We start from the raw sequence: 833284 nt of genomic DNA on the forward strand, positions 1-833284 counted from the left end.
TTACTAGTTGCCTAGGTACAGGGAAATGAGTTGTTGTCTAAGAATGGGAGGGTAAAGGGTTTCTTTGGGGGAGACACAAATATTCTAAAATTGATTGTGGTGGTGTCCACATAACTGTGAACACACTAAATCACACATTTTAAATAAGTGAATTATATGGTGTGATACCTCAATACAGCTTTTTTAAAAAAAGAAAAAAATTATTAATAAATAATGTTGCCATTTGTGTCTAAAAAATAGGTATACACTTGAAAATGAATAAAATAGCCCATAAAATTATACTTCAGAAGCTGGTAACAGTGGTTGCCTCTATGGAGAGAATCAAGGTGCCTGGGGCGCAGGAGAGGGGAGGGAGACTTACTTTTTTAAATTAAGGTATAATTTACATACACTGCTATTCGCCCCTTTTAGTATACATTTCCCCCAGTTTTGACAAATGCGTGCAGCCATGGGGGCACACAGCAATGTACATATAGACTGCTTCCGTCACCCCTAATTTTCTCCTGTCCCTCTATAGTCAAGCCGTGGCACCACCCTCAGCCCCCGACAGCACTGATCTGTTTTCTGTCCCTACAGTTTTGCCTTTTCCATTATGTCACATGCGTGGGCTCAAACAGATGTAGCTTCTGAGAGACTTTTTTCTGCATTTTTTATTTCTTGAATTTTGTTTTATGTGTACATATTATCTATTCAAAAAATAGGTAACAGTTTTGGACAGCAAAAATCATCCTTATAAATAATCCATGGGCTAGAGAGAAAACCCAGTGGAAATCATAAAATATTTAGAACTGAATGATAATGAAGGTATTCATGAAATATCATTAATGAAATAGGTTTTGATACTATTATACGTACTGGAAATATCAAAACCCATGGATGCAGCAAAAATAATATCTGGGGTAAAATTTATAACCTTAAGTATGTTGATCAGAAAACAAACACTGCCAGGCACGGTGGCTCATGCCTGTAATCCCAGCACTTTGGGAGGCCGAGACAAGCAGATCACCTGAGGTCAGGAGTTTGGGACCTGCCTGGCTAACATGGCAAAACCCCGTCTCTACCAAACATGCAAAAAATTAACCGTCAGTGGTGGCACGTGCCTGTAATCCCAGCTACTTGGGAGGCTGAGGCAGGAGAATCGCTTGAACCCAGGAGACAGAGGTTGCGGTGAGCCAACATCGCACCATTGCACTCCAGCCTCGGCTACAAGAGTGAAACTCCGTCTCAAAAATAAAAGAAAAAAAAATAGAAAACAAACATTGTATTTTAAAAGATGCTAATGTGTCCTAAAAAGCCAAACAAAGCAGAATAAATGCAAAGATCTAGAAGGATATTATTATGAAATAATTAATAACAACAAGAATAAATGGAGATAATAAAAATACATGTGATTTGTATATTGATGCACAAAAGCAACTTAGGGTGGTGGAATGGACATTGGACTTAACACATTTATGCCGGAGGTCACAAATTTTTTTGTGTGAAAAATCAGACCTTGGCGATGACCTTGAGCAGTAGGATACAAATAACTCCCACAAGCTTAGCGTTCCAATAGTAGAACACTAGGCATCAATAACTTAAGACCTCTGAGACTCAGTTTCTTCACCTCCCAAATGGGGATAAAACCTCCTTTTTCCCAGTGGTAGGTAGGACTTACACCAATAAGGATTTAGCCGACCAGGCGTGGTGGCTCACTCCTGTAATCTCAGCACTTTAGGAGGCCGAGGCAGGTGGATCACCTGAGGTCAGGAGTTCGAGACCAGCCTGGCCAACATGATGAAACCCCATCTCTAGTAAAAATACAAAAAATTAGCCAGGCGTGGTGGCGGGCGCCTGTAATCCCAGCTACTTGGGAAGCTGAGGCAGGAGAATCGCTCGAAACTGGAGGTGGAGGTTGCAGTGAGCTGAGATCACACCATTGCACTCCAGCCTGGGCAACAGGAGCAAAACTCTGTCAAAAAAAAAGAAAAGGATTTAGCCATGGTAGAGCCCTTCCCTCTCTGTGCCCCAGCATAGAAGGTAATTACAGTGGGGATTATGGTGTGCCAGTAGAGAAGTTTCTCTTTAAGGTTTAAGACATGTGTTCCCTTACCTGAGTTTCTTTCTTCTCTACTACTTCTTGAATCTTTCCTTTCTTCCTTCACTGTTGATCTACACTAGAGAGGTTCTGCAGAAGAACAACCTGAGGTCACTGAGCTCTAGGTCAGGCCAGTCAGAGTTCACACACCGGATTCGGAAACACCTTGAAATAAGAGCTAAGTCCTTGTATTAGAAGACCAAGACTTAAAACCAGATCTATCCCTTTTAAGCTGTGTGATCATGAACAAGCCTCTTAACCTCTTTGCGTCTTTGAGTTTAGTGTCTTATCTGTCAAACAGGATCACAGTAATGCCCATATCACAGAGTTGCCATGAGAATCAAATGAGGAAGCCGGGCATGGTGGCTCATGCCTGGAATCCCAGCTCTTTGGGAGGCCAAGGCAGGCAGATCACTTTGAGCTCAGGAGTTCAAGACCAGCCTGGCCAACATGGCAAAATCCTGTCTCTACAAAAAATACAAAAAATAGCCGGATGTTGGTGGCTCATGCCTGTAGTCCCAGGCTGAAGAACCACTTAAGCCCAGTAGGAAGAGGTTGCAGTGAGCCGAGATCAGGCCGCACTCTAGCCTGGGTGACAGAGTAAGACTCTGTCTCAAAAAAAAAAGAAAAAAGTGGTGACATATGGGAAAGTATTTTTCTACATTGTAAAGTGCTATATAAACGTTAGCTATTACAGTAATTAGTTTTATTAAAACTTGTCCACCAAAAGTATACTGAAAAACACTTCCCCTGTTCACACGGGAGGTCTGTGCCTGTGGCAGCTGGGATGGGGGTGGTGGCTATTCTGATTAGGCATCCCACCTCCTGGGCTGGCCAGCCAGCTGCCAGCCCACTACCAATACCTCAGCGAGTGTCCCAGCTTTTCAGTTACACAATTAAGGAGGGTCCAGTGGAAACTTTAGGGAAAGGATAAGGGTAAAGAGAAATGTTTCTTTTGTGTTGAAAACAAAATTATTACCCTTACCTGTGTTTCCTGGGTTCTTGGCTAGCCTGAAGAAGTAATTGTTATTGAAAGGTTAACAATTCAGTATGTAATTCTTTTTCCAAAACTTTTATAGACTAGATTACAGTGCTTTCCAAGAGAAGGAGAATGCAAACCATAAATGAAAGCTGTAAATGGAATTTAAAATGTTCCAGTAGCCCTTTTTAAAAAGTAAAAAGGAACAGGAACAATTAGTTTTCATGATATTATTAGATTTTATATAAGCCAGTTAATCTAAACTATTGCCATTTTAACATGTCATCAATATAAAAGTTATAATGAGATAATTTAGTTTTTTTCACAGTAAGCCTTCAGAATTTGAGATTGACTTACAGCTCATTCTAATTTGAATCAGCTGCATCTCAAGTGTTTCACGGCCACACGTGGCATGTGGCAATTTTATTGGACAGTCCAGGACTAGGACTTTGTAAGGCTTAGGGAAAGCCACTTCATCCCTGAAGAGGAGAAAACGCGGCTGGAATCTGAGTGGCTTCTTGTAAAGGATAGTCAGGGGAGAAAAGTGAGTTCCAGATTTGGGTTCATACAGTCATTCGTTCATCAATTATTTCTTGGGCACCAACTTTGTGCCAAGTGCTGTGGTCTTGGCTCTGCAGCCAGCTCATTTCATGACTTTGCACAAGTCACTTCCCTTCTCAGAACCCCAAACTCCCTGTTCCACCTTGGAGAAAATGAGGTTACCTGTCTATGAAGGAGAGAAATGTTTGTACCAGCTAGAGGAAAATGCCTCTAGAAATCATTAACAGTGGAGTTCTGAAAGGCCGGCAGCACCAACTGGTTTCATTGATTCCATGGATGAAGCTCTCACGATCCCATTATTATTATTATTATTATTTTATTTTGAGATAGGGCCTCACTCTGTTGCCCAGGCTGGAGTGCAGTGGCATGATTATAGCTCACTGTAACCTCAAACTCCTGGACTCAAACTCAGTCTCCTAAGTAGCTGAGGTTATAGGCACGTGCCACCACGCTTAGCTAATTAAAAAAAAAAAATTTGTAGAGACGGGGTCTTGCTATGTTGCCCAGGCTGGTTTCAAACTCCTGGGCTCAAGCGATCCTCCCATCTTGGTCTCCCAAAGTGCTGAGATTACAGGTGTGAGCCACTGGACCCAGCCCCCTTTATTATTAATGTCAAAACCAACCGACTCTGTAGGATTTTAGTGGAGGAATTAATCACACAAGTCTTATCCATGGAAACAGTGATTTATCATGCTCATGGCATCACCTGGGACCTGATTTCTTCACCAGTGTCTTATTGACCATCTTTCTAAAGGAGGGTCTAAGGGAGAACTGATGAAATAAGTCATAAATTCCAAGTGTGTTATACATGCTAAGTTATCATTCCTGTCTGTCAGTAGATTTAACTGTGGGGAGATATCCAGGAGGTTTTGCAAGGAGGGGTGCTAGGGCTTAGTACTCTCATTATATCTCAGTACAGATGGAAATAAAGTTACATCTGTAAACCTGTAGGTGGCCATGACTTTGGAATGATTGTAGCTTAAATAGGAAAAGTAAATAGAGTTACCCTTCCTAGGAATTGGGCAATATTTGCCATACAGCTGGGCTGTCAGGTAAAATCAGTTTTCAACTTCTGTGCCTGGAAAATGATTCTACATAGGTATTTAGAAGCGTTGTACATAGATATCCAGAAGTGTTAGAAACTCTTTAAATAGATAACAATCATAAAATCAGATACCATCACTTGTGGTTGTAGCCCAAGCCGATGTTAGTAATCTGGATGCATGGGGACATGCAGATATGACAATCGCTAATGCAAGTTCAGGTGGTAAGCACTGAACAAACCCCTGACATTGGTACATGGTCTTTTCATTCTATAATGTGTTTTCACAACATTGTCTCATTGAAGCTTTACAACAGCTTTGCATAGTGAGTAGGCTATAGGTTATAATCCTCATTTTACAGAGAAGGAGCTGGAGGCTCATCAGTTAAGTAACTAGGTGAAAGTTATGGCACTAAAGAATTGTAAAGATGTTTGTATGAGTGATGATTTCTTTTTTCAACAGCTTTGGGGTACAAATGGTTTTTGTTACATGGATTAATTTTATAGTGGTGAAGTCTGAGATTTTAGTGCACCTGTCGCCGGAGTAATGTTCATTGTACCTAATATGTCATTTTTTTAAACCCTCTCCACTCTCCTTTGGAGTCACCAAAGTCCATTATGTCACTCTGTATGCCATTGCATCCTCATAGCTTAGCTCCCACTTACACATGAGAACATATGGTATTTGGTTTTCCATTCCTGAGTTACTTCACTTAGAGTAGTGGACTCCAGCTCTATTCAAGTTACTGCAAAAGACATTATTTCATTCTTTTTTATGACTAAGTAGTATTCCGTGGTGTATATGTACCACCTTTTCTCTATCCACTCATTGGCTGATGAACACTTAGGTTGATTCCATATCTTTGCAATTGTGAATTGTGCTGCAATAAACATACACGTGTAGGTGTCTTTTTGATATAATAACTTCTTTTCCTTTAGGTAGATATCCAGTAGTGGGATTGCCAGATTGAATGGTAGATCTACTATTAGTTCTTTAAGAAATTTCTGTGATTTTTTTTCTTTTATTTGTATTTTGTTTTTGTTTGTCACTCCACATCTTGCTGCCTTCCTAAGCTTCCCCACTACAGAAAAAGGGCCCTGATGCCTTATCCAACTTAGGACATGTGTGGAGCTTCTTTGTGTCTAGAGAGGTCCTAGTAGTTAAGCAGACTTTCAGCTGACTGATGAGAACTCAAGCCGAGAAGAAGGCAGGCCTCCATGGTCTCACAAATAAGTAGACTTCTCGGTAGGGACAGGACAGGAGGAAGAAAAAATGGCTGTTCTTGTTTATTTCCAGTACTATCAGCCACAAAAGGAGTGGGATCATTGCTCAGAAAGACTTCCCTACTACTGGACACAATGGGCTTTATTAGAAGTGGAAAAACATTCTAGATCGCATCTTATAAATAACAACCCCTTCTCTTCACATTGCACTTCATAATTCACAAAGCTTTTTTACAGATATAACTTAATCAATTCGTGCATGCATCAATTTCATAAGTTAGAGAACTGTCTTGCACGCAGTGCTTTGTGCATTGTAGGAAATCAGGTATTTGTTGAATAAATGAATGGCTCAATCTCCATTTTGCAGACGAAAAAACAAAGGTCCAAAGAGGCTGAGTGATTTATCACAGTGAGGGAAGCGTGACCAAAACCCGTATTTTCTGAGCTCAAGTCTGATTATGCTCCTATATAAGTTTTTGGACAGGCACCACAGAATATTACTAGGGGAAATAGTCACACTTTCCCTGAGCAGCTTCTCAATAAGTAGGGATTTGGGGGTATCTCAGGTCTCACCGATCATTTATATTGCTGTAAATTAAATCATTATTCACTTTCTCTAGAAGAGATGGAAAAACACCAAATTAGCATTCCACTTCCCAAACAGCCCGGCAGAGTGAAGATGGCAGTGAACAGTAGCCAAATTTCTAATTTTCTCATCAAGAAATCAAAGCAGAAGGATTAATCTGTGAGCCACCAATCACAAATATAAAATAATGCCAGCTTGGTAAAGAAAGTGGAAAACATTATATACTGAAAACCCCCCAAGCAGCACCTGGTATTGAAATCCCAGCCTAGGAGCCACATGTCTCAACAGAGAAGAGAGCTTCTTTATTCTTCAGGAATTTCAAGACTGAAAAGATAAATTAGAATCTCAAGAAATGGTTTCAAGGGTGTTTATTACTAAAGCCCCTAAAATAGGAATGACAGAGTCAGTGGTGAGGGAAACGATGTGGGTTGATGAATCCAGAGGTGTTTGGACGAGTGTACAAATGGTCTTAGAGGAAGGAAGGCACTTCTGGACAACCTCTGCTGGGAATGGCAAGCATCTTCCTATTAGGCATTTTCCAGGGTTCAAGACTCCCATTGAAGAGGAGTTTTTTTTGAGACAGGGTCTAGCTCTGTCACCCAGGCTAGAGTGCAGTGGTGTGATCTAGGTTCACTGCAACTTCTGCCTCCCAGGCTCAAGCCATCCTCCCACCTCAGCCTCCCCAGTAACCAGGACCACAGGTATGTGCCACCATGCCTAGCTAATTTTTGCATTTTTTGTAGAAAAGGGGTCTCCTTTTTTGCCCAGGCTGGTCTCAAACTCTTGAGCTCAAGCGATCCGCCTGCCTTGGCTTCCCAAAGTGCTGGGATTGCTGGCATTAGCCATCGCGCCCCACCAAAGAGGATCTTAATGAACCATCTAACATAACACTCCTGACTCTGGCCAGTCTGCCAATTGTCTCCAGAACATTTCCGTCTCTGTCATTAAGCCTCCATTTGTCCTTCTGGGGTAGTAGATAAATCATTATACTTGAAGTACTATTTCCCTTTATCCGAGTTCTAGAAGGTGTTGTCCTTAGGTTTAGCCCAAACCTACTCCCAGGTACTTCTATCTGGGAGCCCATTCCAAACCAAGCTAACCCCTCTTCACTGTCACATATTTCATCAACCACAGGAGACCATAACCATGATGCTCCCATTTCCGGCAGCTACACATCTCCAGCCGGAGGGTAATGACTTAACACATTCCCAAAAGAATGGGGTTTCCAGATCTGTTATCATCATGGCCATCCTTTTGGCCAAGTTTCTGGACTGAAAGCTGGACTCCAGAGATACTCTGAACGGCAGAGGGCACTTCCTCTAGGATGGTTACTTAACACCCACCTCTGCCCTCAGAAAAATGCCCACTAAGTAAGGAGGAAGTGCAGGATGGAAGGATGGTCTCTGCTTTCAGGGACGGATGCTTGAGAACTGCTAGGGCCCATGTGCTGGGTTGTCAAGGCAACAGGCAGCACCATTTCAACACCTCCGCATTGTAGCTATGGGGCCTGGCCCTGGTCCATGCTGCAGCTGTAGGCCCAGCAGTGGGTGAGGGGCCATGCTCTCCAGAATCCCTCAGGGCAGGCTGATGCTCCCTCCCTGCAGCTCTCAGAGCAGCCCCATCAGGCCCACTCTTGCCCCAGCAAGTTTTTGTAATTTACACTCTGCCAGCAGCAAGGCCCACCCATCCTGGGTTTTGAGTCTCCTGAATGCAGGTTCTATAACCTCCAGAGAGAAAATGTGCCCAGTAAGTGTCCAGGGGCTAAAAGGTTGAGATAGCAGAGCACGGGCGTTGAGAGGAGAGGATGTGTGGTGTCAGCGGTGCTTTGGTCTTTGACTTCAAGCTCCTCCCTGGAGCATACACAGAACTTTACAGCTAAAGGAAACATTCCAAACCCAACCTCCTTCTTCTTGTAGGTGAAGAGACAGGCCCAGAGAAGAGTACTGACCCACCCAAGGGCACAATGTGATGTACACACAGAGTCTACCTATACAAGGACCCAGTACCCACCTCCTGGAATCTGGGGCAGCTAGTGTTGCTTTTCTGAGATCTACTGTGAGGGCTCCTAGGAGGAGGGCACAGGATGTGGGTGCTTCCCCTCCTCCACCTATTTCCCACGTATGGGATGCAGGCTCACAAATGCTACATTTTGACTTCCCGCTTCGGAGAGCTTAAGTGCCACTCTGAGCATAAACTGTGGGTTAGCAAGAGATCAGGCACACACACCGGACATGACCACAAGGCCATGAAGGCAAGCCCTTCCAGCTTCACTTCCCCCACTTGTAACATGGTCTGGGTTAGCTGGTCACTGAGATCTCTTTCTGCACGGACATTCTGCGATCATTCTGTGGTCAGGCACCTCAGGAATCTCTTTAGCCTACACTGCAGAGAGATTTCATCCAATGGTAGCAGAATTAAAAAGGAATCTGTATTCATGCCAATTGCTTCTTTTACTGTCACAAGAGGAAGAAGAGTTTTGAGGATGGGACTGGTCTCAAAATGGCCCTCCTGTTTATGATGGATGTGTGGGTGAGGGGGCAGTTATTTCAGATGCTCAGGAAACATGCTGGCACCTCACAGGAGCTGACATCCTGTGACCTGCACAGTCCCCAAGGAAGGCTTCCCTACCCCCTTAAGCCTGGTTCAGGTACAGTCCCACGTGCAGCCCCAGTCTTAATGCCACCACCACACTCCCAGGTGGTGGCCTCTCCACTGTATCTTGTTATGATGTCTTGTTTACCCCCAGACCTGGCACGTGGTAGGTATTTACTGCATTCTTTAATGACTGATGAAATGAGCAGAGTCTCTCTACTGGGACAGGAAAGCAGGACAGGAGTGAGGTTGTGGTGTGTTTGGAAATATGGTGCTTTAGCTTGTCATATCACTTGGGCGGGTCTCCTGCCTCCCTTTTTATATGTAAAATAAAGGAGTCTGACAGATAAGTGTTTTCCGAACTGTTCTGTAAAACACTAGTTTCTTGGATATTTTGCAGCCAAAACAAACAGTCTCCCTGGGTAACTGGGGTGATGTGACACACTGTAACTCCTTCTTGGAGATTCATATGTGCATTTGAATATTAAAGGCTCTGAGAAGGCCTGCAGTAAAGACATCTATCTAATTTCATTTAGGCCAAGTTTCTCCAAAATTCTCTGGCCTCCCTCTCCTTATATCTGAGGAACTGGTGTTCCGAAGCATACAACTTGGGAAATACTGAACTAGACAATTTCTTTCTTTCTTTCTTTCTTTCTTTCTTTCTTTCTTTCTTTCTTTCTTTCTTTCTTTCTTTCTTTCTTTCTTTCTTTTTTCTTTTTGGAGACAGAATCTTGCTTTGCCACTGAGGCTGGAGTGTAGTGGTACCATCTCGGCTCATTGCAACCTCTGCCTCCCAGGTTCAAGAGATTATCCTGCCTCAGCCTCTCAAGTAGCTGGGATTACAGGCATCTGCCCCCATGCCCGGCTAATTTTTGTATTTTTAGTAGAGACACGGTTTCACTGTGTTGGCTAGGCTGGTCTCAAACTCCTGACCTCAAGTGATCCGCCCACCTCGGCCTCCCAAAGTGCTGGAATTACAGGCATGAGCCACCACACCTGGCCTTTGAACTAAATAATTTCTAAGTGCCCTTGTAACTATGTTTCATCCATAGAGGAGGTGGCCTGGTATAGTGAAAACAGTGTGGACTTTGGAATCAGTACTGGGCTTAAATCTTGGCTCTGCCTTTTAGTAGCTGTGTGGCCTTAAGTAATTGATTTAGATTTCCAGAGTTGGATTTACTAATCTGTAAGATGAGCCTAATAATACCTGTTTGTTATGGTTGTAGGTTGTTGAGAGTATTAGATGAGGTAACAGATATGAAGGATCAACAGCAGTGTTTGACAAACAGTAGGCCCATAATAAGTATTAGTTCCTTTGCTCTATTACGTCTAACGCTCTACTTCCACCCCTTACCTCTACCACCAAACTCAGAGTGGACTGTTGGCAGGCAGAGAATGCAGCAGGGAGGCAGACTGAGTCCAGGTCCTCACATGGCCCTAATCGTGCTCTCTCAGTTTCACGGAAGGACCACACCCCAGCCTCCTCTTTGGTAGGGGGACCAAAGGTGAAGGGGCCAAGGGGGAGGTGGCAGAGAATCCTTCCCTCCTTTGCCAAGCGAATGTGTCTTCTCTGTGTCTTCTCTGTGCTAGGCAACTAGATGGTGTTAGTAACAAGAGAAGATAAAAGGATGCTTTCAAACTTTACAGAATGAACGCCCTCTCTCATAAATCCACTACCTAAAATAGCAAGCCCCAACATGAGGGCAAAGCCTTGGCCTGTCTGCCTGGGCAGGAAGGTAGCACAAAGGTGGGATCTGACGGATGGTGGAGTGAGAAGGCAGGGTTAGGAACCTGAAAGGGCAAGGCTTAGAAAGGCTTCTAGGAGCCTTGGCACCAGCAGAGCCATGGCGGGGGGATCTGCGCTCAGAGCAAAGCCACCAGTTGGCAAACACAAATCAGTCTCCAAGTTCGCACCACACAGGACTTGTTTGTGGTGGAGGAAGCAAGACATCTGCCAGGGAGGCAAGAATGGATGCTGGGGCTTGGCTTGTTGCAGGGCCTGAACCAGTGGGCTGGATCAAATGCATTGAACCTCTGTGGACGGGTCTCATTTTTGTATTACTCTTTTTTTTCCCTTCCTTCCACTTTAGGGCAATATTAGAAGAAAGAATGCAGGGGCGGGGTGTGGTGGCTCACGCCTGTAGTCCCAGCACTTTGGGAAGCTGAGGTGAGTATATCACTTGAGGCCAGGAGTTCGAGACCAGCCTGGCCAACATGGTGAAACCCTGTCTCTACTAAAAATACAAAAAAATTAGCTGGGGTGGTGGCGGGCGCCAGTAATCCCAGCTACTCCGGAGGCTGAGGCAGGAGAATCACTTGAACCTGGGAGGCAGAGGTTGCAGTGAGCCGAGATCGCACCTCTGCAATCTATCCTGCGCACCAGAGTGAGACTCTGTCTAAAAAAAAATTAAAAAGAAAATAAAAAGAAAGAATGCAGGCCTTGGAGACAAGAGTGGTTTTAAGTCTTACTCTGCCTTTGCTAGTTTTGTCTCCTTGGGCAAGTTACTTAACCCCTCTGAAGCTTAGTTTTCTCATGTGTAGGATGAGGAAGATAATTTCTACTCAGAGAGTAGTTGCAGGGACCGAATGAGTTATTGCTAGTGAATTCCAGAGTGTGGCACGTGTAACCCAGACACGGGGGCAGACATTTTAAATTCTAATAGTCAATGTTTAGTTTCATAGGCATTAGAAAAATAATTGACAAACCAAATCATTTTATGAATGTTATTGATTAGTGCAAGACTAAAGTAGTTAGGTAAGTTAATTAATTAATGTATTTATTTATTTTGAGACAGAGTTTCGCTCTTTCACCCAGGCTGGAGTAAAGTGGGGCAATCTTGGCTCATTGCAACCTCCATTCCCTGGATTCAAGCGATTCTCCTGCCTCAGCCTCCCAAGTAGCTGGGATTATAGGCACGCACCACCTCGCCTAGCTAATTTTTGTATTTTTAGTAAAGATGGGGTTTTGCCATGTTGGCCCAGCTAGTCTCGAACTCCTGACCCCAGGTGATCCACCCGCCTCAACCTCCCAAAGTGCTAGGATTACAGGTGTGAGCTACCGCGCCCAGCTGGTAAGTTAAAGAAAAAAGGGAAAGGGAGTTAATTTAAAGAAAAACTTTAAGTTAATTATGATGTAGCTGGTGGGCAGATGTGGCAAAACTCAAGAAGGTGCTGTGTGAATGACTAAAGTACAGGAAACTGAATTAATACCCACTCAATCATGGTGGCTGGTTCGTGGCAGGCACTGAAGGTCATTTCCAAGAAAGTAAAGAGGTTTAGAAAAGGAAGGGAGGGAATAAGGGAGGAAACAGACCTTCTTAGTTGTCTACCTACTTAGCCTGTAGGTCCACTTCAGCCATACTCTTCTTCCAGAGGTTCCCTTTTTGTTTTTTCTTTTTAAAAATATTTTTTAATTTTATTTTATTTTTCTCTACTAGGTTAGCCAGGCATGATGTCATGCACTTGTAGTCCCAGCTACTTGGGAGCCTGAGGTGGGAGGATTGCTTAAGCCCAGGAGGTGCAGATTCCAGTGAGCTGAGATCATACCACTGCACTCCAACCTGTGTGACAGAGCCAGGCCCTCTCCCAAAAAAAATAAATAAATAAAAATAAAATAAAATAAAATAAAATAAAATAAAATAAAATAAAATAAAATAAAATAAAATAAAATAAATAAAATAAAATAAAATAAAATAAAATAAAATAAAATAAAATAAAGGGTATACGGTGAAGAGTCAGTCTCTTTTTTTCCTTAACAATTAGGCCCCTAGGTTCCTTTCCCAGAGAAAACAACTGTTAACATCTTCTTTTAAATCTTTCTTTCTAAGTATATGCAAGCATAATTGTGTAGGAGCCTGTTTTTTTCAAAGCTCTTTTGATGAGAATTTATATCTAGAATCCTAAGACTTAAAAGTGCAAGGAGGGGGATGCGTGAAACACACTAAGATCATCTTGTTCAGAGATCTCAGTGAGAATCAGAAAATGCGTGGAGGTGGCCACACTCATTGACAATCTATGTCTAATGAAAGATGTTTTTGTTTTGTTTTGTTTTAGAGACAGGGTCTCATTCTGTTGCCCAAGCTGGAGTACAGTGGCATGATCATAGCTCACTGCAGCCTCAAACTCCTGGGCTCAAGTGATGCTCCCACCTAGGCCTCCCAAAGCATTAGGATTACAGGCATGAGCCACAGCACCTGGCCTGAGAGGTGTTTCTGGTGAGCACATATAGAACATGAGATAATGTGAAGGTTGAAGCAAAGGCTGAGACCTACTGACTTAGGCCAAACCATTTCCCAAGGTCTCCAAATGAGTTAGTGACAGACCCAAGAATCTAGTCTAGCTAGACTCTAAGTTCTCAGGTATCTAACTTGCTGCCACAGTTTTACCAAGATGTAAACATTCAGGACAGAGACTCTGAGCCAGAGGAAGTCCTCCCAGCCACTTTGCTACAGTGTAGAAGGTCAGGAGAGACCAAGTGTTTGGGGCCTGTTGAAAGTAGAGAGTGGCTAGGAACTTATCTGGTCTCATATTGTAAGGAACATAAAGGAATAATTCCATTTCCTTTCATGTTTCCTGTGTACAAGTCCTATAAATATTGCCATATCTCTAAGAGCAAACCTTGTTTGGACTTTCCAGACTTTTGCTTTCCAAAGAGGTGACCAGAGACGTTTCCCAGACATCCTCCACTTCCTGTTGTTGTCCACACTGTCTTCCAGTAGAGAGGGTGGTAGCATCATTTGAAGTCACCCTTCCAGTTTCAAGTTATTTATTTACTTGTTGTGAAGGCCCATGTTATGCTGGGACAAGCCTTGGGCCTCTGAAATTTATAGCTGTCTTTATGGATGCATGAAACGAAGATCTAAATTTACTGCATGGGAAATTCCAACTTTGTCCTTGAGACTTAAAGAGCCTTTAGTGTTGGATCCATCTGGTGAAGACCAAAATTTCTAATTAAATCCAGCCAACAGCCAATACATTCTCAAACTATTAAATAATTCACTAAAGTCCTCTAGTGCTGAATCCATTTTTATTTACCTAATTCAGTATGTAATAAGATAAAATCAGAATGGAAAATGCATACTTTGCACTTTTTCATAGCTGCCTTATTTGAAAAGATATGGAAGAGCTTGGTAGTAAGCATGACAGTAGGTAGGTGCGGCAGGAAGTGAATCAGGGAGGTGGCGATATGTCACCAAGCCCTTTGTGTATGCTGCTCCCTGGACATACTCACATTGCTGCAGGAATGCCTTTTCTCTGATACAAATCCCTTTCCCTCCAATTTCTTTTTTAGAGATGAGGTCTCGCTCTATCGCCTAGGCTGGAGTGCAGTATCACTATCATAGCTTAGTGCAGCTTTGAACTCCTGGACTCAAGCAATCTTCCTCCCTCAGCCTCCCGAGAAGCTGAGACCACAGGCTTATGCGACCAGGCATGGCTAATTTTTTTTTTTTTTTTTTAAAGGAGTCTCACTCTGTCACAGCCCAGGCTGAAGTGTAGTGGCATGGCCTCAGCTCACTGCAACCTCCACCTCCCGGGTTCAAGCATTTCTCTTGCCTCAGCCTCTTGAGTAGCTGAAATTACAGGTGTGTGCCACCACACCCGGCTGATTTTTGTATTTTCAGTAGAGATGGGGTTTCACCATGTTGGCCAGGTTGGTCTTGAACTCCTGACGTCAAGTGATCCATGCACCTTGGCCTCCCAAAGTGCCAGGATTACAGGTATGAGCCACCACTCACACTCACCTGTCTTTTTGCAGAGACAGGGTCTTGCTATGTTGCTCAGGCTGTCTCGAACTCCTGGCCTCAAGCAATCCTCCCACCTTCGCCTCCCAAAGTGTTGGGATTATAGGCATGAGCCACTGCACCTGGACTCCTCCAATTTTTGTTTATTCATATCTATCTTTTAAGGCCTGTCCCAAATGTCGTCTCTTTCATGAATCTTTTATCAATTCAATAGGTAAACCTACTGAGCCTTCTTGCATATTTTAGTCACATACATTTTGCTTTCATCTCTTCTTTTCGGTTGTCAACTCTTTAAAGGCAAGACCATATTTATCTTATTTTATATCTTTATTTTTGGCACAAATCTGGTTTTATTAATAGTTGTTTAGAAAAAGAAAGAGAAAACTTACTTTTCTTTCTTGTTACATAACTTATGCATATTTATTATAAACCACTAGAAAATACAGCAAAACAAAATCAAGGAATACAAACCATTTGTATTTTGTTGCACAACATTCTATGCTTTTAAAATTCCTACATTTGCCATAAAGATATATCAAAACTGGATCATACTACAAATAAACTTTTTAAATCTACTTTTTATATTACAACATATTATTAATGTTTTTCTGTGTTAGTATCATGTTTTTAAAAGGGAAATATGTTTTTTCTCTGATTATAAAAACATGTCCCCATCATAAAAAAAGAGAAGAAATGTAGAATTGCATACAGAATCAAATAAAAATTATGTCTTAATCACACCACATAGACCACTGTTCATATTCTAATAAATATGAACTAGATACTTTTTCCTGTGGAGCAGGTGTGTGTGTGTATCACATCAATACATATTTATTTAAATATCTTCATTTATACATGCAATTTCTTGTACAAAGATATTGTGAACATCTTTCAGTGTCAAATAATTAAGATATCTATATATTTTTAAAGTATCTGCATAGATTATGTGTGGATCTGTCACACTTTAATAAATTTTTTATTATTGATTGCTTACATTTTTCTAAAATACTTCTTTAACCAATGTTATGGATCATCCTAGTATATGCATTGGTAAATTTACACTTTTCAGGATTTAATACAAATTGCTTTCCATAAAATGTGTTGTTTTAAATTTCCCCAAATGTCTAAAGAGAGCTTTAGCCTATAACGACATAATAAACATAGAGTAGTAGGATGAATGGACTCCAGAATAAATAGTTTTCCTCTCCTTCTACTCTTTTTTTTCTTTGAGACATCAGTGGAAAATCTGTTTACTCATCAGTTACCTTGGGAGAGGAGCCACTAGAGGTATGGCCTGGGTAAACCAACTGCTTTTTTGATGTTTTGTTTTACTTTTTGTTTTTTGTTTTTGAGATGGAGTCTCGCCCTTTCACCCAGGCTGGAGTACAGTGGTGCAATCTCCGCTCACTGCAAGCTCTGCTTCCTGGGTTCAAGCCATTCTCCTGTCTCAGCCTCCCCAGTAGCTGGGACTACAGGCGCCCGCCACCACGCCCAGCTAATTTTTTTTTTTTTTTTTTGTATTTTTAGTAAAGATGGGGTTTCACCGTGTTAGCCAGGATGGTCTCCATCTCCTGACCTTGTGATCTTCCCGCCTCGGCCTCCCAAAGTGCTGGGATTAGAGGCGTGACCCACCACGCCCAGCCAGCTACCATGCTCAGCCTTCAGTTCTCTTGTCACTTTAGTAAACTGAGAAAATGGCTCGCACAGGAAGCACCTTGTTCTGAATCTACCAGTGGGTGAGCCGCAGGGCGTGGGTTAGAGAGGGATCCTGAGGCCATCAGACTCCCAGCTCTGCCTTCCCCATTCATTCACCACACTCCCCTGGGTAGCCCTTCACCCTTTCCCAAACCTTTCGATTTCTTCATAAATTGCGTTTATACTCAAGCGGCTTATACTATTTCTGATGGCAAAAACAAAGCCAAGTACGATATGTACAAGTTGCTGTAAAGCATGCAGCAGACATGTGGTTTAATCATTTCCCCCCACTAAAATTTATAATTGTTAGTGTCTAACATGAGGTGAAGGAGAAGGAACATGAAATTTGGAATCCAAAAGTTTAAATTTGAGTCTAAGAACTTGAAACCCCTAGCATGCCGTACAACAAAATACAAATGGTTTGTATGCTATGATTTTGTTTTGCTCTATTTTCTAGTATCTATAATGAATATGCATAAATGACATAACAAGAAGGAAAAGTAAGCTTTCTTTTTCTTTTTCCAAACAAGTATTAATAAAATAATACATTGTCTTTAAAGAGCTGACAACCTATCTGGGCATATACTTTCTCCCTGTAAAATGGCAGGTATATTCATATCTGCTTCCTGGGAGCCTTGTAAAGATCAGATAAAACGGTGAGTATAAAGCAAGCTTTGTACTTATTGTACAAATGCTTAACTATGTTAACAACAACATTTGCTGTTATTGATCATGTTGAAAAATATTTCCCTAACCTTGCATACCTGGCCCCATAGGACTTTCTAAGATGTGTTTCTCAAATGAAAGAAAGGAAGTGACTAAAATGACATAGCAGAAAGAACCATACACAGAGAGCTGGAAAGCCTGCATTCTCATTCCAGATGATTTGGACATTAGTGTTTTCATGGGTAAAAGGAGGAAGTTGGACAAAATGACTCCTACACTCTCTTCCGGCTCTGGGATCCGGGTCAGTTATTCTGTGAACTTGGGCAAATTTTTTATTTGTAGACCTGGGTTTCCTCATTAGTCAAATGAAGAGGTTGGGTTGGATGACTTCTCTGGTCCATTTCCTTTCTGAGAATTTACACAATCCCAGTGACCTGCCCATTGTCATTGCTGTTCTCTTTTTTTTTTTTTTTTTTGACACAGAGTCTCGCTCTGTCGCCCAGGCTGGAGTGCAGTGATGCGATCTCGGCTCACTGCAACCTCCATCTCCTGGGTTCAAGCGATTCTCATGCCTCAGCCTCCCGAGTAGCTGAGATTACAGGCATGCGCCACCATGCACGACTAATTTTTGTACTTTAAGTAGAGACGGGGTTTCACCGCATTGGCCAGGCCGGTCTTGAACTCTTGGCCTCAAGTGATCCATGCCCCTCAGCCTCCCAAAGTGCTGGGAATACAGGCGTGAGCCTCCGCACCCGGCCCTCTGATGTGCTTTTATGCAAGCCACAACTTGGCCCTCCAGGTTGTGGCCTCAGAGACCACAGACAATAGGCTGTGGCTTTTCTTCTCTCTGTTTGGTTTTTCGGCTGCGTGGTCACAAATGGCCTCGTGACAACTTGGCAGTTAACCCAATCCTTCCAACCAGAGGCCTTAGGTGTTGAGCCAGGGCTGCACACAGCTATACCTTCCTGGTTCCTGAGGATTGAGTGTCCCCTGCGCGCTTAAAGCTGGAGCCAGACGTATGCAGCTTTTTCCCGCTGTCCCCAGGCACCGAGTACTCCAGATAAACTCATTGGCAGCCTTTCCCCAGGAAGGGCTCCATCCGCTCCTCCCTCACTCTCCCTCCTGCCTGGGATGCCTCTCTCTATGATCTTTTCCTTGAGTATTTCCCTAAAATGCCTCCCCCTCAATAAACAGCCCTTTCTTATCTCCATAATCACCATCAATCTCTCCTCTGAATTCTTATCAGTTTGTCTTTTAAGCTCTCTTTCTTCTTGTCTGTCAAGGACTCGGGGTCTGTTAACGTACACAGTGCCTCATACTAGCAGGCATTCTACGAAACGAGCACTGCCGTGATTTATAAGGGACTTGTAGACGTCTATTCTTCCTTCAGGGTTTTATTTTGTTTTATTTGTTTGGGCCTAAATGGAAAATTTGGGCATAAACACATTAAAGTTGAGGCTTTGATATGAGTCCCCAAGGGGCCCTGCCTCCCTGTTCAGCCCTGAATTATGAATATCATCATCACCAGGATCCGTAACAACAGTCTCCTAAACAAAAAACCCAATTGTGAGCCTCCCAGAGGCACAGGTTTCACTGAATTGAAGGATTCATTAGAGATAGTGAGGCATAGTAGTTAAGACCAGGGCCTCTGCTGTCAGAAAGAACTGGGTTCAGATCCTGTTGTGGCCACTTGTAGGCTGTGTTACAAGTTTATTAGCCTCTCTAAGCCTCTGGTTTCTTATGTAGAAAATGGAATGCTAATACCTATACCCTAGGGCGGCTTCACATTGACCAATGTGGAGCTCTCAGCACAGAGCATGGCTTCAGGAATGGTGGCCCACCACATGGACACGTGTATTCACCTCCCGGAGCACCTTGTACTCTGAGGGTGTTCCTAGGAATGGCACTAATAGAGTTAGGCATCTGACAGGTGGCACAGGCATGTTTGAAAGGCTCGGAGGTAAGAAGTCAATGCATTTTGTCTTTTACAAGGGGCTTTTACCTGTGTCATCTCATGATTCCACACGACACTCTACAGGGTGGGCAGGACAGGTATCATCATGCCCATTTTTCAGAGGAGAAAACTTAGGCTCAGAAAGGTTGAGTGACTGGCCCAGTGAGGTGGTTCATACAGCTAGACTGTGTCCCTGAGACTTAAACCTGGGTTTGCTTGTTTTGCTACAACTCCTCTTTCCACAACAACACACTGGGATGCTCAAGAGGAATGGAGCTTTGCTTTGGGACTTGGTGACAATGAGACCTGCATACATAAGGAATAGGGTGGCTGTCCCAGGCAGGAACACTTTACAAACAGGTGTACAGTGAGGGAGCATCATGTTGGGCTCCAGGAGAAAGAATTAGACATGTATCACTGAGCAGGGGAGTTCATGTAAGAGTAGTAGAAAATGGCTGGGTGTGATGGCTTCTGCCTGTAATCCCAGCACTTTGGGAGGCTGAGGCAGGTGGATCACCTGAGGTCAGGAGTTCGAGACAAGCCTGAGCAACATGGTGAAACCCTGTCTCTACTAAAAATACAAAAATTAGCCGGGCATGGTGGTGGGCACCTGTAATCTCAGCTAATCGGGAGGCTGAGGCAGGAGAATCTCTTGAACCTGGGAGGCGGAGCTTGCAGTGAGCCAAGATCACGCCACTGCACTCCAGCGTGGGCGACAGAGCGAGACACTGTCTCAAAAAAAAAAAAAAGTAATATAAAATAATGGAATTAAGATTGAACATATTCTGAAAGGTCTCAACACCCAAACTAAGGAATTGGGGCTCTATTAGGCCATGAGGAGCCACTGAAGCTCCCTTCCCAGAGGAAGGACATGGCACAATCCACAGGGCAACAGATAGTTGAGGACAACATGGTGGCTTCCAAAACTTGACTCACCAGGAATGGCTGAAGAAACTGAACGTTTGACCTAGAAAAGTGAAAACTTTTGGGAGGGAAAGAGTATTTGCCAGACTTGGGGGAGAACACAATCATTGTTGGACCAAGGAAAAGACAGCTTTGTTTTATGTGGTCTCTGTGAGTGTCTAGGGGAGCAGTGAAGGTCAGTGGGTGAAAGCTCTAGGGAAATAAATGTTCAGTTCAAATAAGGAAGACTTTTCTGGTCCTTTTAGTGCACTTTAACCCAAGTTTTTTTATTCATTTATGTGTTTGTTTTTTGTAAAGATGAGGTCTTACTATGGTGCCCAGGCTAGTCTCGAATTCCTGGCCTCAAATGATGCTCTCACCTCAGCCTCCCAAAGTGTTGGGATGACAGGGGTGAGCCCCTGCACCTGGCCAAACCTGAGTTTTGTGAGAGCCCACCTGCAAAACACTGGGAGGGAACAGTGACTGGTACAGACAAAATCCCTGCCCTCCTGGAGCTCATATGAAATGGGGGGAAGATAGGCCTTAAACAGAACCATCCTAGAAATTAATGTTATAGCCAGAGCTTCTCAAGTACAAGTATTGGCTGCTTTGAGAAGTGTAAAATCCATCCAGGCACAGTGGCTTACATCTGTAATCCCAGCACTTTGGGAGGCCAAGGCGGGTGGATCACCTGAGGTCAGGAGTTTGAGACCAGCCTGGCCAACATGGTGAAACCCCATCTCTACTAAAAATACAAAAATTAGCCAGGCGTGGTGGCAGGTGCATATAATCTCAGCTAGATGGGAGGCTGAGGCAGAAGAATCGCTTGAACCCAGGAGGCGAAGGTTGCAGTGAGCTGAGACTGTGCCATTGCACTCCAGCCTGGTCAAGAAGAGTGAAACTCCCATCTCAAAAAAAAAAAAAAATCCCCCATCTTAGGAGTTGTCAAGAGACATGTGTCGTGCTGGAAAGGGCTGGATGATTTCTCAGAAGATTCTCTGTCTCTACACATGTTGTGAAATCTTCAGCAACCCTAAATCCCTTAATTAGAGGGAGAGAAAAGGCAAGTGATCAATTGGCTTCTTTTAAAAGCCCATATCTGCATGCTTCGTCTTCACTGCGGTCTGAGGCGCAGAGTGTGGCCAAGCAGGAATTTCATCCTGTGTGTAGCTGGGTGGCTCCACCTATGAATTGAAAATCATTTAGCTGAAATTGTGACACAGCTGCAAATTACAGTCTGCCTGCAGGCTGGGGCTGTGGCTGCGGCCATGGTGCAATCCTCCAGTACCCAACATTAAGTAACTCAGGGCAGACTCTTACTGGGGCCCTACTGCTGGTCAGTTGCAAAGACTACAGGCAGCTTGGCTGGAGGAGCTGTGGAGGGTAGAAGGGAAGCTGGCTGTGTAACACTAGCCTGTCTACAGAGGAGCATCATACCCGCAATGTCACCATGGCTTTCAGCCTCATGACAGCCCTGGAAGGTGTGTGCATCATGCTGATGAGGATACCGAGGGCCAAAGAAGTAAAAGAATTCAGCCAACATCACACAGTGGACAAGTTCCAAAGCCTGGCTTTGAATCCAGGTCTTTTGACTCCAACTCAGGGGTCTTTTTACTACATTACTCTGGGATCAAGACCAGCTACAGACCCTCCTAGAGAAGACCAGGTGGTCAGTGGTCGGACACCACTGTCCAAACCCGTGGGACCCCTTGCAAAACCTGTGGCACTCGGGGCCTTTCAGGCTAATAATATGATTTTTTTTTTTTTTTTGAGACAAGGTCTCACTCTGCCACCCAGGCTGGAGTGCAGTGGTGCGATTTCGGCTCACTGCAACCTCCACCTCCCGGATTCAAGTGATTCTCGTGCCTCAGACTCCCGAGTAGCTAGGATTATAGGCACGCACCATCATGCCTGGCTAATTTTTGTATTTTTAGTACAGACAGGGTTTTACCATGTTCCCCAGGCTGGTCTCAAACTCCTGACCTCAAGGTCCCACCTCGGCCTCCCAAAGTGCTGGGATTACAGAAGCGAGCCACCGCACCCGGCCAGGCTAATAATATAATATTATTAATACTAACTTTTTACACTGGGCTGTGCCCAGCGCCGTGCTGAACCTTTTACACTTGCTGTCTCCTTTGATTCTCAGAGCAATTCCACTCAGTTTTACAGTTGAGGAAACAAAGCCTACGAGAGGTGAGGAGACTTGGCAGAGCCAAGACTGTGTGTCTTCAGGTTCCCTTTTAAGGGGAGCACCACCTCCCTGTCACCTCTGCAGCTTTCCTTGTCAGGTCATTGAAAGGAGTGCCCGGGGTCTGATTTTCCTTGGCTCCCAGGCCAACAGCAACAACCACAATAATAAGCAAAACCCCTCCTTTCCTTTAGACCACACACAGAAGCATACAGAGCACTTTCACACCCATTCATCCCATGCCATTCATGGAGCTGTCCTCCAGCTTTCTGGCAGGATGAACTTGGCGTCATGAGGCCTCGCCCAGAGTCACAGCTAGTGCCCGTGGTAGGAGCCAAGACCACACATGAGTCTCCTCTTGGGTCCAGGCTCTTTCCATGTCCCTCTCTACCCTCTGCTCTTTTCTTAGTCATCTGCCAGAGCCAACAGTGCATCCCATTCTGCCTGGCATGGGTGCACAGCCAGCTGTCTTAGAGCCCCAGAGGCCTGGGAAAGGCTGCCTCATTTAGGCGCTGACCTCCAAGGTTAAGCAAACACAGGCTCTGGAGCCATTTACATATGGGTATGAATCTCGTGGTTGGAGACTCAGGTTAATCTCTCTGTCCCCCATAAGATGGAAATAATAATAGCCCCTTTGCATAGGGTTGCTATGAAGATGAGAAAAGCTAATATATGTAAAGTGTTTAGCCAGTGCCTGCCCACAGTAAACACTAAATCAATTAGTTATTATTAGTAAGCACTAAATCGGTAGTTATGATTCCCATCTTTACAGTGATATTGATTCACTTATTCAAGAATGTGCATGTTCCAGCCACGTGTCAAGCCCTGTGCTAGATTCTGAGAAGAAGATTTGAATGATATGCAACCTGTACCTTCAAGGAGCTCAGTCTGGAGATGGGGACATATATAAACAGATAGTTCCAGTGCAGTGGATACATACGGTAATAGAGGTTCTAAGATGTACAAAAGGCTGTAGGGGCCTAAAGGACGGAGAAAGGACACTGATTTCTCTTTTTCAATTTTCCAAGCCACCTGCCTATTCCGTCTTCTCTTTCTCGAGATCAAACATTCTCACTTCTCTCTAAAGACCCAACCTTGTCATCATGGTGCTCAATCTTCCTTCCACACTGTGATGCTGGGGAAAGCCTTGGGGCATTTCTGTTCTCTCGTGAATCCTTGAAGCCTCACTTTAAAAAATATATACTCACTCCTTTGTCCATCGTAAACCTTGATATTTGTAAATATCGATAATAGGAACTTTGAAAAAACATACGCCCTTAGAAACAAGCAAGCAAACAAAAACACGTAGAATGTCAGAGCTTCTCCCCACTCCACACCCTTTCTTTAAACTGATGTCAAGGTGGGCCCAGTGAGGGTCAGTGACGGAACCTGCAGTCTGAGAAAGACATGGCAGAAGCATAAGGTTAGAGGCTGTTCCTGCTGCCTCATTAAAAACAACAATTTTCCCCCAAATCTGGACTGAAACTGACATTCAACGCCAAGTGTGATCTCAGTTTAACCTGCCCTGGTAGATATGCATACACTTCCCATGCGCACCATCTCATGTGATCGTGTCCACAGCTTTGTGAGTTGAGAGGGGTGGGAGTGATTATCCCCAACCACAAGCAAGGCTTCCGGGCTTCAAGGGTTGGAGACCACCCAGGGCTCGGCCAGCATCAGAACCAACGGCTTCTAATTCCAAATCAAATGATGGTTTATGCCACACTACAACCCTAAACAAATGAACTGTGATGTGTCTCACTTCCCTGTGCAAGTGGAAGATGCTAATACATGTGTATCATGAGAAAGGACCTCACAATTTTCTTCTTCTGGGTTCTGCTGAGACGTTTCTTTGATTCAGAGAGAACTTCCCAGGATCAGCAAGAAAAGCATGTCATCATTTCCTAAACCCTACAATCCAGGAAATAGTCCATCATTTTATAAAATTATAAAAGCGAACTATTTGAGTTTCTTTATTATCTGCCCCCTTCTCCCCAAGCTGGTCTTGTACAAACATGATGCACGTCCATTGGGTGACAAGTCTGTCGTAAGTGAAACGTTTACAGGCACTACAGGAATGACCTGGTGCCTCGCCCACTTCATTAGAATTCTAATTGGGGTGTGTAGGAGAGGATTCTATAAATGGTAAGGCAATCCTTGGCAGCCTGTCTGTCAGCACTGTCCGTGCCATTCCCAGAGGAGCCTGAGAAGAGGCAGAGGAAGGCGAAACATGGCTGGTGAGTGCATGGCATCTTCTCCATCAGGTCCTTGCCAGAAGCCTGTGCTTCCCCTGGGCCAGCCTGCCAAGCCAGAGTGTCCGGCCAGGACAGCTGCCTGCCTTGGGGGCTCTGAAGGCCAGACTTCCTATTTTAGGGTGCTAGCCAGAGGCGGCTCTTTCTCAGTGGTGGTTGGGTCCCTCTAGCATATTCTTGGGGTAGAACATCATTGGAATGTAGCTCTGAATAATGGGCAGGGTGTTCAGTGCAGCTGGACATCGCATCTCCTTAGGCAGAGGACAAGCTTTGCCTTGTTTGTGTTTGCGTTTCTTTTACACATCCGTCGCCACCCGTAAAGCCAAAGCAGACAGGACTCGGGTCTCGTGTTTCTCAGTGTAGCTGTATCCAGCTGTCAGCAGTGTCAGCAAAGAAGCACATCTCAGAACTACCAGGGAGTGAGAGTGGTAACATGTAAGTTGATTTGAAAGAAACCATTGTTTATTTCAAATCAACTTACTTAGGAGCATTAGGAATGCTCCTAAGTAAGCTACACATCAGAAGCATCAGACAGGCTCTGTGTAAGTGACTTGATGAGCTGAAGCCTCCCCGTAGCAGGAGCAGGTGTGCCACAAGATGTCCTGGTCCACAGGAGAGCACCAGGGAACAGGGGTTACAAAGAACAACAGGAAGTGCAGGTTCCCCCACTCTATGCTTACTGTCGAGGATATGGGCCTTTGTTAATCAGCACCCCTGCTAAGCAGCATGCTAATTATTATCTGTCTTGTGTGCTCAGCCTAGTAGGTTGACAGGGACGCCAAATCCAAACAAGATATGAGTCAAACTTGTAAAATATTGTGAATGGCGATTAGGGCTGCTGGAAGATTGGCCAAAGACATCACTGAGCCAAATGCAACAGGCAAATGCTGGCTACTTCAGAAGCCACAAAAACTGGGACAGGTGATTGCACATTAGGCCCCCTCCCCTGTCTCCCATTCCTTGCTGTAATGTACAGCATGGCTGGGATGCTAAGAAGAGGAGCTCTGGACCCTACACACTGCAGCAAGAGGGGAGGTCAGATGTCATCTAGCCCATCTCCCTCCCTCCAGGAGGTGGCTGAGGCCCAGGAAGGGGTGGAACCTTACACACAGTGAATCCATCGCAGAGCCAGCTAGGTCTCAGCAGTGCCCTTTCCACCATGTCCTGCTGCCAGAGCTGAGCTCCTACATAAGTGCACATAACATCTGGAACATAAAAAAGCAATTCTGAACCTGGCTTCTCATTTGAGCTTTGTGACCAACTGCTTGTGTGTTCTCTGCCACCCCTGAGCCTCAAGTTTTCAAGATGAAAGCTTTGAAATGAATGCGTTTTGAGGTTCCTTCCAGTACCGACTTTTCTTTCTCCACAAAAAGAAACCAGAGCCAGGGAGTGGACAGGCACGTGCCCAGCCCCCAGGAATGTGCACCTCCCATCCCTGTGCAGGACCTCCCGTGGACTCTCAGGAATGGCCTGCCCGCTGTGAGGCATGATTAAATGTCTCTGTTAACAACCAGAGATGTTCTAAAGTCACAACAGAATGAGGCTGGTGGGGAGAAAATCAATTTTGAAAAGGTGGTGGAGAGACAGGCGAATACATTCAGTCCCTTAAATTTGTCCCACTTGCAGTTCCCAGCTCAGCTCCGAGTCACTCAGCCAGGAAGTTCCCAATCAGTGTTTCTTGGATGAATGAATTTATTCACTGAACACCTAAGGGAGAAGAGCTGTGCCAGGTGCAGTGGGAAATATGGAGGTGAATGAGATGTGGTTCTGTCCTCGGTAGCTTTTAGTCTGATATTTTTTGGTACCACCGGTTTTTTAGGTGAGCAGCATGCAAGGCAGACTGTTATTAAGCTGCATGACAAATACAAAACAAGTGCTACGGGGACCAACAAGAGAAGGAGATTAGTCTTGTCTGGAATTTGGGATAGGGAAGACTCTGAAAAATGGTCACAGACAATGAGTTGGACTTGGTCTGGAGAGGTTTTGCAGGGCAGAGGGAACAGGAAAATAAATGTCAGTGTGAGCAGGTGTGACCCAGGGGACTATCGGGATGACAGGTGTGCTGCTTTGAGAGGACTCTGTGTCCAGCTCCTAATTTAAGGTTCTTGTTGCAATCAGAAGGGGTTCCATTATTCCACCCCTTGGTGGAGAAGGCAGCCTGGGCTGTGGCTGGAAATGAAGGTAGTGGAGGAAGGCCTGGCAGTGATCCGCACCAAGTGGCCTGGCATCCCCAGAGTGGGTGGGAGAGCAGTTTGTGAGCACAGAGGAGGGCCCCAGTGTGGAGGGGAGGCAAGATTCCCCATCCCCAAAGCCACTTGGAAGCCCTGGGTTAGTGGCAGAGTTCTCAGGGTACACACCTGAACCACAGGCTTCTGCCTGCAAATGACCAGAACCTCTGTTTTGGGGACTAATGGCTCTGTCCCTCTGGGGCAGTGAGCTTTCTTGCCAACTACTTTTCCAGGCAGAGCACTGGCCTTGGCTTCAGGGACTTCCCATCTCAAGGCCTCATTTCCTCCACCCCCAAAGGACCTGTACCATTCCCAGCGTCTGGGTCTACCACCAAACCGTTCTCCTTGGAGCTGGGACACCAGTCGCCCCTCCTCCCATGGAAGCGGTCAGGAATTGCTCTTGGGTTCTGGCCTCCTTCTCTTCTGTAAATCTTCTAGGTGCTTCCTGGACCCTCCTCATATTTTTGTGTCTGGCACTGGGACCAAGGCAATATCTACTCTCTCTCTCTCTGAAAAGGAGATGGCCCCTCTGGGCTCAGAGTCTTGTGACTCCAGCTGCTCATTGTTTGAAATGAGGACCAGCTGCCTCCTGTCTGCCCGGCTCCATGGCCTTCTTCCACCTGGGACAGCGGCTACTCCCTGTTCCTTAGAGACAGCCCATGAGCAGCTTCATTCCACCGGGAATGACAGCTGCCCGTATTTCAGCGTTTGTTCCTGTAGGATTCCTTACAGGATAGCTGATGGGTTAAGAGTGCAGGTTCAGAGGTGCTCTCTGGATCAAGGCTCCACTCTGCCCCTTACGAGAAGAGTGGTCTTGGGCAGGTCACTTAACTTGTGTGTCTCAGTTTCCTCATCTCCAAAATGGGGTTATTGCAGTATCCACCTCATGGGTGCTTACGATTACCTGGAAATTTTTTCATGAGCCTGTTTTCTCCTTGTCTTGGGGGGACTTAAGAAAAACCCTATGAGAGGAATTACATTTTCTAATCAGGGGCGATTCCCAGGGGACCCTCTCCATTAAGCGCCTCAGCACAAGTCCTCCCCACTCCCGCTTCATCCATTCCCAAGTCCAAAGTCCTCATGCCTGAGCACTCCCCTTGTTCACCTCAAGTAACTTCATGCGGCTCCACCCCGCAGGGCTGTCTCTGCAGATGGAGCAATCATTCTCCTCCCCAGGGCCCACGTGCCAGGCTGGGGTGTGTGCTGAAGTTAGGAAATCTCGCTTAGCAGTGGAGGGCACAAGGCCCTAGGATCTTGGTAGGAGCTGAGAGATGGGAGTCAGAAGGAGTCAGCCTTCCCCTCCCTCAGCCTGATTTTCCTTATTTGTAAAAAGAGGACAGCGACTCCTCCCCTGCCTCCTTCCTATAGCTGCCGGGTGGCTCTGGTCAGGTAATTTATGTGAAGGAGCTTTTATAAGTGTAGATGATAAACGGGCCTAAGGTAGTGAGGTCTCAGTCCCTGCTGCACATTAGAATCACCAGGAAAGCTTTAAAGAAAATGCTGGCCGGGTGCAATGGCTCACGCCTGTAATCCCAGCACATTGGGAGGTCAAGGCGGGTAGATTATCTGAGGTCAGGAGTTCGAGACCAGCCTGGCCAATACGACAAAATCTCATCTACTAAAAATACAAAAATTAGTGGGACATGCTGGCACGCACTTGTAGTCCCAGCTACTTGGGAGGCTGAGGTTACAGTGAGGCAAGAGAACTGCTTGAACCCAGGAGGCAGGGGTTGCAGTGAGCTGAGATCACACCACTACACTCCAGCTTGGGCAACAGAGAGAGACTCCATTTAAAAAAAAAATAAAGAAAGAAAGGAAGAAAGAAAGGAATGGAGGGAGGGAGGGAAGGAAGGAAGGAAAAGAAAGAGAAAGAGAAAGAAATAGAAAGAGAAAGAAAGAAAGAGAAGAAAGAAAGAAAGAAAAAAAGAAAGAAAGAAAGAAAAGAGAGGAGAAGAGAAGAGAAGAAAAGAAAGAAAATGCCAGTGTCATCCCTAACCAAAGATTCTAATTGAATTTGCCTGGGATGGGTCTCAGACCAATAGAACATTCCAGGTGATTCTTCTGGGCAGCTGGGGTTGAGAGCCTCTGGTCTCAGAGATTCTAAACTCTCTCTTAGGAAGAGAAGTCCTTCTGTCCTCTCCTTTTGCCCTGACCATAGGGTGTCTAGGCAGGGAGTAGGCTGTGGATGGCCCCTCCAGGACCTGTGTCTAAGTCATTGCTGCCTTGGTTGGCTACAGGGCGGCAGCTTGGGGTCATATCTGGTCAGGCAAAATTGACTTTCAGTCTGGGCTTGAGTCCAGCCTCTGCCTGAGTGTTTGATATTGAGTAAGTGACTTCACCTGACTGGACTTCCAAAGCCCTCATCTGTGAAATGGGGACAGCAACACCATTTTGATAGTCAGTATTTCGTGACTATTAAAAAACATAACGCAGGTGAAATGCTTAGCTCAGTGTCTGACACATAAGAGGTCCTCAATAGCAGCCCATTAAAAGCTCAAAGCCTCTTCTGCTCTTGGGTTGTTTTTGCCATTACATATGGGATCCCAACAGTATTAGTTTCCCCCAATCTCTGGGGGCCCCGGTGCTAGTGATGGGTATATGTTGAATCCCAACAATAACCCTAAGAGAGAAGATGTTCCAGGTCTCACTGTCCCTCTTCTACAGGTGAGAAAAGTACAATTCAGAGACATTGAGACCCTTGCTCAGGGCCTCTCACCGGTTCAGGCACCAATCTGGGGCTCATTTCTCTTCATCCTCACCAGCCCCTTACTCTCCCTGAATGCCAAGAAATTGTGCCACCTGTGCTGCACAGAGCTTGAAAATGTCATGATATGTGGGGGAAGTTAAAAGGAAATGACACAGGCTAGAAAGAGAGAAAGGAGAGAGAGATGGGTGCTGAGCAGGAAAGCACGTGTGTCCTTGGAGCCAGAGGAGGGGCCAGCCAGGAGCTAAAGATGTTCCCAGTGTCTAGGGGTGGGAAGTGGGATGACTCACAGCCTGTCGGTGACCAGGATCTGAGACCCGGCTTCTGGGCTAAGATCTGCTTCAACTCCGTGACTTCCCCTTTCATGAAGGGGAGATGGCTTCCCATTTCAGGGCCTCAGCTTTCTGACCTGTCATGTGGGCATACTAGATTACATCACTGTTTTTCAAGCTGCCAGTTGCCATCCATTAGCAGGTTGTGAAATCAGTTTAGTGGACTGTGACCAGCCATTAAGAAAAAAAAAAAAAGCAGAAGAGAAAATATCAGAGTATATTGATACATAGTAAGCATTAGCCGTGTGAAACCTTGTGTCAGTTCCAGATCCATGTATGTAAAGACTATTAGATAGATTTCTTGATTTGGCTTCTCTCAATAGAGCTTAAAAACCACTCAGCTAGATACTTTTTAGCATTTTTTTTTTTGAGACGGAGTCTCCCTCTGTCGCCCAGGCAGGAGTGCAGTGGTGAGATCTCAGCCCACTGCAACCTCCACCTCCCCAGTTCAAGCCATTCTCCTGCCTCAGCCTACCAAGTAGCTGGAACTACAGGCATGTGTCACCACGTCCGGCTAATTTTTGTATTTTTAGTAGAGACAGGGTTTTGCCATGTTGGCCAGGCTGGTCTTGAACTCCTGACCTCAGGTGATCTTCCTGCCTCGGCCTCCCAAAGTGTTGGGATTACAGGTGTGAGCCACCGTGCCCAGCCACTTTTTAGCATTTCTGTCAGCCCTCATTAACTCTAGACTTCTGTAAAATAAAAATGCATCTATGTCTAGAGAAAAGGTGTGGGAAGTAGAGTCTGGTTGGGGGCTAGGGATAGTCCCAGCCACTAGAGTAGCATCACTCCATGTTGGGCCCCCTGTCAGCCCCTCTGTGGTGTGGTCCTCCCTGGAACAGGAGATGGGAGCCCCATCACACACCCAGCGACCAAGTCATTCTCACCCGTGTGCTGCAGGTGATTCAATTATACAGCCAGGCTGACAAGGATTGAGACGGCTGACTAGCAACTTCCCTTTCACAGTCTGGAGTCTTTCTCTGTGCTTTTCATGTGAAAGAGGGACCACAGAATAAATGGGCAGGGGTTATATTAACATATTTGTGATTATGTTTGGCTGTGATTAACAGTGAACCCCCCCAAAAAACAATAGCTTAGAAAAATAAGACAGAAGCTTATTTCTTCCTTACACGAAAGGCCTGGAACCAGGCAGTTCTGGGCAGGCCAGGTGGTGGCACCATCCTCAGGCCCTAGCTCTGTCCAGTCTCCTCTCCACCATCGCTAGGGTACGTATGGCCCTGCATGGTCTAAGATGTCCGCTAGAGGCTTGTCCCTGTCACACCCACACTCCAGACAGCAGAATGGAAGAAGAGGAAGAAAACAGGCAAAGGGCATTTGCCAACTGTTTATATAAAGAGGTTTTCTAAAAAAAAAAAAAAATTTAAAACAGGTATTCAAACAAATATTACCATGTGCACATTCATAGCAGCACTACTCACAGTAGCTAAAATGTAGGGACAACCCAGATGTCCATCAGCTGATGAATGCATCGACAAAACATGGAATATTCATATAATAGACTCTCATTCAGCCATAAGAAAAGAATGAGCTACTGATGCATCCTCCAACATGACCGAACCTTGAAAACATTATGCTAAGTAAAATAAGTCAGACCCAAATCACATATTGTGTGGTTCCATTTGTTAATTTATGAAATGCCCAGAATAGGGCCGAGCGAGGTGGCTCACGACTGTAATCCCAGCACTTTGGAGGCTGAGGTGGGCGGATCATTTGAGGTCGGGAGTTCGACAACAGGATGGCCAACATGGCGAAACCCTGTCTCTATTAAAAATACAAAAAAATTAGCCGGGCGTGGTGGTGCATGCCTGTAATCCCAGCTACTCAGGAGGCTGAGGCAGGAGAATCACTTGAACCCGGAAGGCGGAGGTTGCAGTGAGCCAAGATCGTACCTCTGCACTCCAGCCTGGGCGACAGAGGGAGACTCCATCTCAAAAAAAAAGAAAAGAAAAAAAAGAAAAAGAAATGCCCAGAATAGGCAAATCCACAGAGACAGAAAGAGTTGGGGTTGGCAGGGGCTGGGGATAGGCGGAAATGGGGAGTTCCTGCTAATGGAGTTGGGGGATTCTTTGAGGAGTGATGAAAAAGCTCTGCCACTAGATAGTGGAGATAATTGCATATTGTGAGTGTACTAAATGCCCCTGAATTGTACATTTTAAAATGGTTTAAATGGCAATTTTTATGTTGTGAATTTTACCTCGATTTTTTAAAAGAGAGAGTTCCTGGAAGTTAATACCTGTAACTTCTGCCAAAAGCTTTTGGCCTAAATTTACCCCATGGCCACCGAGCCAGAGTGGAGCCTGGGAAAGTAGTGCCTGCACATATGGGGGATTTCATTACCAGGAAAGAAGGAACGAGTGAACGTTGGGATAGATATTTATCTGGCAGTCCACCACATTAGAATTGCTGCTGGCACTGATGTTCTCAGGAAAAAAAATCTGGGAAATTGCCCCAGGCCTGACACTGGAGTTAAGCATTAACTCAGGGAGGTGGCACGGAATCAGAGTTTGGAGATGTCACACTGTGGGCAAACCACCTCTCTGGCCTCCATGTGCTCACATCTGGAATAAAGGTTAGGAGTATGTGATTGTTCTCTAAGGTTTTTCCCGCTGATGTCTTTTAAGTGTGTACGTTGATGAGTCAGTTATAAGAATCATGCGACTCCTGTCTCTTCTTCTCCTCCCTTCACCCAGACTGTGCAGAAGACATAAGGTGCAGAAGACAGCCCTGAGGCTCGTAAATATACAAAAAGCTGTAAACCTGAGAACCTTAGACAGCTGAGTACCTTCCCCTCCTCTCCTTTCCTACACATTCTGACAGGGTGGGCTGTGATGAGTGACATGTCAAGGGCTTTGGGATTGGGGAGACAGGATCATTGGATCCTTGAATTGGGGGCTGGCAGAGCAATCCTAGGGTTAAGGGACAGGACGATGACTGAGGGAGGCAGCCAGTGAAGGGTTCAGAACCACACTGGAAGCTTGATGAGCACGCTCTCAGCTGGCAGCCCCTACTCAGGGATGCGGGGCAGGCTGTCCCCTTTGTCCAGCTCCCCTGAAGACGGCTCTTTTGGAAGAGATGTTTTCCTTCCAGGAGCTCGCTCTCTCCCCTCTGTCGGAATCCAAATGCTAGCAGGTGGACGATGCAGCATGAGGGCCCCTCACCACTTAGGGCACCTTCTGGACTCAAAATCCTGCATGAGACCCTCTTCCAGAAGGAGGTTTCGGGACCACAGTGACAGGGTAGAGTCAGTAAGTCCTGGTGAAAAGGAAACACCATTTTTTCTTCCAGACTACTCTTAATACTTCTTAACCGCCAAATGTGTGGGGTTTGTTCTCATACCAAGCGATTTGCAGTGGACACCCACCGGGTGTCCTACCCTTCAACTCAATTCTCACACTGTTTGGAGTTAGCACACAGCCTACAGGGAGTGCACACACCCCTCAGTCCCACAACACTGCCCCCACTTCAGATGCCAGTGCTTCAGAAGTTGTCACCTGTGCTTCTGACTGACCAGATTTAAATCGGGAGTTCCCACCAGCCCATTCTCAGGTTTGAAGATTTGCTAGAACAGCTCACAGGACTCAGGAAAACAGACGACCAGCTTATGGTAAAAGGATACAACTCAGAAGCAGCCAGATGGAAAAGATGCCTGAGACAAGGTGTGGGGAGGGGCACAGAGCCCCCATGCCCCCCTCCCAGCACTTCCATGAGTTCAGCCTGGAAGCTCCTCAGGCCCCATCCTTTGGGGTTTGGGTTTTTATGAAGACTTCATTTATAGGCATGATTCATTAAGTCATCAGTCATTGGTGATGAAATCAACCTCCAGTCCCTCTCCCCTCTGTGGACGTGGGTAGTGGGCATAAGGCTGAAAGTCCCAAGTCTCTAGTCACTGGTTGGTTCCCCTGGCAACCAGCTCCCATCCTGAGGCTATCCAGGAGCTGCCAGTACCAGTCATCTCATTAGCATACAAGAAGTCACTCATCATTTTGGAGGTTCCAAGGCTTTCAGGAACTTTGTGCCAAGAAAAAGCAGAGATCAAATACGTGTTTCTCATTATGCCACACCTGGGTTCAGGATCCTGGCTCTGCCAATTTCCAGGTATGTGACCTCAGTTAAACTACCTGGTCTCTCTGAGCCTTTGTTCCTCATTGTAAGATTTCACTGACCACATACATAACATGTTCTGTGGACTGCGCATAGCAGTTGGCATAAAGAAGGCTGATGACAAAAGTGAGCCCCACTTTTCCTCCTCCTCCAGCTCGGAGCAGTCTCGCACATCCCACAGCCACCCTAACAGGGAGCAAGGCTCGTTGGTGCTGCCGGGGCTCACGCTTGGTGTCAGAAAAGGCAGAGATGATGAGTGCAAATGCGAGCTCTGGAGCCTGCAGTCCTCCACTGTGGAGTGGGGTGACAACGACCAAGGCACCTGGTTTCTCTACACCTTGGCTTCCTTGTCTGTAAAACAGGACGTCTACAAGTGCCTGCCTTATGGAGTTAATGAGCTAATGCACGTAAACACTTTGAAAGATGGCTGGCACACAAATGCCCAGTAAACTTCAACTAATAGTATGATCACCACCACCACAGTCACCCCAGGTCTGACCTAGTGTGGCGTGCAAAATACCCCTCATATTCTTCCTGCAGGTTTCCCTGTTGGGAGGCACCCTGGAGCTCAGTTTTTTCTTTTTCATCCTCTCTAGGGACAAGACATTGGTCTCTGGGATGAATGGGAGGAGCCTCTACTATTGACACAGCCACAGCAAACAATGCATGAACTTTGCTGGAGCAAAGAAGGGTGTGGGCCTGTTGGGAGAGGCAGGTGCCAGCAAGAGATGCTGAGTACCCCGCCCCTCTTTCCTTACCACTGTGCTGGACAAACAGCCATCTGGAGCAGACTTTCTACTTTCAAAGAACTCATGGTCTAGAATGAGCTTTATCTGGAAAAGGACATGCATCCTTTGGGATTTGGAGGTGGGGTGAAAAATCTCTAAGAAGGCTCAAGTGCTCTGAAACCACATGTTCCATAGAGTTCCTGTTTCCTAAAAATATATATTTCCAGAGGTTCTTATTTGAGAGGTCTTCTTTTTTCTTTTTCTTTTCCTTTCTTTTTTTTTTTTTTTTCATTTTGAGATGGAATCTCGCTCTGTTACCCAGGCTGGAGTGCAGTGGCATGATCTCAACTCACTACAAGCTCTGCTTCTCAGGTTCAAGTGATTCTCTTGCCTCAACCTCCTGAGTAGCTGGGATTACAGGCGTGCGCCACCATGCCAGGCTAATTTTTAAATTTTTAGTAGAGACGGGGTTTTGCCATATTGTCCAGGCTGGTCTCAAACTCCTGACCTCAAATGATCCACCCACCTTGGCCTCCCAAAATGCTGGGATTACAGGTGTGAGCCACTGTACCCCGCCAGCCCTTCTTTTTTCTAAAGTGAGTAAAGTTTTACCAAATCTCAACTGGCTGGGATGCACAGAAAGTAGTGAGCAAGGTTGGCAGGAGGAGAGGGGAGAAAGTTGGGGGCCATTTCCCTAGAGAGATCTGGCATCTATCAGCTGTACACAGCCATCTAGGGCTCAGTGTTTGCCAGTGTCTGAGTTCTGGGCTGTCTCTGTTGGTTATTCAGGTACAGAATGCTCATTTTCCCCCTGCTCCCTCTGTCCTTTCTGTCCTCCCTTATTTCTTCCCTTCATTCAACAGACCCTTGTTGATTGCACAAATGTCTCAGTTTCCCTGAATTTGTGCAAAAACCTATTAATTTATTCTTTCAATGAATATTTGTTAAATGAATGAGTGAGTGGATGTTTGAATGAATGAATTTTAGCACCCTCAGCTGGGAGTAAGCTCACCTCTTGAGTCCCCTCTCTCCAGTGGCAGGTTGGCTCACCATCCCAGGGAGCCTGCATTTTACTGGAGAGGGTACCTATGGTGACCCTCTGCCCCATCTCCAGTGCTCTTGAGTGGAAGCCCCTCCGCAGTCCTGCCCCAACCCCCACTCTCTCCTGTCTCACCTTTCTCTCTTCTCCACGCAGCGCCCCTGCTCCAGACAAGTAACATCACTCCTTCTCTTGTGCCTTTGGGCCTCTCCTTCCCACTGTCTAGAATGCAGGCAGCTCTATGGGCACCCGGCAAAATTCTCTCTCCTTTCAAGGCCCAGCATTTTCAGTGTAGCTTTTCCTGATCCCTACAACTGAAAGTGACTTTTTTTGCCTGCCTGCATCTCTCATACACCTTTCCTGGATTTATCCCATTCCACCATTCATGATCACTTATGCTTGTCTTATCCACTGCTGAAGCTCTTGGAGAGTTATAACTACACTTCATACACGTGTACACTCCCAACATTGTGCCTCACACAATGTCCTATGAATAATAGCTGCTGTAATATTTTTATTGAATGAATACTTCATATTCACTTTTCCTTGTAGACTAAATTTTCAGCTGTCGTCATGATGGTCATCGCATGATATTAGTCTTTTCTTTCTTTGTTCATTTATTCCTTCATCCATTTATTTACCTAATTATCCTAATACAGTCAAGCAGTGTGCTAGGCATCAGAATATAAAGATCAAGAGGGGGCCGGGTGCAGTGGCTCATGCCTGTAATCCCAGCACTTTGGGATGCCAAGACGTGCAGATCACTTGAGCCCAGGAGTTTGAGACAAGCTTGGGCAACATGGCAAAACCCTGTCTCTACAAAAAATACAGAAGTTAGCTGGGAGTGGTGGCTCAGGCCTGTAGTCCCAGTTACTAGGGAGGCTGAAGTGGGAGAATCCCTTGAGCCCAGGAGCCAGAGGTTGCAGTGAGCCGAGATCACACCACTGAGCTCCAGCCTGGGGCAATAGAGCCAGACTCTGCCTCAAAAATAAAATAGAATAAAAGATTAAGAAGGGATGTTCTGATGCAGAGAGATGGACACAAATAAAAAAGAGCTGTGTCTGGCACTGGAATGCACCTTCACACTCTCATCAGAGCCATGGCCTCTGTAAAGACAGAGACCAGTTTGGTTTGCAGAAGAATGGGTGATGTAACCTCTTAAACATAACTCATAGGAAGATTTCCCAAAAAGTTTATATCAGCGAACACCTGGTACATCATGGCATCTCTCATAAACCCTTCTCAGTTTAGCTCCGTCATCTTCACAACCATGTGAGAGTAAATCAGGAGGGTGGATTTTGAGATGTTTGTCCTCGGGTCTTATCCAGGTCATTCATGGCCTTTGACCTGCTCCTATAAATAGCTCTTGCCAGTGAGCATTTGCAAGTCCCCTCTGGGCTGAGGATTCCCCAATTGCTAGGCCTAGAAACACTGCTCAGAGTCTCCGCCAGCCTCCCTAGCATCAGAGGCCCAGGCCAATACCGAGGCATTGCAAATACAGGGAAGGTAAAGGATGCAAAAGTAAACATTTGCTGGATACTGGAGAGGCGAAACATGCTTGGTGTCTGGGGACACACAAGGGGACAACAAAGAAGCCAAACCACGGTGATGGGGGTGAGAGAGGTATCCTCCCTTCAGTTCTTTTTTTTTTTTTTTGAGACAGAGTTTTGCTGTTGATGCCCAGGCTGTAGTGCAATGGCGTGACCTTGGCTCACTGCAACCTCCGCCTCCCAGATTCAAGTGATTCTCCTGCCTCACCCTCTTGAGTAGCTGGGATTACAGGTGTGAACCACCATGACCAGCTAATTATTTGTATTTTTAGTAGAGATGGGGTTTCACCATGTTGGCCAGTCTGGTCTCAAACTCCTGATCTCAGGTGATCTGCCTGCCTCAGCCACACAAAGTGCTGGGATTACTGGCGTGAGCCACCACACCCGGCGCCTCCCTTCGTTTCTGTTGGAGCCCCCATCCACAAAGCAATGAGAAATGCTGAAAGCAGACAGAACGTAGGTGCTCTGGTGACATGTACTCCTCATTGATTGGATGGAGCTCCACTGAACATTTGGCCCGTTCCTTAAGGGCCGAGTGACAGCTCAGCAGATGGAGGGGGGAAAGACACTCTCAGCTGTGGGAACAGGATGCACAGAGGTTCAGCTGTCTGAAAGGGCAGAGCATTTTCTATGATCTTGCATCCTGTGAGCTGGCATAACTGAGTCTGGAAAGATTGAGTGGGAATAGGTTGTGATGTTCTTGCTATGCAAGATCAAGGTCTTTGGATTTTAATGTGATTCTTTCTAGGAATTTGGCTCTGCCCTTGACAAGCCTCACCCCAAAGCTGCTCTTTGGTAACTTACACCCTTCCCCCACACCACCATCCCTTGCCTCCTAGGACTTCAGGTTCTCCTTTCTGCCTCACAGCTCTAGGAGTCCAGAGTATCAACTGGCAGACGGCCTTCAACCGACAAGCGCATCACACAGACAAGTTCTCCAGCCAGGAGCTCATCTTGCGGAGAGGCCAAAACTTCCAGGTCTTAATGATCATGAACAAAGGCCTTGGCTCTAACGAAAGACTGGAGTTCATTGTCTCCACAGGTACCTGCTCATTCCCCTCCTTGCCCAAACACACACATACTTGAGTAGCCCTTGTTCATTCAAGGACTGACGGGGACCACACTGGGGCCACTGGCATTGGGTTCTAGCCTTGCTCTGTCATTGATTCAGTGTGGCCTTGGGCAAGTTGCTGTCCATCTCTGAGCCTGAGAGTCACCATCCTCAAATCAAGAGGGATCTGGCCTGTATGTTTGTTCCAGTTACTTCCAGTGGTAGAATATGGCGCTTCATTGGCTCATGTCCCCCAGAGGGGGGTTGTATTGGAACCTGGTCTCTCCACAGTCTGACCAGTGCTTGTTGGTTTTCTCAACCTCTGTCTTCTTTGACAGGGCCTTACCCCTCAGAGTCGGCCATGACGAAGGCTGTGTTTCCACTCTCCAATGGCAGTAGTGGTGGCTGGAGTGCGGTGCTTCAGGCCAGCAATGGCAATACTCTGACTATCAGCATCTCCAGTCCTGCCAGCGCACCCATAGGACGGTACACAATGGCCCTCCAGATCTTCTCCCAGGGCGGCATCTCCTCTGTGAAACTTGGGACGTTCATACTGCTTTTTAACCCCTGGCTGAATGGTAGGTGTCTAGCCACCCACACTCTCAGCCCTGGCCTAAGCTAGAAAAGAAAAAGGGGATGGGGGAAATGATCTTCACAGGCTCAAGTTTGATTAGGGAAAGTCCATGGGCTGTGGAAAGGGCGCAGAAGCTAGAAATGAGGAGCTCTGACACTTAAGCAGCTGTCTGAGTGTGGGCAGTCCTTCTATCTCTCCAAGCCCCAATGTCCTCACCATTAAATGGACATCCTGCTGTTTCTTCTGGGAATATTGTGGAGATCACATTGAGCTTTTACAAACTGCATAGCATGGTTCATTTTAAGGGACAATACCACAGTATAATTCCACAGCATGGAGATAGCTTTCTGCCAGAAAGAGCAGGTGTCTTATCCCTGGGGTCTCATTTTCAGACCCTCGGGTCATCCTAGCTTCTCTTTCCAGCTCATAGTTCCCACAATTGGAGTTGGAAGAGTTACAGCCCAAGGGTCAGGGGAGGGCTAAAGGTGGGGCTTGCTCCAACCCCCAGGCCGGTTCAGGAGTGGGAGGAGAGGAGGAACGATCCCTACAGTCCTCCGAGGATTCTAGTCGCTGGTGTCTGCTTTTTGTATCAAATAGTGGATAGCGTCTTTATGGGTAACCACGCTGAGAGAGAAGAGTATGTTCAGGAAGATGCCGGCATCATCTTTGTGGGAAGCACAAACCGAATTGGCATGATTGGCTGGAACTTTGGACAGGTAAAAGGGTCATAAGGAAGCTAAGGGTAATGTCCCTGTTACCCAAGAAGCTCAGCAGCTTGCCCCACAGATCAATGGGAAGTCCCACATCTGTCCATCTGCCTGCCCTTCTATTTGTTCATGTATTCAGAAGACTTTCATTGGCCACCTATTATGTGTCAGACCCTGGGATCCACACTAAGGATAAAGGAGATGAATAAGACAGATCCATCTTTGAGGGGGTTGCAATCTAGTGGGCAAGACAGAACACACACATAACTCAATTGATGCAATGAAGTAGTATTGGTGCCAGGATGCACAAATAAATATAAGGCCCCCAAGAGACACTGGGGACAGTAATGTAGCTTCTGTTTTTCATTCCATGTAACAATGCGATGACACTTCCTTAGTGTGCCCACTCAGCCTTTCCAAGCCACACCCTTTTGTTCCTTTATTACAGCAATCCCCATTTGAGTCTACAGAGTTCTCAGATTTGGTCAGTTTAGAAAACTTTCAAGGATGCCCTCCACCTTTTAGTTTATCCACCAGACAAAGGCATTAGAATAAAGCACCTCGGGCGGGGTGCCTTGGATATCAGAAAGATGTGTGCTTGGACCATCTACAGACCCTGTCTGTAGTCAACTGGAGCAAGTTGGGAGGAAGAAAAAAGAGAAGGATAGGACATAGAGTGCACCTAGGAGTGGAAGAGAGGCTATTTTTTTTTATGGCATGGTTAGGGAGGGCCTCACTTAGAAAGGAGCCTTTGATCAGGAACCTGAAGGAGATGAGGGCACCAGACAGAGATCTTGGGAAAGAGCATCAGGCAGAAGGAAAAGCAAATGCAAAGACCTAAGGCAAGAGGAGCTCGGCCTTCTCAGTTTGAGAAGCAATGACTTCAATTAAGTCTTATTTTGTGAAAATCACTTCAAATACATATACTTTAGCAAGAGATTTTATTTTTATAACTAGTTCTCCAGGAGTCTCAATAACGTGCTCAAGATTGCAGGCAGGCCAGGTGCAGTGGCTCACGCCTGTAATCCCAGCACTTTGGGAGGCTGAGGCGGGTGGATCACCTGAGGTCAGGAATTCGAGACCAGCCTGGCCTATATGGCAAAACCCTGTCTCTACTAAAAATACAAAAATTGGCCAGGTGTGGTGGCACGGGCCTGTAATCCCAGCTACTTGGGAGGCTGAGGCGGGAGAATTACTTCCCAGGAGGTGGAGGTCACGATGAGCCGAGATCATACCACTGCACTCCAGCCTGGGTGACAGAGCAAGACTCCGTCTCAAAAAAAAAAAAAAAAAAAAAAAAAGGATGGGAGGCAGAGCTAGAAGGAAACTCTGAGATGAGTTTGGCCTAATTATACAGATGGAGAAATCGAGGCCAGACAGGCTAAACAGCTTGCTCTTGAGGTTTGTGGCAGCCGGGGCGTCGGCTAGACCAAGCCACCTCCCATGCATTCACTTTAAGAGAGTTTGCACAAGGTCTTATGCTTTTTTATTTTTAATAATTTTTTATTTATTATCCTTTTCTGTCTCTTTTTTGTTGTTGTTGTTTCAAAAGCTGCCTTTGAGGAAATACACAGGGTCTTGTGTGTAGTGAGTGCTCTGGATGAGTTTGCGGGGTTGAGGGCTGGGCATGGTGGCTGTCCTCAGTAGCTCTCAGTTCCAGAGGCCACAGAGTCAAAGGATCTGATAGTTCCTGTGGTTCTTGCCAGTGCAGTTCCCTTCTTGAGCCAACTCTCCTTGTCATTTCTTTAATTGTAATGTATGGTCTCGTTCTGAACAGTTTGAAGAAGACATTCTCAGCATCTGCCTCTCAATCTTGGATAGGAGTCTGAATTTCCGCCGTGACGCTGCTACTGATGTGGCCAGCAGAAATGACCCCAAATACGTTGGCCGGGTGCTGAGTGCCATGGTGAGTAACAGGAAAACGATCACAGCTAGTTGTCATCATATATTGAACACCACCTATGAGCTAGGCACGCACACTCTTTACATATGTCATCTCATTAAAGCCTCACCAATTACAGCTGGTGGTTAGAACCATCCACATTTTACTAACTTGGAGCACAAGGCCCCTCTAAGTTACAGGGCTTGCCTGAGGCACACAGTGAGTATGTGGCAGAAGCAGAGCCAGACCCAGGTCCAGCCAGCTTCAAAGCCCTTTCCACCACATCATGAAGCCTTTCTCAGAGGAAAAGGGAGCTTGCTCTTTGAGTGCCTGCCAAGGATGGGAGAATGCAAAGCTAGGGCTCTGCTCCATCATTGGGCCTCCTGGGAAAGGAAGCGAGACCCTGATTGAGCTGGAGGTGGTGACCTCCTTTGCCTAACTCATCTCTTCCACAGCCCAGAGCACAGCCCAGAGTGTCAGATGGTAGGCTGCCTCATTCATGGTCTAGATGGGGAAACAAGCTTGGAGAGCTGAAGTGGCTTGCTCAAGGCACACGGCATGCAAGTCAGACCAGAACAAGGCCTCCATGGAAAAGGCCTGTGCCCCTACAACACACACAAACACACACACACTCACACAATCACACACACTCTCTCTCTCTCTCAGACACACACACACACGAGCTAGATCCCCTAGAAGGCATCTATGGCTCTGCACTCATTGTGTAGAGAATATCTCCAACCAGTCTGGGCGTGGTGGCTCACGCCTCTCATCCCAGTGCTTTGGGAGATGGAGGTGGGAAGATGGCTTGAGCCCAGGAGTTTGCCACCAGCCTGGGTAACGTAGTGAGACCTCGTCTCTACAGAAATTAAAAAAAAACTAGCCAGGCATAGGCAGACACGGTGGCTCACACCTGTAATCCCAGCACTTTGGTGGGGAGATGACTTGAGCCCAGGAGTTCAAGACTAGCCTGGACAACATGGCAAAACCCTGTCTCTACAACAACAACAAAAAAAAATTAGCAGGGCATGGTAGCATGTGACAGTAGTCCCAGCTACTTGGGAGACTGAGGTGGAAGGATCACTTGAGCCAAGGAGGTGGAGATTGTGGTGAGCCAAGATCATGCCACTGCGCTCCAGCCTGGGTGACAGAGTAAGACCCTATCTCAAACAAACAAACAAAAATTAGCCAAGCATGGTGGTACATACCTGTATTCCCAGCTACTCAGGAGGCTGAGGCAGGGGGATTACTTGAACCCAGGAGCTTGAGGTTACAGTCAGCTATGATGGCACCACTGCACTCAGGCCTGGGTTATAGAGCAAGACCCTGTTTCCAAAAATATTCATCCAGAATATCTAAACCTAGATCAACCTGCTCAAAAGTTGTAAGTTAAGATGCAAAAAGTCGTGATCAGGCACAGTGGTTCACACCTGTAATCCCAGGACTTTGGGAGGCTAAGGCAGAGAATCACTTGAGCCCAGGAGTGTGAGACCAGCCTGGACAACATAGTGAGACCTCATCTACACATACACACACACACACACACACACACACACACACACACACACAGGAGCCAGGCATCGTGACACATGCCTGTAGTCCCAGCTACTTGGGAGGCTGAGCTGGGGGAATTGCATGAGTCCGTTAGTTGCAGGCTGCAGTGATCTGTGATTGCGCCACTGCACTTCAGCCTGGGTGACACAGCAAAAGCCTATCTCCAAAAAAAAAGGCGAAAAGTCAAAGTGAATTCTTTACTTTAATCCTCTTAAACTAAGTAATTACCCAGAAATCCTGTAACCTTTATTTATTTATTTCTATGTTTCATGGTTTAGGCATTTCTTGATCTCTTGACTTTTGAGTTGGATATGTCCATGCTAATGAGCTAGTTACTTGGTTAAAAATGTGAACAACTTCTCAGCTGCATGATAAATATCCGGGGTGCATCTGAGAGGGCTTTTGGAAAGAGCTGAGTCTTAGACTGAGCCTGGCAAGAAAGGAGTAAGGTGGGCCCAGGGAACTTAGTAGCCGAGGGAGAGTATGGAGAGGAAGTGAGCCTGGAACAGAATCTTGAAACCAAATGGCCTGGAAGAGGTGGGATTAAAGCCCTGGTGACTTAGAAGGCTGAGTCTCTTTGGCCTAGGAGAGAGTGGGTGAGGCCAGCGGCTCCTGCAGCTGCTGACTCACTCGCACCCCAGGGCCAAACCACTTTATCGTGGAGCCAATTTCCTCAGCTGCACCTCCCAGATGCTCTATTCAGACCTCCCAGCTGGGCTGGGCCATGAACTAATTATGGCCTGTGCGGAGCTTTGAAGTGCTCAGCTTTCAGCCAGAGATGACCGTGCTGATAGCCACTTTGGAGGCTGGAGCACCAGTGACTCAGGAGATGGGGAAGGGCTGCGCAACCTTCCATCTCTAAGGAGGCCCTGTCTTGCCTGACTCTGCCATGACAGCCCAGGACCTCCTGGAAGGGGTGCAGAACTCACTACTGCACTGAGGGCCTGGCAAGGCTGGGCATGGCCTGTCCTGGGCAAGGATCCCTCTGTGTCCAGACTGTCCATTCTCATAGGCCTTGCCACTTACAGGCACTCCAAGGAGAAGGGGTAGGACACACAGGCTGGAGGAGCCTTCAGAGATCCTGGTCCAGCCTCTCATTGCACAGTTCAGATAAACGACAGCCAAAGTTTCATAAACCCTGACCCTTGACTACAAAAGACACCTCAGAGCACCTTTGTCCTAACTTTCCCTTGAAAATTCCCTTCCCTATTGGAAGGTGAAGAACTAAGGCCTAGAGAGGTGAACAGACCTTTGTGCAATCATCAAGTTGGCAAGTGGCAAGGTGGGGCTTGTAACCTCAGTGTCTCCTTCTCTCTTTTAACTTTTATTATGGAAAAGTTCAGACCTACATAAAAGTAGAGAGAAAAGCATAATGAACTCCTGTGTCTGCATCACAAGCTTCAGCAATTACCTCTTCAAGGCTGGTGTCATTTCATCTGCGACCCTCTCTTTCACAGATGATTTGATAAATCTTAGACATTACACATTTGTCATAATTTCACCTGTAAATATTTCCAAGTGTGTCCCTAAAAGACAATGGAACTCAGGTCTCGATTTCTAGTCCAGTGATCTTTCCAGGCTGCCTCTTGGTTGTGTCACTTAGATTAGAACCTTAAATTGAATAAATGAATGAGTAAACTAACAAATGAACAAATAGCTGAATGAATGAAAGAAAAGAAATACTCTATCTTTATTCTTTCCAAGAAGAAGTTAGTTGCTAAAGTTCTAAAGTGATCTTTTTGGCCGGGTGTGGTGGCTCACACCTGTAATCCCAGCACTTTGGGAGCTGATGTGGGCAGATCACTTGAGGTCAGCCTAAGCAACATGGTGAAACCCCGTCTCTATTAAAAATACAAAAGCTAGCCGGGCATGGTGGCACGCATTAACACCAGTTACTCAGGAGGCTGAGCCAGGAGAATTGCTTGAATCCAGGAGGCGAAGCTTGCAGTGAGCCAAGATCACGCCACTGCACTCCAGCCAGGGCGACAGAGAGAGACTCTGTATCAGAAAATAATAATAATAATAAATAATAATAAATAAATAAAATAAAAATAAATAAAATAAATAAAGTGATCTTTTCGTAAGACCATACACCAAAAAAGAGTTTCAAACCATGGACTCCCAGGCAGACTGTGACAGCAGTGATAGCCTGTGGATTCTTACCTGCCAGAAGTCCTCTGCAAGCTGGAGTTGTGCCCTGCCTTGCCACAGCACAAGCTGTGCTGTCTGTTTCCCATGTCAGGCTGCTGCACAGGAATGACGTATGGATCAAGGACAATCAAACATGGCCTGTTTGGGAAAGCACCTCTAAACTCGTAAACCACTCCATACCCCTAAGGGTTAAGTGTTACAATGATCATCCCCAAGTCACCTAGAAAGACAAAGAAAAGTTCAATCATGGCCTTTGGCTTCCTTCCTCATCTCCCCACCTTGTCCTCTGAATTCTGCATGTCAGTCTCCCTAGGAAAGGCATTAGTGCTGACTCATTTTGGGGGGGTGGTTTCTGCCCAGATCAATAGCAATGATGACAATGGTGTGCTTGCTGGGAATTGGAGCGGCACTTACACCGGTGGCCGGGACCCAAGGAGCTGGAACGGCAGCGTGGAGATCCTCAAAAATTGGAAAAAATCTGGCTTCAGCCCAGTCCGATATGGCCAGTGCTGGGTCTTTGCTGGGACCCTCAACACAGGTACCTTGGGTGTGGTGTGCCTTGGCTGGGTCAGTGGGTGGCAGTGGGCTATGCCAAGGTACCATCTCCACCACCTGAGTCCTCACGCCCACCCTGACTTGCAGCGCTGCGGTCTTTGGGGATTCCTTCCCGGGTGATCACCAACTTCAACTCAGCTCATGACACAGACCGAAATCTCAGTGTGGATGTGTACTACGACCCCATGGGAAACCCCCTGGACAAGGGTAGTGATAGCGTATGGTAAGTATCTCACCTTTTCCCTGAACTTCGAGCACCACATTTGAGTGGCTTCTCGCTCTCACCATCCTTCTGGGACCCAGGTCCAAACAGGTGTTGCAAGGCAAGTAACATGTCATCACAGGGTGTAGAATGGAACTGCTGGCAATGCTGATTACACACTTAGCAGCACCCAAGACACCTCTTCTCGGTGCTCTGCGGTCTGCTAGTCTGGTCTATCTTGCTGCCGTCAGACAAAGGATCTGATCCCAGTGAAAGACAGGGCTCCTAAATTCACTCTGAATTTATGGGATCCATTGGACCTTATACTACTATAGAATATACAAGTTGAAACTATTGCTTTTCCAGCAAGAAATATACATTTGTTTCATTTCAAGTAATCCATATGACTTACAAACTTTCTTAAAGAGAATAAGAAAAGCAACACATCTTCTCTTAGCATATATATATATATATATATCATATATATATATATATACACCTATTGTATACCTTGGTTGACATCAAAAGTTCAGAGTTTATTCTGGATTCCGGATGAAAACAATTATTTTTTTGAGATGGAGTTTCATTCTTGTTGCCCAGGCTGGAGTGCAATGGTACAATCTTGGCTCACTGCAACCTCAGGCTCCCAGGTTCAAGTGATTCTCCTGCCTCAGCCTCCCAAGTAGCTGAGATTACAGGCATGCACCACCATGCCCGGCTAATTTTTGTATTTTAGTAGAGACAGGCTTTCACCATGTTGGTCAGGCTGGTCTTGAACTCCTGACCTCAGGCCATCCACCTGCCTCAGCTTCCCAAAGTGCTGGGATTACAGGCGTAAGCCACTGCACCCGGCCAAAATGTTTTATATATATTTGGGCATTTATATTCCTAACCATAAGTATGCCATGTGCACACTATCAATACACACACACACGTAATTTAATGATAGATGCCACTGGAAGTAGGAAATGTGTAGACATATATCTGTAACTGCATAGAGCACTAGATAGATAGATATTATATAGATAAAAATAGACATTGTTACAACTGTTTAAGGTTATATCATATACCAAGTTATTACCGGATGGCAATTGGCAATGATGTCTATATCTGTAGATACACAGAGATATCTATGTATCTATATAAAGTACCCATCTATCTATTGTTTTAATCCATTTCAAAGGCTACACACACACATAATTGCTCACATGCATGTATGTGGCTAGATAATCGTATGACAGATGTAATCTTATTTTCAGATGTTCAATTTTGAGATAGTCTACATAAAATGTTTGTATTACTTATCATTCCCAGAATAAGTATATCTAACTTATCTGAAATGTGCTTAATGTAACTAAGGGTATAAAATGAAACGAAAATAGATAATAATGGAAAACACTGTTAAAACAAATAAATAACAACTCCATGCCAGCAACCGAGTTGAGTAATAAAAGCATCCCTTCCCTTCTGAAGGAGAGTGAGGTTTATGTAACTCACCCCAGAGTCAATGGATTCTGGGGTTTTACTAGGGGAGAGAAAGCTTATTTAAGGAGTTTCTTTCTTGATCTGCACATACACAACTTTCTCTCTAATGATATTGCTTACTTGTGGCCAGACTTTGTTTTCCAACTTCTCATGAATGAGTGTCTTCTTTTCCCTGGGCTTTTCTTTGTTCTTGTGTCCAAAATCCCATCGCAACCAGCTCTGATCACTGGGGCTATGCCATTCCTAACTTTAGTTTCTTCTACAAAAGGAGATGGTTGGTGAGACAAGTTGGGGGTCCCCTCGGCATACCCTTTCTGTGATTATCCTGTACATTAGGAACTGCAGGGACGTGGAAAGCTTAAGTCTCAGTTCCTCCACTGAAAGCATTTTTATGGTGCTGTTAGGAGGCACGGGGTGGGGAGGCCACTAGTAGAGGCTAATTAGCAACACAGCATGGTGTGTGATGCCCAGGCAAGTGACTGAGACAGGGATACCAGGAACTCGGAGGAAATCCTCAAGGAAGGCGTCCTGGAAACAGGAAAGTGAGGCTTTTAAGCTAAATTTAGAATTAGAACCCAGGTCTCCTGGTTAGTGATTCACACTGCCCCCCACATCAGCTTAACATCACCTTTGGGACAAGTAGGAGCTGATGGAGACATTCCAGGGTGGCTCTGTGGTCATTTCTGTGGCCTCATGGGAGGGGGCCAGGCGCAGAAGCTCTGACTGTTCCTGAGGATCTTGTCACCCCTCCCTTCCTCTCCCCTTTTCTGAACCTTCTCAGAAAGCCAAGGGAGCTGATAGTTACTCCCTACACCATTCCCTACAGCTGATGGTTGGGGGAGCCAGCCCTGGAGGGCATGAGGACAGGGAGTCCCAAGCACTAGCTCCAGCCCTACCACCCAATTGCTGTGAGGCTTGCGCAAGGCAATTTATCCTCCTGGTCCCAAGTTTCTTCATATGTGAAATATAAGGGTTGGCCTAGGACTAGATGATTTCTTAAGTCCTTTGCCAGCTTAAATGTTTAAATTCTCGGGAGCTTCAGCCCACTCCACTTTCTATAAGGGAGCTAGCCCTCCCAAGGGAGCCCTGCTGTTCCTTCCTCCTTGAATCCCATGCAGGGGAGAGCTAAACCAAGAGCCAGTTTCTGCCTGGCGTGAAATTACTAAGCTATTCTTATAAGGGCAACCGGAGTTTGGACAGAAAACCTCTGACATGAATCTTTGTATGTTACCAAAAAGTGTTGAAAGCTTTAGAACCGTGCCCAGATTTGCCTAAAGTAATAGAATGTGAGAATCAAGGGAGATTAAGCATTAGAAGTGCTTAGTAATAGTAACAGCAGCAACTAATAATTTGTTGAGCAGTTGTTGTGTGCCAGGTACTGTTATAAGTGCTTAGATTTCATCTTCACAAATGACGTAGGCATTGTTATTTTCATCCCCAATTTATTTTTCATGGATGAGAAAACAAAGGCCCCGAGAGAAGTAACTTGTCTAAGGGTAAACACCGGGAGACATGTAGACATTCTAAGCGCATAACATTATGTAAGTTCCTTGCCTTTGCTACACCTCAATTTCCCACTTGTAAAACAAAGGGCCAGATCAGGGGACCTCAGTGACATTTTCTAGGCCTTTCTTTTAATCAGATTCACAGCAGCCAGTGGGGTAAATTTTTTTCTAAGCCACTCTGCTCGTGCCAATGGTTTGGCTTAAGAGTCACGCAGTTCCGGAGTATTCACTCTCTTCAGAGTGAGGACACTTTTCGGGGGAGCTTAGTTTGGGATGCTTCTTTGAGATGTCCTCCTTCGGGTCCACTGCAAAGGAAGTCTCTGGAGCCTATTCAGCCACCGAGCAGCAGCCGAATGATTTGGAACAGTTTAGCCAAAGTTATCTTGACTTTTCTGGCTTGTTTTCTTCATTCATTTGGCTTGATCCCCCAATTTCTAGAGTCATAGATCTGACTCTACCTGTAGACTTTGCAGAACTCTGAGGTAGAAGGTGCCTAGAGACTGCCCAGCCCTGCCAGGGAGGTGAAGTCAGGCAGTGCCTCCAGCTGTCAGCACCCACACCTCAGCCAAGCCCCTGGCTCCTCATGCAATCTCTCCACGGCCTCTGCCTCTGAATACCTGCTTCCACTAATCCTGAACTGGCTCCTAGGCCCTTAGTGAGGAAGTGACAGAGAGTGGTTTCAGCCCAGAAACAACTCAATTCAGCAAACATGATTCCATGCACATCTGCACTGGACTCCGGGCACCAAGAGGAACAAGATGCAGGAACTGTGCTGGAGGAGGGTTTTTGTTTGTTTGTTTTGTTTTATAACTAGGCCTTAGAGACTGAATAGACGAGTTTACAGCTGCATTAAAAGCTTGGCAATTATGGAGTAGCAATGAAATCAATGAATTATTTGCAAGAGTCAGAGACAGCACAGAGGTATTATTGGCACTCTCTTGGCGTGTCAGGAAAGGCTTTTTTGGCAGAGGTAGTATCTGAACAAACTTTGGGAGGACAAATGGGAGTTTACCTACAGAAGGGCAGGGTTTGGGGCCACTTTCTAGGCAAGGTCTCCTAACTCTGTGATTTCAAAGGTAAGCATAGCTCAGTTGGTGTCTGTAGAGCAGTGTTTTATAAACGTCAAAGACTGCATGAGAATTAATTTGTGTGGGGAAAGATGAGAGCAGCGGAAATCTGCACTTTTTAATAAATGCCTTGGATAGTTCTGATGCCCGCAGCCTGTCCTCTCCTGAGCTTATGCTCCTGAAACCCTCAGGAAAGGAGTGGAGCCCGAGGTTGGGGGGTGGGAGACAGCGTGGCACACAACCAGAAACCCACACCGGAATTTCCACATGGCGCCACTGGGCATTGGAAAGATGCACATCCCAAATATTTCTGTGTAACTGAAGTGGCTGGCTTTTGCATGAGGGAGGAACCAGGATGCAGTTGTTATCTGCTCTGCCTTAAATTCCTGCCTTGCAAGCAAGTATTAAAATACAGCTACTTATCAATTTTTTTTTTTTAACCAGCCTGCCCTTCCCCTTGGGTGCTCTGCCAGGAGCAAATTGAGTGTGAAACTTGGTGTCCTTATTCACTTTCTCATCCCTCCCTTGCTCCTCTCACCCACCTGGGACCATCTTCCCACACTCCTTCCCTTGCCTTCTCCTTGGTGAGTTCTAACCGATCATGAAGGCCTGTTCAAAAAGACTCCCTGGATCCTGGAGATCATTTTTATGATGCCCTTTTAAAAATAATTATAAAAAAATTCAAAATACATACAGAAATAAAAATCATTTCTGATCTTATTCACATATCTTCAACACTTGGTAGTTTTCCATTCATCTTTTCTCTCTGAGTTATTGTTATTTACAGAATTGGGATGATACATTTTCCAAGGCATGAGTAGAAGACGGAGCATATAATAGACACATCCCACTTTTTCCCACACCTCGAAACCAATCACTTCACCATTAGTTTTAGTCATGTGTTTTTTACTAAACATTATATCATGAGCATTCTCCCTATGTCATTAAAAAATCTTCAAAAATAAGATCATTTCAAATACGTCGTAAGTGCATCATATTCTCTTATATGGAATGGAACCTATGTAAAGTCAGGTTACATAAAATGGAATCTACTGTTAACCTGTTTCCCTTTTTTAACCCCAGCTGCCTGGATTCAAATCCCACTCTGCTTAATTACTCACTGTAAGACCTTCTCAAGTCACTTAACTTCCCTGAACCTCAGTTTCCAGAGTTGTTGAATGGGGAATAATAATCATTTCTGTCTTTTAGGGTGTTGTAAGGATTAAATAAGTTAATATATGCAATAACACAGGACTCAACTTTCTGTGTTAACACTGTGTTAGCTATGATCATCCAACTTACATATATTTTCTAATTATAGAAGTAATGAGTAATTGACATGATAGAAAATAAAAACATTATAGAAATAAGTAACATAAAACTTAGTTTGTATGCACTATATATATAACACATACACCAAACTGTTAATGGTGGATATCTAAGAAAATAGAATTATTGTAGACTTTCTCCAATGTTTTATGTATAATTTTTTAATGAACAGCTTTATCATACATCTACATATATACACATAGGTTTTTTTCTTTTTCCTTTTTTATTTCCATAGGTTTTTGGGGAACAGGTGGTATTCGGTTACATAAGTTCTTTAGTGGCAATTTGTGAGATTTTGTTGCACCCATCTCCTGAGCAGTATACCCTGAACCCAATTTGTAGTCTTTTATCCCTCACCCCCTTCCCACCTTTTCTCTCTGAGTCCCCAAAGTCCATTGCGTCATTCTTATGCCTTTGCATTCTCATAGCTTAGCCTTGACTTATGAGTGTGAACACACAATGTTTGGTCATACTGATTTTCTTATTTCATGATATCTCTTAGACATCTCTCCATGTAAGTACTAGATTGATTTTGCTTGTCCTTTTTGACAGCTGTTTGATATCCCATTCCATGGCTCTGCCACCATTTATCTGCCAATTCCCTTATTGATGAACTTTTGCTCCAACATTTTTGCTGTTACAAACAATGCCTTGGTGGACACCTTTAGATATACATGTATGTGCACTTACGTGAGTTTTTCCATGGGAGAAATTCCCTGATGTGGACTTACTGGCTCAGTGAGTATGTAGATTTTTACAAGTTTTTATATTCATTGCCAAATTGCTTTCCACAAGGTCATAGCAATTTAAACTCCCACCAGTGGGGTATGACAGTGCTTGTTTTCCCACCTGGAAATGAGCACCACAACGAGTATCACCGTATGCTTTAATCTCTGTCAGTCTAATAGGTGTCATCTATGTATCTCTGTCATGTTATCTCTTTGTCATTTTAATTTTCTTTTCATAGTACTGAGGTTAAAACTATTTTCATATGTTTGGTGGTTATTTGTATTTCTTATAAAAATTGCCTGCTCGTTGCTATTTATGGGCATGTTTTTCTTTTTCTATTTCTTATTTTTTCATCACTTAGTTCAAGGAAAGTATGCTTTCTCTTATCAATTTGTAAGTACATTACAATATTGATACAGTAAATCTCTATCTAGCATGTATGTTGGATATATTTTCTCTGCTTTATTGATTTTTTTCAATCATTTGTCTCACTTTGCCTTCAAATTGGATAATTTCTAGTCATCTATCTTCAAATTTATTGACTCTTTCCTCTGTCATCTCTATCCTGCTATTAAGTTTATTTATCATTTAATTTCAGATATTTGTGCTTTTTCCAGTTAAAATTTTTCCATTTGGTTCTTTTTTTCATATTTTCTATTTCTCTGCCCAAAGTTTATCTCTTTTCATTAGTTATGAGCATATTTTCCTTTATTTCGTTGAGCCTCGCTCTAGTAGCTGCTTTAGTCTTTGTCTGACAATTCCAACATCTGGATTATTTTATGGTGGGTTTCTGTGGATTATCTTTTCCCTTGAGGATAAACCACATTTTCCTGGTTCTTTGTTTGTTGAGTGATTTTGGCTCATACCCCAGACGCTGGATGTGTCTGAATTCTGTTCTCTTGTTTTGGCTGCCTATCTTGGGTCACTCAACATGCAAACTGTCTCCCTTGCAGTAGGCAGTGGCTCTGCTCTCAGTTCAGGGCTTTTATCTCCAGCTGAACAGCTCATGGTCTGCCTCATCCATGCATGATTGAGGGTCACCTAGAGGTTTGGGCAGCTTCCTTGACTCTTTTCAGAATTCCCCCCTCACTCTCCAGCAACCCAGGTTGGTTCAGGCTCTGCTCCTGGTTCCTCAGATCAGAAAGCTGTGGGCTGCCTGTCGAGTTCTTGCTCCATGTACTTTACCCCAACTGTGGCCTTTCCTTAGAGCAAACTCATAAAAAGTGCAGCTTCCTCTACGTTCTGATTCCTCTCTAAAATCATAGTGCTTTGATCATGCTCAGGTGTCTTTCCTAGTTTTTCATTTTTTTCCCCACAGTTTATCATTATATGCAAAAGGATTCATCTGTTTTGAGCTTATCCTCCACACCAGAAACAGAACTACAGGTTTGTTTGTTTACATGTAACTTCAATATTTTTACATACTCAAATATATGAGTCTCTTCCTTTATGCTTTCTGAAATGGGTGGTCTGCTTAGAACTATCTTTTCCACCTCATGAGTATAGAAATATTTTTTTCCACGTTGACTAGAACTTGGATTTATGTCGAACTTATATTTTCTTCATGTTGAACTGAAAAGTGCCAAGACCAGTGTGACTGTAGTTTCCATGGGAGTGGAGAGGAGAGAAGAGGGCAGAATTGGGGGACAGAATGAGTAAGACCTTGGCTACCTGGCTGTGCCCGGTGAGGGGTGAGTGGTGACTGAGGCTTACTAATTGAGACATAAGACAAAGAACATTTGAGGACTGGCAGGTGTCATTCTTCAGTTCAGATCCCAGCCAAGAGACGGTGTGGCTCTTAGATAAGTCAGCCACTCCTGCAGCAACCCCATTCATTTTCGGCCAACACCAAGCACAGAAGCATACCCCGCCAGGCAGAGGGAGAAAGCTGTGTGGGTTTGCCCCTGGGTGGCTGGCTCCAATCTGGATTCGTTCTGCTCCTTAGAAAGGTGCATGCTGGTCAAGGCTTTGACTTTTGAGTTAGGCATACATGGGTCCACATTTTGACCCTGCCATTGTTAGATGCTTAACTTCTCTGAGCCCAAGTTTCCCTTTTTATAAAACGGGCATAAAAATGGTACCTATTGCACAGTGCTGTGAGGATTTCCACGAGACGATGCTCACCAGGGCTTAGCATAACCGCCGTCACAGGGCAAACTCACTCGATGCATGTTGTCATGCTGCACTGTTGGGGCAAAGATGTGCTGTCTTGCCACTCATCTGCTGTGTGGTCTTGGGCAAGCGCTGCAGTCTCTGGTTCTATCTGCAGGAATTTCCATGTCTGGAATGAAGGCTGGTTTGTGAGGTCTGACCTGGGCCCCTCGTACGGTGGATGGCAGGTGTTGGATGCTACCCCGCAGGAAAGAAGCCAAGGTAACTTCTCTGGGTGTGGTTCTGAGTCGTGAGCCTCACAGTTATTTACAGCCATGGACAGCAGCATAGGGAAGTAACTCCAAAGCCCTCTCCCTCTGGAATGCATGATGGGATTAAAACAAAAATAGTTTAAAAATAGATCTCCCCTGCTAATTTTGCTTGGCTCGGGCTGCTGTTTAAATGAGTGCCTGCCCTGCACCCACAATGGCCACTGTTGCTGCACAGAGCCTTGGCACAGGCCAGGTGGGCAGAGAGAGCAGCCTTCCTCTGCCAGTAATGATTTTCCTTCACCAACTGCAGCAGCCTCTCCTTCCCAGCACAGAAAATTCATGGTTCCCTGTTGCCCTTGGGGTTTAGTCCACATTCTCCACTGGTCACCACCCACAGCAGCTCTCTCTGCCACACCAAGCTCCCCCTTAGGCAGGCTGCCTCTGCCATCCCTATCCCGGGCCTCTGCTTCCTCCTCTGGCCTCCCTCTGTCTCCTGCCCCATCAGGGGTTGGGTCCCAGGCTCTCCTGGAGCCTTTCCTCTTCCCTTCTCTGACCTCTAGAGCATGACTTGTCTGTTACCCTCATTTTCAGTTGTTCTTTGAAACATTAAAAAGTGATTTATGGGGCTGGGAGTGGTGGCTCACACCTGTAATCTCAGCACTTTGGGAGGCCAAGGAGGGTGGATCTGTTGAGATCAGGAGTTCAAGACCAGCCTGACCAACATGGTGAAACCCCGTCTCTAGTAAAAATACAAAATTAGTCGGGCATGATAGTACATGCCTTAATCCCAGCTACTTGGGAGGCTGAGGTGGGAGAATCGCTGGAACTCAGGAAACGGAGGTAAAGCCGTGAGCCGAGATCATGCCGTGGCACTCCGGCCTGGGAGACAGAGCAAGACTCCGTCTAAAAAAAAAAAATGTGATATATGAAGTAATATGTGCATGTAGTTGAAAAAAATTCAAACTATTCTAAAAGGACTAACAATAAAACTTAAGTCTTACCACACCCCCAACCCCTAGCTCCTCTACCAGAATCAGTGCACGTTACTAGATTTGGGGGCTTGGAGGTAACTGAGACATTTGCTAGGCCACAATTTTCCAAAAGTTTCATTGCAACCCATTAGTGGTTATAAAATCTAGTTAGTGGGCTGTGTCCATCATTTTAGGAAAAGAAAATGAAATGGAATGGAACGGAAAGCAGGGAAAAGAACATAAACTATCAAGGCTCATTAGATATAGTTAGACTAGGCTGGGCGCAGTGGCTCACGCCTGTAATCCCAGCACTTTGGGAGGCCGAGGTGGGTGGATCACGAGGTCAGGAGATCGAGACCATCCTGGCTAACATGGTGAAACCCCGTCTCTACTAAAATTACAAAAAAAAAAAATTAGCCGGGCGTGGTGGCGGGCGCCTGTAGTCCCAGCTACTGAGAGAGGCTGAGGCAGGAGAATGGCGTGAACCCGGGAGGCGGAGCTTGCAATGAGTCGAGATTGCACCACTGCACTCCAGACTGGGCGACAGAGCACGACTGCATCTCAAAAAAACAAACAAACAAACAAAAAAGATATAGTTAGACTAAAGACCATTGTCCTGTGAAACTTTTGTTTCTGTATCATATGTGTGCCAAGATGTCAAATGTATTTCTTTCTAGGGGTTGTGGTGAAAAAAGCTGAAAGTCACTGACATCTATCTATCTATCTATCTAAGCTTCCTATGCTGAGTGCTAAGAAGAGGGAAGAAATGGTCAGGCTTGGGAGCTCAGAGGAACAAGAGGTCCCTGCAGGCTGCCTGTTCAGGGAAGTCTTCCTGGACTAGGAAGGTGATGAGCTTCTAGGCCAGAATGACTTGCAGAGGTAGAAAAGAGGCAGCCACCCTGAGCACGAGAAAGCAAGACTTTCCTCTTTAGGAAACAGACCAAGGACAGTGGGTCAGCATGGATTAGGCGCCCGGAATGCGGAATTGTGTAGTCTTATGTAGAGGTTGAGTTCGACCAGCAAGAGAATCATAGCCCGGGAGGGTCTCTGCAGAATGCCAAATGAGTGGGACACACAGTCAGGGGTGAAGGAATTTGGGCGGGGCAGAGGCAGGGGGTTGCAGTGGTCCTGGAAGGCCCTGGGGAATCGGGCACTGGGTAGGTTGTGGCCTTGGCATATATCCAGCCTCTGCATCTTGGCCTCCAGGGGTGTTCCAGTGCGGCCCCGCTTCGGTCATTGGTGTTCGAGAGGGTGATGTGCAGCTGAACTTCGACATGCCCTTTATCTTCGCGGAGGTTAATGCCGACCGCATCACCTGGCTGTACGACAACACCACTGGCAAACAGTGGAAGAATTCCGTGAACAGTCACACCATTGGCAGGTACATCAGCACCAAGGCGGTGGGCAGCAATGCTCGCATGGACGTCACGGACAAGTACAAGTACCCAGAAGGTAGGAGGGACGCTGGCGGGGCAGTGCCGCGAGAGGTTCTATTGTGGGAGGATGGCTCTGAGGCTGGAGAGGAGAAAAGTCCTCACCTCCCCCGCACTGGCAGCCAGTTCTGCCTGAATGATAGGATTGCTCCCTAGCACCTAACATCCACCTCCCAGGACTGTTTCCGGAGGGAACAAAACCATCACGGGCAGCTGTTGTGCCAGTGGAAGTTTGCTGCAGGGCACAGGTGGCTGTCAACCCAGCCCATCTCCAGCTGTGTCCCTGTCTCAACTACACAGCTAGGGTGACAGCACCGTGACTGAACATCACAGGGAGAGACATGGCCCCCATGAAAGGCCCCCAAGGGCTTTGGGAGAGATTTCTCCATCAGTCTGCTCCCTTAGCCTCTGAGAAACTCAGGGAGAAAACCATCTGAACGAAGAAAGGGACAAAGAAACCCAGAGACCTGAGCTTGCACTGTGCACATTTGGAGGTCTCCCAAGAAGCCAGATGAGGTGTGATTACATGGTGTGAATGCCTGAGCTCCTGAAATCTCAGGCATGCTACATTGCTCGTCCCCCTGAAGTCACCTTGGAAAGCCAGTTGCTGCGAGGCTGCCTCGACTCAATTATATTCACTGCCCAGAGTTTCTTTTGAAACCAGCAGCGCATCTCTTGGAGCATTCTCAATGATGATAAAAGTTCTGCATTTGAAGACAAAGTTCATTTTTAGAAACAGCCAAAAGTAATTTAGTGCTTGCTCTTGCAGGCCACAGTCACTCCTAAATGGGGTCAACATTTCACACTTTCTAAAATGCTTTGAAATTGCTCATTCCATTGATCTTCACAGTTGGTTCTGAGGGGTCAAGAAAAGCATCCTCATAAAGGTGCACACAGTACCCACAAAGTAAGCCCTGAATCTCTAAGTGACGGTTGGCTAATGGTGTTGGCCGAGTTTACAAAAAAGGAAAGCTGAGCGCAGGTGATGGGGTCTGACTTCAAGTCCAAGTGGGTGCCCCCCCAGGTGCTGGTATTTGTGAACATTTGGAGGCACAGTTTTAGGGTTATGAGATTGGTGGCCTCAATTTGGCCCCAGTCTTCCTCTGCAGGTCATTCCCAGGACTGAGCTCAGATAGACCTTTGCTCAGTCAATAAACATATTCTGAGCCCCATACTGAGTGCCTGCTTCATGCTGGGCCTTGGGGATGCAACAGAGGACACTGCAGATGGGCTGGAGGTGTGGGGATGTAGGACAAGTATTTTCAACAATGTTATGACGTAGAAACAAGCATAGGGGGTCAGGGAGCAAAAACTCGGGGGCGGAAGGTGAACTCTAGCCCTACCAGCCATAATTGTGTGACCTCGAGCAAGTTTCCTCTGATCTCTGAGCCCTCGCTTCCTCACCCGAAGAATGAGAAGAGCAATGCCTGTCTTCAGCGGGATTTAAATGAGCTAAGGTATACAAAGTGCCAAGTGCAATGCCTGGCATATAGTCAAGACTTGATAAATAGCAGTGGTGATCTTTATCAATTTGAACCTCTATAGCCTCACTGGAACAATGACTTCCCAAGGTGACTATTTTGCAGGCGCTGCTTACATGACTGTACGATCCTGTGGGGTTCCTTACCTTACCCCACACCTTGATCTCTGGCTGTCTCAGCCAAACTTCCTAAACAATGGAGAATGGGCAGGTCCGTTGTGGGGGTGGGGGAGGGGGTCCCTGAAGGACTCCCAGCAATGCCCCAGCCCTTATGCGACAGGACAGATCACCCTGCCTGATGTTGCCCAGATCTTCTTACCTAATGACTCTAGCTTCTCTCTGAGGGCCCCAGAGAGGAAAAGCTCATAAAATATGTTGCTAAGTATTGATGCAATAGCAACAGCAAAGGGAGAAAACAGCAGGAGGAAGCTTAGTCTTGAGTAAACCCAGCAGGTGACCTATATAGGCATCAAGGCTCCAAGCCTCATTGTGCAAACACACCTGCTTCAAGGTCCCAGGCACAGAAGGCTCAGATCCGTGCACTGCCTTCAGCTCTGGGTTGAACTTACAGCTGGACTAGAGGATGGGAAGGCATCAAAAGGAACCCAGCCCACCAGGAACTACCAGCTTAGGTAATCTGGCTGCCTGCCTTCTTTTTAGCAGGGTGTGTGGGAGGAAACTTAGACCAGGGGTCCAGACACCAGGGAACTGGCCCCCTCTCTGCCTCTGCAGATGACTGGCCCAGTCCATCTCAGAGTGGTCTGGACAAGTTGTGTCTCTTCTTAGGGCCTTAACTTGATAGGCATGGACGAGTTGGCCTCTGAAGTCTCTGCAAATCACATGTAATTTATGGGAAGGGGCTTGCTGTATCGTAAAATGCTTACAATAAGTCATCTGGGCCAGGTGAAGTGGCTCATGCCTGTAATCCCAGCACTTTGAGAGGCCAAGGTGAGCAGATCACCTGAGGTCAGGAGTTTGAGACCAGCCTGGCCAACATGGTGAAACCCTGTCTCTACCAAAAAGGCAAAAATTAGCTGGGCTTGGTGGCGGGCACCTGTAATCCCAGCTACTCGGGAGGCTGAAGCAGGAGAACCTCTTGAACCCAGGAGGTGGATGTTGCAGTGAGTTGAGATCATGCCACTGCACTCCAGCTTGGGTGACAGAGTGAGACCCTGTCACAAAAAAAAAAAAAAAAAAAAAAGAGAGAGAAAAAAAATAAAAAAAGAAAAGAAAGTCATCCAGTGCCTTAAGCATTTCACAGGTTGTTGGGGAAGGTGGGAGAATGTAAGTGTGGTCTGCAGACGTCAACATGGTCACTCTTCCTTGTGTACCTGTGTTCCTGGAAGGTCAACACCTTCTCCTAGATCTATCTTCAGGTCAAGCCTTTTGTGAACTGCTCAGTCAGCCCTGGCTCAGAGGCTTGCAGTCGGTTACTCAGCTCTGTGTGCCCTCAGAGCCATTTTCAGGTACATCCCTGTCATTCTCTGTGGGCTACTTACGCCATCACACTCAGCAGCACCCATAGCCTGAGTCAGAGTCAGAAAACCCATCTTTTTATCCAGTCTTTGCAGTTTTGAAAACTGAAATCTCTGGACAATTTCAACTAGTCATAACTTGGAACCACACCGACCATGGGAAGTCCTTGTCAACCGGCACAGATCAAAATGTCACTCCTTGACTCTCAAAGCACCTTTAGAAACAAGGCAGAAGAACATGGTTTACCAAAAAAAATTTTTTAATTAAGTCAGTTCTAAATCATCACCTTGCTTTTTGGCTTATGAATGTATTCTAATCTTTTTCAGCTCAGTTCTTATGATTTATTTTGAAATTATCTGTTTTTTAAGTCTCACAAAAGACATTTTATCAGAAAAAAATGGAATCTAACCTAATTAACGCAAGCAAATGATCAAGCCACATAGTAATTGTGTGCAGGTGTGATAAAGCTTTTCTACAGATTTTGGGAAATTTAGAGCTGATTAGAAAAGCGCCAGAGACCAACTGGTCTGTGAGTCTCCGGTTAAGACAGGCGAGCTGGAGACCTGTGAAAGTCGAATGCCTGCTAGGGCAGCAATGGAGCCAGCACCAGTCCTAGGCCGCCTGTCCAGGCAGGGTACTGTCCTTTGCCCAGGTTGCCATCACATCCCTGGCATGTTTCTGTCTTTTCCCACCACACAGGCTCTGACCAGGAAAGACAAGTGTTCCAAAAGGCTTTGGGGAAACTTAAACCCAACACGCCATTTGCCGCGACGTCTTCAATGGGTTTGGAAACAGAGGAACAGGAGCCCAGCATCATCGGGAAGCTGAAGGTCGCTGGCATGCTGGCAGTAGGCAAAGAAGTCAACCTGGTCCTACTGCTCAAAAACCTGAGCAGGGATACGAAGACAGTGACAGTGAACATGACAGCCTGGACCATCATCTACAACGGCACGCTTGTACATGAAGTGTGGAAGGACTCTGCCACAATGTCCCTGGACCCTGAGGAAGGTAACGCATCCCGCAGTTGGAGGAGATCCACGAATCCGAGGTAGCCAATGGCCTTCTGGGGCTGCAGGGTGTCTGCTGGGCTCCAGGTTAGTCAGCTACGAATGGAGCAGCCAGCGGCCCCTGTGGTTAAGCCATGTATTAATGCTTTGGAAGTTTCTGTCTCTATGAACAGAGTGATGCCAACCAAATGTCAGGGTGGTGCCAACCAAAATCCTTTTACGCCCCAAGGGAGGAAGGAGGGAGGCTTTGGCAGTTCATAGCTATGGCACAATATCCCTTACAAGTATATACCACCTCACACAGTTTGACCGTCTAAAAAAAGGCAGATTTTCAGTGTCCATCTTATAGAAGCAGAAAGTGAGGCTGGGAGAGATTTGTGACTTGCTTCGGAGATAAAGTATCATAGATAGTAGTGGTAGTGCTGAGTCTTGGTCCTAGGTTTCCTGATACTGAGTCCAGAGCCACCCCCTGTTTTCTATGTTGTATTGTTCTTACCCACCTCACCCCCACTCCCACAACAAATCGCTTTTCAAATTTGACCTCAGGAGGGTGGCAATGACCACGGGACCCTAAACCTTGGCCCATGGCCCTCCCACAGCTGCCACGGGGTGGGTGGACCTTCTGGAATCCTGACAACAGTGACAGGTTTTCTTAGAAGTCTGAGCGTTTGGGAGGAACAGTGACTCCTTGCCCTTGGGTAGCAGGGATGGGAAGGGAACAAGGTGGAGCAGATAAAGGTTGTGCTGTGGAAGGATTAGAATGCAGGTGTGCCCACATTGGTAAAATCCTTCAAGCTGTCATGAAAAGTTTGGACTTACAAGCCGGATTAACAGGGCAGGGTGGTTATTTGCTTCACATAAGGAACTAATAGAAACTGATTAATTATACTGCCCATCTTGAAAGAATTCTGTCTCCAGAGAAACTGAGAGGTGTCACACCTGTCAGAAAGAAGCATCCCCTAGCAATCTGTCTTCTGGCAGAATTTTAGCAGAAATCTTTTCAATATATGAAGCAACTGCCTGGCTGTTATTGACCTTAGAAACTCAAAGAAAGGGCTTTTTTTGTTTGTTTGTTTGTTTTTGTTTATTTGTTTTGTTTTTAGACAGGATCTTGCTCTGTCTGCCAGGCTGAAGTGATCATAGCTCACTGCAGCCTCAAACTCTGGGCTCAAGCAATCCTCCTGCCTCAGCCCCCCAAGTAGCTGTAGTCCCAAGTAACTAGGACTACAGGCATGCCATTATGCCCAGCTAACTTTTAAAGTTTTTTGTAGAGATAGGGTCTCACTATGTTGCCCAGGCTAGTCTCAAACTCCTGGCCTCAAGCAATTTTCCCGCCTTGGCTTCCCAAAGTGCTGGGATTACAGGCATAAGCCACCATGCCTGGCCAAAAGAGCTAATTTTGGAAATCAAAAAAAATTCACAGGATGGAAATAGTTAAAAAAAAACCGTTTTGCAGAATGGAATGGAAAAGAGAGAGAAGGCAGGTGTAGTGGTCTTAGAGTCTGGTCGTCTGCCAAGTAGTTGCTAGATGACCCTGGTTAAGTCTCCCTCCCTTTCTGAACCTCGGAGGTCACTGACGGTGAGGGTTGGACCAGCTGATGCAAGGGCCTGTCCTCTCCACATTTGGGGCAGGGATGGCAAATTCCTTCAGTGCTAAAAGCAGAGGCAGCTTCCTCCTCACAGTCTTACCTACAAGAGTATGTAATACTGTGGGTGCTGGGGCATCCCCAGGCCACCCAGCATGACAGCCTGAGGGAAGGGAGCACCTAAGCCCATCAGGGTAGGGAAAGGGCCCCGCGGCCCACAGGGTCAGAAGAGAGGACTTAAAGCGTGGGGAAGGAGCCGGATGCATGGAGAGAAGCCAGGGGAGGCATTTCCATCTGGGGGAACCATGTGAGTCAAAATATGGGGGCGAAAAGGTGCCTGTTTTGTCTGCAGAACAAGAAGTGTGGAAGGTTCTTTTAAGGGACAGGTGATGCAGGGCCAGGTTGAGGGGTCTGAACTTTATCTAAGGCAATGAGGAGCCACGGAAGATTTTTGAAGTCACATGTGACACAGAAGAAGAGTGATTTAGAAAACAAAACAGAACAAAACGAAAAACAGCTTTCCAAAGCTTTGTCTGGCTGGTGTGTGGATGATTTAGAAGAACTAGAGACCAGACCAGAGGAATGAAGGGGATGCTGTGGCAGTAGAACCCCAGGCTATTAGATGACGGGGAGGATCCTAAGCGTTTGTTTAGCCAATACCCTGGCTTCCCTTCCTACCTATTATTGTGTTACTGTCATGATTGCTACTGTTGTTGGCAATCAGGTGGCATTTGTATTCTTCCACTGCCCCTCAGAAGGACACTTGTGGCTGGGAGCAGTGCTCACGCCTGTAATCCCAACACTTTGGGAGGCCAAGGCGGGAGGATCCCTTGAGTCCAGGAGTTTGAGACCAGCCTGGACAACATAGAGAGACCCCATCTCTACAAATAATTTAAAAAATTTTAAAAAAAAAGGACACTTGCCCTCCAACATTTTTCGGAGTCGGGAGGAAGCAGCGGTATCTTTAGCCCCTGTGAGCCCATCCTCCTGGGAATCTGCCCAGCCAGAGAGAGTCCTGGGGCCTCTTTGCCCCCTGCTCTGGAGCCCACCCTGACCGGGGGACGCTTCCCACAGGACCTGGCCCAAGGAGGGCTCAGTCAAGCCCGGGGCTGCAGATCCTCCCACCAGCTCACCCTGCCTTGGCTTGGCATCTGTTCTGAGGAAGGTTCAGAAGCCATCCCCACTCCCCCTCACTCGGATCCCCTGGCTTCTCCTTCCAGAGGCAGAACATCCCATAAAGATCTCGTACGCTCAGTATGAGAAGTACCTGAAGTCAGACAACATGATCCGGATCACAGCGGTGTGCAAGGTCCCAGATGAGTCTGAGGTGGTGGTGGAGCGGGACATCATCCTGGACAACCCCACCTTGACCCTGGAGGTAATGGGGCTCCCCATCCTGTGGGAAGGGGTTCTGCCCCCAGCCAGCCCAGCTCCCAGGAGCCCCACTGTCCCTGTGAGCCACAGCTCTCCCAGAGGGCAAAGGAGAGTTTTTTCTTGCTGGGAGGGGCAGAGAACTGGGCCCAGCTTCGGTCCAGCCTCTGCCAAATAGCCAAGAGCTCCCACTCAGGCCCGTGTTCCTGCTCCCTGTCTGGTGAGATAAACGCGTGCATTTGCCTGGCTGCTTCTCAGATTCTAGTTCAGAACCACTGGGGGCATCAGCTGAGGAGGGGCCTGGGGGACTCTTTTCAGCTCATTCCCTTCTCACTCAGCTACTGAGCATTTGCTGTGTTCTGGGCCATGCCAGGCTTGAGATCTGCTGTGTTCTGGGCCATGCCAGGCTTGAGAATCACAGACAGGCACAGGTGTAGGTCTCACACACAGCCAGCTGATGTGCCAGGGCCACAGCCCAGCCCTCTGTCATGGACAGATCAGAAATAGGCCTGACCCACAGCATCTCTCCCCTGTCTAGACCCTGGAGTTACAGAATTGTGGACTCTTAGGAGCCTAGTCACATGCTCCTGTACTCTCATTTCACACAAGTAAACCAAGGCCCAGAGAGAAGGGAACAGCTGGCCACCGCCAGAGTCAAGGCTAGGCCTCAGAACCTGGGACTCCCAGCCCATGCCCCTCCAAGGCGTCCTGGTACATCACCAGCCAGCAACAGCATCTTCAAAGTGGCTGAGAACAAAGACCCCTCTTTCTCTGCTCATAGGGCTTCCTTTACTTTGCAGCATTCACTCCCAGGCTCCTTCTCAGGAGCCCAGGAAGGTGGGGCTTGCAGGTCTGTGGGAGGCCCCTCGTGCCACTCTGTGTCTTCCTCAGCACTGGTAGGAGCACCTGTGCGGACTCCAAGCCTGTCCCTCACCCTGTAGCCCCTGTGCCTGATCCCCACAGCCCAGGGTGAAGGGTGCTGGAACCAGGGAGTATAGGTCTGAAGGGTAAAAGGCTGGACAAGGACAGGCAGACAAACGGACAGAGAACATGAGGTTTTCCCTTGGGGCCCAATCAAGAGCCTCATGGGCCAGGCCCTGCCCTCTCTCATCTGCTGTACCCACCGTCTGCCCCAGTTGTCTAGATAGAAATTGCCTTTCCCTGTACAATCACAATGCCACAGGTTTCCCAAGCCCCAGAAACCAGGAAGAGCCAGATAATCATGGCTGCCCTGGCCCGCCCCTCCTTAAGCTGTAAGCTGGCTGCAGGCGTTCCTGACCTCAGAAAGGGCAGGGGGATCTAGGATGCTGGCTCTGATGCCGGGCCTGGTTCTCCCACATAGCTGGCCTGCAATTGCACCCTTTTACTGTCCTGGTTAGTTTGGACTGTGCTTCAGGATGGGGGAGTTGGTCCCCTACCTTAGGGGCTAGAGAGTCAGTGACTGGGCAGCCAGTCTGGGGGCTGAGAAGGGCAGTCGTTCAGGCCTTGGGCCATGTAACCAAATGGATCTGGCATTGTATCTAAACCCCTCCATTGATCAGTGGTGACACTGAGCAGGTCCCTTAATCTGAGTCTCAGTTGCTCCAACTCTGTCACTGGGACAATAAATTACTTCCCTTGCAGAGTGTCATTTCCTCAGGGAAGCCTTTCCTGAGCTCCCAAATTAGGCTCCCAAATTCATCTCAATTATACACCCTCAGAACATTCTGTCCTTTTCCTTCAAGGCATTTGTCCCAGCTGGAATATTATCCTTCTTTGTGCAATTATTTGGTTGTGAATCCCTACCCAACCGTAAACTCCATGAGGGCAGGCATTACCTCTGTTCTGAGTTCATCACTGTCTCCCTTAGCACAATGTCTTAGTGGATAGCCACTATTTGTAAAAGAGAAATAGCCCCTTGCTCGGGGCATGACTGGAACAGATCCCCTTGGCTCTGGACTTGCATTCTTCCCTGCACAGGAAAGTCAGTCCAGGCTTGTGCCCTGCGTGTGACAGCCTCTCCTGCTTCACAAGACATTTCTGAGAAACACTCCCCATCTCTCTAGACATGGTGGACAGCAGAGTGCCCATTCCAACTCCTGAGGCTAGAAAATGATACTGGGTGGCTGCCAGTTCAGTTATGAGAACATTCTGTACTAAAGTGATCAGTGTTTAAAAGAACTTAGTTTTTGGCCAGGCGCGGTGGCTCACTCTTGCAATCCCAGCACTTTGGGAAGCCGAGGCAGGTGGAGCACCTGAGGTCAGGAGTTCAAGACCAGCCTGGCCAACATGGTGAAACCCCGTCTCTACTAAAAATAGAAAAAATTAGCCAGGCATGGTGGCGGGCACCTATAATCCCAGCTACTTGGGAGGCTGAGGCAGGAGAATTGCTTGAACCCGAGAGGCAGCGGTTGCAGTGAGCCGAGATCACACCACTGCACTCCAGCCTGGCTGACAGAGTGAGACTCCGTCAAAAAAAAAAAAAATTAGTGTTTTTCCCCAGTGTATTCCCCATTATGTTCCCTTATCCAATGTCCTCAAACCTTCTTCCAGCATTATCTTTTATTCAACACTTTTGCTATACATCTTCCAGATTTCCATGGCAAGTCTACTTATCTTTAAGATACTACAATATCTTTAGAAAGGAAATCAGAATATATAAGGCTAGAAATGTGCCATCACTGACTCTTTTTAAAAATTTAATCTTTTTAAATGACTCCTGATCTTCCTTCTTCGAGGCAAGTTCTTTCCTCCACCTAAGCCTTCACCTAATCGAGACATTCTTGTCTCTATTGAACGGATCAATGCCTAGCTCACTCAGAGCAGGGCACCGATTTTTAAACTGGAGAAGGTGATCTGTATGAAAAGATAATAATTTGGGTAAAACCCCATTATCTAACCTGGTACTGACTGGCAATTAGCACTGAGGACCTTAGACCACAAAACCAGGCCAAAAACAATCTGAACATTGTTTCCAAAGGGTGATGTCCTCCCAATTGATCCATCATCTGTGACAAGCAAACTCAGGTTTTTAGTGGCTTTTATCCTTTCCTCTGGGTACATTTACAGAGTTGGGTCAATAGGAGAGAGTGGTAAGCGGCATTAAAAAAAGAAAAAAAAGCATGGAAATCTCAAATTAAATATCACCATGAAAAATGTGGCAACATCTGTATAGCTTTCTTATAACCCAATAGCATAAAATTATGCTGCACTCTTCAAATTATGTCATACACTTAAATGAGTTTCATGGAAGAAATGAAAATATAGACCATGATGTGTAAAATGCTTCAATTACTCACAAATTACTGGGAGGTATTGCAGACCTATCAGAAACAGCAAAGGCTTTAGATCCAGCTGGGCTCTGCTGTTTCCTTGTGTGTGAATGTTCCAGGTTATTGAATCAGCCTGAACCTCAGCTCTGTCACTGTAAAATGGTTGCTCTGAGGATTAGTGACAAGAAAAACAAAACACAGCAACAACAAAACCCAGCAACCTCCGGTCATCCTCAAAAGAAGAAGAAATCCAATAGCCATAAAATGTCCATTTCTATGTCCAAAATGCTTTCTTCCCCATCCTTGATCTCATTTGACCCCTTCTGGGAGGGAAGAGATGATTGTCCTTCTTTACCAGATGAGGAAGTTGAGGCGCAAAGAGATGACTTGTCTGCCCAGAATGAATTACGGCTGTTTCTTGGCAGAAACACAACAGCTTTCATCTTTTGGTCTGAATAAATAGTCCAAATTGCTTTTCTGACCCCAAACCCAGCCTTCATCTGTTCTGATCACTGAGCAAGGACCGTGTGGTATTAGAGCTCCGCTCAGACTATAAATGGTGCACAGGGAACCTCTGGGCTCTAGAAGTTTAGAAGGACATTGGTAGACTGGGGTGTCAGCAGAGGAGAGTAGCCTGGGTTGAGCTGGGGGGACCCAACCCCTGGAAAAAGAGTTAAGGGAGCTACAGTGTGAGCCAGGGTGTGAGCAGCTGTGGGGCCTGGGGCTGCCCTTTTCAACACCTGTGGGGCCTCCCAGAGACGGAGGTTCAAGCTTTAAGGGAAGAAACAGGACCCATAAGCAGGAAAGCCAAGGAAAGTAATATTAAACCCAGCAAGTGGCTGGGCACAGTGACTTACATCTGTAATCCCAGTGCTTTGGGAGGCCAAGGCAGGAAGATCACTTGAGGCCAGGAGTTCGAGGCCAGCCTGGGCAACACAGCAAGACCCTGTCCTTGCAAAAAATAAATTCAGCATGAAAAATGTCCTGACCCTCACAGAGCCCACAGTGGGGTTGGGCTGTCCTGGGAAGCAGGGTCTGAACTGGAGTCGGGGCAGGGAAGTAACAGTGTTGTTGGCTGCTGCAGGGGGCCCCTTCCCCCTCAAAGCTGAGGTTCTCATCCACAGCACAGGATAATGTCCTGGGACCATCCTGTGTATTGGGGGGCAGGGGGCGTCAGACACAATGTGCCTGGCACCTAGGAGGGCTAAATGGTCTCCCCTTCTTCATCCTCAGTGACATCACCCCCTTCACTCAGTCACCCTGCCCAGCCCTCACCAAGGTGCAGGCAGGGGCTGAGCAGCTGGAGTCCTGACTCGGCAGCCCCTCTCCCCCATAGGTGCTGAACGAGGCTCGTGTGCGGAAGCCTGTGAACGTGCAGATGCTCTTCTCCAATCCACTGGATGAGCCGGTGAGGGACTGCGTGCTGATGGTGGAGGGAAGCGGCCTGCTGTTGGGTAACCTGAAGATCGAGTGAGTCCTGGGCCTAAGTGGCCGGTGCAGGAGGGCGGGAGGGGGCGGGGGGGCCCTCCAGATCCCCTGGGTGGGACAGACAGAGCTCCCTCTGACCTTGGGTTCTTTACTCTTTTGGGGGTCTTGGAACTCTAGAATCTGCTTTTGCATTTGGTTTGGGGGTTCACCAAACTTGAACTCCTGAGAAGAACAGGTCACCAGAGCTAAGAGCTGGCCTTCAGGGCTTAGAATATTTGGGAGATCATGGGACCCCCCCCTCCTGCTTCCCCTGCTGAAGAGTTCCAGGGCTGGAGGGGCCCCGTAACCCAGAGAGACAGCTAGAGGGAGCTAAAGAAGCAGTGGCCTTGCCCAGCCTCCATCAGAACAGGACAGGAGGTCACAGGAGGCCCGTCCAGCCCAAGGTCCGTGTGTCTCGTATCAACACTGATCTGTGCCCTCCCCATCAGCGTGCCGACCCTAGGGCCCAAGGAGGGGTCCCGGGTCCGTTTTGATATCCTGCCCTCCCGGAGTGGCACCAAGCAACTGCTCGCCGACTTCTCCTGCAACAAGTTCCCTGCAATCAAGGCCATGTTGTCCATCGATGTAGCCGAATGAAGGGCGCTGGTGGCCTCCCGTACAAACTTGGACAACACGGAGCAGGGAGAGCTCACCATGGAATGAACCCCCCGCCCATGCTGTCCGGCCTGGGAAACCCTCTCCATCTCCCAAGGCTGCCAGACATGGACCTCCAGGCTCCAGCACATCCCCCTCTCCTCTCCCCCAGGTTGGGGCTGGGTCCACCCTGTCCTATGACTTGATCACTTTTGCACATTCCCTGGCCGCTTCTCCCCAGAGCTGCCTGCTCTGTGAGCCCCACAGCCCTGCTCATTCCTCACGCCCTTCAATGCTGCAGGATGGACTGGCCCCTGACCCAGGGACTCTCCAAACGGGATACAGGAGAGAAGCTGGTCTAGACTGTTTGCTGATCCCCAACCTGCACGGGGCATTCCTGCTTCTCTCTCAGGCCACCACAGAGGGCAGGGGATGGTTAGTCACCTGCCCCAGCACTCACACCCTAACTCAAAATAAATGTTAAATAAGTGCGATCACACAGCACCGACTCTACCTGACTGCTGTTGCACCTAAGGTGGTGAAGGAGAGAGGAGGCTGTGGCCGTGACCTTCTGGAGCAGGGAATAAATTTGAGGAGGCCATGTTCTCTGTGTTTCAATGTCCAAAGGGAGTGGGCTTGATCTGCAAGGCTGTAGATGCAAAACTAGGGAAACATTTCAAGCCAGTTTAGGAAAACTTTCTAACATGATGTCCAAAAATAGATGAGGCTGCCTTGGGAGGTAGCTCCTGGTCACAGAAGGCTTCAAACATTCTCTGTGTGGTTGGGCAAACTTTTCAGGCCTCTCTACATGCATCAGAGTGAGAGGGGACGTCACAGTTTTTGCTGGAACCCTCTGGCAGAGCTGGTCCCGGGGGTGGCCCAGCCTCTGCTCACATGGGGCTCCACGCTCCTCTTGTGGCCAGGAGCAAATGCGTCCTTCCGCCAGCCACAGCGCTGTTAACTCAACCTGAACCTTCTCTGCCTTTATACACACTCTGATGGTTCCTCAGCCTTTGTCCCTTAAAATAACCTCAAACAAATCCCATTAGCTTTCCTGTCGCTTGTGCTGACTAATCCCATTTTGACAACTCTGCCTCATTTTCTGAACTCAGGAGACAAGTAGAATCTAAATAGAAACCTCAACCTCACATCCAGCTCAAAGCTTCTCCCCTGGGTGCAGCGCAGGCCTTACTTACGCCTGCAGAGCAGGCACTGTCCATCTCTCACCTTCCTTCCCTTCCTTCCCCGAACTGGGGAGTTGCTAGATCCCTCAGAGTTGGAGCAGAGAGAGAAGAAGAAAAGTGACAGTTGTCTGTATCACTGGTGCTGATGTAATGCAGCCAATGATGGTCTCTGTGTCGCCAGTGTTTAAATGCAGGCTTTCTGTACTGCTTGTTGCCTGAGCCCAGGAGTTCAAGGCTGCAGTGAGCTATGATTGTGTCACTGTACTTCAGCTTGAATGACACAATAAGACCCCATCTCTTAAAAAAAAAAAAAAGCGGTCAGTAAATTAGGGATTTGGGGTTGAATCACTTACCATCCAGCTGCCTTGAACCCATCCTCATCCCATATTATCCCAGGCAATATGGATTGGGTACATCTGGGTGGATGCCCTCAAACGTTTTGACTTCCAAACTCCTCTGGACCCTCAGAGCCCATAGACAGGCCTGGCCTCCTTCCTATTAAGATCCAGTAACTTCTCTCCCCACCTCCTATCCCATATGGGAAGACACTGAAGAATTCTCTCTCCTGCAGCAGGGGCCCTACTCAGGATTTATTTCTGCCTCTTCTCTTGGCCTCCAGGCTGATGTCATGTTAAGTTGCAGTGTAACTCAGTTGGGGATGTGCCATATCTGATAAAGAAATAAAGAGACTATAGTCCAAAGGATCCGAAAAACTAGGATCATGTGACAGCAGGATCACGGGAGAACTCTGGGAGTGGATTTGAGGGTGCTTAATCAAGGAAGCCATAACAGGAGCCTAAACAATGAAGAATTTATTGACTTGGGGCCATTCTTTTGTGATACGAGATTTAATACCCAGGTGAGGATCCTGAGAGCTGGTGCAAACTGGCTTAGTGGCTCCAAACATCTGGAAGAAGTGATGACTTACGCTAAGTACAGTTGAAATGGCTGAATTCCTATGCTGCATGATAGAGGAAAGAATTAAAAGGCTCAGGGAAATGGGCGTGCTGGGGTTGACATATTATGAGGGGCCAGGAGACATCTTCCAAAGGATTGTGTTCCCTCAGAGGGCCCAGGGGACCCACCCACCATTCACCAAGGCCATCAGAAATGAGTAGTGACAGAGGCATCAACATCACTAAGAAATTCAGTGGTGGCATCCTCTACATTTAAAGCAAAAATAATAGCAACATTGTAGAAGTAAAATGTATGAAAATAATAACACAATGGCCAGGAAGGAAAAAAAAACACTGATGTAAATTTCTTATATAATACATGAAGTAATAAAATATTAATTGAAGATAGACTGTGACAAGTTAAAGATCTGTATTATAAACCTAAAGAAACCAGTAAAAGAAAAGAAGGCCGGCGTGGTGGCTCACACCTGCAATCTCAGTACTTTGGGAGGCCAAGATGGGTAGATCACTTGAGGCCAAGAGTTCAAGACCAGCCTGGCCAATATGGTGAAACCCCATTTCTACTTTAAAAAAAAAAAAATTATCCAGGCGTGGTGGCACATGCCTGTAGTCCCAGCTACTCAGGAGACTGAGGCAGGGGAGTTACTTGAACTTGAGAGGCAGAAGTTGCAGTGAGCCGAGATGGTGCCACTGCACTTCAGCCTGGTTGACAGAGTGAAACCCTGTTTCAAAAAAGAAAGAGAAGAAAAAGAAAAGAAAACAAGCTGGCCATGGTGGCTCACGCCTGTAATCCCAGAACTTCAGGAGTCTGAAGCAGGCAGGTCACCTGAGGTCAGGAGTTTGAGACCAGCCTGGCCAACATGTCAAAACCCCGTCTCTACTAAAAATACAGAAATTAGCTGGGTGTGGTGGTGCATACCTGTAATCCCAACTACTTGGGAGGCTGAGGCAGGAAAATCTCTTGACCCTGGGAGGTGGAGGCTGCAGTGAGCTGAGATCGCACCACTGCACTCCATCCTGGACAACAGAGTGAGACTCCATCTAAAAAAAAAAGAAAACAACAAGAAAACCCAGTTATCAGTAACAAACCAACAAAGTAAACGCAATGTAATAGTAAAGAATACTCAATTAATAGAAAAAGAAGGCAGAAAAGGAGAAAAGGGAACAAAGAATAGTTGAGACAGATTTTAAAAATAAGTAGCAATATGGTAGATTAAACCCAACCATACTAATAATCACATTAAATGTAAATGGCCCAAACACCCAAATAAAAGGCAGCTATTGTCAGATTGGGTAAAAAAGCAAGACCCAACTATATACTGCTACAAAAAATCAAATTTGAATATAGAATAGAAATTGGTTAAATGTAAAAGAATACAAATTATATACCATACAAATAGTAACCATAACAAACCTGGAGTGGCTATACAAATATTAAACAAAATAGCCAAAGATTGTTACTAAAGAAAAAGAATATTTTTGAATGATAAAAGAATCAATCCATCAAGAATAAAAATTATAAGTAGTCTCAATGTTCTTTGAATGCAAAGAAATTAAATTAGATGACAATAACATAAATATATCTGGAAATCTCCAAACATTTGGAAACTAAAGAAAAGACTTCTGAATAACCTATGGGTCAAAGGAGAAATTTTTAAAGAGAATTATAAAGTATTTTAAACTAAAAACACAGCATATAAAAATGCATAGGATGCAGCAGAGGAATATTTATAGCACTAAAATGTCTATATTAGAAACGAAAAAAATCAATGAACTCACCTTCCACCTTAGGCAGCCAAAAAGTGAAGAAATTAAACCAGGCCGGGCGCGGCGGCTCACGCCTGTAATCCCAGCACTTTGAAAGGCCAAGGCCCATGGATTACCTGAGGTCGGGAGATCGAGACCAGCCTGAGCAACATGGAGAAACCCCGTCTCTATTAAAACTAAAAAATTAGCTGGGCGTGGTGGCAGGCACCTGTAATACCAGCTACTCAGGAGGCTGAAGCAGGAGAATCTCTTGAACCTGGGAGGCAGAGGTTGTGGTGAGCAAAGATTGCGCCATTGCACTCCAGCCTGGGCAACAAGAGCAAAACTCCGTCTCATAAAAAAAGAAAGAAATGAAGAAATTAAACCTAAAATCTAAAATAAATGGAAAAGGAAATACCAAACAGCATAAATCAATAAAACAGAAAATAGAAAAACAAAATAGTAATTCAATGTAACTAAAAGTGGGTTCTTTCGGAACATGAATAACATTGATAAGTCTCTAGCCAGACTGATCAGCAAAAAATAAGAAAGACACAAATTACTAATATCAGGAATAAGAGACCCTATAGCTATTTGAAGAATAATTTAGAAATATTATGGACAAACTTATGCATAAAAAGCTTGACAACTTAGCTGGGCATGGTGGCTCATGCCTGTAGTCTTGGGAGGCCAAGGCTGGAGGATCACTTGAGCTCAGGAGTTCAAGACCAGCCTGGGCAACATGGCAAGACCTTGTCTGTATCAAAAAAAATAGCCAGGCACGGTGGCACACACCTGTAGTCCCAGCTATTCAGAAGGCTGAGGTGAGAGGATGGTTTGAGCCCAGGAGGCAGAAGTTGCAGTGAGCCAAGATTGGGCCATTGCACTCTAACCTGGGTAATAGAGCCAGACCCTGTCTCAAAAAAAAAAAAAAAAAAAAAAAAAAGGTTGACAACTTAGATAAAATGAACAAATTCCTTGAAAGACACAAACTATCAAAACCCATTGAGGAAGAAATAGATATCCAAAGTATCCCTATATCTATTTTAAAATTTGAGTTTGGAGTGAAGTTCAGTAGAAAACTCTCCAGCCGAGCCTAACACAAATTGCTGGCCATAGAACTGGTTGTCGTCTTGTCACCACATTTTCATGTGGTTTGTTATACAGCATAGGATATTATTTATTGTTGTATTATATTAATTATCACCACGAAAATATTTATTCACTCTCCAGTGCTCAGTTCAAATGTTTCCTCTCCTGCAAAACCTTCCCCATCTTCCTCCCACATCACTGCATCCAAACACACGAGGTCTCTTTTTTTCTCTCTATGCTTTCCCTTCATTGTCTTTTTGGACCACTTGGCTTAAAGTCGTCTGGCCTACGTCTCTCCTCCCCTGTCCTAGACTTTGTGCTTGTCATGGGCAAAAACCATGTCTTCTTTAGCCCTACATTCTCCACACTTAGCATAATACCTGGTGTAGATAAGCACCCATAAGAATTCATAAAAGAGCCAAAAAGTAAATGAAATTGGTAATGAATGAATGAATGAAGTGACTGATTGAATTTTAATATGTAATATTCATTGAGAGTATAAAATATGCTAGTCACTTTTCTAAGGTTATCATAAGTATTTATTTAATCCTTCCAACAATCCTTTGAGGAAAGTACTAATATTATTCCCATTTTACAAATGAGGAAGCAGAGATTTCGAGAGTTACTTAGATCACAAAATAGTAAATGACAGAGCTGGGACTCATACCCAGGTAGACTGGCTCTAGTGCCTAATCTGTATGTTATGCAGTACTACCTACACAAATTCTAAAGAGGTATCCAGTGATAAATCCCATCACAGGCTTACAAAGAGATACAGAGGAAAAATGAAGCAGAAACAAGGAAGTGTGTCTGTGCTGTGGTACCCAGCCCTAGGGAGGCATTCTTGGACGCCTCCTCCCAATCTCCTTTCCTGCAACTGCTTAGTTTATTGGCTCTCTCATTCCTATGCTGATGAGCATCCCTATTCCCAGAAGCAGCCTCTTCACCCGTCCTACGTCTGGCTCTAAACCACTCCTCCTCCCAACCTTGATCACACTTGCCTGGGGAAGCCAGCCTCAAAGAGCTGAATTCAACATATCCCATTACAATGAATGTTAGTACCAGGGACTCCCCCTGACATTATGTCATTTCTCCTCCCAGCAACCTTCAAAGGTGGAATTATTACACACTGGTACTGGTGGGGAAGCTGAGGCTTAGAGCAAATTCTCTACATTCCTTGCTCTCATACTAGTCTTCACATACCTTTATAATCACTTACCATACTTTATTGCAATCATTTGTTTATGTGTCAATGGTTGCCAATCTGCAGGTGGAAACACAGGTAAATATATATAAAATGATGTATTGATGTCACATTACAATAGATTATATGTTCAGTGACCTTAACATGATACGTTCAATGTGTTGTCCCTCCTCAGGGCATAATTGGTTGTGCTGTGCAAAACTGCAATGGAAGTGGAGTGATACGCAGCAACTCCATCATTCTCACAGACTGCCTTGGATGATTTGTGCCTCTGAGTTTCATGGAATAAACCTGCAGTTTTAGTATGCCTCAGAAGATGTAATCAAGGCGGTTCAATCTGGAACAAAATTAAGTAATATTACTTATATAGTCAGACTTTCTGGCCATTCTGTCGTAAATGTGCTTTCTCTATTAAAAAAATTAAAAGTATATAGATGCATTAAACTATTTTTATACAAATATATTCACATTATAAAAATTCCTTAAATATGTAAGCCGGTAAGAGAGTGAAAAAATAGGCAGTTCCCCCTTCCCCACTCCTCTTCCACTCCTTCCCCCAGAGGACATGCCTGTTGTCAGTATGAAGCATGCCCCTTCCGGTATTTCTTAACCCTTAGGAATGAGAGTAGGGCACCTTCTACTGGTAGATGGGGGAATTACAGGTATTTGTAAAATCATCTGATGGCCAGTGCTTCAGACTGAAGGACCAGCCTTCTGTTTGTTTGTTTGTTTTTGAGAGGGAGTCTCGCTCTGTCGCCCAGGCTGGAGTGCAGTGGCGCGATCTCTGCTCACTACGAGCTCCACTTCCCAGGTTCACGCCATTCTCCTGCCTCAGCCTCCCGAGTAGCTGGGACTGCAGGTGCTCACCACTGCGCCCGGCTAATTGACCAGCCTTCTGTTTAATCATGAAATGCATGTAGGGGTAGGGAGGATAACTCTATAAAAAGGTTTTGGTATCTTATGTTTGACACTGGCAATCCCCCTCATCTGATTCTGCAATATGTGACCTCCCAAGGGCACCAGGCCATTAAATTATATGGTCAAGATCTCACTGAATCACAGGTGATTAACGAGTCCCTCCTGTGACCAGGTTCTGGGGATTCAGCACAGATGATTAGTGCTTTCTGAAGGTTTATCATCAAGGGGGTGGGAAGGTGGGCAGTGGGATGGAAGTGGGGGAAGGTAGGGGGAGATAGATGATAAGATGGATAATCAAATAAAAAATATAAATTCAAGTAATGATTGGTACACTGATGAATAAAAGTCAGGATGGGGGTATGTCGGGGGTGGGATGGGCAGGGCAGGCTCTCTGACGGTGGTATTTGGGTAGAAATTTGGCATGAATGATGAGGGAGAGCCATGTGAACATCTGAAGGAGCAGGTTCTGGAGCAGGGGAGCAAAGCCATTTGGGAGTACCCCTGGTGTGTGTGAGGAAGATAAAGGAGGCAATGGTCCTGCAGTGGAAAAGTGAGGGTAGGGTTAACTGGAGGGGAACACAGATCCTGTAGAGCCCTGAAAGCTGTTATAAGGACTTGGGCTTCTATTGTGATTGAGATGGGAAGCCCAGGAAGGTTTTGAGCAAAGAAGTGACAGGATATGACTTGTGTTCTAAAGAAAACCCTCTGGCTGCTGCGGGGAGTCCATGGAGGAGGTTGTTGTAACCACCCAGGTAAGAGATGAGGGTGGCGTGGTCCAGTTTGGTAGCGATGGGTAGCTGGGAAGTGGAGAAGGCAGAGCCCACAAGATGTGATGAGGGACTGGCTATGGGCTGTGAGGGAAGGAAGCATGCAACTAACACCAGTGCTTTTCCACCTGAGCAATTCAGGGACTCCAGGTGTCACAGGGCACAGCTCTATTGCTCTTCCTCCATGAGGTGGGCCCTAGGGAGCTGTGATGTGGGAAGCTCCTTCCTTCCTCTCCAGTCTCACTCTGGCCCCTCTTCGGCCACTTCTCTGTGTCTGACTCCCTAATCACTGTGCTGCGATCCTGGCTTCAGTCCAGAATGCCAAAGCTGCATCTTCTTTGATAACATTCCCTGGTGCTCAGAGCTCCACACCAGTCCTGGAAGGAAAAGCAGGTTTCAGAGGGAAAAGAAGCCCTAAGGCCCAGCTGGGAGGCTGGAGCAATCAGGGAGGACTTCTCATAAGAGCTGGCCTTGAAGAACGTTATGATTTCCTCAAATTCAGGCAGGGGGAGAAACATGAGAAGGAAAGATGTGTTAATGAACCAGAGTGACATGAGGCTGAGAGGCAGATAGAAAGGACCGGGAAGAGCCTGACCTCGACTGGCTGGAATTAATCCCAATTTAGTGGGTTACAGCAGTGCCGGGTGGGTGGGGAGGGGGGCTGTAACAGGTCATATTTTCCCAAAATGGCCACAGTAGTATTTCTAATTCTATATGCTCTCCTGTCTCAGTCAAAAGGTGGAGTCTAATTTCTCCCTTGGAATATGGGTTGTCTTTGAGACTGCCTTGACTGCTAGAGTTCAGTGGCAGTGATCCTATGTGACTTCTGATCAATTATAAAGGCCATATGGCTTCTGCCTCTCTCTCTCTCTCTCTCTCTCTCTCTCTCTCTCTCTCTCTCTCTCTCTCTCTCTCTCCCCACCCGCCCCGACCTCCACCGGCGCTCACCCTTGGAACCTAGCCACCATGTTATGAGGAAGTCCAGATCACATGGAAATGCCTTATGTGGGCATTCAGCCAACAAATCAGCTAATCAACCACCAATCATGTGAGTAAATAAGCCTTTAGGTAACGTCAGCACCAGACACTGAGTTATCCTCAGCCCTCAAGTCTTCAAGCTGCGACCCAGACAGTGTGGAGAAGAGGCAAGCCATCCCCACTGTGCCCTGTCGGAAATGCTCACCCATAAGAATAATAAATGAATATTCTTCACCACTACGTTTAGGGATAGTTTGTTATGCAACAACAGCAACTGGAATAAGCCCCAACACAGGTCAGCCTGGTGAAAAACTCCCTGGTATCATTAATGTGCCCCCTATTATCTCCAGGGTTATTAGTGTCTAACTAGGCATTATGCACAAGCATCAGAGCCAAATTACAGTCTATATCTAATTACTATTTTATTATTATTCCCTGTTATGCTTGGCTAGTGGGTGTTTGTTGGGGTGGCGGGCACCCTCCCCAGCCAGGGCAGGGACAACCCTTGTGACCCCGCTTAAGAATAGGGTTTTCTCTTCATGATGCCTTCTTGTGGTCAACGATGGCAAAAGAACAAAACTGGAATCTCCATATGACTCTGCAGGAAGGAATGTGACCTGAAGCAAGGGGCTTATCTGCCCATCTGGTGACTCCCAGGTCAGCCCCATCTCAAAACAAGCCCGCTTCAACCATTCATGTATCCATTCATCTACTCAACAACAACAATTTTGAACAGCTATTGTGTGTCAGGCTCTATGTTATCCACACAAGGAGACAGTGGTCCATCTCTCCATGGAGCTTCTATCCTAGTGGGGAGCCAGAATGCAAGTAATCGAACAAAGTGCTGACAGGCTGTGATAAGTGTGATGAAGGAAAGACACAGGTTTTGTTCCAGGAATAATAGGCAACTTTTCTCTGAGCCCCGGGGACGTTTCTGTGGAATTGTGTTTCAGCTGAGACCTGAAGGATCCAAGCCTGGTAAGTCCATCTGTAGCAATGGACATTCACTGGCTGAATCGAGGAGAGGAGAAAATGTTGAACGGATATCAGGAAACTCACAGACCAGCTGGAAATATTAGGGAATCAGGCTTAGAAAACACGCAGGCGCAAAGAGTGACCATGAAGCCCAGCACTACAGCCAAAACTGCACCACAAAGCCCATCAGGTAAGGACATCATTGCTTGACCTAAGAATAAGATGGCAGGAGAATCCATTCTGGCCACCAGGGCCATCACCATTGCCCCCAGAATGGAGTCCTCACCATGCCCTCTTCTTGACACCAGCTCCCAAGTAAAAATTCCAGGTGAGAACATCCGCTAGGCTAAGCCTGTCATGTGACCATGCCCTCGCTGCAGCAAAATCTGGGAAAGTAACTATTTAGACAAGATGCCTGGATCTGCAGCAACCACCTGGTGGCAATGAAGCAACAGGCACAGAAAACAGCCAAGAGTCAAGGATAGTGAAACACAGACGTTGAAGGAATGAGGCCCTTTGGCGCCACTGCTGAGCTGCTACACCAGTCTTGAGACTGTCAAATTCTGGACACTGTATGAACTAAACAAATAAAGATCTTTAGGATTTTAAGCCACCATTGTCGAAGATGCTGTTACTTGCAGAGAAGGCATTTTTAATCATTACGAAGAAAAACAGATCCACACTCGAGGAGTTTTTATCTAACGTGACTGGTAGAATGTGCTCTAATGGATGAGGATGGGCAGGGTGGTAAGGTTTCTCAAATTTCTGTGTGAATCAGGATCAACTGGGGCTGCTTATTAAAATGCAGATTCTCACAATCCATCCCCAAGCTCACTGGCTAAGACTCAACGAGGAATAAGCATTTTTATGGCATACAGATGTGTCTGATGCAGGAGGCCCACTGGGCAGACTTGGTGAGCAGAGGCACAGGGGGACCCGGGTCAGCTGCAATGTCTTCCTCTTCCTCTCCAAGTCCCAGCTTCTCATCTGCAAAGCTAAATGTGATCATGGATGTCAAGGCCTTAACAGTGCCTCGGTGGGCACAGTCATAATACAAATAATATTTATTGTACCAGAAGGCCTAGGGATCCTGGCTCTGCCCCTTAACTGGCTGTGTGACTTTGGGGAAATTACTTAAACTCTCTGCACCTCAGTTTCCTCATTTGTACAACACAGATAATAATGGTGCTCACCTCATAGACTCATGATGATGGGTGAGTTACTATATGTTGAACACTTAGAATAGCACCTGGCAGATAGTAAGTGCTCAGTAAAGATCAGATTGAATTATTACAGCCAGGGCCAGGCATTGGCTAAAGCATCATCTCTGTCAAAGTGGTTCCTTACTGCCGCCCCACAGCACCAGGATTTGAGAGTACAATTCATTCTGACTGGAGGTAATTGAGAGGACTTTTGAAAGAGGTGAGATTTGGATTTCTCTTTAGTCAGAAGTGGTCTAATCAGGGCTGAGTCTGTGACATCAGGGAGATGCCTACATTGAGGGATCTGAGGATCTGCCTAGAGCACAGCAGAGGCCCCCTTTTCTGGAGAATCACAGGGGTAGGCTTGGATAGCTGTGGCTGGAATGTTAAGACTCAAGGATGCTGAGGGCTGGGGACAGCCTGCTGAAATCTTAATTATGACCAGCAGAGGGAGCCCTAGTTACTACAGCCAGCCTCCAGAATTTAACAACTAGTCAACGCCAGACTCAGGAACCTAGTGATTTCAACGTGCAACCCGGGAGGCGGAGCTTGCAGTGAGCCGAGATCGCGCCACTGCACTCCAGCCTGGGCGACAGAGCGAGACTCCGTCTCAAAAAAAAAAAAAAAAAAAAAAAAAAAAGGAGTGAGATAAGCGCCCTCCAGAGTACATTGAGAGCAGCTGGGAAGCTTGTTATAAATGCAGATCCTAATCCAACATGGGAGGCGGGGACAAGGAGCTGGGGTAACATACAGATGTGTATCAGGCCTTCCAATCTCTTGGCCTCACCTGTCACTTGTGCCAGTCGCTGCTGCAGGAACTGGTGTTGTCACCTGACTGCATCTCCCTTTGCACCCGTAAGCAGCCACACACTTCAAACTGGAAGTACAGAGGAGTTAATACCCTGCATGATGATCCTTTCATCAAAGAGATAGGGCTCAATGGATACATTCTTCCACCTTTCTCACAGAGGCGCACAGCCCTGAAAAGCAGCTTATAATGACTTATCGAAGGCAATCATTTGGGAGTTTGGGCGCACTGGCTCACACCTGTAATCTCACATTTTGGGAGGTCAAGACAGGTGGATCACTTGAGGTCAGGAGTTCGAGACCAGCCTGGCCAACATGGTGAAACCCCATCTCTACTAGAAATAATAAAAAAAAAAAAATAGCCAGGTGTGGTGATGCATGCCTGTAATCCCAGATACTCAGGAGGCTGAGGCAGGAGCATCACTTGAACCTGGGAGGCAGAGGTTGCAGTGAGCTGAGATCACACCACTGCACTCCAGCCTGGGTGACATAGCGAGACTCCATCTCAAAAAAAAAAAAAAAAAAAAAAAAAAGGCAATCAGTTGCACTTAGCAGTGGCTAGCTCAATAACACCCTAGTATTGGCTCTTTCTCTAGGAAAGCCCTCCTTAATAAAGTGTCTACATCTTCACTTGAGCCTCTGCTTTCTTGGGATGCAGACTACAACAAAATGAAACAAAACCAGCCATATGTTAAAATTTGTTGAACCTGTCTTGATGGGTACATGGGACTTTATTATCCTATTCTCTCTATTTGTGTATGTATTTGAAATTTTCCGTAACAGAAAATACATACATACATACAATGCATATTCTGGAGATGGAAATTCAGGAATAAGGACCTCTGTAAAAGCAATGAAAATGCTGACAAAAATTGTCAAAATCAATTTTATAGAACTCAAAATTAACCAAATTTACAATAATCTGAGGAGCATTCATTCCAGAAAATTGCAAAATCTCAATAAAAACACCAAGATCTGTGACTTTGTAATTTGACCTGTTTCCCTCCCCCTTTCTCTTCTCTGTAGCCTTATAACCCGGAAGCCTCACAATCACCCATATCTTTAAAAACCAGTAACGCAGCCACCAGACGGGGCAGACCAGTTTGAAGCTCCTTATGTAGCCTCATCCCCAGAACATTGTCACTATTTGATTCATCTTGCAGCTCCCTGGAAAGGTGTTGTTTTTACATGATCTGACTTAAATTTTGCCCTGGAGGAGAAGTCCTAGTCCCAAAGTGTTTTTCAAAAACAATCAGCAGCACCTGTTTAACATCACAGCTGCCTGGAGCAGTGATACCAATTTAGTCAAACAAGAGCCTAGCCAAAAACGTAGAGAAAGATGTGAGAAGTGAAATATCCACATTGAAAAGATCTGGCATATTCCTGAGGATCTAGAAGGCTGTTTTGTGAGCAGGCTTGTGTGAGGCCTCGAGAAAGCCTCAATATTTCACATATATTTGGCCTTGAGGTCTTATGCCAGCAGGAAGTAAAGGCTAAAGCAGAAATCCTAGAACTGCCAAGTGATGCAGATGTGCCCCAACACACACAGAGAGCCCCTTAGCAAAGGATACAAACACTTATTGATCAAGGAATTTAAGAGAATCTCCGGCCAATCGTTAGCTGACCACTAAGCCAACTGAACAGAGACAACAATAGCAGCACAGCAAAAAAGTGTGGAAATCTGATTTCCAGAGTTCCCAGGTTCTATTATGTAGAATGTCCAGTTTTCAACACAAATTATGAGACACACATGAAACAGGAAAATATGTCCATACTGAGAAATTAAGTATTAATAAAAACTGTCCCCAAAGGGAAACAGATATTGTACCTACTAGGCAAAGACTTTAAAATCAGATTTATAAATATGTTCAAAGAACTAAGAGAAAGCATGTCTAAACAATTAAAGGAAAGTATAGGGGTGATGTCTAACCAAATAGAGGATATTAATAAAGAGATACAAATTACAAACAAGAACCAAATGGAAATCCCAGCATTGAAAAGCACAGTGACTTTTCATAAAATAAGTAAAATGAAATTTTGACTAGAGAGGCTCAACAACAGATTTCAGATGGCAGAAGAAAGAATCTATTATCTTGAAGACAAGTTAATTGAGATTATCCAATCTAAGAAACAGAAAAAAAAAGAATAAAGAAAAATGAATCTGTATGTCACCATCAAGCACACCAATGTACATATAATGGGAGTCTCAGAGGAGATGAGAGAGAGAAAGAAATGGAAATAATATTTGAAGAAATAATGGATAAAATTTTTCTGAAACTTAATGAACTCCACATAGGAGAAAATCAAGGAAATTCACACTTAAACATATTATTATCAAATAGTTCAAAGGCAGAAAGAATCTGAAAATTAAAAAATGAACTCATTATATATAATGGATCTTTAATAAGGTTAAAAGGTGACCTCTCATCAGAAACCACAGAGGCCAGAGATTAGTGGGATGACATATTCAAAATGTTGAAAGAGCAAGGCTGTCAACCAAGAATTAAGAGAAATTAAGACATTCCCAAATAAATAAAAACAGAATTTATCACTAACCAACCTGCCCCACAAGAAATACTAAAAAGAATCTGCAGGCTGAAATGAAAGGACACTAGAAAGTAACATGAATCCACATAAATAAAGATTCTTGGTAAAGTTAACTGCTTAGATAAATATAAAACATAGTACACGTGTATTATTTTTTGTAACTCTCTTTTTTCCTATTTGATTTTTTGAAACTTACTACAAAGCAACAGTAATCATAATAGTGTGGTACTGGCATTAAAGACAGACATATGGACTCAAAGGAATAGAATAGAGAGCCCAGAAATAAATCTTCACATATATAGCCAAATGATTTTTTGCAAGGGTGCCCAAACCATTCTGTAGGGGGAAAAGACAGTCTTTTCAACAATTGGTGCTGAGAAAACTATATCCAAATGCAAAAGAATGAAGTTGGACTCTTACCTAATAACATATACAAAACAAATTCAAAATGGACCAAAGAACTAAATCTAAGAGCTAAAACTATAAAATCCTTAGACGAAAACAGAGGGCAAATATTTCATGACATTGGATTTGGTAATGCCACCAAAAGCACAAGCAATAAAAGAAAAAATAGACAAATTGGACTTCATCAAAATTAAAAACTTTGTAAACACTATCAATAGAGTAAAAAGGCAACTCAAAGAATGGGAGAAAATATTTGCAAATCACATTTCTGATAAGGGATTAATATACAGAATGTATGGAGAATCCTTAAAACTCAAGAACAAAAAACAATCCAAAATTTTAAAATGAGCAAAAGACTTGAAGAGAGATTTATCCAAAGAAGATATGCAAATGGCCAATAAGCACATAAAAAGATGCTCAACATGACTAACAATTAAGAAAATAACACTCATTTGGATGGCTGCTATAAAAAAAAAACCACAGAAAATAATTAGTGTTGGCAAAAATGGCACTTTGGACAGGACAGCCACTATGAAAAACTGTATGACAATTCCTCACAGGATCCTGTATAATTTCACTCATGTAAGTTATTAAAGTAGTCAAATTCATCAAGATAAAACTATGATAGTGGTTGTCAGGGGCTTGGGGTGGGGGAAATTAGGAGTTATTGTTTAATGAGTACAGAGTTTCAGTTTTGCAGGATGAAAAGAGTTCTGGAGATGGATGGTGGTGACGGTTGAACAACGATGTGAATGTGCTTAATGCCACCGAACAGTGTTCACTTAAAATTGTCAAAATGCTAAATTTTATGTTACGTATATTTTGCCACAAATTTTTTAAAAAATCAATTATTTTAAAAAGACAACAGCATGAAGCAATAATTATAAAACTATGTTTATGTGTTTATAATGTATAAAAACGTAATTTGTATGACAATAATTTCACAATGGAAGGGCAAGGAAATTGAGTGTTATTGAAGCAAAATTTGTGTATGCAATTGACATTAAGTTAGTATTAATCTAAACTAGATTATTTTTAAAGTTGAGATGCTAATTTTCACCCCAGGGCAACCACTAAGAAAATGACTTAAGAATTATAGTGAAATAAATAACAAGGAAATTAAAATGGTACACTAGAAAATATTCAACATAAAATAAGTCAGTGACAGAGGAATAAAAGAACAAAGACTCGGGACAGAAAACAAATGGCAAAATGGCAGATGTAAATCCTATTTTATCATTAATTACATTAAATGTAAATGGCAGCTCAGAGAGGGTCCTGTCAGGGGTACATGCATCTTAACAGAGATTTCATGTGAATAGAATGAGTGCTTGAGATTTTAATGCTGGAATTTCAGTATCTGCCAGGGAATTGGGGATATACAGTCATATATGTCAAGTAGGGGCACACAGAGTGAAGCTACTAATTAGGCCGAAATCAGACTGTAAAGAACAGTGTCTTTCAAACGATTCCAGCTGCAAAATGCTTTCTTCAAATCAAACAACTAATGAAACTTTGATGTACATAAAATAGTCAGGGAAGTTCTATGATTTAGTGGGTGTTGGGGCCAGGAGCTGGGCTCACTCTACCTCCCCTCGTAGTAAACATTTGTGATGTACTATGTCTTCCTCCGTATACCACTGTTAACATCCCATATCAAGTGCATGCCATGGCATCTCTCTGCTTTGCTTTCAGAGGAGCTTGAGAAGACTGCTCAGCCATGTGTTGTGCATTCCAGAAGTGTGGGGGTGTTAACCTCTGGAGGTGACCCACAACCAATGGAGACTGGTATCAGCCCTACAGTTCTAGAGGGACAGTTCTAGGATGTATTCCATACAGCTTCTCAGACAGTCCCCAGTAAGACTGAGCCCCAGTTACCCACAGTGATCTACTCATTCACAAACACTTGACCGACATTCCTCCCTTCCCAGTATCACTCCTAATGCTCCTTCACTTCTGCTTCTTTGACTCACCTCCCAAATCGACTATATGTACCCATGATTATCTTAGGGTTTTGCTTCCAAGGAAACCCAAACTAAGACACCCCTCACCCTGCCCCAACATGTCTCCCAAGACACTTGAAGTCTCCTCTGTGGAATGTGTGTGGCAGTCCCTACCCTAAGCTCTCCTTCCCTGTGCTTCTCAATGATCTTAACCTTTTGCTCCTCACCTCTGAAAGCCATCTGGACTCAGGGAAAAGTTGACTTCATACAATATTTTAAATTCTTTATGTATGAGAAAAATAAGATAAACAGGCTATGGTGATTGGATGTGGGAGTTGAGGGGCAGGAGGAGTAGAAGAGGACCACAGGCTTCCAGCTGGAGTTGGAAGACAGGAACTGACACCATCAAAGCAGGTTAAGGGAAGACAAAAAGACAGCTTGGGACATGTGTTTTTGGTGCTTGAGGGATATCCTGGTGGAGTTTCTCCAGTAGACATTGGTTATTGTTTTCTGGAACTCAGAAGATAAGAGATATGAAACACATCAAACTACAGGTGATATTCAAAGTCATGGGCATGGATGAGATCACTCAAAATAAATGCTTAGAGCAGAAAAAGAATTTAAGAATCACTGTCTTTTAACCATGGTGAATTCTGAAGGCTGGATTTTAGTGGTATTGGAATGAAGAAACTTTTATTTTCACTTTATACACTTTTGATTTGTTGTTTAATATATACGTATCTGTAGGAGTTGAGAGTGAGAGAAAAGAGTGAAAGACATGGTGACAAAGACCCTCCCATGTTGTACCTGCTGCACCCTTCTCCTCACATCCTCTCGGCACCTGTAGGAGGGGGGCCAGCTTCCTAACCCATGACCCAACTCAGTGGGCAGGTTTGTTCTAGCCTCTTGACATTAGCTACGCCAGGTCTGGCCAGCACGGTGCCCAGACATTGCATTCCATGGGGTTTGCTCAAGGGAGGTAAAAGCTTTATTTGTTCTACAGAGTCACCACCCAACAGTTGCCAAGCCCCTTTGGAATGTTTTGGAGGGCAGTTTCCCAAGATAGGCATCAATAATTACACATATTTTTCAGCCTCTTTGAGCAAAGTCATATAGGATTATATATCTGAAATTTTGGTGTAAATTATAATGTGCTGAAAGCACTAACAAGGGGGTTGTTATTATTACCCAACTGTTGTCACCAGCAATGGCTTCTTCACAAGCATAAGGCTTCATGAACTCTCAGAGAGGATGGCCTCAAGGTGATCTATGAATCCCAAACTTCTGTGAGTTGTGAACGTCCTCACAATTTTCACCTTTCTCTGAGAACTATTGATTCTGTCTTTACTTAACTTTTTAATGTTTTTATACTTTTATTGAGATATAATTAACATACAATAGAATATAAATCTTAAGTGTTCCATTTGATGAGTTTTTGTTATTTTTAACTTTTACTTTAGGTTCAGGGGTACACATGCAGGTTTGTTACACAGAAAAATTGTGTGTCATGGGGGATTGATGTTCAGATTATTCCATTCCCTCAAGTAATAAGCACAGTACCCAATAGGTAGTTTTTCAATCCTAACCCTCCTCCCACCCTCCACCCCCAAGTAGGCCCTGGTGTCTATTGTTCCCTTCTTTGTGTCCATGTATACTCAAAGTTTAGCTCCCACTTATAAGTGAGAACATGTGGTATTTGGTTTTCTGTTTCTGTGTTAGCTAAATTAAAATAATGGTTCCCAGCTCCATCCATGTTGCTGCAAAGGACATAATCTCATTCTTTTTTATGGCTGTATAGTATCCCATGGTGTATATGTACCACATTTTCTTTATCCGGTCTACTGTTGATGGGCATTAAGGTTGGTTGCATGTCTTTGCTATTGTGAATAGTGCTGCAATAAACATACACGTGCATGTGTCTTTATGGTAGATTTATATTCCTTTGGGTATATATACAAAAATGGGATTGCTGGTTCGAATGGTAATTCTATTTTAAGTTCTTTGAGAAATCATCAAACTGCTTTCCAGAATGGCTGAGCTAATTTACATTCCCACCAGCAGTATACAAGTGTCCCCTTTCTCTACAAACTCACCAGCATCTGTTATTTTTTTGACTTTTTACTAATAGCCATTCTGCCTGGTATGAGATGGTATCTCATTGTGGTTTTGATTTGCATTTCTCCAATAATTAATGATGTTGAGAAGTTTTTCATAGGTTTGTTGGCCCCATATATGTCCTCTTTTGAAATGTGTCTGTTTATGTCCTTTGCCCAATTTTTAATGGGGTTGTTTGTTTTTGCTTGTTAATTTGTTTAAGTTCCTTATAGATTCTGGATATTAGACCTTTGTCAGATGCATGGTTTGCAAATATTTTCTTCCATCCTGTAGGTTGTCTGTTTACTCTGTTGATAGTTTCTTTTGCTGTGCAGAAGCTCTTTAATTTAATTAGGTCCCATTTGTCAGTTTTTGTTTTTGTTGCAGTTACTTTTGTCTTCTTTGTCATAAGATCTTTGCCAGGGCCCTTCCTAGATTTTCTTCTAGGGTTTTTGTAGTTTTAGGTTTTACATTTAAGTCTTTAATCCATCTTGAGTTGGTTTTTGTATATGGTGTAAGGAAGGGGTCCAGTTTCAATCTTCTGCACATGGCTAGCCTGTTATCTCAGCACTGTTTATTGAATAAGGAGTCCTTCCCCCATTGCTTGTTTTTGTTGACTTTGTCAAAGATCAGATGGTTGTAGGTGTGTGGCTTTATTTCTGGGTTCTCTATTCTGTTACATTGGTCTATGTGTCTGTTTTTGTACCTGTACCATGCTGTTTTGGTTACTGATAGCCTTGTAGTATAGATTGATGTTGAGTAATGTGATGCCTCTGGCTTTGTTCTTTTTGCTTAGGATTGCTTTGGCTATTCAGGCTGTTTGGGCTCCATATGAATTTTAGAATAGTCTTTCTAATTCTGTAAAAAAATATTATCAGAAGTTTGATAGAAATAGCATTGAATCTGTACATTGCTTTGAGCAGTATGGCCACTTTAACAATATTGATTCTTCCTACATTTGATGAGTTTTAATCATTGTACCCACCATGTAAATACCACCCAAATCAAGATGTAGAACATTTCCATCTCCTCCCTAAAATAGAATTTTTTAAAATTTTTTTCAATTTTTTATTGTGGTAAAATAGGCATAGCATAAAATTGCCTATTTTAACCACTTTTAAAGGTACAGTTTAGTGATACTAAATATATTCATGTTGTTGTGCAACCATCACCATCATTCATCTCAAAAACTCTTTTCATCATTCAAAAATAAAATTCTATACTCATTAAACAATAACTCTCCATTCCCCTTTTCCCTGAACCCCTGGAATTTACCATTTTACTTTCTGTCTCTATAAATTTGACTATTCTAAGTACCTCATATAACTGAAATCACCCCATGGCTATTTTCTTGGTGTGACCATGGGGGTTACATTTAACATCCTAAAGTCACTGCACTCTAATTTGAATGTATACCACCTTAACTTAATTAATACACAAAAACTCTGCATCTTTACAGTTCCATCCCCACCCATTCAGTTGTAAATGTCACAAAAGTAGTCTCTTAAATCATGTATAAAACAAAAAAGGAGTTATAAACCATTGTTATGATAATACTAGCTTTTATACTTGCCCATGTGTTTACCTTTACCGAGATTGTTATTTCTTCAAACAGCTTTGAGTTACTATATAGTGTCCTTTTATTTCACCTAGAACAGGTTCAGCAGTGACACAGTCCTTCAGCTTTTGTTTATCTGGGGATGTCTTAATTTCTCCCTCACTTTCAAAGGACAGTTTTGCTGGATACAAGATTCTTAGTTGATAGTTTTTTTCTTTTAGCCTTTTTAGTATATCAGCTCACTGCCTTTGGGCCTCTAAAGTTTTTAATGAGAAATTTACTTTTAATCTTATTGAGATTCCCTTGTATGTGAGAAGTTGCTTGGTTTTTGCTGCTCTTAAGATTTTCTGTTTTTGATTTTTAAGAGTTTGATTTTAATGTGTCTTGGTGTAGGTCTCTTTGAGTTCATTCTACTTGGAGTTCATTGAGCTTCTTGGATGTTTATATTCATATCTTCATCAAATTTGGGGAGTTTTCAGCAATTATTTCTTAAAATATTTTCTCTGCCCCTTTCTCTCATTCTTCTCCTTTTGGGATTCCCACAATGCTTATTTTTTCCACTTAATGGTGTCCACCACAGGTTTGTTAGGTTATGTTTACTTTTCTTCAATCTTTTTTTTTTTTCTGTTTCCCATATTCAATAATTTCCATTGTCCTGTCTTCAAGTTTGCTGATTCTTTCTTCTGCCTGTTCAAATTTGCTTTTCAATCCCTCTATCAAATGTTTTTTATTTTCTTGCTTGTACTTTTCAGTTCCAGAGTTTCTGATTCTCTTTTGGTTTTTATCTCCTTTATTAATATTTCCATTTTATTTATACATTTGTTCTTTATTTTCACTACATTTTTCTTTAGTTCTTTAAGTATCTTTAAGACAGTTATTCCAAAGTCTTTGTCCAGTAGATCAAGCCTTTTCCAGAAACAGTTTCTGCTAATTTATTTTTTCCTTTAAGTGGGCCATACTTTCATGTTTCTTTGTGTGCGTTGTAATTTTTTGTTGAAAACTGGACATTTGAATCTAACAATGTGGTAACTCTGGAAATCCAATTCCCCCTTACCCAGAGTTTGCAGTTTTTTTGTTTTGTTTATGGCTTTTGATTTTTTTTCTTATAGACCGTCTCTGTGCTGAAAATCAGCCTAAGGCATAAATTTAAGGTTGTATCGGGTCTTTGCTGAGCCTGCCCCTTTTGGGAGCATGTGCAGTCGTTTTTTAATTTCCTCCATGAATACAGTTGCTTTTGAATGTCCTAGTGTCTAATATCTGGTCCCCAAAAGCACAAAAACAGAAAAATGAAGGGAAAGTCAGATGTCCCACCCCTTTAAGTACCCTGGAATTTGCTTCAGCTGGAGGGAGAGGGGCTTGCAGCAATGAGGGGAGGTGTAACAACAATGATTGCCACCTTTTTGGCTGCATCTCTGTGATTAGAAGCAGCAATCAGCAATCAGAGCACAGATTCCTGATATTTGGAGGACAGGGTCCCTTTTGCCCACTCTGGCTCTTTTAAGCTGCTCCCAGAATGTGTGCAAAGTTTCCTACCATGGAGAATGGGTAGTTGCTACTGCACTAAAAGCTAAAATTTAGTAAAATTAATTGCAATTTACCATCCAAACCTTCTCTTGGCATTTACAAGCCTTAGGTAGACTCCAGAGTTTCAAAATAGTTATATCAGACAGAGTCTGGCAGTTCAATTGTTGCCTAGGTGAGGAGGCAGATTCCTTGTGCTTCTTATTCTTCCATGGCCCTAGAATATTCTATTTACTTAATTTTGTTACTTAATATATTTCTTTAAGGCAACTGCCCACTTTTTCTTAGCATCATACTAAGCAATAATATCTATCTTTTATGAGAAGCCAGACCCAGCTCTGAACTGACACCAGGCCTCATTCTCCAAGTGGACCACCCGTCATATTCCTCATGAGTCTTTCAAAAACATGCAAAGAAAAAATGAAATAAAAATAAAGTTCACTTTTTTCTTTCTTTAGAAACAGGGTCTCACTCTGTTGCCCAGGCTGGAGTGCAGTAGCACCATCATAGCTCATTGTAACCTTGAACTCCTGGGCTCAAGCAGTCCTCTCGCCTCAGCCTCCCAAGTAGTTGGGACTACAGGCACTCACCACCGCACCTGTCTAATTTAAAAAAAAAAAATTTTTTTTAGAGACAGGGCCTCACTATGCTGCACATTGCTTGACCTCCTGGTCTCAAGTGATCTTCCCACCTCAGCCTCCCAAAGCGCTGGGATTATAGGTGTGAGCCACCATGCCTGGCCCCGAAGTTCACTTTTTCTAATCAGCTTACTAAAAGGTGAAACGAGAAAATGTTTTTCCCCCTTTTAAAGAAAGTATTTTTATTTTTACTTTTTATTAATGACTTACACACTTACTAGGCCTGCCCTTAGCAATTGCCAGGCTGGGGCAGGAGTAGAAACGGAGTTTTATGAATTTGGTATGCAAATATTTAAAAGTCATAAGTCATGTTAATAAGCTGCTAAAAAATATGCATTGTCTACTCCAGCCTTGACAAATATGTATATTCAAAATGACCTAGAAGACTCAGTGTAAATTTTAGACAGCTCCAATTTTGTTTCATAAATAATAGTGTAGAAAAAGCTCCCTACCCCTGGCCCTAGATCATCTCTATCTTCCTCCCCACCTGTGGCTCTGTGCCACCCTTCAGAGTATAAAATGACACCTTGGGACTCCCAGTTTAAACAACATATCATAGACTTGATCACCCCACTTGTCCCCACTGAGTACAACAATAAGCCCCAGAAATAACTCAAGAGGCAACAAAAGGAGAACTCTGAGAGGTGGTAAGAAGAAGATGAACTGGTTAGAGATCCCAGGACTGGAGGAACAACACAGCAGCCAAGCATCTTACAGCTCACACCCAACAGAGGAAGGTTACCCAGCCCCAGCCCCAGTATAGCAACTGAAGGTGGCTCGGGTTTCTGCAGGAAGTAAAAAAGAAAGCACTACCCCAGTTTTGTTTGTTTGTTTGTTTGTTTTTTACTGCTTTTCTCTGGTTTTTCTCTTAGGATAATACTAGCCTCTGACTTGTCATGCATATCAATAGTTTGTTCCTCTTTGTAGCTCCATAGAGAAACACAGTATAGATGTACCATGGTTTAACAATTCATCCGCCGAAGGACTGGCTGTTTTCAGCATTGGAGTATTAAGAATAAAGTTGCTATAGACATTCATATACAGGTTTTAGTGTGAACATAAGTTTTCATCTCTCTAGGTTAAATGCCAGTGAGGACAATTGCTGAGTCACACGGAAATTGCATGTTTAGTTTTGTAAGAAGCTGCCAACCTGTTTCCAGAGACGCTGTATTATTTTATATTCTCACTGGAAATGTATGACTGATCCTGGTTCTCTGCATCCTGGCCAACATTTGGAACAAACTATTAATACATACAACAATTGGAAGAATCTCATGGGAGTTACACTGTGTAGGAAAAAATGTTAACCCTAAAATGTTACATACTATATGTTTCTATTTATATAACATTCTTGAAATGACAAAAATTATAGAAATGAAGAACAGCGTAGTGGTTGCCAGTAGGACAGAGGGAGTGTAGGACAGAAGTTGATGAAGTTGATGTGGTTATAAAAGAACACAAGAGGCCGGGCGCGGTGGCTCACGCCTGTAATCCCAGCACTTTGGGAGGCTGAGGTGGACGGATCATGAGGTCAGGAGATCGAGACCATCCTGGCTAACACGGTGAAACCCCATCTCTACTAAAAATAGAAAAAATTAGCCTGGTGGGGTGGCAAGCACCTGTAGTCCCAGCTACTAGGGAGGCTGAGGCAGGAGAATGGTGTGAACCCAGGAGGCAGAGCTTGCAGTGAGCTGAGATCACACCACTGCTTTCCAGCCTGGGCAACAGAGTGAGACTCTGTCTCAAAAAAAAAAAAAAAGAACATAAGAGATCCTTTTAGTGATGGGGTTGTTTTATACATTGGCTGTGGTGGTGGATACACAAACCTACACATGTGATAATATTTGCATACAAATAAACACACACACATCAGTAGGAGTAAAAACTAGGGAAATGTGCATAAGGTTGACGGGTTGTATCAATGTTAATTTCAACGTGATACTGTACTGTCGTTTTACAAGGTGTCACCATTGGGAGAAACTGGGTAAACAGTAACCTGGGATTTTTCTGTGTTATTTCTCACAACTGCATGTGAATCTACAATTACCCCAAAACTGAAAGTTTAACTTTAAAAAGACACCTCAGCCAACATGTTCAAGTGCTATCGGTACCATCACAAATAGCTGCCCTGGTCCATTTCTCAGATCTGGAGGTACACACAGCAGTGTTCAGTCCACCAACAAGAGGACTAGCCTGGGAAAGAGACCAGTTCACAATTTACATGCAGGCGCAGAGCTGTTTGATCAGGGTATTCAGTGGTCCCTGACATGGTCTAGACAGAAGATGGGGTCACAGGCTCCATGTGGACATGGCCCATTGTCCCCACAGGCTCCTGACCCTATAGGGAAGGATATGGTGTATGGCCCAGGTCTAAGTACAAGTCAAATATCTCTACAAGGTTGGCATGGAAAACATCACCCATCCACTTTTTTTTCCTCCAGTTGCCCCCTCTCCAGTAGCTACTTCTTTCCCTTTCTACGGGAGGCAGAATTCTAAGATGCTCACCATGAGGGTTAATATCATGTGGCAACTTGACTGGACCATGGAGTTCTCAGATATTTGGTCAAATATTGTTCTAGGTGTTTCTGTGAGGGTGTTTTGGGTGAGATTAATATTTAAATTGGTAGACTGAGTAAAGCAGATGGCCCTCTCTAATGTGGGTGGCCCTTATCCAATCAGGTGAAGTCCAGAATAGGACAAAAAGGCTGACTCTCCCCTGAACAAGAGGGAATTCCTCCTGCCTGCCTGACTTCGAATTTGGACATCAGCTTTTCCCTTCTTTCAGACTCAAACTGAAACATCAGCTCTTCCTGATTCTTGAGCCTGCTGGGCTTCAGAGTAGAACTATACCGTTGGCTGTCCTGGGTCTCCAGCTTGCTGACTCACCCCGCATATCTTAGCACCTGTCAGCCTCCATCATCACATGAGCCAATTCCTTATAATAAATAAATAAATAAATAAATAAAATCAATTGGCTCTGTTTTTCTTGAGAACCCTGACTAATATAACCACCAATGACCCTTGTCCTTATAAAATGCCCTCCCTTTTGAGTGTGGATAGAAACTATGAGTATGATATCACTCCCATGACTATGTCACATTTATGGCCAAAGGAAAAGTATTCTAGGTAGGCCACATATAATCAGGTGAGCCCTTTGAAAGCAAAGAGTTTTCTCTGTCTGGTTGCAGAAGAGGAAATCAGAGAGACCTGCTTCAGCTGGCCTGGAAGAAAGCCTGTATGAGCCACTTGGCAAGTGACTATGGGTAGCTTCTAGGACCTGAGAGCAGTCCTTAGCTGACAGCTAGCAAAAAAACAAAGACCTCAGTCCTAGAACTTCCGGTTTCTCCCAACAATCTGCATGAGCGTGGAAGAGGACCCCAAGCCTCAGATGAGAAGCGGCCCTGGGTAGCAGCCTGGTTTCAGCCATGTGAGAACATCAGCAGAGAATCCAATTAAATAGCTTAGACCTTCCAAAACTGTGGAATAGTAAATGCATGGGGTGTTTTTGTTTTGTTTTTCAGAAAGAGTCTTATTTCACATAGACAAGGTCATGATTTCTGGATATTCTTCCTCATGCTGCAGAATACAGACTTGTCCTATTTAGTTGATAACTCAAGTTAAAAGGACCCAGGACATTTTCAAAAGACACCACTAATAAGCACACCCCTTCCTCCACTCTTAGGGTTTTTTTGTTTGTTTATTTGTTTTGTTTTTAAAGAAGAACGGCCGGGCATGATAGCTCACGCTCAGCATTTTGGGAGGCTGACGTGGGTGGATCGCCTGAGGTCAGGAGTTCAAGACTAGCCTGGCCAACATAGTGAAACCCCATCTGTACTAAAAATACAAAAAATTGGCTGGGCGTGGTGGTGGGTGCCTGTAATCCCAGCTACTCGGGAGGCTGAGTCAGGAGAATCGCTTGAACCCAGGAGGCGAAGGGTGCAGTGAGCCAAGATTGCGCCATTGCACTCCAGCCTGGGCAACAAGAGCGAAACTCCATCTCAAAAAAAGAAAAAGGCGCGTATTACTCCATTTTTTGGAATGGTATAAATTGAAGAGAAAGAATAGAATTGCCTAAATAAATTTAAAAAAGTAAATAAGGTTATAATTCTACCTCATGGTATAATTCTACCTCATTAGTGGAGTGCTGCACACACTAACCCAGAATAATACTGGGCAATTAGATTACATGTTTTATTAATTGAGGTGAAATTCACATAACATAAAATTAACCACTTTAAAGTGAACAATTCAGTGGGATTTAGGACAATTCAGTGGCATTTGTGCAAATGGTGACTTCCATACAGTTCTAAAACATTTTCATCACCCTAAACAGGCACCTTATACCCATAAAGCAACTCCTCCTCATTCCTCACCTCCAACCCAGCCCTTGGCAACCATCGGCTTTCCGTATCATTTTACCTATTCTGGGCATCTCATATAAAAGGAATCAGACAATATATGACTTTTTGTCTGTCTTCTTTCACTTCGTATAATGTTTTCAAGGTTTAGTACAATTGTTTTCAAGGCTTATCTATGTTGTAAGATGTTATCAGTACTTTGTCTCACTTTTCGGCTGAGTAATGCTCCATGCATATTCCACCGTTTATCCATTCATCTGAGGATGGGCATTTGGGTTGCTTCTGCCTTTCAGCTATTGTAAATGCTACTACCATAACCATGCCTGCACATGTGCTTATTGGAAATTTTACTTCTTTTGAGTGTATACTTGCAAGTGGAATTTCTGGGTTTTTTGATAATTCTGTTGAACTTTTGAGAAACAATGACTTTTTTCATAGATGTTCTTTTAAGCTGCTAAGTTTGTGGGAATTTGCTACACAAAGTTACAAGATAAATTCAACTTTTTTACCTAATTATTTTTAAATTTACCTTCATACCTCTAAATAACATGCTCTGAGGAAAATAATTGCTACTTCTTGATTTGCCAGAAAAATAGTGACAACTGTCCCTATGGCAAATAAGAGCTTACCCCTCTCATATTCCTACCACCATCATGCCAAGTATAGCCTTCCCATCTCCCATCCTCCCAGTACTGTTAAGTCATAACATTGGTTACTTTACTATCAGGTGCTTACCTTATTAAGCTTTGTAAATTCACAGTTGATCCATGTAGTAAAATCATGTTTACTTTTCCTTTCCTCAGTAACATTTTGCTTTCCCTTCCCTGGAGTTAATGATTCAAAGTCTAGCCTTTATATTGGCTTAGTTTTCTATACACCCACTACTATTTCAATCCCAAACATTCACTAATTTTTTAAATAGCCTCTCAAGACTTTTAGACACACCAGGTATTCTATCAGATTTGACATCCTGAGGAAGTTTTGCTTGGAGTCTTCTGATCTGTTGTGCCCTGGACTGATTGGTTTTTATACCAAATTCCCAGCTGATGTTCTGGGGCCTCCCTTCAGCATCGCCCTGGAATCTGTCTCCTAAGCTGGATCTATTGTTTCATGTAGCAAATATATTTTCTTCTTACCTGGCTTATTCCTTTAATGTTGCAGGATATCCTCCAGTTGTCAGCTGTCATCCTGGGTCTCCCTTCAGCATCACCCTGGAACTTGTATCCTAAGTTGGTTCTATTGTTTCATGTAGCAAACATATTTTCTTCTTACCTAGCTTACTCCTTCTTTGTTGCAGGATATCCTCCAACAGCTTCTCAAGAAAGGGCCCTTAAAGGCAGATCTTTTGAGACCTTGCATGTCTAAAATGCATTTTATCTTCACACTTGGCTTATAGTTTGGCTGGGTATAGAATCCTACAATGGAAATGATTTTCCCTTGGAATTTTCTGCACTCTAGTGTTATTGTTGGGAAAACCAAAGTCACCTCAAATCCCAATCGTTTGTACCTGATCTGTTGTTTTCCTCTGGAAGCCCATAGGATCTTCTCTGTGTCTCCAGTAGGCTGTAATTTCACAGGGCTTGGTAAGTGCCCATTTTCATCCATCACCCATTATGCTTGACATTCAGTGACTCCTTTCAATTTGAAAAGTCATGTCCTTTGTTTCTGAAAATTTGTCTTAAAATATTTTATTGATAATTTCCTCCCTTTTGGCTGACACACTACCCCTCCCCCCACCCTGCCCACCCCATCCCTCCCTTGCTGGCTCTTATTCTATCTCTGTCTCTCATTTTTTCTAAAACTCCTGTTGCTCTAATATCTGACCTTGTGGATTGGCCTTCTGATTGTCTTTTTCTCTCTTGGACATCCTTGGTTTTCTTTTTAAACAACTTGCTGAGCCATAGCTTCAACTTTATTCTCTTATCTGTATACTTTGAGATTTTTTTTGTTTCCACTATCATATTTGTAAATTTCTAGAGCTTTTTATGGTTTGGATGTTTCTTTTTTGTATCATATCCCGCTCTTGTTTTATGGTTGCAATATTTTTTCACAGCTCTGAAAACATCAAGAATAGTTTATTTTCCTGAATGTTCTTCTCCTCAAATAGGCTGATCCCTCTGAGCTTCTTATTTTAGTATGTTTATTTTTTTTCCTTTCTCTTTCATGTTAGAAATTTTCTTTAGATGTCTGGCAAATCTTTTCTGCTGATATTTAAAAGTAGGGGCTAAAAAAACTGATTGGGACTGGGTGTGGTGGCTCACGCCTATAATTCCAATGCCTTGGGAAGCTGAGGCAGGATTGCTTGAGGCTAAATTTAAGACCAGCCTGGCAACATAGTGGGACCCCCATCTTTACAAAAAATTTTAAAATTAGCCGGGTGTGGTGGTGCATGTCTGTGGTCCCAGCTCTTCAGGAGGCTGAGGTGGGAGGATCACTTGAGCCCAGGAAGGTCGAGGTGAGAGTGAGCTGAGATGGCGCCACTGCACTCCAGCCTGGGCAACAGAGTGAGACCCTTTCTCAAACATCAACAAGCAAACAAATAAAAAACTGGAAGTTCTGAGTGTGTGCTTGAGGGTGTCCTTGTAGGGTGACTACACAGGGCTGTGGAGCTGAGGAAACTCTCATGTCAGTATCTTTAAGTCTTTCCTTTGGAGCTGACGGAATCGTGAGCACTGTTTCCTCCTGGCTGCGGCATCATGGTGGAGCACGTGGGCAGGTGGAGGTGGGTGGGCCAGCGTCTCAGCATCCAGTAGACAAATGTCCCTTGAATACCCCATTTTCAGCATAGACCCTAGACCTCAGCTGAGCTTGTTGTGCTTCAGCCCAGAGACCCTCTCTTTTACTCTCACTGAAGAACAAAGCCACAGACTTTTGTTGGGCCAGGGAAGGGGCAGTGATTCAGCTCACAGAATGTGGAGGGGACCTGGGACCCACTACTTCATAAATAAGCTCTCAGCCAATTCTTATTTTCTTACACAAACCCCTCCATCCCAAGCTCCATCTACAGAGGTATCTGTCAAATTCCAGAGCTTTTCAGCTTGCTGCAAAGGAAGATTGGGTTGGTTTTCACCACTGCCTGGATTTCTCGTTGCCAGGTGAGAATTAGCTTTTTTTTTTTTTTTTTTTTTTTTTCAGATCTGCTCATTATTTGCCTGTCTTCCCCCTGCTTTTGAGCTTTCAAGGTTTTGCTGTTGTTAACTTCTCTCTGATTCTTCCGAAGTCCTTCTTGCCGTACTGGTGAGGCTTCAGGAACTGACTGCAGGTGTTCACGCCAATATCTATGCCGGGAAGCCCTTTTACTCCTCTGTTCTGCAAAGCTCTCAGTAAGGCATTTTTGTGTTTTAGGGGGCGGCATTCATGTCTGGCTTTCTGTAGTGACTGGCCTGAGGATGAGCCAGGCTGTACTGGCCAGGACACAGTCAGAGCTGGAAGATTATCACTCCTAACCATTTCATCTTTTCCTTCCTTGTTCATCTCCCTTGAGAGTTTGAAACATTCTTTAAACACAGGAAAGACTGGGGATTTGATTGTAAGCATACTTTTTTCAACTGATTTCCTTAAAAAACACTTAGAATTTACAAGAAGAACATCATTCTCCCAACAGAATTAAATTACTTTCATTCTTTTTCCCGGGAAAGTTTTGCTGGAAATGTCCTCTCCTAGCTCTGAGCTAACACAACTCTCTGTTAATGTATTTCTTAGGAATCATCCACTTCAATGGGCTGCCACTTTTGTGTATTTGTTTTTCTTTCTTATAGATAATGAGTTCCTTTAAGGCTAGAAACTGTGTCTTATTCATTTTTAATCCTTCCCTCTTCCCCACCATTATCATCTGAAATAAATGAATGAATGAAAAGATTCTGAGCAAGGTAATGCCTGGTAGCAGGATCAGGTCTAACTCCTCACTCTTCCACAATGCCTCACCCACATAGACACTAACATAGGCTTGGTGGTTGGCCAAATGAAGTGCAGAATCTTGAACAAAGTGATAACTGGAGCAGCAAAGCCAGAGCATGGCAACCTCCTTGTATTTCTGCCATGTCCATCCCTGCCCATTGTAGCGCTAGCACCATGGTTAAGACTATAGATACTAAACTCAGACTCTCTGGGTTCAATTTTTGACTCCATTCATTATCAACTTTGTGAACTTGAGAAGTATGCATATTCTTTCTGAGCCTCAGTTTTCCCTTCAGAAAAGTGGGAACAACACTGGTGCTTAGTAGTAGGTAAAATGCAAATTAGAGCAGCTCCTGACACGCAGAAAGTGCACAGTAAATGGTAGCACTGCAGTTCTCCAATGGGTAATGAAAAGATGACTTTATTTTTATCACTGATCTAATCTTTATGAGCCCTGGTCCTGCTGGGTTCCAGAAAAAAACACGTTTTTAAACTTGGGTTAATCATACCTTAGACTCTTCCAGTCCAAGCGGTCTTGTAATTATAATCCAGCCCCTGCCGCGTAAGTGCTTAATCTCTCAGACTCCTCCTCCTTCTGTTCTCCTCCAGGATTGCATCTAGGGAGCCTGGAATGGGGGCTTCTGTGAGGGAGGTTGGGACCCACATGTTCTCTGTTTACAGACTTGTCTGCTTTCGCCTGGTCCTTTATTGGTGACAGTTGATGTGTGTCTGATCACAACTGGCCTTCTGGATGTGGTGCTGGCTCCCAGCACTGGAGGCTGTGGTCCCTGCCCTGTGCCTCCAGCTGAGAAGTCCTCACTTTCCATGGCTTCTGTCCCAACTCCAGGCTACTGCTGGTCAACAAGTCCTTTCAGCGTCTTCATTCCCCTCCCTTGACCATATGGGAACTTCTGGATCCCTGCCTGCCGTGGACAGGAGGCTTGTTTCAGGCCTACCTCTCAAGCTCCTCTGTCTGCAAAAATGCATTTATAAAAGGATAAAGGAGGACCCGCAGAATCATCAGGAGCACTCAGCTTCCAGGAATAAGATCCAGAACCTCAGAACCGGCTTGACGAGGAAATAGAAGCTGCTACCAACGCTCCTGCCCCTGTTCTGCCAATGCTCCTCTGGGGCAGGAACTCATCCTGCAGCTACTAGTAAACCATGATCCCCATGGAAGCTGGTCTCTGCCACCATTCATGCCAACAGACCTGCCTCCTGCAGGTAATCCATGCCATCCAATTGCACACTTCTGAGCTGGAGTCTTGCTTGCCTGGGTTTGATCTGATGAGTGCATGTGGCAGGCCTGCATCCTACCTACCAGGGAGGCTGGGCTTTGAGTTTTCTGTGTTCTGGCTTTGGATGGTGTGACTATTGAGGCTGGAAATTTGCAAAATACAGCAAAGGCATTCAAAAGGGTCTGCAAGCCGTGTGCAGTGGCATACGCCTGTAGTCCCAGCTACTCAGGAGGCTGACACGGAAGGATCTTTTGAGCCCAGGAGTTTGAGTCCAGCCTGGGAAACATAGCATAGACCTTGTTTCTTAAAAAAAAAAAAAATTAATAACAATAAAAAGAACTGGACAGCTAGAAAACATGATGCTACATGAAGCAAAAACCCTTTTTTCATTTTATTATGAAAATTTTCAAACATAGAGCAAAGTTAAAAGAATTTAATAGTGAACACCATATGCCCCTCACCTAGGATTCTACCATTAACATTTTACTATGCTTATTTTATCACTCTTCCATCCATCCTTTCGTCCATCCACACATCCATCCAACCAGAAATTTTTGGTGCATTTCAAAGTCAATTGCAGACATTGGTACACTTCCTTCTGAATACTTCAGCATGCCTATGGTTAACTAGAGTTTGAAATTTGTTTACAGTTTTTTTCTTGGTGTTAAATTCACATATAATGAGATGTACAAATCTAAAGTGTACATTTGCTGCATTTTAATAAATGCCTATGTAATCAATATTCCAATCAAAATATAGAAAAAATGATCACTCCAGAAACTCCCCTCATGCCCCTTTCCAATCTCTGTCTCTAACCACCCCCAAAGGCAACCACTGTTCTGATGTTTTTCCTACCATAGGTTGGTTGGCAAAAGCCCTCTAATTTTGGCTTTTTCCTGAAACTATGGAAATTTGCCCCAGAAAGCTGAAATCAGATAGAAAATCTGCCTGCTTCTCCTTCCTTGGTCTCACTTCTCTTCCCCATACTCAACACAGGTGGGCTCCCCTCAGTGCCCTGGTAGAAAGGATTTCCCTGAAATGGTGTATCCAGGCCAGGTACAGTGGTTCATGCCTGTAATCCCAACAAATGGGGAGACCAAGGCAGGAGGACCACTTGAGGCCAAGAGTTTGAGACAAGCCTGGGCAACACAGTGCGAGACCCTGCCTCCACAAAACATAAAATAAAGTAAAAATTAGCCAGACATAGTGGCACATGCCTGTACTCCCAGCTACTCAGAAGGCTGGGGTGGGAGAATCACTTGAGCCCAGGAGATCCAGGCTACAATGAGCTATGATTCATTAAGCCTGGATCCTGATAGTTAATGGAAACTTAAAGAGTTTACTAAACGCTTTCTTGGCAAAGCCTAGCTTTAAAAACAACATTGTCTTATGAAGGACAAAACAAAACAAAACAGAAACCAAAAAACCTGATAGGGCAGTCAGTGCTAGATGATGACCCATTATAATTAGTCTCCTCTGCCCTGTCCCGGAAGCACAGAGACTCTTGGCTTCAGTGGGTGGGGAACCTCAGGTCAACATAATTTACCAGAAATATGACTGAAAATATTTCAAAAACACTATCCTCATCACAGAGTGAGTGAGCCGAACTGAACCAAGGGGAGGATCTAGAATCAGATGACATCGAGAAGTTGATAGCAAAAGTGTTAGAACCGCTGACATCTCAATAGGTTCCACAGTGATTCTCCCTTTAATGAGCATGAAGAAGTATTTGCTGAATGAGTTTTGACAGGAATTAATGAATGCAGAATGGAAGAAATGAATGAAGAGGGGATCATAAGTGAGGTGATTCCTGAGCATCCAAAGCAGTGACACAGTGAGATCTGAAGTCTTTGCAGCTTCAGAGCCGCTCGTAGGTGCTAACAATGTGTGATGTATGGAAAGACAGACGAGGCCACAATAGGACACAGGTGACAGGGATGAGGCCACCTCTTACCTCCAGGCTTGCCACACAGCTCTGGCCCACATAAGGTGGGCAAGGACAAGGTCTGCTGATGACAGTACTAGAGCATCTTGCCTTCCAACTGGGTGAGCACCTCCCTGCAAGAGCATGAACGCCAGCTGCCTATCACCTATGTCACCGGCTACAGGCATGGTCCTAAGGATGAGGTGATGTAGAGGTGAGTTAGAGCTTCACAGTCTTTTATTAGTTGCCCGATGACTTTGCCCAAGGGTGAGAGGGAGCAGTATCATCTTCCATTTTATAGCCAGGTAAACAGAGGCCCAGAGAGGGGAAGGGACACCCTGCTGCCCGACCAGTCCAGGTCTAGCTGTGATAGGTTGTTCTAACTCATTGTCTTGTGAGGATGAATTCCCAAAACAACACAGGTGACTCCCAGCCAGAGTGCACAGGGGATCCTGTGTCCAGCTGGTTGCTTGGCCCTTGGAACTCACCCATGGGCGGTACCAGGTCTGTGGTTGCTGGACCCACGGGGCTCTGGATATGGGGGTTCCAAGCAGCAGAGAGGCCTGGGGTGCCACCCACAGGGCACAGCTGCTCTGGATTTTTCTGGCCCTCAGCCTCATCTTTACTTGAGTCCACAGCCTCAGGCTCCCTCCCCTGTGATTTGGGTCAGTCTGAAGTTTTCTCTTAAGGGACAGACCTGGAATCCTAGAGGGGAAGTGCACTCTAGGCCAGCAGTTCTCAATCTTTTGGGGCTCAAGACCCCTTTACACTTTTAAAAATTATTGAGATGCCAAAGAGCACTTGCTTATGTGGGTTATATCTATAGTTTTTTTTTTACTGATTTGGAAGCTAACAATGAGAAACTTACAAAAATGTATGCATTAATTCACTTAGAAACTAAAAAACCTATTGCATCTTAACACATACAACATGTATTTATGAAAAATAACTGTACTTTCCAAGAACAAAAATAACATTAGTATGAGTGGCATTGTTTTAGATATAAATTTTTTTTTGCAAATTTCTTTAACTAAATGGCAGGCTTAACAGAGAACAGCTGGATTCTCATAGCTGCTTTTGTATTCAATTTTTTAAACATTATATATCATGAAGCCTCTGGAAAATTCCACTGTACATTCAGGGCTAGGGAGATGCTTTGAGTCCTGAAAAAAATCATGGTGCCCTTCCAATCCATATAATTAAAACAAAAGTAAACTTGAAATTAAGTAAACACAACACAGTTTTTATTTTCCCAAGGTGAGTCCTTTGATTTTTTTTTTTTAATGTTAAAATATTTTTTAAAATTCAGGCCAGGCACGGTGGCTCAAGCCTGTTATCCCAGCACTTTGGGCAGATCACTTGAGGCCAGGAGTTTGAGACCAACCTGGCCAACAGAGCGAAACCTCGTCTCTACTAAAAATACAAAAAATTAGCTGGACGTGGTGGTGCACACCTGTAATCCCAGCTACTCAGGAGGCTGAGGCAGGAGAATCAAACTGCTTGAACCCAGGAGGCAGAGGTTGCAGTGAGCCAAGATCACACCACTGCACTCCAGCCTGGGAGAAAACAAGACCCTGCCTCAAAAAAAAAAAAAAAACTGCTTGGTATCCACACTTTACTGGTGTCTTAAGCATGTGAACAACTCATCACAGATCAAAGGGGAGGGGCCCTGCCCAGGCATCTGTGCTTGGCTCCCTGGAGAAAGCCTCTCTTCCATCCTCACTCCCCATCAAGAGACCCTTATTTCTCTGAACTCCTCCCCAAAGGACAGGGTGCTTTAGCACGACCTCCTCTTCACTGGATTTAGGGCATGGTGCTGGGGAGCAGATGGGAGGACAGAGAGACCTGAATCCCTCAAGACATCCTCATCAAGGAGGCTGTGGTGGGAAGGAAACAAGCCACTGCAGTGTGAGGCTCGTGGACGGACAGACAGAGGGACAGATGATGGACATGCCCAGGAGCTCCAAGCAGTCAAGACCCCTGGAGACTATGGCAATCAGGCTTCCTGGAAGGACGTGGAGCTGGAATTCAGTTTTTAGGACGGGAAAAAGGGGCAAAATGAATGAGAAATTTTTATTCTTTCCCCTGACTTTAAAGATAATACAGATTTGTATAGAAAAGTAAAGCAATACAGAAAATAAAAAGAAGAAAGTAAAAATAATTACAACTAATATTTGTTGGGTGTGTGCCAGGCAGTGTTCTAAGTGCTTTACATATATTCACATTTAATTTTTACAACAACCCTTTGAGGTAGGCACTACTTTTATCCCCACATTACACATAAGAAAACTGAGGCCTAGAAAGGTTAACTTATTTGCCAATAGAGAACTAAGTGATGAAGCTGAAATTTGACCAAGGCAGTTTGACTCCAGAGCCAAGATCTGAGGCAACCATCTAAACACAGGTAACCCATCTAAACATTCATACATTGAGCATCTACTACATGCCAGGAACCTACTAAACTTTAGATTCATGACTCTGACTGTTGGCTGTGGTCTCCTACTTGAGCACATAGGATAGAAGAACATGATTTCTGGAAGTAGCTTGTTCAGCATCTTCATGCCATGGTGGACTTGGGGGTATTCTGGGGGGGTGCTGCTGAGCCTGTGTGAGGCCAAGTATTCATGAAGAGCAACAAAGAGACTTGGGATAAATTAAGATGGTACTGCTGGCCAAGCGTGGTGGCTCCTGCCTGTAATCCTAGCACTTTGGGAGGCCAAGGTGGTCAGATCACTTTAGGTCAGGAGTTCGAGACCAGCCTGGCCAACATGGTGAAACCCCATCTCTACTAAAAATACAAAAACTAGCTGGGCATGGTGGCACGTGCCTGTAATCCCAGCTACCCGGGAGGCTGAGGCAGGAGAATCGTTTGAACCGGGGAGACAGAGGTTGCAGTGAGTCGAGATCGCACCACCGCACTCCAGCCTGGGGAACAAGAGTGAAACACCATCTCAAAAAAAAAAAAAAATGTATTGCAAAAGGCATTGGAGGCCACCATAAAGAGTTTGAACTTAGGACCTTGTTGGGAGTGAGAAGCCACAGGGCCTTTGGAATGAGGAGTGCCACAGAATAAAAATGGTGGTTTGAGGATACGTATGTATCTAGAGGGAAATTTGGCAAAATATATCATAATTTTGCTTGTTTATTTGTTTTTAGAGACAGAGTCTTGCTACGTTGCCCAGGCTGGACCCAAACTGGGCTCGCTGTATCTTTCCACCTCAGCCTCCCAAGTAGCTGGGACTACAGGTGCACACCACCATGCCTGGCTTGTTATTTTAAATAATAATAATAATAATGTTTTTGAAAGGTAGTATATACCCACAGTCAAACATTTCTAAGAGTTCAAAAATTAGGTTTCTCCCTGACTTCTCGTTTCTACCACCTCCTTTTATTTTCCACCTTACTTTTTGTTTTTAATTAGGCAATGTATCTAGGAGACTGTTTCATATCCACGTGCATCAGTCTGCCTCCACTTTTTAAATAGCTACATAGTATTTTATTACATGGATAGATCATAATTTATCCCATTAATGAAGACAGGAGAGTTTTCACTCTTTCTGTTATAATTAATGTTGCAATAAATATCCTCGTACTTAAATCTTTCCACACTTTTGGATCCATCTGTCGGACAAATTCCTGCACATGGAATTGCTGTCTTGAAGAATGGCTCCTCTCAACAATTTCACTTGGCAGAAATTGTCCCATCATAGAAGCACACAAAAATACATGCAAACAATTAAATTTCTTTATAAGGGCAAAAAAGTGGAAATGACCTAAATTCTTATAAATTTAAGAAGGGTTAGTAAAATTATGTAAATTCACACAAGAGATGACATTAATAATGACAGTGCATAGCTATATTCTATGATTTGAAAAGCTGTCATCTCAGCACTTTGGGAGGCCAAGGCGGGTGGATCACGAGGTCAGGAGATTGAGACCATCCTGGCCATGGTGAAACTCCATCTCTACTAAAAGTAAATTAAAAAAAAAAATTAGCTGAGCATGGTGGCGGGTGCCTGTAGTCCCAGCTACTTGGGAGGCTGAAGCAGAAGCAAGGTGAGAACCCGGGAGGTGGAGCTTGCAGTGAGCTGAGATCGAGCCACTGCACTCCAGCCTGGGCAACAGAACAAGACTCCGTCTCAAAAAAAGAAAAGAAAAGAGAGCACCATGTTTGGTCAAGCAAAAAGGACGGGTTACAAAACAGCTTCTGTGTATGATGCGATTCATGTAAATTTGTTGCCATGTGTATACAGCCGTATGCATGTATACTTTCTTCACTCCCTGTATTGCTTGAATTTTGTACCTGAGTATGTATTATCTCTATAGCCAGAAGAACAATTAAATTGCTTTTAAAGCATCTGATTATTCCCCAGGCACAGATTTTAATTTGTGAAGCACCCACTTTATGCCTGGCATTGGGGTACCCTGAGCCGCCCAAGGCTTTGGCTCCCGTCTGTCATCTCTAGCCTGATCATCAGAATCAGAGAATGTTGGAACTGGTAACACTTAGTTCACACCCGTATTTTACAGATGAAGGCAATAAGGCCCAGAGAAGGTAAGTGACCTGCTGAAGGTCACACAGCCAGTTTGGCCCAGAGATAACAGAACCCAGGACTCTACTGCCAGGCTATGATGCTCACTTCTAAACTGAGTATGGGCCGGGTGCAGTGGCTCTCACTTGTAATCTCGCACTTTGGGAGGCTGAGGTGGGCAGATCACCTGAGGTCAGGAGTTTGAGACCAGCCTGGCCAACATGGCGAAACTGTCTCTACTTAAAATACACAAAAAATTAGCCGGGCATGGTGGCACACGCCTGTAGTCCCAGCTACTCAGGAGGCTGAGGCAGGAGAATTGCTTGAACCCGGGAAGTAGAGGTTGCACCGAGCTGAGATCGTGCCGCTGCACTTCACCCTAGGTGACAGAGCGAGACCCTGTCTCAAAAAAAAAAAACGAGGAGTATGAATTATTATTTGGGGTCTCGAGCAGTGGGGCAGGCAGTGATTTTGATGCCCTGTCTTCTGGGAGCTCCCGTCCAAGCAAGCCCAGGATGAAAGATAAAAGGGCCCTGAATAAGACCATCATTAGTGGGGAGGAGCCTGACCCTGCATAGGCAGAAAAGCAGCTTCAGCAGGGCCCAGGGTCTACAGGGCAGCAGCCTGCAGGGTGTTGAGGAAGGAGCTGCCCTGGGCTGCTGCCAGATGTCAGTAATTATAAGGCTATGTGGGTCTGCAGACAGCTCATTAAAGACGCTTGATCTGCGTGAAACCAGGAAGCAGAACTCAGCCTCTTTGCCACTTTCTGTAAGAAATCCAACCACATCAAACACTTTGGGGTTTTTATGCAGTTTCCTGAATGTTGGGGTGATCCCAGGGAGCGGCCTCATCCTACTGTGCTCAGCACACGGTTGTCTCCTTACCCTTCCTTGTCTCTTTCCCTCGATTCTACCCCCTCCCACTTCCCCTTCCTCACTGGCCCAGGCCACATCCAGCCTTCGATAGCCCCAAGTCATCCATCAAAGCATTTCTCCGGCAAAAAGAAACCTACCCCACCGGCTTCCATGAAAATAAAATCCCCTCTATTTCATTAACAAAAGACCTCAGATGCCTTGAATTCCAGCACCTTCAAGCCCAGAATCTTAGACTTTGAGCTGGAATGGCCCTGAAGAATAATTGAGTCCAATCCCTTTAGTTTGTAGGTAGAAACACCAGGGTTCCAGGAGGGGAGAGGTCTTGTCCAAGGTCACGGGACACCCATGGCCACCAGGCCTCTAAGCTCCTGGCTGGAGGCCACTCACAAAGTCAGGGCAGATGGGCCTAGCTTCTGAGTCAGAACCAGCTCTCCCCTTTTTCTTATCTACCTCCTCTCAAGAGTCTAGTGTCCACCAAGGAAGTCTAGTGGCCCTGAAGGAGGATCATGGACCTCTGCCTCTTTAGATGCCTGCAGAACAGAGTGGAGCTGTGGGCCCAGGAGTCTTCTGCTCTCACCCAGGAGGGGAGAGGGAGCCACAGACTGACCCGGCACTGCAGCGTGCAACCATGTACTTCGGGGTCCTGGCGCTGAGCCTGTTTTTTCTCATTTGAGGGTTGTTGTGAGGGCTAAGAATGGCCAACCATAAATCCGAGTTCCCTCAGTCTTCTCTCTTTCCCCGTTCTTTTTCTTGCCAGGCTTGTGACCTTTCTGAGCCTCAGTTTCTCCACAGTCCCATTCGCAACTCCGTGTTTCCAAGGTCTCTTGGCAGGAGCCACTCCCACAGTGAACCCCTCTAGGTGCAATTACAGGATGATTTTGTGTCTCGTGGGTGTCGCTGCTAGGGTGGAGGGCCACGCCTCCTCTTTTGAATTCTGACTTTCCTGCCTAGGAGTGTCCCAAGGTTTTCCTTGTTAAAATTGGTCTGGCTGGCTGCTGTGACGCGCCACACTGTCCTGACGGTGCACACACTGCTGTGTGGAGGAACAGAGGAGTCCAGCTGGCCTTCACATGGCAGGTAAGTGGGCAGAGCCTGGGGCCTTGGGACACCAGGGCTCATGAGGGGGGCTTCAAGAAACACGGGTCTGTGGGATGACGTTTGATCATCGATTGTTAGGATTTTACAGCTGGATAGTCCACCATGAACACATGAACTCTTCGTGTGGATTCATGAGGCCCAGGATGAAAAAGCCAGCTTTAAGCCACCCAGCAAGGCCATGGCCCAGGCTGGCTCAGGCGCTGTCTCCTGGGCTGGGGCCAGGTCTCACCCCTGTGCCTCGGAGGACTGAAGGAGGCAGGCACAGGAAGGCAGGGGCAGAAAAAAGAAAATCTCCTTGCACCCCATGCACATTCCATGGATCCAGAGACGTTTCTGGGCATAGTTGGGAATTGTGGCCTGCGTGGGAAGGAGTGAGAGGCCCCCACCGGCTGCATCCTCGCCTGATTCCCACCCCAAGCACTTGAGGGCAAGAGCAGCTCTGGCTCAAGTGAAAACAGCTATATGACCTTGAGCAAGAAAATTTGCCCTTGGTACCTCTGTTTTCTGATCTGTGTAATGGGGATTATAATGCAAATTATCTCACAGCCTTGCTGTGAGGAGTTGGTGAGACCACGTGTGCTGTTCTCCCACCACACATCTCAAGTGGGGACTTGTAAACAGTAGACTCAGAAAATGTGGGTCGGGCACAGTGGCTCACGCCTCTAATCCCAGCATTTTGGGAGGCTGAAGGGGGTGGAATTCTTGAGCTCAGGAGTTTGAGACCAGCCTGGGCAATGTGGCAAAACCCCGTCTCTACAAAAAAATACAACAATTAGCTAGGCATGGTGGGGAACACCCAAAGTCCCAGCTACTTGGGAGGCTGAGGTGAGAGGATCGCTTGAGCTTAGGAGGTAGAGGCTACAGTGAGCCAAGATGGTGCCACTGCACTGCAGGCTGGGCAACAGAGTGAGACCCTGTCTCAAAAAAAAAAGAAAGTAAGATAATGTGTCCCCCACGACCTCAATATAGTGAGCAGCAAACTCCCTCTGCAAGAACTTGTCTTAGATGCTGGGGCCCGGTAATGAGCAAGTCAGCAGAACCAGGGGTCCTACACTCACAGGTATTCAAGGGGTGTTTCTGAGTCTGTGTCTGCCAGTTTTAATTGTTCAGCATTATGTGACAGTTTTATGAATCAAATATTTTTTTAACTTTCAAAGGCAGATATTTGAATTTCCTCATCATAGTCTAGCTTCCTCTTCATATTTCCTCCTGGCAGTTAACAGCATTGCTGGACGTGTTGGGCCCTTCAGGCTCCTAGGATAGGTCTGTTCTGAAGACCAGGCCTTGCCAACACCAGCTCACAGCCCAGACTGCCTGTTTCCAGAGCTGGGGTTGCCTCCCTGATGGCCCTGGTGCAGAGGGGATTGCCTTTGTTCCTCCAAGATCTGCTTCTCAAAGTTCACCTAGATGATCCCTCTTCCCTGGGCCTTTGATAACCTATCAGACTTAAACTTGACAGTGCGAAGGTTAGTTTCTGAGGAAGGAAAAAAGTTGATGATGATGCCCATTGTCAGGTCTGTAACTAACTTGCTGGGTTCCTCTCTCTGAAGCTCTGTTTCTCCGTCTGTGAAATGTCAGCATTGGAGTTGTCATGCCTATGTAAATGGACTATGTGTTGGATTGGATTCAATTCCTGGGTCTTCTGGGTCCTCTTGGCTTCTTGGGAGGATCTGTTCCTCAGAGCAGTAGGTCCTGCCTACCACACACTCTGTGCCTGAATGACTGAGACATCAGATCCTAGATGGAAAGTGTATTCATCTTCCTGGAGCTCCTTCTATCCCCCCTCCCTCACTCCATCCATGGTGGACATCCCTAGTTGACCCCAGAGCTCTTCCCTCTGGAGCCTGGATGTGGCCCCAGAATGCTCAACCCAGCTCTTTAAGTACCAGTTGATCAGTGTTGGCAAAGGAGGTGAGACCCTTTTGCCATGATTAAATTACAATCATCTTTCAGCTCAGAGATTCCAAGAATTGAGTGGAATACTGTATGTGAGGCTGGCTCTGGCTGGGACATTGGGTTGGAGTTGATGAGTCACTGCCTCCTGGTGAAAGAGAGGCCAGCAGCTTCCAACAAGACCAGGAAGGAAAGAGAGATGGGGCAGTGGCCCCAGAAAGGCCCCAGGCAACTCTCGATAAATCATTTAGTCATGGAGTTCAGGTGCTCATGATGCGTACTAAGCATAGGATTATAATGGGGCCCATTAAAAACCAATTATGCTTAGTCCAGAGTCTGGAAGATGCCACTGGCTTCAACAGAGTTTCCAGGGCTCAAGCCCACTGGCCTGAGACAAAGAATTGGGGAGGATTGTATCATTCAGCTCTCTGGTATCACCCAAGGGCAGGAGGAGGAAGATGGATGAGCTAGGCTTGGGGGTGGGGATGGGTGGAGAGCTAAGTCGGCAGGAGGCAATGTTCTGCACATGGACCCTTCCCTTTCTTAGGTGGAGCTCTGGGGCCAGCTGGTGAGCAAATTAGTTGGGGAGGAGGTCAGAGGGCCAGAAGTGATGGGCAGGGCCTGACTGTCAAGGACCTTCAATGCCAACAAGATGGCTGTAGATTCCATGGTGCTTGAGCAGGGAAAATGACATGCTGACACTCAGAAAAGTCCCTTCTCCTCTCTGAACCTCAGTTTCTCCATAGTGATGGGATGGATTGAACAGGTTGAGCTGAAAAACACTCTGAAGCTGTTGGGGCCATACAGTCGCTTAAGCGAGAAGCAAAGAGGGGAGAATAACAAGAAACCCCGTGCATGTAGGAATTGGGGAGGGGAGGACCAAAGTGATGGGGGAGATGTGGGAAAGGAGTGATGATGTAAAAATCCCTGTTTGTAGGCCGGGCGCGGTGGCTCACTCCTGTCATCATAGCACTTTGCGAGGCCAAGGTGAGCGGATCATGAGGTCAGGAGATCGAGACCATCCTGGCTAACACGGTGAAACCCCATCTCTACTAAAAATACAGAAAATTAGCCGGGCATGGTGGTGGACACCTGTAGTCCCAGCTTCTCGGGAGCCTGAGGCAGGAGAATGGCATGAACCCGGGAGGCGGAGCTTGCAGTGAGCAGAAATTGTGCCACTGCACTCCAGCCTGGGCGACAGAGTGAGACTCCGTCTCAAAAAAAAAAAAAAAAAAAAATCCCTGTTCGTAGAGCTCATCACTGTGGACCCAGCACCAGGCTACGTACCTGATGAATAGGGAGACGTTGATCCTGGTGGAAGCCCATTGCCCTAGCGTGTTTATTAATGGCTTCTCCTTTCACTCTCAGAATTTCCTGCTTTAAGTGGTGCATTTTATCACTACCCTATGTATAATTACTACCCCATTTAATCCTCCTCGAAACCCTAGACGAAAGATATTATTATTGCCACTTTCCAGAGAAGGAAATCGGATCCTCAGATCCAGGGCCACACAGCCAACAAGTAGATGATTCAGGATGTCATGAATTGGCAGAGCACAGGAATGGCAGCTAGGAGGTCTTGTGTAAATAGTAATGATGATACCACTCACATTTCCTGAGAACCTAGTATGTGCCTGGTACCAGTCTAAATACTCTATGTGAATTATTTCACTTAATCCTCCCAACGTGAGGAAGCGGGTATGATCATCACCCTCATTGTCACCAGGAGACTGAGTTTCAGAGCTCACTCACTTGCCACACAGCCAACGAGGGGCAAAGCCTGCATGTGAGCTCAAGTGTGTGCCTCTGAAATCAGGCTTCTAGTTGCTGTGCAGAGTGAAAGGAAGCGCTGAGAAGACGATGAGAGGGAGAAGGGGAGGAGAGCAGACAAGCTGGAGGGGCTATGAGGCTTGGGGTAACAGGCAGGTGGAGGGAGCACTCTTACCACATCCTTTCCCTGTGCCTGGGGGGTACAGCCTCAGCCCTGGGGTTGGCGAGCCTTTAGCCTTGGGCTGGGAGCTCATCCTGCATACCCCAAGGGTGAAGGCCCCCAGAGCTGAAAACAGGCTGCCAGTTCTGTCCTCAGGGCCTTGGGTTCACTGTCAACTGGAGCAGTCTTAGAGCAGATGCTGCCTCTCCCATCCCCTCCATTGGGCAGTGGGTGAGCTACCTCTCAGAGGTACGGCAAGCTGGGACCATGATCACGTATTCACCAAGAATTCGGCCAAGGGAATTTGTGCCTGGGCAGGAAGTTGTGAGGGAGATGGTCTCTGAGATTTGAGGATAATGATGATAATGGCAGTTCTGACTCATCCCACCTCCTCTTGCCCGTCTGTGTTAAGGATGCAGATGCCTCAGAGGGTGATGGGAGCTGCTTTGGGCTGTGGCAGGGAAGAGGGACAACCAGTGCAGGAAAACCATGTCCTAGAGGCTATGTGACAATCTTCACATCAGCACTCTCTCGGCTGGGGAGGGGGGAGGTGTTGAGGTGGGGGTTGTCTTGTAGGGAGGAGGGCTGAGAGGAGTCCTTGGGGGTAATCAGAAGCACTTGCTTCAGCAAACCACAGACTATCCAAACCATCAGATTCCTTCTGGGTCATTTTACAGAGAAGAAAACAGACCCAGAGAGGCAGTGGGTGGGAGTGGGTGGTCAGTGGCCAGTCTGCCTGCCCATGTCAGAGGCCTCACACACCCTCCTCTTTCTCACTCTGTGGAAGGAAAGAAGTTAAGAAGGAAAGGCAGGCTTTGGAATGTGACAGCTTGAGAGAGGGATTATGGGGTGGGTGGGGTGTGGACAGTCGGAGCGTGAGCAGCTGACAGGGTGTGGGTGCTGATCCTCGAGGGCGGGCCCAAGGACGCTGCAGAGCATCAGCTCCCCATTCCGTACCCCAGCCAAGGGATGGGGAAGGAGATTCATTCATTCATCCAACCAACATTCACTGAGCACCTAATATGCCCTGGGCCCTTAACCAGGTTCTAGCAACCCAGGGAGGGGGAGACTCAGCCTTCGCCTTCATGGAGCTCTCAGTCCAGTGAGGGAGAGACGTATGTAAGCAAACAACTATAACACAGCATCCCTGATCACAGATAAGGGACAGAAGCCTCCGTCTTAAAAGAATTTGAGCTGAGCACATGGAAGGGGTGATACTGGGTTTATTTTGACAAGGGGCCTGGAAACCATCCCAAGTGCACATCTATCTCCTCGCCTTGGGCTGCCGTATACCTAGGAGCCTCTCCCCATGCCCGTCAGTCTCACTGTCCCCATGAGGACTAAGAGGGACACTGGCTAGGACAGAACGTATCTGAAATCACCGGTAGTTCCCCCTGCAGAATCCTGGACCCCAGCCCCGGCTATTACACCACATATGGCAGGTCATGGAGGTGTGATGCTGATGGATGTGGATGACTTAGATCACCAAAGCAGCAGCTCCAGGGACAGATTCCACAGGGATCAGAACAGTGACCTCCTGGGTTATGGGGTGAGTGTAGAGTTGGGCAGGGGAGGTGCCGGGGGCTGGCAGATTGGGATTTCTAGGTGGTTTCTGCAAAACCCCATCAAGGAGCAAAAGAAGAAGTGTGTTCTATGGGGTTAATGGGGAGCAAAATAGGGACAAATGGGGAGAAGCTGCAAGAAGAAAGAGCTTGGCTCAGCAGAAGGAAGGGCTTTCTAACATTGGGCGGTGAGTGAGCTACCTCTCAGAGGTATGGCAAGCTGGGACCATGATCAAGTATCCACCAAGAATTCGGCCAAGGGAATTTGTGCCTGGGCAGGAAGTTGTGAGAGAGGTGGTCTCTGAGATTCCAGGACAATGATGATAATGGCAGTTCTGACTCATCCCACCACCTCCTCTTGCCCGTCTGTGATAAGGATGCAGATGCCTCAGAGGGTGCTGGGAGCTGCTTTGGGCTGTGGCAGGGAAGGGGGGAAACCAGTGCAGGATCCATGGAGCTTGAACCCATGACCCAGGGTCCAGCAGCCCTCATCCAATCCCAAACTCCCCTTGTATCCAGCCCTGGGGCATACCAGGGCTGAGATAATTACCATCCAGCAACCTCGTCGTCTGCTTCTGACTCATCCACTGAAAAAATAGCATCCTGTTCTGGCCTGTCCCTACATACATTGCTTGGGAAGTAGCAACATGAATTGTGGGCTACAAATCCAGTGTGTCCTCAGGCAAGAAGTCCCTTTCTTCCCATTTCTGGGTCTCAGCTTATATGTCAGTAAATGGAGACCTGAGCTCCTAATGGCTCTTCCAGCTCTGCTGATATTAGACTTGACAATTCTATGTACAAGGTACCTGGTTGCGGGAGAGGGTCCTGCTTGTGTTTTCTGACTAAACCAAGGTCATCTGAGCTCAAAGTTTTGGAGTTTCAGAGGTTTGTGCCTGCCCTAGAATGACTGGGGCTAACTTGATGTGAAAGATTTGGTTTTACTTTCTGTTGTGAGAATTGGCAAGGGTAATGGAAAAGCCCCCTGGAACTGTTGTTCCAGCTCGTGCCACATGGGGTCACTGTTGAACACTGGTCCTGCACAGTGCTCACTCACCACAGCAGGGGCTGTAGGAGCTCCCAATCTTGGGACACATGTGTCAGCTATGTGAGTTCCTACCCACATGTTCAGTCATTATCCCCATATCATGATGCCAGCAGGGGCTTCTGGCCTAGGCTAAGCTAAAACTAGTATTTTCCATGAATCTCAAGCCTGATTATTGAGACCACAGCACCAGCCCAGACAGCTCACAGGTGGAGAGCAGTTGGGAGGTTGTTGTGGTCTAGACAAGAATCTTGGCTCTCTCCATGTTTCAGTTTTCAATTCCTGTGTAGCAAACTGCCCCAGCACTTAGGGGCTTCAGACAACAATCATTCTCCTGCTTAGGAACCTGCAATTTGGGCAGAGCTCGGCAGGGACAGCTTGCGTCTGCATCAGCTGGGGCAGATTGCCTGGGGGCTGAAGGACCCACTTGCCAGATGGCTCAGTCCCATGGCTTCCAGATAATTCTGTCTGTCAGCTGGGAGCTCAGTGGGCTGTGGGTTGGAAGCCTTGGTTCGTCTCCAGGTGAGATTCTCCGTGGGCCATTTGGGTTTCTTCATGGCATGGTGGCTGGGTTCTAAGAGCAAGCAACCCAAGGGAACCAGAAAGAAGCTGTATTAACTTTTATAATCTAGCCTTAGAAGTCACAATGTGTCACTCTGTCTTAGCCACAAGTCTTCCAGGTCCAGAGGGTGGGAATATATGCTTTACTTCTGCAATGAGAGGAGTATCAACATCATATTGAAAGAAGAGTATGTGGGATGGGAGATATTATTGCAACCACCTTTGGAAAATCAATCTGCCACATGCTGTTAACTAAAAGATTTTACAAAGATGCTGGAATCTTTAAAAAGCCAAACATTTTGACCAGCCCTGTCCAGACACTTGCCCACACAAGCCACTGATCTGATGCCTGTGGTGAAGCTCACGTTGAATTTTACAGTCTGTAACTTCTAGGCTGTGACTCCTATGGGGTCAAAGATAAAGGCACCATAGCCTGGGGATAGACAAGCCACCAACTCAGGAGGCAGATTCCCAGCTCCATCACTTAGAAGGCTGTGTAACTCTGGGTCATGTGCAGTGGCTTATGCCTGTAATCCCAGCACTTTGTGAAGCTGAGATGGGAGGATTGCTTGAGGCCAGGAGTTGGAGACCAGCCTGGTCAACATAGCAAGACCCTATCTCAAATTAAAAACAAACAAACAAACAAAAAAAAACAGGCTGTGTAACTCTGTACCTCAGTTTTATCATCTGTGACATTGAGTTAACAGCAGTACCTCCCTCATATGGTTTATTAAGATTAAATGAGCTAATATTTATAAAATATTTGGAAAAGCACTTGGTTCATAGGAAGATTTATTAAATAAAACCTATCCAATGGTCTAGCCAACAATTACTGACATTTCCTGTATGCTTGGCATCAAATAAGATACAGCCAAGAGTTGCATGACAAGTGTCCTTTGGTGGGGAGTACCTGGTGATGTAACTTCAGTGGTTCTCAACTGTGGCAGATTATATTTCACAGGGTGGTCATATCAGTATACATCTCAGCTCAATATTCTTTTTACAATGGGACATGACGTTGGTACATTTTCAGCAAGAGATGGGGCATGTTCCTTCTCTTTGAACCTACATAGGCCTTTGTAACTGCCTTGACCCATAGGATAAGGCGGAGGTGACATTGTGTAACTTCTGAGGTTAGGTCATAAAAAGCATTGCATCTTCCACCATGGTCTCTCAGGTCACTTGCTCAGGGGAAACTAAGCACCATGCCAGGAGGACACCCAAGCATTCCCATGGAAAGATCCACATGGAAAGGAACCAAGGTGCCTCAACCTGTATTCAGCACCAGTTTGCCAGCCATGTAAGTTAGTCACCTTTAAAGTGGATCCTCCAGCCTCAGTCAAGCCTTCAGATGAACATGGCCCCAGCTAACATATGATTGCAACCCCATAAGAAACTCCAATTAAGAGCTGGCCAGTGGAGCTCTGCCCAAATTCCTGACCCACAAAAACCATGAAAGATAACATATGATTATCATTTTTCCAAGCTAAACTCTGGGTTAAACAGATTGGTTAAGAAGCAATAGATGAGTAAAACATCAACTTTTTTGTCCGTAATACCCTCCCTCTCAATATAACAAGTATTTAATAGTGTCCCTTCACCAACCTGAAATTGAATTGACACATCTTACCTACCTCTATACTCCACTTTTTAAAAAATTGTATCCTAACTATAATATAAATAGTAAATAAGAGGAAATCAATTTTTCACTAAACATAGTTAAGTATGTAAATGCTTATTGAAACTTTACCAGAAGACATGATGAAGTGATCAGATGCCATCCTGCGACTGTAGTGAATCAAGACAAAAACAAGGCCACTCCATAATCATGAGTGAACACAGACAAAAACATGAACATTGTCTAAGCCACTTACTGGTCTCGATCTACTGACATATTAGCCCTATAGATGGGCTAATATGAATAACGGCTGCTTCTTTACTACTTATGACACTAGCCTCAATTCATTCTTCCCATCTTCTACGTAAGGACTATTAAGATACTCAGACATAGACTTGCCTCATTCCCAGAGAAGCCTCCAATCCCAAGCAAAGCCCTGCTTCTTTGAACTCTCCCCAAACCACCTAACACAAGCCGCAATCCTGTAAGTCCTCTCTAATATTGTCTTCCCGAGATGTTCCGTGATTCTTTGTGGTGAGCATTCTTTCTCATTGCCGTGAGCGATGAGCCCTTCCTGTTCATTGTACTGATGTGTTCCTGGTGGTCTTTGGGTAGAGAGCCTTGACAGAAAAAGAAAATAAATTTCAGTATTCATCATTCATAATACGGGGAAATAGTAATGAAACTTTTGTTTCAGTTTATATCTGTGCATGTATGTATGTTCGCAGGCATATGGAGTATGGAACATTTAAAACTGTTTCTTATGTTAATCACAATAAAACTAGTATAACCACTGACCCAGTGGTCAACAGCTGGAAGCCAGGATGCCCACAGACTCCACTCCAGCCCTTGCTTGTTTGTGTGCCCTTTGGCAAGTTATTTCACTTCTCTTTCCCTCAGTTTCCTCATTCATTCATTAATATATTTAAGAAATATTTGTTGAGCACCTTCCATGTATCAGGCGCTGAAGATTCACTAATGAACAAAACAGACACAGCTCCCTGCCCTTATGCAGTTGATATTCTTGAAAGGGAAGGTAGGCAATTAAAATAAAGAAATAAAATATATTGTAAGATGTCAGTAAGTGCCATGGAGGAAAATAGTGGAGAAGGAGAGTAGGGGTGATTTGCAATTTATAAAGGAGTGGTCAGTGAAGGTCCCACTGAAAAGGTGACATTTGAGCAAAGACTTGAAGAAGGAGGCAAGGGAGCAGGTTCTGCAGGAATCTGAAAGGAGAGTGATCCACATACAGGGAACAGCAGGTGCAAAGGCCCTGAAGAGGGAGCCTGTCTGCAGATTCAAAGAGAAATAAGGAGATCAGTGTGGCTTAAAGGGATGAGAGAGGGGAAGAGAAACTGAAGGCCCAAAAAAGATATCAAAGTGCTCAATCTTGAAGGGCTTGTGGGTCATTGTCGGGACTTCAACTCTGCTGAGAGAGACAGGAACCAATGGAGAGCTTGAGAACAACGAGTGATCTTAGATTTTAACAGGATCCTTCTGGCTTCCATGTTGAGAATGAGCCCTGAGGATATGCGGGGGTGGGGGCACAGGGGAAGTGAAATAGGGAACCCAGTGAGCATGACAGCATCTAGAAAATGAAAGGGGCCATAGTACCTCCCTTAGGTGTATGTTAGGAGGCATAAGCACTTGAATACATACAAAGATTTTATTATTGTTGTTTGTGTTATCCCAAATCTAATAGCTGATTGGACAAAGGAGAGATGAACTCTGGTGGCAGGGCCGAGGCAGGAACATCTCAGAAGACAATCACAGGCACCCCAACCAGGAGGGGCCTTAGGAAAAGCACAAGGCAGGAAAGAGATATGTGCGACGTCGGGGCAGGAGGTTGTGGAGGTAGAGTCTGATGCAGCCAGTGCAAAGAGTAACTGAGCTGTGAGGGGGTGGGGGGTGAGCTGGAGGAGTGGAAAGCAATGGGATCCTGCCTAGTTCCTTGTCCAAGATGAAGGAGCTTGGACAGATCATAAGAGACAATGGGGCATCCAGTGGAGATTTGGGAGCAGATGTTTGACAAGATGAAGCAGCAGTTTCTTGGAACATCCCTTTGCTTACTAAAGCATCTCACCAGATATCTAATCAATCTTCCACATGGCACCAGAATGATCTTTCCAAGGTGCAAATCTGATTACATCACAGCTTTGCTTAAAACAATATTTGGCTGACTACGGCCCTTAGGATAAAAGGCAGACTCTTCATCCCACTCCAAGCATTGGTGGTCTGCCGACTATGGGCCCCTCCAACCTCATTGCCTTCCCCACACATCTGCTTTCTCTCAAATTTTAGAAGTCACCATGCTTCCTCCTGTCTCTCTGCCTAGCGCCATAGCTGCTGGCTAGAATTCAAGGCTGCACACATCCTGGTGTTTTAAGCTGTTGCTTATAGTACTCTGGCAAATAGTTTTGCTAATCTAACTACTTGAGTTTAGGTGTTCTCTGCTCCTGGGACTCCCAATGCCTCTCCCTTAGGGTTCATCTCAAAGCTTGACCCAAAAGGTTTGAGGTCTATCTGCTTAATGCCAGTCTTCTCCACTGGGCTATCAACTGCATGATGTCAGGGCCAGTGCGTATTTGATGGACTGTTGGGTCTGTAGCATCCAGCACAATGCCCAGCACGTGAATGAATGAACCCTGAATAGGGGAAGAGGATGCTTGGGCTGAGACTAGATCCAACACTCAACTCTTTCCTGGAGACACTCATCCAATTTAAGACTCAGCCTCAGTTCCGCCTTCTGGAGGAAGCCTTGCTTGTGCCCCTTCAGACTAGGCCAAGCCCTCTGTTAGTGTTCTTTCAGCTCCCATCCTTCTCCCTGATAGCATGTATCAAAGCAAGAATTAGTTATGTGGACTCACCTACTTAGGTGTCACCCCTGGAACATAATAAGTAACGATGATTGAGCTCTCATGTTACGAGGACTCTAAATGACAGGGGCCATTATCCTCACAATCACGCCACAGGCATTATTCCCATTCTGCAGAGCGGGGAACTGAGAGGCAGAGAGGTCAAGAAGGCGGGCCAGGAACAGTGGTCACGCCTGTAATCCCAGCACTTTGGGAGGCCAAGGCGGACAGATTGCTTGAGCTCAGGAGTTTGGGGCAACATGGCGAAACCTGGTCTCTACCAAAAATACAAAAAATTAGCTGAGTATGGTGGCATGTGCCTGCAGACCCAGCTACTTGGGAGGCTGAAATGAGAGGATCACTTGAGCCTGGGAGGCAGAGATTGCAGTGATCCGAGATTGCGCCACTGCACTCCAGCCTGGGTGACAGAGAGACACTCTGTTTCAGAAAAAGGAAGGTGCTTCAGCCAGTAGATGGCCAGGTTAGAATCTGAATCCATGTCAGCTGCCCCCAGAGGACCTCCTCATAACCATTGAGCCATACAGTCTCACCGCACCATGCATTGAGGGCAAGCCCACATCTATATACTCAGCACCAGACACCAGCCTGGCATAGAGATTATACAGTCCATCCTCAACACTTGTGGATTCTGTATATGCACGTTGCTAATATTTATTTTTAAAGCCAAAATCTATACTCTGCACTTTCTTGGCCATTCACAGACATGCACAGAGTGCGGAAAAATTGTCACCTGACCTGACATGCATATTCCCAGCTGAAGCTGAACAGGCAATATTCTGCCTCTTCATTTCAGCTGTCATACTATAAACAAATAACCTTTCTCTGTTCATTTAAAACTAGGGTTTTTTTTGCATTTTTGTGCTTTTTTTGTTGGTGATTTCTCTGTTTAAAATGGCCGCTGAGCATAGGACTGAAGTGCTGTCTCATGTTCCTAGGAGCAGGAAAGCTGCGACACGCCTTACACTAAAAATATGTGTTAGGTGAACATTCAGGCATGAACTATAGCGCTGCTGGCCACAAGTTCAATATTAATGAATCATCAATATATATTAAATTATGTTTGTTTGTTTTGAGAGGGAGAGTCTCGCTCTGTGGCCCAGGCTAGAGTGCAGTGGTGCAATCTGAGCTCACGGCAACTTCCACCTCCCGGGTTCAAGCGATTCTCCTGCTTGAGTGGCTGGGATTACAGGCACCCGCCACCACGCCTGGCTCATTTTTTGTATTATAGTAGAGATGAGGTTTCACCATGTTGGCCCCAGGGTGGTCTCGAGCTCCTGAGCTTAGGCAATCCGCCCACCTCGGCCTCCCAAAGTGCTAGGATTCCAGGCGCGAGCCACCACGCCCATCCTAATAATGTATCTTTAAACAGAAACGCACATATAATAAGGTTATATACTGATCAACTGATGAATAAGTTGGGACCAGAGGCTCACAGGAACCTAAACCTGTATTTATTTTCCCTAAGGGCAATGGGCCAGTTCTCATTAATTCAACCTTTGCAGTGATTTTACAGAACTTAATGACCAAGAGGCTGGGCAAGGTGCCTCACACCTGTAATCCCAGCACTGTGGGAGGCCAAGGCAGGCAGATCACCTGAGGTCAGGAGTTCGAGACCAGTTTGACCAACATGGCAAAACCCCATCTCTCCAAAAATATACAAAGAAATTACCCAGGTGTGGTGATGTGCACCTGCTAGTTCCAGCTACTCGGGAGGCTGAGGCACAAGAATTGCTTGAACCTGGGAGGCAGAGGTTGCGGTGAATTGAGATCACGCCACTGCACGCCAGCCTGGGTGATAGAGTGAGACCCTGTCTCAAAACAAACAAACAAACAAACAAACAGAGAATCGCCGGTATATGATAAATAGCAGCTGGATGAACAAATGACTGGCCGAGAATGAATGGGAGGACAAGCTCAGAGTGGGTGAGAAACAGGAGGCCGTGGCCTCATCTCCCTGTCCTCTCCCCACCCAGGGATCAGAGTCACCAAGGTGGACTGGCAGCGGTCGAGGAATGGCGCTGCCCACCACACCCAGGAGTACCCCTGCCCTGAGCTGGTGGTTCGCAGGGGCCAGTCGTTCAGCCTCACGCTGGAGCTGAGCAGAGCCCTGGACTGTGAGGAGATCCTCATCTTCACGATGGAGACAGGTAACTGGGCTTGCCAGCACCCTCTTCTCGTCTGCAGCTGGAGGGACCTGTCTTATGACTCAGTAACATAAGACCTTGCAGTCAGCAGCTCAGGCTCTGGGGGAAGCAAGTCACTGTAGGTAGACGGAGCCTTGAACCCTGGAGGCTTCTGGTGGCAGCTTTCTGGGGGTGGTTGGGAGGTGCTGCCAGCAGACAGTGGGATGGATGGGATGACCTCTCTGGAACCCTGTGTGTACCAGACACCCAGGGCTCTGGAAGGGTATGAAAACCCGTCAAGCACTTTGAAGCCCAAGCTTTTCTTTCCTTTCCTGGCCCGACATAGGCAGACTTTGGTTTCAAAGGATGCTGTCACTTTCTCCTTGGCCTGGAAGTGGCTGGGATGTCAGGGCAGCTGAGGTGGACCCTCACTTGGCCACTGGCCTTCTTGCTCTTTGTCAGGTCCTTCTCCCAAAGCCTCCCAGAAGTTCAGGGGGTGAAGGTGGGGCTTCCAGGCCTGTAGCTTTTTTCACTTCTCTAAAGCTGGGTTTCCCAGGGGAAGGGTCTCCTGATTCCCTCTCCTCTCCTCCAGGACCCCGGGCTTCTGAGGCCCTCCACACCAAAGCTGTGTTCCAGACATCGGAGCTGGAGCGGGGTGAGGGCTGGACAGCAGCAAGGGAGGCTCAGATGGAGAAAACTCTGACCGTCAGTCTCGCCAGCCCTCCCAGTGCTGTCATTGGCCGCTACCTGCTGAGCATCAGGCTTTCCTCTCACCGCAAACACAGCAACCGGAGGCTGGGCGAGTTTGTTCTCCTTTTCAACCCATGGTGTGCAGGTAGGAGTGGCCAAGTCCAATGCAGAGGTTTTTCCAAAAGACATCCTTAGAGGAGAGCCTGCCCTTGGAGGGGGCCTGGGAGGTGGGTTAAAGGACAAGAAGCTGAATGCCAAGAGCTGGGCAAGAACTTAGCCTAGGCAGAGGTAGGCAATGGTCAGAGAAACCTGGTAGCAGGTGCTTCAAAGCCTATGCCAGAGGACCCAGTGGGCAAGAGAGGCCCAGGGGTGGGTAAGAGCCAGGACTTGGGAATCAGACTGCCTTGGTTTAGTCCCAGCTGTGCTGAGCTGCTCTCCTCTACCAGTCTCCATTTCCTCATCTGTAATATGGGAAAAATAACAGTGCCTACCTCTTATGACTATGGTGAACACCCATAGGGCTAATACTTGTAATGTATGAGATACATCATAAGGCCTTAGTAAGGGGTGGCCAGGATCAGTATTATTATTAATATTTAAGAAATATGGCCGGGTGCAGTGGCTCACGCCTGTAACCCCAGCACTTTGGGATGCCAAGGCAGGGGGATCACCTGAGGTGGGGAGTTCAAGACCAGCCTGACCAACATGGAGAAATCCCGTCTCTACTAAAAATACAAAATTAGCCAGCTGTGGTGGCACACGCCTGTAATCCCAGCTACTCGGGAGGCTGAGGTAGGAGAATCACTTGAACCCAGGAGGTGGAGGTTGCAGTGAGCCAAGATTGCGCCATTGTACTCCAGCCTGGGCAACAAGAGCAAAACTCTATCTCAAAAAAAAAAAAAAAGAAAAGAAAATAAGAAAAAAAGAAGGAAATATGAGAAATATGAGGCTACTACTGACATCAAGGAGGCCCACCCAAAGCTGTCAGTTCCCATAAAACTCTTTTGGGATTGGTCCCTGCTTGGTTAAAGACTTGCCAGGAGGGATGGAGTTTGGCAGGGAGGCAGCACGGGAGCTCGCAAGCCCCCTCTTGACCTCTCCTGCCCCAGTCAGCCTCCGGGCGCTGCCCTGCTGCTGATCCCTGATGCAGCCCCTTCCCCAGGCCAGCAAGGCCAGAGCCCCAGTCCACACCGGGCCTGATGACTGCTTTTCAGAGGACGATGTGTTTCTGGCCTCAGAGGAGGAGAGACAGGAGTACGTGCTCAGCGACAGCGGCATCATCTTCCGAGGCGTGGAGAAGCACATACGAGCCCAGGGCTGGAACTACGGGCAGGTCTCCAGGGGCACAGGCCAGACAAGGATGTGGGCTGGGGCATGGGGAGGTCGGTGGGACTGGAGTCCCTCTGTCTGCTCACTCTTCTCAGGAGGGACAAGGGGGGCTCACTCCTAGAGAAAACCCACTCATTCATTCATTCATCTACTATTCACTGGGCCAGGGCCTGCACTGGGTCCTGGGGAAGGGGAGGTGCTTTGGACAAGGTTTGGACACAGAACAGGTCAGTATGGTTGTGGAAAAATGAATAGCTCTGATCAGTGGTTTTCAAACACGAGCGTACATCAGAATCCCAGGAGGGATGGCGTGCTGGACCCCACCCCCAGAGCTGCCGACTGAGTAGGTCTTGGGCAGGGCCTGAGAATGTGCGTTTCTAACCAGTTCCCAGGTGATGCTGATGCTGCTGGCCTAAGACCACACTTTAACAGCCACTGGCTTAGATAAGTAGTTCCAATACCAGGTGCAATAGGGGAAGGAAAAAGTCAGAATGATAGGGATGGAAGCAAAGGGAGTCCAGAAGAGGGTGAAAGGAACCTCCACTTCGGCCATTGTGGAGGCTTACGTGATATTGTAGTTGGGTCTCTACAGTGAGGCAGGATCTGCCCAGGCAGAGGGAAGAGCAGGCAGAGCCGCACGGACGTGGGAAGTAGGGAGTCTTGAGTCTGCTAGAGGAATTCTGTCTGCCTGAGCTCCAGGTCCCCGGTGGAAGAAAGACTGGACTTGACTGTCAGGCTGAGGAGTCACGCACTGCCCTGCAGGCCAGGGGTTTAAAGGCTTTGGGATTCGGGTGCTGGGCAGGGAAGTTATAGTGAAGAGTTTAGGGTCCACCTAAGGGGTAGCCACTACTCAGCACCCACTTTTTGTTGCCAGACCTTCCAAATTATCAGAGACCAGAAACCTAAATGTGTATGCAAAAATTCCCCAATTTTTAAATGTTGTTAACTAATTCAAATGTGTTTGAAAACATCATGTAGACCAAATGAGCATATCAGCGAGGTGGATGTGGCTCGAGAGCCTCCGATTTTAGCTCAGACTTTATTGTGGGTAGTCAGGAGCCACAGGAGATTGTTGAGCAGGGGAGAGACATGATTAAGGCTGAGGTTCTGATTCCCCAGGTGACTCTTTGAGGAAGGGTTTCCAAGACTAGGGGGTGCTCTGTGATGCCCCTGGTGGTTGGAGGGGGCAGCAAACTGCCCTGCACAGATGGGGTGACTGACCGGGTGAGGGCTGTGGGAGGGCCTGGAATATGGGTGACTGAACGCAGCCTCTAAGCACAGCCTCTCTGGGGAGCAGTTTGAGGAGGACATCCTGAACATCTGCCTCTCCATCCTGGATCGAAGCCCCGGTCACCAAAACAACCCAGCCACCGACGTGTCCTGCCGCCACAACCCCATCTACGTCACCAGGGTCATCAGTGCCATGGTGAGAAGCCCCTCCATCCCTGCACATGTACTTCCTCAAGGATCCCCCAGCCAACCCCGGGGCCACAACCTGTGATTCTTCCCATCACCCCTTGTTTTAATTCGCTGTTGTTGCAGAACCAACCACCCCAAAACTCAGTGGTGTAAAACAACCCTTTATTATGCTTACTGTTTTTTAGACTAGGAATTTGGGCAGGGCACCATGAGAATGGTTTGGTTCCACTCCAAGATGCTTCTTCTGGGGATATCTTAATGACTGCATATGTCTGGGATGGTTTAACAGGACCTCTGTCTGGGGCTTTGGTTCTGGTGGTTGGCAGTTCCTAGGTTGCCATCCATGTCATGTCTCCTGGAACTGGAATGTCCAGGATGGCTTCCCCACCCTCATGTCAGGTTCTGGGCTGGGGTGGCTGGAGCAGCTGGGACCCACCAGTCATCACTCTTTCTACACAACCTTTCCATGTGGCTAGCTTGGGCTTCCCCACAATATGGCAGTTTCATGCATAGCAATGGCTCCCCACCCCCACCTCCCTGCCCCAAGCAATTCTTCCAAGAAAGAGGAAGTGGAAGCTCCCAGTCTTATAAGGTCTAGGCCTGGAAACTGGCACAACATCAATTCCACCATAGTCAGTGGTCAAATTAGTCACAGGCCAGCCCAGACTCAAGAGGAACCCTCTTCTTGAGTGGGACATAGACCCACCTCTCCGTGGGAGGCATGACAACTTTAACCTATCACAGGCCTCAGGCTATGGTGTTTCCTCCCAAAAGGTGTCTGCAGGGCCCACCACCTCCCTCTACCACATGCAGGTATTAAGGTCAGTGGGTGGGTATCTGAGATTCCAAAATTGCACAAAGCTATATTTCTCCTATTTGATACTCTCAATTCCTCAAGACCTCAGAGAGCAGTTGGAGCACAGAGAATTAACATGAGTGACAATCCCAAACAGCAGAGCATCACAGCCCTGAGGACAGTGAAAGTCCTGAACTCAAGGCTCCCAAGTCCAAGTCCTAGACTCATGGATCACCACTTGGACTAACTTGCTGTGTGATTTGGGCAGGTCCCTGAATGCTTCTGAAGCTCAGTTTTTGCATCTGAAAAAAAAAAAAAAAAAGAATAATGAAACCTACATTGTAAACTTCAACAGGTTAATATAGTGTGCACAAAATTCTTGGCATAGTGGTGTCTGGCACACAATGAGCATTTAATAAATGTTAGCTGTCCCTATAATGATTATGCCAACAGTCCCCCAAAACAGATCATTTAACATAGGAAATGCTCTAAAGTTGTAATGATTTTTACAACACAGTATCCAAATGGAAGATAATTGAAAATGACAAGTGCTACCAGGAAGTAGGTATTTTAAGGCAACAGATGCCCCTAATTTTCAGACAGTTAAAAAGCAAGAGTGACCCCGATGGACCTGGTGGTCCAAAGTTGGACAGGATTTGACCACGATGCGGTTCTTGAGGTAGGAAGCCCTGCCTGGTTGTGGACCCGTGCCCTCCTCTGCCCAGGTGAACAGCAACAACGACCGAGGTGTGGTGCAAGGACAGTGGCAGGGCAAGTACGGCGGCGGCACCAGCCCGCTGCACTGGCGCGGCAGCGTGGCCATTCTGCAGAAGTGGCTCAAGGGCAGGTACAAGCCAGTCAAGTACGGCCAGTGCTGGGTCTTCGCCGGAGTCCTGTGCACAGGTACCCTGGGAGAGAAGGGCCCCAGGGTACCTGTGCCCCCAGCTTCCTCTATCTAAATGTATTTACATATATTTGCATATGCTGCAACCCATCTTCATTGATGGATTCATTGACAGGGAGAACGAAGTCTGGCTGATGAAGAGAGAAGCCAGAGAATTTATTTCCTTCATATCTGATCTTTTATCTTGAAGGAGTCCTAGCTCCCTCTGTCTCTCATTCATTGAGTGCCTTGGGCGAGCCCTGCGGCTCCCTTGGCCTCCAGTCCCCTCAGGAAGATGAGGGCTCTATTAGGTGGCTTCCAAGTTCCTGCCAGCCTCAAAGCCTGTCTACTTACATGAGGTGGCAACAGCATATCCTGAAGTCCTTGAGAGAACGTGCAGGAGATGGTGGCATTTCTGAGAGTGGAGATGGGAGTCTCAGCCCCACAACCTGATGAACTAGACACACAGACAAAGATGGGGTGGCAGAGGGCTTTGGCCACAAATGAGCCAGGGCGCCTGCTGTGGAAGCCAGGCCCCTCTCTCAGGGGCCAGGGTCCCGCCTGCTCCGAGCCTCTCTGCTCTGCAGTCCTCAGGTGCTTGGGGATAGCCACACGGGTCGTGTCCAACTTCAACTCAGCCCACGACACAGACCAGAACCTGAGTGTGGACAAATACGTGGACTCCTTCGGGCGGACCCTGGAGGACCTGACAGAAGACAGCATGTGGTGGGTCCTGCCCCCAGCCTAGGCCCGAGGGCTCTGGAAGCCCAGCAGGTGGAGCAAGGCCTCATCTTCCATAACACCACCAGGGAGCGGCAGGCCCAGAGCCCAGCTCTCCTGAATCTGAGCCGGCTCTGGAGGGAGTGAGAGGCGCCCTGCGGATAGTGGTGCCTCTTCCAAGATGTAAGGTCTGAGGTCAAGAGATGTAGACTCAGAGGTCAGGAGGGGCCTCAAGATTTGATTGCCTTGAACGCCCGGTTCTACTCTGTCTGGGAATCTGTGGCTTCCTGGGGTGGGGTGGGGTGGGAACTCCTTCTGCACAGGTACCTCTGGATCAGGCTCCTGCTTCCGTATCAGCTGCGGTTCTCCGTGTTGTGTGTCTCAGGTGGGAAACAGACTCCTTCCTTAGCTAAAACAAAATTCTTCACATAAAGCTTTAAAAAATTCATTCCAGGCCAGGCACGGTGGCTCACACCTGTAATCCCAGCTACTCAGGAGGCTAAGGCAGGAGAATTGCTTGAACCCAGGAGGCAGAGGTTGCAGCGAGCTGAGATCACACCATTACACTCCACCCTGGTCAACATAGTGAAACCCCATCCCTACTAAAAACACAAAAATTAGCCAAGCATCGTGGCAGGCGCCTGTAGTCCCAGCTACTCTGGAGGCTGAGGCAGGAGAATCGCTTGAACCTGGAAGGCAGAGGTTGCCTCTGTGAGCCAAGATCATGCCACTGCGCTCCAGCCTGGGTGACAGAGTGAGACTTCGTCTCAAAAAAAAAAAAATTCATTCTAACTTACTTAATTTTCTGAAATAGGAAAAACATTCATGTGGTTTAATATTTGAAAGGTACAAAATGGGTTGCAGTGATGTCTCCCTCCCGCCCAGTTCCCCAGCCTCCCCATCCTCCTCCTGGAGGCAACACTATCACTGTCTGCTACATCTCCTGTCAGAGAGATGCTCTGCAGACACGAGCACATACATACCTACAGTGCCTCCCCGCCTTTTCCCTGCTTAAACAGTATTGGCAGCTTTATGTGATACTGTTCTTGCTGGAACATTTAACAATTCCACGTAAATACACAGAGTTTTCCTTATTTTCCATAATGTTTTAAGTAATAACGTAACACCCACCAAGCACCTAGTCTGTGCCAGGTCCAGTTCTAAGTGCTATATATAGATTAACTCATGTATTTCTTCAAACAACCTGTGAATAAGTTAAGATCATTGATTCTATTTCGCAGATGAGGAAACTGAAGCACAGAGAGGTTAAGTAACCCATCCAAGGCCACACAGCTAGTGAGTGGAAGCATAAGGGTATGAACCCAGTCTGCCTCTCAATTGCATGAAAAAGCCATTGTTCATCTAACCATCCCATATGGATGGACATTTCAGTTGCCTCAGTTAAAAACAAGTTTGCCTTTACAAACAAGGCTTCAGTGAATAACCTTGTTCAAATGTCTGTTCACACATGTGCAAGTCTGCCACTCAAAGCCAACTTTCTAAAGATTAGGAGAGATGGCTGGGCGCGGTGGCTCGCACCTGTAATCCCAACACTTTGGGAGGCCGAGGCTGGCAAATCACTTGAGGTCAGGAGTTCGAGACCAGCCTGGCCAACACGGTGAAACCCCATCTCTACTAAAAATAAAAATTAAAAAAAATTAGCCGGGTGTGGTGACACACACCTCCCCAGCTACTGGGGAGGCTGAGGCGTGAGAATCACTTGAACCTGGGAAGCGGAGGTTGCAGTAAGCCAAGATTGTGCCATTGCACTCCAGCCTAGGTGACAGAGCAAGACTCTATCTCAAAATAAATAAATAAATAAAAATTAAAAAATAAAGATTAGGAGAGACAGTGAAGAAAACACAACACAGAGACACAGAGAGCCTTGTATCCTTGTTCCCCAGGGGAGCGTGCCAGGAGCCCTTCCCGAGCTGGCCTCCAGCTCAGACCATCTCTTTGCTCCCCTTGGCCTCTCCTCTTTTTTGGTTCTCTTCATTCCCTTGCCCTGGAAGCACAAAATACTCGCATTCTTCTCTTTTCTTCATGCAGAAAGCACAGACACTTCATTTTGATGTTGGGGACTCTGTCACCACCCAGGTTATCAGGGTCCCACCTTTAATCCCCAAATGCTAATCAACATACTTTCCCCAACAAAAACAGTTGCCTGCCGAAGAGGAGTTCTGAGGCCGGCTGTAAAGATGCCAAGTCAGGCAAACCGGGAATCAGGTTTCTGTCTGCTCCTTTCTTTCTGCAAGACCTTGAGCAGGTGATGTCATGTTTCCTACTCATATTCTCATCTTTAACACGGGGAATTAAAAATAAGGCTGGAATTACCAGAGTCTATGGTGCTCTGCATAATCAGAACCCTACCTACCCCCTCTGCTGGCCATATCCCAGAGATACTTAAATACTTTCTGCTCCTTGAACACACAAGGCCTTTTCTTGTCTCACTTAGGACCTTTGCACATGCTGTTCCTTCTTTCTAGAATATTGTTCCCTTCACTCTTCCTATAGCTTATTCTTTCTCACTGAAGTCTCACCTTCAATGTCATTTACCTAGAGTAGGTCTATAGGGGTTGTTCTCTAGCTTAAGCCCCTCTTTTTCTTCCTAACATTTATTGTCACTTGCATTTGTTTGATTTATCTGCTGACTTAGCTTTGCCTGTCTCCTTTGTTAGAATGTAAGCAGCATGAGAGTAAAGATCTTCTGTCTTAGTTGCAGTACCTTGAACAACAGGTTCTTGATAAATGTACACACACATCTATATACACACATACACATATATATACAAACATATGTGAATGCTGTGTGCTCATTCATGTGGTTGAATGAGTGATTCACAACATGCAGCCACAGTTCTTGTGGAAAGTAGGGAGCCCAGGGCCTGCCTCTCAGTAGGATCTTCCCTTCCTATGCCCTCACTCTAGGCAGCTTCACCCATCCTCTCTCTGTGGCAGGAATTTCCATGTCTGGAATGAGAGCTGGTTTGCCCGGCAGGACCTAGGCCCCTCTTACAATGGCTGGCAGGTTCTGGATGCCACCCCCCAGGAGGAGAGTGAAGGTACGCTCAATTGGGTGGGGTAAGTTCCAGACCCCTGCTTTTCCTTACCCATGCTGCTCATGCCCACCCCTCCTGCCCAGGTGTGTTCCGGTGCGGCCCAGCCTCAGTCACCGCCATCCGCGAGGGTGATGTGCACCTGGCTCACGATGGCCCCTTCGTGTTTGCGGAGGTCAACGCCGACTACATCACCTGGCTGTGGCACGAGGATGAGAGCCGGGAGCGTGTATACTCAAACACGAAGAAGATTGGGAGATGCATCAGCACCAAGGCGGTGGGCAGTGACTCCCGCGTGGACATCACTGACCTCTACAAGTATCCGGAAGGTAAGGGCCACATGGCGGCCTTTATTACCTTCCCCCGGATGGCCCATCAGCTGCAGAGGGCCCACTGCAGGTGGCCTGGAGCCAGGCCTCACCCCATGTATATGACGCTGACAGCAGCTTCCATTCACGTTGTCTCTGTGCTCTGAGCCAAGTGCCTTTATTTAGGCTACATTAATAGCTTCCTCTGTTTGCTAAGCACCTCTTCTACCTTAGAAGATTTCCCATTTGTAATAATAATAGCTACATCTCCTTGAACACTTGCCATATACCAGGCACTGCATTAGGTATGTTCACATACAATAATCACTACTAGTAACAATAATGATGATAGTAGCAGGTATTATTTATTGAACACCTAGGACAAACGCATGGCACAGGCCCAATTCAGACTAATAATAATAGCATCTCCTGTTTAGCATCTGCCAGGGCCTGTGCCGTGATACCAATTTATGGCCATTGGTTCATTGAAGAGCCCCTACTTGTTAGGCTACAAAAACAAAACAGTTGTATTTTTTCTTATAGCTGTTTCCAACTATATACTTTAAAAATCTCCCTTTCCCACTGTGTAACAGGTTCCTTAGCAATGTTATGATCTGATTAACATATTTTCAACCATTTCTGCTTGTTAAATCCATGTCACCAAGTAATTATGACTTCAAGCTCAAACTTGAATTAGACCCTGTCTCCTCCTGTCCCCTGAGCACAAGCTAGAGCAGTGACCCTGGAAGGTTGCTAAAGAGGAGACACAATCTGCTCTGAACACCTCCTCGCCTCCCTTTTCTGCTCTCTAGCATCATATTTTACAGCTCTGGTTGCACTTTTTTTTTTTTCTTTGAGACAGAATCTCACTCTTGTTGCCCAGACTGGAGCGCAATAATGTGATCTCAGCTCACTGCAACCTCCGCCTCCTGGGTTCAAGCAATTCTCCTGCCTCACCCTCCCAAGTAGCTGGGATTACAGGTGCCCGCCACCATGCCCAGCTAATTTTTGTATTTTTAGTAGAGACGGGGTTTCACCATGTTGGCCAGGCTGCCCTTGAACTCCTGACCTCAGGTGATCTACTCACCTCAGCCTCCCAAAGTGCTGGGATTACAGGCATGAGCCACTGCACCTAGCCCCTTGTTGCACATTTGAATTATCCAGGGAGCTGTTTCAGTTATATATCTTAAACAATAATTACTTATTTGGTCAATTCTGTGGGTCAACAATTTGGGCTGTGCTCAGCTGGGATGGTTCATCTTCTCCAGGTGGTGCTGGCTGGGATCTCACATATGTCTGTCACGTGGGACTGCTGAGATGGCTGGGTCTGTGTTCCCACTCGGCCTCTCATGTCCCAACAGGCCAGCCCATGCTTTTCTGAATAGCAGCAACATTCCCAGAAGGTGAGAGATGAAGCTGTGAGGTTTCTAGAGGCCTGGCTCAGAATGTGCACCATGTCACTTCTGCCACATTCTATTGGTCAAAGCAATTCATGAGCCCAATCCAGATTCAAGGGGTGGGAAGTTGTAAGGCATTATGGCCATTTTTAATCTACCACAGCAGGCCAGATTCCACCCCTGACTAATTGAATCATAGTCTCTACGGGATGTGGTTTTGGCACTGGGACTTTTTAAAGCTCCCAGGTGGTCTCTAGTGTGCAACCAATGCTGAGAGCACTGTTAGGCTAAGAGGGAGGCAAAGAGGACAGAAGAGAGCAGATGCCTTTGTCTTAACTGGGTGAGGATTCAGTGCTGGCTAAGTGGGTGGGTGCTGCTGCCCTAGTTTCCTATCTATGCTTGCTGAGGACAGATGGTGGCTCCATCACAACCTGCTGCCATCCAGACTAATTCCTGTGCTGTTCCTCTAGACACTGCTGATTTCTTGTGCTATTTGGGTCCTTTCAACACAGCTTCTTTCTGATGCATGGTGATTTTTGTCCCCAAGTTCTGCAGAGGTTTTACAAGGCTGTGGCCCCCAACCCTAACCTCCACTGTGTCCCACTCCAAGGCTGGGAACTGAAACCTGACACTTGTGGGTAGAAGGAGCAGTCTTGACTGGCTGTCTCCCACCTGCTGTCTCCCTTCAATTCTCTTCTCCCTGCTCAGGTAGTACATGGCTTAGTAAGTAAGACGGGATAAACAGACCTCCCACAGGGAGGAGAATACCAACTTCCCTTTCTGTAGGCACCCCCAATCTTGATCAGCCAGTCATTTCTTGCTGAAGATACCCCCAAACCTTAACACTGATTCTTTTAAACACCTACTCACACCCCCAACTCACACTTTAGCTCCTATCTCCAGGAACATGGCACTTTCTTGACTGTCAAAGACATCTTCCACTTTAGCTGTCTTCTTACTGTCTTGGGGATGGGCTATGGATGAGGGGACTATGTGGTAAGGCCTCTTCTGAGCTGCCACCTCTCTGATAAGACCTGCAGATTGATTGCTGGGTCCCTTCAGCTGGGAGCTTCTGGAACTTAGAACGTGGGGTCTAGCCTGGGCAACATGGCAAAACCCCATCTCTATAAAAAATACAAAAGAATTAGCCAGGCATGGTGGCATATGCCTGTAGTCCCAGCTACTCAGGAGGCTCCAGTGGGAGGAATGCTTGATTCTGGAAAGCAGAGGTTGCAGTGAGACAAGATTGTGCCACTGCACTCCAGCCTGGGCAACACAGTGAGACCCTGTCTCAAAAAAAAAAAAAAAGTACATGAGGTCTGTGGGTCTTTTGTCCTAAGATTTAACTATGACCAGCTGGGTGCAGTGGCTCACACCTATAATCCCAGCACTCTGGGAGGCCGAGGCAGGCAGATCACCTGAGGTCAAGAGTTCGAGACCAGCCTGGCCAACATGGCGAAAACCCGTCTCTACTAAAAATACAAAATTAGCCAGGCATGGTGGCCCATGCCTGTAATCCCAGCTACTTGGGAGGCTGAGGCAGGAGAATTGCTTGAACCTGGGAGGCGGAGGTTGCAGTGAGCCAGGATCGCACACTGCACTCCACCCTCAGCAACAAGTGCGAAACTCCTCAAAAAAAAAAAAAAAAAAAAAAAAAAAAAAAAAAACCATGGCCACAGGAGAAATTAACATCCTGTTACATGATAACAGTGATGACAATCACTGTTACTGAGCGCTGGCTGTGGGCTGGCCATTTTCACATGTTATGTAGTCATTTTATTTAACAAATGTTTACAAAGCCCTTACCATGAGCTTTTAAGTGAGACACTAGTACAAAGTTTATTTTACAGAGGAGAAGACAGATGTACAGAGAGGCAAGTTGACCCAGCCAGAGAACATAGCTAGTAAGGGAGAACTCTCCTGCAGAACCCAGAGCCCATGCTCCTCACTCTGCACTGCACTGCCACTATTTAATTATAATATTGTCTACTGTTTATTGACTGCCTACTGTGGGCAACGTGATTTTACATTTAGGTTAACAAAAATAATAGTAACAGTATCTAGAACTTGCTAAGCAAAATGGTAAGCAATGTCCAAGCATTATTTCATTTAATATTTATTTTAAAATCATTTTATGAGCCAGGCATGGTGGCTCACGCCTGCAATCCCAGCACTTTGGGAGGCCAAGGTGGGCAGATCATCTGAGGTCAGGAGTTCAAGACTAGCCTGGCCAACATGGCGAAACCCCATTTCTACTAAAAATACAAAAATTAGCTGGGCGTGGTGGTGGTTGCCTGTAGTCCCAGCTGTTCAGGAGGCTGAAGCAAGATAATTGCTTGCTGTCAGGAGGCGGAGGTTGCAGTGAGCAGAGATTACGTCACTACACTCCAGGCTACAGAGCGAGACTCTGTCTCAAAAAATAAAATAAAATCATTTTATGGATAAGCAAACTGAGGTACAGGGAGGTTAAGTAACTTCCCCAAGTTTCCAAAGCCCAGAAGAGCTGGAATTCTAACGAGGCAGTCTACTCTTAGGGCCTCTGCCCTCCCTGCTATGCTAGACTGCACATCTTCGCTGAGTGGCCTTGGTGTGCCATACAGCATGCTAGGCTTTTTCATGTGCTCTCAAAGTAGAGACCCTCCTGAGTGTCAGGCATGATTCAGAGGCAAGGGGACAAAGAGAAGTCCCCAGAGAACTCACCACATGGTGAGCTGACAGCACAGAATAATTCGGAGTGACTGGCACTCTACTGGGGCATCCAGAGGCTAAAGGAACAAAGAGGAGGAGTCTCTAATTCGACCAGGGCAGAAGGTATCAGGAAAAGCAGCCTATGGGAGGGAATGCTGAAGGGAGTAAGATTTAGCCAGGAGATGAAAGGTTGAGAAGGCATTCCAGGAAGACAGAGTCCAACAGGATTCCAGACTCATGCTGGGCAATATTGCTCAGGCAAGCCAAGACATCCTTGACTTGCATGAGCAGTATTCTATAGATGAAATGACAGGGGCTTGTGCCTCTCTGAGTCATGAGCCCTTGCTCTGTCTGTGGAACCAGGACACATGCTAGAGCTAGAGCACAAAGATTCAGAGCCCCTGGGTACAACATGCTCTTTTATACCTAAAGGACTTGGCACAAGATGCTTTCTTTGCCTGGGAAGGACCTGCTGACTTCACCCCAAACTTTTGCCTGGCCAGGGGTCTCAGCACCCTATTGACTTCCTTCTAAGCACATATCGCAACTTGATATTTGCTTGAATCTTTGTTGTCTCCCTAGAATGCTCCTAGACTGAGAGTTCTAGGATGGCAGGAAGCCTGACTGTTTTGTTCATTGCCGTATCCCCAACTCCTACAGCAGCATCAACTGCATAGTAGGTGCTCAGTACAGATTCACGGAATGAATGAATTGGGGCCAACAGCATATGAAGGGCTTTTAATGCCATAAGGAGTCTGAGCTGTATCAAGAAGGGCCTTGTTTTGTTGATTGCAGGACTGGCTTATGTGAAGCTACAGGACATATAAGCCACATTTTCACATTTTTTTCTATTGGCATGTGTTTATTGAGCATTTACTGAGTGCCAGGCAACCAGTGAACAAAATGCGTATGATCTTTATCTTAAAGGATAAAGGAGCTGACATTCTAGTGGGGCAGGTAAAAGTAAACAAATAAGTAAAATAACTAGTATTTCAGATACTGATAAGTATTTTGGGGAAAAATAAAGAAGGGAAAGAGTTTAGGGACTGGTTGAGAGGAAGCGAACATTTGTCATTTAAAATCAGGTAGACTCTAACAGACGCCTATAGAAGACTCCACATTATAGCAGCAACATATACACATTCTTGGAAAGTAGAAGGGTAGCATTATCCAGAATTGACCATATGCTCAGCCATAAAATAAGCCTCAGTAAACTTAAGAGGATTGAAATCATACAAAGTGTATAATCTTATTCCAATAGAATTAAATTAGAAATCAGTATCAGAAGAGAATTTGATACATTTATAATATGTGAAAATTAAACAATACATACGTCTAAATATCCAGTGAGCCAAAGGAAAGATCACAAGTCAAATTAGAAAATACTCTGCAGTGAAAGAAAATGAAAATGCAATATGCCAAAATTTATAAGATGCAGCTAAAGCAGTACACAGTGGGGAATTTATAGCCGTAAAACCTATATTAAAGAAGAAAGATTTCAAATCAATAGCCTAATCTTCTACCTTAAGAACCTAGAAAAATGGCTGGATGTGGTGGCTCACGCCTATAATCTCAGCATTTTGGGAGGCCGAGGTGTGCAGATCACCTGAGGTCAGGAGTTCGAGACCAGCCTGGCCAACATTGGGAAACCCTGTCTCTACTAAAAATACAAAAATTAATTGGGTGTGGGGGCATGCACCTATAGTTCCAGCTACTCGGGAGGCTGAGGCAAGAGAATCACCTGAACCTGGGAGGCGGAGGTTGCAGTGAGCCGAGATCAGGCCACTGCACTCCAGCCTGGATCACAAAGCGAGACTGTCTCAAAAAAAAAAAAAGAACCTAGAAAAAGAAGAGCAAACTAAACACCTAAAAAAGCAGAAAGAGGAAACAAGAAAGATTAAAGTGGAAATAAATGTTAATGAAATAAAGAGCAGAAAAATCATAAAAGAAAATCAACAAAACCAGTTGATTCTTTGAAAAGACTGACAAAATTGATAAACCTTTAGCTAGACTAAGAGAAGAATCAAATTACTAAAATTAGAGAGGATGTCACTACCAACCCTACAAAAATGAAAAGAACTATAGAGTGTGGTTTTTAAAGAAAAGTATTTGGTTATCATCCCCAGTTTCTGGCACACAGCTCCTAAAACTCTTGGAGTCTTCAGAATGAGAAGAGCATCAGCTATATAGCACATTAGTGAGATGACTAGGGGCATCTAGATCACTTTCAGCATGGGGGCTGGTTGCCTGAAAAATCAAGGCATGATTAGGGATTGGGGACTTTAAACCCCATCTCTGACCTCCAGGGAGGGGAGAGAGGCTGAAGATTGAGTTTATCACCTAAGGCCTATGATTTAATCAGTCATGCCTATGTAATGAAACTCTGTAAAAACTGCTAAACAATGGGGTTTGGAGAGGTTCCAGGTTGGGGAAGACATTGAGGTGCTGAGAGGGTGGCATGCTTAGAGAGGAGATGGAAACCCCACACCACCCCTGCCCCCTGCCATACCTTGCCCTGTGTATCTCTCCCACTTGGCTCTTCCAGAGTTATATCCTTCATAACAAACCAGGAATGGTAAGTAAACTGTTTTTCTGAGTTCTGTGAACCCCTCTAGCAAATTATGAAACCTAAGGCTGGGGCCAGTTATGAGAACCCCAAATCTGTAGCAAAGTTGGACAGAAGTGTGAGTAACCCCGAGTAACCAACACTTGTGACTGGAGTCTGAAGTCTCAGTCTTGTGGGACTGAGCCCTTCAACGTGTGGAGTCTGATGCTAACTCCAGGTAGCTACTGTTAGAATTGAATTGAACTGAATTGAACTGGAGACCCAGTTGGTGTCCAGAGAGTTGGAGAACTGGTTGTTATGAGAAACCCCCACACTTTTAGAGTCAGAATTGCTATAATTAATGACAGTTTATTAGGGGATACTATGAGCAACTGCGTGACAACATATTAGATAACTTTAGATTAAATGGGTAAATTTCTAGAAAGACACTTTCTTACCAAAACTATCTCAAAAAGAAATAGAAAATCTGAATAGATTCACAACAAGTAAAAAACTAGTAATAGTTCATAATGAACTAGTAATATGAAAACTTCCCACAAAGAAATAATCAGGCCCAGATTATGTCACTGGTGAATTCTACCAAATATTAAAAGAACTAATATCAATTATTCATGAATTATTCCAAAAAGTAGAAGATGAGGGAATACTTCTCAACTCATTCTGTGAAGTCAGTATTATCCTGATACCAAAACCAGATGACATCAGAAGAAAAGAAAACTACATATCTATCTCCCTTATGAATGTGAAAGCAAAAATCAACAATGAAAGCAAAAATTCATGAATATGGAATGAATTCAGCTTACTGATAAACTGAATTCAGCAACATATAAAAAAGATTATATGCCATGAGCAAGTGGGATTTATCCCAAGAATACAAGATGGGTTTAACATTGAAAATCAGCTAATATAATACACCGTATCAATAGAAAAAAGGACAAAATAACATGATCATCTCAATAGATGCAGAAAAAGCATTTGACAAAATCTCATACCCCTTTATGATAAAAAAAAACACTCAACAAATTAAGAATAGAAGTAAACTTCCTCAGTCTGATAAGTCACCTATAAAAAAGCTACAGCTAAAATGATACTTAATAGTGAAACGTTGAACATTTACACCCCAAAATCAGGGACAAGACCAAGATGTCCTTTTTTGTCATGTTGATTCGTCATTTTTATGGAAGTACTAGCCAGGGAAATTAAGCAAGAAAAAGAAATAGATATCTTTTTTAAAATTGTATTGGGAAAACTGGATATCTATGTGCAAAAGACTGAAGTTAGACTCTTACATTATATAGAAAAATTAACTGAAAATGGATCAAGGGTCTAAATGTGAGAGCTAAAATTATAAAACTCTTAGAAAAAAACATAGGAGAAAAGTTTCATGATGTTGGATTTGGCACTGATGTCTTGAATATGTTGCCAAAATATTAAAAATAGAATTATCATACAATCCAGCAATTCAGCTTCCAGGTATATGCCCAAAAGAATTGAAAGCAGGACCTCGAAGAGATATTTGTACACCCATGTTCAGAGCAGCATTATTCAAAGTAGCCAAAACATCTATAGCCATACCACCCTGAATACGCCCAATCTCATCAAAATGGCCAAAAGGTGAAAGCAACCCAAGTGTCCATCACTGAATGAATGAATAAACAAAATGTGGTATATACATACAATGGAATATTATTTAGCCTTAAAAAGAAAGAAAATACCAACAAATGCTGGAACACAGAAGAAACTTGAGGACATTATGCTAAGTGAAATAAGCCAGACATAAAAGAACAAATATTCTATGAGGCCGCTTATATCTATGAAGTACCTAGAGTAGCCAAACTCATACAGACAGAAAGTAGAATGGTGGTTGTCAGGGGCTAAGATCTGGGGAGAATGGGCATTATTGTTTAATAGGTATAGAGTTTCAATCAAGATGAAAAGAGCTCTGGGTAGATGGTAGTGATGGTTACACAACAATATGAATGTACTTAATGACACTGAAGTATACACTTAAAAATGGTTAAGATGGTAAATTTTATGTTATGTATTTTATCACAATTTTTAAAATAGAAAGAAGACAAAAGAAGAGAGGGAGGAAGACAGGGAGGGAGAAATGGAAACAGAGAAATTTCCAAATTGGAAAGAAATTTGCACATGACATAATTTTGTATATATAAAATCCTAAGGAATCCATTAAAAAGCTATTAGAAATGATAAACAAGTTCAGCAAGTTTGCAGAACACAAGATCAATATACAAAAATTAATCAGATTTCTAGATACTGGCAATGGATAATCCAAAAATGAAATTAAGAAAATAAATCCATTTACAATAGCATCAAAAAGAATAAAGTACTTAGGAATAAATTCAACAAAAGAAGAGCAAGACTTACATGCTAAAACTACAAAACATTGTTGAAAGAAATTAATGATCTAAATAAATGAAAAGGCATCCCATTTTCATTGATCGAAAGGGTTTATATTGTTAAAATTGCAATACTCTCAAAATTGACCTACAGACTCAACAAAATCCTATCAAAGTTACAGCTGAGTTTTTTTCCCCCAAATTAGCAACCTGATCATAAAATTCATTTGGAAACACAAGGGAACCCCAAATAGCCCAAATAATCTTGAAAAAGAAGTTGGAGGGCTCATACTTCCCAAATTCAAAACTTACTACAGCCAGGCATGGTGGCTTATGTCTGTGATCCCAGCACTTTAGGAGGCCAAGTCAGGAGACTCCCTTCAGTTCAGGAAATCTCCCTTCAGGCCAGCTGGGCAACATGGACGACTTCATCTCTACAAAAACTTTTAAAAATTAGCTGAGTGTGGTGGCATGGCTACCAGCTACTCAGGAGGCTGAGGTGGGAGAATTGCTTGAGCCTGGGAGGTTGAGGTTGCAATGAGCCATGATTGCACCACTGTACTCCACCCTGGGTGACAGAGTGAGATTCTGTCTCAAAAATAAACAGACAAGACAAAAATTACAACAGATATACAGTAACCCAGACAGTGTGATACTGGCATGAGAATGGACATATAGATCAAAGAAACTGAACTGAGAGTTGAAAAATAAACCCTTAAAATTATGATCAATTGATTCTACAAGCGTGTCAAGACAATTCAATGGAGAAAGAATAAGAATAGTCTTTTCAACAAATGGTGTTGGGACCACTGTACATCCCCACATGCAAAAGAATGAAGTTGTTATACCCCACTGGTTACATGAAAAATTTTTAAAAAAGGGAAATAAAAAGAATGAAGTTGGCCTCCTATCTCACACGATACACAAAAATTTCTCAAAATGGTTTATAGACTTACATGTGAGAGCTAAAACTATAAAACTTTTGGAAGAAAACATAGGAGTAAATCTTCATGATCTTCGGTTAGACCAAGCCTTTTCAGAAACGACATCAAAAGCACAAGTAACAAAGGAAAAAATTGGACTTTATCAAAGTTAAGAACTTGTCCTGCAAACAGCACCATCAGGAAAGTGGAAAGATAGCCCATGGAATAGGAGAGAATATTTGCAAATCATGTATTGAATGGATAAAGCACTCTCATCTGAAATATATGTATATGTAACTCTTAAAACTCAACCATAAAAAAAAAATAATTTTTTTTGAGAGCACCTGAAAGTCCAAGGCATGAACCACCATGCTTGGCCCATCCTAGCACCTTGAGAGGCCAAGGCGAGAGGAGTACTTGAGGCTAGGAGTTCAAGACCAGCCTGGGCAACATAGCAAGACTCCATCTCTACAAAATAAAGAAATAAATAAATAATCCAATTTTAAAATGGCAAAGGATGTGAATGAACATTTCCCCAAGGACCATACACAAATGGCCAATAAGCACATAAAAAGATGCTTAACATCATTAAGTCATTAGGAAAATGCATGTCAAAACCACAATGAGATACCACTTCACATCCACTAGAACTACCGTCATCAAAAAGATAGACAATTAGTGTTGGTGAAGATGTGGAGAAATTGAAACACTCATACATTGCTGGTGGAAATTTACAATTGTGCAGCCACTTTGGAAAACACTTTGACAGTTTCTCAAAATGTTAAACATAGTGTTACCATGACCCGGCAACTGCACTCCCAGCTACATTTCCAAGAGAAATGAAAACAAACACCCACACAAAAACTTTACATGAATATTTATAGAAACACTATTTAAAATAGATAAAAAGTAGAAACAGCTCAAATACCCATCAATAGATAAATAAAATGTATATCCATCCAATGGAATGCTAGTCAGAAATAAAAAGGAACGCAGTACTGATACATGCTACCTACAGTGTGAACGAACCTTGAAAACTGATGTTAAGCGGAAAAATTTCACAAAAGACCACGTGTTGTATGATTCCCTTTATATGAAATGTCCAGGATAGGCAAATTATGAATTATATTAGTGGTTGCCTAGGGCTGGGGTTGGGGTGGGGAGGAATGGGAAGTGACTCCTGATGGTTACAGAATTTGGGGGGGGGGGTGAAAAAACGTTCTAAAATTAGATTGTGGTGACGGGGTGCACAATTCTGTGAACTACTAAGAAACATTGAATTGCACTCTTAAAATGGGTGAATTGTGTGTTATGGAATTATATCTCAATAAAGTTGTTTAAAAAATCAGGTGGTCAGAGAAGGCCTCCATGAGAAGGTGGCATTACATTCTTTGGCAGGGAAATGAAACATTTTCATAGTAAAAATATATTGTACAGTAGCAGAACTCACATACATTTTAATAATAAAACATGGAATGTTAAAGAACCTTGGTGTTCACAGCAACATCAAGTGACCACCAAGTGATCAGACCAGGGTCACACAGTATCAGGGTACCTTCAGGGGAGAGTGGTGTGAAGACCACATGCCACAGGTTTCAAATAGGGAAGGAGAACCATCAGAATTGGACTTTGGAATCATCAGAGTGGAAACAGAACTGGAATGGGATGGATCCTACATTCCCAGGAAGGGAGGGGATGTTCTTGATTATCCTGCTCAGTGCCTTGCTTGTGGGCCTCTTGTCCCCACTTTACAGATAGGAAAACTAAAGCTTGCCGGGACAGATTAATGAAAACAGTAATAAAAGTTCACACACTGACCTCATGGTGAGGCAGTTTGTATGGTGGTTTGATGGGGGAAGAGAGGTGAGAGAAGAGGACAGATTCCAGAGCCTAAGGAGGATGCTCAGCAGGACCTGGTGAGGGCTCTGTTGTGAGTGATAAAGGTGAGAGAAGAGTCAAGAACACTCCCAGGCTTCTGGCTTGTACACCCGGGCTCATGGCTGCACCATTGGCTGGGATGAGGAATGCTGCTGCGCAGTTGGTGGGTTTGGTTGGATTTGAGGCACCTGTGAGACACCTGGGGGGCGCTGTCCAGTTCTTTGTATTGTTCTGGAGCTCAAAAGAGAGGTCTGCACTAGCAGTGGGGAAAGTGGTGTATCAGGGGCCCTAAACTCACATGTCTACAGGAGCCCCACCGATAGAACCCCATGAGTGAGAATTACAGGGTGAAGACCATGGACAACAAGAGAGTGCGTTCCCTCTAGGGGGGGCTGCTATTGCTCAACTCTAGACTGAGGTAGGGCATGCAGGCTTAGCCCAGGAGGGTTCCTGGCATCACCCAGGAAAGAATTCAAGGATGAGCCAGTGGTGTTAGCAACTTTTCTTAAAGCAGCAGTGTGCAGCAACAGCAAAGGTGCTGCTCCTTGTGGGCCAGGGCTACCCCATAGGCAGTATGCCCAGCATAGCAGCTCTGAGTGACAGAGTGAGATCCTGTCTCAAAAACAAACAGACAAACAAAAAGTACTACAAATATACAGAAACCCCGACAGTGTGACATTGGCATAAGAAGGGACATATAGATCAAAGAAATTGAACTAAGAGTCCAAAAAGAAGCCCTTAAAATTATGTTCAATTGATTTCTACATGGGTGTCAAGACAATTCAATGGAGAAAGAATAAAAATAGTCTTTTCAATAAATGGTGTTGGGACCGCTGTATACCCACATGCAAAAGAATGAAGTTGTTATACCCTACAGTTCTGTAATCATATTTATACTCAGTTTTAATTACATGCAAATTAAAGGGCAGATTATGCAGAAATTTTTAGGAAAAGGGTGGTAACTTCCAGGTGATTGCCTTGAAAAGGGGTAGTAAGTTCTGGGTGTTGCCATAGCACTGGTGGGCATGTCTTATAGAGAAGTGCTTTTGCCTCCTCCCTGTTTCCATTCGTCTATAATCTAGTCCTGAGTTTGAGCCCCAGCTCCTGAGTCAAGTCCCGCCTCCTGCCTCAAGACCATTATTGCCATGTAGAGAGTGGTAAGGGAGCATGAATGGAATTTGGAGCTTTACTGCCTGGTTCAAGTCCCAGCTCCCTCACTTACCACATAAGCTGTGTGATTGAGGAGTTACTTTACTTCCCTGTGTCTCGGCTTCCTTGTCTGTTAAATGTGGGTGATGATAATACCTCTGTAGTACCTCCTAGAGAAAAAAAATATAGCACCAAGTGCTATAGTACACATAGCAAATCTGCAAAAGTGCTAGCTATCATTATTATCTGAGGCTTTTGACCCAGCTCTCAGAGAAGCTGGAAATTTGCATTTTTATGTGAAATTTCCTGGCAACTGATTTAAAACTTTATTTACATAGAGAATCAAACACAAGGCATGTGGCGCCGGTGTGCATATGGCTCTTGAACTGCCAGTTTGACTTCCATGAGCCATAGTAAATTAAAGGAGCAAGGGGGTGCCTGCCGCTGACGTTGTGTGATGCCCTGCAGGGTCCCGGAAAGAGAGGCAGGTGTACAGCAAGGCGGTGAACAGGCTGTTCGGCGTGGAAGCCTCTGGAAGGAGAATCTGGATCCGCAGGGCTGGGGGTCGCTGTCTCTGGCGTGACGACCTCCTGGAGCCTGCCACCAAGCCCAGCATCGCTGGCAAGTTCAAGGTGCTAGAGCCTCCCATGCTGGGCCACGACCTGAGACTGGCCCTGTGCTTGGCCAACCTCACCTCCCGGGCCCAGCGGGTGAGGGTCAACCTGAGCGGTGCCACCATCCTCTATACCCGCAAGCCAGTGGCAGAGATCCTGCATGAATCCCACGCCGTGAGGCTGGGGCCGCAAGAAGGTAAGTGTACGCTGGCTTGGTGGAATCAGGCCAAACCACCTCCTTTTTCAGGAGGGTTGTGGAGGTCAGAGGGATTTCCCAGGACTGCATTCATCCCCAGGAAGGAAGGGGACATTCCTGAGCATTGTGCTCAGTGCCTTGCCTCTTGTCCCGACTTTACAGATGAGAAAACTGAGACTCGGAGGGGCAAAACACTAATAACAGTAATGCAAGTCCACATGCATCTGGTGGCAATCTGATGAAGATGTGATTTATAGTTTCTATTTTTTTAATTAGAATGAATATTTACACACCAAATAAATACATGCTGGGGGTATTTCAGCATATATGGAATATGCCATGCATTACTTTTCTAAAATCCAAAAAAATCTGGAGCCCATTTGGCTCCAGGTGTTCTGTGGGAGAGGGCTGGACTGGTAACAGATGGTTTTCTTTGTTTTGGTTTTCGGGTTTTTTTGAGACAGAGTCTCACTCTGTCACCCAGGCTGGAGTGAAGTGGTGTGATCTTAGCTCACTGCAACCTCCACCTCCCGGGTTCAAGGGCTTCTCTTGCCTCAACCTCCTGAGTAGCTGGGACTACAGGCGTGCACCACCACACCCAGATAATTTTTGTATTTTTAGTAGAGAGGGGGTTTCATGATGTTGCCCAGGCTGGACTCGAGTGATCTGCCCGCCTTGGCCTCCCAAAGTGCTGGGATGACAGGCTTAAGCCACGGCACCAGGCCAGAGATGTTTACTAAGTGCTTAAATGTGCCAAGTCCTGTCCCAAGAATTCTGCATGCGACGGCACAATCCCTCCAGCCACCTTGTGTGTGGTACTAGTGCTAGCTCCATCTTTGAAAGGAGAAAACTCACACCAAGAAAGGTGAAGTCACGAGTTCAGAGTCACACAGTCAGTGTGCATAGTTGCAGGACCCAAATCCAGGCAGTCTGGCATGAGAGACACACTCCTGACCAAGACCAGGAAGGGGCAAAGCCAGGGTTCAAAGCCAGGAACGTTGACCACAGTGCACATTTACTCAGCTGATGCAATTGCTTGACTGCAGGTTATGGAATGGTCAGGTCAGCCCACACCAGATATGCTCAACACACCTAATGGTACATTTGCCTAAAATTTATCCTTAGTATTTCATAGCAGAAGAGAATGGTTTCAGTCTTTTTAAAGGTTTTTGTATTTTTTTAACTGACCTTATTCCAACTGTTTCTTTAAAAATATATTGAGGCCGGGCGCGGTGGCTCACGCCTGTAATCCTAGCATTTTGGGAGGCCAAGGCGGGTGGATCACGAGGTCAGGAGATCGAAACCATCCTGGCTAACACAGTGAAACCCCATCTCTACTAAAAATACAAGAAAATTAGCCGGGCATGGTGGCACACGCCTGTAGTCCCAGCTACTCAGGAGGCTGAGGCAGGAGACTCACTTGAACCCAGGAAGCGGAGGTTAAAGGATTTTTTCGTGATCCTTGAACACATAGCACTTCGTGGATGATTTATTAAATGTATCCTCTTTGATTATTCTTGCACTTTTTTCCTAGTCTGTCTGTCTGTCTTTTTGCCGGTATCTCCCTCTCCATCTGTCTCTCCTTCCCTGTCTGTCTCTCTGTCTCTGTCCCTTTGGCTTTTTCATCTGTCTCTCTATCTCTCTCAGTCTATCTCTGTATCTCTATCTCTCCTTTGCCTCTCTCTCCTTTCACATACTTTCTGAATTCTAAGGATTCAATTAAACAAAGAAATTGTTGCTCTGGGCCAGTTTCTGGTAAGTGAAGCTTGTGGATTTTCGCAGGGTGTGAAAATGTATGAAGGAGGTGTCACACTTTTTTAGCTTTTTTTGTCATTTATTTTTCACAAAGTCTAAATCACAAAATAACACTTCATCATAAAATTTTAATTAACACACACTTCCCTCTGGCTTTCAGCAATTTTTTTCATATTAAAAGTAATACATATTCATAAAAATTTGGAAAGCAAAAGAGAAAAATCACCTATGATTCTACCACCCACCTACAAACTGTTAATGTATTTTACTTCCAAATCCTTAATGCCTGTTTGCTTTTTGAAAAACAGTTCTGGTTAAATATTGCAAATAGTCATTAATGCCCTGCTCTTTTCATATTGCATTGTATTTTAAATATTTTTATAAGCTCCTCACAAACATCATTTTAATAGATATTTAAATAAATAGAATTTAACAGATCTTTAAATAAATATATGGTGACCTATGTTTTCTTTTAGGTAGTTATCAGCTTATTGCTATTAAAAATAACACTAAACTTTTGTTTATCTACAGAGTGTCAGGTAAGCAAGTGAACATTTTGATGCAAAAAGAAATCACTTTTTTTCCTCTGGATTTTGGACTTTTGTTAGACTGTATCACAAAAGTGAAATTCTTGGGCCAGGCGCAGTGGCTCACGCCTGTAATCCCAGCACTTTGGGAGGCCGAGGCAGGTGGATCACGAGGTCAGGAGATGGAGACCATCCTAGCTAACACAGTGAAACCCCATCTCTACTAAAAATACAAAAAAATTAGCCGGGCGTGGCGGCATGCGCCTGTAGTCCCAGCTACTCAGGAGGCTGAGGCAGGAGAAAGGCGTGAACCCAGGAGGCAGAGCTTGCAGTGAGCCGAGATCGCGCCACTGCACTCCAGCCTGGGCAACAGAGAGAGACTCTTGTCTAAAAAAACAAACAAAAAAAAAAGTGAAATTCTTTGGCCAAATGATAGACTATTAAAACATATAATTTATTAAATTATTAGGTTTTTAAGTAGTTTTAGGTTTTCAGAAAACTTTGAGTGGGAAGTACAGAGAGTTCCCATACCCCTGTCCACCACCACGCCTCTCCTCCTGTTATTAACATCTTGCTTTAGTGTGGTACATTTGTTACAATTAATGAGCCAATATTGGCACAGTATTATTAACTAAAATTCATAGTTAATATTAGGGTTCACTCTGTGTTGTGCATTCTATGGCTTTTGACAAATGTATAATGACATGTATCTAACATTCCACTGTCATACAGAATAGTTTCACCCCTCCAATATCCCCATGTTCCAGCTATGTGCTCCACCTATTCATCCCTCCTTCCCTTGCCTGAACCCCCAGTGACCACTGATCTTTTTACTGTCTCCACACTTTTGCCTGTTTCATGATGTCATCTAGTTGAAATCATACAGTGTAATTAAGCTTTTTCAGATTGGCTTCTTTCACTTAGCAATATGTATTTAAGGATCCCTTACGGTTTTTGTGTCTTGATGGGTCATTTCTTCTTATTGCAAAATAGTATTCCATTATATGGATGTACACAGTTTATCCATTCACCTACTGAAGGACTTCTTGGTTGATTCCGAGTTTTGGCAATTATGAATAAAGCTGCTGTAAACATCCTTATGCAGGTTTTTGTGTGGGCTTGAGTTTTTAATTTTTTTTTTTTATTTTTTGAGACAGAGTCTCGCTCCGTCACCAGGCTAGAGTGCAGTGGTGCGATTTTGGCTCACTGCAACCTCCGCCTCCCGGGTTCAAGTGATTCTCCTGCCTCAGCCTCTCGAGTAGCTGGGATTACGGGCACACACGACTACACCTAGTTAATTTTTGTATTTTTAGTAAAGACAGGGTTTCACCATGTTGGCCAGGATGGTCTTGATCTCCTGACCTCGTGATCCACCTGCCTCGGCCTCCCAAAGTGCTGGGATTACAGGCATGAGCCGCCGTGCCCGGCTCGAATTTTAAATTCTTTAGATAAATACCAAGGAGCACACTTGCTGCACCTTATGGTAAGAGTATGTTTTGGTAAGAAACTGACAAACTGTCTTCCAAAGTGGCTGTATCATTTTGAATTCCCACCAGGAATATATGAGCATTCCTGTTGTTCCCTATTCTATCCAGCAGATGGTATTGTGTGTTTTGGATTACTGACATTGTAATAGGTGTGTAATAGTATATCAGAGTTTACTATTCACTAATGACATATGACATTGAGCATCTTTTCATATACTTATTTGACATCTCTATCTCTTCTTTGGTGAGGTGTCCAGGTCTTTTGCCCATATTTTAATCGGGTTGTTCATTTTCTCATTGCTGGTTTTTAAAAGGTCTTTGTGTATTTTGGATAACAGTCTTTTATCGGATGTCTTTTGCAAACATTTTCTCCCAGGCTGTGTCCTCTCTTCCCAGTCTCTTCACAGTGTTTTCTGCAGTGCAGAGTTTTTAGTTTTAATAAAGTCCAACTTATCAATTTTTTCTTTCATGGATCATGCCTTTGGTATTGTATCAAAAAAAATTACCGGCTGGATGTGGTGGCTCACGGCTGTAATCCCAGCACTTTGGGAGGCTGAAGCAGGTGGATCACTTGAGATCAGGAGTTTGAGACCAGCCTGGTCAACATGGTGAAACCTCATCTCTACTAAAAACACAAAAAGTAGCTGGGCGTGGTGGTGGGTGCCTGTAATCCCAGCTACTCGGGAGGCTGAGGCAGGAGAATCGCTTGAACCCGGGAGGCGGAGGTTGCAGTGAGCCAAAATCACACCAGTGCACTCCAGCCTGGGCGATAGAGCAAGACTCCATCTCAAAAAAATATATATATATTACCAATCTCAGGTCATCTAGATTTTCTCCCATGTTATCTTTAAGAGTTCTGTAGTTTTGCATTTTACATTTAGGTCAATGATTCAGTTTAGTACATTTTGTAAAGAATGTAAGGCCTGTGTCTAGATTGTTTTTCCCCGTGTGGATATCCAGTTGCTTCAGCACCATTTGTTGACTATCTTTTCTCCATTGTATTTCCTTTGCTACTTTGTCAAAGATCAACTGACTATGTTTGTGCAGGTCTATTTCTGAACTCTCTTCTATTCCATTGATCTAGAGGCATACCTCAGACATATTGCAGGTTTGGTTCCAGACAACCACAATAGTAGGAATATTGCAATAAAGCAAGTCACACAAATGTTTTGGTTTCCCAGTGCATATAAAAGTTATATTTACATTATACTGTAGTCTATAAAGCGTGCAATAGCATTATTTCTTTTAAAAAATATATACACCTTAATTTTAAAATACTTTACGGCTATAAAATGCTAACAATCGGGGCCAGGCACAGGCGGTGCATACCTGTAATCCCAGCACTTTGGGAGGCTGAGGCAGAAGGATCACTTGAGCTCAAGAGCTCAAGACCAACCTGGGCAACATGGTGAAACCCCATCTCTACAAAAAAAATAAATAAAGGAAGAAAACAAAAAAAATTAGCCAGGCATGGTGGTACACACCTGTTGTCTCAGCTACTCAAAAGTGAGGTGGGAGGATCACTTGAGCCCGGGAGTTCAAGGCTGCAGTGAGCTGAGATCCTGCCACTGCACTCCAGCCTGGGTAACAAAGGGAGACTCTTTCTCAAAAAAAAAAAAAAAAAGTTAACCATCTGAACCTTCACTGAGTCATAATCTTTTTGCTGGTGGAAGGTCTTGCCTCAATGTTGATGGCTGCTACCTTAGTTGATAAAGCAGTGGCAGGGTTTGACAGGATTGACTCCAAGTTTGAAAGAAGTTCTACTGTGAGTAAAATGCTATCAAACACCATCGCAACACTACTACCTGACCAGGGTAGTGGTTGCCAAAGGTTGGGGTGGTTGTGGCAATTTCTTAAAATAAGACAACAACGAAATTCGCCACATTGAATGACTTTCTTCCTTTCACGAAGGATTTCTCTGTAGTATGCGATGGTGTTCGATAGCATTTTACTCACAGTAGAACCTCTTTCAAACTTGGAGTCAATCCTCTCAAACCCTGCCACTGCTTTATCAACTAAGTTTATGTAATATTCAAAATCTTTTGTTGCCATTTCAACAACGTTTAGAGCATCTTCACCAGGAGTAGTTTCCATCTTTGAAAAACACTTTCTTTGCTCACACATAAGAAGCAACTCTTCATCTGTTCAAGTTTTACCATCAGATGGAGCAATTCAGTCACATCTTTAGGCTGCACTCTAATTCTCTTGCTGTTTCCACCACATCATCAGTGACTTCCTGCATTGAAATCTTGAATGCCTCAAAGTCATCCATAAGAGTTGGAATCAACTTCTTTCCAACTCCTATTAATGTTGATATTTTTACCTCCTCCCATGAATCATGAATATACTTAATGGTGTCTAGAATGGTGAATCTTTTCCAGAAGGTTTTCAATTGACTTTGCCCAGATCCATTAGAGGAATCACTATCTATGGCAGCTATGGCTTTATGAAATGTATTTCTTAAATAAAAAGACTTGAAAGTTAAAATTACTCATTGATTCATGGTCTGCAGAATGAATGTTAACAGGCATGAAAATAACATTAATCTCATTGTACACCTCCATCAGAGTTCTTGAGTGACTAGGTGCATTGTCAATGAGCAGTAATACTTTGACAAGAATCTTCTTTTCTGATCAGTAGGTCTCAACAGTTGGCCTAAAATATTCAGTAAACCATGCTATAAACAGATGTGCTATCATCCTGGCTTCGTTGTTCCTTTATGGACCACAGGCATAGTAGATTTAGCATAATTCTTAAGGGCCCTAGGATTTAGAAATTTAAATGAGCATTGGCTTCAACTTAAAGTCACCAGCTGCATTAGCTCCTTAATGCACAGAGTCAGCCTCTCCTTTGAAACTTTGAAGCCAGGCATTGACTTCTGTCCCGCTATGAAAGTCCTAGATGGCATCTTCTTCCAATATAAAGCTATTTTTTCTACATTGAAAATGTGTTGTTTTATGTAGCCATCTTCACCAATGATCTTAGCTAGAGTCTCTGCATAACTTGCTGTTGCTTCTACATCAGCACTTGTTGCTTCAGCTTGCACTTTTATGTTATAGAGATGGCGTCTTTCCTTAAACCTTATGAACCAACCTGTGCTAGCTTCAAACTTGTCTTCTGTAGCTTCCTAACATCTCTCAATCCTTATAGAATTGAAGAGAATCAGGGCCTTGCTCTGGATTAGGCTTTGGCTTAATGGAATGTTATGGCTGGTGTGATCTTATATGGAGATCACTAAAACTTTCTCCATATTAGCAATAAGGCTATTTTGCTTTCTTATCATTCCTATGTCACTTTTAGTTTCCTTCAAGAGTAGCACTTTTAATTTCCTTCAAGAACTTTCCCTTTGCATTCAAAACCTTGCTGTTTGGCACAAGAGGCCTAGCTTTTGGCCCATCTTGGCTTTCTATGTGCCTTCCTCACTAAGCTTAATCATTTCTAGCTTTTGACTTAAAGTGAGAGACATGTAACTCTCATTAACTTGAACACCTAGAGGCCATTGTAGGTTTATTAATTGGCCTAATTTCAATATTATTGTGTATCCGGGAATAGGAAGGCCCAAGGACAGGGAGAGAGATAGGGAAATGGCCAGTCGGTGGAGCAGTCAGAACTCACATGACATTTTTTAATTAAGTTCAACATCTTACAGGGCATGGTTTGTGGTGCTAACAAACAGTTACAATAGTAGCCTCAAAGATCACTGATCAAGGGCTGGGCACAGGGGCTCATATATGTAATCCCAATCCCATTCACTTTTGGAGGCCAAAGTGAGAGAACTGCTTGAACCTAGGAGTTTGAGACCAGCTTGGGCAACACAGCAATACCCCATCTCTACAAAAAATTAAAATAAAAAATACCTGCTGGGTGTGGTGGCATGCTCCCATAGTCCTAGCTACCTGGAGGCTGAGGCAGGAGGATTGCTTGAGCCCAAGAGCTGGAAGTTTGCAGTGAGCTATGATCACACCACTGCACTTACAGCCTGGGTGACAGAGCAAGACCTTGTCTTAAAGAAAAAAAAAAAAAGATCACTGATCATAGAAGCAAACACATGCTCTTGGAAAAATGGCTCTTATAGAGTTGCCTGACTCAGGGTTGCCACAAAACTTCAATTTGTAAAAAATGCAATATCTGCAAAGTACAATAAAATGAAGCACAGTAAAATAAGGTATGCCTGTCTTTGTCCATTCTTTCACTAATACCACACTGTCTTGATGACTGTACCTTTATAGTAAATCTTAAAGGTACCTGAAGTCAGGTAGTGCCAGTCCTCTAACTTTGTTCCTCTCCTTCAATAATGTACAATTGTACAATTGTACTGACTACTCTGGGTCTTTTGCCTCTTGACATAAACTTTTTTATGTCATGGTTCTTTAAAAAAATCTTAATTGATATATATTAGTAATACATATTTTGTGGGTACACATATTTTGATACATGTATAGAATGTGTAACAATCGAATCAGGGTAATTGGGATATCCATCACCTTATACATTTATCTGTATCTTTTCTTCGTGTTCGAAACTATACAATTTATTCTAGCTATTTAGAAAGGTACCATAAATCATTATTAACTATAATTTCCCTACTGTGTTATGAAATATTAGAACTTATTCTTTCTAACTATCTTGTACCCATTATCCAACTTCTCTTCATTCCTGCCTCCCACCCACACATAAAGTTTGGAATCAGTTTGTCAATATCCACAAAATAACTTCTTCAGATTGCATTGAATCTATAGATCAAGCTAGGAAAAATTGACATTTTGACAATATTGAGCCTTTCTATCCATGAACATGGAATATCTCTCCATTTATTTAGTTTTTTGATTTCTTTCATCAGAGTTTTACAGTTCTTCTTGTGTAGATCTTGTACATATTTTGTTAAATTAATGCCTAAGTGTTCCATTTTTGGTGGTGCTAACATAAGTGGTATTATGTTTTTAATTTTAATTTCCAATTGTTCATTGCTGGTATATAGGAAAATGATTGACTTCTGTATATTAGTAATCTTATACCCTGTAACCTTGCTATTACCACTCATAAGTTCCAGGATTTTTTGTTTGTTGTTGTTGACAATTCTTTTGGATTTTCTACATAAACAATTATATCATTTGTGAACAAAGACTGTTTTATTTCTTCCTTCCCAATCTGTATACATTTTATTTCCTTGTTTTATCTTATTGCATTAGCAAAGACTTCCAATATGATGTTGAAAAGGAATAGTAAGAGGGGACATCCTTGCCTTGTTCCTAATCATCATGGGAAAGCTTCCAGTTTGTCACCAATAAGGACAATGTTTGCTGTAGGTTTTTTGTAGATGTTCTTTATCAAGTTGAGTAAATTCCTCCTCTATTCCTAGTTTGCTGAGAGCTTTATCAGGAATGGGTGTTGGATTTTATCAAATTCTTTTTCTGCATCTATTGATATGATCATGTTATTTTTTCCTGTTGATTTGATGGACTATATTAATTGACCTTTAATATTGACCCAGCCTTACATGCCTAGAATAAATCCCACTTGATCATAGCATGTAATTTTTTATACATTGTTAATTCAATTTACCAATATTTTGTGGGAATTTTTGCATCTATGTTCATATTGGTCTGTAGTTTTGTTTTTCTTGCAATGTCTTTGTCTGGTTTTTGGCATTAAGGTAATGCTGGCCTCATAGAATGAATCAGGAAGTATTTCTCTGCTTCCATTTTCTGGAAGAGATTGTAGAGAATTGCTATAATTTTTTTTTCTTAAATTCTTGGTATAATTCACCAGTGAACCCATCTGGGATTAATGTGTTCTGGTTTGGAAGGTTATTAAGTACTGATTCCATTTTTTAGTAGATATAGGCCTATTCATGTTGTCTGTTTCTTCTTATGTGAATTTTAGCAGATTTTTTTCTTTCAAGAACTGGTCCCTTTTATCTGGATTATCAAACCTGTGGGCATAAAGTTGTTCATAATATTCCTTTACTCTCTGTTTTTTTCCTAACTCCCCAAACTTGTTACCTTTACTATCCTTTTAATGTCCATGGAATCTGTAGAGATGTCCTCTCTTGCATTTATCATATTAGTAACTTGTGCCTTCTCTCTTTTTTTTCTGAGTTAGCCTTGCTAGAGGCTTATTGACTTTACTGATCTTTTCAAAGAACCAGCTTTTGGTTTTGGTGATTTTCTCTATTGATCTCTGATTTTCAATTTTACTGATTTCTGCTCTAATTTTTATTATTTCTTTTCTTCTGCTTAAGATGAGTTTAACGTGTTCTCCTTTTTATAGTTTCCTAAAGCAGAAGTTTAGATTATTGGATTTAGATCCTTCTTCTTTTCTATCATATGTATTGAATATTATAGACTTCTCTCTAAGCACTGCTTTTGCTGCAACCTACAAGTTTGTGTGTTGGGGGAGGGGTGTTTGTTTGTTTGTTTTGTTTTGCTTTTCAGACAGAGTCTCGTTCTGTCACCCAGGCTGGAGTGCAGTGGCACAATCATGGCTCACTGTAGCCTCAACTTCCCAGGCTCAGGTGATTCTCCCTCCTCAGCCTCCCAAGTAGCTGAGACTACAGGCACGTGCCCACAAATTTTGATAAGTTGTAGTTTCATTTTCATTTACTTCGAAATACTTTTAAATTTCTCTTAAGACTTCTTCTTTGTCCCATGTGTTCTTCTAGAAGTGTGTTGTTTAATCCCTAGGTATTTTAGATTTTTCAGCTGTCTTTCTGTCATTGATTTCCAGTTTGATTTCATTGTGTTCTGGGGGCATATATTGCATAATTTCTATTATTTTAAACTTGTTAATGTGTCATTTATGCCACAGAATGTGATCCTTTTTGGTGAGTGCTCCGTGTAAGATTGAGAAGAATGCGTATCCTGCTGTTGTTGGATGAAATATTCTGCAGATGTCAGTTAGCCCAGCTGAGTGACGGTGCTATTGAGAACCATTGTTCTAGGGAAAGGGGTCTCAGCTTTTATTAGATTGTTAGTGGTGTCTATGAGTCAGAGAACTTCAAAAAGCCCTGATGCAAACATTTTAAAGGGCTACTTTTCTCCTCCTTTCTCCCAGGATCTGAGCTGATGCCCAAAGCTCTGCTCATGTGTATCATATGGTGGCATATGATGGTTCTTCATGCTGGAGACTGAGAATTTACATCTCTAACAAGTTCCCAGGTGACGCTGATGCTGCTGGTCCCAGGACCACACTTGGAGAACCGTGGTCTATCACCATGCAAGGAGTAAATGATATAATGTATATAAAGTATTTGGCATCATTCTTACTACCTAATGAGCATTCAATTTATGTTTATTATCAGTGTTTTTGATATTATTATCAATAATAATATATTATCAATAACATAATAAATCAATCAATAAAATAAAAATAATAATACCCGCTCATGGAATTGTTGTAAGGATTAAATAAGTCAATCTGTGAAAGCGCTTCCAAGTGCAGTACACTTTAATCCCTTAGTAAAACTTAGCTTTTATAATTATAATTATTATTGTTATTTTGAGATAGAGTCTCTCTCTGTCGCTCAGGCTGGAGTGCAGTGGCGCAATCTCAGCTCACTGCAACCTCCGCCTGCTAGGTTCAAGTAATTCTCCTGCCTCAGCCTCCCAAGTAGCTGGGATTATAGGCACAACACCACGCCCTGCTAATTTTGTAATTTTTTTTAGTAGAGACAGGGTTTCAACATGTTGGTCAGGCTGGTCTTGAACTCCTGACCTCAGGTGATCCACCCGCCTTCACCTCCCAAAGTGCTGGGATTACAGGCGTGAGCCACGGCACCCGGCCTATAATTATTATTTATTACTGTTATTGTAATAAAGGTTCTTCCAATAATGACCTACTGAACTAAGGGAGCCCATAAAACAAAATCATACTTTAACACATGAATCACCCTACTGGCATTCAGGAGAATCTACGATATGCAAAGCCCTGGGGTAGCAGAGCGCATGAGCCAAGTTGAGCCCTTTAAGGACCTTTTCCATGAGTTAAAAACTCAGATGCCTTCAGAGTCAGAAAGAAAACAGAAATAAAGGAAGCAGTGGGAGTAGAACAATAGGGAATGAGAGGGCCTGGGAGCAAACCAGAAAGAGCACATTGAACCTAAAAGAAAGAATATATAGTAGTCAGAAAAAAAAAAAAAACAAATATGGTCCAGGCATGGTGGCTCACACCTGTAATCCCAGCACTTTAGGAGGCCAAGGCGAGAGGATCATGAGGTCAAAAGATCGAGACCATCCTGGCGAACATGGTGAAACCCCATCTCTACTAAGAATACAAAAATTAGCTGGGCATGGTGGCATGTGCCTGTAGTCCCAGCTACTCAAGAGGCTGAGGCAGGAGAATTGCTTGAACCCAGGAGGTGGAGGTTGCAGTGAGCCGAGATCATGCCACTGCACTCCAGCCTCGCGACAGAGCGAGACTCCGTCTCCAAAAAAAAAAAAAGACTGAGGTTTATGGTGATCCATGCTTACAAGAAAAGAACACCTAGGAAGGATGTTTCTGACTGGTGAGAGGGAGACAGAGATGGCCAGGACCACAGGAGCTCAGAGAGCATGAGAGCACTGGGAGGAGGTGTCAGTGAAGACTTCCCTCAGTTGGTGGGGCTGACCAGGACTGGGCCTTCATGGAGGGGGGCATTTGGAAAAGTTGTAGGGAATTGGCCTCACAGGATTGGAAGATTGAGGCATGCCTTTGGTCTTCCTCTTCTCTGCTCCTAGCACATAGTAGGTGCTCAATAAACAGAGAAGGATGGGATGAATGGATGATGGGCTGAGAGATTTTCATCTTGAATAAGTAGGGAAAGCTTGGAAACATCTCTGGGGGCTCTTGGAGAAATTATCTGGTATTGTGGTAGCTCCCTGACCTAAATTTGACTCCCACCTCATCTTAATTTCTTGGTTTACTTCCTATATGAGTTTGAACAGGAAAATACCCACTCTGGGCCTTAGGTTTCTTCATCTGAGAACCGAGGAAAATAAAGCCTGTCTCAGAATGGTTGCAAGGACCAGAGAGAAAGGAGCTATTAGTTGTGCATTCCCTTCCTTCTTCCCAGTGCCATTGAAGAAAGACATCAAGCCCCAACTCCCACTTCTGCTTTCCCTTCCAGAGAAGAGAATCCCAATTACAATATCTTACTCTAAGTATAAAGAAGACCTGACAGAGGACAAGAAGATCCTGTTGGCTGCCATGTGCCTTGTCACCAAAGGAGAGAAGCTTCTGGTGGAGAAGGACATTACTCTAGAGGACTTCATCACCATCAAGGTGACCTCAGCCTGCATCTACCATGCTGTTCCTAGTGGCACCCACTCCCCAGAGCTGGGGGAGGGCGTCAGAAGCTGGGGGGGTTTGTGCCTTTAACTCCAGCTTTAGCTCTCCAGGGTGGGAGGAGTGGGTTGGACATAAGGGGATGGGTGCAATAGTGGCACTCAGCAATGGGGTATATGGAGGTGGGGGTGGACATGACTAATGATCCATCCTCTAACTCAGCCAGGACCATCGGTTTCCTGGAGGGAGGAGGGGTAGGCGCGATGGCTCATGGGTGTTGTCCCCTTCAGGTTCTGGGCCCAGCCATGGTGGGAGTGGCAGTTACAGTGGAAGTGACAGTAGTCAACCCCCTCATAGAGAGAGTGAAGGACTGTGCGCTGATGGTGGAGGGCAGCGGCCTTCTCCAGGAACAGCTCAGCATCGAGTAAGTGCCAGCCTGGGGGGCTGGCAGGGAATGGGGCTCTCTTCCTTGTGGATGAGCCAGAGAGAAGTTGCCAGGGATGGGGGTGTGAGAGAGATTCTGGACACCCCAGGAACCAGCCCACAGACTATACATATCAGCCTTCATTCACTTATTTATTCCTTCATTCATCCAATCATTCATTTACTCAAATCATATAACTCATTCACTCAGTCATTCACTCATATCATTCATTCATACTTTCATTTATTTATCCATTTATTCACTCACTTTCATTCATTTGCTCTCTTTCACTCATTCATTCATGCATTCTTCAATTTGCTTACTCTTTATTCACTCATTTGTTCATTTTTTCATTCACTTATTCCTACATTTATGCTTCACTCATTCATTCACACATGTTCCCATTTGTTCATGGATTCGTTTATTTACTTATTCATTGTCAATCATTCATTCACTCCTTCATTCTTCCATTCATCCACTTGCAACTCATGTGGTCCTTGATTATACTGACCTGTACTCTGGCCCATGTGTAATTGTTAGGAACACTAAGATGGACAGAAACAGTTTTGCCTGGAGAAGGGCTCTCAGATACAGATGGCCCTTCACATGAGGACAGTGTGATTTGTGAAAAAGATCTTGTCCAAGGTCTGGGGGAGCAAAAGCAGCCCTTAAGTGAGGGTGGGGCCAGGAAGAAGTCCCAGTGGAGCTGGTGTTTGAGCTGAGCCTTAAATGATGAATTGAGATTTTCAGGTATCAAGAAGTAAGGACGGTTTGCCAGGCAAAGGTCTTGGTGTCAACACCTGATGGCTGGTGTTGTCAGGGAAGGTCTCCTGGAAAAAGAGAACTTGATTTGGGCCTTGGGTGGATTGGAATAAGAAAGGCATCCTAGGTGGAACAGAGCAGATGAAAGCCCAGAGGGGGGAAGTTCAGGGCACAGACAGAAAACTAGCCTGGCTAGATGGGAAGAGTGTGGGTGGTAGAAGAGAAAATTAAATTGGAAATATGTTTTTTTGGTTGTTGTTTTTGTTTGTTTGTTTTTGAGACAGAGTCTCACTCTGTTGCCCCAGCTGGAGTGCAGTGGTGCAGTCTTGGCTCACTGCAACCTCTCCCTCCCAGGTTCAAGCGATTCTCCTGTCTCAGCTTCCTGAGTAGCTGGGATTACAGGTGTGCACCACTGCACCCGGCTAATTTTTGTATTTTAGTAGAGATGAGGTTTCACCACGTTGGCCAGGCTGGTCTCGAACTCCTGACCTCAGATGATCCACCTGCCTCAGCCTCCCAGTGTGCTGGGATTACAGGAGTGAGCCACCGCACCTGGCCTGCAAACATGTTGATAAGGCTTGAATGTCAAGCCACAAGGTGAACTTGATCCTGAGGAGCCTGGGGAGCCGTGGATTGGCAGGCCAGACTCAGAATGGCAAGAGGACTGACAGTCTGCCTTTCTCCCCTCCCCTTCCTCCAGCGTGCCTACCCTGGAGCCTCAGGAGAGGGCCTCAGTCCAGTTTGACATCACCCCCTCCAAAAGTGGCCCAAGGCAGCTGCAGGTGGACCTTGTAAGCCCTCACTTCCCGGACATCAAGGGCTTTGTGATCGTCCATGTGGCCACTGCCAAGTGATGGATCATGAGGGACTGAGAGGGGTGGATTTGGCCCCTGTCCTCCTCCTGCCCATTCTTTGTCTCTTCCACATGGGAGCCAGGAGGCCTCAGTTAATCCTGCCTCAACCTCTGCCCTACTTTGTAAACTTAGGCAAGTTCCTTCTCCTCCTGGGCCTCAGTTTACTCTTCTGTAAAATGAAGTGTTGCACTCAGTAATCCTTAAACTTTTGGACAACCATAGATGATGTAAGAACCGAGGGAGCCTCTCCAACCTTCATCTCTCATCCCCATGGCTGGGAGGTTGACAGACCCGAGCATCAGAGAAACCCTGGCCCACTCAGCTCTGCCATCTTCCACCCTGCCACCTCGCTGTCACCCTGGCTGACCCTTGGACTCTCCTTGCTTTTCAAATGCCCTGGCCACATCAAGAGCCAAGGATCCTCCCCACAGTCCTGACAGAGAATCCAAAAGTATCAGAGCTGGAACCTAACCATCCCTCAACACTCCCATTACAGAGAAGAAGGAAACTTACAGAGGCCACAGGGTGAGCTAGAGGCAGAGTGGAGGCCCATGTGTGTGCCATTTATACCTCCTAAGTCCCGATCCTAAAAAGCATTAGATTTTAAGCAAAGGGAGATTTTCCCTCAGTGAAGACACAGGCCCAGGATCTGAGGGGCGATTGCTGCCTAGGATAATCTTAAGAAGATAAAGGAAGGGCCCAAACTGGATTGCATTCCTCTAAAATCTGCAGCCCCAAATCTGAAGAGGGCCAGTGACTAACAGCACAAACAACAGCAAACACCTCACAGGGCTCAACTTACACAATTCTGACCGAACAATTAAAGTTGAGAAAATGTTTCATTCAATGGGTGCCAAAACTGTTGCCCCCAGATCAGCTGCAAACAAGAGCAGAGCTTTCCGTGGAAATTGTAAACAAGGGATCAAGATCCCGAAGCATTTCTTCAAAGAATTGTAACAGGATGGAACATGGCTTTACCAATACAGTCCTAAAGACAAAGCACAATCGAAGCAATGGCTACCAAGAGGGGGAAATGGTTCAGTCAAAGCAACAGTGGACCAGCCGGCCAGGCGCGGTGGCTCACACCTGTAATCCCAGCACTTTGGGAGGTCGAGGTGGGCGGATCACTTGAGGTCAGGAGATCAAGACCTGCCTGGCCAGGTGAACCCCATCTCTACTAAAAATACAAACATTAGCCAGGTGTTGTGGTGTGTGCCTGTAATCCCAGCTACTCGGAAGACTAAGGCAGGAGAATCACTTGAACCCAGGAGGTGAAGGTTGCAGTGAACCGAGATTGCACCACTGCACTCCAGCCTGGGCAACGGAGCAAGACTCTGTCTCAAAAAAAAAAAAAAAGTGGACCGGTCAGGTGCAAAGCTTGTAGAAACTGTTTTTTGGGATGCTCAAGACATTTTGCTTGTCGGTTTTCTGGAGAACCAAAGAGTAACAACACCTGCTTATTACGAGTGTTTTGATAAAGTTAGCTGAAGCTTTCAGAAAAAAACCCAGAAAAGCTTCACCAGAGAGTCCTTCTCCACGACAATAATGTTCCTGCTCATTCCTCTCATCAAACAAAGGCAATTTTGTGAGAGGGTTGACTGGAATTCATTAAGCATCCACCATACTGTCCTGATTTGGCTCCATCTGACTTCTTTTTATTTCCTAATCTCTTTTTTTTTTTTTTTTTTTGAGACAGAGTCTTGCTCTGCCGCCCAGGCTGGAGTGCAGTGGCGCGATCTCAGCTCACCTCAACCTCTGCCTCCCGGGTTCAAGCGATTCTCCCGCCTCAGCCTCCTGAGTAGCTGGGATTACAAGCGTGTGCCACCACGCCCGGCTAATTTTTGCATTTTTAGTAGAGATGGGATTTCACCATGTTGGTCAGGTGCGTCTCAAACTCCTGACCTCAAGCGATCCTCCTGCCTCAGCCTTCCAAAGTGTTGGGATTACAGGCATGAGCCACTGGGCCCAGCCTGTTTCCTAATCTTAAAAACAAAATCTTTAAAGGGTGCCCGTTTTTCTTCAGTTAATTGTGTTAAAAAAAAAAAAAAGACTGTGTTGACATGGTTAAATCCCCTGGACCCTCAGTTACTTAGGAATAGACTAAATGGCAGGTATTATTATTTACAAAAATATCTTGAACTTGACAGAGCTCATGTTGAGAAATAAAGTTTCTACTTTTTATGTTTATGTTTTAATGTTACTTTTCCATGAACCTTTTGAAGTCCCCTTGTAGGTGTTTAGGGAGGGGAATGTAGCTGAAGGTGGTGAGGGCCACCTGCCACATAGCTCTGTTTCCAGTACAACGCTCTTGCCCTTGGTGCCTTCGAGTAGCATTTTAATGGGACAAAAGTGGCCTCCCTGGTTATTCCAGCCCCAGTGGAAAGCAGAAGCCGCCCCAACAGCCAATGAGAAAGCCCTGCTTGTGAGTGGGAGAGGTAGAGAAATTGACAGAAGACAGCTTAGAAGTCCAAGGGAGAGTGTGAGTGGGAATGTGGTTTTGGAAATTACAAAGAAAAATGTGCAGGTAGGGAATTCCTTTCAGCTGGTAGGGCAAGACCCTGACCATGTGCTTAACACAGGAAGGGCAGAACAGGTAGTTCAAGACTGAGAAAAGCCTTAGAATTGGCTGGCCATGGGACACTCAGAAGGACACCAGCAACAGGGCTTTACTGAGTCTCAGGACTCCTGCTTCCATTGAGTCCCCCTGTCTCTTAAACACTATCTGAAACTTCATGAAGGCCCTTGACACCAAGTTAGGTCAGGGATCTGAGCTTTCACATACCAGAGGGGCCTCCAAACCTTTAGAACAGAGGTTGGCAAACTTTTCTGCCAATGACCAGATAGTAAATATTTCAGGCTTTGCAGGCCATAGAGTCTCTGTTACAACTACTCAACTCTGCTGCTATAGCATGAAAACTGCCATACTTAGTGCATAAACAAATGAGCCTGGATGTGTTGCAATAAAGTTTTACTTACAAAAACAGGTGGCAGGCCAAGTTTGGCCCACAGGTTGTAGTTGACTGACCTTGCCGTAGGACAACACATTGCTTCCAATCTTGCTCCAGGACTGAGCTCTGACACCAGGCTACACCTTGCCCTAGCATCGAGCCTAAACCTGAGCCAAGGCCAAGCCCTTAACAAGCCTCGGACTGAAACTAGGATGAGGCTCCAGCTTGTGCTCGTGACCCCAAAGACGGCCGTGACTCAGAGGCTAACTAGGTCATGACCCTGATGCCAGATGGGCCCCAGACCTTGGCCTCACACTAAGCCCTGGATCCTACCATAGCTAAATCCTGGCTTGACTCTGGCTCTAGACAGAGCTTGGGCTCCACGTGGAGTCCTGGTCCAGTACCAGACAGTACCGACCCCAGACTGAGCTCTCATGCCAACCTCAGATGACTGAGCTCCAATCCTAAGTGAACCCTGACCCCAGACTAAGCCCGAACCTCAAACAGAGCTCTGATCCAAGACTGAGCTCTGAGCCTACACTGAGACCTGATTCAGGCTCTGGCTGACCCCTGAACTCACTCAGGTCCCAGATGGATCTGGCCTTAGCTTTGGATTTCCATTCTCATCTGAGTTTCCCCATATCCCTGGTCACTGGGTGAAGACAGCCTGTCCTTGAGCCAGGGATCTGCGCTCACCTTCCTTTCCCTTTGAGACACTTGGGTAGAAATATTTGAGAAGCATGGTGACCCCCCTGGATTTTTTAGCTCTGTCACTCTGTGAGAATCTGCATTCATAGCCCAATCCTTATGGAGCGACTGACCAGGGATCCCTCCTCTCATCATGCGGGTTCCTTTCTCCTATTATGCATCTGCCACAAGTGAAAGGAACACTGTAAGCATCTTCCCTGGAACAGGAGGCCATCTGCCACTCCACGTATAAAGATGCTCCTTCCCGCAGGGAGGCTCCACGTGTCCCAGATCCATTTCCCCTTGTGATGGCTCCAGACACATCCTTCCAGCAAATGCCAGCTATCTGTATGCCTCGAGCTCGGCTGTTGCAGGCTGAGTTCCTAGAAAGCTGATTCTGAGATGGAGTTTAGGATGCAGGATGTTGATCTAACAGTGATCTAGGGTTCAACACCCATGGAAGGGAGTGGGGGAGCATGAGTGTGCAGAGGAAGGAATCGAACCATGGTGCAGGCCCAGAGATAGCCTGTCCTGACCCCAGGCAGCTCTGGAGCTAGAATGGCCTATCTGAGTTGTCCAGTTTGGGCCAAGATGGCTGGGCTTTCCTATGCCTGCCTTTGTTAGCGATTCACCCAGGAAGGGACATGACCTTGGCTAAGACAGCTCTCTACAGCAGGGGCCAGCCCTGGAGCAGCTGACAGCTAAGGGTCATCTGCCTGCAGCACTCACAGCAGTTTGAGGAATGAGCCCTCCATTGAGGGGGTTCTGAGCCATGTGTCTCCATGTCCCCCACCTACATTCTGTCAAACCCCAAGAACAGAGCAGTGACATGATAGGTTGCCTAGGCTCGTGCTCACAGAGATTATCCTCTAGCTGGTGGAGACAGGTGTTCATCACATTTGAAAAGATATGAAAAATACAGTGAGAAATACAAGTAAACAAGTAGACAAATTCGTGAATAAATAAGCTAATTAAATTTAGTGAATAAGTGCCAAAAAGAAGATAAAAGTGACAGCCACCTCTCCCTGAGTGGTGGAGTTAAGATAGCCCTATAGCCTTACTTTATTTATTTATGTTTTTTATTTATTTATTTTAGACAGAATCTTCCTCTATTGCCCAGGCTGGAGTGCAGTGGTGCAATCTTACTTCACTGCAACCTCCACCTCCCGGGTTCAAGCAATTCTCCTGCCTCAGCCTCCCGAATAGCTAGGGGTACAGGCACACACCACCACACCTGGCTAGTGTTTGTTTGTTTGTTTGTTTGTTTTTCTTTTTTTCTTTTAGTAGAGACAGGGTTTCACCACATTGGCCAGGCTGGTCTCAAACTCCTGACCTCAGATGATCTGCCTGCCTCAGCCTCCCAAAGTGCTGGGATTACAGGCCTGAGCCACTGCACCCAGCCAAGATAGCCCTACTTTGGATGGAGGCACCAGAGAAAGACTCTCTGAGGAAGTGACGTTTGAGCTGAAATGTTAATAATTACAATAAAAATAATGATTAAAATTTAACTTAGTTAACGTGCTTCCTACCTGCCAGGAACTGTTTCAGGTGCCTTACACCTATTTATTTAATTTTCATAGTAACGTAAGAAAGTAGGTGCTATTATTCTTTCCTCTTTCCAAATGAGGAAACTGAGGCACAGAGAAATGAAGCCACTTTATACACAATTGCAAGCACATAAGATGCAGACCTGATATTTGAGCTCAGGCCAGCAGAGACTGTCCTCTCCGCTGCTATGCTTTACTGCACATGCAGAGCCAGCTGTGCAAAGACGGAGAGAACTGTGTTTCAGGCAGAGGCCACATGCATCAGTTTGGGGCCTTTTCAATAACACTTATGGGGAATCACTTTTCCCACAAAGTCTTGTGGGGAGGGTGACCCGTGGCTCCCATCTCCCACTGCCCCTTTCTCTTCCTTAGGCTGAGGAAGACAGATCTTTCTGCAGCCTGCCCTCAGTACAGCCCACAGTGGGTGCCTTGACTCAGATGGTGCATATGCTCCCTCCTGGAACTTGGATCTTAAGAGATCAGAATGGAGAGAAGCTTCAGAAGGCACTAAAGGTGGTGGTGGTGGTAGTGCCCTAGGCAGTCTTCTAACCAGGTGATTTCTGCTGATACAGTTGCTGTATTCCAGTTACCAATTGCTGGGTAACAAGCAAATGATAACTTAAGCCTTAAAATAATGATAGTTATTGGCCAGGCATGGTGGCTCATGCCTGTAATCCCAGCACTTTGAGATGCCAAGGTGGGCGGATCACCTGAGGATAGGAGTTCCAGACCAGCCTGACCAACATGGAGAAATCCCATCTCCACTAAAAATACAAAATTAGCCGGGAGTGGTGGCACATGCCTGTAATCCCAGCTACTCGGGAGGCTGAGGCAGGAGAATCACTTGAACCCGGGAGGTGGAGGTTGTGGTGAGCCGAGATCACACCATTGCACTCCAGCCTGGGCAACAAGAATGAAACTCCGTCTCAAAAAAATAAATAAATAAAATAAATAATAATAATAATGACAGTTTGTTCTTGAATCTGCAATTTGGGTGGGGCTTGGTGGGGACAAGTCATCTCTGGTCAACTCAGCAACAGCTGGGGTGGCTCAAAGACTGGAGGCTGGAATCATCTGAAAGCTCATTTACTCACCTTGCTGGTGGTTGACGCTGGCTGTTGGCTGAGCCCTAAGCTGTGGCTGTCAGCTAGAACACCTACCCATGACCCCTCCACATGGCCTGGGCTTCCTCACAACATGGTAGCTGGGTTGCAAGGCCAAGCATATCCAGAGAGAAGGAGCACCAGAGGAAAGCCATCTCGCCTTTATGGCCTTGTGTTGGAAGTCACCTAGTGTTGTTTCTGCCACATTCTATTCATCAAGGCAGCTCCTCCCAGTTCCAATAGACTGCAACTCATCATAAGAGGTGGAAAGATTCTGGAAGAGCTTATGGGACTGGAAATATTGCTGTAGCTATTTTTGGAAGTATACAATCTGCCATGCTGTTTCCTGCTGCCTGCTTCTTGACCCTCTGGAAATTAATGGGATCCAGTGTTCCCTAGGTCTGGTCTGTCTCTTAGTATCCTCTCCAATGTGTGCTTAATTTCTACTCCCCATCCCCTTTTGCTTAAGCCATCAAGAGTCACTTCCTTTTCCTTGTGACAAAGAATGCTGACCCATACAGCACTGACGTAGAGATGAGCCAGATGCGTCTAAGGAACAGAGTGAAGCCAGTGTGCCCGAAGTGTCCTGCAGCTTATCACCCTCTTCTTGACCTGGTCAGTTGCCCTGACCTTTAATCCCTAGACGGTAACCAAAGAAGGAGATTCAGAGGCCAATAACTTGACTCTGACCACTCCAATATCTTCTCATTGAAGTCATCTTTGTAGTTTCTTCAGGCCTAAAGGGATGTCCTTCAGAAAGATTCCTGGCCTCCTATTCCTTGGTCAGCCAAAGGAGGTTATGACTGTTTCTTATGTTGAAAGAAGCAAAGGAGACGAGTGGTGTAAGTGATGGTGTTTCTTGTATTGGAGTTCTCCAGAGAAACAAAACTAACAGCATATGTATATGGACAGAAGAGATTGATTACAAGGAACCGGCTCATGGAATTATGAAGGCTAACAAGTCCCAAGATCTGCAGTTGGCAAGCTGGAGACCCAGGAGAGCTGGTGGTGTAGCCTCACTCTGAATCTGAAAGCCTAAGAACCAGGAGAGTCAATGGTGTACTTTTAGTCGAAAGGCCAGCAGGCTTGAGATCCAGGAAGAGCCAACGTTTCAGTTCAAGTCTAAAGGCAGGGGAAAGCTGAGTTTGAAGGCAGTGAGGCAGGAGGAATTCCCTCTTACACAGAAGAAAGTCAGCCTATTGTCCCATTCAGGCCTTCAGTTGATTGGATTAGGCCCACCCACATCAGGGAGGGCAATCTGCTTTACTCAAAGTCTACCAATTTAAATGTTAATCTCATCCAAGAAACCCTCATAGAAGTGTCCAGAATAATGTTTGATGAAATGCCTGGGCACCCCATGGACCGGTCAAATTGACACATTATAACTGACCATCACAGTGCTGAATGAAGATGGCCATTGAATAGACCTTAGAAAGCAGTGGCAGTCTAAGTTGGCTATTGCTATTTGTAAAATTGGTTTGCATCAAACATAGGCATGGGAGGCAGGGAGTTAATATTGTCTAATAACAACAATATTTAGTGAGAGCTTATCATGTGCCAATTAGATAGATAGTATTGTTATTTCTATTTTACAGAGAAGGAAGCTGAGTCCCTGAGATGTTGAGTAGCTTCTCATAGATTAATAAGCTGGTAATGGCAAAGCAGACAGTGAATTCAGGCAGTCTAGCTCCAGAGCCCATGTGCACAACCACATAAAGGACATTTCTTTTCTTTGCCTGGGACATTTCCCCAATGTCTTTCTGGAATGAGAGAAGGGCAGTTCGGTGAACATGCCATACAGTGTATGTTTATGCATGTATGTGCATGTGTGTTGCTGGTATTATAGCAACTGTTTGACACTTGCACACTATGTAACACTGACTTTATTTCTTCCCTCTTTCAAAGGCATTTGCATTTTTAGAGAAGTATCTGGAGAAGGCAATACTTAATACAGATTACAGGATTAAGTATTACTGTCTTGGGGGAATTTAAAGTATTAGCAGGGGAACTTATTTGGATTACAGGACTCCCCAATAATCTCTCAAATTTTAGGATGCCTCCAGAACTGGATGAGGTTCCAGAATCCTGTCTCACTAGACCAGGTCAAGTGACACAGCCCAGCCTAGAAATTTGCCCCTCTTTACTCCCCCTTCTCTCCAGAACTGTCATCAACCAAGATGCCAACAGGGAATGGGTTGAGCTCCTCAGCTGTGTGAACCCAGGGAGGTTATGCTTAGGGGAGACTGAGGCCTTTTTAATCTCCAGACAAGGGCTAAACCCCATTTCCATAACCTCAGAGCTGACTTGGATAGATGAGAGGGTGGTATGGTGGTGCACTTGCATTTACATTTCTTCTTCTTTGTTTTTTGCTTTTTTTTTATTTTTATTTTTTTTTTTGAGACAGGGTCTCACTCTGTTGCCCAGGTAGGGAGTGCAGTCACGTGATCTCAGCTTACTGCAACTTCCACCGCCTGGGTTCAAGTGATTCTCCCATCTCAGCCTTCTGAGTAACTGGGACTATAGGCATGCGCTACCACGCCCAGCTAATTTTTTTATTTTTTGGTAGAGATGGGTTTTCACCATGTTGGCCAGGCTGGTCTCAAACTCATGACCTCAAGTGATCCGCCCCCCTCAGCCTCTCAAAGTGCTGGGATTACAGGCGTGAGCCACTGCGCCCGGCCAGCACTTAACATTTCTTGAGTACCCAGAGGCAGGAAGTGGGAGTGGTGATTGGGAATGAGGAAAAGATGTTCGTTATTATTACTTCCATTTGGCAATGTACTGGAGCTTCCAGTGAAATAAAGTAAGAAACAGAAATTAAAAGGGTAAGGATTGAAAAAGAACAACTAAAATTGTCTTTATTCACCGTCGATATGATTATGTACAATTATAGAAAAATCCAAAAGTATCTAAGGATAGTTAGTAGGATTAATAAGTGAATTTAGTAAAATTACTGGATATAAGGTTAATATAAAAGAGTAATCATATTTCTATATACCAGCAACAAAAAGTTTTTTAAATAAATTTAAAAGATACCATTACAACAGCATCAAAAGTCATGAAATACTTGGAAAAAAGAATATAACAAAAGATGTGTAAGGCCTCTACCCAGAAAACGATAAAATATTAATGAGAAAAATGAAAGATCTATATAGTTGAAGAAATATATCAGGTTCATGAATTGGAAGACTACAAATTGATCTATGGGTGCAGTGAAATTGCAATAAAAATTACTATCCATCCATCTATCCTAAAATGTATATGGAAATGCAAAAACCCAAAAGTAGCCAAGAGTATTTTAAAGAAGAACAAAATGAGAAGACTTCCCCTACTAGATATCAAGGTTCATTATAAAGCTATATTGATTAATATGATGAGGTGTGCCAGGAGGAAGATAAGGCCAATGGAACAAAATGGAGGCCAGAAATAGACCCATGGATGGATATTTGATTTATAATAAATATATAATTAAGATTTTTTAAATGAATGATGTTGGGTCAGTTGAATATCCACAGAAAAAATTAAAATCCGGCTGGGCACAGTGGCTCACGCCTGTAATCCCAGCACTTTGGGAGGCCAAGGTGGACAAATCACCTGGGGCAAGGAGTTCGAGACCAGCCTGGCCAACGTGGTGAAACCCCGTCTCTACAAAAATACAAAAATTAGCAGGCATGATGGCAGGTGCTCGTAATCCCAGCTGGGGAGGCTGAGGCAGGAGAATCGCTTGAACCCTAGAGGCAGAGGTTACAGTGAGCAGAGATTGCGCCACTACACTCCAGCCTAGGTGACAGAGCAAGACTCCGTCTCAAAAAAAAAAGAAAGAAAAAAATTAAAATCCAAACCGTACCTGTGAAGAAAAACGTGACTCCATCTTGGATGCTAATACACCATGTTGACTTCTGATTAACCCCAGTCCCATGAATGCCTCCTGATTCCTATTTTATTTACTGTCCTTAGTGTGAGAACATGTACTCACTATAAATCCTGGCTTTAAATCAAAGCAACTTTGATATTGTCATACAAATTATAGGCTATGACACACACAGCATTCTTTCCTGTTCCACAGGGTTGCCTTTCATTGTCTTTATGGATCACATACACTCTTTCCCTATGGTATATAAGCTCTGATTTGCCTTTCATTGTCTTTACGGAACACATACACTCTTTCCCTATGGTATATAAGCTCTGATTTGCCTTTCATTGTCTTTACGGAACACATACACTCTTTCCCTATGGTATATAAGCTCTGATTTGCCTTTCATTGTCTTTACGGAACACATACACTCTTTCCCTATGGTATATAAGCTCTGATTTGCCTTTCATCGTCTTTACGGAACACATACACTCTTTCCCTATGGTATATAAGCTCTGATTTGCCTTTCATTGTCTTTACGGAACACATACACTCTTTCCCTATGGTATATAAGCTCTGATTTGCCTTTCATTGTCTTTACGGATCACATACACTCTTTCCCTATGGTATATAAGCTCTGATTTGCCTTTCATTGTCTTTACGGAACACATACACTCTTTCCCTATGGTATATAAGCTCTGATTTGCCTTTCATTGTCTTTACGGATCACATACACTCTTTCCCTATGGTATATAAGCTCTGATTTGCCTTTCATTGTCTTTACAGATCACATACACTCTTTCTCTATGGTATATAAGCTCTGATTTGCCTTTCATTGTCTTTACGGAACACATACACTCTTTCCCTATGGTATATAAGCTCTGATTTGCCTTTCATTGTCTTTACGGATCACATACACTCTTTCCCTATGGTATATAAGCTCTGATTTGCCTTTCATTGTCTTTACGGAACACATACACTCTTTCCCTATGGTATATAAGCTCTGATTTGCCTTTCATTGTCTTTACGGAACACATACACTCTTTCCCTATGGTATATAAGCTCTGATTTGCCTTTCATTGTCTTTACGGAACACATACACTCTTTCCCTATGGTATATAAGCTCTGATTTTAGGGAGTAACAGTTGGGAAATCTACCTGTCTCGCTGCCACCTAAGACTAGGCTTCTGTACATGAGTTCTCTAATAAACCATCCCTTACTCACCAACGAGATTTGTCTGCCTCATTCTTTGGTTTATTGGCTTCTTTTGCATTCGTGGGTCACTTTGCATATCCAGCCCTTTCACAGAACAATCGGGGGTCACTTTACCTATACGGTCCTTTCATGGAACACTACCCCACAGCATTCACAAAAATAAATTCCAGGTGGATGGCAAATCTAACTGTGAAGGGTAAGACAATAAAGATAACATAAAAAAAAAAAAAACTACTACCTTAGAATAGGAAAGATTTATTAAATGATGCACACAAAAAAGCATTAACCATAAAGGAAAACATTAATAAATTGAACTACATTAAAATTTAAGACATTGTGTTAATCAAAAAACACCACTAAGAAAGTAAAAAGGCAAACTATAAAAAGAAAGAAAATATATGTGACACATAAAATGGATGGAAGTTTATATCCAATAGACGTCTATAAAGAACACACAGCTCAATTAAAAATGGGTTAGACACTTAAAAATGCACTGTGAACAAAATTTCTTAGAAAAGGAATTTGGAGGAAAGATACTTATTCCAGTGAAAAGTTTGCAAACTGGGAAGACACACCCTGCATGTAAAATGAAGATGCTTTCCAGAGAACAAAGGGAAAGCCCAGGTTTTATAGCAAAACTTCCCACCCCAGTTCCCAATTAGGTCCATTTATGCAAATGAAGGATTCAAACTTGCTTTGTTCTGATTAGTCAATACAGTTGAGCCCTGATTGGTCAAGGCAGATGACCTCTGATTGGTTGGTTCAGGTGAGAGCTGTAAGTCCCAAAGTTAAAAAAGTGTGAGCATTCTGGGAATGCAGAGTACACGTATAACCTCTAGTCAGCAAATGGCTGCTTGGCTGTATTTTATATTTTATTTTATTTATTTTATTTTATTTTATTTTATTTTATTTTATTTTATTTATTTTGAGATGGAATCTCACTCCGTTGCCCAGGCTGGAGTGCAGTGGTGCAGTCTCAGCTCACTGCAACCTCTGCCGCCTGGGTTGAAGCGATTCTGCCGCCTGGGTTCAAGCAATTCTCCTGCCTCAGCCTCCCCAGTAGCTGGGATTACAGGTGCCTGCCACTGCGCCCAGAAAATAGCGGGAAAGGGGGACATCAAAATGTCCACATTCCCAGGATGTCATCAGGAATGGCAGAGTACTAACCTCCAAATTCCACTCCTCCATTAAAGCAATAAGAACCTTGACAAAAATTGTCAAAAACAACATGTTCAGAACTCTGTAAATTAACCAAAGGCTTCCAACAATCTGAGGATTGCTTAATCAATTTAAAAAAAATGAATATTAGTTAGAATGGTAAGAACTTTGTAGTGGGTTTTTTCTTGTTTGTTTGTTTGTTTTCTGGGAGGGAGTCTTACTCTGTCACCCAGGCTGGAGTGCAGTGGCCCAATCTCAGCTCACTGCAACCTCCACCTCCTGGGCTCAAGAGATCCTCCCACCAGCCTTTTGGGAAGCTGGTACTACAGGCACATGCCATCACGCCCAGCTAACTTTTGTACTTTTTGTAGAGACAGGGTACCACCATGTTGCCCAGGGTGGTCTCAAACTCCTGGGCTCAAGAGATCCACCTGCCTCAGCCTCCCAATGTGCTGGGATTACAGGTATGGGCCTCCCTGCTCGGCCTCTTTGTAGTGTTTTAACTTCCCATCTCCTTGGTTGTCTTGAAAACCAACATCCCTGCAATTATAGTGAAAATCAGTAGCTTGGCAGACACTGGAAAGGGAAGAACAGGTTTTGAGCTCCTCCAAAACATCATTCTCAGTGAATGATTATTATTTGACCTCTCTGGTGGTTCCCTAAAATCTTCACTTGTAGGGTTTCTTTTTATTTGAGCTGACTCAGAGCTTGCTCAGTACAAATAGACTCTTTCCCCTAGGAGTATGTTGAAAACAAGCAGTGGAAATTGTTTAACATCAAAACTACCTAAAGTTGGGGCATCAAAGCTACCTAAAATAGGGTAAACAAAAAGCTGACCAAAAATATTAAAAGATGAGAAATGAGATGTCCACAGGGGACTTTAAAAAGCTCCAACATACATCTGGAAATCTAGGAGGCCATTTGTATGCATAGGACTGTACACCTGCCCAGGGCTTCCTAAGTTATTCCTATACACCTGCCTAGGAATAACTTAAGATGACCTAAATTTTCACCTCTGGCTGACCACAGGTGCTACACAAGAAGGAAGTAGAGGATAAGGAATAGCTGTAAACTTCCTGCCTGAGAATTGAAGGTATGTCCTAACATACACAAGGAGCTCCTCATCAAAGGCTGGGGAGCTTATTGGTTCAAGACATTTAAGGGAATCTGTGCTCAATAATTAGCTGACTACTAAGCTAATTGAGCAGAGAGTCCAGTGGCAATACACAACTTTAAAGAATTAATACAAGAAAGTCACTGAATGAACAACAAAAATAACAACAGGCCCTTGGAGAGCAGTGAACTCTGGCTTCCAGAGTTGCCACATTATTTTCAATGTCCAGTTTTCAAAAAATATACGAGACATACAGTGAACTAAGAAAATATAGCCTATACCCAAGAAAATTTTAAAAACTCAATGATAACTGTTCCTGAGGAAGCCCAGATATAGGATTTACTAGACAGTTTAAATAGCTGTTTTAAATATGTTCAAAGAACTAAAAAAAAAGCTATGTGTAAAAAAATGTTTTTAAGTATAAGGAAATGGCTCACCAAATAAAGCATATCAATAATGGATAGAAACCATACCAAAGAACTAAACAGAACTTCTGGAGTTGAAAACTATAATAAATAAAATAAAAATTTTAATAGAGGGGCTCAAGAACAGATACGAGCTGACAGAAGAAAGAATAAGCAAACTTGAAAACAGATTAATTTGAGGTTAGAGACCAGCAGAACTTGTTTTCTAGTCACAACCCTGCTGAACAAAATAGTATCTGATTCAGATAGGATGAAGTAAAGAAACTGGCTGAAACCAGCAGATGGTGACAAAAGTAATCCTTAGTTGCCCTCGTTGCTCATTAGCATAAATCACTTCCACCAGTGCCATGACAGTTTACAAATGCCATGGCAACGACGCAGAAGTTACTGCCCCTTTCCATGGCAACAATGCAGAAGTTACCACTCCTTTCCTACAAAGTTCTAAGTAGCCCACACCCTCAATTTGCATCAACCTGCCCCTTAATTTGCATGTAATTGTAAGTGGGTAAAATACAGTTGCCAACACCTTGCCGACTCTGGGTGCACTGCCTATGAGTTAGCCCTGCTCCACAAGGAGCAGCACTATTCAATAAAAGATTGCCATCTGGCAGGGCGCAGTGGCTCATGCCTGTAATCCCAGCACTTTGGGAGGCCGAGGCGGGCAGATCACCTGAGGTTGGGAGTTCCAGACCAGCCTGACCAACATGAAGAAACCCCGTCTCGACTAAAAATACGAAATTAGCTGGGCGTGGTGGCGCATGCCTGTAATCCAAGCTACTCAAGAGGCTGAGGCAGGAGAATCACTTGAACCCAGGAGGTGGAGGTTGCAGTGAGCCGAGATCGCGCCATTGCACTCCAGCCTGGGAAACAAGAGAAAACACTGTCTCAAAAAAAAAGAGTCTAGAAAAAGAAGAGCAAATTAAACTCAAAGGAAGCATAAGAAAGGAAATAATCATGAAAATCAACAAAATAAGAAACAGAAAAACAGGCTGAGTGAGGTGGCTCATGCCTATAATCCCAGCACTTTGGGAGGCCGAGGCAAGCAGATAACTTGAGGTCAAGGGTTCGAGACCAGCCTGGCCAACATGGTGAAACTATGTTTCCACAAAAAACGCAGAAATTAGCCGGGCATTGTGGTGGGCGCCTGTAATGCCAGCTACTTGGGAGGCTGAGGAAGGAGAATTACTTGAACTCAAGAGGCGGAGGTTGCAGCAAGCAGAGATCGCACCACTGCACTGCAGCCTCGGTGGCAGAGTAAGTGAGACTCTGTCTCAAAAAAAAAAAAAAAGAAAGAAAGAAAGAAAGAAACAGAAAAACAATAGAGAAAATTAATGAAATGAAACAAAGAGTTATTTTTTGAAAAGATCAATAAAGTTGATAAACTTCTAGCAAGACTGATCCCCCAAAATTGAGAGAACACATAAGTTACCAATATCAGGAATGAAACAGGATATCGCCATAGACCCTGAAGACATCAAAATAATAAAAAGAGAAAATTCTACAACTTAAAAGAAATGGACCAATTTCTTGAAAAATATGCTATTGCAAGTCACTCAATATGAAATAGATCATTAAAATAGCCCTATTATTATTAAGGTTTTAATTTGTAATTTTCTAACTCTCAAAAAAACCCTCCAGGACCAGATTATTTCATTAGAGAATTCTACCAAATATTAAAGAAAAATTAACACCAATTCTACACAATCCCCTCCAGAAAAGAGAGGGGGGTGGCATTCCCACCCCATTTTATGAAGTTAATATTACCCTTATACCAAAGCCAGTCAAAGACAGCACAAAAAAGAAAACTATAAACCAATAACCCTCACTGATATAGATGCAAAAGTCCTTAACAAAATGAAGGAATAGAAGCTGAGGGTAAAGTAATGAATAAAGATTCCAATATTCTGTTAACACATCAAAAGAGGCTCAGAGCAAGAGGTGACAGTAAAAAACAATCTAATTAAGAAAATGGCCAGGCCCATTGGCTCACACTTGTAATCCTAGCACTTTGGGAGGCTGAGGCAGGCGAATCGCTTGAGGTCAGGAGTTCAAGACCAGCCTGGCTAACATGGTGAAACCCTGTCTCTACTAAAAATACAAAAATTCACTGGAAATCTCTTGAACCCGGAGGCAGAGGTTGCAGTGAGCCGAGATCGCACCACTGCACTTCAGCCTGGGCAACAGAGCGAGACTCCATCTCAGAAAAAAAAGAAAAGAAAAGAAAAAGAAAAAGAAAATGGCCAAAAGACATAAACTTTTCACTGAATAGAATGTGCAGATGGCAAATAAGCCATCTGCCATGAAAAGATGTTCAATATTATTAGTCATTAGGAAAATGCAAATTAAAACCACAATGAAATGTCTCTATATAAGAACAGAATGGCAAAAAAAAAAAAAAAATTGTGACAACACCTTCCTTCCTGGCAAGAATGCAAAGAAACTTGGTTATTCATCTATTGCTGATGTAAATGTAAAATGTTATAGCCACTCTGAAAACGAGTTTGGCATTTTCTTAAAACAACTAAACCTGCAACTAACATATAACCCAGCAATTGCACTCCTGTTCATTCATCCCAGGGAAATGAAATTTGTGTTCCCACAAAAACCTGTACATGAATGTTTGTAGCAGCCTTATTCACAATAGCAATAAATGAAACAACTTGGATGTCATTCAACCTGTGAGTAGTTAACCTGTGGTACATCCATACCACAGAATACTACTCAGTGATAAAAAGGAATAAATTATTGGCACTTGCAACATCTGGAGGAACTTCCATAGAAGTATGCTGAGTGAAAAAAGTCAATCCTAAAAGGTTACATACTGTATGATTCCATTTATATGACATTCTTGAAACAACAAAATTATAGATCTAAAGAAGAGATTAGTGGTTGCCTGAGGTTAAGGAGGGTGTGGGAGTGAGAATGAGTGGGCGGGGTTATAAAAAGACAACACAATCACACAAAGAACTTTGTTATGTTGCAAATGTTCTCTATCTTGACTGTATCAATGTCAATATCCTGGATGTGATATATCCTGGTTGTGTTGATTTGCTATAGTTTTGCAAGATGTTACCATTGGGACAAATTGGGTAATATATAAGTATGTCTGTCTATTGTTTCTTGCAAAGCCATGTGAATTGATAGTTACCTCAAAATAAAAAGTTTAATTAAAAAAAATTACAGGCCAGGTGCAGTGGCTCACACCTATAATCCCAACATTTTGGGAGTCCAAGGCAGGAGGATCACTTGAGCTCAGGAGTTCAAGACTAGCCTGGCCAACATAGCAAGACCCCATCTCTACGAAAAAAATGTTCAACTTGAGGCAGCTGATGGAAAAATATAAATATAACAAAATTAATTGAGATTTGTTGTATTGCCTAGCACATGTGTATTCTTGAGAATGTTCAATGGGTGCTCGAGAAGAGTGTATTCTACTGTTGCTGGGAGTTGGGGGATGTCCATAGATTTGTTAAGCCAACATATTTATAATAGCTGCTGTGAACCCTGTGTCTGCTAAGTCTAACATCTGGGTGCCCTCAGAGATTTTGTGTATTGACTGCTTTTTTCTATATATGAGTCATACTTTCCTGGTGTGCGTGTGCATGTGTGTGTGTGTGTGTGTGTGTGAGAGAGAGAGAGAGAGAGAGAAGAGAGGGGGTTTCATGCCTCTTAATTTTTTGTGGAAGACTGGACATGTTACGTAATATATTGTTGCAACTCTGAATTCTGATTTCCCCAGGAGGGGTGGTTGTTACTGCTGTTATTTGGCTTTTTGCTTCCTGGATTTGGCTGGATTAATTCTGTGGAACCTATTTCCCTAGCCCTGGGTGAGGGCTGATGTCTCTGTGGGTTGTTTTTTTTGTTTGTTTGTTTTTAATTCTTGTTTTTATTATTGTCTGACTTCCTAGAAGTCACCCCCGAATCAGCATATGATTAGTCAGAGGTTGTGCTTGTGATTAAGCACAAGGGGACTTGAGCACATAAGCCTTCCATCCTTTGGTAGATTTTCTTAAATTAATGGTCCTCGATTTGTTGTGTGTAATTTAATAAATCCAAAATGGAATTCCTTGTCCCCTTTCACGGGGGAATTCTTGCCCCCTTTCACTGTCAAAGAAAACTCTATCATTTTAGCTTTTTAGGTCCAAACCCTTGAATTATTCTTTATCCCTGTTTTTCTCCCTCACCTCATTAAATCCAACTTCAAATCCTGCCAGTTTGACCTTCAAGAGGTACCCAGAATTCATCTGTCTCTCAACACCACCAACAACCACAGCCTGATCCAAGCCCCCATCATCTGTTGCTTGCAATATGACCGTAGCCTCCTCACTGGTCTCACCGCTTCTGCTCCTACCTCACTTTCTGTCCCTTCTCCTCCTTTTAAGCAGCCACGGGGAGCTTCTGAAAAAATCTAAGTCACATCATATCATTCCTTTGCTCAAATCCCCTCCATGGATGACCCCTCTCACTCAGTGAAAACAAATGTCCTCCAGGAACCCTGGATCCTCTCTGACTTCATCTCCTACCCTTTATTCTCTTGCTCCTTTAACGCCAGAGTGACTGTATCAATCAGGGTCTACTAAGATAGAAACCATACAGTAATTTGTGGGAGGGAAATTTAATATAGAGAATTATTTACCGTAACAGGGAGTTGGAGGAATTGGAAGGTGTTGAGGTGAAAATAAAAATACAGAGATGAATCTCTACACTTAAAACATTTTATTTGGAAAGCAAGAATTGCAACTCAGGACACACACATAGACCAGGATGTCTTCAGTATGTCCAAAGAACAAAGAGAAGGTTGGGAGTTTAACTGGAAAAAGTAACGTTATGTACCGTTTTGAAAGAAAGTTCATTGGCATTAGAGATTTGGGAGCTGGCAAGCTCTGACTGGTGAGTGGCAGCTGTGGGTAAAACCAGTCTTAGAGGCGTGGCACGTTATTTCAGCAGCTTCTAGGTAACACTGGTCTTAGGGTTACAATAGGACATTTAGCAGCTGGGTGTGTGGAAAATTTAATTCTTGGAGTAGGTGCTATGTTCCCAGAGTGATTTTTTCCCCTGGCCCCTCAACTCTGATTTAGTTGGCTATGACGAGAATGGCCTCAATTTGTATAGTCAATTTTCACAGGGGTGAGCTAGTAAGAAATAAAGAGAATGCCAAAGGATGCTGGAATTGCAGAATTAAGGGACATCTACTATCCCTAGAGTGCCCAAGGAAGAGCACACTCCCGTCACCCCAACAAGGTTGAGGGCCAGGCTTCGTTGGACAGCGCATGCTGTGGTTCAGTGTTCAGAGAAGTCACTGTGGTGCCTCACTGGTGGAACTTGCTGGAAATACGCCCAATGGGATACCAGGGAAAGCCATTCATGGTGAGCCATCTCCCTAGAGGCACTCTGTTACAAAATCATCCCAGGAGGTGCCAAAAGCAGCTGCTGGTTGCTGGGTGCTGATGGCCACCATGCATTGTAAAAGCCATCTTCCTTACAGAAGCCTGGTGCTGGAGAAATCACTGAGGCTGTGAGCCAGGCCCTAGGGAAACAGGGCAGGCTGCAGAACTGCTAAGACCTGGAACTCCAGACTCCAGAACCTGGAAAGCAAGCCCGTCTTCCTCCACTGTCTCTCCAGCACCCTCTACCGGCCAACCTTAACATTGTGCCAGCTGACAAAAACTATTAAGAGTCTATTCTACAGAGCAGGCCCTGAAGGGTGGATTTGGAGCTGAGATGCAATAAATTGGTAACTGGCATTGTGACCTTCTTGATATTCTTTGAAAAATAAAGCTAATACCCACCTCAATGCCTTTGCCATTGCTCTACCCTCTACCTGGAATTCTTTTTCTCAATTCCCAACCATATCTGCGTGGCTTTTTCCCTTATTTCCTACAGGTTTCTGCCCAAGTTGCTCTTGATCACTAGAGCCTTTCCTGACCACCCTAATGAAATAGATCCGTGTTGACAGGACTCTCCCTGTTTACTTTTCTCCATAGCAATTATTACCATTTGACATCGTTTATTTACATGTTTATTCTTTACTGTCCATCTCCCCTTTCTAGAATGTAAACTATCAAGGACAGGGAATTCTTCTATTTTGTTCCCTCTTGTACCCAGGAGAGTTGAACAGAACAGTACCTAGCACATAGTACGCATTTTAATATGCCTTGGATTAATGAGTGAATTATAGTAAACTGGAAGCATACAGGAGGAGAAGGGAAAACCCCAACCATAGTCTCATCACCTAGACACTACCACAGCTAACAAGACGGCAACTTTTCCTGTACGTTTTTCTCCATTGAGGAATTTTGCTTTTTTTTTTTTTTTTTAAGACTAGTCAAGATCAGTAGTGAGAAGGGGGGAAAAGTAGACCAAAGAATTCAATCTTTGACTGTGAACAATCAACGGAGATATATCACTACCTTCAGACTAGTCTATTTTTGCTTTCTTTTGTTTTTTAATTTTTATAGGGGCTTAACATATATATTAAAATGTATTTATATCAAAAATGTGCAGCTCACTGAATTTTTTCCACAAACTGAACCCACCCAGGGAACCAGCCCTCAGATCAAGAAACAGAACATTATCAGCACCCTGGAAGCTCCCCTTTGTGTCCCTTCCAGGGTAACCATTATCCTGAACTGTAGAAGCAAAGATGAGTTTTTGTACTTTATATGAGTGGAGTGACACAGTACGCGCGCTTTTGTGTTTGGCCTTTGGCTTCTGTCCTTGACATTTTGTATAGTATATTCATTCATACCGCTGTGTGTTATTGTGGATCTTTTGTGCTCTTTGATGTGTAATATTCCATTTTTGGAAACACTATAATTTGTCCATTATACAATGCTGTTTGGGCAGTTCCCAGTTTGGAGCTATTATGAATAGAGTTGCTACACATATTCTTGTACCTGTTTTTTCGTGAACACATGTCAGTATTTCTGTTGGGTATGTATGTAGGAATGGAATTGCTGAATCACAGGATATGCATATGTTCAGCTTTACCAACCAATCCTTCCCCCAAGGATATAATCTTTCCTTCCTGTCAACTAGTATTTGCTGACATAACCTACATGAAGCATTGTGTGTGGGCTTCAATACAAGGCATCACTCCCTCAAACCATTTTGGACCTGCTAGGGAGCCTGCCCTGCTCTCCCCAGAAAGCCTCATGATGTCAGTCTTTTCATGCCTCTTGGTGCATGTGTAGAATCCTCCGTGGCAGATGACCAACCACAGTTGGATGGAGAGGGAGGGTCAATGCCACCCTCCAGTGAGGCAACTACAAGACACACCCCCATTCTATAGCTGAGGAAACTGGAGCTCAGAAAAGTTATTTATCATTCATTCATTCATTCATTCATTCATTCAACAATATGTATTGTGCGCACAGAGCAGTGGGAACAACATAGACAAATTCCCTGCCCTCGTTAGAGTGGGGGAAGTAGTTCACAGAAAAATACTGCTTTTTAACTCCATAAAAACATAATTAGCCTCCTTTATAACTAAACATATACAATTAAAACAAGGAGATATTTTTTATCAGATTGAACAAGATCTAGCAAAATAACAATACACTGTATTGGCAAGTATGTTGGGGACAGGCATCGGTGTACACTCTTATTAATAGCATAGAATAATACAACTAGAGGGCTATCTGTTCGGCATATCTACCAATACTTATTGTATTTTATTTATTTATTTAGAGATGGACTCTCCCGCTGCTCTGTCACCCAGGCTGGAGTGCAGTGGCACAATCTCAGTTCACTGCAACCTCCGCCTCCTGGGTTCAAGTGATTCTCCTGCCTCAGCCTCCCGAGTAGTTGAGATTACAGGCGTGTGCCACCATGCCCGGCTAATTTTTGTGTTTTTAGTAGAGATGGGGTTTTGCCATTCTGGCCAGGCTGGTCTCGACCTCAAGTCGTCCGCCCGCCTCAGCCTCCCCAAGTGCTGGGATTACAGGAGTGAGCCACTGCGCCCGACCCCCTGCCAAATACTTCAGATGTCACCCAGGCCCCCTCGCTCCTCAGAATTCTACTTTTACGAATTTAAATACAGAGGTATGGCTACACGGCTAAAGAGGGACGGGGCCTGACACTTCCTTCTCTCTTTAAATAAAATGTATTTTATTTCTATATAGGTCTTAGTAGAAAATGGGGACAATACAGAAAATGAGAAAAAAATGTAAGTCACGATCCCAGCACCCATGCTAAGGCTGAGCCCACGCCTTTGCGGCTCCCTTCCTCCCTGTAAAGCAATGCTGCCCCCGTGTGGATTTGATGGGGTTTTTTTTAAAAACACACATTATTTCACACTTTTTTTAAATGCAATTAATTTTAACTAGGTAAGGCGCTTAATGGTTCAATATTTATTTATTTATTTATTTTGAGATGGAATTTCGTGGTCTCGGCTCACTGCAACCTCCGCCTCCCGGGTTCAAGCTATTCTCCTGCCTCAGCCTCCCAAGTAGCTGGGATTACACGCATGCGCCACCACGACCGGCTAATTTTGTATTTTTAGTAGAGACGGGGTTTCTCCATGTTGGTTAGGCTGGTCTCGAACTCCCGACCTCAGGTGATCCGCCCGCCTCGGCCTCCCAAAGTGCTGGGATTACAGGCGTGAGCCACCTGCGCCAGGCTTAATATTTAAAAGGTTCTAAATGGTATTCAGTGAAAATTCTCCCTTCCTTTTCTACTCCTCTCAAACCAGGTTCCTTTCCCCACAGGCAACCAAACTGGCCAATTCGTTATATACAGACTTCCAGAGATAGGTCATGCACACGCCTCGTTCAATAAATGACAGTTTCCTTCTTTCCAGCCCCTGCCTTTGAATCATGATTGTTGCTCCTAAAAACTTAGAAACGCCAAATAAAAAATACTTTTACGCAAATTATCCAGCATTGCCTGATTTACAGTTACGAAAAATCAAAAACAATATGAATTCCCAAAATAAGAGCAATGCCCAAGTTAGATTACACCCACTAGTAATCATTAAGACTTGTGTAACAACATGAAAAATGTCTATCAGAGGTTTGTTTTTTTTTTTAAAGACAATATACAAAAGAGGACATAGGTAATTTAAAAGTGAAAACAAGCCTGGGCAATAAAGTGAGACCCTGTGTCTACCAAAAAAAAAAGAAAAGAAAAGAAAAGAGAAAGGAAAGAAAAGGAAAGGGAAGGGAAGGGAAGAGAGAAAAGAAGAGGAGGGGAGGAAGGGAAGGGGAGAGGAGAGACAGAGGAAAGAAAAGGAAAGGGGAAAGGAAGGAAGGATGGAAGGAAGGAGTCGGGGAGGGAGTTAGGAAGGATTAGCTGGGCATTGGTGGAGTGTGCCTGTAGTCCCAGCTACTCTGGAGGCTGAGGCAGGAGAATGGCTTAAGCCCAAGAGTTCAAGGCTGCAATGAGCTAAGATTGCACCACTGCACTCCAGCCTGGGTGACAGAGTGACACTCTGTCTCTTAAAAAAAAAGTCAAAACTATTCCTTAAAAAGAATGTAACAATATAACAATGATGTACATTTTTCAGCTGTCAAACTAGAAAAGTGTGTTTCTCAATGAGAATCATTAATTCTGAGGAGCATGGTGTGAAAGGTGTAGTTGTGACCGATTTGTAACAGGGCAAACTGACTCAAGCTTTTATTATAGACTTTGACTCAGAAATTCCATTTTTAAGTATTTAAAAATAGAACAATCTTTGCAAAAATATGGTCATCACATTATTTGTTGGTGAAAAAAACTAAGCTAAATGTTCAACTACAGAGGATTGGTTAAGTAAATTGGTTAAGTGTTTCATTTAATGAGATACTAAAATCATAATGTTTGCAAAGATTGGGGATAGGTTTTTGATGTTTTGATGTTAAGAGAAATAGAGAGTTGACCATATAGTAAGATGATGAAACCCAACAAGTAGAGAAAAAGCTAGCATTGAATATTTGGGGGGCTGGGACACAGTATTTTATTTCTACAATCATTCTTTAATGAGCATGTTTAAGTATGTTTTTTAAAAAAACAGAATACATGAACTATGGAATAGCATGCCTGTGGGCCTGACCAAGCAGAATGCAATTTTTTTTTTTAAGACAGTCTTGCTCTGTCGCCCAGGCTGGAGTGCACTGACATGATCTCTGCTCACTGCAACACCCCCGCCCCAGGTTCAAGCGATTCTCGTGCCTCAGCCTTCTGAGTAGCTGGGATTACAGGTGCGTACCATCATGCCCGGCTAATATTTGTATTTTTAGTAGAGACAGGGTTTCACCATGTTGGCCAGGCTGGTCTCAAACTCCTGGCCTCAAGTGATCCACCCACCTCAGCCTCCCAAAGTGCTGAGATTACAGGCGTGGCCACCCACCGTTCCTCGCCAGAATACAAATTTAAGTTCAACAGCAAACCTAGTGCCTTTAATCTCTTACTTAGTCCTCGCAGCCACAGACCAATTTACTGACGTGAACTAAGGTTATAGACACTTACTATGAAAACTGGAATAGAGCTCATATAGGTGAGAGCACATTCAAATTCTCCATCCAGACTTCTTTCACCACCAGAGACTTGGGAGTTACCTTAACGATACAATGGTCAGAATACCCAGATGTCTGATTACAGACTTTTCCTTTTGTTCTTTCTCTTTGTCAGTGATTCTCAAAAGCCAGCGTGCCTAAGATTTTTCTATGAAGGGTTGTATACACAAAACCATATATGCTGTACTTCAAGAGAGTTTGAGTAGATTTTCAAGAGTAGTTTTGAGGATACAGAATTTTTACTGTGCTAACCATTAGCCAACGTGTGACTGCTTTTTTTTCCTTTGCGTGATTATCCTTATTATTTGCATAATAAAAATAAGAGTACTGGCCAGGCATGGTGGCTCACACCTGCAATCCCAGCATTTTGAGAGGCCAAGGCAGGCGGACCACCTGAGGTCAGGAGTTTGAGGCCAGCCTAGCCAACGTGGCGAAACCCTGTCTCTACTAAAAATACAAAAATTAGCCGGGCGTTGCGGTGCATGCCTGTAGTCCCAGCTATTCGGGAGGCTGAGGCAGGAAGCCGAGGTTGCAGTGAGCCGAGATCACACCACTGCACTCCAGCCTGGGTGACAGAGCAAGACTCTGTCTCAAAACAAGGGGGAAAAAAAAAAAAAAGACTACTGCCTTTTAGCTCAGGCTGGGAGTATAAAACCCTTTTGGATCACACCTGTCAGGGAAGTGGGAAGCTAGCTGCCTTTGCAGTTTGTGCTACTCAGGGTTCCTGTGACACTGAGCCAACCATTGGCTCTACCAAAAGCTGATGCCAAACTCACCTCCCTGATGTCCTTATTCTAATAAACCTGGACCAACTTCATCTTTACTCAGCCTTTTCCTCCACTGGGAATATCCTTTCCACAACAAAAAGCCTTAGTAAACTTTTTCTGTGAAGAAACTTTTTTTTTTGAGATGAAATTCACATAGCAACAATTAACCATTTTAACAATCACAACTCAGTAACTTGAGTGTATTCACAAGGCTGTAAAACCACCAGCTCTCGCCCTATAAAAGTATCCTATTCCCATTAGGTAGGCACTCCATTTCCTGCTGCTCCCACCCCTGGAAACCTCTAATCTGCTGTCTCTACAGATTTATCTATTACGGGTAGCAAATATCCATATAAAAGCAATTATATAATAGATGATCTTTTGTGTCTGGCTTTTTTCACACTACACAATGTTTTCTAGGTTTATCTACATGGTAACATGTATCAATATTTCTTTCTTTTCAGCTCTATTATATTCCATTGTATGTATTGTGAAAGTTGTCAGAACCAAAATGGAGTCACTTGTATGTCTTTTAAAAAACCCTGCCAAAGCCGAAAGGCTATGAAGGGAGGATTCTGATGCATAAATGATAAAAAAAAAAAAAAAAAAAAAAACTACTACAAAAGACTGTAAAAACACAACCTTGCACAAAGGCCACTGCAACCTTATATACATACAAAAATATTTCTGCAAGGACTTCTGCTTGTTCAACCTCAGACTGGTGCCACCAGGACTTGTTATTAATCCCTGGAGTTAGGGATAGTTATCCCAAGACAATTACATAATCCTTGTTTTTCCTTTTAATCTGTCTTCCTTTACCTCCCTGAATACGCATAGTATGGCACATGGACTCCCACTGCAATGCCCCATTCATGAATAGGTATCATTTTCTTTTACGGCCTCCGTTTATTTAGGTTGACAGTATATACCACAATTTGTTTATCCATTATATGTTGAATATTTTGGGTTGTTTCCACCTTTGGGCTGTTATGAATAATTCTGCTAAAACCAGTTGTATACAAGTTTCTGTGTATCAAACTACCTTTGCAAAAGTGACAGTAAGAGAAATCTGACATGGCTGACTCCATCTTGCTTCTGAACTCAACAGGCCTACGTCTTGGTAGAATTCAGGCCCCTCTCATCCTCTTCACTTGAGGGTCTTTCACTAGTTTTATAAGGGCAGTTTAGCTTTTGGGAAGAGCTCATCAAATCTTATTGTTGACGAGTTTTTATAGAGCTTTATCTCCAGCCACCTCTGCTCCAGGAGGCTGGTGGGTGGGAGTGAAAGTTCCAACCCTCTCATCACTTGGTCTTTCTGGTGGCTGGCCCCATCCTGAGGCTAGCTAGGGGTCCCACTCTAAGTCATGAACTCACGTATTATCCCATTACACAGGAAATTCCAAGTGTTTTTCAGTTGCTGTGATAAGAACCAGGAAAAAAGGCTAAATATATTTCATATTACCACAGATACATATATCTAGGAGTGGAATTGCCATATAGTAATTCTGTTCAGCTTTCAGGAACTGCCACTGTTTTCCATAGGGGCTACACCATTTTACGTTCTCACCAGCAATGCATGAGGGTTCCTGTTTCTCCACACCCTCACCAAGAGTTATTTTTTTCATAAATAAGCCATCCTCGTGGGTATGAACCGGCATCTCATTGTAGTTTTGATTTGCATTTCTTTAATAACCAATGATGTTGAACCAGTTTTCATGTGCTTTTTGGCCATTTGTGTATCTTCTTTGGAGAAATATCTGTTCAATTCCTCTCATTTTTGAAAAAGGTTATCTTTTTTATTAAGAATTTTTTATAGTTCAAATAGCAAACTACAGATATCAGACTATCATATCGTTTGCAAAAATATTCTCCCCTTCCATAAGTTTTTTTTTCATTCTTCACCATTCTTGGATGTACAAGTTTTTAATTTTGATGAAGTCCCATTTACATATTTTTTCTTCTGTTGCTTGTTTTCAATGTCCAATGCAATAATCCATTGCCAAATCCAAGGTGATGAGGACTTACTCATTTTCTTCTAGATCTAGCTCTTACAGATTGTTTACCAATTTTGAGTTAATGAGTGATAAATGAAGGCATATGAGGTAGAGTTCCAACTTCATTCTTTTACATGTGGTTATCCAGTTGTCCCAGCACCATCTGAAAAGACTACTCTTTTCCCAATAGATGGTTTTGGTACCACTGCAGAAAATCAATTGACCATTTATGTAAGGGTTTATTTCTGTACTCTCATCTATCCATTGTCTATCTTTATGCCAGATGCAGTGTTTATTACAATTTTGTAGGTTTTGTGAGACTTCTAATGTGATCAAGATTGTTTTGGCTATTTGGGGCCTTTTGTAGCTTCATATATATGAGGATTAGCTTCTCCATTTCTGCAATGACCACTGGAATTATTATAGGGATTACATTGAATGTTTGGAGACTATTATTTGTTACTTTAATAGTAAGTCTGGATCCATGAACATGTTGGCTTTCCTCATCTACTTAGTTTTCTTTCAGGATTTGTAGTTTTCACCTTGGTTTGATTGATTCCTGGGTATTCTGGTATTGCTTGCTTTGATTCTTAGGTATTCTTTTGGTTGCTATCCTAACTGGAATTCTCTTCCATTTCCTTTTCAGATTGTTTGTTGGTGGTGTATGGAATAGTTTTTATGTGATCTTGTACCCTAAAACGTTGCTGAATTCACTCATTAGCTCTAGTAGCTATCTAGTTGATGGGGTTTTCTATATACAGGATATCTTCTGCAGAGATAGTTTTACCTCTTCCTTTCCAATTCCAATTCTTCTTTTTCTTGCCTAATCGTTCTGGCTAGAACTTCCAGTACAATGTTGAAAGTGGCCAAAGTGGGAACCCTTGTCTTGTTCCTAATCATAAGGGTAAAACTTTCAGTCTTTCACTATTATGTTAGCTGTGTTTCATAAATCCCTTAATCTTGTTTAAAAATTGCCTTCTGAGCTGGGTGCAGTGACTCATGCCTGCACCCCGCCATCTCTTTAAAAAAAAAAAAAATTCCCTTCTACTCCTAATTTGCTGGGTGTATTTATCATCAAAGGGTGTTGAAATCATCTCAAATGTTTTTTCTGCATCTGTTGAGAAGATCCTATGGCTTTTTTCTTCCATTAATGTGGTAAGTACCACTGATTGCATTTACAATTATCTTCCCCCTACACAGTAACTTTACAACAGTGTTCACCTTATTTTTGTACCCTTAGAGCTTGATGCACTAAGTACTAGAGTGCTGCTCAGTGAACACAGGCTTTGGGTGGAAGAACTCATGAAGATACCACAATTCAAAAGTTACGTTAGGTTATATGTTACGTGTGTGACCCTGGCAGAAAGTTATGCCAAAATTGTTCCTCTCCCAGCAGAATTTTCATTTTTAGCATTTGCTTCATGGAGAAGCTATCTAGACAAGTGCCTTCCCAAGAGGATATTATGGGTACTGATTTCAACAAAACTGATCTTTGAATCTGATAAGTGAAAATGTTCAATTTTGTAAGTATCTTAGTGTATGAGGATGTACAGATGCAAATGGGTAGTAAAACATTTTATAGGGAAGAAGGTAAGATCAGGGTTAATTTTTTCCAAGGCAACCCTTCTTGACTCTATTAAGCACCCAATATATCAAAGATTTTTCTAAAAATAAAGATCCATAGGTGCAATTATAATGTTCTCTTAAGAGTTTATTATAAACCAGTTTCATAGGCCACAAGGAGATAAAAGGACTATGTACAGCCTTACGGGAAACAGGCAGGGAGCTGAGGAGGGCCAAGATGAGTCTAGGGCCTTGGTGGGCGCATTCCCGGGGGAGGGGGCCCTGTAAGGGAAACCAGACAATCCCATGAGACTCCACGAACAACAGCATAAGAAACAAACAGGTCTGTGGTAACGTGGCCCTGAGGAATCGAGCCCACGCCTCTGCGGAGCTACTTCCATACTCTGTGGCCAAGGGTCAAAGAAGGCCTGAAGTAAGAGTAAGAAGTTTAGTCAGTGCCTGATCTGCAACTTGAATCCCCAACCCTGCCCCAGCCTCCCACGCCCTGCAGTAATCGAGTGAGGAGAGGGGTATACATGGCATATGTGCTAACTAGGGACTACTCTGAGGCTGACTGGGTTCCTATGTCTATAAAAACCCATAGAGGAATAATCCAGACTAGAGAAACAGGGGTCACCAAGTTTGCCCATGGGTTATCTTATAGGGAAAGAACACTGGGCTTGGAGTCCAAACTCCCTGGGGGCCTATTTTCTCATCCATGTGGGGACTGATCTCAGAATTTCTCCAACTGAAGTTAAAGAGAAATCCATAATAGTACAGCAAAGCCCAGAGCCCCCTCTTAATTACTAGGCACTGTCAAACCAAAGAGCATAAGACAATCTCATAACTTCTGTTAGGGATCCTCAGAATGCATTATTTCATTGTGTCCTGAGGCCGCTGCCTTAGATATTGAGAAACACCCTGGGTGCATGGCTGCTCTAACTTTTCTAAGAGGGGAGGTAAGCCCAATTTAAGAAATGTTCCCTCTTCTCTTTCCTTTCTGGATTTCCCTAGATTTAAGGCTTGAAAGCCCATGGGATATGATCTAAATGCAATCTTCCCTCCATTTCCTATCCCACTAGGCTCTAGGGAAAGAAGCCAAAGTCACCACTGCAGGCACTTACCTCGCATCCCAGGGGGAGGAGGCCGCATTCCCGGAGGGGGCATGCCCATTGGAGTCCCTCTTCCAGGGGGGATCCCCATTGGGGGACCCATAGGAGGTCTCATACCAGGAGGTGGGCCCATCATGCCTGCAAGAGAAAAGCCCCAAGAATATAGCTCAAGTGTCTATCTTGAAAAGGTAGCAAAAAAACTACAAAGCTTTCCACCAAGTTCTGAGATAGATGGACCATTCCACCCTCTCAGCAGCTCCCAGAAAACTGACATTTGAGCCTAACACCCAGGGCTCCCAATGGCTCTTGTCCACCTAGTCTCATCAGTCAGCCACGCTGGATCTCAGAGTAATCCTGCTTAATTATACAAACTCATCATCAGCTTCAGTCAAGGTTATATCTCATCATTAATCCAGCTAAGGCATCTTCTATCAATTAGCACTGGTCTCCTTATGGGCTCCTCACCTGGAGGGGGTGCTCCTCGGCCCATAGGTGGGGGAGGACCCCCACGGCCAGGTGGGTACTGGGTTGGAGCCCCGGCAATACTGGCTGTGGCAGCAGCTGCAGCGGCTGCAACAGTACCTCTTCCTTGTGGGGTCATCACCTAAGAGGACATAAGAAGAAAGAGTTAGAAGAGTACAGTACAATGCAGCTTCCCACTCTCCTCCCCAACTTGGGGAAGGACAGTGGGAAATAACAGACACCAAATCCCTTAATGCTACAACTCTCAGCACCAGACTTCCCATCCAAAACCACATGTCGGGAAAGATCAAGCTTGAATGCCCAACTCCCATCTTCTAGACCTGAATGTAAGCATGTCCAATCCAAGTGAGAGAAGGCAACTGCATTTTCAAATATGACTCATGATTTCAAATGCTGTCATGGAAATATTTTCCTTAAATACAGTTGGCTAATTCGTACATCTCTTTAATAGCATCAACATAATTTACAATGGCAACTTATCCTTTTCACTTGCTTCTAGGGCCATGTATAAACCACAGTGAAACACTGATAGTCTGACAATCACAGGTTGGTCACTCTGGACCCTTTTAAAACTATGGACCCTCCCCTTTATCCTTTATTTTAGCCACCAGGAGGTGGTACCCTTTCCCCAACTCCTCACCTGTTGGGATGGCCCGCCAACCCCACGGACTGGCCCAGCAAGTCCTGCAGGAGCCTGGGGCATGGGAACCCCAGCTGGGATTCCTCTGCCAGCAGCCCTGCCGATCCCTGGGCCCCCGGCAGCTCCAGCAAGTGGAACTCGAGCAATACCAGTCTGAAAAATAAACAAATATGCTCTGATGCCCAGTGATCTGAAGATCAGAAGTATACTTTGGAATATCATTGCCAAGAGAGCCCCTCGAAATAGCTTATAAATACTATCGAAATAGCTTATAAATACTACCTCTCCATGTGTGCCAACACCATTCTTCCTCCATCCAAGACTATGAGTTATCCCTGAAGCAGGGTAGAACTTAAGAGTAAGTCTAGAGAAACATGCCACAACTCAACCACCTATATGCACTCCTGTGAAAGTTAAACCAAGAGCAAAGGGCCAGGGTTCCACTCAGGGTTCAGCAGGCAAGGCATTAAAGGGACATGAGATCCATTCCCAGCTGATTCTAATCCGCTAGGTGACAATGGACAAATAATCCCACAATCCCGGGCTGAGTTGCCTTATCTGCAAATGACATGGTTATGGTACAACTGGTTGTGATCACAAAGGTTTATGATGGGTTATGTTAGACCAGCCAATTCTACTGGAAGTAGGTACTAAGAGATTTGAATATGTACATGGACTTTGAACCAAGATATGCTAACATCCCTTGCAGACATTTTTAACTGGAAAAGGCAAAAACGTAAAAATCTCCAAAAAAGAAAATGATTAGGATAAACTACTCTGTACTCATTTGAGAAAATCTCAGTCATTAACTTGACTTTAAAAGTGTTGAGCAACTAGAAAAATGTTAACATTAAGTGAAAACACAGAACAACATAATATATGCCCACTATGTGTTAAGTACAAAAAAATCCAGATAATATATGTGGATTTTTAAAAAGTTAAAAGGATTATTCTCTTTTGATTAAAATAACGTCTTGGCAGGGCGTGGTGGCTCACATCTGTAATCCCCGCTACTCGGGAGGCTGAGGCAGGAGAATCACTTGAACCCGGGAGGCAGAGGTTGCAATAAGCCAAGATCGTGCCACTGCACTCCAGCCTGGCGACAGAGCGAGACTCCATCTAAAAATCTAAAAAAAAAAAAAAAAAAAACCCTTCAAATGAAAAAGGGAAAGGGAAAACAAATTTGACTAGGTCTCTAAAGCCTGCTCTATTTCTATGTGTAGCTTGGTGTTTACAGAATCAAGACTGTCTGAGATCAAATGTCAGTTTCACCACTTAGTGGCTGTGGCACCTTGGGCAAGTTACTAAGCCCTGGTTTATTCTATTTATAAGATGAGAATTTATCTCTAAAGAGACCTAAAGGATCAAATAAAATACTGAAGTGGTTGGCGCAAGGTAGATTCTCAGTAACTATGAACTGTAACTGTACAAAACAAAATACACACATTTCCTATTGTTTCGGAGTTACAACTTTTTAAGGTCTACCTAGGCTTTGTCGTCACATTAAGAACTGACCCAGATGGCTTCAGGTGCTTCCTCCACTGACTCACTATGTACATCAACTGAGAAACAGGTAGAGCTTTAAAGTCTGAGATACCCAAATTCTAGTTCCCCTTTTCCACTTCTTTCTTGCAGGGTAACCTCTTTTTTTTTTTTTTGTCTTTTTTTTTTTCTTCCTTTTTCTGGAGAATGGGGTCTCGCTATATTGCCCAGGCAGGTCTCGAACTCCTGGGCTCAAGCTATCCTCCCGCCTCTTGCCTCCCTGAGAGCTGGGATTACAGATGTGAGCCACCGCGCCCGGCCTCTTGCAGGGTAACCTCTTTAAGATTTCATTTATTATCTGAAAAAGGGGGCAAAATCCAGAGGATGCCTGTGAGAACTGCAATGAAACAGAATCTAACACAGAGCCTGGCTCACAGTAGGGCCTCCCCTCCTCCACAAGGCTTCCTGCTCTGACTTACATCTTTGGGAGGAGGTCCCTCTACTGTCATTGAGACCAGATTCTCCCCTCGCAGCAGCACCAGACCGAGGACTCGCTTCTCTTCCCTTTCTGCTTGTTTGGAGTTCTTTGGCCTAAAGAGAGGTTTAGAAGGAACAAAAAAAGTGTTAGAGGTGGGTAAAGTTCACCTGCCTAGTGGCCTCCAAGATTTGCTTATACTGCATCTCCTAACAAACAGTACACAAACTTTCCCAAGATAGCCCTCCTGGATAGTCTCTACAGGCTGAACACATAACCTCTTAGGTGGCTATCTACCTGTTTCCTACCATGCCAAGAGGACACACTGACCAAGAGATAGGACAAGGTCAACAAAGCCCAGCCCGGGCCCAAATGCTATTCCACAGCAACCGTGAAGGCCCTTCCCTCAGCCAAGTCTTCTTTCTTAGGACCCTATTCCCTCCCTTCAGCTTAAGGTCTTGCCAACATCAGGAGGCTGCCTAAACAATTCCAATCAAATGACTCCCACCCACCTCACTTACGTGCAGTGTCCTTCTAATATCAATTCAACCTCACAGGCCTATAATTCTGCCCCTCATCTTACATCAGAAATAGGAGAAGCCATAGAAGGAAAAGGTTAAGAGAAATTTCACATACACAGAAATTGAAATTTCATATCTGTTCCTCAAAAGCATAAAAACAGAAACCCCCAAAAAGCAACAACCAGAAAAAGATGAACAAAATATAAATGTGAAGTAGGAAAAATAACTGCAACAGGATAGGAAAGTGGGGAAAAAAGCTAAAGCTAGATCCTAAAAATAAAGGGGAAAAAATAGCCTGATTTAAAAAAAGAACTCAAAAGATTTTGTTTTGATATTTTACAGTATATTAACTGGTTGTCTGTGGATGGACAGTTTTTCCCTTTTTTGGCTCACATTTTCTTATTTTTTAAAATAATAACCATGTATTGTCCTTTCATAATTAGAAAAAAACCCTTCGGGGTATTTTAGTTTCTATTCATAGACTTCTTTGTATTTTCAAAAATATTTTCCAATAAACATTTTTTATAATCAGGAGGGAACTTTGGAGTAGCTCCACGCTCATCTGTTGGCCCCTCTCTAATACGTACCTGGCACCAAGGCATCCCTACCACATTTTTAAACTATACTTCTTGACCTTGGGTCACAGAAGAAATCAGCCCCAAGGAGAATCAAAGGGAATTCAAAGTGAGTGACAGAATAATATGGACACTGCATATGACAAAAGAGCTGCTGGCCACGGAAGTCACATCATCTTTTTGTGCCTCAAGTAGCCTTGAATGTAAAACATGATGGGAAGCTAAATCATATCTTTTAATGGGCCAAAAGCTTAAGATCTGTGAGACTCAAGGCAAGGGAGTTAGCCAATAACTTACGGAATTGTAGCAAAGTAGACAATATCTCCAATTGTTTGTATAAATGCCAACAAAAATCACTGGCCCCAAACCCACATGGGGAGCTGAGCACTTACCCTGAAGAGGGTCAGAGGCTTCTTAAAGCAGTTTCAGACCAGGCTGCATTGGGAGAGCCCTTTAGGCTACAGCTTTACAAATAGGCAATGAGGCCAGAAACTCAAGCTCTCCCCCCTCACACACCTGTGGGGAGAACATGAGAGCCCTTTACCCCAGTACCCAGGGGCACGCAAAGTGAGAGAAACAAAAAGCCTAGCAGCCCTTCACAACTTGTACTTTGCTAGACTAGAGAGCAAGGTTTGCTGGACTCAAAAAGATTTCTTAGCGTTCAATGTCCCCATTTAAGTCTGCCCTCTAAAACTGGAGAATAAACAGAGAAGAACCAACTAGCTACATCACCACCTCTATTGCTTGGCCCACCCACTCAATCCATTCCCATCCTCCAGTCTCCGCCCCCCACAGTCCACTCCTCACTTGATCTTTCTGAACTCATCACAGTCACAGAGGATCAAATTCATGTGCTTGTCAAAAGCCTTGAAGGTGCCAATGAAGATCCGGCCGTCCTGCAGGATGCACCTCATCCTGTAATCAATATGCTGCAGCATCTTGCTGCTCTTGCCCACCGTCTGCAAGGAGAAATGGACAGGGATGAGACTCTGCTCTTTTGGACCCAAGCACCTCTGGCCCTCCCCAAAACTTCCCATGGCGTTCTTGTCCATGTGTCCAACTTTCTCAACAGATTCTTAGCTCAGTCTCCCACCCACAGCCTTTTCCTAGGAATTCTCCCATGCCACCCTGTTTTAGCCCTGACCTCTACCCAGTAATCTGCTATTCTCTCTTCCCTTGAAATCGGTCTTTCTCATATTATAATTGCCTTTCTCCTTGTCGTGTCAGTTGCAGGGATGAGAGTATAGGGTGTCCCCAAAATAATCCAATGCATACATACTAGAGCCATCTACCAGTGTGCAGATTATAGATATGTGACTCAAGTGCTATGGAACATTCAAATCTCATTAAAAACACTGAGTAAAGGAAGAGCTAGAATAGGGCTGAAACTAAAAATCTAATCAACAAGAAGCTTGTTATCAGGAAGGAGATCAGCTTCAAGGTGAAAAATGAAATCCACATATCAAGAATTTGTTAGTGTGCCTCCAAGACTATATTTGGCAGAGGGAAACTTCTGATGGTTAGGGTGCTAACCAGTTTGGACATATAATGGTCTTTAACCCAACAAACATTTCTGCTTTCATAACCTGGGTTCCAATGTGCTAAAATAAAGAAGTGACTATATAGGTATCACTTTGTGAACTGTCAGGTACCCTAAGCAGTTGTATTTCTCTCTATAAACAAATCACCTGGCATTTGATCTGTATATCATCCTCCCATCAGTCTGACTGCTATACCCAAGTCCTAACCCACCAAGTGCCTTCTATGGACATCTGTTCATCTCTGTGAGCTCAGACAACAAAGTTCTGAACCTGCAAATATGCAGATCAAAACCTTGACTCCATGGCCGGGCTCAGTGGCTCACTCCTGCAATCCCGGCATTTTGGGAGGCCGAGGTGGGCAGAACACCTTAGGTCAGGAGTTCAAGACCAGCCTGGCTAACATGGCGAAGCCCCGTCTCTACTAAAATTACAAAAATTAGCCACACGTGGTGGCAGGTGCCTGTAATCCCAGCTACTCGGGAGACTGAGATGGGAGAATCGCTTGAACCTGGGAGGTGGAGGCTGCAGTGAACTGAGATCATGCCACTGCACTCCAGCCTGGGTGACAGGGAAAGACTCCATCTCAAAAAAACAAAAACAAAACTTGACTCCACACAAAGATACTGCGAGCCTCCCTCAGGTTAGGTGGTTCAGTTTCCATTCAATGACCATTTTAACCAGCTTCTAACCACAAGGGATCTGAACCTTTAGGGCAACATTCACTGGTCCAGCTCAACTAATGTTTACTGGGTGCTCACTGTGTATCTGGCACTGTGATAAGCACAGTACATCTCATTTAATCCCCAAAATTGGGCCCATTATTATCCCTATTTTACAGATGAGGTCACTGAGGCTAGGAGAGGTTAAGTAACTTGCCCAGTTTCACAGCTGGGAAGCTGTGTTGGAACCTAGACAAAATGAATCCAGCGCCTATTCTAACCAGTTATCCAAACAATATCCTACCAGGTTTCCCTGCTTCCAGTCCCATCGAATATACATGCCAGAGCTAGAGCAATCTTTCTAAACACCACTAAGCTTATGTCATTTTGCTGGTTAAAATCCTTCAGTGGGCAGGGTGTGGTGGCTCACGGCTGTAATCCCAGCACTTTGGGAGGCCAAGGTGGGTGGATTAACTGAGGTCAGGAGTTCGAGACCAGTCTGGCCAACATGGTGAAACCCCGTCTCTACTAAAAATACAAAAAATTAGCCAAGTGTGGTGGCGGGTACCTACAATCCCAGCTACTTGGGAGGCTGAGGCAGGAGAATCGCTTGAACCCGGGAGGTGGAGTTTGCAGTGAACCCTGATCGATCCACCGCACTCCAGCCTGGGCAACAAAAGCAAAACTCCGTCTCAAAAAAATAAAAATAAATTAAATTAAATCCTTCAATGACATGCCTCACCACCACTGAGGTAAAATTAACATGCAAGGCCTTTAGTAACTAGCCTCCTGCCAATTCTTCCCGTCTTCCCTTCTTTCTTCCTTTCTCCTCCAGCAACTTTTTCTCAGTCAACAAACGCAGAAAAATCCAGTAACTTTTTAAATCTTGTTACCCTTCAGCCTTTGTTCCTTCAGTTCTCCGGGTCTGTAATATTCCCCCCATTTTCGCCGGGAACATTCTTGCTAATCTTTTAGGAATCTGCTCAGGAACCATCTATTTGAGAAAACATTCTTACCCCGCCCCGCTGCCGTTACTTTTACCGAATGACCACACTGAATTATATTATGTGTCCCCAGCTACCTCTGTGAAGGAAGCAAACATATTTCAGAGAGTAGCCCCAGCGCCTGAGAAGTCAGGCACAGGCAAACACGGAAACGTGATGAGCAACTGAGTGGAGCTCTTCCTCCATTCGCCATCACCCTCCTCCGCCCTCCTCTCCATCCAGCAGACCTAGCGAGACTCTAGCGTGGTCCACGAGCCCCTTCCACCCACTTCCGCCAACTCTTTCTCAGACTCACAAACTTCCGCAAGTCTGAGCCTTTTACCGGGTCCCCCTGCGGCTCCAGTGCCTGCTCCGAAGCCCGGGACATATATTTATTCGGCAAAAGTTAACTTAGTGCCTACTGGGTCCCAGGAATTATGGCTACAGCGGTGTCGAGAGCCGCGGTTCTACCCTCGCCCCTGCCGAGCGACCTCGGCCTCCGACACCGGTTCCAACCTTTTCCTCGACCCCATGCCTAGCCGAACCGCCAAGGTCCTGGTCTTTCCCGCCCAGACCGAGCGGCCTCGGCCCAGGCCTTCACCGCCCTAAGTGGCTCCAACCCACGGCTTCCTCCCCGATCAGTCGCGGTTCCCACTCCACAACAGACTCGGAAGCTCCCGCGCCGCCAGCCTGTGCCCTCCTTACCATGGTGGCGGTTCTGATGGCTCTGATACCCGCCGGATTCGCCTCCTCAGAGGCCTAGCCTCTCTCCCACAGCCGATTTCCCGCCGCCGCTACCGGAAATGCAGCACCACGTAAAATGCGGTCGGGTAGAAACCTACTTCCGGTCCAGCTCACTAGCCCTGGAGTTCCGGCCCCGGAGCGGAGCTTCTGCCGAGCAGAGGCGGGGCCTGGGGACTGGGCGTTAACATCCGGCTTTGACGTAAGGAGAGCCTTAAGTTCCTGTTTGGACACCTTCCTAGCTTAAATCCGTACTGAGAGCTGCTCTGTGTCACACTCATTTCTCTTCACCCCGCCTTTCCCATTAACCTCTCGGTCCTCATTTCCCATCACCCTCCCCGGCTCTCTCCTCTACAGTCACTATTCTTGCTTTTCCCTCCACTGGCTGGACGTGCTCCTTTTTCAGCCCCTCTGCATTTGCTTTCGCCTCTGCCTGGAATGGTAGTCCCCAAGGTATACCAGAAGGCTGCTGCCCTCACCTCTTTCAAGGTTTAAGCTTAAATAACATTTTCCCAGTGAGGATTTCCCTAGCCATCCTGTAACCTTCCCACCCACCTCATCCTCATCTCTCCTGTATTTCCCTCTTGCTATCTAACACGCTGTATATTTTTGTTAGTTATTTTATTATCCCCTCCCCATTAGAATGTAAGATCCATAAGGGTGTGAATTTTTCTCTTTGTGTATTACTCATTGCTGTAGTGCCTAGAACACTTTAGCACAAAATAAGGGCTCTACCCATATTTGCTGATAATCGCATCCAGTCGTATGACATTTATTTTTTTTCTATGACTTTTTTTTTTCTTTTGAGACAGAGTCTCAGTCTGTCACCAAGGCTGGAGTGCAGTGGCACAATCTCGGCTCACTGCAACCTCTGCCTCCCCGGTTCAAGCGATTCTCCTGCCTCAGCCTCCCGAGTAGCTGGGAATACAGGCCTGTGCCACCACACTCGGCTAATTTTTGTATTTTTAGTAGAGACGGGGTTTTGCCATGTTGGCCAGGCTGGTCTCGAACTCCTGACCTCAACTCCTGGTCTCGAACTCCTGATCCACCCACTTTGGCCTCCCAAAGTGCTGGAATTACAGGCGTGAACCATCACACTGGGCCCTTCCTATGACTTTTAAATACAGCATATACACCCAAGGCTTTCAAGTTTGTTCCTCTAACCTTGGTCTCTTCATTTAACTCTTGGCCCTTTATATCCAGCTGCCAGCGTGATGTGAATGTCTAATAGGTATACCAAATTTAACATGTTGAAAACTGAATTCTTGATTCTATTCACTGTTTCTAAAACCACTTCACCAGTGTTCCCCATCCCCGAAGTTTCTTGGATTAAAAAAGAAAAAAAAGAAAATGACAAATTTGAAGCATATTTCATTCTTCTCTTTCTCTGCCATCGAATAATCAAATTCATCAGCAAATCCTGTGGCCCCCACCTTCAAATTATCTTGAATATGATTGTTGTCACCCACTCCATTGCGTCCACTCTAGTCATAGCCACCATCGTCTCTGTCTTGGATCATTGAACGAGCCCGTAACTTGTCTCTTTGCTTCCTTTCTTGTTCTCACGGCAGCCAGAGGGATCCTTCTAAACGTACTGGGATATCAGATGATGTCATGTCCTGGTCTCCACTTACCAAAAACTTCCCAGCACACATGGAATAAAATCTAGCTCTGCGCTCCTCTCCAACCTCATTCATCTCCGTCAACATTGCCCTCATTCATCCTTCTCCAGTCACACTAATCTCCTTGCTGTTCCTCAAACCCAGCAAGGAGAGCTTCCACCTTGGTGCTTTGCCATCTTCACACCATCTCTAAAGGGTGTGTTCTGTTGTCCCGTTTCCTGTCACCTGTAGATGAAGAGGCGAAGCCTCATAGAAATGAATTATGTTGCCCAAAGTGGCGGAGTCAGAGTGGGAATATAGGTCCGTCTGGCTCCTCAGCTGTTCATTTGCCCCCACCTTACCCAGCTGCCTAACACTTCATTCATGCATGCATTTAAAATCATTTTTATTTAGCATCTACTAAGGCCATGCACCATTATTGGGATAGAGTCCTTTCCCTCACGGAGCTTTACATCCTACTGAGAAAGACATAGTAAACCAAATAAATAAGTATGCAATGTAACATTAGAGTGATATGAAAAAAATAAATAAAGGCAGAGGAACTGAGAGGGATAGGGTACAGTTTTGGCTAGGTGGTCAGGGGAAACTTCTCTGAGGAGTGGTATGTGAGCAGAGACCTGAACCTACACTCAGGTCTATCAGAAGGATGAATATTATGAAGGACATTCTAGAAAATGTATATAAAGGGAATCATATAATAATACGTGGTCTTTTGTGACTACCTTCTTTCACTTAGCACAATGTTTTTAAGGCTCATCCATGTCATGACACGTATCAATACTCCATTCCTTTTTATGGCCAAATAACATTCCATTGTATGGATGTACAGTAGTCCCCCCATATCCATCTTTCACTTTCTGTGGTTTCAGTTACCCACAATCAACTGCAGTATAAAAATAGGTGAGTACAGTACAAGATATTTTGAGACCACATTCATATAACTTTTATTACAGTATATTTTTATAACTGTTCTATTAGTATTGTTAATCTCTTACTGTACCTAATTTATAAATTAAACTTTATCATAGCTATGTATGTATAAGAGAAAATAGTATATATAGGGTTTGGTAGTATCTGCCGTTCCATGAATCCACTGGTGATCTTGGAATATAACCTCCTCAGATAAGGAGGGAACTACCATATTTTATCAGTTCATCAAATGACGAACATTTGGATTGCTTCCACCTTTTGGCTGTTATAAATAATGCTGCTGTAAACATCGTGTACAAGTCTTCACGTGGACATGCTTTCATTCCTCTTTGGTATCCAGATAGGAGTGGAATTTCTGAGTCATATGATAATTCTGATTAACCATTTGAAGAACTGCCAGACTGTTTTCCAAAGTGGCTTCACCATGATACATTCCCACAAGTGGCGTATGAGGGTTCTGATTTCTCCACATCTTCACCCATATTTGTTATTATCTGACTTTTTGATTCAAGCCATCTTAATGTGAAGTGCTATCAATTTCATCGTGGTTTTGATTTGCATTTCCCTCATGACTAATGATGTTGAACATCTTTTCATGTGCTTGTTGGCCATTTATATATCATCCTTGGAGAAATGCCCATTCAGATCCTTTTCTCATTTTTTAATTGGACCATTTGACTTTTATTATTGAGTTGTAAGAATTCTTTCTACATTACAGATACAAGTTCCTTGTCAGATATATGATTTATACAGGTTTTCTCCCATTCTGTGAGTTTTTTTTTTTTTTTTTTTTTTTGAGACAGAGTCTCACCCCATCACCCAGGCTGCAGTGCAGTGGTGCGATCACAGCTCACTGCAGCCTGACCTCCAATGCTCAAGCGATTCTCCCACCTCAGCCTTCCGAGTAGCTGGGACTACAGATGCATGCCACCACGGTGGCTAATTTTTGTTATTTTTTTTTTTTTTTGTAGAGACAGGGTTTCACCACGTTGCCCAAGCTGGATTCAAGCAATCCACCCACTTCAGCCTCCCAAACTGCTGGGATTACGGGCATGAGCCACCATGCCTGGCCTTTTCACTTTCTTGGTAATATCCTGTACAAAAGTTTTTTAATTTGGATGAAGTCTAATTTATCTTTTTGTTGTTGTTGTTGCTCATGTTTTTGGTGCAATAAGAAAAATCTTTTCTGCCAAATCTAAGATTATGAAGATTTACCCCTTTGTTTTCTTCTAATAGTTTTATAGTTTTAGCTCTTACATTTAGATTTTTGATATATTTTTAGTTCATATTTTATATATGGTATAAGGTAGGGTCAAACTGTATTCTTTTCTAAGTAGATATACAGTTAGCTCAGCATCATTTGTTAAAAAGACTCTTCTTTCCCCCACTGAATAATCTTGGCACCCTAGTGGAAAATCATTTGACCATTGACACATGGTTTTATTTCTGGACTTCCAATTCTATTCCTTTGATCTATATGAAGTCAGAAAAAGTGTGAATCCTCCTCCTTTTTCTTTTTCAAGGTTGTTTTGGCTATTCTAGATGCCTTGCAACTCAATTAGTTTGCCAATCTACAAATAAGGGAAAAGAGGTCATGAATTCAGAGCCGGGGATTAAACAGGCAATTCATCTGGTATTTACTTGATAAAATGGTCCCAAGTTTCAGTCTAGATCAGGGGCGGGCAAACTTTTTTAAAATATGTATAAGACTGGTTAGTTTCCAATATTTTTTTTGTTAAGGGCAGAGAGCATTTTAGGGCTATCGAGCCATTTGGTCTCTGTTGCAATTACTCAACTTTACCATGTACCATGGAAGCAGCTATACTCAATACCTAGCAAATGAGTGTGGCTGGGTTCCAATAAAATGTTATTTATGGATACAAATAGATGTCACAAAATATTATTATCCTTTAAATTCTTTGCGACCATTTAAAATGTAAAGACCATTTACATTTTGTGTAAATGTAAATGTAAAGACCATTTACATTTTGTGTGGCTCAAGGCCACACAAAAACATGTGATCAGCAAGGATTGGCATTTAGGCTGTAGTTTGCCAACCTCTGATGTAGACCATTAGATTTCTGTGTCTAGATTCAGGGTCACAGCCCCAGCTGAGTATTCATAATTAATAGTTTTGACTTGCATTATTTATTTGGCTTATCTCTGGGCTCACCAAATATATGCAGTCAAAATTCATGTCTTTTCCCTCATTTTAAAAACACACACATATACCTTCACACTTGTATCAATCTACGTTCGACAGGGAGACAGAAACCATACAGTAATTTAAATTAAAGAATTATTTTGCCAGGGATGGTGGCTCATGCCTTTAATCCCAGCACTTTGGGAGGCTGAGGCAGGCGGATCACCTGAGGTCAGGAGTTCAAGGCCAGCCTGGCAACATGGTGAAACCCCATCTCTAAAAATACAAAAATTAGCCGGCTGTGGTGGCGGGTGCCTATAATCCCAGCTACTCAGGAGGCTGAGGCAGGGAGAAATGCTTGAACCAGGGAGGTGGATGTTGCCGTGAGCTGAGATCGTGCCATTGCACTCCAGCCTGGGCAACAAAGCAAGACTCGATCCCCACCCCCCAAAAAAATTATTTTCCAAAGATAAATGTAAATACAAAAAGAAAATCCTACAGCTGAGGGGGATTACCCAAGGATAAACTTGGAAGGAGGGTTCCCTCCCCAAGGCTAGGGTTCAGTCCTTCTTGGAGTTGTGGTTGCAGCCTACTGGATAGCAGAAAAGTTTGAGGGGGAAGGTTGTGCAGGCCAGAGTTGGTCCACAGTCACTAAGCAAGCAGAAATAACCCTCTGGGGCACAAGCAAGCCAAAGCTGGCAAATAGTACACAGAGGGAATTGGGAATACAGAGAGAGCTGGGGTGTTGATGTTGACACAAGGCCTGGATCACATGGTGTCTGTGTGGGGAAGGCCTAAGGAAACAACAGGAGCCAAGGTTAATGGGCGGATGAGCGGAGGCGGCCAAGGCGCTGCTGTGGGCACTGCTGGAAATGGAGGCTGGAGAGCTGCAAGAACCTAGTACTCTTCTGTGCACAGCTTGGGCTGGGAGACCCAACAGTGGCTACTGGGGCCCTAGTGTGCATGCACTAGAGCTGGGGAGAGGGTCAGTGTGGGCTGGGGAGGCTCAAGCCTCCGCACAGGAGGAGGTCAGGTGGTCTGCTTGCTAGACGGCCAGTCCCGTGGGGCCCCCAGCATTTGTACCAGTGAGGCTGCAGAGAGGGTATGGCAGTGGCCTGGGCTGGGGCACAGGCCTGTGCTGTTTAGGCTCCCAACTGAGCCACCAGTGCCTGAGTGGAGAGCTGGACAAAACATACTCCTATGGTGGCCAATTGGTAGAAAAAGCTGTGTCCTGCAGGCATTTAGCACGGGAGAAAACTTCACTGGCCATGGAGTAGAGTAAAAATGGGTACTCTCACAGAGGTTGCAGTGAGCCAAGATCACGCCATTGCACTCCAGCCTGGGCAACAAGAGCAAAACTCTATCTTAAAAAAAAAAAAAATAGAAAAGAAAAAAAACAGGTACTCTCCAGGACCTGGTGAAAGAGCCACCTGACCCAAGAAAGAGGACCCTTCTCCCTGCAGTGTTGCTCTGGTGCCCTCTACTGATAAACCTTATGCCAGCTGGCAAAGGAAACACGTAAAGGGCCCAGATCCATTTTCACAGACCAGGCAACACAAGAATTTGAAGCTCAAACAATAAGTTGATAATTGGCACAATTTCACATACACACACAGACGTACTCTACCACATAGAAAGGCACAATCCTGGACGCAGATGGGAAAAAGAGGACACCCAGTTTGACTTACCCTCTAGAGAAGAAACTATTCTTATGGTAAACACAGATAAGAGGGGTGTTGACTTTCTGCTTGGATTCCTGGAGTGGTGAGAACTTTTTCTCTTTTGCAAATGTGTCTACTGTTCGAAAGCTGTGTTTGTGAGAGTCCTCTTTTACATTCTTGCCTGTCTTCTACATTCAGGCAATCACCAAGTGCTTTGGAGACAAACCCTATGAAGTCTATCTTCTCTTTCAGTCCACTCTGCTGTTGCCATAGCTTGTTATAAATTTTGCCTGGACAACTGCAATACTTCTGACTTCCCAGATTTTTACTGGTCTCAGTGCTGTTTATCACACTTCCTTTCATTCTCTTAAGTTTCCTCTCGGATTCTCTGCAATATCTCTTCTAGATCTCCAGCCCCATATGAAATTCCTTTGTCAATATATTCAGCAGAAAATCTGATTGGAAATGTTTTCATATTCTTACTAGCTATGTCAAGTGTACCTCCAATACTGCACAATTTATTTACTCAAAGATTTTTACAGGTTGAGCCTTTCTCTCAAGACAGGTGACCAGATGCAGTGGCTCATGCCTGTAATCCTAACACTTTAGAAGGCCAAGGTGGGAGAATTGCTTGAGCCCAGGAGCTTAAGACCACCTGGGTAACATAGTAAAACCTTGTCTCCATTAAAAAAAAAAAGACAAGCCACTTTTAGTGGCCGTGACTTAGGAGAAGGTACAGGCCCTTCTTCTTTAACCTAGGTTACAGGTTACTAGAACAGACACAGAAGAGAGGAAGCTAAGACAAAAACGATTTTAAGTAGCATTAAAATTTACAAAACTCAGCTCTCTTTCTGCCAGCCAAAAAATCGCTTTCTAGTTCCCAAAGGAATTGGAAAGCAGGGAAGAGGTAAGAACTGATGGCTGGCAGCAGTAAGGGCGCTGCTGAGCAACTGCTCTACCTGAGAGTGGGCCGAGCTGGGGAAGCTGGACTCGGCCTTGGGGTCTGCATCAGTAGCAGATAGAGCATCACCTATCCTCATGTGTAACCTGGCTTTGTGAGATTTTTCTAGTCATCAACTATTGCCCCATAACTCACAGAAGGAATGCTTTTACCCTTCAAGAACACTAGTTAGGTAGAACTCTAGGAACCTTGTTTCATTATTTTTTTTTTTTTTTTGGGATTCTAGAATGTCATGCTCCAACCAGTCCCAAATTTCTCTTTAATCAAAGAGCAGCTGAGTGTTTGGCTGTTCTCCAAAATGATTTCTAGGTTAAAATTAATGAATAAGATATGGGGCTAGATAAAAATAATCTTTCCACGAGAATGCAGATTTTATCCCTTACACATTTCATGCATATTAGAGAAAATAAAAAAGCATAACATGGTATAGAAAAAGATTATGCAATGAGAGAATCTCATGTCTGTCAAGAATCCTCTACCATTTTCTCTCTTTTAGAAAAAATGATTTAAAAAATTATATGTGCTTACTTTGTTTTTGTTTGAAACGAAGTCTCACTCTGTCACCCAGACTGCAGTGCAATGGTGTGATCTTGGCTCACTGCAACCTCCATCTCCCAGGTTCAAGCAATTCTCCTGCCTCAGCCTCCCAAGTAGCTGGGATTACAGGCATGTGCCACCACACCTGGCTAATTTTTGTATTTTTAGTAGAGACAGGGTTCCACCATGTTGGCCAGGCTGGTCTCGAATGCCTGACCTCAGGTGATCCACCTGCCTCAGCCTCCCAAAGTGCTGGGATTGAGCCCAGCACTTTGGGAGTTTTGGATTTGAGCCCAGCACCAGGTGTGAGCCACCGCGCCCGGCCAACTTACTTTGGATATAGGAGAAATATATGCACAGATATTTTGAAATTAGGTTAGAGCTTGCGTGTATAAATTATTTCACCTTTAATCTGAATCACTTTACCTAATTTCACAACCAGGTGCTGTCAGATTGCCTGCCATCTTGAAAGTCCCTTCAACCCAAATCCTTTCTGTGGACTCATCACACAAGGTACCACCTTATGACTACTCCAGGTAGTCATATTTCTGTAAGTTTTTTGGTCAGATTTCGTTGTTTCTGCTCATTGCGATTACTAGGTCAAATGTTTCCAAACTAAAATTGATTTTTTTTTTTCCCCAAAGAGACAAGGTCTGACTATTTTGCCCAGGCTGGTCTCAAAGTCCTGGGCTCAAGTGATCCTCCCACAATGGCCTCCCAAAATGCTGGGGATTACAGGCATGAGCTACCATGCCTGGCAATCCACTACCAATTTTTCAGAAAACTCAGCAAAAATCAATATAAAAAAAAATTCTAAAACTAAAAGTAAGGTAGAATGATGGTGGGTTCTGAACTCAAGACCATGGTTTGAAAAAATGGGTAGGACATGGATAGCTAAATTAAAAGGCCAAAAAGAGGTGGAGCTCAAGACTTCTTGGAGTGAGGCTTAGATGGTGAGGCCAGGAAGGATGCAGGTAGCAATCTGACTTTAGTTTGAGTCCCCCAGTTCTCTAAAGTACTCCCCACCCCACCCAATCTGGTCCCCTCATTAACAGGACTTGTTTGGATGCTGCAGGCATTTGAACACCCATCTCATGTTGGAAATAAGCTCTACACAAAAACTGAACTCTTCCTTCTTAGGCACCAAAGCCATAGTCCTGGAGTGGAGAATTTGCATCTCTCTTTCTTCTGAGAGAAACTCTAGTACGTTTCAATTCTGTTTCCTTCTGGGATGGAGTGGAAAGGTCCTGATAGTGACCCTTCCTAGAAACAAAGGAGGGGAGTCAGCACAGCCTGAGGAAGCCCCTTCCAGGGCTGGAAAGATGACATCTTTGCCCCTCTCCCTCTGCTGGGCTAGGGCAGGCAGCCCTTTCCCTGGGCCACATCTGAGGTCGCTATAGGTTATGGGGGATTTCAGTAAAAAACAATAATTCTGCATCATTTTTTTCTTTCCACTCCTTTTTTCAAAAGTAAGAGCTAGTTTTCTTGTTTGCTTTTTTCTTTCCCAATGGTAGGAGGAATGTTGGGATTGTCCGGAATGGGGAGGGCCTACCCCTTCCCTCTTCAAAACCCTAGAGATTATATGCCTGCATATACTTTTCCCTCAGTGGCCTCCAATTCTGATCAGAAGTTGGTGTTATAGGGGCAGTTCTGGCAAAGGGTGGGGGCCCACACTCCCAGACATGCACATCCTTTTCCCTCATCAGACCTGACTGAGGAGCCACTGCGTAATTGATGCTATGGTGTGAATGTCTCCTCCAAAATTCATGTTGAAATTCAATTGCCATTATGATGAGATTTATGGGTGGGACCTTTAAGAGATGATTAGGTTACGAGGGCTGAGCCCTCAAGAACAATGCCAATATCACAGGAGTGGATTAATTATACTGGAGTGGGCTCCTGATAAAAAGGGTAATTCCAGCCCCCTTTTGCTCTCTGTCTCACATATTCGCTTGCTCTGCTGTCTTCACCATGGGATGATGCAGCATAAAGGCCCCCACCAGGTGCTGGCACCATGCTCTTGGACTTCCCATCCTCTAGAACCATAAGCCAAATAAGTTTTTGTACATTATAAATCACTCAGTCTGTGACATTCTGTTATAACAGCAGAAAACAGATTAAGACAGCTAACTTCATGCCTGGGGGAGGCAAGTGGGGAGAGGCCTTGGAGCCAGTAACTCTTTCTTTTTTCATCCTCTCCTTGAATGAGGTGTCCAAAACACTTCATGCTTCTTCTGATTTTCCAAGCCTGATATGCATTTTATGGATCTTGCAAACTCCAATTGGGCAAACAAAGTTGCTGGAGCCTAGGAAGACCCTCTCCAGTGAATAGTTATTGGTCCAAGACAGAAAATCAGAGCCAGGGCATGTGGAGTTTATTCAAAAGTCTGGGCAATTTGGGCTCTGAGGGAGGAAGATTTTAAAAGGGTGTGGCTAAAGGGCAGATCCTTGGCCTGAAAAACAATGGACGGAGTATGGCTAGGTTGCCTCAGACCAGTTATTAAAGGGATGATGTGTGGGTATCATTAGCAGGACTGGGCCCTAGAATTGGAGGGCCAAGGGGACATGGTATCGGAGCTATGTTTAGGGGTCTTTACATCTATTATTGTTGATCTGACATGGGGAGTAGCTAAGAGGCCCAAAGCAATGACTCATGACTAGAGAACAGTTTGGGCATGGTTAAAGGACCTGCCTCTGCAATCTGGAAGGCTGCAGAGGGGATGTGGTTAAAGGGTCCCTGGAACTGGAGGACATGAGCAGATCATTAAGGACTGCAAAAATTCAGTGGAATAGAGAAGTATTCAGCAAAGACACCTGCAGAAAGAAAGAAAAAGAGAGAAGGCAAGATGGGGAGAGAAAGAGAAACACACAAAGAGAGAGAGAGAATACCTAGGGAAGGAAGCTTTCACAGAAGCTGAAGAAAGTGATCAGTCTGGAGAAGAGGCAGCCCAGCCCTGGAGACCTGGAAAATCCCCTCCCTGCAACTGGCCTGTCTCTAGAACCTAATCACTCCTCCACATGAAAAGGATCAAATTCTCCAAAAAAATCTATTAGATTGATTCTCAAGGGTTGAATTTATGCAGGAAACCCTGACTGTGAATTTGAATTCCTTGCACCCTTTCAGTCAGATGAGTGGCCAAGCTACACAGCCTGAACTTATTGAAGAAATTTTGAACTAAAACAAAGGGATAAGAAAACACGGGAAAGAACTGGTATATGAAAATAAAACAAGTTGATCATTTTTTGATTACTTAAATAAAGCCTGCTTTTTTATTTCATCTGATTCCAAGAAGTAGAAAAGAATGCTTATTTAACAGTTACTGCCATCTTCGCTCACATACAGAGTACATGGGGGAGTCAAGACATTTCCTGAAAATCCCTCAGAGGTGAGTGAGGTAGTGACTTGGGGTAGCAAGACTGTCCTCCTAAGTCAGTTGAGGAGTGACATCGGGATGAAGCTCCACCCACAAGCCCTGCCCACAGAGGTCTTCTCCCTGAGTGTGTCCTCCTTTAGTACAAGATGAGGTTTAACTTATTGCTAATGTGTTTCACATTTTCCCTCCCCACCCATGTAAAGCTTGTCCCAAAAAAGCTGTTCTTTGATGAGGACTTTTTCCTAAGTCCTTGTCCATTCTCCCCACACATGCAGAATTTCTATTCAATATACTCTGGGGCTTACTGCGGGGTGACTCATGGCTGAAGCCTTATCTACACTCCTTATATACCTAACATGTCTTAGAATCAATTATCTGGACAGACAACGAGACAGAAAATTGAGGATTCACTGGGGAGTGAGGGCAGGACTGGGCAGAGGAAGAAGCTGACCTGCAATGTGTCTGCAACCCAGTGATCCTTCAGTTCGATGGGGATCTCTGGATCTGGAATGACCTTCTGGAGTTGTCCCCGTTGAGTCAAGGGTTGGGGCCAGAAGGTACCCCTGCAAAGGTGCATTGCCCCTGTGGTGCATGCAGCTCCCTGTGGCTGAGAGTGAGTTCCAGAGCGGAGTGCATCTCTGGAATGCATCTCTGCCAGCAGCAACACTGTTCTCTCAAGCAGCTGGGGTGTTACCCCTGAAAAGGTCATCTGGGCAGAGCTCCACAGTGTCCCCACATGCAGATTCTCCCTGTGGTGTGTGATCACAAAAGCTTTGCCCATACATCCTACAAACAAAGACCTCCTTCCTGAGGGCCACTCTGTGCCTGAGTGTCCATTCTTTTACTGATGCTCCCCAACACTCCCCAGACAAGGGTGCTTTCCCCTGAGGCTGTCATTGGATGTCTGGTAAATGTTGATTATTGCTAAAGCCTTCCCACAGTCCCTACACATAAACTTCTCTCCTAAGTGTGTCCTTTTGTGCATGCTCAAGGCTGACTGATGGCTACAGTTGCCCGTACTCTATACTCATAAGGCTCCTCTCCTGAACGTGTCCCTCCCATGCCTGATAAGGGCTGACACATCTCTGGAACTTCACTCACAATCTGTGTACACAGGGTCTACTCCCCATGTGTCTCTCTGGGGTAACATGAGGCTTGACTGGTCACTCAGGTCTTGTTCATGACCCCTGCATACACAGGTTTCTCCCGTCAGTGTGTCCTCTGGTGTCTGATGAGATTTGACTTATGACTAAAGCCTCGCCCACACTCCCTACAAACATAATGCTTCTCCCCTGAGTGTGTCCTCTGGTGGACAAGGAGGAGTGATTTCCGGCTAAAGCCTCGGCCACACTCACTGCACACGTAAGGCTTCTCTCCTGAGTGTGTCCTCTCATGTACAATGAGGGTTGACTTGTCACAAAAGCCTCGCCCACATTCCCTGCAAATATAAGGCTTCTCATTTGAGTGCGTCCTCTGGTGTCTGATGAGATTTGACTTCTGGCTAAAACCTCGCCTACACTCCCTGCAGACATAATGCTTCTCCCCTGAGTGTGTCCTCTGGTGGACAAGGAGGAGTGATTTCCGACTAAAGCCTCGGCCACACTCACCACACACATAAGGCTTCTCTCCAGAGTGCGTCCGCTCGTGTATGATGAGGGTTGACTTGTCACAAAAGCCTCGCCCACACTCCCTGCAAACATAAGGCTTCTCATCCAAGTGTGTCCTCTGGTGTTTGATGAGATCTGAGTTCTGGCTAAAGCCTCGCCCACACTCCCTGCAAACATAAGGCTTCTCCCCTGAGTGTATCCTCTGGTGTTTTCTGAGGGTTGACTTATCACAAAAGCTTCGTCCACACTCCAGGCACACATAGGGTTTCTCACCGGAGTGTGTCCTCTGGTGTCTGATGAAGGATGACTTCTCGCTAAAGCCTCGCCCACACTCGCTGCAAACATAGGGCTTCTCCTCTGAGTGAGTCCACTGATGTCTATTGAGGATGGACTTACTTCTAAAGCTTTGCCCACACTCCCTGCACAAATAAGGCTTCTCTTCTGAATGTGTTCTCTGGTGTCTGCTGAGGTTGGACTTCTGGCTAAAACCTCGCCCGCACTCACTGCACACATAAGGCTTCTCCATCGAGTGTATACGATGGTGTCTGATGAGGGTTGATCTATCTTTAAAGCTTCGCCCACAATCACTGCAAATGTAGGGCTTCTTCCCTAAGAGGGTCCTCGGGTTTGTAATAAAGTTTGATTCCAGGTTATGGTCCGGTTCATACTCTCTACAGTTGATTGCTCCAAATCTCAAGGTTTCTAATTCCTTCAAGCCTTTGTCTAGCTGCACAGGGTTTGGTCTTTGGGCTGAGCTGGGCTCTGTTTCTACCACCATGTTGCCTTTTCTAGGACTTGCTGACTGTCTTTGGAGTGGGCTGGGGAATGCCCTTGAGGTTTCTCTCTCCTCTGTCCTTGCAGACCAGGGTTTGGAGCCACCTCCTCTCTCCTGACCTTCTGCATTTTCAAACCAACAGCTTACATGGGAATACTGCTGCCCCTGCTGTTTCCAATGCCCTGGGCTAGAATTCCCTGGATGGAAGTGATTTTCTGCACATAAGCCCAGGAAGATCTGAAGTACATGTTGACTGAGGAACTGCTGACAGGAGAAGGCCAGAAGGCAGGAGGAACAAGTGTAGATTTCTGGCTTTGGTTCTGCTGAAGAATGAAAGTTTTCTGTTAGAGTAGCCATAAGTAGGGCTGCTGAGTTGTTCTGCCTTGTCTTAGGACAGAGAATGTTTTACTGCCATGCCTATAATTGATAATATAAGTATAACACAATTTGCTTCTGAACAATGATTCCTTTACATTCCATCACATTTTCTATTGCAATCCAGAAAATCCATAACAAAAATATCTTGAGAAACCAGGAACCTCTCAAGTGAGTATTCTGCTCTGTAAACAGCTTCAATCATAGTTAGCCTTCTCCTAAGCCATAGACATTCACATTGGTATATACTGTCCACAGCTCTTTGTTCTGCTTGGAGATAGTGGTCTCTATGACACATGTGGAAATCTCCTTCATGACTTTTCTTATTATATAAAAAAGGGTCTGATAGACATAAAAAGTCCCTCATTCTGGAGGGCTTCCGAATGTAGGAGAAAGTGTATGGAATACTGGTTAAAGAAATTATTGTATATAAAACAAATATAAATTTCAGGCTGCCCACCTGTAAACAAAGACTTATTAGAAAATGCCAAAGTACTAGGTTCTCTACTAAGTATTATGAATTCAGTAATGAACAAGAAAGACATGGTCCATGATTTTAGGATTCTGGCACCAAGCCAAAACAACAAAATCTGCCTTTCTTTCCACTTTTCATAAATCAGTAAAAAGAAAAACTTTTCATTTACAGCAGCACCTGCCTACAAAATATCAAAACTAGATGTTGCATTTCATCACAACATGATCTATCCAACTGATGCTGAGAAATGACCACGTACTTGGCCCCAGACCCTACTGGGCCTAACTGAAGACTTCTGCCTAACTAATGAACACTGGAATCTTTATAATCAACTGTATCTGTCCTTAAAAACTCATCCTATCCTATCTGGAATGCTAGTTTTCAAACCTTAATTAGCATAACCATCATGAAACTGCTCCCTAACAGTAAAACCTTTTATTTTTCCCCCTTGCCAAACTATACAGTGAATTTCTTCACTGCTGTGTCTCCTTTCCTGTTAAGTAAATGATTTGTGCCATTTGATTTTTTGACCTTTTGTGGTCTTTGTTTTAGTTTTTGACAATGTGTTTTCCCTTTGGTTGCTCTGACAAGGCACCGACCAGTGCTGGAACTGCTGGACTGCCAGAGGAACACAGCTGTGTGTAGACTGAGCCGTATGTGCTCAAAGCTGCTTGTCTGGCAGCCTTGCCATGGGTGAGGCTCTCAGCAGCTGTCAGGCTCTGCTTGCTGTCACTGAGCACTCCCTGAGTCTGTTTGGTTTACTTGGGTTCTCAAAGTAACTCATTATTTGTTTCTATTTCTGACCCGTCATCTCTTATAAGACTTGTGGTCATTCTGGTACTTTGTGACGTGAACTTTTTGCCTTGATATTTTGACTGTGATTCGCTGCCATCTTTTTGGATTATCTAGAAGCATACCAAGTCATTCAGACTGCAGTCTGAATATATATACGGCAGTGATGTAACACCCTACATCACTGAGAAGCATTTCAGTAGGAGAAGAAATCTCATTTGTGTCTATTTTGTGTCAAACACTGGAACCAAAAGCTCCTTACACTTAACACCCTGTTAAAGGGACCCCATGTATACTCACTATGATTCTAATCCCTACGCCTTACTAGGAAAGTATCATCATTTCACTAAAGATAATTTAGATTTACTGAGGCCATTTTGAGGAACTCTGTTTTCTATCATGCCCCTTTGCTATATAATAATTCAGTATATATTTCTAAAGAACTATATAGTTGAGAGATCTGTCTTGCATCATCAATATATTTACTCATTTGCTTAATCTTAAAATGCAAGGAATAAGGCCGGGTGCAGTGGCTCATGCCAGTACTCTGGGAGGCTGAGGCAGGTGGATCACCTGAGGTCGGGAGTTCCAGACCAGCCTGACCAATGTGGAGAAACCCCATCTCTACTGAAAATACAAAATTAGCCAGGTGTGGTGGCACATGCCTGTAATCCCAACTACTCGAGAGGCTGTGGCAGGAGAATTGCTTGAACCCGGGAGGCAAAGGTTGTGGTGAGCCGAGATTGCACGATTGCACTCTAGCCTGGGCAACAAGAGCGAAACTCCATCTTAAAAAAAAAAAAAAATGCAAGGAATATAGTTTCAGAATTGTGGACCCACATCCTTACAAAACACAAATATACAAAATATAGTCCATATAGTTCATGCACTTCTTTGTCAATAGAGAAGGAGTTGGCCAATTTTTTCTGTAAAGAACCAGAGTAAATATTTTAGGGTTTGTAGGTGACATGGTCTCTATCATGACTGCTTAACTCTGCCATTGTATAACAAAAGCAGCCATAAATAATTCATTGTTCCAAAAAAACTTTATTTACAAAAACAGGCAGTGAGACAGATTTGGCCTGTAGACCCTAGTTTGCCAACCCTCATTTTACTATGGAGTATGGTCAAAGCTCTCTGTTAACGGGGTTGTTTTCCCCTGTTACCTGTGGTCGTGTTATTATTTTGGAACACAGTTAGGTAAATTTGTTTCTCTTTGTATTCGATTGTAGGGATTTTCCCTCTCTTTGTTGATTTAATTCCTTTCTTTGAGTATTTAAACACTAACATGCTCCAAAAGTGCAAAACTATTCAGAAAGGGCATGCCTCTCCTTTCCATAGCCTTCCAGCCAAATCCCACATATAACCTCACAGCTAACCAATCTCATTAGTTTCTGGTTTATTAACCCTGTATTACTTTGTGGGAAAAGAAAAAAAGAAGAAACAGATATGCATATGCTCATAATTTCTCACTTTTAAAAACACTCTTTGCACTTGGCTCTTTTCACTTAATATATCCAAGAATTTACTCCCTATCAGTTCAGAGGAGCTCTTCCCCATTTTGGAAGTCATGTATCATCACTTCTTCAACCAATTTACTACATAAGGGCAATTAGGTTACTCTGATCTTTTATACAGAAACAATGCTACAATGAATAACCCTGTACAAGTGTAATATCTTTGGAGATGAATCTTCAGGGTAAATTCCTATAGGTAGGATTGCCAGGTCAAAGCATATGCATATATAGTTTCGTTACATGTTGCCAAATTTCCCTCCATAATGGCTGCAGCATTTCTGCATTGCCATCTGCAGTGTATAAGGTTGCCTATAGCCCTCAGCTTAGCCAAGTGTTCTGTCAACCTTTTTAAATGCTGCCAATGGTATGTTAAGAATGGTGTGTAGTTTTAATTTGCATTTATCTAATTAGAAGTGAAGTTGAACACCTTTTCAAACATTTAAGGGACAATGTTATATTTTATTTTGTGAATCGTCTATTTAGGTATTTTGCCTATTTTCTTCCTATCTGGTTTTAGGGTTCTTCTCTTTGAATTTTAAGATTCATTCTATGTTATGGAAAATAACTCTTTATATGTGATATACTGTATGTGGCAAATATTTCCTGGAAATTAGTCCTTTCTTTTGACTTTGCTTACAGCGTCAAACTTATCACTCTTCCCTTCTAGGCATCTGGATTTTTAGCCAAATTTAGAAAACCTTTTCCTGTGTCCAGGTGATAGAATATTTACCCCCATCCTATCCTAGTGTGTTTACGGTTTAATTTTTTACATTTAGATCTCTAGTCATTTGGGATTTTTCTTGTGTATGGTGTGTGGTATATGGTCCAATGTTATGTTTTTCCAAATGGATATCTAGTTGCCCAACACCATTTATTAAAATGTCCATCTTTACTCCAGGAATTTGAGATGCCACCTTCATCACATACCAAAGTTCCATAAGTACTTGGGTTGACTTCTTGATTCCACTGGTCTATTTGTCTAGTCATGGGCCAGCACCACAATGTTTTCTTTCTTTATTTTCTCCTTGCAGCTTCAACTCAAAGGACACATTTTAATTCTAAAGGTTTTGTAGCATATTTTAGTGTCTGATAAGGATAGTACCCTGTTATAGCTTTTATTTTTCAGTGCATTCTTGCCTATTTTTCCACCTTTATTTTTCCATGTGAATTTCAGAAAAGAATTTCACTGTTTTATTGGGACATGTTAACTTTATGAATTACCTTAGGGATAAGTGACAACCTGATTTTAATCTATAAAAATATTTTTTGAGGCCGTGCATTGTGGCTCACACCTGTAATCCCAGCACTTTGGGACGCCCACGCAGGTGGATCACTTTAGACCAGAAGCTTGAGACCAGCCTGGGCAACATGGCAAAACCCTGCCTCTACTAAAAATACAAACAATTAGCTGGCATGGTGGCATGCACCTGTAGTCCCAGCTACTAGGAAGGTTGAGGTGGGAGAATCACCTGAGCCCAGGAAGTCGAGGCTGCAGTGAGCTATGATCATGCCACTGCACTCCAGCCTGGATGACAGACGTGAGACCCTGTCTCAAAATATATATAAATTTTTTTTAAATCAAAGAAATTTGAACACAGATTTCGTATTAGATACCATTAACTTTGTTGAACGTAGTAATGGTATTGTGGTTATGTAAGAATCCATTTTCACTTTTTAGAGAAATGTGGTATATTTAAGGGTGTCGTGATATTTAGAATTAACTTTGAAATAATTTGGCCAGAAAGGGAGAAGTGAATGATAATGCAAGCTGGTAATGTGTTAATAACTATTAAGTCTAGATAATTCATGTTCCTCCTTGACCTATCAGCCCTACGAACACTTATTTCTCAGATTCAACCTAAGCTACCCTCTTGTAGCAAACTGTATTTTGCTCATAATATCTGCTGTTCCTCCCCACTGAGCCCATCTCTGAAGAAGGATTCTCTTTCCCACCACGATGACATCAGACTTAGCTGTGGGATTTGCTTTGGCCAATGAAGGTTAGTGGGAAGTTAATGCACTTTCAAACAAGTGTTAAGAGCCAGGATGTGGTCCCATCATTGCTCTTTTTCCCTCTACCTTGAGAACCCCATGATCCAGACAGAAACTGCTCCTTTTGCTTGGATCCCAGAACCAAAATAGCTGAACCACACCTGAAGTAACCAAGAGGTAATGTGAGAAATGAGCATTTGCTATTATAAGCCACTAAAGTATTGGGGTTGTTTATCACAGTATTATCTGGCCTAAGCTTATTAAACTGTCTCCCCTGTGAAGGCTTTAAAGATTATTTCAGAAAGAATTGGCCCATTATTTCTAACAATGCCCTTGAAGAAAAGACATTAACATGAATATGTGAAGAAAGAGAGAAAAAGAGACTCGGGCCGGGCTATGGCTCACACCTGCAATCCCAGCACTCTGGGAGGCTGGGGTGGGTGGATTGCTTAAGCCCAAGAGTTCGAGACCAGCCTGGACAACATGGCAAAACCCTGTCTGAAAAAAAAAGAAATAAAGTAAAATAAAAGAAGGAAAGAAAAGGAAAGGGGAAGGGGGAAAAAGCGAACAAAGGGGAAAATGGAAAGAGGAAAGAAAGAGAGAGACTGGTTTAGGAGGAAAAACAGTATGCTCTCAAGTTTTTATAACTTTGAGAATAAGCTTGTGGTTGCAGGCAAGGAGAAAGATGGGGATGAAGCACAGGTGAGACAGCGATAGATAATGGCTTCATTATAATGTGTGATGGGGAAACTCATTCAAGTTCTCAAATTGTTAAATGGTGTGAATACAAACACAGAAAAGGAGTATGTGACACTGACTCCTACGGACCCCTGCAGCCCAGAGAAAAGAAAAAGAAGGAAGGGAATAGCCCAAAAGAGAGACGTCAGAGGCTGGAGACTGCGGAACATTATGGTGTCAAGCAAGACAAAGGAAACGATTTCAAGGAATGCAATTGGGATCCAGGTTTTCAATATCAAGATTCATTTGAACTAGGTCATTTGTTTGTGTGTGTGTTTGTTTGTTTGTTTGCTGTTTTATGGGTCTTTTTTTTGGTTTTTGTTTTTTTTTTTGAGATGGAGTTTTGCTCTTGTTCCCCAGGCTGGAGTGCAATGGCATGATCTCAGCTCACTGCAACCTCCACCTCCTGGGTTCAAGTGAATCTCCTGCCTCAGCCTCCTGAGTAGCTGGGATTACAGGTGCCCGCCACCACACTTGGCTATGAACCAGGTCAGTTTTAACATTTTCCTCTGAATCAGTTATATGTATTAACAGTGGAAGAGAAAACAGTATGACCAGAGAAAAATAAAAACAAAACCTAGTTGGACTAACCAGCTAAGGCCAAATCAAAACACACAAAACCATTTACAAAAATTATAAATCATTTTTTTAAAAGGAAAAACACACACAGAACGAGTCCGAAATGGATGAATCTACAGTGATTTAGATGGAGCCAGGTCAGATGGGCGCTAGTTCAAACCAGAGCGAATCAGATCAAAACACATCAAAGAAGATGAAAATGGAATAAAGTAAATCTGATTAAATCATATCAGGGAAACAGCCACGCCATTTGGAGCAAACTCCCAAAGAAACTCCTCCCTGAAACTGGTTTGTGTCTCCAAAAATGTGATTCTTCTCTACATGTTTTATCTAGAAACATAGGAATATCTAGAACAGTACTATCCAGTATAGCAGCCACTGGCCATGTGCTCATTGAGCACTTGAAACATGGCTAATCTGAACTAAGATGTGCTCTAAGTGTAAAATACAACCAGGTTTCAAAGACAGTACAAAAAAATAAGTAAAATACCTAATTAATAAGTTTTATGTTAATTTCATGTTAAAATGATATTTTAATATATTGGATTAAATAATATATATAGTCTTAAAGTTGATTTCACCTGTAGTTATACTTGTAAAAATGTGGTTACTAGGAAATTTAAACTTACCTATGTGGCTCACATTATATTTCTACTAGACAGCACTGATCTAGAACAAGGAGTGGAAAATGACTACCCACAAGCTAAATCCAGTCCTCTGTTTTTGTATCACCTACAAGCTAAGAATGGTTTTTACATTTTTAAATGGCTAGAAAAAAGTAAAAAGAGTAGTAATATTTCATGATACATAAACATTATATTAAATTCAAATTTCAGTGTCTATAAAGAAAGTTTTATTGGAACATATCAATGCTCATCCGTTCACATACTGTTTATGGCTGCAACTCAATGGCAAGTTAAGGGTTGTTACAGAGGGCTTATCACCTGTAAAAACAGTTATTGTTTGGCCCTTTACAGAAAAAGTTGGCCAACCCCTGATCTAGAGTTATGTTGCAATTGATAACATTTATCAACCCAGATTTAAATATTTTTTTATTTTTTTTTATTTTTTCAGACTGAGTTTCACTCTGTCACCAGGCTGGAGTGCAACGGCACAATCTCGGCTCACTGCAACCTCTGACTCCCTGGTTCAAGTGATTCTCCTGCCTCAGGCTCCCAAGTAGCTGAGATTACAGGCACATGCCACCATGCTCAGCTAATTTTTGTATTTTTAGTAGAGATGGGATTTCACTATGTTGGCCAGGATGGTCTCGATCTCCTGACCTCGTTTAGGTTTGTAAACAAATGAAAAAGAAAAAAACATAGTTTATGAAACCCCCAAACCACAATAAACTTGACTCTTAATTTTAACTTATGTCACAGAGCTGCATCTCTCCCCCTTGCAAACCATGCCCCCAGCCTTGCTTGCCTCCTTGCAGCTTCATATACTGGGCAGGTACATCCCTTCATTAAGGTCTTCGTGTCAATAATTCCCTTCACCTGAAATGCTCTTACACTAGATACCTACAGTTCTAACCTCCTCACCACATTATGTCTTTAGACAAATATTACTTCTTCACTGATTTCAAATACCCAGTTTTAAACTTCAGCCAGCCACCCTATCACACCCAATACCCCTTTATCCTGCCTTATTTCATTATTTTTTACTATGTTGCACTTATCACCTTTTAACATACCATATTATAATATCCCTGTATATGAGGCTTTTTGTTTGTTGTCTGTCTCCTTACACTAGAAAGTAAGCCCCATGGAGGCAGGGATTACGATTTTGTTTACTAATGTGTTGTAAGTATCTAGAACATTTTTTTGTGGTACATATTAGGTGATCAGTAAATCTCTACTGAATTAATGAAGGAAAGGAAAGAACACAGCCTTACCCAATGAGAGAAGATTCCTGTAATTCTCCAGCATCACTTCTTTGTATAGATTCCTCTGCTCTGGACTCAGTCTCTTCCATTCTGCTTCTGTGAAGATCACAGTCACATCCCTGAATGTAACTGGTACCTACAAACAACCAGTAAATTAATGTATAGCAAGCCACCATCAATCTTCCCTGTGTGTGGAGCACAGCTGGTGACCCTGGAGAGCCTGGATATGCAAGTTGATGTAATTCGTCAGAATATATGGTTCTCCATATGAAGTTCTTCTGAGCACTACTGTCTGCCTGGCTTTCTGTTAAAACCTGTGAGGAGCATAACTGAGCACAGAACACATTCTAGGCCCTTGACATATATGATTTCACCGGAGAAATGATTTGTGAATTAATTTGTAAACCTCAGGCTGTGTTTAAGACAGTGACTTTGAGGATTCATAATGAAGGAATTCAGAGATGAAACAGCAGAGAATGGGCTGCAGAAGGAACAAAAGCATCATGGACTTGGGGCTTGTGCTGGGCAGTAGGGAGTGGTAAAGATTTAGAGGAGAGAATGGAAGAAAACTTGGATTACAGAGAAAAATGGGAGTGAACAGATGGGGTCTGGAATGAGCATTTTTTAAAAGCTCAGGTTACTAAATGGGATCTGTAAAATCCCTGTCTTTGCTATGTGCTTTGACAACTTTTTTCAAGAAAGCCTAATGCTTCACTCATCTACCCAGATGTTGACCGCCTTTTCCTTTCCCAAGAAAGAGAATATATGTCTATTCTCTGGAAAATGAGCCAGCACTTCAGGAAAAAAAAAAAATGTAACCCCAACTCACCACTATTTGGGCCTTTCCCTCCTTTTTCTGGGGGCAGTCAGTATCATTAGAAGGCAAGCCTAGGGAAAGAAAAAGAAGCTATGAGAAACCAGACCCCCCCACCCCCCACCCCCCACCATGACGCTCCCTGAGCAGCTCTTCTGAGCCTTAGGATGAAGGAAGTAGTCACTTAACTCAGAGGTGACCTCTGAAGCATTTTCAGGTGAACCTGGAGCCTTGGCTTCCTCTTCATCCCTCCGGCTCCCTCAACAATTCTCACCTTTCGCTTTATGATTTTGGGTCAATTTCTTCATAGTCTCTACATTTTCCCCATTCTTTGGAAGCAAAATCTCTTCCCAGTATTGATCTCCCAGTGCTGAAGGATAAGGCAACATCATGGCGCCAGAGTCAGCCCAGTGTGTGCCTTGAAATTCTGCCAGAGGTCCAGGTAGATGTTATTTCATCTCAAGATGGAGTTCTGCTGCCTGTGGTGACTTCTTCCAACCTTAATTATAAAAAGCCCAGCTTGTTTCCCTGCAGCCAGGACCTGTGGGATGAAGAAGCAATTTGCTATTGCTGGGGCTTTTATTGTGGGCCCTAGGCCTATGCCTCTTCAACAGGGATCCTGTCCTCTCACACCCTCCTCATTCAACAAACACGGAGTCTCCATCTACATGGGATCCCTGGATTTTCTACCTTCATTCACTCTACCTTCATTTCTAGGCCCTCCTGCTTGTGTTCTGCCACTCTCCCTTAGCTCTCAAACTTTACTTCTTCTGCCTCTGCACCTCAGATTCAAACTCTATGTTTTGGATCAGTCTCTGCTACTACCTGAAGCCTGAGTCAGAGAGAAGACAGAATATAGCATAATGCCTGTGGAGAAAGAGCCTCTGACTGTTTCCTGTAGACCAACTGGGGCGTGCAGAACTCAGCTTCTGATTCCCCTGCCCCAACCCAAGGTTCCATCTATATTCAGTTCCTTGTGTCTTGGATGGGCACAGTGGTTCACACCTGTAATCTCAGTACTTTGGGAGGCCACGGCAAGCTAATCACTTAAGCTCAGGAGCTCAAGACCAGTCTGGGCAACATAGCGAAATGCCGTCTCTACAAAAAATACAAAAATCAGCTGGGCATGGTGGTGTGCGCCTGTAGTCCCAGCTACTCAGCAGGCTGAGGTGGGAGGATCACCTGACCTCGGGAAGTCGAGGCTGCAGTGAGCTGAGATCATGCCATTGCACTCTAGCCTGGACGGCAGGAGTAAGACCCTGTCTCAAGAAAAAAAAAAAAAATCCCTATGTCCCTGTATTGTGAGGAGTTTAGGAGATCAAAACTCAGTCCTTCTTAGTTAAGGGAGAGCTCCAGTTCTCACAATTACTCTGAAGAGATAACCTCCTAGCTTCCATTGCTATGCATGTCTACCACATGACCTTACCACAGATGTGCATTTGTGTATCCTGATGGGCCCAAGTCAAAGTCCTACACTGATGTGGTCCCAAAGAAGGCAGGTGGTATTAGGAGCTATGCCACCTTCAAAAGCTCCTCAGACGCTGTCCAGGATTTCAGCCCAAATGGCTACAGGCCTATTGTTGCCTAGTACCCTTCTGAGACTAGCTGGGGTCTCTAAGCAGCTCTTGTAATTCATCCCTCAACACCATAGGTAGAGATGACCACTCCCTCTTCTGTCCAACCTGGCCATCATACCATATTGCAATTTCTCTATTTACGTGACTGTCTTTACTAAACTGTGAAGCTTCTTGTAAGATGAAATGCTTCTCAGTCTTTTTGCTAATATAATTCTAGTGATTAGAATAAAAGAGGCCTTTGTGGTAGATTTTATCATCGTTCCCAATTATTTGTTGCCCTATAAAAGGATGGTACTTCCCTGTCCCAGACATCAGGCTTGACCTTGTAACTTGCCTTGGAAAATGAATGTGAGTGAAAGCGACGATGCCATTTCTAAGCATTGCATAATTCCACCATTTCTTTTGTTCTGAGAACAGCATGTCCGAAGAGGGACTGTGGTTCTACTGTAAAAAGTCATGGTACAAAGCTAAAGCCAACCTATAGTACCTGCAGTATAACGTAGCTGAAGCTGACAAAGCCTTTCTCCTAGTAACACTAGTATCTGTAGCTAACAGTTATAAAGCAAGATCTGTACTAAGTGCAGACTTTTTTTTTTCTTTTTTCTTTTTTTTTTTTTTGAGACAGAGTCTCACCCTGTTGCCCAGGCTGGAGTGCAGTGGTGCAATCTTGGCTCACCGCAACCTCTGCCTCCCAGGTTCAAGTGATTCTTTTGCCTCAGCCTCCCAAGTACCTGGGATTACAGGCACCTGCCACCACATCCAGCTAATTGTTTGAATTTTTAGTAGAGATGGGGTTTCACCATGTTGGCCAGGCTGGTCTCGAACTCCTGACTTTGTGATCCGTCTGCCTCGGCCTCCCAACGCGCTGGGATTACAGGCGTGAGCCACCATGCCCGGCTACTAAATGCAGTATTCCAACATTTGGGACACTGCCACAAATGCAACAGAAAAAATACCAGCACTCGTGTAGCTGCCATTTTAGTGGGGTTTAGGGGCAAGGAGATGGACAAAAAAAATATATACCTCAGAAAAGACACAAGATATCAGACGGAGATAAGTACTGAGGGCACCAGAAGGATCCAGTGGCAGAGACTGAAGGAGTTGCAATTTTAAATCGAGTATTTAAGGAAAGCCTTTTAAAGGTGATTACTTGAGATTTGAACAATGTGAGGGAGTGATTCATGTGGGCAACTGTGTCAGTAGAACTATAAGGAAAGAAACCAGCCCATTGAAGGTCCTAGGGCAGGAGTGAGCCCTGCTATTTCAGAAATAACAAGTTCACTGTGGCAGGAGGGTGTAAGTGAAACACAGTGGTGGCAGTTAAGAGCAGTCAACGACAGCGGTACCAGGGCACAGGTCATGTGCAGCCTTGAGCATGCTGGTTTTGATGTGGAGGGAAATGAGAAGCCATTGGAGTATTTGGAGCAGAGGAATAACAAGCTTGGATTTACATTTTAAAAGATGTCTCTGGCTGGTAGACTAGGAACAGACAAAGGGGACAGAGAACAAGGAGAGAAGCAAGGAAATCCTGTAAAGGCTGTTGAAATAATTCAGGTGGGAGATAATGGTGGTTTGGACGAAAGTGGACACAGTGTAGGTGGTAAATAGCAATCACATCCTGAATTTCCTTATTGTATGTCAGTTGTGAGATGAAAAAAAAATCAAAGACAATTCTAGTATTTTTGCCTGGAGCAGTTGGAAGGATAAGACTTACCATCAGCCAGGCACGGTGACTCATGCCTTTAATCCCAGCACTGTGGGAGGCCGAGGTGGGCAGATCACCTGAGGTCGGGAGTTTGAGACCAGCCTGACCAACATGGAGAAACCCCATCTCTACTAAAAATACAAAATTAGCCGGGCATGGTGGCACATGCCTGTAATCCCAGCTACTCGGGAGGCTGAGGCAGGAGAATTGCTTGAACCCGGGAGACAGAGGTTGCGGTGAGCCGAGATCGCACCACTGCACTCCAGCCTGGGCAACAAAAGCAAAACTCTGTCTAAAAAAAAAAATTTTACCATCAACAGGTGTGAGGAAAGCTATAACTGGAGCAAATTTTGGGGGAGAAGAACAAAGTTTGATGTTTGAGACTAGGTTTGAGATGCTAAATACAGATCCAAGTGGAGATTACAAGTAGGCAATTAGTCATCCAATACTGGAGGGGAAGGAAGAGGTCTACACTAGAGTCATATAGATGGATTTAAAGTCCTCAGAGTGGAGGAGATCACCAAGGCAGAGGAGGAAGATGGAGGAATTGTCAAGGACTAAGCTCTGGAGGACTCCACAGTTAGGAGGCCAGGGAAAAAAAGAACCGTCAGGGAAGACAGAGAAGTAGCCTGTGAGGGAGGGAAGAAAAGGAGAGGTACATACAGTACTGGAGCCAAGTGACAAGGTGTGTCAAGGAGGAAGAAGAGATCGACCACAGGAATTGCTGCCAAGAAGACAGAGTAAAATAAAGACTGGAAATTCATTCCTGTGTTTAGCACAGTAGTGGCTGCTGGTGACCTTGGCAAGAACAGTTTCTGGAGGGTGAGCTACAAAAGGATTTAAAACAGAATGGAAAAATAGAACTGGAGGCAACAAGTATAGACCATTCTTTTGGGGAGTTTTGCAATAAAGGAAAGCAGAGAAATGGGGTAATAGCTGAAGGGAGAGATCACACTCAAAAGTAGCTCAAAACCTTCAAGTGGTTCCCTGATGGCCACAGAGTGAGTCCAACTCACTAACTTGGTATCCTGGCCTTTCTTAATAATGGCCCAACCTACTTCTCAATCTGAACCCCCCGTACCCACCCGCCCCGGCTCCTTCATATGGCTCCTCCATATGGCTCCTCCACGGCCAGGAAGCAGGGCTGCTCAAATGCTCACGAAGACTGATTTAGTCCTGCTAGTTGTTAGGCACTGTGTCAGTGACCCAAAATGAGCAAGAGGTCCCTGATCCTTAAAGAGCCACTTCATGGTCCAGTGAGGGAAAGTACTCATATATAAAGTGCTTCAGGCCAGGCGTGGTGGCTCATGCCTGGAATCCCAGCATTTTGGGAGGCTGAGGCGGGTGGATCACCTGAGGTCAGGAGGGCAAGACCAGCCTGACCAACACGGAGAAGCCCTGTCTCCTCTAAAAATACAAAATTAGCCGGGCGTGGTGGCGCATGCCTATAATCCCAGCTACTTGGGAGGCTGAGAAAGGAGAATCACTTGAACCCAGGAGACGGAGGTTGCGGTGAGCCGAGATAGTGCCATTGCACTCCAGCCTGCGCAAAAAGAGCAAAACTCCGTCTCCAAAAAAATAAAAAGTGCTTTGGTGCTGAAGAAGAGGCTGAGGGCAACTTTCCCTGAGAAAATCAAGGCATGCTTTGCAATGGAGTAAATGTGTGACTAAATCAATAGGAGTTCAATTGCCAAGTAGAAAACCACAGAGGAATAAAACAGCACAGAATGGAATCTATTCCCACACAGCTACAAGGGCACTACAACAAAGGGAGTAAGTGGTAGGGACAAGACTGAAAAGGTGAGCTGAGAGATAATTCAGATATTCATCAGATATCAATATTAACAATCCCAGTCCATATTTAGTAAGCATATATTATGTGCCAGGCACTACCTTATAGGAATTATCTGCCAGGCCGTATAGGAATTACCACATTTCTTCCTCACAACTCCCTGAGATGGGCACTATTATTTTCTCCATTATACAGATGAGGAGTAGAAAGCACAGAGAGTGAAATAATGTCTCCAGGGTTACACAGCTAATGTGCGGTGAAGACAGGCTTTGAATCTAGGCAATCTGTCTCCAGAGCCCACACCCAGGCTGAAGCGCAGTGGTGTGATCTCAGCTTACTGCAACCTCCACTTTCCAGGCTCAAGCCATCCTCCCATCTCAGCCTCCTGAGTAGCTGGGACCACAGGTGTGCAGCACCACGCCCAGATAATTTTTCTATTTTTAGTAGAGACGGGGTTTTGTCATGTTGTCCAGGCTGAGTTCAAGTGATCCATCACTTCAGCCTCCCAAAGTGCTGGGATTACAGGCGTGAGCCACCGCATGTGGCCTCACACTCTAATTATTGAGTTTGGACAGAGTTGGAGGTAGGTAATAAGAAATGGCCCTCTTCCGGGCGCGGTGGCTCACGCCTGTAATCCCAGCACTTTGGGAGGCCGAGGTGGGCGGATCACGAGGTCAGGAGATCGAGACCATCCCGGCTAAAACGGTGAAACCCCGTCTCTACTAAAAATACAAAAAATTAGCCGGGCGTAGTGGCGGGCACCTGTAGTCCCAGCTACTTGGGAGGCTGAGGCAGGAGAATGGCGTGAACCTGGGAGGCGGAGCTTGCAGTGAGCCGAGATCCCGCCACTGCACTCCAGCCTGGGCGACAGAGCGAGACTCCGTCTCAAAAAAAAAAAAAAAAAAAAAAAAAAAGAAAAAGAAATGGCCCTCTTGAGTAGGTGAGTGGCATGATCCTTATTTTTCCTTCAGAGGAGCAACTTAAAAGGCAGGGTGGAAGGTGAACTAGAATGTGGAGAAAAGATGAAAATTTGGGTAGCACAACAGTGAGATGAGGGGAAAATAATAAAGGGGTATTCCAAGGTAGAATTGAGAGGACTCCATCACTAATTAGAAGGATGAGAATTTCAGGAAGAACAAGGAGGCAAGAAAGACTCAGAGCTCCGGCTGGTGACCAGGGATGGAGACACGGTCATTAACAGAAATCATCAACAGGTAAAGAGAAAAGGGAGTGGGAGAATTGGCCTTGCTGAATTCCAGATACTTCTCCCTCTTATAGTTCTTACCTGAATTGTTAAGTGTGTACAGTTTGAACTAAGCAATAGCAATTTTGTAGAAGAAATGGGCAGATTTTAAAACAATCTAGAGTTAAGACATTAAGGAATTACTGTCGATTTTGTTGAATGTGGTAATATTATGGTTACATTTTTAACAAATAGTCCTTCTCTGTTGGAAATGCATAGGATAGTATTTATAGGTAAAATTATGTGATGTCTGGGATTTCCTTCCAAATACTCCAGCAGCAAAAACAAGAAAATGAGGAGGTGGGGGGCTCAATGAAACAGGGATTATAGAATGTTGATAACTGAGGAAGCTCTAAATCCTAATTCTACCCAACCCGGTCATATTACACAAGTAAATTTCTTAACCTCTTAACATGCCACTTCTTCTTCTATCAATTCAGAGTTTTGATTCCTAACTTTCAAATTGTTGAGAGTTTAAAATATTGTGGAGACTATAAACCCAGTTGCCTGGCACAGAACAATGGCCCAATAAATGCTAATTACCATCATTTTTTATTTCACAGTAGCTGACAAATCCCTGGGAATCCAGCAGCCAAGATGAAATATGGCTGGGGCAAGGACGGTGATAACCTGAATGAGAGTACCAGTCTGGGGTAATATTCCCTGTGGAGATCCTTGCCCTTAAAATCACCCCAGTATTGTAGAAAAACAAGCAAGGCCTTGAGCCTCAATTGGAACACTTCAGGGTACAAGATGTCAGACGGGCAAAGGAAATACAGCCATGGTTTCGAGCAGAAAAGACGCTATGGGAATGTGAAAGGTAAGTGGTACCTACCTGATAGGAAGTTCTCGGGAGCACAGAAGTCTTTCCTTTCTCAAGAGATCGTCCTCTCCCAGCAGGCAGGGATTGGAGAAGGTGGACCTGAGGATGAAACAGGCAGTGTGAGATTCAGGATTGTCTCCTACCACCCAGATATGGAGGCTAGAAATCCCCAAGTTTAAAATGAGACGAGCCAAGATGGCCGAATAGGAACAGCTCCAGTCTACAGCTCCGAGCGCGAGCGACGCGGAAGACAGGTGTTTTCTGCATTTCCAACTGAGGTACCGGGTTTATCTCACTGGGGAGTGTCAGAAAGTGGGTGCAGGACAGTGGGTGCAGAGCACCGAGTGTTAGCCGAAGCAGGGTGAGGCACTGCCTCACCCGGGAAGTGCAAGGGGTCAGGGAATTCCTTTCCTAGTCAAAGAAAGGGGTGAGAGAGGGCACCTGGAAAATTGGGTCACTCCCACCCTAATACTGCGCTTTTCCAATGGTCTTAGCAAACGGCACACCAAGAGATTATATCCCGCGCCTGGCTCAGTGGGTCCTACGCCCATGGACCCTCGCTCATTGCTAGCACAGCAGTCTGAGATCAAACTGCAAGGCGGCAGCGAGGCTGGGGGAGGGGCACCCACCATTGCTGAGGCTTGAGTAGGTAAACAAAGCGTCCAGGAAGCTCGAACTGGGTGAAGCCCACTGCAGCTCAAGGAGGCCTGCCTGCCTGCCTCTGTAGACTCCACCTCTGGGGGCAGGGCATTGCCAAACAAAAGGCAGCAGAATCCTCTGCAGACTTAAATGTCCCTGTCTGACAGCTTTGAAGAGAGTATTGGTTCTCCCAGCACGCAGCTGGAGATCTGAGAATGGACAGACTGCCTCCTCAGGTGGGTCCCTGACCCCTGAGTAGCCTAACTGGGAGGCACCCCCCAGTAGGGGCAGACTGACACCTCACATGGACGGGTACTCCTCTGAGACAAAACTTCCAGAGGAACGATCAGGCAGCAACATTTGCTGTTCACCAATATCCACTGTTCTGCAGCCTCCGCTGCTGATACCCAGTCAAACAGGGTTTGGAGTGGACCTCCAGCAAACTCCAACAGATCTGCAGCTGAAGGTCCTGACTGTTAGAAAGAAAACTAACAAACAGAAAGGACATCCACACCAAAACCCCATCTGTATGTCACTATCATCAAAGACCAAAGGTACATAAAACCACAAAGATGGGGAAAAAACAGAGCAGAAAAACTGGAAACTCTTAAAAATCAGAGTGCCTCTCCTCCTCCAAAGGAATGCAGCTCCTCACTAGCAACGGAACAAAGCTGGATGGAGAATGACTTTGACAAGTTGAGAGAAGAAGGCTTCAGACGATCAAACTACTCTGAGCTAAAGGAGGAAGTTCGAACCCATGGCAAAGAAGTTAAAAACCTTGAAAAAAAATTAGACGAATGCCTAACTAGAATAACCAATGCAGAGAAGTCCTTAAAAGACCTGATGGAGCTGAAAACCATGGCACGAGAACTACGTGACGAATGCACAAGCCTCAGTAGCCGACTTGATCAACTGGAAGAAAGGGTATCAGTGATGGAAGATCAAATGAATGAAATGAAGCAAGAAGAGAAGTTAGAGAAAAAAGAATAAAAAGAAACAAACAAAGCCTCCAAGAAATATGGGACTATGTGAAAAGACCAAATCTACGTCTGATTGGTGTATCTGAAAGTGATGGGGAGAATGGAACCAAGTTGGAAAACACTCTGCAGGATATTATCCAGGAGAACTTCCCCAACCTAGCAAGGCAGGCCAACACTGAAATTCAGGAAATACAGAGAACGCCACAAAGATACTCCTCGAGAAGAGCAACTCCAAGACACATAATTGTCAGATTCACCAAAGTTGAAATGAAGGAAAAAATGTTAAGGGCAGCCAGAGAGAAAGGTCGGGTTACCCACAAAGGGAAGCCCATCAGACTAACAGCTGATCTCTCGGCAGAAACTCTACAAGCCAGAAGAGAGTGGGGGCCAATATTCAACATTCTTAAAGAAAAGAATTTTCAACCCAGAATTTCATATCCAGCCAAACTAAGCTTCGTAAGTGAAGGAGAAATAAAATAATTTACAGACAAGCAAATGCTGAGAGATTTGGTCACCACCAGGCCTGCCCTAAAAGACCTCCTGAAGGAAGCACTAAACATGGAAAGGAACAACCGGTACCAGCCACCTCAAAAACATGCCAAATTGTAAAGACCATTGAGGCTAGGAAGAAACTGCATCAACTAACGAGCAAAATAACCAGCTAACATCATAATGACAGGATCAAATTAACACATAACCATATTAACCTTAAATGTAAATGGGCTAAATGCTCCAATTAAAAGACACAGACTGGCAAACTGGATAAAGAGTCAAGACCCATCAGTGTGCTGTATTCAGGAAACCTATCTCACATGTAGTGACATACATAGGCTCAAAATAAATGGATGGAGGAAGATCTACCAAGCAAATGGAAAACAAAAAAAGATAGGTGTTGCAATCCTAGTCTCTGATAAAACAGACTTTAAACCAACAAAGATCAAAAGAGACAAGACCATTACATAATGGTAAATGGATCAATTCAACAAAAAGAGCTAACTATCCTAAATATATATGCACCCAACACAGGAGTACCCAGATTCATAAAGCAAGTCCTTAGAGACCTAGAAAGAGACTTAGACTCCCACACAATAATAATGGGAGACTTTAACACCCCACTATCAATATTAGACAGATCAACAAGACAGAAAGTTAACAAGGATATCCAGGAATTGAACTCAGCTCTGCACCAAGCAGACCTAATAGACATCTACAGAACTCTCTACCCCAAATCAACAGAATATACATTCTTCTCAGCACCACACCGCACTTATTCCAAAATTGACCACATAGTTGGAAGTAAAGCACTCCTCAGCAAATGTAAAAGAACAGAAATTATAACAAACTGTCTCTCAGACCACAGTGCAATCAAACTAGAACTCAGGATTAAGAAACTCACTCAAAACCGCTCAACTACATGGAAACTGAACAACCTGCTCCTGAGTGACTACTGGGTACATAATGAAATGAAGGCAGAAATAAAGATGTTCTTTGAAACCAACGAGAACAAAGACACAACATAACAGAATCTCTGTGACACATTCAAAGCAGTGTGTAGAGGGAAATTTATAGCACTAAATGCCCACAAGAGAAAGCAGGAAAAATCTAAAACTGACACCCTAACATCACAATTAAAAGAACTAGAGAAGCAAGAGCAAACACATTCAAAAGCTAGCAGAAGGCAAGAAATAACTAAGATCAGAGCAGAACTGACGGAAATAGAGACACAAAAAAACCTTCAAAAAAATCAGTGAATCCAGGAGCTGGTTTTTTGAAAAGATCAACAAAATTGATAGACCGCTAGCAAGACTAATAAAGAAGAAAAGAGAGAAGAATCAAATAGACGCAATAAAAAATGATAAAGGGGATATCACCACTGATCCCATAGAAATACAAACTACCGTCAGAGAATACTATAAACACCTCTACGCAAATAAACTAGAAAATCTAGAAGAAATGGATAAATTCCTGGACACATACACCCTCCCAAGACTAAACCAGGAAGAAGTTGAATCTCTGAATAGACTCTGAAATTGAGGCAATAATTAATAGCTTACCAACCAAAAAAAGTCCAAGACCAGATGGATTCACAGCCGAATTCTACCTGAGGTGCAAGGAGGAGCTGGTACCATTCCTTCTGAAACTATTCCAAGCAATAGAAAAAGAAGGAATCCTCCCTAACTCATTTTATGAGGCCAGCATCATCCTGATACCAAAGCCTGGCAGAGACACAACAACAACATAAAATTTTAGACCCAATATCCCTGATGAACATCGATGCAAAAATCCTCAATAAAATATTGGCAAACCAAATCCAGCGGCACATCAAAAAGCTTATCCACCATGATCAAGTGGTCTTCATCCCTGGGATGCAAGGCTGGTTCAACATATGCAAATCAATAAACATAATCCAGCATATAAACAGAACCAACGACAAAAACCATATGATTATCTCAATAGATTCAGAAAAGGCCTTTGACAAAATTCAACAACCCTTCATGCTAAAAACTCTCAATAAATGAGGTATTGATGGGACATATCTCAAAATAATAAGAGCTATCAATGACAAACCCACAGCCAATATCATACTGAATGGGCAAAAACTGGAAGCATTCCCTTTGAAAACTGGCACAAGACAGGGATGCCCTCTCTCACCACTCCTATTCAACATAATTGTTGGAAGTTCTGGACAGGGCAATCAGGCAGGAGAAGGAAATAAAGGGTATTCAGTTAGGAAAAGAGGAAGTCAAATTGTCCCTGTTTGCAGACGACAAGCTTGTATATCTAGAAAAGCCCATTGTCTCAGCCCAAAATCTCCTTAAGCTGATAGGCAACTTCAGCAAAGTCTCAGGATACAAAATCAATGTGCAACAATCACAAGCATTCTTATACACCAATAACAGACAAACAGAGCGCCAAATCATGAGTGAACTCCCATTCACAATTGCTTCAAAGAGAATAAAATACCTAGGAATCCAACTTACAAGGGACGTGAAGGACCTCTTCAAGGAGAACTACAAACCACTGCTCAATGAAAGAGGATACAAACAAATGGAAGAACATTCCATGCTCATGGGTAGGAAGAATCAATATTGTGAAAATGGCCATACTGCCCAAGGTAATTTATAGATTCAGTGCCATCCCCATCAAGCTACCAATGACATTCTTCACTGAATTGGAAAAAACTACTTCAAAGTTCATATGGAACCAAAAAACAGCCCTAAGTCAATCCTAAGCAAAAAGAACAAAGCTGGAGGCATCACGCTACCTGACTTCAAACTATACTACGAGGCTACAGTAACCAAAACAGCATGGTACTGGTACCAAAACAGAGATATAGATCAATGGAACAAAACAGAGCCCTCAGAAATAATGCCGCATATCTACAACCATCTGATCTTTGACAAACCTGACAAAAACAAGAAATGGGGAAAGGATTCCCTATTTAATAAATGGTGCTGGGAAAACTGGCTAGCCATATGTAGAAAGCTGAAACTGGATCCCTTCCTTACACCTTATACAAAAATTAATTCAAGATGGATTAAAGACTTAAATGTTAGACCTAAAACCATAAAAACCCTAGAAGAAAAACTAGACAATACCATTCAGGACATAGGCATGGGCAAGGACTTCATGTCTAAAACACCAAAAGCAATGGCAACAAAAGCCAAAATTGACAAACGGGATCTAATTAAACTAAAGAGCTTTTGCACAGCAAAAGAAACTACCATCAGAGTGAACAGGCAACCTATACAGAATGGGAGAAAATTTTTCCAATCTACTCATCTGACAAAGGGCTAATATCCAGAATCTACAATGAACTCCAACAAATTTACAAGAAAAAAACAAACAACCCCATCAGCAAGTGGGTGAAGGATATGAACAGACACTTCTCAAAAGAAGACATTTATGCAGCCAAAAGACACAGGAAAAAATGCCCATCATCACTGGCCATCAGAGAAATGCAAATCAAAACGACAATGAGATACCATCTCACACCAGTTAGAATGGCGATCATTAAAAAGTCAGGAAACAACAGGTGCTGGAGAGGATGTGGAGAAATAGGAACACTTTTACACTGTTGGTGGGACTGTAAACTAGTTCAACCATTGTAGAAGTCAGTGTGGCGATTCCTCAGGGATCTAGAACTAGAAATACCATTTGACCCAGCCATCCCATTACTGGGTATATACCCAAAGGATTATAAATCATGCTGCTATAAAGACACATGCACACGTATGTTTATTGCGGCACTATTCACAATAGCAAAGACTTGGAACCAACCCAAATGTCCAACAATGATAGACTGGATTAAGAAAATGTGGCACATGTACACCACGGAATACTATGCAGCCATAAAAAATGATGAGTTCATGTCCTTTGTAGGGACATGGATGAAGCTGGAAAATATCATTCTCAGCAAACTATCACAAGGACAAAAAACCAAACACCACATGTTCTCACTCATAGGTGGGAATTGAACAATGAGAACACATGGACACAGGAAGGGGAACATCACACCCCGGGGCCTGTTGTGGGGTGAGGGGAGCGGGGAGGGATAGCATTTGGAGATATACCTAATGTTAAATGATGAGTTACTGGGTGCAGCACACCAACATGGAACATGTATACATACGTAACTAACCTGCACGTTGCGCACATGTACCCTAGAACTTAAAGTATAATAAAAAAAAAAAGATAAAAAAATAAAATGAGTGGGCCAGCCGGGAGCGGTGGCTCATGCCTGTAATCCCAGCACTTTGGGAGGCCCGGGGCAGGCAGATCACCTGAGGTCAGGAGTTCGAGACCAGCCTGACCAACATGGAGAAACCCCGTGTCTACTAAAAATACAAAATTAGCTGGGCATGGTGGCGCACACCTGTAATCCCAGCTACTCGGGATGCTGAGACAGAAGAATCGCTTGAACCCGGGAGGTGGAGGTTGCGGTGAGCCGAGATCGCGCCACTGCACTCCAGCCTGGGCAACAAGAGTGAAACTGTGTCTCAAAAAAAAAAAAAAAAAAAAGAGCAGGCCTCCTTTTCCTTTAACAAAATAAGCCTCAGATCTGTCAGAGAAGAGAATAATGTAAACAGCTTCTAGGGGACAGAACCATGTGGGGACATCAGAATACAGTCTGCCCTGACAAGCTGCTATTACATATTTATCCCTTTAATGCCTATGGGCCTCAAATTATAATACTATTAGTAATAGTTAACACTTACTAAACTCTTACTGTATACCAGAGGCAATTCCAGACACCATGCAAGTTTTACCTCCCCAAAGCTCCATGAGTTCTACACCTTCCTCAAATTGACAATGCTAGAAAGTGCCTAGATTTGAAGTCTAGCTGTGGAGCGCCACACGCTTAGCCAGCTGGGCCAGTAATGATGTCAGCAATGGCCAATCCCTGTGGGGTCTGACAATTCTCAAAGTGTATCCACACATAGGGTTGAGGGGATGTAGATGAAACAAAATTGGCCATGAGTTAACAAATGTGGAATCTGGTGACAGGTCCGTGGCAGTTCACTGAATAGCTCTACTAGGTAGGTTTAAAATTTGTCCCTACGAAAAAATTAAAAATAAAATTAAACGCCTGATATCCAGAACTCACCATATGCCGGAAGTGATTTGGATTGTTAACTAGAAGCCGTCAGAGTTCCCCACCAGACCTAACCCTTCACAGCCCCAAACCAGATGTTTGGCCCTAACATGTGAGGGAAAAGCAGTCCAGGAAAGGAGTCAGCCAGACGGGCCACCCAGATGACGACCAAACCCAGGAACTTTGCCACAAAGCACAGGGGGCACCTCCCACATGACACACCTTGAGACAACAGGTCCCAGAGAAAAGACCTGCCCCCATTCAAAAGAGCTGCCTAGATGCCTGTCAGAGTGATACAGCCCACCACTATCAGAGGACGAAACCTCCCTCACCTCCCTAAAAACCCCAGGGACTCCTGACCCAAGACACTCGCCCAGGCCCTCTCAGGATATTTTGACCACGTCAAGCTCACCTCCACTTCCAACCCCCCAACCCCTAATAAACCAAGGTCCATCAAGCATCAAGGCCTGAGACGGCCTCCCCCTAACCACCCCGGTCACCACTCGGGACATATCCAGCCCCACCCAAAAAACAGAAAAACTCGGTGATGCAGGACTCAAGACGCTCCCCAGCCAAAAACCACCCAGGGATGTGCGGACCTAGCCACGTCCCCACCCCAGCCGCGGGGATGTTGGTCCATTTGGCCCTGGCAGAACTCAACCCCACAGCCCAAATAAACCCCAGGACGCACGACTGGGGCCGCCCTCCGTATTCGAAAACTGGTTGACCCAGAATAATCCCGCCTGGTTCAAGACAGGCATTAGAGTTCTAGGTCACTCTCGTCCCCCCGGGGGGAAAAAAGGTCCGCGGAGGTCCGGGCAAGCAGGGGCTCACCCCATCGCCTCGCCCCAATGAGCACCGCGAGCTGCGCCCTCTCCTCCAAAAACCAAATATCTCCAACCCGCACTCCCCATTGGCCACACTCTACCCCGCGTCCTAACCTACGCTCGGCCTTTCCCGACCCTCCTTTCCCCACGAGAGAGGGCATCCTGGGGCCAAGGAGCCGCGGAGGCCGCGCTCACCAGAGCCAGCGTGCCCGGGATCTCGGCCACCGACCGACGCCAGAACTACAATTCCCAACATCCTCGCAGGCTTCGGCTCCCATTGGCCGCCACAGAGCCACTTCTGGGCCGTGCAACGGTTACTTTTCCAGGACAGTGACCACTGCAGTGACAGCCTCTCCGTCTCTTCTTAAAATACCCATGTTGAAAACAGGTTCTGGCTCCCGAGTGAAGTCTCTGTCCCCTTGGCCCATTCTGCAAAAAAAAGACTACACTCCCCACAAGCCTCTGCGGCAGCTTCCGCAGGCGCTTCCGGAAGCTGGGGTCAACGAGAGAAGTCATTTCCGATTGGCGAATCTAGCGGGAGCAATGCGCTGTCTGTCAGGCGTGTGTTGGGTACAGAGTTTACTGCACCGGACCACCTGAATTCCCTGGGCTGAGGCTCCATAGCACGCGAACTACCTTGCGTGAGCACTATGTAGATTCGACTTCGTGTTGCCTGTGACACACAGGCAGGGCAAAGCCGCCTCCCAGCGTCTCAGTTGAACCCTTACCCTCAACACCAGTGCACTCCTGTGGGTGGCCTGTAGTCACCTTTCTTGTCGAAGTCCTCAAAGTTAGGGACAGACTCTCATCCAGTTTCTGGAGGGTGGAAGCTTCACTCAGGCTGGAGTCTGGCTCTCTGGCCTCTTATCTAAGATCCCGGTTCAGATCTGGGCTACTAGAGCCGGGCGTGGTGGCGCGCGCCTGGGATTCCTGTAACCCCGAGGGAGGCTGAGGCTGAGGCTGGAGGATGGCTTGAGCCCAGGAGTTAAATGTATATATTTTAAAACTAATAATATTTTTAAAACTGGGCTACGCTGGTACCTTCTGCAACACGGCAATTAGGGGTTTGCAGATCAGACCTTCAGCTCATAGGAGGCGCGTTTAAATCTTAATGGCAAATACAAATTGAATTAAATTTTACTTGTTACTGAAGGGGAAATAAACCTGACCTCACGCCCTTGGAGTATTTCCATGAGAAATCTATGTATAAGTGCTCCTTTGATATGTACCTGATACTTTTGAAAGGCTGAATAAGCACCTGCCAACTTTACAAAAGAGGAATGTTTCCCCCAAAGGCCTGATGAGCCATCTCTTTGAAATGTAAACAGTGAAGAAGATAGTGCCCTTATCTCCCTGTCACCTTGGGAGTTTAGCTTAGGTGCCTAGCTCCAAACTCGTAACTGCCCGCTTGTCACAGATAAAAGTTTTATTTTTTCTTTTTGATAAAGGCAATTAACTAGTGTAGATGGCTACTCCAATTACCAGGTGAATTTAGAATGAATTATGAAAAATTGTATAGCAAACAATGTCAAATCCTCTTACAAGGGGGCAAATTACCATTAATTTTGAGGACATGTTTGTAATAGATTGTATCTGCCCAACTAGATAAAAAGTAAGATCTCTTTCTGTCTGGCATCTGATTAGCAGATTGTCTACAATGTGCTTCCCAGTCCAGTTCAATATTATTTGGTAATAAAACTGTTCTCCTTCTTTTCTACGTTTGTGAAGGGGATTTTCTGGGTTAGCAGGAGATTTTGTTTTTATTTTCTCCAACACCTCCTTCCATCTTCTTATTTCTTTTCACCTTCCCAATATCAGCCTTCTGAGGCTTCTCTGTTCTCCAGTACTCAGGAGATAGAGAACATGGCCCCAAGGCCGTTGTGAGCCAGGAGACAGACAAACATTTCTTGATATTCTGTCCTGCCTTTCACAGAAAGGACCAATTCCCTTCTCTTGTCTTGGAGGCTGCCGTGTTAGTACTGGGCAGAATCTGTTACTGAAACACCAGGGGTTGGGTCTAGGTCCTGCTGGTTGCCAGTCAGAAAACCAATCACTGAGACGAGTATTGCAAGGGAAGAAGGCCTTAATTGAGTGCTGCAGCCAAGAAGATGGGAGATCAGTCTCACATCCATCTCCCTGACTGACCAAAATCAGGGGTTTGTATAGCAGGGAAGAAATGTAACTATGTGTGGGAAAACAGAAATTAGGGAGAGGTAAGTTGGAACAGGAAGGAGGTGATTGGTTAGGCAATATGACTGATGAGGAGTGTGGGTTCTCATTGTCCACATGCAATGATTTGGTAAGTTGCAGCTCCTTGATACTATCTGGGAGGCCTGATGTTTGGTTTTCCTGAGAAAGGAACTCAGGACAAATGTGACCTTCTCAAGTTTTAAGACTGGGGGAATCCATTTCTTTTCTTTCCTTTTCCTTTCTTTTTTTTTTTTTGGACAGGGACTTGCTCTGTCATTCAGGCTAGAGTGCGGTGGCATGATCACCGCTCATGTAGCCTCAACCTCCTGGGCTCAAGTGAGTCTTCCACCTCAGCCCCGAGTAGTTGGGACTACAGGCACATGCCACCACACCTGGCAATATTTTTTAATTTTTTGTAGAGATGGGGTTTCACCATGTTGCCCAGGCTGATCTTAAACTCCTAGGCTCAGGTGATTCTCCCACCTCAGCTTCCCAAAGTGCTGGAATTACAGGCATGAGCCACCGCACCTGGCCTGGAAGGACCAATTTCTGTTTATTCAAAGAAACCATAAACATCAATTCTGTGGGACAATTGGGACAGTTTCAAATCCAGCCCTTGATCTGGAGCCCTCCCTCAGCATCCCTCTGTGCTCCATGTGACTGTTATTCATCACGTGAATAAAATCTATGGAACAGTTGAATTAAAAATACAAGGACAGAGGTGACATCAATGGGAAATCTCTGTCCCTTCTGTTTAATTTTGCTATGGACATAAAATTCATCTAAAAATGAAGTCTATTCATAAAAGAGAAAATTAGGAAAATTTTGCAATGTTTTACTTGCCCCTCGCCCTGCTTTCCTCCCTGGCTCTTCAGCAGTCTCAAAGCCTACATTCACAGCATGGGATGCAATTATGACAGACCCACAGCTAACATCATACTCAATGGTGAAAACTGAAAACTCTTCCCCTAAGGTCAGTGACAAGACAAGGATGCTTACTTTTGCCACTTCTATTCAACATTGTACTGGAAGGTCTATTTATAGCAATTAGACAAGAAAAAGAAAAGCCATCCAAATGGGAAAGGAAGAAGTAAAACTATCTCTATTCACAGATGATGTGATCTTGTATATAGTAAACACTACATTTCTATAACTAACAAACGATTTGAAAATAAGAAAATAGTTCCATTTGCAATAGCATCAAAAAGAATAACATATTTAGGAATAACTTTAACCAGGAAGGCACAAGATTTGTACACTGAAAATTACAAATCATTGCTGAAAGAAATTGTGTAAGCTCCAAATAAATGAAATTACATACTCCGTTCATGGGTTGGAAGGCTTAATATTGTTAAAATGGCATTATTCCTCAAAGCAATCTACAGATGCAATGCTATCCTTGTCAAAATTCCAATGGCCTTTTTGCAGAAATGGAAAAGTTGATCCTAAAGTTCGTATGGAATTTTAAGGGACCCAGAGTAGCCAAAACAATTTTGAAAAAGAATAAGGTTGGAGGACTCACTCTTCTTAATTTTAAAACTTAATACAAAGCTTCAGTAATTAAAACAGTGTGGTACTGCCATAAGGGTAGACATAGACCAATGGATAGGATTGAAAGTCCAGAAATGAAACTGTAGAGAAATGGTCAATTGCTTTTCAACAAGGATGCCGAGACCATTTAATGGGGAAAGAATAGCCTTTTCAATAAATCATGCTGGAACAACTGGATAACCACAAGTAAAAGAATGAAGTTGGACCTCTACCTCCCACTGTATACAAAAATTAACTCAAAGACTATAAAGATCTAAATATAAAAGCTAAAACTCTTAGAAGAAAGCATAAGGGTTAATTTTCATTACCTTGCATCTGAAAAATTGTTTCTTAGATGTGACACCAAAAGCAGAAGCAACAAATGGAAAAATAAATTGGGCCAGTCGCAGTGGCTCACCCCTGTAATCCCAGCACTTTGGGAGGCCAAGGCAGGAGGATCATTTGAGCTCAGGAGGTCAAGACCAGACTAGGCAACATAGACCATTTCTCTACCAAAAAAAAAAAAAAAAAAAATCCCCTCAAAAATAGCTGGGTGTGGTGGCAGGCATCTGTAGTCCCAGCTACTTGGGAGGCTGAGCTGGGAGGATAGCTTGAGCCTGGGAGTTCCAAGCTGCAGTGAGCCATGATTGTACCACTGCACTCCAGCCTGGATGACAGAGTGAGACCCTGTCTCAAAAAAGAAATTGGAATTTATCAAAATTTAAAACTTTGTGCGCCAAAGGACACTACTGGAAGAGTGACAAGGCAACCCATAAGAATGAGAGAAAATATTTGCAAATCATATATCTGATAATGGTCTAATGTCCAGAATATATTAAGATTTCTATGACTCAATAACAAAAAGACTAACAACCCAATTTTAAAATGAGCAAAGGACTCAAATAAACATTTTGAAGAAATAACTGCATACAAAACAGCCAGCAAGAACACACCAAAAAAATGCTTACTGTCACTAATAATTAGAGAAACACAAACTAAAACCATAATAAAATACCACTTCACACCCACTAGAATGGCTATGATAAAAATACTTTTTTAATGGAAAATAACAACTGTTGGCAAAGTTGTGGAGAAATTAGAACCCTTATACTGTACATTGCTGGTAAGAATGTAAAGTGTTCTATCTGTTGGGGAAATCCGTTTGGTGGTTCCTTAATAAGTTAAACATAGAATTAGCATTTGACCCAGCATTTCTACTCCAAGCTATATGCCCCAAAGAATTGAAAACAGGTGTTCAAACAAAAACTTTTATAGAATGTTTACATCAGCACTATTCAGAATAGCTGAAAGGTGGAAACAATCCGAATGTTCATCAGTTGGTGAACAGATAAGCAAAATATGATAAATCCATACAATCAAATAGTATTCAGCCATAAAAGTATTGATATATGGTATAACATGGATGAACCTTGAAAACATTATGCTAAGTGAAAGAAACCAGACACAAAAGACCATACACTGTATCATTCCACTTAAATGAATTTATATGTCCGGAATAGGCAGATCCATGGAGACAGAAAGTAGATTAGTAGCAGGGTCTAGTGGAAAGGTGAAATGCAAAATGACCACTTAATGGGCACAGGATTCCCTTTTGGGGCGATGAAAATATTCTGGAATTGCCATAACGGGATGTCTTAATTGGAGAATCACATAAAAGGAAAAAGAAGTTTTAAAATGAGAAAATAAATAGAAAAAGAACAACAAAAAATGAAAACGTTCTGGAATTAGATAATGGTGATGGTTGGGCAATATTGTGAATGTACTGAATGACTCTGTGTAACTTAAAATGGTTAAAATGCTTAAATGTGAAATTTCTTCTATTAGAATGAATTGAGATAAATATCACCTTTATATGAGCTAAAAGCCAAAGAACACACATTTGCCTCAACTGCACTTTTCTTCTGTAAGTAAGACCAAATTAAATGTAGCTAGGGAGCATTTATGAAAATGAGCTTGAATCGCCTGTGTTCTCAAAAGAATCTTCAAAAGGATTCAAAAGTACTTAAGATGCTCAAAACTTCAAAGATCTTAGAATTTCTCTTATTGGGAGTTATAAGCAATTATAGTGAATCAAAGCAGTATTTGTGTAAATGAGCCCATAGCCATACATGTTCTCAAAGAACCTTCTCGTTGCTAGTCAAATCAAAGTAAGATGAATCCAGTCAGTATTTGTAAAAATAAGCAGTCTAATTTAAAGCTCAATATTATATATATCTTTTAAAAAATTTTTGTAAGACTAATACTGTGTGTTTAATGAATTAGAAGCCAAAGCAGGCCAGGCATGGTGGCTCACGTCTGTAGTTCCAGCACTTTGGGAGGCCAAGGCAGGCAGATCACTTGAAGCCAGGAGTTGAAGACCAGCCTGGCTAATATGGCGAAACCCCATCTCTACTAAGAATATTAATACAAAAATTTAGCCAAATTTGGTGGCATGCACCCATAGTCCCAGCTACTCAAGAGGCTGAGGCACGAGAATTGCTTGAACTCAGGAGGCGGAGGTTGCAGTGAGCCAAGTGAGCTGAGATTGCACCACTGCACTGCACTCCAGCCTGGGTGACAGAGCGAGACATTGTATCAAAAAAAAAAAAGAAGAAGAAGAAGAAAGAAGAAGGAAGGAAGGAGAAGAAGGAAGGAAGGAGAAGGAAGAAGAAGAAAGAGAAGAAGAAGCCAAATCAGAAAAAGAAAGGAAAAAAAGACTAATACTGCAGTGTTAGTAAACACAAGTTCAGACATTTTACTAGATTTACTGCTGATTAGAATACATTGATATTAATGTAAACTTTAAACAAACCAGGTGATAAAGACACCTTCGTCTTATTATTTGTCAGAGCTATTTATGATATTTGTGAAAATGAGTTCTGAATCCCATATTGGTTTTTTTCTTTTTTAGCCTCAATATATTACCACATTAAGAATCCCATATTGTTCTTAATAAATTTACAAATGTAGTCAGAAGCATTCAAAATATGTATTGTTATATGGAGGAATTACAATGACTCAGCAGGATTTGTGAAATCAGCTCAGAATTGTTCTCCAAAGAATCTTAAAAAATATTCCAAAAAATATTCCAAAAGCATTCAAAAGTACTCCAACTCTAACTTCTTTTTTGAACTACTACTGCTAAATAGATAACTAGTGATAACTTGAGACACATGTATGTCCTGGAGCTTCTCTTTTACATACTGTAGTTATTCTAATTATGTCTAGTTACCTAGTTAGTATGGGTTATCTTGTTATCTCTACTTGTCAGTAGTTCTTACTAGTTATATGAACAAGAAATAAGCTGTAGTTAACAGAAATGTATGGTTGAGGGTCTTTGCTTAACCCTTACCCTTGACTTTGATCTTGGGCATGAACTTCAACCTTAGACTTCGAGGTTCAACATGAGAGTGAGAGACAGGCTCAGGTGATGGTACCAGAGTGAGCGTCACACAGTCAGGGCGATGATCCGTATCTGCATCATCAGGAGGATTGGAGTAAGGATGAGTGTCAGGGTCAGCGGCTGTGAAAGGAGGAGGGGAGTCAGACTCAGAGTGAGATTGAGGGTCAAGGTCAGAGTCAGAAAGGGGTGAATGTGAGGGTGAATGTCAGGGCCAGATTGAAAGTGAGAGTGATGGTCAGATTGAGGTGATGAAGTGAGAATGGGGGCTAGGGTGAGGGTGAGGTTGAGAATTAGGGTGATGATCAAGGTTGGGGTTTGGGAGAGAGCAGGCTGAGTGTTTGGTTCAGGTCGGAATCAAGGTGAGGATGAGAGTCGGGGTCACAGAGATGTTAAGGATGTGATTTAGAAGCCAAATGTCCTGGTGCATGCCTGTAATCCCAACTACTCAGGAGGCTGAGGATTGCTTGAGTCCAACAATTAGAGGCCAGCCTGGGCAATGGAGCGAGACCCTGTCTTCAAAAAGGGAGGGGATTGTGATTTAGGGTAAAGGTGGGGCCAGAGTGATGCTGTGAGGGTCAGAGTCACTGTTAATGTCAGGCTGAGGGTGAGGGTTAGTGTTTGATTTAGGATCAGAGTAGGTCCCAGTGAGGATTAAAGTCAGAGTGAGAGCAAGTGCACAGTGAGTGTGAGCGTGGGCATGAGAGTGAGATCAAGGTCAGTGTCAAAGTAAGAGTCCATCTGAGGAATAAACTCAGAGTGAGGATGAGTGAGCAGGGTAGGGTCAGGACAACAGTGATGATGAGGGTCTGGTTTAGCGTCAAGGGCAAGTGTCAAGATGAAACTGAGGGTCAGGGTGAAGGTGAGAGTGAGGGAGAGTGAGGTCTAGCTGAGGATGAAAGGGAGATTGAGAAAGAGAGAGTCAAGTGCAATTCAGGTCCAGTGTATGAGGCTTAGGTCAGGTTTAAGGCAAGGGTTGGGATAAGGGTTATGATCACATTGAGGGTCAGGTTGAGGATAAAGGTCAGGCTCAAGGCCAGAAAGTGTTAGGGTAAAGGTGGGCGTGAGGTTCAGGGTCAAGGAGAAGATGAGAGTGAGTTGACATTGAGGATGTCCTTCATGATTAGTGTCACTGTCACGGTCATTACTTTTTGTGACTTACAACAAATCTGGATGAACCTAGTCAATTTAAGTCAGAATCATACATTCATATCTAAGGTAACTCACTATGGTGAATTCAATCAGATGTATATGAAAGTAAGCAGAATACTTGAAAACAGCAAACCATGCTTCCAACTAAGGTTCAAGTCCAGGTTTGGGAATATTTCAAATGATATGTTTCATTGTGCATTAGAGCATATTTAAATGAAACCAAGCTGTTTATGTCAAACGAGCTCAGAATCTATCATTCTTCCTGAATGAGACTGAGTGCTCCAGAGAAATAGAAGCAACAGAATTTGTATGTGTTTATGTATTTGTATATGTATATGTATACACACACACAGGTATATATACAAATATACACACACATATATACACATTCAGCCAATGTATATGTGTGTATATATATATACACACATATATAGCTGATGTATATGTATATATATACACACATATACATATACCAGGAGAGCCGATGGTGCAGTTCCAGTCCAAAGGGGCAGCCTGCTGAAGAATTCCCTCTGGTCTTTTTTTTTTTTCTTTTTTGAGATAGGGTCTTACTCTGCACTCTGTCACCCAGGCTAGAGTGCAGTGGCATCATCATGGCTCACTGCAGCCTCGACCTCCTGGGCTCAAGCAGTCCTCCCACCTCAGCCTTCCAAGTAACTGGGACTACAGGCACACACCACCATGCCTGGCTAGTTATTAATTTTTTTTTTTTGTAGAGATGGGGTCCCCCTCTGTCACCCAGGCTGGTCTTGAACTCCTGGCCTCAAGTGATCCTCTCACCTCAGCCTCCCAAAGTGCTGGGATTAAAGGAGTGAGCCGTTGCCCTTGGCCTCAATTTGTTATTGCTTATTAGAATAAATTGACATGAAAGTAAGCTTTAATAATAATAATAATAAAAGATGAGAAACACACCGTCATCAAAACTGTACTTAGAGCTAAGACAAATGGAAACATTATATGTGAAAGACATCTCAAAATCACATATTGTCCTTAATAAAATTTTAAAAGTACTCAAAGGTTTATTTTTTTTTCCTTTTTTCTCTCTTTTTTTTTTTCGAGACAGAGTCTCACTCTGTTACCCAGGCTGGAGTGCAGTGGCTCGATCTCGGCTCACTGTAACCTCTGCCTCCCAGGCTCAAGTGATTCCCCTTCCTCAGCTTTCTGAGTAGCTGGGATTACAGGCGCGTGCCACCACGTCTGGCTACCTTTTTGTATTTTTTTAGTAGAGACGTAGTTTCGCCATGTTGACCAGGCTTGTCTTGAACTCCTGAACTCAGACAGTTTGCCGACCTTGGCCTCCCAGAGTGTTAGAATTACAGGCGTGAGCCACCGCGCCCAGCCTCAAAGATTTATTTCTATTTGGGAGAATTATAATGAATCAAAAGCAGTATTCGTGTAAATGAGCTCATTGTCACATTGCTCTTAAAAGATCCTTCTTATTGCCAGTTAGAGCAAATTAAGTAGAATCTAGAATTCTGAAGCCAACATAGAATCACTAACTGTTGTCAAATAATCTTTTGTACTCCAAAGTACTCCAAAATACACAATAGTACTCACAAGTGCCAGACTCTAACTTCTGATTTCTAAATAGCTACCCCTCCGGTTCCACACTCACTCACAACCTACAACCCTCCCTTACAGACACTACCTTCCAACATACCACATGCTCTCAGCCCCGTGTCCACTTCCCTACACCACTTGCTTCACATCCACTCAATACCTATGCTCTGACAATCACCCACACACCACCTACCTCTCCCCTGTAAACCATTCAGTGCCTACCCTTGCAGCCCACACCCACTGATAATGGTTTGGCTCTGTGTTCCTACCCAAATCTCATCTCGAATTGTAATCCCCACATGTCAGGGGAGGGACCTGGTGGAAGGCGATTGGCTCATGGGGGTGGTTTCATCCATGCTGTCCTCATGATAGTGAGTTCTCACAAGATCTGATGGTTTAAAAGTGTTTGGCAGTTCCCTGCCCCCCTCTCTCTTTCCTGCCATCGTGTAAGACATGCCTTGCTTCCCCTTCACCTTCCACCATGATTGTAAGTTTCCTGAGGCCTACCCAGCCATGTGCAACTGTGAGTCAATTAAACCTCTTTCCTTTTTAAATTACCCAGTCTTGGGTAGTTCTTTATAGTAGTGTGAAAATGGACTAATCCACCCATTCACTACTTTCTGACCCATACTCATTCTCTACTTACTCCCTCAAATACCCCGTGACCTACCCCACATTACATACCAACTCACTACCCACACCCTGCCACAGACTCCTTTACTACGCTCTCATAATGATTCTGACACTGACACCCTAATCCTGACTGTGACACTGACTCTCCCTCTGACCCTGTACCTCCAGCTCACTCTCACACTCACTCTGGTCCTAACCATGAACCTGACCTTCACACTCACACTGACTCTGGACTTCGCCTTCAGATTTGCCTCACCTCACTGAATAGAACAAAAAGACCAGCCTCCTTGAACAAGAGGAAATTCTTCAGCAGACTGCCTTTAGACTGGAACTGCACCATTGGCTCCCCTGGGGCTCCAGCCTGCCAGCCTCCATAATTGTGTGAAGCAATTCCTTATACTAAATCTCCATATGTGTGTGTGCATGTGTGTGTATACGCATATACATACACATTCTATTGGTTCTGTTTCTCTGGAGAACCCTGACTCATTCAGGAAAAATGATAGATTCTGAACTCATTTGACATAAACAGCTTGGTTTCATCTAAATATGCTCTAACACACAATGGACATTTCATTTGAGATGTTCCTGAACCTGGACCTGAACCTTAGTTGAAAGTGTGATTTCCTGCCTGTTTTCAACTGTTCTGTTTAGTTTCACATATATTTAATTGAATTCACCATAGGGAGATGACTCTGATTTAAATTGCCTAGGTTCATCCTAATTTGTTGTAAGTCACAAAAAAATAAGGAAATTTAGAGAACAAGGTGTGATTGTAAGATTATTTTCTCTAATACTGCTTAGATTCATGTAATTTGGCTCTAAGTTATTTTTATCTGCTCTATCTGACCATTTCACACTTATTAAGAGGGGAGAGTCTGTTTCTTAGCTTGTTTACTGCTTGGTTGTACATAGTTTAATCTATATTTCTACTAATTCAACATAATAGAGTACTTTGGAGGATAATGACTGCTTCTGAGCTAAGTTTCACTAATACTGCTTAGATTCACCTTAATTTAATGCACTTTAAGATTCTATGTTTGTATTCTACATGCACTTTATGAGCTAGTTTGTATATACTATGAAGTTTATATATCATTTATTAAATGTATAAATTTCATTTATAATGGATGAGTGATTTTGAACTTGACTTCCTTTATATCACCTAATTTATGTGCTACTAGCCAGGCGTGGTACCTCACATCTATAATCCCAGCACTTTAGGAGGCCAAGGTGGGAGGATCTCTTGAGCCCAGAGGTTAGAGATCAGCCTGGACAACATGGCAAGACCCCGTCTCTATTAAAAAGAAATAATTTTTTAAATTAAAATATGTGCTACCTATGCCTAGCTACATTTTAATTATTCCTAAGAGCCTACAATCGCTTTTCAGAACAATGTCTGATTCTGAGCTTGTTCATTAATATACTGCTTATTTTATTTTATTTTATTTTACTAGATATGCTCTAACTCATCTTAAAGAGGAGAATCAGTGGGAAATGGGTCTGGGAAGATCATTGGTCAGCTCTGGTCCCAGAAACTTGGGCAGGCACCCCCTGTAAAGCACTTGTGAACATGGGGACTCGTCTTCTACGCCGAAAAGTGGTGACTCACACCATAGGCAAGTGGCAGATATTCAGCCTCTGGAAGAGAATATTGGGGACAGTTGCTGGCAGCACAGGTTGGCACTTGGACTCTGAAACAAAAAATGGGGACTTCACTTCTGGAGGGAGAGGTGGGGACACAGCCCCAGGGCAAGGGGAGGGGACTTAGCTTCTTGGGGGAGATGCAGGGAGGAAGCTTCTGGAGTGGGAAGTCTTTAATGAGTGGCATGGATTTAGTCTGTAGAACTGAAACCAAAACTCATCTTTTAGAAGGGATAAGTGTAGACTTAGCCTTTGGGACAAGTGGTGAGGACATAGCATCTGGAAGGAGAAGCAAGAATGTAGCCTCTGCTGAGGGAAATGAACGTGTAATCTCTGGGGCAAAAGATAGGTACTTAACCTCTGGCGTTGAAATCCAGACCCAGCCTCTGGAAGAAGAGTGGACTTACCCCCTGGGCAGATGGTGGAAACCTTGCTTATGGTACAAGCATTGGGAACTTAGCCACTGGAGTCATAATCAGGGCAGGCATAGACTCTGGGGCAGAAAGTGGAAACTTCACCTCTGGGGTGAACAGTGGGGGCTTCTTCTCTGGAGTCAGATGGGGACTCAGCATTGGGAAGAATACGGTGGACTTTTTATATTCTGGAGACAGAAGTAGCCTTTAGGGAGAGAGGTAGAGATAGCCTGTGGAGCCCAAATCCAGATGTAGCCTCTGGAGGGAGAAGTAGGGCCCTCACCTGATGGGAGACCTCTGGGGACTCAGCTTCCAGCTCTAGAAGCAGAGACCTAGACTCAGGTGTGGGTAGTGGGATGTAGTCTCTGAGGCAAGAGATGACTTCTGCAGTCAGAATTGGGGCTCAGCCTCCGGAGAGGGAAGTGTGGACCTAGCCAGTGGGTATATGGTGGAAACTTAGCCTTTGGATGGAGAAGTAGGATCTTAGTCTCTAGCTTCTGTGTGGGGAGTGGGGATTTAGCTTCTGAAATGGAAGATGGGGTCTTAGCCTCTGAAGCTGAAAATCTGGACTCAGCTTCTGGAGGGAAAAGCTGGGACATAGACGTGGGTGGTCGCGGTCAAAATCAATTTCTCAAAAGCGGCCTTTATGCCAGGCCGGAGGGGCTCCCCCTAGCGAGTGAGGGAAGCAGGACACTTTGAAACGAATGCGTTTCTCAGCTTCTTTGCACATGTAAAGTTACAAAGCACTTAAGAAGCATGTAAGGTTTGTTTAAAATGAATAAGTTATTTTGAGCTTGATTTAACATAAACTCTTAGATATACTCTAAGTTACTCTAAGAAGGTCCTTTTGAGAATGCTTGAGTCTACACTTGTTTTAATATCAACTGTTACATATGAATTATCTCTAAGGAGCAATAAAAGTGTGGTGTAAAATGAATGAGTAATTTTGAGCTTGATTTCACCTAAAATGCTTAGTACTGACTACATGGAGTCTAATTCCACATAACAAGTTAGGTTAAGGACATATTCCTTAATACTGCTTAGATTTATCTAAATTGGTTCTAACTCATTTTATTTAGTTTCTCACCATTAGAAGTTTCCTTAGAGGGGAATGTCTGATTCTTAGCTTGTTTGCAAACACTCTACTTGTTTGTAAACATACATTTTTATTTCAACATAATAAGGTACTTTGGAGTTACCTTAGACGTGACGCAACCTGTTTTTATTTAACCTACTTCATTTGCTCAAACTTACAAAAAGATTACTTAGTTGGAGATAAGTCTTTCTGAGCCAGTTTGTTCGTCTGTCTTTCTGAGCTAACGTACTGTGTAGTTCACAATAAGTCAATCTGGCTCAGTTTCAATTTTAACATAAGCTGCTTAATTACATTTATATTTACTCCGACTCATAATAAGAAGTTACTTTTAAGATCAAAGTGTGAGGTCAGGCATGGTGGCTCACGCCTGTAATCCCAATACTTTGGGAGGCCAAGGCAGGTGGATAGCTTGAGCTCAGGAGCTCGAGACCAGCCTGGGCAACATGGCAAAACCCTGTCTCTACAAAAGACACAAAAAAATTAGCCAGGTGTAGTAGCTTGTGCCTGTAGACCCAGCTACTTGGGAGGCTGAGGTGGGAGGATCGCTTGAGCCTGGGAGGCAGAGGTTGTGGCAGCGGCATTTGATCCAGAGCAACTCCATCTTGAATAGGGGCTGGGTAAAATAAGGCTGAGATCTACTAGGCTGCATTCCCAGGAGGTTAGGCATTTTAAGTCATAGGATGAGATTGGAGGTCAGCACAAGATACAGGTCACAAAGACCTTGCTGATAAAACAGGATGTGGTAAAGAAGCTGGCCAAAACCAAAATGGTGATGAAAATGAACTCTGGTTGTCCTCACTGCTCATGATACACTAATTATAATTCATTAGCATGCTAAAAGATGCTCCCACCAGCACCATGACAGTTTACAGATGCCATGGCAATGTCAGGAAGTTACCCTATATGGTCTAAAAAGGGGAGGAACCCTCGGTTCCGAGAATTGCCCACCCCTTTTCCAGAAAACTCATCAATAATCCACACCTTGTTTAGCATACAATCAAGAAATAACTATAAGTATAGTCAGTCCGGCAGCCCATGCCACTGCTATGCCTATGGAGTGGCCACTCTTTTATTCCTTTTTTTTTTAAATAAACTTACCTTCACTTTATGGACTCGCAGGGAATTCTTTCCTTTTTTTTTCTTTTTTTTACATTCAGAATTTTTATTTTAAAACAAAGAATCAGAGTAACATTTATAATAGAAAATCCATATGGAAATATTCACAATCTTCTCAGTGAGAAATGGGAAAACAACTTCCCTGCCTTACTGCCATCCTACTGTTTGAGGAGCCAGAAGTTGACTTGAAGTTGCAAGGTCACCTTTTCCAGCTAAACCCCACTCCATAGCTATGTGTACTTTTTTTTTTTTTTTTTTTTTGAGACGGAATCTCGCACTCTGGCCTGGGCTAGGATGCAATGGTGCGATCTTGGCTCACTGCAACCTCTGCGTCCTGGATTCACGTGATTCTCCTGCCTCAGCCTCCCCAGTAGCTGGGATTACAGGGGCCCACCACCACGCCTGGCTAAGAATTCTTTCTTTCTTACACACGATCCAAGAATCCTCTCTTGGAGTCTGGATGGGACACCTTTCTGGTAACAGTTGCAGTGAGCTGAGATCGTGCCACTGCACTCCAGCCTGGGTGACAGAGACCCCGTCTCAAAAAAAAAAAAAAAAAAATCGAAGTGTGATTCTGAGCCTCTTTGAAAATACTGCTTAGGATAGCTGGTGTGGCCCACTCCCATAATCCCATCACTTTGGGAGGCCTAGGCAGGAGGATCCCTTGAGCCCAGGAGTTCAAGACCAGACTGGGCAACATAGTAAGACCCTGTCTCTCTACAAAATAAAATTAGCTGGGCATGGTAGCACACACCTGTGCTCCTAGCTACTTGGGAGGCTTAGGATCTGCTTGAGCTGGGGAGGTCGAGGCTGCAGTGAGGCATGATCATACCACTGCACTCCAGCCTGGGGGACAAAGGGAGACCCTGCCTCAGAGAGAGACAGATAAATTATACTGCTTAAATTCATCTCAAGTCGCTCTAACTCACAACAAATGCTTACCCTGGCAGAGAACGTGTGATTTTGAGGTTGCTTTCACACATACCTGCTAGTGTCCACTAGGTCTCCACTTCTTACCGTGAGGCTGGGTTTCGCGTTCTGGTTCCAGGCTGTCCCCCCACTGCCTGCCCCTGCCCCGAATCGCAGGTTTTGCCGCAATGGCAAGTCCCAACTTGGCCAACAGGGGGCGCCCGCCCGAACCGCCAGGACCGAGACTCGCGAGCTTCCGGGCCCAGTTCCTCAGATTCAGCGCGGGGGAGAGCTGCGGGCCCCGCCGGGGGAGCCCAGGGGGCCTTCGCAGAGGATCTGGAGGCCTTTCAGAAAGGAAGCCAGGTGCAGGGACGACCCGAAGCCCGGACCCCAGCCCCGGCGCTGCAACAGGCCCGCCCTCCCTGCCTTGGCCCTTCCCTCTTACTATTTTTATTTTGAGCGAGAGTCTCGCTGTGTCACCCAGGCTGGTCTCGAACTCCCCCTCCCAAAGTGCTGGGATCACAGGCGTGAGCCACCGCGCCCGCTGGCTCCCGATCTTCCGCGGGGCCCAGACGCCAAGGTCCCGGCTCTCCATTCGAAAGCGGAGTCCCCCTCTCCGGAGTCGAATGGAATCCCCGCTTCCCGGCTTCCCGCTCCTGAGGCTTAGTCCCCGCCTCTCCCCGAGGGGCTCAGCCCCGCTGTTTCCTCCAGAGGCGGATCCCGCAGTTTTCCCCCCAGAAAAGGAATTCAGCATTTTTTATCCTAGGTCTAACCCGGCCTTCCGCTCCAAGACTAAGTGATGGTCTACGCCGCCGGCGGCCGAATCCCCACCCGCCCTACCAGAGGCTAAGCCCCCACCTCGCGCTTAAGGGAACGAGTCCCGATCTGTCGCCGTAGTGCCGCCCCAGGCTGCCGGCCGCCGAGTCCCCGTTCCCTCCGCACCCGCCACCCCGCGTAGGCTGACTCCCCGCTTGCCGCCCCAAACCGAAGTCCCAATTTTTAGCTTCAGTGGCCTCAGAGACCTGACTTTTCCAAGCTTCCATAGGAAGGTGAGGATGGAGAGCATCTGGCATCCGGAGCCCCTGTCCCTCGGCACAGCCCCGAGGCCTCCGGGGGGTCGGGGGAAAGGGTTCGGGGACCGCAGGGGCGATGAAGCCCCAAACCCTGAGCCATTCTCCGTGCTTCTGGCCTTAGAGGGACTTGCGCACACATGGCTGAGAATATTAACCAGAAAGGTGTTACTGATACCAGAAAGGGGTCCCGATCCAGACCCCAAGAGAGAGTTCTTGGACCTTGGGCAAAAATTCCAGGCGATTCCATAGAGTAAAGTGAAAGCAAGTTTATTAAGAAAGCAAAGGAATAAAGAAGGGCTACTCCATAGGCAGAGCACCAGCGTGGGCTGCTCAACTGATTGTAGTTACTTCCTGACTATATGCCAAACAAGGGGTGGATTATTCAGGAGTTTTCCAGGAAAGGGGTGGGCAGTTCCTGGAACTGAAGGTTCTTCCCCCTCTTTTAGACCATATAGGGTAACTTCTGGACATTACCATGGCATTTGTAAACTGTCATGGTGCAAAAAAAAAAAAAAAAAAAAAAAAAAAAAAAGACACTTTTATCATGCTAAAATATTATAATTAGCATATAATGAGCAGTGAGGACGATCAGAGGTCACTTTCCTGGCCATCTTGGTTGTGGTGGTTTTGGGCAGGCTTCTTTATGGCATGCTGTTTTATCAGCAAGGTGTTTGGTCTTTTTGTTTGTTCATTCTTTTTTTTTTTTTTCTTTTTTTTTTTTTTTTGAGACGGAGCTGTCACCCAGGCTGGAGTGCAGTGGCATGATCTTGGCTCACTGCAACCTCCGCCTCTCGGGTTCAAGCGATTCTCATGCCTCAGCCTCCCAAGTAGGTGGGACTATAGGCGCGTACCTCCACACCTGGTTAATTTTTGATTTTTAGTAGAGACAGGGTTTCACCATGTTGGCCAGACTGGTCTCGAACTCCTGACCTCAGGTGATCCACCCACTTCGGCCTCCCAAAGTGCTGACATTACAGGTGTGAGCCACCACTCTGGGCTAGTACCTTGTGCCTACCTCCTGTCTCATCCTGTGATTTAGAATGCCTAACCTCCTGGAAATAAAACCCAGTAGGTTTCAGCCTTATTTTACCCAGCCCCTATTCAACCAGTTGCTCTGGTTCAAATGCCTCTGACATTACCAAAAAGGAAAATGTAAGCTGTAATCACAGTCAGCACCAAATTCAAAAAACTTAATGAAACAGTCACCTGTGAAAACCAGAGACAGATGTGTGAATATACTAAAAAACACAGAATTGTTCACTTTAAAAGGGTAAATTTTGTAGTATGGTCATTATACCTCCATGAAGCTGTTCTTAAACAAAAAAGACTAGTTAGACCTCAGGTTTTCCCACTTCAGCAGATTCAAAGTTGGCTCTTTAAGATGCTGGCATGGTGGAAAGCACTGGGCTGAGGGGTCTTAGACACAGCCAAGGGCAAGATGAGAACCCATATGAAAACAAGAGAACCGGGTGAAAATTCGCCTCCTGATGAGCGGCACTCCGAGCCACCTTCTCTTCCTCAGCTCCCACACTGGCAGCCAAGGTGTGTTCTCTGGGAAAATGGGAAGATTTTTCTCTGGGAATTCTGCCCTGCCCAGAAGAAAAGGCCCATAAACACTGGGAGTGGGAATCTCTTATCCCTGCCTCATCACCCTACAGCAGTGGGTCTCAAACTTGAGGGACACCCCCCACCCCTGCCGCACCTTCTCCTGGTACATTTAACAGTGCCTGGAGATGCTGTGGGTTATCTCACCTGGCAGCAAGTGGGTGTTACAGGTATCTATCACACAGAGGCCAAGGATGCTGCTGAACATCTTACAACTCAAAAGACAGCTCTCACACAACGAAGAAATAACTGGTCCAAAATATCACTAATGCTGAGATTGAGAAACACTGTCCTGAAGTGAGGCCCACCCATCAGCAAGGCCTGCCCACATGCAGAATGCTTCCACATAGCTTTTCAGCATCTCACAATGAAATATGAGCAGATACCCAAGTGCCCCCAAACAATAAGACAAAGATTAGAAGAGTGATGACTTAAAAGAGTTTGCCCAAGTGACAGGGAGACCAATGTTGTCCCTGACACATGCATCTCAAAGTTGAAGTCTCCCTGCATCCATTCCCACTCCCTTTGCCAAGGTCAAAGCTCACTGAGCAGTGGTCCAACCACAGGACTGCTGGTTCCCAAGCAATCTTAAAAAAGGGGGACTCGCCGGCTCAGTGGAGGTCTTCTCCACTCCAAACTGTATGCATGAATACGCTGACATTCTAGGATATCAGATGAGCTGAATCTTGCTAGGGGGAGTGAGCTCTAGAAACAAATAGTATGTAGAATTCAAAACGTCCAAGGAGAGGGGTTCAGGAGGTATTTCCTATGGCAAAAGTGGCTGAGAAACTTAAAGCAATTAAGTTGTCTCTGCTGGGGACTTTGCTCTCCTGGGCTCTGCTACCACAACACCAGGTTATCTCCAAAGGGTTGGTGATGAGCGATCGCACATCATAGCCTGGCTTAGTGCTGCTCTGTGGAATAGAAAGGAAGCCCTAGAGCCCAGTACAATAGAGAGAATACAGAAGAGGCTGGAGATGGGGCAGCTGACAAGGCGAGGGCCACATCTCTACCACCATGTGGCCATACCTTCGTGAGGCAGTGAAGTAAGGAACTTTGCAGCAGGTGCATTATGGAGCAGAAGAAAGGGGCAGGCTCATTCGTGCCTGGCAAAAGTGGGGCCCAGACGCACTGCAGGCCTAGGCACTGAGGCTGGGAGTAAAGTGATATGAGCAGGAATCCCACAGAGCGCTCTCCTAACTCTTCAGGGCTTTGGGGTGTTCTGGTTATGGTCATATTATCTCACTCAGTCCCCAAAGGGCTCTTGCAGGAGTTGTAGCAGAATTACCTCCACCCAGCAGATGAAAAAACGGAGGCAGAGAAAGCTTCAATAACTTGCTTATGGTAGTGTGGGGTGAAGAGGGGCTTGTCACCCATCTGATTTCAGCTGACACCTAAAAATGGGGTGTCCGATTTCAGCCGACATCTGAAAATGGGGGTTGACTTTGTTTAACACTTTTGCTTTGAGGAGCATTCCAGTTGTCCTTATCCCGTATGGGCAGAAGGAACAGAGCCCCTGAATCTAGGCTCCCTACTTTCTTTCCCTGACTCTGCCTCCTGGGGTGGTGGGGGAGAAGCAGACGAATAAAAAAACTATGACCCATAGTCACCAGCTGGCTGCAGTTCTCCTTGTGGGTTGTGTAGACCGTGCCTCTTAGTCTGTCTGGCTTATATCTGGCAGTAATCCTCCCCTGCCTTTGGAGTAATGGGGGGCCCTCAGGTCCCAGATACCTGGATGGGTCCAACTTCCTGCCTAAGAGTCTGAGATGGCAGAGACAACCTCAGCAGTTTCTCGAAAACAGGACCCTTCTGCCCCACCTTCAGTGCTGATCAAGAAAGGTCAAGGAACCAAGACTCTGACCAAACAAACTTAGAAGCACTGTTCATATTACACAACCCAAAGCTTTCAGGGACACACCGCTACCGTCCAGAATCCTATGGCCTCTCTCCCACCCTGTGCCACAAACTACCCCAGCACTGAGCTCATTGGTGTGGGTTCGTCGGTGGAGGGCAGCATCCTTGAGATAGCGCCAGCTCACGTTATCCAGCTAGGGTGTTAGCTGGCGTAACTGGATCCTCTCCATTGTGCCGGTTTACAACATTCTGTGAGCAACACTGGATGTTTTGTAAGCAGATACCCACAGCTAATTATATATATATATGTATATACTTCTAATTGGAGAGATAAATTAACAAGATGGCCCAAGAAGCTTCCCCAAATAAGGGCTTTGGGGACAAAAGCACCCCTGGATTTGAACGCCCTGTGACTTTTGGTGGAGACTGCACATGTTATTTTTGTTGTTGTCGTATTGGGTCCTGGGGTTTCATTTTCTCTGAGCAAGCCACATCCATGAAAGAGAATTAGCACAGAGTTCACCCTCCTCAGCTCCAGCAATAGGGACATTCACTATCCTGATAACATTAGGGCACAACACTCTGATATTATTAATTTTCAGAATAATGTTTGAGTTGCATGTCCAATAAATGTTACTCAAATAGTATTAGCTAAAGTATTGTGTTAAGAAGAATAAAGAAAAAGAAAAGGAATATTTCACAAAAAGTTAAAAACACATTTTTGTGTCACTTTTTTTTTTTCTTAAAAGTTGCAAATGTGTGAAATCAAGAGGTTTCCAGTTACGGACATGTCAAGACCACCATGAAGAAAAGGCAAATCTTGATGAGGCAAAAACCAAGGGCAGAGCAGAGAGGGAGTCTTCCCAGAGGCTGGAGTGCTCTGCTCAGACACCACACCCCACCTGGCAGTTTGCTAGGGTTATCGCTCTGCTAGGAAACATCATTCCAAGTCATATTGTAAAATGCTGGGTGGGCAGTGTGCCCAGGGGTCTGCCACATGTCCTGAAGTCAGCAGTCTTCATAGTTGTGCCTCAGGCAGGGGGGATAGTGGGAGCAAAGACAAAGAGAAGTTCTAGTACCTCGAATGAGAGCAAGTCACATCAGTGGGTAGGAATAGCTGCACTGAAAGAGAGAGGCAGAGGGGGCTGGAGGGTGTTGGAGCTCTCCGGGGCCTTGGATGGCACATTAGAGAGTCTGGGTTTTACCCCTAGGCCATGGAGTCCCAGCGAAGGGTTTTAAGTAGAGGGGAGATGAAGTCAGACCTCTGCTCTGGGGGCTGCCTTAGCTGCCATGCAAGAGAGAAACTGAAGGGCAGGGCCAGCAGCCCGGTGCCCAGGTAGGAGGCAAACACGGGGACCTTTGGAAAGGAGGATATGGTGTGGTCCAGGTTTTTCCCAAGAGGTCAGAAGAGTGTAGGGAATAAAAGCCTGGGCTCTGGAGTAAGAACAGTCAACAGGGCTGAATCCTGTCTCCAGGGACTGCTGGGACACATCACATCTAAGCCTCCATTTTTTCATCTGTAAAGAAAGATAAGACAATCTGCCTCAAATGGCTGTTGTGATGATTCAATAAGTCATTTAAAGGGGTTGGCAAGTTCCTGGCAGAAAGGCAGTGACAGGTAACTCTCAGCTGTGGCTGTCTTGAAGGGTGGGCTTCCTGAGTGTGCAGCCTGCGCGTGGCTGCTCATGGCTCCACACTCAGAAGCGCCCTGCACTTGGTCTAATACTGTGCTGAAAAAGTGAAAGTGAAATTCTTTTTTTTTTTTTGAGACGGAGTTTCGCTCTGTCGCCCAGGCTGGAGTGCAATGGCGTGATCTTGGCTTACTGCAACCTCCATCTCCCGGGTTCAAGGGATTCTCCTGCCTCAGCCTCCCGAGTAGCTAGGATTACAGGCACATCCACCCGGCTAATTTTTGTATTTTTAGTAGAGATGGGGTTTCACCATCTTGGCCAGGCTGGTCTCGAACTCTTGACCTTTAGTGATCCACCTGCCTCGGCCTCCCAAAGTGCTGGGATGAGAGGCGTGAGCCACCGCGTCCAGCCTATAGTGAAATTCTTAAGAATTTTATCTTTTGGGCTGGACATGGTGGTTCACGCCTGTCATCCCAACACTTTGGGAGGCTGAGGCAGGAGTACTGCATAAGCTAAAGAGTTCACGATCAGCCTGGGCAACACGGTGAGACCCATCTCTAAAAAAAAAAAGTTAATTGGGCCAGGTGTGGTGGCTCACGCCTGTAATCACATCACTTTGGGAAGCCGACGTGGGCAGATCATTAGAGGCCAGGAGTTCGAGACTAGCCTGGCCAACATGGTGAAACCCCATCTCTACTAAAAATACAAAAATTAGCCAGGCATGGTGGCACACGCCTGTAATCCCAGCTACCTGGGAGGCTGAGGCAAGAGAATTGCTTGAACCCGGGAGGCAGAAGTTGCAGTGAGCCGAGATCATGCCACTGAATTCCAGCCTGGGTGACAGAGTGAGACTCTATCTCAAAAATAAAAAATAATTTTAAAAAATTAAAAATTAAGGCTGGGCTTAGTGGCTCACACCTGTAATCCTATCACTTTGGGAGGCCAAGGTGGATGGATCACTTGAGGTCAGGAGTTTGAGACCAGCCTGATCAACATGGTGAAACCCCATCTCTATTAAAAATACAAAATTAGCCAGGCATGGTGGCACACTCCTGTAATCCTAGCTACTTAGGAGGCTGAGGCAAGAGAATCACTTGAACCTGGGAGGCAGAGGTTGCAGTGAGCCAGGATCACGCCACTGCACTCCAGTCTGGGTGACAGAGCAAAACTCTGTTTCAAAAACAACAACAAAAAAAAAAAATTAGCTGGGCATAGTGGTGCTTTTTTCCGGCCCCAGCTACTTGGGAGGCTGAAGCAGGAGGATGATTTGAGTCCAGGATGTTGAGGCTGCTGTGAACCATGTTCATGCCATTGCATTATAGCCTGAGCCTGTGAAGAAGAAGAAGGAAGAAGGAAGAAGGAGAAGGAGGAGGAGGAGAGAAGGAGAAGGAGGAGGGGGGGAAGTCTGATGGGACAATGGGGTGCGTACATGAGCAGAGGAGATAGGAACATATGCCGCCCTATTTGCGTATCCCATATATGATGCCCCATGAGCACATAATTCCAGTGGGCCCACGACGCATGGGAGTTTAGCAAGACTCAAAGCCAGTACAAGGCAGGGGTGTAATATCTGTGGTTAAATATGTAGGAATGCTTCCAGCCCAGAGGGGCTACACTTCCCATTTAATCCAGAACTTGCTTCAAACACTAAAAGAAGGCAGTGGTGTTCTAAGAAGCATGACAACTAAGGGACCCTATCCTATTCTTTTTCATTCAAGTTACTTCCCTGGATTAGCCAACCACGTAGGCTGACAATAATGACCCAGAAGAAAAGGAAAAGATAGAGAAACCCATAATTCCTTTTTTTTCCCAGTTCTTTTTCACTCATCAGTAAGCCAAAGGCAGGAAACATTGGTAGAATATGCACATACCAAGACGTGAAGTAAAACCATTGAGTTGGCTTTGTGCAGCATTTCTACAGTCCTGATAAGCCTGAAATCCTGCACATATACAAGCTACAAAATACAAATTGTGTCATTTCAGTGATTCCACATAGGAGTTAAGTACTCTTATACTTGCACTGAAACCTGTTATTGCTCGATATACAGATGAACAGTGGGATCCATGCAAATAATTTAAAATTTTGAGTTTTCTCAGAATGACGTTAAATAGTAGAAAGAGAAAGGCTTTGTATTTTAGTATCTTTAACTGTTCATTTTTCTTGCTTTTTGGACAAGGGACCCCACATTTTCATTTTCCACTGGGCCCTGCAAATTATGTAGGCCGCTCTGCTGCTTTTAATATTAACCCTCGGGCGGGGGGTGAGTGAAGACTGGGGAAAAGGCAGTCGAATCCTAATAGTCATTGGAGGCTAGAAGGACAGACATGTTATAGAATCCTTGCATTTGGTTCAGAGATACACCTTGGATTCTATGTCCAAGCAGATGGGCCAGCCTAGGGGTGCTCAGGCCTGTCCCACTCTCCTCTTGGACCTTGTCTCCCCCTTGGTCTAAGTGAGCATCAGCATCCCTGCTCCCACCTCCCCATGCCCTTCATCCCTACCAGCCTAGCTCCCTCAGTTCCCTCCCCAGCCTATGCAGGAGGACGAGCAGCTGCCTTTCTAGAAAAGGCAACATTAGGCCTGGTTCCCTAACAGCAGAGCCTGAGACGGGGCAGGCGGGGGTGGAGGGTGCTCTCAGGAGAAGAGGCAAGAAGCAGGACAGGGCAGGAGAAGGGGATGAGCAGAGACCCCACTGGAGTCCAGCTTCTGGCTCATCTCACAGGAAGCTCTGGGATGTGAATGACATCAATAAGTTGTTCCCATTTTTGACAGAGGCCGGGCTGTCATACCTCTTTGTTCATCCATCTGTGGCTGTAGGCTAATCCGGGGATGGTGATGGGATTACCTCAGGGTTCAGCAGCCCCTGCTCGGCCAAAGGCAATTCTCCTCCGTTGAAGGGGTCCGCTATGTGCCTTAGCCCTGGAGGATGGGTGCACTTGCTCTGAGAGGGAATCTGGGCAGATCACTGGCAGTGTCCACTACGGAATCTAACCCTGAACAACAAGGAAACCACAGCCCAGAAGTGACCTTCACAAGAAGGCACTTGGGGATTTAATGGTCAGCCCAAGTCAAAGCCACATATCCCAGCTTCCAGACCCAGACTCAATTGATCTCTTGTCACAGACCTGCCCAGGAGACACAAGGGCTCCGCGTTTTTTCATTTTCTTCATCTGACACATGGGAGTGACAACACTGTCTCACCGGGCTGTTGTGAGAAATAGAGAGGTTGGGGCAAGAGTGCCCCAGGCAGGACCTAGCACAGAGCAGTGTGCAACACACATGCCACGAGGATAATAGTTTTAAGACATCACTGTCGTTTTCTTTCTCACACTCTCTGATGTGAGACCTGCTCCCTCTTGCCTGAATGTGTATTCATCTCAGGAAGCATTGGAATTGATCTAGGTGGCGTGCAAAGAAAAAAGCAAAATACTCTGTGTTCAGTATCTGACTTCCAAACTTGGATTTTTGAATTCCTTAGAAATAATTGTGGAAAGCAGGGTTTGTTGTGAGAGAGAAGAAATCTGCCAATTCCTAGATCACTCCTTCAGACACCAAGGGCTAAACCCAGCCACCAGACAGCAAAAACACATCAGCCCCTGAGGACAAGGGTCTCTGTTTCATTTGCTGATGAATCCCCAGAGCCGAGAACTGACTCTGACCCCAGTGGGTGCTCATTTTTATCTGTGAGGAGAAAAGTGGAGTTATCGACTGTGTGGACAGTCAGGTACAAGGGAATTTGATAGTCCTATCTGGAGGGAATTTCTCTCCGGAGATGAAGGTGTTGTAGAAAGCCTTTCTCCTCTGGCAACAGAGAACAACAAGAGCAGGGTAAAGGCAGGAGGCGGAGCTTGCAGTGAGCCGAGATCGCGCCACTGCACTCCAGCCTGGGCGACAGAGCCAGACGCTGTCTCAAAAAAAAAAAAAAAAAAAAAAAAGAGCAGGGTAAAGGGCTGCTGGGGGTCCTCACTCATCAGGGGAGAGCGCTTGGGGCACCCCCAGCAGAAACCTTACTCACCAGTCCTCTGGGCCACGCTGTCCTGTGGCTGCACAGCTGCCCGTGCTGCTTCTCACATGGACCGGGGTCCTGCACTGGCATGGCCCTGGTGGGGAGAGGGATTTGCGGCTGCAGTCCTGCAGTATGGATGCCAGAGAATGCAACTGAGATCCTCCCACTGCCCTCATGCCCCGGGGACTGGGGCGGCCCTGCAGGAACCAGTTGGGTCGGAGATCAAGGTGTGGGACAAAGAGAAAAGCTTCAAAGCTTGAGATGAACCGTTGCACGTGCATTTTAGAGGTAGCTCCTTTGCCCCTTCCCTCGCCAAGCTTGCATGAGGACAGGCACTCCTACTCCTGACCCCTGAGAAAGTACATGGGCATGATCAGAGGCTAGGTCTGTCCTTGACACCCACAGGAGACTTGCCCTGGGGAAGGCTTTTTATTCTGTTGTGTCATAGAATCCTTTGGCATCCTGGTAAGGTCCGTAGACCCCTTTTTATATTTTTTTTTATTTTTGAGACAGAGTCTCACTCTATCACCCAGGGAGTGCAGTGGTGCAATCTCAGCTCACTGCAACCTCCACCTCCTGGGTCAAGCAATTCTGCCTCAGCCTCCTGAGTAGCTGGGACTACAGACACATCCCACCACGCCCGGCTAATTTTTGCATTTTTAGTAGAGATGGGGTTTCACCATGTTGGCCAGACTGGTCCGGAACTCCCAACCCTAGGTGATCCGTCTGCCTTGGCCTCCCAAAATTCTGGGATTACAGGCGTGAACCACCACGCCCAGCCACAGACCGCTTTTCAGAACATAGACATTAAATCCATAAAATAAAACACTAGGATTACAAAGGAGACCAATGATCCTGAAATAGGCATCAAAATCACTTTAAATATCTTTCATATAATGACAATATATGCTTCCTAATTAAATAACAAGATTTCATGGCAGGTCTCTAACTATCATAATTTTGAAGTTGTGATAACATGTAAGATATTTTGAGACATCCCCAGTGGTTTAATTGGGAAAAAAAATAACTGTGACTTTTGCTGAGACAAAAATCACATCTTTGCTTACATTCATGATTGAGGGAAATGCTAAATCGCAGTTAAGGCTAGGAAAAGTGAAAGTGTAGTATTTTCTCCATCACTATTCACAAACCCACAGAATTCCATCCACAGCTCTGGGGGTTCCAGGGACTCCAGATTAAGAACTCCACACTCTGAGACCTTATGACTGCCTTCCAGAGGGTCCCTCTGACACTTTAGTGATGGTTTTCAAAGCAGCCAAATCTGTGCCTCCCTGAAGCCAGGGAGGAAAAGCTGCTGAGGGAGGGGGCGGGGGCTGAGCGGGAACATTCATCTGTGTGGGCTCAGGACGCCTGCAGCAGGATCCACAGTGCAGGCTCCCAGGGCCTGGCACAGACTGACTGATTCCAACGCCCAGTGCCACTCCTGGGAGTATGCATTTTATTTTTAAAAATTTATTATTATTATTTTTCTTTTTGTGGAGATGGGGTCTCACTACGTTGCACAGGCTGGTCTTGAGCTCTTGGGCTCAAGCAATCCTCCTGCCTCTGCCTTCCTAAGTGCTGAGATTACAGGTGTGAACCACCACATGCCAGAATCTGCATTTTAAACAGAAGCCCAAGTAATAACTTAAACAAACATTCTAGAATTTCCCTGGTGCTTTGTCCCAATCAGGGACTCAAGATAGTGGGAGAGGGCCTGGGATGCTCCTCACACCTCCTCTGGCTAGAGTGCCAGCGGCATCATTGCCAGGAGATAAGCCTGCAGCTCCTGGCCCCTCCAGGGCCCCTCATGTATAACTGATGCCTGAAACATGAGGCCATGCTGCCTCTTTGCAGGGAAACCTGAGAAGAGGAGTGTGTGGCCGGATTGATGGGCCGGGAACTCGTCGCCTTCCTTCACCCGTCTCTCTCCCCCAAACTTCACCCACCTCCACATTCAATCTCAAACCAAGAAGCCCCGCCTGCTGTCAGGTCTAGGAAGGGAGGCCAGCCACCATGAGGGCAGGAAAGCAGCCCAGGCTGAAGGCGTGCATACAGGAGCACGCTGCGTGAGCCTGTGCAGGACCCCAGCAGTGCTGCTGACCATGAGCCACCAGGTAAAGGGCCTGAAAGAGGAAGGTGAGTCCACGTCCTGATCCTGCGGGGCCCGCCCACAGGGTTCCTGGGCAGCAGCAGGGGATGGGGGAAGCACATATGGTGTTCAGAGGCATAGGGAGGAGCTGGGTTTGAGTCCAGGGCCTGTCCCCTGTGCGCTGAGCGACCTCGGCTGGTTATTCAACCTCTCTGATCCTCACGCATGAGATGGGGGTAGTCATCACCTCCTTGCAGGGCTACTGGAAGGATTCAAGACAACCTGTGCACAGCACCTGTGTTCAGGCCAGCACTGGAGACTGTCACGGCCGATGCATGCTCCTCAGAGCCTGCTGGGGCGTCTCAGCCACCTATTGTCTCGGTTAGGGTTGCCTGTTCCGAGCAAGCCCCTCAGCAGATTTCTATCTGTCTCTGTCTCTGTGCAGGGCAGGGGGTGGGGGATGTTCTGACCTCATGACTGACAGTATCAGACAAATGTGACAGGCAGGGGACTCTATAATTTGCTGAGTAAAATCATTGGAGCTGGGTCCCAGTTTGAGGCAGCCACAAATCAGCTGAGGGGTCCCACAGTGACCGGGGGTCTGCAGGGAGGGGGACTCACCAGAGGCCAGCCATTTGTCAGCAATCCTGTCTCTTACAGCACGAGGCGGAGTGAAAGGGCGGGTGAAGAGCGGCTCTCCACACACAGGTGAGATGGGGTGGTGGGGTCTCTGGGGAGCCTGCAGTGCCTGGGTGCCCTCTGCTTAGCCCAACAGTCCAGCCACCCATCCAACATTCTCCTTCATCTCCTTCCCTCTCATTCAACACCCTGCATGGAGCCTTCCTGGGAGGCAAGGTGTTTAACATGGGAGGGGGCAGAGTACCACTCAGAGAAGGTGCTGCTCAGCCCTCGGTGTCAGGGGAGACTCCCAGGGTTAGTGACACTCTGAGCTGAGCCTTGGGAAGCAGTGAACATTCACCAGACAGAGGGCAGGGAAGCTCGGTGCAGGCTTCTGGCGGGTGGTGTGGCCAGATTCACATCCAGGCCCCCGGACTCTAGGAGGAACACTCTTAACCTCCAAAAAGTAGTAGGCATAATGGGTGCTCCATCACCTTCCCACTGGGAATGTGACCACAGCTCTCCCGTGAGCCGGTGAGGGAGCCAACTTGCTCCAGGAGAAGTGGGAGAGCCCAAGGAAGCCATAGGCGGGAGAGAAAACCCTTGGTTGAGACTGAGGGTTCAGGGGAGAGGGGCAGAAGCCACACTCACAGGCTGGGCATCTTCATGTCACAAAATATTATGGATGCGATGCTGTTTTCTCCCCCTTCACGTCCCAGGCAGGGCTGGGTCCTGCGCCCCACACTAGTAGGCAAGAAACCAGAATCTTGGGGAGTGATGGGGTTCTGGGGGGTTGGAAGAGATCTCCTTCCTCCCCCATTCTGGGAGGGAGGGCCCTTTCCACTCCCTCCTGTGGGAGGGCCCTGTCCTGGCCCCACTCTGGCCAGTAGGGAGCTGGCCCCAGGAGCCACTTCATCTGCCCTTTCCGCTCCTGTGACCCGCTGCTGTCTGGTTGTCGGGAGCCTGAGCTTCAGTGAGGCCGCTGTGTTACAAGGGGAGAGACCCAGGAGCAGGAGGCAAGGAAGAGCTGGGCAGAGGCTGGCAGGGGGTGCAGCCATGGCATCTCAACAGCCCTTCCTGGCCCCTATCCCGGAACTTGCCTCAGCCACTGTCCCTTCTTCCTACCCCACCTGCCTGCCTCATCCACTCTTTATCTCAATCCAAAGATGAAGGAGCAAATGTGAGAAAGTTCTATGCCCCAGGGTGGCCAGACGAGAAACCTTCCTCCCGGGGGTCGGGCCACGGTGCTCCCGTAGTGACCACTGCCTGTAGGATGCTCAGGCTGGTTCTCCACACCCCACTCCCCTCGTAGTCATCCAGATGCCGTCCCTTCCGCACCCAGCCTGGCCTCCCTCTGCCTCTGCTGCAGGGCTGTGCTGTGCGGGACTCCCCTGTGAGCAGTAGTCCTTAGTAGGACTGAAATGGAAGACCATTTTGCCTACAACACAAACCCTTTCCTACTGAAATATTCCACGTTGCCGCTGCCGTTTTCCCTTTCCCATAGAACACAGGAAATTGGTCAGAATTTTCACTTCACAGATCTAAGTGGTGAAGGGGTGCAGTAAAGTTAAACATTGGGAATATATTGAATTAACTGAAACCCAGCCCCATGAAGGTTTCCATTTTAAATCTCCTCTGGAGTCACCTGCGACGGGACCTGATATTCTCATCCTTCCCTTTATACTCTACCAGGAGGGAATAAAAGTTTAAGAATACAATGTTCTTTTCTCAGAATAGCTACAGTTTGTTACTGTGTTCCTTGAAAAGAAGGATGAGAACTCTCCCTCCTCCTGTATCATTTGGTAAGTGCACTGAACTGTTGAGATCACGGGACTGGAGGGCTGCCGCAGCCTCTCCTCGGCCTGTGTTTTGCACTGTGAATTCTCTGACCGAGTCAGGTGCTACATAGGAGGAGGCCTGTTACATTTAGGAGAGCGTGTGCTGGGCTTGGAGGCCTTCCTAGCAAGACAGCTGCCTTTCCAGTTCCTAAATTATGCATTATGTGGAGTCTGTTGAAAACTGATTATGAAAGAGAAAAAAACAGCTTATTTTCTGTGTTGAAGAGGTCTGGGGAAGATTGAAGGGCAAATTCTGGCTTGTTTTCCACATTCCATGTGAATTTCGTTCAGTTGGAGAACTAAATTACAGCAGGAATTACAGCTCAGAAAAAAAATTGTAACACCAAATTATATCTACAGTGCTGGGAAGTATGCTTGGTACAGTTCATTACCACAATGAAAACCATTGTATTAGCTGACTGAGGACACAGAGAGAGCTCAGAAGAGGATGCAAACAATGACGTTCCTATTCAGTCCTTTCAAGCAACATAGAGCTGATCTTTATGGGACCCCAGGGAACCCTTCTCCATGATCCCTTGCCTTGATCTCTGCTTCTCTGCCCTTTCTGAGCACTGAACTCAGTCCTAGAGCTCTCTTAGGGGTCATGGCTGTGATAATATTTGTTTTGCTCCGTCCCTTTTGCAACAGGGGGCTACTGCCTTCCAGAGCATTGCGCTGGAGCATTTGTAAGACAAATCATACCTCACTGGCTAACACTGACTAGCTTCCTACCCTGGATAAATTATGCAAAAATAGTCTTTCTTTACGTTGTCTTATCAAAGACTATTTTTCCACAGGGAGTGAGAAGAAGAAAGAGGTTGGGGCAGGAGTGGGCTAAGGAAACCTGCTCTATGATAAATACAGGACAGGTTCTCTTAGCTCACTCCCGCAAATAGCACACAAGACTATTCTTTTCTTTTCTTTTCTTTTTTTTTTTTTTTTTTGAGATGGAGTCTTGCTCTGTTGCCCAGGCTAGAGTACAGTGATGTGATCTCAGCTCACTGCAACCTCTGCCTCCCAAGTTCAAGTGATTCTCCTGCCTCAGCCTCCCAGGTAGCTGGGATTACAGGTGCCTGCCACCACGCCCAGCTAATTTTTTGTATTTTTAGTAGAGACCGGGTTTCACCATCTTGGCCAGGCTGGTCTCAAACTCATACCTCGTGATCCACCCGCCTCAGCCTCCCAAAGTGCTGGGATTACAGGTGTGAGCCTCCGTGCCTGGCCGCAAGACTTTTCAATGCACCTATGCCAGTTATCTCATCAGTCCTGGCAGAAACCTCAGCATTTAAAACCGAGTCTCAAAGACATGGACATGGCCGGGCACAGTGGCTCATGACTGTAATCCCAGCACTTTGGGAGGCTGAGGTGGGGAGATCACTTAAGGTCAATAGTTCAAGACTAGCCTGGTCAACATGGTGAAACCCTGTCTCTACTAAAAATACAAAAATTAGCCAGGCTTGGTGGTGCATGCCTGTAGTCCTAGCTACTTGGGAGGCAGAGGTGAGAGAATCGCTTGAACCTGGGAGGCGGAGGTTGCAGTGAGCCTAGATGGTGCCATTGCACTCCAGCCTGGGCGGCAGAGAGGGACTCTCAAAAAAAAAAAAAAAAAGACATGGAGATTATTAATGATGGCTTCAGACCCATGTTTGGTGCCTCTTTTTGCCTTTAAAATAAGTGAAGCAATCACAGCCAGTATGCTCACAAGACCTTCCTTGTAGCAGCTGCAGAGCAGTGTCACCCTCCCCACATCACCTTCTTCCATGTTGCTAGTGTGACCCTTTGATGTAGACCTTGCCCCAGCAAACATGCTCCATTATCACACCCTTACCCTCCAGATTTCAACCCAGCTCCCTGTGGGCGTGTACCCCTCTCCTCCTGCCTCCCACACCAGAACACACCCGGGACGCAGCTCTGCCTTGGACGCCTATGCCCCAGACTCCCTGGCATTTCTGCTGGGGCCCCTCAATCCCCTGTTTCCTCTGCCTGGAATCCTCCTAACTTGCTACCACAATCACCCCCTCCATTTCTCTACCCACTTCTTCTCTTGCAAACTCCTGTTCATCCTTCAAGATTCAGAGTAGCCCCTAAGTATGTATTAAAGACTTCATGGTAATTATTTTTAATTGAGCTGTAAAATATTCCACATAGTAGATAAATCACAGGTTAATTCATTATTCTATTACTGAATATTTAGGTTATTTCCCATTTTTATAATAGAAATAATGTTGCATTGAAGATTCTTGGGCTTGGGTTGACTCCTACAGGTGGAATTAACAGATCAGAAAGTATTTTTAGGCTGGGCATGGTGGCTTACGCCTGTAATCCCAGCATTTTGGGAGGCCGAGGCAGGCGGATTAATTAAGGTCAGGAGTTTGAGACCAGCCTGGCCAACATGGCAAAACCCCTTCTCTGCTAAAAATACAATAATTAGGCAGGTGTGGTGGCACACACCTGTAATCCCAGCTGCTCGGGAGGCTGAGGCACAAGAATCTCTTGAATCTGGGAGGTTGAGGTTGCAGTGAGCCCAGATTGCACCACTGCCCTCCAGACTGGGCGACAGAGCAAGACTCTGTCTCAAAACCAAAAAAAAAAAAAGAAAGAAAGAAAAAAAAGAAAAGAAAAAAGAAAGTATTTTAAAGCTCTTGTTACATGTTGCCAAACTGCATAAAGAGTTGCTTTACAATTTATATTGCGACCAGTAATAAATATGCATTTTAACAAGTCTCATTAGTCCTGGATAAAAAATTTTAAAAACGTAATACTATAAACAAGACAGGAAATCCCATTATTGACTTATTTTAAATTTCCTTTGATAACTAGTAAAACTGCATTTTCCGCCGTTTCCTAATTGCATTTCCCCATTAGTAACTTACCTGTTCATAAGTTTTGCTTAACGGTCTTTGTGTCCTCCCCCATATTGATATGTGAGTTCTTTCCATTAGTCTCATGTTTGATTAAAAAATTTTCTTATTTGAAAAAAACTTCAGAGTAAATGTTGGAGAGGAGAATTTTTTTCCTCTACCTTCCTAGGTTCAGTGACTACAGGCTCTGTAAATCAAACTGACAAAAGACAGATCAACAAGAGGGGAAAAAAGGATTGAATTACATATGTACAAATGAGAGTTCACAAAGAAGATGACTCAAGGAGGTGGTTAGAATTTGGGGCTTATATACTATCTTAGAGGTATATATCATCTTAAAGGGTGATAGAGTGTGGAGAAGAAGCTTGACAAAGGAAAAGCGTTTTGGGGCTTCTGGGTAAGTTATGGAAGGTGACTAGGAAACGTGTGGTAAATAAGTGTTATTCAGTAAGGTTTGTTAAGCAGGTAAGAGTCTTCTCAGGTGCTAAGAGTTGTCTCTGGAGTAGTTATCTTCCAAGTATAGGAGAGGGAGACCCCTTCCAAATGGAAATATATGTCCTGCTTTTAGTCCAAAAGGGCAGAGGAGCGACATATATCTAATTGCCTTCAGCTTGAAATAATCTTTATGCCGAAGTGGCATATTTTGGGATGGCGTCTTCTAGTCTCCTTCATAAACATCAGTTCTTTGTGAAGCATTTCCAACAATCCCAGCCATAATTTATCACTCCCTTTTTCTTTCTATATTTTTACAGTCTTTTCTCTTTAGTCCACAATTTTTTTTTTTTTTTGACAGAGTCTCGCTCTGTCACCCAGGCTGGAGTCAGTGGCACATCTTGGCTCACTGCAACCTCCGCCTCCCGGGTTCAAGCAATTCTCCTGTCTCAGCCTCCCGAGTAGCTGGGACTACAGGCGAGCACTACCACGCTTGGCTAATTTTTATATTTTTAGTATTTTATACTTAGTATATTATATTTAGTAATATACTTAGTATTTAGTATTTTGTGTTTTTCTTTTTAAAACAAAATACAAGGCCAGGCATGGTGGCACACACCTGTAATCCCAGCACTTTGGGAGGCCAAGGTGGGCGAATCACTTGAGGTCAGGAGTTTGAGACCAGCCTGGCCAACATGGTGAAACCCTGTCTCTACTAAAAATACAAAAATTAGTCAGGCAAGGTGGCATACACCTGTAATCCCAGCTACTCAGGAGGCTGAGGCAGGAGAACTGCTTGAACCTGGGAGGTAGAGGCTGCAGTGAGCCAAGATCTTACCACTGCACTCCAGCCTGGGTGACAGAGTGAGACTCTGTCTCAAAAATAAAATAAAATAAAAACAAAACACATTTATCTAAGTTATTGTCCAAAGCTGGCTCCCTAACACCCCACAACCTGTTGATAAGACAAAACCGATCTATTGCTTATAGCAGGCAAAGCTTTGGCAGTATCTTACAGAGGGGAAGGAAGGCCGGAACTTACTGAGAATTGGAAATTTGATTGAAGGCAGGTCTTTCAAAGTGAGAGCTGGAATGAGACTGGGTGAGAATCACAACATAATAGTCCACAATAAACAGCATGGCCAGGATTTTGAGGTGAGGCATTCAAAGAATCTTAGAGCCCAAATTGAAGAATTGACAGGTCTTTGGGAAAATCCTGTAATGAACAATCAACATTTGCCTGGGTAGGAGATGCCTAGAAAAATAAAGACATGCTCATGAAGCAGAGGCGTAGCACAAAGTCATCTTAATACAGACACTAAGGTATAGCTGGGCTCTCTGTGTCCAGACTCAGTATGAGGGAAGATGGTTTGAGTTCTCAATTTCTCCTTGTGGTCATTCTTCAGCCCAAGCTGAAGGAAAAGCCATCAGTATGTCAATCTAGATATTCACCAGTATTTGAGAGGTCATCATTTCATATCAATTGTCTGTTAACAGTTGTTTCACATCCAGTTTCTGGTGGCAGCTGTTTCAACCTGCATGTCAGTTTTTTTTTTTTTTTTTGAGACAGAGTCTCGCTCTGTCACCCAGGCTGAAGTGCATGGCATGATCTTGGCTCACTGCAACCTCCACCTCCTGGGTTCAAGCGATTCTCATGCCTCAGCCTCCCAAGTAGCTGGGACTACAGGCGCTCGCCACCATGCCTAGCTGATTTTTTTTTTTTTTTTTTTGTATTTTTAGTAGAGACGGGGTTTCACCATGTTGGTTAGGCTGGTCTCGAACTCCTGACCTCAAGTGATCTGCCTGCCTTGGCTTCCCAAAGTGCTGGGATTACAGGCATGAGCCAACGCACCCAGCCAGATTTTCCAGTTCTTTTTAGTGGATAACCCTTGCTGGATGATTTGAATGATGGCAGCAGTGCAGTAGCATTTAAAACTCTGGAGATCCCACATCTGAATGCTGGCACACAGACAAATACTAAGAGAAGGATTGTCATCAGAGTTTGTATAATCTACTTCTCAGCCAGGATCTAAGAGTGCCCTGACTAAACAAGAAAGTAGATCTCATCCCGAATCTAGAGTCCATGTAACCAAATATGAGGTTACTCATCAAATTACCCAATTTCTGATTTCTTTGTTTACTTCCTAGATCTTTTTAGTAATATCAAAGATTTCAGAGAGGTCTGCAGGAATATAAGTACAGCATTCTTCCACTAAAACAGCACACATTCCCCACCTTGGGAGATCAATATCCTATCTAAGGCAGTTCTGTTCTGGACCACCACCCACCCAATCTCATAAACCTCTTGACAAGGGAGTTTTATGGCCTTACTGGCATTGTCTAAATCATCTGCTGTTCTCTCAACCACAGCATGCTACATTTACCCTACTAATCAGATCTCTTGTAAATTATGAAACAAAGGCTGGGTGCAGTGGTTCACACCTGTAATCCCAGCACTTTGGGAGGCCAAGGTGGGAAGATCACATGAGGCCAGGAGTTCAAGGCCAGTCTGGACAACACTGCAAGACTCCATCTCTACAAAAAAATTTAAAAATTAGCCAGGCATGGTGGCGCATACTTGTAGTCCTAGCTATTCAAGAGGCAGAGGCAGGAGGATCACTTGAGGCCAGGAGTTCAAGAGCAGCCTGGGCAATATAATGAGACCCCTGTCTCTACCAAAAAAAAAAAAAAAAAATTTAATTAGACATGCATGGTGGCACACACCTGTAGTTCTAACTACACATGAGGCTGATATGGGAGGATCACTTGAGCTCAGGAGTTTGAGACTACAATGAGTTATGATGACTCCACTACACTTCACTCTGGGTGGTAGAGCAAGATTCTGTCTCAAAAATAAGTAAATACATACATACATAAAGGCATGCATACATACATAAAGTATGAAAAGAAGTGTCTTGAGGGGAGAAGAAAGAAATCTAGAATACCCCTAGGGTACTTAGGATTTCAGTTCTCAAACCAGGGCCCAGTTTTTCTCCTTCTTCAATGAAACGATCTACTGACCTCGTTTTCCTAGAGAACAAATTAATAGATGATATCATAGACAATTCTGAGAGTAGGTTTTAGTTTACAAAGGTAACAAGTTCCTGTCTAGTTTGTGAGTAATAGGAGGCTTCTGTTCCTTATCCAGTATCTGTCACTGGGGGCCATTCAGTCATCTGGTTTTGGCCAGAATACTCCTATGGGATTGTCAAATAATGCTGTAAACTGTTGGTACCATTCATCATGAATAGTTTGGTGTCAAGCAGTTAATTATGTAGTTTTGAGATCACTAAGTAGGTCTAAAGCAAACAAAAGAAGAAGAAGAAGAAAGAAGAAGGAAGAAGAAAGAAGAAGGAAGAAGAAGATGAGGAAGAAGAAGATGAAGATGAAGGAAGAAGAAGACGAGGAAGAAGAAGATGAAGAAGAAGACGAAGATGAAGAAGGAAGAAGAAGAAGAGGAAGAGGAAGAAAGAAAGAAAGAAAGAAAGAAAGAAAGAGAAAGAAAGAAAAAGAAAGAAAGAAAAAGAAAGAAATGAAAGAAAGAAAGAAAAAAAGAAAGAAATGAAAGAAAGAAAGAAAGAAAAGAAAGGGAGGAAAAAATAAAACTAATGTCTTACTTGTAAGATCTTTGAAAGCAGATAGTCTCCAAAAATATACCACTTGTTCCCCAATCCGCTTATAATTCTGTCAGTGAAAGTCTGATCACAAAGACTAGCTCTCACAAAAGGTCCCCAAGTAGTGTTTTATGGAGGCAGGGCCCTTCTAGGACATGATGAAGGTTTTGGATTTCTCCCCACCTGACCTATTGTGGAGTTGCCATCTAAAAAGTCATCCAATGGTTGAGTTCAGTTACCCAGGAAACCAACTGATTTCTTAAAAGGAACTGGAACCGAATGAAACTGGGTAGCTCCTGAAGAAAAATGTGCACCCTAGACAGTTCATGGGTTAATTGTAGCTGGGTACGAAACTCATACCAAGGAATGATTAAGGATGTAAATAGAAATATTAAAAATAGAAGTCTTATAATTTACATAACTAAAGTAGCCTTAAGTCAGGGAGAGGATAGGAGGCAGGTAAAAGAATAGGAAAGAGAAGAATATTGATTATAGAGTAGTAACCTGCAGAGTTGGGCATAAGCTGTAGATCTTGGGCATAAGCTGTCTACATCTGAGGCTGTCTGCTTTGGGAGGTCTCCTAAGAATCTTTAGCTTGAGGTCACCAATAGGAATGGTTTTCTAGTAATTTTAGGATGGTGTATGTCTCTTGAGTTGAAGGACATGATCAACTCTTTAAGAGTTTCACCAGCATGTTAGTCATTACCTAATGGAGTCCTTCCAACTGGGGTTCTAAAATAGTTCTTTGTTGAAGACAAAAACTCTGGAGAGTTTAAGGAAGCTTTGGGGGCAAAACAAATAGTATCTGTAGGTGACACAGACTTAAACTGGTTGAGGGTAACTTATTACTGAAAACTTTCAAAAGTGAAACATTTCATGACAATGAAACTGATGGAAAATTTGGATGCTTCCACAGCATGCAAAAGAAGCAATGAAGGCATTCTAAAAGCTTTGGTCAAAATGTCTATAATGATTAAGCATGTTTTAATAGATAATGTACACTATATCTAATTTATAAAGGTGGATAACCATAATTTTTACAGAGAAAAAATCTTGAAGTATAACATATAATTATCTAAAAACATAATGTACATGACATACCAAGAAAATATCAAACATATAAGAAAAATATATCAAGACTATATGAAGAATATCAAGTAAAAAGATTCAGTAAGTATGGAATAGGTCCTAAACATCTACATTTTAATAAAAGTCCATAGATATGTCTGATGTTCATCTCCAATAGAAAAGCACTGGCCTGAAGGAGGCTAGATTCAAATTAAAGAGGAAACATTGTGTCCAAATAAACATTTTAAATGATAACTGAATTATAACTGATAATTCTACTGTTGTCTAACATCAGGCAGAGCACCACCAGGACTCTAACAAAAGGAAACAGACCATAGACAATGGAGGAATTAACAAATCTCTGGATATAGAACACATAATTGCTGAAATGTTTGAACATTTTACCTACACAAGTTAACCTAGAGAAGGCTAAACATCTCTTCTGATTTGACAAGCTTCCCCCAAAACCCTAACAACAATGTATCAAATAATCCTAATTGTTTCTGGCACCTGTATTTTAAATAAGGTGAAAGAACAAGTCTCTGTGGCCTTCTAGGAGCCCTCTGGGAAATCTCAAAGGTAGTCTTAGGTAAAAAGGTATTCTGAAAGGTATTTAACTTCATTTGAGAGTCAATCTTAAAAACAAACAAAATTGTCTGGAGAGTTGAACACAGGAATAACATTTGGCTACTCATTTGAAAGTGGCAATAAAACATTTAAAATATTTAAAAACAAGCTTAGAAGGTAAGGTGATCACCCACTAAGAACCTTAACTCTTTCATAAGTGAAGAACCTTTATTATCTTAAATAAAATTTCTTTTCTGCAAACTTTCTGCTATTTTCTATTTCCATTCAGGTTTTGTCCTTCACTGTTCTCTTTACCATTCTGGAACAACTAGGCATTTTACTTTAGGACAAAACTATTCTTTTTTTCTTAACAAAAACACGTTTTATTACTTTGCATGCAAAGTTGTACCTCTCTATCAAGACTGATCATAATAGAGTATCATTTAATTATAACTTTTAACCAAAGGATCTTCTGTTTCACAGAACAAACTGGTAGGATGGATAATTGTCAACTGTCACACATCAGCATTTTAGACTAGCAGAGCTCCTGAATGTACACAACACAACTTTCGACAAACACACACATCTTGTATACAGCTTCTCAAAAGGGCAGATATGAACATGTGTGTTAACAGGCCCAAACATATAACTTCTCTGTGGCATGTTTTAAAAAAAGAAGCAAAAGTAAATAAACTTAAAATTATGTTTAGTAATCAATGTTTCAGAATCCTTTCTTACTTAGAAATTAGTGGCCAGGTGTGGTGGCTCATGCCTCTAATCCCAGCACTTTGGGAGGCCAAGGCAGGCGGATCACCCGAGATCGGGGGTTCGAGACGAGGCTGACCAACATGGAGAAACCCCGTCTCTACTAAAAATAGAAAATTAGCTGGGTGTGGTGGAGCATGCCTGTAATCCCAGCTACTCGGGAGGCTGAGGCAGGAGAATTGCTTGAACCCAGGAGGCGGAGGTTGCAGTGAGCCAAGATAGCACCATTGCACTCCAGCCTGGGAAACAAGAGCGAAACTCCATCTCAAAAAAAAAAAAGAAAGAAAAAGAAAGAAATTAGTTAGGCATCTAATCAATATCCATAAACTCAATACCAGTTCAAGGCTTTATAATACCTAAAAATCTTGGGAATTAATTTCCAAGCTGGCATACTACAAAATATAATTACTGTTCACAAAAATGTTCAGAGTAATGAATCATTTTAGTTAAGCACAAATTTAGGTATTTTGTAACCTTCAACATCAAATAGAAGTAATGCTAATATATTTGATCAAGGAACCTATATAAGTCTAGAAACAACATACTCAAGTAGAATAAAAACGTAAGCTAGTCTTTTACTTAATGCTGAAAAACCAAAGAAGGCATAGCTGTTTTTATGAAATTAAACATAATAAATTAGTTCATTTGCCAAATTTTTACCTAATTTCTGGGATTTTTAAAATTTATTTGTGTTTTTTGGTTTTTTGGTTTTGTATTTGTTTAGAAACAGGGTCTTGCTCTGTTACCCAGGCTGGAGTGCACTGGTGCCATCACAGCTCACTTGGGTAATCCCACTCTCTCAGCCTCCCAAGTAGCTAGTACTATCGGCACTTACCACTATCCTGGCTAAATTTTTAGTTTTTTTGTACAGCCAGGATCTCGCTGTGTTGCCCAGGATGGTCCTGAATTCCTAGGTTCAAATTATTCTCCCTCCTCAGCCTCCCAAAGTGCTGGGATTATAGGCACGAGCCACCGTGCCCAGCCTAAGCACTTAATATCTTAATTCAGCCAATTAAATGAGCTCTTTTATTTTGTCGTCATCGTTGTTGTTGTTGATGATTTTTTGACTTTTTTAAAAAATATTTTTCCAGCCAGGCATGGTTGCTTACGTCTGTAATCCCAGCACTTTGGGAGGCCAAGGCGGGCGGATCACTTGAGGTCAGGAGTTTGAGACCAGCCTGGCCAACACGGTGAAACCCTGTCTCTACTGAAAATACAAAAATTAGCCAGGCATGGTGGCGTGTGCCTGTAATCCCAGCTACTCAAGAGGCTGAGGCAGAAGAATCCCTTGAATTTGGGGGGCAGATGTTGCAGTGAGCCGAGAGCACGCCACTGCCCTCCAGCCAAATAGGAAAAATATTTTTCCTATCCTTCTGAAGTTTGCAACTCCTTTATCTTCAGAAAAACTTCTCCTTGAGAGTTTCCTCAGAGCATCTCATTCAGCAATCATTTCATTTTTTAAAAACAGACTTCATTTTTTAGAGCAGTTTTAGGATTGGAGAAAAATTTTGCCGAAATTACAGAGTTTTGGCTGTGTGCAGTGGCTCACGCCTGTAATTCCAACACTTTGGGAGGACGAGTTGCACAGGTCACCTGAGGTCAGCAGTTGGAGACCAGCCTGGCCAACATGGTAAAACCCCGTCTCTACTAAAAATACAAAAATTAGTTGGGCATAGTGGTGCGCACCTATAATCCCAGCTACTCAGGTGGCTGAGGCAAGAGAATCACTTGAACCCTGGAAGCGGAGGATGCAGTGAGCCGAGATCACACCAGACTGCACTCCAGCCTGGGCAACAGAGCCAGACTCTGTCTCAAAAAAAAAAAAAAATTAGCTCCATGCAGTGACGCATGCCTATAGTTCCAGCCACTCGGCAGGCTGAGGAGGGAGGATCACTTGAGCGTGGGAGGCAGAGGCTGTAGTGTGCTGAGATTGTGCCACTGCACTCCAACCTGGGCGACAGAACAAGACCCTGTCTCAAAAAAATAAAAATTAAAATAAAAAACTTACATAGAGTTTCCACGTATAACCTTCTTTCCTCCCCTCACCGAATGTTTCTCCTAGCATGTCGCATTGGGTGTGCTGCGTTTGTTACAACTGATGGGCCAATACGGATACATTATTAACTAAAGTGCATATTTTACACTAGAGTTCACTCTTTATAGATTCCATAGGTTTTGACAAATGCATAATATATCATGTATCCATCATCACAGTATGACACAGAATAATATGCCCCCAAATGTCCTGTGGCCCACCTATTCAACCCTCTCTCCCTCCCACTGAACCCTCAGCAACCACTGATCATTTTTTCCGCTGTCTCTAGAGTGTCTCTTTCTCCAGAATGCTGTATAGTTACAATCATACAGCATATAACCTTTTCATATTGCCTTCTTTCACTTAGAAATATGCATTTAAGTTTCCCTCATGTCTTTTCATCGCTTGAAAGTTCATTTCATCACTGAGTAATATTCCATTGTATTTATTACCGCAGTTTGTTTATGCATTCACCTATTGAAGGACATCTTAGTTGCTTCCAAGTTTTGATAATTATGAATAAGGTGGCCGTAAATATTTGTGTGCAGGCTTTTGTTTTGGGACATAAATTTTCAACTCATTTGGGTTAACACCTCGGAGTGCAAATGCTGGATTTTATGGTCAATCTATGTTTAGTTTTGTAAGAAACTGCCATACTGTTTTCCAAAGTAGCTGTACCATTTTGCATCCTCACTAGCAATAAATGAGCATTCCTGTTGTTCTACATTTTTTTATAGCATTTTGTGTTGCCAATAAGCATGTAATAGTATTTCATTGATGTTTTAATTCACAGTTCCCTAATGACATACCATGTTGAGCATCTTTTCATATGCCTATTTACCATCTGTATACTTTCTTTGGTGAGATGTCTGCTCAGATCTTTTTTCCATTTTTTAATTGTTTGTTTTCTTATTCTTGAGTTTTCATGTGTGTATTTTGGATACACGTCCTTTGTCAGATACATGTTTTGCAAATATTTTCTACTAGTTTGTGGGTTTTTTTTTTTAATTCTCTTCACAGTGTCTTTTGCAGAGCAGAAGTTTTTAGTTTTAATGAATTAAAACATCAATTTTTCTCTTTAATGGATCATGCTTTTGGTATCGTATTTTATTCTTTGTTTTTATTTTTGTTTTCATTTATGCTGTGGTATTTTAAAAGTCATTGCTAAATTGAAGGCCATTGCAGTTTTCTCCTTTGTTATCTTTTACAGTTTTATAGCTTTGTGTTTTACATTTAGGTTTATGATCCATTTGGAGTTAATTTTTGTGAAAGGCATAAGGTCTGTATCTAGATTTTTGGTTTTGGCCTATGGGTGCCCAGTTGTTCCAGCACAATTTGTTGAAAAAAACTATCCTTTCTCCATCGTCAAAGGTTGGCTATATTTGTGTGGGTCTATTTCTGAGCTCTCTATTCCATCCCATTGATCTAATTCTCTTTCACCAGTATCACACCATCTTGATTACTGTACCTTTATAGTGTTGATGTGTATGAAGTAGAGCTTTAGAGTCTTGATGTGGATTGTGCTGGATATTCTGGGTCTTTTGCCTTTCCATATAAACTTTAGAATCAGGGCTGGGTGCAGTAGCTCACGCCTATAATCCCAGCACTTTGTGAAGCCAAACTGGGAGGATTGTTTGATCCCAGGGCTTTGAGAACAACTCAGGCAATACAGAGACTCTACAAAAAAAAAAAATTATAAAATTAGCTGGGCATGGTTAGTGTGCACCTGTAGTCCCCCCTACTTGGGAGGCTGAGGTGGGAGGATTGCTTGAGAGCAGGAGTTCAAGGCTGCAGTGAGCTATATTCGTGCCATTGCACTCCAGCCTGAGCAACAGAATGAGACCCTGTCTCTAAACAAACAAACAAACACTTTAGAATCAGTTTATCAATATCCACAGAATAATTTGCTGGGATTTTGATTGAAATCGCATTAACTCTATAGACAAAGCTGGGAAGAACTTACATTTTAATAATGTTGAATGTTCCATGTTTGTTCCAAGGAACATTCATTTATTTAAGTCTTTGAGTTCTTTGAGTTCTTTCATCAGAATTTTGTAGTCTTCTTCATATAGCTCTTACACATATTTTGTTAGATTTATATATAAGTTTCATTTATTTGTTTGTTTGTTTTTGAGACAGAGTTCTGTCACCCATGCTGGAGTGCAGTGGCACAATCTCGGCTCACTGCAATGTCCACCTCACGAGTTCAAGGGATCTTCCCACTTCAGTCTCTGACGTAGCTGGGAATACAGACTCGTGCCACCATGCCCAGCTAATTTTTGTATTTTTAGTAGAGACGGGGTTTTACCATGTTGGCCAGGCTGGTCTGGAACTCCGGACCTCAACTGATCCACCTACCTTGACCTCCCAAAGTGCTGGGATTATAGGCATGAGCCACCGTGACCTGCCAAGTATTTCATTTTTTTAGTTCTAATATAAATGGAGTTGTGATTTTAACTTTAAATTTCAGTTGTTCATTGCTGGCGTATAGGAGTAATTGACTTTTGCATACTAACCTTGCATCCTGCATCATTGTTACAAAATGGCTTATTGGTTCTAGGAGGTTCTTGTGGTTTATTTTGTTTTGTTTTTGTCAATTCTTTGAGATTTTCTACATAGACAATTATACTATCTGTGAACAAAGACAGTTTTATTTTTTTGTTCCCATTTAGTCTACTGTTAATATCCTTTTATTATCTTACTGCATTATCTAGGACTTCCAACACAGTGCTGAACAGGTGACAGGAGACATCCTTGTCTTGTTCCCAGTCTTGAGGGGAAAGTATCTAGTTTCTCACCACTAAGTATGATGTTAGTTGTAGGGGTTTTGTAGCAATTCTTCATCAGGTTGAGGAATTATCCCCTAGTTTGCTGAGAACTTTTTTAATCATGAATGGGTGTTGTATTTTTTTAATGTTTTCTCTGCATCTATTGATATGATCCTGTGATTGTTTTTCATTAGCTGTTGATAAGATGGATTACATCAATTGATTTTCTAATGTTGAGCCAGTCTTGCATACCTGGACTAAATCCCATTTGGCCTTGGTATACAACTCTTTTTATATGTTCTTGAATTCAATTTTCTATTTTATTAAGGATTTTTGTATCTATGTTTATAAGAGATACAGGTCTGTTTTTGTCTGGTTTTTGTGCTAGAGGAATGCTGGCGTCATGAAATGAGTTAGGAAGTGTTCCGTTTGCTTCTATTTTCTGGAAGAAATGCTAAAGAAATTGTATTATTTCTTCTTTAAACATTTGACAAAATCACCAGTGAAATCATCCAGGCCTGGTGTTTTCTATTTAAAAGGTTATTAATTGCCGAGACAATTTCTTTAATAAATATAGGCCTATTCAGATTACTTATTTCGCTTTGTGTGAGTTTTGGTAGATTGTGTTTTTCCAGGAATTTGTCGAGTTCTTCTGGGCCAGCAAATTTATCAGCATCAAGTTGTCTGCAATACTCCTTTATTATCCTTTTGTTTTGTTTTGTTTTTTGAGACGGAGCTTTGCTCTTGTTGCCCAGGCTGGAGTACAATGGCACCATCTCAGCTCACTGCAACCTCTGCCTCCTGGGTTCAAGTGATTCTCCTGCCTCAGCCTCCCGAGTAGCTGGGATTACAGGCACCCGCCACCATACCCGGCTAATTTTTTTGTATTTTTAGTGGAGATGGGGGTTTCACCATGTTGGCCAGGCTGGTCTCGAACTCCTGACCTCAGGTGATCCATCTGCCTCAGCCTCCCAAAGTGCTGGGATTACAGCATGAGCCAACGTGCCCAGCCTCCTTTATTATCTTTTTAATGTCCTTGAGATAAATGGTGACGATCCCTCTTTTATTTCTGATATTAATAATTTATGTCTCCAGCCTGGGCAACGGAGCAACACCCTGTCTCAAAAATAAATCGATAAATAATGTATGTTTTCTCACCTTTGTTCTTGGTTAGCCTGGCTAGAGGGTCATCAATATTATCAATCTTTTCAAAGAACCTCTCTATGATTTCATGCTTCTCTCCATCGTTTTCTTGTGTTCAATTTCATTGATTTCTGCTCTAATTTTTATTATTCTTTTTATTCTGCTTACTTTGGATTTAATTTGTTCTTTTTTAGTTTTCTACAGTAGAAGCTTGGCTTATTGATTTTAGATCTTCTTTTCTAATAGATACATTCAATGCTATGAGTTTCTTTCTAAGCACTGCTTTTGCTGCATCCCATAAATTTTGACCAGTTGTATTTTCATTTAAATGTAGTCCAAAATATTTTTTCATTCTCTTGAGGCTTCTTTAACCTATGTGTTATTTAGAAGTGGGCTGTTTTATCTCCAAATATTTTGGTATTTTCCAGCTATCTTTCTGTTAGAGATTTCTAGTCTAATTCCATTATGATCTGAGAGAGTATATTGTATGATATCTATTGTCTTAAATTTGTTAAGGTGTGTTTTATGGTCCAGCATATGGTCTATTTTGGTGAATGTTCCATATGAGCTTGAGAAGGATCTGTTGTTGTTGGATGATATATTCTATACATATTAATTTAATCCAATTGATTAATAGTGCTATTCAGTTCAACTATGTCCTTACTATTTTCTGCCTGCTGGCTCTGTCAGTGGTTGATAGAGGAATATTAAAGTCTCCAACTATAGTAGTGAATTGGTCTATTTCTCCTTGCAGTTTTTTTATGTTTTTGTTTTGTTTTTTGAGATGGAGTCTCACTCTGTCGCCCAGGCTGGAGTGCAATGGTGCCATCTCTCCTCACTACAACCTCACCCTCCTGGGTTCAAGCCATTCTCCTGCCTCAGCCTCCAAAGTAGCTGAGATTACAGGCATGCGCCACGATGCCCAGCTAATTTTTGTATTTTTAGTAGAGATGGGGTTTCACCATGTTGGCCACGCTGGTCTCGAACACCTGACCTCAGGTGATCCACCCACCTCAGCCTCCCAAAGTGCTGGGATTACAGGCATGAGCCACCACACCTGGTCTTGCCCTTCTTTATCCCCGATAATTTTACTTGCTCTGAAATCTGCTTTGTCTGAAATTAATACAATTGCTCAAGCTTTTTTTTTTATAATCAGGGTTAACACGATTATCTTTCTCTGCCCTTTACTTTTAATCTATAAGTCTGTTTATATTTAAAGTGGGATTCTTATAGACAGCATATACTTGGGTCTTGGTTTTTGATCCATTCTCTGACAATCCCTTTCTTTAGTTGGTGTACTGAGATTATTTATACATAAAATGATTATTGATATAGTTGGGTTAATGTTTACCATATTTGTTGCTGGTTTCTCTTTGATGTCCTTGTTCTTTGTTCCTATTTTTATCTTCCACTCTTTTTCTGCCTTCTGCAGTTTTGATTGAGCATTTAATATGATTCCAGTTTATCTCCTTTGTTAGCATATTAATTTTGCTTCCTTTTTACTTTTTAAAAAAGGTTTGTTCTAGAATTTGCATTTCTAACTAATTCAAGTCCACTTTTAAATAACACTATATCTCTTCATGGGTAGCGCAGGTACTTTATAAAAGGGTATTCCCAATGTCTCCCTCCCATCTCTTTGACATTGCTGTAATTCATTTAGCTTATCCATAAGCTATGATTATCCAACATATTGTTGCTATTGTTATCCTAAACAAACCCTTATCTTTTAGGTCAGTTAGGAATTTAAAAAGAAGGATTTTATTTTTTATTTTTTATTTTTATTTTTTTTGAGACGGAGCCTTGCTCTGTCACCCAGGCTGGAGTGCAGTGGTGCGATCTCGTCTCACTGCAACCTCCACCTCCTAGCGTCAAGTGATTCTCCTGCCTCAGCCTTCCCAGTAGCTGGGATTACAGGCACGTGCCATCATGCCTGGCTAATTTTTAATAGAGACGGGGTTTCACCATGTTGGCCAGGCTGGTCTCGAACTCCTGACTTCATGATCCACCCACCTCAGCCTCCCAAAGTGCTGGGATTACAGGCGTGAGCCACCAGGTTTGGCCTATTTTTTCTTTATTTATTGCTTCTTGAATGCTCTTCCTTTATGTAAATCCAAGTTTCTGACCTATGTCGTTTTCCTTCCCTCTGAAGAACCTCCTTTAACATTTTGAGGGGCTGGACAGGGTGGCTCATGCCTATAATCCCAGCACTTTGGTAGCCTAAGGCAGGAGAATCTCTTGAGGCCAGGAGTTTGAGATCAGCCTGGGCAAGATAGTGATACTCCATCTTTAAAAAAAAATTGTTTTTTAATTAGCTGGGAGGCTGAGGCAGGAGGATCACTTGAGCCCAGCAGTGCAAGGTTATAGTGAGCTATGATGGCACCACTGCACTCCAGCCTAGGCAACAGAGTCCCTGTTTCTAAATGAAAATAAAATAAAACTTTTTTTGCAAGGCAGGTCTACTGACAACAAATTATCTCCGTTTTTGTTTGTCTGAGAAAGTCTATCTTCCTCACTTTTGAAGAATACTTTTGATGGATACAGAATTCTGTCCTTTTTTTTTTTTCCGTCAGCACTTTAAATATATCACTCTACTCTCTTAACTTGCACAGTTTCTGGAGCAAAATCTAGTGTAATTCTTATCTTTATACCAACAGGTAAGGTGAGTTTTTTCCTCCAGCTTTTTTCAAGATTTTATCTTTGTCTTTGGTTTTCTGCAGTGTGAATACGATATGCCTAGGTGGAGATTTTTGGCATTTATCCTGCTTGATGTTCTCTGGGCTTTCTCGATGTGTGGTTTGGTGTTTGTCATTAATATTAGAAAATTCTTAGCAATTATTAATTCAAATATTTCTTCTGTTCCTTTCTCTGTTTGCCTTCTGGCATTCCCATTACACATATGTTACTCCTTTTGAAATTGTCCCACAGTTTGGGGATATTTTGTTCCATCTCTGAAATTTCTTTTCTTTTTGCTTTCAGTTTGGGAAGTTTCTATTGACATATCCTCCGCCCACTGACTCTTTCCTTGACTGTGACCAGTCTACTAATGAGCCCATCAAAGGTGTTCTTTACTTCTATTATAGTGTTTTTGGTTTTTACCATTTCTTTTTTATTGTTTCTTAGAGTTTCAATCTCTTTGATTACATTACTCATCTGTTCTTGCATGTTGTCCATTTTATCCATTAGATCTGTTAACATATTAATCAGTTATTTTTATTTTATTTTGTTTTCTTCAGATGGAGTCTCGCTCTTGTCGCTTAGGCTGGAGTGCACTGGTGTGATCTCAGCTCACTGCAACCTCCACCTCCCGGGTTCAAGCGATTCTCTTGCCTTAGCCTTCCAAGTAGCTGGAATTACAGACATGCACCACCACGCCCAGCTAATTTTTGTATTTTTAGTACAGATGGGGTTTCACCACCTTGGCCAGTCTGGTCTCCAACTCCTGACCTCACAGTGAAAATTTGGTAGGGCTCCTGGAGGTAAAACTGATGAAAGTGCGCCCCCACCAAGGCAGTCATTCTCACCCAGACCAGAAGCTTTCAGAATAGGTGGCCTTTGGACCTAGAGGGAGAAGAGATTTCTTTCCTTAGCCATTGCAAGGTTTGTGGATGAGACCCCAATAACAAAAGACAGATTAACAAGATAAACGCATCCAATTTTATTTAATGTAAGTTTTAGGGAACACAAGAGCCTTCAGAAACGAAGACCCAAATATACAGGGAAAACTGTATTTTTATGGAGAGTTGTGCAGAAGTATGATCGGAGGACAAAAGGGTATGATGTCATGGTAATCAACCAGGGGGAAGTAGCAAGGCCTGTTTGTTCCGATTCCTCTTGGCCTCTCTGTGTGACTTTCCTTTCCTTGGGTATAGGGCAGGACACCTGTCACAGGAGGTCTTCAAGGGAGACGGGAGGGAGAAGGCCAGAGAGTGACCTTCCTGCTTCTGCAGTTTTCTTAGTTTCCTTCAGCTTAAAATACTCAACATGCCAAGGTGCCATACTTTGGGGTGTCCTGTTCTGAGCCCCGCAGAGCTCACAAGCTCTCGGAATCATCTTGGACGTCTGATTTCTCACGGCCGGGGACATTTTCCTGGGCCTGAGGCCGTTGGAACCAGAACTGTCCATTTTCCCGCCCCGGCAGGTGACAGGCTGGGAAGGAGATCCTCAAGCAAGCGGGCTCTCAAAGCCGAGGGGACCCCAGGCAGGCGCGGAGCTCAGCGAAGCCAGAAGGAGCGCGCCGGGGGCAGCCCAAGCCCGGGGTCTCCCCGGAGGAAGCAAACAGGGCGCAGGAGACACAGAGAAGAGCTGGGGGAGCAGGAGCGGGGCGAGGCAGAGAGGACCTGCGAGGGCAGGAGAAAGCGCGACGAGAGGGCCTCCTTCCAGGAGCGGACAGCAGCCCCAAAGAGGGAAAAGGAGATTCCGAGGAGGGAGGAGAAGTCGAAGCGGCAGAAGAAACCCAGGTGTGTTGTGGCTCCGATTCTGGGCATTCGCTCCGCGCGCTCCCGCTCCTTCGCGGCCCTTCCCCTTCCCCCGTGAGGGACTGATGCCCCCCTCCCCGGGGAGAGGCAGCCCGTGCCCTCGCTCTGGCTTCCGTGCCTCCCAGCCCTTACCACTGCCCCACTCTGCGGTGGGTTCTTCATCCCAGAACCGGGATGAAGATCGCGGGTCCGCGCGGGGGAGTGGCCGCGGGCTCTCCACTCCAGCGCCTCGTGGCACCCGGTGAGGCGGGGCGCGGGTGGAGAGGTGGCGGGGCGCGGGTGGAGAGGTGACAGGGCAGCGGGTGGGACACGATCCCGCGTCCCCTGAACTCCAGCTGGTGACTCACCCCGGCTCTCGAAGAGGAGGAGCTGAGCGACATGAACAAAATCGGACTCAGGAACCATCTGAGGGCTTAAGCACACCTCGTTCCGGCTTCCGGATCTGGGCCAGTTTCCTCTGCTGGAAATGTGGCACTGGTCCAGGAGACCTTCAAGGATGCTACCAGCTCTGAAATTCTGGAGCTTGGAGGTTTTATTTGTTTTGCCTCCTTTGTTCCATTACCATTGGCACCAACTAGCACGTGTGGGTTAGTGGACAGGGCCAGCTTATGGCATCAGAAAGTGAAGATTTGGGGTTCATGTTTTTGTTATCAATTTTAATAGGTGTCTCTCTCTTTGCCTCCCTTTTTCAGTCATTGAGGATAACAGATGCCTTATTCGTTGCTCATATTGTTTTAAGAATTCTTTGTGATAGAATAGGAATTCTTTTGCAACAGTTGGGAATATTAGGATTATGGTGAAGAGTTGATGTTCTTTCCCGGTGGTTTGTAGCAAATCCTTTTTGCCCACAGCCTCAGTTGGGTGCTCCATCTTCCTCTCCACCTTTACAGAGAGGCTTTTAAACAAGGGCACTGATTTTTTTCCTGTCGCCATGCCAACCATCCTGGCTTGGTTACAGCCTTTGTCTACTGTCTGGTTGCTCCCAGACATGAACTAAAGAGGTAAAGGGTGCATCGTGCCCTTGGCCATTTAAAAATAACGTGAATGCACCGTTGATGGGCCCTGGGTGCCCTGAACTTTAGAGGGAGCCTGTACCATCCCAATGGGCCACAGACTCATTTATGTCATTTTCAGCTGAGGGCCATGCCAAGGCATTAGAGAGATGAAAACATTCAGTTCCCGTTGCCTAGATACTGACAGTGTGGCAGAGGAGATAACACATAGGCATTGGTAATCCTAAGACAAGGCAGAAAGCAATATGCATGCAAGACAGGACTTGATGGAGCGCTGAATTCCCCGGGTGCTGGGCCATCAGGGTTCCTCCATGGAGAAGGTGAACATCCCAGTGAGGCTTTGAATAACAGGTGGAATCTAAATAAGCAATGACTGAATGTCCAACACCCCAAACTGTGGGAACACCCTACGCAGAGACTCAAAGGCAGATATCATCAATTGGGTGTGCATGAAGTATGGCAAAAAAAAAAAAAATATCTCTGTGTTCTAGGCTTTTCAACCTTCAAGGGCATCCTAAAACTTCTTCTTTGCTCCCCAGGAGTTAATCAGAAGCTAAAACACCCAGAGGCTGCTGCAAACCTGTCTCTAAAACCTGCAGTAACCCAAGCCCACACCCTAATACTACCATTTATGAAACACACTCAGGCTGCCCAGCCATAACCCTTCCTTAGTCCTTTCCTTTACCTACCCGATTGGGCGCTGTCTCACTCAGCTGAGAGTCACTATTTTTCATCACTAAAGGAGTCAGAGGCCGGGCGTGGTGGCTCACGCCTGTAATCCCAGCACTTTGGGAGGCCGAGGTGGGTGGATCGCGAGGTCAGGAGATCGAGATCATCCTGGCTAACATGGTGAAACCCCATTTCTACTAAAAATACAAAAAATTAGCCAGGCGTGGTGGCGGGTGCCTGTAGTGCCAGCTACTCCGGAGGCTAAGGTGGGAGAATGGCGTGAACCCAGGAGGTGGAGCTTGCAGTGAGCCGAGATTGCGCCACTGCACTCCAGCCTGGGCCACAGAGCAAGACTCCATCTCAAAAAAAAAAAAAAAAATGGAGTCAGAATAGGCTGGAGGCTGTAGGGAGCACACACAGACACTTGGATTTTGTGACAACTGAGCACATAGTATTATCTGGGAGATGGGGAGCTCCCCAGCTGGAAATTCTCCACAGCCCTGCTGTCCAATATGACAGCCACTAGCTGCATGTGGCTGCTGAGCACTTGAAATGTGGCCAGTGTGACTGAGCAACTGAATTCCTCATTTAATTGTAACTCAGTGTTAATGCCACTGAGTTGACATAAGAGTTGGTGAATTTACTTAATTTGGACAGATGTAGTTTTGAAACTGATTTGATTTGACTTTGAAGCCAAAACAGTTCTTCTACAAAAAGACAAACTACTGTTGTCAATGCAGATACAAATATCAAAGGAAAACCATATTCTGCTACTTGATTCAGTTCTTGGGAATCTTTTAAGTATGTCTAAAACAATTTGGGCAAATCTACTTTTTTCACCTATAAACTTATGAAATATAAATACAAATTAAATATATCTGATGAAAGTTTATCATCTGAATAGCCTTGCAGTATGAGTACAAAATGAACAGTGACCTTTGAAGACAGTATTTTTTAAAGGACTGAAATATCTCTAATAATTTTATATTGATTACAGGTTAAATTCCAGTTTTTAATATATTTGAGTAAATAAACTGTATTATTAAAATTGCTTTAATCCATTGCTTTTTACCACTTCAACGTGGCTACTAGAAAAATTTGCATTACAGTAAGTGGCTTGTGTCCTATTTCTGTTGGGGAACACTGAGCTGGCATGTGGTTTGTGGGAGGACTCAGAGAAATGGAGGATGGGGAGGCAGCCCTCCAGGGCCCTGGGCTACAGGGTAGAATTTTGGCCTCCGCTGCCAGGCAATGGGAGTCACTAATGGCTTCTGAGCAGGGGAAGGGGTGCCATCTTCCATGGGCCCCTCCTCATTCCACAGCACCTGAGGACACCACCTCCTTTCCAACTTCCCTCTGCCTCCGCCCTGGCTCTGCCTCCAGGTCATCCTCCTTGGCCTCCAGTGCCTCTGGTGGGGAGTCCCTGTCCGAGGAGGAACTGGCCCAGATCCTGGAGCAGGTGGAAGAAAAAAAGAAGCTCATTGCCACCATGCGGAGCAAGCCCTGGCCCATGGCGAAGAAGCTGACAGAGCTCAGGTGAGCAGGCTGCGGGTCAGCCAGGGCCTTCCGATGTCCACAGCTCCTTCTGATGGGAATGGGAGCCCTCCCTCCACATTTCCCCAAAGGGGCTTGATGTGAGGGGGCTGCTCCAGCGAGGACAGCACTCAGGGAGCCCCATGAGAGCCAAGGCGGCCGTGCTGTTCGCCAGCACCACAGGGCCTAGAGGGGGAGCCATGGAAGACTCGGAGGACTCCCGACCTGTGCCCATGCCTTCCCTTGCCTGGCTGCCCCTTTTATCCCATGCCACACTTCATCTCGTGGCTTCTGTGCCTCCCTCACAGCCCAACAGAGACATGCCTTCTCCTGGAAGCTTTCTAGACCCCTTCTCCTCAAGAGCAGCTCTCTCTCATGTTCCTGGAGCACCCAGTGTCTCTCCATGTGTACACACTCTCGCTTGCGTGATTTGCACGGTGAGTGGGAGAGGGTCTGCCTGAGCCACTGTCACATCCCCATTGCCTGGCACCAGGCCAAGCTGGCCCCCATGCAACATGAATATCACTCTGTGAATGGCAACAGGCCTCCTGCCCATGCCACTCGACTCCTGTTTTCTACTCAGCCACTTCTTTGGTTTCCATGCAAAAGGCTGATGCACGGAGCATTTGATGATTCTGGGGTCTTTGCTGCAGTTTTAAAATAACAGTAGACTCACACCTGTAATCCCAGCACTTTGGGAGGCCAAGGCAGGTGGATCACTTGAGGTCAGGAGTTTGAGACCAGCCTGGACAACATGGTGAAACCCCGTCTCTACTAAAAAGACAAAAATTAGCCGGGGGTGGTTGCGGGCACCTGTAGTCCCAGTTACTCGGGAGGCTGAGGCAGGAGAATAGCTTGAACCCAGGAGACAGAGGTTGTAGTGAGCCGAGATCATGCCACTGAACTCCAGCCTGGGCAACAGAGGGAGACTCTGTATCAAAAAAAAAAGAAAGAAAAGAAAAGAAATAACAGCAGTAGTCATATTACATACTTTTTGAGTTTCTGCTAAAAAGTTCCTATCCAACATGACCGTTTTCCCCAAGGTCCCTCTGTTTTTTTGCCACAGCGTTGGGAGTGGCACTCCCCCCGTTTCCTCTGTAGGAAGCCCATGCTCCCTGGCTCCTCTCATACATGAGCTTCCTCATTGCTCGTTCAAACTCCTCACCCTTTATTAAGCACAGCAATTTGGCAGCCATGTTTTTGCAGTATTTACCCCAACAGGCACAGTAAAGATCTAGCTACACCAACACTGGGCCGACCCCGACAAGGAAAACAGAGCTTACCCCACGGCCCTGCAAATTATTACGTCATCTCCTATATGGCTGCAAGAAGAAACACCTCCTCGTAGTGCCTCCAGGCCTATGCTTTAGGCCAGTGCTGCTGAGCACCAGAGCTTTCTGCAATGATGGAAATCAGTCAAAATCTGCACTGTGTAACATATAGCCACTACCACGTGTGGTTACTGAGTGCTTAAAACAGATTAGTGTAACCGAAAAACTGATTTTTTTGTTTTAGCTTTTATTTAAACTTAAATTTATGTATAGCATAGTGACTATAATTAATAACAATATATTGGATACCTGAAAATTGCTAAGAATAGATTATAAGTGTTCTCACCACATACAAGAAACAAGTATGGGAGGTAATGCGTATGTTAATTAACTCGATTTGACAATTCATAATGTATGCATATATCAAAACAGCATGTACACCATAAATATATACAATTTATTTTTAAGAGACAGAGTCTTGCTCTGTCACCCACGCTGGAGTCCAGTCCACCATTTTAACTCACTGTGGCCTTGAATTCCTGGGCTCAAGTGATCCGCCTGCCACAACCTCTCCAGTGGCTGGGACTACAGGCATATGCCACCATACCTGGCTAATTTTTAAATTTTTTTGTGGATACAGGGTCTCGCTATGTTGCCCAGGCTGATCTCGAACTCCTGGACTCAAGCGATCCTCCCACCTCAGCTTCCCCAAGTATTGTGATTACAGGTATGGGCCACCACACCTGGCCCATTTGTCAATTAAATAATAAAATAACAAATTAATTTTAAAAATTTAAATAGTCCCATGTGGTGAGTGGCGACAGTGTGGAAGCTAGACTCAGCTCTGGACTGTCTTCCTTCTCAGCCTCCTCTTTTTTTTTTTTTTTTTTGAGATGGAGTATCGCTCTGTCGCCCAGGATGGAGTGCAGTGGCACAATCTCGGCTCACTGCAACCTCCGCCTCCCAGGTTCAAGCGATTCTCCTGCCTCAGCCTGCCGAGTAGCTGGGACTACAGGCGCCCACCACCGTGCCCAGCTAATTTTCTGTATTTTTAGTACAGACGGGGTTTCACCGTGTTAGCCAGGATGGTCTCAATCTCCTGACCTCATGATCCGCCCGCCTCGGCCTCCCAAAGTGCTGAGATTACAGGCATGAGCCACCGCGCCCGGCCCTCAGCCTCCTCTTTTTGAATCCTTTCTCCCTGCTCCCTCCAAGCTGGGCTCCTTCTCCTGCCAGCAGGGCAGAACAGCCATCTGTCACTCTAATAGAACCTCACTCCCACTCAGGTGTCACCAGAACACATCTTTTATTAACAGTGGAAAAAGTGCAGCCTTGATGCCTATGGAAATGAGATCTCCAGCTGGCTGGAAGTCTCAGGGACCGTGACAATCCCTGAGGGCTCCTCAGCTGCCAGAGGAGAAATCTGACATCTCCTTCCTGCCTCTGAGGGGCAGAGTTCCTGGGGCTGGCAGGATAGGAAGAAGCTAAGGCCTGAGAAGCCAAGGAGACCTATGCCTCTCTCACTGGAGTGGGCCTCCCCAGCAAACAGTGGGTCTCCTTTCCCTGGACCTCCCTCCTGTCTCTTCCTAGCTTCTTCCCTTCCCCAAGGCTCCTTATCCTGGACTCAGATTTAAGTCTCTCCAGCCTCTAGTCTCCACCCGAGCTGGTGCCTCTGCCTAGAAGATCTGTGCTTTCTGCCACCTCTCCTTGCTAACTCCTACACACCTTGTAAGACTCGGGCCAAGTGCCTCCTCTGCAGGGAGGTCCCCATTGCCCCTCCCCACAAGCAGGCTGATTGATTTACTGTCCCTCTCATTCCAAGGCACTGTCCACTCTCTTGACTGGATGCTGTTCTTGTTTTCAGAGCTGTCTCTTTTTCATCATTTACTATCAATTCCTTTTTATATACAGCCAGTCTTTGCTGGGCATGCCCTTTGTGCCAGGCACTGTTCTGAGTGTGGTATGTATAACAATTCACTGAATCCTCACAATCACCCTGTGATGTCGGTACTGCCATTATTGTCACCATTTTACTGATGAGAAGACTGAGGCCACACAGCAAGTTAAGTGGCGCAGCCAGGATTTGGACTCAGGAATTCTGGCTCCAGAGCCTGCACTGTTTTTTTGTTTGTTGTAGTTGTTGTTTTAGAGACAAGGTCTCGCTATGTTGCCGGGACTGGTCTCGAACTCCTGGGCTCAAGTGATATTCCCACCTTGGCCTCCCAAAGTGCTGGGATTACAGAGCCTGCTCTCTTAATTTGTAATCGTCTCTCCAGAATTACCAGACATTCGAGAACGCAACCCCTTTGCTACCAGTATGATTTCTTCTTCTGAAAATAAAGTCTCCAGTTGCAGACGGCATCCCCATACTACATCCTCTCTTTTAGAAATAGTAGTGTGGGGGCCCCATTCTCTGGCCCAGTCAGGCACTGGCTGACCTGAGCATGGTTACTGTAGACTATCTAAAAAGGCTTGCTAGTGCTGGGTGTGGTGGCTCACACCTATAATCCCAGCACTTTGGGAGGCTGAGGCGGGCAGATCACTTGAGGTCAAGAGTTCAAGACCAGCCTGGTCAACATGGTGGAACCTCATCTCTACTAAAAATACAAAAGTTAGCCGGGCGTGGTGGTGTGTGCCTGTAATCCCAGCTGCTTGGTGGCTGAGGTAGGAGAATTTTTTGAACCAGGAAGTGGAGGTTGCAGTGAGCCGAGATCATGCCGCTGCACTCCAGCCTTGGTGACAAAGTGAGACTCTGTCTCCAAAAAACATATGAAAACAAAAGGCTGGCTGGACATAAAAAGCAACAGCAGTGAGTTGGGGCAAACCTGAATTCACACCTCTGCCACATCTGGAGACTTTGGTTGGCTACCCAATCCCTCTCAGGGTCACTTCCTTCCCTTAACCTCTCTGAGCCTAATAATTCTCACTTGTAAAATGGGAATAATAACATCTACCTCACAGGGTTGTTCAAACAATTTCAAAATATTTTTATTAAGTGCCCAGCATATAATATGCAATTAAAAAATAGCGATTACTGTTATTATTAAAGCTTGAACATCTTTTATGCCTGACACTATGCTGAGCCCTGAGAGATGAGGTTGGGGAACAAAGATGAATCAGAGAAGCATGTGGACATCATCAATAATGATACACAGTAGGATGTGAAGTTGGCATAACAGCTTCTAGTGCCCATGAATCAGGGATATTTGCTTTAATCATAGAATTAATCAGGTCTGTCTCTCAGCTTTGTCCAAAGCCTGATATCTTAGAAAACTACCCAAACTGCTTTCTTTCTTCAGAGTGATTAGAGGACTTCTGCTTCTAGGTAGATGGAGTAGAGACGCTTTTCCCTATTCTTCCCACTAAGTACAATGAAAACCCTGAATGCCATATTTAAAGCAAATATAAGAAGATTTGAAAAGGTAGAAAGAAGAAGGCAAACTGGCTAAGAACCTCAGGACCAAAGGGATGACCAGGGCATTGAGTTCCTTGGATTTTCTTTTTTACCTTCTATATCCCAGACTGGCTATTGGAAAAGCTGGCAACCCCAAAACTCCAATGGAGGCAGCCAAAAAAAATGCCCCAAGAAAAATCTGCTATTTCTGGCCAAAGGACCAGGGAAGAAACAGACTGGCAAGACAGAAAACTTTTGGACAATAACTGTTCTCCAGCCAAATACCACAGACAAAACAACAGCCCCCATTGCCAACCCTGGCAGCAAAGGCAAGTGGGGAAGCCTGGATACCCACCTTTGCCAGGCCAAAGCAAGGTGCCCCAATACCCCTAACCAGGGTGTGCCAGAGGAGGCTGAGTGGGAAGCAGGAATTTTCATCCCCAGCAGGTAGTAATGATCCCTCCTTTTCCCCATGGTTTCGGTGAGGACCATGTGGGGAGTCTAGACTCTCACCATGACTTGGAAGTAACCAGGCTTGAGTGGAGGCCTGAACCCCATCCCTGCTCAGCGGTAACAAGGAGCTTCTCCTCAGCCTCAGGTGTCAAAGGAGGCCAAATGAAGAACCTGGACTTTCACCCCCACCTGGAAGTAATCAGGCAACATTACCTACAACTACCATAGCAATGTCAGAGGAGGCCTGGTAAAACATAAGATTTAAATAATACCTAGAGTCTTATAATATCCAAAAGTCCAGGTTTCAATTAAAAATCGCTTGCCATACCAAGAACCAGGAAGACCTCAAACTAAATGACAAAAGATGATCAACAGGTTTTAACACCAAGATGACAGAGATGTTAGAATTGTCTGACAAAGGTTTTATTTTATTTATTTTTATTTTTTATTTTTGTAGAGACAGGGTCTCACTATATTGCTCAGGCTGGTCTCGAACTCTTGGCTCAAGCAATCCTCCCACCTCAGCCTCGCAAGACACTGGGATCACAGACATGAGCCACACCTTGCCCGACAAAGGTTTTAAAGCAACCATCATAAAAATGCTTCAATGAGCAATTGTGAACACATGAAACAAATGAGAAAAACAGTCTCAGAAAAAAAATAGAAGCTATAAAGAGGAACAACTGGAAATTTTAGAAGTAAAAAAATACAATAACTGAAATTTTTAAAACTCAGTGAGTGGGCTCAACAACAGAATGAAGAGAACAGAGTAAAAACTCAGTGAACTTGGAGATAGAACAAGAGAAATTACCCAATCTAAACTATAGAGAGAAAATAGCCTGGAAGAAAATGCACAGAACTTCAAGGATGTGTGGGACTATAATAAAAGACATAACATTAGTATCGTTGGAATTCCAGAAAAAGAGGAGAAAAAGGATGAGACTGAAAAAGTATTCAAAGAAATTATGGCTAAAACTGTCTCAGATTTGGCAAAACTTACAAATTCAAGAAGCAAAACAAATCCCAAGCAGGATAAACCCAAAGCAAAGAAATTCATTCCAAGACACATCATAGTCAAACTTCTAAAAACTTGTAGGCAGTCAGACAGAAACAAAACATCACCTACAGGGAAAAAAACACAATTATAATGACAAGAAACTTCTCATCAGAAACCATGAAGGGCATGCCCTTTGTGCCTTTGTTATTATTTATATATCTTCACAGAGTTCAAAAAAAGTTTGCTGTGCCCATGGAAATTCATAAACCAGGTGGACTCTTCACAGTGACTGGTCTTCATAGTTTGCAACTAGCCTTTGGTAGGGTCCCCTGTTCTCTTGGGGGTTTGCTGGATGTCTGGACACAGAGTCTGAACAGAGAGAAGAGAAGCGTTTGCTGCTGGGCTCAATGACTCAGGCGCAAGAGCTGCCCCTACTTTTGAGAATTGTTAACTGAAGCTGCTAAATCTTAAAACCTGGCACATTTAAGCTCATAGAACTCCAAGTGCTTTTGAGTATTTGCCCACTTGTAAAATACAGGAAGAAGACAAAAATATGAATATTGTGAAACCATTCTTTGTTGTTGCAGTGGTATTGGTGTTCACTGATAAGTCACTGGCAGGACATCTCCTGCCAAGGGGGGGAACAGGGAGAAGATCCCATTGAGGAGGACATACAGCCCAGTTCTTGACCCTGGGTTTAGGAGTAGGACAGGCAGCCTCACTAGCATTGAGACACTGAGACATCCCAATAAAGCCAGCCTCAAGGTTAGGATGCAACTTCACACGTATCAACTGTCCACACTTGTACCTTGGAGGCAGCAGGAACAGTGGGGTAGGCATTTTGTAGGAGCAGTGGTGACTGTAGCAATAGCAGCCAGACACACACAGCTCCACAACACCTTCTTCCATCTGCCCTAAGACGGACTTCATTCTTCACTCGCATGATTGGGTTTATCTAGTGGTTGCTGATAAACTAGCTTTCTGAGGTGTGGGACAGGAGGAGGAGCCCTGGTCATAGTATTTGCTGATTTCCGTGGTCTAAATACTCCCACCATGGCCAACTCAAAGCTACTAACAGTTTAACAACTGGTTGGCCAAGTTCCTGAAGATTTAACAATCTGTTCTCAAAGGCTGTCCTCACCAGGTCCAGCAACCACTGCAGAATATTTAATAGACAAATTGATTCATTTGTTTCTCATCCAACTTTAACAGGGTGCTCATTCACTCACTCAGTCAACATCCATGTGTTCCACAAATACCTATCCAATGATGCCTGACTTACAATGGTTCAACTTATAATTTTTCAGCTTTACAGTGGGTTTATTGGATATACTGCATCATAAGTTGAGGAGCATATGGGCTTATGATGGTTCAACTTACAATTTTTTACTTAATGGCCTTTTTGGGGTATTAAGTACATTTTCAACTTAACGATGTTTTCAACTTACAATAAGTTTATTGGAACATAACCCCTTGTACATCAAGGAGCATCTGTATTAATTTTATATTGCTATTGCAACAAATTACCACAGGTTAAGAATTTAAAATACCACTCGTTAATTAGTGCACAGTTCTGTAGGTCAGAAGTCCAGCATGGCATGGCTGGATTCTCTGTTCAGGGTCTCATCACACCAAAATTATGGTATCAGTAGGGCTGCAGTTCTCACCCAGGGCTAAGGTTCTCTTCTGAGCTCACTGATTGTTGGCTGAATTCACTTCCTTCTTATGCTTTTTGTGTAGCCCCTCCAGAGGGGCCCCAGACACAGAGAGTCAAGAATATTCCTGCTCCACGTTTGATAAAATCTAATATTCCTTCATGATAAAAGCCTCCAACAAACTAGGCATTGAAGGAACATACCTCAAAATAATAAAAGTTATCTATGAGAAACTCATAGTGAAATTCATACTGAATGGGCAAAAACTGGAAGAATTTCCCTTAAGAACTGGAACAAGACAAGAATGCCCATTCTCACTTCTCCTATTCAACATAGTACTGGAAGTCTTAATCAGAGCAATCAGGCAAGAGGAGAAAAATGAAAGGCAGGAAAGAAGGAAATAAAAGTAGGAAAAGAAGTCAAAGTATCTCTCTTTGCTGATTATATGATTCTCTACCTAGAAAACCCTAAAGACTCTGCCAAAAGGCTCCTGGAATTGATAAAAGACTTCAGCAAAGTTTCAAGATACAAAATCAATGTACAAATGTACAAAAATCAAGAGCATTTCTTGATCTAGTAACATTCAAGCAGAGAACCAAATCAATAATACAATCCCATTTACAATAGTCACAAAAATAAAATAAAATAAAATACCTTGGAATTCATCTAACCAAGGAGGTGAAAGATCTCTACAAGGAGAACTACAATACAATGACTAAAGAAATCATAGGTAATACCAAAAAAAAATCCATGCTCATGGATTGGAAGAATCAATATCATTAAAATGCCCATACTACTGAAAGCAATCTACAGATTCAATGCTATTTCTACCAAACTACCAATGTCATTTTTCACAGAAATAGAAAAAAAGATTCTAAAATTCACAGGAACCAAAAATGAGCCCAAACAGCCAAAGCTATCCTAAACAAAAAGAATAAAGCCAGAGGCATCACATTACTCAACTTCAAACTATACTATGAGGCTACAGTAACGAAAACAGCACAGTACTGGTACAAAAACAGACACATAGACCAATGGAACTGAATAGAGAATGCAGAAATAAAGCTGCCCACCTACAACCATCTGATCTTCAATAAAATCAACAAAAAACAAGCAATGGGGAAGGACTCCCTATTCAATAAATGGTGCTGGGATAACTGGCTAGACATATGCAGAAGAGTGAAACTGGACCCCCGCCTCTCACCATACACAAAAATCAGCACAAGATGGATTAAATACTTGAATGTAAGACCTAAAATTATTAAAATCCTAGAAGAAAACCTAGGAAATATCATTCTGGATATTGGCCTTGGGAAAGAATTTACGACTAAGTCCTCAATAGCAACTGCAACAAAAACAAAAATTGACACATGGGACCTAATCAAACTACAAAGCTGCTGCACAACAAAAGAAACTATCAGCAGAGTAAACAGACAACCTACAGAATGGAGAAAATATTCTCAAACTATGCATCTGACAAAAGTCTAATATCCAAAATCTGTAAAGAACTTACACAATTCAACAAGCAAAAAACAAATAACTCCATTAAAAAGTGGACAAAGAATATGAACAAACACTTCTCAAAAGAAGACATACAAGCCTCCAACAAACATATGAGAAAATTCTCATCATCACTAATTATCAGAAAAATGCAAATCAAAACCACAATGACACACCATCTTCCACCAGTCAGAATGGCTATTATTAAAAAGTCAAAACCTAACAGATGCTGGTAAGGGTGCGGAAAAACAAACAAACAAACAAACAAAAAACACTTATACATTGTTGGTGGGAATGTAAATTAGTTCAACCATCGTGGAAAGCAATTTGGAGATTTCTTAAGAAACTTCTCTTCTGTTTTTAAGGGCTCATATTATTTTATTACACTGGGGCCATGCAGATGACCCAGAATAATCTCCTTATTTTAAAATCAATAATCTTGGCCGGGCATGGTGGTTCACACCTGTAATCCCAGCACTTTGGGAGGCCGAGGCAGGTGACTGCTTGAGCTCAGGAGGTCAAGAGCAGCCTGAGCAACACAGTGAGACCCTATCTCTAAAAATAAATAAATAAATAAAATAAAATCAGTAATCTTAACTACATTTTAAAAGTCCTTTTTGCCATGTAACATATTATATTCATGGGTGGAACACCACCAGACGAAGGTCACAGGGGCCACAGTTCTGCCTACCATGCCTGTTATGTACCTCGCACTCTTCTCAGCATTTGGGAAACTTCAGTGGATAAAACAGACAGAATGTCGTGCCTTCATGGAATTTATATTTTAACCAGGGGTATACAAAGACATAAGCCTTCACACATGTGTTTGAGGCTTCATAATTCAGATTTCCTCTGGTTAGGTGCTAACTGAAATCCTGCTTTTTTTTTTTTTTCTAAGCAGGGAGGCCCAGGAATTTGTGGAGAAGTATGAAGGTGCCTTGGGAAAGGGGAAAGGCAAGCAACTATATGCCTACAAGATGCTGATGGCCAAGGTGTGTGGGGTGGGGGCAGTGAATCTGTTGGGAGGGCTTGCTCAGCTTTGGAATCTGGCGACCAACTTCGGCAACTGCCCAGCTTCGCCATTTGTGTCCAGCTGCCCCCAGAATCCTGGGTGTGAGGGCCACCTGACCATTCTGATCCATCTAGGCATGGAAACCAATCGTATCCTGCCAATTTCTCCATACTTACTGTGAGGGCTTCAATACATTTGAGACTTGTCTTCTCTCCAGTGAATACACTTAGAGAACTAATGATGTTAAAACCACTGGGATTTTATTTTCCAAACCCCAAATCAGGACAGGTTGAGTTGGTGGAGACCCAGAAGGGCTGTGGTGTGATCAGGGTCACGTGGATGATAAACAGCGATGTCCCCAGACGGATGGGGGCAGCTCTGTTTTGTTGAGTTGTATCATAACCTGGGCATCTGATTTAAGTTAGGGTAATGTTTCATGTTGGATATTTAAAGTGAGACTTACTGAAGTATCCTTCCTTTACCCACTGATTTGAAAAACTACCATTCTCATTCACTTAATTCTTGTACAGAGCCTGTTTCAGGGCTTTTATTCTGAACAATCATTTGATGTCATTACCTCAATGACATCAAATGCCTGGTAGTTCTAGGTTCCCCTTTTTACCTTTGGTTTTTTGTTTGTTTGTTTTTAGAAACAGAGTCTCACTCTGCCACTAAGGCTGGAGTGCAGCGTCACCACTCCAGCCTTAGTGGCAGCCTTGAACTCCTTGGCTCAAGAGCTCACTGCAGCCTTGAACTCCTGGCCTCAAGAGATCCTCCAGCCTCAGCCTCAGCCTCCTGAGTAGCTAGGACTACAGGTGCACTCCACCACACCCTGATAAAACTTTGTTTTTAAAAAATAAAAAAATGTCTTGGCTGTCTTGCCCATGTTTCTACATGCATTTTTAAAAATCCCTTTGCCAAGTTCCACCATAGTGTATTGAGATTTTGGTTGGAATTTCTTTTAATCCTGTATTTAATTTGGGACTTCCTTATCTATACAATATTTAGTTTTCACATCTAGGATACCATACATTTCTCAAGCCCATATTATATCCTTAAGCAAAGTTTGTCATTTTCTCCCTATAGATCTTTTCCATGTTTTATTTCTGCACATTTGATAGCCTAGTTGCTTTTGCAAATGCGATCATTTTTCAATTATTTAATAACTAGTTATTGGTAGTATGTAAGAAAGCTACAAATTTTTGTGCTAATTTTATATCTGGTTCTCTTATGGTACTCTCTTATTAATTCTTTTTTTTTTCTTTTCTTTTCTTTTTTTTTTTTTTTTTGAGACGGAGTCTCACTCTGTTGCCCAAGCTGGAATGCGGTGGCGCGACCTCGGCTCACTGCGAGCTCTGCCTCCCGGGTTCACGCCATTCTCCTGCCTCAGCCTCCCGAGTACCTGGGACTACAGGCGCCCGCCACCACGCCCGGCTAATTTTTTGTGTTTTTAGTAGAGACGGGGTTTCACCGTGTTAGCCAGGATGGTCTCGATCTCCTGACCTCGTGATCCGCCCGCCTCGGCCTCCCAAAGTGCTGGGATTACAGGCGTGAGCCACCACGCCCGGCCTCTCTCTTATTAATTCTAATCTTTTTCATCTGATTATGTTCATAAAGATGTTTTTGTTGGGTTCTCCTAAATGTGACATCTCATTCCAATTCTAAAATGTGAACTAGCCATCCTAGAACAGCATCAATTGATAATGGTGATCATAGCTCTCCTTATCTTTGCATCACTTTAATGAGAATGACTCTAATGACTTTCACACTAAGCTGATGGGAGTTGATGGCTTGAAATAGATTTTCTTTGTCACCGTAAAAATTATTGTCTAGTTGTTGTTTAGTAAGACTTCCATTTCATTGGAAATAGATAATTAGGTTTTATTAAACACCTTTTCCTTTATGTTATTAATTTTTTTTTATTTCTGGGATAACCTCAGTCACGGTACATTACTTTTAATTCCACAGACACGTTTGATTTTCCGATATTTTATTTATGATTTTTACATACATTTTCATAAGATTGATATGAATTTGTGTGTGTTTGTACACAAGTGTATGCATGTGCAGTATCTTGGCAGATTTTAACATTAGGACTGCACTTGCATTATAATTGTAAATGAATAGCGTTACCTCCTCTTTATGCTGTAAATCAGTTTTGGGAGCATGATAATACACTTTTTGTTAATTTTAAAGATGATAACCTTTCAATAGTAGAGATCGAGAGCCATTTTTATAGAATACCTTGAAATTTTTTTCAAGTATTCAGTTTATTGATGTACTCAAGTTTTAACTTTTTCTTGAGACCATTTCAATAATTCATATTCTTCCTGAAACTTGATCATTTCATTAAAATTTTCATATGTGTTAACAGAAAGTCGCATATGGTAGCCCCATAAATTTGTAATTACTTTTTATATCTGTTGGGTTTGAATCTTTCTTATTCCTTTGTTTTTTTGTTTTTTTTTCTCTGTCGCCCAGGCTAGAGTGCAGCAGCATGATCTCGGCTCACTACAACCTCTGCCTCCCAGGTTCAAGCAATTCTCCTGCCTCAGCCTCCCAAGTAGCTGGGATTATGGGCATGCGCCACCATACCCGGCTAATTTTTGTATTTTTAGTAGATGCGATGTTTCACCATGTTGGCCAGGCTGGTCTCGAAATCCTGACCTCAGGTGATCCTCCTGCCTCAGCCTCCCAAAGTGCTGGGATTACAGGAGTAAGCCACCATGCCCGGACTCAATCTTTCTTATTCCTAATATTATTTTTTCTCATTTTCCAGTTATACTTGCCAGACAACTCTCTATAGGTCATTTTATTAATTTTGTCTAGAGACTATTTACCACTTACCAACTGCACACTCACATCTTATTTTTTCCAATGAAGAATGTGCTGTTCAAGTATATTTTTTTTCTAGATTTTTACTGTGACAAACAATGCTTCAACAAACACCTTTTACATTTATCTTGGATCCATGTGTTTTTTAAAATCACAATAAGACAGTCCCTCAAATAGTACTGCTAGTTCAAAAGTGTGCATATTTTAACTTTAACTTTTACTACACATTTTTCAAACTATTTTCCCCAATCTATAGCAACTCACACTCAAAGGAACAAAGTCGGAGAATGGCTTATCTTCACTAGTTATGAATGTTACCGTCTTTTTAACTTTGTGCTAATCTATTGGGTAAAAAAATAGGTTATTATTCTTTCTTTAATTTGTATTCACTGCTTTTTTATTGCAGTAAGAACACTTGAGATTTAGCTTTTTAACTAATTAAGTACACAATACCATGTTGTTAAGTGTAAACATTGTGTTGTACAGCAGGTCTCTAGACAAATACATCTTTGATAAATGATTCTGTTAAACCATGTTTCTGTTCACATAGTTCTAGCTTCCCCCTTAGGAAAAGGATTGCCTCCCCCCACCCCCATCCCCCATATTTACTTTTCCACGTTATTTTTTAGCTCTTTGCTTCTTTCTCTTTGCAATCTCAGAAATTTATCAGGTTTATTCTCAATATCATGGAATCCATTTTCCTCTGTGTCAATTATAGTCTTTATTTTGTCTAATGTTTTTTTCATTCAATTACTAAGCTCTTAGCTTCCTTGTAATCCTTCCATATCTCATCTGTATTCTTTTCAAATTGATATCCTTTACTTTAGAAGCCATATTTATTGCATCCTATTAGGAATGCTGACCTGCTTTCTAGAATTTATGTATGTATCTTGGAGGAAATGTTTTCCACAAATATCAAAGAATGGTGTCCCTTTTTCCCTGTTCTGCAATAATATTTCCCAGGCCTCACTGGTTGTTTTCATTTTAGTCACCCAGATCCTGATTTTATTGACAGGACATGTAGCTTGCCTGTGTCTTGCTCCACCATGACTTGAAACTTTTTTCCTATGTATAGCTGGAGGGCAAGACAGCATGACAACTAACAACCCATCCTAGGACCAGCAGCAACCACCTCACACAGGCCTGAGAAAGGGGCTTGGAATCTTCTGCCCATGCCCCAGTCCAGTTTTCTGACTCTGTCAACCAATGAAGGATAAGAGAATCCATGCCAGAGCATCTCCCAGGCCTCTCTCTGCCTCTGCTCCAGTTCTGGGGCCTCACTTTTCAGTCCGAGATATCCACAGCCTTGAGGGGCTGTCAGGTGGTTGCCAAGGAACCGACCGGCAGGCTGTGCCTCCAGGGACCTCACTTGGCAATGTTCATTACCCCTGCTGGTCCTCAGCCTTGCAAGCCTATATTTTATACTGATTTTATCAGCACCCTGACAGGGGATCCATCTCTCGAGGGAGGACTCGCATTAATAAAGCTTATGAGACTGCTACATGAAACCAGATGCTGGATTATTAACTTACAAGAAGAAATAAGTGATGCAAGATGGAAAATTTGAAGTCCACAGCAGTCATGCCTTTTATTTTTGATAGCTGAGTTAGTAATACGAGAAGCTAAACCATCATCCCAATTCCTATCTGTGAATTTGCAGTGAAAGTCACTGCCATAGAAACCAAAGTACTCAAGGCAAATGCTCTCTTTATAGGCAGACCTACCTAGGAAGCCAAATAGTCAAAGAGTATTTTTGGGTTTGGGGTTTCTTCTTGGTTTTTTTTTTTTGTTTTTTTTTTTTTGAGATGGAGTCTCGCTCTGTCACCCTGGCTGGAGTGCAGTGGTGTGATCTTGGCTCACTGCAACCTCCGCCTCCTGGGTTAAGTGACTCCCCTGCCTCAGCCTCCTGAATAGCTGGGATTACAGGTGCCTGCCACCACGCCCAGCTAAGTATTGTATTTTTAGTAGAGACAGGGTTTGACCATGTTGGCCAGGCTGGTCTTGAACTCCTGCCCTCAGGTGATCCACCTGCCTCGATCTCCCAAAGTGCTGAGATTACAGGCGTGAGCAACCGTCCCCAGCCTGTATTTGTTTTTAGTAGAGACAGGGTTTCACTATGTTAGCCAGGCTGGTTTCGAACTCATGACCTCAAGTGATCCACCCACCTCAGCCTCCCAAAAAGCTGGGATTACAGGCATGAGCCACCACGCCCAGCCCAAAGAGTATTTTTGAACACAGTCTCAGAGCTAGGGAGGGCGGATGAAGCAATGAGACTGGGCTGCCCAGTGTCTGTTTTCTGCCAATCACCATATCCTTCCTATCTTTGCCACTGTTATCAACCAGTCTGCTGATGGGCTTCTCCTCTCTTTTGCATCTGGGACCATCTCCCTCTTCTGACAGCTGGTTCCCTTCTTTATACAATCATTCAATCAGGAGATGGTCAAAACTATATCTGGAAAACCAGGTCTGGAAGCCTGTCTGATTCCTTCACAAAATTTTTCCCGTTTTGATGGATGGTGGCTCACACCTGAAATCCTAACACTTTGGGAGGCTGAAAGCAGGCGGATCACTTGAGCCCAGGAGTTTGAGACCAGCCTGGGCCGCATGGTGAGACCCTGTCTCTACAAAAAATAAAAAAAATTAGCCGAATGTGGTGGCTACTCAGGAGGCTGAGGCAGGAAGATCACTTGAGCCCAGGAGGTCAAGGCTGCAGTGAGCCATGTTTGCGCCACCTGCACTCGGCCTGGGCAGCAGAGTGAGACCATGTCTGAAAAGAAACGTTTCCCTTTCATCTTCTGCTGACTTTATTTTTTGCCCCTTCTTTTCACAGGTGCGGACTTTAGTGACTTTACAGGGGAATATCTCATGTCCTCCATGAACAAGTTCTGAGGAGACCTTTTAATAATAGGAACCGGGCCAGGCACAGTGGCTCAAGTTTGTAATCCCAACACTTTGGGAGGTCGAGGCGGGCAGATCACTTGAGATCAGGAGTTCAAGGCCTGCCTGGCCAACATGGTGAAACCCATCTCTACTAAAAATAGAAAAATTGGCCAGGCGTGGTGGTGCGTGCTTGTAATCCCAGCTACTCAGGAGGCTGAGGCAGGAGAATAGCTTGAACCCCGGAGGTGGAGGTTGCAGTGAACCGAGATTGCGCTACTGCACTCCAGCCTGGGCAACAGAGTGAGACTCCATCTCAAAATAACAATAATAATAATAATGGGAACTGATCTTAGGATCTGCTCTCTACTACCTCTTATGCTTTCTATGAGTATTTCTACCTCAGCTTTCTATGAGTATCTGTTTTATTCCAAATGGATTTGTTTCCACAATGTGGGGCTGGTGGAGAGCAGTCCCTTGGAGAGTTGACAAAACAACACCCAGCCATAGAAAGACGGCTGATCAGGTTTCTGTTTGGTACATAGTCTGGGTGTCTAGCTGGGAACAGATCACAGGAGGGGGCAACATGCCTTTCTGACTCTTTTCAGAAAAGCGAGGCTGTTGTTCCCCCAGGAGAAGAATGTTCAGCTATGGGTTGAGATCTCCTTATCAGTTGCACCACCCCTGCAATTTTGCGACAGTTCCTATCAGAGAGAGGCACTTGGCTGTCTGCCAGACGTGGGTCTGAGAGTAGCCAGAGTTCCTTCTACCTTTGAATTTTTGTTTTAAGTTGAAGAAAGTCATATCAGAGGTTGCTAACTCAATCGGACCCTCCAAATCAGAAATCGTACAGAGAATTTCTCACTTTATCTACAAACTGTCCAAACCAGAAATTTTATCAGCACAGTAAGGGGTGGCCCTCACTTGTCTCTCACTCCAGGCCTGACGTTGGGGAAGTAAAGGTTTGAACACCTGCCTCTGGCAGCCTGGGCTCAAGGACAGCAGGAGCTGGGGACTGCAAGACAGCAGCTTCACCCATGCTGACTCATGCTGACCTGTCGGCCTCCTCGTGCCCCTCATCATGCCCCTTTGTGCTCCAGGTTGACATGTTAAGGAACTGAGAGTTTTACGTCTTTTATTTCAGAAATGGGTCAAATTTAAGAGAGACTTTGATAATTTCAAGACTCAATGTATCCCCTGGGAAATGAAGATCAAGGACATTGAAAGTGAGTATGCTGGTGTCACTGTTTTTTTAATTGGTTTCCTAAAGCGTTTCCCAAGAGCTTGGATTGTTTCCTTGGCCCTCTGAATAGATTATTTCATTGGTTCTGTTGTATTAGGAAAAAAGAATGAGTTTTGAACTTGTCAGGCCAAGATTTATTTTTTATTTATTTATTTATTTATTTATTTATTTATTTATTTATTTTTATTTATTTTTGAGACAGAGTCTCGCTCTGTTGCCCAGGCTGGAGTGCAGTGGTGTGATCTTGGCTCACTGCAACCTTCACCTCCTAGGTTCAAGCGATTCTTCTGTCTCAACCTCCTGAGTAGCTGGGATTACAGGTCTGGGCCACCACACCTGGCTAATTTTTTTGTATATTTAATAGAGACAGGGTTTCATCATGTTGGCCAGGCTGGTCTCGAACTCCTGACCTCAAGTGATCCACCCACCTTAGCCTCCCAAAGTGCTGGGATTACAGACGTGAGCCACCGCACTCATCCCAGACCAAGATTTAAATTCTGCTTTTTCACTTTCTGACTGTGGGCACTTAGGCAAGTTAGTTAACCCCAAAGAGCCTCAGGTTATTTATCCAGGAAAAGAAAGGGAGATCCAGGTGTCATTCAACAGACTGATGTGAAAATTGAATCCACCACACACATAAAGTGCTCAATAGTGTCCATTTTTTCCTTCTGCAGCACTCATACCCACCGTCTTTTCTCTCTCTAGGTCACTTTGGTTCTTCAGTGGCATCGTATTTCATCTTTCTCCGATGGATGTATGGAGTTAACCTTGTCCTTTTTGGCTTAATATTTGGTCTAGTCATAATCCCAGAGGTAAGAAAAGAACTTCCTAAATCTTTGGATAGAGTTAAGGCTTATGACCACCGTCATCAATTATCAACCAAATACTTCCTGTTTTACAAAGAATCAGTCATTCATTTAAAATGCTATTAGGCTGGTGCAAAAGTAATTGTTTTGCATTAAAAGTAATTTTAATTTTTTGCCATTAAAAGTAATTTATAAATTACTGCCATGAAAAGTAAATTTATAAAATTAAAAGTAATGGCAAAAACTACAATTACTTTTGCACCAACCTACGACCTAATGTACTCACATCAATTACCCAGATAGTTAAATACAAAGAATGGAACCAAAATACTTTGTTCCTTAATTAGTAGGTGAATCTTACATTTTTCTACTTCTCATTTTACCTTAAGATCAGTGGAGAATTAATGTTTCAATGAGTTTTTTTCTTTTACTCTCAGAAAAAAGAGAGGGATAGAATACATTATATCATTATTTATCACCAAAAAAACTTGGATTTGACTATCACTCCTCACTATTCTCCCATATATAATTTTTAAGGAGGTTTTTTTTAGAAACAGGGTCTCACTCTGTTGCCCAGGTTGGAGGGCAGTGATGTGATCGTGGTTCAGTGCAGCCTTGAACTCCTGGGCTCAAGTAGCTCTCCCACCTCAGCCTCCCAAAGTGTTGGGATTACAGGCATAACCCACCATACCTGGCCCCAGATATAATCTTATTATGGACATAAATAGATTCTTATCTACAGATGATTAATTGAGAAACAAAAAAGGGGTAATGAGCAATTTGTGCAAAGTCACACAATAAGATCATTGTGAATTGGATCTCAGGTCCCCAGAGTGATGGCTTAGGGTCTTTTCCAAGGAGCCTGTGGCTCACTAAGCACTGAGCACAGCAATTGCTACAATTGCTACAGTCCTGACTGAAATCCTTGATGCTGGTGCTGGGTACACAAGTGGGTCTACTTCAACAGCTTTCAGAGGAACAGTATGTGTGCATTTAGTATTTTCTTCCTCACAGGTGTATTAATTGGTTCTTTGATGACTTACTGACTCCTATTTTGTTATAAATGGTTCTGTGAGCATATTGGAGTCAATTCTATCTGCAGTTACATTTTCTGCACAGCCACTTTCAGGACATTAAAAACCTTTCACATAATGTGAATTAAATCAGATTTATTGGAGGAGGTTGACCATGCATTATAATAGCCTTTGGTAGCAAAGGAGTGTTACATTATTCATAAAATTGTTGAATTCTTTTCTATATTACTCAAAATGTGTGCTTACAAATATGTCATTAACTAGCCTTTGTACTCTTTCATAAACACACCTAGAAATCAAGGGTTCTGAGTCCACTGAGCCCTACATATATTCTTATGCCAATATCACTCTCTGACCCAGAAGTTAGCATTTTAAACGTCACTGTCAAGCGTACACAAACACTCTTACACCAAGTCTGGTTCTCCCCAGGGGGAAAATATTGTCAAAAGCTAATAGGAAGTCTCATTTATCTCCTCCATAGTCAGGTAAATATGAAATGTTTTCCTCGGTAGTCAATGGGGAAATTTACCTTCACAAAGCTCTTGGCTTTCTTCTTGGAAGCTTTTATTCCATGAGAAGAGAGCACATTTAAATGCCACAGGCCTATGAGACATCTCTGAAATTTTGCTGTGCAGTGGTCCATAAAAGGCAGGTTTGGGGGAAGTTGAGCAATTTTAAGGACACTCGGTTGCTTTTTAAAAGAGAACATTAAATTTGGTATAATTTATGTAAGTTTTTAATATTTTTATGAGGGAACATTTATTTTAAACAATAAAAACTTAGTGATTGGTGCATTCCAATGAAGCAGCCAAGATCTGAACCATTCGTGCTAGAGAACCTTGATTTGATTGGCAGGTGATTGGGAAAACCATACTGGAGTGGGTTGAGAGTAAGAGAGAGAGAGAGATGCTTTGCTGGAAAGAGGAGCCTTGGCTTGGGAAGAAGGAGAAGGGAAGAAGGGAAATAGGGGAGAAGGGAAGAGGCTTAGACCAGGTAGCAGCCTGTTGCAGTAGGTCAGTGCTAGATCCGGGTAATATCAATGGGAATGGATTAAAAGAGAGGAATCAGAGTGAAGTGCACGGACAAGTCTTGATGACAGGTTGGATAACAGCAATTAGGGTGTGGGGTGTCTCAAGATGCCTTCTTATTTAGGATGATGGGAAATTGGCCATATGGGAATCAGACACATCCAAATTCATTGCACATCTAAAGGAAGTGTCCTGTTGGTCAAAGACACAGAGAACTTCAGGGCTCAAGGGTTTTCAGCATAAGCTAAGGTTCAGAGATATCCCCACGACCCATGGATGTTTTAAAATGAAGCATAGTGAACCAGAGGGTCCAGGGATAAGAATAGTAGAAGTGCTCAAACATGACTTTTTAAAAAAATTATTTATATATATATAGAGAGAGAGACAGAGCCTCATTCTATCTCCTGGGTTGGAGTGCAGTGGCACAGTCTTGGCTCGCTGCAGCCTCCACCTCCTGGGTTCCAGCAATTCTCGTGCCTCAGCCTCCCAAGTAGCTGGGATTACAGGCACGCACCACCAGACCCGGCTAGTTTTTGTATTTTTAGTAGAGATGGGGTTTCGCCATGTTGGCCAGGCTGGTCTCAAACTCCTGACCTTAAGCGATCTGCTCGCCTCAGCCTCCCAAAGTGTTGGGATTACAGGCATGAGCCACCATCCCTGGCCTTGAACGCAACTTTAACGAAACTTCTCCTTATATTCATTTTCCTTTTGCCACAAACTCTCAATACCACTTTATGAAATTAAACAGCTCTGAATGTAAGAATGAGCCTTGTTTATCTTTAATTGCCATTGCCTGCACAACCCAGGATGTCTACGTGATCCCTGAGGAACCCTCAGTTATGCTGCAGGAGCTGGCTGGCAAGGCCCCACTGGATGACAAGTTTATGTACTTCTCTTCCAACACTGGATGTATGTGAAAATCACCTGGGGGACTTTAAGAACACCAGATCTTAGGCTCACCCCCAGTCAAATAAATTTGACTCTGAGGGTATGGTCTTGTTATCTCTGTTTTAAAAGCTTCTGTGGAAAGCAGATTTCTATGATAACCTCCAATGATCCTTCTCTCCTGGTATTCATGTCCTTATGTAACGCCTCCCTTTGAATATAGGCTAGACCTAGAGACTTGCTTTTAACAAATAGAATATAGAATGGTTAGGTTATGAAAGATAGTGATTTCCATCTTGCTGGCAGAATTCTCTGTTGATTCCCTTCTTGGTTTGGGTGCTTTAATGAAGCAGTCTGACAGATTGGAGATGCCCACCTGGCAAGGAACTGAGTGTGGCCTTTGGACAATGGCCAGCAAGGAACTGAGGCCCTTAGTCCAGCAACCCAGCAACAACCACATAAGCACTTTTTTTTTTTTTTTTTGAGATGGAGTCTTGCTCTGTCACCCAGGCTGAAGTGCAGTGGCATGATCTCAGCTCACTGCAACCTCTGCCACCCAGGTTCAAGCAATTCTCCTGCCTCAGCCTCCTGAGTAGCTGGGATTACAGGCATGTGCCGCCACGCCCTGCTAATTTTTGTATTTTTAGTAGAGACGGGATTTCAGCATCTTGGCCTGGCTGGTCTTGAATCCTGACCTCATGATCCACCTGTCTTAGCCTCCCAAAGTGCTGGGATTACAGGCATGAGCCACCATGCTCAGCCTCACATAAGCACATTTTAAGGCAGATTCTTCCCCAGTCAAACCTTCAAATAAGACCAAAGCAGAAATTTTGGTTGCAGCCTTGTGAAAGATCCTGGAAGCGAAGGACCCAGCTAAGCCATACCCAAAATGCTAGTCACAGAAACAGTGAGATAATAATTGTGTGTTTTTTTAAGCCTCTAACATTTTAGGGTAATTTGTTATATAGCAGTAGATGACTAATGCAGCTCCCCAGGTGATTCTATTATGCAGCTAGGGTTGAAAACTGCTAATGTACATTATAAGGTCTTTAAGGAAGCTGTGCTTTAGGTTTACATAGCAAGCATTCAGTCTGTAAACCTCTTATGATACTTCCCCTTAAAAATAACTACTAAATTATTTCAGACATATGAAAAGATATAATGAGGCCGGGCGCGGTGGCTCACGCCTGTAATCCCAGCACTTTGGGAGGCCGAGGCGGGCGGATCACGAGGTCAGGAGATCGAGACCATCCCGGCTAACACGGTGAAACCCCGTCTCTACTAAAAATACAAAAAATTAGCCGGGCGTAGTGGCGGGTGCCTGTGGTCCCAGCTACTTGGGAGGCTGAGGCAGGAGAATGGCGTGAACCCGGGAGGCGGAGCTTGCAGTGAGCCGAGATCCCGCCACTGCACTCCAGCCTGGGCGACAGAGCGAGACTCCGTCTCAAAAAAAAAAAAAAAAAGAAAAGATATAATGAATGAGCCTACTTGCTCATCACCATGCCTAAAAAATGAAATATTACACACACACTGAAGTCCTCTGATTAATTTTCCCCAATTTTATTACCTACGTAACCCTCACTATCCTGAACTTTCCATTTCAACTCACATTTTAAAATGTAGTGACTTAAATACAGTCATCTCTTATTTTCTAAAATCACAGTGTATCTAAAGATGTATCCCCTTTTGCATTACAGTATAATTTTTTTGTCTCATTTACAGCAAAGTTTGTCTTTTTTAGTTATTTTGTTCAAGAAAAAACTTTTGGCTTTGCTGATTCTCTCTGAAATGTCTTTTTTTTTTTAATTCAGTCTTTTGGGGGGCACAATTTGCATCAAGTAAAATTTACTCCTTTTAGGTATACAATTCAATGACTTTTGACAAATGTATGATCAGGTAACCACCACACAACTGAAATATAGAACATTTCCATCGCCCCCTAAATTTCTCTAGTACCCACATTGCAAGCAATCTCCTCTCCCAGCTCCCAGCCCTTGACAACCAATGATTGATTTCTGATTTCTGTTCCCAAAGTTTTGCCCTTTTCAGAATATCATACAAATAGAAATATGTAGTATGCAGTTTTATTGTGTCTAACCTCTTTCAGTTGGTACAATGTCTTTGAAATTCTTTCATGTAGTTTATCAGTCATTTGTCCCTTTATTGCTGAAATGGAATTGAAAATTACAATGGGATTGTAATATTCCACCATATGAGTATATCATAGTTTGTTATCCATTCACCAGCTCATGGACATTTCAGTTGTTTCTATTTGGAAACTATTATGAATAACTCTACTATAAAACATTCACTTTCAGGTCTTTTTCTTTTATATCTTTATTTTTATATTACTAATTTCTAACTTATATGTTTCATTTCTTTCCTTCTAATTTCTTGGGGTTTGTATTCATTATCTATTGCTGGGTAACAAATTACTCCCTATTTTTTCGCTGAATACAACAACCATTTATTATTATTTCTGTGGGTCAGGAATCCAGAAGTGGTTCTGGCTTGGGGTCTCCCACAGCCTACGGTCTAGGTTTTGACCAAGGCTACAATTATCTTGAGGCTGAACTGAAGAAGATCCGCTTCCAAGCTCACTCACATGGCTACTGGCAGATCTCAGAAGATACAATTTCAAGCTTACTCACGTGGCTTCTGGCAGGCCTCAGAAAATCTGCTTCCAACCTTACTTATGTGGCTGTTCCCAAGGTTCAGGTACTCAGTGGCTATTGGCCAGAGACATCAGTTTCTTACTACATGAGTTTTTCCATAGGCAAGCTCATAAGGTGGCAGCTTTCTTCTCCCAGAAGGAGAGAATCCAAGAAGGAAATAGAGCAAAAAGAAGCTTCCCACATAGAAGCCACCATTTTTTATAACCTAATCTCAGAAATGACATTCCATCACTTCTGCCATATTTTATTCCTTAGTAGTGAGTCACTAAATCAAGCCCACACTCAGTGGGAGGGTATTATGGTACACAATAATAAATACCAGAGGCAGGGATCATGTGAGCCACCTCACAGGCTGCCTACCACATTGAACCCTCTGGTCCTCAGTGATTCACATCCCTTCCACATGCAGAATACACTCGCCCCTCCTCAAGGCCTCTAAAAATCTTATTCTGGCATAGCATCAGCTCAGATTCCAAACTCTCACTCTAAATCAGTAGTTCAGGTGCAGATGAAGCTCCATGGGGGTAGCTCTTTAAATACAACTCCTTGAGTTCAGTTCTCTTTACCATGAGACTAAAAAGATGTTATCTGCACCAACACAACAAACATAAAATGGTGGGACAGGCATAAGATAAATGCTATAGACATGCCTGTGTTCAAACAGGAGAAAAATGGGAGGCACAAAGGAGTTATTGGCCCATAGCAAGTCTACAACTGTAGTAGCCTGTTCTTGTGTTGCTATGAAGAAATACCTGAGGCTGGGTAATTTATAAAGAAAAGAGGTTTAATTGGCTCATGGTTCTCCAGGCTGTACAGAAAGCAAAGTGCCAGCATCTGCTTCTGTTAAGGGCCTCAGGAAACTTACATCATGATGGAAGGTGAAGGGGAACCAGCACATCACTTGGCGAGAGCAGGAGCAAGAGAGTGATTGGGAGAGGTCCTAGACTTGTAAACAACCATATCTCGTGTGAACTAACCGAGTGAGAACTCACTTATCACCAAGGGGATAGTGCTAAGCCATTTATGAAGAATCTGCCCTCGTGATCCAGTATGTCCCACCAGGCCCCACCTCCAACACTGGGAATCACATTTCAACATGAGAGTTGGAAGGGACATTCAAATGACATCAGTAACACAACACTCATTTATAAATTTTCCTCTCAATACCATTTTAGTTGCATGCCATATACTTTGATATACATTGCCATTATTTATTTTTAGGTATTTTCTAATTTCCTTGTAATCCACAAGTTATTTATGAATAATTTTCAAGACTTTAATATATAGAAAGATTGGTGGCATTTTTTACTGGTTTTTAGTATAATTTTATAGTGATCATAGTGTATATTTTGTATGAAACTGATACTTTTTCATCACTTGGGACTTGCTTTATTTACTTAGAATATGGTTAATTTTCCTAAATTTTTATATTATTTGCATGGTTCAAAATATTACTTGTATTCTACAAATTATCTATAATCTTACTAATTTTAGAGTAGCATGATCAATTGCTGAGTGAGATCAATTAAATCTCCTGCCATTGTCTTCTTCTCATTGTAATTATTATTTTTGTTTTATATATGTTAATGCCATGTTATTGGGCACATACAAATTTAAGATTGTTATGTGGTGAATTATATTGATTTATTTTCAAATGTTAAACCAGATTGCATTCTTGGAATAAACCCAACTAGGTTATTATGTATTATCTTTTTTATATATCATCTGATTTTGATTTGTGAATATTTTATCTAGAATTTTTGCATCTATTTTTGAGATACTGGACTGTAAATATCCTTCTTATAATGTTCTTATGTTTGGGGATCACTATTAGACCTCATAAAGTGATTTGGGAATGTTTTTTTTTATTATTCTCTTGAAGAATTTGTGTAAATTTTCCTGTGGTAGGTTTAGGTGAATTTTTAAAAATGTACTTCTTTTAATTGACAAATATAAATTGCATATATTTATGTTGTACAAAATGCTGTCTTGGAATGTGTATATATTGTGGAATGGTTAAATCAAGCTAATTAACATATGCATCACCTCATATACCTATACTTATCATTTATTTTTGGTGAGAACACTTAAAATCTATTCTCATAGCAATTTTCCAGTATACAATACATTGTTATTAACTATAGTCACCATGTCGTACAATAGATCTCTTGAATTTATACTTCCTATCTAGCTGAAATTTTGTATCCTTTGACCAACATTTCCCAATCTCCCCAATTCCCTAAGTGAAGTTTTTGTTGTCATTGTTGATTTGTTGCTTTTTGTATATGTGGTAGGCAGAATTCTAAGAATGACCCTAAATGACCCTCAATCTTGTATAATCCCCCCCCCCTTTGAGTATGGACAGAACCTAGGAATGAGGTATCACTCCAAGGTTATTTGAGTGAGCCTAATTTAATCACATGAGCTCTTTAAAAGCCAAGAGTTTTCTCTGGCTGGTTGCAGAAGAAGTCACAGATATTCAAAACATGGGAAGGATTGAACACACCACTGCTGGCTTAAAGATGGAGGGAACCATGTAATGGGGAATGTGGGAGCCCTTGAGAGGCTGAGTGTGGCCGCCATCTGCCACCCCGCAAGGAAACAGGGACCTCAGTCCTACAAGCACAAGGAAATGAATTCTGCCAACAATAAGTGAGCTTGGAAGAGGACTCCAGACCCCAGATGAGACCCTTAGCCCCTGCTGACTCTTTGATTTCAGTCTGGTGAGACCCTGAGCAGAGAATCCAGCCACACCATGCTAGACTGCTGACCTACAGAACTGTGAGCTAATAAATGGTGTTGCTTTAGGCCATCTTTGTGGTAATTTGTTACACAGAAATAGAAATCCAAAGCAGTAGATATCCAGCTTTGGATCTGTAGCACTTACTAAATCTTAAACTGTCTTTTGTCACATTGGGAAAATTCTCTGCCATAATCCCTTTAAATACTGTTTCTATGCCATTCCATCTTCTCTCTCCTTCTGGGACTACATATATGTGTGTGCCTTTGCATGTGTCTTTGTGTGTGTGTGTGTGTGTGTGTGTGTGTGTCTTGTCTCAGTGAGCCTTGTCTCTGTATTTCCATGTATGCCTTATGCTCTTTTCAGTATCTTCCATCTTTTTCTCTATATATTTAAGTCTGGACTTTTTTAACCCTGTATTAAAATTTAGCCATTCTCTTTTCTGATCTATATGTTCTTAAATCTGTCCATTGAGCTTTTAATTTCGATGATCACATGCTTCAGTTCTATAACTTCCATTTGATTGTTTTTATAGTTTCCAGTTCTCTACCAAAATGATTCATCTTGTCCCTTAATTCCTTAAGCATATTAATCAAACTTATTTTAAAGCTCATGACTGACAACTCCCTTATTTAGACTTCCTTTGAATCTGTTTTTATTGTTTAATTTTTCTTTTAGTTTTTAGTCAAGCTGAGTGCTACGCATTGTTTGTGAGCAATTATTGAGTTTTACTTATTCCTCTGGTGGGAGAACTAAGCAAGATGGTCTATATTTTTGTCTAATTTTACTTTCTGAGTAAAATCTTCCCAGGCCTCAACTAAAAGCTTGGGCTTTTTCCAGATATCTTCCTATTTGCCCTGTGTGTGTGTGTGTGTGTGTGTGTGTGTGTGTGTGTGTGTGTGTGTGTGTGTGGAGATGGGGTTTTTCCATGTTGCCCCGGCTGGTCTTGAACTCCTGAGCTCAAGCGATCCACCTGCCTCAACCTCCCAAACCTATTTGTCCTTAAATTTCACTCTCATTTCATTCTTCAGCCCTTTGACTATTCCAAAGTTGCTGCATACTGTCTTTATCTTTTAGCTGCTGTGATTGAAATCAACGAATAACTCATGGGGAACAGCAATGCACAATCACTTCTTCAGAATTTCTTTATCTCCTGGATCTTGGCAGCACAAGTCATGATTGTCCACTTGTCTAGTTGTTCTCAGTGAAAGAGTTTGTCCAAAGCAACTTCCCCTGCTTTTGCTGGCAGTACTGTTTGTTTGTTAATTTGTTTTTGAGACAAAGTCTCCCTCTGTCTCCCAGGCTGGAGTGCAGTGGCTCAATCTCGGCTCACTGCAAGCTCCGCCTCCCAGGTTCACGCCATTCTCCTGCCTCAGCCTCCCAAGTAGCTGGGACTACAGGCGCCCGCCACCATGCCCGGCTAATTTTTTGTATTTTTAGTAGACACAGGGTTTCACCGTGTTAGCCAGGATGGTCTCGATCTTCTGACCTCATGATCTGCCCACCTCGGCTTCCCAAAGTGCTGGGATTACAGGCATGAGCCACCGCGCATGGCCGGCAGTATTGTTTTTAATAGTAAAATCTGGAAACAATCCAAATGTCTATGAAGAGTAGACTGTGTAAATACATTATAGTATGTCCATACAATGCAATATTACGTAACAGTGAAAATTAGAGAACTGTAGCTACAAATGTCAATATCAATGAATCTCAAAAGTGTAATGTTGTATGAAAAAAACAATTCATAGGAGAATACTTATGCATGATTCCATTTTACAGGCAAAACTAAACAGGCAAAACAAAACAATAAATGAGTAAAATATAAGGAAAAACAAGGGAATTGTTAACATAAAATGTACTATATCTTGGTTGCATCTTAGGATGCAAGAGGGATATAATTCAGGAGGGGCTTATCCAGGGTACTATAAAGGCCTGGAAATTTCCTGTTTCTTAAGCTAGCTAGTGGATATATAGTAGTTAATTTCCTTTTTATTATGATCAACTATACATATATGTTATACATATACTATTTTATGTATAACATATTCCCCAATAAGAAAATAAATTTAAAACAAAGAAACAAAAAGAAATAAAAGAAAATTACCTAAAAATGAAGAACCTATAAATTAAGAAACAAAGTAATTTTATATTAAATGGTGAAAAATACTAAAGCCTGTTACAAAAATCAAAAGAAACATGATATATCCCTATCCCTACTACTTTTCAATATTAATTTCTGCCACCTAATGCAATGTCAGGAAAATTAACATCTTATACACTTCGTACAAAAAAAATACAAAGTTATTTTGGTTTGCAGGTGATATGATTGTAAACCCCCCAAAAACTCCAATGATTTTATGAAAAACTACTAGAATCTAATAAACAAGTATATTGAGATGACTGGAGTCATTTTAAAGACAAATGGCAGTGATTTTCTGTATATTTAATGTCCACTTAAAAATAGAATTTAAAATTTTGACACAATGCAATAAATTTATAAAATAACTAGTAATACATTTAATAAATCAGAATATTTCTATGAGGAACACTATAAAGAATTACTGGACAAAAATAAGACAATAAATGGAAGGATATATTCTTGGAAGGAAAAATTTAATCTCATTAAAAAGTCAATCCTTCCTAAATCAATATATAAATCTAATCCATTTCTGATTTTTTTTACAATTAAGGATATGAATAAGGGCATATGTATAAGGGTATTAATAACAGAATTATATACACGTATAGAACTAGAAATACTTTAATGTCCAACAATAGAGGATTTGTTAAGTAAGTTTCTTGTACATATTTTTATTAGATATTTTTGAAGTCATTTTATTTGGGGAAATACCTTATGACGTAGGAAACTGGTCACAAAATAATATTAGACTAAATAACTAGACTAAAATATACATAGAACTCAGAAATAACTAAAAGAAAATATATAAATATCTAACAGTCATTATCTTTGGGTTTTGGCACTGATAGGTAATTTTTAAAATGCTCTTCTGGCTGGGCACGGTGGCTCATGCCTGTAATCCCAGCACTTTGGGAGGCCAAGGTAGTAGGATCACTTGAGCCCAAGAGTTTGAGACCAGCTGGGCAACATGGCAAAACCTTGTCTCTACTAAAAATACAAAAAATTAGCTGGGCGTGGGGGTACACACCTGTAGTTCCCGCTACTCAGGAGGCTGAGGTGGGAGGATCACGTGAGCCAGGGAGGCAGAAGTTATTGCAATGAGCCGAGATGGAGCCACTGCACTCCAGCCTAGGTGATGAAGTGAGAACCTGTCTCAAAAAAGAAAGAAAAGAAAAGAGAAAAGAGAAGAAAAGAAAAGAAAAGAAAAGGAAAGGAAAAGAAAAGAAACGCTCTTCTGTACTTTTTCACATTTTTTACAATGAGTGTGTGTTACTCTTAAAATCAGGAAAGCGATCAATGTTATTTAAAGAAGAAAATAGAGCCGGGCTCAGTGGTTCACGCCTGTAATCCTGGCACTTTGGGAGGCCAAGGTGGGTGGATCACCTGAGGTCAGGGGTTCAAGACCAGCCTGGCCAACATGGTGAAATCCTGTCTCTACTAAAAATACAAAACAGCCAGGCATGTTGGCAGGCACCTGTAATCCCAGCTACTCGGGAGACTGAGGCAGGAGAATCACTTGAACCTGGGAGGCGGAGGTTACAGTAAGCTGAGACTGTGCTATTGCACTCCAGCCTGGGTGACAAGAGTGAAACTCCATCTCAAAAAATAAAAAATGAATTAAATTAATAAATACATAAAGAAAGAAGAAAATAGGTGTATTCCGCTCTGAGAAGGAAAGCATTTACCCCAGTATATGAATGTCTCTGTGTGTTTGTATTTCCTCCACTCATACTTGTGTCATTGTGTTTCTGCACAAGGTACTGATGGGCATGCCCTATGGGAGTATTCCCAGAAAGACAGTGCCTCGGGCTGAGGAAGAAAAGGCCATGGATTTTTCTGTCCTTTGGGATTTTGAGGTACTATTGTCAACATGCCAATGAACTTCCATTTGTGATTATAAAGGCTAAAGATTGCATGGATAAGTATGAAATAGTGCGTTTAATTATTGAAAAACCATTGCTTTAATAGGATCCCAGCACTAAGCTAAATGAGCTTGCAAACCATGTCTCTGCACAGTCTTCCCGGGTCTCCTTCACGCACTGCTCTCTCCAGCCACACTCTGACAGATGTGGGCTCCCCATGCAGCCACTGCACCTCTCTGTCTGCCAGGTCTCTGTAAGGTGATCTCACGGTATGCTTTTCTTTCCTCATTCCCACATTAAGACCCCAGATCTATCTCCACTCCAGGCTTCCCCAAGTTTCACATGACATCTTCAACTGAATGTCCTACTTGCTCTTCAAATGCAACACCTATCCAGCCAAAACCCACATCTCTTTTTCCCAGCTCCTTTATTGGAATCACCATTCATCCAATCATCCATGTCTGAAGCCTGAAAATCATCCCACGCTTCTACCTCTTCCTCACCAACCACCCGCCACTGCCATCCAACCAACCACTAAATCTGAACCTACCTACTAAATATTTCTTAAATCTTTTGTAAACCCAATTGTATTAGTTCATGTTCACACTACTACCTGAGACTGTGTCATTTATAAATAAATGGGTTTAATTGGTTCACAGTTCCGCATGGCTGGGGAGGCCTCAAGAAACTTGCAATCACAGTGGAAGGCAAAGGGGAAGCAAGGCACTTCTTACATGGCAGCAGAAGACAGAGAGCACAGGGGAAATGCCAGAAACTTATCAGAACAACCAGATCTCACCAGAACTCCCTCCCTATCATGAGAACAGCATGGGGGAAACTGTCCCCATGATCCATTCACCTCCCACCAGGTCCCTCCCTCAACACCTGGGGATTACAATTGAAGATGAGATTTGGCTGGGGACACAGAGCCAAACCATATCACCAATTAAGAACCTTGGCTTTTATTCCATTTGGGAATGAGAATCAATGAATATCTGAGGAGGAAGAAAATCAGTGAATATCTGGACTGAGTAAGAAAAAGCCACGGAGTTTTTCATCCTTCAAGATTTCAAGGTGCTATTGCCAATGTACCAATGAACTTCCACTTGTGATTGTAAGGCCTAAAGATTGCGTGTGTAAGTGTGAAACAGTGGACTTGATTATTGAAAAACCAGTTCTTTAATCAAATAGGATCCCATCATTAGGCAAAATGCGTTTTTCCATCTCTTTTACCTTCACTTTGAATAACGTCCTCCCTTTACTGGAACTACTGTCAGAATCATCTACCTCTCCTCCCTGCCTTGGCTTGGCTCCTAAAATTTCCATTCCCTTTGTTGCTGGAGTGATCTTTATAAAATGCAGATCTGACCCTGTCACTCCCCTACCTCAAATTTTCATTGATTCTCATTCCCAGTGGAATAAAATCCAGTGTTCTTAATTGGGTTTACAAAGGAACTGTTCATGACCTGGCTGCTCCCTACCTCTCCAGTAATACCTCACACTTTAGTGCCCCAATGCCACCAAGCTTTGGGGAAGTCCCTGCACGCATCACACACTGTCATTGCCTCTCTGCCTTTGCTTATGGCCCTCTGCCTGCAGCACTCTTCCCTCCTTTGTGAGCTTCATACTCCCATGCCTCTGGAGGCTTACTCTGCAGCTCCAAGGGCTTCCTAAGGCTGGGAGGCATGGCTGTAGTGCTGCCCACAGCAAGTCATTGCTGCTGCCATCCTTCACTCTCAAAGTCAGATTGGAGACCCTTCAGAAAGTTATTTGGAACAGGGGTTCCCAACTATACTGTTACTAAGGATTCCTTTTTTTTTTTTTTTTTTTTGAGACAGAGTCTCCCTCTGTTGCCCAGGCTGGAGTGCACGGGCATGATCTCTGCTCACTGCAACCTCCACCTCCCAGGTTCAAGTGATTCTCCTGCCTCAGCCTCCCAAGTAGCTGAGATTACAGGCACCTGCTATTACACCTGGCAAATTTTTGTATTTTTAGTAGAGACAAGGTTTCACTACGTTAGCCAGGTTGGTCTTGAACCCCTGGCCTCAAGTGATCTGCCTACTTCAGCCTCCCAAAGTGCTGGGATTACGGGCGTGAGCCACAGTGCCCAACCCCCTATCCCTAATTTGATCCCAAATGTTAACAACACTCTCTTCTCCCTCCCATGTCTCCATGCACTCTATGTAATGAGGAAATAGAGGGAATGAAGGAGAGAAAGAAGGGGAGATATGGAGGGGCTCTGGAGCCACTGGAGGAGGTGAAGGGAAGAACAAGAACATCTGGAACTCTTCCTTCGGCCCTTAGATTCGGTTAAGACTCTGAGAAAGAAATCCCTGGTAGAGTAGACATGTCTGGTAACCACCAGCTCTGAGCTTACCAACCCAGAGCATTTGGCTTTGCTGTCCCCCAGGGCTATATCAAGTACTCTGCACTCTTCTATGGCTACTACAACAACCAGAGGACCATCGGGTGGCTGAGGTACCGGCTGCCTATGGCTTACTTTATGGTGGGGGTCAGCGTGTTCGGCTACAGCCTGATTATTGTCATTCGATCGTAAGTATGACCGTCTCATCCGCAGGCTTTGACTTCACAGCCACAGCTCACTCCCCTGGCCACTCTATGCCTACCTCCCTTCTGGTGGGGCATTCAGAGAGAAAACAGGAAATGAGCACAGAAAGCATATGCACATTATAATTTGTGGTATGAAAGACATGAACCAGGCCATGTGGGATGTGCTGGGAAATAGGATTGAAACCCCTTTGGATGAGGCTGAGAACGCCAGCCATGCTGAAATTCTGGGGAGCAGCATTTTAGACAAAAGAAGAGCATGTGCAAAGGCCCTGAGGCCGCAAATAGCCTAGTGTTTTCCCAAACTGCCAAAAGGCCAGTGTGGCTTGAGAGGGAGCATAGTACCTAGTAAGGTAGGCCTGGAGGTTTGTCAGGCCTGTTTTTGCTTTTGTCCAGAGCTCAGCTTCCTCCAAAAAACTCTTCTGCTCCTCCAAACTCTAGCTTGTGTGTTAGAACCAAGGCTGGCATATAGAAAGATACAACCAAATAAACTTATACTAAATAAATATATGTGGCAGTGATTAACCATGGCGGCCTCTCTGGCCCCAACTCTACTTGTCTCTGTGGTCAGAAGTGGCCTTTTAATATGTCTGTAACTCTTAATTCCTATTCTCTGAAAACTTGGCCCAGCCCATGGATTGATCGCCTTCTTCAGAATCAGGGGACCCCATCAGCTGTGGCTGGGGGTCACGGAGTGGAAGGCACTGTCTCCTACACAAACCTATCCACCTGGGCCCACTCTCCCTTCAGCACAGACATGAGGGGTCACAGCCTCCCAGAAGAGGGTGGCTGTGTCTCCAGGAGAGGAGTGGAGCACTGGGTAGAGTGAAGTCTGGGTACAGCCCCTGAAAGGGCAATGGGGACGCTTGGTTTTCTTTCACATGGTCTCAGGCGGAAATGCTGTTGTTCCCAAGACCCTGCCCAGCACTCGACAGTGACCACTGGGTGATCTCTGACTGCACAGCCCTATCAGGCAAAAGGAAAAGAACAAGGAGACAGGCTTGCTTTTATTCTTAGCCCTCATGTTGTTGCTTTTTCCCTGCTCTCACCCCAGATAAGTATAGAAATATGCAAAGTTTTCGTGACAAACCAAAAAAGCTAACTAAGCCCTGTGGAACAGCAAATCCAGAGAGCCAACATGTTAGGGAAGATGACAAACCCCTCATAGTATCTTATAGCACCCCTGTTTGGAATTCTGTGATTCCCACAGGGTCAAACTCTAGGGAGCATAGGTTGAAGACAGGTAGGATGAAATAGGAAGGTCCAAGGTGCTTTCAGCCAAACTTGATTAAGAGAAGGATATATGACCTGATTGTATTAGGACGGTGCAAAAGTAATTGATGGTTTTGCAATTAAAAGTAGTACCGGGCCGGGCGTGGTGGCTCACACCTGTAATCCCAGCACTTTGGGAGGCCGAGGCAGGCAGATCACCTGAGGTCAGGAGTTCGAGACCAGCCTGGCCAACATGGCAAAACCCCATCTCTACCAAAAATACAAAAAATTAGCCAGGCGTCCTGGCAGGTGTTTGTAATCCCAGCTACTCGGGAGGCTGAGACAGGAGAATTGCTTAAACCCGGGAGGTGGAGGCTGCAGTGAGCCAAGATCAGGCCACTGCACTCCAGCCTGGACGACAGAGCGAGACTCTGTTACCAAAAAAAAAAAAAAAAAGTAGCACAACAAAGTAGCACCAGCCACCTCAGTGTGTTTTGCATTTTATATCAGAAAAAAATATATATGTGTGTGTGTGTGTGTGTGTGTGTGTATGTGTGTGTGTGTTCTATCCAAGAAAATAGATGACTTAGAAGGGGACGTTCCTGTTTGAGAATAGACTCCCGTATAGAGTTCTCAAACTGCATTTGCAGATGAGTCAAGCCACAGGAAATCGGGTGTAGGGAAGAAAACATGGTCACGTGTCTTGTCTCCTGCAGGCTTTTTATTACCTCATTGATACCATGTGTGCTTTCAGGGGACTCTGAATTTGGGGGGAAGGGTGTCCTGGCTATCCTCAAAGCTGTCTTGGCTCAAGTCCCTGCCTGGCTTGTTTTGTCACTGAATGTCAGCTACCTGTTTATCTGTTACCTGTGTCCGAGACTGGCTAGGCCAAGGTTCCCTGGGGGTGACACAGCAGAAAGAGGGCAGACGTCACAACAGTGCTGTGTGCCCTACAGGATGGCCAGCAATACCCAAGGAAGCACAGGCGAAGGGGAGAGTGACAACTTCACATTCAGCTTCAAGATGTTCACCAGCTGGGACTACCTGATCGGGAATTCAGAGACAGCTGATAACAAATATGCATCCATCACCACCAGCTTCAAGGTAGTCACCCCAGGGCAGTTCCCACTTCCGGAGAACTCTAGGTCCCTCTGGTCATTGAGAGACTTCTCCCAGCTGGGACATAGAAAATAAGGTCCTCAAATAATTTGTGGCAAGAGCCTTCCCAGAAATGTGAGCCCAGTTTTCAAACCCTTAAGTAAGAATGTTCGTGGCTGGTGCCCACTGTCTGTTTCTTTTCTTTTCTTTTTGAGACAGCATCTCTCTCCCATTGCCCAGGCTGGAGTGCAGTGGTGTGCTCTCAGCACACTACAACCTCTGCCTCCTGGGCTCAAGCGATCCTCCTGCCTCAGCCTCCCGAGTAGCTGGGACTACAGGTGCCTGCCACTATGCCCAGCTAATTTTTTTTTTTTTTTGTATTTTTAGTAGAGATGGGGTTTTACCATGTTGGTCAGGCTGGTCTTGAACTGCTGACCTCAAGTGATCTGCCCTCCTGCACCTCCCAAAGTGCTGGGATTACAGACATGAGCCACCACGCCCAGCCTGTCTGTTTCTTAATATGACAGAGTATCCTGGATGCTGAGACCTGGTGCTGCCTGTTTCTACGTGAAACACATTTCTGCTGGAATAAGTGGAAGGACTCATTTGGGGAAAGCATTTCTCAACTTTTTCTGCATACTAGAATCACCTGAGGAGCTTAAAAGATCTCCTGGGATCCACTAACAGAGACTCTGATATAACTGGCCTGGAGTAGGGTCCTGACATTGGTTTTTCAAAAGCTCCCCAAGTGATTAGAATACTCAGAAAGAGCTGAGAACCCTGGTTTGGGGCTGTGGGAATAAAGAAATCAACACTGATGGCTGCGCCAAAATCTCAGAAATCACCACTGAAGAACTTATTCATGTAACCAAACACCACCTGTTCCCCAGAAAGCTAGTGAAATGAAAAAAAAAAAAAAGAATTTGAACTTGGTAGTTGGAAAATAACAAAGAGAGAGAAAGGGAGACAGAGTGAAAGCTTGGTGACAGAAGGCTAGCAATATGGTCTGTGCAGATCAGTCCCACAGGGGCTGAGGTGGGCAAACCTTTGCACGTGTGTAGGATTCTGACTGAGAGGGTTCCTTCACAGACCTTGCCTCTACTTTATTTATTTATTTATTTATTTATTTATTTATTTATTGAGACAGAGTGTCGCTCTGTCACCCAGGGTGGAGTGTAGTGGCAAAATCTCAGCTCACTGCAACCTCCGGCTCCTGGGTTCAAGTGATTCTCCTGCTTCAGCCTCTTGAGTAGCTGGGATTACAGGTGCACATCACCATGCCCGGCTAATTTTTTTGTATTTTTAGTAGAGACATGGTTTCACCAGGCCAGTCTCAAACTCCTGACCTCAAGTGATCTGCCCGCCTCGGCCTCCCAAAGTGCTGGGATTACAAGCATGAGCCACTGTGCCCAGCCCATGTCTCTACTTTAAAATCACCATTTATTTTCTAAACAAGAGTTTTTTTCATGTGAAGTGCTGCTGACAAAGTTTCCATCATTTTCCAGTGAGACTGGGTGTTGTTTATTTATGTGACTGGTATAAAAACAGGCATGGGGGGTTCTGAAAACAAAACAAAACAAATCAAAACACAGTTCCATGAGATAAAAAAAGAGACAGAAAGTTTCCTGTGTGTACATGTCCAAAAAAAAGGTACAACAAAGCAGAAAAACCCTTCTGAGGGTGCATAATAAACAAAGGACTATTTTAGGGTTCTAAGTTGCAGTTGGAGTGTATGTATAATTGAGTGGTTGGGTTTGCATATTTAAAAAATAAAAAGTATTTTTAGTAGAGATGGGGTTTCACCATTTTGGCCAGGCTGATCTTGAACTCCTGACCTCAAATGATCCACCTGCCAATCCCAGCTACTCGGGAGGCTGAGGCAGGAGAATCTCTTGAATCCAAAAGACAGAAGTTGCGGAGAGCCAAGATCGCACCACGGCATTCCAGCCTGAGTGACAGAGTGAGACTCTGGCTCAAAATGAATGAATGAATGGGATAATGTTAAAAAAAAAAAAAAAAAAAAGATGAAATCAACCCTATGTTTCTTTCAATCCACACACAAATAATTTCTTTACAAGAGAGGTTTGAGGAGGTCTACAGAACTATAGCTCATATAAAATAACCATCCAGCTGGGAAGCAAATGAATGAAGGCCAAAGCTGTAATGCTGAAGCATTGTACATTGTACTTTGCCCCCGTGATTGTAAAAACCATTCCAAGTTCTTCGTTTTTTTTTTCTTTAATTACATTTTTTTTTTTTTTTTTTTTTTTGGAGACAAGGTCTCACTCTGGCTGGAGTGCCATGCCCAGTTAAATTTTTCTATTTTTTGTAGAGATGAAGTCTCTCACTATGTTGCCCAGGCTGGTCTCAAATTCCTGGCCTCAAGCCATCCTCCCTCCCTGGCCTCCCAAAGCACTGGGATTACAGGTGTGAGCCACTGCACCCAGCTCCCATTCCAAGTTCTTTATGGCTCAATATTTCTCCTGTCTGATCAGTGAAGCTTTCTTTCCCCCAGGACCTAGCAAAGCTCACATTACACTACAACTGCGCTTCGTTCTCTTTTCTTTGCCCCTCCCCTCTCTTGAATTCCTTCCTGCTGTCCACTGACTGATGCCTGCAGATGGCAGGGACACCCACTAGGAAAAGGGCTTGAGCTCAGCAACTCACAGCATGGGTTTCCCAGCCCTAGAGCCCGGTGGGCTTTGCAGTGCATGGAGCAGGGAGCTGACTCTGTCTCCTCTCCTTCTCCTTCTTACAGCAATGGGGGGCTTATGGCCACTTCCATCCAAAGCCAGGGTAGGGGTGACTGGGGGCTTTGACTTTTCCTCCAGGATTGTGAGAGAGGGACAAAGAAGATCAATGTCTTTGAAACACTTTGAACATGTGAGAAGTAAAATGACTTCTTTTGTAAGTTTATTAAAAGAGACATAATATACTTGTATAACAGAATAGATGTGAAAATTCTGTGAATTAAGACTTTGGGGTCTGGGAGAGCTCATTTTTCATCCTGGTTCTACCAATTACTCTGTGTCTAGGGCACAAGTTTAATAATCAAAAATCAATTTTTATATACTAACAGAAAACAATTCGAAAATAAGTTTAAGGCCAGGCACAGTGGCTCATGCCTGTAATCCCAGCACTTTGGGAGGCTGAGACAGGTGGATCACCTGAGGTCAGGAGTTTGAGATCAGCCTGGACAACATGGGGAAACCCTGCCTCTACTAAAGATACAAAAATTAGCCGGGTGTGGCTGGGTGTGGTGGCTCACGCCTGTAATCCCAGAACTTTGGGACGCTGAGGCGGGCAGATCACGAGGTCAAGAGATCGAGACCATCCTGGCTAATACAGTGAAACCCTGTCTCTACTAAAAATACAAAAAAAATTAGCCGGGCATGGTGGCGGGTGCCTGTAGTTCCAGCTACTTGGGAGGCTGAGGCAGGAGAATGGCGTGAACCTGGGAGGCGGAGCTTGCAGTGAGCCGAGATTGTGCCACTGCACTCCAGGCTGGGTGACAGAGCAAGACTCGGTCTCAAAAAAAAAAAAATTTAGCCGGGTGTGGTGGTGGGCACCTGTAATCCCAGCTACTCAGGAGGCTGAGGCAGGAGAATCACTTGAACTTAGGAGGCGGAGGTTGCAGTGAGCCGAGATCATGCCACTGCACTCCAGCCTAGGCGACGCAGCAAGACTGTCTCAGAAAAAAAAAAAAAAAAAAAGAAAAAAAAGTTTAAGTTCTATTAATAGTATCCAAAAAAAACCCATAAAATTCCTAGACATAAATTTAACCAAAATAATGTACAAGACCATTACACCAAAAGTATAAAATATTGCCGAAAGAAATTAAGAAACCCTAATGGAGAGATATGCTATGCTGATGGATTAGAACAGAGGTTGGCAAACTATGGCCCACAGGCCAAATCCAGCCTGCTGCCTACTTTTACAAATAATGTTTTATCGAAACAAAGGCATTCCAATTTATTTACATCTTGTCTATGGTTGCTTTCATGCCACAATGGCATAGCTGAGTGGTTGTGAGAGAGACCATATGACCAGCAAACCAAAAATACTATCTAGCTTTTTATAGAATGAGTTTGCCAACCCTCGATTAGAAGACTCAATATTTTAAGATTCAGTTGGAATCTATTTGACCTATAGACTTAACATGATCCCAATCAGTTACTGAAATCTCTCTGGGCCTTGGGGTCTGTAATGTGGGTAATAACAGTAACTATTCTACTGGTGTGTTGCTGGGATTAAGAGGGACAATGCAGCCAGGCACAGTGGCTCATGCCTGTAATCCCAGCAGTTTGGGAGGCTGAGGCAGGCAGATCACCTAAGGTCAGGAGATCGAGACCAGCCTGACCAACATGGAGAAACCCCATCTCTACTAAAGATATAAAATTAGCCAGGCGTGGTGGTGCATGCCTGTAATCCCAGCTACTCGGGAGGCTGAGGCAGGAGAATCACTTGAACCCAGGAGGTGGTGAGCCGAGATTGCACCATTGCACCCCAGCCTGAGCAACAAGAGCAAAACTCTGTCTCAAAAAAGAAAAAAAGAGGGACAATGCACGGAAAGTACCACGTCTGACACATGGTGACTATTTAAGAAATCTAAGTGTTTCTTACATGTACTGGAATAGCAATAACAACAAACATATTTTTCTAAAGAAAATAATTATCCATAGGGCACAGGGCATTACATCATCTCCTCTGTATTATTTCATTTCTGGAAATATAGAAAGTACTATTTTCAGGGACCCAACAGCCATGGTTCTGGCATTTCTGGCCTGACATTTATGCACATCTCATTTTCACACATTAAGGAATCAATAGTGGATGAACAAGAGAGTAACAAAGAAGAAAATATCCATCTGACAAGATTTCTTCGTGTCCTGGCCAACTTTCTCATCATCTGCTGTTTGTGTGGAAGTGGGTACCTCATTTACTTTGTGGTTAAGCGATCTCAGCAATTCTCCAAAATGCAGAATGTCAGCTGGTATGAAAGGAATGAGGTAAGAAAAACATCGCTGATGAACTGAAGGTTGATGGCAAATACTGAAATCACTGGTTCCTATGCCATTCATTTCATTTATCGAAAGTCTGGATTATAGGCTTGTTTTAATAAGTGAAATTACATCCCCTTCCAGTCAAATAGCATGAATATCCTGAAGAAAAAGTCACCTATTATTAGGTTTTGGGAACTGGCTTTTACAACTAGAAAAACTGGATTAGCAACTGGATAGCCACCTGTGCAACACCAATTACTAACGAGGCGATCCTTTCCTCACAGCTTTGCAGCGCCATACATCGTAAATCAAGTGTCTATTAATGCATGGGTATGATTCTGGGCTCTCTTTTCTATTCCTGTTTGTCTATTCCTGCACAAATAACAAACTGATATACTATGCATTTACACTATGTCTTAATATCTGATAGAGCGAGTTTTCTCATCAAGCTCCACAATAAAACACATTAAGGTTTTATTGTGATAACACAGAATCCATAAACCTCTTTCGGGAATTTGACATCTGTGGTCGTTTGTGAAAATGGCTACAAATTCTTCCTATCCTTGTATGCACATCCCTTTGCTTTCCTTTGCACATTCACGAAGAGGTGGAATCTGTGTCCTCCATCTTTTGAATCCACCTTAGCTTGGTCATGTGACTTGGTTTAGCCAATGGAACAATAGCAACCATGAAACATGCAGAGATTTGAATAGTGCTTGTGTATTGAGACTTGCTCTTTTACTGCTTTTGGGAACCCTGAGACCTTCGTCATGTGAATAATCTCTGGCTAGCCTCCTGAATGATGAGACACATGGTCCAGTTATCTCCCCACCCTGGCCAATAGCCAGTAAACCACCAGATATTTGAATGGAGCCATCAGCTATCAGCAGGTAAGGCCAACAAAAGAACGACCCAGTTAAGCCCAGTTTAAAAAAAAAAAAAATGCTGCCCCACAGAATCATGAGCTAAATAAATTAATAATAAGAAAGAGTTTATCTTGCATTCAAACAGCAATTTAAAAAAAGAAGACAGCCTATCTTCCCCCAACAAAGCAAGAAAGGATATAAAAAAGGAAATATGGCATTGATAGGAGGACAAATATAAAGCACAAAATCAGATTTAAGTCTAAATATATCAGTGATTCTAATAGATGTAAATGGATTTGATGCTACAGTTTGAGGACAATAATAATTAGATCAAAAACTGTTAAAGCTATGTGCTATTTATAATTAACCCATCTAAAACATCAGGACACAGAAAGGTTTAAAATAAAAGAATGGGCCAGTGGTTTCTGCTAGTGGTGGCCTAGGTTATTTGGATCAAGTAATTAATTAAAAGCCCTAAAAATGCTCATTTAAAGAAAAAGCATACCTTGAAAACACTGAGGATTTGAAAACACAGTGAGAGACCCCCAAGACCAATTTTAAGTGAAAGCCTGTGACCAGAAATATAAGGGGAGTATCAGTGCCAAGTCTTATGCTCTGAAGGCAAATGCTGACTTTTCAAACACTTGTTCCTGTGCTCTAGTTCCATCCCACTAGGGCCAGTGTCTTAGCCTATGTTGTGTTAATTAGGTTCCTGCAGCCTTGATGTGCTGACTCTGTCCTAAGTTGGGAAGTTTCACAATAGCCAACTAGCAGTTCTTGAATTCCTGATTTATTTCCAGGCCTTCATACCCCATCAGTCACTCCACTAATGTTCAACACACAGGCAGTAATAAGAGGGAGGTAACAAACCACAACGATGGCTCCGGAGACCAACACATCAACAGATGAGCCAAGTGGGTCCAGAAGTCATTCAGGCACTGGCCAGCAGAAGTGGGCATCGCTGTTTCTCTCTTGCAGAGCTTCCAGCAGCCACTGCCAAAATCGGGAGAAGGTTCCAGAGTTCCCATGGGCAGAGCCTCCGAAGGCTTTTTGAACAAGGCCAGGTCCTGGCTGCTTTTATGATCCTCCCAGATGGGTCTGTTCTCTTTATCTCAGCCAACGTTTCATTCTCTACCAGTTAATTTCAGGAAATACCAGGCAGCAGCAGGTGTTTGCTTATCACCTCAGTCCATTATATACATGCTTATCACTTTGAGAGAGGGCGGAACAATTTCACTATGGGCTTAATGCTTTTTGACATGAGTGACTCTATTTTGAGACATTAGGATCACAAATTATGATATATGAGTTTGCTAGGGCTGTGATATTATTATATATTTCTTATTATATATTGGTCTGCTCCCAGTTTCTGGCACACAGCCCCTAAAACCCTTGGAATCTCTAAAGTGATCAGTGTTTTTTTTTGTATGCTAGTAAGATGACTGGTTGCTGGAAGCTCCTGGATAACCTCTGCATCTGGGCTGGCTGCCAGGGGAACCAGCCAGTGATTAGAAAATTGGAACTTTCAGCCGTATCCCGTCACCTCCAGGGAGGGGAGAGGGGCTGAGGTTGAGTTGATCACTAATGGCCAGTGATTTAATCAATCATGACTACATAATGACGCCTCCATAAAAACCCAAAGGGCAGAGTTTGAAGAGTGGGCCTGGAAGCTCCAAGCCCCTTGCCCATACCTTACCCTATGCATCTCTTCCACCTGGCCATTCCTGAGTTATATCCTTTGAAATAAACAGATAATCTAGTAATTAAATTGTTTTCCTGAATGATTTGCTTACTCTAGCAAATGACCAAACCCAAGAAGGGGATTGTGAGAATCTCTGCTTTATAGCCAAATCGAACAGAAGTTGCCAGTAACCTGGTGACCTAATACTTGTGATTGGCATCCAAAGTGGGGGCAGGCTTGTGGGACTGAGCCCTTCACCTGTGGAGTCTGTGCTCACTCTGATTAGTGTCTTAATTGAATTGAATTGAATTTTACGCTACGCAGCTGGTATCAGAAAATTGGTTGGTATGGGAAAAAATTTGGTGTCAGAAGTGTCAAATGTGTCTGACACATTTGGTGTCAGAAGTGTCCTGGAAGTAAAGTGTTGATAGTATAGAAGGAAAAACATATAGGCTGCCACAACAAAGTACCACAGACTGAGTAGCTTAAACAACAGAAATGTATTTGCTCACCGTTCTGGAGGCTGGAAGTCCGAGATCAAGGAGTTGGCAGGTTTGCTTTCCCCTGAGGCTTGCAGGTGTCTGTCTTCTCCCTGTGTCCTTCTGTGACCTTTCTTCTGTGCATGTGCATGGAGAGAGAGAGAGAGAGATCTCTGGTATCTTTTCCTCTTCTTATAAGAACACCAGTCTTATTGGATTAGGTCCCACCCTTGTGACCTCACTTAACCTTAATTACCTCCTTAAAGGCCCCATCTCCAAATAGTCACATTGAGAGTTAGGACTTCAAGATACAAATTTGTGGGAGGAGGAGGAGACACGATTCAATCCATAAAGTCCAAAGAGACAAAGTTTCCAAACCAGGACTTTTCCATATTAGGAGGAGGGGAAAATCTCCCTAAATAGACCTCACCACCCCTCTCCCAGGAGTTAAGGCATTCAAGGTATGGGTGAACCTGATCTAACCCTCCTCCCACCTCCAGTAACTACTAAGAGGGCAGCTTGCTGTTTAGGCTGGAAGTGGAAAAGAGAAGGAAAAGGTGCTGTCCGCAGAGCCTGTGGCCTCAGACCTTCCACTGAGCAGACTTGTACCTGGGGCTGTCAGACCTTGACTTTGGTTTGAAGCATTGTAGATGGTAGTGTACCAGGTACCTGGCAGAACCAAGCTTAGAGCCTCTCTAATTCAGCATGTACATATCTAGGCCTCAGAGAACTCCATAAATAATTATTAAAGTCAATGACCAGAAAGAAGTCAAAGGTTACCTGGTATACAAGAAAACAAGGCAAAATGATAGACTTGCTCTTTTTACCTATATGCCAAGATTTATTTTCCTTTTTCTTTAAAGTCCATTAACTTTACTTAAGAATACATCCTGGTATTGGTCATTCTTGATATTCTCAGGTACACAGTGTATTTATTTATTTATTTATTTACTTTTGAGATGAAGTCTCGCTCTGTCACCCAGGCTGGAGTGCAGTGGCACGATCTTGGCTCACTGCAACCTCCACCTCCTGGGTTCAAACAATTCTCCTGCCTCAGCCTCCTGAGTAACTGGGATTACAGGCACGCATCACCATGCCTGGCTAATTTTTGTATTTTTAGTAGAGACAGGGTTTCACCCTGTTGGCCAGGCTGGTCTCAAACTCCTGACCTCAAGTGATCTGCCTGCCTCAGCCTCCCAAAGTGCTGGGATTACAAGTGTGAGCCACCATACCAGACCCAAAAGTTTTTAAAAATGTTAGGCAGATTCAAATCTTGTTTTTCATTTAAGGGAAGATTTATTGAATTATAGGTTTTTTTAATTTGTTCTATTCCCTTTTTTGGGTTTTCTTCTTTAGGACCTCCTATTATACCCGTGTTGAATCTTCTTTGTCTCTCTTCAATATATCTTGTTTTCTCCTGAATCCTATTAACTTCTTTCTTCATATATTTTTTATTTTTAAAACTTTCCCCCTTTTTATCTTTTTCTTGTCATTGTCATTATGTTTTGCAATTGTGATTCTCTTAGGTATTCTTCAATTTTAATATAGTTTTCCCTTAATTTCTTTTTTCTTTTTTTTTTTTTTTTTTTGCAGTATTCTGTCACCCTTTTTCTGGGTTTTTCTAATTTTTATTTATATTGTTTTGTGACCTATATTTTCTTAACATCTTTCAGTTTTCTGTTTTTGAATACTCATTATAATTTTTTAACTGTTTTATACAACTTACTTTTTGGTGCGTTTTCATTATCTGAAAGTTTAACCTACTTCTTGTTCTCTTTTCCTTGAAATAACTTTGTATGGGATTTGACCTAGAAAAAACTTTTCCACTGTTCATTTTTATATAAAGTTAGTTTTGCTGAAGTTTTAGTGAGGCATGGTTCAGGATGACTTTCCTAAGTTAACGGAGCTCTCTCTTCCACTGTTTTTATGAAGTCTTCAAAATATATGGTGGCTTGCTGGATGAGAGAGCTCCTGCCTCTCATCCCTTTTCTACTTTTTATCTAGACCTTCCCATTCCTTTATCTATATTCCCTCTCTCTGCTCAATTTCAATTCTGTTCTCAGAATAGTCTCCTTCATGTTGTGCCCTGTCCTGTTAGGGAGCTTAACTGACAAATTTCAAAAGTTCAAGAGGCCCAGGCTGTTTTAGCTCATCTCCAGATTAACCAAGAATGACCTTGCACTCACCTATTATTGGACCGAGCAGAGTTCCTCACAGTGTCAGCTGCTGTTCTCAGATTGTTCCACTATGCTTTTCATTGAGTACCTATTAGCCATTTTGACATCCTCCTGTTCTCAGATTCATTGGATACCCCACTGTTTCTCTTGACCTTCTCTCATCCAGACATGAACTCTGTAAGTACTTGTGGCTGTTGGTAATTTGTATTGTATTGTAGCCACTTGTATTTAAGGATTCATTAGGACACCTAGCTTCATTGTCTATGTGTTTTTTTATTTTATTATTTAATTGCTTTATCCAGTTTTACATGGGGATTCGGGAGATTCAAAAATCATGCTGTGATGGCCAGGTGCAGTGGCTCACGCCTGTAATCCCAGCACTTTGGGAGGCCAAGGCGGGTGGATCACCTGAAGTCAGGAGTTCGAGACCAGCCTGGCCAACATGGTGAAACCTCGTCTCTACTAAATACAAAAAATTAGCTGGGCATGGTGGCGCATGCCTGTAGTCCCAGCTACTTGGGAGGCTGAGGCAGGAGAATTGCTTGAATCCCAGAGGCGGAGGTTGCAGTGAGCCAAGACTGCGCCATTGCACTCCAGCCTGGGTAACAAGAGCAAAACTGTCTTAAAAAAAAAAAAAAGAAAAAAAGAAATTCATGCTGTGGCTATCATTATCTTCCCAGAACTCCAAGTTATTATTTTTAGTATGAAGATGCATTCACCATGAAAACCATCATTTTCTCTCAGGATAAAGTCCTAAATGGCTTTCCCTGACTTACCTTCCCAGTTGTACCCTTATTTTTATTTATTATTATTATTATTATTATTATTATTATTATTATTATTATTTGAGATGAAGTCTTGCTCTGTCATCCAGGCTGGAGTGCAGTGGCACGATTTCAGTTCACTGCAACCTCCGCCTCCCAGGTTCAAGTGATTCTCTTGCCTCAGTCTCCCAAGTAGCTGGGACTACAGGCACGCACCACCACACCTGGCTAATTTTTGTATTTTTAGTAGAGACGAGGTTTTGCCATGTTGGCCAGGCTAGTCTCAAACTCCTGAACCCAGGTGATCCACCTGCCTCAGCCTCCCAAAGTGCTGGGATTACAGGCATGACCCACTGCACCTAGCCCCCAATTGTACCTTTAGTCACTCTTACTCTTCCCATCTTCACTAAACTGCAGCACCATTGGCCTCTGTTCTACTGAGATGCCTTCTCTCACACACTCTCATCTCTCTTGAATAATTTCAGGTATGAGTTTAAATGTTATATCCTTATTTCTATTATATACTTAAAGTATTTACCCTTTGCAGCATTTTTACCTTTGTAATGATTAACTTATTATGGAATTATTTACATCTACTTTAAGTTCTTGTGGGCAGAGTGTGTGTGACTTTTTATCCTTTGTTGCATCTTTAGAATTTGGCACAGTGACTCACACATAGTAAGTGCTTAATAAATTAGAGATGGAGGAAAGACAAAGGAGAAAACTATTAACTGAATACCTACAATAGACCTCTATGCCTATTATTTATGCCTCATAGCACTATGGCAGGGTAGGCATCCTTAGTCCTAGTTTTCACATAAATATCTGAGGACCGGAAAGTTTAAGACACACAGCTTATTAGCAATGGAGTCAGGATTAGGACCCAGTACCTGTCTGGCTCTGAGTCTGTTTTGGGGGCCTCATTCCTGATTGCCTAAGCTTACCTCTAACCCACTCTGGATCAGTGCAGTTGGACATCAACTCAGACACTCCCAGCAGTGGATTAGAGGCCCCAGTGTAGCTCCTGACCTGGTCAGAATGGGTTTAAGATATGGGAAAGACAGGGACTTTGGGGGCCTCTCTGTAGGATGGGAGAACTGAGGAATAGAGTAAGAAAGGAAAAACGTCCCTTCCACAAAGCCTTCACTGGGTCACTAAGCTGTGAGAAGGACTCAAAAGATGCCCAAGATGAATTCTACCCTTAAGGGGATTGCAGTTTCCTTAGGATGCAGGCTCAACAAGAATAAACCAAAGCACAAACAATAGTAGGCAGGAATACCGTGATCAAATAAGATGTTTTAGGTTACAGATGGAATTGTCCATGAGAGCTGAAGAGGCAGTGGAATTTTGTGGCAAAGGCAGGAATTAGGCTGAACACTACACAAACATATAATGAAGGGCAGTGGTAGATATGGGGCAGTGATGGCTCTCCAGGTGAGAACTACATGGACAGGTACGGAGATGATGAGAAACCAAGCCAAGGGTCAGTGTGAGAGAGAGTGGGATAGTCAAGACCAGCCGAGAAGAGTTGACCAACTTGCAATTTGCAGGGATTTACTTTCCACTGGGTGAGCAGTTGTTTTTTGTTTGTTTTTGTTTTTTTGAGATGGAGTCTTGCTCTGTCACCCAGGCTGGAGTGCAGTGGTGCAATCTCGCCTCACTGTAACCTCCGCCTCCAGGGTTCAAGCAATTCTCCTGCCTCAGCCTCCCAAGTAGCTGGGATTACAGGTACATGCCACCACACCCAGCTAATTTTTTGTATTTTTAGTAGAGACGGGGTTTCACCATGTTAGCCAGGATCTCCTGGCTATCTCCTGACCTCATGATCTGCCTGCCTCGGCTTCCCAAAGTGCTGGGATTACAGGCGTGAGCCATTGCGCCTGGCCAGAAAGTGCTATTTTCATCAATACTAGTAACAACAACCATTATAGCATCTGGTCACACAGCAATTATGATATGCAAGCACAGGCCAAGTGCTCAGGGCATGTTGATGCCTTTGCCAGGGTCACACAGCAAGCTGTGTAGACCCCAGGGCATCTCCAGGCGCAGCAGAGGGGGCAGCAGAGAAGTGGAGATGGATGGCCATGGGAGTGCAGAGATGGCAGCCAAACAAGTATAATGTTGATGACACAACGTAGGCTTTCCTGATTCCTCAGGTAGAGATCGTGATGTCCCTGCTTGGAATGTTTTGTCCCCCTCTGTTTGAAACCATCGCTGCCCTGGAGAATTACCACCCACGCACTGGACTGAAGTGGCAGCTGGGACGCATCTTTGCACTCTTCCTGGGGAACCTCTACACATTTCTCTTGGCCCTGATGGATGACGTCCACCTCAAGGTAAAAACCACAACACCCCCCACCCCACTGCAATTCCTGGTGCCCATAGTATTTTCTTTTTTAATATAATAATTTCATTATATATAATTCATATTAATTAAATAAATGTAAATTAAGAAAAATAAAATTAAAAAAAAACTCCTTGGACTCTATGACCCAAAGATGACCATTGTTAACCTTTTCCTATAGTTTTTTACTGTCCTTTTCTCTGGTTGTCTTTTTTCACATCATATACATGTCATTTGATACCTTAATATTTTATCTTCAGCCTTTTCCACACTGTTTCAGAGCTGCCATAAATGATTAACAGCCAAGTAATTGTCCTCTAAGGGGCTATGTCATTACTTAACCGTTTATCAATGCTCACCACACAATTATGGAGCACCCACAATGGCAGGCCCTGGGGTAGAGCAGACAGGAAGACACAGTCCTGTCCCAAGTGTGTTCACACACTGGGCTGGGAGACAGACTTCATTACAGCACGCTGTGGGATGTGCTTCAGTAGTGGCAAGCCCAGGGCAGCATGGCAGTGCACAGGAGGAGCTCCAGATCCCTCCCTGGGGACCTTAGCAGACATTGGAAAAGGCAGAGGGAACAGCTGGGTCAACAGGGAACTGGAGTGGAGCAGAAGAGTGAAAAATTTAGAGCAAAGGAGGGCCCGATGATGCTGATGCCCCTCTTCTCCACCCCTTCCCTCCTTATTATTGAGCTGTAGGAACTTTTTCCTGATGCTAACAGAAAACTGTTCTAAGCATGGAAGTGACTGAATCTGGCCCTAACCTCTCCTCCCCACTCATCTCTGGCTTCCCTCCTACCCAGGAGACTGCTCTACCCTCCTGAGCCTCACATTTCTGCCACAGGGCAAAATTCTATCTTGCCTCTCTCTCCACCCCTCTCCTCATGTTTGACTAGTTGACTAATCCTTCTTGAGGTTTTGGCCCAGCTGTCACTGCCTCCCGGAAGTCTTCTGTGGCCCCCATTGTGTGATGTGGATGCTCCTTTTCCCAGAGAGAATTTCTCACAGCTCGTATCAGTCTGTTCTGTAATTGCCAGTTCATCTCCATCATTTACTAGACTCTAATCTTTCTGAGCGAACCTCCATCTCTCTTGGTCACTCTTGTATCACCACTACTTTATATGCACAGAAGAAGCCCTGAATAAATTATTTTCAAGAGAATAATGAATGACTGGATAGATGCATGAATGGATGGCTGAATGCTTAGATGGATGAATGGATGGATGGATGGATGGATGGATGGATGGATGGATGGGTGGGTGGGTGGGTGGGTGGATGGATGGATGGATGGATGGATGGATGGATGGATGGATGAATAGACAAGTGGATGGATGGACAGACGGACAGATGAATGCTGACTTAGAGTAGAAGATAACTTCATGGGAAAGACCCAAGAACTACAGCCTCTCCTGTACATATTGAAAGCCTGAGAAGGGAATTTTGGAAGGACTCTGTCCAGGGGAGAGCAGAAGCTAGATGGTAGGGTTGTGGCATTTGCTGGCTTTCACTGTTCTTATGGAAACAGTTGGACCATCCCTAGCTCCTTCCTACCCCACACCTCCATCTTCTGTTCTAGCTTGCTAATGAAGAGACAATAAAGAACATCACTCACTGGACTCTGTTTAACTATTACAACTCTTCTGGTTGGAACGAGAGTGTCCCCCGACCACCCCTGCACCCTGCAGATGTGCCCCGGGGTTCTTGCTGGGAGACAGCTGTGGGCATTGTGAGTAGTTACACTCTCTAAAAAGGTGACCCCTGTTCTCAGTTCTTTGTTATTCCCTCCTTGATGTTTCCATTTGAGGAATAACCCTGAAAACTTACCAGCTGTTCATCCAGCAAACATTTCATAATCATCTAGGAGGAAATAAAATGACCAAAGCAGATCCTGTGACCCCTGGGAACTCCAAATCTCTTTGGTGTCTCAAAGGTTGTGATTGGTGTCTGGTAGATATTTTCAATTTTTCCAAAAACATAGTAAATTATGTCTATTCTACAAATGCAGAGAAAGCTTTGTCCTTCAGTTTTTGGTCCTTCTTCTATGTGCCTCTGTGCAAAACCTGTTTTATTTTCTCTATATATCAAAAAAAAGAAAAAGAAAAAGAAAAATCTGACTAGCAGAAGATGAAAAAAGCTAGGCATTGTCTCCAGTGACTGACGGTCACATTTGGTCTTAGTGGGGGCAGCTGGCACTTCAGAATAAGTGGGGAAGCAAGGCCTTCGGGTCCTAGTGATGATGACTACGATGCATTGGGCATAGTCAATTTAACAGGCAATTTGCATTTGCATACATAATTACTAAGTTTCACAATAGCCTTTTGAGATTGATATCAATATCAACTTCAAGAGGTTCAGAGATTATTCCAAAGCCATACAATTGGTAATGTGGAGCTGGGACCTAAATTAAGCATTTTCCAGAGCCAGGAGTCGCCTCTCTTCACACACAAAGGATCAGAGGGTCACAGAGACAAAGTCAGGTGGGTGGGGGAGAGTTTATTAGACTCTCAACAAACTCTCAGGGAGGGTGGGAGAAGTGGGCAAGGTCTCCAACCACCCCCTCTTCCTGTGTTCCTCTGCAGGAATTCATGAGGCTGACGGTGTCTGACATGCTGGTAACGTACATCACCATCCTGCTGGGGGACTTCCTACGGGCTTGTTTTGTGCGGTTCATGAACTACTGCTGGTGCTGGGACTTGGAGGCTGGATTTGTAGGTCACCACTTCATGGACATTCCGCACAAAGGAATTTCAACTATCTTCTTTGATACTTATAGCCAGATGCATTCTTGGGCATTTCATTTCTTTGGAAGCTTAATGACGGTCTCTGCTCTGTAGAGTAGTAAAGTGTTTAATTTGTATTTCCTTTAAGGGTCCTATTTGCCTTCATAAGGGAAACTGCTTTTTCCCAGTGTAATGAACAATGTGACCTTCTATTCTAGGAAATGGAGGCATTTGGCCTAGGGGAAAGTGGACCACACACTCCAGTACTGAGCCAATGGTTGATAGGGAATTGCATCTGAGCAGCCTCAACTCTCATTATGGGGGCTGAAATCTGACAGTGGAGGCGAATATTTCAGGAAGTCCTGGAACACACCAAGAACACAATAACCATTGGTCCTGTCTTCTGGATGATGCTTTGAGAAACCTCCTTTGACTTGTATTCCCTTATAGCCCTCTTCCCCACCTACCTGGTAAATGTGTGTCATTTCCTCTCTGTAGTGTCCTTCTATGCTCTGGCAGAATCTCTGGCTCAGGCACCTGTGCTGTACATGTCTCTTCCACAACACCTCACTGGCCCAGCCTGCAGTCACTGGTGTGCATGTAAGGTACCTACCTCTTACCTGAGCTCCTGGTGAAAGGCTCCGTAGGATGTTGACCTATGTATCCCTCATCCTGGCCTGGCCCAGGTAAGGGCCCCAGTACAGGTTTCTGTCACATTTTTTTTCGTTCAGTCACCAGTCTCAGTTTTAAACAAGTCTGCTGAGCTCCTCGGCAGCCAGGAAAGCTTCATAATCTTGTCTGAGAACGAAGATGAAAGAACTTTGTGCTCAAAGAGGATGACATCTTTGATAGAAAGACACAATATTACTAAGAGGTCATTGTTCTTAAATTTGTTTGTAAGATCACCACGATTTCCAAATAATACTAAAGTTCATTTGAAAAATAAGCATGTGAGAATATCCAGAAAAAATATTTAAAAAGAAGAATAAGGCCAGGTATGGTGGCTCACACCTGTAATCCTAGCACTTTGGGAGGCCAAATTAGGAGAATTGCTTGAGTCCAGGAGTTCAAGATCAGCCTGGGCAATTTAGCAAGACCCCATCTCTACAAAAAATAAAAAATTAGCTGGGTGTGCTGGTGCATGCCTGTAATCCCAGCTACTCAGGAGGCTAAGGCAGGAGGATCCCTTGATCCCTTGATCACACCACTGCATTCCTGCCTAGGCGACATAGTGAGGCCCTGTCTCAAAAAGTATATAAAGAAAAAATAAAAAGATGAATAAAAGGAACTAGACTTACCATAATACTAAAACATATGATAAAGCTATAATAACTAAAACTGGTACTAGAAAATAGACCAACATGTCAATGGAACAGAATAGAAAGTCCAGAAATAGATACTATCTACATGGGCCTTTAGTTTATGATAAAGGGAGACTTTCAAACACACTGGGGGGAAAGGATTATATTAAAATATATATAAATTATATAAAAATGTGGGGGATTATATCCCTCATTCATTTCATCTAGATTAATTTTAGGCACATCAAAGTCTTAAACATCAAAAAAATGAAAATATAAATTTCTAAAAGAAAGCATGTACAAACTTAGAATCTTGGAGTGAGGAAGATTTGTCTAAGTAGGACATGAAACCCAGTAGATATGTGTTTTTTTTAACATTTTAAAATATTAAAATTTAAATTCTGGGTGGGGGTGCGGTGGCTCACATTGTAGTCCCAGCACTTTGGGAGGCTGAGGTGGGTGGATCACTTGAGGTCAGGAATTCAAGACCATCCTGGCCAGCATGGTGAAACTCCATCTCTACTAAAAATACAAGAATTAGCTGGGCATGGTGCTGCACACCTGTAATCCCAGCTACTTGGGAGGCTGAGGCAGGAGAATCACTTGAACCAGGAGGCAGAGGTTGCAGTGAGCTGAGATTGTGCCACTGCACTCCAGCCTGGGCAACAGAGCGAGACTCCGTCTCAATAAATAAACATCCAAGACTTCACCCCGTGGACTTAATGTATGCATGTTTCCTTCTTCCATCCATGCATGCTGGCCCTTCCTTTGTCTCTTTCCTAACTTCTCATCTCTCCTTCTTGTGTTCTCATTTCCCTTTATCTCCATTTCTGGAAGACAAATTGGGATGTGGGCTTTAGCATGCTTCATGAGGACCCTCATATCCTCAGTGCTCACAGATTTTATGTTCTTTCAAATATTCGGACAAATCACGAAAACTGCAAATGAGGTAGGCTGAAAATATGAACCAAGCTGGGTGCTTTCCTTTCCGTGAACTGCTCTCAGACTGGAGGAAGAAGAGAAGGAGAAAGAAGAGTTGGAAGGATGATTTGGTTTTTGTTTGTTTTTAAGCTTTCTTTTCTTTTGACTCCTCATTTAATTATTTGCATTTCATTATTTATTAGATTTCTCCTTGATTATAATTTCAGGGTATGTTTCTGATTAAAACGTTGATAAAATGTTCTGTTAGAGGCGAGGGTCTTCCCAAGAACACGCTGTCAGCCTGCAAGGCCTGAAAGATAGAAACTGTCATTTTTTTGTTTACTGAAATAGGCATTTTTAAAGTTTCAGCTTTGAGAATGTCAAATTTTTTGTTTAAAAGTTGAAAACATATTAAAGAAATAGAATGCTAAATCTAAGGTTCTTCTCTAGTTACCAGAGCAGGCTCTTTGGGATGGAATGGCCTTGGCTTGGCCAGTTGGTTGGTAGTAGGGTTTGGCTGAATTCACCAAACGTGCTTTTTTTTTTCTCTCTCTCTCTCGCTCCCTCCCTCCCTCTCTAGCCTTCATATGCTGAGTTTGATATTAGTGGAAATGTGCTGGGTTTGATCTTCAACCAAGGAATGATCTGGTGAGTTATCCATTTCATCTGGTGATCGCCTCATCCAAGGAGTCAAAAAACTGGAATCCCAGACTTTGCAACTTAACTAGTTGGAAGAGGCTAGATAAGTCCTCTTGCCTCTCTGAACTCCCCTCTTTCACATGAAAAATCAAGAGCGGGACTAGATGAGAAGCAGGACAGTTTCTGGCCCACCCATGTGCTACCATAGAAGTAGAGAGAAAGGGAGAGGGGTTGGTGGAGGAGAAAAGGAAAAGGAAGGAAGGCAGGAGAGAAGGAGAAGAGGGAAGAAAAAGGGAAGAAGGAAGAAAGACAAAGGAAAGGGAAAAGGAAGGAGTAAAGAAGAGGAGGAAAAGAGGAGGAAAGGAAAATAAAGAAGGAGGGAGGGAGAAAAGAAGGAAGAGAAGGTGGAAGGTAAATGAACTATGGAACTCCCTCTTCTGAAAAGGGAGTTCAAGGAGGTACATAACTTCAGCCAAAGACTTTCAAGGTGCCAAGGGCTCGCTGCAAGCCACTGTCCAATTCTCTCAATTGAAGGACTTCAAATACTCTTCTGAGCAGCAATGCTGTTTTATGGAAACCGAGGAGAAACAGGCAGGAGACCGTATAATTTGCTAGATGCCTGGGGGCGAGTCAGTGGTAAAATCTTGGCCAGAGCTTAAGCCAGGAATGCTCGGAGTGCCTCCCTCTCCTGAGGACTGCATGGTTCTGGCTTGATGATCGATATTCTGGTTAAATGGGAGGCCCCTTACCTGGGGACTTGCCAGGAAAGCAGCTCGGCCTCATGCCCCTAACCCATCCGTCCCATTTCCTTCTATCACCCTTCCCTCGCCTTCCCTGCTGTCCAGCCAACCAGGTGTTTGGTTTCTGCCATTCCAGGATGGGCTCCTTCTATGCTCCAGGCCTGGTGGGCATTAATGTGCTGCGCCTGCTGACCTCCATGTACTTCCAGTGCTGGGCGGTGATGAGCAGCAACGTACCCCATGAACGCGTGTTCAAAGCCTCCCGATCCAACAACTTCTACATGGGCCTCCTGCTGCTGGTGCTCTTCCTCAGCCTCCTGCCGGTGGCCTACACCATCATGTCCCTCCCACCCTCCTTTGACTGCGGGCCGTTCAGGTGCAGAGTCTCAGTTGCCCGGGAGCACCTCCCCTCCCGAGGCAGTCTGCTCAGAGGGCCTCGGCCCAGAATTCCAGTTCTGGTTTCATGCCAGCCTGTAAAAGGCCATGGAACTTTGGGTGAATCACCGATGCCATTTAAGAGGGTTTTCTGCCAGGATGGAAATGTTAGGTCGTTCTGTGTCTGCGCTGTTCATTTCAGTAGCCACCAGCCACCTGTGGCCGTTGAGTGCTTGAAATGAGGAACTGAGAAAATTAATTTCTCATGTATTTTTCTCATTTATTTATTAATTTTTAACTGATAGTTGTACATATTTGGGGGTACATGTGATATTTGGATACATGTATACAATATATAATGATCAAATCAGGGTAACTGGGATATCCATCACATCAAACATTTATTTTTTATTCTTTTTAGACAGAGTCTCACTCTGTCACCCAGGCTGGAGTGCAGTGGTGCCATCTCAGCTTACTGCAACCTCTGCCTGCCAGGTTCAAGCGATTCTCATGCCTCCACCTCCCAAGTAGCTGGGACTACAGGCATGCACCACAATGCCCAACTAATTTTTGTATTTTTAGTAGAGACGGGGTTTTGCCATGTTGCCCAGGCTGGCCTTGAACTCCTGGCCTCAAACAATCCACTTGCCTCGGCCTCCCAAAGTGTTATGATTACAGGCGTGAGCCACCGTGCCTGGCCTAAACATTTATCTTTTCTTTGTGTTGGGAACTTTGAAATTATACAATGAATTATTGTTAACTGTCATCTCCCTGCTGTGCTATGGAACACTGGGACTTCTTCCCTCTATCTAACTGTATATTTGTACCAGTTAACCAACCGTACTTCATCCCCACTCCTCTCTATCCTTCCCAACCTCTGATCACCTCATTCTACTCTCTACCTCCATGAGATCCACTTTTTTAGCTCCCACATGTGAGTAAGAAAATGCAATATTTGTCTTTCTGTGCCTGGCTTATTTCACTTAACATAATGACTTCCTGTTCCATCCATGTTGCTGCAAATGACAGGATTTCGTTCTTAATTTCAATTAAAATAACCACACATGGCTAATGGCTACCATATTCGACAGCACAGTTCTACCCTTTTAACACATGGATAACTTACTACCTGGGATTACTTTACCATAGGATAAGTAATGGTGGATATTCTGAGGATGAATTACCATACACTTACACGTGCCGTTTAAATGTGAAGCAGCTGCAGTGGACTCTTGACAGACCTCAACTGAGCTCTCTGCTCTCCAGAGCATTGGCCTGGGGGTTCAATACATAAGTCAAGCTAGTTGGGAGACTAGATATTGTATAAAAAGACAAATAATTATGTAAGGAGGTAGATCAAGAGATAATGTGCATCTACTGTTCTCTTTCCAAATGCCTGACCTTCTGAAAACAAAGCCCTCTGCCAACTCCGTAAAGAGAGGTTCTGTGGTTAAAGCAGTTTAGGACGTACTGCCCCTTCTGTCTGCCATTATCTCACTTAGAAATGCTCAATGCACACTCCTTTGTTAAAGGCTCTGAAGAATCATGCAATGAGGTAACACCTGTAAGCTAGTGTCTCCGTCCTTATTGACCACAGAACCCTTTCTGCATGGATCACTCATCCAGGGCTGGAAATAGGGTGAGGCAGGTGAGTGACGCCCTACACTGCACATGAGCAACCCTGAGGGCATTACTTCCTTAAATTGTGCACTCAGGGCCTCACCCGCCTCACTCTAGTCCCAACCCTGCCTGCCAATGAGGAGAAACCCTGTCCCGTAAAAGGGTCGTATATGCAAAACAGCCCCTAAATGCCCAAAGAGCCTAGAATCCAAAGGAGGAAGGAGACAAATGCAGTTTGTCGGCTTTGGGTGATTTATTAGGGGTAACTTACAGTCAGATGCATGGTCACAAGCAGCCGTGAGACAGGTAGATCTCCACACCTCAATCCCCCAGGCCCAGGGCTTCTATCTTGGGGAAAGTATGCGTGCTCTGGAAGGAATGTATAGGTGGCTCTGAACATCACAGCCTGTGATTTCTGCAGCAGCATCAAGGGTTGTTTTGGAGGAAACTTTATGTAGGAATAAGAGTTCCTACATAAAGAGTAATACATCTGCTAGTCATGTGGGAGGCACTCTCAGACTCAGGGTTAGTTAGAAGTTACAAGGCAGATTAGCATGTAAAATAAAGTCACTCATGTCCCGCACAAACACACTTTGAGAAATGCTGATCCGGTCTTTCTCAGTTCATAAAGGACTTTACTAGATAAAGGCCTGTGATGGTTGGAGCCCAGGGATGTTAGCAGGAGTGTTCCAGCAGGGTGTGATCTGGAAAACAGTGTTCACACAGAAGGAGGGGATCAGTCTAGAACAGAAGGAATGTGCTGAAGTGCAGATGGCCTAAGATTTAGCCAGGCTGAAAGGAGAACCGAATGGAAGAAGCCTCTGTTGGCTTCTTCCTAAGCAAGGTTTGGAGGGCTGGGCCCTGGGTGCAAATGCCAGCCCCCTTTTTCTCAGCTTCCCATCTGTCACTGGGTAGGAGGTCAGCAGGGACAATTATACTATGATAAGAACCATCTCCTACAGTTGTATGGAAAACTGAACTTATAAGAAAGGAACTTGGCTAGCCAGGCATGGTGGTACGTGCCTGTAGTCCCAGCTACTTGGGAGGCTGAGGTGGGAGGATTGCTTGATCCCAGGAGGTGGAAGTTGCAATAAGCCATGATTGCACCACTGCACTCCAGCCTGGGCAACATAGCAAGGCTCTGCTTCAAAAAAGAAAAAAAGAAAAGAGAAGAGAAGAAAAAAACAGAACTTGGGTATTTAGCTGAAGAGATTCCCAAGCAAAGTATTGAAGGTACAGCCTGGTTTCTTCATGCTGCTTATAGAAAATGTGCAAGGAAAGAGGTATGTTGAGTAAGTAACTGATAAACAAGAAAGTACCAGGATTTGATGATTCTGGAAATTCTCAGCCTTATCTAGATTGCAAAATATGCTAAAACTAGATTCACTGTCATGAGAATGTGCTGTAAAAAGAAAGCCAAGAGTGAGTCTGGATAACCTTTTGCTAGTGTTTCTGAAAGATCAAAAGGTCTGAATATCATTCACACAGAAAACTCTGACTAATCGTGTGACTAATGCATCGCCTCAACCATCACATCAGAAGTCAGGAATAGAAATAGGATTATCCAGAAAAGATCATGTGGGACTCTCTTCTTTAACAGAGTACATTCTCATGACATACATGAAAAACTCACACAGTTTTTGACAATATTATATCAGCGGAAACATTACCAACTTGGACTGAAAGAAACAGAAAGAAGACAAAATAAAGGCAGATCATTGGCCTCCCAGAATTCTGTGGCGGGAAACAGACTGATAAAATTTACTCAGCTGAGACATGTGCTATCCTTCAAGAAGAAGGAAGGGTGGAAGTGTTCTTCCAAGGGCAGAACTGTGAACCCACAAGGGCAAAGCTATGGGCACAGTAGGGCAGAGTCTGCAGCCCAGAGGATTATTCTCAGGACTTTAAAACTTAATGGAGCTTGGCTGATTGGATTTCAAAATTGCTTGGAACTGGTGATTCCTTTCTTCCTTCCATTTTCTCCCTTTTGGTAATGGAGTGTTTACAACTTTTATCCTATGCCTGTCCCACCATTTTATTTTTGAGAGTAAATAACTCATTTTCTAGTTCCTAGAATCTTGAGATGGGGATATCATCATGGATTAGCCAGGTGGGCCCTAAGTCACAAGTGTTCTTATAAGAAGGAGGGAGGCCGGGTGCAGTGGCTCACGCCTGTAATCCCACAACTTTGGGAGGCTGAGGCGGGCAGATCACGAGATCAGGAGTTCAAGACCAGCCTGGCCAACATGGTGAAACCCCGTTTCTACTAAAGATACAAAAAATTAGCCAGGTGTGGTGGTGCGTGCCTGTAATCCCAGCTACTCGGGAGGCTGAGGCAGGAGAATCGCTTGAACCCGGGAGGTGGAGGTTGCAGTGAGCCAAGATCATGCCACTACACTCCAGACTGGGCAACAGGGTGAGACTCCATCTCAACAACAACAAAAAAAAAAAAAAAGGAAGGAGAGGGAGGGAGATTTGACTACAGAAAAATAGAAGGTGATGTGACCATAGAAGCAGGCAGAGATTTAAAGATTCTGTGCTGTTGGTTTTGAACATGGAGAAACCCCATCTCTACTAAAAATACAAAAACTAGCCAGGCGTGGTGGCAAGTGCCTATAATTCCAGCTACTCGCAAGGCTGAGGCAGGAGAATCACTTGAACCCGGGAGGCAGAGGTTGCAGTGAGCCGAAATCATGCCACTGCACTCCAGACTGGGCAACGAGCAAGACTCTGTCTCAAAAAATAAAAAATAAAACCCCTAATGGAGCTTGGCTGATTGGATTTCAAAATTGCTTGAGGTTGGTGATTCTTTCTTCCTTCCATTTTCTCCTTTTTGGTATTGGAAAGTTTATAACTGTTATCCTATGCCTGCCCCAGGTTAGTTTCAACCCAGTGAATCCCTTTCAGACTTCTGGCCTCCAGAACTGTAAGATATTAAATTTGTATTGTTTTAAGCCACCAGCGTGACAAACAGCAGGCACTAGAATCTGATACACCATCTAATTCAACGACAAAATAATCTACATTCAACTGTCACATAAAAGCCTAACACGTAAACTTAACTTTTCTCATTTGTACATGGCGGGTATGCACTGGAAATAAAAATAATAATAATAATAAATGAAACATTGTCATACAGTGATGTGCCTGGCACTTGAAATGCCATCATGCTATAACTGCGTCATTGCAATTTGTGGTGTGCTGGGCAACAGTTGTAAGCAATGAGATGGCCACAAATGGTCTCTGACACAACTGCTCTTCCCTGTCATTATAGCACAAAAAATGAGTGAGCATGGCTGTGTTCCAATAATACTTTATTTACAGACACTAAAATTTTAATTTTATACTTCAATTTTTACATGTCACAAAATAGTATTCCTGTTTTGACTTGCTTTCAACTACTTAAAAATGTAAAAATGATTCTTAGCTCACAGACCATATGAAAACAGGTGACAGACTAGGCGCAGTGGCTCACACCTGTAATCCCAGTACTTTGGGAGGCCAAAGCAGGTGGATCACCTGAGGTCAGGAGTTCAAGACCAGCCTGGCCAACATGGCGAAACCCCGTCTCTACTAAAAATACAAAAATTAGCCGGGCGTAGTGGTGCCTGCCTGTAATCCACCAGGCATTGTGTGTAAACTCTGGAGGCTGAGACAGGAGAATTGCTTGAAACCCAGAGGCAGAGGTTGCAGTGAGCTGAGATTGCACCACTGCACTCCAGCCTGGACGACAGAGAGAGACTCTGTCTCAAAAAAAAAAGAAAGAAAGAAAAGAAAAGAAAGAAAAAGAAAACAGGTAACAAGCTGAATTTGTCCATGAGCCATTGTCGGTGAACTCCTCATCTATACTTTACACAGAAAATGTTTAGCTGCAAAATTTTGAAGGGCGCTTATAACTTAACAGCACTACACTCAATGTTTTATATCAATTCTCATCTATATCCTCTAAACAATCTTCTGAGATAAATACAATTATTATACTTAAAATACCATATTATACTATAGTATTATTATACTACATTATACAGATGGGGAAACTGGGGCAGAGAAATTTTCAATACCTTGCCCAAAGGTATTGAACTTCTGCAGATATTGAACATCCAATAGAACTTACTGTAATGATGAAAACATTCCATATCTGCATTTCTAACACAGCAGCTACTAATCATATGACTATTAAGCACTTGAAATGTGTAACTAAGAAACTGAATTTCAAATTTGACTTCATCTTAATTTTTATTTTTAATAGCCACATCAGACAGCACAGCTTTCGTGGGGAGAACCAGGGCATGATATGAATACAAGCAGAAAGAGAATAATTGTCAGGCCGGGCACAGTGGTTCACGCCTGTAATCCCAGCACTTTGGGAGGCTGAGGTGGGCGGATCATTTGAGGTCAGAAGTTTGAGAGCAGCCTGGCCAACATGGTGAAACACCATCTCTACTAAAAATACAAAAAATTAGGCAGGCGTGGTGGCGCTCACCTGTAATCCCAGTTACTTGAAAGGCTGAGGCAGGAGAATTGCTTGAATCCGGGGGTGGAGGTTGCAGTGAGCTGAAATTGTGCCACTGCACTCAAGCCTGGGTGTCAGAGTGAGACTCCATCAAAAAAAAAAAAAAGACAGAGAGAGAGAGAATAATTGTCCACGTGTCTCACCAGTGATAAATGGGGGATCAAGGATTTAAACCAGGAATTTCAAACCCCGTATTCCACCTCTTGGCACCAAAATTATCAACCAAGAGCCAGCAGCATCCAGGAGTCTCTGGGCCAGCATTTGTAGAAGTAAATCTGCATAATGGTTCTTAGGTATTTGAAGAAAATAAAAATTACAGTTGTGAACTGTCCAGGAGCCTGTCCTAGGTGATCCAATATCTCCTAGACTTAAAATCTGAAGGTTAATTCTAGGTATTTCTGAGAGACACTCAGGTTGTCCAGCACATCAGCTTCTGCAGAACTGTTTCCCAGGCCCAAAGGAAGCTCCATGTTGGCCTGGTAGCTACAAACACAGACAATTTCTCCAGTTAGAATACATGAGGAAAACCATTTTTTTCTGGCTGAGGAAGGTGTCAGACACAAAAGACCAGTGAAGGCTAAGAGGTTGTAAGTTACTTAGGATAGAAAGCCGGTGAGCCGTGTGCCGACCCAGCTGTCACCCTAGCCAGAATGGCAGCCCCTCAGGGGGAATTTTTTACTTGCAGTTCATTTGGAGCAGAGCTCTGGTTCTTCCAGGAAAGCAGTGGCAGGCAGCAGCCCTGGACCTGGGTAGGGGGGCCATGGACACAGCTGTGAATGCCACAGGCACATGGCAGCATGTTATATTGTGTCCTCTCCTTTTTCCAGTGGGAAAAACAGAATGTACGATGTCCTCCAAGAGACCATTGAAAACGATTTCCCAACCTTCCTGGGCAAGATCTTTGCTTTCCTCGCCAATCCAGGCCTGATCATCCCAGCCATCCTGCTGATGTTGTAAGTTAGCCAGGACCCATGGCTCCACCCCACGGAAACTTCTCCTTGAATTTGAGACTTCCTTGGCAGGTCCTTTTCATCTTGCCTTCTTAGTCTGCACTCCCCAGAAGCAGAATCCATGACAAGGATTCAAGTGTAAGTATTTTATTAGGGAGGGGGTGAGGACTTGAGACAAGGAAGGGAAAGGAAAATGCATGGTTATCACTGTGAGAATTCTGGGAGGCAGTGTGCCTCAGACTCAGCCCTCCCTAAGGGCAAAGGATCCGAGGCATTTATAGACCAGCTCCCAGCGTCATTCATGGGTAAAATGGCTTCAAGGGGTGTGAGTGAGGGGTCCAAGAGGGAAGGGAAGCTTCTGGTAACAGAGATGAGGGCACCAGCAAGTGCAAGTCTTTTGGAGCACACTGAAAATTTGGGTGAGCCCTGACAGTATCTGCAACAACTCCCACTAAAATGCTCACTAGAAATATCAAAGTCCTGTGGGCTCTGAGCCTATCAGGAAGCTGAACGGTGATTCGGCCTGATCCTGGCTGGGCCCACAGCACTACTCGATGGAGCAGCTTATACACTGGAACAAGCTGGTTCCTTCATCACTGTCCCCCTCAACAACCATTAGAGAACAAGTTCGAAAATCTCTGTATCCCCGGTGCCAGCCTAATGCCTAGAGCATAGCAGGCAAACAGTAAATGCTCAAGGAAAGAACTAGGGAAGAAAGGCAGGAAGCCAGAGTCTTGGATTGGAATTGTTGCCATCAAAAAATGTGCTAGTAAAAATGTTAGCATTTTTTCTTTATTTAAAAAAATCTTATTTTGGCATGCTTTTTTAAAAATTATGAAATATTCCCAGCATACAAATGAGTACAGACAACCATGTACACGATCACAAGATTCAACAGATGTTAACATTTTGCAATATTTACTTCAGGTTTATCTTTCTTCGTAATAGAAATAAAACATTACAGATGCACTTCAAGCCCCACTCAATCCTTCTTTCTTCCTCCCTCCCCAAAGGTAACTATTATACAGACTAGATTTAATTATTTCCATGCATATTTTGTACTTTTTAATCACATGTGTGTATAGTACTGTTTCCGGAGTTTTAAACCTTTTCATGAATGACTCACATTACATGCTTTTCCTCAAACAACATTATGTTGGGGGATTTATCCATGCGGATACATGAGCACATGTTTGAAGGCTCTACTATGTTCCATCTCATGAATAAGCCACAGTTTATCCATTCCTCTGCATAGGGATAGTTAGGCTGTTTCCACTTTTCGGCTATTGCAAACTGCGCTCCAGCCAACATTTTGTATATATCTCCTTGCACAATTCTGAGAGTTGCTCTAAGGTAGACATCTAGAAGCAGAATTGTGGGTCATCAGCATGTGTTTCTTCAATCTTTTTAGATCTTACAGAATTGCTCTCCAAAGTGGTTGTATTCCCTTTGGACTGTTATTTATAAATTCCAACTCTCCGGTGAAATTCTCCAGCTTTCTATTTTCTTGAACATAGTGGTTATAATTACTTTTAAAATCCCAGTCTGATATTCCAATATCTGAACCACCTGGGTGTATTTTTGTTGTCATTTGTTTTCCTCTTGTTTATCCTCAGCCCTACTTTTATCATGGCATGTAATTTTTACTAGATGTCAGACATGTGGATGAAAAATTATAGAGGCTGTGAATAATGTTATCTTTCCCCAAAGGGATGGGTTTTTTTTCCTGAAGGGCAAATGGAATACTAGGAGATCACTTAATCCTGTCAAGACTTGATGTTTTAGCTATCTATTATTACATAAGAAACAACCCCCAAAACTGAAAAATAATATTTTATTAATGAATCTGCAATTTGGGTAGGACTTAGCAGGAATCATTCTTTTCCTCTCTACTCAACATCATCTGGGTCAGCTCAGCTGGAGGCTGGAGGGCCCACTTTCAAGATGGTCACTCACATGACTGGCCAGCTGGCACTGGAGGCCTCACTTCCTTCTCACAAGCTGCTTGGGCTTCCTCATAGTATGGTGGCTGAGTTTCAGGAGCAAGCATCCCAAGAGAATGCAGTGGATATACATGGCATCTTTACTTACTCCTGCCATACTCTATTGAAGCAATCACAAAGGGATACCCAGGTTCAAGAGAAAGAAATATAGACTTATCTTTTGATGAGGCAATGACAAGATTCTAGAAGCACATGTAAGACAGGAGTCATAGTATTGTGGCCATCTTTGGAAAATAGTTTGCTATTGCTAGCTTTGGGCTTTCTCAGGGCTGATTTATTTCAGTTTTGCCCTATTTCCAAGACACTGACCTTACTCCTACAATGTGATCCTTACTATTGAGCACAGTCTTTTAGGGGTCTCAACTGAAAGCCTACAGTGTTTACCAATTCCCTCCTGTGACAGTTACTACGGGACTGAACGAAGTAGGACGAACACAGAAATGAAGACAAAGAAAAAAAGGATTTGTTTTAAAGAACGGGTCAGGGGACTCCTTGCTTCTAGTGAGCAAAGGCAGCCCTGAGCTTCTGCAGCCCTGAGCTTCTACAGCCCTTCGTATTTATTGGGTAGAAAGAGCAGGGAGGAGGAGGTAACGATTGGTCAGCTGTTTGATTGATCACGGGTTCACATCATTGCTAACAGGCCTCAGATGTGCCTAACCACAAGAAACACTGTGCCTGGGGCGTGACTGCCCTCAGCATTCCTTCTGGGTGCCGACATAGTTGTCAGCTTGCCAACATCCTGCATTCATGAGAACAGCTTGCTGTTTACTCATATAGCCTCCAGTCGTATACTGAGTTGATCACGACCCTCATTCTTTTGGCCTCCACCACCCTCCACCTTGGCAGGGCTTAAAACCCATTCTCTCTTTTCCCAATTCTTCCGTCTTTGCTTATTCTTTTTCTCCAGTAGTACTGCTACAGCCACTGTGAAATCTCTGCTCTGCTCTTCAGCCTCTCTGGTGTCATTTTCTTCTGGGCTTCCTGAAGCAATTGAAGAATTGGTCAATCATTTGAGGGCAATTTGTACACAGAGTTTGGCTTATTTATCTGCAATTTGTTCTTCTCTGGGATTCTGCCCCTCAAGTCCCAAAGACTGTGGCAGTAATTAACTCTGACCTGCATCTTCTCCACATTGTAAGATTTCCACTTTCTGCTTGGACTCTGCTTCTGGGTCACAAATTGGAAAATACTCTCAGGGAGAAACCCTGGAGGAATGTGGAGCTCACCTCACATGCTTCCCTTCTCTCAAGCATCAAGTCCCTTTAGTCTGCCTGTCACTCTCCCATGTCTTAAACTACAGTTTTGTAAATTTTGCTCAGCATTTACAGTTGTTTTTCTCTGGAGAGCTGGACCAATACAAGTCCCTTAGTCAAGACCAGAAAAAGAAGTCTTTTCTTTCTTCATTTGATTTTCCACAGAGGCAGGCTCCCTAGCACCAAAACAACAACAAAAATAATCTGTGATCATTTTTATTAGAATTCAGAAAGAAGGCCGAGCATGGTGGCTCACACCTGTAATCCCAATACTTTGGGAGGCCGAGGTGGGCAGATCACCTGAGGTCAGGAGTTTGAGACCAGCCTGGCCGGCATGGTGAAACCCCATGTCTACTAAAAATACAAAAATAAGCCAGCTGTGGTGGTGTGTGCCTGTAATCCCAGCTACTTGAGAGACTGAGGTAGGAGAATTGCTTGAACCCAGGAGGCAGAGGTTGCAGTGAGCCAAGATCATGCCACTGCACTCCAGCCTGGGCAAAAGAGCGAGACTCTGTCTCAAAAAAAAAAAAAAAATCCAGAAAGAATTGGCACACCTATGTTGTTAAGTTTTCCAATCCAAGAATACTGTATTCCTTATCATTTTTTCATTTATGTCTCTCAATATTTTTAAGTTTTCTTCATAAATTTCATGCACATTTCTTATTAAATGTATTCCTCTGCATTTCTCTTTTTGTTATGATAAATTAGGATAGCTCTTTCATCATACTTTCTAACTAGTTTTTGTTTTTCTATGTAAATGTTATTTATTTTCTATATATAAATTTTGTATTCAGTCACTGATATAGTTAGGCTTTGTGCCCCCATCCACATTTCATCTTGAATTGTAATCCCCATAATCCCCACATTTCAAGGGCGGGGCCAAGTGGAGGTAATTGGTTCATGGAGGCAGTTCCCCCCGTGCCGTTCTTGTGATAGTGAGTGAGTTCTCACAAGATCTGATGGTTTTATAAGGGGCTCTTCCCACTTTGCTCGGCACTTCTCCTTCCCGCCACTTTGTGAAGAAGGTGCCTTGCTTCCCCTTCACCTTCCACCTGTAAGTTTCCTGAGGCCTCACCAGCCATGCTGAACAGTGAGTCAATTAAATCTCTTTCCTTTATAAATTACTCAGTCTTGGGTAGTTCTTTATAGCAGTATGAAAACAGGCTAATAAGGCCGGGCACAGTGGCTCATGCCTGTAATCCCAGCACTTTGGGAGGCCGAGGCGGGCAGATCACGAGGTCAGGAGATCGAGACCATCCTGGCTAACACGGTGAAACCCCGTCTCTACTAAAAACACAAAAAATTAGCCGGGCGTGGTGGCGGGCGCCTGTGGTCCCAGCTACTCGGGAGGCTGAGGCAGGAGAATGGCGTGAACCCGGGAGGCGGAGCTTGCAGTGAGCCGAGATCGCGCCACTGTACTCCAGCCTGGGCGACAGAGTGAGACTCCATCTCAAAAAAAAGAAAACAGGCTAATACAGTCACCCTATGAGTGTATTGTTTATCATATTTACTCAACCAAAGTTCTTGAATCTTCCAGGTCATTTTCTCATTTGTAAACAATGAAAATGTTATATTTTATTTAATTCTTAGATCTCTTTTTTTCTCTGTAGGATTAATTAGTACCTTCCATGGGAAAAACAAGTTAATTAATATTTGGTGATGAAATATATTTTTGTATTTTTCCTGCATTTACAGGGTGGGGAGTGCTTTTAATGTTTTCAGTTAAGCACAGTACTGCTTTTTTGGAGAGTTGAGATAAGTATATTCATGAAATAAGGAAGAAAACAACCAGGGAATGTAAGTCATTGTAACATAGGTATAAGAAATCAATAATTAGGAAAGTGGAGTAACTTTTCTAATTATTGATTTCTTACAGAAGTAAAAAAAAAAAAAAAAAAGTGACCTCAAAAGGTGGTGGTGAATTTAGGGCCATTACTAGCCCATATAGTACCTTGTGCAAATTTTTTAAAGGTGCCCACTCCTTCAGACGGAGGTAGGCCCATGCCAAGGGGCACATTTGACAAACAGAATATGGATAGATTTCAGCCAGCAGTCACCCCCTTAGTCAGGTGCCTTTTATGCAGTAAACAGCCTGTATAATGGCTATCTAAGCCAGAATCTTTTTCCTTTGGTGTAGACCAGGGGTCATCAAACTGTAGTCCACAAGCTAAATCCGGACCACACTTGATTTTGTTAAATAAAGTTTTATTGGAACATATTCATGCTCATTCATTTATTTATTATCTATGACTGTTTTTCACAGAAAAAGACAGAATTTACTTGTTGTGATAAGGAATGTATTGTCTAGAAAGACTAAAATATTTATTGCCTGGCCCTCTGCAGAAAAAGTTTGCTGATCCCTAATGCAGACAATAAGGAACCACTTTCAAATATGCTTTGACACTGAACTTAAAACACCTAATCAGTAAGACTTAAAAATAATGACAAATAATAAGTCCAAAAAATATTTAGAAGAAGAAGGAATTAGGATTGTAGAAGACAATAAATCTTGAACTTGAGCCTTGATAAATTCAAGGCTCAGGAAAAGGAGTCGATTGCATTGGATAGAACTTTTAGAGTTGTTCAAGTCTACTATTTTCTTGTTGACCTTCTAATTGTTTCTATTACTGAAAGTAAAGCATTGAATTTCCAGCTATTATTATTGGATTGTCCATTATCTCTCCCTTAAATTCTGTTTTTGCTTCGTATGTTTTAAGGCTGTGTTGTTAGGTGCATATATGTTTTTACTTATTACATTTTCTTGATGAAATGACCCTTTTACAATTACAAAATAATCCTATTTGTCTCTAACAATTTTTGTCTTAATGTGTTTCCCATCCTTTTACTTTCAATCTACTATTACCTTAAAAATCTGAAGTGTGCATTTTTTGGCTGGGTGTGGTGGCTCATGCTGGTAATACCAGCACTTTGGGAGGCTGAGGCAGGAAGATTGCTTGAGCCCAGGAGTTTGATATCAGCCTGGGCAACATGGCAAGACCCATCTCTACAAAAACTTTAAAAATTAACTGAGTGTGGTGGCACATGCCTGTAGTTCCAGCTACTTGGGAGGCGACAAAGGTGGAGGATTGCTTGAACTGAAAAGGTTGAGGCTGCAGTGAACCATGTTTGTACCACTGCATTCCACCCTGGGTGACAGACTGAGACCTTCTCTCTAAATAAATAAATGAAATAAAATATAGTGTGCTTCTTTGGAAAAGCATATAGCTGAAGCATAGTGTTTATCCATTCTGTCAATCTGTGCTTTTTATATGGAGTGTTTGATTCATTTACATTTAATTACCAATAAGTTAACATTTATGTCTGCTGTTTTCTATATGTCTTATGTATTTTTGTTATTTTATTCCTCTATTACTGCTTTCTTTTGGGTTAAATATTTTAGTACATAATTTTAGTTCCCACGTCATTTCTCTAACTATATTTTGTTTTAGTTATTTTCTCAGTGATTGCCCTGGAGATTATAATTAATATAACAAACTACTTTGAATTAATACCAACTTAATTATAATAGTATACAAAAACCTTGTCCCTGTACAACTCCATTCCCTCCACTCTCCTTCAGGTTGTTTCTGCCACACAAATTACATCTTTATACATTTTATGCCAACTGAATAAGACAGGAGAAAAAAGAGCTACAAAGACTACATTGATACTAGCTTTCATGTTAACCCATGTAGTTACCTTTACTAGTGCTCTTTATTTCTTCATGTAGATTCAAGTTACTGTCTAGTGTCCTTTCGTTTTAACCTAAAGAGCTCCCTCTAGCATTTCTTACAGAGTAGGTCTGCTAGTGATTACTTCTCTTGGTTTTTATCTGGGAATGACTTAATTTCTCCTTCATTCTTGAAGAACAGTTTTGCTGGATTTAGAATTTTTGGTTGATAGTCTTTCTCTTTCAATCTTTCAAATATGTCATCCCACTGCCATTTGGCCTCCATGGTTTATATGAAAAAACAATTGACTGTTAATCTTTCTGAGGCTTTCTTGTATATGATTATTTGTTTCTCTCTTTCTGGATTCTCTCTTTGACTATGGCTGTTTTTTTTTTCAATTTGCTATGATATGTCTAGGACTAGATCTCTTTGAGTTTATCCTGCATGGAATTTGTTGAGCTTCCTGTGTAAATTAATATTTTTTCATCATATTTGGGGATGAAATCTGATTAAAAATAGCCATTATTTATTCAAATATTCTTTCTGACCCTTTCTGTCTTTCCTCTCCTCCTCAGATTCCCATTAGGCATGTGTTGATACATTTGCTGTTGTCCCATAGGCTGTGTTATTTTACCTCATTCTTTTTTCTTTCTGTTCCTCAGACTGGATAATCTCAACTGATCTATTTTCAAGTTCATTGATTCTTTTTTTTTTTTTTCGAGATGGTGTCTCACTCTGTCACCCAGGCTAGAGTGCAGTGGCATGATCTCAGCTCACTGCAGCCTCCACCTCCCAGGTTCCAGCGATTCTCCTGCCTCAGCCTGTCGAGTAGCTGGGATTACCGGCATGTGCCACCACACCTAGCTAATTTGTGTATTTTTAGTAGAGATGGGTTTCACTATGTTGGCCAGGCTGGTTCTTTCTTCTGTCATCTCAGATATGTTGAGCACCTCCAGAAAATTTATTATTTCAGTTATTGTAGATTTCAACTCCAGAATTTCTATTTGGTTATTTTATTTATTTCTTTTTGCTAATATTCTTTATTTGGTGAGACATCATTTTGATACTTTCAGTTCTTTAGAAATGGTTTTGTATCGTTCTTTGATCATATTCTTTGATCATATTTAACATAACTGATTTAAAGTCTTTGTCTCTTAAATACAGCATCAAGGTTTCCTCAGGAATGGTTTCTATTGACTACTTTTCCCCCTGTGTATGGGCCAGGCTTTCTTTTTTCTTTGTATGTCTTACTAGATTTTTGGGGTTTTTTGTTTTTGTTTTTGTTTTTTTACAGAGTCTCACTCTGTTGCCCAGGCTGGAATGCAGTGGCGAGATCTTGGCTCACTGCAACCTCCACCTCCTGGGCTCAAGCAATTCTCCTGCCCCAGCCTCCCGAGTAGCTGGGATTACAGGCGCCCGCCACTATGCCCAGCTAATTTTTTGTATTTTTAGTAGAAATGGGGTTTCCCCATGTTGGCCAGGCTGGTCTCGAACTCCTGACTTTGTGATTCACCCGCCTCAGCCTCCCAAAGTGCTGGGATTACAGGCGTGAGCCACTGCACCCAGCCATGTCTTACTAGTTTTTGCTGAAAACTGGATATCTTAAATAGTATTATATGGCAGCCATGGAAATCAGGTTCGCCTCCCTTCCATGGGTTTGTTGTTGTTGCTGTTTGTTGTTATAATTGTTGTCGTTATTGTTGTTTAATAACTTTTCTGAACTAATTATGTAAAGTCTGTTTTCTTTGTTGTGTGTGGCCACTAAAGTCTGTGCTCAGTTAGCTTAGTAGACACCTACTGACTGGAAAGAGATTTTCTTACATGTCTGGAACCAGTAAGACTCCCAGTATTTCCCAACAGGCTCTGTGTATGTATTGGGGTATGCCTTCAACATTCAACCAGGCAGTTTACAACTCTACCTTAGCTGTCACTGACTGCTTGTTCAGAGACTCAAGGTTACCAGAGGTGAGAGCTCAGGGCCTTCTCAAGTCTTTCTTGGACACATAAACAGCCCTGGACAGGCACAGAGCCTTACACATCATGCACACAGTTCTCTATAGATTCCCAGGAATATTTCAAAGTGTTTTAAAGCCCCCATTGGACATCCCATTCCCCAGTTCTCCTTTTAAACTTTTTGGTTAGCCTATTGTTTGCCCCAACTGTTATGCAACACTTCTCACAGCCGTGATGTTCAACAATTGCCTCTGATTGCTTTTGCCAATCTCAGAGAAAAAGTTCACACTGATTGGGCTTTGAGCCAGGTCAAATAAAGATAGCCTTGTGAGTAGTATCAACCACTGGATAAATCAAATAATGACAGTTCTCTGGGTCTGAGGATTTTAAGGTGCTCCAAATCCATTCTACCTCCTCCAGTGACTGCCAGGCTACTGATTTTCACCAAAATTTGGTGCTGTTGGTTTCCAAACCTACTACAGAACTGGGTAGGGGAGGGGATATAAGGCAACTTAGATGCTGCAGAACTCACTGTTCTTGCTGGAATTTAGCTGTTTTCCTTGAAAAGGTACTCCCTAGATCTGCTGCAAACCTTTGGTTAATTTTGAGTTCTGAAAAAATTTGATTCTGACAATTTTGGCTGGCATTCTCACTGCTTTTAAGGAAGAGAGGATTTTCAGAAGTCTTTGCCAATTTTGCTGACATCTGGATTGAACTTTAGCCTTGGATGGGCTTAAAGACTTTGTTAAAACCTTCCCTCTTTGACTATCATCTTTGTTGTTCCTTAGATGTATCTGTTTGTCTCTGTCTGTTTATGCTTTGAAATTCCCAAAAAGTATTTCAAGAAATGGCTGCTCCTCATCAGGGCTCTCTTCAGCTACAGGATAGTCTGATGAAGCCGGCCTCCCCCAACGCTGTGGTCAGTTTCCTGCCCGCTGCTCAAAGGCTGCCAGCCTGGAGGGGAACTGGAGCTCCACACTCTGCAATGGCGCCTCTCCTTCAGCACCCTCTCTGGTAGCTTACTCAAAATGAACATAGACTCACAGAGATTCCAGGACCCTAAGGGGGCCAGAGTGAATGTAGAATCCTTTCATTTGTTCATCTATTCATGTAACACCCATTCTTGAAGATCTGCTCTGTGCCCTGAATACTGTCATTGCCAACAGCAAACACTTGTGTGTTGTTTTATATCCTTGATTTCAAATTTCCTCTGCTGCTGGCATGACAGGGATGACATGATAGTGACAATCTGGATTGCCTTGTGCCCTCCTGGGGAAATTCTGAAAGCCAGACACCAAACCTGACCCTGAAGGCACCAAGGAGAAATGCTAAATTTGGAAACAACCTTGGGAGGTACATAGCCACCCATGAGCATTTTATCCACCATTTGCTGGGTCTGTGATCTTGAGCCAGACAAGTTACCTCTCTGGCCTCTGACCTCTGATTCCTCCCTTAAAAAAATGGGCTAATTAGGTAAATGGCAAGGACTGGCCCAGAGTAATGCCTTACATAACAGAAATTGGTCTCTTCACCTGTCCTTTATTCTCTCCTCCCCTCACCTATAGTTCTCTGAATCTCTGAATCCTTGCTTCAGAAGGCTCACTTGACAGCCTCTGACCTACACTCTGCCCCAAAGACCATGGGGCTCCTCTTCTCTGACTGGAGAGGGCTCACAGGCTCTATTGAGGCAGTTATGGATGGCCTAGCCCTGAGGGGGAAGGTTCCAGAGACCAAAGCTGGAGCAGCTGAGCTTGAAAGTCATGGAGAAAAACTACTAATAAGGATGGACATAAAAAGCTAGCAGATAATAGGCTGGCAAAGCATCCACTCCAGGTGGCAGTCTGGCTTTTGTGTGTCCTGTGTAGTACAGTCCAGGTCATAACCCCAGACCTTAGGACCTGTGAAAAGAAAGCCTGGGCTGCAGCCTCAAAGGACACCCGATCACCTAGTGAGCCAATGGGGGCTGGACTCTAAAACCCATAAGGTCAGGGCCAGACATGCTAGGGCACTCTGAGCAGGAGGCTTCAGAGCATCTGCAATTGTGCTTCTTCGGCAAACTTAGGTCTCTTAACACCTCCACCTCCCCCTCTCAGGGTTTGAAAACTGTAGAAAAAGTGTTGGTTTCCAATGTGGGCTGCAAAGAGTACTCATGGGTGGGATGACCTTGGCAAATTATTTAACCTCACTGAGTCCCAGGACCCAGGCCTTTAAACATAGAAGTCTACTCTCTGCTTCATGGCATTTTCATCAAAGCCAATGAGATGGGGTGGGGTGGGGGTGGATTGTGCACATGGCACAGAGCTTGGCACAGGGCAGGTGCCCAGGAAACGTGACCAGCTTCTTCTGCAGTCAGTAAACCCTGCCACCCTCTGGCCACCTCAGATTTCCCAGAAGAGGGATGATTCCTCCAGCCAACCTTTACTGAGCACTCGCAGAGCTAGAGCTATGTAGTTATGCCCACGCATAATAAAATAGAGAGGATGCAGGGGCATCCAGGACCTTCTCCACATTGAGAAAAGAAGATGGTAGGACACCCACCCAAAGCCTCAGTAACTATTCCAGGAATCCTGCCCTGATTCCCCAAGAAAGGCGCCCAGCTCCTATCATCTGCCAAGATCACGGGACCATAGGAGGCATGCTTTTCTCTTGCAGCTTGGCCATTTACTACCTGAACTCAGTTTCCAAAAGCCTTTCCCGAGCTAATGCCCAGCTGAGGAAGAAAATCCAAGTGGTGAGTCTGTTGGGAGTTTCATCCTGGACGGTAAAAAGAGATCATGTTTTTGGTTTTTGCTAATTTGCTGTGTGAGCCCAGCTGTGTTATCTAAATGGCTTTCTTCTAAACCAAATCCCAAAATATCTGTATTATGGGAAGTAGCCTTGTGAGATTCAACAGCATGCATTTATATTATTGAGGCTATTTGGTGATTTGTGACAATAATGACTTAAATTTCAAGGGGTTACTAAAGAACAGGAGAAATTCAGTGAGTTCAGCCAATGCTCATACAGAAAAAGCCAGTATCCACAATAACTCCTACAGGTTAAAGTGAATATTTAAATACTAAAAGAAATGTTGTCAAAATCACGTATTTCTTGTGCCCTTTAGCCTAAAAGATCTCCTGAGTCCCCTTCACACATGGGAAGCCTCTCTCAACATCCCAGCTGACACCCTACTTCTGACTGCTGTCTACACACACACACACACACACACACACACACACACGCACACACCCTAAAATTCAGACCCTAACCCTCCCTAAGCCCTGTTCTTGCTTTCTCTGTCCCTCTTCTGGAGTGAATTTCATCTGTCTTGCTACTGGTCCCCCCGTCCACACCTTCTTCTGGTTTTTTGTTTGTTTGTTTGTTTGTTTTAAGATGGAGTCTCGCTCTGTCACCAGGCTGGAGTGCAGTGGCACGATCCCAGCTCACTGCAACCTCCACCTCCCAGGTTCAAGTGATTCTCCTGCCTCAGCCTCCCAAGTAGCTGGGACTACAGGCGTGCATGCACCACCACACCCAGCTAATTTTTGTATTTTTAGTACATGTGAGCCAGGATGGTCACCATATCTTGACCTCGTGATCCGCCTGCCTTGGTCTCCCAAAGTGCTGGGATTATAGGCGTGAGCCACCGTGCCCAGCCCCTTCTTCTGTTAATCTCACTGGGCTCCTGCCCAGGTACAGAAAACCACTGAAATAGAGGATTGGAAAGATCGCTGTCCTCTGGCCACATGTTCCTTCAATTGCTATGTGAATCTGAGAGCCTCAGGCTGCCCTCTCCAATCAGTTGTGAGGACCAGTAACAGGCAGTTTAAGATAGACACCAAGAACTGAAAACAGGCCGGGCATGGTGGCTCACGCCTGTAATCCCAGCACTTTGTGAGGCCGAGGCCGGTGGATCACCTCAAGTCAGGAGTTGAAGACCAGCTGGGCTAACATGGTGAACCCGTCTCTACTAAAAATACAAAAATTAGCCAGGTGTGGTGGCACACACCTGTAATCCCAGCTACTCGAGAGGCTGAGGGCAGGAGAATCGCTTGAACCCAGGAGGCAGAGATTGCAGTGAGCCGAGTTCACGCCGCTGCACTCCAGCCTGGGCAACAGAGTGAGACTCTGTCTCAAAAAAAAAAAAAATCACTCTCAACACCTCTGAGCCTCAAAGACCCATTTCCTGGGCCAGGACCAACAGTTCATTATTTCCTGCAGCTCCGTGAAGTTGAGAAGAGTCACAAATCTGTAAAAGGCAAAGCCACAGCCAGAGATTCAGAGGACACACCTAAAAGCAGCTCCAAAAATGCCACCCAGCTCCAACTCACCAAGGAAGGTAAGCTCTTTGTCATAATGATTATGTTTTACAAGGCCACATGGAAAGGTGTAAAGAGCCTATGAAACAGCGTGAAATCAGACTGTTCTGGGATTGAAATCAGAATCCTAACAATTATTAGCTTATGAAGTTGGGCAGGTGAATATAGGGGTCAATCATAGCACCTGCCTCATGGGATGGTGAAGATGAGATGTAATCATGCATGTAAAGTGCCTACCAGAATTCCTGGCACAGAGAATGAGCCAATGAATACCAGCTGGCAGTAGTGCCGTCATGCACCCCTTAATAACATTTGGATCAACCATGGATGGCATCTACAATGGTGGCCCCATAAGATTATAATGGAGCTGAATAATTCCTATTGCCAAGTGACGTAACTGTCAACATTGTAGCAAAACACATTACTCATGTGTTTGTTGTGAGCTGGTGTAAACAAGCCTACTGAGCTGCCAGTTATATAAAAGTCTAGGCCGGGCGTGGTGGCTCACGCCTGCAATCCCAGCACTTTGGGAGGCCGACGCGGGCGGATCACAAGGTCAGGAGATCGAGGCCATCCTGGCTGACACGGTGAAACCCTATCTCTACTAAAAATACAAAAAATTAGCCGGGCGTGGTGGCGGGCGCCTGTAGTCCCAGCTGCTTGGGAGGCTGAGGCAGGAGAATGGTGTGAACCCGGGAGGCGGAGCTTGCAGTGAGCCGAGCTTGCAATGAGCTGAGATTGTGCCACTGCACTCCAGCCTGGGCAACAGAGCAAGACTCCATCTCAAAAAAAAAAAATCTCTAGCACATACAATTATATATGGCACAGAATACTCAATAATGATAATAATTATGTTACTGGCTTATGTGTTTACTATACTATACTTTTTACTATTATTTTAGAGTAGATTCCTTCTACTTATATAAAAAATAGTTAACTGTAAAACAGCCTCAGGCAGGTCCTTCAGGAGCTATTCCAGAAGAAGGTGTTGTTATCACAGGAGATGACAGCTCCATGTGTGTTATTGCCCCTGAAGACCTTCCAGTGGGACAAGATGTGGAGGTGGAAGACAGTGATATTGATGATCCCAACCCTTTGTAGACCTAGGCTAATGTGTGTGTTGCATCTTAGTTTTTAACAAGAAACATTTTAAAAGTAAAAAGAAAAAAAATTCTTAAAAACAGAAAAAGCTTATCAAATAAGGATATAAAGAAAAAATATTTTTGTACAGGTGGTCAGTGTATTTGTGTTTTAAGCCAACTGTTATTATAAAAGAGATAAAGTAGAAAAGTTACAATAAGCTAAGGTTTATTATTGAAGAAAGAAAAAAAAAATTTTTTTTGAGACAGAGTCTCACTCTGTCACCCAGGCTGGAATGCAGTGGTGTGATCTCGGCTCACTGCAGCCTCCACCTCCAGGGTTCAAGTGATTCTCCTGCCTCAGCCTCCTGAGTAGCTGGGATTACAGGTGCCCACCACCATGCCTGGCTAATTTTTTGTACTTTTAGTAGAGACAGGGTTTCACCATGTTGGCCAGGCCGTTCTTGAACTCCTGACCTCGTGATCCGCCCGCCTCGGCCTCCCAAAGTGCTGGGATGACAGGCCTGAGCCACCGCGTCCGGCCTAGAAAAAATATTTGTAAATTGAGTGTAACCTAAGTGCGCAGTGTTTATAAAGTCTGCAGTAGTGACAGTGGTGTCCTAGGCTTTCACATTCACTCATCACCCACTCACTGACTCACCCAGAGCAACTTCCAGTCCTGCAAGCTCCACTCATGGTCAGTGCCCTAGACAGGTTTACCATTTGTCATCTTTCATATACTCTACCTTTTCTATGTTTAGATACACAAATATTTACCATTATGTTCCAACTGTTTATAAAGTATTCAGTACAGTAAGTGTTGTGCAGGTTTATAATCTAGGAGCAATAGGCTGAACCATATAGCCTATGTGTATAACAGGCCATGCCGTCTAGGTTTGGGTAAGTACATTCTATGATGGTCACACAACAACAAAATCACCTAATGATGCATTTCTCAGAATGTATCCGCATCCTTAAGCAACGTGTGCTATAGTTTATATTCTCTGAAAAGAGAAGCACTGGAATATCTAGAATAATAGAGTGAGAAAAGTCAACATAAAAAGTTCCCAGGAAAGTATCTTGGGGCTATTGCTCCTCGGCCTTTTGGCTAAGATCAAGTGAAAATATCCTGGGGCTTCAAAGGGGAGTGATCATAGACCACCTCAAATTAGGAGTGAGGAAAGGTCAAGTTGAAAGAGACCATCTCTGAGATGATCCCATTTTCCAGAGATCATCTCTGTTTTAAAATTAAACAGTGTCTGCACGCAGACACTTTAGCCTTGGATGTAAGAAGTGAATGAGATGCATAAGGAATGACTGACAGTTTAGGAATTTGAACTTTATTTTTTTGAGATGGAGTCACACTCTGTCGCCCAGGCTGGAGTGCAGTGGCACGATCTCTGATCACCGCAACCTCTGCCTCCCAGGTTCAAGTGATTCTCCTGCTCAGTCTTCTGAGTGGCTGTTATTACAGGCACCTGCCACCATGCCTGGCTAATTTTTGTATTTTTAGTAGAGATGGGATTTCACCACGTTGGCCAGGCTGGTCTCAAACTCCTGACCTCAAATGATCAGCCTCAAGTGATCCGCCTCAAACGGCCTCCCAAAGTGCTGGGATTACAGGCATGAGCCACTGCACCTGGCCTGAACTTTTTTTTTATACAAGCATTCCAATTTCTTAGTAACTGGAATTTTATTCATTTTTTATTATTAAGTATTCGCTATAATAAAATGATACTAGCTGCTGCAACAAAGAGGCCCAAAATGGCTAGTGGCTCAGACACCATAAAAGTTCATTTCTCACTCAACACAAAGTCCAAACTGGGTGCTTTCACCTGACAGCCTCAAGTGCTGATATGGGGACCCTGGCTCCTTCCATCTTGGGGCTCTGCCTGCATCAAGCTAGTGCAAGGGGAAGAGCTTAGGGGACACACCTGGATGTGGTCCCATCAAAGCCTGGAACTCCAGCACAGGCCACACTCATCCACAAGGGAACCAGAGCCCATTTCTGTGTCCCAGAACAAGAGGGACTGGGTTTAGTAAAGAGCAGTCATTTTCCCTAACTTGGAGTTAGAGGAGGGGAAGGAAACAAGTTAATGAAGGATTGGAAAGTAGATCTGATTCCAAACAATTCCCACAGCCCCTCCCCTTCCGTCATCACTTTTGACCCCGGCAGTCACCCTGCGAGGCTGCCGTTATTCTTGTCCCAATTTTGTACTCTAGAAAACCCGGGATCAGAGAGTCTAGCCTAAGGCCAGGTTCAAAATCAAGTTCTCTAGCCAGAAGACCATACTCCTCCAACAGATGTGTTTATGCAAAAGCCAGGCCAAGGTGACCCCGAGACAGCTGAGTGCAATCCGACAGCTCTCACATCACCAAATAGGACTAAAACCTACACACACCGCAGGGCGACTCCAGAGAGCTCCAATCCAACCTGTACAAAATCTCCCACTTCCTCTTTCTTGTCTTGGTTCGTTTTCCAGAGACCACTCCTCCCTCTGCCAGCCAAAGCCAGGCCATGGACAAGAAGGCGCAGGGCCCTGGGACCTCCAATTCTGCCAGCAGGACCACACTGCCTGCCTCTGGACACCTTCCTATATCTCGGCCCCCTGGAATCGGACCAGATTCTGGCCACGCCCCATCTCAGACTCATCCGTGGAGGTCAGCCTCTGGAAAGAGTGCTCAGAGACCTCCCCACTGATGGCTAGGACTCCAGGGAGCCTCGACCCTAGGGCTGATCCTCAAGTACCCCAGTTTCACACATACCAAACCAAGGTTCTCTCCCCTCTTTCCTCTCACATACATGCTCTGTCTCCTCTCTTGGAATGCATGAACTTTGATTCCTTCAGGCCCTTGTCAGCTACCGAAGGAGGAAGACAGTGGCTTCACCTGTCCTTTAGGGAAGCTGGAGCCATCTCTGCACTAACTGCCCTCCCAAATATCTTGGTTCAGACAGCTCTGAACCCCACGCTCACAGTGGTCGACCTTGCCTCCCGATTTTCGGAGTTGGGGAAGGGCCATGACCACCCTCGTAGACTTTTTCCATGGGATACAGTTTAGGACACGGGTTTCTGCCAGCTTCCCTAACCAGGAGGGGGATGGAGAAGGGCCTACATTTCTCAATCCAGAGGAAGTGAGCTGGTTTAAATGAAAGGTCCAGGCCAGGCACAGTGGCTCACACCTGTAGTCCCAGCACTTTGGGAGACCAAGGTGGGTGGATCGCTTGAGCCCAGGAGTTCAAGACCAGCCCGGGCAATGTGGCGAAACCCCATCCCTACAAAAAAATTAGCTAGGCATGGTGGTATGCACCTGTAATCCCAGCTACTTGGGAGGCTGAGGCAGAAGGATCACTTGAGCCCAGGAGGCAGAGGTTGCAGTTAGCTAAGATCACGTCACTGCACTCCAGTCTGGGCAACAGAGTGAGACGCTGTCTTAACAACAACAAGTCTGGCCAGGAGTGGTGGCTCACACCTGTAATCCCAACACTTTAAGAGGCTGAAGTGGGAGGCCAGGGGTTTCAGATGAGCCTGAGCAACAGAGCAAGACCCTTGTCTCTACAAATAGATAAATGAATCAAAGTAAATGAAAGTGAATGAAAATAAAGGTAAATGGACCAAAGACCAGTCATGGAGAGTGGGGATTGGTGGGAAGACTGGTGATACCCCAGTACCCAGCCCAAGGGAAGCTTACACCATGGAGCACAAAACAGGGAGTGAAAACAGTGAATCACAGGAGCGAGTGAGTTGCCCAGTGCCTCTTATCTTGGAAGGAAACCTGCCTTACCCAGGGCAGAAAAATCTTTTTCATGCACCAAATTCTAAAAGGAATTTGATAACATGATTATTGTACAAAAGACCTTGAAGATGGTTTCTCTGAAGAGTTTTGCAAAAGGTACAATGCAGAGCGTTGTCTCTGGGGATTCTATGTTCACTTAGTGTCATATCATGGTTCTATGCAGAATATTTCTTAGGGGGAAGAAGCCAGGGGCCAGACCATTAAGAAGGCCTTGATGGCAAGGGCAGAGCCTAGGTAGGGTGGGAGTCACAGTCCAGGACTCTGCAACAGCCCAGCTATCTTGCACACAGCTCCTTCCTTTCCTCCACTCTGTGCTCCCAGACCCAGGTAAGCAGTGAGGCCTCAGAGGGCCCCAGAGACCCTCTCACCCATGTCTCTGAGTGTTCTAAAGAGAGTCAGCCACCTTAACCTCATCAACTGTTACAGCCACCACCCAACCAGGCCCCCAGGGGTTCTCAGGAGAATCCCCCAGACTCAGAAAGTCAGGCAAAGCCCTGGCAGAGAGACGAAGATTTTTACAGCAATTTCATAAGCTGTACAATTAAAATAATTTCTAACTTCCCTCCCAAATCCCTTCCCTTCTCAATCCAGCACCAAAACTTCACATATATATACAAACTGCAATGGAATAATAGGGACATGTGACCAGGAGAAACAGGATAAATTATTTCACACCAATCTCTCCTGGCAAGGCTAACGAAGATGTTGCAATGCCTGATTTCCATGGAACCCAGGTCCAAGCCCCAAATCCAAAACTGCCTGTGTGTCATATGCCTTCCCCCAAGCTAACCTACCTGAAACCTCAGTACAGGGATCCTGGCACTGTAACCCAACCAATCAGGACCAGAAGGCCCAAAGATGGCCACCACACCAACACCTGGCCTTCTGCATCAGAATGCCAGGCCCTGAGGCAGGGAACACTCTGCCTGCCTGAGCCATTGGTCCCCTAGTGATTACTGTCAGGCCTCCACTGGTTACTAATACACATAAATACCCACCACAAACACAAACCAACCATCCTGATCTGATGAAGTGTAATTTTATGTGACGGAATGTATATGTCATCTAATGCTGCATAACAAATTATTCCCAAAACATAACAGCCTAAAACAATAAACAATTATGTATTATTGTATGTAGTTTCTGTTCTGTGGGTTATAAATTTGGGAGTGGCTTAACTAGGCAGATGTGGTTCCGGATATTTCAGTCAAATTCTCAGCTAGGGCTACAATTATTGGAAGGTCTGACTGGGACTGAAAGATCTGCTCTCAACATGGCTCACACGTGACTGTTGGCAGGAGGCTTCTGTTCCTTGCTGGCTATTGATAGGGGACCTTGGTTACTCTCCATGTAGGCCTCTCCATAGAGCTGCTTGGGTGTCCTCACAACATGGCTGCTGGTTTCCCCCAGAGCAAGTGATCTGAGAGGGAGAGCAAGGAGGAAGCCACAATGCCTATTATGACCTAGTCTCAGAAGTCACACTATCAGTTCCACCACTTTTACTCATAGAACTGAGTCACTAAGTCTAGCTCACACTGGAAGGGAAGGGATTTAGGCTTCACTTCTTGAAGGGAGGGTTACCAAAGAATTTGTGGACATATTTTAACAGAAAATTTTCTAATTCAAATAATTACAAGACCTCTATCAAGACAACTCTGGCCAGGCGTGGTGGCTCATGCCTGTAATCCCAGCACTTTGGGAGGCCGAGGTGGGTGGATCACTTGAGGTCAGAAGTTTGAGACCAGCCTGGCCAACATGGTGAAACCTCGTCTCTACTAAAAATACAAAAATTAACCAGGTGTGGTGGTGCGCTTCTGTAATCCCAGCTACTTGGGAGGCTGAGGCAGGAGAATCGCTTGAACCCAGGAGGCGGAGGTTGCAGTGAGCCGAGATTGTACCACTGTACTCCAGCTTGGGTGACAGAGCAAGACTCCGTCTGAAAAGAAAAGAAAAAAAAGAAAGAAGAAAATTAACCATTTATCCAGAGAAATATAACTGGTGTCCTGCTGATATTACCCTAGTTTGGCTGCGCATTCCTAACTGGAGAGAAATGGAGCAGATGCTGGATTTTATCTGTTGGAAGCTATTTTTGTAGGCTGATCCTTTCACTTCTAATAACTTCAACTTCCATTTCTATTTCCTAAGAGCTCCATAGTACACAGAATCACATAAGTAGGAAGACACTTTAGATGAAGAAGATCAAAGGGGATACCTGGTCTCCCACTGATTTGCACACTCGCAGAAACTAAGGGGAGGGGCTGATGCACCAGCCAGTAAGGTGATCTGGGCAGGTTACCAATAGCACTCACTATGGTGGTAACGCTCAGCTCAGTAAAGTCACTTCAGACGTGCTCTGAAGTGGGTGGGTAGAGACCCACCCAAAGCTGGAGCACCAAGTTCCTCATGCTCAATAATGGACAATAAAAAATAAACCCGCCATGCAGAAAGAGACATGTATTTCTCTTGACCTTGGCAGAAAGTAGAGGAGAAAAAGTCTCCATTGAGAAGTTCTAGCCACAAGGCAGCTCTCACAGAGAGGCTCTAAATTCATATGCTACAGTTGACCCTTGAACAACACTGGGTCTAGGAGTGCTGACCCCCCTGCAGTCAAAAACCCATGTATAGCTTTTGACTTCCCCAGAAGTTAACTAATGGTAGTCTGCTGTTGAATGGAAGTTTTACTGATAACATAAAGTCAGTTAACACAAATTTTATATGTTACATGTATTAATACTGTATTCTTGCAATAGAATAAGCTAGCTAGGAAAAAATGTTATTAAGAAGATCATGAAGAGGAGAAAATATATTTAATATTCATCAAGCAAAAGTGGATCATCGTAAGTCTTCATCCTTGTCATCTTCATGCTGAGTAGGCTGAGGAGGAGGAGGAGGAGGAAGAAAAGGGGTCGGTCTTGCTGTCTTAGGGGTGGCAGAGATGGAAGAAAATCACATATAAGTGGATCTGTGAAGTTCAAACCCATGTTGTTCAAGGGTCAACTGTATCTGTATGTTCCAAAAAACTCAAATGAAAATTTTAATTTATTTTTTTCAAGACTTTCAGGCCAGGCGTGATGGCTCACACCTGTAATCCCAGCACTTTGGAAGGCCAAGACGGGTGGATCACAAGGTCAAGAGGCCGAGACCATCCTGTCCAACATGGTGAAACCCCGTCTCTACCAAAAATTCAAAAATCAGCTGGGCATGTTGGCTCATGCCTGTAATCCCAGCCACTCGAGAGGCTGAGGCAGGAGAATCGCTTGAACCCGGGAGGCGGAGGTTGTGGTGAGCCGAGATTGTACCATTGCACTCCAGTCTGGGCAACAAGAGCAAAACCCCATCTCAGAAAAGAAAAAAAAAAGTGGCATTAGGTTGATAGTGCCTCCAAAACAGGAAGAAAAAAGGCAAATAAACAAAAATAGCACAACAAATAAAATATAAAGCACATAAGACGAAAGAAATAAACCAAAATATATCAGGAATCAAAATAAATGCAAACGGACTAAACTTCTAGATAGAAGGCAAAGACTATCTGATGGAGATTTTAAAATCCTATAAGCTGTTCCCAAGAGATGACTTTAAAACTAAGGATAGAGGCCAGGCATGGTGGCTCATGCCTGTAATCCTAGCATTTTGGAGGCTGAGGCAAGTGGATTGCTTGAGCCCAGGAGTTCGAGACCAGCCTGGGCAAAATGGTGATACCCCATTTCTACAAAAAATACAAAAATTAGCCAGTGCATGCCTGTAGTTCCAACTACTCGGAAGGCTGAGATGGAAAGGATCGCTTGAGCCCAGGAGTCAGAGGTTGCAGTGAGCCGAGACCACACCACTGCACTACAGCCTGGGTGACAAAGTGAGGGACCCTGTCTCAAAAACAAAAATAAGATAGGAACTTTATCCCTTTTGATTCCTAGGGAATAAAAACTGAAGTATAATTTTCAATGGCAAAATCACCAGGTGTGTGAGTACCATCAAATATTCTAAGCAGGTTTGTTTATAGAGTGTGAGGATTGCTATTAAAGACAACTGTCTGCAGTGTTGTGCCAGATACTTTATCTTTCAATATAGTATTAGCTTGAAAAACATGAAGAAAGGCCCAAGGTCATAGTTGGGGTAGATGTGGTATATAGAGCATACAGATAACTCTATCACTGAACCGCGTCTGGAAAATGGGCTATATAAAACCAACCTCCAAATTTGTCTGTGAAGATTCAACAAGTTGATGGAAGTAAGACTGTAATGTGCCAAGCATTATGCTAAGTACTCAATAAATAACAGATATCATCACAGGCATGGATAAGATCTAACATCCTTGGGCTCAGGGGATAAACACAACAGTATCTTGTGCTCTATAATCCTAATCAATGGCCAGGCTTCAGAAGCTGCCAGGTCATCACTGCCAAAAAAACACAAGGAATGCTGGGCTAAACCACCTTCCCAAGGTACTTTTCATTCTCCTGTGTCTTTATAAAGAAATGCTGCATATACATGTAACTCACTGCCAAAGAATATTGTAGGGTTTCTTTCCACTTTTGAGAAAAGAGCCCAGGAATTGCTAGCAAGCCTTTTAAATTTTATGAGAATTTTCTCACTCACAAAAGGAGTATAAAGTGCCGCCCTCTTGTGGTAGTTTCATGAAATTTCCTTTCCCGAAGCTCTCCCAAGGCACTGAATTTATTTTATTTATTTATTTATTTATTTATTTATTTATTTATTTATTTTTGAGATGGAATCTCGCTGTCGCCTAGGCTGGAGTGCAGTGGAGCGATCTTGGCTCACTGCAGCCTCCGACTTCCGGGTTCAAGCGATTCTCCTGCCTCAGCCTCCCAAGTACCTGGGATTATAGGTGCCCACCACCGCGCCCAGCTCATTTTTGTATTTTTAGTAGAGATGGGGTTTCACCATGTTGGCTAGGCTGGTCTCGAACTCCTGACCTCAAGTGATCCACCCACCTCGGCCTCCCAAAGTGCTGGGATTACAGGCGTGAGCCACTGTGCATGGCCTGGCACTGAAACTGAAATAGCACATTCCACTTCCATAGGTCCCCATTAGTGTTGCCAGAGTAAAAACCTTGGGCTAATGGACACCAAAATGACACAGTTAGCCATAGGCTGGGCTAAATGAAAAAGGTCAGATGATATAGTATATGGTTCTTCCCAATGGGTGAACAGTCTTATGGACAGAGAAAAAGAAATAGGCCCCACCTGCCACCTGGCTTTAATGTGGAACCTGGAGCACATCTGGGAAACTCATGGCTCCCACTCAGACCTGCTGTCCCTGCAGGACATTTGCTCAGTGGGAGCCCTGTGAGCAATTTGTCCTCCATATCACCTCCAAATTAATCTCCAAACACTGCTTAATGGAAAAGCAAGAGTCTCATCAGACCAAAACCACTCATCCTGACTTTCATTCAAGGTTTCTTACATTCTAGATCCTTCAGTCTTTTGTCCAACTACTGACCAGTTTGCATTTTACACCTCTAGCAGGTTCTTCTCTTGTTTCTGGCTTTTGCTTCCACTCTCTTTCCATCCTCCATCTCTAAATGACCTACACACTCTTCTATGAATAGCTAAATCCCTTCTTGCCATGAAGTCTACCTCAGGAACACTGGGCCAAATTGTCTTCCTGTCAGCTTGCATACAACTGCATCTTAGCACCTGATTATATTCAGTCTCCCAGGATTGCAAAGTCTCTGAAGTCAGGGGTCACAGGTTAGTACAAGTTGAGTATCCCTTATCCAAAATGCTTGCAACCAGAAGTGTTTTGGATTTCAAATTCTTTTTCAGATTTTAGAATATTTGCATAATACTTACCAGGTTGAGCATCCCTAATTCGAAAATCCAAAATCTAGAACATATAAGGAGCTCAAACAACTCTTTAAGGAAAAAACATAATAATCCAATTTAAAAATAGGCAAAAGATCTGAATAGACATTTCTCAAAATAAGATATACAGGCCAGGCATGGTGGCTCATGCCTGTAATCCCATCACTTTAGGAGGCCGCGGCAGGCAGATCACCTGAGGTCAGGAGTTTGAGACCAGGTTGGCCAACATGGTAAACCCCGTCTCTACTAAAAATACAAAAATCAGCAGGGAGCGCTGGCTCACACTTTGGGAGGCTGAGGCAGGCAGATCACAAGGTCAGGAGTTTGAGACCAGCCTGGCCAACATGGTGAAACCTCTCTCTACTAAAAATGCAAAAATTAGCCAGACGTGGTGGCTCACGCCTGTAATCCCAACACTTAGGGAGGCCAAGGCGGGCGGATCACAAGGTCAGGAGATTGAGACCATCCTGGCTAACACGGAGAAACCCCATCTCTACTAAAAATACAAAAAATTAGCCGGATGCGGTGGCGGTCGCCTGTAGTCTCAGCTACTCGGGAGGCTGAGGCAGGAGAATGGCGTGAACCTGGGAGGCGGAGCTTGCAGTGAGCCAAGATTGCGCCACTGCACTCCAGCCTGGGCGACAGGGCGAGACTCCGTCTCAAATAATAATAATAATAATAATAATAATAATAATAATAATAATAAAATAAAATAAAATAAAATAAAAATACAAAAATTAGCCAGGTGTGGTGCCAGACGCCTGTAATCCCAGCTACTCAGAAGGCTGAACCAGGAAGTGGAGCTTGCAGTGAGCCGAGATCACGCCACTGCACTCCAGCCTGGGCAACAGAGCGAGACTCCATCTCAAAAAAAAAAAGAAAAGAAAACGTGGTATGTATACACAATGGAGTACTATTCAGCCATAAAAAATAAGATCCTGGCCAGGCACAGTGGCTCACACCTGTAATCCCGATACTTTGAGAGACCGAGGCAGGTGGATCACCTGAGGTCAGGAGTTCGAGACCAGCCTGGCCAACATGGTAAAACCCCGTCTCTACCAATAATACAAAAATTAGCTGGGTGTGGTGGCACACACCTGTAATCCCAGCATTTGGGGAGGCAGAGGAGAGCAGGATAGCTCAAGCCCAGGAGTTTGAGATCAGCCTGGGCAACATGGCAAAACCCTATCTCTACAAAAAAATTAGTCAGGCATGGGGGTGTACACCAGTAGTCCCAGCTACTTGGGAGGCTGAGGCAGGATGATCACTTGAGCCCAGGAAATCAAGGTTGCAATGAGCAAAGATTGTGCCACTGCATTCCAACCTGGGCTACAGGAGACCCTGTCCCAAAAAAGAAAAAAATGAGGTTTCAGTAGCTTCTATGCAAGGTGATAACTGCAGAGAACTGAGACTCAACTGAAAATAGGTGATAAAACATTTTGTTGTGCTATTTATTAATTAAAGGACAAAAGAGCAAGATGAAAGACCACTAATATTTTTTGAGCTCCCACTACATGCCAGGTACACCATTGTCACACCTGGCCCACAGGAGATCTTCAATAAATGTTTGTTAAAGGGATGAATGAAACCCCAACCTTCATTCTGCAAAGGAAATGAAAGCTCAGGAAGATTCAGTGATTAAGATCACATTGTAAGTACTGGCAGAGCTGGGGCTTGAACCCACGTGAGCTGACCGATTCAAATTTACTGCTGCTTAACAACTCACCCTTACATTTAGTGGCTGAAAACCGCAATGTACTATTTGTCACAATCAGGGTAGACAAGATGCAGATGGTGGTTCTGCTGGTCTTGTTTGGGGCCTTACATGGCTGCACTGAGATGGTGACAGGGGCTGGGACACACAGGATGGCTTCACCCACACGTCTATCTTGGCCATTTGTGGAAACTAACTACCATAGGTGGTATTTCATGACCCTGTAAGCACCCACAAATTGCACCTGGTTGGATATTCTGCCTTAGAAAGATCATTCTGGCAGTAGAAAGTGCCTTGAAGGGGAAACCAAAGGTTTTGTAAAAAGTCTACTTTGGTGGTGAAGACCTGAGCCTAGACAGGAGCAGTGCACCCAGCAAACAGTCCAAGCGGAAGGCAAAGATGGTCTACTCCACCACAGGTTGCAGAGATGCCCCCTGGATAACTGGATAACAGTGTCAAGGATAACAGGAGTCCTGTGTTATCCCACTAGAGTCAGACTACAAGTATCAGGGTGAGATATTTTATTGAAGGGATGGAGATGAGAAAACCGAAGGAAACCTTTTAATGTTCATACCACATCCATATCTGATCACAAGCATTGGTTATCTCACCAGCAGAAGCACTTTTCTTCAGCCATCTCTGTAAGTCAGCAAACTACTTCATGACAGCTCCTTTGTAACCAGAGGACCCAAATTTTTCCAGAGTACGACTGGTTACCTTTTGGCTCATTGATTGACCCTCAGGTTTTTTATATTCTGATTTAACACACAAAAGTGTGTTCATATAGTTACATATATATGTATATATGAAAAATATTTGTGTACATATTTCTATATATGTATGTAGAGCTGAGACAAAAGTTTTACAATGAACAGCACCTTACTCTAAGCAACACACTCTTATTTCTATTCGCTTTAATCCTTTTTCTTTTTTTTTTTTTTTTTTTTTTTTTTGACAGAGCCTTGCTCTGTTGCCCAGGCTAGAGTGCAGCCTCTGCCTCCCGGGTTCAAGCGATTCTCCTTCCTCAGCCTCCCGAGTAGCTGGGATTACAGACATGCTCCACCACGTCCAGCTAATTTTTTTATTTTTTGGTAGAGACGGGGTTTCACCATGTTGGCCAGGCTGGTCTCGAACTCCTGATCTTAAGTGATCCGCCTGCCTCGGCCTCCTAAAGTGCTGGATTATAGCCCACCCAATCCTATTTTTTTAAATGCTGTCCATTAATGCATTCTGACTTCTTGCTTGAAAACCCCTGGTTTAGTGGATAAGCACCTGTAACTCCAGGAAGATTCAGGATTAAGGGCAGAAATAATGAAGTAAATTGAAGTATTAGCATTAGTATTTTCCATTACATTTTGGAATCGTCTATTTTGATGTATTCACGACGGTTAAAATAATTTAACATGCTAATGTATGGATTAACTTGGCAATTCCATTTTAAAATATTAAATGGAATAACGATTCTGACTCGTAAGTAGACATGTGTAACAGAATTCAACCACATCTGTAAACCATATTGAAATTATGAGAGTAAGATTTACCAACCACATTTAGGTTTGACATATTAGATTTGTGAGTGAACTATGTACTTGGATTTTGTCAAGTAACTCAATCGCTTAACAAAATAACAATTAAATGTATAAATGCAGTTTATAGCTATACATTATTTTTAAAAATCCCCTTCGAATGACTCTTTAAAACATACCAGGGGATACGCTACTTAAGTATAACTAGGTTTTGGATTTATAACGTTAATATTAATTATTAAAGCAAAACTCATTTCTAAAGAGTCGCCTGAGTGCCCAAAAGACGCCCTCAAGGACAGGGAAGCAGCTGCGATTCACTCAGCGATCACCAGCGCCCAGAATTCAGGGCCGCCCAAGCGGAGGAGCAACACGTGGCCCAGCAAAAGGAGCTGGGTCCCGTGCAGCACAGCAACAAGAAACTGGCCTAGGAAGACGCTGGAGCGTCTTTCTTTCGCACGTTACTGCCTGCTACAGTCATTTAAAAAAAAAAAACCAAAAACAAAAAAAAGAAATAAATTAATAGTACGAAGAAAACTGCGCGAGCTACATTCCCAGCAGGGTCTGCGCCAGAGCGCGCCAGGCACCGCTCCCGTTACGGGTGGGAGGAAAGGATGCACCGCCCACCCGGCGCCGGGGAGGCTCGTCCCCGAGTAGGGGACGGGAACGCCTGGGTCCCGGGGACGTGGGGCGCAGGGTCTGGGGCCCGAGGCCACGGACGAAGCGGGAAGCCGGCTAGGCAGCGGTCTCTGTCTGGGATGGACGCCGCGCCCCACGCGGACCTCCCGCCCCGACTTCACCCAGCTCTGCTGCCCGTAACTCATATGACAAGAACATCAGGAACCGGACTATTACCCCGAAAGGGCCTTCCCAAGTCGTTTCGCCGCCTGCAGTGCCCGACCGGGGGCCGCGCGTCCCCGGCAACCACGCCCGCCCGCGCAGCTGCAGAGGCCGGAAAAGGCCCGCTCGCCCGCGCTCGGCACCACCCAGCCCGCGCTCCGGGCGATACCACCCTGGGCGGCCCCTCCAAAGGCCGGAGATGGTGTCGTCCCCGGCCTCCGATTGGTCGGGGGGGCGGGGGCGTGGCCTCTGGAGCCTGGTTCCGCGCGCCGGAGCGCGCTAGCCGCATTGCGAGCCGAACCCGGGAGCTGGCGCCATGGTGAGGAGTGGTTGCGGGGCGCGGGCGACGCGACGGTGGGGGTTTCGGCCTGCGTTCGGGCCGCAGACAGGGCCTGGGCCTGGGCCTGGGCCTGCGCCTGCGCCTGCGCCTGCCCTGGGAACGGGTTCCGGCAGACGCTGAGGTTGCGTTGACGCTCGCGCCCCGGCTCCCGTTCCAGGTGCTGTTGCACGTGCTGTTTGAGCACGCGGTCGGCTACGCGCTGCTGGCGCTGAAGGAAGTGGAGGAGATCAGTCTGCTGCAGCCGCAGGTGGGTGAGATCCGTGGGCTCCTTTGGCGGCCCCGCAGACCCTCATCGCGCGGGTCCCAGCATGCACAGCGCGCTCCCACGTGGCCGGCCGAGCGGTTCGGGGCGGGGGGACGGGCCTGGAAAGCTCTAGATCCGGGGGTCTTTACCTTGACCCATGGGTAGAATCGCTCTAGCAATTAGAAATAAGCCTCCCGGACGCCGCCCCCGAACGATTAAAGCAGAAGCTGGGATGTGGGGCCCAGGTATCAGCATATTTTAAGAGCTTCCAAGGCTGAGAACCGCTGCTTGACTGCGCCGCAGAGGCAGGAGGGAGGGAAGGAAACCACTTAGCCTCTTTCTCCCCCCAGGTGGAGGAGTCTGTGCTCAACCTGGGCAAATTCCACAGCATCGTTCGTCTGGTGGCCTTTTGTCCCTTTGCCTCATCCCAGGTTGCCTTGGAAAATGCCAACGCCGTGTCTGAAGGTAAGTCGGCCACCGCCAAGTGTCACAGAGAGATGTGGTTCCTTTCGGTATCCTCTCGGGCAGCTTGTGATAGTATTTGCCGTCCTTGGCTGGCTCTGAGTCTGATAGGCGTGAGGCAGTATTTGAGCCATACAATGTGTAATTTGAAATAATTGTCTTCACAGAGCTCAAGGTCTGGGAACTGTGCTAGACCAAACTGTTTAAGCAGACGATGTGGAATGTGTGTTAACGTTTCCTTGTGGGCACTGTAGTGACAAACTATTTTTTATTTTTATTTTTTTTGAGATGGAGTCTGTCCCCCAGGCTGGAGTGCAGTGGCAAGATCTGGGCTCACTGCAACCTCTGCCTCCCTGGTTCAGGCGATTCTCCTGCCTCAGCCTCCCGAGTAACTGGGATTACAGGCCTGTGCCAGCCACCACACCCGGCTAATTTTGTATTTTTGGTAGAGACGGGGTTTCACCATGTTGGCCAGGCTAGTCTCCATCTCCTGACCTCGTGATCCGCCCGCCTCGACCTCCCAAGGTGCTGAGGTTGCAGGCGCGAGCGACGGTGCCCGGCCGACAAAGGGGGGTTTCTTAAAGGGGGTCGGCTTAACACCTACTTGTGCCTGAGGTTTTGCCTAAACACAATCAAGTGTCTGGTTCTCTGCTTTCTGTTCGATTGGAAAGGGCAGTTGGGTAAACACAGGCTGAGAAAAAAAGGTTTGGTTCCAGAAGGCAAATTCTACGAAATACTCGAGGGTGTGTTACAAGCTATTATTTATTGCCCACTTGTGCTATCAGACCTGAATGCAGTTGTTCCCATGGCTGGGCCAGGCTTTGCAGTGATGACTTGCGAATCAAATCTGTCAATCCCCTGAGTGCAATCACTGATGTCTCCATGTCTCTGAGCAATGCCTGATGGGGAGGGATCTAGGTATGCCATCCCAGCGTGCTCGGTGGGACCAGGGTAGTCAGCTGAGGGATGTTAGAGTTGATCGTCCTTCAGCCTGTTAGTGGGAACTGTGTTCTTTCCCCTGAGGGGTTGTTCATGAGGACCTCCGCCTGCTCTTGGAGACCCACCTGCCGTCCAAAAAGAAGAAAGTACTCTTGGGAGTTGGGGATCCCAAGATTGGTGCCGCAATACAGGAGGAGTTAGGGTACAACTGCCAGACTGGAGGAGTCATAGCTGAGATCCTGCGAGGTGAGACCATCATCTGTTATATTCCTGTTATCCTGGACATTTTGGGGGAGGAGGTTCTGGAAACTTGGTTGCTTGTTGTGATTTCTGGGAAGGCCTTCAGGCTGGGCTGGTGCCCGTGGGTGCGGGAGCTAGCTCAGAGCCCCTTGTTGCTCACCGTCTTGCCCTCTTCTTAGGAGTTCGTCTGCACTTCCACAATCTGGTGAAGGGTCTGACCGATCTGTCAGCTTGTAAAGCACAGCTGGGGCTGGGACACAGCTATTCCCGTGCCAAAGTTAAGTTTAATGTGAACCGGGTGGACAATATGATCATCCAGTCCATTAGCCTCCTGGACCAGCTGGATAAGGACATCAATACCTTCTCTATGCGTGTCAGGTAAAGTGCAGGGGCCACCCATAATACTGGAGCCTTTGGTCTGTAGTTCAGTTAATTTTGAGTCTTGATGAGGACTGACCATCCTGTGGGTAGAACCATGTGGGCTGGGGCTGGGTGTAGGCCTCCTGGTGCTTACCACAGGCTGTGTTCTTACACTGACTGTATAGAAAGAGGAGGTAGAGTAAACCTACCCCATATACACCTCAGCTCAGGCCCTGTGCCTGGTCTGTATTGTGAATGGGGGAACATAGAATTGAGGAAGATTTGGATCTTTGTCCCATTTCCTCCAGGCAGAGTAGGTGTGGAGAAGGCAAGGCTGTAGCTCTATGGTTTTTGATGAAGCAGCTGGGCCAGGGAGTGACTGTGGCTCTTTGCAGGGAGTGGTACGGGTATCACTTTCCGGAGCTGGTGAAGATCATCAACGACAATGCCACATACTGCCGTCTTGCCCAGTTTATTGGAAACCGAAGGGAACTGAATGAGGACAAGCTGGAGAAGCTGGAGGAGCTGACAATGGATGGGGCCAAGGCTAAGGCTATTCTGGATGCCTCACGGTCCTCCATGGGTCAGTGCAGAGCCTGGCAACCTGCATAAGGTATGGGGCTCTAAATAGCTGGCCTCTTGCATTCACACTTGGTTTTTCCTAGGCATGGACATATCTGCCATTGACTTGATAAACATCGAGAGCTTCTCCAGTCGTGTGGTGTCTTTATCTGAATACCGCCAGAGCCTACACACTTACCTGCGCTCCAAGATGAGCCAAGTAGCCCCCAGCCTGTCAGCCCTAATTGGGGAAGCGGTGCGTCACAGGGGACTCAAAAATGGGAGAATAAGGACTGTTGCCATGTGCACCTGCACTGCTGTATTTCGTGACCCACCATGTCTTCCCTAGTTGTGCTTGATGGGGAGGTGGGGAGCAGGGCTGTCGTGCAACTGGGCAGGTCAGCAGTTCATTTCTCTGACTGCTTCCTTGACTCTCTCTCCAGGTAGGTGCACGTCTCATCGCACATGCTGGCAGCCTCACCAACCTGGCCAAGTATCCAGCATCCACAGTGCAGATCCTTGGGGCTGAAAAGGCCCTGTTCAGGTACCAGTGAGGGCACCTGCCCACAATCAGGTGCCACTTCTGGTGCCCACTGCTTGTTGGGGGATCACGGTGATGGCTGACCAGGGCTCCCTGACCTATACAGGCCTCTGCTATGGGGGTGATGGCCAGTCCTGGTGTCTGAGTGATTCCCAGGGCCCAGCAAAGGGACCAAGTTTCCAGGTCAGCGACATTGGATGCCTTCCCTCTGCCTCTGGGAGCTATGGGTTGGCATGCATTGGGGTAGAGATCCAATCTGGCCTGAGGCTCACTCAGGACTTCGGGGTGAGAGGAGGGGAGGAGCTGAGCTGCCTTGGCTAATGGGGTTGAAATTTCTGATCTTAAACTCTCCACTGAATATTCTCTCAGAGCCCTGAAGACAAGGGGTAACACTCCAAAATATGGACTCATTTTCCACTCCACCTTCATTGGCCGAGCAGCTGCCAAGAACAAAGGCCGCATCTCCCGATACCTGGCAAACAAATGCAGTATTGCCTCACGAATCGATTGCTTCTCTGGTATGGGTGGGGGGGCGTTGGCAGGTGTGAGAAGGGGCTGGGTGGCTGGGTGGGGAGGCTTGCAACCATAGCTTCCACAATGATGGCAATATTTTTCGTCAACAGCAGTTCACCTAGTGAGTGTTGAGACTCTGGGTCTGAGTGAAGCTGAGGGTAGAGGGAACACAGGGTTGGGGTAGTTTCTCTCTTTGGGCTGACAGGCTTTGTCACCCACACACATCCAGAGGTGCCCACGAGTGTATTCGGGGAGAAGCTTCGAGAACAAGTTGAAGAGCGACTGTCCTTCTATGAGACTGGAGAGATACCACGAAAGAATCTGGATGTCATGAAGGAAGCAATGGTTCAGGTCAGTTGGGCTTTGCTGGGTGTGGAGTGGCATAGCTAGCTGTTGGAGGTGATGAACTGTCTGAGCCTGACCTTGTAGAATGGAGGCAAAAAAACTGATTTAATGAGCCTGATCCAATAAAGCCAGAAAGGAGTCCTCAGAGCACCAGAAGTCTTCAGGCCCTTTTAGCACTTTTCTTTGACCAGGCAGAGGAAGCGGCTGCTGAGATTACTAGGAAGCTGGAGAAACAGGAGAAGAAACGCTTAAAGAAGGAAAAGAAACGGCTGGCTGCACTTGCCCTCGCGTCTTCAGAAAACAGCAGTAGTACTCCAGAGGAGTGTGAGGTCAGTAGGCAGCACGGCCCTGGCAGAGATCCTAGGTTGTAGGATTTTCAACAGCAGAACAAAGGATATGCTGCATCAAGCTGTGGTCTTGAGTCCAGGCTTTTGGACTGAAACAAGGACCTGAAACATCTAAAACTACCTCTTGATTCTATAGGAAGGAGATAGGTGCTGAACTTGCTCAAGAGCCCAGAGAGCTGGTTGTAGCTCACACCCGTTCCCTGGGCATGTGTGTTCTGTCCTCGGCTGCCTCCCAGGAGTCCTCAACCTGGGGTAGTGTAAATTCCTGCTCTGCTTATTATCAGACGTGTGTCCGGAGGTGGTCGTGTTTCACAGTGGGGATGGGGGCAGGGAGGTCCCCAATGTGCTAAGCTACAATCATTCTCCCTGAGATTTTCATTTAGCACCCAGTTTCTTAAACAGTGTTTCAGGGCCCTGTCTGGAACTTGGCATGATGGTTCTGTTGCGACCAGCATGGTGGGTGTTTTTTAGGTTTTTTTTTTTAATGGGCTGAGGTAATTTCTCATGACATGTTTTCCTTCTAATTTGGGACAGCCTTTGGGGTGGATTTCTAAAGTTATACCCACACAATTAAACTATCCCAGAAACACTGGGCAATGTTAACGACACGCGTTCCCCTGCCTTGGCTACTTAATTGCTGAAGATGTAATGAGCACTGTTCTCACAGCCTGTTCCCCTGTCCTTCCCTTTAGGAGATGAGTGAAAAACCCAAAAAGAAGAAAAAGCAAAAGCCCCAGGAGGTTCCTCAGGAGAATGGAATGGAAGACCCATCTATCTCTTTCTCCAAACCCAAGAAAAAGAAATCTTTTTCCAAGGAGGAGTTGATGAGTAGCGATCTTGAAGAGACCGCTGGCAGCACCAGTATTCCCAAGAGGAAGAAGTCTACACCCAAGGAGGAAACAGTTAATGACCCTGAGGAGGCAGGCCACAGAAGTGGCTCCAAGAAAAAGAGGAAATTCTCCAAAGAGGAGCCGGTCAGCAGTGGGCCTGAAGAGGCGGTTGGCAAGAGCAGCTCCAAGAAGAAGAAAAAGTTCCATAAAGCATCCCAGGAAGATTAGAATGCAAATGGACATTCTCTGGGAGGTGGGGCATACCATAGCCCAAGGTGACATTTCCCACCCTGTGCCGTGTTCCCCAATAAAAACAAATTCACAAGAGTTGGTTCATGTTCTTTATTGAACACCTTACATGGGTATGGACAGGGCCTATGGGTGGGGCAAGGCAGCAATGACAGCCTCAGTGAAGTCATGGCAAGTAGCATAGCCACCCATGTCAGAGGTTCGAACCTGTGGGGGAGAATCATCATCATCCATGTGGCCTGGGCTCCATCCTAACAATCCCCATCACCACCCAACAGTCTGTCCCCTAAGGAAGCCGGCCCAAGGACAACCTAGGCTCTACCCAGCAAGGTGACCATGGTCCACTGCTTAGAGGCACAAGGTCTCTTCCCTGGTACACTGCACTGAAGGGTATGGGGAGTGTGGTCCTTGCAAGGTTGGAAGAAATAAAGGGCTCTAGCTCCCTTTAGTCTGCAGGTGACCGATGACAGACTTGATGAAGTCGGTTGTGGTGCTGTAGCCGCCCATGTCTCGAGTCCGCACCTACAGCCACCACCGGCAACAGCCGTGGGGAGGGAGAAAAGAGAGCCCATGAAGGGAGGTAGGGCAATGTGATTGAGGAAATGGAAGCCAAGAATGCGTGACAGCCAGAAAAAAGGCAATGCACAGGAATGGAAGGAGGAGCCAGGATGGGAAGCACATGGACCTGCCACTCCTCTTAAGCCACTATTAGCTGTGCTGCAGCCAGGGCAGGACAGGAGGCTGAGCAGGCAAAGATGATGGGAAACGCAGATCAGAGGCAGGATGTGGCTACCTTCCTTGGAAGAAATAGAGACAAGACCAGGTGGAAGGAAAGAATCACAGCGAAAAGGAGATGGGGCGTGAAGGTGAAGCTGATGCTTCAGCCTGCCTGTATCCCTTGCTGTTCCACCCCCAAGGAGAGCTGCAAGTTCTGCATTCAGATGGCCCATGAAAAGGGCAGTGGATGGAGCAGGAAAGAGGGAACAGCAGATGGGATCTAAGAGGCAAAAGAGATCAAGAGGATGAAACAGCCAAGAGAAGGGAGATGAAGAACAGCCCTGAGAGGGATGCAGGGATGTCAGGGAGCAGATGTTCTGGGGACCTGGGGGGAAAGGAGACCCCCATTCAGGTTCCCCAGAGGGTAGTGCCGAGGTGCTGACACCAGAACTACTCTAAATCCTGAAGCCAGCACTACTCTTCTCAACTCACCTTGCCAACTTTGATCACCTTCTTCACCGCATCTGCGATCATGCTGGAGTGATACTCAAGACTGTGGATATGGACAGGAAGAAACTGTGACTCCCCCAAGACACCTCCCGCTAATTTCCCCACCTGCTCCTCCTCACGACACCCAACCTCTGCCGACAGCCTCCCATGACCTACTTAAGATGCCGCAGCATGTTGGAAGCCGACAGCAGCATGGCCGTGGGATTGGCTATATTCCTGCCCACTGCCTGGGCAAATGGGTGCCGGGCACCCTGTGGAGAGAGGGGCAGGCTAGACACTGGGAGGAGGCAGGAGGGGTATGCAGAGGCTTAGGTTGGAAAAGGACATTATGGGAGGGGGAGCTCAGGCCAGGGTCACTGAAAAGAGGCATGGTGGGCAGCGTGGGGGAAGAACAGGCCAAGATCACTTAGGAAGTGGAGATATTGGGATGGGAGAGGAATGGCGGACTTGAGGTCAGAGGAAGGGCCGAGGGAGAAAGCAGCCTCACCGTCTCAAAGACTGCGTATTCTGCACTATAGCTCTCACCAGGGACCACACCAGCTCCCCCAACCAGGCCAGCAGCCAGATTGTCAATAATGTTCCCATAGAGATTGGGCATCACAAGCACATCAAACTGGTAAGGATTCTGCACCAGCTAGAGGGTGAGATGCAGGCATGAAGTAAATTCCACTCCCCACCCTCCTCCTCCGCCCCATGAGTAGAGATGTGGGGAGGCCTCACCTGCATGCAGCAGTTGTCTATGATCATTGTCTCAAATTTGATTTTGGGGTACAGTTCAGCAACTTCCTCACAGCACTGCAGGAACAACCCATCCCCAAGTTTCCTGTCCATGGGCCAAAGGGGACAGAATCAGCCAAGAAAGTACAGGGGCTACCTTCCCAGGAACCCATCCTACACAAAGCCATGCCCCTCACATGATGTTGGCCTTGTGGACAGCAGTGACCTTGCCCCGCCCCTTCTTGGTGGCATAGTCAAAGGCGAACTTTGCAATCCGCTGAGACTTGGCTCGTGTGACAATCTTCAAACACTCAATCACACCCCTTGCACTCTGGGTAAGAAGAAAGCAGCAGCTAGGTGACACTGGGAAGGGAAACAAGGAGCTCCACCTCTCTCCCATCTTCATCCTTGCCCTCCCCCAGTTTCTGGGGCCTCACCTCATGTTCCAGAGAGCTGTACTCCCCTTCTGTCTGCTCTCGAATGATCACCAGGTCTAGATTGTTGTGCCGAGTCATATACCCAGGAAGTGACTTCACATGGACTACGTTGGCAAATAAGTCCAACTTACGCCTGAGGGTGGGCAGGGCCATCAGCTCTGCTCCTGGTGCCCTGGCACCTCTCAACCATTCACCCCACCCAGACCACCTACCTCAGCCGCATATCATAGGAGGCTAGCTCCCCCTTATACTCCATCGGGGTATGAATCTTTCCTGTGAAAACAAAGTGGGAAAAGGAGTGTCAGCCACAGGCCAAGCCCAAGGGAACTCAGACCAGTGTCTAACCCCCTTAGGAACATCATGTAACCCAGACTCCCATCTCCCATTCCCACATCAGTAAACTTTTAAATTGTCTCTGGGGGCAAGGGACAAAAGAGAATAATGTAGTTAAAGCCAGAAACATTTCATCTATTGCATTTTCTGTGTGTGTGTGTGTGTGTGTGTGTGCGTGTGTGAGAGACACAGGGTCTCACTCTGTCGCCCAGGCTGGAGTGCAGTGGCACGACCTGGGCTCACTGCAACCTCTGCCTCCCAGGTTCAAGCAATTCTCCTGCCTCAGCCTCCCCAGTAGCTGGGATTACAGGCATGTGCCACCACACCTGGCTAATTTTTTGTATTTTTAGTAGAGGCAGTGTCTCACCATGTTGGCCAGGCTGGTCTCAAACTCCTGACCTCAAGTGATCCACCCGCCCCGGCCTTAATGCTTTATTTTTAGTCAACATATTTAATTTATGTTGAAACTTCAAAACGGAGAACAGATTTTTTCTATTTATCAAAAAAGAGCCTGGGTTTAACAACAAGTTGAAAAACAATGCTAGCAGATCTGTGATCTTTTTATCTGTGCCTTCTCCTTATTTGACATTTTTTAACCCAACACCTACTGATGAATATCAATTATATGTCAGGCAATAAGGATAACAACTAAAACCATACAACTCCTGCCCTTGAGAAGCAAACGGTACACTGGGAAAGACAGAAAATATGAAAGACATGATAAGTACCATGGGAAACTTGCATAGCAACACAAAGAGGAAATCCTCTCCAGTAATATCAGGATACAGCACAGAAGAGCTGGCACTTCAGCCATGCCTTGAGCCCCAGAACCTATGTATGTGACCTTATTTGGGAAAAGAGGCTTTGCAGATGTAATTAAGTTAAGGATCTTGAGAAAAAATCGTCCCATCCAGGGCTAAATATTTGAGGAGAAAAATGATACCGAGACAGAGAGGGAAGAAAACCACAGATATTGGAGTGATGCATCTACAAGTCAAAAAACAGCAAGAGCCACCAGAAGAGGCAAGAAAGGTTTCTCCCCTAAACCTTCAGAGGGAGCAGGGCCCTGCCAACACCTTAATTTCAGACTGATGGCCTCCAGCACTGTGAGAGAATACATTTCTGTTAATGATAAGCCACCAGGTTCATGGTAGTGTGTTACGGCAGCTATGGGAAACTAATACAGTGAATGAGTGAGAAGGACTCTAACAGGTAGCACCAAAGAAAGAACGTTCTGGGTGGAGGGAACAATATAAGTCAGGTAGTACATATTTGGAATCTAACACACAATCTAGTGTGATTGAAGCACAGAACAAGAGTTGTGGAACCAAGGCAGAAAATTAAGGGCCAACTTATAAAGTACTGACTTTCCTATGGTAAGGCTGGGCCTGGAAAATCAGGCTGTTCTTTCCAAGAAGAGATATGGAAGATGAACTATAGGGGCAGAACTAGAAGCCAAAAAAATCAAATGAGGAGATTAAAGCGCGGAAGACAAAAGAAAAGGGGCAGCTAGGCACGGTGGCTCACGCCTATAATCGCAGCAGTTTGGGATGCAGAGGTGGGTGGATCACTTGAGGTCAAGAGTTCGAGACCAGCCTGGCCAACATGGTAAAACCCTCTCTCTACTAAAAATACAAAAATTAGCCTGGGCATGGTGGCTCACACTTGTAATCCCAGCACTGTGGGAGGCCAAGGCGGGCAGATCACAAGGTCAGGAGTTCGAGACCAGCCTGACCAACATGGTGAAACCCCATCTCTACTAAAAATACAAAAATTAGCCAGGCATGGTGGCACGCTCCTGTAATACCAGCCAGCTACTCAGGAGGCTGAGGCAGGAGAATCACTTGAACCCGGGAGGCAGAGGTTGCAGTGAGCTGAGATGGCAACATTGCACTCCAGCCTGGGCGACAGAGCGAGACTCTGTCTTAAAACAAAACAAACACAAAAATTAGCTGGGTGTGGTGGTGCACACCTGTAGTCGCAGCTACTCAGGAGGCTGAGGCAGGAGAATTGCTTGAACCAGGGACGGGGAGGTTGCAGTGAGCCGAGATCGCGCCACTGCACTCCAGCCTGGGCGACAGAGCAAGAAGAAACAAAGAGGAAGGAAGGGAGGGGAAAAAAAAAAAAAGAAAAGGGGCAGCTAAAAGTGGTATTCCAGAAATGCAATGAATAAGATTTGATGACAGTTGATGTAGCCTCAGGACAGACTCAGAACCCCTGGAACTTTTCTGCATAGACAGCTGACATGATCTCTCAACTCCTGGGCTCCCAATGGGAAGGAACAAATGTCCAAATACCAATGGTGGTTGCCCTGGAGTTAATATAATTGCATAGCATGTGGGGAGAAGGGCTTAATAAACATTTGGTCATTTGATTTTAAATGGCACATGGACAAGTGGCAAGAGGGCACACATACCAATGATGGCCACTTTGTTCTCCTTCATGGAACTCAGCACCTGCTCCAGCTTCTCCTCAGATGCCATATTCTGCACCTCACTCAGGTGGTGCTCCTGGAACTCCACTGGGACAGCGGCAGCCTTCAGAGACAGGTTCCCAAAACATCACAGTCAAGGCCAAGTCCTTTCCAACACACTACTGTCCTCTACTGTCTGATCCCCGAGGCCACTCACCTTGAACACCTCCTTGACGGCGTGCATCAGCTCAGGCCCCACACCGTCTCCCGGAAGCATGGTCACGGGAAAGGAGCCCTCCACCCTCACGTCCTCGGCCTCAATTGGGGGAAGAGGGGAGAAGTAAAGATAGAGCTGGGGCGGGAGCACGGATCCTGGGAGTAGAGAAGTAGGGAGACCCGGGAGGGGTGGGGAAAAGCCAGGGGAGGGAGCAGCGAGGAAGGGACAGGGTCGTAAGAGAGACCCCAGCCAGATTCGTGCATACCTGGCTCCGCGATGCAGCGTGCGCCGCGGCCGAGGTACTCAGACCTCTCCATGCCCCAGGGTTCCCGGCGGAGACCAGCGCCTGCAACAGGGACACACAAGCCTGTAAGGTCAGCTTTGAGACATCCAGACCCCGAACACTACAGTTGACTTTGCCCTGTTTAGGAAACCCTAGGACAAACTCTCCGCTCCTTCGCCCGCCCCTGCCCGACATGTCCCGGGGCCTCACTCGGGTCAGCCAGCGGACTCCGCTCAATGCCGCCATGTTTCCCGCAGGAAGTCGCGTGGGAAGTGACGCCTGAAGCTGGCGCGGCCCCGTACCCCGACTTCCGGCCTGTACTGAGTTCCTGGTATTTCTCTCTCTGCGCCAACCAGCACTGCTTGCTCACGCCTGTTTCTCCTTTTCCTTGCCGGTGGGGAGGTCATGGGATGCGCAAGCACTTTGTCTCTTGCTTTGTTTTCAGTCGCCATATTTAATCTACGTCGAAACTTCAAAATAACATTAGGGGGAAAAATGTAGCGTCATGTTTATCAGACGAGGACCTGAGCTTAACAAGCGATTGAGAGAAAATCCTTGGGAAGCTGTTAAAATTTGTGTGTCAATGCGTTTGTTATTCTTTTAACCAGTACTCACTGAATACCTGTATGTCAGGCTCTCGAGGAATACAGTACAGACATGGGAGGTGTGTGTCGGGTTTCTCCGCCAGTCTCCGAGAGTGCCCAGGACCTCTGTATTACCCGTCGCCTCGTAGTTTTTTCTTACAGGGTTTTGTTCTTTGCTCTGACAGTTATTTCCCTAATAGTGTGTCCCGGACTTGAACTCCCCAGGACAGGCCCATAACTAGTGTCAGAAATGAGTTCAAGCGTGTAAGTGTGACTAAAGGGAATTTCAGACTGATCCTTAAAGTAACAATCATAAAAACTAAAAAAAGCCTGGACAACATAGGGAGACCTCGACTCTACAAAAAATTTAAAAATTAGCCAGGCGTGGTGACACACCTGTAGTCCCAGCTACTTAGGAGGCTGAGGTGGGAGGATCACTTAAGCCCGGGAGGTGGAAGCCGTAGTGAGCCGTGATGGCACCACTGCACTCCAGCCTGGGAGACGGGGCGAGACCCGTCTCAAAACAATTACAGTCACGATTTTTTTTTTTTTTTTTTTGAGACAGAGTCTCGCTCTGTCGCCCAGGCTGGAGTGCGGTGGTGCGATCTCGGCTCACTGCAAGCTCCGCCTCCTGGGTTCACCCCATTCTCCTGCCTCAGCCTCCCGAGTAGCGCCCGCCATCACACCTGGCTAATTTTTTTTTTTTTTTTTTTTTTTTTTTGTATTTTTAGTGGAGACGGGGTTTCACCGTGGTCTCGATCTCCTGACGTCGTGATCCGCCCGCCTCGGCCTCCCAAAGTGCTGGGATTACAGGCGTGAGCCACCAAGCCCGGCCTCCAGTCACGATTTTAGGTGTGTACAATTGACACACCTAAAGACAAACTGGTACAGGAAGATTTGCCTCACCCGCTCTTCTGGAAGTATGGTTTTGGATCACCTATCCAGATGGACCAGAGCTCTTGTTAAAAGTGCAGGCTTGTGAGTCATACTTCATTTGCTGAATCCAAATCTCAGTGATGGGGGCCCAGAAAATATATCTCTAACAGGCTCCCCGTTAATACACACTGAAATTTAAGAACCACTAGCTAGGTTCTCTGTGATAAGTTCCTCCTTCGTATATACCTCAACCAGCCAAAAAGGTGGCAACGCAAAGGCATTCCCAGTGCTTCTATTCTTGGGGAATATGCATAGGCTTTGTGCCTCCTCTGCAATCCTTTAGGTGCGACATTCTCCTATATAGTAGTAGGATGAGAAGATTAAACTAGGTAATGTGTAAGAGTTTTGAACAAATGAAAAGTACTGGGTAAATATAGAGCTGTTATTATAGCTAATATAATATTAGTATAACACACTCCTCTATTTCCATTCATATATCCCATGAAACCAACCAAAACCAGAGAGCACCACCGTCTTGCTCCCATAGACTCCCTCGTCCCAGCTTCCACATCACTATTAATATTCGTCACTATTTTTCTTCTCCAAATATTTCTCCTTCTGACTAAGAAAAAAATGGAAGATTTATAACCTCTGCCTCCCGGGTTCAAGCGATTTTCCTGCCTCCGCCTCCCTGGTAGCTGGGATTACAGGCACGCGCCACCACACCCGGCTAATTTTTGTATTTTTATTAGAGACAGGGTTTCACCATGTTGGCCAGGCTGGTCTTGAGCTCCTGACCTCAGGTGATCTGCCACCCTCAGCCTCCCAAAGTGCTGGGATTACAGGCATGAGCCACCGCACCCCGCCAAATTTACTCTTTTTAAAAAACTACATTTTCTGTTACGTCAGGAAATGTGGGATAAGAAAGAAGAGAGATGTACCATCTTAATCCAATCTCTGATAATAATCTAATTTTCTTGAGGGTGACTACATCATTTCCATCCCTAAATTCTGCACAGACTTGTTCCCCACCTAACACTCAAAAAATATCTGCTAACTGATAAAACACTAAGTGGCCATCACCAGGGTGAAAGGAACTGATGGAGGTTACCAGTGGACACAGGCCAAGGAGATGAGACCATTATTGTCTGAAGGCCACTGTGTTCTCCCCATGAACTCAGCAAGCTCTCCTGGCCTTCAAGTCCCCATGAGGGCATCTTTGACCAATACTGCCTGATAATGGAGAAATCCTGTCAGGACCTTTGAAAAGTTTCTTAACCTATCTCCTGGGGGATGGGAGGGAGGTTATACCATCTTGTTCTCTTCTAACTGTTGTGGAGTCTCCTCTGCTTAGCACAAGAGGCTATAATGATGGATGAGCTGCCTACACTTGAGTGTTCAGTGTGAAGCTGAGTGACTTGAATGTCTGCTTCCCAGGCCTGCAAATCCTCCAGCACAGGAGTCCTGACTTGGGATCTACAGAACCCCCTAGGTGTCCATGAATAGGAATCAGCACTGTGAACCTGGATGGGGGAAAAACCAAAAATCACATCTTTATTCTCACTAACCTCTAACTGAAGTTTAGCATTTCCTTTCATTATGAATGCAGGTCACAGATTACAGTGCTGCCTGTAGTACTCTTGACTTTGTCAATCATAAAAAGTATAGATATTTTCATACCACATTTTAGTTGTAGTAGATCTCTCAAAATATCACTTACTTTAATCCTATTTTTACATTATTTGACCCAATGCTAGATTGTGTTATTTAATGAATTAATAAAGCAGCAAACATAGTAGTATGTTACAAGGTAGCTTTTATTCCTTTTCTCCTTTTAGAGAGATGGTTTCAGTCTGTTCCCCAGGCTAGGGTGTGATCACGGCTCACTGTAACCTCAAACTCCTGGGCTCAGGTGATCCTCCCACCTCAGCCTCCCAAGTAGCTGGGACTACAGGCATGCGCCACCATGCCTAGCTAATTTTTAAATATTTTGTAGACATGAGGTCTTGCTATGTCGCCCAGGCTTGTCTTAATCATATTTGTCTTGTAATTCTATTTATTTTATATACTTAAAAGTCTCTTTTTTTTTTTTTTTTTGGAGACAGAGTCGCTCTGTTGCCCAGGCTGAAGAGCAGTGGGCGATCTCAGCTGAGTGCAAGCTCCACCTCCCGGGTTCACACCATTCTCCTGCCTCAGCCTCCGGAGTAGCTGGGACTACAGGCGCCCGCCACCACGCCCAGCTAATCTTTTTGTATTTTTAGTAGAGACAGGGTTTCACCGTGTTAGCCAGGATAGTCTCGATCTCTTGACCTCGTGATCCACCCGCCTCGGCCTCCCAAAGTGCTGGGATTACAGGCATGAGCCACTGCACCCGGCCTAAAAGCCTCTTCTAAGAAAGGTTCCACAGGCTTCACCAGCCTTCCAAAGAGGTCCGCTGCACACAAAAGTTTCAGAATTTCTGGTGTATTAGGCCTACTGGATCTTTTTCTGAAACCATGAACAATCAAAAGAGTAATATAACCAATGACAATTCCTTGAAAATTAACGTCTGAAAAAGCTTCTTGGGAGAATTTGATCTGTGATTGAAAGGATAAACAGAATTACAGAGGAGAAGTGATTACACTCAGGGAAAATGGAAATGTAAGCAAAGCTACTGTTTCAGATCAACTGCCCTAGAAGCAGAGCCCAAGACAGGGATTCTATGCAATTGACCTGTTGAAGGAGTGCTCTCAGGAGAAACACATCAGAAGGTGAATGAGCAGAATATGGAGGGGAAGGAGCTCAGCAAGATGTGGCCTCAGCCAGAGTCCACCTCAGCCCCATCTCCTGGGGAGCTCTGGAGCATTAGTGACAACTCAAGGTTGTCATGATTTGAGACAAGGCTTAACAACCCTGCTTTGCCCCTGCATGGCATAGGCCAGGGCCAATCCTTCAGAGAAGGGGGAAGCTTTGAGCCGTTAGTGGCAAATACCTGAAGCAACTGGGGGAATGGATACACCAGCTTGCCAAGAGGACCTGGCCAAGGCAGACACTACCTTGCGGAGGTGACAGTGAACATAGCGTGCTGACGAACAGTGAGGTGGGCAGATATATTTGAGGAGATGAGTTATAGTGAGGATTGGTGAGTAAGTAGGACTGGTGCATGTTCAAGGTCCGAGAGAAACAGAGAGAGTTTTGTGAGCAATACTAAGCACCCTGTTGAGGTTGGTGACCATGAAGTTTATTGTGGTGCAATTGTGTGTGATTTCACGGTGAGAGCAAACCAAAAGTGAGTTCATCCAAAAGTGATATTTTGCTAGAGAGTGGTACAAGGGAGTTGAGAGTGTTGGCAAAATGGGATCAGGAGGCAAGTGAAGACAGAAGAGATCTAATCAACAGGCAGCTGAGGAAAGAATCAAAGACCCCCCCAAAATATTCAAAGAGTAGTACTTGTGGGAGTTGTTGAGCAAGTAACATGGGAAGAGAGGACGCTGCTTCCACCAGTGGTTTTGGAGGTGGAGTAGATGCTGGTGATAATGAAGTCCCAGATAGGAAATGGGAGTGGATGCCAAGGAGATCTCAAGGACCCTGCAGATGAGGACTCAAACCCACAATATTGATGAGGCATCCATGTCACCATGGGAGTCAACGAGGATAGTGGCCTCAGCTGAGGCAGGGAAAAGCTGGGATCCAAGTGACATAGTCTTCTCTTGATAAGCAAGAGAGACCAGGAGATGAGAGATGGCAGAGAATGAGAGAGGTGATATCAGTTACCAGAAAGAGCCCCTAAAAGGCAACACTTCTTTTTTTCCATTAGTTTTAATATAGAATTTTGCTTTAGTACTTTTAATTAGATAACCCTCTTTTAAAAATATATATTTTTTAAAATATATTTTTTTCTTACCATACCAACTCACAGCCCCAATCTTTTTGCCCTAACCTCAGAATCAGTTAGTTGTCCGCTTTAAAACCCTTTTCTTACACACACACACACACACACACACAGAATATATAGTATTGTTTTTGGTGTATGAGTGTGTGCGTCGGAATAAATGGTTTCATACTCTATATACTTACTGTTTTATAATTTACCTTCTTCACTCAACACTGTATCTCAGATGTCTTAGAGATCTAAGACACCATATCTTAGAGAATGAGCAGCCTCATTGTTTTATTCCGTAATATGAATTTACTAAATTTATTGGGCCTTTTTTTTTGAGACAGAGTCTTACTCTGTCACTCAGGCTGGAGTGCAATGGCACAAAATCGGCTCACTGCAAGCTCCGCCTCCTGGGTTCAAGTGATTCTCTTGCCTCACGCCCAGATAATTTTTTGTATTTTTAGTAGAGACAGGGTTTCACCATGTTGGCCAGGCTGGTCTCAAACTCCTGACCTCAGGTGAGCCACCCGCCTCGGCCTCCCAAAGTGCTGGAATTACAAGCATGAGCCACCGAGCCCGGCCTGAGCCTTTCTTAAATTGATGATAGTGTGGTTTCTAGTTTGGGCCATTATCAGCAACATTGCTGTGTACATATCTTTATATCAGGGTGTCCAATCTTTCAGCTTCCCTGGGCCCATATTGGAAGAAGAATTGTCTTGGGCCACACATAAAATACACTAACACTAATGGTAGTCGATGAGCTAAAAAAAAAAAAAAAAAGGAAAAAAAAGCTCGTGTATTTTACAAAAGTTTTACGGATTCGTGTTGGGCTGCATTCAAAGCCGTCCTGGGCCGTGGGTTGGACAAGTTTACTGTACATCTTTCTTTGTACACACGATGAATGTCACAAAGAGCTCACAAAGCACCTGTACCATGTGTATGTTTCAGTTATGAATATGTTCTGCAATAAACAGAAAACTCATTAAACAAATATGGGTTGTTTTTCCCCCCTCACCTCTGAAGGTAAGGAGTTACTGAGAATGGTTTAGCGGCTTGGTGATGCCCCAGGGATCCAGGCTGTCTTCCCTTCTGCTCTGCCAGCCTTAGTGTGTTGTCTGATGTCCTCATCCTTGGTGCTTCATAGTCACAATATGACTGCTGTTGCTCTGGACATCACTTCTGCATTCAGAGATGGAAAAGAAGAAATAACAGTCCCAGCCACAACCACTTCTTCTTATCAGAAATGTAAAAACATTCCCAGAAGGTTTCTTAGGACTCACAGGCCAGAACCAAATCCATGACCGCTCCTACTGCAAGGAAGTCTAGGAAAGAGAGGAATAGATTTGCCTGATTGGCTTAAACGAATACTTCACATCCTAGCTGCACATTACAATCACCTGGGAGCTCTAAAAAATACCTATCTGGGCTTCACCTCCAGAGGTTTTGATATAATTGGTCTGGGATGGGGCCTATTCACTGCTGTTTTGAAAAGCTCCATGGATGACTCTAAAAACTGACCAGAGTTGAGAACCACTGGGTTCCACCAATCATGATCCTTCATCTAGGGCTGGGCAGGTGTATAAGTGAGGATTATATTCAGTTGCAAGTGACAACATACAACATACCAAGCCTAAACAAGAGAGGAGTTTATTTATTGCTCACATAAAAGTTCAGCAGGCTGAGTGCAGTGGCTCATTTTTGTAATCTCAGAACTTTGGGAGGCTGAGGCAAGAGGAAGCCAGGAGGTCAAGACCAACCTGGGCAACATAATGAACCCTCTACCTCTACAAAAATTAAAAAAAAAAAATTCAGTGATCAATGGTCCAGGGCTGGAAGGGCCTGCATGGTGTCAAGGCACAGACTCATGATCTTGCTGGCCCACCTCCCATGGCCTTCATTCCCAAGGTCATTCAAGATCCAAGATGGTTATTCCAGCTCCAGCATTCCAATGGCAGGAAGAAGGACAGAGAAATAGAAGAGCAGAGGCCCACAGACCTTTACTGGCACTTCCCAGAAGTTGCACACACCATTTCTGCTTACCTCCCATGTGAAACAGAAGTGTGCTGGTCCTTTCCTTCTAGGCTCTAAATTGTTTCACAAGACTTCGTCTACCTCAAGATGATAAGCATATTCTCCAATATTTTGTCTAATGCTCTCCTAGTGTGGTGTATTTATGTGGTTTCAGTGATTAGTTTATCTGAAGTTTAGTTTTACAAAAGATAAATGATAAAGCCCTAACTTTATGATTTTTCCAAGGCTAATTGCCCAGTATCATTCATTATTTTTTCTTCCAGATAAGTAATTCTACCAAAGTATTCTGTCAAATACCAAATTCCCACATATATATTAGGTCAAGCCAAGTGAAACTGCTGATACCTATCACCTTGACCCAGCTTTATTTTCTCAATTATACCAGTTACTACGAGACATCATATTATGCATTTCTGCTTTTTTTTTTCTTTTGAGACAGAGTCTCACTCTGTCGCCCAGGCTGGAGTGCAGTGGCACGATCTCAGCTCACTGCAACCTCTGCCTCCCAGGTTCAAGCAATTCTCCTGCCTCAGCCTCCCAAGTAGCTGGGATTATGGGCATGCACCACCACACCTGGCTAATTTTTGTATTTTTAGTAGAGATGAAGTTTCACCATGTTGGCCAGGCTGGTCTTGAACTCCTGACCTCAAGTGATCCACCCACCTCAGCCTCCCAAAGTGCTAGGATTACAGTCATGAGCCATCACGTCCAGTCTGTATTTATTCTTAAAGTATATTATTGCTTGTGTTTGCAGGGAGCAACCTTGAGGAATGAGGAACTATCTTCCTAAAGAGCAGGCTTGCTTATTCCCTGCTGTGAAAGGGGTGGGTTCCCCAAGCTCAGTGTTCCCCTAGATGCCACACAAACCCACAGCATCCACCAGGGCCCTCCACATTGCCCCCTGGAGGACAAGGGGACAGGGGGACGAGGGAGTCAATATAAACATGCTGCCTAGGCTGCTTGCTGTGCCTTAATAAAGTCCTTTGTCTCTGACTCGGGAGTCTCATCTTTGCCAGCATGCATGAAACAGTAAGAGGCGAATTATTCACACATCAGCAGGGAAAATTCAAATGCCAGGCCCTGACAGTTTTGGCAATGAGGACAGGCTGCTGATAAACATGACTTTCTGGAAGAGGAAGGATAAGGACCTTATGGACCAGATTAGGGGATATGAAAAGACTCCTTGGCATATGTTAGTGGATCCTCTCACCCAAATGGTGGGTGGCAGGGGTAGGGTGGATAGGATAAGGAGCTCACACTGTCCTACCTTAATGAGTTTAAGCAACGAGAGGTAGGGTTGAAACAAGCCACTCAAACGGTGCTTCGTTTCTTGCTCAGGAGGAGGAAGGGATGTTATGACAAGGGGGCAGCAAGCCCCACAGCTGCACTCAAAAGGCAACATGGATGTGGCTGCTGAGTCAAAGAATCCCCAAAGCTGAAATACATGGTATCAGCCATCATGTTTGATACAGAGCTTCACAGTGACCCCAAAACACTACAAGGTATTTGGATAAGCCCCACAGGTGGCCACTGGAAGCCTTGCTCACTGGCACAGGCTCGCTCTCTCCCCTGTGTTCCCCAATCCCTCTATTCCCGCTCTACTCCACCTCCGGCTGCTTTTATTTAATTTATTAATTTATTTATTGAGATAGGGTCTTGCTCTGTCACCCAGGCTGGAGTGCAGTGGCATGATCACGGCTCATTGCAGCCTCGACCTTTTGAGCTCAGGTGATCCTCCCACTTCAGCCTCGCTAATAGCTGGAACCACAGGTGCACACCACCACACCTGGCTTATTTTTTGTAGAGCCGGGGTTTCGCCATGTTGCTCAGGCTGGTCTTGAACTCCTGGGCTCCAGCGATCCACCTGCCTTGGCCTCCCAAAGTGCTGGGATTACAGGCGTGAGCCACCGTGTCTGGCTCAGCTGTTGTAATGAAAAAGTTGAGTATGCTGGGGAACTTCACGGAGGCAAAGTCCTCAAAACTTGTATATCTCTGTTGGGCCCAAGTGCCCAATTCACCATCTTACCTAGTTCCGTGGATGGGTGCAGAGATGGCTGAAGGCACCACCCCAGGACTGCAGTGTGGACTGGGGACAAAATGAAAGGGGCCTCGGGGCTTGGGAACTCTCTGGATGGACACTGGAGCTACACAGAGGAAGCAGCAGCAATGCCAACCCTGAAGCCAGGGGCCAAGGAGAAATAAAAGCCTCCTAGCTGCACCCTGTGAGCTAGCCTGAGCTCCCGGCAGCTGTTGCTTTTGCTCCTGATGTGCACACACTAAACACCTTGGTTTGTTTTCCCAGAAGGTAAAAAATCCCCCAAGTTCAACTGATAGGCTTTGAGCAAAGTTTGCAGTGGAAGAAGGCAAATTAAGTAACGCTCCATGTGGGGCCCTTGGGCCAATTCAGTGGCTTTCACTGCAAATGTATTACTGGTATTGATGCTCATACCGGCCTGTACTGCCAATGCCCATAAGTGTCAGATGGGATTCGCCCTTTCAGAGACTGCCACATGTGGAAAGGTGGTTTCTGAACCCTCTTAGATGGTCCAGGAGAAACAGTTTAGACTTTCAAGAGGGAGGCCAGGTGCAGTGGCTCATGCCTGTAATCCCAGCATTTTGGGAGGCTGAGGCTGGGAGATGACGAGGTCAGGTGTTTGAGACCAGCCTGGCCAACATGGTGAAACCTGGTCTCTACTAAAAATACAAAAAGTAGCCGGCCGTGGTGGCGGGCGCCTGTGATCCCAGCTACTCAGGAGGCTGAGGTAGAAGAATCGCTTCAACCCAGGAGGAAGAGGTTGTAGTGAGCCGAGATCGTGCCACTGCATTCCAGCCTGGGCGACAGAGCAAGACTCCATCTGAAAAAAAAAAAAAAAAAATCAGGAAGGAAAAGGGAAATCTGAAAATTAGTCTCAAAGGTGGCCAGATTACTCAGAGGCTGTTCTCAAGCACAATAGCACCACCTGCCTGACACACTCACCAAGCACATAGCTTTAAAAAAATTGTTTAGAGGCCAGGTGCAGTGGCTCACGCCTGTAATCCCAGCACTTTGGGAGGCCGAGGCAGGTGGTTCACCTGAGGTCAGGAGTTCAAGACCAGCCTGACCAATATGGTGAAACCCTGTCTCTACTAAAAATACAAAAATTAGCCGGGCATGATGGCATGCGCCTGTAGTCTCAGCTACTCCGGAGGCTGAGATAGGAGAATTGCTTGAGCCCAGGAGGCGGAGGTTGTGGTGAGCTGAGATCACGTCACTGCGTTCCAGCCTGGGTGACAGCGAGACTCGGCCTAAAAAAAAAAAAATTGTTTAGAGAGTGGTTGCTGATCTGTCACCCAGGCTAGAGTGCAGTGACACCATCAGAGCCCCCTGCAGTCTTGAATTCCTGGGCTCAAGCCATCCTCTCACCTCACTGTCCTGAGCAGCTGGAACGACAACTGTGAGCTACCATGCCCGGCTAATTTTACAAAATTTTTCATAGACGTGGTCTCTCAGGCTGGTCTTAAACTCCTTGCCCTCAGGTGATCCTTCCATCCCACCACACCTGGCCCCATCCCTCCCCCATCCCCCTTTTTTGTTTGAGACAGTCTCTCTCTGTCGCCCAGGCTGGAATGCAGTGGCACAATCACAGCTCATTGCAGCCTGGAACTCCTGGGCTCAAGCAATCCTCCCCACTCAGCCTCCTGAGTAGCTTGGTGCCTGCCACCACGTACCATGCCAGCTAATTTTAAAAATACATTTTTGTAGAGATGAGATCTTGCTTTGTTCCCAAGGCTGGTCTTGAACTCCTGGCTTCAAGTGATCCTCCCTCCATAATCCCAAAGCCCTGGGACTACAGGCCTGAGCCACCACATCCGGCCCCATCCCCTCTTTTTTATTTTATTTTATTTTATTTTATTTTATTTTATTTTATTTTACTTTATTTTATTAAGACAGAGTCTTGCTCTGTCTCCCCGGCTGCCAGGCTGGAGTGCAGTGGCATGATCTCAGCTCACTGCAACCTCCACCTCCCAGGTTCAAGCTATTCTCCTGCCTCAGCTTCCCGAGTAACTGGGACTACAGGCATGCGCAACCACACCTGGCTTTTTTGTTTGGTGGTTGTTTTTAAGTAGAGACAGAGTTTCACCATGTTGGCCAGGCTGATCTTGAACTCCTGACCTCAAGCGACCTGCCCTCCTCGGCCTCTCAAAGTGCTGGGATTACAGGCATGAAACACCATGCCAGGCCCCCATCCCCTTTTTAAAAAGGTGCCCACTAACTTGTTACTGACCCAAAAAGTTCCTGTGACTCTCCAAACTGACACTCCCATTTTGGGATGGGTCAACTTGGATTTGGTGGCTACTAAGGGAGGGGCACAAAAGGCATTATTAATCCAATGGAAATACTGTATTCAGTAACACAGCTGGCCTGGTCCTAATATTAGCTGGGTTTTACATGAAAAAGTGGCAGCAAAAATCCCTTCAGGGGAAATCTTTTCCTAACTTCACCACTTGAAGCAAAGCTGCTGGCTCAATGGGGCCCTCAAGTCACAGAGGGTTCCCTAGGCACCTGGCCTGGTACAATGATGGTTTGGCTAGGCTGACACCTTATAGTGTCCACGTTCAACCTCAGCACCAGCTATGCAGAACCAAAAACAGGCATGGGCTGGGCGTGGTGGCTCACGCCTGTAATCCCAGCACTTTGGGAGGCCGAGGCGGGTGGATCACTTGAGGTCAGGAGTTCCAGATCAGCCTGGTCAACGTGGTGAAACCCCGTCTCTACTAAAAATACAAAAATTAGCCGGGCGTGGTGGCGTGCATCTGTAATCCCAGCTACTTGGGAGGCTAGGGGAAGAGAATTGCTTGAACTCAGGAGGCGGAGGTTGCAGTGAGCCGAGATCGCGCCATTGCACTCCAGTCTAGGCAACAGAGCGAGACTCCATCTCAAATTTAAAAAAATAATAATAAATAATAATTTTTTAAAAAAAGCAAGCATGACTGCTCCACTCAATGGACAGAGCTCAAGGGAGTGCTGATAGTTCTGGCCAATACTCCCCGTGATGAACCCTTCTACATTTTTACTGCCTTTTGTGTGGTTGCCAATGGCCTAGCTATCTTGCCCACAAGACTGGAAGATTAAAGACATTCCCTATTGCAGCTGCATATTGTGGAAATAATTTCAGCTGCCAATCAGATGCCCAAGTTACTCACAGAGATGCCCATGGTAAGGGCCCTTCTCTAATGAGACAAACTGTAGTCAAGCTGCTGATCCAGACTTCACTGCCCATACCACCACCATCACCACCTAGATCCGTCATCGAACAAGACATAACAACACATTCACCATCGTGGACTGAGCACAAAATCAAAAACTGTTTCAGGCCAGGCGCAGTGACTCACACCTGTAATCCTAGTACTTTGGGAGGCCAAGGCAGGCGGATCACTTGACGTCAGGAGTTTGAGACCAGCCCGGCCAACATGGTGAAACCCCATCTCTACTAAAACTACAAAAAGTAGCCAGGTGTGGTGGCAGGCGCCTGTAATCCCACCTACTTGGGAGGCTGAGGCAGGAGATTCGCTTGAACCTGGGGGGCAGAAGTTGCAGTGAGCCGAGATCGCATCACTGCACAGTGAGACTCTGTCTCAAAAAACAATAACAACAACAACAAAACAACTATGTGTTTCTGATGCAGAAGACACCACTACATACCAGAGCTGTGGTGCCTCCCAAAATTTGAGCCATTTGTCTTGCAGGGAAGGAGGCCGCATTGCACACAGAGTATTGCCCCCAGTTGCTCCTGGATGATTGTCCAGATATCAGATAGCTGACCCCCTCCCCAGGCTGTGTCATTGGTGCCTCACTTCTGTCAGAACGTTTTCAGGTTACAATGTTGCTGTTCTTGTCTGTTCTAGTCTGAATAGAGTCTGGGGCCCCAGTCACACTATTTTGGCCCCTGAAACTAAGTCATGTCAAGTTTTTGGATTCTCAGACCACCTACAGTCTGACAGTGATGCACCTTTTATTGCAAAAGCCGCCCAACAATGGGCCAGTAGTCAAAGTATTCGATGGACATGCTAGGCTCCCTACCATCTGCTAGTATCTGGTATTATTGAGCACTGGAATGGCCTCCTCCAAAGCTTCTGACTACCTCCATCAACTCCTTCTGGGCCACATACTTCAGCGAGGCAGTATGATCACTGAATGCAGCTATCTCCAAAGATCATCTCCTTTCAGCCACTTCCTGGGTACTGATCAGGATGAAAACAGGTGGAGGGTTATATAGATCTATTCTGAAAAGTTGGGAGCATGGTGCTTCTTTTTTCTTTCCTCTCCCACCCCTAACCCAACAGCAACCCCACACCAGCCTGCTTGGTGCACCCTCCAGGTGTCAGCCCGGCAAAAGGGGACTTAGGGGATTCAAACTTATCTCTAATTCTGGTTTAGCCACTTGGATTCTCTTGACAGATTAACCTGATCCCAGATCAGTGTACTCATTGAATACAATTGCTTGCCAAATTGAGTACACTGGTTGAGTACATTCCTTGCCAAGTTCTCTCACACTGGCTCATATAGGCCAAGGTGCGAGATACAATGGATGTCTGTAAATTTTGTAAAAATGTCCTTGTCTCACTCACGCCTCGCTCTAGCAGACAAAAGGTCTGGGTATGAGTAGGGAAAGATCGGAGAAATGATGAAGTTATGGCTACTGGAATGAGATATGCTGCTTTCATAGCCAGGAAGCCTGCGAGAAGACACCTTAGATGCCAGCAGGTGCAAACAGTGGAGAATGATCAATGTGCTCTTTGTCCCCTAGATCCAGCATTGAAACCTAGAAAAACCATCATCTCGTTCATCTGAGTTGAGCAGCAGCTGCAGCTGACAGTCTTACCCTTTCTGGATTTATCATGCTGCCTGCATGCTATGAAAACAGGGGAATTCATAAGGAGGTGGCCAGTCCTGGCTATTCAGTTGTGGCCTTTGCCAGCCATCAATGGCAGCTCCCAAATATGGAACCTCCCCTTACCCCATACATGCACAAACACACCATCCAGCACAACCTTGTTTGTCTGATTGGTACAAACACAGGCACTTTTCCTGTCACCCACGTGGCTTTGGTTCATGTATGGTGTCTGAGGATGCAAGCGTTAGGTGACACCATCCATGTGGCTAAACCAAACCAGTGTAATGATAATCCAAATCAGAATCAACAACAAATTCTGAATTCAAGTAACACGTAACCTGTTGGGTGTATGTTTGTATGTGGGCCATGTGATGTCTCTCCATTAGGGATGAGGGTTGCTTTTGGCCCATCTATCACTTCATATAATTACTGGCGATGACATTGAGGACCAGTAGATTAGTCTAGAACTCACTTATGCAGGTTGTAATGGATAATGACCTGGCCTTAGACTGTATCCTGGCCTACTAAGGCCTACTGATCCCCTTGAGACTTATTCACAGGTGACTGAGTCTGAGACGCCGGGTGGCATTGTTGAAGCCAATACTGTTGGTTGGCCTCATCTTGCTTGAGGTTCTATTGGTAGTAAATTCTGTATGAGACAAATTGAGCAAATTTGGTCCCAGTCTAGGGTGATCAGATTGATTGGAGTGGCAGATGGAGTGGTATACTCATGGGAATATTCCACTTTGGCCAAGAATGTGTAAGGTCAATTATTGGGAGAGGAAAGCTGTCAGAGGCCCTGAACGTCCCAGCACATTTTTACTGAGTATGCCAAGACTACAAGGCCCTGACCCCTCTTTCCTGGGCTGTTTCTCAGGGTCGTGCATTGCAGTAAGCCACCTTGAGGAATGAGGTTAATATCTCTCTCCAGGACAAAGAGCAGACTTGCTTACTGCTGTCTATGAAAGAGGGGGTTCCCCAGGCTCAATGTTCCTCACGTGGGGCACAAACCCAGTGCATGCACAGAATCCATAAGGCTCCTTCCCATTTTCCTTGTGGAACTTAGGGAACAAGGGGAGCTGATACAAACAGGGTGCTTTTGCTACTTGCTATGCTGTGTTAATATGCTTTGCTTTGTCTCTAATCTAGGAATCTCCTGTCTTCTGCCAGCATTCATGAAACAGTAACAAAGTAACTTATCTTGAAAGGAGGGCAAAATACAATCCAAGATATTTATATGTAGCAAAGTGAAAGAGAATAAACAGTAACTGCTAGAGAATGCCTTAGGCAAAAAGGCATCCTTGGATGTTGTCTTAGTTGGCTCAGGTTACCATCACAAAACGCCATAGACTGGGTGGCTTCAACAACAGAAATTTATTTTCTCAGAGTTCTGGAGGCTGGGAAGTCGCAGATCAAGGTACCAGTTGATTTGGGTCCTGGTGAGGGCTGTCTTCCTGGCTTGCACATGGTCACTTTCTCATTGTGTCCTCACATAGTGGAGATTGAGAGTTTTAGTGTCCCTTCCTCTTCACATAAGGGCACTAGACCTATCGGATAGGGATCCACCCTTATGACCTTTATCATTTCAGCCTTTATCACCTCCTCATAGCCTTTTTTTTTTTTTTTTTTTTTTTTTTTTTTTTTTTTGAGACAGTCTCGCTCTGTCACCAGGCTGGAGTGCAGTGGCGTGATCTCGGCTCACTGCAACCTCCGCCTCCCAGGTTCAAGTGATTCTCCTGCCTCAGCCTCCTAAGTAGCTGGGACTACAGGTGCCCGCCACCACGCCCGGCTAATTTTTTGTATTTATAGTAGAGACAGGGTTTCACTGTGTTAGCCAGGATGGTCTCAATCTCCTGGCCTCATGATCTGCCCGCCTCAGCCTCCCAAAGTGTTGGGATTATAGGTGTAAGCCACCACGCCCGGCCTCCTCATAGCCTTTATCTCCAAATACAGTTAATTAGGGGGTTAGGATTTCAACATATGCATTTAAGGGAGACAAACATTCATTCCATAACAGGTGTCATTCAGGTTTCAGTTAAGGCTGGTGGTGAGAGAAAGTTTTAAAAGAAATGTTGAAAATATGAGGAAGTTGGTTAATTTTGCAGAGGGGATTCTTTTTTTTTTTTTTTTTTGACCTCAACCTCCCGAGTAGCTGGGACTGCAGGCATGTATCACCAGGCCTGGCTAATTTGTTGGAGCAACAGAGTTTCACCATTTGGCCAGGCTGGTCTAAAACTCCTGAGCTCAAGCGATTTGCCTGCCTTGGCCTCCAGAAGTGCTTGCATCTGTAAGCCACTGCCTTACAGATGGGATTCTGAAGGGCATGGCAGATGTTGGAGGTGAAGTGGTAGAGGATAGGTCAGGGCCAAGGAGAAATAGAGCATTATGGGACTGAGTATGTGGCCAGTGGGATCCACAGTTTCAGAGTTGAGAGACAAAAGCAGGCATGAGAAGCATAAAAAAGTTTTAATAAGTTAGAACTGGCTGGGCGCGGTGGCTCACGCCTGTAATCCCAGCACTTTGGGAGGCCGAGGCGGGTGGATCACGAGGTCAGGAGATCGAGACCATCCTGGCTAACATGGTGAAACCCCGTCCCTCCTAAAAATACAAAAATTAGCCAGACATTGTGGCGGGCGCCTGTAGTCCCACTTACTCAGGAGGCTGAGAGAGGAGACTGCCGTGAACCTGGGAGGCGGAGCTTGCAGTGAGCTGAGTTCGCGCCACTGCACTCCAGCCTGGGCGACAGAGCGAGACTCCATCTCAACAACAACAACAACAAAAAAAGTTAAAACTATTGAAAGTTTGTGCTAGGAATACTACCTAGGAATGAAAACAAATGAATTACACTCTTATACACAACAACGTGGATAAATCTCACAGGTAATGATGAGTGAAAGCCAGATATTTAAAAACTACATAATGCATGATGTCATTTACATGAACTTCAAGAATGAGAAAAACTAGTTTATGGTGCAAGGAATCAGGAGGGGGTTACCTCTTGAGCGGCAAGTGTTCACTGGGAGTAGGCACCAGAGAGGATTTGGGGATGTTGAAAATGCCCTGTATCTTAATCTGAATGGTTGGTTATATGGGTGTATATGTGTGTAAAAATTTACCAACATGCGCATGTAATATCTGGGTACTTTGCTGTCAATTATGTCATAATTTTAAAAAGGCAAATAATTTTTTAATTAAAAACAAAGATGGATATTGGGCCAAAGTGATCATCCACATACATCTTGCCCACATAAAATGATCTTACCAGCAAAAAGAACAGCTGGGCTGGCTGCAATGGCTCATGCCTATAATCTCAGCACTTTGGGAGGCCAGCGCAGGGGGATTATTTGAGCCCACGAGCTTGAAACCAACTTGGGCAACTTGGCAAGACCCTGTCACTACAAAAAAAACTGTTTTGTTTTTTTTTCGAGATGGAGTTTTGCTCTTGTTGCCTAGGCTGGAGCAGAATTATGCGATCTTGGTTCACTGCAACCTCCGCCTCCCAGGTTCAAGTGATTCTCCTGCCTCGGCCTCCCAAGTAGCTGGGATTACAGGTGCCCACCACCACCCCAGGTAATTTTTTTGTATTTTTAAAGACAGGGTTTCACCATGTTGGCCAGGCTGGTCTTGAACTCCTCACCTCAGAGGATCCACCTGCTTCGGCTTCCCAAAGTGCTGGGATTACAGGCATGAGCCACCGCTCCTGGCCTATAAAAATTTTTTTAGAAAATCAGCCAGGTGTGATGGTACACCCCTGTAGTCCAAGCTACTCAGGAGGCTGAGGCAGGAGGATCGCTTGAGCCCAGAGGTCCAGGCTGCAGTGAGCCAAAATCGAGCCACTGCACTCCAGTCTGGGCAAACAGAGTGAGACTCTGCATTTGAAAAAAAAAAAAGGAAGAAAGAAGGGAGAAGAAGGGAGAAGGAGAAGGAGAAGAAGAAGAAAGAAGAAGAGAGGGGAAGAAGGGGACGAAGGGGAAGAAGCGGATGAAGGGGAAGAAGGGGAAGAAGGAGAAGAAGGGGAAGAAGAAGGGGAAGAAAAGAAGAAGAAGAAGAGGAAGAGGAAGAAGAAGAAGAGGAAGAAGAAGAGGAAGAAGAAGAGGAAGAAGAAGAGGAAGAAGAGGAAGAAGAAGAGGAAGAAGAGGAAGAAGAAGAAGAAGAAGAAGAAGAAGAAGAAGAAGAAGAAGAAGAAGAAGAAGAAGAAGAGGAAGAGGAAGAAGACAGAATTTCCCATATACAGCTTGGCACAGAATATGGGAGTCCGTCATCCAACATTTTGTTCAAATAAAGTAAGACCCTAGTCCTTGAGACCCACACAGGAGTGTGCTGGAATCGGATTGCTCAGGCTCTGAAGAGGCTATGGTGTGTCTCTCCTAACATGTTCAGTGATATCACATTAGTAGTTTGAAATCAGCCATGGTAGGAATGTGTAGTCACCACAAATTCAGCAAATGCTACAAAGCAAGTTTATTTTTTAAGAGGAGGCTGTTACCAGTATCACGCTGTTTTGGTTACTGTAGCCTTGTAGTATAGTTTGAAGTCAGGTAGCGTGATGCCTCCAGCTTTGTTCTTTTGGCTTAAGATTGACTTGGCAATGCAGGCTCTTTTTTGGTTCCATATGAACTTTAAAGTAGTTTTTTCCAATTCTGTGAAGAAAGTCATTGGTAGCTTGATGGGGATGGCATTGAATCTATAAATTACCTTGGGCAGTATGGCCATTTTCACGATATTGATTCTTCCTATCCATGAGCATGGAATGTTCTTCCATTTGTTTGTATCCTCTTTTATTTCGTTGAGCAGTGGTTTGTAGTTCTCCTTGAAGAGGTCATTCACATCTCTTGTAAGTTGGATTCCTAGGTATTTTATTCTCTTTGAAGCAGTAGTGAATGGGAGTTCACTCATGATTTGGCTCTGTTTGTCTCTTATTGGTGCATAAGAATGCTTGTGATTTTTGCACATTGATTTTGTATCCTGAGACTTTGCTGAAGTTGCTTATCAGCTTAAGGAGATTTTGGGCTGAGACGATGGGGTTTTCTAGATATACAATCATGTCATCTGCAAACAGGGACAATTTGACTTCCTCTTTTCCTAATTGAATACCGTTTATTTCCTTCTCCTGCCTGATTGCCCTGGCCAGAACTTCCAATACTATGTTGAATAGGAGTGGTGAGAGAGGGCATCCCTGTCTTGTGCCAGTTTTCAGAGGGAATGCTTCCAGTTTTTGTCCATTCAGTATGATATTGGCTGTGGGTTTGTCATAAATAGCTCATTATTTTGAGATACGTCCCATCAATACCTAATTTATTGAGAGTTTTTAGCATGAAGAGTTGTTGAATTTTGTCAAAAGCCTTTTCTGCATCTATTCAGATAATCATGTGGTTTTGTCGTTGGTTCTGTTTATATGCTGGATTATGTTTATTGATTTGGTACCAAAACAGAGATATAGACCAATGGAACAGAACAGAGCCCTCAGAAATAATGCCACACATCTACAACTATCTGATCTTTGACAAACCTGACAAAAACAAGAAATGGGGAAAGGATTCCCTATTTAATAAATGGTGCTAGGAAAACTGGCTAGCCATAGGTAGAAAGCTGAAACTGGACCCCTTCCTTATACCTTATACAAAAATTAATTTAAGATGGATTAAAGACTTAAATGTTAGACCTAAAACCATAAAAACCCTAGAAGAAAACCTAGGCAATACCATTCAGGACATAGGCATGGGCAAGGACTTCATGTCTAAAACATCAAAAGCAATGGCAACAAAAGCCAAAATTGACAACTGGGATCTAATTAAACTAAAGAGCTTCTGCACAGCAAAAGAAACTACCATCAGAGTGAACAGGCAACCTACAGAATGGGAGAAGATTTTTGCAATCTACTCATCTGACAAAGGGCTAATATCCAGAATCTACAAAGAACTCCAACAAATTTACAAGAAAAAAACAAACAACCCCATCAAAAAGTGGGCAAAGGATATGAACAGACACTTCTCAAAAGAAGACATTTATGCAGCCAACAGACACATGAAAAAATGCCCATCATCACTGGTCATTAGAGAAATGCAAATCAAAACCACAATGAGATACTATCTCACACCAGTTAGAATGGCAATCATTAAAAAGTCAGGAAACAACAGATGCTGGAGAGGATGTGGAGAAATAGGAACACTTTTACACTGTTGGTGGGACTGTCAACTAGTTCGACCATTGTGGAAGTCAGTGTGGCAATTCCTCAGGGATCTAGAACTAGAAATACCATTTGACCCAGCAATTCTATTACTGGGTATATACCCAAAGGAATATAAATCATGCTGCTATAAAGACATATGCATGGGTATGTTTATTGCGGCACTATTCACAACAGCAAAGACTTGGAACCAACCCAAATGTCCAACAATGACAGACTGGATTAAGAAAATGTGGCATATATACACTATGGAATACTATGCAGCCATAAAAAAATGATGAGTTCATGTCCTTTGTAGGGACATGGATGAAGCTGGAAACCATCATTCTCAGCAAACTATCGCAAGGACAAAAAACCAAACACCACATGTTCTCACTCATAGGTGGAAATTGAACAATGAGAACACATGGACACAGGAAGGGGAACATCACACCCCGGGGCCTGTTGTGGGGTGGGGGGAGGGATAGCATTAGGAGATATACCTAATGTAAATGACAAGTTCATGGGTGCAGCACACCAACATGGCACATGTATACATATGTAACAAACCTGCACGTTGTGCACATGTACCCTAGAACTTAAAGTATAATAAAAAAAAAAAAAAGAGGAAGCTGTTAACCACTTACGGTTGCATCACTTGGCCACCAGCACCTCAGGCTTATCCATGAAGTAACTACAGCTGAGAATAAGTCAGTAACTTGCCTACTGAGTTCAGGTCTCCAGACCCCAAGTCCGGTGTTCTTTCCACCACATGGCACATTCCAAGGACCTCGCTCCCCCAGGCCAAGCAGCCATTGAAGGTTAAGGAAAGAGAGAGCTTAAGACCTCTCTCCCCAACACCAGGAATAGGCCTGGGTGACACAGCAGAGTAGGGATAGGTGACAAGGGATAGGTGTGGGGGGCTCTTTTTATTTTTATTTTTTAAGACAGAGTCTCGCTCTGTCACCCAGGCTATAGTGCAGTGGCGCAATATGGGCTCACTGCAACTTTCACTTCCCAGGTTCAAGCAATTCTCCTGCCTCAGCCTCCTGAGTAGCTGGAACTACAGGTGCGTGCCACCACACCCAGCTAATTTTTTGTATTTTTAGTAGAAACAGGGTTTCACCATGTTGGCCAGGCTGACCTCAGGTGATCCACCTGCCTTGGCCTCTCAAAGTGGTGGGATTACAGGCATGAGCTACCGCGCCCGGCTGGGAGCTCATCTCTTTGGGGCACCCTGTGGGACCCCACATAGGCAATCCATCATGAGTTTCTGACCTCTACCTCCCAGACAAGTATTCATCCACAAATATTTATCCTTCAAGGACTATTCACAGCACTATGGATACAGAAAAGAAGAAAAGAATCAAACATCTTCATCTGTAAGAGCTACAGGCCAGTAAATGATAGCACTTTTCTATTAAGAAACGCATCCCTCCCCACTGAACTTGTTTTAGTTTAGGTCTTCATTATCTCTTACCTGAACTGTTCCTACCCAACTCCAGGTCCCACCAGAAGATCTAGATTTTGGGAGACCTGAAGCTTATACAATTGGAGGAGTAACTCCTTAAGAAGAATACAAAATTATGAATACACAATTATATGTAACCATGTGAACCTGTCACGAGGAATATTCGAGGGTCCTTGGAAGGGGCCGGTGTAGATGAAAGCCTGAAGATTAAGCCTCATGGAGAATCAGCCTCTGCCAAGTCCTCTCCCCACTTCACCCGGGACAAGGGGAAAAATAGCTCCCTCCTGCCTACCCTATATTCCCCTCACCCCCTACCCCTACCGCACCCTGCTCTACCTCAAGGATAATAGTTTCCTTTCTTCTAGACCCCCACTCCCCCACCCTCCTCCTACCTCCCCAGCAATTTGGGTTTTTGTTTTTGTTTTTTGAGACAGTCTCATTCTGTTGCGCAGGCTGGAGTGCAGTGGCACGATTGGCTCACTGTAACAGCCTCTTCCTCCTGGGTTCAAGCACTTCTCATGCTTTTTTTTTTTTTAAATATTATGCTCTTGCTTTTTTGCTTTTAATGTAATAGTTTAAGTATAAATATTTGTCCCTAGTATCTATTTGGAAAATGAAATAAGCTGCTTAATGTCTCCAACAAAGACAGTTATATATCTTTCCCACTTCCACAGGAAAACCCAAGGTGCTGAACGCCCAGAATAGCAACCTTACACAGGTATAGTGTTCAAAAGTTTGTAAAATTGTTTTCCTCGTGTTTAATTTTATTTCACCTTCACAACTGTGTGCTATCATTCTCATTTGATGGGAAACTGAGGCTCAGTATAAGTTTACAAATCCAGTGAGTGGCAGAGATGGGATTCTGACTTAAGTTCAGCATTTTAGGAAACTCAAGGCAGGCGCGGTGGCTCATGCCTGTAATCCCAGCACTTTGGGAGGCCAGGGTGGGTGGATCGCCTGAGGTCAGAAGGTGGGGACCAGCCTGGCCAACATGGCGAAACCCCGTCTCTACTAAAAATACAAAAATTAGCCAGGCGTGGTGGCCCACTCCTATAATCCCAGCTACTCGGGAGGCTGAGGAAGGAGAATCACTTGAACCCGGGAGGTGGAGGTTGCAGTGACCCTAGCTCGTGCCACTGCACTCCAGCCTGCGCGACGGGAGCGAGACTCCATCTCAAAAAAAAAAAAAAAAAAGAGACTCAAACGTGATCTAGAATAAACGCACCTACTGCCAACCGGATGTTGGGTCAAGTGAGAATGAAGACAATGTAGCCATAGTACTGAAGTTCAATTTACGCCAGTGGCGAGACATTGATTTAAACCAAGTAACTTGAACTCAGGTTTGCTCCCCATGTACTTGGAATTTAACTGCGCTGAGCTTTTACTTATTTATTTCAAGTACTCTATAGTAGTTCTGAGCCCCTGCCTCCTGTGTTGCTGGGACTAGAGGCACATGCCACTGCACCCGGATAATTTTTGTTTTCTTTGTATTGTTTTTGTTTCATTTTGTTTGTTTTTTTCAGTAGAAGCGGGTTTTTGCCATGTTGGCTGGGCTGGTCTCGATCTCCTGGCCTCAAATGATCCACCCTCCTTGGCCTCCCAAAGTGCTGGGATTACAGGCGTGAGCCACCGCGCCTGGCCCTCCCCAACAATTTGAAAATGAATTTGATCTTGCCCCACCGGTAAATATATATATATATGTGTGTGTGTGTGTGTGTATATAATATTTCAAAATTGTTGCCATTGCCTATGAGTAGCTAAGGGGCAGCCGTCAGGGATAGTGTTGGGTGCTGCTGCAGTTTTAGGTTTGAGACTGCAGGGAACAGCCGTGCTCTGCAAAATAGCAGGGAGTGGGCATAGCTTGCTGCACTGGGAAAACGGTCCCCTTCCTCTTCCTCAATGGGCATTGAGACCGGGTGTCTTTGAAGTGGTTTGTGATTGGCAGGTGTGTGAACAACCAGGACCAATGATCCCAGAGCCTGGGGATAGGAGCTCGACTCTCCTGCCAAAGGGTCCACCACGATAGCTCCTATTGTTTTATTATTCAAGATTGAATAACTGGGCCTAGATGTGGGATGGAATGGATCCTAAGGCAAGACTAATACTTGTGGTGTGGGGTTTTCTTGAAGCAATTGAAGAGGCCTCAGGAATCAACAGCGAGGAAGGCCCAGAGCTGGCGCATACCTACCAGACCACCTTCTTGGATGGCCCTTGTCATTCTGGATTTCTTCATGGAACTATGAGAATTGCCATAATTAATGCGCGCTTTAGTTTTTGTATTCCTCCTTTCATTTTAATTACCATCGGGGATCTGACAGGAAGTGGATCCAAGTGCCGGCATCACACTCTGGGGCCTCCGGGGGGCGCTATGGCCCAACACACAGCGTGGCCAAGCGCGCCTCAGCCTAACTCACCACTTCCTATCTGTTTTATACGGTTTGCACCCGCTTAAGGCGGCGGAGGCGTGGGGGAGTTCTGCTGATGTAAAAAAAAAAAACATTGTTTTATGACTAGACCTACAGAAAAAATGTCCAAACTCCTTAGCATGGCATGTTAGGCACCAGCATGACCCTCCCGGTGCTGGGTGCTAAAACCTCCACCTTGAAGGAAGTGCAGCAAACCCATTCATTCCGCTCTGCTAGTCCTTACACAAGCTGCTCCCGGGCCCCTCCTCACCTTCAGGCTCAGGCCCTTTTTCTGTGCTTGTCCCAGGACTTGCTCCGCTTCTGTAACAGCCCAGGTCACTCCAGAGTGACATTGAGCATTCATGAGTCTCCTGCCACCTGACTGTGAGCTCATAAGGGCGCCACCTGGGTTTCATTATCTGCTCACTCTCTAGCACTGGCCACTCACAAAAAAGCCCTTCTCGTGGACATGAGCACAATGAAAGGGTAGAATGAGACCCAAGGCTCTGGCCTAAGGGTTTGTGGTGAGCCCCTGCCAGAAAAGAGTGGCATTCTCTGCAGGCGTGCACCACGCTTCCTCTGTCATCACCACCCCTGTAGCTCTCTGTGGCCACAGTTGGAGCACTTCGCCCCACCCCACCCACCAAATTCCTTTCTCATGGAGAAGATGCAGCAGTTGGAACGGGACAATATACAAAGGAACTAAGATAAATAATGCATGGCCGGCACAGTGGCTCACACCTATAATCCCAGCACTTTGGGAGGCCAAGGCATGAGGATCACTTGAGGCCAAGAGTTCGAGACCAGCCTGGGCAACATAGCAAGACCTCTGTCTCAAAAAAAAAAAATATATATTAGCCAGGCATGGTGGTGCACACCTGCAATCCCAGCTACTTGAGAGGCTAAGGAGGGAGGACTTGAGCCCAGGAGTTTGAGGATGCAGTGAGCTATTATCGCGCGACTGCACTCCAGCCTGGGTGACAGGGTGAGACCCTGACTCTAAAAAAATAAATAAATAAAAGGTTAAAAAATAAGATAACTAATGCAAAATAAAAGCGCACAGAGGGTTCCAAGAAACAACAGACTTTCACCTGGATCTAAAGCAGAGACACTCACCTCTGACCCCCAAGTGCTGCCCCAGAACTGCTCATTGACCTTCCTCCCTTCATCACCCCTTGGTTCAGCAGCTCTAACCCAGGAGCCCTTCTCTGGGGCTGCAGGCTCTGGGAAGCCTCAAACACCATCCTGGCTGGTTTTCTGTTCCATGTGGTTAGGATAGAACAGAAACCCACGCAAGTTGGGAGTCTGCCCCAGCTATGACTGAGCCTTAACTCAGTGCCACTTTCCTGGGCTGACTGATTCCACCTTCTGCGCAGGTTAATTCTGAGCATCTATCCCCCAATCTATCTTGGGGACAACCTTCCAGAATGAAAAGCACTCCAACCAAATCACTTCAACCATCACAAAAAGGAATGCTGCAAAGTGAGGGCATTCCGGCAGGAAGGGCCAGCCAGCATGAAGGCTGGAGCTGGGAGACAGGGAGCTGGGTTTGGGAAACGGTGTGATCTCCCATGCTGGATAAGCAAGAAACTCACACAGCAAGGGAGTGGAGGTAAGGCTGGCCGGCAAGAGAAATTGGATAGGGCATCAAAGGGCCTAGAATGTTCCCAAACTAAGGGCCTAAATGTTTATTTGAGAAGCCACAAAAGACATTTAAGTTTCTAAGCAGGCGATGGCCCAATCCAAGCAACACTTTTTAAAACTGTGGCAGGAGGATGGGGGTGTTTGGGGGTGAGCAGCTGGGGACGGGAGCTAAGGGAGGAGGCTGTGGGCAGAACTGGGAATTCCATATCTGCTCCAAGCCAGGGTGGAGTCCAGTGGAGGAAAAGTACGTTTTGCTGTTAGATATTCTCTGTGGGCACTGGGGTAGGGAGGAAAGGGAAGGGGGACCCGTTAAGACCAAACAAACAGGTAGCTGCAGGACAGGGAGAGAAAAGTATTGGAGATGATTCCCAAACTCCAAGCCTGGTGGGCAGCAGGAGGAGGTGCCCAGCACAGACACAGGGGAGTCAGGAAGAAGAGCTGGCTGGTGGAGAGTGAACCTGTGGAGACCAAGAAGCCCCATCCCAGCCTAGGGACAGAGCCTCTTGGGATAGGGACCCTCCCCGGAGGCAGGTGCTCCTCTCCTCTCTGAGGGCCAAGCCCAGCCCTGTCCTCACCCACTGATGTTCAGGACTGACAGAAGTGAGAGTCCCATATGGGGAGACCATTTCCTCAAAGATGTTCTCTGAGACTGTGGAGGAACGTGAATTCTGTGAGGGGAGAACAGAAGAAGAGCGCCAGGCACAGCAGCTTGAGGTGCTCAGAGGGCAGAGGAGAAAGACAGTGTGCTCTGGTCATCAGGGCAGTTTCCCAGGTGTGTGTAAATATATATACACCAGATATATATATTTCCCAGGTGTGTGTAAATACATACACATGCATATATATATGTGTATATATATATATATATATATATCTGGTCACCAGGGTGGTTTCCCGTGTGTGTGGGGTTGGGGGGTGGGGTAGCCCACTGCTGCCAGGAGGTCCCAGGCCCTGAAGCCCAAGAGAGACCACGGAGTCTGAGAGCAGAAGCAGGAAGGCAGGGCTGGAAGGGAGCCAGCACACAAGGGCCCCAGGAGTGGCTTGCTGGGGGCCAGTCAGGCATCCTTGGCAGAGCGTTCCTGTGAACGGTCTCAGACACAGGAGGGGCAGAAATTGAAGAAGGAGGCGAGGAGGAGGGGACAGTTCTTTTAAGAATGGGGAGATCTGAGCAGAGAAAAGAACATATTGAGACACAAACAGGAGATCGGTGGGGTAATCTCAGGAAAGGCAGAAGACAGGACTAAGCAAAAAGGTTCCACATCCATCTCCACAGTGGAAGACCGAGAGAAGAGAACGGGTGAAAAGACAGAAACGAGGAGGAGCATACGCCGCTGATGGTGCCAGCAGGGTTCTGCCAAGATTCCCTGAGTCCTCTCCACTGGGTAAGAGGAAGGGTGTCTGCTGGAAATGAGAGAGCCAGAGGTGGGTCTGAATGTTGGGGAGAGGAGTGGAGCAAGTGTGGAACAGCTCTGGGGGGGCTTCTCACATGTAATGTGTGTACAGGTCTTGGTAAATTGCAGGTTCCGATTCAGCAGGTCCCGGCAGGGCCTAAGAGTCTGGATTCCTCACCAGCTCCCAGGTGATGTCAATGCTGCTGGTCCGGGGACCACACTGTGAGAAGCAAGATTTAGAGAGGCAGATCAGGAGATGGAGAAAGAGACTGGCTTAAGAATTGTCTTAAGGAGAAACCCATGTTTGATAATCCCACCTAGGGTAAAAGCTGAGACCTGAAGGAGTCCTGGTGGGAATGGCAGCCCCCTGTGGGTGATGGGGAGAGGCATAGAGAGAAGGGGTGGTAAAGAGACCAGGAAAGGAGGTGAGAGGGCCTCTGTGATGGCAGGAGAACCAGCAGTGCCCCCAGGACGCCTCATCTGGGCCAATGTGTGACAGAACGCTAACTCACACTTGGAGGCCCCCCAGAAGAGGATGGGAGTGAGTTGGAGCAGGAAGGTGTTATTGCAGGGGTGTCTGAGCGTGAACATGGCAGGCAGGGCAGGTGGCCCCCATGCTGTTCTGCAGGAAAGTGCTGGACTCAGTCTGGGCTTGCTCGAAGCCTGGCCAGGACAACGTGGGGAGAGGGGCAGAAATGTCTCTGCCCCACGGTCAAGGGCCAGACGACTTCTGTGCCAGGAACTAATAAAAAAAAAGGAATGGGATCTGAGACGGGACGCGGCTGGGGAGAAACAGGAGGTGAGCTGGGCTCTGAGCCTACCTGTCCAACTCGCAATCAGAAATCAGGAGGTTCCTGAAAGGCACAGATGGAAACTGAAAATGCTTTAGGCTTAGGTAACCCAGCATCAGGAATCGGGATGGTTGGATGCAGGGACCTCGCCCAGCTTGTCTGGGGCCGCAGCCTACGGCAGGGACGTTTCAGTCCTTAGCTGGGGTGAAAGTGAGGTCAGGGTCGCCGGGGAAATGCGGGAGTACAGTCACGCGGGAGAAAGACGTCAAGAGCGAAAGCTCGGAGGCGTCAAAATGAGCAGCAAGTCCAGGCACAAGGCGTCGGGCGCGGAGAGTACGGCGGGTGCCGGGGGAGGGAGATGAGGCCGCGAAGACGCCGGGGCTTCGTCCGGCGGCGACGGGGAGGCCGCGGAGGTTCCCGAGCGCAGCGGGGCGCGCACCTCCCGCTCGGGCCGGGCTCCCTCGCCGCGCGGCCCCGGATCCTCCCTGCGCGGGTTTCCGTGGCCCCCGCCGGGCTCTTCCGTTCCCTCCCGCGGCCTCGACCAGGCCGCAGCCCCCAGCCCAGGCGACCGACTCGCCAGGGTCCGCCCCGCCGCCGCGGCCCGGGCCCGGCCGCTCCTCCCCCGATGATGTCACGTCCCCGGCCGCCCCTCGGCCGGCCGCGCCGCCCCGCCCCCGCCTCCCCCGGGCCCCCGTCCCCTGGGCCCGCCCGCTCCCGACATCCCTCCTCCCGCCTGCGCTCCCTCCCTTCGGCTACCGCTCCCCCGGGAGCGGCGGCGGCGGCGGCGGCGGCGGCGGGATGGCCCGGGCCCGAGGCCAGGCCCCGGGGAGCGGCGGGCGGCGGCGGCCGCGGCGGGGCGGCGCGGGAACCGGGCCCCGGGGGGAGTCGGCCGGGCTGCTGCTGCTGCTGCTCCAGGTGCTGCCGCCCGGGGCTACGGCAGGGCCGGGACGCCGGGGCACGCGGGGCGCTGGCGCTGGCGGCGGCGGCGTCTGCTGGCCCGGCGCGGCCCCAGCCTTTCCCCGGGACGCGCGGCTGCTGCTGCTCCTGCCGCCGCTGCCGCCACTGTCGCCGCCGCCGCCGAGCTCCGCGCCCGCAGCCTCCGCCTCCCGGATGGTAATCAGCGCCCCGCGCTGGCGCCGCGGGCGGGCGGGCGGGCGGGAGGTGGGGGCGGCGAGGGGGAAAGGGCGGGCGGCCCCGCGCCCCCGCCTTGCCCGAGGCAGCTCCCGGGGCGCTCGGGCCCCCCCTCCGACGACCGCGGCCCCGGGCAGCCGCCAGAGCGCGCCTCTGGGGCGCCTCCGCGCGGACCGGGTGCGGGCTCCGCTCCCCGCCCTCCCCGCCCCGCTCGCAGTCCGCCCGCCAGCGCTCAGGCCGCGGGGGAATCCCTCCATCTCCCCGCCCAGCGCCCCAGGAGGGGAGGGGACAGCGCCGGCGCCCGCGGACCCGCTTTCTCCGAGGGAGCGCCCAAGAGGCGAGCGCGCACTGAGCCACCCGGACTCGGCGCTGCGCTGCTGGAGGCGCCTGGTGCCGTCGGGTCGGGCTGAGCTAGACGCCCGCAGCCTCAGCGGGACCGGATCCGGGGCGGCGGGGGCGCTCACTCACCGCGCGCCCTCATGTTCCCTGCGCAGGACGCTCTGCCCCGCAGCGGGCTGAACCTGAAGGAGGAGCCGCTGCTGCCCGCCGGCCTGGGCTCAGTGCGCTCCTGGATGCAGGGCGCGGGCATCCTGGACGCCAGCACCGCGGCGCAGAGGTAAGCGCTCGGACCGGACCCGGTGCGCTCGGGTTGGACGGCTGCGCGCCGCCTCAGCTCAGCTTGCTGGAGCTGCTGGAGCCAGGGGCGGAAGGAGCCCTAACTCTGGACGGTCCCGGCGAGCTCCCCGGCCCACCCCGTCCGGAGTGCCTGTGCTGCCTCCTGAGGCTGTGGGGCGGGCTGGGGCGGGGCTTCTGCCTCCACTCCGGGCTGCCCCGGTAGATTTCTGACGGCCGCTCGCGGGTGCGGCGGTGAACGCCACCCCAGCCGGGCTGTCTATGGCTCTGAGAGAAGAGGCAGAGCTCCCAGCCATGACCCACAGCCACCGGCCGTCTAGGAACGTCCAGCCCCTCCTTCCTGGGCAGTCCCAGTGACTCTCCTTGTCCAATTCCGCAGCTCTCTGTCAGGAAAGGCACGAAACCCAGCCCCCTTTTTCCTTTCCCACGCCCCTCAGAGTTGGCGGATGGGGGTGTGCAGAGCCAGAGAAGCGGCTGGGGGCTGGACGGTGGCGAAGAGATGAGGTGGGCAGTCGGCCTGGCTGGACTGATTGGCCTGGGAACTGGGCAGGGCCCCTGCCTTTCCCTCGGGTGTTTTTCTGGTAGGTCCTTTGGAAGGCAGAGAGTCCCTGGGAACCCAGCACCCGCGCCGGTCTCCTCTGACTCCTTTGCAGGGGTCTGGGAGTCTCAGTAGGGGGTTGACTCCAGGATTTGAAAGCGAACTTTAAAAGTTTATTGACCTGCCCCCAAAGCCCCTGCACCCCCTGGCTTTTTGCACCTTCAGCTGTGACCATGGAGGGAGGCATTTAGGTATCCTATGGGGAGTCACAGTGGTTAGGATTAGGGAGGTGCCAGCTCTGCTGACAGCTGGGACAGGGTGGGCACTTGGCTTCCCAGAAGTCTGAGCTGTTGCAGCAGCCCGAAGGGATTCTGAATGGGGGGCTTAATGCAGACCGGGCCTGACACAGGAGCCCACATTCACACTCCGCAGGACGCCTCAACCTCACCGTGTAACAGACACACACCGCGCTTCATGTGCAAACTGAAGCCGTTTCTGCACGCCGGTCCTTTCCTGGCTGTCGGGAGGGAACGCTGGGGGGCTCTGGAGCTGATCTCTTACGGAAGAGAAAGGGTCTTGTGGATGAATTAATTTCCAAAACTTTTACAAGGGATATAGCTATATTCTAGAAAAATTGGAAAATAAAAAATTTAGTCCCTCCTCTGTAATACAACTACTGTCAACATTTTAGTGTATTTCCTTCCTATTTTTCTTCCCATTAACTTGTGTTTTCCTGTGCTATGCTTACAATTCCACCTCCTGCCTATTCTTCTGTTGGTTCTGGCTTTTTTTTTTTTCAACTTGAGAAGGTTAGTTTCTTAACATGGCCCCCTCTTTGGCCCCACCACCTGCTGTGTGGCGAGAGCTCTTTGTAAGAGTGGGTGAGGAGTGCTGATGGGGGCCTCTGGGAGTTAAGGTTCCATTTCTCTGCAACCTTTCCCTCTGTGCCTACCCAGAGGCAGGTCTGATGAAGGGGAAGCAGACGTGAAGGAGGCAGTGCCCTTGGAGACTGCGTGGGGTTCAAGAAGTGTGGGGATAAGGCTTCCCCCAGAGCATGGGCCACAGCAGTGGTGTCTGCGCATAGTGGGGTTGAGTGGGCTTGGGGTGTCCAGTCTGACTCCCCACATTGTGAGGGCCACATTGCTGGGATGCAGAGGGCTTCCGCAATGTGAACAGGGGCTTTCTTCAGGCTCGGTCTGCTAATCCCCAAGTGTGGAGACTTCTCTGTCTCAGGACATAGACTAGGAGCCCCCACTCGCTTTGTTGTTCAGCTGACTTTCCTCCCTGTCCCAGAGGGAGCTGCCTCATCCTTCCTCCCCACTCTTCCCCGTGTTGTCTGTCATCACTACAGTTGTATCTGGTTCCTCAGTCAGTCCTCTGCACGGGTCTTCTCATCCCAAAACAGCAACAATGAAAATTCCTCCCCCTGGCCCTGCCTCCGCCTTCATCACGGCCTGGTTTCTCTCCCTCTCATCTCTGAGAAACTTTCACGGAAGTGCTCTCCCAAAAGACTCCCTGGGATCCGAGAGTTGGCTTTGACACCTTCCTCAGCCTCACCCCACAGTTGCCTGATTGTCAAGGCTTAGGAATGTTCTTTTCCGTGTCCTAGTCCCAATCTCAGTGCCCTCAGCCACCACTTTTAGCAATGAAACCCCCTGGCCCTCCACCCGCTTCCTCCCTGGCTTGAAGGTTAACTGCACCCTGGTTACCACCTCAGCCTCCTGGCCCAGTGCCTAGCCCCAGCCATTCACCACTCCCCTAAAACCATCTTCCCTGCATTGGGGACCAAAGCAGTATTTCCAAAGTACTTTTTTAAGATCATGTCTCTCTCCGATTACAAATAAAGTGACCAGGCTGGGCGCGGTGGCTCACGCCTGTAATTCCAGCACTTTGGGAGGCCAAGGTGGGCGTTTCACTTGAGGCCAGGAGTTCGAGACCAGCCTAGCCAACATGGTGAAACCCTGTCTCTACTAATAATACAAAAATTAGCTGGGCGTGGTGAAGCATGCTTGTAGTGCCAGCTACTTGGGAGGCTGAGGTGGGAGGATTGCTTGAGCCCGGGAGGCAGAGGCTTCGGTGAGCCAAGATCGCACCACTGTACTCCAGCCTGGGCGGCAGAGTGAAACTGTGCCTCAAAAATAAATAAGTAAATAAATAAAATAAAATAAAATAAAGTGACCAACCCCCAAGCCCCACTGCTTCCTCATGGATATCTCCAACATTCAAGGCCTATCATGGTCTGACTCCAGCCTTCCTCCCCAGCCTCCTCTGCATGATGCTTGGCAGGCAGTGGATACTTGGAGAATTAGCTGCGCCTCCAGTAAGTGCTATGGTCTATTGAAACAATCCCTCTGCCCTCAGCACCCGCACATCCCCTGGATTAAGTCTCACCAGCCTCAGGACTCCCTCTTACACCCACCGACCCCAGCAACTGCTCTTTCTGTGCCCTCCCACCCTGCCCACGGGAGTGGCTTTAATGCTGCCTACGAATGCTTACCATAGGCCAGCATCTGCTCTCCTCTGCCTGTCCCGGTCCTCCTTGCCCTGCCAGCTGGGGCCTTCCCCTAAGGCAAGGGTAGCGGTCCGTTCATCCTTGTGTCCACAGCACCCAGGGCAGGCTCAGGCAGTCCATGGGGGATGGGGGTGATGACTGTCTGCCGGAGGAAGCAGTAATGTTTCTCAGAGGCTCCCAAGTCCCCTTATATTGGTTCCCCTCTTGACTTTGGAAGACTCCAGGTTCTACCTGACCCAGGAATCAGCTACTGGAGCAGCTTCTCCTGCCCAGTTCTACAGCTTGACTTTTACAACAATGCCAAGATTTTACAGAAGGTGGGTGGGGAGGAAAAGGCCCAGAAGGCCTGCTAAGATCAGCGAGGGAGGCTCTGCCAACAGGAAGGAAAGTTCTGAGCAAAAGAGGGGTAGGGAGGGCCGGGTGCGATGGCTCACGCCTGTAATCCCAGCACTTTGGGAGGCCGAGGCAGGCAGATCACGAGGTCAGGAGATCGAGACCATCCTGGCTAACACGGTGAAACCCCGTCTCTACTAAAAATACAAAAAATTAGCCGGGCGTGGTGGCGGGCGCCTGTAGTCCCAGCTACTCAGGAGGCTGAGGCAGGAGAATGGCGTGAACCCGGGAGGCGGAGCTTGCAGTGAGCCGAGATCGCGCCACTGCACTCCAGCCTGGGTGACAGAGCGAGACTCTGTCTCAAAAAAAAAAAGAAAGAAAGAAAAAGGGGGTAGGGAGAGCAGAGGGGCTGCATACCCTTAAACTGGAGGCAATGGGGATGGGAACGCTGGTGGAGAGGGCTGCCCTCTCCCTACCAATGTCTTCCTACCAGGGAAGTCTGCACAAGGACCCCCTGCCCCTGCCCTGAGCCAACAGGACGTTATCTCTGAGATCCATTTGCCCAGCCCCAGCCCATCTTCCCCTGACTCCCCTGAAGACTCAAGTCCTCCTGCTGGCACACTCAGCACAGAAGTAGCTCTCTTCTCCTTCTGATGTGCTTCCCAGTCTGGGGAGACCTCTGGAAGGCCCAGGCCAGACCTCCCCCTGGAGCTGATCCCTGCACACTAGCAGGGCCCCGGAGAGGGAGGCCAGCTGGGGCTGCCTTTCCTGTAAGCAGCTGCAGGCTAGCATCCCTGCTAGGAAATGCTTTTGTTTGCTTTAATAATTCATAGCCGATTCTCAGCCTGGGACCTGGCAGGCAGGCCTGTGGGTGGGTGGCGAGAGGGTGGGCAGAGAGCAGTGGAGTGGGGAGTCTTTAGGTAGAATTGAGGGCCAAAAGAAGAGGGGGAGAGCAGGCCTGTGAGATTCTTCCCCCTCCCTTTCCCCTGCCCTCAGGGACTTTGGTCACTGTGCCAATTTCCTGGGGCAGGTGAGCAGGGCAGCTGCTGGGGGCAGTGGGAAGAGGGGATAGGGACCCTCCCCAGACCCAAACCTCATCTCCAGCAGGACCAACTGGACACAGGCTCTGGGCAGCTGCCTGCAGCCACCAGGTCCTCCCTGTGCAAGCATTGTTGAGGTGGGTGTGCCCCACTGGGCTACTGCTTTTATCTTCCCCAGTCTGCACCATGGCCAGGGGCTGGCATGTCAGGGGCTGGGCAGGGCCAGGCCAATAGATCTTGTCTGGGGCAGGAGGGCCAGGCCCAGCTTGATCATCATCAGCAGTCCCGGGGTCCAGAGGGTGCCTGCAGGGGAGAGCAGGGGCCAATGGGATGCTTGGAGGAAGGGGGGATGTAGAGGAAAGGGACTGGTGGAGCCCTGTCAGGATGGGGCTAAGAAGAGCTGGACTTAGCAGAGAGAGACTTTGGGGAAATCTGCGAAAAGGGATGAGATGCAGGAGTTTTTGCTCCCTCCACTTCCTGGGGTGATGGGTGTCAACAAAGAGCCTCCCCCCATTACTGATGAAAGTAGGGCTTGTCCCCCGTAGCCCTAGCATCCCAGACTCAAAGACAAATTAGGACCAGGGCAAGGCACGGCTCAAAACCTTGAGTTATCAAGGCAGCCAGGAGTTAGGTTTTGGTGGGGAGAAGGGAAGGCAAGACGCCTGGGGGTGCCTCTGAGAGGAGGCCGAGGCTCCAGCCTTGGTCACTTGTCCTCTGTGGGATTTGAGCTGGCTGTGGTTAAATTGCTTACTATAACAAGCATGCAGTCAAGGATGTGAAGAGCCGTGAGTGGCCTTGGGAAGAGAGAACAGAGACTGTGAGGGGGGCTTTGTCTGTACCAGACAGTTATGCTGTGGCAGGGGAGAGCAGCTGCCGCGAAAAGGGCCCTGGAGTGTCCTGCTCAGCCTTGCAAAGGAGCATCTCCCGGGACCTGCTGGGCAGCCCCAGCAATAGCAGTCAGACACCTCTGCAGCTGCTGGCATCTCCCCACAGGCATCTGCATACACTCTGGAGCACAGTCCACCTGAATGACCTAGTCTGTGAAGGTCAGGTTGCCCTTGGTGTTGACTTGAACCTGGATTCCCAACAGTGCTCAGGAAGTCCATGCACACCCATGCTCACTACAAAGCATGTTGACTCTGACCAAAATGCATCTGTGCAACGTAAATCTTTTTTGGTGTCTCAAACAGTCTCCTTTAATTTTCGGTCTATTTAAGAATGAAAGATGGAAAGGAGGTGAGTGGGGCACAATGAAAATACAAAAGCGAGCATATTCTCTTCCCAAATCTGGGTTCTTTAGTACGGGGGCAAATGTCCCACTGCCTCAGGACACTCTGGAGTTGAGAAGAAAGTGTTTTGAACATTGTGCTTTAAACAATCTTTTTAAGAAAGCGAGGAAATGTATAATTCATTTTGCAGTCTTGCAGAAGTGGTTAATGTGGCTGATTTTGTCACTCAGCTGCATTTCTCTGGAAAAGGCGTTTATGTGGCATGGTTTGTTCACTAATGATGCTAAGTGAATAAGCTGTTTCTGAATTATGGGTGCCAGCAGTACATGTGCCAGGTGAGGCAGTTCTTACTTGTATTTGTCATAAACTGATACCTGCCAAGCTGCACTCAGGCCCTTGGGGCTGTAGCTTTGCTGGCATCCATCGTACCCCAGGCCTCTGAATGGCTGGCAGTTGGTACCCACCCACATCCCCTCAGGACCATTGGTCAAGGCTCTGCCTCCCCTGCTGTTAGCTGCTTCCCTTTGCTTGAGGACTTGCTCAGGCTGCCAGAGCCTGCTCTGCTCAGCCCAGAAGTACCTGAGAAGTAACAGCCGTAGAAGCCCTCCACCAGTGACTGACTGGAGTTGGTGGATAAATACCCCAGCTCCCTCACCCATCCCTCTGGTGGGATAATGCTGAGGCACACATTCCATGCTGTTTCCAGAGTTCCCCGTGGGATGGAGCTCCAGGTGCCTACAGTGGGGACTTGAAAATGCACCCTCTATAGGCTGCTTTCTCATCTTTGTCTCACCCCCAACCCCCAGTGTTTCCGAATCACTGCCCAGATAACACTGTTGGTATTTGCATCCTTGTCCCCAGGTCTGCTTCTCGGGGAACCCAAATAAAATACTTGCCTCTCCAGGCTTCAGAGGCTCTATTCCCCCTTCTCTCCCCCTTTCTTTCTTTTAAATTAAGGATACATATCAAAAGACATACGTGCAGTTTCTCTCCACACCCCAATGTTTGTCTTAGGCAGCGCCACTTTGGAGCGGCACCATGAGATCAAAGACTTTGGCCTTGGTCCACATCTCTCTGTCTCTAAGCCAGTCTGAGAGCAGACAGTGGCCCCCACATCCCACCTGTGTCCCCACACATCTGCACCCAGGATGTGCTCATCAGGGGCCCTCAGACCACTCAGCACCTCCTGAGCTGTTTGAGTCTCTATCCCTGTTTCTTTTTTTCTGTTCTTTAGTCCGGGTTTGTTTTCTCATTACAAGAGCATCAGCTTGTAATCAGCTTGTAATCTCCCCTTCCCCTTCCCCAGCCCTCTCTCTTTGGAACTTGCATTTCCATTCTACAAGTGTTGATTGGTCACCTCCTGCATGTTGGGGTCAATCAGGAGAAGGAGGCACCGTCCACACCTGCCTCTGTTGCTCTCGAGTCCTATTCCCCGCAACATGCTGTTCCTCGTGTCCTTCTCCGTCTCTTGTTCATAGGAAGTATCCTTTGCTTGAGCTTCTCCAAGCCTGGCAGGGCTATGAACAGGGTGAGCCGGAGACATTCCCAGGCAAGGGGCAGCCCCATGTGCGCTGCAGGGCTCTTGCCCACTCTGCAGTCCTCCTCTGGTTGGAAGGGGCGGGGGCCGTCATTAACACTGCCCTGTTGTTGTCCATGGCACGGATCTTGTCCTGCAGCTGTAAACTAACCAGTGCTGCTCCATGGGTGGGTGTGAGCCTGGGAGGATGAGTGTGCCTCAGACCCACTGAGCCGTGCTGGGGAAGTGCAGGATGCCGCTCTGGGCTGCCTCGGGGCAGTGGACTGATCCTAAACCTACTATGGGGCAGGGCACAGGCATGCAAAGCAGGGCAGCCCCTCCATGCCCCCAGCTGGCAGGAGACACTGGCCCAGAGACCCCAGGGGAACCTGCTGTCTTCCCCCCTCCCAGGTCCCTGTGCCCTTGCTCCTGTGTAATCCCCTCCTGCAGGGATGCTGAGCCCTGGGAAGGAAGCTTGGCTTGGGGCTTATGCCAGACTTCCCAGGTCTGGTCCTCAGCAGCCTGGCAGGAGCTGGGGGGCAGCCAGGACCCAGCAATGGCTGATATTTGGGTGGGACAGGAAGCTCAGGCCAGCATCTGTGATTTATGCTGCACCAGTCTGGAATTTGGCCTGAGCACTTGCAGGGTGTCTGTGTAGAAAGGGCATGTCCAGTGGTCTGGGAGATTCCGTTATTTCTCAGCACCCACCACTCCTCTGGCAAGGCTTCCTTTTCTCTCTATAGCCTCCCTCCCCACTGCCTGAGAGCCTTCCAGGCCCCTTCGCTGGGCTAGATGACAGGATATAAAAGCCACAGGGACCTGGGAGTGCTTCACAAACCCATCTCCTCTGGCCTTCTCTCCCACTAGGTGGTCCTGGAACCCATCCCCAGTGGAGTTCAAGTTAAGCTGGTCCTGGGAGCAGGAGGGAGGAGCTCAGGGTTGAGGCCTCATTAGCATATTCATCAACAGTAATCAGGGCCCCGCTGTGATCGAAAGCCCTCTTAGGGCTTCCCTGCCTCTTGCTGGCTGGGGAGCGGGTGAGGGGCGATCAAGGCCTCAACTTGAAAGGACTGCAGCCTGAGGGCAAGGGGGTGGAGGGAGCAGGGAAAGATGGAGGGACAGTGAATTCCCTAGGGAAAGGAGCATCTGTAAAAAGAATCTGTGGTCAGAAAGAAAGGTGTTGAGGCCGGGCGCAGTGGCTCAAGACTATAATCCCAGCACTTTGGGAGGCCAAGGCAGGAGGATCGCTTGAGCCCAGGAGTTCAAGATCAGCCTGGATAACACAGTGAGACCCCATCTCTCCAAAATTAATTAGCTGGGCATGGTGGCTCATGCCTGTAGTCCCAGCTACTCGGACGGCTGAGGTGGGAGGATCACGTGAGCCTAGGAGGTTGAGGCTGCAGTGAGCTATAATTGTGCCACCGCACTCCAGCCTGGGTGACAGAGCAAGATCCTGTCTCAAAAAAAAAAAAAAGATACTGGAGGTCCCCTCCCCTCATCTTGATCAGGGACAAGAAGACTTATGGCTTCTGCCTCCTAAGTCAGCATTTCATGTGGATAACTGAGGGAGGCTCCGGGGCAAGCTTTCAAGAGGAGGAAACATTTTCCATTTTACTATTTATTATAACTTGTATGTGTAAAACAATAGCAAGTCCCTCATGCCCATGACATCCCAGGTGTTATGGCTTAGCCTGAAGCCAAGTAAAAGAATAAATTGATTTAAAGTTATATGAAGAAAAATAGTAAGTAGTGGTGACTGTGGCAGCCATTGTCACAGGAGCATGCTCATGATGGGCACCTGGACAAGCTGACCTAAGTGGTCCTCAAGGCAGTTCCCCATCCTGGTCACTCCCCTGCATCCCTGCAGCAGCCTCTCTCTTGTCCCCCACACTGCACCCTCCTTTCCCCCATAGCATCTTTAAGCCCTGCCTGGCTTCAGAACTTTCTAGTGGCCTTTAGTCATGTTTCCGAAACCATGACCCTCAACAAAAGTGCTCCGTAGTCAGGTAAGCAGGGTGTGTTAGTTGGCCAGGTGTAGTGGTTGGCACCTGTAATCCCAGCACTTTGGGAGGCCAAGATGGGAGAAAGCTGGAGCCCAGAAGTTCAAGTCCAGCCTCATCTCTACAAAAAGTAAACAAAATTATCCAGGCATGGTGGTGCATGCCTGTAGTCCCAGCTAGTCAGGAGGCTGAGGTGGGAGGATTGCCTGAGTCCCAGAGGTTGAGGCTACAGTGAGCTGAGATCACACCACTGCACTCCAGCCTGGACAACAGAGCAAGACCCTGTCTTAAAAAAAAAAAAAAAAAAAAAAAGTTACTCCAAGCTGAGTATGGTGGCTCACACCTGTAATCCCAGCTCTTTGGGAGGCTGAGGCAGGAGGATCGCTTAAGTCTAGGAGTTCAAGGTTGCAGTGAGCTATGATCACGCCACTGCACTCCAGCCCGGATGACAGAGCAAAACCCTGTCTCAAAAAAAAGTATTCCAGGTTGGGCATGGTGGCTCATGCCTGTAATCACAGCACTTTGGGAGTCCAAGGCAGAAGGATCATTTAGCCGGGTGTGGAGGCATGCACCTGTAGTCACACCTACTTGGAGGACTGAGGCAGCGGGATCATTTGAGTTAGTAGGTCGAAGCTGCAGTGAGCTGTGATTGCAGCCTGCACTCCAGCCTGCGTGACAGAGTGAGATCCTGCCTTGAAGAAAAAAAGGCGGGGCAGGTCTTGAGCCCAAGTCTTCAAATTTGTATCTAAAAAGAAAAAAAAAACCGACTCCAAAACTTAGCAACTTAAAACAACAAACATTTATTATCTCACACAATTTCTGAGGTCAGAATAAGGGAGCAGACTAGCCTGGTGGTTCTGGATCAGGGCCTCTCATGAGGCTGCAGCAAGATGAGAGCTGGGGCCGCAGTCGTCTGAAGGATTGACTGAGGCGGGTGGATCTGCTTCCAAGGTCGCTCATGCTGGCAAGTCAGGGCTGGCTATCGGCAGGAGGCCTCAGTTATTCTCCCTGTGGACCTCTCCATAGGGCTACTTGAGTGTCATCAAGACATGGCAGCTGGCTTCCCCCTGAATCACTAATCCAAAAAAGGGAAGAAGTCAGAAGCTGCAGTGCTTTTATGATCTAACCTTGGAAGTTATATGCTATTACTCCTGCCATAGTCTATTGACCTCACAGGCCAATCCCAACACAATACAAGAGGGGGCTAACTAAGGGCATGAATCCCAGGGGGTGGGGCTCACTGGGAACCATCTTGTAGGCTGGCTTCCACACATGCAGAGCACCAGCCCTAGCCAACTCAAGCAGGGTACATTCCTGGAGGGTGTCCTAGGGGCCCCCAAATACACCCATGTCTGTGGCCACAGCACCCTTTTCTAAAGGGAGGCTCTGGAGCCATGAGAGATCTAAGGAACACACTTTGGAAGGCCGTGGCTCAGAGAAGAGAATCTAACCCCTTCCCCTGGTGTCTGTGTCCTTCCATGATCTGGCACGAACTTCCAGTACAAACTTTCCTCCTTTCACTTCGCTTTTTGACACCTGCGGTACAGCAGCAGCCTCTACACATCCAGCCATTCCTTGTGCTGTTTATTCTGCCCTTTTTCTTGTTCATCTGTTGAGCTCCTGTTTATTCCTCAAGGACTTAGGGGAAAGCCACCATTCCATGAAGCCTTCCCTTCATCTCCCATAAAAAGAATTAATATTTTCTTCCTTTGCTTCTCCAGTTTTTTTGCATGGACATCTTTGGGGGGCACCTGCCCCTTTGTCTGATGTTGTACCTCTCTCTCTGTCTCCCCTCTTCCAGGCATTTGCTCCTAGCCCCAGTTGTTGCCATGTGTCCAGTGCTTGGTGTATCACTGGGATGCAGGGGATATTTGGGGAAGAGGGAATGCCTTCCTCCTGCTCTCACTCTGGCCTTGCTTCTGGGCATGGTTTCTGATGAGCCAGGAGAGATCCCTTAGCAAGGCCAGAAGAGAAGTTCCTCCTGCCCAAGGGAGCCTGTGGTTGTCTCTCCCAAAGCCTGGAGGCAGGTTCCTCTACACTTTGGGGGTGCTCCCTACCTTCAGCCAGGGCCCAGGCCAGGCAGACTAGTGGTCCTGAGCCAGTTTGATGCCTCCAAGGGTCTGATGGACATCGCCATTCCCCAGGCAACACCACAGGCTCATGACAGCCTCAGCCTGGGCTGGGGTTTAGTGGGATATTTGTTCTAGGGCCCCCGGGGTCTCCTTGAAGCCCTAAAGGGCAGTCACAAGAGCCTCTGGTCAGAAAGACAGATTGGTTCATACTTTTGATTTTTGAGACTGGCCTTGCAAAATGTGCTGCCCAGGGAAAAGCCTGGGAGGGAGACTGACAGGGCCTCCTCCTTTGCAGTCACCACTCTGCCTCTTGTTTTCCAGGGGGCAGGCTGGGGTGCCCTAGGTGCTGAGAGACCTCTATCTGGAAGCGAGATGGCCCTGGTCAGGCTGGAAAGGGCCTGTCTAGTTGGATTTTTTGCCCAAACTCTTGGCATCTTGGAGCCATGTCCTGGCTAGCATGCCTGCCTGGCCCGAGGCGCTGGAGTCTTTCTCACTGGGGGGCCTTCCAGTGGTTTTCCAGCTCTTTTCCTCCCACAGTGGCGTGGGTCTGGCACGAGCACATTTTGAGAAGCAGCCTCCCTCCAACCTCAGGAAATCCAACTTCTTCCACTTCGTGCTGGCCATGTACGACCGGCAGGGGCAGCCCGTGGAGGTGGAGCGCACAGCCTTCATCGACTTCGTGGAAAAGGACCGAGTGAGAGGCTCATGGGCTTGGCTGGGACTGGCCCCGGGAGGGAACCCCCAACCACACACACACACACACACACACACACACACACACACACACACACACACACACTGGGACAGATGAATGGATGGAAGCTGGCTGAGTGGCTGGAAGGGTGGGAAAGAAGTTGGGGTTAGGAGAAGGGGTGGACAAGGGAGGCTGGAGGATCCCTGAGCACCCGAGCATCCTCCCATCTTGTCCCTGCAGGAGCCCGGGGCGGAAAAGACTAACAATGGGATCCATTACCGCCTCCGGCTGGTGTATAACAATGGTGAGTGGAGGCCCCTGCCCTACCCAGCCCTGCCCCTGAAGTCTGGGCACTGCAGCATCATGCGACACCTAATGCCCCCTGTGCCAGGGCTGGGGAGGGTGTGATGTGGTCTGGTCATTGAGGCTGCACATGCTCCCCCAGCAGCAAGCCCTCTCCATCTTCCCATCCTAGGACTGCGGACAGAGCAAGACCTCTACGTGCGTCTCATCGACTCCATGTCCAAACAGGTGAGTCAGCGCAGAGGGTGCTGAGGCCCATCTCACTCTCTTCCCGGACCCTGCCTCCCCCTGGTCTGAGTGAGCCTCCTTGTTCCTGCCCTCATCTCCCTATGCCCTCCGTCCCCATCAGCCTAGCTCCCCCAGTTCCCACCCCAGCCTGTGCCGGAGGGTGTGTGGCTTTTGCCCTCTGTTCTAGAAAAGACAATATTTGTACAAAAACCCTGGCTTGGGTCATGTTTCCTAGCAGCCCAGCCTTAGATGGGAACTCAGGTGCAGGTAGTTTATTTGGGGAGATGGGAGGGGCTCCTAGGAGCAGGGGAGGGAGGTAAGCTGGACAGAAAACTGCACAGGGAGCTCTGGAGAAGGAATGGCACCAGAAGTGTCCCCCCTCGAAGCAAGTACCAGGATTTTGCACCCCGTATCAATTAGTCATTGGCTGGGAACCACTCCTAAGGGTAGCACGTAACCTCTGAGACATTTTCAGACCAGGCAGTTCCTGTCCACTGAGAGCAGTTCTCAGGAGGAAGCCCTCTGCAGCTGACATCAGCCACAGCCACGGGAAGGTGCACATTTCCAGTAAAGGGGATGTGGGCACAGCCCTGGGAATTTCCACTGCAGACCCTTGCACCTTGCTGATGTGACGGTTACGGGAAGGAGGCTCAGAGGCCAGCACAAGGAGCTGGAGGAAACTGAAACCTGAACAGGCTCTGATGGATTCTGCCAACACAGGGCCCCAAATCTCAGGGCTTTTCAGAGAAGCTGTGCATGCTGGCAAGGAGGGGGCTGAGTCTCAAATGGGCCAGATTAGTGGGCTAGGAATGCAAGCTGGAGATCTGGGCTTCCTACATAGGCAGGGTCTTTTGGCAGCCTCCACCCAATCCCAGGGCAGAGGGAAGAATGGTTTGTTTCTAGAATACCCATGGCCACTGGGCTGGGGGAGGCAGGCCAGGCAGTGCCTAGTGGAACTGTCAAGGGGACGGGTGTGGAAGGGGTTCGAGGAAGTCCACAGAGAGAGGGATCCCACAAATGGGGGAAGGCACAGAGGGTTATAAACTAGGAAGGCAGATTTGCAGTTAGGAAGCTCACTTCTTGCTTCTGGGCAGAGGGAGGCTGGAAGACTGGTGAGGAGGTGATGCAGCAGTCCCAGGGGAAGACCGAGCCTGGGCTAGGGATGGTATGGGGGAAGAGGCGATAGTTATCTAGGGGGAAGAGGCAGCTGTGCAGCCCTCGGAGCTGACTGGGCTGGCAGGGATAGCTGAGAAGGACAACACTCATCAACAGAAGCAGAGGTCCGTCAGGACATGGAGGATGCACACAGGAGGATGCTGGGGGAGGGGAGGGGCCTGGTGCTGGGTGGGCACAGGAGTATGTCTACCCCACCAGCCACCTGACCTTTGTCCTGGCACCCTGAGGAACCCCCTGCCCCAAGCAGAGCCAGCTCTGGAAAGAGCCACCTACAGACAGACAGAATCTGCAGACTTCATACCATTCTTGCCAGCCGGTGGTGGTCCGGTTTGGGAGGAGGGGTTATCCCCCGCCTGGGCAGCCCAGAGCAAGGCAGAGGGCGTGCTCTTCCCTGGGGCAGGGTCTCCCTGGGCCTAGGCTTGGGAGATGCCAGGTCCGTCTGTGCTGCCACCTGCACCTCAGAGGAGCCTCCTTCCCCTCCAGCCTGTGCACCTCCCTCTCCCCAGGCCATCATCTATGAGGGGCAGGACAAGAACCCCGAAATGTGCCGAGTGCTGCTCACCCATGAGATCATGTGCAGGTGAGATGGCCATGTCACTCACACCTCACCCCTCTGCCAAGGCGTTTCTGAGGACTCTACCCAGGCCCTGCCCCCTCGCCGCCCTTGCCCCTGGCTGCTCTCTGCTGCTGCTCCCTGGAGAAGCCTGGTGGCAGGTGATGAAGGGAGTGGTGAGGCCCCTGGGCACAGCGCTGGCTGAGGAGAGGGTCCTTGAGGCCCCATTAGCCTGGCCTGTTTATGTGGCTTCTCCGAGTGTTTTTGTAAGAGAGGCCTCCTGCTGCCACTGGGAAGCTTAGCTAATAAAGCTCAGGGGAGGGCTGCTGGGGTTGCGGGAACAGGGTCTGGGAAGGCCTCTGGGATTAGCTCAGAAGCTAATCTTTGAGGAAATTTTGAATCCTAGGGCAGCTCTCTGGCAGGGCAGGGTGGGAGTGAAGGGGTGCACAGCCCTTGGCTCCCTTTTCCCCATTATCCCAGAGCTTGGCATTTCTAGTAAGGTCTCCCCAAGAGATGCCAGTCGTACAGGGTCCTCGGAGGCAGTTCCTGATGCATGGAAAAGAGAACAGGGTTCTGAAATCTGTGGTTGGTAGCCAGGCGCCTGTAATCCCAGCTACTTGGAAGGCTGAGGCAGGAAGGCTGAGGCATGAGCGCAGGAGTTCAAGGCTGCAGTGAGCTATGATTGCACCACTGCATTCTAGCCTGGGTGACAGATCCAGACCCTGTCTCTAAAAAAATAAATAAAGTAAAATAAATTTAAATTAAATAAATCTGTGGTTGGAACTGTGGCTACCCTTGGAAAAGGGAGTGACAAGGAAGAGGCATGACCGGCATCTGGGCTGCTGGCCACGCAGCACTTCTTGGTGTGGATGCTGCTTTCATGGGCAGATTCACTTTGTGGCCATCCATTGGCCAGGCACAATGGCTCACGCCTGTAATCCCAGCACTTTAGGAAGCCGAGGCGAGCGGATCACTTGAGGCCAGGAGTTCAAAAGCAGCCTGGCCAACGTGGTGAAACCCCGTCTCTACCAAAATTACAAAAATTAGCCAGGCGTGGTGGTGCACACCTGTAATCCCAGCTATGTTAGGAGGCTGAGGCACAAGAATTGCCTGAACTCAGGAGGCAGAGGTTGCAGTGAGCCAACATCACGTCACTGTACTCCAGCCTGGGTGACAGAATGAGACTCTGTCTCAAAAAAAAGAAAAAAAGATTCACTTTGTGGTCATTCATGAGCTCACCGTTTGAGCTCCTGTCTCTGCGTAGACTGTGCTTCCATAGAGAGAAACCCTGTAGGTGACCTGCAGCCTGCCCTTTCCTGGGTCCTCCAGGAACGAGGTGCCTTTGGGGCAGGGGTCTCTGGCCAGCCTCATCCCCAGGCTAGGCTCTCAGGGTCCCTGCGGAGGAGCCCACAGCCTTTCTCCCCCAAGCCCTGGGAGTGAGCCCCTCCAGCCCAGGGATTCCACACCCAGAGACAGGACATCAGCACCCTCAGCTCAGGGCGCCCCCCACAACTCACACACTGTCGTGGCCCCCTCCTTCCTTGGCTTCTGCCTTCCCTCCTTCCTCATCTTTCCTTCAGCCGGTGCTGTGACCGGAAGAGCTGTGGCAACCGGAATGAGACGCCCTCAGACCCCGTCATCATTGACAGGTACAGGCTCAGGGAGGGGGCCTGGAAGCTCAGAGGAGAGTGGGGGAGGGGCAGCTGTTTTCAACCACAGAGCACCAAGGCTCAAGGGAGGAGCGGAGCAGCCCCCCCGGGGCACCAGGTTGGGTGGCTCTGAGCAGAGAGGGAAACTGCCAGGCACCAGGGAGCCTCCAGCCGTGGCCCCTGAGTGAGGCCCCAGGTGGCCAACTTTCTGGAGCTGCTTTCCCCGACTCCCTGAGAGAAGGAGCCAGGGAGGGCAGGGAGGTTGAGAGGGGGGTGGGAAGGGAGGGGAGGAACCAGCACTCAGGAACCGTCCAGGTGGAGTGGCCAGCGTGGTCATGTCAGCAAAAACCAGGCTCAGGTTCCCAGTTCACCCCTGTGCTGTCTGACCTGACTTCTCTGAACATTCGTTTCTTTCACTGGAAAAGTGGGGAAAGAGCTGGCAGGTTTCAGTCATAGAATTGTCGAGGTGATGCATGTAAAAGTGCATTTGCACACCATGATTTCTATTTCTTTATTTTGTGTGTGTGTGTTTGTTTTGTTTTGTCGCCCAGGCTAAAGTGCAGTGGTGTGGTCATGGCTCACTGCAGCCTCAATCTCCGAGGTTCCGGTGATCCTCCCACCTCAGCCTCCCAGGTAATTGGGACTACAAGGACACGCCTCCACACCTGGCTAATTTTTTGTATTTTTTGTAGAGACCGGGTTTTGCCATATTGCTCAGGCTGGTCTTGAACTCCTGGGCTCAAGCAATCCACCCACCTCGACCTTCCAAAGTGCTGGGATTACAAACATGAGCCACTGTGCCTGGCCTACTTCTTTTTGAAGAGGAAATGCATAAATAAGGTGTAAAATTCAAATGGTACAAAACAGTAAATAATGAAAAGGAAGTCTCCCTCCACCCCTATGTAGAGCATACTGTACATGTTTTTTTTTTTTGGTAACAATATATTTTAGATATTCCACACAGGAACATAAACCATATCTTATTCTCCTTTTAATAGAAAAAGCATTCATAGGTGCAAAAATTCAAGAAGCTTAAAAGGGTTTACAGCAAACTGTCTCCCACCTCTGTCTCCCACCCATCCATTCCCCACCAAATAAGCTACCACTATTAGCAGTTTCTGTTGTATCCTTCCTGAGATAGTCTGTGCATATACAACAAAATAGTTATATGTTCTTTTTGTACCCTTTCCTTTTGTTTTTATAAAAATGGTGACAGTGGCTGAGTGCAGTGGCTCATGCCTGTAATCCCAACACTTTGGGAGGCTGAGGCAGGGGGATTGCTTGAGCCCATGAGTTTGAGACCAGCCTGGCCAACAGGGTAAAATCCCATCTCAACAAAAAATACACACACAAAAATTAGCTGGGCATGGTGGTGTACATCTGTGGTCCCAGCTACTCAGGAGGCCGAGGTGGGAGGATCACCTGAGCCCAGGAGGTCTAGACTGCAGCGAGCTGTGATTGTGCCACTGCACTCCAGTCTGGGCAACAGAGTGAGACCCTGTCTAAAATAATAATAATAATAATAATAATAATAATAAAATTAAATTAAAATTAAAATGGTGGCAGGAAGCAGAACTTTCAGCACCTTTCTTTTTCCTTGAAAAATTTAGATCTGGGAGTTTACATCAGGACACAAGAAGTCTCCTTATTCTTTTTTGCCACTGCAAAATATTTCATTGTATGGGTATGCCATAATTTATTTAAATAGTCAGATATTGCTGGACATTTTGGTTGTTTTCATCCCTTTTCAGGGATTTAAAAATGCTGCAGTGAATTACTTTGTCCATGTGCCATTTCACACGTGTAAATTTATATGAAGGCTATTACTAAGTAGAATTGCTGGGACAAAGAATATGTGCATTTGTAGTTTTGATAGCTACTGCCAATTCGATCTCTGTAGGGGTTATACCAACAGCATTGAAACCAGCAATTTTGAGAATGCCTATTCCTTACACTCTGGCCAATTAAGTATTTTTGTTTATTTGTTCAATCAACAATTCTTGAGCATCTACTCTGTGCTAAGAACTTTTCTACATGCTGTGGATTAAGCAATGACCAAAATAGACAAAAAGCCTTGTGTTCACGGGCTTACAATCTGGTAGGGGAAATAGACATTAACAAACTAAATGAAAAAAATACATAGCATGTTAGATGGTGATAACAGCTAAGAAAAATAAAGCCATTGAGGAAGATCTGGGAGTGCCTAGGAAGGAAGGTTTGAAGCTTTAGGGTATTTAAGGTCTCACTGAAAAGATGACATTTGAGCCAAGACCTCAAGGAAGTAAGAGAGTGAGCGATGTATTTATGTATCTGGGGGAAGAATATTCTCGGCAAGAGTGTGCCTGCTGTGTTTAAGGGAAAACAAGGAGGCCCAGGTGGCTGGAGCAAGGAAGGTAGTAGGAGGAAATGATGTCAGGAATAATGAATGGGGCAGAGGAAGGCACGACCATGCAGGGTCTTATAGGCTGCATGGAGGCCACACTTGTGGGTCATTGTAAGGGCTTTGGCAGGACATGGAAGCCATTGAGGGGTGTTGAGAATGATAAGACCTGCCTTATATTTTAGCAAGATCACTCTAGCTGCCATATTGACAATGACCTGTACAAGGCAGGGAGATGAGTTAGGAAGCCAGTACAATAGCCCAGGTGAAGGATGATGGAAGCTGAGACTAGGGATGCTATAGGGGAGGTTGTAAGAAGCGGCTGCATTCTGTGTACATTTCATTTCATAGGCAGGACTGACAGGATTTGTTATGGAAGGAGAGAGAGAGAGTCAAAGACTCAAAGATGTCTCCAAGGTTTCTGACCTATCAACTTAGAAGGATGGAGTTTCCTGAGAAGGGTGTGATTTGGGGAAGAGCAGGTTTTGGAGGAGAAAGATCTGGAGTTTGGTTTGAGCATGTTATGTTTATGATGCTCACTAAACATCCAAGTGAGGAGCTGAAAAAGCCACAGAAAACATGAGGATGGGACTCAAGAGAAAGGTTCAGGCTGCAGATGTAAATTTGAATGAATGAAATCATCGAGGGGATGAGTGTTGATAGCAAACAGAAGAGGCCTAAGAACTGAATCCTGAGGTGTCTAGTATTTAGAGGTCATGGAGATGTGGAACCAGCAAAGGAGAATGAGAAGAAGTGACCAGCAAGGTAAGAGGGAAGTCAGGGGAGTGTCGTGTCCTGAAGCCAAGATAAGAAAATGTTCCAAGAAGGAGGCATCTGTGTCCAGTGCTGCTCATGGGTATGATAACAAAGACTAGGGACTGACCATTAGATTTAGCAATGAGGAGGATATTGGTGACTGTCACGGGAGTCATTTCAGTGGAGTTGAGGGGCAGAAGACTGATAGAATTGTGTCTAAGAGAGAACAGGAGGAGAGAGATTGGAGACAGTGAGTAGAGGAACTCTTTTGAGTTTTGCTCTAAAGAAATCAAAGGAATCAGATGATGTCTGGAGCACTGTGTAGTGCCAAGAAAAAATACAGCTTGCTCATATGCTGACGAGAAACAGCCAGGAGGGAAGGGGAAAATGAGGATGCAAGAGAGAGGGGAGAATTGCTGAAGCAATATCCTTCAGGTGGCAAAAGGGATGTGACCTAGTGCATAGGTAGAGAGGCTGGTTTTAGCTGGGAGCATAGACAGTTCATCCATGGAAAAGCAGGGAAGACAGAGACATGGACACAGAAGTGGATAAATGGGTATATCCAAGTGGGAGCTTGGATGTTGTCTTCTGATTGCTTTGTTTTCTCCATGAACTGAGAACCAAGGTCAACAGTGGAAGATAAGGATAGAGAGGGAGACACTAGAGGGCGTGATATAGTTATCCAAGAGAGTGAGTGAACCAGGGGGATGAATGTCATGTGATTGACAAGCGGCACTGAGGGTACCCTTGACGTTTATGATCATAAATTTGGTGATAACTTTCTCCAGCCATGTTGAGCTGCACAGGTGCAGGTGCAGAACAGGTGAGTGGTTGCATAAAACCAGAGTTAGAGGTTTGTCAGTTGAGTAGAAGGAAACATGAGAGGGCAAGAGACTGAAATGTATGTGCAAGGGATATTTATTTTTTAAAAATGGAAGGATTTAAGCTGGGTAAAGAGACGAGTATGATGAGAGTGTGGACATCAATTCTGATGGGGCCAAAGGATTGTTGGAGTTGAGATATGAGACAGGGGTTGAACTGGATGTTAGGTGGATGGAGAATGGGTTGCCTGCAGATGGGATTCAGGGTTGAATTGGTAATGCGTGGCCAGGGAAGGTGGAGACAAGATCGTTGGAGAAAAGATGCTCACGGAATGGAGAAGAGAGTGCATTGGAATAATTATCTGTCTATACTGACATTGAAATAACCAAGAATTATGACAGGGACAAATGTTCAAGGGTGTATATAATGATCCAGGAGTAAAGCTTCATGGAGTGAAGGTAAGTGATCTTGGGGAAGATAAATGGCAGCAACAAGCAGTGGTTACCGTAACTATTTTTTCTCATATTTCTCCATCGTGTAAGCGAACAGCAGTATCCCAGTGATTTCCGTTTCTCTTACTCTGAGTGAGGTTGAGCCCACCAGGGCTATTTAAAGGCTATTTGTGTTTCCTTTACTGTGAACTGTCTGTTCATATCCTGTGCTTATTTTTCTTTTCTCCTTCCTTCCTTCCTTCCTTCTTTCCTTCCTTCCTTCTTTCCTTCTCTCTTTCTCTCTCTCTTTCTTTCTTTCTTTTCTTTCTTTCTTCTTTTTTGACAGGGTCTTGCTCTGTTGCCCAGGCTGGAGTGCAGTGGCGCAATCATAGCTCACTGCACCTCGACCTCCTGGGCTCAAGCCATCCACTCACCTTAGCCTCTGAAGTAGCTGGGACCACAGGCTCACGCCAACAAGCCCAGCTAACTTGTGTATTTTTTGTAGAGATGGGGTTTTGCCATGTTGCCCAGGCTGGTCTCGAGCTCCTGGGCTCCAGGAATTCTTCTGCCTTGGCCTCCCAAAGTGCTGGGATTACAGGCATGAGCCACAACACCCCACCATGTGCTTATTTGTATGTAAATTATTGACTTTTTAAAAAACTGATTTGTAGGAGTGTGTATTAATGAAATTATCCCTTTGTGATGAGTTGTCCATATTTTTTCAAGTCATTTAACTTTGCCTATGGTGAAATTTGCCCAGTTCCTAAATCTTTTACATACTCCGGGTTTTCATTATATTTAGAAAGGCCTTTATCACTCCAATATTATTTTTTAAATGTATCCTGTGGTTGCTTCCAGTATTTAGATGGTTTCATTGTTTACATTTAAATGTTTGATTCATTTGAAAAATATCTTGTTACTATATCCTATATGATACATGCAAAAGAAAAGTAAAACAAAATAAAAATTATAAGGTATAATTAAAAATTATAAGGTATAATAACCAATGTACACCTGTGAACCTACCAACAAACTTAAAATTAGAACATGAGAAATACCATTGAAGCCAGCTCCCCCCAGTCCCCATACCACTGCCTAACCCTCTCCTACAGGTAAACCAAGTTTTGTGTTTATCATGACCTGGCTTGTTAAAAAAAAATTCATCACAGATTGCATAATCCTAAAAAAAGTGTGTTGGTGTAGTTTAGTTGTGCTTGTGTTTAACTTTATAAAAAAAAATGATACCATGTTGCAGCAACCTTCTGCAATGCTCTTTTTAAATTCAGCATATTTCTAAGATTTATCTATCTTGTTGTATTTAGCTGTAGTTTGTTGTATTTAGCTGTAGTTTGTCATATTTAGTTTTTGCTATTATAAGCAAAGCTGCTATGAGCATTCTTGTTTGTGTCTCTTAATTTGAGTAAGTACAAGAGTTTGTTTAGGATATAAACTAGGTCAGGAATTGTCAGGTCATGGATACGCACATGATCATCTTAACAAGTTGATGTCAACTGTTTTCCAAGGTGGTTTGACTAAGTAACACTCCCACCCACAATACTGAGTTTCTATCGCTCCACATCCTCACCAACACTTAATAATGTCACACTTCTTATCGTTTGCCAATCTGGTGGGTGTACAGGGCATTTTGTGATGGCCTTAATTTGCATTTTCCAGATTACTATTGAAGTTGAACATCTTTTAATTTGTTGGCTTATTTATTTATTTATTTATTTTTGAGACACAGTTGCACTCCGTCGCCCAGGCTGGAGTGCAGTGGCGCAATCTCGGCTCACTGCAACCTCTGCCTCCCTGGTTCAAGTGATTCCTGTGCCTCAGCCTTCCGAGTAGCTGGGATTACAGGCGCACGCCATCACACCCTGTTAATTTTTGTATTTTTAGCAGAGATGGGATTTCGCCATGTTGGCCAGGCTGGTCTCGAACTCCTGACCTCAAGTGGTCTGCCTGCCTTGGCCTCCCGAAGTGCTGGGATTACAGGCATGAGCCACCGCGCCCGGCCTTACTCTGTATTTTACTTTAAAAATCTTGCCAGGCACAATAGCTCATGCCTATAGTCCCAGTTACTCAGAGGTTGAGGTGGGAGGATTGCTTGAGCCTGGAAAATTGAGGGTGCAGTGAGCCATAATCCCATCACTGCACTCCAGCTGGGGAACAGAGTAAGACCCTGTCTTAAAAAAAAAAAAAAAAAAAATCCTTGCCAGGCGCAGTGGCTCACGCCTGTAATCCCAGCACTTTGGGAGGCCGAGGCGGGCAGATCACCGGAGGTCGGGAGTTCGAGACTAGGCTGACCAACACGGAGAAACCCTGTCTCTACTAAAAATACAAAAAAATCAGCCGGGTGTGGTGGTGCATGCCTGTAATCACAGCTACTCGGGAGGCTGAGGCAGGAGAATCGCTTGAACTCAGGAGGCGGAGGTTGTGGTGAGCCGAGATCGTGCCACTGCACTCCAGCCTGGGCGACAAGAGTGAAACTCCGTCTCAAAAAAAAAAAAAAAAATTCTTTTTCTCTGCTGAGGTCATGAAGATATTCTTCTATATTTTCTTCCAAAGGTTTCACAGTTTTCCCTTTCACATTTGTCATCCCTATGGAACTAATTAGGGGTATGGTGTGAATTAAGGAATCAATGTAATTATTTTTTACTTAGGAACTACCAATTATTCCAATACCATTTATTAAATAGCTCATCCTTTCCCACTGAGTTGTAGTACCAGCTATGTCCTATATCAAGTTTTCTGCTATTTGTGGGTCTGTTCCTAGACTCTCTATTTTATTCCTTTGATCTATTTGATAACTCCTATGTAATCATCACTTTTTAAAATCACTATATCTGTATAATACCAATGCAAGGACAAGTGTATAGGGCAAGTCTTCCACCTTCCCTGAACATTCTTCAGTTGAATATTGGATATTTTGGCCTTTTGTGTTTCCATGTAAACACCACACTCCTCTTAGAGTTTTAAGCAATATTACAATGAACCTATACGTCAATTTGAAGAAGAATTTGTCTTTATGCTACTGAGTCTTCTGATCCATGAATATGGTTTATCTCACCATTTTTGTAGATCTTCTTTAATGCTTTTCAATATAGTTTTATAATTTTTTCAATAACGGCCACAAATACTCATTACTTTCACTAATTCATTTATTCAATAAATATTTATTGAGCATCTACTATGTACCAGGCACTAGGTAAACAGTACACTTACCAGGTTCTAGGCTTTAGGAATACAAGAGTAAACAAAGCAGACAAAAAAAACCTGTTCTCCTGGAGAGAGAATATATAGGGATGGGGAATAAATAATTATTGTAAGTCTTTAGAAGGTAATAAATGAAAAAATAGAGAAAAATAAAACAAATTAGGATTGGGGGAATGTACAATTTTAAATGAGGTAGTCAATTAAGCCAAATTGAGAAAGTGGAGTTACAGGAAACACTGAAGAGATGAAGAAATGAGCTATTTAGTTGTATGGGTAGCTTATTTCCAGGTACTATTTGTATTTTGTTGCTATTGTAAATGGCATCTTTTGTTATGTTTTCTAATTCTTTGTTTATATTATAGAGAAATGCAACTATTTTTGCATTGATCTTTGTCTTTAGATTTGCCTTGTTTTTATTTTTTTATGTAGACAGCCATCTTATACAAACAAATACTGTTTTATTTTATCTATCCAGTCCTTATATATTTTATTTCTTTTTCTTGCTTTATTGCACTGGCTAGGACCTCAGTTACAGCTTTGAATATACGCAGTGGTAGTGGGCATTCTTTTTTTTTTTTTTTGAGACAGAGTCTCGCTCTGTCGCTCAGGCTGGAGTGCAGTGGCATGATTGCAGCTTACTGCAACCTCTGCCTCCTGGGTTCAAGTGATTCTCCTGCCTCAGCCTCCTGAGTAGCTGGGATTACAGATGCATGCCACCATGCCCGGCTAATTTTTGTATTTTTAGTAGAGACGGAGTTTCACCATGTTGGTCAGGCTGGTCTCGAACTCCTGACCTCGTGATCCACCCACCTCAGCCTTCCAAAGTGCTGGAATTACAGGCGTGAGCCACCGCACCCGGCTGGTTAATGTTAAGCCAATTCTACATTTCCCAGATAAACCCCACTTAATAAGGATGTATTATCTTTTTAAATATACTGTTTGATTCTACTTTACATTTTGTTAAGAATTTTTGCATGTATGTTCATAATGGATATTTTTCTGTAGTTTTCTTGTAATTTCTTTGGTTTTGGGATTGGGGTAATGCTGGCCTCATTTGAATTGATTGGGAAGCATTTCCTTCTCTTCAAATTTTTTTGAAGAGCTTGTGTGGAACCAGTATAATTTCTTCTTTAAGTGTTTGGTGGAATTCACCATAAAGCCATCTGGGGCTGGAGTTTTCTTTGTTGGAAGGATTTTAACTGTAATCTCAATTTCTCTAATAGATATAGAAGGTTATTCATTTCTTTCTGAGTGAGCTTTGGTAATTTATGTGTTTCAAAGAATTTGTCAATTTCTTATGAGCTGTTGAATCTGTTGGCATAAAATGTTTATAATATTCCCTTATCATCCATTTAGTATTTCTAGAACCTATAGTGATGTCACCTCTCTCATTCCTGATACTGGCAAATTGTGTCTTCTCTTTTTCCTCATCAATCTGGCTACAGGTTTATCCATTTTATTGAGCTTCTAAACAAACCAGCTTTTGGTTTCATTGATTTTCTCTATCATTTTTCTGTTTTTTGTTTCATTGATTTCCACTTTGGTATTTATTTCCTTTCTTCTGCTTACTTTTGGTTAATTCCTTCTCCTTCTGGTGTCTTAAGGTGGAAGCTAAGTTATTGGCTTAAAATCTTTCATTTTTGTCTTAAAATAGACTTTTAGAGACATACACTTCTCCTCAAGTACTGCTTTCGGAGCATACCCAAAATTCTGATATGTTTTCATTTTTATTCAGTTTAGAATGCTTTCAAATTTCCCTTTTGAGGTCTTTTTTGACCCACATGTTACTTAATTTCCAAAAACTTGGGGGGATTCTCCTAGAATCTTTTTATTATCAATTTGTTTTATTTACTTATTTATTTTGAGACTGAGTCTCACTCTGTCACCCAGGCTGGAGTGCAGTGGCATTATGATGGCTCACTGCAGCCTCAACCTCCTGGGCTCAAGCACTCCCTCTGTCTCAGCCTCCTAAATAGCTGTGACTACAGGTGTGTGCCACCATACCCAGCTAATTTTTGTATTTTTTGTATTTGTTTGTTTGTTTTGAGACGGAGTCTTGCTCTATTGCCCAAGCTGGAGTGCAGTGGCGCAATCTCGGCTCACTGCAACCTCCACCTCCCAGGCTCAAGCGATTCTCCTGCCTCCGCCTCCTGAGTAGCTGGGACTAAAGGTGCCCACCACCACGCCCAGCTAATTTTTGTATTTTTGTTAGAGACGGGGTTTCACCATATTGGCCAGGCTGGTCTCAAACTCCTGACCTCAAGTAATCCAGGCCCTGGCCTCCCAAAGTGCTGGGATTACAGGCATGAACCACCGTGCCTGGCCTTTTGTATTTTTTGTAGAGACGAGGTCTCACCATGTTTTCCATGCTGGTCTCGAACTACAGGGCTCAAGCAATCTGCCCACCTCAGCCTCCCAAAGTACTGGGATTAAAGGCGTGAGTCACCATGCCCAGCCCTTCATTATTAATTTCTAATTTAATTGCATTGTTTGTCAGACAACATGTACTTTGTGTGACTTGAATCCTTTTGAATTTATTGAAACTTGCTTTATGGCATAGAATATGGCCCACGTTGGTAAATATTTTGCCTGCGCTTGTGAAGAATGTTTATTCTGTTGTTATTGCGTGAAATGTTCTATAAATATCAAACAGGTCAAGTTAATTGATAGTGTTGTTCAAGTGTTGTTTTAGCTGATTTTCTTCCTATTTATTCTACTATTGAAAGAAGGGTATTAAAATCACTGACCATTATTGTACATTTGTCTATTTCTCCTTGAGGTTCTATCAATTTTCCTTCATATAATTTGAAAATTCATTGTTAGGTACATGGATGTCTAGAATTATTATGTCTTCTTGTTTAATTGACTTCTTTATCATAAAATTCACAAAATCTACTTTGATAATATATAGTCACACTAGCTCCCTGCAACCTCCGCCTCCCAGGTTCAAGCAATTTTCCTGCCTCAGCCTCCCAAGTAGCTGGGATTGCAGGCACCCACTACCACGCCCAGCTGAATTTTTGTATTTTTGGTAAAGACAGGGTTTCACTATGTTGGCCAGGCTGGTCTCGAACTCCTGATCTCATGATCCCCCTGCCTCGGCCTCCCAAAGTGCTGGGATTACAGGTGTGAGCCACCGCCCCCGGCCCATTCTTCTTTTCTTTATCTTTTTCTTCATTTTTTTTCCCCCTTTCTTTAGATGACTTGGGTTTTTCAGATTATCTTATTTTTGTCTCCTGTGTTGGCTTCTTAGCAAAACTCTATATTTTGTTATTTCAGTTGTTTATTTAGAACTTATTGTATATATCCTAAACTTACTGCAATCTACCTTCAATTATACCCCTTCTTGTATTGTATGCTATTACTGTCGCAGACTTTATTTTTACGTGTTATAAAATCCAAAATACATTGTTATTATTTTGCTTTGTCAATTGCTTTTAATGAGATTTAAATAATATTTAAAATATTTTATCTATTTATCCATGTAGTTACCATTTCCTTTCTGTTGATCCAAATTTCCATCCAGTATCAATTTTCTTAGGCCTGAAGGGCATCCTTAAATATTTCTTGTATTGTTTGTGAAAGCTATTTTGCTGGGTATAGAATTATAGGTGATAGTTGGGTTTCTTTTTTATTGGTTTGTAAGATGTCGCTCCACTGTCTTCTCTCCTGTGTTTCTGATAAGAAATCTGATGTTTATCCTTATCTTTGTTCCTCTGCACATAACATGTCTTTCATTTCTAGCTGCTTTTAAGATATTCTTATAATTCATTTTGAGCAACTTGATTATGATGTACATTGATGGAGTTTTCTTCATGTTTCTTGTGCTTAGGGTACATTGATCTTTTTGTTTCTGGGAGTTTACAGTTTTCATTCAATTTGGAAAGTTTTTGACCATGATTTATTCAGTTATTTTTTTCTACCCCTCTTCTTTGGGGACTCCAATTACTCACATATTGGAACTTCTTGAAGTTTTTCTGCAGCTCACTGATTCTCTTCTTTTTTTTTTTTTTTTTTTGGATTTTTTTCCCTCTGTGTTCGTTCTGAATAGTTTTAACTGTTATGCCTTCAAGTTCACTAATCTTTTTTTCTGCCAGTTTTCATCTGCCATTAATCCCATTCCATGCAATTTTAAAAATCTCAGACATTGTAGTTTTTATCTCTACAAGTTTGATTTGATTTGTATCTTTTTTATATCTTCCTTGTCTCTAAGTTTCTTTTTTTTTAGATGGAGTCTCGCTCTGTCACCCAGGCTGGAGTGCAGTGGCACGATCTCGGCTCACTGCAACTTCCACCTCCTGGGTTCAAGTGATTCTTCTGCCTCAGCCTCCCGAGTAACTGGGTTTACAGGCAAGTGCCACCATGCCCAGCTAATTTTTGTATTTTTAGTAGAGACAGGGTTTCACCATGTTGGCCAGGCTGGTCTCGAAATCCTGACCTCAGGTGACCCGCCTGCCTCAGCCTGCCAAAGTGCTGGAATTACAGGTGTGAGCCACTGCACCTGGCCCCATGTCTCTAACTTTCTGAACATATAAAACACAGTTATAATAACTCTTCTATTATATTTTTCTGCTGATTCTAACATCTGTGTCTGTTCTGAGTCAGTTTCAATTGACTGATTATTCTCTTCCTTACAGATCTTTTTTTAAGCATCTTGGCATGCCTGGTAATGTGTAATTGGATGTCAGATATTGTGAACTTTTTCTTGTTGGGTAGTAGATATTTTTGTATTTCTGTAAATCTTGAGCTTTGTTCTGGGATGTAGTTAAATTACTTGGAACCAGTTTTGTCTTTTTGAGCCTTGGTCTTGTTTTTGTTTTTGTTTTTTCTTTTTTGAGATGGGAGTCTCACTATGTTGTCCAGGTTGGACTTGAAATCCTGGGCTCGAGCAGTCCTCCCACCTCAGCCTCCTGAAGTAACCAGGACTACAGGTATGTGCCACTGCCCTCATTGAGCCTTGCTTTTATGATTTCTTAGATGGTCCACAGAGTACTCAGTCTGGGGCTAATTATTCCTCACTACTAAAGTAAGACTTTCCTGAGTACTCTACCCAATGCCCTATGAATTACGAGGTGTTTTTTTTTTTCAGTCTAGTTGGTAGAAACAAGCACTATTTTCATCCTTATGTGAGCACCAAGTCATGCTTCCTTTATTCGTTTTGAGTAATTCTTTACTTGGCTTCAGATAGTTTTCTCACATGCATGCCTTTATCAGTACTCTACTAAATGTTCAAGGAGGTTCCTCCGCAAATCTCTAGGATACTCTTTGTATGCAGCTGTCTCCTCTCCAAGAAATCTAGCTACCTTGGTCTCCCTGGACCCTGAGCTCTATCTCCTCAACTCTGGGAGTCTGCTGGGAAGTGCCTCAGTTCCTTCTCCCTATGCCACAGCCTGAAAACACTCAGAGCATTATGCTGGGATATTTGTAAGGTTTAGCCTGTTTATTTCTCATCTCTTGGGGATCACTGCCCTTCATTGTGTAATATCTATTGTCTTGAAAAATGTTTTATTTATTTCATCTGGTATGTTTTGTTTTGTTTTGTTTTCAGGATACAGGTAAATGTGGTCTCCGTTACTCCATCTTGGCTAGAGCAGAAGTGTGTTTCTTAATTTCCAAATATGTGGTATTTTTCTAGTTATCTCTTGTCACTAATTTCTAACCTAATCGTGTGTCTTATTGGATCTACTATATTACACATGTCCATTAAATCAAGATTGTGTTGTTCAAGTCTATCTTTACTTATAATTGTCTGCTTGATCTATTGGAAACTGATAGATGAGGTTATAATCTCCCGCATGAGTTTTCAGCTTTTCCCTGTTGTTCCATCAATTTTTGACACATATATATTATTACTATTCGATAAATTGTGGACAGGCTTTTAAAAACTTTATAACTTCCTTCTGAATTGAACCTTTTATCAGTATTCATTGATACTTTATTTCTAATAATACTTTTGCTTCAAAGTCTGTTTTATCTGATATTATTTACAGGCTCCCTCAAAACACTTTTGGTGATATTTGCCTCAGATACTTTTTACTCTGCATTTATTTTCAACCATTATGTGTCCTTATGTTTAGATGTTTGTCTTTTATTTATTTTTATTTTTTTTTATTTTTTCTTTGAGACGGAGTCTCGCTCTGTCGCCCAGGCTGGAGTGCAGTGGCGCAATCTCGGCTCACTGCAAGCTCAGCCTCCCGGGTTCACGCCATTCTCCCGCCTCAGCCTCCCGAGTAGCTGGGACTACAGGCGCCGCCACCACGCCCGGCTAATTTTTTGTATTTTTAATAGAGACGGGGTTTCACCGTGTTAGCCAGGATGGTCTCCATCTCCTGACCTCGTGATCCACCCGCCTCGGCCTCCCAAAGTGCTGGGATTACAGGCTTGAGCCACCGCGCCCGGCCAGATGTTTCTCTTTTAATAGCACGTTGCTGGATTTTTTAAATCTAGTCTATTTTTTAACTGGCAAGTTTAGTTCATTTACTTTATTGAGATTATATTTTTTTCAATTTTATTGGTGTATAGGTGACAAATAAAAATTTTATATCTTTAATATGTACAATATATTTTAACCATTTTCTACCATATTGCTTTGTGCTTTCTATTTGTTCCACTTCTATGTTTCTTTGTTTTCATTTCCTGTCATTTAAAAAATTAAGTATTTCATTTGATGTGTGTGTGTTTCTTATCTCATTTTCTCTTCTTTAATGGTTTGGAACTGTATTCACTTCAATTCTATCCTTTGAGTTATTGCCCTTGAAATTTACTACATATTCTTAAGAAAGTCATAATTCCTTTCCTGACTAATATTACAGTTTTTAGCAATGATGTGTTGGAGCTGGTTTATACTGGCTCACAAGAGCTGATTGTTAGCATCTCTTCTCAGTTTTATATTCAGTGACACCCATTGGCAGTTTGAAATCAACCATGCTGGGAACATATAACCATGGAAATCAACAACACTATAAATCAGAGTTTTGCACCCTGAAAATTTGGAAATGGTTGTTAAACATTAACCAGTACACTACTGATCTTAGGCCATTCTATCACACCTGCCCTATTTTTTAAAGCTGCATATCATTGTTATGCTTTTTTATTATATATGAATAATTTTTTTTAACTCTGCTAAATTTTCTGCTCACCTTTTCCTTCTTGCATTTTGCAGCTTTTTGGAGGGCCATTTTCTTTCTTTCTAAAGTACATCTTTTAGAAGTTCCTTGAAAAGATTGGCTGGTAATAAATTGTGTTCTCACTTTTGTCTTTGTATGACTCCGTTTCTTGAAAGATGGTTGTTCTGGGAACACAATTCCACATTGACAGTTATTTTTTACTTAGTACTTTGAATATATTTCCATTTTTGTTGTTGAAAAGTCCAGCATGCCAGGCATGATGGCTCATGCCTTTAATCCCAACACTTTGGGATGACGAGGTACAAGAATCACCTGAGCCCAGGAGTTTGAGACCAGCCTGTGCAACATAGTGAGACCCCATCTCTACAAAAATTAAAAAATTAGCCATGTGTTGTGGTGCATGCCTGTAGTACCAGCTACTTGGGTGGCTGAGGCAGGAGAATCATCTGAGCCCAGGAGCTGGGGATTACAGTGAGCTATGATGGCACCATTGCATTCCAGCCTGGGCAACAGAGTGAGATCCTTTCTCAAAAAAGAAAAAGAAAAGTTCAGCATAATTGTCATTCTTTTGTAGATAAACTCACTCTTCTCTCTGGCAGTATATGAGAGCTTCTTTTTGTCTTTAAAGTTCTTCAGTTTCACTCTGGTATGTCTAGGTGTGGATTTTTAAAAATTCTGCTTAGAATGTGTTGGCTTATTTATATCTATGGATATACATCTTTTACCACGTCTGCAAATTTCTTAGCCTTTGTCTCTCCTAATGTTACATCTCATTTGCTTTCTCTCTTTTCTCTTCTGGCACTCCAAAGAACACTCCAATTTAGATCTTTTTATTTCATCCTCCATGTATCCTAAACAATTTTATATTTCCCACCTATTTTTCTCTTCATATTGCATTCTGGGTAATTGTTTTTCATTCATCTTTCAAGTCATTAATTATTTCTTTAGCTGTATCTAATTTTTAATTTATCCCATGAGTTTTTTATTTCAATGATTCTATTTTTTATTTCTGAAAGTTTTATTTAGATCTTTTGCAATATGTCTAGTTATTTTGCATGGTCTCTTCTTGCTTGCTCATATTTCTAAGTTGATTTTTATTTCTTTAAATGTTTTGTAGTTATTTTACATTCTGTATTTGGTAATTTCAATATCTGAAGTCCTTGGGGCTTTAAATCTGTTGTCCATTATTTCTGCTATTACTCATGGTGGCTTGTTTCTGTGTTTGGTCTTTTTGTTATTGATGTGGTGGTGGTTATTTTAGTTTATATTTGGTTGAACCAAATCTGGCCCCAAACCGGGTATGTTTTCCCCCAGAAGAATTTTGTCTGATTCTGCCTGGAACAAGGGGTGCTACCAACCTCAGACTTTTCTAGGTTCCTCAGAGGATCCAGGGCCCTCCTCTCAGGTGGTTCCTATTCTCCATCCCGGTGTTTATATTGGCATTTGCCACAAGTACAGTTCTGATATTTGTGTATTTGTGTTAGCTCATAGCTTATGGCTCCCAATTAGATTTCAACTCACTTATTTTTGTTTTTTAGTATCTTTGGCAATTTCCCTTACCGTTTTTATGAAAGCCTGGTATCTAGTTCTATTGCCGGGGGGACCTCAAGATATGTAGTCTGCTATTATCCTAGAAGAGGAACTCATTCATTCAGAATTTACACTGGTGAAAGGTAGAAAATAAGGCTCTACATGTATTTTTTTTTCTTATGGCTTCCAGTTGCCCCAAGAGCATTTATTTAATAATCCATCTTTCTTCCATCAATTGGAAATATCAATCACATCATATTCCAAGTTCCCAAATGTAATTGTATGTTTTTCTGGACTTTTCATTCAATTTTATTATTCCATCTGTTTTTCATGGGGAAATATGATGCTGTGGCCAGGCAAAGTGGCTCATGCCTGTAATCCCAGCACTTTGGGAGGGCAAGGCAGGAGGTGAGGTGTAGTACCAGCTACCTGAGAGGCTGAGGCAGGAGAATCCTGACTTGAAGTCAGGAGTTTGAGAACAGCCAGGGCAACATGGTGAGACCATGTCTCTACAAAAATGTTTTTTAATTAGCCAGGGGTGATGGTGTACTCCTGTAGCCTCAGCTTCTCAAGAGGCTGAGTTGGAGGATCACTCGAACCCAGGAGTTCAAGGTTACCGTGAGCTATGATTGTACCACTACACTCTAGCCTAGGTGAGAAAGAAAGACCCTGTCTCAAAAAAAAAAAGAAATATGATGCTGTTTCAATTTTTGAAGATTTAAACGTGTTTTAATAACTGGTAGATCTAGTCCTTTTCCCCCATTACTCTTATATTTTAGAATTTTCCCAAATATTCTTGATTATTTGTTACACAAACTTTACAATTAGATTATCTAGATCACCAAAACATAACTTCTTGGTGTCATTTTTTTAGGTTGTGGTAAAAAACACATAACGTAAAATTTTCCATCTTCACATTCATGAGAGTATGGTTCGGTAGTGTTATATTCAAATTGTTGTGCAACAGATCTCCAGAACTTTTTCATCTTGCAAACCCGAAACTCTATATTTATTAAGCAGCTCCCCATCTCCCTCTCCCCCCAGCCCGTAGTAGCTGCCATCCTACCCTCTGTTTCTATGAATTTGACTACTTTAGACTCCTCACATAAGTGGACTCACATAGCATTTATCTTTTTGCGACTGGCTTATTTTACTTGGCATACTGTCCTCAAGGTTCATTCATGTAACATGTGACAGGATTGCCTTCCTTTTTAAGGCTTAATAATATTCCATTATATGTATATACCACCTTTTATTATATATTATATGTTTATAACATGTATATATATTTTATTATATACATACATCGCATTGTATGTATATACTACATTTATCCATCAATGAACCCTTCAGTTGCTTCTATCTCTTGGCTATGAACATGGGTGTGCAGATATCTCTCTGAGATCTTACTCCTTTCCATTTTTTTGGATATACAGTCATCCCTCAGTATATGCAGGGATTGGCCAGGTTCCCCATCCTGCCCACACATGTACCAAAAGCTGTGAATACTCAAGTGCCACAGTTGTCCCTGCAGAAATGCATATATGAAAAGTCATCCCTCTGATAAGCAGGTTTTGCATCCTTTGAATACTGTATTTTTTAATCTGCATTTGGTTAAAATAAATCCACATATAAGTGTACCCAGACAGTTCAAACCTGTGTTTTTCAAGGGTCAGCTGTATACCTAGAAGTGGAATTGCTGAATCAATGGTAGTTCTATTTCTAATTTTTTGAAGAACCACCATACTGTTTTCTATTTAAAAGGTCGCACCATTTAAAAATCCCACCAACAAAGTTTCCAGTTTCCCCACATCCTTGCCAACACTTATCATCTTTTTTATAGTAGTCATCCTAATGGGTGTGAGGTAATATTTGATTATAATTTTGATTTGCATTTCTCTAATGATGTTGAACATCTTTTCATATGCTTCTTGACCATTTGTACATGCTCTTTGGAGAAATGTTCATTGAGATCCGTTGCCTATTTTTAAATTGGATTATTTGGGGGTTTTCTGAGTGTTGAGTGTTAGGAGTTCCTTCTATATTCTAGATAGTAACCCCTCCTCAGATATATGACTTGCAAATATTTTATCCCATTCTACAGGTTGCCTTTTCACCCTATTAATTGTGTCACTTTTATTGAAATCATGTTTAACTCAGATTAACCTGGAGGAAATGGAATATTTATGATACCAAGTCTTTAAAGTGCTTTGAAAATGTAATTCATTTATTGTATAAGTTGCACTAAGAAGGGTGCAAACAAAAGCAGCTTTACCATTTCTAACAACTGCCCTATAAACCTGCTCGGTGAGATCATTTCTCTCCATCCCTGGATGAAATAATGGACTATTCCTTCATCTTTTTTCCACCACTCTCATGAAATAAAAATCCTCTGATCACTTAGGTAAGAAAATGTCCAGAGGAGTGTAACAAACTCCAGAGATTGTCTGATTCTAAAGCATCTCGTCATCCTGGCTTGGTCCTGCCTTGGGTTTAGTGGTGAGGATGGGTTTGGTAAAAGGGTCTTCTCCCTTTCTTCATTCACCTTCACCCCTACTTATTACCTGTAGTCTAGAGTCACCTCCATGGTTGAGGTGGCTGAAGGGAAAAGAGGTTCGGGGGCGGGGGGTTGAAGGGACAAGGTGTTCCTAGGTGACACAGTGGCAATCTGTCATTTGTGCCTCTGGAAATGGTGAATAACCCTGGCTTTCTTTCTGAGCTTTTGTAGATCTCTCAAATCCCCCATCCAGGACCCTCTGATGGCCTTTTGTGATCCCCTCAGCTTCTAGACCTGATTCTTTATCCACAGCAGGATTCCTAACCTGAGGTCTACAAGAATACCTGTGGGTCCATAGGTAGAGTTCTGGGAACTTAGATGGGAAAATTCCATTTTTTTTTTACACAGTTTCCAGTCCTGGAAACCTTTAGCTAATCTTTAGCATTCCTTCAATGGTGGGAATGGGCAACAGATCACCATAGTATTAATACTCTGTGTAATTTTATCACTAGAATGGTTAATTTCCATATCATAGTAGAGCTGTTGCAGATATTTTGAAATCCCATTATACTCACTGCCACTTCAAGATTACTGTAGTTGTTAGAACAGCTACTAGATCTTATTACTTAATAAATTAATAAAGTGTGAATATAACTATATAACCATTTTAAAATGTTTTTTGATAACTTTCAATATAATTGGTTTATTTTATAATTCTATGAATTTATTTTGTACATATGAAAACAATATGCTGAGAATGGGTTCAATGGGTCCATGGCACCAAAAAAAAAAGGTTAAGAACTCCTGACTGAAAGCCTTCGCCGACTCCTATTGAGCGCATTTTCGCAACAGTTCACAGCCAGCCACGCTCAAAGAACCCAAATCTGGCTGATGAAAAACAGGCATGGTCCTTGCCCTAATCAGCTCTGAAACAGCATCCGGTTCTTAAAGCCACCCCCACCAATGTCTGGCCCCGCTTAGCTACTCAGGATGAGCTTGCCTTTCCCCAGCCTCTTGCTGATAAACTTCACAAGTATGAATTTAGTATGGATCTCTCTGCTCTTTGAATTCTAGTGGATGCTTGTCAACTTCTGCAAGCAGTCCTTTTGAAGCTCCCCTACTAGGCCGAAGTGAGACAGACACACCCCACACTTCCTCCCCATTGAGATGGGGGGAGCTACAGCATCTTGAGAGCTCCACCTACCACAGTTCCTATTTTTCACCCTAGAGAGAGATGATGAGCTCAAGGACAGTCTATGACCGGGTAGCATAGGTGGTCCAGCAGCTACATTGTCGTTCTTAACTTTGAGACCTCAGCTGAAACCAAGACAAAAAGAGTCCGTTTTCACATCCTATTACACAAAGAGTAGTAAGTAGAGGTTGTTACTATCTATAGAGATTGTTACCCTCTAGAAGCAGAACCTGAGGTGGGGATTCAATTTCCTCCCTCACAGGGAGTGAAGGAAGCAGGAGGAGGCAGGCAGCAGAGCTGAGTAAGGATGTGCATTGAACTGGAGTCCAACCTCCAGCCTCAGAGCCACTGGAAGCTCTGGAATGTGGATCCCACTCTGTGGCAAGGACACAGTCTTTGGCAGCTCTTTGAGAGCAAGTCAGTCAGAGGCTGCCGGCCAGCCCTATGGTGAGGGAATAACCACCCCTGGCATTTCCAGGTGCCCTGTGGCTGAGGGCACTTTGCAGCTGGGGGATGAATGCACTTGCTTAGTGTATTAGTTTCCTAAGGCTGTCCTAACAAATTACTGCAAGCTTGGTGGTTTAAAACAGATGTTAATTATCTCCCCATTCTGGAGGCCAAGTCTAAAAGCAAGGTGTTGGCAGGTCCGTGCTCCCTCCAAAGGCCCTAGGGGTGAATCTTCCCTTGCCTCTCTTAGCTTCTGGATTCTGTTGGCAGTCCCTGTGGCGGCATCACTCCAATCCCTGCCTTCATCTTCACAGTGCCTCTTCCTCTTCTGTCTAATCTCCCTCTATCCTATTGTTATAAGGACTTCATCACTAAATTTAGGGCCCACTCAGATAATCCAAATTGATTTCATCTCCAGATCCTGCAAAGACCCTTTTTCCAAATAAAGTCAGTTTCACAGGTTCTGGGATGTAGACATAACTTTTGGGGGGGCCACCATTCAACTCACTACCCCCAGTAAAGGGGGTTGGGGTGAGGCAACAATGACGTCCCCTATACAAGTAATCCTTAAGCCACCATATCACTCAAAACAAGCTCTGTGGACTCTGCTGTCCCCTTAACTGCTGGAGAGACTCATGAGCACACATACATGAAGCACTGTTCCCTTTAGGCATGCGAAGCTGGCCTGTCCACCCTCTGCAAAAACAGGACGCGCAGGGCCCTGTCGGCTGTGCAGCAGCTCTGCTGGTAGAAAGCATTCGCTTTCTTCTCCACCAGACTTCTTATATACCATCCTATCAGTCAGTGCTCCAATCATAAAGCCCATCTCATTTCCCTCCTACCAGCCTTGCTGGGTTTTTTGTTTGTTTGTTTGTTTTAGATGGAGTCTCGCTCCATCACCAGGCTGGAGTGCAGTGGCGCAATCTCGGCTCACTGCAACCTCCACCTCCAGGGTTCAAGCAATTCTCCTGCCTCAGCCTCCCGAGTAGCTGGGATTACAGGTATGTGCCACCATGCTTAGCTAATTTGTGTATTTTTAGTAGAGACGGGGTTTCACCATGTTGGTCAGGCTGGTCTCAATCTCGTGACCTCGTGATCCGCCCGCCTCAGCCTCCCAAAGCGCTGGGATTACAGGCATGAGCCACTGTGCCCAGCCCAGCTTTGCTGTTTGATGACACTGTAAGTTAGCATAATGTGCTGTGACAAAGAATCCCCAAATGTGGTGGCTTAAATATTTGTTTAGTTCTCTCAAAACAGTCCAGGGCATCAGTCCAGGGTGGCTCTTCTCCATAAAGTCATCCAGGACCAAGCAGTCTTTTCCTCAGCTCTCCCCTAAGGTGACACCCTCATCTGTATAGCCCAAACAGGCTCAGAGATACCAAAAGGGGATAGAAGAAATAGGGCATGCAGCTTACTTATAAAGACATAACCTAAAGGTCCCACCTTACCTCTGCTCATGCCATTAGCCACACCCTGCTGCAAGGGAGGCTGGGAAAGATAGCGTCTAAATGGGCATCCCTCAACCTAGGTAAGACTCAGAGGGTTCTATCATGAAAAGAAAGGAAGGAAGCTAGATAACGGGGACAGCCAGCATTCTCTGCTGCGGACATCTGTCTGGCCACTTCTACTGTCCTTCTTCCTACGAACAAACCAAGTTTTTCTCTGTCCGTGGGTACCAGATGCCTCTCTCTCTTAAGCAAACCCCTGTAATCTATGGTATTCCTTTTAGAACAGGGAACTGGCACAGAATCCAGGCCTCCATCTGCCTGTGACTTGATGGGCCTTGTGCTTCTGGGATGTGAACGTGAATTCTTAGGAATAGAGCTAAAGCCAGGAGTACCTCACCTTTCACTTGCCACTTCACATTGTGTGTGCAGAGCTTCAACACACAGAATGTGAGTTTCTTTATCAGTTGCATGCTAGGTTGGGCCCCAGTCAAACTTAATAGTTCTATGCATTCTTGCTAGTAGGGTATTGAAGTTGCCAGTTATTATTGTTTGTTCCTTCAATTCTGTTAGTTTTTGCTTCATGCATTTTGGAGCTGTTATTAGATACATGTGCTTTTTTTTTTTTTCTTTTGAGACAGGGTCTCACTCCAGTTGACCAGGCTAGAGTGCAGTGATGCAGTCTCAACTCACTACAGCCTTAGGGCTCACTACAGCCTCAACCTCCCAAGCTCAGCTGATTCTGCCACCTCAGCCCCCTGAGTAGCTGGGACTACAGGTGCATGCCACCACACCCAGTTAATTTTTTGTATTTTTAGTTGAGACGGGGTTTCACCATGTTGCCTGGGCTGGTCTTGAGCTCCTGGATTCAAGCAATCTGCCTGCCTCAGCCTCCCAACATGCGGGGGTTATGGGCATGAGCCACCACACCCGGACTGTTATTAGATACACATGCTTATAATTGTTATTTCTTTCTGATGATAGACACTTTTATCATTATAACATGTCCTTCTTTGTCTCTCATAATTTTTATCTTAGTGTCTATTCATAAATTAGTATAGCCACTCCAGCTATCTTTCAGTTAGGGTTCACATGTTATCTCTTTTTCCATCCCTTTATTTTCAAAGCCTTTTGTACATTTGAATTTAAAGTATGTCTCACATAGACAGCATATAGTTGGATTGTGTTGTAGTTTTCTTTTTTAATCCATTCTGCCAATCTCTTCCTTTTAATGAAGCATTTCATCCATTTATATTTAATGTAATTGCTGATAGAACAGGATTTATGTCTGCCATTGTGCTTTGTGTTTTCTTTTTCTTTTATTTTTTCTTTTTCTTATTTTTTTTTGAGACGGAATTATAAAGAGTTCCCATATATCCCCTATCCCCACAAATGTGCAGTTGTCTTTTAAATTAGATAGGAAAACAAAATCATTACAAACAAAAATACATTTATGCTGTCTTTTATGTTTACCTATGTAGTGACTTTTACCAGTGCTCTTTATCTGTTCATGTTAATTCATATTACTGTCTTGTCTTGTTTCATTTCAGACTGAAGGACTCCCTTTAGTATTTCTTGTAGGACAAACCTGTTAGTGATGAATCCTCTCAGTTTTTGTTTATCTGAAAATGTCTCAATTTCTCCTTCATTTTTGAAGTTGATCATTTTAGAAGTTGATAGTTTTGCTGGACATGCAATTTTTTGGTCGATAGTTGTTTTCTTTTAACACAATATATCATCTCACTGCCTTCTGTCCTTCATGGTTTCAGAAGTTATGTGGTGATCTTATTAAGGATTCCTTATATATGACGAGTTACTTCTCTCTCTCTCTCATTGCTTCTCAGATCCTTTCTTTTTCTTTGGCTTTCAAAAGTTTGAGTATGATGTGTCTTTGTATAGATCATACACTTTGTGTTCATACTACTTGGAGTTTACTGAGCTTCTTAAGATGTGCTCAATAATGTTTTTCATTACTGAGCACATTTAGGAAATTTAGGGGCATTTTCTTGAATATTTTTCTGTCCTGTTCCATCTCTACTCTCCTTCTCAGATTCCCATTATACATATACTGGTATGCTTGATGGCTCCCACAGGTCTCTTAAGCTCTGTTCATTTTTCTTCATTCTTTTTTCTTTCTGCTTCTGAGCTAGATAATCTCAATTGGCCTATATTCAAGTATACTGATTTTTTTTCGTCCCACCAAATGAGATATGTTGTTGAGTTCCTCTAGGTCAGGGGTGTCCAATCTTTTGGCTTCCGTGGGCCATATTGGAAGAAGACTTGTCTTGAGCCACACATAAAATACATTAATACTAGCGATAGCTGATGAGAAAAAAAAAAAAAAAGCAAAAACATCTCATAATAAGAAAGTTTACAAATTTGCAGGCTAATTCAAAGCCAACCTGGGCTGCATGTGCCCCGTGGGTCGCAGGTTAGAGAAGCTTGTTCCAGGTATTTTTAAATTTTACTTATTGTTCTTTTCTACTTCAGAATTTCATGGGTTTTTAAAAATATAATTTGAAATCCTTTATTGATTTTTTTGGTGTGACTTCATTCTCATACTTTTCTTGAATTTTTTAGACATAGTTTCCTTTAGTTCTATGAACATATTTATAATTGCTCATTTAAAGTCTTTATCTATGCCAGCTGCAGTGGCTCACTCCTATAATCCCAGCATTTTGGTAGGCAGAGAAGGGCAGATTGCTTGAGCCTAGGAGTTTGAGACCAGCCTGGGCAACATGGTGAAACCCTGTCTCTACAAAAACCTACAAAAATTAGCTGGGCATGGTGGCTCATACCTGTAGTCCCAGCTACTTGGGAACTAAGGTGGGAGGATCACTTGAACCTGGGAGGTCAAGGCTTCAGTGAGCCATGATCACACCACTGCACTTCAGCCTGGGCAACAGAGCAAGACCCTGTTCCAAAAATAAATTAATTAATAAAGTATTTGTCTAAAAATTCTAACCTCTGGGCTTCCTCAGGGATAGTTCCTGTTGGCTGCTTTATTACAATGTATGGGTCTTACTTTCCTGTACCTTGCATGTCTCATAATTGTTTGTTGAAAACTGGACATTTTAATCATATAATGTTGCACTCTGGCAATCAGATCCTCCCTCCCAATTTTGTTCTTATTGCTATTGCTGTTTGTTTGTTTAGTGATTTTCTTGGACTAATTATATAAAGTCTATATTTCCTGTCATGTATAATCACTGAAGTTTCTGCTCTTGGCTTAGTTATCAGGCCATGATTGGACAGGCATTTCTTTAAATGCCTTGAATGCCAATAAGTGTTCAACCCATTGCCAAAAGGTTCTGTATGTGTGTTAAGACATGCCTTCAGTGCTCCAGCGATTTACAACTCTGCCTTGACCTTCACTTCCTGCTTGCTCAGGGCCTTGGGATAAACCAGAGGTGAGAGACCAGGGGCTTTCCATGCCTTTTTTGGGCATGTGCCTCTCCCTGCACATATGCATAGCTTTCTAGATCTCCAGGAATATGTCAGAGCTTTTCAGAGCCCCTGTGAACATCTTATTCCCCACTTTTTCCTTTAAAATATTATGGCCAAACTTTTATTTGCCCCCAACTTGTATTGCTGCCTCATGTAGCTGCAATGTTAAGCAATTGCCGCTGGCTGTTTTCAACAAACACCCTGAAGATAGGGTCTTTCCCACTAAGTAAGTTCTGAATCGGGTCAAATAACAAGTTCTGCAAATAAAGCTGTCAGGGAGTTGCTAGAAAGGTTAAAGAGTGAAAACTGACTGGGAATACAGCTTGTTGAGAGGCTCCAAACCCACTCTACCCCTTCCTATGGTTGCTAGCTTGCTAGTTTTCACAACTACAATAGTGGTTGCAAGGTAGCTGGTCTTCAACAGGGCTGGGGAGTAGGGGATGGGAATAGGGCAAATTAAAACACCACAAAGCTTTCTGTTCTTATTACAACTCAGCCATTTTTCTTGCCTCAATGTTCCTTGAGTTGTTGCACACATGTTGTTAATTTTTAGAGTTCTGAGAAAGTTGATTTTGACCATGTTTGCCAGTGTTCTTGTTTCTTTATGGAAGAATGGATTTTCAGAGGTCTTTACTTAGCAATTCCCAAAGTCCTGTCCCTGTAATTGTTATTTCTTACCTGGGCACAAGTTAAAAGTGCCTTGGGGGCTTTAGTCCAGCATTCATCCAGTCACAGTAATTTTTGACTCTTGAATTCTATCATGAATCAATCAGCACCTGTTGTGGGGCTGGGACTATGATGGATGCTTGGGAGAAGAGAGGCTTAAACAATGATCCCTGCCCTCTGAGAGCTTACAGAGCAGTTGAGGAGACAAATATAATTATGTAAACAACAATTTATAATTTTGAAAAAAATTCGTGTACTTGAAGAAAGGTCAGTAGAGATTATCTATAATTACATAATAATAAGAAGAAATAGAAAACAATGTAAGGCTTGAAGACCACACTATCCAATAGTACTTTCTGCAATGATGAAAATATTCTGTACCAACCAATATGGTAGCCAATAGCCACACATATTTATTGGGCACTTGAACTGTAGCTACCGTGACTGAGGAATTGAATATTTAATTGTGTTTAATTTAAATCAAATTTAAGAAATAACACATGGTTACTGTATCTGACATCACAGCTCTAAGACTTTAAATATTTGCTTGATTGGCCAGGATGACCCTGTGGCAGGGGTAGGGAAACATACCCTCCCATGGGAGGCTCATAGCTCTTCTCTGGCTCCTAGGGATAGATAGAAGCTGGGGGCTATGGATACTCCCTGGCATTTAATTGTGCCTGCTGCCTGGTGGGTGTTGTTCAGTGACACTATTGGAATAGTTTAGGTCCGAGCCACCTGGCAAAGGTAAGCTCTGGTCTACTCTATTGGGGGCAAATTTAGACCCTAGATCAGGCACATTATAAGTGCAATTAGATGAAAGGGGCTGTGGGAACTGCAAAAGAATCAGCCCCCTTCCTAATCCACTGGTCAATGCAACATTCCCTGTTTTCCTCTACAGCCACAAAACTAGCCCAATGTCATCCATCTCCTTCCACGCTTTCCAGCAGGATCTCCCACACTCATGCTGCAAGCACAGACTTCTGTCCAGATCCATTCTGGCAATCCCCCTTGAGGTTCCAGAACCTCCCTGCTGGGTCAGTGCTGAGGTGAGACTAAGGTTTCCCTCTTGCCACCTGAATGCACTGCACTTCCTTCCCCATTCCCCCCAACCCCCACCACTCTTTTCAGAGCTGAGAGCATTTGAGAGAGGGAGAAGCAGAGGGGGTTCAAGAGAGATTCGCTCATGTGCTCCGAAGGTCATATAGGCTGAGATGCCAGTCATAAGGACAAAGGACCCCTAATGAAGAGGAAGGACTTATGAGGAGACCTCTGGGCAGCCGAAGCCAAGCTTAGGGCCAGACTGGCCTCCATGCTGAGACAGGAGCAGAGATTTGGACAGTGCCTCCATAGAAAATTGGGGGAAGAGGACCGGGCGCGGTGGCTCACGCTTGTAATCCCAGCACTTTGGGAGGCCAAGGTGGGCAGATCACAAGGTCAGGAGATGGAGACCATCCTGGCTAACACGGTGAAACCCCGTCTCTACTAAAAATACCAAAAAATTAGCCGGGCGTGGTGGCGGGCGCCTGTAGTCCCAGCTACTCGGGAGGCTGAGGCAGGAGAATGGCGTGAACCCGGGAGGCGGAGCTTGCAGTGAGCCGAGATCGCGCCACTGCACTCCAGCTTGGGTAACAGGAGCGAAACTCCGTCTCAAAAAAAAAAAAAAAGAAAAGAAAAGAAGATTGGGGGAAGAGGGGGACCGCAGGCATGAGGCAGCCTGGGAACCATAATAGGTGGAGTGGAGGCGGCTAGTGAGTGAACCGCCTGCAACTTGAATAATAAGCTTTCTCCACAAAGTGGAGAGTTATTGAGGGCTGGGGACTCAAGCCAACCTGGGATGTCTGGCTATGTAACTGGGAGCAAGTTCTCACCTCCCAGAGCTTCAGTTCCCTAATGTGTAAAATAGAGCTGACCAATGAGCCTCCTGTGATTCTGGGAAGGAGAGGATGCTGTGGAGTTAGTAGGATGTATTCATGCAGTGCCCAGCACAGTGACTGCCTCAGAGTCATTTCTTACCCTCCTGCCACCCCACCCTTACCGATCATCTTAGAGTAAGTGCAGCTGAGCCTGGACGGCAGCAAGAAAGTTCAGGCCGGGCGCAGTGGCTCACACCTGTAATCCCAGCACTTTGGGAGGCCGAGGTGGGCGGATCACTTAAGGTCGGGACTTTGAGACCAGCCTGGCCAACATGGTGAAACCCCGTCTCTACTAAAAATGTGAAAAAAAAAAAAAAAATGGCACCTGTAGTCCCAGCTACTCAGGAGGCTGAGGCAGGAGAATCACTTGAACCCAGGAGGCAGAGGTTGCAGTGAGCCGAGATCGCGCCATTGCACTCCAGCCTGGGCAACAGAGCGAGACTCCATTTCAAAAAAAAAAAAAAAAGTTCAGTGGGAACCAAGGAGGAACGTCCTGCCTCCAGAACCAGAGCCCACAGTCAGGGGTAGACATCCCAGGCTGGGGATGGGTCTTTCTCTGAATAGGAAGGGGGACATTCTCACTTAATCTTCTGTCTGTTCTCTCTGCCCTGGGTGCTTGGTGAATTGTAGAAGATGCCAGGCCTTGCTAATACCCGCTACCCACCTCTCACCTGATTCATAGATAAGAGGTGCCAAGGTCTCTGGTCTTAGAGCCTGGGTCTCATCTACACCACCACCTCTGCCCAAGGCCAGAGGAACCCACAACTTCTTTCCTTCAGACTCCCACCTTCTCCTTTAAATCTCTTTCTGACTTGCAAGCACCCCTTCCAGCTCTGTGGCTTCTGCTGCCGTCCATGCCCCATCCCCCCTCCTCCCTCCTTTTTCTCTATCTCTCCTTCTCTTCTGTTCGTGGACTCTGATAGCCTGCATTGACAGAAGACTCCCCAGGCTTGAGAGGACTTGTGTGGGTGCATGTGTACATCTGTGTCCACACAGGCACACCATGGTGACCATGCACCAGCCCCTTCCTGCCGCTGCATGTGGCATGCCCAGAGGCCTCCCATTAGTGGCCACTCCACCCTTCCTCCTCTCCCCTCAGGCCTGGTTTGGGGAAAGTGGAGCCACTGCCACTCTTGGTGGGCAGCTGGGGGCCCCTTAGCAGTCTCTCCACACCCCCTCCCCTTCTCCTCAGGCCCCATGCCCAGCCCTGAGGTTTGGAGAGCCTAGTAAGTGCCCTATCAACATGTTAATCAAATTACTTAGGAGCTAAAATTGACGCTGTTCATTAATTATACAAGATTATGCTAATTGTGCATGCAAATGCATGCAGGGGAACAGAAGGTGTTCAGGCGCATGGTGGGCCATTAGCATAGAGGATGGGGTGCGGGTGCATTGGCATGCTAATGTATGCGCCCTGGCTATTTATAGTCCTCCAGCCCATCTGCACTGCAGCCACCTCTACCCGGGTGGGGATCATGGTGGGGAGGCCAGGTCCAGGCCTGGCAGGTGGCTGTGGCCCTGGGGACAGTCTATCTTGGCTTCTACCGCAGGCTAAGACCAGGAAGCAGCCTGGGCCAACCCCACATGGGCCTGAACTATTACAGTAAGCTCCTCATTTCCCTTCCCTTCTCTAGCGTAGGCCCTTTGGTGCCTGTTTCTGCCTGAAGGGAGACATCCCCTGTAGCCTTCCCATCACCCAGAGGATCCAAGTCCCGCATGATTTGGTCCCAACCCCAGGCCCCAAGCCACGCTGCCCTCCTCAGTCTTGTCAGGCACCACTGATCGAGTGAGCCGTCTGCCCCGTGGTGGAGCTGTTAGTCCCTTTGCATGGAGGGCCCTGCCTCCTACTTCTCGGTGAGATCCTCCAAGACCCATCACCCAAGACCAAATTGGAGCTCTAGGAAGCATTCCGCCTCCCCTAGGCAAAATAAGTGGCCACTGCAGATTACACTTGGCACATCCTCCTGCCGTGCCCACCACTCTGTCTTCCTGAGTTTCTCTTTCCTGTTGGGTTGTAATTTCCTTAAGATTTTATACAATGCCGCAGTGCCTAACACATAGAAGGTATTTAATAAATCTTTTTAAGTGGGTGTATGGAATGAATGAGGGGATGAATGGCCCAGCCCTCTGTGTCCTCCTCTGTCCCTGAGCTGAGGGTAGAGAGAAGCAGACAGTGAACACGCTGGAGAGCCAGAAACTGCTTCAGTTTCTTCGGAGGCTCATGGGAGCCCAAGACAAATCTTTTAGGATAAAAATTAGCGGAGATCCCTGTCCCCTTATTTCCCCATCTCAGGCTGCAGTGCCAGCTTTGGGCTTGGAAACACATATCCAATTTAATCTACCCTTCACTCTTAACCTGCTGTCTTTCCCAAGGCCTTCACAGGACACACTGTTGTTTGGAACATCCTGCCCCAGCTCGTATATCCATTCACTGCATACCTTCTTTCTAGATCTGCACTGTCCAATATGGTAGTCTCGAGCCACATGTGACTATTTAGATTTATGTTCATTAAAATGGCTGGGCGCAGTGGCCCACGCCTGTAATTCCAGCACTTTGGGAGGCCAAGGCGGGTGGATCACCAGAGGTCAGGAGTTCATGACCAGCCTGACCAATATGGTGAAACGCTGTCTCTACTAAAAATACAAAAATTAGCTGGGCATGGTGGCAGTCGCCTTTAGTCCCAGCTACTCAGGAGGCTGAGGCGGGAGAATCGCTTGAACCCAGGAGGTGGAGGTTGCAGTGAGCCGAGATCACGCCACTGCACTCCAGCCTGGGCAACAGAGCGAGACTCCGTTTCAAAAAAAAAATAGATTTATGTTAATTAAAATGAAATAAAATTCAGTTCCTCAGTTGCACTAGCCACATTTCCAGTGCTTAGTAGCCATGCGTGGCTAATGCATATCATTCTGGAAAAAGTTCCCTTAGGGAGCACTGTAATCTAGACACGTTCTTCCTTGCCCCTGACAGACCTGTAGTGGAAAATGCACTCGGGCTCTCCTTCCAGCTCTTTGAGTTACTGACAGCTTTCTCTTTGGAAGTGAGAACATAATTTCAGCCCTAAGTATCTCATGGGGATGCAGGGAAGAAAAAGCTGGTGAAAAGCCTTAGCTCTGTGACCTAAGTTTTCTTAGGGTGGGATTCCTGGAAGCAGAGCCTGAGATGGGGATTCTTGTGAAAGAGGTTTATCAAAGGAGAGCTCTCAGGAGAAAAGGAATGAGTATAGAGGGAGTTTAACAAGGAGGTGGTCTCGGTCGGAGTCTAGCGTCAGCCTATCCCATGCAGAGGTCTGGAGTGTGAATGGCCAGAGAGTTGGTCCTCCTTGTAATGTCAATCTGTCATTGGCTGTGGGCTACTGGTGGGGAGTATATGCTCTTGGCTGAGGGTAATTCTCAGATTACCTTGGGGCAGCTGCGAGCCATTTGACAGTCTACACTGCAGCTGGGGCATGAGGGAATCAGGCAGGCATCAACTCACTGTAAAGTTCCTGGACGTTGTCTTCCAAAAGAAGCTCCAGGCCAGGCATGGTGGCTCATGCCTGTAATCTCAGCATTTTGGGAGGCTGAATCAGAAGGATCGCCTGAGCCCAGGAGTTTGAGACCAGCCTGGGCAACGTACTGAGACCTCCGTCTCTACAAAAAATAAACAAAATTAGCTGAGCATGGTAGTGTGACCTGTAGTCCCACCTGCTCAGGAGGCTGAGGTGAGAGGATCACTTAAGCCTGGGAGGTCAAGGCTGCAGTGAGCCAAGATCACACCACTGCACTCCAGTCTGGGTGACAGAGCGAGACCCTGACTGAAAAAAAAAAGCAGCTCCATCCCACTCTGCCTTCTACCCCCTGAAAACCTAGAATTTAACAGTGGACTCACATCAATTGCCTTCACACTTGCCTTCTCTACTGAGTGTCTCTTTTGAGTAAAGCACTGTGCTTGGGGAGTTAATGCAATGGTGTCACCCCTGAGAAGTAGTGTATAAGTTAAATGTTTGCACTTTAGCCATACTCAACCCAGAGTTTGCTTCTTTGGTAGGAAATACTCCATGGACAAGACGTTTCTTTTCATTTCATCTTGAGCTGTTTTTATGGGGAGGAATAAAAAGCGTTTATAGACATGATTACGAAGGCTAAACCAAGTTCAGGATGTGGTAAGGTGGGTGTGTGGGTGAACTACTCTGAGCTTTCCTTTAAGTCACAGGCATCAGAGTCATGATGCATAACTACCATCCTTTAGATACTTCATTAGTTGGATGACCACTGTTCACAGCTCTTCTTCTGGTCTTTCATTAAAGTTTTTATTGAGAATGTGGAATACAGGCAGAATGGAATAATGAAGCCCATATAGCCCCAATGAGCTAGAACAATTTTTAACTATTGGTTCCATTGTTTTTTAATACTGAAGATCTTCTCGACTGATAGCAGCAGTCACAACAGCCAAAAGCCCAAAACTAGGAGCAAGAGGACCTGAGTTTGACCTCTGCAACCCTGTTGAATTTGTAACCTCGAGGAAATCCCCACAACATACTATCCTGGTCCCCACACAGCCTGCCTCTCAGAGCTGCTTTTGAAGGCAGGCTTGCCGCTGCAGTACCAGCCTGGGTCGGACTCTGAGAGCCCCACTTAGAAGGACTTCTAGGACTCTTGTCGGCATCAGTGGTTCATAAAGACCCGTTTTCATATCCTTACTTTAGCATTGACTGTGACTTTGTCAAGTCACAGTCAATAGCTTAGCCTTGGTTTTCTCATCCGTAAAGTGGGAATGGTTGCAGACCGACACGACCTGGGGGATTGAGCAAGATAATGCCAAAGTGACAAACTCAGCAGCGTTCTGGGCAGTTGCTAAGGTGCTGAGTGCCTGATGGGTTAGACCTGGTTCCCTGTTTTTCTTTTTTTGTTGTTTGTTTGTTTGTTTTGTTTTTGCATAGTTACCTCCCTAATGCATTTCATTTGTAAGTCATGCTTGTATTTATGGTGTTTTCTTCCAGTAATCCTAATGGAAGCTTCTGCGACTTGGCCTTTCCCTTACTCCCTTTTCTGTGGGGTCTGGATTAGGAAGCCATGCCCTCCAAGAGCCTCATGGCCACAGTGGGATGGCACTGGGCACTGGTCCTGCAGTGGTCACCCTCCATGGGGATCCTCAGGTCAGAGAGGGCTGTGGACTTGGGCTCACTTTACTCCTCCCCACTCCCTGCCCCCTGCCCCCATCCTGGTCAGGAAAAACGGGCTTTCCTAGACTCCTTTTCAGCCCCATAGGGCCAGGAGTGGGGAGGGGTGCTCAGAGAACACCCCCAGGCTCATCCAAGCTTTAGAGGTGGGGGGTGGTTCCATGCTGACAAGCAGGGCTTCAAGCCCCTCAACAAAGTGCACATCCCTTCCTGCCTCAAGTCCCTACAGGGTGTCCCAGGCCCAGAACCTTGTCCTCACTTACCCAGCCCCTTCCCAGGCTCTCTTCTTTCAAGGGGAACACCTGCCCGCAGTTCCCATGTCCACATGTGTTCCATGTGTGTGTCTCCCTCCAACTCCCCTGCCCACCAGGTCTCTCACTCTCCCCCAGTCCCCAGCCCCCACATCTGGCCTCTGTGCAGACATGGCTTGGAGGACCTGCTGCCCCTCCTTCTTCTTCCCTGACTCCATTCTCATCCTTCCCTGACTGCTCAGGTGGAATAAAGTGTCACCCCCTGGGCGTCAGCCAAGGGAGAATTCTCCTGGGTTGTTCTCACGTTCGCCCTTCCAGCCTCTGCGGTGTGTCTGTCTCCCCCTGGTGGGCAAGGAGAGGACCAGGCAGCGGCACCCGGAGGGTCGGCAGTCTCTCTAGGTCCAGGGGAGAGCCCGGGCACTGCTCCTGGTTCTAGACCCCAACGGAAGTCCTCTAATTCCAGGTCCAGCCTTGGAAGGCAGGAGCCTTTAGGGGCGGGTCACCTTTGCCAAAGCACAGTCTTCAAAATGTCAAAAGCGTGATTCTCATACAAATTGCTACTGAGCATGTATCAAAGTTTTCTATAACTTATTGATGAGGGAACCAATGGGATGACAAAGCTGATTCAAAGAAGACGAAGAGAAAGTGATACATGTGCGAGTGTGTGAGTGCGTGCGTATATGGAAAGGGGTTGAGGGGAGGGAGGGAGAGGCAAGGGATTGTGTGGAAAATACTGGAATAAGATGGCCAAATTAGATATAAAGCTAGTTAATGTCCATAGGACAATTTTATCATCTTTAGGGCTAATTTCTCCACCAAACAGAAATTATTTACTTCTCCTGACAAATATCATTTGTTTCCAAGTCATATGAATTTGGGGGCGGGGAGTATAAATTCACAGGGTACAAGTGAAAGTATACAATGTGTGGTGATCCAATCCAGATATTTAGGGTGTCCATCACACAGGTACAATACATTTTGGCTAAGTATAGTCACCCCACTCTGCTATCAAACATCAAGTTTATTCCTTCTATCTTGCTATTTGTACCCTATAACCCACTTCTCTTCTCCCTGCCCCCCAACTCACCCTTCCCAGTCTTTATTATCTGTCTTTCCATGCTCTACCTCCAGGTCATCAAAGTTTTTATTTATTTTTTTTATTTTTTTTTTTTTGAGACGAAGTCTCACTCTTGTCCCCCAGGCTGGAGTGCAATGGCGTGATCTCAGCTCACTGCAACCTCCGCCTCCCGGGTTCAAGTGATTCTCCTGCCTCAGCCTCCCGAGTAGCTGGGATTACAGGCGCCTGCCACCACGCCCGGCTAATTTTTATATCAGGTCATCAAAATTTTTAGCTCCCACTGACAAATATCATTTGTATCTTATCAGTTTTCTACAAATTAGCACTTAACTTTATAGTCTGTGCTCCAATCAATCAATAGTAAATGCGAGTCACTTTCCCCTAGAGACATACACTCCAGTGAAGCATTGTCCGATATTAATATAATGCAAGCAAGCCACATATGTATGTAAATATGCTTTTTTCTTTTCTTTTTTCTTTTTTTCTTTTCTTTTTTTTTTTTTTTTTGAGACAGGGTCTCACTCTGTCACCCAGGCTGGAGTGTAGTGGCTCAACCTTGGCTCACTGCAACCTCCACCTCCCCCGTTCAAGCAATTCTCGTGCCTCAGCCACCTGAGTAGCTGGGACTACAGGCATGCACCACCTCACCCAGCTAATTTCTATATTTTTAATAGAGATGGAGTTTCGCAGCATTGGGCAGGCTAGTCTCAAACTCCTGGCCTCAAGCGATCCACCCACCTCAGCCTCCCAAAATGCTGGGATTACAGGCACGAGCCACTGAGCAAGGCCTCAAGTCACATATGTAATGTTAAATTTTCCAGTAGCCACAAGAAACTGATACAACTAATTATCATAATGCATTTTATTTAACCCAATATATCTAAAAGATGAGCATTCCCACATGAAATCAACATAAAAGATTACTGATGAATTATTTTATATTCTTTTTTTCTAAGTCTTGGAAATCTGATGTGTGTTTTACACTTACAGCACATCTCAAGTTCGGACTAGCCACACTGCAAGGGTTCATGCCGCGTGGGGCTGGTGGCTATAGTAATGGGTAGCGCAGCTCCAGTGCGGTAGTTCTCAAACTTCAGGGTGAACCAGCATCACCTGGAGGGCGTATGAATGCAGAGATGTGATTCTGACTCAGCAGGTCTGAGGGGAGGCCTGAGATTCTACACTTGTAGCAAGGTCTCAGGTGACGCTGACGCTGCTGGTCTTAGGGGGTGGTGCAGGCTCTCTGACTGGGAGAAGCCTCGTGGACTACCAGCTGGAAGGGAGTGAGGTTTCAGCCACACCATGGATGGTTTCGACTATGTGCTAGCTCTGAGGACAGGCCCAAAGGGAAGGGAGAAGGGGACTGACCCTCAGCCCCCACTGCAGGCCATGGTCTTGTGCAGCTGCTTTTACTCACCCACACTCTGCAGGTAATGCTAGCCAGGCTCAAACACTGAGGTGTCCCCATAGACAGAGGTGCTGGCAGGTCCCTAGGGCTCTCAGAAAGGGGTGGTCCTTGAAACCTAGAGTGGCCAGAAAATGGTGGCTGTACAGGGCGTGAGAATTGGTGTGGACCCAAAGGACAAATGAAACCTGTACTGTAAAGGGACAGTGGCAAGACCTGCTGAGCAAAGGCTTGGGGAAGGGCCAGTGAGGGAGCAGGAAACCACAGCCTTGGGGAGGGCAGAAGTAAAGGATGTCCCAGAGGCAGGACTAGAAGGTGTCACGGCAGCCGTCAATCGCTACTCTCCCTTCATGGGTGTGGAAGGATTTACCTACCCCGGGTCATGCAGAGAGTCCAGGCCTGGCCAGAGCCCCTATCTTGGCCCCTTCCCAAGGACCCTTCCTCTTGATCCTGTAGGTTTGAGTGGAGTGGGGTGCAGTGGGCACATGTGTCATCTTTTGGTGCAGTCCTATGCTTGTCGCATCTTCAGTGGTATCCAAAGGTGAGCCTTCAATCCCTTTAGGACAGAGACCATGCCCCATCCTGGTGTTTTTCCCTCCATCTAGCACCTGCCAAAGGACCGAGCACACGAGTACTTAATTTAAATGAGCTGGTCTGCCTGTGTGTGTGAGTAGGGAGTCTATACTCTGTCACATGTGAATGTGGGGCATGGATGAGGAACATGTCGCACATGTGGGTGTAGTGTGTTTACACCATGGGGTGTCATAAGGGGTGTAGGGAGTGATTAGTAACTAATAAGAGAGAAATGGAGTGCGCCCACTGTGCAGGTGTACCTCTCAGGAGCACTGAAGGTGTCTGCACCTTGGGGTGACCCATAGGGATATATATGGCATCTACACATTGGTGACTACTGTTTGGGGGCATAACAGCTGTCTGCACTGCAGGGTATCCTGCAGGGGTAAATGGATTGTCTACACTGTAGGGGTGCACCATTTGGGAAATATAGGGGGTGCCCACTGTGGGGGAACATGACAAGTGCTGAGAATGTAGACAGAGGCAGGACCCCAGGGAGAGGTATCTCTAGGAAGGTGACTGCCACCAGCTCCCAAGGAGGGGCTGCCTGCTGGGGACACCTCAGTTCCAGGGCTGGTGCTTACTCCTCCCAGCACTTGGTGACCTCCTTTTTGGGGACTGGGCTTTCAGGACCTGTAACAAATTTTCCTCTGAACAGAAATTTAATGTTTGCAGACTTTGGAGGCAACTCTGGTGAATTAAATGAACATTCAAATTTGGGGTATATAAGTAGTACATGAGTAACTATACCGTGGTTAAAGTTCCACCCCAGGTTTGGGACTCTTGTATTTGCTTTAGTAAATAGTATGGTAAAAATATCTCCCAATTGGGTGGAGGTAAAATGAGGAAGCTGACTGACTGGAGAAACTCATACAGTGGCCCAGGAGGCTGTTCCACATATCAGGACCTACTGCAGACGTTAGCCCTGCACTCTACAGTTTGTAAAGGGTATCTTCCCAGATGCTCACAGAGTGCTATAAGGCATAAGGCAGACACTGATCATATTCCGAGTTTACCAAGAGTTAAACAGGGCTGGGTGCAGTGGCTCATGCCTGTAATCCCAACACTTTGGGAGGCCGAGGTGGGTGAATCACCTGAGGTCAGGAATCGAGACCAGCCTGGCCAACATGGCAAAACACCGTCTCTACTAAAACTACAAAAAGTAGCCAGGCGTGGTGGCAGGCCCCTGTGATCCCCCTGTAATCCCCTGTAACTCGGGAAGCCAAGGGCTGAGGCAGGGACAATTGCTTGAACCCAGGAGGTGGAGGTTGCAGTGAGACATGGCGAGCCTGGGCAACAGAGCAAGACTCTGTCTCAAAACAAAAAACAAAACAAACAAAAAAAAAAAAACAGGAAAAAAAAGAGTACAACAGCCAGAATGTTGTCCATGGCTACCTTACTGGTAGGTGACAGGACCAAGGACCCACCCTCCCAGCCAACTGCCAGGAAGGAGAGGAGGACAAAGTGCTCATGTGTTTGTCTAAAAAGCAACCTCATCAGCGCATATGTGTTTTTTTCCCAATAACTCTATGTAAAAAAGAAGACATTCACGGTGTCTCTGTACCACATGTCTGACAGATACACCATGTGTATATGGTGGGTATGTGCTCTGTATGATTAAGCTTTTCCTATGTGTATAATGGATATAAAATGTGTGGGAGGAGGATATGCCATGTGGGAGGTGAATTTGCTGGGGGCATCTGCTATATGGGATGGCTTTACAGTATTTGCAATAACTATATTTTGGGTAATCATTTACAACATAAAATGCGTATTAATGTATTTGTTCTGTGTATTTCCTATTTCTCTGTGCATATACTGTGTAGGGTGGGCATACACCGTGCATGATGGGTACAGGCTCTGTGTCTGCTTAGTATGCCATATGTGTGGGATGAGTGCAGGCTATATGTGGAGTACATGTTGTTTATGCTTGTGTGAAGGTTATACCCCGAGTGTGTGTGATGGCTGTATTTTGTGAGTAATAGTATCCAAGGCATAAACAGTGTCTACAAAGAATGTGCTGTGTCTGAGGAGTGTACATGGTGTGGGTGATGGGTATACTCTGGGGAGGGATGTGTTGTATAACAGATGTGCTATATGGGTGATGAGCATATACTGTGACGTATACACAGTGTGTGATAACATTACATGGGGTATGTGTGCGTACACGCCACATACGGAGCATATATTGTATGTGTGATGGGTATACAGTGCGTTGGGTATAATGAGTAATAAGTATAGGTAGTGTATATAATGGACTTACTCTTCATGGTGAATATATACTGTGTGGGAGTGCTAAGTATACACTTTGTGGCATAAATAAGCCCTGTGTGATCAGCACACGGTGTGTATGGTTGTATAGCGAAGTTGTCATTGTGATGGGTCTGTCTGGTGTGTATCAGGCACCCTGGTATATGGAGGCCATGATGGGAATATGGGATGTGTGCCTGAGTGGGAGCAGGCAGAGGGGACTCATCCTGTGGGGAGGGGGCATGGCAGGGAGCAGTTGGATCTTCATCTGTTTCCAGAACCCCCAGACCCTTGAGCCCACCGACCACACTGTTTCAGGTTCTTCCTCAAGTTCTTCCTCAAATGCAACCAGAACTGCCTGAAGAATGCGGGGAATCCCAGAGACATGCGCCGCTTCCAGGTGGGTCTGGAGAGAGGGTTTCCCCTTGCAACCCCACCCTTTCCTGATGGAGGGGAGGGGAGGGGGAAGGGAAGGCTGTGACCCTGCCACCCTGGGAAAGGCCTCCAAGGCAGATCTCTGCCCAGCCCTGTGCCTCCCCAGCCTGGTTGGTGCCTGCTGGGGGTGGGGCAGCTCCTTCTCAACTTGTGCTGGCTGCCAAGGGAGGCTTCATTAGAGTCCCACTTAAGAAGATGCTAATTGTGACATTTTTACATGATTAACGACCCAGGCAATTTGCATAGCGTGAAGCGGAGAGCAGCTGCCCTTAGCACATCCCCAAGCTGCACACCCCTCTCAGTGCAGGGCGGGGGAAGAAGGCAGCCCCAGTTTTCTCCCCAGAATAGGGCAGGGGCTCCTGCTGCTGAGTTCTCCGGCTGATGCTGCCCACCTCCACTTGCCTAAGACCCCATTCCTGGCTTGGAGGTCCGTGGATACAACCCAGCATTCTGTGTATGCAAAAACAGTAGCCATTCTTTGCCTAAGGAGCCAGTTTTTTCAGGGGTCTTTATTTTTGTAGCGCCTGGGGAGTCAGTTCATCTGGGGGTATCACCTGATCCAGCTGGCCCCCTTCCACCAGCTCAGACACTGCAGGATTGAAGCCCTCCTCCTCCCACCAGTGACCCTAAATTCCAGCATCCAACCACCAGCCTCAAGGTGCTGGTTCCCCACCACATTCCCCTCCCGGGAGCCCCCGAGGGCCCCAGCCAGGCTGGCCTCGGCTCTCCCCGCAGGTGGTGGTGTCCACGACGGTGAGCGTGGACGGACACGTGCTGGCCGTGTCCGACAACATGTTTGTGCACAACAACTCCAAGCATGGCCGCAGGGCGCGCCGCCTGGACCCCTCCGAAGGTCAGGACCCCCGGCCCAGCCCCGGCCGCCGCGGGCCCAGCCAGCCCCCCAGGCCCCACCTCAGCGCGGTCCCCTGACCTGGGTCCTCTCCTGCCTCCCAGCTGCCACCCCCTGCATCAAGGCCATCAGCCCCGGGGAGGGCTGGACCACGGGCGGCGCCACCGTCATTGTCATCGGCGACAACTTCTTCGACGGGTTGCAGGTCGTGTTCGGAAACGTGCTCGTGTGGAGCGAGGTGGGCCAACCCCGCCAGTCTCCCTCTGGGCCTAGGGGCTGGGCCCTCCCCTCGCCGGTGCGGGACCTGCAGGCCTCCCCTCTCCCCTCGCAGCTCATCACGCCCCACGCCATCCGGGTGCAGACGCCCCCGCGGCACATCCCCGGGGTGGTGGAGGTGACCCTCTCCTACAAGTCCAAGCAGTTTTGCAAGGGATGCCCCGGCCGCTTTGTCTACACAGGTAAGGAGTCGGGCGGGGGAGTGGAGGTCTAAGGTGCGCGGAGGGAGCCCCACCCTGCGCACTGGTCTCCGTTCTTGGTGATAGGAGTTAGCCGAGCTCTACGCTGTGGCCACGACCCCTAGACGGCCCCGGGCCCCTTTAACCACCTATGCCTGTGATCGCTCCGCTCGCAGGACCGTCTTTCCCTGGCTCTGTGTGTTTCCCTCCCTGGCCTCTGGCTCCTTAGTCCCTTCCCCGGGGCAAAGTCCCCCCCACAACCAACATTCTTACTCCCTCAGCCATCTCACCTCCTGAACATTGTGTCTCCCGCCCGCACTCTCCAGGGTTTAGAGCCTCTCCAAAGGGATGTTTATTCCAAAGATGCCAATGGGGTCGCTGCTCCCCGAATCTTCTCTGGGTCTCTTGGTTCCCCCACGCTACCCCAGGCCTCACTCTGCATGTACACGCACACACACGTGCGTACATACACACCCCTTGCACGACGCCAGGGCGAGCAGTGAACACACGTGGAGAGGCAGTGTAGAACCCCCCAGCCTGGCTCTATTTGGCCGCTGGCCGAGTCTTCTCCATTTCCATCCTCCCGCCCCGCCCCAGCTGAGCCACCCACTTCTCCTCTCCACCCCACCGCAGTCCCCACCATCGCGCAGCCCCCCGCACCGATGCTCATCGAGCCCTTCGAGGGACACTCGGTAGTGACCCTACTTAGCCTCCCCGGAGCTCCAGTCTAACGCGGAAAGGCTGAGCAGAGAACCGCATGGGGTGGGTGGGGTCACGCGGTCAAGGGGCTGACAATCAAGGAAAACCTTTGGTAGGGAGTGCCTGCTGAGCCCGGCTCAACCGAAACCCGAGGGCTGAGTGGGGAGGTTGACCTGGGGAAGGAAGGGTGGTTGCAGAAGGAATGATAAGGACCGATCCCCAGAAGTGAGTGCTTTCTCTTTGCCGGGAAACTAAAGGAAATCCACTAAGTCAGGATCAGAGGTGAAGGTAGGGCTCTGAGACTGGTGGATTAGGTCGGGGCCAGGCTATCTGAAAAGGGCGGTGCGGGGATCAGGAAAAGGGGAAGGAGGAGGAGAAGGGCGTGGGGAGCTGGGTCAGACGCGCATACACACACACACCCCTTGCACAACGCCAGGGTAAGCAGTGAACACAACACACGTGGAGATGCAATGTAGAATCTGGCCGCTGGCCGGATCTTCTCTACTTCCATCCTCCCGCCCCAGCCCAAGCCACCCACTTCTCCAGTTGCTTCCCTGGGGTGCATGCAAACCTCTAGCCTTCAGATGCTGCAGAGAGTCCACTTGAGCCGTGATAAATGGAGATTGTTAAGTTTTTTCTTTTTTATAATAAACTCCTGATTTGACCAGATGAAAAGAGAAAACTCTCCATCGAGTCCTGCCCTTAGGACTATAACTCATATGTGTATACGGTTTCCCTTTTTTCTAATCACAAATGGGTGCATGTGTGTTCATACCAAGCGCCTAGGGCCGAGGACAGAGGCTGGCTCAGTAAATATTTGTTGAGTAAACAAACGAAAGAACTGAAACTTCCCTGAATCTCGCTGCCGGGGGTGCCTGGAGTTTTCCGGGGGACTTGGGCTGGGCCTGGTGGAGGGGGCTGCAGCGAGGCTCTCGGACTGGGCGCTGGCCTGCTTTTGGCGCCCTGCGTCTCACCCTGGGAGTGGGGGGCTGCGGGGGAGACGTCCTCCAAACGCCGCCCCCTTCCCCAGCTCTGAACGAGCCCACCATTGACTACGGATTCCAGAGGCTACAGAAAGTCATTCCCAGACACCCCGGAGACCCCGAGAGGCTGCCCAAGGTACTCAGAGGGGCGGGGCGGGGCGGGGCTGAGGGTGTCCTGTGGGCAAGGGGGTGAGGAGGGGCTCCCGAGGGCCCCTTGGTCGCCCCCAGGGGCTGCCCCTCCGTCCCGCTGTCTCTCCCCCTGTCCCCAGGAAGTGCTGCTGAAGCGGGCGGCCGACTTGGCAGAAGCCCTGTACGGAGTGCCCGGCAGTAACCAGGTATGGCGCCTCCGCCCTCCCAGCGCCGCCGGGACCGGGGCCCCCCAGCACGCGGCGCCCGCGGCTGCCCCGGCCGTGCCCCGCTCTTGTCTTCGCAGGAGCTGCTCCTGAAGCGCGCGGCGGACGTGGCCGAGGCTCTGTACAGCACCCCCCGCGCACCCGGGCCGCTCGCACCCCTGGCCCCGAGCCACCCACACCCCGCCGTCGTGGGCATCAACGCCTTCAGCAGCCCGCTGGCCATCGCCGTCGGGGACGCCACCCCGGGGCCCGAGCCGGGTGCGTGGGCCGCGCCTCCCCGCCGTCCTCGGGCGCCGCCACCGCCCCTCCCCGGCCGGCACCGCCCCCTGACGGCCGCGCTCTCTCTCGCAGGCTACGCGCGCAGCTGCAGCAGCGCGTCCCCCCGCGGGTTCGCGCCCAGCCCCGGCTCGCAGCAGAGCGGCTACGGCGGCGGCCTCGGAGCTGGCCTGGGCGGCTACGGCGCGCCGGGCGTGGCCGGCCTCGGCGTGCCTGGGTCCCCCAGCTTCCTCAATGGCTCCACCGCCACCTCGCCCTTCGCCAGTGAGTGTCCCCCGCCCGCGAGGGAAGGTCTGGGGCCGGGGAGCGGAACGGGACTCAGCCCCGCCCCCGCCCATCCCGGAGAGGTTGGGGCGCCGGCGCCGTGAGAGTCGACCCTGGCTCAGCCCTCGGGGTCAGGCCCACCGTCCCCGCCTGGGACCTCCCCTGCCGCAGAACCTCAACCCCACCCCTAGGCTGCACATCCCGGGGTCCTGGGGCCAGAGTACTCCGTGCACTTTTAGCCTTCTTTGCCGGTCCGTTATGCACATCGCTTCTAGGCCTCCGGTCCCCCTGAAGTGGGCTCTAATGGGTGGCGGGCGTCCATCTGAAACCTGGGACACCGCCCCCTTCCCATCTCGCGCCCGGACTTGGGGAGGAGGCTGGCGCCGCCTGCCGGAAGCCTAAGGAAACTCAGGGCTCGAGGGAAGCCGGCTTCCAGCCGCCCCCCAGCTCCCAGGACTCCAGAGGCCAGGTGGGCGTGGGGAGGATGTGGTCCCCGCGATGTCGTCCGGCAGAGCGAGCGAGTTCTGTGTGATCAGACAGAATTTGAGTTTCAGTGTCCAAATCAGGAGCTGCCGGGCATTCAGCAAGTTACTTATTTGAACTTGTTTCCTCGCAGTCAAATAGGGTCAATTCCACCCCCTGCTTAAGGTTGATCTCGGATCTGAATGTGCCACTGTGCCTAAAGGGCCAGTGTGTGATTTCGGAGTCCCAGCCCTGACTGTGGGCGCTGACCACATCCCATCTGGCTTCTTAGAGTGGGGAGCTCAGAGCTGGGTGGACAGGCAATGTCTGCATGTCATGAGTGAGTGACCTTCCGAACGGCTTTGATGCCTTGTCATTTTACACTGCCCTCAAGACTCTTCCATCATCAAGTTCCAGATCAGCATGTTCACAGCTCTTTTTAGCTTAGCTATTCAGCAGGCATTTATAAAGCGCCCACTGTATGCAAAGCCCAGGGCTTGGGGGATCCCCCCACTCCTGTCACCTGCAAGAAGCCTCCCTATCAATCATAAGAGAGATTGTCCCTGAAGTCCCAGGCGACTCTGCCGAGCTGGAGAGGTGGTGAAGGCTGTCCCAGAAGGAACTGGTCATGGCTTTGCCCGTGGTGCCCTCTCCTCTCCCTGTCCCATATTTGCCATTGCCGAGACTGCACTGTCTGTCCACCAGCCTGGCTTTCCTTGCAGGGCGTGTGTCCTGCCTGCTTTCTGGCTGAAGGCTTGAGCCTGGCCCTGTCCTCTGGCCTGGGCTCAACTTCTGGGACCCAAGGCCCCATAAGCCAGAGTCCACATAGGCCATGGCCTTCTGGTGTCCCTCCCAAGGCCCCTGCCTCTCCTGGCTCTTTGCTCAGGCCAGGATTGACTGCTCCTCCTTCCCTTCAGTTCTGGGGCAGTACCCTCACAGCCTCTCTGTGGGCACCCCCTTGGGCCAACACTGGTGGGGGTATGGAACATCACATACACTGTGGTCAACAGTAGAGGAACACTCTGCCCCAGTGTGCAGAACCCAGCCCAGCTGGGGTCTTCTGATTCAGCAAGAAGATCAAGAATTCTAGAGCTGCTTAAACCCAGCATCAGCTGGAGACACACTGGACTTGAGGGAGGGTTGGTCCCATTTCATGATATTGTCTTGACCGAGGCTTACCCAGGTACCCTTCCACTCCCCACGTTCAGGGTGCTTTGTGGCCCGACTCCAAGGGGTGTCATTCTCATTGAGTTTGCGAGAACATTCCTGGAGTGACATCAGAACTGCCCCAGCCAGAGGCTCAGGGGCTGTTTGCTTGGGTCTCTCTTTGTTTTTCTGCTTCAGCCACCAGCAACCCTGGAATGAATCACAACTCCCCACACTACCTACCCAAGGTACAAAATGTGGCCGTGAGCCCTGGGCATTGAGAGCTATAGTACATTTTCTGGCATTGGTCTCAAGCCCTTCATCGGGCTCTGGGGCCTCTCCAGCTGGCAGTAACTGTTGTCTTAAAGGAGATGAGGCTGAGGGCATTTGGAAGAGGGGCAGCTGTTGAAGGCATTCTTGTATCAAGGGAGGTAGGAGGGCCCTCTGATGCCAAAGGCAGCCTTCTCAGGCTATTGCTTTCTTCCAGGAAGCCCCACCCACCCCACTGCCTGCTGCCTGGACAATACTCAGATCACAGCCTTACCAGTCTTTACAGGAGAGAGGCAGGGAATTGGGTTCAGATGAGGATGTAGAAAGGTGGGATCCAGCGATGCCCCAGGCCTGAGCCCCCAGGAGAGGAGGCTGCAGGAAGAGGGGGCAGGCAAAGTCTGTGTGCAGGAGGCTCCCTTGCCATTCCCAGGAGGGCAAGCCGCAGCCTGGGTGGCTAGGGAGTTTGAGAGCAGGAAGATCTGAGGATGTACATCCCTGCAATTTGCTTTAAAATTGACCAGCTGGAAGTGGGAGATTCAGGAGACCACCCCCCCCCACAGGGCCCAGGCTGGAGATGACAAGGACCTGCATTAAGCTGTAAGGAAACAAAGTACCCCAGGGTGCAGGGGGAAGTGGGAGAGGGACAGAGGAGCATAGGGAACATTGGCAAGGAGAGCATATTTGAGGAGGAAGTTGGAGTGCTGTTTGTGATGCTGGGCAGAGAGGCTTATAACAGGAGCCTGTGCGTTCCCCCAAACTTCATCCCTAACTACTTGTTCCAGCTCTTCTGTGACTCCTGAACTATGACTCTAGCCTTGGCACCCCAAGCAAGGCTCATAAATGTTTCCTAGCATCTCAGAATCCCAGGGGTTTTCAGCAGAAATCCTGAAGTAGTCCAGCTGTTGCTCATCTCATTTTTGGGGGGTACCTCCCACTGTTTGTTTTTTTTGAATGTTCTGGTTTTGCTTTTGTCTTTACCTGGTCTGGCCCTGTCATCCCCAGCCCCGAGAAAAGGTCTCCAGAACCGCTGAGAGGTCAGGGCTGGCCCAGGACCCTCACAGCTCCCAGTGAGATCTGAGCCTGGTACCTGTGTCAGCAGCCCATGTGGGGCCCCAGCCAAGCTGCTCACTCTGGTGCTGTCTCCCTGTTGTGTCTCCCACCACCTTCCCTGCTGCGCCTGCCCCTCCCCGCCCCGCCCCGGAGTCATGCCCTCTAGCCCCCCGCTGGCGGCTGCCTCCTCCATGTCCCTCCCGGCCGCTGCCCCCACCACCAGCGTGTTCTCCTTCTCGCCTGTCAACATGATCTCCGCCGTCAAACAGAGGAGCGCCTTCGCCCCCGTGCTGCGCCCCCCAAGCTCCCCACCCCAGGCCTGCCCCAGAGCCCACGGAGAGGGGCTTCCAGGTGAGTGATCCACCCTGCCTCACTGTGGCAGGAAGGAAGGGCCCTTGTGGAGCAGCTGGGCTACAGGGGCCTGCTCTGTCCACATCTCACCAGTGCCTCATGCTGGCTAACCTGCTCTTCTTGGAGGACGGAGAGCAGGGAGCTCTGCTGGGGTCCAGGGAGGTCCCTCTGGCCCCCTCTGCCCTGGCCTCCCAGCCTGGGATGGTCACCATTCTGGATGCTCTCAGTTGACCACTTGGCCAAGGGGAAGAGACTCAAATCACAGTTGATGAGGTCTAGAAACTACCCCAACACTCCATCCCCATCCAGCTGAGCCCAGAGCAAAGACCCTCAGAGCTGGTGGGCTGCACGCCTGTACCTGTGCCTCCCTGTGTCCACCAGAGGGTAGCACACACCACTGTGAGGGACTGGGTCGCTGACCATGGAAGGGGACTGACCTTAGAAGAGGCTTAGCCCAGCTTCCCTCCCCGCATTTTACAGATTAGGACTTGAGACCAAGTCATCTTCCCACATCCCATTCATGAAATGGCTGTTCTCTCACTTTACCCATGTGCAGCAGAACCTTTGAACCAGCAGAGCCTTTCCTATCCACGTGGTGATTGGAAACTCACTGGGAGGACAGAGGAAGGGACTGGCTGTGGAAAAGGAGGAGGCAACAGGATGTGGGTGGGGCAGAACAGGTCCTTGTTGATGGGGATGGTGGGGGCCAGGGCCAGTGTCTTCCCTAAGAGGCTTACAGGTGTTTTCTTTTCTGGCTAAGGGATGCTTCCACGGGATCCCCTAGGACTCAATCTGGCATGCAGCAGGTGTTTAATAAATAGTCAAATTATTGAATGAATATATGAGTCAGAAGGGCACCGTTCACACCCACACAGAAGGCTGCAGTGCAGTTTGTGGGGCACTGATCTGGAAGAGGTTGGGTTAGAGCACGTCCTATTGAGTATTCCCCAAGACAATAATGGGTCAGAGCAACAGAGCATTAGGAAAGAATCAGTGTTGAAATTACGTAAGTGGCTACTGAAGAATTTGTCAGAGCCTTTCATGTGCCAGGGTACGTTGTGAACCTTCTAGGAAACAGGAGATGCAAATTTATTTGAGCACAAAAATGTATTTTTCTAACAGCATCTTGAGATTAGTTCCTGGGGAATGACCTTGAGATGCAGGAAGAGACACCCTCATGGTTTCCTCAGCCTGATGTAGGGGCTGATCAGGCTGGGATGCCTATCACAAGAGCAAGGCCAGTGGCTTGGGCCCCAGAACCATCTCCAAATCCAAGGCAGGGGCAGGTGGGGCAGCCTCCAGGCTGAGACAGGGGAGGGGGCTGTGGAAAATGCTCTATGGAGCCTCTGTGCTCCAGGGTCCCTGTATGAGAGTCCGGGGACGCTGGAAAGAGGATGGGAAAGCTCAGGGCCTGGGAGAACAACTGAGGATGATACATGTCCGCAGCGTCCCACAGAATCGGCTACCCTGAGGGCAGTCAGAGCAACTAGGTGCAGCCCAGAAGCTTCTGAGAACTGTGCTGATGCCCTGCCCTGCACACAGAATGGGGTCCCTTCCCACCAGGGAACCCCCTCTGCACAGTTCAGGCAGGCCTGTGATGGTGACTCAAACAATAACAGACTTTTGTGCCAGGGAGGGCGGGAGGGCAAGGGGGCTGCTTGGTGACCCATCCAGAGGGTAGCCCATATTCAGGGAAGGACTTGCCCAAGCAAGGTTTGAAGAAGGCAGGGGTTCTTAGTGGGGGAGGAATGCCCTAGATAGAGTAGACCTTAGGCTGAAGGTATGTGGGTGGGAAGGCAGAGATTTGGAGCCCACGTTCAAAACATTAAGAACATAACATGGCCAGATGCAGTGGCTCACACGTGTAATCCTAGCACTTTGGCAGGCCGAGGTGGGCAGATCGCTTGAGATCAGGAGTTCAAGACCAGTCTGGGCAAGATGGCAAAACCTCGTCTCTAAAAAAAATAGAAAAATGAGCTGGGTGTGGTGGCGCATGCCTGTAGTCCCAGCTACTCGGGAGGCTGAGGTGGGAGGATCACTTGAGACTGGGAGGTCAAGGCTGCAGTAAGCTGAGATTGCACCATTGCACTCCAGTCTGTCTAGCCTGGACAAGAGAGCAAGACTCTGTCTCAGTAAATAAGTAAATAAATAAATAACATACAAATATATGCCAAAGATTTATTTAACTCATCAGTGAGGGAGCTAACAGGATGACAGAGCGGCTTAAAGGAGACAGTGAGAGACTGAAGCCAGTAAAACAAGGAGGGCTGGAATAAGATTGCTGGCTGCAAACTGCTTCTACAGAGCAATAAACTTGTAACCTTCCTCTGGGGACTGTCTTTTCTACCAATGAGAAGTCATCAGCCATTTCTCAGCCTCCTCCAAGTGAACATCCATCCAACCGAGCAAAGCCTGGGCCCTAGCCAGTAGCGTGAAGTCAAAAGACGTCACATGCCCCAGAATAAGATGACTCTTAAGATGGGCTTATTTGATAATGCTCTACGGTGGCTTTGAAAGGATACACAGTCACTTTTTTTGCCTTATTTCCAAGTTTTGGATAATTTTTCTTAGGTGTGTCTGGAGCTTAGAATGTGAAGGATGGAGAGAACAGAGGGTCACCAATTTCTCCTGCCAGCAAAGAGAACCATGGGAGGGGGTCAGGTAGGGGTGGGGAGTGGTGGAGTGACAAACTTCGTAGGTGTGGGAGGCACAGAGGATGCTGTTGTGGGTATGTCAGTCAGTATTCCTGGAGGCTGGCCTCTTTCCTTTTCTGCCCTGGTACATGGCCATGCGCTTGAGGAAGCAGATGGGCCCTCTGAAGGAGGCCACCCTGGGAGAAGGAGCCTGGGGTCGTCTCTCTCTTGAGGGAGGTAGGGAGCAAGGGCGTGGGCTGCATCCCCTGAGCATCTGAGAGGCACCCCTCACCCCGATCTGCAGTGCTGCCATGGGCCAGGGCTAGGGATGGCTGACTGCCTTCAGAAAGTGCTATATCCCCTGCCTGCTGTCTCCAGCCCAGAGAGTGACAGGCAGGTGGCTTCCCAGGTGGCACATGGCTTATGGCTCCTTTTTCCTTGACTACTGCAGACCAGTCTTTTGAGGATTCTGACAAGTTTCACTCTCCAGCCCGGGGGCTTCAGGGCCTGGCATACTCCTAATTACGGTAGGTCTCTGGCTGGGTCTGGCCTCCCCCGCCCCACCTGGCCCTGAGATGTGCTTGCTCTCTAAAGGCCTTCATCCTGTGCTCAAGCCTCCCCGCTAGCAGCCCCACAGGGATGGGGAGCTGGGGTCCAAGTCTTCCTCCCCGGGGCCCATCTAGACAGCTTTCTGAGGTACTTGGCCCACCCCAGTAACCCAAGCTGACCAGGTAGAGAGAAGTGGCTTCCTGTCCCCTGGCAGCCAGCCTTCCTCCCCGACCTTCTTCTCTCCCTCTCTCGCCCCACCAGGTCTGCAGCTGTTCCCATGGAGCCCGGACTGGAGGTCCCTCTGGGATTCACAGCCACACCCCGGATGGTGGCACAGACAGATGCAGGGCCAGGGCCATGGGCGGACCTCAACCCGTGAGCTGAACGGGGAGAGGCCTTCACCCCATGCTCAAGCCTCCCCGCTAGCAGCCCCACAGGCTTCTCTCGCCTCCCTGTCTTGGGGTAGTCAGAAGCCCCAGCACTGTGCAGATGCTCTTGGCAGGACAGCATCGCAGGGAGGTGCTGGGATTCTGGGCCTCACTGTCTGGGTCTTGGTTCCTCTGAAAGAGATGGATCTTGTGCAGACCAGGGTTGTTGAGTGAGGGGAGCGTGGGATGGGGACCGTGGGAAAGAGGACAGCTCAGGGAGAAGTGACCTGGAAAGGTCCTGTTTGCATCTGACCCATCTCAACTGGCCCAGCATCCCAACTTCTCTGCAGCGAAAGGGTGGCGCCCCGCAGCCTCGGGAGGCCTGCCCAGGCTCCCGTGGAGCTTCCAACAGCTGCTTGGCCCCGCAGCTGCCCCCACTTCCTTTGAGACCTGCACTCTCATGCTTGCCGCATCATGCCTCCCTGTGGGGGCTTTGGGCATGGAGGAGGCAGAAGAGGGGGTGCCAGGCCTCCTGTATTTGGGGTCTTCCCCCAGTGGATGTCTCATGGACTCTGGCCCCACACACTCACAATGACTCTGGCTGGCCCCACGCAGCGGGCCCAGCCGCCCCCCAGGTGGCCTCACATTCTGCTCTGCTAAGTTTGGAGAAAACAGAACAATAAACCAGATGCAGGTGGTGCCCGCCCGGCCTCTCACCTGCCTCCTTGGTGTGAGTTTGCTTTTCTTAGCAGTTCAGCAGCTCTAGGGGAGGCTCCAAACCCTGCCCCCGGGGAGCCCTCTTGCGCCTCGGGCTTTTTAAGCAGCCCCAGAGTTCGACTAAAGCAAGTATTCCCTGCCCCACGTCTGTTCTTGGGGACTGTTGGGGGAGGGGGAGCAGGCTAGCAGGCCTGAGCTCTGCCTGGGAGCATAATAGGGCCACTGAGGACTCAGCTGCCCAGCTCTCCAGTCAAGATCAAAGTGGTGGTTGTCAGGACATTGCTGAGAACCAGGACAGACCAAACCAAATATGACCCAGATGTCCAGAGGCTCAGAAATTAGATCCAATCCAACACAGAGGCTGCAGGGCCACGCCTGGGCTGGGTGGGGCAGCTTGTGGCTCCCAGGGCTGTTTATCTGAGCTGCACCCCAATCCCATCCCACGGCCCCCACCCCCAGGCCTAGGCACCTTACGGCTCACCTGCCTCAGAGTTTGGGTGGAAGGAGGGTAAGGAGGCAAGATTCCTATGCCCATTCGCTCCACCACCCACCCCTCTAGGATGAGTCCCAGTTGTCCCCCTGAGATATGTCCCCTGGATGATGGTCTGGCTGTCTGACCCTGAAAGCCACTTTTTTGACCCATGATCCGGTGAGCCCCGTGTCTAGCCCCAGGCCTCAGGCTTTCCTCTTTCTCTTCCTGGCCCTGCTCCTGGGCTCTGGCCTCTGGACACCCTGGCCCTTTCAACCCATGCGTCCATGACCTGCAAATGCAGCCTTCTGGACAGGCACACTTGCCAGGGCACATGGGCTGGTCCTGTCTTTCAGAGGCCTCTACTTCTTTCTCTGGTGTTCTTGGCTAGCACCTGGGATTCATCTCTCCTGGACACAGGGCAAGAGGTCATGCTGCCTTCTGGTCATCCTGTCCCATTCTCAGTGCTTGCGTGGCCTCCCACTCAGAGCACCAAAGCCTGCCTGCCCACGCCCTGCTTTATTTGGCTCTGAGCAGCTCCCATTGCCCAGGGCCCTCCCAGCTGAGGCCCTGCAAAGTTCTAATCTGCACTGGACACAGGTGATAACTGGATAGTGGTCACACTCTGGTTCCCAGGATGGGTCAGGTGCCATGGTGGATATAAATGAGACATGATGTCTGTCCCTAACAATCCCACAATGCTGCTCAAGCCACCATTTGAGTCCACACTGTCCTTTTCCTTCATCCACAGCAGACATAGCTAACCAGTTACCATGTTTGCAATGGCCTGGATTGTGCCTCCCTAAAATCCATATGTTGAAGCATTAACCTCCCATGTGACTGTATTGAGGATGGAGCCTTTAAGGAGGTGATTAAGGTTGGACGAGGTCATCAGAGTAGAGTCTTGATCCAATAGAAGTTGTGCTCTTATAAGAAGAGGAAGAGACACCAGAGTGCACTCTCTCTGTCAGGTAAGGACACAGAGAAGGCAGCCGTCTGCAAACCAGGAAGAGAGCCCTCACCAGGAATCAAATCAACTGGCACCTTGGCCTGTGACTTGCGGCCTCTAGGACTGTAAGAAAGCAAAATTCTGTGGTTTAAGCCACCCAGTCCATGGTATTTTGTTATGGTAGCCCAAGCAAACTAATACAACATTTTTTTTTCCATCTGTGAGCTGAGGGCTGCCTCCAGGAAATTAACCCTTTAGTGTTTCTGGCCTGCCCCTCCCCACTACATGGAGGAAAAATCACCAGTTAGGCTTTGTTGTAGAATATTGTCAGCAAATTCTGGGACAGTAATCCGAGATGATGTGGACAGGGCACCAAGAGCCTCTGCTATGCCACAAAACCACCGTGATGACAGAATCATTTTCAACGAAGCTACTGATCAGAGTTGTTATTTGAGATGAAAACTATTAGCCAAGTCAATATCACACCAGGCCTTCTTGTAGTCTATAATCAGTGAGGAGCAAGTCAAACTGCTGACCATGAGTCAGTACAAGACCGGCCCACCAGCAAACCGGGGCCTGTGTCTGGGTCTGTGGCACCTTCTGCAAAGCAACTGGGGCATCTTCTGGGCCTTGCAAATGGAACACCTTTCAGACTTCCCACATCCTGTAGTCAAAGAGGTTCCATTCTCAATAGCACCTGAGGATGACATTAAGCCAAGTGGCAGAAACTTGGCCTGGAGCTTACATAAATCTGTAGTGGAGACCCACTACCCAATAAATGCTATCAAATGACTAGGTCTTAGTTTAGCTCAGTCCTGAGGCCTTGCACACAAGTAGAATTGATTGGCTCATTGGCATTCATCCCTACAGAGCCTGGATATCCCAGGCAAGTGATGAAAATCCTAACCTTAGCTCCAATTCCTATGTGAATATTGGTCAGGGTGGGATCATTCGCCTGGAATGGAAGTTGTCTTCATTTCAGTTCCCCCAGCAGCAGACCTTGGGACAGGAGGTGGGTCCAGATGGTTTATTTGGGCAACAATTGCAGAACGCACCGGTCAGGGGAGCAGGGAGGGGAGGCAGCAGAAAGAAGGAAGCCCAATACAGAGTGCTACTGAGCACGCTACTACTGTGGGTTTTTCTGAAGCTTAATCCCAGCTGGGAGCTCTGGGAGGCTATAAAATGCATACCTCAGGAATTTCGCACCTGAGGAGTGAGGCAGCTGGGGTACTTATACACTAATTCTCATCAGTCAGTGGTTAGGGCTTCTGGATGGAGTGGGAGGGCAGCACTAGCTTTCTGGCACCTCCAGTCTTCCCCACAGGTGGTAAAACAGTCCCAGTAGCTAGAGAAAACACTCAGACAAAGAGAAGCAGGAGCTGACAGTTGGAATCAGACAGGAGTACACAGAGGAGGTACAGATGAGGGGATGTGGGTGGGGCACATACCTGGAGGTGGTCCCTGGCAGTCATCCAGGGGAAGATGGTTTTTTCTACTTAAAGTAAGTTTGGAGTAGGCATGGATTTTTCCTATATCTGCAGATCCCACCTCTACCTGGCACCAGGTGACAAAAACTGCCCAGGCTATTTCTTGTTGAAGTACCAAGATGCCAGGTGACAAAGGGGTCCCTCTCAGCGTCAGCCCACCCCCAGGCTTCTAATGGGGGTGGGAATAGAAAGGGCACCAGACGCTTGGCTGCTCACCGTTCAGAGAGAGTGCATCTCCAGTAAGTCCTCTGCTTTCCTCTTACAAATTTTTCCCAGCAGAACCAGGCTGCTACACTTTGCATCTGACCCTGGGGACCAGAGAGCTTCTGGGGCTACATTTTGGCTCAGACAGGACCCGCTATAGACAGGTCTCACTGGCTCAAGAGAAGCCAGGCAGCAGCTTTGACCAGCCCTCTGCTGACTATTCTGCAAAATAGCATTCTCCCTGCCCCCTCCCCATATTGGCAGAGCCTTTTAACTTCTTCCAAAAAGAAAAATCCCCTAGAGAAATGGAAACTGCTGCGCAGTGTGGAAAGGATGGTCTTTTAAAAATATGACGTTAGAGCCCAGGCAGCTATTTGGGAGGCTGAGGCAGGAGGATTGCTTGAGCCCAGGGGTTTGAGGCCAGCCTGGGCAACAAGTGAGACCCCCATCTCTCAAAAAAGAAAATGGTGTTGGGTTAATTGGATAGCCATATGCAAAAATTACATTTGGCCTCTACCTCACACCATACACAAAAATCAATTTCAGGTGGATTGTGGATGGAACTGTGAAACCTAAAGCAATAAATCTTTACGCCCCTGAAGATAGACTAGAAGCTTTTTGCCAGAGTGATATCCAAGGTCTGTTTTTCTACCCATGTGACCAACTTTGGAATGAAGCAAGCACTGGACATATTTGAAATGGTTCAAATGGACCCTAAAGTCTCTTTTCACTTCTCTAGGAGAACTTTTCCAAATAGGAAAAAGTTCACAGTTCACAGTGTCTTTCTACCCGAGGAGAGACTAGGTCTTCATGGTTAGTGATTTCCCAAAGCTCTTAACTGCTTATCCTGGGCCAGCCGCCTTCCCCACCCTGTCCACAGCTCCCTCCTCTGCTACCACCTCAGTGGTAGTAACAACACTCACTGGGTGATGGAAGGGAATGGGTCACCTCCTTGGAGCCACCAGCCTAGAAGTTGGCCGTTCACAAGAAGACCTTCACTGTGAGAGTCCTGATGGGGGCGAGGCATCGACCACAAATATGGACCTAGCATCCTCTTATCACTTCTCCCATGCTCCCCTTCTCTTCACTCTTACTAAGAGGTGTGTGTGTGTGTGTGTGTGTGTGTGTGTCAGGGTTTCACTCTGTCACCCAGGCTGGAGTGCAATGGCACAATCATAGCTCACTCCTGGGTTCAAGCAACCCTCCTGCCTCAGCCACTTGAGTAGTTGGGACTACAGGTACCACACCCAGCTAATTTTTTAGGGGGTAAGAGATGGAGGTCTCACTATATTGCCCAGACTGGTCTCAAACTCCTGGGTTCAAGTGATCCTCCTGCCTCAGACTCCCACAGTGCTGGTATTACAGGCGTAAGCCACCACGCCTGCCTTCATTATGAGATTTTCTTTTTCTTTTCTTTTCTTTTTTTTTTTTTTTTTTTTTGAGACAGGGTCTTGCTCTGTCACCTAGGCTGGAGCGCAGTGGCACAATCACAGCTCACTGCAGCCTCAGCCTCCTGGCTCAAGTGATCCTCCCGCTTCAGCCCCCAGAGTAGCTGGGACCACAGTCACGTACCACCACGCTAGGCTAATTTTTGGGTGTGTGTTTTGTAGAGACAAGTTTCTCCATGTTGCCCAGGTTGGTCTCAAACTCCTGGGCTCAAATAATCCACCTGCCTCAGCCTCCCAAAGTGCTGGGATTATAGTTGTGAGCCACACACCCGGCCATTAGATTTTTGATAACCAGAATGTCTTAATTGAATGTAGTCTAAGTTATTAATCTTTTCTTTATGATTAGCGTTTCTCGTATGCTTTTAATTTATGTATTATTTTGCTTCACGCTTCACCTCCCCTTTTGTGTGCTTTTAAACAAATCTTCTGCCAGGTGCGGTGGCTCACACCTGTAATCCTAGCACTCTGGGAGGCCAAGGTGGGCGGATCACCTGAGGTCAGGAGTTCAAGACCAGCCTGGCCAACATAATGAAACCCCGTCTACCCCGTCTCTGCTAAAAATACAAAAATTAGTCGGGCATGGTGGCGCATGCCCGTAGTCCCAGCTACTCAGGAGGCTGAGGCAAGAGAATCACTTGAACCCAGGAGGCAGAGGTTGCAGTAAGCTGAGATCACGCCATAGCCTGGGCAACAGAATGAGACCCCATCTCAAAAAAATTAATTGATTAATTAAATGAAATTAAAATAAAATAAATTTTAAAATCTTCACTTACACCAAAGTCAAGAAGATATTTTAGAATTTTTCTTGTTTGTGGCTTTTATATTTAGGTCCACAATCCAACTAAAATTTATTTTTGTGTACAGTGTAAGCTAGAGATCAAATTTAATTTTTTTTCATATGGTTAGCCAATTGGCCCAGCACCATTTACTGAAATGAGTATATTTTCCCCCACTTCATTGAAGTGAAATCTTTGTTATAAATCAAATGTTCATATATGTATGTGTCTGTCCTGGATTCTCTATTCTGATCCATTTGTCTTTTTATCTAGCCTTATACCCGTGCCACATTATCTTAATAACTTTAGATTTATAGTATGTTTTGCTATGTAGTATGTATGGCAAGTCATCCAATTTAATTCTTCCTTTCAAATTTTTTTATTTTTATTTTTATTTTTTTATAGAAATAGGGCCTCACTATGTTACCCAGGCTGGTCTTGAACTTCTGGCCTGAAGTGATCCTCCTGCCTTAGCCTCCCAAAGTGCTCGTATTACAGGCTTGAACCACTACACCCGGCCTGTTCAACTTAGTTCTTCACAATTATGTTGGCTACATGTGGTCCTTTTCATTTCAATACAAATTTTATACTCAGTTTATTAATTTCTATTTTTTAAACTGGCAGGCAGATTGCCTGAGCTCAGGAGTTCAAGACCAGCCTGGGCAACACAGTGAAACCCCATCTCTACTAAAATGCAAAAAATTAGCCAGGCATGGTGGCATGCGCCTGTAGTCCCAGCTACTCAGGAGGCTGAGGCAGGAGAATTTCTTGAACCCTAGAGGCAGAGGTTGCAGTGAGCCAAGATCACACCACTGCACTATAGCCTGGGCAACAGAGCAAGACTCCATCTCCCAAAAAAAAACACAAAAAAACCTGCTGGATTTTCATTGGGATTACATTAAATTTACAGACTAATTAATGGAGAATTGATGTCTTTAAAATATTGTGTGTTTCAATCTATGAATATTGTATATCCCTCCATTTATTTAGATCTTTTAAGACTTCTCTTAATAATGTTTTATAGACTTCTGTATGAAAGTTTTGCACCTATTTCATTTATTTCTATTTGATTATTTTGTGATATTATAAATAGTATCATTTTCTTAATTTTATTTGTTGTGAATATATAGAAACAATGGATTTTTGTATAATTACCTTGTATCCAGCAATCTTGCTTAGCCACTTATCCTTAGATTATCTTGAATTTTCTTAGCTACATAGTTATGTCATCTGCAAAAAAAGGACAGTTTCATTTCTTCACTTGCAGTCCTTACTTTTTTATTTTTACTTATTTTTCTTGCTTAAATGCACTGGCTGCAACCTCCAATACAATGTTGAATAGAAGTAGTGAGAGTGGACATCTTTGTTTTGCTCCTGATTCTGGAGGGCAAACTTTTAATATTCCATCATTAAGCATCGTATTTGGTTTATAGATATCCTTCTATTCCTAATTTTCTAAAAATGTTTAAAAATTATAAATAGATGCCAAAATTTGTGAAATATTTTTCTTCATGTATTAAGTAATCAAATTACTTTCTCCATTATTTCGTTAATGTGCTGAATTATATTAATTACATGTCTAATTTTAAGCCACTGCTTTAGCTAATTGTATGTTTAATTGTAAATGGCCATATATTCTTTTTTTTTTTTTTTTGAGTGCAATGGCACGATCTCAGCTCACTGCAACCTCCCCTCCCTGGTTCAAGTGATTCTCTCGCCTCAGCCTCCTAAGTAGCTGGGATTACAGGCTCACACCACCATGCCTGGCTAATTTTTGTATTTTTAGTACAGATGAGCTTTCACCATGTTGGCCAGGCTGGTCTGGAACCCCTGACCTCAAGTGATCTGCTCTCCTTGGCCTCCGAAAGTGCTGGGATTACAGGCATGAGCCACCATGCCTGGCCTTATTCTTTATACAGGGTATACCAATTATTAACACAGAGCCCATTTTCTCTTTCTCTCTCTGCACTACTCTCTAAGAAGGCACTCACTGGCCCTCGCCCTTACCCGCTTCTCCTGGAGGAGCTAGGCTTTCTGCAGACCACCTCGGTACCTCACACTGCTACACTGGCTTTGGCTACCTTCTAGGAGCAGTGGAGGGAAAAACACAAGAACAAACACAAATTAATCTCTCACTAAGTCATTCTACTTTGACTCTAACCCATCTTTTACCATTCTATTCTAACCATTAAGATTCAAACCCAGCTGGGCTCCTTAGCTCTGGGTCCCCTCTGTTGGAAATCCAGAACAGTCCTCGTGAGTCCTCTGTTCAGGAGCCCCTGACCACTCACTTCCAAAGGTGAAGATACTCAAAGCTTCCCTCCTTGCCTCACCTTGGCAGGGGGTCACAGAGTGGCAGCCTCAGGAGGGTGGGAGGTCCTGGGTTTGAAGCTGCAGAGACTGCCAAGCAGAATGGGTAGGAGGGTCTCAGAGACCCCCACTGGAGACAGAACGGAAGAGAATTCATGGCTCTAAAGATGCAGGAGAGGCTGCCTAGCAGGGCAGGAACAGCAACAAGACGGTTTTATTTGTATACATTCCTTTTTGAGTATTTTATTCCTTGAGAGAGAAGGCGCCAAGTGTTTATGGGGGAAGGAAAGCTGGCCGTCCAGTAGCAGATTTGCTGTTCCCTGGGGCTCAGCATCCCAGCATCTTCATTCTCCAAAGCCTCTCCTGCCCCTCCCCTGCCAGCCTGGGAGCGAGCGCTGCCCTGATGCACCCTCATCTGGTGGGGTGTGAGGAGGAGGCTCGGGCTAGGCTGCCGCAGCTCCGGGCAGTCATCCCATGAGTCCAGTTCCTGAAGGGCTGATTCGTGTAGGGCAGAAAAACCCTCTGGCTTGGCTCCTGCCCCTGCTGCCTCTCTGGGGGTTCCACCCATGTAGGAGCCTGCCCCCTCCACGCACCCACCCGCTCACCCAGAACTGAGTTCACCTTTAGGTGGGTGGGGGAGGCTCCAGCCACTCTCAGGCTGGCACTGCCTCAAGCCCAGCCAGCGCTGGCTTCTGTGGTGAAAGCTGGTTTGTCTGGGCTGCTCCCCAGGGCCTTCCTGGAGCTGGGCCTGGAGGCTGACCTTGCCAAGACAAACTGTGGCTGCCGGTGGAATGTGGTCGAGTGGCTGAGCAGGCCCAAACCTGGCAGGTCTGTCCATGGTGCCCCTGCAGGTTCCACAACACAGAGCCCTACAGAGTCAGGTGGGGCCAGGAGCAGGTACCGAGAGACTTCTGGGCATCTCTCTGTCCCTTGTTGAGTGAGGACGGGGCAGCATCTCTTTTGGTCTCAACTGAAAGTGTAAAAGGCTATCATCAAGTGTGAAGGTTGACAGAATTCCTCAACCCACTTCCTCTGGGAAGCAGCTGTGCAGGAGAAGACATGGTGGGGAGGGGGTGCGGGGAGGAGTGTGTGCCTGTGTGGGTGTGGGCATAAAGCAGGAGCTGCCAGGGGAGGAGAAAGAGCTCTGGCAAGACCTCTTCTTCCCTTAACACAGCCCGGTGGGATGGGGCTACGTTGCTGTTAGAGCCAGAGTTTAATTTTTTTTTTTTTGAGACAGGGTCTTGTTCTGTTGCCCAGGTTGGAGTACAGTGGCACTGTCTCAGCTCACTGCCGCCTCGACCTCCTGAGCTCAAGCAATCCTACCTCAGCCTCCTGAGTAGCTGGGACTACAGGCATGTGCCACCATACCCGACTAATTTTTCTATTTTTTGTAGAGACAGGGGTCTCACTATGTTGCCCAGGATAGTCTTGAACTCCTGCCCTCAAGCAATCCTCCTACCTCTGCCTCCCAAAGTGCTGAGATTACAGATGTGAGCCACTGTGTCCAGCCAGATCCACAATTTGTTCAGCCCATACCATCAGCCCATTATTTTAGCGGGGGTTCCCTGGACGCAGAGCCTGAAATGGGGATTTGTGTGCACATGAAAGGGCTCTCTGGACAAAAAGGAGAGAAGAAAGCAGAACAGGGTAGGGGAAAGAGCTGGGCAAGTCTCTGCAGGAGGCTAGCACAGTCCCACGCGGAGCCTAAGCATGAAGGGCACCTCAGTTGGACCCTGCCATGACAAGGAGATGCCTCTAATATCCCTGAGCCTGTCAGCCACTGGTTGGAGGCTGCCAGAGGAGAGTGGAGAGTGAAACCTCCTGGGCAAAGCAGCTCCCATTTGGCCAAGGACAATACTTGGGAGAAGGGGGCAGCTGTGAGCTGTCAGCAGCCAACACTCACCCCAGTTGGGGATGAGCACACTGGCTGGTAAGGATCTGGTGGAACTCTAAGAGCCTCCACTGCACCCCTCTACCTAGTAAATCCGAGACCAGGAGCGACGCCCGTCTTTATACCAGCCCTACTTCTTGGGTGGCAAGGACTCCCCTTCTGTTTCAAGTAGGGCTTATAGGGAATGTCCTGGGCCATTGACAAACAAAGGGCAGGAATCCACTCAGGGAGATCAGGTGATGCTCAACAGAGCTGTGCAGCAGAGGTGGACACACACAGCAAGCACGCAGTTGACTCAATCATAGTCACTGCTTGGGAGGGCCATAGGTGCTGTCCACATCAGCTCTGCTGGCTCGGGACACCCATCATTGCCTTGGATGTCTCTAAAAGCTGACTCGCTCTTCTGCCTGTCCTCCCACCTACCCCCTACCCAGGCTGAACCCCATTTCCCTTCTCTTCTACCTCCCAGATCAGTGACGCTGAGCCAGTCCCTAAGGTAGGGTGAGGGCTGGCAGTCTTGCTGTTGCTCTAGTCTCTTTCCAAGATATCGCCTTGGCATCTGCTCCTGCTTCCCTGTGGCCTTCCATTTTCATACTCAAGAGTCTGTTTCCAGGCCAGGTGCGGTGGCTCATGCCTATAATCCCATCACTTTGGGAGGCCGAGGCGGGCTGATCACTTGAGGTCAGGAGTTGGAAACCAGCCTGGCCAACATGGTGAAACCCCATCTCTACTAAAAATAAAAAACTATTAGCCGGGCGGGGTGGGGCGTGCCTGTAATCCCACCTACTTGGGAGGCTGAGGCAGGAGAACTGCTTGAACCCGGTAGGCGGAGGTTGCAGTGAGTCGAGATCACGCCACTGCACTCCAGCCTCGGTGACAGAGCAAGACTCTGTCTCCAAAACAAAACAAAACAAAACAAAACACAAACAAAAACAAAAAAAAGGAGTCTGTTTCCCAAACAAAACAAAAACTCTGAGTCTGCTCTGTTTCTCCCTCTGCAATGCCCGGCAGCAACACTAATTTCCCTTAGGCAATAGGGACACTACTGACTAAGTAGGGGAAGCTCACAGAAATTAGAACAAAGTGGCGAAGGGAAGTCCAAGGGACTCAATCCAGTGCCCAGAGAGGAAGGACAGCAGTGTCCTCTGGGAGGGTGAGCCCCAGAAAGAGGCACCCCACTGGAAATATGACAGGAGGTGGAGGAAGCTGAAGAGAAAAGAAAACGTGTGAAAAGCACCTCATGCTCCAAAGACAAACAAAACAAGAAAAGTAGAGACTTCCCAGAAGATGGAATGATGTAGGTTTGCCATTTCTTCTGCTAAGTCTAATTTAAAACCCTGGATGGCTCACGCCTGTAATCCCAACACTTTGGGAGGCCCAAGTAGGAGGATCACTTGAAGCCAGGAGTTCGAGACCAGCCAGTGCAACATAGTGAGACCACCTGACTCTACAAAAGAAAAATTAGCCAGGCGCAGTAGTGCGCACCTGTAGTCCCAGCTACTCGGGACTGAGGCTGGAGGATGGCTTGAGGCCAAGAGTTTGAGGTTATAGTAGCACCACTGCACTCCAGCCTGAGCAACAGCGAGACCTTGTTGCTTAAAAAAATAAATAAATAAAAATGAAAAATAAAACCCTGGACATTATATATAAAACAAGCATAAACAGATTCTGGGGGGAGAAAAGGGTTCTGAATGGGGGAGAAAAAGAGGCAGATGATTTAGAGGCCTCTGCACCCCAGGAAAGACATGGCAGAGAATCCCCTGGGTTTTCTTTCTGTTCCACATATCCTAGATTTGGAACTTAAGAAACTGGCAACACAGCAATGCCATGGCATGCCAAAAAATAAAAAAAAGCTCCAATAAAAACCTGCTCCTCTAGCCAAAGGACCAAGTGAACAGCAACCTAGTAAGGCTGAAACCGAGACACAAAAACCACTTTACTTCAGCCAAGCCCCACAGAATAAACTGAGACCCCACCTACATCCGCACAGCAAAGGCGCAGTGGGGAGCCTAAATTCCACCCTCCCAAGGCTGCAGTGAGGTTCCCCAACGACCATCACCAGAGCAGTGCCAGTGAAGACCGGGCAGAGAGTTGAGCCATCCATCTGTGTCAGCCAGCAAAGGGGCCTCCTCCGTGCTCCACGGTATCACTAGCACCACCACCACGCTGGGAACCACGTGAAGAACCTGGATTTCCGGCCTGTACTCCCCAGTAAAGAGGCGCCTCTCCCGCTTCCTGCTGAGATGTGTCACAGGAAGCCTTGTGGAGAGTCAGGATTTTCGCCATGGCCCAGAGCAATTTATTAGACCACCTACCCTGCCTCTTCGCCCTCCAGCGGTGGTGTCAGTGGAGATCACAACTGGAGTCAGACTTCCCACCTTTGCCCATCAGTAAAAAGGAGCACCTGCCCCCTACAGGTGTCAATATAGGTCATTTTTTACTCCCACCTGGCAGGGAAGACCCGACCTCACCCCTCCCGACCCTGCCTTGCCCTGCCAGACAGATAGGTGTCAGAAAAAAGTCAGCTAAAACATAAAGTTTATATTTATCTATTCATATTTTTCAATTTTATTTTTAAAGAGACAGGGTCTTGCTCTGTCATCCAAGCTGGAGTGCAGTGGCATGATCACAACTCGCTGCAGCCTTGAACTCCTGGGCTCAAGCAATCCTCTCCACTCAGCATCCCAAGTAGCTGGGACTACAGGCATGCACCACCACGCCTGGCTAAAACATAAAGTTTAAATAAGATCCAGAGTCTGGTAACACAATACAAAAAGGTCCAAATTTCAGGCCGGGCGCAGTGACTCATGCCTGTAATCCCAGCACTTTGGGAGGCCGAGGCGGGCGGATCACCTGAGGTTGGGAGTTCGAGACCAGCCTGACCAACATGGAGAAACCCCGTCTCTACCAAAAATACAAAAATAGCTGGGCGTGGTGACTCATGCCTGTAATCCCAGCTACTTGGGAGGCAGAGGCAGAAGAATCACTTGAACCCAGGAGGTGGAGGTTTTGGTGAGCCGAGATGGCGCCATTGCACTCCAGCCTGGGCAACAAGAGCGAAACTCCATCTCAAAAAAAAAAGAAAAAAGGCCAAGTTTCAACCAAAAATCACTTGTCATGCCAGGAACCAGGAAGATCTCAAACCAAATAAAGAAAGGCCATCTATTGGATGTAACACCAAGATGCTAGAATTAACCGATGAAGATATTAAAGTAGTCATGATCAAGATACTTCAACAAACAACTAAGAATATGCTTAAAATAAATGAAAAAATTGCCTCAGCAAAGAAATAGAAAGTCTCTGAAAAAGTAGATGATAACAAGAGCCAAATGGAAACACTGAAACTGACAAAACAGAATCACTAAAATTTTAAAATTCAGTGGATGGGCTCAACAACAAAATGGAAGGTACAAAGGAAAAAATCCATAAACTCAATGACAGAATAATAGAAATGGCCAAATCTGTAAAGAGAGAAGAGAAACTGAAAAAAAAAAAAAGATAAAGAGAACCTCTAGAGACTGTGGAGCTATAACGAAAGAGCTAATATTAGTGTCACTGGAGTTCCGGAAGGAGAGCAGGGCTGGGTGTGGTGGCTCATGCCTGTAATCCCAGCACTTTGGGAAACTGAGGCAGGAGGATTGTGTGAGCTCAGGAGTTTGAGACCAGCCTGGGCAACATGGTGAAACCTTGCCTCTACAAAAAATACAAAAATTAGCCACATGTGGTGGCATACATCTTAGTCCCAGCTACTCAGGAGGCTAAGGTGGGAGGATGGTTTGAGTGTGGGAGGCAGAGGTTGCAGTGAGCTGAGATTGCACTGTTGTACTCCAGCCTGGGCAATAGAATGAGACCCTATCTCAAAAAAAGGAAAAGAAAAAGAAAGAAAAGAAGAAAAATACTGGAAGAAATAGTGGCTGAAAATTTGCCACTTATCACTCATGTCATAAGGGCCTTCAGCCACTGAAACACTGTTTTCATTTTTTTTGGGGGGGGGTTTGTTCTGTTTTGTTTTTTTGTTTTTGTTTTGAGACAGAGTCTCGCTCTATCACCAGGCTGGAGTGCAGTGGTGCGATCTCAGCTCACCACAACCTCTGCCTCCCAGGTTCAAGCAATTCTCCTGCTCAGCCTCCCGAGTAGCTGGGACTATAGGCACGTGCCACCACGCCCAGCTAATTTTTGTATTTTTAGTAGAGACGGGGTTTCACCGTGTTGGCCAGGATGGTCTCGAGCTTTGACCTCATGATCTGCTCACCTCGGCCTCCCAAAGTGCTGGGATTACAGGCCTGAGCCACCCTGCCTGGCCTCTGTTTTTTTTTTTTTTTTTTTAAGACACATTCTCACTCTGTCTCCCAGGCCGGAGTGTAGTGGCACGACAATAACTTACTATAACCTTGAACCCTTGGGCTCAAACAACCCTCCTGCTCAGCCTCCTGAGTAGCTGGGACCACAGGCACGTGCCATCACGCCCAGCTAATTTTTTAATTTTTTGTAGAGATGCAGTCTCGCTATGCTGCCCAAGCTGATCTTGAATTCCTGGCCTCAAGCAATCCTCCTTCCTTGACCTCCCAAAGTTTGGGATTACAGACATGAGCCACTGCGCCCAGCCCTGAAACACTTTTTGAAGCTCGTATTAGTAACCTAATAAGTAACCTAAGCCATCAGAGGTATCTATATTTCATATAGCTGTGTTTCTAATAAAGCTGTAATTAAAAGAACATTTGTAACTTAAAGTTCTAAGTTGTCTCAGGGGTTGGGTCACTATATTGAGTGTACTCCCCCAATTCTTCTCCTCACATGCAGATTTTAGTAAGTGATAGTTTTAAATTAAATTTTGAACCTGTGCTTTGCTTTGTTTTGTTTTGTTTTGTTTTTTTCTGATACAGGGTCTCACTCTGTCTTCCAAGCTGGAGTGCAGTGGCGCGATCTCGGCTCACTGCAACCTCTGCCTCCCAGGTTCAAGCGATTATAGACATGTGCCACCATGCCCGACTAATTTTTGTATTTTTAGTAGAGACGGGGTTTTACTATCTTGGCCAGGCTGGTTTCAAACTCCTAACCTCAGGTGATCCACCCACCTTGGCCTCCCAAAGTGCTGAGAGTAGAGGCGTGAGCCACTGCATCCTGCCAAGCCTGTGCTCTTTGTTGCCTCCATACTGCTTCACAAACATGGGGGCATTGAGCTTGGAACTTTCTCGCAGAGGCTGAAACCACCTTTGTCTTCCTCTCCATGGAAATTAAATAGGTTTCATGTCAAGCATAGTACATATGATGTCTGTACAAATTAGAAAAAGGTGTCTCTTCCTCAAGCCCCCCCCCCAAAAAAAGTGTTATGTTAATATTTATTCCTTAACGACAATAATTAAGATAAACATACAGGAGCACTTGCCCCTCCCCCAAAGCCGACAGCCTTCGTGTCACCTGATGTATTAGCTGAAGCAGTATTCCTGGGTGAGAAATGTGTTGTTTCCAGAATCCAGAGGCCACCAAGTGCTGTGCTTCCTTCTTTGTGGCAGGGGATACAAAATACAGCAATTAGTCTCTAACTTTGGAGGAGCTATCCTGGCATGCCCTTGGCCAACAGACCCCGTAAAACTTGACCAAAATGGCAGGTCCCTGAACCCTCCCAGAGTTTATCTCCTACCATCTGGATTGCATGTGTCTCACCAAGGCCTCCAGTGTGCTAGCCATGTTGTGCTCATCCTGCCCGCCTGCATGACGTCAGTAACATAAAGGATCACTGCAGTGTCTGCATGACATATGGATAGTACAGAGACCTTCAAACTATATTATGATACAGACCAGGAAAATTAACATAGCCCTAGGGCAAAACACTGAGTAAATATTTATGTGAATGAGGACTGTTTCTGATCTTCTTTTCTAATTGGGATGGAACTCTAATATAAAATCCACCACCGTAACAAACTGAAAGAGAGAAAATATACGGTCACCTCAAAAGATGCAGAAAAAGCATTTGACAAACCTAACATCTGCTATAAAAATTCTCAGCCAGCTAGGATGAGAAGAAAACCTCTACAACATGATAAAGGGTATCTATGAAAACCTAACAGCTAACCCTAAACTGAATGTTTTTGCCCTAAAATCAGGAAGTAGGCAAGGATGCCCAGTCTTACCACTTTTGTTTGTGCTTCTTTGATCTGAAAATATATGGCTTTCACAAAATTTGAGCAGTTTTCAGCCATTGTTTCTTAACTTTCATTTAATATAGTACTAGAAGCCCTAGCAAGTGTGATAAGGCAAGAAAAATAAACAAAAGTCTTAATATTGAAAGGAAAAAATAAAATTATTCCCACTCACAAATGATATAATCATCTGTGCATAAAATCCTAAGGAATATATATATGTATATATTTGGAAAAAAACAGCTCCACGGCCAAGCATGGTGCCTCACACGTGTAATCCCAGCACTTTGGGAGGCCAAGACAGGAGAACTGCCTGAGGCCAGAAGTTCGAGACCAGCCTGAGCAACACAGGGAGACTCCATCTCTACAAAAAATGTTTAAAATGGCCAGACATAGTGGTGTGTGCCTGTGGTCCCAGCTACTTGGGAAGCTGAGGCAGGAGGATCACTTGAGCCCAGGAGTCTGAAGCTGCAGTAAGCTGGATCGCACCACTGCAGCACACAGCCTGGGCAATAGAGTGAGACAGCTGTCAAAAAAAAAAAAAATAAAGCTTCTAACTAATATTCAAGTTTATCAAGATCACAAGATTTGAGATCAATATACAAAAATCAACTACATTTCAATATATTAGCAAGGAACAATTAAAAATCAAATTTAAAAAATAACACCTGCATTTGTTTGCTAGGACTGACATTAAAAAGTACCACAGACCAAGTGGCTAAAACGACAGAGATTTATTTTCTCACAGTTCTAGAGGGTGGAAGTCAAAGATCGAAGTATCAGCTGATTTGGTTTCTCTTAAAGCCTCTCTCCTGGCCCTACAGGTGCCTACCTTCTCCCTATGTCTTCACATGGTGGACAGAGAAAACTCTTGTGTCTCTCTCCTCTCTTTTTTTTTTTTTTTTTTTGAGACAGTCTCACTCAGTTGCCCAGGCTGGAATGCAGTGGTGCAATCTCGGCTCACTGAAACCTCCACCTCCCTCGTTCAAGCGATTCGCCTGCCTCAGCCTCCTGAGTAGCTGGAATTACAGACTCGTGCCACCACCCCTGGCTAATTTTTGTATTTTTAGTAAAGATGGGGTTTCGCCATGTTAGCCAGGCTGGTCTCAAACTCCTGACCTCAACAGCTCCGCCCACCTTGGCCTCCCAAAGTGCTGGGATTACAGGTGTAAGCCACCACGCCAGCCTCTCTCTCTTCTTAAAGGGACACTAGTCATACTGGATTAGGGCCCACCCATGTGAACTTAATTACTTCTTTAAGGTTCTGTCTCCAAATACAGTCACAATCTGAAGTCTTGGGGGTTAGGACTTCAGTATATGAATTGGGGTGAAATAATTCAGCCCATAAAAATACCATTGATAAGAGCTCGAAAAATGAAATACTTCAATATAAATCTAACATAAGATGTGCAGGATCTGTATGCTGGAAACTACAAAACGCCAATGAAAGAGCTAGAAGAAGACCTAATAAGCGAATAAACACACAGTGTTCAAGGATTGGGAAGTACAGTATAGTTTTGTTTTGTTGTTGTTGTTGTTGTTTTTGTTTTTTTTGAGACAGAGTCTTGCTCTGTGGCCCAGGTTAGAGTACAGTGGCGCGATCTTGGCTCACCACAATCCTGCCTCCCAGGCTCAAGCGATTCTCCTGCCTCAGCTTCCCAAGTAGCTGGGACTACAGGTGCTTGCCACCATGCCTAGCTAATTTTTGTATTTTTAGTAGAGACGGGGCTTCACTGTGTTGGCCAGGCTGGTCTCGAACTCCTGACCTCGTGATCTGCCCGCCTCAGCCTCCCAAAGTCCTGGATTACAGGCGTGAGCCACCACACCCAGCCTTACATTATAGTTAAGATGCCAATTGTCCCCAGATTGACCCACAGATTTAATGCAATTCCAATCAAAATCCTAGCAAAATTCTTTGGAGATAGACAAGGTAAATCTAAACTGTGTATGGAAAGGTAAGAAGACGGTAATAGCCAAAACAAGTTTGAAAAGAAAAAGGCATAGGATTCACACTACCCATTTGTATGTGTATGTGTGTGTGTTTCCCAGATTGATGTTTGTTGTTTGTTTGTTTTTGAGACGAAGTCTTGCTCTGTTGCCCCGGTTGGAGTGCAATGGTGCAATCTCAGCTCACCACAACCTCTGCCTCCCAGGTTCAAGTGATTCTCCTGCCTCAGCCTCCCAAGTAGCTAGGATTACAGGTGCACGCCACCACGCCCAGCTAATTTTTGTATTTTTGGTAGAGACAGGGTTTCGCCATGTTGGCCAGGCTGGTCTCGAACTCCTGACCTCAGGTGATCCACCCGCTTCAGCCTCCCAAAGTGCTGGGATTACAGGCGTGAGGCACTGGACCCGGCCTCCCAGATTGTTTTATTGTGGTAAAGCATGGATAAGATGAAATTTACCATTTAGCTTTTTTTTTTTTTTTTTAAAGAAATGGAGTCTCACTATGTTGCCAAGGCTAGATTCGAACTCCCGGGCTAGAGTGATCCTCCTAGCTCAGCTTCCTGAGTAGCCGGGAACACAGGCTTCTGCCACCACACCCAGCTCTCAGCCATTTTTAAGTGTATAATTCAAATTCAGTGGCATTAAATACATTCACAAGGTTGTGTAGCCAGCATTACTATCTATTTCCAGAACTTGTTCATCATTCCAAACAGAAACCCTGTACCCACTGGACATTAACTCCTCACTCCCTCCCCCAAGTCCCTGGTAACCTCTATTCTACTTTCTGTGTCTATGAATTTGCCTATTCCAGTTACTTCATATAAGCGGAATCATATATTTGTCCTTTTGTGTCTGGCTTATTTCTCTTAGCATAATATTTGCAAAGTTCATCCTTGCTGTAGCTGCTTGTGTCAGAATTTTATTCCTTTTTATGGCTGAGTAATATTCTATTTTGTGTGTATACCACATTTTGTGTATTCATTCATCTGTTTGAACACATGGGTTGTTTTCACCTTTTGGATATTGTGAATAATGCTGCTGTGAACACTTGGTGTACGAGTATCTCTTTGAGTCACTGCTTTCAATTCTTTGGAAGAATATTGAGAAGTGAAATTGCTGGGTCATATTGTAATTCTGTGTTTAACTTTTTGAGGAATCACTGAACTGTTTCCCACCACAGACGCAATGTTTTACATTCTAGCAATGCACAAACGTTTTGATTTCTCCACATCACCAACACCTTTTTGTTTGTTTGTTTTGTTTTGTTTTGAGACAGTCTCGCTCTGTTGTCCAGGCTTGAATGCAGTGGCACCATCTCAGCTCGCTGCAACCTCCGCCTCCTGGGTTCAAGGAATTCTCATGCCTCAGCCTCCTGAGTAGCTGAGGCTACAGGCAAGCGCCCCCACGCCCAGCTAATTTTTGTAGTTTTGGTAGAGATGAGGTTTCACCATGTCCGCCAGGCTGGTCTCAAACTCCTGGCCTCAAGTGATCCACCTGGCTGGGCCTCCCAAAGTGCTGAAATTACAGGCATGAGCCACCGTGCCCAGCCCACCAACACTTTTTATTGTTAATTTTATTGATAGTAGTTATTCTAATTTAGGGTGTAAAGTGGTATCTCGTTTCCATTTGTATTTCCCTAATGACTAATGATGTTGAGCATTTTTTCATGTGCTTATTGGGCATTCGCGTATCGTCTTTGAAGAAATGTTTATTAAAGTTCCTTGTCCAGGCCGGGCGCGGTGGCTCACGCCTGTCATCTCAGCGCTTTGGGAGGCCGAGGCGGGCAGATCATGAGGTCAGGAGATCGAGACCATCCTGGCTAACACGGTGAAACCCCGTCTCTACTAAAAATACAAAAAAAATTAGCTGGGCGTGGTGGCGGGCGCCTGTAGTCCCAGGGCTGAGGCAGGAGAATGGCCTGAACCCGGGAGGCGGAGCTTGCAGTGAGCCGAGATGGCGCCACCGCACTCCAGCCTGGGCGACAGAGCAAGACTCCGTCTCAAAAAAAAAAAAAAGTTCCTTGTCCATTTTTCCATTTTTGAATTAGGTTTTTTGTTTGTTTGTTTTATGTTGAGTTGTAGAAGTTCTTTACATATTCTGGATATTTACATTTCTGCAAATATTTTCTGCCATTCTGTGGGCTGTCGTTTCATTCTCTTCTTTGATGCACAAAAGTTTTTAATTTTGATGAAGTTCACCTTATGTTTTTTTCTCTTGTTGACTGTACTTTGGTGACATATCCAAGAAATGATTGACAAATTCAATGTCATGAAGATTTTTCACTGCTTTTTTCTCCTAGGAATTTTATGGTGTTAGCTCTTCAGTGCAGGGTTTGATCCATTGCGAATTAATTTTTGGATACGGTGCAACAAAAGGATCCGGCTGCATTCTTTTGCATGTGCACACTACCCGGTTCTAAGATGTATCATAAAGCTACCAATAGTCAAGGCATTGTGATATTGGCAAAAAGACAAATGCCAATGGAACAAACTAAAAATTCTAGAAATAGACCCACATAAATATGGTCAGCTGATTTTTGACAAAGATGTAAAGACAATTCAATGAAGAAAGAACAGTCGTTTCAACAAAAGGTGCTGGAACAACTGGACTTCCACATGCAAAAATAAAAACCTAGACTTACATTTCATATATATATATAAATTAACTCAAAATATATGATAAACGTAAATTAATATGTAAAACTATAAAACTCTTAGACTTAGGAGAAAATATTCGTGACCTTTGGTTAGTCAAAGAGCTTCCAGATAGGACACAAAAACACCATCTATAAGAGGAAAAAAAGGATAAGTTTCACTTTCTCGAAATTTAAAACTTCTGCTCTGCAAAAAACACTATTAAGAGAATAAAGTTGTTTCCTTTCGTCACTGCAGCAGCAGCTGTATGTCCAAGCTTCAGAAGAGACTTGCCTCTAAGATTCTCCACTGTGGCAAAAAGATGGTCTGGCTGGACCTTAACAAGACCAACGAAATCGCCAATGCCAACACCTGCCAGCAGATTCAAAAGCTGATCAAAGATGGGCTGATAATCCCAAGCCCCTGACTGTCCTTTCCTGGGCTTCATGCAGGAAAAACACCTTGACCTGCCAAGAGGGCAGGAATATGGGCGTAAGTAAGTGAAAGGATATTGTCAATGCTCGAGTGCCAAAGAAGTTACCCTGGATGGGGAGGATGCGAATTCTGCATCAGCTGGTCGGAAGATACTGGGAATCTAAGAAGACTGGCCACCACATGTATCACAGCCTATACCTGAAGGTGAAAGAGAACATGTTCAAAAATACACGGATTCTTATGGAACACATCCACAAGTTGAGGTCTAAGACCAAGGAAGTATACAAATATATTCACCTGCCGTCCAAGAAGGTTCATCAAGGCTCAGTCCAAGGAGAAAGAGACAAAGAAAAACAGCGCCCCCACCCTCCTTGTCTGTACTCAGTGGCCTCAGCAATTACATAGACCAATCACTCAAATAAAACAAGTCTCTTTTTTTTCCTTAAGAAAGTGAAAGAGAGAATGAAAAAACAAACCACAGATTGGGAGAAAATATTTACAAATCATATATCAGAAAAAGCACTTGTATCTAACTCTCAAAACTTAAAAATAAGAAAAGAAACAATCCAATTTTTTTTAAATGGGCAGTTTAAAAAAACTCTGCAGTTAAAAAAAAATAAAAACAATCCAATTATAAAATGGGCAAAAGATATAAACAGATATTTTTCCAAAGAGGAGATTTAGGTGGCAAATAAGCATGTGAAAAGATGTCCAACATCCTTAGCCATTAGGGAAATGCAAATTAAAGCCACACTATTTCACTGTACACCTATTAGAACAGCTAAAATAGGTGCGTAATGAACAGCTAAAATAACAAGTCATGGTAACACCAAGTGGTGACAAGTACGCAGAGAAGCTGGCTCTCTCGTACATTCCTGATGGGAATGTAAATGGCACAGACACTCACATACACTTACTATATGATCCAGCAATCACACCCTTGGGCATTTATCCCAGAAAAATGAAAACTTATGTGCATACAAAAATCTGTTCTTGAATGTTCCTATTAGCCCTATTTATAATAGCAAAATACTGGAAACAACTCAAATGTCCTTTAATGAGTGAATGGTTGAACAAGCTCTGGAACATCCATATAAAGCAATATAATTCTGCAATACAAAGATATGAACTATCGAGGCATGCAACAACCTTGATGAATGTCAAGGGCATTATGCTTAGTGAAAAAACAGTCCATCTCAAAAGGTTACATGCTGTATTATTCCATTCCTATAACATTCTCTAAATGACAAAACTATAGAAATGAGAGAACAAATTAGGAGTAAGCAAGGGAAAGAAGTGGAGATGGGGGAGGCAGGGACACAAATACAAAAAAGTAACATAAGGGAGTTCTTTGGTGGTGAGGGAGCAGTTCTATATCTTGATCGTGGTGGTGGTTACACAAATCTATACATAGGATAAAATCTTACAAAACTAAACACAACACACACACACCACACGCACACAAATGGATACAGGGTTTTGGGGGGTTTTTTAATGCCAAAAACTGAACGAGGTCTGTAATCGAGTTGACTGTAATGTACCAATGTCAGTTTTCTCATTTGGATGTTTGTGTTAGTTTGCTAGGGCTGCCATACCAAGTACCACAGACTGGGTAGCTTAAACCAACAAAATTATTTTCTCTGCCAGGTGCGGTGGCTCACGCCTCTAATCCCAGCACTTTGGGAGGCTGAGGAGCGTGGATCACCTGAGGTCAGGAGTTGGAGACCAGCCTGGCCAACATGGTGAAACCCTGTCTCTACTAAAAACACAAAAATCAGCCAGGTGTGGTAGCAAGCACCTGTAATTCCAGCTACTTGGGAGGCTGAGGCAGGAGAATTGCTTGGACCCGGGAGGCGGAGGTTTCAGTGAGCCGAAATTGCACCACTGTACTCCACTCTGGGTGACAGAGCAAGACTCTGTCTTGGGGGAAAAAAAAATTATTTCCTCACAGTATTGGAGTCTGGAAGTCCAAGGTCAGCAGATTTTATTCCTCCTGAAGCCTCTCTTCTTGGCTTGTAGATGGATATCTTCTCTCTATGTCCTCACGTGGTCTTCCCTCTGTGTGTATCTGTGTCCTAATTTCCTTTGTTTTTTTTTTTTTTTTTTTTTTTTTGAAACAGGGCCTCTCTTTGTCACCCAGGCTAGAGTGCAATGGTTCAAGCAATCCTCCCACTTCAGCCTCCCAAAGTGCTGGGATTACAGGCATGAGCTAATGCACCCGACCTCCTCTTCTTATAAGGACACCAGTCATATTGGAGGGACCATCTGTTTGACCTCATTTGACCTTAATTACGTCTTAAAAGACCCTATCACCACATACATTCTGAGGAAGTTGGGGTTAGGACTACAACATATGAATTTGGGAGGAAGACGATTAGGGCCATACGATATTGTACTACAGCTATATGTCACCCACTGGGGTAACAGTCAAAAGCGCATGGATCTCTTTGTACTATGTGAACAACTTCCTGTGAACCTATAATTATTTCAAAATAAAAAGTTGGCCAGGCATGGTGGCTCACCTGTGTAGTCCCAGCACTTTGGGAGGCTGAGGCGGGCCAATCACTTGAGGTCAGGAGTTCGAGACCAGCCTGGCCAACATGGTGAAATCCCATCTCTACCAAAAAATATAAAAATTAGCCAGGCATGGTGGTGCGCGCCTGTAGTTCCCACTATTCAGGAGGCTGAGGTGGGAGGATCTCTTGAACCTGGGAGGGGGAGGTTGCAGTGAGCCGAAATCACACCATTGCACTCCAGCCTGGGCAACAGAGACTCTGTCTCAAAAAAAAAAAAAAAAAAGTCCGGGCGCAGTGGCTCACACCTGTAATCCCAGCACTTTGGGAGGCCGAGTTGGGCAGATCACGTGAGGTTGGGAGTTCCAGACCAGCCTGACCAACATGGAGAAACCCCATCTCTACTAAAAATACAAAATTAGCCGGGCGTGGTGGTGCATGCCTGTAATCCCAGCTACTTGGGAGGCTGAGGCAGGAGAATTGCTTGAACCTGGGAGGAGGAGGTTGCAGTGAGCCAAGATTGCGCCATTGCACTCCAGCCTGGGCAACAAGAGCAAAACTCCGTCTCAAAAAAAAAAAAAAAGAAAAGTTAAACAATGGGGAAAAGATGTAAAGACATTACATCAAAGAATATATATGAATGGCAAATAAGCACATGAGAAGACGTTTAGCATAATTAGTCATTAAGAGAAATGCAAATTAAAACCAAAATGAGAAATCATTGCATGCCTATTACGATAACTAAAATTAAAAATACTATTGATACCTAATGCTGATGAGAATACAGAGCAACAAGAACTCTCATAATTGCTTGTGGGAATTCAAACTAATACAGTCACTCAGGAACAGTATCTTATAGTTACACATACACGTATCACATGACCCAGCAGTCCCACCTCTAGGTATTTATCCTAAAGAATGAAAAGTATATTCACACAAAAACCTGTACATGTTCACAGCAGCATTATTCATAATGGTCAAGACAACCTAAAAGTCCTTCAATGGGTAAATAGAGCCACAAGATGGGATACTGCTCAGAGATAAAAGGGACAAATGATTGACACGCCACAACATGGATGACTCTGAAATGCATTATGCTAAGTGAAAGAACCTAGACTCAATAGGTTACATACTTTATGATTCCACTTACATCACACTCTGGGAAGGGCAAAACTACAGCCACTTCGGTTCTCTTTTGGTTACTGTTTGCATAGCTTTTTTTCCATCCCACCTTCAACCTATTTGTGTCTTCGAATCTGAAGCATGTCTGGTGAAAACAACAAATAGGTTTTGTTTTTCCTTTTTCTTTTTCTTTTTTCTTTTTTTTTTTAGACAGAATCTCACTTTGTCCCCCAGGCTTGAGTGCAGTGGCGTGATCTCAGCTCACTGCAGCCTCAACCTCCTGGGTTCCAGCGATCCTCCTGCCTCAGTCCCCCAAGTAGCTGGGACTACTGGCATGCGCCACCATGCCCAGTTAATTTTTGTACCTTTAGTAGAGACGGAGTTTCACCATGTTGCCCATGCTGGTCTCGAACTCCTGAGCTCAAGTGATCTGGCCACCTTGGCCTCCCAAAGTGCTGGGATTACAGGCGTGAGCCACCGTGCCTGGCCAACAAATAGTTGAGTCATATTTTTTAATCCATTATGTCAGTCTCTGCTGTATAATTAGAGGGTTTGTTTGTTTGTTTGTTGTTTGTTTGTTTGTTTGTTTTTGAGACGGAGTCTCGCTCTGTTGCCAGGCTGGAGTACAGTGGTGCCATCTCCGCTCACTGCAACCTCCGCCTCCCGGATTCAAGCGATTCTCCTGCCTCAGACTCCTGAGTAGCTGGGACTACAGGTGCGCGCCACCACGCCCGGCTAATTTTTGTATTTTTAGTAGAGACGGGGTTTCACCATGTTGGCCAGGATAGTCTCAATCTCTTGACCTCATGATTCGCCTGCCTTGGCCTCCCAAAATGCTGGTATTACAGGCGTGAGCCACCATGCCCGGCCGAGGGTTTAACCCACTTACATTTAAACTGATGAGGTAAGATTTACATCTGCCATTTTGCTATTTGTTTTCTGTCTTCTTTTATTCTTCTTCTTCCATTGCTGCCCTCTTCTGTATTAAATAAATATTTTCCACAGTATCTTTTTAATTCCCCTGCTCTTCCTTTCCTATATATTTTTTGAATTGTTTTCTTGGTGGTTGTGCTGAGGATTACAATAACATCTTAACTTTTAACATCTAGGTTGGGTTAATGCCAAATTAATTTCAATTAATACCAACATAACTTAATTTCAATTTTCTCTCATTTAGTTCCATTTCTCCCCTCCCCTTTGTGCTCTTATTGTAATACAAATTACATTTTTAAACACTGTACACTCATCAATGCAGATTTTTTTGAAAACAGTTTTGAGATAAAATTCACAACCATACAATTCATCCATTTAATGTGTACAATTCAACTTTTTAAAATATATTCATAAGTATGTATTGCCATCAGCACAGTCCATTTTAAAACATTTTTATCACCTAAAATAAAAAATTAAAAAGGCCAGGTGCAGTGGCTCACACTTGCAATCCAAACATTTTGGGAGACCAAAGCAGGACTATCACTTGAGGCCAGGAGTTTGCGAGCAGCCTGAGCAACACAGCAAGACTCCACCTAGTCCCAGCTACTCAGGAGGCTGAGGCAGGAGGGGCCCAGGAGTTCAAGGCCACAGTAAGCTATGATCATGCCACTGTACTCCAGCCTGGGTGACAGAGCAAGACTCTGTCTCTTAAAAAAATGAAAATAAAAATAAAAACTGTTCTCTTTAGCTATCATCCCTCTTCCTCAATTATGCCCAGCCCTAAGCAACCACTAATCTGCTGCTTTCTGTCTCTATAGTTTTGCCTAGTCTGGATATTTCCTACAAATGGACTCATACACTATATGGCCCTTGTCACTGGCATCTGGCATCTTCTACTTAACATAATGTTCTCAAGGTTTATCCATGTTGTAGTATGTATTTGTACTTCATTCCCTTTTTTTTTTCTTTTTTCTTTATATATATTTTTTCAGACAGGGTCTTACTTTGTCACCCAGGCTGGAGTGCAGTGGCGCCCTATCAGCTCACCGCAACCTCTGCCTCCCAGGTTCAAGCGATTCTTGTGCCTCAGCCTCCTGAGTAGCTGGGATTACAGACATGCATGACCACGCCCAGCTAATTTTTGTATTTTTAATAGAGACAGGGTTTCACCACGTTGGCCAGGCTGGTTTCGAACTCCTGATCTCAAGTGATCTGCCCACCTCAACTTCCCATAGTGCTGGGATTACAGGGGTGAGCCACCATGCCCGGCCTTTACTTCATTTGTGAAGGATGTTTTGCTGGATTTAGAATTCTTAGCTGACAGTCTTTTTCTTTCTTTTGGATATTTCCTCCCGCTCCTTTCTCCTCCACCACCCCAGCCACCATGGTTTCCAATAAGAAGTAAGCTGTTAATATTACTGAGGATTCCTTATACATGATGAGTTGCTCCTTTCTTGCTGCTTTCAAGATTTTCTCTTTGTCTTTGGCTTTGACAGTTTGATTATAATATTTCTAGATGTGGATATCTTTGAAATTGTCCTGCTGAGAGTTCGTTGAACTAAAGCAAAAGTATAAAAACAGGAAATAGATCAGCGGTTGCCTAGGGTTGGAGTAGAAGAAGGATCCGAATACAAAGGGACAGCATAAGGGAATTCTGTGGTGTGTTTCTTTTTTTTTTTGAGATGTAGTCTCGCTCTGTCGCCCAGGCTGGAGTGCAGTGGTGCCATCTCGGCTCAATGCAACCTCCACCTCCCCAGTTCACGCCATTCTCCTGCCTCAGCTTCCCAAGTAGCTGGGACTACAGGCGCCCGCTACCACGCCCGGCTAATTTTTTGTATTTTTAGTAGAGATGGGGTTTCACCGTGTTAGCCAGGACGGCCTCGATCTCCTGACCGCGTGATCTGCCCGTCTCGGCCTCCCAAAGTGCTGGGATTACAGGCGTGAGCCGCGGCACCCAGCCCTTTGATGTCTGTTTCTATGAGGGTGGTGGTAGTCGATACAAGAATCTATGCATGTGACTCATAGAACTGTACATCGAAAAGGTGAATTTTATCATATGCATATTTTTTAAATGCCAATAAATGAAAATTGATAATTTTTTTTTTTAGATGGAGTCTCACTCTGTCACCCAGGCTGGATGGAGTGCAGTGGCATGATGGCAGCTCACCGCAACCTCCACCTCCCAGGTTCAAGCGATTCTTCTGCCTCAGCCTCCCGAGTAGCTGGGACTACCTGGCTAATTTTTGTATTTTTAGTAGAGATGGGGTTTCACCATGTTGGCCAGGATGCTTTCAATCTCCTGACCTTGTGATCCGCCTGCCTCTGCCTCCCCAAGTGCTGGGATTACAGGTGTGAGCCACCGTGCCCGGCCGAAAATTGATAATTTTTAAAAATACTTAGTATGTTCACTCAACGCTGAATATATATTTTTATTTTATTTTTTTGAGGTGGAGTTTTGTTCTTGTTGCCCAGGTTGGAGTGCAATGGCGTGATCTCGGCTCACAGCAACCTCTGACTCCCGGGTTCAACCTCGTACCTCAGCCTCCCAAGTAGCTGGTATTACAGGCACTCACCACCAAGCCTAGCTTTTTTTTTTTTTTTTTTTTTGTATTTTTAGTAGAGACGGGGTTTCTCCACGTTGGTTAGGTTGGTCTTGAACTCCTGACCTCAGGTGATCTGCTCACTTCGGCATCACAAAGTGCTGGTATTACAGGCGTGAGACACCACATCTGGCATGAACACATATGTTTAAGTGAACACTCATGTACTCTCATCCAAGTAAGGGAAAAGCACATTGTGAGCATTCCAGAAGCTCCCTATGTTCTTCTCCCTGAATGTTGCCTCATTGCTCCCCCATAGAATCAATCACAATTCTAAATTTTATCATAATCACGTCCCTGCTCTTTTTTTATCTTTTTTTGTTTGTTTCTTTGTTTTTGAGACAGGATCTCACTCTGTTGGCCAGGCTGGGATGCAGTGGTGCAATTCCTGCTCACTACAGCTTCAACCTCCTGGGTACAAGCGATCCTCCTGCCTCAGCCCCTCAAGTAGCTTGAACCACAGGCACACACCACCACAACCAGCTAATTTTTGAATTTTGTTTTTTAGAGACCAGGTCTCGCTGTGTTGTGCAGGCTGGTCTTGAACTCTTGCGCTCACGCAATCTTCTCGCCTTGGCCTCCCTCGCTGCTGGGATTACAGATGTGAGCCACTGTGCCCAGCTGTTCTTTATCTTTTTATTATTCATGCATCACTAAAAAATGCAATTCTTTTCCTTTTGCATTTTGCTTATTTACTCAGAATTGTTTTGCAAGAATCATCTATGTTTTGTGTACTAGTTTACTTATTTTCATTCTTGTATAACTCAATTGCACAAATGTACCATATTTTATTCTTCATTCTTTTCTCCTTTTTTTTTTTTCTTTTTTTTTTTGAGACAGGGTCTCACTCTGTCACCCAGGCTGGAGTGCAGTGGCGTGATCACTACTCACTGCAGCCTCAACCTCCTGCTGGGCTCGTGATCCTCCCAGCTCCTCCTCCCACGTAGCTAGGACCACAAGTAGGTGCCTTCATGCCTGGCTAATATTTGTATTTTTTGTAGAGATAGCATTTTTCCATGTTCCCCACACTGGTCTTGAACTCCTGAGCTCAAGCATTCCACCCATCTCAGCCTCCTGAAGTGCTGGGATTAAAGGTGTGAGCCACCACACCTGGCCTCTTCATTCTATTTTTAGTGGACATTTGGATTTCTTCCAATTTGGATCTATTTCAAACAAAACTGCTATGAGCATTCATGTACATGTATCTTTTGTATGTGTATAAGAGTTTCTCTATGGTATATATTATATATCTAAGAATTGGGCATGTGTGTCTTTAATGCTACTAGATTATGCTGAGGTGTTCTCCATCTTCTCATACCACACATGTCAAATGGAATGCAAGAGCAAATACTTCTAATGATATGTGGTACAGACACAGGTAAGGGTTTACTAGAGGAAACTTCCAGGCAAAGAGTTGGAAAAAAATGTATATGATGCCCCAAATTCCCTTTATCCAAAAGGAAGCTTGCTTAGGTCAGGCAGGGCTAAACTCACTGTTGAAAGAGTTCCAGGAGAGTGGACACCTTCTCATGACACTCTACATATTTACAAAGGCAAGCGAGGGCTGGGGGCCCCTGGAAAACTAGCAACAACAGATGAAGATTTCTGGCCATGGAAATGTCTTAGCTGTAAATGAAGAGAATCCAGAGCTTGGACATCACTTGGGGAGCTCACATGCCAGTTCAGTCATGCTGAACTGTTCCTTTTGTGAAACGCATGTTCACATCTTTTGCCCATTATTATATTGGGTTATTTATTCTTCTTGGGGTTTGTCAGGATTCGTGTACCTGTGAATTGGTGTCTTTCATCAGTTCTGAAAAATTCTGTTAGCATCTCTTCAAAAGTTGCTGTTGGACTGGGCACAGTGGCTCACACCTGTAATCCCAGCACTTTGGGAGGCCGAGGTGGGAGGATCCCTTGAACTCAGGATTTCAAGACTAGCCTGGGAAACATGGCAAAACCCTGTCTCTACAAAAAATGCAAAAATTAGCTGGGCATGGTGCTACATGCCTGCAGTCCCAACTACCTGGGAGGCTGAGGTGGAAGGATCGCTTGAGTCCAGGAGGTTGAGGCTGCATGCAATGGGCAGTGATCACGCCACTGCACTCCATCCTATGTGGTAGAGTGAGACCCTGTCTCGAAAATAAAAAATAAAAAATTGCTCTTGACTTTGGTGGTGGCTAATGCCCATAATCTCAACACTTGGAGAGGCTGAGGCAGAAGGACCACTTGAACCCAGGAGTTTGAGACCAGCCTGTGCAACATAGGAAGACCCCGTCTCTACAAAAAATACAAAACTTAGCTGGGCATGGTGGTGCATGCCTGCAGACCCAGCTACTCAGGAGGGTGAGGTGGGAGGATCGCTTGAGTTCAGGAGGTCGAGGCTGCAGTGAGCTTTGATGACTGCACTCTGGGTGAGAGTGAGGCCCTGTCTCAAAAAAAAAAAAAAAAAAAAAAAGCTGTCTCTCACCACTCTTCCTCTCTTCACTTGTCAGCTTTTCTTCCATGTCTTTTAACATCTCTTCAATATTTTCTATCTCTTTCCACATTTTCCTCTATCTCTCTCTGTCCTTTCCCCAGAAAGGATATTCTCTTCTGTCCTAACTTCTAGCTCATTAATTCTCTCTTTAACTGTCTAACCCACTACTATACATACCCATTCAGTTTTTAGTTTAGGTTATTGTATTTTTATTTGTAGAAATTGTTAGGTTATATAGATATAGATATATAGATATAAATATATATTTTTTGAGACGGGAGTCTCGCTCTGTCGCCCAGGCTGACTGCAAACTCCACCTCCGGGATTCAAGCAATTCTCCTGCCTCAGCCTCCTGAGTAGCTTGGATTACAGGCACCCACCACCATACCTGGCTAATTTTTGTATTTTTAGTAGAGACAGGGTTTCACCATGTTAGCCAGGCTGGTCTTGAACTCGTGACCTCAGGTGATCTGCCTGCCTTGACCTCCCAAAGTGCTGAGATTACAGGCGCAAGCCACAGCACCTGACCCAAATAGCTCATTTTAACGTTTTTTTTTTTCTCTAATCTGAGGAGGCATCTTGTATGACTTTTATTTTACACAATGTGAACATGGTTGTTTTATAATCTGTAACTGGTGATTCAAATGTATTAAATCTTTGTAGGTCTAGATCTCCTATTTGTTACTGCTGCCTCATTTCCTTGATTTTTAATGTGATGCTTATTGTACTTAAAAAATTATTTGTATGACAATTGAGTAACAAGTTTACTGATGTAAAATTTTCGGTTCATTTTAAAAATTATGTGTCACATGTAACAGACTGACCGATATAAAATTCTCTGTTCATTTTACAAACAGTGTTCCCTAAAGTTGTACAATACTGTGATCCTACTTATGGATATTCTACAATATTTCAGATAATATAGGCTGACCAGCCAGGCACGGTGGCTCACGCCTGTAATCCCAGCACTTTGGGTAGCCGATCACCTGAGGTCAGGAGTTTAGCCTGGCCAACATGGTGAAACTCTATATCCACTAAAAATACAAAAACTAGCTGGGCGTGATGGCACACGCCTGTAATCCCAGCTACTCTGGAGGCTGAGACAGGAGAATTGCTTGAACCTGGGAGGCGGAGGTTGCGGTGAGCTGAGATTGCGCCAGTGCGCTCCAGCCTGGACGACAGAGCTAGACTCTCTCATAAAAAGAAAAAGGAAGGAAGGAAGGAAGGTATATAGACAGAGACTGGTCCATTTAACTTCATTTTAACATCTCTTTGGCTTGACTTCCTATAATGTAAAGGCTGGAAAGCTAAAAGCTAAATATCCCAGCTTCTTTTCTACCTGGCATTCCTCGTGTAACCTAGGTCCTGTCAAACAGATGCACAGGCCCTGAACTTGGAGCTAAGAATGGCAAAAGGAAGTGTCAAACACATTCAGGGAGATCAGATTTTCTGACAGTCATGGTAGTGGAGCTGTATGGTTTCTTTGGTACGAATATGAAATGTTCTGGCATCTAGTCCCCAGTATCTTAGTTGCCAAATATAAAGCAATGGTGAAAGTGATTATTTCTCTAGGAATATTCCCATGACATACATGGTTGGGGATTCCCTCTTGCCTTTGTTGACACTGACTGTAACGTTTCTGGTTATGGAGCATCCAAGTCCAGTTTCCAGCCCTCCTGGAGAGTGTGTGAGCTTCCTAAGACCCTTTAATCAATCCCTTTCTGCTTATTTAGAGTGCTATTTAGAGTGGATTCTATCATCTACACCTAAGAACACTTATATCCAATGAAACCAAAATAGAATCCAAGAAACTGTAGAACAAACTCAAGAGTACAATAACAAGAAATCCTAGACAAAAAAGCAGGCAAAGTTAAACTATGATGTTAGATGTGAGGATAGTGGTTACCCTTGACAGACAGGGGTATTGACTGGAAGGGTACACAAAGGGAGAATTTTGGAGTGCTGGTAGTATTGGGGTTTTTTAAACCTGGGTTATGGGTCCCTGAGTGTGCTCTGTCTGTGTACATTTATATGGCTGTGAACTTACATGCACTTTTCATTATATACGATAAACTTCAATGAATTAAAAATCTGTTTTTGAAAAATGACACTATAAGTGGAGGTGAGGAGAAAAGGTGCAGGGAAATTTGGTACTAGATCCTTCATGGCGATTAATGGATATTGACGCTGTGTGGGAGAGACAGAGACATCTCAAGAAACAGTGCAAGAGCCAAGCAGTAGGCAGAACTTACATGGCAAAAGGCTGCATGATGTCTTTATGCCAGATTTTGCCTATTACTATTTGCCCCATTCCTGTCCTTGGAAGCTCTACTCTGAATGACAAGGGGGTTGGGAGACTACATTTTGTAGGCTTCCTTGCCAGCTGAGTTACTGTTAGATTTTGCCAGTGGACTTCATAGCTCAGGGACTAGAAAGTGGGAGGAAATGAGAAACGGTCCTGTTTCTGGCTCTAGCCATGGCAGGTGATTGCCTGTGGTTGCAAGCAGTCACAAGTGATTACAAGCCTCCAGCACCATCAGCAAATACAGGTTATAAGCACCAGACCAAGGGTGCTATCCTGATTTCTGGGTAAAATTCCCTTCCTTTTGTTCATCCAGCTCTTTTTTGTTTATTTTGTTATGACCATCCAGGTTGGAGTATAGTGGCGCCATCATGGCTCACTGCTGCCTCTGCAGCCTCCACCTCCCAGGCTCCAGTGATCCTCCTGCCTCTGCCTCCCTTAGCCATGCGCCACTACAGCTGGCTATGTTTCTTATTTCTTATTTTTGTAGAGGCGGGGTTTGGCTATGTTATCCAGGCTGGTCTCAAACTCCTGGGCTCAAGCAATCCTCCCACCTCAGCCTCCCAAAGTGCTGGGATTACAGGTGTGAGCCACCACACCCGGCCTCATCCAGCTCTTCCAACACCTTCCTATCCAATTTCCAGCATTAAATTTCCCTCCACTTTAAGTGCCTAGAATGGGTTGTTTACCTGGCAAGACACAGACTGATACACAACTTCCCCTTCAGTCTGATAGAAACTCAGCAAAGCCTATCAGTTATCAATACTCTGAGAATGGCTGAAGCAAATTCAAATGTTCTCAGCTGACCCACCTTTGGCTGACCCTCCTCCTTGGAGCCATCCCTGTCCATACTCCACACCCTGCCCACCTCCCGCCTGAACTTCTAGAGCCACTACTTCTATTGCATCCTTGACTGCCCCAGTCCTGTTGATGTGCAGTGCTGTATTTCACGTGTGCAGCTCCCCTGCACTCTCACGGCACCTGGCCTCCACCCTAGCATGTCTCACAATGTACCGAACTGTCCTTTCCCTTGACTAGGAGCCCCAGGAGTTTGAGTGCAGGCACGGCTGATCCTGATTCCTTGCACACCTGGCAATGAGCAGGCGCTTACAGAATGCCTGGCAGCAGTGTAATGGTACCTGTAGCAGAAGCTGATCAGAAGAAATGAGTTGCTCTGCCAGGCCCTTGGTTCAAGAAGAGCCCAGGTGGGATCCTCTTTTCACACAATGTGTCCAGAAGCCAACTGATGAGAGTGTGCAAGTGTGCAGAATAGGAACTGAGGGCTGGGCCGAGGCCCGCCCCCGGGGGGAGGACCTGGGGCACAGAGACAACACGAAGATGAGCTAAGGTGCCCGGTAGCTTTAATGAGCACCTTTTCCTCACTTTGTCCCTCCCTCTCTACTCTTCCCCTTCCCGTCTTGACAGGTCCAGCCTGCCCTAGGGCTCTTAAACCGCAGGTATCAATCCTTCTGTCCCCTTAGCCGCTCCAGGCGCCTGCGAAGGTCCGGGGGCACCTTGGCCCCAGCTGCCAGCAGCTCGCGCAGCCTCTGTTTGGGAGTCTTGGTGAGCACGAAATTGCAGGGGAAGGGGCCCTCTTCAAAGGTGACCCGACAGTTCCGTGTCACTGAATGGTAGCCCTCGGCACTGGCAGTCACCATGTAGTCCCCTGGGGTCAGCAGACGCCAATAATCCCCGCCCCACGCTGAGGAGAGTGAAGGGCACGATCAGGACCCAATTAATGATCTTCTGCTTCTTCCCGAGCCTCCAGCCCTCCAGCCCCTTCCCTTGCCCTCCCGGTCAAACACACCCGTGGTCACGTCATGGTTAATCCCATCCACGGCAATGACAGCGTCAGCAATCCCAAGCTCCGTGTCCTTGTCCCTCACCACTCCTGCAATGCCCATGCGCACCTGTGTGGGAAGAGGTTATCAGAGCCCTTCCCCTTCGGCAGGATAATGTGCTGTTTAGCTAACTTGCTGGCTCTGTTGCCCTGCAAACCTGAGCAAAGTGGTAGGTCTACTGTGTTCCTAGGTGACACTACTTCTGGAAGAAAAAAAAAAAAGAAATCCTGATTGACAAATCACATCTGGACTAAGAAAATGATAAATACCTGGTAGGAAGGCTTATCTATCCTTGGGCTTTCCCAGGTTATTGGGCTTGTCTTTGGTAGACCCTTTGGAAGCTCTGCTTATGGAGCTATTACAAGGGTTATGAGCTCCATGGAACATGAAGCTTCTATGCCAGGACAGCTCCTGCACCTGCCTCACGTGAGTCTCTCCTGAGGATAGCTCTGGGGCAGCGCCACGGACCACCACCTAGACTGCAATGGAGGCTCCTCCCACCGGCTCTAACACGATGCCACGCTGCCAGCAAACTGCACTTCCTGTCCTGTGTGCTTCCAAGACAATCTGATACCAAGCATGGCCCATGGCATCTTGTGAGTCTGAATGCTCAGCTGGACCTTAGAAGAACCCCTGGTAGGAGCTGTAGCCTAAATGGACAGCAGGAGTGATTCAGGCAGGCTGGGGGCCGGGACGCAGATCCGACCTGCTCCAGGTAGGTGAGGAGGGCGTCTTTGTTGTTCTCCCACTCCTGGGGCAATTCATTCTCGTGAGGGAACTTGTCACAGGACAGCTCCACAGTGACCTCAAAGCAGTTGGTGTGTAGGTAGCTGAAGTCATTCATGCCTAAGGGGACCACAGACACTGCTGCCTAAGCAGGCGGGATGCGGTCCCATCCTCCCGCTACCCTCCCTTCTCTGAGGGACACTTCAGAGTGGGAACAGACGCCAGCACTGTACGCAACCGCAGGCTGTCTTATCAGGGCGGGGGTTACGGGGCCAGGGCTAACTCCACCCTCAGGCACATACTCCCGGGGACCGTGTGCCAGTCAGCCCCGTTGATGATGTTGCCGTGCACGGAGAAGTCCTGGCTGTGGCAGGGTCGGCGGCTGGTGTCCTGCATGGCCAGATTACTGCCAGCATAGACAGTGCTGAGCCAGCGAAACACAGCATCATCTGGTGTGGGCGTGAGCTCGCGGGCAGCCCACGGGGTGCGAGTCATGTCGAATGGGTAGGACACCACGAGCTCACCCCCGTGGAGGTTGGCACTTAGCACAAAGGGGATCCGCTTCATCCACTTGATTACTGCCCGCGTTTCAGGAGCCACCTGGATGGGGCAGGTCAGGAGGGGCAGGAGACAGAGACAAGGTCCGCCCCCCACAGACCTCCACTGCCGCCCTCAAAATACTCACGGTGGCATTGGGCAGGGTGTAGTAAGTGGGCAATGGCAGGTGATGGTTGGGGACGATGTGGGGCACCTTCCCATCGTCCTGTGCTTCCCACAGTGGTGTGTTGAGGTCAGCAAAATTATGGTTAAGATCGATGCTCTGGTTGTTCCAGCGGCCCTCGGCCCAGCCCACCAGCTCTGAACCCTGCCGGGCAAGAGGCTTGTTCAAGTCGAGCAGGTCCAGCCACCAGGGCAGAAGGACAGAGTGGCCCTCATGCTGGGTGGCCTACCCGGTGGTAGGCGATCTCATAGCCATCAGGGTTCATGGAGGGCAGCAGGTGAATGCGCATCTCAGAGAGCAGCCGGGTCACCCGTGGGTTCCCTCGCAGGAACTCATGGCACAGGAACTGCATCAGGAGCAGAAGCAACTCCCGCCCCAGGGCCTCGTTCCCATGCATGCCAGCCACGTAGCGCACCTCAGGCTCCCCTGGGGACACATGGGGGCTTGCAGCGGGTTCATGCCTGGGGCCCTGCCCTGTGCCTACCTCTCCCCACTCCCCATGCCAGTACCCAGCTCATGCTCCCCAGGCTTGTCCGACATTTCCATCACATACAGCTTCAGGCCCTGGTAGCTCTTCCCAATGCTGTAGATGCGGGTGATGTTGGGGCATTGCTCTTGTACCTGCTTCATCAGCTGGTGGGCAGAGTGTAGCGTGGCATGAGGCATGGGAGGGGTACACCCAGGGGCAGATCACATGTGCCATGGAAAGACTTAAAAAGTCAGCGATGGCCCACACAGAGGGGGCATCCCATCATGGTACAGGAGGGGAGCGGCAGCAGAGCCGGGAGGAAGGGGTAGGACTGGGGGGGCGCCATAATAAGGGAAAGTGGGATGGAGCTTAGGGGTCCACAGGAGAGAAGGCTGAGACATCAGGAGGCAGCAGGGGCATACAAGCGCAGTCACAGCAGGTTGTGCCCCGGTGGGAAGGTGGGAAGGGGACCTGAGATGGGTGGGCCCTCCTTCCCAGGTCATAGGGGTTATATCTGACCTTCCTCATGGCCTTGTAATTGTGATGCTGAAAGTCTAGAGGGTCAGAGGATCCCGACGCAGGGGCCTCAAGGAATAGGTCATTGGGGTCTGGTGGAGGTTGAGTTTATGGTAAAGGGTGTGTCCACAGTGAAGGATGCACCCTGCATCCAAGCCCTGCCCAACCAACCCTGGCCTGACTGCCCACCTGAGACTGGGCAGGCCAGGATCTCTGCCCGGAGGCAAGGCGCGCCTCCCTGGAGCCAGGTCTGGGGCAGCAGGCGAATGAAGCGGGCCACCTGGGGCTCCGGCAGGAGGTTCAGCACTGGAGTTTCTGGGTCTGAATTGGCAGGAAATACCTGGGGGCAGCAAGTTCTCTGTTGTGGCTGCTCAAACCCCAGAAGCCTGGCCCAGGACCCAGGGAAGGAGCTCAGGCCTCCAAGCTTACTGTCTCCCCACCCTAGTGGGCTCAGCTAGAGACTTGCACTGTGCATCAAACACAGACCCCGGCCCACAGCCCCTGCCAATGGGCAGCCCTAGGCAGCCTTGCTCTCTGGATTGGACACAGTTCATTAGACCAGTTTGGCCACATGACTCGGGGGAAGCCAATCCTAGAGCTGGCCAGGACTCCACATTGTAGCCTGCTGTAAAAAGAGGTCCATGAGATGCGGAAGTCAGAACCACGAGAAGGCAAGAAGTGATGTGGACCAGAGGCCCCGGGCCAGAAGGGGCACGCCAGGAGGAAGCTGTACCGTGAAGCAGCACCCACCCTGTGGTGGCATTATCTGGGGAGGATGTGGGCATGTCCCAAAGCAGCTGGCTCCCAATGGTGCCTGCCGTGTGCCACCCTCTTGACAACAAGCCACACCCCCCTGGGAAGCCTAAGCTGGCGTCTATTCCTTGTCCTCAGAGGAGCCTCAGCCTAGCCTGGACTGGGTGCCCAACTCCCAGCATGGAGGCCCCAGCCACAGTGGGACCACTCACTGCGTCCATCCCACTGCTGTGGTTCCTACTTCCCCACCAGGTCCGACTGTCATTGCTGAACTGGACCTTGTATGATGTGACCCAGTCATACCTGGCAGGAGAGGTGGAGAGAGATCATCGGTGCCCCCAGGACTCCCACCCCAGTCCTTCTGTGACCTCCTGACCTAGGGTTAGTCTGCCTCACCTCCAGACAGAGTTCCTGCCCTGTGTGATAACACCCGAGAAGCGGGTGGGGTGCCCAGCGTCCACCTGAAACCATGGATCGGCGTCCTGCTCCTCAGCACACCAGGCTCCATCATATAGATCGCCGTCCTCCAGGCCTGACTGCAGACACAGGACATGGTGGTCAGGCCCAGTTGGACAGAGTGGGGCAGGCCAGGACAGAGAGGAGGCAGGAGAGAAGCTCCCAGGGGCTGCCTTCCCTACCCTGAGACCATGGCTCCGAGCCAGGATTACTGACCTGAATGTTGAGCCGTCCTCGGTGTGGTCCAAGACCAAAGGACTGGCTGCTGGATGCCTCAAGCCGGCTATCTGAAACTCGCAGGGACTCCAGACCCAAAGGAGGACAGCCTGGGGCGGGGATAGAACAGTGAGACAGGACCAGAGGGAGGGTAGCCAGGGCAGGTGGGAAGCTGAGCCTAAGGTTGCTCCTGCGCTAGGCAAGCAAGGGGCGTGCCGGTGCCCATGAGGCCAAGAGCTGTGCTGGTAAAGTGCCCCAGGGGCTGCAAGTCTGGGCTGGGCCCCTGGAGAGGAAGTACCTGTTTCTTGTTTCTCAGCGGGGTCGAGGGTCCCTGCTGGAGTGGGGGTCACAAGGGGCCCGGCAGTCACCAGTGGGGTGGGGCGAGTTAGAGTTAGCTTCTTCCGCTTCTTCATAATGACCTTTTTCTTCTTGATGACTCGAATCCGGACATGCTGTTCTGAGGTCCCTTGGGGTCCGAGAGGCACAGCATGGGGGAAAGGAAGAATGGTGAAACCCCGGATGGAAAGGTCTGCCAGCCCAAGAAGACATGTGAGCCCACAGCAGGCCACACCACCAGGATCTAACAGCCTTCACAGGACATCAAAGGCCTGCAATCTGACCCCAACCTGCCTCTCCAGTCACTTCCTTGGCTCCTCCTTCTCCTCCCTGATGTAACTACATGCTTGGCCAGCCTCCCCTGTGAACCTCTAATCCAATGGAGAGCTGCACCCAGCCTCTAGAAACTGTTCGGTTGCTCCAAAGAGCTGAGTCTGGCACTTTACCTCCGGGCCTCTGCACTAGCTATCCCCTCCCCTGTAATGCTACCCCTCGCCTCTGATTTTTTCACCTAATTCCCATTCTTCCTTTGCATCTCAGCCCAGATGCCTTTCCAAGGAGGCTTTCTTAGCTCCAGACTCAGCATCATGCCCCAAAACCCCTGTGCCGCTTCCATTGTTGTGTCTGCTCTCTGGGCTCAGATGGCCTGTCCTGGAATCCATGTCTGCCTGGGTGTCGAGGCTTTCAGGGCTGGGCCTGCCCGCCGGCCCTTCAGCACAAGGCTCTGCCCAGGCAGGTGCTGGGGGTACCCATCGAAGCTCCACAGCTGCCTCCAGAACAGGCTGCCCATTTCCGCATCTGGTGCCCCTGTGCCTTTGCCCGCCGCTTCCTTCTTGGCAGCCCTCTCTCTCTCTCTCTCTCCAGACTCCCCTGACTCGGGGACATCACCCTTCAAGACCCTCCTCCACTTGCCTCCTCTAGAAGCCCCTGAGTGCCCTCCGCTTGCGCTCCTCCTCTCCTATTCCACATCTGGAAAGCTGGGAGGTCGGGCTGCCTTCCTCTCCCGCTCTGCCCCATCCTCCCGGCAGCCTCAGCGAGGGGCTCTCCCTTCTTTCCTTTTGTTCTTTCTCTCCAGCCCTCGCCTTCAAACTCTCTCCTACGCAGTCTTGCTCTGCACCTTGAGAGCTTCTGCCCCTCTGTCTCCCCTCCTGCCAGTTCTGGCCTGTTTTGTCTTTGGTGAAAAGGGAAGGTTTGGGGCTTGGAAGAGGCAGCATCCCACTGGCGCCTGTCCTGGGACTGCTGACTAGGTCTGGCAGGGAACTGGGGCTGCCGAGTCAGCAGCCATTGCTCCCAGCAGGGAGTTGAGGGAGTGTGAGTGTGTATATGTGTGTGTGCACTGTGAGTGTGAGTGTGCGCGCGCGTGCACTGTGTGTGCGCGCACGCGCGTGTGAGTGTGCGTGTGTGTGCATGCGTGTGAATGCGCGCGCGTGTGAGTGCAAGTGTGCGCGTGTGTGAATGTGTGTGAGTGCGCGCGCGTGTGTGCGCGTGAGTGCGAGTGTGCGTGCGGGGTGAGTGTGCATGACTGTGAGTGTGCGTGGGTGTGCGTGTGCCCGCGTGTTAGGGAGGGATCGCCCCACGGGGCAGGAGAGCCGGGCAGTCGGCTTGCGGGGGAGCGGACCGTCGGTCGGGGAACTCACCGTTAGCTGTCTCCGCCGGCGGCTGTGCCGGGCTGCTATGCAGGGCCGGGGTCGAGCCTGGGACCTTGGTGGTCCCGGGCTGCGCGAGGCCCAGCACCGAGTTCCTGGGCGCCCCCAGAGCCGGGCCGACGGCCGGCGCGAAGGCGGCCAGGGCGAGCAGGAGCCCCCACATGGCGGGGATTGAGTGCCAGGGGCGCGCGGGCTACGGCGGGTGGCGGGTCGGTCTCTTCCTGCCGAGTGCGCCGAGCCCCCCGCCCCTTCCTGCCCCCCGCCCCTCCGCAGCCTCCTGCCCGCCCACAGCCCGCTGCCCGCCTCGGACCTCGGAGAGGAGGAGAGGGCCGGGAGGAGCGAGCGGGGCTGACCTCCAAGGGGCCGCCCCAAGTCTCAGGACCGCCGACTCTGCCCTTCCTCTCCGCCGTCTGGGGCCAACCCGCCTCGTTGGCGCGCTGCGCCTTTATAGTCTGCAAAGCCACACTGAAGAGACCAGAGATCACCTGGTGGCCATCAAGTCGACCAACAGGAGGCAAAGCCCCTTATCTGAGCAATTCAGAATGACACTTCCCTATTGTCTAAAGCCACATCTGGTACCAAGCTTCCGTCCCAAGAATTTATAAGTAACTAGAATTTCTGTACGTTTCCGGAATGAGTGCACGTTAAGACCCATTGTGCAAACTTTGCTGACATCAAGGCACCAAAATATCGACAAATGTAACCATTTACCATGACCTAAGTGACTAATGTGGTCCAAATTACCCTGCAGTTCCCCGCAGGGAGCTCAGTCCTCTCTTGCTGAAGCGCCTACTGCGCTCTGCTGCCTCGTCCTTTCCGTCTAATAAAACTTTCCTTTTCAGACCTACACGGTTGTTGATAAGTTCTTTTACCACCCGGGAGCCAACCACTTCCCGGTTCCGGAGCTCTGACACCTCGCCTGGCATCTTGGTGGCCCATACGGGGACTTCACTGGGATTTCCCTCTTCCTTTTTCTCTCTGCTTCCTTCCACGGTCTGGTTCTTTACTCTTTGGGGAACTGCCGGTCCCGGTGGAGGCAGCTCTTCTGTGGGATCCTGAAGCCCTAGAGAAGGGATACCTGGCTGTCCTTGCCCTTAGGGGTGAGGGACTGGCCAGGGCTCTTTTCTGTTTTCGGACTGCCAGTGAACCAGCTTGAGTTCTCGTTGGCAACTGACAGTTTCTGGCCAAGCGCCATCCCCCGGTATTACCCCAAGGCCAAGACAAAAGAGCTATTGCCTGTCAGAGTGGCAGGGCACTTTCATTTTAACACTCCATAAGCCTTGTCCTGGAAGCGGTGGATCTCAATTCTACACAGGGATGCCTCAGGGATCTTGTAGTTCCTTGTCTAAACCCAACTTCGGTTCAATTAATTCAGTTCCATCCAACTCGCCCTTGGATTGCCTCCTTAAAAATGGTCCCATTGGTCTCATTTTGACCCACAAACTCTTAAAAATAAGCATATAAGGCTGAGCACAATGGCTTATGCCTGTAACCCCAGCACTTTGGGAGGCCAAGGCAGGCAGATCACCTGAGGTCCGGAGTTAAAGACCGGGAGTCTACTAAAAATGCAAAACTTGGCCGGGCACAGTGACTCACACCTGTAATCCTAGCACTTTGGGAGGCCGAGGCGAGTGGATCACCTGAGGTCAGGAGTTCGAGATCAGCCTGGCCAACATGGCGAAACCCTGTCTCTACTAAAAATACAAAAAAAAAAAAAAAATCAGCCAGGGGGCTAATTATATGTGGCGGGCACATATAATCCCAGCTACTAGGGAGGCTGAGGCAGGAGAATCACTTGTACCCCGGGGGCGGAGGTTGCAGTGGGCCAAGATGGCGCCACAGCACTCCAGCCTGGGCGACACAGCAAGACTCTGTCTCAAAAAATACAAATAAAAAATAAATAAGAGTTTAAAAAGCATATCCTTTTTTCTAATATTGCTTGGGTTCAATACAAGCTCCCTAATCAATCAATTTGGCCAATTAATGAAACTTGGGATTGCAATGCTACTTTACAACTTAACTGATTTTTTGCCGGAACCTTGGAAAGGATTCAGAAGTCCCATATGTTCAGGTCTTTTTTGCTTTATCCCCAAATCCAAACCCAAAATTACATACAAATTGTCATGTATGCTTCCAAGGAACGTCCTCCCTTCCCGGTTCTGATGTCTTAGATGATCCTTCCTTTTGCCTATTACATCCTCCTCAACCTGCTCACTCTTCACCTACACCCTCTCCATCTGCTCCATTCCCTAGTCAATCTCCCACCCACATACCCAAATACTTTCTCCCCTTCACATACTCTCAGGGGAGTCACATATGCTACTAGTACAGAGTCCTCAGAAAAATCCCCAAAATATTTTGCCTCTCCCTAAGGTGGCTAATGAAGATTTGGGAACAAGCCAAGTTCATGTCCCTTTTCTGATCATGTCTGATCTTTTGCAAATTCAATCCAAGTTGGGTTCATTTAGTCAGGATCCCTCTAAGTTCATTCAAGAATTTCAGACTTTAACTGTTGCCTTTGATTTAACCTGGCAAGATGTATTTGTGGTATTAACTACCTGCTGTTCCCACACACAAAAAATCACACGTGTGATCTTCAGCATGGGCAGATGAAGCTCATGCTCCCAGTCCTAATAACAGAGCTGGGCAGAAGCTGTCCCCAACATAGAACCTATTGGCAATACCAGGCCACCAATTCTGGCCCAAACAGAGGTAAGGGCAGACAGGATCATATGGTAACTTCTCTGTTGGAGGGAATGAAAAATATATAATAAAACCTGTTAATTTTTCTAAATTATAAGAAATAATAGCTGGGCGCGGTGGCTCACACCTGTAATCCCAGCACTTTGGGAGGCTGAGGCGAGCGGGTCACCTGAGGTTTGAGACCAGCCTAGCCAACACGGAGAAACCCCATCTCTACTAAAAATACAAAATGAGCTGGGCATGGTGGTGCATGCCTGTAATCCCAGTTACTCCAGAGGCTGAGGCAGGAGAATCGTTTGAACCTTGGAGGCGGAAGTTGTGGTGAGCTGAGATTGCGCCACTGCACTCCAGCCTGGGCAACAAGAGCGAAATTCCATCTCAAATAAAATAAAATAAAAAGAAATAATAATTTTGTATGTATGAAACTATCTGAAAGCCCTGCCCTTTTCCAAGCTAGACTGGTGGAGGCCATGCATAAATACACAAATTGAGACCCCAGGGGCCAGGTGTGGTTGCTCACACCTGTAATCCTAGTACTTTGGGAGACCAAGGCGAGGCGGGCGGATCACCTGAGGTCAGGAGTTGGAGACCAGCCTGGCCAACATGGTGAGAACCTGTCTCTACTAAAAACACAAAAATCTGTGGGCATGGAGGTGCATGCCGGTAATTCCTGCCTTTTAATGCTTATATCTTCCAGCTTACAATGATTCCACCTACAGATGACTATGCAATCCCAATACCAGCCTGCAACAGCAACTTCTATTTTCATGGGGCCTCTTGATGGAATCTGGTCTTCCCTCCATGAACAAGTTTATCATGACCCTTCATTCCCTTCATGACAGAAAGCAAGAAAGGAATCCTTTCAATGCCCCTTTTCAGCAGGAAGTAGCCAGATAGACTGGACACCCCTCTTCACTGTGCCATTTTCCCTTTCTTGGGATCCTAACAGACAAGTAGACATGAGCATGGAGAAATACAAAGGGTCAAAGATTTGCCCAAAATATTTATCAGGGGGAAAATGAGGAGAGCAAGGATCACCTGGTGGCCATCAAGCAGACCATCAGGAGGCAAAGCACCTTATCTGAAGAACTCAGAATGGTACTTTCCTATTATCTAAAGCCACATCTGGTACCAGGCTTCTTTCCCTAGAATTTCTATACATCTCCGGAATGCACGCATGTTGGAACCCATTGTGCAACCTTTGCTGTCATCAAGGTGCCAAAATGTCTACAAATGTAATCATTTACTATGACCTACAAAACTAATGTGGTCAAAATTACCCTTCAGTTCCCTGCAAGTGAGCTCAGGCCTCTCTTGCCGAAGCATCCCGCTGCGCTCTGCTGTGGAGTTCTTTCCATCTAATAAAACTTTTCAAACCTATACTGTTGTTGATAAATTCTTTTACCACCCGGGAGCCAACCATTCGTGGCTGCGGCTCCCGGGGCTCTGACACCCAGCCTGGCACACAACATTTCACTTAGCCCCTCGAGGCCCTTAGCCTGCAGCAGACATCTACTTTGTACCATGCACTATGCCAGGAGTTTTACACGTGGCCGCTCAATCAAACTTCATTTTACAAACTGATAAACTGAGGCTCAGAGCGGCTAATGACTTGGGCGAGGTAGCAAAGCTGAGAACTTTGGGAAGGAAACTACAACCGGAGAGGAAAAGCTATCCAGAGCCAGAGGCCCCCTGGCAGGGCGGGTGGGACAGAAGGGGGAAAAGAGTGAAGGGAAAATGAGGCGGCGGGGGGCTAGGGGGCGACCCGGAGCCTGGGGAGAGGGCTGGTCCCGGAATCCTCCAGAAAGACAACCCAAGGGGCCCAAGAAGAGGCGGCACGGCGGCGCTTCCCACCACCACCATCACCAAGCCCGGCCCTGCCCCTCCTCTCCTTTCCCTTCCCTCCCCTACTCCTTCGCTCACTCACCCGGCTGCCACGTCCCGTCCCGGGGTTACATAACCCGGAGAGAGAAGCCTGAGCGATAGCCTGCGGGCTGGGGCTGCGGTGGAGGAGCCAAGGGTTGATGCACTGCCTGACCTGCCCTCCGGCTCCTCGCCCCCAGCCCGTATTCTCCTCGGGGAGCCGGCAGCCCTGGGTCTGCCCAGATCCGGAGATGCCCTTCCCGCCCTCCCTCCAAGACCCCCTTTGGATCCTGCATTCCTGGTCATCTCTCCAGAAGGAAGGAAACGCGTCCAGCGGTGTGCCTTTGGCCGGCGCTTGGCCTTTGCAAAGGGCTCTCCAGGGAGATGCTCCCATCCCCACGAGGAGCGATGCCCAGAAGTGGCCCGCAATCCTCTGGCGTAAGCGGGGCCCTGCGCAAATGTTTTTTGCAGGGGCACTATCTGTATAAATGATTTGAATCACCCAAAAGCAGCTTGTGGGCACCATTCTGGCAGCCCACGCTCACACGAACCCCAGAAAGAAATAGCGCGCCGCAGTCTGGGACTGGGGCCCACCGCCGGCAGGGACTACCCCATAGGCACTGGTCCTGGAGCTCCTCGAGGCATCTGGTCTGCCCCACGCGCGCAGGGTGAAGAGCTAGAGGACCCCCGAAAGGGAGTGACCCCACAGGGCCCACGTGCAACTGGGTCCCGCCTCGCAGCCCCCTGCCTCGACGGCGCTGCCGGGTCCCAGGCACTGGATGGGAGGACAGAGAGACATTTCAAGGGAAGCGCTGCACAGCCGGGACTCCCTGGACGCCAGGCAGGGGCAGATGGGCAGCGCCGATGCTTCCCGAAGGTGGGAGGCCGCAGTCTGAACAGGTCCCGAGGGCTGCTAAGCGTCCCGCCAAAGCCCAATCTGGCCACCTCCAGGTCTCTGGTCCCCACACCCATCCAGGTTTCTCGGGTGTTGGGAAGAAAGGAGGGGGCACAAGAAACAGGACATCTCAGCCTCCTGAAGCCCACACCCCCTCCAAGCCGTTCCCCACACAGTAGGCAAATTCTGTCAAGTTCCTCCAGGCTTAAGGCCCCAGTGGGTTCACCTGCAAGGTCTTCATGACCAAGTTCTTCCTGCCCACGCCTTTCCCATTCCATCTGCCTCCCTATCCCCTGGCTCCCATCCCCCCAGTCACTCCGGCATTCTAGCTGCTCCTCCCACGCAACAGCCCAACTAGCCTCCTGGCCTTTTAATTTGTGCATGGAATTTGCCTTCTCAGTCAGATTTCCTTTCAATATCACCTGCTCCCAAAGGCTTTCCCTGACTACCCTGACTAAAGCAAACTTTTTCACTTCACACACTCTATCCTCCCACCCGTTTAAATTATTGTCTTCAAGGCACTCAACACCGAGATGATCTTGCTTTACTTATGTGTTGGCTGTTCAGGTTCCCCCACCCCCAGCAGGAGGTAAGTACCCTGCCAGAAGAACTTTGTACCCAAATGTCCACAGCTGCACCTCAGAGCCTAGAACAGCACCTGGTCCCTCGTCAGCTCTCATAAAGTGTGTGTATAATATATTCAAGGTTAGAGTGGACAAACCAGGGCTGAAAGGACCTCCTCAACAGTGCCAGGATTTGCAGGAGAGGACATGGCAGGCCGTGAACTGAAAGACCAGTTCCCAAAGTGACTAGGGTGGAGCAGCTGGCACTCTCCCACCAATCTTTTAGGGGCCAGGGCTGCAGGATGCTCCACCTCTTTTTTCTTTTATTCTTTTTTTTTTTGAGACGAGTCTCACTCTGTCACCCAGGCTGGAATGCAGTGGCGGGATCTCAGCTGACTGCAAGCTCCACCTCCTGGGTTCACGCCATTCTCCTGCCTCAGCCTCCCAAGAAGCTGGGACTACAGGTGCACACCACCTCGCCTGGCTAATTTTTTGTGTTTTTAGTAGAGACGGGGTTTCACCGTGTTAGCCAGGATGGTCTCGATCTCCTGACCTCGTGATCCACCCACCTCGGCCTCCCAAAGTGCTGGGATAACAGGTGTGAGCCACCGTGTGTGGCCGGGATGCTCCATCTCTTATGTCTCCTGCACCCAGCTCCCATCCCCCTTCCCACCACTCTGCACTCCCTGCCCCTGTCCTCTATTGCAACCCTTAGGACCCCTTGGTTCCCTGCTGTGTCTCCTGAGCCCCGCAGCACTTTCTCACACTCTTCTCCACTCCCAGCCCTGCTGCCACCCCTGGCCCTTGCCACTGGCTACCTGGGGCTGCAAAGGTACAAGTAGCAGGATCTGGAGGTGATAGCTCCAGGGGCAGAGGGGCAGGTTTGCACCCAAGTACCTGTATAGCCAGATCTCATCTACCAGGAGCCAGGTAGAAGATCTTTCGTGGTCTCACTAGGTGCAATTGAGAAGGACTGGATAGTGGCACCCGCCTAAAAGGGATTTTAATGTAAGGGGTGGGCTAGGAATCTCCTGCCAACTCCCTGGTGTGGTTAGGTGGTTGGAGGGGGAGAGGATAGGTGACTCTGGTGACATACAGGCTTCGTTTCACATCCCACTTCTGACGTGTATTTTGTTTGGCTATCCTTGGGCAGTAGTTTCACCTCCCTGAGACTTAGTTTCCTCATCTGTAAAACAGGAACCATATCCTTCTCCCAGGTTTGCTGTGATGATAAAGTGAGATAATATAGGGTCTTAGGGGGCTCCTAGGTTGATCAGATGCATTAAAGGTGGGGAAAACAGTGTAACACAGCCCTCTTACTCCTACATACTTAGATGGAATAAAACAGTATCAAGGAAAAGAAAGGAAGCTCTGTGTCCAGCTGCACAAATAATGAAGTAGAATCTACTGCCTGCCTGTGCCTCTAATCTCCTGTGCCTGGATGCTAAAGCAGAACTCATTTCCTGCTAGGTGCTCTCCCTGTGATGTAGGTGAGCATTGTTGGAGCCTCACATGGGACCAGGATGCACAGGGGAGCATCTCCCCACGCACCCGTTCTCCCCTCATCACTCTCTACCCCAGCTTTCTCTCCTACATACATCAAGGTCTTTGAGAGCCTTGCTCCACAAAGTGTGGTTGAAGACCAGCAGCAGTAGCATCCCCTGGGAACTTGTTAGAAATGCAGAACAGGCCGGGTGCAGTGGCTCACGCCTGTAATCCCAGAACTTTGGGAGGCCGAGGCGGGCGGATCACCTGAGGTCAGGAGTTCAAGACCAAATACAAATACAAAACTTACCTGGCCAACACGGTGAAACCCCATCTCTACTACAAATACAAAACTTAGCTGGGTGTGGTGGTGCACGCCTGTAATCCCAGCTATTCAGGAGGCTGAGGCAGGAGAATCGCTTGAACCCAAGAAGCGGAGGTTGCAGTGAGCTGGGATGGTGTCATGCACTCCAGCCTAGGTGAAAGAGCTAGACTCTGTCAAAAAAAAAAAACCAAAAAAAAAACCAAAAAACAAAAAACAAACAAACAAAAAAAACACCTCTGCCCCAGACCTATTGAATCAGAATATGCATTTTTTTTTTTTTTTTTTTTTGACAGAGTCTCACTCTGTCTCCCAGGCTGGAGTGCAGTGGCCCGATCTCAGCTCACTAAACTGCCACCTCCCGGGTTCAAGCAATTCTCCTGCCTCAGTCTCCTGAGTAGCTGGGACTACAGGCGTCCACCACCACACCCAGCTAATTTTTGTGTTTTTAGTAGAGACAGGGTTTCACCATATTGGCCAGGCTGGTCTCGAACTCTTGACCAGAATCTGCATTTTTAACAAGACCTCCAGAGGATTCAACCCCAGGAGATACATATGCGTGTTGAAGACTGAGTTTTATCCCTGGTATTTGATGCTGTCACGGGTAATTTTATCTTAAGCCACAAGCGTATATCCACATGACGTTAGGGAATTGGTCTTTCATTTACCCTGGGAAGGAATATTCCTGATCTCCACAGCATGACTATCTGTTGATTTGTTCTTTGTTTGTAACTAAGTCATTTTTATCAGAATAGTACAAAATATAGTTTTGGTTTTGTTTTTTTAGAGACACTGTCCTGCTCTGTTGCCTATGTTGGGGAAAACAGCCCCATAACGCCTAGCGGTTACCCCGAGTCCGGCGGAGACAAAGGAGTTAGAAAGAGACAGAATAAGCGTTTAAAAGGCGGGTCCAGGGGACCGGAGCGTCGGAGGCTTGCTCACGGCCCAGAGTTCTCAGGCTCCGCCCAATTTATTGGTTTACAAGCTCTTTGTTCTTAGGGCAGATGGGAGGAGGAGGAAGGGATGAGGGAAAGGATTAATCAGTGAAGGAGAACTGGAGAGTCATTCTGTAAGATGTATAGCAGTGGCGGTTTCTGTGAATTTCCTTGAGCAAAGAGGAGTGTCAAACTACTTAAGATCTTTAACTGGCCGGGCGCGGTGGCTCACGCCTGTAATCCCAGCACTTTGGGAGGCTGAGGTGGGTGGATCGCTTGAGGTCAGGAGTTCGAGACCACTCTGGCCAACGTGGTGAAACCCCGTCTCTACTAAAAATACAAAAAATTAGCCGGGCGTGGTGGCGGGCGCCTGTCGTCCCAGCTACTCGGGAGGCTGAGGCGGGAGAATGGCGTGAACCCGGGAGGCGGAGCTTGCAGTGAGCCGAGATCGAGCCACCGCACTCCAGCCTGGGCGACAGAGCGAGACTCCGTCTCAAACAAAAACAAAACAAAACAAATCTTTAACTTATCGGGACTGAAACGGGTGGGAGTGGGTTTCAGGAGGAGCCAAGATGTTTGATTATACTCCACTGCTTCAAGGGAGTGTTATATGCCTGAGCAACCTGTGGAATGCCGCTGAGGGGTTCTGCTCTCGGGCGTAAAGACATGAAGGCAATAAGGAGACTTTTCTCCTCAGAGGCCGCGCATGGCTTCCCATGGGTGTCTCACACAGGGAAGACTAACTCAGCTGGCACCCCAGAAACTCTCTTTCCCACAGCCTAGGCTGGAGTGCAATAGTGTAATCACAGCTCACTGCAGTCTGGAACTCCTGGGTTCAAGCGATCCTCCCACCTCAGCCTCCCAAGTATCTGGGACGTGTCACCACGCTCAGCTAATTTCTACCTTTTTTTTTTTTTTTTTTTTTTTTTTTTTGAGACTAAATCTCACTCTGTCACCAGGCTGGAGTGCTGTGGTGCGATCTCGGCTCACTGCAACCTCCGCCTCTGGGTTCAAGCGATTCTCCTGCCTCAGCCTCCCAAGTAGCTGGGATTACAGGCGTGTGCCACCACACCCGGCTAATTTTTTGTATTTTTAGTAGAGATGGAGTTTCACCTTGTTAGCCAGGACGGTCTCAATCTCCTGACCTTGTGATCTGCCCGCCTTGGGCCTCCCAAAGTGCTGGGATTACAGGTGTGAGCCACTGCACCCGGCCACATTTTTTTTTTTTTAAGAGACAAGTTTTCGCTATGTCATCCAGGCTACAACATAGTTTCTATTTTTATTTCAATTGCTTTAGGGGTACCAGCGGTTTTTGGTTACAGGGGAGAACTGTATAGTGGTGAAGTTTGAAATCTTAGAGCGCCCATCACCCGAGTAGTGTACATTGTATGCAACATGCAGTTTTTTTTATCTGTCACCCCCCGCTTACCCTCCTCCTTCTGAGTCTCCAATGTCCATTATACCATTCTGTATGCCTTTGCATACCCACAGCTTAGTTTCCATTTATTTATTTTTATTTAATTTATTTTTTTTGAGACAGAGTCTCGCTCTGTTGCCCAGGCTGGAATGCAGTGGCGTGAACTCGGCTCACTGCAAGCTCCGACTCCTGGGTTCATGCCATTCTCCTGCCTCAGCCTCCCGAGTAGCTGGGACTACAGGTGCCGCCACCACGCCCAGCTAATTTTTTGTGTTTTTAGTAGAGACGGGTTTCACCGTGTTAGTCAGGATGGTCTCGATCTCCTGACCTCGTGATCCACCCGCCTCAGCCTCCCAAAGTGTTGGGATTACAGGAGTGAGCCACCGTGTCCCGCCAGCTTCCATTTATAAGTGAGAACATATGGTATTTGGCTTTCCATTCCTTAGTTACTTCACTTAGAATAATGACCTCCAGTTCCATCCAAAAGACATTATTTCACTCTTTTTTATGGCTGAGTAGTATTCCATGGTGTGTGTGTGTGTGTGTGTGTGTGTGTGTGTGTGTGTGTGCATGCACACACATAGCACATTCCCTCTATTCACTCATCAGTTGATGGGCACTTAGATTGGTTCCATATCTTTGCAATTGTGAACTGTGCTGCAATAAACTATGTATGCAGGTGTCTTTTTGATATAATAACTTATTTTCCTTTGGGTAGATATCCAGTAGTGAGGTTGCTGAATTGAATGTAGATCTCTGTTTAGTTATCTGATAAATCTTCATACAGTTTTCCATAGAGGTCCAGTCTACAATATAGTTTTAAAGGTAAATCACATTTAGGCTTGTAATGGAAGAGTCGGCTCTATGCCTTTCCCAAGCCAAGCACTTTTAGTTCTTTTTGTTATTTCTCCTGTCTTTATCTCTATGCTTAGATTTCTTGCTATTTCCTTTTTTTTCTTTTTTCTTTTCTTTTCTCCTTCTTCTTCTTTTTTTTAAAAGACAATTTCTTGCTCTGCTGTCCAGGCTGGAGTGCAGTGAGCTGAGGCTCACTGCAACCTCTGCCTCCCAGGCTCAAGTGATCCTCGTGCCTCAGCCACTCAAGTAGCTGGGATTACAGGTGCCTGCCACCATGCTCAGTTAATTTTTGTATTTTTAGTAGAGATGGGGTTTTACCATGTTGGCCAGGCTGGTCTTGAACTCCTGGCCTCAAGTGATCTGCCCACCTCAGCCTCCCAAAGTTCTGGGATTACAGGTGTGAGTCACTGTGCATTTCTTGATTTTTCTTTATGTAGTTGTTATCTGTGGATTTCTGCTATGAAATTAAGGCGTTAGTTTTTCTACCACCCTCCCCTCAATACACACATCCAGATACACAAACATACACTCCCTCCTTCCATTTTCAGTAAAGCTCAATTGCTATTTGGAATCAATATTCAGTGCTTTTGTTATGACTATGTAAATATTATGTTTAAATTTGTGCTACCTGGAGTTAGTAATTACTTTGTTTTTATCATTTGCTTAGTTTTCTAGGCATCACTCATTAATTCAATCGCAAAGCTTCCAGTGTAACTGAACATTTACTCAATATAGCCAAACATAGCTAATAATCAGTTGATTTCATTTTCCTCTGGAGACATCGCTCCTAGAGCACATCTTCTGATTTCAGGCTGGGTTGGTTACTTTCTTTACCCGGGGGTATAGTTGACATCCCAGGCCTTTCTCATCGTCCCTTTTCTGTGCTTAATCTCATTTATTGAATGCCATATTGCTCTCTTTCTTAGTTTAATTCTTTGTTTTGCTGAAGCACATCCTCCAGTAGCTTTCTAAGAAAGGGTATATGCAAGGTCAAATTTCTGAGACCTTGTATGATTGAAATGTCATTATTCTACCCTCCCAATTAATAATCATTCAGACCTATACATTTCTATATTAGACATCATTTTGAGGGCATTTATTGTCTTCTAGCTACCAGTATTGGTGTTTAGAAGTGTGATACCATTCTTGCTTCAGATCCGATGTATGTGATGTTTTTATTTGGTGGAAGCTCTTAGGATTGTCTTTTTATCCCTGCTAATGTGAATTTCATTATATGCCTTGATGTTAGCTGCCCTGTTTCATGTATTGGGCTGTGAATTGGTGGAAAGTTATGGTCTAGAGAATCATGTCCTTCAATTCTGAAGAGTCTCTTGATTTTTAAAAATCTTTCCCTTCTGGTCGGGCAGGGTGGCTCACACCTGTAATCCCAGCACTTTGGGAGGCTGAGGCGGTCACATCACCTGAGGTCAGGAGTTTGAGACCAGCCTGGCCGACATGGTGAAACCCTGTCTCTACTAAAAATACAAAAATTAGCTGGGTGTGGTGGTGGGTGCCTGTAATCTCAGTTACTTGGGAGGCTGAAGCAGGAGAATCACTTAAACCCGGGAGGCGGAGGTTGCAGTGAGCCAAGATGGCGCCATTGCACTCCAGCCTGGGCAACAAGAGCGAAACTCTGTCTCAAAAAAAAAAAAAAAAAAAAATAGAAAGAAAGGTTTTCCTCCTCAGAGCACTCCCTCAATAAACCATGTGTACAAGTATCCCCATCTCAGGCTCTACTTTTAGAAATTATGACCCATTGATATAGTCTGAATATTTGTCCAAATCTCAAGTTGAAATCTCAAATCCCAATGTTGGAGGTAGGGCCTGATGGGAGGTGTTTGGGTCATGGGGGTGGATATTTCATGGCTTGGTGCTGTCCTTGAAATAGTGAGTGAGTTCTCTCAAGATCTGGTTGTTTAAGTGTGTGGCAACTCCCCTAACCACCACTCTCTCCCTTGCTCTTCACCCTTTGCCTTCTGCCATGATTGGAAGTTTCCTGAGGTCTCCCCAAAAGCAGATGCTGGTACCCTACTTCCTGTACAGCCTGCAAAACTGCAAGCCAATTAAGCCTCTTTTCTTATAAATTACCCAGTCTCAGGTATTTCTTCATAGCAACGCAAGAATGGCCTAATACACCCACCATCTGGTGCAGTGCCTGGCACATAGGAAGCACTTAAATAAATGATTGTTGAATACAAAATAAACTCTGAGAAAATCACAGACAGAACTCTCCTATACATGCATACAGAGCACCTGGTGCATAGTAAATCTTTAAGGAGCTTTAGACTCTCCGATCCCCCCATGCCCTGCAATATGGAGTAGCCTCATCTTGGTGGACTCATCAGGACATGCTCCCCAGGTCTGTATGTCCAGGAATGCAATTGTGTGGATGCATCCAGGATTGATCAGGCTCAGGGAATTGCCAATCTTAAACCTTAATGTTCCTTTACAAGCACAATTGGAACTTAATGCCAAAAAAAAAAAAATTCTGGGATCTTCTGTTATACCCTATCCCATTACGGACAAATCTACTCGTAAAACCCAGCTGCTGGATAAGCAAGAACAGCCAGACCAAGGGCGATCAGTGCATGGTCATTAGGGCTGGTGACCCTCGTCTCTGGGCAAGGCCTGCTGGAGGTGGATATGCAGCCTGATTCTTGTTCTGTCTCCTCCTCTCCTAGGGGCTGTATGGCCACTGTCTCCCATTTTGCCACCCCTACCAGTTTTCCTTCAAAGTATGATATGTGGGCAAAGATTAAGTTCTCTTAATTATGACACATTTCCGCTCTTGCCTCTCAAGTCACTAAACTGAGATGTGCTGGACCCCTATGGCCACCACCCATTTACAGATGATCAGTGTAATCTGATATACTGATAATCCAAGTGACTAAGCCCTTCATTATATGTTCATTTTCCTTAACTCCATTCTCAGACTGTAACCTTAACCTCTAATAAGGGGGTTACTAGGTCATAGTCCTCTTAAGTTCATGTCCTCTACCTCATTACTGGAACCCCAGTATGCATAACACCCCCTATAAACTGTAGTGCTTAGAATACCTGAACAGCCCCCTCCTCTCTCACCCCCATTTAGCAGGTTATGCGGAAGCCCAGCCCCAGAAGCCTCAGGCAGTCCCCTGGCAGAGCCCATCTCTGCAATCTGGAACTTCAGGCCTGAAAAATCCCCTAGAAGGACCCACAGGGAAGACAGCTGGGGACAGAGATATTGAATGACTTCGCCCTGGACCTGCAGCTCTGCAAACTCACAGGAAGAAGAAAGCAGACCTCGCTCCCTTGGACAGATGCCCAAGTAGTAATGGGGTTAGAATGCCTTCCTGACAACTCAGATCCCCAAGGGAGGGCCCTAGGGCAGAGAATCAGCAAAGGCAAGAGGATGAGTCTTAGTTCTCAGAAATCCCTGACTTCCCAGCTAAGCCCCACCTAGGCCACCAGCTGCTTATGAGGTCAGAGCAGCAGCAGCAGCAGCCCCCTCCCTACCCCACGGCCCCACGTGGTAACAGGTCACAATGCCCCGGGTGCCCACTCCCAGAATGCTGACCAAAGTGGGAGGAGGTGAGGAGGGTTTGCTGGGTGGGTATGGGGGAGGGGGAGACTCTGCAGGAGCCTAATTCCCCACTCTGAGCTCACCCTTCTGTCTGCCCGGGCCCTACCCCTTCCCCTACTCTCACCCTTATAATCCTTTTCAGCACTAGGTCTTCCCGTCACCTCCACCTCTCTCCATGACCCGGCTCTGCTTACCCAGACCCGAAGCACGTGAGGATCCGATCCCAGTTCCTCCAAGGGGCCTGGGTGCTGGGGAGGGGTCAGGTAGTCCAGTGCGTCCACCTGTATCCACCTGGGGCCCTAGCTGGGCCCAGCTCCTGGACAGTGTCCTATGGCTGGGGGCACTAGGACTGACAATCCAGGCAGTCTTTTCCACCACTGGCCCAGCCCTGCTGCTGCTTCTGGTCAGCTTCCTCACCTTTGACCTGCTCCATAGGTAAGTGGGCAGCAGCCTGGCAGGTGGGCATTGTAGGCGGGCGGGCCAGTGGACAACTTCCCTAAGCCCAGTCACCACCCTCTCTCTCCACAGGCCCGCAGGTCACACTCTGCCACAGCGCAAACTTCTCACCAGGGGCCAGAGTCAGGGGGCCGGTGAAGGTCCTGGACAGCAGGAGGCTCTACTCCTGCAAATGGGTACAGTCTCAGGACAACTTAGCCTCCAGGACGCACTGCTGCTGCTGCTCATGGGGCTGGGCCCGCTCCTGAGAGCCTGTGGCATGCCCTTGACCCTGCTTGGCCTGGCTTTCTGCCTCCATCCTTGGGCCTGAGAGCCCCTCCCCACAACTCAGTGTCCTTCAAATATACAATGACCACCCTTCTTCATCAGGCCCCCTTTTCTCCTTCCTGGCTGGGCAGGTGGGATGATACCCCTTTCTTCCCAGCCTGAACCTCACAGTCCTATAATATAGGTATCAGATACCTGGATCTGAGTCTTTGGGCAGCAAGAGAAGGTAGGATACTAGCCAGGGAGCCCAAGGAAGAATGTGGCAGCCACCTCAGAGCCTGTGGATTGGGGGCAGCCACTCTGGCCTCCTCTGTGGCTCTAGAGAATGAAGGTCCAGACAGAAAGACTTGCGAGAGAGCAGTTTGGAAAGGGGTGGATATCAGCCAGCAGGGAAAGCAGGAAAGGGACAGGGATCCAGGGAGGGCTTCCCATGAGAAAGCATGAGAAACTACATCTGCGGGGCTCCGAGGCTCCCCTGCCAGCCTGGAGGGTCCGTGCAGAGGGACTTGGGTGGGCCTCACACCCTACAGTGACTCCTCTCTTGGCTGGACCCCACCCCAGCCCGGGTCACAAAGGGGCTCCTCTGGGGAGGGTGGGGGTAGATGAGAGTGGGGACTTGGATCTGCCTGCCAGGCCGTCCTGGGCGCTGCAGGAAGCAACATGACTTAGGTAACTGCCCAGAGGTAAGTCCCAGTCCCTAATTCTGTAGCCCCACCCCACGCACACTGGTGCCCTCCTGACCCCTGCACCCCCTCTCTGCCCCCCCCCCCCAAGGTCCCAGGCATCTTCAAGACCCTGGCCCTCTCCCCAGGTGCACCAGACATGATGCAGCAGCCGCGAGTGGAGACAGATACCATCGGGGCTGGCGAGGGGCCACAGCAGGCAGTGCCCTGGTCAGCCTGGGTCACGAGGCATGGCTGGGTGCGCTGGTGGGTGAGCCACATGCCCCCGAGCTGGATCCAGTGGTGGAGCACCTCGAACTGGCGGCAACCGCTGCAGCGCCTGCTGTGGGGTCTGGAGGGGATACTCTACCTGCTGCTGGCACTGATGTTGTGCCATGCACTCTTCACCACTGGCTCCCACCTGCTGAGCTCCTTGTGGCCTGTCGTGGCCGCGGTGTGGCGCCACCTGCTACCGGCTCTCCTGCTGCTGGTGCTCAGTGCTCTGCCTGCCCTCCTCTTCACGGCCTCCTTCCTGCTGCTCTTCTCCACACTGCTGAGCCTTGTGGGCCTCCTCACCTCCATGACTCACCCAGGCGACACTCAGGATTTGGATCAATAGAAGGGCAACCCCATCCCACTGCCTGTGTCTGTTGAGCCCTGGCCTAGGGCCTGAGACCCCACGGGGAGAGGGAGGGCAATGGGATCAGGGCTCCCTGCCTTGGCAGGGCCCAGACCCCTAGTCCCTAACAGGTAGACTGGCCTGACCCCGGACTCCTTCCTCAAGTCAATGCTGCAGGTTCCTGGTGTGAGGGGCTGGGGGCTTTGAGAAGAGGGGGCAAGACAGATGGCTTAGCCATTGGTGAAAATTGCTTAGCCAGGGGCAGAGCTTGACCAAGCCACTGATAGCGCCCATATGGATGTGATGATACCCGTGGGGCCCCCTTGGCAACTGACAGCATCTTTTTCTCATAGCCACTCAGCTGTCTCAGCTTCAGACTCACTGAGAACTTCTACCTGGGTACCACTGGCCTTGCCATTCCTCCCACCAATCCCCTCTTTCCACTTCCAGGAGAACCACAGACTCTAGAGAGGGTCCCAGTGACAAAAATCTATCAGGGAGAAGGCTGGCCAGAAGCCCCAGGAGACCTCAACTCACTCGCTCTCCAAACCTTGCAGCCCACGCATCCTCCTCCCTAGACTTCCTACTTCCTGCCTCAGTCTGCATCCCCAAGTCTGAGAAATGGGCCAACTGGGGTCAGACAGCACCTACTCACTCTCTAAGAATCCCAAGGTCTGTTATGGAAAAATGATCAAGAAATCCCATTTCACCCACTTACACAATGTGTGGCCTTGGCCAATTAATTCATTTGAGCCTCAATGTTACGTGGGCCACTTCTGTCATGGGGTTGTTGTGAGTCAAAGACAATATCTATTTGTGAAGCATTTTGTAGAAGCCAAAAACCTGTAAGATGTTGTTTTGAGCTCTAAGAACTTTCTGTAGGCGCATAAGATCTTTTGACCCCAAAGACTGTTGAAGGAACAGGAAGCTTCTCTGGGCTTTCAGATCAACTCTCTGTCCTGGATAGAATTTTGGCCCTAAAATGGTAAACAAGAGGTCGGTTAAGTGTGTACAAGATGTAAAAGGTCATGTGCCATGAAATCTCAAAATGTGCAGATGTTGAACTATTTTGATTATGAAATGCTTGGGCCTGGGGCTGGGTGCCAGATGCTTGCACAGCTGTGTGAGTGGGGACAGCACAGCCCCAGGGTTTCCAAAACTGACCCAGCAAGCCGCTCAGGCACCAGAAGGGCTTTGGAAAGGGCAATCCTTTGATGCCCTGAATGCTGGCCGTTCGTTCACTTGCTGGCCCCTCCAACAAAACATTGAGTGATCGGTAATTACCAAGTAAGGTACATGATAGACAACTTTATCCACACCTGACCCCCACCCAAGCCCTGGCCATCCCCAACTCCTGCCCAGTTCTGATCCCTGCTTTATGTATAACCCTAAAATCCTTGCTCTTGAAGCCCCAGACCCAAGGTCCCCCTCTTTTGTCCCATAAATACTCAGGGCCTTGGGGCTAGCCCCTAGAACCCTGGTTCATTTTTGCCTTAGACTTTTGCAACCCTCCATGCCACGGATTAGATGCCTTCAGCATCAGTGCCAAAACCCAAGGTCCAGTCCTTCCTTTCTGTTTCTTTGTATTTCTCCCGCATTATGGCATGGTAGTGAGAGCGAGGTAGGACATGGGGCTGATGTGGTCTCATGGTTGGATGGGTTTTGGTGCATGAGCTGAGGCTGGGCGTGAGTCCCAGCACTCTCACTTACTAACTCCATGCCCTTAGTGGAAATCGCTAAACCTTCCTCAACTTCACTTTCCTCATGGGTAAAACTAAGGCAAGAACCCCTGTCTTAGGGCTCTGGCATGTGAGTGAAGGACCTGGGACCACTCCTAGCACCACAAATTATAGCTATGCTGTGACCATCCCATTTTAGAGATGAGAAGTCAGGCCCAGGATAGCCAGTTGCCAGTGGCAAGGCCAGGCCATCTGAGTCCTACCAGGCTACTCAAGGGAAGGTGAAGGGGGCAAAGGAAACACAAACAACCTAACTAACTGAAGACCCCAAGGCTTCTCAAGAGCTCCTATCAGAGCTAAAGCCCAGGCCTAGGGAAGTCATGAGTCAAGCCAATCTAGATGGCAAGCTGAGGATTCAGGATCCCATGTGGTGAGGGCAGAGACCAGGCTGCCTGGCCTAGATCCATCATTGACTTGGCCATGCATTGCTAGCCAGGGACGTTGCTCTGGAGCCTTGGGTCCATTCCAATGAAGGGAGAGAGGAGTTTGGGGCCCTGACCAGATGCTCTAGTGGATGGGATGTGGGCAGCAGCAAGGAGAAGACCTTCTTCCTTTCCCCACAGACTATATACCTTTTACCCTCCTGCCCAGCTGGTATGGGGTAAGGAGGTGCACCCAGACTAGAGAGCTGATGGGCAATACTCATCAAATTAGATCCACATATACCCTAGGACCCAGAACCCCAGAATGAATTTTCACAGAGGTCCATAAGGGCCTTGCCCCTCAAAATGTAGTCCCAGAATCAGCAACACAGGCATCACCTGGAAGCTGGTTGGAAATACAGTCTCAGGCCCTGCTCCAGACAGGCCGAATCAGAGTCTGCATTTTTTTTTTTTTTTTTTTGAGACAGAGTCTTGCTCTGTTGTCCAGGCTGGAGTGCAGTGGTGCAATCTCGGCTCACTGCGCTCCACCTCCCAGGTCCAAGCAATTCTCCTGCCTCAGCCTCCTGAGTAGCTGGGATTACAGGCGCCTGCCACCGAGTCCGACAAACTTTTGTATTTTTAGTAGAGACAGGGTTTCACCATGTTGGCCAGGCTGGTCTTGAATCCCTGACCTCAGGTGATCTGCCCACCATAGCCTCCCAAAGTGCTGGGATTACAGGCGTGAGCCACCGTGCCTGGCCAAGAGCCTGCATTTTAACAAGATTCCCAGGTGATACATTGTACCCTGTTTGAGAAGTGAAGCATAAGGGGGTATTATGAGAATGCCTATTGCACTGTTACTAGTGGGAGCAGGATAGGTAAAGGGAAGGGTAAAACAAGGCAGATGGGCCCAAGGGGCAGTAATTAGAAGGGGCAGAAGGTACATGAACCAATCTTAAAATCTTAGCATTGAAAAAGAAATGGAATGAGAATACAATTCCTCTTACACAAATTTAAAAGCATGTCAGCAAAACAAGACAATTTTTGGCAAGAACACATAAAAACGAAAGATAAACAGAATGGAATGGACAACTCTAGGGGCAGGCAAGTGGGAGTAGGGTATAGAGATAACAGGCAATAAAGCTAGAGAGCTTGCAGAGGCGAAACGTGATACCATCAACGTAATTCCTGAAATTCCTTTAAAAGTAGAAAAAGAAGTCCATTTAGAGTTAAAAGGCTTAAAAATGCAAGTCTGGGGAGAATGGGCATGGTGGAAGCCCTTCGGTTTGGGCCAAGAAGGGCGAGCCTTCCTATCGGCCTGTGTGTGACCTGGGCTGCTGGGTGGATGTGTTTGCCGGCCCTCCCCCACCGCACCCCGCAGGCTGCTCTCATGGGATTGGACTGTGGGCCGGGGATCCAGCAACAACTTCGGCCTGGCCGGAAAAATAAAGTCAAGGAGAGCATAAGGAACCGGAGCGGAGGCGGTGTCAGCGAGAGGGGCCTTGCGTCTCAGGAGAGGGGGGATCTACAGCGGTGCACACATGTGCTGGGGGATACCTGGGGTAGGGCTTCCCTCCGCCCCTAGGAACAGGGAAGGCGGCGTCAGGGGGCGCAAGCTGCTGAGGGGTACCCCTTCAAGAGATGGAGCGCCAGTGGCCACTCAGGAAAGGAGAGGGGTCCCCGAAAGGAAGAAGCCGTGCGACACCCAGGAACCTCCAAGGGCCAGCTGCGGGACATCGCGAGGGGGGCGCTGTCCTTTAGACTCGTGGGTGCAGAGAAAGGGGGAGGCTAGGAGAGGCCGAGTGGGGCTGGGGGTGGGGGAGGGACAGCCGGCCACAAGGCATGAGGGAGGAGACAGGGTCGTCAGGGAGGGGAAGGACGCCTGTGCGGCGCGCGCTAGACCAAGGCCCGGGGGCAGGGACAAGGCCATCGAAGCCGTGGTCACAGACGCGCCGGGAGGGAGGGGGCCACGTCGGGCGGCATGCGTTGAGGCGACAGGAGCGCCTGGTCAGACAGCAGCTGCTCTGAGGCGGGGGAAGGCGTGGTGGGGGGTCCCCTGCGGTGGGAACCCTGCGAGGACACCCGGGCCCAGGCGCGCGGAGCGGGGCGAGGGCGGCAGCTGGAGGGCGTCGAGGCCGGAGCGATGACCCTCGGGCAGAGGGGGACAGGCCAGGGTCTGAGGCTGGGAGAGAAATCCCAAGCCCGGCCCGGTTGGGAGGCCGTGGGCATCCACACGGGGCATGTGCTGGCGGCCCTGAAGCGCCGATGTCCCCGGACTCGCCGCACGCGGACTGGGGACCGACAGCGCGCAAGGAGAGCCCTCTGGCTCTGGCAACGAAGGGGCGGGCTTGGCGGGGGTGGGAGGAGAGAGCGCGGGGAGGGGTGTCCCACAGGCTAAGACTCCAGCACTCGGGGAGGGGCGGGAGGGTAAGAAGAGGGATCTTAGGGCCACTGTCATCACAGTGGCAGCTTCGTTGACTCTCACCCCTTGCCCCAAATCGCCGGCCTGCCGCCACTTCCCCTCACTAGAGACCCCTAGGCGTCGACGGCAGAGTTCCTGAGAACCCTGGAGAAGGAACGGCCTGATACTGAGCTGGGACTCCGACTCCTGGAACAGCCTGAGCCTGATATTATCCGATGCCCCTGAGGTAAAGAGCTGTCATTTGTGAGGATCTGACAGGGTCTGGATGCAGCCACCTTTGGACAAGTTTTTTGGTTTGTTTGTTTTTGTTTTTTTTCTGCTGAGCATTTTCATCTATATTCTGGAGCTCATACTTGCATCCTTTGTACTGATTCTGTTACCGACCCTCAAGGGGGTATTTGATCCCAGTGGGGTTTTTTCCCTGCTTGGTGCCGTTCATGCCAATAGACTGAGACCAGGTTCGGTTAAGCAGAGCAGAAACTTTATCATTGATCAAGGAATGGAGAAGGGGAGCCTGTGCTCAAAGCACCTTCTTGGGGCGGGGGGGTGGGGGGGTGGGAGTAGGGCGAAGAGGGATTTGTAAGATGTCTTAGGGCAGTAGGCAGAGCCTGGGGGCGGGGATTCCTGGAAAGATAGGGCTTTCCAGGGAGAACTGGAGTGTGTGCAGTCTCTCCTTCACTCCAGCACTGCATGTGCCCCGGCAAAGTGCACCTCCACCCCCAATCCCCCAACCCCCCAGGGCGGAGATTTCAATGTGGTAATGAGGTGAAGATTCAGGTCAGGGTAGCACTGCTGAGCTCCCTTCTCATCTTGTGGCTTGTTTGTGGTTACTGGCTTCCAGCCTCCATTTTTTAAAGCAAGCACAGCTGTGAACACTGGTTAATTTCACAGGTTTTGGGGCTTGCTGAAAGACTTGGGGTTACTCTGCAGTGACAATTCCCTACCTTGAAAATATTTTCCATCTTAAAAGAACTTGATTTGCTCTCCCTCTCCCGTCTCCCTCTCCCTCTCCCGTCTCCCTCTCCCTCTCCCTCTCCCGTCTCCCTCTCCCGTCTCCCTCTCCCGTCTCCCTCTCCCTCTCCCGTCTCCCTCTCCCTCTCCCGTCTCCCTCTCCCTCTCCCGTCTCCCTCTCCCTCTCCCGTCTCCCTCTCCCTCTCCCGTCTCCCTCTCCCTCTCCCGTCTCCCTCTCCCTCTCCCGTCTCCCTCTCCCTCTCCCGTCTCCCTCTCCCTCTCCCGTCTCCCTCTCCCTCTCCCGTCTCCCTCTCCCTCTCCCGTCTCCCTCTCCCTCTCCCGTCTCCCTCTCCCTCTCCCGTCTCCCTCTCCCTCTCCCGTCTCCCTCTCCCTCTCCCGTCTCCCTCTCCCTCTCCCGTCTCCCTCTCCCTCTCCCGTCTCCCTCTCCCTCTCCCGTCTCCCTCTCCCTCTCCCGTCTCCCTCTCCCTCTCCCGTCTCCCTCTCCCTCTCCCGTCTCCCTCTCCCTCTCCCTCTCCCTCTCCCTCTCCCTCTCCCTCTCCCTCTCCCTCTCCCTCTCCCTCTCCCTCTCCCTCTCCCGTCTCCCTCCACGGTCTCCCTCTGATGCCGAGCCAAAGCTGGACGGTACTGCTGCCATCTCGGCTCACTGCAACCTCCCTGCCTGATTCTCCTGCCTCAGCCTGCCGAGTGCCTGCGATTGCAGGCGCGCGCCGCCACACCTGACTGGTTTTCGGTTTTTTTTTGGTGGAGACGGGGTTTCGCTGTGTTGGCCGGGCTGCTCTCCAGCTCCTAACCGCGAGTGATCTGCCAGCCTCGGCATCCTGAGGTGCCGGGATTGCAGACGGAGTCTCGTTCACTCAGTGCTCAGTGGTGTCCAGGCTGGAGTGCAGTGGCGTGATCTCCGCTCGCTACAACCTCCACCTCCCAGCCGCCTGCCTTGGCCTCCCAAAGAGCCGAGATTGCAGCCTCTGCCCGGCCGCCACCCCGTCTGGGAAGTGAGGAGCGTCTCTGCTTGGCCACCCATCGTCTGGGATATGAGGAGCCCCTCTGCCTGGCTGCCCAGTCTGGAAAGTGAGGAGCGTCTCTGCCCGGCCGCCATCCCATCTAGGAAGCGAGGAGCGCCTCTTCCCGGCTGCCATCCCATCTAGGAAGTGAGGAGCGTCTCTGCCCGGCCGCCCATCGTCTGAGATGTGGGGAGCACCTCTGCCCCACCGCCCTGTCTGGGATGTGAGGAGCGCCTCTGCTGGGCCGCAACCCTGTCTGGGAGGTGAGGAGCGTCTCTGCCCCGCCGCTCCGTCTGAGAAGTGAGGAAACCCTCTGCCTGGCAACCGCCCCGTCTGAGAAGTGAGGAGCCCCTCCGTCCGGCAACCACCCCGTCTGGGAAGTGAGGAGCGTCTCCGCCCGGCAGCCACCCCGTCCGGGAGGGAGGTGGGGGGGGTCAGCCCCCCGCCCGGCCAGCCGCCCCGTCCGGGAGGTGAGGGGCTCCTCTGCCCGGCCGCCCCTACTGGGAAGTGAGGAGCCCCTCTGCCCGGCCAGCCGCCCCGTCCGGGAGGGAGGTGGGGGGGTCAGCCCCCCGCCCGGCCGGCCGCCCCGTCCGGGAGGTGAGGGGCGCCTCTGCCCGGCCGCCCCTACTGGGAAGTGAGGACCCCTCTGCCCGGCCAGTCGCCCCGTCCAGGAGGGAGGTGGGGGGGTCAACCCCCCGCCCGGCCAGCCGCCCAGTCCGGGAGGGAGGTGGGGGGTCAGCCCCCCGCCTGGCCAGCCGCCCCGTCCGGGAGGTGAGGGGCGCCTCTGCCCGGCCGCCCCTACTGGGAAGTGAGGAGCCCCTCTGCCCGGCCAGCCGCCCCGCCCAGGAGGGAGGTGGGGGGGTCAGCCCCCCGCCTGGCCAGCCGCCCCATCCGGGAGGGAGGTGGGGGGGTCAGCCCCCCGCCCGGCCAGCCGCCTCGTCCGGGAGGGGGGAGGGGGGGTCAGCCCCCTGCCCGGCCAGCCGCCCCGTCCGGGAGGGAGGTGGGGGGGGTCAGCCCCCTGCCTGGCCAGCCGCCCCGTCCGGGAGGTGAGGGGCGCCTCTGCCCGGCCGCCCCTACTGGGAAGTGAGGACCCCTCTGCCCGGCCAGCCGCCCCGTCCGGGAGGGAGGTGGGGGGGGTCAGCACCCCGCCCGGCCAGCCGCCCCGTCCGGGAGGGAGGTGGGGGGATCAGCCCCCTGCCTGGCCAGCCGCCCCGTCCGGGAGGTGAGGGGCGCCTCTGCCCGGCCGCCCCTACTGGGAAGTGAGGAAACCTCTGCCCGGCCAGCCGCCCCGTCCGGGAGGGAGGTGGGGGGGGTCAGCACCCCGCCCGGCCAGCCGCCCCGTCCGGGAGGGAGGTGGGGGGATCAGCCCCCTGCCTGGCCAGCCGCCCCGTCCGGGAGGTGAGGGGCGCCTCTGCCCGGCCGCCCCTACTGGGAAGTGAGGACCCCTCTGCCCGGCCAGCCGCCCTGTCCGGGAGGGAGGTGGGGGGAACAGCCCCCCGCCCGGCCAGCCGCCCTATCCAGGAGGTGAGGGGCGCCTCTGCCCGGCCGCCCCTACTGGGAAGTGAGGAGCCCCTCTGCCTGGCCAGCCGCCCCGTCCGGGAGGGCGGTGGGGGGGTCAGCCCCCCGCCCGGCCAGCCGCCCCATCTGGGAGGTGAGGGGCACTTCTGCCGGGCCGCCCCTACTGGGAAGTGAGGAGCCCCTCTGCCCGGCCACGACCCCGTCTGGGAGGTGTGCCCAGCGGCTCATTGGGGATGGGCCATGATGACAATGGCGGTTTTGTGGAATAGAAAGGCGGGAAGGGTGGGGAAAAAATTGAGAAATCGGATGGTTGCTGGGTCTGTGTGGATAGAAGTAGACATGGGAGACTTTTCATTTTGTTCTGTACTAAGAAAAATTCTTCTGCCTTGGGATCCTGTTGATCTGTGACCTTATCCCCAACCCTGTGCTCTCTGAGACATGTGCTGTGTCCACTCAGGGTTAGATGGATTAAGGGCGGTGCAAGATGTGCTTTGTTGAACAGATGCTTGAGGGCAGCATGCTCGTTGAGAGTCATCACCACTCCCTAATCTTAAGTACCCAGGGACACAAACGCTGCGGAAGGCCGCAGGGTCCTCTGCCTAGGAAAACCAGAGACCTTTGTTCACTTGTTTATCTGCTGACCTTCCCTCCACTATTGTCCTATGACCCTGCCAAATCCCCCTCTGCGAGAAACACCCAAGAATGATCAATAAAAATAAAAAAAAAAAAAAAAAAAAAAAGAACTTGATTTAACATCTGTTGGTTCTGTCATATTTTCCAGGTTGCGTCTTCAAATGTCTTGCCCCCAAAATACCAGTTTTTAAAATTAATACGTGATATTGTATCCTTGCAAAATATTTGTAACATGTATGAAAGTTATGAACCTCTCTAAACCAAGAGACCACATCAATCTAAAAGACAGATGTTATCAGGTTAGGGCCTCTTCCTGTGTGCTCCTCATCTTACTGTGCAAGCTGGGATTCCTGGACAATGGCAAATTGAACTGCTCTTCACAGATATCTTTGACTTGATATTGATTTAAAATGAACTGCTTGCTTCTAAGTTTCCACCATTAAGAATTATGTACATTGTTGTAGATTTCTGGTAGTTAACTTTTATTCAGTTAAAGAAATTCCTTTCAAGACCTAGTTTACTAACAATTTTGGTCAAGAATGGATGTTGAATTATAAAATTGCTTTTTCTATGTCTATTATGAGAACTATTCTACTGTATTCTGTTTATTCAGTGAATTACATTCTTGTTTCTTTTATTAAACTGGTTTTATGGTTGTTTTGTTTTGTTTGAGATGGAGTCTCTCTCTGTCGCCCAGGCTGGAGTGCAGTGGCATGATCTCAGGTCACTGCAACCTCTGCCTCCTGAATTCAAGCGATTCTCCAGCCTCAGTCTCCCAAGTAGCTGGGACTACAGGCACCCATCACCATGCCCAGCTAACTTTTTGTATTTTTTTCTTGTTGTTATTGTAGAAACAGAGTTTTGCCATGTTGCCCAGGCTGGTCTCAAACCCCTGGACTCAAGCAATCCACCTGCCTTGGCTTCCCAAAGTGCTTGGGTTACAAGTGTGAGCCATGGTGGCTGGCCAGTTTGTTCTTTTTCTTTTTTTATTAGTGTGTACAATTCCATCGTACGAAAATACAATAATTTATCCGTTCTCTTGTTGATGAACATTTGGATTGTTTCCAGGTTTTGGCTATCAATAAAACATCTACGAATATTTTTAAGTCTTTCAGTGGACAGAGTCACTCATTTCTTTTGCACCAGAATTGTTGGGTCATAAAGTATGCAAATGTTCAACTTTAGTAAATGTTGCCCAATCATCTCCAAAGTTGTTATATCAATTTATATCAATTTCCACTGCTTTTTTGCAACCTGTCCACCTAATTTGTTTGGAGTTTCTGCTCTCCAAGGTCTCATCAGACATGATATTTGCATTTCTATTTCTCATTTTCACTTGCTTGGGTGATTTCTTACAGGAAGAGGAAATACTATATCATCTTCAAACTGCACAACCTCTTTCCTTTTAAAAACCAGGAATGCAAGTTTGGTTTAACATCCAAAAAACAACTAATGTAATCCACCAAATTATAAAAAAAAAAAACCCAAATGATCATTTCAATAAATGCAGAAAAGGCATTTGACAAAATACAACATCTATTCCCAATAAAAGCTCTCAGCAAACTAGGAATAAAAGGAAATATTCTCAACTTGACAGAAGGCATCCATGAAAAATCTGCAGCTAGTATCATGGTAGTAGTATCAGCTACTTCACTGTGGAAAAACTGAATACTTTCCACCTAAGATCAGAAACAAGAATGTCCACTCTCACTACTTCTATTCAATGTTGTACTAAATGTCCTAGCCACTGCAATAGCACAAGAAATATAAATAAAAGGCATACAGATTGGAAAGCAGTAAGTAAAACTGTCTTTATTGGTAGACAAAAGAATCATATATGTAGAACATTCAAAGAAACCTATAAAAAAGTTATCAAAACGAAGTGAATTTAACAAGGTAGTTAACATGTGTACACAGTCATGATTGTGATATAAGGTCAATATACAAAAATCAATTGTATTTCTCTGTACTTGCAATGAACAATCAGAATAGAAAAAATTTTAAAATGACTACTTCCAAGAATAGAAAAATATGAAGCACTTAGGGGTAAATCTGACAAAATATGTGAAAGACCTGTACACTGAAAACTACAAAGTACTGCTGAGAAAAATTAAAGACCTAAATAAGTCGAGAGATATACTTTGTGCATGGGGTCAGATATAGGTCAGACATATTGTTAAGATGTCAATTTCCCCCAATTTATCTATATATTCAATACAATCGCAATCAAAATCCCAGCAGCATTTTTATAGGAATAACAAGCTGATTTTAAAACTCATATGGAAATGTAAAGGACCTAGAATAGCCAAAATAACTTTGATAAAGAACAAAGTTGAGGCCGGGCACGGTGGCTCACGCCTATAATCCTAGCACTTTAGGAGGCTGAGGCGGGCACATCACCTTGGAGGAGGTCAGGAGTCCAAGATCAGCCTGGCCAACATGGTGAAACCCTGTCTCTACTAAAAATACAAAAATTAGCCAGGTGTAGTGGCGTGTGCCTGTAATTCCAACTACTCAGGAGGCTGAGGCAGGAGAATCGCTTGAGCCCAGGAGGCGGAGGTTGCAGTGAGCCGAGATCGCACCATTGCACTCTAGCCTGGGAGACAAGAGCGAAACTCTGTCTCAAAAAAAAAAAAAGAACCAAGTTGAAGGACTAACACTTCCCAATGTCAAGATTTCATCAAGGTACAATCAAAAGAGTGTGGTATTGGTATAAGGACAGACAAATAGACCAGTGGAACACAGTAGAGTCCAGAATTAGATCCACACATATATGAACAAGTGAGTCTCAATGCAAGTGCAAATGTAATTTAGCGGAGAAAGAATAGTCTTCAACCAATGGTGCTGAACCATTGTATATTCACATAAAAATGAATTTCAATTTATACTTCACACCATAAACAAAAAATTAACTCAAATTTGATCATAGACCTAAATGTAAAACCAAAAACTATAACCCTTCTAAGAGAAAACATAGAAAACAAATAGTTGTAACCTTGCATTAGGAAAATATTTCTTAGATATGACACCAAAAGCACAATCCATAAAAGAAAAACTTGATTAACTGTACTTTATCAAAATTAAAAACTTCTGTTCTTGAAAAGACACTGTTAAGAAAAAAAGAAGACAAGCCACAGATTGGAAGAAAGTATTTTCAGATCATATCTGATAAAATACTTGTATCCAGAATAAAGAACTCTCAAAGTCCAATATGTAAAAAGGGGGATAGAGGGAAAGAGAGAGAAAAATGTGAAAACCTACTTAACAGAAGAAGATATATAGGTGAAAAATAAGCATATGAAAAGGTGTTCAACATAATTGGTTATTAGAAAAATGTGAACTAAAACCATAATGGAGATACCACTACCCATCTATTGGAATGGCTAATATTAAAAAGACTGATCATACCAAGTACTGGCAAGGATGTGGAGGAATTGCAACTCTCATTGTTGGTGGGAATGTAAAATTGTACAACTACTTTTGAAAAATTGTTTGGCAGTTTCTTAAAATGTTAAACATACACCTACCATATAATCTAGCCATTTCATTCTTAGGTAAAAATGAAAACATATATCCATACAAAGACTTGTATATAAATGTTCATAGCAGCTTTACTTATAATAGTCAGAAGCTGAAGATAACTCAAATGTCCATCAATAGGTGAATGGAGAAATGTTGATATATCATTACAACTGAATACTAGTCAGCTATAAAAAGGAATAAATTGTTGATACAACATGGATGAATTTCCAGTTGTTCCATTAATCCCATTCATTAGGATGAGTGAAAGACGCCAGATGAAAAAAAGAGTATCCATAAGCAGGAGTTGAACAATGAGAACACATGGACACCAGGAGGCAAACAACACACACCAGGGCCAGTCAGGAGGTGGGTGGCGAGGGGAAGGAGAGCATTAGGACAAATAGCTAATGCGTGCGGGGCTCAACACCTAGATGACCAGTTGATAGGTATAGCAAACCACCGTGGTGCACGTATACCTAGGTAACAAGCCTGTATGTTCTGCACTTGTATCCTGGAACTTAAAGTAAAATAATAATAATAATAATAATAAAGAAAGAAAAAAGTATCTATTGAAAGATTCCATCCATATAAAATTCTAGAAAATACAAACTGATCTATAGTAACAGAAAGCAGTAAGTACCCATGATTGCTTGGGGACAGGAGCAGGGGGATATGAGGAAGCTATGGGGAGGAATGAGAGGGAGGAATTATAAAGAGGTAGAAGAATAAATTTCATTATCTTAATTGTGATGATTTCATAGATGTATATATATATCTACTTGTATGTGAAGTCTATTACATGTCAATCCCACTTCAGTAAAAAAGGTTTTTGTTTTGTTTTTTAGAGACAGGGTCTCATTTTGTCACCCAGGCTGGAGTGCAGTGGTGGAATCATGGGTCACCACAGCCTCAAACTTCTGGGCTCAAGTGGTCCTCCTAAGTGATCCTCCTGTTTCAGCCTCCCATGTAGCTGGGACTATAGGCATCCACCACTACATCTAGAGAATTTTTTATTTTTTGTAGAGTCGAAGGTGGGGAGAGGTGTCACTTTGTTGCCCAGACTGGTCTCAAACTTCTGCCTTCAAGTGATCCGCCCACTTCAGCCTTCCAAAGCGCTGAGTTTACAGGTGTCAGCCACCACATCTGGCTGAGCAGGTTTTGCTTTGTTTTGTTTTGTTTTGTTTTTTGAGAGGAGTCTCGCTCTGTCACCCAGGCTGGAGTGCAGTGGTGCAATCTTGGTTCACTGCAAGCTCCGCCTCCTGGGTTCACCCCATTCTCCTGCCTCAGCCTCCCGAGTAGCTGGGACTATTACAGGTGCCCACCACCACGCCTGGCTAATTTTTTGTATTTTTTACTAGAGACAGGGTTTCACTGCGTTAGCCAGGATGGTCTCAATCTCCTGACCCCATGATCCGCCTGCCTCAGCCTCCCAAAGTGCTGGGATTACAGGTGTGAGCCACCATGCCTGGCCCAAGCAGGTTTTTTTTTTTTTTAAAGAATAGGCTCATTTCCTTGCAATCAGAGTTTATCTTTCACTGATGTACCTGTTTAGATATACTTCAATACTGTACTGAACACAGAACCTAGGCAGGGAACTGGGTAATGCAACAGAAGGCAAGTTATCTACTTTTGCTGGGAAACTTCCGATATTATTATTATTAATATTATTATTATTATTATTTTGAGATGGAGTTTCACTCTTGTCGTCCAGACTGGAGTGCAGGGGCGTGATCTTGGCTCACTGCAGCCTCCATCATCCGGGCTCAAGTGATTCTCCTGCCTCAGCCTCCCAAGTAGCTGGGATTACAGGTGTGTGCCACCACACCCGGATAATTTTTGTATTTTTAGTAGAGACAGGGTTTCATCATGTTGGCCAGGATGGTCTCAAACTCCTGACCTCAAGTGATCCACCTGCCTCAGGCTCCCAAAGTGCTGGGATTACAGGTGTGAGCCACTGCGCCTGGCCAAGTTTTACTTTTTTTTTTTTTTGAGATGGAATCTTGCTCTGTTGCCCAGGCTGGGGTGCAGTGGCACGATCTTGGCTCACTGCAACCTCTGTCTCCCAGATTCAAGCAGTTCTCCTGCCTCAGCCTCCTGAGTAGCTAGGATTACAGACATGCGCCACCACGCCTGGCTAATTTTTTTTGTTGTTCTTGGGGTTTTTTTTTTTCTTTTGAGACGGAGTTTTGCTCTTGTTGTCCAGGCTGGAGTGCAGTGCAGTGGCGTGGTCTCAGCTCACTGCAACCTCTGCCTCCCTGGCTCATGTGATTTTCCTACCTCAGCCTTCCAAGTAGCTGGGATTACAGGCATGAACCACCATGCCTGGCTTTTTTTTTTTTTTTTTTTTTTTTCTGAGACAGAGTTTCGCTCTTGTTGCCCAGACTGGAGTGTAGCGCCATGATATTGGCTCACTGCAACCTCTGCCTCCCGGCTCAAGCGATTCTTCTACCTCAGCCTCCCGAGTAGCTTGGCATTACAGGTATGCGCCATCACATCTGGCTAATTTTTGTATCTTTAGTAGAGACGGGGTTTCACCATGTTGGTTGGGCTGGTCGCAAACTCCTGACCTCAAGTGATCTGCCCGCCTTGGCCTACAGGGGTGAGCCACTGCGCCTGGCTGAAGTTTTACTTTTCTTAAAGAGAATTTTTTTTTTCCTGGAAAATAAGTGCTGACATCACAACTGAAGTGCTCATGCATCTTTTACTCCTTTCAGGAATACCTTGGTATGGCAAATGAATGGACACAGAGTCCATTCTTTAAAACCAATTCCATGAATGAGAGGAAGTCAATGTAAGATTGTCTTCTTAAATGATCTGTCAATGGTCAAATGTGAATGGTTTTTGAGACAATGAAGTTTGAGTTCTCTCTTGCTTAACTAGCAAATAGTGGGCCTACATACCAGGGCAACTTAAGATTTCCATTATTTTCACATCTCAAAAAAAAAAAAAGGAAAAAAAAGGGAAACGATTTAAATGTAAGTGATGACTCATATAAGTGATGACTCATATAAGGCTATTTGTAAGTTTCTTGCTTCCCAGTCGGGACTGAATAAAATCTACAACAGATGAGTCAAATTTTTAAGCTTTTTGTACCATATGCTTATATGACAACAAACTGAGAAACATTTACCTCCTTTATTCTATTCTTTTTTTTTTTTGAGACGGAGTCTCACTTCTGTTGCCCAGGCTGGAGTGCAGCAGTGCGATCTTGGCTCACTGCAAGCTCCGCCTCCCGGGTTCACGCCATTCTCCTGCCTTAGCCTCCTGAATAGCTGGGACTACAGGCGCCCGCCACCACACCTGGCTAATTTTTTGTATTTTTAGTAGAGACGGGGTTTCACGTGTTAGCCAGGATGGTCTCGAACTCCTGACCTCATGATCTGCCTGCCTCGGCCTCCCAAAGTGCTGGGATTACAGGCATGAGCCACCACGCCCGGCCCCTTTATTCTATTCTTATGATAAATTTCAAGTTTAAAGAGATTAAGCTATTTCCATAAATTTTAAAGGAATGTAAGAAAGTTTTAAGGACAAAGGTGTTGGGACATTGCAGTAAAGGTTATGAAACCTCACCGTGGGCCATGCCAGCCACATAGAAAAATGGGTTGGAAATTAAAAATATGGAGGTAGGGCCAAGCATGGTGGCTCACACCTATAATCCTAGCACTTTGGGAGGCTGAGGCAGGCAGATCACTTAAGCCCAGGAGTTCGTGACAAGCCTGGGCAACATTGTGACACCCCATCTCTACCAATCAATCATTCAATCAATAAGCTAGGCATGGTGGTGTGTGCCTGTAGTCCCAACTATTTGGGAAGCTGAGGTTGGGAGGATCACTTAATCCTGGGAGGCGGAAGTTGCAGTGAGCTGTGATGGCACCACTGCATTCCAGCCTGGACAACAGATACCTTGTCTCTCTATGCGTATGTGTGTGTATATATATGTATTTTTATACATTATATTTATATAAACATAATGTATTTCTATAATAAATATATATATTTATAAATTATATTCATATGTATATATTTTTATATATACATATAGTATACATAATATATATATGTATATATATAAATACATATGTATGGCAGTAGAATGAAGGGGATATTGAGCACATTTGAGGAGTCTCCAGGTTTCTTAGTGTGAAAGCTCCAGAACTGGGATGGGATTTGAAGCAAGTGAAAAAGGCTTGGCTTGGCTCAGTAGGGAAGGTGACAGGATTCCTGGAGAACAGGATGGAAAACAACAGAGATCTCACTGAGGCTGCGTCACTCAAATTACTTTTTCCTGCAAATCAATCCAGGTGTACAGTTTTCTCCAGCAATATCAGGAAGCCCCAGAATCAGAGGCACAAAGGTGTCTGAAGAGAGAAAAGTGTTTTGAGAAGGAAAGGCAGAGTGACAAGGGGTTGGGCAAACTGGATACAGCTGAAGACGGCTGCCCCAAGGATGGGTTTTTGTTAAAGAAAAGAAAAAAATCAATTTGGGGGCTGAGCACAGTGGCTCACATGTGTTGTCCCAGCACTTTGGGAAGTCAAGGTGGGAGGATTGCTTGAGGTTAGGAGTTCAAGGCCAGTCTGGGCAACATATAAAGACCTTGTTTTTATATTTTAAAAAAAAGTGAAAAAATAAATTTAAAAAATCAAATGTTGCAAATAATGATTAAAAATCTTATCTCACAAGAAGCTTTCCTTCATTTTTGTATGTCCCTTCTCCTTTTTGTTTATACCAGAGAAAGCTGAACTTAAAAGTTTCAGAACTGTGCTGACGCTTTTGTACACTGTCTCATTTGGTTCCTCTAAAGGGTTTTATTAAGTCACATTGTCTGTGTCAGTTTCCAGCACCAGTGTATTGATTCATTAGCTTCCCTTCATTTGCATTTAGTCTAGTAGATGGCTAGCAAGGATCAACACTTTTCTGGTCTGCTATTTCCATCTCCTTTTGTGTGAGATGTTATGTCCTTCAACAAGGTAAAATTTCATTAATAAGTATGGAAAGTTAATACAAGAATTCTGCATCCTTCTCTTCTATCCATTCTAATTCAAAATTATTTACGGGGTCTTCATGTTACCTTATATTTCTGCCCTCACATCACTTATCAGTCCACTGCCATGCTCCATCCCTCACACCACCCCACATTTTAGTTCACACTCCACTACTGACGTTCTTTGTACAGTCATGAACCTAGGATCAAGACTACCTGTTAAAGCTGAAATCCTATACCTCCCTGCTTTCAACTTCTGCATGGAGCTTAAAACAGTGTCTCTACCACCACCCCTATCCTGGCACCCACCTTGGATTTTGTCTCCCTCAGCTCCTTTTTTGTCTCACCACCAGCACCAAAGCGGTTGGTCTGTGTTCTCTTTCCTTCCACTGCACATCTCATCAATCAAGTTAGAAGTTTCGAATAGAGGCCGGGCGCAGTGGCTCACCCCTGTAATCCCAGCGCTTTGGGAGGCTGAGGTGGGCGCATCACGAGGTCAAGAGATCTACCTCATCCTGGCCAACATGGTGAAATCTCTTCTCTACTAAAAATACAAAAACTAGCTAGGTGTGGTGGTGTGCGCCTGTAGTCACAGCTACTTGGGAGGCTGAGGCAGGAGAATTGCTTGAACCCGGGAGACAGAGGTTGCAGTGAGTGAACTCCAGCCTGAGTGAGACTCCATCTCAAAAATAAAAAAAAGAAGAAGTTTCGAATACGTCTCCCACTTGGGTTTGGGAGCTTCTAGTTTCATTCCAACCACTTACTGTGTGTCCACTATGTGCCAAGAATTATGCAAGATAAGTTTATGCATCTTCGTATCTTTGGAGGTAGATGAATAACGAATATACACATGAATGCATGAGACCGGGAGGTATAGGTAAGAACTAGCCAGACCCAAAATTCCAGACAAAATATTAACAATTTCCACTTAGCCCTTGATTTTTCCCCAAGGTGCTGACAATAGGGGACCCCTCCAGGATCTCTGTTAAATACACATGTTCTGGTGAGGGTAGAATTAAGTATGAGACAGGAGGGCACATTCAATGATTTCTAAATAGTGTGGGGTCAAAGGCCCCACGTTGGACAAAGCCCAGAGGCAACCTCCCCCAATCTTAAGATCATGGTTTGGGATACCCACTGCACACAGGAATTTGTCACTCTGTTCTTCCATGCCTTTATTGGTGACAGCAATGGACAAGAACAATACCAGGCATAGCAGACACCCTAGCCCAGTACCTGAGGTGCCAGGCAGGCCCTGAAGGGCCATTGGCACATCCAGTCCCAGCCCAAGATCCAGTCTACCCAGGCCATGTCCCCGAATGGGCAGGAGGCCGTCTGTCCAGTTTGTATGTGTGGATCAGTCTCTCTGAGTGTCTGAGCCGCTGCCTGCAGGGCCCCCCCATTCTCCGCACATGGTAGGGGCTGTTAGGAACATAGCGTGGCATCCCCCGGTGGACCACTGGGCCCCAGTGCTGACCATGGGGATTAGGGCCAGGGATTGGAGGTGGCAGAGGGCCAGGCACAAAGTTCACTCCAGGGCCACATCCTACAAAAGAACCAGTCATTATAAGAGCAGGCTTCTGGCCAGAGTGAGTGCAGCTCTGCCTTGAAGCAACTCTTGTCCTCCAGGTGAGCTTCTCTGTTTCCCTATCTACAAAAAAGGGATAGTCCTTCCCCTACCTTCAGACGGTGAAACAGTGACAACCAGTGAGCTGATTAATGAACCTACAGATGATGTTTCAGACTCAGGGACTGCTGTGACCAAACCCAGTGCTAGGGGCACAAGGAGCTACCCAACTCCTCTCAGCTCACCTAGGCATAGGAGGCTGGGTAAGGGGAGGTACAAGAGGGTGGGGGAGCTGCAGAAGCACCTACCTAAGTGGGGTGGCATCGAGAAGTCCTCCACTGGATTATAGTTGAAGAATTCATGGGGTGGGAAGGGCTGGCCTGGGAAAAAAGGGGTATCCTGGGGCAGGGGTGGGAAGAGGGGAGGTGGCGAGGGCTGAGGAAGCGGGTAGGGAAAAGGCATGGGAGGAGGCAAAGAAGAAGGTGGGGGTGGGAGCAAGGCCAGGTGCTCCCCGAAGTCTGGGGTCTGCCTATGGCTTCCCTGGAATGGATGATTCATCTCTGCCCAGTCCTCAATCCACGGGTCTAGGAATGGGATGGTTGTTTTAGGTAGGCTTGGGAGCCAGGCTGCCCTGAACTCTGGCCATCCACACTTCTAAAGCTCTATTCCTTCCTCTTGGAGAGCAGAGCCACCAGGCTGGAGCATCCTTGCCCTCTACCCAGTTTTCCTCATTCCCTCTCATTTCAGGCCAAGCCCAAAGTGTGTTCCTTCTCTCTTACCTCTCAGACTTACCTTTGTTCTAACCTACACTTCCCTCCAGAGCCTTCTTTGTTTGCCCAGGTCTTGTATCTAGCTTTTTCCTCGCCCACCTCCTCCCCATAGACCAGTAAATAAGCCAAACATAAAGATCCTGTTATTCCCTTCCCCAACAACTTCCTTTTACCATCCAAACTTCCAAAAGGAATGTTTTGCCCAATTTCCACTTCCTCCTCAATTGCTCACTCCCTCCTTTAATCCAAACCCATGCCCTCAACACTTTTCCTACTAAATGTAACCACTTGCTAACAAATTCCCTTCTTCTCAACAGTCATGTGACACTGCCAGCAGCCTCAGTCCTTCCTAAAAGTGCCCCTGCCCTCATCTCCTTTTGTTTCCGCCATAGCCCCTCTTTCCTGCCAATCCAAAGCATGAGCATCGTTCTGTCTCCCTCACAGCTGCCACTGTGCCCTCAGTTTTAATCTCTCTGCTGGGTACCAATGACTGCAAATCTACTCTGTATTTCCAAAGAACCTCAAATCAATCTGCTGTGACCAAACTCACCAACTCATCCTTCCACCCCAAATCAACTCTCCCTTTTCATGGCCCTAACTTCTGTAGCTCCAAATTGGATTTCAAAGGCCTAAGCCATCAAAACTAGCCTTACAACCTTCAGGGCATCCCATCATTTGCTGGGGATCAATTATTACATCTAAACAAGAAAATGGGGATGTTTAACCAAAATCTGTATTCACCTCCCTGATGCTCCAACTCCTGGCTACCAAGTGTTACAGGTCTGTCTCTATGATATTCCTGGACTCTCTGTGCCCCCACATCCTCTTGTGCTGCCATAATCGGCCTTCTAACATGACTCGTGCCTCCCATTCAACAAATACAATTCTGTTGATACTGTGTACAGGGAAATTGTGCTAGACACTGGGGCTGAAAGGGGTGAGTCGTCAACAAGTGCAGCAGGAAACTTGCCCTTTAAGGACACGATGCAGGGGAGAAGCAGCCATGGAGACAATCAGCCATGGTGCCCTCTTTGTGTGCATGCAGGGACTAGGGTGTTGACATGGAAACAGAGGTTCTGCAGCAGAGTGTTACAGTTGAGATGTGATGGGGAGCAGTGCCTCAAAACAAGGGGGAGTGGGGCCCTCAGAAGCCTCCACCAAAGGCCCAGAGATGGGGCCCGAGGAGAGCTACACCAAGCTGCACCAGTCACAGTGGGACTCTGAGGCTGAACTAAGAAGCCTATGGAACACTGTCCATTGAGCCCAAGTCCATAAGGCTGGCCTTCCCGATGCAACATCCCTGTTCCACACCCTGCCAGTTGACTGTACCCCCACCCCCCAGCTGTGGGCTTCTTTGCTTCTGCCACACTGCCTGGATGGCCCTTCCTCCCTGTCTTTCCACTCCTCACACCCATGCCCCATTTCTTTCCTGTTAATCTGTTGGGTAGGACCCTTGCAACATGCTGCCTTATGTGGTCAATACTTGTACAAGCTCCTTCAAGCACACAGAAATGACTACACAGCCAGACTGTAGAAAACTGGAACTTGGACAAGAATATTGCTCCGATGATCTAACCCTCCTCAGGGGTTGAGGAAGGTGCATGCAGAAGCCACAGGAGTCCTTCAAGGGACCTCTACTTCCCTTGAGTGGCTGTGTCCCATTCTGTTTCTGAGCCCTGTCCTCTGAGGGCCCCAGTGCATCACTACCCCCCCACTTATGGTAGGGCTCACCAGGGGGATAGCCACGCTTGGGCAGCTCCACGCCCCAGGCGTCAGCCACATGGGTCAGAAGCAGGTGTGAGAGGTGGCGGTGTGCATGCTGGTCCCAGTGGACACCATCCCGATGACGGTGCTGTACTGCATGCCGGAAGTGAAAGTGGAGGTCTAGGACATCAAAGCAGTGGTCCCCGGCCAGCGTAGCACTGTAGAAGTTCCCTTCAACCACATCCCGCCGCAGGGAGCCTGCCAGGGGCTGGAGCTAAGTGAGAAAGTGCAGCCTCTAAGAGCCACAGAACGCAGCAGGGTCTGAAAGCAGGGTGTCCTATCTACCAGTCTGCTATCCCATCTCTTGTCCTGATGGGCCTCAGTCACTTGCCTCTGGCAGGAGGAAACCCCCAGTGATACGTTCCCCGAGGGGCATCGCCATGTTCCACACCAGCAGGCAGGAGTCTGGCAATACTTGGTCCATGCGCACAAACACCCGCTCCAGGTTCTCCCGGTAGCTCTCCATTGAGCAGCGACCATATCTGTTGGATAACACACAGGGTGGGCAAGAGCACAAGGGTGGACTGCCTCAGCCGTACTTCCAGCCCCAACCAGTATTCCCCTTTCCCTCGCCCCAACCTGGAGAGATCCCAGAGGCAGGAGTTGATGATCACCAGGTCCGGGGCAGGTCCATATGTCAGCTCTTCCAGAACATCCTCAAGGTACTCGGAGTAAACACGAGTGAGGAAGTAGAAGCGCACAAGGTGGTGGCCAGAGCCCGAGCAGAACTGGCGGACCTCACGATACTGTGTCCCGTTGTGCAGCTCGCCCAGCTGGCCCCCAGCCACCAGCTGGTCCTGTTCAAAGCTCAGCTCCCCCTACCCACCCCCCCCACCCTACTGGTCAGACCCATGCCAGGGAGGAGAACCCTGCCAGGCCAGGGTCTGTGCCCACCCACCACTGACATGGCCACCAAGCTTCCCTCACCTTGGCTTTCAGCTGGGCAGCTGTGAGCAGTGAGTCTTTCTGGAGCAAGAGCACCAGGTCCTTGTACACAGCCCTCTGAACTGGGAGGAGACAGAGATCCCAAGGCTGAGGCAGACCTCAGCCTGCCCCAGCTCCTTCCAAGTCCAGGACCCCATTTTCCCAGGGCTGAGGTGCCCGACACCAGCTCTGTGGTTGACTTAGACGCAGGAGAAAAGATGAGGTTAAAAAGTCCTGGCATTGCCTCTGTTCTGTGTGCCTCCTGGCCAGCAGTATACAGTGACCCAAGATCACCTGGCAGAAATTAAGTCGGCCAAGTCACCCAGGAGACACACTACACAATGCAACGCTTTCGTGATGGAAATTATGGGGAGCTGTCAGGGCGAGAAATGCTGAGCAAGGATGGGCTAAAAAGTGCACAGGTTATTACACCTGTCAGGACTCCTGTGGAAGATGTGTGGGACATAAAAAGAGAAAACCTACTGGACGGAACAGACCAGAAGACAGACAAGAGATGTGAGATGGAAACAAATGGTCCAGACACACTGAACGGGCTGCAAGGTGTGGGACTGGAAGCGTCACCCTAGAAGAGGCACTCACTGGAGTCCCCCAAGATGACCACGAACTTGTTGTGTAGCAGCTGCTGGACTTCCGAGGCCTGGAAGTGGACCATGTCGCTTCGCAGCGGGCGGCGCGGCTCCTCGCTCGACAGACAGAAGACCATGCCGCCACCAGCAACGACAGGCTGCAGGGAGAGGCCACTAAGCAGCGCGATGGTGGGGACTCTGGGCAGGTCAGCCTCAGGGCTAGCCCCTCCGGGGCTGCTCAATGCTAAAGGGAGGAGGTGACGGCAGCAGAGCCATGGTGGCGCCAGCCTTGGTCACACTTGGTACCAGAGGCAGGGGGTCGTCCAGCCAGCAGGCCTCCAGGGCACTGGGGAGCTTCCCGCGCGGCGCCGCCCTGCGCCTCGCCACGTGCCCGCCGCCGTCCCGCGCATGCGCGCACCCGCTCGCGCCAATTACCAAGTCCCGGGGCTCCGCGGTGTTCACCCGCGACCCGGGTATGCCTGCGCACCGCGCGCCTGGCCCGCAGCGGGCTCCTAGCCAAGCCTCATGTTCCCGCGCCCCAGTCGGCCAGTCGGTTCTGCAAAGCTCCCGCCCCGCAGAGACCGTGGGTCCAGGTTAGCCGTCGGTGCACAGCCCAGCGCCCAGCGCTCTCCATGCGAGCGTCGCTGTGGCCCCGACGGCGCCTCAGGCCTCGGCGCCTCGGGCTGCGACGCTCACAGCTTCCACTTCCGTTCACCCATGTCCCGCCCTGAGCGACCCCCAGTGCCCGAAGGGAAAGCAAGGCGATGGAGGTGGCCGCCACAGGGCGCAGGAGCCAGGGCTGGGCCCACTTGGCGGGCGCGAAGCCCAGGTACGGGCTGGGGTCTCGGGGCGGCAGCCAAGTGAGGCTGCCCACAGTGGTGATGGCCGCGGCGGCGGCCTCGCCACGTGACCCGGACGGGCGGAAGCGGAAGTGCCGGCCTGGAGCCCGCTCTAGGTGGGTGTCCCCTCGGTGCTTCCCAGCTGCCGTCTGCACCAGCCATGGACTGCTACACGGCGAACTGGAACCCACTCGGGGACTCTGCCTTTTACCGGTGAGCTGCCCCGCCCTCCCGCCCACGGCCTGGCTTACCCTGCTCGCCCGCCGGCTGGAGTCTCCCGGCGGCGTTCGCCCCTGTCACTACTGGCGCTGGGGTCCGCCCCGCGCCGGCTCTCCCCGAGCGTCTGCCACTTAGCGCACAGCCGCCTTTGGGCAGGGAGCCGGGCCTTCCCCTGCTCCAGAAAAGGAAACTGAGGCAAGCACAGTGGTCACCCCGAAGCCCAGGTCTGTTAGCCTCCGGAAAGATGCTCAGATCTCGCTGAGGGAGGCAGCTCGCGGGTGACAGCGAGTGCCCAGTCTCCTGCCGGAAAGTGCTGCTGAAGTCAGACCACAGGGGCGCTCCGAGGGGGGCGGGATCGCACGGCGGGCGGGGTAACAGTGCTGACCAAGGCTGGGAAAAGGGGGCGAGTCGTCCGTGAATCCCGGAACAGCGGAAGTGGGAACCCCTGGGTTAGGGCAGCCCGCCCATGGGAGTTGTAGAGTCCTAAACCACGGATTTTTCTAAAGTGTAAACCCGTTACATCGTTACCCAGATTAGGATTTTCCCATAGCTTCCCTAATAGGAAAAACTACGAACTTCTCGTGGAACGTCTATCTGTAAGGCAGCCCGTTTGTCTCTCCAACCTCATCTACCGCTCTCCTACCCAAATCTTGCGTTCCAGCTGCGCAGAATTACAAGGCCCTAACCAGTCTGCAGTTTCTGTGGATACTGCCATTTCTCTCTTTATCTCACTGAAGAATTTTGCGCATCCTTCAGGACTTAGTAGTTCAAGGGTTCTTTCTGGAACTGTGCCTGATTCTCCCCCAATAGAATCCTGTGGGCCTCACTGGGCCCAGTGCTAGGGTCTTTTAGGTATGGTCTATTTGTATATTTAGGCGACATTTGTATAGGTTTCTTCTGCTAAACCAGGCTCCTTCAGGGCTGAAAGCATTTTTTTTTTTTTTGACAGAGTCTTCCTCTGTTGCCCAGGCTGGAGTGCAGGGGCACTCGGCTCACTGCAACCTCCGCCTCCCGGGTTCAAGGGATTCTCCTGCCTCAGCCTCCCGAGTGGCTGAGACTGCAGGCCCCTGTCACCACGCCCGGCTAATTTTTGTATTTTTTGCTAGAGGTGAGGTTTCACCATGGTGGCCAGGCTGGTCTTGAACTTCTGACCTTAAGCAATCTATCCACCTTGGCCTCCCAAAGTACTGGGATTACAGGCGTGAACCACTGAGCCCGGCCAAAAGCATGTTTCTTGCTTCTCTTTATCACCAGTGCATATTTAGAACAGTGCTTGCTATGTAATAATTGCCCATTAAAGTTTTTTAAAAATATTTTACTGGGCCGAGCTTTGTGGCATGTTCCTATAGTCCCAGGTACTGGAGAGGCTGAGTTAGGAGGATCACTGGAGCCCAGAAGTTTGAGGGTGTAGGGACCGATGTTAGAACCTGTGAATAACCACTGCACTCCAGCCTGGGCAACATAGCATACTCCCTCTGAAAAATTAAAAATATTATTTTAGGCCAGGCGCAGTGGCTCATGCCTGTAATCCCAGCACTTTGGGAGGCCAAGGTGGGTGAATCACCTGAGGCCAGGAGTTTGAGACCAGCCTAACCAACATGGTCAAACCCTGTCTCTACAAAAATTAGCCAGGCATAATGGCAGGTGCTTGTAATCCCAGCTACTTGGGAGGCTGAGGCAGGAGAATCGCTTGAACCTGGGAGGCGGAGGTTGCAGTGAGCCAAGATAGCGTCATTGCATTCTAGTCCAGGCAACAGAGTGAGACTCCGTCTATATATAGATATATCTATCTATATCTATCTATAGATAGATAGATATAGATAGATATATAGATGTATCTATATATATATAGATACATCTAGATGTATCTATATATAGATAGACATATGGATGTATCTATCTATAGATACATATAGATGTATCTATCTATAGATAGACATATAGATGTATCTATCTATAGATAGACATATAGATGTATCTATCTATAGATAGACATATAGATGTATCTATCGATAGATAGATGTATCTATCGATAGATAGATAGATGTATCTATCGATAGATAGATAGATATATGTTATGGATTGCAAGTAAAGATCACAAAGACATTGCATGGGGGTCTTACTTAAATAGAAGACATTTGTTTGTGCTAATGAAACTGTATACCATTCTCACTGACATATTAAAACTTTTAAATGTAATTTTTGGTACCTAATGTGATATACTTCCTAGATGGACAAGTGCCCTGTGGCAGTTTTTAGAGACCTGTTGCATTTGTTGTTTATTTATAATTCTCTCTTAGAAATATGCCTGTGCAATTGGCCGAGCGTGGTGGCTCACGCCTGTAATCCCAGCACTTTGGGAGGCTGAGGCAGGCAGATCACGAGGTCAAGAGTTCGAGATCAGCCTGGCCAACATGATGAAACCCCGTCTCTACTAGAAATACAAAAATTTGCCGGGCGTGGTGGCACACACCTATAATCCCAGCTACTCGGGAAGCTGAGGCAGGAGAATTGCTTGAACCTGGGAGGCGGAGGTTGCGGTGAGCCAAGATCGCACCACTGTACTCCAGCCTGGGCAACAGAGCAAGACTCCATCTTGGGGAAAAAAAAAAAAGAAAAGAAATATGCCTGTGCAGTATGAAAAAATTGCAAAAACTTCATTAAAAATCCATAAATGCAGTAGGAAATGATTTCAACTTGTTTCTGTGGAGAAGGAATTTCAGCTGACCAAGGTAGCCATGTCATTTAGTATTTACACACCAGCTAGTTGATACAACATTCACTTTTAAAATATCAACTTTACTTGTATTATTTTGAAGATACCTGTTGCCTACCCAGGCTTATTAAATCAAAGAGTACTGCAGACATTGACCTCATTACCACAGAGCTCTTATTTGTCAGATGTAGTCTTTGCTTTGTTGACATGTTAATAAGGTTTTAAAAGAATGTATGTGTTGGGTGCATGCCACAGACACAATCTGAATGATTAATCTACTCTTACCTGTGCTGTACTGCCAGAAAGGATTAGGGGTCTAAGGCTTGCTGGGGAGGATATTTATGTTTTAAGTTGCTAACAGCTATTGAGCCTTTCTTATGTACTAAACATGCTAAGTACTTTATGTGTTTTAACTTGCTTAAGCCTTACAATCCCATGAGGTAGGTACCATCTTACTGATGAGGAAGCCGAGGCACAGAGAGGCCAGGTTATACAACTAGTGACCAGGTTACACAGCTATTGAGTAGTGGAGTCAGGCTTTGAACCCAAACAGGTTCTAGACCTCTGTTAAAAAATAGGGTTTTGGGGGCGGGCAGGTTAACAGGAAAATATAAGAGCATGTTTCACCTTTTCCACCAGAATGGAAATGCTTTAAGAGCAAGTACTTAGTTTTGTTCATATGTGTGCATAGCTTTATGCATAGGCAGGACTTGATACATGTCTGAGTCAGTGAATGAATGATAAAACAGGTGGCAGACATTACATTTCAAGTCCTATCTGCCTGACAGGATTCTTTTGTATTGGGAGTAGTATTCTGGAGAACCCACTCAATTTGGGAAGGCAAGGAGGAGAAACGGTGACCAGTTCTTATGGGACTCCAGAAGTTAAGCTATTTTTTTAATCCTAAAAATGCAACTTGGGCTAATCTAATTAATTAATTTGTCCCATCCCTTTGGCAGGCTGAGCCAGTATGATAAAACAGATGTGGAAGAGTTCTGCCTGCCATCATAGAGCTTACAGCCAGCAGGCGAGACAGTTGATAATCACTCAGTATTTGTTTGATCATAATCACTATAAAGAGAGGTATAGTAGCAAATAACCTAAGAGAACATGTTACAGACTCCAGGAGTCAAAGGTAGAGAAGACACTCTGAAAGAAGTAATAATACCCTATCCAGGGGATGAGTAGATGTAGGTGCATGAAGTGGGATGGAGGTGGAGAAGAGCATATACACAAAAGTCTTGAGGCAGGAAGGACTGAGGCATGCACAGTGACCTAAAGAGAGCCAGTGTGGCTGGAGTGCTGTAGGCAACAAGAACAGGACATGGATGAAGTTGATGCCCTTCGTGTAGGGGTCACACGCTGCAGGGACGTGTAGATCACCGTTATCTGAAGAACGATGGGAAGCCTCAATTAAAGGATCTTAACAAAAGGTTGATGTAATTGGATTTGCAAGGGGTGTGTGTGTGTGTGTGTGTGTGTGTGTGTGTGTGTTTTAAGTTCCTTTTGTAGGCAATGCTGGGGAAAAGTTGGAAGGAACAAGCAAAATGGAAGCAAGGGAGATGGTTAGGAGCCTGATGGAACAGAACAGGAAAAAGTTGAGGATGGCCAGTACTGGGGTGGTGATGGTGGAGGTGGAGAGAAGGGGCCAGTCTCAGAGATTTAGAAGTAAAGTGGAAGAAATTCGTAATGACTGCACTTGGTGGGGAGGAAGGAGAGCAAGGAATCAAGGATGACTTGGATTTGGGGCTTAAATAAAATCATGAGAAAGGAAGCGTGAGTTTGGCAGGGAAGGAGGTGAGCTTGGTTCTAGATACATTGAGTTTCAGGTACTAAGAAGCATCTTATGGTAAAAGAAAGGAGAGTTAAGATACATTATATACTCCTGAAATTATTTTTAGAAGGGAGGGCAACTATTTAAGTAGTTATATTTTTGTTTCATTTTGTTTTTTTGATACATAAACATGAACTTTTTTTTCAAAAAAGTCAGCTGTGTGTAGTGGCACGCACATGTAATCCCAGCAACTTGGGAGGCTGAAAAAAAAAAAGAACATTTTAAAAAATTGTGGTTAAATATACATGATATAAAATTTACTCTCTTAACCATTTTTGAGTGTACCCTTTAATAGTGTTAAGTATATTCACGTTGTTGTGCAACCAGTCTCCAGGACTTTTTCATCTTGCAAAACTGAAATTCTGTACCCTCAAACAACTCCCCATTTCCTCCTCCCCCCAGCCCATGGCAACCACCATTCTGTTTTCTGTCTCAGAATTTGACTACCCTAGACTCCTTATGTAAGTGGAGTCATATAGCACTTACTTCCTGTGACTGGCTTATTTCACTTAGCATAATATCTTCAAGATTTATCCATGTTATAGCATGTGTCAGAATTTTCTTCCTTTTCGAGGCTGAATAATATGCCATTGTATGCATCTACCACATTTTGCTTATCCATTTCATCTTTCCATGGACACTTGGGTTGCTGGTAGCCCTTGGCTATTGTGAATAATCTGCTGTGAATGTGGGTCTACAAATATCTATTCAATATTTTCTGTACTCCGCTTTTTTTTTTTTTTTTTTTTTTGAGATGGAGTCTCGCTCTGTCGCCCAGGCTGGAGTGCAGTGGCGCGATCTCAGCTCACTGCAACATCTGCCTCCCGGGTTCAAGTGATTCTCCTGCCTCAGCCTCCTAAGTAGCTGGGATTACAGGCACCCACCACTGTGCCTGGCTAATTTTTGTATTTTTAGTAGAAATGGGGTTTCACCATGTTGGCCAGGCTGCTTTCGAACTCCTGACCTCAGGTGATCTGCCTGCCTCGGCCTCCCAAAGTGCTGGGATTACAGGCATAAGCCATTGCACCCGGCCTCTGTACTCCGCTTTTAATTATTTTGGGTATATATCCAGAAGTGGAATTGCTAGATCATATGGTAATTCTATGTTTACTTTTTTCCATAGCAGCTGATGTACCATTTTACATTCCCAGCAACAATGCCCAGGAGTTCTTTAGTAGTATATGTTTTTGAGACAGGCTGGAAACAAGGGATTTCAGGAGTGACAGTGAACTCTCTTTAGGGCCTGGGATTTGGGAATTACTGGATTATACCCCAAGGCAACCAGATTATACCTAACATGCATCTTCCTCCCTAGTGGTCTGATATCTTAGCTTGGACAGGCTGGAGATCATCTATTTTCACTCAAGGGTCTTCTCACACCCCAGTAGACCATGCTTCTCCAGCAGTTCAGCTGCCCTGCCACAGAAATTTCTTCACTGTTTCCAGCAGGGGACTGCAATTGAGGCTACCGGTACCTCACTACATCCTTAGGTTTAACGATTTCCTGGTATTCGATTCGATTCCAAGGTCCATTTACTGCTGCTGAGATTTCCACTTCTGGGACGTAGGAGTGGAGCAGAAAGATGGGGCTGGCCTTCCTCACTAAGTGTGTGGCCTCTCTTCACAGAGTCCTCACCCTTAGGCTTTTCTGAGAAGCTGCTCTTCACTCTGCCCATCCATACCCTGTGCTACCCTCCAGGCACAGTTTGAGTCACCTCACTGTCCTCTAGAAGCCCACTTTACCTCTAAGGCTTCAGGAGGTGGTCCATACGTTATTGCTCTTCACTCCCTGACCTTTACTTTTGTACCCCTTTAGGGGGTCCATTGTGTCTCCTTCCCACCTGGTCTTTGTCGCTGCAGACATCCTTGACCAACTGCACTGCTCCCTGATTGTTGTTTTAGCCCACGGCCTCCTAGGCATCCCAGCTCTTGCCACCTTCTAGGGAGACTTAAGTGGCCACCTGGCTTCATGGTTCTATGACCTCTACTCAAGTGATTTTATCCATCTCACCCACCCCCTCCCTGGATCCCATCCCACCCTTGTGCTCATCCAGAACTGCTCTACCTCTGAAATGCTAAAATCAAACCGCCCCCTCTATTTTTTTTTTTTTTTTAAGACGGACTCTTGCTCTGTCGCCAGGCTGGAGTGCAATGGCATGATCTCGGCTCACTGCAACCTCTGCCTTCCGGGTTCAAGCAAATCTCCTGCCTCAGCCTCCCGAGTAGCTGGGATTACAGGCATGCGCCACCACACCCAGCTAATTTTTGTATTTTTAGTAGAGACGAGGTTTCACCATGTTGGTAAGGATGGTCTTGATCTCCTGACCTCATGATCCGCCTGTCTCGGCCTCCGGAAGTGCTAGGATTACAGGCGTGAGCCACCGCACCCAGCCCCGCCCCCTCTCTTACCATAAGCTCTTGTCTGCACCGATACTCTAATACCTCCCCATGTTATACCCATCCTTCAGCCTCCTCAGGATCCTCATTCATGGAGCCCTCTGTTCTCTTGGTGTCTACATGCAGAACCCCCTTTTGTAGATGTTTCCCTCTCTGCCCACCTTAGAGTACAGCCACAGTCAGCTGCTTCGGTTTTTTTCTTGCCCTTTCCCTAGCAACCTTGATCCTTTGTCCTTTGGTTACCCCTGCACGGTGCAGAACCACCTTCCAGTGCACCAGCCTCTCACCACCTCTGTACATGTACCCAGTCTGATGAGCACTGCCATGAGGTTCACGTAGCAGGCAGATTGGGACTGCTACACATCCACAGGCACCAAACCCAACTGGGGTCCCACAGTCCTATTATATGGAGTCAGCCTGCATTCACTCACCACAAGGGCTCTACTTCTATTTATTTTTTATTTTTAATTTTAATTTTTTAGAGACAAAGTCTCACTCTGTCACTCAGGCTGGAGTGCAGTGGTGCAGTCTTGGTTCACTGCAGCCTCGACCTCTTGGGCTCAGGTGATCCACCCACCTCAGCCTCTCAAAGTGCTGGGATTACAAGTGTGAGCCACCATGCCTGTCTGAAGCAACATTTTTGTAAGGTTGTTATCAGGTGTAATAGTGAGCGGAGCCACTCCCACTTCCACCTCTTGAATCTAGGCCCCAAATGGAGGAGATAACACCATATAATCATCTCTGATTAAAAGCCTAGGCTGCATCTTATAAGAAAGAACCCCACCCTTTTGAGGACATTGTCTTGCAATTGGTGCTATAACCAAGTTGTCAGTAAATTTAGGTCAGCTGCTTGTGAGTGATGGGGTATAGGGTAAGGCCAGTTGATCCCATGGCTGTGAGCCCACTGCTACCTTTCTTTGCTATGAAATGAGGTCCTTGATTAGCTGCAGTGCTTTGCAGAATGCCACAATGCTGGATAGAGCATTCTGTAAATCCACAGATGGTGGGTGCTGGAAAACACATTGCAGACAGGAAAGGCAAATCCACATTCAGAATATGTATCTGTTCCAGTGGGGATAAGTCATTGCCCTCTCTGAAATGGAAGAGACCTAATATAATCAACTTGTAGGCTGGTTCCTCTGGGAATGGTGCCATATTGGGGTCACGTATTGTCTTTGCTATTGGCAGCATTACGTGGATTGGGAGGCTTCTAAGACAGCTACCCCAAGTTAGGTTAGCAGGGCTTTCAAGGAAAAGCTAGTCTCCTTGGAGACAGGAAGGCTTCCCTCTGGTAAGGGAAGCTCAGAATGACCTGGGAGTTCAAGATTGTCAGTTTCATGTGGATCTAACCAGATATCCCTCTTCCAAGTTTCAGGATCTCATTGTTTCCTATCAGTACCCTAATTTTCACATGAGAAATGGTGTGTTGGGGGAATTCAGCTGTTGTAATTCAACAACTCACACAAATTTGTGTTTGATTTTCAGCAGTAGCAGCTATGTGGCTACAAGGAATAAGATTCTTTTTTTTTTTTTTTTTGAGGCGGAGTTTTGCTCTTATTGTCCAGACTGTAGTGCAATGGCACGATTTTGGCTCACTGCAACCTCTGCCTCCTGGGTTCAAGCGATTCTTTTGTGTCAGCCTCCTGAGTAGCTGGGATTACAGGCATGCGCCACCACGCCCAGCTAATTTTGTATTTTTAGTAAAGACAGGTTTCTCCATGTTGGCCAGGCTGGTCTTGAACTCCTGACCTCAGGTGATCTGCCCGCCTCTGCCTCCCAAAACGCTGAGATTACAGATGTGAGCTACTGCACCCGGTTGAAATAAGATTTTTTTTGGGGGGGGTGGGTGCTGTTAGAGAAGACTTCTGCTTCTCAGAACATGACTCAAGCTGAGTGTTAACAGACCTGAGATCACTTTCTCTTTGTAAATGTTCAAGTGCACTCAAAACAATCCATCCCATGCCACCATCTATAAAGTCATCATTACTGCCACACTGGCAAATATAGAAGTCACTCCTACAGCACATGTTTCAGTTACCATTTCACCACAGTAAACTGCAGGCTTGATGAATTGTGATGCAAGTGCATACAGTGGGTTATAGCATCAGTTTTCCATTGACAGAGCTCAACACCAAGCCAGTTCCGAAATCCCATCTTTAGGGGGTCTATCTTCTGGGACTATTCCTTCTATACCAAGTCTGTACCAGTCTGGGTCCAGTCAGAAGACTTAACATGGAAAGTTTAATATAAAGAATTATTGGCCTGGTGTGGGGGCTCATGCCTGTAATCCCAACACTTGGGGATACCAATGCTGGTGGGTCAGCTGGGGTCAGGAGTTCGAGACCAGCCTGGCCAACATGGCAAAACCCCATCTCTAATAAAAATACAAAAAATTAGCCAGGCGTGGTGGCAGGCGCCTGTAATCCCCAGCTACTTGGGAGGATGAGGCAGGAGAACTCCTTGAACCTTGGAGGCAGAGGTTGCAGTGAGCCCAGATCGTGCCACTGCACTCCAGCCTGGGCAACAAGAGCGAAACTCTGTCTCAAAAAACAAAACAAAACAAAAAGGCCGGATGCAGTGGCTCATGCCTGTAATCCCAGCACTTTGAGAGGCCGAGGTGAGCAGATCATGAGGTCAAGAAATCGAGACTATCTGGCCAACGTGGTGAAACCCCATCTCTGATAAAAATACAAAAATTATCTGGGTGTGGTGGTGTGCACCTGTAGTTCCAGCTACTTGGGAGGCTGAGGCAGGAGAATCGCTTGAACCTGGGAGGTGGAGGTTGCAGTTAGCCGAGATTTTGCCACTGCACTCCAGCCTGGCAACAGAGTGAGACGCCATCTCCAAAGAAAAGAAAAAGAAAAAGAAAAAAATTATTTAACTGTGATAAAGGAGTATATGATATGGTTGGACATGGTAGCTCACGCCTGTAATCCCAATACTTTGGGAGGCCGTGGCAGGCAGATCACACAAGCCCAGGAGTTTGAGACCAGCCTGGGCAACATGGTGAAACCCCATCTCTACAAAAAAAAAACAAAAAAAACAGCTGGGCATGGTGGTGCACACTTGTAGTCCCAGCTACTCAGGAGGCTGAGGTGGGAGAGTCACCTGAGCCCTGGGAGGTCATGGCTACAGTGAGCCAATCACACCACTGCACTGTAGCTGGGCGATAGAGTAAGACTGTCAAAAAAAAAAAAAAAAAAGAAAAAGAATATGAGATATAAGAAAATTTTATGATAGCCTGGGGCCAAGGAAGAGTACCCAAGGAATGACAAACTTGGAAGAGGGAGCCTGTCTTCAGGCTAGGGTTCAGACCTCGTTGGAAAAATACAGTTGCAGCCCACTGGATGGCAGAGAAGTTGGTTTGCCCAGGTTGGAGCTGGTCTATAATATCAGACAAGCAAGAAGCAACCCTCTGAGGCCACAAGGGATGTAAAGACGTAGGCAAGCTGCAACTCTCAGCCTGGGGTGTTAGGTGGACGGTGTGAATGGGAGTGCTGGTGCAGGCAGGAGGCCTGCAACACACAGTGTCAATATGGCAAGGTAGGCCGGGCATGGTGGCTCACGCCTGTAATCCTAACACTTTGGGAGGCCGAGGTGGGCAGATCACCTGAGGTTGGGGGTTCGAGATCAGCCTGACCAACGTGGAGAAACCCCGTCTCTACTAACGATACCAGTTTGAGACCAGCCTGGCCAACATGGTGAAACCCCATCTCTACTAAAACTACAAAATTAGCTGGGCATGGTGGTGCGTGCCTGTAATCCCAGCTACTTGGGAGGCTGAGGCAGGAGAATTGCTGGAACCTGGGAGGCAGAGGTTGCAGTGAGCCGGTATTGCTCCATTGCACTCCAGCCTGGGCAACAAGAGCAAAACTCCGTCTCAAAAAAAAAAAACAAAAAACACACAGGCTGGGCGAGGTGGCTCACACCTGTAATCCCAACACTTTGGGAAGCCGAGGCAGGCAGATCACAAGGTCAGGAGATCGAGACCATCCTGGCTAACACGGTGAAACCCCGTCTCTACTAAAAATACAAAAAAAATTAGCTGGGCGTGATGGCAGGCTCCTGTAGTCTCAGCTACTCAGGAGGCTGAGGTAGGAGGATGGCGTGAAGTCGGGAGGCGGAGCTTGCAGGAGCCGAGATCGTGCCACTGTACTCCAGCCTGGGCGACAGAGCGAGACGCTGTCTCAAAAAACCTGTGGCTGGGCATACAGGTGTGCAGAGGACATTGGTGGAAACACTAGTGCACAGGCAGGATGCAGCCAGTGGCCAGGCATCTTGGTATAGAGAGGAAGTGGGGACCTGGTGTGGGCAGGAAGCCTGGAGTGCAGCGTCTGTCCAGACAGCTTGAGAAGGTGATCCGGAAAGTGCTGCGATGTTGCTGAGGGACCATGCTTTGCGGATGTGTGGCTGGGGCGGAGCAGTACTAGATATTCTCACACCCTGACTGCTGGCTGACCACCAACCCTGGAAGCACAGGAGGGCCCCTTCCTAGTGCAGTGTCCTTCCAGCGCCCTCTGCTGAGAAAGCTTAACATGCTCACTATAAAGGAGAAATGTTTAAAGGAATGCTGACCATTACCACAGAACATGGGTTAAAGGGTGAATTTGGAGCTGAGAGGCAATGCGTTGATAACTGGCATGCTAGATTTGTATGAATATCTATTTTCCTATCAGATGTTTTTTCACCCAATGATTTTAGTTATAGAATGTCAAAAGAAATGCATATGGGTTGTAAATTCAAATAATGCCAAAGTATATACAGACATGCTTTGGAGATATTATGGGTTCAGTTCCAGACTACAACAATATAATGAATATTGCAAAACACGTCACATGAATTTTTTTGGTTTCCCAGTCCATATAAAAGTTTTATGTTTACAGTATACTGTAGTATATTAGGTGTGCAATAGCATTATGTCTAAACAAAAGTACGTAACTTAAAAATACTTTATTGCTAAAATATGCTAGTGATTATCAGAGTCTTAAGCAACGTGTAGTATTTGTGCTGGTGGAGGGTCTTGCCTCAGTGATGATGACTACTAATTAATCTGAGTTGTGGTTGCTGAAGGTTAGGGTGGCTATCATAATTTCTTAAAACAACAATGAAGTTGCCACAACAGTGGGCTCTTCCTTTCATGAAAGATTTCTCAGTAGCATGCAATGCTGTCTGATAGCATTTTATCCAAAATAGAACTTTCAAAATTGGAGTTAATCCTTTCAAACCACGCCGCTGCTTTATTAACTAAGTATATGTAATACTCCGAATCCTTTGTTGTCATTTCAACAGTGTTCACAATAGTAGATGCCATCTCAAGAAACCACTTTCAGCCGGGCATGGTGGCTCACACTTGTAGTCCCAGCACTTTAGGAGGCCAAGGTGGGCAGAGCACTTGAGGCCAGGAGTTCAAAACCAGCCTGGCCAACATGGTGAAACCGTGTCTCTACTAAAAATACAAAAATTAGCTGGGTGTGGTGCTGGGTGCCTGTAATCCCAGCTACAGGAAGCCTAGGCAGGAGAATTGCTTGAACCTGGGAAGCAGACGTTGCAGTGAGCCGAGATCGTGCCACTGCACTCCAGCCTGGGTGACAGAGCAAGACTCTGTCTCAAAACAAACAAACAACAACAAAAAAAAAAAACCCACTTTCTTTGCTCATCCATAAGAAGCAAATCCTTATTTGTTCAAGTGCTGAGATTGAAGCAATTCAGTCACATCTTCAGGCCTCACTTCTAATTCTGATTCTCTTGCTATTTCCACTGCATCTGCAGAGACTCCTACTGAAGTCTTGAACCCCTCAAAGTCATCCATGAGGATTGGAATCAACTTCTTCCAAACTCCTGTTAATTTTGATATTTTGACCTCCTCTCATGAATCATAAGAGTATTTTATTTTTATTTTTTTTATTTTTTGGGACGAAGTCTCATTCTGTCACCCAGGCTGGAGTGCAGTGGCATGATCTCGGCTCACTGCAACCTCCGTCTCCCGGGTTCAAGCGATTCTCCTGCCTCAGCTTACTGATTAGCTGGGATTACAGGCACCCGCCACCACACCTGGCTAATTTTTATATTTTTAGTAGAGACAGGGTTTCACCGTGTTGGCCAGGCTGGTCTTGAACTCCTGACCTCAGGCGATCTGCCTGCCTCAGCCTCCCAAAATGCAGGGATTACAGGTGTGAGCCACCGTGCCCAGCCATGAATCATAAGTGTTCTTAATGGCATCTACAATGGTGACTCCTTTCCAGCTGAGATTGCACCACTGAAAACCTTTCCAGGCTTTCAGTTTTGTCCAGATCCATCAGAGAAATTACTAGCTATGGCAGCTATAGCCTTATAAAATGTATTTCTAGGCCAAGCATGGTCGTGCACACCTGTAAGACCAGCACTTTGGGAGGCCAAGGTATAAGAATCACTTGAGGCCAGGATTTCAAGACCAGCCTGGCAACAGAGACCCCGTCTCTACACACACACACACACACACACACACAAATTTTTTAGCCAAGTGCACTAGCATGCGCCAGTAGTCCCAGCTACTCAGGAGGCTGAGGTTGGAGCATCACTTGAGTCCAGGAGTTTGAGGCTTCAAGGCTACAGTGAGCCATGATCACATCACTGCACTCCATCCTGGGCAACAGAGCAAGACAATGTCTTTCTAAAAACAAAACAAAACAAAACAAAAAAAACGAGAGAGAGAAAGAAAAAAATGTATTTCTTATATAAGACTTGAAAATTGAGGCCGGGCGTGGTGGCTCACATCTGTAATCCCAACACTTTGGGAGGCTGAGGCAGGCGAATCACTTGAGGTCAGGAGTTCGAGACCAGCCTGGCCAACACGGTGAAACCCTGTCTCTACTAAAGAAATAGAAAAATTAGCTGGGCATGGTGGTGCATGCCTGTAGTCCCAGCTACTCAGGAGGCCGAGGCAGGATAATTGCTTGAACCCGGGAGGTGGAGGTTGCGTTGAGCTGAGATTGCACCATTGCACTCCAGCCTGGGCAACAGAGTGAGACTCCATCTCAAAAAAAAAAAAGAAAGAAAGAAAAAGAAAATTGAAATCACTCTTTCCTTGATCCATGAGCTGCACAATGGATGTTGTGTTAGAAGGCATAAAGACAACATTAATCTCCTTGTACATCTCCATCAGAGTTTTTGGGGGACCAGATACGTTGTCAATGAGCAGTAATTTTTTTTTTTTTTTTTTGAGATGGAATCTCGCTGTGTCACCCAGGCTGGAGTGCAGTGGTGCAATCTCGGCTCACCGCAACCTCCGCCTCCTGGGTTCAAGTGACTCCTCTGCCTCAATCTCCCGAGTAGCTGGGACCACAGGCGCACTCCACCATGCCCGGCTAATTTTTGTATTTTTAGTAGAGGCGGGGTTTCACCATATTGGCCAGGCTGGTCTCAACTCCTGACCTTGTGAACTGCCTGCCTCGGCCTTCCAAAGTGCTGGGATTACAGGCATGAACCACCGCGCCTGGCCAATGAGCAGTAATGTTTTTAAAGGAATCTTGTTTTTTTTTTTTTGAGCAGTGGGTCTCAGCAGTGGGCTTAAAACGTTTAGTAAACCATGCTGTAAACAATGTGCTGTCATCTAGGCTTTGTTATCCCGTTTCTAGAGCACAGATAGAGTAGATTTAGCATAATTCTTAAGGGTCCTAGGATTTTCAGAATGGTAAATGAGCACTGTTCTCAACTTAAAGTCACTAGCTGCATTAGGCCCCAACAAGAGTGTCAGCCCTGTCCTTACACGCTTTGAAGCCAGGTGTTGACTTCTTTCTAGCTATGAAAGGTCTAGATGGCATCTTCTTCCAATATAAGACTGTTTTGTCTACATTGAAAACCTGTTGTTTAGCCAACCACCTTTGTCAATGATCTTCGCTAGATCTTCTGGATAACTTGCTGCAGCTTCTTTGTCAGCACTTGCTGCTTTACCTTGTGCTTTTACATTACAGAGATGGCTTTTTCCCTTAAACCTCATGAACAAACCTCTGCTAATTTCAAACTTCTGCAGCTTCCTCACCTGTCTCAGCCTTTATAGAATTTAAAGAGTTAGGGCCTTGCTCTGAATTAGGCTTTGGCCTAAGGGAATGTTGTGATCTTATACATAGTTCACTAAAACTTTCTCCTTACCCGCAAAAAGGCTACTTTGCTTTCTTATCATTCCTGTATTCACTGGAGTAGCACTTTTAATTTCCTTCAAGAACTTTTCCTTTGCATTCACAAGTTGGCTAACTGGCACACGAGGCCTAGCTTTTGTCCTGTCTTGGCTTTCAACGTGCCTTCCTCACTAAGGTTAGTCGTTTCTAGCTTTTGATTTAAAGTGAGAGATTTGCCACTCTTCTTTCACTTGAACAGTTAGAGGGTTTTTAATTAGCCTAATTTCTACACTGTGTGTCTCAGGGAATAGGAAGGCCTGAAGAGAGAGAGAGAGAGAGACGATCGGGGAACGGCTCGTTGGTGGAGCAGTCAGAACACATACAACATTTATCCGTTAAGCTCACCATCATGTATGGGTGCAGTTTGTGGCACCCCAAAACAATTATAGTAGTAACATCACTGATCACAGATCACCATATCAGATATAATAATAATGAAAAAGTTTGGAATATTGCGAGAATTACCAAATTGTGACACAGAGACATGAAGTGAGCACATGCAGTTGGAAAAATGACGCTGATAGATTTGCTTGACTCAGTGTTGCCACAAACCTTCAATTTGTAAAAAGTACAGTAAAGCAAAGTGCAACAAAATGATGTATGCTTGTAGTATAAAAGTGGACAGCTCCGCAGGTGTCTACCCCATCTACCACCCTCCCCAAAGGTAATCACTGTGTCTGGTTTAGTATGGAAGTCTCTTGAGCATTTTTCTGTATATTAACACAGAAGTAAAATAATGAAATAGCATTTATTGTGGTTCTTCCTATATGGCCCATAGTCTCGTTTCAAGTATCAATTTCCACCAATTTGAAATGCTAGCTTTATTATTTGCTCAATTCTGAGATCTTTTCCTAGACGCCATCCTCTTCCATTGATCTATTTGCACATTCCTGTGCCAAAATAATAGTTTTAATTAATTTTATATAGTGTGTGTATCTGGTATACATCTGTTCTCATATTTTCAAAATGTTCTTAAATATTTTGTGGTATTTCCTCTTTCAGATGATCTTTTTCCCCTATATGAACTTTTTTTTCTTTTTCTTTTTCTTTTTTTTTTTTTTTGAGACAGAGTCTCCCTCAGTCGCCCAAGCTGGAGTGCAGTGGCACAATTTTGGCTCACTGCAACCCCTGCCTCCCAGGTTCAAGCAATTCTCATGCCTCAGCCTCCTGACTAGCTGGGATTTCAGGCATGCGCCACCATGCCCAGCTAATTTTGTATTTTTAGTAGAGATGGGGTTTCACCATGTTGGCCATGCTGGTCTCGAACTCCTGACCTCAGGTGATCTTCCCACCTTGGCCTCCGAAAGTGCTGGGATTATAGGCGTGAGCCACTGCGCCCAGCCCCCCATTTGAACTTCAGAATCAGTTTGTGCATTACCCTTCCACTGGCCAGATAATTGGCAGAAGGTGTTTATTGGAATTCCTGTACATTTATAGATCATTTTGGATATTGCTCCATGTTTTCTATATCCTTGGAAAATATTTAATTTTGTAAAATTTTCATTAGATGTATCATTTGATATCTTACAGTTTTATCGCCATAATTATTAGGATCTCTTAAAAGTTGTATTTCTTTCTTTTTTTTTTTTTTGAGACGGAGTCTCACTCTGTCGCCCAGGCAGCTGGAGTGCAGTGGCACAATCTTGGCTCACTGCAACCTCTGCCTCCTGGGTTCAAGTGATTCTCCTGCCTTAGCCTTCTGAGTAGCTGGGATTACAGGCACCCACAACCACACCTGGCTAATTTTTGCATTTTTATTTTAATTTTATTTATTTGTTTATTTATTTATTTGTTGAGATAGAGTTTTGCTCTTGCTCCCCAGGCTGGAGTGCAGTGGCATGATCCTGGCTCACTGTAACTTCTGCCTCCTGGGCTCAAGCAATTCTCCTGCCTCAGCCTCCCGAGTAGCTGGGATTACAGGTGCCCACCACCACGCCTGGCTAATTTTTGTATTTTTAGTAGAGACAGGGTTTCACCGTGTTGGCTAGACTGGCCTCATACTCCTGACTTCAAGTGATCTGCCCACCTCACCTCAAAAAGTTGTATTTCCAATCGATTCTTGCTATGGTATGAAAATTTCTTGGTATAGAAAATAGATTGATTTTTGTTGATCACCCTATGCCCTCTGTGAGAGTCTCGTATTCATTGTTCCCTAGACTACTTTGGGTTTTTTTTTTTTGAGACAGGGTCTCACTTTGTCACCCAGGCTGGAGTGCAGTGATGCTGTCTTGGCTCACTGCAGCCTCAACCTCCCAGGTTCAAGCGATCCTCCTGCCTCAGCCCCCCAAGTAGCTGGCATGCTACTTGTAACTACAGGCATGTGCCATCACATGCAGCTAATTTTTGTATTTTTTGTAAAGACAGGGTTTCTCCATGTTGCCCAGGCCAGTCTCGGTCCACTGAGCTCAAGCAGTCTGCCTGCTTCGGCCCCCTAAAGTGCTCAGATTACAGGCATGAGCCACCTCACTCCTTACTTTGGATTTTCTAAGTAGACAATCACATTATTTGCAAATAGAAACAACTCTGCTCCTTCATCAAAATATAAACATCTCTTTATTTTTTTTTCTTAAATTATGTTGGCTAGAACCACAACAAGGATGTCAAATAGTAGGTAATGATGGGCATATTCCTGATCATTAATGAGAAGGTCCCTGAAATGATACCGGCTGAAATGCCCTTCTTAAACACTGTCTTCTCTTGGTGTCCTGGAATAGTGCCCATTCCTTCTTAGTCCCTTTTGCTACCCCTTTTCCCCCACTCTTGAGGTATGATGACATACCTCAAGCTCCCTACTCCAACTTCCCATGCAGCACACACTCAGTGATCCATGAGCATTTCACATTGCAATCATCTCATGCCTGGTTGTGATTTGTGATTTGGTTGCCTGCCATAAGCCAAGCATTGGCAGATTAACATGCCCAATCCAGGACGACTCCCAGCACCATCTCACTGAAAAGCTCCTCTTGGATTTCTTTCAGGCACTGCTAACTCAGTACCTCTAAAACTAAGTTCATCATCAATAAGCATAGAGCTGAACCCCTGGGTATAAAGCCCACACCCTGATTCATTAAGAACCAGAAATAGGCCAGGCACTGCAGGTCACATCTGTAATACCAGCACTTTGGAGGCCAGGGTAGGAGGATTGCTTGAGCCCAGGAGTTTGAGACCAGCCTGGGCAACATGGGGAGACTCCATCTCTACAAAAAATACAGAAATTAGCCAGGTGTGGTAGTGCACCCTGGAGTTCCAGCTACCCAGGAGGCTGAGATGGGAAGATCACTTGAGCCTGAAGCTGCAAAGAGCCATGACTGTGACACTGCACCTCAGCCTGGGCAACACACTGAGACCCTCTCTCAAAAAAGAAGGACTAGAAATAGAAGAAAGGCTTTCTTCTCTGAGAGACCTTTTCTGAGAGTCTCATTTCCTGCTAAAGCTGGCCTGAGCCAGCCACTTCACTTTAGTTCTATCTCAGTTTGTGCCTTGGATGTTGGCCACGCAGCCTGCCTGGCTCAAGAGCTCCTGCCATCCTTGGACACTTGCCCCAAGAACCACATCCTTCCCTGCCAACACCCTCTGCTCCCTTGCCTGCTGTCCCTAGACATGCATGTGGTCAGTTCACCCAACTTTCTGGTCATCACCCTCCTCCCTCCCTCTGGGGGTAGAGAGTGGAGACTTCCTCTACAGCCTTGTGGAAGACAAATGGAGGCTTTAGGAATTCCTCTGGGGTTCACTCCATACGGATGCAGGGTAATGAGGCTAATTTCTGCTCATCTCTGTGTGGGCAGGAAATATGAGCTGTACAGCATGGACTGGGACCTGAAGGAGGAACTCAGGGATTGCCTGGTGGCTGCTGCACCCTATGGGGGCCCCATTGGTATGTTGCCCCTCCACCACCACCTGCTCTGGGACCCTGGGATGAACTCAAGGTCCTTGATTCCTGGGGCCCTGCTGTCAGGTTGTTCTTGTTGCCACCCCCCACTCACCCTGCTGAGATGCTTTTACTTCTGGTTTTTATAGGCCTGCTTCACATGGGGTGGGCCTGGGGAGCCAGGATGTGAGGCCTGCTTCACATGGGGTGGGCCTAGGGAGCTAGGACAGAAGGTCTCTTCTCAAACTGCAGCACTGCTGAGGAACCCCTGGCGGAAGGAGAAAGCTGCTAGTGTGAGGCCAGTGCTCGATATATACTCTGCTTCCGGCATGCCTCTGGCCAGCCTGCTGGTGAGCACTTCTGATGGTCCCTGGGGCTCAGGGCTGGACAGGGTTTCCTCACCTGAGGACAGCCTTAGGAACCTCTCTCCCCTGCAGTGGAAGAGTGGACCCGTGGTGTCCCTGGGCTGGTCAGCTGAGGAGGAGCTGCTCTGTGTGCAGGAAGATGGTGCTGTACTGGTTTATGGGCTTCATGGTGACTTCCGGAGACACTTCAGCATGGGCAATGTAGGGGTCACAGAGGGCTGGGGACGCGGGGTAGAGTTTATGACCCTGTGGCTCCCTTAACCCATGGCCCCCTTTCCTCAGGAAGTGCTCCAGAACCGGGTTCTGGATGCCCGGATCTTTCACACTGAGTTTGGTTCCGGAGTGGCCATCCTCACAGGGGCCCACCGCTTCACCCTCAGTGCCAATGTGGGTGACCTCAAACTCCGCCGGATGCCAGAGGTGCCAGGTAAGCCCTGACACCGCTGAGATAGCCAAGCAGTACCCACAGATGTGCCTCTAGCCTGTGAGACCCATAAAAACAGAAGCTGTGGCTAGAGACCCATAGAAACAGAAACGGTGGGCCTTGGTCATCCTAACACTGTCCTTTTCCCTGGCCATAGGTCTGCAAAGTGCACCCTCCTGCTGGACTGTGCTGTGCCAGGACCGAGTGGCACACATTCTTCTGGCTGTGGGGCCTGACCTTTACCTCTTGGACCATGCAGCCTGCTCCGCAGTGGTAAGGGCCCTGAGTGGGAATGAAGTGGACGGGCTGGGTTAGGCAATAGGGAGGTTCTGAAAAGTCAGTATGTATCTGTCCCACCCCTACCCTGGCTCTGCCTCAGACGCCCCCTGGCCTGGCCCCAGGAGTAAGCAGCTTCCTACAGATGGCTGTCTCCTTCACCTACCGACACCTGGCACTCTTCACAGACACAGGCTACATCTGGATGGGGACAGCATCACTCAAGGTATGATCCTGGGGCAACACAGGGGTACTGTGCCTTGTCCAGGGTACAAGATCTTTTGGTGATGCGGGAGGGCTTTTCGACTAGAATGGTGACTGCTGGGACAGGGCCATGACATTGCCCACACCATTTCAGGAGAAGCTATGTGAGTTCAACTGCAACATCCGGGCACCTCCAAAGCAGATGGTCTGGTAAGGATGGGGGTGTTATTGCTGGGGGTGTGGGTGAGACATAGCTTGCTTCCTGGGACAATCAGTTCCTTGATTCGTCATGTCTACTGGCCAAGCCTAGTGGAGTTTGGATCTTACCTTCTCTGCCATTGCACACTTGAAGGAAACCATTGTCCTCTGTGGGCCACAGCTGCCTTGAGCTGAGAGCTCAGGGATAAGAGGGAAGTGGAGAGGTCAGTGTACAGTCAGTGATGCAAGTGTATACAGGCTGTCCCGAGACAAAGGATTATGAGCAGCCATGTGGGAGACATGGCCATGGGACAGTGTCTAGCCAGTGTGTATATGCTGCTCACAGGTGCAGCCGTCCTCGTAGCAAGGAGAGGGCCGTGGTGGTGGCCTGGGAAAGGCGGCTGATGGTGGTGGGCGATGCACCCGAGAGCATCCAGTATCCTTGGAGGGCTGCCTGTGTGTGGAGAGAGGGGAGGGGAGGGTTCACCTGCCCCGTCCCATCTGTAGGTGCTCTTAGGAGCCTTAACCAAGCTCAGGTTTGTGCTGGATGAGGACTCCTACCTGGTGCCTGAGCTCGATGGGGTCCGCATCTTCTCCCGCAGCACCCACGAGTTCCTGCATGAGGTTCCAGGTGAGGCCTTCACAAGGGCACCACATAACCCAAGGTGGGGACTCCTCGGCACCCCAGCTGCCCTGGGCCAGTGCCACAGAGCAGGAATAGGGTGTTGAGGCAGGGCTGAGGGTTTCCCTGCCTTTCTCCCTCACTCACCAACTCCCTTCCCCAGCGGCCAGCGAGGAAATCTTCAAAATTGCCTCAATGGCCCCCGGGGCGCTGCTCCTGGAGGCTCAGAAGGAGTATGAGGTAAAGCCCTGGGCTTCTCTCCCAGTCCCAGAATGGTTCCTCCTGCCCCTGCGTGGGCATGTGTGAGCATAGCCAGGTGCCACCTGTCAAGAGAGGGGTCCAGGCAGGACACTGGTCTGGGCTGGGGAGGGCTGGCTCATGTAAACTGAAGAGACACTATGTCCTCCATGTGGTGTGATAGGGACGGGCAGAGCATCCCCACTATCCCCACCCAGTCTGGGTTACTATTGGGAGGAGTTCTCAAGGCCCCCCTAAAGGCAGCTGTGGGCTGATACGAGATGATGTCTGTGGGCACCTCAGGTGGATTGAGTGGGCTGAGGGAGTTGGGGCTCCAGCCTGTGCAGCTCCTCCAACCCAGCTTATTTGAACCACAACCCAGAATGGTTAGGGGCCAGATGTGGGAGTGTTCTCTGTCATGATGCCCTGGCTCTGGACTGCTCCCCACCAGAAAGAGAGCCAGAAGGCGGACGAGTACCTGCGGGAGATCCAGGAGCTGGGCCAGCTGACCCAGGCCGTGCAGCAGTGCATTGAGGCTGCAGGACATGAGCACCAGCCAGACATGCAGAAGAGTCTGCTCAGGGTTGGCCTGGATGGCCGGGCCGGGGAGGGTGGGGCTGGGAGGGGGTGGGATGGGCAGCAGGGAAGCTCTCTCCTATCGCCCTCTGGCTCTTCTCAGGCCGCCTCCTTCGGAAAGTGTTTCCTGGACAGATTTCCACCCGACAGCTTCGTGCACATGTGTCAGGACCTGCGTGTGCTCAATGCTGTTCGGGACTATCACATCGGGATCCCGCTCACCTATAGCCAGTATCCCTGTGCACGCCAGAAGGGTACCCTACAGCCAGGGGTGGCAGGGGAAGGGGCTGGAGATGCGTCTGCAGGTACCTGGCAAGCGGGGCTTATTCTCCAACTGGATCCTTAACCGAGGAAAATACAGATATAAGCAGCTCACCATCCAGGTGCTGCTGGACAGGTAGGGTAAGCCCAAGGGTGCAGTGAGCGGGCTGTCAGGGGGGTGGGCATTACAGCCTTGGGTGGGGTCTTATGGTCACTGCTCCTGACCTATCTAGGATGTGGGAGGCCTGATGTGCAGGCTGAGGCCACTCTGCTCCCTTTCTCCTCCACCTCACTCCTTGTATCCTTTACCCACCGGGTCTACCAGGCTCGTGTTGCGGAGACTTTACCCCCTGGCCATCCAGATATGCGAGTACTTGCGCCTTCCTGAAGTACAGGGCGTCAGCAGGATCCTGGCCCACTGGGCCTGCTACAAGGCAAGGATGTGGGATGGGGTCCAAGGGCATTTAGAGGATTCCAGGCCCTGGTGAGGTGGAGGAAATAGAAAGTGTAGAACTGCGCTGGGCACGGTGGCTCATGCCTGTAATCCCAACACTTTGGGAGGCTGAGGCGGGCGAATCACCTGAGGTCAGGTATTCGAGACTAGCCTGGCTAACATGGTGAAACCCCGTCTCTACTAAAAATACAAAATTAGCCGGGCACGGTGGCGCATGCCTGTAATCCCAGCTACCCGGGAGGCTGAGGCAGGAGAATTGCTTTCACCTGGGAGGCAGAGGTTGCAGTGAGCTGAGATTGCACTGCTGCACTCCAGCCTGGGCGACAGAGCAAGACTCTGTCTCAAAAAAAAAGAAAGAAGTGGCGGGGGCGGAGGAGGAGGGAAAGAGAGAGAAAGAAGAAAGAGAGAAAGAAAGAAAGAAGAAGGAAGGGAGGGAGGAAGGGAACTGAAGGGGTGGGTCCTAAGGGCTTGCAGGAGTGGAGAGTGAGGAATGGCATCCAGATGTTTGTGACACCCCGCATCCCTTGCAGGTGCAACAGAAGGATGTCTCAGATGAGGATGTGGCTCGAGCCATTAACCAGAAGCTGGGGGACACGCCTGGTGTCTCTTACTCCGACATTGCTGCACGAGCCTATGGTTGTGGCCGCACGGAGCTGGCCATCAAGGTGTGGGTGCCCAGCCCTCCACAGACACTCTGATGTGGTTGTTCAGGGCCCCCATGCCAGCTCCTTCTCTCTGTGCCTTCCTTCTCACCTCACAGCTGCTGGAGTATGAGCCACGCTCAGGGGAGCAGGTACCCCTTCTCCTAAAGATGAAGAGGAGCAAACTGGCACTAAGCAAGGCCATCGAGAGCGGGGACACTGACCTGGGTGAGGGCAAGGCTGGGGGGCCCCTGGGCTAAGTGGGAGCCTGGCTGGAATTCCCACTCCACCTTACTCTCCTGCAGTGTTCACGGTGTTGCTGCACCTGAAGAACGAGCTGAACCGAGGAGATTTTTTCATGACCCTTCGGAATCAGCCCATGGCCCTCAGTTTGTACCGACAGGTGTGTGTAGTGGGCAGGGTTGTGGTGTAGCCTTCTGAGCACTTGAGTTGGCCTTGCTGACTGATTGCCTGCCTGTGGCCCCAGTTCTGTAAGCATCAGGAGCTAGAGACGCTGAAGGACCTTTACAATCAGGATGACAATCACCAGGAATTGGGCAGCTTCCACATCCGAGCCAGCTATGCTGCAGAAGAGGTCTGAGATCCATGGGGCGTGTGGGGCGTGTGGGGCATGTGGGCTGGGGCTGTTGGTCCGGTTCCTTCAGGAATCTAGGCCTTCGTGTTGGGTGCACACTCCATCTGGTCCTCACTGTGAGGGAGACTCTGACGTGAGGCCAGGATGGGGGTTAGTGTCAGAGGAGCTAGCCATCCCTCTAGGACATCAGAGTGGTGCACCTAGCAGGCAAGGCTGACCCTGGCGACCCTGGGCACAGGGATGGGGGAGAAGACTGTAGCCTGGGTGAGGAGGGCGAGGGTCCTGCATGCTGTGAGTTCAGGCCTTCCTTCTTGTCTTTATAGCGTATTGAGGGGCGAGTAGCAGCTCTGCAGACAGCCGCCGATGCCTTCTACAAGGCCAAGAATGAGTTTGCAGCCAAGGTTTGGCCCACCTTTTTCCAAGAGCCTCCTCGTCTCCTGGTCTTCCCTCCTGGTCCCTCATCCCCATCATGCCTCATTATCCGGGTCCCCAGGCTACAGAGGATCAAATGCGGCTCCTACGGCTGCAGCGGCGCCTAGAAGACGAGCTGGGGGGCCAGTTCCTAGACCTGTCTCTACATGACACAGTTACCACCCTCATTCTTGGCGGTCACAACAAGCGTGCAGAGCAGCTGGCACGTGACTTCCGCATCCCTGACAAGAGGTAGGTGAGGGCCCAGGCTGCATGTGGGTCCCAGGACCACCTGCCTCTCCTGCAACACCTCCAAGCCCAGCTTTCCTGCAGGCTCTGGTGGCTGAAGCTGACTGCCCTGGCAGATTTGGAAGATTGGGAAGAGCTAGAGAAGTTTTCCAAGAGCAAGAAATCACCCATTGGCTACCTGGTGAGGCAGGGTCCTCCCTCCAGCCCACTTCCAGTGAGGGTAGTCTTCGGGAGAGAGGGCTAGGCAGGGAGACAGATAGGATGGCCCGTTCATGCTCCTGTTCAGCTGCCCGCATAGTTAGCGAGTGCTTCCTGTATACACATTTGTGGGCAGGCATCATCTGCTGTGTTGGGTGCACTGGAGGATGGGTCCAAGTTTGCCTGCAGATGTTACGGGGAGAGAGAATGAGCTGCTTTCCCCAGGGAGGGCCACAGGGGGCACTATGTGCTAGAGGGAAAGTCTTGTCTGAGGAGGGTGGAGGGGGCACAGGGAGGGTGCATATGGGAGGCAGTGGAGATACTGAGGGCTGTTTTCTGTGGTGGGTAGTTCAGAGGTGTATAGGGCAGGTTTGAGAATGTCAATCACAAGAGAACACAGGAAATGTGAGGGCTGGTGGCAGGAACGCCTGTTGCAAGGGGTAATGGTGGGTGGTAGAGCAGAAGCGTGGAAATAATTGGTCTCAAGTCTCTGACAGAGCTTTGGTTTAGGTGATTTCTGCCCTAAGAATGTTGAGATCACAACTGTCTGTGCATGGGGGTTGGGGGATTATATGTACTGACGGGTGTATACATATAGAATATATATGGACGATGTATGCATTGCGCCTCTGCTCGTAAGAGAGAGGACAGGAGGGCTGTGCATTACCTTCTCCCTCCACCCGCTTCCTCTCCTCCAAGCCTTTTGTGGAGATCTGCATGAAACAACATAACAAATACGAAGCCAAGAAGTATGCTTCCCGCGTGGGTCCCGAGCAGAAGGTCAAGGCTTTGCTTCTTGTTGGGTGCGTCAACTGAGGGCCTGTGGGTGCTGGGTGGCTGAGCTGTGGGCTGGTGAGAGGCAGGGTTTGTGCCCTTGAGCAGCCCCAACACCACCTCCTCTCTTGCTCAAACCACAGCGATGTGGCTCAGGCTGCAGATGTGGCCATCGAACACCGGAATGAGGCTGAGCTGAGCCTCGTATTGTCCCACTGCACGGGAGCCACAGATGGGGCCACAGCTGACAAGATTCAACGGGCCAGGGCACAAGCCCAGAAGAAGTGAGGAGTCCATCCTGTACATCTCAAGCAAGGGGTTCCTCCCCTAGCACCTGGGCTTGGCAGAAGGGCCATAGTTCATCCAGCTCCTCCCCTAGAGCAATGCTGAGGAGCGGGGGCATGGTAGCAGGGCTGTCTGGTTTTAAATAAAGTTGGAACACTTCACAGTGCTTGTCTTACACAGTCCAGCCTAAGCAAAGGCAAGCTCAAGACAGGATCCTCCAGACACCACAGCAAAACTCCATGTGTTCCGTTGTGTTGGGACCGGAGGTGGGGGCTTCTCCAGCCATACTCGCAAGAAACGTGTCCTCTCCACAGTTACCAAGGAAAGCTTTCTCTATCTCACAGCTCCTAGGAAGATTATAGGGAGAGATGGCACAAAACTTAAGCACCAGCTCACCAAGAACATACTGTAAAGCATTCTGTGTGTGTGCGTGTAAACACGCAAGAACCACGCTAAACACTTTTGCTGCCTGTACTTCCTTTATTCCTCGTGACAGCCCTGTGAGGTAACATCACCCCACTTTACAGAAAGGAGATTGAGGACCAGGGAGTTCGATAATAACAAATATGTGGCAAAACAGGGATTTGAAACCCCGGGCCAAGTGCAAGCTGGAACTGGAATCGGGCCCTCTGTGAGAAGGGAGCCTGAGGCAAGGCCCCAATTTGCACTGCAGTGGTGATTGGAGGACTAATGAGAAGTGTGTGGCCTGCGGGCCATAGGGGTCAGGGGGTGGTGGCCTTTGGAACTCTTGCCCACTGAACTGTGGTGAGCAATTCCAAGTTGTCTCTGGGCCAAATAGAGAAGGAGGATGGAAGATTTCAATTCTGCCAAAAAGAACCATGAACACCAGACCCGCAATCAGTAGGAGTACCCGCGGGGCCCTCTGCTCTCTCTATCTAGCCTTCCGTTGGCACTCCAGTGCACCCCCTCTGCTCTCCCTGTCTAGCCCTCCGTTGGCACTCCAGTGCACCCCCTCTGCTCTCCCTGTCTAGCCCTCCGTTGGCACTCCAGTGCACCCCCTCTGCTCTCCCTATCTAGCCTTCCCTTGGCACTCCAGTGCACCTTGGCTTCATGCCCAGGGCCCCACCCAACACTGAGGGCATTGCCTTTTCCTTTGTCGCCCCCACTTTGTCTACAAGGAGGAAACCACAGCCAGAGGGAGTGCAGGCCTCACTGGAGCTTCAGGCCTCTCCCTATTTAACACCCCTAGGGCCGACCATGCTTTTAGAAAGACAGTGAGAGACTCAGGGCCTGAGAAGGTATTTCTTTTTTTCCTTTTCCTACCTGACTTGTAAATGAAAGTTTGTGAAAGTCCTTCAAGGAGATATAAGTCAAATGGTAAAATAACTATCATGCTCGCCATTCATTATGTGGGTCAAGAATTTGGACAGGTTGTAACAGGGATGGTTTGTGTCTGTTTCATAGTGTCTGAGGCATCAGCTGGAAGACTAAAAGGTTGATAGCTAGGGGCTGAAATCATGTGAAAGCTTGCTAACTCACACACTTGGTGAGTGACGCTGGTTCTTCACTGGGACCTTAGCTGGGGTGGTCTGCCAGAACACCTGCAACATGGTGGCTGGGTCCCAAGGACAAGCATCCCAAGAGGGTGCCAGGTAGAATCTGGACTGCCTTCCTAACCTAGATTTGGAAGTTACGTGGTGTCACATCTGCTAGAGTATTTGTCACAGCAGTAATACAGGCCCACCCCACCAATTTCAAGGGGAAATAGACTCCACCTCTTTTTTTTTTTTTTTTTTTTGCGTGGTAGAGATGGGGTCTCGGGGGTCTCCTTATGTTGCCCAAGCTGGTTTTAAACTCCTGAGCTCAAGCAGTCCTCCCTCCTCAGCATCTCAAAGTGCTGGGGTTACAGCATGAACCACTGAACCTGGCCTGGACTCCACCTCCTGATAGGGAGTAGCAAAGTTCTGGAAATACTGTGGCTAGGTTTTGGAATCACAATCTGGCACAGCCCATCAGCTTTCCCTTTTGGAATCAGCAGACAAGAGGAAAGGAAATAATCCCCAATGCTGGGCTCATCATTCTGGGCTTTTTTTTTTTTTTTTTTTTTTTTTTTTTTGTCCCCAGTCTTGGCCCCACAATTCCTCACTGCCCTGGTAGCTCTTTGATGCCTTTAAAAAATGTTTTCCCAGCTTTTCGAGTTCTCAATGAAAAAGGATTGCTATCAAACAACCCAGTTTTCCTCTCTGGAAAGGGAGGCTTGACCAGTGCTTTTAGAATGTACACAATACAAAACCCACATCTCCAAAGTAACATACAGTATATTTACTCATAGGCTATGTAAACAAACACTGTACATATGAAGTTTTAGAAATATGTGAGAAATAACTTTTAACTGATGACAAATGTATATCAACAGTGATTTCAACTTTATAAAAGGTGTGTGTGCATGTAGAGAAGCATTGGAATTGTCTATGGGGAGAGTTGCTTTAAAAAGGCAGTTTTGTATACTTTTTTGTAAAGTTAATCACTGATTTGCCCCCCACCTCCACAGTTTATTATAAAAACTTTCAAACATACAGCCAGGTAGAAATAATTTTACAGTGAACATTTGTGTAACTACCACTGGATTCTACCATTAGCATCTTACTATATCACACATCTGTTCATCTATCCATTCCTCTATGTCAATCCATCGTATTTTTCATATATTTCAAAGTAAGTTGCAGACATCAGTACACCTCCCCCTAAATACTTCAGTATGCATTTCAATAACTAGAGTTCATTTTTGGTTTGCAATTTTTTTTTTCTTTTCAGGCAAAATCTACATACATTGCAATCCACAGATCTTAAATGTAATTTTCTAAGTTTTGACAGATGTATAAGCCTATGAATTGTGACATTTAAAAACCAGAACTGGGATTTTCTTTTTTCAAATCCTTGCTTACTCAATTGAAATTAGTGTGAGATGCCTTCTGCCCTGAGCAGTTTGTACAGCAGGCCTATGCCTACATGGGTGGGCAGGGCCAAGTTTCGTCCAATGTATGACGCTAGGATTGGGGCTAGGAACTAGGACTGTGTAGCTGGAGGCAAAGAATCTGGGAACATTTCTTCTTGTATCAGTGGTAGCCAGTGCAGGGAGAATCAGGGCAAAGGCTGGGCGCAGTGGCTCATGCCTGTAATTCCAGCACTTTGGGAGGCTTAGGTGGGTGGATCACCTGGGGTCAGGAGTTTGAGACCAGCCTGGCCAACATGGTGAAACCCTGTCTCTAGTAAAAATACAAAAAAATTAGCTGGGGGTGGTGGCGGGTCCTGTAATCCCAGCTACTTGGGAGGCTGAGGCAGGAGAATCGCTTGATTGCTTGAACCCAGGAGGTGGAGGTTGCAGTGAGCTGAAATGGCGCCATTGCACTCCAGCCTGGGCAATGAGTGAAACTCTGTCTTAAAAATATATATATATATATCGAGCAAAGGCTCCTACAACTCACCTTCTCAGGGTAAGGGGCTGTATGTCCAGTCTCTTAGATACAAAGTTCCAGTGAAAGACTCTTGGGGTTGGCCAGGCGCAGTGGTTCACCCCTGTAATCCCAGCATTTTGGGAGGCTGAGGCAGGCAGATCGCCTGAGGTCAGGAGTTCAAGACCAGCCTGGCCAACATGGTGAAACCCTGTCTCTACTAAAAATACAAAATTAGCCAGGCGTGGTGGCGCATGCCTGTAATCCCAGCTACTCGGGAGGCTGAGGCAGGAGAATCGCTTGAACCCGGGAGGCAGAGGTTGCAGTGAGCCGAGATCGTGCCATTGCACTCAAGCCTGGGCAACAAGAGCAAAAACTCCGTCTCAAAAAAAAGAAAAAAAAAACTCGGGTTTGAACAGTGTGGCCTGCAAAGGGACTTGGCTCTCATTTACTTCACCTTTCTATCTTATTGCCTTGCTTTATTTTCATTTCAGCATTTAGGAAATTTTCTTGTTCTTTTGTTTATTGTCTGTGTTCCTATCCAGAATGTAAGCTCCTGAGAGCAGAGGCCTCTTCTGTCCTCTTCTGTCTTATTCCCTGCTGTGTCCAGCACATGGTCTGCACTCAATAAGTATTTGTTGCGAGAATGACTCATTGTTCCATTTACTAGAAGGGGAAAGGAGGCCCCGAGAGGGGAAATGACTTGCCTAAAGAAACAGGAGTCCTTTCCCCCCATCCTCCAGCTCTCCTGATCCTCTCCTTTGCTCATAAACCCTGTGACTGTTGGGGCACCTGTGGGGTGGCTGCGAAATGCCTACCTGTAGGTATGTGCTCCTGTGGGTTGGGACTAATGCAGGACTAGGAGTAGGAGGGCTCTGCAGTCCCCCATTTGGGTAGGCTTGGGCACAGGAAACTGCCTCCTTTCCCTTCCTCAGTTCTCTTCTCTTCCAGGATAACCCTTTACTCTGTGATGATGATGGGCGAGGGAGCTCAGGACACTCTGGGAGCCAAGTAGGATGGAGGGCTGGGCAGGTCTCTACAGGCAGGCAGCTGAGGAGGGGGCTCTGTCTTCTTCCAATGGAAACAGCATCTGTGTGGTTGCTGAGCTGAACCCTCCTTCCCAGGGTCTCCAGGGTCTGTAGTTCTCCTTGGTCTGTAGTTCTGTCACCCCTGTGCACACCCCACAAATGCTTTGACCATAGTGCAGCTGTCTCATGGGGAGAGAAAGAACTTTCATTTCCTGAGAATGGGTTACTTGCCAAGCTGAACATGCCTAATTCTCAATACAGCCCTGGGAAGTTCCAGGAAGAGTTGCAGAGGGAGGCTCAGGTCACCCAGCACATGGTGGGGCTGGAAACCCCGGGCTCTTTGACTACCACGCCCAACAACAATTTTTCCAAGTGTGGTCATATCCAAAAGGGGTCCTTCAGATAATCTCAAAGATGAACACTTACTGCAATCACTATTTCAGTTATATTAAAAATATAAGTAGCATGTCAACCCCTTCTAGGGTAATACAAATAAAAAGTAAAAAAAAACTAATCAACAAAAAGAAACATATTAAGAAATAATAGTGTAAATTAGATATAAGGCAAAAGTAAGCTGGTGGGGTTTGGTTCTAGAGCATAGGGCTGCTATCCCAGCTACTGAGGTACCTCCTGCGTTTGCAGTCATTACTTGTTAGGGGTTTTCACACTTTGACTTCCTGCTTTTCACTTTTCCATTCGGTGTTGCGGGATAGATTGAGTTTGGACTTAAGGGGATATGTGAATGTTGGGCGTGGGGAAGGATCCACCCTCACTGGGGTCTGAGCGTTAGGAGAGTAGGCGTGTGGACTCTGGGCCTTTGGGCTGGAGTGTCTATTGGTCAGAGGTGTCGGGTTCGGCCATTTCACCCTCACCTCTAGGCTGGCCCTGCTGAGAGGGAGAGAGAGTCACAACTCCCACTCAAGGAGAGACTTCCCTGCTGGGGAGGGGACGGCCTGAGGCCCGCCCCACCCATATTCCCAGGCCCTGGCTCTGGTTAGCATGGACTAACTTATTCCACAATACGGAGGAGTGGGGCACAGAGTCCCTAACTGGCGCCCCAACAGAAGGCGGTGGTGGGGACCGGAGATGGTAGGACTGGAGATGGTAGGGGCTGCTGATGTGAGCCCACAATACGGAGGAGTGGGGCACAGAGTCCCTAACTGGCGCCCCAACAGAAGGCGGTGGTGGGGACCGGAGATGGTAGGACTGGAGATGGTGGGGGCTGCTGGGAGCCCCTTTTGCGCCGCAGTGTTTCCTGCCATGAAGAGTTGCCGCCGGTCACAACCCTTCCCCGGGGGCGCCCCGAATGTGGGACTCCTTCCGGCCTGGGGTGCGTGAGGGGGACTCAGGGGTTGCCCGGTCTGGAGGAGAGACTCGCCGCCACCTACCCCGGGAACCGCAGACTCTGGGTCTGGGATAAAGCGTCCCCTACCCGCAAGCTCGGTTTGTGCGCTACTGTGCAATCTGTCTTTTGCCTGCAGACGCCCAGCCGCTCGCCCTGCGCGGGTCTCGGAATGTCCAGGGGTCCCTACTGGGGATCACAACCCGGCGAAATGTCGCATTTGCCACCACCTATCTCGACTGCGTAATCGGCTTTCAGCCGCAGACGCTCAGGTCCTGCAGCACCCGCGGGGATCCGTGTAGGAACCTGCTGCCGCTGGATGGACTGAGCGATTGCTTCGCGGGTGTCACGCACCAGACGCCGTGCCGGGAGCGCCGGGAAGGGGGTACGCGCCCCAACCCCGGCCGGGGGAGGGCGCACTCTGGCTCCTCTCTGCGTTTTGAGCCTCCCCTCCCCCGCCAGGCGTATCGCAAAAGGCACCTCCATCGCAGAGCACCATGTGTTGTGCTTCTACTCAGCTCGGTGGCGAGCGGGGCCCCAGCATGCGCATCTGGAAAGCGGGGGAGATTACCCTGGAGCTCGGGTGGGGACGGCGTGGGCTGACTTGATATAAGACGACACCCACGGAGCCAGATCCGTTCTAGGGACTTGGCAGGTTCCTCTCCCTCCCCAGTGAGATCCGTCGTTCTTTGCAGCAATTAGGGGAGGGAAAAAAAAGACCCACAGTATCACGTTTGGAGAGGGTTAGGAAGATGGCTCTCGAGTTGCAGGCCGCCCTGGTGGCTAGACATTGGTGTAGTTTGTGCCTGGCCTCGGTTTCCTGATCTGTAAACTGGGAAGAAGGCCCAAGTCATGAGGCCTGTGACTGTAGAATGGCTGAAGGCACTGGTGCACTCGCAGCCGGTCCTTCCGGGGTCCAGCTTCCCGAAGGACTGGGCAGCCCCGGGGCGAACCCCTCTGGAGCTACCAGGAGAACGTGCGACCGGGTTCGGCGCCCCAGCCGGCAAGTGAGCGCCCAGCGGAGCGCAAGGGCGGGGCCCGCGCGGGCCGGAGACGCCCGTTCGCTGTCGGCCAACCAGCGCCTGTCTCTGAACAGCCAATGAACACGCGTCTTACAGCCAAGGCCGGGTCGGGAGCGAGGCTGCGGCGAGTGCGGCGCTGACAGAGACGCGCGCGCGCGCGATCGCGCTCGGACCCCGGCCGCTGCCGCCATCACTGTCGCCCGCCCAGTCGCCCCTCAGCCGCTTCCCCTCGCCATGGAGGCGAGGCCGCCGCCGCCGCCGCGGGGCTCGGAGCCGCGGGCCGGGCGGCGGCCCTGAGGGCTAGTGGCGGCCCGAAACGCCGCCGCGGAGCCGAGGCGGAGCCGCTGTCCTCGTCCCCAGCGGTCCCGCCCAACGCCCGACTCTGTGAGTGTTCGCGGCCGCTGCGCCCGGGTGGGCTCCGGAAGGGGGAGCGGCTCCCGGGGGCGGTGGGAGGGGTCCCGGGCCACAGCCCAGAGCCCGGAGCCCGAAGCCCTAAGCCATCTTTTCCGGGTAGAAGCCTGCGGGCGCCTGCAGGTTGATTGTGCATCCTTGCGGGTCCGTCGCGGGGAGGGGGTCCCCGGAAACGTGCCGGCCCGAGTGCCGACCCCTCGCGACTGCCCAGGAACTTTGCATGCGTCCTTCTGGGACCAGGCCAGGGCACTGCCAGAGTTGATTCTCAGAGAAGAAACTTAGAACGGCGAGAACAGAATTTGCTCAGGTCCATTTAATGGGAGGAAAGAGGAAAACTCTTGGCATGAGAAAATTTGCTTTTGCAGTGACCAACTTTTCTTTCCCTTCAAGTCCACCTCCCTCGGTCCCCCGGCCCGTCTCCCAGGCCCCTCTCCTTGCCGCCCTCTCCCAACTGTTGAGGCTGTTTAAGAAGGGAAATAAGGGCTGAGAGCTGCCCAGAATTCAGAATAGGCCAATTGAGAACGCAGGTCCCCTCCCTTTTTACTTTCGGTAAATAAAAAATTTTTTTTGAAAAAATTAGTTACTAATTATATCTCCTGAAGATTAAAAAAAAAAAATAGCAGAGCAGAGTCCTGTCTTGAGGGTTTCGTTTTTATTTTTGAGATCACTGATGATATTTGTAAGACAGGAAAAGAAGAATGTGCAAATCCACCCTCTGCAGGGTGAACGCCATCAGAAGCCTTTGCTCAGGAGAGGGATTCCGGCTCTAGAACCAGTCCACATCACCCTGGAGATGGCTTCGTTTGCCACCTGCTAGCTGTGCAGGCAGCCTGAGAAACAGAAGATGGTGGGCGAGAGGAGGACTGACTAGGAAAGGGCGAACATCTTCCTGCCTGGCCACTCCTTTCAGAAACAGATCTGATGCTGTCACTTGTTTACTTAAAAACTCCCTCGCTTTTCTTTTTCCCATGGGATGAATGAAGCCTAAAATGCCTTATCAGGTCATACAAAGCCCTTGACAATCTTGCCTCAATTTACTCCTTTACTTTTAGCCTAATCGGATCCTCCAATTCTCCTTCCCCTCATCCCGCTTGCTGGCTAGTATTCAGAGCTGCTTGACTGCCCCCTCACATGTTGGGATGTTTTTGTTTTATGTGATCCTCTTTCTTCCCCACCTTTACCTGCCAAGCTCCACTTTTTCTTTTAAAGTTCTTCTCATTTGAGAAGCTTCTTGCGGGCAGGAGCTGTGTCTTGCCCACCTTTCTATCTCCCGTGGTGGGAGAATCCTCCAAGTTGTCTTGTAGATTCTTTCCAATCTCTTCTCTCTTATGCCTAGGCTCTGTTTATTTCCCGGTATCCACTTCCCAAGAGATTTTTTCGTGTTTTGAAGGCCTGCTTGGAGTACATGCCCAGGACTTTTAGTATTTCTGATTCCCGGCTTCCCCATGTCCATCCCACCCAGCCCCCATAAGCAGTCAGCAGGTGGGAACTGGTAGGTCCCATATCCCACTGGCCTCCAAAAAACTGTCTCTGAAAGACTAAAAGCCCTTCAGTCTCTTTTCACCTCTGCCTGCTCAAAGTGACCTGGCTGATACCGTGCATTGTAAGGCATGGTGGGATCCCGGGGCCTGTTCTCTGTTTAGCCACTTAACATCTGGGTGAAATACAGAACCAGAAAAACCACCCCTCTGACTTCAGTACATTCATGTGTCTTCCCTTTGCCAGGTGAATTGCTTGGGATACAAAAGTGAGGAAGTCAGTCCTTAACCTTTGAGGAACTCAGAGTCTAATGTAGGACAGGTGGATATAAATACATCACAGGTGCTATAAGATTGTGATAATAATAATAGCTATTTTTTATTTGCCTTGTGACAAGCTATGTAATGTTTTCCATGAATTCCCTCAGTCTTTTCAACAGTCATAAAAGGGCTTATTCCTACTCTACAGGGTTGGAAACTGAGGCCAAACAGTGGGCAAATGAGGGAATAGTCAAGATTTGAATTTTGGCCGTGTATTTGCAGAGCCTCTGCCAGGCTGTGTAGGGAGCATCCCCTGCCTGGGTGATTTGGGAAAGCTTTCCTGGGACGGGGGGGCCTTCGGATCATGAAGGATGCATAGGAGTTTGCGCGTGGTGGACTGCACACATAGGCAAGAGGGAGCAGCACAAGCAAACTTGGTGGTGGAAGGAATCCACTGTCCTTGGGGAGGAGGGAAGAGGTTAATCATAGCTGGATCAGGTAAGGACAATGGAGAGCTACTAGAGGATTTAAAGGAGGTCAGGGACTTGGGCTGAAAGAATTTTGGAAAGATCATTTGGGGGCAATATAGGGCCAAATGCAGATGCCCCTGCAATATAGGAGGCACTGGTTGGGTCTGACAGAGGTAGAGTCACAGCCTCTTAGACCCAGAGGAAGGTGTAGAGAGAATCCTGCTCAATTTTGGGAAAAGATAATTAATGCAGATGAGAGAAAAATTCAAAAGTTCTAGCAATACAAAAGAGTATATAGAGAAAAATGTCCCTCCTACCCTGGCCCCAAGTCTCCTGTCTCCCTAACCTCCTCCCCAGAGATGGCTGAAGTTTTCAGTTTATATGGCCTTCCATAGACACTGTTGCTTTATAAATATGTGCCTGCTTATCCATACTCCTCCCACCATGGGACGTACCACTCACACCTTACTGGGTTTTTTTACTTAACATATTTAGGAAATCATTCTATTATCAACATATATAGAGAGTTATTTGTTCTTTCTGTTGACATGCTTTTACTTATTTAGTTGTATGGCTGTACTGTAACATCTTTGGGTTAAATATTTGTTTCCAGGTTCTTCTCTTACAGCAATGAATGTCCTTGTACATACTGTGTTATGTGCTCATTTGCAAAGTTATCTGAACAATATGCTTTTAGAAGTAGAATTACTGGGTCAAGGGATATGTCTGCATTTTTGATTTGCAGACATGGAGCCAAACTGCCACCCGTTTCTGGGGGGTTGTACCAATTTATCCTCTCCCCCAAAGTGTATAGCTGGATAGATGATCTTTGGAGAATTCAGGAGGATCAACTACGATGCTTTTTCAGCTATTATATGCCTACTTTTCCTCCACAAATCCTCCCCCACCCTATGCGATTCTAGCCAGTTTCTTTGAATTTACAGAGGGAGATGTTGAGGCTCAGAAGGATAAAAGTAACTTGTGCAGGATGATCAGTGCGGGTGGTGGTGGGTGTTTTGTTTTGTATTTTTGCACCCCTCATGTTTGTATTTGCCAGCACCTTTCATTGGAGGTGCTCAGTGTCAGTTTGTAAACATTATTGCATTATTTTTCTCCATTTTCACATGGAAAAAAATGAGATGCAGGGGAAGTTTGAGTTATGAGAGGGAAACTGGCCAAATATAGAATCTTGTCATTTTACTTCCAGTGCAATAATAAATGTTTCCAAATGACAAAGCTGAAGAGATGTTTTTTGTTTGTTTGTTTGTTTGTTTGTTTTTTGAGATGGAGTTTTGCTCTTGTTGCCCAGGCTGGAATGCAATGGCGCTATCTTGGCTCACGCAACTTTTGCCTCCTGGGTTCAAGCGATTCTCCTGCCTCAGCCTCCCGAGTAGCTGGGATTACAGGCATGTGTCACTGTACCTGGCTAATTTTGTATTTTTAGTAAAGACGGGGTTTCTCCATGTTGGTAAGGCTGGTCTTGAACTCCTGACCTCAGGTGATCCGCTGGTCTTGGCCTCCCAAAGTCCTGGGATTACAAGCATGAGCCACCGTGCCCGGTGAAGAAATGGTTTTTTAGTGAGTCTGAGTACAACAAAAATAGCAATAATATAACACTAACTTAATAAAACTGAACAGCAGGCCCAAAAATAGCCCAACATTAAAATTTATTTTAATGTATTCTCTATGGAAAAGAGAATCCATTAAATGTAAAACTATTTATTTTACTCTAAATTCACATCCATTTGTGTCAGTGTACAAGACATAATTTTTATAGTAGCAGTCAGTACATATAGAATATGATTTTTGAATTCTTCAATAGCATAAAATATTTTATATTTACTCATTTAAGTATTTGTTCATTTAAAATCACAGGCTGGGTGCGGTGGCTCACGCCTGTAATCCCAGCACTTTGGGAGGCTGAGGCAGGTGGATCATGAGGTCAAGAGATCAAGACCATCCTGGCCAACATGGTGAAACCCCATCTCTACTAAAAATACAAAAATTAGCTGGGTGTGGTGGCGCGTGCCTGTAATCCCAGCTACTCGGGAGGCTGAGGCATGAGAATCACTTGAACCCAGGAGGCGGAAGTTGCAGTGAGCCAAGATCTTGCCACTGTACTCCAGCCTGGCGACAGAGCGAGACTCCGTCTCAAAAAAAAGAAAAAAAAAATCACAGTATAGTATTCCATGCATCGACAGCTGTAGTTTTTTTTAAATTTGTTTTTGTTTTTTTGAGACAGGGTCTCACTCTGCCACCCTGGCTGGAGTGCAGTGGCATGATCACAGCTCACTGCAGCCTTGACCTCCTGGGCTAAATGATCTTCCCATCTCAGCCACCTGAATAGCTGGGACTGCACAGGTCTGTGCCACCACGACCAGCTAATTTTTTTATTTTTTGTAGAGACATTTTTATGTTGCCCAGGCTAGTCTTGAACTCCTGGACTCAAGTGATCCACCCGCCTTGGCCTCCCAAAGTGCTGGGATTACAGGTGTGAGCCACCACTCTCAGCCAACAGCTGTAGTTGGTGCAATCCTTTTTATTCTTTTATTTTTTTCTACCTTTTTGCTATTATAAATGGTACTTTTATACCCCTTGTTCAAATACTTCTTTTGGATTATTTCCTTGGACTCTTACTCCCAACCTGGGCTCACCAAGTCAGAGGATACAGTTTCGGTGCCTAATTGCAATCTGGAAAGGTTGAACTAGTTTCCAGCACTATCAGCAATTTATGGGGCCATTTCTTGACAACCCATCTAGTGCTATTACAAAGAAATGTAATGATACCTTGAATTAGGTTTAATTTACATTGCTTTGGAAAAAGAGACCAGTAGCTGATTTAGATTTTTTGAAAGAAGTACAGTGCTGTGATATAGATTATCTCCAAGATTTATGTAACTGAAGCCAACTTGTGGTTGAAGAAAGATTTGGTTGATGAGATTGAAATATTGTGGAAGTTTAGAATAGGATCATAGCAGTATAAAATATAAGGCTAGATGCTGTTCAGTTGGAAATACCAGGCATTGTGCCGGAAGCTGGGGACACCCCAGAGTAACATAGATGTGATGTCTGTCCTCATGACACTTTTAGGTTAGTGCAGTAGACAGACATTAAAATCACCTATGGTAATTATAGATGTGATGAAAGGGGAAGAATAGGGTGTCGGGAGTGTCAGAGAAGTTCAGCAGCTAAACAACATTTGCAGTTAAACATTTGTGAAGGCCCTGAGCTGAGAAGGGATTTGGTAGCTCAGGGCAGCGCTTCGCTAACTTGAATGTGCTCATGAACCATCTGGGAATCTTGTTAAAATGCCAAGTCCTGAATCAGTAGGTTTGGGGTGGGACTTGGGATTCTGTGTTACTAACCAGCTCCTGGGTGAGGCAGATGCTGCTGGTGGGTGGATCACACTTGGTGTAGCAAGGCCTAATTGAGAGCTTGGTGAGCACCTAAAACTGGCTGACCATGGTGAGCAGGAAGGGGCAGGTGGCTTGCAGTGACAGAGTAATTCTCTGCCTAGGCTGCACTTTAGATTCACCTGGGGAACTTAGAAAAATCAGGGTTGCAAATGCCCCACCCGCAGCCATTTTAATTTAATTGGTCTCAGTTGGGGCCTGAGAATGTGTATACAGTCATGCACAGTATAACGATGTTTCCATCAAGGAGAGACTGCATATGCCACAGTGGTCCCATAAGATTATAATCCATAATTTTACTATACCTTTTCTATTTTTAGATATGTTTAAATACACAAATACTCACTGTGTTAGTTACTTACAGTATTCAGTACAGTAACATGCTGTACAGGTTTGTAGCCTAGGAGCAGTAGGCTATACAATATAGCCTAGATACGTAGCAAGCTGTACCATCTCATTTTGTGTAAGTACCTTTTATGATGTTTGCAGAATTATGAAATCACATCAGGACTCATCCTCAGAATGTGTTCCATTGTTAAGTGATGCATACCTGTATATATATTTTAACTCCCCAGGTGATTCTAATGTGTAGCCAGGCTTGAGAACTAGAGACTAAGGACAGTGTTGAGACTAGAGAATGGCAAGGAGCAGAGTTGAGGGTCCTGTATGGCATGCAAGGATTTTGGACTCTATCCTGAAGGCAGAGCTAAATCTTTGAAGGATTTTTAAGCAGGAGAGTGAACTGATCTGATTTGCAATTGTTAAAAAGTTCACTGTGGCTGTAGTCCAGAGCAGTAGTTTTCAAATTGAGGTAGATAAGATGATCCAGGGGAACTGGAAGAAAATTTAGAACTTTTTATTGTTTTTATCTAAAAGATAAGATAAAACATTTAATTTAGGAATTGTCTCTGGCATCTTCTTGGGTCTATAGGTCAAACAGTTAATGTGTTAACTGTAGAACTTTGGGTGTCCTGAAGGAAGAGACTGAATTCTGCAGTGAGCAGAGACATATTTATACATTTGTTCTCCATGTATTGCAACATGTTGTTAACAGTTTATATTAACCAGTTCTCATTGAACTAGCCTTTACAAAATGGACATGCAGAGAAACCAGTGATCAAAGAAAATACTAATAATACAAGCACAAGCAAACAAGTTGTCAGAGCTGACACTTGTCCAACTCCTGTGATGAATTCTTGGTGAGCTATTCAAATAAGTCAGCTCTTACTAAATTGGAAAGTATCAGGAAATTTATAAGAAACATGAACTTTCGTGCTCTGTCATTAATAGGAATCTTGCTTTAAGATTCCTTTTAATCGTATGTAGAACCCAGCTGCACGGTGGCTCACACCCATAATCCCACTGTTTTGGGAGCCTGAGGTGCAGGAGGCCAGGAGCTCAAGACAAACCTGGGCAACATAGCGAGACCCCATCTCTACCAAAAATAAAAAATTAGCCGTGTGGTGTCACGTGCCTGTAGTCCCACTTACTTGGGAGGCTGAGGCAGAGGATTGCTTGAACCCAGGAGTTCAAGGCTGCATTGAGCCATGATTGCACCACTGTACTCCAGCCTGGGGGACAGAGGGAGACTCTGTGTCTCAAAAAAAAAAAGAGGAGGACCGGGCATAGTGGGTCACACCTGTAATCCCAGCACTTTGGGAGGTCAGGGTGGGTGGATCACAAGGTCAAGAGATCGAGACCATCCTGGCCAACACAGTGAAACCCCATCTCTACTAAAAATACAAGAATTCGCCGGGCGTGGTGGCGTGTGCCTCTGGGTAATTTCAGCTACTCGGGAGGCTGAGGCAGGAGAATCCTCTGAGCCCAGGAGGCGGAGTTTGCAGTGAGCCGAGATCTCGCCACTGCACTCAAGCCTGGGTGACAGAGCAAGACTCTGTCTCCAAAAAAAAAAAAGTATGTAAAACCTTGAGATATTAAATAATAAAATATGAGGCTGTCACCAGTATGAAGACATTTGAAAACCAAAAATTTGGAACATAAAAAGAACCTCTACATTTTTTTTGCAGTGATGTTTAAAGATAAAGGATATTCCATCAGATGCTTTACAAAATTTTGCTAACTTCAATTATTAAAATTTATATTTTGAGGGTTTTTTGCTTTTAAGAGACAGGGTCTCACTCTGTTGCCCAGGCTGGAGTACAGTGGCACAATGATAGCTCACTGCAGCATTGAACTCCTGGGCTCAAGCGATCTTCCCACCTTGGCCTTCCAAAGCTCTGGGACTACACATGTGAACCACCATGCCTGGCCAGTTTTTAAGTTTATTGTTCTTATAAAAGACAAAATGGGGCCGGGTGCAGTGGCTCATGCATGTAATCCCAGCACTTTGGGAGGCCGAAGTGGACGGATCACTTGAGGTCAGGAGTTTGAAACCAGCCTGGCCAACATGGCAAAACCCTGTCTCTACTAAAAACACAGAAATTAGCCAGGTATGGTGGGCACACCTGTAGTCCCAGCTACTCGGGAGGCTGAGGCAGGAGAATCGCTTGAACCTGGGAGGCGGAGATTGCAGTGAGCTGAGGTTGCGCCGCTGTACTCCAGCCTGGGAGACAGAGCGAGACTGTTTCAGGGGAAAAAAAGAAAAAAGACAAAAAAACACATACCCTTGGCAGATTCTTCCTGCCCCACCCCCAAAAGGCCCACTTAAACAAAAAATGGACTGATGTACTACATGGAAAATAATTTTGTCAGGAAATCAAAATACTGTTGGAAGATGTATAGAAAACATTGCTGAATATGTGAACAAACAATATTAGAACAAATTTTGCAGTGTGGGAAGTTTGGTATACGGTTATAAAAGTACAGAAGCTTCTAGCATGTCTCAGTATCGCTAGATACTCTTTTTTTTCTTTTCTTTCTTTCTTTCTTTTTTTTTTTTTGAGACAGTTTTGTTCTGTCACCCAGGCTGGAGTGCAGTGGCACCATCATGGTTCACTGCAGCATTGACCTCCCAGTCTCAAGTGATCATCCTACCTCAGCCTCTCAAGTAGCCAGGACCACAGGCATGCACCACCATACCTATTTTTTTTATTTTTTATTTTTAGGAGAGATGAGGTCTCACTATGTTTCCCAGGCTGGCCTTGAACTCCTGGCTCAAGCAATCCACCTGCCAAAAGACCTTCCAAAGTGCTGGGATTACAGGCATGAGCCACCGTGCCAACTGTGCCAGGCCTAGATTACCTTTTAATAGTTACATCCAAGAATAAGGACCACTTCTTTTGTGAGCTACTGGAAGAAAGTTGTACTGGAGAAGACATATTTTTAATAGTAAATGATTGCCTTCATAAGAACATTACTATATGGAATAATAGACTGAATGTAAATTAATGGAACAGCTGCTTTGACTGAACAAAAGAATGAAATTCATTCATTACTTCTCTATGGGCAGGCTGTTGAGTCCACTTATTTGTTAATTATCTTGTGGTAGAGTTGTTGATGAGTTTTGCATTTTTCTTTTTTAAAAAAATGCCAACTTTTTGTTATGGTAAGTGGCTACAGTTTGAGTAATCCTAATATGAAATCCAAAAGGCTTCCAAATCCAACACTTTTTTTTTTTTTTTTTTTTTTTGAGACAGGTTCTCACTCTGTATGTAGCCCAGGCTGGAGCGCAGTGGCATGATCATGGCTCATTGCAGCCTTGACCTCCTGGGCTCGGGTGATCCTCCCACCTCAGCCTCCTGAGTAGCTGGGACTACAGGCATGCACCACCATGCCCAGCTAATTTTGCAACCAGTAGGAATAATGCAAATAGTACAAAATCTGAAAAATACCTAAATCTGAAACACTTCTGGTCCCAAGCATTTCAGATAAGGAATACTCAACCTGAACCTAGCAAATATCATTTGAAAAAATAATATCTTAATCTGTCTCTTCAAGTAAAAGTATTATTTAAATAGTGAGTGAAAAAGGAACTACTTCTTTTCTTAGAAAGAAATGTGCAGGCCGGGCGCGGTGGCTCACGCCTGTAATCCCAGCACTTTGGGAGGCCGAGGCGGGCGGATCACGAGGTCAGGAGATCGAGACCATCCTGGCTAACACGGTGAAACCCCGTCTCCACTAAAAATACAAAAAATTAGCCGGGCGTGGTGGCGGGCGCCTGTAGTCCCAGCTACTCGGGAGGCTGAGGCAGGAGAATGGCGTGAACCCGGGAGGCGGAGCTTGCAGTGAGCCGAGATCGCGCCACTGCACTCCAGCCTGGGCGACAGAGCGAGACTCCGTCTCAAAAAAAAAAAAAAAAAAAAAAAAAAAGAAAGAAATGTGCAATGGTAGAGCGTTTTCCTCGTTGGAATTTTTTTTACATGTAATCATTATAAGCTATAACTTACATATTATAAAATTCTCCTTTTTAAAATGTACAGTTCTGTGGTTTTTTGTATATGCATAGAGTTGTGCAGCTTTTGCCACTGTCTAGTTTAAGAACATTTCATCACCCCAAAAGAGACCCTGCACCCATTAGCCTCACTTCCCATTCTCTCCTCCCTCCAGTCCCTGGCAACTACTAATCTTCCTGTTTCTTTGGATTTGCCTATTCTGGACATTTCATATAAATGAAATCATACAATATGTGACCTTTTGTAGCTGGCTTCTTTTACTTAGCATAATGTTTCTGGGGTTCATTCATGTTGTATCATGTATCAGTACTTCATTCCTTCTTATGGCTGAATAATAATCCATTATATTGATATACGACATTTGGCTAACTGGTTCATCAATTGATGAACATTTATTTGTTTCTACTTTTTGGCTTTATGAATAATGCTGCTGTGAACATTCATGTATAAATTTTTGTGTAGTCATAGGTTTTAATTTCTCTTGGGTATATATATATACCTAGGAGTAGGATTGCTGGGTTAAACGGTGACTAACTTTGAGGGGCTGTCAAACTGTTTTGTAAAGTGACTACCCATTCCCAGTAGCAACTCACAAAGGTTCCAGCAGCAATACAATAGGGGTCCAGTTTCTCCCAGCAATGCTTAGGGGTCCCAATGTCTCCCATCTTTGCCAACATTTGTTACTCTCTTTTTGATTATAGCCATCTTAGTGGGTGTGAAGTTGTATCTCATTGTGGTTTTTATTTGCATTTCCATGATGATTTATGATGTGCATCTTTTCATGTGCTGTTGGCCGTTTATGTATGTTCTTTGGGGAAATGTCTGTTCAGATACTTGGCTCATTTTAAAATTTAGTTATTGCTCTTTTTATTATTAAGTTACTTATATATTTTTAGATATAAGTCCCATATCAGATATACGATCTGTAAATATTTTTTCCCATCTGTGGGTTGTGTGTTCAGCTGTTTGCGTGGACATATCCTTTTGGGTAGATCTAGGAGTGGAACTGCTGAGTCAAATGGTAACTCTCTGGTTTTTTTTGTTTTTTTTGTTTTTTTTTTTTTTTGAGACGGAGTCTCGCTCTGTCGCCCAGGCTGGAGTGCAGTGACACGATTTTGGCTCACTGCAAGCTCTGCCTCCCAGGTTCATGCCATTCTCCTGCCTCAGCCTCCCGAGTAGCTGGGACTACAGGCGCCCCCCACCACATCCAGCTAATTTTTTGTATTTTTAGTAGAGATGGGATTTCACAGTGTTAGCCAGGATGGTCTCGACCTCGTGATCCGCCCGCCTCGGCCTCCCAAAGTGCTGGGATTACAGGCACAAGCCACTGCGCCCGGTTTGAGGAACCACTGACTTTGTTGAGGAACAGAAAGAACGCCTGCACCTTTTTACAATCCCAGCAGCAGTGTATGAGTGTATCAGTTTCTCCATATCCTTGTCAACACTTGTTGTTTTTTTTAACTGTAGCCATCCTAGTAGGTGTAAAGTGGTATTGCATTATGTTTTAATTTGCATTTCCTTAATGACTCATGATCTGACTGTGATTTTGTTGCATCTATAAAATTCTCATAATTTGACACATGAAAACCTTAGAAACAATTTTGTAACCTAATAAAAATCTCCAAATGTGTTTCTAAAAACATTTCCAGATGATCTAATGAAGTAAAGAATCTAGGCATTGGTCACCAGTGGCTGTTAAAACCATTAGGGAACTTTATAATAAAGGGATCAGTGTGACAATCTTCTGATCAATCATAACATCTCTAAAATTGGGACAACCAAATCTTATATTCTTTCTATGTGATACTAGGAAGAACATATCATTCATGAAATAGTCTTGCTTGCCCCAACAAACAGAGTCAAACCTTCCTCTGATTAGTGTAGATCTGATTACTGGTTTATAGGATATAATTGGCAAATTTAGAATGTGAAAAATATTATAGGACAAATGAACCCATTTACTTCAAATGAATGGCAAGAAAAAAAAAGTACACGAACTGCTACAGATTAAAAAAGACTTGAGGCTGGGCGTGGTGGCCCACGCCTGTAATCCCAGCACTTTGGGAGGCCAAGGTGGGTGGATCATGAGGTCAGGAGTTCGAGAACAGCCTGACCAACATGGTGAAACCCCGTCTCTACTAAAAATACAAAAATTAGCTGGGCGTGGTGGCACGCACCTATAATCCCAGCTACTCGGGAGGCTGAGGCAGGAGAATTGCTTGAACCCAGGAGGCGGAGGTTGCAGTGAGATCATGCCACCACACTCCAGTGTGGGCGACAGAGCAAGACTCTGTCTTGGAAAAAATAAAAAAGACTTGAATGAAACATATTAATTGAACATAAGTATAGATCTTGTTTAGATCCTGTTTCATGCAAACCAACTGTAAAAAGTTATTTATGAGCCCATTGGGAGTAATTTAAATTTGAAAACCACTTGTATATTAGATGATTTTTAAACAATTTTAATTTTTTAAAGGTTATTATAGTAGTATGGTTACATTAAAAAGAAAGACTCCTTTCTCTTACAGATAGGTACTGAAGTATTTTGGATGAAATGATGTTGATATCTGGAATTTGCTTTAAAATAATTCAGCATGTTTGGAGGATTACAGACGAGACAAGAATTGCCATACGTTGATAATTATTGAAGCTGGATAATAGGTATATAAGGGTTTATTATAGTATTTTCTCTACTGTTGTATATGTTTGAGAATTCCCATAGTAAAAAATTAAAAGAGAAACCACTGTAAGGGAAGAGTTTTAGTGGATTTCATGTCCATTTGTTAGAAATAGAAAAATGTGGCCAGGCACGGTGACTCACACCTGTAATCCCAGCACTTTGGGAGGCCGAGGCGGGCGGATCACCTGAGGTTGGGAGTTCGAGACCAGCCTGACCAACATGGAGAAACCCCCGTCTCTACTAAAAAAAAAAAAAAAATACAAAATTAGCCTGGCATGGTGGTGCATACCTGTAATCCCAGCTACTCGGGAGGCTGAGGCAGGAGACTTGCTTTAACCTGGGAGGTGGAGGTTGCCCTGAGCCGAGATCGCACCATTGTACTCCAGCCTGGGCAACAAGAGTGAAACTCTGTCTCAAAAAAAAAAAAGGAAAAGAAAAAAAAGAAAAAGAAATAAAAAAATGTAGTATCTTTGATTAATTTTCAAAAGTATATCACAGAAGATAGATATTTGCTAGCCATATTTAAAAGGAAATATTTGTATAATGGGGGTGAAAAAATGATTATCACAGTTTAGTAAACACAGCCATAGTGCTTCTTCCTTTGGATTCATGTTTCTTTTTGGTTATGATAGCATTAAAACTTGGAATCAGGCTTTTAAATTGCTCTATAATATATTAAAATGAGATTTTTCAAACATAATGAGAAATATTTAATCATATGGATTGCACTAAAATATTTTTAAGATGGGTTTTACATTACTATTTTAATTGATGGAAGTACCATTATTGTGATCATTATGTATTTCATTTGAAATGTTTTGTAGTATTTATAGGTATTAGTACCTGTGTTCTGTTTATAAATGAACATGTGTTGGGGATGTATACTCTTATTTATTGGTGGATGTGCAGTAAAAGGTTTGTTTGTGGAGAACGGACTGGGCAGGGTATAGAGACTTATTTGATGTTTATTAGAGCAAATGTGGCCAGTGATGATGGTGTTCTGGATTGGCTTAGGGTGGGAGGAGTGGTGATAGGGATGGAGATACATGGACAAGTATGATTTAAGCAGTAGAGGCATTAGGGTTCTAGATTTCTGGCTTTTTGGAAGAGATGATTGCTAGTTAATGAACTGAGCTTTTGTGTGTGGGAAGAAGTTGAAACCTGGCCCCTGTGAATTGTGCAAGTAGTTCTTAAATATTGATTGACAAATAGCTTAACGAGCAACTAATTTTCAAATATTGGTTGACAAGTGGCTTATTACAATATTGTAAATGCATTGATACTACCATTAGTAAAGAGAATGTCTTCCTTTGATAATGTTAGCAGCACTGTTACCAGAGCAGTGTGGGATAGTTCCAGGACTTTCACTGTCTAAAAGGAACTGGAGGCCCAAGCTTTTACGGGGATACTTCTGCTCTCCTGGTTCCCATGTCCCCAGTGATGTGAATGTCCCTGACTCAGTGCCTCTGCTCACGCTGTCTGTGAGATCACTGCCTTCCAGTGCCTCTTACCTCTTGGGCCTGCCCACTTTGTTAACAGGGACAGATTTCACAGTGATTTCCAGCCAGTATTTCTCTCTCCCCAGTTTGGGGTGTTAGCTAGAATGGTCCCTCAAAGCCCTCAAACACGGATGAGAAATAGAAGAAGCTCAGGGAGACTATACCTGGGCTAGGTTCTTGCTACCAGCTGGTGGAAGACAAAGAAAACCCCTTTTCTTCCTGTATTTCATGCCCAGTGAGCAGTAGTGCCATCAGCAGCAGTTGTGAACCCCTAAATCAGTGATTCTCAATATGACTGACATGGTGGGGAAGACGTAAGTTTGAAAATGCATTTTCAGGCTAGGTGTGGTGGCTCACACCTGTAATCCTAGCACTTTCGGAGGCCAACATGGGAGGATCACTTGAGCCCAGGAGTTCGAGACCAGCCTGGGCAACATAGTGAGACCCTGCTTCTACAGAAAAATAAAAGCTAGCCAGGTGTAATGGCATGCACCCATAGTCCTAGCTACTTGGGAGGCTGAGGTGGGAGGATTGCTTAAGCCCAGGAGATCAAGGCTGCAGTGAACATACCACAGCACTCCAGCCTGGGCAGCAGAGTGAGACCCCTGTCTCAAAAAGAAAAAGCATTTAAAAAAAAAAAAGGTTTGTTAGTGTTTGTCTCAAAATTTTGCTTAATTTAAAATTATGTATATATTTGAATAATATGTGTCCATGTTAATAGTTCTAAAAGTATATATAGTATATATAGTAAAAGGTAGTTTTCTCTCCCCCTGCCTTTCAGCTTTCCCTTTCCATAGGCATCCACAAGTACTATGAGCAATACTTGTGAAACCATGCTGAAATACTACATGCTCATAAAATGTAAGTTACTTAAGTTTGGTATTTCAAGTAACAATAAGGGAAGATAGGAGAGTTTTATGTTTATCAAAAGGGGTGAATGTTATAGCAGATTGAGATGAGATGTTCTTACCTTTGGGTGGGATCTTAAGTGGAGCTCAATTCGGTTTCCCCAATGTTAGTGGGAGAGATTACTTAAACCATCCATACTTATCCAGTTGTACTTGGTAAGTTTTCAAAGGTTCTACTTTGAAGAGGGCTTTTGTTGAGCAAGTAGTGGTTAATAGAGCAGCTCAGTTACATGTGTAAGTTTTTTGATGTGGGAAAAGGGCTTTTGTATACAGAAGGACTATTTTAAAATTATTTGGGCTTTAAATTAACATGTATTAAAGTGGTAAATTTAAAACCCAGTTTTCTTTTAGTCTTGTTATTGTACTTGTAAGCATAGGCATTTTGTATAGAAATAAGAATAGTAATTTTCACCTGCTTGTCAATTAAGTTAATATAAATTTAACAGATTTAATTGCTCCAGGCCCCTTACTTAGTGAATTAAATTTCCTTAGATGTTTAAAATACATTTACACAGTCAGTCTGTCAGGCACAGTCAGTCCTTGACAGGTCAGAGTTACCACCTTAAACAGAAACTTCTTAAGCTCTTGGGCAATCTGTGATACTAAGAAATTAAATTTGTAAATGTAGTAAAACAGGTTTTGGTTAAGACTTCCAGTGCTTTTCATTAGCTGAATCTGAATTACCAACATTTAAAAAACACATACCCTAAACTTAACGCAAAAGTACTACTAGTACCATGAGTTTGATATACCATACCTCATTTTATTGCTCATGTCTTTTCTTTCTGGGATTGTGATGCCACTTACCCAATTAAGGAGGACAGTTTTATCATCTCAGAAAGCCATGGTTATCAGATTAAAAATACAGAATCATGATACAGTTATTATTGGTCAGAGATTTGAGACTGGGAAAGGGAACTAAGGGGTCTGTGTTTCCAGGATAATTCTACTCAAGAGATGCTGTGCCTTTCCTTATGTTAAGAGTCCTGAATGTGGCATCAAAGGGGGAATCCATGTTCAGAGTTTGTTTTGCAACCCCCCATACCTTTTTTTGAGACAGGATCTTGGTAGGTTGCCCATGCTGGTGTGCAGTGGTGCAATCATGGCTCACTGCAGCCTTGACCTCCTGGGCTCAAGTGATCCTCCCGCCTCAGCCTCCTGAGTAAGTAGCTGGGACCACAGATGTACGTCATCATGCCCAGCTAATTTTTTGATTTTTTTTTTTTTTTTGTAGAGATGAGGCCTCACTATGAGCCTAGGATGATCTCAAATTCCTGGCCTCAAACAGTCCTCCCGCCTCAGCCTGCCCAAGTGCTGGGATTACAGGCATAAGCCACCATGCCTGGCCTTTTCTTCAAAAATAACCCTTCAATCAATTTTTTTTTTCCTGGTCAAATTGGATTTTGTGTTTCTTTTATATATTCCTTGTCAGGCCCTACAGTTATTTTAATTTTGGGTGTTGGATAGACTAGGGTTCATATTCCATGCCTGCCATGCTTTTTGTGAACTTGGGCAAAATAGTTAGCTCTTCTGAGACTCACTTTTGTCACCTAGTAAATGGGTTCAGCTGTAGTACTCTATGTATTTGTTTGTTTTAAGCATTAGATAGTGCGTGGTAAATGCTTAGCACAGTTCTTAGCACATAGTAAATCTTTAATAAATGTTAGAAAATATAATGATCTTGATTCTCTGTCTTCCCTCCCTAGTAGTTGATTTGGGGCACAGTGTAGCATTATTTGAATTATCACAGAATAACTTTTTACCTTTCTGATTTTAACAGGGGAGAGTGTGTAAAGGATGGGAGAGGGAAGAGAGAAAAAAGCTGAGTAAATGTGATCAACTTTACAGTCTTTATTCCCTGAACTATCTTTCCCTGAGTTATGTGACACATTCTCCTTGTTTTCCTCTTTCTATCTTTGTGGCCACTCCTCAGTTCCCTAGGCCCCTCTTCTTTGACCACTCCTTGTTTGAGTTACCAAAGATTCCATCTCTGGCCTTCTTGTGTTGATTCTACACGTTCTTCCTGGAAGCACATGTCCATGGTTTCAGCTTCCTTGCTAATTAGGAGAAACTTTGTCCTCAGAACCCATCTGGATTACAGCCAACAGCCTACTGGTCTCCATTGGGCTATCTCCCAGGTACCTATAACAGTCTCAGAACTGACTCATCTTCCTTTTCAGCGTGTTATTTTTATAATCTCTATCTTGATGAATGGCACAACACAGTGACCCAAACTGGAAACTTGAATGTTGTTCATCTGGTTGGTGATCTGTTCCTAACTGTTTTACATCTGTAACATTTCTCAAATTTGCCTATTTTCCACCATTTCTCCTATCCCTTAATTCAGGCTGCTTCTCACCTAGATGACTGCTGCAGGTTCCCTTGTTGTCTACTCATTATTAGTTTCTCATTCCAAGTCATTGATTAGATGGCTGCCAAAAGTGATCTCTTTAACTTCCCAACTTTAGATTCTGTGAATAAAATCCAAACTCCTTAACAGAGCAGGCCCTCATGATCCAACTCCTCTTAACGTTGGTAGCCTTATCTTTTCTCTGAGCCCACTGCCGCTTGATCCTTGGTGGTGCTGTGCTCTTTCTTGCTCTCTGTCTTTGGTTGGACTGCCCACCTCCCTCCTTCTTACTTGACATTATAATTTATCAGATAGAGATCAGCTCCTCCAGTCAGCATTTCCTTACTGACTACTCCAAGTCTGACCCAGTGTAGATTCTGTGCTTATATCTGTCAAGTCACTTATTGTATGATAATTCATACACTTATATGATAATTCACACATTGGCATGTGTAGATTAAACATTTATAGTCTCAGAAGGATCCTGATAGTCCAAAAGGTATAGTAATGCAGTTGTCTCTTAGTATCTTCAGGTGATTGATTCCAGGATCCCCCCCATGGAGATCAAAATCCAGGGATACTCAGGTGCCTTATATAAAATGGCATATTTGCATGTAACCTATGCACATCCTCCTGTGTACTTTATAGGCCCTAAATAATCTCCAGATTACCTATATGGCTAAAACAATGCAAATACTATGTAAATAGCTGTTATACTGTATTTTTAAGTTTGTTTCTTATTTTATGGTTTTATTTGTTTATTTTTTTGATCTGTGGATGTGCAACCCACAGATAGAGAGGGTCAACTGGGCCGGGCGCGGTGGCTCACACCCGTAATCCCAGCACTTTGGGAGGCTGGGGTGGGAGGATTGCCTGAGGTTAGGAGCTCGAGACCAGCCTGGCCAATATGGTGAAACCGTGTCTCTACTAAAAATACAAAAATTAGCCAGGCATGGTGGCAGGTGCCTGTAATCCTAGCTACTCTGGAGGCTGAGGCAGGACAATTGCTTGAACCTGGGAGTTGAAGGTTGCAGTGAGCCAAGATCCTGCCATAGCACTCCAGCCTGGGCAACAGAATGAGACTCTGTCTCAAAAAAAAAAAAAAAAAAAAAGAAGAGAGGGCCAACTGTATGTAATTTACTGAAGCATGGATTCACATTATAGATGGTCCCTGATTTATGATGGTTCAACTTATGATTTTTATACTATGATGGTGGGAAAGCTGGTGTGATATACGTATTCAGTAGAAATTGTACTTCCAATTTTGAAATTTGATCTTTTCCCAGGCTAGTGATATGCAGTGTGACAATTTCTCATGGTGCTGGGCAGAAGCATTGACCCACACCTCCCAGTCAGCCATGTGATCAGGAGGGTAAATGAGTATACTCCATGGTGTACTGTGTTGCCAGGTGATTCTGCTCAACTGTATGCTAATGTGAGTGTTCTGAACACATTTAAGGTAGGCTAGGCTAACTATGGCATTCGGTAGGTAAAGTGTGTTAAATGCATTTCCTACTTAAACGATATTTTCAGTTTATGGTGGGTATATTGGAATATAGCCCCATTGTAGGGCAAGGAGCATCTTTATTTACCCAGTTGAGTTTAGTGGCAGCAGAACTAAGTTCGGTTTAGCTGTTCAGTGAGCCAAGCCTCACTTAGCATCTAATTCTGTCTTTATTTTCTGCTTTAGATAGGCCACAGCTCTCCTGAAGGGATTAAGACTTTCTGTGTGAAAAATGGTATTCAGAAGGAAGCCAGCATTAATTCTGTTTTTATACATTTATGAAGATTTGAAGGAATTTCACTGTCAATTCTGTCTTAATTGTATTCTGTATAATAAATCATAATGGTATCCAACGGCTCTTGAAAGGTTTGGTTTTTGTGAACATTTCTTTGAATGTCAAAGTTGTATTAGTTTGTTTCTCAATTAAACTGGGTGCTCTTTGAGGGCAGGGATTTATGGGACTTGTTTGTTTTGCAGTTTTATATCTCCAGCTGCTAATGCAGTGCCTGGTTTGTAGTAGGAATGAGAGATTTACTCCAATAGAACCATACTAAAGATCTTACACTTATGGATTACAGTTGATAGCTTTGTAGAGTGAACTGGTATTCCCTTTAAATGAGACGACATGACCTGAGTATAAAGTATAATCAACTACATGACTCCAGCAAGAATACCATGTGTCCCTCAGATAGCATAGCTGGCAGATGGAGTTATGCACATCAACTGGACATTTAAGACAGCTGGAGATTTCTTACATTTAGATGACAGTTTAGATTAGAAATATTTAATCTTAGCTGTACTTAATATATTATGTAGCTATATGATACATCATGTATATATGGTATATCATATATATCATATATTTAATCACATTTAATCCTTAGCTATATTTTCATCCCCAAAATGGTATATGGATCTGTTTTTATTGTCAGCTGGTTATTTATTGTTGCTTATCCATGGCTCATGAAAATCTTCATGTTACTTGGGAAATCTTTCACTCTGCCTTTTGAAGGACAGCCCAGAACCATTTCCTTCTTGGCACATGACCTTCTAACCCAGTGACCAAAGAGTATGTAAAAGCATGGTACACACTGCTTTTGAAGATTACGTGTGTCTATTCTAGATGTGTCTTATTTCTTGCAGATATATTGCCTACAAAGATTTTGATATATATATATACAGTAGACTATACTATATAATTAATATTTATACCAGATATTAAATATATAAGCATTCTACTAGAACTAAAGTTAAGAATTTGAAATAGTCTCATGTGAGTAATTAAAATAACAATAGCATCTTTTTCAAGAAAGTTTTTTTTAATATGGTGGAGATAATGACATGGAAAAAAGTAGTTAATTATTTTTGGTATTCCCGTATTTCATCAGTAGGTTGCCATAGAACATAATAGTTATATAATCAAACAGCAGAATAATTTTATATGAGGTTTATTGATACAGAAATGTTTGGTTCAGTGTTTGTCTTCCAGTTTTGCAGATTTTCTTTTCGATTTTAAAACTGGAGAATACATTAAAACCAGAAACTTTCAGCCTCTATAATGCCCTCAAAACTCAGCAGGTTTTGAAAATGCCTCTTCCTTCTCTTCTCCTCCCCATAATCCTGCTTATTTTTGGCATTAAGTGAGTCAGGGGTTCCAAACCCAAATACGTTTTTCAAGGCTATGTAGTCAGTGTGAATGAGAGAAGTAAATCTGTTGGGTCCTGTGCCACACTGGAGTTTCCAAGGCTGGTCTAAATGAGTTCAACTTCAGTTTTTTTGTGTTTTTTTAGAGATGGAGTCTTGCTGTGTTGCTTGAGCTGGTCTTGAACTCCCGGGCTCAAGTGATCTTCCAGCCTTGGCCTCCCAAGGTGCTAGAATTATAGGCATGAGCCACTGTGCTGGCCAATTTTTTTTTTTTTAGCCCACTGTGCTACCAGTTTGTGATCTTCACTTTAACTGTGAAAGGACTGTCAAAGATTGTACGTATAAGATTTAGTTTGAGAGCCAGGCCTGGTGGCTCATGCCTGTAATCCCAGCACTTTGGGAGGCTGAGGCGGGTGGATCACGAGGTCAGGAGATCAAGACCATCTTGGCTAACACGGTGAAACCCCGTCTCTACTAAAAATACAAATAAATTGGCCAGGCGTGGTGACGGGCGCCTGTAGTCCCAGCTACTCGGGAGGCTGAGACAGGAGAATGGGGTGAACCCGGGAGGCGGAGCTTGCAGTGAGCAGAGATCACGTCACTGCACTCCAGCCTGGGCGACAGAGCGAGACTCCTTCACCCAAAAAAAAAAAAAAAAAGTAGTTTGTCTTTCTCTTTGAAACTGAATTCATTAAACAAAAGCCTAAATAACTATACTATTACTTGTTATTTATTTATTTATTTATTTTAGACAGAGTCTTGATCTGTCAGCAGGCTGGAGTGCAGTGGTATAATCTTGGCTCACTGCAACCTCTGCCTCCCAGGTTCAAGTGATTCTCGTGCCTCAGCCTCCTGAGTAGTTGGGACTACAGGCATGCGTCACCACACCCAGCTAATTTTTGTATTTTTGGTAGAGATGGGGCTTCACCATATTGGCCAGGCTGGTCTAGAACTCCTGACCTCAAGTGATCCACCCACCTCAGCCTCCCAAAGTGCATAAGTGCTGGGATTACAGGTGTGAGCCACCACACCCAGCCTACTACATATTCTTTTAGACCCAGCTGAAATATCACGTAATTGCTGAAGGCTCCTGAACTCTTCCAGATCAGGGATTGATTTTCCTCATTTTAAGATTGTCATGACAACTGTAGTATTGATAACTGTATTTTATTTTATTTTATTTTTTTTGAGACAGAGTGTTGCTCTGTCACCCAGGCTGGAGTGCAATGGCACGATCCTGGCTCACTGCAAACTTAGCCTCCTGCGTTCAAGCAATTCTCGTGCCTCAGCCTCCCAAGTAGCTGGGATTACAGATGTGCACCACCAAACACCTGGAATTAGTCTGGCTAATTTTTGAAGTTTTAGTGGAGATGGGGTTTCCCCATCTTGGCCAGGCTGTTCTCGAACTCCTGCCTCAAGTGATCCACCTGCCTTGGCCTTCCAAAGTGCTGGGATTACAGGTGTGAGCTACCGCACCCGGCTTATTAACCAATTTTTAATGTTCAGCACAACTTGATCATGATGTACAATGTCTTTTTTATGTTATGTGTTGATGGAGTCAAATTACCGATATTTTGGTTCAGTTTTTTCAATAAGAGATCAGGCTATTTTCTGATTTTCATTCTGTTTTTTTCTTTGATCTGTATGTATTTATAAGTGTCTCTTATTTTCAAATAGGTTTTTTCTAGTTATCTTTTTGTAACGGATTTATAGATTATACATTGTGGTTAAAGAATATGGTCTATAGGCTGGGCACGGTGGCTCACACCTGTAATCCCAGCACTTTGGGAGGCTGAGGCAGGGGGATCACTTGAGGTCATGAGTTCAAGACCAGCCTGGCCAACATGGTGAAACCCTGTCTCTACTAAAAATACAAAAAAAATTTAGCCGGGCATGGTGGTGGGTGCCTGTAATCCCAGCTACTAGGGAGGCTGAGGCAGGAGAATCGCTTGAACCCGGGAGGTGGAGGTTGCAGTGAGCCGAGATAGTGCCACTGCAATCCAGCCTGTGCAACAGAGGGAGACTCCGTCTCAAAAACAAAAACAAAAAACAAACGAAAACACACACACGCAAAGAATACGGCCTACATGCACTTTCAGTCCTTTGGAAATTGTTGGTATTTATTTGCCATTTGGCCTAGTTTACCCAGATTCCACAGGTTGTTAATGTTGTACAATTGCGTCTTCTCTTTCTCACTTCACCCATCTATGTAATTTTTCTGAATCATTTGAGAAATAAGTTGCAAACATAATGCTGTATTACCCATAAATCAGGGTGTGTTTCCTGAAAACAAGGATACTCTCCTATAAAATCAGGAAATAAATATTGATATAATACTGCCATCTGATTCACAGACCCTACTCAAATTTCACTGATCTTCCAATTATGTCTTTTATAGCAAAAACAAAACAACAGAAACCAACAAAATTCCCTCAAGAAAACAAAAGCAGAAAAACTTCCCTTTCCCCTTCACTTATTTCTGATTCAGGGACCATTCAGGATTATGCCTTGCGTTTAGTTGTCATGTCTGTTCAGTCTCTTTTAATCTAGAATAGTTCTCAGTCTTTCCTTATTTTCAGTGATCCTAATATTTTTGAAGAGTAGAGAATTATTTTGTAGCAAGTCCCACAATTTGGGTTAGTCTGATGTTTCCTTTTGAATAGATTTAGGTTATGCATTTGTGGCAGGAATACCAAAGACACGATATTATGTTCTTCTCACTGCATCGTATCAAGAGGTTCATGTCAATTTGTCCAATTACTGGTTATGTTTAATTTTACCACTTGGTTAAGATGTTGGCTGGCAAGTTTTTGTAAAATTAGTTTAGAGGTATTTCATACTTACTGGTTAGTAAGTAATAATGCATTTTGTGGGGTGATGCTTTGAGACTATATAAATAGCTTATTTCTCATCAAATTTTTGCTTGCTAGTTTTACCATCCATTGGTGATTTGTGCCTGAATCAGTTATTATAGTGGTTGCTAGATGGTAAATTTAAAAAATTTCATTATTTCTTCTGAATTCATCACTTGGCATTTCTTTTTTTTTTTTTTTTTTTTTGAGACGGAGTCTCGCTTTGTCACCCAGGCTGGAGTGCAATGGCGTGATCTCGTCTCACTGCAACCTCTGCCTCCCAGGTTCACGTGATTCTGCCACCTCACCCTCCCAAGTAGCTGGGGTTACAGGCACCCGCCATCATGCCCTACTAATTTTTGTATTTTTAGTTGAGATGGGGTTTCACCATGTTGGCTAGGCTGGTCTTGAACTCTTGACCTCAGATGATCTGCCCACCTTGGCCTCCCAAAGTGCTGGGATCACAGGCTTGAGCCACCGTGCCCAGCCAATCACTTGCTATTTCACTCTAAGGAAAAGCTTTCTCTCTCTGGTTTTTGTCTTTGTTTTTGTTTGTTTAAAAATCTTTTAAACATATGAGCACAGCCTCATTGATTCTTATTTTGTTCCTTTTTCATGTATTTTTTGATATTCAAATTGTCCCAAATTTGGCCAGTGGGAACCCTTTCAGGCTGGCTCCTGTGTCCTTTTTCCATGTCCTCATCATTCTTTTTTTTTTTTTTTTTTTTTTTGAGACAGAGTTTTGCTCTTGTTGCCCAGGCTGGGGTGCAATGGCGTGCTCTTTGTTCACTGCAACCTCCACCTCCCAGGTTCAAGCGATCCTCCTGCCTCAGCCACCCAAGTAGCTGGGATTGTAGGCACCTGCCACCACACCTGGCTAATTTTTCTATTTTTGTTTTTATTTTTTTTATTTTTTGAGACGGAGTCTTGCTCCGTCGCCCAGGCTGGAGTGCAGTGGCGCGATCTCGGCTCACTGCAAGCTCCGCCTCTCGGGTTCACGCCATTCTCCTGTCTCAGCCTCCAGGCATGCGCCACCATGCCCGGCTAATTTTTTTGTATTTTTAGTAGAGACGGGGTTTCACTGTGTTAGCCAGGATGGTCTCGATCTCCTGACCTTGTGATCCGCCCACCTCGGCCTCCCAAAGTGCTGGGATTACAGGCGTGAGCCACCGCGCCTGGCAATTTTTCTATTTTTAGTGGAGACAGGATTTCACCATGTTGGTCAGGCTGGTCTCGAACTCCTGACCTCAGGTGATCCGCCCGCCTTGGCTTCCCAAAGTGCTGAGATTATAGGCATGAGCCACCACGCCTGGTCATGTCCCCATCATTCTTTGATCACTTTTTTTCTTACTTTTTGGAATAATAAGATTTTCTGTGGGCTGGGCGAGGTGGCTCACGCCTATAATCCTAGCACTCTGGGAGGCCGAGGCTGGTGGGTCACCTGAGGTCTGGAGTTCGAGACCAGCCTGGCCAACATAGTGAAACCTTGTCTCTACTAAAAATATAAAAATTAGCCGGGCATAGTGGCACACACCTGTAGTCCCAGCTGCTAGGGAGGCTGAGGCAGGAGAATTGCTTGAACCCGGGAGGCGGAGGTTGCAGTGAGCTGAGATTGCGCCACTGCACTCCAGCCTGGATGACAGGGCGAGACTCCGTCTCAAAAAAAAAAAATTTCTGGGCTCATCTTTACTTTTGTTATCTCAGTCGTGGAATCAATAATTTTATCAGGGAACCCTGGTTCCTTTTATTAGTGAATGTACTTAGAAAATAAAATATGTGCACTACTAGATATGTTCTTTCTATTGGGGTGTTCTTCCTTTTAGGCTCTATGTGAGGAGAGAACTAGAATATTGTTTTAAAATGTACCAGGTAATCCCAGCACTTTGGTAGGCTGAGGCAGGCAAGGCTGGCAGATCACTTGAGATCAGGAGTTCGAGACCAGCTTGGCCAACATGATGAAACCCCATCTCTACCAAAAAACACAAAAAGTAGCCAGGCGTGGTGACACGCACCTATAGTCCTAGCTAGAGTGAGATAGAGTGAGACCCTGACTTAAAAAAATAAACAAATAAATAAAATATACTGGAATTTAATTTATAGGTATGAATGACACAGAGAGGCCAATATTATTGAAAATGTGTTACTCACAGTTCTTCTGAAACAGCAGGCGCACCATACTATGCAGGACCACATGGGGAAGCACCAGGGTGGGTCAGGAGGCAGAAGGAACCAGAGGAAAGGATGGGTGAGTTTTTTTTTTGTTAAAGTGCTAGAAAGTTGTTAGGTGGGACATCCCCTATTGAGCAGAAAGAGAAACACAAATGTTGAGATTTGTGGTTGGACGGTTTGTAATATGATTTTTGTGTAGCCTCAAAAACACAGAGATGGTATGAATGTAAACAACTTTGGTCGTTAATTTGGCCCATCCTTTCAAGATGCCAAATCATCAATTACAGAATATCAAGAATGATTATATAGGTATGTATGCATGTCTATACATACATATATACATCTGTATCTTCCTGTAAATAATGAAAGCCATGGTTTCATTCCAATACTCTTAATTCTAGTCCAACACAATAGGGTTTCTTCTGGTGTTTCCCTTTTCTGACATTGAAAAATCTGAGGCCAGGCACAGTGGCTCTTGCCTGTAATCCCAGCACTTTGGGAGGCCAAGGCAGGTAGATCACTTAAGGTCAGTTGCTCGAGACCAGCCTGGCCAACATGATGAAACCCCATCTCTACTAAAAGTACAAAAGTTAGCCAGGTGTTGTAGTAGTGGTCGCCTGTAATCTCAGCTACTCGGGAGGCTGAGGCAGGAGAATCGTTTGAACCCAGGAGGTGGGGGCTGCAGTGAGCTGAGATAGCGCCACTGCACTCTAGCCTGGGCGACAGAGTGAGACTCCATCTCAAAAACAAAACAAAACAAAACGAAAAATCTGCCTCCTTTTTTTTTTTCATTCATTCATTAATTCTTTAGATGGGGTCTTGCCCTGTCACCCAGGCGGTAGCGCAGTGACACGATTATAGCTCACTGTTGCCTCAAGCCATCCTCTCGCCTCAGACTCCTGAGTATCTGGGACCATACAGGCACGTGCCACTGTGCTTGGCTCTCACATTGTCCTTTTTACTCACCTTCCTGTTGGTGACAATCTCCTGACTATGTAGGCCATTTTCTTGCCCCCAGCCCCACTGAATGAGCTGGCTGATCACTCCTTCAAGTTCCATGAGCCATTGTTACATACAGGTAGTACTCAGTTTGCTTGGTTTTGATATTCATAAATTTCCATTGCTGTGGTTTAATTAAATAATGCCAGTCCTCAAATAGCAGTTAATGAAATACAAAATATAACCTGTGATCAAGAAAAGCTTCTCAGGTGGGCGTGGTGGCTCATGCCTGTAATCCCAGCACTTTGGGAGGCCGGGGCGGGTGGATCACCTGAGGTCAGGAGTTCGAGACCAGCCTGACCAACATGGTGAAACCCCATCTCTACTAAAAATACAAAAAATTAGCTGGGCGTGGTGGCAGGTGCCTGTAATCCCAGCTACTTTGGAGGCTGAGGCAGGAGAATTGCTTGAACTCAGGAGGCATAGGTTGCAGTGACCCAAGATCAAGCCATTGCACTCCAGCCTGAGCAACAAGAGCGAAACTCCATCTCAAAAAAAAAAAAAAATAGCTTCTCCAAAATTTTAAAAATTTACCCTGACCCTGAAATAGTTGATTGTTCCCTCCCTAGACATCATTCAGTTGGAGCTAGCCTAATTTTGTTTTTTTTGTTTTGTTTTGTTTTGAGATGGAGTCTTGCTCTGTTGCCCAGGCTAGAGTGCAGTGGCGCGATCTCGGCTCACTGTGACCTCTGCCTCCTGGTTCAAGTGATTCTCCTGCCTCAGCCTCCAGAGTAGCTGGGATTACAGGCGCGCGACACCACACCTCGCTAATTTTTGTATTTTTGGTAGAGACAGGGTTTCACCATCTTGGCCAGACTGGCCTCGAACTCCTGACCTTGTGATCCACCTGCTTCGGCCTCCCAAATTGCTGGGATTACAGGCATGAGCCACCGCACCCAGCCTTTTTTTTTCCCTTGAGGAGAATTACAGTCTGCACTGCTCTCAGCTGAACTTTACACAGCTTTTACATTTCCCTCTGTCAGTTCCTCTTGTAATGGTGGGTGGGTAGCTGAAGGGAGGATATGTACAATAATGTATTTTTAGTTCCTTTGAACAGAGAGGTTGCTTCAGCCATTGCTATTGATGGCAGGAAGTATATTTATAGCTCCAGGGAAGGAGGGGTAGTACGACTGCTGGTTTAAGAAAACCTGGGAGATTGTATTTAATATATGTTGTTAAAACTCATTTGTACTTTATTGTAAGTTCTTGCCTTAGAAATGCAGCTGAGATGAATGAACCTGTTACTTATGTTATATTGTTACTTATGTTATATATGTTATATGTATTATTGTAAGTATATTGACTCTGCTCCCTAATTTGGAAAAATCTTCCGTTTTGAAATTTTACAATATACAATACCTAAAACAAAGAGTACTTCTAGAGCATACAGGATGTATGTGGAGAATTCAGGTGTTAGCATGCAATTGAACAGTAAAGATACTGACTAGCAGTATAAATATCGTCCCCATTTAGATATTTTATTCATAAAGTTCTTGTTGGTGTAGCTTTTATTGTGATTTTTTCTTTTTTTTTTTTGGATACAGAGTCTCGCTCTGTCACCCAGGCTAGAGTGCAGTGGCGCAGTCTTAGCTCACTGCAACCTCTGCCTCCCAGGTTCAAGTGATTCTCCTGCCTCAGCCTCCCGAGAACCTGGGACTACAGGTGAGCATTACCACACTGGCTAATTTTTATATTTTTAGTAGAGATGGGGTTTCACCATGTTGGTCAGGCTGGTCTCGAGCTCCTGACCTCAGGTGATGCACTTCCCTCGGCCTCCCAAAGTGCAGGGATTACAGGTGTGAGCCACTGCGCCTGGCCAATTGTGATTTTTTTAAAGATTGAAACCAAAATATTTTATACAGATCATAAGATATTCTTGGTAAACACTAAGCACCTCATAACTTTACCACAATTTTGATTGCACAACTTTCACCTGTGGTTATCATGTGCAATGGGCACATTCAACACAAATCAAATTATTCTGAAGCTTGCTTTCTTTCTTTTTTCCCTACTCCCTTTCTTAATTGAGGGGAGCAAAAAGTTGGTTTCCAGGGATATGTCTTCTCTCTTATGCTGGTCCCAGATTGATGCAGTCATGGAAACTAGGCAGTAAACTCATTCTTGGCAGCTGCCGGCACTGGTCTGATTCTTTCTTTTAAAAGCATGAGATTCTTTAATAACACATATTGGAAAGATTGATGCCAAGTGATTCCAGGTCATCCTAGAGGAGGCTTGGGAACATTGTTGAATAGATTTAAATGATTCAGTTAAGTGAGTGATTTAACCCAAGGTTTGTGTCTAATTTAAACAGGACCTATAAAATATAGAACAATTGGTTTGTTTCTTTTTTAGAATATTGAAGATTAGATTTTAATTTGAGAATTTTACTAATTTGAGGGTTTTATTTTTTGTTTTTAAGCGTTCAAAATGTTGAATTGTAGATATGCTGAGTTTTATAATGAGCACAATGAAGGTTTTTCAACTGGCCCGTTAAAGCCAACCCACTAATGAAATGAAAATATGAAATATTATGACTCCATAATATTTCATGGATTTTGAAGCTGGGCTGCCTGGGTTCAAATCCCATCTCTGCTACTTTTTGGGTACGTAACCTTGTGCCAGTTACTTAACCTCTCTGTGCCTCAGTTTCTTCATCTGCAAAATGGGAGATAGTGCAGTTTGAGTGTTCCTAATCTGAAATCTGAAATGCTCCAAAATCTGAAACTTTTTGAATGCCTACATGACTGCTCAAAGGAAATGCTTATTCCATGGAGCATTTGGATTTCGGATTTTTGGGTTAAGAATGCTCAATTGGTAAGTAAGTGTAATGCAAATATTCCAACATCTTTAAAAACCTGAAATCCAAACCACGTCTGGTTCCAAGCATTTTGGATAAGGGATACTCAACCTGTAAATAATGTCTGTTTCATGGGGTTGTGATGTGGAGTAAGTGAGCAAAGTTGTGTAATGTGCCTAGCTTATAGGGAACACTTAGCAAATGTTGGCTATTCCATTTATATATAAGAAATAGAATTATTGGCTGGGTGTAGTGGCTGATGCCTGTAATCATAGTGCTTTGGGAGGCTAAGGTGGGGGATTGCTTAAGGCTAGGAGTTCAAGACCAGCCTGGGCAACATAGCAAGACTCTGACTCTGCAAAAAAATTCACAAATTAGTTGGGCGCGGTGGTTATATGCCTGTAGCCCTTGCTACTCAGGAGGCTGAAGCAGGAGGATCGCTTGAGCCCAGGAATTTGAGGCTGTGGTGAGCCATGATAATGCCACTACACTCCAGCTTGGGCAATAGAGTGAGACCCCAACTTAAAAAAAAGAAAGAATTATTGATGGGATTGTAAAGGCTGAATATTAAATAAATTCAGAGGAGGTTTTTACGGAACTTATTTGTGAAATATTTTTAAAGGAAGGAAGGCATGTTTGTTTTAGGTTTATAAGAGATGGCAGATTTAGGAAGCTCCTCCCTACTCCAGATGAATAAGCCATCTGTTTTTCTATCCCTTTTAAGGATTTGCTTGGTGGGTTTCCATAACTTTTTTTTTTTTGAGACTGGATCTTTTACCCACCCAGGCTGGCGGGCAGTGGCGCAATCATGGCTCACTGCAACTTCAATCTCCTGGGCTCCAGCAGTCCTCCCGCCTCAGTCTCTCTTGAGTAGCTAGGACCACAGACGCGTGCCACCATGCCCAGCCAATTTTTATTTATTTTTTTGTGTGTGTGGAGATAGGGTCTTTCTATGATGCCCCGGCTGGTCTTGAACTCCTGGGCTCAAGTGATCTTGCTTTGGCCTTATAAAGTGCTGGGATTACAGTTATGAGCCATGGCGCCCAGTCTATGTATTCTTACAAAATTAAATTCATGTTAAGTGCTACACTAGCAGAATTTTTAAAATTTTTAAATGATGCACAAATAGAGAAGAGAGAGTGCAAATTAACGAGAAATAGGCAAGACTAATTTGAAGAAAACTATGAAGCTTTACTGAAGGATTTTTTTAAAGATATAAAATGCTGGCCAGGCGCGGTGGCTCATGCCTATAATCCCAGCACTTTGGGAGGCCGAGGTGGGCGGATCGTGAGGTCAGGAGATCGAGACCATCCTGGCCAACATGGTGAAACTCCGTCTCTACTAAAATACAAAAAATTAGCCGGGCATGGTAGCGGATGCCTGCGGTCCCAGCTACTCGGGAGGCTGAGCTGGAAGAATCACTTGAACCCAGGAGGCAGAGTTGCAGTGAGCCGAGATCACACCACTGCATTCTAGCCTGGCTAGAGAGCAAGACTCCGTCTCAAAAAAAAAAAAAAAAAAAGAATAGGCAAATAACTAGAGAAAAATAGTCCAGAAACAGACCTGAATATATATAGGAATTTAGAATATGAAAGTGTCAGTGTGTAGGAAGGAGTGAAATGAAAAAAGAAAGAAAAAAGGAATATGTTGAAAGTGGCATTCAGAAATCAGGGAGAAAATGATCGATTACTAAGAATGATCCTGTAACAGTGGGCTGTTTGGGGAAAAATACGTAAAGATTTCTAATTTAGACTATATTCAAATAATCACCAAATTATATAGAGCAGGGATACCCAACCTCCAGGCCACAGACCATCCTGTTAGGAACTGGGCCACACAGCAGGATATGAACTTTAGGCCAGGGAACATTACACCTGAGCTCTGCCTCCTGTCAGATCAGCAGCAGCATTAGATTTTCATAGGAGCACAAACCCTACTGCGAACTGTACACTCCAGGGATCTAGGTTGTGTGCTCCTTATGAGAATCTAATGCCTGATGATCTGAGGTGTTGCAGCTTCATCCCAAAATCTGAAACCATATCCTCCACCCCTCCATTTCATAGAAAAATTGTCTTCCACAAAACTGGTCCCTGGGTGCCAAAAAGATTGGAGACCGCTGATAATAGAGTATATATAATCAAATTACAGAAATAACCACACTCTATTCTTCCTCTAGAATATACTGAATGTTTCCTAAGAAAAGTTGAACACTCATGGCTGGTTGGCTGCTCTCTAGCACATCTTGCCTTCGTCTCTCACTAGTTGAATTTTACACTTCCAGGGGTCAGTATGTTTGTTCCAAATCTGCTTATGCCAGTTACATTTAGTACTGTAATTTTATAATTTAATTAAACATTAACTAATGAAATATGACTGCAAAAAGTAGTTGTTTTTAGGAAAATTAAGTTGTAGATCTTGAACAAATTGGATAAATACAAATCCCCTTTTCCCCTTTTCACCAAATTACTGTCTTACTAATTGTGGGCGTGAATATTTTGAAAGATTGGGGGTGGAAATCATAAAATTCTTTTTTTTTTTTTTTTTTTTTTTTGCTCTTGTTTCCCAGGCTAGAGTGCAATGGTGTGGTCTCAGCTCACCACAACCTCTGCCTCCTGGGTTCAAATGATTCTCCTGTCTCAGCCTGCCGAATAGCTGGGATTACAGGCATGCGCCACCACACCTGGCTACTTTTTTGTATTTTTAGTAGAGACATAGTTTCTCCATGTTGGTCAGGCTGGTCTCGAACTCCTGACCTCAGGTGATCCACCCGCCTCGGCCTCCCAAAGTGCTGGTATTACAGGTGTGAGCCACCACACCTGACCTCGTAAAATTCTTAAACGATCTATACTCAGTTGTCTTACAGTTGCCTAGATTCTTGTTCCATTTAAAGAAACTGAAATTTGAAATCACAAATGTGGATTATGGATATGATGGGTTATGGATATGATATATTTGTAATGAATATGCAAGAGAGAACATTTGAAACATTAATTAGTAGAAATGTACTTAAAGAAGAGGCCTTGGTTTTTTACCGTAATATTGGCAGGTGACATGTATTTGTTTTGAGTAAAAATCAAATATTTCAGTTACATTTTTAAAATTACCTGATATACTGTACTTTTTCATGTAACCAGTCAGCCCTGAGTCCTATTTGTGTTAGATAAGTTTTTACCAATCCCAGAAGGAGATAGAGGACAAGCTTTTATATGCTTCGGCTGAAGAAAACCTTTCTCCAAAGAAGTAATTATCTGATCCTCCTATAAAGGGCCAGATAGTAAATATTTTAGATTTTGCAGGCTGAAGTAGAATCAAGGGTAATACGTACGTTCTGATATAACAAGAGAGAAAACAAATTTTGAGAAATTTCTTAATTGATTAAATTCAAAATAATAAACACAATTTATTGAAATACAGGTATACTAATGAGAAGAATGGAGTTCTTTTCGGAGTGATAACATTTTCTTAATTGGAGTTCAGAGTTAGTGCTTCCTATTCAATAAATAATCATCAAAATTGATTGCAAGTATTTATCTATTAATGCAGGTCTGTAATGAGGTTTTATATATTTCATCTTTGACATGTCTTCACACATACATGTCAAATAATTGATACCAGCCCATAAACATATGATTTTAATTGAGCATATTAATAACTCAGGAAGCATTTATAGAATTAGGTTTTTCTTATAACATTTACCTTTTAGTATATTATTCATTGCTGCTTAATTACTTCCAATGGAAGGTTAGACAGAAGCTCCACAATTGCACTGTTAAATAGATACTGAAATATAGATATTTCCTTGTGCATTAAGGTCCTAAAAATTATTCTGGAAATGTAGTGTGAGCTAAGAAACTATATCCACTGCAAATTTGTTTGGGAATGGAGATCTCACTTCTTGTTTTAACTTTTGATAGCATGTAAAGTGTATAAAGCAGCTCAACGTTGCTTATGATTCAAAAGTTAGTTGTCTAAATAACAACAGTTTAAGTTTCATATATAAGTGTTGTTCTGTCCTGTAATTTTAAGTTGAATTTACTATTATAAAATTAGCAAAAGCTAATTCTCAAAGCCATTTATTGTTTGATCATAGTGTCTGAAAGCAGTCTTATTGTTGTGAAAAATTTCAATCTCAGTTCCAAGCTGAAAAGAAAAAAAAAAAAGCATGATAAAACTTTAGTACAGCTCAGCCGTCAAACTGCTGTGTGCCTGGGCAAGTCAGGTTATTCAGCTTCTGTTTCTGACAATGGTTAAGCCCATGGCAGTGAATGAAATTCACCATTAACATGGTTGGTTTAATAATTCATGATAAATTCAGATATTTTTCATAGAATATCTATTGATAAAAAACATGAATAACCACCTTACATTTTCACGTTTTATAAATCACCCAACTAAGCCTTTTTCTGCTTCACACATATTTTTACCATTATCAATGATAACGTATCTGAGATTCCACTTTAGGTTATATGGAATTAGTACTTTTTCACCTTCTTGTTTGTAGTTGTTCAACACAGACTATTCATAGAAGCTAATTCTTCAGTTGTTTTAAACTTGGCACTGACTCCTTGAATAAACATCTGAACAGTGTTGTAACATCTATCAAACTCATTCAAAAGAGATGGAAATCTACTTAACCTCAATTGCCTTGGTTTTTTTTTTAAACAGATTATTGATCTTGCTCCTAATATTTTCGACTTTTAGAGCAAATGATTTTGTTGAAAGGCTAATAGTCTTTTTTTCTTTTTAAATTATCTTATATTAAATTTAAAAAATAATTTTTTTGTTACCTGTCTGGAGAAAGCCTAGAGAAAGGCTAATTAATACTCTTAAACAAGTTTATTTTCTCTGGATACATTTCTTCAGCTTCTTCATGATTTAATTCACTTATCACTAGAATATTACTTTTCTTGCTTTGCTAACAAATGAGCTACTTAGAAACTTCCCTCCTTTACAAACTTTCTATTCCTTACCTTCCCTCCTTGCTGTAATGAAATATTCCACTTTAAATTTTCAAATTTTTCTGACCATTGCTTTCCTGTGAATCGGAAATACTGTGATCGGTCCTTAGTTTGGTAACATTGATGTATTTTGAATTCTTTTAGCACAGACAGACAGTTGACTCCTTGAACAACGCAGTTTCAAACTGCACAGGTCCAATTATATGAGAATTTTTTTTCAATAAATACAATCAGCAGTTTATACATATACAACCAAACGTGGATCAAAAATACGTTATTTGAGGAAACCCCCAGATACAGAACAGTGAAATTTTTGTATCCTCTGGGCCACTGTGGGACTTGAGTGTGCATAGATTTTGGTATCCACGGTTGATCCACAGATACCAAGGGATGACCGTAGAGTCATTGCATAATAAACAAAATGCTTCCCTATCTTGTCTTGATAAAATAATGCATACCCTCCACTGTGCCTTAAAAGCATGACATTCAGGCTGGGTGTGGTGGCTCACACTTGTAATCCCAGCACTTTTGGAGGCCAGGGTGGGAGGATTGCTTGAGCCCAGGAGTTCAAGACCAGCCTTGGCAACATAGTGAGAGTCCATCTCTAGTTTTAAAAAAATACAAAATTAAAAAAAATGAAAAACATGACATTCAAAGTGCATTTGTTTTTGTTTCGACATGATGGTTATGCACTAATAACTAATGATAGTTATGTACTAATAAAATGTCAAAATAATAACGACTTTTAGTTACTGATAACAGTTATGCATTAATAAAAAATAAAATGTCACAGTATGACAATATGCATGTGTGGCACCAAACATGCTGTTGAGTTATAACTTTGTGACTGTGATTTGTGGGATACTGAGCAGCAGTGGAAAGCTATATAAGCCACTCCACTCTGCCAGTCAGTACAGTGGCTGATTACCAATTATGGATAACCAGAACACATCAAAAAGCAGTTCAACAAGGATCAGAATAATAACATGTAAGTACCATTTATTAAGTAGTTATGTGTAAGGCACTGTGTCAGACTGTATAATGTACATTATTTAACCTTCAAAAGATTGAGAGGGAAGATCCCTTGAGTCTGGGAGGTCGAGGTTGCAGTTAGCTGTGATTGCACCACTGCACTCTAGCCTGAGTGATGGAGCGAAATCCTGTCTCAAAAAACAAAACAAAACAAAACAGGCCTGGTGCGGTGGCTCATGCTTGTAAATCCCAGCACTTTGGGAGGCTGAGGCTGAGGTCAGGAGTTTGAGACCAGCTGGGCCAACATGGCGAAACCACGTCTCTACTAAAAATACAGAAATTAGTTGGTGTGGTGGCTCACACCTATAATCCCAGCTACTCGGGAGGCTGAGGCAGGAGAATTGCTTCAACCCAGGAGGCGGAGGTTGCAGTGAGCCAAGATCATGCCACTGCACTCCAGCCTGGATGAGAGTGAGACTCCATCTCCAAAAAAAACCAAAACAAAACAAACGAAAACTACAAAAGATTGTCTGAAGCCAGCCACAGACAATAGTAAATGAATGAGTGCAGCTACATTCTTTCTTATTTATGGATGCAGAAGTTTGAATTTCATATAATTTTTCCGTTTCACTTATATATAAATTATATATTATATATTACATAATATATAATATATATTATAAGATAATATAATATATATTAGATAATATATATAATATAAGATAATATATATTAGATAATATATATAATATAAGATAATATATATTATATAATATAATTAAAATATATTAATTATAATATATAATATATGACATATATATGTTATATATTGTTATATATAATATGTGTAATTATATATTATAATATATGATATATATATAATCTATCATATATCATATATATAATCTATCATATATCATATATAATCTATCATATATCATATCATATATAATATATATCATATCATATATAATATATATGATGTATAGTATATATGATATATAACATATATATAATATATGATGTATAGTATATATGATATATAACATCATATATACTATACGTCATATATAATATGACGTATAGTATATATGATATATGATATATATACTATATTGTATATGATATATAATATGTATTGTATATTATATATAATATATATATAAGGCACAGTGGAGGGTATGCATTATATATAATATGTATTATATATTTTATATATTATAATATATATTTTATATATAATATATTTTGTATATTATATATTTTATATATAATATATTTTGTATATTATATATTTTATATATAATATATTTTGTATATTATATAATATATAAAATGTATATTATATATAAGTAAAGTATATATTATATATAATTTTTATATATACTTTTTTTTTTTTTTTTTTTTTAGACTGGATCTTGCTCTGTCACCCAGGCTGGAATGGAGTGGCTGGGACTACAGGTGTGTGCTATCATGCCCAGCTAGTTTTTTTTTTGTTTTTTTTTTGTTTTTTTTAATTTTTTTTTTTTTTTTAAGACGGAGTCTCGCTGTCACCCAGGCTGGAGTGCAGTGACATGATCTCGGCTCACTGCAAGCTCCGCCTCCCGGGTTCACACCATTCTCCTGCCTCAGCCTCCCAAGTAGCTGGGACTACAGGCACCCACCACACGTCCAGCTAATTTTTTGTATTTTTAGTAGAGACGGGGTTTCACTGTGTTAGCCAGGATGGTCTCGATCTCCGGACCTCATGATCCACCTGCCTTGGCCTCCCAAAGTGCTGGGATCACAGGTGTGAGCCACCGCACCCGGCCTACTTTTTATTTTAACTTTTTTTTTTTTTTTTGTAGAGATGTGGTCTCACTGTGTTGCCCAGGCTGGTCTCAATCTCCTGGGGTCAAACAGTGCTCCTGCCTCGGCTTCCCAAAATGTTGGTATTACAGGTATGAGCCACTTTGCCTGGCTATCTTATAAATAATTTTGATGTTAGGAATTTTTAGTTGCTTTTATTTTTATTTTTGTTGTTTTAAATATTTATTAATAGAAGCAAGGGGTGGATAAATCTTCTAGATCAAACTCTTCCTTAAAATAGTTCTGCTTTTGGTAGGATTCCAGATTTTCCTAGTTTTGTTAAGTGTTTCTAATGATGTTTGGCATAGGTGTTAACTTCATGGGCCTGTTGTATACAAACCAATTTTTTTCTTGCTCTGAGTGAACAGTAACAGAACCTGGTAGGTGAGTCACACTGATACTGCATTCACTGAAGTTACTAAGCTGAATGATAAGAGATGAGAATCCTTTGCATTTGTATTCAAATCAAGAGTTGTAGAATTTGAAATTCCTGTTTTGATGAACTATGTGAAGCATGCTGTCATTCTTCTCTGCTAGTCTATGTTGATGATGTCATTAAACTAGTCTTTGACTTTTAGTTCTTGGCTTAAAATATTGGAATGATTATATAATAAATAGGTTTATTTCATGTGGAAAAGGAATAATGTGTTTGCCCTGAAATAGTCTGATCTGATCAGGAGGATATTATGCTGAGCATGGCTGGAAATAAATTTGTAGCACCAATTAAATACACTGTAGCAGCTCTGAGAGGGAATAAAAGTAAAATATAAATAGTAAATATGAGAGAAAGTGACTATGGGATCTAACTATGTAAGAGCAGGGTGGGAGTATGGGTAGATACGTACATGCCCCCTAGATTTTAGGAAAGCATATTTCAAGAAGTAGAGAAGACATGGATATCAATCAGTGGAAATCGTATACTAAAACGGAAGTCAGTGAAAAAAAAAGACTGCTCTCAAACTAAAGATAGATGGTTGCTTCTAATAGGTAGGTATTCAGATTCGATTAAGAAATTAGAAGGCCGGGCATGGGGACTCAGGCCTATAATCCCAGTACTTTGGGAGGTCATGGTGGGCAGATCACTTGAGCCCAGGAGTTCGAGACAAGCCTGGGCAACCTGGTGAAACCCCATCTCCACAAAAAATACCAAAATTAATTAGCAGGGTGTAGAGGCACATGTCTGTATTCCCAGCTACTCAGGAGGCTGAAGTGAGAGAATCACTTGAGCCTGGGAGGTTGAGGCTACAGTGAGCCGAGATCACACCATTGCACTCCAGCCTGGGTGACAGAGTAAGACCCTATCTCAAAAAACAAATTTTGAAAATATACAGAAGTATAGAAAAACTGAAGTAATTTAATTTGTGTTAAAATCTGTTTGGTATTAAAACTAATGTTTGGCCGGGCATGGTGGCTCACGCCTATTAATTATCCTAGCACTTTGGGAGGCCGAGGCAAGTGGATTGCTTGAGCTCAGGAGTTCAAGACCAGCCTGGGCAACGTGGCGAAACTCCGTCTCTACAAAAAATACAAAAATTAGCTGGGCATGGTGGCTCACGCCCGTAGTCCCAGCTCCTTTGCAGGCTGAGGCAGGAGGATCACTTAAGTCCAGGAGGTGGAGGTTGAAGTGAGCTGAGATCGCACCTCTGCACTCCAGCCTGGGTGACAGAGTGAGACCCTGTCTCAAAAACAGACAACGACAAAAAACCCTAATGTTTTATGAAAAAGCTCTTTAATTTTTCGTGACCAAACTGCTATTCTCTAGACCTACACTGTCCAAAATGATAGCCATTAGCCATGTGTGCTACTGTGTTGGACAGCACGTATTTAGAACATTTCCAACATCACAAAAGTTCTATTGCAGAATGCTATGAAAATGAGATACACTTTCATTAGAAAAGCTAGTAAAAATAAGTAGGGGTAATGGGGTACTTTGACTATCCAGAAATTTTACTAAGGAAGAATTAGATTTTTATAATACTGGGACATTAGTGTGCACTTTTTTTGTCGTAATTGCATTTTGTTTTTTATTTTGAAATAAATACATGTACAGAAAAATTGCAAGAATAGTTACAGAGTCTTTTCGCTCCCTGAACCATTAGAGAGTGAGCCCCATCAGCCCCAAATACTTTAATGAGCATTAAATCTGGAGTTTGGCCGGGCACGGTGGCTCACGCCTGTAATCCCAGCACTTTAGGATGACGAGGTGGGCAGATCATTTGAGGTCAGGAGTTTGAGACCAGCTTGGCCAACATGATGAAAACCTGTCTCCACTAAAAATACAAAAAAATGAGCCGAGCTTGGTGGTGCACACCTGTAATCCCAGCTACTCAGGAGGCTGAGGCATGAGAATCACTTGAACCTAGGAGGCGGAGGTTGCAGTGAGCTGAGATTGTGTCACTGCATTCCAGCCTGGGTGACAGAGTGAGACCCTGTCTCCAAAAATAAAATAAAATAAATCTGGAGTTTAATACCAGTACAGTACTACCAGCTTATCTTCAGGCCCCATTCGAGTTATTCTAGTTGTCCCCAAAAGGTGAAGGATCCAGTTTAAAATCACACATTGCATTTAGTTGTCATGTCTGTCTTTGACTTGATCGCCTTGACACTTTTGAAGATTACAGGCTCATTATTTTGAGGAAGTCATTAACATGGACCTGATGTTTCTTCATCTTTAGATTCAGATTATGCATTTTATCAGAATTGCCACATAAATTGTGCTGTGTTCTTATTTTATCCATCCAGGTACTACATAATTTCCATGTGTCCCATTTTTCTTGATGTTAACCTTGGTCACTTGATTAAGATTGTGTCTGCCAGTTTTCTCTACCATACATTTAACTATTTTTTCCTTTATAATCAGTATTTTATGAGGAGGAGGAGGAGGTACTTTGAGACAATGTAAGTATCCCATTCCTCATCAAACTTTCACCTTCTAGTTTTAGCACCCATTGAAATTTTTTTGCTGGATTATTGGTATGATGGCTGCCAAATGATGATTTTCTAATTTCATCATCCCTTCTACATCCATTCATTGACATTTCATTGAAAGGAAAAACTGTTTTCTTCCCATTTATTTAACTTATATCAATATGGACTTACGGATTCATATTTTATTCAATAAGTTATCTATTAGTGTACTTTGGTACTTTGATGCTGAGTTTGTCCCAGATTTGGTCAGTGGAAACCCTGTCAAGCTGGCTTCTGTATCCTTTTGACATTGTCCTATCATTCTTTGATCACTTTCCTCTTTCTGGGACCAGATATGATCAAAGCCCTTCTTATACTTTTCCTGCCCTACCTCTGGAATCATTTCACCAAGGTACCCTGGTTCCCTTTATTGAAGAATGTATTTAGAGGTTAGGTCTGGACAGTAGATGGCATTGTTCCACTGAGGTGTCACTGCTCCTAGACTTTCTCAGCAGACAGAGCTAGAGCATATATGCATGTATATACATACACAAACATACATCCACACACATAGACTCATTTTTTTATTTCTTGCTCTGTGTGTGTGTGTGTGTGTGTGTGTGTGTGTGTGTACTGTGAGTTCACACTGGTACCTAGTACCTCAACACCTCAGAGTTCATTTTATTTTTCTTCCTTTTTGTATTTGTAACTCCCTTCTCTGACAGAGAAACTGGGCCCCAGTTTTTCTTAATATATTACTATTTACTTAATTGATCAATCCCCTTGAATGTGCCCAGTCTTTCCTTTCCTTATCAGATCATGTGCATGCTAACCTTGCTCAGCCCCACCTAATGGTTTTTAGACTGAATTATTTGGAGACGAAAAAAGTACGGTTGATGCTCATTAGTCACAGATTTTTTTTATTTGCAAATTCACCTACTTGCTAAAATTTATGTGTAACCCCAAAATCTGTACTCGTAGCACTTTTATGGTCATTCATGAACACGTACAGAAGGGTAAAACATTTGAGTCGCTATTGGGTAACGTGTATTCCTAGGTGAGGCCAAGCAAGGCAGTCTACTGCCTTCTTCTTTGAGTCCTCATACTATAAATAGTTGTCCCTTTTGCAGTTTACTTAGCGCCACATATTTTGCATTTTGACTTCTTTTACTTAGCATGTGTTTTCAAGTTCCATCCATGTTTATAGCATGTATCAGTACTTCATTCTTCTTCTTTTTTTTTTTTAAAGAGTTGGGGGTCTCACTGTGTTGCAGGCTGGAATACAGTGGCTATTCACATAGGCCATCATAGCATGCTGTAGCCTCAAACTTTCACTGGGCTCAAGTAATCCTCCCACCTCAGCCTCCCAAGTAGCTGAGATTAGAGGTGTGGGCCACTGTACCAGGTTCCTTCCTTTCTAAGGCTGAATAATAGTTCATTGTATGTATAATACCACATTTTGTTTATCTATTCATCCAATAATGGGCATTTAGGTTATTTCCACCATTTGGCTATCTTTTGAAAATCTTTTCATGTGCTTGTTGGCCATTAGTATATATTCTTTGGAGAAATGTCTCTTAAATTCTTTGCCTATTTTTTAAATTGGGGGGAAGTTGTCTTTTTTTGTTACTGAATTGTAAGAGTTCTTTATTCTGATAACTAGACCCTTATCAGATACATGATATCTGATTAACACATAGTTTCTTGCATCCCATAGGTTGTCTTTCAAAATTTTGACGAATTCCAATTTGTCAGTTTTGTTGCTTATGATTTTTAGTGTCATATCTAAGAATCCATTTTCAAATTCAGTGTCATGAAGATTTACCTATGTTTTCTTCTAAGAATTTTATAGTTTTAGACCAAGCGCGGTGGCTCATGCCTGTAATCCTAGCACTTTGAGAGGCTGAGACAGGCGGATTGCCTGAGCTCAGGATTTCAAGATCAGCCTCAGCAAGATGGTGCCCATCTCTACTCAAATACAAAAAATTAGCCTATGGCGTGTGCCTGTTCAGCTACTCGGGAAGTTGAGGCAGGAAAATTACTTGAACCATGGAGGCAGAGGTTGCAGTGAGCCGAGATTGCATCACTGCACTCCAGCCTGGGCCACAGAGCGAAACTATGTTTCCAAAAAAATAATAACAATAATTTTATAGTTGTAGCTTTTTAAGTTTTTAATCCACTTTGATTTTTTTGTTTTGTTTTGTTTTTTGAGACAGGGTCTTGCTCTGTGCTGCAGGCTGGAGTGCAGTAGAGCAGTCTTGGCTCACTGCAGCCTTGACCTCCTGGGCTCAAGCTATCCTCCCACCTCAGCCTCCCAAGTAGTTGGGATCACAGGCTTGTGCCACCATGCCTGGCTAATTTTTGTATTTTTTCTAGAGATGGGGTTTCACTATTATTGCCTAGGCTGGTCTTAAACTCCTGGGCTCAAGTAATCCATGCCCACCTTGGCGTCCCAAAGTGCTGGGATTACAGGCGTGAGCCACCACTTTCAGTCCCAAGTTAATTTTTATATATGGTATGAGGTAAGGATTCATTCTTTTGCATGTGAATATCCAGTTGTCCCAGTGCCATTTGTTGAAGAGCCTGTTCTTTCCCCATTGAATGTTGTCTTAGCACTCTTTCCAAAAATTAGTTGACCATAGGGCATGGTGGCTCATGCTTATAATCCAAGAGCTTTGGAAGGCCCAGATGAAAAGATTACTTAAGGCCAGTATTTCATCACCAGCCAGCCATGGTGGTGTGTGCTTCTGGGAGGGTGAGGCAGAAAGATGGCTTGAGCTCGGGTGTTGAAGGCTGCAGTGAGCTCTGATTGTGCCACTGCACTCCAGCCTGGGTGACAGAGTGAGACACTGTCTCTAAAAAATAGAATAATAAAAATCAGTTGACTATAGATTTGTGGATTTATTTCTGAACTCATTTAAAACTATTCCATTGATCTATATATCACTCCTTATACCATTACCACACAGCTTTGGTTACCGGTGCTTTGCAATAAGTTTTGAAATCAGGAAGTATGAGTTCTCCAACTTTGTTCTTCCTTTTCAAGATTGTTTTGGCCATTCGGAGTCCCTTGCAATTCCATATAAATTTTAGGATCAGTTTTTTTATTTCTTTTTTTTTTTTTTTTGAGACAGAGTCTCCCTCTATTGCCCAGGCTGGAGTGCAGTGGCGTGGTCTTGGCTCACTGCAACCTCCATCTCCCAGGTTCAAGCAATTCTCCTGCCTCAGCCTCCCGAGTAGCTGGGATTACAGGCACACACCATCCGCCCAACTAAATTTTGTATTTTTAGTAGAGATGGGGTTTCAGCATGTTGGCCAGGCTGGTCTCGAACTCCTGACCCCCAAGTGATCCGCCGGCCTCGGCCTCCCAAAGTGCTGGGATTACAGACATGAAAGCTTTTTTATTTTTGAAAAAATAAATAAATAAATAAAGACATAAGATGTCTTTCCATTTATTTAGGGTCTCCTTGTTCTTGGAGGTAGATTTTCTCTGATCTATTTTCATTGAGACCTTGGGCCTTAAGAGAGCCACAATTTCATGAGAGATTATTTCTCTGGAGCCCTTCCTACCCTTCTCCTATTTCCTGTCTCCTTTCCTCCCTTGTTATTCAAAAGTCTTAACAAATGCTCCTGGGCCCAATACAGAGGTCAGCTCACACTTCCAGCCTTAGCTTTGGTTCACTTTTTGCTTTCTTGCCACTGGTAGTTTTCCCTCCTCTCTTAAGAACTTAGCTAAGCTTTTCAAAGGATGTTTGCATTTATCCAACATTTCTAGATTTTGGTAGCTGGAGAGTTTTAATAATTTTCTAGATTGCTGTTTTACTAGATTAGAAAAAGATAGAGCTGGGTGTAGTGGCACATGCCTGTAATCCCAGCTACTCCAGAGGCTGAAGTGGGAGGATTGCTTGAGCCTGGGAGTTAGACCAACCTGGGCAACATAGTGAGACCTATCTCAAAAAAAAAAGTAAGACTTTAGGGCGCAGTGTAATCCCAGCACTTTTGGAGACCGAGGCGGGTGGATCTCGAGGTCAGGAGTTCAAGACAAGCCTGGCCAAGATTGTGAAACCCCGTTTCTACTAAAAATACAAAACTTAGCTGGGCAGAGTGGCAGGCGCCTGTAATCCCAGCTACTCTGGAGGCTGAAGAAGAGAATCACTTGAACCCGGGTGGCAGAGGTTTCAGTGAGCCGAGATTGCACCACTGCACTCCAGCCTGGGCGATAGAGTGAGACTCTGTCTCAAAAAAAAAAAAAAAAAAAAAGACAGTGTTTTTTAAAGATGGAGTTTAGTATACAGAAATATTGGGTGTCAGGCAAAGTATTAATTACTTTGTACGTATTCTCTTTTCCTTCTTTTTTTTAAAACGAGACAGGGTGACCAGGCTAAACTCTGACTGTTGGGCTCAAGTGATCCTGCCTTAGCCTCTGGAGTAGCTGGGCATTACAGGCACATGCCACTGTGCCCGGCTACATACTCACTTATAAAACTCTATTTTTAAATGACAGCTCCTCTTTACAAAATAGATCAGGAGAGCGATTTTCCTGTCTGCTTCCTGAGGAAGCAAAAAGGCAGAAACATGGTGAGCAGCAAGACCAGTGGTTGCCGTAGTAAGCATGGGACTTCCTATGAATGGCTCTGTTAACAGTAGGGGATGGTAATGTTCTTTGATTTGTGGACTCTGTTTGATTTGTGGACAAGGTTTTATTTCCTGTCTTTGGGGTAGGAGGGTCTGCCATATCCACAAATTGGCTCTTCCCATTTGTTGTATTCATTTAGTTAGACCATGATTGGAAAGCCTCACTGGCTGTGCACATTGCACCATACTTAGGAATATATGACGGTTATACATTTCAAACAGGGCTTTAAAACCTTCCATTCAGCTCCTTTTGGATAAAGCTCTTTTCCTCATGTGGTTGTTGACATACATGAATTATAGGCTTTGTTTAGCTAGTGGGTAAGAGCAGATTTTGGAGTCATGTACACCTGGGTTTGAGTTTCAGTCTTGCCATGTACCAGTTGTTTGTGGACAAGTTATTTATTAATAACTACTCTGTACCATAGTTTCTTCATTGGTAGTATCTTCAAAATGAAGTATCTATTTCCTGTGCTGTTTTGAAGGTAACCTTAAATAATGTGCATTGTACAATTTGATACAGTGTCTGACACGTAGTAAATACTTTAATATATAATACCTGTTTTTATTCTGATCCTTGTTGAGCTGCTGCTTTTTGATGTGTTGATTATATATAATTGGTAATCATCCATTTTACTGACATCTTCCAAGATTTGACCAAGTTGATTGTCTCAAATTTCCAAGCAGAAAAAGTACCCAGAAAACAGAAATTAAGCAGTTATTAAAGAATCGAATAGCAATGATCATTACGACTTGTGCTTAATAAGAAATGTGGGCCATGTCTGCCTGAGCCTTTATTTAATGCATTTTAAAATTTGCTGGGTTTTTTCCTCCCTTTAAACCTTACTATCAGGTTCAGTAATAAGTTAAACTAAAAAGAAACGGATGCCTTAGAATAAAGAAAGATTCAAATTAATAGGATATATAATGGCCTTTCATGGTGGTGGAATTTCTGTGTGTTTTGAACTAAGGGAAAGACTTAAAGGAAGATTGCCTACAGTGTACTGGACACTTTGCTAGGCTCTGTGGATATTATCAAGACACAGTCCTTACCCTCAAGGATCTTTTTATTTTTCTTTTAGAGACGGGATCTTGCCCTGCCACCCAGGCTGGAGTGCAGTAGCAAAATCATAGTTCACTGCAACCTCCACTCACTCTCAAGGATCTTACTCTCAGCTGGGGGAGGCCATAAACAGTTAAAGTAGCTTACTCTCAGCTGGGGGAGGCCATAAACAGTTAAAGAGTTAATGATTGACTCTAGGGCTAAGGGAAAGAAAGTAATTGGGTCAACTAGGATTTCTAGCTTGGCAAGGGGGTAGACCTGGATTGGCAAACTACAACCCAATGCCAGTTTTTGCATAGCCCACAAACTACAAATGTTTCTTACATCTTTGAGTGGTTGGAAAAATATCAAAAGAAGAATACTATTTTGTAACGTGGAAATTATATAAAATTAACATTTACATGTTCATAAATAAGGTTTTATTAGAATATAGCTATGCTGAAACTACATATCTATGACTGCTTTTTTGTCACAACAGCAGAGATGAGTAATTGTGACAAAGGCTGTTTGGCCTGCAGAGCCAAACATTTACTGTGTGGCTCTTTACAGAAAAAGTTTGCTAACTCAATGAGTAGGTGGTAATTTTTATCCATTGAAACAAGCAATTAAGGAAGAACAGATACAGGAGAAGATAACATTTCTGTGAGTGTTGATTATTTGAATCAGAGGTACTTGTGAATATGCAGGTCTAGAAGGCAAGGGAATTTATAGGTTTGGAGTTTGGAAAGAGCTTGAGGCTGGAAATGGATGTGGGAGGAAAGGAGGAGATCAAGAAGACTGGATGGAGGAGTGCAATTTTTAGCCCTGTCTGCACATTGGAATCACCTGTAGTGCTTAAAACCAAACAAAACCAGACAGACATTTCCAGGAACCCAACCCCAACTCCCTCTTTCCCAAGATTATGATGCACCTGAGCTGGACTTGGGCACCAGAATTTTTTGAAAGCTCCCCCAGCAACTCTAATGTGCAGCCACTGGTACAGAGTGAGAAGATTGGAAGATGGGACACCAGGAACACCAACATTTAAGGGATAGTTCTAGGTGCTTCTGCTGAGGAGAGGAAATTCTGAGGGAGTGATGATGGGAATTTTAGGGTGGTCAGATCCTGTAATTTGAGATCATTGTTGACTGATGAATCAAGAGCAGTTTCTGTAGAGGCCAGGTGAGGGTGTATGTCAGAGGCCCCTGGTTTGAGGTGGGAGAGTATGAACTATTGAGAATATTGACCGGGAGGAAAGGGGGGAAAGTGATGGCTGGGATGGGGGGCATTGGGAATGTAGTTTGTTCTAGAGAGGTTTTTTTAAGATGTTAAAGCCTTGAGGCTATTTATGTGCTGAGGGAGTGAGTACTCAGAAAGAAAGCCTGGAATGGCAGTATCAGATGCCACCATTCAGTTTTCATGATGGAGTGAAGGGCTAGATTTTGAATAGTTCTTGGAATAATCTTAATATTGTAACCTTTTTGGAACTGTTTGCTTAATGTGCTTTCTTCATTTAGGTGCATTACATTGTACCTGGAAAGAGAAATGGACCCAGGCATTGAGAAGCAAGGCCAACAACTCTGCTTTGCTTGCCCGGTTACTGTCGTTCTGTCTGGGACATTGGTCTCATCTCTGAAAGCAGGAGGGCAAACTGAATGGGCTCTGTAGTCTCTTCTAAAAGTTTTTAGTTTAAACTATTAATAGTACAACTTTGATTTAACAAATGAGGAAGCTGAGCTTACGAGATGTCTGTGAAGCCCATTGTCTGATCTTTTATTTCCTTAGTACCTGGGAATGCGCTTTTTTTTTTTTTTTTTTTTGAAGAACACCAACAGTTGTTCACCCTTCCTTGAATTTGGGTACACTGTATATACAGAGTATACCAATTTAGCCTGCCATTAGAACATGTCTTCACGAGCAAAATCTAGTATAAAGTCTTACTTTAATATTTTCTTTATTATGTATAAATAATAGATGGTTGTTATGGAATACTGGATAGTACAAAAGTTTAGAATTTTTAACATTTTGGTTTATTTATTGGGACTCTTTTTTCCCCCCAGTGATTCTTGTTTCTCCAACAATGTGAATGCGCACTCCATTCAGTGTGAACGTGAATGTTAATTTATGTGCCAGCTGGATTCTACAGGAAGCAGACACAGATGGGGTTGGAGGGGCAAAGGGCTTATTAGAGGAGTAATGCCTGTGAAGAAAAGGGGAACGGAACATGTTTGGGTATAGGGAGCCATCAGACTGCAGTGCACACCTGACGAAGTCTCTGCCCACCCAGATTGCCTGATAGAGGAATACCACAAGAGGTAGAAATGGCTAGGCTCTTGTACTACCACTTTGCACAGTCATTGACTAGAGATAGATCTTTGATCAATGTAGAGATTTTCAGCCTTGGCATTGTTGACATTTGGGACTGGATACTTTGTTATAGGGGGTTGTCCTGTGATTTGTAAGATGCTTAGCAGCATCCTAGGCCTCTATCCCCTAGATGCCAGTAGCCCAGCCTCCCTGCTATTAGTTGTGACAGTCAAAACTATCTTTAGACACTGCCATATGTTCCCTAGGGAAGGGCCTAATGGTATATAAACAACCCTATGGTGGCATAGTCCAAGTTTTGGGACAGGGAGGAGTGTTCTATACTACCCTTACTGGAAAGACCTATGAGCTATTCAGAAATCTGAACTATTTAAGATGGAGCTTTGTTCTGTGGCTCCTGGAATTTTAAGCACACCCCTGTGAAACATCTTGTTAGGATATACTCCACTCTCCAAAACAATCCATAATGTTTAAATAGGGCTGTTTTATTGATTGATTGATTGATTGATTGAGATGGAGTCTCACTCTGTTGCCCAGGCTGGAGTACACTGTCACGATCTCGGCTCACTGCAACCTCCCCCTCCTGGGTTCAAGCAATTCTCCTGCCTCAGCCTCCCAAGTAACTGGGATTACAGACACCCACCACCGTGCCTGGCTAATTTTTGTATTTTTGGTAGAGACGGGGTTTCACCATGTTGGCCAGGCTGGTCTCGAACTCCTGACTTCTCAGGTGATCCGCCTGCCTCGGCCTCCCAAAGTGCTGGGATTATAGGCATGAGCCACCGCACCTGGCCTTATTTTTCTTTTTGAGATGGAGTCTGACTTTGTCGCCTGAGCTGGAGTGCAGTGGCGCGATCTGGGCTCACTGCAGCCTCTGCCTCCCGGGTTCAAGCAATTCTACCTCAGCCTCCTGAACAGCTGAGATTAGAGATGCGTGCCACCATGCCCAGCTAATTTTTGTATTTTTAGTAGATGCAGGATTTCAGCATGTTGGCTAGGCTGGTCTCAAACTCCTGACCTCAAGTGATCCACCCACCTCGGCCTCCCAAAGTGCTGGGATTACAGGCATGAGCCACCGCTCCTGGCTATTTTCTTTTGAGACTGGGTCTCATTCTGTTCCCAGGCTGGAGTGCAGTGGCACAATCTCAGCTCACTGGAAACTCCACCTTCTGGGCTCAAGCAGTCCTCCCACCTCAGCCTGCTAAGTAGCTGGGATTATAGGCATGTGCCACCCTGCCTGGCTACTTTTTGTGGAGATGGGATTTTGCATGTTGCCTAGGCTGGGCTTGAATTCCTAAGCTAGAACAATCTGCTCAGGGATGTTGTATATTTCTAAAGGTATTTTTCCTTTTGTTGCAGGTGACACAACTAAAAAAAAACAAAGGTATTTATGGAATTCCACTGAGTGGTAATGGATGATGCAGTTCAAATAACTAAGGTAAGAGAAATAAAACCAGAACTGTGAGGAGGCTTTTGCCAGCCAAGTAGTGTCCTTAAATAAAGCTAACATCACATGCTTTCCTGCTTCATTTCGTTTCTAAGCTGTAAGAGTAGCTTATTTTTTTATTATTATAAACATTGTAATTATCCTTTAAGATACTTCTTAACCTGATTATGAATCAGAATCACTTGAAGAGCTTTTTTTTTTTAAAAAAAAAGACCAAAGTCAGGCTGGGCATGGTGGATCACGCCTGTAATCCCAGCACTTTGGGAGGCCGAGGCGGGCAGATCACTTGAGGTCAGGAGTTCAAGACCAGCCTGGCCAACATGGTGAAACCCCATCTCTACCAAAAATACAAAAATTAGCCAGATGTGGTGGCATGTGCCTGTAATCCCAGCTACTCGGGAGGCTGAAGCAGGAGGATCCCTTGAACCCAGGAGACAGAGGTTGCAGTGAGCTGAGATCGCACACTGCATTCCATTCTGGGCACCAAAGAATGAAACTCCTTCTCAAAAAAATAAAAATAAAAAGACCAAAGTTAATGCCCTGCCAGCATTGAATTAAAGCTTCTTGAGTAGATCACAGATGATCTCCAAGTTTTTTAAGTGGGAATGTAAACCAACTCTATAGTTTTAGAAAACTCTTTGGCAATATCTGCAAAACATACACGTATCTAATAACCCAGGAATTTCAATTCTAGGTATCCACCTTTGAGAAATGAAAAATATATGTCTACACAAAAGTGCACATACAAATGTTCACTGCAGCTTTATGTATTATAGCCAGAAAAACTGTAACCCAATCAGGTGTCCAAAAACAGGAGAATAGTTAAACAAATTGTGATATATGGTCAGGTGTGGTGGCTTACACCTGTAATCTAAGCACTTGGGAGGCTAAGGCGGGCAGATCAGTTGACCAGCCTGGTCAACATGGTGAAACCCCATCTCTACTAAAATTACAAAAATGAGCTGAGTGTGGTGGCTCACGCCTGTAATCCCAGCTACTCAGGAGGCTAAGACAGGAGAATGGCTTGAAGCCAGGAGGCAGAAGTTGCAGTGAGGTGAGATCACGCCCCTGCACTCCATCCAATCTGGGCAACAGGGCGAGACTATGTATCAACAACAACAAAAAATTGACATACACTATTGATAACATGGAATTTTATTCAGTAATAGAAAGGAACAAACTACCAGTAGACATGACAACATGGATGAATCTCGTAGATAAAAGGTTGAGTGAAAGAAACCAGATGGACAAGAAAAAGTAGATGTAGCAGAATTACCGAGTAAAACTAAACTACAGTGATAAAGGTCATATCCCTACTTCCTCTGACAGGAGGTGGGAGGTTGTGACTGGAAAGAGGTATGAGAGAGCCTCTGCAGCACCGAAAAGGTGTTTTGTTTTGTTTTTTGAGACTGAGTCTTGCTATGTCACCAGGCTGGAGTGCAGTGGTGTGATCTCAGCTCACTGCAACCTCCGCTTCCTGGGTTCAAGCAATTCTCCTGCCTCAGCTTCCCAAGTAGCTGGGATTACAGACACGCGCCACCACGCCCAGCTAATTTTTGTATTTTTAATAGAGACAGAGTTTCACCATGTTGGCCAGGATGGTCTCGATTGCCCAACCTCATGATCCGCCTGCCTCTGCCTCCCAAAGTGCTGGGATTACAGGCATGAGCCACCGCGCCCGGCCTGAAAAGGTTTTACATCTTAATGTGTTCATATACATACTTTTCTCATGGTAAAATATATATAAGATTAAATTTATCATTTTAACTACTTTTAAAGTATACAATTCATTGGCATTAAGTACATTCCTGTTGTGCAGCCATCACCACTGTCCATCTCCAAAACTTTTTCATCTCCCCAAACTGAAACTCCATATCCATTAAACACTAACTCCCCATTTCCTCCTCCCCCAGCTGCTGGCAACCATTCTACCTTCTGTCTCTATGAATTTGACTATAATAGTTACCTCGTATAAGTGGAATCATATTTGTCATTTGACATCTGGTTTGTTTCACATAGGTTTATTTCACAAAGGTATCTTGTTTATTTCACATAGGATGACCTTGTTTTCAAGTCATCCATGTTGTAGCATATATCAGAATTTACATTTTATGGTTGAATAATATTCTGTTGTATGTTTATACCACTTTATGTGTATCCATTCATTCACTGATGGACACTTGGGCTGCTTCCACCTTTTGGCTGTTGTGACTAATGGTGCTATGAACATGGGTGTAGGCTGAGTGTGGTGGCTCACGCCTGTAATCCCAGCACTTTGGGAGGCCGAGGCAGGCGGATCACTTGAGGTCAGGAGTTCAAGACCAGCTTGGACAACATGGCAAAACCCCATTTCTACCAAAAATGCAAAAATTAGCCAGGCATGGTGCTGCATGCCTGTAATTCCCAGCTACTTGGGAGGCTGAGGCAGGAGAATCGCTTGAACCTAGGAGGTAGAGGTTGCAGTGAGCCCAGATGGTGCTACTGCACTCCAGCCTGGGTGACAGAGTGAGGCTGTCTCAATTGAAAAAACAAAAACAAAAACAAAAAAAAACACATGGATGTACAAACATCTGTTCGAGTCCCTGCTTTTAGTTCTTTTGAGTATATTCTTAGAAGTAAAATTACTGGATCATATGGTAACTCCATGTTTCATTTTTTGAGGAATCACCATGCTGTTTTTCACAGTACTGCATCATTTTATATTCCCACCAGCAATGCACAAGGGCTTCAATTTCTTTACATTCTGCTTTTTGGTGACCTCCATAATTCTAAATTATATGTATATGCTGTTTCTTCTTAATTCTTTTATTAATAAAAAAGACAACATAATTCTTTGCCTCTCCAGTGTGAAAAAATGGGAATTTACCTTACACTATCCCCCCATTTAATATTTGTATTATTTCCTGTTCTGCTGCTGTTTATTAGTTTCCTCAGACTTCTGTAACAAAACTCCATGAACTGGGTGGCTTAAACAATAGAAATTTATTGTCTCAGAGTTTTGGAGGCTAGAAGTCTTGCGGGCTGTGCGGGAGAATCTGTTCTATGATTTTCTTCTAGCTTCTGGTAGCCTCAGGCATCCCTTACATTGTAGATGGCATTCTCTCTGTATCTTCAGATTGTCTTCCCTCTATGCATATCTGTCTCTTGTGTCCAAATTTCCTTTTTCAAAATAAGTGCGCTAGTCATTGGATTAGGGACCACCCTAATGAGCTCATCTCAACTTGATCATATGCAAAAATCCTCTTTCTAAATAAGTTCACATTCACAGGAACTGAGTAGGGGGTTACAATTTTAACATCTTTTAGGGGACACAATTCAGTCTGGGTGACAGAACAAATCTCTGTCTCAAAAACAAAACAAAACAAACCCATAAAGTGATTACATTTCTAACTTTCGGAAGTACTCTTCAACCTCCTTTTTTTAGGTTAATTTTCAGCACTCTTTCCTTCTTTCTTCCTTTCCTTTTTCCTTTTCCTTTTTTTTTTTTTTTTTTTTTTTTACTTTTTATTTTTTTGAGACAGAGTCTTGGTCTGTCGCTCAGGCTGGAGTACAGTGGTGTGATCTTGGCTCACTGCAACCTCTGCCTCCTAGGCTGAAGTGATTTTCCTGCCTCAGCCTCCCAAGTAGCTGGGATTACAGGCACCCGCCACCACGCCCGGCTAATTTTTGTATTTTTAGTAGAGCCAGGTTTTCACCTTGTTGGCCAAGCTGGTCTCAAACTTCTGGCCTCAAGTGATCCGCCCGCCTCGGCCTCCCAAAGTGCTGGGATTACAGGCATATGCCACCACACCTGGCTAATTTTTGTATTTTTAGTAGAGACAGGGTTTCACCTGTTGGATCTCCTGACCTCATGATCGCCCTCCTCAGCCTCCCAAAGTGCTGGGATTACAGTCGTGAGTGCCGCGCCCACTTAATATTTATGTTATTATAGCTAAGTAAATATTGTTCACTGTCAGGCCAGGCAGCATTTTCTGGGTTTTTATTTCTTTCTCTGTAGGTTCAATGTCATAGACCCTGGGCTATTCAAATGAGAAAATGAAGAAAAAGTGAATTCTCTCTCTGAAACTATCAGTTGCTTCCAATCATGTCTTTATATTTTATATTTGAACCGTAACTTTCTCATAAAATTTTCTCCCTGGAGTTTCTAATTTTCTTGTCTATTTGCCTGTTATTATAGTTTCACTTTTCACCAAGATCTCAATCATACACTCCAGCCTGTCAAGGCTAGTTCAAACCATACACTGTGGCCCAAATTTAGGCTAGTCGTACACTCCAATCCGAGACCAGTGGGCACTGTTTTTTAGGCTGTCTACACAGTCATATTGGTATTTTCCTTACTGGTTTTTCTTTGACGGGGGTGCAGGGGAGGTTGGGTCCACTGATCTTGGATATCAGTCTTTCTTTGTATTTGTTTTTTAAATCTTACTAGAGGCTAGGGGGCATGGTGGCTCATGCCTGTAACCCCAGCACTTTGGGAGGCTGAGGCAGGTGGATCACTTGAGGCCAGGAGTTCAAGACCAGCCTGGCCAACACGGCAAAACCCTGTCTCTACTAAAAATACAAAAATTAGCCAGGCGTGGTGGTGGGTGCCTGTAATCCTAGCTAGTCGGGAGGCTGAGGCAGGAGAATTGCTTGAACCCGGGTGGTGGAGGTTGCAGTGAGCCAAGATCATACCATTGCACTGCAGCCTAGGCGACAGAGTGAGACTCCATCTCAGTCAATCAATCAGTCAATCAATCTATCTTACCAGAGTTCATTCTCAAGTCACTTACTGAGAGAAAAGGTACCTGGCAGATAAATTTTGACTCTTTCTGGTATCCGTTTTTTGTTGTTGTTGTTGTTGTTGTTTGTTTGTTTTGGAGACGGAGTCTCGCTCTGTTGCCCAGGCTGGAGTGCAGTGGCGCGATCTTGGCTCACTGCAAGCTTCGCCTCCCAGGTTCATGCCATTCTCCTGCCTCAGCCTCCTAAGTAGCTGGGACTATAGGCGCCTGTCACCACGCCTGGCTAATTTTTTGTATTTTTAGTAGAGATGGAGTTTCACTGTGTTAGCTGATCTGCCCTCCTTGGCCTCCCAAAGTGCTGGGATTACAGGCGTGAGCCACCGTACCCAGCCTCTGGTGTCTGTTTTTAAGACCCTCATGTTGGAGTGATGGTTTGGTTGACTATAGAATTCTAGGTTGCCTATTATTTTTCCTCAAAACTTTGAAGTCATTGCTCCATTTCTTCTGACATCCCTTGTTGTTCATGAGAAATAGAAAGTTTCATATAGGAAATTAATTTTTCTTCTTTTCTGGAAGCTTTTATGTTCTATATAGTCTGGAATTCCATAGAGGTGTACTTGGTGGGCCCCTTAATAGATCTGCAGACTCATAGCTCTCCATTTTTTGGTTCTTTTCTGTCAGCAGCTTTCTGATATTGAGCTTCCTGGGTTGTTCATATAATGTTCTTATCTATTCTGTCCTTTTTAAAAACTCTTTGCTTTTGGTTGTTTTCCTGGAGATTGTCATAACTTTATCTCCTAATCTTTTTTTCTCTCTTTTTTTTTTTTTTTTTGAGACAGGGTCTCACCCTGTGGCCCAGACTGGAGTTCAGTGGTGCCATCACAGCTCACTGCAGCCTCGAGCTCCCAGGTTCAAGCAATCCTCCCACCTCAGCTTTCCAAGTAGCTGGAACTATAGGCATGCGCTACTACACCCAGCTAATTTTTTTTATTTTTAGTAGTGACAGGGTCTCACTGTGTTGCCCTGGCTGGTCTCAAACTCCTGAGCTCAAGTGATCCTTCTGCCTCTGGGGACTACAGGAGTATGCCACCACACCTGGCTAATTTTTGTATTTTTTAGTAGAGACAGGGTTTCACCATGTTGCCAGGCTGGTCTTGAACTCCTAGGCTCAAGCGATCCACCTGCCTCAGCCTCCCAAAGTGCTGGGATTACAGGTGTGAGCCACCACACCTGGCCTGCTGTTTTTTCTTTTACTGTTTCTTAAACTAGTCTTCTCCCCGCTTTCTTTTCCTGTATGAACGTTAATAGTTGACCACAGCATTGGCCCTGTAATACTCTTTTGTTCTTTGTATTTCTTCAGTTTTATTTAGCCTCTGTTGTGTGTTCACACATTCCTTTTTATTTGCTTGATGTGTGTCCCATCCCTTCTTTTGAACACTGTGTGGTCATTAATGAGAGTGTGGTAGGATTTTATGTACTGATATTTAAGAAAATGACCATAAAATGTTCTTGGAGATGGTCTTTAAAGACCGGGCATGGTAGCTCATGTTTGTAATCTTAGTACTTTGGGTGGCTGAGGCAGGAGGATTGCTTGAGCTCAGGAGTTTGAGACCAGCCTGGGAAACATGGGGAGATCCCATCTCTACAAAAAATGCACAAATTACCCAGGCGTGGTAGTACATGCCCGTGGTCCCAGCTATTCCAGAGCCTGAAGTGGGAGGATTGCTTGAGCCCAGGAGCTCGAGGCTGCAGTAAGCCATGTTTGCACCACTGCACTCCAGCCTGAGTAACAGAACAAGACCCTGTCTCAAAGAAAGGAAAAAAAAATTTTAAGTAGTTGATTAAAAGAGGTCTTTAGGGTGGGCTCTAATTTGATGTGACTGGTGTCCTTGTAAGAAAAGGAAATTTGTACACGCAGACATCAGAAACAAATACACAGAGGAATGACCAGGTGAGGATACAGTAAGATGGTGGCCATCTGCAGGCCAAGGAGAGAGGTCTCATAGGAAACCAAACTTGCTGACACTTTCATCTTGGACTTCTAGCCTGTACAGCTGTGAGAAAATAAATTTCTGTTGTTGAACCCACCGAGTCTGTGATACTTTTATGGCAGCCCTACCAAATGAATATAGACATTTAAGAAGGCTTGGTGCATTGCAGCATTTGGTAAATTATTATGCATTTCGTTGTATTGTGCATGTAGTGCCATTACTGAGAATAGCAGGATGGATGGGAAGCATCGAGACAAAGTAAAATACGAGCTGGCCACTAACATATGGTATGATTTTGTGGTAGGTGAAAAAAGGATTCCAGAAGTAGAGTGCTTATGAAAGAAAAGCTCAGTAGTGTAAGAATTTTACACCAGTTTGACTTTAACAGAGAGTGAGTTCAACAGTGAAAGATGAGGTTGCAAATGTAGTTTGGGGACCCATATTAATTTCCTGGTGCTGCCCAAACAAAGTACCATAAACTCGGTGGCTAAAGACAGCAGAAATATATTGTCTGGCAGTTCTGGAGGCCCAAAGTCAAGGTGTTGGCAGTGTTGGTTCCTTCTTGGGGGGAATCTGTCCCATGCATCTCTCCTTAGCTTCCAAGAGCCCCCTGTGTTATTTGGATTGTAAATGATCACTCAAATCCTCTTTCTTCAATTGGCATTTTCCCTGTCTGTTTTCACATGATTATCTTCTTATAAGGACACCAGTCATATTGGATTAGGGGCCCACAGTACTCCAGAATGACCTCATCTTTATTTAACTAATTACATCTTCAACGACCCTATTTCCAAATAAGGTCACATCCTATGGTACTGGGGATTAGGACTTCATATCTTTTTTGGGGAGGCATAGTTCAACCCATAACAGGGGCCAAACTGTGAAGCATTTCCTATATATCAATCCAGATATTTTCAAATCTATTGTTTATTCAGTGGGAAACCATTGAAAACTTTGAGCAGGATGAATCTAACACTTTAGGAAGACTCCTTGGGGATGGGGTTGGAGAGATGTTAGCTGCACTGGAAGTCAGTAGACCAGAGTCTGGACCACTGGGAGTCTGGACCAGATCAATGTTATGGAAAACCAGGATTCTGGGGCTCCCACTCAAGATATCCCAAACCCAAATCTTCAGACTGGAGACCCAGGACTGTTTTTTAAAAGCTCCCTCTCTCTCCCTGTGAGTCAGATGATTTAGCCTAGCTTGGATGTAACACTGGGTGTGAGGTGATAGAGGCATGAAATGGGTTGGTGGTTATGCAAGTAGAAAGACCAGAGAGAACCTGGGAAAAGAGACATTTCGAAAAAGTAGTATGTAAACTGGCACCGGAGAGTCTGAGACAGTGGTGGAATCCTTAACAGAAATAAAGATGTCTAGAGAATAAATTGGGTTTAAAGGGAAGGTAATTAATTTGGTTTACAGTGTAAGGTGATAGACAGTCAGCAGGCACTTGGAGAATGGTGATGTATGTTCAGAAGTGAGATAATGGAGGTGATAATCAAAACCCTTTGTTTTGATTTGAGCCTTTGTGTGGGAGAAAGGATATGGCGAGAAGAACAGAAGATCAGGAAGCCAATACTGTAGACCCTCATTCCCTAGCCCCTGAAACAAATGGATTTGACTTCTCTGTCATGACACCTGGAACAAATGTGGCATTGCTTACTTACTTCCTTTGCCATGAACTCAGTGAAGGCAGGGACGGGTCTTGGCTTGTGTGTGTGTGTGTGTGTGTGTGTGTGTAAGAGACTGGGTCTCATTCTGTTACCCAGGCATGAGTGCCATGGCATAATCATAGCTCACTGCAGCCTCAAACGAACCTCCTCCCTCAGGCCTCCTGAGTTGCTGGGACTACAGGCATGCACCAATGGCCCTGGCTTTTTAAAGGCCATCATCTAGCACAGTGCCTGGCTTTTCAATGGAAGTCTGTTGAATGACTGACTGACTGACCGACTTGGAAAATGAACACATCAACTTGAGAATAAGAACTTTAACTTTTTTCTTCCTTGCATCCCCTAACATTTAATCCAATGCCTGGTCCTTAATAGGACCCAAATAAAATTTTGATGTGTGAATGGTAGAAGAAAAGCTAAAATTGAGTAGTCATTGTGTCAAAGAGAACCAGGAAACAGAGAAGCTTTTGAGAATAAGTTGACCATAACATGTCAAATGCAAGTCAAGGAGAATGAAAACTGAGGGCAGGAATTAGATTTAATCAGGAGGTTATTTGTAGATTTGAGAACGAAGGATTTAAGAACATAATGAGGTTGTTAAGGGAGAATGAAGGAATTAAGATCATAATGAGGTTGTTAAGTAGAGGTGGAAAGTGAGGAAATGAAAGCCAAGTACATCTTATACAAGTTTAGTAGTAATGAGGAAAAGAGAAGCTCATAGAGTTAAAGCTCTAAAAATCTGTTTAGAACATCCGTGTCTATTTGTAAACAAAGGGGTATGAGGGTTAGGGATGGAAAAATGGAAAGTACCAGAAGGAAATGCATAATTTTAGGGGAAAGATCTCAAATGGGATCAAGAACATGGGCAGTAGCCTTAAAAAGGATGAGGGAATCTCTTCCTCTAGTCTAAAAAGGGAGAATAGAGGCTCTATAGAGGAGAGAGAGGTCATGTCCTCTTGTCAGCCATCTGCTCAGAGGGAGCTTGGGCTGCTGTGCTAGAAACTGACATAGGAAACTGACAAAGGAAGGATATGTTTTCTGCACAGCACTGAGGAGTGTGATACTCCTAAGCAGTAGTTGGCAGCCTGAGATAGGAATGGTGGAACCAGATGGTAAGTATAATCCAGGAATCAGGATGGCACTTTCTGTAGATTAGGGAGTTGTAGGCTGGGGGTGTACTTTTATTCACTCTTCTCTGATTCAGAGGTTTTATAATTTTCACTAACATCATTAAAAACAATATTGGATGCCTACTACCTGTTGGTTTTTATTTTAATCTTGGGAAAAAAAAGTAAAAGCTACTATCCTGAGGTTTCTGGTTTTATTGGGGAGATAGATCATATATGTAAAAAGCAAGTTTAGCAAATGGCACATGGCATTATAGACTAAGTCCCAAATCAGTAGATTACATAAATGTCAGAGAGATTACAATTATAGCAGTACACTTTGAGGTTCTTTTCCCCTTAGCTTATGAACATTTAAATTTTGTCACTTTTATAAATACATGCCTATTTGAGAGGTAAGAAAAGTACCATGTTGCTTTAATTTGCTTTTCTTTGTTAGCAAAGATGAATTTTTTCAGTTGTTTATCATTATTTTACTTTTTATGAATTGCCTATTCATAGCTTTTATCCATCTTTCCATGGTTGTGTTTGTACTTACTAATTTGTAAATACCTCATTTAATAAGGTTATTTAACCTTTTGCCTGTAACATTTTGCAAATGTTTTTTCTAGCTTGTTTTTTGGGGTTCTTTCTTTTGGTTGGTTGGTTGGTTGGTTGGTTGGTTGGGTTTTTTTTTTGAGACAGATCATCACTCTGTTACCCAGGCTGGAATGCAGTGGTGCCATCTCTGCTCACTGCAACCTCCACCTTCTGGGGTCAAATGATTCTTGTGTCTCAGCCTCCCAAGTAGCTGGGATTACAGGCGCACGCCACCACGCCCAGCTAATTTTTATAATTTTTGTAGAGATGGGGTTTCACGATGTTGGCTAGGGTGGTCTCAAAACTCCTGACCTCAAGTGATTTGCCTCCCTCAGCCTCCCAAAGTGCTGGGATTACAGATGCAGCCACCATGGCCAGCCTTTTCTAGTTTTTTTAATTTAAACATTTTCTTTCAGATTTCTTATTTTGATTTATTTTCAGTTTATGATGTTTTGTTGACACATAAGAGTTTAAATATCTTATGTATTAGAAACTATTAAATATTTCTTTTTAATATTTAGGAAGGCTACCTCAGCCTGAGAACAGACAAATATTTTCAAATGTTTTCTTCAAATTGTTTTATAGTTTATTGGTACTTATTTACATTCCATTGTATTATTGTTATTTATATACTTAAAACTTTAAACCATTTTGGAATATTGCATGAAATAGAGACCTAATTTTTGCTGAGTAGTTCAGCAGTTTCTAGTACTGTTTACTAAATAATCTATGAAAATTTTCTGCGGATTCCTAAATGATTTTGTCCAGGCTGGAGTACAGTGGCACAATCATGGCTCACTGCGGCATCTACCTCCCCAGGCTCAGGTGATTGTCCCACCTCAGCCTCTCAAGTAGCTGGGACTACAGAAGTGCCACTACACCCAGCTAATTTTTGCATTTTTTTGTAGAGACTATATTTCACCATGTTGCTGAGCCTGGTCTTGAACTCCTGGGCTCAAGCGACCTGCCCACTTCGGCCTCCCAAAGTACTAGGATTACAAGGCATGAGCCACCGGGTATTTTTTATCATATTCCCAATACTTATGTATACAGACTTCCTTGTTTATAAATCTGTATCTGTACCATTGCCACATATTATTGTATTAATATAATCTCATAGTGCAAATACTTGTTCATTATTTGTTTTAAATAATGCCTAGACTACACTCACCTATTTGTATATGTGAACTTTTTTTAAAACATTTTATTTTTTAATAATTTAAGACTCAGAAAGCTGCAGTAGTACAGGTTCCCAGGTATGCTTCACCCAAGGGCTTTCAATTAGAACCTTTTTTTTTTTTTTTTTTTTTGAGATGGAGTCTCGCTCTGTCACCAGGCTGGAGTGCAGTGGCGCCATCTCAGCACACTGCAACCTCTGACTCCCTGATTCGAGCAATTCTCCTGTCTCAGCCTCCCGAGTAGCTGGAATTACAGGCATACGCCACCACACCCAGCTAATTTTTGTATTTTTAGTCAAGACGGTGTTTCGCCATGTTGGTCAGGCTGATCTCAAACTCCTGACCTCAGGTGATCTGCTTGCCTTAGCCTCCCAAAGTGCTGGGATTAGAGTGGTGAGCCACTGTGCCCGGCCCCTGAAATCACCTTTTCTGTAATGCTACTTTGTTCAATAAAAATAACATATTAATATCCTTTTTAAAAATACATACAATATATTGTTATTAACTGTAGTCACCATGATGTACAATAGATCTCTTGAACTTATTCCTCCTAACTGAATTTTGTGTCCTTTGTTCAGTATTTCCCCAATTCCCCTACCCACCAACCTCTAGTAACCACCATTTTACTCTCTATTTCTATGAATTCAACTTTTTACATTCCACGTGTAAGTGAGATCATGTGATATTTGTCTTTCTATGTCTGGCTTATTTCGTTTAACATAATGTCCTCCAGGTTTATCCATGTTATCACAAATGACAGAATTTATTCTTTTTTTAAGGCTGAATAGTGTTCCATTGTGTATGTATGCCACATTTTCTTTCACCATTCATCCATCAATGAATGAAAACACTTAGGTTGATTTCATATCTTAGCTATTGTGAATAATGCTGCAATGAACATAGTAGTACAGATATCTCTTCAACATACCCATATTAGTTATATCCTTTAGATATATATCCAATAGGGGGAATTACTGAATCATATAGTAGTTCTATTTAAATTTTTTTTTGTTTTTTAATTTTGTTTGTTTAGAGACAGGGTCTCGCTGTGTCTCCAAGGCTGTAGCACAGTTCTGCAATCATAACTCACTGTAAGCTCAAGTGATCTACTTCAGCTTCGCTACTACAGGCACATGCCACTATAGTCAGCTAATTTTTAAAAATTGTTTGTAGAGTCCAGGTGTGGTGGCTCACGCCTGTAATCCCAGCAATTTGGGAGGCCTAGGCGGGTGGATCACCTGAAGTCAGGAGTTTGACACTAGCCTGACTGCCATGGTAAAACCCCATCTCTACTAAAAATACAAAAAAATTAGCCGGGCGTGGCTGTGCATGCCTATGATCCCAGCTACTTGGGAGGCTGAGAGGCAGGAGAATCACTTGAACCCGGGAGGCAGAGGTTGCAGTAAGCCAAGATCTCGCCATTGCACTCCAGCCTGGGCGACAAGAGTGAAAATCCAACTCAAAAAAAAAAAAAATCGTTTGTAGAGACAGGGTCTCACAATATTGACCAGTCTGGTCTCAAACTCCTGGCTTCAGGCAGTCTTCCTGTCTTGGCCTCCCAAAGTGCTGACATTATAGCCATGAGCCCCTGCACCCAGCCTTATTTTTAATTTTTTGAGGAACCTCCATACATGTTTTCCATAATGGCTGTACTTATTTACCTTCTCACCTTATTGTATAATGGTGCATATCTCAGAATGTGTCCTTACTGAGTGACACATAACTATATTTGAAGTAAGTTTCTTATAGATAGCATATAGTTGGGTCTTTTCTTTTCTTTTTTTAATAGAGACAGGGTCTTGCTATGTTGCCCAGGCTGGTTTTGAACTCCTGGGCTCAAGCAGTATGCCTGCCTGGGCCTCCCAAAGTGTTGGTATTATAGGCATGAGCCACCATGCCTGGCCTAGGTCTTTTTTTTTTGAGACAGGGTCTCACTTTTGTCACCCAAGCTGGAGTGCCGTGGTGCAATCATGGCTCACTGCAGCCTCAACCTCCTAGGCTCAATCAGCCCTCCACCTCAGCCTCCTGAGTAGCTGGGATTACAGATGCATGCCATCATGCCTGGCTAATTTTTGTTTTGTTTGGGGTTTTTTTGGTAGAGACAGGGTTTTGCCATGTTGCCCAGGCTGGTCTCGAAGTCTTGGGCTGAAGTGATCCACCTACCTTGGTCTCCCAAAGTGCTGGGATTACAAGCGTAAACCATTACACGTGGTCTAGTTGGGTTCTTTTTTAAAAGAATCAGTTCTACTAATTTCTTTTCGTTGGTATGTATAAACCATTTATATTTAATATAATTATTGATACTTTGGATTTAAATTTGCCATTTTTGTTTCATTCATTATTTTTGTTCTTCTGTTTCCCCTTTCCTGTTTTACAGTGGGTTCCTTGAACATTTTTTAATATTTCATTTTGAGTGTATCTCTTTATAAAGTTTTTTGTGTGATTGCTCTAGGAATATATATGTAGATAACTTATTACAGTCTATTAATATCAACTTTTTACCACCTTAAGTAGAATGTAGTTAGTTTTAGTAGAAGGAATCTTTTAGTTCCTTCTACCTTTCTTCTTCTTTTTTTTTTTTTTTGAGACGGAGTCTTGCTCTGTCATCAGGTTGGAGTGCAGTGGCGTGATCTCAGCTCATTGCAATCTCCACCTCCCGGGTTCAAGCCATTCTCCTGCCTCAGCCCCTCCGAGTAGCTGGGATTACAGGTGCATGCCACCACACCCAGCTAATTTTTGTATTTTTAGTAGAGATGAGGTTTCACCATGTTGGCCAGGATGGTCTCGATTTCCTGACCTCGTGATCTGCCGGCCTCAGCCTCCCAAAGTGCTGGGATTACAGGCATGAGCCATTGTGCCTGGCACACCTTCCTTCTTTATGGTACAGTTGTCTTAAATATTACCTCTACATACAAGGAGAACCACTTCAGGGACTGCTATAATTTTTACTTTCAACCATCAAACATAATCTTTAAAACTCAAGAGAAGAATTGCTTAATTAGTGTATGTATGTGTGTCTGTATATGAATAAACATATATATATGCATAACATATATATGGATATATGCATATATAGACACACACACACCCTTTCCATTGCTTTTTCTTTACTTCTATTTGAGGTTTTCTTCTGTTATCATTTACTTCCTTTCTGATAGAGTTTCTTTAGCCATTCTTTTCAAAGCTGATCTGTTGGTGACACATTTTTAGTTTTGTTCATCTGCCAGTATTTGTATTTCATTTTTATTTCTGAAGGATATTTTCACTGTCTATAGAATTTTAGCTTGATAGTTATTTTCTTTCAGCATTTGAAAAATATTGTATCCATCCTTGTGGTTTCCATGGTTCCTGATGAAAAATCTGTTGTCTTTCAAATTGTTATTCTCCTATGAGTGATATGTTGTTTCTCTCTAATTGATTTCAGGACTTTTCTTTAGTTTTTAGAAGTTTGATTCTGTAAGTTTATATCTAAATCTGAGGCTGAGTGTGGTGGCTCATGCCCATAATCCCAACACTTTGAGAGGCCAAGGTAAGAGGATTTCGTGAGTCCAGGAGTTTGAGACCAGCCTGGACAACATAGTGAGACCCCACCTCTAAAACAGATAGATAGATAGTTGATTTTGTTTTTGTTTTTTCCTTTTTTTGAGACGGAGTCTTGCTGTGTCACCCAGGCTGGAGGGCAGTGGCTCGATCTTGGTTCACTACAACCTCCGCCTCCTGGGTTCAAGCAATTCTCCTGCGTCAGCCACCCAAGTAGCTGGGATTACAGGCACCCGCCACCACACCCAACTCATTTTTTGTATTTTTAGTACAGATGGGGTTTCACCATGTTGGCCAAGCTGGTCTCGAACTCCTGACCTCAGGTGATCCCCCTGCCTCAGCCTCCCAAAATGCTGGGATTACAGATGCGAGCCACCGTACCCAGTAGACAGTTTTTAGCCATTATTTCTTAAATTTTTTTTTTTCATCTCTCCATTCATTCTCTTACTCTTGGGACCCTGATAGCATGAATGTTAGATCTTTGTTATTATCCCACAGGACTTTGAAACTGTGTTCATTTCTTTTCAATCTACTTTCTCTCTTGTACAGACTGGATGATTTCCATTCATTTAAGTTTACTAATTGTTTCCTTTATCATTTTTCTTTTGCTGTTGAGCCCATCCAGTGGGTCTTTTTAATTTCAGAAATTTTATTTTTAAAAATTCCATTTGGTACTCCTTATGTCTTCTATATGCTGAGTGTTTATAATGTCTTGTTTGAGCAGTTTCATGAGCGCTGTTTTAAATTCTTTTCAAATAATTCCAAAATCTATATTATCTTGGTATTGTCATCTGTTGATTGCCTTTTTTCATTCAAGTTGAGATTTTCATGTTCCTGGTATAATGAGTAATGTTGGATTGCATCCTAGCACTTGGAATATTGTGCTATGAGATTCTGGTTCCTGTTTAAATTTTTATATTTAACAGTCAACCTGTTTAGGTTTAGAACACATACCCTGTCCCACTTTTGTCGACTGTGGTTCAGTTTTCAGTCTTGTTTTACTCTTATGGTCTGTGCTACCGAAAGGCCAGTCTGAAATTTAGGTGTTATTCCGGAGCAGTGTTCAGTTCTTATGCCTTTTGCTGTGTTGTTTCTGGTCATTTTTACACATGGGTTGCTCAGAGGCACTTTTAGGATTTCATACACAGATTCAGAGAATTCATTTCTCTAGCTCTCTCCTCACCATAATCCTTTCCCAATTCTGTAGTTTTGCTGGGATTAGGACTCCATCTGGTTATTCCAGGGTAGAGAAAGATGAGTTCACCCACATTCTCTGCAGCTGTAACATGGAGAAGAGGGGAAAGGCGTGCCACCTCATTATGGCAGAGTTGTGTTGGAAGGCAGAATGCTGTTCACAATTTCTGGGCCACAGTGTCTGGTGAGGAAAAGGAGGGGTACCTCCTCCCCTTTTTTAGTTTGCCTGGTCAAAATGTTTTTGTCTGCTGAGCTGCCCCTTTCCCAGTTCTTTACCTAGAGAGGGCAGGCTTTTCTTGGCACTTTCTTGTCTGTGCTTACTGGATCTTTCAGATTGTGGCTTCAGAGCTTGGGCTAGGACATATTAGAAGTTAAACCAAACCAAACAAAAAAGTAGGGAGCTTCCTGTTGGGTCAGTCCTCATGTCCCCTGGTCCCTAGCCAATCTACCTTCTTTTTTCTACTTTTCAGAATTTTTCTGTCACTTGTGTCATGAATTTCATCTAGAATGTTCGGTTATAATCGGTGGGAAGGGCTGGGCGCGGTGGCTGACGCCTACAATCCCAGCACTTTGGGAGGCCAAGGCGAGCGGATCACCTGAGGTGAGGAGTTCGAGACCAGCCTGGCCAACATGGTGAAACCCCGTCTCTACTAAAAATACAAAAAAAATTAGCCGGGCATGGTGGGGGACGCCTGTAATCCCAGCTACTTGGGAGGCTCAGATAGGAGAATCGTTTGAACCCAGGAGGTGGAGGTTGCAGTGAGCTGAGATCGCGCCACTGCGCTCCAGCCTGGGCAAGAAGAGCAAAACTCCATCTCAAACAAAAACAAAAACAAAAACAAATCAGTGGGAGGAATAGGGTGGAATATGCTTACTCCATCTTTTCCTGAACTGTAAATCCCTGCTGCAATTTTAAATTATGAACTTTAGTTCCAGTAGTTTTTTTTAACCTATGTACGTAGTCTTTCAAATACAAATAACAGTTAAGGGGTTTTCCCCCAATAATTATATCTTGTTTTCTTTTCTTTTCTTTTTTTTTTTTTTAAAGAGACCGGGTCTCGCTGTATCGCCTAGGCTGGACTTGAACTCCTGTGCTCAGGCAATCCTCCTCCCTCAGCCTTCCAAGTATCTGGGACTACAGGCATATACCCCCATACCTAGCTGTTTTCTTATCCCATTATCTACTTTTAGAACAAGGATTGGCAAACTATAATCTGTTTCCCATATCCAGCTCACTGCTTATTTTGGTATGGCAGACAAGCTCAGAATAGGTTTTCCTTTTTTTTGGAGACAGGTCTCACTTTGTCACTGAGGCTGGAGTGCATTGGTGTAAACACAGCTCACTTCAGCCTCGACCTCCCAGGCTCATGGGATCCTCCTGTCTCAGAGAGAAAAAGAGAGAGAGAAAAAAAGAAATTATATGAAATTCAAATTTCAGCGTTTTATTAGAATATGCCATGTTCATTTGTTTATATATTGTCTGTGGCTGCCTTCATGGTACGACAGCAGAGTTGAGTAGTTGAAGCAGAGACTTAATTGCCAGCCCTTTTTCCAGATGATTTGTAAATCCTAGAAGTGAAACCATTGTCCCTTTCTTGTCCTGCTTTAGTGATACTGATATTTCAAGATACATAATTTTCTTGGGTGAAAGTTTCTTTTGTTTCTGGTTTCTAGGTATTTGTGAGATATTTCTCTCACAAAACGTGTTCTTTTCTTCTGGTTTTTTTTTGGGGGTTTTTTTTGTTTCTTTGGTTTTTTGAGACAGTCTCGCTCTGTCACCCAGGCTGGAGTTCAGTGGCGCGATCTCAACTCACTGCAACCTCTGCCTCCTGGGTTCAAGCAGTTCTCCTGCCTCGGCCTCCCTAGTAGCTGGGATTACAGGTGCCTGCAATCACGCCAGGCTAATTTTTGTATTTTTAGTAGAGATGGGGTTTCACCATGTTGGCCAGGCTGGTCTTGAACTCCTGACCTCAGGTGATCTGCCCTCCTTGGCCTCCCAAAGTGCTGGGATTACAGGCATGAGCCACTACGCCTTGTCTCTTTTCCTCTGTTATCTGACTTACTGGATGGCATCTGTTAGGTAAATCAGAAACCAAAGAGGAGTAGCATTCAGCACTCCCTGTCACCCCAAGAGCAAATCTATTATCACACCCTGTGCAGTTTACTTCCTGAATATCTCCTTCCTTGTAACACTTTTGTGTCTCCACCAGTAACTTCTAACTGGACTGTCCACATCCAGTGCTATATTCTCTACACCCAGCTAAATGAAGTGTTCATTCCAAAATGCAGGGCAGGGAGGTCACTGTCATGCTTCTGTTCTTCAAAGGCTTCTTAATGCTTATGGGACAAAGAAAAATCACCCTTGTGTGGCCCTACCCTGTATACATCTCCAGCTTCCTGGCACCTGCTCCCCCTTACTCTTTATACTTCAGACACGGTGGCTTCTTTCAGACCCTGCTCCTGCCCTTTCTGAGGTTACGGACTGGCATGGAGTTCCCTGCCCTCCTTAATGCCTCCCTGATTCCTGTTCATCTTCTACTTGTCAGCTCAGGAATCAGTGCCTTAGGGAGGCCTTGGCTGAGCTCCCTGACTAGGTCAAATTTTCTTCTTCTATAGGCTCTTAGAGTCCTATAATTCTCTTTTCCATCACTTCTCCTATTTGTCTGTGAGGTGATTTGTTTAATGTCAGTTTTCTGCTACTAGACTGTAAGCTTCATGAAGATAGGGATTCTGTTAGAATTTGTTCACTATTTCTAGTAGAAGGAACAGGGCCTAGCACATAGTAAATACTGAGTAAGCGGGTTATTTCCCCAATGATTGCCTTTTTAAAGAAAACCAGTTCTGTAAACCAGCATTCATCAGGCTTATCATATGGCTTTTTATATTTTGAATTATTTTTGTGAGGATTTTTATTAATATGTTTTCCAATAATGGACCATGGTTAAATTTTTGAAGTAAGCCTTACTTGATCAGGTTGTGGTATAATTATAACATATGCTGCTTTTTCTTTGCTAGGATTTTAAGATTTTGCAGTTAAAGTTATTTTCTTTTTTGTGTGCTTTGTCAGATTTTGACATCAGTGTTATACTAGTATTTTCATGGCTTATTTTATTCCATTCTTTTATTTTCAACTTTTCTATATCCTTAAGCTTAAAAATGTCTCTTTTAAACAGCATATAATTGAGGGCTTTTATTATTAGGCTTTATAATTTTTGTATTTTAATTGGAACATTTAGTTTGTTTAATATAGTTAATATATTCTTTGCTTTCTATTTTCCTCAAAGATTTGAATAGAACAAAAGGCTGACCTCCCCCAAGCAAGAGGGAATTCTCTGGCAGTCTGCCTTTGCACTTGAAATGCAACTCCTCCCTGAATCTCCAGCCTGCCAGCCTCTTCTATTATGAGTCAATTCCTTAAAATAATTCTATATGATATATATTTAATATAATTAATATATAATGTGGCTACTACCTAGTAGAATTAATGTATACTTAATATGACATATAATATAATTACAGTAGTACCTTCTTATCTGGGGGAAGCATTATATTCCAAGACCCCCAGTGGATGCCTAAAACCACAGATATATATTTTCCTATACATACATAGCTGTGATAAAGTTTAATTTATAAATTAGGCACAGTAAAAAATTAACAATAACTAATAATAAAATACAATACTTATAATAATATGCCAGCATGTTCCTTTTTCTCTTTTTTCTTGCTTTTTGGATTGATAGACTTTTTTACTATCCTAGCTTTTTTCCCTCTTGCCAAGTTATAGACCCTGTTCTTTTAGTGGTTACCCTACAGATTACAACACATAGCCTGCATGTATAGGAATGAAATACAGTTTACGTAGGGTTCAGTACCATCTGTGGTTTCAGGCATCTACTGGGAGTCTTGGAACATATCCCCCCACCCCCCCCCCAGATAAGGGGGTAGTACTGAAATTATATTAAATATATGCTTATTATATTAAATATTAGTCATATATTACATACATATTATATAGATTTATTTTAAGGGATTGATTCACAGTGGGGGAGGCTAGCAGGCTGGAGACCCAGGAAGGAACTGCACTTCAAGTTCAAGGGTAGTCTGCTGGAGAATTCCCTCTTGCGTGGGGAAGGTCAGCCTTTTGTGCTATTCAGACCTTCAGTTGTATGGATGAAGCCCACCTACATTATGGAGGGCAACCTTCTGTACTCAAGAGTCCATTGATTTAAATGTAAATCTCATCCAAAAAAACCCCTCACAGAAATATCCAGAATAACCTTTAACCAAATATCTGGACACTGTGGTGTGGCCCAACCAAATTAACAATCACAAGTCTACTCTTTATCAACTTGGCACCCATACACATCTCCTTAAACCATTATTAATCTCCAAATAAAGACAGTAACAAAGTCATACTTCTGCTTAGCATGAAAGAACTATCTTGCATGTAGCCGAAAACACACTATTCCTTTCTCTAAAAGAGGATGCAGATTATTTGGTTGATGTTTACTCTTCTTGATATCCTGCAACTTAAATTCTAAAGTTTAAGAAAAAGTTAATACTTAAGTATTATGATCAGCTGTTAATCTAATTTTTTTTGACGAAAATATTTTCGTATCCATTTTCTATTGCTGCCTAGCAAAACATCCCCAAATTTAATATTTTAAAGCAACAACCATCAAAAATTGGCTCACAATTCTGTGAATATCAATCAATGCTGGGTAGCTGTTTGGTTCCTCTACTGGTCTTTTTTTTTTTTTTTTTTTTAGACAGGGTCTCACTCTGCCACCCAGGCTGGAGTGCAGTGGCATGATCTCGGCTCACTGTAACCTCCGCCTCCCAGGCTCAAGCAATTGTCCTGTCTCAACCTTCTGAGTAGCTGGGATTACAGACACACACCACTACCACCTGGCTAATTTTTTTATTTTTAGTAGATATAGGGTTTCACCATGTTGGCCAGGCTGGTCTCGAACTCCTCACCTCAAATGATCCACCTGCCTCGGCCTCCCAAAGTGCTGGGATTACAGGCGTGAGCCACCATGCCTGGCCCCTCTGCTGGTCTTGATTGAAGTCATTCATGCAACTGTAATCATCTAATGGTTCATCTGGGACTGAGATTGTCTCAAGCACATGTCTGGCAGTTGGTGTCACTTGTTGATTGGGCCTCTCTCTTAACGTAAGGAAGTGAGCCAAAGCTTCTCACATTATGACAGCAGTGTTCCCATAGAGCCAAATGACAGCTGTAAGTTCTCTTGAGGTATCAACTTGGAAGACACACCATTACTTCTGCATTTTATTGGTTTAAGCAAGTCACAGGGCCAACTCAAATTAAAGGAATGGAGAAATAAACTTCACCTGTTGATAGGAGTGGCAGTGTCTCACTGTAAAAGGCATGTGTACAAGGATGGGATTTTACGTAGCCATCTTTGCAAACAGTCTACCACAGTGTCTTTTTTCCTTTCGAGTGCTTAAAAAAATTGTTTTTAAATAATTATTTGGTTTTCAGAAATTTCACTATTGTGTATCTAGACACAGATTTCCTTTTTATTTATCTGTTTGGGGGGTGTTTAGGGCTTCTTGGATCTGTGGTTTGATGTTTTTCCTCAGTTTTGGAGAATTTTCAGCCTTCGTCTGTTCTTCGAATATTTCTTCTGTTCCATTTCTCCCTTTCCGCTTTTCTGAAACTGAAATTACATGTAGGTTAGATCATTTCATTGTATCCTTTATACCTCTTACCTTCTCTTTGGTATTTTTTTATAAATCTTTTTGCTTCTCTCTGCTTCATTCTAGATACTTCCTTTTGACCTATTTACCAGCTCACTAATTCTCTCTTCAGGTATATTTTACCTGTTCTTAAATTTATCCATTAAGATCTTTTTTTCAGATCTGCTATTACATTTTTATACCATTCTTGACTAAAATTCTTAATGCTACAGGACTGTTCTTCTTGTCTGTTTCTTACTGATTCTCATGTTGCCTTTTTATGGACTAGACACTGTAGTTTTAAAATTATTTATAGAAATGACCTGAGACCTATGATATATTTTTCAAGAGAGGATTTACGTTTGTTTCTAGCTTTGCCTAGGAGTCTTCAATCATTTTAATTCAGTTTCAGGGACTGATTTGCTTTTAAGCAGGGCTGTAGTCCCTACAGGGGTGGTCAACTTCATTTCACTACCTAATATACCTATTATGTGTGGAGTACTTTGCTAGATGTTGGGTAGGTCTTGTGAGCAGAGCAGACCTCTCTTTGGTCTGTATGGAGCACGGAGCTTGATTATAATTGGCAGGTGTGTGTGTGTGTGTGTGTGTGTGTGTGTAAATAAATAAATATTTATTTATTTATTTATTATAGGCCGGGTACAGTGGCTTACACCTGTAATCCCAGCACTTTATGAAGTCAAGGCAGGTGGATCACTTGAGGTCAGGAGTTTGAGGCCAGCCTTGCCAACATGGTGAAACCCTGTCTCTTCTGAAAATACAAAAATTAGCCAGACGTGGTGGCAGGTGCCTGTAATCCCAGCTACTCGAGAGGCTGCGGCATGACAGTCACTCAAGCCCGGGAGGTAGAGGTTGCAGTGAGCTGAGATTGTGCCACTGTAATCCAGCCTGGGTGACAGAGTGAGACTCCATCTCAATATATATATGCGTGTGTGTATATATATATATCTATATCTTTAAGATAGATATATTTATATAGCTAAGTAATTAATAAATATATTAAGTTCTATGAAAGCAATGAGTAGGCTGCTATGGTTGTGAATATTTGGACTACACAGGGGATAAGAATGGGTCTACCATAATTAGCAGGGACAGGTTTTGTTTAAGCCAAAAACTAAGAGGGCTTAGAACAGAAACCGCCAGGCAGAAGCAGTTACCAGTGTGAAGACTAGATGACAACCAAAAAAGTATGTGGGAGGAGGGAGGGGAGGTTGCGCAGTGGGGAGTTGAGATTGACTTAGAACTGTATTAATGAGCTTTCCCCCCAACCCCCATTTTTCTCCCATTTACCTTCAGAAAAATTAGTGATTTGGCTACCAGTGAATCTAGGCTCCAGGTGTAGCTCTGTAGTTTTGGACTAGTTACCTAATTCTTCATTCACAACAAAACAGAAGGAGAGAGGAAAAAGAGAGCAAACATGGAATTGGGATGGGAAGTAAGAGAGCACATGAGGAGAGAGACTATGTCAAGTTTCTTCGTATTCCTTTTTTAATTACAGAAGAAAAGATGGGATAAAAATATTCCATCTTATTTCTCTGTTTAAAAGAAAGAGTAGGCCGGGCATGGTGGCTCACACCTGTAATCCCAGCACTTTGGGAGGCTGAGGCAGGCGGATCACAAGGTCAGGAGTTTGACACCAGCCTGACCAACATGGTGAAACCCCATCTCTACTAAAATTACAAAAATTAGCCGGGCGTGGTGGCGCATGCCTGTAATCCCAGCTACTTGGGAGGCTGAGGCAGGAGAATCGCTTGAACCCGGGAGGCAGAGGTTGCAGTGAGCCGAGATCACGCCACTGCACTCCAGCCTGGGCAACAGAGCGAGACTCCTTCTCAGAAAAAAAAAAAATAATAATAATAAAATAAATAAAAGAAAGAGTAAATGAATCAAAATGAAGAGAAGCCATTTTATCTGCCTCCTGGATGAAGAGTTTCATTGATGAACCTGAAATGTTTTGGTTAACATGAGAAAGGAGGGTGAGAAGATGCCTGAGATGTGAGCTCCTTGAGGACAGGAGCTGCTTTCTCTCTCCAGCCTGGCACAAGACAAGGAACTTAGTTGAATGAATGAGCAAATAAGTGGTTCTCTGCTTTGAAGGAACTTGGACTGTCATTACCTTGCAAATCAGGTTTACCATTTATTTGCTTTATATAAGTTCCAGAAAGAAACTATTTCCTCTCATAATATTACTACCCTAAACTTCTGGTCTGATCTATGGATTGTAGAGCTTAAATTTCCTCAAACCCCAACAGTCAGAGATTGTTACACCAAGATAAATAGCATATTTCTCAGCGCCTTGTATTTTCTGTCTTTGGCCACAGACCTTAGGACTTAGGCTGATATTTGAGAAGGAAAAACTGGAATTTAGTAGAATTATACTTCCTGTATCTTAATTTTCCAACTCTTATATAAGGTTTGCTTTTTCTAGAGAGAGACTAATCTGGAATGAGAATGAATTCTCATCAGTAAAGGCAAAGCTTTAAGTGGGTCATCTGACTTTGCTTTTGTGCTCTACATTCACCCTGCTCATAAAAGGTCCTTTCATGAGTTTTCTAGGCTTTCATCACTGCCAGCGTCTCCACAGGCATTGTGAAAGTATTAAACTTCCTACCCTCCCCCATGCTTGTCTCATGGACTCTTTCGTAGAGTGCACAGTGGACTGTGTTTAGCTCAGCAGGAACTCTTTGCAAACACTGAATACATGAACAACCCCCCTGGAAAGATAAGAGATTTCAGTATTGCTTGGTGTCATAGCCGCAGAAGTTAGTGTCTGCCAGTATCTGATGAATATGGTGACTTGCAGCCTAATTTTTGTGAAATTATGAGGCCAAAGTTTAAGAAGTGTTCATGTTAAAGTTACTTATATATAAAATTTGCCTATCGATAATTTCTGTCAATAGGAGGTTGATGAATGCTTCACATAACCTAGATACTCCTAATTAACTGTTTTTTATTTCTTTTTTTCTAGGACACATGTTCAAAGAGCATAATTAACTTTTTAAAAGAAGCTAGTAAGTACTGAAATAGTTTTTTAAGTTTTTTCTACAAGAATAGAGGAAGAAAGGAAACATGGAATTCTGAAGGGCTACTTAGCAAGCTGCTTATGGCATAATCTGGGGTGGGGGTGCATAGTAAAGGATTTGCATTTTACTGAGACCGATACATGTCAAGGGAATGGTATTTAAAATTAGTGATATGTGTTGATTTTTCAAGGACTATAGCCCATCAACTACAATAGGCTCCAAAAAATTCTGGTGAAATTAGCTTCTTGGAGCCTTCCAGTTTACCTACTATGTTATTCCCACTATAAAATATTCTCAACTTTTGGGGTTTTAGCCACTTAAGTTTTTTATTTTCTCTAATGTCTCTAGTATCTGCTTTAGTTTCCTGTCAATGCTAGACTCTGTGGTTCAGCAGTTCATCCATTCTCTTCCCAGTACTCAACCTCGTTGCTTATAGTTTCATTACATTCATCTAGCAAAACCTTAATTCTGTATGTTTGCCATACCATTAGTGCTTAGAGCATTTTTTCAGAAAAGAATCCTGGAAAAATGGATCTTATCTCACCTGGGCCCTCAGGACTGCTGGGCTGCCTGGTGTCAGCACTTCCCGCCATTTTCTATAGCACCAGTATTATTCTTAATACTTTAAAAAACCACCAGGCACGGTGGCTCACGCCTGGAATCCCAGCACTTTGGGAGGCCAAGGTGGGCGGATCACAAGGTCAGGAGATCAAGACCATCCTGGCTAACACAGTGAAACCCTGTCTGTACTAAAAATAGAAAAAAATTAGCTGGGCGTGGTGGCGGGCACCTGTAGTCCCAGCTGCTGGGGAGGCTGAGGCAGGAGAATGGCGTGAACCCGGGAGGCGGAGCTTGCAGTGAGCCGAGATTGCACCACTGCACTCCAGCCTGGGTGACAGAGCGAGACTCCGTCTCAAAAAAAAAAAGTAAATAAAAATAAAAAACCATATCCCACTATCTCCCCCTTCTCTCTTTGCCTGTGATCTTGCTGCATACTTATGGGGAAATCTTTAAGATGTCAGATTTCAGTTCTCTCACTTTTCTACAACTTCTCCCACTTTTGCCTTTCTTATGTACCTTCCCTTCCTTCCCATCTGATTCCTTATCAGTATTTACACATGATTAGTTCTTGCCTAACCTAATAGACCCTTTCTTGAGTGCAAATCAGTGGCTATTTTTGCTAGGGTATAAAAATTACCTATCTAATCACCTTGACAAAGTTACCCTGTTATTTCCAATAACTTACTTCCTATGGATTCTTGTAGATTTTCTTTTTTTTTTTTTTAATTTTTTTATTTTCAGATGTTTTCTCGCTTTGTCACCATGCCTGGCCTAAATTCTCGTAGGTTTTCTATGTAAACAATCAGATTTTCTGCAAGTATTAGTCTCCTTTCTAATTGTTATAATTTTAATTTCTTTTTCTTTTTAAAATTTTTCGTAGAGACAAGGTTTTGCTATGTTGTCCAGCCTGGTCTTGAACTCCTGGGCTCAAGCAATCCTCCCATCTCAGCCTCCCAAAGTGCCATTACAGTGGCATGAGCCACTGTGCCTGGCCAAATTTCTTTTCTTGTTGCGAAGGCAGACTTTTCATACAATACTGAATAGAAGTGATAGTAGATTACTTTATTTCTGATTTTCAAAGGAATGCTTTCCGTTTCTCTCTGTTGAAGATAATTGCGTATTGTTTTTTTTTTTAAATAGTAACTTTTATCAGGTTAAGGAAGGTTTCTTCTATTTCTATTTAAAAGGATTTTTTAAAATCTTGAATTCATATGTTTTTATCTAATGCATTTTCTACATCAGTTGAAATGGTTGTATGAACTCTTTTAATATGGGTGAATTATATTTATAGATTTTATGTTAAAATATCCTTGTATATCTTGGATAAACTCAACTGGATCATGATTTATCTTTTTTATATGCTAGATTCAATTTGTTGATACTTTGTTATGATTTTTGAATATATATTATTGTGTAAAAGTGAGCCTGTGATTTTCTTTCTTGTAATGTTTCTGTCCAGTTTTGGTGCCTGGTTTTGCTCTCTCCTTAGAATGAGCTGGGAACTAGTCACTCTTGTTTTCTCACCTATAATAGCATCTGGGTCCAGTGTTTTTTATGTGGGACAAATTTGAACTTGTGGTCAACCTCTTTAATTGTAAGAATATTCAGGTCTTTTGTTCTTCCTGGGCTAGTTTTTTATTCTTTTTCTAGAGATTCGTTCATTTTTCTTAGTTTTATTTGCCTATAATTGTGGATAATCTGTTTTTTATCTGCTACTTCTGTAATTATTTCCACATTTGATTTATAATATTAACTTGTGGGCCAGGCGTCGTGGCTCACACCTGTAATCCCAGCACTTTGGGAGGCCGAGGCGGGCGGATCACGAGGTCAAGAGATCGAGACCATCCTGGCCATCATGGTGAAACCCCGTCTCTACTAAAAATACAAAAAAAAAAATTAGCCGGGCGTGGTGGCAGGCACCTGTAGTCCCAGCTACTCAGAAGGCTGAGGCAGGAGAATGGCGTGAACCCAGGAGGCGGAGGTTGCAGTGAGCCGAGATCGCACCACTGCACTCCAGCCTGGGCGACAGAGCGAGACTCCATCTCAAAAAAAAAAAAAATTTACTTGTGTCTTCTCTTTTTACCTGTTTGTTAATTTATCAAATAACTACTTTTGGCTTTGTTTCATTTTTATTATACAATAAAATGAAATTCTTTTCATTGTATTTCTTTTCATTGATTATTCCTATAATTCTTAAACAACTTTATAATTGATGTAACAATAACCTGTACACATTTAAAGTGTAAAATTTATTACATTTTGATCCATGTATATAGCAGGGAAATATCACCACAACAAGAGTGTGAACATATAATCTCTCCCCAAAGTTTTCTTGTGTCTTTTATAATCACTGCCTCTTGCCCCTGCCCACTCCCTCATCCTTAAGCAACCATTGGTCTGTTTTCTGCCACTATAGATTAGATTGTATTTTCTAGAGTTTTATACAAGTGAAATCATGTAGTATAGTATTAACCATGTGTTTGTTTGTTTGTTTGTTTCTTTCTTTCTTTCTTTTTTTTTTAGACGGAGTCTCGCTTTGTCACCCAGGCTAAAGTGCAGTGGGGCGATCTCGGCTTACTGCCAGCTCCGACTCCGGGGTTCACACCATTCTCCTACCTCTGCCTCCCGAGTAGCTGGGACTCCAGGCGTGCCCGCCACCACGCCCAGCTAGTTTTTGTATTTTTAGTAGAGACGGGGTTTCACCATGTTAGCCAGGATGGTCTCGATCTCCTGACCTCGTGATCCGCCCACCTCAGCCTCCCAAAGCGCTGGGATTACAGGCAGGAGCCACTGCGCCCAGCAACTATGTGTTTCTGATCCTTTGTCAGGGCTAGCCAATTCCTAGAGACAGTGAATAACTCACTCATAATCTAGCTGCCTCCTTTATGTCGCTCTCATAGGACTTTGACACCTCTCTGCTACAATCCACCTGCCCTGTTCATTTCAAGATCAGGTACCAGGAAACTCGGGACATCCCTATGCTGCAGAACTCACTGAAATTATTCAAACTAGCCAGTCCTAAACATGCTTACCCTGCCTTGCCCATTCCTTCCGCTGAAACCACATAAAGGCTCTTGCCCATGTTTTCATCCCATTCCATTGACCTCCTTACTGACCCTAGCTAGTGCTTCCTCATGTGGCCCCTGCATGGCATGGTGTGCACCTTCCTCTTCGGAACTGCGAGTAACTGTCTTGTCAGCGGCAATCATCTTGTGATCTGTTGGCCTCATCATATTTGAATAACAATAAAATCTGTTTTAAGGCTGGGCGCGGTGGCTCATGCCTGTAATCCCAGCACTTTGGGAGGCCAAGGCAGGCGGATCACGAGGTCAAGAGATTGAGGTGAAACCCCCTCTCTACTAAAAGTAGAAAAATTAGCTGGGCATGGTGGTGCGTGCCTGTAATCCCAGCTACTCAGGAGACTGAGGCAGGGAATCTCTTGAACCCAGGAGGCAGAGGTTGCGGTGAGCCAAGATTGCACCACGGCACTCCAGCCTGGTGACAGAGCGAGACTCCATCTCAAAAAAAGAAAAAAAAAAAACTGTCAAATGATACTCCAAAATGGTTGTACCATTTTATATTTGCAACAACAATGTCTGAGGGTACTGATTGCTCCATATCCTTGACAGCACTTGGTATAGCTGATCTTTTAATTTTAGTCACTTTAGTGGGCATATACTGGTATTTTATGTTTTACTTTTTATTTTCCTAATGATTAATAGTTTGCAGCATCTTTCATGTGCTTATTTCCCTTTCATATATCTTCTTTGATAAAAATATCTGTTCAAATATTTTGCCCATTATTTTGTTGGAATACTTATTTTCTTACTGTTGAGCTTTGAGAGTTCTTTATATATCTGGATACCAATCCTTTGTCAGATATATTTTTTGCAAAATTTTTTCCCAGCCTGTGATTTAGTTTGTTATTCTCATGTCTTTTAAAAAAAATTGTAGTTAAAATATACACATAATACAAAATTTAACATTTTAACTCTTTGTAAGTATACAGTTTTGTGGTATTAAGCATAGTCACATTGTTGTGCAACCATCACCGCCATCCATCTCTGGAACTTTTTCATCCTCCCTGACTGAAATTCTGTACCCATTTAAACACTAACTTCTCATTCCCCCTTACTCCAGCCCCTGGCAACCATCGTTCTGTTTTCCTTCTCTATGAGTTTGACTGCTCTAAGTACTTCATATAAGTGGAGTCATACAATATTTTCATTTTGTGACTGGCTTATTAGTATAATGTCTTCAAGTTTCATCCATGTGGTAGCATGTGTCAGAATTTCCTTCCTTTTTAAGGCTAACATTCCATCCTATGTATATACCACATTTTATCCATTCATCTGTTGATGGACATTTAAGTTGCTTCCTCCTTTTGGCTATTGTGAATAATGCTGCTGTGAATGTTGTTGTATAAATATCTGTTCGAGTTCCTGCTTTCAATTCTTTTGAGTATGTTCCCAAAAGTAGAATTGCTGGGTCATATGTTAATACTGTATTTAGTTTTTTGAGGAATTGCCATACTGATTTCTATAGTAGTGGTACCATTTACATTCCAACCAGCAGTGTTCAGGGTTCCAATTTGTTAACATTCTTGCCAACCCTTGTTGTTTTCTGGATTTTTTTTATTTTGGGGTTTTTTATTTTATTTATTTATTTTTTTTTTGAGGCAGAGTCTCACTCTGTCACCCAGGCTGAAGTGTAGTGGCGCAATCTCGGCTCACTGCAACCTCTGCCCCCCGGGTTCAAGCGATTCTCCTGCCTCAGCCTCCGAGTAGCTGGGACTACAGGCGCGCGTTACCACGCCTGGCTAATTTTTTGTATTTTTAGTAGAGGTGGGGTTTCACTGTGTTAATCAGGATGGTCTCGATCTCCGGACCTTGTGATTCACCCGCCTCAGCCTCCCGAAGTGCTGGGATTACAGGCGTGAGCCACTATGCCTGGCCATTTTTTATTTTTAAACAATAGCCATCCTAATGGGTATGAAATAGGTTTTTTGGTGTTTTGTTTTTTTTTTTTGAGACAGAATCTTGCTGTGTTGCCCTGGCTGGAGTGTAGTGACGTGATCTCGGCTCACCTCAACCTCCGTCTCCTGGGTTCAAGCACTTCTCCTGCCTCAGACTTCCAAGTGGCTGGGACTACAGGCGCCCGCCACCACACCCAGCTAGTTTTTGTATTTTTAGTAGAGATGGGGTTTCACTGTGTTGGCCAGGCTGGTCCACGATCCATCCACCTTGGCCTCCCAAAGTGTTGGGATTACAGGGGTGAGCCACCATGCACAGCCAGGGTTTTGTTTTGTTTTGTTTTTACTATTTTTTTTTTTTTTTAGAGACAAGCTGTCTCCCAAGCTGTAGTGCAGTGGCACCATTCGTATCTCACTGTAACCTCAAACTCCTGGACCCAAGCAATCCTCCTGCCTCAGCCTTCCATGTAGCTACGTCTACAGGCATGTGCCACCATACCCGGCTAACTTTTTTTTTTTTTTTTTTTTTGAGAGTTTTGCTCTTGTTGCCCAGGCTGGAGTGCAATGGCATGATCTTGGCTCACTGCAACCTCCTCTTCCTGGGTTCAAGTGATTTTCCTGCCTCAGCCTCCTGAGTAGCTGGGATTACAGGCGCCCGCCACCACGCCTGGCTAATTTTTTGTATTTTTAGTAGAGATGGGGTTTCACCATGTTGGCCAGGCTGGGCTCGAACTCCTGACCTCAGGTGATCCACCCACCTTGACCTCCCAAAGGGCTGGGATTACAGGCGTGCGCCACCACACCTGGCCCCCAGCTAACTTTTAAATGTATTTTGTAGAGATGAGGTCTCACTGTGTTGGCCAGGCTGGTCTTGAACTTCTGAGCTCAAGTCATTCTCCCACCTCGGCCTCCCAAAGTGCTGGGATTACAGGCATGAGCCACCACACCTGGCCCCTTTGCCCATTTTAAAAATTAGGTTGTTTTTGTTGTTGTTGAGTTGTAGGAGCTCTTTGTATATTCTGCATTTCGGTTCCTTATTGGATATGTGATTGGCATACATTTTTTCCCATCCATGGATTGCTTTTTCATTCTGTTATAGTATCCTTGATTCACAGAAGTTTTTAATATTGATGAGGTCCTGCTTAGTCTGTGTTTTGTTTTGTTGCTTGTGCTTTTGGTGTTATATCCAAGAAATTTTTGCCAAATCCAAAGTCATGAAGCTTTGCCCTCTGTTTCCTTCTGAGTTTTATAGTTTTAGGACTTAAATTTAGGTTTTCGACCCATTTTTAGTTAATTTTTGCAAGTGGTATAAGGGAGGGGTCCAGCGTTATTGTTTCACGTGTAGATATACAGTTTTCTGAGTACCATTTGATGAAAAGGCTGTCCATTGAATTGCTTTTGCAACTTTTATTTGGGCATATTTATGTGAGTCTGTTACTGGTTCTATATTTTACTCCATTGATCTATGTGTCTATTCCTCTGCTAATACTGTCTTAAATATGGTAGCTATATAGTAAGCCTTAACACTGAGTAGATAGATTTCTCCCCTTTTTTTGTTCTTTTTCAAAATTGTCACTGGTTTGTTTTTATTTTTTACTTTATGCAGATAATCTGTACTATACTTTGGTTTCATGTATCAAGTAGTTTGTTCCAAGTTGTGCTTTAAGCAGAACAAATAAATTTTCATATTGTTCTTTGTGTTAATCTGCAATATAAACCTATACCAAATTCTATTTTGTGTATTTGTTTATTGTAGTAATCTGACTGACTCTTTTGCCTCCAGACTCATCTCTTTCAAGGTCCCCAACTGAATCTTGTTTTAGGTGGAACTTAGAAGCAGTAGAAGTTAAGAATCTATTTCACAGCCTTAGTAGTCTAGTTTCATTCTCTATATAATGTTGTCTATGCAAGTGAGCTGCTCTCCAGTGCCTTAGTTTCACTAATGTTGGGGAAGGTCTCTTCTCTTGTTTTGGACTTCTCTATCACATTGCCTTTCTCAAGAGAAGACATATAATGAAAGTTGATATCTGGTGTTCTAGGACTTCTTCAGAAGCTTGCCAGTTTTTCAAGCTGATTTCTCTCACTGGCAACTCTTCAGAGTGCTGTTCCTACTCCACCCTCCCCTGGTGGTATGTATCAGTTTTCTACTCATCAGCACCCACCTACTCCTGCCTACTGTGTTTCTCAGATGTCTGCTGCCTGGCTAGCTCATTGCTGCTTTTGTCACTCATAGAGCTGTCTTCTTCCCTTTTTTTGGCTTTCTGCCTGACTTCCAGGGCAGCTGCTCTGTCATTGCCTGTCTGCCATTCTGTCTTTTTTCCCCCTACCCCCCACAGATACAACATCTACTCTAATACCACACATTCTCCATGTTCAAACTAACCTCATCACTTTCCCCACCACATTCCCCAAAACTGGTCATCCTCCAGCTTATAGCATTGCAGTTCACTGAAGTTAGACATCTGGGCCTTGCTTACCTCCAACATCTCATTAGCCTTCGATTCTACCCCTATAAATCCTCTTCTCAGTCTCCTTTAGATATTCCTGCCCTGCTGTGAGATCCATCTGGTTTATTGGCTAGATTACTTCAGAAAGCTTCAGTCAGTGACCCTCCTTACTTCAAACCCCACCAGTTGATCCTTCACTCTGCCATCAGTCATTGCTTCTAAAATCTAAATTGTTCCATTTAACCTTGCTGTGATAAAACCTTTGGTAGTTCTTCAGTGTGTTCAGTGGTAAGTTAAAACTTTCACTGTAATGTACAGGCCCCTTCATGATATGATCGCTGCCTCCTCGAGCCTCATTGTGTGCATTTCCCCGCCCCACCCTTTCCTCACCCACCCTAGTCTTTCATGTCTGCCATTTTTACATTCATTTAGCAGATATTTATTGAAGCCCCCTGTGATGTCCTTACCTAGGTCTTTCTTGTTGCCAGGACCAGACAGGCTTTTTCAAGCTTCCAAGTCATCTCAGTTTGAAAGACTATGTCTGACCCTTGTCTTGGCCAATTACTCTTTATCCTTCCAAGTTCAATGATTGTCCCACTGCACTCCAACCAGAGTGAGAGAGCAAGACCCTGTCTCAGTAAATAAAAATAAATAAATAAATAAATAAATAAATAAATAAATCAGCCATAATTTATTTAATCATGTCTCTCTCCCCCATTGATAGACGTTAAGGGTATTTCCAGTATTCTTCTCTTGAAAACAATGCTACATTGAATAACCTTGTACATGGGTCACTTTGAAAGTATGGATATGTATCCGTGGAATAAGTTTCCAGAAGTGGAATTGTGTCAGAGGGGTTGTGCATTTGTAATTCTGATGAATATTTATAGATTATATGAGAGTACCTGTTTACTCAAACTCTTGCCAATGCAGCATTATCAAAGTTTTTTATGTTCGCCAGTGTGATAGATTAAAAAATGGTATCTCAGCCAGGCGCAGTGGCTCACGCCTGTAATCCCAGCACTTTGGGAGGCTGAGGCGGGCAGATCACGGGGTCAGGAGATCGAGACCATCCTGGCCAACACAGTGAAACCCTGTCTCTACTAAAAATACAAAAAATTATCCAGGCGTGGTGGCGGGCACCTGTAGTCCCAGCTACTCGGAAGGCTGAGGCAGGAGAATGGCATGAACCTGGGAGGCGGAGCTTGCACTGAGCCGAGATCGCGCCACAACATTCGAGCCTGGGCGACAGAGCGAGACTCCGTCTCAAATAATAAAAAAAAAAGATGGTATCTCAGCATTGATTTCTTTGATCATCAGTGAGGTTGAGCATCTTTTCATAGATTTAAGAGAACTGTATGGTTTTTTGTGAGTTATGTTTCATATCGTTTACCCATTTTACTTTTAGGCTGGAAGCAGCTGTTTTAGTGGAATGGTGGAACAAGAAGCCAGATTGCCATGGAGAGACAACTCTTTCTAGAGATTTGGCTATGAAGCAGAGTAGAGACAATGATAGCTGAAGGATTGATGTAGATGCAAAGAAATTTTTCATCTTCTTTGAAAACTTAATTGTGTTAAAAACTGGTATGAAAGGGAGGGGTTAAAGCTAGAGATGGTGGTAGAAAAAAATGCAGGGTTCCTAAAGGACTGAGATTCCTGGATGGAATTTCAGGGAAGGGGAAAATTTCTGGATATAGTGACTGGGGAGTTAAGGGTGTCTAGTCCAATGGCTTTTATTTTCTTGGAAGGGTAGGCAAGGCCAACAGCCACATGTGTGGGAGGAGATGGTTAGAGGGGAGAGGAGGTTTGAAGGCACCGCTATGGAGAATTGGAGAGAGCTAAGGAAAGACAGAAAGACTGCAGAAAGTGCTTAGGGTTCCACTGAAGCGGAAATAGTGATTTGTAGTGATACAACCCTTATGAGTTATTTGATTTTTTTTTTTTTTTAAGCAGCATCTGGCAGTCCAAGTATAGGGCTGACAGTTTGGGATTTTTCTTTCCATGTTGGTGTAAAAGAAGAACAGTGTAGTGAAGGAAGTTAGGACAAAAGAATGATTGAACTGACACCAAGTTTTCTTGATTTGGTAGAAAAGGAAATAAAGATAGAGCAGAGATATTGAAAAGAATTAGAGAGGGGTTCAAGAGACTGAAGGCCTGGGTGAGGTCAGAGAGCAGGTGTGGTAGACATAACAGAGAGAACTACAAGGATAGAAAGTGTGGTTGGAGAGTGGGAAGGCAAGATTTATTCAGTATGGGGGCTTTTCTGGGTGATGACAGCATCTGGAGTACAGCCATTGTCGTGAGTGGCCCAAGTGTAGCAGAGATAAAGCGTTGTTGGAGTGAAGGAAGTCAAGGAACTGAGAGGCTGGCCTAGATGGGGATTTTGGTTGTCATCCATGAGGATATTGAAGTCATCCAGGAGAATAGCAGGCCTGGGGGACAGGAAGGAAACTGAGCCACTTACAGTGTCTTCAGTGATAGGAAAGCACAGGGCAAAAAGCTTTCAAGAACAGGGACTGTTAAGCCGGGTACAGTGGCTCACACCTATAATCCTAGCATTTTGGGAGGCCAAGGCGGGTGGATCACTTGAGGTCAGGAGTTCAAGACCAGCCTGGCCAACATGGTGAAACCCCATCTCTACTAAAAAAAAAAAAAAAAAAAAAAAAAAAGAAATACAAAAATTAGCCAGGCATGGTGGCACGCGCCTGTAATCCCAGCTACTTGGGAGGCTGAGGCAGGAGAATTGCTTGAACCTAGGAGGCGGAGGTGGCAGTGAGCCTAGATCACACCACTGTACTCCAGCCTGGGCAACAGAGCGAGACTGTATCAAAAAAAAAAAAAAAAAAAAAGAACAGGGACTGTTAGAGCAGGCTCCAGGAGAAATGCTTTGCATATGGCATTCTTGAGGAGTGAGGAGGACCTCAACCCTACTTCCTGAAATGGAGCTCTGAGATGTTGGAGTAGAAATTTGGAAACCAGAGAGAGAAGTAAGGATAGTGTTGTTGCAAATGCATTGTATATGGGGGGTCGGGAAGTCACAGGAGTTTGCCTCAAAGTCTTTCTCGGAGACGGATGAGGTTTTCACTGTGATTTTCCTGGTCGTGGTCTATGGATATAGTACCTGTTAGTGACATGGATCTTCTTAACTTCTGATGTGTCTTTTCCTCCCTAGTGTACGCATACCAATTCTCTCCACAGCTTCCATCACCATGCATTTGTTCTTTTCCCTTGTTCTTGTATTACCTTTCTGGAAAGGAATTTTTATTGTAGGCTAATTGTTACTCCCACCAGTATTTAACCACTGGATATTTCATATGATTGATCTCTTCTGATTTGGAAAATAAAAATGTAATCTCATTATATTCATTTGATTAGTGGGGACAGTCAACACTTCTTTGTGTATTTTCTTAGCTGTTCGTTTTTCTCGTCTGTAAATTATCTGTTTAGGTCCTTCAGATTTTTCAAAATTGGACTGTTATGTTTTCAGTATTGTTATGAGTTCTTGTTTCAATTATTTATGACAGTTCATTTTCTTTTTTAAAATAGACTTTTTTTTTCTTAGAGAAATAAGAAAAAATAAAAATTAAAATAGACTTTGTGTTTTAGAGAGTTTCAGGTTCACAGCAAAATTGATCAAAAAGTATGGAGAGTTCCGGCCAGGCGCGGTGGCTCACACCTGTAATCCCAGCACTTTGGAAGGCCAAGGTGGGCAGATCACAAGGTCAGGAGTTTAAGACCAGCCTGGCCAATATGATGAAACCCCATGTCTACTAACAATACACAAATTAGCTGGGTGTGGTGGTGCACACCTGTAACTGTACCTACTCAGGAGGCTGAGGCAGAAGAATCTCTTGAACCTGGGAGGTGGAGGTTACAGTGAGCCACAGTCATGCCCCTGCACTCCAGCCTGGGCAACAGAGTGAGACTCCGTCCTAAAAAAAGAAAGAAAGAAAATATAGAGCATTCCTAAATACCACCTGTCCCCAACACCTGCACAGCCTCCTCATTATCCACATCCTACACCACTGTGGTACCTTTGTTGCAATTGATGGACCAACATTGACTCCTCATTATCACCCAAGCTTTGGTGTTGTACATTCTGTAGATTTGGACAAATGTATAATGACATGTGTCTACCATTGTAGTATCATACAGAAGAATTTGACTGCCCTGACAGTCCTCTGCTCCACCTGCTTACTCCTCTCTCCCTTTTCCTAACTGCACAACCACTGATTTTTTTTTTTTTTTTTTGAGACGGAGTCTCACTCTGTCCCCCAGGCCGGAGTGCAGTGGCGCCATCTTGGGTCACTGCAAGCTCCACCTCCCGGGTTCATGCCATTCTCCTGCCTCAGCCTCCCGAGTAGCTGGGACTACAGGTGCCCGCCACCACATCCGGCTAATTTTTTGTATTTGTAGTAGAGACGGGGTTTCACCATGTTAGCCAGGATGGTCTCGATCTCCTGACCTCGTGATCCGCCCACCTCGGCCTCCCAAAGCTGGGATTACAGGCATGAGCCACCACGCCCTACCTTTTTTTTAAAAAACAAGGTCTTGCTCTGTCACCCAGGCCTGAGTGCAGTGATGATCACTCCTCACTGAAGCGTCGACCTCCCAGGCTCAAGTGATCCTCCCACCTCAGCCTCCTAAATAGCTGAGACTACACACACACACCACCATGCCCAGCTAAGTTTTGTATTTTTTATAGAAATGTGGTCTTGCTGTGTTGTCCAGGCTGGTCTTGAACTCCTGAGCTCAAGCAATTTGCCTGCCTTGGCCTCTCAAGGTGTTGGGATTACAGGCATGAGTCACCGCACCTGGCCTTTTTTATTTTCTTTTTTTTTTTTTAACCAGTGATCTTTTACTGTCTCCATGGTTTTTCACATTGGCTTCTGTCACTTAGTAATATATGTTTAAGTTTCTTCTACGTATTTTCATGTTTTTAGCTTATTTCTTTTTAGCAGTGAGTAATATTTCATTGTCTGGATGTGCCATCACTTATTTATCCATTCGCCTGCTGAAGGATATCTTGATTGCTCCCAGTCGTGGCAATTATAAATAAAGTTGCTGTAAACATCCATGTGCAGGTTTTTTTTAAGTGGCATAAGTTTTCATCTCATTTGGTTAAATACCAAGGAGCACAATTGCTGGATCATATGGTAAGAGCTTATTTATTTTTTTGAGAGACTACCAAGCTGCCTTCCAAAGTGGATGTACCATTTTGCATTCCCACCAGCAGTGAATGAGAGTTCCTGCTGCTCCATATTCTTACAAACATGTAGTATTGTCAAATGTTTTGGATTTTAAAACCAAAATCCATTTTCATAGATGTGTAGTGGTATCCCGTTTTAATTTGCAATTACCTAATGACTTGATGTTCTGTGTCTTTTCAGATGCTTATTTGCCGTACTGTTTATCTTCTTTGGTGAGGTGTCTCTTCAGGTCTTTTGCCCATTTTTAATCTGGTTGTTATTTTTCTTGTTGAGTTTAAGAATTCTCTGTCCTTTGTCAGATCTATCTTTTGCAAATATTTTCTCCTAGTCTGTGGCTTATCCTCTGATTCTCTTGGCATTGTCTTTCACAGAGTAGACATTTTATATTTTAATGAAGTCCAGACTATCAATTATGTTCTCATGGATCATGCCTTTGATGTTATATCTAAAAAGTTCTCGCCATACCCAAAGTCATCTAGATTTTCTCCTGTTATCTTCTTGGCATTTTATAGTCTTATGATTGATATTTAGGTCTATGATTCATTTTTAGTTAAATTTTTGTGAAAGATAATAAGGTCTGATATGGATTAATTTTTCTATATGTAGCTGTCCCTTTCCAGTATCATTTGTTGAAAAGACTATCTTGCTCCATTTTATTGCCTTTGCTCCTTTGTCAGTTGACTATATTTATGTGGGTCTGTTTATGATCTCTGTTCCGTTCCATTGATCTGTTTGCCTTTTCTTTTGCTAATACCACAGTCTTAATTACCATAGCTTTAAAGTAAGTCTTGAAGTCCAATAGCATTAATCTTTGACTCTTCTTTAATATTGAGTTGCCCCTTCAGAATCTTAATGTCTCTCCATGTAAACTTTAGAATCAGCATTTTTATATTCACAAAATAACTTGCTGAGATTATGATTGAGATTGCATTGAATCTATAGGCTTATTTGGGAATAACTGACATCTTGACAATATTGAGTCTTCCTGTCCATAAACATTATTTATGATGGGCTTCTTCTTTATGTTTAGGAGCTTTTGTTTTTTCTGTCAGATATTCCACTTCTACCTTTATGATTTCTTAATTGCCTTTTATGCTTAGAAAGTTTTTCCTCATCCTGAGCTCACATATTCATTTATTTTCTTTTAAAATGTGTTTTCAAGCATTTAATTTTTAAACCTATGTGGAATTTATTTTGGTATATGGAATGAGGTGGTGGTCTAACTCCCTCCTCTCAAATATGTAGTTATTTTTCCCAAAACCATTTTCTATTAATTTATCAAGAATAGACATGTATACATATACATATATAATAGTCAGCCTTCCACTTGTTGTTTGACCCTTGTGAAGGAAATTGTATGAGTTTCCAATTTTGGATTAGGCTCAGGTAGTAATTGAGCTGGGTTCTGCCAGAGATCCATGTTAATTCACTATCCAAACAGAGTTATAAAATGTAAGTTTTATGAAAATCTAACAGTATATCACTGGTTTAATGATCACAGCCTAGGAAGAATGGGGAAATTGTCAAAATCTTCTGTGGATGCACCTGAAGGCCACTGCTGAACCCATTTCCCTGCTAGGCACGGCTGCTGGTACCAGGGGCAAACTCCTGGAGTATATATGAACCACCTACATCTCCTTCTCTTCCCCCCCTACCCTTGAGATTTTCATGTGTCCCTTAAGGATGTGTGTCCTACTTCCCTTGGAGAGTCACTACCACATTGAACACTTTAGACTGTGAGTCCTGTGAAGATGGGGCTCATGAGTGTATTGCTCCCCAGTTGTTTCTCTAGCACTAGCTCAGTATAGGGCATAAAAATCTGAATGGATGAACAAACCACTATTACTGGTGGGGACATGCTACTATCTTACATGGTTCGAGGTGGAATAAAGGTTGAGAACAGCTATATAATGTGTTCCTTGAAGGGCAGCAGTACATCAGTGCAATCAGCCTACCTTCTCCATACTTCTCACTCTGAAAACTGTAAAGCTGCACCTAGCAATCAACTTGGGAGCTTTAAAAGGGACTGCTCCCTAGCTCTCACCCACAAAGCTGTAGTCTAGCACAGGTGACTTTTTTAAAAAAGTTTTTTGGTCCAGATGTGATGACTCACGCCTGTAATCCCAGCACTTCGGGAGGCTGAGGCTGGGAGGTCACCTGGGGTCAGGAGTTTGAGACCAGCGTGACCAACATGGAGAAACCCCATCTCTACTAAAAATTTGCCGGGCATGGTGGCACATGCCTCTAATCTCAGCTACTCGGGAGGCTGAGGCAGGAGAATTGCTTGAACCCGGGAGGCGGAGGTTGCCGTGAGCCAAGATCACACCATTGCACTCCAGCCCGGGCGACAGTGCAAGACTCCGTCTCAAAAAAAAATAAAAAAGGAGTCCTATTAAGACTTATTTTTACAGGTTGGATATCTCTAATCCCAAAATCTGAAATGCTCCAAAATTTGAAACTTTTTGAGCGCAGACATGATGCTCAAAAAAATGCTCACTGGGACATTTTGGATTTCAAAATTTGGATTAGGGACTAGGTGTGGGAGCTCACACCTGTAATCATAGCACTTTGGGAAGTTGAAGCAAGAGGATCAGTTGAACCCAAGAGTTTGAGAGCAGCCTAGACAACATAGTGAGACGCCGTCTCTACAGAAAATTTTAAAAATTAGCCAGGCATCGTAGTACATGCCTATAGTCCCAGCTACTCAGGAGGCTGAGACAGAAGGATCACTTGAGTCCAGGAGGTAGAGGCTGCACTGAGCTATGATCATAACCACTGTCTCCATCCTGGGCAACAGAGCAAGACCCTATCTCTTAAAAAAAATCTGAAACACTGCTAGTCCTCAAGATAAGGGATAGTCAGTCTTTATAAAGACTCAATTAGTTATTGGATATCTGAGGAAGCATGCATATCAGGCTCCCAAAAGATCATTGGTTTAGGCACACATTTTAATAGCTTGGAAATCCAGAATACTCTTCTGGTGACCAGCTCAGACATAGTCCTGATAATATAGGACCTCATCTAACATGACTCCCTATTTTCCAGATAAGCATGGATTCCTGGTTCATTCTTGTTCTGCTCGGCAGTGGTCTGATATGTGTCAGTGCCAACAATGCTACCACAGGTAAATTGTCATTTGATAAGGCTGCTATTTGAAATGAAATTTTGCTTTCACATTTAATGAGCCACATTTGAAAACCGAGATGGTATTTGAAGAAAGGAATATAAAAATTTTATTCAAAGTGATGGTAAAATAGGTGTCTTCAGAAATCTTGGAATTGAATGCTCAGCATTGTTTTTCATACATACATAACTGCTTTAAATAAATCAAAGAGATTATGTGTTCTTTCCTGAAAAGTAAAATAAATTGTTGACATTTACAACTCTATATATGGTTTCTGAGGAACTAAGTGAAGAATCTTGTGTCTTTCTCCCTTAAACCGTAGTCCTTTGGAGGAGGTAGGAAAGGTCCAGCATGAGATAAAAACGTAGGGGGTGGGTGGTGTTGAGGGGGATTGGTCTTTGCTTGGTCTCCATATGTTTGAGAGTTTATTAAGGCTTGCTGCTTTGTGTCTCACAGCTTTTTAGCCTCACATTCTTCATGTGCTATTTCCTTGTTTTTTGGTGTTTGTAGTTGCACCTTCTGTAGGAATTACAAGATTAATTAACTCATCAACGGCAGAACCAGTTAAAGAAGAGGCCAAAACTTCAAATCCAACTTCTTCACTAACTTCTCTTTCTGTGGCACCAACATTCAGCCCAAATATAACTCTGGGACCCACCTATTTAACCACTGTCAATTCTTCAGACTCTGACAATGGGACCACAAGAACAGCAAGCACCAATTCTATAGGCATTACAATTTCACCAAATGGAACGTGGCTTCCAGATAACCAGTTCACGGATGCCAGAACAGAACCCTGGGAGGGGAATTCCAGCACCGCAGCAACCACTCCAGAAACTTTCCCTCCTTCAGGTACTAGAGATGATTCTGTTTGTTCTTTTGCTCTTTGAGTTTAGTCTTCCTTTTATTATCTTGTTTGTGTTTTCTAGCCTTAAAATTTCTTCAAATAAGTAAAATTGCTCAAGTGAAGTAATGAAACCTGTATGTGGAATTTTTGGGTTAGCATGAGTGAAGAGGAAAGAAGAAAGATTCTGGAGAATATCTTTCTGCTAGGTGGGATCCTGGTTAGATTGAGAGGACTTAAATGTGTTTAAAGGTAGAGAAGAAGGCTTAAAAAGACAAGAGAAATAGAGGAGCTCATTGACGATGCAAGAGACTGAAGATGAAAAGATACAGAGAATGAGTAATAAGATTAGGTTTGGAAAGGGAGGGATCCGTGGAGACCATGGAAAGGAGAATGGGTATTGATGTCCATGACAGTTAGATGTGAGATACAGAGAATGAGTAATAAGATTAGGTTTGGAAAGGGAGGGATCCATGGAGACCATGGAAAGGAGAATGGACATTGATGTCCATGACAGTTAGATATGGAGTGGCAGGCCAGTGGCCAGGGGTGGCATCAGGCTCTGGGAAATGGTTACATTGCAGTGCCAGTTGTTCAGGGCCTCAGGTTGAAGCAGTAGTCCCAAGGAGAAAATCAGAGACGTGGATCTGAGACCAGGGCAGGTAAGACAAGTTTCTGACCTCTTTGAACCTTAGGTACCTTGTCTGTAAAAGAGGATTAGAGATACCCTCAAAGGGCTTCTATGAGGAGTAAAGGAAATAATCATTACCTGATTGCTATGTAACTGTCATCCCTTTTCTAGCAAAAATCACTCTTTCCTCTTCTGTGTTCCCAGTTAGATGGTGAGTGCCCCTAAGCAGAATCACATCTCGCTCATGTGGAACATTCAGGAACTGTTTGCTCAGTTGATTCTCATTTGTTACTACAGATGATATCTTTTACTGCGCCTTATAACTCAGACCCTTCACCTGCCAGCTTTTCCCCATATTTTCTACCGTAAAGACAAGACAGCATTTGCAGTTAAGAGCACAGTCTTCAGTGCCACACTGAGTTTGAATCCCAGCTCTTCCATAAACCAGCCATGTTTATGGCATAGCTGGCTTACTTTATCTCTCTACCTCGGTTTGTTCATCTGTGAAACAAGAATGAGTGATAGTAATAGTTCTTACCTCATAGAGGAGATATTAGGATTAAACAAGTTAATATGGGTAAAGCACTTATAAAGGTGCCTACACATGGTAAGCACTATTTTTAAGTGTGAGCTGTTAGTATTGTTGTGGTTATTGCTCTGATAGTTACCAGTAAAATATATGAAGGTACCTTTAATGCAGATGGCATCCCACTATTCTTGATGAGATAGGGGACTGCAGACAAATAATGTCTGATACTTGCTTTGTGCTTTAGAGTTAATGTAGTTTTGTCATAGTTATTACTGTGTGCTAGGCATCGTACTAAGAGTTTTCTAGAATAATCCTATGAATTAAGTTCTATTTTATGTTTTATAGGTGAAAGTATTTTACAATGATGAAACCATAATTTGTGGAATGTTTTTCAGTGTACAGGTCATGACACAATTCATGAAATCACTTTAGCAGGCCACCACTAGTTGTTTGTTTTGTTTTATTTTAATGGATGATCCAGTTCCATGTTTATTCTTTTAATGTTACATACAATTTTTTGAAATTTTAGTAACAACATAAAATGTTGGGTTGTGGCCATTGCTTAGGGAGAAAGGCAGGATAACTTGTACAAACTGTATGAGTGAATGGAAAAGGTGGAGACTGTAACACAGGCCTGACTGACTGAACAGCCCATGTTCTATTGTGTACTGTCTTTCATTTAACAGTTCTGTGACATGACCATGGATAATCATCTCCTTTTAACAGATGCTTGATTTCAGACTGTATATAGAGGTTAAATGATTTGTTTTAGATCTCAAGGCTGACAAATTAGGCCTATTTCTCACTTTTGCGGTCTTTCCACTCTGCTTGTAGGGAACTTAGTTTTCCATAAACTGACTTAGGTCCAAATTGTGCCACAGCTAAGAATCTAGTTATTGTACATTTAACACAGTTCACGTCATAGGAGGCTGAGACTATGTTTCTCTAGTGGCGTTTATTCAAGATGAGTAAAACACAAGAAACCATTATCGCACATGGGAATTTCATAGTCTTAAACCCCACATCCCACTTATCACCACCATTTACCAGTCCTCCTGTAACAGTTACAATTTTTTATTAAATCAGTATTTGATGTATATTATTGTAATTATGAAATATTCATTGCTGAGCTATAAGTATAAATGGATTGTTTTTCTTGTACAGTTTTTTTTCTGGATTTAATACTTACCTTATTTTTTGTTTATTTAGTTTTCTATTTAGTCAGGCCAGGCACACTGGCTAACACCTGTAATCCCAGCACTTTGGGAGGCCAAGGTGGACAGATCACTTGAGCTCAAGAGTTTGAGACCAGCCTGGGGAACATGGTGAAACCCCATCTCTACAAAAAATACAAAAATTAGCTGGGCATGGGTGCATGTGCTTGTAGTCCCAGCTACTCAGGAGCCTGAGGTGGGAGGATTGCTTAAGCCCAGGAGGTTGAGGCTGCAGTGAGCTGTGTTCATACCACTGCACTCCAGCCTGGGTGACAAAGCGAGACCATGTCTCAAAAAAGTTATTGCTACTCAATTCTTACCATGCTCTCCAGAGCCTCTCAAAACAGCTTTCTACAAAGTGAGATCTGTTAGATAATCTATTTCTTTTTTACCTCTAGAAATTCCTCCTGAGCCCTCCATTGTCTTATTCCAGTCTAGGCTTGTCGATCTCTAGGGCTACTACACAGATACATCAGCCTGAGATTTCCCTTCTCTGTCATTCTGGGAATTCCCCTTGCTGCTGCTTCCTGACTTCCATATTGTCTTCCTTTTTGTCTTCTCATCATTCGGTAGATTCCTGAGAAAAGGGGTCCATGGGAGGCAAATTGCATCCTTACATATCTAAAAATATCTTTAGGGCTGTGCATAGAATTTGAGGAATATTTTTCCCCCAGAATTTTTAAAGTAATGCCCTAACTGACACCTGTTTACCAGGTTTGGAGGATTTTACTGCTATCTTAATCCCTAATTGTTTGTATGCTTTCTAGGATCTTCTCTTTATCATCAGTATCCTGAAATTTCACAGAGATGTATCTTGATGTGGGTCTTTTTCGTTCATTATTATGGATACTTAATAGGCCCTTTAGAGCCTTGATCTTGCATTTCTGAAAATTTTCTCCCATTTCTTTGAAACCTTCTCCCCCTCTTCCTTTTTTTTTTTTCTCAAATTCTTAATATTTGGATATTGGATGTATCCTGAATTAATTCTTTAATCTTTAAAATTTTTCCTTTCTGTTGATCTTTGCTTTGAGTCTTTTTCTCCTTTTAAAAATAAACAAAGGCCAGCTAGGCACAGTGGCTTATATCTGTAATTCCAGCACTTTGGGAGGCTGAAGCAGGAGGATCGCTTAAGCCCGGGAGTTTGAGACCAGCCTAAGCATCGCAGCAAAACCTCATCTCTACAAATGATTTAGAAATTAGCAGGGCCTAATGGCTCATGCCTGTGGTCCCAGCTACTCAGGGCTGAGGCAGGAGGATTACTTGAGGCCTGGCAGTTGAGGCTGCTGCAGTGAGCTGTGATCGCACCACCGTACTCCAGTCTGGGCAACAGAGGGAGACCTCATCTCAAAAATAAATAGGCCTGGTGTGGTGGCTCACTCCTGTAATCCCAGCACTTTGGGAGGCCAAGGCAGGTGGATCACTTGAAGCCAGGAGCTCAAGACCAGCCTAGCCGACATGGCAAAACCCTCTGTCTACCTACTAAAAATAAAAAAATTAGTCAAACGTGTTGGCATATACTTGTAATCCCAGCTACTTGGGAGGCTGAGACATGAGAATTGCTTGAACCTGGGAGGTGGAGGTTGCAGTGAGTCAAGTCCCTGCACTATAGCCTGGGGAACAGAGTGAGACCCGAGACTCTATCTCAAAAAAAAAAAATCAGTGACAAGTAAAAAGGTAGAATACCTTTTTTTTTTTCTTTGAGACAGTCTCACCCTGTCGCCCAGTCTGGAGTGCAATGGCGCAGTCTCGGCATACTGCAAACTCTGCCTTCAGGGTTCAAACAATTCTCCTGCCTCAGCCTCCTGAGTAGCTGGGATTACACATGCCCACCACCACACCCAGCTGTTTTTTGTATTTTTAGTAGAGACAGGTTTCACCATGTTGGCCATGCTGGTCTCGAACTCCTGACCTCATGATCCACCTGCCCCGGCCTCCCAAAGTGCTGGTATTACAGGCGTGAGCCACTGCGCCCAGCCTAGAATACCTTTTAAAAATAAATAAATAGGCCGGGCGCGGCGGCTCATGCCTGTAATCCCAGCACTTTGGGAGGCTGAGGCGGGCAGATCACGAGGTCAGGAGATCAAGACCCTCCTGGCTAACATGGTGTAAATAAATAGGCCGGGCGCGGCGGCTCATGCCTGTAATCCCAGCACTTTGGGAGGCTGAGGCGGGCAGATCACGAGGTCAGGAGATCAAGACCCTCCTGGCTAACATGGTGAAACCCCATCTCTACTAAAAAATACAAAAAAAAATTAGCTGGGCGTGGTGGCAGGTGCCTGTAGTCCCAGCTACTCTGGAGGCTGAGGCAGGAGAATGGCGTGAACCCAGGAGGTGGAGCTTGCAGTGAGCCGAGATTGCGCCACTACACTCCAGCCTGGGCAACAGAGCAAGACTCTCTCTCTAAATAAATAATAAATAAATAAATAACTCCTTTTACAAAAGCATATATATTCATTTTTTCCATTTATAATATAAATAATAGATATGCTGAGTTGATTTCTGCATATTGCTTTTTCAGTTACCCTATCATACTTGCTCTTTGTTTTAGTAAAGAGCTGCTGTATTGAAGGATATACCTTAATCTCTTTATCCAGTTTCCCCATCAGTGGACACTAAGATTGTTTTCAGAGTACTCTTATAAACAATACAGTTTGTCATTTCAGACACATATGAGAATATTAGCAGGATGAATTATTTTAAGTCTGCATTTATAAATTTATGGATATTGCCACATTTACCTCTGCTAGGAAGTCTATTCCTATTAACAATATGTCAAAGTGCCTATTTTTCTAAACTCTCTTCAGTGTGGTGAATTGTTAAACTTGGGGATCTCTGCCAATCTGACAGGTGAAAAATAACATCTCAGTGTAAGTTTAATTTGCATTTTGCTGAGATTGAGCAATTTTGTGTAATTTAAAAGATCATTTATTTTTCTGAGCATTCTCTGTTGATATTCTTTACCCATTTTTATTAGAGTGTCAAGGTTTTCCTGACTCGTTTGTAGATGTTCTTTGTACGTTTGGGAAATGAGTCCTTTGCCTATGGTAAAACTGCAAATGTTGTTCCCTAGGTGGTCATCTAGATTTTCTGCATTGCAGAAGATATCATTAGCTATTTTTAATTTTTTTAATTTAAATATTTCTCAGTTTAGGTTTTCTAGGAATTGGGTCATATCTAGGAAGGCTTTCCTTACTCCAAGATTATAAAAATAATTTTCTTCTGGACTTCTATGGTTTCGTGTGTGTGTGTGTGTGTGTACACGCACTTAAGTCTGTCTCGAATTTATTCTGATGCAGAGTGAGCTATGGATCTGTTTTTCCCCAAATATCTAACTTGTCCCAATACCCCTTAATAATTTATTTTTCCTCATTGATTTGAAATGCCACCTATCTTATATATTGAATTCAGATATTTATTTACCTCTTCATATGTATTTGAGTATTTGGGAACATTCATTTTATTTTCTATTAATCTTTTTCTCTGTCCATGTGCAAAGCCTCACTGTCTCAATAATTGTAACTTTGTAAAGTATTTAATATCCAGTAAAATGAGTCATTCCTTGTTAATTTTATTTTTCAGAATTTTGTTAGCAATTCTTATTATAAACATTAGAATTAACTTGTCTAGCAGGAAAAAAAGTTTGTATTGATCATGTTAAATACGTAGATTAACAGAGAAAATGGCATCTTACAGATGTTGAGTCTAACTATCCAAGAATGCAATATATTCCATTTTCTGAAGTCTTTTTTTTTTAAATCTTCTGTTTTTGTAATTATAAATGGAGCATTTTCTTCCATCAGATCTTCTAACTGGCTGCTGTTGGGGATATGAAGGCTACTGATTTTTGTAGAGACATTTTGTACTGGCCACCTTAAACTCTCTTAGTATTGGAAGTAATTTTCTTCATTAATTTTTATGGCTTCAAGTCATCTCATCTGCATATATCTTCCAAATTTTTAGAACTTTCTTTTTCTTCTGTTTAATCGCATTGATGAATACCTCCAGAACAAAGTTAAGCAGCTGGTAAATGCAGACAGCATTCTCTTGTATCTGACACTAAGGAGGACACTTTCAGTGGTTTTTCATTATACGTGGTACTGACTCTTGAGTTGAGATAAACATATTTTATTGTGTTCAGGATTTAATGAGCGTTTATGTTAGGAATGGGTGTTAAATTTTGCCAGTTGCCTGTTCAGGATCAATGAGAAAGATCTGAATGATTTTTTTTCTCTTTTGGTCTGTTTCTATGGTGGATTCTATTCCTAGGTTTGTTTGTTTGTTTGTTTATTTTGAGATGGAGTCTGTTACCAGGCTGGAGTGCAGTGGCGCCATCTCAGCTCACTGCAACCTCCACCTCGCGGGTTCAAGTGATTCCCCTGCCTCAGCCTCCGAGTAGCTGGGACTACAGGCACGCACCACCATGCCCGGCTAATTTTTTGTATTTTAGTAGAGACGTGGTTTCACCATGTTGGCCAACCTGGTCTCGAACTCCTGACCCCATGATCCTGCCTCAGCCTCCCAAAGTGCTGGGATTATAGGTGTGAGCCACTGCGCCCTGCCAGTTTTTATTTATTCATTTTTTAGAGACAGGGTCTTGCTCTGAATTAATTCTTTAATCTTCTTAATTTTTCTTTTCTGTTGACCTTTGCTTTGCTTTAAGTCTTTTCCTTTGAGTCATCCAGGCTGAAGTACAGTGGCACGATCATGGCTCACTGTAACCTTGAACTCCCAGACTTAAGCAAACCCCACCTCAGACTTCTGAGTAGCTAAGGACTATAGGCGCATGTCACCACGCCCAGCTAATTTTTAAATTTTCTCAGAAACAGGGACTCACTGTGTTGCCCAGACTGGTCATGAACTCCTGGCCTCAAGCAGTCCTCAGCCTTAGCCTTCCAAAGCACTGGGATTATAGGCATGAGCCAAGGCCGCCCAAACATATTGTATCGTTCCTGTAACAAGCTGTTGCAGTCTATTTGATATTATTTCTTATTTTTTTCATTTAGAATTTTCTCTGTCTAGATATTCTCAAATTATCTCTAAATGAGATTGATCTATGTTTTTCCTTTGTGTGTGTATTCTTTTTGATAAGTTTTAGTTTTTAGTGTTTTGTTTTGCTACATGGAAAGGATTTGAAAGTTTACACTAAAAAATATGCTTTTTTTTTTTAAGACAGGCTTTTTCACTGTTGCCTAGTGCTGGAGTGCAGTGGCATGATCTCGGCTCATTGCGGCCTGCACCTCCTGGGCTCAGGTGATCCTCTCACCTCAGCCTCCCAAGTAGCTGGGATTACAGGTGTGTTCCACCATGCCCAGCTAATTTTTTGTATTTTTTTGTAGAGATGGGGTTTCGCCATGTTGCCCAGGCTGGTCTTGAACTCCTGGGCTCACATGATTCTCCTGTCTTAGCCTCCCAAAGTGCTAGGATTACAGGTGTGAGCCACCACATCTGGCCATTTCATTCATGTTTTCAAATGTATTTGAATGAGGAAAAGTTCTCCCTTGTGATTATTTATTATAATAGCCTACAGAGCTATTAATTTTTAAATTTTGTTTACTTTATGTCTCCTTTTTTTTTTTGTTTAGGCTGAATAACCATTTATTTCATAGGTTTATTGCCTTTTTTCTTCCAAAGAACTTGCTATTGTGCATTTATAGTCCTTTTATGTTTACGTTTTCTATTTCATTGATTTTTACTTTCTACCTTCTTTAGATTTATTTTGTTCTTTTTCTATCTTCTTGAATTGAGTGTGCTTTAATTGCATTCTTTCCAGTTAATTAACATATTTAGTGCTGTGAATTTTGAACAAGCACAGCTTTAGCCACATCCCATAGGTGTTTCTATAGGCAGTTGTATTAGGATGCGCTATAAGCTGCTCTGACAAAGATACCAAAATTCAGTGACTTAAATAAGACCAAAGTGTCTTTCTCTCCCCAGTTACATTCCAGAGGTAGACAGGGCCTTCGTCTCAGTAGGGACCAAATTCCTTTCCTCTTGTGGCCCTGCCATCCTAACAATATTGCCCTTATCTGTTTGGTTAGAGATAGTTCTCACCATTGGGTTCTAGTTCCAACCACTGCGAAGGACAAACAAAGGGAATAGGGGCCATTTCTCTTCCAAAAGATGTGACCTGGAAGTTACTCACATTGCTTTAGCTCACATCCCGTTGGCTAGAATTCATCACATGACCACACCTAGCACAAAGGAGTCTCAAATATAGTCTGCCAGGAGAGCTTGGTGCTCAGCTAAAAAACAAAGGTTCTGTATCAAGGCAAGAAGAGAAAGAGACTGATCTGAGGGGAGGAGAGTTGGCAGGTTCTGTCACAAAACTTCTCGTCATTGTTATTTTTAAGGTATTTTTCCATTTTGGGTTTTTTGTTTGTCTGATTTTTTTTTTTTTTTTTGAGATGGAGTCTCGCTCTGTTGCCCAGGCTGGAGTGCAGTGGCGTGATCTCTGCTCACCGCAAGCTCTGCCTCCTGGTTCACGCCATTCTCCTGCCTCAGCCTCCCAAGTAGCTGGGACTACAGGCGTACACCACCACGCCTGGCTAATTTTTTTTTTGTATTTTTATTAGAGACAGGGTTTCACTGTGTTACCCAGGATGGTCTCATTCTCCTGACTTTGTGATCTGCCCACTTCGGCCTCCCAAAGTGTTAGGATTACAGGCGTGAGCCACCGCGCCCGGCCGTCTGTTTGATTTTTGAGATGGAATCTCACTCTGCCCCCCTTCTGGAGTACAGTGGTGTGATCTTGGGTCACTGCAACCTCTACCCTCCCAGGTTTAAGCAATTCTTGTGCCTCAGCCTCCCAAAGTGCTGGGATTAAAGACGTGAGCCACTGTGCCCAGCCCATTTTGGTTTTGATTTTTTTTTTTCTTTGAAATAGAGTCTCGCTCTGTTACCTAGGCTGGAGTACAGTGGCATGATCTCGGCTCACTGCAACCTCCCCCTCCTGGGTTCAAGTGATTCTCGTGCCTCAGCCTCCCAAGTAGCTGGGATTATAGGCACCCACCACCACGCCCAGCTAATTTGTTTTGTATTTTTAGTAGAGACGGGGTTTTACCATGTTGGCCAGGCTGGTCTCGAACTCCTGACCTCAGGTGATCCACTGCACCCGGCCTCATTTTGGTTTTGATTTTTATTTTCAAATGTTTTCTTACTTTGTCAATTTCTAATTTTATTGCATTGGGACAAAAGAATATTGTACTCTTTCTACTGTTGGGGTTTATAAGGGCTGTGGATATTTCACTCGCCTTTGAAAAGAAGGTTTTCTCTGTTAGTCTGTAGAGTTTGGTATGTACCAATTAGATTTTATTACTTATCATTTTGGTCTTTTGTATCCTTACTTAATTTTGTCCTCTTGAATTTTAATGGAGCAAAAGACATAAAGTCCTCTAATAACATGCGTTCTGTTTGCATTCTCATACTTTTTATGAATATTGATGCTGCACTATTTGTGTACCCAGGGAGAAGGCCAGACCACTGTCCAAAGTTTAGTGAATCTGGGCAGCCTTGTTTCCCAGTTGTTGGAGGATGCCTCATGGAGGAAAGCATTCCTAATCCTGGAGCTTGTTTTGTTGTACTCTAATTGAATTGTAATGTGTTTCTTTAACCTGAATGAATGTTTCTATTTTTTACTTATTACACAGGTAATTCTGACTCGAAGGACAGAAGAGGTGAGCTGCTCACCTTATATCTGTTGTTCCTTTTACACAGTGTACAGTATTCATTTATTTCCTCTGCTCACAGTCTGTGGTAACCGTGTGCATCTGTGGCTGTGTTGTTTGTTTACTTTCCCTTAAGTTATTTCCATGTTAATCTCATGGAGAAGAGCAATAGAAACAAGTACTGTATTCAGTATGTTTTTTAATATAGACTATGGATTCTAACAGCTATGATGTATTTTAACAAGTAACAAAATATATCTTACTTTGACATGTCACTTTGTTAACATTACTTTTTGGTGATATTAGGTCATAATTTCTATACCATTAGTTACTTCTGATTTCTAGGCCACAGTTCCCTTTAAATATTCTTTGTGTTGTTTTTCCCCTAGTGTATAAAATGTCAACCCTTTGTGGCTTTATATGGATTTTATGGATTTTCAGCCCTTAAATGTAAAGTCTCTATGGCCTGAGATGTTGTGTCTGTGGTTTAAGCTGGACTGCTGAGTCCCTGGTCACTAGAGAGTAGGGGGACATGGGTACTTGTCTGCAGAAGTGTGGCACATTTTGCCTAGAATGACAGTAAGGCTGCTATCAAAGAGCATGAGAGAAAGAGAAAGAGATCATCTAACATTCTAAGAAGTGATTATTACATTTGAGTTTTAAAAATGTTACTATTCGAAGCAGTGTTTTTATCATAATTTTCTATTTTATCAAATCAGACTTGAGTTTTTTTTCTGATTCTGTTATTTAACCATACACAATTTTCCCTGTGTAATTAAGTAATGGAACACTTGGAGGCATATGAAGTCCCACTAAGTAGGGAGCATTTGAGTCAGAAAAGTGGGTACTCTCTTCCTTTATGTGATGTCCATCTGCCATTGTATTTGGTAAGGAATAGTGAGGTGTTACCATACTGTGTACAGATTTCCCTCACTTTTCCACCTCTCACTTTCCTAAACTTGGGAACTAAACATTGGATTAATACAGTGTCTTTGCTGTTCAGATTCACTTGCCAGATTTTATCAAATGTAGACTTAAATAGGTTTTATTGTGATAGATATTTACTTGCTCCCTAAAACTGCTCTCTTAACCAGCCTTACAATAAAGTCAAAAGTCAAAGTGGTAGGCTTCAAGATGAAACATAAGATCTGTTGACTCCTTCCTCTATTTAGTATATATTTTCATAATATTCAGCCTTTTCTTGCCCCAGATATCATATCTATTTTACCTACCCAATATTTAAGTAGTTTCCATGTTGTGATTAAGAAAACAAAATTACCATAATTACCTAGATTATTGCTAATTGTGACATATGTAAAGTCTATTAATGTAATAAATCTCCTTTCTTAAGTCAAAAAATAATTTTGTGTAATTCCAAACAGGAAACTGAAAAGGCATAGGTATTCTCAGCAGTCTCTAAAGTCCCAAAATCTAATGGCAATTTTACCAGAGCAGATCTTTAGAAGTATTGCTATAAATTTGGATATCCCATTCTAATTTTAAGCCAAATGCTTTTTGAGAAATAAGCCAGCTGTTTGGAAATGCTTGTATTATAATCGGTTTGATAAGCAGTTATGTCTTATGCAGATGAATTAGGGGCTACCTGTTTTTATGCACTGGTCTTTGGGGTGCTTTTGAACAGTAGTGTCTGATGTTTTAATTGTCAAAGCAAAAAGAAATGAGAGGGAGGGCAACTTTTCTTCCTCTTCTGAAGTCCAGGAAACTGGTTATTTTCTCATGCATATTATTTTAAAATATATTCCAGCCAGGTGCAGTGGCTCACGCCTGTAATCCCAGCACTTTGGGAGGCCAAGGCGGGTGGATCACAAGGTCAGGAGTTCAAGACCAGCCTGACCAATATGATAAAACCCCATCTCTACTAAAAATACAAAAATTAGCCGGGCGTGGTGGTGTGCGCCTGTAATCCCAGCTACTCGGGAGGCTGAGTCAGGAGAATTGCTTGAACCTGGGAGGCAGAGGTTGCAGTGAGCCAAGATCGCGCTCTTGGCTGCGATCCAGACTGCACTCCAGCCTGGGTGACAGAGCAAGACTCTGTCTCAAAAAAAAAAAAAAAAATCAGACTCTTAATATTTGTAAAGAAGTAGTCCTTGAGCTACTACTTAAGTCTAGAAAGAGTTGATATTCTTGTTTTAAGAGTGTTAGGGCACTTTGGGAGGCTGAGGCAGGTGGATCACTTGAGCCCAGGAGTTCCAGACCAGCCTGAGCAATATGGGGAAACCTTGTCTCTACTAAAAATACAAAAATTAACCAGGCATGTGGTACGTACCTGTAGTCCCAGCCACTTGGGACGCTGAGGTGGGAGGATCACCTGAGCCCAGGAAATGGAGGTTGCAGTGAGCCAAGATTGCGTGACTGTACTCTAGCCTGGGCAACAGAGCAAGACTCTGTCTCAAAAAAAAAAAGGGCGGGGATTATCATAGTGCCATTATTATTATGAGTTTATGATGGCTTTCTCTAAGCACCTTTTACATTCGGCATTTATTCAGTACCTATTAAGCATCAAGGAGTCCAGAAAAAATTTTATATATAAATATATATAAAATATGTAAATATATATATGCATATGCTTCCCTATCTCAGGAAGGAAATATGTGAACATCAGGAACCGAAGTCTACTCAGTTACATGCCATTGGATATATCACACAAAGTGCTGAGGGAACTCAGAAGGCTCATTATATCTGGGGAGTGGGAAGGAGGCACAGAGATGTGCTTTGGGAAGTTTAAATTAAAATAGCAAATGGGGAAAATGAAGACACACCAGACAGGGCACAAGCAAAGAGACATGAAAGAGTAAGTCATGTGTTTGAGGATCTGTGCGCAGTTGACATGTGTGAGGTGTGGGGAGTGATCAGAGGTGGCCTCAACAGAATGGGTGTGGTGGTCCACTGAGTTCAGGAGTTGGAGCATCTCCTGAAGATGATGGTGAGTAAGGAAGTAACATAGTCAGATTTTGGTTTTAGAAAGATATTCCAGAGGACTTAGGGGAGATAGATGGACAATAGAAATTTAGGTTTCTGAATAATTTGGCTCAAAACAACGGTGATTGGGCTCAACCCAGTGGTTAGATTCTAGAGGCAATCCAATGAATATTGCTGTTTTTAGAGCCAATAGGAAACATTTAAAACAACATTACAACCTTGCCTTTGAGAGCTGATAAATACTTGTACCAAAAAGTGTGGCAATAGGTAAATGGGCCATAGGAACTGGGGCTATAGGACTATGGCTATTCCTTTACTGACTAGTTTGTAGTTGACCAGTGTGTGTCTGAAGTCCTTAAGTCACTCACCTGTTTAGAGGTGAGCCCTTCAATTAATATGGCCCTTTGTTTTCAAGGAAAGAAGTTATAGCAAGTAGGTATCTGTTGTCCCGGGACACCATTTTAGTGGTTTTCATTTTCATGCTTGCTCCCTGGCCTGAATCTAGAAAGTAAAACTTTGCTGGAATGAAGTTGGGGTTGAAACAGTTTCGGTTTGTAACCATACTGTCTCTGTCTCATCTACTCAGCTCTGCCTTTGTAATGTAAAAGCAGCCATAGATGGTATGTAAATGAATGAACATGGCCATGTTCTGATAGCATTTTATTTACAAAAACAGGCAGTGGGCTAAATTTGGGCTATAGTTTGCCGACCCCTCTTCTAGGCAAAGAACTGCCTGAGCGTAGGAAGCTGGACTGAGGTTCTCTGCTAGTGTGTGAACTTGTGGATGCCAAAGCCAATCTCTTCCCTTCATGTCAGACACTTTGCAAATGTTACCTCTTTTAGATCTCCCATTAACTCTAAAAGGTGGAGGGTGCTATTATGCTTCCATTTCATACATTGTTCTAAGAGATTATCACACTACTAGTAAGTTAGGATAGTAGGAATTTGAACTTCAGGTCTGTCAGACCCTAAAACCCCATGCCCTGGAAATGGTTTTCTAAGGCTGGCCTGTGGTTCGTTGGTTGATTTCAATTAGAATTTAAGAATTTTTTCAGAATACATCTAGGTGTAAAGATTTTTTTGTCAATATTACTCCACAAACTAGATTATTTCTTTTGGCCTGATAACTCAGGAACTTTCTTGTATTACTTCTCTCCCTTCTTACTGGTTTCTTCTTTGGACTCTCCTGTTGCACAGGTATTGGATCTCCTGGACCTATCCAGTTCCTTTCTTTTCTATGCTGTCATATTTTTCATCTCTTATTGCTCTGTGTTCTGGGAGCTTCCAGGACAGTTGCTCTTTCACACAACTAATTTGGTTTTCAGTTATATCAGTTCTCCTATTTAGCCTTTCTTTTTTTGGAGGCAGGGCTGGGGCAGACTCATGCTCTGTCGCCCAGGCTGGAGTGCAGTGGCCTGATCACAGCTCACTGCAGCCTTGACCTCTGGGACTCAAGCGATCCTCCAGCCTCAGCCTCCCGGGTAGCTGGGACTATAGGCATATGCCACCATGCCCAGCTAATCAGGTGTTTGTTTGTTTGTTTGGTAGAGACAGACTACCAGAGTCTCGCTAAGTTGCCCAGGCTGGTCTCAAACTCCTGGCCTCAAGCAGTCCTCCCACCCTGGCCTCCCAAAGTGTTGGGCTTACAGGCATGAGCCACCGTGCCCGGCCCTGTTAAGCCTTTCTATCTAGATTTTTTCCCTCCTAATCATGTTGGTGTTTTTTTGTTTGTTTTCATTTTTGTTTTGTTTTGTTTTGAGACGGAGTTTTGCTCTTGTTGCCCAAGCTGGTGTGCAATGGCACGATCTCGGTTCACCGCAACCTCTGCCTTCCAGGTTCAAACGATTCTCCTGCCTCAGCCCCCAGAGTAGCTGGGATTACAGGCATGTGCCACCACACCTGGCTAATTTTGTATTTTTAGTAGAGATGGGGTTTCTCTATGTTGGTCAGGCTGCTCTTAAACTACCAACCTCAGGTGATCTGCCTGCCTCGGCCTCCCAAAGTGTTGGGATTACAGGCGTGAGCCACCATGCCCGGCCAGTTTTTAAAGAACTCCTTCTTACTACTCAGATTACTCCTTTTTAAATAGTGGCTTTTAAAAAATATCAATGTAGGCTGGGCACAGTGGCTCACACCTATAATCCCAGCACTTTGGGAGGCTGAGGCAGGCTGATCACCTGAGGTCAGGAGTTCAAGACCAGGCTGGCCAACATAGTGAAACCCTGTCTCTACTAAAAATACAAAACTTAGCCAGGCCTGCAGTTCCAGCTACTAGGGAGGCTAAGGTGTGAGGATCGCTCGAACCAGGAGGCCGTTGCAGTGAACCAAGATCACGCCAGTGCACTTCAGCCTGGGTGACGGAGTGAGACTCCGTCTCGAGAAAAGAAAAAAAAACGCAATGCAGCAGTGGCTCACGCACATAATCATAGCATTTTGGGAGGCCAAGGCAAGAAGATCACTTGAGACCAAGAGTTCAAGACCAGCCTGGGCAACAACAAGACCCCCTCCCCCCATCTCTACAAAAAATTTAAGAAAAAAAATTTTTTTAAATCAATATGGCATCCTGTTGCACAAATTGCAGTATATTTTGAAAGATTTATTCTGTTTCTTTTGTCACCTCCATTTCCCAGGGCTACTGTTGCTCTGTTTGAGCTATGCCCTGGACCATTGAGTGGCTTAGACTGTGCTCACAATAGGTGTCCCTTCATCCCTTCAGAAGACAAACATGGACATACGTCCTAAACCAGGAAGGGGTTCAGTGATGGCTCAGGAAAATCGGGGCAGGGTGCAGTTATCCTCTAGGCGAGCTGCCGTTTTCTTTTTCCTTTCCTCTCTTGTGGTTGCCTAGAATTAGCTTGGGCACTACTATGGTTTTTTTCTGTCTGCAGGCCCCAGGAGACCTTCTGTGGACCCAATATACTTAACAATCATATGCAGTGTAGACCTGCTCTGGTGTCAATTCTAACCAAAACAAAAAAAAAGCATTTATGAGACACTCAGGGAAATTCAAGCAGTAACTGAATAATATTAGATGATACTAAGGAATTAGTGTTACTTTTTAAATTGGATAATAGTATTATGTTTATGTTAAGAATCTTGATCTCTTGGTGATACATACCTAAGTAATTGCATTTGAAATGCTAGGTCTCGGATTTGCCTTAAAAGAATTCAGTTAGAATGGCGTGAGTATAGACCAGTGGTTCCTTACTGGGGGCTATTTCCCCCACAAAGGCATTTAGCAATGCTTGGAGATACTTTTGGTCATCAAAATTGGGAATTTGCTACAGACATCTAATAATTAGAGGCTAGGGATATTGTTAAATGTCCTACAGTGCACATGACAGACCCACATAACAGAGAATTGTATAGCCCAAAATGTCATTAGTGTGACGTTGAGAAAATATATATGCAGCATATGTTTTGTAAAAAAGAAGCCCTTACCAGTCTCTGTGACAAACTCTCTACTCTGTGTAGAGCACTGTTTTTCCAGCTGAGTCTAGATGGGAAGCCCCGCTTGTCATTTGGGCTGTGGGTGTACTGGTGCTGGGTTGGCAGGCCTTTGCTTAAGTACCATCCTGGTACCTCAAGGTCCACTTTCAACCCCAGTCCCAATTCCCTCTGAGCTTGAGGTGTTTCCAGGCCCAAACTGGTAGAACTAGTACTTAGTTTTCAGCTGGAGGCTCTTTGGCTCTGTTTGATCTCTTGGACATCGAGTCTGGTCTGTTTTGTCTTCCAGAAATCTCTCAAAGATTCTGATCTACATATGCCACCGTTTGCTGCCTTTCAGATATGCTGTTGATTCATTAGTATTTTTATATTTCTTCTACCATGTCAGTGTGCTTTGGGGGAAGATGAAGTAAATTCATGGATTTAGCCCAGTGTCTTAAGCCAAAGGTGCCTAATTACTTTCTTCTTCTTCTTTTTTTTTTTTTTTTTGAGGCAGAGTCTCGCTCCGTCACCCAGGCTGGAGTGCAGTGGCACGATCTTGGCTCACTGAAACCTCCGCCTCCTGGGTACAAGCGATTCTCCTGCCTCAGCCTCCTGAGTAGCTGGGACCAGAGGGGTGTGCCACCACACCCGCTAATTTTGTATTTTTAGCAGAGACGGGGTTTCACCATATTGGCCAGGCTGGTCTTGAACTCCTGACCTTGTGATCCACCCGCCTCGGCCTCCCAAAGTGCTGGGATGTGCCTAATTACTTTCTTATAATACCTGATATACTGCCCCCTGTTGTTGGAATTTAACAAAGACATTTAGTGATAAATTACTATTTTTTTTTGTTCTTTGGCTCAACGTAATCCATTGTTTGTTTTGTGCCTGTTATGTGTGAGACCCTGTGCTAGGTTTTAGGTGTACAGTGAGAATGAAGCAGACATGTAATCCTTGCTCTTGTGGAATTTATGCTATAAAGGAGGGATATTCATTAATCAACAAAGTCAAATATGTAATTATAAAGTGTGAGAGGTATTATCAAGGAAAATAATAAGGTCCTTGCCTTACAAAAATAGTATAGGAAATAACAGCAATTTTTTTTTTTTTTTTGAGACAGAGTCTCGCTCTATTGCCCAGGCTGAAGTGCAGTGGCGCAATCTCGGCTCACTACAACCTCTGCCCCCCAGGTTCAAGCGATTCTCCTGCCTCAGCCTCCTAAGTAGCTGAGATTACAGGCATGTGCCACCACACCTGGCTAATTTTTTTTGTATTTTTAGTAGAGATGGGGTTTCACCATGTTGGCCAAGCTGGTCTCGAATTCTTGACCTCATGATCTGCCCACCTCGGCTTCCCAAAGTGCTGGGATTGCAGGCGTGAGCCACTGTGCCTGGCCGTAACAGCTAAAATGAAGTACACACTGTGTGCTAGTTACTGTGCCAACAACTTTACATGAAAGATCTCATTTAATACGCAGAATAACTTATTTCAGAAATGAGGAAACTGAGACTTATGATCCTAATTTAGTATTAGGAAGTCAGAGAAGACCTGTGTGGGAAAAGTGACACACAGAGAACCAGACAAGTAGGAGATAACCAGGCAAAGAACAGAGAGAGGCTGTGTAAAGCAGAAGGAATAACATGCTCAAAGGCCTGAGGATGAATGAATGAAAGCATGGAAGGACACCAGTGGCTGAAATTGAGTGAGCAAGGAAAGAGTGCAAGAGATAGGGCAGGTAGGGGCTAAATCGAGGGGGTTGTTAGAGTCCAGGATAAGGAGATTAGATTTCATTCTGAGGCATGAGAAACTGTTGGAGGGTTTTACCTAAGAGTGGGACACAACCTGAGTTGCTTTCCTAGAGATCACTCTGCTTTGTGGAGAATGGATTGGCAGGGGCAGAGGCTTACTGTGATCCAGGTGAGAGAGGATGGAGGTTGGGACTACACTGGTGGCAATAAAAAAAATGCAAAAAAAAAAAAAAAAAAAGGCAGACAGATTTGAAGTTTTAGATATATCTCCAAAATATATTATTTGCAGCTGTGCTAGATATAGAAGATAAGTGTGAGGAAGAAATCAAGGGGGTTTCCACATTTCTTACTTGAGCAACAGGGTGGGTTGGAGTACTAGCTACTGAATGGTGAGGGAAAGGTTTTAAACACAGAAAGCTTGTGTTGCCTATGAAATTTAAAGTGGAGGTGGCAAATAGGCAGTTGAGAATCTGGAACTCAGAAAAGAGGTCTGATCAAGCAAAGCAACTGTGGGAATTGCTAGCATGGCATTTATATTTACAGTCATCTCTCTGATCAGATTAACTAGATATAGAGAAGAGTGCCAAGGACAGAGCCCTGAGGAATTCCCACATTTAGAGATCTGGTGTTGGAAGAGGAACAGATAGTGAGGGAAACTGAGATGGGCAGACGAGATAGAAGGAAAATCAGAGGAGTGTTTCGTTGTGGAAAGCTAAGAGAGGAAAGTGCTTCAGAGAGGAAGGAGTGATCAGCCAGTCTGAACACTCATTTTAAGGTGAGAGCCACATACCACAGTATGTTTGAAACTTACCATTAACAAAGAAGCGTCATGTAATGTCTTCCATCTCTAAAAACAAAACCAAAAAAAACCCATCTGTCCACCTCACTCACATCTCCCTCCATCTGTCATTCCTTTCCTCTGCATCCCTTAATGTTAAAAGTCCCCACGAAAGGACCCAGTGTCTCACTGTCCTTTTTCTATCTTTATTTCACTCCATTTAGGCTTTCTCACCCATATTCAACTGAAAATACTCTTGGAAAGGTCACCAGTAGCCACCGTCTTGTCAAATCTGGTTTCACTTCTCTGTCTCATCCTTCTTAAGTCTGTAGGCAGTATTTGATTGAATTGATTGCTCCCTCCTTGAAAAACTCTGCTCTTGGCTTCTATGACACTACATTCTTAGATTAACCTCTCACCTCATGGCTACTGCTTATGGGTCAGTTTAGCTTTTAACAGAATGTAAATCCAGTTATATATCTCCTCTGTTCAAAGCCCTTCGATGACATAGTGTTTCTCATCACACTCAGAATTAAATCCACAATCATTACAATGGACTCCCAAGTCCTAAGTCTGCTGGCTTTTGCCCACCTCTCTGGCATCTTATATTGAACTGGCCTTTGTGCTGTTTCTTGAACCTGCCAAGCTCCTGAGAGCTACCATGCTTGCTGTTCCCAGTGTCTAGAAAGCTCTTCACCCAGATCTTTGCGTGGTTCACTTCACGTTATTTAGAGCTCTGCTTGTATATTACTTCCTCAGAGAGACCTTCCCAGACCACTGTATCACTGCTCCCCAACCTGTCACTTTCTCTCTCCCCACCCTGCTTTTTATTCCTCATAGCACTTGTCCCTGTCTAAAATTAAGTATTGACTTGTTTATAAACAGTGTCTTCCTTCCTCCCCACAGAATGGAAGCTTTCTATCACTTGTCTCCTTGAACACTTCTCTGTTCCTAGTGTCTCAAACAATGGCATGCAATTGCTGGCCCACAGATATTTGAATGAATGCTGCTAAAAGGTTGAATCAGATGAGGATGGGAATGTTCCTGTTGGATTTGGCAATATGCCATTTGTTGGTGTTCTGGCTGAGCAGTTTAAACAGAGCACTGAGGGTGGGAGTCAGGGCAAATAGATTAAGGAGAACCTGAAGGTAAGGAATTAGACAAGACGAATTAGACAACTGTGTTTCGGAAAGTCAGCTGAGAAGAGAGACGCGAGGCTGGTGGTAGCTGGGGGAGGGTAAATGAGGTCAAGAAGACAAGTCTTTGAGTTGACAGCAGTGGATGTAATCCAGAGCACACATGACAGGATGGAAGAGACTTGTCTTCCCTTTTAGCAGGTAGGAAAATGGTGAAGATAGTTACCAAGCCACTCTGATGGTGTAGTTCATGGAGTCGGGTGGAGGGTGAGAGTGGAGGCGGATGAGTCAGTGCCTGGCCAGCTGCATGAGAAAACAAGGCTAGGTATTGGGTGAAAGGGAGCCAGGCCCTGTGGAATGAGGTGGGATTGCCATGTCTTCAAACCAGATGTTGCCATGGTTGGGGTCCTGGCAAAAGGTGACTAAGGGAGCAGGGTGTGGAAAGAGGAAAAAAGAAGCAACCAGCAGTTTTGTTACATGGTGGCTGAGGATCTAATAATGTCTCCTTGTTTTATTTTATTTTTATTTAGCTGGTCTCAAATTCCTGGCCTCAAGCAATCCTTCTACCTCAGCCTCCCAAAGTGCTGGGATAGGCATGAGCCGCCACACCCAGCTGTCTCCTTGTTTGTTTGTTTGTTTGTTTGTTTGTTTGTTTGTTTGTTTTGAGACAGGGTCTTGCTCTGTTGCCCAGGGTGGAGTGTAGTGTACAGGCCCGGCTCACTGTAATCTCCATCTCCTAAGCTCCAGTGATCCTCCTACCTCAGCCTCCTGAGTAGCTGGGACTATAGGCGCACATCACCACACCGGCTATTTTTTTAATTTTTAGTAGAGATGGAGTTTTACCCTGTTGCCAGGCTGGTCTCGAATACCTTGGCTCAAGCAATCCACCCGCTTTGTCCTCCTAAAATGCTAGGATTACAGGCATGAGCCATTGTGCCCTACTTGTCTCCTTGTTTTAATTAGGAACAGTATTCTCTGTGCCCGGAAACCATTTGGGTTTATGATAGGAAAACTGTCTTTTTCCCTTCCTCTCCCATCTTCCTCTAGATGGAACCCATTGAGGCTGAGAGAGTGTACAGTGTTGGCCCTGCATACCTAACTTGCCATCAGAATTGAATGTGTTCATGCCTCCAGATATTCCAGTGCTTTTTATGTGCTAAGTACTGTTTTAGGCTCAAAGGATATAGCAGTGAGTAAAACAAAGTGTCTGCCTTTAAACAGCTTTTATTCTAATGCAGGGAGACAGAGTAAATAAATGTATGATAGTCAGAGATGGGGTGAGCATGTCATCCTGGGCCCCATGCTCTCTCCCCACCTCACCTCAATAGCCCTGGCATGGCAGTGGGAGGTGCACACTCATACTTTCTTCTCTGTTTCCATTTCCTGGCATCTGCAGAAGGACTGAATGAGCTCTTCCTCTTCAGGGTGTTGCCCTGAATGGCTGACTTAAGCCCTCCATTGCACAACACAGTAATGACTTGTTCTGTTGTCTTGATTTCAGATGAGACACCAATTATTGCGGTGATGGTGGCCCTGTCCTCTCTGCTAGTGATCGTGTTTATTATCATAGTTTTGTACATGTTAAGGTGAGCCTACTAACACTTCACATTCTCTTAGATTCTGTTTCAATATCCCAGTGTCCCAATGAACCCACACAGTCCAGTAGACAGTAGGATATACACAATGAATAGGATAGAGGGGGAATGACCCATGATAGTGCTAAAATTGAAGTTCTACTTAGAAATTATTTAAAAGCTCTACATAGTCTTCCTTAAGTCCTAAGCCCTCCCTCTTTCTTCCATCTGTCCAAGCCCAGTCTCCCAACTCCAGTGCAAGCTAAAGCCCAGAATGGTAGTTTGGAGGTTGAGGTAAGAAACCGCAGTTTGTTATTAGTGACAGGTGTTACAGGATCTCTAGGTCTAGCCCTGCTGAAGCAACCCCTAAAAGGGCCCCAGTAAGATTACATGCTCAACAAAAGCCTACTGTATTTCTGGCTGGGGCTTTGTCCCCAGACCCTTCTGGGACCCCTGGCCCTGGCATGTTGAGTTGAGCCATGTGAGTTGTGAGTTACAGGATCCCTCTTTCTAACCTTCTTTCAGGGTCCTCTAGACGTTACCACTCAAGCAGAAGCAAGGAAGGGGAACCCAAGGGAGAGAAGAGGGTGGTGCATTTATTCTCTTCCTGCTAAAGCTACTGCCCTGACTAATTGGATTTAGCCCTGCCTTATCTTTGGCCTAACCAAAGATGTTCTGTGCTCCCTCTGTTCTTCTGCAGGGATAAAGAGAGAGGAATCATGTGCCCCCTATAATTTGTCATGTGTCTCTATCATTCTGCAGGAGACTTGTGGCCAGGACTGTGTCCACCCAATCCAAAGCTCTGGGCTTCTCCCTGGGTCTCCCAGGCTACACTGAGGAAATACCAAGATTTTTGTTTGATATATATTGTCTGTCTCCCCCAGCTGTATTCCACCCACTCACCCTCTCTCTACCTGGTGTGGCTGTGCTCTGCAGTGAGCCACATGAGCCTGAATATACTGTTGGGGTTCCCTGGTTGGATTCCAGTGTGCCAAGGGTAAACAGGAGTATCCCGAGGTACTCGGTCACCCCAGCATGCTGCTGCCTCAGGGTGTGCATGACCTGTCTCTAAAAAAGCCCGATTATTTTTAAAGGCGATTTAGAAAGGCTGAATTGATGAGCAGGAATACAGAGGTGTGATTTGCCTCTCCCACCTCTGTGCTCCATTCTTCACTGTGATCATTTTCTCATTAGGTTTAAGAAATACAAGCAAGCTGGGAGCCATTCCAATTCTTTCCGCTTATCCAACGGCCGCACTGAGGATGTGGGTAAGGCATTCCTTAATGTCATGGGGAACCTTCACAAGGAAGGAAATCAAGAAATTAGGAGTTTCTCCATCCTTTTAAAAGAATAAGACAATAAAAAGAGGAAAAAAGATTTTTGAAGAAAACAGTCCTAGTTCTTACAGGCTTGGTCCATGAGGTAGAACCCCGTTTAGCCTCCAGAAGAGGGGCTAGGTTCTCAGGGTACCTGACTGACCTTCTCCCTTGTGTACTGCAGAGCCCCAGAGTGTGCCACTTCTGGCCAGATCCCCAAGCACCAACAGGAAATACCCACCCCTGCCCGTGGACAAGCTGGAAGAGGAAATTAACCGGAGAATGGCAGACGACAATAAGCTCTTCAGGGAGGAATTCAACGTGAGTACTTTGTTGAGGCTGGTGTATCAGCAGGGAAGAAGGCAGACCTAAAGTCAGACCTTTCAGATCTTTGGAGTCATGAAGTAAAAAATGGGCTTTTAATGTTTAAGAGGTGAGAAATGTTTTACCAAGTTTATCTGACTCCCTGTATGATCATGGATAGGAAATGAAGTGAGATTTGCCTCACCTCCCTAATCTACCCATCCATTCAGTCATCATCACATCTCTTACTTCTTTTGTTTAATAAATACTTAGCAAGCATCTAATATTTGTCAGGTAATATTCTAGTTGCCAGTGATATGATGAGGAGCAGAAACAGATCCAATCCCTATTCTCAAGGAACTCACTGTCCAGGAGGGAAACCTCACAAACAAGAACAAATATAACTGTGTAAGTTCAAACAGCAGTACAGCACATGAAGGACTGGTGCATATTTGTAGGCATCCATATTAAGAGGTTGCCTTTTTGAGTCTAGAGCAGGGGTGTCAGTGTTTAAAGTAGACAGTGGGATAGATCAGTGTGGGAAATGACGACCATGGGAGACTGCAGAGCACAGGTCTCATCTTGAGTATTTAGATTCACATTTTTTATAATTCCCACAAGGAAGCAGAATATGTTTTTAATCCACCAGTTGGTGATCCTAGCCTACCAGTTCTGATCCCAGATCAGAAGAGCTTCTGGCCAGCACGGTGACTCACGCCTGTAATCCCAACACTTTGGGAGGCTGAGGCGGGCACATCACGAGGTCAAGAGATAGAGACCATCCTGGCTGACTTGGTGAAACCCTGTCTCTACTAAAAATACAAAAATTAGCTGGGCGTGGTGGCATGTGCCTGTAGTCCCAGCTACTCAGGAGGCTGAGGCAGGAGAATCGCTTGAACCCAGGAGGCGGAGGTTGCAGTGAGCCAAGGTCACGCCACTGCACTCTGACCTGGCGACAGAGCGAGACTCCATCTCAAAAAAACAAGAGCTTCCTCGAATAAATGATATTTTAATTGATACCTAATCATAGGCAAGGGTGGTGGGGACAGGGGATTGGGGAGCCTTCCAGCCACTGGAAATAGCAGGAGAATTGTCAGGAGTGAGTGTGCTGAAGGAGGGCACACCCAGAACATGACAGGGCTGTGTGCAGCTGAAGACCAGAGCTTCAAAGGAGGATAAGAGGTGAAACTAGTGTGGCCAGACCACAGACCTTGCAGATAGTCATGAGAGAAGTGGCAAGCCATAGAGCAGCCAGATTTACATCTTGAAAAAATGACTCAGCTGGGCACGGTGGCTCACGCCTGTAATCCCAGCACTTTGGGAGGCCAAGGCGGGCGGATCACAAGGTCAGGAGATCGAGACCATCCTGGCTAACACAGTGAAACCCTGTCTCTACTAAAAATACAAAAAATTAGCTGGGCATGGTGGTGGGCACCTATAGTTGCAGCTACTCTGGAGGCTGAGGCAGGAGAATGGTCAGAACCCGGGAGGCGGAGCTTGCAGTGAGCCGAGATCATGCTACTGCACTGCAGCCTGGGCAACAGAGGGAGACCCCATCTCAAAAAAAAGAAAAAATGACTCTGGCTTCTGTAAGGAGAATAGCCCATGGGCAGACCAGAATAGTTGCGGGAATACAGTTAGGGGTTACAGGTGTTAATATCAGAAGTGCTAGTAGATTGACCTAATGTCATGACTAGGAAATGGGGGATGGATTTAAGGACACAGAGGAGCAGTTCCAGAGTTGGTAAATACATCAGCTGGGGCATTGCTAAACCATCAGTTTCCTTCACAACTTTCCACTAAGCCATGTGTCAGCTTTGCCTTATAGGCTGGCTCCTTTTTTATCAGTGGGAAAAATTTTCCCAAAAGCTTCTGGAGACTTCTCTTGTCACATGCTCCTTCTTAAACCGGTCGTGAGCAAGGGAGAAAATAAGGTTACTGTGGTTGGCTGAGACTAGTCCAGATTACTCCTGGGTCAAGGCCAGGCATGCTAGCTCACACCTATAATCCCAACACTTTGAGAGGCTGAGGCAGGCAGATTGCCTTGATCACAGGAGTTCGAAACCAGCCTGAGCAACATGGTGAAACCCCATCTCTACAACAACAACAACAACAAAATACAAAAATTAGCTGAGCATAGTGGTACATGCCTGCAGTCTCAGCTACTTGGGAGATGAGGTGGGAGTATCGCTTGAGCCTGCGGGGTGGAGGTTGCAGTGAGTCAGATTCACTCCACTGCACCCCAGCCTGGACAACAGAGCCAGATCCTGTCTCAAGAAAAAATTTTTTTTAGATATTCATGTGGGATATGGATGGATAACCTCACAGAATAGGAGGTCTGGTAAAGGAGGAATGGTTATTGGGTCAGTGGGTCACCATTCATATCTGCTCCATGACAGAAGGGCTTAGGGGGAGTGGTGAGTGATGTCAGATTTGCATTTTGAGAAAATAACTAACTACAATATAGAGAATAGATAAAAGGGAGAGGCAAGAGTTGAAGTGGGAGACCATTTACCAGGCAAGAGTTAACAGAATAGCTTGGACCCTTTTTGGGGGCTATTGGAAAAATAGCACCATTTAATGTTCATTATTGATTGATAAGATTTACCACATCCTGCCAGGCACAGTGGCTCACACCTGTAATCCCAGCACTTTGGGAGGCCAAGCCAGGCAGATCACCTGAAGCCAGGAGTTCAAGACTAGCCTGGCTAACATGGGGCAATCCCATCCCATCTCTACTAAAAATACAAAAATTAGCCAGGCGTGGTGGCACGTGCCTGTAATCCCAGCTACTTGGAAGTCTGAGGCTGAGGCAGGAGAATTGCTTGAACCTGGGAGGCGGAGGTTGCAGTGAGCCAAGGTCGTGCCATTGCACTCCAGCCTGGGCGACAAGAGTGAAACTCCATCTCAAAAAAAAAAAAAAAAAATTTACCACATCTCACAAGACAGCACTCCAGCCTCAGTACCATAGCTGGATCTGTGCTAGGCATTGTACTGTTTTGTAATCTATAATGCCAACTGCTTCTGGGTGATGGGGTATGTGATCCCATTACTATACTTTTTTTCTGACAAATTAGTTCTTTTCTTTTTCCATAACATTAAATTTACATAAGCATGAAACGAATTATTTGTTTGGAGGTAATATTCCCTGAGACTCCATGGTAAGGTATTTCAGTAAATCCCTGGATGGTGATGGTATTCCTGGAGGCATGACAGGTAAATTCGGATAGATATTGTGGTGAGAGCCATTTGCTGTGCTACCATGGCAACCGTGTTCACGAGCTCATTGGGCCAGCACTAGGGTAGTGAGGGAAAGGGCTGACCATCATCACCTGGGTTTCTAGCAATGAGTGCCATCTTGTGAGCATTCACATGGAACATAAATATTTTCTTTCTTGTGCTAGTTATCCACTACCCAGCGATTGGTTTAGATCCTGACTTCCAGTGAGATAAGTGGTGTGATAATTTGCTTGAAGTTCTCTTCACTAGGAGAATTTCTCTTTTATACACATTCAAAGCCATCACTTAAGTAGTATACCCCATAGCAGTCTACTTCCAGCCCAGCATGGGCCAGCATGTTTCACCAAGCAGTTTATATACCAGGCCGGACTTTTTCTTCTTCAGTTAACTGTTGATGTCAATAGGAAGTCAGAAGTATCTATTGCGGCAGTGGGTTGTGTGGTAGGCATTTTATAGAGATCACTTCCAGCTGATAATGGGATTCTGCTGGGCATGTCCAAATCTATGGCTAATTGAATCTCATAATACCTAGTTTACGAGACCGGCCCGGTGGCTCATGCCTGTAATCCCTGCACTTTGAGAGGCTGAGTTGGACAGATCACCTGAGGTCAGAAGTTCAAGACCAGCCTGGCCAACATGGTGAAACCCCGTCTCTACTAAAAATACAAAAATTAGCCAGGCATGGTGGCAAATGCCTGTAATCCCAGCTACTCGGGAGGTTGAGGCAGGAGAATCGCTTGAACCCGGGAGGCAGAGGTTGCATTGAGCCGAGACCACGCCATTGCACTGTAGCCTGGGCGACAAGAGCGAAACTCCATCTCAAAAAAACAAAACAAACAAAAAAACCCCTAGTTTACGATGGGGAGTTGAAGTCATTTGGATACCTGTCTGTGATCAGGCTTGCAGTCTCTACCCTAGAGCCCAGTACTAGGCTAGGAGCATGGTCTTACCAATAGGATCATGGTCTTATATCCATATCCAAATATTACGATTCTTCTGTTTACCTTACTACAAACACTCTAGAGCTCCATACAATCTACCAGAGCTTATTTCTCTGTGGCCTGGATCAGCAGGAGCACTTTCTCTTTTCAGATCACTCAATAAATTGGTCAGAGGCTGGGCACAGTGGCTCATGCCTTTAATCCTCGCACTTTGGGAGATGAGGCAGGCAGATTGCTTTGAGTCCAGGAGCTCAAGACCAGCCTGGGCAACATGGCGAAAGCCTGCCTCTTCAAAAAATTAGCTGGGCATGGTGGTATGCACCCGTAGTTCCAGCTACTGGGGAGGCTGAGGTGGGGTATTGCTTGAGCCTAGGAGTTTGAGGCTGCAGTGAGCTGTGATTGCACCACTGCACTGCAGCCTGTGTGACAGAGCAAGATCTTGTCTCTATGTAGGTAGGTAGGTAGATTGATTGATTGATCAGATGGATTAGATGGATTAAATTGAGAGATCAGAGTTGGATGCAAGGATAAGGTATCTGCTGTCTCCAAAACTCAAAATGGCCCAGCAAGCATTGCTCCTCTTTGTTAGCAGGAGAGGGGTGGTGGGGCAAGGGGCAACAAGTTGTCTTTTATGTTGGAGGAGATACCCTGACGTGCTGCAGGCCTTTGACTTTCAGAAAATTTGGCTGAGGTGGCAGGCCACTGTATTTTTATGTCTGACATGTACATCTAAGATACATAACTTCCTGCTTTTCATGTCTCACATTGATGTCATTAGCATAGTTGTCAAGGTAATGTCCTGTGAAACAGACAAAATCTTGATGAACCAGATCACAACACAGAAAGGTCAAGATGATTTATCACTGAGGCTGCTCTTGCCATGAGCAAGAAAAACTGCTTCAAGTAGTCCACACAACTTAAAAAGAACACACACTTACCCCTAGCAGTAGTCTAGGTACCAGGAGTTATATGTTAATCTGCAGAAAGTAGAGTACGTCTGGAAAAGTAACTGCAAATCTGCAAAGTCTTCTGTAGCACTTAAGATCCTGCGGTTCACATGGAGACTTCGCCTTTTGCTAAAGAGATCACTGCTCTAGGAGCTTACATTTGCTCTTTCTGTGATGGTTCTTATCCAGTGGGCTAGGGAATCTGTGTGTCTTTGGGCATTACCTAATGGCCAATGTTATTGAAAATCAAGGTGGCACAGAGGGAGGTCTAGCCAACTTCACAGAGCCGGGAGCATCTAGTTTCTTTCCCTCCCTTTTGGAGGCCCTGACAGACAGGCAGGCAGGCAGACAGACAGATCGACAGACAGGTAAGATAGATTAGATAGATTAATAGGTCCTAATGTGAAGCCACCTCAGGCCAAAATTCCTTCCATCAGCTGGCCTGCAAAGGCTCCGTTCTAACTAGCATATCTTAGCGACATTCTGAGTTCCTAGCAAGTAGCTACCTCAAGGCCAGGACCTAGCAGACCCCAAAAGATGCATTTCCCTTTACCTAGTACAGTTGCCATGGCAAATATCTGCAGATTATTAAGAAAAGATGAGGAGGGAGGTTTATAATATATGTGTGTTAATGCGCTGTGGCAGGGTTCCTCCTTACAGATGCCTGGCCTCCCTGTTATTGAAGGGTTCTGGGTCTGAAATGACCCAGGCCTACGAGTTGGATGAGGGGGCCCCCTCTCTAGCATGGTGGTCTAGTAGGCTGCCTAAACTGACCTGGAAAGCTACTTTCCGTTTCCATTACTGGGAGCTTCACAATGAATTATTCACAGCCATAAACGTCTGATCATGGTCTCCAACAGTCTTTCTAGCCCACTTAGATCAGGAATCCCATTTTGAAATAGTCCCTTCCACTAGCATCTCACGCTGCTGAGGACAGCCAGGAAAGCACTTCTGAAAGATTCCAGTGCTTTCCTCACCAGTGTATAGCCTCAGCAAGGCATGTGATGTGGATCCCATCAAGGGCATACTGAAGGTGTCAGTAGAAGGCTGAGCCTTTAGAGTCCATATGCCACTCTGGTCTCCTCTACTTTGTGCCCAGGTTTTTCTGGCTTTTCATTATCACCTCACTAAATCCAGCATTCAGTCCAGGTTTCCACTGGCGAGCCTAGCTCAACATTAAAACCATGGCCAGTTACCTGAGCTGTTACACTACCTGCAGAAGTTCTTTTGACCATACCATAATTAGAAATTTGGCTTTATCCAGGCTGGGCACAATGGCTCATGCCTGTAATCCCAGAACTTTGGGAGGCTGAGGCAGGCAGATCACTTGAGGTCAGGAGTTTGAGACCAGCCTGACCAACATGCTGAAACCCTGTCTCTACTAAAAATACAAAAATTAGCCGGGCATGGTGGTGAGTGCCTGTAATCCCAGCTACTCGGGAGGCTGAGGCAGGAGAATCGCTTGAACCCGGGAGGCAGAGGTTGCAGTGAGCCAAGATTGCACCACTGCTCTCCAGCCTGGGGGACAGAACAAGACTCCATCTCAAAAAAGAAAAGAAATTTGGCTTTAACCAAGTCATACTCTCCCTTCCTTGTTATAACGTCTCCAAAATCTATATCAACAATTGTTCCTATCATTTGTAATGATCCAGCTCAGTGAATTCCTGTAGTTTCTTCTGGATATTTATTAGCTCTTTACTTTTTTTCCCCCGCTGTAGAGACGGGGTCTTGTTGTGTTGCCCAGGCTGGTCTTGAACTCCTGATCTCAAGCAGTCCTCCCACCTTGGTCTCCCAGAGTGCTGGGATTACAGGCATGAGCTACTGTGCCTGGCCAGCATTTTACTTTTCTACCTTATTTATGCATTTTACCCTCAGGTCATGTTATGCTTGCATTCTGGTAATGTGTGGGCAATGCAGGCTGGGTTGTGGGGCAGTTTTCATCATGACAGCAAGATGCAGTAGAGAGCATAATAGAGATTTTTGGAAATTAACTTTCTTTGGGTCCTCTCTTTTATCATCATTTCTGTTGTCTCACTTAAAGCCTTATCTTTCTCATGAGCAACCCAGGAAAGATGTGAATTCTGTGGCATTAAAATTCAGCAACTCGCAAAATTTGGAAACCTTAACATTTCACTTAGCAAAATACATATATAGTAATGTAAAGGCCCTGAGTCTTGGGTTTTCATTTCAAGGTGAGCATTTGATATTGGAGCTGGGTTATTTCTTGTTTTGTTCTCTAATATTGTCAGAAGTAATCCTACTCCTTGGTTTCAACATTTCCCCTCTCCTTTTAATTGGGACACCCCTACTCGTTTACCACCAGCTTGAACACATCACAGGTAATTGCAAGCAATAACTAAAATAGTAGTTGTGCAGCTATGAACTGTGAGCAGCTTGCTCTTTCCCATCCTGGCAATTGGTTGTCAGTTTCTTTCCTTCCATCTGAACCCAGTAACATCACCCACGTTTCCCCTAGCAGTCTCTCAACTACAACCCACTCTGATAGTAATTGCTAAATCAGTTAAGGTCCTCTAGTTAAAAGCAAGAGAAGTCACCTCAACTAAATTAAGCAAAAACAAACAGAACTATTGATTTGGGAAGACACTGGAGGAGCTGGCAGAATCAGAAGGTAAGTTGGAGTACCAAGTCTCAGGTAGAGCCGACCTTGGTGGCTTTGGGGCCCTTCTAGGGAAGCCCCTGCTTCTTCCTAGTTTTCAAAATCCTGGGAGAGAATCTGATTGGCTCAGTATCAGTCAGGTATGACTGTGTTTGGATCAGTCAGCCCTGGGAGAGAAGAGGAGAAATAACACATAGGGCAAACAAACCAATTTGTGTCTACTGTCATAGAATAATATTTTTAGTAACCATCAGATGGGGAAGGCCTTTCTAAGCTACTTAGAAGATTTAGATGCCAGAATGGAAAAGTTTGAAAGATAGCAAATATATTAAAATGTGAAACATCTTTGTGACAAATGATGTCGTAAAAAAGTGGCCAACTGGGAGAATCTATTTGCCATAGGTAGACAAAGAATGTTCCAGAATATACAAACCTGTGAGTAAAAGGTAAACAATCCAGTCAAGAAACTGGCAATTTACAGAAGAAATACAGATGGTCTATAAAGATATGAAAAGAAGATCAACTATATCTAGTAATCAGGGAAATACAGATTAAAGCTAACCATTATTTTGGACCTATCAGATTTGAAAATTTAAAAAGCTTTATATCAAATGTGGACAAAAGTATGGGGCTGCAGAGACTTACAGGTGGGGGAGTTTAAATTGGTATTGCATTGGAGGGATGATTCTGGCAGTACCAATCATTATTTAAATGTTTGAGTTTTCTGACCAAGCTTCTGAGATTCTTAACAGAAAAAGCCATGTACAAAGATGTTTATGACAGCATTATTTATAATAGCAAAGAAGATAAAAACGCAAATATCTGTCAAATAGAATGGCCAGATGATTTCTTATATCCATTATGATATTCTATACTATCATTAAAATAAATGTGTTCACATAGATCTCTAAGTTATATTGTTATGTGAGAAAACATATGTGGGATAATTTCATTTTTGTTTTCAAAAATATGTATATCTGTGTGTGTTTGGGTATGTTAATGCTTTTTTTTTTAAGTCTGAAAGACTACAAATTGTCAACAGTGGCTGCCTACAAGGGGGCTGGAAGAGAGGAGAGACATAATAGGGAACTTTGTTTTCTACTAAATTATTTGACTTAAAACAAGCATATTCTTTTTATAATATTTTTAAAGCAGATTTTTTTGAATATGGGAAATAAATCTAATGGACTTAGTTTGCTTCGATGGATATATAACATCTAGAATAAAGAAGTTCCTATGCCTAGTTTGAACTGTGTCAGGAGTCTTGTGGTCAGGTCTCTATAAAAAGGGATATCACCAAATGGGATGTTGTTCTGGAGAGAAACTGGACCATGGGGGTGAATAACTAAAGGAACAACACTCATAGGACATGACAGCTGTTTTCAGATATGTGACAGGCTAAAAGGAGACTGTAGCATTTCCGTGAATGCCCACCTGATTAGAAGTTCTAGGCTGTGGCTTTCATCCTAATTACAAGCTGGAGCTTTTTTGTTCACCAGCATTTGTCTTTCTAGGAATCATTGAATTTATTCAAAAGAAATACTTTGAAAAACCACTCAGAAGCCCCCATTTTCAGGGAAAATTGAGGTCTTTAAGGCATTATCAAGGTTTAAAAAGAAACAAAAAGATAAAATTGTGTTAGCTTCTGGCTGGGTGCAGTTGTTCATGCCTGTAATCTAGCACTTTGGGAAGCCAATGCGGGAAGATTGAGGCCAGGAGTTTAAGACCAGCCTAGGCAATGTAGCAAGACCTTATCTCTACAAAACAATTTTTTTTAATTAGCCAGGCGTGATGGCACATGCCTGTAGTTCTAGCTACTCAGGGGGCTGAGGTGGGAGAATCATTTGAGCCCAACACTTGGAGGCTACAGTGTGAGCTATAGTGCTAACTTTATAGAGCTGCAGGAGCTACAGTGAGCTACAGTGATCACCGCACTGCCCTCCAGCCTCCTGGCTACCAGAGTGAGACTCTGTCTCAAAAAAAAAAAAAAAAAAAGGCTTAGCTCCTGAGAGGAATGGGATAGGAGAGAAAGAAAAGAGGGAAAGAGGTGAAGCCAGTGAAATAGTCAGAATCTGTGCGATGTGAGATGTGACCTTCCTCAGGACCTCACATCTCTTAGATTGCCAGGTGAAGAAGGCATGTGTGTGTCACTAGTGATGGGACTGAGTGTGGCATCTGAGTTGAGATGGGTGAAATCGCCTCTACATTGATGAGTTGTCCCAAAATAAGTGAATCAGAGTCACAGTCCTGTGGGAATTAGCAGGAACTGTGACAAGGGCTTTGGAATTCCACTGTCCAGAGAGTTGGGAGTTTGCGTTTTGCAAGGGGCAGAAAAGATGCCCGCTGACATCTGGGTTTTACATTGCTTAGTACGAGGGAAATGCAAAAGAAATTGTGTGTCTGGGTGTTGGGTCGTTTTAAACAGAACTGTTCCAAGACCTACCTTGGAAGGTAGTAAATTTCCCATCACTCTAGTGTTCAGTCACTGGTGACTATTGGGTGAGAGTATTGAAAGGAGATTCAGACTTAAAAGTGAATGAGATTCAGACCTGTACTGGAGATCTAGGCAAGAAAAGAAAGGTATAAGGATTGCAAAGGAAGGGACAAAATATAAATTTTTCACAGACCAAATACTGTCTTCAGAAAAACCCACAGATTCATCAGACATATTATAGAATTAATATGACATATTATATTATAGAATTAATAAATATGACATATTTATAATTTATTATATATGACATATTTATAATTAATAAATATGACATTATAGAATTAATATGACATATTATAGAATTAATATTCATCAGACATATTATGGAATTAGCAAGGTTGCTAGATACAGAAGCAGCATAAAAATTTAATGCATTTCTATACATAGGCCACAAACAGAAAACCTAATAATACCTTTTAAAAGGTGCCAATTACAATAGCATCCAAATGTAAAGTACCTAGGAATGGATTTAACAATTTAGAGAAAATTATTAAAATGTTTGAAGACATTAAAGGAAAATAGCTTAAATTAGTGAAGAGATAGGATCAATGGATTAGGAGGCTCAATTTTGTAAAGATGTCAATTCTCCCCCAAGATATATAGATTCAATGCAATTCCAATAAAAATCCCAACAGGTTTTTTTGTGGAACTTGACAAGCTGATTCTAAAATTTATATGGAGGAGAAAAGATTCAAGAATAGCCAAGACATTCCTGAAGAAGAAGAACAAGGTGAGGAGACCTGCCTTACCAGATATAAAGAGATTATAAAATTTTAGTAATTAAGACAGTTTTGTATTGGCACTGGGATAGACAGATCGACCAGTGGAATGAAATAAAGAGCCCAGAAGCAGATCCATTTGTAAGTGGAAACCTATTTATGACAGAAATGCTCTTGCAGTTTGGGTGGGGAAAAGATGGTCTTCACAATAAATAGTGCCTGGGACCATTGGTAACCCTGTGGGAATAAATGAAATTGAATGCTTGTCACATATCAAACACAAAAACCAATTCCAGTTGCTGTAAACACTGAAATTTAAAGGACAAAAATGATAAAATGTAGAGATCATAATGTAGTAAAATATACTTCTGATCTCACAGTAGGAAAGGATTTCTTAAGACTTAAAATGTTGATAAAAGGGAAGATTGATGAATTTACATGAAAATGCAAAACCTCTGTTCATAAATGATACCATAAAGAAGATGAAAGGGAAGGCCACAACCTTGGTAAAAGATAACACAGGTAACTGATAAAGGAAGAGTATCCAGAATATATAAAGAACTTCTACAAATTGTTAAGAAAATAAGTAGGCTGGGCGCAGTGGTTCATGCCTGTAATCCCAGCACTTTGGGAGGCTGAGGTAGGCGGATCACAAGGTCAGGAGTTCGAGACCAGCCTGGCCAACACGGTGAGACCCTGTCTCTACAAAAAAATACAAAAAAAATTAGCCAGGTGTGGTGGCGGGCGCCTGTAATCCCAGCTACAGGGGAGGCTGAGGAAGGAGAATTGCTTGAACACAGGAGGTGGAGGCTGCAGTGAGCCAAGATTGCGCCACTGCACTCCAGTCTGGGTGACAGAACAAGACTCCATTTTGAAAAAAATAATCCAGTAGGACAACGGGGAAACCACTTGACTAGGTACTTCACGGAAGAGGAAACTCTTTTGACCAGTATGCTATGGAAAGATGATGAACCTCATTAATAATCAGAGAAATGTAAATCAGTTAACACAAAGTCTGACAGTAGCAAATGTTGATAAGCATACGGAACTGGAACACTACATTGCTGGTGGGAGTATAAATTAGTACAACTTCTTTGAAAAACAATTTGGCCTTATCTGGTAAGGTTAAAGATACCTATACCTGAAATTCTTGCACATATGCACAAGAAAGATACAAAAATGTGTCTCAAAGCAGGACCTTTAACTGTAAACAACCCAAATATTCATCAGTAGTAGAATGGATAAGTAAATTTTAACACCGTCTCAAATGGAGCACTACAAAGTAGCTGAAGTTAGCAGCCAGGATGAATCTTAGGAACGTAATGTTGAGCCAAAGAAAAAAGCAACTCACCACTTAATCATGATTCCATTTTCCTCAAAAACTAGACTAGCAATAATAATACATTGTTTTGGATGTAAAAAATATGAGATACAAATAAAGGAATGTAATGATAATTATAAAACTTCAGGTTTACCAGTGAGAGGGGAAGGAAGAGGATATAAGGAGAGGAGCCCAAAGAGAGCTTCTAAGTTAAATTATGTGATGGATACTTTTTAAAAAATAAATATCAACAAATGTGAAAAAAAAATTTTTTTTTAACCGACATGTCTTTAAAAAATGAATGAGTACTTAGCCTTGGTTCCAGTTAAGGCTTAAACAAGAGATGAAACGGTCTTCGATGCCACCTAGTGTTTCTAGAGAGTTTAACATTTTATAGACTTCTGCTCTAGCTGCTCCTTCCTAGCTCTGTGAGCTAGGTTTTTCAGAGTAGAAACCAAAAGGAGTAGGATTCACCTTGTTTTCATCCGTGACGCAGGCTCTTCATTCTGAACCTTTGCATCTAGCGCTGTGTTCTCCAGGGCAAGCCCTTTCTTCTCTCTTGTTAAACAATGGCTCCTGTTTCTTCCTGACTCTTTTTAGGAGCCTTAGTCCACCTGGAGACCTAGTTTTTCTTTATCATGACTGAGGGAGCTAGGGATGCTGATAGGGCTGTGAGATGTAGTCTTTGTTATTCCTGACATTTTTGTATTGAAGACTGTTTTCAAGAGTCTTGCTGTCCCTACGTCTGTTCTACATTTTAGAGAAGGGATGCACAGGAAAACTAGTGCCTCTGGATTAGCCATCAGGGCTTAAAAAACTGACATCTCATCCTGCCCTGTACTTGGGTGGAAACCTGTGGAAATCTTATGTGAAGGAAGAGAATGCAAACTGTGGGTGAACTGAGAAATTCTGATCTAAAATAATGGTCTCTACTGCGTGTGTAAGAGTCCAGCCCAGGAAAATCTTTTCTTCCTTTTGTGGTATTCACAGCATAGGGTCAGGGGTAATTGCCTCTGTTAGTAAAATAACATGCAGAACCTCCAGGGTTTTAATCTGAAAGGAAATCTCTTGAGTAGGTGAGGGCAGATGGATTTTGAGGTCCTAATTTCCCTATCTTTGGGTCTTTCACTTTAATTTCTCCTATCACTGTCATGCTGGTTTCCAGTAAATATATTTGCTCCTTTCTTAAAGCTCTTGCTTCCCAGCCTGGGCAACATAGCAAGATCCACCTCTACAAAAATAAAAATTAAAAAATTAGCCAGGCATGGTGGTGCTGTGCCTGTAGTCCCAGTTACTCAGGAGGCTGAGGCAGTAGGATACCTCCAGCCCAGGAGTTCAAGGCTGCAATGAGCTATGATGGCGCCACTGCACTCCAGCCTGGGTGACAGAGCGAGACCCTGTCTCCAAAAAAAAACAACAAAAAACTCTTGCTTCCATCTGACAAAAAATTGGTTCCCTTTGGGTTGGCATTTCCTTTATTCAGTCTTTTTTTAAATTATTATCAAAGACAGAAACGTTCATTCTTCATTTCTGCCTCTTGCTCTTCCCAGTCCACTTTTGCCTTCATTCCATCTCCAAATGTAGTAATTTTTTTTTTTTTTTTTTTTTGAGACAGAGTTTTGCTCTTTCTGCCCAGGCTGGAGTGCAATGGCGCAGTCTTGGCTCACTGCAACCTCCATCTCCCGGGTTCAAGCAGTTCTCCTACCTCAGCCTCCCAAGTAGCTGGGGTTACAGGCATGTGCCACCATACCTGGCTAATTTTTTGTATTTTTAGTAGAGATGGGGTTTCACCATGTTGGTCAGCTGGTCTCGAACACCAGACCTCAAATGATCCACCCGCCTCGGCCTCCCAAAGTGCTGGGATTACAGGCGTGAGCCACCGCGCCTGGCCCAAATGTAGTAATTCTAATTCCAGAATATGTCTCAAATGCATCCATTTCCTTGTATCATCATTTTTCCATGCTTCTCTTCTTGCTCCTCTCTAGTCCATTTTCCATACAATAACAAGTAATTCTTTAACATGGAAAATGGATCACACTTTAAAAACCTTCAATGATTTCCTTATGCACTTAACATAAAATTTGAACTCCCTATTCAAGGACCTACCTGGAAATGGATGATCTGACTTTGCCAGGCTCATCTCTTCCTACTTCCTCCTGCCATCCCCATCAACCTCACCTTCTGCGTGATACCTGCACTGATTTTCGGTTCCTCACACAACCAAGCCTTCTTCCACCTCTGGGTTACCACAGATGCTGTTCTCTGTGTCTGGAATACTATTTTCTATACTCATCCTTCCTCAGAGAGACCCACCTGTAATCCAAATTTGGTGCTTTCTGATACTTCATCTCTAGTAGCATTCTGTTCTTTGATTGCATTCATCATGGTATATAATTATATATGTATTTGTTTTATTTGTTTAATGTCTGCTTTTCACCCACAAGTTTATATTGTCCTTGAGGGCGAGAACTGCACTTATATTTGATTCCCCACTCTTTGCTCTGTATCTAGCCCAGTGCCTGGTAGGTACAAAATATATATTTGTTGAAAGAATGAATGAAAAGTAATGCATGAATTGTTCCTCTACTGCTGAATACTACGGTTGTTCTCAGTTTTGGGTCATTCTAAATAATGATGAAGTAAATAATTAGGACATAAAGATTTTTATTTCCTAAGGGTATGTTCTCAAAATTGAAGTTGCTAGGCCAAAAAGTATTTTTGAAAAGTTTTTTTAAGGCTCATAAAATGTAATTTCCAAGTCACTTACTCGGAATTAGTGTTGGAATTTTAAAGTGCCTCCCTTTTTGCTTTCTTGTTTGTTTTTATAGTGTCAGAGTCTCACTGTGTCACTCAGGCTGGAGTGCAGTGGTATAATCATGGCCTTGAACTCCTGGGCTGAAGTGTTCCTCCCACCTCAGCCTTCTGAGTAGCTGGGACTACAGGCATGCACCACCATACCTGGCTATTTTTTTTTTTTTTTTTTTTTTTAATGTAGAGACGAGGTCTTGCTGTGTTGCCCAGGCTGGTCTCAAACTTCTGGCCTCAAGTAGTCCTCCCACCTCTACCTCCCAAAGTGCTGGGATTACAGGCATGAGCCACCACACCCAGCTCCTTTTTTCATCCTTAATTTTGAATATATGAAACATACAAGAGGAGAACAGATCAAATAATAAAATTTAGCTTCCCACTCTGATAAAACTCATTTATTTGAATACTTATTCTTTGCTACACATGAGATTATTTCCTTATGTGGCAGATGTTGTTGTTCCAATTTTATGTATTTATTTATTATTTATTTTTGAGACGGAGTCTCGCTCTGTCGCCTAGGCTGGAGTACAATGGCGTGATCTTGGCTCACTGCAACCTCCACCTCCCAGGTTCAAGCGATTCTCCTGCCTCAGCCTCCTGAGTAGCTGGGGTTACAGGTGTGCACCACCATACCCAGCTAATTGTTGTCTTTTTAGTAGAGACAGGGTTTCGCCTTGTTAGCCAGGCTGGTCTCGAACTCCTGACCTCAGGTGATCCACCCGCCTCAGCCTCCCAAAGTGCTGGGATTACAGGCGTGAGCCACTTCACCCGGCCCCAATTTTACAGATGAGGAAACTGGACCTAGAAATTTTAACAGATGTGCTCAAGTTCATACAAACACAGACTATCTCATGTCAGATCATTGTGTGATAACCTCCCTGCACTAACTAATCTACATTTGCTCCAGAACTGCTGCAAATTTAATGTCACCTCACCCAAATCTTCTGCTTCTTAACTGCTGCATCTATATGAATGCCCTCCCACCCACCCACCAGTCCTTGCTTCCTTGCCACATGATGCTAGAGGCTGGGGTGCCATGCCCCCTTAGATCCCTAGGAAGAGATTAAATCAGCTGGCCATCCAGAACCTTCCTGTGTGGTTCACTCTGAGATGCATGTCATCTTTGTGTGGTGGTAATTAGCATGAGGATAAATGGCCCATTCCTTCAGGTATGTCCCCATTCCAATTTACAAGGGTAGGCCCTTTTGGCCCAGTATCATAACAACAGGCTGCTAACCACATAGTAATCATGGAAAGAGCATGCTATACTTACATAACAGAAAGGGCATTCTGCCCCCTGAGGATTCTTGTGTTGTTGAACTCTAAGGAGCTTGTGGCTGTTTCGGGGGAGAGGAGCATTCTCTGTGTTAGGCTGCAGGTATTCACCTGGGCCCATGTTTTTCCCCCCAGGAAAAGGTAGAACATGCTACCAGGTCAGGGTTTGGTGCAGCAGTTTGCATGTTTGATGTTTATCCCTGCTAATAATTCCTCTAATTTCTCTTAACCTTTCAGGCTCTCCCTGCATGTCCTATCCAGGCCACCTGTGAGGCTGCTTCCAAGGAGGAAAACAAGGAAAAAAATCGATATGTAAACATCTTGCCTTGTGAGTGTCTTTAGTGTTTCTTGGGATGTAACCTGAAATTACATCTCTGGAGGGATTTTCTGAAGATGGAAAGAATCTTGCAATTGGGCACAGCAGGGTGAATAACAAGAGTGCGTTCATGGCAGTACTCAGTGGCTCATACCTGTAATCCCAGAACTTTGGAAGGCCAAGGTGGGAGAATCTCTTGAGCCCAGGAGTTTGAAACTAGCCTGGGCAATATAGTGAGACCTCATCTCTACAAAAACCTTAAAAAATTAGCCAGGCATGGTGGTGTGTGTCTGTCGTCCCAGCTACTCAGGAGGCTGAGGTAGGAGGATCCCTTGAGCCCAGGGGGGCAGAGGTTGCAGTGACCCAAGATCGTGTCACTGCATTCTAGCCTGGGTGACAGGGCAAGACCGTGTCTCAAAAAAATAAAGTAAAAGAAATGAAATAAATAATAATAAATAAGATAAATAAATAAGAGTAGGTTGAAGACTTTGGGCTGAAAGAGCCTTTATGGATCCCACATACTCAGAGTCAATTAGGATGATCCAGGAGGATTTTTGTGTCAGGCCTAAAGTTTCTAGGAGGTCCTGGAGAACAGCTTCACTAGGATCAGGCAGGAAGCAGGGGGTAATGGTGGTGGTAGAGATGGTTTTTTGTGGTATTCATTGAAAGAAATTCTAATGCAGAGTTCTCTGTATAAACCCTTCCCAGAGTTAGCCATTGCTAATCAGTTGATCCATAAGCTAACAGACATTTTTCTAGTCCATTGGTATCCAGAATGGGATATGCATAATTTAATGAGATATGAGAGGAAGATGTTTGAACCTCACTTGATTTTTATATTTGCTTTTCAAAAAAAAAAAATTCCTAATCCTCAGAACCTGTGAAAATGTTTTTTTTTTAATTTTTTGTAGAGATGGTCTTGCTGTGTTGCCTTGGCTGATCTCAAACTCCTGGCCTCAAACAGTCCTCCTGCTTTGGTCTCCCAAGTGTTGGGATTACAAGCATGAGCCAGTGAGCCCAGCCAGTATATTTGCCTTTTAAAAATTCATCCTTTTAAATTTTTTATTTCATTTATTTTTTTAGAGACAGGGCCACCCAAGCTGGGGTGCAATGATGTGATCATAGATATGTATCCTCGAATTCCTGGGCTCAAGTAATCCTCCTGCCACAGCCTGCTGAGTAACTAGAACTACAGGTGCATCTACCATGCCTGGCTGATTATTTTTTAGACACAGGGTCTTGCTGTGTTACCCAGCCTGGTCTCAAACTCTTGGCCTCAAGCAGTCCTCCCACTTTGACCTCCCAAAGAATTGGGATTACGTGCATGAGCCACCACATCTAGACCCTAAAAATTTTATATTTCAGGGTATATCATACATTAGCATATGTGCATAATTTATCAATAAATGAGCATGTATTAGAGATGCCTGCTCACATTTTTATAAGTGAAGTATGGAACCAAAAAATTAGGACCACTACACTATGCATTTACAGATACTTTTGTCTTTTTCTTTTTTCTTTCTCGCTCTGTCACCCAGGCTGGAGTGCAGTGGCACGATCTTGGCTCACTGCAGGCTCTACCTCCTGGGTTCAAGCCATTTTCCTGCTTCAGCCTCCCAAGTAGCTGGGACTACCTATAGGCACATGCCACCACACCCAGCTAATTTTGTATTTTTAGTAGAGACGGAGTTTCACCATGTTGGCCAGGCTGGTCTGGAACTCCTGACCTCAAGTGATGCACCGCCTCTGCCTCCTGAAGTGCTAGGATTATAGGCGTGACCCACCATGCTCGGCCTTGTCTTCTTATTTATGTGCACATGTTGGAGGAGGGGGATGTGTGTATGTGTGTGGGTGTGGGTATGTGTATATATAATACATATTTTTTAATATGATTGGTATACTGTACACATTTCTCTCTTTTAATAGTATATATTGTCAGTTCATCTGTCAAGAAACTTTCTTTTTTCTCAACTACTTAGTATTCCACATTGTAGATGCATCTTAATTTATTTAACTAGTCCCCTAATGATACTTAAGGTATTCCCAATTTTTTGCTGTTATACTGTTGGAGTTATATTGTTGGAGTGGCATCTTTATACAAGCGTGAGTCTGTGCACATAGGCACAGATGTCTCAACTGTCCTGGTTGCGTCAGGTTCTGTGAGAAATAAATTTTGATTTTACTGAAATATTGTTGGTTTGTTTCCTAGATGACCACTCTAGAGTCCACCTGACACCGGTTGAAGGGGTTCCAGATTCTGATTACATCAATGCTTCATTCATCAACGTAAGGATCGGGTGCTTTCCCTGTCACTTCCCTGCCTGACCATTGCCACTATCTGTTGGCTCCTCCCCAGCTGTGTGTTAGGAGAAATATTTGTCATTTCATGTTTTCCCTGACAAGTCTGGTTTTTTTAAGTGACTGAATTTTTTTTTAAGGTCAGTCAAATAGTTTTAATCATTTTCTATATTTACCCTGTCGTCATTCCCTATGGTTTCCCATGTAGAAATCTGTGTCTAAATATGTATTTTGTGATAAGAGTCAGTGAATCCTTTATTGAGCTGATTCTAATTACAAACAAAAGCAGGCCTTGCCCTCAACAGTAAAAATAAGGGAGAACAGGACAAGAATACCTGACATGACACCAGCTATATTATATATGTGTGTGTATGTATATATGTGTGTGTGTGTGTCTGTGTGTGTGTATATATATATATATATGACTATCTGGTTAGCCATATATGAACCAAGGCCTGAGGGAAGAGCTGATACTAAGAGGAGGTTTTTAAAGATGATTTAGAGAATGTTTATAGAACAGTCTGTATGAGAGATTTGAGGTTTTTGTTTGGTTGGTTTTGTCTTTGGCAGTAGCCTGAAAAAACACATAAAGAGTTAAGAATATGTTTTATAGGTTTGGGGGAAGCATCCTGTAGAGAGAGTGAATTTGAACAGAAAAAAGAGAGAGGGAAAGCTGGCAAAAGCAAGTCTGACTCCTGATGCAAAATGCATGAGAAGACTGGATAAAATTTCCACTTGCATGTTTATAGCAGCATTAATCCTAAAAGCCAGGTGGGAGCACTCCAAGTGTCCATTGACGGATGAGTGAATAAATTAAATGTGGTACATGCATACAGTGGAATGTTATTCAGCCTTTAAAAGGAAGGAAATTCTAATACATGCTACAACATGGATGAACCTGGAAGACATCATGGTAAGTGAAATAAGCCAGTCACAAAAGGACAAATATTGTATGATTCTACATATAGAATATAAACTATATATACATATGTAGAGTAGTCAAATTCACAGGGACAGAAAGTAGAATAGTGGTTGCTGGGGGAGGGAGGAATGAGGAGTGGGTACAGAGTTTCATCTGGGGAAGATGAAAAAGTTCTGTAGACGGATGGTGGTGATGGTTGCACGACAGCGTGAATATACTTAATGCTACAGAACTGTACACTTAAAATGGCTAAAATCAGCCGGGCACGGTGGCACACCTGTAATCTCAGCACTTTGGGAGGCCAAGGCGGTGGATCACTTGAGGTCAGAAGTTTGAGACCAGCCTGACCAAGATGGTGAAACCTCATCTCTACTAAAAAAAAAAAAAAAACAAAAAAAAAAAAAACAACTTAGCCGGGCGTGGTGGCAGGCGCCTGTAATCCCAGCTACTTGGGAGATTGAGGCAGAGAATTGCTTGAACCCGGGAGGCGGAGGTTGCAGTGAGCCGAGATGGCGCCACTGCACTCCAGCCTGGGCGACAGGGTGAGACTGTCTCAAAAAAAAAGAAGAGTCAAAATGGCTAAAATCGTAAATTTTATGTTGTATTTTACCACAAGAAAAAAAAAGGACACTGATGGAGAGATTAGTGTGAACATAAGAAGGGCTGTTTCTTCCTCTGAGAGTGAAGATAAAGGAGAGGACAGAATGGATAGAGACGACTCGTAGGTGTGGGTAAAGCAAGTTGAGGCAACTCACCCGTGTGCTCATGGTTGTGTACTGAACAAATGAGATGGGACTGTGACATGAGAGCTTCGAAAGTTTAGAACAGCTTCTGAGGTCCCTGAGAAAAGGATACCAAAGAGAGAAAGCAAAGGACATGTCTAGTGGGATGTCATTGATGGGGGTGGGGGGTGCTGAGTTGTGTGATTTTTTTTTTCTTCATCTGCACCCTGGGATTGGTGGTAAATGCAGAGGACATGTGGTACTCAGACAAAAGGGAAGGTCAGTGGCTGCTTCAAGTAGTCAGCCAAGGGCTTCAGTTTCAGTAGAAAAGAAAAGCGTTAGGAAGTTGTTAGGAATAAACAACTATTCCTAAGGTGGTAGGATTGAGGAACTGGAGATCTTGAGAAAGTGAAAGAACAGGAGGTTGTGTCCAAAAAATAGGCTATTAGATGGACTTCAAAAATGGGGCAGTCCGGGCATTCTCACTGGAGTGAATTTGCTGAAGTTCCTGTATGTATGTTTAACATTAATGGTTACATGTTTGTAGTTTTAAGGAAAGGGACCCTGACTAGACAAATAATTGTTGTAGTCGATAAGGAAAATGGAGAAAGGCTAGTAATCAGCAGGAATTCCTAGAACTTACATCGAAGATCATGATGAAGAGATTAGGTGGAATAGGTTGACTTTAATGTTATGCAGAAGAGAAGAGCAAGATCAGTTAGTGTGTCCAGCTGCGGGTAAGAGAATACTCAACTAAAAGTTGTCTAGATGGGAACATTTTTTTTTTTTCTGGAGACAGTCTCACCCCGACACCCAGGCTGGATTGCACTGGTACGATCTTGGCTTACTACGACCTCTGCCTCCCGGGCTCAAGCGATTCTCATGCCTTAGCCTCCCTAGTAGCCAGGATTACAGACATGTGCCACCATGCCCAGCTAATTTTTTGTATTTTTAGTAGAGACGGTGTTTTGCTATGCTGGCCAGGCTGGTCTTGAACTCTGAGCCTCAAGTGATCCACCTGCCTCTGCCTCCCAAAGTGCTGGGATTACAGGCGTGAGCCACCGTGCCCAGCTGGAACATTTATTTGTCTCATATACTGTGAAAGCAAATGGAGACCAGTTCTTGAGTTGGCTGATTCCATGGGTCAGTGACATACTTACAAAACCAGGTGCTTCCATCTTTCTACTCAGTTATCCTTAGCCCTGTCAACAGTCTCATGGCCACAAGATGGCTGCAGCAGTCCCAAGCATTCCTCATAAACACAGCATCCAGCCGGGTGCGGTGGCTCACGCCTGTAATCCCAGCACTTTGGGAGGCCGAGGCGGGCGGATCACAAGGTCAGGAGATCGAGACCATCCTGGCTAACACGGTGAAACCCCGTCTCTACTAAAAATACAAAAAATTAGTCGGGCGTGGTGGCGGGCACCTGTAGTCCCAGCTACTTGGGAGGCTGAGGCAGGAGAACGGCGTGAACCTGGGAGGCGGAGCTTGCAGTGAGCCGAGATCACGCCACCGCACTCCAGCCTGGGCGACAGAGCGAGACTCTGTCTCAAAAAAAATAAATAAATAAAAAATAAAAAAAATAAACACAGCATCCAGCACAGAAGAGGAACATATCTGCCTATGCTTTTCTCTCTGTTAGGGAGCAAGGCTTTTCACGGAATCCTCCCCACCACCCTGTCCTCAGGACCAGCAGGCCAGGATTGGATCACATGTTCACATCCCTCTCTAATCACTGGCTAGGACATTGAGAATGATCATGATTTACCCCTCTGAGCCTGGGGAATGGGCACCTTCCAAGCCAGTGAAAGGTTAATGTCCAAACAAAATTGTGGCTCTAATGGCAAAGAAGAAAGGGAGGAATGGATTTGAGTTAGTAACCAGCAGCATCTGCCACCGTAACCAGTTTGGTCCCTTCCCACATTGAAGGTGAAAACTGACAAAAGTTAATTGTATGTTAAGGCTGTTAAGCAGCTGAGATGGGGATCTCTTCATGGTAATGGCACAGTAGAAAGAAACAGCCTTATCCCTTGACCATGTTTATTTAGAGCTTACACTAGGGCATTCCATAATGCCTTGATGGTTATTAGACAGTTATTAGTAGGCAGAGTTTACATGAAGAGGGTTAAATGGGGGACCTTATGAACTCAGTGAAGGAACAAAAGCAGGGAAAAACCTGTGGTTAACCATAAGTGGGAAGCAGGGATTAAAGATTTGGATTTCACAGTTTATTAAACTCAGTCAACATTTTTTGAGCACCTGCTGTGTGCCAAGCACTGTGGGTAGGCTTAAAGGTTACAGAGGTAAGATGTAATCCCTCATATACTACACAGGTAGTTAGGTTGTTTCCTGTAATGTGCTACGTGTGCAAAGGAGGTATTGCCAGGTTCTGTGGAGTTATGAGAAAAAACATTCAGCCCAGCCTGGTAACCCAGTAGAGCTCATTATTGAAGAGTGAGTCAGAGTTCAGGAGAAGAAAGTTGGGCAGAAACTTCAAAGCAAAGGAGAAACATGAGCAAAGTCACAGAGACTAGAAACAGCAGTCTTAGGTTATAAGGTATAAGATGGGAAGTGGTGGGAAATGAGACTTGATCTTGAAAGGTAGTGGATGTCAAGTGTGTCCATTGGAGTTCTTACTTGCAGACTATAGAGTGTACTTTTCATCCACTCTTTTAAGCAGAAAGGGGTTTATTATAAGATACTGGGTACCTTAACAAAACCTGGGGAAGAGCCAGTGAGCCAAGCTCAGATGCTGCTCAGCAAAGAGCAGAGCAGCTATAGATCTATGCAGCATGTGACTGTCATAGTGAAACCTCTGCACAGTGCTGCAGAAGAACTGGATGCTTCTACTACCGTGCTTGCCCAAAGACCAGATTTCTAGCACAGTCGTTATCTCATGTTGCTCATTTCTACCCCAAGTCTTGTGTGGGAGCATCTGCTAGGAAGAAGCTAGGTCTCGTGGATTGCTGAGCTGCTAGGGAGTCTGGGAAATGTAGCTGTAAGATAGTCAAGCTAGAAGGGAGCAGGAGTGGGTACTAAGTGAACCACCTAATAGTGTCTGCCAGTTTTCAGTACAGCTGAGCGGTTTTGATGAATTTATCTAGGCCGTGGGGTACCATTGAAAAGTGTTCAAGGCAGGGAGTAGTGTGACCACATTTACATATTGATCACTGGGGCTATCATGTACAACATGGATTTAGGAGGGGCCAATTGGGGGCTATTGCAATAGCAGGTAGATCACAAATGATGAGGGTTGACAAGGAAGCGGCGACAAAGTGAAAACTACGTGGAGGTAGAATTTAGCAGGAATTGGTGGTTGATTTATATATGAGAGAGTAGAGGGTGATATATCCATGTAGATGTATCCAGCATACAGTTGGTCATATCTAGAGCTGTGGACTTGGAAGTAATAAAGGAGTGGGCCAAGAACAGAGCCCTTGGGCCCACAGCCCCTGCCAGGCACATTGAACAGGTGCTCATGGGTGAGATGGAAGGAGACCAAGAGAAGAGAGCATCTGAGAAGGCAAAGATAAAGCATGGCTCAGGAAGTGTTTGGCAGTGAAGAGGGTTATGTGCAGATTAGAGATCAGTGGGAAAGAGGAACAGATTTTCTTTGGACTTAGTGTGTAGGGCAGCATCCTTTGCTGAAGCAAATTCAGAGGCCGTTTGTTGCATCCTTTTTGTGGGCTGCTAGTTAACACTTATCAAACCCTTTTTTTCCCCTAACATTGAGGTATAATATATATAACATAAAATTCACCCATTTTAAGTGAGAATTCAGTGATTTTTTGGTAAGTTTACCAAGTTATGCAGCCATCACCATAAATGTCTTAGAACATTTTCTAACAACTTTATTGAGATGTAATTCAAATACCATGTATTTCACCCAGAGTTTACAATTCAGTGTTTTTTTAAGTATATTCACATATAACTGCAGCCCATCACCAATTTTAGAACATTGTCATCCCCTCAAAAGAAGAACCTTACACTCTAGCTGTTGCCCCCTTAGTTTTAGAACACATTGCTCACCCCAAAAAGAACCTCAGTGTCTAAATACAATTAATCTCCATTCTCACCCCCCGGCCATCACTTAACTTTTTGCGTAGAGAACTGAGACCACACACATGGATCTTGAAGGGAACTAGGCACCATGGAGTAGTGGTGAAAGGCCTAGGAAAGTGGGGTCTGTAGTTTGGGAAACACATAGGTCAGCTAACCTAACACTGTTCACAGGAGGAGATGAAACAGAGGCAGTGGCACAGTTGGCAGGTGGGCTTCCAGCCTAGAGCCTTAGGAGAAACCAGTTTCCTTACTCATTTTTAGATGTCTAAGAATATATAGGATTTTTTTTTTTTTTTGAGACGGAATTTCACTCTTGTTGCCCAGGCTGGAGTGCAATGGCGCGATCTCACTACAACCTCTGCATCCGGGGTTCAAGCAATTCTCCTGCCTCAGCCTCCCAAGTAGCTGAGATTACAGGCATGCACCACCACACCTGCTAATTTTGTATTTTTAGTAGAGATGGGGTTTCTCCATGTTGGTCATGCTGGCCTCAAACTCCCTACCTCAGGTGATCTGCCCACCTCGGCCTCCCAAAGTGTTGGGATTAGAGGCATGAGCCACCGCGCCCAGCCTAGAATATATAGGATCTTTAGACGTGTTTCTTTTTAGAGGTAGGAATGTAGCTACCACCTAGAGCCCACTGAGATTCAGCTTTCAGAATCTAGAGACATCTCAGGAGCCAGGGAGCCACATTTCATCTTTCCCTTGAACAGAACACAAGATCAGTGGCTTTGCTTCATTCTCATTACTCTGTATTAGTTAAGCAGTGCCGCCACATCACTGTACAAGCATGTTTTCAGGAAGGCATATGACGCACTCCTGGTAAGATGGGGCAGGAAGCACTTTGGGGCTGGGCCTTCCAACCAGGTGTTCAGGCTGTTCAGGGCCCGCATGCTGCAATGAGAATTTAGCAGTGACTCCTCATGGAGCAGGAATATGATGCGCTTAACGTATTCTTAAGGACTTCTCAGTTTTAATTATAAGTTTAGTAATATAAGCAGAATTTAACATCCAGAATTAAGGCTATTTCCATTTCCATTCTCTAATAAATAAAAACATTTGTTGAAACTTAAATTGCTCTTCTCAATGAAAACTTTAACAAGTCTTTTGTTGCTGACTAAACATATCCATCTCTGAGGCCTAAAGCTTTCTCCTTCTGTGTTGGGCAGCAACCCTGCCCTGCCCTTGTTTGAACTGAAATTGAAAGTGGCTCCTCAGACCAGGCACGGTGGCTCACACCTGTAATCCCAGTACTTTGGGAGGCCAAGGTGGGCGGATCATCTGAGTTCAGGAATTCGAGAGCAGCGTGGCCAACATGGTGAAACCCCATCTCTAATTTTTGTAAAAATACAAAAATTAGCCGGCCGTGATGGCTCATGCTTGTGATCCCAGCTCCTTGGGAAGCTGAGGCAGGAGAATCACTTGAACCCGGGAGCAGAAGGTTGCCGTGAGCCAAGATCGCACCACTGCACTCCAGCCTGGGTGACAGAGCAAGACTCCGTCTCAAAAAAAAAAAGAAAGTGGCTCCTCAGATTTAGGCCACTTCTTATATTTGGCCACTGCCTTGCAGCCTTGTAGTTCACATTGCCACCCTGGTGTTGGTGTGACATGGTGTCCCATCCCTGAAGCTGCCTCCCTTGTTACTCACCTTATTGCTGTCTGAGAAAGGAAATGGGTGATTCACAATCCTTAAATCAAGTGGCTTTCTCTTACCTAGAACTTCTGAATTGAACATACATTTAAACAATGACGTTGAAAAGATGTATAACTGGAGCAATAAAGACTGAAAAAGAAAGCTGCGGCCAGTTGTTAGTTTTTCCGAGGCTCCTTATCTGTTGAGTGGCACCCCAGGCTCCCTTGCTCTTGTCCCCCACTGCCTGTGATAGAGAAGCCTCTTGTTAAACACTGGGAGCTACTTCACCACACTCACAGGCTATTCCCAGAAAGATTTTGCACCTGGGTAAAGCATCCTTGAGAAAATAACCTGTTTTCTTTCCCAGAGTGAACCCAGCTTCATCCCTGGAACCACCACATATGCTTTTCCCCTGGTGGGTTCTTAACCTGTTAACACTGAAATCTACATTGTTAGCTGCTGATAAAGCATCAGAAACATGGTCTAATCTGGGAGTCAGTATTTGGATTTCTTTTTTCTTTCTTTCTTTTTCTTTTTTTTTTTTTTTTGGAGATGGAGTCTTGCTCTGTCACCAAGGCTGGAGTGCAGTGGCGCAATCTTGGCTTGGCTCAGTGCAACCTCCACCTCCCAGGTTCAAGCAATTCTCTTGCCTTAGCCACCCTAGTAGCTGGAATTACAGGAGTGCACCACCACGCCCGGCTAATTTTTGTATTTTAGTAGAGATGGGGTTTCACCATGTTGGCCCCATGCTCTCACACTCTTGACCTTAGATGATCCGCCCACCTTGGCCTCTCAAAGTTCTGGGATTACAGGTGTGAGCTACCACGCCTGGCCTGGATTTCTTATTCTAGTATTTATTAATAATTCAATTTGAGAAGACTACCTAGACTATTTGAGTTTTGTAATCTCTAATTCCTAGCTCTAAAGCTAATCCCTTGTGAATATCTAGACTGGAAATCCCCGTTAAGTACCTGCACATTTTCAGGTTTTGTTAACTGGTTGGAGTCAGACTGGAGAATTTCATTTCTATTCATTTTTGGTTTTCTCTTTCTTTTTCTTTCCTTCCCCACACCCCAGGGCTACCAAGAAAAGAACAAATTCATTGCTGCACAAGGTAAAGTAATGACAACTTTTTTCTGTTAGATTTAACCATGATCACATAATGGGTTTGGTTTTTTTCTCCCAAATGCTGAGTGGATTAACCAGAATGCTGTAGCTTTTCTGTACTTTTTACCACCTGAAAGAATTATAATCCATTATACAGGTTTACAGCTAACAGCCTTCATCTTGATGACTTAGTATCCAGGGATCCATTAAAAGAAGTCTTTTTGTGTATGTATATTAAAAAGACTGGAAAAGGCTGTATACACAAAACACAGTCTAATAAGGCCCTCTGTCCTTGGGGCTAGTTAACCTTAGGTTCCAGCCAGGCTGCTCAGAGTTTGAATTAGGAATCAGTTTCCAGAGAGGATCAGCCACCTCACAGGGTCCAGGCTGGTTCTCCCCCAGCTCATGGGCCTGAGCCTCACCATTATTCACAGATAGTTGGTCTAGGAACCCTCAGATCAGGGACCCAGCACCATGTCCTTTATGTGTTCTACACACATTTCCAGGCCTGCTGTTCTAACAACTGTCTTCACTCTTTGAACCCTAGCAAAAATATCTGGATGTTTGCAGCATTAAAAAGTAATTGAGGCCGGGCAGGGTGGCTCATGCCTGTAATCCTAACACTTTGGGAGGCCAAGACAGGAGGATCGTTTGAGCCCAGGAGTTCAAGATCAGCCTGGGCAACATAGTGAAACCCCGTCTCTACTAAAAATTAGCCAGGCGTGGTGGCACACACCTGTGATCCCAGCTACTTGGGAGGCTGAGGCACAAGAATCACATGAACCCGGGAGCCAGAGGTTGCAGTGAGCTGAGATTGCACTACTGTACTCCAGCCTGGGTGACAGAGTGAGACTTTGTCTCAAGAAAAAGAGTCATTAGGGACTACAAGATTTATAAAAACAAAGTTCTCCTCCCTTTTCTTTTCACTTTTTTAGTCTAATGCCCCTGGGGCAACCATTTTTATCTATTGGCTTCTTATGATAGATGACATCATCTGATCCCCTTACAGAGCACCTCCCCCTCAGTCAGACAGACGTGTACCCACATATCCTCCCCATTCTCCCAGAAGAGTCAAATCACAATTTGGGGTTAAGGTATTTATTATTATTATGAGTTTACAAATATTCACAGCCGAAACACACAGTATTATGTTATTTTTTGTATAGTTTTTTTCCCCCTTCTTTTTTAGTCATTGTGTTTTTTATATACCTACTACTGATTTTCCTCCCAAACTCTTTACCAGAAGTATATATCTTCTCTCAGTACCTTTAGATACATGAGGTTTAATTTTTTTATCTTGGGATCCTTCTAGAATCTTCTTTCTTCAGTTGCATTGTGGATTGGTTGCTCTCTATCCTCTGGCAGAGTTATCATTCTAAGACCAGTACCCTGGGAATTCCGTTAGCCTCTCTGCTGTGTTGGATCTCATTTATTTTCCTCTGTTTGCCTCTCATTTTTGTTTAGAATTTTCTAGTGACTTTCCGAAAAAGGTTATATGGGAGGTAAATTTTGAATTCTAGCCTGAACAAGTCATCCAACCTTTCTGGGGCTGATGACACCCACCTCAGAGCATAATAGGAAGGAGTAAATGCCATATGAAGCACTTAGCTCACTGTCAGGTCCATAATGTAGGTATTCTGTGAGCAGTCATGATTTCTAATTCCCAACTGTAATATCCTTGGGAGACATCATTCGTGTTCTGTTTATATTTTTGACAGCCTTCCACCCAGCCCCATCCTTGTGCAGTGCCTGGCACATACATGGTAGAAACATGGAAAATACTCAATTAGTAACGGGGTGGATGGATACATGGGTTAGATATTTAGCTGGGGACATTTGGGCACAAGCTTCCAAAAGTCAGGAATGGATGTTCCCAGCCTCCCAGCATCTTTCTTCTTGGTGTATATTCTCTTCATTTTTGCTGTTGGCTACTTTAGGACCAAAAGAAGAAACGGTGAATGATTTCTGGCGGATGATCTGGGAACAAAACACAGCCACCATCGTCATGGTTACCAACCTGAAGGAGAGAAAGGAGGTAAGTGGAAAAATTGGATGTGAACAGCAGAAGGATCACTCTGCATATAAGCTCTGAGTTTAAGCCTGGCTGTCTATCCTTTGTGGGTGCTGTACCAGTAGTTCATCCAGAAAGACACAGGCTGAAGTCTATCAGACTTTGCTATGGCCTGGAAGCCCCAGATATGAACCTCAGGTGTGTGCCTAGAGCACATTCCCTGTATTTGGTAGTCAAACAACTCACCCTGGTTCCAGAACAGCCTGAAAGAGACTGACTTGGGCCATCAGCTAAGGAAAAGCCACAGAGGGGTTTTTTTTGTTGTTGTTTTGTTTTGTTTTGTTTTGTTTTTTTATTGATCATTCTTGGGTGTTTCTCATAGAGGGGGATTTGGCAGGGTCACAGGACAATAGTGGAGGGAAGGTCAGCAGATAAACAAGTGAACAAAGGTCTCTGGTTTTCCTAGGCAGAGGACCCTGCGGCCTTCTGCAGTGTTTGTGTCCCTGGGTACTTGAGATTAGGGAGTGGTGATGACTCTTAACGAGCCTGCTGCCTTCAAGCATCTGTTTAACAAAGCACATCTTGCACCGCCCTTAATCCATTCAACCCTGAGTGGATACAGCACATGTTTCAGAGAGCACAGGGTTGGGGGTAAGGTCACAGATCTACAGGATCCCAAGGCAGAAGATTTTTTCTTAGTATAGAACAAAATGAAAAGTCTCCCATGTCTACTTCTTTCCACACAGACACGGCAACCATCCGATTTCTCAATCTTTTCCCCACCTTTCCCCCCTTTCTATTCCACAAAACCGCCATTGTCATCATGGCCCGTTCTCAATGAGCTGCTGGGCACACCTCCCAGACGGGGTGGTGGCCGGGCAGAGGGGCTCCTCACTTCCCAGTAGGGGCGGCCGGGCAGAGGCGCCCCTCACCTCCCGGACAGGGCGGCTGGCCGGGCGGGGGGCTGATCCCCCCACCTCCCTCCCGGACGGGGTGGCTGGCCGGGCAGAGGGGCTCCTCACTTCCCAGTAGGGGCGGCCGGGCAGAGGCGCCCCTCACCTCCCGGACGGGGCGGCTGGCCGGGCAGGGGGCTGATCCCCCAACCTCCCTCCCGGACAGGGCAGCTGGCCGGGCGGGGGGGCTGACCCCCCCACCTCCCGGACGGGGCGGCTGGCCGGGCAGAGGGGCTCCTCACTTCCCAGTAGGGGCGGCCGGGCAGAGGCGCCCCTCACCTCCTGGACGGGGCGGCTGGCCGGGCGGGGGGCTGATCCCCCAACCTCCCTCCCGGACGGGGCGGCCGGCCGGGCGTGGGGCTGACCCCCCCACCTCCCTCCCGGACGGGGCGGCTGGCCGGGCGGGGGGCTGACCCCCCCACCTCCCTCCCGGACGAGGTGGCTGCCGGGCAGAGACGCTCCTCACTTCCCAGACGGGGTGGCTGCTGGGCGGAGGGGCTCCTCACTTCTCAGACCGGGCGGCTGCTGGGCGGAGGGGCTCCTCACTTCTCAGACGGGGCGGTTGCCAGGCAGAGGGTCTCCTCACTTCTCAGACGGGGCGGCCAGGCAGAGATGCTCCTCACATCCCGGACGGGGCGGCAGGGCAGAGGTGCTCCCCACATCTCAGACGATGGGCGGCCGGGCAGAGACGCTCCTCACTTCCTAGATGGGATGGCGGCCGGGCAGAGACTCTCCTCACTTTCCAGACTGGGCAGCCAGGCAGAGGGGCTCCTCACATCCCAGACGATGGGCGGCCGGGCAGAGACGCTCCTCACTTCCCAGACGGGGTGGCGGCTGGGCAGAGGCTGCAATCTCGGCGCTTTGGGAGGCCAAAGCAGGCTGCTGGGAGGTGGAGGTTGTAGCGAGCCAAGATCACGCCACTGCACTCCAGCCTGGGCACCATTGAGCACTGAGTGAACGAGACTCCGTCTGCAATCCCGGCACCTCGGGAGGCCGAGGCTGGCAGATCACTTGCGGTTAGGAGCTGGAGACCAGCCCGGCCAACACAGCGAAACCCCGTCTCCACCAAAAAAATACGAAAACCAGTCAGGCGTGGCGGCGCGCGCCTGCAATCGCAGGCACTCGGCAGGCTGAGGCAGGAGAATCAGGCAGGGAGGTTGCAGTGAGCCGAGATGGCAGCAGTACCGTCCAGCTTCGGCTCGGCATCGGAGGGAGACCGTGGAAAGAGAGGGAGAGGGAGACCGTGGGGAGAGGGAGAGGGAGAGCTGTTTTGTTTTGTTTTTTGAGACGGAGTCTCGCTCTGTCGCCCAGGCTGAAGGGCAGTGGTGCCATCTCGGCTCACTGCAAGCTCCGCCTCCCGGGTTCACACCATTCTTCTGCCTCAGCCTCCCGAGTACCACCCGCCACCACGCCCAGCTAATTTTTTGTGTTTTTTTTAGTAGAGACGGGGTTTCACTGTGTTAGGCAGGATGGTCTCGATCTCCTGACCTCGTGATCCACCCACCTCGGCCTCCCAAAGTGCTGGGATTATAGGCGTGAGCCACCACGCCCGGCCCACAGAGGAGCTTTTTTCCCCTGGTTTCTCTAGTTCCTTATTTCCCTGGTTTTCTGCCCCACCTGCTGAGGCCTTTGGTATATCCTGGATCAGCAGAGGGAGCTTTATGAACTGAGACCCTGCAAGCCAAAGGGAATTTGAGGCCTTGGCCTAATCCTGGAGGCAGCCTCCTAACTGGGCCTTTTCCTTTTGTGGCTACCAAGTGCATGCCTGGCCTAACCAGCTCTATCACTGGGCCACAGCCAGAGCCAATTCTGGGTCCTGGGGTCGAGCCCCAGCGAGGAATACCTATTTGTTACCGTGTTTCTCAAGGATGGCCCTTGAGTCACCTTGATCCTAGGGTATCGGGTGTCATGATCAACAGCTCCACAGTGGCATGGGAAGACAGTGCTAGGGCTGGGCTTTAGGTTAGTTTCCTCCAACCAAACCTCTTGCTCTTGGAAGCTATCCAAAGCTCAGGCAACAGAAAAAGCTCTAGGCCTCTCATGGCAGGTTTACAGTCTGCATCAGTCTACCCTGGTGGCCCCCTCATAGCAGACTGCTGGTTCGAGGGGTTCAAACAGGCTTTCTCCTAGAGCATGACCTGAAATGTTGTGAAAGTGCAGATTTTGTAGGTAAGATGGCTTCAGATTCGCCCTGAACCAAGGGAGTGTGGGTGGGAAACATTGAGAAGTATGGGGCTAGGGCTGTGTGTAAGTTAGGAGACTGTGCTCAATAGGATGGCGGCTAAGGAACTTGAGAAAAGGGCAAATTTGAATAAGTAAGTGTGCAACTGACTGAGATAGAGAAGAGGTCAAAGGGCCTTCTGGGGGACTTTAATCTGGGCTTTGTGGGCTCTTCCTTCCAGGCCCTTTGCATCTGCCATGGGCAGGAGGTCTAAGGTCAGGGAATGTATGTCTTTTTCTTTCCAGTGCAAGTGCGCCCAGTACTGGCCAGACCAAGGCTGCTGGACCTATGGGAATATTCGGGTGTCTGTAGAGGATGTGACTGTCCTGGTGGACTACACAGTACGGAAGTTCTGCATCCAGCAGGTAGTGTCTCCTCTGTCCTTTCTCAGTTCTTATGTTGGATCTGCTGACCAGTAAGAGGGAACAGGCTGGATCATCCCGCTGTGGTCAGGAGTTGCTGAGTATGCAGTATGTGAATTCTGAAACCAGATATCCGGGCTCAGGGGAACTTGTCTGTCAAAGCTAAAGGAGCAGTATTTTCATGACTGGTGAAAAATTACCTGTTGAGATGAAGTCTGATCATTTAGATATGACCAAGCACTGTGGAAAGGGAGCATGGGGAGGCAGTGCAGTCTCCTAGGTGCTTGACTCACCTTTCTCCTCCTTTCCTACTCCAAAGACTCCTGACATCAAGGATGTGATGGGCCTGCCCCTGGCCCTCCAGGCAACCCTGGAGACCTGAGCAAAGGTCACCTTCAGCCAAGGGGCAGTGTGGTACTGCGAAAAGAGGACTTAGCTGGGAGCACTGCATTTTAGTTCTGACCCTGCCACTGACTAGTTGTGAGACCTTGTGTCTGTGGTTAACTAACTCCCCTGGGTACACTTACTTTTCCATTGTCACTGACAACCACAGCTGTCACCTTCCCTCCCCTGGTACTGCCCACCCTTGGGTATCAGGGCCAACACACAGGATCTCCTCACTTCACAGGTGGGCGACATGACCAACAGAAAGCCACAGCGCCTCATCACTCAGTTCCACTTTACCAGCTGGCCAGACTTTGGGGTGCCTTTTACCCCGATCGGCATGCTCAAGTTCCTCAAGAAGGTGAAGGCCTGTAACCCTCAGTATGCAGGGGCCATCGTGGTCCACTGCAGGTCAGTGTGGCCTGACCCTTGTACCCCCACCCCCACATTTCGCCCCCATGGCCAGAGCAGGGGAACAGCACAAGGGCCCTGGCTGAGGAGGCTGGCACAGAGTAGATGACCTACTGGGGCACCAGCGCAACAGCCAGAGACTCCAAGTTCTAGTGCAGGGTGGAGAATATGACTTGAGGAAGGAGGGTAGGGCAGTCCTCCAAGATTAGGAGTTGGGAGACCCTGCTATGAAGCCAAAAGACTGGGTCAAGTGCTGGCCATGTATTTTTGCAGCCTTCGGACCCTTCTAGCTGGAGGTCAGGATTCAGGACATACTGGAGTTGTTGGCTCCTGGAGAGCCCCAGCTCTACCCCATTCAGAATTAGGATTTAGACCCTGAAGGAAGAGCCCCTGCCTGTGTTGCCCCTCCCTATCTGCTCCCACAAGGCAGGCTGGCCATCCCTATAACCCCCTGCTCTCTGGCTACAGTGCAGGTGTAGGGCGTACAGGTACCTTTGTCGTCATTGATGCCATGCTGGACATGATGCATACAGAACGGAAGGTGGACGTGTATGGCTTTGTGAGCCGGATCCGGGCACAGCGCTGCCAGATGGTGCAAACCGATGTGAGTGATCTGTGGGTCAGGTGAGGGTGGGGGGTTCCAGGACTAAAACATCTGCCCACATTGAGGATTCACTCAGTCTCACAGGTTATTGTAAATGATTACTATAGAGTGTGATTGTGGGGGAAAGAAAGATAGATCACACTGTTACCGTGTCTATGTAGAAAAAGGAAGACACGAGAAACTCCATTTTGTTCTGTACTAAGAAAAATTCTTCTGCCTTGAGATGCTGTTAATCTGTAACCCTAGCCCCAACCCTGTGCTCGCAGAAACATGTGCTGTATTGACTCAAGGTTTAATGGATTTAGGGCTGTGCAGGATGTGCTTTGTTAAAAATGTGTTTGCAGGCAGTATGCTTGGTAAAAGTCATCGCCGTTCTCCAGTCTCAAGCACCCAGGGACACAATGCACTGCGGAAGGCCGCAGGGACCTCTGCCCAAGAAAGCCTGGGTGTTGTCCAAAGTTTCTCCCCACTGAGATAGCCTGAGATATGCCCTCGTGGGAAGGGAAGGGTCTGTGCTGAGGAGGATTAGTGAAAGAGGAAGGCTTCTTTGGAGTTAAGATAAGAGGAAGGCATCTGTCTCCTGCTCGTCCCTGGGAATGGAATGTCTTGGTGTAAAACCCGATCGTACATTCTATTTACTGAGATAGGAGAAAACCGCCTTATGGCTGGAGGTGAGATATGCTGGCGGCAATACTGCTCTTTACTGCACTGAGATGTTTGTGTAAAGTCAGACATAAATCTGGCCTACGTGCACATCAAGGCACAGCACCTTTCCTTAAACTTATTTATGACACAGAGTCCTTTGCTCACATGTTTTTCTGCTGACCCTCTGCCCACCATTACCCTATAGTCCTGCCACATCCCCTTAGCCGAGATAGTAGAGATAGTGATCAATAAATACTGAGGGAACTCAGAGACGAGTGCTGGCGCATGTCCTCCGTATGCTGAGCACCGGTCCCCTGGCCCACTGTTCTTTCTCTATACTTTGTCTCTGTGTCTTCTTTCTTTCCTCAGTCTCTCGTCCCACCTGACGAGAAACATCCACAGGTGTGGAGGGGCTAGCCCCTTTCATGTGATGAAGGGCTCTTATAAATTATGTATTCAAAGAAATCGAGCACAGAGGAGGTTGTGGTTTCATGCCTGGGAGAGTCAGGAAGGCAGATGACAGGTTACTGGACTTCAAAGATTAGGGAACAGGCAGCTGAAAGAGCCAGTGCCCAGAGACATGATGAAGCTCGGCCACATCTGGGAGCAGCAGTGAGATTGGCTCTGCAGTTGGGGCATAGCACCAGGAGGGAGGCAGGGACCAGACTATCACGGGCTTTGGGTGTCTCCAGTTTCTGACAGCCCCTTCAGACTATTAAATCTGCACTCTCAGAATGAACAGGAATTGAGTTTGTCCTTCTCTCCAGGCGTCCACCACCCCCAAGATAGACCTGGACCCTTCTTCCCAAGTAAAGCACCCCCACAGGGACTCCTGCATTTCAAGTCCCACTTCACTAAATTGGGATAATAAGAGGGAGTCCTTTTATTCCTGCTAGGATCAAAGGAGAAATGGACTGGAGTGAAGTGGGGGTGGGAACAGGTGATCTGGCATGAGAACTATGTTGTATGTAACCAAGAACTTCTGTGTCATTCATGTTTCAGATGCAGTATGTCTTCATATACCAAGCCCTTCTGGAGCATTATCTCTATGGAGATACAGAACTGGAAGTGACCTCTCTAGAAACCCACCTGCAGAAAATTTACAACAAAATCCCAGGGACCAGCAACAATGGATTAGAGGAGGAGTTTAAGGTGAGTTGGAGCTGGATAACCTCCTTCAGATTGAAGGATCCTTGTAATCTGGGGAACATGGGATGCCTGACTGTGCATTTGCCAACAGTAAATCCCCTTGTGAGGCATGCCAGTGGTTAAGGAGATGGTCCTTTCCTCGTACTCTGGTAACTCTCAACTCATCCTGCACGTTGGAATCACTTTGGTTGTGTTAGAGTAGGGAGAAGCAGGCAACAGTATTTTAAGGCCCCTAGCCCTCCGAGGTGATTATGATACACAGCAAGAGCAGTTTTTTCTGTAAGAGCCAGATAATAAATATTTTAGGCTTTGCAGCCCACATGGTTTCTATCCAGCTACTTAGTGCTGTCTTTGTAACACAAAGGCAGCCATAACCAATAGGTAAATATAATGAGTGTGGCTGTTTTATAAAACTTTATTTGCAGGCAGCAGGCAGCAGGCCAGATTTGGCCTCTGGACCTTAGATCACTGATAGCTCCTATATGCCACTAGACAATGGTTCTCAACACACCTAAGGCATATGTCACACTGTCATCAGTAAAAGTGCTCTCCCAGGCTGGGCACAGTGGCTCACGCCTGTAATCACAGCACTTTGGGAGGCTGAGACAGGTGGATCATGAGGTCAGGAGTTCCAGACCAGCCTGGCCAATATGGTGAAACCCCGTCTCTACTAAAAATACAAAAAGTAGCCAGGCATGATGGCACATGCCTGTAGTCCCAGCTACTCAGGAGGCTGAGGCGAGAGAATTGCTTGAACCCGGAAGGCAGAGGTTGCAGTGAGCCGAAATCATGCCACTGCACTCCAGCCTGGGCGACAGAGCGAGACTCCATCTCAAAAAAAAAAAAAAAAAAAGTGCTTTCTCAGAAGCAGGAGATTCTGGGTTGGGGTGGGGAGGACCACTTAGAGAAGTTCTTCTCAAATATAGCATGTGCACAGATTTCTTTGGGATCCTGTCAAGATGTGGGTTCTGCCAGGCACGGTGGCTAATGCCTGTAATCCCAGCACTTTGGGAGGCCAAGTCAGGCAGATCACCTGAGCTCAGGAGTTCAAGACCAGCCTGACCAACACGGAGAAACTCTGTCTCTATTAAAAATACAAAATTAGCCAGGCATGGTGGCACATGCCTGTAATCCCAGCTACTTGGGAGGCTGAGGCAGGAGAATCACTTGAACCCAGGAGGCAGAGATTGCAGTGAGCTGAGATTGTGCCACTGCACTCCAGCCTGGGTGACAGAGCAAGACTCTGTCTCAAAAAAAAAAAAAAAAAAGATATTAGGTTCTGATTCAGCAGGTATGAGTTAGAGCTTGAGATTCTGCATTTCTTTTTTTCTTTTCTTTTTTTTTGAGATGGAGTTTCACTCTTGTCACCCGGGCTGGGGTGCAATGGCGCGATCTCAGCTCACTGCAACCTCTGCCTCCCGGGTTCAAGGGATTCTTCTGTCTCAGCCTCCTAAGTAGCTGGGTCTACAGGCACGTGCCACTACCCCCGGCTAATTTTTAGTAGAGACAGGGTTTCACCATGTTGGCCATGCGGGTCTCAAACTCCTAACCTCAGTTGATTGCCCACCTTGGCCTCCCAAAGTGCTGGGATTACAGGCATGAGCCACCACGCCCGGCTTGAGATTCTGCATTTCTAATAAGGTGAAGCCAACGCTGCTGGTGTATGGGCTACACTTTGAGTAGCAAATGTCAAGAAGGAGCCTCAATCGGGAAGGGAGGATGCAATTCTGAATAAGTTTTTTTGAAGAGCCTTAGGCAGCCTCTGGGGGTGGAACTGCAGAGTGGACACACTCCCTCCTACGATGCTGGAATCCCTTGCTCCAGGATCACAAAATTCCAAGCCAGGAGAATCTCAAGAGAGTCCACAGGAGCCTGGAAGGTAGCATTTCCCAAACAGTCTCTTGGCTTCAGGGTTCCAGCTGAACATATGGGAACAGAGGTCAGGGCCCTGGTGAGAAGAGCAGTATGGAGCCAGAGTGGCCTGGAGGTGCAGGCCAAGGGACAGGCATAATCTTGTCAAGTTCAGTTACTGGGATCAGTAATGTTTCCCCTCCCCTTCCCAATTCAGAAGTTAACATCAATCAAAATCCAGAATGACAAGATGCGGACTGGAAACCTTCCAGCCAACATGAAGAAGAACCGTGTTTTACAGATCATTCCATGTAAGAGCCCTCCCGCCACTCCAAAGCCTTATTGCCCCATCCCTCAATTCCCTCCACCCCTTCCATTTCTCAGGTACTAGTTAATGATTGGCGTATAGACAAGAATCATGGCATTGCCTCTTGTTGCACCCACTTAACAACATGGCGTTGCCTTTTGTTGCACCTTAGTGGCTTCTGGAAATAACGTAAAAGCCAAAGGCTTTCTCCCTAATGAGCTAGGAACAGACATGTCCTTGCCCAGCTGGGATTCTGTCTGCCCAGGGCCTGAGGTGGGAGCAATGCAAGGAGAGGGAGAGGACAAATGATATTGGCTAGCCATAAGCCGCTATTCTTCTTACAGATGAATTCAACAGAGTGATCATTCCAGTTAAGCGGGGCGAAGAGAATACAGACTATGTGAACGCATCCTTTATTGATGTAAGTGGTGGGTGTGACCCCTGAGCCCCCAACACCCCGTGGAGATTCAGCCAGCACTTGCAGTGCCTCCCTCCCATACCTGCTGGGGAGGATCATGTTTGAATCAGTCAACAAATAGTGAATTGATACTCACCCACCCACTCACCCTGTGCATTAGGTCTGTCCAGCTCCATAGAGCAGAAGGTGGGGGAAAACAGATGGCATGCAGTAGTATAATACCTGGAAGAAAAAGTTCACAGAGCAGACCACAGCCAAGAGGAACCTGGCTGCCCCCTGATCTTTCCCATTCCTGCCCTCTTCATCCTAGCTCTAATCCCTGTTCCACTTCCCTGTCTCTTACAGAAAGCAACCAGCTTGTCAGATAGGGTTTCGTCCTTGGCCACAGGGGAGCTCTGCATGGGCTGAGTTTGCCTCCGAGCAGTCCCCATTCCCTTCTAGTGGTCTGTCTTCTCCACTAGTCCCTCTGTGATTAAACCATCTCACCCTTGCAATTAACCTGGCCTGTGCAGGGCTACCGGCAGAAGGACTCCTATATCGCCAGCCAGGGCCCTCTTCTCCACACAATTGAGGACTTCTGGCGAATGATCTGGGAGTGGAAATCCTGCTCTATCGTGATGCTAACAGAACTGGAGGAGAGAGGCCAGGTGAGTTCAAAAGGTCCTGGGTGGTGAGAGACAGAGACAGCATGAAAAGATGTGTGTGTAAATGGGGACGTTGGGAAGGCAAGAAGGTGTTTGGACCTTGTCTTTGACTTATACGGTCCAAAGAGTACGTTTGCATAGTATAAGTACATACTTAAAGGTATATAAATACATATGCATTTCCAGGATTGCCCAGCCCGTTGGTGTCTAAGCAGTCATTAGCTTCTCCCAAGACTAGAAAAGCAATGTGATCTGAGCCTCCATGTTATTCCCAGACAGCTCACACCCTTGCACTTTCTCCTGAATACAGTCCCCCTAGCCTAGCCTTTGCACAGTGCCCCAGGCGGGGGGGGCACCCTCTCCTTCCCAGTGCCCCAGGCAGGGCAGATAGGTCAAGGTTCTGAGGTGGACCCAATATGAGTGTCCCTAAGAAGGGATTGCCTCATTGCTGACTACATAAAATAAAGCAGTAGAATTTGAGAAATTATACAAACAAGAAACTTACAGTCTAATATTCAGTAATAAGGAAATCTTTTAAAGAAAAAAGCCCTCAGGTCTATTAAAAAGCAGAGCTGTCCGGAAACTCATACTAAAAAGGGACACTAGCAGTCCCCTAGGTCAACTTCCTCTCAGTATAGGAAACCTCCTAATATTGTTCCTGAGTCAGAATCATACAGCCTCTACTAAGCACATTCAATCTCAGGGATATCTCCCTCACCCCCCACATTATGGGGGGACCCAGTCTGTGTTCTGACAATGCTTATTCTTTTAAAAATTATTTCTGTTGAGGTTGCACATTGCAGCAAATGAGCGGTTCACTATGTCTGGGGTGTCACTTAGCAGGGATGAGAATCTAGAGAATGGGCCTGGAGAGAAGCTAGCAAGGCCTGGTGAGAAAATTCCTTCTAAGCCACAGTGAAGAGTTTGGTCTTCCTAAAGCAATTGAAGAGCCCTTGACAACATCCCATTTGTGTTTTTTAAAAAATCCCTCTGGCAGCAGTGAGAAGGACTCATTAGAAATGCGAAAGCTGTGGCAGTAATGCTGGTGGCCTGGACTCGGGTGGTGAGAGGGTGCTGTCCCAGAAAGGGTGAAGTGAGGAGGAATTAAGGATGGCACCCACTCATGACTCATTGAATTTATAGTCAAACATTTAAAATACAAAGTATGTTTTACATTAGTTGTCTCAAGTCACTAGTTGTTCCCCATCTGTACTTGTGTTAACTTTGGTACAAGGCTTTACACATATTTTCTCACCCTGATGTTTCATTACATCAGGATTTTTTTTTTTTTTTTGGTTTTGTTTGTTTGTTTGTTTGTTTGAGAGAGGGTCTCACTTTGTCACCCAGGCTGGAGTGCAGTGGCACGATCTTGGCTCACTGCAGCCTCAACCTCCCAGGTTCAAGTGATCCTCCCACATAGCCCTCCAAGTAGCTAGGACTAAAGGCACGTGCCACCATGCCCAGCTAGTTTTTGTATTTTTTTGTAGAGACAGGGTTTCACCATGTTGCCCAGGCTGGTCTTGAACTCCTGGGCTCAATTGATCCACCCACCTGGTTGACCCAAAGTGCTAGGATTACAGGTTTGAACCACCTTGCCCGGCATTTTTTTCAATTTTGATCAGTCATTTAACTCATTAGCTATTCTTCCTAGACTTGTATCATGTACCTAATCAACAGACATACTTTGTAGGTCTTCATCATCTTTTTTTTTTTTTTTTTTGAGACGGAGTCTCTGTCACCCAGGCTGGAGTGCAGTGGCACAATATGGGCTCATTGCAACCTCTGCCTCCCAGGTTCTGGCAATTCTCCTGCCACAGCCTCCCTAGTAACTGGGATTAAAGACACCCACCATCATGCCTGGCTAATTTTTGTAGGCACGGGGTTTCACCATGTTGGCCAGGCTTGTCTCAAACTCCTGACCTCAGGTTATCTGCCTGACTCAGCCTCCCAAAGTGCTGGGATTACAGGCGTGAGCCACTGCGCCCAGTGTCTTCATCATCATTAATAACAATACTGATGAGGTGGGAGGTTCGGTTAAGGTGCTTGGCTTTGCACTCAAGGAAGCACACACCTGAGTAACAAAAGCTGTTTAGGAAATGAGCCACTGTGTTCTCAGGAGCTAGGTGCCTGTTCCTGCCGTCTCTGATCAGTCGTGATGGAACCTGCAGATCAGACCAGGGCCCTACCTGTGGTTCCTTCTGCACCCCTGCCCTTCAGATCTGTGATGGGCAGGACCAAAGAGCAGGCCGAAGAGCTGGAACCACGAGCACAAGGACCATCTCGGCCCACTGCCCTGTGATAAAATGTGGCCCAGTGAACATCTCCGCCTCTGTCCAGTCAGATGCAGGCTCTTCCATCCTTGAAAAGGACCTAGTGAGAGTAAAGGGCAGGGGGCAGGAAGCATTTCATGTGTGTGGCGGTGGGGAGAAGAGTCGTGCGCACACAAATTCTGCTGCCTGTTGAGTGAGGCCTCTCCCTCTGCCTTCCACTGTAGCTTATGCTCTGTCTTCCTAGGCCAGTGAAGCAGACAGTAGTGCTTGCCCTCAAAAGCTTCTGAGTGGATTGGAACAGGATGTTAGTGATGTTCTTTACAAGGCCTCACTGGCCCCCAAGTTCACTTTCTGTTCCATTCATGTTGTCAAGTGTAGCTCCCAGAAGTAATTAACGCACTAAGCCTAAATGATGCAATGAAAGGTGCCTACACTTATACAGTGACACTACCATCCTCACCTACAATATTAAGTTCCCAGAGAAAAAAATTCGATCCCATAATATAAATTCTGTACTTACAAATTAAAATCTCGAAGGAATTAAAAATTTTTAATTATCTCCCTCTGCTTTTTTTTTTTTTTTTTTTTTTTTTTTGAGATGGAGTCTCACTCTGTCCACCAGACTGGAGTGCAGTGGCACAATCTCAGCTCGCTGCAACCTCCACCTCCAGGGTTCAAGTGATTCTCCCACCTCAGCCTCCCGAGTAGCTGGGATTACAGGCATGCACTACCATGCCCAGCTAATTTCCATAGTAGAGACAGGGTTTCGTCATGTTGGCCATGCTGGTCTCAAACTCCTGACCCCAAGTGATCCGCCCGCCTTAGCCTCCCAGAGTGCTAAGATTACAGGCATGAGCCATTGCGCCTGGCCTCCTTCTGCTCTATTTTAATCAAAAGGGTCCACCAGGATGCCTGGGTTCCCTCAGCAGCTGCAGCTTGGACCATCATCAGCCTGGGCAGACAGAGCAGTGCCAGGAACTCCCATGCTGGGTCAACCCTAGGCCTAGCCCAACCCTAGGCCTCATCCTGCTTCTCTAAAGCATAGTGAAACCTGATAGCATTAGTCTTCACAAAGCTGTGTGTCCCCATCACCATGTCCGCCTTAGACCTCATAAGAGACATAAGACATAAGAGACTTCATGCTATCTGGTGGAAAGACAAAGTAGGAGAAAAGACAGAAAACCTTCCCTGTTTCACTTCTTTAAGATGCTATTATCTAGAGGCCGTAACGTGAACACACAAATCTGAGATGAAACTCCAGTCCCCAGCTTTTCTTCTACTGGTCTTGAATCCCCATTCCCCATCTTCTGTCCCTCACCCACTGATGACTTTAACACCTGGCTTACTGCTCCTTTTGAGCCCCTGTTCCTGACTCTGCTTTTGGAGGCATCAGTCACCATGTGGATGATCCATCTATCCTCAATCTTTCTATTCCTCAGCTTCCTCAGCCACCTGATCCCATGGTCAAGTCACCATCTGCCCTGTATCTGCACTGCCCTTGGAATCTCAACAAGGCATCCGCCCTGTTTACTGCCTCCTTCCTCCCACCTCAGTATTCTCTTTTATTCCAGTCATTTTTGTCTTCATCAAGTCCTTAGAGTTATTGATGCCTCCACTTTCTCAACATCAGTCACACCGAACATGTCCTCACCTTCCTCCTTACTCTGTGTGTTTTTGAGTTCTGTTTTTGAGCGTTTGAGTTTTCTGATTTGAGTTTTTGTGGTATGTCATTATTACCTTTCCTTATTCCCTCATGCTTTCTTACTTTCATAGCAAACTCTCTAGTAAAACCCAGTTATATGCCTCTATCTGATATAGCAAACATCACTGGGCAAAAACACAAAACAGTGCCAAATGCTCTCACACTGAACTCATGACCACAAATCTCATAGAGGTAATTGGTGCCACCTAGCAATGCTATTGCTCTTTCTTTTCTTCCTGAAACCTCCAGCATCTGCTCTTGCCTGTCCCATCATACTCACACCTTAGCTTGTGACCTGGCCTCATTCTTCTCCAAGAAATCAGACAAGAACACTGTCATCCTCCCACCCCCAAACAACCAGCCTCTTCAAATCTGTACCAACTCTATTCTCTCTTGTTACAGTGGAAAAGGGTTTCTGCATCTCTCAATCCACCTGTCCACTGTGCTCTTGGCCCCATTCCGTCCTGCCTGCTCAGGGATGTTGCTGCTATAACCATCTTCTCTCCCACCTCCATCAGCAGTTCCCCTCTTTAACCACTACTCTCATCAGCCTATACATGTTACATTTCCTATCTTTTAAAAACAAAAAATCTGCTAATCTCACTTTCCCTTCCACCTACTATCCTATTTCTCTGCACCCCTTCCCAGCAAAACTCCTTTAAAGAGTTGGCTTTCGGCCGGGCGCGGTGGCTCACGCCTGTAATCCCAGCACTTTGGGAGGCCAAGGTGGGCGGATCACAAAGTCAGGAGATCGAGACCAGCCTGGCCAACATGGCAAAACCCCATCTCTACTAAAAATACAAAAATTAGCTGGGCGCGATGGTGCATGCCTGTGATCCCAGCTACTCGGGAGGCTGAGGCAGGAGAATCGTTTGAACCAGGGAGCTGAAGGTTGCAATGAGCCAAGATCGCGCCACTGCATTCCAGCCTGGTGGCAGAGTGAGACTCCATCTCAAAAAAAAAAAAAAAAGAGTTGGCTTTCTCCCTGCAAGTTCTCTGTTCGCTCTGTTCCTTCCAGGCTTGGCCCCACTGGGACTGCTTTAGTCAAGATCACCAGTGACTGTCCTCTTGCCAAATCCAAAGGTCATTTCTCTTTTCTGATTTTTTTTTTTTTGTCCTTACAGCAGCATTTGAAAGAGTCAGTACCTCCCTCCTCTTCCTCAGAACACTTACTTCCGTAGCATCACCCCACTCACTAACCTGGCAGCTCCTTTGTTATTTCTTTGTGACCTCCTCCTCTAAAACATTGGAGTATACTAGACTCGGGCGCTAGCCCACTCTGTTTTCTTTTGACACACTAGCCCTTCAGGATCTCAGCCAGTCCTATGGCTTTAAGTACAACCCATATGCCAGGGATCCTCAATCTGCGTCTCTAGGCCAGTCACCTGTCCCCCTTCCCAATGTGGGCTCCTGATTTCCTCCTTCCCCCGACACCAGTCCACCCCACTCTTAGCCATCTAAATAAATAGTACCACCTTCTGCCCAGTTGCTCATGTCTAAAATCCGGGAGTTACCTTCCTTCCTCCCCTCTCCTCACCCCTCACATCCAGTCTGCCACTGAGTCCTGATACAGGCAGAGCCTCCCCACTTTTCTCCAGCGTAACTGCTGTCATCTGAACAAGCCCTCGTCTCTCACTGCTTGCCCGTGGGACTGTGGGCATGACTCATATGCGCAGCCTCGTCTGCAGTGGCCTGGCAACTGGTCCTCCTGCTCTCATCCTAACCCACTTTTAGTTTTTCAAATGGCAGCTGCTGGTCCTTTTGAAAATATAAATCATTGTCACTCCTTGTCTTACAAATCCTGTTTGAGGCCAGGTGCGGCAGCTCACGCCTGTAATCCCAGCACTTTGGGAGGCCGAGGCGGGTGGATCACCTGAGGTCGGGAGTTCGAGACCAGCCTGACCAACATGGAGAAACCCCGTCTCTACTAAAAATACAAAATTAGCGGGCATGGTGATGCATGCCTGTAATCTCAGCTACTGGGGAGGCTGAGGCAGGAGAATCACTTGAACCCGGGAGCCGGAGGTTGCAGTGAGCCAAGATCGCGCCATTGCACTCCAGCGTGGGCAATAAGAGTGAAGCTCCATCTCAAAAAAAAAAAAAAAAAAAATCCTCTTTGGTCTTCCAGAGATCTTGAGAGAAAATCCGCCCATGTATACAAAATTTAGAGACTTTTGATCAGATGTGGTGGCTCACGCCTGTGTAATCCTACCACTTTGGGAGGCTGAGGCAGGTGGATCACCTGAGGTCAAGAGTTTGAGACCAGCCTGGCCGACATGGTGAAACCCTGTCTCTACTAAAAATACAAAAATTAGCTAGGCATGGTGGCGCACACTTGTAGTCCCAGCTACTTGGGAGTCTGGGGTGGGAGAATCACTTGAAACTGGGAGGCGGAGGCTGCAGTAAGTCAAGATCATGCCACTGCACTCCAGCCTGGGCGACAGAGCAAGACTCTCTCAAAAAAGAAAAAAAAAATGAGACTCTTAGTGTTGATACCTAGTCCCTAGACTTGATATGTATTTCTGTCTGAGAGATCATGCTCAATTCCTCCAGCACACACACACTGTGGCTCACACCCATGGGGACCTTATGGTTCTGATGGTTTTAAAGGCCCAGTCTTCATCCCAGCTGAGACACTGTGTAAAGCAGTGTTGAGAAGGCACTGTGGTAGCAAAATCCATTCCACCCACCAGTGCCATAAAAACTAATATAATGCCTGATCGAGGTGAGCCTTAATGAGAATTTTTTTTTTTTTTTGGCTGTTCTGGTTGAAGAGAGGCCCAGGGCACCGATCCCTGAGGCATCCCCAGGGCTTCTAGAGAACATGGGTGGAAAAGCACTAGTCCAGGGCATGTTCTTGATTCAACACTTTAATAATCATGATTTTATTTGGACTGTGAGACTATTCACAATTTCTTTTTCTACTTAATTTTTTTCCAAATCTTTCAATGACATTATATGTATGGTTGAGAATTTTTCAATTGCCAGTAGTGAAGAATCTCAGATCTTACCCCCAAATTCTCTAAAGAAATGGGCAGCATAACTGTGTGATGTTATATTTATGTATTTATGCCTTGGCTTGTTCTGCAGACATTGAACAAATTCATTTACCAGATACTGAGAGCCTACCATGTGCCAGGCATTGTGCAAGGTGTGGGGAATACAGAGATGAAAAGAGACGCAGCCACTCCCACAAGGAGCTGTAGAGGGAAGTGAGCCAGGTGCAAGCAAAGACAGACAGTAGACCACCTCCTGCTCACTAGCAAGGACAGAAAGGCGAGTGCTAGCAACTTGAAGGTACCTTGCAGATCAAAGAGATAAAGGTAAAAGGGAGAAAGGATACTGTGGCCTGGGCGGTGGTGAAGCCCATGGCTGTGTGGGAATGTGAATTGGTTCTGATTTTCTGAATTAGCAGTCTGGCGGATGTAAGCAGCATTAAATATGAAAACACCCCATGGGAGAAAAAGAAAGGAATTGGAACAAAGATTTTCACTCGTCCTCCTCTCCCTGCAGCCACCAAGTATTGGATACCCTGTGAGCCTGTAGTCAGAGTCCTTTACAGACCCCGGCAGTGTTTTAGATGGTCTCTGGTGAGGATCGGAGGTTAATTGGAATGATGTGATATAATGATCCTGCAAGTTTTCAATACCTTGGGGACGAAGCGTATCAGCGTAAGAGGTGGCTGTACTGAGAGGGGTCAGGCTGCTCGTGGGCAGTGCTGCTTCTACACATGTGGTACTCTGAGCTCCTCACCTCTCCAACCTGTCTCTCCAGGAGAAGTGTGCCCAGTACTGGCCATCTGATGGACTGGTGTCCTATGGAGATATTACAGTGGAACTGAAGAAGGAGGAGGAATGTGAGAGCTACACCGTCCGAGACCTCCTGGTCACCAACACCAGGGTAAGATGGGTCGTGGGTGGACTCTGCCCACAGGAAAAGCAGGGTTACCCCTGCCTCCCTGATCCCCTTTTTTCCAAAGGAGAATAAGAGCCGGCAGATCCGGCAGTTCCACTTCCATGGCTGGCCTGAAGTGGGCATCCCCAGTGACGGAAAGGGCATGATCAGCATCATCGCCGCCGTGCAGAAGCAGCAGCAGCAGTCAGGGAACCACCCCATCACCGTGCACTGCAGGTATGGCTCACCCTTGCCCTCAGCGGGAGAGAGAAAGCGAGGAGGGGCAGATAGGGGAAGCTGATGACCATGGGTCAGACTGAAGAAAGCCATACAAGAGCAAGATATTGGTGAGCACATAGTAGTTGAGATTGATGCCAAGACAGGATTGGATGCTAAGAGAGAGGACCTTGGAGCTTGAACTTGGCACAATAAGTGCTAGGGGACTAATGTTCAGATAGTGGGCAGGAGAGCAGCAGGGGAGACTGGCAGTGGAGACCCCGGTTGTGCTATGAACAGAGGGTGAAAGAGAAGAGGAGTCAAGGGTGTCTCCCAGGTTTGAGCCTGGGTTGGTGTGACCAGCAGAAGAGAGACAGTAAAGAGGTTTGTTTGAGGGGAAAAGTTGAATTTTGTATGGGGCATGTTGCTGGAGGTTACGTTTTAGAAAAAATGCACTCCTTTACTTAGAATCCTAACAACAGCTTACAAGGCCCAATATGTTCTGAGGGGTCCCTGGCCAGGGCCGGGAGAGGATGGTGTGCACCATGGGCTGGCTCTGAGCACACTCCTGCCATGGGCCTGAGATGCCAGTTTCCCAGGCAGCCACAGGGCTTTGCCCAAGCCTTCCCTGAGTACCCTGCCAGAACTCCCACTCCTCTTTTCTCTTTCCTTACCACACATCTTCTTGTCTGGGGACATTGCTAAACCCCACAGTCCCTGCCTCAGAGTAGGCACTCAGTGTCTGGTGAGTGAATCAGCTGATGACATTGAATAGGGGGATATTGTCAAGGTCAGAGTCTGGATTCCGTGGATTTGGGAAGAAAGTGAAAGACATGGAAAGGAATCAGCAGATACACACCAGTGTAGGGAGTGGGGTTTGTCAGAAAAAGGGAAAGACAGGACTAGAGCTAGTTCTAACTGAGCGAACAGCAGGTCAGAACAACCTAGGCCAGCATGTGCAGGTGGACAGCAATGGCTCTGTGCTGGTGGGGTGTGAGTGAAGGTCGTCCCCCACGGTCCAACAGGTGAGTCCCTCCACAGCACATGGGGCCATGCAGGAAGGGCACAGGGTACACTGCCTCCCGACCCAGAACCCCTCCAGGCTGGTGGGTCCACAGGGCAAAGGCGAGCACCAGCTGCCTGCCCCCACCTCTTCTGCCACTCACCACTGTCACTCACCCCCTTGCACAGAGGGCCATCACAGGTGTGGTAAATGTGTCTGCTCTGTTGCAGCGCCGGGGCAGGAAGGACGGGGACCTTCTGTGCCCTGAGCACCGTCCTGGAGCGTGTGAAAGCAGAGGGGATTTTGGATGTCTTCCAGACTGTCAAGAGCCTGCGGCTACAGAGGCCACACATGGTCCAGACACTGGTATGCTGCCCACATATTTGTCCCTGCCACCACACCACCTGCAGCCCTTCTCTCAGGGAGGAGGCTCTTCAGAGGGGCCCACCCAGTAGTCAGAAGACTGTCTAAACACAGACCTGCCCTTGCCCTCCCAAGGTGCCCCAAATACACAGGAAACATTGGGAGGCAGGATGGCAGCAATGGGAGCATAGCCCCTGTTGCCAGAGGTTGGGCCAGGTTAGAAGGGGTGTCTGGGTGCCCCACAGGGCTCATCTGTACTTCTCTGTGGGTCTTGGGTAAGGAAGATCCATGAAGAGTACCTGCCTTTGGGCTTGGGCTCCCTGTTAAGAGGTCTGACTTTAATAAGCCGCACATCCACAGAGGTTTTCCTGAATCCCATGGAGCTAGAAATGTTTGGGGGGTAAAGAAAAGTGAATGTTAGGAGGTTTGGGAGACGAGGTTCTGAGAGCCAGGGTGCATGCTAGCCTGGCAGCCATGGTAAGCGTGGGCCATGCTCAGCTGCACTGTCTCCCAGCCCAGCACATGCCTGTCTGACCTCTGTGGGGCCTGGGTCAGCTCTGGTCAGCTCTGCTTGTAGAAGGTCTGCTGCATTCAGCCCGGAAGGGGAATGCTGTCAGAACTCTGGCAGGCAGATCAGAGCTCAGGTGAAAGTTCAAAAACATTCAGTTCCTCTTGATTTTCCATCTTCAACAAAAAAATGAGTCTGTTAGGAATTACAGGTACTGTGTGTTCTTCAGTAACCCTGACTTTTTCCCTACCTTTCACTCTCCAGGAACAGTATGAGTTCTGCTACAAGGTGGTGCAGGAGTATATTGATGCATTCTCAGATTATGCCAACTTCAAGTAAGCGGCAACAAGGGTCCGTGGACCAGGAGGATTGCCTTTAATATTTTGTAATATTCTGTTTTGTTAATATACCCCAAATTGTGTATATATCTTATAACTGTTTTAGAAATTGGTACATAGGCTTCTATTACCTATTAGGTGGAAATTTTATATGTAAATGTGTTAGCACTGATAGTCCTTTTTCCAATGTTTTATTGGGGAATTAAATAGTGTGATGTTTGGATTGATATCGTGAAATCCTCAGCCGAGAAATTGGGCTGGATTGTGCTTTGGTTAATACATCTTTCCCTAAAGAAGATAAACACAAAATCCATTCCAGGTAGCTCGGCACCAACTAAGAAAAAAAGCACAAAGTTCTCAGAGCTCTCGAGGAAAGTGGTTGTCCCCGTACCACCATGCACTGTAAATATCCCTCCCCTCTCTCCCTGGTCCCCTCCCCCATCCCCACCACTGATATCATGGGGAGTAATAGGACCAGAGCGGTATCTCTGGCACCACACTAGGGACTATCAGGTAATAAAAGCTTTGACTCCCTGAGGAAATGTCTCTCCCTTTGTCTGGGGGTGGGGCAGCCATACAGGCTGGGGCTCTCCTCGGCTGTTCATGGCCCTCCTGTTGCTGTTCTCTCTGAGTTATCTGAGAGAGGCCACAGTCCCCCAGCTCCTCCTGTCCACCAAACACAGCCCTTCCAGTTCTTAGGTGATCTCCAGGACCCTCCTTTCATTCCCAGCACATCTTTGGTTTAGTGGTCCTGGCCAGCCTCCCTCCCTAGGAAGGTGGCCAGGTCCTCACTGAGTCTCCTTAAGGACAGGGGCACAGGGGAGACTAGAGCTGGCTCAGCTTTGGGCTGAGGCCAGTCTGACCTCTCCAGTCTGTGGTGCTTTGCTACAAAACTGTCTGGATTGTGTCACCCTATCTAGGATAAATCTTTATGTCCACATATATTGTGTTGAATTGTTCCCATTTTCTTTCATACGTGTCCTCATTTCTGGGACAGTGTGAATGTTTCTCAGATCTAGAAGTCAGATGGTGGGAGTCTTAGATCCGAACTTGGTTTTGAGTGACATGTTAGACAAAAGTGTTGAACTTTTGTTTCTTAAAGAAGCTGGATGTTCATTTATGTCTCCCGTAACAGTCTGTGCTGTCCAGAGACCCAGTATCCTTAGGATATTATTCTCATCCTCATGGTTGAAGCTGGGTCACTGCCATGTCCATAATCCACCCTGAGGAAAGAGCATGGAGAGCCAGCAGCTTCATTTCTAAGGACAGGAAGCCAAATCTGCACTTTTCACTTCCACTCATAATCCACCCCGCATTCCACTCATCAGCTTCACAAGTAGGTTTTCACCTGGTCATAGCTATGCCTAACTACAGGGAGTGCTGGGGAAGTGTGATCTTTTGTTGGGGGCACACTGGGAGAGTGGGTCTGTCCACTGCCTCCCAGCCTCAGAGCAGCTCACCACAGGAGCAGGAGAGTGAACTCGTGGCTGTGGCTGTCAGGCAGGGCCTTTCTTGAGAGCCAGCGCAGGCCTGGGCTCCTCAGAGGCTTCTGGAGTGAGAGATGGCACCTCAGCCTGGCCCATGGAGGCATGTTCAGGGATCAGCACTACTGTGCTTCTTGGAGGAGGTGGGACTTGAGCTGGACCCATGGGAGGCTGGAAATTTAGATGAGTGAAAAGGAGGAAAGGCGAAGTAGAGCCACATTACAGAGGGCCTCAGAGTCCAGATAAAGCAGTTAACATGTAGTGGCTCCAGGAGGGAAGCCTGTCTGTGCACCACATACCCAGGATGTTTGTGGGAAGGAAGGAGATGTGCGGAAGGGACCCAGGAGACCTGCAGGAGGCAAGGGCTGCAACAGACCCCCTCTGGAAGTTTACAGGAGGTGAGTGTGAGTCATTAGAGACATTCAGTTCTGTAGGAACTAACGAACTCCCAAGAGGCAGTAAACTTAAAACTCAGCAGTCTCGATAAGTATGGATAAATTAGGCAAAGACAGATTCTGAGGAATTTCTGGTGAGGGGTGCCAAGTTTGGGGAGCAGCCCCTGGCTCCTTGCAAGCTACCCTTCAGTGCTCTGTGTGACCAAGTCCAAGTCGATGCAGGAGGGCAGGCACTGGGTCAGCAAGCCACTCAGTGAATGTGCAGGTGAGGCCGTTCATAGGCGCTTGTGTGCCTCCCAGCAGGCTGCCTGCCATTGCCAGGGCTGGCCTTCAGCAGGGTGCGCCACCATGGCCTGAGTGGTTTTCTGCTGAAGTCCGTGCTGATTTGGCCAGTGGATAGGCATCACCTGGGTGCAAAACCATTGTCTCCAGGTAGGAATGACCTCAGCTGTTTGCTCCGTGTCTCGCTCAGCCTGTAGATGTGTCCCTCATCCCTTCATGCCTCCCTCTTCACTCCTCTTTTACTTTCTACTCGGGGCTTGCATGTTTACAAGAGAGGTGAACCCAACAGAAACTAGTATAGGCCAAAAGGAAAATGTGCTGAAGCTCACACAGCACAGTCGTGTGGAAAAGGCAGCAGTGACTGCTTCATCCAGTGCCCTTCCCACAGCCAGTCAGTTGCGACCCAAGGGGCTTAGGGTAGGAGTGTTTCTCCATAGGGGAAGAGTAACAGCCTGCACCCACCACACACCCAAAGCCCTACATCCTGCCACACTGAGACCTCACTTCATTTGGGCGGGTCCCTCCTGGGTTGCAGTTTCCTTCATTGCTCCCCTGTCCCAAATACTCAAGTCTCTCTCATTAAAAATAAAGAGCAGGCCAGGTGCAGTGGCTCACACCTGTAATCCCACACTTTGGGAGGCCAAGGCGGGTGGATCACTTGAGCCCAGGATTCGAGACCAACCTGGGCAACATGACAAGATCCTGTCTCTACAAAAAATAACAAAAATCATCTGGGCATGGAGGCACACGCCTGTAGTCCCAGCTACTTGGGAGGCTGAGGTGGAAGGATCACCTGAGCCCATGAGGTGGAGGCTACAGTGAGCTGTGATCATGCCACTGCACTCCAGCCTGGGTCAAAGAGTGAGACCCTGTCTCAAAAAAAAAAAAAAATAGGCCGGGCACAGTGGCTAATGCCTATAATCCCAGCACTTTGGGAGGCCAAGGCGGACGGATCACCTGAGGTCAGGAGTTCGAGACCAGCCTGGCCAACATGGTGAAACCATCTCTACTAAAAATACAAAAATTAGCCGGGCGTGGTGGCACGTGCCTGTAATCCCAGCTACCGGGGAGGCTGAGGCAAGAGAATTGCTGGAACCTGGGAGGCAGAAACTGCAGTGAGCTGAGATCACGCCACTGCACTCCAGCCTGGATGACAGCGAGACTCCATCTCAAAAAAAAAAAAAGAAAAAGAAAAAGAATTAATTAATTAATTAAATAAAGAGCATGTCTCCCACCCCAGGCCTAAGTTCTTCCCTCTATGAGAGACTACTTGCAGAAACCTGTGTTCTCACTCTTCCCCCTTCCTCACTTCATTCCCACACATTTCTTTTCCATCCCTGCGCACCAAGGTCACCTTGGTGCTAAACACCAGGGACCCATGGTCTCTTCCCCTTTGTGTCACAGGCTGTCCTCTGCCTCTTATCCTCACCCTTTAGCTGCTCCTCCACTGTCTCCTCTCTCAGAGGTCAGGATTCTGGATCTGTCTCTGTGGACCCTCAGCTCTCCTCCAATCCCAAGTCCCCCGCATCCTGGTCGCATGTCAGGGTGGTCCAGAGATGCCTGCCTCCCACTGCCCACACCCAGGGGCCCGCCCTCCTTTCCTCTAACCTTCCCACATACTCTGGCCCCATGGATCCACGGCAGTTCCTGCTGGCCCTTCTCCATTTTGTTCCTTATGCTGCACCCCTCTGCTGCCACTCCCTGCGTCCGTGACTCCAGCTCACTCGTCTCTGTCCTTCACCCAGGCCGCCTGCTCAGGGTTTGTGCCTCTCTGTGCTCCTGCAGCACCTGAGTGTTTATTCACCTCTGAACCTCTGCTTTCCCACCTGAGTACACGCAGCTCCTGGCTGCAGTGACTTCATATCCTGAGGACTGGAGCTCCGTGGTGAACAGATGGCTTTCTATGTTCTAATGAGAGGGATACAAGAGTTCCACAGTTCTAGTCTGGAAAGGACCAAACATTTCTTAAAAGCTAAGTATGTTGCCGGAAAAAAAAGGGAGCAGAGCTTTCCCCAGGAAGCTTGGCTCTGGTTTAGATTTTTCAGGAAAAGCCGGAATCAAATTACAGAATAAATAAAGGCAACCATCCCCCTTTTAAAGGTACACCAGCCTTGGTGCATCTTTGAAGAAAGCATTCTGTAAACCCCAACCAGAACTAAACTAGTACGTCGAACTCAGATTCATTTTCACTAAACCACAAGCAAATGTTTCCCTAAAAATCACCCAGTTAACAAAGTCCGCATATTTAAGCCAAAACAATTTAACTGAACAAATGGGCCACACGTTGATTTCCGGTCCCTGCTAATAAGTCAGTCTGGAAGTTCACAGGTGTGCCCATCCTGCCTTGGCTGCTGAAGTCCAGGTGTCTAGGGCTGACTGATGCCCATTATGCCTCCCCTCCCCCATCTTTGTCACAGGATTTGACGCACCAGCTCTCCAAATGACCCTGGCCCTCCCATTTGCTGTTCAGCCCAAGTGCGGAGATTGGCTATGAACCCTGTAAACAGGCCTCTGACCCCCAGAGGCTGATGGCTGGCCAAGGAAAGCTGAGCTGCTGACGCAGACTGGGAAGCAAGAGCCCACTTCCAGCAGCCCAGGCTAGCTGTGTCCAAATCCATGACTGGGGAGGGGTTAGAGCCTTGAGGGACAAAATTATTCTACCTACCTAGGGAGACTGCACTGGCCCAACAGCTGGGCCCCATCTCATGGGCCCGCTTCTTCGCCAGGAGAGAAGCCACTCCGGGGTAGGTACTGCCCCACCCAAACCCAGCCATCTGGAGTGACCCAGCCCTGGTTCCCAGGTGTGTGGATGTGAATTGTCCCACCCAACCCACTCTACAGTGAGCAAACGGAAGCCCTCTGGGAGAGTGGTCACAGCCTCCCCTGTACCTCTGAACAGCCTGCCAGGCTCCCTACTCTTAGGCTTCCACTGTCCACCAGGGAAAGCCCTGAGCTGGGAGTTGGGGAGCCCCCAGGCATTGCCCCTGCCCAGGACACAATTCTCTTTTGGGATCAGGGAAGGCTGTGAGGGCTTTCTAGGTCTCAAGATCAGGAGCTTGAAGATGCAGCCTGGGAAGTGGGAAGGTGAGACCAGGACATAGGCCAGCCTAAAGCAAGAGTCCTGGGCCTGAAGGCTCCTGGGAAGGTGGTGGGGAGGGAGCATGTGTCGGTGGCCTCAGGGCAGCAGCTGCCTGGTGAATGTTCATGGACTGGATGCTCTGGGAAGCGGGTTGGGTGGTGAGCTTCTCTCTTCCCCTCTGAAGACGTCACTGGAGTCTGGGGGTGGAGCTGCCTGGTCTATAAATCCTGGGGCCATCAGGCTAGGGTCCTGCAGCTGCCTGAAGGAGCCATCTCATCCACAGCTCTTCCTTGGTGAGTGGGGAGCCTTCCCTAAGGGCTAGGACACCTGGACCAAGTTTCATCCTGGGCGTATGGTGTGCTGCTCCTCTTCCCCATTCCCAGGTGCCTCCACCCCTGAACCATGCCAGAGAAGTCCCCTTTTCCTCTCCTCTCCCCAACAGCTCTACCATCTATTCTTGTGCTTGTTGCCCCTGGCATGGGAGGGATAAGGGGTAGAAGCACTTGCCCCCATCAATACCACTCATCCATTCCACATCCCCAACTACTATGGAAGAGATACAGCAGGCCACGGAGAAAAGGGCAGAAGGCCTGCAACTCTGGTTCCCTAGCACTGGTGCTCCAAACACGCCTACATTGAGAACTCCCCTGACCATCCATCTATCCTCCCATCCATTGGCCTGAATTCAGGTCTCTGTTCCCCTCCAACTTTCTTCCACTTCTGGAAACTCCTTGAAGGAAAGATGGATGGACCTGGACAAGTGGGAGGGCCCTCAGAGCTGGCAAGGCAGGTAGCCTCTGTGCCCCAGGCTCAGGGAGAAGGCTCGTCCCCTGGAGCATCATCCCCTGCTGGGCCAGGATCCCCCAGGATCTGGACCCCTGTATGCTTGGGATGAGGAGCGGTGGCAGAGAGGGAAGGGCATAAGGAGATACCAAAGCTGCCCCTGAGATGCCAGTTTTCCAAAGTGGCCCTGGAGGAAGTAGGGGGATGTGGGGGTGAGGTAAGTCTCCTTGAATGCTGTACCCTGTCCATTAGAGCAGCCATGGCCAGCTCCAGGCGAGGCCTCCTGCTCCTGCTGCTGCTGACTGCCCACCTTGGACCCTCAGAGGCTCAGCACTGGTCCCATGGCTGGTACCCTGGAGGAAAGCGAGCCCTCAGCTCAGCCCAGGATCCCCAGAATGCCCTTAGGCCCCCAGGTGGGTGTCTCCCAGCCTCATGGGGAGGAAGAAAGTGATGGCCGGGGGCTCCCCCACCCTCCTGGAGCCTGAGGTCGGGGTAGGGAGGACAGCATCAGTTCCCTTCTAAGGAAGGGCCCTGGACACTGCAGCAGGCAGCCCAGTCCAGACTGCCCATGGCCTCCCAAGTGATGCCCTGGCTCCCCTGGACGACAGCATGCCCTGGGAGGGCAGGACCACGGCCCAGTGGTCCCTTCACAGGAAGCGACACCTGGCACGGACACTGCTGGTGAGTAGGGTGAGAGGTCCCCAGCATCAAGACCAGCCACTGGTCATCAGAGGCCATTGTGGCTTAGGGTTGGGTGCTGGGAGGGTGGGGAGAATGAAACACCACTGAGATGCCCCCTGCCACAGCACCCCCAGCCATTTCTCAGTGCCCCTACTGCACACAGCAGGGTGCTGTCTGCTATCCTTCCTATTTCCCAGGAGGATTCTAGACAATTTACAAAGCACTTGGGTTAAAGACCAAAGTCACTAGTAGACTAGAAGGAGATAATTGTTCTATAAGACAGTGGTGGCCATGGGATCCCACAGGCATCCTGACAAGCCAATGACTGTCTTGAGGTGGACAGACCCCAGGCCAGTGGAAAGAGGTGAGGGATGCAACCTCACTCAAACAGACAACAGGGCCAAGAGGACCAGGTGGTGACTGACATGTGCACTAGGAACATCTCAGGGACTGCAGAGCTCCCCAAGACCATAGCAGAAGACAGGCGTGGGGAAATGGTTTGCTACTGTTTTGCAAATCAAACATTTACAGTGCATCAGGAGAGCCCGGTAACTAAAGAAGAAAGTGGTTAGTTCCTATGAGGCAATGTCTTACCGCCTGATTTGTGTGTATGTGCTGAGGTTTCTATGCGTCAGGCTTGTTTAGGGTGGACAAGAGGGCATGCCCAAGGGAGCTGGAGATCCCCACACTAGCTGGATCCTCAGGCTTCTACGGGAGGCGGGGGGCGTCCTGCTGTGGGAGGCCACATGGGGACTGGGGGGGACGAGAGGGGAGAGAACCAGGAAGATGGCAGCTCGGCGGTTACGAGACCAGTGTCCTGAGACATGACCGCCACCTCTCCCTCCGCAGACCGCAGCCCGAGAGCCCCGCCCCGCCCCGCCATCCTCCAATAAAGTGTGAGGTTCTCCGAAGCTGTTGCGTCGAGTTCTGTCCTTCGTCCCCTCCCTGTCTTCCCCGCTGAGACCCTTCCCTGCGTGGGGGCTGGAGGGACGCGGGTCCGGCCCCGCGGGCGGGAGTAACTAAGGGATGGCCCCGGGCCCTGGCGGGAAGGCCGGGCCAGAGCCTGGGGGCGGGATGCGGACGTCCGCAGGGTCGCCGCTTCGGTTCCAGAGGCCACACGGCCGGGCGGGGCGTGAGGGACAGCCCGAGGACTACAGGTCCCAAGGTTCCCCGCGCCGCTTCCGGGGCACGGTGGCGTCCCGGCACCGCGGCCGCAGTGAGGAGACTCGGCCATGCTACGCGCGCTGAGCCGCCTGGGCGCGGGGACCCCGTGCAGGCCCCGGGCCCCTCTGGTGCTGCCAGCGCGCGGCCGCAAGACCCGCCACGACCCGCTGGCCAAATCCAAGATCGAGCGAGTGAACATGCCGCCCGCGGTGGACCCTGCGGAGTTCTTCGTGCTGATGGAGCGTTACCAGCACTACCGCCAGACCGTGCGCGCCCTCAGGTGTGCGGCCGGGGGGAGGTGGCCGCCCGCGCGCGCTGGTGACGGTGGGAGTGGGCGGAGAGGGTGCTGATTCCTGGCGCGTCTGCACCCAGGATGGAGTTCGTGTCCGAGGTGCAGAGGAAGGTGCACGAGGCCCGAGCCGGGGTTCTGGCGGAGCGCAAGGCCCTGAAGGACGCCGCCGAGCACCGCGAGCTGATGGCCTGGAACCAGGCGGAGAACCGGCGGCTGCACGAGCTGCGGTGCGTGGGGCGGGAGGCGGGGCGGGGCGGCGCGGCCTGGCCGGCCTGGGAGAAGCCCGGGCCCCGCTCAGCCTCGGCCCTTTGACCCTCACAGGATAGCGAGGCTGCGGCAGGAGGAGCGGGAGCAGGAGCAGCGGCAGGCGTTGGAGCAGGCCCGCAAGGCCGAAGAGGTGCAGGCCTGGGCGCAGCGCAAGGAGCGGGAAGTGCTGCAGCTGCAGGTGGGCAACGTCTCCGGAGGGTGGGACTCCAGCCGGGGACGCGGCTTGCGGGGCACTGGGAATTCTGGGCACCGCGACGCGGGCGCTGGCTATGTGCAGAGACTTACAGTTGGCAGGTCCGGATTTGGAGAGGAGAGTGCCAGTCAGGCGCAAAGACCCGGAGGTGAGCGGAGTAATTGGACAGTGTTCAGGTACCTAGCAGGTCTGTGGGAGGGACCCTGCGTTCCACAAAGAGGTTGTATTTTGCATAACAGGTGATGAAGCCATGAAGGGTTAAGTATTTCAGGCTAGGATTAGCAGGTGTGCGACTTAAAAGCAGGGAGACCACTTAGGAGTAATGCAGTGAGAATGGATGAGGCTTGATTTAAAGTATAGAAGGGTGGCTGGGAGCGGTGGTTCACGCCTGTAATCCCAGTACTATGGGAGGCCGAAGCGGGCGTATCACTTGAGGTCGGGAGTTCGAGTCCAGCCTGGCCAAGCCCCGTCTCTCCTAAAAATACAAAAATTAGCCGGGCGTGGTGTGCGCCAGTAATCGCAGCTACTCGGGAGGCTGAGGCATGAGAATCGCTTGAACCCAGGAGGCAGAGGTTGCAGTGAGCCGAGATGGCGCCACTGCACTCCATCCTGGGCGACAGTGAGACTCCGTCTCAAAATAAATAAATAAATAAATAAATAAAGTAATGGGGGGAAGGATGAGTTAGAGTGATTCAGAGGGGACCACTGAGGGACGGATTTCACCTACCAGGACGTGAGATTTTCATAGCTGGCACTCGGGGCTATGGCTGAAGTGTCTGAGAAAAGAGGAACGTGGAAAAGCAACCTGATATCACTCCACTGGGAGGCCAGAGGGGCTCTCAAATAGGACCTGGGTTCCAGGCATGCTTCCCCAGGGAGAGCAGGAGCTGCTTTCTCAGTGGGGTGAGAGGCCAGCAGGCTGGGTGGGCTGGCTGGCATGTGCCCAAGGCTCCTGTTCAGCTGGGCTTTTCTCTCCCGATAGGAAGAGGTGAAAAACTTCATCACCCGAGAGAACCTGGAGGCACGGGTGGAAGCAGCATTGGACTCCCGGAAGAACTACAACTGGGCCATCACCAGAGAGGGGCTGGTGGTCAGGCCACAACGCAGGGACTCCTAGGGGCCCAGTAAGGACAGTGCCCGCCAGGGACCATGTATGTATCATGGCGGAAGAGTTGGCCCTGACCTGGAATAAAGCAGTTGGTGTTGCTTATGAGGAAGGTTCAGCCTTATCCAGCACAGCCTTCACGTTTTGCCCTCTGCTGTCACCACTTGGTCAGAAACTTCCAAACGCAGTGCCCTGTTCTGCCGGTGTGTACAGCCTCAGCGCACCAGGAGACCCTAGAGTGGTTTCCATCTCACAGAGAATCAGACAGGGCCACAGCCCCCTCAGGCAGCCAGGTCATCTGAGTATCATTAAGAGTAGTGATGGGAAGATTACAGTCTGAGGGCCAAACGTGCCTGCTTCCTGTTTTTGTAAATAAAGTTTTGTTGGAACACAGCCACACCCACTCATTGACTTCTTTTTACTACAGTGGCAAAGGTGAGTAGTTGCAACAGAGACCATATGAATCCCAAAGACTAAAATCTTTAACTTTTTACAGGAAAAGTGTAGTGATCTCTCATCTGGAGCTTTAGGACTCTAGCCTGTGTCACCCAGGACCTGAGCCACAAGCTAACCATTGGCCAGGCGCCTGCCTCTGCTCTATACTGTGCTTTGCTGGCCAGAGTCTGGTGTATCCAAGACCCAGAAGGCAAAGAGGAGACCCCATTTTTTTCTGGGTTCCACAAAGAGGTTGTATTTTGCCTTACAGGTAATGAAGCCATGAAGAATTAAATATTCTAGGCTAGGATTAGCAGGTGTGTGACTTAAAAGCAGGGAGGCCATTAGGAGTGGGTCTCTCCACCCATGGCCTCAGTGACCTACATTTGCCCTGGCATTGCCATTGCCCTTGGGCCACCCAGCAGATGGCTGCTGGCAGGGGAGACATGGTTGACCAAGATTTTATGAGGTTAGTGTGGCTTAGCAAGCACTTGGACCAACCTCTATGGGTACTGGGACTACCTGTGATGATGAAGAGAGTATATAGATCCATAGTCCCTGTTCAGATGCAGGCCCTCAAGCAGTGTCTGGGATGAGCTGGAGGAATGTTTCTCAACCAGAGCAGCTTCCGTTTGCTGCCATGCACATGAACTCCAGCTTCTCTCCATGTCTCCCACTTCTTTGCAGGGAAGGCCTAGGGACCCCCAAGAAATGAAAACCTTTTTTTTTCTTTCTTTTTTTTTTGAGACAGAGTCTCACTATGTTGCCCAGGCTGGAGTGCAGTGGCACGATCTTGCTCACTGCAAGCTCTGCCTCCCGGGTTCACGCCATTCTCCTGCCTCAGCCTCCCAAGTAGCTGGGACTACAGGCGTCTGCCAACACGCCTGGCTAATTTTTTATATTTTTAGTAGAGACGTAGTTTCACTGTGTTAGTCAGGATGGTCTCGATCTCCTGACCTCGTGATCCGCCCGCCTCGGCCTCCCAAAGTGCTAGGATTACAGGCGTGAGCCACCGCGCCCGGCCGAAATGAAAACCTTTTAGGGTGTATGGGCCACTCTTATTGCAGGTGAGAAAGCAGGTAATAAGGTACAAGCAGAGGTGGTGCCTGGCACCCAGCCCTCCTCAGAGCACTGCACTCCTGAGAACCTTGGCCTCCCTCCTTAGGCTGGTACTAGCTCTTCTCCCCCAGCATCAACTCTGGCCAGAGCACAGTGGCATCCCTGCTTTTAGGTGCGAGGCATCTGGAGTGAGACCTGATGGGCACACGTGGGCAGTGGTTTGATGATGTCTTCCATGGCCTCGGGCTTCGTCATGGTGAAGAGTGGGCCATCTGGACCCCTGCATTGGAAGCCTTTGGTGATGTGGCACATAGGCCTGTGTTAGGAAGTCCAGTTTTATGTAACGTACTCCTCCCTGGACCTCCTTGTCTCCATCTTCCAGTTTTATTCTTTCCAAGGCCTCTGTACCGGGATCCAGACGTAAGCCATCTGTCTGTTCAGACAGAGGACACACTGACCTTGAAGCTCTGTCTTTGGGCTGATTCCACTGCTGTCCAGCATGGGGCTGGAACTCAGCATTCACTGCTGATGCTGTTATGTCATGCAGAACCACCTGGGAACCAAGTGTCACGTTTTTATTCTCTACCCACAGCCACCTTGCTGGTGTAGGCACCACTAGGCAGCTTACTGGTACCTTCAGGGTTAACTCAAACCCAGTGCCATCTGTACCTGCTTCTAATGGAACATTGAGTGCAGCCAGGTGCACAGGTAGCCTCTCAGATCCCAACCAGTCCAGGTTGCAGAGTCATGTGATGCCCCAGGGTAGTGATGCCTGATCTCCGCAGAACCCTGGATAGTTAACCTGATGGGCATGGCCTTGCTCAAAACACCAGGGTCTCTTCAGATCCTTACCTCAAGTTCCTAGTAGGGCTTGGATCTGTTACAGACAATGAGCTCTGCAAGGTTTTAAGGGGGAGAGTTGCCAGAATCATGCTGCAGCCTGGACCACCAAGAGAATATCTTGCTCAAGGCTCCACTTGTGGGTGGTAGATTTGGGGTCTAGCTGGTAAATGCATTTGGAGCAGAACACCCAAATGTAAGTGCTTTCACTAAGATGGGAGGAGGTCCACCAGGCTTTGTGGGATAGACAGGATGGACCAGCAATTTGTGAGTGGCAAGTTTTTCCCGAAGGACCCAATCAAGTATAGATGTTTTACCACGAAACGGGATTCTTGCCCCTTCCAGTTGTCTAGAATAAGCATGATGTCAATGACTGGCCCCCGCATGTTGTCCTGGAGATGGGTGGTGTAGGTCTTGAGGATCTGGTTATGCAAAACTGTAGAGTTGTTAATCTCTCGGGCTGAATTGTGAAGGTGTGCTGCTTCTAGGTGAAGGCAAGCTGCTTATAGTGGTCCAGGTGGGTAGGACAAGAGAAGAATGCATTTGCCCAATTAATCTGTTCCATCAAGGAGACCACCCTAGACGTCATTACACCTAAAGTCATTCCTCATATTTTTCCAACATACTCCAAATTTTCCGCATGGAACAATCACAGTTATCCAGTATTCCCTGAAATCTTTGGGAAATGTTACCTCCTGCACTTACCCTGTGGTTATTTCCCCAACTCTGACAAGTACGGAGTTGAAATGGACAACTAGGAAGGAAGGCCAGCTGACTGCTGAAATAAGAGCAACTTTGGCAGAAAGGGTTAAGTTTGGAATTATTTTTCTTTCCCAAATAGGAAGTCAAGAGTAATATTGCAATCCCAAAAACCTGAGACAGGCAGGCCTAGCCATGATGCTGTCATTTCCCCTGTCAGGTGCTTTAGTGAATATTTCCTTAGTGCAGGTAGGCGCATAAACAATATATGTGATGTTTTTATAAAGGGAACACTACCAGAGTCAGCCTCATGGTTCAGTTTACAGGACCTCAAAGTCAAGAACTTGAAGAATCCCACCATAGTGCCACAAAAGGGCCCAGGAAAGTGACATTAAAAGGTCAGAGCTGTGGCCGGGCGCGGTGGCTTACGCCTGTAATCTCAGCACTTTGGGAGGCGGAGGCAGGTGAATCACCTCAGGAGTTCGAGAACAGCCTGGCCAACATGGTGAAAACGCGTCTCTACTAAAAATATAAAAAATTAGCTGGGCATGGTGGCGCCTGGAATCCCAGCTGGAAGGCTGAGGCAAGAGAATCACTTGAACCTGGGAGGCAGAGATTGCAGTGAGCCCAGATCCACTGCACTCCAGGCCAGGTGACAGTACAAAAAAAAAAAAAAGTCAGAGCTGCATAAGCCCCAGTCTTATGCGGTACTCCACAGTGGCTCTGTGGTCACAACAATCCTCCCCAAATGCATTTCCCCTCACTGAGAGTGAAAACACAGGTGTGAGGTTGAAGTTCTCTGGGAATTTGTGTTACAGGTCACTTTTTTGTTTTTTTTTTTTAATGCTGGCTACTGAGGGAGAGAAATGGTCTGGGAGTGAGGTTGTGTGGCTGGGAAATCTGAAACAGATACAAACGTCAACCATGCCTACTACACAGCCTTCTGGCACTACCAGTCAGTGCCCCCAGGTGCTATTGCTGGCACCCCTGCTGCTGCTGTTGGAACTGCAGGAATGTAGGTGCCCACTACAGCTGCCAGAAATGCCCCAGAAGCGAGAAAAGTGAATTTGCCCTTCCTCTGGCCTTAAAAATCTTTCCCTGGGCCAGGCACGGTGGCTCATGCCTTTAATCCCAGAACTTAGGGAGGCTGAGGTGGGTGGAGCAACTGAGGTCAAGAGTTCAAGATCAGCCTGGCCAACATGGTGAAACCCCGTCTCTACAAAAATACAAAAATTAACCTGGCGTGGTGACACGTGCCTGTAATCCCAGCTACTTGGGAGGCTGAGGCAGGAGAATCGCTTGAACCCAAGAGGCGGAGGTTGCAGTGAGCCGAGATCATGCCATTGCATGCCAGCCTGGGCGACAGAGCAAAACTCTGTCTCAAAAAAAATCTTTCCCCAGGCCAGGCGCAGTGGCTCACACCTATAATCCTAGCAATTTGGGAGGCTGAAGCAGGTGGATCACTTGAGGTCAGGAGTTCGAGACCAACCTGGCCAACGTAGTGAAACTGTGTCTCTACTAAAAATACAAAAATTAGCTGAGCGTGGTGGTGCACACCTGTAATCCCAGCTACTGGGGAGGCTGAGGCAGGAGAATCGCTTGAACCCAGGAGGCGGAGGTGCACTGCAGCCTGGACAATGGAGAGAGACTCCATCACCCCCACCCCCCCACCAAAAAAAAAGAAAACAGCAGTTTATAAACAGATATTCTACATCCCTCTTCGCATTGTTTATCAGGACTGTCATTTTCTTGTATGAGACATTTGGGTTTTTTCCCTCTGAATATGTTACTACTGTGACATTTAGCCCTTAGAAAAAAATGTTAGGCCAGGTACAGTGGCTCACACCTGTAATCCCAACAATTTGGGAGGCTGAGGTGGGAGGATCGCTTGAGCCCAGAAGTTTGAGACTAGTCTGGGAAACATAGGGAAACCCATCTCTATTAAAAAAAAAAAAAATTAAAAATTAGCTGGGCATGGTGGTGTACACCTGTGGTCCTAGCTACTTGGGAGGCTGAGGTGGGAGGATGGCTTGTGCCTGGTAGGTTGAGACTGCAGTGAACCATGATCACACCACTGGACTCCAGCCTAGGCAACAGAGCGAGACCCTATCTTCAAAAAAAAGAGGAAAAGAAAAGAAGTTAACAAATGTTCAGTATTTCAGTTACTTCCTGACCTGGTGATATTTAAGGGTGTGTTTGTTTTTGGATGATCTTTGCAAATATATTAACTACTGTTAAGGGGAAAAGCTGCTTCGGCGACTTGAGCTGATTGAGTCACACTTCTGGGCTCTCTGGGCCCTTTTGTGAGTTTATAATAGAAATAAAATATGACTTTATAAAAAAAATCCCCAAGAGAGATGGGAGAGTATTTAAATTGTTGCCCCATTTACTGCTTCTACCCAGAAATCCATATAAATAAATCAAAAAAATAGATTTATGGTAACAAGCCTGATGCAACCTGCTTGGGTTTAAATTTGAATCCCAGCTTCTCCCTCTTACTATCTGCATATCTTTGAGAACATTTCTTAGTCCCTCTGTGCCTCAGTTTCCTCAAAAGTAAAATAGAGATTAAACAATACTAGTATGTACCTATAAGGGTATTGTGGCAATTAAATGAGAAACTGATGTAAAGCTAAGCTCACTGACTGCAACACAGTTTGTGCTTAATAGATGTTACATGTTATTCTTTTATTTATTTATTTATTTATTTATTTTGAGATGGAGTTTTGCTCTTGTTGCCCAGGCTGGAGTGCAATGGCTCAATCTCGGCTCACTGCAACCTCTGCCTCCCGGGTTCAAGCAATTCTCCTGCCTCAGCCTCCCAAGTAGCTGGGATTACAGGCATGCACCAGCTAATATTTTTGTATTTTTAGTAGAGACAGGGTTTCACCATATTGGTCAAGCTGATCTCGAACTCCCAACCTCAGGTGATCTGCCCACCTTGGCTTCCCAAAGTGCTGGGATTACAGGCGTGAGCCACCGCGCCCAGCCACGTTATTATTATTATTATTACTATTATTTTAGGGAAACCAGAGAATAGTCTTAAACTCACATCATAGACTGAGAAGAATTAACTGCCAAATAACACTCACGCAGGGAATGAATTGCTGGAGGAGACCAAGACCTGCCCTGCAGCTCCCCTTATCTCCAGCAGAGGGCAGACGCATCAAGATAGTGACAGGGCCCTCAAAAATGGAAAGGATAAGATTGGTGAATTTGACTTTTTTTTTTTTTTTGAGACAGAGTCTCGCTATTGTTGCCCAGGCTGGAGTGCAATGGCTTGATCTCGGCTCACCCCAACCTCCGCCTCCCAGGTTCAAGCAATTCTCCTGCCTCAGCCTCCCCAGTAGCTGGGATTACAGGCACACGCCACCACGCCTGGCTAATTTTGTATTTTTAGTAGAGATGGGGTTCCTCCATTTTGGTCAGGCTGGTCTCAAACTCCCGACCTCAGGTGATCCACCCGCCTCGGCCTCCCAAAGTGCTGGAATTACAGGCATGAGCCACCGCGCCCAGACCGATTACATTATTTAAGAAATAAACTTAACAAGCCGGGTGCAATGGCTCATGCCTGTAATCCCAGCACTTTGGGAGGCTGAGGCGGGCAGATCACCTGAGGTCAGGAGTTCGAGACCAGCCTGGCCAACATGGCGAAACCAAGTCTCTACTTAAAATACAAAAAAATTAGCCGGGTGTGGTGGCACTCACCTGTAATCCCAGACACTTGGGAGGCTGAAGCAGGAGAATTGCTTGAACCTGAGAGGTGGAGGTTGTGGTGAGCCGAGATCACGCCATTGCACTCCAGCCTGGGCAACAGAGTGAGACTCCGTATCAAAAAAAAAAAAAAAAAAAAAAAAAAAAGTAAGTTGCAGACATCAAGACACTTCATCTCTCAATACTTAAGCATATATTTCTTCAGAACAAAGTCATTTTCAGCATAAGCATAGGGCTATTATCTACCCAAGAAATCAAACGAAAACTCTCCGTTGCTCCCCGCTCCCCAGCCCTTGGCAGCTACCACTCTTCTTTTTTTTTTTTTTTTTTTTTTTAGAAATAGGGATTGGGTCTTGCTCTGTTGCCCAGGCTGGTCTCAAACTCCTAGGCTCAAATGATCCTCCCACTGTGGCCTCCCAAAGTGTTGAGATTACAGGCGTGAGCCACCACACGCAGCCTCCTTCCTTTTGAAGGCTGAGTAATATTTCACAGTATGTACATGCCACATTTATCCATTCATCCATTCATGAACGTTGGGTTTCTTCCGCCTGTTGCTTACTGTGAATACTGCTGCTACAAACATGGGTGTGCAAATACCTCCTCGAGCCCCTGCTTTCAATTCTTTTGGATACGTACACAGAAATGGAATTTCTGGATCATATAATTTTATTTTAAATTTTTAAGGAACAACCATACTGTTTTTCCATGGCAGCGGCAACATTTTAAATTATTACCAACAGTGCACAGGGGGGTTCCAATATCTTCACATCCTTGTCAACACTTGTTATTTTCTGGGTTTTTGTTTTTCGGGTTTTTTTTTTTTTTTTGACAGATTCTTGCTCTGTCACCCAGGCTGGAGTGCAGTGGCACGATCTCAGCTCACTGCAACCTCTGTCTCCCGGGTTCAAGTGATTCTCCTGCCTCAACCTCCGGAGTAGCTGGAATTAGGGGCACCCACCACAACACCCGACTAGTTTTTGTATTTTTTTTTTAGTAGAGACGGGGTTTTGCCATGTTAGCCGGGCTGATCTGGTCTCAAACTCAAGACCTCAAGTGATCCACCCGCTTCAGCCTCCCAAAGTGCTGGGATTACAAGTGTGTTTTTAGAATCAGTTTGTTTATATCTATAAAAATTTCTGCTGGAATTTTGATAAGGAATGTGAAATTGTTTTATCAATTAGATGTTGTTTTACGACCCACAATATAGTATCTTAGTGAATGTGTTCCATGTGCTTTTTTCTCTTCCATGTGCTTTTTTGAAAAGAATGTGTGTTTTTTTGTTTGTTTCTGTTTTTTGTTTTTTTGAGACAGAGTTTCGCTCTTGTTGCCCAGGCTGGAGTGCAGTGGCATGATCTCAGCTCACTGCAGCCTCTGCCTCCTGGGTTCCAGCGATTCTCCTGCCTCAGCCTCCCGAGCAGCTGGGATTACAGGCACCCGCCACCACGCCTGGGTAATTTTTGTATTTTTAGTAGAGATGGGGTTTCTCCATGTTGGTCATGCTGGCCTCAAACTCCCTACCTCAGGTGATCTGCCCACCTCGGCCTCCTAAAGTGTTGGGATTAGAGGCATGAGCCACCGCGCCCGGCCAATTTACATATTTTTTTATTATGTATCTCTTAACAAACTGCTATGGCTATTATTGTTTTGATAGATTTGTCTTTTGGGCTTCATACTAGAGTTATGAGTGGATTGCATTCCACATACAATATTAGGCTATTAAATAGGTTTGTGTACTTAATTTTACCAATAGGTTTTATACTTTCAAGTGTTTTTTGGGAAGAGGAGAGGGTCAAATCTGTTCTTTGGCCTTCCTGTAACTGGATATTTATATCTTTCTCAAGTTTGGGAAAGTTTTCTGTTATTATTCTTTTTTTGGAGACATGGAGACAAGGTCTCACTCTGTTGCCCATGCTGTAGTGCAGTAGCACGTTAACAGCTCACTGTAGCTGTAAACTCTTGAACTCAAGTGATCCTCCCTGCCTCAGCCCCCAAGTAGCTGGGATTACAGGTGTGCACCACCTGTAATGCCTCCCTAATTTTTTATCTTCTTTTTTGTAGAGACAAGGTCTCACTATGTTGCCCAGGCTGGTCATGAACTCCTGGCCTTGAGCAATCCTCCTGCCTCGGCCTCCCAAAACATTGGAACTACTGGCACGAGCTACCATACCAGCTTGTTATTACTTCTTTCAATAAGCTTTCTTCTACCCCTTGCTCTTGCTCAACTCCCTCTTGAACACCAATAATTCTTAGATTTGGTCTACTGAGGTAGTTTTCTACATCTTGTAGGTGATCCTCATTCTTTTTCATTCCTTTTTCTCCTCTCATTATGTATTTTCAAATAGACTATCTTCATGGCCCGTTGTGGTGGATCACGCCTATAATCCCAGCACTTTGAGAGGCCAAGGCAGGCGGAATGCTAGAGCTCAGGAGTTTGAGACCAGCCTGGCCAACATGGCAAAACCCCATCTCTACTAAAAATACAAAAAAATTGGCCAGGCATGGTCAGTGGCTCACACATATAATCTTAGCACTTTGGGAGGCTGAGGCAGGCAGATCACCTGAGGTCAGGAGTTCAAGACCAGCCTGGCCAACATGGGGAAACCCCATCTCTACTACAAAAATCAGCTGGGGCGCGGTGGCTCACGCCTGTAATCCCAGCACTTTGGGAGGCCGAGGCGGGCGGATCACGAGGTCAAGAGATCGAGACCATCCCGGCTAAAACGGTGAAACCCCGTCTCTACTAAAAATACAAAAAAATTAGCCGGGCGTAGTGGCGGGCGCCTGTAGTCCCAGCTACTTGGGAGGCTGAGGCAGGAGAATGGCGTGAACCCGGGAGGCGGAGCTTGCAGTGAGCCGAGATCCCGCCACTGCACTCCAGCCTGGGCGACAGAGCGAGACTCCGTCTCAAAAAAAAAAAAAAAAAAAAAAAAAAAAAAATCAGCTGGGCATGGTGGCAGGCACCTGTAATCCCAGCTATTCGGGAGGCTGAAGCAGGAGAATCGCTGGAACCAAGGAGGCGGCGGTTGCAGTGAGCTAAGATCGCACCACTGCACTCCAGCCTGGGCAACAAGCAAGACTCTGTCTCGGGGAAAGAAAAAAAAAAAGATTTGTACACTTTGTGAAATTTTTACTCAAGAAAAGTGAAGGAGAAATATTTCCCAAGGAGAAGATGACACAGTGAAGTGTGACTGCATAAATTTGGCCACGAAGGTAGAAAGGGCATCACATGAATGCCCGGTCTTCTGTAAATATGTGTGTTGTTCTTATAGTAATACCAAAACAGTTTGTCTTTTTTTTTTTTTTCTTTTTTTTTGAGACTGAGTCTTGCTCTGTCACCCAGGCTGGAGTACAGTGGTGCAATCTCAGCTCACTGCAGCGTAGACCTCCCAGGCTCAAGCGATCTTCCCACCTCAGCCTCCTGAGTAGCTGGGACCACAGGCGCATGCCACCACTCCTGGCTAATTTTATATTTTTTTGTAGAGACAGGGTTTCACCATGTTGCCCAGGCAGGTCTCAAACTCCTGGGCTCAAGTGATCTGCCCACCTTGGCCTCCCAAAGTGCTGGGATTATAGGCATGAGCCACTGAGCCTGGCAGATTGTCTTTTCACCAAAAAAATGATGGACAAGTTACTGTACCTTGCATTCTTTATCTCTAAAAAGGAGACATGTTGCATGGTGAACCTCTGAATTTTGGAGTCAACACTGGCCACATTTGAATGTTCTGCTCGTCAGGACTAGAAGTGCTGCCAGCTTTGAGGGGCATTTAGGGCAAGAGAAGACAGCTTAAGAGATCCAGTTGCAAGGCAGGCCACTCTGTACTTTGGGCCTTATGATCCAGTAGATCCAGTAGAACTGGTACTCAAGATGTCCACAGTTAACCAGAATGCTATGTGGACCTGTAGTAAGCTTCAGTGGATACTCACATCAGAAGTCCCTTGGGTTTGTTTTTTGTTTTTTGTTGTTGTTGTTTGTTTGTTTTCCTTTTTTATGTTGAGACGGAGTATCATTCTGTCACCCAGGCTGGAGTGCAGTGGAGTGATCTCGGCTCACTGCAACCTCCGCCTCCCAGGCTCAAGCAATTCTCCTGCCTCAGCCTCCTGAGTAGATGGAACTACAGGTGTGCACCACCACACCTGGCTAATTTTTGTATTTTTAGTAGAGAGGGGTTTCACCATGTTGGCCAGGCTAGTCTCGAACTCCTGACCTCAGGTGATCCTCCCACCTCGGCCTCCCAAAGTGCTGGGATTACAAGTGTGAGAAAATATATACTTTTTTTGTTTGTTTGTTTGTTTGAGACAGAGTTTTGCTCTTGTCACCCAGACTGGAGTGCAGTGACATGATCTCGGCTCACTGCAACCTCCATCTCCTAGGTTCAAGCAATTCTCCTGCCTCAGCCTCCCAAGTAGCTGGGATTACAGACGCCCACCACCATGCCCAGCTAATTTTTGTATTTTTAGTGGAGGGTTTCAACATGTTGGCCAGGCTAGTCTTGAACTCCTGGCCTCAAGTGATCCGCCCACCTTGGCCTCTCAAAGTGCTGGGATTACAGGCGTGGGCCACCGTGCCCGGCTGAGTATACTCTATTTTTATTTGTCAATTATACCTCAATAAAGCTGGGGGAAAAAAACTGAAAAAATACTGGTCATGAATTATTTTTCTTTGGTGGGGCTACCATTCTCTCCCACTCCACTGGCTGTGTGGAAATAGCCCACACATCGGTTGCAGGTGCAGAGGACATCTGAGGACAGGCTCGCCCTGCCCACCACCATTGCCACTGGTGCCCGAGCATGCCTTCCAGGGCCTGGGGATCAATCCATCCTATCTGCCACTGCCAGTGCCCATGCACACCATCTGGGGGGCTGAAAACAGGCCTGCCCTGCCCTTCACCACCACCATTGCTGCCAGCACCTGTGCACATCATCCAGGGGCCTGAGATTCAATCTGCCCAGCCCACCACCATCACCACCCGTGTGCACCATCCAGGGGCCTAAGGGTCCCACCCTACCTACTGATGTCAATGCTAGTACCCATGCATGTCATCCAGGGGTCTGGGGGTTGACCTGCACTGTCAGCACACATGCACGCCTTCCAGGGACCTGAGGATGGGCTCACCCCACCTACTGCTGCCGTCCATGTGTACTGTCCAGAGACCTAGGGATTGATCCACCCACTTCACTGCCACTGGTGTGCATGCCACACATGCACACTGTCCAGGAGCCCAAGGACAGGTCCACCTTGCCTACCACTGATTCCTGTGTGCATCTCCCAGAGGCCCAGGCACTGGCCCACCCAGCCTGCTGCTGCCAGTCAGTACCAGCACGCCACCCAGGGGCCTGGGGACTGGCCCAAACAGATTGCTGTTACCACCACCCTGTCCAAAAAAAAAAAAGACCCAATTGTATGCTGCCTATCAGAAATTCACTTCACCCGTAAAGACACACATAGACTGAAAATGAATAGATGAAAAAAAAATTCCATGCAATTCCATAAAATTGGGGAAAAAATGACTGTTATAAGTGACTGATATCCTGCATGCTTTTATTTATTTATTTATTTATTTTTTGAGACGGAGTTTCGTTCTTGTTGCCCAAGCTGGAGTGCAATGGTGCGATCTTGGCTTACTGCAACCTCTGCCTCCTGGGATTACAGGCACCCGCCACCACACCCAGCTAATTTTTGTATTTTTAGTAGAGACGGGGTTTCACCATGTTGGCCAGGCTGTACTTGAACTCCTGACCTCAGGTGATCTGCCTGCCTCTGCCTCCCAAAGTGCTGGGATTACAGGTGTGAGCCACCACACCGGCCTTGCATGCTTTCAGTTTCCAATCATTTGGAAGCCAAAATTATTGGAACAGTCATTAATAGCCTACTATATAACAACAAATGCCTACATCAAAAAAAGTAGGAAGACTTCAAGTAAACAACCTCATGATGCTCCTCAAGGAGCTAGAAAAGCAAGAATAAACCAAACCCAAAGGAAAGAAACATAAAGATCAGAGCAGAACTAAACAGAATAGAGACTAAAAAAGGGAAACAAAGGGTCAATGAAATAAAAACTTGTTTTTTAAAAAATATAAACAAAATCCACAAACCTGTGCTTGGTGTGTGAGAAAAAAAAAAAAAAAATCAATAAGCCACTACCAGGACTAACCTAGAAAAAAAGAGAGAAGACCCAAATAAAATTAGAAATGAGAAAGGAGACATACAACTGATATCACAGAAATACAAGGGATCATTAGAAACTATTATGAACAACTATACACTAACAAATTGGAAACCCTAGAGGATATCTATGAATTCCTGGACACAAACAACCTACCAAGATTGAACCAGGAAAAAAATAGAAAACCTGAAGAGATCAATGATGAGTAACCACATTGAATCAATAATTAAAAGTCTCTCAACAGAGAAAAGCTCAGGACCAGATGGCTTTACTGTGGAATTCTACCAATTTATAAAGAACTAACACCCATTCTTCTCAAACTATTCCTAAAAATTGAAGAGAATTTTTTTCTAACTCATTCTATGAGGCCAGCGTTACCCAGACACCAAAACCAGACTAGGACACACACAACAACAAAAGAAAACTACAGGCCAATATACCTGATAAACATAGATGCAAAAATCCTCAACAAAATACAGTTGATCCTTGAAGAATGTGGAGGCTATGGATGCCAAAACCCTGCACACTAGAAAATTCACATATAACGTTTGACCCCCCCAAAACTTAATTACTAATAATTAAGTGAAAGGCCTTTACAATGAAAACTATAAGACACTGATAAAAAAAAATTGAAGTCCGGGCGCCGTGGCTCACACCTGTAATCCCAGCACTTTGGGAGGCTGAGGCGGGTGGATCACAAGGTCAGAAGTTCGAGACCAGCCTGGCCAAGATGGTGAAACCCCATCTCTACTAAAATAAATAAAAAATTAGCCGGGCGTGGTGGCAGGCGCCTGTAGTCCCAGCTACTCCGGAGGCTGAGGCAGGAGAATTCCTTGAACCTGGGAGGCGGAGGTTGCAGTGAGCCGAGATCGTGCCACTGCACTCTAGCCTGGGCGACAGAGCAAGACTCCATCTCAAAAAAAAAAAAAAAAAGAAAAAAAATTGAAAAGGATACAAACAAATGGAAAGGCATCCCATGCTCATGGATTGGAAGAGTATTGTTAAATGACTGTACTACTCAAAGCAATCCACAGATTCAGTGCAATCCCTATCAAAATACCAATGACATTCTTCACAGAAATAGAAAAAACAATCTGAAAATTTGTATGGAACCACAAAAGATACTTAATAGCCAAAGCAATAATGAGCAAAAAGAACAAAGCTTAGAGGTACCACACCACCTGACTTCAAAATTTACTACAAAGGTGTAGTAATCAAAACAGCAGGCTATTGGTATAAAAATAGACACAGACCAATAGAACAGACTGGAGAATCCAGAAATAAATCCATGTGTTTACAGTCAACTGATTTTTGACAAAGGCATCATGAACAAACACTGGGGAAAGAACATCCTCTTTAATAAATGATGCTGGGAAAACAGGATATCCATAGGTAGAAGAATAAAACTAGACCCCTATCTCTCACAATGTACAAAACTCAACTCAAAATGGCTTAAAGACAAACATAAGACCTGAAACTATAAATCTACTAGAAGAAAACATAGGGAAAACACTTCAGGACGTTGGTCCAGGTAAAGATTTTATGGCTAAGACTTCAAAAGCACAGTCAACAACAACAACAACAACAAAATAGACAAATGGGAATACAGTCAACTAAAAAGCTTCTGAACAGCAAAGGAAGCAATCAACAGAAACAACCTGTAGAACAGGAGGAAATCTTTACAAACCATTCATCTGACAAGGGGCTAATATTCAGAATATACAAGGAATTCAAACAACTCAGCAGCAAAAACATAAACAATCCCAGTAAAAAGTGGGCAAAGGGCTGGGCGCGGTGGCTCACGCCTGTAATCCCAGCACTTTGGGAGGCCGAGGTGGGCGGATCATAAGGTCAGGAATTTGAGACCAGCCTGGCCAATAGGGTGAAACCCCGTCTCTACTAAAAATACAAAAAATTAGCCGGGCCTGGTGGTGTGCGCTTGTAATCCCAGCTACTCGGGAGGCTGAGGCAGGAGAATTGCTTGAACCTGGGAGGCAGAGGTTGCAGTGAGCCAAGATCATGCCTTTGCACTCCAGCCTGGGTGACAAAGCGAGACTGTCTCAAAAAAAAAAAAAAAAAAAAAAAAGTGGCCAAAGGATCTGAATAGATATCTCAAAAGAAGACACGCATGCTTGAGCCTAGAAGTTGGAGGTTATAGTGAGCTATGATCGTGCCACTGTACTCCAGCCTGGGCAACAAAGTGAGACTCTGTCTCTAAAAAATAAAATAAAAGGCCGGGCACAGTGGCTCACACCTATAATCCCAGCACTTTGGGAGGCCAAGGCGGGCAGATCACAAGATCAGGAGATGGAGACCATCCTGGCTAACACGGTGAAACCCCATCTCTACTAAAAAATACAAAAAAAATTAGCCAGTCGTGGTGGCAGGCGTCTGTAGTCCCAGCTACTCAGGAGGCTGGGGCAGGAGAATGGCGTGAACCCGGGAGGCGGAGCTTGCAGTGAGCCAAGATTGGGCCACTGCACTCCAGCCTGGGTGACAGAGCGAGACTCCATCTCAAAAAATAAATAAATAAATACCCTGCCCGGCCGCCGCCCCGTCTGGGAGGTGTACCCAACAGCTCATTGAGAACGGGCCATGATGACGATGGCGGTTTTGTCGAATAGAAAAGGGGGAAATGTGGGGAAAAGAAAGAGAGATCAGATTGTTACTGTGTCTGTGTAGAAAGAAGTAGACATAGGAGACTCCATTTTGTTCTGTACTAAGACAAATTCTTCTGCCTTGGGATGCTGTTAATCTATAACCTTACCCCCAACCCCGTGCTCTCTGAAACATGTGCTGTGTCCACTCAGGGTTGAATGGATTAAGGGCGGTGCAAGATGTGCTTTGTTAAACAGATGCTTGAAGGCAGCAGGCTCCTTAAGAGTCATCACCACTCCCTAATCTCAAGTACCCAGGGACACAAACACTGCGGAAGGCCGCAGGGTCCTCTGCCTAGGAAAACCAGAGACCTTTGCTCAGGTGTTTATCTGCTGACCTTCCCTCCACTGTTGTCCTATGACCCTGCCAAATCCCCCTCTCCGAGAAACACCCAAGAATGATCAATAAATACTAAAAAATTTTTTTAAAAATAAATAAATAAAAATAAAATAACATAAAAAAAGACATACAAATGGCCAACAGGTATATGAAAAAATTGCTCAACATTAGTAATCATCAGAAAAATGCAAATAAAAATGACAATGAGGCCAGGCACAGCGGCTCACGCCTGTAATCCTAGCACTTTGGGAGGCCAAGGCAAGCGGATTGCTTGAGCTCAGGAGTTCAAGACCAGCCTGGGCAACACGGTGAAACCCCCATCTCTACAAAAAATGCAAAAATTAGCCAGGCATCGTGGCTCACATCTGTAATCACAGCTACTTTGTGGGCTGAGGCACGAGAATCACTTGAACCCGGGAGGCAGAGGTTGCAGTGAGCTGATCATGCCACTGCACTCCAGCCTGGGTGACAAAGTGAGACCCTCTACAAAAAATACAAATATTAGCCAGGCGTGGTGGTGCGCACATGTAGTCCCAGCTACTCTGGAGGCTGAAGGGGGAGGATCACTTGAGCCTGGGTGGTCAAGGCTGCAGTGAGCTGAGATTGCACCACTGCACTCCAGCCTGGGCAACAAAGTGAAAAGAAAAAAAAGAAAAACAATAAACAGGAATGAAACAGGAATGAACTACTGTAACCGCCCAACAGGTTCACCTTACCCACTGCCTAGACAGCCAATTTATCAGGACAGGGGAATTGCAATACAGAAAGAGTAATTCACTCAGAGCCAGGTGGGCAGGAGACAGAAGTTTCATTATTGCTCAAAACAGTCTCTCTGAGCATTCAGGAATCAGAGTTTTTAAGAATAATGTGCTGGGTGGCGGGGCAGTCATTGGGTCAGGAGTGTTTATTGGCTGGGGTGGAGAAGAAGCTGTCCTCTTGCATTGAGTGAGTTCCTGGGTGGGGGCCACAATATCAGATGAGCCAGTTTATTGATCTGGGTGGTGCTAACTGATCCATAGAGTGCAGGTCTGCAAAATATCTCAAGCACTGATCTTAGGTTTGACAATAGTGATGCTATCCCCAGGAGCAATTTGGAGAGGGTCAGAATCTTCTAGCCTCCAGCTGCATGACTCCTAAACCATAATTTCTAATCTTGTGGCTAATATGTTAGTTCTACCAAGGCAGTCTAGTCCCCAGGCAAGAAGGAGGTTTGGTTTGGGAAAGGGCTGTTACTGCCTTTGTTTTAAACTATAAACTATGTACTAAGTTCATCCCAAAGTAAGTTCAGCCTACGCCCAGGATTGAACAAGGACAGCGTGGAGGTTAAAGCAAGATGGAACTGGCTAGGACAGATCTCTTTCACTGTCTCAGCTAGAATTTTGCATCGGTAGTTTCACTACTGATACACAAAATAACTTGGATGAACCTCAGAACGCCAGACATAAATGATCAAGTACTGTATTGTTCCATTTAGGTGACATTTCTAGAAAAGGCAAATCTTTATCAGTGGTTTCCTGGGGGCTGGGGTGGGAGCCAGCAGTAAGGCAAATGGGCATGGGGGAACTTGACATGGGGACAGAGTATTCTAAAACTGGATTGTGGGAGTGGCTGGACAACTGTTTGAATTTACCAAAAATCACCAAACAGTACGCTTAGAGTGCGTACAAATTACGATCTGTAAATTGCACTTCACTGGAGTTTTTTAAATAAAGAAGTTCAAGTTTCAGTCCCTCCCTTACATGTCCTTTGGCATCTGGCACACTTCCTCCTCCGTGAAACCCTGTCCTCAGACCCCTGCTTGTTTCCCCCTACCTTGCTTAGAGTGGGATCCTTGGTCCTCTTCTCCATCTGTCCTGCCCCAGGGTGATGTCACTCTGGTGGGGCCTTTAAATATTGGTACTGGCTGGGCGCGGTGGCTCACGCCTATAACCCCAGCACTTTGGGAGGCCAAAGCAGGCAGACCACCTGAGGTCGGGAGTTTGAGACCTGCCCGACCAACATGGAGAAACCCTGTCTCTACCATAAATACAAAATTAGCTGGGCGTGGTGGTGCATGCCTGTAATCCCAGCTACTCAGGAGGCTGAGGCAGGAGAATCGCTTGAACCCGGGAGGCAGAGGCTGCAGTGAGCTGAGATTGTGCTATTACACTCCAGCCTGGGCAACAAGAGCGAAACTGTCTCAATAAATAAATAAGATAAATAAATATTGGTACTGACCATTGCTTCAGCCTAGACCTCTCTCCTGAACTCCAGACACACCTCCAAATGCCTGCTCAGGTTCTTCTTGGATGTGTAGCGGGCATCCCAAACATGACAGGTCCGCACTGAGCCCCTGCTCTTCCCAACTCAAATCAGTGCCACCCTCAGGTTCCCATGCCAGCTGATGGCACCTTCATCCTTCCCATTGCTCAAGCCAGAAATCTTGTTTTGTTTTTGTTCTTGTTTTTGAGACAGAGTCTCGCTCTGTTGCCCAGGCTGGAGTGCAGTGGCACCATCTCTGCTCACTGCAACCTCTGCCTCCCGGGTTCAAGTGATTCCCCTGCCTCAGCCTCCTTAGTAGCTGGGACTACACGCACACGCCATCATGCCTGGCTAATTTTTGTATTTTTTAGTGGAGACGAGGTTTCACCATGTTGGCCAGGCTGGTCTCAAACTCCTGACCTCAGGTGACCCCCCAGTCTTGGCCTCCCAAAGTGCTGGGATTACAGGCATGAGCCACTACTCCTGGCCCAGAAATCTTTTTTTTGAGACAGAGTCACTGTTTCACCCAGGCTGGAGTGCAACGGTGCTATCTCAGTTCACTGCAACCTCTACCTCCCAGGTTCAAGTGATTCTCCTGTCTCAGCCTCCCGAGTAGCTGGGAATACAGGCATGAGCCATCCCACCCGGCCCAGACCAGAAATATTGAAGTCATCTTCGACTCCTCTTTTTCTCTCCCACTCACATCCAATCCATCAGCAAACTGCAGTTGGTATCTCCTTTAAAATGCACCAAGAATCAGGTCACTTCTCGACACACACATTGCACTCCCATTACTCACAGGGATTGCTGCATAGCCTCCTCCCTAGTTTCCCCACAGTCTTTTTTTTTTTTTTTTGGAAGGAGTCTCGCTCTGTCGCCCAGGCTGGAGTGCAGTGGCACGATCTTGGCTCACTGCAACCTCCACCTCCCGGGTTCAAGCGATTCTCCTGCCTCAGCCTCCAGAGTAGCTGGGACTACAGGCGCCAGCCACCATGCCCAGCTAATTTTTTTGTATTTTTAGTAGAGACGGAGTTTCACCATGTTAGCCAGGATGGTCTTGATCTCCTGACCTCATGATCCACCCACCTCAGCCTCCCAAAGTGCGGGGATAACAGGTGTGAGCCACCGCGCCTGGTTCCCCACAGTCTTGTCACAGCACTATATCCAAAGTTATCGTAAGCTGGCTCAGAACTCCCTCTCATTCCCCCATTTCATTTGGAGGAAAAGCCCAAGCCCTGTGAGGTGCAGTCCCACGTTACCTTTCCGATCTCGGGAGTTCAGTCACTCTGCTCCAGGACCACTGGCCTCCTTGCTCCTTGAACATGCCAGGCACATTCCTGCCTCAGGACCTCAGCACTTGTCATTTCCTCCCCTCCATTACAGGCAGAATGCTAAAGTGGATCCCTGAAATTCTCAGCCCCTGGTATCTTTCTGTGGATTACACAATGATTACCTTTGTGTAATCTTTTCTGGCTTCATGTGGGTAGAACCCATAGCTTTTTTTTTTTTTTTTTGAGACGGACAGAGTCTCACTCTGTCACCCAGGCTGAAGTGCAGTGGCGTGATCTCGGCTCACTGCCACCTCCACCTCCTGGGTTCCTCCACCTCCCGAGTAGATGGGACTAAAGGCTTCCACCACTGCGCCCGGCTAAATTTGTTTGTATTTTTTTTAGTAGAGACGGGGTTTCACCATATTGGCCAGACTGGTCTCGAACTCCTGACCTCAAGTGATCCACCCACCGCTGGCCTCCCAAAGTGCTGGGAGCCAGCGCGCCCAGCCAACCACGCTCCAGCCTGGGCCACGGAGCGTGACTCAGTCTCAAAACAAAAACAAAAACAGGCGTGGCCCACTGTGCCCAGCCAACTTTCTTCTAAACATTAGAAGAAGATGACAAAGGTGATAACCACGACTATACTACGTTATATGGCAAAGGTGAGGGGATTCTGCAGATGTAATGAAGACACCTGATCAATCCGAGTTAAAAGGGTGGTGATCCGTGTGGGTCTGACCTAATCAGGTCAGGTGCCCCTCAGAAAAGGACTCCCTGTGTGCTTAGACTTGAAGCAGCAGAGACTCTCTCTGTTCCTGACCTTGAAGAAGCAGGCCACCACGAGTTTGACAGCTGCAAGGAAATGAATTCTGCTAACAATCACCCGGGCTCTGGAAATGAATGCAGCCTGGCTGACACCCTGATCGTAGCCCCAGAGCAAAAGACCCAGCTAAGCCATGCCTGGCCCAATGTAATAAGCAAATGTTGTTTTAAGCTGCCAAATTGTGGTAGCTTTTGTGTTTTTGTTTTCGTTTTGAGACAGAGTCACGCTCCGTCGCCTAGGCTGGAGTGCAGTGGCATCATCCTAGTTCACTGCAGCCTCGAACTCCTGGGCTCAAGTGATCTTCCTGTCTCAGCCTCCCAAGTAGCTGGGACTGCAGGTGCATGCCAACAAACCCAGCTAATTTTTTAAAAACATTTTATAGAGCCTGGGTCTCCCTATGTTGCCCAGGCTGGTCTCTAATTCCTGGGCTTAAGTGATCCTCTCGCTTCAGACTCCCAAAGTGCTGGGATTACAGGCACAAGCCACCGTGCCTGGCCTGTGGTAATTTGTTACACAGCAACAGAAAACCAATGTCCCCTCAGATATCTGCATGGTTTATTTTCTCTTCTTCACAAAGAAGTCTACACTGACCACCCTCGGTGAAATCGCAACAGGCCTCCCTTTTATCTCTGTAGCACTTACTAATCTACTGCAATATGTATGTTGTTACTGAAGTATGTTTATTGTTTATACTTGTTTCCTAACTAACTGAAATGTGTTTATTGTTTAACATCTCTCTTCCTCCACTAGAATATAAGCCCCATGAGGGCAGAGGTTTTTGTGTTTTGTTGCTGCTGTTTCCAGGCATTTGTAATGGGACCCGGAGCATCTTCAGAAGAGGGGTTGTTGAACAGGTGAAGGGATGCAGCCCATCTGGGGGACATAATACTATGGTAATTTATGCACATGTGTTAGCTTAAGTGAGGTCATCGTGCCCACAGAGCAGGTGAGAGACCTCTCTGGGCCACTGCTGGGTCAGGCCCTTGGACTTCTAGGCCCTGAATGCCAATAAGCTAATCTGGGTGAGAGAGGACTGGCTGCTGATTTGTAATGCAGGTCAGCCTGACCGGCTCCTGGGTGCTGGACAGCTCATGCCAGTGACTCATGCCAGTGACTAGGGTCAGATGAGCTCTGTGACCTGCTTGGCCCCATCAGCCTCTTCACCTTCCTCAACAAGAGGGCAGGAGAGTCTGGAGCTGTCCCGTTCTCTTCTCCCAGGGGTCGGGGACTGGCCCACCAGTGAGGCTGGTCTCTCACAGTGCTTCTCATTTCTTCCATTCTGCCTCAGGTTGGGTTCCCTACAGGTTGGGTTCCCTAGAGAGCAGACGGAGATGGTTTCACAAAGGGGGTTTTTATTACAGAAGGCCCTGGGGACCCACACCTTTGGGAGGGAGGGGTCAAAAATAGGAGTGAGCAGAGGGAGAACTGCTATGCAGACCACAGCTGACCCCATAGGGAGCTCTGGAGCCAAAATGCTCCTTCAGAGTTATCCTGCATTTGGGCCAAAATGGACCAGTCATTGGATGCGGGCCACCTGGGAAGGGTGTGACCCTGAGCCAGGCAGCTCTCTGCAGCTGAAGCAGGCTCTCGAGGAGCTACCCCTGAGGGCCACCTGCAGAGGGCACTCCCAGCAGCTGGGTGGCAGGTGCTTTCACAAAGGGAGAGTTGAGCAGCGCCTTTCCTTTCTTGTTCATGATATCTACCAATACCTCTCCCACTGGGGTAATCCATCTTTTCTTTTAATTATTTTCCTTTTGAGATATATTAAAAATGCAAAAAAAAAAATTTTTATTTTTTTGAGACGGAGTCTCGCTCTATCACCTAGGCTGGAGTGCAGTGGCATGATCTTGGCTCACTGCAACCTCCGCCTCCTGGGTTCAACTGATTCTCCTGCCTCAGCCTCCTGAATAGCTGTGATTACAGGTGCCTACCTCACGCCCAGCTAATTTTTGTATTTTTATATTTTTAGTAGAGATGGGGTTTCACCATGTTGGCCAGGTTGGTCAACCACCACGCCCAGCCAAAAAAAATTTTAATGTCGAAAATGAGAGAAATAGAATTACAAAAGAAACCAATTACAGGGCCAGGCACAGCAGCTCAAGCCTGTAATCCTAGCACTTTGGGAGGCTGAGGCGGGTGGATCACCTGAGGTCAGGAGTTCGAGACCAGCCTGGTCAACATGGTGAAACCCCCGTCTTTACTGAAAATACACAAATTAGCCAGGCGTGGTGGTGCATGTCTGTAATCCAAGCTACTTGGGAGGCTGAGACAGGAGAATCGCTTGAAACCAGGAGGTGGAGGTTGCAGTGAGCCAAGATGGCGCCCGCCATTGCACTCCAGCCTGGGCGACAGAGCGAGACTCCGTCTCAAGAAAAAAATATATATATTTATATTCAGATATCAAAATGTTAAAACACTTTTTTTTTTTTTGAGACAGGGTCTCGCTCTCGCTCTGTCACTCTGGCTGGAGTGCAGTGGTACGATCACAGCTCACTGCAGTCTTGAATTCCCAGGCTTAAGCGGTACTCCTGCCTCAGCCTCCCAAGCAGCTGAGACTACAGGAGCACACCAACACGCCCAGCTAATTTTTGTATTTTTTGTAGAGTTGGGGGTTCTCGCTATGTTGCCTAGGCTGGTCTTGAACTTCTGGTCTCAAGTGATCTGCCCACCTCAGACTCCCAAAGTATTGGGATTGCAGGCGTGAGCCACAGCGCCCAGCCAAAACACATTTTGATGGTGTCATAAACGTGCTTCTTTAACCATTAGATAGCAAGATCTGGTCGTGGCCCAATAACTGTGATAATTTTGAAGATATAATGAATCTAAACAGTATATAGAGGCATTTGTGACAGCTGTGATAGGAAGTTATCTTCTATTTTGATTTGTGACAAAGCCACAGGTATTGCTAATTCTGCTGTGGTTTGTTGCCTAATTTATAGTGAAAGGAAAGGTGGAATATCAGTTACAGATTAGAGACAGATGTGATCTCTTCCTATCCAAGTTTCAGGTGCAGGGAAGTGGGTGTTGCTGTGTGGTGAGGGTGAAGAGGTTTTCTGGAAATTTGGGTTTAGGAAGAGGAAATGTTCCTAAAAGAGGGGACAATGATCCACATGCGTGGTGGGCCAAGAGGGTGGGCGGATCCTGCCAGAGCCTCCTCCCACCTGGAGGGGTCCCAGCGTCCACCTTCCCTGCCCCAGCCCCCCTCCTCGAGGTACTGGGAGGCTGGATAAAGTCTTCGGCTGGGCCACACCCCACCCCAAATTCTCCCTGTCCCACCCTAGTGGCCCAGGCCACCCCGGCCTGCTCCCTTCCGCAAGGCACCTCACCTTCTGTGCCCAGACCATTAGCCAACGCGGTGACCTTGACCCCGGCCCAGGCCCTGCTAATGAAGAGGAAAGCCCGTACGCACTCGGCCTGACCCACGGCGACCCTCTGTGACCAATCATACTACCAACCTCTTAAACAGAGCTCCACCGACGCAATGCCCAGGCATAAAAAGGCCAGGCCGGAGAGACCGCCACCAGTCACGGACCCTGGACCCAGCGCACCCGCACCATGGCCGGCCCCAGCCTCGCTTGCTGTCTGCTCGGCCTCCTGGCGCTGACCTCCGCCTGCTACATCCAGAACTGCCCCCTGGGAGGCAAGAGGGCCGCGCCGGACCTCGACGTGCGCAAGGTGAGTCCCCAGCCCTGGTCCCGCGGCGCTCCGGGGAGGGAGGGACCCGCAGCCACAGGGGCGCGCCCCGCTCCGGCCTCGCCTGAGAACTCCAGGAGCTGAGCGGATTTTGACGCCCCGCCCTTGACCGCGGTCGAGGCCCCCACGGCGCCCCAGCGCGTCTCAGCCCCGCTGTCCCGCCCGAACTCCGAACCCCGGACCCCAGCATCCTTGCCCGGCGCACCCCGGCCGGCCTCGCAGGGTCCTCCGAGCGAGTCCCCAGCGCCGCCCCGGCTCCCGCTCACCCCGCCCGTCCCCGCAGTGCCTCCCCTGCGGCCCCGGGGGCAAAGGCCGCTGCTTCGGGCCCAATATCTGCTGCGCGGAAGAGCTGGGCTGCTTCGTGGGCACCGCCGAAGCGCTGCGCTGCCAGGAGGAGAACTACCTGCCGTCGCCCTGCCAGTCCGGCCAGAAGGCGTGCGGGAGCGGGGGCCGCTGCGCGGTCTTGGGCCTCTGCTGCAGCCCGGGTGAGCGGGGCAAGGCGCTCCGGGGCCAGGGGGAGGCGGGCGGGGGTGCGGCCGGGATTCCCCTGACTCCACCTCTTCCTCCAGACGGCTGCCACGCCGACCCTGCCTGCGACGCGGAAGCCACCTTCTCCCAGCGCTGAAACTTGATGGCTCCGAACACCCTCGAAGCGCGCCACTCGCTTCCCCCATAGCCACCCCAGAAATGGTGAAAATAAAATAAAGCAGGTTTTTCTCCTCTACCTTGACTCGTGTCTAAGTGCCAGAAATGGGACGGGGAGGGGGCATTGTGGGACTGGAAGATCGCGCGCGTTGGACCTGTGGCTTGTTGCGCTCAGAGCTGGCCCAGGAAGACGTGTCCCGGCTACCCGAGGGGACAGAGCGGGTGCTGTTCTGGCTGCCACCACCCTGGAGGGGCTGGAAGAGGGAGGGGCACAAAGGCTCTGAGGACGTGGAAACAGCCCCAGCTTCCCGCTCCCAGCCTGGGCTGAGGCCTACAGCAGGCTGCACCTCAGGGGATCTTTCAAAATTCAAAAAGACGAGGATGAGGGAGCAAATACAGACAAGGGTCTGAGCGGGATGACCACAGGAAGCGGGCAGTGCACACTGAATGGCTTCCTGACCCCTGAAAGGAGGTTTGAGCCACACTTAGAAGTTGAGGGAGCGGAGCGGGCCTGGGGGGAGGGGGCCCTGGGGAGCAGCTGAAGGGCCAACATGTTTCCAAGGAGCTGGCCCCCAGGAGGCCACTGGCACGCTCAGAAGAGGAGCCCAAGCTGCCGGGACTGGGCTTGAATGCCAGCATGACCGTCCCTGGTGTCCCCAGGGCTGGGTCTGACCCAGCAGCTCTACTCCTGCCTGTGCAATAAAACATGTCAGGGCTGGGGACCCCACAAGCGGACAGGGGATCTTGAGAGCCCAGGGCCACAGAAATGACATGAACAAAGAGAAGCTCTTAACCTCTATCTCCTATCGGTGAAGCAAAAGTATCTGAGACAGGTCTCAAACAACTTAATCTTTTTTTTTTTTGAGATCGAGTTTCGCTCTTGTTGCCCAGGCTGGAGTACAATGATGCAATCTCACCTCACTGCAACCTCTGCCTCCCGGGTTCAAGCGATTCACCTGCCTCAGCCTCCTGAGTGGCTGGGACTACAGGCACCCAACACCACATCTTGCTAATTTTTGTATTTTCAGTAGAGATGGGGTTTCACCACGTAGACCAGGCTGGTCTCAAACTCCTGATGTCAGGTGATCCACCCACCTCGGCCTCCCAAAGTGCTGGGATGATAGGTGTGAGCCACCGTGCCCAGTCAACGTTTCAATCAATTTAGAAAGCTGATTAAGGGCCAGGCACAGTGGCTCATGCCTGTAATCCTAGCACTTTGGGAGGCCTAGGCAGTTTGATGACCTGAGGTCAGGAGATCGAGACCAGCCTGGCCAACATGGCGAAACCCCGACTCTACTGAAAATACAAAAATTAGCCGGGGGTGGTGGCAGGTGCCTATAATCCCAGCTACTTGGGAGGCTGAGGCAGAAAAATCATTTGAACCTAGCGGTGGCAGAGGTTGCAGTGAACCGAGATCATGCCACTTCACTCCGTCCTGGGCAAAAGAGCGAAACTCCATCGCAAAAAGAAAGAATGAAAGAAAGCTGATTAAGGACACTCCTCAGGAGGTCCCCTGAGGACATGTGTCCAAGCCTGGTTTTTTGTTTGAGATGGAGTCTCGCTCTCTGGCTCTGTCGCCCAGGCTGGAGTGCAATAGCATAATCTTGGCTCACTGCAACCTCTGCCTCCCGGGTTCAAGCAATTCTCCTGCCTTAGCCTCCTGAGTAGCTAGGATTACAGGTGCACATCACCACGCTCAGCTAATTTTTGTATTTTTAGTAGAGACGGGGTTTCACCATGTTGGTCAAGCTGGTCTCGAACTCCTGACTTCATGATCTGCCCGCTTAGGCCTCCCAAAGTGCTGGGATTATAGGCATGAGCCACCGCGCCCGGCCTGGTTTTATACATTTTAGGGAGACATGAGACATTGATTAATACATGTGAGATGAACATTGGTTTGCTCTGGAAAGGCAGGACAACTCGAAGGGGGGTTGTGGGGGTCCCAGGTCTTAGGTGGATAAGAGACAAAAGGTTGCCTTCTTTTGAATCTTTGTTCAGCCTTTCACTGAAAACACAATTTACATGTGAGAGTGGGGTAGAGGAATAGTCGACTTATGCCTCAGTCTGGCTCAGTGAATCTGCATTTTTACATAAACAATACGGCAGAAGGAGAAATCAGGTATGCATTTGTCTCAGGTGAGCAGAGGGATGACTTTGAGTTCTAGCCTTTGTCCCGCACCTGTGAAGATAAGCTATCAATTTACATTGCCAGGGTGAATTGAGGCTCACAGGCAATTTCCCTGTGGGTAAATTGTGAAGGAAGTATGTAGCTCTTTGTAGTTTCTTAATGAAGGAATAAAATAGGAGGCAGCTTTGCCTGACTCAGTTCCCAGTTTGACTTTTCCCTTTGACTTAGTGACTTTGGGGTCTTGCGATTTGAAATTTATTAATTTTCCTTTCCCACATCTATCCCTGCATCTAGACCCTGAGAATCAGATAAAAGCCTAGTCCCCAGAACACGCCCCCATCCCCCTGCCCATGTCACTGGGCAGTGCACTTCAGAAAGCCCACGCCCACTCTCTCACTCCGAAGAAAACAGGAACAGGCCATTCCTGTGGCTTCCTCACACTCAGGAGCAACAGGGCGGGGCAGGGAGAATGAACCCACAGGTGCAAGACTGAAAAAATATACTGAAGAGCACCGTAAGATTTCCTTCACAGGTGGTACAAAACAGGCCAAAAACCTATATGGGCCTCGAGGTTTGGGTGGGCAGTGGCTGGAAAAGGTGTCAGGGGCTTCCTGGGTGCTGCCCAGATTCTCTTTCTTGGCCTGGGAGCTGGTGAAACAGGTGTGCTCAGTTTATGAAAATGCATTAAACTGTATACATGGGATTGGTTCACTTTTGTTTGTAATTAAACAGTTGGCCCTTTCTGTCCGTGAGATGTACACCAGTGGAATCAACCAATCTGGGATTGTAAATTTATGAAAAAAAAAAGTCTCTGTACTGAGCATGTCCAGATATTTTTGTCTTCTCATTATTCCCTCAACAATGCAGTATAACAACAATTGACATGACATTTACATTGTATTAGTTTTGTGTTTGTTTGTTTTTGAGACGGAGTCTCGTTCTGTCGTCTGTGCTGGAGTGCAATGGCGCAATCTCAGCTCACTGCAATCTCTGCCTCCTAGGTTCAAGCAATTCTCCTGCCTAAGCCTCCCAAGTAGCTGGGATTACAGGTGCCCCCCACCACGACCAGCTAATTTTTTTGTATTTTTAGTAAAGATGGGTTTTCACCATGTTGGTCAGGCTGGTCTTGAACCCGACTAGAGTGGATGATCTGGCACCTCGACCTCCCAAAGTGCTGGGATTACAGACATGAGCCACTGCACCCAGCCACAGTGAGGCTTTTGAAAGCCCCAGTGGCCTACGGCACAGTGGAATGGTTTTTGCTGGAGCTGTGAGGGGACACCCCTCTTTTGACCTCACATCTTGGGGTAAGGAAGAGGGGGGATTTGTTATGCAAAGGAACAAGAGATTGACTCAAAGCGGAGAACGTGGACTTCTTTTCAAATTGTTCAGAACTATTTGATACACAGAAAGGGGTATTTGAGGAAAGTGGTCAAAGTTCTGTGGCCCCTCAGAAACCACCTGGAGAGAGAGGGGAGCATCTGCCCACAGAGCACCTGAGGGACCCCCCCACCTCCACTCGTATGGGCACGATCCTGCGGATTTGTGCTTTCCAAGCTGCCTGTCCACCTGCCACATTTGTGGGACGTCTGGGCCTCCCACTGGGACCTCACTCCTTCCTCTGAGTGCCGCACATTCTCTCCCACCCCAGTGGCTCTGATACAGAGCAGAGGGGTGTCCGCCCAGCTTTCCCCACCTTGGGAGAGACTTCAGGGTCCCCTCACCCCCTTAGGCACCCGCCCACTGGGCCATTCTTTCCCTGGGATCCAATGCCCGCAGTGTTTTCTTTTGCAGCCTTAAAACACAGAGGGCTGGCTGGGCAAGGTGGCTCATGCCTGTAATCCCAGCACTTTGGGAGGCTGAGCGGGGGGGATGGATCACATAAGGTCAGGAGTTCAAGACCAGCCTGGCCATAATGGCGAAACCCTGTCTCTACTAAAAAAAATACAAAAATTAGCCGGGCGTGGTGGTGTGCACCTGTAGTCCCAGCTACTCAGGAGAATTATTGCTTGAATTGCCTGAACCCACGAGGTGGAGATTGCAATGAGCCAAGATCACACCACTGCATTCCAGTCCGGGCAACAGAAGAAGACCCCATCTCTAAAATAATAATAATAAAGATAGTATTCTGGCCTCCATAGCCATATTCTTTTGTTTTATTTTTCAATTGTTTCAGAACTTGAGGGTTATAGTTAGTTAAGGTAAGGTTAGGCTGCTATAATAAAAACATCCAAATGGTAAAGAGACACTGTGGGCTTAAGGAAGATAGGTGTTTATTTCCCTCTCTTTTCTATCAGCCTGACACGAACTTTCCTGGTTCTGTTCCACCCTGCCATTTAGGACCCAGTTTTCTTCCATCGTACAGTTACGTCATCCCCTAGGCCTTGTCACTGCCTGCATGCTTCAGGCTGGAGGGCTGTGGATGCCACCTGGTGGAAAGAGAAAGAGTATGGAAGGGAAGAGGTGCACCCACTGTCTTAAAATTTCAAGTGCCGGCCAGGCGCAGTGGCTCACACCTGTAATCCCAGATACTTGGGAGGCTGAGGCAGGAGAATCACTGGAACCCCAGAGGCACAGGTTGCAGTGAGCCTAGATTGTGCCATTACACTCCAGCCTGGGCGACAAGAGTGAGACTCTGTCTCAAAGAAAAAAAAAGATTTCAAGTGCCACTTTTCCTTTTACTCAGGTTTTAGTGACAAAAGCATGGTCATGTGGCCTACTTTACTGCAAAGGAGGCGGGGAAATATAGCTAAGATTTCTTTTTTTTTTTTTTTTTTTTTTTTTGAGACAGAGTCTCACTCTGTCACCCAGGCTGGAGTGCAGTGGCGCGATCTTGGCTCACTGCAACCTCTGCCTCCGGGGTTCAAGCAATTCTGGTGCCTCAGCCTCCCGAGTAGCTGGGACTACAGGCACGTAGCTGGAACTACAGGCACGTAGCTGGGACTACAGGCAGGCGACACCACGCCTGGCTAATTTTTTTGTATTTTTAGTAGAGACAGAGTTTCGCCATGTTGGCCAGGCTGGTCTTGAATTTCTGACTTCAGGTGATCCGCCCACCTTGGCCTCCCAAAATGCTGGGATTACAGGAGTGAGCCACTGCGCCCAGCAACAATTTCATGACCCTGAAAGAAGCTGTGGTAGATAGCAAAAACATTACCGCAATTCTCCACCCCTCCCTGTAGCCACATCCACAATATGACTTTGCAATTTCTCCCATCACGAGAAGTCTATTTCTCTACTCCTTGAATCAGTTCTCATCCACCTACTTTGAAATGTCTCCATGGTGGTTTGTCACATTGTGGCCAATGGAATACAGCAGAAGTAATGAATGGCAGATCTAAGCTGAGCCTAGACCCCAAGAAGTCTTGTACACCTTGTTTGTTCTTTTGCTCCTCTGTCTCACCACAAGAACAAGCTCAGGCTAGCTACTCTACAGGAGGATGAGAGACCATGTGGAGCAGAGTCAGACCTCAGCTGAGCTATCAGCTGCTAACAGATGTACGACTAAGTTCAGTCAAGACCAGTCAAATCCAGCCAGCTTCCCCAGAACCATTCAGACAACCCATAGAGTGATGGGAAATAATAATTGGTGTGTTTAAGCCACCTCATTTTGGGAGCAGTTTGTTATCCAGCGTAACTGTGGCAATAGATACATGATATGGAGGGAGAAGAGATTTTGATGAACAACTAGCATTCTCAGCCAGAGTATTAGGTAACTGGATACTCTGAACTCCTAGCAATGACAGTGTTTATCTTCTTTTGAGAATTATATGAACAAATTTCCCATTGTTGAGCCATCTTTCCATTCATTAAGAAATCCTATTTGCTTATGATGTACTCTTCAATTTAGTCTTCTGCAGTTTATTTACTAATATTATTTTTTGGATGTTTGAACCTAAGTCATAAATTAGACTGTTACATACCTTTTCTCTGGGCTATAATTTTATATCAGTTAGGACTGAACTTATTATTAGGTTGGTGCAACATAATAGGTTTTTGCCATTACTTTTCCACCTACCTATAGTAAGTAACAGAAAACCCAGCAGATAGCACCGTGAATGAACAGTTTGTTCATGCAACTTTCAGGCTAGAGAGCAGCATTTTAGGACTAGTAGTATAACCATTCCACAGTGCCTTCACAACCCAACCTGCTCTGCCTCCCTGCTGTGTCAGCCTTAGTGTACACCTTTCGTCCTCATGTCACAAAACTATTACTTGTTCTTTTTTTGTTGTTGTTGTTGTTGAGGCAGAGTCTCGCTCTGTCACCCAGGTTGGAGGGCAGTGGCGCCATCTCTGCTCACTGCATGTTCTGCCTCCTGGGTTCACGCCATTCTCCTGCCTCAGCCTCCCGAGTAGCTGGGACTACAGGCGCCCGCCACCACGCCCGGCTAATTTTTTTTGTACTTTTAGTAGAGACGGGGTTTCACCATGTTAGCCAGGATGGTCTTGATCTCCTGACCTCATGATCCACCCACCTCAGCCTCCCAAAGTGCTGGGATTACAGGCGTGAGCCACCGCGCCCAGCCTCCTATTACTTGTTCTTTGAGCATTATGCCTGACCCAGGCAAGATGAAAGCAGAAGGGTCAATCATTTCTCCTTTAATATTAAGGTAGGATTTTGCTTTTGCTTCTGTCCACAGAGTAACTGGTAACTGACTAGGCCTCCCACCATAAGCAGTTGCAAAACTGGATAAAATATATAAAGCAACTATTTTCAGGCACGATAGACAGAAGGAAATTCGGTAGGTGAATCCCATGATTACGCCAGGATTCTGCTGGGAACAATGTCCTGGCCACGATGCAACAAGACAGAGTGTGAGCAGAGCATGGCTGTCACACTGACCGGGGAGGCATGGAAAGAAGTTGCAAAAATCCTCAGTGAAAAAAAAGAAAGAAATTACTATCTATGTAGAAAATCTCAAAGAATCTTCAAAAAAGCTATTAGATCTAATAAGTACATTTAGCAAGATCACAGGGTACAAAGTCAACAATAATTCATAATTCTATATACTAACAATAACTACTTGGAAATTAAATTTTAAAACACAGTACTATTTAAAATAGTGTGAAAAATATGAAATCTTTTGGGTAGAAATCTTACATAATATATACAAATTCTATATGCTGAACTAATAAAATGCTGATGGAAGAAATAGAAGACCTGAATAACTGGAGAGATATATTTGTTTATTGATTTGGAAGACTCATCAGAGTAAAGATGTCAGTTCTCCCCAAATTGATTGAAAGATCCAACACAATTCTAATTAAACTCCCAATAGGATTTTTTTGTAGAAATCATTAAGTTGATTCTAAAATTTATACAGAATGACAAAGGAACTAGAATAGCCAAAACAATTTTGAAAAAGAACAAAGTTGGAAAAGCCACACAACCTGATAAAGTTATCATATTCAAAATAGTATAATATTATAGAAAGGATAGATCTAGGCCAGGTGCGGTGGCTCACGCCTGTAATCCCAGCACTTTGGGAGGCCGAGGCAGGCAGATCACCTGAGATCAGGAGTTCGAAACCAGCCTGGACAACACGGCTGTTGAGATCACGCCACTGCACTCCAGACTGTGCAACAGAGTGAGACTCTGTCTAAAAAAAAAAAAAAAAAGATCACTGGAACAGATTGGAGAGTTCAGAAATAGATTCACATATATATGGCACTATCTCAGCTCACTGCAACCTCCGCCTCCCGGGATCAAGCAATTCTCCTGTCTCAGCCTCCCGAGTAGCTGGGACTACAGGTGCACACCACCATGCCCAGCTACTTTTTGTATTTTTAGTAGACACAGGTTTTCAAACTCCTGACCTCAGCCAATCCTCCTGCCTCAGCCTCCCAAAGTGCTGGAATTACAGGCATGAACCACCACACCTGGCCAAGAAGTTCTTTAACAAGAGACACTGCTGTGTCCTTAATGTAGATGCTGAAAAATAAATAAATAAAAATAAAAATTAAAAAGAGATTGCCGATGTTACCATTTTTATGAAACAGCAGATGTGGAGGCTTGGACACTGCTTTGCCCCTTGTGGTGGGTTTGCCGCAGCCCATTTGCCCTGTAGAGACTGAGCAGACAAGGGCAGACCTCTCCTTGCTAAATGGCTCTGTAGCTGGGCCAGGGGACTCAAGGAGAGGGAGAAAGAGTGAAAGACTGTACAGGGAGGTGGACATTTGGGCAAATTGGGGGTGGGCAGACATTCGTCACCCCTTCCAAGAAATAGTAGCCTGATTGTTTTGACAAAGACAAGTGGAGGGAAAGGAGTCTCTGAATCTGTATTTAGGAAGAGGAAGTTCCTGGACCTCATTCTAAAACTGTCCCCAAGTCCAGACACTAACACTTTGGATTGAATTCAGTGCAGCCAAGCCACCTGCCTCTTCCTATTTCCCAGTCTGGAAGAGTTAATAAATTCCTATTAGGTTTGGTCCTGCTCTAGCCCCAGCCAGATGGGGGATGGCCCTGAGTGGACAACATGAAACAGGAGCAGGAGGTCATGGCAGTGACCCAAGCCTGCATGGTCCCTGTCCCCACTGGCTAGACCCAGTCGTGCCGGGCACTGCCTGGCAGAGGAGCCCAGAACCAGGTCAGGGGTGAGAGCCAAGGGGAGCCCTGGGAGTGTGGAAGAGAGCCTGACCTTGACATGTGCCTGGACTCTGCCCAGGGCTGCTGAGGCTGGGCTGCTTGAGTCACCAGGCTTGGCCGTAAGCCTGGGCATTGGGGTCAGGGCCCAGGCGGACTTCCCTCCTCCTGCACTCCCTCCTGACCTCAGAGTTTGCGGAGGATCCCGAAGGAGATGCAGCCTCTTGTGGCTCCAAGACCTGGAGCAGGAAGCCCAAGGAGAGGATGCAGAGAAAAGAGGAGGCCAAGAGAGAGAAGGATGGGAGGTGGCAGAGGGGGTGAGGGGACAGAAGGGGAGGGGTGGAGGGGCCAAGGAGAGAGGCAAGAGGGGGCCCAGGAGCTGGCAGAACAGGGAGGCGAGAGCAGAGTGAGAGACAAAGGAGAGAAAGGGGCAGATGGGACCAGAAAGGCCTCAGGTTCAAGAAGGGGGTGAGAGAACCCAAGGGATGCAGAGGAAGAGGCCGAGCACTGCTGGACGTCTTTTCGCCAAAGGGGCTCATGTCAAAGGGCGGAAGGTCTTCATGTCTGGGAGCTAATGTGAGTGCACTCCTGCTTGTGTGAGCCTGTACATACATGCTCCTGCCCATCCTCGTGTCGGCTGTGTCTGTGTTTCTCTGGGTGTCTGTGGCTCTGAATGTGGGGCTCAGGGTCTCTGTGGTTGTGGTCAAGGGTTGCGGACACGTTCTTAGCAGTTATTTTCTTGTCTGTTTCTGTCCAAGCGTGCTTGGGGTTGTGTGGGGCTGTATCTGTTAGGGGTCCCCCACTCTGGCTGAGGGGCCCTAATGGTGGGTGCACTGGACAGACAGTGATGTCCCCACCGCCACTACACACGAGCACTGCCTTGGGTGAATCAGACATTGCACTGGGAATCCCGGGACCAGGGTGGGTCCCTGAGCGGTTTGTGTTTCAGTCTCCTGGGATGAAAATGGGGACAGAATGGTCACCCCTCGGCCTGTCCCCTCTGCCTCTCTCACTCTTCTCTCCGTCACTGTCAATGTCTCTGCATCTCTCTCCAACATTCTGCTGTCTCTGTCTCTGGGTCTCTTGCTGTCTTGTCCTCCAGGCCTTTCCCTCTCTGCCTTTACTTCTTTCCCTCTGCCGGAGGATCCTCAACCCACCCCCTCCAAGGCCACTCTCGGCCTCTGGTCTCCCCCTCCCCTGCCTCCCAATTCGCCCTGTCCCTCGGTCTAGCGACACCTCTGCGGGTCCCAGATCGCTTCCTCTACGGGACCTGTTGCTTCTCTGGGGTGGATCTGCCCACGACCTCAGGTCCGGGGACTGGCCGGTGGGCGTGGTGGCGGGGGTCCGCGCTCCCACCTCTCTCCCTTTCCCTCTTCCCGCCAGAGACTGAGACAGACGCGAGGCCGTGCATTGGCGGAGGTTTATTGTCCGTGCTGCAGGGGCGGGCGCGAAGAGCGCGCCGGTGGGGCGAGCGCGGGGCTCAGTAGGCGTCGGGCTGGGCGGGCTCGAAGGGCTCGGGCGCCCCGGCCAGCTGCACCAGCCGCAGCAGCAAGGCCCCGGCCGGCCCGTCCAGCTGCGTGGCGTTGCTCCGGTCGCTGGCGCGGGCGCGGCGGTGAAAGCCCTCGCGGCACTCGGGCTCGGTCACGCAGCTCTCTGCCGGGAGGACGTGTGAGCACGGGCGCCCTGGGGCGGGCGCAGCTCGGGGTGCGGGGGGCCCACACCCTCCCTGCCGGGCCCGACGCAGCCCCCACCCCGCCGCAGGCCCGCGTCCCCCCCACCCAAGCGGTCTGCGCCCCCCCCAGCCCCAGGCCCGCCCCCGCCGCGCACCGTCGTTGCAGCAAACGCCGAAGGCGGCGCAGCGGCCCCCGCTCCCGCACGCCTTCTGGCCGGACTGGCAGGGCGACGGCAGGTAGTTCTCCTCCTGGCAGCGCAGCGCCTCAGCCGTGCCCACGAAGCAGCCCAGCTCGTCCGCGCAGCAGATGCTGGGCCCGAAGCAGCGGCCTTTGCCCCCGGGGCCGCAGGGGAGGCACTGCGGGGACGGGCGGGGTGAGCGGGAGGAGGGGAGCCGGGAGTCGAGGGGTTGGAGGGGAACGCAGCGAGGCGGGGATGCTGGGGTCCAGGGCTCGGAGTGCGGGCGGGACACCGGGGCTGCGGCTGCAGGCACGCTCGGGCGCCACTGGGCCTCGACCGCGGTCACGGGCGGGGCGTCCAGATCTGCTCGGCACCTTGGTTTCTTGGATGACCTCTCGGTGACAGCCCTCAGCGTCCTCACCCTCAGCTAGGGACGGGTCTCCCGTGGACTACAGCGTGGGGAACCCTTCCTCGAGCCTCGGGGTCATCGCTGGTGGGCGCCACTGTTGCAGCTGCCCCACCCTCCACCACTCCAGACCCTTCCTCCTTCCTCCTCGCCCTGCTGCGGCTTGAGCCCGGGCCCACCCCCTTCCCCACTACACCATGCGGAGAGGCCCTACCCATCCAGAACCCCGGCCCTTCCCATTTCCTGTCTCCTCTCTTGCCTTGCCCCTGGCCCCCGCCAAGCTTGTCGGCCTCAGCTGGAGCCCTGACCCCTGCTCAGCCACCTATGACCTATCAGGTGGGTGGCAGGGGCCTGAGACCTAGAGGCGAGCACGGACACCCAGGTGCCTCAGGACCCTAAAGGAGCCTAGCAGGAGGAAGAGAGGCTGCGGGGGTTGCCGAGCGGCCACTCTCATCTGCTCAACAGCCGGTTCTCTGGCGCAATGGATAGCGCATTAGACTTTTAGCTGAGCCTGGTGTGGTCTAATTTGCTCAAGGGCTCATCATTGAGCCTGGACAGAATTGCATGCACATCGTGATTGGATTTCCTTCAGCTCTGCTGGAAATGGAGGAAACGTCCAGCACTATAGAATTAGGCCAGGTTCCCAGCAGAACTTCCCCACAGGATGCCCCACTCAAGCGCGCTCAGACCAGTGGCCATCTTCTGTGTGGGGGCCTGGGCGCCTGTGGCTGGGAGGCTGGGGCTGGATGAGGAAAGCCTCCAATGCTAGGTAGGATGGAGCCTCTGCTGCCCCAGCCAGTCCAGATGCAAGAACGCCATGGGCACAGGGGAGGCCATGATGCCCCGTTCTCCCTATCCAGCCCCAAGCCCAGTCACCGGGGAAGCATCCCTCATTTCCCTGCATCCCTGTCTGGATGGCGACAGTGACCAGGAGCGCCTTCAGCCTCTCCCAGCCTCCTCCAAAGCCTGGTCCCCTCTGGCCCACCCCATTGGCTCCTCTGCCCAGCCATGCCATGCCTCCCTCTTCCTCCCCCGAACTTCCCCTAAAGGCTACCACCACCCATGACTTCCCTCTTTCCTAGCCCCTGACCCAGGGTGTCAGCACTGCCCGCTATGGCAGCCCTGAGATGGCCCACAGTGGGAAGTACCTGTCTCAGCTCCAGGTCGGACATGGCCCTCTTGCCGCCCCTCGGGCAGTTCTGGAAGTAGCACGCGGAGGAGAAGGCCAGTAGGCCGAGGAAGCAGGCGGGCAGCATGGTGTCAGGCATCCTGGTGCACACAGGTGGACCCCGTATGCAGCACTGCTTGGTGGCTCTGTGCTGCTGCCTCTGCTGGCTGCCTATTTATGTCCGCAGGTGTTCCCGTGGAGGCGAGACGCGGCCGCCACCCCCTCCCCAGTGGCTCCCCAGGAGCCCACGGCCGCCAGGTCCCCAGCCGTCAGCAGTGATTCAGGCATCTGGGGACACACGTGGGCCTGTCTGTGCAGGGGATCATAGGGGAGGGGTACGGGCCGCCAGGCTGTCATGGGCCGCGGAATGACAGCAATTGCCTCTACTGTGACTGCAGCGCTCTGGATTCAGGGAGAGGGACAGACTGGGGGGTCACCTGGAGACCATCTCTGAGCTTTCTGATTACCCAGAAATGGCGTAGGGTCCAAGAAGAGGGTAAGAGGAACCGAGGGGCTGCGTGTTAGGGGCAGGGACAGGCCCTGGCCTAGGAGCTGTGGGGCAGGGGACAGCCAGGTGTGTGGGGAGGGTTAGCCCTGTGACAACAAGATAAGGGACCAAGAACAGCACAAGCCCAGAGTGGTGAGGACAGGGGCTGCACCAGAGATGAGAATCCCTGCCTCGTGGACAAGGCAGCCGCCGTCGTGGAGTCAAGGGACACAGAATGAGAGGGGCTTGTTCTCACAGGGTAGGGGGGTGGCAGGTTGCTGGGGAAAGTGCAAGACATGACACCCCCGCACCCCCATAGAGCAGGGCATGGGGACTCAGGCCCTGAAACTGGGGGCCTTGGGGACACATTGGCACATGACCCGTCACCCCCTCCCAGGTAGAAACATGAGTGTGGAGAGCTACTATGGGGAGAAAGAACTCCATGCCAAGTAAGGTTCAAAGGCGGGGGGAGCCCCAGGAAACCTGACAACAGTTTGTCCCAATTCCTACCCCCACCAGGACCTTAGTATGTGGCAACCAGGGCAGGTACATCTCAGGCCTGGGGTGGGAGAGCCGGGGGTGGGGGGTGTCTGGGCCTGGGGGAAGGTGCAGGAGGAGCCATACCTAAATGGACCCAGCCTGAGAAAGCCACTTTTGGTCCCTAATCCCAAGGTGGCAGGTCTAAAGAGGACATGGCCTCTCTCCCTGGGCCACCAGAATGCCCCGCTGGTCTGGGGTTCAGGCCCGGTACCCCCTGCCTCTCAAGCTGTGCGCAGTCCCCAGCTCTCGCAGTTCCCACAGGCTCTTGGCCTCCTCTCCAGGGTGCATAGAGGTGCTGCGAGGAAATTCCAGGGGACACAGCAGCCCCATCTCCAGCAAGGGCAGTGAGGGGGCCAGCAACCCAGGAGGGGCCTCCTATACTCAGGCCATGGCGTCGGTCTTTTCAGGAATGACCCCTCAGGGACTGCAAGGACCCTTTGAGAGGCAACACTGGGCAGTTGTTATTGCAGGAACACTGGCTCCCAATAGCTTGGCTCAGGGTCTGGCCTCTGTTGCTCGACACTTCATGGCTTGGGCAGCTCACTGGACTTCTCTGTGCCTTACTTTCTGCCAGTGTGAAGTAAGGAAAATCATGGTACCCACCTCCTAGGGTCAATGTGAGGACAGAAATAAATAATTTATTATACAAAAGCTTTAGAGCCAGGCATGGCAGCTTATGCCTGTAATCCCAGCTACTTGGGAGACCCAGACAGGAGGTTGAGACCAGTCTCGGCAACATAGCAAGACCCCATCTCTATTTTTTTTTTTTTTTTTTGAGACAGAGTCTCACTCTGTCAACCCAGGCTGGAGTGCAGTGGCACAATCTCGGCTCAGTACAACCTCCACCTCCCGGGTTCAAGCGATCCTCCTGCCTTAGCCTCCCAAGTAGCTGGGATTACAGGCACGCGTCACCACGCCAGGTTAATTTTTGTATTTTTAGTAGAAATGGGGTTTCACCATATTGGCCAGTCTGGTCTTGAACTCCTGGCTTCAAGTGATCCACCCGCCTCGGCCTCCCAAAGTGCTGGGATTACAGGCATGAGCCACCGTGCTCGGCCCCATCTCTAATTTTAAATAAATAAATAAATACTTTTTTTTTGAGACAGAGTCCCGTTCTGTCACCCAGACTGGAGTGCAGTGGCGTGATCTCAGCTCACTGCAGCTTCCAACTCCGGGGTTCAAGTGATTCTCTTGCCTCGGCCTCCCAAGTAGCTGGGATTACAGGCGCCTACCACCACGCCTGGCTAATTTTTTTGTATTTTTACTAAAGATGGGGTTTTGCCATGTTGGCCAGGCTGGTCTTGAACCTGACCTTGTGATCCTCCTGCCTTGGCCTCCCAAAGTGCTGGGATTACAAGTGTGAGCCGCCGCGCCCGGCCTATAAATACATTTTAAATTGAAAAAAAAAAACAACAGCTTTAAGGCTGGGCACGGTGGCTCACACCTGTAATCCCAGCACTTTGAGAGGCAAAGGCAGAAGGATCACTTGAGCCCAGGAGTTCGAGACCAGCCTGGACAACATAGACCTTATCACTACAGATAATTTAAAAATTGGGCAGGTGTGGTGGTGCATGCCTGTGGTCCCAGCTACTCGGGAGGCTGAGGTGGAAGAATTGCTTGAGCCCAGGCTGCAGTGAGCCATACCTGAGCCACTGCACTCCAGCTTGGGTGAGAGTGAGACACTGTTTCAAAAGAAAAAGTAGCTTTAGAAAAGTGCCTGCATGTGGCCAGGTGCGGTGGCTCATGCCTGTAATCCCAGCACTTTGGGAGGCCGAGGCAGGCGGATCATGAGGTCAGGAGATCTAGACCATCCTGGCTAACATGGTGAAACCCCGTCTCTACTAAAAATCCAAAAAAAAAAAAAAATTAGCCGGGTGTGATGGCGGGCGCCTGTAGTCCCAGCTACTCAGGAGGCTGAGGCAGGAGAATGGCATGGACCTGGGAGGCAGAGCTTGCAGTGAGCCAAGATCGCGCCACTGCACTCCAGCCTGGGCGACAGAGCGAGACTCCGTCTCAAAAAAAAGAAAAAGGGGGCTGCAGCATTGTAAAGTTAATGAACAGTAGTATTGCATTAGTAATGCCATTATTCTTTGTTTTGTTTTGTTTGAGATGGAGTTTTGCTCTTGTTGCCCAGGCTGGAGTGCAGTGACGCGATCTTGGCTCACTGCAACCTCTGCCTCCCAGGTTCAAGCGATTCTTCTGCCTCAGCCTCCTGAGAAGCTGGGATTACAGGCGCCCATCTCCACGTCCAGCTAATTTTTGTATTTTTAGTAGAGACAGGGTTTCACCATGTTGGCCAGGCTGGTCTCAAACTCCTGGCCTCAGGTGATCCACCCCACTCAGCCTCCCAAAGTGCTGGGATTACAGGCATGAACCACCATGCCTGGCCAATGCCATTATTCTTGTTAAGAGCTAGGAGATTTTTCCAGAGAGAGCAGCTTCCTGGATTAGTCTAGGAGGAACATTTTCATTCTACTCCTGGCCTGGAAACAAGCTTGGTCTGAGGCCGTTGCCCCGCTGAGACTCTGTGGGTTGTGAGGCTAGCTGAGGAGAGAGGCTGGAGGCCTGGCTAAGGCGCCTTGGCCCAGCACCTTACCCCTTCTTCACTGCAGGGGGTTGAGTCAACAACTGAAAACGGATGAGGCCAGACTGACTGAAGGGCCCAAGCCATGGGACAGCCAGGACCTCTGTGCTGACCAGATCTGTCTACCAGGATCTTCATTCTAAGACCGGCCTCCCACACCGAGGCCCCTTTCTCCCAGGACCTACCTTCTCGGAACCTTGGCTGACTGGGAAAAGTCTCTATCCTGTGCTGACTGGCTGCATTTCCAACACATCACCCCATATGTCACATGGACCCCCCAGACACTGCACACCCTTCTACACGTCCCTTACAGGTTTCCTTTCCCAATCTACTTTTTACATCTTCTCGGTCCTTTTATCTCCTACATCTCAGCTCATGATCCTGATTCATTCATCCTTCCAAAAGAAAGGAGTCAGCTCCTTCACCAGTTCCTTCCCCCTCCCCTGATGTATACCCTTCATCCACCATTTTCTAAATACAATGACGTTATGATAGATCAGTATTACAAGTTAGATTGCAATTCTGCCCTCTGAGCTAAGCCACGTAGTATATTATGATGATCTTTCTATCTGTGAACAACTTTTTGTATTCCTTGGAGTTAGTGGTCATCTTGGTTTTTCATTTGTGGTCCATCTGCCCTTTGTTTTTGTTTTTGTTTTTGTTTTTGTTTTTAGAGATGGGGTCTCACTCCACCTGCCATTTATCCAGAAGTCAACATTTATTCTTCAACTCCCTCCACCTGGGCTTCTGCTCAAACCAGCCCATTGAAACTCCTGTTGTCAAGGTGTTAAACTACTTCCATATTGAAAAATGTGGTCGGCTGGGCGCAATGGCTTACACCTGTAATCCCAGCACTTTGGGAGGCCGAGGCCGGTGGATCACGAGGTCAGGTGTTCGAGACCAGCCTGGCCAGCATAGTAAAACCTCGTCTCTACTAAAAATAGAAAAATTAGCCGGGCGTGGTGGCACCTGCCTGTAATCCCAGCTACTCGGGAGGCTGAGGCAGGAAAATCGCCTGAACCCAGGAGGCGGAGGTTGCAGTGAGCCAAGATCGTGCCACTGCACTCCAGCCTGGGCAACAGAGCAAGACTCCGTCTCAAAAAAAAAAAAAAAAAAAAAAAAACGAAAAATGTGGTGGTGATGTCTATGTCCTTATTTCACATGATCTAGCAGCATTTGACATGGGTGAACACTTATCCTTTTCTTTTTTTTTTTTTTTCTGAGACGGAGTCTTGCTCTGTCGCCCAGGCTGGAGTGCAGTGGTGTGATCTCCGCTCACTGCAAGCTCCGCCTCCTGGGTTCATGCCATTCTCCTGCCTCAGCCTCCCGAGTAGCTGGGACTACAGGTGCCCGCCACCGCGCCCGGCTAATTTTTTGTATTTTTAGTAGAGACGGGGTTTCACCGTGTTAGCCAGGATGGTCTCGATCTCCTGACCTCATGATCTGCCTGCCTCGGACTCCCAAAGGGCTGGGATTATAGGCGTGAGCCACCGCGCCCGGCCACACTTATCCTTTTCTGAAACACACTTTGTTTGGTTCCACCGATGCTACACTCTCTTGGTTTTCCTTCTGTTACACCGGGTGTTCTCTCTGTCTCCGTTTCTGGCTCCTTCTCTTTGACCTTGACTTCTAAACGTTGGAGCATCCCAGGAATCAGTCCTGTGTCCCTTCTCTTCCTGGGTGATCCCACAATTTTATATACTTACTACAAGCTAATAATTCCCAAACTGGTATTTCCATCCTGGGCCTCTCCCCAAAGAGCCAGACTTATAGTTTCAACTGCCCAGTGACACCTCACATTGGATATCCAATAGGCTTCTCCAACTTAACAAAGTCAACACGCAACTCCAGATTCTCAGCTGTTTCCCTGCTCTTCCAGGGTTCCCACCTGTGTGATCTTACCACCATCCAACCAGCTGCTCCTCCCAGAACCTGAGACTCACCCTGGGTCTTCTCTTTCCCTCACTGTTGCTTATGTTACCTCTAAAATCAGTCTCAACTCCAACTGCTGCTTTGGGATCTGAGATCCTGCTGTTTCCGTGTCCTGGAAGATTCCTCTACCCGCACCCTCCCCAGGATTCATTTGATTGGTTTAAATGGCATCTCTTAAGAGGAGGCTCCCCTGACTGCCCTATCTAGAGCATCCCCCATCTCTGTTATCTTCTGTCTGGGACTATGTTGATGAATTTCATAGCACCTACTGCAATTCACAATTCATTTTTTGTGTGTCTATCTTTTTGTGTGTGTATGCCTATAACCCCTTTAAAATGAAACACCAGGGCAGAAAGGAAGGACTCTACCTTTCATGCTCAGTACGGTAACCCCACTCCAGGTAGAGGGTGTTCAATAAATTATGGAAAGAAGGAAGGGAAGCTCTGGGTACCAGCTTCAGCTCTCCAGGGAGTTCTGTGTGACCCAGGGCAAGTCACACCTGTTCCCAAGGTTATTTACTTGAAGTACTAACCCCACTTCCTGTCCCACTGAGGTCTTAAGGGAATCAGATGAGGGTGCCATAAAGGGTTAAGATTTCTGCAATCCTTACATAATAAAACGTGGCAAGCCTCCAGATGAAACCCCAAATGTCAGAATGTTCTATAAAGTACTTCCTTACCCTTAGACCACCTTTTCTGAGAAGAAGTAACAGTTAACTAATCTTAGCAGAGCATCTGCCCTGCCCACACCTTCTGTTTCTTATTCCCCTGCTGTATATACCATAGAACATCTCCACTACTGCCAGAGAGGGCATGGCCTCATTTTCTTTCTATCTTTTTTCCTTTTTAATTTTTTTTTTTTTTTTTTTTTTTTTTGTAGAGATGAGGGTCTCACTGTGTTGCCCAAGCTAGTCTCAAACCCCTGGTCCCAAGTAATCCTCCCACCTTGGCTTCCCAAAGTGCTGCAATTACAGGCGTGAGCCACTGTGCCTGGCCATTGGCTTCATGTTCTTTTTCTTTTCTTTTCTTTTTTTCTTTTTCTTTTTTTTTTTTTTTTTTTTTGAGACAGTGTCTCGCTCTGTCGCCCAGGCTGGAGTGCAGTGGTGCGATCATGGCTCACTGCAAACTCTACCTCCTGGGCTTAAGAGTGATCCTCCCACCTCAGCCTCCCGAGTGGCTGGAACCACAGCACCATGCCCAGCTAATCTTTGTTTTTGTGCAGACAGGATTTCACCATTTTCCCCAGGCTGGTCTCAAACTCCCGAGCCCAAATGATGTGCCCACCTTGACCTCCCAAAGTGCCGGGATTACAGGCATGAGCCACCGTGCCTAGCTGGCTTCATTTTCAAAAGAACACTGCTGGTAGCAGTAAGTCCAGCTTTCTCTCTTTTCACCTGTTGGCTCACTGCAACCTCCGCCTCCCGGGTTCAAGCAATTCTCGTGCCTCAGCCTCCCTAGTAGCTGGGATTACAGATGCTCACCACCATGCCTGGCTAATTTTTGTATTTTTTGTAGAAATGGGCTTTCACCATGTTGGCCAGGCTGGTCTCGAACTCCTGACCTCAAGTGATCCGCCTACCTCTGCCTCCCAAAGTGCTGGGATTACCGGTGTGAGCCACGGCGCCAGCCTCCAGTAGTATTTTTGAGGACCCACACAAATGCTCTGTAAACTATGAAGAGGGGAACAAGAGCAAACAAAAGATGTTGTGGGAGCCCAAGACCTGCTTACTGAATTGAATCAAAGAGGATACATTGAGCAGGGATGAGAAACCTCTGAGAAAAATGCTGAGCCTGAGGGGACAGGTATGGAACTGAAATGGATCCACTGCAGGACCAAGTAAAAAAGGGCGGGGGAGGCCTTCTGCTCTTTCCAGACCAAGGCACATCTCAGCTGGATTGAAGAGCTAAATAGAATAAAATCAGCCGACAAGCTGGGCGCGGTGGCTCATGCCTGTAATCCCAACACTTTGGGAGGCCGAGGCGGGCAGATCACGAGGTCAGGAGTTCAAGACCATCCTGGCCAACATGGTGAAACCCCGTCTCTACCAAAAATACAAAAAAAAATGAGCTGGGCATGGTGGTGCGCGCCTGCAGTCTTAGCTGCTTGGGAGGCTGAGGCAGGAGAATCACTTGAACCCAGGAGGCGGAGGTTGCAGTAAGCCAAGATCGCGCCACTGCACTCCAGCCTGGGCGACAGAGTGAGACTCCGTCTCAAAAAAAAATCAGCTGACGAGGGCCGGGGAGCGGCGGGGAGGGGATGCGGGAAGCCAGGTCTGAATATTTATCGTATCTCTAGAGGGGGGTTACATTAAACTTTTAAAAGAAATCAGAAATGAAAAGACAATAAAAATTCTTTAACTTGCAAAAATAACCTAAGTAAAAGGCAAAATAAACGAAGAAAAATATTTTTGACAAACTCGTTTCTATATGGAAAACCTGTACGGCAGCAAGACCTGTAGACTCGCATCTAGAGACGCTCAACCCTAGCTCCGTGTTCCAAGTGACGTGGCCTGTCGCACCCGCCGGGGACAATGACTGCGGCCCTGGGGTCCCACAGACGTTCCCTTTGCTAGACTTAAGGAAGAGCTAGGCCTGTCCGCGCTCCCAGCCCCCACGCAGCCAGACACCCGCGGGTGCTGAGATGAAGAGTGAAGTCACCAGGAGAGACAGGAAACAGCGCGGGCCTCGGGGACCCGAGGGCGCGGAAGCTCGGGGGCCGGGGTCGAGCACAGATTGGGAGGCGCAGCGCTGGGCGCACGTCCCCGTCGGCCCGGCGGCCCCTAATGAGGCGCGCTGTGCGCAGACTGCTAAGAGCAGCATGAGCACGGCTCCGGCGGCCCCCAGGGCCCCGCGGGTCGGCGCCACCCCGGAGCGCGGTGCCCGGAATCACTTAGCGCCATCAGCCGGGCGGCTGGGAGGGGGAAGCGGCCGATCCGGGCGGCTGGGAGGGGGAAGCGGCCGATCCAGGCGGCAGCGGAGGGGGCTGCAGCGGAGGCGGCCCCGGCTTGCACGCTCGCCCTTCCGCCTGCCCGGCAGGGCCCCGTCTGAGCCCCAGGCCCCAGGCCCAGCGGCGCCGCTCGCCGGTGAAGGAAACCAGCGCAGAGAGGCCGCGCTGCCAGGCGCGTGGTGGTCCGGGGGTCCACGTGTGAGCCTCGCCCTAGGCTGCCAATTGAGAGTTCCACCTCCGCCCAGAGAGACCCCACCTCACCCCTCCAACCTGGGGCGCGCGGGCCGGCGGAGGGGTCCTGGGGCGAGTGGGCAGGATAGGCCGCCGCGCGGGGTGGGCTTCTACGGGGTGTACTCGTTGCCTGTGGCTGGGGACTGAAATTCCCCGGAAAAGGAGACGGGGAGGACACACCTGGAGGGATAAACAGCTTGTGCAGGGATGTGAAAGAGAGAACCCAGCTGTGTGTGCGTGTGCGCGCGTGTGTGTGGTAGGGACGTCATACAGGACGCGTGGCCTACGAACGTGCTAAACCACTGGCAATAAAAACACAGAGTGTGGGGCCGGGAGCGGTGGCTCACGCCTGTGATCCCAGCACTTTGGGAGGCCAAGGCGGGTGGATCACCTGAGATCAGGAGTTCAAGACCAGCCTGGCCAACATGGTGAAACCCCATCTCTACTAAAAATACAAAAATTAGCCGGCCGTTGTGGCAGGCGCCTGTAATCCCAGCTAGTCGGGAGGTTGAGGCAGGAGAATCGCTTGAGCCAGGGAGGCGGCTGTTGCAGTGAGCCGAGATTGCGCCACTGCACTCCAGCCTGGGCAACAAGAGTGAAACTCTGTCTCAAAAAAAAAAAAAAAAAAAAAAGGAGTGTGTGCCAGCATCACTGTTTTAAGCCTTTTACGTATATTTTCCTCCTTGAATCACATAAACCCTGTGAAGGAGGAAGTATTTTTATCTCTATTTGCAGACAGGAAACTGAGGGGCAGAGAGGTTGAATAACTTGCCCAAGTTATTCAACGAACAAGTGATAAACAGCAGACCTGGGATTCAAACTCAGGCTCCAGGGTCTGTGCCCTTCACCACGCTACTGCCACAAAACCCTAGCAGAGCCGGGTGCTGGGGCACGCGCCTGGAGTCCCAGCTACTCCTGAGGCTGAGGCAGGAGGATGCTTGAGCCCAGGAGGTACAGGCTGCAGTGAGCCATGATCACGCCACTGCACTCCTGCCTGGGCTGCCGTGGGCTATGCCTAGCTGGCGTCTGCACTAAGTTCAGCATCAGCATGGTGACCTCCCGGGTGCAAGGGGACCACCAGGTTGCCTAAGGAGGGGTGAACCGACTCAGATCAGAAATGGAGCAGGTGAAAACCCTGTGCTAATCAGTAGTGGGATCCTGCCTGTGAATAGCCACTGCACTCCAGGCTGGGTGACATGGTCAGAACCCATCTTTGAAGGGGAAAAAAAAAAGATTGGGCTTGGGGGTGCATGCCGGTGGTCCCAACTACTAGCAAGGCAGAGGCAGGATGATGGCTTGAGCCCAGGAACCGGAGGCTGAAATGAGCTATGATCGTGCCACTGCACTTCAGCCTGGGTGACACAGTCAGACCCTGTCTTATAAAAAATAATAATAATAAAATATAAAATAAACAAAATAAAATAGCAGTGACTAAACCCCAAAGACATTTGTAATTTACTATAATTCAAGTTGGGAAGTGGGTGGTCCCAGGCCTGGCTGAAATTCAGGGATGGCATCTAGGGCTTCCCCACTCCTGTCTGGTACCCTCCACATGTCTGAGTGTCCCTCCTTGTGGCAAGGGGACAGCCACAAAATGGGTTCCCTCTTCTGAGCCTCTCCGCTCTCAGGGAGGAGAAACCTGCCCAGAGTCCCCACCCCTAAATCCCTCCAGACTGGACAAGCACCACTAGCCGGCTGCCTTCTTTGGGTTAGGCCAGCCAAAGCTCACCCCTAAGATTAGGTGTGCTCACAGGCCCCTGACAAAATGGGGTCCTGTTGGTGAGGAAGAGGAGGGACGGGACTGGCTGCTGGGTCAGTAACTGGGGTATTTGTCCCCGGCCCCAGGCTGGAAGGCATTGGTAGACTTGTACAGATCACTTCACTTGTGGGGACCCTGTGGCACAGAGAGACCCCGTGGCTTGTCCGGGACCACACAGCTAAGCCGGGCAGAACTACTGAGCGAGGAGCCTATCAGTCCTGGTTCCCAAGCTCCCTGCCCCAGCCTGCCCCTGGCCTCCCAGTGCCTTGGCCTGCCTCACATGCCTGGGCTTGGCCCCAGGTTATCTTCAGAGCCATCCCATCCTGCCTCCCTGACTGACCATGCCACTTCCCGCTCAAAACCTGTCCATGGCTCCCCATTGCCCTCTGGACAATGCCCAGACATGTCCAACAGGCCTGCAGGTCTGGCCCTGCTAACTCTCACCTTTGTCCACTCCCCCGAGTGACACACCGTTGTCCCCAGCCCCCAAGGGTACGCCAATTCCAGGCAGTGCTGCCGGGTCTTCTCTGTTGGTGCCTTTTATGTGATTTTTTTTTTTTTTCTTTTGAGACAGGGTCTCACTCTGTTGCTCAGACTGGAGTACAGTGGCGTGATCTCAGCTCATGCAACCTCTGCCTCTTGGGTTCAAGCAATTCTCCTGCCTCAGCCTCCGGAATAGCTGGCATTGCAGGCATGTGCCACTACTGCCCGGTTAATTTTTTTATTTTCAGTAGAAATGGGGTTTCACCAGGTCGGCTAGGCTGGTATCGAGCTCCTGACCTCAAATGATCCACCTGTCTCAGCCTCCCAAAGTGCTGGGATTACAGGCGTGAGCCACTGCACCCGACTCCTTTTATGTGATTGTTTTAAAGAACCAACCTCTGGTTGTGTTGAATCTCCATAGTGTTTGTTTCACTGATTTATACCTTTATTACATTTCATCTTCTTTCTTTCTTTCTTTTCTTTTTTTTTGCGACAGAGTCTTGCTGTATTGCCAAGGATGGAGGGCAGTGGTGTGTTTTTCAGCTCACTGCAGCCGCTGCCTCCCAGGTTCAAGCAATTCTCCTGTCTCAGCCTCTCAAGTAGCTGGGATTACAGGCACCTGCCAACGCACCCAGCTAATTTTTGTATTTTTAGTAGAGATGGCCATGTTCACCATGTTGGCCAGGCTGGTCTTGAACTCCTGACCTCAAGTGATCCACCCACCTCAGCTCCTAAAGTGCTGGGATTACAGGCGTAAGTGTGTGTTTTTTTAGAGATAGGCTCTGTTGCCCAGGCTGGAGTGCAGTGGTGCAATCATAGCTCACTGCAGCCTCAAACTTCTGGGTTCAACTGATCCTCTTGCCTCGGCCTCCCAAGTAGCTGGGACTATAGGTACCGACCGCCACGACCAGCTGATTTTTATTTTTTATGTTTTTGTAGAGATGGGATCTTATTATGTTGCTCAGGCTAGTCTCGAATTCCTAGCCTCAAGGAATTCTCCGGTGTTGGCCTCTGGAAGTGCTGGAATTACACGTGTAAGCCACCACGCCCGGCAAAGATTTTATTTTTTATTCAACCTGAGAGCTCCGGTTTTAACAAGGCAAATTGAATCTGTTAACATTGATGGTGGCTGCCCGTCTACTTGGATTCATTTGCAAACATTTAGCTTCTGTTTTCTTTTTGTTATTGTGGAGACACGGTCTAGCTCTGTCACTCAGGCTGGAGTGCAGTGGCGCGGTCATCAAACTATCCTCCTACCTCAGATTCCCAAGTAGCTGGGACTACAAGCCCAACCCACCATGCCAGCTAATTTTTTTTTTTTTTTTTGAGACAGACTTTTCTCTTGTTGCCCAGGCTTGAGTGCAATGGCACGATCTCGGCTCACTGCAACCTCTGCCTCCCGGGTTCAAGCGATTCTCCTGCCTCAGCCTCCCGAGTAGCTGGGATTACAGGCATGTGCCACCACACCTGGCTAATTTTGTATTTTTAGTAGAGACAGGGTTTCTCCATATTGGTCAGGCTGAACTCCTGACGTCAGGTGATCTACCCGCCTCAGCCTCCCTAAGTGCTGGGATTACAGGCATGAGCTACCGTGCCTGGCCCATGCCAGTTTTTTTTTTTTTTTTTTTTTTTTTTTGAGACAGAGTCTCGCTCTGTTGCCCAGGCTGGAGTGCAGTGGCGCAATCTTGGCTCACTGCAACCTCCGCCTCCCAGGTTAAAGCAATTCTCCTGCCTCAGCCTCCCAAGTAGCTGGGACTACAGGCGCCTACCACCACGCCTGGCTAATTTTTGTAGTTTCAGTAAAGACGGGGTTTCTCCATATTGGCCAAGCTGGTCTTGAACTCCTGACCTTGTGATCCGCCCACCTCAGCTTCCCAAAGTACATGAGCCACCGCCCCCGGCCACCAGCTAATTTTTTTTTTTTTTTTTGAGATGGAGTCTCGCTCTCTATCACCCAGGCTGGAGTGCAGTGGTGCCATCTTGGCTCACTGCAAGCTCTGCCTCCCGGGTTCATGCCATTCTCCTGCCTCAGCCTCCTGAGTAGCTGGGACTACAGGCGCCGGCCACCATGCCTGGCTAATTTTTTGTATTTTTAGTAGAGACAGGGTTTCATTGTGTTAGCCAGGATGGTCTCAATCTTCTGACCTCGTGATCCGCCTGTCTCGGCCTCCCAAAGTGCTGGGATTATAGGCGTGAGCTACCGCGCCCAGCCTGCCACCAGCTAATTTTTAAAAAAATGTTTTATAGAGACATGGTCTCATATGTTGCCCAGGCTGGTCTCGAACTTCTGGTTTCATTGCTTCTGTTTTCCATTTACTATGACACCCTTTCACTTCTTTTTCCTTCTTTCTTGTCTTAAAATGGATTATCTTTAAATCTTATTTCTATTATTTCAGTAGTTTAAGCAATATTTAAGATTAATCCATATCTTTATTCTCCTCCAAACAAGCTGGGTTCCTTAGAATGTTTTAAAAAGGATTTCTTGCCCAGTGCGGTGGCTCACGCCTGTAATCCCAATACTTTGGCAGGCCGAGGCAGGTGGATCACTTGAGGCCAGGAGTTCGAGACCAGCCTGGCCAACATGACGAAACCCTGTCTCTACTAAAAATACAAAAACTAGCCGGGTGTAGTCGTGCGTGCCTATAGTCCCAGCTACTGAGGAGGCTGAGGCAGGAGAATCGCTTGAACCCAGGAGGTGGAGGTTGCAGTGAATCAAGATTGCCCTACTGTACTCCAACCTGGGTGACAGAGCAGGATTCTGACTCCAAAAATAATAAAATAAAATATAAAATGAAAAGGATTCCTTTACTGTAATCATATATTTTATTGTAGTTAATGTTTTAGTTTCACCTTGTTTTTAAGACTTCTCAGTACTCATTGCTGTTATTATTAATATTGATTAAAACTCCACTCACCCTTCCTTTGACATCCAGATAGTCTGTACCTCCTGATGGAAAAATAAAAAAAAAATTCCCCAGATCAATAACTGCATACAAAACCCAGGGGCTGTGCAGATTTACTGCAGGGGGAAGACTATATTTGGAACCGGCCTCCATTAGGTGCCCCCAGGCTAAATTTAGCAAAATCCTTCTCATTTTCCAAGACCTATTCATTTCCCTGCACTAAAGAGGAAAACTGTATAAATAGGGATAATGTAGAATAGCTAATGTTTACTGTATGCTGATAATGTGTTCTTGGCATGTACATTATAAGCCACATAACAATATCATGAAGGCATGGGCTCACACTTGTAATCCCAGCACTTAGGGAGGCTGACACGGGCAGATCACCTGGGTTCAGGAGTTCAAGACCAGCCTGGCCAACATGGCGAAACCCCATCTCTACTAAAAATATAAAAATTAGGCCGGGCACCAGGACTCACGTCTGTAATCCCAGCACTTTGGGAGGCCGAGGCAGGCGGATCATGAGGTCAGGAGATCCAGACCATCCTGGCTAACATGCTGAAACCCCGTCTCTACTGAAAGTACAAAAAATTAGCCAGGCATGGTGGCACACACCTGTAGTCTCAGCTACTTGGGAGGCTGAAGCAGGAGAAGGAGGTGAAGGTTCCAGTGAGCTGAGATCGTGCCACTGTACTCCAGCCTAGGTGACAGAGCGAGACTCCATCTCAAAAAAAATGAATAAATAAAAAAATTAGCCAGATCCCTGTAGTCCCAGGTATTTGGGAGGCTGAGAGAGGAGAATTGCTTGAGCCCAGGAAACAGAGGTTGCAGTGAGCCAAGATCACACCACTGCACTCCAGTCTGGGCAACGGGAGTGAAACCCTGTCTCAAAAACAAACAAACAAATATATCACAAAATATGTTTAGTGTTTTTGATGGGTTTTTTTCTTTTCTTTTCTTTTTTGAGACAGAGTTTCGATCTGTTGCCCAGGCTGGAGTGCAATGGCATGGTCTTGGCTCACTGCAACCTCTGCCTCTGTGTTCAAGCGATTCTCCTGCCTCAGCCTCCCAAGTAGCTGGGATTGCAGGCACGCATCACCACACCAGGCTAATTTTTGTATTTTCAATAGAGATGGGGTTTTACCAAGTTGGCCAGGCTGGTCTTGAACTCCTGACCTCAGGTGATCTGCCCACCTCAGGCTCCCAAAGTGCTGGGATTACAGGTGTGAGCCACTGCGCCAGGTCTTTTCTTTTTTCTTTTTTGAGGCAGGATCTGGCTTTGTCACCTAGGCTGGAGCACAGTGGGGCAATCACAGCTCACTGCAGCCTTGACCTCCTTCCTGGGCTCAAGTGATCCACCTGCCTCAGCCTCCCAAGTAGCTGGGAACATAGGTGTGTGCCACAACACAAGCTAATTTTTTTTCTTTTTTTGAGACGGAGTTTCGCTCTTGTTGCCCAGGCTGGAGTGCAATGGCGCGATATTGGCTCACTGCAACCTCCGCCTCCCAGGTTCAAGTGATTCTCCTGCCTTAGCTTCCCGAGTAGCTGGGATTACAGGGATGCACCACCATGCCCGGCTAGTTTTTTTGTACTTTATTAGTAGAGATGGTTTTTCTCCATGTTGGTCAAGCTGGTCTCAAACTCCCAACCTCAGGTGATCTGCCCACCTCGGCCTCCCAAAGCGCTGGGATTACAGCCATGGTGCCTGACCTGAGGGTCAAGTTTTTAATATTTGTGTATTAGTCATTGACTAAGGGGGCTGCAGGGAGGGAGTCTCTCTTGGTGAAGTGGCTACCACTGGCTGAAGGCACGCGTCCAGAGGAAGGCCAGCTGCAAACCACTGACCCCAATGTGCGGCATCTGAGGGACGGACACGCCCAGGGGTCAAGAGAACGGAGCCTGGGAGTGGCATCCACAGGGTCTGCTGTAGGCGACTCCAGTGCCTTCCTCTTGATCCCTCTGCTCAGGTGCCTACTCCAGGGAGGGGCTGGCTTTTTGGATTAGGTTGGATGATGACCATCCTCAAGTGTCTGAATAAAGCTCCTTCAGAGTGAATGCAATGGAGAAAGGGTAGTGCCTTGAGAGGATCTCAGGATGATAGTAGGAAGGGAAATAAATGCTGTAAAGCTAAGCAGCCCTCACCCCCACAAATCCACTGAGATCTTTTCTTTTCTTTTAGAGAGGGTCTCACTCTATTGCCCAGGCTGGGGGGCAGTGGCACAAACACAGCTCGCTGCAGCCTTCACCTCCTGGGCTCAAGCGATCCTCCCATCTCAGCCTCCTGAGTAGCTGGGACTACAGACGTGTGCCACCATGCCCAGCTAATTACGTTACCCAGGCTGGTCTTGAACTCCTGGGCTCGAACGATCCTCTCACTTTGGCCTCCCAAAGTGCTGGGATTACAGGCATGAGCTACCACACCCGGCCCACTGAGATATTTTCTGATATCAGAACCTGAGTTTCATCTTTCCTGCCCCTACCCCTAACCTTAGCTAAACCAACCTCCTCCTCCCGCTTCAGGTCAATGTGGAGCCCTAGACATGCTTTATTCACGTGTTTCCCTGTCTTTCTGCCCTACTAGAGAGTGGTCCTTTCGGTCACTACATCCCCCGGACCCGCCATGGACCCAACCCTGGGTCTTGGGTAAATGACCAGTCGAGTTGGTGTGTCCTCTGCCTGCCCAGGCCCAGCAGCAGTGAAGGGCACGAATTATCAGCACAGGGGCATTTGCAGTCCTTCTTGGCTAAGGAGGATCCCGGCTTTGCCTCCTGGTTTCTCCGTCCTTCCCTAGCCCCGCTGTAGCAATCATCTAGGATTTTGTGGTTGTTTCCGTTACTGTTGCTGTGTAACAAACCGCTCAACATGCAGTGGTATCAACCCACCGCCATTTTATGATGCTCACAGGTTCTGACGGTCACAGTGAACACCTTTTATCTGTTCCACAATGTCTGGGGCCTCCACAGGAAGGAGGGGCGGGCTACAAGCTGAAATCACCTGGGCCTTCTTCATTCACATGCCTGGGCACTTGGGCGGGAGTTGCCCAAAGGCTCAGCTCAGTTGCAGTGCTGTTGCCTGGACTGCCTGCTTTCCTGTGAGTTGGATTCAACCTTTTTTTTTTTTTTTTTTTTTTTTTTGAGACAGGGTCTTGCTGGAGTGCAGTGGCAAGATCTCAGCTCACTGCAACCACCACCTCCCAGGTTCAAGCAATTCTCCTGCCTCGGCCTACTGAGTAGCTGGAATTAGGCACCCGCCACCTCACCCAGCTAATTTTTGTATTTTTAGTAGACTTGGGGTTTCACCATGTTGGATAGGCTGGTCTCGAACTCCTGACCTCAGGTGATCCACCCATCTTGGCCTCCCAAAGCGTTGGGATTACAGGCGTGAGCCACCGCGCCCAGCCTGGATTCACTCTTGAAGCCATTGAATGGCAGCTCAGGGCTTCGATGAAGAGTGAATCTCCAGAAAACAAGGGCAGAGTGACATGGCATTTTATGTTAGCCTCAGAAATCACAGAAGGTCAGTGTTGCCACGCTTTATAGGCTGAAGCAGCCACAAGCCTATCCAAGGTCAAGAGAAGGAACAGAGCCCACTTTTGGCTGGGAAAGTGGGCCAAATAATTGGCAGCCAATAATTTAAAATAATCAGTGGCATGAAGCCAGGAGGAAAGGAGACTAAGCTTTGGAACAGATTTTTTCAAGGTGGAAAAATCCAAGGTTGAAGAGAAAGGTGGACAAGCAGCTGCAGGGAAGCCGTGAGGGAGGCAGCTAAAAGCAGCCGTCTAAGCAGCACTGCCGAGTCACTCCACAGTGCCAACCACACACCCAGTGCCAACCACATTCTGGCCACGGAAGCGGTTTCACTCTCAGACTGAGTTGCAGGGGCTCGCAGCTTTGCAGGTGTTGTAGACCCACCTGGGCCACGCCCAAGCCTGTCCCTGGGTTTCTTCAGTAGAGGAAACATTTAGGGTTTAGGCCACTTCGCATCATTTCCATCATCTCATGATTGAAGGTCAATTCGCCGAGGCTGTCGCATGCAGACACGCGTGCCTGGTATCTCATTCCCCCTATTGCTCACACTTCACTTTCCCCTCCTCAGTCCCAGAGGCCGGACCTCCCCAGCTTGATGTCATCCTTTGGGTGGAAGGGAGGAAGGCAGGTGAGAGGGGCTCTCTCTGGAGGCTCCTGGTTTCTGAGACAGGCTAATTACAGGCTTCCTAATTAATGAGCCATGGGGTTGCATTTCATCCGCTGAGTCAGAGCTGGTGTCTGGGCCCTGGGCCCAAGGGAAGGGTATCAAGAATCATGGGAGGGGGAGGCCAGCCTGTGCCTCTGTCTCCCCATGCTGATTCCCTGTCCCCTCCCTTTTCAAGCCCAGTTCTCTCCAGCAGTTTAGAGGACATTGTAGGCCTCAGCCCAGCTTTGCTCCCAACTCCCGCCTCTGCTTACTGACCTTCCTGGGCCTGTTCCACTGTCTGCCCTTCACACCTTCCCACTCCACCAGGACCACGCAGGCCTCCTTTGGTTACCGACTCTCACAAGGTTTTCCAACACCCAGTTTAGTTTCTCTTTCAAATTGGATCTTCTTTGGCCACGTGTATCCCACACTGGGGGCTCTGGAGAGAGGCAGTGCACTTCGGTAGGATCCTAATACCCAGAGCCCTGGGTCGTAGATAGGGCCGTTCTTGAGCCCGTCTGTGCGTCCTCCTCCCCACACCCTTCTCTCCCAGGAACTGCACACGACGAGTACTTTTCCATTCACATTTCAACCAGGAGATTCATCTATTTACATGAGACTAACTCCGCTGAGCCTTTATGGGGGAAGCATCTTTTATTTTTGTGCCTAGAGGTGTAATACTGAATTTCAAAGGCTGTGCTGGAGCCTGGTCATGAGGTTGTTATTCCATAATTAGACTCTGTTGTGCCTCTGGTTCTGGATTGCACAGTGGATTTGAAATCAAGTGAAGACATTTCTGTAGGTCGTGTAGGCAATCAGAGGGGCTCTTTGTGGTCTGAGCCTCTGTTTCATCCTAACTCCAAGTGGGGATTAAATAAGATAATACATAGGCATTTAGTGCAATGCCTAGGACATTGTTTATTCAATATATAAACTTTTATTAAAGCTTTTGAATGCAAAGGTTTTTAACATGCATGGATGGCCTTCAAGGTCTCCATAATCTCCTTGATAAAATCATGCATGTGTAAAGCACTTGCTTCTGGGCCCATAGGCTGGACACAGCTGGCCCCTCCACAGAGGGTGACATGGCTCCTCAGCCCTGCAAAGATTGGCTCTGGGTGCCCAGGCTGCCTGCTGGTGGGGCTGGAATTCTTTTCATATTTTTTCAGGGGATCTTTGGACTAGAATCCTAGATGTAGGATGGCTGGGTAGAAGGGTACATGCATACGTGACTCAGCCAGATATTGCCACATTCCCCGCCAAAGATTGTACCCTTTGTATTCTGAGCATTAGTATATGACAGCTCCTGTTTACCTGAAGTCTCACCTACAGATTGTGACCAAACATGGAGATTTTTGCCAATCTGCTAAGCAAGAAGTAGTTTTTCATGGTCCTCTTTATTTCATCATATTATGAGTGAGGCTGAACATTGTTTACATGTTTAAAAGCCATTTGTATTTCTTTGTGAATCTGTTATTTTTAGAAGCTATATGTTATGGGTATTAACCATTTAATACAGGTTGCAAATATATTTTCCAAGCTTGTAATTTTCGTTTTTACTTGCTAATGAATTTTGCCATGTAAGAGGGTTTTTGGTTTGTTTTGAGACAGGGTCTCCCTCTGTCGCACAGGTAGAGACAGGGTTTCATCATGTTGCCAGGCTGGTCTCAAACTCCTGACCTCAGGTGATCCGCCCACCTTGGCCTCCCAAAGTGCTGGGATTACAGTGGCTCGATCTCGGCTCACTGCAACCTCTGCTTCCCAAGCTCAAGTGATTCTCTTGCCTTGGCCTTCTGAGTAGCTGGGACTACAGGCATGCACCACCATGCCTGGCTAATTTTTGTATTTTTTTTAGAGACAGGGTCTCCCTGTGTTGCCCAGGCTGGTCTCAAACTCCTGGGCTCAAATGATTCTCCCTCCTTGGCCTCCCAAAGAGTTGGAAGTACAGGCGTGAGCCACCACGCCCGGCTGTTTTTTTTGTTTGTTCTATTTTGTTTCTTAAGGTAGTCAAATCTATCAGTCTTTTTCCTTACTGAATCTGAATTTTTTTGTTTGTTTGTTTTAGATGGAGTTTTGCTCTGTCGCCCAGGCTGGAGTACAGTGGTGCCATCTCGGCTCCCTGCAACCTCTGCCTCCTGGGTTCAAGTGATTCTCCCACGTCAGCCTCCTGAGTAGCTGGGATTACAGGCACCCGCCACGACGCCGGCTAATTTTTGTATTTTTAGTAGAGACGGGGTTTCACCATGTTGGCCAAGGTGGTCTCTAACTCCTGACCTCAGGTGATCCGCCCACCTTGG

General features: G+C 45.7%; 18 protein-coding genes, 6 long non-coding RNA genes, 7 other non-coding genes and 2 pseudogenes across 115 annotated transcripts, besides 69 other annotated features; 21 read left to right on the forward strand and 12 right to left on the reverse strand.

The window, feature by feature from the left end:
- LOC105372503 (uncharacterized) lies at positions 24196–29892 on the reverse strand. Its single transcript, XR_937203.3, has 3 exons — positions 29683–29892; positions 25567–25665; positions 24196–24869 (listed from the first exon to the last, which is right to left on the reverse strand). It is a non-coding gene; the product is annotated as an uncharacterized LOC105372503 (long non-coding RNA).
- On the forward strand, positions 24376–69454 carry TGM3 (transglutaminase 3). Its single transcript, NM_003245.4, has 13 exons — positions 24376–24445; positions 38032–38205; positions 38553–38792; positions 39386–39504; positions 41273–41401; positions 45443–45620; positions 45725–45860; positions 54224–54327; positions 56495–56740; positions 60377–60685; positions 63491–63648; positions 68229–68362; positions 68809–69454. Exons 1-13 carry the CDS (start codon positions 24439–24441, stop codon positions 68954–68956), a joined length of 2082 nt encoding a protein of 693 aa, NP_003236.3. The 5' UTR covers positions 24376–24438; the 3' UTR covers positions 68957–69454.
- Positions 25080–25613: an enhancer, noted in NCBI's record as "H3K4me1 hESC enhancer chr20:2277351-2277884 (GRCh37/hg19 assembly coordinates)". NCBI's record gives its function as "activates a minimal SCP1, AML or CMV promoter by ChIP-STARR-seq in primed H9 embryonic stem cells {active_cell/tissue: H9 hESC(primed)}" and the evidence as "EXISTENCE:reporter gene assay evidence [ECO:0000049][PMID:30033119]".
- Positions 25614–26146: an enhancer, noted in NCBI's record as "NANOG-H3K4me1 hESC enhancer chr20:2277885-2278417 (GRCh37/hg19 assembly coordinates)". NCBI's record gives its function as "activates a minimal SCP1, AML or CMV promoter by ChIP-STARR-seq in primed H9 embryonic stem cells {active_cell/tissue: H9 hESC(primed)}" and the evidence as "EXISTENCE:reporter gene assay evidence [ECO:0000049][PMID:30033119]".
- Positions 29821–30000: an enhancer, noted in NCBI's record as "active region_17464". NCBI's record gives its function as "activates an Ori minimal core promoter by ATAC-STARR-seq in GM12878 lymphoblastoid cells {active_cell/tissue: GM12878}" and the evidence as "EXISTENCE:reporter gene assay evidence [ECO:0000049][PMID:35858748]".
- Positions 58342–58924: an enhancer, noted in NCBI's record as "OCT4-NANOG hESC enhancer chr20:2310613-2311195 (GRCh37/hg19 assembly coordinates)". NCBI's record gives its function as "activates a minimal SCP1, AML or CMV promoter by ChIP-STARR-seq in naive H9 embryonic stem cells {active_cell/tissue: H9 hESC(naive)}" and the evidence as "EXISTENCE:reporter gene assay evidence [ECO:0000049][PMID:30033119]".
- Positions 68060–68560: an enhancer, noted in NCBI's record as "H3K4me1 hESC enhancer chr20:2320331-2320831 (GRCh37/hg19 assembly coordinates)". NCBI's record gives its function as "activates a minimal SCP1, AML or CMV promoter by ChIP-STARR-seq in primed H9 embryonic stem cells {active_cell/tissue: H9 hESC(primed)}" and the evidence as "EXISTENCE:reporter gene assay evidence [ECO:0000049][PMID:30033119]".
- Positions 109276–161128, forward strand: TGM6 (transglutaminase 6). 2 transcript variants are annotated; one of them, NM_198994.3, is made up of 13 exons: positions 109276–109350; positions 122827–123000; positions 123569–123811; positions 124881–124999; positions 126293–126421; positions 127936–128113; positions 128681–128819; positions 131772–131875; positions 131956–132198; positions 145607–145948; positions 158821–158975; positions 159269–159402; positions 160865–161128. In NM_198994.3, the coding sequence occupies exons 1-13, from the start codon at positions 109344–109346 to the stop codon at positions 161016–161018; spliced, it is 2121 nt and encodes a 706-aa protein (NP_945345.2). In that variant the 5' UTR covers positions 109276–109343; the 3' UTR covers positions 161019–161128. The 2 variants fall into 2 exon arrangements, with proteins under 2 accessions (NP_945345.2, NP_001241663.1); NM_001254734.2 differs by lacking the exon at positions 159269–159402.
- SNRPB (small nuclear ribonucleoprotein polypeptides B and B1) lies at positions 190017–199164 on the reverse strand. Of its 2 annotated transcripts, none has more exons than NM_198216.2 (7): positions 199063–199164; positions 195982–196133; positions 194083–194194; positions 192122–192274; positions 191464–191602; positions 191011–191136; positions 190017–190168 (listed from the first exon to the last, which is right to left on the reverse strand). In NM_198216.2, the coding sequence occupies exons 1-7, from the start codon at positions 199063–199065 to the stop codon at positions 190131–190133; spliced, it is 723 nt and encodes a 240-aa protein (NP_937859.1). In that variant the 5' UTR covers positions 199066–199164; the 3' UTR covers positions 190017–190130. The 2 variants fall into 2 exon arrangements, with proteins under 2 accessions (NP_937859.1, NP_003082.1); NM_003091.4 differs by having other exon boundaries at positions 190017–190314.
- SNORD119 (small nucleolar RNA, C/D box 119) lies at positions 191327–191422 on the reverse strand. Its single transcript, NR_003684.1, has one exon. It is a non-coding gene; the product is annotated as a small nucleolar RNA, C/D box 119 (small nucleolar RNA).
- Positions 198784–198903: an enhancer, noted in NCBI's record as "active region_17465". NCBI's record gives its function as "activates an Ori minimal core promoter by ATAC-STARR-seq in GM12878 lymphoblastoid cells {active_cell/tissue: GM12878}" and the evidence as "EXISTENCE:reporter gene assay evidence [ECO:0000049][PMID:35858748]".
- Positions 199064–199113: an enhancer, noted in NCBI's record as "active region_17466". NCBI's record gives its function as "activates an Ori minimal core promoter by ATAC-STARR-seq in GM12878 lymphoblastoid cells {active_cell/tissue: GM12878}" and the evidence as "EXISTENCE:reporter gene assay evidence [ECO:0000049][PMID:35858748]".
- Positions 199124–199173: an enhancer, noted in NCBI's record as "active region_17467". NCBI's record gives its function as "activates an Ori minimal core promoter by ATAC-STARR-seq in GM12878 lymphoblastoid cells {active_cell/tissue: GM12878}" and the evidence as "EXISTENCE:reporter gene assay evidence [ECO:0000049][PMID:35858748]".
- ZNF343 (zinc finger protein 343) lies at positions 210192–253374 on the reverse strand. Of its 18 annotated transcripts, none has more exons than XM_047440474.1 (7): positions 253167–253374; positions 229031–229117; positions 222153–222419; positions 221894–221952; positions 221074–221200; positions 215016–215138; positions 210192–213028 (listed from the first exon to the last, which is right to left on the reverse strand). In XM_047440474.1, the coding sequence occupies exons 3-7, from the start codon at positions 222268–222270 to the stop codon at positions 211536–211538; spliced, it is 1920 nt and encodes a 639-aa protein (XP_047296430.1). In that variant the 5' UTR covers positions 222271–222419; positions 229031–229117; positions 253167–253374; the 3' UTR covers positions 210192–211535.
- Positions 228639–229838: an enhancer, noted in NCBI's record as "MED14-independent group 3 enhancer chr20:2480910-2482109 (GRCh37/hg19 assembly coordinates)". NCBI's record gives its function as "activates an origin of replication core promoter dependent on BRD2, BRD4, P300/CBP and CDK7 cofactors, and independent of MED14, by STARR-seq in HCT116 cells {active_cell/tissue: HCT116}" and the evidence as "EXISTENCE:reporter gene assay evidence [ECO:0000049][PMID:35650434]".
- Positions 236555–236614: an enhancer, noted in NCBI's record as "active region_17468". NCBI's record gives its function as "activates an Ori minimal core promoter by ATAC-STARR-seq in GM12878 lymphoblastoid cells {active_cell/tissue: GM12878}" and the evidence as "EXISTENCE:reporter gene assay evidence [ECO:0000049][PMID:35858748]".
- Positions 237265–237574: an enhancer, noted in NCBI's record as "active region_17469". NCBI's record gives its function as "activates an Ori minimal core promoter by ATAC-STARR-seq in GM12878 lymphoblastoid cells {active_cell/tissue: GM12878}" and the evidence as "EXISTENCE:reporter gene assay evidence [ECO:0000049][PMID:35858748]".
- Positions 238116–238711: an enhancer, noted in NCBI's record as "OCT4-NANOG-H3K27ac hESC enhancer chr20:2490387-2490982 (GRCh37/hg19 assembly coordinates)". NCBI's record gives its function as "activates a minimal SCP1, AML or CMV promoter by ChIP-STARR-seq in primed H9 embryonic stem cells {active_cell/tissue: H9 hESC(primed)}" and the evidence as "EXISTENCE:reporter gene assay evidence [ECO:0000049][PMID:30033119]".
- Positions 253020–253189: a silencer, noted in NCBI's record as "silent region_12603". NCBI's record gives its function as "represses an Ori minimal core promoter by ATAC-STARR-seq in GM12878 lymphoblastoid cells {active_cell/tissue: GM12878}" and the evidence as "EXISTENCE:reporter gene assay evidence [ECO:0000049][PMID:35858748]".
- LOC105372504 (uncharacterized) lies at positions 262903–271987 on the reverse strand. Its single transcript, XR_937204.3, has 3 exons — positions 271775–271987; positions 270313–270499; positions 262903–262985 (listed from the first exon to the last, which is right to left on the reverse strand). It is a non-coding gene; the product is annotated as an uncharacterized LOC105372504 (long non-coding RNA).
- On the forward strand, positions 264948–371955 carry TMC2 (transmembrane channel like 2). Of its 3 annotated transcripts, NM_080751.3 has the most exons (20): positions 264948–265030; positions 265644–265691; positions 286831–287149; positions 290233–290385; positions 300554–300644; positions 307521–307602; positions 308325–308431; positions 320685–320783; positions 323200–323342; positions 325526–325673; positions 330488–330676; positions 338794–338973; positions 340566–340715; positions 341569–341697; positions 344512–344579; positions 345447–345686; positions 352646–352771; positions 364301–364379; positions 365849–365966; positions 369509–371955. In NM_080751.3, exons 1-20 carry the CDS (start codon positions 264997–264999, stop codon positions 369724–369726), a joined length of 2721 nt encoding a protein of 906 aa, NP_542789.2. In that variant the 5' UTR covers positions 264948–264996; the 3' UTR covers positions 369727–371955. The 3 variants fall into 3 exon arrangements, 2 of the variants coding, with proteins under 2 accessions (NP_542789.2, XP_005260717.1); XM_005260660.5 differs by lacking the exons at positions 264948–265030; positions 265644–265691 and having other exon boundaries at positions 286540–287149; positions 369509–370005; XR_001754152.2 differs by lacking the exons at positions 264948–265030; positions 265644–265691; positions 345447–345686; ... (2 more) ...; positions 365849–365966; positions 369509–371955 and having other exon boundaries at positions 286540–287149; positions 341569–342395; positions 344512–344580.
- Positions 286414–287124: an enhancer, noted in NCBI's record as "H3K4me1 hESC enhancer chr20:2538685-2539395 (GRCh37/hg19 assembly coordinates)". NCBI's record gives its function as "activates a minimal SCP1, AML or CMV promoter by ChIP-STARR-seq in naive H9 embryonic stem cells {active_cell/tissue: H9 hESC(naive)}" and the evidence as "EXISTENCE:reporter gene assay evidence [ECO:0000049][PMID:30033119]".
- Positions 342421–380839, reverse strand: LOC105372505 (uncharacterized). Its single transcript, XR_007067502.1, has 5 exons — positions 380735–380839; positions 372103–372756; positions 347577–347674; positions 346881–346960; positions 342421–342507 (listed from the first exon to the last, which is right to left on the reverse strand). It is a non-coding gene; the product is annotated as an uncharacterized LOC105372505 (long non-coding RNA).
- Positions 380491–381130: a silencer, noted in NCBI's record as "silent region_12604". NCBI's record gives its function as "represses an Ori minimal core promoter by ATAC-STARR-seq in GM12878 lymphoblastoid cells {active_cell/tissue: GM12878}" and the evidence as "EXISTENCE:reporter gene assay evidence [ECO:0000049][PMID:35858748]".
- Positions 381007–386768, forward strand: NOP56 (NOP56 ribonucleoprotein). 3 transcript variants are annotated; one of them, NR_145428.2, is made up of 13 exons: positions 381007–381038; positions 381217–381306; positions 381654–381768; positions 382789–382950; positions 383124–383322; positions 383700–383887; positions 383970–384121; positions 384309–384409; positions 384776–384924; positions 385149–385270; positions 385456–385593; positions 385748–385863; positions 386304–386768. NR_145428.2 is itself a non-coding variant. In NM_006392.4 (12 exons), the coding sequence occupies exons 1-12, from the start codon at positions 381036–381038 to the stop codon at positions 386667–386669; spliced, it is 1785 nt and encodes a 594-aa protein (NP_006383.2). In that variant the 5' UTR covers positions 381007–381035; the 3' UTR covers positions 386670–386768. The 3 variants fall into 3 exon arrangements, 1 of the variants encoding a protein (NP_006383.2); NR_027700.3 differs by lacking the exon at positions 385748–385863 and having other exon boundaries at positions 384309–384589; NM_006392.4 differs by lacking the exon at positions 385748–385863.
- Positions 381108–381150: a tandem repeat, named in NCBI's record as "NOP56 ribonucleoprotein repeat instability region".
- Positions 381109–381132: a repeat instability region, noted in NCBI's record as "repeat instability region; expansion of the (GGCCTG)n hexanucleotide repeat is associated with spinocerebellar ataxia type 36 (SCA36)". NCBI's record gives the evidence for it as "EXISTENCE:polymerase chain reaction evidence [ECO:0000082][PMID:21683323, PMID:25476002]" and "EXISTENCE:Southern hybridization evidence [ECO:0000078][PMID:25476002, PMID:22492559]".
- On the forward strand, positions 381152–381217 carry MIR1292 (microRNA 1292). Its single transcript, NR_031699.1, has one exon. It is a non-coding gene; the product is annotated as a microRNA 1292 (primary transcript).
- Positions 381631–381720: an enhancer, noted in NCBI's record as "active region_17470". NCBI's record gives its function as "activates an Ori minimal core promoter by ATAC-STARR-seq in GM12878 lymphoblastoid cells {active_cell/tissue: GM12878}" and the evidence as "EXISTENCE:reporter gene assay evidence [ECO:0000049][PMID:35858748]".
- SNORD110 (small nucleolar RNA, C/D box 110) lies at positions 382587–382661 on the forward strand. The gene has a single exon (NR_003078.1). It is a non-coding gene; the product is annotated as a small nucleolar RNA, C/D box 110 (small nucleolar RNA).
- SNORA51 (small nucleolar RNA, H/ACA box 51) lies at positions 383442–383573 on the forward strand. The gene has a single exon (NR_002981.1). It is a non-coding gene; the product is annotated as a small nucleolar RNA, H/ACA box 51 (small nucleolar RNA).
- Positions 383835–384352: an enhancer, noted in NCBI's record as "H3K4me1 hESC enhancer chr20:2636106-2636623 (GRCh37/hg19 assembly coordinates)". NCBI's record gives its function as "activates a minimal SCP1, AML or CMV promoter by ChIP-STARR-seq in naive H9 embryonic stem cells {active_cell/tissue: H9 hESC(naive)}" and the evidence as "EXISTENCE:reporter gene assay evidence [ECO:0000049][PMID:30033119]".
- On the forward strand, positions 384472–384557 carry SNORD86 (small nucleolar RNA, C/D box 86). The gene has a single exon (NR_004399.1). It is a non-coding gene; the product is annotated as a small nucleolar RNA, C/D box 86 (small nucleolar RNA).
- On the forward strand, positions 384999–385069 carry SNORD56 (small nucleolar RNA, C/D box 56). The gene has a single exon (NR_002739.1). It is a non-coding gene; the product is annotated as a small nucleolar RNA, C/D box 56 (small nucleolar RNA).
- Positions 385314–385385, forward strand: SNORD57 (small nucleolar RNA, C/D box 57). The gene has a single exon (NR_002738.1). It is a non-coding gene; the product is annotated as a small nucleolar RNA, C/D box 57 (small nucleolar RNA).
- Positions 386725–386925: a silencer, noted in NCBI's record as "peak4124 fragment used in MPRA reporter construct". NCBI's record gives its function as "represses an SCP1 promoter by STARR-seq MPRAs in K562 erythroleukemia cells {active_cell/tissue: K562}" and the evidence as "EXISTENCE:reporter gene assay evidence [ECO:0000049][PMID:32103011]".
- Positions 386770–392591, reverse strand: IDH3B (isocitrate dehydrogenase (NAD(+)) 3 non-catalytic subunit beta). 6 transcript variants are annotated; one of them, NR_136344.2, is made up of 13 exons: positions 392528–392591; positions 392300–392380; positions 392035–392133; positions 391821–391941; positions 389284–389344; positions 389072–389204; positions 388832–388965; positions 388638–388740; positions 388405–388551; positions 388074–388168; positions 387900–387960; positions 387013–387212; positions 386770–386897 (listed from the first exon to the last, which is right to left on the reverse strand). NR_136344.2 is itself a non-coding variant. In NM_001330763.2 (13 exons), exons 1-13 carry the CDS (start codon positions 392561–392563, stop codon positions 386884–386886), a joined length of 1164 nt encoding a protein of 387 aa, NP_001317692.1. In that variant the 5' UTR covers positions 392564–392591; the 3' UTR covers positions 386770–386883. The 6 variants fall into 6 exon arrangements, 4 of the variants coding, with proteins under 4 accessions (NP_001317692.1, NP_777280.1, NP_008830.2 ...); NM_001330763.2 differs by having other exon boundaries at positions 387134–387212; XR_001754265.1 differs by having other exon boundaries at positions 386770–387212; positions 388443–388551.
- Positions 390868–391655: an enhancer, noted in NCBI's record as "H3K4me1 hESC enhancer chr20:2643139-2643926 (GRCh37/hg19 assembly coordinates)". NCBI's record gives its function as "activates a minimal SCP1, AML or CMV promoter by ChIP-STARR-seq in naive H9 embryonic stem cells {active_cell/tissue: H9 hESC(naive)}" and the evidence as "EXISTENCE:reporter gene assay evidence [ECO:0000049][PMID:30033119]".
- IDH3B-DT (IDH3B divergent transcript) lies at positions 392649–397828 on the forward strand. Its single transcript, NR_186432.1, has 3 exons — positions 392649–392981; positions 393633–393879; positions 395883–397828. It is a non-coding gene; the product is annotated as an IDH3B divergent transcript (long non-coding RNA).
- Positions 393229–394014: an enhancer, noted in NCBI's record as "H3K27ac-H3K4me1 hESC enhancer chr20:2645500-2646285 (GRCh37/hg19 assembly coordinates)". NCBI's record gives its function as "activates a minimal SCP1, AML or CMV promoter by ChIP-STARR-seq in naive H9 embryonic stem cells {active_cell/tissue: H9 hESC(naive)}" and the evidence as "EXISTENCE:reporter gene assay evidence [ECO:0000049][PMID:30033119]".
- An 823-nt stretch (positions 397829–398651) lies between the features above and the next one.
- Positions 398652–420995, reverse strand: LOC105372507 (uncharacterized). Of its 3 annotated transcripts, none has more exons than XR_937210.3 (3): positions 420441–420995; positions 419715–419839; positions 398652–398815 (listed from the first exon to the last, which is right to left on the reverse strand). It is a non-coding gene; the product is annotated as an uncharacterized LOC105372507 (long non-coding RNA). The 3 variants fall into 3 exon arrangements; XR_937211.3 differs by lacking the exon at positions 398652–398815 and adding an exon at positions 398822–398958; XR_937209.3 differs by lacking the exon at positions 398652–398815 and having other exon boundaries at positions 418242–419839.
- Positions 420996–421154: 159 nt separating this feature from the next.
- Positions 421155–488483, forward strand: EBF4 (EBF family member 4). Of its 8 annotated transcripts, XM_017027984.2 has the most exons (19): positions 421253–421523; positions 422036–422157; positions 422612–422755; positions 433952–434108; positions 434349–434412; positions 434584–434639; positions 436322–436395; positions 437949–438017; positions 476924–477005; positions 477776–477893; positions 477995–478128; positions 478222–478348; positions 480075–480163; positions 480297–480362; positions 480461–480638; positions 480732–480920; positions 484002–484199; positions 487284–487359; positions 487643–488483. In XM_017027984.2, the coding sequence occupies exons 1-18, from the start codon at positions 421521–421523 to the stop codon at positions 487352–487354; spliced, it is 1941 nt and encodes a 646-aa protein (XP_016883473.1). In that variant the 5' UTR covers positions 421253–421520; the 3' UTR covers positions 487355–487359; positions 487643–488483. The 8 variants fall into 8 exon arrangements, 7 of the variants coding, with proteins under 7 accessions (NP_001103984.2, XP_006723663.2, NP_001382096.1 ...); NR_138537.2 differs by lacking the exon at positions 422612–422755 and having other exon boundaries at positions 421155–421523; positions 484118–484199; NM_001110514.2 differs by lacking the exon at positions 422612–422755 and having other exon boundaries at positions 421155–421523.
- Positions 422326–423310: an enhancer, noted in NCBI's record as "H3K27ac-H3K4me1 hESC enhancer chr20:2674597-2675581 (GRCh37/hg19 assembly coordinates)". NCBI's record gives its function as "activates a minimal SCP1, AML or CMV promoter by ChIP-STARR-seq in naive H9 embryonic stem cells {active_cell/tissue: H9 hESC(naive)}" and the evidence as "EXISTENCE:reporter gene assay evidence [ECO:0000049][PMID:30033119]".
- Positions 425784–426327: an enhancer, noted in NCBI's record as "H3K4me1 hESC enhancer chr20:2678055-2678598 (GRCh37/hg19 assembly coordinates)". NCBI's record gives its function as "activates a minimal SCP1, AML or CMV promoter by ChIP-STARR-seq in primed H9 embryonic stem cells {active_cell/tissue: H9 hESC(primed)}" and the evidence as "EXISTENCE:reporter gene assay evidence [ECO:0000049][PMID:30033119]".
- Positions 429134–429862: an enhancer, noted in NCBI's record as "H3K4me1 hESC enhancer chr20:2681405-2682133 (GRCh37/hg19 assembly coordinates)". NCBI's record gives its function as "activates a minimal SCP1, AML or CMV promoter by ChIP-STARR-seq in naive and primed H9 embryonic stem cells {active_cell/tissue: H9 hESC(naive and primed)}" and the evidence as "EXISTENCE:reporter gene assay evidence [ECO:0000049][PMID:30033119]".
- Positions 429863–430590: an enhancer, noted in NCBI's record as "OCT4-NANOG-H3K4me1 hESC enhancer chr20:2682134-2682861 (GRCh37/hg19 assembly coordinates)". NCBI's record gives its function as "activates a minimal SCP1, AML or CMV promoter by ChIP-STARR-seq in naive and primed H9 embryonic stem cells {active_cell/tissue: H9 hESC(naive and primed)}" and the evidence as "EXISTENCE:reporter gene assay evidence [ECO:0000049][PMID:30033119]".
- Positions 466937–467518: an enhancer, noted in NCBI's record as "VISTA enhancer hs632". NCBI's record gives its function as "enhancer in: neural tube[5/9] | hindbrain (rhombencephalon)[5/9] | midbrain (mesencephalon)[5/9] | forebrain[5/9]" and the evidence as "EXISTENCE:transgenic organism evidence [ECO:0001131][PMID:17130149]".
- Positions 471671–471720: a silencer, noted in NCBI's record as "silent region_12605". NCBI's record gives its function as "represses an Ori minimal core promoter by ATAC-STARR-seq in GM12878 lymphoblastoid cells {active_cell/tissue: GM12878}" and the evidence as "EXISTENCE:reporter gene assay evidence [ECO:0000049][PMID:35858748]".
- Positions 478682–478821: a silencer, noted in NCBI's record as "fragment chr20:2730953-2731092 (GRCh37/hg19 assembly coordinates)". NCBI's record gives its function as "represses an EF-1alpha promoter that drives an FKBP-Casp9 reporter gene in an ReSE screen in HepG2 liver carcinoma cells {active_cell/tissue: HepG2}" and the evidence as "EXISTENCE:reporter gene assay evidence [ECO:0000049][PMID:32094911]".
- Positions 478682–479438: a biological region, named in NCBI's record as "H3K4me1 hESC enhancer GRCh37_chr20:2731029-2731709".
- Positions 478758–479438: an enhancer, noted in NCBI's record as "H3K4me1 hESC enhancer chr20:2731029-2731709 (GRCh37/hg19 assembly coordinates)". NCBI's record gives its function as "activates a minimal SCP1, AML or CMV promoter by ChIP-STARR-seq in naive H9 embryonic stem cells {active_cell/tissue: H9 hESC(naive)}" and the evidence as "EXISTENCE:reporter gene assay evidence [ECO:0000049][PMID:30033119]".
- Positions 479507–480018: an enhancer, noted in NCBI's record as "H3K4me1 hESC enhancer chr20:2731778-2732289 (GRCh37/hg19 assembly coordinates)". NCBI's record gives its function as "activates a minimal SCP1, AML or CMV promoter by ChIP-STARR-seq in naive H9 embryonic stem cells {active_cell/tissue: H9 hESC(naive)}" and the evidence as "EXISTENCE:reporter gene assay evidence [ECO:0000049][PMID:30033119]".
- Positions 480600–480779: a silencer, noted in NCBI's record as "silent region_12606". NCBI's record gives its function as "represses an Ori minimal core promoter by ATAC-STARR-seq in GM12878 lymphoblastoid cells {active_cell/tissue: GM12878}" and the evidence as "EXISTENCE:reporter gene assay evidence [ECO:0000049][PMID:35858748]".
- Positions 487709–488359: an enhancer, noted in NCBI's record as "H3K27ac-H3K4me1 hESC enhancer chr20:2739980-2740630 (GRCh37/hg19 assembly coordinates)". NCBI's record gives its function as "activates a minimal SCP1, AML or CMV promoter by ChIP-STARR-seq in primed H9 embryonic stem cells {active_cell/tissue: H9 hESC(primed)}" and the evidence as "EXISTENCE:reporter gene assay evidence [ECO:0000049][PMID:30033119]".
- Positions 500258–500552: a silencer, noted in NCBI's record as "tiled region #9456; HepG2 Repressive non-DNase unmatched - State 20:ReprD". NCBI's record gives its function as "represses a minimal TATA promoter and a strong SV40 promoter by Sharpr-MPRA in HepG2 cells {active_cell/tissue: HepG2}" and the evidence as "EXISTENCE:reporter gene assay evidence [ECO:0000049][PMID:27701403]".
- Positions 501891–502040: an enhancer, noted in NCBI's record as "active region_17471". NCBI's record gives its function as "activates an Ori minimal core promoter by ATAC-STARR-seq in GM12878 lymphoblastoid cells {active_cell/tissue: GM12878}" and the evidence as "EXISTENCE:reporter gene assay evidence [ECO:0000049][PMID:35858748]".
- Positions 508990–509417, forward strand: RPL19P1 (ribosomal protein L19 pseudogene 1; annotated as a pseudogene).
- On the reverse strand, positions 522449–529002 carry CPXM1 (carboxypeptidase X, M14 family member 1). Of its 2 annotated transcripts, none has more exons than NM_001184699.2 (14): positions 528776–529002; positions 527101–527268; positions 526803–526912; positions 526527–526666; positions 526343–526433; positions 525567–525717; positions 525381–525469; positions 524902–525025; positions 524622–524818; positions 524357–524536; positions 524196–524271; positions 523652–523791; positions 522912–523014; positions 522449–522806 (listed from the first exon to the last, which is right to left on the reverse strand). In NM_001184699.2, the coding sequence occupies exons 1-14, from the start codon at positions 528945–528947 to the stop codon at positions 522565–522567; spliced, it is 1983 nt and encodes a 660-aa protein (NP_001171628.1). In that variant the 5' UTR covers positions 528948–529002; the 3' UTR covers positions 522449–522564. The 2 variants fall into 2 exon arrangements, with proteins under 2 accessions (NP_001171628.1, NP_062555.1); NM_019609.5 differs by having other exon boundaries at positions 523974–524271.
- Positions 526584–527571: an enhancer, noted in NCBI's record as "NANOG-H3K27ac-H3K4me1 hESC enhancer chr20:2778855-2779842 (GRCh37/hg19 assembly coordinates)". NCBI's record gives its function as "activates a minimal SCP1, AML or CMV promoter by ChIP-STARR-seq in naive H9 embryonic stem cells {active_cell/tissue: H9 hESC(naive)}" and the evidence as "EXISTENCE:reporter gene assay evidence [ECO:0000049][PMID:30033119]".
- Positions 527572–528559: an enhancer, noted in NCBI's record as "NANOG-H3K27ac-H3K4me1 hESC enhancer chr20:2779843-2780830 (GRCh37/hg19 assembly coordinates)". NCBI's record gives its function as "activates a minimal SCP1, AML or CMV promoter by ChIP-STARR-seq in naive and primed H9 embryonic stem cells {active_cell/tissue: H9 hESC(naive and primed)}" and the evidence as "EXISTENCE:reporter gene assay evidence [ECO:0000049][PMID:30033119]".
- Positions 528560–529545: an enhancer, noted in NCBI's record as "NANOG-H3K27ac-H3K4me1 hESC enhancer chr20:2780831-2781816 (GRCh37/hg19 assembly coordinates)". NCBI's record gives its function as "activates a minimal SCP1, AML or CMV promoter by ChIP-STARR-seq in naive and primed H9 embryonic stem cells {active_cell/tissue: H9 hESC(naive and primed)}" and the evidence as "EXISTENCE:reporter gene assay evidence [ECO:0000049][PMID:30033119]".
- On the forward strand, positions 543362–544205 carry C20orf141 (chromosome 20 open reading frame 141). 2 transcript variants are annotated; one of them, NM_001256538.2, is made up of 3 exons: positions 543362–543392; positions 543527–543819; positions 543913–544205. In NM_001256538.2, exons 2-3 carry the CDS (start codon positions 543560–543562, stop codon positions 544148–544150), a joined length of 498 nt encoding a protein of 165 aa, NP_001243467.1. In that variant the 5' UTR covers positions 543362–543392; positions 543527–543559; the 3' UTR covers positions 544151–544205. The 2 variants fall into 2 exon arrangements, with proteins under 2 accessions (NP_001243467.1, NP_542777.1); NM_080739.2 differs by having other exon boundaries at positions 543386–543819.
- Positions 544159–548659, forward strand: TMEM239 (transmembrane protein 239). Of its 5 annotated transcripts, XR_001754107.2 has the most exons (3): positions 544677–544790; positions 544882–545519; positions 545839–546105. XR_001754107.2 is itself a non-coding variant. In XM_047439814.1 (2 exons), exon 2 carries the CDS (start codon positions 544930–544932, stop codon positions 545386–545388), a length of 459 nt encoding a protein of 152 aa, XP_047295770.1. In that variant the 5' UTR covers positions 544159–544238; positions 544919–544929; the 3' UTR covers positions 545389–546437. The 5 variants fall into 5 exon arrangements, 4 of the variants coding, with proteins under 4 accessions (XP_047295770.1, XP_011527430.1, NP_001305136.1 ...); XM_047439814.1 differs by lacking the exon at positions 544677–544790 and adding an exon at positions 544159–544238 and having other exon boundaries at positions 544919–546437; XM_011529128.3 differs by having other exon boundaries at positions 544310–544776; positions 544919–546437.
- Positions 545236–545295: a silencer, noted in NCBI's record as "silent region_12607". NCBI's record gives its function as "represses an Ori minimal core promoter by ATAC-STARR-seq in GM12878 lymphoblastoid cells {active_cell/tissue: GM12878}" and the evidence as "EXISTENCE:reporter gene assay evidence [ECO:0000049][PMID:35858748]".
- Positions 549669–550050: a transcriptional cis regulatory region, noted in NCBI's record as "candidate enhancer chr20.196 targeted for multiplex CRISPR interference". NCBI's record gives its function as "positively regulates VPS16 gene expression with high confidence in K562 cells {active_cell/tissue: K562}" and the evidence as "EXISTENCE:mutant phenotype evidence [ECO:0000015][PMID:30612741]".
- Positions 560343–560843: an enhancer, noted in NCBI's record as "H3K4me1 hESC enhancer chr20:2812614-2813114 (GRCh37/hg19 assembly coordinates)". NCBI's record gives its function as "activates a minimal SCP1, AML or CMV promoter by ChIP-STARR-seq in naive H9 embryonic stem cells {active_cell/tissue: H9 hESC(naive)}" and the evidence as "EXISTENCE:reporter gene assay evidence [ECO:0000049][PMID:30033119]".
- Positions 563689–569526, reverse strand: PCED1A (PC-esterase domain containing 1A). Of its 9 annotated transcripts, none has more exons than NM_001271168.2 (8): positions 569241–569526; positions 568164–568308; positions 567567–567646; positions 567219–567304; positions 566971–567121; positions 566607–566853; positions 564414–564689; positions 563689–564084 (listed from the first exon to the last, which is right to left on the reverse strand). In NM_001271168.2, exons 2-8 carry the CDS (start codon positions 568285–568287, stop codon positions 563837–563839), a joined length of 1212 nt encoding a protein of 403 aa, NP_001258097.1. In that variant the 5' UTR covers positions 568288–568308; positions 569241–569526; the 3' UTR covers positions 563689–563836. The 9 variants fall into 9 exon arrangements, with proteins under 9 accessions (NP_001258097.1, XP_005260861.1, XP_005260862.1 ...); XM_005260804.3 differs by having other exon boundaries at positions 567219–567457; XM_005260805.4 differs by lacking the exon at positions 569241–569526 and adding an exon at positions 568586–569030.
- Positions 566556–566855: an enhancer, noted in NCBI's record as "active region_17472". NCBI's record gives its function as "activates an Ori minimal core promoter by ATAC-STARR-seq in GM12878 lymphoblastoid cells {active_cell/tissue: GM12878}" and the evidence as "EXISTENCE:reporter gene assay evidence [ECO:0000049][PMID:35858748]".
- Positions 568332–568863: an enhancer, noted in NCBI's record as "H3K27ac-H3K4me1 hESC enhancer chr20:2820603-2821134 (GRCh37/hg19 assembly coordinates)". NCBI's record gives its function as "activates a minimal SCP1, AML or CMV promoter by ChIP-STARR-seq in primed H9 embryonic stem cells {active_cell/tissue: H9 hESC(primed)}" and the evidence as "EXISTENCE:reporter gene assay evidence [ECO:0000049][PMID:30033119]".
- VPS16 (VPS16 core subunit of CORVET and HOPS complexes) lies at positions 569120–595107 on the forward strand. 2 transcript variants are annotated; one of them, NM_022575.4, is made up of 24 exons: positions 569120–569202; positions 588094–588182; positions 588429–588526; positions 588614–588742; positions 588824–588968; positions 589123–589238; positions 589345–589467; positions 589600–589655; positions 589990–590079; positions 590180–590274; positions 590429–590505; positions 590954–591085; positions 591182–591309; positions 591440–591475; positions 591665–591773; positions 592324–592458; positions 592554–592662; positions 592740–592837; positions 592922–593029; positions 593353–593430; positions 593523–593692; positions 593774–593870; positions 594587–594690; positions 594805–595107. In NM_022575.4, exons 1-24 carry the CDS (start codon positions 569150–569152, stop codon positions 594947–594949), a joined length of 2520 nt encoding a protein of 839 aa, NP_072097.2. In that variant the 5' UTR covers positions 569120–569149; the 3' UTR covers positions 594950–595107. The 2 variants fall into 2 exon arrangements, with proteins under 2 accessions (NP_072097.2, NP_536338.1); NM_080413.3 differs by lacking the exons at positions 590180–590274; positions 590429–590505; positions 590954–591085; positions 591182–591309.
- Positions 569397–569928: an enhancer, noted in NCBI's record as "H3K27ac hESC enhancer chr20:2821668-2822199 (GRCh37/hg19 assembly coordinates)". NCBI's record gives its function as "activates a minimal SCP1, AML or CMV promoter by ChIP-STARR-seq in naive H9 embryonic stem cells {active_cell/tissue: H9 hESC(naive)}" and the evidence as "EXISTENCE:reporter gene assay evidence [ECO:0000049][PMID:30033119]".
- Positions 588067–588567: an enhancer, noted in NCBI's record as "H3K27ac hESC enhancer chr20:2840338-2840838 (GRCh37/hg19 assembly coordinates)". NCBI's record gives its function as "activates a minimal SCP1, AML or CMV promoter by ChIP-STARR-seq in naive H9 embryonic stem cells {active_cell/tissue: H9 hESC(naive)}" and the evidence as "EXISTENCE:reporter gene assay evidence [ECO:0000049][PMID:30033119]".
- On the forward strand, positions 592559–767044 carry PTPRA (protein tyrosine phosphatase receptor type A). 28 transcript variants are annotated; one of them, NM_002836.4, is made up of 28 exons: positions 592559–592662; positions 592740–592837; positions 592922–593029; positions 593353–593430; positions 593523–593692; positions 651582–651660; positions 676357–676399; positions 692647–692725; positions 693236–693577; positions 703590–703616; positions 715140–715224; positions 716407–716480; positions 716713–716849; positions 733431–733521; positions 735719–735795; positions 744224–744260; positions 746191–746288; positions 749684–749803; positions 750429–750595; positions 751064–751199; positions 752847–752996; positions 755062–755155; positions 755496–755572; positions 756082–756216; positions 763960–764085; positions 764165–764316; positions 765529–765664; positions 766434–767044. In NM_002836.4, the coding sequence occupies exons 8-28, from the start codon at positions 692653–692655 to the stop codon at positions 766506–766508; spliced, it is 2409 nt and encodes an 802-aa protein (NP_002827.1). In that variant the 5' UTR covers positions 592559–592662; positions 592740–592837; positions 592922–593029; positions 593353–593430; positions 593523–593692; positions 651582–651660; positions 676357–676399; positions 692647–692652; the 3' UTR covers positions 766509–767044. The 28 variants fall into 28 exon arrangements, 27 of the variants coding, with proteins under 27 accessions (NP_002827.1, NP_001372235.1, NP_001375249.1 ...); NM_001385306.1 differs by lacking the exons at positions 592559–592662; positions 592740–592837; positions 592922–593029; positions 593353–593430; positions 593523–593692 and adding exons at positions 601856–602135; positions 639316–639408; NM_001388320.1 differs by lacking the exons at positions 592559–592662; positions 592740–592837; positions 592922–593029; positions 593353–593430; positions 593523–593692 and adding exons at positions 601856–602135; positions 683984–684073.
- Positions 599972–600603: an enhancer, noted in NCBI's record as "H3K4me1 hESC enhancer chr20:2852243-2852874 (GRCh37/hg19 assembly coordinates)". NCBI's record gives its function as "activates a minimal SCP1, AML or CMV promoter by ChIP-STARR-seq in naive H9 embryonic stem cells {active_cell/tissue: H9 hESC(naive)}" and the evidence as "EXISTENCE:reporter gene assay evidence [ECO:0000049][PMID:30033119]".
- Positions 600604–601233: an enhancer, noted in NCBI's record as "H3K4me1 hESC enhancer chr20:2852875-2853504 (GRCh37/hg19 assembly coordinates)". NCBI's record gives its function as "activates a minimal SCP1, AML or CMV promoter by ChIP-STARR-seq in naive H9 embryonic stem cells {active_cell/tissue: H9 hESC(naive)}" and the evidence as "EXISTENCE:reporter gene assay evidence [ECO:0000049][PMID:30033119]".
- Positions 600980–601119: a silencer, noted in NCBI's record as "silent region_12608". NCBI's record gives its function as "represses an Ori minimal core promoter by ATAC-STARR-seq in GM12878 lymphoblastoid cells {active_cell/tissue: GM12878}" and the evidence as "EXISTENCE:reporter gene assay evidence [ECO:0000049][PMID:35858748]".
- Positions 601234–601865: an enhancer, noted in NCBI's record as "H3K27ac-H3K4me1 hESC enhancer chr20:2853505-2854136 (GRCh37/hg19 assembly coordinates)". NCBI's record gives its function as "activates a minimal SCP1, AML or CMV promoter by ChIP-STARR-seq in naive H9 embryonic stem cells {active_cell/tissue: H9 hESC(naive)}" and the evidence as "EXISTENCE:reporter gene assay evidence [ECO:0000049][PMID:30033119]".
- Positions 601740–601809: a silencer, noted in NCBI's record as "silent region_12609". NCBI's record gives its function as "represses an Ori minimal core promoter by ATAC-STARR-seq in GM12878 lymphoblastoid cells {active_cell/tissue: GM12878}" and the evidence as "EXISTENCE:reporter gene assay evidence [ECO:0000049][PMID:35858748]".
- Positions 601866–602495: an enhancer, noted in NCBI's record as "H3K27ac hESC enhancer chr20:2854137-2854766 (GRCh37/hg19 assembly coordinates)". NCBI's record gives its function as "activates a minimal SCP1, AML or CMV promoter by ChIP-STARR-seq in primed H9 embryonic stem cells {active_cell/tissue: H9 hESC(primed)}" and the evidence as "EXISTENCE:reporter gene assay evidence [ECO:0000049][PMID:30033119]".
- Positions 601990–602039: a silencer, noted in NCBI's record as "silent region_12610". NCBI's record gives its function as "represses an Ori minimal core promoter by ATAC-STARR-seq in GM12878 lymphoblastoid cells {active_cell/tissue: GM12878}" and the evidence as "EXISTENCE:reporter gene assay evidence [ECO:0000049][PMID:35858748]".
- Positions 602050–602329: a silencer, noted in NCBI's record as "silent region_12611". NCBI's record gives its function as "represses an Ori minimal core promoter by ATAC-STARR-seq in GM12878 lymphoblastoid cells {active_cell/tissue: GM12878}" and the evidence as "EXISTENCE:reporter gene assay evidence [ECO:0000049][PMID:35858748]".
- Positions 610390–610559: an enhancer, noted in NCBI's record as "experimental_60029 CRE fragment used in MPRA reporter constructs". NCBI's record gives its function as "activates a minimal promoter by MPRAs in K562 erythroleukemia cells, with activity observed for both the introgressed and non-introgressed 20:2862746 variant alleles {active_cell/tissue: K562}" and the evidence as "EXISTENCE:reporter gene assay evidence [ECO:0000049][PMID:34662402]".
- Positions 651104–651604: an enhancer, noted in NCBI's record as "H3K27ac hESC enhancer chr20:2903375-2903875 (GRCh37/hg19 assembly coordinates)". NCBI's record gives its function as "activates a minimal SCP1, AML or CMV promoter by ChIP-STARR-seq in naive H9 embryonic stem cells {active_cell/tissue: H9 hESC(naive)}" and the evidence as "EXISTENCE:reporter gene assay evidence [ECO:0000049][PMID:30033119]".
- Positions 665418–665712: a silencer, noted in NCBI's record as "tiled region #1396; K562 Repressive non-DNase unmatched - State 15:Elon". NCBI's record gives its function as "represses a minimal TATA promoter and a strong SV40 promoter by Sharpr-MPRA in K562 cells {active_cell/tissue: K562}" and the evidence as "EXISTENCE:reporter gene assay evidence [ECO:0000049][PMID:27701403]".
- Positions 683801–683860: an enhancer, noted in NCBI's record as "active region_17473". NCBI's record gives its function as "activates an Ori minimal core promoter by ATAC-STARR-seq in GM12878 lymphoblastoid cells {active_cell/tissue: GM12878}" and the evidence as "EXISTENCE:reporter gene assay evidence [ECO:0000049][PMID:35858748]".
- Positions 755264–756463: an enhancer, noted in NCBI's record as "BRD4-independent group 4 enhancer chr20:3007535-3008734 (GRCh37/hg19 assembly coordinates)". NCBI's record gives its function as "activates an origin of replication core promoter dependent on BRD2, P300/CBP, MED14 and CDK7 cofactors, and independent of BRD4, by STARR-seq in HCT116 cells {active_cell/tissue: HCT116}" and the evidence as "EXISTENCE:reporter gene assay evidence [ECO:0000049][PMID:35650434]".
- Positions 767045–771996: 4952 nt separating the features above from the next.
- On the forward strand, positions 771997–774122 carry GNRH2 (gonadotropin releasing hormone 2). 4 transcript variants are annotated; one of them, NM_001501.2, is made up of 4 exons: positions 771997–772040; positions 772783–772943; positions 773054–773211; positions 774061–774122. In NM_001501.2, exons 2-4 carry the CDS (start codon positions 772790–772792, stop codon positions 774109–774111), a joined length of 363 nt encoding a protein of 120 aa, NP_001492.1. In that variant the 5' UTR covers positions 771997–772040; positions 772783–772789; the 3' UTR covers positions 774112–774122. The 4 variants fall into 4 exon arrangements, with proteins under 4 accessions (NP_001492.1, NP_847901.1, NP_847902.1 ...); NM_178331.2 differs by having other exon boundaries at positions 773075–773211; NM_178332.2 differs by having other exon boundaries at positions 773078–773211.
- Positions 773909–773968: an enhancer, noted in NCBI's record as "active region_17474". NCBI's record gives its function as "activates an Ori minimal core promoter by ATAC-STARR-seq in GM12878 lymphoblastoid cells {active_cell/tissue: GM12878}" and the evidence as "EXISTENCE:reporter gene assay evidence [ECO:0000049][PMID:35858748]".
- Positions 774069–774938: a silencer, noted in NCBI's record as "silent region_12612". NCBI's record gives its function as "represses an Ori minimal core promoter by ATAC-STARR-seq in GM12878 lymphoblastoid cells {active_cell/tissue: GM12878}" and the evidence as "EXISTENCE:reporter gene assay evidence [ECO:0000049][PMID:35858748]".
- Positions 774427–776625, forward strand: MRPS26 (mitochondrial ribosomal protein S26). 2 transcript variants are annotated; one of them, XM_047440390.1, is made up of 4 exons: positions 774427–774655; positions 774748–774894; positions 774989–775275; positions 776110–776625. In XM_047440390.1, the coding sequence occupies exons 1-4, from the start codon at positions 774444–774446 to the stop codon at positions 776253–776255; spliced, it is 792 nt and encodes a 263-aa protein (XP_047296346.1). In that variant the 5' UTR covers positions 774427–774443; the 3' UTR covers positions 776256–776625. The 2 variants fall into 2 exon arrangements, with proteins under 2 accessions (XP_047296346.1, NP_110438.1); NM_030811.4 differs by having other exon boundaries at positions 774989–775112.
- Positions 775309–775368: an enhancer, noted in NCBI's record as "active region_17475". NCBI's record gives its function as "activates an Ori minimal core promoter by ATAC-STARR-seq in GM12878 lymphoblastoid cells {active_cell/tissue: GM12878}" and the evidence as "EXISTENCE:reporter gene assay evidence [ECO:0000049][PMID:35858748]".
- Positions 787490–787991: an enhancer, noted in NCBI's record as "H3K4me1 hESC enhancer chr20:3039761-3040262 (GRCh37/hg19 assembly coordinates)". NCBI's record gives its function as "activates a minimal SCP1, AML or CMV promoter by ChIP-STARR-seq in naive H9 embryonic stem cells {active_cell/tissue: H9 hESC(naive)}" and the evidence as "EXISTENCE:reporter gene assay evidence [ECO:0000049][PMID:30033119]".
- Positions 787992–788491: an enhancer, noted in NCBI's record as "H3K4me1 hESC enhancer chr20:3040263-3040762 (GRCh37/hg19 assembly coordinates)". NCBI's record gives its function as "activates a minimal SCP1, AML or CMV promoter by ChIP-STARR-seq in naive H9 embryonic stem cells {active_cell/tissue: H9 hESC(naive)}" and the evidence as "EXISTENCE:reporter gene assay evidence [ECO:0000049][PMID:30033119]".
- On the reverse strand, positions 797009–800674 carry LOC101929098 (uncharacterized). 2 transcript variants are annotated; one of them, XR_430278.4, is made up of 2 exons: positions 800572–800674; positions 797009–797789 (listed from the first exon to the last, which is right to left on the reverse strand). It is a non-coding gene; the product is annotated as an uncharacterized LOC101929098 (long non-coding RNA). The 2 variants fall into 2 exon arrangements; XR_007067503.1 differs by lacking the exon at positions 800572–800674 and adding an exon at positions 799931–799998.
- OXT (oxytocin/neurophysin I prepropeptide) lies at positions 799995–800892 on the forward strand. Its single transcript, NM_000915.4, has 3 exons — positions 799995–800150; positions 800452–800653; positions 800738–800892. Exons 1-3 carry the CDS (start codon positions 800031–800033, stop codon positions 800791–800793), a joined length of 378 nt encoding a protein of 125 aa, NP_000906.1. The 5' UTR covers positions 799995–800030; the 3' UTR covers positions 800794–800892.
- Positions 800661–800770: a silencer, noted in NCBI's record as "silent region_12613". NCBI's record gives its function as "represses an Ori minimal core promoter by ATAC-STARR-seq in GM12878 lymphoblastoid cells {active_cell/tissue: GM12878}" and the evidence as "EXISTENCE:reporter gene assay evidence [ECO:0000049][PMID:35858748]".
- Positions 801246–801781: an enhancer, noted in NCBI's record as "H3K4me1 hESC enhancer chr20:3053517-3054052 (GRCh37/hg19 assembly coordinates)". NCBI's record gives its function as "activates a minimal SCP1, AML or CMV promoter by ChIP-STARR-seq in naive H9 embryonic stem cells {active_cell/tissue: H9 hESC(naive)}" and the evidence as "EXISTENCE:reporter gene assay evidence [ECO:0000049][PMID:30033119]".
- Positions 805952–806716: a transcriptional cis regulatory region, noted in NCBI's record as "candidate enhancer chr20.213 targeted for multiplex CRISPR interference". NCBI's record gives its function as "positively regulates AVP gene expression in K562 cells {active_cell/tissue: K562}" and the evidence as "EXISTENCE:mutant phenotype evidence [ECO:0000015][PMID:30612741]".
- On the reverse strand, positions 810931–813099 carry AVP (arginine vasopressin). Its single transcript, NM_000490.5, has 3 exons — positions 812930–813099; positions 811352–811553; positions 810931–811177 (listed from the first exon to the last, which is right to left on the reverse strand). The coding sequence occupies exons 1-3, from the start codon at positions 813047–813049 to the stop codon at positions 811005–811007; spliced, it is 495 nt and encodes a 164-aa protein (NP_000481.2). The 5' UTR covers positions 813050–813099; the 3' UTR covers positions 810931–811004.
- Positions 820957–821457: an enhancer, noted in NCBI's record as "H3K27ac hESC enhancer chr20:3073228-3073728 (GRCh37/hg19 assembly coordinates)". NCBI's record gives its function as "activates a minimal SCP1, AML or CMV promoter by ChIP-STARR-seq in primed H9 embryonic stem cells {active_cell/tissue: H9 hESC(primed)}" and the evidence as "EXISTENCE:reporter gene assay evidence [ECO:0000049][PMID:30033119]".
- Positions 821458–821958: an enhancer, noted in NCBI's record as "H3K27ac hESC enhancer chr20:3073729-3074229 (GRCh37/hg19 assembly coordinates)". NCBI's record gives its function as "activates a minimal SCP1, AML or CMV promoter by ChIP-STARR-seq in primed H9 embryonic stem cells {active_cell/tissue: H9 hESC(primed)}" and the evidence as "EXISTENCE:reporter gene assay evidence [ECO:0000049][PMID:30033119]".
- Positions 822546–822882, forward strand: RN7SL555P (RNA, 7SL, cytoplasmic 555, pseudogene; annotated as a pseudogene).

The sequence above is a fragment of the Homo sapiens genome, chromosome 20, assembly GCF_000001405.40.
Source record: "Homo sapiens chromosome 20, GRCh38.p14 Primary Assembly".
NCBI lineage: Eukaryota > Metazoa > Chordata > Mammalia > Primates > Hominidae > Homo > Homo sapiens.

Coding starts and splice junctions, on each gene's coding strand:
- TGM3 (NM_003245.4), top strand. Junction 60,686..63,490: donor GTCCCTGGACCCTGAGGAAG/GTAACGCATCCC, acceptor TTCTCCTTCCAG/AGGCAGAACATCCCATAAAG. Junction 63,649..68,228: donor ACCCCACCTTGACCCTGGAG/GTAATGGGGCTC, acceptor TCTCCCCCATAG/GTGCTGAACGAGGCTCGTGT.
- TGM6 (NM_198994.3), top strand. Junction 128,114..128,680: donor CGCCGGAGTCCTGTGCACAG/GTACCCTGGGAG, acceptor TCTGCTCTGCAG/TCCTCAGGTGCTTGGGGATA. Junction 131,876..131,955: donor CCCCCAGGAGGAGAGTGAAG/GTACGCTCAATT, acceptor CCTCCTGCCCAG/GTGTGTTCCGGTGCGGCCCA.
- SNRPB (NM_198216.2), bottom strand. Junction 191,603..192,121: donor TTGGCGGGCCATCCCAACAG/GTGAGGAGTTGG, acceptor ATGTCCTCTTAG/GTGATGACCCCACAAGGAAG. Junction 190,169..191,010: donor TCCTCCCCCTGGGATGCGAG/GTAAGTGCCTGC, acceptor TTTCCCTTACAG/GGCCCCCTCCCCCGGGAATG.
- ZNF343 (NM_001282497.2), bottom strand. CDS start 222,270: ATGATGTTGCCTTATCCTTCAGCACTGGGAGATCAATACTGGGAAGAG. Junction 215,139..221,073: donor CAGGAATCTTCTCTCATTGG/GTAAGGCTGTGT, acceptor TTTTTTTTTAAG/ATGGAGTTTCGCTCTTGTTG. Junction 213,032..215,015: donor TCGAGTAGTTGGGATTACAG/GCATGTGCCACC, acceptor TTCATTCTTCAG/CAGAACCAAAGCCAGAAATC.
- TMC2 (XM_005260660.5), top strand. CDS start 286,674: ATGCCAAGGTGCCATACTTTGGGGTGTCCTGTTCTGAGCCCCGCAGAG. Junction 287,150..290,232: donor AAGCGGCAGAAGAAACCCAG/GTGTGTTGTGGC, acceptor CTCTGCCTCCAG/GTCATCCTCCTTGGCCTCCA. Junction 365,967..369,508: donor GCTCCAACTCACCAAGGAAG/GTAAGCTCTTTG, acceptor TTCGTTTTCCAG/AGACCACTCCTCCCTCTGCC.
- NOP56 (NM_006392.4), top strand. Junction 384,122..384,308: donor CAGCCCTAATTGGGGAAGCG/GTGCGTCACAGG, acceptor CTCTCTCTCCAG/GTAGGTGCACGTCTCATCGC. Junction 385,271..385,455: donor TGAAGGAAGCAATGGTTCAG/GTCAGTTGGGCT, acceptor TTCTTTGACCAG/GCAGAGGAAGCGGCTGCTGA.
- IDH3B (NM_001330763.2), bottom strand. CDS start 392,563: ATGGCGGCATTGAGCGGAGTCCGCTGGCTGACCCGA. Junction 388,741..388,831: donor GTCCACAAGGCCAACATCAT/GTGAGGGGCATG, acceptor GCCCATGGACAG/GAAACTTGGGGATGGGTTGT. Junction 387,961..388,073: donor AACATGCTGCGGCATCTTAA/GTAGGTCATGGG, acceptor CCATATCCACAG/TCTTGAGTATCACTCCAGCA.
- EBF4 (NM_001110514.2), top strand. CDS start 421,209: ATGGCCCGGGCCCGAGGCCAGGCCCCGGGGAGCGGCGGGCGGCGGCGG. Junction 436,396..437,948: donor ACCCATGAGATCATGTGCAG/GTGAGATGGCCA, acceptor TCTTTCCTTCAG/CCGGTGCTGTGACCGGAAGA. Junction 477,894..477,994: donor CCGCCTGGACCCCTCCGAAG/GTCAGGACCCCC, acceptor CCTGCCTCCCAG/CTGCCACCCCCTGCATCAAG.
- CPXM1 (NM_019609.5), bottom strand. CDS start 528,947: ATGTGGGGGCTCCTGCTCGCCCTGGCCGCCTTCGCGCCGGCCGTCGGC. Junction 526,434..526,526: donor GGCAGGAACTCTGTCTGGAG/GTGAGGCAGACT, acceptor CTCTCCTGCCAG/GTATGACTGGGTCACATCAT. Junction 524,537..524,621: donor ATGAGATCGCCTACCACCGG/GTAGGCCACCCA, acceptor CTTGCCCGGCAG/GGTTCAGAGCTGGTGGGCTG.
- C20orf141 (NM_001256538.2), top strand. CDS start 543,560: ATGACCCGGCTCTGCTTACCCAGACCCGAAGCACGTGAGGATCCGATC. Junction 543,820..543,912: donor ACCTTTGACCTGCTCCATAG/GTAAGTGGGCAG, acceptor CTCTCTCCACAG/GCCCGCAGGTCACACTCTGC.
- TMEM239 (NM_001318207.1), top strand. CDS start 544,710: ATGAGAGTGGGGACTTGGATCTGCCTGCCAGGCCGTCCTGGGCGCTGC. Junction 544,791..544,881: donor ACTTAGGTAACTGCCCAGAG/GTAAGTCCCAGT, acceptor CCCCCCCCCAAG/GTCCCAGGCATCTTCAAGAC.
- PCED1A (XM_005260804.3), bottom strand. CDS start 568,287: ATGGTCTTCTGTCTGTCGAGCGAGGAGCCGCGCCGCCCGCTGCGAAGC. Junction 566,854..566,970: donor GGGGTTTCCTCCTGCCAGAG/GCAAGTGACTGA, acceptor TTTCTCACTTAG/CTCCAGCCCCTGGCAGGCTC. Junction 564,085..564,413: donor CTCGATGCCACCCCACTTAG/GTAGGTGCTTCT, acceptor GTTCTTTTGTAG/GATGTGGCCCTGGAGTGAAC.
- VPS16 (NM_022575.4), top strand. CDS start 569,150: ATGGACTGCTACACGGCGAACTGGAACCCACTCGGGGACTCTGCCTTT. Junction 592,663..592,739: donor GAGCGGGGACACTGACCTGG/GTGAGGGCAAGG, acceptor ACTCTCCTGCAG/TGTTCACGGTGTTGCTGCAC. Junction 593,030..593,352: donor CCAGCTATGCTGCAGAAGAG/GTCTGAGATCCA, acceptor TTGTCTTTATAG/CGTATTGAGGGGCGAGTAGC.
- PTPRA (NM_001385302.1), top strand. CDS start 651,634: ATGGATGATGCAGTTCAAATAACTAAG. Junction 735,796..744,223: donor TCAATGCTTCATTCATCAAC/GTAAGGATCGGG, acceptor CCCACACCCCAG/GGCTACCAAGAAAAGAACAA. Junction 765,665..766,433: donor CACACATGGTCCAGACACTG/GTATGCTGCCCA, acceptor TTCACTCTCCAG/GAACAGTATGAGTTCTGCTA.
- GNRH2 (NM_001501.2), top strand. CDS start 772,790: ATGGCCAGCTCCAGGCGAGGCCTCCTGCTCCTGCTGCTGCTGACTGCC. Junction 772,944..773,053: donor GAATGCCCTTAGGCCCCCAG/GTGGGTGTCTCC, acceptor TTCCCTTCTAAG/GAAGGGCCCTGGACACTGCA. Junction 773,212..774,060: donor ACCTGGCACGGACACTGCTG/GTGAGTAGGGTG, acceptor CTCCCTCCGCAG/ACCGCAGCCCGAGAGCCCCG.
- MRPS26 (XM_047440390.1), top strand. CDS start 774,444: ATGCTACGCGCGCTGAGCCGCCTGGGCGCGGGGACCCCGTGCAGGCCC. Junction 774,656..774,747: donor CAGACCGTGCGCGCCCTCAG/GTGTGCGGCCGG, acceptor GTCTGCACCCAG/GATGGAGTTCGTGTCCGAGG. Junction 774,895..774,988: donor CGGCGGCTGCACGAGCTGCG/GTGCGTGGGGCG, acceptor TGACCCTCACAG/GATAGCGAGGCTGCGGCAGG.
- OXT (NM_000915.4), top strand. CDS start 800,031: ATGGCCGGCCCCAGCCTCGCTTGCTGTCTGCTCGGCCTCCTGGCGCTG. Junction 800,151..800,451: donor CGGACCTCGACGTGCGCAAG/GTGAGTCCCCAG, acceptor CCGTCCCCGCAG/TGCCTCCCCTGCGGCCCCGG. Junction 800,654..800,737: donor GGGCCTCTGCTGCAGCCCGG/GTGAGCGGGGCA, acceptor CTCTTCCTCCAG/ACGGCTGCCACGCCGACCCT.
- AVP (NM_000490.5), bottom strand. CDS start 813,049: ATGCCTGACACCATGCTGCCCGCCTGCTTCCTCGGCCTACTGGCCTTC. Junction 811,554..812,929: donor CCGACCTGGAGCTGAGACAG/GTACTTCCCACT, acceptor CCGTCCCCGCAG/TGCCTCCCCTGCGGCCCCGG. Junction 811,178..811,351: donor CGGCGTTTGCTGCAACGACG/GTGCGCGGCGGG, acceptor TCCTCCCGGCAG/AGAGCTGCGTGACCGAGCCC.